General features: G+C 43.7%; 3 protein-coding genes and 1 pseudogene across 4 annotated transcripts in view; 1 reads left to right on the top strand and 3 right to left on the bottom strand.

The window, feature by feature from the left end:
- Positions 1-185,828: 185,828 nt before the first annotated feature.
- LOC126251385 (uncharacterized protein DDB_G0290685-like) lies at positions 185,829-216,458 on the bottom strand. The gene is made up of 3 exons (XM_049951774.1): positions 216,342-216,458; positions 212,212-212,470; positions 185,829-186,964 (listed from the first exon to the last, which is right to left on the bottom strand). Exons 1-3 carry the CDS (start codon positions 216,456-216,458, stop codon positions 185,829-185,831), a joined length of 1,512 nt encoding a protein of 503 aa, XP_049807731.1.
- On the top strand, positions 216,363-733,592 carry LOC126251681 (GTP-binding protein GEM-like). 2 transcript variants are annotated; one of them, XM_049952263.1, is made up of 5 exons: positions 216,363-216,496; positions 689,259-689,341; positions 689,440-689,629; positions 717,673-717,953; positions 733,521-733,592. In XM_049952263.1, exons 1-4 carry the CDS (start codon positions 216,457-216,459, stop codon positions 717,942-717,944), a joined length of 585 nt encoding a protein of 194 aa, XP_049808220.1. In that variant the 5' UTR covers positions 216,363-216,456; the 3' UTR covers positions 717,945-717,953; positions 733,521-733,592. The 2 variants fall into 2 exon arrangements, with proteins under 2 accessions (XP_049808220.1, XP_049808219.1); XM_049952262.1 differs by lacking the exon at positions 733,521-733,592 and having other exon boundaries at positions 717,673-719,708.
- LOC126254045 (5S ribosomal RNA) lies at positions 541,656-541,773 on the bottom strand (annotated as a pseudogene).
- A 979-nt stretch (positions 733,593-734,571) lies between the features above and the next one.
- The window catches only part of LOC126251896 (collagen alpha-1(I) chain-like), a 1,054,386-nt gene continuing 635,524 nt past the window's right edge, over positions 734,572-1,153,433 (bottom strand). The window contains exons 4-26 of the mRNA XM_049952611.1: positions 1,076,078-1,076,113; positions 1,032,870-1,032,984; positions 1,012,520-1,012,569; positions 1,006,664-1,006,795; positions 969,723-969,869; positions 969,111-969,219; positions 958,296-958,384; positions 958,141-958,170; positions 933,216-933,383; positions 932,087-932,204; positions 922,580-922,690; positions 922,280-922,416; positions 905,447-905,710; positions 896,468-896,557; positions 887,093-887,227; positions 846,801-846,918; positions 817,057-817,131; positions 809,319-809,443; positions 786,319-786,411; positions 760,737-760,853; positions 750,896-751,090; positions 744,768-744,883; positions 734,572-736,963 (exon numbers count right to left, since the gene is read on the bottom strand). Of these exons, the coding sequence (XP_049808568.1) occupies positions 736,657-736,963; positions 744,768-744,883; positions 750,896-751,090; positions 760,737-760,853; positions 786,319-786,411; positions 809,319-809,443; positions 817,057-817,131; positions 846,801-846,918; positions 887,093-887,227; positions 896,468-896,557; positions 905,447-905,710; positions 922,280-922,416; positions 922,580-922,690; positions 932,087-932,204; positions 933,216-933,383; positions 958,141-958,170; positions 958,296-958,384; positions 969,111-969,219; positions 969,723-969,869; positions 1,006,664-1,006,795; positions 1,012,520-1,012,569; positions 1,032,870-1,032,984; positions 1,076,078-1,076,113 (2,877 nt within the window). The 3' untranslated portion in view covers positions 734,572-736,656. The remainder of the gene's footprint in view (positions 736,964-744,767; positions 744,884-750,895; positions 751,091-760,736; positions 760,854-786,318; positions 786,412-809,318; positions 809,444-817,056; positions 817,132-846,800; positions 846,919-887,092; positions 887,228-896,467; positions 896,558-905,446; positions 905,711-922,279; positions 922,417-922,579; positions 922,691-932,086; positions 932,205-933,215; positions 933,384-958,140; positions 958,171-958,295; positions 958,385-969,110; positions 969,220-969,722; positions 969,870-1,006,663; positions 1,006,796-1,012,519; positions 1,012,570-1,032,869; positions 1,032,985-1,076,077; positions 1,076,114-1,153,433) is intronic.

The raw sequence follows: 1,153,433 nt of genomic DNA on the forward strand, positions 1-1,153,433 counted from the left end.
CCATCAAGGTCAAAGTCAAACAGACGCTGTCAAAGCGCAAGATTATGGCAACTGTGTTCTGGGACCGGCGCGGTGTTTTGCTAGTGGACTGTATGCCACGAGGAACGACAATCAACTCAGATGCCCACTGTGCAACTCTAAAGAAGCTCCGCAGAGCAATTCATAACAAATGGCGCAGCATGCTGACAAAAGTTTTGCTCCTGCACGACAACGTTAGGCCTCACACCTCTGAAAAGACTCGGGATTTGATTGATTCTTTTGGCTGGGAAGTTTTGGACCATGCACCATACAGCCCCGACCTTGCTCCTAGCGATTTTCACCTTTTCCGGTACCTGAAACACCATCTTGGCGGGCAGTGCTTCAATGACGACGATGAAGTGAAAGCGGCCGTGAACTCTTGGCTGTCGGAGCAGGCGGCCGAATTCTTTGAAGAGGGAATTAAAAACTTAGTTGTACGGTATGACAAGTGCTTAAATAAACAAGACAACTATGTAAAAAAATAGGTAAAAGTGTGAAGAATCAGAAAATAAAAGTTTTTTACAAAATTGTATCTTTTTTTAAATAAAAACGGCCCTTACTTAAAAAATAACCCTCGTATTTAACTGATCTGGCGTCAGTAATCCACTTGAACTAAATGGGCCAGTGAAGGTGCACTATACTTTTCCTGACACTTCCACTATAAAATATATAAATGAGCTGACGGAGAGGGTAGCCAGCAATTCATGGCTGTTTGGTAATGACGCTGTAATGTAAGGGAAGATGTCCTCATTGAGTGACTGTAGCAGTTACAAGATGACTTCACAGAATTCCTGTGATGAATGGTAGCTTGCTATAAATGTAGGTAACTGTAAATTATTGCGGGTGCGTAGGAAAAACAATCCTGTAATGTTGGAATACAGCATCGGTAGGGTGCAGCTTGACACAATCACATCGATTAAGTATCAAGGGATATCATTGCAACGCGATATGAGATGGAATGTGCATGTCAGATTAGTAGTAGACTTCGTTTCAGTGGGAGAATTTTGGGAACCTGTAGCTCATCTATGAAGAAGATGACGTACAGAACACTAATTCGAAATGTTATTGAATACTGTTCGAGTATTTGGGATTCCCACCAGATCGCGTTAAAGAAACATAATGAAGCACTTCAGAGGCATGCTGCTATATTTGTTACAGGTAGTTCTCAACGGCTCGTAAGTATTACAGAGATACTTCGTGAACTCAGATTGGAATCTCAACAGGGAAGACGACGTTCTTTTCACGAGTGTACAACTGGCGCAAATTTACAGAACCGGTTTTTGAGGCTGACCGGAAGAACGATTGTATTGCCGCCAACGTACATTTCGCGTAAGAACCACGAAGACAAGGTGCGACAAATTGCGGCTCTTACGGAGGCTTTTAGACAGTCGTTACTCCCACTCTCTATTTGCGAGTAGAGATGCACTGTGTGGCCCACGAAAGTCTAATAGGGGCTTTGCTGTTCCAGTGATGCATTAATTACACAGCACATAGCGCTTTTTTGTCTTGGATTTTTCACAGATGACGTAGTTACTGCACAGTAGATGTACCTGCTAAAAATTGGAGAAAACATAAGGCAATGTGGTGAAATGTAAAGATATTTCTATAACGAACAGTGAAAAGTCTTTGTATCGCACAAGTCACAATTTGACTCGTTCATGTAATTCAAGTACCTGAGACCAGAACGTGTAGAGATGTGTAATAAACCATCACATTAGCCGTGTGGTAAGGTAAAGTAAAGTAAAGTGAAGCTTTAGATTAATTGGTTGGGTAATGAAAACCCGCATTTTCTCCGAGGAAGCGATTACTTACACAACACTCGATAATGGAATACCACTCAGTTGTGTGGAACCGACATCAAGTCGAAGGATGCAGAGTAGAGTTGTGTATACAACAGAAATACTGCAAAAGTTTAACTGGCAAGCTCTCCCTAGAGTGAAATTACAAATATTTTTGAGTCACCAACCTATAGGTGGCGTAGAGATCGTGAAGATAATTTTGGTCTCTCGAACACCGACACACAAACGGGTATTCTCTCTAAGTGCCATGAATGGAATGGGACGCAATTTAAACCTAAAATATAACAAGAAGTGCGCTGTGCGACACACACAGTTCGAATGAAAACTTTTCCAATAAAGTTAGTAAATCTCTTCCCTTATATGTACGATTGACCAAAGTCGACGTTTCTATCACTCTCAACCAAAAATGCGCAGTATGTAGTCATGCCGCACGTCTAGGAAACCATGGTGGGGACACAGTGAACAGTCCCTTCATAAAACACAGCACCGCGGAACAGGCGACACGTGTGAGGCACCCAGAAATCAGTTGAAATGTGTAGTGAGTAGCTGGGTGTGCCATGGTAAATATTTATTCTAATTTCTGTTTGTCCATCTGCTCCCTCCCCGTCTCCCTGTACATCACCACCTGCTCTCTCTCCGTCCATCTGCTCCTCGTCCACCCCTCTGCCAACCTTCGTCTTCCCTCTCTGTACCCTATCTAATTCCACCTCCTCTCCCCCTGCTATTTGTCCACCTCCTTGTCCCCTCTGTGTCCCCCCCTTTCTCATTCTGCCTATCTGTTCCACCCCCTCGTTCATTTTACCGTCGTATCTGACGTGTAAGGAAAATAGAACTCACTTTCATTAGGGTACTTGAAAAATATTAACTTGTAACAAAATGCTGACGTGTTGAAACAAAATATATTCTCTCGCCCACAATATCGAGAGAAAATCATTTAAAGATATCTCAAAACGACTAAGTACGCTGATAGAGAACTCAGTTTAGACTGCCGGTATCAAATTATGATCAAAATCTGTGTAACGTTCTCAAGTTATTGTTGCCGTCAATTTGAGGAATACGGTCTCGAGTTGAGTTAAACATAAAGCAAGTTATGGGTCCCTCTGCCATACAGCAACCCTTCCTGACCGAAAGGAGGTCTTTCTCTACCTTCTTCGTGGCCTTCTTCTGCGGGCCTTTTTGGCAGCCTCTGTCATCTGCTGCTCTGCTCTAGTAAATACGGTCCTAGTCCGTTTTTGGGCAGAAGCTGTAACAGGCTGGTCCGAACTTCATGTTCGAACACGTTCGTAAATCGACTGCTTTTTTTCCCCCTGTGAACGGTTTTCGAAGATACTTTCCCACAAATCGCCTGCTGCTTGAATAGAATCCACGTGTTGTGGTGCAAGCTCATCAGTAGTAGTCCTACTGCAGACAGTATCGGTAATCTCGCTAGTACAAACTTCAGTCTCATTTCTAGTCCCGCTAAAGGCATTAGTCTGATTGCCATGCACTGTCGCAGCCTGTGATGTGAACTGAGTCCGCACTGCAGTTAACTGACAGACGCCAACCGAAGAGTGAATCTACATCTACAAACATACTCCGCAATCCACCATACGGTGCGTGGCGGAAGGTACCTCGTACCACAACTAGCATCTTCTCTCCCTGTTCCACTCCCAAACATAACGAGGGAAAAATGACTGCCTATATGCCTCTGTACTAGCCCTAATCTCTCTTATCTTTGTGGGCTTTCCGCGAAATGTACATTGGCAGCAGTAAAATTGTACTGCAGTCAGCCTCAAATGCTGGTTCTCTAAATTTCCTCAGTAGCGATTCACGAAAAGAACGCCTCCTTTCCTCTAGAGATCCCCACCCGAGTTCCTGAAGCATTTCCGTAACACTCGCGTGCTGGTCGAACCTACCACTAACAAATCTAGCAGCCCGCCTGTGAATTGCTTCTATGTCCTCCCTCAATCATACCTCATAGGGATCCCAAACGCTCGAGCAGTACTCAAGAATAGGTCGTATTAGTGTTTTAGAAGTGGTCTTCTTTACTCATGAACCACATCTTCCCAAAATTCTACCAATGAACCGAAGACGACTATCCGCTTTTCCCACAACTGCCATTACATGCTTGTCCCACTTCATATCGCTCTGCAGTGTTACGCTCAAATATTTAATCGACGTGACTGTGTCAAGCGCTACACTACTAATGGAGTATTCAAACATTATGGGATTCTTTTTCCTATTCATCTGCATTAATTTACACTTATCTATATTTAGAGTTAGCTGCCATTCTTTACATCAATCACAAATCCTGTCCAAGTCACTCGACGACACCTTCCCGTACACCACAGCATCATCAGCAAACAGCCGCACATTGCTATCCACCCTATCCAAAAGATCATTTATGTAGATAGAAAACAACAGCGGACCTACCACACTTCCTTGGGGCACTCCAGATGATACCCTCACCTCCGATGAACACTCACCATCGAGGACAACGTACTGGGTTCTATTACTTAAGAAGTCTTCGAGCCACTCAGATACTTGGGAACCAGTCTCAAATGCTCGTACCTTAGTTAGGAGTCTGCAGTGGGGCACCGAGTCAAACGCTTTCCTTCATCCATGGTTCGCAAGAAATCATGTGAAAAAAGGGCGAGTTGCGTTTCGCAGGAGCGATGCTTTCTAAAGCCGTGCTGATGCACGGACAGCAGCTTCTCTGTCTCAAGGAAATTCATTATATTCGAACTGAGAATATGTTCGAGAATCCTGCAACAAACCGATGTTAAGGATGTTGGTCTGCAATTTTGAGGATCCGTCCTTCTACCCTTCTTATATTACAGGCGTCACCTGCGCTTTTTTCCCACTCTCTCGGGACTTTACGTTGGGCAAGAGATTGGCGATAAATGCAAGCTAAGCAATCAATGAGGCCCTCCGGTCAGCGGCGGCGGCCTAAACACAAGTTGTCGAGAGGACACTGGTGGCGTGTTGCTTGTCGGTGTGTCCCTGTGCTGGCGACAGCTTACGGCAGCGCAACCAGGTGTAGAGATGAGTGGCTCGCGCTGTAGAGCCTGGGACAGTGCACACCTGGGCGCTCTTCTCGCACGCCAGACACAGAATCTCGAGTCTGAGTGGCAGGCAGCGCCGTGTCGAGCAGGCTGCCTGCCCGCCCGGCGGACTAATTGCGTTGCAGTCACTCGATCGGGATGAGAGGCGGGAGGGAGCCTGCGAGGCCCCAAATGTCAAGGGGTCGGCCGGTCTCCACAAATGCCGGCTATCCCGTAACCCCGATGCGATACCAGACGATAAAACACACACCAGGGTCTGCTCGTCTGTGTCACTTGCTGCGCCCCGTCCCGCTACTCGCATTTCTGACCGTGTACTGGCGCCGAGTGACGTCACTCTAGTCAAACTTTAGACAAAGATATGTACCCCTCATTCCGCTGCTCAGTGCACGTTGGAGGTATGCCTCTGACCAGTATTGTCGATATTCGACTGTATTTACTGTGAAAGGCAACATACCGGTCACACCCTATTTCTTCCGAGGACTCTCGTTTAATCTCCCCGAACATTTCTGATACAGCTGCATAAGAGCTACACTTACTGCTCTAGCAGTCCGTCACCGAATTCGTACCGACGTCTGTTTTGACAGGCACACCTAACGCTGGAACTACTGTCCCTAGCCGGCCGATGTGACCGAGCGGTTGTAGGCGCTACAGTCTGGAACCGCGCGACCGCTACGGTCGCAGGTTAGAATCCTGCCTCGGGCGTGGATGTGAGCGATGTCCTTAGGTTAGTTAGGTTTCAGTAGTTCTAGGGGCTGATGACCTCAGCAGTTAATTCCCATAGTGCTCAGAATCATTTGAACCATTTGAACTACTGTCCCTAATTTGTCGCACTAGTGTCTTCTACGAGATTTTCTTCCAGAATCTTTCCAACAAATCTAAATATTCCATACGCTTTCTCTAATACTAATTTCACACGATCGTTTCATTACATATTGCTACTTATTTTTATCCCCAAATACACTCTAAGAGAAAAAAAAGTTGCACTACTAAGGAATTACAGGCATGCAGCGGAAATCGGTGGATGTGATCTACACACAAAGACAAACAATTTTTTTTCTTTGCGTGTACTTGTACGATATGACGTGCTCCGGGTGTAATCTAATAGTTTCGGATTCTTTCTTTTTAACTGCGTTAATCTACGTTATAACAAGCGGAACGTCTGACCAGGTCTTCCTGCACTTCTTTTCGGCCGTCCAACGACGCTGACGTCACTTCCCTGTAGACAACACCACGTTCAGTGGACAGTATTGTCGTAGATTTTGTCTAATGAATCGCTTATGCATAGCGTCAGTTGCGTACGAACCGCCGTCCGACCGTCCTGCTTCATAGTTTCTGCGACTTAACCTAAACCACTCTAAACAGAAAACTGGGCTGATTTCTGGTAGCTTCCATCTCCAAACTCTAATACCCTGGGAGTCAGTCAAGTGGCACACTTCCACTTTCCTAGTGCATGTAATTAAATGATCAAAACAACAACTCCACTTTCAATTGATTTACTTGTTGACAAATTACGACTTTTTCAACCTCATGGATGATCAGGATAAAGTGCACGCATGATTCTGGACAGCAAGTGTACAGTCATCGTATGGGCATCTGATATGGAAAGTCTTCTTATACATTACAAGAATAAAAGTAAAAAAATACATATGTTTTCCAATACATGCGCATCTCTGTTCACGCAGGTAACCTCGGTGCCAGCTGAGAATGCAGAACTCCAGTCTCAGCTCGCCGTCATCAGACATCAAATATCCATCGTTGCAGAGTGACCTGTAGATTTATGCACGAATTACAATCCTTACCTTCCATTTCGATGGCGTGTCGCTGCTTTCTTCTCTCTTGGAATCCAGCGTAGAACTTTTGTAATCCAACCGTCATTCGCTCGCCTGCCTAAGTATCCCGCACACCTCCAGCCGATTTCCATCACATTCCTATCTTCCTCTCCCACTCCAGTCTCTTCCCCGACCTTTTCGTCCCTTACTCACCTTTCCTCTCGTAGCAACTCGCAACACGCATTTCCGCAGTTGTTGTGTGGTTTCTACTGAATTTCCATACCTAACAGTCAATACACACACTAGTTGTGAACCCTCCTTTCCACCCACATGGCAAACTCAGTCTCGAAAATCAAATTCCGATTAACAAAAGCACTCCTTGTCATTCTTACTCTTCTATAGATCCCTTATTTCTTCCATCCAATTGCCTTTAAACAGCCTACACAAAAAATCTGGCAAATGTTTGCTGAGGTCTTCAGTCTAAAGACTGATTTGATGCAGTTACCCACGATACTCATACCCGTGCAAGCCTCTACATTTCCGCATAGCTTCTTCAGCCAATATACATTTGAACCTGTTTACTGTATGTACCTCTTCGTCTCTCACATCTATTCTCCCCCGCCCCCCCCCCCTCCCACACACACACACACACACACACACACACACACACACACACACACAATTCCATCCAATACTTTTCACAATTCCTTGATGATGTGTCAGAAATTGTCCTATCAACCGACTCCTTCCTTTTAGTCTAATTATACCACAAATTTGTTTTCTTCCAAATTCTGTTCAGCACCTCCTCATTACTTACGCCATCTACAGCATACGTCTTAGCACCACATTTCAAAAGCTTCTATTCTCCCCCCGTCTGAACTGCTTCACCTCCATGTTTTAGTTCTGGACAAGGCAGTACTCCAGATAAATGCCTTCAGATGAGACTTCCTAGCATTTAAATTTATGTTGGATGTTAACAAATTTCTCTTCTATAGAAACGCTTTTCTTGACATTTCCGCTCTACATTTTATATACTCTCTACCTCGGACATCATTACTGCTATATACCGAAAACAATCTGCCATTTCTAATGTCTCCTTTTCTAATCTAATTATCTCAGCATTGCCTAATTTAATTTGACTACATTGCATTACCCATGTTTTGCTTTTGTTAATGTTCATCTTATATCCTTCTTTGAAGACACTGTCCATCCGTTCAGTTGCGTTTCCAAGTCCTTTTCTGTCTCTGACCTCAAAGTTTTCATTTCGTCTCCTTCAACTTTAATTCCTTTTCTATTTTATCTCACTCCCTTCTCAAACACTGCTTCCTATTCATCCCCCGCGACTCTTATAACTGACGTCTGGTTTCTGCACAAGGTGTCAATAACTTCTCTTTCCATTTATTTTACCTCTATCTTCAGATTTTAATGAATGCATTCCAGTCAACGTTGTGAATAGTTTCTCTAAGTCTAAAAGTCGTGTGAACATACATTTATCTTTCTTTAATCTACCTTCTAAGATATCTGGTAGGGTCAAGTGTTCCTAAATTTATTCGGATTTCAAACTGAACTTCCCCGAGATCGCCTTCTACCAGTTTTCCCGTTCTCCCGCGAATAATTCGAGTTAACATTTTGCAGCCATGAGTTTTCAAACTGATAGTTCTATAACATTCACGTCCACCGGTACGTGCTTTCTTTGCAATTCTAATTGTTATGCTCTCCTTCTACAAGTCTGAGGGCATTTCACCTGCCTCATACATCTTGCAGACCAGATGGAGTAGTTTAGCAGTGGCTGTCTCTCCCGAGCGTATCATCAGTTTTGAGAGAATATTGTCTATTCCAGAGGGCTTGTTTCGACACAGGTCTTTCGGTGCTCTGTCAAATTCTTCTCGCAATATCTTATCTCAAATCTCATCTTCATTTACTTTCTTTTCCCATTCTATAATATTGCCTTCGAGATCACTCCCTCTGAGTAGTCCCTGCGTACAGGATGGTTCATCGGCCCCCAACTAGCCGGCACGGTAGCTCAGAGGGGTAGCTGCCCTCTGTAATAAAAAAAAAAACTTAGTTAATCGATCAATAACGAACTTAAAAGGGTGTCTTAAGACGTCCGCCCCGAGCAGATGCGACGAACAAAAGCAAACAAAACCTATAGGTCTTAGGCAACGCACAACACCTTCAAATACCACACACAGAATTTTTACTTTCTGTCGTTCGCCACGTTTAAACTACTAGTCCTCCAGAAAATATGAAAGGGCCTTTTTGTGGAAAATTTAATGTAGTTCGATTCTGTTCTGGGACACATTTCCGATGGAGGCCACCGTTTTCGTGTTATTAAAAATGTGTTTCAAGGTCACTTTTGTACGTTTTTCTTGAAAAATTTGTAAGCTACGACCGCTAGCGATAACGTATCCCAGCTTCTTATTTCAGTTTTCTTTATCTTCTTCCATCTTTCATATCATCGAGATGTTCAGTTCTTCTTCCTCGTCCGGTAGTTCCTTTGATCTTCCCTTCGATGACATCGTGTATGAGCCCCTTGTGCCTAAGTATGTGTCCGATCCAGCTGGCCTTTCCCTGAAAAATTGTATTCAGAACAGATTCCTCCTCTCCTACGATTCTCAGTACATCATCGTTTACCACCCGATCTGTTCACTTGATCTTCTCTATTCTTCTCCGGAATCATATTTCAGAACTTTGCAGGTATTCTTTCTCATTTTTATCCTAGTCCACGTCTCTGGTCCGTACAGTGCAATGCTCCAGATGCAGCACTTCACTAGTTTCTTCCTTAATTCCAAGCTCAACTTGCTGGTCAGCGGAGTCCCTTTCTTGTCGAATGCGTCTTTAGCCATGGCGATTCTTGCTTGAATTTCGTTTGTGCAGTGGGCATCTTTTGTTAGCTAGCTTCTCAAGTACTTGAACTGCATCACATTCTCCAGTTCTCGATTGTGGACAGCTATCCTCAAAGGTTTCTCCCGTTTTGATGTACTCAGCACTTCTCATTTCTCTATGTTAGTTTCCGTGCCATATTTACTTCTAATTCCCACCATCTGTTGCATGATGTACAATGTTGTAGTTGTCTTTGATTTATGGCGAACACTACCGTGACATCTGCATACTTGATAGTCGCAATCCTATTCTGAAGTTTCCGCATCCTTTGAAAGTTTCTCTCGCCAACCATTCTCCACACAGACTGAAGATACTCTACGATAGACACACCCTTGTCTTACTCCTTATCTTATTTCCTCTCTGTTTGTTTCTCTGTAGATCAGTCGCACCTTTACTCTTTGTCCGAGGTACAAGTTGAGTCTCTCCTGTTGAATCCTATGTCCTTAAGGATTTTCATAATTTTTGTGCAGTTGACTCTGTCGGAAGCCTTCTGCTTGTCTATAAAACAAGCAAAAACTTCTTTGTTAACGGCCAAAACTCTCTATGACAAAATCCTCATCAGGCTGATGGCGTCTCTGATTCCGTTTCCTTTCCTAAATCCAATCTGGTCTTCTCCCATTACTCTTCAATTTTATGTTCCAGACGTCTGTTCAGTATATCATATCACACAGTTCAAAATCTGGTTGGGAAATATATCTCTTAAACTTACATAATCAATTGAAGTCTTGCAGTACCTATAGGTCTGTTGCGCATATACAATTTTTTTCATGATTCTTGTAGCAAGTGAAAGGAATGATTTAATTATGCTCTGTCGAAAAATCTACCACGCGGCTCCCAGTTTCATTCCTTTCTCCCAGTCCATATTCTCCTACAACGAGCATAATCTTCTTTGACGTAATTGTTAATTATCTCAATTACATCTTGTTAATCTGTTGTGTTAGATTTTAATCTTAGTACAGTTAATTTGCAAACCTACTTTCAAACATACTATATTAAGATCGACAGGAAGTGCAAAGTGGCTAAGCAGGGATGGCTAGAGGACAAATGTAAGGATGTAGAGGCTTATCTCACTAGGGGTAAGATAGATACTGCCTACAGGAAAATTAGAGTGACCTTTGGAGATACGAGAACCACTTGTATGAACATCAAGAGCTCAGATGGAAACCCAGTTCTAAGCAAAGAAGGGAAAGCAGAAAGGTGGAAGGAGTATATAGAGGGTCTATACAAGGGCGATGTACTTGAGGACAATATTACGGAAATGGAAGAGGATGTAGATGAAGATGAAATGGGAGATACGATACTGCGTGAAGAGTTTGACAGAGCACTGAAAGACCTGAGTCGAAACAAGGCCCCCGGAGTAGACAACATTCCATTGGAACTACTGACGTCCTTGGGAGAGCCAGTCCTGACAAAACTCTACCATCTGGTGAGCAAGATGTATGACACAGGCGAAATACCCTCAGACTTCAAGAAGAATATAATAATTCCAATCCCAAAGAAAGCAGGTGTTGACAGATGTGAGAATTACCGAACAATCAGTTTAATAAGCCACCGCTGCAAAATACTAACACGAATTCTTTACAGACGAATGGAAAAACTAGTAGAAGCCGACCTCGGGGAAGATCAGTTTGGATTCCGTAGAAATACTGGAACACGTGAGGCAATACTGACCTTACGACTTATCTTAGAAGAAAGATTAAGAAAAGGCAAACCTACGTTTCTATCATTTGTAGACTTAGAGAAAGCTTTTGACAATGTTGATTGGAATACTCTCTTTCAAATTCTAAAGGTGGCAGGGGTAAAATACAGGGAGCGAAAGGCTATTTACAATTTGTACAGAAACCAGATGGCAGTTATAAGAGTCGAGGGACATGAAAGGGAAGCAGTGGTTGGGAAGGGAGTAAGACAGGGTTGTAGCCTCTCCCCGATGTTATTCAATCTGTATAATGAGCAAGCAGTAAAGGAAACAAAAGAAAAATTCGGAGTAGGTATTAAAATCCATGGAGAAGAAACAAAAACTTTGAGGTTCGCCGATGATATTGTAATTCTGTCAGAGACAACAAAGGACTTGGAAGAACAGTTGAACGGAATGGACAGTGTCTTGAAAGGAGCCGGCCGAAGTGGCCGTGCGGTTAACGGCGCTGCAGTCTGGAACCGCAAGACCGCTACGGTCGCAGGTTCGAATCCTGCCTCGGGCATGGATGTTTGTGATGTCCTTAGGTTAGTTAGGTTTAACTAGTTCTAAGTTCTAGGGGACTAATGACCTCAGCAGTTGAGTCCCATAGTGCTCAGAGCCATTTGAACCATCTTGAAAGGAGGATATAAGATGAACATTAACAAAAGAAAAACGAGGATAATGGAATGTAGTCAAATTAAGTCGGGTGATGCTGAGGGAATTAGATTAGGAAATGAGACAAAGTAGTAAAGGAGTTTTGCTATTTAGGGAGTAAAATAACTGATGATGGTCGAAGTAGAGAGGATATAAAATGTAGACTGGCAATGGCAAGGAAAGCGTTTCTGAAGAAGAGAGATTTGTTAACATCGAGTATAGATTTAAGTGTCAGGAAGTCATTTCTGAAAGTATTTGTATGGAGTGTAGCCATGTATGGAAGTGAAACATGGAGGGTAAATAGTTTGGACAAGAAGAGAATAGAAGCTTTCGAAATGTGGTGCTACAGAAGAATGCTGAAGATTAGATGGGTAGATCACATAACTAATGAGGAGGTACTGAATAGGACTGGGGAGAAGAGGAGTTTGTGGCACGACCAGAAGAAGGGACCGGTTGGTAGGACATGTTCTGAGGCATCAAGGGATCAACAATTTAGTATTGGAGGGCAGCGTGGAGGGTAAAAATCGTAGGGGGAGACCAAGAGATGAATACACTAAACAGATTCAGAAGGATGTAGGTTGCAGTAGGTACTGGGAAATGGAGAAGCTTGCACAGGATAGAGTAGCATGGAGAGCTGCATCAAACCAGTCTCAGGACTGAAGACCACAACAACAACAACATATTAAGTTTGTTGTTCATTGCGGATCTTTATCTGAATTAGACGCAAGGAAAAGAGAGTTTTCTGTAATTCCTCTTCGTTTTCTCAGTTTAAGAATCTGAAAACTTTCTCTGGCGTAAGAATAACTGTGTCGTTATGAAATCACCTTGAAATACTCGATTTTTAATTTTAAACTCCTTACTATCCCGAAGAATTCTAATGTGTATCACAGCTTACTGTTCAGTAGTATATACTGACGTACTATAGGTTGAACAAGTGCCTCATTCCTCAAGGACTTTCAGTACCAATTTTGGTGGAACGAAGTCGAAAGCTTCCTTTCATTCTATGAATCCCAGGCAATGTCGTAATTCATTTACATTTATTGTTTATTTCGGATATCTGCCGTCCTGTTTTTATGTAAATGTTGTCAACTATTGTCTGCCGTCTTGTTTCATTCTCTGTGTCCAGTACATCACCCCTACTTCCTCTCTCTCCCTGCCTCCCTCCCTCCCTCCCTCCCTCCTCTCCTTCTCTCTCTCTCTCTCTCTCTCTCTCTCTCTCTCTCTCTCTCTCTCTCTCTCTCTCCCGAGCTGAATACTACTGTAGACTTCTCCTCCAATCTTTAAGGACTCGAACTATACGCATCCACGTTAGTATTGTATGTTTTCCAGCAGCGCCCACCACATTCCATTAGGTCTCCATTTAACTGTTTTCTTCTCTCTCAGAATTTAGCAAGCAACTGTCTCGGTTCCTGAAACATTCACTCGTATGACTACATTTTCGTCCCGACTTCGCTTCATGTCCACTAACGTGAAACTCGGCTTACATTCCCATCCGTTTGTCCGCTTTCCTGTCTCTCGTGGTGATTCCACTGCGCGCTCTCTCATTAGAAGTCTACATCTCACCTGCCAATAACGATGTAAGGACAGTGTGGACCATGATCTAACAATTCAGCAATACGGCACATACAACAGTATTTAGTGTCGTTAACCACAGTCTCCGAAGGTGACTGTATCTACAAAAGCTGAAGGTTAGCAGAAGAGAAAATGCTCCCTCACCTGGTGCACGGGTCCCCAGCGCCTGTACTCCACACGACCACCGCCTGCTGCGGACAGTGCGTGGAACCGTACATCTCTGTGCACGGCGGTTCCTCGCAGGCGGTCAGTTTGCCACGCTTCGTGTCTCACACTTACACGGCGGCGGCTGACACCACATAGTAGGCTAACCGGTGGTGGCAGTCGACCCTGATGTGCAATCGAACCGAGTCGTCTGCTCCACAGCGAACAAACGAACTACACCGCGGGACTCCCGGAGAGGGCATTTACAAGAACTGTTGCCATTCCTAGTAAGAAATCGTAATAGTGTCACTAATACTCGAAGAGACTGCGAAAGTTCCAGCAGATTTTCAAAAACACTCGTAAAGATAACAGGAGCGAACAAATGGGAAAATTACTTCACAGTGAGTCTAGTATCGCACGAGTCAAACATTTCCACGATTAATTTCACGGAGAATGGAACAGAAAATTCGAAGTAAGTTAGGAAAAGACCAGTTTTAATTTAGGAGAAGTAAGTACACGTCAGAAACAATTTAGTAGTGGGGCTGATAATACAAGGTTAATTTAAGAAAAAAAGTTCCAGCAGATTTTCAAAAACACTCGTAAAGATAACAGGAGCGAACAAATAGGAAAATTACTTCACACTGAGTCTAGTATCGCACGAGTCAAAGATTTCCACGATTAATTTCACGGAGAATGGAACAGAAAATTCGAAGTAAGTTAGGAAAAGACCAGTTTTAATTTAGGAGAAGTAAGTACACGTCAGAAACAATTTAGTAGTGGGGCTGATAATACAAGGTTAATTTAAGAAAAACGAGGGTAGAAGAGTTACTTGGGTAGAACTAGAGAAGGCTTTTGGTAACGTGGAATCGAATAAAAAGTTTCCCGTTCTTAGACACTATTAACTACGTGCGTAAAATGGTAATTCTCTATGAGCATTGACGGTACAGGAGACTAAAAACAGGAAGAGTCTATGATGGGTTTGCCCTTTCTCACCAAGGAAAGTAAATTGTGTATGGCAGAGACTCAGAGAGAAGTGAAGCAGAGCTGTTTCCGTCAAGGCCAAAGATCAGCACGATACGGTTCGTTGATCACATAGCAGTGGTCGCCGAAAGTGAGCACGCGTTTAGCTTTATTGTGGTCTCATATCGATGGTATTCGTATCGAGTGGAGCTATTTATTGATCTGAAACGTGGACAATGAACAGATCACACAAGACGAGAATAGAAGGTTTTGAAATGTAGTGCTACAGAAGAATAGGGAAGATTAGATGGGTGCATCGAATAATTAATGAAAAGCTACTGAATCCAATTGAAGAGTCCACGGAAAAGCGAGCTAGTCACGTTTAGTACGTTATTCGGGAGAGCAAATTTGAAATCTCGAGATTACAAAAAAATACTTCAGCATTCTAATCGAGTGTAAAGAACATAATTCCGTTGTCAAGTTTAATGATTGTAGAGGAATTGCCTAAGAAAAAAATAACTGTTGTAATTATATGATAAAAAAGACATTACAAGCAAAGAAAGTAATCTTTGGCACGAGAAGAACGTGATAAGCGCGTCACTTTTTGGTAGGCTTTTGTCCCATCTTTGTGTTGTTTAGCTTTTGACATTTCATTTTGTTGGTCTTGAATTTTGGTTCGTTAAAGTGTCGACTGAAACAGAGATTTCCTGCGTCTTGGTCAATAACCTGCTTAAGTTCTTGAAGATCTGCATTTTTTTTAAGATATTGGCAGGAACTGTGTAAGTATACCCCTAGAATTAGTTACCTGCAAAACAGTCTTCCTTTACCTTACCAAAGTTTAATATTACAAAACATGTATCATTATATCCTCGGTGAGACCATAATAATTCGTCAGGTCGCTGCAATTGATAAGCTACAAGTGTAAGCGTAGACCACCAGAACATTCCAACTGCTCTAACTTATCTCTTTTTAGCTGACTGATAACACATAGTTTCTCATCGTCTTTTGATGATCCACACATTAACACCATTAACACACTTCGAACTAAACACTTCTACCGTAAGGAGACAACAGTGTAAGAAACTCAATCGATCATGTTTGCTGTTGGAATCTAATTGCGCTAACAGGTGTAAGGTGAACAGTGGAAATCCTTCGTATCTCGGTGGCTTGCTACTTTATTACGTCATTCTGAGTGTCTTATAGTGCCGACGACTAGCCATCAGAATGGGCCATAAACTCATTTCTCGGTGATACGGACGTTTTTGCCGGGGGGGGGGGGGGGGGGCGAAGCTGAAAGTTGAGGATAAGTGAAATTTGTCGCCAACATTGACTAAAGGAAGAGACCCGTTGATAGGACATATACCGAGGCATCAAGGAGTATTCATTTTGGTTTCTGGGGTGAATGTGGGGGGGGGGGGGGATGAAACTGTAGAGGGAGACAAGTGTATGGCCAGAGTAAGCAAGTGCAGACGGATGAAGGTCGCAGTAGTTACGCGGAGATGAAGACACTTGCCCAGGACAGACTAGCGTGGAGGACCGCTCCGGTCGCAGGTTCGAGTCCTGCCTCGGGCATGGATGTGTGTGATGTCCTTAGGTTAGTTAGGTTTAATTAGTTCCAAGTTCTAGGCGACTGATGACCTCAGAAGTTAAGTCGCATACTGCTCAGAGCCATTTGAACTAGCGTGGAGGACTGAGTGAAGACAACATCAACAACTCATTTGACAAATTATAGTGTAATTAATTATTTTTATGTTTTCGTGCTCAGGCTGTAAGGGATCTTCAACATCAACAGTGGGATGAGTTCTCGAAACTGATTGTGGAATTAACTCAATATATAGAATGTATTACAACTGAGGCGGTTTCAGTGATGCAGTGGCCAACTTACACAAAATTAATGTTGCGTGGCTCACAGCCTCTTCAATCGAATTGCCCAGATCGCTGCTTGTTTAGCCAACCTGTCTTGGATTTATTTAAGCTCGTCAACGACACTTACTACGTTCCAACAGTTTAATTCACAAATGACATTTTCCTGTGGTTCTTGCCTCGATAGGGTGCTGCCTCATTCTGCGTAAGACTTTGGTCGCATTCAGTGAGGTTCTTGTATCCGTGGGTGTCCTCACGTCCGCCATATTGCCTACATCTAGGAACAACTTGCCTCAACGTATTTGGTAGAGTCGGTGCAGATGGCCGATGCGCAGTGACCAAATGTCGCCCAAAGCGCAGGGCGATTTCATTCGCTTGTTCGGAGGGGCAGGTCAACACTGTCTGCGATGGCAGAATCGAGACGCACGCCTTGCAATCTTTCTCAAGCGATTTCACGTAAACTATCCATTTAAAAAAATTTATTTTTGCTTTGTTTGTAACTTTATATGTCATGTTCATTATGATGTGCCCATCGTTTCATTAATGTTCATAGTGATTGTGATATTTACGTGGAAGTAAGACACTGCGTGAAATTCGAAAAAGTTTTCAGTGAGAAATAGGGGCCAATACGATTTTGCGTTTGGTGCGTATTACATAATATCTTACTGCATATGAAATTTAGCTAACATACTGAATTTGTCTTTAGGCTTGGGTGGAGATTTGTATCTGTCACCAGTATCGAGAAAATTGACCTGGGTAGCACAGTCATTTGCGATCGTGCCCCACCAGCGATAAAGCCAGAGTGAAATATCTGCAATCATCATCGATTGGATGTATCGAAATGAGATTTTGGCAAATGATAGCACGCAAAGAGGCGAGTGTCTTGTCGCATGGTTATTATGTAAAACTTCTGTATCTACCGCGTTTTTCCAAAAACTACAGACTTTTTCATAAAAGTGTAATTTTTAAGGGCCATCGATAGCTGGTGAAACGAGAAATGCTGTGGGTTTTGGAACAACATACCTGAAGACTTCACGCGTTTATTTTGTACCAAGGATGCGCTATTTCATAAGGTACTGACCTTACGTTTACTCGGTTCCTCCATTAATAAACTTAATAAAGCGCTGTTTCAGAATTCTCTCGCAGTTGCGTGTGCGCAACGTGTTCGTGAAGTGAGACTGCGTGCAGTGGGTGCGCTTGATATTTACAAATTATCTGTATGTTTCGGTTTAGAACGGCACTTCCCTCCAGCGTTCGGCATTTACCCCACAGCGCCTCCCGGTAAGCTCCACCCTACCCTCTGCACATCTATCAGTCATGATATTCTGTGCAGACCCGATCTGTATAGTGAATTGATATTACTTATGATCTTAACTGCAACACTTATAATGTGGTCACAAAGTCAAACTTAGAGGCTAGCCTTCCTTCGAAAAATGAATAAGGCCAAATACACTAAATGTAATCTGGCAATTTACAGTCATGGTTCTGCAGACATTCTTAGTTATATAGAGCAAACATACGGTAGTATTTTGTTTAATATCTGTAATACTTTAGTGCCACCTTTTGGTTAACCATCCCACAATTGAATCCTACTTGAGTCCATCAAATAACATTTAATATTTGCCTAATAAGCAAGACAGAAACCCATATAAGTATGAAGTTGTTATATTTCGCTGATATGACCTTGCAGCACCACATATTAGAAACACAGTAAATATAATGTAGAGTAGCCACCGTCTCGAAACTCTCGAAGTAACTCTGTGATCCGAGATTTATTAATCCAAAAAGTGCTTCTTTGTGAATATCTACCACGAGCGGCAATGGTTTTGAAACTTCCTGGCAGATTAAAACTGTTGGTAGAGCACTTGCCTGTGAAAGGCATAGGTCTCGAATTCGAGTCTCGGCCCGGCACACAGTTTTAATCTGTCAGGAAGTTCCATATCAGCGCACATTCCGCTGCAGAGTGAAAATCTCATTCTGGGAGCAATGGTTTTAAATGAAGCAGCTAATTTGAACAAGGTATGAGAATATTTAGTTAATTATTCCCACACTGACGTTGTGCTGTGCCTCAAGTTTGCTCTCTTCTAATATCTCTCAAAATGGTACTTCAGTTCATGAAATTTATGAAGAGTGCGAATCTGAAAGATACGAGATTTGCGTTAACTTTGTAAATATAATTGACCTTCAGAATTACAAAAGTCGTATGTAGTTCAAATCCATTGCAGTTTCTCACACACCTATTGGTCTCACAATTAGCGCTAGACCAGTTCGATGACGTACATTTCAAGAGGCATAGAATTTTGTAAAACCTATTTGATATCGGGTTGCTAAACTCGATCACGAATCAGAAAAAAACACGTAAACAGAGCGGGGGTGTGTTCCACAGTTCCAACATAGCTAGGCAGGTCATAAAATAAAGGAAGACATTGCCACATAAAAAGGAGCTATATATTGTTTTTTACCGTCACTGCCTCAATTCAAACCTGTTGCTGTCTTGATACATAGTTCCCTCTCTTTCTGTCAGTGTATGTTAATACAGCCACACTTGTTAACAGACAGTATCACTCACGAGAAAAACCTAACTTCACCACAGAGCAATTCATAGGGAACAGCCTGAAGCGGAGCGTCCTGTTTCCCTTCGAAACAGGCAAGCCGCCTGTGGCGACCTGGCCCTCGCCGGACACCGGTCTAACAGTAAGCCGCTCTCAACCAGTTACACCATGCAGCCGTGAATGTGCGCAAGTCGATCCGGAGTCCACCGTAGCAGCAAAGGTAGAACGTGAGACTAATCTCGGTGATAGCGGGATATACGGAGAGTGGGCGGTTATAATTACTGTGTGCGCTATGCGGTAGGCATGCAGGTAATTTATTTAATTTTCCTACTCTGTCACTGGCACTTCGTAATGAAGAATGGTCATGACATACTGTTGTTTTGTTAGTAATAATACTGCTAGTGACTTACTGGAGAAACTGACGAATAACTCCAGCTTAAAGAAACTTACTATACCAAACGAATTTCCTTAAAAGCAAGCAACGCCTCTCGTACACGGTATGTTTTGGTGGTGGCAAGTTCCTATGGGACCAAACTGCTTAGGTCATCGGTCCCTAGACTTACATACTACTTAATAATCTAACTTAAACTAACTTACGCTAAGGACCACACACACACGCACACACACAGACACGCCAGATTGAAGAGTCGAATCTTCATGGGAAGGGGGGGGGGAGGAGGGGGGAGAGGGGGAGGGGGCCCGCGAACGGGGGCAAGGTGCCGTAGACCGCGCGGCTACCACGTGCGGCACGTTGTGTTTGGAGTTGTAGGATTTGCTACTATCGTCTTACCTAAAATTTAGATGAGTCAAAATAAATAAAAATCTGTAAAGAATATATGCACTCTATGGTACGGGTAGTCACTTACACACAACTGTGGTGCAACGAAATGCTGCGGTGCTACTGTTGCTGCTCTTTGCAGTTTTCGACACCGTATCAGAATGAGTATGCGAACTGCTCTTGTCCTTCGTTTCTTTTGATAATGAATTTTCTGTTAACTTACGGAGTATTGATACTTTTTTCTGGCACTTGTGACTGTACGTTGCGCAAAGACTGTGTAACGTCTACAATCATCTGACGATGACTTAGTAATGAGAAGTCGAAACAGGTTATGATGCCATTTGTGTGGCTTGAGGCTGAAATACGTGATTAAGAATGTTGTGTAGGTGTTGAGCGTAGGTGACGGCGAGCTTAAAATTTTTATCCACAAGTGTTTTAATATCAGCAAAGCGGACCGTCAGCGAGTAAAAAAAATGTTCTTGAGAACTGGAGGTATCGGGGACTCTGTATCAGTTCTCATAAAAACAAAGGAAGGAATAGTGTTTGGTAGAAATCGTTTTATTGCTTCGCATGCCTCCGAAACAATTCTGGGAACTTTTTTGCACTATCTTGTTAATACCTACAAAACACGCTTTTGGCACAATTCGACAGATTCCTGAGGAGATGAAAATTACTGTCTACAAAAAAGTTGTTTTACGTATGCGAAGAAAGAGAACTCGTTAAGCGTTAAATGAGGTGAGTGCGGGGAATAAGAGATGACAATTATTCTTTGTTCTTCTGCGTCAGTTTCACCCACGACTCGTCGCATACATTCTGTTGTATAGCATCCAGGGAATTAACTGCTCTATGGCAATAATCACAACTGCTCCGGCGCAAACAAAATAAAAAGACGATCCTTTCCCCGTAACTACTTTCGGCATTCGGGAGGACGACGGTTCAATCCCGTCTCCGGCCATCCTGATTTAGGTTTTCCGTGATTTCCCTAAATCGTTTCCGGAAAATACCGGGATGGTTCCTTTGAAAGGGCACGGCCGATTTCCTTCCCAATCCTTCCCTAACCCGAGCTTGCGCTCCGTCTCTAATGACCTCGTTGTCGACGGGACGTTAAATACTAACCACCACCACCACTACTTTCGGTTCATCTTGAAAGACGGAAAAAAGTTAACAGATGTTTAGTTTCCGGCTACTACGATGTCAAAATTTCGTCTATATTTAGGTTTTCTAAACCGAATTTAGTATTCCCTCTGTCCAATTTTTTGAGAGTTTCCTCACACCAACAGACACGAGGCTGCTTCTGTGCTTGGGCCGAACTGTGCGGCTCCCATCGAGGACAGATATTATTCAGAGCGAAACTTTGGTGCAGAATCGAATATGTGAGAGGATTCTCCTGCGGTCACAGTAAGTCACGTACCGAATGTCTTCAAACATGTTGCGCCCAACTTATACAGAACAACCGACTTTTGTCGACTAATACGTAATTCATGGCTAGCGGAACCACGACCGTGACAAAATCCGATGTTGTAAACAGTCTTTGCTGAAGATGACTGGTTAGCAGAAACTGAACGAAGCGATTCTAAATATTGTTTTCGTATGGGCCGTTAATGAAATCGTAAGAAAACCGTGTCTCCAAAAGCCTTCACGTGAAATTTGATTTTTTCCACAACATGCTCACTTTATAAACCATTTCGCTAACGGACATAATATGTCCTGGTACCGCCCCATATGTACACGGTTCGATATGAAGAGCATCTAGTTTACAGCCTAGCCACAAAACCACTTATCACTTAAACCCAAATTATTCACTGATTATGAATTTCAAGACATCAGCTGCAGCAGATGTGTTACCCAATTGTAACATATGAAAATTTGAGCCGGACCGGGACTCGAACCCTGCCTTCCCACTCATCGCCAGCAGCCGCCTTCACCATTTCCGGTATCCGTGCTGCACGCTCTCCAGCAGTGTCCAGACCTCCAAAAAAAGTAAGTGCACGGATTGCCGAAATGATCAATGTGGCCGCTCGCGTTAAGAAAGAAATCTGTGTTCGAGTCCCAGACCGGAACGAATTTTCATGTGTCACAGTTGGGTAACACATTCGTACCTAATGCAACTGATGTCATGAAATTCGCATTCAGCGAACAATTTGCAATAATATTTTATTCAGCTGCTGATCGTCAAATCGTTATTCAAGTATCATTTCAACAATTTCGCTTTAATTAATTCCGAATTTAACTTAATCGCCCAGCTAATCTGATCTGTACTTAATAACGCTCACTTTTTATTCATTTATCGTAAGGTCAGAGTATCTTGCCTAACTTTATTCGTAGGAAATGATTAGGATGGGTTGGCATATATAAGTATTCAGTTTATTTTAGATAGTCCATGAGAATGAGTTATTCTCCAAGTACATTTCATATGATTTGAATACTTAAAGGAACTAGACTTGTTCACATAATGCGTAGCTATTGTCCCTACATTACGAGTACATAAAAAATTGAATTTGTCGGCATTTCTACATTCAACTGAGACATGGGCGGGCCGGTATAAGTTCACGAAAAACACCTCGTTTAGGATACGCTTTTCATAACTACTCGCTTGTTCACACATGAATGGTCAGTGACGGAAGTAATTCTTCACCTAGAAGCCGTCTGCATACTTGGCAGAGAAGTCTTAGCTCAACACAGAGCAAGTGCCAAACCGAGAAAAATCCATTGAATTACACAACATGAAAATGAAGAAAAACAATCCACCCACGTAAGAATTCGTTCTGTTCCGCAATATTGTATTGTATTACATTGTATTGAACTGGGGATCCAGAAACGACGGAGAGACTTCGCCGCCGTAGCCCTCAGTGGTTCACAACCCCACAACAGGCCACAGCAGTCCACTCGCCCCACCTCCGTCCCACAACGAACCCAGGGCTATTGTGCGGTTCGGCCCCCAGTGCGCGCCCCCGGGAACGTCTCACACCAGACGAGTGTAAACCCAAATGTTTGCGTGGTAGGGTACTGGTGGTGTACGCGTACGTGGAGACAGTGTTTGCGCTGTAGTCAAAAACATGGTTTGATAGGCTCTGAGCACTATGGGACTTAACTTCTCAGGTCATCAGTCCCCTAGAACTTAGTACTGCTTAAGCCTAATTAACCTAAGGACATCACACACATCCATGCCCGAGGCAGGATTCGAACCTGCGACCGTAGCGGTCGCGCGGTTCCAGACTGTAGCGCCTAGAACCGCTCGGCCACTCCGGCCGGCACATCAAACTAGAAAAACTGCACATATGTAGTACAAGTACTAAAGTTGCAAGCATTTACTGAAAAGAAACTGAAGGAAGAACACGATTTCAATTACCGATCTTGTGGGATCCAAACTCAACAAAGCCACCGTTATTTCATTCCCCGAAATCTAAGAAAAAATATAAAATTCTACTCTCACTTTGCGCAGTTGTGCTCTGCGAATTTACATTAGAGTAACTATATCAGAAAATGAAGTCAACACCAGGTGCTAGCCAAGAGACTCGAAGACAAACCACCCCCACCTCTCAGAAACAGAACAATAACCGTAAATCCACACTTGAAACTACTCAGAGGCTAATAGACATGAAACGAAGATTGTTGAATAGGAACATCACATATTAAGTAAATTAAAATACTTCCATCTATAGGATGAAAACGGCCAGTGTTAGCAGCGAAGTGTCCAGGTGGAAACCACCCGTAGTAGAGGTAGCCACCACCCCCACTTTCCAACCAAACCGCGAGCACCTGCCCTGAAGGTCAACTTAAACCTGTCTACGTTTCTGCATAAGCCACATCTGTTGGCAAAACTGCGCCAGCATACAACAGGCAGCGCCCATCCTCAGGAAACTCATATTTGCTCATCTCATTTACAAAAAATGGTTCAAATGGGTGTAGGCAATATGGGACTTTACATCAGAGGTCATCAGTCCCCTACACTTAGAACTACTTAAATCTAAGGACACCACACACTTCCATGCCCAAGGCAGGATTCGAACCTGTGACCGTAGCAGCCGCGTAGTTCCGGACTGAAGCGCCTAGAACCGCTCGGCTACCGCGGCCGGCTCTCATTTAGACGTACTGCATTAAAGAATAAGGAAATGATGCCGGAAGGACACAGGTGCACAAATATAAATGTAAATATTGAGAATAAAATGAAAGATTACATTGTGAGAGGAATGCTTGCATCACAAACAGTTAGTATGCGTTTATGGAGAACACAACAGACCTACAACAGCAGGAACAAATATCACGCGAATCTGACGGATCCGTCTCAAGTGTGAACGAAGAGCTCGGCTAGTTTCTGAGCTGCCATTGTTTTACCAATAACAAACGACAGATGTTAAAACAAGAGTATTCTTAGATATCAATAGCGCCACTTAGAAGTCGTTTCTAAAGACTTACAATTTTGATCCCCGATATCTGCTTCAAGTGCACTTCGTTGGAATATAAGATTTGTGTTAGTTCCGCACTTGGATCGGTGTTCATGTAGTGCCAAACTCAGGGAGCAAGGTGTTATAACGAGGGCTTGTTGAAAAGTAATACCTCTTATTTTTTATGTGTAAAGTCTTTAAAGCTTTCTGAGTAAAACAGACGTTTTTAACATTCCACATGTTTATTCTTCATGTGTCGTCTCTGTAGAATGTTTGATTCGGTTCACACCACTTCATCACTATCGGAGTCCTGGAAGACGTCCTTGAAGTTTCGGAAAGAGATGGAAATCGGACGCGACAGAGCAGGAGGATAATCGATGAGAGTAAAAATTTCAAAAGTCGATTATAGCAGCCTGTTCCTGAGGCAACGTCGTAGTCGCGTCGCACGCCGCCATGTTATGTGCTACAATGCGGAGCCCGGGCTGCAAATATGTAGGAGAGACTTTTCATGTTTTCATGTAATAAATTCGGGGAGATTACCTTTGAGCACGGTTCGCACTATTGTACGATGCTTAGATTACTTCCCCGCTCTGTTGTGACAATGTAGCCAGCAGTTCGACGTGCGAACAACGTGGACGGGGTCATCGCGTTTGTGCCGAGTCGGGCAAGAAGCGTTAGTTTACGCACAGTCTAGGGCTCTGTGCGCTATCCCACGACGAAATAATCGCTACTGCCACGAATATTCGGACGCCAAAATAACACGGAGGGGCCTGTTAATGGAAGTGGGTAGAGCGGCGCATAGTATGCTATTCGTATGCAATCCGTGCACGCTAACAGCTTAAGCGTACTGTGGACTGCGGAGCGTACAATACGTGCGTGTGTCCGGGGTAGGGTGGGGGGGGGGGTGCGAGCAGCGGTAGCGGGGAGGGGGTGCGGGGCTGGTGGTGGCATGCAGCGTGAGCCAGCTATTATATGAGCTACCAGCTGCCGGCTGCCAGACCAGCGATAGCGGGCCTGTAGCGCGGCGCGCCTCCAGCAGCGTCCAGCGGCGAACGGCGACACGGATCAGCGGCCACAGAGCCGCAGCGCAAACGGGGAACCGCGCCGCGCTCGCAGCTGTTCAGAAATAAATAAGCAGACACGAAGAATAAACATGTGGAATGTTAAAAACATCTGTTTTACTTAGAAAGCTTTAAAGACTTTTCACATAAAAAAATCAGAGGTATTACTTTTCAGCAAGCCCTCGTTATAACACCTTGCTCCCTGAGTTTCGCCCTACATGAACACCGATCCAAGTACGGAACTAACACGAATCTTATATTCCAACGAAGTGCACTTGAAGCAGATATCGCGGATCAAAATTGTAAGTCTTTAGAAACGACTTCTAAGTGGCGCTATTGATATCTAAGAATACCCTTGTTTTAATCTCTGTCGTTTGTTATTGCTAAAACAATGGCAGCTCAGAAACTAGCCGAGCTCTTCGTTCACACTTGAGACGGATCCGTCAGATTCGCGTGATATTTGTTCCTGCTGTTGTAGGCCTGTTGTGTTCTCCATAAACGCATACTAACTGTTTGTGATGGAAGCATTCCTCTCACAATGTAGTCTTTCATTTTATTCTCAATATTTACATCTATATGTATATTTGTGCACCTGTGCCCTTCCGGCGTAATTTCCTTATTCTTTAATGCAGTACGTCTAAATGAGATGAGCAAACACGAGTTTCCTGAGTATGGCCGCTGCCTGTTGTATGCTGGCGCAGTTTGCCAACAGCTGTGGCTTATGCAGAAACGTAGACAGGTTTAATTTGACCTTCAGGGCAGGTGCTCGCGGTTTGGTTGGGAAGTGGGTGTGGTGGCTACCTCTACTACGGGTGGTTTCCAGCTGCACACTTCGCTGCTTACACTGACTGTTTTCATCCTTTAGATAGAAGTATTTTAATTTCCTTAATGTGTGATGCTCCTGTTCAACAATGTTCTGCCTGTACACGGCAGCGCGCTGCCACACTGCCTGCTCCCTGACCGTGCATAACGCACCCACTTCATCACCATCCCCCTACGACACGCGTGACTCCATCTCGTCTTCACAGTTACGGTGGAGTAGGTGAGGCTCGACGATAAAGATCAGAATAAGATAGCACGACTATACTTAAATAAACATTGACAAGAGATTCATTAACACCCACAAACACGTTAGTAAGAAAGCTCATACGCTTGAACAAAGTGACAGGGCATTGAGATGAGCGACAAAAGTGCCTGGATAGGAGGTAGAAATTACGGACCAGGCGGCAACGCTCGCTCAGTCAAGAAAAACAACACACACAACTAATCAGAGCATACATACTGTAACTAACCTGTTTCTACGGGTTATTACGTTATTATTGGGAATGGAAATACTTATTGCTTGTGAAATTAACGTGAGAAGATCAGGGTCGCAGGTTCGAATCCTGCCTCGGGCATGGATGTGTGTGATGTCCTTAGGTTAGTTAGGTTTATGTAGTTCTACGTTCTAGGGGACTGATGACAGCAGGTAAGTCCCATAGTGCTCAGAGCTATTTGAACCAGCCATTAGGGTCGCCACTGACCACACAAATAATCAAAGGATTGGCCGAGTCGCAAAATAAATTAATTTGATCACAGACCAAAAACTCATAAAAATGCTTACGTTGTGATGTCGCTCATAGGGGATGCGATGTAATTAATAGTACTGCCCGTGCACTCTTTACGAGAATCAAACATTTAAAATAAAATAGGAAGTGCATGGACACTGTGCATAAGATCAGCTCCCAGCAACACACCTGAAAATAAGACTTAATCTAAAGCATTTGTTTTAAAATAAAAGGGGAAACTAAACACTGGACATGTGCGTAAGGAAACGCGTTGGAAGTGCTAACGGGAAAGCTACGAGGTGAGTGGCTTAGGTGCAAAAACGTAACCTCGGAATGCAAGAGAAAATTGTGGATAAAATCATTTATTCCTAAGATATGGATGTGAAGCATGTACACAATTCCTGATAACATTAATTCCTAAAACATTAAAGAAAAACATCGATACATTAACCGTTATAATCTACACCTAAAATCATTGGTGTGAATCAGAGCCGTCGGTTGTGGCCGAGCGGTTCTAGGCGCTTCAGTCTAGAACCGCGCGACCGCTACGGTCGCAGGTTCGAATCCTGCCTCGGGCATGGATGTGTGTGATGTCCTTAGGTTAGTTAGGTTTAAGTAGTTCTAAGTTCTAGGGGACTGATGACCTCAGATGTTGTCCCATAGTGCTCAGAGCCATTTGAACCATTTGTGAATCATTCATACAACTGCTGTTGCCTGATAACTGATCGCAATAACTCGTAAAGCGGTACACATTTCGCAGTACACCCGCGTGCCCACGAGGTTTGTGGAGACGCAATTTCTAGGTATCGTGGCCAAGTTGCAGCAACATCACATCACACAATCATGAACAGTTAAGATTCTTTAAAACAAACATGAGATCGGACAGTTAGTGATGACGGTAGCCCAACAAACTCTAATGTTCAACCACGTGGTCGGCTCCCCACGGACGAAAGATACAGCAAGGAAATTTTACGAGAAGGCAAAGCTATTAAGTGTGCACACTTCTTGTTGCGACAAGGCAAAGCAATCTCTCAGAGTTGAAAAGCGAGACCAAAAGCTAACAGCTCTCCTCTCGCCAAGTAACAACGCGCCACGCGGTCAGTCTAACTCACCCGTCTTCGACTGGAGTACAGCTGTGGACGCTTCCCGTACCGGCGGCAGACTGCCTCCCTTTTTGTTCTCCAGCCTCTTCCACGCTCCGAGTGGCCCGGTAAACCCAAAGATGCCATTTCCGCCACCAACCTAACGCAGGTGGATTTCTCACAAGTAGCGCAAACCTCTTTGCCTACTTGACCACTACGAGAGTTGGCTATTCTGTACAACCTGCTGAATCTGTATGACTATCGCAGACTTTCTGCAGCAGACTACGGCACCGTCTACCAACGTGACACACAACCACATTCATTCAGTCGCACAACTATGAGAATTATGAGAAAGAGGAACAAGGAAAAGAAAGAGAAATGGTAGTGAAAATGGGCTACCGGACTAATGAGAGGTGGCTACAGGACCCTTTCAATACAAAATTAAATAAATAAATAAATAAATAAATAAACCACACATTTGAGGACTAGCGAGAGAGAGAATGTCTAACCGTGGCACGTGGCAGTAGAGCGTAGAAAACCGCCCTGTTTGCAGCGTGCAGGCGTCGGTGGTCGGGATGTGGTCGTAGTTATGAGTTTCCATCGTAATTGCGGATGGTCTGACTGTCGCAGCTAGGGCGGCACAAGTTCATCAGCGTTTAGTATGTCCATCCTTCTGACTGAAAGTTTGAGGGACTTGAACCGTTCAATTGTGTAATAAAATGCAATATCTACAGACATCATTTCCATGTTATTTATTACATGGCTACCAGTTTCGGTGATTCAGTACACCATCGTCAGGTCTTAACTGACGGTGAAGCGTTTAATTCCAATAGTACACACGATTCCATCAGTACCCACTGGTTTCGGTTGATCGTAACGAAGATGTTGTATCTCCAACTTGGTTGGAGACACATCACCGTTGTTACAGTCTACAGAAACCAATTCATAGATGTTGGCTATTGATGGAAGGATGTATACGATTGGAATTAACCACATCAGAATAAGATAGCACGATAGCCTGAAGATGGTGTACTGAATCACCGAAACTGGTAGCAGTATAACATGTTGTTGTTGTTGTTGTTGTTGTGGTCTTCAGTCCTGAGACTGGTTTGATGCAGCTCTCCATGCTACTCTATCCTGTGCAAGCCTCTTCATCTCCCAGTACCTACTGCAACCTACATCCTTTTGAATCTGCTTAGTCTATTGATCTCTTGGTCTCCCTGTACGATTCTTACCCTCCACGCTGCCCTCCAATACCAAATTGGTGATCCCTTGATGCCTCAGAACATGTCCTACCAACCGATCCCTTCTTCTAGTCAAGTTGCGCCAGAAGCTTCTCTTCACCCCAATCCTATTCAATACCTCCTCATTAGTTATTAGTTATGTGATCTACCCATCTAATCTTCAGCATTCTTCTGTACAGTATAACAAATAACATCGAAATGACGTCTCTATGTGTTCCATTTTATTTCTCTTGCTAACTGGCAATCTTTTATCGACCTTCTGGTGCCTGTTGCACTCCATTAAACTGTCTGAATGTGGCTCCTGAAAGTTGGGACGGTACATTCTGGAGCAGACGCACGACACAGCAAAACAACTGGAATTCCAGTGAGGCAAAGGCCGTGCTGTGCGCTCACTTAAAATCTCCGCTTACCGCCCAGAGAGCTGACGTTTCCTCAGCCAACCCGGTTGCGCTCGTCCACACGGTTTTGGGCAGGCTGCTTACTCGAATTACGTAGCCAGACACTAGCTTCTTCTCACGACCAAGACTGTTTCTCTGTCGCCTCTCTGATATATTCGTGCCTGAAGCACCTTCCAAATTTAGCACAAAGTGCTCCCTTACAACAAGAAACACGAAAGCTACAAACTCCTGAAGTCATTGAGATCACGACCAACAAAGGTTCTGGACAATCTCCGGCCCTGATGTGGAGATAATAGTTTGCCACAGGTGGAGAGCGTCACAGGACAACGTTCGTACAAAACTAAAGAGCATGCGGCTCCTTTGATCTAAACCACTTATTCGAGCACCCTCACTTGCTACGTAAGCTCGTAGGACAAAGTACCAGTCCCCCCCCCCCCCCTCTAAAACAGAAGAAGCCCTGCAGATACTGGATTACTGTTACCGAGCAGACATGCGAGCCTCCACCGACAATTACCTGTCACTCTGATTTAGATTCTCCACAGCTTCCCTCAGCTGCTTAAGAAAAATGATGGGATATTGCCTTTCGAAAGGACACGGCCGATATCCTTCTCCATACCGAGCTTATGGTCAGTTACTAATGACCTGGCTGTCGACGGCGCGTTAAGTACAAGGGCAGGAGGATAGCTGTGCGGTGGACGGTACATATCTCAATTTGACAGTGAAATACACATTAGATGAATGAGTGGTGGCTGTTCTATCGGACATATCTGAAGACAATGACCACGTCTTTGTACAACTGATTAGCCTTGATGGGCAGTGGATCCACCTTGTTCAGTGCGGACGCACAATTGGATCCGATCTCCGGGGGGGAATGTAAAGGGAGCGAACATGCAGGAAACGGACAGGGACTGCAGGCGGGCAGGTGCCGAGGTAGTCCGCGCAATTCCGATGTCAGCGTGTCCCAGAGGCAGCAGCGGTCAACGTACCTGCCTAGTAAGCAGGAGATACCAGGTTCGAATCTCGCTCTGGTACACAGTTTCACCCGTCGCTGCAGACTCTGCGTAATGTCCCGATGCAAGACATACTCGTCTCTTCCCTTTCGTTTCTCCCCCTTCCATCTTCAATTTACGTATGAAATACAAACTTACCGACGAGATTAAAAAATATGTAACACAATGGCATTCTGATACTACTTGGATTTACTCCATATAACACACACGGTTAGATAAATCAGCATACAGGAACAATTCTTTCAAAACATTTTTAAAATATTCAAAGAGTGCTGCTGACTCACGTAAAATATCTTGAAAAACATGAAAGTAAACAAATTCTAGAAAAAGTTCTATGAGTTAAAAACATCGCTTGAAATAAAGTAGATTTTAAAATACAGGGTGTATGAATACAGGTCAGAAACATTATGGATTTTTCCTTGACCTCAAAACATTACAAAGTGTTCATATCAACATGGGTCCGAAAATCCTTAGACGAGAATGTGTATAAGCATTTATTATTCGTGGCACAAAAATAATGCACTTACCAAACACATTTACATTTATAAAATCATATCCTGAGTCTGCACTCCATACTTTGCCGTTCATTGTGAAAAACACCTCATGGGTTAAGTGACTGTGTAAGTAGGCTGTTTAGGTTTTTATGTTGGTAACGCCACGTACCACTGTGTATGAAAATCACTGGCTGTGCTGTGTGCAGTCTGTGGCTGCTTAGCATTGTTGGAATATTCGCTATTGTAGTGTTGGGCAGCTGGATGTGAACAGCGCGTAGCGTTGCGCAGTTGGAGGTGAGCCGCCAGAATCTTTTATTTAGCTGACAGTAGTGGCGCTCGCTGTATTGCAGTAGTTCGAGTAACGAAGATTTTTATGAGGTAAGTGATTCATGAAAGGTATAGGTTATTGTTAAATGGTTCAAATGGCTCTGAGCACTATGGGACTTAACTTCTGAGGTCATCAGTCCCCTAGAACTACTTACACCTAACTAACGTAAGGACATCACACACATCCATGCCCAAGGCAGGATTCGCACCTGCGACCGTAGCAGTCGCGCGGTTGCAGACGGTAGCTCCTAGAACCGCTCCGCCACTCCGGCCGGCTGGTTATTCTTTTGTAGGGATTTTTTAAAGTCAGATTGCGTTGCGCTAAAAATATTGTGTGTCAGTTTAGTGTTGATCAGAATAAGTAAAGAGAGTAATGTCTGAGTACGTTCAGTTTCGCTCAGCTGTTTGAAAATCAAATAACGTAGAGGTTTATCAGCACAGTAATTCATCTGCTACGGTCGCAGGTTCGAATCCTGCCTCGGGCATGGGTGTGTGTGATGTCCTTAGGTTAGTTAGGTTTAAGTAGTTCTAAGTTCTAGGGGACTTATGACCTAAGATGTTGAGTCCCATAGTGCTCAGAGCCATTTTGAACAGTAATTCATTAATTTTTGTAAGGGGACGTTTCAACTGGTCAAATCCATTTCGATTACGTTCCCTTATAACACCGACATCAGGTTCGAGAGTTCGGTACGCTAAGGATACCAAGTGCCCCAAACGAAAAAAAAAAAGCCGAATAACTGGAGTAGGACAGGCGCACCGTGGGACCCGTACAGAGGTACTTATCCGTGTAGATAGGTGTACGCCTCCTTGAATGAGTGGCACGCGCACGGTAGCTCTGTGATAAGGGGAAAAAACTGAGCCAAGAACACAAGGATCACCTTGAAGGACCAAATGGTTACGACAGTAACGAACAAAATGGAAAAAAAGTGGTCTGCGTGTCTGACTGCCATGCTGCGGGCACGGGTTCGATTCCCGGCCGGGTCGGGGACTTTCTCTGCTCGGGGACTGGGTGTCGTGTTGTCCTCATCATCATGGACACGCAAGTCGCCCAGTGTGGCATCAACTGCAAAGACTCGCAGCTCAGTAGTCGACTTTCTCCGCGTGCAGTCTCCCGGCCACCAGTGCCGTCCGATCATTTCATGTCAGTAAAATTGAGCGCAGCTCGGTTAGTAGTGACGAATCTCCCAGTGTCAGCAGCAGCTAGCGGAACCGAGTGATTCCCGTCGAGAATCATCATTAAGAGTAAGGACAACGGTATTCATCTTGTCTCCGTCCTCTTGCCGTCGTTATCAGCAACGTCAACCACGGTGTCCGTGCAGCAGAGTAAGCGATGCGACAGTGTGTACAGGTTTAGCCTGGAGGAACGTCTGCAGCAATCTGCCCGTCTTGCGCCGCTGAGGTGGTCCACTTTGACGAGTCGTGTCACAGAGTAAGGACAGAGATCAGGACTGCGTAGTTAAGCTAGTTGAAATAATTGCTCAGGAAAGCTGTAAATAGAATGAGATTTTCACTCTGCAGCGGAGTGTGCGCTGATATGAAAGTACCTGCCAGATTAAAACTGTGTGCCGGACCGAGACTCGAACTCGGGACCTTTGCCTTTCGCAGGCAAGTGTTCTACCGCTGTGAGGGCGGGGCGTGAGTCGTGCTTGGGTAGCTCAGTTGCCCGCGAAAGGCAAAGGTCCCGAGTTCGAGTTTCGGTCCGGCACACAGTTTTAATCTGGCAGGAAGTTTCAAAGCTGTAAATAGTTCCCCAGGAATGCAAACAGCGTTGGTTTCTTTGTGTAATGGTACACGCCAGTTCTCAGTTCAGTAACGATTACTATCAAAATATACTCTAACATATACAGGGTTTAACGGGTATGACAGGAGATATCTGTATTGGTTACTGAGGACTGTGTGCTGAGCAACATTACATCACGATTTAACATTTCATTCACATTACTTTTAGCACACTAATAATTATAGCCATTACAAGTCTTATGTTCTTAGGTTGGTTATTACATAGACGTACATGTACCGAGAGCAAGCAGTTTTCCCCTGGACAGCAGGTCTGGTGTCGAAGTGTGGACGCGTGAACGAAAAACGGTTAATCTAAACTAACAGCGCAGTTCGCTTGGTGTAGTATGACTGTGCAGAAACCGCGTCGTAAAATTTGTGACATGTTGGTGGGAAGAGTGTACGACGCGGAGAGAAAACGGCCAACACACTGACGAGTGTAACATATCACACACAGAATTATCTGCAGTCACACTCGTTGCACCTTGTGTAGCTGAAATCCATCAGTCTCTCTGCGATACGAAAAATTCTACGTATTTTGCTGCATTTTTACAGCAAACATAAAGAGAAGTCTTCACAATCAGACATAATGGTTTTCTGTATCCTTTGTTTTGCGCATGTAGATTGCGTTGGAGACTGTTGGATTATTTAGGAGTAACAGAAGATTTTCTTCGTTCAAAAACATTTGTTCATTAAAAGTCTACACATTAACGCGTACTAAGTATTTCCTTTGAGACAAAAAGCGTAAAACAATCGGTGCCTGGTAATATAAACATATTTAAAACGTTTCGAGTTATTAAATAAGTATCTTCACAACACAAAAATTTAATGCTCTCCGTTATTTCATAAGTTACACACTCTCACATTATTGCCCAACTGTCTTAGTCGGACACACACAAAGTTTTTGTTAATAATTCCACCTGCTGATTCTCTGCATTTACTCATGAGACAGTAACTATCTCTCGAACAAAGAAGTGTCTGAGGCGAATATGTTTTGTCCGTCTGTAAGATTCATGACTTTGTGCGAGTTCAACAGTGGCTTCATTGTCCACTCGTAGGCAAGGTTTCGAAATCCGACGTCGGGTTTTATTTTATTTTGACTTCTCTTTCAAGATGTTCAGTAATATTCTTACGTTCACTATCATTCTTCGGAGCAATCAACATGGAGTACGACGATAAATCTTGAAAGAACCTTTCTGTCTGATAAAGAGGCAGGCATCAGCTTCATTTATCCCAAATCGTAATTCCATGAATTAATTAGTGAATCTCTCATTCCGGGAAAGGGCAGGCTGTTTCGGGCCACATAAACAGTAGTCACATCTATATATCAGCAGCGCTGAGTGATGTTGGAATAGACGATATCTTCGCCACAGCGTTGAAATTTTGTTCGTAATCAGTCCCTTACTTTTGAGAATATCCTTTGATAACCAATCTTGTTTTGAACCTGTCAACCAATCCATCATCACTCTTCTTCAGTTTTTAGATCCACTTACATGGAATTGTCCTTCTTCCAGAAGGTAAATCTTCCAAAGTGCACGTTCCATTTTCTTGATGTGCTCCCATTTCTAGAACCATTGCTGCTCTCCAATCGTATCGCTGATTACGTCACAGAAATTTCTGGTTCTCAAAGGTGATTAACTGTATTAAGTAGTCTCGAAGTCTCTTTGGACGTTCGCGCAGTTGTGGCCTGAGCCTTTCATCGTCAGACTGTTCTGTTCAGTTTCATCCTGTAAATCATCATAACTGTAGGACTCATTTTCTTCTGGAAAACCTGATTTCACTTTGCTCTCAGTTTACGCCGCCAGCTCTTAATACTTCCGATAAGATAGATCAAGATTCGCAGGAGCTACTGGACTCTTCTTTTGCATAATTTTTTCTTCAAAACCAACATATCATGATCTCATTAGCTGACGACTTTCTTCACACCAGATCCGATAACCATCATCAGACTCATAGCTGATCATAATCCGTTTTACTGCTTTTCGACCCATTTTCATTCTTAATTGTCTTGGAAAATGAACATAACATTTACACGCAGTTTCATGTAGATGGTTCATCCGAGGCTTCTACCGAGAGCGTAGTTCGTGTGGGGAAGTCCCTGGAGCACTGGAAGGTCCCGTTCCATTCAAGGCGTACGCTGCAGAAATTATCATTTCAGCCCAAAACGCCTGAGGAATGTTCTCGAGAGCACGCATCATAGACCTTGCTGTTTAAACAGGAGTACGATTTTCTCTTTCATTGTATCAATTTTGCTGCGCGGTGAATAGCATATTGGAACACTGGATTATGCCCTCCTTCAGTAGACTCTCCCTTGTCTGTTTATTGTTGAACTGTCCTCCATTGTCACTTAGGAGATTTTTAACTATGTGCGCAGCAGTCATTGTTTCGGTTATAAATTGTCTTAGTTTATTAGGACATTCTGATTTTTCCCTGACGAAGTAAAGAGCTCGAACTTTACAGTAATCATCTTTGAATAAAATAAAGAAGCAAAACCCAGACCTGGAATTTTGAAAAGGACCACAGACATCTGTGCGAATCAGCTCGCCGGTTCAGAATGCCAAATCAAATCGAGTGTGCCTCACGACAAACACAGCCTTCACAGAGCTCAGAGTCCAATCCCACGTTCATCCCTAAGATCTTGCACATTTACATCTTCACATGTCACTTATTTTGATGTCCAAATCTTTCACGGTACATTTGTAGTACTTTTTATCGGCTGATTTCATTTACTTCTCTAGGAAGAGCAGGTTTAATGCTTCTCATCATTAATTTAAATTGTCCTCCATAGCGATCGTGATTGTCAGCTAGTTTTGTCACTTCACCAATTTTAAAATAACACCATTTTGCTGTGCATAAAAGTCTTTATTGGATTTTTACCTTATGCCGCTAAGACCGAAAATATATTCTTTATACTTTTTGGTACATCACATCATCACATCACATAAAAAATAATAAGCAGTGGTCATATACAGTATCTTCAGGAAGACCGTCAAATCATTTATGTAATTCAGCCCGTTCTTCTCGAGATGTATTAAGACGCATTTTTTTCTGCAGCGTGTACTCTGTCATACTCGTAGTCATCAGTCATCAGTCATTGCTACCTGCCATGAGACAAATATTTAATGCGTTCTTATATGTCTCTCTTACGTGAGGAACAGTATCTTCCGCAGGTTCCACAGGTTTAACTAGCCTACCTTGAATAACGTCAGGCGCTCCAGGAATACCACATAGACATGATTCCTTGTACTGCAGTTAATTTGTCCTTCCAGTAAACCAATGCTTATCACTCTTGTCGATTGCATAGTCGAATTCAAAAACTGACTCCAAAAGTTACTCCGACATACGAAAGTCGCAATAAGCTAATTCCAAAATTTACGCAACTTTCAGCTTACGAAACTTTGAACTCGTGTTTCTTCAATTCGCTCTAAATTACACATTAGCGCACCCGGGCCCATAACCTATTCGATTATTTAGGAATAAGACAAGTTTTTCTTCGTTCAAAAACGTTGGTTAGTTAAAAGAATTCACATCAACGTTGAACGACGCTAATAAGCACTTCTATTGCTGCAAAAAGTGTAAAGCAATCTGTGTCTGCCAAGACAGAGATACTTAAATGTCATTCAAGTTATTTAATAAACCTGTTCCCAACACAAAAGTTTAAGAGAGGCAACGTTCTAAATCATTGCAGTTGGTAAAGTGGAATAAGTGTCAAGAGTATTTTCTAACCCTCTTCACTGGCCAGTGGGAACCACGGACATGCTCGGAGCGAGGCCGAGCAGCGTGCTGCGGCGGCGGTCAGGCCCTGCCTGCCTGGCTGGCTGCCTACCTGCTCAGACCACAGGCGCGTCTCATCCCTGCTGGCGTCACAGTCGTTCTCGGAGAACGATGATGCTACTTCCCGAGGCTGCTCTCCATATAAACATGTTACAAGTTCTAGTTGCCCACATTAGTGTCAGTGAGCTTCGTAAATATATTTATTCAAAGTACTAATTGGGCTGTCTAGTTAGAACATTCCTCTTCATTTAATCCTATCTCTGTTTTTGCTAACGCAGTTGTCTATGAAAGACCAGATCTTTATTCTAGAAAACACTTCAAACGTTTACTGGCGTCATCCGCATCAATAGTGAGTATATGTTCCGAATAACAGTGGCGTTAACATATTACCCAGAGGTACGCTCATAGTTCTAAATAAGGAAATACCGCACAAGACTAGCTCAACATCTTTAATAGGAGTTTACTCCCATTCTCAAGAACTGTGGGAGTTTCCACCAGTACAGTACGCGACCTGTGGGTGTGTGTTGTTTAGCTTCTCTGCCCTTGAAGTCCCCTTTTTGTGATTTTACTGCGACTGTAAAATCGAAACATATAATCTTGGAAGTTTTTACGCCTCCGATAGAAAAAAGTATTTCTTGTGTCACTACTACAGGTACCGCACCTCCGTCCTTACGTAGAAATTACGACACACGCAAAACATCGGTCTCATCCATGCTATAAAGGTTTTCAAGGTTGCAACACAAGAAAAGCAAGTAAAAAAAATCGATGTAGAGTAACGAAATTTCGGTAACACATTTGTGTAGGGAACATATTTAAGCGATTAACATTGCAAGATCACAGGTTAATGTAAGAGCGATATAAGCCGCTGTAAATGTGAAACGCTGGTGCAGTAATAACAGGCGTAACCGCCAGATTGTTGAATGCAAGCATCCAAACGTGCATACACTGTGCCGGATGTCAGTTTGTGGGATGAAGTTCCATGCCTGTCCCACTTGGTCGGCCGGCCGGAGTGGCCGAGCGGTTCTAGGCGCTACAGTCTGGAACCGCGCGAGCGCTACGGTCGCAGGTTCGAATCCTGCCTCGGGCATGGATGTGTGGGATGTCCTTAGGTTAGTTAGGTATAAGTAGTTCTAAGTTCTAGGGGACTGATGACCTCAGCAGTTAAGTCCCATAGTGCTCAGAACCATTTGAACCATTTTTTTCCACTTGGACGATCACTCCAGGGATAACTAATGCTGGCTCGCCCGCTCAACGGTTAAAGGCGTTGTTGACTACACATCAACCCACCACCGCGTCCCGTATCAAAGGCAACTGACGCTCGGGACCGCCGCAGTGCGTATTTAAAGCAAACCCGATTTGCATGATCGTAGTGGCCCTACCAGCCCCACTCTTATGCGACTGGTCCGGAATCTGAAAAGACAACATTTTTCAGATGAAGGAACACGGCTACCAGCTTTACTTTATGTCCCACAATTCCTTCTTGATGTTGCGATTCTTTTTCCGTCAGAATATGTAAGAGACTTTGTATTTGTGTCACGCACGTGTATACCACACCATAAGCAAATGAATAAACGACCGAGAAATCAGCATTTAACACAGGCAAAACGATCTAGGACATTCCCAGTGTGTCATCAGAATTCAGTGTCGTGAAGAGACGACACCGCAGACTCGGTGAACCGAAGCGTCGCTGCCTCCCCACGCGTGATGTATTATTACGTCGACGTGACGGCACGCTACACCGCTACCAGCCCGGACAACGGCCGCCTCCGCGCCGCGTCCTTAGCGGCCATTGTTCGCCGCTGCTCGAGACGCGATGTGACGTGAGGTGACGTCCACTGTCCCGCCGCCGTAACGGTCGAGCCACTGTCTCCGCTTCTGCCGCAGGTGGTGATAAAGTCACACGCGTCGCTGTGAATTGCCTTAGTGTCTAGATCTCCGCCAAATCACTGAGCTGAATTCACAGAGCCGAGTTCGTCAGACTCTTGCGTCAATTGTTAGCCGCAATGCGACAGTTTACCCAAAACTGTGTGCAGAACGTCCTAGCCGTGTGTGTGTGTGTGTGTGTGTGTGTGTGTGTGTGTATGTGTGTGTGAGTTGTTAACATCGAGTACAGATCTAAGTGTCAGCAAGTCGTTTCTGAAAGTATTTGTGTGGAGTGTAGCCATGTATCGAAGTGAAACACGGACGATAAATAGTTTCGACGAAGAGAATAGAAGCTTTCGAAATGTGGTGCTACAGAAGAATGCTGAAGATTAGATGGGTAGATCACATAACTAATGAGGAGGTATTAAATAGAATTGGGGAAAAGAGGAGTTTGTGGCACAACTTGGCTAGAAGAAGGGACCGGTTGGTAGGACATGTTCTGAGGCATCAAGGGATCACCAATTTAGCATTGGGGGGCAGCGTGGAGGGTAAAAATCGTAGAGGGAGACAAAGAGATGAATACACTAAGGAGATTCAGAAGGATGTAGGTTGCAGTAAGTACTGGGACATGAAGAAGCTTGCACAGGATAGAGTAACATCGAGAGCTGCATCAAACCAGTCTCAGGACTGAAGAACCACAACAACAAAATGGCTCTGAGCACTATGCGACTCAACTTCTGAGGTCAGCAGTCTTCTAGAACTTAGAACTAATTAAACCTAACTAACCTAAGGACATCACACACATCCATGCCCGAGGCAGGATTCGAACCTGCGACCGTAGCGGTCACGCGGTTCCAGACTGAAGCGCCTTTAACCGCACGGCCACACCGGCCGGCAACCACAACAACAGTATATATATATATAAGAGAGAGAGGGAGAGAGAGAGAGAGAGAGAAGGGGGGGGGGGGGGGGAGCTGATGGAGAGTGATGCATTATCAAACTACTGGCAGGGCAATATGTGCCCATAGAGTTTTCGTTAGTTATTCGTCAACATTTCATCAAAAAGAAATGGTTCAAATGGCTCTGAGCAGTATGGGACAATATCTGAGGTCATCAGTCCCCTAGAACTTAGAACTACTTAAACCTAACTAACCTAAGGACATCACACACATCCATGCCCGAGGCAGGATTCGAACCTGCGACCGTAGCGTCACGCGATTCCAGGCTGAAGCGCCTAGAACCGCTCGGCCACACCGGCCGGCCACTTTTCATCATCAGACAAGTAAATAATACGGTCTGCAAAAGCTTATTCGTTGCTGAAAACTACTAGGACACCAGACAAGTCTTCAGGCATTATGCAAAGATAATACAATAGATGAGTAACTGAATAAGAATGCAGCGTGCCTAGTGCCGTGTGGTGCACCGTCATCCTGACTACGATGGCGACACGGATTCCACAATATGAGCAGTGTTCAAAAACTAACGGGAATTTTGTAAGTTCGGGTGCTGTACTAGCCCATTTCACGTGATAGACATTCTTTGGTAATATCGGCGATCAAATCATCATCATCAGCCAATTCAGTCATTAAATGATGTGGCGTCTTCGAGTCGTGCATTCAGGTAGGCTTTCAGCAGTCTTCTCCAAGTGGGACGGTCTTGGGCAGTTCTCTGCCAGGTGTTACCAGCGATCTTCTTGATGTCTTTCTCCCATCTGTCTGGTGGTCTTCCTCTAGGCTTTAGGTGCTCTCTCGGACTCCACTCCAGTACTAGCTTCGTCCATCTGTTGTCTTTTCTTCTTGCGACGTGGCCAGCCCACTGCCATTTCAAGGAACCTACTGCCTCTGTCATTAACCTTCGTCACAGACCGGATGTCATCTGCCCTTTGCCTATCCTTTCTTGTATAGCCCAGCATTGATCTCTCCATAGCTCTCTGTGCTGTCCTAAGTTTCCCTTTTGTAAATGTGTTCAGTGTCTATGTCTCGCAGTTATACGTCATCACAGGAAGAATGCATTGATCAAATACTGCTTTCTTCAGATTTACTGGCGTTTTTGATCTGAATACTTTTGAATTCTTCCCAAATGCTTGCCAGCCAAGCTTGATGCGTCGATAGATTTCTGACCTTATGTCTCCATATTTATAATCTGGCCAAGGCAGACATTTTCACTGACCTTTTCTAGTAGACTGTCCTTGACTTTCACATCTCCAGCTGGGACCCATTTGTTGGACATTACTTTCCGATGCAAGATCTGTAACTAAGTTTTGGAGCTCTGCGAAGTCTTTGGCCAGTAAGGCGATCATTTATATAGAATAAAAATGCATCAGAGAGTATGTATTACATTTTGCTGTAACAATGAGATAAAGTACTGCATAGTTTTTTGAAAAAGTTAAATATTGCTATTGTTGAGTTTGTCCTTGCTGTAAGCGCACACCAGTGATACAAACTTTTCGAAGAGGGCCGTCAAGACGTTATTTATGACGAGCGTCGCAAACCTTCCGACACATCAACTGTCTAAACTGTCAGAACAGTGGAGGAAATATTAATGAACTATCGCCGAACCAGAATCAGAAGAGTCGCTGATGACTGGGTCATGACATGAAATTTTTTCTAATGTTGGAGTATGAAACGTGACAGCAAAATTTGTTCAAAAATTGTTGAATTTCGAAAAAGAACTACGGCGAATGCAAGTTGGTCGGGATTCGCTAGATGAAGCCAACAACAGTGCAGAAGTACTGAAATGTGTCATAAGGGGTGATGCAGCATGGATTTAGGGATATGACAACGAATATAAGGTTGCATCGTCCCTGTAGAATTATTCTGGGTCGCCAAAATAGAAAGTACTCGACGTTTTCTGCGGTCAGATGTAAAGGTTAAGTTCACTGTGTTTTTCCATTTTTTTCAGAGTCATACGCCATGATTTCTTACCACATGGCAAATCTATCACATCTGCAACGCCGTTTGCGTGAACCACCCGAGCCGTGCGGGACTAGCCGAGCGGTCTCAGGCGCTGCGGTCATGGACTGTGCGGCTGATCCCGGCGGAGGTTCGAGTCCTCCCTCGGGCATGTGTGTGTGTGTGTGTGTGTGTGTGTGTGTGTGTGTGTGTGTGTGTGTGTGTGTGTGTGTGTGTGTGTGTTTGTCCTTACGATAATTTGGGTTAAGTGGGGTGTAAGCTTAGGGACTGATGACCTTAGCAGTTCCATAAGATTTCACACACATTTGAACATTTTTTTGAACCACCCGAAAAAAGCCTGTATTTGAGGTGGAACAATTCATGGCTTTAGCCCCAGAATGATGCAGTTGCTCAAACTTTCTTTCTTGTATGGGAATTTTTGACCGAAAACAATAAATCTTAATAACTGCCCTGTGAGTTTTTTCTGTTCCCAAAAATAAAGAAAACCTTAAAGTGTCTTCGTTTTATACGCATAGCTGTGAATATAATCGCACGACTGAACGAGCTCCAAGCTGTCCCAAAGATAGAGTTCGAGAAGGTTTCAGGGCTTCGAGAAAGTGTCGGCATAAGTGTATGGTAACTAACGGCGATCGTCGGGGATTATTTTGATTGTGGTAAAATTTTTGCTGACGATGAAATAATATTCTTTCGAAAGAAACAAAAACTCTCTTTAGTTTCTGTGCACACATCGCACATATAGCATAGCCTTCCTGACCCACGACTGCAGAACTCAAGGAGGCGGGCATCACACATCTCGCTCGATGAGGAAGAAAGGTTAGGATTTAATGTCCCGTTGGTTGACGTAAGCAACCAGAAGCGAAGAGGGCAAATGTCATGTATGTCTGTTGTAATAACAACATGTTCTGTCTGAACTCTAAATGCACGAGAGGACTTCAAGAGGTAAGTCACGAACATATAAGATTCATAACAATTTAACCAGCTTGCAGCTGCAAGTATGATTAGAAAAGTTTATTTAAGTCAAACCATTATCGATTTAGGATTTCTTACTACTGTGTCGTCCGAACAAGACACAGCCGGGGCAAATGCACCACAGGCGCAAAGATGCGAGCTGTTGCCGCGCCATAGAGATTCCAGCAGCGCCACGGGCGGCGCCGACCACGAAGATACCGACTTCGCGTCGGCCAGTTGCCGGCCGAGTACAAATCGTCGACGACGGACAGAAGCCTGCTCGGAAGGTAGAAGAGCAGATCTCGCCGAGTTGGTTGTAGATCATCGTCCAGGGCTGACTTGGGCAGGCAACGTCGTTTAGCGAACTCTTAGAAGCGTACAGACAGTTGTAAATTGCATTCGCGATGTACTGTGAAGTCTACCTACGGTTATTTGCACTGAACCATTGAGAGCCTTTATCGTTTTATAGTACAAGCAGTGTTGCAGACTTCATTATTCGACAAGACACAAAGATAAGTTGTTGTTGTTGTTGTTGTTGTTGTTGTGGTGGTGGTGGTCTTCAGTCCTGAGACTGGTTTTATGCAGCTCTCCATGCTTTCCTATCCCGTGCAAGCTTCTTCATGTCCCAGTACCTACTACAACCTACATCCTTGTGAATCTGCTTACTGTATTCATCTCTTGGTCTCCCTCTACGATTTTACCCTCCACGCTGCCCTCCAATGCTAAATTTGTGATCCCTTGATACCTCAGAACATGTCCTACCAACCGGTCCCTTCTTCTTGTCACGTTGTGCCAGAAACTCCTCCCCAATCCTATTCAATACCTCCTCATTAGTTAAGTGATCTACCCATCTAATCTTCAGCATTCTTTTGTAGCCGGCCGAAGTGGCCGTGCGGTTAAAGGCGCTGCAGCCTGGAACCGCAAGACCGCTACGGTCGCAGGTTCGAATCCTGCCTCGGGCATGGATATTTGTGATGTCCTTAGGTTAGTTAGGTTTAACTAGTTCTAAGTTCTAGGGGACTAATGACCTCAGCAGTTGAGTCCCATAGTGCTCAGAGCCATTTGAACCATTTTGAGCCATTCTTTTGTAGCACCACATTTCGAAAGTTTCTATTCTCTTCTTGCCCAAACTATTTATCGTCCACGTTTCACTTTTCTAATCTAATTCCCTCAGTATCACCCGACTTAATTCGACTACATTCCATTATACTCGTTTTGTTTTTGTTGATTTTCATCTTATATCCTTCTTTCAAGACACTGTCCATTCCGTGCAACTGCTCTTCCAGTTCCTTTGCTGTCTGTGACAGAATTACAATGTAATCGGCGAACCTCAAAGTTTTTATTTCTTCTCCATGGATTTTAATACCGACTCCGAATTTTTCTTTTGTTCCCTTTACTGTATAAGTATTTGTGTGATTTTGTACTAATTTGTTGGAGTGTTGTAGGACCTTTGTTCTCGTATACCGTTATCTGACCTTGGGACAGGGAGAAATTGTCCTAGCGGTGTACTGCACCAGAGGCCGTTTCACGAACTCACAAACTCGACCTACCGTAACAACAGCAGCAACTCGGCCTCGAAAACAGTAGCGACGATGCCTTCACAAAACCGTCGACGAGCGTTTACAGAGCTCACAAATCCATCTTACAGATTTTCTTGCTTCAGTACCACGGCCTCGTTTCGTTCACGTCACTGGTTTCGTGCAGTCATGTACCTTTCTGTGCGACGAATTCGTCACCAATGTTTACTACGCATTTTAAATTTAACACAGTTTCGCACACGTACTGTGAATGTGTTTTCATTCCGTGGAAACGGCTTTAACACATAGTATTCTATGTTTCATGATAGCAGACACGCCCGAGCACTTACAAAACGTTGTCCAACTTCACACGAGCAACAGATACCCTGGTTTCCTGGCGACACAGCCACGCTGCGGTACGGACAACAGGCGAGCCACAGGACGCGACTGAAGTGGCGTGGCTACCGGAAACGCACTCCAGAGCTGCAGTTCTGTTGTTGAGGGCAAAACGCCTAAACTGGTGTATACCGTACATTCACCGAGAGATTCAGTAGGCGAATCGAGCGAATGCTGCGTCGTGTCCAGCCGCGGTGGAATGGCGCCAGCAACGTGACCGTGGGCATTGCTGATCCAGAGTGAATGCCACGGACGACCGTGTGCAGGCAGTCGAGTAACCGAATGGCTGCAATCGCAGGCTTTGTGACACAGCGGTTTTCGGGTGACTTCGTGACCATAGCACGGATTTCTGTCGTCGAAGATTTCAACGATTGGTAGAACGTTCCGATGACCATGTAGGAAAAATAAAGTAGGGTCTGTATCTCTTTCGCTTTTAAGTGTTGTGCAGCGTTCAGTAAAAGTTACTTGATAACACTCCTGTCCGCTACTGCTGTACCATAACCTTAAAGCTGGAAGCATGTTCTGAGATAAAACTATTTTATTAAAGCAATTATGGTACAAAGCAACAGAGCAGTGTTACCCTCTGAGAGGAATTTTGTTATGTTGACCGTGTTGTACCTAATGGAGGTGGCTTATCGGAAAATGAAAGTCAGAATTAATTAAATATTCGAACAGTAACAAACAATATTTTTGCCTATCTACACTGTTTAATGGATAAAGAAAACGGTCGCCATCCTAATTAGGCAAGAGAAAGATTAACGTTCTCGTTTAAGAAAGTAGGTATGAATGAGTAACTTTAACGGACAAACACAACCTGTACTTGGCCACACGCGAGTGCAATGAACTATGACACCTGCATATGTTAACGTTAAGGCTGGAACTAACAGCTAGAGCAGCACAAACTATTTGCATAAATATAACAGATACCGAAACACACTATTACTTTCAAGGCTTATTCAAACTGAATGGTCTTTATAACATTACTATTAATATTCACTGCAGAATCATTAATTGGACACAGGTTAAGTATTATTTTTCAAACACTTTCCTAGTTGACATAGAATTATGAATGTTGTTCACTGCAAAATTATGAGCTGGTAATAGGGTAAGTCTCTCTCAGTTAAATAATTTACTATTTGAATTGGAAGTTAATTGGAATCCACTAACAGGTTGCTTCTCACTATCTTTTCAATAACGAAATTATGGTTTTCATAAGTAGTGGTCTTCCCATTACTTGTTACCTAGCATTAGCATAATAGACAAACTGTGGATCCTGTTATACTATTAATATGCACTTCCAATACACAAGAGAGACAAACACTTAGCCATCATGAACATATAATTTTCTACTATTGCAGTTTTCCATTTTTACTACAGTGAAACACAATGTTGACAAAATTGCAAGAAACTGACTCACATTTTAAAATTTACTACAGGTAGCACTATGATCATTAACTAAGCAAAACTTTATAATCCTCAATTTTAAGAACTTTAATTTATAAAAGGAACAGCAAATTTTACTTTCAAGTAAATGATTAAATAGGTGACTTTGAAACTTCACAAAACTACATTTACTGCCTCCCACAATTTCACTAAATCCACAGTAAATCTGAATATGCCCTTCTCATCAAAGATCAAATAACATTATGCAATTAACTGTCTAACTTCGAGGCTTTCATTTTTTCCACAAAATAGGACACTCGGTAATCATAATTCAAATGGAGAGGAACTGAGAGGTGTTGTGATAGGAAAAAATCAAGGTAGGTACCTAAATTCAGTTATAAGTTACCTTATATTTGTGCACACTAAATCACCCAATAAGCTGATCCTTCACTGTACATTATTCTAGTACTTCTTTACAGTGATTGCGCAATGTGGTGGCAACTGCATGTTGGTACGTGGACTTTCAGACAGAATTGCTGAACTTTGGCCCTTCTTGGTGACGAGGATGAATACCAGTTCCAGAATCGTTCCAGCTATTTATCCATGCATCCGAGGCATTGGAAAGTAGCAGAAAAAGCCTCTCTCGGAACCAGGACAATATGCCACTTTTACATGGCAGTGCACAGTTTGGTAGCTCGTCCCCGACTGACTCTTGTTCCACCTTTTTCTACCTAGGGCAACCACAGTTTGCGCGCGCTACACAGTTCCGTTCCCAGACCAACCACAATTTGCGCGCGCTGCACAGTTCCGTTCCCGAGGGGAACCGTCATACCTTTTACATACAAAGTAATTAAGAACCCTAAGTGAGGATCAGCAGTTTACATAACAGCAACCAAACGCTAAATAAAACAGAACATTTGCACATATTGACATTTCTACAAAAAATTATTCACACAGAAATTACACTTATATATAGTAAGTTTTGTTCCCTCCAAATGGGACAAAGAATTTAAATGACAGATATACTACATTGCATAGAATCAAACCATGACGTCAAAGTTTTTACAAAGAAAGGAGTATACAATTTTATGTTATCGATTCAAACACATTGTATATACTCAATGTTATAACATTAAACCAAAACAAAAAAGCAAAATAAATCAGTAGAGCACTAGAGTTATGGTGTTACAGACTCCATAGTAATACATAATTTACTTTTAGACGTCTCCTCGCATTTGCTCATACTCGCGATAGTGGACTTGTATATGTAATACCTGTCCAGGCGGAAAAATGTTTTCATTTCTAGAACACTGTCGGACTGTGGATGCAAGTAAACGCTAAAAATTGTCTTGTAACTGTTCTCAGATGTACGCCGTAAATTTGTGGAAATTTGTGGTAAGGTTCTGTGGGACCAAACTGTTGGGGTCATTGGCCCCTAGACTTACTTAATCTAACTTAAACGAAATTAAACTAAGGACAAAACACACACACACCTGCCCGAGGGAGGACTCGAACCTCCGCCGGTGGGCAGCCGCGCGGACCATGACAAGACGCCTGCGACCTCGCGGTTGATCGCAGTGGTCTGCGCAAGTGGCCTCTGCTGTCTTCCTGTGCTCCCCACGGCGAAGAGATCCGACGAGGCACAAGTCTGCACTACAGGCTACGCTCACTCACACGCCACCAGACTGTCGACTGATCCCACAAGTAGTTTTCTATCCCTTCTCGAACTTTCTGGAAAGCGTATAGTACCTGACGGAGGTAACTTTCAGGATTAATCGAGGCGTCTTTTCACGTCTTCAAATTTGCCTTGTTTTGTGATACAATTCACCTTAAATCTTGTACGATGGCAGAATCTTCACATCTGGCCGCACTCACGGGGGACAAAGCAGCTCACCAGAGGCATCTGGTGCCGCCTATTCGTGTGAAGATGAAGACACATCTTCATGTATTACGAACAGGGAGTTCAATATGAAATTCGAGGGACCACTCGGTCACAGCATACCTGACAGACCGGGGCAAGTCATCAGAGAGAAAAGCAATTACAGTTTATTCGTAGTAGGGGACACTACTTTGGTTTATTTTGTTATGGTCCAACTAATCCTTTCCTGCAAGATCAGTTTCGCTGCTGTTGTGCTCTTTCTTTACATACATAATTTTCATGGCTACGCAAAAGATAGTCCCTGATTAACCTTTTCAAAAAAAATTGCTTCTGTGCAAAGGATATTTATTTATTTATTTATTTATTTATTTATTTATTTATTTATTTATTGTTCCGTGGGACCAAATTAAGGAGAAGTCACCATGGTCATGGAACGAGTCAATACATGAAATTATAACACAATATTAGAAACAGATAAAATGAAATATAAAAAAACATATTCAGGTGACAAGTCGTAAGTTTAAATAAAGAAGATCAACAATGTAACACTGGAATTTGCTTAATTTTTTAGCTCTTCCAGGAGCTCCTCGACAGAATAGAAGGAGTGAGCCATGAGGAAACTCTTCAGTTTAGACTTAAAAGAGTTTGGGCTACTGCTAAGATTTTTGAGTTCTTGTGGTAGCTTATTGAAAATGGATGCAACAGAATACTGCACTCCTTTCTGCACAAGAGTCAAGCAAGTGCATTCCACATGCAGATTTGTTTTATGCCTAGTATTAACTGAGTGGAAGCTGCCTACTCTTGGGAATAGGCTAATATTGCTAACAACAAAAGACATTAAAGAAAATATATACTGTGAGGGCAATGTCAGAATTCCCAGACTATTGAATAGGGGTCGACAAGAGGTTCTCGAACTTACACCACATATAGCTCGAACAGCCCGTTTTTGAGCCAAAAATACCCTCTTTGAATCAGAAGAATTACCCCAAAGAATAATACCATACGACATAAGCGTATGAAAATATGAGAAGTAGACTACTTTTCGTGTTGAAGTGTCACTTATTTCAGATACTGTTCTAATGGTAAATAAAGCAGCATTTAGTTTCTGAACAAGATCCTGGACATGGGCTTTCCACAACAGCTTACTATCTATCCAAACGCCTAGGAACTTGAACTGTTCGGTCCCGCTTATAATATGCCCATTCTGTCTGATCAAAATATCGGTTCCAGTTGAATTGTGAGTTAGAAACTGTAAAAACTGAGTCTTACTGTGATTTAGCATCAAATTATTTTCCACAAACCACGAATTTATTTCATGAACTACATTATTTGTTACTGTTTCAATATTACACACAACATCCTTCACTATCAAGCTGGTGTCATCAGCAAACAGAAATATTTTTGAATCACCTGTAATACTAGAAGGCATATCATTTACATAAATAAGAAACAGCAGTGGCCCCAGCACCGACCGTTGGGGAACGCCCCACTTAACAGTGCCCCATTGGGACTGAACATCACTACCACTCTCAATATTGCGGAGAATTACCTTCTGCTTTCTGTTCTTAAAGTAAGAGGCGAACCAATTGTAAGCTACTCTCCTTACTCCATAATGGTCCAACTTCTGCAGTAATATTTTGTGGTCAGCACAGTCAAAAGCCTTCGTTAAATCAAAGAAAACACCTAGCGTTCGCAACCTTTTATTTAATCCGTCCAAAACCTCACAGAGAAAAGAGAATATAGCATTTTCAGTTGTTAAACCATTTCTAAAACCAAACTGAACATTTGACAGCAAATTATGTGAATTTAAATGCTCCTGTAACCTTGTATATACAACCTTCTCGATAACTTTAGCAAACACCGATGGCATAGAAATAGGTCTAAAATTGTCGACATTATCAATGTCTCCCTTTTTATAAAGTGGCTTCACTACCGAGTACTTTAATCGGTCATGAACCGACCACTCCTAACATACATAGAACAATACTTCAGTATTCTGCTAGATACCCCGTCATATCCATGAGAGTTCTTGGTCTTTAGTGATTTAATTATTAACTCAATCTCCCTCTTGTCAGTATCACGGAGGAGCATTTCAGGTAACAGTCTCGGAATACTTTTTTCTAAGAGCGCTATATGATTCCCTGTTGGAACTAGGTTTCTATTTAGTTCACCTGCTATATTCATAAAGTGATTATTAAATAGTGTACATATATGCGACTTATCAGTAACACGGACATTCCCACTACGCACTGATTCTATATCCTCGACATGTCTCTGCAGACCAGCCACTTCCTTTATGACTGACCATATGGTTTTAATTTTATCCTGAGACTTAGCTATTCTATCTGCATACCACATACTTTTTGACTTCCTAATAACATTTTTAAGCACCTTACAATACCGTTTGTAATGGGCTGCTGCATTTAGATTTTGACTTTCTAACGTTTTGATATAATTGCCACTTTGTTCTACAAGATATTCTTATCCCTCTAGTCAGCCACCCAGGCTGCCTGTTTGCGCTAGTACCCTGTTTCGAACGTTCTAACGGAAAGCAACTTTCAAAGAGCATGAGAAAAGTCTTGAGAAAGGCATTATATTTATCGTCTACTGTATCAGCGCTATAAACATCTTTCCACTCTTGTTCCTTGATAAGTTTTACAAGGGTCTCTACAGAAACTGGATCAGCTTTCCTAAAACAGCTGATGACTATATTTAACACGTGTTGCAGCACAAAAACCTTTTAGAGTTAAAATTTGTGCATCATGATCTTTTTGCTAACAGAATGCCCTTCTAGTAATGAGGAATGAACAAAAATGTTGTCTATGGCTGTTCTACTGTTCCCTTGCACTCTCGTTGGAAAGAATACAGTTAGCATAAGATTATATGAATTAACTAGGTCTACCAGCATCCTCTTCCTTGCACAATCACTTACACAATTAATATTGAAGTCACCACATATAACTAACTTTTTGTATTTCCTATAAAGTGAACCAAGAATCCCCTCTAGCTTTAGCAAAAAAGTTGTGAAATCGGATTCTGGGGATCTATAAACAACAACAGTTAGAAGTTTAGCTCCGTTAAATTTAACCACACCTGCACAACATTCAAACACCTTTTCAGTGCAGTACTTTGAAACATCAATTGACTCAAATGGGATACCGTTTTTCACATACATGGCTACTCCCCACACCGCAAAGAGCTCCTCGAAAAGCTGCCAGCCAACCTGTATCCTGGTAAAGGAAGCCTCTGAATTATCTCCTTATTTAAGAAGTGTTCAGATATACCAATAATTTCAGAGTCAACATCTATAAGCAGTTCACTAACTTTATCTCTAATACCTTGTATATTTTGATGAAATACACTAATTCCCTCATTACTCGGATACCTAAGCTTTGTCAAAAGACTTCCCTTAAGCAGGAATACCAATCAGCTGACTTCAATCTAAAAAAGGTGCAGTTCTAACACCCACTACAGCAGGAATTTTCCCATGAGTGATCCCACCAACCCCACCTATGCTGTCACCTATAAGCTTTGCCAATTCCCCTTCCCATACCTGTTGAGGTGCAGGCCATGTCTAGTGAAACCCGTCCTGCTGATAGACTCCACCGACACCACTGAAATGTGACTCATGCCTTCTGTCATCAGCGCACCCCCAAGTCTCATGTTATTACGCCTGACGGCTGTATTAAGATGAGGCCGATCGTGACGCTGAAACAGTTCCACGAAATGCACATTCTTGTTGCCAGTCTGAGTGGCTATCTTTTCCAGGTCACCATCTATGTTATACTCCCCATCCCTATCAATACTATTACCAGCCCCACCCACAATCACTACCTGATCCTCTTTAGTAAAATCCCTACATAACCCCCCTATGTTAACAGTCACCTGAGCCAATCCTGCATTAGGCTTCACAATGCTGGTGACCTGGTACTCACTCCCTAGCACTTCCTGCAACTGCTGGCCTACACCTCTGCCATGAGAACTACCTAACAGCAGAACCCTCTTCTTCCTCTTCGACTTTGCAACTGTTCTAGCCACCGTAACTACTGCTGCATACTTCCTACATCTACAGCTACTAGAGATTCCTCTCCACTAGACTCTGACAGTTGGTCATATCTATTGTAAACACCAATAGTAAAACTATCTGAAAATCTTCTTCTCCTAGCAGATCTCTTGCCAACAGCCAGCTCCCATTCCCCAGCCCCCTTCTCCCTCCTCATCCTATCTAGCTCCTGTGCGTTTTTCAACTGCACCTGAAGGGCACAGATCTTACGCTCCTGCTCCTCTATCAACTTACTCTTGCTACATAACCTGCAGTTCCAGGAGAGGATCTCACCAGAATGCCCACTGGCTTCCCCACTGCATTCCCCCCCGTGAAAATACTTCGAACAAGTCTCACACCGCAATCCACTACTCACGAACCTACGGCAAAGCCCACACTTCATGTTTTTAAAATCTTCTTATTGTAGTAGCGGAACTTAGAAAAAGTAAAATTTTACCATGTTCCGCTACTACAATAAGATGTTAAAAGCCTGACTACAATAATCACAAACTTACTCTACAGGGGAAGTAACTACTATTAATAACAGTATTAATAAACAACAAATGTGAATATAACAAAAGACTAATACAGAAAGAGAATCAAACGTCTAATAACACAGTAACGAAGCTGAAAACAGTTCCCAGAAGGTTCTTCTGAAATTATTTCACCAGAAAACACCAAGAACACCGGTTGAAGACTACTAAAGTTCCTAAATAAACCACTATACACAAACAATTAATTAGTACTTAGCTTTCGATGCGCCGCTACAGCTGAAACTGGTCAGCGCGGAATGTAAATACAGGCAAGAGGTTAAGTTGCTCGATACGAAACACTCACAAATATCAGGTCACAACACAAGAAAGGCAGAGGTGAATGAAGAAACCACTAATACGTCACTTTTATAGCAAATATTATCACAAAAACCGTTAAAATATGTATCTGAAACCTAAAAATATATAAAAACTTGGAGAGCGATCTCACACGCAGTCACTCGCTTATTATACTTCAACATTCCATAAGTAGCTTACTAAATGACGAGACAACGCACTGACAAAAAATGAGCAAAACACTGGCATGTCAACTTTTTTATATGATAATCTTACCAAACAGGTACTGAGCATTTAGGAAAAAATCTCTTTAACGTAATCACTTCTGTATCCAGTTGACACACACGGATAGCCTCTTACTTCAGCACGCTGCTTACGAGATTTGGGGAAACGCACCATCCTTGCCAGCCTGAAGATCGTCTTTAGACGGTTTTCCACATCTGACTAGGTGAATACTGTGCTGGTCCCCACGTCCCCCCTCAGCTACGTGATTCACGAACATTTCGAAAACGTTCTCAAATTTGCACATACTGTAACGCTAGACGGAGATGGACGGGAAAGACAGACTTGTAAGTAGTGTGAGTAAATGGTCGCTATGTGTAAAGTGCGTGAAGCGCACTTTGAATACGAAAATGCTATCTTACACTGAAGTCAGTGTAAAAGATTGGATCGCCACCAGCTATAGCCACATGACAAATAAGAGGTTGGGCTCAGTCGGAAAATTACTTAATTTATTCATAAGAAAAACTCATAAAAGAATATTCATTATAAAGTCACTCATAAAGAATGGGATGTAATTAGTAATATGATCCCGGCATTGTTCACGTGAATCAAATATTAAAGAAAAGCAAAGAGTGTGAGGACACTTTGCATAAAAGCAGCCTGCAGCAACATTCCTGAAAACAAGATCTATTCTAAAGCATTTGTTTAAAATAAGAAGGGAACACTAATTATTGGACCTGTGTGCATGAAAACGCCGTGGATGGGCTAACAAGGAAAACTACAAGGTAAATGGCGTAGGTAACGGAGACGTAACATCGGTACACTGGATAAGTTTAGATTCCTTAAAACATTGATGTAAGGCATGTACATAACTGCTGTTGCCTAGTAACCAAGTACAGTTGCTTGTGAAACGCTATACGATTGACGACAGACTCGTGTGCCCACGTATTTCACGTAGACACAGTTTCTATGTAGCGTGGCCAAATTTTAGTAGCATTAAACCACGCACCCGCGAACAATTAATATTTTACAGAGGACAGATTTGAATAGACAACGGGTAATGGCAGAGGTCCAACAAACTCTGATATTAAGCCACGTGGATTGTTTCCAACGGACACTTACTAATGAAACAAAGATTCATGAAAAGGCAAAAATTAACAACGTTCGGAAAATAATAGAATTTACACACATGCAATCGCAGGCACACAAACCTTCACACTGAACTGAGGGCGCACTTCCTACGTGAGGTAGGTAAAACAATCCTTATAAGACGAGACGCAAGACCAAAAGCTAAAAGCTCCCCTCTCGCTATGAGACAATGCGCCACGCGGTTAAGTCAACTCACTCTTCTTCGAAGAGACCTCGGCTGCAGACCCTCGGCGAGCTGGAAGCAGACTGTCTCATACACTCCAACGTCTCCCATGCGACCCCGTGGCCAGGAAAACCCAGAGCTGTCGGCCGGTGTGACCGTGCGGTTCTAGGCGCTTCAGTCTGGAACCGCGCGACCGCTACGGTCGCAGGTTAGAATCCTGCCTCGGGCATGAATGTGTGTGATGTCCTTAGTTTAGTTATGTTGAAGTAGTTCTAAGTTCTGGGGGACTGATGACCATAGATGTTAAGTCCCATAGTGCTCAGAGCCATTTGAACCATTTGAATCCCAGAGCTGAGGCTTCCGCCACCAACCTAACACTGGTAACTTTCACACCAGGGGAGCAAACCTCTGAAAACCACAAGGGTTGGCCATTCTGTACGACTACCGCAGATTCTCTGGAGCAGACTAAACCAAAATGAAACACATCCACATTCATTCATTCATTCACTCAAGCATGCCACAGAGTTCTGTATCACTGGAAATCAAATAAAATGATAATGAAAGGGAACTACAGGACCGTTTCAAACTCTCTCCCAGGGTGTGAAACACGCATCTTGTGCTGAACTAGTACCCACAGCTCCTCAGTTGTGCTTTTTAGAGCCAGTGTTTACGAGGCAATTTTTTCTTGTTTTGGTCCATACTACCTACTGCCAAGCAAACGGTTTTCACAGTATCGAAACTGAGTAAGTGCTCATAGCTCTTAAGGTTTTATTAGGCTTTTTCGCTTAGAACGGTTGTTTGTGTAATATCCCTGAATGCTAGCTTGTCAATTAGAAAATTAATTGGCAACATTCAAATGAACTTCCAGGAGCTCCAGCATGTTGTCCTGTGGCTGGATACACTGTCAAAACCTTATCCTGTTCCAAATGCGGTGCACGATGGGATATGTTGGAATAAAATAGATGAAGCTCGATGCACTTTCAACAATGACGACTACGTAATTAAGCTTTAACTGGCAAATTGTTCTTTTATTAATTTTTGAAGCAAATTAAATGATCTGCCCATGGGCCTTGTGTTTAGCGTAACCTTTAAAGATACACTGCTGACCATCCAAAATGCAGCAACAAGCAGGACCGGAGATATCAGAGCCGGAGTCATTTTGGAAATACTGCGTTGTACAAAAATCACACGATTGAAATATACAGCCCCTTGTGAAGTGAGGAAGATGATGAAATCAGTTTCGAGTGTTGACGCCATTGCTGGCTATAACAGCTGCTGCACGCGTCGGCGTCGAATCAGAGAGGCTCCCCGGATGTGCTGCCGGAGCGTAGCAGTCGGCGCCGCTTCCACAGGGTGGCAGAGCTGATGCGGTGCGGCAGCGGCCGCGTGTCCCGCGCCAGTCGTTCTGCAGCCGCCGAACACGGAACAGGGAGGCCAGGCCAGCAGTGCAGTCTGACCGGCGGACTGCCTCCCGTGGTCGCGCGTTGTCCTGCTGCAGTGCGGCCGTCTGCGAGGTGTGGGTGGGAGGCAGCAGGCTGGCCGGTTAGTGTGCCGGCAGTGCGTACTAGAGGGGTGCGGAATCCAGTACCACCCGAAACCACAAAACCGGCTGCAGGACCAGTATGGCGATGCATAACGCAACAGTTCGACAGTCTTTCATCACAGTGTCTCCAGACTCTGGCCCGACCAAAGTGGAAGTGCAGGCAGAATAGGGATTCGTCGGTGAAAACAATGTCGTTCCATTCGCCTGCCCATGGCCCGTCGTTCATCGCACCATTACGGGCGGAAACACCTGTGGCGTCGATTCTGTAGTAGAGGCAGCAATGGACGCCATGCGGACAGCCAGATCGCTTCAAGTTATGTCGAATGGTACGTGCGGACACTGCTTGTTGCGCAGCAGACCGAATTTGTTGTGATGCGGTTTGTGACAAAGCGAACCATCACTGCGACGCGCACATCAACCGGCGATTACAGATCCGCATTACGGGTGCTCGGTTCCATCCGCCACGATCACCGATTTCTCTGAAGGATAATCTGCAATCCCTATAGGAGTTCAGTCGAACCCCGAAACGTGCTCAGGAAACGCTCGCTCTCCTCTACGAGGCACTCTGAACCTGCTTTGGCAAAATAACGGAACTAAAGAACAGATCGGGTGCGTCCAGGCGGCCGTCCCTTGCCCCTTTATACGGCGCTACTGTCGCCCGTGATGTGTGCCTGCGCTGCGTCTGAATTTCTAATCGTGTGCATCTCTCGTCGTCGCAAACTCACGTTTCACCCGATCTCAATGCTTCCTTCAGAGGTCTGCATTTCGAGTGGTCAGCAGTGTAATTCCCCGTTCAATGTACAGAATAATACCTTCCGGTCTCCGCTTGTAATCTGTCCGTAGAACAGTAACGTTTGCAGTCTCTTTTCTGTCTAACGTAACACGGAGAAACAGCTCGATTTCTTGCTCGAAAAAAAATCACGGTGTAACTGCGTTGTCTTCTCCTGTTTCTAGATTGTTCGAGGTATCTTCAGTTTGCTCTTCTTCGCGGTGTCTTCTGCGATGATATTGACATAAACCTTTTCGCTTGTATTTCTTCTTTCCTTCCTTGGTCTTCCTCACTTGTGCTCTCCCCTTCTGCCTCGATCTACAAAATAGAATACTGTTATCGAAATTTCAATAAATGATTGTGTCAATAGTGAAGCGATCGTTTTCCACAGTGGTCTGAGTTCCATTTCGTCTCGCCTTATAAATTACAGCATTCTCTCCATCTCCCTCAGTAGACTGTACATGCGATGTTCCAATCTTCTCCTCTTTCCACCACTTCTAAAACTGTTCTTCTTTCCATGAACTGATTAGTTTTGCTCAAATTTATTTCGTGGTGGCCCCCAACCATCCAAACACCTTAGACTCCCACTGTAAACTACTCGCTGCTCAACTCACAGTTCTTTTACGTAGATAACTGGTTTCCTACTGGGCCAAGGCTACCTAAAATACATTGAGGTTACGTAAAGTTATACTGAACTATAACATTACAGCTCAAACAACATTTTCTCTACAATTGCGCATAGTTAGTCATGTAATAAATAAAGGAAAAAATACAATTTTAACATATATTACTACGAAATATTAAATTGGTACAACGTTGTTGTCTAACCACTGAAGACATTGAAATGTGCTTGTTATACAACATCCGAGTCACATGATAAGAGTACAAATAGCTGACTTTCTGTGATTATGCACTATGCGAAATGCAGCCATCATTTTGTAGCGGCACCACCGTTTAGGATAGGGAAAGTTAGTTTTGTGCGATATTCGGAGCACGAGTTACAGCCAGGTGCGGTCCGGATTGCAGTAAGTTACGCATACCAGCAGTTGCGAAGGCAAATAGAGGTCACAGGGGCGTAGAACTGCCGGAGAGGGCGCACACAGTGGTTTCCGTGGCGCAAGTCACAGGCAGAAGAGGGACGCTGGTCAACCTAAGTGTTACGCATACGTGACGCGAAGCGACGCGCTTGACAAAACAGAGGCGCACAGCCGAATATGAATAGATGCCGTTTTCTAACGAGATTCATTGAAGTGTGACAGCTCTCCGGGCGGCTGGGCGTATCACACCACCGGGCTACACGCAGCAACGGATGAGGCGACAGCATTCCAGTCCACGACAGGTCACCGGTTCGACCCCCTGAGGCCGACGCGGGGTCCGCAGCCACTCCACGGCTCGCTACCGCCAGCTACGCCAGCGAGGAAGGACGCAGCGGGCCGCTCGGCGGCTCCCAGCTAGAGATGGCCAAACTCGTTCATCGTTGGGAACTAGTTCACTGCTGATCGTTCTTTTTTGGGAACCGTTCATTATTGCTCGTTCACCGTTCATTTGTGCTTGGTATATGGTTCTTATGAAAAACTGAAAACTAGTAGTGTAGGTGACTGAAGGATGCCCACCTGGAGTATAGAGTTTTTATTCATTACAGAATTCTTACACACTTTTAGAAGTAATTTCTGTGATTCTGCAGAACCTCTCGTTTAACCAACTGTAGCGTTGTGTGGCTGATCGCAGGGAAATAATATAGGATGGCGCACAGAAAACCGCCGCCGAGTACAGACTGCTCGCCAATTACGGACTATGTGTTGCCCGTTACGAGCAGATACAACAAACAGACAAACGTAATAATTATGTAGTGAAGAAATAACAAGCTAATGCAAGCAACAATTGCGAAACAATCGATGGCGTTGTGTAGAGAGCTGGAGAAGAAAACATGAAAATCTCATGCGACGCGCATGGACTATAGCTCATGTAGTCTTGTAAACCTGGTGGTGGCTCTTTCCTAACTTAATAGACCACAAGTGTCTTGTATAAAATTCTTCGTTTCGACTTCCGCTACATAGCTATGCTACATTGTAAACAATAATCGTTTACACCCTATATATGCTTCACGTTGTCTCTGAGTTCGTAGGCGAAGTAGAGACTTTATGGGAGCATAAAATAAAATGTGGTTTTCTCATTACACTTGCGTCACACGCTTAGTAAAAATTAGGTTTTTATGTTGCATTATTAAAGTTAATGCAGCAATAATAATAATAATTAAGTTCGCAGTAATAAAGTATTTGGTTTGAAAGCTCCTTCTGAACAAATGTTTTTGAGATAATAAGTAAATACGATTTTATGGCAATCTATGTCTTTTCAAATGGAGAGGCATCGCTTTTCCTACTGAGCCAAAATGACCAACAAACCACATTTTTTTTTCAAAGAAACCTAACTAGCAGGTAAAGCAAATTGGAAACAACCAAACTTAAAAATGATTAGAGCCTTCCTAAATGTAATGTTTTGTATATGAAAGATACACGAAAATCGTTTTATATGAAGTTTCTTACACAAAAAAATAAGCAAATTATTGAAAGTTAGTTGCTAAATCAAGTCGATGAAACCAAAAAATATATGAATAACAAAAAAAAAATTGCCTGATAATTATGTCCTCTGCTGTTCATCGATGTAATGAAGTGAGCCGATATGCCCTTTTGTTACCTGAAAAGACGTACCTATTACATACAACGTAATTTTTATGTAATTTACGAAACTATAAAATACTTTTTGATTACCGGTCGTGGACGCTGAATAGCCAGAACCAAGTGCAAGAACAGTTTGGAACACATGTAAAATAGGCGAGCGCAGTGAACGAAACGAACAACCGGATACTGAACTAACTAGGAGCAGTCGGCAGTGGAACTGAGACAGGTGATGCCGAGGGAGACCGAGACTGAGACGAGCACGCGACCGAGGCTGCAACGAGAACTGCCGAAGTGACCGCCGTGACCGAAGTGAACTAGTGAACTATGAACCGATCGTTCCTCGTTCCCGCGAACTATAAGTAGACCGCCGCGACCGAACTATGAACCGGTCGCTCCTTGGAATTCGTTCCTCGGTCCTTTCGTTCATCTTGGTGAACCGTTCCTTTGCACCCGTTCGTTCGCGAAGTACCCCTCTCTACTCCCAGCCGAGCAGCGCTGAGTCAGCGGGGAAGAAGACCGCTGAATCGGCTGTGGGCGCAGCCCTGACGACTAGGTCCTGCAAGGGCGGCACAATGGGTCGCCGGGGCGGTGGCATTGCGGGACCCTGTGACGCAGACCGCGGTGAACGGAGCACTGTACTTCCAAACAATAAATCATTTGGCAAGTTTTCGGAGAGTTTTAATACGGAACATTCTACCTCCTAGCACCGTCCACTACATTTCGTGTCTTCCCGCCATATTTGGTTATTCTGACACATTCGGCGTCTGATGCCACAACAATTTCCAGTTTCTCTCATTTACAGCTGAAATCAAGCATTTATTTTAACAATTGAACAAATTGTTGTATTAGGAAATAGTTAACCTAATTTCTCTGAAATTCTCAATATTAATGCGACAATTGTCGGTTTTACATTTGGCCATGTGAATGGGTAAGAGACAGTTTGAAACTTTGTACTTACATTCCGTTCTTTTTAGAGATGACAGAATCACAGTTCTTCTGTGAATTGCAGTTTTAGTTGTACTATTCGTTTACCATTGATTACAGGAGTAGAAGGCGAGATGTCAGTTCGGCAGGAAGCATTTAGTTTTGTAACAATTTCTTATCAAAACACGTGACATATTTGTTTATGCTCTTATAAGAAATGGCGCGCATTTCTATCCGTAACTTTCTGTTTTTAAACAAAATAAGCGTTAATGTTTGATCCGTTTTGTTTAATCAACTACGGATACCAAACCAGTATCAAGCTAAGAAGCGTAATATGTTATAAAACGTTGCTTACAGAGAAAACTCTCAAAATGTTCATCATTCATATCGAAACTTTCAGAAGATATGTTGACAGTTTATTTATTTATTTATCTATTTAATATTACTTTTTATTTTCTTTTTTCTTTTTCTTTTTAAAAGAACTATACACACAACTTTTGTTGCAGCCAAACGCTGCACAACATTTCACTATAGTAATACAGAAACCTTTACTGAAAGCACTACAGTTCGTATAAAGATAAAGTGAAAAGTAAACAGTATTCCAGAAGTCGCCTGCAAAAGTGCCGCTGGTCAGCTGATGGAAATGCGTGTTTCAGTATGATGACGCCAGGTGTGATTGCGTCATCTATGTTCTAAAGTGGCCCGTAAAGTATCAACAGCACTGGTGAATAGTATTGCACAATATAACCGAGGTAGCGACCACACAGCGAACTAACACTGCACGAACATCTCGGAGATGCAAACCTGGCAGATGCGGATGCCAGCTGTTATTTACTAGTTGGGCTGACTTTGCGCTGGCGGAGAGTGCGAGCTTAGATGAATGAAGGAGTCATGTAAGAAAGTAAGAATTTGATATATGTAACTTTACTTCGTGGCTTGAGGATAAGCCAGCCAAATGACTGTCAGAACTTAAAGAGAACGGACTCTCGATCATTTTATGTACTTTCGGAAATGATTACAGCTGTAATTAAGGAAAATGTTTGGAAGCCAATGTGTTCTTATAACTACTTCGCAATTAACTCAACTTCCTTACTGACTGAAACTTATCTGCTCCTGGTTACGTTTATCGATATTTTTACGACGACTGATACAATTGCTAGGTTTTCTTCTGATGTTTATTACACTCGTTTGATTTTACACAGCGTAGGGCTGGCAAGCCTGCGTAGGCTTTCAACAATTTATTCTAAAATGAATGTGTGTTCCGCTGACTACGAAATCATTTCCACAGTTCACTTTAAGGCGCGTACGCACGAGGCCAACGAAGGCCAGCAAACGACGAAGACTGGATTGGGCCGAACTTTGGTCGGCAATGCTTTGTGTTGGGCTTCTCATCGAAACCAAACGAAGGGTTTGGGCCAGAGCACTCGGCCCTGTGGAACTGCACGTCGCTCTGATGACTTCCCGCTGATGCTCTCGTTTTGTCGTTATTATAAAGTAGCGTTTCACTTGCAATTTCACCAGGCGATATTTATGAGGGAAGGGGAGTATTTAGCACTCGTCGCATGTGCAGGGCTTAATTTACTGCAAGTAGCTGATCAGTAGGAAAAGAAGAAGAAGAAGAAGAAGAAGAAGAAACGACGCTAGTAGACGACCTCTCTTTAAAAAAGAAGGGAGCGGTGTGGTGGGACAAAATTAATGTCTGACCTTAAAGCAGAGTTGGAATATAGGCTATTTCATACTTTTTTCCTAATGAAAGCTAAAGATTTCGAATTGTTCTTGAATTGTGTAGGTCCCAAAATATCCGAAGATAAGATCTCTTTGAGGAGAGCTGAAACTGCAGCAGAAACTTAATGCTCGCTCTTACTTTTGTTTGTTTTTCTTTGTCGTTCACGGTTAAAAAATTTCAGTAAATACATCATTTTCTTTTCCACGTCCTGCATATCATTTTCTAATAGTCATTTCCTTCCACGCGTGTAATTCTTTCAGTTTATTTCTATAACCGCAGTTCGTAGAGGTCCATAAACATTCCTGTTCACGATAAAACTCTATCGGCTGTCATGTCCTGTCCATATTCCACTCTAATAGTATTTTCAAACATAGTAAATACGCACCCCCAACATTGTTTGCCGGGTAAACAGCGACTTTTGAAATTAAGTTGTTCAGGACAGCCACAAATCGCTCTCAGTACGTTTTATTGACTGGTTTCGCTCTTTAATTTAACAGCCGACTACTGTACGTAAGACTGTAAATTCCAGTTTTTATGATTATGCTCTTGTTAAATCAAATGCGAAACCAGTCAATAAAACGTTCTAACAAAGGGACTTTCCAGTCTCGGAAATCTAGTTCGCGATGAGGCGTCGGAGGTTGGTAGTGTACTTGAAGGGTGTCGGTACATGGAAGTCTTGAAGCGCAATATCCAGAAAATTCCGAAAAAAAAGAGTTCTAAAGTATTAGACGTAACTAATACATCATGGGCAGCAGGTGGGTGAAGTAGTTCAGCCTGTGGTGTGCTGGGCTGTCGTGCGGCCGGCCTGTGTTTGTTTCTAGCTACATGCCGGTGCGGTTACCTTTTTAAAATTGTTTTGAAAATTTTAAGAACTTTTAAATAAAGTTAATGACCGAAAGTCACCGCTAGCACACCGAACAGCAACCAAGGCCAACCGCTTCGTTGGCTCCGATTTGCCGCCCGTCCACATAGCAAATCTCGGACAACGGAGTCGATGGTTGTCGTTCGTTGGCCTAGTGTGTACGCGCATTTACACAGCGCAACAAATCACGCAAAATAAACAGCTGACACACGGCATTGAGCCGACGGAGATGTACAACAGCAGTGTGAGACTATTCGGTCTAACCAGTTTGCGAAATTAAATCTCAATTTCAGTTCATCCAATACTGTGCAATAAACTGCATAAACTACAATCTCGTCCATAGACAGTGAATAATACAGACACTGAACAAGAGGCAACGTACGTTGGCGACAAAAATTCTGTTCTGCGCATCTGAGTGCTCACTCCACAGATATTACGACTGGTTATGAAGACTTTCGCTTGTGAAGCGCAGTGACGCATTGCTGGTCTGTGGTCTACGGCATTATGGCAAGGAGCCAGGCCGCCACAGTTGGCGACCCTGAGAACAACTGCCGGCGATCGGCACGCAGCTGTTCGCAGCCGCGCAGGCCCTGCTCACCTCGCGCGTAAACAACCCGTGTCTGTGTGAAAGTCGAGGCGCCGCCTTATCCTCGTCACGCTCACCTAGCGGCAAACAAACGAACTAAATCTACCCCACCCTAAATGTACACTGTGGCGCGGATTTCTCTTTGAAGTCGAGGCGAAAGAAAACACCAAAGGGCACTTCTATCTATATCAGTGTTCACGCCACGCTCCTACTGAACGGAGAGCCTCCCAGGTTATTAAAGTACGGCTACTATTAAAAAAAGAACAGAACTGCAGCGTTATGGAGTGGGAGCAGTCTTTACCGATGAGCTTTCGGGTATTGATTGTGGATGAACGCTGTGTATTTTTAACGTCATTACAAAGGAATTTGTCGATGCTTCGTTGTCACTGACAGTGTATGCTGTCTGGGTGTGGCGACCGGAGATCATCATAATCCGTATCCTTCCTTAATTGGTGGACACAAAGTGTCACTAAAGCGAAAAAGAAAGTGTTTCCGATTCTGCGCGCACATGAGCCAGTTCCATGGGACTTTGGAAATTTCTGGAGAAAAATAAACTGAACTGTTTCAATGTCAGTGAAAAAAGTGTGACCGTTACGCCGTATCATGTAAAAGTCTAGTGTGATTTGTACTATGACAGTCTGAATGGTAAACTTTTTCCTACTCCACTTCCGTTTCATTCATATAATCTGTTGACGTCCAAAACAGTGCTGTAAAATATAGAGGAAACCAATAAATTAGTGATATATGAGCCGAACCTATTAGTACGCTAATTCGTTATGTCTACTGTTGGAAATAATGTTGACGACTCTCAAATGAAGTTGACATTGTTCGCTCTGGCACGCCAGTGTTGCTGGAGTGAACTAAGCAAGTACTTTTAATGCCGCCGCCGGCAGATGCTTCGGGATCGGAACATTTGCACGGAGTGACACTCGCACGCGGCCTGGGGCACCCGCCGGGCTGACTGGCTTATCACAGGCACGCCCACACTAAGAAATCTGGCAGTTCAGCACAGATCACGCCACATCAGTGAGCAACCACGTATCGTTTCATGGTGGCTCACTAACGCATTTCGTGGCAAATTTACAAAAGGATGTTGTATTAATGAGAACTGACAATGAAATTCAACATCTCTTCTAATATTTTGACGATGCAGAGAACGGGGGCAGTTAAGGAACGTGGTATTTCTTTCTTACAACTGTTGCAGCCTTATGATGACTGTCATTTTAGGATGAAACTGAATTTATATTCCTTTACCGTTTTATTTTAACGTTAAGCACAAAAACAGAGAATTTAGATGAATATTACTTATTCTACTTTTGACTAAAGGATCAAAATCTGCGACCACTTTTCGAGTAATGCTAATTCGAAGACAAGCTCTTAAGCTGAAGTCTGGCAGTGAGATTCTGTGGGTGTATTTCGTTCTGTTCATTTCATATAAAAGCAGCATGTGCATGTAAGTCTAAACATCGGCATAATCGTAGTTGCAGACTTGTAAAGCCGTAAAAAATTACGTTGAGGAAACAGAAGTCTATGAGACTAATTTTGCTATAAAACGAGTCACACAAACGTCACATCATAGGTGTATAAGTTCTGACTCAAGCCAAGTTTGCACACTGTCAACCTAACCCGAAAATCAGTGCTTAAAAGCAATATGGTAACTTGATGTGACTGCAGATTCAATCGTTGAATGTTCCTGCTGAAAATAAAAATATATTTTCATAATGAAAATGTTGGGAAAATTATCGAGACGTTTACTTCTCTGCTTCCATGAGATGAATACTTTCTTCAGTCATATCGCTTAAAAGCGTTTTTTCCCCTCGTTGTGTTGAAAGGTTTGAAGCACATTAATAGAACACTAAGCCTACCAAGACACAATTGCATACAATAAACACACAGACTAGGCATCCTGCACTGATATGTTGATGTGTCTGACATCTCTGAAGTTCCTGATACGTCCATCATGCTACTTTTCATCCCTTTTAAAACAGCTATTTCCCAATTTAAGGGGAGACACTATCCTAAAATTGCAATGTCTTGAAGAGAAATAGACAGCTGTTTCACAACTTTACAGTGTTTACTCTTACATCCCAAAAAGATTTGACTGTATTCGAATTACAAGTACGCCCAAGAAATGTTTGTAATATGTTTTGTGTAAGGGGCTGTGACACACCGAAAGATGCCAAGGATAATTTTTCATTTCTATCACCATGAAACACAACCACCTTTACTCAACTTGGTGTAAACCCAAACTGGGAAAAGCAAGTTCCAAGATTTCCTGGAAAACTGAAGCGGAACAATTGACAGCCAGTCGTTGTGAATCGATTGCTTTGCCTGATTCTGATGTTTTCTTCGTGATTGTGTCTTCTGTGCGCAGGCCACACAAGTCACAAATTATTTTGAGTTCCCATTAGTTTGGAGATTCCTTAAAGCCTTTGCAGTCGTTTCGTCAGTCTTCATTGCTGACTTTTTCCTAGAAACTGCTTGATGCAATAATTTACCAACAGCCGTATGTATTGTATAAATTTATTTTATTTTATGAACTTCTATGTGCTACCAGTTTCGGCATTACATTGATGCCATCTTCAGGCCCCTGTACAATGAATAGAAGAAATGTACTATTATAAAAATTGATAAGTTCTCAAAAAAGAAATCCCATTTACTGCACGAAATTACTCTATCCCGGAATGAAAGCAATAAAAATATACGTTCTAACATGGAATTCTTAGGTCCTATCTCTTACAGAGTCGTGCAAACTTTTCGTAAAAACAGTATAGAATTAGGCTTTACCAGTAAAAACACATTAGCAAACACACTCACTCATTCTATAGAAAAACACGACCCCCTTATGAGATCTGGAGTCCACAAAATTAAATGTAGTGACTGCGACGGAATATATGTTGGCCAGACTGGAAGGACATTTAAAGAAAGGTTCCATAAAGATACAGCTTTGCATACCGTTAAGCACTCCACCTTTAAAGAACATTTGCGAAAAACGAAACATACGATCACAAATATTCATGATAATTGAGAAATACTACATATTGTCGATAAAGGAGGCACGATGGATGTACTTGAAGAGTTAGAAATTTACATCCATGCAAAGCAAGAGGCTAAAAATCTGTTGAATGAGCAAACTGAGTCTAAAAATAATTTCTTTTTCGAAATTTTTCATGACCTATTACCCTGATATCAAGAACATTTAATAGTCCCTGGATACGTTTGCCTCCCTATACCTTGATTTGTAATGCGTCGTCCTCACTAGAGTTCCACTAGAAACGACTATACTATTATCGATTCTTACCAGCAACGTTTCCTATAACCTTTGACTCTGTGGTTTCATCTTTGACCACACATCGATCTTTGCAAACCGCCTCAGTCTGTGTTGCCTGGCCACCAAGAGCTGTTGCAGAAAGGTATGTAGAGCATAAAACGTAGTGTGTTGACATCTTCTTGAAACTCTATAATTTACACCCCCCCCCCCTCCCCACGTTTCGTATTTTAGATTTGATTCACGTGTCCAGTTATATGGCTCCTTCCGTATAAAGCGATTTTACGACTATGACGAGTGATATATACTTTACTCTATAACACACTAATTACAAACTTCTTTGATTATGCATCATAATATTGCAGTAGGTATTAGACGAGGTGCTTGAAATGTTATAAGTAGCGTGTGAAATAGATTCTTTTGTATAAATTTCTCACCCGATAAAAATATTTTAGGTGTTGATTTTTCATACAGCTTTTTCGAGGATAAGGGAAGTGTCAAATTCCAGATGATATTGTTTACTGGTATTTGGGGAGTTTTGTGATGTGGCTTTTTTTCGTCGTTTTGCGTGGTTTTGTATGGGGTGGGTGTCTAAATTTGTTTATATTTAGTTTGTCCCCACCCAAAAACACCCTATTTCCCGCGCTTGGCCCAGCAGTGTCATTAGGCTTTTTGTGGAACGTGCGTGTGTGTTTGTTTTTCGATGTATTTTCGTCCTCATAATGTGTACGTAACGACTTTATATACGCCATATTCGAATCGTGGTTTATGGTCGTTTCCGCCATATTTGTGAAGTCATGGGTCAAAGCAGACGGGCTGGATCGGACGCTTCCGTATTTCCCTTTTTCGTAATGTTTACTGTGTCCAATTACTTCCGACACCTCTCTGGTACATTGGGCAATAGGGTTACGCAATATTTGCATTTCGTTTGTCAGCCTCTTCTTACATGAATCGTAGTAAACGGGTGTATTAACTTTTAATACCACGGCAACGCCGATGTAGATACATGTGACTAAATGGACAAAAAAAAATTAGTAGTGTAGACTAAGGTGTAGATAGCCATCGACACCTAAGATAAGGGGTTTTTATCCGAAGTTCACATATTTTATATTTTTAATTTTGACTCATGTTGAGTGTTTGTGCTTGGTTCACATCAGATTTGTATTATTTGAACTTAATCGAACCACTGCGTCGCTATCGAATTACGTGGTCTCTGATACATTTGAAGCTAGTGTGTTTTTACACCTATTTGGTAACGTTGAGATGATGTTTTAGACTTACATCTGATAACATTCCCCAGTTGGGTATTCGTATAACCTTACCACAATTTAGTTATAAGGGAGGGTTTACCACAGTGAATATATGGTTAGCTGGTACCGAGGGTGGATCAACAGTTTTACAGACACAGCATTATAGGTGTTACCCCCTCAAGATTTAATTATATTGGTATGCATAAATAGACAGTGACTTATATTTTAACTTTGTATACGTCATCAGTGATGTACCAGCAAAATTACTTATATTCTCAATGATATTGTTAGGTCAATGTTGCCACACATCTGCAAATGAGATACTTACAATACTCGAGTACTGATGATCATGGGGGGTGTAGTATAATACTCTGGAATTTCTTGTACTATACTTAGATGCTATTTTGATATTTGCCGATATAAGAGACATAGTCAATACTACATTTTTTCCTTCCCATGGAACTTGTCTACTGCCATAACTTACAAATATGTCCAACACCATTTTCTAACCCTTTTGGATTACTGTACTGTTCACCTATAATTGTACTCTTGAGTTGCCGCTTAACCAATTATGTACTTGATACAACATTGCATTACCTGACATTCAAAAATGGTTCAAATGGCTCTGAGCACTAGGAGACTTAACATCTGAGGTCATCAGTCCCCTAGAACTTAGAACTACTTACACCTAACTAACCTAAGGATATCACACACGTCCATGCCCGAGGCAGAATTCGAACCTGCGACCGTAGCGGGGTTCCGGACTGAAGCGCCGAGAACCGCTAGGCCACCGCTGCCGGCCCTGCCATTCAGCTAATGGGTATAAGTCAGTTATTGTTTGACTTTAACTAGTCAATTATTTTGACCAGTTTTTAAGCACCGTGACATTTTGACCCATGCAGATAGTTTTCGACTCATTAAGGTCATTAGATGGAATATGATGAAACTGAATGATGCACTTAAGATCCAGATAATCGTACCATGCGCTACTACACCCGGCCTTAATGCAACCTGAGCATGATTTGACATTCTTGTGATACCCTTAGTCTTAAGGATGATATACGTTTAATTTTGAGATTTGTGTTCAGACATATAGGCGGCCTCTTATATTTCTCTTTTTCTTCCGTTCCTTTTTGTGCTATCGATTCCACTTGGTATAATTCTGAATAACTGTATAGCACTTATATCTAGGGAGATAGACTTTTTTTGATGTACGTTGATTGAGAATCTTCTTTGTAACCATGACTACATGAGCCAGCTACTGGCGTTGCATTAATCCAATCAGCACAATGTGGGGCTGTCCTACATAAGGGTATTAATGAAGTGTTTACGATGACCAGATGTTTGATGATTTTATTGTACGATTGCATTGGTTTACTTTGTGAATGCAATTGGGTTTTAAGACAAACTCTTTTACGCTTTTTATCATTAATATTGCGGCAGCTGTTTGTCGTATCACACACAATACGACCTAGAACACACACATAAGTAACTATGTATTCTGACATGGTTGTCACATTTTCTTCTATTTTAATTTATCTTATTGTTATTTATATTAGTTATTATTAAAAAATAAAATCCTTCCACTGTTCCATTGAACATACGAATGTATGCAGTACATCTTATATGTTGCTTCGCCTGTTACAACTGTGCGTTACGGTTTTATGAATAATAGCGTATACATATGTTCATATACCATGGTTTGAGTAACAGAGAACAGTGACGGTGCAAACTATTAACAACAACATGACAGAGGCAGAACTGTCCAAACTGCTTGCTCGAACTCTTGAACGTTCCATTCACAAGGAATGATTCGCAGTTTGATAAACACGGTTTTCCCTTTTCGCAGGCAAACACCAGTATTCTGTGATTCAGTCTTCTGTTATCATCAGAAAGTAAAAAACTGCTGCCGTCACTCATCAGTAAATTATTTTCTTGGGAGGATAATACTCCAGAATCGGTGGGATGTTGTGTAGTTCCCATACATTTTTCGCCTAATGCGATGAAACGATCGTTTCGCATTTCTGTGTGATAGTAACGATGTTACCACGTCGTAGTCTCGATTCGAGAGCTGCCCTACGTCTTCAACGTAAACTGATGAAACGGTAGCGTCTGTTCCTTTCGGCCGCTTCTTTCCGCTGACAAAATGTTTTCACGCTTTATTTTCTGATTTATCTGGAATAAAACATGGCTACCTTCCCCTAAAATTGTTATTTCTGGTGGATAGTCTTTATTTTTTTAAATTTACACAACGCTGGTAAGTCATTTCTTGTTTGTTGGTATAGTTCACTATATACTGATGCCCTTTGTAAATCCGTAAAGTGTTCCCTTTGCGGCGGCCTGCGTCAACTGCGTTATCTCAGTGCTGAGACGCGAAACACTAATTGCCTCGACAATCACGGGAGACTCTACAGCGGCACACCATCGGCCGTCTCACACTCTTGGGTATCCCTAGAGTTTCGTTGCACCGCTTCCGTGGCTGGCTGGTCCTTGTCCGTGTCACTATCGCCTGAAAACTGGGCTGTTCACGTGCGGCCCCGCCCCCTACCCCTTCCCTTCCAGAACAAGTCCATCAGTGGCGTGTGTAATGGCCGAGCTGCTGACGGAACACCGTGTACAAAGAGTACCGGTAACCGTCGTGTAGGAACCTTACATCGTCTATAATTTGTGGGAGGACATATTTCAAGAAATGTTTTGTACAGTTCAGTTCATCGGGAAGTAAAAAAGACCCAGCCGCCTAATCCATGACAGTACCACTCGTACATTCACAGCAACTTTTTTCGGAAGTATTGGCACTTTTCAAATTGGTACAACACTGGTAATTGCTTCGTAATACGAAGTGTGACTGTGAAATAATTGGATTCCCGCTGTAAAATATTTTACTTAAAAAACATACATATTTAGTTATTGCCACTCTCGATATATTTCCCTCCTCCATCCCTGCAACGCCCCATGTGAATTTTCCATTTGTGGAAACAGTGCAGGAAGTCTTCCCTCTGTCAGCTCCTCGATGTTCCTTTTAATGCAGATGTCACCGTGCTAGGCCAGGCGAATAAGGTGGGCGCTCTAACACTGGGATGCTGTACCTTGCGAACTTCCTGCTGCACACTTCCGGTCGTTTGTTTCTTACACTGAAGCGCCAAAGAAATTGGTATCGGCATGCGTGTTCAAATACAGAGATTTGTAAACAGGCAGAATACGGCGCTGCGGTGGGCAACGCCTACATAACACAAGTGTCCGGCGCAGTTGTTTGATCGGTTACAGCCGCTACAATGGCAGGGTATCAACATAAAAGTGAGTTTGAACGTTGTGTTGCAGTCGGCGCGTGAGCGATGGACACAGCATCTCCAAGGTAGGGATGGTTTTCCCGTACGACCATTTCACGAGCGTATCGTGAATATCAGGAATCCGGTAAAACATCGGATCTCCGACATCGCTGCGGCCGGAAAAAAGATCCTGCAAGAACAGGAACGACGACGACTAAAGAGAATCGTGCAGCATCATAGAAGTGCAACACTTCCGCAGATTGCAGCAGATTTCAATGGCCGACCTGTGTGGCCGTGCGGTTCTAGGCGCTTCAGGCTGGAACCGCGTGACCGCTACGGTCGCAGGTTCGAATCCTGCCTCGGGCATGGATGTGTGTGATGTCCTTAGGTTAGTTAGGTTTAAGTAGTTCAAGGGGACTGATGACCTCAGATGTTAAGTCCCACAGTGCTCAGAGCCATTTGAACCATTTTTAGATGTCAATGTTGGGCCGTCGACAAGTGTTAGCGTCCGAACCATTCAACGAAAAATCATCGATATCGGCTTTCGGAGCCGAAGGATCAATCGTTTACCCTTGATGATGACTGCACGACACAAAGCTTTACGCCTCGCCTGGGCCCATCAACATCGACACTGGTCTGTTGATGACTGGAAACATGTGCCTGGCCGGCGAGTCTCGTTACAAATTGTATCGAGCGAATGGACGTGTAAGACTATGGGGACCCGTCAGCAAGGGACTGTTGAAGCAGGTCCAGGCTCTGTGATGGTGTGTGGAGTGCGTAGCTGGGATGATACGGGACCTGTGATAGGTCTGGATACGACTCTGACGGTTGCCACGTACGTAAGCATCCTGCCTGATCACCTGCATCCATTCATGATCACTGTGCGTTCTGACGGACTTGGCCGATTCCAGCAGGACTATGCGACACCCCACACGCCCAGAATTGCTACAGAGTGGCTCCAGGAACACTTCTATGAGTTTCAACACTTCCGCTGGCCAACCAAAATCCCCAGACATGAACATTATTGAGCATATCTGGGATGCCTTGCAACATGCTGTTCAGAGGATATCTCCACCCCCTCATACTGTTACGGATTTATGGACAGCCCTGCAGAACTGATTCAGACATTTCGAATCCATGCTAGGTCCTGTTGCGGCACATAAGCGTGCTCGCGGGGACCCTAGACGATATTAGGCTGTGTACCAGATTCTTTGGCTCTTCAGTGTATTTTCTCACGGAGCTGAGCAACCACCTCAACGTAGCAATGTTGATCAATAACTTGACCTTCAGGAGCCCAGTGAAGATACGCAAGACCATGAATATCTCCAAAAACAATCATCATCGCTTTGAATCTTTATTTGCTCATTCGAATTTTTTTAACTGTCGTGCAGTTGGGCCCTACCATTGCATGGGCTATCGCGTAATTTCTGGATCCTATGTGATAAACTAATTTTTCGTCACGTGTTATCACTCTTTACTAAAAATTAGAATCATTTTGAATGGTTTTCAACGTATTAGTACAAACAATTTCATGAGCTTCTTTTTGTTCGATAGTGAGAATTTTCGGCTCCAGTTTCCAAACACTTTTATCACGCGAAATTGGTTATGCAAAATTTGGCTTACGCATTCTTTGTCAATTCCTGCAGTTTCAACAATCGATCGAATGCTCAACTGACAGTCAGATCGAATCAGATTACCCACTTTTTCGACATTTTCATCCGTTTTTGATGTTATATGACGTCCTAGGCGTTAGTAATCTTCAACATGTTACTGATCATCTTGGAAACGCTTGAATCTCTCACAGCCTAAAAAACGATCTTCACCTTACACCACTCTTAGGAAAAAATAGATTTCAGCAGCCGTTTCTCCAAGTTTCATGTGCAACTTAATGACAATTGATTGTTCCATTGTTACAGTTACCATTTTTCCGTCAAAACAGATTAACAGCTCTTACACAAACGAAGGCCGTGGTAGCACTGATTTGTCTGCTGGCAACAGAGATGCCGCGTGCCTGTTATTTTATAGGCACAACTCGTACATGTGTTTCATGTAATTAAAAATCGTAGTCGTCATCTTATGCACAGAGATTTGACGTATGCCTGTTTCGTCTTCAGAAAGTTTATATCCGCTGATTCATTGCCCGACTTGTGTCCCCGTCCTTTTCCGTTTTATTTTGCTGTCATCTTTCTCCTTAGTTATCTAATTCTCACTTTCTCACAACAGTAACTGTATCTCCATAGTTTCATAAAATTTAGGTTTCGTGTTTCTTCGCGTTTTGTGGTTAACTGTTTTGTTTATTGTTGATATACAGATTGAAATATGTGAAGCTTTTCAGCTGTATCATTATCAAAACTCGTGTAGCAGCGCTAATATACCTTGTTGTTGTGAAACACTATTTTCTCCGGTCGGATGAAATGTACAAAGACTTCTCGGAAATGCAGTATGGTGACGTCTTCGACAACCGCCGGTATTTCGAGAGATGCATAACCTGTTATTTTCAAGGCACACATGCAACGAGCGAGACTGTGCAAGGAGATTTAAAACCTCGGTATGGCGGGCGTATTTCCGTGCACAGCACTCGCGCGTTACATTTGTTTCCTGAAAATGATTGGATGTACAGCTCTCAAAATATCGGCCGTTGTCGAAGATATCATCATACTGCCTTACCGTGAGATGTTTTTTGCACTTAGTTGTTGATTACTAGTTTCGAGCATATTATTTGGTACACTTAATGACCATAACGTCCGTCTTATCTAATGATATTTGGAGATTGCGATGTGTGAAGATGTATGAAGACACGTTTTAGCCAGTATACTGTTAACTGGAGGTCGTTTTTAAGTTTTTTGTATTTTATGATGTGCGAATAGTAATATACACATATTAGTGTATTTATCTAATTTAATTCCTTTTTTAAGGACATAGTCATTACAAATGTTGCAAAGACTGGATGAGGCGAAATTCTCCTGTCCAACTACTTGCTCAATTTGTCTCATCTATGGCCGGTAATGAATGATAATAGTTGCCAACCACACCTCATAAGAGCAAACATAAACTTACATAGTGAAAGAAAATTAGTAATAAGTACGGCAGAGCAATGAAAAAATGAAATAAATATAGTGACAGTTCAATAAATTTATAGGTTTGAGCTTCAGTCCTAGTTTCTGGCCTTTGCTTAGCTTTTTTTACCAACTCCTGAGTGGTTTGATGCGACCCCCACGTATTCCCCTCCTGTGCCAACAATCTTGTCCCAGACTAGCTCTTTCCTCAGCGTCCTAAGCTACTTGTGGGATTTACTCCAATCTCTGTCTGGTCGTGTCCCGGCACAGCCTCACTATACCAGAATGACGTAAGTGCGAACTGTGTAACGCAATCGGGATGTTAACGACAATGGTTTAGTTATAAATTGCTGTCATCTTTATATCGGTGATGAGAGGGAGAGAATCTCCTTGGTTTGAAGCAATTAAGTTTCCTGAAAATAGGTTACAGAATTTCAATAGGCAGAAAAGATTGGTTGGTTTCTATCAAGTTTATTCTCACATACACTTTGAAACGTTCCCTTTGAACAATTATACACGACTGTGCTTAAACTGACACACAATATTTTTAGCGCAACGCAATCTGACTTTAAATAATCCCTACAAAAGAATGGCGCTGACTAACATTAACCTATACCTTTCACAAATCACTTACCTCACAAAAATCTTCGTTACTCGAACTACAGCAATACAGCGAGCGCCACTACTGCCAGCTAAATAAAAGATTCGAACTACGGAAGGCACTAACTACTGATAGGCATAGTTAGCAAATGAAAGATTTTAATAGAGAACAAACAGTGTATTTACCTTAATAGTCATAATATATATAGCAGTTCATGACATCCAGTCTTACAAATTTCAAAACTCCGCCATCTGTCTCCCCACATCCACCACTGCTGGCGGCTCACCTCCAACTGCGCAACGCTATGCGCTGTTAACATCCAGCTGCCCAACACTACAATCGCAGACAACAATGCAAACTAGCCACAGACTGCACACAGCACAGCCAGTGATTTTCATACAGAGCGCTACGTAACGTTGCCAATAAGAAAACATAAACAGCCTACTTACAACTTAAGTGAGGTGTTGGACCATAAACCCCTTAGTAAGATTTAGTCTATTTATTCGGAATTGCTACTTCAAAGCTAATTGCCGGTACATATAAGAAACAAGTACAAAGCAATCACTTGTTCTTGGTTAGCACTGAAATCTCTCTAAGTAATTGAGACAAAGACTGACATCCTCTGTTCAACACTAATCCAATGCAACTCTAAAAATCCTACTCGACCTGCAGTTCTTGAGTGTCCACCAGAGTCTATCACCGTCTTCTCGTAGTTGAAGTCTTCATCAGCTGTGTCGGCTGCTGCTATGGGCCTACTCGGCCCCGCTGGCTTCTCGCTGCGGAATCTCCAAACTGCCGGCACTGGCTCTGAATCTGCATCTGAATCTCTGCTTCTAGCAATTCCGCTGCCTGGCCTTTTATTTCGTTTCTCATGTACTTGGGTGCACACGAGTTAATTTGTTTCACAAGACCCTTTCGTTTCTAAGTGATCGGATTGCACAAGAATGCCTTCGGTTCCACACGACACTTTCGTTTCTAGCTGCACACAACTTAATTTGGTTCCACATGAGTCTTTTACGCACGTGACTGACACTCTCTCTTGCTGTATTATCGCCCCGGTGTTTGCGTCTTCCATTTCGCAAGTTTGATTCGTGCTGCTTCCTCTGGCAGGAAGTCAAACACTAAGTTATTTGATCAACAAGCCATACTTGGCAGCCTCCGCCGCTTATCTCGTCCCTACGTCCTGATGGACTATTTCTTAATGTTGGCTGGCTGTTTGCCTGCAGAGCTTGGACTCTTATTATGGTCACAAAAGCAAGAATAAAAATTAAAACATTCTACGGTCACAACAGTCTTCCCCTACAGCTTTTACTCTCTACAGCTCCCTCAATTTCCATGATACTTATTGGTTCGTTGGTTGGTTTTTGGGGTTGAAGGGACCAGACTACAAAGGCCATCAGTCCCCATGATAGTTGTTACTTGATGTGTTAACCTTGTTACGATGCCCTGATATCCTGTCCATTCTCGGCGTCAATCTTTGCCGCGTCTTCCTTTGCTTCCTGATTCTGTAGCAGAGAACCCAGTACAATTAATACCCATGTTAATACGCGTTTTAGCTACTTCCGTAAAGTGCACGCAGACTCCTACGCTTTTATGTAATTAAGTGCACTTGTTACTGTGGTTAACGTAGTGACAATTAAAAACGAAAGGGAAAATGAAATTTGTGCTCATTAATAGTAGACAGTGGAAATATAGTGAATATTGAAATCATTGTAAAAATAAATGATTCACTTCAGAAGCAAAACAAGGTCACGTAGAAACAGGAGAGACGACTTGCGTCCAACCTCACACATCCCTCGTGGTCTAGAGGCTAGCGACGTTCGCTCATTTTGCAGATTGGAGGTACGTGCTCTGATTCCCGACGACCACATCCAATGTCCATTATGCAGGTCGGGTCTCGACTGAAGGTGACCCGGCCCAGTGAGGTCAGATGAGATACTATTTTAATAAATAAGCAGCAAAATCGATGCACGAGCTGAACAAGCGAGGCTGAACTGTAGCGTTTTCAGCTGCATTGGGTTTCCATATTTAATGAACGAGCCAAGCCTGTCGCGGGAGGACTAGCGAGAACCAGAAGAGGAGGAATCTGTGGTATACGTTGAGTTGTAAAAAATCACAGGATAGCGATGTGCACATACGCAGACCATGGTAGTAACGCGTAAGTAGTAGGACAAAGTTCGTACCAGAGCATTTTGTTACTGTGGGTTTCCTACATCAGTGGCAGGTATGCACTCAGGGGCAAACCTATTGTTCTCCTTTGACTGACAGGTCCTTAACCAATTGTTCTGCTAAAAGCATCCTTCCCTTTGATTGACAGGTCCTTAAACGATTGTTTCCACATCCCCTCCCCCCACCCCAGAGGAAACCTCCAACCACCCCCTCCCCCTCGCTGCTGCAGGTACACTTTCAGATCTGAGTTATTGGAATAGCCCCTCTCACACTTCTCAATTTGATTGACTGCTCGATTAAATTGATCAATTATTTAACTTCTCCCCCTCTGGTAAACTCTCCTCTGCTCCCACCCTCCCTCCTGGAAACTGGCGGGAAAAAGACTCAGTTGTTTGGTCATTTTGAGGGAATTTGATTGCAGTGTGTGGAATATTAGTTAAACAATTTTGACAATGTATAGAATACTGTATGGAATATGGTTTATTTATTTAGTTAAGTTATTTGTCTGGAAATCGAATGAAGAGTATGGAATATTGTTTAAACAATTTAGGCAATGTGTGGAATATTGCTTACTTGAATAATTTATAGGATTCAAGGGAGTGTATGGAATAGAGTTTATTTATTTGTAAAAAAAATTTCCAGAGCATCGATCCCCCTCCTCGCCACACCACACCAACCTCCCTCCTTCACCCCCTGACCACTCACCCTCCAGTCCTCTGCCTGGAAATGACGACTCTGCGGTGGAGAGGAAGGGTCTCTTGCTCTTCATTCTCTGCTGTTTGGAAAGATGCAGGTCTTGTAAAAAGTAATTAAATCGATCGCATTTCTTTTCATTCCAACAGTGCAAGGAATACTGTCACGAAACACACACCACACGTAATGACACAGTAAAAAACCTTTCGATCATGTTGCACGCACCGACTGCCAACCCCTCTCCACTGGACCGCACAGAATGCCACTGCACACGCTCCCAGGAGTCTGGTTGCACCAGCATCCCTGCAAAGCTATGACGCAACTGTCAGCTGCCGAACCGTGCTCAGGTGTCAGTTCGGGTCACGTGAACATGGGGCAGTGGCATCCTTTCATACTTGACACCTGAGACATATCTGTCAAAACACGTGTCAGCCTACACACCGTTGCTGGTGCGATGACGCATAGCCTTTGTACCTGCAGTCCAGCGAGATGTTCGCATAGTGGATCACAACCCTCAGCAAGATGTTTGCATAGCGGCTCACCATCGCAGGCGCAGCTAAAAAGTTCTCAATGTTATGTTGACGTCACGTGTCTGTGTAAATAAGAGCCAAGTCTGCTAAAATACCACAGAAATAGTTAACAGTTGCTTTTATAGGCGCTTTCGTGATTTCTCAGCTTGTCTGCATGGAAATTCTTGCCCTTACAGAACTTGTTTACGAAAATAGTCCTGAATAACACAGAATGCATTCTTCCTGATGATCCTAATGGGACAGCACATCTGTCACTGAATTTACCCTCCAAACTGCTGCTGCTGCTGCTGCTGCTGCTGCTGCTGTGGGCGCACCGTCCGCCATTGTTTTCTGCAGACAAGACTTTCAGTGGCAAAACTATTTTGTACAGGCCGCCATTTTGCACTGACAGTTAGACCCTGCGAGTGGTGTACATCCCACGCACTCACTGTGCAGCAGTAATTGCCGCCTTAAGTGCGACCCGTGGCCGCAGCTGCAGAAGCGCGTGTCAGCCAGAGACCAGCCGGCCACGGACGACACCCTCACCCCAGGAGGACTTGCGTGGTGTGGATTAGAATGCTATCTATGCAAACACTCATCGTGTTAAATCTCCTCAAATTTCCACAGAGTACCCACACGACACACGCAGCCACAAAGGCGACTCAGCGCAAACTGGGTATTAGTTCACTACTTACCCGTTCACGGGGAGCCACGAGCCAAATATTCATAAGTACGAAGCTCTCTCGGACTCTCTGAAATGGTGTACAAGGGATGGGCAAGACCCAGCTCGGAACAAAGGTGTTACTGTTTCTGGCCCCAACCTGCTTCCTTGCCGCTGTGCTTTCTATGGCCATCTCTCAAGAATATTGGGGCCAGGCAAATATTTATCAGTGTAACTACAATTAAGTGTTAGGATTGCTACTGCATTCTGACACCGAGCTATATACTGGAAATGTCTCCTCTTGACAGCCATCGTTCTGGAACGAATGTCAAAATCTATAGTCCACATAATTTTCCACATAAAAAAAATCTCTCATTCCCCTTAAGGCTGAATCTATGCCTCCCTCACGAAAGGACACACAGTAGGACGAGACGCTAGTACATACACCGTGAAGACTGTTGCACAAAGGCTGGCTCCGTTCCCCTTTGCACAAAGGTGTCACTCTTACGGGCCCTGACCTATTTGCTTGCTTGCTTGTTTTCTACACCAATCTCCAGACTGGAATTGCAAGAACACGTATTTTCACGTGGTTTGCCAGAATATTCTACTAGTTACGCGATACTTTTCGATATCAAGCACATCGTAGTATGCTACTGATCGCTCGTGCAACATAATTCCGAAGATATAGACTGGAATTTATTTCTCTAGAAACCCGAAACTTTAGCGAGGTAGAGCATGCTGAAAACTAATGAGTAATTAGAAACTTTTCCCATCTGTGAAGACCTTTATGTGAAAACTGGAAAAAAATAGAGGAAACTAATATTTCCACCCGCGAATACTGATGTCGGTGATGTAATAGATTCCAAATCATCCCTATAATTTTCAAAGTCAACTAAGGTGTTCCTCACGTCTGGAGAACCAGCAATCGTGTATTCCACCCGTCTTTCACCTGCTACATGCACAAACCACAATCAATGTTCTCTCAACTAAATAAAGGTGCGAAATTTGCAGAAGCACTGAACCAGACAATTTACGTAGGCGGGAATAATGGTCCAGCGCAAATACACGTCCATATTGAATCCTGCATCTTTCCCAACAGCAGAGAATGATGAGCAAGAGAAATCGAACCCCCGCAAACTGATTTTTTTTTTATAAATAAACCATATACGCTTGAAGTTCCCTTTGAGTTCATTCCTCTCCATTGTGGAGTCGTAATTTCCAGGTAGAGGGAACGGGGGAGTAAGGTGGCGAGGAGGGGGATCGATTCCCTGAAGAAATTTTAAATAAGCTATATTCCATACACTGCCTTGAATCGCTTAATTATGTTTAAATAAACAATATTCTACACTTTGCCTAAATTATTTAAACAATATCCCATACTCTGCATTCGATTTCTGGAAAATTCTTTCACTAAATAAATAAACCATATTCCATACACTGCCATAAATAATTAAACAGTATTCTATACATTGTCTAAATTGTTTAAACAATATTCCATACACTGCAATCAAATTCTCTCCAAATGACCAAACACCTCTTTCCCACCAATTTCTGGGAGAGAGGGTGGGAGGGGAGAAGGGTATACCAGAGGAGGAGATTTTAAGCAATTGATCAATTTAATTGAATAGTCAATCAAATTGATAAGAGTGAGAGGGGCTATTCCAGTTACTCAGACCTGAAAGTGTTGCTGCAGCAGTGAGGGGGAGGGAGTGGGATTGAGGTTTCCTGGGGGGTGGGGTGGGGGGGGGGGGGAGAGAACAACAGTTTAAGGACCTGTGAATCAAAAGAAAGGATCCTTTTAGCAGAAAAGTAGGTTAAGGAACTGTCAGTTAAAGGAGAACAATAGGTTAATGACCTGTCAATCAAAGGAGGTCAATAGGGTTGTGCCTGAGTGCATACCTGCCCCTGATGTAGGCGACCCGCACTAACAAAATGCTCTGGGTCGAACTTTGTCTTACTACTCATGTACACAGGGTATTAAAGGGCAGCGCATTGGCGGAGTTGTTCTCAGGTATTCCTGGGAAAATATGCCTAATGCAGTTACGGCCGCTCGATGGGAACTGACAGACGTCGAATGCAGAAAGGTAGTTGGAGCTAAACACGGGGTACAATCCATTTCGGAATTCAGTATTCAGAAATCCACAGTGTCCAGACTGTACTGAGAATACCAAAATTCGGGCACTGCCTCTCACCACGGACAACGGAGTGGTCGGCGGCCTCCACTTAACGACGGAGAGCAGCAGCGTTTGTGTAGACTTAGCAGTGCTAACAGACGAGCAACACTGCGTGAAATAGCAGCAGAAATCAATTCGGCACGTGCAACAAACGTGTCCGTTAGGAGAGCGTGGCAAAATTTGGCGTTAATGGGCGTTAATAGGCAGTAGACGACCGACGCGAGTGTCTTCGGTAACAGGATTACGATGCCGGCAGCGACTGTCTTGGACTCGTCGCCGTATCGGGTGGACACTGGAAAATCGTCGGCTCGTAGTTGTTAAGAGCTGATTGTAGGGTTCATCTGTGGCGCAGACACAACGAAGCGACAGACCCAGCTTTGCAAGAAGGAACTATGGACGCTGGTGTTGGTTCCATAATGGTGTGGGCGGTGTTGACATGGAAAGAACGGAGACCTCGGGTCCATCTGTGACTGGAAATGGTTGTGTTCGGCTACTTCGAGACCATTTGCATCCATTTACGGACTTCAAGTTCGAAAGTGTCATGTCACTGGGGCACAATCGTTCGCGATTGGTTTTAGGAAGGTTCTGGACAGTTCTGGCGGATGATTTGACCAGTTAGATCGCACGACACGAATCCCACTGAACATCTACGGGACGTAGTCGAGAGGTCAGCTCGTGCACAAAATGCTGCACAGGCAACACCTTAGCAATTACAGACGGCTACAGACGAAGCACGGCGCAGCATTCCTGCAGGGGACTTCCATCGTCTTGTGGAGTCCGTGCCACGTCGAAATGCTACACTACGCCGGCCAGAGGGATGTAACAGCACTTGCTAGATGTTTCCAGAGAGGCATACGTAAGGTCAAAAAGCAGAGATGTTGTTAGATCAGAGAGATGTGACTGTCACTTTCTTTTAAGCCGGCAGAAAGAGTGCAGCCTGCGGTGCGTCTTGAGGAAGGGAGTATGGGAACGTTTTTATCGCTCTTGCTGTTGTAACAGTTACCTGAATATGATTTATTTTGAGTTAATATAAAGTGAAACACAGTGCCTGTCTATTTGTTTGGCAAACAGTTCGTCTCACCGCATCGAAATAGAAGTTTCTTTTATTAGGCGACAGGATCAACAATTAGCAACTTTTATGGGGGCTGTATTCGTGACGACCATCGCAGCAGAAAGACAGGTATACTTTTCCACCGAGAAGAAAATACAGCTAAGAACATTTGCTATTAAATTTGCTATAAAGTTTATTTCAGTTTACTTTCATGGTGTCTGATCGGCAGCCGGCTGTAAAAGCATTTCATTAACTTCCATTTATGACTCATCACTAAAAGTCATAAAATTTCCAATTCAAAAGCTCTAATTCATTACCCAGCCAGCAACTAGTAAATAACAGAATAGAATACAAGGAGGTGTGACAGGATATCCCGTGACGTTTGTGTGTAAGAAGCTGTTAAGAGGCCACCGAGTGTGTTATGACATGAGGATAAAGAGGTACGTGGGACGCTGGGGCCGGGCGGGCCACAAGGGAAACGCGTCTTAGAGGCTGATACGAAGGAGAACAGTTTCTCGTGGGGAGAACAGTACAGTTAACAATGCCGTAGCGGGAAACGTGGCGCAAGCTAATTTGCCAGACTTTGTGGATTGGTCGGTGTTTAAGTCTTCGGCGAGAGCCCCGAACTGCTCAAGAATCTGGCCACGAAAACAAAACCTCTCTCGTCTTCGGGCAAGAGGAGCAGCGCGTGTAGCAGCTGCTCGTCAGTCCCGTGTCGGACACAATGGCCATTGTCGCCGCACGCCGGCAAAACTTCCGGCGGCCCTCACGTTGCTCCCAACTTGCACCGACGGAGCCCGCATCAGCGCTCCCCTCCAAACGCCAGCCGTTGCAGCCACCAGAGCGTACAGACGTCAAGGCGGCGGGGAGCAGCCTTCTCAACAATAATCGTATTTCTCAGGACGTAAACGTAATTGCTTCAGCTTCAAAATCGTGTTAGGCGGAATTTATATGCTTGTTCCAACAATTTATCCTCTGACGGAAACAGTTTTTAAGATCGTCCAAATTCTTGTAACATGGCACCACTGTAGCTGTGACCAAGTTTGTAATTCGTGTGGCCGCCAGGTGTGTTGTTGGACTGGCGGCTGTTATGTTACGTACCAGTAAATAACGGTACTTACTGAAGAGTAGGGACGTTGTCGACAGAATCACCCCAAAGAGATAACAGACCTTCAGGTAGGACAGCATCTGTTACGTCTATCTGCAGCCCTAGAAGCAATTTCTTCGTCGTTCTCCAGATTAACGATAACTTTTAAAGCCGTATTGACTGTTATTAGACCGTGATTGTTTAGAAAATCCGAAAAAGTATCACAAACGTTTGTAAAGTATTTTCACAAATGATAACTTACCTGAACATTGATTGGCGACTCCGTGGAGTGTTGTGTGCACAACGACCATATATATTAAATTAAAAGGAAGGTCAGCGTTGGCCGTAATATTGTTTTATTAATAGCAGAATCACATGGTGATCATCTTCGGTGCTGTACAAATTAAACTCAGACACTGGTATCAAGTTATCAATGATTGATAACAAATTAAACTTGATACCAGTGTCTGAGTTTAATTTGTACAGCACCGAAGATGACCACTATGTGATTCTGCTATCAATAAAACATCAATATTACGGCCAACGCTGACCTTCATTTCAATTTACCTGAACATCTTCTGCCTCCTCGGCCAGGGCAGCATCGGAATCCGAGCTTCTATCAGGTTCTTCACCCTCCTACTGATAAAGAATGTAAGGGCAGGGGGACGCCGCTAACTAGTAAGAGAGGCAGAATCTCAGTTTATATTATGTATATATGAACTGAACCCTTAAACACAATAAAATCTTACGAACCATTTATGGAGTAGGACAGCATCAATCCAAAATACTGAGTTGTCCAGAGTATCTGCACTCCTCCACGAGAATACGAATTTACAGGAATATTGTAAATTTCTGCGCTGTGAATTACGCCACCTCGCGACATGTGCACAGTTTCTAGCTTTAATACTTGGCTTATTGTGTTAAACTAGCTTCATCAGCGCACTACGGTAGCATTTCAAAGTTTTAAATTTGATCACTAATATACATATGAAGTACCGATAACCAAATTTTTTGGGCCTTGGCAACCGTTAGAAAGACAACCTGCAAAAGGTATTGCTTGATCGCTTTAGCTGATTAATAATATAGACAAGTGACATGTAGCAACCAGAGCACGTTATCACTTACCAGATATCTTCTGTATCTCGATCCATTTTCTCTTTCCGTAAAATTAGTCCAATGTTCTCTAAGGAGTAAAATCAAAATGGGTTCCATTATCTACATCTACATACACACTCCGCAATCCACCGTACGGTGCGTGGCGGAGGGTACCTCATACCACAAGTAGCATCTTCGCTCCCTGTTCCACTCCCAAACAGTACGAGGGAAAAATGACTGCCTATATGCCTCTGCACGAGCCCTAATCTCTTATCTTTGTGGTCTTTCCGCGAAATGTAAGTTGGCGGCAGTAAAATTGCACTGCAGTCAGCCTCAAATGCTGGTTCTCTAAATTTCCTCAGTAGCGATTCACGAAAAGAACGCATCCTTTCCTCTAGAGACTCCCACCCGAGTTCCTGAAGCATTTCCGTAACATTCACGTGATGATCAAACTTACCAGTAACAAATCTAGCAGCCCGCCTCTGAATTGCTTCTATGTCCTCCCTCAATCTGATCTGATAGGGATCCCAAACGCTCGAGCAGTATTCAAGAATAGGTCTTATTAGTGTTATATAAGCGGTCTCCTTTACAGATGAACCACATCTTCCCAAAATTCTACCAATGAACCGAAGACGACTATCCGCCTTCCCCACAACTGCCATTACATGCTTGTCCCAGTTCATATCGCTCTGCAATGTTACACCCAAATATTTAATCTACGTGACTGTGTCAAGCGCTGCACTACTAATGGAGTATTCAAACATTACGGGATTCTTTTTCCTATTCATCTGCATTAATTTACACTTACGTATATTTAGAGTTAGCTGCCATTCTTTACACCAATCACAAATCCTGTCCAAGTCATCTTGTATCATCCTACAGTCACTCAACGACGACACCTTCCCGTACACCACAGCATCATCAGCAAACAGCCGCACATTGCTATCCACCCTATCCAAAAGATCATTTATGTAGATAGAAAACAACAGCGGACCTACCACACTTCCCTGGGGCACTCCAGATGATACCCTCACCTCCGACGAACACTCACCGGCGAGGACAACGTACTGGGTTCTATTACTTAAGAAGTCTTCGAGCCACTCACATACTTGGGAACCAATCCCATATGCTCGTACCTTAGTTACGAGTCTGCATTGGGCACCGAGTCAAACGCTTTCCGGAAGTCAAGGAGTTTGGCATCCGTCTGATACCCTTCATCCATGGTTCGCAAGATATCATGTGAAAAAAGGGCGAGTTTTCGGAGAAGCTTTCTAAAGCCGTGTCTTAATCACGGCTATATATTACACTCCTGGAAATTGAAATAAGAACACCGTGAATTCATTGTCCCAGGAAGGGGAAACTTTATTGACACATTCCTGGGGTCAGATACATCACATGATCACACTGACAGAACCACAGGCACATAGACACAGGCAACAGAGCATGCACAATGTCGGCACTAGTACAGTGTATATCCACCTTTCGCAGCAATGCAGGCTGCTATTCTCCCATGGAGACGATCGTAGAGATGCTGGATGTAGTCCTGTGGAACGGCTTGCCATGCCATTTCCACCTGGCGCCTCAGTTGGACCAGCGTTCGTGCTGGACGTGCAGACCGCGTGAGACGACGCTTCATCCAGTCCCAAACATGCTCAATGGGGGACAGATCCGGAGATCTTGCTGGCCAGGGTAGTTGACTTACACCTTCTAGAGCACGTTGGGTGGCACGGGATACATGCAGACGTGCATTGTCCTGTTGGAACAGCAAGTTCCCTTGCCGTTCTAGGAATGGTAGAACGATGGGTTCGATGACGGTTTCGATGTACCGTGCACTATTCAGTGTCCCCTCGACGATCACCAGTGGTGTACGGCCAGTGTAGGAGGTCGCTCCCACCATGATGCCGGGTGTTGGCCCTGTGTGCCTCGGTCGTATGCAGTCCTGATTGTGGCGCTCACCTGCACGGCGCCAAACACGCATACGACCATCATTGGCACCAAGGCAGAAGCGACTCTCACCGCTGAAGACGACACGTCTCCATTCGTCCCTCCATTCACGCCTGTCGCGACACCACTGGAGGCGGGCTGCACGATGTTGGGGCGTGAGCGGAAGACGGCCTAACGGTGTGGGGGACCGTAGCCCAGCTTCATGGAGACGGTTGCGAATGGTCCTCGCCGATACCCCAGGAGCAACAGTGTCCCTAATTTGCTGGGAAGTGGCGGTGCGGTCCCCTACGGCACTGCGTAGGATCCTACGGTCTTGGCGTGCATCCGTGCGTCGCTGCGGTCCGGTCCCAGGTCGACGGGCACGTGCACCTTCCGCCGACCACTGGCGACAACATCGATGTACTGTGGAGACCTCACGCCCCACGTGTTGAGCAATTCGGCGGTACGTCCACCCGGCCTCCCGCATGCCCACTATACGCCCTCGCTCAAAGTCCGTCAACTGCACATACGGTTCACGTCCACGCTGTCGCGGCATGCTACCAGTGTTAAAGACTGCGATGGAGCTCCGTATGCCACGGCAAACTGGCTGACACTGACGGCGGCGGTGCACAAATGCTGCGCAGCTAGCGCCATTCGACGGCCAACACTGCGGTTCCTGGTGTGTCCGCTGTGCCGTGCGTGTGATCATTGCTTGTACAGCCCTCTCGCAGTGTCCGGAGCAAGTATGGTGGGTCTGACACACCGGTATCAATGTGTTCTTTTTTCCATTTCCAGGAGTGTATTTGATTTTTAAAAAATGATCTGCAAGTAGCATGAAAAAAAACATATTAAAGTATACAAAAAGTGCCCACAAGATGCTGCCTAAAAGCACCGTAATCTGAGAAACCCATAACCACACGTTTCTGTTAAGAAAATACTAGTTCTCCGGTTAAAAACATAAAACTTATACACTCAGAGTAAGCTGCTACCGATGCACATGACACCATCAGACCTGTGGAGGTACCAAAAGATTCTCATGAAAATTCAGTATTAGAAAGATAATTTCAGTGTTCAAAATAACAATGCTGCAGAAAGTCACTTTTCAGAAATCGCGTCACGCTTGCAATTCTTGCAATACTGCAAACTTGCTGTCTCCATTGTCTGGAAGAGTGGAAAAGAACCCCACCGACAGCTGAAGTTTTCTGGACATCCCACCACAACATACGTCGCCGCTGGCACGGAAACCTGTCTCTAAACTGACAGGGCGCTCCACTACTTCGGGCTGAGACACCCTTCCTCGCCCTGGGACAAGTGCGAGACCTGCCCGAGTCGTAGGGAGGCGCGGTTGTGGAGTTCTTTACCAAATAGGCGCGCCCTCACCCACGGAACACTTCCTGTCAATCTGCACACTGTAGGGCCCTCATCATGCAAGGTAGTTTTTTTTATCTCATTTTGTTCGTGATTGTTCGTTCTGTGTGTTGGAGCGGACGTCCCATCACGCTTGTTGAACTTCATCGTCGTTCCGTTAACTCAGTTTTTTATTACAGTGGGCGGCTAACCCTCTGACCGAACACGCTGAGCTGCCGTGCTGGTGGTTCCAACCAGCGTCTCGTGCTGCAAAGTCATTGAAACCTCTAATATATGTTACGAGTCCATGTTCAAAACTGTTTGAGAAAATTTCTCCTATTTTTTCGTTGTTGTTGTTGTCTTCAGTCCTGAGACTGGTTTGATGCAGCTCTCCAAGCTACTCTATCCTGTGCAAGATTCTTCATCTTCCAGTACCTACTGCAGCCTACATCCTTCTAAATCTGCTTAGTGTATTCATCTCTTGGTGTCCCTCTACGATTTTTACCCTCCACGCTGCCCTCCAGTACTAAATTGGTGATCCCTTGATGCCTCAGAACATGTCCTACCAACCGGTCCCTTCTTCTTGTCAAGTTGTGCCACAAATTCTATTCAATACCTCCTCATTAGTTATGTGATCTACCCATCTAAGCTTCAGCATTCTTCTGTAGCACCACATTTCGAAAGCTTCTATTCTCTTCTTGTCTAAACTATTTATCGTCCATGTTTCACTTCCACACATGGCTACACTCCATACAAATACTTTCATAAACGACTTCCTGACATTTAAATATATACTAGATGTTAACAAACTTTTCTTCTTCAGAAACGCTTTCGTTCCCATTGCCAGTCTACATTTTATATCCTCTCTACTTCGACCATCATCAGTTATTTTGCTCCCCAAATAGCAAAACTCCTTTACTACTTGAAGTGTCTCATTTCCTAGTCTAATTCCCTCAGCATCACCCGACTTAATTCGACTACATTCCTTTATCCTCGTTTTGCTTTTGTTGATGTTCATCTTATATCCTCCTTTCAAGACACGATCCATTCCGTTCAACTGATCTTCGAAGTCCTTTGTTGTCTCTGACAGAATTACAATGTCATCGGCGAACCTCAAAGTTTTTATTTCTTCTCCATGGTTTTTAATACCTACATCGAACTTTTCTTTTGTTTCCTTTACTGCTTGCTCAATATACAGATTGAATAACATCGGGGAGAGGCTACAACCCTGTCTCACTCCCTTCCCAACTACTGCTCGTCTTTTTACCTACTTGATCCTCTGCTGCCTTCACCACTTCATTCCTCAAAGCTACCCATGCTTCTTCTACTGTATTTCTTTCCCCGATTAGTGTCAATTGTTCCCTTATGCTCTCCCTGAAACTCTGTACAACCTCTATATTCTTTGTAAAACAGAGAAAACCTTGACACCACATTAAGAAGTAATTTTCGCACTAAACTGAAGAAAGATATCGATTGAACGCACCCCTGAGACCAGGCCTGGCCAGCGCTCCTAGCACTGCGGTTTAGTGGGGGGGGGGGGGGGGGGGAGGGGAGAGCGAGGCCGCAGAAGGCCTGTTGCAGTTTGCCGACAGTACCAACTGTGTTACATCGGATTTACGTTCTGAATTAGGAACACCACTGTGTCTACGCAAAACAAAAAAAAAAAAAAAAAAAAAAAAAGTGCACAAGTGACATAATTTCAGTGCTGAAGAGGAATTGCTTTTTCAACACCATGCAAAGTGCTTCAGACATCAGCGCAGTATTATGAGCTGGGAAACCATTCACTGGAATATCGTTACACCAGGCATGAAGACTTTGTGATTAGGAAAAGAACTAAGTTTAGGTGTAACAGAGCAGCGACAAAATCTTTTATGGGTGACATCACCAATTATTTGATTTTATCTACTCTTTTGATGCAATGATTTGCTAACAGATATGGCGGATAAGATTGACGCTGTAAAACAAAAAAATCAGCTTCATGTTCGTGACATGGAACATTTCTCATAACTGAAGGCAGTCATTCCTCGACCACACAGGACTACCTCAATTTCAGGAACTGAAAAATTTCGACACGACTTCTCAAAGAGATTTAAAGACACTGCAGTATTTTTTGTTTTTCTGTAATCAAATTTATATGTTGTTCACAAATTGCTTCACTTTCTAAATGTTCACGCTGATTAAGCCCATGAAAACATGGCCTTTTCCGAATATGCTTCTGACCAAATCACTGTAACGTGCTATTTTTTAAAATTTGTAACTGAGAAGTCAAATGCTAATTTTCATAGACGACGCTTTAAAAATACTTCAGTAGTTCCTGAACAATAATTTATTTTCAAAATAACTTTCACCCATTATTTCACTCCCATAGCAGCTAAATTTCCAAAAATGCTGAAACACGTATTTATTTATTTTTGACCGAGAAACCAAATGCCAGTTTTTGTAGAACAGGCTCAAAAAGTGCCTTAAGAGTGACATATTTTCAAGAAACATTTGTCCGCTATTTCACTCCCTTAGGGGTGAATTTCTAAAAGTCTCTTCTCCTGGTATGCTCCAAATTTCAAGTTTCTGTCCGTAATGATTTGGGCTGGGCGATGATGAGACAGTGAGTGGGTGAGTGGGTGAGTGGGTGAGTGGGTGAGTGGGTGAGTGGGTGAGTGGGTGAGTGGGTGAGTGGGTGAGTGGGTGAGTGGGTGAGTGGGTGAGTGGGTGAGTGGGTGAGTGGGTGAGTGGGTGAGTGGGTGAGTGGGTGAGTGGGTGAGTGGGTGAGTGGGTGAGTGGGTGAGTGGGTGAGTGGGTGAGTGGGTGAGTGGGTGAGTGGGTGAGTGGGTGAGTGGGTGAGTGGGTGAGTGGGTGAGTGGGTGAGTGGGTGAGTGGGTGAGTGGGTGAGTGGGTGAGTGGGTGAGTGGGTGAGTGGGTGAGTGGGTGAGTGGGTGAGTGGGTGAGTGGGTGAGTGGGTGAGTGGGTGAGTGGGTGAGTGGGTGAGTGGGTGAGTGGGTGAGTGGGTGAGTGGGTGAGTGGGTGAGTGGGTGAGTGGGTGAGTGGGTGAGTGGGTGAGTGGGTGAGTGGGTCAGTCGGGATATTGCCTTCTGCACAGGGTGTTTAACAATTCATGTTAGACACTTCTGGTGGTTGTTGAGGGGACCTAGTAGGACGAGTCTCGTATCGAGCGGATGGGCGTGTATAGGTATGGAGACAACCTTACGTCAGCATGGGACTGTTCACGCTGGTGGAGGCTCTGTAACGGTATGGGGAATGTGCAGTTGGAGTGATACGGGACACCTGATACATCTAGATAAGACACTGACAGGTGACACGTATGTAAGCATCCTGTCTGATCATCTGCGTCCATTCATGTCCATTGTTCATTCGACGAATTAGGGCAATTCTGGCAGGACAATGCGACACCCCATACGTCCACAATTGCTACAGAATGGCTACAAGAACACTCTTCTGACTTGAAACACTTCCTGTGACCACCAAACTCCGCAGACAGGAACATTATTGAGCATATTTGGGATGCCTTGCTACATGCTGTTCGGAAGAGATCTCCACTCACTCGTACTCTTACCGGATTCATGGACAGTTCTGCAGGATTCATGGTGTCAATTCGCTCCAGCACTGTCGTGTTGCGCCCCCCCCCCCCCCCCCCTGCGGGTTCGGGGTAATAATAGGCCCGTGGTATTCCTGCCTGTCGTAAGAGGCGACTAAAAGGAGTCTCAAACGTTTCGGCCTTAATGTGATGGTCCCCCAAGGGGTTTGACCACTACCTTTCAAAATTTTCTGTTAGTGCGTACCATTTGGGGAAGGTCGCCTTACGTGGTGTATTACATATCCATCTTGCCCTAACATCAGGCAGCTTCGTTACTGTCATGGAGGTGGACTTCCATCGAGCTTCCGGCCACATCGGCTGCAGTGTGTTCCGGGTAGCATACATTCCCTCCATTGTGCACTTCCATCTTTGCCCTCGTGATGTACATGGATATTCGACACCCGACATCCAGCACGGTAGGCAGTCCGTCGTGGTGGGGTCGTCATGTACCCTCTTGGTGGTAGCCCCCTGACTACACAGGGATCGCACTGCTGATGCCTGAGCTGCTACCTCCCCACGTATGCCGAGGAGTAGATGCCTATCCCTCTGGGGCATCGGGACTCCCGGCAAAGGCCATCCTGCCAGGTGGTCTTTGCTGTGGCTGGGTGGCGCCCTTGGGGAGAGCCTCTGGTCGGTGACATCAGAGCGGATGACCCGCAATGAAGAGTGGTACATCATCTCTCGCTGGTGGGCCTCCACCAGCAGTCTCTAAGCGATCGAGGTCTAACCTCAACGGCAAGCAATACGATCCAAGATTATTTCCCTCTCTGGCCACTCCATGGGAGGAATGTATGGCTAAAGAAGGCAGTGGAGATTATTCACCCCGCTACATCGTGTGTACACGAGTTGATGGTGAGCCGTTTATGTCGACCAAGTCTCAGTTTTTTGTGGAGCATTTAGAGGACAAATTCGGGGAGGTGGAGGGCTTTTCCAAAACGCGCTCTGGTTCAGTTCCTATCAAAACAGCATCCTCTGCCCAGTCACGGAGGTTGCTCACTTGTGACAAGTTGGGGGATGTTTCCGTCACCATCACTCCCCATAAAAGTTTAAACATGGTCTAGGGTATTATCTTCCACAGGGATATTCTTCTGCAGTCCGACAATGAACTACGCGCCAACCTAGAACGACGAGGTGTTCGCTTCGTCCGGCGCGTCCATCGGAGTCCGAGGGATAATCAGGTAGCCACCGGTGCCTTCATCTTGGCCATCGAGGGTGATGTCTTACCTGAAAAGGTAAGCCATATATCCCTCCTCCGATGCTGAAAGTTAGGGCACATGTCATCCCACTGTACTTCTGGCATCACATTTCGAGATTGCGGACGTCCTTCGCATCCCAATACTCCATGTGCCCCGCCTCCTATCTGTGTTAACTGCGAAGAACACCATTCCACCTGCTCACCGGACTGTAGGATATTCCAGAAAAAAAGGAAGATAATGGAATATAAGACCCTGGACCGCCTGACCTACACAGAAGCAAGGCGGAAATATGAGCGGCTACATCCTGTGCCAATGACATCAACCTATGCCGCTGCTGCAACACCGGTTCGATCCTCTACCGTGTCGTCACATACAGTTCGCTCTCCGCTATGTCAGAATTCACCGGCCCCTTTGATTGTGGGGGGGGGGCACTTCACTCCCTGTTGCTCCTGCTCCATCTCCTTCAGGAGCAACACCACCCCAACCATCAGGGACATTAGTTCCCACTTCCCAGCCGCAGAAGCGTCCAACTTCTTCGGCTACTATCGCCAGGAAGGGGTCCCTTGGGGCCCTCCCATCCCAGGCTTTGCCCAGTGCCAAAGCGGACACCCGCAAATTTCTCAAGCAACCACCGGTCGCTGGTCATAGGACCTCACGGTCGTTATGCATCCCTGAGGCTGACCCATTGTGGCCCTCCCAGACAGACCCACCAAAGACACAGCCTTCACCCTTTCCTGTGTATTGCTCTACAAGAAACTAGGTTTCCGGCAATGCGAACCCCCGCCCTCCGTGGCTATCGGGGTTATTATAGGAACTGGGCCGCTTATGAAAGGGTATCTGGTGGCGTCTGCATCGATGTTCTTCACTCCCTTCACAGCGAGTCTGTCCCTCTGCAAACACCTTCAGAGGCTGTCGTTGTTCGGGTGTGGACGCCACAGGCTGTTACCGTCTGCAGTCTTTATCTTCCACAGGATGGTGATGTCCCGCAGCATGACCTGGCTGCGCTGATATCCCAATTACCGCCACCTTTCCTGTTACTGGGCGACTTCAACGCCCATAACCCTCTGTGGGGAGGGTCAGTGGCAACAGGTCGAGGCGCCACCGTCGAGAATGTATTGACACAGCTAGACCTTTCGATTTTAAATGATGGTGCCTTCAAACATTTCATTGTGGCACACGGCACGTACTCCGCCATCGACCTTTCGATCTGCAGCCCTAGCCTATTACCTTCCGTCCAATGGAGTGTGCATAACGACCTGTGTGGTAGTGACCACTTTCCGATCTTTCTGTCACTGCCATAGCGTCACTCTTCTGTGCGCCCTTGCAGATGGGCTATGAATAAGGCTGACTGGGACTTGTTTTCCTCCACTGCCGCTATTGACCCTGTTTCTCATGAAGCCATTGATACGGTGGTTCACCATCAGCATAGTTACTGCCGCAGAATCTGCCATTCCCCGTTCTTCTGGGTCCCCTCGGCGGAGGACTGTGCCTGGGTGGTCGCCTGGGATCGCTGAAACGATTAAAGATCGCCGGCGGGCGCTACAGCGTCACAAGCGACATCCCTCCATAGAACACCTCATCGCCTTCAAAAGGCTGCGTGCGCGGGCCCGCCGCCTTATCCGCCAACGCAAGCAGGAGTGCTAGGAGCGGTATGTGTCCACCATTGGCCCCCATGTGTCTCCATCGCAGGTCTGGGCAAAGGTTAGACGCCTATATGGCTACCGGACCCCTGTCAGTGTCCCTGCGCTCTCACTGAAGGGAGCAGTTTGTATTGACTCCGACGTAATTGCAAACCGCTTGGCAGAGCATTTTGCTCTGAGTTCCGCTTCCGCGAAGTAACCACTGGCCTTCTGCTCCATTAAAGAGCGGATGGAACGTCAGAACTTTTCATTTTGCACCCACCATGCTGAATCCTACAATGCTCCATTCAGTGAGTGGGAATTTCACAGTGCCCTAGCTGCTTGCCCTGGTACAGCTACTGGGCCAGATCGCATCCACTGTCAGATGCTGAAACACCTTTCAGTGGACTGCCAGCGACGCCTCATCGACCTTTACAACCGTATTTGGGTCGAGGGTGAGATTCCGTCCCAATGGCGGGAAAGCATTGTTATCCCCGTTTTGAAACCTGGCGAGAACCCTTTGGAGGTGGACAGCTACCGCCCCATTAGCCTTACCAACGTTCTTAGCAAGTTGCTCGAACGGATGGTGAGCCGGCGGTTGAGTTGGGTACTCCAGTCTCGGGGCCTTCTGGCTCCGTCTCAGGGTGGGTTCCGTAAAGGCCGCTCTGCCGCCGACAGTCTGATGAGCCTGGCTTCAGCCATCCGTACAGTCTTTGCCCGCCTTCAGCACTTGGTCGCTGTCTTTTTTTCGACATGCGGAAGGCGTAAGATACGACAAGGCGTCATTACATCCTATCTACACTTCATGGTTGGGGTCTTCGGGGTCCACTGCCGATTTTCATCCGAAATTTTTGTCGCATCGAACCTTCCGCGTGTAAGTCGCGGCCTCCCATAGTTCCTCCCAAGTCCAGAAGAACGGTGTGCCACAGGGTTCTGTTTTAAGTGTCTGCCTTGCGAGGTGCCGGGGCTATCAGTGTATTTATCACTAAATTCTACTAGAATCCACATATGTAAATCATGCTCTAAGCCCCCCCTATTCTAACTCCGACTTTTGCTGTTGCACAAGGATAAAAAAAATACGCGAACTGACTCTAATCAACCCTGCCAGTGGAGTAGAAGAGAGTTTGGCACCTGCAATAATTTAATTTTATAAATAAGTTAAATAAACAAAGGTTTCATTTGCATAGTGAGGAATGATAGGGTTGCTCTATCGATTAACAGAATGAAAGTTCTGTCCAAAATAACAATATGATTTATTAAGACTAAACACTGAATAGTAAAAGAAACACAGGAAATATAATACATCAATTGGCTCAAATTTGGAGATTCATACAAACACTGTAAAGGTGAAGTTGTCCCTAAACTAGATCGTGAGGTTTAAGACGAGGTGGTATGTGGAGCCAATTCCTTTCCACTCAAATCTCAAGAGAGACACACAGCTAACCCAACAGTAATTGCTGCTACTCGAAACAGAACAAAGTTAGAAAAGGATGAACAGGCGCGCTCTGCTGAGCTCTGATTGTCACCTAGGAAAATCCCTATCTGCCGGTGCTGCGGACGTACATTACCAAACGGTCTTCTTATCTCCCAGAACACGATCTGGCGTACCGCAGGCGAGGGCTGGTTGCTTCGACGTCCTCGACCGAAAAGCGACTGCCGACTCCCCACAAGAGCACCCGTACAGGCCGAACACAGAACATTTCCGCCCCCACGACAGTGGCCGAGGTTAAACGTTCCAATCAGCAACTCGAAAACCGGCGGAAATTCCACTCCATTGCCGGAGCACTACCATTCCACCAATGGAGATTCTTGGCGCCAATTTCTGTGCTGATTTTGCTACGTCACGGCGCTATGCCCTGAGCAAACCAATCACCGTTACTATTTTGCAGAAAGTGCGGGAATTTTCCCGCCACAACTGCCAGGGTACACAAGTCATTCCCACGCCTCACTGGTAGCCCGCCAGAAAGTGTTTTCGCTAAGTTTCTCCGAAGTAACGGAACCTCTAGCCCAGCCGCTACTTCACACCCCAGCGGGCGTGTCTCTTGACAATGTCGGCGTCTGCAAAGCATTCACTCGACTGCCTCACACACGTCGGCTTAACCCGCCTGTCACCGGACCACCCGGCTGACGAGAGACGCTGCGTGGGAAGTCCGCGTGTGAAGGAATAGCAGCCCTCCACCGCATGCAAATAGAGAGGAGAGTCGTAAGATAGAAATATGAGAGGGGGCTCATGCCACCTCTCATAGCCCCTACGCCATTTTAGATTGTAATTGGTGAGCGGTTGGCTCACTTAGGAGCAAGGTAGTGAGTCAATCGCCCAAGAACAATCTCGCAACTGGCTCCACATGCCGCACTCTATAAAGAAAATCACTGCAACTGAAAAATGCAGCTCATAGAGGGAGGATTATTTATGATGTAGCCAACTTCACCTTCTTAATATGGAACACTAACACTCACATCACACATCCATACCCAGGGAGCCCCTTCCAAACACCGATTCACGCAGACATTCACGCTCTAAATATGGCCCGGGCATCTGAGCCAAATATGGAGCAGTTTATTCTTTACAATCAGAGTTGGAGTGCTCCGCAATTAAATGCCCAAGATGTTACAACAATTTTAATCATTAAACTAACCTGAACTCACTCACACATGATACTATTTAAGTTAACAATCTCTTTGTGAGCTTTCAGAATCTAATTACAACCTCCGATTCATTCTGTCTCCCTGCAGCAAGAATAACCTTTACAAAATGTTCCCTGAACTGATGGTCCATTCACAATGACAGTGGTGGTATCTGCTTCAGTTTATGGGGACTTCAGGCACACTGTTAGCATACACGCAACAATAAATACAAAATACAAAAAAAACATGGTGTGGAGAACAATACAGTAATTTGTAATAAGAATTACAGTGTAAAACACAAACACATACAAGGTATAACATACATTACAAAACCAACACTAGAGAAAGAAATTTAAGAAAAAAAAAAAAGGTTCATGGGGCATCAAATTGTGCATGCACATTGCACAAAGTTCACGACTGTGCTGAGAATGAGGCACTAAATCACATTGTTAGAAATATCTGTAGCACTTCACTAATTACACAGTACTGACATCACATAAGGCTAAACGTCGGGTGTTGTTGCTACGTTGTGGCAACAGCAATAGGGAGTTCTGGAGTGTCTGCAGTACGCTGTTGAGATTGTAGTCAGACCCACGCATATGATCACGGCAGTACGGTAGGAAGACACAGTGATAGGCTCTCCTCACGTCGATTAATTGTCTCTGAGGTCTATTTGTTGGGATACATCACTAGTCTAGGTCTCTTCTCTCGCTGGACAGTACTTTACGTTTCCCAATATTGCAGTTCGACAAGGGATGATGGCACGTGGAGTGACTCCACAAGTGTGTGAGGTCATCCATACAGGATCGAACTAGGAGTGACGATTGCTAAAACTGCTCTCTAAAAGAGAGGAGAAGTTAGAAATGAGACCATACATTTGTTAGTGTGGCACGATACTGCTTTGTGTATGCAGATCGGCCAATGCTAGTGAGTTGTAAAAACCCAAACAGGTGAGTATATAGCGTCCCTTTCTGTCCTGAGGCACATGAGGCGCAGATTCTGATATGTGATCTTCTTCGTGTACTCACGACAACGTGGTCTGCCGCAGGGAATCCCTCCAAACGGCTGCCGCGTCCGGAGAGCTAGCAGGCTGTCGCGTGTCAGTGTCAACGGCCAGCCTCACTTTCGCTTGTGGCCTGGCGAGGGTCCCGCGTAATCCCTCAGGTATGCGGCCGGGTGACCGTCAGCCTGTGGACCGGATGTTCTCGCCCTTCACGTCAGGTGGGGTGCTGACGCTCTTTTCTTGCAGGTAGCCGTAGACCTCTTGTTCCCGCTCCGGCCGGCCTCCGCATTGCCACGATCCTCGTCATCTGCACAATTCTTACAAAAATCTTATGCCTAACTTTTTCCCATGACCTTCTATGTTATAATAAATTTACATAATGAAACATTGATGGTCTGTCATTTCAGACACTCTTATTTTACTTTTATAGTTATTAATCTATGGCAATCATTATAACATCTAATCTAGACATGGAAATAATTTATTTTGATATATGTGTAGAGACCGATCTCAGTATTGTACATGGTGTGTGATAACTGATGCTTTGTAATGGATGAACAACTAAATGTGCGGGCCCGCACTAATATTACTATTAATTATATAGATCGACAGTAGACATGCTCAAGAATTAACTACCATATGCCAACGATCTACATTCTATGTCTTCTAAATAAATTATATTATTATGCAGGCTGAAGTTTTACTGAGCTATAAAGAACATGCAACTATTGTACGTTCGAACATGCAACTATTGTACGTTCGCTCGCCGGTCGTCCCTCCATCTCGGGTCTGTGGTTTCATGATCTGAAAAATAACATCCCAACAGGCGCGCGCCAAACACAACACTTGTGGTAGAAAACCCCCACAATATTAATCTAGTTATTGTAAAAATCCTAAAGTTTAATTTATCCTAGAATATGGTACTCTATTATTATTATTACTTTTTTTTTTTTTTTTTTTTTTTTTTTTTTTTTACAATACTCTCACATAATTCCTGTTACGTTGAGATGTCTCGCTGCTCGCCGCTATTGACGACAGTGATGTGCGCGCCGTACGACATGGCCTCCGAGTTCTCACTACGCCTCACTGAAACTCCAGAGACTGGGTTAGCCATGGCTATACACGACAATAAATTTATAGTTGCAACTTCCTTCTCTATCTGATGCGGTTTTCGGGATCAAAGCACACCTTTCCAGAAGCAATGTAATATGACCAAGCCAGGGGTGGTTCCTGTTGAGGATTCAGTCGCCCAACACACGCCAGCTACACAGTATGTCACGAATATCCAAGTATAAGTCCCTGGTTATTCATCTGTGACAGTCACGAGCAGCACGCTAAATCCCCAACCAGCACATTGGCATGGTAGGCTTTATGCTCGCATTTCTCTCGTCTAGGGCACCATTGGAGTCAAACGCTCACAGGATCACCCCGACTTGCAAGACAACGATGCTGGCGCAGCTCTGCAAAAAAAACTATACTGCCCATATTCATCCTCGAAATCGCGCAATATAGCACAATCTTGCAGTGCACTGACGCGTGCCTGCAAGCATTGGTATGAACGATTCACGAACTGGTTGTGGCCGCTATGGAGCGTATCACGACTTCTCAGAACGCTTCTAAGAGCACGTTCTTGTATGCGCCCGTTTGTGCAACATCTCGTCACTCATCATTATCCCTCAACATGGACACCAGATAGGAAAGGACAAAAACATTGCTCATGAAAAGGTAGTGTCTCCTACTCCATCGACATTGGAGATCGCGAACATAAACAAAAAGAGGATAGCAGCAGTAAATTCTTATGCAAGACAACGCAGCGTGTTAATACTTTAGCAATCTTAATCTATTAATGTAACGATTATTGTTCCCCGAACAAAACTTCATATATTTGCCTATTCTACTATGTACACTTCTTACACTACTACTATTCTACGAACTCCTTTATGTGAGAGATGTAGTGGAGTCCTATGGACTTCTTTCCTTTCAGCGTCTCCAATTCATAAGCATTGTGGTGAGCTGCTCTCCTTATACGGTACGGGCCGTTGTAAACAGAATAGAATTTTTGGCATTTCATTTTTTGTTTGTTCGAAAGTCGGAAAGACTTAACGAGCACCTTTTGTCCAATTTGGAAGTGTCGTAGACGAGCTCCCCTGTCGGCACGTCTCTTCCTGACCTCTGCTGCAGCCCGTATCCTCTTGAGAGCCAAATCCACTATGGCTTGGTGCTGCGTTCGCGCCCTTGGTGGGAAGTTTACGACCTTGGTTATCAAGTCCTTAGGAATCCGGTTTTTCAGTACTGTAATGGGTGCCAATTTTGTTATCCCATGGGGTGCCTCATTGATCACCTCCTGGAAGTCTTTAAGGAAAACGTCCCATGTCGTGTGCTGTTTGTTACAGTACAACCGGCACAAGTTTCCGAGTTCTTTAATAACCCGTTCTGCAGCATTCGAGCTCGGATGGTGTGAAGATATAAAAATGGGATCAATTTTACATCGACGCAACGTCTCCTTCCATGTTTTTGACTTAAACTGTGGCCCGTTATCAGAAATGATTCTACTCACATGACCAACCTGTGGTAGGAAATCCCGGATTAGGGCTCGTGATACAGTTCGTCCTGTTGCCCTCTTCAGTGGCGTAAAGGTAACGTATTTGGACGTTAGCTCAACAAACACTAATACGTAAGTATATCCTCTTCTTGTTCTTGGCAAAGGTCCCATCAAATCTGTTGCTGCTAATTGTCTTAATTTGGTCGGTACGATTGGGTATAATGGTGCCTGCATGCTCACAGTGGTGTGCTTAGCCTTTTGGCAGTCTTTACACACCGACAGTACCCTCCGAATTCGACGCTCCATGTTTCGAAAGTAACACATGGTCCTTAGCTTGAGATTGCACTTGCGTGGTCCGAAGTGTCCATAGCTAAGGTGAGTATGCCATATAACCTTGTTTATTAGGTGTTCAGGGATGCATACCCCCCATTCAGTGCCATTGGTATAATTTCGGTGGAAAATTATGCCTTTACGCAAGAGGTAGAACTGCCTGATGGTGGCGTGTCTTCTGTCTATCCATTTCTGCTTCAATAACACTAGGGCAGGGTCCTTGTCTTGCTCCTTCTTGATGTCCTGCATACTACAGGTAATAAAATTCTCAAAGGCTACTTTCTGCATATAGTAAAGGCAGTAGTGATTTTCCTCCAGATCTTCTTCCATGTTGTGCTCAAAGCCGATCGGTGACCGTGATAAGGCGTCTGCAATGATGTTCTGACTGCCGGGGATATATTCTATCGAAAAATTGTACTGCTGTAGATACGATGCCCACCTAATGAGCCGCCTGTGATTAAGCTTTGCAGTCATCAAGAACTCGAGCGCCTTGTGGTCTGTGTAGACCCTCGTCTTGCGACCAAACAGAAGGTATCTGAATTTTTCAAACGCCCATACAATAGCCAGCGCCTCTAACTCGGTTACTGAGTAATTCCTCTCACTCTTGGCTAGTACTCTGCTAGCAAACGCAATTGTCTTCCACACCCTGTTTCCTTCATGTACATAGTCTTGGAACACCATGACACCCAGACAGGAGTATGAACTGTCCGTTACTATGCAAAGCTCTTCTGCTAAATTAGGGTGTGATAGGATGGGTGCTTGTAATAATGCGAATTTTAATGCTTTCCATTCGGATTCGACCGCCTCATCCCATTCCCAAGGAATCTTCTTTCCTGTAAGTTGATGCAACCGAGGACTGCTCTGAGTTTTGACATGTATAAAGCGGTTGTAAAAATTTATGATCCCCAAGAACCCCCTTAACTGCTTCTTTGTCGTAGGAATGGGAAACTTTTCAATCGCTTCGATCTTTTCGGGATTTGGCGCAATGCCCTCACCCGTGATGATATGTCCTAGAAATTTCACAGAGGACGTCCCAAAATTCGATTTTTCGATATTGATAGTCACACCGTATTCCTTGAATGTCGCTAGGAGTTCACCGAGGACCGCATTGTGCTCTCCCCAAGATTTCTCCGCGATCAGCAAATCGTCCACATAGCTGGTGACATGACGTTTCAAATTATCGCTTAGTATGCCGTCCAGCCCCCGAATGAATGCGGCAGATGAAACGTTCAAACCAAATGGTAGACGACGAAACCGGTAACATCTTCCAAATGCTAAAAAGGCTGTGTACTGTCTGCAATTTGGATGGAGCTCGATCTGCCAGAAACTCGATTTTAGATCAACTGATGAGAAGATTGATATTCCATGGAAGTTTTGTAAGAGTTCCTCTAATCGTTCCGGTCTGTCTGTTTCGGGTTCTATTATGGTATTAATTTGTCGCGAGTCCAAGACTAAACGAATACTACCATCTGCCTTCTCGACTACTCTTAACGGGTTATTATAGGCTGAAGCCGTAGGTTCTATTATTCCTTCACTCAGCATTCGCGTAATTTCAGCTGCTACTTTCTGTCGATATGCCAAGGGGATTGGATAGGGTGGCACACGAAACTGGTTGTGCGGACGAACACGAAATTCATATTGGAAGTTCTTCATTGATCCTGTCTTGGGAAGGAAGACCTCCGCATGTTCTACTAGTAATTTATGAAGTTCTTTGCGGTGGTCGCTCCTTATATTCTTTATTGCTTCCACTTTTTCTCCTATTTTCTCCTTTATTTCTCCCATTATTCCGACTTCATTCTCATCCGTGTCCTCTCCCTTACCCGCAACGTCGACCTGTTCTTCCTTTCTGTCTTTCAGACACGCATAGTTTATCCGTACACAGTTAGACGGTAGTTGAGCTGGGATCAGCTGGTCGTCGAACTTAATGTGGACGGGATTCCCTTTCCTCAAAACCACTTCACCTCGTCCTAGATCAACTATCGCGTCATGTTCATTTAGGAAGTCCGTTCCTATTATCATGTCGATCGCCAGATTTGGCACGATCCAGAAGTTAGACTCTATTTTGTGTCCTTGGCAGGAGAATTCCAGTCTTGTTTGTTGGGTGACATCCGTACATTTACCCGCTAATGCCCCTTTTATTTTGGTTTTCTTAACCGATAGGACAGTCCATCTCCTGAGAGCACCTCTTGTATGCTGCCTCGGATATTGCTGTTATGTAGCTTCCACTATCTATTATCGCATTCATACGCTTTTCAGCTATTGCTACTGTGATAAGAGGCTGCCGATCTTGTCGAGGAGTTGCTTTATGTTCCTCGAGCAGGATTTCTGATAAATCTTCGTAATGTATCATCCGTAGTTAGCCAGGTCCGAGATTACGTGCGAAATTCCGGCGGCCTGTGTTCGCACTAGTCTGGCGTCAATCCCTTGTTAAGCTCCCCCTCCTCTGACGTGCATTAGGATTTGCGGGTCTAGTTTCAATCTCCTGGTTCCACTGTTGTCCTTGGTTTCGCTCTCTCCAATTACGGTCGCTTTGCCGTTCGTTATTCCTCCTATCCCAGATTCCTTGTCTAGATTGACCCTGCTCCCTGACGTTCTGGTTTCCGTGTCTTTGGTTTCCATAACCTTGAATAGCGTAACCTTGACTTCCGTAACCCTGGTTTCCTAACTGACCAGTGCGATTATGCGATCTGTTGTCGTCTTCCCTTCCTGGCCCGTGGTATTTGTTACTTTGCCCCTTCTTCCTGTCCTTTGCGTCTTGTTTATCAAAGACTACTTCGAGTTCGCGCAATAGACTCTTGAATGCTTCTATGTCAGATCCACACTTGCCGACAAGTGTCTGTTGGTACCTAACTGGCAATTTGGAAAAGCAAAATTTAATGATTTCTCCGTTGCTATATGGACTGTCTAAAAATTGATTCTTCTTGAGTAAATCATCAAGAAATTTGGTTGCGCTCCTATGTCCGGACACTTCCAGTTCAGGACAAAATATTATTTCCTCTTTAATCCTGTCTTGCGTTTCCTTTGACCAGTAGGTCCGCAGGAATGCACCAACAAATTCCTGATAAGTCCGACACGTCACTGCCACACCCCGCATCTTTTCCGCGGCTTGGCCTTCGATGTGTCCACACATGAATTCTAATTTTGCCTGGGTTGGCCATGATGCCGGTAATGAATTTGTGAACTGCATCACCCAGCTCTTCGGATGCATCGACCCTCCATTTTCTTTGAACTTCTGGAATTTTAGTATCGACAGGAAGTGATTGTGATCAAAATCCGTTCTGATCCTCGCACTGGTGTTGTCACTCGTTTCCGATACTTGCACGTCTACTGAGTGTCCTGCTCTATCTTGCTGATAACTGTGATGTGCTACCTCTGTATCACAGTGGAAGTGGCACTCAGAATTCACTCTCCTAAGTGGGCTATAATTATTGGAGCTATTACTCGCTGTTTCTGCGTGTGCAGTGTTAGTTCCGCACTCGGTCAATGGGCTAGAGCACGGCGGGCTTTTCCTCGGAGACACAATTCTTTGTACTCCATCATTGGTACCCGAACGCGCAGTGCTCGTGTGCCCGTTTTGCTCTAGTTTTGCTATCCGACTCTCTACTTCTTCCATTCGTTTCGTGGTGTTCGCAACCGCGATATTTACCTTGAGTTTTTAAAAATGCTAGGGATTTTGAGTGGGATTGTGTTGCACGTCGCAAGCGCCCTGCGAGTTTAGAAGTTGATTCCGCGACTTTCATTGCCCCTATTGCTGCCGTTTTGGCTAGGCCTGCTACTTTTTGTGCTACCATTGACATTTGTTTTGCTTCTCCACATTCTTTCTTTATTGTTAATAATTCCCCACGAATTTCCCCTATATGCGAAATTATTGCCTCCGTGTCCTTCTTACGCTGTTCGTCAGCTTCTTCTTTCTCCTTCTTACGCTGTTCTTCAGCTTCTTCTTTCATTGATCGTAGGAAGCTCAGTATTGGGTTAATGTCATCATTTTGATCCTCGTCACACATGGGTGATGTAACTCTGGACACCTGGGCGCTATAGCTCTGACGTGACCGAGCTGGCCTCTGTCTGCACTCGTTCGTTTGACTATAAACTTCTGCTGCCGTCTCGACCTGTGTGCCTGTCTCTGTTTCATCCTCTACCTCACTATCATAATCACGGCCGCGACGTTGCTCTAAGATTGGGTCCAAATCACCTTCCTGATCAATGACCCTGTCGTCCTGTCCTGCTAAAAATGTGCCCATCTCATCTGCGAACCTATCCCCGTCAGTAACGTGTCTCTTATCCATTATAGTATCCACTTTTGTTTTAGCTTCGCTCACTAAAAGTAGTGCCTTACTTCTCGTGATCATTCATGAGAGACAAAATTTATCTAAAATACACAATAAAAATAATCTACTCCCTGTATTTTTTACACATAGACATAAAATTTCAACAACGCTGTTCCAACGCTGTAATTACAAGCACAATTTTATGTGGTACAGAAACCGCACACAAATCCGACAAAGTGCGATGTGGTACGGACACCACATCAACGAAACACAAAAAACAATGAACAAAAAAAATATATACACTGAAAACAAAAACTGTAATCATGCGCCGCTACTTAAAACTAAACGCGGAACTACCAGAAAAAAAACTTGGGTATTAATGAATAAAAAAAATTAGAGAAAAAAAATTTGAATGTTCGTACTAAGAATACTGTTTGTTAATCAGTGATTCTCAGGAAAGATCCGAGGCTAAGGGTCGCCATATTATGCGAGGTGCCGGGGCTATCAGTGTATTTATCACTAAATTCTACTAGAATCCACATATGTAAATCATGCTCTAAGCCCCCCCTATTCTAACTCCGACTTTTGCTGTTGCACAAGGATAAAAAAAATACGCGAACTGACTCTAATCAACCCTGCCAGTGGAGTAGAAGAGAGTTTGGCACCTGCAATAATTTAATTTTATAAATAAGTTAAATAAACAAAGGTTTCATTTGCATAGTGAGGAATGATAGGGTTGCTCTATCGATTAACAGAATGAAAGTTCTGTCCAAAATAACAATATGATTTATTAAGACTAAACACTGAATAGTAAAAGAAACACAGGAAATATAATACATCAATTGGCTCAAATTTGGAGATTCATACAAACACTGTAAAGGTGAAGTTGTCCCTAAACTAGATCGTGAGGTTTAAGACGAGGTGGTATGTGGAGCCAATTCCTTTCCACTCAAATCTCAAGAGAGACACACAGCTAACCCAACAGTAATTGCTGCTACTCGAAACAGAACAAAGTTAGAAAAGGATGAACAGGCGCGCTCTGCTGAGCTCTGATTGTCACCTAGGAAAATCCCTATCTGCCGGTGCTGCGGACGTACATTACCAAACGGTCTTCTTATCTCCCAGAACACGATCTGGCGTACCGCAGGCGAGGGCTGGTTGCTTCGACGTCCTCGACCGAAAAGCGACTGCCGACTCCCCACAAGAGCACCCGTACAGGCCGAACACAGAACATTTCCGCCCCCACGACAGTGGCCGAGGTTAAACGTTCCAATCAGCAACTCGAAAACCGGCGGAAATTCCACTCCATTGCCGGAGCACTACCATTCCACCAATGGAGATTCTTGGCGCCAATTTCTGTGCTGATTTTGCTACGTCACGGCGCTATGCCCTGAGCAAACCAATCACCGTTACTATTTTGCAGAAAGTGCGGGAATTTTCCCGCCACAACTGCCAGGGTACACAAGTCATTCCCACGCCTCGCTGGTAGCCCGCCAGAAAGTGTTTTCGCTAAGTTTCTCCGAAGTAACGGAACCTCTAGCCCAGCCGCTACTTCACACCCCAGCGGGCGTGTCTCTTGACAATGTCGGCGTCTGCAAAGCATTCACTCGACTGCCTCACACACGTCGGCTTAACCCGCCTGTCACCGGACCACCCGGCTGACGAGAGACGCTGCGTGGGAAGTCCGCGTGTGAAGGAATAGCAGCCCTCCACCACATGCAAATAGAGAGGAGAGTCGTAAGATAGAAATATGAGAGGGGGCTCATGCCACCTCTCAGCCTGTTTTTAATAGCCATTAACGGGCTCGCTGCGGCCGTAGGAAATTCTGTCTCAGCGTCCTTGTATGCTGACGACTTCTGCCTTTACTACAGCTCTGTTGGCATTGCAGATACTGAACGTCAGCTACAGGGCGCAATCCGTAAGGCGCAGTCTTGGGCAGTAGCTCATGGGATCCAATTTTCGGCAGCCAAGCCCTTCGTTATGCATTTCTGCCAGCGACGCACTGTTCACCCGGAGCCGCGGCTTTATCTTGATGGCGAACTTCTTGCTGTGGTGGTGACACATAGGTTTTTGGGTATGGTTTTTGATGCCCATATCCGGCAGCTTAAACAGATGTGTTGGCGGCATCTAAATGCTCTGCGATGCTTGAGCCACAGCAGCTGGGGCGCCGACCGATCTACCCTCTTACGGCTCTACCAGGTATTAATCCAGTCCCGTCTGGATTATGGTTCAGCATTCCCTTCTGCGTTGTGGGTGCTGGATACAATCCTTCACAGCGGGATCCGACTTGCCACTGGTGCTTTCCGGACCAGCCCTGTGGACAGCATACTTGTGGAGGCAGGTGTCCCTCCACTGCGGTTACGGCGCCAACGTTTATTGGCCGCTTATGCTACGCATGTTTGTAGCTTGCCTGGGCATCCTAATTATCGTCTCCTGTTCCCGTCGTCTCCCAGATCGTCAGCCCCGGTCGTGTTGTACCATCGCGGTCCGCGTCAGAGAGCTTCTCTCTGGGCTTGGGGTTTTCCCTCTTCCGACTGCTTTCCGGGCCCCTCTACGTACACCCCCGTGGCGAGTGCCCCGCCCTTGCCTTCGGCTCGAATTGGCACAGGGCCCGAAGGACTCAGTCTCTCCGGAGGCCTTCCGCCGCCGCTTTATTCCATCCTAGCCACATATCAGGGCTCGGGCGTTGTTTACACTGATGGTTGCTGGTCGTGTCGGTTATGCTCTAACTCTAGGAGACCAGTACGAACAACGGTCATTGTCGGCTGGCTGCAGCGTTTACACTGCTGAGCGGGTCGCCATCTTTCGTGCCCTAGAGTATATCCAATCCTGCTCAGGTGAGTCTTTCGTTATCTGTAGCGACTCCCTGAGCGGTTTACGAGCTATCGTCCAGTTTCCCTCGTCCGCGTCTGGTGATGGCTATCCAGGAGTACCTGCATACTCTTGCCCTTGTAGCCGCTCTGTGGTCTTTGTGTGGACCGCAGACCATGCTGGGATACCCGGCAATGAAAATGTTGACCGGCTGGCGAAAGAGGCCACCAGTAAACCATCTCTGGACATTGGCCTCCCGACAGCTGATTTGCGAGCGAAATTTTCGAGCTTTGGGACACTGAATGGCGCAACCTGACCACGCCAAACAAACTCCGTCCTATCAAGGAGACGACGACTGTGTGGCGGTCATCCATGCGAGCCACTCGCAGAGACTCGGTAGTCCTTTGTCGGCTCCGCATTGGCCACACCCGTCTGACGCATAGTTATTTACTGCGTCGTGAGGACCCGCCTCATTGTCGCTGTGGGGCGGCCTTGACGGTGGTCCACATTTTGTTGGCCTGTCGACTTTTAGCTGTGGTCAGGCAGACATTTGCGCTGCCTGATACGCTCCCTGCCCTTTTAACAGATGACACTGCCATGACAAGCTTAGTTTTGCGTCTTATTCGGGCAGGGGTTTTTTATCATTTAATCTGAGTTTTTTTGGTGTTGATTCTGGCCCTTGTCCTACGATTTTAACCTGAGTTTTTAATGTGTCCCTCGGTGGTTGCCTTCTCCTTTATTGTCTCTATGGTCGGCCAACCACTGTCACACACTGTGTGATTTTAATTCGTTTCGTTTTGTCTTGTCTCTGTCTGAGTCTTTCTTGTCCTTTGTCGTCTGCCGTCTTTTCTGTTCTTCGTTTTTTATTCTCTGTGGGTGATTTTAGTTTGTTGGAAAAAGGGACCGATGACCATAGCAGTGTGGTCTCTTTAACCCCACTAACCAACGAACCGACCTGTCGTGTTGCGGCACTTCTGCGTGCTCGATGGGACGCTACACCATATTAGGTGTACCAGTTTCTTTCGTTGTTCAGTGTATGTCCGTTATACAACCTGTAGAAGTGTGTAACTCGAATTGTGAAACACCCTGTGCATAAAGATGAATTTATAAGAGAAAATTGCGAACGATGAACAGACGGTTCGTCCATCCTGTTGGCAGTTCTAAACAGTGAAAAGCATAAGGAACAGCCCTGAGACGAAGTGGTGGATATTACTGAGCCTAAGAGAATGAAATGTTAATGGAAAGGGCGGCATGTACGGCAACTCTTACCGAGCAACACCGTCGGATCGGAGGGCAGACTGCGTACGCGTCTAATTCCAGGGATCGCGGTGGCGCTGCGCGACCGCCCACGACGTGACCGACCGTGGACCTGCCGGAGCGATGCTGAACACGTCCCACTCCAGGGCAGTGGAGGCGGCGCCGGCGCCGGCTGATACGGAGGCAGACTCCCGCCCCGGTCTGTTACCAAACAGCGCCGGCCACAACCTGCCACACAGTGGCGCAGTGTTCGTTAGTGTTACTGCATCGGTGGTATGTGTCTGCACCAGTAGGGAAGTAACTCCTGCAGCCACGCCTACTGGGAACGCTGTGCTGACATCTCCTGCGGCTTACACGCCGTTGGGGGGGGGGGGGGAGATCTACGTGCTGGCTCTTAGCTTGGCCACTCTACAACGGCACCACTTGGACACTTTGCGGTAAAAGGATCTAGCTCTCTGACAGAGTGGCCACCGATCCAATCTGAAGTATACGATTCGTTTCCTCCAATCAGTCACACCATAGTGGGGTTTTGTTTTGTTAACAATATGCTAGGCACGTTTTAAAGTTTCTTTGACTTTACCTCTCATGGTCCTGTACTTTGGCAACACATTGATGGGCGATACTGAGCAAAACTGATTTTTTTGATTTCTTAAATACTACAGCTAGCATGCCATAGATGTTCGGGCTCACATGCGGTTCCTCTTCGTCGTAATGTCTCGGCTCAAACTCGTCTAGGGACTGAACCGTACGTGTCGCATTACACGCCCTAAATTAGCCACACGTGACCCTTTGGTTAAATTGTCTGGCTGATGGCAAGTCTGCAAAATACAAAGTTAACATAACATATAATTTTAGTAATAATACTGGGAACTAAATTAACGACCCATAAATTTTCCAAGTCGTTTCACTTCCTAGCTGCCTAAGGACCGACCGTCCGCTTTCGCGTCTGCGTCCGAACTGTCCATTTTGGCGTCTCTGGCCGAACTGTCCGCTTTCCGTCTGCCCCAGCACTGACTCAAGCTGCCCGTCCCCGGAAGAATATCCTCGCTCAACTGACTAGGGCAGGTCCCTCTCCTGATTGGCTACAGCTTATTCTACATTATTTTATATTTTAACATATATAAATAATCAAATAAAGTAACTACAATATCCATTACATAATAACAGTTAAATTCTTTTACACAAAACCAGTACATTTTCCTTCTTAACTTTGAATGTCACGGTCAGTAGCCTTGCACCAATGTGCTTTCTGATAAATAAATAAGAACGAAAGAAACTATTATGCACTAAACTTTACAACAAATATCGTATTACCTAATGATTCAATAAGGTGTTATGCTGTCATCGTTCAATGTGTTTTGTGTGGAGCAGATCATGATCTTATGCTTAACTGAAAATGTATCATATCTTTTAAACAAATTAAGTTACAGTGTTGATATTTACGACATTTGTCATTTTAATGATGCGCTTCTATACGAAATGTCTATCGTTGGCCGAAGTGGCCGTGTGGTTCTAGGCGCTACAGTCTGGAACCGAGCGACCGCTACGGTCGCAGGTTCGAATCCTGCCTCGGGTATGGATGTGTGTGATGCCCTTAGGTTAGTTACGTTTAATTAGTTCTAAGTTCTAGGCGACTAATGACCTCAGAAGTTAAGTCGCATAGTGCTCAAGCCATTTAAACCATCTTATTTATTTATTTATTTTTTTTTTTTAGCTTTCAGCTCTTTGTTACGAAACTTGTTGATTTCACTTTAAGAGTAAAGCCTAAACTACTATAGATAAGATAAATAGTCATGATTTATTGGGATCACCATGAAAATTTATGGATGATGTCAGATTAAATTTACTGTGGCTTGATTCCCTGCATTACTACAGAATTAAATAGTTTTCATAAATGTTTCCCTTTATTGCCGATCTTAGGTCCGACATATTTAACACTGCTACGTCTCCTTGGCCACAAAGGGCTTCTACTGGGTTTCCCTATGACGTAGGTTTGTCTCACTCGCACACTACAGCGCTTAGACCTCAATAGACAATAGACGCCTGTGAGTTTCCCAACCTCGTTGCGAAACTGCGCCCTTTGTGGCGCGTGGTCCTGGACGACAGTGTTCGTTTCACAATTCCTGTAGGCTGACTCTTTCGGCCATATATTTAAATGAGAGTGCAATGCTCGTTGACTCAAAATACCCACGCAGTCGTGATTGCGTCCATTCCCCCTCATGTATGAATCTCTGAATCTGTTAACTGAATAATTCGGTACTGTTTCTTTGTAAGGAGATGGACGAAACAGTCGCTAAGGCCTCTCCAAGCGTGTGGGAAATGTTGCACACGTGCTCTATGCACTGATATGTGTCTCTTCTCCGTATGTCCTGTAATTTTCACGCGCTAGTTTTTTGGAACCCAGCAAGCGCGCGCGCGCGCTCGCGTGTGTGTGCGTGTGCGTGTGTGTACCTATCTACATGGTGTGCCGAAACTATTAGTTCGAATAAATACAAATTAATCAAAATATATATATTTAGTTATGGTACATATGGCCCTTGATGATAGTTTCTGATGCTGGGACGATTTTCACAGAATGTAGGTTACCATGCTCGTTCGGCAGTGATATTCAGAGGACCTGCTCGCAGTACATCGTCGGGCTACCGACTCTCCTATCCGTTAGAATATTCCTCACATGTCTGCAGTGGTGCCACCAGTGACGGCAGCTCTAGCGACGAGGCCTTCTCTTGTTTCACACACACATCCCCTCAGAGGGGGGAATGCAGACACGTGAGGTGAGAAGACCTGAGCGGCCAGGACGCGGGCCACGTCGTCCATTCCCGACCGTGGCTCTCTGATGATTCCTCACAGCAATGCTGAAATAGGCTGGCGTCCCGTCGTGCTGCAGGTACATCCTCTGTCTGACACTCAGAGGTACGCCCGAAGCAATTCTGGGAACACATTTTCCACAAAGCTGCGGTATCTACGTCCGCTGATGCGGAATGGAAGAATGTATGGTCCGATTAACCTATCACTGAGAAGTCTGCTCTGCACAACGTTAACATGTGTGTACACTGACAAACTGAAATGGAAGAAACACACGGATGATCGGCTGAAGCAAGGTGGAGCTACTTATACTATGAGAGTTATCGCAAATTTGACAAAAGTACCAGTAAATTAGCCTGCGATGCCTGTTTTCATTCACTGCTTCCATATGGCATATATTGGGGTAGTTCCTAATTCAGAGAAAAAGTATTCATTGCACAAATGCGTGTAATCAGAATAATAGCTGAAGCCCACCCGAGATCACCTTGCAGACGTTTATTTCACGAATTCGGCTTATTCACAGCACCTTCGGAAGACATATTCGCTTATGAAATCTGTTTTTAATAACCCATCCCAATTCAAAAATAATAACGAAGTGCGTAGCTGTAAGACTAGAAGACAGGATGATATTCACTATTCTGGGTTAAATCTGACTTAGGCGAAGGAGGAGGTGAATTACGCTGCCACAAAAGTCTTTGGTCATTTGCCAAATAACATGAAAAGGCTGACCGATAGCGAACCAGCATTTAAAAACAAATTAAAAGAATTCCTGAACGAGGATTCTTTCTACACAGTAGATAAATTTGTAGATGTGAAGTAGTAACAGTGAAAACAAAAATGTCGTATTCATGATCAGGTTTTCTGAAATTCCACAATTTGTTAATTTCTCCTTCTTCCGCCCTCACCCCTCCTCCCTCCAAATATAATTTGCTGTAACTCACATTTTTAACGTACCACAATTCGCTAGGATTTAATAACAATAGCATATATAAAATGTTACAATAGAATAGGAACTAATTGCTTGAATTAAAATTTAATACACCGCTTCGGCATTGTTTACCAGGATAATAATTTACACTGTATAAAACAAGAGGGCGGTCACCATTGAGTTTTTCACTCAGAACCACTACTGTGATTAAATGTCCGCTGACGAGGACTCTGTGGCCGTCAGGGTGGCGGTAACGCTGTGTGTGTCGGTCGTTTCCCCGTACGGTCGCGAAAGTCGGTGTTCCTGTTTTTTTCCCCTCTGTCTTTCCTTACCGATTTCGTGTGATTTTGCGGTTCCACCAGTGCAGTGACGAACCCTGTCAGATTTTTTGTTGACGGGAGGCGTATTGTGCATGTGCCGAAGTTCCTTCGATTTTTGCTGCTTGTAAAATATTTAGTAACGTACCGGCATTATTTTGAAGATGTTAATGAATTAGCTGACAGTATGGAAAACTCGCCCAAAATGACTATTCGGGAAACAAAATTAGTATCTTTAGCGTATGAAAAAGTATCTTCACTGGAACAGATGCCGCAACCTATGTGTAGGATTCGAGAAAGCAACGGTTTTACCAGGCCACCGACGTCAGCTGTGAAATTTCCTCCCCTCTTATGCAGTTTGGTACCCCGAAAGAAACGGCGTGAAAATCCACCACCTGAATAACCGGCCAGCGATCGCCACTGAAATGTGAGGCAGATTTTGGCCGAAAGATGAGGAAGATTCTCGAAAGGCCACCTTTTATGGTTGCCTGTTCCCTGCAATGAAAAGGGAGGTAACAGGTAAAACAAAACGTTTGTGAGGCGACAAACATCAGTAGGTGCGTGCGGCTGCCACGGGTCGCTGCAGCTGACTGCCAAGGAGCACTGCCGGCGGCCCGCGCTGCAAGTGTCTTCACTGGCTGGTCAGTCTGCAGGCGCCAACTGTGTTGAAGCAGCACTATGGAACTGGTGATGTTTGTACGTGTTCTGACAGGCCTATCCACTTGCAACGCGCTCTGGAACTACGTCAGGTGTGTATTAAGACACGAAACGTGGAGAAATTCTCTATTCACTGATTATGACATTTTTTGCACGTGTCGAAGCTTTCAATCCCCGGAAGTACTTATTAATAACGTGTACGTGTGTATACATGCGCAATGCTTCCGTTGGATATTTCGGTCCATTTCTACACAACTATCCTCAAAAATCATCATGTGTATGCCTCCTTCGTCGTACTCTAATACTTCCTCATTATCTGGCCTCTTGTCATTATGATAACCTTCGTAGCATAACTTCAAATGATTTCACGTTGCTCCCCCTGTGACATAGCACCACCTACACAAGTTCTGTACGTTTTTTTGAAGAAGTTCACACGTCCCTTGGTCGTTTTAAGGAGTATTTAGAAGGACGCGAAAAAAAAGCGCAACAGCAAGATGGAGATGTGCTGCATAAAGAACTGAAATATGTTTTTAAAGTGCATAACGAGCTATACGGAGTCGGTTATAAAAGAGGAAAAATATTTCGTAAATGGCGTTACACACACAGCTACAAACACACGACTGTTTTCCTCGTGTTTTCATGTCAGTAAATGGCAGTGCAACAGGATTTTGTAAAATCGAGAAAATATGTGAAGGGAACTTTTGCGCAGCTGCCTACGCCGCGCTCACAGCCTGGCACATCTGCTCACCGGAAGCAGTGGGCTGCCCTGAGCCAGCGGCCGCTGTTCCCGCTCTCGGCCCCGACTTCAAGCTGCTCGAGCACAAGTCTCTGAGCACGCACCCTACTACGAGGCGGTCTTCCCAACGCTCGCTGATGCGAATCCTGACTTCGGTGTGTCACGTAATACAACGTGATAGGATCTTGAAGCTCCTCCGTGTAACGGTAAATGGTGAACTGATATCTCGTATTTTGAGAATAATGACGCTGGGAGGGAAAAGGAGAAGCAATAGTGCTGTGTACAATTTTGTACTCAACTGTAAGGAGAGTGGTGCGGCAGCTGCCTTAGTAGGAAAGGGGCACAGGAGCAGAAGTTGTAATGTTGATGCATTAATTTGTTCTGAAATCGGTGCTGATATTCGAGACAATAAAAGTGGCTTAAAAGCTGTGAGCTATCTGGGGAAGTTAACCTTGCATTACTGAGCAACTGTTTCACCAGGTATCCAGTCTAGCTTACCAAATTCTCAACCAGACTAATATTAATTATAATCTTTTAGTAGTCATCTTACGATAACCGGTGATACATTTATAAAAAGACAATTTAAAAAAAAATCAGTTTATATTTGGACATTTATTTTAACATTGATGATTGTTCCGTTAAAATTTCAGCATATTAAACTTGATTCATAACTAAATTGGTGCCTTATTTGGGATTTTGAAAATATGAGTTTGCAATCTTACGGAACACATCAAATATGGAACCAAGATTGGGAGACTGCATACAACAGTCATAAAATAACAGACGAAGAACGTTGAAACACATGGAGGAGGAAATTAACCACAACCAACTGATTCAATTTTCACCCAAGGAAGTTACGTTCGTAGCGCAATCCTGTCCGTCATGAAATTACCACACACTGGTATACTAAATTCATACTAACTCTCTGTGAAATCTTCCCGAAAAGAATAGCTGAGGGCTACTTTGATGATTAGACTACATGCTTCACGTGGTCAACTTGGTTTACACAGAGTGTGTAACTACACAATAATTATGATAATTAAAATAAATTACATCGAAACACAAATTACAAAAGAAAAACCATGAACTGGTTACTATCGTCTTACTATTAACCTGATGGGTCAAACAATTGTATAAGCACGTGGTACTGGTCTCACAAAGTACACCCCACGTGGGTTGAACATAAAGAAAAGTTTCTATGTTGCAAAATATTGTCAAGACGAGACGTGATAATCTCACGCACATTGGAATTTAAGATTGATCATCTTAGAGTTACGGATCATCAACACGTGGTTCCACTTTACTCACAAAGTAGTGACAAAGCAACTACCGGAAGGTATTCTGAACTTCACTCGAATTACACTGCGTTGCAATTTAAGATAACGTTAGATATTTTAGATGTAAACCTGAAATAAAGGTGATTAAATTTTCAGTTATGCTGAACTTAAGAAATTCGTTGTTCTACGGACTTAGCAGACACACGCTTAGCCGGAGATGCTACCACTTCAGACGCTCGCCGCAGACTGACTGCCCTGGCCCCCTACCGAGTGTGCTTCCAGATACAAAACGGAAGTGACCAGAGAGGCAGCTTCCTACACCAACATGACAAGGGACGGACAGGAACATACTAAGAATAGAAACCTCTCTGCTTTTAGAAAGCGTAACTACATGTTCCGACGTTGGTCCTACTGTTCTCTAGCAGACAGGCTTGTCTGCTACCATCAAGCATGCAACTAGAAATACATTTGCTCATTCATCCTTTCACACAGAAGGGAAGGGGGATGACAGTATCTTATCATATACAGTATATAAAACAAAGCGAATGTAGGTTCCGTATGAGACTATGTGACATGAATTACATATAAACTGTGTTTTAAAGCGTAGTACTGTGACAGATCGTTGTTGATTATGTGTAAAAGTAATACGTTCCACTGCTCGTCGTATGGAGTGCTGTTATAAGGGACAACATGTTTATGACATACAAATGGGCTGTTTGGAGTTCACAGCAATGTCCTCTTGACGGTCTCTTTTCACTTTGTTTCTTCGAAAGTAGTAAATCTATAGAATACATTTGTAGTGTCACAGACTATTCAATCAGAGCAGAAAAATAAACAACTGAATCACATGTGCGGGAGTAATGGTAATAGTAATAATAATAATAATAATACACACATAATAAAACTAACAGTAGTAACAATAAGAAAATAATAGGATCGGTAATAATACGATGGTTGCATACGAAGAAGAGTGTCAACCAAATTACTTTCGTACACCATTTGAATCCCACATTTGCGCATCCACCCTGTAGACTGCAGAATGAAAGCTTGTGTCTGAAACAGAACTTTGTCGAAGTTTCAAAGGGTCTAGGTTCTTTAGCGAGTTTAACCATTATCCACCCGTGGCGGTGAGAATTATAGAAACGTGGCGCACACAACTGATTGTATGTGAGTGACTGCAGCTTAAAAAGATTATTTCGTTGTTGCAGATTAACCTCATCCGAAGAATCTGTAGCAGTATCTGATATTTTACGAATCATATGCTTGTACATTCTGAAGAAATGAAGATCAAGGGGGTGACAAATGGAGGTTGTGTTTGCTCGAATTACGTGGATTGTGATTTTGCCTTCTGGTAGGTTATTTTGTATGAGCACGTCACGAAGAACACTAACGTCTTTGAGGAGACCGTAAGAATCCAGTACCAGCAGAGAACTGTCTCTCCACTGATTTGTTCCACTACCGCCTCTTGCAGAAATGTCCTGAATAGTTGTTTCGTCATTTTGCCAGAGGAGTGAAAGTGGACAATTAAATGTGTTACTGGGAACGTGGACCGACGTGTATGAGTACTCAAAGAACGAGGCTCTCGAAAGACAACAAACAGCTTTGTAGCAAGTTTGTCCATCTGTGAAAGCAATGGAATAATTCTGTACGTACAGGTTCTTGCGTGAAAACACTGTAAACCCCTACAATATTTTTAGAACCTCTATTTGCGAGATTCTGGTTCACAGACATCTCCTTGTTGAATCCACTTTCTCTCGGAATGTCGTTTCTGTTGTGCTACTTGTTCACTGCAACAAAATATTTGATTTTATGGCTTACAATAACGGGCGGAGAAAAATTGTCTCGAAATTTTAACCCTGGATAGCCAATGTCAGTAGGAACCAAAATTACTAATATTGTGTAGGACGACAACGCACAATTTTTAAACTACGGAAACTTGGCGCCACGCGCTCCGATTGGCCGCAGGATTGCCCTGTTGCCGGATGCTCTGGACAGCGCGTGACCACGAATGCTTTGCCTGCCAGAGACCGCGATGTATCCGAGGCGGCCCACACGCTCGGTGGTAGCGGGCCAGCCCTCCACTCTGGGGGGTCTAGGGGCGAATCCGCCGGGATCCCGACACATCCATTGTATTTTCGTGTAAGGCGTACCGGGAACAAACCCGTCAACAGCTGTTATTTCCCGTACAGAAAGTCTATTACACATTGTGTCGGCCATGGAATGGGCTTTTTTGTAGTTAGGACACTGTTCACTTAAAGCAGGTGCTCTAACTGGCGACCCTCTGACGCGACACGAGCTTGGTAACGTCGAACAGTGTTTTGCCGAACGTTTCAAAGATTCCTGGCATTTCCCTGACGTGACTGGCGCCATGTTGAATGCGGTCCATTAATTCCTCTTCTCCCCCTGCGGGTTCGGGGGTTAGAATAGGCCCGCGGTATTCCTGCCTGTCGTAAGAGGCGACTAAAAGGAGTCCCACTTGTTTCGCCATTATGTGACGGTCCCCTCTCGGGTTTGACCTCCATCTTTCTAAATTATTCCGAAGAGCGAGCCAATTGGGGAAGGGCGCCTTACATGGTGCACTGTATCCGTCGTGCATTGAGACCTTTAGCCGGCTTTTTCGTCGTCGCAATGGTGCCCCGCTTGTTTTCCATCTCTTGGGCGAGGATACGTCCCTGGGTGCGATTCCCACGCTGCACTCTGCAGTGTTTCTTTTAACTGCGACGACGACCTTGGACAGTTTTGCACCTAAGATCCAGCACGGTAGCCAGTCCGTTGTGGTGGGGCCGCCATGTACCCTCTTGGTTGTAGCCCCCTGACAACACAGGCATCGCTCTACTGATGCCTGCGCCGTTCACTCCCCACGTACGCCAAGGAGTAGATGCCCATCTCCTTGGGGCATCAGGACTCCCGGCAATGGCCGTCCTGCCAGGTGGCTATTGCTGCGGCTGGGTGGCGCCCGTGGGGAGGGCCCTTGGTCGGAGTAGGTGGCATCAGGGCGGATGACCTGCAATGAAGCGTGGTACATCATCTCTCGCTGGTGGGCCTCCACCAGCAGTCTCTAAGCGATCGAGGTCTAACCTCAACGGGAAGAAATTTGATCAGAGATCGTTTCCCTCCCTAGCTACTCCATGGGAGGAACGTCTTGCTAAGGAAGGCAGTGGAGAATATTCACCCCGGTACCTCGTGTGTACGCGGGTTGATGGAGAATCGTTTATGTCAACCAAGCCCCAGTTTTTTGTGGAGCATTTAGAGGACAAGTTCGGGGAGGTGGAGGGCTTGTCCAAAATGCGCTCTGGGTTGGTTCTCATCAAAACAGCATCCTCTGCCCAGTCACGGAGGTTGCTCACTTCTGACAAGTTGGGTGATGTTTCCGTCACCATCACTCCCCATAAAAGTTTAAACATGGTCCATAGTATTATATTCCACAGGGATCTTCTTCTGAAGTCCGACGATGAACTACGCGCCAACCTAGAACGACGAGGTGCTCACTTCGTCCGGCGCGTCCATCGGGGTCCGAGGGATAATTAGGTAGCCAACGGTGCCTTCATCTTGGCCTTTGAGGGTGATGTCTTACCCGAAAAGGTTAAGGTGATGGTTTACCGTTGTGATGTGAAGCCGTATATCCCTCCTCCGATGCGGTGTTTTAAATGCTGGAAGTTCGGGCACATGTCATCTCGCTGTACTTCCAGCATCACGTGTCGGGATTGTGGACGTCCTTCGCATCCTGATACTCCATGTGCCCCGCCTCCTATCTGTGTTAACTGCGGAGAACACCATTCCCCCTGCTCGCCGGACTGTAGGATCTTCCAGAAAGAACGGAAGATAATGGAATTTAAAACCCTGGACCGCCTGACGTACTCTGAGGCTAGGCGGAAATATGAGAGGCTCCATCCTGTGCCAATGACGTCAACGTACGTCGCTGCTGCTACGACGGTTCTTCCATCTTCTGTGTCGTCCCATACGGTTGGTTCTATGATTGGTCTGCATCCAAAACCCCCCTTGCTTGTGGGGGGCACTTCACACCCTGTTGCTCCTGCTCCATCTTCTCCAGGAGCAACACCCTCCCAACCATTGGGGACATCAGCTCCCCCTTCCCAGCCGGAGAAGCGTAAGACTTCTTCGGCTACTCTCGCCAGGAAGGGATCCCTTGGGGATCTCCCTTCGCAAGTTCCGACCAGTGGAAAAGCGGATGCCCGCAAGTGGTTGAAACAACCGCCAGTCCCTGGTCGTCGGGCCTCGCGGTCGTCGTCTGTCCCTGAGACTGATCCAGTGAAGCCCATGAAGCCTGAACCGCCGAAGGCACAGCGTGACAAGCAGAAAAAGAAGAAAGTCCCCAAGACCAACGATATTGCGGTGGCACCCATCCCACCGCTTCCTACAAGCTCTGCCTCTGAGGACGAGGTGGAGATTCAGGCGTCCGCTGAGGACCTCGCTCTTGCCGGTCCCTCGGACGCAATGGATGGCATTTGCACGGGTGCTCCATCGGAGGCAGCAGGTGACCCAGCGGCGTAATCTGCCTTCCCAGTCCCGTCACGCCTTTCCCAGCCATGGACAACACCATCCTCCAGTGGAACTGCAGCGGTTTCTTCCACCATCTAGCTGAGATCCGCCAATTTATCAGCCTTCACTCTTTCTTCTGCATTGCTCTTCAGGAAACTTGGTTTCCAGCAATGCGAACCCCCGCCCTCCGTGGCTATCGGGGTTATTATAAGAACCAAGCAGCTTATGAAAGGGTGTCTGGTGGCGTCTGCATATATGTCCTTCACACTCTGCACAGCGAGTCTGTCCCTCTCCAAACACCTTTAGAGGCTGTCGCTGTTCGGGTGTGGACGCCACAGGCTGTTACCGTCTGCAGTCTTCACCTTCCACCGGATGGTGATGTCTCGCAACATGTCCTGGCTGCACTGGTAGCCCAATTGTCGTCACCTTTCGTGCTATTGGGCGACTTCAACTCCCATAACCCTCTGTGGGGTGGGTCAGTGGCAACAGGTCGAGGCGCCATCGTTCAGCATTTATTGTCGCAGCTCGATCTCTCGCTGTTAAATGATGGTGCTTTCACACAATTCAGTGTGGCGCATGGCACGTACTCCGCCATTGACCTTTCAATCTGTAGCCATAGCCTCTTACCGTCTGTCCAATGGAGTGTGCGTGACGACCTGTGTGGTAGTGACCACTTTCCGATCTTTCTGTCACTACCACAGCGTCACTCTTCCGGGCGCCCTACCAGGTGGGCTATGAATAAGGCTGACTGGGACTTGCTCTCCGCCACTGCCGCTATTGAGCCTCTCTCTACTGCTGACATTGATGCGGTGGTTCAATCGGTCACCACCGGCATCGTTACTGCCGCCGAATCTGCCATTCCCCGTTCTGGGTCCCCTCGGCGGAGGGCTGTGCCTTGGTGGTCGCCTGAGATCGCTGAAGCGATTAAAGATCGCCGGCGGGCGCTCCAGCGTCACAAGCGACATCCCTGCATTGACCACCTTATCGCCTTCAAACGGCTGCGTGCGCGGGCCCGCCTCCTTATCCGCCAAGGCAAGAAGGAGTGCTGGGAGCGGTGTGTGTCCACCATTGGCCTCCATGTCACTCCATCGCAGGTCTGGGCCAAGATTCGACGCGTCTACGGCTATCGGACCCCTGCCAGCGTCCCTGCGCTCTCGCTGAATGGAGCAGTTTGCAAATCGCTTAGCAGAGCATTTTGCTATGAGTTCCGCTTCTGCGAATTACCCCCAGGCCTTCCGCTCCATTAAAGAGCGGATGGAACGTCGGAGCCTTTCGTTTCGCACCAACCACCCAGAATCTTACAATGCTCCATTCAGTGAGTGGGAATTTCGTTGTGCCCTAGACGCTTGCCCTGACACCGCTCCTGGGCCAGATGGCATCCACTGTCAGATGCTGAAACACCTTTCAGTGGACTGCCAGCGGCGCCTCCTCGATCTTTACAACCGTCTTTGGGTCGAGGGGGAGTTTCCGTCGCAATGGCGGGAAGGCGTTGTCATCCCCGTTTTGTAACCTGGAAAGAACCCTATGGAGGTGGACAGCTACCGTCCCATTAGCCTCACCAACGTTCTTTGCAAGTTGCTCGAACGAATGGTGAGCCGGCGCTTGAATTGGGTACTGGAGTCTCGGGGCCTTCTGGCTCCGTCTCAGGGTGGGTTCCGTAAAGGCCGCTCCGCCAACGACAATCTGGTGAGCCTGGAGTCGGCCATCCGTACTGCCTTTTCCCGCCGTCAGCACCTGGTCGCTGTCTTTTTCGACATGCGAAAGGCGTACGATACGACATGGCGTCATCACATCCTTTCTACACTTCATGGATGGGGTCTTCGGGGTCCTCTGCCGATTTTTATCCGAAATTTTCTGTCGTATCGTACGTTCCGCGTGCAAGTCGCGGCCTCGTATAGTTCCTCCCACGTCCAGGAGAACGGTGTGCCACAGGGTTCTGTTTTAAGCGTCTGCCTGTTTTTAATAGCCATTAACGTGCTCGCTGCGGCCGTGGGAAATTCTGTCTCCGCTTCCCTGTATGCTGACGCCTTTTGCCTTTACTACAGCTCTACTGGCATTGCAGCTGTTGAACGTCAGCTACAGGGCGCTATCCGCAAGGCGCAGTCTTGGGCTGTAGCTCATGGGTTCCAGTTTTCGGCAGCCAAGACCTGAGTTATGCATTTCTGCCGGCGAAGTACTGTCCACCCGGAGCCGCAGCTTTCTCTTAACGGCGAACGTGTTTCAGTGGTGGAATCTCACAGGTTTTTGGGGGTGGTTTTTGATGCCCAGTTGACTTGGCTGCCTCATATCCGGCAGCTCAAACAGGCGTGTTGGCGGCATCTCAATGCTCTGCGATGTTTGAGCCACACCCGCTGGGGCGCCGACCGATCTACCCTGTTCCGGCTCTACCAGGCGTTAATCCAGTCCCGTCTGGATTATGGGAGCCTGGCTTATGGCTCAGCTTCCCCATCTGCGTTGCGGGTGTTGGACCCAATCCTCCATAGCGGGATACGCCTTGCCACTGGTGCTTTCCGCACCAGCCCTGTGAACAGCATACTAGTGGAGGCAGGTGTCCCTCCACTGTGGATAAGACGCTAACAATTACTGGCTGCTTATGTGGCCCATGTTTTTAGCCAGCCCGGGCATCCAAATTACCGTGTCCTGTTCCCGCAGTCAGTCGTCCATCTGCCGGACCGTCGGCCCCGATCGGGTTGTCCGATCGCCGTACATGTCAAGGAGCTTCTCTCCGGGCTTGGGTTTTTCCCTGTTCCACCTCCTTTCCGGGCACCTCTGCGTACACCCCCATGGTGTGTTCCTCGCCCTCGCCTTCGGTTCGACTTGGCACAGGGCTCGAAGGACTCAGTCCCTCCTGAGGCCTTCCGCCGCCGCTTTTATTCCATCCTGGCCACGTATCAGGGCTCTGGCATTGTTTACACCGACGGTTCGATGGTTGCTGGTCGTGTCGGGTATGCGCTAACTCTAGGGGACCATTCCGAACGACGTTCCTTGCCGGATGGCTGCAGCGTTTACACTGCTGAGCTGGTCGCCATCTTTCGTGCCCTAGAGTATATCCGCTCCTGCTCAGGTGAGTCCTTCGTTATCTGTAGCGATTCCCTGAGCGGTTTACGAGCTCTCGACCAGTGTTTTCCTCGTTCTCGTCTGGTGATGGCTATCCATGAGTCCCTGCATGCTCTTGCGCGTTGCGGCCGCTCTGTGGTCTTCGTGTGGACCCCAGGCCATGTTGGGATACCTGGCAATGACAATGTTGACCGCCTGGCGAAAGAGGCCACTAGTAAATTGTCTCTGGGGATTGGCCTCCCAGAGACTGATTTGCGGGCAGTCTTACGTCGTGAAGTTCTTTCGGTTTGGGACGCTGAATGGCGCAATCTGCCCACGCCCAACAAACTCCGTCCAATCAAGGTGACGACGACTGTGTGGCGGTCGTCCTTGCGGGTCTCCCGCAAGGAGTCTGTTGTCCTCTGCCGGCTGCGCATTGGGCACACTCGGCTTACGCACGGCCACTTATTGCGCCGTGAGGACGCGCCTCTATGTCACTGCGGCTCCGTTTTATCAGTGGTTCATATTTTATTGGAGTGTCCGTTTTTAGCTGTGCTCAGGCAGTCGTTCGCACCGCCTGACTCGCTCCCTGCCCTTTTAACAGATGACTCGGCTATGGCTGACTTAGTTTTACGTTTTATTCGGGCAGGGGGTTTTTATTCTTTAATCTGAGTGTTTCTGTTTTATCTTATTGTTTTGTATTGATTCTGGCCTTTGGCCTCCGGTTTTAAACTGATTTTTTAATGTGTTTCAAGTGGTTGGCTTTTCCTTTTTTATTTCTCTGGTCGGCCAACCACCGTCACACTCTGTGTGCTTTTAGTTCCTTTTGTCTGGTCTTTGTCTCAGTTTCTCTTGTTCTGTGTCGTCTGTGCTCTATTCTGTTACTCGTTTTTTATTCTCTGTGGGTGTTTTTAGTACTTGGACAAAGGGACCGATGACCGTAGCAGTCTGGTCCCTTTAATCCCCCAAACCAACCAACCAATTCCTCTTCGTTTATAGGTTGTACGCGTCTGGGCGAGTGAAGAATCCTCACAAGAAGTAGTTCAGTGGCGTGAGGTCTGGTGATCGCGGGAGCCATGTCCTACGAACACCTCTACCAACTGTCCGGCCGTTTTATATTAATATTCGCGCACAGCATGACTGTTATGTGCGGGCGCCCCATCATGCTGCAACTGCATGTGTAGATGTATGTCGAGGGGAACATCTTCTAGCAGGACACACGGAGTTTCTTGCAAAAAGTGAATATAATGTGCCCCGGTAAGTCGAGAAGGTAGACGGACCGATCCAATAACATGGTCACCCATAATGCCTGCCCAAATGTTGAGTGAAAATCGTTCCTGGTGTCCGTGGACATACATGACGCGAGGATTTCTGCTTGCCCGGTAATGAACGTTTCCAGTGTTGTTAAGCCCAACCCCATTGAAGGTTCACTCGTCGCTAAACAACACAATGGCGGGGACGTCGGGATCTCGTGCAACAGGTCGCAGAAACCACCGGCAAAACACCAGCCTGTGTTCATAGTCCGCCATAGGATTAAGGTCTTGGACAGGGTGAAAATTAAATGGATGCTGGCCATCATTCCTCAAAGCCTCCTTGACTAACCGATGAGAGACCGCCATTTCGTGTCCAGACGCTAGAGTACTTGGCGTAGGTGCTTTCTCGAATCGCTCGAGAACAGTCTCTTCAAGTGCAGCATCCCGTCGTGTTAGAGGTCTTCCAGCATGACCATTATATCCCCCTAACGAACCTGTTTCGCCAAGTCGCCGGTGAATTGCTGCAAACGTTTGCGGGTGTGGGTAGCGTCTTGCTGGGTACCGTTCCTCATACAGACGTCGAGCTTCATGTACATTACCGTGGTGGTCCATAAACAAAAACCATATCTCGTTGTTCTTCAAACGACTACTGTGCCGCCATGCTTACTGTATGACTAAATCGTAGGTGACGTGTGTGTGCTCCGAAGCGAAGCTTATGTGTGAATGCCTCTGACGTGAAGTGGACACAAACAGCAAGACCTGTTCGTCACGTGTGCGTATCACGTTGGGGCAGTGACGGGGCGAGGGACGTTTGTATGTGTGAACCGACAACCACAGCGTTGCCCGTCAACAGACGAAAGGCAACAGGGCAATATCATGGCCAATGGGAGCGCCAAGTTTCCGTAGTTTAAAAATGGCGCGTTGTCGACCAACACAACATGAGTAATTTTGGTTACTACTGGCATCAGCTATTGAGGGTTAAAATTTCGTGACACAACTTAATCGTTTGTTTCAGAAACCACCTAAGTGACCCTTTAAAAAAAATGGATATTTTGATGGGATGTTACTATTTGGAGATAAATATCATTTATTGCAGAAACAGCCTGTGTTCCATATAAGGATTGCTGATACGCAGCTGTGTAAATAATGCGTTTATTTCAGAAAGAACCCAAGCACCGTCACTTAGGTTCTTTTTGCGGGATATTCATTCCCCCGCTCGTGAAGGTTGGTGGCCCTGTTAGGATTACGTGTTTTGTGGCCCTTCCTTTGTTTTTACTGAGTCTGTTGTTGTTATGGTGATAAACACGGAGTGATCGAGTGCGTGCTTGTAGTGGAAATATAGGTGTGTTTAGTGATTATCAGTCAGAGGATGAGTTGTTGTTGTTGTTGTTGTTGTTGTTGTTGTGGTCTTCAGCCCTGAAACTGGTTTGATGCAGCTCTCCATGCTACCCTAGCCTGTGCAAGTTTCTTCATCTCCCAGTACTTACTGCAACCTACATCCTTCTGAATCTGCTTAGTGTATTCATCTCTTGGTCTCCCCCTACGATTTTTACCCTTCACGCTGCCCTCCAATACTAAATTGGTGATCCCTTGATGCCTCAGAACATGTCCTACCAACCGTTCCCTTCTTCTTGTCAAGTTGTGCCACAAACTCCTCCCCCATCCTATTCAATACCTCCTCATTAGTTATGTGATCTATCCATCTAATCTTCAGCATTCTTCTGTACCACCACATTTCGAAAGCTTCTATTCTCTTCTTGTCCAAACTATTTATCGTCCATGTTTCACTTCCATACATGGCTACACTCCATACAAATACTTTCAGAAACGACTTGCTGACAAATCTATACTCGATGTTAACTAATTTCTCTTCTTCAGAAACGCATTCGTTGCCATTGCCAGTTTACATTTTATATCCTCTCTACTTCGACCATCATCAGTTATTTTGCTCCCCAAACAGCAAAACTCCTTTACTACTTTAAGTGTCTCATTTCCTAATCTAATTCCCTCTGCATCACCCGATTTAATTAGACTACATTCCATTATCCTCGTTTTGCTTTTGTTGATGTTCATCTTACACCCTCCTTTCAAGACACTGTCCATTCCGTTCAACTGCTCTTCCAAGTCCTTTGCTGTCTCTGACAGAATTACAATGTCATCGGTGAACCTCAAAGTTCCGAATTTTTCTTTTGTTTCCTTTACTGCTTGCTCAATATACAGATTTAATAACATTGGGGAGAGGCTACAATACTGTCTCACTCCCTTCCCAACAGCTGCTTCCCTTTCATGTCCCTCGACTCTTCAGAGGATGAACCTAATCCTAATCGTAAACGTGGAGTGAGACATGAAGAAAAATACAAGCGGAACGTTGTCCGGAAAGAGAGAGTACTTACTGAGGTACGTGTCCCACAAACGAAGAGACGTTGCCCAGAAAGTCCCAGCGAACATTGTAAACTGTAAGTGTAGCTATAAATGTCATTCAAAACTTACTGAAGAATCCACACAGTCCCTCTGGAATTACTTTTATTCTTTGGAAAGTAAAAACAGGCAAGACAACTACTTGCGAATATTGGTTGAGGTTATTCCAGTAAAACATAGGCATAAAAACCCAAAGTAGAGGAACAAGGTTAAGACGAGATTCAAGAAAACGCAGACATGCCTATTGATGAATTATATAACAACAAAAAATCACACACTTATAAATACAATTTAAAACTGAATGGTGCTCTATCTCCAGTACGTAGAAGTGTTTTCTTGCAAGTTTTTGGGATTTCGGACAGCAGAATTAAGAGAATCAATAAAATGTTCTGTTCTTAATAAAAGCCCAGTGGACAGGAGCGGAAGGTCAAGAAATGGGAACTGTGTCCCAGGTGAAATTTGTGTACCCATTCATAAACAGATTGAGAAGTTTGATGTGAAAGTAACGCATTATGAAGGCAAACCCAAAAAAATACCTTGATGTACGACTTGATGTTGTAAAAATGTTCAACATGTTCATTCTAGATAACCGTGATCTACAAGACAGAGTTAAGTGTAGTTTTTACTACAAATACTTCGAAGAGAACTTTTCATATTCATTTCGTCGGCCACAAGTTGACGTTTGTTCAAGGTGTGAAAGATTATCTGTAAAACTAAAAGACAAAGCTCTGAGTGTATACGCTAAGCGGAATGTAGCAGCTGAAATGGTTTTGCATAACAGATGAGCCAAAAAATATTATTCAGCTATGAAAGAAGCGTCTCAGAAAAAAGACGATGACACTGTGGCATTGGAATTTGACTTCATGGAAAACCTGCCTTTGCCTCATATGCCTGTACAGGAGGTATTTTGTATGAGACAGCTCTGGTTAAATGTTGTTCCAGTACATGACTTAAAAACTAATCGTTCGAAGCTGAATGTGTACCATGAGGGAGAAGGGCACAAACGTCCAGATGCAGTCTGTTCTGTGCTGCTACATTACTTTGACACTGAAATTCCTTCTAATATCAAACGTCTCATATTGTTTTGTGGTGGGCCAACGGGACAAAATAAGAATCACACAGTTGTGCCATTCTTACTGAATCTCTGCGACAGAGGTCAGTTTGAGACGATTGGGCATAACTTTCCAGTCCGTCGACACTCTTTTTGGTCATGTGACAGGGATTTTGGAAGTATTCAACGGCTCTTGAGGAAGGTGCACAGAATTTATACTCCACATCAGTATTCTGAGCTCATGTTTAAGGCAAGCGCGTTCGGACGTTTTTCCGTTTATCATCTTCTCGGACGATGTTTTAGGTTTTAAACGTTGTTGGCCTACGTCGTACAAGGAAACCACAAACTCTGATGAAACATCAGGCAGGGATGTACCGAGAGAACGTAAGGAGTCATTCAAGGTATCTAGTTACAAACAGTTCTTGTACTCTAAAGATACTCAAGGAAAAGTTTCATCTACTTTCACTCAGTTGAAAACTGACTGCCCACCTGAACTGCCTTCTGAGAAGGCTTATCCTTTGGGAAAGGTACATTGATTACAGTAATGTTATGAGTCGGAGTATGGTACGCGAGTAAAAACAATATTTTGTAGCATTACAAACACTTACAGGGTTTTGCACAACGTAATTTTTGCTTTTAGGTTCCAATAAAAAAAAACTTGATGACCTGATAAATTAATGGACTACACTGTTGGTTATGAAGAATTTTATGACAGCATCGTTCAATGGCCAACAACCGAGAAAGAAACTGTCGAGGACATGCCAGAGGCCGAACGAAGCCAGAAAGGCGTTTACTGAACAAATTTGTATTTTGTGGTTCACTAATGTATGCCTGTTACATTTTTATAAATAGAACGGTGTTTACTTTTGTCTTAATGCATAAAAAGATTAACCAATTTACCTGTCTCTGTATTATTGCTACAGAAATTAACAGGAAAAGTGATTTATTTCAGAAAACACCTAAGTGCAATATTTTAAAAAATTGTTTATAGCATAGTAAATTTCTTTAAAATTATGTCGTGTTTCGTACACATTCCTAGCGCCTTAAAGTTTCGTTCAAAAATCTTAGAAGGGGATCAGACTTAAACTACCAATGGTGCACAGTTTCTTTTAATTTCCCAACATCCTGGAAAAGCGTAGTTAGGTGGTTTTTGCGATAAGCGGTTCAACTGTTCTCCACCGTGTCTTGTGTTTGCGCTCCCAGCGTGGGACCCAACTGACTGGTGTCAAATCTTTGGAAGTTTGTCTCGGTTTTGTTTTCGCCCACAATTTGATGTCTACAACGTGAACAAATCGACTTTCCTGGTGGCGGCGTTTGAAGGTATCACGCATTGTAATATGCTTGGACTTGTCCTTCACACTTCTCCACTTTTCCACTGCCGCTTCCATTCATACAACATACACCGTGCAGGGCATCTAGTGCGAAATCCGTTATTCCAGACATCGTGCAGCTTCGGCTGCTTTTTGACGTTAAACCAATGTTTGAACATTTCGATTTTCTCGTTTCTTGAGTAAAACACTGCCCTTTTTTCTCCTTCTATGGTATTTCGTCATTTCCATCGCTTGAGCACCCTTTTGGCGACGATATCGAAGACGTCACCTCTAGTCCATTCACCTGGTCACAAACGAACCACTCCGCTCCACCCGGTGCGCTCGTCGATATCCAGTGTTCCCTGTTGTGTGACGTTCGACGTATTCCACTGATCGATTATGCTGCACACTTTCTCGCCTTCGGTTATTTCCGTTGTTGTACGTACGCAACAGTCGTTATGCATATGCAACATCGCGAGTGGTGTCTGTTCTGTCGGACTTTCGTCTAAGGAGGCTAAAGCAGACTGCGAAAAGAAAATTTCTACAAATTCCGAAAAGTCTTTTATATATCAGGAAAATGTTCTACCAATAACAGTTTCACGGGCAAATGTATGCAGTGTGCTGCCGCCCGTAAGACACCTTCGGCTCCATCGTCAGATCGCTTTGACAAATTGTACTTTTCAATTCTGCTTTCATTCCTGCCTTATGCTCTTGTGGGCCTCATTCAGCCTTTGTTTCCAGACTACGAATTTCCTTTAATGTGTGATGTAGCTCTCTGTGTTCGCGTAGCAACTTTCCTGCGCATTTATCAAGCTCTTGAACCCGGGATCCTTTGTACGCCGAACAAACGCTCTACTAACGTTCACCCAGGAAAGCCATTCGTATTACACATATACAGATACGGTTTTCTTGTTCTCCGTTACTTCTGGTGTTTCTTAAAGTAACGTTTACGCCAATCTGCTGGACGCCAGCACATAGTACGAACTAAATGGGAGTTTTGGTTGGTACTCCTCTATCGCCATACAACGTGTGGTCCCGATGTGGGTGACAGGAGATTTGTGTGAGCTCCGGCAGATCCCGTGCGTCAGCAGGAACTTACGATTCCGCTGCCAGCCCAGATACGCCAGCAGCGTGGTACCGACATGCAATACCACAAACAGCGCCCTCTTCACGTGCGGTCCTCGGATTACGTTTTGGCATTTATAACTCACCCCGTAAGTAGTTACACATGCGGATAGGACAGGGAAGAAAACTGCTAATGTTCGTGTAAAGCAATCTCCACCGCGCAGTGTGCAGGCAGATCCAGTATAGAGATATGGCCGAGCTCGTAATTTTTGTCGACATCCATTAGAGAGAGAGAGAGAGAGAGAGAGAGAGAGAGAGAGAGAGAGTAAATTGAAATGTGCGAAAAAGACCTGGGGATACTAGTACACGACTTCCCTCGTCTCCGACGTGTACTGTTTCACGGCGCCACTGAGACACTCGTAGAGACGGACAGCTTGCGACAGTATCATTGGTAACGAACAGTAACCGGAATTTTCCAGTGGAATCTGAACAACCATCTGCAACAGAAAATGATGTTCGATTTGCATATTTACACACAACGCACGTCTTTGGCGCCTGTTTGTACGTGGGTTGCTCTCTTTTTCTGCGCACCTGGCTCTGCGACACCGACGGCCGCTGCGGCCTGTCCCTACCTACACGCGCGCCTCCGCTCTTCACTAAGGCGAGCCACCCATCCTCCCGTCCTCCATAACCCCTCCCCCCTCCCCCTCCCCCTTCAGACCCACCCCCTCCTCCGAATTCTTCTACTAAGGAGCGCTCCTAGACTGTCGCAGCCTAAAGAATGGCGGCAATTTTGAGGATTTATGGAACCGCTTATTTCGCCGTAGTCGTGAAATGATATATACGCCCGTATTTGGAACAGACAGAAGCCTTTTTTAGTGAAATCGTTCTTCGCATGTCGTCCTCTGCCAGAGCTTCTGGTTATTAGAGGTACGCCACACATGCAGCACTGGAAATATTTATAACGTCAGAATGCCTAAAAATATCTAATATCCGCTGTGTCGGCAACAAGTTGCCATCTTCAGATACGATTAATCCGCTTAAAAAGCATCGTTAAAATCTATAAGTTTTATAGTTATACAGTTAGGCGCTTGAACATCATTAAGTCTAAAATAGGTCAACGAATCCCATAATATCGACACATGTTAAAAAAGACAGTTTTGTCTGTGCTTAACTACAAGTTTTACATATTTTACGCTGATTTTCAACGGATTAACCACATCTGAGTATGGTAGCTCGCTGCTGGCACCGATAACGTGAATATTTCATATTTTTAAGCGATTGTTAAGAAATAGATAATCATTTCATGTAGGTCGCTTACCTGCAACTGACAATATACCAGGTTTTAAAAATTACTTGAAGCAGATTATCTGACATTTACAATTCCTGTGGCGACTCGGGCGTCTTGATTCATTTCTTTCGCCATTTCTGACGCTGCACGGGTCATAGACTGTCATGGAATTCCTGAGCTCTCCACAGTAAGCTAACCAGTATTCTCTAGACGTGCTGTATTCTGCACTAGTGTTTCTGCTTTACACTTTCTATGTTTCCTACACCGTTACGCTACAAAGTCCGCCCCCCGGTACCCGAGTGTTAAGCGTGACAGAATGTCAATCCTAAGGGCCCAGGTTCGATTCCTGACTGGGTCGGAGATTTTCTCCGCTCAGGGACTGGGTGTTTTGTTGTCCTAATCATCATCATTTCATCCCCATCGACGCGCAAGTCGCCAAAGTGGTGTCAGGTAGAAAGACTTGCAACCGGTGAACCGTCTACCCGCCGGGAGACCCTAGTCACACGACGTTTACATTTTACGATATAAAACGTCCTGTACCATAAATTGACGCTTTCATTTAGAACGTTTGCTTCCCGTAAGGAAAGAATTTGTAATGTAATTCAAATAAAGACCCTATGAAACAGTTGATACCAGTCTGATGAGATAAATAGCCCTACAGCAAATATTTAATTTTTTTTAATGACTTACGTTCGTCGTGGACTATACTACCCACACTAATATTATAAATGCGAAAGTAAGTCTGTATGTTACTGTCTGTAGATAGCTTGAGCGTTGAAGAAGAACACGGGATACTTTAGAAAGTGTGCAATACAAGATTTTTATTGATCTGAAGAATAGAACGCTAAATATTGAACATTAATTACTCGCTGGCAAAAATTTTTATTATTTAACTTTTGAACTATATCAAATTTGAGAAATGCTTTTATTGCTTGAAATGTTGTACATAATACGGTTTAACGTCATGAATACACTCCTGGAAATTGAAATAAGAACACCGTGAATTCATTGTCCCAGGAAGGGGAAACTTTATTGACACATTCCTGGGGTCAGATACATCACATGATCACACTGACAGAACCACAGGCACATAGACACAGGCAACAGAGCATGCACAATGTCGGCACTAGTACAGTGTATATCCACCTTTCGCAGCAATGCAGGCTGCTATTCTCCCATGGAGACGATCGTAGAGATGCTGGATGTAGTCCTGTGGAACGGCTTGCCATGCCATTTCCACCTGGCGCCTCAGTTGGACCAGCGTTCGTGCTGGACGTGCAGACCGCGTGAGACGACGCTTCATCCAGTCCCAAACATGCTCAATGGGGGACAGATCCGGAATCTTGCTGGCCAGGGTAGTTGACTTACACCTTCTAGAGCACGTTGGGTGGCACGGGATACATGCGGACGTGCATTATCCTGTTGGAACAGCAAGTTCCCTTGCCGGTCTAGGAATGGTAGAACGATGGGTTCGATGACGGTTTGGATGTACCGTGCACTATTCAGTGTCCCCTCGACGATCACCAGTGGTGTACGGCCAGTGTAGGAGATCGCTCCCCACACCATGATGCCGGGTGTTGGCCCTGTGTGCCTCGGTCGTATGCAGTCCTGATTGTGGCGCTCACCTGCACGGCGCCAAACACGCATACGACCATCATTGGCACCAAGGCAGAAGCGACTCTCAGCGCTGAAGACGACACGTCTCCATTCGTCCCTCCATTCACGCCTGTCGCGACACCACTGGAGGTGGGCTGCACGATGTTGGGGCGCGAGCGGAAGACGGCCTAACGGTGTGCGTGACCGTAGCCCAGCTTCATGGAGACTGTTGCGAATGGTCCTCGCCGATACCCCAGGAGCAACAGTGTCCCTAATTTGCTGGGAAGTGGCGGTGCGGTCCCCTACGGCACTGCGTAGGATCCTACGGTCTTGGCGTGCATCCGTGCGTCGCTGCGGTCCGGTCCCAGGTCGACGGGCACGTGCACCTTCCGCCGACCACTGGCGACAACATCGATGTACTGTGGAGACCTCACGCCCCACGTGTTGAGCAATTCGGCGGTACGTCCACCCGGCCTCCCGCATGCCCACTATACGCCCTCGCTCAAAGTCCGTCAACTGCACATACGGTTCACGTCCACGCTGTCGCGGCATGCTACCAGTGTTAAAGACTGCGATGTAGCTCCGTATGCCACGGCAAACTGGCTGACACTGACGGCGGCGGTGCACAAATGCTGCGCAGCTAGCGCCATTCGACGGCCAACACCGCGGTTCCTGGTGTGTCCGCTGTGCCGTGCGTGTGATCATTGCTTGTACAGCCCTCTCGCAGTGTCCGGAGCAAGTATGGTGGGTCTGACACACCGGTGTCAATGTGTTCTTTTTTCCATTTCCAGGAGTGTACAATGCTTACACAGTGTGTTCGGAAATTCCCGTTACAAGCTTCTAGGACTTGGTAGAGGGCTGTGGGTACATAATATATTTGAACTGTACCCCATCTCCGGAAGTGTCTCGTTTCCGTTGGAAGGTGCAATATTTTTGGTTTACTTATTCTGCGACTGAAGACAAATGTGTAAGTATAAATGAGATGTTTAATGTCGCAATATTAACACAAAAATACATTCTTTTACAGGTTTCAATGTGACAACAAAAACAGTTCTCAGGATAATGCATCTCGTCAACATAAAAAAGTGAAATAATCCTAAACGCAACAATATTAAATATTAACACTCAGAAGGTTAAATTATCCTAAGCATGACAATATTAAAGTTTAACTAGAAGTTTTTTTACAAAAATTTTCCTACACTTACGTTATAATGTTGGTCAGTAGTACGAAAATCGTCTTATTCCAGTTCGGTACTATTTTTAGGATGACAATCAAGTCTACAGTGGACGGTTAGTTATGTAACAAGTTGAGCGAAAGATTACCCAAGGTCGCTCGAGTTTACAGTGTACGCAAGCTCGTGAGCAAGTTTATGCCTCTGCACGTGATATTTACCTTAAGCTCCGATGAGCTGTCATCGGCTAGGTCGCTCTCTTCTGCTGAAATTCCTATAAAACTAATTACACCTTCGCTGAATTTTCCAGCAGAAAGTTTCCCTATGTTTCTTGTTATGTGAGAGAACATTTACTCATCCCTAGTCTTAGAATGTGGTGATATACACGCGCATGGTTGGAGCAGCCTGCATATTATAATGCCCTCTCAGTTCTCGCAAGAACAATTAACTAATTGGCTGGTTCGTTTCTCCACAGTTGGAGCTAAATGATGCTACAGCTAATTTCTAGCTGTATATCAGCTGCTGTGAACGCAGTGTTCACACAAATTAGTCCTTTGTGTCATACAGACCGTGTGCGCTCCATTCTGCACTTGACGCCAGTTCAGAGAAGAGTCCTCGAAAATTTCCATCTTGTCTTACTCATAGCAGAACTGTCCCCCCCTCTGGGTTCTTTCGTTCTTCACACCACGGCTTTTTTCGACCAATAGAAGGGTTCCTCTTATTTTCTGGAAACTCTCCCTATCAATCGCAAGGTCCCTTCCATTAAATTGCGTCGAAACTTTCGCTCTTTTCTCCTTCCTAGCGCGTTTCCGCCAATTCACTACATTGACCCTCTCATGTGTGTACCACTCGCTAGACACATGATCGAAAATGCGTCACTGGCCTTGTTTCGTATCCATGCGGAATTCCGAAACGCAGTTTTCTAAAAGCTTTCTTTCCTGTCCTCTTTCAGATGGGCCGTTACACTCGCTCTCCACGTCTGTCACCTGGTCGGTCGTTGACTTTCCGCCTGGGACACCCCTTTAAGTGGTTTCCGTGGTACCCCCTGTAGCATGGCCTTGCCTCTGCGTGGTGACGCTGAATGCCTCTCGCTAATTGTTTCACCTTCTGCTCAAAAATGCGTTATGGGAACAGAGTGTTAATTACCGTCGATTGAATGTCATCCCTTTTTGCATTACATAATGTTAGGCAAATTTGCTCATTATCTCCAAATTAAGTTAGGTGCCATATTCACTTTCCCATTGTGATGTATAAAGCTCTCATGTAAGGCACGAATCTGACATTCACTTATTCTGCCACCTTACACTGTTCTGCAACGGTTTTAATTATGTTCAACTTATCCACGTCTGCTTGGGGAACTGAATTAAGCGTGATACTGTACAATTATTAGACAAAAATTCGAAAGGTGACATAAGGAAATAACGAATTGTCATTTAAGCACATTTGTTTGAATTAACGCATAAACATTACACTCTGTAAGTACTGTACACTGGGTTCTTTTGTGCTTTGGAATAATGTAAACACAAAATGTTTAAGTATCAATAGAAAAAAATGTGCTGAAGTGATAAATGGATATTTCATTATGTTCCCTTTCGAATTGTTACCTGGTAATTCTACTGTGTCACGCCTAAATCAATTCCTCAAGCAGAAGCGGAAGAGTTAAACGTCTAAACTGAAATCGTAGTAGAATGTAAACGGTTCATTTCTGGACATAGGTTACTATTGAAAATATTATATATTGACACCCCTCTACAAGTCCTAGAAATTTTTAATGGGAATTTCTTAATACCCAGTACATATTTAAACTTGTTTAATCCATACCATTATATAAATATAATGAAATGGAAAAGTAGCTGTGTTGGTTATGTTCCCACGGCAAACCTCTGAACCTATTTTCATGAAATTTGACAGGAACATATCTTGGGTGACGAGGAAGACCGAAGGCTGCTTTAGAAAGTAGAAAAAATAATCGACCCTTAAGAGAGTGAAGTCAGGAATGGTGCGTTTTATTTTGCATCAGTGAAAATAAACTATGCTAAAAATGATTAACTTTGTTGCATGATGTACACCTCGCATAGCATACGTGCACACGCTCTTCTGCACGCACCGCTCGGTGACACAGCCATGCGTGGCATGTCATCGCGCCTTGGAGGAGTTGTGGAGGGAGGTGACGTCACCAGCCGTGCTCATCCAGACAGACACGTGAGGGCAGCTGACATTATTGCACGTGCAGTAGCTTACTTGCTAACAGTCATTCATCATAAGAAGGGTACTGATACATGAGCACACCTATGGGTGACAACGAGTTTATTATGATTCCCACATTTGCCATTTCGACTTTTAAATAATTTTTGACTGATTAAGGTGCCAAAAAAATAGCAGTTATCAACATCAGTACAATAAGTAAAAAGTTTGTCATCCTATCTCGCTCATGTTACCATTTCTCACGTACACACATCAAAAAAAGTTTTGCATTACCTCGATTCTGAGAGTTCTGGAACCTGTACAGACAATTGGAGTAGAGATCAACATGAACATCATCTCTGCCCTTTTTATTGCTCATGAAAATCACACATTACATGTTGTACCACCATACAGCGAGACCTTCAGAGGTGGTGGTCCAGATCGCTGTACACAACGGTACCTCTAATACCCAGTAGCACGTTCTCTTGGAGCGATGCGTGCCTGTATTCATCTTGTCATACTGTCTAAAAGTTCATCAAGCCAGTGTTGGTCCAGATTGCCCCACTCATGAACGGCGATTCGGCGTAGATCCCTCAGAGTGGTTCGTGGGTCTCATCGTCCATAAACAGCCCTTTCCAATCTATCCCAGGCATGTTCAATAGTGTTCATGTCTGGAGAATATGCTGGCCACTCTAGTCTGGGGATGTCGTTATCCTGAAAGAAGTCATTCACAAAATGTACTCGATGACGGGGGGGGGGGGGGCGAATAGTCCATTAAAACGAATGCCTCGCCAGTATGCTGCCGATATGCATGCACTATCACTCAGAATGGCATTTACGTATCGTACAGCCGTAAAAGCGCCTTCCACGAACACCAGCAGTATACCTCGGCCACCCCAAAACAGCAGGGAACCTCCACCTTGCTGCACTCACTTGACAGTGGGTGTAAGGTGATCAGCCTGACCGTGTTGCCTCCAAACACGTCTCTAACGATTGTTTGGTTGAAGGCATATGCGACACGCGTGTTGCTGGGCCCATCTGTACCGTGCTGCATGGTGCCGTGGTTGCAAAGATGGAGTGAAGTTGCGCATCATGTAGCCTATTGCGCACAGTCTGAGTCGTAACACGACGTCCTGTGGCTGCACCAAAAGCATTATTCAACATGGTGACGTCACTGTCAGGGTTCCTCCGTGCCATAATCCATAGGTAGCGGTCATCCACTGCAGTAGTAGCCCTTGGGCGGCATGAGTGACGCATGTCATCGATATTTCCTGTCTCTCTGTATCTCCATGTCCGAACATCATCGCTTTCATTCAGTCTGAGACACTGCACACTTCTCTCATTGAGAGCTCTTCCTCGCACAAAGTAACAATGCGGATGCGATCGAACTGCGGTATTGACTGTCTAGGCATGGTTGAGCTACAGACAATACGAACCGTGTATCTCCTTCCTGGTGGAATGACTGGAACTGATCGTCAAATAGGTGCTGCTCATGCATGGTTGTTTACACATTTGGCCAGGTTTAGTGACACCTCTGAACAGTCAAAGAGACTGTATCTGTGATATAATACCCAATGTCAGTATTGGGCGAAGGCGTTTTCTGGCCCAAAATACCATTATCCAAGACGGCGGCGATAATGTCATCCAAGATGGCAGCTTTGCCGTCATCCAAGATGGGGGATTTTGGCCGGATGGTTGAATTTTGGCTGGACGATAGGTCAATTTGGCTACCTCCACTAACGTAACCCCCCCCTCCACTCCCCTCCCCTAGAAAAATGGCGGGAAGTCCAAATTCCAACAGGATAATACATCACACCGAGGTTATCTGCAGTAACCTAAGTCACCCGACCGCCGCCTCCGCCTAGGGATTTGCCGGAAAAGGACTCGACCAGTGTTGGACATTAGTCTTTATTATTTTGCATGCACTATTTTATTTAAACAATTAGAGGCACTACAACCATCGAGTGTGGTCACCATGGGGTCTGGACTCCAACTGAACTAGTACACAGTACCACTGCCAGAGGGTGCTCTCATCGCTCCTGTGGTGTAATCCAAGTTGGTGGGGAGAAATGGCAGGAAACAGTGTGGTCGCCATGGGGTCCGGACTCCAACACTGAATATAGACAATCTTATTACGAGGGTGCACCGTCGGCGACGTGTAACCGCAATGCTTGTGTGATAATATACACTCTGGCGATCACTATGTACATTCAGTGTCATGGTATTTGTATGGAAAAACCACATCATTTGTAGGTAATGCCAAACGTGGATTTATAAAGCACCTGACGAACCAAGACCGCTTGGTACAGTAACATACAGTAGTTGTTGAGATCGGATTTTTTAACATCTTGAGGTTTATAAGACGATTAGGCAGCCTTTTCTAAGACGCAGTGGTGGCACTCACATGAAAAACTTCTGAGACGTGTCCACCCATAGCTGATTTTCGGTCAGTATTATTTCGTATCGCCAGCGATCAGTTATTGACGAAGTATTATACTCAGTAGTAGGGGGTGGGTGATAGGTTCGCCTTGAGCATCAGGCTTATCAAGTATGTGTTTGTGTTCCAACATATGCAAAGGAAATGACTATGTCCATTCGTAAGGACTGTATGAATTTGACATTGTGTACTGTGATAACAAAGGGAAGAGCATGTCAAGTCGTGAGAATGGTGCTGATATTTCTTTTCCAGAGCCACAGCCGTGAATAGGGTGTATTTCCAATACTTCGCTCATTCTCGAGTGTCATGCAAGTGAGACTGCGATTTAGTTGTATGTACAGGGGTAAAATATATGTGATAGATTTCTTAGGGTGATCGATTCGACCTGTGCGTGCTCGGCCTGTAGCACCGGTGACCTGTGCGGGGGTGATTCACGTTTCCTGTTAACGGTAGGAGCTGTCAGAATGGAGAGGTCTGTTGGAGTGTAGGAATGTAGATGAATTAACCGTGTTGTCCTCTAGAAGACCGAATAGCTAACTAATACTTAGTATGTGTTGGATGGCTCTCGCAATCATGTGGAAATTTGAGAAGATTGAATATGGAGGTGTGTTTGCGCTGGACCGTTATTCCCTCCCATGTAAATTGTTTGGTCGACTGCTTCTGCACATTTCGCGCCTTTATTTAGTTGAGAGAAGATCGATTGTGGTGTGTGCATCTAGCATGTGGAAGACACGTTTGCCGGTTCTCTAGACATGAGAAACAACTTAGTTGACCTTGTAAATTATAGGGATGATTTTGAATCTGTTACATCGCCAACATCGGTACTCTAGAGTGGAAATATCAGTTCCCACTATTTGTTTCGAGTTCTCAAGTAAAGGTCCTCGCAGTTTTGGGTTTGTAGAGAAATAATTTCCAGTCTATATCTTGGGAATTAAGTTGCGCGAGCGATCGGTAGGCTACTGCTGTGTGCTTGACATCGAGAAGTACCGCGAAAATGGTCTAATATTATGGCAAACCGTGCGAAAATCATGTGTTCTTGCAATTCCAGAGTCTGGAGATGGGTGTAGAAAAGCAAGCAAGCAGGTCCGAACCACAAACAGTAACGCATTTGTGCCGAGGGGAAGCGAGCCCGAATTTGTATACCAATTTTGAGAGCGATTTCGGACTGCTGAGGTGATTTCGGACTGCTGAGGGTTCTCTGGCCACTTGTCGGGCTTGGATGCCCGCTGTACCTCGCGGTAAATATCTAGTGCCGCGAGTATACATACTGTGCTGTCTGCTTCGCAGTATATGTACGAATGACGTAAAACGGGCTGACTTTGTATGGTGCAGGATAGGAATTGTATGTTTACTACATCAACATGGTATGTGGTGATACAGTGTTGGGTCAGAGATCAGTTTCACGTTCTAATATTCAAGCTCCTGTCCTCAGTGGGATCACAGTGTAATTGAGTAGGAGTCTTTCTGTATTTCACGATATGTAGGGGCACTTTGCAGGGTTTAATTGTCGATGCAATATGGCTATCTCTGTAAAATAGATTTTTCCTGGTGAAAGTCTCATCTGCAGAAAGAAAGAAAAGGCGGATGGTGCTTCTACACTGGTCGAATTAGTGATTCAGAGGGTAAATTCGATAAGAGCCAATAATAATGCTCGATTCATTCACAAGACAATATTTTATGCTGGGATATAAGAGCCTCTACATAGCGGAGGGAACGTTTGTGTGTATTGAAAGCAGGAAGGGTAACACGTGATGGACAGGGTACCACATCAGGACCACGATGAAGACTGCATTCCATGTTATTCTGCGCTATTTTCGTAAACAGGTTCTGTTAGGGCAAGAATTTCTGTCTATACAAGCTGAGACATCAAGAAAGCGATCGTTAACTATATCTGGGAGGGGATGGGGCTTAAGTTAGTGGATGTAGCTGTGACAAGTTCGGAAGGTAGGAGACCAGATACTGTCGGAAGTGAAGCTGTGAGGACAGGTCGTGAGTGTGCTTGGGCAGCACACCTGGTAGAGCACTTGCCCAAGAAAGGCAAAGGTTCCGAGTTCGAGTCTCGGTCCGGCACACAGTTTTAATCTGCCCGAAGTTTCATAATGACATACATGTTTACTGCTAACTATGAAAGCGGTCTAACTGAATCCTTTCGATGTTTGTAAACCGGTACGACTAATGTTTCAATTTGGACGGTGGCTACGTAGAAAAATAGATGAGATTTCAAATACGTTGCAAAGTAAGTTTTCTTTCATTATCGTAAATGAAGAAACCTAGAGAAAAAACGTTTTTTAAGCTGCTTTTACATGGATACAAGGACTCGCGGAACTAGTTTGTTGAAAGCAGTAATTCGTAACTATGTTTCGTGAACTGCTAGTCACTGTTCAGTTTCGACATGAGTACCGAAACATGATTTTGGTCTGAAGTGACAACTGGGCAGTTCAATTAGTAGTGGTGGAGTTTTTACTCGTCTGCTTGAAATCAGTGCAAAAGAAAATGAAATAACACATTTGCATTCATGATCGGATAGAGATGAGACATCACCTCCGGTGTTCAGCTCTTTTGTTAAAAAAAAAAGCTATTGTGCAAGACTCCAGAAACTACTTTAACCACCTAAGGATTCACGGATCTTCTTGACAGAAAGGTCGGGGATGAAGGCCACTGTTCAGTCTGTCTGCTTGCCGGGGGGGTCTCATCCGAGATGTGCGGCGGCGATAGAGAGCACTGGGTGCACCCGACTGCAAATTGTTGCTCTTGCCGGCACCAATGACTCCTGCCGTCTGGATTCAGAGGTCATCCTCAGTTCATACAGGCGGTTGGCGGAGTCGGTGAAGGCGGAAAGCCTCGCTCGCGGGGTGGAATCTGAGGTAACTATTTGTAGTGTCGTTCCCAGAACCGACAGAGGTCGTCTGGTTTTGAGCTGAGTGGAAGGCTCCGGAGATCTGGGGTGCAAATTTCTCGACGTCCGCTATGCGGTGGAGAAATGTATCCCCCCCCCCCCCCCAATAGGTCAGGCGTGCACTACACGCAGGAAGCGGCTACAAGGGTAGCGGAGTACGTGTGGAGTGCACATTTTTTTTTTTTTTCTTTTAGGTAGGCCCGACAAGACGCCTCCTGAGACACAAGATAGCAGTAGGCAAAACGCAACAGGGAATGACAATATTAATGTGGTAGTAGTAAACTGCAGGAGCGTCTATAGAAACGTCCCAGAACTGCTCTTATTAATAAACGGTCGCGATGCCCACATGGTACTAGGGACGGAAAGTTGGCTGGAACCAGATGTAAACAGTAATGAAATTCTACACTCAGATTGGAATGTATACCGCAGAGACAGGCTGGACAGTGAAGAGGGAGGCATGTTTATAGCGATAAAAAGTGCAACAGCATCGAAAGAAATTGACGGAGATCCGAAATGTGAAATAATTTGGGTGAAGGTCACGGTTAAAGCAGGCTCAAGCGCAGTAACTGGATGTGTCTATAGGCCCCCTGGCTCAGTAGCTGTTGCGGCAGAACACCTGAAGGAAAATTTGGAAAATATTTCGAGTACGCTTACCGACCATGTTATATTTTTGGGTGGAGACTTAAATTTGCCAGATATAGACTGGGAGACTCAAACGTTTATAATGGGTGGCAGAACCAAAGAATCCTGTGAAATTTGTTTTTAAAGTGCATTATCTGAAAACTACCTTGAGCAGTTAAACAGAGAACCGACTCGTGGCGATAACATATTAGACGCTCTGGTGACAAACAGACCCGAACTATTTGAAACAATTAACGCAGAACAGGGAATCAGCGATCATAAAGCGGTTACAGCATCGGTGATTTCAGCCGTAAATAGAAATATGAAAAAAGGTAGGAACATTTTTCTGTGTAGCAGAAGTGACAAAAAGCAGATTTCAGAGTACTTGACGGCTCAACGCAAAAGTTTTATCCCAAGTACAGATAGTGTTGAGGATCAGTGGACAAAGTTCAAAACCATCGTAAAATATGTATTAGATGATTGTGCCAAACAAGAACGTAAGAGATGGAAAACAGCCACCGTCATACAACAACCGAGTTAGGAAACTGCTACGGAATCAAAGGGAACTTCACAGCAAACATAAACATAGCCAAAGCCTTGCAGACAAACAATGCGAGAGGCGTTCACCGAATTCGAAAGTAAAGTTCTATGTATTGACTTGGCAGAGAATCCTAAGAAATTTTGGTCTTAGGTCAAAGCGATAGGTGGATCAAAACAAAATGTCCAGACACTCTGTGACCAAAATGGTAGTGAAACAGAGGATGACAGACTCAAGGCCGAAATACTAAATGTCTTTTTCCAAAGCTGTTTCACAGGGGAAGACTGCACTGTAGTTTCTTCTCTAGATTGTTGCACAGATGACAAAATGGTAGATATCGAAGTAGACGACAGAGGGATAGAGAAACAATTAAAATCGCTCAAAAGAGGAAAGGCCGCTCGGTACGGGCTTTTGTTGAAGTTTCGCGAACATACCTTCACCGAGGAGTCAAGCAGTATATTGCTCCCTCATATCTCGCGAAGAGACCATGAAGATAAAATCAGATAGATTAGAGCCCACACTGAGGCATACAGACATTCTTTCTTTCCACGAACAATACGAGACTGTAATAGAAGGGAGAACCGATAGAGGTACTCAGGGTACCCTCCGCCACACACCGTCAGTTGGCTTGCGGAGTATGGATGTAGACGTAGATATAAGGAGAAATCATAAAGATTCCGTTCGTAGGCAGTACAGTACAGAATCGGTAAGCCAATTAGGCAAATTCGCCGTAAACATCAAGGATATCATCCCACGATGCACCAGGTACAAGATGCCTTTTCGATAAAATACCGTGTCCCGCTCGCGAAGAAATCCGTAACTGTCTGCTACACAGCCTCGTCGACCACTGAACGCCTTTTTTAAAGGACCGAAGGCGTGAGAACTGCGTGGGGCAGGATGCTCCAGTGTATCCGACTCCAGTTGGCTCCCCAGATCGAACTTGGTGCATCATTCCAGAGCGCTGTTTTTCGACAGACGAACTGCCCCTACATATTCTCCTTTCTCCGATCTTAGGTTGCTGATGTTTGCCCTTCGGCAGCCAAGAAAAGCAGAACATCGACGCTGGTTGCACGCGTTTTGTAACAACGTCGTCATACTTCACGTTTCCGCACTTACGTCGGAAGTACACGAATAACACTCTAATTCACTGCCATGCGGTGCATATACGCTGTAGCAACACCCTCAAATTGAAACACCTTATACGTTAAAAATTAAGCTACTGAGTGCGAGAAGCATTATCATCGAATTCAAACTGCAGATTACATAGTTTTTACTTTGGCAAGTGAAGATTCTCATTTGTCTCTGTGGTATCCATGTTGCATTCTAAATTACATGATTGTGAAATTTTCTCCAGACATCTGAGATCTCTGATCTGTGATAAGGAAAGTTTCTTTTCTCCGACTTCCGATTTCTACATTCACTATGTGATCAGAAGTATCCGCACACCCCCAAAATCTTACGTCTTTCATATTAGGTGCATTGTGCTACCACCTACTGCCACGTACTCCATATCAGCGACCTCAGTAGTCATTAGACATCTTGTGAGGGCAGAATGGGGCGTTCCGCGGAACTCACGGACTTTGAACGTGCTCAGGTGATTGGGTGTCACTTGTCATACGTCTGTACGCGACATTTCCACACTCCTAAACATCCTTAGATCCACTGTTTCCGATGTGATAGTGAAGTGGAAATGTGAAGGGACACGTACTGCACAAAAGCGTACAGGCCGACCACGGTTGTTGACAGACACCGCCGACAGTTGAAGAGTGTCATGTGTAATAGGCAGACGTCTATCCAGACCGTCATACAGGGGTTCCAAACAGCATCAGGATCCACTGCAAGTACTATGTTAGGCGAGAGGTGAGAAAACTTGGATTTCATGGTCGAGCGGCTGCTCATAAGCCGCACATCACGCCAGTAAATTCCAAACGACGCCTCGCTTGGTGTGAGGAACGTAAACATTGAACGATTGAACAGTGAAAAACGTTGTGTGAAGTGACGAATCACGGTACAGAATGTGTCGATCCGATGGCAGGGTGTGTATATGGCGAATGCCCGTTGAAAGTCATCTGCCAGTGTGTTAGTGTCAACAGTAAAATTAGGAGGCGGTGGTGTTACGGTGTGGTCGTGTTTTACATCGAGGGGGTTCCCACCCCTTGATGTTTTGCATGGCACTATCACAGCACGGGCATACATTGATGTTTTAAACACCGTTTTGCTTCCTACTGTTGAAGAGCAATTCGGGGATGGCGATTGCATCTTTCAACACGACCAAGCACTTGTTCATAATGCACGGCCTGTGGCGGAGTGGTTACATGACAACAACATCCCTATGATGGACTGGCCTGTCCAGAGAGTCCTGACCTGAATCCTTTAGAACACCTTTGCGATGTTTTGGTACGCCAACTTCGTGCCAGGCCTCACCGACCGACATCGGTATCTCTCCTCAGTGCAGCACTCCGTGAGGAATGGGCTGCCATTCCCCAAGAAAACTTCCAGCACGTGCGTATGCCTGCGAGAGTGGAAGCTGTTCTGTGATCAAGGCTAACGGTGGGCCAACACTATATTGAATTCCAGCATTACCGATGGAGGGAGCCACGAACTTGTCATTTCCAGCCAAGTGTCCGGATACTTTTGAACACATACTGTATTAAACTTTTTATTTTCACCGAAATACATATTTCAACAGTATTTACCGATTGTTAACCTTAGATGTCATACTATTTCTTCTAGTACGTGCTTTCCTCAGTAGCTCTGACACTGTCAATACTCTGATTTTTATATCAGTTGCAGCACTGCGACGTACTTTATGCTGGTAATAATTTAAAAAATGATTCAAATGGTTCTGAACACTATGGGACGTAACTGCTGAGGTCATCAGTCCCCTAGAACTTAGAACTACTTAAACTTAACTAAGGACATCACACACATCCATGCCCGAGGCAGGTAATGATTATCGTTAAAGTTCCGCGAACACCGGTGCATAGAAAAACTGCCCATAACCCAACAATTTTCGTAGTTTCCCACTTTGTGTCCTACTTATTGAAATGCTACCTGACGTAAAAGCACACACAACTCAGTTTCGTGTCGAGAAAGTTGGAAGGCTGTGAAACTGAATAGTTGCGCCATCGGCTTTCGTCACCGCACGCCGAGCATGCGCAATGGCTCCAGGACAGTTTCGAGCAATGAGCTTAAATTTCATAGAGTGGCTAAACGTCCGCCACATTTGAAGCCAACTCTATTCCTGTCCGCCGTTTTCTCTGTAGGTAAGTGGTTCGTCTGCTTTGTCATGCCCCTCGTATTTACTTTTAGCTAAATTCAGATAGCTCACGTTAACTTTATTTTCCCTGAAAAAAAGGAAGAAGAAAACATTCTCATTTTAGCTTTATCTTCTCTCAAAAAAAAAAAAAAAAAAAGAAAAGGAATAAGAACATTAAACTGCGGTCATTTCTGTGTGCACTGGCAGCGACAAGTGAATTTTTGGTCGAAATATCAAACAACTTTTGGATGCAGATAAAACTGAAGATTTGTGTTCAACATAAGGCATTTCTTCGCCAAATTCAGTTGCTGTAAAGAAACTGTCACAACTTATAAATAACGAAGTCCTCAGTAGTTGCAGTGAAGTCAGTGGGTGAGATAATTTCACAAACTTTCGTAAGTAGCTACGCTGAAGCGCCAAAGAAACTGGTATAGACATGTGTATTCAAATACAGAGAGAAGTAAACAGGCAGAATACGGCGCTGCGGTCGGCAACGCCTACATAACGCAAGTGTCTGGCGCAGTTGTTAGATCGGTTACTGCTGCTTCAATGGCAGCTTATCAAGATTGAAGTGAGTCTGAACGTGCTGTTGCAGTCGGCGCACGGGCGATGGGACACGGCATTTCCGAGGTAGTGATGAAGTGGGGATTTTCCCGTACGACTATTTCACGAGTGTACCACGAATATCATGAATCCGGTAAAACATCAAATCTCCGACATCGCTGCGGCCGGAAAAAGATCCTGGAAGAACGGGACCAACGACGACTGAAGAGAATAATTCAACGTGACAGACGTACAACCTTACCGCAAATTGCTCCAGATTTCAATGCTGGGCCATCAAGAAGTGTCAACGTGCGAACCATTCAACGAAAGATCATCGAGATGGGCTCTCGAAGCCGAAGGCCCACTCGGATATCCCTGATGGGTGCACCAGACAAAGCTCCCCCCCCCCCCCCCCCTCGCCTGGGCCCGTAAACACTGACATTGGACTATTGACGTCTGGAAACATGTTGCCTGGTAGGACGAGTCTCGAATCAAATTGTATCGAGCGGATGGACGGGTACGGGTATGGAGACAACCTCACGAATCCTTGGACCCTGTATGTCAGCAGAGGACTGTCCAAGCCGGTGGAGTCTCTGTGATGGTGTGGGCCGTGTGCAATGGAGTGATATGTGCCCCCCCCTGACAGGTGACACGTACGTCAACATCATGTCTGATCGCCTTCATGTCCATTGTGCATTCCGACGGACTTGGGCAATTCCAGCAGGACAATGCGACACCCTACACGTCCAGAATTTCTACAGTGGCTCCCGGAACACGCTTCTGAGTTTCAACACTTCCGTTCGGCACAACTCCTCAGACATGAACATTATTCAGCATACAGAGGCGGAAAAAAGTATTCAGACAATGGAAGTAGTGAGAGAAATAAAATTTAAATGTGTTTTTAACTCAAAACATATATTTTATTCTTTACAGACGTGTAATAAATGTCAGTCAGAACATATGCAGAACAACAAGTAATATATCACGCCATATGTTAAAAAAAACCGAAATCTACTACAATGGGCCAAAGTATTCAGACACCTAGCAGTCAGTATTTGGTAATGCCTCTGTATTACAGACCTCAGTCTTTGTGGCATGGAGTAAACAACCTTTTTCGTTAGCTCCGAACCTATATTTACCCATTCTTCTTCTATCAATGCACGCAAATGTGTCAAACTGCTTACATGTCGTTCGTGTAGTCTCGTTTTCATTTCATTCCAGATGTTTTCGATGGGACTGAGGCCCGGAAACTAGGATAGTGTAATGAGGCGATAAAGGCGTGTTGTATAGGATCCACAATTTGACAATTTCCGTCGTACGTTCAAATGTGTGTAAGTTCTTAAGGGACCAAACTGCAGAGGTCATCGGTCCCTTGACTTACACTCTAAAACTAACTTAAACTAACCTATGCTAAGAACAACGCAGACACCCGTACCCGAGGGAGGACTCGAACCTTCGGCGGGAGTGGCGCGCAGTCCGTGACATGGCGCCTCTAACCACGCGGCCACTCCGTATGCTTAGGATCATTGTCTTACTGGAAATATGTCACCTTCAAGATGCAACTTCGCAGCACTTGTCGTCAGATTCGTTTGAGTATATCGATGTAGCTAAATTTGTCCACGGTGCCTCCAATAAAGACAAGCTCGGCAACACTTCTGGAAGACATGCATCCCCACACAATCATAATGCCGCCTCCATGTTTGATGGTTGCTTGCATGTTTTTGGGCTCCCACTCTGTGTTTGCTTGACGCCACACTAAACAGCGGCCATGCGCGTGGCTCAAATTAAATTTGCATTCATCACTCAACAGAATTTTGTTCCAGAAGGTCACGTCCTTGCCGACAAATTCTTCAGCAAAAATCATCCGCTTTTTTGCGTTACTCATACGAACGAACGGTTTGTGCGTAGGCAGTCTGTCATTGTACCCAGCACTGTTCAGGCATCTGCGCAATGTTCTAACACTAACTTCGGCACCGACGCCTTCTGCCGGTTCTGCCGCTATAGCAGGGGCCGTTCTCTGCAGGTCGTTTTTCACCATTCGAACTGTCTTGCTCTGGTCTCTGTTCGTAAGTTTCTGAGGACGCCCTTGTCGTGGACGACTGACGAGAGTATTTTCTTCTTTCCAATTCTGGACGATGCTAAATAATATAGTTTTTCGGCTTCGGTTGACGACCTCGCCTGTTTCTGCATATGATTTTCGCTCATTATGCAGCCGCACAATAGGGCTTCGTTCTTCCACATTCGTTTCCCGACCTTTACGGGGCATGCCGATTCGTCGGTCTTTCTTGACGAGACCTGTGCCTTCGTGTAGTACGAGACACTGACTGCTTGCTGGCGCCGAGTTGCGCCTTCAGACTGCGGTTACTTTTTTTAGGCGGGGCGGTGTCGGATTAGTGTTGCCCCGTGTGAAACACACGCCTGTGATGGTAACACAGAGCTAATCGCTCCTGGTAGAGGAGGGTACGGTGGCATTCGCACGGTCGATGTCTTTCGAAATATTCCCTGCATTATGGCACAGGCGTAGGTACAAATCCGTGTATGCACCAGTCACAATTGACCGTGAGATGCGCCTCTTTACGTGCGATGCCTTGCAACGTGCTGTTGTGAAGGGATTTCCATCCCCTCGTACTATTAGGGAATCACGGACAGCGCTGCATGATTCACGGTGCAGTTCCCCCCGGCACTGCTTCACACATTAGTCGAGTCCGTGCCACGTCGTGTTGCGGCACTTGTGCGTGCTCTCGGGGCCCTACACAGCATTAGGCAGGTGTAGCAGTTCGTTTGGCTCTCAGTGAATACGCCTTAGCACAATAAAAACGCAGGGTCACACACTATCTTTCCCCCAGCCGTACTATTCTCCTTTTGTGTCTCACGCTCAGCTGCTTTATGTGCTTCTTCAGTACCACATTATGAGCGTGTACTCGGTGGTATTGTGTTGTAAGTAGGCTGTTCAGGTTTTTATGTTGGTAACGCCACGTAGCGCTCTGTATGAAAATCACTGGCTGTGCTATGTGAAGTCTGTGGCTGGTTTGCATTCTTGGAGTATATGCTGTTGCAGTGTTGGGCAGTTGGCTGTTAACAGCGCGTAGCGTTGTGCAGTTGGAGGTGAGCCGCCAGCAGTGGTGGATGTGGGGAGAGAGATGGCGGAATTTTGAGAGCGGATGATCTGGACGTGTGTCCATCACAGACAGTAAATTTGTAAGACTGGATGCCATGAACTGCTATATATAATATGAGTTTAGAACACTGTTAAGGTAAATACATTGTTTGTTCTCTACCAAAATCTTTCATTTGCCAACCATGCCTATCAGTAGTTAGTGCCTTCAGAAGTTTGAATCTTTTATTTAGCTGGCAGTAGTGGCGCTCGCTGTATTGCAGTAGTTAGAGTAACGACGATTTTTGTGAGGTAAGTGATTCATGAAAGGTATAGGTTATTGTTAGTCAGGGCCATTCTTTTGTAGAGATTATTAAGTCAGACTGCGTTGCGCTAAAAATATTGTGTGTCAGTTTAGTGATGATCAGAATAAGTAAAGAGAGAAATGTCTGAGTACGTTCAGTTCTGCTCAGCTGTTTGAAAATCAAATAACGTAAGGGGTTTACCAGCACAGTAATTCAATAATTTTTCTAAGGGGACGTTTCAGTGTTTTCCGCTTTCTTTGCGCTTCGAAGACAGTAACAATGTTCGTCATAAATTGGTGTACTCGGCACTAAAAGAATGAAATTTCACTGTAAGATTATAATATAGATCTACATCAACATCCACACTCCGCAAGCCACCTGACGGTGTGTGGCGGAGGGTACCTTGAGTACCTCTATCGGTTCTCCCTTCTATTCCTGTCTCGTATTGTTCGTGGAAAGGATTGTCGGTATGCCTCTGTGTGGGCTCTAATCTCTCTGATTTTATCCTCATGCTCTCTTTGCGAGATTTACGTAGGAGGGAGCAATATACTGCTTGACTCCTCGGTGAAGGTATGTTCGCGAAACTTCAACAGAAGCCCGTACCGAGCTACTAAGCGTCTCTCCTGCAAAGTCTTCCACTGATCTGTCATCTCCGTAATGCTTTCGCTATTACTAAATGATCCTGTAACGAAGCGCGCTGCTCTCCGTTGGATCTTCACTATCTCTTCTATAAACCCTATCTTGTACGGATCCCACATTCCTGAGCAGTATTCAAGCAGTGGGCGAACAAGCGTACTGTAACCTACTTCCTTTGTTTTCGGATTGCATTTCCTTAGGATTCTTCCAATGAATCTGTCTGGCATCTGCTTTACCGACGATCAACTTTGTGTGATCATTCCATTTTAAATCACTCCTAATGCGTACTCCCAGATAATTTATGGAATTAACTGCTTCCAGTTGCTGACCTGCTATTTTGTAGCTAAATGATAAGGGATCTATCTTTCTAGGTATTCGCAGCTCATTACACTTGTCTACATTGAGATTCAATTGCCATTCCTTGCACCATGCGTCAATTCGCTGCAGATCCTCCTGCATTTCAGTACAATTGTCCATCGTTACAACCTCTCTATATACCACAGCATCATCCGCAAAAAGCCTCAGTGAACTTCCGATGTCATCCACAAGTTGATTTATGTCTATTGTGAATAGCAACGGTCCTACGATACTCCCCTGCGGCACACCTGAAATCACTCTTACTTCGGAAGACTTCTCTCCATTGAGAATGACATGCTGCGTACTGTTATGTAGGAACTCTTCAATCTAATCACACAATTGGTCTGATAGTCCATATGCTCTTACTTTGTTCATTAAACGAGTGTCGGGGAACTGTATCGAACGCCTTGCGGAAGTCAAGAAACACGGTAACTACCTGTGAACCCGTGTCTATCGCCCTCTGAGTCTCGTGGAGGAATAGCGCGAGCTGGGTTTCACACGATCGTCGTTTTCGGAACCCATGCTGATAATAACAATTTTAGTGCGTAAAAAACGTAAATTAACAGGATGTGTCAGTGTCTCCAGTCTTAATCAAAGCCGGAAATTGACTAGCCTGATTTTAAGTGGTTGGACTTCTCTCAGTATTCTAACCAACGTGAAAATGGCGGCCAAGTTAATGTCCATTGCTGCAAGGAACGCTGTAACTCGTTTCAGTCACTCTGTCATATTTTAATTCGTCGATTTCGAAAAACTTTTCGCAACGTAGTGTCTCCGTGTAAACTACGATGACGCTCGTAGCTGCCGCGCATAATGGGAACTCCCAGAAAGTCGAGAGACATAAATAGGGTGCCGTGTGAGAGCGTCGCGGAACGCCATTCACGAGTATTTGGGAGGCGGGCGCCGCGCCGCCCACCTGGGCAGCTGGGCGGCTGTGCGGTCGCTCGGCGTCTCAGAGTTGTGCGGCGCGCGCCATTCAACTGTCGGCGGGGCGGTCGTGGCCCAGTTGGCGGCTGCTGACGTCAGAGCGCCGGCTGCCAGATAGCCGCCTCCGCTGCCCCTTCTTGACCTCGCCGCTCGAGCAGCCGCAGCCGTCGCGCAATCTCGCCTCTCGACGGATTTGGAACCGCCGCGGCGGCTGGCGGTCCGCAGGCGTGCCAACCGCCGGGCCTTGCCCGGCTCCCAGCGGCCGCAGCCGAGGCGCTTTTGTTCTCGTGGCGAGGCTCACCTAACTGTGTGACTGTGAGACGAGCGCACTACACCCCGGCGCTAATGCGGGCCTGTGAATAGTTCCGAAGCTGCAACGCCACTTGGGGAGGCTGGCGCCCTCAGGACGTGAGTCAGTCAGGAGCCACTGACGAGACGCGGGTGTGGCAGCACGGCGCACAGCGGCGCCTCGCCTGAGGCAGAGCAGGCACAGGGGGCTAATTCAAATCACCGCTCAGCCACGCCGGCTTAGCTTTCCCATCGTTTCCGTAAAGCACTCGACAGAAATACCTCGACTGCTGCTTACATGAGTGAACGCATTTGAGTCGCCAGCAGTGGTGGACGTGGGGAGAGAGATGGCAGAATTTTAAGAGAGGACGATCTGGACGTGTGTCAGCCAGAAAAAGTAAATTTGTAATACTGGATATCATGAACTGATATATATATTATGACTCATGAACATTATTAAGGTAAATACATTGTTGGTTCTCTATCGAAATCTTTGATTTGCTAACTATGTCTATTAGTAGTTAGTGCCTTCAGCAGCTTGAATCTTTTATTTAGCTGGCTGTATTGGCGCTCGCTGTATTGCAGTAGTTCGAGTAATGAAGATATTTGTGAGGTAAGTGATTCATGAAAGGTATAGGTTATTGTTAGTCAGGCACATTCTTTTGTAGGGATTATTGAAAGTCAGATTGCGTTGCGCTTAAAATATTGTGTCAGTTTAGTGTTGATCAGAATAAGTAAAGAGAGAAGTGTCTGAGTACGTTCAGTTTTGCTCAAGTGTTTGAAAATCAAATAATGTAGAGGTTCATCAGCAGAGTAATTCATTAATTTTTCTAAGTTAACGTTTCACCATTTAAAAACAGTTTCAGACGTCTGATTAGGCGTCTGATTAGGTGTCAGATACGCAGCGTCAATGTTCATCTTTTCTTGGAAAGCGAGAGGGGGGAAATACCCCCCCCCCTCCCATTTGTTCCAGCCTCCTCATTCGACCCTACCCTACTTCAGTCCTGACAGTTGCCCGCTACGGTAGAGAGCAACGTGTTTAGTATCTGTGGAATACGCGCGACCCTCCGTGTAAGTTTTTAACTTTTCCATTATATATTGTTAAATGTTTATTGCTTATCAGTAATTTAAAGTAGTGTACATCGTAAATTTATGTGTGTCTCGAATCGACAGTGAAATTAAACTAAATCGTATGTGTCAGATACGCGTGACCTTCAATGCTTGCATCATGTTATTTATTCAGTTTCGTTTCATTTTTATTTCTTAGGTACTATGGGCGACAGAGAGATATATAATTTAAACAGTTCTTTGGATGCTGAAGCTGTGATAAACGCAGTTCTGCGTGATACCGAAGATGAGGATGATCAGCACAACACTTCTATAGAGGATAGCGACATTGGTGAAGAAGAGCACGTATCGGAAAGAGATGTAGATTCTGATACGGAGACGACGAAGATGAGAGCACCAAATCGACATTTCAAGCTGTTCAAAGGAAAATAAAAAAATAATCGAGGTTTGGTCAGGGCAAAAGAAGGCAAGGAACAAGCAAAGGCGAGGTAAACAATATTTTACTTCATCTGCCCGGAGTAATAGGACCTGCGAAAAACGTGACTAATATTCTAGATGCATGCAAATGCCACATCTCTGACACAATGATTCGACGTATTGCAGAAAATACAACCAAATTTATTCTTACAATACAAGGTAACTATTCTCTTTCAAGGGGCTCTCAGCAGACAGACACAGTGGAAGTGAAATCCTTACTCGGGCTGCTTTATCTCTCTGGGGTGTACCACGCGAGTCGTCTGAACCTCGACGACTTATGGCGGATGGATGACTTCCTAACCGTCATGAGAGAAGAACGAAGAAAAACTGAGAGCCTAGCTCCTGTAAGAATTATTTTTGAAGAATTCGTTGCGAACTGCCAAAAATTCTATTCACTTGGCGAAAATGTCACAATCGATGGAAAAACTCGAGGATTTTCGAGGTAGATGCGGTTTCATAGAATACATTCCAAAAAAAGAAAAAGAGCAAATACGGCATAAAAGTATATGCTTTAGTCCACTCTCGGCTATTTTATACATATAATATGGAAACATACGCTGGAACCCAACCGTAAGATCAGTTTATTGTAAGCAATAAACCTTCCGATGTTGTGAAAAGGCTAGCAGCACCCATTTCCTACAGTGGGAGAAGCATCACGGCCGACAATTGGTTTACGGATTACGATTTGGTAAAGGAATTGGCATAAAAAAACATCCATACGATGGCACGTTACGTAAAAATAAGCCTCAAATTCCTCCGCAATTCACAGTGACCAGAAAGCGAAAGCCCCACTCAAGTCTGTTTGGTTCTCGCAAAGAGGCAACACTTGTTTCATACGTGCCAAAAAAGTAAAAGAATGTTTTGTTCATATCCAGCCTTCACAACGATGGAAAAATCGATGAAGCAACAGGTGAGTTCAAGAAACCAGAAATTATAATGTTTTATAATCACACAAAAGGAGGCGTTAACACAGTCGACAAACTTTTTGGGCCTCTCAGCGAAGCGAGAAACACTAAACGATGGCCTCCGGTGGTGTTTTTTTCGATGATGAACGTTGCTGCCATAAATTTATTTATAATCTCGAAAGGCAACACCAGCAACAATCTCAAGAGAAGAAAATATCTCAGATATCTTTCGAACGAACGTGTGTAGGAACATGTAAAAAGGAGAAGTACTAAAGTAGTTAGAGACCTTCGTACAAAAGTTTTAAATATGTCGCACGTAGAAGATGAGCACCAACAGCAACAAAGAAGGGAAGAAGAAATCCTCTGACGAAATGATGTAGGTCATGTTTAGTCAGTACGAAAACGGGAATCACCCGTTTCAAATGTGAAATATGTGGACAGTTTGTTTAAAGCGTTCAAGAAATGTCTGAAATGATTGTATTTCAACTTCTAAATAATCACCCGTTTCAAATGTGATATATGGTATGTTCTGTTTACATCATTCAAGAAATGTTTGCATTGATCGTGTTTCAACTTCGAAATAACTCTAGTATAATGAGAAACCAACGGCTGAAAGCAAGGGGAAACTACAGCCGTAATTTTTCCCGAGGACATGCAGCTTTACTGTATGATTAAATGATGATGGCGTCCTCTCGGGTAAAATATTCCGGAGGTAAAATAGTCCCCCATTCGGATCTCCGGGCAGGGACTACTCATGAGGACGTCGTTATCAGGAGAAAGAAAACTGGCGTTCTCCGGATCGGAGCGTGGAATGTCAGATCCCTTAATCGGGCAGGTAGGTTAGAAAATTTAAAAAGGGAAATGGATAGGTTAAAGTTAGATATAGTGGGAATTAGTGAAGTTCGGTGGCAGGAGGAACAAGACTTTTGGTCAGGTGATTACAGGGTTATAAATACAAAATCAAATAGGGGTAATGCAGGAGTAGGTTTAATAATGAATAAAAAAATAGGAGTGCGGGTTAGCTACTACAAACAGCATAGTGAACGCATTATTGTGGCCAAGATAGACACAAAGCCCATGCCTACTACAGTAGTACAAGTTTATATGCCAACTAGCTCTGCAGATGATGAAGAAATTAATGAAATGTATGACGAGATAAAAGAAATTATTCAGGTAGTGAAGGGAGACGAAAATTTAATGGTCGTGGGTGGCTGGAATTCGTCAGTAGGAAAAGGGAGAGAAGGAAACATAGTAGGTGAATATGGATTGGGGGGGAAGAAATGAAAGAGGAAGCCGCCTTGTAGAATTTTGCACAGAGCATAACTTAATCAAAGCTAACACTTGGTTCAAGAATCATAAAAGATGGTTGTATACCTGGAAGAATCCTGGAGATACTAAAAGGTATCAGATAGATTATATAATGGTAAGACAGAGATTTAGGAACCAGGTTTTAAATTGTAAGACATTTCCAGGGGCAGATGTGGATTCTGACCACAATCTATTGGTTATGAACTGCAGATTGAAACTGAAGAAACTGAAAAAAGGTGGGAATTTAATGAGATGGGACTTGGATAAACTGAAAGAACCAGAGGTTGTAGAGAGTTTCAGGGAGAGCATAAGGGAACAATTGACAGGAATGGGGAAAGAAATGCATTAGAAGAAGAATGGGTAGCTCTGAGGGATGAAATAGTGAAGGCAGCAGACGATCAAGTAGGTAAAAAGACGTGGGCTAATAGAAATCCTTGGGTAACAGAAGAAATATTGAATTTAATTGACGAAAGGAGAAAATATAAAAATGCAGTAAATGAAGCAGGCAAAAAGGAATACAAACGTCTCAAAAATGAGATCGACAGGAAGTGCAAAATGGCTAAGCAGGGATGGCTAGAGGACAAATGTAAGGATGTAGAGGCTTGTCTCACTAGGGGTAAGATAGATACTGCCTACAGGAAAATTGAAGAGACCTTTGGAGAAAAGAGAACCACTTGTGTGAATATCAAGAGCTCAGATGGAAACCCAGTTCTAAGCAAAGAAGGGAAGGCAGAAAGGTGGAAGGAGTATATAGAGGGTTTATACAATGGCGATGTACTTGAGGACAATAATATGGAAATGGAAGAGGATGTAGATGAAGATGAAATGGGAGATAAGATACTGCGTGAAGAGTTTGACAGAGCACTGAAAGACCTGAGTCGAAACAAGGCCCCGGGAGTAGACAACATTCCATTAGAACTACTGGTGGCCTTGGGAGAGCCAGTCATGACAAAACTCTGCCATCTGGTGAGCAAGATGTATGAGACAGGCGAAATACCCTCAGACTTCAAGAAGAATATAGTAATTCCAATCCCAAAGAAAGCAGGTGTTGACAGATGTGAAAATTACCGAACTATCAGTTTAATAAGTCACAGCTGCAAAATACTAACGCGAATTCTTTACAGACGAATGGAAAAACTGGTAGAAGCGGACCTCGGGGAAGATCAGTTTGGATTCCGTAGAAATGTTGGAACACGTGAGGCAATACTAACCTTACGACTTATCTTAGAAGAAAGATTAAGAAAAGGCAAACCTACGTTTCTAGCATTTGTAGACTTAGAGAAAGCTTTTGACAATGTTAACTGGAATACTCTCTTTCAAATTCTGAAGGTGGCAGGGGTAAAATACAGGGAGCGAAAGGCTATTTACAATTTGTACAGAAACCAGATGGCAGTTATAAGAGTTGAGGGGCATCAAAGGGAAGCAGTGGTTGGGAAGGGAGTGAGACAGGGTTGTAGCCTCTCCCCGATGTTATTCAATCTGTATATTGAGCAAGCAGTAAAGGAAACAAAAGATAAATTCGGAATAGGTATTAAAATTCATGGAGAAGAAATAAAAACTTTGAGGTTCGCCGATGACATTGTAATTCTGTCAGACAGCAAAGGACTTGGAAGAACAGTTGAACGGAATGGACAGTGTCTTGAAAGGAGGATATAAGATGAACATCAACAAAAGCAAAACGAGGATTATGGAATGTAGTCAAATTAAATCGGGTGATGCTGAGGGAATTAGATTAGGAAATGAGACACTTAAAGTAGTAAAGGAGTTTTGCTATTTAGAGAGTAAAATAACTGATGATGGTCGAAGTAGAGAGGATATGAAATGTAGATTGGTAATGGAAAGGAAATCGTTTCTGAAGAAGAGAAATTTGTTAACATCGAGTATAGATTTAAGTGCCAGGAAATCGTTTCTGAAAGTATTTGTATGGAGTGTAGCCATGTATGGAAGTGAAACATCGATGATAACTAGTTTGGATAAGAGGAGAATAGAAGCTTTCGAAATGTGGTGCTACAGAAGAATGCTGAAGATAAGGTGGGTAGATCACGTAACTAATGAGGAAGTATTGAATAGGATTGGGGAGAAGAGAAGTTTGTGGCACAACTTGACTAGAAGAAGGGATCGGTTGGTAGGACATGTTTTAAGGCATCAAGGGATCACCAATTTAGTATTGGAGGGCAGCGTGGAGGGTAAAAATCGTAGAGACCAAGAGATGAATACACTAAGCAGATTCAGAAGGATGTAGGTTGCAGTAGGTACTGGGAGATGAAGAAGCTTGCACAGGATAGAGTAGCATGGAGAGCTGAATCAAACCAGTCTCAGGACTGAAGACCACAACAACAACAACAACAATGAGAAACCAAAATTTCAAGCATAATCCTGTATAAATAAGTATCAGTACCTCGAGAAAAATGTATGTTTCGAAACACAACTTTATTTTTAAATAAATTTTTTACCTTGCTTTTGTTTGTATTGTGAATAATACCTAATATTACTTTTATGATAAAAATTTAATGTTTAAAAAGACATAAAGGTTATTAACAGCAAGTGGTATCTGCGAGGTACGTGCGACCGTCCTTGTCCGAGTAGAAGGCGCTCCTTTCGGAATGTTAAATATTTGACGTTAAGCATGCGAAACGAATACGGTTGAAGACAGAAAACGCCAATTATGTTACATTTATTAGTTTCGGATTATTCACGCATAGACTACTGAAAGAGTCAAAACAAAATCTGTCTCTCCGAACTGGCAAGCAACTACAGTTAGCAGTAAAGAAACAACGAATTGAAACCTCACGCTTCATGCTGAAGTTTTAGCGCACGACAACGCATATTTAGCAAGCAGTCAGATCGTCTCCTTTCACTACTTTGTGGAGTTGTATGTGAGAAAAAGTTTAGAAAATGATTCATACCGTGTGTAAAATTTGTTTTTAATTCGGAAATATTATATAAAACACTGAAAATCGAATTTTTGCGGTCCACGGGAAGCCGTTAAAGCCGATCCACACCTGGGGACACTATTAGAGCCAATGCAAGCGCTCGCCACATTCGCTTCGAGTTTACGGAGTAAGGGTGTACGAGAGAGAGAGAGAGAGAGAGAGAGAGAGAGAGAGAGAGAGAGAGAGAGAGAGAGCGAGCGAGGACAAACTTGGCACACTCCAACGGCAGTTGCCGTAGATTGCCGATGCTGCTTCGCCTACAGACAGCCGAATGAGCCCTTCTAAATGGCGAGGTGTGAGGTAAACGTAACTATAACCACTTTTAAATAATTCTTAAAACTACGGTAACAGTTGGTTGTTGTAACTATTGTCATTACTGTCGTTGTTAGTATTATTATGCTATTATTTACGATTATCCAGGTAACAGTATTGATGTTCTAATTATCATTATTCTCATTGCTATTATTATTATGTTTTTATTTACGATTATCCGCTATTGCGCAGCGTCAGGCCCTAGTATTTCACTGAGTAATATCGTATGCCACCTGGTTAAGTACAATGCCCAACCTCCTAAAGATTAAGCCCAATGAGCGATACCGGATACTGGAAACTACCTGTTAATGTATCTGCATGAATCTGGAGAATATTAAAGGTTACAGTACTCACAGTCTTATTAATTTCTAACGTCAGTTCTTAATCCTCCTTGTTGAAAACTTCAATCACGGACTCGTAGAATGACACATTTTGTTTCACGTACCTGAGAATTGTTTTTCAGTGGACAACAGAGCATGGTGAGAGAGTCTGGTTTGCGACTCCGTATTTCGAAGTTAAGTTTTGATTCTCTTCGACACCGAAAATGATCGTTCTCCAGAAGCACTGGTTGCAGGAATGGTTAAAACTATTTTCATTAGTTTTGACGCTTCAGGTACGGCTTCATTGCGACAACAGGAGTCAGATATTGACTTCGTCTACATATTGATTGGTTCCGGGATTCGTCGAATATCACAGCTAATTCCGCCCTTAATCGAGGGATATCAAAATGTCCACGTTAGGATACCTTCGAGAAATTTAATGCAGCTTCAGGGGTGTTACCTGTATATTGGTTATACTTTTCATAGTTCATAAGCAAAAGAAACTCCAAATTACCCAAGCCACTACATCTGTCAGTTAACTGTCGCGAGACAGTATCAATAATTTCCCAAAACAAAGCATAGTACGACGTTTCTCTGTCAAACCACTCCACTGCTTCTTTCTTCGAGGCTTACTATCGCTTTCTTCTCTTTCGGTTTCAGACCACAACACGTCAGATTTATCACGACGTTCCTGTCAGTCACTCAGTCAAACTGGCCAACTTTCTTAAACTAACACGATATCAAAGAGTTAAGTTTGCAGTATTTTGAAAAGAGCTGCCTGCTTGCCAAGTATATACAAAAAAATAAAGAAATTGAAACTATACTGCTTAAGTGTCAGATAAAAGCCTTTGGCGTACACTCATGTTGCACTGTCCCACACACTGGTATAATCTTTCATAGACTTGAAAAACTCCAGTCCTTGTTGTTATATAACCATCTGGTGTTGGATACTGAAGGAAAATGTCGTTTGATCTATTCGTCCAAAGCGTTGTATCTTTTACACTATTTGGAGAAAAAAAAGAGGCAAAACCAGAAGTCGTCTGAAAAAATATTTTGCACTCCCGTATATGTTCAACAGACTGTTTCAGAAATGAATTCAGTTAATTATCTTGGCAGTGTACGAAGATAGCTGAGGGGTATTTGCCTCTCACAAGTTTTTGTACCCCATTCTGTTGTCCAGCCATGACGCAACAGCCGTCGTACGTCTGAGCTACAAGTGTTCTACCGCAATGAGATTCACTTATGCAGCCTAACAGATGCTCTGCTAAGCTAGCAGCATATCAGTTACCACTGACGTAGCAAATACCAAAAAACTCTCAAGCACTTCACCAATGGATAAAATCGCAAAACAGTTGAAAGTTGGCACTGGCTTGAAACGCCTACCATTTCATCCACAACAGCAACAAATGGTGTTTCTTTTAGTTCTTTCTTATGGAATCTGAGGTCATTCTGTATATCACTCGAGATACTTCGAAAAACAGTTGAAGTCTGCAAGTGATTTGGCAAACATTCATCTTTTTGTGCTACTAAATGTAACAGTTAAACATAATTGCCCAGATTATCACTGTCCTCAGTTTCATCGTGTCTCCAGAAACTAAGTTTTGTGCAGCTGGAAAACATGTGACATAAGTTCAACAGCTCACAAAGTGTCTTTCTTTATTTGTTCGCTATGCTCCTGAATGTTTAATGTAAAGGCATTGTTCAGATGAAAATCTATCCTTGAGCTGCCAAATTTAATGAGTGTCCATACAGATTTGAAATGATCTTTGGAATTTTCGTGTCGTTTCCATAAGCTGTTGAAATTGTTCATGTCACTCACACCATTTTGTGTCCACAAGGAAACAGAACACGTCGACATCAGTACAATTTTTATGGCTGTTTACAGCCTCGTAACCATTTGTAACAGGAGTATAAAGATTCTTGAAAATGCCTGATATAATTTTTGGCGTAGGCCGTCTCTGTTTAGTCATACCTATTTTCCCCCTCAAAATTAAGTCCTCCAAATGGCTGTTTCCATTGACGTACCAGCACACATTTACAATCTCATATGTTTGTCTCTTTTGAGTAGTCTGCTACTTCGTCCATACTGCTTCAGCAAACGAAACTATAATTTACGGAGGAACTAATTTAAAATCATTAAGAAACATACATGCTCACCAAAATTATAGTGAATAAATAATAATACGCATTGGAAATCAGCGTTTGGCGTCATTGGACGGGAGGCCCCTTGCGGGGCAGGCCAGGCCGTCTTGGTGCAGGTCTTAGTGCATTCGACGCCGCATTGGGCGACCTGCGCGCCGGATGGGGATGAAATCATGATGAAGGCAGCACAACACCCAGTCCCTGAGCGGAGAAAATCCCCGACCCAGCCGGGAATGGAAGCCGGGCCCGTAGGACGGCAATCCGTCACGCTGACCACTCAGCTATCGGGGCGGACGTATAATACGTATTAAAACACTACGAAAAACTAAATTTGTTAACAGTGTAGCGCGTGAAAGAACAAGTCTTTAGAATACTAGACAATAGGAACAGGAATTCGGTATATGGATGTTTAAAAATATCGAAATAAGTATCGATACATTGACGGAAAAATATCGACGTACCGACCTATAAAAATATCTGGTGTACATTGTAAACATACTGACAGTTTTAGAGCTGTATATTTAAGTATTAGATATTCTGATTACGTCAGTATTTCCTCTCACACGTCACTGCCGGCTGCAAAGACCAAGCCAGCCATTCAGATTTTTGTTCATCATTTTCACCAACTTGGCGTTTATCTGGTAATAAATATGCAACAAGTCACTTTCCTACGCTTTTTCCAACCATAAACATGTTTTTGATCCACTACAGGCTCGTCATCAGATGTAGGTGTTACGAGAACATTATGCTGTGGACCAGCAGTGCTGGTGCTGCTGGCGGAAATGACGGAAATTTACCAATCGGCGACGAAACATTTACGAATCCGAAGGTTTTTTTATGTCTGAGGTACTTACAGTGCAATGCCTTGCGGTATTCACACCAGGCTGCTTCTTGTAACGCGCATTATTAAGTTGTGTACACAAATAAGCACAGTATGTAGCTACACTTGATTTACACTGGCTCACAGGATGTAACTATTCGATGTTTTTACAAAGAAAATGTATATGACAATTACTGCACTTTACTGCGTAATAGTCTTTGGTACTAGATGTATTGTACTATGACACAAATAGTACTAGTACAGATTTTACATTTCAGTAAATGTTTCTAGCTGCATACAAAAGGTAAACAGCTAGAGGTGAATAATACATAATTAAAAACTTTTTGTAAGTTACAGAATACAATAGTCGTCACACACCAAGAACAACAAGATTTATGCACGAAGATGAATTATCATCACTTTTGTTGTTTTGGTGCCAGGATATACTGGAAATTCTGGAAGAAAAGGTTTTGCGTTGACTCAGTCAGTTGATTCTGGATTTTTTGGGTGGTCGCATATTTCTCACCAGATAAACGCCAATTTAAATCACGATCACATTTCGTCATCCACAGTGGATATACTGAAATTTTCAGCAACTGATTTTGAAGAATGCCCATGTGAAGAATAGCACTCAAGTTGAATTTAAATTGTTTTTTGACGCAACTGGTGTGCTATTTATTCATATCGAAAATCTTGTTATTCCATTCACACCGCCATCCTCCATCCTCCCCGCCAGTTCAATCGGACTTCTTTGTGCCATTTATACTTGCTACCCACAGTCAAAGAGAGAGACTCGACGTGATGAAAGCTCGAAAAGTAGTAAGACTCCTTTAAGGCTGAAAGTAAAATTATGTTCTGCTATAATTTCAAATATTTACCAACACTTACGAATAAATATTGCCATTTCGACGTCGACGTATCGATAAGTCGGGCACAGAAATAATGTCGATACATATCTACGTGTTTTGGAAAGGCTATCAGTAACTCGATATTCTATCAACAGCTCTATTAAGAGCCGTAAGCGCTAGACGATCACCAACTGCCTGTAACAGCTGCACAGTCCTAATTCTCTTTCTCTAGTGGAAGCGCGCGCACCGTTAATCGCTGTTGCTGGGAAGTTAAAGGCGTGAGCTCGCATCTCACCAGTCCGTGTGGCCTTCCAGACTGGCACCTGTCGCACTGACAGCCATTAATGTCTTTATCTGCCCTCGGGATAGCACTGCGTTTTACAAGAATGCCCGCAACTGATATTGTAGAAAAATATATATACTAAGATTGTTTAAATGTAAAAAAAGTGCGATTACTGCAGTTACTAGTACGACTCGCCCCTGGGCCAAGCGGATGGCATGCGCTTACATTTACTTGCACACAGGCTGCGAACTTACAGTGTGCGCATGCGCGATGCCCATTGCTTTCCATCAGAGTTGGGCGAAATTAGTTCCAACGACAACATTCGAATGCAGGTGAAGATTATTTTTCGTTATTAACAAATAGTATTCGAAACATCATTCATTTACATGAATAAAACATTTGTCATCTGTCAATAAAGTGTTACGAAGAATAGGTGAATCTGAAATCGAATGACATTTATTGCCTCAGTTTTTTGTCGCTTGTTTCGAATGTACGCTTTGTTACTTTTAAATTAGTGTCCAGAAAAACTCTTTTTCTCAAATATCTCATCAGAAACTTTCTTCGGTTTTCGAAGATTTGCCATTGCGACACTAAAGAACGTACAGTACGTTCCACACATGCAAAGAGGATGGTGGTGTGCTTTGTATCTCTTGAGTTTGTCTTTATTTCGTCATACCGTGACATGACTTTCAACTCAGTTTTCTCCAGCAAAAATGGAGAGATCATCAATAATGGTTCAAATGGCTCTGAGCACTATGGGACTTAACATCTGAAGTGATCAGTCCCCCTAGAACTTAGAATTAATTAAACCTAACTAACCTAAAAACATCACACACATCCATGCCCGAGGCGAGATTCGAACCTGCGACCGCAGCGGTCACGCGGTTCCAGACTGAAGCGCCTAGAACCGCTCGTTCACACAGGCCGGCCTAAAATCATCAGTACTTCTGCAGATTTTGCCAGGTGATTCCTTCTGATTCGACGTTACCTTCACAAATTACATTCAAAATAACAATATTCTTTTTACACCATAACATCATTCGAAACTCGTGACACAATTTCTTCGACAGTTCTTCGCGTACCATATGTGTGTTGGTTGTCGTAAACATTCCTTTGTCATGAAGAGCAATACCTATGAGCAAGTTACTTTTAAATTCTGGGTAAGACATTACTGCTATTATTGCAATTGTTGTAGAAAAGCGAAAAACGGCTTCCAACCGCCTGTTGACACACTTCTCGACACAAATTTTCCCATGTGGATCACTATTATGAACTCGTTTATGTGCTCATGCCCAGTGTTTACTCCAAAATTTTTGACACTCATAGACGTATATCGGATAGAAAAAATATTCCACTTTCTAACGGCAAGCTTACTAAGAGTTAACCATAAATCACTTTAATATGGCCTTTGACGTTAAGCAACATTCCAGAAGTGTTGTAGGAGACTTTAGATTTAAAATATGTTGACGTTACTCATTAGCAATGACTGAATTCTTAAATTGCGCACTCATACCGTAGCAGTACAAACACGAGCGAACCGTGCAATTACATCGACACACCCATATCCGAAAGTGTAAGGAATCTCCTCGATACGATGGAGGACGATGCTGCAGGTTGAGATATTCTTTTGGCTGCCTTCTGATCTTCGGCTTTTGCTCACGTTATCAAGGGGAGTGGGCGAGCAGTGGCGAGTGCACAGTCAGTTGAATTGGGCCGCGTCGGTAAAGCCGTCCCCGCCTGTGAAGTACTTTCGTGTCGCGTTTGTTGCGTTGTAAAGCAAGAAGAGCTGTACTTAACCGCAGGTTGCTTTCAACACTGCAATGCTTTACTAGGCTCGGTGGTGTGCCCCTGGCTTCCTCCCGCTTCTGAAGCGACTTTACAACCATTTAGGAGGAGACTTACGGTTCAATGTCTACTCCAAAATGCTGTGCAACTTTATTTGCCGGGACCCCGAGCTAATGTGGCCCTCCTTCCTTTTCGGGCTGCATACCTTCCTTTTCCGCATCCTTCCCTATCCCCCATCTTCGCCCCCCCCCCCCCGTCCCCTCACCTCTGGCTCTTTCCTTCCCCTTCTCCCCCTCTGAGAGTATGGTTTGTGCCTACGTCCGGAGACGGACGCTCGTAAATGTAACGCATTCTTCGCCTTCTCTGCTTGTATGTCTTTATCCTTCCTTCGTCCTGCTCTTTTCCTTACCTCTTCTCTTTACCCTTTTTTCCGCTGCGGCGTTTGAGACCTCTCCTCTTTCCTTTCCCTTTCTTTGTTTTTCCCTTTCCCTTTCTCTTTCTTCCTCCCTGTGCGTGTCTGAAGGCCGACCCACGCATTTTCGTGTGTAGCCGGTGACGGAGTAACGCGTAATTCCCGCCCCGGGTAGACAGGTAGGACACATACGTACCCCTTGGTAACGGCCAGGCCCAGGGAGGGGTGATTACCCGAGCTGATACCTTCCGAAAGTGCCGATTGGTCCCTCCGTCCGTTTCTCGGGAGGTGTGACGTGAGGGGTGAACAATCACCTAAGGCGGGAGTGCCCTCAGAGAGGGCCCCCACAAGGAAGGGGCGCGCCATCGGAGACGCCGGTAATCATGGGGGATTCTTCCGCAATGGTTTCCTCATCTTCCACTACGTCTGCTCACAAGCATAAGTTCACTGAGTCTCAGCCACAGACGGTTCTTCCATCGTTGCCACAGTTCCTTGTTGTTTCTCGGTCTGACGAAGGTCACGACTTCTCCACGGTCAACCCTTTCATTATTCAGAAAGGTGTCGACGCAATTTCAGGTCCTGTAAAGTCTTGTTCCAGATTACGAAATGGCACCTTGTTGTTAGAAACAGTCAGTGCCCTCCAGGCACAAAAATTGCTGCGTACTTCACTGCTCCACACCTTCCCTGTCCGGGTTGAGCCGCACCGCACTTTAAATTCCTCACGTGGAGTCGTTTATACACGCTCCCTCGATGGATTGTCTGACGAGGAAATTCAGCACTACCTGTCTGACCAGGGCGTAACGGCTGTTCATAGAGTTATGAAAAGGGTTGACACAAACATGATTCCATCCCGCACTGTCTTCTTGACATTTGACAAAGTTCAACTCCCATCGAAAATCAAAGCAGGCTATGAGATAATTTCCGTTCGCCCTTACGTCCCAAACCCTACGCGTTGCTATCGGTGTCAGCGGTTCAATCACACCAGCCAGTCCTGTTCCAATCCGGCCAAATGTGTTACGTGTGGCAAGGATGCCCATGAGGGTGCTTGTCCACCTCCATCCCCTCGTTGCGTCAACTGTATGCCCCATTTTTAAAGACGAAAAGCTCATTCAGGAAATCAGAGTGAAGGAAAAGGTGTCGACCTTTGCTGCTCGAAAATTATTCGCCAGTCGACAGCCCACCGTGCCTCAGACAGGAAAATACAGCACTGGCCTTGCTTCTCCTCAGCTAACGAAGGAGGTGGCCACGCAGACTTGTGACCTCACCGTTAGTGCCACGGTCGTCAGATCGGCCAGCGCAAAGATCGCCCGTTCAACCTCACCACTTTCGCCTGCCCACTCTATGGCTCACCCTTCATTGGGTTCTGCTAAATCTCGAGCCCAAAAGTCGGACACCAAGACTTCGAAAAACGAGCATACCCTTGAAGATTTTTTATGTACCCCAACTTCACAACCATCGGTTCCCCCTTCATCTAAACATCATGTTACAATAAGTAACCCAGTTCATCTCCTTCTCCACCAAGGCGTGTCTCATCTACAGCACCACCTGGCGCAAATCGCCCTCGGCCGTCTTCTGTGTCGCCGAGGCGCACTGCTGGCGGCCTATCAACTGGCCGATCGCTGGAGGCAGGAGCTGCTCCTAAACAACCTATGGATCAGGATCTTCTGCCTTCAGCTGAATGCCATTCCATGCTGTTGGTCGCAAGCTCTGAGCAGTCGTTGAGTTGACGGTAACCTTGGTCACATTCCTCCATTTTCTGTTCACCCTATGTCCATTATCCACTGGAATATCCGCGGCATTCGAGCCAATCTGGATGAACTGTCGATCCTCTTACGATCCTACTCGCCGGTCATCCTCTGTCTTCAGCAAACAAAGCTGCGTCCCCATGACTGCTTTGTTCCCCCCCATTTTCAGTCTGTCCGATTTGATCTCCCCTCTGTTGAAGGCACTCCAGCCCATGGAGGACTCATGATTCTTCTCCACGATACTCTCCATTATCACCCAATCCCCTTAGACACTTCCTTCCAAGCTGTCGCTGTCTGTCTTTCCCTTTCTGGATATACCTTTTCTCTTTGTACTGTATACATTCCATCGTCCACACCAATGGCACGAGCTGATCTCCTTCATCTTCTTGGTCAGCTTCCACCCCTCTATTTGCTGGTTGGGGACTTCAATGCCTACCACCCGCTTTGGGGATCTCCACATCCTTGTCCACGTGGCTCACTATTGCTAGACGTCTTCCACCAAGGGGATCTAGTTTGCCTCAACACTGGGGTCCCTACATTTTTGTCTGCCTCCTTGACAAATTTCTCTCATTTGGACCTTTCGGTCGGTACTGTTCCTCTAGCTCGGCGCTTCGAATGGTTCGCCCTTGCTGATACACACTCGAGTGACCACATTCCACGTGTCCTTAGACTACAGCCTCAACTGCCATATATGTGCCCGCGACGCTTGAAGTTTGCCCAAGCCGATCGGACACTTTTTTCGTCTCTAGCGACATTCGATGATCGTCACTTTCCTAGCGTCGACGATGAGGTCACACATATTACAGACGTTATTTTTACAGCTGCGGAACGTTCAATACCACGCACCTCCGAATTGCCCCGGCGCCCCCCAGTTCCTTGGTGGAACGAGGCGTGCCGTGACGCAATACGTGACCGGCGACGTGCTCTTCGCGTTTTCCGCCACCATCCTACTTTGGCCAACTGTATCCGCTATAAGCAGTTCCGTGCGCGATGCCGTCGCGTCATCCGCGATAGCAAGAAGGCAAGCTGGAAATTCTTTATTAGCTCATTTAACACCTTCACTCGCTCCTCGGAAGTTTGGAGTCGGATTCGACGGTTATCAGGCGCGCCTAGTTTCTCCCCAGTCTCTGGGCTCACTGTCGCGCATGATACATTAGTGGACCCCGTCGCAATTTCTAACTCATTGGGTCAACACTTTGCTGAGATTTCGAGCTCTTCAAATTACCCGCCAGCGTTTCTCCCGAAGAAACGTGCAGCGGAAGTGCAACCTCTTGCTTTCTTCTCTCAAAATCGCGAAAGCTACAATACTGTTTTATCCATGCGGGAACTCCAACAGGCACTCTCTTCTTCTCGCTCCTCCGCCCCAGGACCGGATGGTGTCCACGTCCAAATGTTGCTGCATTTATCAACCCATAGTCTGCGTTACCTCCTTCGCCTTTATAATCGAATTTGGACCGACAGGGAAGCTATCGTCGTTCCTGTTCCGAAACCTGGAAAGGACAAACATCTCCCCTCTCGCTATCGCCCCATTTCTCTCACGAGTAGTGTATGTAAGGTTTTGGAGCGTATGGTGAATTGCCGTTTAGCTTGGTGGCTGGAATCACGCAGTCTTTTAACACCTGCCCAATGCGGATTCCGAAAGCATCGTTCTGCAGTTGACCATCTTGTTGCTCTCTCCACTTATATCATGAACAATTTTCTCCGGAAACGCCAAACAGTAGCAATATTTTTTGATCTGGAGAGAGCATACGATACCCGTTGGAGAACAGGCATACTCCGCACATTGTTCTCTTGGGGCTTTCGAGGTCGGCTGCCCCTTTTTTTTTCCTCGCGAATTAATGGCAGAGCGCACATTTAGAGTGCGGGTGAACACTACTCTATCCCGTACTTTCTCCCAAGAAAACGGGGTATCCCAGGGCTCCGTGCTGAGTGTTGTACTGTTTGCCATCGCCGTAAATCAAATTATGGATTGTCTCCTTCCTGATGTCTCGGGCTCCCTCTTTGTGGACGATTTTGCGATCTACTACAGCTCTCAACGGACCAGCCGTCTTGAACGATGTCTTCAAGGATGTCTCTCTCGCCTCCACTCTTGGAGCATCGCAACAGGCTTCCGCTTTTCTCCCACTGAGACCGTTTGTGTTAATTTTTAGCGTCGTACGGAGTTTCTTCCACCTTCCTTACATCTAGGACCTGTCAACCTTCCGTTTTCGGACGTCGCTAAATTCTTGGGTCTTATGTTTGACAGAAAACTGTGCTGGTCCTCCCACGTTTCCTATCTTTCGGCTCGCTGTCTGCGATCCCTCAACACCCTCCGTGTCCTGAATGGTACCTCCTGGGGAGCGGACCGAGTGGTCCTTCTCCGCCTCTATCGCGCCTTAGTGCACTCGAAATTGGACTATGGAAGCATAGTTTACTCCTCTGTTCGGCCGTCTATTCTTCGTCGTCTCGACTCTATCCACCACCGTGGATTACGTTTAGTGTCTGGAGCTTTTTACACCAGCCCTGTGGAAAGCCTTTATGCTGAGACTGCTGAACCTCCGCTGTCCAATCGGCGAGCAGTCCTTCTGAGTCGTTATGCTAGCCATCTTCCATGCCTGCTAATCCGGCCCATGACATTTTTTTCGACGCCTCCTTGGATTTAGGGTATGCAGGCCGCCCTTCCTCCCTACTACCACCAGGAGTTCGCTTCCGTCAACTGCTCCATTCTCTTTCCTTCCGCTTTCCTAAAATCTTCTTGACAACTTGGGGTACAGCACCGCCTTGGCTCCGTCCCCGGATCTGCCTGCTCCGTGACCTTTGTCAATTTCCCAAGGATGGTACCCCTTCAGTTGTTTATCGTCGGGCATTTGCTGCTCTATGTGCACAAATGAAGGAAGCCACATTTATTTACACTGATGGCTCGAAAACATCGTGAGGTGTATGGAGTGCCTATATTGTTGGCGACACCCCAAATCACTTTCGGCTTCCCGACCAGTGTTCGGTTTATACTGCGGAGCTTTACGCTGTTCTCCAGGCTGTCCACTACATCCGCCGCCATCAGCAGATACAGTATGTTATCTGTTCAGATTCTCTCAGCTCTCTCCTCAGTCTCCAAGCTCTTTACCCTGTCCACCCTCTGGTCCACCGGATTCAGGACTGTCTGCGCTTGCTGCACCCGGGGGGCGTCTCGGTGGCGTTCCTCTGGCTCCCGAGACACGGTGGTATCTGTGGAAATGAGGCGGCCGATATAGCGGCCAAGGCTGCAGTCTCTCTTCCTCGGCCAGCTATTCAATCGATTCCCTTCGCCGATCTACGGAGCGTTTTATGTCGTCGTGTTGTTCTTTTATGGCACGCACATTGGTCGACACTTCCCCCATAATAAATTGCGGGACGTGAAAGCTCTTCCTTGTGCTTGGACCTCTTCCTCCCGAACGCGTCGTCGGGAGGAGGTAATTTTAACTAGACTCCGGATAGGGCACTGTCTTTTTAGCCATCGACATCTTTTAAGCGGTGATCCTCCCCCACTCTGTCCCCACTGCTCTCAGCTGTGGACGGTAAGACACCTTTTAATTGAGTGCCCCTATTTTACTCCGTTACGCGCCCGTCTCCAGCTGTCGCCTGATATATCGTCAATTTTAGCAGATGACACGCGCTCGGCCGATCGCGTTCTCGAGTTTATTAGTGCCAGTGTGATGACGTCAGTCATTTGAAGCTTTTTTTGCGGACAACCAACCCCTTTCTGTAGTGGATTTTTAAGCCTTCCTTCTGCTTTTAGTTTCTCCAATTTTTTGAGTTTCGTTCCAAATGCTGCTGGTTTCCATTTTCGGTTTTTACTGTTTCGTAAGTCACGGACCGGGCGCTAATGACCATAGCAGTTTTGCGCCCTAAAACCAAAACAAACAAAAAAACGAGGGTATCGAGTCCATTTTTAGTGTGGACTTTAATGCAATGAGCTACTGAGGCTCACAGTGTACCGTCCATTGATGATATCTTTATCAGATGGATACTACATTAAGCTAAGAGAACAAACAGAAGTCACGGAATAATTTCGGTAATGCCTGTGATGAACGTTTTCTGTATCGCAGCAAATTGTCTTCAGTCGTAATAATTACTTCTTGGATCGGATCATTAATATAAAGATTTGTGATACGATACGAATTTTCCGATTTTTTGTGTTTTAATGTCTTTTTATCTTTTTATGCCAAGAATCTTGGGTTTCGTATTGTGTATTTGCTATTATATGTATAGATTTTTTAGAAGGTTGTTTAGTTTTCTTCTGACTAGATATGTAGGATTATCTAAGCCATCTGCCTCTGGCTGGATCTGAGCTTGTGGTTCATGTGTTTTTAGTTCTCCTCGTAGTCGAGGTGTTTATCGTAATCCGTTAGGATTGTGTGACATTGTTTAGCAATTTTCTTTGTTTGTGCCGCGTATTAGTCTGTGGGGTCTCTTGGTTTATTTTTGTGCTATTGTTTGCTGCAAAGAAGTCGCTAACTTTTTTGTATATAGTCGTTTTGTTTTAAATTGATTTAATTATTACCTTGTTATCCCTTTATTGCCATAATATTGTTGGTTGTCAGTTTATGGTTGAGTTGTTTTGTTGTTATGTCGACTGTAGGTGCATTATGATGTTATGCGTTCGTATGTTTCGCTTTTTCTGTTGCTCTGACTACTCTAACGGTTACTTCGTTCTGTTGCTTTACTGATATTTTTGCTAGGTATATCGCCATCTTTGTTATTGCTATAACATGCTTCCGAGAAGTAGTGTGAAAGCTAGGTTCATTACTATATTTCAGTCCTTTATCTAATAAATTGTGTTCGTGTTCTGTGAACATAATATCAGGTAAATTTTCGGATCTCTTATTTGGCTTTGTATCAGGTTTCTCGTGGGCTATTGTGTTTCCATAAGATGTTGAAATTTCTTTATATGTGTTACTCTGATTTGATGGCTAATATAGTCGACGTACATGTCTAAAAATTTGTATATGTGATCAAAGATAAGTGGATTTGTACTATTGCGAAATTTAACTATGCGAGACAGAGGTCTTGATATTTTGTGACCGAGTATGAGTTTGTCTCAGATTTGTAGCTGCTTCGACAATTTTGATCCATATTGCTCGGTATCATGCACTAGTTTGGGTAATGCGACGATATTGATGTCGACGTATCCTGGAGTAATTTTGTTCCTGACATGTAACTTGTTGACATTGATGTTTTCAACTAACTTTAGCTATTTGATCTTTAGGCGTATAAAATGTAATACATCCTTCATGATATTATAAGACGTAAGAGTCAACAATGTATTGCCTTTTGGGCCAGCTGCATTGTGTATGCCTTTTAAGAACATCATGTAATTGCGATCATGTAATCAGTTACTGTTAGTTGCACTAAACACACAAACTTTCATTTTCCTAAGAACCACTTAATTATGCATTCCCTTAAAAGGATCAAATTAAAACAATCAAATTAAAACAATAAAATTAAAACAATAAAGCTGAAGACCTGAACACAAATTATAAAAGAAATTGCTTTAAAGCATACACACGGCTGAAGGCCTTATTTAAAAATATATATATATCCCGTAAATACTCAGATGAAGGCCACACACAGGACATTAAAAAATTCAGGGCTTAGGGCCTGGATAACAAGAATTTCATATAGAGCAAATTAAAAAAAATTAATTTTAAACAAATCAATTTTCAATATTTTAAGACGGCTGAAGGCATTATCTTAAAATTAAAACAAACTAATTAATAGACAGGTGAAGGCCTCGCACAGTACATCAGACTGAAATGAAAATCGCAATCTAAAATCAACAGAACAGTGGTGCTCAGAAGTGTTCCGAAGGTCGGCCTGAGGAGGTCGCTATAACGTAAGGTGAGGTGAGACAGGCAGCCAAGAGTAATTTTAAATAATCGGATGCCTACCCGACCCAGGGACGGCTGAAGGACCGACCATCAACCTAATCAATTCCCTTCCGCCCGACCAAGGCGTGGTATGACAACGGAAAATATCAGCCGAGGACGAAGATACCAGCAGCACTACATCTTCAAAATTGGCGTCTGAAAACAGTCAAGGCACTATAACCACTCTAAGATGAAAATATGAACCAACAACTAAAAGGCTGCCGAACTACACGCTGTGCCAGACAGCAGCAAGACGGCGAGGAAAAACACACTGCCAGAAGACTAAGCTAACGACCGGGGCAGGTAACTGGGGCGTTAATGGCCACAAGGCAAAAACTACCGCTGGTGCACTTCACTGATAAGTAACAACCAATATAGTAGTTAAAGAGCATACAGGATCGTACAGAAAGCATGGAAAACTGCCAGATTGCAGAATTTCTAATTGCAGATGCTTTCCAGCCCCCACACCTGCTCAGCACGCTTCCCCCAGGCGTGTGCCGGCCGCACACTGAAACGCCCAAGTCGGCAGGCAGCCATCGGTCCACACGTGCCGAGCCGGGGCGAACCCAGCACACAGTGCCGTCAGACGATGCTTTCTGCACTAAAAAATGATGTGACACCTCAAGTCGCCAAACAGCAAATTTAAATAATGAATTTTTCGAAGCAAAAGCGGACAGTGACTTACTTGAAACAATTTTTATGGCTGCGAAACCATCCGTCAAGAAAATGCGTAGACAATACTGTAGCGAAACAGCAGCCTTTCCATCCTAATCCGTTCTCGAGTGTTTTAGAAGATGTGTTACAACCAAATTCGTCATCGCTGTTGATCTTTTAAGATGTCGTTGAGCCAACATGTGAGGACATGTGGTCCACTGCGGAGATCCACGTTTGACAACATAAGATAAACGTTGTGCTCCAAAATACTTGCTCGTGCACCGGCATTGTCCTCATTCGGCAGAGATGCCACGGATCGCCATCAGTCTTACTGTACAGAGCAGAGAAGCCTGAAACCCCCCTCGTTCTGTGAAGTGTTCTGTCCTTACTCTATGAAAATGACCTAAACATAAGCAATGACAGCAGTAAAATATTTCAATTTGCTGATGATACGAGTGTTCTAATTCCAGGAAACTCAGAAGAAACTCTTGTAAAAAACATAAAAGAAGCCACTGACAGGCTAACATGTTACTTAGATGACAATGACTTAATAATAAACACCGAAAAAACTGTAACTATGGATATACACACAGCAGAAACAAAAAAATCTGATCACCCAATCTAGAGCTATACGGACAATTGCCAAAACAGTCTGTACCAAATTTCTTGGACTTCATGTACAAGATAACTTGAAATGGAAAGCACATATTGAGCAAATGAACAAAAAATTAAGTACTTCTTGTTTTGTGCTGCGTACATTAAAAAATTGTACCAGCTACAACACCCTTCAGTGTGTATATTACGCAGTTGTACACTCTCACCTCCGATATGGGATTATGTTCTGGGAAAATTCTGAAGATGCCATCAAAACATTCAAAATTCAAAAACAAAAAAAAAAAAATTATAAGAATAATGGAAGGGGTAGATATTCGCAAATCATGTAGACCATTGTTTCAAAAAAGGATGATCCTGCCACTTCCTTGCATATATATACTTGAAAATATAATGTATTTAAAGCAAAACTTACATACAAAAAGACCACTCATCACTCAAAATCACACAATACATAGCTATGATACAAGACAAAAATTGGATGTACATGTTCAAAGCGCCAACACAAAGTTATTTCAAAACAGCCTTATCCTTCCTAGTATCAAACCATACAATGCCTTACCAGATACCATTAAACACATACAAAACATTGGTCACTTCAAATCTAAACTGAAGTCGTACTTGGTTGATCACTGCTTTTACACAGTAAATGAATATCTACAAAACTAAATTGTTGTGTGTTTACCCAATGTAGTCTCATTCAGAAGAACATTTGTACTTTATCTCTCTGTATGTAGCGTAACAACATTTAAGTGTTCATCTTCCATTGATATATTAATGTGTCTTATTATGTACAAAGGTATATTATATGTAACACTGTTAATATTAACAAAAAAATCCAAATATCCCTCGCACATTGTGCAGCTGTAGATCAAAATGGATCAATAAATCAATCAATCAATCAAAGTCGTAGATGTCCAACCATTCAGCACCTAGTGTTAGCTTCACTGTCCTCCCTCTTGCCATACATGCTCACAACAGTAGCACGCGAACAATTGCCAAGCTTCATTGTGTTGGAGATACTGGTTCACAGGCTCTGCGTAATAATAATCTGCCCTTTGTGAAAGTCGTTTATCTCAGTGGATTGCCCCATTTGCAGCCCGTATCTTCGCAGGCGTGATCCCCCGTCAGTGTCTGCTCCGCAACCAGGCGGCATCCAGCATCGCATTGGGCAGTGTTCGTAATGTTTTCGTTCATCAGCGTATTTCACTCTTCGTTTGGCTCCGTGTGTCTCCAAGCTCATCCATCGTACTCGCAAACAAAAATAACAATACTACCCAATGAAAATCATTGTTGTTTTCGGAAACACACACTTCTGTGCAGCACACACACGCAAGCGAATGCTGGATAATGGGTAGCAACATGTCGTGCCGCGAGCAACATAAATGAAGTGCCTTTTGTTATAACTCATATCCACACTTTAGAGGAGAGGCGGCATAGGTAGAAATATGTTACACATATATTGATGAAGTTAAGCTGCATACCAGATTTATAACCACTGCACATGTTGAAGACACTCCGTACCAACTTCATCAGTGATAATATTTCTTGAGGCTAATTTCCAACATTTGCAATATCTGAGCTTTTATTAGTTCGTACTTTATTGAGACTTACACTAATTACTTGCAGTATATTGTCAATCAACAACAAAATTTGTCTTGAGACAATGTTATCAAATTTTTCGTCATTCACATTTAATTAAAATATGTAAAAAAGAACAGGGTTCAAGGGGAAAGTGGTGTCTGGAATAACTGAGAACGTCTTCATGTAACAGTTTATATCCCAATTCTGCTGCAAGAAGTGCCGATCACAAACGGAAAGGAGAAACGTCTGTCCATTTCGTTCATTGGAATCGATGTTTTTCGAAATTCTGCAACTCGGTCGGTGATTATTTAAATAGTGATTCACAGAACCAGTTACGTATTTTTGCATGCTTAGCACGACGCGTTTCGAGAATATTTCAGTCTTGAGTAAATATTTACATGAATGTTTTGTGTGTTGTTTCTCTCTCTCTGTTGCACAACAGTCTTCTGTTTGACATTATGAAGTACTGTATTCCCTCAATTATGCGGAAAATTACACATACAATTTTAAACTTCATTCACAAGATGTGCACGGTGGGGCGCACGAATTGTCGTCCATGAAGACGAATGCATCGCCAATATGCTGCAGATATGGTTGCACTATCGGTCGGAGGATGGCATTGACGTACCGTAGAGCCGTTACGGCCCCTTCCATGACCACCAGCGGCGTACGTCGGCCCCCACATAATGCCACCCCAAAACGTTAGGGAACCTCCACCTTGGTGCTCTCGCTGGACAGTGTGTCTAAGGCGTTCAGCCTGACCGGGTTGCCTCCAAACACGTCTCCGACGATTGTCTGGTTGGAGGCATATGCGACACTCATCGGTGAAGAGGACTTGATACCAATCCTGAGCGGTCCATTCGGCCTGTTGTTGGGCCCATCTGTACCGCACTGCATGGTGTCGTGGTTGCAAAGATGGACCTATGGACTTCGCCATGGACGTCGGGAGTGAAGTTGCGCATCATGCAGCCTATTGCGCGCAGTTTGAGTCGTAACACGACGTCCTGTGGCTGCACCAAAAGCGTTATTCAACATGGTGGCGTTGCTGTCAGGGGTCCTCCGAGCCATAATCGGTAGGTAGCGGGCATCCACTGCAGTAGTAGCCCTTGGGCGGCCTGAGCGAGACATGTCATCGACTGTTCCTGTCTCTCTGTATCTCCTCAATGTCCGAACAACATCGCTTGGTTAGCGCCCAGACACCTGGACACTTGTGTTGTTGAGAGCCCTTCCTGGCACAAAGTAACAATGTGGACGCGATCGAACCGCGGTATTGACCGTCTAGGCAGGGTTGAACTACAGACAACACGAGCCGTGTACCTAACTGATTGGCTGTAGGACCACCCTCCGTCTAATAGGCGCTGCTCATGCATGGTTGTTTACATATTTGGGCGCTCTCAGTGTCAGCTCTGAGTAATCAGAGGGACTGTGTCCGTGATACAGTATCCACAGTCAACGTCTATCTTCAGGACTTGTGGGAACCGGGGTGATGCAAAACGTTTTTTGATGTACGTATGTATTCGCTCGACTGACCTGAAAGCATTGACACTGCGATGCGTTTTCCTCAGTCACCACTGTGCTTGATCACTGTCACCGTAACGACGCCGCGTGCTTACGTTGACGACCGAGTGCATTCATATCGTGGTTGAGTAGTGGCTGAGGCGAGTTTGCTCATTTATGGTAAGCCGACGGAAGCGCCCTCGCACCCAAGTGCAGTAATACAGTGGTCGACCACTAGTGCAGTGCAACAGAGGAAGATCAACACGCATATAAAAATCACACAAAATACGTATGCACTTGACACTGAACATCACTCCTGAAATCCGTAGTGCCAAGCACGAAAAAACACATACCTGGTTCAGTTGCATTATTTAAATCAGAAACATCTCAGTAACGCGCGGAGAGTAAAGGCTTTAGCTAGCGCTGCAGATGGCGAAACAACAAAACTCACGAAGTACGTGTTCGAGTAACACACGTTTTGATGAGTATCACAACGATTGCATGCGCGGTAGAGACAGTTTGAAAACAGTTGCAGTCGGTGTTGACACCTTTACTCGAACGAATCTACTGCCACTTAGAAACGGAGGGAATACGAAGCGTGTGAGGAGTGCCTTGCCCTTCTCAGCCGCCATTTCCGCTGCTCCTAATACAGAGACGCTGTGTTGTGACGAGTGTGCGCGGAGTCCACGTTTCTTCTAGCAGCGTGGCGGGGCCGCCCACAAAGAACCGCTCGAGTGCGAGGTCGCAAAACGCCTATGATGCTTACGGCATTCGACGCCCCACATACAATCTACGATGCAGCCACAATATTGGCTGCTAACGGCAGCAGGGGCCGGGAGCAGAGGATCCAGTAGTGAGCACAGAACGTGTTCAAATGCTTAGTCGACGAGCAACTTAAATCAGTACTACAGTGCTGGTAGTGTTCACGCAAAGCAGAACTATGGCAACTGTAAACAAAATAAACAATGCGTTATATCTACAACAATGGTTGCCGAAGTTGATACTTCATCAGAAACGAGACCCAAAGAATTTCGCGCTTGACAAGTGAAAGTGATACTGAAACACGTGTCGAGCCTTGTAGTTTCATACTTTTCGGACAGGGAGCCACAAGTCCCGTCTCCACTGAGACGTATTAAAGTAAAACTGTTGTCACAGGAGCGGGTATTAAACACAATTGTGTAAACGGAACATCATCCGCAGCATAGTAAAAAAAAAATGATTCGAATAAGTCCGCAAATATATGACCGTGCAGTGCACAAGAAAAATTACGGATATTCTAGGGAGGACAAGGCACACTTTTACAGAAACTGTTCTTTGCGCGTTTCAAGGATGCTCGATATAATTTATGTGCTCTGCATGATAATGACCTACTACGTTACGCACATCATATTGTGCACGACATAGATTACAGTGTTCTCAAGGGAAGCAGTGGATGTTTGGACACAGTGCTACAGAATTAGAAGATGTAAGATAACGAAATGTCAAACAAAGAGTCAACTTGACGACGCACAGCCGACTTCGGAATCGGCCCTAAAATTTGTAGTTGAGGTAAACAAACTTAGCCCACCGATCTGTAAGGAATTTGTTTTGAATTTCGACGAATCAGGATTTCAAAACGAAATATACATGACAGCAACCCTTGAAATTAGAGGTACCAAGAGAGCTCTTGGGTTGGGTAGGGTTGGGTTGGGTAAGGACACCAGACAGCGAGGTCATTGGTCTCATCGGATTAGGGAAAGACGGGGAAGGAAATCGGCCGTGCCCTTTCAAAGGAACCATCCCGGCATTTGCCTGGAGCGATTTAGGGAAATCACGGACGTGAGATTGAACCGTCGTCATCCCGAATACGAGTCCAGTGTGCTAGCCATTGCGCCACCTCGCCCGGTAAAGATCAGATAACGTAACGCATTCGTGTACAATTATACCGACTGTTAATTTGGATGGTAAATTGGCTGGAAAGTTACTTATCGTGCTGCGAGAAGTTGATGGTGCTCTGCCCCTACGATTCTTTCTCGTGTGCGTGATCCAGCAAGGGCAGTAGGGAATATTTACGTCGCAGCAAGGAAGAGTGGGGAAATGCGCGTAACTGCAGCTATGATATGAGCACTGTCTCTGACCAAAAGCTGGTCAAAATAAGTTGCTTTTGCTTGATTCCTGGTCTGCGTATGAAAACCTTCTCCTTTACAGCAAACTATCCCTCCTGAAATAGTGTACCACACGGAACCACTGTAAAAACTCAGCCTCTAGATGTTTGTTTTTTCCGTGCCTATAAAACATATTATCGCACTACCTGCAGCTCCGCCATTAAGGACAGCCAGCTCCACGATAAGCTCCTCCACAAACTGCTCCGCATTTGGTTGTGTGCCACCACATTCTGCCAGTTCTCATCACCCGATTACTTCAATGTGATCCTACGTGCATTCATTAAGACTGGACACCTAGCTGAGAGCCCTGCACAGTCTGTAACTCTCAAGGAGATCGCCTTCTGTCGTGGTAGTGCGAAGCTTTGTGATCGCTGTGGTGCGCCAATTGTTCACGGTACCAGTTAATGTTTGTTTCTTCAGTGTCGACTGTGTCCAGTTTGTGAAGCGTAATACATACATCTCTTCACTTCCCGCACACTCATTTTTTTTGTCGCCATCCTGATGCACGTGGCGAGTCATTAGCACCTGATGTTTTCCGTGTCGTCATTGTAAACACAGTACTTTCAAACGAGTCTTACCAGAGACTGAAGTTGCGACATCTGACTTAGGGGATTCGTTGTCGGTGAGTCCGGGCGCCGGTGTACGGAGGGCGAGCGCCGCCCGCACGGATGCATCTACATCACCACTCTGTAACTGATACTGACGTGGTTCCTCGAACCACTTTCACACCATTTGTCTACAGTAGCTATCTCTAACATCCTGCAGGAGAAACGAACACTTACATCTTTCAGTACCAGCTCCGATTTCTCTTATTTTATTACAACGATCGTTTCTCCTTGTATAGGAGCGTGTCAAGAAAATAGTTTCGCTTTCGGAGGAGAACGCTGGAGATTGAAATTCCTTGGAAAAGTGTGGCCTTTGTTTCAATGATTGCCACTCCAGCTCGCATATCGTATCTGTTGACGCCCTCTCCGCTATTTAGCGACAACACAAAACGAGCTGCCCTTCTTTGAACTTTCTCGATGTCCTCCGTCAATCCATTCTGGTAAAGATCCCATATTGCGCAGCAGTACCCTGGCGGCGGACGGACGAGCGTAGAGCATGCACTGTCTTTTGTAGACCTGTTGCATCTTGTAAGTGTTCCGCCAAGAAAACGCAGTCTTTCGTTCGTCCCCGGCACACCACTGTGCATGTGTCTTACTAATTTAAGTTGTTCGTAATTTGCCGGCTGCTGTGGGCGAGCGGTTCTAGGCGCTTCAGTCTGGAACCGCGCGACCGCTACGGTCGCAAGTTCGAATCCTTCCGCTGGCATGGATGTGTGTGATGTCCTTAGGTTAGTTAGGTTTAAGTAGTTCTAAGTCTAGGGAACTGATGACCTCAGATGTTAAGTCCCATAGTGCTCAGAGCCATTTGAAGCATTTTGTTCATAATTGTAATTCCTAGGCATTCACTCGAATTCACAGCCCTAGATTTTTGTGATTTACCGTACAACAGCAATTCAACGGAATCCTTTCAGTATTCATGCTGGTGATACCTAACTTTTCATTATGTAGGGTCAGTTCATACTCATAGAAATCCAGGTCTTGAGTAGCAGCAAGCCTGAAGATTCATTGCATCCATATGATCTTCTCCTCGTCTTTGATGTAGATGATGGTAGCCGTGGGGTCGAATAACCGAAGTTTCGTCACTGTATCTCCATGTAGTATACCAGGATCATCCCATTGAATTCCATAGTAGAAACGTGTCAACCACTTGCCTTTTTTTTTTTTTTTTTTTTTTTTTTTAATATACATTGAATTAATTCGTGATTCAGGAATGGATACATAACTGGCGTTATCATGTATCGTGTTGTAACTGCAAGTGGCGTGCGTATTGTGTGCTGCTGTTAGCAAAACTTTCTACGAACTGAATGGGCAGTGCAACTCCCAGTACCAATAAAGAAATGCACCCACTGCAAAATACATTCATCCCCTTAGGCACTGAGTCCTCTGGCCCTTTTCAAGACTGATAACTTTGGTCCCTGAGCACATAACAAATAAAATTGACTTACCTCTACAGCAGCAACGGCGGAACACGATATATTCTCGTCTCTCATTAAGAAGAATAAAATATACTATCTACAGGCTCAGCGATGTGCAATGCTGGCTGTAATACTTTGAAATGTATATGAAATTGTTTTGGCTGGAAATGAAAACATTTAAGAAATATTCAGTGTCTTTGAAAAACATATGACGTGGATAGGTAGGTGGTATTGATTGGAGTGAATCACTAATACTGAATTTTTCAGGAAATTGTATTCGAAGTTAAGTCCGGCTTTCCAAAACATCTGACAACTGAAATTACATTACTCAGAAAAATTGAATCCTTTTTAGTAATTCATTCGGAGACGATGAGATTTGTACAGCAAGTATTATCTAACCTCACGAAAAAAGTACAGATACAAATCATCAAATTATATATACCTGTGTTAATAAATCTTAGAAACACTACAAAAGGGAAATATCTAACTAGCCTTGCATAAAATCTGTTTATGTACATTCTTGGCGTACTCAACAATTGTAAATTATCAGCCAACTCCTCTGCACTAACGCGCTGGCAAAACGAGAGTCGTAAATATTTAACATTTTACCTTGCTTGCGAGAAGACATCTGCTTCCACTTTGGTATTTCCAATAATACTTGTGCTCATAATTTCTACATAATAATCTAACATATGGGGGCTTCACAGAACACACCACAAACTGACTACTCCAACCTATTTCGCTCACAGTCAGCTACCCACTGCTGTGCTCCAAGCGCACTCTCACCCCAACACTACAGTCTCAAACCAGAAGCAGTATCTTTGGCTCTGCTGTCGTGCACAGTCAGTGATTCGTTTTATAAAGCCTAACAGAGACATATAATGTAATAGTTTCATTTCAGTTTACCGTAGTATAATTATATTCTGGTAACCCAGTAGACTCAGTATGAACTGTCTACACTCGTTATAGAAAGTCCGAGTGTCTGCAATGATGTTCACACCTTGAGAGGAATAATAAATAAAGAATAACAAACAACCACACTTTTGAGACACCGCTGTCAAATGCTCTGGGTAGCGCTCAGCAACTGTTCATTTATACAGCTCGTTGCACAGGACCAGCGAGTCATGCTGAACTAGAGCATTTGCTGCAGTGTGTTCTGGGAAATTTGTCGAAAATATGAATTCAATTTGTACATCTATAGATCCAGATTTAATTATCTCGTCCTGTTTTAAGTAGTCTATTATGATGATAGGCGTCAGCTCCATGAATTTCTGTACTCTTGATAGTATGAAGCACGGAACCTCACGTACGTATCATATTCTAGACAATATACATTTTCATTCCACTTCAGGTGTGAATTATCATGAGGGTAAAATTCGGAGTTCAGGTAGACTTTGCCATTAGTTAACCTGTAATTGTCAAATTTTATGGAATCATTCGCTAAATTTACTCTTCTATTGCTCTGAAACGCAAGTACGATGAACCTGGGCATTTTTCATATTTTATTGATGGTGATCTCATTCTCCTCTTGAGCTCCTTGAACATATGAGTTGTTGTCCATTGCACTCTGTACCAGAATAAGTTCCTGTTGGCCGTTCAAACAGTTTGCCGCAAGTCCTCAAAGTATCCCATATGCAGTTTCAGAGGTATACATGCAGTAAATCTCTTGTACTCTTCCACTTTTCTATCCACTGGCTCACATATGAACCATCCAGTATTTTCTAAATCGTTCAAATTCGAGGGAGAAGCAGAGACATACGTTTTAAGAGTTGATGCTACTCCTACATTGCGTGTATGGTCAGTCTCGTTAATTTCATATTATATCTTATGAAACAGGAATGCTAAAGCATTACGTGTAAGGTTCAATGCCACTGTAGCATCACCATTCCTCTTCGTAAATGATCCACCAAGATGTATGAAACTACTGCATGGGAGCTTTCAAGCGTGTTGGTGTTGGATGGCAATCCTAATTTTATTGTTCTTGTTAAATGTGGTTGAAACATAATGTTTATGTGAAAAGCATTTCTATCGTATAATACACTCATCATATTCCACCAGCCTAATTATATCGAACCGTGTCATTACGAGTATTCAGACCTACTGATTTAAGAAACTCGTAGTTTGGACGTGTTATCACCTTGCTGCTCTGGTGTGAAGTTCCGTGCTGTGCGTTGTGCGCATTGGTTTTATATTTTTATACCTGTCTTCGTTGACAATACGAATGTGTTGGAATCTGCTGAGAGTCCCAGCTGGTTGAAGGTCACCACTGCCGCTTCCAGACTCCCAACAAGGTCAGGTCTTTTTTCTTGCTGAGAGGTTCGGATGGACCCATTGCGGATTGTGACAGGTTAAAGGTCGCCGCCACTACAGAGCCTCGGCACATTTGAGGTCACTCCTGGTTCTGCTTTAGATGTGGCCGTACAATGATTTCCTCATCACGAAACTTGATGAGGTCGTTGCCGGCCGCTGTGGCCGAGCGGTTCTAGGCGCTTCAGCCTGAAACCTCGTGACCGGTACGGTCGCAAGTTCGAATCCTGCCTCGGGCATGGATGTGTGTGATGTCCTCAGGCTAGTTAGGTTTAAGTAGTTCAAGTCTAGAGGACTGAGGACTTCAGAAGATAAGTCCCATAGTGCTTAGAGCCATTTGAACCATTTTTTGATGAGATCGTTATCCTGGTACACAGTGCTTGGTTCTAGATGTCTGAGCTGTAACTGGAAGGCAAACAGCATTGACAGAGGTGTCAACGATCTTGTACGCTGTTCCAACCGATGGGAATAACCTGTAAATTGTGCAATCTGTTGATGAGATAAAAGTTTATTGGCTCTGAGCACTATGCGACTTAACTTTTGAGGTCATCAGTCGCCTAGAACTTAGAACTAATTAAACCTAACTAACCTAAGGACATCACACACATCCATTCCCGAGGCAGGATTCGAACCTGCGACCGTAGCGGTCGCTCGGTTCCAGACTGTAGCGCCTAGAACCGCACGGCCACTCCGGCCGGCTAAAAGTTTATTGCAATGTCACACTCGACACTGATCATGCTGACTGGAAATATATCCACTGACTGGTGGGACCTGTAAAATTTATTAGTTACTTTTTCAAAACTTGTCCTTTTGTGAAACCCAGTAGCCGTCCTACTGAACCTTTTGAAGTCGATCACGGCTTTCTATGTATTTACTCCGGGTTTAAGTGTGTTGATGTTTTCACGTATCACAGTCCCTTTTCCAGAACATTTTAAAACGTCGTTTATCTCGTCAATATCATTCGCACCTGGTTTTGTTTCCACAATTTCTTTATCCTTCTTCGTAAACGTTAGGAGGGACATGATACACAGGTACCCACACAAGTGTTAGTAGCGATGAAAGCTGCAGGACAGCAGCCGTCTTCTGTCGGTGAAGTATCGTTGTAACTCTTATGGTGGCTGCAGGTCTCCAAATGAGTCGAAATAGTAGACATTATTTGTATTTTTCTTAACATACGCCACAAAATGGTTTTCTGGTCCTCCAGCAACGTCAAAATTAACACTTCCACATTCTCCAAGTTTCCGCAAAGTCTTCGGTAATGGATCGCGCATAGACACCAGGGAATCATGGAGTGCTGAATTTTTGAAAAATACTTGAGCAGATCTGTATTTGTAAGCGGTCTATCCAGTACGGTAGCTATTAGGCCTTTTTTTGTTTATGAAGATACCTAGTCTTTCTTGTATGGTTTTCCTCATCGCAGCTGCTTCTATCATGCGGTTATGTCTTCTCGCTTCTTCTAGCTGCCCCTGGGTGTTGTGTGCGTTCTTGGCCTTCCTTGTACCACCAGCCAGTGAGAGACCTGCGATGGCAGGAATTAGGAACGGGATGATCCTGCGTGACGTCTTGGGTACCGGCAGAGCCCGATGTATTTTAATGGATCCTTTATGCTTCAGAGCGCTTGTAGCTGCATTCATCGCTGTCCGTATACAGTTTTTTTAAACACCCCTTCACTGTCTTCTTCATCATCATTGTTGTCCATCATTGTCTTCATCATCATTGTCTTCATCATCATCGTTGTCTTCATCATCGTTGTCGTCTTCATCATCATCGTTGCCGTCTCCATCATCATCGTTGCCGTCTCCATCATCATCGTCGTTGCCGTCTCCATCATCATCGTCGTTGCCGTCTCCATCATCATCGTCGTTGCCGTCTCCATCATCATCGTCGTTGCCGTCTCCATCATCATCGTCGTTGCCGTCTCCATCATCATCGTCGTTGCCGTCTCCATCATCATCGTCGTTGCCGTCTCCATCATCATCGTCGTTGCCGTCTCCATCATCATCGTCGTTGCCGTCTCCATCATCATCGTCGTTGCCGTCTCCATCATCATCGTCGTTGCCGTCTCCATCATCATCGTCGTTGCCGTCTCCATCATCATCGTCGTTGCCGTCTCCATCATCATCGTCGTTGCCGTCTCCATCATCATCGTCGTTGCCGTCTCCATCATCATCGTCGTTGCCGTCTCCATCATCATCGTCGTTGCCGTCTCCATCATCATCGTCGTTGCCGTCTCCATCATCATCGTCGTTGCCGTCTCCATCATCATCATCGTCGTTGCCGTCTCCATCATCATCGTCGTTGCCGTCTCCATCATCATCATCGTCGTTGCCGTCTCCATCATCATCATCGTCGTTGCCGTCTCCATCATCATCATCGTCGTTGCCGTCTCCATCATCATCATCGTCGTTGCCGTCTCCATCATCATCATCGTCGTTGCCGTCTCCATCATCATCATCGTCGTTGCCGTCTCCATCATCATCATCGTCGTTGCCGTCTCCATCATCACCATCGTCGTTGCCGTCTCCATCACCATCGTCGTTGCCGTCTCCATCACCATCGTCGTTGCCGTCTCCATCACCATCGTCGTTGCCGTCTCCATCACCATCGTCGTTGCCGTCTCCATCACCATCGTCGTTGCCGTCTCCATCACCATCGTCGTTGCCGTCTCCATCACCATCGTCGTTGCCGTCTCCATCACCATCGTCGTTGCCGTCTCCATCACCATCGTCGTTGCCGTCTCCATCACCATCGTCGTTGCCGTCTCCATCACCATCGTCGTTGCCGTCTCCATCATCATATGAGATGCAGTGTTCGTAACTTGCTCCAAATTCATAACCAGGCCTAACTTAATTTTGCCACACATGGTTTTAGCAACTACAAATGCTACAGTGTGGTGCCCTAGACCAATATCCTTTCTTATGTGTATTGTCTTGGCTTCATCATGTAAAATTCGATATGTAGCGTGACTTTATGTAAGATCTGTATGTTTTGTGTATGCAAGATCGTGTTCCAATTACGCCGTGTCAAATAGATTAAACTCCCTATCACCGCGAGTCAAAAACTTTAGGAACATTGTACCAGATCCGCAGTAGTTATACCCTAGAATACGTAATTCAACTGGAAGTTTGTCAAAGATACCACACCTTGTATGATGTCTCCTATCGTGCATGTTATGCTACTGTGCTGGTTGTGGTCTGTGCACCCCATTGTATAGCAAATTGTCAGTGTCAATCCAACTGTTTTGCGTTACAGGAAAATCAAGCCATTTAACTAGTGCTCTAGCCTTCAACGTCTTACGACACACTCTGAGAAACACATGTGGTTCTGAGCTCTTCTGCATTAACTCTATGTAAAAGAGTGCTGAAATTTCAGTGCCACTGCTATCCTGTAAGATGTAATTTTTGGAATCTGTTATATGCACGCTGTAAAGTGTGAATCTCTCACTCGATCAGTTTGAGCGTTTGGAAAGTATGACTTCTTAAACGCTCTCTTGTGTTTTGAGATGAGCACTAAATCACCCACATTAAATTTATGTTGTAATGCGATAGCGTACTGTATCCACGAATCCATTATCACGACAATCGATTGGTCTCATTTTTATTTGTTGTTATTTGCTATTTTGGTTCGATTAAGTGTGCAATTATTTCTGGGAAAATATCCATCCTTTTGTATGAGCCATGAAGATTAAAATGCAGCCACATTTGACCTGTTACTGTTCAGATGTTCTACGATACTCGTTTTCAGATGCGTGAATGTTAAGTAGTGATGTATTCCCTACCGCTGCATCATGATCTTGAAATACCTTTTGTAAAACGCCCAACAATGATCAGTTTCGAAGTTGTCGGGCCATCGATTGTCCCTGCCTGTAACAAATGCTCAAACACCTTTGCAACATCGACGTCTCTCCCCATTTTTGTTTCAACAGACAGATTTGGAGTATGCATCAATAACCATTAAAATGTACTTGAATCCATTATTCGCATGTGAATGTTCCCACATATCTACCAGATCAGCGTGTCATAAGTCATCAAAACCTTTAATCATAACATGCCTACGAGGGTATGTTTTGCATGCTGGTTTGTGTAGTTCTCAATCTACTGTCCGCATATTTATTCAGTTACACTTGTGTCTCTAAGGTCAGATATTTCTGAAACAACCACATTCGAATGAGCAGTATTACTAGCAGCAACTGACGCCATGAGCAGTCGCTGTCGATCTGTCTGCTCTTTGGGATCGTCCTAGTGTATATACTGTAGGGCGCCGATTGCTGACTCTTTCATACTGGAAGTCAATATATGGAACATCTAGTATAGATTTCATAATGGTTCTGTATTTCGCACTGCACTGGTTTCCCACTTTCCTATGTATAACAGCCGATTGCTGTATTTCTCCAGATCTTTGTGAGCATAATTTACAGGTTTAGTGGGTTTTAGAAAAATGAGGTTCATTAGACCAGTTGTTTTTTGAAATTCCCTATCAGGTATCTGTATTGTCTTTTCTTTTAAACTAACAAGCTGCATGCCCAACATGTATGGTTTTTCACCACTGATAACTAATGTTTTGTCTTTCCTACATCGCTGTGACCGTTAATGAAAGCAGCAATATCGTCGTCACTGAGTAATTTCTCCGAGAGTTCATCGAGAAATTGAGTACCTAGTTTGAAGGTTTCTCTCAGTGCCTGCTCTCGATCCAAAGGTCCTAACCTTAGCAGTCGTAACTTCTGTGCCACTATGACCTGATGCTTATTCAATGTTTTGTTATATACTAGACAGACTCCTTTGCACAATACATCTTGTATACATTCCATCCAATTCTCCAATTCCAGAAACCTTTACAGTTAAGTTGCGTACATTCCTTTCAATTCCAATATCATCCTTTACAAATAAGTCATTTTCTTTCTCAGAAAGATGTGGGTGTACGTCTCTAGTTCCTTAAACCTAGGGTCTGGGCATAAGTCTTTAGCTCCTTAACTTTACGTTCCAGACGTTGAAATTCTCCATCTATGTATAGACGCAGTCTCTGTCCATGCACACCTATCCTCTCAGGATGAGGGCCTGACATCAGTGTGGACTTGTTCATCGTGTAATGTAAGCTACTTTATTCATCATTTTTTCATTGCTATATGTAAAGAAACTCTGAGTTCCGTCTGTGCCTACTGTCGTTCAGTTTCCTTGATTTGTGAATAATAAGAAACTTGTAATGTCTGTGATTGCAGCAATATGAACATAGCTTTACAAAATCATTGAATGACATGTTCGTTCCTACATGCACATGATAAATGTATTTTAAACTCAAATTGTCCTGTTTGAAAGCTATAATGAGGTTTGTATTATCCTACAAAAACTGGTTTTGGATACTGGGATATGTCTGACAAGTGAAATACATCAGCACTCCTATGGCGACCAAAAGAGAAATATTGTAGAATTTTATCTTGGTTTTCTACAGTAACATTGTCAGATATAAACACATTGTTTGGCTTTCCTTTTTCTGGTGGAGGGATTTTCAATGCTTTGACTGAATCTCATGTATGTTACACCATCTACACCTTGAATTATTTTTTGCAGCAGCTTGTACTTGGGCTGAAACAACACTTTTGAAAACATACATACGTGCCCAAAGCAAACTCCATACGCGTATTTCAGCAGTGAGATAACATTTGCCTTGCCAAAGATGGATGGACCTACAACTATCATTAGTGTATTATTTGATAGGAGTATCCCATTCTTCTTCTCCTTTTTCTGATCTTCTTCTGCACTATCAGGGTGTATATACATAAGTGTGGTCTGTATGTTGACTGGGGATGAGGTGATTCGGAGAGCTTGGTGCTGTTGCGGTATTCTAGACATTGCAGTGAAAATACTGGTAGTAGTAACATTATTATGATAGGTGTGAACACAAGAAAAACATAGTGTGCACTAACACAGACATTTTTATTCAACAGCGATGCACTGGGCGCATTATATTAAGAAAATGATCTGATTATTTCTTTGACTTCAGACCTGCACAGAATTTAGTAAATAAAGCTCTCTTGCGTGTACAGAATTCGGCGTGTATTTCTCTCAAACTGATGGTTGTTCCTTTAACGTCTTTTGACACCATATTGATGTTGTGCTCTAAATCTTCCGCATGCACACTGTACCAACCGAGGTGGCTCACAATGACTTTATACGCAATTTGAATACATGGGAGCCCACGTTCAGTCTTTCCAACACAAGGGATGGCACCATCCATATGCCAAACAAGTTTATAATGGTGGTTTGTTGCAGATAAACTGATTGTCCTCCAGATCTCACCATGAGCGCGTCGCCATTGTAAATGATGTCACACCAGGACAGTAAATATCTGGATTTAGATGAGATGCAGAATATTTGGAGATCATCTGTTGATTGTGTAGGTTTCTGCACACAGTTCATCCCATTCCAACTTTGTAAACCATACTTTAACACTTCTTGTAGCATTTTCAAACTCCGTCACAATACACCAGTCGCAGTGCACTGTTTCTTCAATATCAATATTTAAGTGATTCGAAGCTATCAAACTGTGACACGAAAATTCGGAGGAATCGCCAGCTTCTCATCTACCACATCAACACTCTTTTGCAGTAACGCCAGAATATTCTGGGATGGTGCATATGTAGAAAACCAGTACTCATCTGCACTGTGCGTTGTAGGGCGACTGGCTAGGTAACTTGATTACACAAATCGATGAGCAGGATGAATAATAGCAGCTCATTGCCCTGTTCCAGCATGCTGGTCAGGGGTGCTACAGGAGCCCACAGTGCTGCTGCCAGTCCTGACAGACCGGAGGTCAATGCAGGTCCTGATGAGTCAGTGGTGGCTGCATCTGGTCCAGGCATGCTGGAGATTGTTGTCATTCTGGACATGCTGGAGATCGTTAAATGAAGAAGAAAAAGAAACAATAAGAATCCACAGACAGAGACATGCAGTTGAACGAAGACATGGAGTTGAACCACCTGTAGTTATCTTTACGCTTCTTCTGTGAAATAGAGACAGGCGAGGATCTTGGCTGCTGTTGACACTTCACGGTTCTTCCACTGATTGACTGCGGCTGAGACTGTATCCGTTTTATTTCCACCTGAGACGGTTACCACGTGACTGGATGTAGTATGCCTGCACTCCTATTGGTTTCCACTAATTTTCAGGTGGGGAAGGGGGTGGATACTGTGTTCCTATTGGTTGCCAGGGGAAGTGGTGGGGGAAAACAATGTTTCAAGTGCCCTCTGTGGCAGTTTTGTGAATTAGATAATGGAGGCCCATACCTCTTGTTCATTCTCTCTGGGGTAGTGGAAGGACGAAGTTGTTTCCTACAGTGTGGATTGACTGAACATTTTAAAAAAGAAGCATGAACATCTCCAGCATTGGCAATAATCTTCGAGTTGTGAAATCCATCTTCAGCCCATCCTGCTGCATCGCTCTCATTTGCTGAAAAGTATTCACCCTACTCTCATCCGTTATCCCCTCCTTCTATTCCTTGTATAGAAGCCGATGGATGCACTCCTCTGCTGTATGTTTAGAGGTAACACATTTATTAAACTTCTCTCTCAACATTTTGTCAGTTGAACATCTTATTACAGGACCTTCTCTAGAGGATACTACATAATGAGAGATGGCAGTAACATAGTTATGAACTGAGCTAAAATATCCACCAAAATTCGTACTGTGCCACATCTCTCAGACAAGTGCTGCACAGAGAGCACTTCACCCATTCCTTGGTGCTTACAGTTATTACATCATGAAGCTGTGGCAGGAGGTGCAGATGTGACCTGTACCTAAGGGGGAAGCCCTGTCTCCCATAAACTGATTAAATAAAAATATGCAAATTGAATTGGACAATATATTATTATGTTAATTGACATTGATTTGAATTTTGTGTTGAGAGATCCTTCCCCAGTAACAGCTAGACACAGACTGACTTTTTTCCGTAAATCTCCAAATGGAGGAGAGGAAGGAGAAGTGGGGGAGGGCAGTGGAAGAGAGGGGAGAGCTGGGGAATTTCGCAGGAGGAGGAAAAGAGGTTCAGAAATGGGGATGGGGTGACAAAAAAAGCGTCCCTTTTCCGAGAGGGTTGGGGCAGGAGGGTGAAGAGGTGGGGGAGGGATGGGGGATTTCTCAGAAGGATGGTTTATCCGCAGGGGGTCATAAATTGACCCAGATTGTCACAGACCATTTAGCAGAAGACTAGGTTGAGGGGACTGGGAGGTTGCCAGATACCTCATGTGGGAGGGAGAAAGAGGTGTGAATTTTTATGTAAACTCTATAAATGAAATGCAAGGAGGGCTGTTCACGATATAAGTGGTTTATTCAGTGAAACTGCATATGCAATAATTATTGAAATTTTATCAAATTCATTAAACATTCACTCACGCTGAAAATAGTGACCGAAACCTGGTATTGGAAGTTATCATTACTGGACGACGGTATGCGTCCATCTGTAAGTGCAAGCCTACGTGAAACTGCATTAAAAAAAGCTCAAAACTGTTCAGACAGTACTACCGTCATCGGACATGTACTAAATCAAAATGTGATCCTGAGTTAAGCTCTTGATAACGCGCACAGAGAGTGAAGTTTGCCTTCTTGGATCTAACAAACTTTGCTCTCTACGCTGTTTGCGACGAATGCAAAGTTCACTGTCTCATGGCAAGCGACAAGAGAATCGTTGCGACTTATCAGAAGCAGTCAAGAGTGAACTCGTGCCTCCTCAGAAGCAATATTCGGAATCCCAATACTAGTGCGCTCCTCGCACCTGGGGAGAGAGAGAGAGAGAGAGAGAGAGAGAGAGAGAGAGAGAGAGAGATAGCCGCTCCCCAGAAGTGTCTTGTCTCCGCCCTTCCGCAAATTACATAGCTCGTACTATTTTTCAAAGCGAACGGGAGATTCTTGGCAATGAAGAGGTCCGTTTCAAAATTTCCTCCCTCCTTGGCGTCGCACTCCGCGAGGAAAAGAGAGTGACACCCTGTGCCAGACAGAGCATACAAGTAAACCGAGACTTCTCCCTTTGAGTATTGCCGCTACGTCCCCACGTGTTCTGCTCGCGGGAAACGGCCGAAATTCCCCGAGCCACTGGAGATTCTTGGACACCCAAGTTGTGTTGTTGCTATTCAACTCGCCGCTCTGTCCGTATTACCTATAATCGTGACAAAACTGTTTTTCGCTCAAGTTTGTAGTTTCCGCTGCCTCGGGCACACTGCTTCCCTCGGCAGTGTGTTGATGTATGCGGCGTCTTCGCCTGTCGCCAATCCTCTGGGGGCCTGCCCTCTGTGAAGCGTGCCGACATGGGCGCGCGACAGCCGCTCGCCCGTGGGCGCACTACCTGTGTCCACCTGCTCGCCGGGCTTCCCTGCTAGGAACGCATCAGAATAATTCCTTTCATGCACAAAGTGTACCAAGTTTGCAAAAAGAAGAATCGTAGCTCTTTACCGACGCTTAATGACACAATAATTCACCTCCATCACACTTCATATTTTGCAACAAACTGACTGATTTTAAAAGCAATTATCTCCTTTAATTATGAACATGAAAAGCTTTGACGCCTTTCAAGGTGACAGGGTGGTTTAATTGATCAGTTTAGTAAGTACATCAATTTGATATCAAAACTTTGCGAGAAGTGGCTTGGTCCCACTACCATCAGCATACTCCGAAAGGAGTCTAATTAGTATACGGTTTCGACCAGAACACTTCAGTCATTTAAACTGCTTCACTACACTGAGGATATATACTCCAAGTTAACTCGTGTAGGCATCATTTCTTGTTTCGAGTTGTAGAATACTTACCTCATCTTCTTTGGAGAAGAAATTTCGGAAAACTGTTTTTAGTAATTCCGCTTTAATGGGTCTGTTACCGGTAACATTAACATGGTTGTCGCGCGGTAAAGGTATCGATACTGTCTCGACGCCGGTGCGCTTCGCGTACGACCAGGATCTCTCGGGATTTTCTGCCAGATTTCGAGGCACAGCTTCGTTGTGGAAAGTATTAAAAGCATCTCGCATCGAAGTTCGCACTCAGTTTGGAGCTCGTGTGAAAGTTCGCTAGTACAGTGCTCTAGTGACAGCAGGTCGACGGACTAAGCCGAACGCGCAGAAACTGGTGCGTTCACTCGCCGGCCGGCGGCTATCGGCGACAAAGAAGGCGTCGCCGGTCCAGAGGAAGGCTCCGAGCAGGCGGTGCAGGACGCAGGGGGCGGACCGCGGAAGCTTGAGGCAGGCGTGGCGGGCCTTGGCCAGCGGCCAGCCGCACTTGTTGCAGCCGAGGTGGCGCCGGCCTCCCTCCCTCCCCTCCCTTCCCTCCCCTCCCTTCCCTTCCCTCCCCTCCCTTCCCTCCCTTCCCTCCCTCCCTCCCTCCCCTCCCTCCCTCCCTCCCTCCCCTCCCTCCCTCCCTCCCTCCCTCCCCTCCCTCCCTCCCTCCCTCCCTCCCTCCCCTCCCCTCCCTCCCTCCCTCCCTCCCTCCCCTCCCTCCCTCCCTCCCCTCCCTCCCTCCCTCCCCTCCCTCCCTCCCTCCCTCCCTCCCTCCCTCCCTCCCTCCCTCCCTCCCCTCCCTCCCTCCCCTCCCTCCCTCCCTCCCTCCCCCCCTCCCTCCCTCCCTCCCCTCCCTCCCTCCCTCCCCTCCCTCCCTCCCTCCCTCCCCCCCTCCCTCCCCTCCCTCCCTCCCTCCCCTCCCCTCCCTCCCCTCCCTCCCCTCCCTCCCCTCCCTCCCCTCCCTCCCTCCCCCCGCTGCACCGGACTCCAGCCTAGCCCCGCTGCCCAGTCCACGGACGCCGCTTCCGCTCACTGTTTACGGCAGCGACTGGCAAGCCCGCCGGGTGACTTTGCACTGACACGGCGTGCAGGCGACAGGGAATCGTTTTCTTTAAACGGAATAGCGGTAAAAAAGGGCGGAAGGGCGTGCGTTCTACATCTACATCTATACTCCGCAAGCCACCCAACGGTGTGTGGCGGAGGGCACTTTACGTGCTAATGGCATTACTTCCCCTTCCTGTTCCACCCGAGTATGGTTTGCGGGAAGAACGACTGCCTGAAAGCCTCCGTGCGCGATCGAATCTCTCTAATTTTATATTCGTGATCTCCTCAGGAGGTATAAGTAGGGGGAAGCAATATATTCGATACCTCACCCAGAAACGCGCCCTCTCGAAACCTGGACAGCAAGCTACACCGCGATGCAGAGCGCCTCTCTTGCAGAGTCTACCACTTGACTTTGCTAAACATCTCCGTAACGCTATCACGCTTACCAAATAACCCTGTGACGAAACGTGCCGCTCTTCTTTGCATCTTCTCTATCTCCTCTGTCAACCCGACCTGGTACGGATCCCACACCGATGAGCAATACTCAAGTATAGGCCGAACAAGTGTTCTGTAAGCCACCTCCTTTGTTGATGGATACATTTTCTAACGATTCTACCAATGAATCTCAACCTGGCACCCGCCTTACCAACAATTAATTTTATATGATCATTCCACTTCAAATCGTTCCGCACACATACTCCCAGATATTTTACAGAAGTAACTGCTACCAGTGTTTGTTCCGCTATCATATAATCATACAATAAAGTATCCTTCTTTCTATGTATTCGCAACACAATAGATTTGTCTATGTTAAGGGTTAGTTGCCACTCCCAGCACCAAGTGCCTATCCGCTGCAGATCATCTTGCATTTCGCTGCAATTTTCTAATGCAACTTCTCCGTATACTAAAGCATCATCCGCTAAAAGCCACATGGAACTTCCGACACTATCTACTAGGTTATATATATATATATATATATATATATATATATATATATATATATATATATATATATATTGTGAAAAGCAGTGGTCCCATAACACTTCCCTCTGGCACGCTAGAGGTTACTTTAACGTCTGCAGACGTCTCTCCATTGAGAACAACATGCTGTGTTCTGTTTGCTAAAAACTCTTCAATCCAGCCACACAGCTGGTCTGATATTCCGTAGGCTCTTACTTTGTTCATCAGGCGACAGTGCGGAACTGTATAGAACGTCTTCCGCAAGTCAAGGAAAATGGCATCTACCTGGGAGCCTGTATCTAGTATTTTCTCGGTCTCATGAACAACTCGGAATTGCGGGATAAATCGATAACAGTAGTATGCTTATACCGTAATCGTGTTACAGCGTGTTGACATCAATCGAGAAAGAGTCTTTTACGAGCCGGGAAGGCGTCTAGCAGAATAATCTCTATCTGAGACCAGACATCGCGGATGACAGTTTATTCCCTATCGAGCAAGAAAATTTTGTGTCGCGGAGATGCTGGTGAGTACGTTGTTGTTACACGTTTGCTACAGGTTACGCCGCTCTATATCTGTGTGTTACAAGGCAACTTGTGACGGTTCGTTAAGTGAGCCCATGGCCCGGAGATGTAGTTAAGCTCTATACTGGTAATGGTTTAGTCGAATGGAGAAGGTGGAAACTTGCTTCTGAGATTGCCAGGAGAACAGCGTGCTGAATAAAAGTCTCCGCCGATGGATAGAAGGTTGCCAGGTCGGTCGGGGTCGGAACGCTGGACACACAGAATTCACCCCACTCTCACAACTGAAGACGCCTTGCGACCCCTGGAGTTGTTATGGAAACATAGCCGCGCGAACCGTGGCAAGGCGCCCAAGACAGCACGGGGTAGTCCTGTTGTTTTATCTACAGGTGTCAGTAGCTAACTCTGATCGGTCGAAGACTCGAGGACTGGTAGTTAGTTTCACTAGTTGTCAGAAGTGGAGTGTAACAGAGGCTAGACCAAACGTTATTTGTCACTATGTAAAGCAGGTGCGTTTATTAGACAGTATAAATACAGAAACTAGGTGAAATCTCACATGTAAAAGTTTAAAAGAAGAAAAGATTTGTTAAAGGATGTGAACAAATCTCTCTTACTTTCAATTTATATTGGTTGAAATGGCTCTGAACTCTATAGGACTTAACATCTGAGGTCATCAGTCCCCTAGAACTTACAACTACTTAAACCTAACTAACCTAAGGACATTATACACATACATACCCGAGGCAGGATTCGAACCTGCGACCCTAGCTGTCTCTCGGTTCCAGACTGAAGCGCCTAGAACCGCACGGCCACACCGGGCGGCAAGTTTATATTGTCTCGTCCGTTTAACAAAAAAATTTTCAAATGTGTGTGAAATCTTACGGGACTTAACTGCTGAGGTCATCAGTCCCTAAGCTTACAAACTACTTAACGTAAATTATCCTGAGGACACACACACACACACACACACACACACACACACACACACACACACACACGCACGCACGCACGCCCAAGGGAGGACTCGAACCTCCGCTGGGACCAGCCGCGTCCGTTTAACAGTTAGTCTCTCAACGTATAAGTATTATACGTCCAATGTGTCATCATTTCTTTTTCACTGCCCGCCGTAATCTGTGACTATGTTTAGAAATAGTATCTGTATTTCCCAACGGTTCGACGATCCTTAACAACGGACGCGGAGTCTTAGCGACTGTCAGATGGGCCAGTGGTTTACGTTTAGAATAATTTCTCTTCTCTCATGGGGTGAAATTTTCATACTCTGAAAATAATTACAGTTATCTGTGCCGTGAGTGGGTATTAAACGCTGCCGATAGCAATTAACTTGATTTATGTAGTTTGTTCGCGGCAGGACCATTGCAGACTTTCAGTACATGCTTACGTTGTGCATAGACATCACTGAAAAGTTTGTCAGTTCATCTACTCGTTTCTAATAAACTGCGTTGATATAGTTTCATTAATTTTCGAAATTTCTCAAGCGGCCTGCACATCCGTTACTGTTCATCGAATACCATAGCAGATCAGGAAGGCTTGTTTTCCTGATCGCGCACAATTCCGAATCGGTCAGCTTCATGATAATACCCGGCTAGGAAACTATCTGAGGCTCCCACGAAAACGAGAATGAACCCACAAAAAGTAACTAACAAAATCTGACCATTTCGACAAAAATATCAAAATGCCAATCGGTTGTTTCAGAGAAGTGACAACATTATAAAAGAAGAATATCTACACAGGTCACCTTTTCGGAACAAAATAGGAAGTATGGGGGTATTCAGGAACAGTCAGAAAGCATAACACTATATGGAAAGACGAAAGACGAAACTAATGGAGAAAATCTGGAAATAAGACATCGTGAGGAAATTCACACGATCAATAGATGGCCGAAATCGAGGAAAGAAGCACTGCTAATGAATGGTGCTTAAATTGTCCATTTCCAGTGGGTTTCTAACGCGCGTATAGTCGTCTTTGCGAGCTGAATAACTCTCTAAACTAAGGCTGAAGTCAAGATCGTCCGTAAAACTCGCCACTGACTTAGTTCCAAAATGTCTGAGTAGTGAGGCGCACCTTTTGCATCAAAACGAGTCGTCGAAGCGCGACTAGTCACTCATCTACAGCTGGACACTGTTTCCACCGACATAGTCTGACCCACGTCAGGGTTTTCTCCAAATTCGAAAGCCATCCACGGACCGAATCCTGACGTAGGTCACGCAAAACGCTTTTCAGGCCTATTTAGCGATCGCGACTGGCTGGTTAAACCGGCCAAACGAGGGCCAGTGTGCCGTTCTTCCTTCAAAGTTATTCGTGGTAGTACGTAAATGACCTCGCTTTCCTAAAGGAAATACAGCAGACCGTAATCTTGAAACATAAAAGGCAATGAATGTCTTGACTGGCTGACTGACACAGCCCAAACCACCAGCGACAGCAACTTGAAGTGTGGAGAGGGTGTCCATCCTACACTGTACGCTTCGTTTAAGGATTTTTCGAAATTTCATCCCTACGGGGCTGAAATAAGGGATGTAATGTTTTTTTTTCTTCGAAATATGTCACTAGTAAAGCAATTTTGAAACCATGCCTACGAAAATTTATATTTGGTTTGGGGGCCAGACAGTGAGTGAAAGTATTTTTGCAAATAATTCATCATTAACTAACTACTAAAGCATTTTTGAAAGATACATCTGTGAAAACTAGTATCTGACTCTTCGGTTAGAAATAAAAGAAAACGTGCATCACTGTTTTTTTTGTTTCGGAAATTTATTAAGAAAACAATTCGTTATATTAAAAAATTTTAAAAGCTAAATCTATTAAAATTAGTATTTTAAGTGTCGGTTGGATGTAAAGAAATAAATATTAGGGGACGAATACAGATTAGGTGAGAGAAGGGCTAAACTATTCTGTAATACATATATCTGAGACCATTGTTCGTGATTCAAACACGTGATGATGGTACATGGATCTGTTAAATCTGAACGGTGGAGAGACTTTCTCAGTTTCATACGTCGAACCAGACATTAAGTGAGCTTTACCGACTTTTCCTTGCAGTAGAGGATACGACTCTTGCCGCAACATTTTGTAATATATTCTTATGAATTCGTTGATTGGACAAACAAGTGATTGAGCTGGGTGCTATGCAGCCCACGTCTGGTGTAATGAAGAGGTGTAGCAGCAGCCGCGAGCGACAACGGTGTGGCTAGGAGATCGAAAAAAGTATTCAACGCGCGAAGTCTTGAAATCTCTTTGAGAACTCGTGAGAAAATTTTTCAGTTACTGAAGTGAAGGTAGTCGTGTACGGTTGAGAAATGACTCCCTTCAGTGATGATGGTACATGGATCTGTCATGAACTTGAAGCTGATTTTTCCATAGGAGTAACTTTTGTTTTATAACGTGAATCTTGTCCGCCATATGTGTCAGCAAACATTCTGCCCTTGCATTAAAAGAGTAGATAAAATTGGTGATTTCACCCATTAAAGATTTTGTCACTGCTTTATCATCACTAAACTCAGTTTCTTTCCTAATTACAACGTCTTTGTGCCTGGTGTTGTAACGATGTTCCACTGAATGTTTTCCCAGCTTATAATAGTGCAACGGTGTATTAAGCACTTTGCATGGCTTTAAAAAAGCAATTCCCCTTCAGCACTAAATGATGTGACTTGGCCAATTCATTTTTTTAACAAATGCGTAGACGCAATGGTGTTTCTAATTCAGAACGTAACTGTAATGTAACACAGTTGGTGTTGTCGGCAAATCGTGACAAGCCGAGTGCGTCGCTGTAGCGGCGTCCGGCTGCGGCCTCGCTTTCGCTTCCCCTGTTCCTGGATTCCCCCCCCCCCCCCCCCATCGACCCTCGCCAATCAGCTACACTCGCCGTGGCCCCCGGAGCGCTGTTTGGCCAGGCCCGGGTTAAGAATCGATATTTCTTTAGTTTAGTGCTACAGTTATTTGTGAAAGTGGTGTTAAGATTTTATTTGTTTTACAATGAATAATGAAAAAATGAGAAATACTCTCAAACATAGTTTTCAACACGGACTCGTAACATATACATGAGGTTTCAAGGACTTTGCAGTAACAGACGCTGATGGGAAGTATCTTGCACGATGCAGGGGGGGTGGGGGGGGGCGCTACTGTGTGCAGGTTGACAGAACCCGCTCGCTGGATGGAGGCGCGCCTGTTTGGTAAAACATCTCGCACCCTCGCCTCCGTACGACTCATCGCCTGCCTCGGGCAGGTGTTGCAGCTGTCCTAGAGGAAGGAAGGGTGTCTCAGCCCCAATCGGTGGAGCGCTCTGTTACTTCAGAGACAAGTCTCTGTGGCGGCGGCGACTTACGTGGCGGTGGGAGGTCCAGAAAACGCCAGGCATTGGTGGGGTGCTTTGCTCTTTTCCAGAGAATGGAGATTACAGTTTTGTAGTATCGCAAAAATTACCAGCGTGATGCGATTTCTGAAAAGTGAATGTGTGCACCATTCTTATTTTGAACCACTGAAATTATCATTCTTATACTGAATTTTCATGAGAATCTTTTGGTACCTCCAGAGATCTGATGTTTTCATGTGCATCGGTATCGGATTACTCTGAATGTATAAGTTTTATATTTTTACTCTGAAAACTCGAATTTTTCTTAAGATAAGTGTACGGTTATGGTTTTCCAGAATTAGGGTGCTCTCCCGCAGCATGTCGTTGGCTCATTTTTGTGTATTGTAATACGCTTTTTTTCATGCTACTTGCAGATCACTTTTTAAAAAATTAAATATTTTAGAGTTGTGGTTAAGCCTTATTGGAACCCATTTTGATTTTACTCCTCAGAGACCACTGGACTAATTTTACGGAAACGGAAAATGGATCGAGATACAGAAACAAGATGTCCGATAAGTGATAGCAGACTGAGGTGTTAAGTCTGGTTCTCTGGCTACTGCACGTCACTTGTCTGTATTACTAATCAGATAAAAGATCACCAAATCCCTTTTCCTGGCTCACTTTCTAACGGTTTCCAGGGTCCAAAAATTTGATTATCAGTACTACACATTTATATTAGTGATCGAATTTAAAATTTTAAAATGCTACCGTTAAGAGGTGTGACAGATTTAACATAATGAGCCACGTAGCAAAGTTAGAAACTGCGCCTCCGTCCTGAGGCAGAGTGAATCACCGTTCACGCGTTACCCAAACCATTATCTGACAGTGAGGGAACTCTGCATGTAATCTCAAATAATTTCAAAACTTGTTCTCGTGTCACTACCCTCCCCCCCCCCCCCACGCTCCCCCGCCCCTCCCACACAGACAAAATAATGAAGACCATTACTTTATTATCGCGGTTCATCTAGTAAAACCTCAACATCAAGCATGAACGTTTTCATTTATTACTTCTTTGTTACTAACTCTATTCGCAACACATTCTGCAGGCACTATCGCCATATGCTACCGACTCTACGTGAAAAATTGTATCATTGTGTGACACACAGGTCAGCAGATGTATCATAAACACTGATATGCGTGAAGAACTATCTTTTCTTCAAATGGAACTCAAATTACTCTGACTATACTCATCCCTTCTATTATCCGAAACTGATACATGCAACACAAATTGGGTTTTGCGCCTTCAGACATAAAGGTTTTACATCCTTATCGTCAAACAGTTAACGCATTAACTCATTTGTAAAGTACTCAGACGTCTGAAGCTGTTTTTTATACGGGAGTGCGATGCTTTTAAAGAATCGAGTGAACTGGTGTTATCCGACAGAACACTAAAGAAATAGTTTTCATCTGTCTACAGTATATGTGTAAAAGGCAATGTCCTGAGTGGCAAACTCGTCATTGCCCAGCCCATACCGCTATCGACAGACACTTCAAATTTGGAGATGGTGTTGATTTTATACAGCAGGCATCATTTAACAACGGATTTTTCAAAATTCCACCCCTTAGGGGGTGAAATAGCGGATGAGAGACTTTTTGAAAATATGTCGCTCTTAATGCAAATTTGAACGTAGTCCTACAAAACTGATATTTAGTTTCTCGATCAGATATAAATAAATATGTGGTTCATTAATTTTGGAAATTTAATCACTAAGGGAGTGAAATAGTGGGTCAAATGTTTTGAAAATAAATCATTATTACAGAGCTACAAAGTATTTTGAAAGCTGCGTTTGTGAAAACTGGTACTTGACTATTCGGTTAGAATTTAAAAAAAATGTGTGTTTCAGTGTTTCTTGAAATTTAGCCCTTAATGGGGTGAAATAAGGGATGGAATGTGTACTGAAATATTTCATTATGAAAGCATTTTTACAGTTATATCCACGAAAATTTTTATTTTGCTTCTCTGTTTGAAATAAAAAGCTACGTGTTTCACTATTTCTGAAAATTCTGTCCCTAAGGGGGTGAAATTCGGGATAAAAATTTTTAAGAAAATGTTTCGATGTACGAAAAAAAATTTATATCCAATTCTGTGAAAACTCTTATTCCACTTCTCGGTTAGATATAAATAAATATGTGTTAGGAGATTAAAATTTGTGTGGAAATATCACCACAAGAACGCGAAAGGCATGATTAACGAAAACATTTTATTCCATGTACCAGAATCGCTTTTTTTGTCAGAAGCACCTCCAGAAAAGACAATGCTTTAATTAGGGTGAAAAGTTTAGGTCTTGAGGTTTGTGAAGAACATCAAACTTCGATTTTAAAAAAAACTATGCAGACGATACAGTTTATGGCGAGCGACGAAGCGGGTGATAAGCTAGTATTTCTGTATGGACAAATACAGAAGATATAAACGTATGGTCCGCAAGCCAAGTCATCAGCTATAAAACCACGGAAGACTCAATTTTTTGATTTGGTCATGAATCAAAATTCCCTCTTCTCTGTTTATATGTAACATTCCTTCGTCTGCAGTTTTTTTTAGATAGTGTCTTTCTGATTAAAGCATATGCATTCACTGTGGAATTTCAAATTACTGTAGCTTCCTTAAAAATTACATTTAATAGAACAGTTTCAATGAATTTTTAGCAAAATATGCATTAACTTCACATTTGTGTGTATGCAAATAAATTTGTTAAAACCTTCTACAGTATTTAAAATTATATTTTTGAGGTAATTTTCAACTTTTTTCAGTATTTCATGTCACGGTTTTCATTTAATTATAGGGAAACTATCGAACAGATTGTTCTGAAATTTGATAAATGTGTGTCTCTAACACTGTGAGCATGAAAGTAAAATAAAATTAACATCTTGTCATCCAGTCTAAAATCTACATCATGTATACGGTAATTACACGCTATGTTGTTTTTAAAATATTGATCGCATTATTACAGAAGTAAACATAGAGATGGTGTAGCTATAAATGAACTGGTTACAAAGTGTGACAAAAGTTAATTACTCATATATACAGAATGAAGCGACAAGTGAAAATTTTTTAAGAAGGTCAGGATTCAAACCCACGTCTCTTGCTCACTAGGCAGATGCTCTGACCACTTCGCCACCCTGGAACAGTGGCTTCGCACAACTGCACGGGATACCCAGCACGCCTCCCTCCTGTATCCAGATTCTCATTCACGCCTCAGCCCACTGTGTGTTGTTGTTGTGGTCTTCAGTCCTGAGACTGGTTTGATGCAGCTCTCCATGCTACTCTATCCTGTGCAAGCTTCTTCATCTCCCAGTACTTACTGCAACCTACGTCCTTCTGAATCTGTTTAGTGTATTCATCTCTCGGTCTCCCTCTACGATTTTTACCCTCCACACTGCCCTCCAATGCTAAATTTGTGATCCCTTGATGCCTCAGAACATGTCCTACCAACCGGTCCCTTCTTGTCAAGTTGTGCCACAAACTCCTCTTCTCCCAAATTCTATTCAATACCTCCTCATTAGTTATGTGATCTACCCATCTAATCTTCAGCATTCTTGTGTAGCACCACATTTCGAAAGCTTCTATTCTCTTCTTGTCCAAACTATTTATCGTCCATGTTTCACTTCCATACATGGCTACACTCCATAGAAATACTTTCAGAAACAACTTCCTTACACTTAAATCTATACTCGTTGTCAACATATTTCTCTTCTTCAGAAACGCTTTTCTTGCCATTGCCAGTCTACATTTTATATCCTCTCTACTTCGACCATCATCAGTTATTTTGCTCCCCAAATAGCAAAACTCCTTTACTACTTTAAGTGTCTCATTTCCTAATCTAAGCCCACTATGTATCCCCCGTAAACTCAAACAGCATTCCAGAGGCCTGGGTCTTTCATTGTTCTGTAATGGTAGCAAAGTAATATAAAACATAAACTATCATTATGTTATGCATTTGGCAGGTACCCTTTTACAATTGTGGGTGGCAGAGAGGTACATTTTTCCTTGTAAGCGGGGCAAACATTTGTAATTCAACTGGGGCCTGTGTAAAATCCCATTAGCATCAACAAATAAATTAAAGAGAATTTAAAAAAATACAATGTTATGGAATACTGCAGTATAGCAACTTTAATGACTGCCTTGTTCATTGAACAATGCTATCAAGTTATTTACAGGTGTTTGGCAGAAAAAGGATTCGCTATTATTCGGTCAAGGAACTTTTAGATTCTCATTTGTTAAATCTCTAATAGTACAATTATGAAATGTTATCAAGTGAAGCAGATTCATAAAACCTGTTATGTAGAGGTTAAATGGAGGACCAGAGTTTGTCAAGATGAACCTGGGAAAACAAGCCTGTGTTTTACTGGCAGGACACGTAGAACATGTAACAGATCTACTAAGGAGACTGCCTAAACTATGCTTGTCTGTCCTCGTTTAGAATACTGCAGCGCGGTGTGGGATCCTTACCAGGTAGGACTGACGGAGTACATTTTAAAAAGTTCAAAGAAGGGCAGCACGTTTCGTATTATTGTGAAATATGGGAGAGAGTGTCACCGAAATGATACAGGATTTGGGGGGTGGACATCATTAAAAGATAAGAAGATGGGCATTTTTCGTTGCGATGGAATCTTCTCACGAAATTCCAATCACCAACTTTTTCCTCCGAATGCGAAAATATTTTGTAGACACTGACCTACATAGGGAGAAACGATCATCACGATAAAATAAGGGAAATCGGAGCTCATACAGAAAGATAGAGGTGTTCGTTCTTTCCGCGCGCTATACGAGATTGGAAAAATACAGAATTGTGAAGGTGGTTCAATGAACCCTCTGCCAGACACTTACATGTGATTTGCAGAGTATCCATGTAGATATAAATGAGGTTGTCCAACTGTATTGGAATAGCTTCTCAGCATCGAATGAATCGGGGGATTCTGCCTGAAATGCAAGCATAGGTGCTGTAATCAAATGCAACTACATATTTCCAGAGACGTTTTCGAGCCTCAAACATCTGTGATGAATATATGCAGACTGAAGCGAGGCCGGGATTCGAATATGGGTCTCCTGCTCACTTAGGCAGACCCGCCAACCACTACGCCACTCGAGCACAGTGGCTGTGTGCAGGTGGCACGCCAACGCCTCAGCCCACGCGCTGTTCCCTCTAAAGTGAGGACGTCTGCCTAGTGAGCAGGAGGCGTGGGTTTGAATCCCGGCGTTGGGAAAAGTTTTTATTAGTATCTTCAGACTGCATATAGACAACATAGATGTTTGGTCTTGAAAACGTCTCTGGAACCATGTAGTTTCATCGGATAATAGTTAATTAATTACAAGCAAACACTGGTCGTATTAATTAATAAAGTGAAATACACTCCTGGAAATTGAAATAAGAACACCGTGAATTCATTGTCCCAGGAAGGGGAAACTTTATTGACACATTCCTGGGGTCAGATACATCACATGATCACACTGACAGAACCACAGGCACATAGACACAGGCAACAGAGCATGCACAATGTCGGCACTAGTACAGTGTATATCCACCTTTCGCAGCAATGCAGGCTGCTATTCTCCCATGGAGACGATCGTAGAGATGCTGGATGTAGTTCTGTGGAACGGCTTGCCATGCCATTTCCACCTGGCGCCTCAGTTGGACCAGCGTTCGTGCTGGACGTGCAGACCGCGTGAGACGACGCTTCATCCAGTCCCAAACATGCTCAATGGGGGACAGATCCGGAGATCTTGCTGGCCAGGGTAGTTGACTTACACCTTCTAGAGCACGTTGGATGGCACGGGATACATGCGGACGTGCATTGTCCTGTTGGAACAGCAAGTTCCCTTGCCGGTCTAGGAATGGTAGAACGATGGGTTCGATGACGGTTTGGATGTACCGTGCACTATTCAGTGTCCCCTCGACGATCACCAGTGGTGTACGGCCAGTGTAGGAGATCGCTCCCCACACCATGATGCCGGGTGTTGGCCCCGTGTGCCTCGGTCGTATGCAGTCCTGATTGTGGCGCTCACCTGCACGGCGCCAAACACGCATACGACCATCATTGGCACCAAGGCAGAAGCGACTCTCATCGCTGAAGACGACACGTCTCCATTCGTCCCTCCATTCACGCCTGTCGCGACACCACTGGAGGCGGGCTGCACGATGTTGGGGCGTGAGCGGAAGACGGCCTAACGGTGTGCGGGACCGTAGCCCAGCTTCATGGAGACGGTTGCGAATGGTCCTCGCCGATACCCCAGGAGCAACAGTGTCCCTAATTTGCTAGGAAGTGGCGGTGCGGTCCCCTACGGCACTGCGTAGGATCCTACGGTCTTGGCGTGCATCCGTGCGTCGCTGCGGTCCGGTCCCAGGTCGACGGGCACGTGCACCTTCCGCCGACCACTGGCGACAACATCGATGTACTGTGGAGACCTCACGCCCCACGTGTTGAGCAATTCGGCGGTACGTCCACCCGGCCTCCCGCATGCCCACTATACGCCCTCGCTCAAAGTCCGTCAACTGCACATACGGTTCACGTCCACGCTGTCGCGGCATGCTACCAGTGTTAAAGACTGCGATGGAGCTCCGTATGCGACGGCAAACTGGCTGACACTGACGGCGGCGGTCCACAAATGCTGCGCAGCTAGCGCCATTCGACGGCCAACACCGCGGTTCCTGGTGTGTCCGCTGTGCCGTGCGTGTGATCATTGCTTGTACAGCCCTCTCGCAGTGTCCGGAGCAAGTATGGTGGGTCTGACACACCGGTGTCAATGTGTTCTTTTTTCCATTTCCAGGAGTGTATATGTTAATTGTGTGCGCTAGTTATAGATACGAGGTATTAATGTGATGCATTTTGTGAGCCATCCGAGTTGAGAGATGATCTTGAACTGTTTGTCTCTGAAGAACAGAACAGAAATCGCATTCGCTTGAGCGACAGGGATCCGCAGGATCGTGGCTGAAGTTTCACGATGTAACGTACAGGTAACAATTCTCAGGTCATTGTCTAAACCGTAGAAGAGGTGCAACTCTGTTGTATAGATATATCTAGAACTGTGAAAGTTGTTACTTATTTTTTCTGCGATAAATATTCTGGAAGCGCCGGCGCCATAATAAATGCGTTTAGTGGAGTTGAGAGTAAAGCCGGCCGCGGTCCATCACATTCACGTGGTAGCGCCTAATATGTGGCTGTGGAAGAAACGACCGCGGCACCAGGCTGGAGCAACGTAGCACTCCGTCCGCGATGGTGAAGGGGGCAGCACGGTTCGGTTCGCCTCGTGTGGCTTCAGGGCGCTGCAGCTGGTGGGGCGGGGGCTTCGCCACCTGTGGAGTCGAGTGCCCCACCACCGATGCCGGCTTCAGACCACGTCCAGCAGTGCAATCTCGTAGTTCCTCTGCGTAGCCGAGTGGGCGCTCTAGTTCAAATGGCTCTGAGCACTATGGGACTTAACTTCTGAGGTCATCAGTCCCCTAGATTTTTTTAAATCTTTATTGATACAACAACAATATTATAACACGATTGAAAAACAAGTATTGTGATACAAATGATTCATAAACAACAAACATTGTATTATACACACTAACCCACCACCTTATATAATTAGTGGGTCCAATTATTATACTTAAACAAGCAGCTTATACTAATTGATTAATGGCACTTGCTATAGACAGGGTTAATCAAACTTGTTAACTACACTCGACTACTCTGAGACTAATCTACCCTGCAGCGTTGCAGGTGTGCCAGATGATATACAAACCTACTATTAAGGCCTGCTCACTGAGCTAATCCCAGCTAATCGCTGCAGTCCCTACCCGTATTAGTAATGTTAGTGTTCTAATTTTACATTATTCTAGCGTAACTACTTCCTAAGGAATCTAGTGCATAACGCAAGTCCGGGGATGGTACACCTGCTCCACTCGTCCGGCAGCGCGGCGGATTCCGGTCGTGAAACAGCCGGCCAGTACCGCGCTCGGCGGCAATTGCAGGTGTACCTGTGTCTTCATCGGGTTATTTTTTGGTCTCTAACCGTGTTGGTTTATAATAAAATCCCTCAAGATCTTTTTGGATATTTCGTTTGCCAAATTGTTGAGGACATTAAAGGTCTCTGCACGTCGTAGTAGTGTGTATGTGTCTCTGTTTGGTAATTGGTTTCTGAGTTCGAGCGCCACATCGTCATATAACGTGCAGTCATAGACGACATGTTCGGGTGTTCCATCCGGAGCACCGCAGTCGCACGGTGGTGTTGCCCGTTTTCCAAATCGACATAAATATGTCGGATATGGCCCATGACCTGTAAGAAAGTGCAGCAGACCTCTGCTCGGCTCAAAGTGGCTCATTTGAAACCTTTCTCTGATGTTTGGTAGTAGCTGGAAAACCCTTTTTCCCGTTTCCTCGATTTTCCATTGCTGTTGCCAGAACTCTTCGCCCCTTCTCTTTATTGCATATTTATCCCCAACTTGTACCGCCATGATTTCCCTGGTCCTATCTATTTCTCGTTTGGAGACCCAGTACCACGCTCCCTGTTCTCTAATTTTTATGTATAGTGGACATAATCCTATTATTATCAGTAAGGCTCCCCAGGTGTTGTTCGGTATGCCCCGACAGAACGCAACAGCATGTTCCGCTGCACCCTTCTCACGGTCATTGCGGGCACCACCCTCGTAAGCCTGTGTGCCCAAACCCCGCTCGCATATTCTACTAAGGACGTTAGGATACTATTGTGGTATAGTTTGATCAAGTTGGGAGGTAGGTGGAATCTTCTATGGCTTATACTGATGAGATTATTTAGAACTTCTAGTGCTCGCTGCGTTATGTTTTCTATGTGTGTATTATAGGTCCATTTTTCGTCTATTGTGAGTCCTAGGTATCTGGCCTCCCGACGCCGAAGAAGTGGAGTTCCTTCAATCTGACAGTTGGATTTCTGACTAGACTGCCTTTCATTAACAAATATCTGGATTTGTGTGGTGCAACTTTCATTTTTGCTTCTTGGCACCATTTCTGAAGCACTATCATTGCTTGCTCTACCTTAGGCTCGAGTTCCTCTCGGCTGCGGCCGCCTACCACGCAGGAGGAGGTCGTCAGCATAGGCTATCACGTCTAGCACGTCCTCACTTAGTTGTAATTTCTCTAGGAGGGGTTCTATGTTTATATCCTAAAAGAGTGGCCCCAGAACCGATCCCTGGGGGCACCCTTTCGTGATGGTTTTACTTGTTCTTCCGCTAGGCGACAATAGCCATACACCTCCCTGTCCATGCAATAGCTCCTCAGACAACCATAGAGGGGCCCTGGGCACTCCTTCTCACGCAAGCGGGAGAAGAGCGAGGGCCCCCACAGGTTGTCGAAGGCGCCACTGATGTCCACCATGATGCCTACCACATACTTGGGCAGGGTTGAGATGCAGACCTCAGCTGCCAGGGCGATTGCGTCAGAAGCCGATCGCCCCGGCCTAAAGCCGAACTGCCTGTCGCTCATCCCGCGCAGTATCCTGTGCGCTGTCAGTCTGTCAGCCAATATATTCTCCATCAGTTTTCCTAGGTTGTCTAGGAGGCAGATTGGCCTGTAAGATTTGGGTTCTGTGGGGTCCTTATCCTTCCCTTTTTTAATAATTATTACATTAGCCCTTTTCCAGATTTTAGGGAATCTCCCAGTTCTGAGACATTCGTTGAACAGTCCCGTGAGAGACGCTATTAGCTGAGGGGCAAGGAGCTGCACCACCTCCGCGACTATGCCGTCTGGCCCCGGTGCTTTGCCCTTTTTCAATGATTTGATTTGTGCAGCCACTTCTTCTTCTGAAAAGGGGTACACCATGGTGTTGTTGGTGAATGCAGTTAGATCCTCCCTGCGAATTTGTTGTTAGAGTTCATTCTCCTCATTTTCCTCGTCATCCGGCAGCAGAGTGCGCAGGAGAACTTCAGCGGTTTCCTGCCACGACTCTGTCATTCTGCCTCCGTCTCCGATTGTCGAGAGGACCGCAGGGGACCTGATTTTTTCCCTGACCAGCTTGTACGGTATTCCCCAAGGATCAGTGGCTATCCGGCTCAGCACATACCTGCAGCCAGAACTGTTTTTCTTGCCAGACGGCACTTCGCTGGTAGTGCCTCCTCGCCCGTCTCACAGACTCAAGGTCGGCAGACCGTGGCGATGGGGAAGCCGCCCCGGCACTCCTCCTGGTTGACACAGCGGCCTCGACCGCGCTCACTATCGACCCTACCAGCTCTTCGGCGTACCTATCTATGTCCAGGTCACCTTCCGGCCATGGCGGAATGTCACACTCCCGAGCCAGGCAGTCCCAGTCGGTTTTGTTGTAATTAAGATGGATTTCCCATCTTACGTCCCAGCGGCACCCTTCTACTCTGAGGCAGAAGGTGATTAAGTTGTGATCACTTGTAGTGGCGTGTTCAATAACCTTCCAACCTTCAATGATGCTGATAGCGTTAGCAGTTGCCAGGGTGACATCAATGTTTGTCCCCTGTCCTCCGCCTCCTCTATGGGTGGGGGGATTTCCAGGTTTATTTACCACTACAAGTTAGGAAGCCATGATTAGTTCTTCAGCCTTCTCACCATTAGCATCCCTTGTGCCGCTGTACCACATGGGGGACTTGGCATTGATGTCTGCCGTGACAATAACCCTACGCCCGCGTAGCACCGTGATGGTTCTCGCAAGCTGGTCCGAGAAATCTTCAAAATTTCCTCCATATTGGAAATACATGTTCACGAGGTGTATTAATCCTACTGGTGTTTGTAGTTCTACTACATTGCAGTGACTGTCGAATAGCTGTGTTAGTGTAATGGCCCTTAGGGCCTTGTTTGTGACTATTAAGACTGGCTTCGGCTGTTCTCCGGTAGAAATTGTCTGCCAAGTGGTAGGCGTGAAGGAGATCTGCCCCGCCCGGGAGTATGGCTCCTGCAGACAGACTACATCCAGTCTCCTCCACTACCCTCCGAAGCTTCTGCATGACCAGCCGACTGTTATGAGTGTTTATTTGTCCTATTACAATTTCAGATGTTATGGGAAGTAAGTGTGGAAATTGCAATCAGGCCATGGTTTGTTGCAATCTGAAGCAATTCGGCCATTTGCAAGGACAGATTGTACGTACATCTCTTGCATGTTGAATTCCTCTCCTCTTCTCTCGAAAACCCTTCTGAGCAAGTCACGCAGAGCTCCGAAATCTGTGGGAAGATTCATTGACTTTAGCTGTATCCTGTCCACAGCCTCCATTGTTGAGAAGGTGACCTTTCTGCCATATTTATGCCCTATGCGTACGACGTGCCTGAGCGCCGTGGTGAGGACAGCCGGCTGCTCCAAGCGTGAAAGTTGCATAGCAAGCTCCTAGTTCGGGTAGATCCTTCTAGGATCCGGATCTGGAGCTCTCGGAATTACCGCAACTGCATTGTGCTCGTGATTGTGTTGTCTTGTACAACGGCCTGGAGAGATCCTTTTTGAACCGGAACAATGCTATTACTCTCTGCCGTTTGCAGACTGTCTTCTGTTTCCTCTTCTGCCTCCGTCTGTATGGATAGGTCAACCATGATTGTCTGTTGCGGGCTTCTTCTTTCTTGCTTTGTGACGAAGCTTTCTGCCTCCGGGTTGAGTGTTGAGTTGACACTCGGATGAACCAGAGTCTCGGGCTCTGTCAAATTATCTGAGTCAACCTTTTCTTCTATTTCTTCAATCTCTATTTCTGGTTCAGTTTGGATGCTTGAATCAACCATGATTGTCTCCTGGAGAGATTTCAAAAATTCTTTGAATTTCTCTGCTCTGTCCGCATCCCTTCTCTTCTTACTTGGAGACTTTCTTTTCTTGGTTAATCCGGTTTTGTTGTTGCCTTCAGCCATAATCTGTTCTAGAGCTCAGGCGTTGTTCGAGTAGTTTGTATGTTGGGCAGTTCTTCCCGGTTGTGCCACAGGTCCTTTTGCCCCTTCGTGTACATGGTATGCATACAGCGGATTTCCTACAGTCCTTCCTTACATGGTCTTCCTCTCCGCACCTGGAGCAAGCCGGCTTCCTACTGCAGTATTTATGAATATGGTCAATGTCCCCACAATTGTGGCAACGGGGTACGATCAGGTAGTCCTTCACGTTTATGGCGTGAAAACCTATGTACACCCTGCCCATAGCTGTCAATTTCCTCCATAATCCCCCTGTAACTTCAGCAACATGATGAACTACATCTCTGTCCCTAGGTCCCGTCTTAAATCTGAGTTTAAAATCTTTTAGGAATGTTTCCAGGCTTATATCTGAATCCTCAAGGTTTTGTTGGTATAGGGTCTCGCATAGGTCCTCGTCCGTCATTGATTTTGGAACGTCATACAGGATGACAAGTGGATTTCGCTTTCGGGGCGGTTCACATTTAATTGACTTGCACAAGTTTTGGTTTCCTAAGAGCTTGCTTTTGTCATCCTCCGAAGCTACATCTACAATAACTACGTTTTTACTTACTTTTACTTTGTTAATCTTAATCTTTTATCTTACGGGGTTTACGGTGGTGGCAAACACTTCCTGTACCTTCTTAATGTCCTGGCCGGGTAATGGTCTTAAGAAGACTGCAGTGTCCGGTCGTTTAGAGACCTTTGCAATAGTCTCTTTTGTTGTTTGGGCCTTTGGTGCAGCCTGTGCTGCGACGCCGGCCCATGTCTTTCCTGGTTGTTTCCTAAGTCGTTCGTTTTCCTTTTCTAGCTCTTCAATCCTCCCTTCTAGCTTTGCATTGGCAATCGCCCATGCCGCCAGTTCATTTTCAATGGCCTGCACTGCGGCCTGACTGATTTTACCATTTTTGACGTTTTGGTCTAAAAAACTGGGTAATTCTCATGTGTCTCTCTAAGTTGCTCTCCTCCGTCGTCTGACCCAGGCCGTCCTGTGGCGAGGGATCAGCTAGCATCGAAGCCCTTATGGGCGCACTCAGGTCGCTTGTCTCTTCGGTGGCCGTCATTGTTAGACAAGCGAAAAAAGGGGTTGGAAGCATGGGGGGGGGGGGGGACTAGAATTTAGAACTACGTAAACATAACTAACCTAAGGACATCATACACATCCATACCCGAGGCAGGATTCGAACCTGCGACCGTAGCGGTCTCGCGATTCCAGACTGTAGCGCCTAGAACCGCTCGGCGCTCTAGTAATTTATCTTTCTTTTAAATTTTGGCTTTTGGGCCAAGACCATACAGCCATCACTCGGTACTTTAGCAATTTTCTAAATGATTGGAGAATGACCCATGATTAAATCTCATGCGAATTATGGAGCTTATAAACTTTCTATTAGACTTAATTGTGTAGAATCAGGATTATGAGGGAATGTTTGGCTGAATTTGTTCATAATATTTCACTTAACAGCTTATTGATGATTCGCATTGGCGTCTTGCTCTTTGCATGTGATGGCCGTAATAACATGTTTCTGAGTAGGCCGGTTTGAGCAGTGGTCTTCACTAAGTCAACGACCTATTTCACTATATTTAACGTTAGCACTTCTCTCGATCCACATCAATTTTATCTTCTTTTCGACATATTCGTTTTCGTTGGTGGTTTTCACAATGTCCTATACCCAGTGGAATAGTTAGAAGCGTAGGTGTTTGCGTTAATTGGAGCAGGTTTCGTTGCACCCTGGACTCGCATTCGGGAGGACGACGGTTCAATCCCGCGTCCGGCCATCCTGATTTAGGTTTTCCGTGATTTCCCTAAATCGCTCCAGACAAATGCCGGGATGGTTCCTTTGAAAGGGCACGGCCGACTTCCTTCCCCGTCCTTCCCTAATCCGATGAGACCGATGACCTTGCTGTTTGGTTCCCCCCCCCTCCCCCCCCTTGAAACAACCCAACCACAACCCCCCAGTTTCAATATGTTCCTTACTGCGAGGCTCTGCAAGTAAGATAAAGTTTAAGTATAGCTGTGGCTTCGACAGAGGATCTAGCAGTCTCAATGAAAACGGAAATCAGTTCCCCGTTACCTTTGCCGGATACAGGAAATCGCAACCCACTCTGCCATTTCCTGTGGTTGTTGGTTAGTCAGTTTCATGTTCCACGAACCAGTTGTACGATATGGAACGAATTATTTTACATACACATCTCAAACAAATTTTTAAATATGGCTGTATGCTGAACATTATAAACGTTCTCTTTTAAACAAAAAAGTACTCAGATGTGAGTTTGTAATTCCTACGAATCGCCTTTCACACACAATACAGCAATAGAAATTCTTCTACGTTATAAAAGGGCGTTGGAGACGTCAGTATGTATGTCCAAACATTCCGGGAAATTGTCAGTAATGCAGGTTTCAGTAATTGCTTGTCTTCGGCGAATGTTTTCTGCTTGAATGCACAGAACATCTGCTGCTGAAATTATACTTGTAATGGGAACTGAGATATGATTACGTTCTTCGGAACAGTTTAAATTATCTTTACATATGCAAAGCTTGTACATAATTCTACTTCTTGGGCATTATTGGTTATCTGTCCATCCATTTATCTATTAAACAGTATTCCGAGATTCTGTGTCACTGGGTGGTCAGTTGCTGGTAGACGTTTCAGGAGGAATACGTCTCTCATTAACAGCCATCGTATGCCATTTGGCATTTCTGCCGCTCCCGCTAATAATCCATTTGTCGGTGTGGACGCATAGCTCCTGTACAAGTTCTGATGCAACTGAATTGGATTTTTTCAATATTGGATTTCTGTTTGGGGAACAAGCTGCCGTAGAGGATTTTGGATCTTATTAAACTGCTTTCATTAAGAACAGAATACGGTGATACGCGCTCCACCATGCCTTCGTAACGGAGCGCACCACATTGGTACAAGGTAGGCCTACGAGGGTTCCCGCTACGAGATAAGCTATATGCCCCGTCCCTGCAACGCGTGAGTCCTTCGACACTGCTAGCAGTTTGACTGTTTAGTGGGAGGAGCTAATCTCATGCGTGTCAGTTTGGCATCGCTGCCGGACTCAGACACCCAGATCGAGATGGACGCACCAGTTGTGGCCGTCCAGGGTTACTTGGCTGGACGACCGCACCGTGGGCGATGGGGAAGGACTTGGCGAGGAGACGCTTTGGCGGCGTAAGACGGTAGCAAAGTCAGCACGTTTCGCTCGTGCAGTACTGGTCCACGTTTTCGAAGCTTTTCTACCGTCGAGGTTCCTGTCGCATACAGTTATTACCTCTCTCTGGTTTTTCTGTGCTTGTGGTTTTCCCGTACGCTGTTGACGGTTTTCGGTTTACACGTTTTCGATTAGTCTCCGTTTGTCTTATTGGATATGTACACGGTTTCTGCCGTCGACAGCTCACAGTAGTTTTCCCTGGCAGTACCACGCTGGTGTAGGCTAGGGCAGCGCTAAAATTAGTCCCCGTGGATTCCTTCGCCTGCCTAAGTAAACAGGTTTCCACCGAGCACGTCGCTTCACCCATTACCCTGGCCAGGTCTCGGCAGCTCGCCCACCTCCACCTGAGTATCGGCGCCCGAGTGACAGTCGGGGGCGGTGGTGTTGCAGGCGTGGTGAACCGCGGCGACTCGTTCCGGAGGCGGCGCTCGCGCAGCAACAGCCTGGTGCCGCCCCCGTCGCCGTCGCCGGACGGCCAGAGCGCCGCCGCCGAGGCCGCAGCCGCCGCCCCCGCCGCCGCCGCCGCCCCCGCCGCCTCCGAGCGCGGGCCGCCGCCGGCCGTGTGCACGTACCGCGTCGCCATCCTGGGCGCGCAGGGCGTCGGCAAGTCGGCGCTCATCTCGCAGTTCATGACCTCCGAGTGCATCAACGCCTACGACAGGCAGCGCGGTGAGTAGCCCGACCTTACGCGTCCGATCTCGCCGCCATTGTGTAGTCGTGCGCTGCTGAGCCGCATCGTTACGACCGCATAAAGACGCGGCTACGGGCCGCAGACGCCGAAATCCACTGACGCAACGTCTTCTACAAACTCGGGTGGTTTTGATTCGGTGCCTGCGAACGAGTGTTTCGGAAACGGCGAAGCTGGACGGTTTCTGACGTGCTGCTGGAAAGTGGATGGAGACTATAATTTTAATTAATTATTGTCTTTATACTGGTTGCTGGTGAGGAGGAAATTTAGTTATTAGTATTTTATTAATGATCTCATTCATAAGCAGCCATATCACAGTCATCACAATCTCTCAAGAAAGTTATAATTAAGCTTTACTTGTTTAATCAGAATCGGACGATGACTCTCCTTGTCCGCAGTCTCGATGATTCGAAGCGATCTGCAGTCCTGTGTAAATAAAAGTCTTGGCTTTCTTGCGTTGCGTAGTCAGTCGGGAAACCTCAGATCAAGCGCAAAGTTTGCTTTGATAGAGTTTAATCATCCGATGAAATAATGGAGCTCTTTGATCTAATAAGTGCAGGTTCGTTTCAAATTCATCGGAAGTTCCCTTCTGATTACCAACGAAACGACACCTCCGTGCAAATTTCCAATTAGAAAATACATATATAGTACACACCTTTGATGTAAATGCTCAGTATATATTTTCTTGAGTAGCATACAATATATTTTCGATCTCTTTCTTCCAGTAATCTAGATAGCAAAATTACAATTATTCAATGCGGCTATTCGGCACGGAGAAAATCCTATAAGTCCTCTCAACACACACCAGAGAGAATATTACAAAGAGTAATTATGCGCTCATGGAATAGTAATAGTATTGTACTACTTCACGCATCGATTCTGTGAGTATATAGATGGTCAAGTAGGAAACGTAATTCATTCATAGAATTGTGCAGATACAATAAGTAGAATATAAAGAGAGATTAGAAGACGGTTAAACGACGACTCCGCGACGAGATGTTGGACGTCCGTAGCTCGTTAAACAGGCTATTTCAGGAGCTTAGCGACAAACTTTGAGGGATGACAGATCAAACAAAGGCGCTCAATTTTTGTTGAGAAACACGCGCGTTCTGGTCCCCCGTTGCTGAGGTACGGCCAAGCTGCGCACGTCCTAGTGACGCTATTCTGCAGAGTCGTGCCGGTCCTGTCACTCGGCTTGTTTTGTTGTCATGTTGTATCTTTTAATTTGTTTTAGGTTGCAATTATTACTTTCCTTTTTATGTAAATATTCTGTGTAGAGTTTTTTTACCTCAAATAGCATAACGCTTGGTTATTACTAACACATTTGAAATTGTGTGTCAGCACATTAAGGACCGGATAGTTGTGTTCCGGTTTACCACTGTGGCCAGGCGCTGTGTGCTGTCCGACTTGCCTGGCAGCCAGGTACCGTCACTTGTCTAACAGCATCTTTTCGGCTGGCTGTTGTGTTTTTGCGTCTACCCATAAACCGGTTCACATCTCTTCAACATTGTACTTTTTGTTTCACACTTTTAATGTTTGAATAGAAAACGTTTCTCTGTGTTACGAAAAAAAATTATTAATGCATGCAGAAAATTACCATCTTAAACTATAATTTTGTAGTAATTGTAAACTTGGTGTAATATAGTCTTCTTAATCCACCAGTCGGATGTCTTAGTCACACCCTGCCGGACCAGACGATTTTAGAGTGTAATGACTTCTTCTTCTTTCTTGTTTCGCTTACTCCTAAGTCCCACAGCGATCGCAGGGTCGGCGTGGTTACAACGGATTTGGCAGTGTTAGTGTTTAGGATGGCCGGATGCCCTCGCTGCCGCCACCCCGTTCCCCAGGGACTGAATCGGTGTACCCCAACTGCCTGCGTCCAGTGTAAATCGTGGAATAGTGCGAAAGTGTTTCAAATGTCTGCGACTCGCGTAACTCAGGCGGAACGTGTGGACCAGCCCGGCATTCACCTAGGGGGACGGGTGGAAGACAGCCTACAAACCACTTCCAGGCTGGTCGCCACACCGGCCCTCGTCGTTAATCCGCCGAGCGGATTCGATCCGGGGCCAGCGCGCCTACCCGAGTCCAGGAAGCAGCGCGTTAGCGCTCTCGGCTAACGTGGCGGGTACTTCAGAGTGTTACGACCATTCTGTTTTATTGACTGTCCATTTTACAGTCTTTCTCAGGATTAATTACAATTCCTTCACACCAGACGTTTTAGTAGTTCTTCCGCGTGTGGTCTTTCTCGAAGCACACTCCCTTGTGAAGTTTACCTTGCAGAATGAGCAGATGTAGAGTGTTTCCTTCCTCAACTTTTGTGCGCTGCAGGGCTTCGAAGAGTATTTCTTGGTCCCTGAGCCAACAATTAGCTCCACTTTGTGTATCCTCATACCCCATGATAATATTTGAGGATGATCCTCTTTAGGTGTTGGAGATGCCTCGAGTCCTCACCTTCCCCTCCATTATCCCCTTGATCATTCACATCTGGCTCCCTGCAGAAGGAACGACTTGTACTTCTCCTTATTTTTAGGGTTCTGTGTTCTACAACTGTGAAGACATTGAACAGGACACAAATGATCAACCAGAGGACTACCTTCGTGTTCCATATGACAGTTTTTCTCAGGATTACGTACTACACCCTTCATGTATTTATTGTACTGAAGGATGTACCCAGGCTTCTTCACGACGCTTGCTTCTTACACTCTTCATCGTATGTGGATATGCAGTGCTAACAATTCAGAACACCTGCTTGCCCTTCCAACCTTGTATAACCACATCTCCCTTCCGGCAGTATACGCTTTCCCTTCTCTTGTGATTCTTTTCAACGGTCCAAAACTAAGGTTGAACTCCCACATTATCCCTTGCTGTCCCACAGACCCCAGTCTTTCGAGCAAGGAGGTTATCTGCAGTTGTCACATTGTTGTAATAGTTGTCCTGATAGACATGAGGTCAGATGTCTAAGTGTTGCGTCAATACAGAAATAATGGTTTCGTCCAATCTTTTCCCTTCCCCACTACGTATTTCCAAGTTACGAAAATATCAGCTAATTCATCTCCAAAACAGCAAGCTGCAACCTCTGACATACTACATGCATAATCTGGAACAATTATAAGGCCTGGTTGACGTTCGAAAGGTTCCAAATGGATTGCCTTTGGTATAGCCATTGCTTGTGTCGACTGCACGTAAACAAACATCTACCTCATCATCACTACGAGCAGCACTGTCACACACCAGCCAACGCACGTGGCTGTTCCCGCCGTTTTGTTGACGTGGAGAGCCCAAACTCACTGCCACAATCACTACTATTATCACTGTTGTCATCCTTCGTATCACTTAGTACATCCTGTAATGAATCTGCATAAAAATCATGAAACATTTCATCGTCCCGTAAGGACGTTGTCTGTGGCGCGCCATCTTGTGCGTTGAGTTCTGCCTCGTGAGATCACCTCTGTGCTCGTGCTGATGTCACGGCTATCTTGATCGTGTAGGGGTTCAAATATAGCTAACTAGCTCCTGCTACTTCGTGCCTTGTCAGTAGACAGTTCAAACGTTACCCAGCAGGGCGTAAATGACGTCCGAGCAGGAAATCGGAGCCGCCGCTAGCCATTGTAATACGGAGACCTCAGGGGGCCGTCATCAGTGTATTAAAACATTATGAGCTATATTCGAGCCAATCCATGTGGAACATTCTTTTATATAGATAAGACTAAAATAAAATAGCGAATAAATAAACATCTTCAGAGACGTGCATTTTGCTAGTCTTGAATTCAGGTTGTATCGCTGTTAATACTCAGAGTTTGATTCTGACGATGAAGTGACATTATCTGTGTTGCGACGAGGCGAGGACAAATGGAAGAGCAGACCTTACCTATGAAAATCCGTTTCCTAGCAGAAGATACGCACATAAGAGTACTGTAGTTGCAATTCATGGACGCTTATGCGAAACGGGTAGGTTGTGTCCGCACCACGTTGGTGGTGGCGGACGCTACGTGCGGGTTGAAGTCATCCGTAGATTCAGCAAATAACCTTCAAGCAGCGGCGCAACAGGTGACGTATCTATCTACAGCACTGTAGGAGTACATAGTTCATCCTACACCCTACCATCTTGTAGGACCAGCTGATTACTCACATCGTATGCAGTTTATGCAGTGTTTTATTTACAGATGAGGCCTCCTCCTGACGTGGCAGGTATTTAACATCTGGGAAGGTGAGAACCTGCTCGCGGTTGCTATTGCGAAGGTTCGCCGTCAACATATGGAACTGCTGGACAGTCCACGCACGCTGTACTCAGAGGCCTCTGCGTCCAGCACGGCGGAGCAGCACCACACTTAGAGTTGTTGCGCTACTACCGCTGACTGTCGGCTTTGGCGAACACTTGGTAGGAGGAGGACCCGCTGTGTGACCGGCGCGCTCGCAGAACTCGACACACCTTCATTACTTCCTCTGGCGGCGTGTAAAGGATGTGGCTTCCGTTACTCCAATTGCCATTAAACCTGATCGCGTGGCCTGAATCACTGATGCATTCGACCACGTCCGACAGAATTCCGACTAGTTCTGTACGAAGGTCTGCAACACGTACTGAGGCACAGCTGGACTGTTTGAACCGTTCTGTAAATTACTGTCAGAGTACGCCTAATAATAATGAAGGGTAATCTCTGTGCTATGGTATTTATTATTATAACCTTAAGTACGGTGCAGGTAGCCGTGCCGTAGTTGCAACCACAACGGAGGGGTATGTGTTGAGAGGCCAGAGAAACGTGTGGTTCCTAAAGAGGGGCAGGAGCTTTTTCAGTAGTTGCAGGGGCAACAGTGTGGATGATAGACTGATCTGGCCTTGTAACATCAAGCAAAATGGCCTTCCTGTGCTGGTGCTGCGAACCGCTGCAAGCAAGGGGAAACTACAGCCGTGATTTTTCCAAAGAGATTGCAACTGTAGTCTACGATTAAGTTTTGCTATTTGGGCAGCGAAATAACTGATAATGGTCGAAGCAGAGATGACGTAAAATGTAGACTTTCAATGGCAAGTAAAGGGTTTCTGAAGAAGAGCAATTTGTTAACACCGAATATAGATTTAAGTGTTAGGAAGCCTTTCCTTCAAGTATTTGTATGAAGTGTAGCCGTATATAGAAGTGAAACGTGGAAGATAAACACAAAAATGGTTCAAATGGCTCTGAGCACTATGGGACTCAACTGCTGAGGTCATTAGTCCCCTAGAACTTAGAACTAGTTAAACCTAACTAACCTAAGGACATCACAAACATCCATGCCCGAGGCAGGATTCGAACCTGCGACCGTAGCGGTCTTGCGGTTCCAGACTGCAGCGCCTTTAACCGCACGGCCACTTCGGCCGGCAGGTAAACACAGTATAGGCATGTATGGAAGTGACGCACGGACGATAAGAAGAGAACAGAAGCTATTGAAATATGGTTCTACAGAACAAAATGTTGAAGATTAGATGAGCAGATCACGTAACTAATGAGGAGGTACTTAATAGCGTTAGAGAAGAAAGATTTGTGGCATAACCTGAGTACAAGAAGGGATCAGTTTAGGGGAGACATTCTGAGACACCAGGGGATCACCAATGAAGGATAGTGTATAAGGGTAAGGGGGGGGGGGGGAATTGTACAGGGAGACCAAGAGAAGGATGTAAGTAGCAGTAGTTATTCGGAGATAGAGGCTCGCATAGGATACAGTAATATGGAGAGCCGCACCTGATAAGTTAGTTGGTTGGTTGGTCGGTTGGGGGGAGGGGACCAAACGGCGCATCGGTCCCGTAGGATTAGGGATGAATAGGGAAAAGTCAGCCGTGTACTTTCAAAAGAAGCATACCGGCATTTGGCTCAAGCGATTTATGGAAATCATGGAAAACCTATACCAGGATGGCCAGATGCCGGTTTGAACCAAAGTCGTCCCGAATGGGAACCAAAGTAGCCTTCAAACTAAAGACTACAACAACAGCAACAACAGCCAGCCGGAGTACAAAAATGGTTCAAATGGCTCTGAGCACTATGGGACTTAACATCTATGGTCAGCAGTGCCCTAGAACTTAGAACTACTTAAACCTAACTAACCTAAGGACATCACACAACACCCAGCCATCACGAGGCAGAGAAAATCCCTGACCCCGCTGGGAATCGAACCCGGGCGTGGGAAGCGAGAACGCTACCGCACGACCACGATCTGCGGCCCCGGCCGGAGTGGCCGTGCGGCTCTAGGCGCTACGGTCGCAGGTTCGAATCCTGCCTCGGGCATGGATGTGTGTGATGTCCTTAGGTTAGTTAGGTTTAATTAGTTCTAAGTTCTAGGGGACTGATGACCTCTGAAGTTAAGTCGCATAGTGCCCAGAGCCATTTGAACCAGGCAACAACAACAATCTTAAGTAGGCATTTAAGACTGTAGTACGCATTTAAGACTGTATATCCCTTAGTAAAAAATGTCATCCTTGTGTGACCTATGAGACCTCAAAGTTTGTTGGTAAGGTCCTGTAATACTTCACTGAATGTAGTGCGTGGAGGTTTTTCCTCTGTACAAAGCAGGGCAGGTGGCGATCTGTGTGAGATATGGCGACAGAGCAGGAAGCTACAGTGCTTGTGCGGGCACAAGTGTTTCAGGGCCCAACGTTGTTGAGCGTGGGGCTCCGCAGCAGTTGTTCCCATGTCAAACTGTCGACACCGCCAGTTAGAACTGCAGTAGATCGAGGAAAGGCGTCGGTCGCTCGGCCGGCTGACACGTTTCCTGCAGCACCGGGTCGACGGTCGCGTCCAGACACGTGCTCATCCTGGCGAACGGCTGCACGTCGCCACGGACCGTGAGTGAACATGGCTGTGTCACAGATGTCTCTAAGATAAACCCGTCAAATACATCCAAGACTTCGTAGTTTCGATTACATTTAATTCATTTCCACAGCTCATCTATCGTCAGATCTATGAGAGCGAAATAGAAATGAAGGTTAGTATCTAACAATTTGTAAAATATGAACACCATTGTATTACATTTGAGGAAGCTAATTATTACTTTATGAAGGCAGCGACAACGGTTGCAGTTCGTGGCAAGAGGCGGGAACCCGCAAAGCGCCCACACAACTGTGCAGCGCGGCCGTTCCCACGGAGCAGACGTCGTGGGCTGGGCTGGGCTGGTGTGGGGCGCGCCCACCGGTCAGCTGCTCTCCTTCCCACTGTGCACTCGGCACTGACTCTAGTTTCGTGGATGGCAATGCGCGACGGTAGCCAACGGCGCAGTTGGAGGGGCTCTGGGAACGAGAGGGTGCTGGCTGAATGGACTGACCTGCCCGTTGTCGGGACGTACTGCAGCGGCTGTCAGCCGCCCCGCCACAGCAGCGCCTTGCCACTCCTGTACCCACCGTGACCACACATCGTGCCAGAGCTACTCTTCTCCTTAAGTTCTGCACACCTCTATGTTTGACTTGTTTTTATACATTTACGTAGATTGCAAGTGTGCCAGGGATAATGTGTACCATACGTGGTCAGCGAATTGTCATACAGATGAAAACTGTTTACCAAATTTAAGTATACACCACATAAAATTGTAAGTACCATACACATGTTTAACTTCTTACCATACGTAGAAAATTCCTTTGTATGTCGCATTTTCTCGCTTACTGGACGGAAAAAATAAATAAATAAATAAAAAAGAAAGAAGGAACGTAGTGAACAGATGAAGGTATACTGGAAGAAAACAAAAGAACAAAGAACGAAGAATTGAAATTGGTATGTGGTCCTCAAATTCGCAACAAAAGAGACAGAGAGAGAGAGAGAGAGAGAGAGAGAGAGAGAGAGAGAGATATTGTGAACTAACCGTCTCGTCCTTTCGCAGAAGAAACATGTCACTTACATCAAAATCTACTCCATCACGGAGCCAAAGGCTTACAAATACATTTTGCAAGTACTCTTAAATACTACGTTAAACTGACTTACAAATAAACAAAATATTCATTGTCTCATGTAAATATTGACTTCACTCCAGCGTATCTTCTTATTCCCACTAATAGATAACTTATCACTAAAAAAAAAGACATAAAAAATACCAGAGCTCCAAGCGCTAATAGAAGGCACTGATGCTCAAATCGTTAAAGGCGCTGAAAGCTGGCTAAAGCCGGATATAAGCTCAGCCGAAATTTTTGCGAAGAATCTAACGGTATTCCGAAAGGATAGGCTAAACACGGTTGGCGGTGGCGTCTTTGTTGCTGTTAGAAGTAGTTTATCCTGTCGCGAAATTGAAGCACATACTTCCTCTGCGTCAGTATGGGCAGAGGTCATTGGTGGCAACCGAAATAAAATAATAATTGGATCCTTTTACCGACCTCCCATTTCAGATGATGCAGTTGCTGAAAGGTTCAAAGAAAACTTCAGTTTGATTTCAAACACTAACCCGACTCATACGATTATAGTTATCCTCGATATGTTGGCGAAAATACATGTTCAGTTCCGGAGGTACGCGTAAAACATCATCCGAAATTGTGCTAAACGCATTCTCTGAAAATTAGTTCATGAGCCCACGCGAATACTAAACGATCCTGGAAACACACTTCACCTCCTAGCCACAATTAATAACGAGTTAATAACGAGCAGCAAAACTGATACAGGGATTAGTCAACAAATGGTTGTCGTAGCGAGATTGAATGTTGTAACGCCCAAATCCTCCAAAAATAAACGAAAAAGATACCTATTCAAAAAAACAGATAAAAATTCACCTGACGCCTTCCTTAGAAACAAACTCCACTCCTTCCAAATTAATACTATCAGTGTAGACCAGATGTGGCTCGAATTCCAAGAAATAGTATCGGCAGCAATTGAGAGATTTATACCAAATAAATTAACAAACGACGGAGTGAAGTATGTTAGCGGCAATAAACAATCAATGCCTTCCCTGCGCGATAGCAATGGAGATACTATTGCAGACAGTGTTGCCAAAGCAGAGTTACTAGACACAGCGGTTCGAACTGCCTTCACAAAAGAAGTAAATATTTCAGAATTCGAATCAAGAATAGCTGCCAACATGAATAACGTAGAAGTAAATATCCTCAGAGTAATGAAGCAACTTAAAACACTTAATACAAGCAAGTCTTCTGGTCCAGACTGCATGCCAGTTAGATTCCTTTCAGAGTATGCTGATGCATTAGCTGCATACTTAACAATTATATACAACCGTTCGCTCGACGAAAGATCCGTCCCAAAGACTGGAAAGTTGCACAGGTAACATCAATATTCAAGAAGGATAATAGGAGCAGTCCACTTAATTATAGACCCTTATCGTTAACGTCGATATGCAGCAGGATTTTGGAACATACATTGTGTTCGAACATTATGAATTACCTCGAAGAAAACATGGTTCTTGTGAAACACAACTAGCTCTGTATTCGCATGAAGTGTTGAGTACTATTGACAAATGATTTCAGAGTGATTCCGTATTTCTGGATTTCCGGAAGACTTTTAACACTGTACCACACAAGCGGCTTGTAGTGAAATTGCGTGCTTATGGAATATTGTCTGAGTTATGTGACTGGATTTGTGATTTCCTGTCAGAGATCACGGTTTGTAGTAACTGACGAAAAGCCATCGAGTAAAACAAAAGTGATTTCTGGCATTTCCCAAGGTAGTGTTATAGGCCCTTTGCTGTTCCTTATGTATCTAAACGATTTGGGAGACAATCTGAGCAGCCATCTTCGGTTGTTTGCAGATGACGCTGTCGTTTATCGACTAATAGTTATCAGAAGATAAAACAAATTGCAAAACGATTTAGAAAAGATATCTAGTGCGAAAATGGGCAGTTGACCCTAAATAACGCAAAGAGTGAGGTCATCCACATGAGTGCTAAAAGGAATTCGTTAAACTTCGGTTACACGATAAATCAGTCTAATCTGAAGGCCGTAAATTCATCTAAATGCCTAGGAATTACAATTACGACCAACTGAAATTGGAAGGAACACGCAAAAAAATATTGTGGGGAAGGCTAACCAAAGACTGCGTTTTATTGGCAAGACACTTGGAAAATGTAGCAGATCTACTAAGGAGACTCCTACACTACGCTTGTCCGACCTCTTTTAGAATACTGCTGCGCGGTGTGGGATCCTTACCAGATAGGACTGACGAACTACATCGAAAAAGTTCAAAGAAGGGCAGCACGTTTTGTATTATCGCGAAATATGGGACAGAGTGTCACTGAAATGATACAGGATTTGGGCTGTACATCATTAAAAGAAAGGCGTTTTTCGTTGAGACGGAATCTTTCTCACGAAATTCCAATCATCAACTTTCTCCTCCGAATGCGAAAATATTTTGATGACTCCGACCTACATAGAGAGAAACGATCACCGCGATAAAATAAGGGAAATCCGCGCGCTATAAGAGATAGGAATAATAGAGAATTCTGAAGGTGATTCGATGAACCCTATGCGAGGCACTTAAATGTGATTCGCAGAGTATCCATGTAGATGTAGAAAATTATATATATCTGCTGCACTGCTAGCTTCCATCCGATATTCCCCACGGTACCTCAGCTAAATCTCAAGCGTACAGCATAGCTAAGTTGTAGCAACAAGGTTACGTGCAGTGAAATGCAATATTGTGACAAATATTTGATTGAATACTTACATTGTGATTCATCTAGAGGTTACACTAGAGCAGACGGACGCGCAAAATGGTTACGAGACATAAAAGTGAGTGCTATCTTGTACCAATAATAAGGGGAACATTAGCATCATTTAAATCTGCCTCCAAAAAACACCAAATATCTCACGACAAGATTGTTGCAGTTAAGCAAAAAGTTATATATCTTTTCAGAAATCCAATAATCTCTTTTGCTGCTTTGTAGACCAATGAAAGTACTTTATACGACAGGAATAATACATTTTTGGTGAAAACAATAGTAAATTTTAGTTGCATAGAACGAGTGGTACTTATTCTTATAGAGAAAGTGCAAATGGTTCAAATGGCTCTGAGCACTATGGGACTTAACTTCTGATGTCATCAGTCCCCTAGAACTTAAAACTACTTAAACCTAACTAACCTAAGGACATCAAAAACATCCATGCCCTAGGCAGGATTCGACCTGCGACCGTAACGGTCGCGCGGTTACAGACTGTAGCGCCTAGAACCGCTCGACCACACCGTATATAGAACGTAAACTCATTGAAGTTGCAACTGCGGAAGCATGGGTGGAGATAATAATCTGTAAAAGATCCATGTGTTGCATGACGACCTGTCACATTTTCTCTATTACAAGCAATACAGCAAGTACACTAACTTGTGCAGGAAGGGCAATCTTACAGTTCGCAGCTGCTGTCGGCCCGGCACATTGTCTAGAAACCGGCAGACGATATTCACCACTACAGATGCACCGTATATGTAGGGGAAGACGACTTCGATGATGGGCGAATCGCCCGACTTCTATTCAATGGATTTTTGTCTGCGGGAACACGTTCAGAATCCACATGTCACGTACAGTATCGTGTTATAATAATCTCGTGAATACTCGCTAAATCTTTTCACATCGTCTAGTAGTCTCTGAAAACGTGAGGACAGATCAGACTGTGCCGAGTTCAGTGCGTGTGCAAAAAGAGAAAGGACATCATTTTGAACATCGGTTTCTAGAGCTGATCTCTGAACGTTTGCCTTGAGTTCACAGTTCCAGACATGTAATATTCCATTGTTCCATGCACTTTCAGTTAAAAAACTAATGAGTCATTTCGTACATACGTTTGTGTGTCTTTCTTAAATTATTTTAGGTATGGAGAACCCATGCGAAAAGTTTCTGTTCGAGACTGTAAACTTTATACTGATAACGTTTCTTCGAGCTTGCTTTATTCGCCTCACAGTGATTTTATCCTGTTGTTGCTTTTAAACCTAACTACGACGATAGTAGAACACGTGCTTACGGATTTCAGAATTTTTTCCTGTCGGATTAGATGATGAAGAAGAATACGATGATGAAGAAGAATACGATGATGAAGAAGAATACGATGATGAAGAAGAATACGATGATGAAGAAGAATACGATGATGAAGAAGAATACGATGATGAAGAAGAATACGATGATGGTGATGATGTGCGCCCTCACTAATCTTTTATGAGATGAGTGGGGGATATTCGTGGCGAAATAATATAAAATTAAAAGTGAGCTGAAAACCACAGGCACAAATCGTGTCCAGCAGTGTCTGTAAAAATAGAAATTTAGTTGAAGAATATATAGTAGCATGGCAGGTAAAAGTTGGTGGCCGGTCATAGGCGAAGAAAATGATCGGCCAGACTCTCTGCAACACACTAAAACGTCCAGCCCAAAAGCTCCAGAAACAGCACAAAAATTTATAAGGTTTACTACAGTCATCTCGTCGTCAGCAGGTCGGAACTTAAATTAGATTCTGTCTTCTTCTCAATATGTGAATGACAGTCAATTGTAACGGAGCGCACAGTGATTGGTGCGCCGCGGGCATCGCAAACCGTTCGCTCCTCCCGCAGTAGGATACAGCAGTGAGTCAATCGACTTCGTCCTAGTCTGCGGCTGGTCGCGGCGATTTCAGTTACGTCGTGTCGTTACAACAGCTGTGCCGTTACCACGACGATGTCGATTGTCAGCTCTCAGTCAGGATGCGCCTTTAGCAGAGGCGTCGTTATCTAGCTATATCGTTCCGGGTTGCCGTCCTTACACTGCAGACGGGCCGTTGCCCCACTGTTGGCGGCAGCGGACTGCGGCAAGCTGCTGCGTCGTCATTAGCCGGCAGGCGAGTTGGCGCCGCAGAGCGATCGCCGCCAAATGAACTCCGCCTCTGAACAGTGTTTGGCCAGCCCCTCGGGCGAGTGTTTGCCGAAGCAGACGCAGGCCGGGCCCACAGTATCGGCGGAGAGCCGCCTGCGTTTCCTCGGGAAGTTCCTTCCGGAGAACGAGCCCACGGCACGCCCCTCGCCGCCTCCCGCCTGGCCACCGGTACGAGCTATTTCAGGGCGGCTCCAGCGTGCCGCGAGGAAACCGCTCCGTTTCCGCCAATGTGTACGGATCGACCTCGGCGCGGATAGCATTCAGATAAGACACACAGCAGCGACTGTTTGTCGTGATGCGTCGGACGAGGAACACTGAATCTGATCGCCCAGTGTGAGTTACAGGTTCTCTATCTAACGGGCTATAAGGGCAAAAAAAAAATCATTTTCGGTATTTCCTATACACTGAAGAGCCAAAGAAACTGCCTAATGTCGTGTAGTGCCACCGCGAGCACGCAGAAGTGCCGCAAAACGACGTGGCATGGACTCGACTTGCGAGGTGCCGGGGCTAGCAGTGTATTTATCACTAAATTCTACTAGAATCCACATATGTAAATCATGCTCTAAGCCGCCCCCCTATTCTAACTCCGACTTTTGCTGTTGCACAAGGATAAAAAAATACGCGAACTGACTCTAATCAACCCTGCCAGTGGAGTAGAAGAGAGTTTGGCACCTGCAATAATTTAATTTGATAAATAAGTTAAATAAACAAAGGTTTCATTAGCATAGTGAGGAATGATAGGGTTGCTCTATCGATTAACAGAATGAAAGTTCTGTCCAAAATAACAATATGATTTATTAAGACTAAACACAGAATAGTAAAAGAAACACAGTAAATATTTATAATACATCAAATTGGCTCACATTGGAGATTCATACAAACACTGTAAAGGTGAAGTTGTCCCTAAACTAGATCGTGAGGTTTAAGACGAAGTGGTATGTGGAGCCAATTCCTTGCCACTCAAATCTCAAGAGAGACACACAGCTAACCCAACAGTAATTGCTGCTACTCAAGACAGAACAAAGTTAGAAAAAGGCGAACAGGCGCGCTCTGCTGAGCTCTGATTATCACCTAGGAAAATCCCTGTCTGCCGGTGCTGCGGACATACATTACCGTCTTCTTGACTGCCAGGACACGATCTGGCGTACCGGAGCCGTTGGCTGGTTGCTTCGACGTCCTCGACCGAAAGGCGACTCCCTAGAGCACCCGTACAGGCCGAACACACAACATTCCCGCCCCCACGACAGTGGCCGTGGTTACGTTCCAATCAGCAACTCGGAAACCGGCGGAAATTCCACTCCATTGCCGGAGCACTACCATTCCACCAATGGAGATTCTTGGCGCCAATTTCTGTGCTGATTTTGCTCCGTCACGGAGCTATGCCCTGAGCAAGCCAATCACAGTTACTATTTTGCTGAAAGCGCGGGAATTTTCCCGCCCCAGCTGCCTGGGTACATAAGTCATTCCCACGCCTCGCTGGTAGCCCGCCAGAAAGTGTTTTCGCTAAGCTTCTGCGAAGCAACGGAACCTCCAGCCCAGCCGCCACTTCCGGCTCCCGCGGGCGCGTCTCCTGACAATGTCGGCGTCCGGAAAGCATTCACTCGACCCCCCACACCTGTCGGCCTACCCTTTCAAAGTCAGAAGAGCCCGCCTGTCACTGGACCACCCGGGTGGCGAGAGACGCTGCATGGGAAGTCCGCGTGTGAAGGAATAACAACCCTCCACCGCATGCAACTAGAGAGGAGAATCGTAAGATAGAAATATGAGAGGGGGCTCAAGCCACTTCTCAGACTAATGTCTGAATTAGTGCTGGAGGGAACTGAGCATGAATCCTGCAGGGCTGTCCATAAATCCTTAAGGGGTGAAGATCTCTTCTGAACAGCACGTTGCAAGGCATCTCACATATGCCCAATAACCTTGATATCTGGAGAGGTTAGTTGGCAGCGGAACTCAGAAGAGTATTCCTAGAGTAACTCCGTAGCAATTCTGAACTTGTGGGCTGTCGCATTGTCCTGCTGGAATTGCTCAAGTCCGTCGGAATGCACACTGGACATGAATGGATGCAGGTGATCAGAAAGAATGGTGGCGTACGTGCTACCTGTCAGAGTCGTATCTAGACCCTGCTCAGATACATGGTCCATGGATTTATGAGGTTGGCTCCATAGCCGTACACGTTCATCTGCTCGATACAATTTGAAACGAGACTCGTCCGACTAGGCATCATGTTTCCAGTCACCAAGTGTCCAAAGTCGGTATTGACGGGCCCCGGCGAGGCGTAAGGCGGTGTGTCGTGCAGTCATAAAGGGTGCACGAGTGAGCCTTTGGCTCCGAAAGCCCATACCGTTGATGTTTCGTTTAACGGTTCGCACGCTGACACTTTTTGACGGTCCAGTATTGAAATCTGCAGAAATTTGCGAAAAGGTTGTACGATTCTCTTCAGTCGTCGTTAGTCCCGTTCTACCTCGTAGATGATGTGTCCGCGGAGTGTAACTCCAGGTTCAAACTCAGTTAAATATTGACAAACCAGCCATTGTAGCAGCAGTAACCGATCTAACAACTGCTCCAGACACTTGTTGTCTTACATAGGCGTCGCCAACCGCAGCGCCGTATTCTGGCTGTTTACATCTCTCTGTATTTCAGTATTCCAATTTCTTTGCTGCTTCAGTGTACGACACACTTATAGGGGCATAAAGAAATTTAATTTTCGGTATTTCATAAAATTACCAACTCAATTAGAAAATTTTAACCGCTGTTATAATGTGGCCATTAAGAGGTGTTCTGGCAGAAGCGGGGATCGAACCCGGGTCAGCCGCGTGGCCGGCAGCGGCGCCGGATATCGCGTTTGAGGTTCGACACAGTACGTGAGGGAAGGCGCTCAAAGAGCCACAGCTGTATTCATCCAGCATTTCAGAGTAGCAGCATACAGCGCCTTCCGTCCAACATTACACACAATTTCGAACCTTTACGAAACTTTTTCTCTCTAGCATCCCCCGCAAAGTAATGAAAGCAAAAAGATTTACCGCTGTTCGTTACTAAAACGTCAGCATCAGGCACGGTGTTTTATCTTTAAGGGTCCCTATCTCAGGTGCTGAAAACGAAACCATTATAGGATCACATTGTCGTCTGTCAGTCTGTCCGCCTCTTAAAAATCCTTCGCCTCAGGAACGATAGATGTCTCGAGCTGAAATTTATATGACTTATTAAGGTCCACGGCCCATTGTCGAGGTAAAAATTGAAGTGTCTAAGTCAATGCAGTCAAAGGATGCGGCCATTTGATAACCGCAAACTCGCTCATCAAAACCTAGAGAGCAATTCCCATTGATATAAAATAATGAAAGAAGATAGTTTTCACAGTACTAATAAAGCCAAATTTAATATGAAAGTAAATCATACGATAAAAATATTTTTTTGTCATTTTTCATCCGATTTCAAACTTGAAATTGAAGCATTCCCGAAAGTCTTGGAATTCCAGGGACGGATACCTTGTCAGTATCAATGTCTATAACAGGCAAAAATCTCAGTATCCTCGATTCCGAGAATGTATGGACTCCCTATATGCTTCAGTACGGAGTCCTCACTGCGAGAGTTCTACTCGCACCTGGCCAATTTTTCTCTTAGTTCCTTACTGCTAACTCTACTGCCAACACAAATTTTAGACACTACCCACATATTCTACTTAATGGACCGGTAAAATTGTAGTCTATCATTGTACGACACATGGCGTTATAAACATTGAGATACGTGAAGAACTAGCTTTTCTTGAAACGAACTGCAAATTACCCAGACTATATTCATCCAGTGTTTGCACTTAGCGACTTCCAACAAACTTTAAATATGATTTGAAACCTTTCCTAAACGTTTCATTTGTCTATCAGTGAATAATCCGATGCTAATAAAACGTACATATTTGGGGTTTTGCGTGTCCAACTATAGCTGTTTTACATCCTTAACGCCAAATATTTGACATCTTACCGCATTCAGACGTTTGAAACTGTTTTATATGCGGGATTTTGAGTCTTAAAGAATGGGGTTACTGGTATGGAAGAAGAGGAAGGTAGAGTTTCATGTCGAAAGATTGCCTTACAGTTACCTCATTTCGTGGCCAGAACGGAGAAATTAAGCTGTATTTAATTTGTTTGTGGGAGAATATACTCTCGTGATAAATAGGAATGCCATGTGTGTACATGTGTATCCCTGGCTACGAGGGTTGGAATTTAAATAGTGCCAACTATTTATTCACAACCGATACCAAAGAGTTACATGTTTGCACTTATTACTGTCCTTCAAAGTAGTCACCAGCGGTGTGTAGAACCCGTTGCCAGTGATGTGGAAGGCGTAGTGTACCGTTAGCATATCCTGTTCTGTTGATGGTGTGAATGGAGCGGTCTACTGCCTGTCGAAACTCTGGAACAGTTCTCAAGCGAATGCCTACATCCATACTCCGCAAGCCACCTGACGGTGTGTGGCGGAGAGTACCTTGAGTACCTCTGTCGGTTCTCCCTTCTATTCCAGTCTCGTATTGTTCGTGGAAAGGAGGATTGTCGGTATGCCTCTCTGTGGGCTCTAATCTCTCTGATTCTATCCTCATGGTCTCTTCGCGAGATATTCGTAGGAGGGAGCAATATACTGCTTGACTCTTCGGTGAAGGCATGTTCTCGAAACGTTAACAAAAGCCCGTACCGAGCTACTGAGCGTCTCTCCCGCAGTCTTCCACTGGAGTTTATCTATCATCTCCGTAACGCTTTCGCGATTACTAAATGATCCTGTAACGAAGCGCGATGCTCTCCGTTGGATCTTCTCTATCTGTTCTATCAACTCTATCTGGTACGGATCCCCACACTGCTGAGCAGTATTCAAGCAGTGGGCGAACAAGTGTACTGTAACCTGCTTCCTTTGTTTTCGGATTGTATTTCGTTAGGATTCTTCCAGTGAATCTCAGTCTGGCATCTGCTTTAAAGACGATCTTTTTTTTTTATTATGAATTTGGCCAGCTATGGACCGCAGAATTTGGCCAGCTATGGACCGCATACAACTTAAGACTTATGGTGTTTCTTTTTCTTCCGTTCTTCCCAGTACTTCTTCATTTTCTCGCCAACTGCTCGTCTCTGCTCGTCTGTCCACACTCTCCTGGGTCGAGGTTTTGGCGCATCTTCTTCATAGTTTGCGTTTTCTATAAGTAGCCTAAAGTTATTCCTGTCACGTATTATTTCTTCTGTAACACCTATTTTGTTGGCGTCTTTCTTTACTGCTTCTATCCATCCTACAGTGTTTTTCAGCTTACTAACGTAATTAAAAGTTTTCTTTGTAATACGTGTTTCTTCCATTCTTTTTAAATGTCCATAAAATTTTAGCCGTCTCTTCCTCATTGTATTTGTGAACTTTTCTGTATTTTTGTATAGGTCTTCATTTCTCCTTTTAATCCACCTATTTTCCTTGTTTTTCTCAGGACCTAGAATATTTCTTAATATTTTTCTCTCTCTTTTTTCTAGTTCTCTTAATTCGCCTTTCTTATTCAATGTTAGGCACTCTGATCCATATGTTGCTTGTGTCCTAATAACTGAATTATAATGTTTAATCTTTGCTTGTATGGATATTGATTTCTTATTGTAGTAGTTTTGTATTAATTTATATGCAAATTCCAACTTTTTTATTCTTTCTTTATTTGTTGTGTTATCCAGTCCATTGGCTTGGATCCACTCCCCCAGGTATTTGAATCTATCAACTCTTTTAATTTTTCCATACTTTGTTTTCATAAACTTTTCTGTATTATGTTTGTGTTCTATATACTCGGTTTTTTCGTAGGATATTTTTGCCCAGTCTTTTCAGCAATCTCGTGTAACATATCAAGCATAACTGTTGCGTCTGTTCGGTTTTCAGTTATCAATGCCATATCATCCGCAAAGGCTAAACATTTTACTTCAAATTTGTTCTTTCCTTGGCCCATGCTTATACCCTTTGTGCCTCTGTTTTTTAATGTGTTTTCCCATGTTTTTACTACTTTATTTAAAACCAAGTTAAAGAGAATTGGGGACAGTCCGTCACCTTGTCGAACTCCTGTTTTGATTTTGAATGGTTCAGAAATTTCGCCTTGAAACTTAATTCTTGATGTTGTATCTGTGAGCGTTTGTTCAACATGTCTTCTGGTGTTTTCATCTACCCCTGATTCATAAAGTATCTGGAATAGTGTTTGTCTGTCAACTGAGTCGTAGGCCTTCTTGAAGTCTACGAAAGTAACTACTGTGTTTTTATTTTGTATAGCTCTCACTCTCAAAATTGTTTTTAAATTAAGAATCTGTTCTGCACATGATCTACCTTTTCTAAATCCTGCTTGATAATCTCCTATATTAGGTCCTGCTTGTTCCTATATTCTATTTAAAAGTGCTTTAGAAAGTATTTTGCATGTCACTGGTAACAAGGATATGCCCCTGTAGTTGTTGGTGTCTGTTTTATCTCCTTTTTTATGGAGAGGGTGGATCAATGCTTGTTTCCAGTGACTGGGTATGATTCCTTTTGTCCAAATGTCTTTAATTACTTTGTGAATTTTCTGACATGCGGATAAGCCCCCTAGTTTCCACATTTCTGCCACTATCCCATCCTCACCTGGTGCTTTGTTATTCTTCAATGCTTTGATAATCTTTTCTATTTCTTCTACTGTAGGTGGTTCCGACGGTGGATTTTCATGTTGTGGTTTTTGAAATTGTAACCTGTCATTAGGCTCCTCACAATTTAATAGATTTTCAAAGTATTCAGATAAGATTTGGCAGTTCTCTTTATTGCTTAAAACCATTTTTCCATTTTTATCTTTAAAATGTAAACTTGGTGACTGGAATCCTGTTAAAACTTCTCTGAAAGTCTTATAGAAGTCTCTAGTGTTGTTCCTTTTGAAATCAGAATCCATTTCTTCCAATCTGTCTTTGTCATATTTTCTTTTCGCTGATCTGATGATTTTTGCTGTCTTTTTCCTTTCTTCTTTAAACTCTTCCCAGTATTCGTGTCTCTTATTACTGTTCCATTTTTTCCATGCCTTTAGTCAATTGTCAATTGCTTCATCACACAGCTCGTTCCACCATCTGTGTTTTGGTATTCTTCGTGGCTGTCCCATTTCTTTAACTGACTCTATCATTGTTTCTTTAATTTCTTCCCAATTATCCATTTTTCGTGTGTTTAGTATATGACAGAATTTGCCCTGCTTTTGCAGGAGAAATTTAGTGTTTACTCTTGGAAATCTTCTTGGTTTTGGTTTAGGTTTGTTTGGTTGGAACATGGTCTTTATTTCTGTCAGATAATGGTCTGAGACTATGTTTAGGCCCTTCCTCACTCTGACATCCAAGATTTCCTTGTAGTTGCGAGTCGTTATTGCCACATGGTCCTACTGATATTCACCTTGATTTGGATTAGGTGATACCCACGTTTTTTTCTTTCTTGCAAGTTTCCTGAAACATGTCGACATTAATTTTAGATTAAACTGTCTACAAAAATCTATGAGTCTTTCCCCATTTCTGATGGTTCTTGCATGTGCTGGATAATCTCCAACTACTGATTTAAATTTTATTTCTTTGCCAACTTGTGCATTAATGTCTCCCACTAAAATTTTTTATATGTTCTTTTGGTAATATGGATGTTTCGTGTTCAAGCATTTCCCAAAAATCTTCCACTTTGTCAACATTTGTTCTGTTATGTTGGTTAATAGGTGCGTGTGCATTAATAATAGTGTAGCGTTTATTGCCTGACTTGAACGTCAGAAATGAAATTCGTTCTGATGGGGAGCTAAAATTAGTTATTGATTCCGTAAGTTGCTGTTTGACCATAAATGCGGTCCCTAATATAGTCGTATTATTGGAATTTTTAATGGCTGGTTTTCCTTTGTAGATCCTGTATCCACCTGATTCAAATGCATTTTCAACCAGATACCTTGTTTCTTGAAGAGCTAATATAAGTATGTTGCGTTGATTGATAGTGTCCGTTATGTGTTTTAGTTTTCGAACTTTCATAAGTGTGTTGATATTCAGAGTCCCCAGTAGATGTTTTTTCTTGGGTCTTATCTTTGAAGAAGTACTAGGAAGCTCCGACTCTTCCTTACATGATGTTCAAGGCTCTCCAGAATCCAAAGGCCTAGTTGCACCGCCATGAATAGCGATGGAAGATTGGTTACTTCCTGGAGTAGTTTTCATTTTGAAATTTACCATCATGTCTCAGGTTAAAGTTTGGTTTGGGGAAAGGTAGTTGAACCTTTCGATGATACAAATTCAAGCATTTAGCTTAGAATTATAAGTGAGGCCGCCACTAACACGTGGGACAGACGCCTTTTGCAGCCGCCCACTGTGGGAACAGACGCTACAGTCAGGTGCTTTTATACAAAAGCCTGCCTCTTCCGCCAGTTCCGCCGTTCTGATGATCTTCATCGCCGCCTTCACTGCCGATGAGGTCTTCACCGTTTCCCTGGCAAGGGACCCTCACGAGGTACTGTCATCCAGGCCAGGTGAACAGAGGTTTTTTAACGAGGTGTTACTCCTCCCCCTCCTTTTTCAACCGGGATTGGTTGAATGCGTACTCCCAGATAATTTATGGAATTAACTGCTTCCAGTTTCTGACCTGCTATTTTGTAGCTAAATGATAAGGGATCTATCTTTCTATGTATTCGCAGCACATTACACTTGTCTACATTGAGATTCAATTGCCATTCCCTGCACCATGCGTCAATTCGTTGCAGATCCTCCTGCATTTCAGTAGAATTTTCCACTGTTACAATCTCTCGATATACCACAGCATGATCCGCAAAAAGCCTCAGTGAACTTCCGATGTCATCCACAAGGTCATTTATGTATATTGTGAATAGCAACGGTCCTATGACACTCCCTGCGGCACACCTGAAATCACTCTTACTTCGGAAGACTTCTCTCCGTTGTGAATGACATGCTGCGTTCTGTTATCTAGGAACTCTTCAATCCAATGACACAATTGGTGTGATAGACCATATGCTTTTACTTTGTTCATTAAACGACTGTGGGGAACTGTATCGAACGCCTTGCGGAAGTCAAGAAACACAGCATCTACCTGTGAACCCGTGTCAATGGCCCTCTGAGTCTCGTGGACGAATAGCGCGAGCTGGGTTTCGCACGACCGTCTTTTTCGAAACCCATGCTGATTCCTACAGAGTAGATTTCCAAAAAAGTCATTATACTCGAACATAATACGTGTTCCAAACTTCTACAACTGATCGACGTTAGAGATATAGGTCTATAGTTCTGCACATCTGTTCGACGTCCCTTCTTGAAAACGAGGATGACCTGTGCCCTTTTCCAATCCTTTGGAACGCTGCGCTCTTCTAGAGACCTACGGTACACCGCTGCAAGAAGGGGGGCAAGTTCCTTCGCGTACTCTGTGTAAATTCGAACTGATAGCCCATCAGGTCCAGCGGCCCTTCCTCTTTTTTAGTTGTTTCTCTATCCCTCTATTTCGATATCTACCAATTTGTCACCTGTGCGACAGTCAAGAGATGGAACTACAGTGCAGTCTTCCTCTGTGAAACAGCTTTGGAAAAAGACATTTAGTATTTCGGCCTTTAGCCAAAACTGAAACCCCAATGCAACGAATGGCGTCATTATGGGTCGCCGCGAAAGTCGAGAGTGCGTCAGAGCCCCAGTATGGTGAAAGTTATGATGATTCTCGTATACGTCTGTGATGGTGTCATAATAACGCATTACGTTCCTCCACGGCAGACCGTCAATGCATAGCAATTCTGTTCGTTTTTGGAACATCACCTGCGACCAACTTTGCGAAAGAAGCGGCGACACTTTCTGCGCAACCCACCCATCAGTTTGCTCGACAATGCGCGGGCGCTTACAGTGCAGTCTGTGGCTGCTCTGTTCGGTCGATGGGACCGGGAAGTACTGTACCATCCACCATGCTCTCCGGACTTAAGTCCTTGTGACTTTGATTCCGAAGATGAAGGAACCAGTTCGTGGCATTCGCTTCAGAACTGTTCCAGAGATTCGAGAGGCAGTAGACCGCTCCATTCTCACCATCAACAGAACAGGCTCTGCTAACGGTACACTAAGCCATGCAACTCGCTGGCAACGCGTTCTATACAACGCTGATGACTACTTTGAGGGACAGTAACAGGTACAAACACGTAATCCTTTTTTATCGGTTGTGAATAACAAGTTGCCACTGTTTAAGTTCCAACCCTCGTATTTGCAGCAGAGAAAAGCCGATGGTTCGTTCGTCACTTTACTTCCCGTTTTGGAGTGAATATTCACAGTTTTAACTATCAAGCTGTAAGTGACCTTGAGACTTGATGGTGGTGTTAGCCCCTTTCTGATTATCACTTTAGTGTCATACATTTTCCCTAGGAAGATGACTGGGCGGAGACGTTTGCGTAAATTTCTGCACTTTAGCTGTTCAGGAAACGTTTCACGGCGAAGTTCACAGCGTCGTAATTCCCGGAAACGCCTGCCACGCAGTGGGTACTTCATCCGAGAAAAGAAGAAGAAGTCAGGAGAATCCGAGGGTGAGGCAGAGTTTTTTTTTTTTTTTTCACGGCACAAAGGAGAAGCACGTGCGCCGTGCCCCGTGGGGATGTATGGGGATGTGTGGGGACAGCTTCGGCGACACTTGGTCCTCACTGCCTCCGCTCAGCTCGTCACTGGATTTTGGTAGTACCCTACAATGTAGCGGTTTGCCCCTTACGAGGGCAATCTGTTAGCACCGCACCGACACAGTCGCAAAAAACACTGCGTCTTGTAACGTATTACTACGTTTACGACGTTGCTCATAGAGCCATATACGTTATCTCGCATTTCCAGCTGTTTCTCTCACACAAATAATGATAAAAATTCAGAAATTCAAGGTCGCCACCAGCCCAATCCCTTCCTAACCATTTAGAAAAAACGGAGCTGGAAAATTATTTGTTTAATTACTTTAATAATTTAATTATAAGTACGCAAATTTCTTGAAGCAGCTAGATAAATAGCATGAAGCATCTTGATTAATTCAGGAATGGAAATCAGAGTAATGCGGTAAGATCGACACCAAAGAATTTATCTTTCACGTAGATTATTTATTGTAATTAAATATTTGGTTGCACATCCTAACTACACGTAACTGGTGTCTGACTAGAAATATTTAAGTAAGAATTAGTGAGAATGAAACAGAGCACAATTTAACAACAGCAAGAAGAAACAGAAGACGGGGGTTGGAGACAATTATACTATCATCTCCTTTGCATTAATACCATAAAAATATCTCAGTGAGATTTGCATTACGATTCTACGCAAGCACTATTCTGGACAGGGGCTTAACCAATACACGAGGCTGTGCGATAATTATTTAACATACTAGCTGCGTCTGCTGCTTGCAAGCGGCCGAACTAGAGCACGTGGTGCATTCTGATTCAAACTGTTGTGTTGCTTTGTAGAAAGCGCACGAAAGAACAGATATTCTTGCAGAAATTGTAGCTCATTAAACACGCAAACTGTTAAAATAAAGCCTACTGCGGGGCCGTGGTGGACCAGAAGGGTCATTGATTACCAGACACGTGGCACAAACTCGAAACACAAAGACAAAAGCAATTTCCACAAAACATAAGATTAAAAATCATTAAAAAATAACTCGCTTCACACGCTCCAGCTAAGCTGAAGTTCTTAAGTATTTCACCAGTTAAACATAACGAAGTCCTAACTCAACCTGATTCCTATCACCTGAAATCTCCCTTAAGAGCTACGATCCGTACTCACCAAGCGTTTCCAGATTACCTACCTCCTCGTGCAGCGGAAGCTACCAGAGGGGTAGCCCTCCGTCACCAACCTCCCACACAAAAACAGCCTTCGACACAGCCTTCGTCTAAGATGGGTAAACCTCTCTGTTCAGGTGTTGGAAACCTAAGTTGGTCATCCTCTGCTCTTCTTTGAACGAGCAGCAACATCGTCTGCTCCCAGCAGACGATGACCAATTCAGCGATTCCCACAAAACAAAACCAAAGCCCACATTAAAACACACATATAATATTCATTAGGCCTTATTTGAGTGCTCAGTCTTTCTGGAAGACTTCATGTACTGAGCTAAAATGAGGTAGTAAAATGAAAAGGTTGTACCGAATTCGACAAGCGTCTTATGGAACGACTTCACAGAGACGTTTCAGTCTTCTTATGCAACTATCAGCCATTTTAGGTGGCGGTGAATGCACGTGTTTTCACTGCTTGCTTTGCTCCGTTACCTCGGCGTCGTGTTGATAGACACAGTACTCCCCAGTGGCGACTGCGCGGCAGTGGATGTGACCTGGACTTTCCTGATGCTACTGCCACACTCGCGCTGTTGCCCGGTTCGGCAAGTCTTTTTGCATGTATGTGAGCAGTCCCGGAATCCAGCGGGCTGCGACCTTTGGCGACGTTTACAATGTCGTGTGAGGAGCTGAAACCTGATCATTGTGTGATCGTCACTTTTTGCCCTACCACCACGATCGAGATACGGCGGTCTTCGAGCACCACGGTTTCCAGGTGTATCGCGATTCCCGCCTGTCCACGGAGAGACGGCCTGCTTCTTGGTTCTTGGTCAGTCAGACCTGTTTGACAACACTTGAAAATGCCAGCGCTAACTGACCACCGTGTCTTAAGGCGTGCATTGCTCTCGCACCCTTCCAGTACATCAGCAGTACATACGGGTTCTTGCAGCGCTTTGCGCCTCGTGTGCACCAAACCAATTACCGCACAAGGCGCCACGTTATAAATGGAAGGCCGTGTTTTGTTTTGTTTTGTTGCCTGTAATAGCGTACTGCGGTACTGTGGCGCTACGGTTTCGTTGTGTACCTGAACTGCAAATACACTAAAGAGCCAAAGAAACTAGTACATTGCCTAACATCGTGCAGGCACGCAGAAGTGCCGCAACACGAGATGGCATGGACTCGACTAATGTGTGAAGTTGTGCTGGAAGGAACGGCTGTCCGTAAATCAGTAAGAGTACGAGGAGTGGAGATCGCTCTTGAACAGCACGTTGCAAGCCATCCCAGACATGCTCAGTAATGTTCATGTCTGGGGAGTTTGGTGGCCAGCGAAAGTATTGAAACTCAGAAGAGTGTTCCTGGGGCCACTCTGTAGCAATTCTGGACGTGTGTGGTGTCGCATTGTCCTGCTGCAATTGCTCAAGTCCGTCTGAATGGTCATGAATGGACGCACGTGATCAAATAGGATGCTTACGTGTGCGTCACCTACCAGACTCGTATCTAGACGCATCAGGGGTCCCATATCACTTCGACTGCACACTGCCTGCACCATTACGGAACATTCACTAGCTTGAACAGTCCCCTGCTGAAATGCAAGGTCCGTGGATTCATGAAGTTGTCTCCACACCCGTAGACGTCCATCCGCTCGATACAATATGAAACGAGACTCGTCTTACCAGGCAATATGTTTCCAGTCATCAACAGGCAAATGTCGGTGTTGACGGGCCCAGGCGAGGCGTAAGGCTTCGTGTCGTGCAGTCATCAAAATGGCTTTCGGTTCCGGAAGCCCATATCGATGATGTTTCGTTCAATGGTTCGCGTGTTGATGGTTGTCGATGGCCCAGCACTGAGATCTGCAGCAATTTGCGGAAGCGTTGCACTTCTGTTCTTCAGTCGTCGTTGGTCCCATTCTTGCAGAATCTTTCTCCGGCCGTAGCGATGTCGAAGATTTGATGTTTTACCGGATTCCTGATATTCACGGTACACTCGTGAAATGGTCGTACGGGAAAGTCCCCACTTCATCGCTACGTCGGAGATGCTGTGTCCCATCGCTCGTGCGCCGACTGTAACACCACGTTCAAACTCTCTTAAATCTTGATAATCTGCCATTGTAGAAGCAGTAGCCGATCTAACAACTGCGCCAGACACTTGTTGTCTTATATAGGCGTCGCCGACTGCAGCGCCGTATTCTGCCAGTTTACATCTCTTTGCATTTGAATACGCATGCCTATACCAGTTTCTCTGCCCCTTCAGTGTATGAACCTGAAAATGAAAAGAGCGATAAATAAAACAAATTATGTAAATTTATTGTATCATGGTGATAGCTAAGAATGAAAGGCCTCCCTTAAGTTACTGATGAACCCCAGGCAAATTTTCTCTAGTGTGTCTCCATAGATTTGCTATTTCGATTTTGTAATGTATACGCGGAGTCAAGCAATAAGTCTCTCTGCCATATGTAGGGTGTAAAAAAAAAAAAAAAAAAAAAAGTACACCATGTTCTAGACAGAGTGCTTAAAGCAGATAAGGAGAAGCACATTTTTATGTGGCGTAAGTTTCACAGGTACAATGTTTTCCCGGTAGGAGTCCACGGAAGTTTTGACTCTAGTGACGTAAAGAGAGTTCAGACTGCTGCTTGATGGAAAAATGTTTTAGAGGTGCTGCTATACCAGAAGAGCTCGTTGCCCGTTTGGTCGAAGCCTCAGCCATTATTCGTGTAAGAACTGACTGTTGTCAGCGTGCTTCAGTCATCAACACGCAAATTCCAGTTGTGCAGTAACGTAAAGGTATATTTTCAGCAACTTGTCTAAAACAATGTTCGTCACACGCAGCTTGAGCACTGTCTTTGATCATCGCTGGAGCTAGCCTTCGAGCCCCACTAGTGGGGACATATTTGCCACACGAAATACTGTTTCTTTGCATACTTTGTATCCGTACTTTATTGACACTCTGTATATCACCTGAAGCAGCGATACTCGTTCGCTCATGGACTATTGGTTACTCTTCGTGTTTTGACACATTCAGCCAAAAGCATTGTGTCGTGTCCCAGCACAGTGTTGTAGTGCAGCAGCAACGTTGACGACAATTTGAGGGTTGTTGGGGTGTCCACCTTCGTTGTCGGAGATTAGAGGGAGAAAGCTCTAAAAGGTAGAACTGGAAGGTTACTGGTTGCAATGGTAATCTTTTAGGATTAATGGTTCAAAAAATGGTTCAAATGGCTCTGAGCACTATGGGACTCAACATCTGTGGTCATAAGTCCCCTAGAACTTAGAACTACTTAAACCTAACTAACCTAAGGACATCACACACATCCATGCCCGAGGCAGGATTCGAACCTGCGACCGTAGCAGTCGCACGGTTCCTGACTGAGCGCCTAGAACCGCTAGACCACCGCGGCCGGCAATTAATGGCAGGATGGGTATGCTGAAGAGTTCAGTATTTATTTAAGTAATTCATTTATTATCTCTTTGATTACTTATGAAAGAGGTGCCAGTTCCTAACGACTTCTTTAATAAACGTCAGACCTAATTTATTCTTATCAACAGGCCACTCGCCTAAGCTTACAAGAGACAATTACTATTCCGTAAATTGTTCTTACGTATACTGGAAAGCTTCCTTTAGCGTTAGGGATTGTTCCTCTTGGCGCAGTGTCAGATAGATCCATCACGTGTTCAGTCCGTGATCAGACTTGCTGCTTGATGTCCCTACTTCGTGTAGCATATGGTAAACTTCTGTTGACATCTCACTGCGGTTCAAATAGTGTGTTAATGCGTGTTTATTTTATCTTACGCGACTTATCTCTCTTCCCTTCACAAATACCCTCCCGTATGGTTTCCCAATTCTTAAACTCTGCTACTTCAAATTACATGACGTTACAGTTGTTCTCCTTTCATTTGACCTGACAAGTGTTGCTAATTAATTTTTTTTCTTTGTAGTGGACAACTGGACTAATGTGGGACTGCTGTATCGAACACACACATAAAGTATAACTTAGACTTGTTCATGTCGCGGAGCAGACCGAAGCTTTCCGCTGACAGAGTCACCTCGGGCAAGTGAAGAGTACCACGTATCTGGACTCGATTTGTCTACACACCGCAGCACGCTAGAGAAATAGCGCCTGGGCGAACCGTATGGTGATCACTTGCATCGGTGGCACGCTATGGAGGGAATACGAGGTGTGACCAAAAAGTAATGGGAATCTTCGTTTTCCTTAAAAAATCTTTATTTATTCATCATCATCAACAACTTTGTCCCCCTCGGCTATAATACAGTAGCATCAGCGCTTTTCACAATCTTGGGAGCGCTTCCGTAACTCACATTTCATTATTGTGTTCAGTTCCTTCAGCTATTTAGTTTTCATCGCATCACTGGTGGCAAAACATCCTTTCACGGCTCTTTTCAACCTCGGGAATAATAAGTCAGAGGTGAATACGGTGGGCGAGGGAACATAACGGTTTTGTTTCTCGTCACGTAATCATGAACAAGCGTTGAGGTGCGAGCGGGGGCGCTATCGTGGTGCAGTTTCCACGATTGGTATCGCCGTAGTTTTGGTCGTTTTCTTCGGAGTGCTTCACGGAAACGGCGGATAATGTCCAGATAGTGTTCCTTATTGTTTGTATGGCAGAAACTCATGATGAACTATCCCACTGTAATGGAATAAAACAGTGAAAACAACCTTCATATTTGATCAGACTCTTCGAATTGTTTTCGGTCTTCGGTCTTGTTTCCATTGGAACGACTGGACCTCGCTTTCAGCGTCAACTCCTGGGATGTGCCTACGTGATGTCAGTTTCCGTCGAAATTCAACAATTTCGGAACGAACTTTGCCGCTACACCTTTACCGGAAACGCCCGAAACATCAGAAAAAATTGATTGGGATGAGCGAAAGGAATTCCGACATCATCAGAAACCTCTGTGACGGAGATTCGGCGATTCTTTTCTGTACTTATTCCACGATTTCGTCAGTAATTGACGTGTTGGGCTGTGCAGGCCGGTCGTCGTTATCAACGTCTTCTCGGCCTTTCATACCACTCGTAAACTCTCTTCTTGCTCATAGCAGATTCTCCAAAAGCCACAGGCAATATTTCGCATAGGGTGCTGCACTTTATTCCGTTTTCAAGCAAAGTTTAAAGGAAATTCTTCGACCCATCTTTTTCCAAAGTAAACATTCGCCGATCACCCGAAAGCACTTATAACTTTTTAGATTGTCAATAATAGGCAAAATATTCAAAACAGCTGAGAAAGCAAACGTGTATCAGGTAAATGTGTACCAACAAGATAAAAAAATTGTCAAAATCGCATGTATAAAGCTTGCGGAATTAAAAAGTTGGCGTTACTTTTTCGTCACACTTGGTACAGAACCCCGAGATGTTAATTAGCTCCTTCCCAGTGCGTGGGAGACCTGCTGCACCACGAGCTGCCTGCGGGCGAGGCTGGCGGAGTGTTTGGAGGCAGCTGGCTGGGGCCGGCCGGCTGGCTGGCTGCTCTGCTCTGCTCTCCTATCCACTCCACTCCCGGCCCGTCTCAAACAGCGCGCTGGGCCAACAGGCAATCACGGCGCCGGAAATTGATTGCAGGCGGCCTGGGGGCTGGGGGCAGATGGGGGTCTGGTCTTTTGACAGCCTGCCTGTCTGCCCGCCTGCCGCTCTTTTCCACACGCCTCCCCGTCCCGTGTCGGGACGTCCTCTGTCCGTCCTAGCACGTTATTACAAGTTCCGTAACGGGCCGCAACATACCTTCTTCTTCCTAAACTCCAGTGTGTTGCGTCATGAGTGAGAACAAGTCACGAATGAGTGTCTTGGAACATTACGAATTAGATACTGAAGTGGCAGCGATATAAAATTAGCTTAAACAGAAGTAGGTGTTCGGACGGGAAGTCAATTAAATTTTCATTTTATTTCTATTTGTATGTAACAACGTTTCGGGGCAGTAGTGCCGAGAGGAGCATTTGCCAGTCGTCGAAAGCGCGCTCTATCAGTGACATCACGAAACAAATGAAGGAAGAATGATTACAGGTAGCGTCAACAGACGTAAAAGTAACCTGTGGCGTGCCACAGGGGAGTGTTATGGGACCATTGCTTTTCACAATAAATATATATATATATATATAAATAACCTAGTAGATTGTGTCGGAAGTTCCATGCGGCTTTTCGCGGATGATGCTGTAGTATACAGAGAAGTTGCAGCATTAGAAAATTGCAGCGAAATGCAGGAAGATTTGCAGCGTATAGGCACTTGGTGCAGGGAGTGGCAACTGACCTTTAACGTAGGCAAATGTAATGTATTGCGAATACATAGAAAGAAGGATCCTTTATTGTGTGATTATATGATAGCGGAACAAACACTGGTAGCAGTTACTTCTGTAAAATGCCTGGGAGTATGCGTGCGGAACGATTTGAAGTGGTATGATCGTATAAAATTAATTGTTGGTAAGACGGGTACCAGGTTGAGATTCACTGGGAGAGTCCTTAGAAAATGTAGTCCATCAAAAAATAAGGTGGCTTACAAAACACTCGTTCGACCTATACTTAAGTATTGCTCATCAGTGTGGGATCCGTACCAGGTCGGGTTGGCGGAGGAGATAGAGAAGACCCGAAGAAGAGCGGCGCATTTCGTCACAGGGTTATTTGGTAAGCGTGATAGCGTTACGGAGATGTTTAGCAAACTCAAGTGGCTGACTCTGCAAGACAGGCGCTGTGCATTGCGGTGTAGCTTCCTGTCCAGGTTTCTGGATGAGGTATCGAATATATTGCTTCCCACTACTTATACCTCCCGAGGAGATCACGAATGTAAAATTAGAGAGATTCGATCGCGCACGGAGGCTTTCCGGCAGTCGTCCTTCCCGCGAACCATACGCGACTGGAACAGGAAAGGGAGGTAATGACAGTGGCACGTAAAGTGCCCTCCGCCACACACCGTTGGGTGGTTTGCGAAGTATAAATGTAGATGTAGATGTAGACCAGGGAGCAGCACCTGAGACGGTGTAAATAATGTGACGTCTAAGGGGGGATTTCAAATCCTCCACTGACTAATCTATTACTCAAAGAAAAGGAAGGATTTTTTTCTGAGAAAAGTGAACATATTTTTATAGCAAGTAAATCTTTACTCTCGTTCGGTGTCGGAAAGAAATTGAGATATAGTCCGTTTCGAAGTTCCTACAATGGCATGCTGAAAAGTAATCCCTTCGTACTTTTCTTTGTATGGAAACACTGAACGCTTTATAAATAAAAGAAGATGCGAAGAAAGGAGCTTCAGAATGTTAACAACATTTCTTTCATTTAAAAAGATATAAGATTCGGAGTCGCCACTTTTCAGCACACTTTCGTTCTTTATATTCGCCGTGTCTGGTGGAGTTGTTAGCGATGACAGTATTCGAGAAACTTCGCTCAACGCGTTCTTCCCACGTTTCGTGAGAGTCTGTACGCTGCCCGTTATACAAGTCCTTACCCTTGAGAACCTGTTCGGCTGTGGAGGTCAATATGGGGAGACATTATAGTAGAGAGTGTTCACTGGGCCCCGGCTAAACTGGTGACGGAGTTCGGTGGCAGAACACCCCACACCGAGGCCCGCCGGCGCGCTCTTCGCTGTGTCTTCCGACTCCCCAGACACAGACCCACCTTTCCCTCCCCCCACACCCCGCCCCCGCCCCCGCCACTGCGGTACCACCTCCCCTCGGTGCGAAGACTTGTGGCGGCGCGGCAGCAGTGAATGATTCAATAAAGCCGGAATCGAATTACCCGCCGCGAGACTCTGGTCCCAGTGGGCGTGGCAGCCAACTTCAGTACGCCCCCTGTCAGCAACCGGCGGCGGTGACGCGCCCGTCACGGCGCCCCGGGGAACGTAGTCTACCGCCAACTCGCTCAACTTCAGCCGCACAGCTTCGATACATAGTATTTTAGTTCCACAAAGGTCGCGTACGTTCATTCTTTGTGAAACGTTCCACAGTATGTGTTTAGCTATTTCGTAGAGTATTGCAGGGGCCTTTCGATTACATTAGGCAAAATTACATTCTTGGTTACACAATCCTAGACGTCTTACTCGTAAATGTTAAAACTTTTGCTGAACGACATACGTACAGTGGAGTGTCAGAGGACACAATACACGAGATATATTAGAAAAAGCACTGAATATATATTTTATGAGTTTCCTTTAATTTACGTCTACGGTCACAATCTTTTTTGTTTAACAGATTACCGGTTTCGGTCTTTAATGACCATCATCAGATCTGCAGCAAAAATGGGAAAAATATAAATACACTCGCAAACTGTATACAGCTTAAGAACAATACATAGAGCATATTGGAAAGTAGTACTGACAAAATTTACATTTTTGCTCTTTAAATATGAATAGGCATACCTGTTTCATAAAAACAAAGTCCTAATGTACTGCAGCCATAGTGGCATCGTCAAATATTAAATGCGTAATCAGCACCAGTATCGTCAAATACATATAAATCACATCACATGCACGAGTCATGTTGTCAGTAAAACTACTGTTTAAAACAAGCTGCCGTACAGTAGCCACAAGATGTTTGTCTTGTAAGTTGACCAGATGTCCCTAATGTCGGCATACACTGCAGAACTATATTTTCTTTCATTTGTGGCTCCTTTAGCGATTTACCGAGGGAGGTGGCGCAGTGGTTAGACACTGGACTCGCATTCGGGAGGCGGCCATCCTGATTTAGGTTTTCCGTGATTTCCCTAAATCGCTCCAGGCAAATGCCGGGATGGTTCCTTTGAAAGGGCACGGCCGACTTCCTTCCCCTTCCTTCCCTAATCCGATGAGACCGATGACCTCGCTGTCTGGTCTCCTTCCCCAAACAACCCAACCCAACCCCATCCTTTAGCGATTTGTTTTATCTTGTTTAATATTACCCGGTGCAATATCAACGGTGTTTAAAATTTATCTCATTGTTTAGAATATTGGCACTAGAGAATATATCAACTACTGTTTTTAACTCCTCGTCTTTTTAACAATGTTACTTTTGTCGTGTTTCTTCTTTTTATTGCTTTTTATTACTGTAACACCTTTTATACTTTATAAGCTTATTACAGACTAACTATTGTATCCTCCTTTTATTTTCGCTGCTTCAATTAATTATTGAAAACTAGTGTATGCCGACATTAGCGACATCTGGTCAACTCGCAACACAAACATCTTGTGGTTACTGTACGGCAGCTTGTTTTAAACTGTAGTTTTACTGACAACATGACTCATGCATGTGATGTGATTTATATGTATTTGACGATACTGGTGCTGATTACGCATTTAATATTTGACGATGCCATTATGGCTGCAGTACATAAGGACTTTGTTTTTATGAAACAGGTATGCCTATTCATATTTAAAGCGCACAAATGTAAATTTTGTCAGTACTACTTTTCAATATGCTTTATGTATTGTTCTTAAGCTGTATACAGTTTGAGAGTGTATTTATATTTTTCCCATTTTTGCTGCAGATCTGATGATGGTCATTAATGACCGAAACCGGTAATCTGTTAAACAAAAAAGATTGTGACCATAGACGTAAATCAAAGGAAACTTATTACATATACGGGTCAGTGTGTTTTTTCGCGACGATGTCGCAGCTTGTGAATATATATTTATTGCTGTATCTTCCAGCTGGACATTGCGACCGTGTGGTTACAACGAGTAATCGACAAAGTCAGACGTAATTACACATCAGATACATCTGTGTCACAGTATTACAGGAAATTCACACGCATCGTAACCGCAGCCGCTAACAACTGCTACAGCCACGGGCCAAGTTCTTTCTCGTCCTGAGGAAATGAGTAGCCACACAAAAATTGGAAAAGCGTGTCATACGGTCTATCCATACGCCGTATCACGTACGTATTGCTTCAGACAAAATCATCAGGCGAGAGTAGGAAATGCTTTAAGCAAAGCAAAGCTCGGGGCCCGTGAATTTATCCCCTCACACTACGTGCCCCTGATCATTCCCCCGTTAAGCCCCTATTACACGATGCGCCTAAACCGTACACTTATGCACCAGCGCCCCAAGTGTGTATATCTATAACCACAGACTGATTCACGTAGACCTATTACACCGTCCACGTGGGTATACCTGGCGCACGTGCGCAGTAGACGGTAATAACGCGCGAGACGCAGATCGTAAAGTCGTTCCTTCTACCGCGCGAAAAACAAGGGCCGCCGTGTAACATATTGGAACGTCATTCGTTCAAAATATTTACGTGAGCTCGAGGTTCCCATTTAATAAAATATTGTTTTTATCGTTATTTTTAAGCGCTTGTTATTATCTTACGTAGGTTACTACTCTTAATTACGGACACAACCATTAGTTTTACATTACGACACTTGGTTACACAGGTATAATTATATATAATTATAATCATATATAAATTTACATTTATACAGCAGTTTGCACTTGTTTTTGGAGTTATTGCCCTGGAAGTGACAGTCAATCTTCGGATTAGGGCACAACGACGACGAAAACGAAAAGCCAGACGATGCTGAGTTCGTCCCTGGCTGAAAAGAAGGAACGAAGGTAGGGGAAATATTCCCTGCTTATGAAAGAACTGAGGCCCGAAGATCCGAAAGAATTTCGGAACTTTGTGAAGATGTACATGGCCTGTTTCGAGAAGCTGCTGTTTATGATGTTGTTGTTGTTGTTGTTGTTGTTGTTGTTCTTGTTGTTGTCTTCAGTCCTGAGACTGGTTTGATGCAGCTCTCCATGCTACTCTATCCTGTGCAAGCTCCTTCATCTCCCAGTACCTACTGCAACCTACATCCTTCTGAATCTGCTTAGTGTATTCATCTCTTGGTCTCCCTCTACGATTTTTACCCTCCACGCCGCACTCCACTACTAAACTGGTGATCCATTGATGCCTCATAATATGTCCTACCAACCGATCCTTTCTTCTAGTCAAGTTGTGCCACAAATTTCTCTTCTCGCCAATTCTATTCAATACGTCCTCATTCGTTATGTGATCTACCCATCTAATCTTCAACATTCTTCTGCAGCACCACATTTCGAAAGCTTCTATTCTCTTCTTGTCCAAACTATTTATCGTCCATGTTTCATTTCCATACTTGGCTACACTCCATACAAATACTTTCAGAAACGACTTCCTGACACGTAAATCTATACTCGATGTTAACAAATTTCTCTTTTTTAGAAACGGTTTCCTTGTCATTGCCAGTCTACATTTTATATCATCTCTACTTCCACTATAATCAGTTATTTTGCTCCCCAAATAGCAAAACTCATTTACTACTTTAAGCGTCTCATTTCCTAATCTAATTCCCTCAGCATCATCCGATTTAATTCGACTACATTCCATTATCCTCGTTTTGCTTTTGTCGATGTCCATCTTTATCCTTGTTTCAAGACACTGTCCATTCCGTTCAGCTGCTCTTCCAGGTCCTTTGCTGTCTCTGATAGAATTGCAATGTCAAAGGCGAACCTCAAAGTTTTTATTTCTTCTCCATGGATTTTAATTCCTACTCCGAATTTTTCTTTTGTTTCCTTTATTACTTGCTCAATATACAGATTGAATAACATCGGGGACAGGCTACAGCCCTGTCTCACTCACTTCCCAACCACTGCTTCCCATTCATGCCCCTCGACCCTTATAACTGCTATCTGGTTTCTGTATAAATTGTAAATAGCTTTTCGCCCCCTGCCACCTTCAAGATTTGAAAGAGAGTTTTCCAGTCAACATTGTCAAAAGCTTTCCCTAAGTCTTCCAATGCTAGAAACGTAGGTTTGGCTTTCCTTAATCTACTTTCTAAGATAAGTTGCAGGGTCAGTATTGCCTCACGTGTTCCAACATTTCTCCGGTATCCAAACTGATCTTCCCCAACGTAGGCTTATACTAGTTTTTCCATCCGTCTGTAAAGAATTCGTGTTGGTATTTTGCAGCCGTTGCTTATTAAACTGATAGTTCGGTAATTTTCACATCTGTCAACACCTGCTTTCTTCGGGATTGGAATTATTATATTCTTCTTGAAGTCTTTTTTATGATAGGATATAGATTTAGCAAGTGTGACACATTCATGAGGGAGGCTGTCTCACATTCTCGAAAGTAAGAATTAAAACATATGTTTATACGTTTTTTATCATACCAGCCTTGATTACTGATAAAATACTGGTAAACGCCCTGTTATGTCGCAGGCTGGTTGTAAGATTACGTTTCCTGTCGAATGGGGCATCCTTCTTTTAGCCGCAGAGTAGCACAGCCCACCATTTCAAAAGTTGTTGTGGATGTATGCACTGCAATTTACAGCACTTGAAAGGATCAATACTTAAAGGTGTACTTGTATTAATTTTCCACCTTTTGAATATATATATACTATTCAGAGTTTGTCAGTCCTCGTCTATCGTACTGGGCGAAACTGCACGGACTTTGTCCCCTATCACTGCCGGTTTCTCTTTTCTGGCATGCTGAAATAAACAAAAGGTGCAATCAAAGCAAACATGAACTTTCGTAAGCTAAGGAATTACCCTACAAATCGAAAATCATCGTGTGACGTTATATGGATGTTCCTCAGAGAAAAATTGTAGACGATCCTGAGTTTAATAGCCACCTTGCTGGTCACTGGGAAACGTATCTACACATTGACGATGTCAACAGCAGTGCTCAACACAGCAACAGGAACGCTTGGGAGGAACTACAAGTGAAATATCAGAGACTGGTGCAGTAACTGAAATTCCTTTACCTTGTTTGTCAGAGAGTTGAAACATATACAACTAAACGGAAATATGAAACTGGACTTTCCCATGTTTTTAAATATTTTTACTAATTTGTTAGACGTAATATCACATGCCTTTGACATGTAGGTCGTTCATCCAAGTTAGTGGATCCCCTGGGCTAAGAAAGAAAGAAAAGGGCCGATATCTGTGCTACATAACGTCTCTGAGATCGCTTTGTTTTGATACAAGTTCGTAGTTGGGTGGTGTTCAGTATCATATGCAATATTACCGTTATAGAAAAATATATATTGCTTATAAGAAAACTGGTTGATGAAAACATATCTCAAACTTGAGGTGATAAGTAATGTCAAAATATAAGTAGGCTGTTTAGGTTTTTATGTTGGTAACGCCACGTAGCGCTCTGTATGAAAATCACTGGCTGTGCTGTGTGCAGTCTGTGGTTGGTTTGCATTGTTGGAATATTTGCTATTGTAGTGTTGGGCAGTTGATGTGAACAGCGCGTAGCGTTGCGCAGTTGAAGGTGAGCCGCCAGCAGTGGTGGATGTGGGGAGAGCGAAGCCAGAGTTTAGAGATGTTAATATGAGCGGCCGATCTGGACGTGTGTCCGTCAGAAAAAGGAAAGTTGCCAACTGGATGTCATATATATTATGACTTTTGAACACTATTATGGTAAGCCGGCCGGAGTGGCCGGGCGGTTCTAGGCGCTACTGTCTGGAACTGCGTGACCGCTACGGTCGCAGGTTCGAATGCCGCCTCGGGCATGGTTGTGTGTGAAGTCCTTAGGTTAGTTCGGTTTAAGTAGTTCTAAGTCTTAGGGGACTGATGACCTCAGAAGTTAGGTCCCATAGTGCTCAGAGCCGTTTGAACCATTTTTATTTATGTATACTACATTCAGAACAACATGACTGACTTATGGACAAGGGAGAATACATGCGTTTTAATACAGCTGAGGTAGGATTTTTATGCCCGTCGATTGCGTAAACAAATTGCGCGATTTGCAAGCCAGATACAGCCGACAACTGCCGCTGGAGCGCCTTGCGATCGCTTATACACGTCGAGAAACACGTACCGTATGCACAAGTTGCTTCGTTTCTGACCGTTCAGCAGTACGTTAACGTTCGAAAGCACGGTCGGCGTGTTGACGGCTTATGGATGTTCCCATGGCCTTTAAACTTTTGTTGGTTGACATTAATTAAGTTGCCTAAAACCATCACCTGGAACATCATTATTTCATATAATGCGAAATCAATTGCACTAGCGGCGACCGAGCGAAGTGGCGTAGTGGTTAGACACTGGACTCGCATTCGTGAGGACGACGGTTCAATCCCGCGTCCGGCCATCCTGATTTAGGTTTTCCGTAAATTCCCTAAATCGCTCCAGGCAAATGCCGGGATAGTTCCTTTCAAAGGGCACGGCCGACTTTCTTCCCCATCCTTCCCTAATCCGATGAGACCGATGACCTCGCTGTCTGGTCTCCTCCCCAAACAACCCAACAACAACTGGCGGCGAGTAACGCCCGTGTCATGCCACTGCCACTGCCACGCAATACACCACGACGGCGAACCGCCTGCCTACCTAGCTCACTGAACCACAACGCGACTCACATCTCGAAGGAATCGGTGCCTTAGAGCCACATGGCTTAGCGAGAATCTACATGTACAGCGATGCTCTGTAAATTACACTTAAGTGCCTGGTAGAGGGTTCATCGAACCACCTTCACAATGATTCTATTCCACTCTCGAACAGCGACGGAAACAACGGGACACCTATATCTTTCCGTGCGAGCTATGCTTTCCCTTACTTTATTATGATGATCGTTTCTCCGTATGTAGGCCGGCATCAACAAAATATCATTACATTCGGAATAAAAGTTGGTGATTGAAATTTCGCGAGAGGATCCCGCCGCAATGACAAACTCCTTTGTTTTAATTATGTCCACCCCAAATACTGTATCGTGTCCGTGACACTGCCTCCCACATTTCTCTATAATACCAGGCGTATTTTTCTTCTTTGAACTTTCTCGATGTACTCTGTTAGTCTTAAGGACGCGATACAGCGCAGCAATACACCAAGAGAGGACGGACAAGCGTAGCCTAGACACTCCGTGGCATATTGTAAGTGTTCGGCTATAAATCGCAGTCTTTGGTTCGCCTTCCTCACAACATTTTTTATCTGTTCTTTCCAATGTTAGTTATTGAGTCCGATGAGGCATCAGTACACGCATGCTGTGTACTTGCCTGAGATGATGAAAGCAGTGCCAAATGGACTGGACTACTTTCACGTACCTGAATCATATTTCCCGTAACTGCTCCTCGTAAACTGGATGTAACTGTCTACTATAACGCAGTTTTCTGCACTCATCGATACACTTGTGACTGTAAAGTATGTTTCGTATTTTTTATATGTAGCAGAGTTTCCGTCCCTCTGTAGCAGAGGGTAGCCTTTCCTGGCAGTGTCAGAATTTTCTCTGAGACCAGTTTGTTTCTGGAATGGGGAAGGAGGGAGACACTGAGTGCCAATGGCATAGGAAGGAGAGAGGGGGGGGGGGGGCAGGGGGAAGACGTGTGTCAGGAATAGACTATCGACCGCTTTTTTGTTTCTAACTTATGGTCATTCCGATGTAACACAGACTACCTTCTCTTCTCGATATAGGATCGTTATTGCGTTGTATCGCACTCGCGCTAATGTCGATTTGCGATGAAACCGGTAACTCTCTGGCTCATCATACGAGCCTGTGGGGGCACTCCACCATTCGCTCAGCTTCAGTGTGTGACAGGCACCTTTACAGAGGTCTGTGCGCGTGCCGTATTTGATGTACTACAGCTATCATATGGTTAACTGCTCGACAAGTCTTCTGTAACAAAGTTAATAGCACGTTTGTAATATGGATTACTTAGCTGCGTAGTCGTACATGAATATTTACTTCATTTCAACTTCCTCGGTGATTCTTCCCATAGATGGTTTATTTAGATACCAGTCGCCTGACGTTAAAACCGTGCACGGACATTGGAATCCTAGCTGGAATCTTAACTTTGTGTAAGTACGTTTTGGAGTTGAGTGGCACATCATATGTTTTGAGAAGTATTCCGAACATGTGATTTAACTAACCTGTTTCTACGGGTTATTACGTTAAGAGTGGGAATGGAAATGCTTATTGATTGTGAAATTAACGTGAGAAGATTAGGGTCGCCACCGACTCTAACCATACAACTAATCAAAGGTTTGGCCGAGTCGGAAAATAAATTAATTTGATCACAGACCAAAAACTCACAAAAATACGTACGTCGTGATATCGCTCATAGGGGATGCGATGTAATTAATAGTATTTCCCGTGCACTGTCCACGAGAATCAACCATTTGAAATAAAATAGTACATGCATGAACACTGTGCAGTAGATCAGGTCCCAGCAACACACCTGAAAATAAGACTTAATCTAAGGCATTTGTTTTAAAATAAAAGGGGAAACTAATCACTGGACCTGTGCGTAAGGAAGCGCGTTGGATGTGCTAACAGGAAAGCTACGAGGTGAGTGGCTTAGGCGCAGAAACGTAACCGGAATGCAAGAGAAAATTGTGTATGAAATCATTTATTCCTAAGATATGGATGTGAGGCATGTACACAATTCCTGATAACATTAATTCCTAAAACATTAAAGAAAAGCATCGATACATACACCGTTATAATCTACAACTAAAATCATTGGTGTGAATCATTCATTCAACTGCTGTTGCCTGATAACTGATCACATTAACTCGTGAAACGGTACACGTTTCGCAGTACACCCGCGTGCCCACGTGGTTTGTGGAGACGCAATTTCTAGGTGTCGTGGCCAAGTTGCAACAATATCACATCACACAATCATGAGCAGTTAACATTCTTTAAAACAAACATGAGGCCGGACAGTTAGTGATGACGGTAGCCGAACAAACTGTAATTTTCAACCACGTGGTCGGCTCCCCACGGACGAAAGATACATAAAGCAAGGAACATTTACGAGAAAGCAAAGCTATTAATATTTAGAAAAATGAAAGCTTATACAGGCACAGCTGAAGGCAACCAGACAGTCACACAGAAGCGAGTGCTCACTTCTTATCGACAGCTTTGTGTGGCGCTCTTCCGGCGGATCCAAGTCTGCTACAGAAATTTACTAAAAGAAAAATCTGCCAAAGTTTTGCATTCCTTGCTGCGACAAGGCAAAGCAGTCTCTCAGAGTTGAAAAGCGAGACCAAACGCTAACAGCTCTCCCCTCGCCAAGTAACAACGCGCCACGCGGTCAGTCTAACTCACCCGTCTTCGACTGGAGCACAGCTGTGGACGCTTCCCGTACCGGCGGCAGACTGCCTCCCTTTTTCTTCTCCAGCCTCTTCCACGCTCCGCGTAGCCCGAAAAACCCAAAGATGCCATTTCCGCCGCCAACCTAACGCAGGCGGATTTCTCACAAGTAGCGCAAACCTCTTTGGCTACTTGACCACTACGAGAGATGGCTGTTCTGTACAATTGCTACTGAATCTGTATGACTATCGCAGACTTTCTGCAGCAGACTACGCCATAGTCTAGCAGCGTGACACACGACCACATTCATTCAATCTCACCACTGTGAGAGTTATGAGAAAAGATAAACAAGGAAAGGGAAGAGAAATGCCAGTGAAAATGGGCTACCGGACTAATGAAAGGTGGCTACAGGACCCTTTCAGTGAAACTTATTACATAACGAATTAAGAAGAACCAGTTGTATAAAAGAAATTTCTTTACCGGTTTCGTGCAGTTAGTACCCTTCTTGGGGAGATTATACTTACCACATTATTTGAAGGAGGGAACTGAGTGCCCGAAACCGGTAAAGAAATTTCTTTTATACAATTGGTTGCTTATTATTTCGTTATGTACGGCTACAATTGTTGTGGATGGAAAAATAACATACGCCTTATGTCTTGGACACAATGTTCAAGAACTGTGTTCAGTGACAGCAGGGTGTATTACGTGGAAGGGTCCGCCTTAAAAAGCGGTCCGTGCGACATTCCCACGGCTGCAGGCCACGTTCTTGACGGCCGCGTAGTACAGCCGCACTGTGCGAGCAGCGGTGGCACCCGGGGACGAAGTCCGGACACACATTGCACCTGCTGTGTCATCGGGGCCAGACTGCCACTGACACCACGATCTATCCAAGCACGGATAGTCTAGTGTCTTCAGAGAGTTGACTGGAGGCTCGAGTTGGTTCTGTCTGTCGGCGAGTGATGGACGTACGTGTGTATGGCGCACACCTGGTGAGTGACACACAGGCCCCGTCCCAGGCTTCGTGGTGCGACTTACAAATGGTTCAAATGGCTCTGAGCAATCGCGTTTGGTGCTTCTGTAGGGTAAAGTGACGAGTGCCCACTACATTGCTCAGGCAGGTAACCACATTCTACTGACATTTAAACAATAGAAAATCCGGGATGGGTTGGGTTGTTTGGGGCAGGGACCAAACAGTGAGGTCATCGGTCCCATAGGATTAGGGAAGGATGGGGAAGTAAGTCGGCCGTGCCCTTTTCAGAGGAACCATCCCGGCATTTGCCTGAAGCGATTTAGGAAAATCACAATCCGGTATGAAATGTAACGATATTTAGTTGCTACTCACCATATAGCGGAGATGGTGAGTCGCAGAAAGGCACAACAAAAAGACTATTCGTAAGTTAGCTTAGACCAACAAGGCCTTTGTGAAAAGTAGACAACATTCGCACACGCACATACACTCACGAAAACGGAACTTGCACACACATAACAGTCTCTGGCAGCTAAAGCCAGACAGTCTGTCTCTAGCTGCCAGAGGGTGTGATCATGTGTGTGAAAATTGTGTTTGCGTAACTCAGTGCGAGTGTGTGTTGTCCACTTTTGACAAAGGTCTTGTTGGCCGAAAGCTACCTTTCGGATAGTCTTTTCGTTGTGCCTTTCTGCGACTCAGCATCCCCGCTATATGCTCAGTAACAGCAAACCTGTCCATATAATTGCTAGTGACATTTCTTCTACTGGTGGCGTTACGCTTTTCGGCATATCAGTGGACCCTCACGTACGACTGTTGAGACGCTACGCGCCCCCCACGCTGTATGTGAGTATGCACACCTGCGTTGCCGCCTGCACGATTACACTGTACATTGGTGAAACTGTATGAGCCCGCTTTGCTGTGACGTTTCATTTGGTCTGAATTGTTATCATACACTCGTACAACACTGTCACCTCCGTCGTCAATCAATTGACTTTTTCCATGAAGCTGTTACGTTCAATTCGTGGCAGTATAACAACTGATCAAAGCTCGTTTAGACAGTACGCCGCAGTGTGTCCATATGCTACGTCGTCCACATTCTTTCAGAAGACGATGTTTGTGTTCAGTCTGGCTACTTTTAAGCCTGCAAAACACTGGTTTTGAACACCAAACACCCGCCAGGTTAGCGGAGAGCGCTAATGCACTGCTTCCTGGACTCGGGTAGGAGCGCTGCCCCGGATCGAATCCGCCCGCCGGATTAACGACGAGCGCCGGTGTGCCGACTAGCCTGGATGCCGTTTTTTGGCGGTTTTCCACATCCCTCTAGGTGAATACGGGGCTGGTCCCCGCGTCCCACCTCAGTTACACGACGCACAGACATTTGAAACACATCCGCACTTTTCCATGATTTACACTAGACGCAGACAGATTGGGTACTCTGATTGGGTGGCAGCAGGAAGGGCATCCGGCCACCCCTTCAAATTAACATGCAAAATCCGATTTAACCACGCCAACCCCGCGCAAAATGCGGGACAATGGCGAAAGTGATAGCGACAGAAATCATGCCTGCTGTAACACGGCCTACTGTGTCTATATGTAGCAATAATACTTACGGTGTTGAAAGCCACTGAGCTGCAGCTACTTGTATACGTTAGCAGTCGTATCTATGTCTACATCTAGACTGCCAAAGCGACCTCACGTTGTGTGTCAGAGAGCAACTTACTTCCAGTATCATTTCCACTCTTTTGTGAGACACATATGTGAGGTACTACTTTCGGAGCTTCACCTCTCGGAGCTTCACCTCTCGGAGCTTCACCTCTCGGAGCTTCACCTCTCGGAGCTTCACCTCTCGGAGCTTCACCTCTCGGAGCTTCAAGTCTCGGAGCTTCAAGTCTCGGAGCTTCAAGTCTCGGAGCTTCAAGTCTCGGAGCTTCAAGTCTCGGAGCTTCAAGTCTCGGAGCTTCAAGTCTCGGAGCTTCAAGTCTCGGAGCTTCAAGTCTCGGAGCTTCAAGTCTCGGAGCTTCAAGTCTCGGAGCTTCAAGTCTCGGAGCTTCAAGTCTCGGAGCTTCAAGTCTCGGAACTTCAAGTCTCGGAACGTGACGTCTGGGAACTTCAGCAGTAAACCCTCCATGTTGCACAACTCACGTGTGGTGTCTGGCACAGTAGTCTGTTGAGCATCTCAGCTGACTAAGTGCACCACTCTTCACTACATATTTTCTATCTTCTGTGTTACTCACAGGCTGATAAACAAGACTCAAGATCGATCGAACAAGCATTATGTAACCTACCTCTTTCGTTGATGAATTGCATTTCCTTAAGATTCTGCCAATGAATCTCAGGCTGATACTTACTATCCCCATAGAGCCCAACTTATTTTGTAGTCTTCTCACTGTGGTTCATTCTAGATAGTTACTCCCAGCTATTGTACGATAGTTACTGTTCCCACTGATTTTTCACCAATAACGAAATCTAACAGTAATGGATCTCTTCGCGTATTTACGCGCAGCTGCCAGTACGCTGTGGCTTCACGTGCATGGAACAGTCTGGCGATGGTACGGTTGGAATCACGAAGCAGGTGACACGTTTGTTGACTACACACGTTAGGTAAGGACTTCTCGTGCCTGACTTGCAGACTGGCAGATAGCGAGAGACATGTATACCAAATGCAGATTGTTCCGAAAAGCTAGAGTCCAATAATGACTCCATGTCGCTCAAGATAAGAGGTACGCAGAAGCTGAGGGTTTGGTGACAAGGGACATGCTATTTGGAAAGAGAAGCAGACTCGGTGACGGTTATGTTGATGGGCAACAGGCGATGCGTCGCTGGGCAACAGGTTCGACGGGTCAGTGGAAAATATATACTTTGGCCGACTGTTGTAGCAAAGGCAGCCGAATACCTAATATTATATATTGTGTGCCCAATGGCCTGCTTCACCTCTTTCAACTGGACGCAACTTTGGCAAATTTCGTGTCCTTAACTGACACCAGCATCCGACTAGGAAAAGAGGACCTACAGTTTGAGGTGGAATCCGAATCACGTGGCGTTCCTGACGAAAGTCCGTCATCATTCAGAGTGACTTTCAGTCCTTTTCCAGTTACGCATTGAATGTGCCATGCAATCTCACCCTTTTTTAGCTTGGCCCATTTGGAAGATACCGATGGTTGTATCAGAATTTCTGCACTGCCTTCTCGGAATACGCACTCTCTAAATAAACCAATCAGCGTTTCGCTTCCCTTTCAAATATTATCATGGAAGTTCCTTGAGGACCTCTCTCACACTTTGGTCCGGGCGATACCGATCTGTTACGATCGTAGGAGTGTATCTGTGAATTATTTCCACGTATGCCTGCTCCAAATACTGTAATAGTACTCCAGAACAGATCGCATGAGCGTCTGCTGTGCAGTTTCCTTTACATACGCATCACCGTTTCCCAGAGCACTACCAACAAATAAAAGTCCCTTTCCTACTACCGATTTCCATAACAAATGAGGGTCTAACAATAAGTAGTCAATATCACATTTGTAAAATAGTTTTATTTAAAAATTACCTTGAAAGGTATATGTTGGTGAAAGATCCGGTTGGGGATCGGTGTTCGTGATGAAGGTGCCCATGAGACAAGGTATCTATTGACATGGAAGCGGGAAAGAGAGTACCCGAATATATATGCAAGAAAAACCTCTGATGTTTAAATGAACAGAGTTGCCGGATCTTCACATTTATGATAGTTGAATAAATATTAAATAAACAACTTGGCCATATTTATCTGTTGCACAACGGATAGCAGTAGGATGTAAAATTGGAAGTTTTGTAAGTAGGCTGTTTAGGTTTTCATGGTAGTAATGCCATGTAGCGCTCTGTATGAAAATCGCTGACTGTGCTGTGTGCAGTCTGTGGCTGGTTGGACTCATTGTTGTAATATTCGCTATTGTAGTGTTGGGCAGCTGGATGTGAACAGCGTGTAGCGTTGGGCAGTTGGAGGTGAGCCGCCAGCAGTGGTGGATGTGGGGAGAGAGAAGCCAGAGTTTAGAGATGTTAATATGAGCGGACGATCTGGGCGTGTGTCCGTCAGAAAAAGGAAAGTTGCCAACTGGATGTCATATATATTATGACTTTGGAACACTATTAAGGTAAATACCATGTTTGTTCTCTATCAAAATCTTTCCTTTGCTAAGTATGCCTATCAGTAGTTAGAATCTTTTATCTAGCTGGCAGTATTGGCGCTCGGTGTATTACAGTAGTTAAGTAACGAAGATTTTTGTGAGGTAAATGATACGTGAAAGGTATAAGTTATTGTTAGTCAGGGCCATTCTTTTGTAGGGATTATTGAAAGTCAGATTGCATTGCGCTAAAAATATTGTGTGTCAGTTTAGTGTTGATCAGAATAGGTAAAGAGCGAAATGTCTGAGTACGTTCAGCTCTGCTTAGCTGTTTGAAAATCAAATAATGTAAGAGGTTTATCAGCACAGTAATTCATAAATTTTTCTAAGGGGACGTTTTAGTTTGCAAGGGATTACGTAAGCATGTGCTCTGGTTCAGGAACAACTGAACAAACTTACAAGCTGAACAACTAATAAATAGATAATAGTTTCTGTTATTCATAACACTCTCGTTTAGCCAGCCGGAGTGGCCGAGCAGTTCTAGGCGCTACAGTCTGGAACCGCACGACCGCTACGGTCGCAGGCTCGAATGCTGCCTCGGGCATGGATGTGTGTGATGTCCTTAGGTTATTTAGGTTTAAGTAGTTCTAAGTCCTAGGGGACTGATGACCTCAGAAGTTAAGTCCCATAGTGCTCAGAGCCATGTTTTGAACACTCTCGGTTGTATTACAAAATCACATTTACAACTGCGTCTTGGAGACCCCAGCACGATTTATCGTTAATTATTAATTATGGAAGTACCAGAGGAATATTTCACTGGCGACATTCACGCACATGTACATATATACTAGAGATTCAGGACAAATATACGAATAAAGAAAATCTTCACCAGTATGCATGTGGTAGGGAAACCGTCGTTGCCTTGGCTTGAGTGCACGAAGCAAGTGAACAAGAATTCATCGATAAGAGTAAACTGTTCACAGTTGCACCATAGAAGAAGTTCTGAAACTAATTTGGAAGTTTTACCACGAGAATTAGTAACTGTGACATGTAACGAATCTCACAATCCGCGAACACGTGGTCGTCACAAACAAAAATTTTGCAGAAAACATGTGGTAAAATTCTGAACAGCTGACCAGATTGTACAGGATACATTACTGTGAGTCACGATCTGCTAACTTAAGGCTCTCAGATACGTACTTAACACGTGCGGAGAAAACAAATACTTGTGGAAACAAGACTCCGAACTGAAATCGAAACTAGCGACGTTACCCGTGAGATCACCAACGAACTAAGTCAGACTGAACGGAGAAAATACATCACGATTCCACACGTTTGAACAGGGACAGAGCAGGAAAATAGCTTCCATGCAACGATAAGTGTAACTGGTTATAATGTTCCGAAATTATCCAGAAAAATTCCGTATACCGCTCGACGAGCAATGAGCGGTGAGAGCAAGACATTAATTTTGACTGGAGCTGAAATGTACGAAAATAGGTTAATGAATTAACTATGAATAGGCTCACTCACGCTTAGTCGGCATCGCCCGTCCCTCGTCTTCCGGAACACCGAGGAGCGAACCCGCGACCCGTTCCTCCGGCAGCGCCCAGAGAACTGGCTACTGTGGGCTGCCAACCTGTACAGGGCGCGTTATAGGGCTGGCTGTTCTGCCACAGTAGCAGATTACTTTTACTCCCACAGATCTCTACACTAAAATACACATTTTACACCCTCGTTCTTTCTTTTCATTCATTCGGCGAGAGGAGGAAAGGATGTATATACTGACTTACTGCACATAACTGTATTGAATATGCGTGTGCGGCTCCAATAGTTACCAAAAATCGTTGTAAAATGTGAGGTGAAATAAAGGTTGTATACCTTGTGGCCACCACACACACTCAGCTGCTCAGTATTTTTTTATATAGTTTACAGTTTGCGCCGAGAACTGAGGTGCCAGAAATAGGTACAGTAAGTTAAATGCTAAGCAAAATGACGAAGCGACTCGTGTAGAGAACCTTCATAATACACAGACACCCCGGAGAACAAGACTGTACAGGGACTGGTTTTGCCATGCAAGGACATGCCTAAGCAGGCATGTAAAATGTTCGCAGAAAAAGAACATAGACAATGGTAAATTGACAGAAACTGAAGAAAAACTGAACAAACAAAACGAGAATTCAGCAAACACGCAAGTGGGCAAACGAGCAAACAAGCAACCATCATTTGTAACTTAAGGCTTACAGTTTACAAGTTAAACATTTGTTTCTGTGACACAGGTCCCATTGTTGAAATGAATCTTGTTTTGCAACTGAAAACTGAATTTGATTAACAAAACAATAAGACATTCACAGGAGGAATGAGATCTAAATGCGTCACAGTTACAAAAATGAGTAAAATCAAAATTAAGCAAAACTGTATGTGAAACAAAGTGCTGAATAACAATTGAAAATTGACTGCAATGACAGAATAAACGTCACACCAGTAAACAACAGAATTTACTTTTGTCCAACTCATCTACATCTACATACATACTCCGCAATCCACCATACGGTGCGTGGCGGAGGGTACCTTGTACCACAACTAGCATCTTCTCTCCCTGTTCCACTCCCAAACAGAACGAGGGAAAACTGACTGCCTATATGCCTCCGTACGAGCCCTACCCTCTCTTATCTTATCTTTGTGGTCTTTCCGCGAAATGTAAGTTGGCGGCAATAAAATTGTACTGCAGTCAGCCTCAGATGCTGGTTCTCTAAATTTCCTCAGTAGCGATTCACGAAAAGAACACCTCCTTTCCTCCAGAGACTCCCACCCGACTTCCTGAAGCATTTCCGTAACACTCGCGTGATGATGATCAAACCTACCAGTAACAAATCTAGCAGCCCGCCTCTGAATTGCTTCTATGTCCTCCCTCAATCCGACCTGATAGGGATCCCAAACGCTCGAGCAGTACTCAAGAAGGTCGTATTAGTGTTTTATAAGCGGTCTCCTTTGCAGATGAACCACATCTTCCCAAAATTCTACCAATGAACCGAAGACGACTATCCGCCTTCCCCACAACTGCCATTACATGCTTGTCTCACTTCATATCGCTCTGCAATGTTACGCCTAAATATTTAATCGACGTGACTGTGTCAAGCACTCCACTACTAATGCAGTATTCAAACATTACGGGATTCTTTTTCCTATTCATCTGCAATAATTTACATTTATCTCTATTTAGAGTTGGCTGCCATTCTTTACACCAATCACAAATCCTGTCCAAGTCATCTTGTACCCTCCTACAGTCATTCAACGACGACACCTTCCCGTACACCACAGCATCATCAGCAAACAGCCGCACATTGCTATCCACCCTACCCAAAAGATCATTTATGTAGATAGAAGACAACAGCGGACCTACCACACTTCCCTGGGGCACTGCAGATGATACCCTCACCTCCGATGAACACTCACCATCGAGGACAACGTACTGGGTTCTATTACTTAAGAAGTCTTAGAGCCACTGACATACTTGCGAACCAATCCCATATGCTCGTATCTTAGTTAGGAGTCTGCAGTGGGGCATCGAGTCAAACGCTTTCCGGAAGTCAAGGAATACGGCATCCGTCTGATACCCTTCATCCACGGTTCGCAAGATATCATGTGAAAAAAGGGCGAGTTGCGTTTCGGAGGAGCGATGCTTTCTAAAGCCATGCTGATGCATGGACAGCAACTTCTCTGTCTCAAGGAAATTGATTATATTCGAAGTGAGAATATGTTGGAGAATCTTGCAACAAACCGATGTTAAGGATATTGGTCTGTAATTTTAAGGTCCGTCCTTCTACCCTTCTTATATACAGGCGTCACCTGCGCTTTTTCCCAGTCGCTCGTATCAGTGATTTCATGGAAGAAAATATATTATTGAATTGTGAATGTTTTCTGGCGAGTAATGCGCAGCAAAATTGACATATGTCTTATTCATCTCGGATAATGCATGAAAAACAAAAAGAAACGCATAATTGAAATATAGTGTATGGTGGTTCAATGAAATTATGTTGAATATCGATTTCGCGGCACAGGAGATTGACATCGCAGCACGTACACACGAGACGTAGCACTTCGCTGTGAGTCCCTCGTCGGAGGGGGGGGGGGGGGGGGGGGGGGGGGGGCAGGCAAGGGTGGAAGAAAGGGGGAGGAGGGATTCATCCTCGCAGCTATGAGTGCGCAAGACCGTTTATGCACAACACACGACCCCCCTGTAATCCAGTTCCGTAGTCCTCTCGACGACGGCTCGTGTGCACCCTCTTTTGCTGCTGGCGCGCATGCCTAGTGACGTCCTCAGTGGATTAATAATAAGCGTTCCGTGGCAGGTTCCGCGCAAGGGTGGCACTCACAAGGGAGCCTCCCCATCGCACCCCCCTCAGATTTAGTTACAATTTGGCACAGTGGATAGGCCTTGAAAAACCGAACACAGATCAATCGAGAAAACAGGAAGAAGTTGTGTGAAACTATGAAAAAAATAAGCAAAATATACAAACTGAGTAGTCCATGCGCAAGATAGGCAACATCTAGGATAGTGTGAGCTCAGGAGTGCCGTGGTCCCGTGGTTAGTGTGAGCAGCTGCAGAACGAGAGGTCCTTGGTTCAAGTCTTCCCTCGAATGAAAAGTTTACATTCTTTGTTTTCGAAAAAGTTATGATGTGTCAGTTCGTTCATTGACGTCTCTGTTCACTGTAATAAGTTTAGTGTCTGTGTTTTGGGACCGCACGGCAAAACCGTGCGATTAGTAGACGGAAGGACTTGCCTCTCCAATGGGACCCGAAAACATTGCGTCATTTGACAGGAATATGTTGTCGACCCACCTAGCTTGTACACTTGGCGAATGGGTAAGAAGATTCTTCTACCTTGCCCGATTTAGGTTTTCTTGTGGATGTGATAATCACTCCCAAAAAAGTGATGAAAACATAAACTGCAACAAATGATTGCAACAGTTTCAGAGTCGCACAGTTTTCCCTGTGCTCTGTCAAAACATATGTTTTTAACGTTTTCAAATTTTTCCGTGTGTAGACCGTCAAATCCTGCATATTTCCAAGAAAATCTGAACATGTCCTGGAATTTTGGAGAGGGAAGTTGATTATGTAAAAAATTAAACTTTTCACTCGAAGGAAAACTTGAACCACGGACCTCTCGTTCCGCAGCTGCTCACGCTAACCACGGGACCACGGTGCTCCTGAGTTCGTACTATCCTTGATGTTGCCTATGTTGCGCATGGACTACTCAGTTTGTATATTTTGATTATTTTTTTCGTAGTCCCTCACAACTTCTTCCTCTTTTCTCGATTGATCTGTGTTAAATTTTTCAAGGCCTGTCCACTGTGCCAACTTATAAATAAATCTGAGGGGGGGGGGGGGGGGGGTGCGACGGGGAGGTTCCCTTGTCAGTAAGCTCTTGTGCGTCCCCCTTGGCGGCAGACACCGTCGCCCGGCCTCCGCGACGTCTTGTATCACCGATTCGGGACGGTGCCGGGCACGCATCGTGCACCCTCCCGGTACACAGATTATCCTGCAGTGAAACACTTCTCGGTGACTACAGGGACGAGTGTAGGTGACCCACGCGCCCTCCTCCGTTGACACGGCGGGTGCAGGGGTTGTGCAGTAGCACTGCCGGCGCCTCTGTTACGCTCCTCTGTGGATATTGCAGGTGGACGGGTAGTGCTGTTGGTACGTGTGTGCCCAGTAGAGGGGTGGGTCGCGTGCCATTACAGTTGTGGGCGGCCGCTGCGCTAATCGGCTCATGCGGAACATCAGATGGCCGTGGAGCTCCCCATCCACTGGAAGCTCAGTGACGTCTACGCTGGACTTACGTCTGCAGCCTCGCCTTGCGATATCGGAGCTGGACTCACAAATGAGACACCAAATAGATTTATGTCCATTATAATTATCCGGGCTGTTATGCCGTGGTCGGTTGATGAATTCTGTGTCAATTTGCGAGGCGCCGGGGCTAGTAGTGTATTTATCACTAAATTCTACTAGAATCCACATGTGTAAATCATGCTCTAAGCCCCCCCTATTCTAACTCCGACTTTTGCTGTTGCACAAGGATAAAACAAATACGCGAACTGACTCTAATCAACCCTGCTAGTGGAGTAGAAGAGAGTTTGGCACCTGCAATAATTTAATTTGATAAATAAGTTAAATAAACAAAGGTTTCATTAGCATAGTGAGGAATGATAGGGTTGCTCTATTGATTAACAGAAAGAAAGTTCTGTCCAAAATAACAATATGATTTATTAAGATTAAACGCAGAATAGTAAAAGAGACACAGGAAATATAAAACATCAAATTGGCTAAAATTGGAGATTCATACAAACACAGTAAAGGTGAAGTTGTCCCTAACTTAGATCGTGAGGTTTAAGACGAAGTGGTATGTGGAGCCAATTCCTTTCCACTCAAATCTCAAGAGAGACACACAGCTAACCCAATAGTAATTGCTGCTACTCGAAACTGAACAAAGTTAGAAAAGGATGGACAGGCGCGCTCTGCTGAGCTCTGATTATCACCTAGGAAAATCCCTATCTGCCGGTGCTGCGGACGTACATTACCAACAGTCTTCTTATCTCCCAGAACACGATCTGGCGTACCGCAGGCGAGGGCTGGTTGCTCCGACGTCCTCGACCGAAAGGCGACTGCCGACTACCCAGAGCACCCGTACAGGCCGAACACCGAACATTCCCGCCCCCACGACAGTGGCCGTGGTTACGTTCCAATCAGCAACTCGAAAACCGGCGGAAATTCCACTCCATTGCCGGAGCACTACCATTCCACCAATGGAGATTCTTGGCGCCAATTTCTGTGCTGATTTTGCAGAAAGTGCGGGAATTTTCCCGCCACAACTGCGTGGGTACACAAGTCATTCCCACGCCTCGCTGGTAGCCCGCCAGAAAGTGTTTTCGCAAAGTTTCTCTGAAGTAACGGAACCTCTAGCCCAGCCGCTACTTCACACCCCAGCGGGCGTGTCTCTTGACAATGTCGGCGTCTGAAAAGCATTCACTCGACTGCCTCACACACGTCGGCTTAACTCTCTCCAGTTCACAGAGCCCGCCTGTCACCGGCCCACCCGGGTGACGAGAGACGCTGCGTGGGAAGTACGCGTGTTAAGGAAAAGCAACCCTCCACCGCATGCAACTAGAGAGGAGAATCGTAAGATAGAAATATGAGAGGGGGCTCATGCCACCTCTCATTGCCCCTACGCCATTTTAGATTGTAATTGGTGAGCGGTTGGCTCACTTAGGAGCAAGGTAGTGAGTCAATCGCCCAAGAACAATCTTACAAAGTGACTCCACATACCGCACTCTATAAAAAAGATCATTGCAACTGAAAAATGCAACTCATAGAGGGAGGATTATTTATGATGTAGCCAACTTCACCTTCTTAATATGGAACACTAACACTCACATCACACATCCATACCCAGGGAGCCCCTTCCAAACACCGATTCACGCAGACATTCATGCTCTAAACATGGCCCGGGCATCTGAGCCAAATATGGAGCAGTTTATTCTTTACAATCAGAGTTGGAGTGCTCCGCAATTAAATGCCCAAGATGTTACAACAATTTTAATCATTAAACTAACCTGACCTCACTCACACATGATAATATTTAAGTTAACAATCTCTTTGTGAGTTTTCAGAATCTAGTTACAACCTCCGATTCATTCTGTCTCCCTGCAGCAAGAATAACCTTTACAAAATGTTCCCTGAACTGATGGTCCATTCACAATGACAGTGGTGGTATCTGCTTCAGTTTATGGGGACTTCAGGCACACTGTTAGCATACACACAACAATAAACACAAAATACAAAAAAAACATGATGTGGAGAACAATACAGTAATCTGTAATAAGAATTACAGTGTAAAACACAAACGCATACAAGGTATAACATACATTACAGAAACAACATAAGAGAAAGAAATTTAAGAAAAACAAAAAAAACAAGGTTCATGGGGCATCAAATTGTGCGTGCACATTGCACAAAGTTCACGACTGTGCTGAGAATGAGGCACTAAATCACATTGTTAGAAATATCCGTGGCACTTCACTGATTCCACTGTACTGACATCACATAAGGCTAAACGTCGGTTGTAGTTGCTACGTTGTGGCAACAGCAATAGGGAGTTCTGGAGTGTCTGCAGTACGCTGTTGAGATTGTAGTCAGACCCACGCATATGATCACGGCCGTATGGTAGGAAGACACAGTGATAGGCTCTCCTCACGTCGATTAATTGTCTCTGAGGTCTACTCGTTGGGATACATCACTAGTCTAGGTCTCTTCTCTCGCTGGACAGAACTTTATGTTTCCCAATATTGCAGTTCGACGAGGGATGATGGCACGTGGAGTGACTCCACAAGTGTGTGAGGTCATCCATACAGGATCGAACTAGGAGCGACTATTGTTAAAAACTGCTCTCTAATAGAGAGGAGAAGTAAGACATGAGACCATACATTTGTTAGTGTGGCACGATACTGCTTTGTGTATGCAGATCGGCCAATGCTAGTGAGTTGTAAAAACCCAAACAGGTGAGTATAGAGCGTCCCTTTCTGTCCTGAGGCACATGAGGCGCAGGTTCTGACACGATATGTGATGTTCTTCGTGTACTCACGACAACGTGGTCTGCCGCAGGGAATCCCTCCAAGCGGCTGCCGCGTCCGGAGAGCTAGCAGGCTGTCGCGTGTCAGGGTCAACGGCCAGCCCCACTTTCGCTTGTGGCGGGGCGAGGGTCCCGTGTAATCCCTCAGGTAGGCAGCCGGGTGACTGTCAGCGTGTAGGACGGGACGCTCGCCCTCTAGCAGGTAGCCGAAGACCTCTTGTTTTTGCGCTGGCTGGCCTCTGCATTGCCACGTTCCTCGTCATCTGTACAATTCTTACAAAAGTCTTATGCCTAACTTTTTCCCATGACCTTCTATGTTATAATAAATTTACATAATGAAACATTGATGGTCTGTCATTTCAGACACTCTTATTTTACTTTTATAGTTATTAATCTATGGCAATCATTATAACATCTAATCTAGACATGGAAATAATTTATTTTGATATATGTGTAGAGACCGATCTCAGTATGTACATGGTGTGTGATAACTGATGCTTTGTAATGGATGAACAACTAAATGTGCGGGCCCGCACTAATATTACTATTAATTATATAGATCGACAGTAGACATGCTCAAGAATTAACTACCATATGCCAACGATCTACATTCTAAATAAATTATATTATTATGCAGGCTGAAGTTTTACTGAGCTATAAAGAACATGCAACTTCGCTCGCCGGTCGTCCCTCCATCTCGGGTCTGTGGTTTGGTGACCTGAAAAATAGCATCTCAACAGGCGCGCGCCAAACACAACACTTGTGGTAGAGAACCCCCACAATATTAATCTAGTTATTGTTAAATCCTACAGTTTAAATTTATCCTAGTGTATCGTACCTTTTTTTTTTTTTTTTTTTTTTTTTTTTTTTTTTTTTTTTTTACATAATTCCTGTTACGTTGAGATGTCTCGCCGCTCGCCGCTATTGCCGACAGTGATGTGCGCGCCGTACGACATGACCTCCGAGTTTTCATTACGCCTCACTGAAACTCCAGAGACTGGGTTAGCCATGGCTATACACGACAATAAATTTATAGTTGCAACTTCCTTCTCTATGTGATGCGGTTTTCACGGTCAAAGCACACCTTTCCAGAAGCAATGCAATATGACCAAACCAGGACTGGTTCCTGTTGAGGATTCAGTCGCCCAACACACGCCAGCTACACAGTATGTCACGAATATCCAATTATAAGTCCCTGTTTATTCATCTGTGACAGTCACGAGCAGCACGCTAAATCCCCAACCAGCACATTGGCATGGTAGGCTTTATGCTCGCATTTCTCTCGTCTAGGGCACCATTGTAGTCAAACGCTCACAGGATCACCCCGACTTGCAAGACAACGATGCTGGCGCAGCTCTGCAAAAAAAACTATACTGCCCATATTCATCCTCGAAATCGCGCAATATAGCACAATCTTGCAGTGCACTGACGCGTGCCTGCAAGCATTGGTATGAACGATTCACGAACTGGTTGTGGCCGCTATGGAGCGTATCACGACTTCTCAGAACGCTTCTAAGAGCACGTTCTTGTATGCGCCCGTTTGTGCAACATCTCGTCACTCATCATTATCCCTCAACATGGACACCAGATAGGAAAGGACAAAAACATTGCTCATGAAAAGGTAGTGTCTCCTACTCCATCGACATTGGAGATCGCGAACATAAACAAAAAGAGGATAGCAGCAGTAAATTCTTATGCAAGACAACGCAGCGTGTTAATACTTTAGCAATCTTAATCTATTAATGTAACGATTATTGTTCCCCGAACAAAGGTTCATATATTTTGCCTATTCTACTATGTACACTTCTTACACTACTACTATTCTACGAACTCCTTTATGTGAGAGATGTGGTGGAGTCCTATGGACTTCTTTCCTTTCAGCGTCTCCAATTCATAAGCATTGTGGTGAGCTGCTCTCCTTATACGGTACGGGCCGTTGTAAACAGAATAGAATTTTTGGCATTTCATTTTTTGTTTGTTCGAAAGTCGGAAAGACTTAACGAGCACCTTTTGTCCAATTTGGAAGTGTCGTAGACGAGCTCCCCTGTCGGCACGTCTCTTCCTGACCTCTGCTGCAGCCCGTATCCTCTTGAGAGCCAAATCCACTATGGCTTGGTGCTGCGTTCGCGCCCTTGGTGGGAAGTTTACGACCTTGGTTATCAAGTCCTTAGGAATCCGGTTTTTCAGTACTGTAATGGGTGCCAATTTTGTTATCCCATGGGGTGCCTCATTGATCACCTCCTGGAAGTCTTTAAGGAAAACGTCCCATGTCGTGTGCTGTTTGTTACAGTACAACCGGCACAAGTTTCCGAGTTCTTTAATAACCCGTTCTGCAGCATTCGAGCTCGGATGGTGTGAAGATATAAAAATGGGATCAATTTTACATCGACGCAACGTCTCCTTCCATGTTTTTGACTTAAACTGTGGCCCGTTATCAGAAATGATTCTACTCACATGACCAACCTGTGGTAGGAAATCCCGGATTAGGGCTCGTGATACAGTTCGTCCTGTTGCCCTCTTCAGTGGCGTAAAGGTAACGTATTTGGACGTTAGCTCAACAAACACTAATACGTAAGTATATCCTCTTCTTGTTCTTGGCAAAGGTCCCATCAAATCTGTTGCTGCTAATTGTCTTAATTTGGTCGGTACGATTGGGTATAATGGTGCCTGCATGCTCACAGTGGTGTGCTTAGCCTTTTGGCAGTCTTTACACACCGACAGTACCCTCCGAATTCGACGCTCCATGTTTCGAAAGTAACACATGGTCCTTAGCTTGAGATTGCACTTGCGTGGTCCGAAGTGTCCATAGCTGAGGTGAGTATGCCATATAACCTTGTTTATTAGGTGTTCAGGGATGCATACCCCCCATTCAGTGTCATTGGCATAATTTCGGTGGAAAATTATGCCTTTCCGCAAGAGATAGAACTGCCTGATGGTGGCGTGTCTTCTGTCTATCCATTTCTGTTTCAATAACACTAGGGCAGGGTCCTTGTCTTGCTCCTTCTTGATGTCCTGCATACTACAGGTAATAAAATTTTCAAAGGCTACTTTCTGCATATAGAAAAGGCAGTAGTGATTTTCCTCCAGATCTTCTTCCATGTTGTGCTCAAATCCGATCGGTGACCGTGATAAGGCGTCTGCAATAATGTTCTGACTGCCGGGGATATATTCTATCGAAAAGTTGTACTGCTGCAGATATGATGCCCACCTAATGAGCCGCCTGTGATTAAGCTTTGCAGTCATCAAGAACTCGAGTGCCTTGTGGTCTGTGTAGACCCTCGTCTTGCGACCAAACAGAAGGTATCTGAATTTTTCAAACGCCCATACAATAGCCAGCGCCTCTAACTCGGTTACTGAGTAATTCCTCTCACTCTTGGCTAGTACTCTGCTAGCAAACGCAATTGTCTTCCACACCCTGTTTCCGTCATGTACATAGTCTTGGAACACCATGACACCCAGACCGGAGTATGAACTGTCCGTTACTATGCAAAGCTCTTCTGCTAAATTAGGGTGTGATAGGATGGGTGCTTGTAATAATGCGAATTTTAATGCTTTCCATTCGGATTCGGCTGCCTCATCCCATTCCCAAGGAATCTTCTTTCCTGTAAGTTGATGCAACCTAGGACTGCTCTGAGTTTTGACATGTATAAAGCGGTTGTAAAAATTTATGATCCCCAAGAACCCCCTTAACTGCTTCTTTGTCGTAGGGATGGGAAACTTTTCAATCGCTTCGATCTTTTCGGGATTTGGCGCAATGCCCTCACCCGTGATGATATGTCCCAGAAATTTGACAGAGGACGTCCCAAAATTCGATTTTTCAATATTGATAGTCACTCCGTAATCCTTGAATGTCGCAAGGAGTTCACCGAGGACCGCATTGTGCTCTCCCCAAGATTTCTCCGCGATCAGCAAATCGTCCACATAGCTGGTGACATGACGTTTCAAATTATCGCATAGTATGCCGTCCAGCCCCCGAATGAATGCGGCAGATGAAACGTTCAAACCAAATGGTAGACGACGAAACCGGTAACATCTTCCAAATGCTAAAAAGGCTGTGTACTGTCTGCAATTTGGATGGAGCTCGATCTGCCAGAAACTCGATTTTAGATCAACTGATGAGAAGATTGATATTCCATGGAAGTTTTGTAATAGTTCCTCTAATCGTTCCGGTCTGTCTGTTTCGGGTTCTATTATGGTATTAATTTGTCGCGAGTCCAAGACTAAACGAATACTACCATCTGCCTTCTCGACTACTCTTAACGGGTTATTATAGGCTGAAGCCGTAGGTTCAATTATTCCTTCACTCAGCATTCGCGTAATTTCAGCTGCTACTTTCTGTCGATATGCCAAGGGGATTGGATAGGGTGGCACACGAAACTGGTTGTGCGGACGAACACGAAATTCATATTGGAAGTTCTTTATTGATCCTGTCTTGGGAAGAAAGACCTCCGCATGTTCTACTAGTAATTTATGAAGTTCTTTGCGGTGGTCACTCCTTATATTCTTTATTGCTTCCACTTTTTCTCCTATTTTCTCCTTTATTTCTCCCATTATTCCGACTTCATTCTCATCCGTGTCCTCTCCCTTACCCGCAACGTCGACCTGTTCTTCCTTTCTGTCTTTCAGACACGCATAGTTTATCCGTACACAGTTAGACGGTAGTTGAGCTGGGATCAGCTGGTCGTCGAACTTAATGTGGACGGGATTCCCTTTCCTCAAAACCACTTCACCTCGTCCTAGATCAACTATCGCTTCATGTTCATTTAGGAAGTCCGTTCCTATTATCATGTCGATCGCCAGATTTGGCACGATCCAGAAGTTAGACTCTATTTTGTGTCCTTGGCAGGAGAATTCCAGTCTTGTTTGTTGGGTGACCTCCGTACATTTACCCGCTAATGCCCCTTTTATTTTTGTTTTCTTAACCGATAGAACAGGCCAGTCCATCTCCTGAGAGCACCTCTTGTATGCTGCCTCAGATATTGCTGTTATGTAGCTTCCACTATCTATTATCGCATTCATACTCTTTTCAGCTATTGTTACTGTGATAAGAGGCTGCCGATCTTGTCGAGGAGTTGCTTTATGTTCCTCGAGCAGGATTTCTGATAAATCTTCGTAATGTATCATCCGTAGTTGGCCAGGTCCGAGATTACGTGCGAAATTCCGGCGGCCTGTGTTCGCACTAGTCTGGCGTCAATCCCTTGTTAAGCTCCCCCTCCTCTGACGTGCATTAGGATTAGCGGGTCTAGTTTCAATCTCCTGGTTCCACTGTTGTCCTTGGTTTCGCTCTCTCCAATTACGGTCGCTTTGCCGTTCGTTATTCCTCCTATCCCAGATTCCTTGTCTAGATTGACCCTGCTCCCTGACGTTCTGGTTTCCGTGTCTTTGGTTTCCATAACCTTGAATAGCGTAACCTTGACTTCCGTAACCCTGGTTTCCTAACTGACCAGTGCGATTATGCGATCTGTTGTCGTCTTCCCTTCCTGGCCCGTGGTATTTGTTACTTTGCCCCTTCTTCCTGTCCTTTGCGTCTTGTTTATCAAAGACTACTTCGAGTTCGCGCAATAGACTCTTGAATGCTTCTATGTCAGATCCACACTTGCCGACAAGTGTCTGTTGGTACCTAACTGGCAATTTGGAAAAGCAAAATTTAATGATTTCTCCGTTGCTATATGGACTATCTAAAAATTGATTCTTCTTGAGTAAATCATCAAGAAATTTTGTTGCGCTCCTATGCCCGGACACTTCCAGTTCAGGACAAAATATTATTTCCTCTTTAATCCTGTCTTGCGTTTCCTTTGACCAGTAGGTCCGCAGGAATGCACCAACAAATTCCTGATAAGTCCGACACGTCACTGCCACACCCCGCATCTTTTCCGCGGCTTGGCCTTCGATGTGTCCACACATGAATTCTAATTTTGCCTGGGTTGGCCATGATGCCGGTAATGAATTTGTAAACTGCATCACCCAGCTCTTCGGATGCATCGACCCTCCATTTTCTTTGAACTTCTGGAATTTTAGTATCGACAGGAAGTGATTGTGATCAAAATCCTGTCTGATCCTCGCACTGGTGTTGTCACTCGTTTCCGATACTTGCACGTCTGCTGAGTGTCCTGCTCTATCTTGCTGATAACTGTGATGTGCTACCTCTGTATCACAGTGGAAGTGGCTCTCAGAATTCACTCTCCTAGGTGGGCTATAATTATTGGAGCTATTACTCGCTGTTTCTGCGTGTGCATTGTTAGTTCCGCACTCTGTCACTGGGCTACAGCACGGCGGGCTTTTCCTCGGAGACACAATTCTGTGTATTCCATCATTGGTATCCGAACGCACAGTGCTCGTGTGCCCGTTTTGCTCTAGTTTTGCTATCCGACTCTCTACTTCTTCCATTCGTTTCGTGGTGTTTGCAACCGCGATATTACCTTGAGTTTTTAAGAATGCTAGGGATTTTGAGTGGGATTGTGTTGTACGTCGCAAGCGCCCTGCGAGTTTAGAAGTTGCTTCCGCGACTTTCATTGCCCCTATTGCTGCCGTTTTGGCCAGGCCTGCTACTTTTTGTGCAGCTATTGACATTTGTTTTGCTTCTCCACATTCTTTCTTTATTGTTAGTAATTCCCCACGAATTTCCCCTATATGCGAAATTATAGTCTGAGTGTCCTTCTTACGCTGTTTCTCATCTTCTTCTTTCATGGATCGTAGGAAGCTCAGTATTGGGTTTACGTCATCTTTTTGATCCTCTTCAAACGTGGGAGATGTAACTCTGGACACCTGGGCGCTAGAGCTCTGACGTGGCCGAGCTAGCCCCTGTCTGCTCTCGTTCGTTTGATTATAAATTTCTGCTACCGTCTCGACCTGTGTGCCTGTCTCTGTTTCATCCTCTACTTCACTATCATAATCACGGCCGCAACGCTGCTCTGAGATCGCGTCCAAATCACCTTTCTCATCAATGACCCTGGCGTCCTGCCCTGCTAAAAATGTGCCCATCTCATCTCCGAACCTATTCCCGTCAGTAAGCTGCCCCTTATCCATTATGCTATCCTCTTTTGTTTTAGCTGCGCTCGATAATAGTCGTGCCTTACTTCTCGTTATCATTCATGAAAAACAAATTTATCTAAAATGCACAATAAAATTAATCTACTCCATATATTTTTACACATAAACATAAAATTTCAACAACGCCGCTCCAACGCTGTAATTATACGCACGATTTGTTGTGGTACAGAAACCGCACACAAATTCGACAAAGTGTGAAGTGGTACGGACACCACATCAAAGAAACATATAAAACAATGAACAAACAAACAAATATATACGCTGAAAACAAAAACAGTAAACATGCGCCGCTACTTAAAAACTAAATGCGGAACTACCAGAAAAAACTTGCGTATTAATCAATAAAAATTAAGCAAAAAAAATTCTGAGTGTCCCTACTAATATTACTGCTTGCTTATCAGAAGATTCGCAGGAAAGATCCGAGGCTAAGGGTCGCCATATTATGCGAGGCGCCGGGGCTAGTAGTGTATTTATCACTAAATTCTACTAGAATCCACATGTGTAAATCATGCTCTAAGCCCCCCCTATTCTAACTCCGACTTTTGCTGTTGCACAAGGATAAAACAAATACGCGAACTGACTCTAATCAACCCTGCTAGTGGAGTAGAAGAGAGTTTGGCACCTGCAATAATTTAATTTGATAAATAAGTTAAATAAACAAAGGTTTCATTAGCATAGTGAGGAATGATAGGGTTGCTCTATTGATTAACAGAAAGAAAGTTCTGTCCAAAATAACAATATGATTTATTAAGATTAAACGCAGAATAGTAAAAGAGACACAGGAAATATAAAACATCAAATTGGCTAAAATTGGAGATTCATACAAACACAGTAAAGGTGAAGTTGTCCCTAACTTAGATCGTGAGGTTTAAGACGAAGTGGTATGTGGAGCCAATTCCTTTCCACTCAAATCTCAAGAGAGACACACAGCTAACCCAATAGTAATTGCTGCTACTCGAAACTGAACAAAGTTAGAAAAGGATGGACAGGCGCGCTCTGCTGAGCTCTGATTATCACCTAGGAAAATCCCTATCTGCCGGTGCTGCGGACGTACATTACCAACAGTCTTCTTATCTCCCAGAACACGATCTGGCGTACCGCAGGCGAGGGCTGGTTGCTCCGACGTCCTCGACCGAAAGGCGACTGCCGACTACCCAGAGCACCCGTACAGGCCGAACACCGAACATTCCCGCCCCCACGACAGTGGCCGTGGTTACGTTCCAATCAGCAACTCGAAAACCGGCGGAAATTCCACTCCATTGCCGGAGCACTACCATTCCACCAATGGAGATTCTTGGCGCCAATTTCTGTGCTGATTTTGCAGAAAGTGCGGGAATTTTCCCGCCACAACTGCGTGGGTACACAAGTCATTCCCACGCCTCGCTGGTAGCCCGCCAGAAAGTGTTTTCGCAAAGTTTCTCTGAAGTAACGGAACCTCTAGCCCAGCCGCTACTTCACACCCCAGCGGGCGTGTCTCTTGACAATGTCGGCGTCTGAAAAGCATTCACTCGACTGCCTCACACACGTCGGCTTAACTCTCTCCAGTTCACAGAGCCCGCCTGTCACCGGCCCACCCGGGTGACGAGAGACGCTGCGTGGGAAGTACGCGTGTTAAGGAAAAGCAACCCTCCACCGCATGCAACTAGAGAGGAGAATCGTAAGATAGAAATATGAGAGGGGGCTCACGCCACCTCTCAAATTCCCAACGTTTCGTCTCCGACTGCGGGAGACATCTTCAAGGGGGTCCGTAGCTCGATGGAAGGTCCAACACACGCACTGGCTCGCTACTGACTGCCGCTAAATTCCGTGTCCGCGCGCTCCAACGCCGCGGCGTGACGTCACGTGTTTTGAAAACGTCAGTGCAATTGGCCGCTGTCCGCTGCCGTCGATCGCCGTTGCCATCACCCAGTAGTGGACGGGTGATACACATAATCTTCAACACCGGCCTCCATATACCGTTCAATTTGACGCCCTCCCCCTTTCGATTGAAATTATTAGGGTGTTTGGCGATTTCGATTGCCTCCCTGTAGAGCCTTTCGTAATATCCGCTTGTGGCCGCTAGTATTTGCGTCTCCTCGAAACGAATATGGTGCTTCTCTGGCTGGAAAGCATGCTTCGCAATAGCTGATCGTTTCGTTTCTCCTCTTCTACAATTTCCCTTGTGCTCTTCCAAACGTTTAGGAACTTCTTTTAGTGGTACCCACAAACATCTCCACAGCTGCATGGGATTCTATACACTCCAGCTTTTTCCAATGCTTTGCGAGCGTCCTTGGCAGGCTTAAGGTATTCCTGTATCTTCCTGGTGGGCTTGTAAATTACGGTAATATTCCGCTTCGTCAAGATCCTCCCTATTCTTTCCGTTACATTTTTAACAAATGGCAGGAAAACCTTAGATTTTGCAGTAGCCTGTACGTCACTACGATTTCTGCGTGGCTGTCTCAACGCACCTTTTATTTCGGCGGACGAATATCCGTTCATCATTAGTGCATTGCGGGGATGTTCCATTTCAGCGTCGAGCAACACAGGTTCACAAATATTTCTAGCTCTGTCCACTAACGTCTTGATAACACCCCGCTTCTGTTGTGGGTGGTGCTTCGAATCCCGGTGCAAATAACGGTCCGTATGCGTGGGTTTGCGGTATACTGAGATAGATTTATACAAATGAATAGTTAACCATCTTTTCGACGGCAAAAGACAGATTGAACAAAATAAGAAAAAACTAAACTGACCTATTGATTCATGAGAAAAACGTTACCGTACGTTGCCATAGAAACTTTACAATTTGGGCGTTAAAATAGCTGTAGTCGAATTACCGTCAAGCGATGTAAGATAGTGAATACCTCAGTACTGGAAAAGAACTTAATTACAACTGAGATAAATTATGAGTACATTCAACATATTTACCGTGATGCGGTGTGGAACACAATAACTTAAGAGGTGAGAAAAATTTAATTCAGTCTATGTATCGTGAAGTGGTGTGAAGCACAATAGCTTAACAAATCAGAAAATTAAATTCATTTTGTGTCCCGTGATATGGTATGAAATAAGGAATAACTACAATAAATTTACAAGCCGGACGGAGTGGCCGAACGGTTCCAGGCACTACAGTCTGGAACCGCGCGACCACTACGGTCGCAGGTTCGAATCCTGCCTCGGGCACGGATGTGTGTGATGTCCTTAGGTTTAAGTAGTTCTAAGTTCCAGGGGACTGATGACCTCAGCAGTTAAGTCCCGTAGTGCTCAGAGCCACAATAAATTTACAATGAGAAAAAAGTAAATAAGATTAAAGTTGAACTCTAAATTGTGCATTTATATAGAAATTGAGTAAGGCATAATGTCTCTTATTTTTATAAAGGAACATGTGCTAGGAATCATGGAGAAGGGAACAAGGCTATCGTTCGCCTTCACGGCGTCAGCTGTTCAACATTCATTCAGATCAAATACTGCTAACTACACATGAAGCTCAACAGGCACTGGTTAGTACTAACTATTTCCGTACGTATCCACACATAAGACAGCTGTGGTACGACATAAAACATATATTATCTAATAATATCTTCTTTATGACGTGTACAGATACACAACACAACCGTAGTGCCACATGTATACTACCATGCTTTCTGGCCAGAACTAAGTCGCCTGTTACCATTACTCTTTCACCATGGATGCGTGTCGTTAAGATGCGGGTCGTTGAGATGCTAGTGGATTCACGTGCAGATGGCGACAGCGACAGAATTGCAGCAGCATGGTCTACAACAATCTTTTTAAGGAATAACATTTTATGATCAAGAACACAACATCTCCATGCGAATATAATACATTGGTTATTTGTACAGTAAGTCACAAAAAACTACACACTTGGTGATTAAACTGTACCAAGAGTAAAATATGAGAAAAAATGCAATGATTAAATTTAACGTAACCCAAACATCGGGCGATTTTCCCCTTTTCAGCTTCTGCTCATTCGAGGGACGGCCCTACGTTGGAAATGTGGTGAAAACTTTTACATCGTTTGGATCGAAGTATCTCTACCTCCAGCGCGTTGAAATGTGCACCTGATATGGCCCACACTGAAAAACTATTGGAGAGGACGGAACGCTTATTTGAGAGCATATGGTTTCTGGTGAGGACCTTTTGTCCTATTTGAAACTCAATTCCCCTAACACCCTTCTTATACGCCTTGTTTCTAGCCTCGGCAGCCTGTTTAATGTTCTTCAGCTCTAAGTCTATGATTACTTGCCGCCGGAGTCTCAGCTTTTTTCTGCCAAGAAACTACTTCTTTGACCTTACTGGGCGGTTCCTTGTGTTTCTGTACCACGATCGGGGCTAGCATGGTCGATGAATGTGGTGTGAAGGAAACAAACTTGGACGTCAGTTCCGCAGCCATCAACACATAAGCAAAGCCTGACCTTGTACGGATTACTGTCCCGAACAAATGGACAGCGGCGATGCCACACAGTTTTGTGGGAAGTATTGGGTGGAGAGGTGCAGCGTACGCCACTGCGGTGGCATGGCCCGCACACTCTAATGACGTGACGTATTCGCCTGAGCATGTCGTTAAAGCAGCATTTCTCACGGAGTTTATCGAAGCACTTTGTTGCGCCAAAATGCCCGTAACGTAGGTGCACATACCACGCTAATTTCGCTGCGAATACATCTGGAATTGCGCGTACCTAGCGTGTATCGTCTGGACCACGTCTTTTAAAGAGAACGGATTACTGTCCCGAACAAATTAGAAATGCCGAATCGCCGCGTTGCCGCGATTGTCTCATTTTTCTTTAATTCATCTGAACACCTCCTCTCTGTCGTGCTCGTGTGCAATGTTCATGAGAGAGGTTGTAATAGCATTTTCTCCAGCCATCCCGTTTAGATACAGGATGCTGAAGTAGTTGTTTCCAGGACCACCATCTTCTGCACGTACTAATGCGACAGGTACACGTGCGAGGGCGTCTGCGGTGATTTTTTGTTCCCGGGAATGTGCTGCGCCGTAAACCGCAATTCTTGGGGATGCGATGCCCACTGCGCAAGACTCTTGTGGGATAACTCGGCGGTCATTAAAAACTGCAGAGCTCGGTAGTCGGTAAATACCCTTGCCGTTCGACCAAAAAGGTAGTATCGGAATTTGGTAAACGCCCACACAATTGTGAGCGCTTCCAATTCCGTGACAGAATAATTTCTTTCACAGCGAGTGAGCACTCGGCTTGCAAAAGAAATCGTTTTCCAAGAGGATGGAATGGTGGATCGGTGATGTCCTCTGCTTGGAATAGAATGACGCTCAAACCTGAAAGTGAGCCGTATGTGATGACATACAAATCTAGCGACAGGTCGGGGTGTGCAAGAATCGGTGCTTTGAGTAATGCCTTTTTAACTTTCGTGAATTCGTCTTGTGCCTGCTGGTCCCAGATTCATGGAGCATTTTTTCCAGTCAGTGCACAAAGACGTGGTGTGGAGGTAAAGTTTAGATTCACAAAGCGCTTGTAGAAGTTACATAGTCCGAGAAAACCTCGTTTTTTATTGGTTGGAGTTGCGCATTCCACAATCGCACTATTCTTGTCCGGGTCAGCTCGTATCCCATCTACAGATATGATGATGTGTCCCAGGAATCTTTTTTTTTCTGCCGAATTGTGACTTCTCTAAGTTCTCAGTCATACCCCGCCTGTTCAAAGGCTTTCAATAAACGATGGACCACTTCATTGTGGTCAGCCCACGATTTCTCTGCCACGAGAATGTGATCCACATAGTGTTACGTGTGATCGTAAGTCTGCAGTAACGGTAGTGTTCCGGGCTCTAATAAAAGCCGCTGATACATTTAACTCAAACGGAAGGCGTTTGAACCGGTAGCAGATCTCATAATAGAGAAATGCCGTGTACGGCCTGCATGAGGGCTGAACAATTGTCTGCACGAGCTTGCTCTTATATCAGTTGACGACAAAATTTTTGTGCCATGGATTCGTTGTAGAATCTCGTCCGAGCTCTGAGGTTTGTCTGTTTTCCGTATAATAATGGTGTTCACCTGTCTTGAGTCTAATGTGTAAGAGCTCGCCGCCCGTTCAGTCACGCGTTGGTCCAGCATGTCGTTGATTTCATTTTCAGCTTGAGTTTTATGTCAGCGGAAGCGGCTGTGGCTTCACAAAAAATGGATGGTGCTCAGCCTAAATTGGTAGATGAAACCTTGGATCACGCCGGGAGCGTCCGAAAATACCCGCGCATGCAAAATATGGTATAATCTCTGTCGGTCAGCTTCCACTGCTCCGACACTGGCAGTACACCCCCCTGCAGTCTTTGCGAGGATGGCACCTTTTTGACACTCGTCATACGGATAGCTCGTCTCACGAATTTAGTTCACAAGGAATTGCAGTTCGATTAGCGATCCGGATCGAGTACGAAATTTTAAGCAGTTCCCCCTACTCGTCACGTAGGACGCACTCGATTAGGAAATTCTATTCGACTTCTCCCCCTTGAAACATAAAGATAATGCGAATCTGTTTTCTGATTTCAGTACTCTTTCCTTTCATTGTACCCCTCACCTCCGTTCTACGCAACGGAAGAGTGGGCCAAGCCCCGTCTCCTCACATCTTCGAAAAGGCGTTTCGCTCAGGATGCTGAAAGGACTCCCAGCGTCGATTACGCACGTGAAACTTCTTTAACTGAGATGGTAGCCACCGAGCCAACGGCTGGGACCGTCCTGCTAGTTGTTTCGCGCAGTAATTCTTCCCTCATATCTTCCTTAGCCGTACAGTGCAGATTTGCGGTACGTTGTGGCTAGTGACGGTGCTCTCCCCATTTGGCAAGCATCATTGCTGCATGTGCGGTCTGTCGTTTGGCCAAATCTCGCGGGGATTGGCTGACCTTATTTCAGTGTCAGGTCCCGGAAACACGTTGTGATTTTGTTGCTCGCGACGGTCATTGGGAAACGGTCTCGAATACCGTAACTGATTCTGTTGCTGTCCGGTGCGTTGCGTTCATGGCGCCAACTGTTCCTCGAATCAGCATTCCGATCACTGCCACCATCGCGATGCCAGTTGTTTCGGTATGGCTGTTGTCGGTTGGCATGCTGGTCCTCCTGCTGCGAGTGGTCTTTCTACTACGTCCGCGACTGTTATCGCGCGTGCATGGCCCGTAATTATTCCGTGGGGCTTGCCCTCTTTTTGTTCGGCGCTCGCTCGCATCGTATTGTAGTGGATGGGCGCCAGGAGGTGCCGTATTAAAACTCGGCCGAGCTTTTCAAATGATTTATTCGTTTCCACTACAGAAGTTCGTTGACCTTGGTGGCCTCAGAGGGTCGAACCGACGACCCGCCGTGAACTGGGACGCTGTCGCCCCATCTGTTGCCGTGTGTCGCCGGTAGTGTGACACGCCCCGCCGTCCAGGAGAGCTGCCATACTCGAATGGATCTCGTTAGAAAACCACACCTATTTATACTCGGCTGCACGCCTCTGTTTCGCTAACGCATCGCTCCGAGTCACGTACGCCACACACCCCGGTTGCGCCAGTGCGCCCCTTCTGCCTATAGCTTGAACCACGCGAACCGCTGCGTTTACGCTTTTCAGCAGTTCGATGGCCCCTGTGGCCTCCATTCCACTTCGCAACCGCTGGTCATCATAACTTACTGCAATCCGGCCCGCACCTGGCTGTAACTTGTGCGCTCCGAAATCTTGCACCAAATCTAACTTCCCTAACGGTGGTACCGCTATAGTATACTTGCTCTTGTCGTAGGTTTTTGAATGATTCTAGATCATCTTTGCATCTACTTACTAGGAGAACGTGACGAAGATGCGGTGGCAACTTCGCAATACAGACGCGGATAAGCTCCGCTGCTCCATACGGGTTGTACAGGAATTGGTTTCTCTGCACCATGTTGTCGAAAAGGCGTGCGGGAGTCGTGAAGCCCGACTGGTTCAAGTCTGTTAATGTTATTATGCCATGTCTGACTTGTTCCTGAACCACTTCTGACCAATGGGCCGAAAGGAATGCCTGTTTTGCAGTTCCGCGCAAGTGATCACATTCGGAATGCAGGTCCTCGTTCTAGATAGCCTCACGAGCTGGATCTTTGTACGTGAGGCCACGAGGAAGGTAAAGAAAACTAAAATTGTTCAGCCTAGGCTTCAGGGTGAATTCCATTCTTTTCGTCTCCGAAGATCTCAAATCGACTGACGCGAGGAAATGTTTGTAGTCAGAGTCGTTCGACTCCCGTCTCGGGGAACGCTCGCGAAAATGACCGACATTCTTATCCCACGCGTCATTTCGCTTTCGTCCAAGGGGCCAAAGTCGTCTTCATGACCCGAGTCTCTATCTTTGTTGTATCGTCTATTCTATCCTTGCATAAATTTCGCGTATCATTGCATTTGAGGTGGGTCTCGAATAAAGATACGCTCTCGTTTAGATCTCGCGTGGCCCTCGCGCCTCTCTGTCTCCTGTTAATTTCGCATTGTCCTCCTCGGAATCTTAGCAGGGACCGCACTTCCGCAGTTTTGTGCACAGTTGTCGGCACGATGTGTACACTGCCCAAGTGTGCGCTTAAACTACCCGAGGTATCTTTAAGCTTTAGCATGTCGCGCTTCACTTTACAATTTTACTCCTCGCAATTTAGTTCAAGTTGCTGGGAACGTTCTTCGAGCGAGGAAATGGCCGTAGCATTGTTTCGTATTTTGGTATCCCTGTACTTACTGTCCGCTGCCCTCTTGCTTTCCACTAACGCTAGGACCATCTCACGTTCGTGTTGGCACTGTTCTCTGAGAGCCTGGAAATCCCGCTCCATTCTGTCGCGTTAGTCACGCGTACCTGCCTCGCTTTCATAGTGCTGAGTCGCTGTTCGCTGTACTAAAACCTTGGGCCCAATTTGGCGGCGATTGTTCTTTAATATTTGACGCTATGTCTCGTAATTCGCTTTGAACATTTGCTATTTGATCCATTAGTTGTTCGTTTTGGTGGTGATCCTCGCCCGTAAGTGTTCGTTGTTGGCGGTCATTTTAAATTTTAGCTTGGGACACCATCATATGCGCGTTGTTCGCGACCATTAGCGACTCAAATCGCTCCAAGGACTGCGCTCATTGTGGTGAGCACGGCACCTGGTTCGTGACCGTGGCGTCAGCGGATGCAGCAAGTGGGTTGTCTGCACTTTGCGAACTGTTTCGCACATTGTTTCTCAGAGCTGACTGATGGTAGCCGTTGCGCACTTTGCGATTGTAATATACCGGTTGCACCACTGACGTCAGGTACGCAGAACGATACGCTAACACTTTGTGAGGCAGGTGAATTGTTTACATTCTTCACCATGTTCTGTGACTCGTTAAGCGAAGCTTTTGCTGATGGCACGGTATCTCGTATTTCGTTGCGCCTCGAACTGCTCTTAGAGCGGCTACGCGTGTCCATCCTTACAGGTGATGTCTGACTAATATATGGAGACTCGCCTAGCATGAAAATTACTGCACGTCATCCATAGGTTGAAACGGTCTAATGCTAATAATATCTTCCGCACGCAAAACACAACGAAAAATTTTCTACACCTACTTACATTGCTCCGCGAGCCATATTGCAAATGCTACACGATCCTCCTTATCAGAATATAAATGAACCAACAAACAAAAAAAAATTAAACATTTGAAATCAGAAATAGTACAAAAGAAACAATGGGGCACACAACATAACGTTGTTTACACGCTAATGGATACTGGAAACAGCGCAGTTGTTACAGTGCTAAATGGAAAAAGCTTCTGGTTAATACATTTATACATTCAACGGAATAAAACTTTTTCACAGAAAATTCCTAGGAAGAGCGTACTCAAAGGTCAGGGTCGCCATATAAAGGGCACCTGTCGGCGAAAGGTCTGGTTGGGGATCGGTTCACGTGGTGAAGGTGTCCGAAAATAAGATATCTTTTAACATCGACTGTGGGAAAAGCATACCTGGATGTACGTAAAAGAAAAACCTTTCATGTTTAAATGAACTGAGTTGCCGGATCTGCTCATTTACGATAGTCGAATAACTGTTAAATAAATAACATGCCCATATTTATCTGTTGCACAGGACGTAAAAATGGAAGTTTGCGATGTAACTCGTAAGCATGTGCTCTGGTAAAAATATCACGTTTATTAAGAAACAGTTGAACAAACTTACCAGCTAAACAACTAGTAAGTGGACCATAGTTGCTGTTCTTCATAACACTCTCGGTTGTGTTACAAAATTATTTACAACTGGGTCTTGGAGACCACAGTCCGACTTATCATTAATTATTAATTATGGAAGGACCAGAGGAATCTTCGAATGGCGACATTCACCCAAATATACATATACAACAGAGATTCAGGACAAATATTAGAATAAAGAAAAACTTCACCGTGGCTAGCAAACGGTCGTTGCCTTGGCTTCAGAGCACGAAGCAAGTCAACAACAGTTCATCGATTAGAACAAACTTAACAGTTGCACAATAGAAGAAATTCTGAAACTAACTTGGAAGTTTTGCGCAGAGAATCACTAACTGTGGCATGTAACGATTCTCACAATCCGCAAACACTTGGTCGTCACAAACAAAAATTCTGTATAAAATGAGTCGTAAAATTCAGAATAGCTGACCAAACTGGAAAGGATACATTACTGTGAGTCACCATCTGCGAACTTACGGATACAGGGTACTTTTCCGGTTCAATATTATGTAAAAATCAACACCTATTTCTTTCAGGCACTGTTTAAAATGTATATGTTTTACAGATTTTTTGTTATCAGGTAATGCAGCACACTTTCTAAAGAAATTGGAAGTATTTTGAATATTTTTGAACCTGCTTAGGGTTATTAAAAAAATTAGAAAGAAATTGATGCAATTTTTTTCCAAAATTTTTCCTCAAATTGAGGTACCATTTAATCCAATGTTATACATTTGAAGGAGACCAGATTTTTACCTGATATGCGTGACATTCTGGCTGTGGTACTAGACCTATTTAATTCCACCTTTTATGTATATTACAAGGATAAAAAGAATCACATCTTACATTTTAATTTTTAAAGTTCTTTTCCTAATAAAATCTTATTTTTTCTATAATTTAGTTCATTCTGCAATATAGTTTAGGTCTGCTACATAACTATGGACTGTTGCAAGTTACAGAAAAAAATTAGAGCTATGCTTTATAAACTTTAGGAAATATTTGTACCTGAATTCTCAAAAATACAACTCGCGGGAAATTGCGAATGAAGAAATGAGTCCAATTAAACTGTGCCTCAGAACATTCCTGAAGCATAGTCTTCATTCTGCAGCACCTCTTCAAGCTTCCTCTTGGCAATCCTTTTATGACTTCTTGCTTCTTTGGTAACTTGAAGAGCGAATGTTTCAGCTTCATGCATCCGTTTTCTGTCACACTCAAGCAATTGATCTTCCATATTAGAGCCACATTTTATGTCCAAATTTCTCAGAACTTCCAACCTTCCTATCACTCCATCATTGAAACATATCACTGCATCTAGTACACCAACTTTTAATGTATTTAGTACTACAAAAACATTCTCCTATAATATTTCCCACATGCAATGGTTGAAACTTTCGTTTGTATTCTGAGTGCCCCTAAGAAGACATTTACTAAGCAAAACAGGCTCACTCAGGTCTCTAAAAATTGGTTTTATTTCATTCATAACAGGCTCAGGAAGAGAATGCTTATGATGGTATATTTGACCACTTTCTTTTGCTTTTTGGTATCCACACCAAGAATCTGCTCCTTTAGGGCATAGTCCGTTAGCAGGGCAGTGATCTATGGGTAACTTATGGAAGTAGGTGGCCCATACAGCTTTTCTCATTGCTGTAACATCATTCAGAGGTGCAGTTCGTCTAATGGCCAGTCCATAATAACTCTGAAGGTGGTCTATTTCTGCCCCGGCCAGACAGAGATTTTCCATCAGATAGCAACTTTCCTTTCATTTCTCTTCGTATCTTCCTCAATCTAGCACCTAACCTCTTTTGCACAACACTTCAGTTTTGTTACCAAGGTATCACCATAAACGTTGAACTGATTAATTTTGTTGAAAGCTTTAGAGTCCCCATCACCTAGGTACTTCGTATATCTAAGGCTATAAACGGGTACCGACCACTGAAATATTTGTAGAGCTTCATCACACTCTACAACTCCACTATAACCATCATAATTCTTAGAGCACTAATGTTCAATGTGTCCTCCAGTGTGGCAGTACTTAGATAAGCACTCAACATCAGTAACTTTTCCATTCTCCAGAGAAGTAGCACTTACAATACCATTCAAATAACGATGTCCTCGACGTTGCCATGTCCCATCATGTACAACAGCAATGTCCCTGGTTCCACTAATATTTACAGTTTCTTCTACTTTACGTTTCATAGATGCTTCAGACGCAACCGTCACGGTACCTAAAAGTATTTTTATGTACTTGCTGAACCTACTGGGAGGAGGAGGAAGGTCCATCAAACCACAAAATGTTTGAGCAGCCTTTCTTCGTTTTCCTATTACACGCACTGCATACACTAACTTCAAATTCACATCATGAGAATTATACACAATGTTCGGAGTCATTTTCGAGGTGGATATATTGCAGGATCTACACGGAACAAATAATTTTGACGCTAAACCGCTCCTGCTACTTTGTTGTTCAGTTATTTCGAGACAGCCTACATCATGACATTGTTTACATTTCGCCACTTCCTTTATCAAAGAAGATAAGATGCCCACACCAACAACAAAAAATCCACTACGAACAGCGTCATTGTTAACACACAAATTTGAATCACCAGGAGGCGTGCCATGTGGGAGTTTCTTCCCTGAAGAACTGACACATAGGTTACTTTCAACAGTGTGGCTTGCTTTGTTTGTGAACTGGTTACCACGGAATTTCCTTTTATTGAATTTCTCGACGACCTATATAAACAACATAGAATGGCTATGGCACCGCCATCTTTGAAGCAACTTGAAAACTGAGCCGCCATGTCTTGTAACGTCAAGGTGCAGCCTACACGTCGTCTGCTAATACTGAATGTTGCTATTGTTTACTACGCATGGCGTAAAAAAATAGCCAATCTGCACTGACGATCTGATTTCTCTACTGTAAAACATACAGTGATGAAGGCTAAAAGAAATGAAACACACTTGTGACATCGATTAATTGAAAAGTTTATTTCGAAATGTTGCAGTTCATTTAGCTGCAATGCTATATAGATTAGGTCAAAAACAATTTTAAATAGTTCAGTAGGTCCAAAAACGATCAATTGACAGCGCAGGACCTTTCATTGCCCCTTAAAAAATATAAGTTTGTATATATTTGCCGAATATGTTTCCCTCTTTCTTCCATTGGCCTGGTTTTTGCACAAATGGTGTAACCTACAATTAAAATATTATTTTAACAGCATCCTGACTAGAAAAGAGTAATGTGACTCTTCTCCAAATTCAGCTGGCACCATTAGGTGGTCAAAATCGAGTAAATAAATTCGGCCTGTCACCCAACATTCTGAACAATTCCACACACAACTACAGAAGGAAGTTCTTTTTCCATATTAAGGTTTGACAGTCCCTGAGAACCCTTTCTGCCACTGTTAATTTGAATACACCCTCTGGAGCAGTATAAAAACTATTTTTGATGCATATTATTGCAATGAAACCTGTTTTCCATCGGTTTCCTCCAATTTACGGAGGTACTGCTGCAGTAAATTAAGTTTCACACTTGCTGTTAAACCATTAAGAAAACAATAGCCAAGAGGAATTTTCCAACTCCTATTAATCCCAGTGACCATAAAAACTAGTGCCTCTTTTGCTATTTGGCTATCATCACTTTCCTCACATCCTTGCCCTAAGTCAACATAACCCCTGACCTTACTAACATCCCATACTAAGTCTTTTTTAAGAGCCACCTCATCGAACATAAGTGCAGCTAAAATAGGTCCTGAACTACGTTGAACGTCATCTGCTAATTTTTTAAGCTTTCTTCTGTAAATCCAGGACTGCCATTTACTGTAGTTGCCCAACTGCGGAGTGTTCGAGGATGGGGTGATTTAACAAACTTCCTCAAATAATTATAACCTTTGGAGGAGTAAAAATTGAGTGTAAGGGCAAACTGTCTTATTTCTTTAGGATATTCAGGAATTGAACATTTGTTTTGCATTGCAAAAAGTGCTTCAGGATATCACTATTTTTGTCACATCCTATCACTTCAGAAGCACAGTCTTAATGTCTCTTATTTAGGCCCACAACCACTGTTTTATATGTTAAAATTGGTTTCTTCTTTCTTGAAACACTTTGCCTTGCATGTTTCGCTTGATTCCTCAGCTTCTCGGTCCTTCTCTGTAGTGCCTCATAATTCTGTTTCAATTTTTTGGGGCTAGGCAAACAATAAGAATGATCTGTGTGATCATTCTGATTCACTCTTTCACCTACAAAAATGAAGTATTATCATTAAGCTTTATTTTTCTTTAAACATACATTGATTAATAGTAAAATTCACACATAACCATATAGCAAATAAATAACAGGAAAACTATTTTACCTGGATCATTTGATAAGGAAGCTGATTCTTCACTGACAAGCCGTTTCCTTGTTTGTCTCTATACTATATCTGTTTTCTGCAGATGGTCAGGAAACGTAAATATTGTCGGTACTGCGTTTGCCAGAAGTCGCCTTTTCTCGTTTGTACTATACATGTATCTATCTTCAAAGTGAAACGAGCATATGTAGCTGTATTGAGTTGGCTGCCACTTACGTCGCCTCATATTGGCTACCCACCGACTTAACAGCTCTTTCTTTTTCAGAGGAAATCTAAAAATAAAGAGACGTGTATACAGTAGCTTATTTACATTTTCCATACAGCTTAAAACACGAAAATGATGCACAAGACGCTAAGTACAACACGCATTTAGATACTCACCTGAAATATGATATTCCAATTGTTTTATCACTTCTATTAGCACAATCTCCCCCCCCCCCCCCCCATGAACCATGGAACTTGCCGTTGGTGGGGAGGCTTGCGTGCCTCAGCGATACAGATAGCCGTACCGTAGGTGCAACCACAACCGAGGGGTATCTGTGAGAGGCCAGACAAACGTGTGGTTCCTGAAGAGGGGCAGCAGCCTTTTCAGTAGTTGCAGGGGCAACAGTCTGGATGATTGACTGATCTGGCATTGTAACAATAACCAAAACGGCCTTGCTGTGCTGATACTGCGAACGGCTGAAAGCAAGGGGAAACTACAGCCGTAATTTTTCCCGAGGGCATGCAGCTTTACTGTATGATTAAATGATGATGGCGTCCTCTTGGGTAAAATATTCCGGAGGTAAAATAGTCCCCCATTCGGATCTCCGGGCGGGGACTACTCAAGAGGATGTCGTTATCAGGAGAAAGGAAACTGGCGTTCTACGGATCGGAGCGTGGAATGTCAGATCCCTTAATCGGGCAGGTAGGTTAGAAAATTTAAAAAGGGAAATGGATAGGTTAAAGTTAGATATGGTGGGAATTAGTGAAGTTCAGTGGCAGGAGGAACAAGACTTTTGGTCAGGTGACTACAGAGTTATAAATACAAAATCAAATAGGAGTAAGGCAGGAGTAGGTTTAATAATGAATAAAAAAATAGGAGTGCGGGTAAGCTACTACAAACAGCATAGTGAACGCATTATTGTGGCCAAGATAGACACGAAGCCCACGCCTACTACAGTAGTACAAGTTTATATGCCAACTAGCCCTGCAGATGATAATGAAATTGATGAAATGTATGATGAGATAAAAGAAATCATTCAGGTAGTGAAGGGAGACGAAAATTTAATAGTCATGGGTGACTGGAATTCCACAGTAGGAAAAGGAAGAGATGGAAACATAGGAGGTGAATATGGATTGGGGGGAAGGAATGAAAGAGGAAGCCGCCTGGTGGAATTTTGCACAGAGCACAACTTAATCATAGCTAACACTTGGTTCAAGAATCATAAAAGAAGGTTGTATACCTGGAAGAATCCTGGAGATACTAAAAGGTATCAGATAGATTATATAATGGTAAGACAGAGATTTAGGAACCAGGTTTTAAATTGTAAGATATTTCCAGGGGCACATGTGGACTCTGACCACAATCTATTGGTTATGACCTATAGATTAAAACTGAAGAAATTACAAAAAGGTGGGAATTTAAGGAGATGGGACCTGGATAAACTGACTAAACCAGAGGTTGTACAGAGTTTTAGGGAGAGCATAAGGGAACAATTGACAAGTGTGGGAAAAAGAAATGCAGTAGAAGAAGAATGGTTAGCTTTGAGGAATGAAATAGTGAAGGCAGCAGAGGATCAAGTAGGTAAAAAGACGAGGGGTAGTAGAAATCCTTGGGTAACAGAAGAAATATTGAATTTAATTGATGAAAGGAGAAAATATAAAAATGCAGTAAATTAAGCAGGCAAAAAGGAATACAAACGTCTCAAAAATGAGCTCAACAGGAAGTGCAAAATGGCTAAGCAGGGATGGCTAGAGGACAAATGTAAGGATGTAGAGGCTTATCTCACTAGGGGTAAGATAGATACTGCCTACAGGAAAATTAAGGAGACCTTTGGAGAAAAGAGAACCACTTGCATGAATATCAAGAGCTCAGATGGAAACCCAGTTCTAAGCAAAGAAGGGAAAGCAGAAAGGTGGAAGGAGTATACAGAGGGTCTATACAAGGGCGATGTACTTGAGGACAATATTATGGAAATGGAAGAGGATGTAGATGAAGATGAAATGGGAGATACGATACTGCGTGAAGAGTTTGACAGATCACTGAAAGACCTGAGTCGAAACTAGGCCCCCGGAGTAGACAACATTCCATTGGAGCTACTGACGGCCTTGGGAGAGCCAGTCCTGACAAAACTCTACCATCTGGTGAGCAAGATGTATGAAACAGGTGAAATACCCTCAGACTTCAAGAAGAATATAATAATTCCAATCCCAAAGAAAGCAGGTGTTGACAGATGTGAGAATTACCGAACTATCAGTTTAATAAGTCACAGCTGCAAAATACTAACACGAATTCTTTACAGACGAATGGAAAAACTAGTAGAAGCCGACCTCGGGGAAGATCAGGTTGGATTCCGTAGAAACACTGGAACACGTGAGGCAATACTGACCTTACGACTTATCTTAGAAGAAAGATTAAGGAAAGACAAAACCTACGTTTTTAGCATTTGTAGACTTAGAGAAAGCTTTTGACAATGTTGACTGGAATACTCTCTTTCAAATTCTAAAGGTGGCAGGGGTAAAATACAGGGAGCGAAAGGCTATTTACAATTTGTACAGAAACCAGATGGCAGTTATAAGAGTCGAGGGACATGAAAGGGAAGCAGTGGTTGGGAAGGGAGTGAGACAGGGTTGTAGCCTCTCCCCGATGTTATTCAATCTGTATATTGAGCAAGCAGTAAAGGAAACAAAAGAAAAATTCGAAGTCGGTATTAAAATCAGTGGAGAAGAAATAAAAACTTTGAGGTTCGCCGATGACATTGTAATTCTGTCAGAGACAGCAAAGGACTTGGAAGAGCAGTTGAACGGAATGGACAGTGTCTTGAAAGGAGGATATAAGATGAACATCAATAAAAGCAAAACGAGGATAATGGAATGTAGTCGAATTAAGTCGGGTAATGCTGAGGGAATTAGATTAGGAAATGAGACACTGAAAGTAGTAAAGGAATTTTGCTATTTGGGGAGCAAAATAACTGATGATGGTCGAAGTAGAGAGGATATAAAATGTAGAATGGCAATGGCAAGGAAATCGTTTCTGAAGAAGAGAAGTTTGTTAACATCGAGTATAGATTTAAGTGTCAGGAAGTCATTTCTGAAAGTATTTATATGGAGTGTAGCCATGTATGGAAGTGAAACATGGACGATAAATAGTTTGGACAAGAAGAGAATACAAGCTTTTGAAATGTGGTGCTACAGAAGAATGCTGAAGATTAGATGGGTAGATCACATAACTAATGAGGAAGTATTGAATAGGATTGGGGAGAAGAGAAGTTGGTGGCACAACTTGACCAGAAGAAGGGATCGGTTGGTAGGACATGTTCTGAGGCATCAAGGGATCACCAATTTAGTATTGGAGGGCAGCGTGGAGGGTAAAAATCGTAGAGGGAGACCAAGAGATGAATACACTAAGCAGATTCAGAAGTATGTAGGTTGCAGTAGGTACTGGGAGATGAAGAAGCTTGCACAGGATAGAGTAGCATGGAGAGCTGCATCAAACCAGTCTCAGGACTGAAGACCACAACAACAACAACAACATTAGCACAATTGTACGCTGCACATACTCTGGGCATGATTCACGATCGGTCAATAAGACTTTTAAAACAAATTACAACCGGAAAACAGTGATTTTCTAACGCCAGTACTATACACCAAATGTAAATATACTGACATGTATACGTTTCAAAAAATGGCGCAAGGTGTTGCGTTTTGCTGCCGCTGGGAGCGCTATTACCTCACAGATAGCCACTCTGTGTAGTTTATATACCTCCTTGGAATTTCTTGATGCGTGGCATAGTATTTATTGCACACAGAAGGATATGTACTTCCATACATATAAGTAGTACTTGGGCAACAAACATTCAGTAACACGTGAACAAACTGCTTCAGCGAATCTAAAGTAAATACTAGCAAAGATATCATTTAGTCACCAGAAACCTGCACTGTTACCAACATATACAATGTATCATACGTATAATCGCTGGAAACAGAAAGATCACACCCCTTTCCGAAATAATACTGGTTTCTGTAACAAATAAAAGGGGCGTTTCGGCATGCATGAGCGTAACTTTAAAATTTGGTATATATAGGTAATGTATATATGAATGTAATCAGGAAAGACTATAGAATTTAATATAGTCATAAAAAATTCGATTTTTCCACCATGTGTAAGTACCCTGTATTCTTAAGGCTCTCATATCCGTACTTAACACGTGCTGAGACAACAAAGAGATTATGGAGTCCGAACTGAAATCGAAATTAGCGACGTATCAGGAATCTATTCAATTATACTGTGCCCTAAGGCACACTCACACTTGGTCGGCGTCGCCCGTCTCGCGTCTACCTGAACACTGCCGAGCGAACTCTTTCGGAAGCCACCTCCGAAAGTGCCCAGAAGACACACTATTGTGTGGTGCCAACCTGAACAAGAGCTTTGTCCAAGGTCAACAGAAACCTCTTTGCTACCTGGTAAGTACTTTATAGGGTTGGCTATTGTGCCACAGTAGCAGACTACTTTTACTCCCACAGTTCTATAATACTGAAATATACCTTGTACACTCTCTTTCATGCGTTTTACTGTTCAGGTGAGAGGAGGAAAGGATGTACGGTATATACTCGAATAATCCGCGAATGTTTTTCCCGAATTTTAATACGAAAAACTGGGGTGCGCGGACTATTCGAAACATAGTTGGTACTGCTCCGCCTCCAACAATACATCCCATTATACTATTGCATTGTTGTGGCCTCAGTCTGTGACGCATCAGTAGCACGTTAGGAGTGAAGTAGTAACGTCTTCAAACTTGTTAAATATGGCTACAAGTTCTCGTTATTGCTCGTACACTGCTAAAGAAAAAGTGAAAATTATTGAAGAAGCCGAGAATATTGGAAACCGTGCAGCAGGAAGAAAGTACGACGTGAGTGAGAGTTGTGTTCGCGACTGGCGAAAAAATAAAACGCAGCTTCAAGAAACTAATAGTAATCGCCGGGCATTTCGCGGCCGTAGGCATTACCAGTTTCAAAGCTAGCCGGGGCTGGCTATCAAGATTTTTCAACCACAATGGTTTAGGATTCCGGAGGAAAACTACTATCGTTCAGCGGCTTCCAGGCGATTACGAGGAAAAAATAGTGAATTATCATCGTTATGTGATAAATCTGCGCCGCAAACAGTCCTATATACAGAGTGATCAAAAAGTCAGTATAAATTTGATAACTGAATAAATCACGGAATAATGTAGGTAGAGAGGTACAAATTGACACACATGCTTGGAATGACATGGGGTTGTATTAGAACCAAAAAAATACAAAAGTTCAAAAAGTGTCCGAAAGATGGCGCTTCATCTGATCAGAATAGCAATAATAAGCATAACAAAGTAAGAAAAAGCAAAGATGATGTTCTTTACAGGAAATGCTCAATATGTCCACCATCATTCCTCAATCATAGCTGTAGTCGAGGAATAATGTTGTGAACAGCACTGTAAAGCGTGTCCAGAGTTACGGTGAGGCATTGGCGTCGGATCTTGTCTTCCAGCATCCCTAGAGATGTCGGTCGATCACGATACACTTGCGACTTCAGGTAACCGCAAAGCCAATAATCGTACGGACTGAGGTCTGGGGATCTGGGAGGCCAAGCATGACGATAGTGGCGGCTGAGCACACGATCACCACCAAACGACGCGAGCTAGAGATCTTTTACGCGTCTAGCAATACTTCGTTGTTTTTTTTTTTTTTTTGTTCTAATAAAACCCCGTGTCATTCCAAGCACGTGTGTCAATTTTTACCTCTCTATCTACATTATTCCGTGGTTTATTAAGTTTTCAAATTTATACTGCCTTTTTGATCACCCGGTATTATCGCAAATTGGTAGTGCGGATCAAACGCCAGTCTTATTTTGAGATGTCGCTGGACAACACAGTGAACAGGAAAGGAGAATCCAGCATCATGATACGAACTGGTGGCAGTGAGAAACAAAGATGAACAGTGATGATGTGTGTAACTGGCGATGGATGAAAGCTACCACCTTACGTGATATTTAAAAGGAAAACTATTCCGAAAATCTGACAGGAAGTTTTATTCCGAAAATATCAGTAAAAGGCATACCGGTATTAGTGAGAGCGAATCCGAAAGGGGGTATGGACAATGAACTTACAATTGACTGGGTGACACATGTTTGGCAACGTCGTCCTGGTGCGTTACTGAATTTATGCAATATGCTGGTCCTGGACAGCTTCCGCGGACATACAACTAAGGAAGAGCGAGACAAACTACAAAAAGGGAAAACTGACTCGGCCATTATCCATGGAGGCCTAACATCCATCCTACAACCACTAGATGTGTGTATAAATCGGCCATTCAAAGCTGCAGTTATATACGCAATGTATGGCTGATGAAAACCGTAAGTTCACACCTAGTGGAAAAATCAAACGGCCGGGTTTGTCCCAGATTTGTGAATGGGTGAAAATTGCATGTGACTCCATTCCGCAACCACTGGTGGAAAAATCCTTCAAAAAATGTGGAATCACAAATTCACTGGATGGAACAGAGGACGATGCTCTATGGGAAGATGGTGAAGATGACAATAATTCTCCCGCTAGTGATGATGGAAGTGATGAGTACAGTGGTAAGAGAGGAAACGTACCGGTATTGACTAAAATATTTTATTGCACATACCGCATTAAAAAATTCTTAAACAAGATAGGTTTCCTTTAATTTACGGCATAAAAGAAGGTTGTATACCTGCAAGAATCCTGGAGATACTAAAAGGTATCAGATTATATAATGGTAAGACAGAGATTTAGGAACCAGGTTTTAAATTGTAAGACATTTCCAGGGGCAGATGTGGATTCTGACCACAATCTATTGGTTATGAACTGCTGATTGAAACTGAAGAAACTGCAAAAAGGTGGGAATTTAAGGAGATGGGACCTGGAGAAACTGAAAGAACCAGAGGTTGTAGAGTGTTTCAGGAAGAGCATAAGGGAACAATTGACAAGACTGGGGGAAAGAAATACAGTAGAAGAAGAATGGGTAGCTCTGAGGGAAGAAGTAGTGAAGGCAGCAGACGATCAAGTAGGTAAAAAGGCGAGGGCTAATAGAAATCCTTGGGTAACAGAAGAAATATTGAATTTAATTGATGAAAGGAGAAAATATAAAAATGCAGTGAATGAAGCAGGCAAAAAGGAATACAGACATCTCAAAAATGAGATCGACAGGAAGTGCAAAATCGCTAAGCAGGGATGCCTAGAGGACAACTGTAAGGATGTAGAGGCTTATCTCACTAGGGGTAAGATAGATACTGCCTACAGGAAAATTAAAGAGACCTTTGGAGAAAAGAGAACCACTTGCATGAATATCAAGAGCTCAGATGGCAACCCAGTTCTAAGCAAAGAAGGGAAGGCAGGAAGGTAGAAGGAGTATATAGAGGGTTTATACAAGGGCGATGTACTTGAGGACAATATTATGGAAATGGAAGAGGATGTAAATGAAGATCAAATGGGAGATAAGATACTGCGTGAATAGTTTGACAGAACACTGAAAGACCTGAGTCGAAACAAGGCCCCCGGAGTAGACAACATTCCATTGGAACTACTGCCTGCCTTGGGAGAGCCAGTCCTGACAAAACTCTACCATGTGGTGAGCAAGATGTATGAGACAGGCGAAATACCCTCAGACTTAAAGAAGAATATAATAATTCCAATACCAAAGAAAGCAGGTGTTGACAGATGTGAAAATTACCGAACTATCAGTTTAATAAGTCACAGCTGCAAAATACTAACGCGAATTCTTTACAGACGAATGGAAAAATTGGTAGAAGCGGACCTCGGGGAAGATCAGGTTGGATTCCGTAGAAATGTTGGAACACGTGAGGCAATACTAACCTTACGACTTATCTTAGAAGAAAGATTAAGAAAAGGCAAACCTACGTTTATAGCATTTGTAGACTTAGAGAAAGCTTTTGACAATGTTAACTGGAATACTCTCTTTCAAATTCTGAAGGTGGCAGGGGTAAAATACAGGGAGCGAAAGGCTATTTACAATTTGTACAGAAACCAGATGGCAGTTATAAGAGTCGAGGGGCATGAAAGGGAAGCAGTGGTTGGGAAGGGCGTGAGACAGGGTTGTAGCCTCTCCCCGATGTTATTCAATCTGTATATTGAACAAGCAGTAAAGGAAACAAAAGAAAAATTCGGAGTTGGTATTAAAATTCATGGAGAAGAAGTAAAAACTTTGAGGTTTGCCGATGACATTGTAATTCTGTCAGAGACAGCAAAGGACTTGGAAGAGCTGTTGAACGGAATGGACAGTGTCTTGAAAGAAGGATATAAGATGAACATCAACAAAAGCAAAACGAGGATAATGGAATGTAGTCAAATTAAATCGGGTGATGCTGAGGGAATTAGATTAGGAAATGAGACACTTAAAGTAGTAAAGGAGTTTTGCTATTTAGGGAGTAAAATAATTGATGATGGTCGAAGTAGAGAGGATATAAAATGTAGACTGGCAATGGCAAGGAAAGCGTTTCTGAAGAAGAGAAATTTGTTAAAAGCGAGTATAGATTTAAGTGTCAGGAAGTCGTTTTTGAAAGTATTTGTATGGAGTGTAGCCATGTATGGAAGTGAAACATGGACGATAACCAGTTTGGACAAGAAGAGAATAGAAGCTTTCGAAATGTGGTGCTACAGAAGAATGCTGAGGATAAGGTGGGTAGATCACGTAACTAATGAGGAGGTATTGAATAGGATTGGGGAGAAGAGAAGTTTGTGGCACAACTTGACTAGAAGAAGGGATCGGTTGGTAGGACATGTTTTTGAGGCATCAAGGGATCACAAATTTAGCATTGGAGGGCAGCGTGGAGGGTAAAAATCGTAGAGGTAGACCAAGAGATGAATACACTAAGCAGATTCAGAAGGATGTAAGCTGCAGTAGGTACTGGGAGATGAAGAAGATTGCACAGGATAGAGTAGCATGGAGAGCTGCATCAAACCAGTCTCAGGACTGAAGACCACAACAACAACAACATGGTCACAATCTTTTCTGTTTAACAGATTACCGGTTTCGGTCTTTAATGACCATCATCAGATCTGCAGCAAAAATGGGAAAAATATAAAGACACTCGCGAACTGTATACAGCTTAACCCTCCGACAGTCGCGCATGTATCTGTGAGATACATGACCCACTTTTTCTCTAATATTACCGCAATGAACAGTGGTAACGGTTTGCTGGCCCATGACATCTCGTGCCATACCTTTCTTATTGCTTCACAGGAATTTCAGTCTTATCCCGATACTGACAAGGTCATAAATGAGTTAGGTGTGGGAACGTGTACTGCCTGTATCTCTCAGATACAGCGCGCCTACTCAGGTAACGCTTTGTCGCCGCTAATGACTGCAGCTGTTGCATTGTTTGCAGCGTACGCAAATCGGCAGTTGCGTTGTTGTCTTCTATATGAAGCAACGTTTCGTTGTAGCTACGTGTACTCTCTTTCAAAATGAGTAAACGATATGATCTAGAAAATCCTAAGGATTTGGAAGAAGTACATAGCCTTCTTCTCGACGACGAGGTATCCATTGAAGATGAAGATGATCTTGCAGTAACTGATTCAGAAACCGAAGATATACTCGAAACACGATCTGTAGACTCAGACACAGATCATGAATTTGATGAAGAGGAAAATAATGAAGCGCAGGAAACTGATGAACATTACTATTTTGGTGAGTAGAAAAGACAATAAATATGCTTTCAGATGTAATAATAACAATATCTAATAATGGTGTAATGTACTTATTTTTTATTTTAGGTAAGGATGGAACTAAATGTAGGAAAGTGCCTTGGAAAGCAACACAGACACGGCCTCATAATATACTAACCAAACTGCCTGGAGTAGCTGGAGACGTAAAGAAAATGGTAACTGAAATTGACTGCTGGAGCCTATTCATCAGTAATGATATCCTAGATCTAATTGTGGTCAACACTAACAGGCGTATAGCTGATCTAAAAGGAAACTTTGTTCGCGAGAGTGACTGCAAGGACACAGACGCAATCGAAATAAAAGCCTTTCTTGGCTTGTTATACCTTGCTGGTGTGTTCCGTGGTGGGCGACAGAATGTTCACGACTTCTGGACAGCAGATGACCTTGGTCTGAATATTTTTAGAATGACCATGTCCGAAAAGATTTTCCTGTTCCTAATAAGATGTGTTCGTTTTGATGATGGAGCCACAAGACAAGAACGGCGCAAGACAGACAAATTAGCAGCCGTGAGGGAAATGTTCACCGTGTGTTTGAATAACTGCAAGACACATTCTCCCTCGGTCAGAAAGTCACAGTTGATGAGCAGCTAACAGCATTTCGAGCCCGGTGTGGATTTCGCCAGTTCATACCATCCAAACCATCTAAATATGGCATCAAAATTTTCTGCCTACGTGATGCCAAGCTTTATTATACTTACCAACGTGGAAATATATTGTGGATTACAACCAGAAGGACCCTTTCAGAATAACAACTCCGCCAAAGAAGTAGTTCTGATACTTGCCGAACCAATATATGGGACGGGTAGAAACATTACAGCAGATAAGTGGTTCACTAGTTTGGAGTTAGTAAGAGAACTGCATAAAAGGAGACTGTCGTTTGTAGGCACAATTAGAAAAAACAAGAAGGAACTGCCATCGAATTTCGTAGCACCAAAAAGTAGACTTCAGTATGATAGCGTATTTGGCTACAGCAAGAATGAAACCCTTGTGTCGTATGTCCCGAAAACAGGGAAAACTGTAGTCCTCCTTTCGAGTATGCATGTTTCGTCAAGTGAGGTTTCGGAAGGTTTAGAGAAAAAACCAGCAATTATTCTATACTATAACGACACCAAATCTGGAGTTGATGTAGTTGACAAACTCTGTGCAACCTACAGTGTAGCTAGGTCAAGAAGAACATGGCCTATGGTGATTTTTTTCCACCTGTTGAACATAGCAGGCATCAACTCAAGAGTAATTTTCTTGGGCAACAAGAATAAATGCTCAAATCGGCGCGAGTACCTCAAAACTTTGGCTCTGACTCTACTGCAAGATCATCTCAAAAGAAGAGCTCTTATTATGACTCTACCTGATGATATAAAGTCAATGCTAGTAAAGTACAAACCTAAAGGAAAAGAGCAAGAAAACGCTGAACAATCCTTGGAATCAGAAAATAAAAAAAGAAAAAGGTGCCAGTCATGCTACAGGGAGACAAAAAAGACTTGTCTCAGAAAGTATACATGTGAAAAATGCGGTACACATCTTTGTTTGCAAAAGCACACAAAAATAATTTGTGAACAATGTCTTTCTGTAGAGGGCAATCAGTAAAAAGAGACATGCTTTGATTAGTTCAATAATTTATTTGTATCTATAATAAAATCAATTTTTAAAAGGATTTCATGTACTTCTCCATTACAAAATGTCAAATATTTCTGTTAATTTGAAAGTGTAATGAGCCTGATGTTCACTTCTGTATTTGTAAAATCTGCAACAATTGCAGTTACCTAACTGCAATTTAAAACAAAAGACAAAGAACCTGTAAACAAACAAAAAACCACAAAAATCGTCGCATGTATCCACGAGATACATCGCGACTAGTGGTGTCATGAAAGTTGACGCGCCTGCTGGAGGGTTAAGAACAATACATAGAGCATATTGAAAAGTAGTACTGACAAAATTTACATTTGTGCGCTTTAAATGTGAAGAGGTATACCTGTCTCATAAAATCAAAGTCCTAATGCACTGCAGCTATAGTGGCATAGTCAACTGTTAAATGCAGAATCAGCACCAGCATCGTCAAATACCGGTAATCTTTTAAACAAAAAAGATTGTGACCATATACGTAAATTAAAGGAAACTTATTACATATACGGATCACTGTGTTTTTTTTTTCGCGACGATGTCGCAGCTTGTTAACCAAGATAATTCACATTTCTTTTTTTTGCTGGTGTAGGTACCCGTAGAGTCCCGGCTGGCGGTGATAAAGTTCCCCTGCAGCCCGCCCGTCTAATGGGCCAGCCCGCCAGCTGCACGCCGCTGAGTCGGTTGCGTTTTAACGATGTATCAGCCTGTGCAGCAGCGTTGCTTCAAACCAGTAGTTATTATACATACTTTTGAACACATTATAACGTTGGAAGAATTTTATTTTGTAAATAAAACAAATTAAATCAAAAAAATTTTTTTTCCTCTTCCTCAAAATTGGGGTGTGCGGATTATTCGAGTATATACGGTATATACTGACCTACTGCACATAGATGTATTTAATATGTGTGTCGGGCTCCGATAGTTAAATAAAAATCTGAGTAAAATGTGGGGTGAAATAAAGGTAATGTTCCTTGTCGCCACCATACACACACTCGGCTGCCCATTCTTTTTTACTGTAGTTTACTGTTTGCGCCCAGATTCGAGGTGCCAGAGGTGGGAACATTAAGTTAAATGCTAAGCAAAATGATTATGAGGTTCATGTAGAGATCCTTCAACCTCTCGTCTTCAAATATTTACAACTTATCGAACCGGTGAGTCTGATTCTTCATCCAAGTAACGCTTCAGCAGTAAGGCTTCCTCCGTCTCAGTCGAGTTAACGTTAGGTAGAGAAGGAAAGAAATGTCTTCGTTTCCTACAACAGAAACAATGGACACACACAACATATTTCCACTAAATTCTTCACTTGTGGGACCGTGCTGTCCGTATCGGCTCTATGTTTACGTAATGAACTTCAAATCCGGTCACGTACCTACTATAAATGCTTGTTTTTTTCTACTATACATGTTTCGTTTTATTGACTTAATGCATCAGTAATCTGAAATCAAACATATTTAGGATTCTGAACTGGTTGCATATCTAAAACCATAAAAACAATCGAAACATCAGCTGCTGAAGTGGGATTTTTACTTACTCCATTCTCGTTTATCAGCTCACATCCGGGTGTGTAGTCTGAATGCGCATTTTCAGGTATTTTAGCCTTTGGTACCGGTCTTTTTGGCCTGTTTTCACTTTGATGTGTAGCACTAACATTTCATGGCTTGAAGCACGGCTGAATATTGCATTACTTCGCACACACGCTCCTCCGACTAATCATATGACTGTGTGTATTGTGCGTACTGTGCTGCCAACTTAATCCTGTTGCTAGACTCAGTTTTCATGCGTGTTTTGCTGTGTATGTATTACGTCAATTTATGTTACCTGTATTTATTTAAGTGAGCTGGTAGATAGGAAATTCTCGATATCTGACTAGCGGTTTTGTGGCGTGTTTCTGTACTGAATTATTCGTTTTGTACACAGTGTTCGTAGCCAGTTTTTTTAGAAACCTGTCGGCTATTTTGCATGTCAGGAACCCTACACTGAGCCAGTTGCCGCAGCTGCCACTGCATTCTGAGGCGCTGCAGGACGCAACATCCTGCTTTCGAGCGCCGGAGGCACGTTTCATCGCGACGTATTTTTCTGCAAATCACGTTTCACACCAGCTGGAGGCCAGTTTTGAAAACAATGGCTTAACTTTGAGTCCACGAAACAGTGGTGGCTGCCAGGAAGCAAAGTGTTAAGATACGAAAGCGCCACAACCAGGGACCGAAAGTGACAATTTTCAAGGGCATTGGCTGCGATTTCAGACGCCAGTACTTCTAAAACGCTGGCTCATGGGTTTGTTTCTGGTTGCAACCGGTCACGAATAATATGTCTGCGTTTTAGCTGCCTGTATACGAAGAGCGTAGAGGGGAGAACACGAAAAGACGATATTACAAGCTAGCAACAATATTCATGGATTTTGGTAACCAATCTGCGGCATTCAGTTGCGAAACGAATGGAAATGTCTGCACACACCGTCAGCATGCTGACTACTTTTATTCTCAAAGATTCACGTGACAAAACTCTAAGCTCTTCATGATCATAATCATCATCTTTACGTCCGAAGCGATCTTGCCTGATCAGGGTTGAAACCTATCCTTGCACAATCTTGTACACCTACTGACTAGACAAAACTTGTTTATTTACTACCTGAGAAAATTGGCGTTGTTTCGCTATTTTTTGCCGGCCGGGGTGGCCAAGCGGTTCTAGGCGCGACAGTCTGGAACCGCACGACCACTGCGGTCGCAGGTTCGAATCCTGCCGCGGGCATGGATGTGTGTGATGTCCTTAGGTTAGTTAGGTTTAAGTAGTTCTAAGTTCTAGGGGACTGATAACCTCAGAAGTTAAGTCCCATAGGGCTCAGAGCCATTTGAACCATTTTTTTTCGGTATTTATTGATAGCTGTACCTGAGACTTCGTACGGGTAGAATTTATTTCCGACTTGTAAAGCTTCTTCACACACAACGTTTGAAGTAGTACCACTGGGAACACGAATGAAAAGCTTGTTTGCTTCTCTAACACAGGGGAGAGCTACGTAGAACGGGCCGTGCGAAAAGCAGCCGGCACTTCGGTCCACCGCCTTTGTCCTTGAGCTTTGTCATGGCATAGCGTAAGCTCACCGGGAACTGTACACGTTAATGCGGAACGATAAATTGTTAGGAATAAGTGGGATCCGCGGTATAAAAACTCGCTCGCGTGCGCCACGTCCCTTCAGAATTTCCGCTTCTGTGATGTTACGTTCGAGGGAGGTAACTGTAAGTGGAGGGTTCTGAAGAGCGAGATGATGCATGACGCTGTCGATCAGAGTGACGTCACAGCTCTATTTTGGAAAGAGTTTCCAAAGAGCAAGTTAAAGACTGAGGTCGTCAAACCGCAGCAACTCTCTTCTCGCGATCTTCACTTGATATCTTGAGATCTCATTATCCTGTCTTCTACCGACGACAATGGCAGGCGATAGAAAAGCTGTTGACCGTCTGCAGGTCGACGGAGGCACCACACAAATCTGCGCTGTACAGTAATGAATACTGCAGCGTCTCAAAGCAACGCAGTGCACTGGTTGACTGCAATTACAAGAAGTTCCATATTCTGTCGTTCATTTCGGCAGAGAACGGTTTTGGGGGACGGCGGTACAGGGATTAAGAAAAAGAGAATGAAATATCGCTCTCGTCGGCTTAACGTCATGGCCACAGAAACGACAGAAACATAAAGCAATATCTGAAAAAACAGGTGCACCCTTTTTTAACCAAACATCCATCACCTTAACAATATAATCGTACTGAGCAGTGGGAAGTTCTGAGCTGACCTATTACTTATGAAAAAAAAATCTTTCATAAATGTTTTTTCGCTAGCATCTCAATATCTTGGGTGGCATCACTGGTCATCCAGTAACACTGTTCCTACTATTCGGTTTTGTTAATTTCATTGTTGGAAATAAAAAACACTTTCTCACATATACGTGGCCCCTAACATACTACAGACTCGGGCAGATATTCGAAACAACTGTGGAAACCATGCTCGGGGGAGTTTTTTTGAAAACATTTCAATACTTTGTGCAGTGCGAAACCTGTCCGTGATCACACGACTACACTGAAACTCAACGAGCTCCAACTAAAGTTCAGGAGATGCACTTTCAACGTACACTGCAAAAGGAGTTGCAAAAGTACTAAAATCAAGTTCAGCTCAGTTTAAGCCACTAAATGTAGAATCAAAATTTTGTAACAAAGCCTGTAGATTGTACAAATACATCAAAATGTCCGTTCAATTTCTCATTGCCAAGATTTATTTCATTTATAAGTAGTGCAACTTTCGAAAAGCACGCAAATTAACTTACTGAAAGTTTCTTTATCGACAGCAACAATTTCCTTCTAAAACTCAAATCCTGGGTCATAAAAATCGGTAATTAGCTTACGACTACCTTGCAAAGTTGTACTCAGGACATTCAGATGCTTTGTACGGTCAGTTAGAAATAGAGATCGAATATCCACTGCAGGTCTTCAAATTCTTTCATGTCCACGAGTAATGCTATGTTTCACAAAAGTCGAAGAAAGTTCAAAACGGGGGCGCCCGGGCCCGAGTGCCGAAGCGCTCAGCCGCACTTCAAAAGTCCCCCCACGGCCACGCCACGCTGTCTGAGCCCGAGGAGGAGCACACGCGCCGCATTTATATGATAGTCAGTCACGCTGCATGCGACTCGGTTTTATATTTATCAGTTGTCAATAACGTAGATCAGTGTTGACGTGCTGAAGACATATTTGTTATCTGCTAGAAACTGTCGGCATACAGACAGATGCAGACATTTTCACAGAGTTTGGCACTGGCATTATCGCGTAATCGCGACTTATTTACATTCAAAATCGAAAAAAAATGGTCTTTCACACGAACATGTCGACTGAAATATTGCAGCACTTTAGCAACCTCATTATGGAGACCTGGAAAATGTACCTGAAGAAACCAATGACGACGACCTGGACAGTTTCAACGTAAACAGATTTGTCATTGAAACTGAAATTATCCTGTAGGTCAGTCATTTAATTTCGAAATGTAAGGGGCCGCTTTCAGCTAAAACGGCGAACGGTCTCAAAAACAGCTTTAAAAGAGATGTGAACTTGACGGTGTCCTCAAAACCTTCACAAAACTATCCGTTTAATTCTTGCAAGGCCACTGTGAATTCTTCAGACGTCTCGCTTTCTTTAACGCCATTGAGCATAGACAACTGGAATGATTTTGTTAGAATGTGTGTGTCTTCCACACCGCGATTTTCCTTTTCAGCACGGCCTGCCTCAGTGGCCGAGCGGTTCTATGCGCTTCAGTACGGGACCGCGCGACTGCTACGGTCGCAGGTTCGAATCCTGCCTCGGGCATGGGTGTGTCTGATGTCCTTAGGTTAGTTAGTTTTTAAGTAGTTCTAAGTTCTAGGGGACTGATGACTTCAGATGTTAAGTCCCATAGTGCTCAGAGCCATTTGAACCATTTTGAACCTTTTAAGCTCGTCCCCATCAAATCAGAAAGAAGTTACGTTGCAATGTTTTACTGTGGGCAGCGTGCAGTCCAGTCCACTTAGCATACAATACGAAGTCTGCAGTTCATTCGAGATGTTCTAATTTTCGTTCTTGCACTCCTTTTTACTTCATAAATTCAACAATAACGAGTTTTAAACTGAAAAATGGTTTCAGGCATCCCCCTTGAATTAGCCAATACGTTAGAATAATGGATGTGACTTCAGGAATTTTACTGTTTCTACCACCAATTTGTTCACGTGCTCAGTGCCTGCAAATTTATCACAAAGTGGTTCTTAATGTGCAGGTCAGTGAACCCCACCTGTCGATCGTTGTAAGTTTTTGCTTACACATTGTGGTGTAAATGTTTAAATTCCCTGTGCATGGCCCCGTGATGATGTTTCATAGCAAATAAGCAGTACCCGCAGAATTCTCATTCCTGTCATTCCTGTTCACGTTAAGGGATTGGGAGTTCCAACGGTAGGCGCGTAATAGGGCGCCTGAGGAACATGGCTGCCAAGGAGGGGAAGAATGCCAATGTGCGCTCCGTGTGCATACCGGGGGGAGGGCGGAGTCATTCCGGATGTGAAGAGGGTGCTTCCGGATGCCATGAAGAGTACAGGGTGCAGCCAGCTGCAGGTGGTGGCTCATGTCGGTAACAATGACGTGTGTCGCTTTGGATCGGAGAAGATTCTCTCTGGTTTCGGGCGGCTAGCGGAAGTGGTAAAGACTGCCAGTCTTGCTTCCGAGATTAAGGCGAAGCTCACCATCTGCAGCATCGTAGATAGGACTGTCGTCCTTTGGTGCAGAGCCGAGTGGAGGGTCTGAAGTAGAGTCTCGGGCGGTTCTGTGACCGTGTGGGCTGCGAATTCCTTGACTTGCGCCATCGGATGGTGGGTGTCCGGGCTCCGCTTAATAGGTCAGGAGTCCACTACACACAGGAGGCGGCTACACGGGTAGCGGGGGCTGTGTGGAAGGGACTGGATTGTTTTTTAGGTTAGAGGGTCTCAAGGAACCACAGAAAGGGCGTCCGTCTATAAGGGGGCAGGTAAAACACGGTAAGGTAGTTGTAGAAACGATCGGTGTTGTAGTTGTAAATTGTCGTAGCTGTGTTGGGAAAGAACCAGAACTGCAAGCCCTAATAGGAAGCACTGAAGCTCAAATAGTTACAGGTACGGAAAGCTGGCTAAAGCCCGAAATAAGTTCAGCTGTCAGGAGTAGTTTGCCTTGTAATGAAATTGAAGTAGATAGTTCCTGCGAATTAGTGTACGTAGAGGTATAGGTGAAAAGCTGACTAAACTCTTAATTGGATAGTTTTACCGATCCCCACCCCCCCACCCTAACTCAGAAGACATAATTGCTGAGCAGTTCAAAGCAAACGTGAGTCTCATTTCAAATAGGTACCCCATTCATACAATCATATTCAGTGCTGACTTTAATCTACCCTCAATATGCTGGAAAAATTATACGTTTAAAGCCGGCTGCAGGCATAAAACGTCATCCGAAATTGTACTGAATGCTTTCTCAGAAAATTATTTTGAACAATTAGTTCACAAGCCCACTCGAAGCGTAAATGGTTCCTAAAGCATACTTGACCTCTTAGCAACAAATAATCCTGGACAAATAGTGAGTATCATGACGAATACAGGGATTAGTGGCCACAAGGCAGTTGCTGCTAGGCTGAATACGAGGTGTGGCTAGAAAAAAACCGGACTAGTGCTGGTGAAACAATAAAACGAATGCAATAAGGCTGAAAGTCGCGTGGCCTGTCACGTGACTCTCGCTCCGCCTACTGCTCGAGTTTCATCTGCCTCCTGCACTCAGTCTGCCCGTGGCGTCTGTTTTAAGTAGTTGACGTTTTGTCTGTGCGTCGGAAAATGTTGAGTGTACAGAAAGAACAGCGTGTTAACATCAAATTCTGTTTCAAACTAGGAAAATCTGCAAGTGAAACTTTTGTAATGTTACAACAAGTGTACGGCAATGATTGTTTATCGCGAACACAAGTGTTTGAGTGGTTTAAACGATTTAAAGATGGCCGCGAAGACACCAGTGATGACACTCGCACTGGCAGACCATTGTCAGCAAAAACTGATGCAAACATTGAAAAAATCGGTAAACTTGTTCGACAAGATCGCCGTTTAACAATCAGAGCAGTGTCTGAGTTAACAGGAGTTGAGAAGGAAAGTGTTAGGCAGATTCTTCATGAAAGTTTCAACATGAACAAAGTGTGTTCAAAAATGGTTCCAAAGTGTCTCACAATTGAACAGAAGGAACGCCGAAGAATGATTTGTTCTGACATCCCGGAAAACATTGAAAGTGATCCCACCTTCTTACAAAATGTTACTACTTGCGATGAATCGTGGTTTTTTACTTACGATCCCGAAACTAAACGCCAATCGATGCATTGGAAAACTCCTGGTTCTCCACGACAAAAAAAAAAGCACGAATGTCAAAATCGAAATTCAAGGCGACGATGATTGTTTTTTTTTTGACATCAAAGGGATTGTGCACATTGATTGGGTACCAGAGGGACAAACAGTGAATCAGCATTACTACATTAGCGTCCTGGCTACCCTACGTGAGCGAGTACGGAGAAAACGGAACGATTTGTGGAGAAAAAAGTCATGGATCCTTCACCAAGACAATGCCCCAGCTCACAGTGCGTTGTCAGTGAAGACGTTTTTGGCAAAACACAACATTCCCATCTTAGATCATCCACCCTACTCACCTGATTTGGCCCCCTGTGACTTTTTTCTTTTCCCTAAAGTCAAGTCAGCTTTGAAAGGAACTAGATTTGAGACTGTTGAAGCAGTAAAAGAAAAAGCGACGGAAGTAATGTAAGGACTTACCGAAAATGATCTGCAGCATTGCTATGAACAGTGGAAAATTCGTATGGAGCGGTGTAGAGACCGAGGAGGAGAGTACATTGAAGGAGATAACATGAAATTGTAAATAATTGTAAATAAATGTTTTTTCCAGCATTAGTCCGGTTTTTTTCTAGCCGCACCTCGTACCGTAAGACCCACAACCATCAAAAAGAATCGCAAAGTGCTTCTATTTAGAAAAGCTGAAAAAAATGCTCTCAACGTCTTTTTAAGAGATAGTCTCCACTCCTTCCGATCTGGTCACGTAAGCGCAGAAAAAATGTGGAATGATTTCAAAGAGATGGTATCGACGGCTATTGAGAGATATACACCACATAAATTAATAAGTGATGGTACTGATCCCCCATGGTACATAAAGCGGGTCAGATCACTGTTGCAGAAGCAACGAAAAAAGCATGCCAAATCTAAAACTGAAAATCCCCAAGACTGGCAGAGTTTTGCTGAAGTTCGAAATGTAGCGTGTACTTCAGCGTGAGGTGCTTTTAATAATTTCGACAACGAAATTCTGCCTCGAAATATGGTAGAAAACCCAAAGGATTTCTGATCATACATAAGGTACACCAGTGTCAAGACGCAATCAATACCTTCACTCCGCGATAACAACGGTGAAGTTATTGATGACAGTGCCACTAAAGCAGAATTATTAAACGCGGTTTTCCGAAACTCCTTCACCAAAGAAGACGAAGTAAATATTCCTGACTTCCAATCAAGAACAACTGCCAAGATGAGAAACAAAGAAGTAGATATCCTCGGTGTAGCAAAGCAGCTTAAATCACTTCATAAAGGCGAGGTCTCCGGTCCAGATTGTGTATCAGTTAGGTCCCTCTCAGAGTATGCTGATAAAATAGCTCCATATTTAGCAATTATATAGCACCGCTCGCTCACAGGGAGATCCGTTCCTAAAGATTGGGAAATTGCTCAGGTCACACCAAACCCAAAAAGGGAAGTAGGAGTAATCCACTCAATTACAGGCCCATATCACTATTATCGATTTGCAGTAGGGTTTTGGAACCTATATTGTATTCGAACATTATGAAGTACCTCGAAGAAAACGATTTCTTGACACATAGCACGGATTCAGATAATATCGTTCTTGCGATACACAACTAAAGTGCGCGTCATTTATGTTGGCGGCCGAGTTTAGGTTCGTTCTGCGAATCTGACGTCACAAAACACAGTCAGCGAATGAACAGAGAACGACGTTGCCACATCTCGACTGCAGTGCAGAGCATGGACGAGTGTCTTCAGTTTTAGAAACGTTCAGTCATAAATAAAGTAATAGAACAAAAGCAATGTCTTGATAGCAGACATTCTTTTATAGAAAGTTTGGAAAAAACATTCTTTATACCAATTGCTTCATATTCTATTAATTAATTAAACCAAACAAGCAATAAGACTCCTAATTCAGGCGAGAGCAAGGAAAGGTGTTCGTATCACTCTCTCGAACCGCTTTTTCGCAATAAAGAACAGCGGTAATTGTTTATTTCCTATTGTACTTCGACGAAGCGTGAGTAATTCATAGTCATACCAACAGTGTTCGTCAGTATTTTGCGTGACGTGTTATAGTCCTCATGACGTTATGGCGTAACGTCATGGCGTAACGTTTAAAGGTGTCGGGCTGCTACGTGAAAGGTTATGAGTTCAAACCTTGTGCGGTGCTTAATAGTTTCATTATTTAAAAACAATATCGAAGTGCCTTACTTCGCAAATTATATTCGTTTGAATGCAATTTTTTGAAATTTCTAGTGCTTTGTCTCTTCATTAACCCTTTCTCTGCTGCAGACAATTGCTCCCCGCATTCCGCGCTGTGCGCGAGTTTGTCATCACTGCACTGCTCGCCTGTGCAGACACATGGTGTTCCCACTGCTTTGACACACTTATCATTCGATTTCACAAAAACTATTTGGCCCAAAAATTTGATTTTTACAAGTCTTCTTGACTGATACCTTCCCCCCATAAATGACTTAATTTTGTTTCGATGTTCAACGCAGTTATTGTGCAGCATTAAATGTAGTAAACCATTGCACGAAATTTTGAAGAGTTTGCAGAGGTAGAAGTCCATAGCGTATACTTTCCGTATGGTCGATTTTAGTTGCCTCAATGTTGAGAATGAAATGTGGACAAGATACCTAAATTTCATATAAAATTTACTGTATAACAATATCTCATTTAATTTAAGTACGACGTAGGTGTCGTATGTAATATTGAGAAATATTCCGTCTTTCGCGACTGTAATAAAAGTATTATTTACACCGGACGCGTTTGGCTTTATTTTAAAGCACTTCAATCAAGGAAATACACAATGGTACTCATGTTCTCTTTCTTGTTTTTGTTCCACAGTCGCAGTTTTACCAGTGGTACTGAAATATATTCCTCTTCTGCAACTATAATAAGGGACTTATTTAGACCAGACGCGTTTCTCTCTTTTGAAGCATCTTCAGTGGACAGTATTTTGTCTTCTCCGTTGCCAAGTCACCTTTCGTAGTTTTGTGCTGCGGTAACACAATATTCAACGTTTGTGTTGGCAGATCAGTGTTTTCGCAAATAAATGATGTTTGTGTGTGCCACACAAAAAAATTATATTTGACACAGCTCAGAGCACTTCACTGATAGACGGTATATTCAAGTCCTAATGTTTTTGTAAGTCCACAGTTTTGTTTAATGTATTTTGTCTACTTCCTTTTGATTGATTGAAGTGCTTTAAAATAAAGCCAAACGTGCTCAGTGTAAATAAAACTTTTGTTACAGTCGCGAAAGACGGAATGTTTCTCAATATTACATACGACACCTATGTGGTACTTAAATGAGCTATTGTTAAACAGTAAATTTTATATGAAATTTAGGTATCTTGTCCACATTTCATTCTCAACATTGTGGCAACTAAAATCGACCATACGGAAAGTATACTCTATGGACTTTTACCTCTGCAAACTCTTCAAAATTTCGTGCAATGGTTTACTACATTTAATGCTACATAATAACTGCGTTGCACATCGAAACAAAATTTAGTCATTTATGGGGGGAAGGTATCAGTCATGAAGACGTGTAAAAATCTAATTTTTGGTCCAAATAGTTATTGTGGAATCGATTGATAAGTGTGTCAAAGCAGTCGGAACACGATGTGTCTGCACAGGCGAGCAGTGTAGTGACAAAATCGCGCACAGCGCGGAATGCAGGGGGCACGTCTTCGTAGCAGCGAAAGGGTTAATGCGGCCGTAGTGGCTTTACTTCATGAACTGCGCGCTCCTCCCTAAACGTAAGCTTGCGAACTATGCTATACTATGGCGCTGCTTCTATTAGCGCGTGCGTCGTGTGCAACTGGCAACGCAGCAATCTCCCGCGTCTGGGCGGGCATGCGCGAGCCGCCAAGATAAAAGAATTGAACTATACCACTTTATACTCGTGGAGTAATGAGTGCTATCGACAGGGGATGTCAAATTGATTCCATATTTTTAGACTTCCAGTAGGCTTTCGACACCTGTCCTCACAAGCGTGGTGGTGGTGGTTAGTGTTTAACGTCCCGTCGACAACGAGGTCATTAGAGACGGAGCGCAAGCTCAGGTTACGGAAGGATTGGGAAGGAAAATCGGCCGTGCCCTTTCAAAGGAACCATCCCGGCATTTGCCTGAAACGATTTAGGGAAATCACGGAAAACCTAAATCAGGATGGCTGGAGACGGGATTGAACCGTCGTCCTCCCGAATGCGAGTCCAGTGTGCTAACCACTGCGCCACCTCGCTCGGTCTCATAAGCGTCTTCTAACCAAACTGCGTGTCTATGGAATATCGCCTCATTTGTGCCACTGGATTCGCGATTTCCTGTCAGAAAGGTCACAGTTCGTAGTAATAGACGGAAAGTAATCGAGTAAAACATAAGCAATATCCGGCGTTCCCCAAGGAAGCGTTATAGGCCCTCCATTGTTCCTGATGTATATTAACGACATAGGAGACAATCTCAGTGGCCGTCTTAGATTGTTTGCAGATGATACTGTCATTTACCGACATGTAAAGTCATCAGATGACGAAAACGAATTGCAAAATTATTTAGATAAGAAATCTGTTTGGTGCGAAAAGTGGCAATTGACCCTGAATAAAGAAAAGTGTGAAGTTATTCACACGAGTACTAAAAGAAATCCGCTAAATTTCGATTACGCGATAAGTCACACAAATCTCAAGGCTGTAAATTCAACTAAATACTTAGGGATTACAATTACAAATAACATAAATTGGAACGATCACATAGTAATGTTGTGGGTAGAGCATACTAAAGACTGTGTCTCATTGGCAGAACACTTAAAAGGTGCAACAGGTCTACTAAAGAGACTGCTTACACCACGCTTGTCCGCCCTATTCTGGAATATTGCTGTGCGGTGTGGGATCCGCATTAGGTGGGACTGACGGATGGCATCGAAAAAGTTCAAAGAAGTGCAGTTCGTTTTGTGTTATCGTGAAACAGAATAGAGTGCCTAGATAACAGTGCGTTCTCAATGGAGAGAAGTCTTCCGAAGTAAGTGTGATTTCATCTGTGCCGCAGGGGAGTATCGTAGGACCGTTGCTGTTCACAATATATATAAATGGCCTTATGGGTAACATCGGAAGTTCACTGAGGCTTTTTGCGGATGATGCTGTAGTATATCGAGAGGTTGTAACAATGGAACTTTACTGAAAAGCAAGATGATCTGCAACGAATTGATGCATGGTGCCGGAAATGGCAATTGAATCTCAAGGTAGACAAGTGTAATGTGCTGCGAATACATAGAAAGAAAGAAAGATCCTTTACCATTTAGCTACAATATAGCAGGTCAGCAACTGGATGCAGTTAATTCCATAAATTATCTGGGAGTAGGCATTAGAAATAATTCAAAATGGATTGACCATATAAAATTAATCGTCGGTAAGGCAGATGCCAGACTGAGATTCATTGGAAGTATCCTAAGGAAATGCAGTCCGAAAACAAAGGAAGTGGGTTACAGTACACTTATTCGCCCAATGCTTGAATACTGCTCACCGGTGTGGGGTCCGTACCAGATCGGGTTGATCGAAGAGATAGGGAAGTTCCAGCTTCTTTACACGATCATTTAGTAGCTGTGAAAGCGTTACAGAGATGATAAAGTCCAGTGGAAGACTCTGCAAGAGAGACGCTCAGTAGCTCGGCACGGGCTTTTGTTGAAGTTTCGAGAACATACAAGCAGTATATTGGTCCTTCGTACGTATATCTCGCGAAGAGACCAAGAGGATAAAATCAGAGAGATTAGAGCCCACAGAGAGGCGTACCGACAATCCTTCTTTCCACAAACAATACGAGACTGAAATAGAAGGGAGTACCGATAGAGGTACTCGGGGTACCGTCCGCCACACACCGTCAGGTGGCTTGCGGAGTATGGATGTAGATGTCGATAGTGCCACAGACATGATACGTGAATTGGAGTGGCAATCATTAAAGGAAAGGCGTTTCGCGTTGCGTCGGAATCTTCTCATGAAATTTCAATCACCAGTTTTCTCCTCCGATTGCGAAAACATTCTGTTGGCACCCACCTACATAGGGATAAATGATCATAACGATAAAATAAGAGAAATCAGGGCTCGCACAGAAAAAATTAAGTGCACGTTTTTCCCGCGTGCCGTCCCAGAGTGGAATGGTAGAGAGACAGCTTGAAGATGGTTCATTGAACCCTCTGCCAGGCACTTTATTGTGAATAGTAATCAAGTAGTTGTAGACGATAGATCGTTAGACTGCCTCTTTTTGCACAAAGGGCCACTGAACCTGTGAACGTCCCTCACACCACGAGGAAATAGCGAAGGTAAACAGCGATGACACGACGATTCTGCCGAACTCGGAGACTCGTTCCGATGCCGCACCGCAGCGCTCAATGGAATGTCGCACCGCTCCGGATACTTCTGAAAGGCCCGAGCAGAGCCACGCCGTGGTCCGCCCGCGTGACGTTTGGCACGCCATGGCCGGCGCTGTTCTAAAAAGACATCTCGACACAACCAGCATACTTCACAAAAATACGGCACAGCACTATAATCACACCCAGCTCCGACAGGAAGGATTTAAACTGCCCATGTCCTAAACCGTATGACCTCAGTTTATTAACTGTTGTTACAAGAACGTAAGTATTGGGGCAAGAGGCATTCTACCCCAAGGCGGATTCTGCCTCCAAGTACTGTTATTCAAGATGGCGGCGATGACGCCAACCAAGATGGCTGTCATGATGTCAGTTGATGACGTCGTCCAAGATGGCCGCCGTGATGTGAGCTAATGACCCAAATACAGTTACCCAAGATGTTGGCTTTTGGCTTGAATGTGCCATGACTCCTGTCACACCCCCCCCCCCTCCCTGGCAGGAAGTTCAAATTCCATCAGGTCAATGCAACCTCTATTAACCAAAGAAAATAGCAGGGGAAGAAAGGGTAGTTGGGCTACCTCCATTAACCTAAGTCACCTGACTGCCACATCATCCTAGAAACTGGCGCCAAGTTTTAATATGAAAGGTCACTTGGGGCTACCTCTACTAACCTAAGAAAATGGTGGGAAAGAAAGGGCAGTTCCACTAACCTAAGTCACCCAACCGCCACCTCCTCCTAGTAGGGATTGGTTGGGGAGAGGATTCGACCAGTGCTTGCCATAACTCTCTATTATTTTGCATGCACTATTTTATTTAAACAATTAGAGGCACTATCGCCATCCAGTGTGGTCACCAAGGACTCTGGACTCCAACTGACCTAGTACACAGTACCACCACCAGAGGGTGCTGTCATCCCTCCTGTGACATAATCCTAGATGGTGGGTGTAAATGGCGGGAAACAGTATGGTCGCCATCAGTTCCAGACTCCAAATGACCTAGCACACAGTAACACTGCCAGAGGGCGCTCTCATCTATGACGAAATCCAAGATGGCTGCCATGATATCAGCTGATGAAGCAAGTACCGTTATCCAAGATGGCAGCAAACAGTGTGCTCGCCATGAGGTCTTGGTCTGCTACACAGTACCACCACCAGTGCGCTGTCGTCCGTTCCGTGATGTAATCCAAGATGACACTCAGGGGTGCGGGAAATGGCGGGAAAAGGACTCTTCCTGTGCTGGACATAAGTCTTTATTTTGCAGGCAGTGTCTCTACCGTGAGACATCCGTAAATTATAGGGACGATTTGGAATCTGTTACCTCACCGACATCGGTATTCGCGAGTAGAAATATTATTTTCCTCTATTTGTTTCGAGTTCTCATGTAAAGGTCTTCGCAGATGGGATAAGTGCTAAAGTTTCTGTATCTTCAGAATTATGTTGCGTGAGCGATCGTTGGGTTACTGCTGTGTGCAAACTGTGCAAAAATACATGTGTCCTTGTAATCCCAGAGTCTGAAGATGTGTGTAGAAAAAAGTTAGCTAGCAAGCAGGTCTGGACCGGAAACAGTAACGCTTTTGTGCTGAGGGGAACGAGCCCGAATTTGTAGAACAGTTCTGAGAGTGACTTCGATCCACTGTGGTGGTGGTACTGTGCACTAGGTCAGTTGACAACATCCATTATATCCAATGATCTCACCCAGAGTCAATGAGTTGCTTTTTCATGTTGTTTGCCATTTCTTCGATGTGTCTGCAGATTGTTGCCCATGAAAGAGGAACATTTTCGAGAACGGGAAGCTTCGAAGGACACAATACTGTTACGGCAGTATCAAAACACTCTTAAACAAATTGTCCATTGCTGAAGCAATGCACTGTTTCGGCTATTTTAAGAGCTATATGATAGCGTGCATCATCATTGTGGATGACATGGTACTCTATGTTATAAGTAAGAAGTAAAATCGAGGGCAAAACCGTACAATGGCACCTGTATGTAGGAGGGCTGTTCGGAAAGTAAGGTCCGATCAGGCGTGAAATTGAAAACGCAGTGAAAGTCCGTTGAAGATTTGCACAGATATGTCGGACAGGATCTCTTTATACCCGTCGACCGCGGCACGTCGCTCGTTCCAGCTCTGAGCGCCCAGCGAGCACGTAAATATGCGTGGCACAAGTGTCTTCCACCAGGTGTGCGGGCCTGGTGACAGATATCGCCCGATGTTATGCAGCCTAGGTAACATACCTGTCATGCGATCTTTGTGACAATTCTCGGCTGCACTCTGCAGGGGGAATGAATATACTCCTACAGCGTTATGGTGGGACGTGTTTGGTTACCCACAACACAGCCCCCAGTTGGCTCCTCCCGAGTTTCGTTACTGCTCACATGAACAGATGGCTATTAAGACAACATTTTGGCACAGACAAAGAACTGTGCACCAGCGTAGTGGCGGAAAACGCAGGAGGCAGGCTTGTATGACGAGGGTAATGGAAAATTGGTTCAACGCTACGGCAAATGTCTAAGTCGGAGAGGCGGCTATGTAGAGAAGTAGATGGAAGGTGTAGCTAACTGTTGCAAATAAAACATTTTTAATTTTCGTAGCAGTTTCCATTTCGCGATCGGTAGGACCTTACTTTTCAAATAGCCCTCGCATACTACAGCAATATTTTCAAGAAATGACGTGTATGTACGTGAACCGTCTTCTTTCTCCATTTGTGTGTATCTATTTTTCCAGAAGTTTGGCCTTCATAAGAAAACCGTGATAAGTTTGTATTATGAGGAAATGAAGTAGTTGAAAATGTTGTGTAACATCGTACTTCTTCGACGCCAATAAAACTACACTCCTGGAAATCCAAATAAGAACACCGTGAATTCATTGTCTCAGGAAGGGGAAACTTTATTGACACATTCCTGGGGTCAGATACATCACATGATCACACTGACAGAACCACAGGCACATAGACACAGGCAACAGAGCATGCACAATGTCGGCACTAGTACAGTGTATATCCACCTTTCGCATCAATGCAGGCTGCTATTCTCCCATGGAGACGATCGTAGAGATGCTGGATGTAGTCCTGTGGAACGGCTTGCCATGCCATTTCCACCTGGCGCCTCAGTTGGACTAGCGTTCGTGCTGGACGTGCAGACCGCGTGAGACGACGCTTCATCCAGTCCCAAACATGCTCAATGGGGGACAGATCCGGAGATCTTGCTGGCCAGGGTAGTTGACTTACACCTTCTAGAGCACGTTGGGTGGCACGGGATACATGCGGACGTGCATTGTCCTGTTGGAACAGCAAGTTCCCTTGCCGGTCTAGGAATGGTAGAACGATGGGTTCGATGACGGTTTGGATGTACCGTGCACTATTCAGTGTCCCCTCGACGATCACCAGTGGTGTACGGCCAGTGTAGGAGATCGCTCCCCACACCATGATGCCGGGTGTTGGCCCTGTGTGCCTCGGTCGTATGCAGTCCTGATTGTGGCGCTCACCTGCACGGCGCCAAACACGCATACGACCATCATTGGCACCAAGGCAGAAGCGACTCTCATCGCTGAAGACGACACGTCTCCATTCGTCCCTCCATTCACGCCTGTTGCGACACCACTGGAGGCGGGCTGCACGATGTTGGGGCGTGAGCGGAAGACGGCCTAACGGTGTGCGGGACCGTAGCCCAGCTTCATGGAGACGGTTGCGAATGGTCCTCGCCGATACCCCAGGAGCAACAGTGTCCCTAATTTGCTGGGAAGTGGCGGTGCGGTCCCCTACGGCACTGCCTAGGATCCTACGGTCTTGGCGTGCATCCGTGCGTCGCTGCGGTCCGGTCCCAGGTCGACGGGCACGTGCACCTTCCGCCGACCACTGGCGACAACATCGATGTACTGTGGAGACCTCACGCCCCACGTGTTGAGCAATTCGGCGGTACGTCCACCCGGCCTCCCGCATGCCCACTATACGCCCTCGCTCAAAGTCCGTCAACTGCATATACGGTTCACGTCCACGCTGTCGCGGCATGCTACCAGTGTTAAAGACTGCGATGGAGCTCCGTATGCCACGGCAAACTGGCTGACACTGACGGCGGCGGTGCACAAATGCTGCGCAGCTAGCGCCATTCGACGGCCAACACCGCGGTTCCTGGTGTGTCCGCTGTGCCGTGCGTGTGATCATTGCTTGTACAGCCCTCTCGCAGTGTCCGGAGCAAGTATGGTGGGTCTGACACACCGGTGTCAATGTGTTCCTTTTTCCATTTCCAGGAGTGTATATTACATAACAGACGATGAGGGCCGGCTTGTGTTTCAATAATAATAGTAAAAAAGATCTTACTCACACGGTGGGGTGGGGCCTAGGGGTTCGACCGAATTTCGTTTTGAGGATAGTAACTCCTCTTCTGCCATTTTCCTCTCGCTAATTTTGTCCTGCCACGAACGTCAAAGAGAACACTAACGACAAGAAGTAGATGGGCCCGTCCGCGCGCGCTGGTAACAAGGCCGTCTTGCCAGCGGGAAGGTGGAGGGGGAACTACTGGCCGACTGCGCCCGTGCCAAGCTGTGCGGGCGCACACGGCGTCAGCACACCCCTGCTGTACAGCATATTCCTCCGTGCTACGTCATTTTATATACCACGTTTCTGCCTCGGGCCGGATACTGTGCGCGTATTTTACATGTAGGGTGAATTTGAACCTCTCTCTCGGAAACGAATAGAGGTACAAAGAAAATATTCGAGGTTGTTCGAGATCGGGGTCTTAGGAAAATATCGTACAAGTTATAGCCATTTGCTTTTTGTAGCCGTCTTGGAATTCTGAGTTCATTTTTGATACCCAGGAACTGTCCATGAACTAAAGATGCCTCCATTAAGCCGCTTAAAGCGCACGATAGACGTAAAATGCAGAACGAACCACCAGATTTTCACCATTTGCCCAAGCTGGAGAAAGTGTGTAATTTTTAATCATTCATCCTGTACTGTAGGATAGTTGTAGTAACGCGATCTCTCTGTTGGGTACACAAGTGGTCCCTACCCAAAGGATATGCAAAACACCAGTACCGTACGGGTTCGTATTTTGCTGCCGACATCGGTGGATTCTGCCGGTGACCGACATCGCCTGAAGACGGTCGATCTCTTCAGGTCAGTACGGCAAGCAGGCAGTATGTGCCCGTCCACGCTGCTACCGGCCTCATTGTCGGAACACACAGGCTTCCAACTACGATCGGTGAAATTCAAATCAGTTTGTTTTCTTCGATCGTACCGATCGACATTCACACACCCGAAATACGGACTGTGAGAAACTGATGAGTTTAGTCGAAGAAAGTAGTAGTTAGTGGGCCCCTGAGAATGAAAAAAAAACAACGATGAGAATGTAGCCCGGAATCTATGGGCTGATAATCGCAGCTTTACAGGAAAGCCGGGCGATGTGGCAGAGCGGTTCTAGGCGCTTCAGTCTGGAAACGCGCTACCGCTACCGTCACAGGTTCGAATCCTACCTCGGCCATGCATGTGTGTGATGTCCTTAGGTTAGTTCGGTTTAAGTAGTTCTAAGTTCTAGGGGACGGATGACCTCAGATGTTATGGCCCATAGTGCTCAGAGCAATTTGAACCATTTTTGAACTTTACAGGAAAGAATAGCAGACAGTATTTTCGTCGGAAGTTTTAACGTAAATTGTAATCTCGAAACCTAATTTATTCAAGTGCGGTGGATGAGGTATCTTATGCTTAAAGTTACTTGTCAGCGCTTTAGATGTTCAGAGTGTCTTATTCTAAAACTGGTGTTTGTTTTTCACGTGCCTACTGAATGACAGTCGTTGGAGGTTAGTTGACATATATATACTAAGATGGTATCTGTTCTTTCGGACATGACCAAAAGAACAGATACCATCGGTGACCATGCAGCTCGTTAGAATGAAATTACAATGAAATGAACACCCTTAGCTGCTTACAGGCGTTGACATACGTCAACGGGGACAGATGAAAATGTGTGCCCCGACCGGGACTCGAACCTGGGATCTGCTGCTTACATGGCAGACGCTCTATCCATTTTTTTTTTTTTTTTTTTCATTTTGTTCGTTCTTGATCGTTGTTTGGTCGTTGCGGACGTCGCAAGACATCCTGTTCAAGTTCGGCGGTTGATCCTTCCACTCAGTTTTTTATTACAGAGGCCAACCGGCTCCCTGACCGAACACGCTGAGCTACCGTGCCGGCTAACCCATCTGAGCCACCGAGGACACAGAGGATAGCGCGACTGCAGGGATTTATCTCCGGCACGCCTCCCGCGAAACCCACATTCTCAACGTATTGTCCCGCACTACATTCGCAGTGACACCGCCCATTATACTGTTTACTCGCGGGACTGTTTGTGCATTCGCACAGATAGTATATACAGCCTCCTCCCCCCCCCCCCCCCCATGAACCATAGACCTTGCCGTTGGTGGGGAGGCTTGCGTGCCTCAGCGATACAGATAGCCGTACCGTAGGTGCAACCACAACGGAGGGGTATCTGTTGAGAGGCCAGACAAACGTGTGGTTCCTGAAGAGGGGCAGCAGCCTTTTCAGTAGTTGCAGGGGCAACAGTCTGGATGATTGACTGATCTGGCCTTGTAACATTAACCAAAACGGCCTTGCTGTGCTGGTACTGCGAACGGCTGAATGAAAGGGGAAACTACGGCCGTAATTTTTCCCGACGGCATGCAGCTTTACTGTATGATTAAATGATGATGGCGTCCTCTTGGGTAAAATATTCCGGAGGTAAAATTGTCCCCCATTCGGATATCCGGGCGGGGACTACTCAAGAGGACGTCGTTATCAGGAGAAAGAAAACTGGCGTTCTACGGATCGGAGCGTGGAATGTCAGATGCCTTAATCGGGCACGTAGGTTAGAAAATTTAAAAAGGGAAATGGATAGGTTAAAGTTAGATACAGTGGGAAATAGTGAAGTTCGGTGGCAGGAGGAACAAGACTTTTGGTCAGGTGAATACAGGGTTATAAATACAAAATCAAATAGAGGTATTGCAGGAGTAGGTTTAATAATGAATAAAACAATAGGAATGCGGGTAAGCTACTACAAACAGCATAGTGAACGCATTATTGTGGCCAAGATAGACACGAAGCCCACGCCTACTACAGTAGTACAAGTTTATATGCCAACTAGCCCCGCAGATGATAATGAAATTGATGAAATGTATGATGAGATAAAAGAAATCATTCAGGTAGTGAAGGGAGACGAAAATTTAATAGTCATGGGTGACTGGAATTCCACAGTAGGAAAAGGAAGAGAAGGAAACTTAGGAGGTGAATATGGATTGGAGCCAAGAAATGAAAGAGGAAGCCGCCTTGTAGAATTTTGCACAGAGCATAACTTAATCATAGGTAACACTTGGTTCAAGAATCATGAAAGAAGGTTGTATACATGGAAGAACCCTGGAGATACTAAAAGGTATCAGATAGATTATATAATGGTAAGACAGAGATTTAGGAACCAGGTTTTAAATTGTAAGACACTTCCAGGGGCAGATGTGGACTCTGACCACAATCTATTGGTTATGAACTGTAGATTAAAACTCAAGAAACTGCAAAAAGGTTCGAATTTATGGATATGGGACCTGGATAAACTGACTAAACCAGAGGTTGTACATTCAGGGAGATCATAAGGGAACAATTGACAGGAATGGGGGAAAGGAATACAGTAGAAGAAGAATGGGTAGCTGTGATGGATGAAGTAGTGAAGGCAGCAAAGGATCAAGTAGGTAAAAAGACGAGGGCTAGTAGAAATCCTTGGGTGACACAAGAAATATTGAATTTAATTGACGAAAGGAGAAAATATAAAAATGCAGTAAATGAAGCAGGCAAAAAGGAATACAAACGTCTCAAAAATGAGATCGACAGGAAGTGCACAATGGCTAAGCAGGCATGGCTAGAGGACAAATGTAAGGATATAGAGGCTTATCTCACTAGAGGTAAGATAGATACTGCCTACAGGAAAATTAAAGAGACCTTTGGAGAAAAGAGAACCACTTGTATGAATATCAAGAGCTCAGATGGAAACCCAGTTCTAAGCAAAGAAGGGAAAGCAGAGAGAGTTCAAATGGTTCAAATGGCTCTGAGCACTATGGGACTCAACTGCTGTGGTCATTAGTCCTCTAGAACTTAGAACTACTTAAACCTAACTAACCTAAGGACATCACACACATCCATGCCCGAGGCAGGATTCGAACCTGCGACGGTAGCAGTCGCACGGTTCCGAATTGCGCGCCGAGAACCGCGAGACCACCGCGGCCGGCGGTGGAAAGAGTATATAGAGGGTCTATACAAGGGCGATGTACTTGAGAACAGTATTATGGAAATGGAAGAGGATGTAGAAGATGAAATGGGAAATATGATACTGCGTGAAGAGTTTGACAGAGCACTGAAAGACCTGAGTCGAAACAAGGCCCCGGGAGTAGACAACATTCCATTAGAACTACTGACGGCCTTGGGAGAGCCAGTCCTGACAAAACTCTACCATCTGGTGAGCGAGATGTATGAGACAGGCGAAATACCCTCAGGCTTCAAGAAGAATATAATAATTTAAATCCCAAAGAAAGCAGGCGTTGACAGATGTGAAAATTGCCGAACTATCAGTTCAATAAGTGACGGCTGCAAAATACTAACGCGAATTCCTTACAGACGAATGGAAAAACTGGTAGAAGCTGACCTCGGGGAAGATCAGTTTGGATTCCGTAGAAATGTTGGAACACCCTACGACTTATTTTAGAAGCTAGATTAAGAAAAGGCAAACCTACGTTTCTAACATTTGTAGACTGAGAGAAAGCTTTTGACAATGTTGACTGGAATACTCTTTCAAATTCTGAAAGTGGCAGGAGTAAAATAGAGGGAGCGAAAGGCTATTTACAATTTGTACAGAAACCAGATGGCAGTTATAAGAGTCGAGGGACATGAATGGGAAGCAGTGGTTGGGAAGGGAGTGAGACAGTGTTGTAGCTTCTCACCGATGTTATTCAATCTGTATATTGAGCAAGCAGTAAAGGAAACAAAAGAAAAGTTCGGAGTAGGTATTAAAATCCATGGAGAAGAAATAAAAACTTTGAGGTTCGCCGATGACATTGTAATTCTATCAGAGACAGCAAAGGACTTGGAAGAGCAGTTGAACGGAATGGACAGTGTCTTGAAAGGAGGATATTAGATGAACATCAACAAAAGCAAAACGAGGATAATGGAATGTAGTCGAATTAAATCGGGTGATGCAGAGGGAATTAGATTAGGAAATGACACACTTATAGTAGTAAAGGAGTTTTGCTGTTTGCGGAGCAAAATAACTGGTGATGATGATGGTCGAAGTAGAGAAGATATAAAATGTAGACTGGCAATGGAAAGGAAAGCGTTTCTGAAGCAGAGAAATTTGTTAACACTGAGTATAGATTTAAGTGTCAGGAAGTCGTTTCTGAAAGTATTTGTATGGAGTGTAGCCATGTATGGAAGTGAAACATGGACGATAATTAGTTTGGACAAGAAGAGCATAGAAGCTTTCGAAATGTGGTGCTATAGAAGAATGATGATGATTAGATGGGTAGATCACATAACGAATGAGGAGGTACTGAATAGGATTGGGGAGAAGAGGAGTTTGTGGCACAACTTGACTAGAAGAAGGGATCGGTTAGTAGGACATGTTCTGACGCATCAAGGGATCACAAATTTAGTATTGGAGGGCAGCGTGGAGGGTAAAAATCGTAGAGGGAGACCAAGAGATGAATACACTAAGCAGATTCAGAAGGATGTAGGTTGCAGCAGGTACTGGGAGATGAAGAAGCTTGCACAGGATAGAGTAGCGTGGAGAGCTTCATCAAACCAGTCTCAGGACTGAAGACAACAACAACAACAACAGTATATACAGGGTGAGTCACCTAACGTTACCGCTGGCTATATTTCGAAAACCACATCAAATACTGACGAACCGATTCCACAGACCGAACGTGAGGAGAGGGGCTAGTGTAATTGTTTAATACAAATCATACAAAAATGCACGGAAGTATGTTTTTTAACACAAACCTACGTTTTTTAAATGGAACCACGTTAGTTTTGTTAGCACATATGAACATATAAACAAATACGTAATCAGTGCCGTTTGTTGCATTGTAAAATGTTAATTACATCCGGAGATATTGTAACCTAAAGTTGACGCTTGAAACCTCCGACGTTCAGTTGCGTGTTGTAACAAGCACTGTCCACGGTCGGCGAGCAGCATCTGCAGGGACATGTTTACGATGACGACCGTGTTTACGAGTGTGGCTGTAGTGCACTGTTGTGATTTGGTGTACCTGTCGCAGTGTCCGCATGTAGCACTTGCTACTATTGTTATTCTGCATTTGTCTCCGCACGCAGACCAACTGTAGTACACCGTGTTACCAGACGTCTGTGATAGTGTAGTGTTGTAGGAACTGTGACCATGGTGTATTCGAACTCTGAAAAGGCGGAGATGATACTCATCTATGGCGAGTGTCGACGAAATTCAGCTGAAGCCTGCAGGATGTATGCAGAACGGTACCCGGACAGAGAGCATCCAACGTGCCACACATTGCAAAACATCTACCGCCAACTGTATGCAACAGGTATGGTCGTAGCACGCAAACGGTTCCGTAACAGGCCCGTCACAGGAGAAGTGGGTGCAGTTGGTGTGTTATCTGCTGTTGCCATGAACCCACACATGAGTACACGGGACATTGCGAGAGCCGGTGGACTGAGTCAAGTAGTGTGATGCGCATACTGCATCGTCACCGCTTTCACCCGTTTCATGTGTTGCTACATCAGCAATTACATTGTGATGACTTTAATCATCGAGTGCAATTCTGTCAATGGGCATTAACCGAGAATGCGTTGCAGTTCTACCTGTTTACTGATGAAGCGGGTTTCACAAACCACGGGGCAGTGAATCTACGGAACATGCATTACTGGTCCGTGGACAATCCTCGCTGGCTCACAGGTAGAGCGACAGCGACCGTGGACTGTAAATGTATGGTGCGGAATCATTGGCGACCACCTCATTGGTCCTCACTTCATTGCAGGGGCCAAAACAGCTGCAACATACATCGCGTTTCTACAGAATGATCTGCCAACGTTGCTCGAAAATGTCCCACTGGAAACGCGTCGGCGTATGTGGTATCAGCATGATGGTGCTCCTGCACATTCCGCAGTTAACACTAGGCTGACCCTTGACAGGATGTTCGACGGGCGTTTCATAGGACGTGGAGGACGCGTAAATTGGCCAGCCCGTTCTCCTGATCTTACACCTCTGGACTTCTTTCTGTGGGGTACGTTAAAGGAAAATGTGTACCGTGATGTGCCTACAACCCCAGAGGATATGAAACAACGTATTGTGGCAGCCTGCGGCGACATTACACCAGATGTACTGCGGCATGTACGACATTCATTACGCCAGAGATTGCAATTGTGTGCAGCAAATGATGGCCACCACATTGAACATCTATTGGCCTGACATGTCGGGACACACTCTATTCCACTCCGTAATTGAAAACGGAAACCACGTGTGTACGTGTACCTCACCCCTCATGGTAATGTACATGCGCGTCAGTGAAAAAGACCAATAAAAAGATGTTAGTATGTGGACGTAATGTGCTGTTACAGTCTCTTCTGTACCTAAGGTCCATCACCGTTCCCTTTGGATCCCTACGTAATTCGGTGCTCTCCGATACACACGATCGAACAGCGGAGGAGTGGTACTCAAGCGTCAACTTTAGGTTACAATATCTCCGGATGTAATTAACATTTTACAATGCGACAAACGGCACTGATTACGTATTTGTTTATATGTTCAGATGTGCTAACAAAACTAACGGGGTTCCATTTAAAAAAACGTAGGCTTGTATTAAAAAACATACTTCCGTGCATTTTTTTATGGTTTGTATTAACCAATTACACTAGCCCCCCTCCTCACGTTCAGTCTGTGGAATCGACTCGTCAGTATTTGATGTGGTTTACGAAATATATCCAGCGGTAATGTTAGCTGACTCACCCTATTTATATATATATATATATATATATATATATATATATATATATATATATATATATATATATATATATACTCCTGGAAATGGAAAAAAGAACACATTGACACCGGTGTGTCAGACCCACCATACTTGCTCCGGACACTGCGAGAGGGCTGTACAAGCAATGATCACACGCACGGCACAGCGGACACACCAGGAACCGCGGTGTTGGCCGTCGAATGGCGCTAGCTGCGCAGCATTTGTGCACCGCCGCCGTCAGTATCAGCCAGTTTGCCGTGGCATACGGAGCTCCATCGCAGTCTTTAACACTGGTAGCATGCCGCGACAGCGTGGACGTGAACCGTATGTGCAGTTGACGGACTTTGAGCGAGGGCGTATAGTGGGCATGCGGGAGGCCGGGTGGACGTACCGCCGAATTGCTCAACACGTGGGGCGTGAGGTCTCCACAGTACATCGATGTTGTCGCCAGTGGTCGGCGGAAGGTGCAGGTGCCCGTCGACCTGGGACCGGACCGCAGCGACGCACGGATGCACGCCAAGACCGTAGGATCCTACGCAGTGCCGTAGGGGACCGCACCGCCACTTCCCAGCAAATTAGGGACACTGTTGCTCCTGGGGTATCGGCGAGGACCATTCGCAACCGTCTCCATGAAGCTGGGCTACGGTCCCGCACACCGTTAGGCCGTCTTCCGCTCACGCCCCAACATCGTGCAGCCCGCCTCCAGTGGTGTCGCGACAGGCGTGAATGGAGGGACGAATGGAGACGTGTCGTCTTCAGCGATGAGAGTCGCTTCTGCCTTAGTGCCAATGATGGTCGTATGCGTGTTTGGCGCCGTGCAGGTGAGCGCCACAATCAGGACTGCATACGACCGAGGCACACAGGTCCAACACCCGGCATCATGGTGTGGGGAGCGATCTCCTACACTGGCCGTACACCACTGGTGATCGTCGAGGGGACACTGAATAGTGCACGGTACATCCAAACCGTCATCGAACCCATCGTTCTACCATTCCTAGACCGGCAAGGGAACTTGCTGTTCCAACAGGACAATGCACGTCCGCATGTATCCCGTGCCACCCAACGTGCTCTAGAAGGTGTAAGTCAACTCCCCTGGCCAGCAAGATCTCCGGATCTGTCCCCCATTGAGCATGTTTGGGACTGGATGAAGCGTCGTCTCACGCGGTCTGCACGTCCAGCACGAACGCTGGTCCAACTGAGGCGCCAGGTGGAAATGGCATGGCAAGCCGTTCCACAGGACTACATCCAGCATCTCTACGATCGTCTCCATGGGAGAATAGCAGCCTGCATTGCTGCGAAAGGTGGATATACACTGTACTAGTGCCGACATTGTGCATGCTCTGTTGCCTGTGTCTATGTGCCTGTGGTTCTGTCAGTGTGATCATGTGATGTATCTGACCCCAGGAATGTGTCAATAAAGTTTCCCCTTCCTGGGACAATGAATTCACGGTGTTCTTATTTCAATTTCCAGGAGTGTATATATGGCTCACCGGCCACTTGACCATCTTCTTCTTCTGTGTCTTACGGGAATCGGCAACGCACCGCGAGTAGTGAATATAATGGGCGGGGGCACTACGAATGTAGCGCGGGACAATATGTTGAGAATGTGGGTTTCGCGGGAGGCGTGCCAGAGATAAATCCCTGCCGGCCGTGGTGGCCGTGCGGTTCTAGGCGCTTCAGTCTGGAAGCACGTGGCCGCTACGGTCGCAGGATCGAATCCTGACTCGGGCATGGATGTGTGTGATGTCCTTAGGTTAGTTAGGTTTAAGTAGTTCTAAGTTCTAGGGGACTGATGACCTTAGAAGTTAAGTCCCATAGTGCTCAGAGCCATTTTTAGATAAATCCCTGCAGTCGCGCTATCCTCTGTGTCCTCGGTGGCTCAGATGGACGCCGACACGGTAGCTCAGCGTGTTCGATGAGAGGGTTAGCTGCCCTCTGTAATAAAAAAAATTTAAAAAAAAGAGTGTGAATGGATCAATAACGAACTTCAACGGGCGCCAGGTGACGTCCGCCACGAACAATTGAAACGAACAATAACGAACAAGATGAGATTTTAAAAAAATGGATAGAGCGTCTGCCATGTAAGCAGGAGATCCCGGCTTCGAGTCCCGGTCCGGACACACATTTTCATCTGTCCCCGTTGACGTATGTCAACGCCTGTAAGCAGCTAAGGGTGTTTATTTCATTGTAATGTAATTGACATATGTCTCTCTAGCTGAATTTATCTGAAGTTGTGTAGAGTGTTTGTAATCTTGCATTTCAACGCCACCAATAATCATCTCGAGTATATAACAGAACGTTTCTCTCTTTATTTTGTAAATTCGTAAAACTTGCCTAGTCCAGCCAGTTACTGAGGGAAGACTGTACAGTACTCGACACGTTCCTTTTGAAACAAACGTGGGTCATTCGCACGCTTTCAGCTTCGTTTCGCCGGCCGAAGTGGCCGTGCGGTTAAAGGCGCTGCAGTCTGGAACCGCGAGACCGCTACGGTCGCAGGTTCGAATCCTGCCTCGGGCATGGATGTTTGTGATGTCCTTAGGTTAGTTAGGTTTAAGTAGTTCTAAGTTCTAGGGGACTAATGACCTCAGCAGTTGAGTCCCATAGTGCTCAGAGCCATTTGAACCAATCAGCTTCGTTTCAATAGCAAAATCCGCAATGCAGCGCTTGCCTCCAGCCACAGAGGCACCGTGACATCAATCCCGCCCAAGAATCTACATCTACGTCAACATCCATACTCCGCAAGTCACCTGACGATGTGTGGCGGAGGGTACCTTCAGTACCTCTAACGGTTCTCCCTTCTATTCCAGTTCGTATTGTTCGTGGAAAGGAGGATTGTCGGTATGCCTCTGTGTGGGCTCTAATCTCTCTGATTTTATCCTCATGGTCCCTTCGCGAGATGTACGTACGAGGGAGCAATATACTGCTTGGCTCCTCAGTGAAGGTATGTTCTCGAAACTTCAACAAAAGCCCGTACCGAGGTACTGAGCGTCTCTCCTGCATAGTCTTCCACTGGAGTTTATCTATCATCTCCGTAACGCTTTCGCGATTACTAAATGATCCTGTAACGAAGCGCGCTGCTCTCCGTTGGATCTTCTCTATCTCTTCTATCAACCCTATCTGGTACGGATCCCACACTGCTGAGCAGTATTCAAGCAGTGGGCGAACAGGCGTACTGTAACCTACTTCGTTTTCGGACTGCATTTCCTTAGGATTCTTCCAATGAATCTCAGTCTGGTATCTGCCTTACCGACGATCAACTTTATATGATCATTCCATTTTAAATCACTCCTAATGCGTACTCCCAGATAATTTATGGAATTAACTGCTTCCAGTTGCTGACCTGCTATTTTGTAGCTAAATGATAAGGGATCTATCTTTCTATGTATTCGCAGCACATTACACTTGTCTACATTGAGATTCAATTGCCATTCCCTGCACCATGCGTCAATTCGCTGCAGATCCTCCTGTATTTCAGTACAATTTTCCATTGTTACAACCTCTCGACATACCACAGCATGATCCGCATAAAGCCTCAGTGAACTTCCGATCTCATCCACAAGGTCATTTATGTATATTGTGAATAGCAACGGTCCTGCGACACTCCCCTGCGGGACACCTGAAATCACTCTTATTTCGGAAGACTTCACTGAGAATGACATGCTGCGTTCTGTTATCTGGGAACTCTTCAATCCAATCACACAATTGCTCTAGTAAATTCATGCCTCCTCGGTAGAATACATGTAATATCATCTAACCTAACCTCCTTCATCCTTCCAAAAACTGATGAAACAGATGGGACGCACTGTGACCAAATTACCGGCCTACGTTTCGGGGCAACAAGTGGTGGAGTGCTGCAGGGCATCGAGGCACAAGTACAGTGGCTCTCCACGCGCCGGCCCAGTATAAATAAAGCAGCCAGGCTGCCCCTGCCCCTGCATACAGCAGCCGGCAGCGCGCGAGGGCTCAGCGCCTTCCCACCTGACAGCTAGCTGCTGAGCGAGAGCTCTCCGCAGTGCAGCCGCAGTCAGTCCGCGCTATTCTTATGCGAGCAGTTTGTATACTGGTACTCACTGCGTGGCACGGGATACAGCCTTCGCTTTTCACCTCGCTCTGTGCTCCAGTGTTCACAAGGGCACAACACTTGTACCAAAAGCTAGATGTGTACGAGTCCCGAGCAATGCACACTTTCACGGCCGGTGTTTGCGTTATGTTTCTGTTATGAGCATTAGGCCGTGGTCCGAGGTAACAGTCAGTGCCTAACGATTCGACTGCTAATGCTGGAGATGTCACTAGAGGCTATAAAGAGAGAGATGGCAGCTTAAACAATGTCTGCAAGCCTAGCTGTTTATACGCATCTTTTACGTCGTCAGATCGCTGCCTGGAAAAAATCGCAGTCGCACCGACGCATTTTGCGGAGGTTGTGGTGGGGAAGAGCTCGCGTTGTCCTGTTTAGCACCTTCTTTTCTCTCAAAGTTGTTTTGTGCTTCTACGACGTCTCCGTACATCCTACTGGCACTGTAATTGTTAAACTCATAGCGGCAGAGGAACGGATTTGGTGGAACCCTGGTCCCAGTATATAACCTGGTACTGTCGACTCATACGTCTTACCCATACGCTCTTTTGATCTTCAAGCTGCTTGTGGATGCTTCGTCTTGTTATTCCTGTGTGCACATGACCGCATGTGCAAGACCTTTTTTACACTCCTGCTGCGGCAAGCGGCTGGCGTAAGTTCTTTACCGTGTTCAAATATTCACGCTCCTTTCTTGTTCGTTTAGACACTGAGCCACTATCGTGTCCTCTCAGTACTCAGCAGATGTGAACTGTGTCTGTTTTTACGAAAGGGAGAAAACCTTTCCTATAGCTGTTTATTTTCTCTAAAAGATATAGTTTTTTTTACGATAAATACAGCACTGCGCATATGACACAAACAGCAAAGATCCTCTACCAAAGCTCCAGTGGCCTGGAACTGTTTACGAATACCTGCTCATCATACTCGTATACGCTACGTTCGACTCTTTGATGATACTCCACAATCATGCGCACAGCTACCCTGGCTGCCTGCAGACAAGTACAGAGATGCCCATACAGCCTGTCTTTCCTAACTGTTCTATCGACGCACACTGCCTCCGTTATCTCCCCTCGACCACGACGGTCTTGTCTGAACAGCACGGCTTCTCACCCGTTCCCCTCAGAGTAAAATTCTTTCTCTCACACTCCACCGTTCAGTCCCTTTCTCGAAGCCCGTCTCCGCCTGGGGGCGTAAGACGTTCTGGATGTCGTAGTCGAGCAGATGCGTTCCACAAGACCTCCGTCTACAGAAACCGTGTTGTTTGTTATGTACCGGATTCGGGAGAAAACTCTTACAATATGTCCCACACGAGCCTCAGTTTTTCATTTCTTCAGATGAGGCCTGGTTCACCCTGTCAGAGTATGCGAATTCACACAACATGTTATGCGTCAGGAAATCCCCGTCACTACTCTGAAGACCCGTAGCCACAAGGTTGGTGTCTGGTGTTCGCATCGTAGCACCATTCTGTCACCAAACTTACCGCTCCCTGGTATGCCCAGGCACTGTTCGATCAATATGTGAATCAACTCACAGGAGAAGAACGACAGCGTGGATATTTCCAGTAAGTCGGAGCATCAGACACACCGCTTGACAACCGTGCCACGATTACGTGAGGTGTTCGGTGAGAAGAGAACAATCAGCAGAGACAGTGCCGTTTCCTAGCGATCTCGATCACCCGCTCTCTCGCACTGAGACTTTTGCCTGGGGGCCAGACTGAAAGCTCAGGTGTACTGGAATAGCCCTCAGACGTTGGAAGAACTCCAGCTGAACGTTCAGGACGCCACTGCTGCTGTCCCTCAGGCACTGCTGCTACGCTCGCAGTTCGATAAATCGAACACATCGCTGCATCGACCGTTTCCAGCATCTTCTGTCATGTTCAAGCCCGCGTCGGTCTTGCTGTAAATATTTTCCGCGTCAGTTTTATTTTCCGCGACCTGTAGAAGAGAGGAAAGTTCTTTCACATAATGTCTGCAGACTCTCTTGTTGTATTCTCTGCTGACACATCGCTCTGTTACCTCAGCTGCGAAGGTAATGGGACTACCTGTCCTCTTTCGTTTCGGTTGTTTGCTTTAATTCCGCGTGGGACGTAATTCTTCCGCACAGCAGAATGTTGTCGTAATGAAGGCACGTAGAGAAGAACGGCTGCTAGACGGAATGTTCAGCGATCTGTTCGTGATCTGTGTGGAGAGACGCGTGGCTGTTGCTTTCAGTGTGGGGGAGATCTGAACGAGACGAGCGCAGCTGGGGGTTCGCTCGCTGACCGTCGAGCAACGTTCAACAACTGCTCCAACAGTGCTTTTGTAGCTAACTCTGTTCTGCCGAAACTGATGGCGACTGTGTAGAAAGTAAGTTCGTTTCCTACGGAAATCAAATAAAGTTCGTTGTTGTTTGTTTTGCTTTACAGGTTTGGAACCGACGTGTTCACCATCAGACGACTGTTCACACATATTTTTGTTAGTTCACTTATGGTGCACACAAAATTTCAATCGCGAAAGTACCTTATTAGCAAAAATACGGTTATATGGAGAATAAAACAATCAGCATTATTTCGTAGTACCCCGCGCTGAAAACGCCACAGGGGCGGGTATCGTGCTAAGTGATCTCTGGCGTCAGCTTTACGGTAGTTTGCAGACTATCTGCTGACTCTATCTAGATGTAGTACTGAAGGACCAATGTCAAACTAACGCACTCAAAGTACACGACATTCCCTTGGGTTTACTGAGATACTTGGCAGAACCTATCATAAAGTAACTGTTCCATCTCATATACAAGGTACGTGAGACAGGGGAAATAACCTCAGACTTCAAGCAGAACGTAATAATTACTATTCCCAAGAAAATGCATGCTGATAGTTCCATTACTGAATTCTCAGTTTAATAAGTCGTGCTTGCAAATTAACACGAGCTGCTTAGCACAGTTTTAATAAAGCTGACATTTGTTGAATTCTATTTATTGATGACTGTATGTAGTGTCATATATATTATTATTATTATTATTATAATTATTATCAGCATCGTTATTACACAAGTTGCTCATGCGCTAGAAAAGTGGTGATGTTGACACTATAGGGACGTAACTGAGGCCTGAAGTCCCTAATCTTACCAGGCGAAATAAACACAGGAATAAATAAAAATCATCTGCAGCAGAATAAATGTCTGACATGCCGGCCTCGAGGGCCGTCAGTTTGGGCTCTGGAGAAAAGCAGGGACGGACGATCCAATACTGACTGTACGACGTATCTTGGAAGGAAGAGCGGCAAACCCACATTTATTTAATTTGTAGGGGAAAAAAAGCGTTTCGCGGCGTTGACTGGAACACATCCTTTGGGAAAATAAACGTATCAGGGATAAAATACAGGGTGCGAAATGTTATTTACAAATTCCACAGAAACCAGACTGCAGTTACAAGAGTCGAAGGACATGATACGGAAACAGTAGTGGAGAAGGAAGTGATACAGGGTCGTAATCCGTCCCCGACGTTATTTAATCTGTACATTGAGCAAGCAGCAAAAGGAAATCAACGAGAGATTTGGAAACGGAAGTAGCGGTCATGGAGGAGAAATGAGAATTTTGCGGCTTGCCGATTACACTGTAACTGTGTTAGAGACGGCAAAGAAGTTGCTAGTTCAACTGAACAGAATGAGCAGTGTCTTGAAAACAGCTTATAAGATGAATGTCGACATAAGTAAAGAAATGGTGGTCGAGTGTTGTCGGAGTAATTCATGGGCTGCTGAAGCCACTATACTACGGAATGAGAGACTTATATACGAGTTGGAAATGACTCGTGCTACTTGGGCAACAAAATAGCAAACGTTTTCCCCGGCTGAAAGGAATGATGACAGTAGTAAGGACAGCGTTGCTAAAAATAGGAATAGTTTGGTAGGAAGTCTTTCCTGAAATTAGATGAAAATACCGAGAGGCGGAAATACGTGCAGCCGAACGAGCGTTGCTGGAAGAAATGAAACATCCATGGACCGAAGGTAACAAACATCGCCTTAAAGATCTCCCCAAAACGCTTCTTTTTCAGTGTGGTTGGTTGTGGTAAAGTGTAGGCAAATATGACGTTCTCAGCTAAACGTACTACCTATTGACCTTACCTAGGAGTTCAATGTCTATATTATTTAGAGAGGCCTGGCACAATAGTTCCGTTCAGTAAAAGACAGCCTTCTCCAGTTTATCAAGCACGAGTCGCAGCTGCTTTCAAAATATGAGGACAATTAACTTATACGCGAGGAAACCTCTGCGGAATGGAAGGAGGACTTAAAAAGAAGCAAAAAAGTGAAGGTCCATAAATATATATGGTTTTTTAAGTTATTTAATTTCAGCTACGTTTCTGTCTCATGCTTTAATCATAAATATATCTCAGAGTGATGCTGAATGTTCTTTACACAAAGAAAAGTACTATCCTCTCAGTAACTTCCAATCGTGAGCTACACCTTTAATTATTTATTTATGAAATTAGTGAATTTACTTATGGCACTTTTGTTGCCTGCTGTCGCCTTCACAACTAAAAAATGGTTCAAATGGCTCTGAGCACTATGGGACTCAACTGCTGAGGTCATTAGTCCCCTAGAACTTAGAACTAGTTAAACCTAACTAACCTAAGGACATCACACACATCCATGCCCGAGGCAGGATTCGAACCTGCGACAGTAGCGGTCTCGCGGTTCCAGACTGCAGCGCCAGAACCGCGCGGCCACTTCGGCCGGCGCCTTCACAACTCAAATTAATAATAAAATTAAATAAATTAATAATATTGATCATTGAAATGCTGGTGTACCCATGTACTACCACAAAAAAATAGAATCGGTGGATAGTTGAGGGAATATGAATGAGAACAGTGACGTATTTAAGTTTACAAAGATCATGACAAGGTTTTATTCATCCTTGTATAACTGCAATCGAGGTGATAAATATTACAAACGAAAAATGACAAACATAAATGAGAAAAGGGATGGTGCTTGATTGGCAAAGCATTCATTGGGGTGGAAACTATACAGATCCTTCCCTGAATTTTACAACGCAATCTGACTTTCCTTACATGAATCCACAGTGAGGCCCAATTGCATTCAAATGGAATCGACTAAGACCAATTACAGAACAAATACGTTGTAAGTTAACTCTCGTGACACACGATATGTCCAAGATAATATGCAGTTCCACTGCTGGTACTGTTGGAAACTGCCACTGGCTCTTAGTACACCACACGTTGTAGACAGCAAGTCTCACACACTAGAGAAAAACCTGAAGTTCTTCACCAGGGGAGGACCAGTAGACGAAGAAGTAAAGAATCACAATCAATTCCCGCCAAGTCTCGGTGCAGGAGCCGAATTAGCAACAAAAAAAAAACTCCACATTGTAAAAACCAACCGAACTATACTTATTGAATTTCCCCTCTCGACTGTTCTGTTGGCCTGGAAGCCAATCCAGACACAGCAGTGGGATTCCCACGCTGGGGGAGCAACCCTTCGCTCTGCATATCCTGAAAGGTGCCAATCAGCGTTTCAGAATTCTCTTGTCTGAAAAAACAAGATTTTAGATTAGAGAGTGTTCGTTCTGACGGTAAGCATGGCCATGTTTCAGCAAGATACATCTACCTAGGTGGGACCACAGTCTCTGATTTATGGACAGATCTAATCTTTCCAGGCTGACTCTTTCCAATTTCTGAAAGAAGGCTGTTGAGATTCCTAGACCGTTGTGTTTCTGAAACATAAGTTGCTGCCGTTCGTTAAAAGAACGTGTCGACTTCCTGGTGTTAGGGGAGTTAGAGTCTTGTCTCCACTAAACACGTGCCCCAGCCGCTCTGTCCGTATTATCCCAGCTTCTAACATGACAATACTCGGAGTTTTATAACCGTCAAACCATTTGCACGAAAGCTCAGTTTATAGCAGTCTCTCTCAAATTTCCTCCACCCACTTTCTGCGAAGTGTCCACCTTTACGAGAGCCTGTCACCTGGCCCATGTGAAATGTTTTGTGAACCAGCGTCCTCTACTCTGACCCTGTGTGGGAAGAGTGGCATGCCGTGGCCCAAAGTCCCTCTGCAGGTACAATCTACAGAGCGCTGCTTCCCAGAATCACTCGCACAGTCAGGCTGCTGGGCGTACCATCTTTCTCGCTCTTCTACGTCGCCTCCACTATGGCCCCTTGGGTACAAGTCCTCTGCAGGCTACACATGCAGCTATACGAATATTCTGCCCACAATTTTCTCATATAAATATTCATAAACCACGCATACCAAATGTAGTACTGAGGAACACCGATTTCATGACCTACAATATGAATATTGATCTGGAAATGTTTGGAAATTTGTGGTAAGTTCCTATGGGACCAAACTGATGTCATCGGTCCCTAGGCTTGCACACTACTTAATCTAACTTAAACTAACTTACGGTAAGGACAACACACACGTCCTGAGGGAGGAATCGAATCTCCGACGGCGGGAGCCGCGCGAACCGGGGCAAGGTGCGTAAGACCAGGAGGCTACCCCGCGCGGTAATGTTAATGTGACTGATGGTGTTGTAAAAGTGAGAGAGTGGCCTGCCGCCTCTCAGCACATATATGATTCCTTTCTATGTTTTTGCTTCCAAATTTCAAGCTTGGTTCTACAGGAAATTTTTCCTTTCAAATGTTGTTTGCGTGGGAAGTGTTAGGTCAAAGATTTTTGATGTTTATATTTGTTGCCATGGTACTACAAAAGAAGCATTTTTTTACACTGAGAACGCAGTCACCAGTGGTAGTTTACAGTTGTAATTGTCTCGGCTGTATTCTGACTGGACATGTGTGTACTGCACATTTCTGCCTAAAATGTACTGTAATCGGTACATGGCGGATATACACTTCATACGGGGGTTTGTAAATTGCAATGCTTTTGAAGCCAGACGTTTATATAGTGAAATACTTCGTAATAGACATTCGGTGAATAATAAGACCTTCGAGAGAATAAACAAACGTCTTGTGGAGACAGGCTGTTTTGAGAAAAGGTCTTTTCCCAATTAAAATGATATGTCGTGGGGCATCAACGCCTCGGCCTATTATATGTCCTGGCCTCAACCCACTGCATTTTTATTTTTGGGGACATGTAAAGCGCTTAGTGAATTCAGTGTTGACGTTCTTCGCCAGCGTATACGAGAGGGTATTCAGCAGATACAGCACGCGCCTGGAATGTGCGCGAGATACGGCGTTTAAAAGCTTGTTTTAGATCTAGTGGCAGGTAAGTTGAGCACTTCATGTAGCTGTTCGAAGACAACAGTTAAAAGAAGAAACAAAGACCTGTAGAACCAAGCTGTAAATTTGAAAGCAACGAGACAGAAACCAAACAAACGTGTAACGACAAAAAAGTATCTGTAACTGAGAAAACGGAACCAATTTTAGACGTATGTGAACTTTATTTCTTTTAAAGTCCTCTATCCACTCTCCAGAGGGTTGCCACGTGTTAGTGTGTATGTAGTCGGCGCTGGGTGCCGCTGCAGTGGCGGGGCTGCGACCGCGCCGGCCGCCGATCTGTTGCCACGTGTGTATGGGCGTGCGTGCGCGTGCGTGCGTGCGTGCGTGCGCGCGCTGACCCGGGCGTCCCATTTGGCGGGGCTTTTTACGGCCCGTAAACACAGCCGGCTGGCCGGCGCCGGCCTTGGCATTTCGGCCCCGCCGCCCCCGCAGCTGATACGCTCGGCCGCCTCCCTAATCCAACCCCTCGACACTCTGCCGGCCGAAAACTGTAACAGCGGCCTGGTTTGTCCCTCACCCGACGTGGCAGTGCACAGTCGTCCAACTCGCTTCAAAACCTGGACAGAATAGGGGGGGGGGAAAAAAGGTGCGCATTCCGACTTTACCCCCGCGAAATCTTGTGTAGATTGGTTGCGCTGTTGCATGCTTGACCGACGCTGCGGTGTCATTCCTTTACCCACCGTGACAGCTGATGGCACGCAGTGTATCGGACGACGACACATTTGTTCACGTGTTGTTTGTGTGCTTTGTTTGATATATCACAGAGATCTTCCCAAGTTGTCCGGATAATATAAGATGGGTAGCACCGCCACACGCTAAAAACAGATCCAACATAACTGCGACTATCTCATGAACTTTTGTCGGCACAAAAAAATGGACTAGGGTTTTCTGTACAGTTCTTTGGGAACTGTACGAAATCGTGATCATAATTTATCTTCTTAAATTAGCAAATAATTTTTTTGTAAGATAAAATTTTTTCGGAGTATTCTGTTCTTTTGCGAGATGCTACAGAACTATTCAAATGTTGTACAGAGAACTCTGCAAAATATCTATCAAGAATTGTTCCTAAAGTATGTATCTACACACTGTAAAACTTTCAAACATATCTACACACTGTTAAACTTTCAAACATGTAGAATAAAAGATAATTTTTTTAAAAAATTGTGTCCATTTCTTTTGGAGTGACCCTCGTACTTTTCTTTGTGTAAAGAAAATAACATTTAGCATCACTCGGAGATATATTTATGATTAAAGCATGAGACAGAAACGTACCTGAAATTAAGTAACTTGAAAAAACCATATATATAGACCTTCACTTTTTTGCTCCTTTATAAATCCTTTAATTTATGTTCTTAAATTAGCAAATAATTTTTTTGTAAGATAAAAATTTTCGGAGTATTCTTTTTTTGCGAGATACTGCAGAACTATTCAAATGTTGTACAGAGAACTCTGCAAAATATCTATCAAGAGCTGTGGAAAAAAATATGTATATTTACCGAAAGCCTCCCCGGACTCAAATTCCGCAATAACACTCGATGCTGAGTTCAAATGGCTCTGAGCACTATGGGACTTAACATCTGTGGTCATCAGTCCCCTAGAACTTAGAACTATTTAAACGTAACTAACCTAAGGACATCACACACATCCATGCGCGAGGCAGGATTCGAACCTGCGACCGCAGTGGTCGCGCGGTTCCAGACTGAAGCGCCTAGAACCGCACGGCCACACCGGCCGGCTGATGCTGGGTTCAGTTCACACAGTTTCGATTCATAGGTATTCCGTAATGGAAGCTGCTCCGTTGCCGATTGGCCGGCTATGTGGAGATGCGCACAAATCTCAGGATAACGTACACGACGTTACTGGAAAGATTTTGCAGATCAATATTTCCGTGAGAGAACGATGCACGCCGTATTTCATCGGCTTCTGGTATTTTCGGATCCATTCATCTCCAGAGTCAAGAAGATAAAAGATCTGCTTTTCGAACCATCTCCAAGTGGACGACGCGCCTTTTGAAAGCAATGATGACATAAGCGACGAATGTGACTACGATTTCGCCTGAAAAATGTAAAATACCGAATAAAAATACCGAATACGATAAGACAATTTCAGCTTCTAATACGTTATTAGGGACCTCAATGAACTTTAGTTACGAGTTTTACTCGCACCCGCTAAATTTATAATTTTTGATCTGCCAAATTGGATTCACCATTTCAAATTTTGTAATTCCAACGTCGGATTCCTGATCAGCGACCCAAAGAATCTAAAAAGAACACAATTTTGAAGGAGTTTGTATTGATTTTTCTATTATGTCGAGGTTCTGAAGCGAGTTGGCTCACTGTGCGGTGCCACCCGCAAGGGGAAGGGAGGGGGGAGCCACATTGTTCACATCAAGACGAGTTCGACCACGCGACCAATTGCAGCCATTTAGCTAGGCGAACAGGCCCTGCTACCACGTGGTAGGCAGGGTCGCCTGGAATCTCGTAAACGGTTCATTGTATCGAATATGAACGAGCACTGCAAGACCTAAATGAGGGCACATGGAGTAGACGTCGCCTCATCAGGATTAATGAGATCCTTCGGAGAGACAGACAGGACAAAAGTCTACCACGTGGCGTCCGAGATATACGAGACAGGCGAAATACCCTAAGAGTTGAAGCAGAACGTAATGATTCCAGTTTGTAAGAAGACATGCTGACAGGGGAGAATGGTACCGAACCGTTCGTTTAATAAGACGTGGTTGCTAAATAGTGACGCGAGTTATTTACAAAAGAATGGAACACGTAAAGATATATTTATCTTCCGCCCTGTCTTACAAGACGGCAAGACGGGTTAACGAAAGGTAAACGTACATAAATAGCATTTAGAGATTGACAGAATGTTCCGACAATGTTGACTGGAATACACTGACATTCTGAAAGCAACCTGGGTAAAATACTGGGAGCAAAATGTTATACGTACAGAAAGCAGCCTGCAGTTATTATGAGATTCGAAGAACATGGAAGGAGTGGATGGGAAAGGAGCGAAACGGGGCTGTATAGTCTGTCACCGATTCTACACTGAGCCAGCGATAAACAAAACCAAATAAGAATTTGGAGCGTAAATTAAAGTTTAGAGGGGGCAAATAAAAACCTCGAAGTTTTCCGATCGCATTGTCATTCTGTGGAAGAGAAAACTACTTGGAAGACCAGCTGAATGGAGATGGTGGCATCTTGCAGAGAGACTCTGAGGTGGATATCAACAAACGTAAAACAAGGATAATGGAATGTAGTCGAACTAAATCAGGTGATGCAGATAGAATTAAATTACGACATTAGACACTTTAAGGTGTGCAGGAGTTTTGCAATTTCAACAGTAAAACAACTGACGATGGCCGAAGGAGAGAGGCCATAAAATTCAGACCTGCAACAGCAAAAAAAAGCGTTTCTGGAAAAGAAAAATTTTCAGCTATCTGATACAACTGTCAGTGTTAGGGGAGATTAAGCCTGGACGGAATTCAAACGAGGACGATACGCACTTCATATGTGAAGAGAATAGAAGTTTTTGAATTCTCGTCCTACAGAAGAACAGATTGGTTACTGTTCGTCTTGACTGCTTTAATCTTTTCTAAATGCCCGGTTTCGGTTCAGCATCAACCATCTTGTGATCTGTAGATAAATACCTGACAAGGGGAGATCGCGATGTCCGAATCACGTATTTACTTCAAACATAGTAAACTTTTCGTAGCCCATCAGCACAACATTATGTGCAACTAGTGAGGCGTAGTACTTAGGCAGTTTCGAGAAAATCGCAAGAGAACTTTTTCGCATCGAATACGCACCAGTGCATTGCGATTGCGACGGTCAAGTTGTCATTGAACTACTCAATGGCAACCACACTGATACGAGAAGTCATGCATTGACAATTCTGCAGTGGGTACCACTATGGAGTGTCCATGGAAAAAATCTAAAAAGAACTGGTTACGGCAGCAGCTGCGTCAACACTTGATCACTGGATAGAGTTCTGCTCGTTTTTAATGTATATTTTTCTCAATACTGGTCATATTATTTTATATATATATATATCATTTGAAAGGTAATGTAACGATAAAACACGTGCATTTCCATTAACTTTTATTTAATTTACTAATTTTAATTGTACAGTACATTTTGTATTTATAACTATCGACATCAAAACAACGAAACACGTAATACTTTCCTGAAAATTAGCTCCTCTCGTGATTTGCGAAATTCCTTACACCTGCATTCGGGGTAACGCACGCTTCGACCTGCCGACACCGGTTTTAAGGACAAGGGAGAAATAAAGATGTAAATAACTTCATTCAATAATACAATGAGTTGCAACAGGACATAACATGGGGTAACGTACAAATAATGGTCGGATGTGCTTCGGAGAACGAATACTGTACGTGCGAATTTTATGGAAATCACGAAATTGACATTTTTACTGCAAAAATGGAGGTCACACAGATTCTTCGACTATTGTCGATGATGAATGGTTCAAATGGCTCTAAGCGCTATGGGACTTAAATTCTGAGGTCATCAGTCCCCTAGACGTAGAACTACTTAAACGTAGGCCGGCCGAAGTGGCCGTGCGTTTAAAGGCGCTGCAGTCTAGAACCGCAAGACCGCTACGGTCGCAGGTTCGAATCCTGCCTCGGGCATGGATGTTTGTGATGTCCTTAGGTTAGTTAGGTTTAACTAGTTCTAAGTCCTAGGGGACTAATGACCTCAGAAGTTGAGTCCCATAGTGCTCAGAGCCATTTGAACCATTTTTGAACTTAAACGTAACTAATCTAAGGACATGACACAGATCCATGCCCGAGGCAGCATTCCAACGTGCGATCGTAGCAGCAGCGCGGTTCCGGACTGAAGCGCCTAGAACCGCTCGACCACAGTGGCCGGCTCGATGACGAATGTCATGAACATTCAGTGGACAATGCAATTGTAAAACGTCAATTACAAAGTGCGTTTTCGTACACTGACTTAGTTCTTCAAGAAGTGTACCTTAACCGCAGAAAGCGACAAGGATACATTTTCTGGTAAACTTCATGCGTTTTGTCGACAGCTATATTTATTCTAATAACTACAATTAGTAAACAGCCAAATATCCTCGCAAATTCAATAAACGTTCATGTTAACACTTGAGTTTTTTCGATGCATTACATTTCGTATATACATGACCAGTGTTGACGACAATCTGCATTAAAAAAACGTGGAATGGGACTCGATACAGAAATTGAGCAATACGGAGCTTTGAACGCTAACCACCTGGCCGCCACCGCCTCGAGCTCGGAGCCGCAACGCGTAAAACTTGTCTTGCAGTTTTCTCGAAATCGCCGAAGTAATACGCCCTACTACTTCTATATTACGTTGTCCTAATCGCCTACCAAAGGTTTACAAAGTATGATGTAAATCCATGATACGAACGTCGTAGCCACCCCTTGTGAGATGAACATATGAGAACAGATCATTTTGAACCGAAACCGGGCATTTAAAATAAATAAACAAATAAGGGAATCAATATGAGCAATAAAAATCTGTTGTATCATAGGTGATCGCAGATTTTCTCCAAAGACATTGTGTTAATTTCTGCTACAAAATAACGTTCAAAAGTAGATCATCAACATCATCATTTAAGACTGATTATGCCTTTCAGCGTTCAGTCTGGAGCATATCCCCCTTATAAAATTCTTCCATGATCCCCTATTCAGTGCTAACATTGGTGCCTCTTCTGATGTTAAGCCTATTACTTCAAAATCATTCTTAACCGAATCCAGGTACCTTCTCCTTGGTCTACCCCGACTCCTCTTACCCTCTACTGCAGAACCCATTAGTCTCTTGGGTAACATTGCTTCTCCCATGCGTGTAACATGACCCCACCATTGAAGCCTGTTCTCCCTGACTGCTACATCTACAGAGTTCATTCCCAGTTTTTCTTTGATTTCCTCATCGTGGACACCCTCCTGCCATTGTTCCCATCTACTAGTACCTGCAATCATCCTAGCTACTTTCATATCCGTAACCTCAACCTTATTGATAAGGTAACCTGAATACACCCAGCTTTCGCTCCCATACAACAAAGTTTTTCGGAAGATTGAACGGTGCGCAGATAACTTAGTCTTGATACTGACTTCCTACTTGCAGAAGAGAGTAGATCGTAGCTGAGCGCTCACTGCATTAGCTTTGTTGCACCTCGCTTCCAGTTCTTTCATTATGAAAAGTAGATGAGTAGATCAATTAACTATTGAGGACCCACAGAATCGAGTTGGGGAAAAAAGAAACTGAAGGCTCAGCTTGATTTAAAGAAGGAATCAGTTGATCGGACACACCCTTAGACACGAAGAGTCGTCGGCTTGGTAGTGAAGGCAAGTGCAGAGAGAGACAGAGACCGAGAGATGAACGCAGCAGGGAAGGCCAGACGGGTGTGTAGGTAGGTCGCTGTAGTTGTTGGGAGGTGACGAGGCCAGCACAGGATGGGCTGGCGTCGACAGTGAATGAGGCCAGTGAGACGCCCGCTAAACCCGCTGGGCAGAACAGGTGATCAGGATTGTGGAAGTCGGTCAGGTTCACTCAAAATTGTAATTTATTGTAGTTTAATAACACCTTTAAACCAAATCGGCACATAGCCGAACCTTTAGAACTAAGAGTTTCAAAAAGGCAATTATCTCACGGCCTAAAGGCCTCCAAACAAGAACCCTTAAAGCAACAAGATAAATTTCAAGTTGCAAAAACATGTGGTTAAAATTGCAAATAAAATAATAAACACACACACACACACACATTATATATATATATATATATATATATATATATATATATATATATATATATATATATATATATATATAATCCGAAGTAATTGGGAGACATGGGTGTTCGGAAAACTGGTTTGTTCGGATAATCGAACTGTACATCTTTATTTGCCAAAAAGAAGTGGCCGGAGTGGCCGAGAGGTTCTAGGCGCTATAGTCTGGAACTGCGCGACCGCTACGGTTGCAGGTTCGAATCCTGACTCGGGCATGGATGTGTGTGATGTCCTTAGGTTAGTTAGGTTTAAGTAGTTCTAAGTTCTAGGGGACTGATGACCACAGCAGTTAAGTCCCATAGTGCTCTGAGCCATTTGAACCATTTCAACCCAAAAAAAGTACTGTACAGTAAATTTATTCATAAGAAACAGGCCTCTCTTTTAGTATTACAAAGTAACATACAAAGGCAACTTCAGTAGGAATATATAGTATGTGGCACAGTTTAGTAAACAAAAATGTATACATATTACATACGCATACAGAAGTGTGCTGATTGTTGAAACACAGCGACTGATGGCTTGGCCGGTCACTACCGCCTTGTGAAGGCCCCATTAGAAGCAATGTCCCGCCAGCAGTGGCTCAGTGCGGCGACTACTGTGAGAAACGTGGTTTGGGAGTGAGGGGGATGATGGACGGTAGGGTGGGAGAGTAACAGGTGCGAGGCGAGCGAGTACAGAGTTCGGTTAAGCGGCCGTTCTGTTGACCCACGTTCGGATAATCGACGCTATGACCGCTATATTTGAAACGGCAATAAAAACTAAACGAGCAGCGATAGAAATACACCGTTTGTTGCAATATGCTTGGGACAACAGTACATTTTCAGGCAGACAAACTTTCGAAATTAGAGTAGTTACAATTTTCAACAACAGATGGCGCTGCGGTCTGGGAAACTTTATAGTACGATATTTTCCACATATCCACCATGCGTAGCAATAATATGGCGTAGTCTCTGAATGAAATTACCCGAAACCTTTGACAACGTGTCTGGCGGAATGGCTTCACATGCAGATGAGATGTACTGCTTCAGCTGTTCAATTGTTTCTGGATTCTGGCGGTACACCTGGTCTTTCAAGTGTCCCCACAGAAAGAAGTCACAGGGGTTCATGTCTGGCGAATAGGGAGGCCAATCCACGCCGCCTCTTGTATGTTTCGGATAGCCCAAAGCAATCACAGGATCATCGAAATATTCATTCAGGAAATTAAAGACGTCGGCCGTGCGATGTGCATAAACCACGAGGTGTTCGCAGTGTCATCTAAGGCACTTTGTACCGCCACAAATTCACGAAGAATGTCCAGATAGCGTGATGCAGTAATCGTTTCGGATCTGAAAAATGGGCCAATGATTCCTTTGGAACAAATGGCGGCCCAGACCAGTACTTTTTGAGGTTGCAGGGACGATGGGACTGCAACATGGGGCTTTTCGGTTCCCCATATGCGCCAGTTCTGTTTATTGACGAAGCCGTCCAGGTAAAAATAAGCTTCGTCAGTAAACCAAATGCTGCCCACATGCATATCGCCGTCATCAATCCTGTGCACTATATCGTTAGCGAATGTGTCTCGTGCAGCAATGGTAGCGGCGCTGAGGGGTTGCCGCGTTTGAATTTTGTATGGATAGAGGTGTAAACTCTGGCGCATGAGACGATACGTGGACGTTGGCGTCATTTGGACCGCAGCTGCAACACGGCGAACGGAAACCCGAGGCCGCTGTCGGATCACCTGCTGCACTAGCTGCGCGTTGCCCTCTGTGGTTGCCGTACGCGGTCGCCCTACCTTTCCAGCACGTTCATCCGTCACGTTCCCAGTCCGTTGAAATTTTTCAAACAGATCCTTTATTGTATCGCTTTTCGGTCCTTTGGTTACATTAAACCTCCGTTGAAAACTTCGTCTTGTTGCAACAACACTGTGTTCTAGGCGGTGGAATTACAACACCAGAAAAATCCTCTGTTCTAAGGAATAAACCATGTTGTCCACAGCACACTTGCACGTTGTGAACAGCACACGCTTACAGCAGAAAGACGACGTACAGAATGGCGCACCCACAGACTGCGTTGTCTTCTATATCTTTCACATCACTTGCAGCGCCATCTGTTGTTGAAAATTGTAACTACTGTAATTTCGAAAGTTTGTCCGCCTGAAAATGTACTGTTGTCCCAAGCACATTGCAACAAACGGTGTATTTCTATCGCTGCTCGTTTAGGTTTTATTGCCGTTTCAAATATACCGGTCATTTTTGAAACACCCTGTATATAGGGTGTTACAGAAAGGTACGGCCAAACTTTCAGGAAACACTGCTCATACACAAATAAAGAAAAGATGTTAATGTGGACATGTGTCCGGAAACGCTTAATTTCCATGTTAGAGCTCATTGCATTGTGATCAAATTGTAAATTTTCACAATCAACATGTGTGGGCTGACGAGAATCCGCACGCAATTGTGCAGTCACGTCATCAACACAGATTTTCTGTGAACGTTTGGGCAGGCATTGTTGGTGATGTCTTGATTGGGCCCCATGTTTTTCCACCTACGCTCAATGGAGCACGTTATCATGATTTCATACGGGATACTATTATTACTATTATTATTATTATTATTATTATTATTATTATTATTAGAGTGGTATGTGTGATTCGACCCTATCCGATCACGAATAGCTATTACGTTTCAGTATTAGAAATTTCCAAACAACTCTCATTGTTTCTCCGTTGGTTCTTTTTCATTTCTCTGTCCATTTTCTCCCTGGTATTAGGGTGACTAAATCTTCTGGCAGTATTCTCCATTTAGTGATATCTTGTTTGTATGATTTTCTTGTGTGTGAGGTGTGAGTGAAGCATTGGTGATGCCCCTCTGTCATTTATTGACGTGGAAGGCCCTTTAAACAGAGTGATACAATGTGTCCTCGCGGGAGCGGTGCGGCAGATTGCAGTCACCGACCGCCGATGCGGCGACGGCTCGTGTCTCGGAGGAGGTGTTCTCCCACTCAGCACCGTACCCGTCACCCACTGCGGCGGTGGCGCTGTCTTCTCCTTGTGAATTCGCTCGTTGCGTTATGAACAAGCGGCTACGGCGTGACACGTAGTGCTCTGTCCCGGAATCGAACCAGCGACCCTCAGGTTCACCGTCTTCTGGCGGAGTTCATCAACCTCTAGGTTCACAGGTAACTCATTTGGCGAGGGCGCAGTCAATTCGTCCTCACCAGCCACCTCGGTAAGTACCGTATGAACTTTTGTCTGGTAATGTCTGGGTTGGCATCTTCTGCATTGACCTGTAAGCGAGGTACCGACATCATCTTCTGTCGAGCAGCGTAGCAGCTAAGTCGTTGCAGCGAAGTATGTCGTCTACTAACTGTCGGTCCGTCCGTTCAGGCGACGTTTCTCGGTCTCTTCTTTCTCCCCTCAGAGGACCAACTCGTGCCCATTTGTCGGAGGTATTTATTCAGTGTTTTCGCCAGTTTCTATGGCGGCGACTCACTCTTCGGTAGTTGATCCACGCTTCTCACGTTGGGCAGAAACGTGACCAATGTGGACACCCGTGCCGTCTTTCCATTGTTTCATCTATGTGCTGTCGTTGTTCGGCATCGCCCTGTCGCGCTCCTTCACGTCGCCATACACGCCACGCGCTCGAGATAAGCATGCGGCCAGTTCCCGGAGCACTGGCCGCTGATGCGCGAACTGTCCTGCTCCTTGTCCTCCTGGGAAGCGTTGCCCGTCTGCTCCGTCGTCGATCTGTCCAGGTGCTGACTGCGGCTCCACAAACTCCGCTGGTCATGGACCTCCTTGTTCGACTGCTGCCGCTTCGGAACATTTTGGCGTAACGTGTCAAAGACTCTAAGATGTTCACTTAACCTGTAATGAGTGTTCACCTATTTTTCTGCCGGATATCTGCTTTGAACAATCATAAATAAGACGTAATTATTACAGACGACCATGAATAACACACAATTGTTATACATAATTATTACACACCCTACACTTCATTTCGGCGAGTATCCGTGGCCGCGTGTCACTGTCACTTGGACACTTCCCCTTACTATTACAGTGGTTGTGGTGTGTGTTCCACCGACAGCCGCGTAAAGGTCAGCGTGAGAGTTAGGGCGGTTCGATGGAGACACGCGACGACACGAGTCACCCTGATGGCGGGCCACCGACATCACCACAGTCAACAGAGGACTACCTTGCCATACAAGAACAGAAAGGTTTACATTTACATCGTAAATGAAATGTACAATCGCTTCTTAATTGCGAAAACAGACACACTTGATATTTATCGAGTACGACGCCATGTACAACGAATTCGAAACAATGGTATGACTAAACTGAACGCATTTTTTGGCGTAGAATCCGAATATGCAGTAAAATAGGGAGTTACAATTTCAAAATACGAAGTTAATCCCGCCCACACAGTAGGGCTGGTTATGACGTGGCCAGTTGCAACCCAGACAGATGTCCCCTTTACTAACATTAACTTTTCAGCTTCAACACTTTTTTCGTACGAGGTTTATGAGCGAGTCCTGGTGTTCGGAGTTGTACTTGTTTTACCCGGCAATATTGGAACTTCAATCCCTCTCTTACATCGAGCCAAACTTCCCTAGTGAATCAACATTACAGTCTCCATAGAACCTGAACATCATGTGATAATGCTAATACTAATAATGATAGTGAAAGGTATGTAACGAATATGTGAATAATGACATCTAACAGGAAAATGTTGTTGTTGTGGTCTTCAGTCCTGAGATTGGTTTCATGAAGCTCTCCATGCTACTCTATCCTGTACAAGCTTCTTCATCTCCCAGTACTTATTGCAACTTACATCCTTCTGAATCTGCTTAATGTATTCATCTCTTGGTCTTCCTCTGCGATTTTTACTCTCCATGCTGCCCTCCAATGCTAAATTTGTGATCCCTTGATGCCTCAGAACATGTCCTACCAACCTGTAACTTCTTCTTGTCAAGTTGTGCCACAAACTCCTCTTCTCCCCAATTCTATTCCATACCACCTCATTAGTTATGTGATCTACCCATCTGATCTTTAGAATTCTTCCGTAGCACCACTTTTCGAAAGATTCTATTCTCTTCTTGTCCACACAAGTTATCGTCCATGTTTCACTTCCATACATGGCTACACTCCGTACAAATACTTTCAGAAACGACTTCCTGACACTTAAATCTATACTCGATGTTAACAAATTTCTCTTCTTCAAAACGATTTCCTTGCCATTGCTAGCCTACATTTTATATCCTCTCTACTTCGACCATCATCAGTTATTTTACTCCCTAAATAGCAAAACTCCTTTACTACTTTAAGTGTCTCATTTCCTAATATAATTCCCTCAGCATCACTCGATTTAATTTGACTACATTCCATTATCCTCGTTTTGCTTTTGTTGATGTTCATCTTATATCCTCCTTTCAAGACACTGTCCATTCCGTTCAACTGCTCTTCCAAGTCCTTTGCTGTCTCTGACAGAATTACAATGTCATCGGCGAATCTCAAAGTTTTTACTTCTTCTCCATGAATTTTAATACCTACTCCGAATTTTTCTTTTGTTTCCTTTACTGCTTGCTCAATATACAGATTGAATAACATCGGGGAGACGCTACAACCTGTCTCACTCCCTTCCCAACCGCTTCTTCCCTTTCATGCCGCTCGACTCTTACACCTGCCATCTGGTTTCTGTACAAATTGTAAATAGCCTTTCACTCCCTGAATTTGCCCCTGCCACCTTTAGAATTTGAAAAAGAGTATAGGAACATACGACAAGAATACCAGAGGAATGGACTTGGACAAGAAGCTGAGTGGTGAGAGGAGGAGCGTGAAATAGTAGGATAGGGTTAGCAAATCAGGTGGAAAGAAGAAAGCAGCAGTAGAAATGTGTGGGAGAGGCACAGACCGTTCACAATTTTTCGGAGATATTTGTTCACCGCTCGACAGAAAGAAAACAGGAGAAGCAGCATACAGAAAATAAAGTGGCCCATCGGGATGTTGTACACACATCTTACTCAAGCTTTTGTAGCTGGCTCGAATCGTTTTCACTACTGGCGGCGAATTGAACTGCGTCACAGCAGTAAAGATTTGGCAGGACAAAGGACAGAATAATCTTTGTTTAATGTGAGCTGCAGGTATTTTTTCTATATTTTTAGGTTGCTTGTAGACAGGAGAGACACATAGTGCAATGTTTATTGTTCCCAGTTAGGTGCTCATACAAGATTATACCAAGATCCTTTCCTATTTTTTGAAACATTAGTTTGATACCATAAAGAAATGTTGCAGAAACTGTTTCACGAAAAGGCCTGTTGATGAACTTTCGGTGTTACAGGAGGATATCTCGCTGCTCTTTAGGGCTCACTTTAACGTCGAGGTGTTGTACCCGCAGAGACTGTCATTCACAAATGGCAAGCTAGCAGCAGTGTCCTTGATGGTGCTGAGGTAAAAACGGATATCTACAGTTCTGCCACTTGGTGTCAGCGTAGCATTATGTAAGAGAATCGACACCTGCGCCCAAAGCAGAGTGGTCGGATGGTGACTGGAGAAAACTTCCAGAAATGCACGTAGTCCAAATCCAAGAAAAATCCCCAAAGGTAACGGGAGCTTCTTTTTGCGTGAGAAACTGGACAGCGTAATGTGATCATTAAAGAAAGCTGAGGGAAAACGAAAAAACGATAGTCCAGCGGACGTGACAACTGCTGAACACGAAGTTCTGACGAAACAGTTTAATGAATATGCCGCTGACCGGGGCGGTCCCTCTTCACCACTGTAAACCGGAATGAAAGCAGACTATGAATATTTCATGCGCTCCGGCCCCCATTCACGGCCCGCTCGCTGGCCGCGTAGTCGGAATAAAACTGTCCCTGGAATGTTTCCTCTCTGCGAGCGCTTATCCCGCCGCCACGATTTGCAGAGTGTGGTGTCATGATGCTTCCACAATGTGCGACTTCACATCTGGGAAAAAAGCTATGAACGAAATTCACTCAAACTTAAATTACATATCTGTCACGTTCAGTTGCGATATTTTAATTATTTAAGCAGACCTCGGGGAAGATCAGTTTGGATACCGTAGAAATGTAGGAACACGTGAGGCAATACTGACCCTACAACTTATCTTATCCCCCCTGCGGGTTCGGGGCTTAGAATAGGCCCGCGGTATTCCTGCCTGTCGTAAGAGGCGACTAAAAGGAGTCTCAAATGTTTCGGCCTTATGTGATGGTCCCCTCTCGGGTTTGACCTACATCTTTCTAAATTATTCCGAAGAGCGAGCCAATTGGGGAAGGGCGCCTTACATGGTGCACTGCATCCGTCGTGCATTGAGACCTTTAGCCGGCTTTTTCGTCGTTGCACTGGTGTCCCGCTCGTTTTCCATCTCTTGGGCGAGGATACGTCCCTGGGTGCGATTACCACGCTGCACTCTGCAGTGTTCCTTTTACCTGCGACGACGACCTTGGACGTTTTTGCACCTAAGATCCAGCACGGTAGCCAGCCCGTTGTGGTGGGGCCGCCATGTACCCTCTTGGTTGTAGCCCCCTGACAACACAGGGATCGCTCTACTGATGCCTGCGCCGTTAACTCCCCACGTATGCCAAGGAGTAGATGCCCATCTCCTTGGGGCATCAGGACTCCCGGCAATGGCCGTCCTGCCAGATGGCTATTGCTGCGGCTGGGTGGCGCCCGTGGGGAGAGCCCTTGGTCGGAATAGGTGGCATCAGGGCGGATGACCCGCAATGAAGCGTGGTACATCATCTCTCGCTGGCGGCCAGCCGTCAGCAGTCTCTAAGCGTTCCAAAGCTCACTTTAAGGCTAATGTGTATGACCCCAAATCGTTCCCCTCCCTGGCCACACCATGGGAGGAACGAAAGGATATGAATGAGAGCGACAGGTATTCGCCCCGGTATCTCGTCTGTACCAGAGTTGACGGGGAATCGTTTGTGTCTGTGAAGCCTCAGTTCTTTGTCGAACATTTAGAGGACAAGTTCGGGGAGGTGGAGGGCTTGTCCAAGATGTGGTCAGGGTCAGTCGTAATACAAACGGCATCCTCTGCCCAGTCACGAGCCTTGCTCGCTTGTACGAAGTTGGGGGATGTTTCTGTTACTATCACCCCCCATAAAAGCTTAAATATGGTTCAGGGAATTATTTTTCACCGCGATCTCCTTTTACAGTCCGATGACGAGCTGCGCGCCAACTTAGAGCGACGAGGTGTACATTTCGTCCGGCGTGTTCATCGGGGTCCGAGGGACAATCAGGTAGCTACCGGTGCCTTCATCTTGGCCTTCGAAGGTGATATCTTACCAGAGAAGGTCAAGGTGATGGTCTACCGGTATGACGTCAAACCCTATATCCCTCCCCCGATGCGGTGCTTTAAGTGCCGGAAGTTCGGTCACATGTCCTCTCGCTGTACTTCTAGCCTCACATGTCGAGATTGTGGACGCCCATCTCATCCCGATACTCCATGTGCTCCGCCTCCCGTCTGTGTCAACTGTGGAGAGCCTCATTCCCCTTGCTCGCCGGACTGCAGTGTCTTACAGAAAGAACGCAAAATCATGGAATATAAGACCCTGGACCGACTGACTTACGCTGAGGCTAAGCGGAAATTTGAACGGCTACACCCCGTGCGCATGATGTCATCTTATGCCTCCACTGTCACTCCTGCTCCAGCTCCTTCAGCTGCAAGATATACAGTCAGCTCTCAGAATCACACGACCTCACCTGCCCCCTTGACAATGGGGGCCCCTTCTCTTGCCGTTGCTCCCACACCATCTACCTCGGGAGCAGCACCCACTAAACCATCGGGGACACCAGTCCCCCCTTCTCAGCCGGAGAAGCGTAAGTCTTCTTCGGCTTCTCTCGCTCGGAAGGGATCCCTTGGGTCACTCCCTTCCCAGGTTCCTACCAGCGGCACAGCAGACACCAGCCAGTGGCTGAAGGAGCCACAGGTCGCTGGTCGACGGGCTTCGCGATCCACTTCGGTCCCAGAGACTGATTCCAATACGCCCTCTCACCAACGGCAACCAAAGGAACAGCGAGAGAAAACGACTTTGAAGTCCCGTAAGTCCAAGACACCTGCGGTGGCACCTACTCCACCGCTACCTAAAAGCTCTGCATCTGAGGATGAGGTGGAGATCCTTGCGTCCGCTGAGGACCTCGATCTCGCCGATCCCTCAGACGCAATGGATAGCACTTGCACGGGTGCTCCATCGGATGCGGCAGGTGACCCAGCGGCGTAATCTGCCTTCCCAGTCCCGTCACGCCTTTCTCCGCAATGGCCAATACCATTCTCCAGTGGAACTGCAGCGTTTTCTTCCACCATCTATCTGAGCTCCGCCAACTTATCAGCCTTCACCCTTTCTTCTGCATTGCTCTCCAGGAAACTTGGTTTCCAGCAATGCGAACCCCCGCCCTCCGTGGCTATCGGGGTTATTATAAGAACCGAGCAGCTTATGAAAGGGTGTCTGGTGGCGTCTGCATATATGTCCTTCACACTCTGCACAGCGAGCCTGTCCCTCTCCAGACACCTTTCGAGGCTGTCGCTGTACGGGTGTGGACGCCACAGGCTGTTACCGTCTGCAGTCTTTACCTTCCACCGGATGGTGATGTCTCGCAGCATGTCCTGGCTGCACTGGTAACCCAATTGCCGCCTCCTTTCTTGCTATTGGGCGACTTCAACGCCCATAACCCTCTGTGGGGTGGGTCAGTGGCAACAGGTCGAGGCGCCATCGGTGAACATTTATTGTCGCAGCTCGATCTCTCGCTGTTAAATGATGGTGCCTTCACACACTTCAGTGTGGCGCATGGCACATACTCCGCCATTGACCTTTCAATCTGTAGCCCTGGCCTCTTACCGTCTGTCCAATGGAGTGTGCATGACGACCTGTGTGGTAGTGACCACTTTCCGATCTTTCTGTCACTACCACAGCGTCACTCTTCTGGGCGCCCTAGCAGATGGGCTATGAATAAGGCTGACTGGGACTTGTTCTCCTCCACTGCCGCTCTTGAGCCTCTCTCTAATGATGACATTGATGCAGTGGTTCAATCGGTCACCACCGGCATCGTTACTGCCGCCGACTCTGCCATTCCCCGTACTTCTGGGTCCCCTCGGCGGAAGGCTGTGCCTTGGTGGTCGCCTGAGATCGCTGAAGCGATTAAAGATCGCCGGCGGGCGCTCCAGCGTCACAAGCGACATCCCTCCATCGACCACCTTATCGCCTTCAAACGGCTGCGTGCGCGGGCCCGCCTCCTTATCCGCCATGGCAAGAAGGAGTGCTGGGAGCGGTATGTGTCCACCATTGGCCTCCATGTCACTCCATCGCAGGTCTGTGCCAAGATTCGACGCATCTACGGCTATCGGACCCCTGTCAGCGTCCCTGCGCTCTCGCTGAATGGAGCAGTTTGTACTGATTGCGACGTCATTGCAAATCGCTTAGCAGAGCATTTTGCTATGAGTTCCGCTTCTGCGAATTACCCACTGGCCTTCCGCTCCATTAAAGAGCGGATGGAACGTCGGAGCCTTTCGTTTCGCACCAACCACCCAGAATCTTACAATGCTCCATTCAGTGAGTGGGAATTTCGCAGTGCCCTAGCTGCTTGCCCTGATACCGCTCCTGGGCCAGATGGCATCCACTATCAGATGCTGAAACACCTTTCAGTGGACTGCCAGCGGCCCCTTCTCGATCTTTACAACCGTCTTTGGTTCGAGGGGGAGTTTCCGTCGCAATGGAGGGAAGGCATTGTCATCCCCGTTTTGAAACCTGGAAAGACCCCTCTGGAGGTGGACAGCTACCGTCCCATTAGCCTCACCAACGTTCTTTGCAAGTTGCTTGAACGGATGGTGAGCCGGCGCTTGAATCGGGTACTGGAGTCCCGGGGCCTTCTGGCTCCGTCTCAGGGTGGGTTCCGTAAAGGCCGCTCCGCCACCGACAATCTGGTGAGCCAAGAGTCGGCCATCCGTACTGCCTTTGCCCGCCGTCAGCACCTGGTCGCTGTCTTTTTCGACATGCGGAAGGCGTCCGATACGACATGGCGTCATCACATCCTTTCTACGCTTCATGGATGGGATCTTCGGGGTCCTCTGCCGATTTTTATCCGCAATTTTCTGTCGTGTCGTACCTTCCGCGTGCAAGTCGCGGCCTCGTATAGTTCCTCCCACGTCCAGGAGAACGGTGGGCCACAGGGTTCTGTTTTAAGTGTCTGTCTGTTTTTAATAGCCATTAACGGGCTTGCTGCGGCCGTGGGAAATTCTGTCTCCGCTTCCCTGTATGCTGACGACTTCTGCCTTTACTACAGCTCTCCTGGCATTGCAGCTGTTGAACGTCAGCTACAGGGCGCTATCCGTAAGGCGCAGTCTTGGGCTGTAGCGCATGGGTTTCAGTTTCCGGCTGCTAAGACCCGCGTTATGCATTTCTGCCGGCGCCGAACAGTCCATCCTGAGCCGCAGCTTTATCTTGCCGACGAACTCCTTGCTGTGGTGGAGACACACAGGTTTTTGGGTGTAGTTTTTGATGCCCGGCTGACTTGGCTGCCTCATATTCGGCAGCTTAAACAGGCATGTTGGCGGCATCTAAATGCTCTGCGATGCCTTAGCGCCGACCGATCTACTCTCCTACGGCTCTACCAGGCGTTAACCCAGTCCCGTCTGGATTATGGGAGCCTGGCTTATGGCTCAGCATCCCCATCTGCGTTGCGGGTGCTGGACCCAATTCTCCACAGCGGGATACGCCTTGCTACTGGTGCTTTCCGCACCAGCCCTGTGGACAGCGTCCTAGTGGAGGCAGGTGTCCCTCCACTGCGGTTCCGACGCCAACAATTATTGGCTGCTTATGCTGCCCATGTTTTTAGCTCGCCGGGGCATCCAAATTACCGTGTCCTGTTCCCGCAGTCAGTCGTCCATCTGCCAGAACGTCGGCCCCGGTCGGGTTGTCCGATCGCCGTACGCTCCCTGCCCTTTTAACAGATGACTCGGCTATGGCTGACTTAGTTTTACGTTTTATTCGGGCAGGGGGTTTTTATCATTTAATATGAGTGTTTGTGTTTTATTTTATTGTTTTGTGTTGATTCTGGCTTTTGGCCGACGGTTTTAAACTCGGTTTTTAATGTGTAGTCGGTGGTCGGCTTTTCCTTTTTTTGTTACTGTGGTCGGCCAACCACTGTGTGCTTTTATTTCGTTTTGTCTGCTCTGTCGGAGTCTTTTTTGTCCCGTGTCGTCTGACGTCTTCCCTGTTCGTTTTTATTCTCTTTGGGCGGTTTTAGTTTTTTTGGAAAAAGGGACCGATGACCGTCGCAGCCTGGTCCCTTTAATCCCCCAAACCAACCAACCAACAACTTATCTTAGAAAGTAGATTAAGGAAAGGCAAACTTACGTTTCTAGCATTTGTAGACTTAGAGAAAGCTTTTGACAATGTTGACTGGAATACTCTCTTTCAAATTCTGAAAGTGGCAGGAGTAAAATACAGGGAGCGAAAGGCTATTTACAATTTTTACAGAAACCAGATGGCAGTTCTAAGAGTCAAGGGGCATGAAAGGGAAGCAGTGGTTGGGAAGGGAGTGAGACAGGGTTGTAGCTTCTCCCCGATGTCATTCAATCTGTATATTGAGCAAGCAGTAAAGGAAACAAAAAAAAATTGGAGTAGGTATTAAAATCCATGGAGAAGAAATATAAACTTTCAGGTTCGCCGATGACATTGTAATTCTATCAGAGACAGCAAAGGACTTGGAAGAGCAGTTGAACGGAATGGACAGTGTCTTGAAAGGAGGATATAAGATGAACATCAACAAAAGAAAAACGAGGACAATGGAATGTAGTCGAATTAATTTGGGTGATGCTGAGGGAATTAGATTAGGAAATGAGACACTTAAAGTAGTAAAGGAGTTTTGCTATTTGGGGAGCAAAATAACTGATGATGGTCGAAGTAGAGAAGATATAAAATGTAGACTCGCAATGGCAAGGAACGCGTTTCTGAAGAAGAGAAATTTGTTAACACCGAGTATAGATTTATCAGGAAGTCGTTTCTGAAAGTATTTGTATGGAGTATAGCCATGTATGGAAGTGAAACACGGACGGTAAATAGTTTGGACAAGAAGAGAATAGAAGCTTTCGAAATGTGGTGCTACAGAAGAATGCTGAAGATTAGATGGGTAGATCACATAACTAATGATGAAGCATTGAATAGAATTGGGGAGAAGAGGAGTTTGTGGCACAACTTGACAAAAAGAAGGGACCGGTTGGTACGACATGTTCTGAGGCATCGAGGGATCACAAATTTAGCATTGTAGGGCAGCGAGGAGGGTAGAAATCGTAGAGGGAGACCAAGAGATGAATACACTAAGCAGATTCAGAAAGATGTAGGTTGCAGTAGGTACTGGGAGATGAAGATGCTTGCACAGGATAGGGTAGCATGGAGAGCTGCATCAAACCAGTCTCAGGACTGAAGACCACAACAACAACAAGGAGATTTCCAGAACTAATACTCGTAAATCGCGTCTTCTTCACGAAACAAGTGCCGATAGTTGGAACAGTCGATACTCTATCACGTGAAGACGACTTTTTCGACATTAACGAATGGCTATCTAGCGATATTAGCACTGATAAAACGAGCAGTACTACGTCCTACAATGAAACCAGTAACTTTCTTCTAGTATCTCATCAGAGTCTCACACTCAGGGAATTAGCGTAGTGGAGCATGCGCACCAGTCCCGCATCGCCGTTCTACTCAAAGTCCTGGTGGATGTGGTCCGATGTTGGCTTAGTCCTATCTGTTGTGAAAAGTCGAAGGTGTATCTGTGTCGTGTGGATGATCGTGGTGAGTGGTTGAACATTGTAGTGCGTAGGGTTTGTGTAATCATAAATGAAGGGAAAGGAAAGGAGAGTGTACCCGGTGCGGGCACATGCTCGCCGCCCCCTCCAGCACCCCCTCCTTCTCCACTAGAATGGCACAGGGGGGTGCCGCCGACCTGAACGTCCCCTCCCGGCAGACGTAAGACCGTCAACAGTGTCACTCCGTGACACGCTGCGGGCTGGTTTGGAATTTAATCCGGGACACTGGCGCAGAGATTGGCGGTCAACAACTTCGGACCACGACCTCTTCTCCCCTTGCCGGCCCAAAACAGTAGCAGGATTCGAAGCGGCTTGCCTCGGAGTCGATGGGCGCCACACAGGCATGCGTTAGCGACCTCGGCCACGGAGACGAGTCTCTAGTGTCTGACAAACAACGACAAAAAGTTAACACTAGTCAGTACCATCGTCTCATAGTTTAAGTGTCGTATGAAGCGATACTTTATTTTTCTTTTCGGTCTATTTTTTAAAGAAGAATGTTGAATATTAGGCGTGAGCCGTGGTAAAATTTGGTGTTTTGAAGAGCGCGCCGCAACGCGTAGTGTGTTGCAGTCGCCCTCCATTTCTGGCGGTGGCGCCGCTGTGGCAATCGCAGCTTTGGTGTCTCTCTCTGGGGGGAAAGGGGAAAAGTTTTCCTGTTGACGAGCATTTAAGGGGCGCTATGAGGTCGGCAGATGGTCAGACGGTCGGTCAGTCTGTCAGTCTAGGCGAATCTGGCCAGTTGGCAGTCGGAGTGACGCTAGGTCAGTCTCGCGTCACCAGTTGCTGGTCTGTCTCTCGTTTGCATGTGTGCGGCAGTTAGTGTCTGCCTGTCGTCAGAGTCCTAGTATGTCTGTCGTTTGGATCAAACTTTAAGCCAGAAAATGAGTCTTGCCACTCCGCCAGTAACAGAACTCAGCTAGTGTTCGCCTGGTCAGGGCTGAGTTCCCGCATCCGAGTCTGCGCGTCAGGCCGCCAGTCTGCTCGAGTTGCTCGGGCAACGGTCATTGGCGGTTGGATCGATCGGTTGGCCGGTCGCGCACTGAGACTAGAGATGGGGGATCCGCTCTTGAACTAATTCATAGAGTTGAATCTTTCAAAGGAGTGAACAATCAGTGATTCAGAAAAAAAGAACGGTAGCTCCAAACGTTTCCCACGGCAGAGAGAGAGAGAGAGAGAGAGAGAGAGAGAGAGAGAGAGAGAGACGGAGCATATCAGCAGCGCCTCTGCTGGTCGGAGCACAGTGCACGCCACACAACACAGCCAGCGCCGGCCTCTGCCCTGCTTCTACCTTGGCTGCCTGCATTGTGCAGTGCCCCATTGGATTTTGTGTTTCGCATATGCCGTGCCGTCTCTGTGCGTCCTCTGCTGCGCGCAGTGTCTGGCGCAGCTTAACTTAGCATCGCACTCTGTCGGCGATCGTTTCAGTCGCACGTCCTGCCCTCTCGGCAGTTGATGCGAGCAACAGGACAGAGAGCCACCTAGCGGATAACATAGGAACTACTTGCAACAACCTGCTCGCAAGGGAGCGGACGATTTGTCTCGGAGCGGGTGAGTTCACCGCTTCCCCCACCCTCGCAACTCGCCCGCTCAACGCTCACCCCACCGTCTCGACTCTAGCCAGAGCGTTGAGCAAAGCGACTCAGGTGTCACTCTGGTCTCTGCAGTCTCAGCTCACGCAGTAATACAGCTCGCTGCTCGACCTGCTCGACTCAGCGCCTCTGCATCGGAGTTCGTCCCTACTGGATATTGTTCTTCGTAGTAATACCGCTATGTATATTACATTATTATGTTATGTATACATCAATTGTTTTTATTTTATTTTTATTTGGTTAAACTGATTAGATTAGGTTCCTGATGACTCCTCTTACTTGCTTAACAAGAGTGATAGGGCACAAATCGCAGAATATCTGAGTGACCACCATCAAACGTTCATTTCTGAGGAAGAGGATGTGGAACAAAAATGGAAAAAATTCAGAAACATCGTCCAGTACGCCTTAGATAAGTTCGTACCGACTAAGGTCCAAAGCGAGGGGTATAACAATCATGTACGAAAGGTACTACGGAAACAAAGAAAGCTTCATCATAGGTTTAAGAGTAGTCGAATCATAGCTGATAAGGAAAAGCTGAACGAAGTGAAAAAGAGCGTAAAGAGAGCAATGAGAGAAGCATTCAACGAATTCGAACATAAAACATTGGCAAACAATCTAAACAAGAACCCTAAAAAGTTTTGGTCATATGTAAAATCGGTAAGCGGATCTAAATCCCCTATTCAGTCACTCGTTGCCCACGATGGCACCGAAACAGAGGACGACCGAAGAAAGGCAGAAATACTGAATTCAGTCTTCCGAAACTGTTTCACTGCGGAAAATCGTAACACGGTCCCTGACTTCAGCCGTCGCACGGATGCCAAAATGGAAAATATTTAAATAAACGATATCGGAATTGAAAAACAACTGCTATCACTTAGTAGCGGAAAAGCATCCGGACCAGACGAGATACCCTTAAGATTCTACAGTGATTATGCTAAAGAACTTGCCCCCTTTCTATCAGAAATTTATCGTAGATCTCTGGAAGAACGTAAAGTACCTAGCGACTGGAAGAAAGCGCAGGTCGTTCCCATTTTCAAGAAGGGTCATAAATCAGATGCGAATAATTATAGGCCTATTTCGCTTACGTCAATCTGTTGTAGAATAATGGAACATGTTTTGTGTTCTCGTATTATGACGTTCTTAGATAATACAAATCTCCTTCATCATAACCAACATGGATTCCGCAAACAGAGATCATGTGAAACTCAGCTCGCCCTATTTGCCCAAGAAATTCACAGTGCCGTAGACACTGGCGAGCAGATTGATGCCGTATTCCTGGACTTCAGGAAGGCATTTGATACGGTTCCGCACTTACGTTTAGTGAAAAAAATACGAGCTTACGGAATATCGGACCAGGTTTGTGATTGGATTCAGGATTTCCTAGAAGAAAGAACACAACATGTCATTCTTAACGGTTCAAAATCTGCAGATGTAGAGGTAATTTCGGGAGTACCGCAAGGAAGCGTGATAGGACCTTTATTGTTTACAATATACATAAATGACTTAGTTGACAACATCGGTAGCTCCGTGAGGCTATTTGCAGATGACACGGTTGTCTACAAGAAAGTAGCAACATCAGAAGACTCGTACGTACTCCAGGAAGACCTGCAGAGGATTAATGAATGGTGCGACAGCTGGCAGCTTTCCCTAAACGTAGATAAATGTAATATAATGCGCATACATAGGGGCAGAAATCCATTCCAGTGCGATTATGCCATAGGTGGTAAATCATTGGAAGCGGTAACGACCGTAAAATACTTAGGAGTTACTATCCGGAGCGCTCTGAAGTGGAATGATCACATAAAACAAATAGTGGGAAAAGCAGGCGCCAGGTTGAGATTCATAGGAAGAATTCTAAGAAAATGTGACTCATCGACGAAAGAAGTAGCTTACAAAACGCTTGTTCGTCCGATTCTTGAGTATTGCTCTTCAGTATGGGACCCTTACCAGGTTGGATTAATAGAAGAGATAGACATGATCCAGCGAAAAGCAGCGCGATTCGTCATGGGGACATTTAGTCAGCGCGAGAGCGTTACGGAGATGCTGAACAAGCTCCAGTGGCGGACACTTCAAGAAAGGCGTTACGCAATACGGAGAGGTTTATTATCGAAATTACGAGAGAGCACATTCCGGGAAGAGATGGGCAACATATTACTTCCGCCCACATATATCTCGCGTAATGATCACAACGAAAAGATCCGAGAAATTAGAGCAAATACGGAGACTTACAAGCAGTCGTTCTTCCCACGCACAATTCGTGAATGGAACAGGGAAGGGGGGATCAGATAGTGGTACAATAAGTACCCTCCGCCACACACCGTAAGGTGGCTCGCGGAGTATAGATGTAGATGTAGATAGGATTTTTATTATGGACACTCGAATTTACGCTTTAATTACGAGCGAACCGATAAACGTATCGCAAAAAGTGATACACCAATATTTTCCTTGTTTTATTCTGCGTAAGGCTATATGCAGCACTTTCGTTTTACAGTCAAATTTATATTTTTTTATCTTATTCTGGTACGGATTTTAGGCGTCTTCGGAAGGAAACGTTCACTTTAAAAATATATGGCGCATGTGAGCTCCCACGTGAGTGCAGTGGGCAGCGCCGTATAGAAAGGGGTAGAGGCTTCGCGGTTCACAAGAGAGCAACAGGAGCGAAACCACGACATCGGGCTGGCCGGGGCGAGCTGCGACGCTGTGAGACGGGAGATCGGCGCGCCTTCCTGCGTCCGTTGAAGCGGCTGGCAGCGGACGGTTCGGTAGAGCGTTGGGGGTGCTGCGCCAGTTCTTCGCCAGAAATCGCAGTTTGTTAGAAGTTAAGTGATTGGAGATATAATGTTTCATTTACTTGTTAAATTCTACTTGTTTTCTTGGTGAGGTCACCAGCCGCTTTGTTTTGGGGTCTTCCCACCATTCTTCTCCGTTTGCCCACCCGCGGAAAAGTGGTTATTTGTGAATTGGGTGGTCCGTTTTTCCCTTGTGCAATTGGGGAGGTTTAGAGCCATCTGCGATTCGGGTTGTTTAGTAAACCACGTAAACCACCTCCCCCCCGTCAATCTGCCATACGTTAATAGCTGCCTCTGTTATGCGTGTCGGATACGGTTTTAACGAATTTATTGCTTAAAGGCAGAATTCTTGAAATATGTTTTTATCTTGTCTATCATCTTGCGAGGTGGTATATGTGTAATGTAGAGCATGTTGTACATTTTATGCAAGTCTGCATTTTATAAGTTTTATTTAAATAGTCATTTTAGGTTATAAGGTTGCGACCCTTACACCGTAAGTCCTAAAAAAAAAAAAAAAAAAAAAAAAAAAAGAAATTGCAGTTTCGGTGGCAAATAATTTGAGTGTTGTACTATTTCCATCCCTCTTACGGGGTGCATAGTTTACGTGTTTGTGTGAGTTGTTAAAATTTTTTTTTAGTTTAAAGTAATCTGGTGTGTTTCAGATTTGCACCAGTGTACTCTTTCAGAGGTTGTTGTGAGCGGTCATGACTACGGCCGTGTTGAAAGGGAGCAAGCAAGCTTCTCAGCCCGAAGGCTCCTACTGTTAATATTGTTCTTTCTGCCTGTAAATAAAATTGTAACTCGATATTTCGAGGGTGCTTTTCTGCTTATAATTTTAAATCTGTTTTTGAAAAAGCTTTTAGGAATAAAATTCACATTTGTTAAGTAATTTCATTTTCCATCAGTTACTTCCTGGCAACTACTTCCACGCTCACCTAGTGTGATTAAATGTGTTAATGTTCTTAATGAATCGCTAGTAAATAAAGTAAATTCTTTAAGAAAAAGATTTTGAAAGTAAATTTACGGTTCAAGGCGGGTATGTCGGAGACAATGATTCGGATTTGAAACGAAAGAACTCTGTGGCAGAAAACTAATATAATTTTAAAAAGAAAGCGTAAATTTTATTATGAAATGAGAAATAAAACACAGAAACATTTGATGCGCTTCATCTGCTATACGCGATTTCGAGCATCATTCATCGTCAGCTCTGGACAAATCATTTCACAAAACTTTCGAGCCTCTGATTTTTCAAATCTCTTCAAGTTTCTTTCAGAAAGAAAAGAATGACAAGATAAACTTTTTGCTGCTTCGCTTGTCTTCCCAGTGTCCGCTGTTATCAAAACGTCCTAAATTTAGTACTTGATGCGAATGAAGCCATTATGATGGTTAAATAGCACACCTTATTCGCATAGGATTTAGGCCTTAAAGAGATGAAGTTTTTGACACCTCGTAATACACAGCCATCAGAACCTGTTATAGAAGTATTTGAGTTTTCCTCAGAAATCACTTATTAAGTTTTTATTCATTTCCATCATTATTTTCAAGCATTTCAGTAGTTCCTTTCCAAAATTAGACCCCTTGCTGGTGAATCTGATACCCCATTTGTCCATTTCCCACTGTTTGTTTATGAAAACTCGGATCAAAATGCACTGCGCACTTCACAGGGAGCCTTCTAACCGCTCCGCTCAGTGATTTAAACAATAAAGGTCGGTTGATAGGATACATCCAGAGGCATTCAGGAACAGCCAGTTTGGTAACGAGCGGGAAGCGCAGAGGTCAGAAGCGGCAGTCCCGGGCTACAGTAGGCATGTGCACCTAGGCTGCAGCAGCTAGGCGGGATAGACTAGGTCCCAGGTTCCAAGCCCAGTTCAGCACACGGTTTGAAATTTCCAGCAAGTTTCAGATCAGAGCAGTCCGCTGCAGAGTGGAGAATCATTGTCGTAACATCACTCCCGTGTCTGCCGCTGTAGCGATTCCTGCACGCTTACGTTCTTCGGATGCAGGTGTCCGATCAACTGGCTGTTGTGAGAAAATCTGAGTGCTCAGAGATGTAATCGCCGACTGTGGGAGAAACCACACAAAACGGGACTTAAACAGAAATTCTCGTAATTCATACGATTTCACTAATTGTTAATAAGCCACATCTGGTTAATCAGAAGAAGTCGAAGTGAGAAACTAGAACCGTGACAGTTCGCCAAAAAAATAGCCAAAGTCAAAAGATTAATCTCACTGGCAGCGAGAAAATAATCTGTCACGCGTGTAAACTGCTCTCAGTCCTATTTCAAGACTGTTTGTAACTAAGCTCAAGTCCAAATGACAACAGCATACTCCGTAACCATTCAACAGATACATGACTCCTCATCGAAATTACTGAACACTTCCATCAAAACTGAAAATCATCGTCGTTAGACACTCCAGCTAAAATCTCTTTTTCTCAATTCAGTACATTGTCTGAGAAAACATGCACATCCCTGGATTGGCACTGTGTAGATTAATGCAAGACCAAGTCCAACTTGTAACAGCCCTTTTTTTCAGGTTACCTTCCATTCAGAAAGCTGTTGCACTCAGCTACTGAGAATGATTAGCTTCTGGCTGAAATCTAGATCTGCACGATAAAATTTAAAAAGGACGACCGATCGCTGCAATCTATAATTTACAAGCACGTTTTTTTTATTTTTTAAGTTCAGCCTTCGGCTGTCGACATTGGTCGCTCTTCATTACCGGCCGGCCGTCAGCCTCCCGCTGTTGGAGGCCAGTGATAAGCACTCTGCTTCCTACAACATATTTTTCAAAGTGATTAAATTTAGAATTTCTTCCATTTTGGATCGTGGTTGTACCCTGAACTGCCTCTTTATTAAACATCACGTTGATGCGAGCAGGCCGCGAGGTTGGCTTACAAAGGAAAACCCCCCCCTGCGGGTCCGGGGATTAGAATAGGCCCGAGGTATTCCTGCCTGTCGTAAGAGGCGACTAAAAGGAGTCCATCCCCCTCACGGGGGTAGTTAGCGCCTGCGTCCGGAGACGGACGGTTTCACGACCTATAATCGTGGTCTTTTTGGTTTTTCACTTCTCGTTTCTTCCTTCCTTTTGTTGGTTCCTTTCTTTGCTCTTCTCCACTTCACTGTCTTCCTTACTCTTTCCCTTGACTCCTCCTTGCCTTCTCATTGCCTTTTTCTCCTTGCCTTCTCATTGCCTTCTTCTCCTTGCCTCCTTCTCCTTGCTTTCTCATTGCCTTCTTCTCCTTGCCTTCTCTGGTCTCCGCCTCGGCGTTTGAGACAGTCTGTCCTCTTTCTCCCTCTCTCTTCTTTTTCCTCTTCTTCCTTCCTCCCTGTGCGTGTCTGAAGGCCGACCCACGCGTTCGCACGCGTAGCCGGTGACGGGGTAACGCGTAAGTCCCCGCCCTGGGTAGACATGTAAGGCACGCGCGTACCCCCTGGTAAAGGCCAGGCCCGGGGAGGGGTGATTGCCTGAGCTGATACCTTCTGACCATGCCGATTGGTCCCTCCGTCTGTTTCTCGGGAGGTGTGACCTGAGGTGTAAACATTCACCTAAGGCGGGAGTGCCCTCTGAGAGGGTCCCCACAAGGAAGGAGCGCGCCATCGGAGACGCTGGCAATCATGGGGGATTCCTCCGCAATGGATTCTACTCCATCGCTTTCGACTTCGACCCACAAACGGAAACGTGACCAGCCAACAGTGACAAAAATACTACCGCCTGCCCCACAGTTCCTCGTCGTTTCTCGATCTGAGGACGGAAAGGATTTTTCCTCTGTCAACCCTTTCGTTATCCAGAAGGGCGTAGATGCCATAGCCGGATCTGTCAAATCTTGTACCAGGTTGCGTAACGGTACCTTATTACTAGAAACTGAGAGTGCCTTTCAGGCACAAAAACTGCTTCGGCCCACACTCTTGTACACGTTCCCTGTCCGGGTGGAGGCCCACCGCACTTTGAATTCGTCTCGTGGTGTAGTCTATAGTAGCTGTCTCGACGGATTGACTGACGAGGAGCTTCAATCTTTCCTCGCTGAGCAGGGCGTGACGGCTGTCCATCGGGTCATGAAAAAGGTCAACAATGACCTTGTACCGACCCGGACACTTTTCTTAACCTTCGATAGTGTTAAGCTGCCATCGCGCATCAAGGCGGGCTACGAGGTTATTTCTGTTCGCCCCTATGTCCCGACACCTACGCGCTGCTACCAGTGTCAGCGTTTCAATCACACTCGACAGTCTTGTTCCAATGCGGCTAAATGTGTCACTTGTGGCAGGGATGCCCATGAGGGTGACTGTCCACCTCCGTCTCCTCGTTGTGTGAACTGTCAGGGTGACCATGCCGCATCCTCCCGCGACTGTCCTGTCTATAAGGAAGAACGCTGTATCCAGGAAATTCGAGTCAAAGAGAAAGTGTCCACCTCGGCTGCTCGCAAGCTATTGGCTAGTAGGAAGCCCACGCTGCTCCCAGCGGGGAAATACAGCACTGTCCTCGCCTCTCCTCGGACTACCCGGGAGGTAGCAACCCAGACATGCGATCTGACCTTCAGCACCACGGTCGTCCGTTCGGCCAGTGCTAAGGTCGCGCGGTCGACGTCTCCTCTTCCTCCCATCACCCCACAGACACCAGCCACTTCCTCAGCTTCTGCTCAGTCGAAGACCCCGAAGTCAGATGCACGGGCCTTCAAGAAGGAACCATCCCGTGCAGACTTCCTCCGTCCCTCGACCTCCCAGCCTTCGACCGGTACTTCCACCAAACGTCCTTCTAAAAAGGCGCATAGGAAGCACAGTTCTCCTTCTCCGCCGCGGCGCCTTTCTTCTCCTGCGCCACCCAGCGGTTGCCGCCCCAGGCCGTCATCCGTTTCGCCTGGCCGCACCGCTGGTAGCCGAACATCTGGCCGTTCACCGGCGGAGGAAGCTCCCCCTCCCGGCCATCCTCCTGAGATGGCCGATGACCCTATAGACCCCATGGACGATGACTGTCCGCCTCCTGCTAGCGGCGGCAGTGCTCGCTCGAAGCCAGGCCCTAAGCGGCCTTCGAGGTGACCCCTTCTCTCATCTTCCTTTTCTTACGATGGCACTTATTAACTGGAATATTCGCAGCATTCGCTCCAACCGAGAGGACTTGAAGTTGCTGCTCCGCTCGCATCGTCCGCTCGTCGTAGCCCTCCAGGAAACGAAGCTACGCCCATGCGATCAAATTGCCTTGGCACACTACACCTCTGTGCGTTTTGACCTACCCCCTGTGGTAGGTATCCCAGCTCATGGAGGGGTTATGTTGCTGGTCCGGGATGATATTTACTACGATCCCATCACGTTGCACACCGGCCTGCAGGCAGTTGCCATCCGCATTACTCTCCCCACTTTTACGTTTTCCTTTTGTACCGTTTACGCTCCATCGTCATCTGCCGTTACCAGGGCAGACATGACGCAACTTATTGCTCAGCTACCTGCACCATTTTTGTTAACTGGAGACTTCAATGCCCACCATCCTCTTTGGGGCTCTCCAGCATCCTGCCCGAGGGGCTCCTTGTTAGCAGACCTTTTCAACCAGCTCAATCTTGTCTGCCTCAATACTGGCGCTCCTACTTTTCTTTCGGACACATCTCATACCTATTCCCATTTAGACCTCTCTATATGTACTCCCCAACTTGCACGCCGGTTTGAGTGGTATGCACTTGCTGATACATATTCGAGCGACCACTTCCCGTGTGTTAACCATCTCCTGCAGCATACACCCTCTCCGTGCTCCTCTCGTTGGACCATCTCCAAGGCAGACTGGGGGCTCTTCTCTTCCAGGGCGACCTTTCAGGATCAAACCTTCACAAGCTGCGATCGTCAGGTCGCACACCTCACGGAAGTCATTCTCGCTGCTGCTGAATATTCCATCCCTCACCCTACTTCTTCTCCACGTCGCGTACCGGTCCCCTGGTGGACCGCAGCATGTAGGGACGCTATACGTGCTCGTCGACGTGCTTTACGCACCTTTAAACGCCACCCTACAGTGGCGAATTGTATTAATTATAAACGATTACGTGCTCAGTGTCGTCGTATTATTAAAGAAGCACGAAAGCCAGCTGGGCTGCTTTCACCAGCACCTTCAACAGTTCTACTCCTTCTTCTGTTGTCTGGGGTAGCCTGCGCCGGCTATCTGGCACTAAGGTCCACTCCCCAATTTCTGGCTTGAAGGTCGCGAATGAAGTCCTTGTGGCCCCTGAGGCTGTCTCCAATGCCTTCGGCCGCTTTTTCGCCGAGGTTTCGAGCTCCGCTCATTACCACCCTGCCTTCCTCCCCCGCAAACAGGCCGAGGAGGCTAGGCCACGTGACTTCCGCTCCTCGAATTGTGAAAGTTATAATGCCCCATTCACCATGCGGGAACTCGAAACCGCACTTGGCCGATCACGGTCCTCCGCTCCAGGGCCTGATTCTATTCGTATTCAGATGCTGAAGAACCTTTCTCCTGCGGGTAAAGGTTTTCTTCTTCGTACATACAATCGCATCTGGATTGAGGGACATGTTCCCGCATGCTGGCGCGAGTCTATTGTTGTCCCGATTCCTAAGCCGGGGAAGGACAAGCACTTGCCTTCCAGTTATCGACCTATCTCGCTTACCAGCTGTGTCTGTAAAGTGATGGAGCGAATGGTTAACTCTCGATTGGTTTGGCTGCTCGAGTCTCGACGCCTACTTACCAATGTACAATGTGGATTTCGAAGGCGCCGCTCTGCTGTCGACCATGTGGTTACCTTGTCGACCTTCATCATGAATAACTTCTTGCGGAAGCGCCCGACCGCGGCTGTGTTCTTTGATTTGGAGAAGGCTTACGACACCTGTTGGAGGGCGGGCATTCTCCGCACCATGCATACGTGGGGCTTTCGCGGTCGCCTCCCTCTTTTTATTCGTTCCTTTTTAATGGATCGACAGTTTCGGGTACGTGTGGGTTCTGTCCTGTCCGACACCTTTCGCCAGGAGAATGGGGTGCCACAGGGCTCAGTTTTGAGCGTCGCTCTCTTCGCCATCGCGATCAATCCAGTAATGGATTGCCTCCCAGCTGATGTATCAGGCTCCCTTTTCGTGGACGATTTTACCATCTATTGCAGCGCGCAGTGTCCACGTGTCTTGGAGCGCTGTCTTCAGCGTTCTCTTGACCGTCTTTACTCCTGGAGTGTCGCCAATGGCTTCCGTTTTTCTGCCGAGAAGACGGTCTGTATTAACTTCTGGCGCTACAAAGAGTTTCTCCCACCGTCTTTACGACTCGGTCCCGTTGCTCTCCCACTCGTGGAGACAATCAAATTTTTAGGCCTTACCTTTGACAGGAAACTTAGCTGGTCTCCACATGTGTCATATTTGGCCGCCCGTTGTACCCGTTCTTTAAATGTCCTCCGTGTTCTCAGTGGTATGTCGTGGGGAGCGGATCGAACCGTCCTACTTCGTCTATATCGGTCGATCGTCCGCTCCAAGCTGGATTATGGGAGCTTCGTATACTCCTCTGCACGGCCATCCATCTTACGCCGCCTCAACTCCATACAACATCGGGGTTTACGACTTGCGATCGGAGCATTTTATACCAGTCCCGTAGAGAGTCTTCATGCTGACGCTGGCGAATTGCCACTCACCTACCGGCGCGATATACTGCTTTGTCGGTATGCCTGTCGGCTACTGTCAATGCCCGACCATCCTTCTTATCGTTCCTTTTTTGACGACTCTCTTGACCTTCAATACGGGTTGTATGTCTCTGCCTTGCTACCCCCTGGAGTTCGCTTTCGTCGCCTCCTTCAACACCTTCATTTTTCACTCCCTGCAACCTTTCGAGTGGGCGAGAGCCGCACGCCACCTTGGCTCCAGGCTCAGGTCCGCGTTCACCTCGACCTCAGCTCGCTCCCAAAAGAGGTCACCCCCGGTTCGGTCTACCACTCCCGTTTTTTGGAACTTCGTTCGAAGTTCAACAACATGACTTTCATTTATACAGATGGCTCTAAGACCAATGACGGGGTCGGGTGTTCCTTTATTGTCGGGGCACAAAGTTTCCAATACCGGCTCCATGGCCATTGTTCGGTCTTCACAGCTGAGCTCTTTGCCCTCTACCAGGCTGTTCTGTACATCTGCCGCCACCGACATTCTGCTTATGTCATCTGCTCAGATTCCCTGAGCGCCATCCAGAGCCTCAGTGATCCGTACCCGGTTCACCCTTTCGTACACCGGATCCAACGCTCTCTTCAGCAGCTGGTGGACGTCGGTACGCCGGTTAGCTTTATGTGGGTTCCTGGCCATGTCGGTATCCCTGGGAACGAAGCTGCAGATGCCGCGGCCAAGGCTGCGGTCCTCCAGCCTCGGACAGCTTCTTGTTGTGTCCCTTCGTCCGATTTTAGCAGGGTCATTTGTCGGCGCGTTGTGTCGCTGTGGCATGCCGATTGGGCTGCACTTACCGACAACAAGCTTCGGGCCTTAAAACCTCTTCCCGTGGCTTGGACGTCCTCCTCACGCCCTTCTCGGCGGGAGGAGGTCGTTTTAGCAAGGTTAAGAATTGGACACTGCCGGTTCAGCCATCGCCATCTGCTGACGGCTGCGCCGGCGCCGTTCTGCCCATGTGGGCACTTGCTGACGGTTCGTCACATTTTAATGTCCTGTCCCGATCTTAAAACACTGCGCCTCGATCTTAACCTGCCTACTACTTTAGATGCCATTTTAGCGGATGACCCACGAGCAGCTGCTCGTGTTCTTTGTTTTATCAATTTGACAAACCTCGCTAAGGACATTTGATGATGTTTTTTAATCCTATGCCTGTCAGTCTGTCTTTTATTGTGTTTTCCCTTTTAGTTGTTGTTGTCAACTTGTGCCTCGCGGTGCATTCTTAGAGTAGTCAGGGCGCTAATGACCATTGAAGTTGTGCGCCCGAAAACCACAAAAAAAAAAAAAAATACAAAGGAAAACAGCCACGGGCGCAGTAATTGGTCCCTCACAGCACTACGGCGCATTGATCGTACTGTGGGCCGCAGTGGCTCACCGTTAGCCCAGCCACGCTTCCAGCGCGGCCACCAGGCGGCTGTGGGCTGTGGGGCCTCACTCACACACACCTGCTATCGGATTATCATACACAAAATCTATTTCGTAATCTTTTTACCCACCTCACCCGATTCTCATCAACGATCGCGTAAGTCTGGTTTACACCGGAACGATCACAAGCAAACAATAATTCTCTCTGCTGTAAAGGGTAGGCGAGCAGGAGCCAGCAGCATTCGGTCGTGTCTGGTTCGCAGTCTCTCGGTTCCCTGGTGTTCCGCTGGTTGTCGGTCTTTCAGCGGATTATCAAAGAAAATTCGCCTCCTCTCCACTTCAGCGTCAGCAGTATAGAAAGTTTACGCCTGCTGTCTTGACATGAGTTGCGTGAACCACGGAGCTGTCGAAAAAGAACGTAATATTCCTGACAGAAGAACATAGAAATCATAGGTACGTCGGGGATCCAAGAGATCTGCAGTACAATGTTGTTGTTGTTGTTGTTGTCATCGTGGTGGTCTTCAGTCCGAAGACTGGTTTGATGCAGCTCTGCACCTACTCTGCCTTGTGTAACCCTCTTCACCTCCAAATAACTACTACAACCTACATCCTTTTTATTCTGTCTACTCTATTTACCTCCTGGTTTTCCTTTACGACTTTTAACCCTCACACTTCCCAACACTAAATTGCTGATCCCTTGATGTCTCAGACAACGCCCTGTCATCCTATCTCTTCTTTTAGTCAACTTGTGCGGCATATTTCTTGGCTCCTCATTTCTGTTCAGTACCTCTACATTATTTACGTCATCTACCGATCTAATCTACGGCATTCTTCTGTAGCACCACATTTCGAAAGCTTCTATTCTCTTCTTGTCTAAACTTTATCGTGCTTGATTCACTTTCATACATGGCTACACTCCACACAGATATCCTCAGAACAGACTTGCTAACATTTAAATCCATATTCGATGTTACCAAATTTCTTCTCTTCAGAAACGTTTTCCTTGCCATTTTTATACCGTCTCCACTTGGGTTGTCGTCAGATATTTTGCTGTCCAAATAGTTCAGCATATCTACTAGTGTTTGTGTCTCGTTTCTTAATCTAATTTCCTCAGCATCATCTTATTTAATCAGACTATATTCCTCTATCCTTCTTTTGCTTTTGTTGGTGTTCGTTTATATCCTCCTTTCACGACACTGTCCATTCGCTCAATCACTCTTCCAACACCTTCGCTGTATCTGACAGAGTTATAATGTCAAATGCCAAACTTAAAGCTTTTATTTTTTATGCCTGAACTTTAATTCCTACTCCAAATTTTTCTTCGGGTTTCTTTGCTGTTGATCAGTGCCCAGATCGAGTAACGTTCGGGATAGTCTACAACCGTTTCTCGCTCCCTTTCCAACCACTGCTTCTCTTCCGTGCCCTCGACTCTTACAACTGGCGTCTGGTTTCTAAGCAAGTTGTAAATAGCCATTCACTCCTTGTTTACCTTCAAAATTTTAAAGAGCTTGTCCCAGACAACATTGTATTATATCTCTATGAGCACAAATGCTGTAAGCGTAGGGTTGCCTTTCCTTAACGTATCTTCTAAGATAAGTCGTAGGGTCAGCATTGTCTCGCGTGTTCCTACACTTATGCGGAATCCGAACTGATCTCCTCCAAGTGGGTTTCTACCACTTTTTCCATTCTTCTGTAAAGAATTTGTACTAGTGTTTTGCAACCACGACTTATTGAACTGATAGTTCGGTAATATTCACACCTGTCAGCAACTGGCGTATTTGGGACTGGAATCATTACATTCTCGTCGAAGTCTGCTGGTATTTCCCCTGTCTGATACATCTTGCACTCCACGTGCAAGGAGTTTTTTTATGACTGCCTCTCCACGGCTTCAGTAGTTCTGACGGAATATCACCTACTACCGGGGCCTTGTTTCTCGTAGTATCATATCACCCATCGCATCTTCATCTATGTCCACTTTCCTTTCATTAATATTACATTCAAGTTCATCTCCCTCCTACAGACCCTCTATATATTCCTTGCCAGACTACTCTAAGGTCCAGCCTCGGGCATGAGAAACACTATATATTCACTAGAAGCTGCCATCAGACAACAACGGAGTGAGTAAACACATGTTTCCTATTTCTTTTCATTGAAAAGAGCCGGCCGCAGTGGCCGAGCGGTTGTAGGCGCTTCAGTCCGGAACCGCGGGACCGCTACGGTCGCAGGTTCGAATCCTGCCTCGGGCATGGATGTGTGTGATGTCCTTAGGTTAGTTAGGTTTAAGTAGTTCTAGGGGACTGATGACCTCAGATGTTAAGTCCCATAGTGCTGAGAGCCATTTTTGATATAACTATTACTGAGCCTTGGCGCTCCTTACTGGCGCGCCAGTCTCTCGGATGTCCATCATCGATCCTTCGATGTTTCTTATCTTTGCTCGTCTTGTTGTTTTCCGCATTCGTGGTGCGAGTGGAGCGTAGTGTATTTGATTTGTTAGTGATTTAAGTTTGTAGGTTTGTTTATGTAATGGAGAGCAAGACATGTAAAGACCGTTGGTATTGACTCCCCTAGTTGCTGGGTGTTGCTAATTCGTTCCATATGGCCAACTACTTATTCAATGTCAAGGCTGTTGATTAGTTGGTTACTGTGAGTACAAATTCACGCTATTTATTTGTTACCGAAAATGAAGTGTCTGTGTCGTGATTCAGTCACTAGCTACGTGTTTGAGCTAAATTGATAAAAACCTTACATTGCCTCCTTAAAATTTGTTGCCAGCAGAAACCCTGAAGACAACTAAGTCGTGTCACTGCTTATGTTAACCTTTACTGGGAGCAATATTTCATGTAGTTAAATTTTGTCTTAAAATGTGTATTTCTCTGATGTAATAAACGAGTGATAAAAGAAAAACTCAAAGGGGCCTGGTCCTTCCCATTGTGTCCGGTTTGTAACACGTATCAATTACGTATACGGTTGTGCCCTGCGTGCCTATTATTAGCGTTAAAGAAACAATAATGCAGGATTTACACGCTGTGCTCGTTATCTCGTCTTCTCTTCCGTTGCCTCCAGAGGAAACGCTCGTTCACGGATACGAAATAATGTTAGAGAAAACTGGTGAACTGCCTGCGAATGCTTCCCTTGTGTTGCCGGTCCCTGCTACAGGCGAACAACGGACGCAAAGCAGACGGCCGTATCGCTTGCCGGTGAAGGACCCGTGCTGGTCGCTGCACCTTCTGGCTCTGAGCGAGCTGCGCTTCACCTGTCTGGTCTGTGGCGCCGGCCGCCGGACGCCGGCACCTGCGAGGAGGCAGGAGGCCCGGCGTGTGGCGTGGAGGGGGGGGGGGGGGGGAAGGGGGGGCGGGCCTGCTGCTGCTGCTGCGCACACACACACACACACACACACACACACACACACACACACACACACTGTTCTGACTGTCGTGGCAGCCCCTGCCATCAGCGCACACCACTTCACTCTAATGCGAACAGATTTGGAAGTATTCAAATGGTTCTAATGTCTCTCACCACTATGGGACTTAACATCTGAGGTCATCAGTCCCCTAGAACTTAGAACTACTTAAACCTAACTAACCTAAGGACATCACACACACCCATGCCCGAGGCAGGATTCGAACCTGCGACGTAGCCTTCGCGCGGTTCCAGACTGTAGCGCCTAGAACCGCTCGGCCACCCCGGCCGGCTCCAAGTAATCCTTATGCGATACACTATGTCGGCGATTGCTGCGAAAACAAGTTCTCCACTATTACTCTACCACGCAAACATAGGGGTTACACCCGTCTGGTGTGAGACGTTCCCTGGGGGATCCACCGGGGGCCGAACCGCACAATAACCCTGGGTTCGGTGTGGGGCGGCGGAGGGGTGAAGTGGACTGCGGTAGTCGTCGTGGGCTTGTGGACCACTGAGGCTGCGGCGGGGACGGAGCCTCTCCGTCGTTTCTAGGTCCCCGGGTAACATACAATACATACAATACAATAAGCCTATTTATTTATTATATCCGTTATGTTTCACAATGTGAGCATTAAGAAAAAACTATTCGAGCGAAAGTAGTGTTATAACATTGGAAAATCTGCAATTACTGTATACAGTGTGTATCACAGTTAGTAGTGAAACCTGACATGGGTGAAAGTGTACTCATGAAAAGGGGTTTGGAGGAGGAATGGGGGCGCCAAAAACAAAAGCGAATTCTACTATAGTAGCCCTGTTGTAATATTTTCTCAGTAACGGATATATACATTTGAACAAGTGGGACATCTGATTAGAGAGACTACACGAAGTGCGAAAAATAATTACTTCATCACTTGCAGTTACTATTCTTTTCTCGTTTGACACATACTACAACTGAAAAGAAATTGTAACTCTTCAGGCTTTCCCGGCGATGTAATGACATCTTGGGTTGTCGGGTGTTCTGCCGGATATCAGCGCCGTACTTGCGCGATATTTCGGTCACGTAGCTCGTGACCTTCATCAGGTGCGACGTGAGACTGCTCCTCGAGTGGACCTGGTCCAGTATTTATGCCTAGTCTCAGGTCGCACCTGATGAAGGTCACGAGCTACGTGACCGAAATATCGCGCAAGTACGGCGCTGATATCCGGCAGAACACGCGACAACCCAAGATGTGAAAAGAAATTGTTCACCAGACAGTTTCGACTTACGTTTACAAAGCATCTTCTATGTTCACTGGTGTCTCTTTCTCTTGTTTACATCTTTTGATGTCGACTGCTTTCTTCCATTGTTGTTAGTGGAGGTTCAAGTCGAGAGAGACATGCTTGCACATTTAAATTTCGCGATCTATTTTGGCGCTTTTAGAAACTCGCTTTTTCTTTTGTGGCATTTGCGAATTTCTACACTGTAATTCATTTTTGAAAACTTCACGAAAGTGGTCTTCGCAGAAATCTAGCTGTAGTTTCATCTATTCCACACTCAGCTCTTGTGCAAACATCTTTCTTCTGACTCCAGCCGAAGGAAAAAACAGTGCACTTTAAAACATGTAAACGAGAGAAACACACCAATGACCACAAATATGACCATAAATATGATCGGAATGCTTCTGGTAAAAAGCTGTTTTCAAATTGCTGTAATCTTAAGATGGGAAAAATCAATAAATGTAAATTTGTAAACAAAAGCACAACACGTGTGGTGAAACCCATCTCTTTAATTGCAGTAAATTTAAGACGGCAGAAAACAATAATAACTAATACATACACCTGCTGCTGAAGACGGCTATGCGAATAAACATGCTGCATCATTTTGTTTCGAAACCATTCAAAAGTAATCAGCAGTAAGTCACAAATAAAACAAATATATCATTCAAAATAGTAAATGTTGACATTCCAAGCATCAGAGGGATGAAATCGATTTCTTCATGAATTTTTGACTGCGCTGCGTCCGGCTCAGACTACACGCGATGACGTTATGGGCTACTGCAGAGGCTCTGTAACACAAAACGATCCTTTCTTTTAGTCGAATTCAACCATAAATGTCTTTTCTTTTCTATTGTGTTCAGTAGCTCCTCATTTGTTATTCGGTCTACCTGTTTCATCTTCAACATTCTTTTGTAGCATCACACTTGACAAGCTTCTGTTCTCTTCTCGTTTGACTGCCTATCGTCTACGTTTCACACCAGGACTAGCCTACACTATAGGGAAAAAAACAGTCAGAAAATACATCTTAACGTTTAAATTTACGTTAGATGTTAGCAACTTCCTCTTTTACGGAAATCTTTTTCTTTCTATTGCCGGTGTTCTGTACCTCGAGCATCATCAGTTATCTTGCTGCCCAAATAACAAAAATTATCTACTACTTTTACTGTCCCATTCCCTAATCTACGCTGCGCAAAAGAATTAACGAATCACCTTTTTGAAATCATGCTATTTTCCCCATTGCGAGGTAGAATTTAAAAACTGAGCTTGTTGTTGTTGTTGTTGTTGTTGTTGTTGTGGTCTTCAGTCCTGAGACTGGTTTGATGCAGATCTCCATGCTACTCTATTCTGTGCAAGCTTCTTCTTCTCCCAGTACCTACTGCAACCTACATCCTTCTGAATCTGCTTAGCGTATTCATCTCTTGGTCTCCCTCTACGATTTTTACCCTCCACGCTGCCCTCCAATGCTACATTAGTGATCCCTTGACGCCTCAAAACATGTCCTACCAACCGATCCCTTTTTCTAGTCAAGTTGTGCCACAAACTTCTCTTCTCCCAAATCCTATTCAATACCTCCTCCTTAGTTACGTGATCTACCCACCTTATCTTCAGCATTCTTCTGTAGCACCACATTTCGAAAGCTTCCATTCTCTTCTTGTCCAAACTATTTATCGTACATGTTTCACTTCCATACATGGCTACACTCCATACAAATACTTTCAGAAACGACTTCCTGACACTTAAATCTATACTCGATGTTAACAAATTTCTCTTCTTCAGAAACGCTTTCCTTGCCATTGCCAGTCTACATTTTATTTCCTCACTACTTCGACCATCATCAGTTATTTTGCTCCCCAAATAGCAAACCTCCTTTACTACTTTAAGAGTCTCATTTCCTAATCTAATTCCCTCAGCATCACCCGATTTAATTTGACTACATTCCATTATCCTCTTTTTGCTTTTGTTGATGTTCATCTTATATCCTCCTTTCAAGACACTGTCCATTCCGTTGAACTCCTCTTCCAAGTCTTTTGCTGTCTCTGACAGAATTACAATGTCGTCGGCGAACCTCAAAGTTTGTACTTCTTCTCCATGAATTTTAATACCTACTCCGAATTTTTCTTTTGTTTCCTTTACTGCTTGCTCAATATACAGATTGAATAACATCGGGGATAGGCTACAACCCTTTCTCACTCCCTTCCCAACCACTGCTTCCATTTCATGCCCCTCGACTCTTACAACTGCCATCTAGTCTCTGTACAAATTGTAAATAGCCTTTCGCTCCCTGTATTTTACCCCTGCCACCTTCAGAATTTGAAACAGAGTATTCCAGTTAACATTGTCAAAAGCTTTCTCTAAGGCTACAAATGCTAGAAACGTAGGTTTGCCTTTTCTTAATCTTTCTTCTAAGATAAGTCATAAGGTTAGTATTGCCTCACGTGTTCCAACATTTCTACGGAATCCAAACTGATCTGCCCCGAGGTCCGCTTCTACCAGTTTTTCCATTCGTCTGTAAAGAATTCGCATTAGTATTTTGCAGCTGTGACTTATTAAACTGATAGTTCGGTAATTTTCACATCTGTCAACACCTGCATTCTTTGGGATTGGAATTATTATATTCTTCTTGAAGTCTGAGGGTATTTCGCCTGTCTCATACATCTTGCTCACCAGATGGTAGAGTTTTGTCAGGACTGGCTCTCCCAAGGCCGTCAGTAGTTCTAATGGAATGTTGTCTACTCCCGGGGCCTTGTTTCGACTCAGATCTTTCAGTGCTCTGTCAAACTCTTCACGCAGTGTCTTATCTCCCATTTCGTCTTCATCTACATCCTCTTCCATTCCATAATATTGTCCTCAAGTACTTCGCCCTTGTATAAACCCTCTATATACTCCTTCCACCTTTCTGCCTTCCCTTCTTTGCTTAGAACTGGGTTGCCATCTGAGCTCTTGATATTCTTTCAAGTGGTTCTCTTTCCTCGAAAGGTCTCTTTAATTTTCCTGTAGGCAGTACCTATCTTACCTCTAATGATATAAGCCTCTATATCCTTACATTTGTCCTCTAGCCATCCCTCCTTAGCCATTTTGCACTTCCTGTCGATTTCATTTTTGAGACGTTTGTATTCCTTTTTGCCTGCTTCATTTACTGCATTTTTATATTTTCTCATTTCATCAATTAAATTCAATACTTCTTCTGTTACGCAAGGATTTCTATTAGCCCTCGTCTTTTTACCTACTTGATCCTCTGCTGCCTTCACTACTTCATCCCTCAGAGCTACCCATTCTTCTTCTACTGTATTTCTTTCCCCCATTCCTGTCAATTGTTCCCTTATGCTCTCCCTGAAACTCTCTACAACCTCTCGTTCTTTCAGTTTATCCAGGTCCCATCTCCTTAAATTCCCACCTTTTTGCAGTTTCTTCAGTTTCAATCTGCAGATCATAACCAATAGATTGTGGTCAGAATCCACATCTGCCCCTGGAAATGTCTTACAATTTAAAACCTGGTTCCTAAATCTCTGTCTTACCATTATATAATCTATCTGATAACTTTTAGTATCTCCAGGATTCTTCCAGGTATACAACCTTCTTTTATGATTCTTGAACCAAGTGTTAGCTATGATTAAGTTATGCTCTGTGCAAAATTCTACAAGGCGGCTTCCTCTTTCATTTCTTCCCCCCCAATCCATATTCACCTACTATGTTTCCTTCTCTCCCTTTTCCTACTGACGAATTCCAGCCACCCACGACCATTAAATTTTCGTCTCCCTTCACTACCCGAATAATTTCTTTTATCTCGTCATACATTTCATCAATTTCTTCATCTGCAGAGCTAGTTGGCATATAAACTTGTACTACTGTAGTAGGCATGGGCTTTGTGTCTATCGTGGCCACAATAATGCGTTCACTATGCTGTTTGTAGTAGCTAACCCGCACTCTATTTTTTTAATTCATTATTAAACCTACTCCTGCATTACCCCTATTTGATTTTGTATTTATAACCCTGTAATCACCTGACCAAAAGCCTTGTTCTTCCTTCCACCGAACTTCACTAATTCGCACTATATCTAACTTTAACCTATCCATTTCCCTTTTTAAATTTTCTAACCTACCTGCCCGATTAAGGGATCTGACATTCCACGCTCCGATCCGTAGAACGCCAGTTTTCTTTCTCCTGATAACGACGTCCTCTTGAGTAGTCCCCGCCCGGAGATCCGAATGGGGGACTATTTTACCTCCGGAATATTTTACCCAAGAGGACGCCATCATCATTTAATCATACAGTAAAGCTGCATGTCCTCGGGAAAAATTACTGCTGTAGTTTCCCCTTGCTTTCAGCCGTTCGCAGTACCAGCACAGCAAGGCCGTTTTGGTTAATGTTACAAGGCCAGATCAGTCAATCATCCAGACTGTTGCTCCTGCAACTACTGAAAAGGCTGCTGCCCCTCTTCAGGAACCACATGTTTGTCTGGCCTCTCAACAGATACCCCTCCGTTGTGGTTGCACCTACGGTACGGCCATCTGTATCGCTGAGGCACGCAAGCCTCCCCCCCACCAACGGCAAGGTCCATGGTTCATGGGGGGGGGGGGGGGAAACTGAGCTTATGGGTGTCTAAATCCTCGATCTGTCTCTGATGCCGCAAAAGCATGGCGCCCTGCGACGTCGCCCTCTGGTTCGGGGACGCTTCATACAGGAAGCTATACACACAGAGAAAAGAAGGCCAGAGCTAAGAAGTTGATGTGAGGTGTAAAGTGGTTTAGTGATGTCATGGTGACACCAGATTCCACACTAATTCCGCTCGAAGACACCGAGGACGTGTCCCACGTGAAAAGGACATCGCACCGCCCATCCCTCACCCACGTACCATTTCTTCAGACGCCTCTGCGGTGGAGGTCAGAAGCGCGATGCCCAGCGCTGAAATCAACCGGTTTTCTTTTGAATCATCATCATCATCATCATCATTTAAGACTGATTATGCCTTTAAGCGTTCAGTCTGGAGCATAGTCCCCCTTATAAAATTCCTCCATGATTCCCTATTCAGTGCTAACATTGGTGCCTCCTCTGATGTTAAGCCTATTACTTCAAAATCATTCTTAACCGAATCCAGGTACCTTCTCCTTGGTCTACCCCGACTCCTCCTACCCTCTACTGCTGAACCCATGAGTCTCTTGGGTAACCTTGGTTCTCCCATGCGTGTAACATGACCCCACCATCTAAACCTGTTCGCTCTGACTGCTACATCTATAGAGTTCATTCCCAGTTTTCTTTGATTTCCTCATTGTGGACACCCTCCTGTCATTGTTCCCATCTACTAGTACCAGCAATCATCCTAGCTACTTTCATATCCGTAACCTCAACCTTATTGATAAGGTAACCTGAATCCACCCAGCTTTCGCTCCCATACAACAAAGTTGGTCGAAAGATTGAACGGTGCACAGATAACTTAGTCTTGGTACTGACTTCCTTCTTGCAGAAGAGAGTAGATCGTAGCTGAGCGCTCACTGCATTAGCTTTGCTACACCTCGCTTCCAGTTCTTTCACTATGTTGCCATCCTGTGAGAATATGCATCCTAAGTACTTGAAACCGTCCACCTGTTCTAACTTTGTTCCTCCTGTTTGGCACTCAATCCATTTATATCTCTTTCCCACTGCCATTACTTTCGCTTTGGAGATGCTAATCTTCATACCATAGTCCTTACAATTTTGATCTAGCTCTGAAATATTACTTTGCAAACTTTCAATCGAATCTGCCATCACAACTAAGTCATCCGCATATGCAAGACTGCTTATTTTGTGTTCACATATCTTAATCTCTCCCAGCCAGTCTATTGTTTTCAACATATGATCCATAAATAATATGAACAACAGTAGAGACAGGTTGCAGCCTTGTCTTACCCCTGAAACTACTCGAACCATGAACTCAATTTACCGTCAAATCTAACTGCTGCCTGACTATCTATGTAAAGACCTTTAATTGCTTGCAAAAGTTTGCCTCCTATTCCATAATCTCGTAGAACAGACAATAATTTCCTCCTAGGAACCCGGTCATATGCCTTTTCTAGATCTAAAAGCATAGATACAATTCCCTGATCCACTCGTAACACTTCTCCATTATTTGCCGTAAGGTAAAGATCTGGTCCTGACAACCTCTAAGATGCCTAAACCCACACTGATTTTCATCCAATTAGTCCTCAACTAATACTCGCACTTTCCTTTCAACGATACCTGAGAAGATTTTACCCACAACGCTGATTAAAGAGATACCTCTGTAGTTGTTACAATCTTATGTTTCCATGTTTAAAGATTAGTGTGATTACTGCTTTCATCCAGTCTGATGGAACCTGTCCCTACTCCCACGGCAATTTAATTATCATGTGTAGCCATTTAAGACCTGACATTCCACCGTATTTGATGAGTTCCGACTTACTTTCATCCACCCCAGCCGCTTTATTGCACTGCAATCTATTGACCATTTTCTCCACTTCCTCAAATGTGATCCTATTTCCATCATCATTTCTATCCCATTGTACATCGAAATCTGAAACACCACTGATCGTATTTTCACCTGCATTGAACAACTCTTCAAATTATTCCCTCCATGTGACAAAGGCATCAACAGGATTCACCAGCAGTTTTCCTTACCAGTCCAAAATACTTGTCATTTCCTTCTTAGCTCCCTTTCTAAGACTGCTAATTACACTCCAGAAAGGTTTTCCGGCAGCTTGACCCAAAGTCTCCAACCTGTTCACAATTATCTGTTTGGCTTTCTTACGAGTGACCAAAGAAAACATTTCACACAGCCGCCGCTCAGAATCGACACTAAAATGCCTCAGGAAGTTGCATGAAAGGCGTCAATGAAACCAGCCCTTTCACTGATGCATCCATTTACACTATGGTACCCCACGGAGTCAACCCTTCTCTAAGGACATCGTGTGTCTATCACCCCTTTGTACCTGATGTGTTACCTCTGGAGTGTTGCTCGACTACATTTTCCGTGCTGTTAAACAGCGTGGAAGCACTAGGATCGTTCGAAATCACCCGATGAAATTTGAACGTGATCCGAATCAGTTGAGGGTGTTTACGTTTTTTTTTTTTTTTTTTTTAGCCCTCCTCTTTTGTGCTGTGTAATTTTCTTAAGATCGCCTGATTCAGTTCGGCTACATTCCATTACCTTCGTTTCTCTTTTGTTGGTGTTCAGCTTACAGTATATTTCCAGGACACTGTCCATTCCGTTAAACAACCCTCCTGACAGGATTACAATGTCGGTCGTATTCACACTTGTCAACACGTGCTTTATATCTGATTAGAGCAATGGACACTAAAGAAGTGAAGCTGCAGGGGGCAACTATTTTAGACCAAAGGGCTGTACGCATTCAATAGAAACGTATCTTTGCTTCGTTACGGTTTGAAAGTAGGACGTAAGTCATGTCACGGAAGCTAAAGAGCCAAGATCCAGTCATTTGCACCATGCTAAGAGGAGGCAGGAGTTACCATTTTTCTCATTGCAGCTGAAAAAAACGTTGATTTTCAACATTTGGATGACTTGCATTCGTTTTATGCATGTTGTACCACAGTTAACGTAATTTCTCGGAAAATACCAATATTAATTCTACGGTTGTCATTTTTACATGTGGCCTGGTGAGAGGATAACGAACGGTGCCAAACATTGTATTCCCATTTGTTTATTTTTACTGGCGGCATAACTGGGCCTACAGTTCTTCAGCGAATTGCTGTATTTGTTGTACTGCGAGTAATTTAGTGTACTGCATCAACAGGAGTAGAGGATAAAATATCAGGAAGCATTCAGGCTTCTGTCGATTCCTCAACAATACATATTGAATGTTTCATTGTGATTTTGTAAGAAATGACATCCGTTTCTATCTACAATTTCCGGTTTTACACAAAATAAAGACTTTATTGACTTGCGACTTTTGCTTCATCCAGTACAAAAACCGGAAGAATATCAAGCTAAGAAGCTTAGGAAACGTGGATGTAGAGGAAACTCTTACTGTGAGCTGGACATTACTTTCATCTCAAAATCTTCGTCATTCATTGGGTTTTAGATTTGAGGACCAACGTATTTTACGAAATAGATATATAATCGCTCAATTCGTAATATATACACATGAATGAGTAGCCTCAAATAGGACATCCACATCTGCTTGGTAACGGTATCACTCCTTAATTTCAATCTGATAAACCTCTGACGTAGTGTCAAACACGTGTTCACATCTTTTTTTCAACAACAAAATACACTTACTTTCAAGTATTTCTCTGTGCAGCCAAATATTGCACTGGATATCGCGCCCGGTGTGCATTATCAATGGCCTAAGGGGGGAGGACTGTCGCTGCTTACGCGGTGTGGCGCTCGTCGCAGGGCGGATTCGGAAAGACGGCGCCAGTAATGGCGGCCTACGAGGCTCGATCGGCGCGCCGCCCTGCGGACAGATACGAAGTTAACCGTGCCGCCGGCGGCGTCACAGAGACCCGGTTATCTCCGACCTCTCACCTCCGCCCTAATTGCGGCGCCCGCGGCCGCCCCTCCTCCCACGTTTCCTGACCTCCAGACCGACTTACTGAGGGGAGCCCCGGGCAGGGCCGCCGAAGAGGAGGAGACGAGGCGGGCGCGACGTTCCGACACTGATCTCTGTACTGCCTGCGTGTCGGACTTTAGCTGTCTCATCGTGCCGGCCATAGATGTTCATATTTCGTTTCTTGCTAAAATATCACATCACAACACCTCATTATAGGAGAATAATGGGTAAATAATAGTAATGTAATTATTCTGCGCAGTGTGATACTGTCCATTATAATTATCCGGGCTGTTATGCCGTGGTCGGTTGGTGAATTCTTTGTCAAATCCCAACGTTTCGTCCCCGTCTGCGGGAGACATCTTCAAAGGGGTCTGTAGCTCGATGGAATGTCCAACACACCCACTGGCTCGCTACTGACTGCCGCTAAATTCCGTGTCCGCGCGCTCCCGCACCGAGGCGTGACGTCACATGTTTTGAAAACGTCAGTGCAATTGGCCGCTGTCCGCAGCCGTCGATCGCAGTTGCCATCACCCAGTGGTGGAAGGGTGGTACACATCTCCTTTAACACCGGCATCCATATATCGTTTAATTTCACGTTCTGCTCCTTTCTATTGAAATTATTAGGGTGTTTAGCGATTTCTATTGCCTCCCTGTAGAGCCTTTCGTAATATCCGCTTGTGGCAGCTAGTACTTGCGTCTCCTCGAAACGAATATGGTGGTTCCCTGGCTGGAAAGCATGCTCCGCAACAGCTGATCGTTCCTTTTCTCCTCTTCTACAATTGCCCATGTGCTCTTCCAAACGTTTTGAAACAGTTCTTTTAGTGGTACCCACATAAACATATCCACAGCTGCATGGGATCCTATACACTCCAGCTTTTACCAATGGTTTGCGAGCTTCCTTGGCAGGCTTAAGGTATTCCTGTATCTTCCTGGTGGGCTTGTAAATTACGGTGATATTCCGCTTCGTCAAGATCATCCCTATTCTTTCCGTTACATTTTTAACAAACGGCAGGAAAACCTTAGATTTTGCTGTAGCCTGTACGTCAATATGATTTCTCCGTGGCTGTCTCAACGCATATTTTATTTCGGCGGACGAATATCCGTTCTTCATTAGTGCATTGTGATGTTCCATTTCAGCGTCGAGCAACTCAGGTTCACAAATATTTCCAGCTCTATCCGCTAACGTCTTGACAACACTCCGCTTCTGTTGTGGGTGGTGGTTCGAATCCCGGTGCAAATAACGGTCCGTGTGCGTGGGTTTGCGGTATACTGAGTGTCCCAAACTACCATTTTCGTTTCTAAAATCAAGCACCTCCTCCTCCACTGTAAACTGAATTCTCGAGTTCATACTATTCAGATGTTCGTGGAACCGGCTTAGTTCATCCCTGCCATGTCTCCACAGCACAAACGTGTCATCCACGTATCGGAACCATACATTTGGTTTTTTGCTGGCAGTACCTAAGGCCTGTTCTTCGAATTTCTCCATAAAGAAGTTTGCAATTACGGGACTTAGGGGGCTTCCTATAGCCACACCATCCGTTTGTTCACTGTTCATTCCACTTGAAGTATGTGGTCGTCAAACAACACTTAAACACTTCTGAAATATCGGCAGGAAAAATTCGATCCAGCTGTTCCAATACATCATTAAGTGGAATCACGGTAAACAGCGATACCACATCGAAGCTGACCAATATGTCCACCGGCTGGACCACTATGCCATTCAATCTGCTGATGAAATGCGTCGAATTCTTTATATAAGAGTCCGAACGACCCACATGTGGTTTTAACAGCGTAGTCAAAAACTTGGCTAACGAGTAGGTGGGCGAACCAATGGCACTTAGTATCGGTCTTAACGGTACATTTTCTTTATGAATTTTGGGCAATCCATAAAGCTTCGGTGGTAGCGCAACCGAATTGCAGAGACCTTTCTGTACACTCTCTTCAATGGAGGACTTTTTTTATTAACCGTGACACAGTTCTAAGAACGTTGTTAGTGGGCTCCTTATTCAGCTTTCTACATATTTACGGATCCAGTAGATCAGTAATTTTACTCTGATAGTCGGCCACATCCATGACCACCGTTGCGCCTCCTTTGTCAGCTGGGAGAATCAAAATACTATCGTCGTCATTCAGGAGTTTTAAAGCTCTTCTCTCACCCACAGTTATATTACTCTCCGGCGGTTTTGCATTGGCTAATATTCTCACTGTTTCTATATGGATTTCTTCAGCTGTTACAGAATCCACACTGCGAATTCCTGCTTCTACACTGGCTATAATTTCTTCCGTGGGCACAAAACGCGGACTAACAGCAAAATTTCCTTCCTTGGCAAGCACAGATGTCTCGTCGTCAGATGACGAACGTTTGGACAAATTGATAACGGTCCGGGAAACGTCTAAATGCCGAACAGTCTGAAGAGGAAGCAAATTATCATACTACTTCTTCTGTCTACTAGACGTTGTCAACATACGCTTCCCCATGGTATCATGCAGTAGTCTATCAATTTTATCCCAGTCACCGCTGCACAGTTTATTACTGATCGTAACATGGAGAGACATTAACTTACAGTTTGTGCTTGCCAAGTCCCGTAGGGTCTAATGAACGCGCTCTCGTAGTAAGACCACCTCAGTCCGTTTGAAAATGCGTTGTGCCTTTCCCGAATAGAACAGTCGCTTTATCTTCAGAAACTTCGGTTTAACGCTGACGGCTCTGCAACGAGACAGGAATGTGAGGGAACACAAAAGCTCCACTCTCTTCTTCTGGAGTCCTTCCAGGCGTCGCACTTCTCTTGACATCTCCTCCCCGTAGAGGCGTCTGATACTAAAATGTAGACTTTCACGGCTGGAAATGTCATGTCCATTATAATTATCCGGGATGTTATGCCGTGGTCGGTTGGTGAATTCTTTGTCAATTCCCAATGTTTCGTCCACGTGTGCGGGAGATATCTTCAGGGGGGGGGGGGGAGGAGAATAGGGAGGATCTTGACGAAGCGGTATATCACCGTAATTTACAAGTCCACCAGGAAGATACAGGAATTACTTAAGCCTGCCAAGGAAGCTCGCAAACCATTGGTAAAAGCTGGAGTGTATACGATCCCACGCAGCTATGGAGATGTTTATGTGGGTACCACTAAAAGAACGGTTTCAAAACGTTTGGAAGAGCGCAAGGGCAATTGTAGAAGAGGAGAAACGGATCAGCCATTGCGGAGTATTGTTTCCAGCCTGGTAACCACCATATTCGTTTCGAGGAGACGCAAGTACTAGCGGCCACAAGCGGATATTACGAAAGGCTCTACGGGGAGGCACTAGAAATCGCTAAACACCCTAATAATTTCAATCGAAAGGAGGAGGGCGTTAAATTAAACGATATATGGATGCCGGTGTTAAAGATGTGTACCACGCGTCCACCACTGGGTGACGGCAACGGCGATCGACGGCAGCGGACAGCGGCCAATTGCACTGAAGTTTTCAAAACACGTGACGTCACGCCGCGGCGCGGGAGCGCGCGGTCACGGAATTTAGCGACAGTCAGTAGCGAGCCAGTGCGTGTGTTGGACCTTCCATCGAGCTACGGACCCCCTTGAAGATGTCTCCCGCAGACGGGGACGAAACGTTGGGATTTGACAAAATGGTTCAAATGGCTTTGAGCACTATGGGACTCAACATCTTAGGTCATAAGTCCCCTAGAACTTAGAACTACTTAAACCTAACTAACCTAAGGACATCACACACACCCACGCCCGAGGCAGGATTCGAACCTGCGACCGTAGCAGTCCCGCGGTTCCGGACTGCAGCGCCAGAACCGCACGGCCACCGCGGGCGGCGGGATTTGACAAAGAAGTCACCAACGGACCACAGCATAACAGCCCGGATAATTATAATGGACATGACATTTCCGGCCGTGAAAGTCTACATTTTAGTATCGGAGTGATAATGGCCAGTTAACTACTGCGGTAGTGCGGTATCACAGGGACAAAGTTAGTTCCAGGACGAGACTTTTAATAGACCCTAGTAGGGATGCCACCATTGTCTGTCGTACCTTTCAGACTGGAGAGGTATATAATAGAGATATAGGATAGGAGAGCTGCATCAAACCAGTCTCAGGACTGAAGACCACAACAACAACAACAGGTAAATCCTACTTCACATCTACAGTGCCATTGGTACTAAGGACCAAGAATCATCGAAAAATTAATGAGGAGGAAGGGGCATGGATCAAGGGTGATCTTGTCTCTAAAATTATCAAACTTGTTGGTGGTGTAAGTCATTATAACAGAAATTAAAGTAAGTTTCGCTATTCCTAAAGAAAAATAATACACATTGATCGTGCCAAAAGTCGAGAAGCTATTCTTCTTGGTATTGTAGATCTCAGGGGCGCTCTGGGATGCTCTCTGTGAGAAGCACCTGCGCGTTTTACGTGACTACGTGGCAAGTCTTCCTACCTGCGCAGCTCCGCTAAGTTAATCGGACTTGGAAACTTTCGCGCTCGGAGATGACGTCACGCAATGACTGCCAAGCGTACATCGAGAACCAGACCATGAAAAGATAATTCTTTTCCATTTCGCTGTCACATCAGTCTACTACCTCGCATGTTGACATAAAGTCCAGACCGAGCAATCAGTATGGAATTCTTTGTCTCACAGAGATCGATGGCAATTTGTTTGCCAAACTGCAACATGGCGGACGATGCAAAGTACATGAATCTGCAGACACGCCGCAGGTCTGTATTCAGAGACCAGACTTCTTCATCCCGGTTGTATAGGGATTACTGGCTGCACACCGGGCGGCGCCTTCGACACGGAAGGTGGCGCCACTTACCCCAACCTCTGACAACGTATGACGTCACTAGATTGAAAGCAACATCTCCGTCAGTTGACTAGTGGCCGTGGCCATTTGTAGGCGACATCTGGAACACTGCTCAACTGTTCTTTTTTTCTCAGCAAAGTTTTTCTCAAAATACGAAAAAAAATTGCGAACACATGTTTCGAGACTAACTTGCTGAATTAACATGCGGAAATAATGCGAATGGTCCTGTATTTCAGAGTATTTATTGTGTCTAAACGCTATATACCGAAAGGTAAAAGTCAATGTAAAACATGCTCGTAAAAATATATGCTAGTTTTCCGTTAAGTTTCATAACTTGTTTTTACAGTGTCTCAAAACTAGCTACAATCTTCCCACTCACGAAGTACAAAGGAGTGTTTAGAGCTTTGCACTTAAAAGAAAGAATTTTAACCCCAAACGACTACAAAAAAGTTACGCAGCAATTTCAAAACCCTTACAGATAAATTACCATGAATTGAAAGTTAGGATCCATGTTTCCCCCAGATCAGAAACTTGATGAATGACTGAATATGAATATCTACCTCACTACAACCAACTCATTGTAACAAACGTTTTCTAATATGCTTCTTATTTTGATATTCTTTCGGGATCTATATTGGATTAAGCGAAAGTCGATTATTATGCGTAAAAACAGGACATCATGGACAGAAGTGGATGTCGTTCGCTATAAAAGCATAATATGACGTGTCATACGTACTGTTGAGGACTCGCCAGAAAACAAAGTGCTTGTTGTCATACTGATATTTTGCCCTCTACTCATGTTCAACCTATGAACTAGATAACTACCAATGCAACAAATAAAGGAATTCACTGAATAAGTGTAACTGTGTAGCTTGTAAAAAAGGAAAACTTTGATTACAATGTTCAAGCAGTGTGTTACCCTTTCACGTGGCCAAACCTAGAAACGATAACCATCTCGTTAATACTGGAGAAATCGAGGACCGTAAGTACAGTCGTGGGGGCACCGGCGCAGTTACACAAAGCGGGCCATCCTGCTCCTCCCCGACCCGAAGCTTAAAGGAATATCTAACACCGTACTGTTATACAAAACGGGAATGAACAGATAATTTCAAATAAGTACGTAAGTTTGTAAATTGCCGATAAAACGTATGAGCTTAGCGATATCAAGCTGTCATACTCGTACTTAAATGATGATACAGCGCAGGCTTTCACGGTCGGTATTTGAGTACTTGCCGATTCTTTGTTTCATGGGCATTAGGGCGTGCTCGAAAGCGTATTTCTGTTGCTAACGTTTCGCCTCCTAATGATGGAGACATCATCAGAAGCTATAAAGACTCAGATAGCAGCTCCATTCTTAAACTATGTAAGCAAGTCGAACTGCTTATTCGTATCTGTGCAAGTATCGGTTCGTGATGTCATCAGACAGATGGAGATGGCGGAGTTACGTCGACGTGTGTTACGCAGTTTGTAGCAGGTAACGTTTAGCGCCGTTTGTTTTGTGTAGTATTAAGGCCCAGAAATTGTGTATTTGCGGTCCTTCCTCTTTACTGTTCAAGTTTTTTTTTGTGGTTTTGAACGATTCTTTTTCTTAAAGTCGTCTTTTTTGCTAACATATTTTTTGTGCTTTTGTAGGACTGAAACTAGACAAGCTCCGAAACATTTGGACTTGATGAATGTGCTTAGCTTTAAAACCGCTGCCTAAGACTTTATAGCCACTGATGATGTATAGAGCATTACGACATGAGACGTTAGGCACAAGAATATATCCTTGGACCACAGCCTGATGCCGGTAAATGACTTTTCCTCGTTCTTGTATGTGCAAAATGTTCCACCGTTTTAGCAAACCTAGTATTTCCTTGCCGCTGCTTTTCGTTGAACTTTATTTTGAAGTTACGCCAGTTGCATTCGCGGATGGAGTGTATGAAGAAGGCATGCATTTGCGCCTACGTGCGAGACTAATTTCATCTGCGCGACTCTCGGCGGAACAGTTACATAAGAGGCTGAAGATTCGTGATGTCTGGGCTGGAACATGGGTCTTGGAGCGTTCCAAGCACATTCTAGAGTGTTCTGCCAGTTAACATTTTACACCCACTCACCATCAGACTGATCATTCGTGTCATATTTCTCCTACTGGCAATATTGCAAACTTGCTAACCATGTCTGATTAACTATAGAACATGCAGTTATTTTTTAGAACATTTTAGCTCGGATAAAACATTCAGTTTTTGCAACAGCCGTAGCTTCAATTATATACATCTGGATGGCTGTGAATACGGCAGGTAACTCGACACCAGCTCTGCCACGTGTAAGTCTTGTACACTAGACAATGTTTACATTTTTCTTTGCACAAAACTTTTTATCAACATTAGCTGTGCTATAAACAGAAAGGAAATTGCATGAAAAATTTCACCCAAAGACTTAAGTGCTTCATTTTGAAGATCTTCGTCGTTTTAGCTACACATACGCCTATGACATGTATAATTCGTTAATACCAGGTATTTAGTTACGTAAATAAACCTCACTCATTGGATAAGAAATAGTACTTTCGGCCTAATCACGGGCTCTGTTAGCCTATCTCCTTGCAAAGCTCTTTTCTACTGCTCGGGTGGTCCATCCTCCTCAGATGTTCGAAGTTTCGCCAAGTTGTTTGTCGTATAGTTCTTTCTTTGAGCAACCGAGCGATAGGTCGCAGCGGTAAGAGAGGCACTGAAGTTGGATTCGGGGGGCGGCGATTGGAATCCTCTTCCTCCCATCTAGGCACCAACTGTCGTGACCCGAGAGGGGGTGAGGAGGACACGTCCTGACTGAGGGTTTACTTCGATCGATGCAGTCAAAGAGCGACTTGAGCGTGGGCAGCTTACAGGACTCCACTCTACAAGCTAACGGGGGTTTCAGGATCACAGAACTTCGCATGACTGTCTAATGGAAGTACTCTTCTGGCAGTACTGAATAGAGATGCTCTGCCTCAGTGTCCGTTAGTACTGTACGCGCCCTGCGCAGCTCTGTTGATCAGCTGCCTGCAGCCTCGCGATCCACAGTCGTCTTCTCAGTAAATCTGCTACTCAAAGAGTGCCTCGAACATTCAAAGTCTGCAGCCCCCCGACGACCGACACAGAGGTAGCGCCATAGGCGACTATCAGACTGTGTGTGTCCCGTTTTAGGGCGGGTCCCTTCTGTATAGTGTTCTAGTGTCTGGAAGGTTGCCGCTGACGTACCCGGTGCACGTGTACCAACACTGCCGTATCGGGTCCAAACACGACGCTGCGGTCACGCAGCTCGGTACAGCAGCCGAGTCACGCACACGGCGGCCACGCTCCGCCCCACGTGTGTGCATTGAGGCGCCAGGTTGCCGCTGCGCGAGCAAACTATTTCCCAAGGCAGAACACAACCACAACGTTAATTCAACTCAATCTTCCGTCTCTAAAATCGGTGTACGCGACAGAATGTGTTCGGTGATTTCCCCTCAAATCGCTTGAGGCGAATGCCGCGACGGCTGCTTTGAAAAGGATACGGCCAATATTTCCGTACCCATCCTTCCCCTACCCTGATGTTCTATCGTTGTTTCTGGCAGTACCGTTTCCAAAGAAGTCAGAAGCAGTTGCAGCGGCCGTGCTTTCGGATTCCAAGGACTAAGGTGGTGTACTAATAATTCTTTGTAGTGATTTGTACCTAATGTCAAAACGGTACGATTATATTTTTAAGATCTATCAGTACACTTCGTTCCATACATTTCTTACTCCTACGAATTATGATTGTCAGAGTGTTAAAAACTCCAAGGATACTAGTAGGAGTAATCCATCGAACTACAGACCTATATCATTGACGTCGGTTTGCAGTAGGGTTTTGGAGCATATACTATATTCAAACATTATGAATCACCTCGAAGGGGACGATCTATTGATACGTAATCAGCATGGTTTCAGAAAACCTCGTTCTTGTGCAACGCAGCTAGCTCTTTATTCGCACGAAGTAATGGCCGCTATCGACAGGGGATCTCAAGTTGATTCCGTATTTCTAGATTTCCGGAAAGCTTTTGACACCGTTCCTCACAAGCGACTTCTAATCAAGCTGCGGGCCTATGGGATATCGTCTCAGTTGTGCTACTGGATTCGTGATTTCCTGTCAGGAAGGTCGCAGTTCGTAGTAATAAACGGCAAATCATGGAGTAAAATTGAAGTGATATCAGGTGTTCCCCAGGGAAGCGTCCTGGGAGCTCTGCTGTTCCTGATCTATATAAATGACCTGGGTGACAATCTGAGCAGTTCTCTTAGGTTGTTCGCAGATGATGCTGTAGTTTACCGTCTAGTAAGGCATCCGAAGACCAGTATCAGTTGCAAAGCGATTTAGAAAAGATTGCTGTATGGTGCGGCAGGTGGCAGTTGACGCTAAATAACGAAAAGTGTGAGGTGATCCACATGAGTTCCAAAAGAAATCCGTCGGAATTCGATTACTCGATAAATAGTACAATTCTCAAGGCTGTCAATTCAACTAAGTGCCTGGATGTTAAAATTACGAACAACTTCAGTTGGAAAGACCACATAGATAATATTGTGGGGAAGGCGAGCCAAAGGTTGCGTTTCTTTGGCAGGACACTTAGAAGATGCAACAAGTCTACTAAAGAGACAGCTTACACTACACTCGTTCGTCCTCTGTTAGAATATTGCTGCGCGGTGTGGCATCCTTACCAGGTGGGATTGACGGAGGACATCGAAAGGGTGCAAAAAAGGCAGCTCGTTTTGTATTATCACATAATAGGGGAGAGTGTAGCAGATATGATACGCTAGTTGGGATGGAAGTCATTAAAGCAAAGACGTTTTTCGTCGCGGCGAGATCTATTTACGAAATTTCAGTCACCAACTTTCTCTTCCGAATGCGAAAATATTTTGTTGAGCCGAACCTACATAGTTAGGAATGATCATCAAAATAAAATAAGAGAAATCAGAGCTCGAACAGAAAGGTTTAGGTGTTAGTTTTTCCCGCGCGCTATTCGGGAGGGGAATGGTAGAGAGAGAGTATGATTGTGGTTCGATGAACCCTCTGCCAAGCACTTAAATGTGAATTGCAGAGTAATCATGTAGATGTAGATATATATGGTTTCTTATCTACACTCCAAACGCGTTAGATTTGATGTCTTAATGTTACTTTCGAACTACTCGAGGAAAGATCTTCGAAATCCAACCGCCGGCACACGCTGTGACCGAAACATCTGTAGGTGTTCTCAACTGTTTCGAAACACAGGGCTGTTTCTTGGATAGCTTCTTAGCCTCTACAGAGTTTTTGGGGATTAAATTCAAATTGTGAGGTCATAATTTTTGCAGGCTGTTATATACGCCACTCATGACGATTGCTCCGTCAGAGCCTTGGCTGCAAAACTTGCTCCCACGCAGTCCCTTCCGTTCCACACGTTCCATTAACCGATGTACGTAACCTAATGCAGATTCATCTTTGACCTCCGTAAGGGACGTAAATGATTCGCATCTAGCCCTGTAGGGTTTTCAAAAGAATCTTTCATTATTCTAGCGTAGCGCAAGATTTCTCTTGACTTACCGATTTTGCTAATCTTTCCACTTTAAACCCCCCACTTCCATTTCTCCTCATTGTTCCTGACTTTCTTCTCTCCAGAAGCTCCTTATCTCCTGAGACATCGCCCCGGTCAACGCCGCAGGATAGTTTGCTTAATTGTGTGGTTATTACTTTCGCGTATCCTCTTGCTGTTAGAGTAAACATCATCAAATTGCGACGTGACGTATTTCTTAACAATCTGGAGTCCCTGTAGCGGGCCGCGCTGTTGCTTTGCATCAGTCTGAGACGAGGTCGGCAAAATCTCAATAAAACCGTGCAATTCGGTGAGAACAGGGAACAAGAAAACTGTGAAATGCAAGAAGAGTGCGGAGCAATGAAACCAACCAAGAGGTAAGCAATCTGATTTCCACCAATCGGTGGCACCAAAACCGCAGTCGACAAATCGATTGCACATTGCTGCGGTCGCATAACGTAAATTCTGACAGGCATGTGTGTGTAATGAATATAGTGGTATTCGAAACGGTAATTACATTCAGGCTAATTTTGTTTTGTAAGCCAGTCATCTAAACTGTTAATCAAGATTTGTCTGAACCGGTTCGTGTTGGAGATAGCATGAATTTTATAAATGTGGGGAATACAGGAAAATCGGAAGACTAGACACTATTCATCTCCTACAAGGTTTCTGCGCCAAGTGATGTTCTCGCTCGCATGGACTCAGTTGGAGTAGTCGAGTGTGTCACCAAGGTGTCTTCAGACACAAATTTTCCATGCACAAATAAGAAATAACACATTCTTATAAGAATTTCTAAAAATAATAAGCGAATCTTGAATGTTAAAGAAATTATATGTTATGCTATGACACAAAGATGCTGCAATGTTCGATTATACATTTGGTAATTTCCAAGGAGGATTGCCTATCGAAGTCACGCGTTCCAAACGATACACATCGAACGTGCAATCATAAATCGATAATGCGGCTTTGGTGGCGTGCGTTACGATCAATTATTTGTGACCGTCATTTTTATCTGTTTTGCGTCGTTCCCTCAGTTGCTCCAAATTACATACCCCCGCGAGTTATTTGTGCGTTGCAAGGGAAACCCAGACGATTTATGTCGGCAGTGACTGGGATGTCTGGTGTTCATGACATTTCTTCGGCGGATTCTCCCACATGGAAAAATCTAATTCCACGCTCATCCAGCGTAGAAAATTGAGTTTCTGTCGCAAATATGGAGTACTAGCGGACGAGGAAACGAGGGACTGTGTAGACTGTGGTGATGCGAAGTGTGTAAGACTTTGTAAGAAGAGTTTCAGTGCTGACATACCGTTACGAACAGTGCGGAAAACGAACGAGTATCAGGAAGAATACATGGTTTGACTCTTCCAAATTATTCATACAGACCAGCGTAATTCTTCTATCTTGCTGGATTCGAGAGTACACCTTGCAAGCAACAGCATCAGAAACTGACTTATCTGCTATTACCATGTGCGACTATTTCGGGTTTTGCAGAGAAGTGGGTTCGAGCGACAGTGTACCAATTGGTGGACCGAGCAAAGTTGTGGAAGTGGACGAATCTCACGTAGCAAGAAGGAAGAACCGGAGAGGACGACCTCCAAAGAGTGAAATCTATCATATTTGGATATTTGGTGGAATTGAACGAGAGTCCCGGAAGTGTTTCGTTGAGAGAATATTGTCCAGAGACATGGTCACTTTAGTGTGTCTGATGAAGTACTTTATACTGCCTGGTAGTAAACTCATTACCGACGGGTTTCAGTCCTACAAGACACTCAAAGTAGAAGGATTCGACCACGAGTTCGTCAGCCGCTCTGTAGAGTTGTTTTCGGATGAGCCTACTGCGCACACGCAGAACATCGAGCGGCTATGAAAATCTGTGAAGACTTCCATTAAGAGAGAAGGGCGTCCACGACAAAGAGATGAACTATACTGGTTTAGTACCTCTATTTCCACAACTTGCGTTTTCAAGGAAAAGTTAACGCATGTGACACACTACTCATATTTTTGCATGAGATTGGCAGAGTTTACCCAGGTCACGGCAAAAAGGGAATGCTTCCCGTAGCGTGCACATCACATGGACTTTCACTTGACGACAACACCGACGACGAGTAAGGTACGTCGTCTCCTTTGCAATTACAATTATTTTTGTAACGCTATTCTTTTGTCGTTCCTGTAGTGATCACCGTGAACAGACTCATAACGCCCGCCACCAGAGTCGCATGATCGATTTAGGATCGCACGTTCGAAATGTATAGTTTGGACCCCGCGACTTCGATAGGCAATCATTCTTGGAAATTACCATAGGCCTATTTCGGGTTCATTGACATCTTTGCGGTATCTATGGAAATACATAGTTGGGTGCAATATTTCTTGAACTAGATTATTTAACGTATTATAGAATTATGGTTTGCTACGAACATCAGGTGTTCTCGATGTCCATACGAATCGCTGTTTTTGTTGCTGACGCTACTGTATAAGTTTGCTCCGTTGACGTTGGTGTTAAACTGTAGTTGGAGCAGTTACTTCTGAAGTTTTTCAGTTACGGAAGTTTATTTCCGAATGACATTACTTGAAAACTGTATCGGCAGTTGAGTCAGCGACGCTATATCGCTACAGGCTGTCTTTTCATGTTATTCTGTAGGTCAAATCTTTGTACCTACCAGCTATGTTATTGCTTATATGATTCATGTTTATGTGGTTCTTCGCATAAATGTGATTTAATCACAATGTTTTTTTTTTTTTTTGGAAGTGCATGAGATTAGTGACAATTTAGAATTTGTGTGTGTGAATATATTTCGATCTCTTCAAGAATGATCATTAGTTTTCCTTTTTGTGCGATGCTTGAAACCTCGACAATCTGTTCTATACCGTCCGCTGTCGAGATTTTACACATTGCACATAATGGACCACTAATGAATATTCTTGAAGAGATCGAAATATACTCACACATACACAAAATTATCCTCCCGAAATTCTAAATGAACACATCGATTTTAAACATAAACATTACATACAGAATTTCATCGAAATTGTCGTTCCAGGCACGAGGTGAGCGGAAAAACAAAATCTACATACATACGAGAGATCATGTTACCATAAAAGTAACCAGTGAATCACTGGAAAGCATACGTCTGAGAATAAAACAACATTGAGAATTGTCATAAATGTCGTGTACACACAAAAAAGTAGATTAAATTACATCTGTGCGTAGAACCAGATAAAGGCGAATCATATAAACAAGTAAGTACAGAGATATGACCTACAGAAAAGCGTGGAAAGGCAGCCGCTAGGGATATAGCGTCGCTGGCTAAACTGTCAACACAGGTTTCAAGTAACGTGATAACGGAATAAATTTCATAATTGGAAAACTTCAGAAATAACTGATCCGCCTAGAGTTTAACACCTACTACAGCTCCACCAACATCAAAGAAGTAAACTTATACAGTAAAGTCAGCAACAAAGACAGCGATATCGTATGGACATCAAGAACAGATTATGTACGTAGCAAACCATAATTAACGTTAAATTATCTAGATCAAAATCTGAAATACTGTACGCAACTATGTATTTCTAAAGATAACCTAACGATGTCAATCTAGCCGAAATAGGCTTATTGTAACAGAAAATATAATCTAAGACAGCATCGTCTTGATATAGCGTAACAATAGTGTAACATATAATGTCCTTATATGACATACACGAAGCAGCAGGCCCCGACGAGCACAAATTAAATTTTTGACATAAAATTAATGTTTTTTAAATCGTAGGTGTCTCACAAACGGAATGAAATGCGGTTTAAAATTATCGTTTCTTGCCTACGTACAATTCCATGAGAGTGAAGTTTCTATCATCAATCCCAGCACAGTTCGCCCATATTTTCTCGGGTAGTACTGAATAGACAGAGACCACTGCAATTACAGATGCTTATGCGTTCGTCCTTCTCGCTAGCAACTTCGATGTTCAGAGAATACCCACTTTTAGTGCTGCGTTGCATTTCGATGATAAGTAGTTTGTAGCACTGTTGCTTACACGTGGACTCTTACACCTTTGTAAGCTCCTGGTGTGACACAAGCATTAATCATGCACTGTGAGTAGGCTCTCAGAGCGGTGGATGGCGGCATTGTTGTCTCGATAGAAGACCAAGGACTATGTAACCTTTCGGATTGATATTCAGTGGTTTCCAGTCTTAATTTACAATATTGCGTGGAAAGAATATCATCATGAAACGTATCAATAAATTAAAGTGATTTCATATTCGTTTATTTATAACATTTCTCTTACGTTTAATTCCGAGTGTAGTGTCTCCTACGTTTGCTAGCACAAAGACGCACTGAAAACAGCATTCTCTGCCAACTTGACTACATGTTTCGCATACATTTATGTCACAAATATTTCCAAAATCAACTTCGATTATTTTTATGTAGGGAAAGACCACGCTTGATCGATCGGTTTTACTACTGTTCCAATTTTAATTTTTCTGCCGTGCTCATGCCCCGGGAACCCAGGCATTATCCCAGTTGCCCCTGGAAAAGTGAGAATCACAGCACTAATACTGACACAGCAAGATGTTCAGCTGTTAAAAAACCGTAGCTGTCAGCTGCACTTCGCGTGATGTCTAACGACATAAACTCGGCATCTTTTATGAACCAAAGGTTGCTGCCCTGTAGCCACTGGGTGGGGTGGGTATCCCAACAAATCCCGGGAGTACCTTACCTGTAATGTCAGCTGTACCACTGCTAGAGCGTTTAAAGATTTTATCGAGGGCCAAGCCACCAGTTTAAAACAGGTAGGACGCCTTCCACGGTTGTATCGTTCTGTTTGCCGGCGGTGAGCCAATTTAACATTCTTAAGGGTCCTCATCCAATCATTTCTGACGGTGGTGGGGTCCACCTTCTCAGGGAGATCATTTATTCCCCACAGGTTAGAAACCGAACTTGCTGGAGTGGCTTTATGTGCTTCGTGCACTGCCGCAAAGAAAGCAAAATTTAGGCAGTGCACACCGCGTCTTGTTGTCGTCCGCCGCGGCGATCTGGGCCACAGCACTAAGTTACGACAGCTGATAAGAGCCCGAAACCGGTCGTGTGTTAAATAAAAGAAACTTACTACTGTAGCGGTATTTTCAATCTCTGGCAAGTAATTGTAGATGAAACGAAATTTCAGCTCACCCAAAACATAATCTAGATAAGCCGAATGGCACAAAGTTAAATTCAAACAAATTGTAATCACTGCAGAAGGCATTAAATGGTTTTTGATCCTCCGTAAAAATTATCTTATGGTAGGCCTTGTTGAGATCGGACACAGAAAAGAAACGGACCCGCTCGAATCATGTAAAACAATTCTGCAAATGGGGGAATGGCACTGACTCCAGAACTACATTATGATATAGTGCCCTATATTCAACTGGCATTCTACGGATCGGAGCGTGGAATGTCAGATCCCTTAATCGGGCAGGTAGGTTAGAAAATTTAAAAAGGGAAATGGATAGGTTAAAGTTAGATATAGTGGGAATTAGTGAAGTTCGGTGGCAGGAGGAACAAGACTTTTGGTCAGGTGATTACAGGGTTATAAATACAAAATTAAATAGGGGTAATGCAGGAGTAGGTTTAATAATGAATAAAAAAATAGAGCGGGTTAGCTACTACAAACAGCATAGTGAACGCATTATTGTGGCCAAGATAGACACAAAGCCCATGCCTACTACAGTAGTACAAGTTTATATGCCAACTAGCTCTGCAGATGATGAAGAAATTGATGAAATGTATGACGAGATAAAAGAAATTATTCAGGTAGTGAAGGGAGACGAAAATTTAATAGTCATGGGTGACTGGAATTCCACAGTAGGAAAAGGAAGAGAAGGAAACATAGGAGGTGAATATGGATTGGGGCCAAGAAATGAAAGAGGAAGCCGCCTGGTGGAATTTTGCACAGAGCATAACTTAATCATAGCTAACACTTGGTTCAAGAATCATAAAAGAACGTTGTATACCTGGAAGAATCCTGGAGATACTAAAAGGTATCAGATAGATTATATAATGGTAATACAGAGATTTAGGAACCAGATTTTAAATTGTAAGACATTTCCACAGGCAGATGTGGACTCTGACCACAATCTATTGGTTATGAACTGTAGACTAAAACTGAAGAAACTGCAAAAAGATGGGAATTTAAGGAGATGGGACCTGGATAAGCTGATTAAACCAGAGGTTGTGCAGAGTTTCAGGGAGAGCATAGGGGAACAATTGACAAGTGTGGGAAAAAGAGATGCAGTAGAAGAAGAATGGGTAGCTTTGAGGAATGAAATAGTGAAAGCAGCAGAGGATCAAGTAGGTAAAAAGACGAGGGGTAGTAGAAATCCTTGGGTAACAGAAGAAATATTGAATTCAATTGATGAAAGGAGAAAATATAAAAATGCAGTAAATGAAGCAGGCAAAAAGGAATACAAACGTCTCAAAAATGAGATCGACAGGAAGTGCAAAGTGGCTAAGCGGGGATGGCTATAGGACAAATGTAAGGATGTAGAGGCTTGTCTCACTAGGGGTAAGATAGATACTGCCTACAGGAAAATTAAAGACACCTTTGGAGAGAAGAGAAACACTTGTATGAATATCAAGACCTCAGATGTAAACCCAGTTCTAAGCAAAGAAGGGAAAGCAGAAAGGTGGAAGGAGTATATACAGGGTTAATACAAGGGCGATGCACTTGAGGACAATATTATGGAAATGAAAGAGGATGTAGATGAAGATGAAATGGGAGCTAAGATACTGCGTGAAGAGTTTAACAGAGCACTGAAAGACCTGAGTCGAAACAAGGCCCCGGGAGTAGACAACATTCCATTAGAACTACTGATGGCCTTGGGAGAGCCAGTCCTGACAAAACTCTACCATCTGGTGAGCAAGATGTATGAGACAGGCGAAATACCCACAGACTTCAAGAAGAATATAATAATTCCAATCCCAAAGAAAGCAGGTGTTGACAGATGTGAAAACACTGCAAAATACTAATTCCAATTACCGAACTATCAGTTTAGTAAGTCACAGCTGCAAAATACTAACGCGAATTCTTTACAGACGAATGGAAAAACTGATAGAAGCGGACCTCGGGGAAGATCAGTTTGGATTCCGTAGAAATGTTGGAACACGTGAGGCAATACTAACCTCCTTACGACTTATCTTAGAAGAAAGATTAAGAAAAGGCAAACCTACGTTTCTAGCATTTGTAGACTTAGAGAAAGCTTTCGACAACGTTAACTGGAATACTCTCTTTCAAATTCTGAAGGTGGCAGGGGTAAAATACAGGGAGCGAAAGGCTATTTACAATTTTTACAGAAACCAGATGGCAGTTATAAGAGTCGAGGGGCATGAAAGGGAAGCAGTGGTTGGGAAGGGAGTGAGACGGGGTTGTAGCCTCTCCCCGATGTTATTCAATCTGTACATTGAGCAGATTAGATTAGATTAGATTAATACTAGTTCCATGGATCATGAATACGATATTTCGTAATGATGTGGAACGAGTCGAATTTTCCAATACATGACATAATTAGGTTAATTTAACAACATACTTAAGTTAATATAACAACTTTATTCTATTGTGTTTTTTGTTTTTCTTTATTTTTTATTTTTATTTTTTAATTTTTTAAATATTTTTTGTTTTTTTTATTTATATCTAAAAATTCCTCTATGGAGTAGAAGGAGTTGTCATTCAGAAATTCTTTTAATTTCTTCTTAAATACTTGTTGGTTATCTGTCAGACTTTTGATACTATTTGGTAAGTGACCAAAGACTTTAGTGCCAGTATAATTCACCCCTTTCTGTGCCAAAGTTAGATTTAATCTTGAATAGTGAAGATCATCCTTTCTCCTAGTATTGTAGTTATGCACACTGCTATTACTTTTGAATTGGGTTTGGTTGTTAATAACAAATTTCATAAGAGAGTATATATACTGAGAAGCTACTGTGAATATCCCTAGATCCTTAAATAAATGTCTGCAGGATGATCTTGGGTGGACTCCAGCTATTATTCTGATTACACGCTTTTGTGCAATAAATACTTTATTCCTCAGTGATGAATTACCCCAAAATATGATGCCATATGAAAGCAATGAGTGAAAATAGGCGTAGTAAGCTACTTTACTAAGATGTTTATCACCAAAATTTGCAATGACCCTTATTGCATAAGTAGCTGAACTCAAACATTTCAGCAGATCATCAATGTGTTTCTTCCAATTTAATCTCTCATCAATGGACACATCTAAAAATTTGTAATATTCTACCTTAGCTATATGCTTCTGATTAAGGTCTATATTTATTAATGGCGTCATACCATTTACTCTACGGAACTGTATGTACTGTGTCTTATCAAAATTCAGTGAGAGTCCGTTTACAAGGAACCACTTAGTAATTTTCTGAAAGACAGTATTGACAATTTCATCAGTTAATTCTTGTTTGTCAGGTGTGATTACTATACTTGTATCATCAGCAAAGAGAACTAACTTTGCCTCTTCATGAATATAGAATGGCAAGTAATTAATATATAATAAGAACAACAAAGTACCCAAGACTGACCCTTGTGGAACCCCATTCTTGATAGTTCCCCAGTTTGAGGAATGTGCTGATCTTTGCATGTTACGAGAACTACTTATTTCAACTTTCTGCACTCTTCCAGTTAGGTACGAATTAAACCATTTGTGCACTGTCCCACTCACGCCACAATACTTGAGCTTGTCTAGCAGAATTTCATAATTTACACAATCAAAAGCCTTTGAGAGATCACAAAAAATCCCAATGGGTGGTGTTCGGTTATTCAGATCATTCAAAATTTGACTGGTGAAAGCATATATGGCATTTTCTGTTGAAAAACCTTTCTGGAAACCAAACTGACATTTTGTTAGTACTTCATTTTTACAGATATGTGAAGCTACTCTAGAATACATTACTTTCTCAAAAATTTTGGATAAAGCTGTTAGAAGGGAGATTGGATGGTAATTGTTGACATCAGATCTATCCCCCTTTTTATGCAAAGGTATAACAATAGCATATTTCATGCTATGTAGGGAGTAAAATAACTGATGATGGTCGAAGTAGAGAGGATATAAAATGTAAACTGGCAATGGCAAGGAAATCGTTTCTGAAGAAGAGAAATTTGTTAACATCGAGTATAGATTTAAGTGTCAGGAAGTCGTTTCTGAAAGTATTTGTATGGAGTGTAGCCATGTATGGAAGTGAAACATGGACGATAAACAGTTTGGACAAGAAGAGAATAGAAGCTTTCGAAATGTGGTGCTACAGAAGAATGCTGAAGATAAGGTGGGTAGATCACGTAACTAATGAGGAGGTATTGAATAGGATTGGGGAGAAGAGAAGTTTGTGGCACAACTTGACTAGAAGAAGGGATCGGTTGGTAGGACATGTTTTGAGGCATCAAGGGATCACAAATTTAGCATTGTAGGGCAGCGTGGAGGGTAAAAATCGTAGAGGGAGACCAAGAGATGAATACACTAAGCAGATTCAGAAGGATGTAGGTTGCAGTAGGTACTGGGAGATGAAGAAGCTTGCACAGGATAGAGTAGCATGGAGAGCTGCATCAAACCAGTCTCAGGACTGAAGACCACAACAACAACAACATTTAAGTCTACCAGGGAAAATGCCCTGTTCCAGAGAGCTATTACACAGGTGGCTGAGAATCTTACTTATCTGTTGAGAACAAGCTTTTAGTATTTTGCTGGAAATGCCATCAATTCCATGTGAGTTTTTGCTTTTAAGCAAGTTTATTATTTTCCTAATTTCAGAGGGAGAAGTGGGTGAGATTTCAATTGTATCAAATTGCATAGGTATGGCCTCTTCCATTAACAGCCTAGCATCTTCTAATGAACACCTGGATCCTACTATATCCACAACATTTAGAAAATGATTATTAAAAACATTTTCAACTTCTGACTTTTTGTTCGTAAAGTTTTCATTCAATTTGATGGTAATACTGTCTTCCTCTGCTCTTGGTTGACCTGTTTCTCTTTTAATAATATTCCAAATTGTTTTAATTTTATTATCAGAGTTGCTGATTTCAGACATGATACACATACTCCTGGATTTTTTAATAACTTTTCTTAATATAACACAGTAGTTTTTATAATTTTTGATAGTTTCTGGGTCACTACTCTTTCTTGCTGTCAGATACATTTCCCTTTTCCGGTTACAAGATATTTTTATACTCTTAGTAAGCCATGGTTTGTTACAAGGTTTCTTACGAGTATATTTAACTATTTTCTTGGGGAAGCAGTTTTCAAATGCATTTACAAAAATGGCATGAAATAAATTATATTTTAAATTGGCATCAGGTTCACGGTACACCTCATCCCAGTCTAACTGCTGTAGGCTTTCCCTGAAATTTGCAATTGTTAAATCGTTGACTGAACGTACTACTTTGGAGGAAACAAATGATAAATTCGGAGTAGGTATTAAAATTCATGGAGAAGAAGTAAAAACTTTGAGGTTCCCCGATGACATTGTAATTCTGTCAGAGACAGCAAAGGACTTGGAAGAGCAGTTGAACGGAATGGACAGTGTCTTGATAGGATGATATAAGACGAACATCAACAAAAGCAAAACGAGGATATTGAAATATAGTCAAATTAAATCGGGTGATGCTGAGGGGATTAGATTAGGAAATGAGACACTTAAAGTAGTAAAGGAGTTTTGCTATTTAGGGAGCAAAATAACTGATGATGGTCAAAGTAGAGAGGATATAAAATGTAGACTGGCAATGGCAAGGAAATCGTTTTGAAGAAGAGAAATTTTTTAACATCGAGTATAGATTTAAGTGTCAGGAAGTCGTTTCTGAAAGTATTTGTATGGAGTGTAGCCATGTATGGAAGTGAAACATGGACGATAAACAGTTTGGACAAGAAGAGAATAGAAGCTTTCGAAATGTGGTGCTACAGAAGAATGCTGAAGATAAAGTGGGTAGATCACGTAACTAATGAGGAGGTATTGAATAGGATTGGGGAGAAGAGAAGTTTGTGGCACAACTTCACTAGAAGAAGGGATCGGTTGGTAGGACATGTTTTGAGGCATCAAGGGATCGCAAATTTAGCATTGGAGGGCAGCGTGGAGGGTAAAAATCGTAGAGGGAGACCAAGAGATGAATACACTAAGCAGATTCAGAAGGATGTAGGCTGCAGTAGGTACTGGGAGATGAAGAAGCTTGCACAGGATAGAGTAGCATGGAGAGCTGCATCAAACCAGTCTCAGGACTGAAGACCACAACAACAACAACATATTCAACAACAACATATTCAACAACAGGTCTATACGCTCTACCCCTACGTTTGAGCATCAGAAACATGAGTGATGCATACGGAGATGTTGAGGGCCTGATAACCCCTTCTTGCAAAAGCTTATCAATAATGTTTCTCATTTCCTTCGTTTTGGGTGGGGACAATCTGTAAGGTGGGTGGTGCACTGGGATATAATCAGTCAACTGGATTCGATTAGTAACCTCAGACATCCAGAAATTTTTCCAAAACCCTGACCAAGCGCTCAGAATCTTCCCTCTTCAAACAAGCAACGTCAGACTCCATTTCACGTGCTTGTACATAATTAAGCCTGGCCGTAGAATGATAGCAAAACGGAGACCGCTGACCTGACGTGAACTTAATTCAAAATTATCTATCTCAAAAATGCAACATGCAGTTTGCCTTATCAACAAAATCACAACCCAAAATGACATGATAAGCCTTTCGTGATGCCAAATGTAATGGTTCACGAAAAGTCATGTCTTAATTGAAGGGCTTATTTTAATAGTGATAAAAGTCCATTTTTGTTCATTCTGAGATACAGTGTCCTAAAGTTAAATGAGCGCTGAAAAATCTGCAGTTGAGATACCAGAAATATTCAAGCATATGGCTTCTTGCTAGAGATGAACCTTCCTCTCTGTTTGTTCAGCATTTCAGAAGCATTATAGACAGAAAAGTGGACGTAATTGAATCGTACCACTATAGAAGTAAGCCCTTCAATTGAGCCCTCACTTGACCTATAGTGGGAAGAGAGTCGCCATTAATGGAAATATACTTTTTCTTCACTGATCTTACGAAATTTACAAATGTTTCTATAGCTTAAAAACCAATGTAAACTCGGATTGCTGCCCCCAGTCGCAAACAACACACACTGGCTCTCGATTAACTGAGGTGCGCACGCGTCGCAGCGAACTGCATTCCACAGCACAGGTTATTCCACCCTGGTCGTACCCCGTACACACCGTGACCGAACAGGCTCAGTGACATGGAAAGGAGGAGGAAGGTTAGATAGAAGACAAATGACGTGGTGGGGGAGGGGAGGTAAAGAAAGTGCCGAGACTGACTGACGAATGTCAACAGCGTCGACAGTTGTCAAGAAAGCCGTTCTGCTGCATGTCGCTCTCCTGACTGTCGTCTTTGGCGCAAAATGTGTATAAATTAATGGCGCGAGGGAGGGGGTGCTTTCATTGACGCCCCTTTTGCCACCTCCCGGGTCGATCTTGAGAAGCGGTGTGTGAGGTGTCAGGTCAGAGGGGTGTTCTGAACACAATTTCGACAGAAAGTAGCTCAATAGGCTGTGGAGTGGAAGGGGTAGGCTAGCAATAGAACAGTGCACCACCATTGACTAGACACTCATTTATTGAACACATAAGTCAGGTATTACCCAAAAGGAACAATTGGTACAAATTACAAAATAATATTATTTTCCTTTAAGTCACTCAAACATTTAAACAGGCAAATAGCAATCATTTAACTGAAAGCCTTTTAAGAAGGCAAGACTAGAAAATTTGAGTGATGAATTAAAATCGTATTTAAATAGGCTCTGAGCGAGCACATATTTTAAAACGAAATACTTCCTTTAAGGAACCAGCGATCAAAATTAATTACATAATCCTCAACAACCATATTACATCAAAGACATTTAAGATTAAACAGTAATATATAACATCAGAGAGCTGCAGTCCCAAGTTTTAAGCAGCACGTTTCAGATGGACTGCACTGCAACAGTACAATACAAGTCCCTCAGAGAATTTCCCCACACAGGAAGTTATTGCCGCAATCGACAAACAGACCTAAAACAAACTAAAAGCTCTCTTAAGTTCGGTACAGTTAATTCCTTTTCAACATAACATACATCACAAGTCTCGCCCTAGGGCGGCACCAACACCCCGTAATTTAGCACGCGAAAAACTACAGCGATGCACTCGTCACGTATCCTTACAAGTCCGCAGCTCGTGGTCTCGCGGTAGCGTTCTCGCTTCCCCAAGCACGGGGTCCCGGGTTCGATTCCCGGCGGGGTCAGGGATTTTCTCTGGCCGGCCGGAGTGGCCGAGCGGTTAAAGGCGCTAAAGTCTGGAACCGCACGACCGCTACGGTCGCAGGTTCGAATCCTGCCTCGGGCATGGATGTGTGTGATGTCCTTAGGTTAGTTAGGTTTAAGTAGTTCTGTTCTAGGGGACTTATGACCACAGCAGTTGAGTCCCATAGTGCTCAGAGCCATTTTGATTTTCTCTGCCTCGTGATGACTGGGTGTTGTGTGTTGTCCTTAGGTTAGTTAGGTTTAAGCAGTTCTAAGTTCTAGGGGACTGATGACCATAGCTGTTAAGTCCCATAGTGCTCGGAGCCAGCCATATCCTTACAAAATCCAAGAACAGAGAGCCGGCTCTCCAATAGCGGAACATTTAACCACGCGCAGCGTGCGGGTTTGCGGGATGCTGATCTCGCCCTTAACCTCAACACCAGTTCAAATACTAGTCAGCCTACAATCTTGAACCACCATACACATTCCTTCAGTTAATGCATAGAAAGCCAATGTGATAGGCAAACAGACCAGCATATGATAAAAGCTTAAGCAATTTCCTTATTAGACAACCCTTATGAATAGTAGCCGTAATTTTTTTTAAACGTGAGCACACCCACAATCAAAAGACAAACAACGCCAATCATAAGGAGAATAGCACATAAGCAAGTAGCAATGGTAACTTCTGCTTAGATTGGCTGCAAATCAGCGCGTGATTTAACACACCAGAGAACAGTCTTTACAACATAACCATCAATACAATAGCAAATTACTCACACGTGTACTCCCCCACGATTTCGATTCCCAAAGCCACAGACAAAACGTGGAGAACGTATCACTTAGACCAACATAATGGTGCTCCCTCAGTTACCCCAAATAACTGACTCCCTTAGTTGCACAGCAAAGAACCAGACCTAATGAAACCTCCACAGTTTTCGGCTCTAAATTGTCGCAGTACAAGTGAGACTCGAGCACAAATGTAATTTTAGATCACCAGTTCCCGTATAGTCAATACAAGCGCCTGATTTTCATCCGTTTATAACGGTAGGCAGCAACATCGTACGGAAAAGAGCGTAGACACAAGCTCTTACCAATTCTCTTCTCCGAAAGCAGCCACCGCAACTCTCGGGAACCACTGGGACATCCATTCACACAAATTACAGGACGCCCGCTTCCTGCTGCTTGCTACGGCGCCTTCCGTTCAGAGCCAACTTATGTATCTCCATGCGATAGGTCCGGTCCCACACTCGCTGCGTCAAGCCGACAACCGTCTTCCACCACGTCCCGGAGCACAGCCCCCCGGGACCTCGCCTCGTTACTCCTCGCGTAGGCCCCAGAGGGCGCTGCTTAGCGCCCTGACCGGGCATGAAAAAAACCACCAGGGTGGCACTATCGATATGAGCCACCACGGCTCAGTGTGGCTGAAATGTTTTCCTCAGCCATCCACAAGAAAATGGCGCGATTTTAACGCTGAGCATCGTAGCTGTGACCGCCATCGCAGAACCGTGAAGACAAGACGTAAGGTGTGGACAGGGAGATGTACCGACCTCGCCGCGATGTGACGAGTCCACGGTGGCCCTGGGCACAGTCACTGAAACCTAACAGTCAAGGGAGGGCGGCATTCGGTTACGGTTACGGACGCGGCCGTAATCAGATACTACTGGTTGCCTTTTACAGCTACACACAATTTATTTTAAACCAGTAATTCCAGACTCAACAATAAATAAAAATACCACACGTTACTAATGAAGGAATAAAAAAAATTTGTAAATAAGTGTTTACAGTGAGTTACAGTTTAGAAAATCACCGTTAAATACAAATACAGCAGATAATGTTTTAAAAGCAAGCAACTGTGATCTGGGCAGAAGGGCTTACACGCCAGGAATGGCAGTAAAAATTGAGAATTGTTTAAAACTCGCTGCATCTTACAAATTAGGTATTGATACATTAAAGGCAAGTCGCCACAAACACAGCAGAAGGCATCAGTCGTCAGGAATGGCAGTAAATAAGGTTTTAAAGGCTTACTGCGTTAATACAAATACCAAATTAGAATTTTAAGGCAAGTGACCACAATTGCGGCTGAAGGCCTTACAGGCCGGGAAAGGCAATAATAAAAATGTAGAAACCTGCTGTAAAACAGCAAATACATTAGCAAAGGTTAATATAAAAAGAAAAAAAGCAACTGATCACCAAACATGTGAAATAAGATGATGCTAAACTTTGTAACACAACCCATAACATCCACTGAACACTACACTGCTAGATTTATTACAGAAGGCGACCATAATTATTAACTAGACATATATAACCTTTAATGTAGGCATTACAAGGTATTGTAATAAATAATACAATAATAAAACACAAGGACCAGAACATAAGTTCCTTAAAGGGTACTGAGGCACATAATACCCGCAGAAGGCGTGGACTGAAGGAGCGTTACACTGAACTACTGGCCATCAGACCTCCTTTTAGGACACACATATCTTACAACAACCAAGGGGCCACAGACGGTGCTCCAGGAATCGACCTCTGAGAAGTTTGCAAGATCCCCTCGCTTCTAAACTGATACTGTTATTACTCAGCTTAGCCGCGAGTCCGTAGAGGGTGGGAGGGTGGTATATGTGACGTACAATGTAACTGGTCAGCATTTCCACCCGGAATTTGCGAGTATAAGTCGGACCTTCCTTGATCTGCCTTGGTGGGTCGTGTCGTCGGATTTCCTCCTACCTGTGCGCGGTGCAGCTCTCGTAAATGTCGTCCCGTGCATATTCTTCATTGGCGCATTGGATGTCTCTGTCGGTGGAAGCTAATTATCTGAAATTGCTGTCGATCAACTTTGGGTATCTATTTACTCGAAATTAACATTCAGAATGCCGCAATATCACTTTTACTCCTATTTGGTCAATAATGAAACACTCACGTGACAAACTACTCATAACCGACTCGTCGCCGACTGCCGACTTGGGCGCGCAGTCCTTATCTTCAAAAATGGTTCAAATGGCTCTGAGCACTATGGGACTCAACTGCTGTGGTCATCAGTCCCCTAGAACTTAGAACTACTTAAACCTAACTAACCTAAGGACATCACACACATCCATGCCCGAGGCAGGATTCGAACCTGCGACCGCAGCAGTCGCACGGTTCCGGACTGCGCGCCTAGAACCGCGAGACCACCGCGGCCGGCTCAGTCCTTATCTCTTACTAGTCCCGTCATAGTTTATGGATTTCCGATCAAGTTCGTACTTACTAAGATATGCATTTGTTAATAAACGGGTGTGAATTTTAACGAGGCAAAATTATGATAAATAGTTTTAAACATCCAGAGGCTCCTCCTAGTATTCACGTTGTTATAAATGACTTTAATTATTAAATATAAACAAACAAAATCGGTGACTTTGGCGCCAAGATGGCGGTACTTCCCGTCACGTATATTTCCCAGGCCGACGCTTGTTGCTAGGGTCCAGCGCCGAGCCCCACCCCACTACGCGCGACATGTGGTCGCTTCGTCACCTAGCCAGCCAGCGTGGGAAATGCTCTCCGATTCATGGCCAGCTACGGACTACAGCACTTCCTAACTATCGTGAATACATCAATAAGAGACATTAATTTATTAAAACTGGTAAAAATGTCTTCCTGGCGTAAGAGGCTCCTTCCAAGTCCTGGCAACAAACACTTAAAAATCGCGAGCGATGAGATAGGCAGCCAAGAGTTGCATTCGCTTCGCATAATGGTAACTCAGACTAGTGGCAGTCCAACGAATGACTAATGGTAATCTTGCTGAAGCTACCTGACGTCCGGTAAACCAAATGCTACGATGGAACAACACGCCAAAGCCGGAAGTGGCGGTCTGCACTACGTCCCCAGAATATTCTGCTTAGAGCGCCCAGAACGAGAAAGGAACCACTGCCACCAGAGTAGAAGAATCATCAACCGGCCCCCAGGGAGGGTAACTGGGGCGTTACCGGCCACCAGGCAACAAAAGTTACCGCTGGTTGAACTTAACAAATTGTAACACGTTGAACGCAGTAAATAGTAATAAGAAGCCGAAGAAAGCTAATCAGATCCGCCTTCCCCAAGCACTCCACTCGCTGCTCTTCGCCTCGGCGACACAACGAGCAGCAACACGAACCCAAGTCACTGGAGAATCGCGAGCTACCACAACGGTGGAGGTTTCTCTACTTGGATTGAAATGCACTCAAAAGCTTGACGGATTCGGTTTACGACGAGGTCGTGCACCCTCGTGATCACAGCCCTTCCATCCGGCAGTACATGCATGCCGCCAGCGGTCCCGGCGTGTTCTCGCACTGTGCGGACCTGGCTCCTCATGAGTCTCCAACCGAACTCGCACACTCACACGACCCGGGATAGGGCAACAGTTATTTCATATCGATACCCGCCGCTGCTGCCACCAGCGGACAGCAACGCTTGCGAAACCGAGTGGCATCAGTCAACACAAGAAGAAGACAAACAACTGCAAGCATGCCAACTAAACGATACCATCTCGCCTCCAAGAGAGGGCGGAAAGCTACAAACAGCAGCAATGCGAGCCGCAGCACGGCTCCGTAATGGTGAAATTTCATGTCACTGTTGTACCGTTAACCTCGCGTCAACTTCTAGTTCTGTCCCTTATTTCGCATGTGTCGGCACTTTGCTGTAAAGGGAAAGGTTGTAGATGTCATTTAAAACTTGTTTGTTGCAATGGGAGGAAAAAAAGGGGTTTCGAGAGAGTGACCCCTTAATTCTGCTGCGCCCTGTATTTCTCCCTTTACCAACAAAATGATACGAGTTGTCAACTTCATCTAACTTGGCTCAGATGATGGTATACTCTTGTTATTTTTTTAAGCTCAGATAGCAGTTCACAAGTAGGTCGGCTTGGAGCTAACAATTTTCAGTCCTAGTGGTGGATGAAATCTTAGCTGCTAGTACACGCCTGCCGAGTGCAGGAGGGGTGTTGGCGTTGTGTTTCTGATCACCAACCTTTGTGACGATGTCTAGTGTTCAGTTCTAAGCCGCTATTCAGTGCGTCATGGAGTTGTGGCATTGATGGTGATCTGTTCAGTCGGGTGGGGACGTTACGCTCAGACATTCGCATCGAGCAGTTCAACAGGAGCTGCAGGATACGTGGTGGAACCGAGTTCGACCCTCTTCCTTCCTTTCAACAATCCCGACACTGCACAAGTACACATCACACATGTGATCATACTACACAGACACACTCTCGAGACTTCGTAACAGATAACAATCTCCACTGTGACCGTGCCCAGGACAGCAATGTGGCATTACTTCGTCTGTCCCCAGCTCTCATTTCCTGAGCGTGGGACTTGCACAGTTTGTTTCAGTAGACTGTTTTGCTTATTTCATCCTGAGAGGTGTCGCACATTACGGAATAGTGTTGGATTAGGACAAAATTACCACCGTCTCGCTCACTGTGTCGTTTAGGAAAGCAGTCTCGTTCTCAGATGTCGGTTGTACTCGACGAAAGACGAGGCTGAAATACTCGACGAAGACGAGGCTGAAACATTCTTGGTGTGTAGCACGATTTGCCACGACTGAAGACAAATATGTCCGCAGGCACTGTACCAGCCGTGTGAAGTTAGCACCCCTTTTTCGAGAAATATACATTTTTTTCACATTTCTTGTTAGATGTGCCATAGTTCTAGAGTTCTTTGCACAAAATTTCAATAGTTCTGCAAAATGTAACGAAGAAAACAACAATACTCGAAAAAATTTTCGTATCGAAAACATTCTTCGTCAATTTTCGCAAATTGTAAATAAGTACAACAGTTATGAGCACAGTTCTGAACAGAATTCCAAGAGTTCTATTGAAAACCCAAGTAACATTTTGTTGTGCAGCTAATAGCTTACGAGATAATTGCAATTTAAGGAGAAAATCTTTTCACTTACTATGAAGTTGGCACCCTTTTTTTCAAAAATGTATACTTTTTTCAGAGTTCTTGATATATATGCCATAGTTCTAGAGTTCTTTGTACAAAATTTCAATAGTTCTGCAGAATTTGGCGAGGAAAACAATATTCGAAAAAATTTTCGTATCGAAAACATTCTTCGTCAATTTTCGCGAATATACGAAATAAGTACAACTGTTCTGAGCACAGTTCTGAACAGAACTCCAAGAGTTCTATCGAAAACCCAAGTAACATTTTTTTGGGCAGCTAATAGTTTACGAGATAATTGCAATTTAAGGAGAAAATCTTTTCACTTACTGTGAAGTTGGCACCCTTTTTTTCAGAAATGTATTTTTTTTTCACAGTTCTTGACAGGTATGCCATAGTTCTAGAGTTCTTTGTAAAAAATTTCAATAGTTCTGCAGAATTTAGCGAAGAAAACAACAATACTCGAAAAAATTTTTGTATCGAAAACATTTTTTTGTCAATTTTCGCAAAAATTAAACTTGTACAACAGTTATGAGGACAGTTCTGAACAGAACCCCAAGAGCACTATCGAAAATCCTAATAACATCTTTCTATGGCGATAATAGTTTGTGATAAATTGATTTAATGTGGGACACACTTTCTCTACGGAAAAAATAAATATATTCTTACAACAGTTCTGATGACAGTTCTGGACACCATGTGAAGAGTTCTATCGAAATTCCTAGTAGAATTTTTTTGTGCAGGTGATAGTTCAAGAGGTAATTGAAACTTAATTAAGGACCCAATAAGAGCTCCTACTGTGAAGCTGGCGCCCTTTTTTTCAGAAATATATATTTTTTCAGAGTTCTTGATAGATAAGATATAGTTCTAGAGTTCTCTGTACAAAATTTCAATAGTTCTGCAGAATTTAGCGAAGAAAACAACATTGTAAAACATACCTGATTCAGGAACCCTTTCCTTCTGATACAATTCTTACTGTTGCCACAATAAATCACTTGTGCATAGTTTCCAACTGTACTGATCATTACAAAAATATAGCCATTGACCAGCGGCGGACATTTCTTGCAGCGTTGTACAAAGCATTCGGCTTATCCGCTGTGAAAATACCACACTTAACGCTACTGTAAAATTTACGGTGGATGGCTTCCGTTTATCTACAATGTCAGCATCTATCGAATTATCTTCATGCAAACGTGATGCCTGGATCACTCACTTCCCCTTTTAGGTACGGAGGAGACTAGAGTTCAGTCTTGTGGAAGTCAAAAAAGGAAATGTGGGCAGCCCTTCTTTTACTAATAGCAAACTCTAGAGAAATCTTCACGCTTGTTTTTCATCATCATGCCAACAAAAGAAAAATCTCCCTTCATAGCTCTATTATCATTCCAGTACTAGTAAACTAGTTGTCCGCTTTCACATTTCGACCTGACTGATATATAGGTTTACACAGTCACAGAACAACATCAAAATGTTTATTGCTCAGTTGGTTAATCCTTCTGGTTGCAACACAGCGTATATTTCCAAATTGTACAGGTAAAATACTTAAGAATCCACACTTAAGAATCCATACTCGTTTGTTTTGATTGATACATATTGGCGAAAACTGTACCTTCCACAGAATCCTTCCAGCTTCTTGTCTAATGTAACATTTTCTCCAAGGGTGTAAGATTTGCGGTAGTTGCGTACAAACACAGTAAATATTTCCCGAATAGCTGTTAGCTTGTCTAATTGTCTCCTTTCATCACGAATAGCGCGACTGTAAAATCTAAGGCTCTCCAGAATAAATTTGAAACGTTTTATGTTTATTTGCGAGGTGTAATTTTTCAATGCCATCACCATCAGTTCCACACAGATCTTCCAGGCTTTATCTGTTACTTTTGTTAACAACAATTAAAAACAAGAGACTGATGAAGGCTTTCAATTCAATATCATCTATTGATTTTACCCCTCTCTCACGCTGAAATGAGGCTTTGTTGCTCTCAAAATTCTGATTGGAATACAAAACTACAATAGACAAATATCGTTATCTATGAGGTAATTACAGCATCACAAATGCTGCTTTGGCTGCACCTATTGGTACAGGTAAATTTCGAATAATATTATGCTCTTCGAACAATATGCTTTGAATTTCTTCAACATTATCTAGTACTTCCCACTTAAAATAATAAAATTCCTATAAAATAACGCAACCAGGCGCAGTGTATTAATCTGATGTTTGACGTTCAGACAGCGGACACTGACGATTAAACAGTTCAAACAGAATTTCAGTGCAGTTTACATTCTGGATTAGCTTTGTACTACTTACTACGTTGATAAATTAATTAATCGCTGAAATGAAATACGAAAGGGCACAGTGGATAAAAACGAGCAATCGGCTCATATCTCATCAAGAGAGCATTAGCGTCGATACTGAATCATACAACAATGAAAGGCATACATGAAGTGTATATTTTTAGAATCAGGAAGAACCAGATGAATTTTATTACGTAAAACAGTAATTGTTTTGAGCTCTCATGACATCCAGGACCCACTAACAACTAAAAATATGCCTAGGACCCTCATGGATGAAAGTTATGTGGCAACATCCCCAGACGCTAGGATACATAAAAACATGTGGTGTGTGTAACGAATAAATTTGAAATTGCTGTCGTTAATATTGTTGCAAACATTTGTTCTAGTTAGAAAGGAAGTGTGGAAGTTTGATGAGTTACACTACAGCGAGAGTTAAGTCTTTACAATGTATAGAAATGTAAGTATATTTACTGAATATATTGTACAAACGAACTAAGTAGTATGTTTAAATCCTAATTCAATACATGACTGATAGAGGTGTTATTATGTTGAGGGGATACAGTATTAAAGTTAATAAGAAGTTCGAAATTTGTAAATAAGAACCTCGTTTATTTGGTCCTCAGTAATCCGGATTTCCGGTTTATCCGGATTCATATTTTGTGTTCCTTGGTATTTTTCTCTTTTTTTCTTATAACACGAAGATGTGTAGTCGGTGAGGTACATAGGCTGCTTATCACTAGGCCGGTAATTTAGTCTAGTACTGAGTGATAAGGAACTCGGAGTGTGTGAATGACATTGTTTCTCAAGTATTGTACATTAATATAACGGTGTATTGATGCCCATCAAGTAAGTTGCATAGTATCCACGCCAACAGCACTCCACCACAGCTCACTGTACCTCTGGTGGATTCTCGACAGGTGTGACACCATCTGGTTAGTGGCGCGTGTGAATGTATCTGCTCTCTCAGCCATCTGTTTGTTTTGCACTGACGAGCCTTCTCTCTTTTAATCTTCTAAGCGGGCACATCCCACGCTTCCACCTACAGTTACTACAGTGAGTCTTAAGAAGGTGTACCGGCATTTGTATAGTGCTGAACATTTAGACTTTTTGTAATTAGTAGAATATACATCCGGGTTTTCGATTTTCGGTTTTCAAAAATAAAAGTGAGAATTTACGATCGTCCTCATAGCTGTACTTCCAGCAGTACTTTATCTCCTGCGTTCCCAATTTCGTAGAAGTTGTCCTACGAAAATTGCAGAAGAAGCACTCCTGGACTAAAGGATATTGTGACGATATTCTTTCGTCACAGCCTGGGGTTAGAGACCCGGTCCGGCACACAGTTTTTATCTGCCAGTAAGTTTCACATCGGCGCACACCCACTGCAGAGTGAACACACAATCTATTTCATAATCTACTGGCACCATAAAAATGTTATGAGGGTTTTTAAAAGAACTCTTTCGGTGCTATCCAGAACTGTCAGCAAAAGAGTTGTGCCAATTTATTATAATGTAGACCAAGTGGGTCTCTCGAAAATGCTATTATCTCATTAACTGTTATCCCCACAAAAAATGTTATTACAGTTGTCGGTAGAACTCTTAGGGTCGTATTAAGAAATGCCATCAGACCTTTTGTACGAATTTATTACTTTTAAATGACAAAAGTGAGTCCCACATTAATTATCTCATATGTCATCGTCACAAAAAATGTTATAATAGTTTTTGGTAGAACTCTGTGGGTGATATTCAGAACTGTCATCAGAACTATTCTACGAATTTTGCTATAGTAGAGAAAGTGAGTATCAGATTAAAAAAATTATTGTATAAACTATTATCGCCACAAAAATGTTCTTATCATTTTCAATGCAACTCTTCCGGTGCTATCCAGAACTGCCAACAGAACTGTTATACAAATTTATTTTTTCCAAACTGACAAATAATTTTTTACCATACCAAAATTTTGCCGAGTTATTGTTTTCTTCCCGAAATTCTGCAGAACTATTCGTGTTTTGAGCAGAGAAATCTAGAACTAGTATGAAGGCTTTCACGACCGGATGACATATCTTCTGGTAAACCTTCCGGGATGTAAGGTCGTGGTCCATGAAACTCTTCGGCTCCTAACGTTTCGTCCAGAGATGCGCTGGACATCTTCAGAGGGGTGTTTCTCCTCCGGTGAGTCTTGCCGACTGACGGGTCGGACGTCTGAGAGAGACTTATATATCGTAGAAAGTGGGCGTGACCAGAGTTACACGTGATATGCAGAGATAATCTTTGTCAGAGATAAAACTTAACTATCGATCGTAATCTCGTCACGGATAAAACTGTCTAGCAATTCTGTAGTGCTACTGTCCAAATATCACTGAGTTTCATGGTCCCTTCTTTCCGATTAAAATTATCCCTATGTTTATATATTTCAATTGCTTCTCTACAAAGCTATGGGTAATAGTTCGTCGTCGTAGATAAAATTTTTGTTTCGGATCAGATTGGAAAGATTTTAAGTAAACATGATATTAGACCTGTTTTTAGACCAACGAAGAAAATTTGTCATGTTCTCCGGTCTGTAAAAGATAAACGCGCTCCTCTATCAGCCAGTGGCGTATCTAAAATTCCGTGTACATGTGGAAAAATTTATATTGGATGAGAGGCACCCACATGCCTTCCTCATACTGTGGCATCAAGCAGTCAGGCCTGCAAGATGAGTGGTCTGCCAAGCGAGTGGATTCATTCTTATCTGTCGAGTAACATGAACTCTAGTACTCACAATAAAGTTACAAATTATCCTCCTGTATGAATAATGCGCAACGGAAACGCACATCTGACTATCAGTGATTTACAGAACTCTGATTGTTCACTACGCATTGGCAATACCACGTTTACCTTTTTTTTTTTTTGTCTTTTATTTAACGGCTTTTATCAACACGTGGCCACCGCACTGAATATGAATGGCGCACACGTTATAAATTCGGGACATCATGACAACATGCGATTCGAAGGAAAAGTCCACCAATCTTTTTCTTTTCACTATCTTATTTATTCCGATAAATTCTGTAACCTAAACACACAAATTCTATAACCTACAACAATAACACATGAGAAATTCCGCCCAGTGGGCATGGCTTTACATTGGTGAATCTCTATATTATGGTCTCATAATTATTTAACGCTACAGTGCACTTTCTGGGTAGGATGGTGGATCTTTTATTATACCTCACACTTCGACTCCCACAATCATCATCACGAAACTTTCCTCCAGACCGAGCGGTACCGAAGGAACAAGCATAACCCACTAATCTTTTGAAACTACCTTGCTACTTTCCCATGCAAACCACACATACCCAAATTACATGACATACACCACACTACGACATGGAATACAAAATACTAAATAGTCACAACACTATCACTTTCAGCTTTCCCACTTCAATTAGTATTTATCCCAGTTTCACACGACACTGCCCCACTTTGTAATTCTACTTTCCTACTATGAACTCTGGAGATATTTGCACGTCTTCCTGTGCAATGCACGCCAAGTGGCGTTGCTGGATAGACGGCCGACTCACCTTGCTTCTCTCTCAGAGTTTGAATCTAGCGTCACACGGAATCATATCACGCAAAGTAATATTAAGAACATATTCATCACACACGTGAGTCCTCAACTGATACCATGGACGAGTACTTCTCTTTATCCTTTGTCTCATACACAGATTGAGACTCAAACAGTACTCACCACGTGGAAGTACTCGTCTCTAATTTCAAGTCCTGCACACGCCATTTCTTAAATATTTCAACTTATGGTACACACGCTATTTCTTAAATATTTCAACTTATTGTACACACGCTAGTAATTCAGCTTAACTTACGCACATGGAAGTATTTCAACTTATTGCTACACGTGGTTTCATTGTGACCGTTGGTCACTTCCGAAGATTACTACAATCCCGTTAATATTACCTGCCTGACATTTAATTCTCCCCACAAAAGTTCCTGAAATAGAGAAATTATTATTTCAAACTACTCTTAAATATTCCACATGCATACCATGTCTCCACTCTTTTGTCTTTACGGAGCACAACTAAAAAAGGTCTTAACAGCACAAGATCCAGCGGCAGAGTGCTGAAACATGGCCGTTCTTCAGGTCCTCTCGCACCTCTGCTGAAGGGGGGAGCACCTTGCTACCGTATTGGTCAGCCACATTTCAGGCGCTCAAAGCTCAGGTAAAATTTCATCTCTTTGGTCCCAACAAAGGTGGCCAAAGGATCGTCTCGAAGATGATCATATATTCACATTCACTATCTGCGGTTAGCAGACGACCATACATTCATTCGTTTCACAGATCTCCCCAAACTGGATGTAGGGATTTATTTTGTGGGAGTGCACATGTGATCAATTAAATAAATAAATTGTCATTCTTTCCCACACTAGTATCCGGCTTCGCTGTATTAATTGAAATTGAGTTATTTTACAAAAAAGAATGTGTTGTTCTGACAAAAATAGTGAAGTATGTTGTACCTGTTTTCAATGTCGGGCGGTACTGTATCCTTTCATGGAACAACAAAAAGAAGCGTAAATACATGGTTAAAAGAACACAGAAGTCTTTGCCGATTAGGAAAAACAGATAAATCAGCTGTAGCAGAACACGCTTTTCAGTCAGAAAATCATCAAGTGAGGTTTTCCGAAACAAAAATTTTATCTACGACGACGAACTATTACCCACAGCTTTGTAGAGAAGCAATTGAAATATATAAACATAGGGATAATTTTAATTGGAAAGAAGAGACCATGAAACTCAGTGATATTTGGACAGTAGCACTACAGAATTGCTAGACAGTTTTATCCGTGACGAGATTACGATCGATAGTTAAGTTTTATCTCTGACAAAGATTATCTCTGCATATCACGTGTAACTCTGGTCACGCCCACTTTCTACGATATATAAGTCTCTCTCAGACGTCCGACCCGTCAGTCGGCAAGACTCACCGGAGGAGAAACACCCCTCTGAAGATGTCCAGCGCAGCTCTGGACGAAACGTTAGGAGCCGAAGAGTTTCATGGACCACGACCTTACATCCCGGAAGGTTTACCAGAAGATAAATCTAGAACTACTGCATATCTATCAAGAACTATGAAAAAAATGTATATTTATCGTAAAAGGGGTTCAAACGTCACGGGAAATGCTCATAAGCATTCCTTAATAAAGGCAGTTACTATGTAAACAATTACCTGCACAGAATATGTTACTAGTATTTTCGATAGAACTCTTACAACGCTATCCAGAGCTGGCATCAGAACATACGAACAGACATTTTTTTTTTTTTTTTTGAGTAAGTGTGCCCCACAATTAATCAATTACCATACAAACTATTATAACCACAAAAAATGTTATGATTATCGATAGAAGTCTTGAGGTGTTAACCAGAACTGTTCATCAAAACTGTTGAACGAATTTACTTTTTCTGTGGAGAACGTGGGTCTAACATCAAAGCAGTTACCGTATAAACTATCATCGCCACAAAAAGATATTATTAGGATTTATGATAGAGCTCTTGGTGTTCTGTTCAGAACTGTTGTACGAATTTACTTTTTGCGAAAATTGACAAATAAGGTATTCGATACGAAAATTTTTTCGAGTATTGTTGTTTTTTCGCTAAATTCTGCAGGATTATTCAAATTTTGTACAAACAACTCTAGAACTGTGACATTTCTATCAAGAACTCTGACAAAATATATATTTCTGAAGAAAAGGATTCTAACTTCACAGTAAGTGAAGAGGTTCCCTCCTTAAATTGCAATTATCTCGTAACGTGTTAGCTGCACAAAAAATTGTAACTAGGATATTCGATAGAACTATTGGGGTTCTGTTCAGAAAAGCCCTCAGAACTGTTGTCCGAATTTACTTTTTGCGAAAATTAATAACGAATGTTTGCTATACGAAATTTTTTTCGAGTATTGTTGTTTTCTTTGTTAAATTCTGCAGAACTATTCAAATTTTGTACAAAGAACTCTAGAACTATGCCATATCTATCAAGAACTCTGAAAAAAAATATATATTTCTGAAAGAAAGGGTGCCAGCTTCACAGTAGGAGCTCTTATGGAATTCTTAATTAAGTTGCAATTACCTCTTAAACTATTACCTGCAAAAAAAAAATTCTAGTACGATTTTCGATAGAACTCATCAAGTGGTGTCCAGAACTGTCATAAGAACTGTTGTACGAATATATTTATTTTTTCCGTAGACAAAGTGTGTCCCACATTAAATCAATTTATCTCATACAAGCTATTGTCAACATAGAAAAATGTTGTTGGGATTTTCGATAGAGCTCTTGGGGTTCTGTTCAGAACTGTCCTCAGAACTGTTGTACAAGTTTAATTTTTGCGAAAACTGACAAAAAATGTTTTCGATACGAAAATTTTTTCGAATATTGTTGTTTTCTTCGCTAAATTCTGCAAGAAATTTTGTACAAAGAACTCTAGAACTATGCCATATCTACCAAGAACTCTGAAAAAAATATATATTTCTGAAAAAAAGGGTGCCAACTTCACAGTAAGTGAAAAGATTTTCTCATTAAAATGCAATTATCTCGTAAACTTGTAAGTAGGCTGTTTAGGTTTTTTTATTGGTAACGCCACCTCTGTATGAAAATCACTGGCTGTGCTGTGTGCAGCCTGTGGCTGCTTTGCATTGTTGTAATACTCGCCATTGTAGTGTTAGGCAGCTGGCTGCGAACAGCGCGTAGCGTTGCGTAGTTGGAGGTGAGCCGCCAGCAGTGGTGGATGTGGGGAGAGAGATGGCGGAGTTTTGAAATTTGTCATGAACTGCTATATTTATATATGATGATATCAAGGTAAATACATTGTTTGTTCTCTATTAATATCTTTCATTTCCTAACTATCCCTATCAGTAGTTAGTGCCTTCCATAGTTTAAATCTTTTATTTAGCTGGCAGTAGTGGCGCTTTCTGTATTGCAGTAGTGGGAGTAACCAAGATTTTTGTGAGGTAAGTGATTTCTGAAAAGTACAGGTTAATGTTAGTCAGGGCCATTCTCTTGTAGAGATTATTCAAAGTCAGATTGCGTTGCGCTAAAAATATTGTGTTTCAGTTAAAGCACAGTCGTGTAAAATTGTTAAAAAGGGGACGTTTCATATGTCGACCCTTAGCCTAGGATACCTCACTGGAATCTTCTGATTTTTTTCTTGTAGTTTGTGTAATTAGTGCTAGCACGTAATCGTAGAGAGAATTTCCTTTGTAGTAGTAGTTTTTCATTGTTGTACAGTAAAACAGTTATGGCATGCATGTAGATTTGCACCAAGTATTTCGCAGCTTCAATTAACTACATATTATTTTCAGTGCTATGTTAATGTGTTCTCTTATTTTTGCTCTTCAAATTGTGCTTTTCTGTGTTGTCATGTGAAATACTGTGACAATAATGGCGTGTGAAAAACGTAATACTAGGCTCCAAAGTAAACTGAGAAATGACAGTAAAGACGAAAGCAGTGTGTTAGCGCCACCGAGTAATGAATTAACTAATGTTCAAAGTAGTAATTTGGTAATTGTGCATAGGGAAATGGAGCGGGCGGCAAACAATGGTGTAGACAGCGAAACAATTAGAGAACAGGGAAGCATTATCGATAGATCGGTCGGCAATAGCTCGGCTCAGGAATCCGAAATGACACGACACGATCTCGCAAATACTGTAGATTCAGGTTTTGGATCCTCACCGTTTTCTCAAATAAGTCAAGACACATTTTCTGCTTGTCAAAATGTGAATGTTTCCGGTGCAAATTCACTGCCGAAAAGCACTGAGGAACATGTTCCAGACACCAGTGCATTGTTATTACAATTAATACAACAAATGGGACAAACACAACAAAAGCTTCAAAAGTTAGACACAATGGAACAAAATCTTCGAAAGTTAGACACAGTGGAACAAAATCTTAAAAAATTAGACACAATGGAACAAAATCAGAGACAAACACAGCAAAAGCTTCAAAAATTAGACACAATGGAAGAAAATCTTCAAAAGTTAGACACAATGGAACAACACCAGAGACAAACACAGCAACAGTTAGACGCAATGGAACAAAAGCTTCAAAAGTTAGACTCAGTGGAAAATAAGCTTGAACAAACACGTGAAGATTTAACTACCGAGTTACATAACATTGAATCGAAATGTCAAAAAGTCTGTAATGATGTAAAAACACAAATTTGTGAGCATTTTCAACCTATTTTTGCGCGGCATGAAAATGCATTACAGAATCACGAAGCATCCATAAAAGAACTGCAAATTATTGTTCATGAAAATCATGAGACCTTGCAAGCTAAAATTGACTCAGTTGCATCTACCGATTCGGTTACGCAACTTGCAAAAACCCAAGAAAACACAGTAGAAAGACACATGGAGGAAATTAGTACATTATCAGAGAAAGTAGTTGAACTTTCGGATCAGCTAAATAATTTATCTACGAAGGTAGATGATAATCTGAATGACACAAAACCGGTAGTCTTTAATGACACAGAAGAGAGCGAACAAATTAGGAAACTGAAACAAAATCTGAATCAAATTAATACGCAACACCAAGTAGAAATCCGGGAAGTACAAGATCAGCTGACACAGGTAATACAAGAATTACATATTTCAGAGGACACTCGCGCTCCAGTACGGGAAGAGGGACATAGAAATACGGAACAGACACAAAATAACAACACAGGGCACTTCGGAAATTATGAAAGAAATTGGCAAGGTACACCGAATTTTGAGATGGAACCGCCGAAACGACGTAACAATGACCGACATGCGACTTGCCGACATGATGATTTTGACTATAAGCTGTTCATTACTACACGTAAATTCAAAACATTTAAGAATTATGCCAACGACATTCATCCACAAGCGTGGCTTCATCAATTCTCTCATTGTTTTCCTCCCAACTGGTCGTTAGAACACAGATTAGAGTTTATGTGTGGCTATTTAGAGAATGAACCAGCTGTAAGAATGCGTTCGGTCATTCACGATTGTCATAGTGAAGGAGAATTTTACCATGCCTTCCTCTCAGCATATTGGTCTCAAGCCACACAAGACCGAGTAAAACATGGCACCATAATGATGAAACATTACGAACAATCTGAATTCTCCAGTCTTGTGAAATATTTTGAAGACATGTTGCACAAGAATCAGTACCTGTCAAACCCATACAGCCCCTCAGAACTCATCCGCATTTGCTTAATCAAATTACCTGAACATTTACGACATATTATTTTAGCAGGACGTTGCAAAGAAGACATTGAGGCTTTTCAGGGACTGTTACAAGAACTGGAAATTGACACTGACAATCGGGGAACGCGGGAACAGGAGCACAACAATTACAGGTCACATCTGTCACAATTCCGCGATGACAGAAATAATACACGACAAGGCTATTCTTTCAACGTAAATCGTGACCGAAACAGACACCACCCGTATGACAACCGTTGGCAGAGTAGTAATAATTACAGGGAAAGATCACCTCTCCGCGGTAATGACTATTACAGAGACAATCAGAGAAACAGACAATATGGGAACCAAAATAATTATTATTACGGGAGACAGAACAACTTTAGACGCAACGGTCCAGCGCGCAGTTACGATTCAGGGAGAAATTCTCCACCACTTAACCGACAAGAAAGAAACTACAGGAACTACCAACATGACGACAGACGATGTGATCGTAACGACAGACCTGAATTGCATCAGAACTGGCGGGATTTAAACAGGACAGGGCCCTCTCGTCACGGTGAATTTGTAGAAGTTAGGTCTCCAAATCCCAATAACGACGCGCGCCAACAAAGAGACAATAGGCAATGACTCACACCGCTGGCAGCCACAAAACGTTCTTATGACACTAACGACGCAGCTGCCGTAGCTAGTAATTACGTAAAAATGGAAGACATTAGGGACATCTTACTCCAAGAACACGACGTAAAACATAACAACATTGCATATCCTGTGATTCACATTACAGTAAATGACGTAAAATTTACGGCAGTACTTGACTCTGGCAGTCCCATTTCAGTAATTAGTGAAACAGCTTTTAGCAAATGCAACAAATCGAACGATTGCCCCACACTTCCGTTACGTAAGATTAAATTACAAGGTGCAATCTTTGGAAAAAGTGTAGATGTACGCCAACAAACCAACTTAGAATTCTTTTGTCAAAGCCACAGTTTCTCTATGAACTTTCTTATTGTTCCATTATTGTCGACGGAAATTATACTGGGAGTAGACTTTTTGAATGAATACAAAGCAATCTTAAGCTTTCACGATGCTGAAATAAGTTTAGAAAAAGAAGGTAAGTCGGTAGCTTTGAAATTTGAAGATTGGCTCTCAAACCATGACGAAGAAATTAATCGGCTTTACCTCCTGTTAGACAACAGTTCGGAATTTTCGACGGAACTTGACACTAACAATCACTCTGCAAGTACTGACAGGGGTGATATCGACGGCACATTTGATACTAATGAGTTAATTCAGAATAAAATTCAAACAATTGAGAATTGTTATGACAATGATAGGCAAGACCTTTTTGAGATTTTACAAGCACATTCCACAGTTTTTACTCACAAAACAGGAACAATCAAGGGATTTCAATACCAATTTCGTGTTCGTGAGCATACTAAATTTTGTGTTAGACCATACGTAATTCCGGCGCATTATAGGGACCGTGTTAGAACAGAAGTACAATCTATGCTTGACGAGGGCATTATTGAGCCTGCAGTAAGCTCATACAACAATCCATTACATGTTGTTGAGAAGAAAAATGGATCGATCAGGCTTGTCTTAGATTCGAGACAAATCAATACTATCATTATTCCTGAAACAGACAGGCCGCAAACGTTGGAAGAACTTCTTCAAAATTTTAATGGTGTAAAAGTGTTGTCTTCCATTGATCTCAGATCCAGCTTTTATCAGATCGAACTTCATCCAGAATGTAGAAAATACACAGCTTTCCTTTGTTTCGGCGTTTGTTATCAGTTTCGGAAACTTCCCTTTGGTTTGAACATTTCTTCAGCAGCATTCATTCGCGGGCTAAATTCCATATTACCTGAGTTCTTAAAACGTCACATCACCTTATATGTGGACGATATTCTAATAGCAGAAGCTTCATGGGAACAACATAATCGCATCCTCAACAGTTTGTTACGTGTTTTTGCAGAATCTGGAATTACAGTTAACTTGGAAAAGTCTGAATTCGGTAGGTCAAAGGTGAGGTTTTTGGGACATATTATTTCTTCTGAAGGCATTCAGCCGGATCCTGAAAAGTTAGAAGCAATCAGAGCCATTCCAGTTCCATCCACAAAAAGACAAGTCCGCAGTTTTCTAGGTCTCGTAAATTTTTACCGTCGTTTTCTGAATATGCAAATTCTTGTTACACCAAAACTTTGTTCTCTCACTGGAAAAAATACTATTTGGAACTGGGACGAACAAGCACAGTTGGAATTCAATTCTTTGAAAGAATCGCTACTAAACGCGCCAATTCTAGCGCATCCAGATCTGTCACAAGATTTCTGCCTTAGCACGGATTCTTCTAAAGTCGGTCTTGGTGCCCATTTATTTCAAGAAACCACAGAAAATGACACTACTGTTCAGAAAACCATTGCTTTTGCTAGCCGAGTGCTAACAAAATCTGAAAAAAATTATTCCGTTACTGAATTAGAAGCTTTAGCTATCGTTTGGGCATTTAACAAATTCCGTTTCTTTCTTTCTGGTAAGCACGTAAAAGTATACAGTGATCATCGTGCATTACAATTTCTTATGTCTTCAAAATTAAATCATGACAGGTTAAAACGTTGGGCATTGTTTCTGCAAGAACTCCGCTTCACAATAGTCTACATTCCCGGCAAGGAGAACATTGTTGCGGACGCACTGTCACGCGCACCGGCTGGGCTTGAGAAAAGTAACACAGAAGGCAACCTCGAGAAAAATTTCAGTATTCTTTACATTCAGAAAGTCGCCTTTGAAAACTTCATCACCACATCTTTAAAGGACATTGCTCATGAACAAGATAAAGATCCGATTTGGAAAGACATCAAAAGCAAATGGCATGAAAAGACACACACACAGATTCGGCATTATTATCTGGTTAGAAACAACATACTGTTCAGACGCTGCACTGTTGATGACAAGCTACGGGTACTTTGCATTCCTGACGATTTTGTTAATAAGCTCATTTGGTACATTCATTTCAGCTACGCACATTTTGGTCCACGAAAATGTTATCATATTCTTCGAACGACTTGTTATTTTAACAATATGGAAAAGAGAATTCGAAGAGTCTTGTCTATTTGTAAACTTTGTCAAAAGGCGAAACCATCTACTATCTCCCATCGTGCTCCGCTGTTTCCTATCATTCCTTCTAAATTAAAAGAATTTGATGCTGTTGATCTCTTGGGACCGCTTGTCAGAACATCTAATGGATTTTCGTACGTTCTAGTCGCTGTTGAACTTACTTCAAAATTTGTTTCTTTCACACCGTTACGTAAAGCCACTGGACGGTCTGTATCCAACGCCTTTGTTAAAAATTTCTTACGTGAAGTTGGACACGTTAGTAAAGTCATTTCAGATAATGGACCGCAATTCAGATCTGCTGTTTGGTCACGCATGCTTCGCAACCATAAAATCAAACCTGTTTTTATTTCATTGTACTCACCACATTGTAACCCCTCCGAACGGATTATGAAAGAAATCAATAAGCTTTGCAGACTTTATTGTCACAGAAAGCATCAGCATTGGGACAGATATTTACACTTATTTCAAAACGTGCTGAATGAAATGCCTCATGATTCCACTGCTTTACCACCTACTCTTGTACTGAAGAATGAAGAACCACCGAACAGAATCAGAGAGCTTGTACCTTTCCCGAATACACGTAAATTTCGACACAAAGACATAATTGGTTCAAATGGTTCTGAGCACTATGGGACTCAACTGCTGCGGTCATTAGTCCCCTAGAACTTAGAACTAGTTAAACCTAACTAACCTAAGGACATCACAAACATCCATGCCCGAGGCAGGATTCGAACCTGCGACCGTAGCGGTCTTGCGGTTCCAGACTGCAGCGCCTTTAACCGCACGGCCACTTCGGCCGGCAAAGACATAATTGATTTGGCTCTTAAAAATATAAAATCTGCAGCAGACAAAAGGAGAAAACTACACGGTAAAGCAAATGCAAAGAAATTGTATATTGGTCAGAAAGTTCTCATTAAAGCTCATTCATTGTCACATAAGAAGAAACACTTGAGTCACAAATTCTTTCTAGTTTACAATGGACCTTACAGAATCCGACGTATACCACATGATGATTGCGTTGAAGTTGAAACTCTGCGTACTAGGAAGAGTAAAGGTTTACACCACATTTCACTTGTAAAACCGTTTATTGAAAGATAATCTGCTTTTTAACTTTGTCTTTGCCATATAACTTTTCACTTTACATTGCTAGTAAGCTTTGTCAGACTTAGAATCTGTTAACATACAACAATGTTTGAAGTTAAATATCCAATCAAGAACCAAGAGAACTTATTTAAACAGAAATTACGAATGCATTGTTATTGTGAACAGACGACACAGTGTTATTGTGTGTGTGCATTCTTGCTTGTTTGTTGCACGATTACGTAACGACTATAAGGCTCACATACTTAGAACATTTACCAGTACTGTTAATGAGATTTTAATGCAATATTTTGGTTTATTTGAAAATACATTCTGAAATTAAAGTGCTTTCTGAGAGATACCAGATGACACAGAGGTTAGTTTATGTGACAGCTACACGATTTTATCACGACGCTACTAATGTGTGACACAATTTACCTTGTTGCTTTTGCGGTGTATCTGTTTTATATCTGCGCAGTTTTTCTGAATTATTTTGGAAAGTAAAATATGTTTTAGTAGTGACTTTTGTGGTATAGCAACAATGAGACAGCCTTTTTCGTGGCACAACAATACGTTACAGTACAGTACTTCCTTCATCACAACAATAAGCGTAATACCTACGATATCTATACACAAAGCATTTCACTTTTATCATGAGGTAAGTACATTGACTTCTGCAGACCTTAGCTTTCGGAGGACGATAACTACGAGACTTCCACAGAGGTTATCTTACAACATGACGCACAGTTTAGCGCTACAGTACACGTATTTGAGTGATTAATTTTGTACTTAAAACATTTATTTTTAAAGATTTTTGAATTACAAAGAAAGTTTTCCGTGATACATTTCATTCCATTGCTGTAATCTGTAACACTTGAGGGTATAATTACATTAATCCTCAGGGGGGTACATGCTTACTTTGTGTACCATGTGTGGGGCAAACACAAGGAGCCCTAGCTAATATGGTATTTGCTTATACAATTTTACACATCGGTACCATATTTCTCCAACACAGAATTACACAGCTATCTGATTACTTAACTGAGAGAGACAAACATTTTTTTTACTACATCAGTGACAGATGTTTACGTAATTTCACAGTTGGGTAACTTCACACTTATGAAATTGTATTTTGTCTGTACTTTGTAAACTGTTCATATTTTTTCGGAACCATTGTGATACTATGAGAGCTTTGAATGATGTATTTGGTATGAGATCATGATTTTTAAAGTACGTTTGAGGCAGATGGCACTTTTGACATGAGCAGAGAATTTTTTTTAGGTTTTGAAATTATTGCAGAAAGCTACGACGTTTTTGAGAATTGACTGAGATGTTATGATATTATTACGACGACAATGTGTACTATGCTGTTGAGATATGTTTATGATCAATAAGATAATGCTACCGTATATGAGGAATAAGAAGTATGTTGGAAACCAAGAATCGTACTTTAAGAGTTATGAAATGTGTGTAAATGTGTGACTGTATCACAATGCTGATGAATATTTTTTTTGGACAGTTATATTTATAGGATTTTGTTTCTACAGATTTGCAACGCTAATTCTTGACCTGTGAAATACTTTTATATGAGACTGCCACTGTAGCGGAAACTGCTGTCGTAAATATTTCCGTAAGAAAGGTAAGTGACCTTGACGTAATGCGTCTTGAGCGGCCACCTGTGCCAGCTGCCTGGAGAAAAAGCCATTAGGTGGAGAAAAAAAAGAGGTCATTAACCTCGCTTCTGACATTCCTTTGTAGAAAGCATCGCAAATAGGACACGCTCATTACATGGAAACATATCGTACTTTCTGATATTTACTGAAATTCCTAATGAAATGACAAGAAATAGTTTGTCTACACACCTGATTATGACTGCTGTCTTTCTAGATGAGAGCTTTTTTTTACTACTTATGAAATGCCATATGGCTTGCTTTATGTATTTATTTACTCATTTTGTTTAATATCTAGTTTCTAGCTGCACTGCAGCATTGGTTAAAATAAAATTTTATAGATGTACTAATATAAATATTTTCTGTCTACAGATCGAGTAAATAATAATTTTTTCAAAAGAAAATGAGGGAGCACAAAAAGACATTTATCTTCACAGGAACTGCAATCATAGTTTTCTTTTCAAGTACTTGTTAATTTCTTTTGTAGAATAAATTGTGATGCATCACTCTAGTGTTAAGATGTGACATAGGTATTAGACATGGCCATTTTTAGTGTAAGATTTTTCTGCTTGAACTTTGTCATGTTTAGATATCTGCTGTTTGCCAGGCATAGTGTTACTGAATTTGACTTTATATTATTCTGTTAAGCCAGTTTTACTAATGATTTATTTTTATTGTTTGCTGCACATTGCCTTATATTAGTTGTAATATTGCTGCTTGCTTTGCGAATTTGAATATTTTGTCATTGCTGTTTGTATTAATCGTTTTATGTGCTGCTGCATTGCCTCGTCCCTTAGTTTAGCATCTGAGCTCAGTAGATTTAAGTTAGCTTAAGAGGGGGTAGACTATAAGAGAATGAGTTGCGATGAATTTGAAGAAATGCACTGAGAGGCTATACGAGAAAAATACAGAAAGCTTGCTTGGATAGGATTTTTTTGGTGGAAGCAAGGGTTGAAATAAGACGAAAGATCTATGGAATGAAGTTTTGGGTTGGACTGCAGTACCAAATGTTACACTGAAAACAAACCCTGTCCTTTCCTTTTGTGTTATCCCACTATGTGTTTGTGTACCCATGTGTATTTGTTTTCTTCCTGTCTCTGTGTAGTTTCATAGAATTTTTTCTTCTTCTGATACTAAGCTACAATCACTATGATGAGGAATACTGTTATCCTCAAATATAATAGGCATTAATAATATGTTATTTACCTTGTAAAGATGCTTAGACATTATTTATTCTGTTTTGTTTTAATGCTCATGTGTGAAGTTGGTGTTTCGAAAGTTATTCTGATCTTTTATATATTCACTTATGTCATAATTCCTGTAACACTGATGTATATGTTTATTTCTATTCTGTTTTCAAGCCTGTACTACAAATGTTATCTGTATTGTTATGTTCTTTAATGATGTATTTTGTACCTTTGTAATTGTATTCTCATGTTATAATATTCTAATTGATACCAGTTCTTCAAATTAAGTATCATTTCACTGCACACGTTTCTGTTGGTCATAGTATATGGACAATATGTGAGAAGTAGGGACTGTTAGTGTTTGCACGTGTATTAATAATTCAGCAAGGGACTGGATAACAGCATTGCTGGTTCTAAGGACAATTCCAAAAACTTTGCGAGTGCACAAGTGGTGGTTATGGACTTGCTATATTATCCGCAAGACTCTTCAATGGTGATTGTGCACCTGCACAGTCACAACGGATGGCTGCTGGCCATCTCTACAAGGACTAAAGTGGGTCTGCATCTTTGATGATCCATCAATACCATTATTTCTACAAGGACTGTAGTGGGTCTGCACCTCTGGTGGCCCACCAATACCGTAATCTCTACCAGGACTACAGTGGGTCTGCTCTGTGATGACCTACCCACCAATACTCTTCAAAACTTCGACTGACTCCGCTGTGGGTTTGCTCTGTTGTGGCCCATGACCTGTCTGCATGTCGAGAGTCAGCACTGTCTTTCCGTTGGAAGGACAACGATACTTCTTCAAGACTGCATGGAAATCCACTACTTCCGTGTGCATTTTCTTTTACTGCTCAGACTTTGAAAAAAACACTGCAATTTTACTGTGATGAATGATCAGGACTGTCTTTATGGACTGTGAGAAAATTTTAGCTTTTGACCAACATTGTATCAATAGGTGTGTGCATTTGATATCTTTGTTATCGTAATTATGAAAAATTTTATCAAATCATTATTGAGCACTGCCCAAAACAATTTATAAAATTTTTTGTGGGGAGCATGGGGGCTACGTAAGTAGGCTGTTTAGGTTTTTTTATTGGTAACGCCACCTCTGTATGAAAATCACTGGCTGTGCTGTGTGCAGCCTGTGGCTGCTTTGCATTATTGTAATACTCGCCATTGTAGTGTTAGGCAGCTGGCTGCGAACAGCGCGTAGCGTTGCGCAGTTGGAGGTGAGCCGCCAGCAGTGGTGGATATGGGGAGAGAGATGGCGGAGTTTTGAAATTTGTCATGAACTGCTATATTTATATATGATGATATCAAGGTAAATACATTGTTTGTTCTCTATTAATATCTTTCATTTCCTAACCATCCCTATCAGTAGTTAGTGCCTTCCATAGTTTAAATCTTTTATTTAGCTGGCAGTAGTGGCGCTTTCTGTATTGCAGTAGTGGGAGTAACCAAGATTTTTGTGAGGTAAGTGATTTCTGAAAAGTACAGGTTAATGTTAGTCAGGGCCATTCTCTTGTAGAGATTATTCAAAGTCAGATTGCGTTGCGCTAAAAATATTGTGTTTCAGTTAAAGCACAGTCGTGTAAAATTGTTAAAAAGGGGACGTTTCAAACTATTAGCTGCACAAAAAAATGTTACTCGGAATTTCGAAAGAACTCTTGGTGCTCTGTTCAGAACTGTGCTCAGAACTCTTGTACTTATTTACATTTTGCGGAAATTGCCAAAGAATGTTTTCGATACGAAAATTTTTTCGAGAATTGTTGTTTTCGTCGCGAAATTCTGCAGAACTATTGAAATTTTGTACAAAGAACTCTAGAACTATGCTACATCTATCAAGAACTGTGAAAAAAATGTATATTTCTTGAAAAAGGGGTGCTAACTTCACACGACTCAGTGTACCCGGCCTCTGCCTGCCTCGAGTGGGGATGGGGGAAAGTTGCGCCTGGAGGCGGTGTGTGGCCAGGCAGGCAGGCGCGCGCCGTTGACGGCGGCCCGGTATTTCCGTCCCTTCCTCCGCCACCTGCCAGGCGGACAGGCCGATAATAAACCGGCAGATTTACGGCGCACCGCCGTATCTCTCGGCCAGTCGGGATTTACTGCCTACTGCCCCCGTGCAGAAAGTCTGTCAACTGCACCACCTTCTCCCCTACCCCTCCATTAGCCCGAAAGTGCGTTCGCTACAAGTTTGCCACTTCTTCGTTATGACTTTGTACGGTCTGCCTCTTTTATTCCCAAACACGGTTCCCAGTTCTCCGTGCAGACGTTTCACCAGATGGACCCATCGTCGTGGTAATAAGCTACAGTTGTATAAACATCTTGCCAGCACTCTCACCTGCACCTATAGCCGTGCGTGGTGTATCGCGTGCGGAGAGGAGAGAGATGGAGAATACTTTGCGGCACCCCTGTGTCTGTCCCACGCCGTTTCTGCTTGAGAGGTGCATATGTTCTGATGACTGTTGCTGTCTTTATCGATTGCGTTGTCGAGTTATGCCACCCGTAACGACTGCAGAACGGACGTAGGATTACGGTAGCCAAACTAACACGGTAACTGTCGTAAAATGTTCTATGCACACCGCGAAGTGCACGGTACAGACACTGCCTCGCGGGAATTTTGTCTTTCTGTCGCTTGTTCTTTTTGTTATACGCAGAATAGTCTCGGACATGGCAGGAACTAATTCGATCACCTGACTAGGTGGAGTGGGTTGTAAACAAAGACGGGCAGTGGTCACAGAAAATGACTTCCCGGACAGCTTCGACAGCATGCTGTTACAACGTTAAATCTACTCGCGCTGATTTGGAGAAAGGAGGGACAGTTCTGACGGAAGTGGCGACGTGACGTGCCAGCAGGACGGAATGGTGTGCAAATTACTCGAACAGGACCACAGTGTTGAGGAAAGTGGGATTCAGATACCTGTCCCAAAGAATAAGGAAGTCCGTGCACGAAATACTCCACTGGGGATATGGATCAGTTTGTGTCTAGGTTGCAAGTTCTGTGGCAAGTACACAAAGAAATACAACTGTGCGAAATCTTCACAGCATTTGTCACACGACACAGAGAGTTGGGGCTGGCAAACAAGCACCGAGAAAAACTATTATGACTAGGATCTGGTTCTAAATGGTATCAGAATAAACGAGTAGAGCGTGAACGATAGAATATGGTTTCAAAAACAGTATACTGCATTCTATTTTTGCACAAAATTAAACATCATGATTAAAGTGGCCAGTGGATTAATCAGACGAAAGGGGAATTCATGCCCATTAACAATGTGGATAAATGTTGTCAATGTAATTGTGTGCAGAAAATTAGAGAATAAGATGTCACACAGAGGTTTCGACAGTAGTTTTCTCCACGCGTAATTGATGAACGGAGATGGTATTGGGTGAGCAGTTGGTGCTACCTCAAGTACACGGTACTACTTATGGTGCATCGTACATCTGAAGAAGTGCGGCTTAAGTTACGAAAAATGTTGACAGTTCAATTAAAATAACTGCGTGCTCCTTGCGACTGTTGCAACGCCGAAGTCGAAAATAGCCAATACAAGCGATAGAACTCTTACAGTGGTCGCCTCTGCCGAGAACTGCACACTGCTTATTAATGAACTGTTCCAATGTTCATACGCATTTATCAAGCTGTCACGAAAAAAAATCAGCTAGGGTTGGGCTGGATAACCAACAGCGGCGAGCTGCGAGCGACAGGAGTTGGGAGTGGAGGAAGTTTGCGAGGGCGCGGCTGCTGGTGGCCACGTGACCGCCGGCCGCCGGCAGGGGTTAGCGGGCGGGGATGGCGGGGAAGGCCCCGGCCGCGTCACGCGCTGCCGCCTGTCAGGACTGCCAACCCTGCCGCTCTGGCTACGTCGGCGTAGATCGTGACTGGGATGTGCGAGTCAGGTTGCGTACGAGCCTGCCCTAGCCACCCGATATGCCGTTACTTTCACTTTCAGCATTCTTAGTGGAAAATACAGTGGCGTGTTAATAAAACAAAGATACTAACCCCCATCTTTCTTTCTTTGACACTGTAGACGACAATACATTTACTCACACGTAGTTCTAGGAACATCTTGTACGTATGGGCATGAGAACGATAACTTTGTTCAATGATCCTCCATGTATTTATTACGATTTACTCAAGTTACAAAGCCAATTTCAGATTAAGAAGTGTGCAACTTGTAACATGCCCCTTTATTTATTTTATTGTTCCCGCTCGTTCGGGATCTGAATAGCAGCCCAAATTTAGATAATTGATTAATGTGACCATGTACCTAATGGGCTGGCAATCGGATTGGACTGCTCAGGGGATGTTACATTCCGTATTGTCCTTCGCAAATACTGTAATAAGTACTGTTTGGTGGTAAGAAGGACACAACACAGTTTCACAAACAAGATCTATATTCGTAGCAAAGCACAAAATAAGGAGACAGCCACTGCCTTCGTCAATACACTGTTAATGACGGCTAATCTCAGCACAGGTTTCTTTAGTTATTCTTAATCGTCACACGCAACATCCAATCACTGTAATCCAAGTAATGCCGGCGCGGTAGACACGGAAGTTCAATAACGGCACTTAATATCACTGAAATCACTCTGTAATTAAACTTTCTCACTTTCCCGAATAATACTAATACAAAGGGGTTAAACCACGGCGATGACCACTCCCTTTTGCCGGTAATTTTCCTTACTTCAACTGCTGGCTTCTGCACAGCTCTGCCCGCCTCGCAGGAACCTACCACACCCTGACTCGGCACTCTCCACACTAACTCTCCGTCCAGTTCTTCCCGCCTAGCGGGAATCTACCCAAGCAGCACTCGGCACTCCGGTGAACCCCCTCTAGCTCTCGCGACCTGCACACACACTACTCGATAGTTGCCCTGTCGGCCTTTGTGAGCGCAAACTTAGTAGTAAGGGCCTGCGGACCCCTTACATCCACGCCCTCAAAAACTTCTTTTGAACCGCAGGTGAAAAAGAATCGGCAAGGGATTTAAAAACATAGTTACATTTGAACAAAACCTGCAATACAAATAATTAATGGATTTACAATTTATCAAAATAGTCCTGGACTCCGGTAGTGGGCTGCCTCCACAACAATTTCTACAAAAGGTTATTACATCACATAAATGGCATTGTCCAAAATTACAATTTTTTCTCTCAACCAACAATAGTCCTCTCTGGTCCAATCTCTAATGAAACCACACAACATATACATTCAAAAATCATTACCTAAACACAGAATATATGAACATTACACTACCATTTAGCTATTACAGGTTTTATATTCATCCTTTGATAGTCTTTGACATGAAATATGCAACTCTAATTGTAATACATCACAAAATCCAATGTAAATAAACACTTCCCTCTTTCAAATGTCCATTTTACAGCTAAATGTTCTAACCATGTCTTAGCAGGTTTATTTGGGTCCTTATAGCCCTCACTTTTGACCGGACCTCACCTGGAGTGTCCTTCGGTTTTTCGATTCCTCCGCCTCTTCCTCGGAAATCAGACGAATGATTAATATGAATCCTTGGGTCATTACTCCCTTCTCTGTTTCGATCATTAGCTTGCTTGTATTTCTGTGATTTAATAGACTCCAATTGGTCCAGTATCTTCATTAAGGTTTCTCTACCTTTAATTAGGCTCCTGGATACGGTTCCTTGCCTTTTCTGATTCAATCTTCTTTTTTTTGCAGATACCATGATGTTATTACTCAGGGGTTGTTCCAAAATCTCGTTCCATTTCCACAAATGTTTGGCAAACTCTCTCAACGTTCCCCTCCATGTACTAAGTGATTTGCGATGGAGTAGGTCTTCAATTGCTGCACACTGATGACTTGTGGACCAGTATTTCTTCAAGAATTCCTCTTCAAACTGATCATAACTCGTAGTCCCTTCCTTCTTCCTGACTCCCCAAGTGAAAGCCTCACCTTTATTCTATCTATTGCAAATTGAATCTTGTCTGAGTCCTTAAGATGTGCTGGGAAAACTCCTTTTAGCCATTTCATAAATATCATTGGATGCAATCCTCCTTTCGGTCTAAATTTCTGCCCTGTATTACTTTGGATGCACCGATTATCACTGCCCATCAATGTAACGACCTTACCTCCCCCAACGGCTAAGGTGGCATCGCTAATTCGTCTATCAATTTCTTCTGTCTTGCTTTCCAATTGCTGCACTCCCTGTTGTAACTGCTTGACCTCCATTTCAACCCTCTTGTTATCCTCTTCTCGTTGTACGGCTATAGCATTTCTCAGATTGATAGCTAGTTGGTTTTGCCTATCTCCTATCCCCTTAACCGCCTCGTTGCATTGTTTCTGCATCTGCGTCACCTCGGCGATTCGATGATTGCAATTTGTTTCCACTTCGTTGATTCTTTCTCCCAACTCGACTTTCGTTTCTTCAATATCGTCTTGTATCTTTTTTGTTAATTTTCCTTCCACCTTCTCCACGTCTCCCTGGACTTGGTCTATGCTCTTCTGTAGCTTCTTTTCTCTCTCGTCGATGTCCATCTTCAGTCGTTCTTGCAACTCCTGCATTTCCTTCTTCAAATTATATTCCATCTTCATTTGTGATGTTTTGATCTCTTGTAAATCTTCTTTTAGTGATTCTCTCGTTTCTTGTGAATTCCTCTCTAACGATACGTTAGTTTCTTGTAAACGCTTCTCTAATGATTCTCTTGTTTCTTGTGAACTCTTCACTAACAATTCTTGTAAATCTTCCTTTAATGATGCGTTATTTTCTTGTATACTTTCTCTAATAATTCTCGGAATATTTCTTCCCTTTCTCTAGCTTCTTGTGAACTCTTCTCTACTGATTTGTGTAACCTTTCTTCCCTCTCTCTACTTTCTTTTAGCAAGGCTGCCAATATCGATCGCATATCTGCATCCTCTGAAACTGGCCTAGCTCCCATCGTTTGTCCCGGTGTTGGTTGGTTGGTTGTGTTGGGGAAGGAGACCAGACAGCGAGGTCATCGGTCCGTCCCGGTGTCTCAGGATAACTAGTTGAATGTGCTGATGGGCTTCCTAATGACAATCCACAATCACTGATTCCTGAATCATCTCTATCTTCCTGTCCTATCCCTTTCCTTTCAACTACTGCCTCACAGACCTGCTTATCTTCAGAATACATGTTTGGTTTATATTTAATGCCCAGGCAAGTAATACAAAATAACCTCCAATAACCCAAAACACTCCAATTACCACGAAACTAATCAAACAGTACCTGCAGTCCTTTCAGTTAATTCCCAAAATGACACACATGCATGAGTACTGAACATCACAACTCTCAAAAACCTAAATTTCCAATAACAATTTCCACATACACAGTTTATGTAAAAATGTTTTAAACAAGATAATCATAACACTCACAAAATCTATAAATGCAAATTTATCAAAACAATTATCATTTATCCAGTGCTTTGTGCATAAGTAAGCATGCTATACTTCAGAGTATGTTTCCCAACTTTTCTGAAATTACTGCAATTGAGCACTTTTCCTAATATAAATATCAGTTAAAAACTGTTTATTTATCGCGAATACTGCACACTGCAATTTACTGTTATGTTAACCCGTCGTCTTCACTCACCAACCGACGTTACCGCGAGTCGCGATGTTTTGACGTTTGAGATGGGCGTGGCTGTGCCGCCGCTGGGGCTCGCGTGAAGTTGAAGATCAGCTGCAAGGCGACGTAGTTCCCCGTCGGCCGCTCCGTGGCGCTGTAGTCGGGCGTCGTTCGTAGTTCTGCCGCTAGATGCCGGAACTGCGCTCGTTGTCTCGAAGTTGCGTCGCTCCGTGGCGCTGTAGGCGGGCGTAGTTTGTAGTTCGGCCGCTAGATGTCGGGACTGCGCTCGGTATCTCGAAGTCACGTCGCTCGCCGTGGTGTCGTGTGAAATCACCTCGCGGATCGAAGTTCTTTGGTGCAACTGCTACGCGGCTGCGTGACGTCATTCACTAATTGCGTCGCCACAATACATTATCGTCAGCATAACAGTTTGTGGGTCCACGCGAAACTGTCCGATTTTCACTGTTCAAAAGCCAATTTCAGTCAACATTTTACCACAAAACACCTTTCTAACAACTTGTATGACGAAATATTGGCTCGTCTCACTATTTTACTGTTCACACGTGTCTTTCTTTAGCGTCCACTTTTCACAGTTTTTCGCGCGAATTTTCGCATTTGCACTTTGCAACACAGTTTATTGACGCTATTTGGCTATTTAATATGGCAAGAAAAACAGTTTAGTCATAATCGTGCGATATTATTACTTCGTATTGTTCAAAAAATGCACTGTTCCTTATCGCGATTTTATCGTTCATGCACTGTCCCGATTCCACATTGAAAAATTAGTACGACTCGTCCGAAAATTGCACTTGTCCTGTCACGGTCGCCAAGGGTGTAACATGCCCTTTTATTTATTTTATTGCTCCCGCTCGTTCGGGATCTGAATAGCAGCCCAAATTTAGATAATTGATTAATGTGACCGTGTACCTAATGGGCTGGCAATCGGATTGGACTGCTCAGGGGATGTTACATTCCGTATTGTCCTTCGCAAATACTGTAATAAGTACTGTTTGGTGGTAAGAAGGACACAACACAGTTTCACAAACAAGATCTATATTCTTAGCAAAGCACTAAATAAGGAGACAGCCACTGCCTTCATCAATACACTGTTAATGACGGCTAATCTCAGCACAGGTTTCTTTAGTTATTCTTAATCGTCACACGCAACATCCAATCACTGTAATCCAAGTAATGCCGGCGCGGTAGACGCGGAAGTTCAATAACGGCACTTAATATCACTGAAATCACTCTGTAACTAAACTTTCTCACTTTCCCGAATAATACTAATACAAAGGGGTTAAACCACGGCGATGGCCACTCCCTTTTGCCGGTAATTTTCCTTAATTCAACTGCTGGCTTCTGCACAGCTCTGCCCGCCTCGCGGGAACCTACCACACCCTGACTCGGCACTCTCCACACTAACTCTCCGCCCAGTTCTTCCCGCCTTGCGGGAATCTACCCAAGCAGCACTCGGCACTCCGGTGAACCCCCTCTAGCTCTCGCGACCTGCACACACACTACTCGATAGTTGCCCTGTCGACCTGTGTGAGCGCAAACTTAGTAGTAAGGGCCTGCGGACCCCTTACAAACTGCATAAACATATTCATTACATTATCCAGAGAATGGTGGTACGTGCGAGAAAATGGCAGCGGATATGCTGCCGTTTGTGATGACTTAAGAATTATAGTGTTAATGATGGTATGACAGATAGTTGTTGAACTTAAAGGATGGGACAAAACGTGTAAAAATGTAATGCTGACGACAGAATATTGCTCTGGGCAACAGAAATCTATCAACGGATGGGGTTCTTGTACAAATCAGTTGGTCAGTTTCGAGACGTGTTGTGGCACAAGAACTGCGATCAGCTACGTAATGCTGCACTACTGGCCAAACGAGACCAGTAGAGATATCAGGGAAAGCACTTCTATAAGTGTATCAGAACTGTATAATCAATGAAAACCATGTAGTTCGCATTAGGTTTGTAGGAGGCAGGCAAGTGCACTCTCTTGCCCTCCTTCCAGCCCCCTGCCCGCATTCCCTCGCAGGCGCCTGTGTGGCTAAGCTGGTGATCACACACACACGACGCGACACGCCGCAATGAAGGAAGGTCGCGCGACATCACCGATTGTGGGTGCGGCACTCCCACTGAGGTGGACGCCATATGCGAGAGGACGCGAGCTACGGCTCGCCGTGTGACAACCAACATGGCAGCGCGAATCACGTGTCCGCGTAAGTTTAAACTGCGATCATGAGCTCTCCTCAAGACTACATTATTGTGGCCTACCATTATTTTAGAGCTCAAAAACCGGAAAAAGAAAAGAATATACTGGATGCATCGACACAATGTCATCAAACATGAGGTTGGGCGCGGTTTCTTGTGAGGTACGTCAGCACGAACACAATTTTTTTTACGATTTGTGCGGAACCAGTCCAGACAGTTTCCACTTTTTGGAGCAACTGGTATCAGCTACTCTGACCTGCTATTTGTCTTCCTGGACGCAACTCGTTACATTAAGGGTGGTCGGTCGGTCGGTCGGTCGGTCGGTTTGGGTTAGGAGACGAAACAGCGAGGCCGTCGGTCCCATCGAATTAGGGAAGGATGGGGATGATGAAGACAGCTGTGCCGTTTTAGAGGAACCACCCCGGTATTTGTCCGAAGTGATTTAGAGAAATCACGGAAAACCTAAATCAGGATGGCCGTTACATTACGGTAATGTAAGTTGGTGAAATTATGCGAATGATGATGAAAATGCCAGCACGAAAAGTAATTTTTTTGTAAGACCTCTCAGTATGGTACTTTCTTCAGTGTGGTAAATATATAAGTAATGGTTATACGTCCGCAGCTCGTGGTCGTGCGGTAGCGTTCTCGCTTCCCACGCCCGGGTTCCCGGGTTCGATTCCCGGCGGGGTCAGGGATTTTCTCTGCCTCGTGATGACTGGGTGTTGTGTGATGTCCTTAGGTTAGTTAGGTTTAAGTAGTTCTAAGTTCTAGCGGACTGATGACCATAGATGTTAAGTCCCATAGTGCTCAGAGCCATTTGAACCATTTTTTGGCTATAAATTAATAAACATAAGATAGTATTTCCACAACTGTGCAATTTCGCAAAGTAGTACCGGTATAAGATTCAGCTTCAAGAATATTCAGAAGAAAAGTTGCTGCATTGGAAGAGTGATCAGTCACCACAGATCGTGTAACAGTTTGGTGACTCTGTGCCGGAGTAGAAAGTGTGTTTGAAGAAATGAAAGGAGGCCACGATGATAAGAAAAATTCAGACGTGTCGTCTTCGGATTCGTCCAGCTGCCCATTCCGAAGTAACAGGAATTCGGCTTTCAGATCTCTCATTTGCGCCTCTCATAAAGTTTCCTGAAATAAGGGAGCACAGACTGAAAAAATACCCAGCCAGCATAATCAGCCGGTAACTGCAGCTGTCATTTAATTTCAGTAAGCTCCCATTTCCACCCCGGGCCTGTATCAGTGGCATACACGAAACAGGAGCACGAGGCGGCCCCGAACTCCGCAAAGCAGGCGGCCGCAGGCGGCGAACTGTAGCCCAGCTCTGCCCCGCGGCCGGCCTCCAACATATCTCGCGTGTTTTCTGAACACCGAAAACAGATATCGCTCTCATTACACGGCTGAAAACTATTTCGATATGTCAGCTGTATTTCGTACACAGAAAACATAATCTGCGTAGTGACAACATTCTTCACTGCAAGCTTCTTAAAGAAACGATGGTTTACTTATTCGCGGAGTATCACAATAAACACGGGCAGCAACTGAAAGAAAATCAGTTTATTAGCAATGTACGATACCAGACTGTAAGAAGCGGAAAATCTCTTTTTCTTTTTCGTAACCGAATAATTAGTTCAAAATCGAATGAGAAAGACACTACAGGAGAACATAAAGTAATTATTCTTTGCTCCCATCTGCGTAAAACAACTTTTCAAGCCACATCGGAGTTTCCGTCGCCGTACATCGCGCGACACAAATACTGCGGGAGCGACCGGCACTCGTCGTGCTGCGCCTCGCGTTCCGCCGCAACTACCACAAAATGTGTCGCAGCCAAGCTAAACTGCTGCCACTGCATCGCTGTGCGCTGTGCCGACGCGTATGGCGAGTCCCATCGCATATCGTACCGCCACCGACTGAACCGCACCAAGCTGTTACCTTGGCACTACTGTGTTGGCGCTTGGTGGCACTCGAAACGGGATTTTTCAGTTGCTGCCCGTGTTTACTGTGATACTTCGCAAATAAGTAAACCACTGTTTCTTTAAAAAGCTTGCAGTGAAGAATGTTGTCACTAGGCAGATTATGATTCCTGTGTACGAAATACAGCTGACATATCGAAATCGTTTTCAGGCGTGGAAGCAGAGCGATACCTCTTTTCAGTGTCAGTAAAAAGACGTCTTAATGGAGAAATGCCTTCATTTCCATGGCACTTCGGACTATGAACCTACCAAAGTCGAGAAAAAGTTTTCGGAGACACTCTGAGATTGGTGAACATATTGTACAACAAATTTAATCTTAACATTCGCTTTTTATGTATTGTCAGAGGACAGACTAGATTTTCATTTTCACATTGTGATACTCCTCCGTTACATCTTCTCGCGAAGTCACAATGAGCGCTTGATGAAGTCATTACCGCTCAAAGTACGAATACACACCGGTAAGTTGCGCGATGTCATTATGAGACCCTTGATGAACGACACAGTTTCTTTACAAAGCCGGATCGACCTTCTAACTGGCTCACGAGTTGGCTTTTTCACCCCTCCCCGCACCATCCGATAGTAGGTGCTCTTACCCCCACAGCGATCCTTTCCACACGGTAAGTTCAAAAAAATGGTTCAAATGGCCCTGAGCACTATGGGACTTAACATCTGTGGTCATCAGTCCCCTAGAACTTAGAGCTAGTTAAACCTAACTAACCTAAGGACATCACACACATCCATACCCGAGGCAGGATTCGAACCTGCGACCTTAGCGGTCCTGCGGTTCCAGACTGCAGCGCCTAGAACCGCACGGCCACCTCGGCCGGCTCTTATTTTATCCTCATGGTCTCGTCGCGAGATATACGTAGGAGGGAGCAATATACTGCTTGACTCCTCGGTGAAGGTATGTTCTCGAAATTTCAACAAAAGCCCGTACCGAGCTACGGAACGTCTCTCCTGCAGAGTCTTCCACTGGAGTTTATCTACCATCTCCGTAACGCTTTCGCGATTACTAAATGATCCTGTAACGAAGCGCGCTGCTCTCCGTTGGATCTTCTCTATCTCTTCCTATCTGGTACGGATCCTACACTGCCGAGCAGTATTCAAGGAGTGGGCGAACAAGCGTACTGTAACCTACTTCCTTTGTTTTCGGATTGCATTTCCTTAGGATTCTTTCAATGAATCTCAGTCTGGCATCTGCTTTACCGACGATCAACTTTATATGATCATTCCATTTTAAATCACTCCTAATGCGTAGTCCCAGGTAATTTATGGAATTAACTGCTTCCAGTTGCTGACCTGCTATTTTGTAGCTAAATGATAAGGGATCTATCTTCCTATGTATTCGCAGCACATTACACTTGTCTACATTGAGATTCAATTGCCATTCCTTGCACCATGCGTCAATTCGCTGCAGATCCTCCTGCATTTCAGTACCATTTTCCATTGTTACAACCTCTCGATACACCACAGCATCATCTGCAAAAAGCCTCAGTGAACTTCCGATATCATCCACAAGGTCATTTATGTATATTGTGAATAGCTATGGTTCTATGACACTCCCCTGCGGCACACCTGAAATCACTCTTACTTCGGAAGACTTCTCTCCATTGAGAATGATATGCTGCGTTCTGTTATCTAGGAACCCTTCAATCCAATCACACAATTGGTCTGATAGTCCATATGCTCTTACTTTGTCCATTAAACGACTGTGGGGAACTGTATCGAACGCCTTGCGGAAGTCAGGAAACACGGCATCTACCTCTGACCCGTGTCAATGGCCCTCTGAGTCTCGTGGACGAATAGCGCGAGCTGGGTTTCACACGACCGTCTTTTTCGAAATCCATGCTGATTCCTACAGAGTAGATTTCTAGTCTCCAGAAAAGTCATTATACTCGAACATAATACGTGTTCCAAAATTCTACAACTGATCGACGTTAGAGGTATAGGTCTATAGTTCTGCACATCTGTTCGACGTCGACGGGGATGACCTGTGCCCCTTTCCAATCCTTTGGAACGCTACGCTCTTCTAGAGACCTACGGTACACCGCTGCAAGAAGGGGGGCAAGTTCCTTCGCGTACTCTGTGTAAAATCGAACTGGTATCGCATCAGGTCCAGCGGCTTTTCCTCTTTTGAGCGATTTTAATTGTTTCTCTATCCCTCTGTCGTGTATTTCCATATCTACCATTTTGTCATCTGTGCGACAATCTAGAGAAGGAACTACAGTGCACTCTTCCTCTGTGAAACAGCTTTGGAAAAAGACATTTAGTATTTCGGCCTTTAGTCTGTCATCCTCTGTTTCAGTATCATTTTGGTCACAGAGTGTCTGGACATTTTGTTTTGATCCACCTACCGCTTTGACATCAGACCAAAATTTCTTAGGATTTTCTGCCAAGTCAGTACATAGAACTTTACTTTCGAAGTCATTGAACGCCTCTCACATAGCCCTCCTCACACTACATTTCGCTTCGCGTAATTTTTGTTTGTCTGCAAGGCTTTGGCTATGTTTATGTTTGCTGTGAAGTTCCCTTTGCTTCCGCAGCAGTTTCCTAACTCGTTTGTTGTACCACGGTGGCTCTTTTCCATCTCTTACGATCTTGCTTGGCACATGCCCATCTAACGCATGTTGTACGATGGTTTTGAAGTTTGTCCACTGATCCTCAACACTATCTGTTCTTGAGACAAAACTTTTGTGTTGAGCCGTCAGGTACTCTGTAATCTGCTTTTTGTCACTTTTGCTAAACAGAAAAATCTTCCTACCTTTTTTAATATTTCTATTTACGGCTCATCGATGCAGTAACCGCTTTATGGTCGCTGATTCCCTGTTCTGCGTTACTGTTTCAAATAGTTCGGGTCTGTTTGTCACCAGAAGGTCTAATATGTTATCGCCACGATCGGTTCTCTGTTTAACTGCTCAAGGTAGTTTTCAGATAAAGCACTTAAAAATTTTCACAGGATTCTTTGTCCCTGCCACCCGTTATGAACGTTTGAGTCTCCCAGTCTATATCCGGCAAATTAAAATCTCCACCCAGAACTATAACATGGTGGGGAAATCTATTCGAAATATCATCCAAATTATCCTTCAGGTGCTCAGCAACAACAGCTGCTGAGCCAGGGGGCCTATAGAGACATCCAATTACCATGTCTGAGCCTGCTTTAAACGTGACCTTCACCCAAATTATTTCACATTTCGGATCTCCGTCAATTTCCTTCGATACTATTGCACTTCTTATCGCTATAAACACGCCGCCCCCTTCACTGTCCAGCCTGTCTCTGCGGTATACATTCCAATTTGAGTTTAGGATTTCATTACGGTTTACGTCTGGTTTCAGCCAACTTTCTGTCCCTAGTACTATGTGGGCGTTGTGACCGTTTATTAATGAGAGCAGTTCTGGGACTTTTCCATAGATGCTCCTGCAGTTACTATTAGCATATTAATATTCTTATTCCCTGTTGCATTTTGCCTACTCCTACCTTGCCGCGTCTCAGGAGGCGTCTTGTCGGGCCTAGGGAGGGAATTCTCTAACCTAAAAAACTCCCATGTGCACTCTACACGTACTCTGCTACCCTTGTAGCCGCTTCCGGCGTGTAGTGCACGCCTGACCTATTCAGGGGGACCCTACATTTCTCCACCCGATAGCGGAGGTCGAGAAATTTGCACCCCAGATCTCCGCAAAATCGTCTGATCCTCTGGTTTAAGCCTTCCACTCGGCACCAAACCAGAGGACCGCGATCGGTTCTGGGAACGATACTACAAATAGTTAGCTCTGATTCCACCCCGCGAGCGAGGCTTTCCGCCTTCACCAATTCCGCCAACCGCCTGTACGAACTGAGGATGACCTCTGAACCCAGACGGCAGGAGTCATTGGTGCCGACATGAGCAACAATTTGCAGTCGCGATTTGCGCGAACACACAACGCATAACACAGATTGGGGGATCGTCGATGCCTTACATTGTCCTCCGTCCCTAATGACGTCGTCGTGGACGAAACGTTAAAGCTAAAAGTTCCTCAGATCACTCAAAAGTGTCAGGGTAATAGTAACCAGGCGCACCTACCAACAAGAAAGTAGTTAACTAAGGACAGATCGAATCGAGTCACTTAGGCAACAGCCAACCGACTGCTAACATCAGCACTTATTTCAGGAAGATCAATTTTATTGACTCCTCTGGTCTGGAATTTTTATAGGATGTCACGTAAAATCGTACGTTAGTGTCTTACAGGACTCTGATCATAGGATCTTTTGGGGGTACTCTATTATTTTGGAAGTCAAGAGTAATAAAAAAAATGTTCAAATTTGTATCAAATCTTATGGGACTTAACTGCTACGGTCATCAGTCTCTGAGCTTACACACTACTTAACCTAAATTATCCTAAGGACAAACACACACACACCCATGCCCGAGGGAGGACTCGAACCTCCGCCGGGACGAGCCGCGCAGTCCATGAGTGCAGCGCCTAAGACCGCTCGGCTAACCCCGCGCGGCCAAGAGTAATACAATCGTGCAGAAGCCACCATTTTAACAGTTTCTCAAACAATGAGTATTATTTATTTCCACCAACAAATCTCATGCTTAGACAAAAACCTTTCTCCAGCTTACTACGACCTCTGCAATCTGGCAAATGACAGACGCCAAAACACAGTCCTCAACAGGTCCAGTCAAGAGCAGCTCTAGAAGTCGTTCGTACCTCCATCTGCATTTTCTCCCATACTCTGCAAGGCACCGTGAAGGGCAGAGTGACTGCTTAAACGCGTCCGTGCATGAGTGATACTTACCGCGGTGTAGGGTGTTCTCTGACAAGGGAAACGCCGGCCGAAGTGGCCGTGCGGTTAAAGGCGCTGCAGTGTGGAACCGCAAGACCGCTACGGTCGCAGGTTCGAATCCTGCCTCGGTCGTGGATGTTTGTGATGTCCTTAGGTTAGTTAGGTTTAACTAGTTCTAAGTTCTAGGGGACTAATGACCTCAGAAGTTGAGTCCCGTAGTGCTCAGAGCCATTTGAACCATTTGACAAGCGAAACTCCCCATCGCACCCCCCCTCCCCCTCACATTTAGTGATAAGAGGGCCCAGTGGACAGCCGATGAACAACTGAACACAGATCAAGCATGAAAACAGAAAGGTGGTGTACTGCACTGTGAAGAAAAAAAAAAAAGTAGAAACAGCGAACGGTCGAAGAACAAGAAGTGCAATACAAATAAGGCGTAAAAGAGAAATGGGGTCACGGTTAAGTGGTTACAGTGTTGGACTGCCACGTAGCCAAGTCGTGTTCCAATATCCTTAGCGCCATTTTTATTTTTTCGCTGTTCGATTAATTCATATCTGTGTTGTGGTGAAAGTCCGTTTGCAACAGCGAGGTGTAAGATAGGGACCTGTAGTGACAATTGATTCTGCACAAGTACTCTATTAGCAGCCGAAAGGAAGTGGGGACCGCAAACGTTTGATGACAAGGCGACAAGTCAGCCGAATCCTCCACCGGTAGACACGTGCTGTGTTGTACACGACATTGATGAGTACGCGTGTCATATAACTGCAGTCTCTTATCGACGCACCTAATTTGTACGACTGGTGAGTGAGTCACATATGCCTCCTTGCCCGATATAGGTTTTTATATGAATGTGAAGGTGATCACTCCCGTTCACAGTTCCGTTAGTACTGGCTCCTGAATCTTTAGAAGTAGCTTTTGGGCAGGTACCTGGCGCCCAGCTTTAAGCGCCTAAAAGTTTAGGATTTCTGTGACTCTTTCCCAGGAGTCAATCGAATCTATACGATTCATGCCATCCATCTTTCTGTATAGTGAGTGCTCCCTGCTAATCCTGTTTCGTATGGGTGCCAAACACCTGAGCAATATTCTGACATGGGGGCGCATGAGCGTTACGTAAGCAGTCTCTGTTGAGTGAATTTTTCCGTTACGCATCTGAAGTCTGCCACCTATTTTACGTGAGACAGAGCCTATGCGATCATTCTATTTTTGATCGCCGTAAGTTGTTACACCCAAGCACTTGAATGAGTTGACGGATTCAAACTGTGACTCATTGATGCTATGTTTTAGCATTTTGTGAAGCACATACAGCGCTTACACACTGGTGACGTCTTAGCGAAATGTGCCTAGATATTTGCACGTTTTTTCATAGATAGATACCTCGTACGTCGCCTGTCCACCAGCTCATTAAAGCACAGACTGACTGGTAACGGCCTCAGTACACTTCTGTGGGTCTCGTGTGAATTTGCTTGTTCAACTGTCGATGGTTCTCCATTCAAGATAACTCACTACCTCTTCGCTACCAGGACCTGTGCAATACCATTACAAATTTCTGTTTACGCTCCTTATGATCGTACTCTCAGGAACGGACCTTTTATGGTACAAAGTGAATGCTCTTTGGAAGTGAAGACTGTTTTGATCCGTGGCTTCGTGGATGCTCATTGAGAAAAGTAGGAGTGGGGTTTCGTGCGACCGCTGTTTTCACAATCCATGCTTATTTGCTTTGAGTCGAAATAGATAATTATGTTTGAATTCGGGTTGTTTCACGATTGTAGAACGGTTAGATGTCACTGAGATTGGACGGTACTGTTACGCATCACCTTCTCATAGAAAAATGTGAGCTGCGCTTTCTTCGAACCACTGGACACAGTTCTTTGTTCGAAGGACCTATGTGATGTTATGTTAGGTTAACCGGGGGCCTAGAAACGACGGAGAGGCTCCGTCCCCGCCGCAGCCGCAGTGTTCCACAACCCCACGACGACTACCTCAGTCCACTTCACCCCTCCGCCGCCCCACACCGAACCTAGGGTTATTGTGCGTTTCGGCCACCGGTGGACCCCCCAGGGAAAGTCGCACACCAGACGAGTGTAACCCCTACGTTTGCGTGGTAGAGTAACGGTGGTGTACGCGTACGTGGAGAACTTGTTAGCGCAGCAATCGCCGACATAGTGTAGCTGAGGCGGAGTAAGGGGAACCAGCCCGCATTTGCCGAGGCAGATGGAAAACCGCCTAAAACCCATCGACACAAGTCCGCCGAGCGGATTCGTGCCGGGGACCAGGCGCTCCTTCCCACTCCAGAAAGCCGCGCGTTAGACCGCTCGGCCAACCGGGCGGACACCTGTGGTACAGTTTGGGTAAAGACGAGGGAGGGCCTAACTCAGCTGAAAATTCTGTACTGCGTCAGAAGTGATCGTTACCATAGGCCTTAATAACGTCTTGCTTTGATTGGAGGCTCCTCCTGATTTTTTATCTGTATTTGCGAATGAAATTTGTGCTTCCGAAGTTCACCTCCTGAAAAACAGAATGTGTATCAGTTATATTTCCCCTCACCAGATGTACTACGAAAACTCAATCGAAATATTCAAAATTAGCGGCAAATTGAACAAAAACAAGGAAGCACCGACAGTATCGTAGCGTCTCAGGATGAATATGGCGGCAGAAGTTTTCTACCACATCTCGTTTTTGTGTATGGAAACTTGTGAATCAGGTGCGACTGAACTATACAAGCTGACGTAAACAGTGTATGTAATTACAACCAAAAAGAAAACACAGCGAAGATGGACAACACGACGGAAAACAGAACGTACACCAGTAAAAGTATTTCAAAATTAACAAGTGGCGGAGAGCAACTACTGAAATCGTTCGAAGTGGACAACGCTCGCGCCCCGATAGTCAGTAGTATCTGTACCGATTGTGCGGATTTCAACTGTACTGTACCGTAGATACCTAGAACAAACTACTGTGCCTGGCCGTTGCGAGAAAGCACAGGTCACACTCGTCTACAGGAGGCGTAGCTGAAGTCAGCCACAAGACTGTCGTCCTGTCTCACTCAGGTCGAAATGCTCTCATGGTTAGGTGAGGACTTCTAGCTACAGGAGAAAGGTGCTCTTGTTTGTAATATATTGTAGTACTCGAATCCCTCACTGTACCACTTAACGTATAAATCGCCTAAGGAGGAATTTATCAAGGTTAAGTAGGTTATTTGTAGTATAATAAATACGTTTGTTTCATTTATGTACAGTCTCAATAGACTTGGCTTTACACATCTCCTTCCACATCCTTTCTTTTTAAATGTGAGCTTAACATAATCCACAATACTAAAACTTCTAATTGGGAATTCTTGGTCATCGGTCCCTAAGCATACACACTACTTAATCCAATTTAAACTAACTTACGGTAAGGCCAACAGACACACCCATGCCCGAGAGAGGATTCGATCCTCCTACGGGGGAAGCCGCGCGAACTGTGGCAAGGCGCCGCGGACCGCGTGGCCACCTCGCGCGCCAACATCTTCTAATACAGCTTCTATTTTATTTATTTATTTTTTTTTGCGACTATTTCTTTGTAAGATTTCATCCAGCTATTATGGTTTTTGTGGTCAGCGTGCTTTGCATTATGAATAATTTCGTACTGTTCATACTTTGCAATGATTACTGTGCTTGTAGCGACACACCAAAAATTCTTCATCATTTTATAGCTTAGATGATCTAAATCAAGCGAGGCGATATGTAAACAACGGCCACCGCTCTAACCTTTATGAAAGATCTTTGCTAAAAGCTTCCCTACTACACTGTCAAAGATTTGACCATAGTGTTGTCATAAGTATTTATTGTTGGTCACGAACACTACATTTGTCGCGAGTGATAGAAACAGGGTTAAAAATCGAGTAAGATGTAGGCTTGGAAATTCTTGCTACCAGCGAGGCGGACGTGACCTGACGTAGCTTACGTGTAATATATGCTCTGCTAACAAGAGCGAACTATGCCACATCATGAGGCTCGAGAGCCGTTACAAGCCGCAACCCTTGGACACAGCGAACATAGCGGAGTACAGTCTGTTCGTCACACAGGCATCACGTACTGCCACGTGACACACACGCAATGCTCGAGAGTACTGGAAACTTCTACAACAAGTGGTGGCGGGTTCACTACTGCCTATAAAAAGGCTAGCCGCCATATTGTTGGGAGAGTGATGGAGTGATGGGAGTGATGGAAGTGATGGAGCACCTGGTCAGCCAGTCAGATATGGTTTAGCTGGAGTTACGATGCTGTGAGACTGTAGGGCACTGCTGCGTGACCACGAGGGGAGTTAGACTGATTTCCATGTAGTCAACACTTCGCTGGTGCGTCCGCCTCTGTTATATTCGGACTCAGGAGGTATGAGAAGTTACACTATTACGAAGGCAATATGTAGACTTTGTGTACAGAACTATTTATAAGACGGATGTGCCAGGGGTTCTTACAGTATACACATCCTCATGCAATGTTTTATGATTTGATCCAGCGTACGCTGAGATCTCAGCCGAGTTGCGTATTCCAACTCGTCCTACAGCCCTCTATTCAGCGGAGCAGGTGCACAGAAGGCAGCCCACTACCACGAGACCTCCTGCCAAGTAAGTTCCTTGGCGCGCATTCTTGCAGTCCTTCCACTCCCTCTCAGGACTCGTCAGTGGGACACTGCGGCGGCGCGGCTCCTTCCGTCCCTTTACGACGGACCTGCACCTACCTGTGAACATTGCCTCAGCATTTCATCAGTAGGGAAGCCGAGCGAAACCTACTGTACTTCGACGTGAACCAGGCTGCAATTAAAGTCACTAATCTACGTTTCGGGAGAAAGTTTTCACACGAAATGAGAGGTTGGAAACTTTGTCCTTCTGAAACTTAGGTGAACAAGTATCACTGACAAGCCCGTGCTAGTCACTCACAATCCCTTTCACTCACGTTAGCAAGTTTATGATGTTGCATTTTCCGAAAACGTAATAGCTACAAAAATACTGATTGTTTTTGATTGAGAATGCTCGCCAAATATTAAGTCTGTCGGTACCAAATGCAGTCACAGTTTTTAGCCACCGACCTGCTCAATACGCCACGTGGAATATATGTTTTTTCTCGTCACAAAATTCGCTTAAAAATTACGAAATTTCTACACACCCATCGGAATTATTATGCCGTCACTTTACAACACTTTTGATGTACGAAACACTGCTAGATCCGGCAACTTCTCATTTCCATCGGAACTACTACTACTACACACGTCCGAACTGTTTCATGGCTAGGCTCCGACTCCTCTTCAGAATACTCTAAGTCTTCTCTACCAGCAGAGAAAGGCGCGCGAAGAATATTGCTTTACCATGGGTCAGTTTACTCGACAGCCAATAGCAAAACAACACTCCCCCACGTCAATCTGCGCTTTTCACCAATAACCAATCGCAAAATAGTAAACCTAACGACTGCACTTTTTACCGACGTAATTATCTAATATGCTGAAGATTTACTTATGCATAAAGTTATTTACTATTGTTATTTATACCTGAATTAACTTTCCCTTTACCACAAACTTAGTTTACAAATCTATTCCACAAAAATCCCCTTTCTCCATATCCATACTTCTTCGAAACGTCCCCACACTAAATCCTACTACATAACTCGTTAAACAGTTCTCTTTACATTAACCTTAAACCACATTCACGCATCATTCATACTGCTAAAACACATTTATAACATTTTACATGCACAAAAAGAAACAGTTTATGAAAAACATTCTATTACTTTAGTGCACTGTAGTGGGCACAATCGAAACTAAAATCACAGTGCCCCTATCCAATACTGTCCTCTCTCGGCTGATACATAAACTACGTGCGCGTCCAGTCTCGCGTCACCATCTGTCACTATCCAGCTCTGAGACACGTCTCCCACTTAACCGCCTCCAAGGCAGGATCGTTATACGGCACTACACCTCAACACGACAATTTGTGATGTTGATTTTCTCGATTTCCGGGTTGGATGAATTGTCTATATACATAATTAAGTTTGTACAGAACCCTATTGCAAATAGTGCTATTTGCACTCATCCGGATTTTTTTTGTGGGAATAGTTATAACAAACTGATGAGAAACGACATATTGGTGGGTGTAAGTTTCTTGTATTTGCTTTTTAGCTTTACAGCTCCGTGCTATGAAAGTATTTTATTTCAAGGTTCCAGCCGTTGAAGATTGACAAATATGCATCGTTTTTGTTAGGGCTTGTCACAATTGAACATCAGCTAATGACGTAATGGTATTTGAAGCTCTGAGGATGTGGTAAGACCATCTGCCATCTGCTGGTTGTAATGTAGTGGACAGCGGCGCTGTCAGAGGTGTGAGGGCTGCGTGTATTTTTTTTTATTCACAATCGTGTTTTGTAAAAGATTCTGACACTTTCTTATAAATGTAACAGAAGTACCTGCTGGAATATTGCACGCTTCAAAACGCGCTCTCACTCTGGGATTGAGTTGTTCGTGTGTCGGATCATGCTGGAAAATACGGACCGATGAGTTACAAGACTACCGTCTACAATAATGTCTAATTCGCTGACAATTGAATATTTGTTTATACATACAAAACCTTCAAGACTGTGGGATACATAATTGTTTTACAAATATTACGTATAACTGTGTGCATGAACACCAAAATACAAGCGTACATGAACGAATGCGCACACACACACACACACACACACACACACACACACACACACACACACACACACACACACACTGTGTAGCGTGCATCTGCGGCAAGGGTACCAGCCTGGCATTCACATAGTGGGATGTGGGGAAACAACCTAATAACCACATCCCGGCTGGCCAGCTGACCAGTTCTCGCCGTTAATCCTTGAGGCCGATTCGATCCGCGAATGGCTCGCTTCTCCGCGTTCTGGAAGCGGGTGCGTTAGCAACCTCAGCTATTCGAGTGGAAGCAGAAAATTAAGCCCTAGTATTGCAGTGTAAAATTCTTTTCTCCTACAAGAGACCGTGTTGTACTTACAGTAAGAGATTTTGTGCTTTGTTGTTTTGAGATTTCTATTTCACATGTTCTAAATATTTTGCTATCGAGTGCAAGCACTCCTCATAATAAGAATGCCCTATGGGTTTTATTAAAAAGAGAGAATGATGGAATATTTATCTTATGTGGACGACTATTTTAAATTTGTACTGAACTCTTTGTAATGGAAGTTCTGAAGCTGGTGAAGTTACCGACTGGATATAGAATTTTTCTTCTTGTTTTTCTATCCTGCTCACAGCCATTCAAGCTGTTATTTATGTGTACTACAAACAGAACAACCTCGGTAGCACACAGACAAGGGAAGATATTGGATTTTAATAGAGCTAACGTTCGTATTGGTAAACAAACTGTGCAGTGCGCGCGCCAGGTGCAACCGACAACTGCCACTGGGGAGCCCTGTGGGCGCAAATCACTGAGCGCTGTGGGCGCAAATCACGTTGAGGAACACGTCACGCCCCGTGTGATGATGCAGCCTATTGCTTCTGAGTGTGCACCAGCCACATCCAGAGCGCTTGACGATGAGAAAGACGTCCCGTGTGAGGAAGGCCCTAGGTTAACAGAAGAATTGTGGCAGCAGGAACTACATCCAGCCCCAAAGTTAAAACAACACGGATTTGCCAAATCAGCGCAGCCGGCACAGCAGGATGAACGCTAAGACAGGAAGACAGAGGCGGAGTTGTGGTTGCCTTACTTACTGAGCCACCTGATACAGCTGTGACATCGTTACGGTGGCCGGTACTCATTATAAAGGAAACACGGCCGCAGGAGAAGCCAACAATAAACAATCGACGCAGTCGGTGAGGGCCGTGTTTTATTCTGCTGAGCAGCGCGTCCTCCCTGCGCCCCCCGGCACCACCTGAAGGCTACCTCCATCCCTCGTTAGCAGAGAAAAACTTTTCCGCCTAACCAGACTTTCACTTGCAGATGTTTCCCGCTACGACAACCTGCGGAGGAGGAGAATAAAAACATAAAAGAGCACAAATTCCCCGGTAACTGGGCTTCGTCCGGCCATTGCTTCTCCCATTTCTGCCAGCTCACGTATTTGACGACGCTTCCCCCATCTGCATTGCTCTTGAGTGTGAGGTGAGCACTGCCTGCCTCTGTACGATGTCATCAGACTGTATCTTTTCCACATAGCTGTTTTTTTATTACTGCTGACGCAGTTTGTTTATCTGCCTGCAGGACTAACTGGTTGTAAACTCATATCGTTTATTTTTCTTGCAAATTTTTTGTTCCAAAGCTCTCTTCTCCCGGATGTCGAACAAAGGACAAGACTATTCATCTTGTTGGCAAATCGAGATATTATGAAGAAGTTCGAAGGTCGTTGCTGTAATTCACGAATTAAAAAACGGAGCACATGCCACTACCCGTCCACAAACTAGTCGGACTGCAGACTGCATTGGCGCTCACCATTCTCTCTCGATCATCGATCGGCCTGTCATGGTTAGTACCTTACTCATTCCAGTAATGATTCACAAGTTCTTTAACATGTGGATTATGATACAAATAATAAAAGCTACGACCAACAATAAATAATTACTGATCACAGAACGCTTTGCATATTGTCGAAACTTTTGTATCTCTAAAAATTTAATGAATTTCAAGGGAAAGAATGTTCACGTGTACTGTTAACACTACGTGCATGATCAAACTGAAGTCTCGAGAGGGGAGCAGCTTCGTTCCCTGTACCTTGAAATATACTCGAGTCGCCACTTCTGCGTTTCGTAAGCGTTTTTTACGAGCAACATTGCGAACAACGACGCTAGTTAACAAAACTTTGTTGGAAGGTAAGGATTATTTTCTCTGCTGGATGCAGTTTGACCAGACGTTGCTGCACGATTACCACGGCTCGGTATGCATTGGCATGAAGCTTTAAAACGTGCCAAAAATTGTAAATAACTCTCACCCTTTCAGGCCAGCGTTAGAAACGACAAACCAGAACTTTTTAAAACCTTTAGTTCCCACGTCAGTAAAACATATCGTCAGGAATTCGCTTTTATGTTGCTCTTTTTTCTTACGCACTGTACGCTGTGTGATCTGGATTCACATTGTCTGCCAAAATTAAACCACCTGGAACAACGGCACAGCTTCTTGTGTGACTGCTCAGGTACAGCCGTGCAGTAAAGACATCAACTTCTCCGTAACTGCATGCACACTGTCTTAGGGGTGCAACTGTAGATACTGTGAGCATTGGTACCTCAGTATGTACTCACTTCAGTGCGTTAGCTGTTTCGTCTCTGCGTAGAACAGGCTTCATGCAAAGACGTCACTTGATTTCCTACCTGATGTTTTCTACGCCGTGTAGTGGATTATTCCTGGCAGTATAGGCTAACCGTTTTTTGTCCACGCATCCACGATTCAGCACCCGACCTGCCGTTCAGAGCAAAATAAGAACTAACGACTTGCTCTTACCGCCACACGTACTTAGAGCTATTAACGAATCTCCTAGTACCTGTAATTAAGAGTCTGCAAATGATGTAATGTTGTTCAGTACACGTAACTCAGTCTCCAGTAAAAGTGTTGTTGTTGTGGTCTTCAGTCCTGAGATTGTTGTGGTCTTCAGTCCTGAGACTGGTTCGATGCAGCTCTCCATGCTACTCTATCCTGTGCAAACTTCTTTTTCTTCTTCTCCCAGTACCTACTGCAACCTACATCCTTCTGAATCTGTTTAGTGTATTCATTTCTTGGTCTCCCTCTACGACTTCTACCCTGCATGCTGCCCTCCAATACCAAATTGGTGATCCCTTGATGTCTCAGAACATGCCCTACCAACCGGTCCCTTCTTCTAGTCATGTTGTGCCACAAACTTCTCTCCAATTCATTCAATACCTCCTCATTAGTTATGTGATCTACCCATCTAATCTTCAGCATTATTGTGTAGCACCACATTTCGAAACCTTCTATTCTCTTCTTGTGCACACTATTTATAGTCAATCTATACAAATACTTTCAGAAACGACCTCCTGACACTTAAATCTGTACTCGATGTTAACAAATTTCTCTTCTTCAGAAACGCTGTCCTTGCCATTGCCAGTCTTCACTTTATATCCTCTCTACTTCGAACATCATCAGTTATTTTGCTCCCCAAATAGCAAAACTCCGTTACTACTTTCAGTGTCTCATTTCCTAATCTAATTCCCTCAGCACCACCCGACTTAATTCGAATACATTCCATTACCCTCGTTTTGCTTTTGTTGATGTTCATCTTATATCCTCCTCTCAACACACTTTCCATTCCGTTCAACTGCTCTTCCAGTTCCTTTGCTGTCTCTGACAGAATTACAACGTCATCGGCGAACCTCAAAGTTTATATCTCTTCTCCATGGATTTTAATACCTACTCCAAATTTTTCTTTTGTTTCCTTTACTGCTTGATCAATATACAGATTGAATAACATCGGGCCGCGCGGGATTTGGCGAGCGGTCTGCGGGGCTGCAGTCATTGACTGTGCAGCTGGTTCCGGCGGAGGTTCGAGTCCTCCCTCGGGCATGGGTGTGTGTGTTTGTCCTTAGGATAATTTAGATTAAGTAGTGTGTAAGCTTAGGGACTGATGACCGTAGCAGTTGACTCCCGTAAGATATCATACATTTGAACCTACGTTTTTTTGAATAACACCGTGGATAGGCTACAACCCTGTCTCACGCCCTTCCTAACCACTGCTTCCCTTTAATGTCCCTCGATTCTTATAACGGTCTTCTGGTTTCTGTACCGAGCGAGGTGGCGCAGTGGTTAGCACACTGGGCTCGCATTCGGGAGGACGACGGTTCAATCCCGGGTTCGGCCATCCTGATTTAGGTTTTCCGTGATTTCCCTAAATCGCTTCAGGCAAATGCCGGGATGGTTCCTTAGAAAGGGCACGGCCGATTTCCTTCCCCATCCTTCACTAATCCGAGCTTGTGCTCCGTCTCTAATGACCTCGTTGTAATCTCCTCCTCCTCCTCCTCGTTTCTGTACAAATTGTAAATAGCCTTTCGCTCCCTGTATTTTACCCCTGCCGCCTTCAGAATTTGAAAGAGAGTATTCCACTCAACTTTATCAACACCTTTCTCTAAGTTCAAATGCTAGAAACGTAGGTTTGCCTATCCTTAATTTACCTTCTAAGTGAAATTCTAGTGTCAGTATTGCCTCACGTCTTCCAACATTTCTACGGAATCCAAACTGATCTTCCCCGAGGTCAGCTTCTACCAGTTTTTCCATTCGTCTGTAAGGAATTCGCGTTAGTATTTTGCAGCCGTCACTTATTAAACTGATAGTTCGGTAATTTTCACATCTGTCAACACCTGATTTTTTTGGGATTGGAATTATTATATTCTTCTTGAAGCCTGAGGGTATTTCGCCTGTCTCATACATCTTACTCACCAGATGGTAGAGTTTTGGCAGGATTGGCTCTCCTAAGGCTGTCAATAGTTCTAATGGAATGTTATCTACTCCCGGGGCCTTGTTTCGACTTAGGTCTTTCAGTGCTCTGTCAAACTCTTCACGCAGTATCATATCTCCCATTTATCTTCATCTACATCCTCTTCCATTTCCACAATATTCTCCTCAAGTACACCGCCCTTGTATAGACCCTCTATATACTCCTTCCACCTTTCTGCTTTCCCCTCTTTGTTTAGAACTGGGTTTCCATCTGAGCTCTTGATTTTCATACAAGTGGTTCTCTTTCCTCGAAAGGTCTCTTTAATTTTCCTGTAGGCAGTACCTATCTTACCCCTAGAGATATATGCCAACATCCTTACATTTTGTCCTCTAGCTATCCCTGCTTAGCCATTTTGCACTTCCTGTAGACTATCCCTGCTTAGCCATTTTGCACTTCCTGTAGACCTCATTTTTGAGAAGTTTGTATTGCTTTTTGACTGCTTCATTTACTGCATTTTTATATTTTCTCCTTTCATCAATTACATTCATCATCTCTCCTGTTACCTAAGCATTTCTACTAGCTCTCGCCTTTTTACCTACTTGATCCTCTGCTGCGTTCACTACTTCGTCCCTCAGAGCTACCCATTCTTCTTCTACTGTATTTCTTTCACCCATTCCTGTCAATCGTTCCCTTATGCTGTCCCTGAAACTCTGTACAACCTCTGGTTCAAATGGCTCTGAGCACTATGGGACTCAACTGCTGAGGTCATTAGTCCCCTAGAGCTTAGAACTAGTTAAACCTAACTAACCTAAGGACATCACGAACATCCATGCCCGAGGCAGGATTCGACCCTGCGACCGTAGCGGTCTCGCGGTTCCAAACTGCAGCGCCTTTAACCGCACGGCCACTTCGACCGGCGTACAACCTCTGGTTTAGTCAGTTTATCCAGGTCCCATCTCCTCAAATTCCCACCTTTTTGCAGTTTCTTCAGTTTTAATCTACAGTTCATAACCAATAGATTGTGGTCAGATTCCACATCTGCCCCTGGAAATGTATTACAATTTAAAATATGGTTCCTAACACTTGCCGTTATATAATCTACCTGAAACCTTCCAGTACCTCCAGGCTTCTTCCATGTATGTAATATTCCTTTACGATTCTTGAACCAAGTGTTAGCCATGCTCTCTGCAAAATTCTACCAGGCGGCTTTCTCTTCCATTTCTTACCCCCAATCCATATTCACGTTCTACGTTTCCTTCTCTGCCTTTTCCTACTATCGAATTCCAGTCACCCATGACTACTAAATTTTCGTCTCCCTTCACTGTCTGAATAATTTCTTTTATCTCATCATACATTTCATCAATTTCTTCGTCATCTGCAGAGCTAGTTGGCATATAAACTTGTACTACCATAGCAGGCGTGGGTTTCGTGTCTATCTTGGCCACAATAACGCGTGCACTATGCTGTTTGTAGTAGCTTACCCGCATTCCTTTTTTTTTTTATTCATTATTAAACCTACTCCACTTTTAGGTTCCAAAAATATTAAATTGTGTACTTAACATGGGTTCTGTCACTTACAAAAACAGGTTATAAAAATCAGAAAATAGGTGACCAAAATCTGACATTTTATTGTCTAGAAACATAGAGAGATTGACAGAAATCCACATCACATTATTGTCCATGTCCATAATTACAGTCGCTGTAAATAACTAACACTACCTCCAGAGTTTCCGTCAGGAAACTGCATCTCTTGTATTTCAACAGCGTCTAATATGCCGAGAATGAGCGTTCCACGTCAACAGATGCCACCGGAGCATATTTAATTGACGGTAGGCGCAGTGGGACCGCATACCCATGTCCCGTTGATTTACCTTATAAGGTGTCATTTTATGTTTATAGCCCTGTATTTACCTGACCAGAAGTCTTGTTCCTGCCACCGAACGTCAGTAATTCCCACTATATCTAACTTTAACCTATCCATTTCCCTTTTTAAGTTTTCTAACCTATCTGCCCGATTAAGGGATGTGACATTCCGCGATCCGATCCGTAGAACGCCAGTTTTCTTTCTCCTGATACTGACGTTCTCTTGAGTAGTCCCCGCTCGGAGATTCGAATGGGGGACTATTTTACCTCCGGAATATTTTACCCAAGAGGACGCCATCATCATTTAACCATACAGTAAAGCTGCACGCCCTCGGGAAAAATTACGGCTGTAGTTTCCCCTTGCTTTCAGCCGTTCGCAGTATCAGCACAGCAAGGCCCTTTTGGTTAGTGTTACAAGACCAGATCAGTCGATCATCCAGACTGTTGCCCCTGCAACAACTGAAAAGGTTGCTGCCCCTCTTCAGGAACCACACGTTTGTCTGGCGTCTCAACAGATACCCCGTCGTTGTGGTTGCACCTACGGTACGGCTATTTGTATCGCTGAGGCACGCAAACCTCCCCACCAACGGTAAGGCCCATGGTTCATGGGGGTGGGGGCAGTAAAAGTATCTGCGCTTATACCCCTAACATCCTGTATGATTGGGTACTGTTTTGTTTGTGCGACATTTTGTGGCTTGTGCGTGACATTAACTGTATTAACCGGCAAAGCGAGCTGATGACCCGGATAAGGCGACAGGGCCGTCGTGGTTGGATTTACTCATACAGACATTCGTACTTTGACTGTGTTGCCAAGAATATCCCTGAATGCATTGTTAATATAAAAAAGCAAACTTAAACCATGTGAGTACTTCCTCTCAAGATACACAAATCGGTTGACGAAGTTGCCTAACTGTCATCACTAGACCTCGGACTTCTAGGTTCCAAAAATATTAAATTGTGTACTTAACATGGGTTCTGTCACTTACAAAAACAGGTTATAAAAATCAGAAAATAGGTGACCAAAATCTGACATTTTATTGTCTAGAAACATAGAGAGATTGACAGAAATCTACATCACATTATTGTCCATGTCCATAATTACAATCGCTGTAAATAACTAACACTACCTCCAGAGTTTCCGTCAGGAAACTGCATCTCTTGTATTTCAACAGCGTCTAATGTGCCGAGAATGAGCGTTCCACGTCAACAGATGTCACCGGAGCATATTTAATTGACGGTAGGCGCAATGGGACCGCATACCCATGTCCCGCTGATTTACCTTATGAGGTGTCAGCCAGTGTGCAGAGGGTGGTCAATCCTGGTTTTTGGTATTGTCTTTAGTTTCTAATTTTCATACCAATAGAAACTGGGACCAAGTTGATTTTTTTTGTCATCTCTTCTATCAGTAGCAGTTGCGTGTAGATTGGTTTCCCTGAACACTTTAGAGCTAGGGACCAAAAATGCATAATGAGATTTTATGTATGTAATGTCTTTGGAAATTGTTGGGTCCTTTAGAAGATCTTTAGCTGAAGTAATGCTCTGTGCCTCCTCCCGCAATTTAAGAACAATGTTGTTAATGTCTTCCAAATGTTCGCTGTAATATTCCATGGCCTCTAGCTACGTTCCCCAGCGAGGAAGTGTGGGTTATGATGGAAGTGGTACCTTGGGAAGTTCCTCTCGATGTAACTGGGTTCTTGTAGGTACTGTAATAGAAACCTTTTTGATGGTTGAAACTAGCTCATTTACATGTGGAAATTCGAGACGTATCGTCTCCGATACACGATTCCTGGCATGGGCAAGACATGTGATTCGGAGCAAGGCTGTGGAAAATACTTTCAACAATTCGACAGCAGCAGTCATGTTTGCGGCTGCATCAGTGTGGATTACAAGCACTTTATTTTTATATGGACTGTTGGAGAAAAGTAATTTGGGGGCTTTATTAACAAAGTGGGCAACTTTTTCCAGGTTAGTCTTTTTTAGCTCCTTGCTGCAGATTAGATGAGGTACAAAGCGAGTGTCAGGATATAACTTTCCAACAATCAAATTAGCCACATACCGACCTTCTCGTTTGACTTGGCAATTTTCCAACTGCACTGAATGGTATGTTTGCTGCAACAATGGCTCGACTCAGGTCAAGATGAAATTCGTTTTTGCTTGTTGCATTTGGTTTAGTTACAATCGTTCGTTCTAAGTTTGATTTATTTTTTAAATTTGCCTGTTGTTTAATCCCTGCAACATGCTGACTAAAACGCTAAAACGCGACCTCTGTTAAGAACGTACCTAGAAACAAAAAGAAATTAGAAATAGTTTGTGGACGAATTAACGTGCGAGATCTACTTACGAAAATTAACCTACATTAAGGGTTTAGAAACAATATTTTTGCATTCGCATTTGTCTGGCCCAACTTGCGAAAAACAGTGGCATCATTGCTCTGTGAGTGGGCGTAGGATACAAAAAAATTGACATTTTACTTACGTCTTTGTTGCACACATTGCCGTGAATAACGCTCCCGTCTGTATAGAAATCAGGAAATTCTTGTAACGACTGTCGAATCAGAGATGATTTGGAGCTGGCTACTTTCGGCATGCTTGACCTTCCACAAACACACTGTCGCTGTGAGATGTTTCACTATATTCAGTCATCACGCTGACCGACTGAATGAGGACAGCGCAGGTGTTTTAAACAGGCCGTTCCGACAGGGCAGGAAGGCAGACCACGAGGCTCCTACAGCAGGTGCCCTGCCGGCCCATTTGACGGCTCACAGCGAGCGACGACGCTCTGCGGAGCAGGGCGCGCTGCAACAGCCTGGCGTGTGCTTACGTCGCCTGACTCACGGCTTGCGTACACGCGCGCGGACAAACCAGTTACCATGCAGCTACTGTCTCCTAAGTAGCCGAGAAGAGCAGAAGAGTAGTTTTAGTCTTAAAAAATTTACTGGATTTTTAAAGATTTGATGTAATCAGGTTCTAACATGAAATTAGGTATTTTAGTACTATAAAATTAGAATTTTCGATAAAATATTTGCGTAATTCTTAGCTTGGAAGACCTCGAGAGAATGTTAATCAAAAACAAATTTAATTTAATTGGATGTTGACAATTTACATACAATCAGGTACTAACCTTAAATTAAGTATTTTTAGGTGCTATAAAACTAGCATTTTCGATCATAAATTGGCATAATTCGTGTATGTACAACTTTTATTACCTTTATTTAATGAGGAACCAAATTGGTTTTTACCTATTTAGGTCTGGTCATCACGCATTTCGTCCACATTTGTGTTATACGCAGAACTGGGTCAGAAGTGAAAGTAACACATTTGGAAGCTCCAGACGACCAGGCGCGTTTCTCAGGCGAGACATCAAGTATTTATGTTAGTGTGGTTCCCAGGTAGCGGTTGGCGCAGCGGAAAGAGTACAGGACAATAATCTGAGGTTCGTGGTGCCGAGTATGTATGCGAAAAATTTTACATTTTGAGAGGAAAATTTGGGATGGCAAATTAATTTCCGAGAAAGATTTATATTTATAGCTTCCAGGAGAACTCTGCAAGTAGCATTTTATGATGGTATTGTAATTAACGAGTGCAGGACTTCCGTTAGTTTAATTTTGACCTTGGAGAAGACTGCATCAAAATATGGGAAGAGGAGGGGGGGGGTGGAAGGGAGGCAATCAAAAGACTGCGTGTTATTGGCAGAACACGTAGAAGATGCAACAGGTCTACGAAAGAGAGTGGTCACGCTGCGCTTGTCCGCCCTCTGCTGGAGTACCGCTGTGCAGTATGGAATTCTTACCAGATTCGACTGATGGAGAACGTCGAAAAAGTCCAAAAGAGGGCAGCCCGTTTTGTACTATCGCGAAACAGGGGACACAGTGCTACGTATACGATAAGCGAATTGGGATAGCTATCAATGAAACAAAGGCGTTTTTCAATACTACGAGATCTATCTACGAAATTTCAGTGTCAAACCTTCTCCTCTGAATATGAAAATATTTTGTTGAAACCCACATATGTTGTTGATAACGATGACTGTAATCAAATAATTTAGAGCTCGCACAGAAAGACTTCAGTGTTCGTTTTACCCGTGCGCTATTGGAGACTGCAGCGATAGAGAAATAGTGTGAAAGAGGTTCGGTGAAGCCTCTGCCAGGCACTTAAGCCTGATCTCTGCAGAGTACCCGTGTGGATACAGATGTGAAAAAAATTACTGTTGTTTTAACAATATCGTGTTGAGCCATGATGTTACTGACGGTATTGTCGCGAATGAGCTGCCTTCACTCACAAGTGGGTTTAGCTTCTATTGAAAGGTGAAAGTAGTTTCACTTTTAATTACTTAGCAACGTTTTTTAAGAACCTGACACTGTAGCGACATCTAGCGACCACCATGTGCATTACTCTACCGGCTAGTTCGTCGTCTTCAATGCAAAATCATCTGCAGTGCGCCACCGCGATCTTTTTCCGATTATTCCCTCGGTTATTTCCGACAGAATGGCGGGTACTAGGAAACTGGAGCTATCCCTGGAGAAATCTCGATGTGCCTGAAAAGTCAGTTTGATACTCCTTCGTTATTCGTTTGTCATTTGTGTGTTCGGAGAACCGTCAGGAATCGCGGCTGTTCCGCTTTGCCTTCATTTATGGAGGTGGTGGACGTAGTCACCTAGCGTGGTTTGTGTCCGCCATTCCATAGCGGAGAGTACGATCTTCCCACTCCAGTGAGCAACGAGGCTGCTTCGCGCGGGGTTGATGCGTTGGTGCTATTGCTAACCTGTTAAATAGTGCACAGAGCACATACTGCATTATGCTGTTCACCGCAGGGGAGGCGATGGTACAAGGGAGGTAAACGTGCGTGTACACTGACGTCACACTGCGCTGTCTGCCGTACAAAACAGCCGATATGAACAAACAGTCACACAGTACGAGTTTATTCGTCACGCATGAGGTTTGACGCCGGTGCAACATCATAAAATATTTGGCATTGTAGCTGTTCCTAAAAAGTAGGTACACCCTCGAAAATGAAGCGTACAAACAGCTGCGAAACTGAGATTTCTGGATTTCTGGATGACATTTTAATGAACGGTTTTTTGGCTTTCGGTGCCTGAATCGCAATAAACATTTATCAACTTGTAAGTAGTTCAGAGACTGTGCTTCAGCGACAGCTGGATGTAAAGCTCATCAAGGAAGTTCCTGTCAAATATCCTGCAATAAGAAGCATACGCACGCACGCTCGCTCTAACCCACGGTTGGTATCACGCGTAGTAACCTCCCCACTATATCTGGTTCTCTATGTGATGTATCCCTCTTTAAAGTCTACGTTTTACAAAACCATCTATCAACAAACTGTTATTCAGCTTAGACTCGTACGCTAACCTTTTACTAAAAGAACCTAATTTGATCTGAGCTCCAACTGACCTGAGTGCAATTTGTCTTTATGTTAAATGCGTAACTGAAGTAAAACAATTATCTGCCCCTATCAAAATTTCCACTTATCTCGCATCTTGACAGCATTGTTGCAGATTTCTCGAAAGCACAGCAGAAAACAGCAAGCATGCAGCGGCTAAGTTAGATTTCTATTTCTGAATACATATTAAAACTCTTGCATATGATAATGCATAATGATAGTGGAATGAAGAGAGTAATTATTACAGTGAAATGATATTCAAAGACAACGATTTTAGAAGGAAGTATGTTTTCCGAATGTAGAGTAAAACTTCGCGTGACCTTCACACATAACATTGGTCTGAATGATATTATGCTTACCAAAGTAAACAATGATTTCAAGAGGGTACAGTATTAACAAAGAATTTCTATGAACATCAAACAGCTTAATCAGTTAATATACAAATCAAAAAAAAGGTTTTGCATCACCCCGGTTCCCAGAATTCCTGAAGGTATACGTTGACTAGGATATTCTACCAGTCCCTTTGACTGTTCAGAGATGTCACTAAACCCGAACAAAGACGTAAACAATCATGAATGAGCAGCGCCTAATAGACGGAGGAAGTCCAACAGCCGATCAGTTCCAGTCATTCCACCAGGAAGGTGGTACACGGCTCGTACTGTCTGTAGTTCAACCGTGCCTAGACGGTCAATACCGCGGTTCGATCGCGTCCACATTGTTACTTTGTGCCAGGAAGGGCTCTTAACAAGGGAAGTGTCCAGGCGTCTCGGAGTGAACCAAAGCGATGTTGCTCGGACATGGAGGAGATACAGAGAGACAGAAACAGTCGATGACATGCCTAGCTCAGACCGCCCGAGGGCTACTACTGAAGTGGATGACCGCTACCTATTGATTGTGGCTCGAAGAACCCTGACAGCAACGCCACCATGTTGAATGATGCTTTTCGTGCAGCCACAGGACGTCGTGTTACGGCTCAAACTGTGCGCAATAGACTGCATGAAGCGTAACTTCACTCCCGACGTCCATGGCGAGGTCCATCTTTGCAACCACGACAGCATGCAGCGCGGTACAGATGGGCCCAACAACATGCCGAATGGACCGCTCAGGATTGTCATCGTGTTCTCTTCAGCAATAAGTGTCGCATATTCCTTCAACCAGACAATCGTCGGAGACGTGTTTGGAGACAATCCGGTGAGGCTGAACGCCTTAGACACACTGTGCAGCCAGTGCAGCAAGGTGGGCCGGCCGGTGTGGCTTAGCGGTTCTAGGCGCTTCAGTCTGGAACCACGTGACTGCTACGGTCGCAGGTTCGAATCCTGCCTCTGGCATGGATGTGTGTGATGTCCTTAGGTTAGTTAGGTTTAATTAGTTCTAAGTTCTAGGCGACTGATGACCTCAGAAGTTAAGTCGCATAGTGCTCAGAGCCAATTGAACCATTTTGCAGCAAGGTGGAAGTTCCCTGCTGTTTTGGGGTGGCATTATGTAGGACCGACGTACGCCGGAGGTGGTAATGGAAGGCACCGTAACGGCTGTACGATACGTGAGTGCCATCCTCCGACTGATAGTGCAACCATATCTGCAGCATATTGGCGAAGTATTCGTCTTCCTGGACGACAATCCGCGCCCCCATTGTGCACATCTTGTGAATGACTTTCTTCAGGATAACGACATCGCTCGACTATAGTGGCCAGCATGTTCTCCAGATATGAACCCTGTCGAACATGCCTGTGATAGACTGAAAAGGGCTGTTTATGGACGACGTGACCCACCAACCACTGTGAGGGATCTAGCCGAATCGCCGTTGATGAGTGGGAGAAAAACAGTGCCTTGGTGAACTTGCGGATAGTATGCCTCGACGAATACAGGCATATGTCAATGCAAGAGGACGTGCAACTGGGTATTAGAGGTACCGGTGTGTACAGCAATCTGGACCACCACCTCTGAAGGTCTCGCTGTATGGTGGTACAACATCCAATGCGTGGTGTCCATGAGCAATAAAAATGGCGGAAATGATGTTTATGTTGATCTCTATTCCAATTTTCTGTTCAGGCTCCGGAACTCTCGGAACCGAGGTGATGCAAAACCTTTTTGGTGTGTGTATTTTAATGCATGATTCAGGGAAGTGTTGTGGTCCTTCCTTCAGCTCTGAGCAAGTTAAGTAGCTGACAGTAATCATTGCTAGCTGCGGAGTGCTGCGGTGTTACACCGAACTCCTCTTCATAACATAACATTACTCAAAATTTATGTTCTCTTCACTTTCCAGTATAGCCATCTTATTCATCCTTGATGTCCTTTATAGTATTCTTCATCCAGCAGATATAAAAGTCAACACAACACTACTGACTACGTCCCTCGCCTACCACACTTGAACTAAGAATGTATCAGACTGCGTTGAGACAAAGACTGCGCCACGACAAGACCAGAGATTGTTTAGCAGTAACGTGACTTGCTCTTGCTCTCTCTCTCTCTCTCTCTCTCTCTCTCTCTCTCTCTCTGACGTACGCATCGACAACATGCAAAACCCAAGATGACATGACCACTTTACAGTATATAATTTTAGTATAAAGGATGTGCGATATACACTACTGGCCATTAAAATTGCTACACGACGAAGATGTGCTACAGACCCGAAATTTAACCAACAGGAAGAAGACGCTGTGACATACAAATGATCAGCTTTTCAGAGCATGCCCACAAGGTTGGCGCCGGTGGCGTCACCTACAACGTGCTGGCATGAGAAAAGTTTCCAACCGATTTCTCCTACACAAACAGCAGTTGACCGACGTTGCCTGGTGAAACGTTGTTGTGATGCCTCGCGTAAGGAGGAGAAATGCGTACCATCACGTTTCCTACTTTGATAAAGGTCAGATTGCAGCCTATCGCGATTGCGATTTATCGCATCGCGACATCGCTGCTCGCGTTGGTCGAGATCCAATGACTGTTAGCAAAATATGGAATCGGTGGATTCAGGAGGGTAATACGGAACGCGTTGCTGGATCCCAACGGCCTCGTATCACTAGCAGTCGAGATGACAGGCATCTTATCCGCATGGCTGTAACGTACCGTGCAGCCACGTCTCGATCCCTGAGTCAACAGATGGGGACGTTTGCAAGACAACCACCATCTGCACGAACAGTTCGACGACGTTTGCAGCAGCATGGACTATCGGCTCGGAGACCATGGCCGCGGTTACCCTTGACGCTGCATCACAGACAGGAGCGCCTGCGATGGTGTACTCAACGACGAATCTGGGTGCACGAATGGCAAAACGTCATTTTTTCGGATGAATCCAGGTTCTGTTTAAAGCATCATGATGGACCCATCCGTGTTTGGTGACATCGCGGTGAACGCACATTGGAAGCGTGTATTCGTCATCGCCATACTGGCGTATCACCCGGCGTGATGGTATGGGGTGCCATTGGTTACATGGTTCGGTCACCTCTAGTTCGCACTGACGGCACTTTGAACAGTGGACATTATATTTCAGATGTGTTACGACCCGTTGCTCTACCCTTAATTCGGTCCCTGCGAAACCCTACATTTCAGCAGGATAATGCACGACCGCATGTTGCAGGTCCTGTACGGGCGTTTCTGGATACAGAAAATGTTCTACTGCTGCCCTGGCCAGCACATTCTCCAGGTCTCTCACCAATTGTAAACGTCTGGTCAATGGTGGCCGAGCAACTGGCTCGTCACAATAGTACACTTGATGAACTGTGGTGTCGTGTTGAAACTGCATGGGCAGCTGTACCTGTACACGCCATCCAAGGTCTGTTTGACTCAATGTCCGGGCGTATCAAGGCCGTTATTACGGCCAGAGGTGGTTGTTCTGGTCACTGATTTCTCAGGATCTATGCACCCAAATTGCGTGAAAATGTAATCCCATGCCAGTTCTAGTATAATATACACTCCTGGAAATTGAAATAAGAACACCGTGAATTCATTGTCCCAGGAAGGGGAAACTTTATTGACACATTCCTGGGGTCAGATACATCACATGATCACACTGACAGAACCACAGGCACATAGACACAGGCAACAGAGCATGCACAATGTCGGCACTAGTACAGTGTATATCCACCTTTCGCAGCAATGCAGGCTGCTATTCTCCCATGGAGACGATCGTAGAGATGCTGGATGTAGTCCTGTGGAACGGCTTGCCATGCCATTTCCACCTGGCGCCTCAGTTGGACCAGCGTTCGTGCTGGACGTGCAGACCGCGTGAGACGACGCTTCATCCAGTCCCAAACATGCTCAATGGGGGACAGATCCGGAGATCTTGCTGGCCAGGGTAGTTGACTTACACCTTCTAGAGCACGTTGGGTGGCACGGGATACATGCGGACGTGCATTGTCCTGTTGGAACAGCAAGTTCCCTTGCCGGTCTAGGAATGGTAGAACAATGGGTTCGATGACGGTTTGGATGTACCGTGCACTATTCAGTGTCCCCTCGACGATTACCAGTGGTGTACGGCCAGTGTAGGAGATCGCTCCCTACACCATGATGCCGGGTGTTGGCCCTGTGTGCCTCGGTCGTATGCAGTCCTGATTGTGGCGCTCACCTGCACGGCGCCAAACACGCATACGACCATCATTGGCACCAAGGCAGAAGCGACTCTCATCGCTGAAGACGACACGTCTCCATTCGTCCCTCCATTCACGCCTGTCGCGACACCACTGGAGGCGGGCTGCACGATGTTGGGGCGTGAGCGGAAGACGGCCTAACGGTGTGCGGGACCGTAGCCCAGCTTCATGGAGACGGTTGCGAATGGTCCTCGCCGATACCCCAGGAGCAACAGTGTCCCTAATTTGCTGGGAAGTGGCGGTGCGGTCCCCTACGGCACTGCGTAGGATCCTACGGTCTTGGCGTGCATCCGTGCGTCGCTGCGGTCCAGTCCCAGGTCGACGGGCACGTGCACCTTCCGCCGACTACTGGCGAAAACATCGATGTACTGTGGAGACCTCACGCCCCACGTGTTGAGCAATTCGGCGGTACGTCCACCCGGCCTCCCGCATGCCCACTATACGCCCTCGCTCAAAGTCCGTCAACTGCACATACGGTTCACGTCCACGCTGTCGCGGCATGCTACCAGTGTTAAAGACTGCGATGGAGCTCCGTATGCCACGGCAAACTGGCTGACACTGACGGCGGCGGTGCACAAATGCTGCGCAGCTAGCGCCATTCGACGGCCAACACCGCGGTTCCTGGTGTGTCCGCTGTGCCGTGCGTGTGATCATTGCTTGTACAGCCCTCTCGCAGTGTCCGGAGCAAGTATGGTGGGTCTGACACACCGGTGTCAATGTGTTCTTTTTTCCATTTCCAGGAGTGTATTTGTCCAATGAATACTCGTTTATCATCTACATTTCTTCTTGACGTAGGAGTTTTAATGGCCACTAGTGGAGCCTAGACGCTTAGTCAGCAAGTATCACGTGTAGATGACGGCGACGGCAAGGTACGCTTTGCAGGCGCAGTGCTCTGTAAGCGGCTGGCGCGGCTGGACGCGTGGGAGTAACGGAGAACGTGGCTTCAAGTGGCGGCCTACACAAGGTGCCTTCAAAATATCTCTCATAATCACTACGTTTACATGCGGCACACGTTCCGAAAGACGAAAATCGTATCTCGCTGTTGTGTTCAGATGTTAAGGGCTGAAGCGGATTTTCTAGCCCAGTTAGATATGGCGTCTGGAAACCAGCTGATCCAGTTTCTTATTCAGTCAACACAATTGTTATTTCTCTTCACTTAAATATTATAGGTTGACAGCTTCATGCTCTGTCTAATATTTATGCTCCTCCTTCACTGCACAATAAGTCGATATTAACTGAATACTCTGAAAACAGACGTAACTTGAGAATCCAAGCACGTTTCAAAACCGGTTGGAGTCGAAAATCTATTGCGGAATTGGAAAACTGACAACTAGAAGCGGATTTCCAGATACGATTTTGAATTGTTTACATGACCACTCAGAAGCGGTGTTGAGAAATCAGTTTACGTAATCTGGTTTTGGGAACCCTATATAAACGGGATGAGTCTGACAAGAGGTAGTAGTGGTCGGAAGTGGAAGTGTCAAGAAACCAACACTAGTCACTATACTGGCCATTTCACTTGTTCTGAGAACGATCAGGTATTCAGTGTAGATGGCTGTCATCCGGCGACGTTCACCGCTCCTGTCTTTTTGGTTGTGTACATCTCAGTACTTAGGCCTCTGATTGTAACGCAGTTAGCCCGGCCGAAGTGGCCGTGCGGTTAAAGGCGCTGCAGTCTGGAACCGCAAGACCGCTACGGTCGCAGGTTCGAATCCTGCCTCGGGCATGGATGTTTGTGATTTCCTTAGGTTAGTTAGGTTTAACTAGTTCTAAGTTCTAGGGGTCTAATGACCTCAGCAGTTGAGTCCCATAGTGCTCAGAGCCATTTGAACCATTTGTAACGCAGTTGTCAGACGTAGCAGTAACATGAATCCGCTACAAGAGCCGTTCCGCACGTACCTTTCTGAGGCGATGCTTCCATCAGAGAGACATTAATGATCCACGGGGCGCGACCAGGGTGATCAGTGAAAATGAGTCCTAATATTCCAAGCGGGTAACCAACGGCATTAAACGAGAGTCACGTCTCATTTACGCCGAGCTACAACCTCACCGCAGCGTTATACGGTTGATCGAGGGACTTGCAGTCACGGGATTCTTTGGAAGAAGAGCACGGGGTCACTTTAAGGGGGGTTGGACGTCAAACGGGCTGACTTTGAGCAGGAGAGACACGACAACATTTTTTAGTTTCCACTGTCTATATTTTTATAAATAAATTCATAAAACTTCGTCAGCATGACGAGGAAGGATTCAGGCCTCACACACATAGCAGTGTAAGTTCAAAAACATAACATAATTTTTTAACATGTGAAATTTCATCATTTTTTCACTTACTATTGGCTGCATTTGTTGATACAGGTACAAAAAAAAATGGTTCAAATGGCTCTGAGCACTATGCGATTTAACATCTGAGGTCATCAGTCGCCTAGAACTTAGAACTAATTAAACCTAACTAACCTAAGGACATCACACACATCCAGGCCCGAGGCAGGATTCGAACCTGCGACCGTAGCGGTCGCTCGGCTCCAGACTGTAGCGCCTAGAGCCGCACGGCCAATCCGGCCGGCTGATACAGGTACACTTTTGTTCATAAGTAAGAGAGATTCTTCGAAGAATTTTGCACTGCTTGTTAAAAACCAATTTACTTAATGCAAAACTCTAGAATTTTCCAATTCTCTCAAAAACTGTGGTAAAAATTGACATAAATAATTAAAAAATTTGAATTTTTTTAAACATGAAGTTTAAAATGTAACAGCTCATTCATTTTTCGACAAATTAAATAAATTCTAGAGTTTCATACACCTGTAAGTATGGTTTGTATGCTGTGTAAAATTCATCGAAGAATCTCTCTTACTTATGAAGAAAAGTGTACCTATAGCAACAAATGCAGCCAATAGTAAGTGCAAAAATGATGAAATTTCACATGTAAAAAAATTATTTTGTAATGTTTTTGAACTTTCATTGCTATCAATGTGTATCTTGAATCCTTCCTGGTCTTGCTGACAAAGTTATAAGAATTTATTTGTAAAAGTATAGACAGTGGAAATTAAAATGCCCTGTGGTGCCTCTCCTGCTCGAAGTCGGCCCGTTTGACGTCCTACCTCCCTTAAACCTAGCGCAGCTCGTCTCGTTCGCTGCGTTGGGAGGCGCGGGTGTTTAGAAGAGAGAAGGCTTCTCGCACAAGTGTGAGAAGAATTGGAGCGGTTGGAGGTACCAAGCAGTTCTCCAATGCACACTGTCACAACCACAGCCCACTGTGCCACATGTTCAGTGCTGCCAACAGGTCTTCAGACGGAGCGCTGAAGACCCGCAATCCGCAGCTTTACGGACGGGGATTGTCTGTGGGCAGATGCAAATGTTCGTACGGCAAGAAAGCTAAGCAACTAACTTTGGCTTATCACAGGTAAAGCAAACAGTGCATAATTTCGAATGTGTCAAAATATAATTCATTTTAATATTAAGGGTTGCAAATAATTTTGTGTAGTCTATGTAATGTTAAGTTTTTATTATGGCACGCCTGTTTTTCCTACTATGTTGTTATTTACTCTCGTAATCGTTTGACTTTGCTTCGCCACAGCAGTATTTAAGCTTTCGTTTTTATTAATTTTTCTGTACTGATAATGACATGTTTAAAATAAATTTTTTCCTTTCGAAACTCCTACATTGCTGTTATATTACCTGTTTAAATTTCCATTGCATCATTACGTAGAACGTTTGGTTGTTTTTACAATGCCAGTTTCAGATTTCTGTATTCGATGTAAAAGCGGAAACCGGTCTTTTCAACAACTGGAGAGGGTATGCAGTCTGTTCAGTACACAGCAGGCGGTGCTTTGCAGACGTGGAGAAGCTAACAGGGCAATGCGCACCCAAATAATACCTGATTTTTGCGCTTATGAAAACTGATCTTCGTTATACATGTCCTTGGAGACTTGTTCCGCATTAGAACCATTTCTGCAGAATAACTGATTTTTTTAAATTTGCCGAACCGTTCAAATTATGTTTTTAGCGTTTTCGAAGCACCCAAAGTCTACTTAGTTTTGGATGTAGATGCTTTTGGCCTGTTTTCTCAGCCATTTTTCCGAGGAGGATATCTGAATCAAGGCTACATTCATACTCATGGTAAAACGTTATTAGAGTAAGAGCATATAAACGAAGATGAGGAAGGAAATTAGAGGTGGCCTTATGAGAGAAACGATCCCGATATTCATTTTAAGTGATACACACAAGCAAAGGAGTTCGTAATGGAAATGCATCAGGACCGGATGAGATACCTATAATATTCTACAAAGATTATGCTAGAGGACTTGCCTTCTTCTACTTGCAGTTTATCGTAGATCGCTAGAGCAACGAAGGGTGCTTAGCGACTGGAAAAACAAGTGCAGCTCATTCCCGTATAATGAAGTGCCGCAGCACGGGTGGACGTAATTACAGACATACATCTTTGACCTGATTCTGTTTTAGAATTAGGGGACGTGTTTTTTGCTCAAGAAATATGACACTTTTGGGTAACGATAATCTTCTGCATAAAAATCAACATGGATTCCGTAAGCAGAGGTGTTGCGAAACTCGGCTCAGTGGTATTCATAGCGGCGCTCAGGTAGGCGCCGCGTTCCTCGACTTCGGGGAGACCCTGGACACCGTTCCACACTGCCGCCTGGCCAAGAAAATATGACCTTATGGAGAATCTGACCAGAATTGCGACCGGATTCAAGACTTCCTTGGAGACAGAAAACACGTCACCACTGACGGAAGAAAATCAACAGACGCAAAGGTTATTACTGTTTACAACGTTTATAAACGATGTAGTGGGGCAGCGTCGGATGTTCGTGAATACTGTTCACAGATGATGCGGTAGCAGCGCCAGAAGACGGTATCGATTTGGAGATGACCTGCTGAGAACTGATGAATGGTGCAGGCTGTGGAAGTCGACCCCTGATGTGAATGAAAGTAATACATTGAACTTACGCAAGATAAGGGCTAGGCTATTGATGACAAACTGCTGGAAGCAATATACACTGTAAAATATCCAGGAGTCGTCTAACTATAGAGAGGGACAGTAAGTGCAATAGCGACATAAAACGATTAGTACGAACAGCAGATGGCAGACTGACTGAGAGGAAGATACTTAAGAAAATGTCGCGCGTCTACACCTACACCTACATCTACATTTATACTCCGCAAGCCACCCAACGGTGTGTGTCGCGGAGGGCACTTTACGTGCCACCGTCATTACCTCCCTTTCCTGTTCCAGTCGGGTATGGTTCGCGGGAAGAACGACTGCCGGAAAGACTCCGTGCGCGCTCGAATCTCTCTAAATTTTACATTAGTTATCTCCTCGGGAGGTATAAGTAGGGGGAAGCAATATATTCGATACCTCATGCAGAAACGCACTCTCTCCAAACCTGGACAGCAAGCTACACCGCGATGCAGAGCGCCTCTCTTGAAGAGTGTGCCACTCGAGTTTGCTAAACATCTCCGTAACGCTATCACGCTTACCAAATAACCCTGTGACGAAACGCGCCGCTCTTCTTTGGATCTTCTCTATCTCTGTCAACCCGACCTGGTACGGATCCCACTCTTATGAGCAATACTCAAATATAGGTCGAACCAGTGTTTTGGGAGCCACCTTCTTTGTTGATGGACTACATTTTCTAAGGACTCTCCCAATGAATCTCAACCTGCACCCGCCTCACCAACAATTAATTTTATGTGATCATTCCACTTCAAATCGTTCCCCACGCATACTCCCAGATATTTTACAGAAGTAACTGCTACCAGTGTTTGGTCCGCTATCATATAATCATACAATAAAGGATCCTTCTTTCTATGTATTCGCAATACATTACATTTGTCTATGTTAAGGGTCAGTTGCCACTCTCTGCACCAAGTGCCTATCCGCTGCAGATCCACGAAGGAAGTGGCTTGTAAGGCGATTGTTAGACCGATTCTTGAGTACTGTTCATGTGTGGGATCCTTACCACGTAGGTACGATAGAACAGATAGAGAAGATTCGAAGAAGAGCGCCGAGTTTCGTCACGTGATAGTTTAGTAGGCCCGAAAGCGTTACAGAGATGCTCGACAAACTGCATCGAAGAGAAGCGTTTTCCCTCGCGGAGAGGTGTTCTGTTGAAATTTCGAGAGAGTACATTCGGGGAACAGTCGGGAAACGTACTAGTTCCTCCCACATATATATCGAGAAGTGACCACGACGAAAAAATTCGAGGAATTAGAGCTAATCGAGAAGCTTGCCGACAGCCACGGCTCGCAGTCGTTGGTCGAGAGTGGAACAGGAGAAAGGGGGTATCCGCTAGCGACACTAGCCGCCACAAACCGTTAGGTGCCTTGCAGAGTAGGTTCCAAGGTGTAGTCGGCCAGACGGCGGGATTCGAACCGCAGCCCGCACGACTGCGAGTCCACCGCGAGTCGCCCACAGCGCCATTTGGGTTGGCGCTGAGAAGAGCCCTCGGCGTGAATCAGTAAGGTGTGTGGCAGGGGGTGGGAGTGCTATTGGCTTTCCGGAAGCCGCCACCCCCGCACTCTGCCGAGGCTGAGCTCGGCTCCAGCTTAGAGGGCCGGCAGCCGGCCGCCCTCCACCGTATCGGAGGCGGCGAGGCGAAGCGAGGCCGCGGCCACGCTGCGGGCACGTACCAGCTTCTGGGAGAGGGAGGGAGGGAGGGAGGAATTCTTTTGTGCTCCCTCCACCCATTCCGCCGCATTGTGCTTCCTTTCTACTCTACTCCCGGCCGGCTCGCGGAATGAATTTCGCCGAAGAAGTCTCCGAACAACGGAGACTCTGCTTGCTGGCCAAAAACGCATTTTTCTCTCTCTGTGGCATTTCTTTCTTTTCCCTGTTACACGGCGGAGCGTGAGAAACGGCGATATCGGCAGTCGCAAGCATATTGCTTCTCCCTGGCGACAGATGTTGCTTCTCGGTAAAATTGTTTCAGACATAAAGCTTTGAGCCCTACCGTCTGCAGAGTACCGTGTTTCTCCAGTGCTGGAATGCAATACGACAATGATTTTGCGAGGCACTAACTGGACAAGTGCTCGGAACTTTCGGAAGGCACGTGACAACACGGCTCACTCAATTGCATTAAGGGGCGGGGGGGGGGGCGTCAAACGGGCCGACTTGCAGCAGGAGAGGCACCACAGGACATTTTAATTTCCACTGTCTGTACTTTTACAAGTGAATTCATAAAACTTTGTCAGCATGACCAGCAAGGATTCAGGATTCACACTCGTAGCAGCGGAAGTTCAAAAACGTAACAAAATAATTTTTTTTACGTGTGAAATTCCATGATTTTATTTTCACTTACTATTGGCTGCATTTGTTGCTGCAGGTACACTTTTCTTCATAAGTAAGAGAGACTGTTCGATTAATTTTGCACAGCATACAAACCATGTTTACAGGTGTCTGAAACTCTAGAATCTATTTAATTTTTGAAAAAATGAATGAGCTGTTACGTTTTAAGTTTTATGTTTAGAAAAAAAAATCAAATTTTGTAGCTAATTATCTCAATTTTTACCATAGTTTTTAATAGATTTGGAAAATTCTAGAGTTTCATACACCTGTAAGTATGATTTATATGTTATCGGTGTTACTTGTGAAGAAAAATGTACCTATAGCAACAAATGCAGCCAATAGTAAGCGAAAAATAATGTAATTTCACATATAGAAAAAATTTATTTCGTTATGTTTTTGAACTTCCACTGCTATGAGTGTGAATCCTGAATCCTTCCTGGTCATGGTGACAAAGTTTTATGAATTTATTTGTAAAAGTATAGGCACTGGAAATGAAATTGTTGTGTGGTGCCTCTCCTGCTCCAAGTGGGCCCGTTTGACGTCCTACCCCCTTAAGTCGAGGGCCGGCTGTTCTCTAGCGCTGAGCTGCCTCCCGATAGCTTCCCACATACGTCCCGTCGCGTCCGGGTGAGACCACTGTGGTGGCCGACATACCTCTCCGTCACTCTTTCTCACATTCGTCGGCCTGGAGCGGAGTAGAATTGTCTTCAGTGACGAGCGCCGCTTCCAACTGAGGCCAGATGACCGGCCAAGACGTGTCTGGAGACGTCGCAGACATCCGGGGGATGTCGCCCACCCTACAGTCTCATAACCAGTGGTGATGGTCTGGGGCGACGTTTCTTTGACCGCTTCGGTTGTCATCCGCGGGACCCCTACAGCACAGCAGTACGTCGACGATATTTTACGCCACCCTGAGCTTACATTTCAGCAAGATAATGCGCGCCCACACAGAGTCATAGTTTCTGTTAGTTGTCTTCGACCTTGCCAAAACCTAACTCGACCAGCTGGATCCCTCTCCAATTGAGAGGGCAGGCTCCTCTAACTGGATCGAGATTTTGACGCTCTAACGCTCCACTTGTGCAGAATTTCGCATCTCCCACAGGAGAACATCCGACAACTCTGCCAATCAATGCGTCACTGAATAACTGCTCGCATAATCTCCAGAGGTGGACTGACGCACTCTTGACTTGGTCAATTTGTAAAGTTCTTTCTCTTCAATAAATGAACGAATGTTTCTGAAATTGTACTGATTTGTTTATCTGTACATGTATAGCACACTTAGCGATTTTCGTTCCATTCGGATAGTTCCTTCGTGGTCGTCACTTTTGCTGTTTCTGTGAGATAGGGGCTGTTATCCAGCCTGGAGACAAGGATCGATTAAGATAGAATGGCTGTTGTATCCTTTCCTTTGGGAAAGACATTTGAAGTGTTGTCAGGAGACAGTACCTTACACAGTCTACTAAGAGTATTGGCCTACTTTGGAGGCTAACTGAGCGGAAGACTTTAATCTTAAAGTAGTTTTGTGGAGCGCACCTGAAGCTTGCGAAGTTGTGAGTCTGCCGGCGGCCCTCGTGAGCGGAGGGCAGGACTTATGCACGCTGGGGCGCGGAGTCGTGGTTTTGAAATTATTGCGCATTACAAAGACTGTGTTCAAAGGTCTTCACTGGCCAACGAAGCTGTTCCTCTGCTACGGAAAAGTGTAAAATCTGTCATATGCTATTTCCGTACATTGGTGTGAAGGGCTCAGCCCTTCTGTAGTTTTTCAGAGAAGGGGACCGACTTAATGAGCGACCATATGCTGGGTAAACAAGTGTTTCATGTCGCAACGTAGTGGCATCGGCTGCCTGGAGCTACTGTTTGATAACAACGAGGCGGACGTTTTGGGATCTTGTAAAATACAATTCCAGTTGTCGCAGTGGGAACGACGTGTTTTTGTGTCTCTCTTTCTCCTTTTTTTTCTTTAGACTGTTGTCCTATTTCGTTTATAGAGGACATGCAAGAAAGCGGTTGGAGACTGCGCTCGTTTTTCAGTCTGTGGACATATCTGAGAATCTTCTGAAGGTAGCTGTAGTGCTGCAGATCATCTATTAGTGCTACAGCTTCAGTAAGAATTTAACCGTCTCTCACGGGTCACAGCGGTACTGGCCAACCTTAGGTTGATACTACACGTCTAGCAGTGCCCAGAGTTGGTGGAGGTGCACCAACAAACATTTCCGAGGAACTCTACTGAGCAGTAGTCTCTCACGATGCACAATGCTAAGAGTGGATGCATTCTGGCTGTGGCCCGCAAAGATGACAATGCTCGATGCTTTGGAAGTTTGTAGATTAGACGGAAGCTCCATTTTAATTCTTATTTCATTCCGTCACCAGTCGGTGCAGCTGGTGTGACTTCTGTACGTTGACAACAGCCTACAATGTGTGAACTGCGTCTGTGAGAACAGGGACAATACTCCCAGCAAATAGTAGGAGGGCCCGCAGGCATACAGCGTGTTAGTGGTACAGCTGCAGATATTCTGATCATTGGTACCTTCATAGAACCCACTTCAGTTTGTTAGTTGTTTTTTCTCTGCATTTTAACAGTCTTTCCACACAGACATCATATAATTTAGTAGCTGCACAGTCATAACTACACCGTGTAGTAGAGTACTGTGAGTATAGACTATTCGCTCTACATGCACACATCGAAACTTCAATGCCTGCCCTGCTGCCCAGGGGACAATAAACATCATTACCTTGTTTTTCCATCTGTACTTGAAGGTACTGACCAACATAAAAACGCACTACTCATGACAGCTATAATTATTTGTCTGCTTGTGAAGTAAACACTACTGTTATGTTGTTTAGGATACTTCCCTTAGTAATCAGTGGAAGCGCTCGTCAGTGGAAGCGCTCGTCAGTGGAAGCGCTCGTCAGTGGAAGCGCTCGTCAGTGGAAGCGCTCGTCAGTGGAAGCGCTCGTCAGTGGAAGCGCTCGTCAGTGGAAGCGCTCGTCAGTGGAAATATTTGCACTCATACCCCTAACGCCCTATATAAAATACAGCCCCTGAAATAACTACAGGTTTCTATGTGCAAACACTGATTTATTCAGTAACACAAATACTCAACTGTAACCTAATCGTTGTGCAAACAGTGTTAGCCTGTGTCAGTGTCGCATTTAAATCGGTGAAGGCGACTGTTCCCTTCTTCTCGTGGACATGCTCCCCGGCAATGTCTCGCGTTCTTGCTGGGCTGCTCACTTCCCACCGGGCGGCGATTCCTCCGGGGAACAGGTCGGCGACGCTCTGCGGCAGGCGAGCTGCAGCGGAACTGCTGACATCGACGCGATCAACCGCCCGTTAAGCCGCGCCTGGTTTGCGCGCTAATTGTGAAACTGCGCCCTACTTGTTCCACATGACTGCTGACATGCAGCATAGCTCCTGTTCAGCCACGTGTACACCAGGCCGTCGAACAACAGCCGATCATTTTATTCTACGGTGTTTGCGTCATATTACGGGAGGTAATTCGGAACCAATGAAGTGCTTGGCCTAGATTTGGGCTTGGACTGAGGGTAGTAACATCAGAATGTACATTGGCGGAGAGTGGGTCTTGGTACCTCTCTCTTAGTGCAGACGCCAGGTGGAATGTTTGTTGGTTCAATAGCAATTTGCTGTCTCTCTCGAATACGTGTATATTCATTTCCTTTGAGTGTAGTGGAGTATGGAATTGAAGTCAGCATTAAAATCGTAACAGGAATGTTTATGGGATCCTACAAACTGTAATTATAAGAATAAATTTAAGAAATTAGACGCTTGGAGGGAAATAAGTGAGTTCGTGGAAAATGATACGCGTGATGTGAAAAACCAAATGGCGTCTCTACTGACATCCTTTCGCCGTGAACTGATCTTAACGTATCCCGTACACTTTGAATTATAGCTGAACAAACTCTAGGTACAGCCTCCAGATGTGCTGTTTTCATACTTAAAAGACGACCACGAAGCTGACATGTGATTCGCCAATAGCTAAATATCTCAGAGTGACCGTCAATTTTTCTGTTACAGGTACAGTTCCCCTGAAAGAGTTGTCATCCTCGAAATTTTAGGGCCTACACAATTCAATAACAATTCTAAATATGTAGCTTCCATCCGGAAAAATTATGAAAGAGCCCATATTATAATTCAGCTTGAAGGTCAGATATTAATTTTGTCCCGCCACACTGCTCCCTACTTCTTGAAAGAGATGGCGTTTCTTCGTCTTCTTTTTCTGATGATCGTCTCCTTACAGACAAATAAATGGTGCACATGAGACGACTACAAAATCCTCTACTTCCTCGCGTAATGTAATTCGGTAAACCAGTAATTGAAACGCTTCTTTATAGCAGTTACAAAATAGGAGTAACCTCCACAAGTCATCGGAGCCAGCTGCGGTTCACATGGCAGAATTCTTTGACCGCAACACCTTGGTTTGATAAGGATGAGAGGTCAATCGCCAATGCGATGGCGACCAACGTTTGGCTCAATCCATCGCTTCCGTTGTTCTAGTGCAGTGGCTCGCAACGTCTTTTGCCTGCTGCCCCCCCCCCCCCCCTCATGTAACCCCCGAATATTTCACGCCACCCTATGTTTATTGATCTTTCTTATTTATTTTATTCGTTCCTTCGAAAAACTTTATTTGACAGTAATCTCGAATACAGATTTTAGTAAACGAGGGTTATCAAATGTAGAGTAATACAAAAATATATTGTTTTAACTACCTATTCTTCCACATTCAGGACTATTTCTTTCATCCTATGCTGCACACTGTTGTCGGAAACAAATATCTTGTTCATTTTTCGCTATGTTCAAAAACAATTCTGACAGCTTTAAGAATGGAACAGTTGATTAACGCCTCAAAAATAGTAAGAGGTTTTTTGATTTTTGCTATTGAGAGAAAAATTTCATACGACGCTTCACTACCTTCCTCATTTTCCTGCTGAAAGGTGGCAACAGAGTCCAGTTTTAAGCGATTTAAAGAATTTCTTTGTCCAACCAAAAACACTTTGGTTTATTTTTCAACGCCGGGTGAGTTGTTAAATGACGTTCCACACACACAGACCGCAATGGACCGTTACTGCAGACATTATGACACACAACACACTGTGTCAGTGGCACGTTGTCTTTCTCAACAAGCGTCAATCCATACTTGATATATTCTTGACTATGACGTTTTCACTCAGCGTACAAAATCATTAAGAATATCAATAGAAATACTATTTACTTCTACAGCGCACAAAGGTCGTAATACTGAGTTAAGAAATCAGATTGCAGACTTAAGAATGTGTTGTCAGAATAACTAGGTGGCACATGAGAAAAAGCTGATTCTGCCGATTCTACAAAAAATGAACTGTAATACCCACATAATTTTGTACTTGTCCGACTGCTTGTTTCTGTTTTCTTCTGACCTGTCTGCGTCCCCTCCTCTATAAATCTCTCACTCCTCCGCCCTCCCCCCTCTCAGGGGCTGTGCCCCCAGGTTCGAATCCACTGTTATAGTGTGTACACGCCTTTATGCTGCCGACCACTGTTCTAAGATGCTTGAATTGCTGGCGGTGTCGCTCCGCCTGGCGGCTAGGCTGCCCCGCGCAACTTGAAGGAGGCCAGCCTGCGGTGGAGCTGGCAACACGCGCAATAGTTTCACCTGTTGTAAATGATAAGGCAAAACATACCTGTATGTTACTTCACCCGCTGGGCTATGTTAGAATCGGTAACAAATGTAATCTGTAAAAACCTTGCAATGCTCTCAGATGCATACAGTGCATGTTTTATTGCGGAAACGTAACGTTCTTTTCAGGTACAAACGCACCATACCGTAAGAAATGTGTGATTAGCCTGCCTGTGTAACGAAAAATTAGTGGTTGATGAATATGTGTTCTGTTGTACCTCCTAGACATTACCAGCGAAAAGCTGCTAACAAAATAATGAAATTAATTTTGACAACATACGGTATATAATCATCGCGTAGTGTCAAATGAGAACCAGACGTATTGACGAGTAATGGCGTGTGTTGCCACTCGTTCAATGCCGGCCTCGGAACGGCCGTTATGTGACTCTGATTAAGAGAACTTACAGATTCTCCAGTTTTCTAAGAGGAGAAAGAATATCCCATATCATATTACAGAACTTATGGACTCCACATCTTTGTACGCGAACCGCTGTGGTAAACTTAGGAGGAGGACAAAATACGAACTTGAAGAAGGAACGAAATTCTGGTGTATGAAGTGTGACTTTACAACCCACTCCATCCTATCCACTGGCTGTTGCCCTTTGGTGTCCTTCATGCTGAACTATTAAGTAGGATGATTTGACTGGACGAAGCGCAAATCACCCACAAAATAGCTCGGCCCAGAGGTGCACAGACACGCCGTAGTGGAGGGTGCAACGCTAGTTGAGTGGGTTAAGGGGGGGGGGGGGGGGAGGATTCTTTGTAAAAGAACGTAACGTGCTAAAAGAATTTTTATTAATTTATTTATTGTGATTGTACGCAACATCGATAATACAACCAGTAATCTGTACGAAGTTACGTTAAAAACCGGAGTTAGTGTAAAATTCACAGTAACGTTACGTTTGTGGATAGTACAACATAGTAAGGAGATAACATTACTGAAGAATCTACTCTTACAATGGTTTCATTGGGGCTATCTTATCCAAGGTACTTTGAGTCTACATATGAAAACACAGAGGAAGGATGGAAGGAAGGAAGTTCATAATTTAGCGTCCCATCGACACCGCGGTCATTAAGGACGGAGAACATGCTCGGATTACGAAAAGATGGCCAAGGGAATCGGCCGTGCGGTTTTCAGAGAGACCGTACCGGTATTTGCCTGCAGCGATTTTGAGAAACCACAGAAAACCTGAATCTGGACGGTCTGACAGGGTTCTGAACCGTCGTACACCTGAATGCGAGTACAGTGTGCTAAAACACCTAAGAAATTCTTAATTTAAAAAGTATACAAAGGAACAACAATTTCAGTCTTGTATCGACTGATCAGCCAGAACTTGATGGGCAGTGTCCGGGATGCCGGCTGGCGGCTTTTCCGGCACGTGACACGTCAGCGAAAGTGTGTAGGCGGAGCAGGCACGGACGGGGCACCGCCCTAGCCAAGATACGGGCTGCCAATGGAGAAATACATTGAGATGAGGACGTGGACAAATGGCACATCATTGTTGCGCAGAGCCTGTGAACATCTCGAAAACAGCGAAGCTGCGAGAATGTTCACGTGCTACTGTCCTCAGCATCTACGGAAAGAGGAAGGATAGTGAAATTAGAACTAGGCACTAAATGACTGGACGTCCACGACTCTTCACAGAATGTGGGGTTCGGAGACTTGTGTGATCTGTGGCATCTCTGCCGAAAGAGCACAATACTGGTTCACGCACAAGTGTCTGGGAGCACACGTTCATCGTACATTGTCGAACATGGAGCTCCATAGCAGACGACTCCCACGTGTTCACATCTCGACACGACGACGTCATCAATGACAAAAGCAGTGCCCACGGGACCAATGGGATTCTACCGTCGATCAATGGAAACGTGTCGGCTCTTCGGGTGAATCACGTTTTTGCTACACTAGGTTCGTGGACATGTCCACAAAAGCCGTCATCGACATGACCTGCAGTGCACCACGGACGCAGGCTGGTGGGGGCATTATTATGCTACGGGAGACATTCTCTTGCGTTTTTATGAGACCTGTGGCAGTAATCGAAGACGCGCTGTCAGCTGCGAACAACCTGCAACCCTTCACGCTTGAAGTCTTTCCCGACGGCGACGTCACCTTCTAAGAGTATAATTGTCCGTGTATTCGAGTCCGAACAGTGCTGCAGTCGTTTGAAGAGCATTATAGTGAACTCACGTTGATGTCTCGGCGACCAGATTCGCCTGTGGAACCCATCTGGCTCAGTACGCAAATCGGCGGCCTGTGCGTAGACATAGAATGCCACATAACTCCGCAAACCTACCAACAAACTGTCAGATCCTTGACACGCAGAATCAATTATGTATTTCGTTCCAAAGACGTACAAACAAGCGTTATATATGACGCTTTAGTCCAACCGGACTATCTCCATAGGATTACTTGAGACACGTGGACTAACAGAAGCAAGTTCAAATCTTTATAGCGGTATCTCCTTTTAAGTGTACGGCTAACAAACTGCGCTTGCGCACTCTGAATCTGTAGAGCAGGACTGAAAGTTTTTGTGGAAGTGTAGCCTCCCTATCTTACACAAAAGTATCATTGAATGAAGAAGTAGTAATATCACAAGAAAATCAGATGAATTTACGCTGTTGTATATACACACATCAACAAAAGTTTTTCGTCACCCCGGCTCCTAGTACTCCTGAAGATAGACGTTGACTGTGGATATTGTGTAACAGACACAGTCCCTTTGACTGTTCAGAGATGTCACTAAACCCGCCCAAAGCTGTAAACAACAGCGCCTAGTAGACGGAGGAAGTCCGACAGCCGATCAATTCCAGTCATTCGACCAGAAAGGAGATACACGGCTCGTGTTGTCTGTAATTCAACCATGCCTAGACGGTCAATACCGCGGTTCGATGGCGTCCGCATTGTTACTTTGTGCCAGGAAGGGCTCTCAACAAGGGAAGTGTCCACGCGTCTTCCAGTGACCCAAAGCGATGTCGTTCGGACGTGGAGAAGATACAGAGAGACAGGAACTGACGATAACACGCCTCGCTCAGACCGCCCAAGGGCTACTACTGCAGTGGATGACCGCTACCTACGGATTATGGCTCCGAGGAACCCTGACTGTAACGCCACCATGTTGAATAATGCTTTTCGTGCAGCCGCAGGGCGTCGTTTTACGACTCAAACTGTGTACAATAGGCTGCATGATGCGCAGCTTCACCCCCGACGTTCATGGCGAGGTCCATCTTTGCAACCACGACACCATGCAGCACGAGGCAGATGGGCCCAACAACATGCCGAATAGACCGCTCGGGATTGGCATCACGTTCTCTTCACCGATGAGTGTCGCATATTCCTTCAACCAGACAATCGTCAGAGACGTGTTTGGAGGCAACCTGGTCAGTCTGAACCCCTTAGACACACTGTCCAGCGAGTGCAGCAAGGTGGATGTGCCCTGCTCTTTTGGGGTGGCATTATGTGGGGCCTACGTACGCCGCTGATGATCATGCAAGGCTCGTAACGGCTGTACGATATGCGAATACCACCCTCCGACCGATAGTGCAACCAAATCTGCAGCATATTGGCGAGGCATTCGTGCACATCTTGGGAATGAATTTCTTCAGGATAACAACATTGCTCGACTAAAGTGGCCAGCATGTTCTCCAGACATGAACCCTATCGAACACGCCTGGGATAGATTGAAAAGAGCTGTCTATGGAGGATGTGACCCATCAACTACTCTGAGGGGTCTCCGCCGAATCGCCTTTGGTGAGTGGGAGAATCTGGACCAACAGGGTCTTAATGAACTTGTGGATAATATGCCATGACAAATACAGGCCTGCATCAGTGCAAGAGGACGTGCTACTGGGTATTAGAGGTACCGGTATGTACAGCAATCTGGACCACCACCTCTGAAGGTCTCGATGTATGGTGGTACAACATGCAACGTGTGGTTTTCATGAGCAATGAAAAGGGCGGAAATGATATTTAATGTTGATCCCTATTCCAATTTTCTATACAGGTTCCGGAACTCAAGGAACCGAGGTGATGCACAACTTTTTTTATGTGTGTATTTTAATGCTCCATCTCGTCAATTAAGGCTTTGCATGTCAGTTACTAGGTTTTAAAATGGTCGTGTTATTTTTCTATGTTTGTGAGGGAGGGATTTTTTTTTCTTATGCGACCATCTCTTATTCCACGTTCGAGTCCACTTTCGTCTGAGCTCTGCAGAGGAGAGTAGAACATGGATGACGAGCTGGTTGGTAGAAGCCGTCAGCAGACGACAGAAAAGCGATTGACCGTCAGCAGGTCGATAGAGACGTAACACAGCAACAAACAAACAAATAAAGAATAGTCTTTCACCGTGTAATGCCGTAATGAGTAGAGCAGCGCTGTAAAGTAATACTTTGCATGAGTTGACAGCAGGAAGAAGTGATGTGATACGTTCCGGATTCTTTTATTCTGTTCAGTGCAGAACTGGGACGGGGGTTCTGGGATCAAGGAAAAAAGAGAATTAACTACAGCCCTTCTAGACTTAATTTCCTGGTACCAAGTACAACGCACACACAAAGTAGTGAGCAAAGAACACCGGCTTTCTGTATTAAACCTCTTTTAACTTGATACTTGCAGTCTTACTTAGAAGTAGTAAGTTCTGACACCGCAGATGTTTTGCTGCTTATGAAACAATAGATACAATAATTCCCATTAGTCTACAGTTGATTTTATATGTTTTATCAGCAACATGTCGATGTTTGGAGTGAGATTACTGGTCATCAAATGCATTGCCCTAGTCAGTAAGACGACTGTTGAGTTTCGATTCACTTAATTTCATTGATGAGAAAACACTTTCACAGTAATATATGATCTGGAACGTACTGCAGACAGGAGTAGCTATTCGAAACAACTGTGGAGACTGTTCTCTTGTAAACCCTAACAATATTTTGTTTAGTGCGAAACTTTCCTCTGAGCACACGGCTGGACTGGAAGTCAATGAGCTCAAGTGTAATTTCAGGAGACACATTTTCAGCGTCCATTACAAAAGGAGCGGCCAAAATACTAAAATAAAGTTCAAATCGATTTAAGTTGAAATCAAAGTGTTTTAACAAACCCTGTAGCGCAGCAACAAATTCATGACATTGTTCTCTCAATGTCTCTCTTTGAAGTTTCATTTCATTTGTAACTACTGCAACATTAGAAAAGTGCGCAGGTAACCATTCGGAAAGTTGCTTTATCCGCAACAGTAATCTTGCAGAACCCAAAACGCTGTCAAGAGCGTTACGAAAACAGAGAGAGTCGCTAGACTTAAGGCTGCTGCTGTAGCAACAAACAGTCTGTAACAAATTCACCACTGCTGAAGAGACGGGATGTTTGGGGTCGTAATAGCTCACTGTCATTGCAGCATCACTTTGAATGACATGGTTCTCTACCTGTAAATACGTTAGAAGGATGAGGTAAAATCGAGGTCAAAGCGTCATAATGCTTTATAAATAATATTATTTTCAAGAAATAACATATATCATTGAGAATTCCTTCTCTCTCTGTCTCTCTTCTGTTGTAGCTCGAGAAGTTTGGTTTTCACTTCCTCACTAGCCAAAGTTATCACGAATTTCTCACGAAGGGGTTGAAAATGTCGCTTCACGTTATACTTCTCCCATGGCGATAAAATAGCATTACAAAAGAGTGACTGAGACACGGTTTGTGTATCAGTAAAAAAAGTATTCTTCTGCCAAACGCATGTTGAAGCGTAGAGATTCCTCAGCGATTTTCCTTTCATTAATTTTGTTCTACAACGAACGCGAAAGAGACTTCGATACCGACAACACTAACGCCACGGGCGCTACTAACATGGGGGGAGGGGAACTGACGGCTGACGGCCGACGGCCGACGGCCGACGGCCGACGGCGCCCTCGACCGCAGTAGCGCCATTGCCCATCCTTGCCGGCATGCCGATGCCACCGTTACATGATTTAGATCAACCACGTCAGTTTCATCCTGATGCCGACGTACAGAAATTAGAATTTCTCGACTCAAATGATCGGCGTAACATTCCTGTCCCAGCTCCAAGCGAATAACGGGCATCACGTGACGTTTAGTTAGCTTCACGCAGTCGAGTCACGCTCGAACAGAGTTGCCCATGTGGCGTTCACTGTGTTATTCGGTGGTCTGGTATTTAACAAATTTGTAAATGGAAATGATAATCTTATGTTATTACACTGAGTAATTACTAAATAATTTTTCTCCCGGCTAAAGATTTGATAAAGTTGCTAAAGAACTCCAAGTTAACGTCGTGTTAAAGTGTTGCCTGTAAGTTGTGTGTCACTAAATCACAGTTCATACAACAGATCCTATACAACTGTTGATTATGATGGAAACAGTTATCTTCAGCAAAATGATCATTAAAACCACCGAATATCAGCCGCGCGAAACACTGACGTATGTTACCTGAAACAATATTCTTCGCAACTCGTGCGTAATTAATTTCGGCTCCATACATCAGCTAGAAAAGTTTGTTATAACGATCGTGCTAGGAGCACTGTTTTTAAAGAACCAATTTGATTCGAATTATTTTCATTAAAATGAGTTCGGGACCACCGGTGCACATTTATTTTTACACATTTGTATTACGCTCGGCATTTATGTCTGCAGAGTTGCGTAATTTGAAATTGCCGCTAAGATAATTGTTAAGATGGCGGCAGACAATTGATAGAGACTTTCTATTGTTAGAGCGAATAAGTAAGTTCAAATGGTTCAAATGGCTCTGAGCAGTATGGGCCTTACCATCTATGGTCATCAGTCCCCTAGAACTTAGAACTACTTAAACCTAACTAACCTAAGGACAGCACACAACACCCAGTCATCACGAGGCATCGAAAATCCCTGACCCCGCCGGGAAGAATAAGTAAGTGTTTGAAATGCTTATTAAACGCTATAAACTCTACTTTCGTATTGTACACTATTTAGACTTCATCAAGTAAACATTTGATTTGTTTCTAAGGTAAACACAGACACAAACGCGATACAAATCGCTATCATCAATGGCTGCGCTCCTTGCAGCGGAAAGAAATAATTAACACAGATAATGCTTACTGAGAGAGGAATTAAAGTTACAAATAATTATTCACTCATATTTATAATAATAATGAACTCTATTTTCAAGTAATAATTAACAAATAATTACAATTTCTTAACGGACCTCAGTTTCATATGCGTCCGCTACCTACAAAAGCCAACCAGCAAAAGGTAAAAACAAAAGAAGACAAACGCAGATCATAAAAGGAATTTACAATTATCATTTTCTTTGTATGATACACATCGATATGTCCAATTACATCATAGAATATTATATAAATAATTAATATTTATCATCGTTTTCAATATTTTTTCATATGTCGAATAGATAATGTTTATAACTGTTACAGGCATAATTACCTCTCGTCTCACTGTAGTTAAAATTCATCTGGTGAATGTTACACCCAGTTATACGACCGCAAGGTATCTGCCCTTATTTTGCTGGGACACATGCCATTCGCAGTTTCATTCGTGGTAACCACCTGTCTTGGTCTTAGGCTTGAAATCAGTTTGGGCGATTGGTGTCAGACGGAATTCTCCTTCAGTAATGCTCCTGTTTGCTAGTTGGTAGATTGTTTCGTTATGTAATATTCGATGACAACCCTTTGTCCATTTCAAGTATATGTCGACTTCATTTTTGTCACAGTCGGCAATATTTTGAAAAGACATTTGTTAGTCTGGTTGTCGGATTTTGGATTTTGCTATTTCTGCGTACACATTGGAGTCTGCGAGTATCAATGTGAAGTTAAATATCCGGATTACTCAATACATGATCTCCCTTATGGCGAATAGCTCCGCTGTGTGGATAGAAGTTTGGAGTGGAAGTGCAGTCATTTGACAGTTGTTATCAGAGAGGTTGAAGAAGGCTCATAAGTTGAGGAGCAGTTCGACAGCTGAACCGTATGCACAAACGTATATCTTACATAACTCGTAAGCTACAGCTAGCGAGTTTACAGATGGTGGTACTAACAGTGGCCATTACTTCGGCAGATAGTCAAAGGAAATAGGTTCGCTATGGAATGACGAAAAAGAAATAGTCTCATAAATGAAGGATCACCCAAAGTAAAAATAGTGAAGCTAGCGACACTTGTCAAGGAAGAAGAAAGAAATTACATGTATTTATCGTCACAACCTATTATATACTATGTAAAAATCAAGCTTTCTTTTCCTGCTTCCGGGTGGTTGCGAAGTAGTGAAGCCTTGGGCAGTACTTGTAAATACGATTTCCCCCTCCTTTTTCGATTCTTCCTTTTGGTCGATTGAATAGCTATCGGTTCCTGCAATCCTCTGAAGCCCAGTTTTCAACGACACGTTCGCTTCTTCGTTTGCCTTCTCCGACAAAAAGTAGATGGTCTAGTTAATTATGATGAGATGTCTCGTCCGAGTTGCCGTTACTGGCCGTGGCGGCGTCGTAGTGCGATAAGAGTGGAGCAGTGTGTGGCTATTTACACGTCGCCCAAGCGCGAAGCAGTTGCCTCTCACTGAACTTTAACGAAGGATGGGCAACAGACGGAGGAAATGGGTGTGTAATAGCATTACAAGATCACTTTTTTGAAAACTCGTAAGTCTCTTCCATTCCCACACACAAATATGAAATTTGGCTCAAAAATGCCTACAGCTTTCCTCCGTGCTGATGCAGAAGCTTCACACTCCGGCTGGGCGACGCTTCAGACAGCGAGGTGTCGCCACGTGCTGGAGGCAAGCAGAACCTGACACGTGTCGCAGGGGCCAGGGCAACAGCGGAGCGACACTCAGCTGAGTGGCTGTCGAATTTTCTGTACAGTCTCATTTTTAATCTGTTCGGCAGAGGTGTGCAGGGAGCACCAAGGGTGTGCCGAGCTCGAGAGGGGGGAGGGGGGAATCTTAGAGGGATCCCTCCGCCATTTTATTCACACACATGTCAGTGTCGCATCCCCTGTCTTGGCTGAAAATGCATAACTACTCACGTTCACATTTCGTCGAGTGGTTCTGAATAGTCAGCCCCTCAATGTCCTTAAGGGGGTTAGGACGTCAAACGGGCCGACTTGAAGCAGGAGAGGCATCACAGGACATTTTAATTTGCAGTGTCTATACTTTTACAAATAAATACATAAAACTTTGTCAGCATCACTAGGAGGGATTCAGGATTCGCATTCATTGCAGTGGAAGTTCGAAAACAAAACGAAGTCATTTTTTTACATATCAAATGTCATCATTTTTTTTTCACTTACTAATTGCAGCATTTGTTGCTGTAGGTACACTTTTCATCATATGTTAGAGAGATTCTTCGATGAATTTTGCGCAGCATACATACCATACTTAGGTGTACGAAACTCTAGAATTTATTTAATTTATGAAAAAATATTTTAAACTTCATTTTTACAACAAACACAAATTTTATAGTTAATTACCTCAATTTTTTACCACAGTTAATAGATTTGGAAAATTCTAGAGTTTCATACACGTATGGTTTGTATGCTGTGCAAAATTCATCGAAGAATCTCTCTTACCTCTGAAGAAAAGTGTACCTACAGCAACAAATACTGCCATTAGTAAGTGAAAAAAATGATGAAATTTCACTTGTAAAAAAATCATTTCGTTATGTTTTCGAACTTCCACTGCTATGAGTGTGAATTGTGAATCGTTGCTGGTCATGCTGACAAAGTTTTATGAATTTATTTGTAAAAGTATATAGACTGAGAATTAAAATGTCCTGTGGTGCCTCTCCCGCTCCAAGTCGGCTCGTTTGACGTCCTACCCCCCTGAAGAAAGGGTTGAATCGTCCGAGGAGTGTCAGCAGTGTCGAACGTTTCAGGAATGTCTCCTGTCACTCATCGTACTGAGAACTGTGGTTTTTCGGCCGCGAAAGAAAGCGTGATTTGAGCACCGGTCGTCGCGGTTCTGAACTCCATCGCACAGGCGTCAAGTGAAGGGGTGAAATGTCGGTAAGAGGTGGTGTGACACTTTCACGGTGGCGTTTGGTGGAACTCGTAAAATTGGGTGCCAATGTTGCACCATTAGCCCACCTTACACTACACATGGACTTATACGAATGCAGGCCTTTTTCTGGCAGGGTGAGGTGAGGTGTAAGACCACAGTACGTGGCCGTGTCGTCACGTTGCTGTGTGAAGCGACGCAAGACGCCACGGTTTCGCACCGTTACAGAGCAAGATTGTGGGCACCTTTGAGCCAAAGTTGAACCTTTTGCGCTGGAACGGGAGACAATTGCGGGTGTTTGAAAGAAGTGTTCCTGCGCAGAGTGTCGGGACGGGGAAGCGCATGCAGCTGTGTGGTGGCCGGCGCTTCCCATTCCCAGCTCATTAACCGCCGCTGGCCGAGAGCCAGCCGGTACCCGCGGCCGGCCGCCCATCTCTCGTGCAGTGGGACTGCAGTTCAGTCGATACCGGCCGCGTTTAGTCGCGCCCGCTGCCGCCACTGTCACTCAGCTAGGCTGTGCCTCGCGAAGGCCTCACTCCGTGCAGCACTTGAAGACGTCTCGAGTTGTGATCGTACGGGAAGTAATGAGCTACGTGTTACACCTCGTCTGCCCACTGCATCCTCTGATAAATGGCACCCGATGAACGTGATGCCACGGAAGCGTCTCACTCACTGGTGCGAATCGACCTGTCACCTAGAACACCGATAAAGCGAAGCTGATTGCGGAGATGTACTGTAAGTGAACAGGAAGGGCAGTAGCACAGTCGGAACAATGGGAAGAACCCTTAATTGCAAAAAACTCTGCATGCAAGATTTGCAAACCTACAGACAAAAAATACTACGCACTGAAATCGGGAGGAAAAACTACACTAGTATCAATTATCAAATCCACACGGTATCAGTCACGAATAAAAATAAAAAAGACAGATGTAGTTAAGGAAGCCTGAATAGCGTCGAGACGAGCGGCACAGAGAAACGCTTGCAATAAAGAACGATAGGAGAGCACGATGGTGCGTGAGGCAGCCTGTGGAGCGTAGCATCTCCTCTCGGGGTGCAGACGGCAGCTGGCGGTTCTTCACGGACACAAACGCTTCGTGTTGCCTAGTCCAGGAGACTGAACGACCCTACTGGGTTATCAAACTTCCTGGCAGATTAAAACTCTGTGCCGGACCGAGACTCGAACTCGGGACCTTTACCTTTCGGTCCGGCACACAGTTTCAATCTGCCAGGAAGTTTCATATTGCGAGGTGCTGGGGCTATCAGTGTATTTATCACTAAATTCTACTAGAATCCACATATGTAAATCATGCTCTAAGCCCCCCCTATTCTAACTCCGACTTTTGCTGTTGCACAAGGATAAAAAAAATACGCGAACTGACTCTAATCAACCCTGCCAGTGGAGTAGAAGAGAGTTTGGCACCTGCAATAATTTAATTTTATAAATAAGTTAAATAAACAAAGGTTTCATTTGCATAGTGAGGAATGATAGGGTTGCTCTATCGATTAACAGAATGAAAGTTCTGTCCAAAATAACAATATGATTTATTAAGACTAAACACTGAATAGTAAAAGAAACACAGGAAATATAATACATCAAATTGGCTCAAATTTGGAGATTCATACAAACACTGTAAAGGTGAAGTTGTCCCTAAACTAGATCGTGAGGTTTAAGACGAGGTGGTATGTGGAGCCAATTCCTTTCCACTCAAATCTCAAGAGAGACACACAGCTAACCCAACAGTAATTGCTGCTACTCGAAACAGAACAAAGTTAGAAAAGGATGAACAGGCGCGCTCTGCTGAGCTCTGATTGTCACCTAGGAAAATCCCTATCTGCCGGTGCTGCGGACGTACATTACCAAACGGTCTTCTTATCTCCCAGAACACGATCTGGCGTACCGCAGGCGAGGGCTGGTTGCTTCGACGTCCTCGACCGAAAGGCGACTGCCTACCCCCCACAAGAGCACCCGTACAGGCCGAACACAGAACATTTCCGCCCCCACGACAGTGGCCGAGGTTAAACGTTCCAATCAGCAACTCGAAAACCGGCGGAAATTCCACTCCATTGCCGGAGCACTACCATTCCACCAATGGAGATTCTTGGCGCCAATTTCTGTGCTGATTTTGCTACGTCACGGCGCTATGCCCTGAGCAAACCAATCACCGTTACTATTTTGCAGAAAGTGCGGGAATTTTCCCGCCACAACTGCCAGGGTACACAAGTCATTCCCACGCCTCGCTGGTAGCCCGCCAGAAAGTGTTTTCGCTAAGTTTCTCCGAAGTAACGGAACCTCTAGCCCAGCCGCTACTTCACACCCCAGCGGGCGTGTCTCTTGACAATGTCGGCGTCTGCAAAGCATTCACTCGACTGCCTCACACACGTCGGCTTAACCCGCCTGTCACCGGACCACCCGGGTGACGAGAGACGCTGCGTGGGAAGTCCGCGTGTGAAGGAATAGCAGCCCTCCACCGCATGCAAATAGAGAGGAGAGTCGTAAGATAGAAATATGAGAGGGGACTCATGCCACCTCTCATAGCCCCTACGCCATTTTAGATTGTAATTGGTGAGCGGTTGGCTCACTTAGGAGCAAGGTAGTGAGTCAATCGCCCAAGAACAATCTCGCAACTGGCTCCACATGCCGCACTCTATAAAGAAAATCACTGCAACTGAAAAATGCAGCTCATAGAGGGAGGATTATTTATGATGTAGCCAACTTCACCTTCTTAATATGGAACACTAACACTCACATCACACATCCATACCCAGGGAGCCCCTTCCAAACACCGATTCACGCAGACATTCACGCTCTAAATATGGCCCGGGCATCTGAGCCAAATATGGAGCAGTTTATTCTTTACAATCAGAGTTGGAGTGCTCTGCAATTAAATGCCCAAGATGTTACAACAATTTTAATCATTAAACTAACCTGAACTCACTCACACATGATACTATTTAAGTTAACAATCTCTTTGTGAGCTTTCAGAATCTAATTACAACCTCCGATTCATTCTGTCTCCCTGCAGCAAGAATAACCTTTACAAAATGTTCCCTGAACTGATGGTCCATTCACAATGACAGTGGTGGTATCTGCTTCAGTTTATGGGGACTTCAGGCACACTGTTCGCATACACACAACAATAAATACAAAATACAAAAAAAAAAACATGGTGTGGAGAACAATACAGTAATTTGTAATAAGAATTACAGTGTAAAACACAAACACATACAAGGTATAACATACATTACAAAACCAACAGTAGAGAAAGAAATTTAAGAAAGAAAAAAAAAAAAAGGTTCATGGGGCATCAAATTGTGCATGCACATTGCACAAAGTTCACGACTGTGCTGAGAATGAGGCACTAAATCACATTGTTAGAAATATCCGTAGCACTTCACTAATTACACAGTACTGACATCACATAAGGCTAAACGTCGGGTGTTGTTGCTACGTTGTGGCAACAGCAATAGGGAGTTCTGGAGTGTCTGCAGTACGCTGTTGAGATTGTAGTCAGACCCACGCATATGATCACGGCAGTACGGTAGGAAGACACAGTGATAGGCTCTCCTCACGTCGATTAATTGTCTCTGAGGTCTATTTGTTGGGATACATCACTAGTCTAGGTCTCTTCTCTCGCTGGACAGTACTTTACGTTTCCCAATATTGCAGTTCGACAAGGGATGATGGCACGTGGAGTGACTCCACAAGTGTGTGAGGTCATCCATACAGGATCGAACTAGGAGTGACGATTGCTAAAACTGCTCTCTAAAAGAGAGGAGAAGTTAGAAATGAGACCATACATTTGTTAGTGTGGCACGATACTGCTTTGTGTATGCAGATCGGCCAATGCTAGTGAGTTGTAAAAACCCAAACAGGTGAGTATATAGCGTCCCTTTCTGTCCTGAGGCACATGAGGCGCAGATTCTGACACGATATGTGATCTTCTTCGTGTACTCACGACAACGTGGTCTGCCGCAGGGAATCCCTCCAAACGGCTGCCGCGTCCGGAGAGCTAGCAGGCTGTCGCGTGTGGGTCGCGTGTCAGTGTCAACGGCCAGCCTCACTTTCGCTTGTGGCCTGGCGAGGGTCCCGCGTAATCCCTCAGGTATGCGGCCGGGTGACCGTCAGCCTGTGGACCGGATGTTCTCGCCCTTCACGTCAGGTGGGGTGCTGACGCTCTTTTCTTGCAGGTAGCCGTAGACCTCTTGTTCCCGCTCCGGCCGGCCTCCGCATTGCCACGATCCTCGTCATCTGCACAATTCTTACAAAAATCTTATGCCTAACTTTTTCCCATGACCTTCTATGTTATAATAAATTTACATAATGAAACATTGATGGTCTGTCATTTCAGACACTCTTATTTTACTTTTATAGTTATTAATCTATGGCAATCATTATAACATCTAATCTAGACATGGAAATAATTTATTTTGATATATGTGTAGAGACCGATCTCAGTATTGTACATGGTGTGTGATAACTGATGCTTTGTAATGGATGAACAACTAAATGTGCGGGCCCGCACTAATATTACTATTAATTATATAGATCGACAGTAGACATGCTCAAGAATTAACTACCATATGCCAACGATCTACATTCTAAATAAATTATATTATTATGCAGGCTGAAGTTTTACTGAGCTATAAAGAACATGCAACTATTGTACGTTCGAACATGCAACTATTGTACGTTCGCTCGCCGGTCGTCCCTCCATCTCGGGTCTGTGGTTTCATGACCTGAAAAATAACATCCCAACAGGCGCGCGCCAAACACAACACTTGTGGTAGAAAACCCCCACAATATTAATCTAGTTATTGTAAAAATCCTAAAGTTTAATTTATCCTAGAATATGGTACTCTATTATTATTATTATTACTTTTTTTATATACAATACTCTTACATAATTCCTGTTACGTTGAGATGTCTCGCTGCTCGCCGCTATTGACGACAGTGATGTGCGCGCCGTACGACATGGCCTCCGAGTTCTCACTACGCCTCACTGAAACTCCAGAGACTGGGTTAGCCATGGCTATACACGACAATAAATTTATAGTTGCAACTTCCTTCTCTATGTGATGCGGTTTTCGCGATCAAAGCACACCTTTCCAGAAGCAATGTAATATGACCAAGCCAGGACTGGTTCCTGTTAAGGATTCAGTCGCCCAACACACGCCAGCTACACAGTATGTCACGTATATCCAAGTATAAGTCCCTGGTTATTCATCTGTGACAGTCACGAAAATCCCCAACCAGCACATTGGCATGGTAGGCTTTATGCTCGCATTTCTCTCGTCTAGGGCACCATTGGAGTCAAACGCTCACAGGATCACCCCGACTTGCAAGACAACGATGCTGGCGCAGCTCTCCAAAAAACTATACTGCCCATATTCATCCTCGAAATCACGCAATATACCACAATCTTGCCGTGCACTGACGCGTGCCTGCAAGCATTGGTATGAACGTTTCACGAACTTGTTGTGGCCGCTATTGAGCGTATCACGACTTCTCAGAACGCTTCTAAGAGCACGTTCGTGTATGCGCCCGTTTGTGCGACGTCTCGTCACTCATCCTTATCCCTTAACATGGACACCAGATAGGAAAGGACTAAAACATTGCTCATGGAAAGGTAGTGTCTCCTACTCCATCGACATTGGAAGTCGCGAACATAAACAAAAAAAGGATAGCAGCAGTACATTCTTATGTGAGACAATGCAGCGTGTTAATACTTTTAACAATCTTAATCTATTAATGCAACAATTATTGTTCCCCGAAGAAAGGTTCATATCTTTGCCTATTCTAATATGTACACCACTTAAACTACTATTATTCCACGAGCTTCTTTGTGTGAGAGAAGTGGTGGAGTCCTATGGACTAGCGTCAATCCCTTCTTAGACTCCCCCTCCTCTGACGTGCATTAGGATTTGGAGGTCTAATTTCTATCTCCCGGTTCTCCTGTTGTCCTTGATTTCGCTCTCTCCAATTACGGTCGCTTTGCCGTTCGTCATTCCTCCTATCCCGGATTCCTTGTCTAGATTGACCCTGCTCCCTGACGTTCTGGTTTCCGTGTCTCTGGTTTCCATAACCTTGAGTAGCGTAACCTTGATTTCCGTAACCCTGGTTTCCTAACTGACGAGTGCGATTTTGCGATCTGTTGTCGTCTTCCCTTGCTGGCCCGTGGTATTTGTTATTTTGCGCCTTCTTCCTGTCCTTTGCGTCTTGTTTATCGAAGACTACTTCGAGTTCGCGCAATAGACTCTTGAATGCTTCTATGTCAGATCCACACTTCCCGACAAGTGTCTGTTGATACCTAATAGGCAATTTGGAAAAGCAAAATTTAATGATTTCTCCGTTGCTATATGGACTATCTAAAAACTGATTCTTCTTGAGTAAATCATCAAAAAATTTGGTTGCGTTCCTATGCCCGGACACTTCCAGTTCAGGACAAAATATTATTTCCTCTTTAATCCTGTTTTGCGTTTCCTTTGACCAGTAGGTACGCAGGAATGCACCAACAAATTCGTGATAGGTCCGACACGTCGCTGCCACACCCCGCATCTTTTCCGCGGCTTGGCCTTCGATGTGTCCACACATGAATTCTAATTTTGCGTGGGTTGGCCATGATGACGGTAATGAATTAGTAAACTGCGTCACCCAGCTCTTCGGATGCATCGACCCTCCATTATCTCTGAACTTTTGGAATTTTAGTATCGACAGGAAGTGATTGTGATCAAAATCCTGTCCGATCCTCGCACTGGTGTTGTCACTCGTTTCCGATACTTGCACGTCTGCTGAGTGTCCTGATCTATCTTGCTGATAACTGTGATGTGCTACCTCTGTGTCACAGTGGCGGTGGCACTCAGAATTCACTCTCCTAAGTGGGCTACAATTATTGGAGCTATTACTAGGTATTTCTGCGTGTGCATTGTTAGTTCCGCCCTCTGTCACTGGGCTAGAGCACGGCGGGCTTTTCCTCGGAGACACAATTCTGTGTACTTCATCATTGGTATCCGAACGCGCAGTACTCGTGTGCCCTTTTCGCTCTAGTTTTGCTATCCGACTCTCTACTTCTTTCATTTGTTTCGTGATGTTCGTAACCGCAATATTACCTTGGGTTTTTAAGAACGCTAGGGATTTTGAGTGGGCTTGTGTCGCACGTCGCAAGCGACCTGCGAGTTGAGAAGTTACTTTTGCAACTTTCATTGCCCCCATTGCTGCCGTTTTGGCTAGGCCTGCTACTTTTTGTGCTACCAGTGACATCTGTTTTGCTTCTCCACATTCTTTCTTTATTGTTAATAATTCCCCACGAATTTCCCCTATATGCGAAATTATTGCCTCAGTGTCCTTCTTACGCTGTTCGTCCGCTTCTTCCTTCTCCTTCTTACGTTGTTTCTCCTCTTCTTCCTTCTCCCTCTTACGCTGTTGGTCAGCTTCTTCCTTCTCCTTCTTACGTTGTTTCTCGTCTTCTTCCTTCTCCTTCTTACGTTGTTTCTCCTCTTCTTCCTTCTCCCTCTTACGCTGTTCGTCAGCTTCTTCTTTCATTGATTGTAGGAAGTTCAGTATTGGGTTTACGTCATCTTTTTGATCCTCTTCAAACGTGGGAGATGTAACTCTGGACACCTGGGCGCTAGAGCTCTGACGTGACCGAGCTGGCCTCTGTCTGCACTCGTTCGTTTGACTATAAACTTCTGCTGCCGTCTCGACCTGTGTGCCTGTCTCTGTTTCATCCTCTACCTCACTAACATAATCACGGCCGCGACGTTGCTCTAAGATCGGGTCCAAATCACCTTCCTCATCAATGACCCTGTCGTCCTGTCCTGCTAAAAATGTGCCCATCTCATCTGCGAACCTATCCCCGTCAGTAACGTGTCTCTTATCCATTATAGTATCCACTTTTGTTTTAGCTTCGCTCACTAAAAGTCGTGCCTTACTTCTCGTGATCATTCATGAGAGACAAAATTTATCTAAAATACACAATAAAAATAATCTACTCCCTGTATTTTTTTACACATAGACATAAAATTTCAACAACGCTGTTCCAACGCTGTAATTACAAGCACAATTTTATGTGGTACAGAAACCGCACACAAATCCGACAAAGTGCGATGTGGTACGGACACCACATCAACGAAACACAAAAAACAATGAACAAAAAAAATATATACACTGAAAACAAAAACTGTAATCATGCGCCGCTACTTAAAACTAAACGCGGAACTACCAGAAAAAAAACTTGGGTATTAATCAATAAAAAAAATTAGAGAAAAAAAATTTGAATGTTCGTACTAAGAATACTGTTTGTTAATCAGTGATTCTCAGGAAAGATCCGAGGCTAAGGGTCGCCATATTATGCGAGGTGCCGGGGCTATCAGTGTATTTATCACTAAATTCTACTAGAATCCACATATGTAAATCATGCTCTAAGCCCCCCCTATTCTAACTCCGACTTTTGCTGTTGCACAAGGATAAAAAAAATACGCGAACTGACTCTAATCAACCCTGCCAGTGGAGTAGAAGAGAGTTTGGCACCTGCAATAATTTAATTTTATAAATAAGTTAAATAAACAAAGGTTTCATTTGCATAGTGAGGAATGATAGGGTTGCTCTATCGATTAACAGAATGAAAGTTCTGTCCAAAATAACAATATGATTTATTAAGACTAAACACTGAATAGTAAAAGAAACACAGGAAATATAATACATCAAATTGGCTCAAATTTGGAGATTCATACAAACACTGTAAAGGTGAAGTTGTCCCTAAACTAGATCGTGAGGTTTAAGACGAGGTGGTATGTGGAGCCAATTCCTTTCCACTCAAATCTCAAGAGAGACACACAGCTAACCCAACAGTAATTGCTGCTACTCGAAACAGAACAAAGTTAGAAAAGGATGAACAGGCGCGCTCTGCTGAGCTCTGATTGTCACCTAGGAAAATCCCTATCTGCCGGTGCTGCGGACGTACATTACCAAACGGTCTTCTTATCTCCCAGAACACGATCTGGCGTACCGCAGGCGAGGGCTGGTTGCTTCGACGTCCTCGACCGAAAGGCGACTGCCTACCCCCCACAAGAGCACCCGTACAGGCCGAACACAGAACATTTCCGCCCCCACGACAGTGGCCGAGGTTAAACGTTCCAATCAGCAACTCGAAAACCGGCGGAAATTCCACTCCATTGCCGGAGCACTACCATTCCACCAATGGAGATTCTTGGCGCCAATTTCTGTGCTGATTTTGCTACGTCACGGCGCTATGCCCTGAGCAAACCAATCACCGTTACTATTTTGCAGAAAGTGCGGGAATTTTCCCGCCACAACTGCCAGGGTACACAAGTCATTCCCACGCCTCGCTGGTAGCCCGCCAGAAAGTGTTTTCGCTAAGTTTCTCCGAAGTAACGGAACCTCTAGCCCAGCCGCTACTTCACACCCCAGCGGGCGTGTCTCTTGACAATGTCGGCGTCTGCAAAGCATTCACTCGACTGCCTCACACACGTCGGCTTAACCCGCCTGTCACCGGACCACCCGGGTGACGAGAGACGCTGCGTGGGAAGTCCGCGTGTGAAGGAATAGCAGCCCTCCACCGCATGCAAATAGAGAGGAGAGTCGTAAGATAGAAATATGAGAGGGGGCTCATGCCACCTCTCAATATCAGCGCACACTCCGTTGCAGAGTGAAAATCTCATCTGACCTACTGGGTTATGTTTAAAAACTCCGTCCCATCCAAGAAACACGACTCCCAGGGCAGGCACTATTTTCTATCGCTGCGGCAAATGGCCGTCCCTACAACAAGGTATCTGTGTCACTGGTGAGGCCTGACGGAACTTACCACATCCTGTCCGGTTGCATTGCCTGCCAACCACCTCGGCATCCCTAGTGCGAGCCGAGTCAAAAGCCACGCCGTTGGGGTGAAGTGACCCTGAAGCAGCCAGTCGCGGCTCGAGTTCCGGGGCATAGGGCGAGGGCCGCAGCGCGAAACACAGACCAGCTCGATACCGACGCCTGGCGAAGATTGCGGCGAGCGGTGGGGCGAGCGGCGATGGTGCGGGTTAAAGGGGCCGGTGACACTCGGTGAGCTCGATCCGTCGTAACCGTGCCGCGCCAGCCAGCAGCCACGTGACTGCTAGAGCGCTCCTCCGCTGTTGTGACCGTGTGCCCAGTACCTTAACCCTCCGCAATTCGTATACACAAACGTCCTTGTTGGTGCTTCACATTTGATGTTTGTTCTGTGCGACGGTGAAATTTAGAACCGTTCCGGCATATGGCAGAGCTGTAGTACAGCGTCAAATTCAAATGGTTCAAATGGCTCTGAGCACTACGGGACTTAACACCGGAGATAATCAGTCCCCTAGAACAGAACTACTTAAACCTAACTAACCTAAGGACATCACAGACATCCGTGCCCGAGGCAGGATTCGAACCTTTGACCGTAGCACTCGCGAGGTTCCGGACTGAAGCGCCTAGAACCTCTCGGCCGCCGCGGCCGGCCCAGCGTCAAAATAGCGTCTACATACGACTCACGTTACAAGCAGAGTGCTGTTACTGAATTCTTGTGTGCATAAAAAGAAACCGTGAACATCCATAAATATTTGCAGTGTATGGCGATGCTGCAGTTGATGGGAGTACAGCTGGGCGTTGGGTACAGGAAGTTACAGCCTCAGGAAATGCAGAAACAGAGCTCCAACATCAGCCACGCTCGGGAGATCCTGTCACAGCCACTGCTCCAGACATGCTGAATCGTGCGGATGCCATTATTCGCGCCGACTGGCTCTTAAAGATTCTCTACGGGGAACACGATTTGAAGATGACGATACTGTCAGTAAGGCAGTCAAAACATGGCTACGCGTACAGACAAGAGCTTTTATCAGCAGAGAATACATGCTCTTCCACTACGTTGGCGTATGTGCATAGAACGTGATGGACACTAGGTAGAAAAATCGGTCATGCACAAAAAATGTTGATGTATATTGTCACCAAATTCTGACTCTTTACAATAAATATGTTCTGAGAAAAAGAAAGTGTGGGGCATTACTTATTGAACGACTATCGTAGTTAGGGATTTTAGCTGCCTGCTAGCTGTACATGACGTTTTCAGAATATATAAAGAATCCTGTTCTGCATTCGCGCTTTTATGATTGCTAGCTTGCACTGGGTTGAAGTGAAACTTAGTGCTGTCTAATAATTCTGAAGATGGACAGTTTAATTGAAGTGAGACCTGTTACAAAACTGAAACTGCCAGTTAATTTCTCTTAGAACTGTACAGAACATCTGTGACAATTACAAATTTTGCAGACAGAGCTCAGTGACGAAAGTTAATCAACATTACGCATTCAGGTAATAATTTCAAGATGTGAACTGAACATTGCGCTCTTACTGCGGACGAATTTAGACCCCTTTTGCTGGTTATCGCACTTGAATTGAAATTAATTGTTGTTGCACGTCCAGGATAGATAGGGAACATGTTAAGCTGACAGGCAATCTGAGAACATTTTAAGATTCCGTTCCCGATGGCAGCCGAGGCCTGTCACCTCCACTTCGTGACCAACAATAGTTACTGCAAGGCGTTGCCTTAAAATTAAACTGGCCGAAACTTATTGCTGTACACGGACAGGGGGTAATATTGAGTAATTTACGTCTCACTCTTAACTCGGCGACACAGAAAATCAGGAAGAACGGTTTTCTTTATTTTAAGTCACATCTTTGTTTCCTTATAAATTAAGTGTAATATCACAAATTCATGTGACTCATCATCGCGGCAGTTCGTAATAGCGTGGAAATAATCATTTTGTAGGCCTTAACTTAAACCGTCGACACACGGACCGTGCATTCGAACGCTGGGCGCTGAGCGTGTGCAAAAAGTACACTGCGTATTCTCTCCGTACTAGCAGAGCAATATCCAGCGTTCCAGATTTCCTGAACGTAGACCAGTGAGCTGGAACAACGCTATCTACGTCACATGCACTTTGCGCGCCATCCCTCTTCAGTATGGAATCGCGTGACGCCATATCGGCTTTTAGTTGAGGGCCATAAGCATATATTCCGTTTCTAAGAACCAACAAATTGAGGGTCTCTTGTAACAAATGATGAGAAACGTTATGGTTAAAACATTATACTAACTTGCGTATTACGAAAGTACGCCGTTACAAGACAACAGCACACTGAGGATGCGTCAAAGATGCGATGTTCTTGCTTATGATTACCGGGCTAATGCCGAAAGTAAGGTCCCCTATTTTTTATAAGTACATGGACCTGTTTATTTCTACAAAGGTTTACATCAGTTTACAGCTTGAACATTTAGCTATTTTTCGACATAATCACCACTTTTGTCGATGCATTTTTGTGGACGTGTGGCATTTTTTGTATGCCCATGTCATACCAGCTCGCCGCCATGCTGTTCAGAAAGTTATGAACCTCTTCTTTCACCTCGTCGTCGGAGCTGAATCGCTGGGACCGCAATTAACGCTGACAGGTACTGTGAGACTGTGAAAAAACTCAAACGGTCAATTCAGAACCGGAGAAGAAGAATGTTGGGCTAGAGCGTACAACGCTCGCCCACACATCGCTCGGCAAACCGTTTGTCCTGCAACAGTTTCAGTGGAACGCAATCATCCACCCACCCCGTAGTCCTGACTTGGCGCCCAGTGACTTATCACCTGTTCCCTAGGTTAAAAGAACATTTGGCCGGAAAGCGATTCAGCTCCGACGACGAGGTGAAAGAAGAGGTTCGTAACTTTCTGAACAGCATGGCGGCGAGCTGGTATGACATGGGCATACAAAAACTGCCACAGCGTCCACAAAAATGCAATGACAGAAATGGTGATTATGTCGATAAATAGCTAAATGTTCAATCTGTAAACTAATGTAAATCATTGTAGAAATAAAATTGTCTATGTAATTATAAAAAAATAGGAGACCTTACTTTTGGGATTACCCTCGTACATGTCAGTTACAGTGCGATTAGAACTACTTCTTACTTGACAGCTAACCGAGCGCGGGCCAATCGCACGCTGACGTTCAGCATCCCTCCCCTGCATAGTTGCCACTGCTTATGCGTCACGGTTCAGTACCTGCTGACACCTGGTCTTGTGCGCGTCGTGTTGTGTGAACTGCATTATATCAGTGTCTGCTTCACGAGTGTGTTATAAATTACTGTAGTGACTTCTCTGTACAAAATGTCAGAAAATAAAAAGCGTGGTCGTCCTAGAGTTCGTAGCCCGAAATCATCTTCGAAGAAAGTTAGGCAAGGAATAGCATTGAGAGGACAATCGCGCGAATACGTCTGCAACGTAAGACAATATTTTGAGATCGAATGGGAGAAGGTTCATAAGGTAGTTAATAAGGTAGTCGAGAGGACTGCGGCAGCATTAAGAACAAGCAGAACAACCGTTATAAACATAGGCAAAGAGCAAAATGAAAAACTGAATACACATTCCGGGCCAACAAATCTTAACTCCGAACCGCCAACTGTGGAAACTCCGGGGAAAAAACGACGCTTCGAGAAACGTGTGACGAATGTTGGCTCTTTCGAACAGGATGCGATTCGCAGACATCTGTGTGCATATTATCACCGTAGAGAGCATCCAACGTTACAAAAACTGCATGTAACGCTTAAAGAAACTGGTCTTTTTGTTGGCAGTAAGTCATCTCTTCGGCTGGTTTTATTAAACCTGGGATTTAATTACGAAAAATTAAGTGGTCGTACAGTTCTGTTGGAACGGCAAGATATTGCTGCTTGGCGAAGCCGATTTTTGCGGCAGGTAAAGGACATTGAATTCGATGAAACATGGGTGAATTCTGGTCATACACTGAAGACACTGACAAATCACAAGAAGGAATGGCAATACCTGTTGGCAAAGGAAGCAGAGTTATTGTTGTTCATGCAGGTACCGCCCGTGGGTTCGTTCCTGGTTGTTTACATGTTTTCAGGTCAAAGAAAACCTCAGATTTTCACGAAGAAATGAACCACGCCACCTTTATACGATGCTTTGAAATTTCACTGTTACCGAATTTGGAGAAACCGTCGTACATCATTATTGACAATGCGCCATACCACACTGTTGTAAAGGACAAAGCCCCAACGCCATCTTCTAGAAAAGACGAAATTATACAATGGTTACGGCGAAATAATATACAATTCGATAACGGAATGAAGAAAGTGGAACTATTGGAACTTGAGTCACAACATACACCACAACACCCGACATACGTTGTAGATGAAGTTGCCAACAAACATGGACATTCTGTAATTATATTACGTCCCTATCATACTCACTTTAATGCTATAGAGCTAATATGGGCCCAAATCAAGGGGTACATAGCACGTGGAAACAAGACATTCAGGCTTTCACAAGTGGAAAGACTTTTACATGAAGCTGTTTCTAAAGTAACTGTGGAAAACTGGAGTAATGTTGTATTACATACAAAAGGTGTCATTCAGGAGGCATGGAAGAACGAATCCTTATTGGAAGATAGTGTTTCCGTCTGCCGTCGGGCAGTCATCTGAAAGTTCTAGCGGCACAGATATAAGAAGCGTTTTGCAGCTGTCGGGGACAGAACACGTCGAATGATGGTAAGTTGCAAAAAAAAAAAAAAAAAAAAAAAAGTGCCTTTTGGTGGTGTTGGTCTCGTTGTCTTGGTACACTACAGGCCATAAAAAATTGCTACACCAAGAAGAAATGCAGATGATAAATGGGTATTGATTGGACAAATATATTATACTAGAACTGACATGTGAGTACATTTTCACGCAATTTGGGTGCATAGATCCTGAGAAAACAGTACCCAGAACAACCAGCTCTGGCCGTAATAACGGCCTTGATACGCCTGGGCATTGAGTCAAACAGAGCTTGGATGGCGTGTACAGGTACAGCTGCCCATGCAGCTTCAACACGATACCACAGTTTATCAGGAGTAGTGACTGGCGTATTGTGACGAGCCAGTTGCTCGGCCACCATTGACCAGACGTTTTCAGTTGGTGAGAGATCTGGAGAATGTGCTGGGCAGCAGTCTAACATTTTCTGTATCCAGTAAGGCCCGTACAGGACCTGCAACATACGGTCGTGCATTATCCTGCTGAAATGTAGGGTTTTGCAGGGATCGAATGAAGGGCAGAGTCACGGGTCGTAACACATCTGAAATGTAACGTCCACTGTTCAAAGTGGCGTCAATGCGAACAAGATGTCACCGTGACGTGTAACCAATGGCACCCCATACCATCACGCCGGGTGATACGCCAGTATGGCGATGACGAATACACGCTTCCAATGTGCGTTCACCGCGATGTCGCCAAACACGGATGCGACCATCATGATGCTGCAAACAGAACCTGGATTCAACCGAAAAAATGACGTTTTGCCATTCGTGCACCCAGATTCGTCGTTGAGTACACCATCGCAGGCGCTCCTGTCTGTGATGCAGCGGCAACGGTAACCGCAGCCACGGTCTCCAAGCTGGTAGTCCATGCTGCTGCAAACGACGTCGAACTGTTCGTGCAGATGGTTGTTGTCTTGCAAACGTCCCGATCTGTTGACTCAGGGATCGAGAGGTGGCTGCACGATCCGTTACAGCCATGCGGATAAGATGCCTGTCATCTCGACTGCTAGTGATACGAGGCCGTTGGGATCCAGCACGGCGTGTCTTATTACCCTTCTGAACCCACCGATTCCATATTCTGCTAGCAGTCATTGTATCTCGACCAACGCGAGCAGCAATGTCGCGATACGATGAACCGCAATCGCAATAGGCTACAATCCGCCGTTTATCAAAGTCGGAAACGTGATGGCACGCATTTCTCCTCCTTACGCGAGGCATCACAACAACGTTTCACGAGGCAACGCCGGTCAACTGCTGTTTGTGTATGAGAAATCGGTTGGAAGCTTTCCTCATGTCAGCACGTTGTAGGTGTCGCCACCGGCGCCAACCTTTGAGTTTTGTGATTTGTTGCGAAATTCACGGCACAAGACGAAAATGTAACTAACGGCGGTACATGTGCTGCTTCCTCCCACCCCGCGTAAGTTGGACCAGCACTTCAACGGTACGCACAATGCTACTCTCGTGTTGGCGAAACTGTAGCACACACCCACTTGCAACAAGCTCTGAAAATAAATTCTAACCTTTCCGAAACTTTTTCTCGCTTTGACCCCTCTCGAAAAATGTAAAGGGAAAAAGTTTGTCGCTTAGTACATTTCTGATGTTGATTTGGAAAAAGTTCCGCGTCAGATGTGAGATTGTAATTTATTACTGGCTGTATTGGTCATAAAGTTTGCAAACATTATCGAAATATGCCACTGAAGCCAACATTAAAATTTTGTTGTTGTACGACACATGATTTAGGAGATAGGGAGTGATTAATATTGATTAGCGTGAAAATTCAACTTTTCGTAAAAAATTAAGTATTTCTCTATTTCAGTAGTACAAAATTTTCAGTGAGTTAAAAAAAGTGTCAGAAGGTAGTCCTCGTTGCCAAATTATAAAAAAAAACACGACTTCCATCTTTTACAGCGGCACCTGGCAACATTGAACGGCCGCTCAGCGAACTGTCAAGTACAAAGTAGTTTATAATGACATATCTACGATTAGAGCTTACAGTAAATGGTAAGGTGCAAAGTACAGTCGTAAATCATCTATGGTCAGTGCAACGTGGTGAGCAGAACCGCTGAACTGAAAGTTATTAGGCGACGTGTTGCTTGTTCGTGCGCGCGGCGGTCGCGAACATCACTTTGTGGCAAACGTACCGCGTGCCCGAGCCACGTCGTTACTGAGCGCTCAGCAGCTCGTTGGACTGGGAACGCTCAACGTTGACTTTCGAAAGCAGAGCCCGTGTGCCACCGGCTTTAGTTATAATTCAAATGTTTTTTCATACTCACCACATACAGGGCCTGCCTAAGGTGTTAATCGCAGATGTCTCCGGAACCGTTTATGATTCGGTAATTCGTTTTTCAGCTCGGTGAATTCGGAAAAAGTTCTCACTAAACGGCTTATACTTCTTTTCCATAATCATCTTCATTACATACCATAATCATCTTCATTCGATTTTCGAAATGGAAGTGTAGTAACTACTGTTACTATCGTACTCCTAGAGGAGTCGAATCGAACGGCGCGTCACTTTTTAAAATCCCAGGTTCGGAATGATTACAATATTTAGAATTTAGGATTTACGTATTTCATACGTGAAATGAAATGATATTTTATGCGGAAGTTTGTGATTTCGTACTCAGATACGGGCATGCGTCACGTCAGATAATCGCGAAACAGAGTGTTGCCGACGGCGACGTCAGTAGTCGTGGCTCAGTTGCCGGCTGCAGGTCTTTTTGTCAGGGGATCTGCAGTTGAACGTGGAATGCGAACCACGCGTCGTACGTCGAGGTGAAGGCTCGCTTAAAGTCAGGCTGAAGCTTTCCGCGGTCCGACTGGGATTCGATCGCGCAACTTCTCGGTCCCCAGAGACGCGCATTGTCGCTAGAGCACGAGGGGCACACAGCAAGTGTCTGTGATGTTCACTTGTGTCGATTGCTGGTTAGTTCGAATCAAATCATTATCCTGGACAGGCCGACAGAAGCTAGGTATGCTACTTCTCTATTAAGAATGCAGAAGCAAAGCGAAGGCAACATCTGAGTTTTACGCACAAATGTATCGACATAGACAGTATCCAAAAAGAAAGACAATTCAGAGAATGTACAAAGAAATCTTGTTGCTAGGGCACTAGAATACTGCGCAGGGGCTAAGGAGCAGGTATGCAACGAGCGGAGCGAACGAAATAGGTTCCTGTCAGCTGCCACTCGTAATCCAGGCCAGCGTTATTCGGATTTTGCTTGCAAACCACCTCCATGCGTACAACGTGTGACTTCACCAGCCGATTAACCAGCGGGAGCGCAGAAGATGCGTTAGATCACTCGCTTCTGATGATACTTGAGAGTAACACGTTAATTTTTCAAAGAATTCTCTTTGTCGCTGAAGGTACGTCTGCGGAGCGTAAAAGCAGAATGTAGGAAACGTGTGTCAGTGGACGGATAGAAATCCGAAGTGCCTGCGGGGGCTTGGCGAGCTGAGGCGGTGCGGTGTGAACACTTTGTGCACGACTGTTCGAGTCTGCGTGACGAAACGATAACGGACGAAGGATACGCACAACTGCTGCCAAGAGTGCCTCCGGTTCTCCCAGAGGAAGTGCCACTTGAAACAAGTAGACGTACGTCACGTGGTACCAGCACGATGGTTACCGGGCTCACCACTCGCTTGAGGAAAGCTCTCACTCAGCCCTCTCCTGGTCGCCAGGGTAGGATGTGATGGCGTTATCAGTTCCGAGTTGGCCTCCACGTTCTCCTGGATTTTCTTCTCCACGGTATAATCCTATTCGACGATTACGCCGATGTGCAAGTTCCTACGACGTAAAACATCACATTGTTGCAGCATGTGCAGCGATATCGAAGGGATCCCTACAGTCTGCCCAGAGGTCCTTCCACTAGCGGCTACAAACGTTTACTGCAGTAGACGGTCGGCATTTAGAAAACACGATGACGTAAACTGAATATTAAGGAAATGTTGGTGAGGTTATTCTTTTATGACTTCCTTTTTGTCGCTCTAGCTCATGTAATTTTGCAATTCCAGTGTATATCTTGACGCGAATTTATTATTTAACTTTCCTTATACTGAAACTATGAACATCAACAAAAGCAAAACGAGGATAATGGAATGTAGTCAAATTAAATCAGATGATACTGAGGGAATTAAATTAGGACATGAGACACTTCGAGTAATACATGACTTTTGCTATTTGAGAAGCAAAATAACTGATGGACGAAGTACGGAGGACATAAAATGTAGACTGGCAATTGCAAGGAAAGCCTTTCTGAAAAAAGAGCAATTTGTTAACATCAAGTATAGTATTGCAGTGAAACATGGACGATAAACAATGCGGACAAGAGGAGAATAGGAGCTTTGCATATGTGGTGCTACAGATAATGCTTAAGATTAGATGGGTAGGTCACGTAATTAATGAGGAGGTACTGAATAGAAATGGAGAGAAGAGAAGTGTGTGGTACAACCTGACCAGAAGAAGGGATCGGTTGGTAGGACACATTCTGAAGCATCAAGCGACAACCAGTTTAATACTGGAGGGAACTGTGTAGGGTAAGAGTCGTAGAGGGGGACCAAGAGATGAATACAGAATGTAGGTTGCAGTAGTTACTCGGAGATGAAGAGATTTCTGTAGGATAGGGTAGCATGGAGAGCTGCATCAAAACAGTATTTGGACTGAAGACCACAACAACAACATACTGAAATTGGCTGTTTTACAAATCCGATCAATTTTTTACATGCGTCTTTCATTGAGGGCTCTGGCTGAAACAAAAGCAGAAATGTTATAGTAGTTAACTGGTGATTCGTCCTTAGATGCCAAGCACTTAGCCTTCCAATTGGTGTGTCCATCCATCCACATGTCATCGACTGTGTTTCGTATCAGTTTTACATCAAGGTTTTGCCCATTTATCCTCTTTTGTTAGTAGACTCTCTTAGCTGCGTCAAGGTAGAGCGCTCCATCAGCCTGAGACGTCAATTCCGTATAGCAACACGGACATCTGCGTAAGACAACAATTGCTTTCGTGTTCAAAGCGCACAAATCCTAAGTCATAAATATTGCAATTTCCGCAAAACCACTAATCAAATCTTCTGGAGTGGAACGCTGCTGAATAGGTGTCCTTTAAAACTACGGTACTAGCGGCAGAAATACTGTTCCTTTTCAGAAAGCGAAGTTGAAATCAGTACTTCGTAATAAATATATGTATGTATGTATGTACATTTTTGGATTTTCTAAAGGCCCACGACTTAGTTGAACGTGAAATTCTTTTCCAGATTTTAAAGGAACAAGGCTTAGATAATAAAACTCCAACAATGATTAAGGAAACGTTAACCGACACTAGTTCTTAAGTTAAATTCATAGGAGAAATTTGTGAACCATTTGATATAAAGGCTGGTGTTAGACAGGCAGATGGACTCTCCACATTACTGTTTAACTGTCTTTTGCAAACGTAATTATAAAATGGCGAGACAAAGGTCGACTCAAAATAAAGATCGATCAATCAGTCAAGTTAGGTATAAGTAATATTAGAGAAGATTGCCTCTCTTATGCAGATCATCTGGCAATCTTAACTGGGGATATTACCACGCTCAAAAACAAGTTGAAATTCTTTAAGAAGTTGCGGAAAAAGTACGACTACAAATATCATTCGAAAAAACGGAATTTCTGATATGCAACAAACAAGCACCAAAGTTTTTGGACACGAAATGTGGAAAAATAAAAAGTGTTTCTCAATTTAAGTAGTTGGGGGATATCGTATAAGAAAACGGTCTGGGAAAAGCTGCAAAGCCGGCCGGAGTGGCCGAGCGGTTCTAGGCGCTACAGTCTAGAACCGCGTGACCGCTACGGTCGCAGGTTCGAATCCTGACTCGGGCTGTATGTGTGCGATGTTCTTAGGTTAGTTAGGTTTAAGTAGTTCTAAGTTCTAGGAGACTGATGACCTCAGAAGTTAAGTCCCATAGTACTCAGAGCCATTTGAACCATTTAAATGTGGGACAGTAGAATAATGCTTAAGATTACATGTGTAGATCGAATAACAGATGACGAAATACTGACTCGAATTGGGGAAAGAAGAAATTTATAATAGCAGAAGGGGTCGGTCGAAAGGACGCAAGTTGAGACCTCAAGGAACTGTCACTTTGGCAGCGTGTGTTTGTGTGTGTGTGTGTGTGGGGGGGGGGGGGCAGTCGCCCCTAGAGAAATCATTACAGGTGTCATTTAATACCTTGTAATTTCTCCCGTGGACTCGATAACCGCCTGGATTCGGTTAGGAAGTGAGTCCATATGGTTGTGCAGATACGTCGCATCCAGGTAGAGCCTATCCCTGAGGATTTGATCCCACTGTCCCAACGTGTTCCACAGAGTTTGCATGAGGTTCAAGTTAGGTAATTTTGTAGGTTAATCGAGAGGAAATAAGGTGGGCGGGTTTACGGAAAACCATTCACATACTCTTTCAGCCCGTTTGAACTTTGCTGCTGTCTTTATGTGTCTGCACGAGCAGTGTCCTCTTGAGATGTGACCGACTCCAAGTGATCATTACATGGAGTTCCCATTGCAATGTTCCCTCGTTTGCAGACTGGAATGGCCATTCACTGCTTGCAGCAATTCCTCGCGTTTGGAGGCGATTTTGATTCACAAGCCGTGAGACGCAACTGCGGTCCCTCTCAGGCATCATCTTTTTCTGGCCACAATTCTGACGACGTGTTTCACGGCGACGTGTGTTACAGCAGTGCCTGTACGCCCGCTGAACATTCCGCCGCGAAACACCAACAAATCGAGCTGCTTCACACACCGTACGGTCGTGGGCACGACCAAGGAGAACTGTGCATTTTTGTCACTCTTGTCACCCTCTTACATTTACGAATGTTTGCGTACCGCGACTGCATGAAGTGTAAATGTCTCTGAAACGTGGGACTTAGGGAAAGCAGGATAAGGTGTGGACGGGGGCTAATCTGTTACCGTTGATTGCACAGTAAACAGATACACTTCAGTTGATGAAATAATTTTTTAAAAAGAATCAGCTAAATAAATTGACAGTAACACACGCTACACTTACGGCTGAAGGCCTTATTAAGAAAGAAATCAAAATTATTTGTCGGCTGAAAGCCACAAGCAATACTTCAGAACAATTGTTGGCTGAAGGCCTCGAGCAATACTTCAGAACAATTAGCTGCTGAAGGCTACAATTACAATTGAGGAAGACAAAATGGTTCAAATGGCTCTGAGCACTATGGGACTTAACATCTGAGGTCATCAGTCCCCCAGAACTTAGAACTACTTAAACCTAACTAACCTAAGGACATCACACACATCCGTGCCCGAGGCAGGATTCTAACCTCGACCGTAGCGGTCGCGCGGTTCCAGATTGTAGCGCCTAGAACCGCTCGGCTACTCCGGCCGGCCTGAGGAAGACAATTACATGTTAAAAATACCAAATAATTTTTAAAACAATCATTAAAATTAACTTTAACATAAGCTACACTGACGGCTGAGATCTTATTACGAAAGAATTCAAATTATTTGTCGGGTGAAGGTCTCGAACAATACTTCAGAACAATTAATGGCTGGAAAGCTTGAATTTCAGATGAGGAAGACAATTACATGTTAAAAATACCAACGTAATTTTTAAAACAATCATTAAAATTAATTGTAACACAAACTACAGTGACGGCTGAGGCCTTATTAAGAAAGAATTCAAATTATTTGTTGGCTGAAGGCCAGAAGCAATAGGAATAATTTAAACAAAATTTGATTTTTAAACAATTTACACAATCAGACCAAATAAAAAAAAGGAAGTGATCCACAGACAGTACTCCAATGATCGACATGAGAAAAGTCCGTACAGCTTCGTAAGCGGTGCGACAAGCATCCAAGAGTTATGCTCGCCTAACAGGATGGCAACTCAAACTAGGGACAATTTAAACGGCAACGCCTGCGTGCCTCTAGTGGTCCCAGCCTGTCCTCGTGCTGCTCCGTCCCAATCTAACTCCCGATACACCCCGACCCGGAAAACACGTCACGTCCTTCCAAAGATAGTACAGGTACTGGATATCGATAAAAGCTGCTGCTGCCTCTCGCAGATAGACAACGGTAGCAAACGTAGTGGCGCCAGTAAACAGAAGAAGAAAACGAGACGCCACTATTCCTATTACACGATGCCAACCTACCAACGGCACCAACACGAGCCGCACAAGGCTCAGTCTCTCTGATCGCTACCGCCTTACGCTCACATAGACGCTCTGCTCGCGCGGTTCAGCACTTGACTCGTGCGCTGCGCTATTTGTGAAGGCATAACGGTTCATCAGTGTATGCGCACTGGGGTGACTATTTTTTTGTCCAGTGAGCTTACAATAATAGTTTGTAAATCTTATTTTGTGAGGCGGATATTGGGAAAGAGGCCATCGTTTGCCTAATCGACCGTGGAAAACCACCTAAAAGCCACAATCTCGCTGACCTCTGTGGTGGGACGAACAGTCAATAATCGATGCGGCTCTGGCTTACCCCATCCCCCCACCCGTCCCTTCAACTGTGAGCTGTCGCGCTAAGCTGTAGAAGCAGGTAATAAAAAAAATTGCATAAGTTAGAAGATGTTTTTTTCGAGGTGGCTCTGTTTACACCCAGGAAACAAGTGGTCTAACAGCTGCTTGTTGTCAGCCTGTGCCAGGTGGGGGGAGGTAACCAGGCAACTAAGCCAAGTGGTATCGAGCGCGCGCGGTGCTGATTTCTGTACAGAGGAGCCGCAGAGCCGCTGGCCGCTATAATAACCGTGTTGGGCGGATGGAGGTAGAGGGGTGGACGGTGAGAGACCCCCCACCCCCACCCCCAAGCAGCAGCAGCTAATGAGGCGCCGTGGCGTGCCGCCTGTTTGCGCCGGTAATTGCTGGCCTGCGGTGTACCGTAAACATCGCGTGGGAGGAGGTTGGGAGCGGAAGGGAGGGGGAGGGGCAGCGGCCCTGCCGGGACTGTGCACCGCTTCGCTGGCGCCACCGCGCGGGTCCGAACCCGTGACCTACTGGAGCCGCAGCTGATGCGACCTCACCCCAAGTCCCTCTGCCACTGCATCCCCAAAGCGACGTCAGTTTGCGTAACTGTTGCGACTTGCCGAACCTTTATTCAGTCACCTCAATAGACATGGTCGCTTTCCCCTGTCCCTGTCGCCTCCGCTAAATACAGCTAACTGAAATTAATTGGGTCGCCAGACTCACGGTACAAGGCTCACCCCGTGAGACGAGGGTAATTTTCTGGCTCCTCATTCCTAAATGCCCCGGTATACGTTTAGAGGTTAGTCGACCTACAGAACCTCACAGCCGCGTGAGGCACATCGTTACAGGATGGTCACTTCTGCGAAACCCTACTCTGGGAATTCGGGAGGGGGAACACGGCACAAAGCAAGTAGGTATGTAAGTATCTGGGCGGTCACTTGGACGAGAAGTGTAGCTTTCACACACATATTCATCTCAGACACTACCAAAGCTATTCAGAAGTTGGCAATACTGCGCACCATAATCTTTAAGATCCCTTTGCAACAATGTAGACTCTACTATCGTGCAATACTCCTCCTATCGTAAGATTTGCCACCTGCGTCTGGCCACACAAACTGCGATACCATCGATACGGGTCAGAGAGAAATGACGAGTCAGTAACAACAGCCGGGCAAGAATTAAGCTGTAAACAGGGGAGTGTGCTGCTCAGGCTGACGGAGACCTACAGGAGGCAGCATTGTCATATTACGCTACTGCCTTAACCTGCGTTACAATCAGCTGTAGAGAATCTCCTTATTGGCTCACAAAGAGAATCCCCGCAAAGCGAGAGAAATGACGGGTCAGGAACAGCAGCCAGACAAGAATTAAAATCATTGGTACACTAAGTGACACTGTTGAAGACAAAGAGAAATGGCATCTAGAAAACGAGGTGACAAAGTACCTCGGAGGGAACTTAGAAAATATTTATAGTCTAAGAAAAACCCAGTAGTAAGTGATCATGCTGAAGAGAATACTTTGGCTGATTGAACGAATATCTCCGAGAAAGATGGAATTAATTTGTAGACAAAGCACGGCCAGAAGCAGTGGATATCTGACCAACAAGGTGGGAGCTGCGGCAGAACCGGCAGAATGTGTGGTAACATACAGATTTGGTCTCCCAGCAAAAGTAGGCTGTGTGGTGTGGTGCGTCCGCTAGACTACACTGGCACTGCGGACGATGGCGCTGGCTGACCTGCGGCCCTGCCCAGCTCCGACGCACGGCGTGTTTGCAGTTATTTTGGGATGGTATGGAATTACTGCAATTCTGGTTCTAAAAATTTAGCCTGCTGTCCCTGGCAGTCGGGGACTCATTCGCGTAGAAATAAGTAAAGGTAGCAGAGTCAACGATGTAGAGTTTCGCAACCAGGGCTTCCCGAAGAATATGTCTCCGTAATCCCGATGTTTCTTAAGTGGTCAAGAATAGGATCTGCCCGTAATTCATCTGCTGCGATGGTAGTGAAGATGCTGAACAAGTAGTTTTGAATATCCTTTAAATTTCGGGCTTGCAGCCGCACAAATACTACTTCTACGGACATTTCGGCCGCGTACCGTCCGGCCATCCTCACTGGCGTTAAAGTGCCAAGCGCTGCCGTATATGCTCCATGCGCTGCACAGATGCTGGTCGGCTGTGAAGACACCCGCCACCTGTGTTGAAAGCGTTCTGACGTTCAACTGGCTAATCGATGTAATGTTCGGCTGTGGTAACACATTGACGTCTTCTGCGCAATTTAAATACGGAAGAGCCGTATTGCATGCCTTATCCGAGGTGAAACCATTATCTCTATTTATTAAGTTATCCGTTAATCTAACTTGTAAGGGTTCCTTGAAAATAGAACATGTACAATGTTGTCACAGCTGATTTGACTAACTATAGGAAGCACGTGTATCTTCGGTGTTCCACGAACCTACCACGAACTGTGCGTATTGCCTGACTTGTATAAGACTTCTCACAATATCTGGAAGGTATCTGTTACATACCCACCTTACTAAGCAATAAATCATCCTTCACAGAACCGAGTAAGGCTGCAATCTTCGTAGGAGACCGGAATCAGCTGAAAACGGCGTTTCTCGAGAATACGGCCTATGTTCGAGGAAAAAGTACTCACATAAGGCAAAAACGCTCTTGATCTGAAGGCTTTACTTTCTTGTTTCAGATCACGTGCTTGCACTGTAGAATTCACATTGAATGCGCTGCGAATTTGTTGCTGGCAATATCCTTTCGGTTTAAAAATGCTCTTGAGGTTTGTGAGCTCTTCCTGCAAATTATCACCATCAGATATACATTGTGCCCTGTGCACTAAGGTTTTAAGGACACCTACGGTTTGTATGGCAGCTACTGGCGTGTAAATGTCTATTCTTGTGTGTTGGTTCGTGATATACAGCATGTCCTACTGTGCCACCAAATGTAAGAGGAATGAAAACGCCCAAAAAAAAGGAAGGCAGCCATCTTTTCCTATTTCCATAATAAATTCAGTATCGGCGTGGGTACAATTCAAATGCTCAGGAAATCGATGTAATTCAACCTTCCACTGAGGGCGTACCACAAATGTGTCGTCGATATACCTCCAGACGACTGTTTGTTTGAAACGTGCCGAGTCGAGAGAGCCTTGTTTTCCAAGTCTTCTGTAAATAAAGTAGCCACCGGGGGAGGGGGGGGGGGGGGAGGAGGCTTCGCGTAGCAGCTCCATCAATCTACTCATAAAATTCAATGCGCGGCCGAAATATCGGTGGAAGTAGTAGTATTTGCGCCACTACATGCCCGAAATTTAATGGACTGTTCATTAGGAAGCGAGAACTTGAAAGAGTACACCATTTACGAAAATTTTTCCTTTTCATTCGTAATTTTTTTAAAGTTTCTGTTTCCCTTACAATTAATTTCACTAACTGTTAGTAACACTTAAATTACAAAACTTCGAGTAGGTGCTTGTAACAGTTGTATAAAATTTTCTTGTAAAATACGACCCGTATTGGATTCCAGGTGGCAGGGACATTGTAAGCAACGAAAGTTTTTTTAAAGAATGGGAAGTTCTCATTCCACAGTAATGTGAGCGGGGTGATGTGGAACGCTATGTCGAGTACCGCGGCGAGTGTGGAGTCAAGAATGCCTATTGTTGTTGTGGTCTTCAGTCCTAAGACTGGTTTGATGCAACTCTCCATGGTACGCTATCCTGTGCAAGCTTCTTCATCTCCCAGTACCTACTGCAGTCTACATCCTTCTGAATCTGCTTAGTGTATTCATCTCTTGGTCTCCCTCTACGATTTTTACCCTCCATGCTGTCCTCCAGTACTAAATAGGTGATCCCTTGATGCCTCAGAACATGTCCTACCAACCGATCCCTTCTTCTAGTCAAGTTGTCTTTTCCCTAATTCTATTCAATACCTCCTCATTAGTTATGTGATCTACCCATCTAATCTTCAGCATTCTTCTGTAGCACCACATTTCGAAAGCTTCTATTTCCTTCTTGTCCAAACTATTTATCGTCCATGTTTCACTTCCATACATGGCTACACTCCATACAAATACTTTCAGAAACGACTTCCTGACACTTAAATCTATACTCGATGTTAACAAATTTCTCTTCTTCAGAAACGCTTTCCTTGCCATTGCCATTCTACATTTTACATCCTCTCTACTTCGACGATCATCAGTATTTTGCTCCCCAAATAGCAAAACTCATTTACTACTTCATGCGTCTCATTTCCTAATCTAATTCCCTCAACATCACCCGACTTAATTCGACTACATTCCATTATCCTCATTTTGCTTTTGTTGATATTTATCTTATACCCTCCCTTCAAGACACTGTCCATTCCGTTCAACTGCTCTTCCAAGTCCTTCGTTGTCTCTGACAGAATTACAGTCTCATCGCTGAACCTCAAAGTTTTTATTTCTTCCCATTGGATTTTAATACCTACTCCGAACTTTTCTTTTGTCTCCTTTACTGCTTGCTCAATATACAGATTGAATAACATCGGGGAGAGGCTACAACCTTGTCTCACACCCTTCCCAACCACTGCTTCCCTTTCATGTCCCTCTACTCTTGTAACTGCCATCTGGTTTCTGTACAAATTGTAAATAGCCTTTCCCTCCCTATATTTTACCCCTACCACCTTCAGAATTTGAAAGAGAGTATTCCAGTCAACATAGAGAAAGCTTTTGACTAAGTCTACAAATGCTAGAAACGTAGGTTTGCCTTTGCTTAATCTTTCTTCTGAGATAAGTCGTAGGGTCAGTATTGCCTCACGCTTTCCAACATTACGGAATCCAAACTGATCTCAGGCAAATGCCGGGATGGTTCCTTTGAAAGGGCACGGCCGATTTCCTTCCCAATCCTTCCCTAACCCGAGCTTGCGCTCCGTCTCTAATGACCTCGTTGTCGACGGGACGTTAAACACTAACCACCACCACCACCAAACTGATCTTCCCCGAGGCCGGCTTCTACCAGTTTTTCCATTCGTCTGTAAAGAATTCTGGTTACCATTTTGCAGCTGTGACTTATTAATCTGATAGTTCGGTAATTTTCACATCTGTCAACACCTGCTTTCTTTGGGATTGGAATTATTATATTCTTCTTGAAGTCTGAGGTTATTTCGCCTGTCTCATACATCTTGCTCACCAGATGGTAGAATTTTGTCAGGACTGGCTCTCCCAAGGCTGTCAGTAGTTTTAATGGAATGTTGTCTACTCCCGGGGCCTTGTTTCGACTTAGGTCTTTCAGTGCTCTGTCAAACTCTTCACGCAGTATCATATCTCCCATTTCATCTCCATCTACATCCTTTTCCATATCCATAATATTGTCCTCAAGAACATCGCCCCTGTATAAACCCTCTATATACTCCTCCCACCTTTCTGCTTTCCCTTCTTGTCTTATAACTGGGTTTCCATCTGAGCTCTTGATATTCATGCAAGTTGTTCTCTTTTCTCCAAAGGTCTCTTTAATTTTCCTGTAGGAAGTATCTATCTTACCCCTCGTGAGATAAGCCTCTACATCCTTACATTTGTCCTCTAGCTATCCCTACTTACCCATTTTGCACTTCCTGTCGATCTCATTTTTGAGACGTTTGTATTCCTTTTTGACTGCTTCATTTACTGCATTTTTGTATTTTCTCTTTTGATCAATTGAATTCAGTATCTCTTCTGTTGCCCAAGGATTTCTACTACCCCTCGTCTTTTTACCTACTTGATCCTCTGCTGCCTTCACTATTTCATTCCTCAAAGCTACCCATTCTTCTTCTACTGCATTTCTTTTTCCCACACCTGTGAATTGTTCCCTTATGCTCTCCCTGAAACTCTGTACAACGTCTGGTTTAGTCAGTTTATCCAGGTCCCATCTCCTTAAATTCCCACCTTTTTGCAGTTTCTTCAGCTTTAATCTACAGTTCATAACCAATAGATTGTGGTCAGAGTCCACATCTGCCCCTGGAAATGTCTTACAATTTAAAACCTGGTTCCTAAATCTCTGCCTTACCATTATATAATCTATCTGATACCTTTTAGTATCTCCAGGATTCTTCCAGGTATACAACGTTCTTTTATGATTCTTGAACCAAGTGTTAGCTATGATTAAGTTGTGCTCTGTGCAAAATTCTACCAGGCGGCTTCCTCTTTCATTTCTTGGCCCCAATCCATATTCACCTCCTATGTTTCCTTCTCTTCCTTTTCCTACTGTGGAATTCCAGTCACCCATGACTATTAAATTTTCGTCTCCCTTCACTACCTGAATGATTTCTTTTATCTCATCATACATTTCATCAATTTCATTATCATCTGCGGGGCTAGTTGGCATATAAACTTGTACTACTGTAGTAGGCGTGGGCTTCGTGTCTATCTTGGCCACAATAATGCGTTCACTATGCTGTTTGTAGTAGCTTACCCGCACTCCTATTTTTTTATTCATTATTAAACCTACTCCTGCCTTACTCCTATTTGATTTTGTATTTATAACCCTGTATTCACGTGATCAAAAGTCTTGTTCCTGCTGCCACCGAACTTCGCTAATTCCCACTATATCTAACTTTAACCTATCCATTTTCCTTTTTAAATTTTCTAACCTACCTGCCCGATTAAGTGATCTGACATTCTACGCTCCGATCCGTAGAAAGTCAGTTTTCTTTCTCCTGATAACGACATCCTCTTGAGTAGTCCCCGCCCGGAGATCCGAATGGGGGACTATTTTACCTCCGGAATATTTTACCCAAGAGGACCCCATCATCATTTATCCATACAGTAAAGCTGCATGCCCTCGGTAAAAATTACGGCCGTAGTTTCCCCTTGCTTTCAGCCGTTCGCAGTATCACAATAGCAAGTCCGTTTAGGTTAGTGTTACAAGGGCAGATCAGTCAATCATCCAGACTGTTGCCCCCTGCAACTACTGAAAAGGCTGCTGCCCCTCTTCAGGAACCACACGTTTGTCTGGCCTCTCAACAGATGCCCCTCCGTTGTGGCTGAACCTACGGTATGGCCATCTGTATCGTTGAGACACGCAAGCCTCCCCACTGACGGCAAGGTCCATGGTTCAGGGTGGAGTCAAGAATGCCTAAGCAGACAATAGCATTCCTTTCTATTCGGCTGCTGACTGCCAAGGAGGCTGCAGCGGTCGAGTGTGTGAGGCGCCGCTGCCAGCTGACGGCGGCCGGGTGTGTCAGCTGAGGTGACAGCCGGCACGCAGCTGGCTGTGGGAATGCAGCGCCTGGCGGCGGGTGCTGTGTGGCACGGCTGTGCCTAGTCGGCTGCGGGCGGCGCCGTGCGCCCGTGGCTGGCTGACCCCACCAACCCCTTGGCTGGTTGCAACAGTCAGAGTCCGATGTCACAACGAGGGGTGTCGGTGCCAGAAGACCGACAGCCATAAATATAATTAAACCGACACAGACAGGTACGCCTCATCTCTTCCGTTCCCTGGTATCAGTGTACGCGTAAGATTAGGGCACACACCGGAACAAAGTGGCAACACAAAATACCGGTACCTGAAAACACACAAAAACAGGAAAGACTGACCACTGAGAACGAAATGTCAGTAGAAATTAAAAATCGAGCTCTTCCATTATAGCCAGTAACTCTCGATTCATACCTTTGCAAGATGTATGGAAATGATGCTCTAAGCCCCCCCCCCCCCTTCCTGACTCTGACTTTTGCTGTTGCACATGGATTAAGAAGAAACGCGAACTGACTGTAATCGACCATGCAATTGGAGTAGAAAAGAGCTTGGCACCTGCAATAATTTAATTGGATACAAATTAAGGAAAGGTTCATTAACGTACTGAGAAATGAAAGGGTTGCTCTACCGATTAACAGAATGAAACTTCTGTCCAAAATAACAATTTGATTTATTATGACTAAACTCAAAATAATAAACAAAACACATGAAACATTTACAATACGTCAAATTGTATACTCAAATAAATGCTGTGAAGGTGCAGTTGTCCATAAACTAGATTGTGACATTTATGACCAAGTGGTATGTGGAGCCAATTCCTTGCAACTCAAATCTTAAGACATACACCCGGCCAACCCAACATTAATTGCTGCTACAGTAGAGATAACTCAGACAATGAACACCCAAGACGGAACCACGTAAGAAAAGACGGGAACATGCGCGCTCTGCTGAGCTCTGATTATCACAGAGCAAAATTCCCTAATCTGCCAGTGCTGCGGACATACATTACCAAGCTGTCTTTGTAACTGCAAGGACACGATCTGATGTACCGGAAGCGATGGCTGGTTGCCTCGACGTCCAGTCATGCTGATGATACTGTCACGAGTATAGCCCAAAACAAATTATCCTATCAATACAAATGCGCCTCTGAGCGAGACGAAGAAGGCTCGCCAACAATCACTGACGGTACAGTGATTGATTTTAACAAGGGAAGTCACACAGTAACTCCGATACAGTCAACTTTAGCCAAAACTGCTCAAGACGGAAAACATAGGCTGCTTGTACGCAGAACGCTCAATTGCCAACCGTACTCGGAAAGTTACGTTGAAGTCGAAGCTTGAGCAACTTCGTCAAACAGTTACAATTAAATGAAAGTGTATTAGACAGCCAACGGAAGGCAGGCTGTCCAGAGCAGCGAGAGCTCAGTCTTGTAGCCTACTCCGGCGAGAGCCGACTCACTCAAGAGCACCCATACAAGCGAACACCGAACATTCCCGCCCCCACGACAGTGGCCGTTGTTAAACGTTCCAATCAGCAACTCGAAAACCGGCGGGAAATTTTACTCTATTGCCGATGCACTAGTATTCCACCAATGGAGATACTTGGCGCCAATTTCTGCGCCGATTTTGCTACGTCACGGAGCTATCCCCTGAGCAAGCCAATCACAGTTATGATATTGCAGAAAACGCGGGAATTTGCCCTCCAAGACTGCCTGGGAACACAAGTCATTCCCACACCTCGTTGGTAGCCCGCCAGAAAGTGTTTTCACTAAGTTTCTGCGACGTAACGGAATCTCTAGCCCCAGCCGCTCCTTCAGGCCCCTGTGGGCGTGTCGCCCCCGCTCTTATGACAATGTCGGCGACTAGAAAGCATCCACTCGACTCCCTCACACCCGTCGCCTTAACCCTTTCAAGATCAGCAGGACCCACCTGTCACCAGACCACCCAGGTGACGAGAGACCCTGTGTGGGAAGTCCGCGTGTGAAGGAGTAGCAACTTTTCACCGTATGCAGTTAGAGAGGAAAATCTAATTACTCAGAGTATGATAGAAATATGAGAGGCGGCTCATGCCACCTCTCACCTTTACTCATACTGATGTGTAAGGCTTATTTAAGTCTCAGTGACACGATTATAATTTGCGAGCCCCTCCTGGAGCCGAGGTACAGTAAAAGAACTTCAGTCCCTACAGGTTGCCTCCCTGGCAGCCGTAAACTGGTGGCGGAGAGCTGGGCGCGGCACAGTTCTTCGGCCCCTCTGGTGTCCTCACGCTGCACTCGCCGCCCGCCCTCGGGCAGCCACCCACACCAGTCTGACGCCGACTGCCAGCCCTCCACACGTACTGCTCTACACTCACACACTTTTCGCATTTTTTTTCCCCTTTGGATCGGTTGTCTCACTTACATCCACAAAACTGACCCATTGGTCACTCGTCTCCCTTCTATCCCGCTTCCGTGCTAGGACTTTCCTAGGAAATCTCCCGACATAGCCGTCGTCGGGAAATCCACAAACATACTTTTTCAAAAGAACAGCAATTCTTTGCAGCTAACGAATCACGTTCTTTTCGTATTTATTAATAGCCAGGGAGTTCCTAGGGCCGCTACGGTTCCATAACTACGCTAGATATCACCCTCATTTTTTAGCAAACTTAATTGTAAAGGTGTTAGGGATAAAATACAGGGAGCTAAAGGCTATTTACACTTTGTACAGAAACCAGATGGGAGTTATAAGAGTAGAGGGGAATGAAAGGGAAGCAGTGGTTGGGAAGGGAGTGAGATAGGGTTGTATCCTATCCCCGATGTTAATCAGTCTGTATATTGAGCAAGCAGTAAAGGAAACAAAAGAAAAATTCGTAGTAGGAATTAAAATCCATGGGGGAGAAATAAAAACTTTGAGGTCAGAGACAGCAAAGGACCTGCAAGAGCAGCTGAACGGAATGGACAGTGTCTTGAAAGCAGGATATAAGATGAACGTCAACAAAAGCAAAACCAGGATAATGGAATGTAGTCGAATTAAGTCGGATGATGCTGAGGGCATTAGATTAGGAAATGAGACACTTAAAGTAGTAAAGGAGTTTTGCTATTTGGGGAGCAAAATAACTGATGATGGACGAAGTAGAGAGGATATAAAATGTAGACTGGCAATGGCAAGGAATGCGTTTCCGAAGAAGAGAAATTTGTTAACATCGAGTATAGATTTAAGTGTTAGCAAGTCGTTTCTGGAAGTATTTGTATGGAGTGTAGCCATGTATGAAAGTGAATTATGGACGATAGGAAGAGAATAGAAGCTTTCGAAATGTGGTGCTACAGAAGAATGCTGAAGATTAGATGGGTACATCACATAACTAATGAGGAGGTATTGAATAAAATTCGGGAGAAAAAAAAATGGTTCAAATGGCTCTGAGCACTATGGGACTTAACATCTATGGTCATCAGTCCCCTAGGACTTAGAACTACTTAAACCTAACTAACCTAAGGACAGCACACAACACCCATCCATCACGAGGCAGAGAAAATCCGTGACCCCGCCGGGAATCGAACCCGGGAACCCGGACGTGGGAAGCGAGAACGCTACCGCACGACCACGAGATGCGGGCAAAATTCGGGAGGAGTTTCTGGCGTAGCTTGACAAGAAGAAAGGAACGGTTGTTAGGACATGTTCTGAGGCATCAAGGGATCACAAATTTAGCACTGGAGGGCAGCGTGGAGGGTAAAAATCGTAGAGGGAGACCAAGAAATGAATACACTAAGCAGATTCAGAAGGATGTAGGTTGCAGTAGGTACTGCGAGATGAAGAAGCTTGCACACGATAGAGTAGCATGCAGAGGTGCATCAAACCAGTCTCAGGACTGAAGACCACAACCACAATTTTAATCGGGTTAATTTTGCTGTACCTGATCGCTGAGGTAGGACTGTCATCCTGTTGCATCATTTAACTGAATAATAAACCCACGTCACTGTCTTCCACCATTAGTCACGGACTCGTCATTCTCACCGCAGTGACCGCCGTCCTAAGCAAGTTTCCTTCGTTCTCTTTAACCGAAGACACATACGCACCGAGTTGAAACGTCCCATCCGATTAACGATGTACTGACTGACCCTCCTCATCCTTAGTAGGAAAAATTAATATCTTCGCAGAGTCAACTCGCACCCTGCACTGCCACGAAAAAAGTTGTTTTACTTCGGGATTAGTTTCAAGTAGGGCGGAACATACAATGGAGACACGTATACCGAGGACCACGTGTCGACGTGTCGTGAAACCGCAGGGCTGCGTCCTTGCGTGCACTCGCCACGTGCGGCGCTGCCGGGTCTTGACACATACTGCACGACGGTGTGCGGCGGTCCGGACGAGGACCGCCTTTCCTCACTTTGCCAGTTTAACACTGGCAGTCGAAATTTACGCCGCCACCCGGATTCGAACTGACCAGCTGCGCGTCACGACTGCGCGCACACACACACACACACACACACACACACACACACACACACACACACACACACACGTGATCGATGCCGATGGAGCAACTTCTCATCAGTTTTTGTTTTAAAAACAGAGTGATAAGAGGACCGTGAGAACTTGGTCTGAAACGTAGCCTCTCCCATATTCTGTTAGCTACACTCCTCAGATCCTTACAATAAACCAAAAAAGAGTGATCCGAGATCTTTAGCATCACAGATTGTGATATAAGACTACAAAATGAAAATAAGCGTATTTGAAACATAGCTGAATAGTGGCGGTGTATGTCTATGGAAGAATAACTAGAAGAAGACCGTGACTGAACCACACAGATCAAGTTACAAAATATATATATGCTTCTATTCTGAAATGAAGAAGAAAGAACTGAGAGCTATAGATCTCTTGCCAGCCAGTTCTCAGACTGATTGTAAAGGAAAACGACGTGCAACGTCGACATCCACGTTTATCTCGAGGCGTGCGGCTGTTGAGGTTTCTCGGCATTTCAGTGACTCCCTTCCGTCGCTCAAAGACCCTCAGTCCAGTCGTGCTGTCCTCCCCAGTACTGCCAGTGCCCGCCCTCAAGGCTAAGCAGTCGGCGCGTGTGACTGCCGCGCTGGTGACCCGCGGCCGATTCCCGACGCTGCCAGACAGTTTTCCTCGGTGGAGGGACTCGAATAGGGTGCATTCAGCTTGGTGATGCTAACTGACTGAGGACTAGCGGCTCCCAGGAACCTCAATAAGGTCCGAAGAGCAGTGTGCTGACCTTATGACCCTCCATACTGCGTCCAAATGAGACGGTTGGCATACAATGACACGGCGGTCGGTCACTGACGGGGCCAGTAGACGGAGCCACACACAAAATATTCCGTCATACATGAACAGTACTTCACGCTGGGTCACACGAGTGTTTCCTCTCTTTGAGGACTGACTGCATTTTCCCAGTATCCTACAAATGAACCGAAGTCGGCAACCACTCGGCCTATGTGTTCGTTACATCTGGTATCGCTACAAACTGTTGTACCCAGGAATTTTTATCGATTTGAGTCATTTCAGTTGTGACTCACTGTTATCTGCATTTTATAAAGTGCATAATTTTTACGTTTCTGAAATACAAAGCAAATCGCCATTCTTTGCACCATACTGAAATATTGTCACGTAGAAGAAGGTGTAATTAGATGAATGACGGACACTAACTTCACTTAACTTGCACATGCAAGAGCGCGGGGTGAACTGCCTCCGGCCAGAATACGTACAGTATATATACAGCTACGGAACATTCCAATACAATGATTCTTGACATTTCTGGAAATAAGCGATTAGGACAGCACAACACCCACTCCAGGTGAGTTTTGCACACACGACCCTCCATTCAACAGTTTAGTATCATAACCAATACACCACGGAGCTACTCAGCGTCTCCTGCGACAATATTATTACGATCGGACTGAATATTTGTGTAATTGAAAGGGATCAGTCGAATTCGTTTCATATATTTGTTTCACTTAGTTGTGTTGTTTCTGGAATTTGATTTTACGGAAGCGAACCTCAACGAAGGAAAAGAGCCCTGTTTTGCCGGCCGGGTGGCCTTGCGGTTCTAGGCGCTACAGTCCGGAACCGCGTGATCGCTACGGTCGCAGGTTCGATTCCTGTCTCGGGCATGGATGTGTGTGATGTCCTTAGGTTATTTCGGTTCAAGTAGTTCTAAGTTCTAGGGGACTGATGACCTTAGAAGTTAAGTCCCATAGTGCTCAAAGCCATTTGAACCATTTTTGAGCCCCATTTCTTCTTCTTTGAATCAGTCCATCTATTTTTTGTTATCCTAATTCTCTTTCCCACCTCGTAACCTACGTTTTTATACTGTGTGTGTGAAAGAGAGCGAGACGAGTGTGTTTCCTCGTGGATGAAGGCAGCCTGGTAGTCCACCAGTGCAGTCTCGCCAGCGTAGTGTGGCTACGAAGGAGGGCAAAGAGGTTTACCAGCAGACAGAGACAAGTACTGTTCTGTGAAAGTTTACAGAGGAGTTGGTATCAGGCAGCAGTGATCTGTGGTTTAGCGTTGTTCCCTTCTCTGGCTTCTGGAGTGGGTGAGTGCTGGTCGGTCGAATCACTGAACCCTCTCGTCTGACCTCTTCATCAGTCAGGTCATGTCGCTTGTTACCATTCTTAGACAGGATCATTACTGGTGACGAAACATGCATCCATCAGTACGAGCCGGAGAGTAGACAGCAGAGTATGGAATGGAAACATCCAAATTGGCTGTGTAAGAAAAAGTTAAAGACCCAGCCGTCCGCAGGAAAACTGATGCTTACGGCTTTTTGGGACGCACGAGTTCCAGTACTGGAACATTACGGGTAAAGGGGCACGACAATAAACAGTGCACGTTACAGTGAGATGCTTACTGCCAGGCTAAAGCCTGCAATTCCAAACAAACCCCGAGGATTGCTGTCAAAAGGTGTTGTGTTGTTGCACGACAATACCCGTCCGCATACTGCTGCCCACACTGCTGAAACGCTCCAGAAACTCAAATTTGAAGTACTGGATCATCCTCCATATAGTCCCCATCTGACCCCTTCTGACTATCACTTGTTTGGTCCACTCAGACGGGCATTAAGGTGCCGTCTCTCGGTCGAAGCAGTGCAAGAAGCGGTGCATTACCGGCTCGCAGTTCAACCGAGAACCTTCCTTTGTGGGGGCATCAGGAAGCCTGTATAGCGATGGACCAGGTGCGTTGAAACGCAAGGTGACTGTGTCGAAAATTGATATTCCTGTAAGTTTCCTATTTGATTACAATAAAATTTTATAACTACTTTGCGGATAATAATGGACTTACCCTCGTATATTAACATGTCTGCGAGCTTATTAATATAGTACCTAAATAACAAGGACGTTAACAGGTGTCTGGAAATATTTCGATGACTCTCCATCCAGGATAACATGTTGCATCGCTTTATCAAGAGATCCTGAATCCTGTCGCAAATTTCCTTTGATACTCCGTGTGATCGCAGTTTCGGTGATACATGTTCATGAGGTAATGATACAAATGCTATTCGAAAGTCACTACGCACTGAATCCACTTGACTGCCTCGATCAATGTCTCTCGTGTAAGGAAAGAGTGAGTCGTATTTTGCACGATGGACCTTTTCGGAATCCACGCTGTCTGGTATGCAGAAGTCACTCTGTTTGAGATATCCCATTACGCTCGAACTCTGGTTGCATTTTTAAGATACTACGGCAGATGGGTATCGATGAATAGGACAGTAGTTTGTGTAGGACGTCTGCTATACTTCCCTTATATGAGCGTGATCTATGTTTCCGTGCGACCACGTGGCTGGGTTCGTGACCATACCGGTAACATTCTAGACAGGTTGAGAGGTGGCATGAGCCCCCTCTCATATTTCTATCTTACTCTGAGTAATTCGATTTTCCTCTCTAATTGCATGCGGTGAAAAGTCGCTATTCCTTCACACGCGGACTTCCCACGCAGCATCTCTCGTCACCCGGGTGGTCCGGTGACAGGTGGGTTCTGCTGATCTTGAAAAGGTTAAGCCGACGGGTGTGAGGGAGTCGAGTGGATGCTTTCCAGACGCCGACATTGTCATAAGAGCGGGGGCGACACGCCCACGGGTCTGATGGAGCGGCTGGGCTAAAGATTCCGTTACTTCGCAGAAACTTAGTGAAAAACACTTTCTAGCGGGCTATCAGCGAGGCGCGGGAATGACTTGTGTTCCCAGGCAGTCTTGGAGGGCAAATTCCCGCGTTTTCTGCAATATCATAACTGTGATTGGCTTGCTCAGGGGATAGCTCCGTGACGTAGCAAAATCGGCGCAGAAATTGGCTCCAAGTATCTCCATTGGTGGAATAGTACTGCGTCGGCAATAGAGGGGAATTTTCCGCCGGTTTTCGAGTTGCTGATTGGAACGTTTAACAACGGCCACTGTCGTGGTGGCGGGAATGTTCTGTGTTCGGCCTGTACGGGTGCTCTTGAGGGAGTCGGCTCTCGGTCGGAGTAGGTTACAAGACTGAGCTCTCGCTGCTCTGAACCGCCTGCCTTCCGTTGGCTGTCTAATATACTTTCATTTAATTGTAACTGTTTGACGAAGTTGCTGAAGTTTCGACTTCAACGTAACTTTCCGAGTACAGTTGGCAATTGAGCGTTCTGCGTACAAGCGGACTATGTTGTCCGTCTTGAGCAGTTTTGGCTAAAATTGACTACCGGAGTTACTGTGTGACTTCTCTTGTTAAAATCACTCATTGTACCGTCAGTGATTGTGTGGCGGGCCTTCTTCGTCTCCCTCAGAGGCGTATTTGTGTTGCTAGGAGATCTTTAGTGTGGAACAACCAGACCAGTAGAATTTGTTTCGGGCTATACTCGCGACATTATCATCACCACGACGGGACGTCGAAGCAACCAGCCATCGCCTCCGGTATGCCAGCCACATCGTGTCCTTGCAGTTAAGAAGACAGCTGGGTAATGTACGTCCGCAGCACCGGCAAATCAGGGAATTTTGCTAGGTGATAATCAGAGCTCAGCAGAGCGCGTGTTCGTCTTTTCTAACTTTGTTCTGTCTTGGGTGTTCATTGTCTGAGTTATCACTACTGTAGCAGCAATTAATGTTGGGTTGGCAGGGTGTTTCTCTTAAGATTTGAGTTGCAGGGAACTGGCTCCACATGCCACTTCGTCATAAATGTCACAATCTAATTTATGGACAACTTCACCTTCACAGCATTTATTTGAGTGTCCAATTTGATGTATTGTAAATGTTTCGTGTGTTTTGTTTATTATTTTGAGTTTAGTCATAATAAATCAAATTGTTATTTTGGACAGAACTTTCATTCTGTTAATTGGTAGAGCAACCCTAAAATTTCTCACTACGGCAATGAAACTTTCCTTTATCTAATTAATTTCTATCCAATTAAATTATTGCAGGTGTCAAACTCTTTTCTGCTCCACTTGCAGAGTCGATTACAGTCAGTTCGCGTTTCTTCTTAATCCATGTGCAACAGCAAAAGTCGGAGTTAGAAAAGGGGGGGGGGGGCTTAGAGCATTATTTCCATATGAAGATTCGAGAAGAATTTAGTGCTAAATACACTGCTAGCGCCGGCACCTCGCAAGGTAAAGGTACACATCCCCCTGTTCACCATACCTGCCATCAACAACAAAAGTGGCAGGATTTGTGAAGCTACAGCTGGAACCAAAAATGTAGGGAGTTGAGTAAGTGCAGACAGAAAGCCAAAGACAGTCCCTCCTCCCCCCCCCCCCCCGGCACCACTAATAAAAATAATATAACATGGAGAATGAACGCTAGCTCTGTGAACGTAGGTGGAAACAAATGGAGGAAACAGTACTTCCCCCCCATCCCGCCACCCCTCGTTTACACACGGCTTCATGCACTGGGGTGACAAAAGTCATGGGCCAGGTCCCAGTATCGTGTCGGACCTCCTCCTGCAGCAGCTCGTCGTGGCGTCGACTCAACAAGTCGTTTGAACTCCCCTGCAGAAATACTGAGCCGTGCTGCCTCTACAGCCGTCCGTAATTGCGCAAGTGTTGCCGGTGAAGGATTTTGTGCACGGACTGATCTCTAAATTATGTCTCATAATTGTTCGATGAAATTCATGTCGGGTGATGTGAGTGGCCAAATAATTCACTCGAATTGTCCAGTATGTTCTTCAAACTAGTCGCGAAAAATTGTGGCCCAATGATGTAGCGCATTCTCATCTATAAAAATTCCGTAGTTGTTTGGCGATATGAAGACTACGATCGACCTAAATGGTCTCCGAGTAGCCGAACATGACCATTTCCAGTCAACGACCAGTTAAGTTGGATCAGACAACCCAGTCCATTCCGTGTACACACAGCCCACACCATTATAGAACCACTACCAGCTTGCCTTGATGACAGCTTGGGTCCTTGGCTTCGTCGGGGGTCTCCGCCACACTCGAACCCTGCCATCACTTTTTACCAACTGAAATTGCGACTCATCTGACCAGGCGACGGTTTTCCAATCGTCTACGGTCCAACTGATGAGTTCCCGAGCCCGGCATAGGCGCTGCAGGCGATATCGTGCTGTTACCAAAGGCAGTCGCGTCGGTCGCCCGGTGCCACAGCCCATTAACGCATAATTCCGCCGTAATGTCCTAATGGATACGTTCGTCGTACGCCTCACATTGATTTGTGCAGTTATGTAACGCAGTGTTGCTTGTCTGTTAGCACTGACAACTCAACGCAAACGCAGCTGCTCTCGGTCGGTAAGTGGAGGCCGTCGGCCACTGCATTGCCCGTGGTGAGAGGTAATGCCTGAAATCTGGTATTCTCCGCACGCTCTTGACGCTGTGGAACTTGGAATACTGAATTCCCTAACGATTTTCTAAATGCTATGTCGCATACACCCTTCCGCGTCCTATGTCTGTTAATTCCCACCGTGCAGCCATAATCACGTCGGAAATCCCGTCACGTGTATCACCTGCATACAAGTGACAGATCCCTCAATGCAGTGTCCTTTTATATCTTGTGTGCGTGATGGTACCCTCCTATCCCAAGAATTTTGTCAGCTCAGGACATATTCTAAAGCGTTACTGCACTCCGTCTTCAGGCCACGCGTGGCCTGCCGGCACCATCCGACCGCCGTGTCATCCTCAGTGGAGGATGCGGATAGGAGGGGCGTGGGGTCAGCACACCGCTCTCCCGGTCGTTGTGATAGTATTCTGGACCGAAGCCGCTACTATTCGGTCTAGTAGCTCCTCAATTGGCATCACGAGGCTGAGTGCACCCCGAAAATTGGCAACAGCGCATGGCGGCCTGGATGGTCACCCATCCAAGTGCCGACCACGCCCGACAGTGCTTAACTTCGGTGATCGCACGGGAACCGGTGTATCCACTGCGGCAAGGCCGTTGCTAGAGCGTTACTGGGCAAATCAAAACTAGAAAATTAAAAAAAAAGAACGTAGAGTCGGAACAGAGCTCTCGAACTCAGGTATACTGACGCAGAAGTGTAGGCTCTACACTAGCTGGTCAGTACAGTTACAAAGTACAGAATGAAGATACACGTCGTGCGTGTACTAAATGTATTCAAATAGACTTTTTTTGACGTCCATTTCCTGTCGGAAATATGAACGTGTCAGAATCATCTTAGAGACTACGTGGCAGCTTACCTAGAGTTTCCATTTGTTAGTTTCTGCTAATTACGTAGTCAGATACAACGTCGTGTAACTGAGAGCGATCGACTTTAGACTTCAGCTTGTTAGTCTCACAGGCTGATAGATGTTCACCCCTCCCTCCCTTCCCCCACTTTGTTCGAGCCGCCTTTTAAGGGACGCACCCTCGAGCGACGAATCGCAGCAATCAGTCGCCAGGTTCGCGATCTGTCCGTAGATCGCGGGCGTGTGAGGGCGCAAATCGCAGTTGGTAGCCATTGATCGCCGATGGCACGTAATCCGATGAATTGACCTATTGTGGGGCTTCCCTTTTGTGTAGCTGTTAATCGTGTTGTTCAGTTGTGTTTCAAACCGGATTGGTCACATTGATTAAGGATGTTACGTTAGAATTAATAGGATTATTCAGGGGGATCGAATCAATGTGAAAAGTGAGGTCAAGGCGGGAACTTGCTACGCAGAAGTAGTAATTCGTACAAATGTAATAGCAATAATCACAATACGCATAGCTCTAGATGGTGGTTTTTAGGTATTCATGAAAGAGCTTGAGGCTTTTTTAAAAACTTCTGAACAGAGTGCGTAATGTTAAGCGCAGATTTGATTTTAATATTTTCGAGCATAGCTACTCTAGAGCTAGAGGTAAGTCCTTGACATTTCATATAATCGACCTTCCACTCAAACAACTTATAACAAGAGCGCAGTGCTGCTTTTGATAAAGTTCTATACAAAAGTCTAGACTGCAAGATCTATTCGACAAATACAGACTGGAAAGACTGACACAATATATATGAGGTTAATGAAAAACTTAATGTTTTCTGAAACATAGCATACAGCTACCAAGAAAAGGGCTTCAAAACAAGTTTAACTAATTCCAACTCCTCTTTTGGTTTCTTTTGTGGGCATTATTCGTCGGTATTAATACGTATGTAAATCGCCACCACAGCTAAATAATTCTACATCTACGTACATGGCAACTCTGAAAATCACACTTAAGTGCCTGGCAGAGCGTTCATTGAACAAACTTCACAATAATTCTCTGTTGTTCCACTCCCGAACGGCGAGCGGAAAGAATGAAACACTATTTCTTCCTGTGTGCGTTCTGATTTACCTTCATTTATTTTGATGATCGTTTCTCCCTATGTAGGTCACCGTTAACAAAATGTTTTCGCATTCGGAGGAGAAAGCTGGCGATTGAAGTTTCGTGAGAAGATCCCGCCGTAACGAGAGACGCCTGCAATCTCCCTCTCAGGTTCCGTGTCATGTCCGTGAGACACTTTCCCTTATTCCTAGATAATACGAAAGTGCTGCTCTTCTTTGTACTTTCTCAATGTACTCCGTTAATCCTGTCTGCTAACAATGCTAAACCGCGCAGCAGTTCTCGACAAGAGGACAGACAAACGTAGTGCAGGCAGTCTTTTTAGTAGAACTGTTGCATCTTCTAAGTGTCCCGCTAATAAAAAAAATGGTTCAAATGGCTCTGAGCACTATGGGACTCAACTGCTGTGGTCATAAGTCCCCTAGAACTTAGAACTACTTAAACCTAACTAACCTAAGGACAGCACACAACACCCAGCCATCACGAGGCAGAGAAAATCCCTGACCCCGCCGGGAATCGAACCCGGGAACCCGGGCGTGGGAAGCGAGAACGCTACCGCACGACCACGAGATTCGGGCCCCGCTAATAAAGCACAGTCTTTGGTTCGCCTTTCTATATATTGTTTCCAATTTAAGTTGTTCTTAATTGTAATTCCTAGGTATTTAGTGGAATTTAGGCCCTTTGAATTTGATTGATTTATCATGTAACAGAAGTTTAACGGATTCCTTTTAGCACTCATGTGGATGACTGCACGCTTTGCATTATTTAGGGTGAATTGCCAATTTCGCACCATCTCATATTCTCTCGTAAATCGTTTATATAGATGAGGAACAGCAAAGAGCCTACCTTGAGGAACTCCAGAAATCACTTCTGTTTTACTCAATGACTTTCCGTCAATTACTACGGACTGTGACCTCTCTGGCAGGAAATCACGAATCCAGTCGTACAACCGAGACGATATTCCGTAAACAAGCAGTTTGTCTGCTGGTGAGTTAGTGTCAAAAGCCTTCTGAAAATCTAGAAATGCGAAATCAATTAGAAATCCTTTGCAGATAGCACTCAGCACTGCGTGTGAGTAAAGAGCTAGTTGTGTTTCACAAGAACGATGTTCCCTAAATCCGTGTTGACTATACGTCAATAGACTCTTCGAGGTAATTCATAATGTTCGAACACAATATATGTTACAAAATCCCGTTGAATATCAACGTTAATGGTATGGGCATGTAATTTAGTGGATTAATCCTATTGCCTTTCTCGCATATCGATTTGCGCTGTGCAACTAGTAAGTTTGTTACTCTCCTTCAGAATGTAGACTTTAATAGAAATGGCCAGATAATGTTAATCAGAACACAGGGAGAAGTTTTGATCTAAATGACAATACATTTATTCATCCTTAACATCACAAGACAACAAAAATGATTAAAGAAACGTCACAGACACATTTTTATTTGACAAACGCTGTGACTAACATGGCGCCTATGGCGGACAAAGTGATCAGCTGGGGATCGACACACGACACTAACCAGAACACTAATCGCTTTATCCGACTTCATACACGTGAATCCGGGATATGGGACAAAGACTACGCCACCATCAAGCATCTATACTCTACCATTCCAAAAAGAAAAGTATGGTGCGAAAGAACAGAGTGCTGAGACACATACATTGGAGGCCTACGCCACAGCCCTGTTGGTCAAGGCGGCACACCACGATGCGTTCAGCGACTGAAGTCATGGACGACGGCAATGTGTTATTAATGGCGCACGACCGAAGAATGGAAGTACGCGGTCTCGCGTTCGGTTGATTCAGAACGCAGGTACTCTCTTACGAGCCTCCGAAACCCCAGTGGATTCCAGTGTGCAGTTGGACGCGTTTTCTGGTCTGCCAAACCAATTTGATTCCGTGCCACGACTATGCGTGACGGACTATGCCAAATGTTTAGACGGCTGCCTCAATACAAATAAGTACACCCACTCATCACTCGTTGTGTGCGTGATGCTAGACTCAGTACCTCTGACGGTTCGGAAGGTGACTGGCACAGGCCAATTAGAAGTGGCACACTAGCAAAGGACACAAGTCTCACTGTTTAGGTAGAGACCAGCAGTTTTTTACTAACAAAGTGCCAGTACAAGTGTGATCTTCTCTTTCTGTGAGATTCTTCCTCAGCTCAGTAGCAAAGCACAATTACATCTTAAACTTCCCCCACTTTAGCACAAGCCAATCACGAGCTGGAGCGCAGCATTCGAAGCTGGGAGAGCGCCCTTTGTTCTGCATACACCGATGTGACCAATCAGTGACAATAAAGTTAATTGGGAGAAAAGGAAAAAAGATTCAGCTTCACGGCCTTTTCCTCCATAAAAAGCTCGTTGTCTGCCCTGTTGTATCCATTTCGAAATTTCCAAAGAATGGCCATAAACTCACTAAAAGCCTCGTGCTTTGTAAGAGAGTCTGGACGCCTAGGCGCTAGTGACTTATTCCACGGAAATTCGCAGAACGCACCCAGATGTACCATCGGCTTCCTGCTTTATCGCCGGTCTACAGTGCGCTGGCCATTGCAGTGGTCACTTCTCGGCGCTAGTCAGTCTACCTGGGTTTGGATTCTGACCGACTGGCGCCAACCAACGTGCCTACACAATGAGACCACAAAACATGGCCGTCCGGAAATGTTTCCACCCAGGTTCCAGAAAAACGCGCTTCTCTCGGCCTATTGTCGGTGTGCTTTTACTGCAGTCGTTTCAATCGGTACCCTGTTCCTTTGAACGCAGGTAAAACTTACCGTTACTCCTTCCCTAGGACACGCGAGCAAGAGCATTAACTACTGCCCACCATTTCATCATGATGTGTGAAGTCAAACTGCGATAAAGATCATATTGCCTAAGAACATGAAGCCGCATAACACCGAATCAGAAGTGTGTGTGCTCTGCAATCTCTCAAACTTTCCAGTCCTTGGGTACGGATCTTTCATCGAGTGAGCGTTTGTATATGATTAAGTATGGAGCTATAACATCAGCATACTCTGAAAGGAACTTAATTGATACACAGTCTGCAGCAGAAGACTTGCTTTTATAACGAGACAGACGTTGCTCACTACTTCGAGAATACCTACTTCTAATACACTCATGTCGGCAGCTGTTCTTTATTCGAATTCTGGAATACTTATTTCGTGTTCTTTGTTGAAGGAAGTGTGGAGGGCTATGTTTAGTAACTCTGCTTTAGCGGCACTGTCGTCAACGAACGTATCCGTTAGGAGAGTGTGGCAAAATATGGCGTCAGCGAGCAATGACAGCAGACGAGCGACACTAGTGGCTCTGCTGACAGCGCGTCATCGCGTGCACCGCCTCTCCTGTGGTCGCCACCATATCGGTTGGACCATAGACTACAGGAAAACTGTGGCGTAGTTACACGAGTCCCGATTTCAGCTGATAAGGGCTGGTAGCACTGTTCTAGTGCGACGCAGACCCGTGAAGCCGCGGACCAAGGTTGTGAACAAGGCATTGTGCAAGCTGGTGGTGGCCACACAATGGTGTGGGCTGTGCTTGCGTGGAGCTGACTGGGTGCTCCGTCCGGAGATGGCCATGTCGCTACTTGGAGACCGTTTCCTGCCATTCGTGGACTTCATGTTCCCAAACAACAATAGAATTTTTATGTATGACAGTGCGCCATTCTGAATAATTCGTGCGAATGATTTGGCCACCCAGATCGTCCGACATGAATCCCATCGGACAATTATGGGAGATAATAGAGAAGTCAGTTCGTCCACAAAATCCTGCACCGGCAACACTTTTGCAATTTTGGACGGCCATAAAGGCAGCTCGGCTCAGTATTTCTTGTTGTGTCCATGGCACGCCGGGCAGGGGAAGGTCCGACATGGCATTCGGAAGCGTCCCGTGACTTCTCTCGCCTCAGTGTACACTACATTTCACTAAGAAAGGCCAGCTCAAATCCATAACTTGCGTTGCCTGATCATGATAAAAATATTAAGAAGTTTGGTAATTATCTGCGAAGTCTCTTGCTAGACCTGCAGGTGATGTAATGTACTACAGAAATGTGATTGGCATGAAAATCGTAGGGATGACAGTTGGTACTAACTGACTGCACTAGTAGTAGGAAATTAATGCGAAAATTGGGTTCCAATGTAGTTGATGAAGTAATACGAAACATTATACTGAGATCGTGTGATTTGCACGGTTGCAGGGGCAGCACCCTAGATAAAATACTCAGGGATGTACGAAGAGGGGAATGGATCGACTTCTGACTGTGGGGGAACGGACACAGCTGAAAATGGACAGAAATGCATGAAAGGGGGGGGGGGGCGGGGGCGTAGTGTGTGGGAGACAACAAGCTAAACATTAAAGGCAAATTGCATATTGAAAAAGGGGTTAATAAAAATGAATGTACTCTCATTTCTGCGTTAACAGTGCATAACAACACGTTACTTTTATTTCACACCTGCTTAACTGTTGTATAATTGCGAGGTGCCGGGGTGGAGAAGACTTTGTACCTCTTTCATTCAGACGAATCTTGCCTAAGAACGAGACATGCACTCGACCTCCTCCTTATCTACCAGCTACTGAACTATGCGCACAACGGTAACGGAAGGAAATGATGGTGGACCCTGCTAGTTCGTAAAATAAGGAGTGCATACTCACAATAATTCAGTAAGAATCGTAATCTACTCAAAAAAAGAGAACTTTATCATAATAAACAACAGGAAATGGGATTCTGCCTATATCTCCGAAATGATATACGGATTAAATATCACAATCAGATTTATTATATATCAGAACATAATTGTACATGATTGTCGACACACACACAGTAGGTTAAAGGATAGGGTATACTGAAATATTTTGAGAATAAGAGTTGGCTCGAGAACAAGGGGCTCCTACTCTCTGTGATGCACTAGATTGACGATAATGACTGGAGGTCCTAATGAATCAAATATTAATCTCCCGACTATACAGCAGTGTCGCAATTATCAGTGAGAGCTCAAATGGGATCACGTGGAGAAACAAGCAAGGCGGACTTGTAGCAAAGCGAACACGCGTGCTGCTAAGGGATTCAGTATAAGATTGATAAGGTCCTACAATGCCGGAGCTGCAAAATCCTGTACCAGTAATGAAATCTGCAGCACGTCGTCGGTAGGCAGCGTCCTGATGATGTAGGCGCCGACTTCTGCCGTGCAGCAACTCTGTGTCAGCCCCTGGCCGCGAAGGCTGTCCGAAAATTCTGAGTTCTTCCGAAAACGAGCGACCAAGTCGCAAGACCGTCCGACTCCGAGGAAGATCAGATCCCCAATCCTCTGCCCGCGCAACGCAAGAGCGAAGCCAACATTGCTCTACTCCCTACTCTCCTCGAAAACTGCGAATTAGAATTCAGTTCAGATTCCAAAATTCCCCCACCCTGTCTCACAACATCATTCGCGCCAATAGTGACCGTTCCCTCCAATTTCGAGCTGGGCTTTATGACGTCAACTACCCTCAGTTTAAGTTGACCAATCATGCCTCTGTTATTCAGCTGAAGGCGCTGAACTTCCAGTTTGACCGGCTACGAAAACAACCTGCCTAGACCACCGGCCATCCGGCGCCAGACAGTCGCCCCCAGCAGGGCACGGTCCAGAAGTATTCTCAGAATCAAGAGGACAATGCAGTCAGTCGGTGTCAGGAATCTTCGTTCCGGACGCACCGGAACGGTAAATACATAAACTGCGGTGACACTCAGACGTCTCGCAGGTCGTTTCGCCCTGCATACAATAGGCGAAACTCGACCGACGTCAGTCGTTCCGCCAGGCGCTTAAGCCTATTGTACGAACTCCTCAGAATTTAGGGAAATGCAGCCCCCGACCAGAAACGCAGTGTGCTGCGTCCTCTTATTCTCTCCTCGCACAGGCCACCCAGGGAACTAACCCAACATGTTTTGGAACCAAGTGAAAAGTATCTTTTGGCTTTCAGTACAAATGCTCTCATTACTATAACCTTATTCGGTGTGTTACTACCGTGCAATGACATACAACATTAATAAAATTGATGAAAATGAGGGCGACATGCAAAACAGGGCATGGAATCTCTCATAATGACCTCGTAGTCTAGAAGATAAAAATAATGACAGCTAGATCGGAATCGGACTTCCGAAGTCGGACATTCTGATGGAAAATCCTACACACAGCAGTGACTAGGGGCATAACCACAGAGTATTGAATGAACATATTTTTTGTACATGTGATTAATGTCTTGTCAAACTGCCTTTTTTGTATGTACATTTTGCGTTGGAAATATTCACGAGATGAAACTTTGTTAGAGAAATTTTTGTACCGTCAGTAGCAGATGTGAGCTATGTCGCTGTGATAGGAAAGTGCACTAATTTTTGTCCACCCTGTACACTTAGTTCCGGCGAGTGTGGCAGTGTCTGAGGCAGGCACACGTTTGCAACACTTCCCTGGATGCTCCCACGTTACCACTACATCACAAACGACATAATATTGCGCTTGCGTCATTGTTGCCTGTGTATCTTTCACAATCGCAATTTCAGCGCGTGTCCATTCTCGAGTGATAATGAAACGTCAAGTGCATCAGTATGTACTCTTTACTCCTGACAAGGACATTCTCCTCCTGTTCAATCATATTCAGAAAAGTTATTTCACTTCTTCTGCGGATCCGTAAGATTAAACAAATAACATTCCTTCTTGTCTGCATAAAAGGCGGATGTAGCACTTCATTTCATTTCATTACATAATGTAAGGATTTTTTATCGTCTTCGGTGTAAATATTGCGCTCTCCGTACCACTGTGCGTGCTGGATAAATGTTACCCTCTAGAGCCAAGGAAACAGAAAATTATAAGCAGAATAATTCCTTTCTTCGTATAAGCTGACAATTCTACAGTCTCTCGTGTGATTCAGTTCCTGGAGTGGTACCAGTAAGTTGTGATTAACTTATCAAATTTGTGGATGCTTATTTACTATTTTCTGCGAAAAACTTACGAACATGTATAATACTGTTCCCGAAACCCATGACGTGTCGGTTTGTGCACGTCTTCTTGTTGTTGAAATAGACTACATTTAGTGTTCAAGAAGCAGATAATATTCCCAAAAACTCGATTTTTATCACCCTGTTGATAGAAACTGATTTGTAATTATGCATCTGTTAGGACAAAGCTATACGTGCGCTACGGAGACAGTATTGTGTACTTGTTAATAAAGTATCCACACAGTCAGTGTCATGTCTAAGGCAGATAAGAAACGAGCAGCACGGCTGACATTTGGGGACACACGGCTCTGAGCCGAGGGGAACTTCCTACAATGGCCGCTTCTTGAGACGGAGTGAGAGCGAGGGCGTCCAGACTAGAGTGCTGCAACGCTCAATGTTTGTCCGGCCACAGCCAGTCTGTCGACTGGGGGACCGAGCCTCTCCTGCCCGGCCCCACACGACTCGGCTCCGTCACGTACTCGCCCCATGTCTGTTGTCCGGATAACAGAGCATCACAGGTCACCGCTGACGTCTCACCTCACCTCCCCCCGGCTCACTGTACTGTACAAAGCCAACGCCTCTCTCTCTCTCTCTCTCTCTCTCTCTCTCTCTCTCTCTCACACACACACACACACACACACACACACACACACACACACACACATTTATCTCTATCTCTCTCTCTCTCTTTTAATACAAAAGTAACGTTTCCAAGGACGAGTACGTGACACAGCTAAATTCATAAAGCACTTGGAAAGTAAAATGATATTTCAGATAGGAGACATAGCAATTTTATGTCTGGAAGTAATCACAGTCTTCTCACAAACGAAAGTCAAGGCTCGATTTTTAATCCTTTGTGCCTCCTCTTAAAAATACATATCTGTTAGTACGCATCAATTACGCTAGTTAATTATAAATCTAGCGCGTATCATAATGAAACAGTGCTTTTAACTGCAGTAATTACTCACCTGACAGTCAGTGTCGTTGACATTGCAAATTTGTTGCAGTTTGTGAAACCAAAGAATAACTAACTGGATTGTCGGTTCTTCTTCGCCTTCTAATTCACCTGTGGCCTCTTTAAATGGCCTCAGAAAATGCGCATTTTTTCCTGCAAGCTCATTATCACATCCTTGCAATCTGTAAGCGGAGTCTTTTTTCGTCAGCAAAGCATCAACTTCGTTATACTGAGTGTGTAAGGATTCCAGCATAGTGTACAAGCTGTTCCAGCGTGTGCAGACCTCGTGTTTCGACGATGATTTCAAAGACGAGAAGAGGCCACTTTTCTTAATGAACCTTGCAATGCAGTTTCCAGTATTTATTGTTGATGCGATGTTTGGGGCATGATTTAACAAGAAGTTATCTTCATCTAAAGTATGGCTAAGTGCTGTGTTTATACAATGAGCAGCACAAGGAATCCTTTCGTGATTTAGCAACCTGGTCAGAGACAAAAACTAAACTGTGCAACATGTGCGGCGAAATGTCCCAATCAGCCATCCTCTCTTCAATTTCTTTCGTAATATTTACTCCCGTCTTCTTAACGTCAGGGAATTTTGTTGTAAATAAAACATTGTTCACAGGAGACCAATCTGTGTTGTGTTGTGTCAAACCGTGCACCTGATTATGCGAATCAGTCCACATATCTACTGTCGCAGCACTTGTTTTATTAATAATTTCCGTAATAACAGAAGGCATTATGCTGCTTCGCATTGCATCAGCTTGTCCTTTGACAAGTCTGCTTATAGTAGAGGGATGTGGCATGACATCTGCCACGATAACTTCTCCATAATGCGCACCTAGATGTATTAATTCTTGGCCTAGTTCTCTGAAACCTTTACCGGAAACAGCATTAAAAGGTCTTATATCTTTAGCGCACATTGCAACACATTTTTCTGCAATACTATTTTTTAATACTGCCAGTATCCCTGAAGGAGCTGTATCTTTGTGAGGCTCCTGCAACTGTGTTTTTTTAAATGAGGGGTTCCCGACTGGAAACACAATAATGTGGAGCAGTTTATGCACGATACGTACCCGGTAGACGCACTGTTTTCGTCTACAACCAACAGAAATGTACTCCATACTTGGCTTCTTAGACCTTCCTGTTCCTTCAATGTGTAAATATTGGTTTCAATCTCAGGATTTACTGCACTGGCTTCCTCGCGCTGCATGAGTACAGAGAGAGAGACACCACAAATGAGAATCCCGCACTGGCTGCAGTCTCACACGGATAATGGCACGTGTAATGTGTTTGAAGTTACCGTGCTTCGTATTCGGTCACGGCTTCTATGCTCGGTCAGAAGAACTAGTGCGGGCAGCCTATCCAGTTAGGGTGTGCTCGCCCCATCTCGTATTTCGTGCTCGCGTACTCGGTCATGCAGGACTCTAGGCGAGATCAATCCAAGTGAGGGAAACAGAGATAATGACGGCGACAGCCCTCGTGAAAGATACCCGTTAGCAGAAAACGTAACAGAGGAAAATTCTCCCTCGCTCCTGTGAGAGGAGGTTGACTACAAAAGCAGTTCGGTTGACAACCAGTGAAGAGAGAGACAGTCGAGGAGATTCTCTGAAGTTGTCCTCATGGCCGCAGTGTCCTCCCTTTTTCCCTGAAGCCAACCGCTGATGAAAGGCGAACGGGTTTTCGTGGGTGAACAAGAGCCCACCTGCAGAGGGGCAGTGTCGGAGAGTCGCGCGGCGCCGCCGCCCCCGTGAACGCCGCCCCCGCCACCTGCCAGTACGACGGCGGGCGGCAAGAGCGGGGCGCACTTGCTCCTCTGGTCGCTCTCGCGGTCGACAAAAGTCCGTACTTAGTTCTCGCCACAATCTGTGTGCGTTCAAACTCGTTAAGAATACTGCGCATCGTTAAGCATATACTGGTCAGTCGGTACATTGTGACCACTGTCCAGTGTGAGATTAAAGGCGTTGTAGGCACGGAGCGCGATAAGGAAAGCGAATAGGCGGAGCGGACACTAACGGGGAAGCAGTCCGGCGGCGGCGCGGTTCGCAAGTGGACAGCGACGTGCTGGCGAGCGACTCTGGCAGGAGGAAGACTGCGGAGGACCGGCGGCCGGCACCGAGCGCCTCGGAGACGCCGGAGCTGGCCGGCTGGTGGCTGGCGGTGCGCCGGTGGGCGGCGGGCGGCGAGGTGGTCGTGAACGTTCGCAACGCGCAGGTCGGCCGCACGCACGCTCTGTACACGGGGCCAGGCGGCCACGTGTGCCACATCTGGCGACGCAGCACAGCGTCGGTGCGGACAAAGTGTTTCTGAACTTACGATTGTCGCGAGTGTCGTAGGACCGTTGCTATTCACAATAGACATAAATGATCTTGTGGATGACATCGGAAGTTCACTGAGGCTTTCTGCGGGTGATGCTGTGGTACATCGAGAGGTTGTAGCAATGGAAAATTGTACTGAAATGCAGGAGGATCTGCAGCGAATTGACGCATGGTGCAGCGAATGGCAATTGAATCTCAATGTAGACAAGTGTAATGTGGCTACGAATACATAGAAAGATAGATCCATTATCATTTAGCTACAAAATAGCAGGTCAGCAATTGGAAGCAGTTAATTCCATAATTTATCTGGGAGTACGCATTAGGAGTGATTTAAAATGGAATGATCATACACTCCTGGAAATGAAAAAAAGAACACATTGACACCGGTGTGTCAGACCCACCATACTTGCTCCGGACACTGCGAGAGGGCTGTACAAGCAATGATCACACGCACGGCACAGCGGACACACCAGGAACCGCGGTGTTGGCCGTCGAATGGCGCTAGCTGCGCAGCATTTGTGCACCGCCGCCGTCAGTGTCAGCCAGTTTACCGTGGCATACGGAGCTCCATCGCAGTCTTTAACACTGGTAGCATGCCGCGACAGCGTGGACGTGAACCGTATGTGCAGTTGACGGACTTTGAGCGAGGGCGTATAGTGGGCATGCGGGAGGCCGGGTGGACGTACCGCCGAATTGCTCAACACGTGGGGCGTGAGGTCTCCACAGTACATCGATGTTGTCGCCAGTGGTCGGCGGAAGGTGCACGTGCCCGTCGACCTGGGACCGGACCGCAGCGACGCACGGATGCACGCCAAGACCGTAGGATCCTACGCAGTGCCGTAGGGGACCGCACCGCCACTTCCCAGCAAATTAGGGACACTGTTGCTCCTGGGGTATCGGCGAGGACCATTCGCAACCGTCTCCATGAAGCTGGGCTACGGTCCCGCACACTGTTAGGCCGTCTTCCGCTCACGCCCCAACATCGTGCAGCCCGCCTCCAGTGGTGTCGCGACAGGCGTGAATGGAGGGATGAATGGAGACGTGTCGTCTTCAGCGATGAGAGTCGCTTCTGCCTTGGTGCCAATGATGGTCGTATGCGTGTTTGGCGCCGTGCAGGTGAGCGCCACAATCAGGACTGCATACGACCGAGGCACACAGGGCCAACACCCGGCATCATGGTGTGGGGAGCGATCTCCTACACTGGCCGTACACCACTGGTGATCGTCGAGGGGACACTGAATAGTGCACGGTACGTCCAAACCGTCATCGAACCCATCGTTCTACCATTCCTAGACCGGCAAGGGAACTTGCTGTTCCAATAGGACAATGCACGTCCGCATGTATCCCGTGCCACCCAACGTGCTCTAGAAGGTGTAAGTCAACTACCCTGGCCAGCAAGATCTCCGGATCTGTCCCCCATTGAGCATGTTTGGGACTGGATGAAGCGTCGTCTCACGCGGTCTGCACGTCCAGCACGAACGCTGGTCCAACTGAGGCGCCAGGTGGAAATGGCATGGCAAGCCGTTCCACAGGACTACATCCAGGATCTCTACGATCGTCTCCATGGGAGAATAGCAGCCTGCATTGCTGCGAAAGGTGTATATACACTGTACTAGTGCCGACATTGTGCATGCTCTGTTGCCTGTGTCTATGTGCCTGTGGTTCTGTCAGTGTGATCATGTGATGTATCTGACCCCAGGAATGTGTCAATAAAGTTTCCCCTTCCTGGGACAATGAATTCACGGTGTTCTTATTTCAATTTCCAGGAGTGTATACAGTTGATCGTCGGTAAAGCAGATGCCAGACAGATTCATTGGAAGAATCCTAAGGAAATGCAATCCGAAAACAAAGGAAGTAGGTTACAGTACGCTTGTTCGCCCACTGCTTGAATATTGCTGACCAGTGTGGGATCCGTACCAGATAGGTTTGATAGAAGAGATGGAGAAGATCCAACGGAGAGCAGCGCGCTTCGTTACAGGAACATTTAGTAATCGCGAAAGCGTTAAGGAGATGATAGGTAAACTCCAGTGGAAGACTCTGCAGGAGAGACGCTCAGTAGCTCGGTACGGGCTTTTGTCGAAGTTTCGGGAACAAACCTTCATGGAGGAGTCAAGCATTATATTGCTCCCTCCTACGTATATCTCGCGAAGAGACCATGAGGATAAAATCAGAGAGATTAGAGCCCACACAGAAACATACCGATCATTCCCGCTTTCCACGAACAATACGAGACTGGAATAGAAGGGAGAACCGATAGAGGTACTCAAGCTACCCTCCGCTACACACAGTCAGGTGGGTTGCGGAGTATGGGTGTAGATGTAGATTCAGCCCACATTGCACAACAAAGGGTTCCGCAGCTGATGGCCACTACGTGTTTTCCATCTTCACCCAACGACTACGTCAATTACCATTTCTGCGGCGCGGGTTGATAGAGATTGGGCTCTCGATCAGACGAAACGTGTCACCTATTCGGATGAACCACGTTTTGTTACGCCAGCTCGATGGTCGTGTCGGCATAAATGCATATGTGTTATGCAAATGGACGTGTGTGTGTGTGTGTGTGTGTGTGTGTGTGTGTGTGTGTGTGTGTGTGTGTGTGTGTGTGTGTGTGTTTTCTACATCTCCTTCTAAACCACTGCAACCAAACGTGGTACACATATCCCTCACTGTCATGAAACAATCGCTGTGGGGATGAGAAGCACCTATCTGTCATAGTTCATATACAATATAAAAATGAGATGCGCAAAAATTCGGTCGCATCATCCATGATGTTCAAATTTATTACAGCTATTGGCAATAAATTTCGCACACAATATCCACATATGCTGCCAAACGCATTCACAAAATCATTCGCTTTCCAAGATACCAGTCATAGTTCACGAGATACGACGTCATAGACACAGACATGCGTAAGAAACTGCCCCATTCTGCATGAAGTTTTAATACATTTATACTTTGCTGCTAAGACACAGGGATCACCAATTTAGTACTGGAGGGCAGCGTGGAGGGTAAAACTCGTAGAGGGAGACCAAGAGATGAATACACGAAACAGATTCAGAAGGACGTAGGCTGCAGTAGGTCCTGGGAGATGAAGAAGCTTGCACAGGATAGAGTAGCATGGAGAGCTGCATCAAACCAGTCTCAGGACTGAAGACCAGAACAACAAACAAGACACTCCCATACTGTAGTCACGTTAAGGGAATCTCTGGCGCCTGGCAGCGGGTTTGCAGCTTTCAACAGCAAAGCCCAAACGGCCGTAGGCGAGAACAGTAGCCGTCCGTAGAGTTTTCAAGAAGTGTTCCCATAGAGCTCTTTACAGAATCGCGTTGTACGAGTAGAGACGCAAGCAGCTGCGCCCGGCGTACACAAAGTGCCCGACGTCATCTCACACAGAGTCTGCTGAAGGAGTGCATGTAAGGTTTCGTTTCCAATAGAATTCTGTCGAAATAAAGGCCCGGCCAATACCGTGTTTGTCAGTTAGCAAAAAATAAATAAGAAGACCACCTGTGCGTGGTAACAGAACACGTGGAACGGTATCTGCGGATGTGAGTGTTGTCACAGGTTGTTAATCACCTCCCTGAGTGTCAGCCGGACACATTAACACTAAGAGGCGAGTTTACGACCCTGCTTAAGAAAGTAGACGGCAAGCCCGTAAAATACGCAGCAAGTGAAAGGAAAGCGTCCGAATACGCTAAGGTCCAGGCGAACAACTGCTAGAGAGATGCAACACAGCACCGACTCACGCCGGTGGGGATGGCGTTATACTGTGAGTGACATTCGTGTGGGTTTCCGTGGGACGTCACACTCTACTGCATCTCTCCAGGACCGATGTCTTCCGGACGCCCGAGACATTTTCCAGCACGATAAGTGTCCGTGTCCCAAGGCCGCAGTCGTTTCAAGAGCACGACACTCAACTCGCATTGTTTCATGGCCACAAAATTCGCCTCACCTGACGCCGAAGCAACATCTGCGATGATGTCGCCCCCCTCCCCCCCCCTTGATTTACGGGAATAGCGTGGCCTCCACGTAGGCTCCGGAAACCAACCGAGGACTGTGCAACTGGTGCCGTGCACAACAGCTGCAGTGCTGAATTTCTAAGGCAGCCTACACATTATTAAGCAGGCGGTAAAAATGTTTTGGATCACATGTGTTTATAAATTCTCTTGCATGACTAGCCCATCTTGCAGTCCTTAATTTCCCTACGTAAATGCCAGGAATGTTCCTTTGAAAGGGCAAGGCCGATTTCATCCCCCATCCTTGCAATATCCCAAGCTCGTGGTCTACCTTTAATCTCGTAGGTGTTGGCGGGACGTCAAACCACAATCTTCCTCAGCAAAGTACTGTTTTGCGTTGTGATGTTCGGTTCCTTGCCTAACTCGAGCGCAGCGGCAACCGGGAGCGGCCTCCTCTTCCCTTCGGCCGCGCAGACAGCGGCAGTTCGGGCAGAGGTCTCCCCCCAGGGCACATCGACGCTGCCCTACCGCCAGTCCCCGTCTAACGCGTTTATGAAGCCCAGTGTAGGGAAAGTACGGCCAACTTGCCAGTGGCCGCCATTTTTGGCCCACTGCGCCGCTGGTGATACATTGACTTCTGCAGCTTATTAAGCCGTGTATATTAAAGAAGTGCACTCAACCGTCTAAAAATGTGACCCGCCAAGATAGCCGAGAGCGATAACGCGCTCTTCCTGTACTCGGGTAGGAGCGCCGGCCCCGGATCGAATATGCCCTGCGGATTAACGACGAGGGCCGGTGTGCCGGCCAGCCTGGATGTGGTTTTTAGGCGGTGTTCCACATCGTACTAGGTGAATACCGCGCTGGTCCTCACGTCCTGCCTCAGTTCCACGAGTCGCAGACATTTGAAACACGTTCACACTATTTCACGATTTACACTAGACGCATACTGCTGGGTACTCTGATTCCGTCCCGGGGGGGTATGGGGTGGCAGCAGGAAGGGCATCCAGCCACCCCAAAAAATTAACAATGCCAATTCCGTACTTCACCCTGCCGACCCTGCGCACAATGCGGGATAAAGGCAGTATCGAAAGAAAGAAAGAAAGAAAGAAAGAAAGAAAGAAAGAACTCTAAAAATGTCCAAATGTGATGAATTCGTAAGCGACTAAACTGCTGACGTCATCGGTCCCTAGACTTACATACTACTTAAACTTACTTATGCTAAGAACAAAAAACACACACACACACACACACACACACACACACACACACACACACACACACACACGACATGGCGCCTCAAACCGCGCGCCCACTCCGCGTGGCGACTCAAGCGTCTAATGCACTGCTAAAACTGATCAGTGGCTTCAAACGGAACATGTCCCATATTTAGCAAGAAAAAGTCTCAACAAATTTAAGCTAAATAAGTGGAAAAGAATTTGTTGTGGCGAGCACGAAACATAGTTTTTTCCCTGCTATCCTTTATTAATAACGAAAGCAAATTCGCAGTTCTTGTTGCAGTATCGAGTTTCAACATCTGTTTTTGTAATTAGCGTTAAATTAGCCGTATTCTATAGTCAGGAGGTAAAAAGGGAACCAATGTAAGTTCGCAAGTGCAAGGAAAAATTCATCGCTAATTTAAAGCTCCATATCGACCTACTTCTTGTGTTCCTTCTACTCGGTACTACGAAAATTCGCCCAATATCTCTTTTGTTACACGAAATAAATCATTGGATTCAAATATACGCGTGCCTATATGATTACGCATGCTTTAAATGTTTATCAGATCTATCCCAAAAAATTTTGTCTGCAAATTGTTCTATGACATTAGGAGAATGATTATTAAAATACAATGTTTCTGAAAGTGTTAAAATAAAACTAGGCCTGCGATCAAAAGTAGGCCGCAGGAAGCAGAAACAACTGTATTCGTATCAGTACAATGTAGATTAGCGGCCAGGGTGCAACAGTAATAACAGTGTCGTGGTTGCGTTAGTGGACACTGAAGGAAAGGTCATAGGTTCGGTACTTGCATAGTTCAAACTCTTTTTTTTTCCTTTCTGTACATTATCTTGCGTGGAACAAAGTACAGTTTATTATTGTGAGCATCCTGAGTATAAATATAAGGTTAAACCATACTTCAAAGTGGTGTCTAATTTTTTATCAGCCATGATAACTACACTCCTGGAAATTGAAATAAGAACACCGTGAATTCATTGTCCCAGGAAGGGGAAACTTTATTGACACATTCCTGGGGTCAGATACATCACATGATCACACTGACAGAACCACAGGCACATAGACACAGGCAACAGAGCATGCACAATGTCGGCACTAGTACAGTGTATATCCACCTTTCGCAGCAATGCAGGCTGCTATTCTCCCATGGAGACGATCGTAGAGATGCTGGATGTAGTCCTGTGGAACGGCTTGCCATGCCATTTCCACCTGGCGCCTCAGTTGGACCAGCGTTCGTGCTGGACGTGCAGACCGCGTGAGACGACGCTTCATCCAGTCCCAAACATGCTCAATGGGGGACAGATCCGGAGATCTTGCTGGCCAGGGTAGTTGACTTACACCTTCTAGAGCACGTTGGGTGGCACGGGATACATGCGGACGTGCATTGTCCTGTTGGAACAGCAAGTTCCCTTGCCGGTCTAGGAATGGTAGAACGATGGGTTCGATGACGGTTTGGATGTACCGTGCACTATTCAGTGTCCCCTCGACGATCACCAGTGGTGTACGGCCAGAGATCGCTCCCCACACCATGATGCCGGGTGTTGGCCCTGTGTGCCTCGGTCGTATGCAGTCCTGATTGTGGCGCTCACCTGCACGGCGCCAAACACGCATACGACCATCATTGGCACCAAGGCAGAAGCGACTCTCATCGCTGAAGACGACACGTCTCCATTCGTCCCTCCATTCACGCCTGTCGCGACACCACTGGAGGCGGGCTGCACGATGTTGGGGCGTGAGCGGAAGACGGCCTAACGGTGTGCGGGACCGTAGCCCAGCTTCATGGAGACGGTTGCGAATGGTCCTCGCCGATACCCCAGGAGCAACAGTGTCCCTAATTTGCTAGGAAGTGGCGGTGCGGTCCCCTACGGCACTGCGTAGGATCCTACGGTCTTGGCGTGCATCCGTGCGTCGCTGCGGTCCGGTCCCAGGTCGACGAGCACGTGCACCTTCCGCCGACCACTGGCGACAACATCGATGTACTGTGGAGACCTCACGCCCCACGTGTTGAGCAATTCGGCGGTACGTCCACCCGGCCTCCCGCATGCCCACTATACGCCCTCGCTCAAAGTCCGTCAACTGCACATACGGTTCACGTCCACGCTGTCGCGGCATGCTACCAGTGTTAAAGACTGCGATGGAGCTCCGTATGCCACGGCAAACTGGCTGACACTGACGGCGGCGGTGCACAAATGCTGCGCAGCTAGCGCCATTCGACGGCCAACACCGCGGTTCCTGGTGTGTCCGCTGTGCCGTGCGTGTGATCATTGCTTGTACAGCCCTCTCGCAGTGTCCGGAGCAAGTATGGTGGGTCTGACACACCGGTGTCAATGTGTTCTTTTTTCCATTTCCAGGAGTGTATTTAATACCTCATTATTTATATGATCTACCCATCTAATCTTCAACATTCTTCTGTAGCACCACATTTCGAAAGCTTCTATTCTCTTCTTGTCTAAACTATTTATCGTCAATGTTTCACTTCCATACAAATACTCTCAGAAACGACTTCCTGACACTTAAATCTATACTCGATGTTAACAAATTTCTCTTCTTCAGAAACGATTTCCCTTGCCATTGCCACTCTACATTTTATATCCTCTGTACTTCGCCCATCATCAGTTATTTTGCTCCCCAAATAGCAAAACTCCTTTACTACTTTAAGTGTCTCATTTCCTAATCTAATTCCCTCAGCATCACCCGACTTAATTCGACTACATTCCATTATCCTCGTTTAGCTTTTGTTGATGTTCATCTTATACCCTCCTTTCAAGACACTGTCCATTCCGTTCAACTGCTCTTCCAAGACCTTTGCTGTCTCTCACAGAATTACAATGTCATCGGCGAACCTCAAAGTTTATATTTCTTCTCCATGGATTTTAATACCTACTCCGAATTTTTCTTTTGTTTCCTTTACAGCTTGCTCAATATACAGATTGAATACAATTGGGGAGAGGCTACAACCCTGTCTCACTCCCTTCCCAACCACTGCTTCCCTTTCGTGCCCCTCGACTCTTATAACTCCCATCTGGTTTCTGTACAAATTGTAAATAGCCTTTCGCTCCATGTATTTTACCCCTGCCACCTTTACAATTGGAAAGAGAGTATTTCAGTCAACATTGTCAAAAGCTTTGTCTCTAAGTCTACAAATGCTAGAAACGTAGGTTTGCCTTTCCTTAATCTTTCTTCTAAGATAGGTCGTAGGGTCAGTATTGCTAACTAAAATTTGTAATTAGCATTTTCTGAGGAATAGAGTGATATCGAAGTTATTGTTAACAAGTTCTCAGTGCAATTAACGGCATCAGCACGGTTGAAGCTGTATATTAAATTTTTAAAAGTAAATGTAAATAATAAAAGACACGCTTCTTGGCGCCAGCGTGGTGGATGACTCCCCAACGTGTCTCTGTGCTCCAGTAAGATACGGCTGTTGCTCTCGCGGCCGTTCTACGCGCTGAGATCATCTGGCGCGCCGTTCGATGAGGCTGCGCTATGATCCTACCTACCCGCCAGCCTCTTTCCATATTGTGCACTAAAATATAGCAACAAAATATAATAAACGTGGGCACGGATCTGGCATAAACGCCACAGTGTATACGAGCATTGCCCTGTTGAAATAGGGCACCACGAGACGGTCGCATGAGGGTTAATGTACGAGGATGCAAGATGTCCGTGACGCACTGTTCTACCAACAGTGACTTGATGTCACATCCGATGATTCCCCCACACCATTAAGTCAAGAGTAATGCGCCAGTGTACGTCCCCAAATCGTTGGTAAGGTACTCGCCAACAACGATCATCCGGTGTACTTCAGAACGGCGATTTATTGCTGACGCCAACAGCTGCCGTTTGTGTTTTGCTGCTAACGGCATCTGCCGCGTGGGACGACAATTCCGTAGTACGGTTGCTGTTTGTCTCTGGCTAATGCGGCAGAATGTTGCAGGGGGTCCGTCTCTTCTTCTGACTGGCGTAGATGTGAAGGGGTTACGATTTTCTCGTCGCACACTACGGCGCTCCTGCCTTGTGGTGGTCAATCGAGGTCTACCGCAACCGTGACAGCGAGTCTAGCTGCCCTCACGCCTCACGCATTCCAACTTGGGGCACTACTACGTCCGAAGACACCACGATTTGGATACTACAAGCTTTGAACAGCCGGCCAACTGATGACCAGCTATGAGCCCTCTTTCAAAATGTGCCAGGTGCTGATAATGCTGTCTCACACGAGTACCCAATATCCGATCTCGCAAAAACACTAAACCCAAACGACAGTGATCTTTCTACCTGCCACGGAGTACTGCAAATCTAATCACTTACGCATCTGCCAATGGCGTCTAGTGAATTGTCTTACCGGTGCTTCAGTTTTTTTGTCAGGCAGTGTGTATCACTAAGAAATTGTGAAAGTAGCGGAGTAGCAGCTAAGTGAAGAAACCAATATATCACGACAGGTTGATTGAGAAAGATAGGAGTGAGCAAGCAAGTCTCATGTTTATCTTTCTGACTGGAGGTTTGAGAGACTTCGACCTTTCACTTATGTAATAGCCCGCATCTCGTGGTCGTGCGGTAGCGTTCTCGCTTCCCACGCCCGGGTTCCCGGGTTCGATTCCCGGCGGGGTCAGGGATTTTCTCTGCCTTGTGATGGCTGGGTGTTGTGTGCTGTCCTTAGGTTAGTTAGGTTTAAGTAGTTCTAAGTTCTAGGGGACTTATGACCACAGTAGTTGAGTCCCATAGTGCTCAGAGCCATTTGAACTTATGTAATAAAAATGGTGCACCTACAGCCGTCCTTACGATGTTACTCATTATATGGTTACCAGTTTCGGCGCTTCAGTACACAATCTTCAGGAGGCTACCTCCAATAGTATACACGATTCATCAGTGGCTAACATCTATGAACTGATGAATGGCGGGCTCCATGTCGTTCACAAGTTGTGGAGCGACCGCAAACCATAAAATTACCAAATAAGCAGCAACCAGTCGCAAAAATATTGTTTTATTTATTCACTTTTGCAAATCGATTTCAACTGATTAACAGCCATCATCGGTGCTTTCAACGAATATATGCCCTGAGCAGGCACATATTCGCTGAAAGCGCCGATAATGGCTGTTAATCAGTTGAAATCGATTTGCAAAAGTGAATAAATAAAACATTTTGCGACTGGTTGATGCTTATTTGGTAATATATGAACTGATTATAGAGTGCAGCAATCAGTCGTCGTTTTTTAGATTTTATTACGCAAATCCAGATTTCGACTAGTGGCTAGCCATTCTCAATGCAATATTTTCTATTCTCGATGCATGTAAGTCCCTGTTGTTCGGCCGTCAGTCACATTTCTTTGAATACCAACAAACAACAGGGACTTACACCCGAACAACAGGGACTTACATGCATCGAGAATAGAAAATATTGCATTGAGAATGGCTAGCCACTAGCCGAAATCTGGATTTGCGTAATAAAATCTAAAAAAGGACGACTGATTGCTGCACTCTATAAGCCACGTAACAGTCGCTGAGTGCACGCACTTTGGGAATGGAAGGGGACCTGATCCATGAACTAGTTTTCCCAGACTATCTGTAACAACGATGCTGTGTGTCCAACCGTCAACCGATACACAAATTCGTTGTTACAAGTAGTCTGCGAAAACCAGTTGATAGATGTTAGCCGCTGATGAATCGTGTTTACTACTGGAGTTAACTTTGTGAGCGTCAGTTAAGGCTTGGAGATGGTGTACTGAAGTACCGAAACTAGCAGCGATGTAATAAACAACATTGTAAGGACAGCTGTATGTGTTCCATTTTATTACACCTTTGGAAAGAGGTCAGACTACAAATCTTCATATACACTGTGACGATATATTGTCGCTCAGTTATGTCACGTGTGTGGTGTCTCGTGTTTCGGCCGAGGTGTCGTCAAGTCTTTGCGCAGGTTCGTTGTCGGCGCACGAAAGAGAGAAGGAGGTGCAGCTATAATGCAGGAGAGAGTGGCGAAAGAGAAAAAAGCTCATCGCAGTCCCTTTTGGCGTCAAGGTTTTTCTGTAAACTTCTTTCGTACCTGGTATAAATAAAAATAGCCACTGTCCGTCTTCCGCTGGTCAAATTCTCTCGAACAAATTTCCGTAGATGCAACAGTTTGCCGAAACCCTAAAACTATAGAGGTGGTTAGTTAAAAAAGACTGAAAGTCCAATTTCTCTAATACTGTGCTGTATTCACAGCCAAAACATCCCGAATTAAAATTTAACATGAATTATTACACATTTCACTATATTACGAGATGTGTACTGCCCACGGTAGTGGTTGGGAAGGAAGTGAGACAGGCTGTAGCCTCTCCCCGACGTTATTCAATCTGTATATTGAGCAAGCAGTAAAGGAAACAAAAGAAAAAATCGGAGTAGGTATTAAACTCCATGGAGAAGAAATAAAAACTTTGAGGTTCGCCTTTGACATTGCAATTCTGTCAGAGACAGCAAAGGACTTGGAAGAGCACTTGAACAGAATGGATAGTGTCTTGGAAGGAGGGTTTAAGATGAACATCAACAAAAGCAAAACGAGGATAATGGAATGTAGTCGAATTAAATCGGGTGATGCTGAGGGAAGTAGATTAGGAAATGAGACACTTAAAGTAGTAAAGGAGTTTTGCTCGGTCTTCACAAAAACTAACAGACAAAAAGAAAGTTTTGTTGGCTCGCCGTCGTACTCGCTCTGGCCAAAGGCCGCGCGCGCCCGAGTCATTCTGCGGCGTGGGAGAGAAAAGTAACGTGCTCTCCTGCAGTAACATGTGAAGGAAACGAATCCGACACAATGTACGTACGACACACTTCTTCGATCAATCCATTAAACAACAAAATAAACCGTACAGTGTGCCGGCTATAATAAGCTGGTGTCCGTAGATCTGGGGTGCTACAAAAGTCACCAAAGCGTGTTACGCCGTGTGGCAGGCGGTACTTGGTGCATCACCGTGACTTTCCTCTTGCCCGTTCCGATGGCGGATTTCTGTGACTCTCCCGGCACGCTGTGCAGCGCCGTTGTGACAGGCGCGGACGGCGGGCGCGGTCTGCGTTATCTGGCGTGATGAATGCTGTCGGGCCTACTGCGTGAAATTCGTTCTTGCGGTCGGTCGGCGTTACAGCACGTCAAGAACCGTCTGTTTCGATGTCCTGAAGCGTCGCACACGGGATCCTATCCTCAAATCGTTCCTCGAGACGCTGTAATCCGTGCAAGTTTAGCACTATCGCGTTCTTACACTATACGAAAGAGTGTTTCGCAGCGCCTGTTACAGGCTTCTAGGGGTTGGAGGTCGGACTGTAGACGACGTTTTGATAAGAGACTCGTGTCCGGAAATGTGCCGTTCGGATGCGAAGTAAGTTTGAAGACTGGATCACTTCTGAATGTAGACGGGGCGCAGCGAGGAGGGCACAGAACCGCGACCCTGGCGACGGCAGGTGGTCAGTCCGCGGGCACGGGGACGACGGAGCTGGCCGACTGGCGCCAGTGCTGCTGTCGCCAGCGTCCGTGGACGGTGTTCTGAGTAGTGATGGGGAGTTCGTGAAGAGTCGTTCAAATGGACGCTTCACTCCAGTGAAGTATGAACTAACCATTCAATTTCAATGAACCGGTGCTTCAAACTCCTCACAGTTAGCACAGTCCACACTTTTTTCTAGTTCACTCACTCTCTTCCCCTCTCGCTCTCCCACTACATCGGCGCTACGTCGCTCGTCCTCCCTTCGCTTCAGTCCTCCCTCTACCCTCTACTGACTGCCGACGAATCGCGCGGTGTTTGTGGGGAACGATAGGTTTACGAGGGGTTGGGGAGGTGAGGGGCGAGGAGAATGCGGCGTCAGCTGCTTCCTGCAGTGCTGACATCATTACCCGTGACTATTTGTGCAGTTAAACTTCGCGTCTACGGGTAGCCTACCGTTGGCAGCGCTGGCAGACAAATGAATATTAAAGATACAAACGAGGAGCCTGGCTGTGTGAGCACGCACAGCCAACATTAAAATAAAAGGTTTGTTAATAACACTGAAAGAGGGATTTTACTTGAAATCGTACCAATGACTACAGGGGCAGTTTACGTTTTCAAACTGCAGGGTTATTATTCGCAACAAAAATAAAATCTACAGGAAAACTTCTGATTAATTACTTAATGTAGGTCTATAGACTTTGTGACAGTCGTAAACGTACTCATTCTATTTTGGATCAAATTTTAAAAGAAACATAAAATTGGACTGCATTTCGTTTGTAGCCCTAGTTTTCAGTACATGAATACAACAAATAATGTTTCACTTGGCAGATAAAGAGTTTTTTGTGCGCTTCATGAGAAAATGTGGAGCAAGATTAAATGTAACACCTTCTTTATATGTGACAGGCTTCTCTGTTTATCTTTCCTTTGTCCCCTTTGACCATGGTCTATTTAAGTTAACTCAGACGCTGATAGAGCGTAAAACGTTGCGTGCGCGTTACTGCATTGTTTGGCCATCTGTTGGTAAAATTATGAAGTATTACGAACCTTTATTGTACGAGCGAGGCGAAGCGAGCGTAGCCGCGGCTGAGCGGCGAACTGGGCAACTTCGCCAGGCTTCCGTACTTCGTGAATGAACTACTTCATTTGAACGCTTCCCGGCAAAGAGTGAAATGAATGAAGTAATTCACGGCAATGAACGAGTTCGACCCGTCTCTAGGTCTGAGGACTGTGAAGCAGTGTGCGAGTTGTGCTTTTACCAGTGGGGAGGGGGGGGATGTCTTACGGGGTTAGTATAATTACATATGTTACTAGCTTGGACCGTGGAGTTACCCATGGTTAAACAGTTATTTATAAATAGATGTTAATGCCGAAACTCACTATTCACGCGTATGCACTATCAGAAAAGCCATCCCTTGTTATATCTTTAAAAGTACATTATAGGTAAAGCTTATTTACAAAATCATCTCCATACAGGTATACGAGGGGAATCCAAAAAGTAAAGGTACATTTGTGAAAAGCTGTACTTATTCTGATGATAGAAAACTGAAACATGCGTTATTTTTCTACGTAACATCCCTCGACTTCAATGCAGTTTTCCCGGCGTTTTTGGATTTTTTTTATTTCATCAGAAAATACGTTTATCGGTTGCATCTGTAACCAATTTTGCACCGCAGCAATGACGCCTTCATCACTTTCAAATCTTCTCTCCTGTAGTGCTTCCGTTAAGGGTCCAAACATGTGAAAATCGCTTGGAGCCAGGTCTGGACTGTATGGTGGATGTTCCAGTACCCCGAATCTCAACTCCTTTATTGCGTCGGCTGTCCGTTTGGCAGAATGTGGGCGAGCGTTATCTTGCTGCAGGATGACACCTCTTCAGTTTTCCACGACGTTTGGATCTGATTGCAGGTTTTAGTTTCGTACGCAACACATCACATCCACCATACAATACAGACCTGGCTCTAAAGCCTCGTTTACGCTGGGGCGACGTCTTGCAACATTGTGCCATGTTACGGAAATGTGGCGTGCGTCGTCTTGTCATTTAGTTCTAAATGTTTTGAAATGCTTATCTACTACATAACACTTCTTCAAAATTAATAAGCGAACATATTAACAGTATTACTAGTAAGACTGTATTAAAAATTTTGAGTGTTCGACTCCGCAAATTTAAATTATATGTAAAGTTTTACTCCAGTGCGGGGGAAATAAACATCCCAGGTTGGGATGCATAAACTAAAACCAGAGGAGGGGATGGTCTGATGCAGAGGGCGGAAATGCCCCCCATCCCCCCCTGCAAATCGCACACTGCTGTGAAGCCACGGCCGGGCCACGAGTTGCCGGGCAGAGGAGCCACGGCCAGTATCCGAACCCGGCCGCTGCTCGACAACTGGCGCACGCCGGGTGCTGCACTGTTGCAGGCGCGAAACGCAGCCTCTGTGGCCAGTATTTACCGACACAGCAGGCTACATCATCTCCGGTGTCACATTGAGATAATTAAAATGGCTATAACACCAGGATTACTTAAATCTTACTTACTATCGCATATTACTTAAATATTCACTGTTGCTTCTAACTGTTAAATCAACTTATTGTTACGTCCATGTAGAAACAAACCCTCTGTACCTTATGATGCAGTGAAAATAGTTAATTTTATTAATCGCTATGGTACTAATTGGCGAAGTTTTGTAATACTAACCTAAGTATTTGACAGCTTTTATGGACTAACACGAATGTAGATGTTTATATCGAGTCAGAACTATTCTCGTATTGTATGACGTTTATCTTTTTCTTACCAGCTGCACCTTTCCCTACACAAACTCTAATTCCCCACTGTGGTTTATTTGACAGACATCTTGTTAAAAATCAACAGTTCGAGTTTATTACTTCACCGACCTAACACAGATCTGTGTAACGTGCAAGATTATATCGAATCGTTCATTAAAAGCCCTAGAGTTTTGGAAAGCTGTCTAAATTCCACGCACTGTTCACCATGTTTCTCACTCTTTTTTGTGGTGGACTATGAGAAAGAGTGACAAACATGGTGAACAGTGCGTGGAGGGCGAAAACACGAAGAGGTGAATATAGAACAGTGATAAAAGTGGTAGTGCCACCTCCAGACCAGATGTGAGGAAACGCTGATCAGCAAATCGTAAGTAATTACATTTTCACAAAAAGTCGCAAAGTGAACTGTTTGATAATGTATAACTAACAAAACTATCATTATAGGTGCAACTGATGATGCCTTAAAACAGTAGAAGGCGAAACGCGTATGCATTAAATAAAATATTAGGAGCAGGAAAAGGCAGTTTGATTTGCAAAACAAATATTTACATTTGAAGAGATTTGTCAGAATTTCAGAGACTATTTCTCTGCTCTGTCTAGTGATAACAACTGGATACGCAATCGCTAGGAAAAGACTACAATTTACGAATCCAGATGACTCAGAAATCGAAACGAGCAGCTACTCGAAACTTGCAGTGACTACGTTACAGGAAACAAACTTTTGTCACCGATAAGTTCCTGGTTGAGCGTAAAGACAGAGTTTCCAATGCTGTCAAATAAACCGGCAACAAGTTTATAACCTGTCTCGTCCACCTATCTGTGCGAAAAGGCTTTTCCTTCTCGCACATATACGAAAAGTAAATCCAGAAACAAACTTCACAGCGAAAGTAGTTTGCGACCGTCTTTACCTTCTGTGCTTCCTCATTTCAGAGTTATGCTACATGCAAAGCTTCCGAGGAAGGGTTGAGCCAATTAGTTCCATAATGAAATGTTGTGGATTACAAGAAAAGTGCAAAATACTTAAATATTGAATGCTAGACCTACCCGTTGTGGAAAAGCTTTATCAGCCCTTTTGGTGTGGTAGAAGTGAAATGTAAAGCATTATAAAAGTTTTAGGGCTATTAAATCATTTTTTTCATTTTTTTAATTCAATTACTTCCATGTTACAGTAAATACCTTTTTTGTTTTACATCGACGATGTTCATTACGCGTTATTTTTCTCTGTAAAGGATGAAGGGCGGCCTGTTCCTAGCATATCAAACCTTGACGATTGTGAAAGGAGTGCAGGCGACTGAGAAAGCGACTCCGCCTTGCCAGCGCTGCCTGCCCCCCCTGCTCACAGCCGGGCCTCGAGGGCGCATCGCTGCGTTCCGCGGCACAGCCGAGCCCGACCAGTGCGGTGCGGGCAGCAGGACGGAAAGGAGCGAGCGGCCGGTTCCGCAGCAGACGAGTCGCTCGAGTTGCCGTGACGACAGCGTCAGTTACGAATGCAGCGGGCACAAGAAATCGAGACTGGACCGTGAGTCGTTGCCACCTGTTCGGACGATGCACTTTTCTCGTTACTCCAGCTCGGTCGGCCGCGCCCCGTGTACAGGCCTCCGGGGAGCCTGTCGTGCTGCGGGGGGCCTCCCGTCCGGTAGACCGTTCACCGGGTGCAAGACTTTCGATTTGACGCCACTTCGGCGACTCGCGCGTCGATCGGGATCAAATGGTGATGATTAGGACAACACAACACCCAGTCCCTGAGCGGAGAAAATCTCCGACCCAGCCGGGAATCGAACCCGGGCCCTTAGGACCGACTTTTTTTTTTTAAGTCCGATGTTGCTTAACTTCGCTGATCGGACGAGGACCAGTGTATTTTTTATTTTTTGTTTTTATTTTTTATTTTTTCTTTGATCTTTTTTTGTTTTTCCTTTTCTTTTTTATTATTTTTCTTTATTTTGTTTTTGTTTTCTTTTTTTTCATTTTTGTTTATTTTTTGTTCTTTTTTTAGACTTAAGTGGAACCGCATCCTATTACTCAGTTTCTCTCTCTCTCTCTCTCTCTCTCTCTCTCTTCCTTCCTTTTTTTTCTAATATGAACATATATATACTAGTTTATAGGTAGAAATATAACAAAGATAGACACATACATGGAGACTGGTTATATTTCGCCACCTGACGCTAACTATATATCTAGACTTATTTTTGCTAGAACAACATGTAAGACGGAAGAATGAGATCAGTGTACGAATCATCAAAACTCAGTTGCGAGACTAAATGGACAATTGAGGGAAATTAAGAGGAGCACGCACACATCTTAGAGTTGTTTCGTATATGCGTGATGCAATGCAGCTGATAAGCAATTGGCAAAATATTCGTGGTGTTTTTCACTGTTTTTGATCTTAGAATATTGTTCCCAAATGTAAGTCGAAAAGGTGAGTCCGTCGTGAATTTGCCGATCGATGACGGCGTAGACAGTATGGCCCAACAACCACACAGCAGTATTGTGTTTTGCACGTGGGAAATATTTAAGATCCGGTATAGTGACACTGTCAACTGAGATGTGCGCCAGCGTAGTTCGCGTGATGAGAGCAAGTCCTCTACACATCGGAAACATCGTGACATTGCATGCGGTGTTCTCTAGTGTCAGGCACGCCACACCTGCCACAGTTGGGGGAGCCGAGAAGCTGAATATCGGCTAAACGCTGACTGTTGTTGACCGTCGCGCTGACCACTCAGCTACCGGGGCCGGACGGGGCCTGTGGACACGTGGGCGTGGTTGCCGACTACCGAGCAGCGCCTTCACGCTCGTTGTGTTCCCCGACGGCGACCGTATCTTCACGTGGGGTAACACACACCAGGGGTGTACAATCTGCTCACAACATTTTACGTAACTTCGTTGCAGGGAAGTATCTTCCCACTGATGTTAAATTGTATCCTTCTCTCACAGAGAAACAGAAGATGCACTGATTTGTATTCAAATGGCTCTGAGCACTAAGGGACTTAACTTCTGAGGTCATTAGTCCCCTAGAACTTAGAACTACTTAAACCTAACTAACCTAAGGACAGCACACACATCCATACCGGGGGTAGGATTCGAACCTGCGACCGTAGAGGTCGCACGGCTCCAGACTGCAGCGCCTAGAACCGCTCGGGCACCCCGGCCGGCTGATTTGTGTAGTAAATAATACAAATTTCTATGAGAAATGCTACTGTTATTCTTGTAATATATACCAAAAGACGCTGTACGACACTCGACTAGCACCTATTAGGTGCGGTTTTCAAATCTTTTAACACCCGCCCTGATTTTCGTTTTCAAAGTTTCTCTCAACAAGGCTATTGCCAACGTTGTTCCCAATCTTTCTGCAGCTGATCTAGTATTCTGCCTCTGATGACAGTGACGTCGATGATATGAAAATCTCCTGTCTTTCGTGTTTCTGTGTGAAACACCCGAGGACCATGGAAGCACGATCGAAGATAACCTTTGTGCTTAGGGACTAAGAAAAATTGTATAGTTCCTAATGTTCCCAGAAATGACGCTTTAAATTACTACTCAGTACATTCTGTAGCATTGGACTTGCATTCGGCAGTATCAAGGCACAAATCCCGTTTGCTCATCCAAATTTAGATTTTCCGCAATTCCCTTGGATCGACTGAAGCCAATGCCGGGTTGGTTCCTTTGAAAGCGACACGGCCAGCTTCCTTCCCCATCCTTGCGTTCTGCTGGCTTGGTCTCTGACTACCATGCCGTTGACGGAATGTACAAGATTATTCGTACTTTTTTTTCTTTTCTTCTCTGTTTCTTATACTTTACGATGTAACAAACTACCAGTCGTACTAATACGTTATCAGCGTGTATATGACAGTTAATTGACGCTCCACACTTACACATTATACAACATTCTCTTTAATAAACGAATATTCGTAATGTTTCATGTCTACCAAAGATTTTTTAATACCAGGTGCCCTATTCTTGGGTTCGTCAGTTTCGCCGTTCCATGCAGCACTCCACGAATCTTCCCAGTGTACATGCAGTAGTCGCACACTTTAGTGTCTGTCGTTCGTATTTCTATAAATGTACTGCAAGGTACGGAGAAAAAGTTTTTAGTTTCATCTTTTAATACCGCTACGTTACCAAAATATTAGTAACTTATTAGACTTACGTATGATATACCGTCAAGTATCGGGGATTACGTGCGTAGGAAGATACAATGGAGTGATATGATTTCATTTCATTGCCACAGCTTGGAAATAAGCGGTTTACGATGCAGCTCCCATGCGATGAATACTGTACGATGTTTGCGAAGAAGGCTCATAAATATATAACGACGCGTGTGTTGCATAACTTACGCATGAATCCATTACTTTTGGGCGCGAAGGCGCTGGTAACAAAGAGAAGGTACGCCCCCGACGATACGTCCAGATCCAGTGCCTCTCTCCTCTGAACCATCTGACAGATAGCAGCTGTTCAGAAATACGTTCGGTAATGCCAGGTAATGATAACTGGTTACCTCAATTATTTTTATTGTAGCAATTTGGGATCATGCTTCGTGTACACTGGGTGACAGCAAACTCAGTGCCAAGGCCAAACCGTGAACTTGCTCTAAATGAGTCTCCACGATGTAATGTCGCTACTTCGAGAAGCTGAAGGCGGTGCCACCAGATCTGCTTTTAGCATCGCTGTTTGTTTCGATTATTCCCGTTCTTGTGAGGACTTACAAGAGACGTTCCGATACTACTGATATGACTAACTATCAATAGTTTTGTTTTCATACCTATGGCATTGGAGCGATATCAAATCTTCGATCATTTTATAGTAACACAAGAAAAATGAAGAGCTTCAATATCGAAAGTAACAGACATTGTTGTAGAAAAGGATGGCCTTTTCCTGTTAATAAAGCTTCCAACACGGAAGAGGTCATTTGGTTTTAATTTTTATTTATTTCGCTTCCAGAATTGTACTCCATTTAGCCATCGAAAACATGTTTACATGTAATAGATAATTGTAGAAAGAAACTACATAAATGTTTACTTACAGAACTGAACAGTCATGCCTTAATTTTTCACCGAGCGAGGTGGCGCAGTGGTTAGACACTGGACTCGCATTCGGAAGGACGACGGTTCAATCCCGCGTCCGGCCATCCTGATTTAGGTTTTCCGTGATTAACCTAAATCACTTCAGGCAAATGCCGGGATGGTTCCTCTGAAAGGGCACGGCCGACTTCCTTCCCCATCCTTCCCTAATCCGATGAGACCAATGACCACGCTGTCTGGTCTCCTTCCCCAAAATCAACCAACCTTAATTTTTCCCTTCAACAATTTTTAGGAAATAGTACAATAAGTTACCTAGACCTTTTATATATTTGTTTTTGGAGAGCAAAACAATTTTTCTTTTTATTTCACACACATGTTTCGCTAAAGTTCCAGCATCATCAGTGGGTTTGTTATTATCTTCTATGCAACTGCAAAAATGCTTTTTACTACTGGTAGACATATAAATTTGAGTTTTTAAAGATAGTATTTACATATCTGAAAAACAGACAAAATTTTGTATACTGGGTGATCAAAAAGACAGTATAAATATGAAAACTGAATAGATCACGGAATAATGTAGATAGAGAGGTACAAATTGACACACATGCTTAGAATGACATGGGGGTTTTATTAGAACAAAAAAAAAAAAAAATACCAAAGTTCAAAAAATGTCCGACAGATGGCGCTTCATCTGATCAGAATAGCAATAATAGCAAAACAAAATAAGACAAAGCAAAGATGATGTTCTTTACAGGAAATGCTCAATATGTCCACATCATTCCTCAACAATAGCTGTAGTCGAGGAATAATGTTGCGAACAGCACTATAAAGCATGTCCGGAGTTATGGTGAGGCATTGGCGTCGGATGTCGTCTTTCAGCATCCCTAGAGGTGTCGGTCGATCACGATACACTTGCGACTTCAGATAACCCCAAAGCCAATAAACGCACGGACTGAAGTCTGGGGACCTGGGTAGCCAAGCATGACGAAAGTTGTGGCTGAGCACACGATCATCACCAAACGACGCGTGCAAGAGATCTTTCACGCGTCTAGCAATACGGGGTGGAGCGCCATCCTGCATAAACATCGTACGTTCCAGCAGGTGTTTATCAGCCAGGCTGGGGATGATGCGATTCTGTAACATATCGGCGTACCTCTCACCCGTCACGGTAGCAGTTACATAACCAGAATCACGCATTTCCTCGAATAAAAAAGGCCCGATAACGGTAGATTTGCTAAATCCAACCCATACCGTGACTTTCTCGTCGTGCAATGGAGTTTCCACGACAGTTCTAGGATTTTCGGTAGTCCAAATTCTGCAGTTGTGGACGTTGACAGACCCTCGGAGCGTGAAATGAGCTTCGTCGGTCCACAACACGTTACTCAACCAATCGTCATCTTCCGCCATCTTTTGAAACGCCCACATCACAAATGCCCTCCGCTTCACTAAATCGCATGGTGACAGTTCATGATGCCGATGGATTTTGTACGGATATCATCGGAGGGTACGCCTAAGTGCCATCCAAACAGTAGTACATGGAATGCCGGTGCGACGTGCGACAGCACGACCGCTGACTTCCCGTGCATAGACGAACCCGCTACAGTCTCCATTTCTTCCTGAACTGTCTCAGCAGCATTACGCCTTGTGCTCGGTCGGCCACTACGGGGTCTATCGTCTAAACAACCCGTGGCTTCGAACTTCGAAATCATTCTCGCCACAGCTGCATTTGTCAACGGGCCTTTACCCGTTCGAATCCCCTTCCTATGGCGATAGGATTGTAACGCTGAACTAGCACATTCGCCATTCTGATAATACAGCTTCACTAAAAGCGCCTTTTCAGGTAACGTCAACATGCTGCGACTGCTGGCGCATCTGATTCTCTCTCTCATTTCAGCTCCTTTTATACACGATTGTCATGTGCAGTCACTGACGTTTTGCTGTCCAGCGCCATCTGTCGGACATTTTGTGAACTTTGTTTTTTTTTAGTTCTAATAAAACCCCATGTCATTCCAAGCACGTGTGTCAATTTTTACCTCTCTGTCTACATTATTCCGTGGTTTATTAAGTTTTCAAATTTATACTGACTTTTTGATCACCCGGTATATACCATGGTACCTTGTTTCCTGGATTTTATGTAATTTAGTGCAGTTGTTTTGTTTCACAGATTTGTTATCTGCAACAATATACAACTTAAAAGAACAATTACTTCGAAAATTTACGACTGAGCATGTTATTGTTGAGCTTACCATTAACTAATACTATATGAAAGATTTGTGTGTGTGTGTGTGTGTGTTTGTTTGCAATACATTTCAATTACTTTTCCTGGTTTTTCCCATTATCTTAACTGTGCAGGCCTGCAGTAACTTTTCGTATCAGTGTTTACAAATAACAGTAACAAGATGGCGGGCAGCTGAATGCTTTCTGGACAGGACTTTCGAATTTTTGTGGAGTGTATCTGTCATTGTGTGTGTGTGTGTGTGTGTGTGTGTGTGTGTGTGTGTGTGTGTGTGTGTGTGTCGGGGGGGGGGGGGTTGATGGTTGTAGGGGTATGAGTTTTATTTGTTTAATAATTACTTTTTATCTTATTTTTCATTTTGTGTGTGTGTGTTTGGAAGGGAGTGTGTTTCTGGGTTGGTGTTGTGTGATAGTTCTTTGAGGGCAGAGAAAGGAGTTCCATTTCTGAAAACTGTGTACTCATTTATTACTTGTTTGTAGTGCTGATGTTTCTTGGGCTCTTTTTCATGTCCATAATGTGTCCCACAAATGTAGAATGACACCTGTTACTTTTTTAATTCTGTTCTGTGTTCTGTGCATATGGTACTGAATTTTTCTTGTCAGCCATATTTAAATTGATTTGCAGTCATGGTATGCCAGTTGGTAAATACTGGAAGTCTTGTGTTAATTGCTCCTATTTTTCCTGCATTGAGTTGTTTGTCCTGTAGGCTACTTTTTGTTCTTGGGCTTCGAATATGTTGCTATTGTATGGGCTGCTTTGTTGTTGTAAGTGAGAGGTACCAATTGTTTGTTTTTTGTGGGTGTTTCTTGTTCATGCGTGCTTCTGTGTGTGTTCTGTGTGTCTGTGTTTGTAAGTTGATGATTTTGTAAGTTTGTAAGTTGTTTTTGTATGCTGAGTGTCCCCCTTATTTTTGTCTTAATTTTATGATTCAGTTTCTCTATAATGTTCGTATCATTACCGTTATCTACAGCTATTTGTTTGATTGTCTGTCGTTCATTTTTGTAGTTGTCTTCACTGAGTGGAGTTTTCTTCAGTCTCTGCAGCACATCTTAAAAACGAGTAGTTTGTGCCCAATCGGATGATTAGCATGTTTCTGTGCACGGCTGTGCTGTTGGTGGTGACTTCCCTGTATATGGAGAATTGGTGTTTGTTATTGTCTCTGTGTATTGTGAGGTCAAGGATGTTTAAGCATTTATCGTTTTTTGTTCTACGGTAAATTTTATTTCGGAGTGAAATGTGTTTATATCATTATACAGTTGTTTGATGCGGCTAAGTGTTTCATCTAGATGACATATTATGTCACCTACATAGCGAGACCAGTATATTAGCTTGTATTTTTTGGGTGTTGCTACTTTTTTAAAATGTTTTCAATGTGATTGAGGAAGGCGTTGGTTGGAGTCCATTGACCGGTGACACCATGAGAAGCTTTTTAAGTTATTAATTCCTACTGTTTCTTACATTTAATAATACGTATGCATATAAATGAATATGTTAAAATATTAAAATCTACAAATTTTTCCCAGCGATCCTAAGAAAATCAGCAATCACTTTATAAAGGCGAATGTCTTTAGAAATCATAAGATAGAATGTTGATTGAGGGAGTTGGTAATCCATACTCACACAAAATTCCTGTCATCGAATGTCACTGTGACGTAAGCTAAAGGAAGAGCGCCACTTCGAGTAGGAAATGGTTCGAAGCTCGCACCAGACTTCAGCCATTCGCACCGCAACCGGACCTTCGCAGCAAATATCGCTCGTCACATTTTTTTCCGCTGCCGCGTGGTAGCATTTTTTTAATGATAATTACGTTATCGATGGCATTTACGTCTGTCGTGAATAACAGCAACCGCATCACTCGTCAGTGAGACGCGCAGAATGCCATTTTCGCCACTCGCGCCGCTGAGTACTGTGCTGAACCCGGCACGTGGTTCCCGATATAGCACGCGTCTGGCCGGATATTCCCACCGCTCTCGCTGGTCAACACGACAGATTCCAAATGAATTGCACACACTCCCGCCGCGCGTCCAGTTAAACCTGCTCTGGCGATCGCATTACGCCGTGCAGTATTAAACAGGACGCACGCGGAGCCGCTGCAGTGGCGCGAGTGTTTAACGCAGTGAGTGGGTCGCCGGCGCGAGCAGGGGGGATTACGGCGCTCGGATTACACGAGCGGGGCGCGCGCTAAGCACCCTCCGCCGGCGGGCAATTGCGCGCAGCAGCTCATTGCGAGATGCGGTGCGGACTGTCGCACCTGGTCAACTGCAGCGGGCAGCCTGCCCGCACCCACAGCCAGCACATGTGCTCAGTTCAGGCTAAACGTGTCCAGGGGGCCGGCTACGAACACTAGGTAAATGTGCTGGACAGCTGTCGCTGATTCTCTGTTACGGGCACTCACGACCAAATGTGAGCCGCCCAGAGAGGTGCAGACACGCTCAGTATCTGTTGCTAAACACTACTGCGCCGGTATATTGCACGGAAGAGCGAGGCCAAAACGGCACAAATCGTTGCGCAATATTTATGCACGCGGCGCCTCAAACCCTGCCTTCGTAGCGCACACGTCGGCGCTCGACGATGTGTTACCGGGGGGAAGGGGGGAAGGCATCTAGGGTGTAGATCGCAATGGTGTCTAAATGGGACGGGCCCTTGAAAAAAATTGAAAAAACTGATAATTAAAACCACTTTCTGCAGCGTTCTGGATGCCTTAGACCATATACCGGGTGATCAAAAAGTCAGTATAAATTTGAAAACTTAATAAACCACGGAATAATGTAGATAGAGAGGTAAAAATTGACACACATGGTTCGAATGGCATGAGGTTTTATTAGAACAAAAAAAGTTCCCAAAATTTCAGACAGATGGCGCTGGACAGCAAAACTGCTACCGTGACGGGTGAGAGGTACGCCGATATCTTACAGAATCACATCATCCCCAGCCTGGCTGGAACGTACGATGTTTATGCAGGATGGCGCTCCACCCCATATTCCTAGACGCGTGAAAGATCTCTTCCGCACGTCGTTTGGTGGTGATTGTGTGCTCAGCCGCCACTTTCGTCATGCTTGGCCTCCCAGGTCCCCAGACCTCAGTCCGTGCGATTATTGGCTTTGGGGTTACCTGAAGTCGCAAGTGTATCGTGATCGACCGACATCTCTAGGGATGCTGAAAGACAACATCCGACGCCAATGCCTCACCATAACTCCGGACATGCTTTACAGTGCTGTTCACAACATTATTCCTCGACTACAGCTATTGTTGAGGAATTATGGTGGACATATTGAGCATTTCCTGTAAAGAACATCATCTTAGCATAACAAAGTAAGACAAAGCAAATTATTGCTATTCTGATCAGATGAAGTGCCATCTGTCGGACAATTTTTGAACTTTTCAATTTTTTCGGTTCTAATAAAACCCCATGTCATTCCAAGCATGTGTGTTAATTTTCAGCTCTCTATCTACATTATTCCATGATTTATTCAGTTTTCAAATTTATACTGACTTTTTGATCACCCGGTATTTCAATGTTACTCAAAACGCCTAAAGCATGTCAGTTTGAGCCTGAATGAAAACGTATTTTCCGATTACCAAGTATAAGAAAGTTATATTTTTAAAATTTAAATTTATCGACAGTGAGTGTAAGATTATTAAGTATTATGTCCTCAACAACCGTGAACACTATTTCAAATTTAATAGTTTTTTCGGATTAAATTCTGCTTGATTTTTATTGGTTCAAATGGCTCTGAGCACTATGGGACTTAACATCTGAGGTCCCCTAGAAGTTAGAACTACTTAAACCTAACTAACCCTAGGACATCACACACATCCATGCCCGAGGCAGGATTCGAACCTGCGACCGTAGCGGCCGCGCGGTTTCAGACGTCTAGAACAGCTCGGCCACACTGACCGGCTGATTTTTATTGGAAATGTAAATAAATAGTCTGTTACATGCACGATTTACTGACAGGTTAGTTAATACTAAGAACCATTAAATTCTCACTGTACAAGAGATACTAGAATGAGTAACTAGTTAAAGTTGGATATACTAGTTCAGTGGTGTCATTTTATGTCAACGAAGACTCAAAAATTCGAATCCAGTTTTTAACCCCTATACCCCCTACACTGACGCCTCCCATCCCACCTGTGTGGACAGCCATGTCCATACTAACATGCTAAGAGAATTTGCAGCAGAACAAGATCGCTGTCGGAAGCTTTATGGGATGAACGAGGAATTTTTCAACGGATTGCTAAACTTCGTTTCAACTTACGTACACAAAAGAGATACCGATTATATACTCGTCGGATATCACTTTCCACAATACCTGAAGCGATCTGTAAACCTGGAAGAGTGAGATACATTACTATAGAGAAGTGGCTCGTACTGCTGTCATGTATTTCTGCCATAAATAATTCAAGATTCTGAACCAAACAAGTAATTATAGTGTTATTTCGCTGCAGTTATACACTTTCGTGGAATATTTCTACAGCTAATTACTGAATAAGTGAGAAAAACTTAGACTTCTTCCCGTGATTTACTTCAACATATGATTCCTTTAATCTCTCTTTCCTGGTGCATTCGTATTCATAAGGCGTTCCTGTATCAGCTGTTTGCATGTCCGCAAATTACGAAGTGGCGGCAAGAACTGCCGTGTCTCACTCTTGTACGGCGCAATGTATTGACCGAGCGTCAGTATTGTTAGAGCTCTGCAGTCAATTTGAAGATAGTGCACAAACTATGACTACAGCTCTCAGACGGTCAAAATTATTGCGCAATACTCAGTACTGTGCAATGATCTTTAGAGTGCTGTTGCTGTTACTATTACAGTCGTCATTCTTAAGTCGATGCAAGTCACCACCCTAGTCTGCACATCTGCATAACTACAACAAACAGTACCCATTTTTAGTTGCTTCTACATGTACACACACATACTCTGCAAACCACCGTGATGTGCACGGCAGAGGGTACTTAGCACGGTACCAGAAGTTAGAGGTTCTTCCCGTTCCAAACGCGAGTGGAGTGCGGGAACAAAGACTGCTTGAGTGTTGCCGTGCAGACCTGCTGTAAATTGGTATAACTGTGTCTTCACGGCCCTACGGCAGCGCTACGTAGGGGGATGAGGAATACTTCTAGATTCCTCATTTAAAAGCGGCCCTTGAAAATTTTTAACTACGCTTTCGCGGAATAATTTGCATCTATCTTCAAGAACCTACCAATTCAGGTTTTTCTGAACACCTGCGGTGTTCTCATGCGAGGCAAACAGACCTGTCGGCATTCGCGCCACATTTCTTTTTTACGTTTCATAACCTCTATTAGTTCTATTTGGTAACTGTCCGACATACTTGAGAAACGTTCTAAAATGGGGTGCACAAGACGTTTGTCAGCAATCTACTTTGCAGACTGACTGCATTCTCCCACCATCCTGCCAATGAAGCAGAGTCTGCCATCTTTCTTACCTGCGTTTCAGCCTATGTGATCGTTGCATTTGATATCCTTACAAACTGTTATACCGAGGTACTTGTATCACTTGGCTAATTCTAATTGTGAATCATTGATACTGCAAACATAGGATTTTCTAAAGAGTATAATTTTACATTTCTGTACATTCACAGCAATTTGCCAACCCTAGCTCCACTTTCAACTCTTATCAAGACCTCACTGAATATTTCTGCCACTTCCTCCAATAGTTCACTATGGATAACTGCATAATCTACGAAATATCTTTGGTTGGTATTAATACTGACTACAAGGTCAGTAATACACGACATAGACAACCAGGGTCACGACACACTATCCTCGGGCATGCCCGAAGTTCTTATACTTCTGTCGAGGACTCTCTACACAAGTAACATGCTGGCGTTCTACCCCATAAATCCCAATGCCAACCACAAATTTTGTTTGATACACTCTATAAATCTACTTTGGTTAACAAACGTTGATGTGGTAGCCAGTCAAATGCTGTTTAGAAATGAAGAAATATTGCGAATCTTCGATTTTCTTGACCTGTGGCTTTTCTGTTATGACCCCAACACTTCCGTACGTATTCCAATATTCTGTTTAAAATTAAGTGAGAAAAGATGTACTAGGAAGAGAAGTCCAGTAAGAGCCGTTATTACAAGGACAGACTAAGCACTGGGCTGCATGCCAAGCCTTCAAGGATTCAAACGAGGGCACATTCACCATACATGCAGTGAGATCCGGGACTGATTTTATTCGTGCCGTGTAGGTGACATCGGTGCCGTAAGTGCAGTCGCCGCTTCAACTAACAACAGCTTTAAACAACAGGCGTGCATTCGATCAGCCAGTTGCGAGCAAGCGCCGTTAAGCAGTGGGCGTGCGCCCGTAACCTGTCAACATTGTTGTATTAAAAACAGCAGTGGAGCTACATCTCTAAATCAAGTTGTTCGAGGTATTCCCCAGAATGTTTTGAAAAAGAGAAAAGTGTCAGCAAAGTTTCTCCAGCAAACCTTGACTGCCGAACAAGAACAAAAACGCGTAGACGCGTGCCGTGACATGATCTAAATGGAAAAACGGGACAGTCATTTTCCGGAAAAAGTCATCACGAGCTACTAAACTCAGTGTTATCAATAAGAAACTACCACAAAAACGACCAAGTGCGGAACTCACAATAAGGGTCAACATTTTGAGCACATAGTCGACGTTCAAACTAATGTCACGTGAGTGAACATTATCACAAAGGTGGAATTTTCTGAGTTTCACATAGCTGTATGAACGTTCTGTGCGTTTTACTCCAGTGGGAGGAGACTCTGTAAAACACTGAAGCATTAAAATCACGATCTTAACTTTTCTCTTTTCTTTTTTTATTAATTCAGTCCCAGAATTTTTTGGATTGACAGATGAAATTTGCAACACGATTTATGCTGATTTTAGGTGTAATGTGTAAAGACATAAAGATTTATGCAGGACGGGTAGAGATGGAACGAACGAGTGGAAACAGTGATGGTATTATGCGGACATTATATCCTGGTAGTCGGCCGCTACCGTAAACAAACGAGAGCTTGGAGTGTCCGAGGGGAGAGGAGCGGCACACGGGAATAAGCCCAGCCACCCTATCCAAGGGTTGCCATCCAACGCCCACGTTGTGTGGTAGTTGTAAGTTACTGTGGGACCAAACTGCTGAGGTCATCGGTCCTTAGGCTTACACACTATTTAATCTAACTTGCACTAAGGGCAACACACACACACACACCCATGCCCGAGGGAGGACTCGAACCTCCGACGGGGGGGAGCCGCGCGAACCGTGGCAAGGCGCCCTAGACCGCGCGGCTACCCCGGTCCGCGTTCTGTGCTTCCACGAAAGCAGAACTGGCACAACGGTCATAGGGATCGCTAATTCCTCTTGCTGTGATGACAGTTGCATTCGAATCTCTTCATGCACCAGGATTAGTCTCTTCACTCATTTCAAAATAATTATAATAATAAAGCAGAATGAGATTTTCACTCTGCAGCGGAGTGTGCGCTGATATGAAACTTCCTGGCAGATTAAAACTGTGTGCCGGACCGAGACTCGAACTCTTGACCCTTGCCTTTCGCGGGCAAGTGCTCTACCAACTGAGCTACCCAAGCACGACTCACGCCCCGTCGTCACAGCTTTACTTCTGCCAGTACCTCGTCTCCTACCTTCCAAATTTTACAGAAGCTCTTCTGCGAACCTTGCAGAACTAGCACTCCTGAAAGAAAGAATATTGCGGAGACATGGCTTAGCCACAGCCTGGGGGATGTTTCCAGAATGAGATTTTCACTCTGCAGCGGAGATTAAAGTTTGGAAGGTAGCAGACGAGGTACTGGCAGAAGTAAAGCTGTGAGGACGGGGCGTGAGTCGTGCTTGGGTAGCTCAGCTGGTTGAGCACTTGCCCGCGAAAGGCAAAGGTCCCGAGTTCGAGTCTCGGTCCGGCACACAGTTTTAATCTGCCAGGAAGTATCAATAATAAAGCAATCCACAACACAAAGCAAATTGGAGTAAACAAAGTATGTGGTAGTGGCTAAGCGCAGTTGTTTGGTACTCTCTTACGTAACCGCAGCTCAAAACACTCCCCACCTAAAACTGCCACGATATAGTGTCGGCATAGTAGCAGTAGCAGAAAAAGAGAAAAATAAACAAGCAGTGATTTGATGTGAGTCAGCAAGTGATGGGCCGCTGATGTTGCCCACAGTGTCACAATGATTTCTGTGAATGCTTCTGTTTGCTAACGGCGATTTTTAGTTGCGATTTGTAACAGTATGAAATGCAGTTGACGAAATCACAACTTTTCTCCCTTCGCAACGTTAGAAGTGCGATTTCTCACCGCAGACGTTACGAAGTGTTTACTCACAAGTACATAGCAACTAACAGCCACTGGCACGTATACCTGGTAACTGGTATTTCTGGGCAGGAGAACCGTAGCATTATAGCGGAAGTGATACGTTCTCCCCTGTAAGGTGTGCAAACTGAATATTTCAACAGTGAGTCACTGAAGTCATTACGTGATTTGAAAGAGACGATAAATAAACTAGAAATACATTGTGATTGAATAATGAAAATTCCATTTTCCGCTTGTTAAACGCATCCCATAGCCCTAAATTGCCTGCTGTGTAATTGGTGATAAAGTGTTGCTTACGTGTTGATGATATTCAAAGGAAAAGAGTGGGAAGTACGGATCTTCCAATTACGAGTTGATGTAGGCAACAATTTAAGGATACTTGAAGGTACACACAAAAGTTTAGCTGGTATTTTAGTGATGAAAATGTCCACCTTGTGAGTGCACTACTGTTAAACAAGTCAAAGTTAAGTGGTGTACACCCTCCCCTCCCTTGGATTGTTCGTAACTTGTGTACGGTATGTGGGTATAATACGTACCGAACTACACGTCGCAACCTTGTCCATTATTTAATGTACCTTAAGTATGTTTACATGAGACGTGAACGTAAACATTAGGCTACGCTATAAGTCAGTCTGTTACTACAATCTTTACTTGGCATTCAGATTCGTTTGGCTTCGCCAGCTCTACCCAGTTACCACCATTGAGCCTAACCTACACCGCGGTCTTCGCTACAAGGCCAAGATTTCGAGAGGGGGATGGGGGGGGGGAGGGGCGGCGTCCAGTATGACACTCTAGCTCTAGCCAAATATTTCAGTGCTCCTGCCACGTAAAACACAAAGTGTAAAATTTTTCTCAGAGCAAATTAGCTTCTTGGTTCATGTCTTCATCCATAGGCGGGTTATACAGGGTGTTTCAAAATGATGTTTGAAAAATTTTGGGACGTGTCCCGTACACTAAAACAAGATAGAAAGTCCAGTAAACACGGGCTCTGAAGTGCATGCCTTAAGGGGTATAAACACTTGTTCAGTAGGGGGATGTGTTTCAAAGTAGCGAAGATGAGCAAGTGTTCATAGTTCTTAAGGTACGTACTTTAGAACACATGTTTACCGAACATTTTCTTCTTGTTTCGGTCCATGCTACCTCCTCACAAAGTATGGAAAGCAAAGATGTATTTCACAGTATCGAGGATAATAGCTCTTAACATACGCATATCAGACCCCACGTTTACTGTACTTTTTTGTCTCGGTGTAAGGAACCTGTCACCAAATTTTTAAAACGTCATTCTGAAAAACCCTGTACATCCACAGCGCGAGACACAAGGTTGTTAGACCGAAGTACGAACGTGAATGAACATGTGTCAAACGGCGTTCAGTGTTAAATGCTACTTTTAGTTGGTATTTATTACTTGTGACTTCTTTTTGTAATCGAAGTCCCAGACAGATACTGTTAAGGTATTCTTGTGCAAACTGCGAGTTGTCAATCATTGTCGTTTGTAACAGATTTGTGATATCTTGCCCACCACTAGTGTGTTCTAAGTTACCTAACACGACGCACAGAGAAGCTTTAACGTTCAAGTTTATATGAAAAGTGCTTTGTCTCAGAATATTATGACATTTGTCACCAGAGAATGTATTTTATTACTATGGTAGAACGAAGATAGTGTGTGAAGTAATTTCTAAAAAGACTTCAGCAGCAAGAGCAAGCTATACATAGCTAGGATTGTGGGCCCTGTGCCGCAGTTGGAAACGATTGCACAGAGATTATTACAATGGCCAGAAGCCAAAATAAACGAAAGTATGTAAATAAAAACACCGCGAGGTACTGTATTAACTGCCTTGGTGTAATCAGTCTGGCGCCAAGTGCATTGAATTAGTTCAACCCTTTAAGCGTAAAAGAATTCTGTAATAGTTAATTGATCTCCCAGTAAAGTCTCGATGCGCATTTTATTTAATCAGAAGTTGAGACGTGTTGGCACACAAAGTTTTGGCGAGATGCCACGATTAAACGCTTCTCTGTGTCCCTACCGTTTTCCCCTGCTGTCTAGAAACTAGTGAAATATTATTCCCACCAAAATATGCAATACTTATATACAGTTACGATGCAAAATATGATGACCGCTGACCACCGCGAGACAGTATAAAAGCGGGGCAGAGAAGAATGGCCAATCGTTTTAAGGACGACGCGGACTACAAATCCAAGGACGCGTGCTCATGGCCGGCGCCTCGTAACACGGGAAAGGCGAGACAGGTCGGCTCTTCTCTTCGCGAGCTCCTGTCGTGAGAATGCGTGGCCAGTGACTGAAGGACGGGGGCCGATCTGCGCCAGATTTAATGACTGAGTACAGTGCCGGTGGAGGCAAAAGCGTTTCGGAGCACTCCACACGGCGAACATTACGGAACACGGCGACCCCTATGTGTTCCGACGCTGTTTTAACGACGTCGTCAGATACGATTGCAGCTGGCACGGGATTTATCAGAGCGGACCGTGGATCGGTGGGACCGTGTCGTCCGCTGCTGTGAATCACGTGTCGTGTTACACCAGGTCGATGGTGGTGTCCGGATATGCTCAGACGTAGGGCCAACGCCTGCCGGTGGGGGCGTTGTTACACTGCCGGCCCCATACACTTCAGCTTCCGTGCATCCCTTCGTGGTTGATGTATTCCCTGACGGCGATGGCATCTTTCAGTAGGACAATTGTCCGTGCCACGAGGCCGGAATCGCGCTATAGCGGTCTGAGGAGCGCGATAGTCACGTAGACTTCTTAGCAATCGAGTTAACCTGATCTGGCCGCGCGGGATTAGCCGAGCGGTCAGGGGCGCTGCAGTCATGGACTGTGCGGCTGATCCCGGCGGAGGTTAGAGTCCTCTCTCGGGCATGGGTGTGTGTGTTTGTCCTTAGGATAATTTAGGTTAAGTAGTGTGTAAGCTTAGGGGCTGATGACCTTAGCAGTTAAGTCCCATAAGATTTCACACACATTTGAACTTCTTTTAACCTGATCTGACCGTGATGGTAGACATGCTGGACGCTATCGGACGGTAACTTCGCACCCACAAACCAGTGGCTCGCAGTTTTCGGGTGTCGCGTGACCTGTAAGTACATGTCTCGTGGCACATTCCTCCGAAAACCTACCAGGTACTTGGGGGACCCATGGCACGCAGAATTGCTGCAGTTACGAGTTTCAAAAGAGGGCCATCACGCTATTAAGCAAGTGGAATTAATGTTTCTGCTGACGAGTTTATGGGGCGCATTTGTCTCTGTATAGGTCTGATAGGAGTGGGCTTCCGCATTTAAATGGCCGTCGACCGGACCTACATCCGTCGATCGCCGCTTAGGCCGGTATTACACTATCAAATTTCTTTGTCCAATATCTTTGTCAAATATCTTTGTCAAAGAAATTTGATGGTGTAATAGGGAACTTTGTCAAATGTCGTCAAATATTTGATCTAATCTAGGGCCTCCCTGTAGATTTGATCAAAGAAGTCGCTTGTTTTCTGTTCACTGCAATGTGACATGTTGCCACAGTAACAGCATTCTGCCATCTGTAGTGTTTTTATAAACACTGCCAGTAAATACAATTAATAGAGATGTATGATACTGATGAGGCACTTGACAACGTGAGGCACCGTGAATACAAAAATAGTTTAAGAACGGAGACCTGACCTAACCTAACGGAGCGTTACAATGAGTCTGTCTCCTGCAGATGTAGCAGTTCCTAAGTGAGTATTGTGCTTTGTGATATGAGGATACACTTCACTGAGCACATGCAGAAATGTATGCACATCCATTCTTAAGTAATTGATGTACGACTTGACGTCCGCCACTATAAGCTCACGTAACAAGTTTTGTTGAATGCTTCTATCGTGTCGTCGTAAAACCCACGGCTTCACCCAGGTACGTTTCTTTTTTTTTCCCCGCTTCTCTTCCGCATGTGCACACAGTGCAGTTGTGGTACATGCAACTGCTGCGGTTAATAACAAGTTGTTGTTGTCAGCCATCTCGAACTTTGACGAAAAATATGATGACATGTGTAATACCCCTTTTACCTCCACGTCAAAGATCTTTGTCAAATATATTTGACGAATATTTGATCACATCTTTGATAAAATCTTTGGCAAAGAAATTTGATAGTGTAATACCGGTCTTATGGCCGTGTAGAGGCGACGTAGCGTCCACTCCTCGGACAGTTGTGGTACTCCTGTGCCGTGGCTTACGTGTGAGAGAATATTGTCTGTGATACTGAAGGTCCACGGTAGACGGTGCTGGACCTCTGGAACGCGAATTCTTGTGAAGTCTGTGATATACAACATTCTGGCCCAGACAACGAGCTGCAGACCAGCGTGGACAAATGGTGTAAAGCACACGGGACTGCCTTATGTGACGAGGGCGTTTTAAAATGGCACAACGCTACGGCAAATGGCCGTCGTTGCGGCAACAATGTAGAGAAGTAGCTATAACGAACTGTTGAAAATAAAATACAAGGCGAGTCAAAAGTCCTTGGACACTTTCATAAATTGGAAGATTAAAGGGAAATATGAAATGTGATGGTGGGAACATAGGTTTGATGTGCGGCCGCAACTTTTGGAGTGAATGTCACGCATGGCCGCCACCTTGAAATCCGCCATTTTGGATTCAAGCTATTTTTTTTTAAATGGGAAGGGGGGTGTATGACACATCAAATAACACTCGCTTGAGCTCTGGAATTGAGTGGTGTAATTTGTTTTTGTCTATCTTGTACAGTTTAGAAGTTATTAATACTCAAAGTTACCTTGATACCGACACATGTCTCTTTGTTCCAGCTGATCTAAAATGGTATGAAGGTAATTTCCCAACCTTGAACGTTAGTAACCTCTAAACTGTACAAGATAAACAAAAACAAATTACACCGCTAAATTCCAGAGCTCAAGCGTGTGTTATCTGATGTCATACACCCCCCTTCCGATAAAAAAAATAGCTTCAATCCAAAATGTCGGATTTCAAGATGGCGGCCATGGATGACATTCACTCCAAAAGTTGCGGCCCCACATCAAACCTATGTTCCCATCATCAAATTTCAATTTTCTCTTCAATCTTCCAACTTATGAAAGTGTCCAAATACTTTTGACTCGCCCTGTATTTCTGGTCTTCACCGTGGTTTCCATTTCGCGACCAACCCTGGCACTGTGGCCCACGTGTCTTGTACCGATTGCCATCCCTGTTCTGAGTCCGTTAACTCGCTGCCGTGTTGGCCACACACTTGTCTGTGCCAGACTGTCGGTTAACTGGCACCAGCTAGTGACCACACTCGCGCCATAACCGCCCGGTGCACACTTGACGCGGATGGTCCGCGTTCCGCGCGCCGTTGGTACTCACGTATTCGAATGGGGCACCACGCAGTGGAGCCGTCCGCACAGCCCTTGCGCGCCGCGGACCGTCCGCGTCAGTTGAATACACAGAAACAAATTGGTGCGTGCACAGTCCTGCGAATACCGTGCCAGCAGTAGAAGCAGAGTACCTCATTTCAGCCGTAGCATTCGTAGTGTGGTAAATATGAGTGTGATTTAAGAAGTTTCTAGAATGTCTTGTGAAATCGATACAGACATGTTAATTGCCGAAGTTGAAGGAAGGCCTCACATATGCGATCCATCGCATGGGGACTACAAGAACCGTGAAATGCGACTGAAGGCGTGGCTAGACGTCTGTGCAAATATAATACACGGCTTTGAAGGTTTGAACGGGGCAAATCAGAAAAAGTATGCTAAGTAGACGCAAATTTTCCTGATGCTTTTATTGTAGTTCTACGCAAAATACAATGATTTAGAATTATATAATTATAGACATTCACAAGTTCAGTTTATGCACAGTATATACATTGATTATGTAGAAAAACTGTACACAACCGCAAGTGTCTGTCATTGAGGTAAGTGGCCTGTGTTCAGTGAATTTTTGATTCCTGCCAGGGCACAGCTCCTCTACCGACAAAATATTCCGCAAATTTATCTCGTACAGTATTACCCGATTTACTGACAGGTGTAGTTTCTGCCACATCTTCGAAGCCGGTAACATACAGGGTGTCTCCAAAGTTGTATTCGTCTCTTACTCGAACAAAATGATGCAAAACGCAGCACGTTTTGACAATAGATACTGCTAGGTCAAGACTGACATTCAGGGGCCGGTGAAAAACCCACCACTTGTGACTTAATATTCCGAAAGTACAATAAACCTTTGGGCTCGGGTAAGTCGGTAACATAATAATCTTCTTTTTCTGAGTCATGTTTTTTTTTCGCGCATACGGTCTTAACACATGTTGGGTTAATGCGAAGCCCTTCGTCTGCCACAAGAACATATGGCACTGGAGAGTCGTGTGTACGTGGCAGTGGCTTTGGTGGGGGTAACGCTAATTTTCCTTTTTCTATTTTCCCCCCAAAGACGCTGTTTTTAAATGTATTTTGAGTCACAGTTCCTTCCTTATCCTCCGACATCAATGAACGTGAAACAATAGTTAGTGTCACAGATGGCCATAAGAATAATGGAGAAATAATTCTTGTAATTGAAGAAAAGTGATCCACTTTTGATAGGTTTTACTAGACGAATATGTTTTCTATCCAGGGCTCCGATGCTATTGTCGACATTTTGGAAACCACGGCTAATTTCTTTCCATTTGTCTGTTGAGGGCTCAGGCATGCATTCTTCTCTTAACGTAGTCCAAATAGTGGCGCTCACCTGCCTCGTAATCTGTCCTATTGTTGATGCAGCCATTAAATAAGAGTAATGCAGATCCGTAAATGTGTTTCCGCTTCCATGATACCTGTAACGTGTAAAGCATATATTTGATACTTACGTACATTTACAGAGGAAAGTAGACTTAATTCTAGGTATTGAGTTGGCTACGCTGATATAAAACCTTAGATGTATTCCTTCTTAAAATAATATATGTACTCGTCCTTAGTAATAAAAGATTTATCGGCCTTGTTATTTCAGTTGACAAGGTCCAGACGAGATGGAAAACTGCACGGGATGTCTATTTTAAAACCCTCACTAGAATAAATCAAACTAGGTCCGGATCAGCAACAACTAATAGACATCTACCAGGAGCAGTTACACTTTCTTCACCGTCTCCGAAGATGCACCAACAGAGAGTAACTTTGACTCAGTAGAACAACAATGCACTCGAAGAAAACAGTCGAGATGAACCCTCTGAAGAACAAATCGATGATGTCCGACTGAATGTAAACACCGAAAAACAATCCTTCAAGAGGAAGAGGCCTATCAAGAACACGACATTTGAAGATAATTTACTTACATTATTAAAAGATGGTAAGAAAAAGGAGGAAGACGACGACTGAGCATTCTTTGTTTCGCTGTTGCCCTCTGTGAAGACATTAAATGTTGATCAGAAGCTATTATTTCGTACTCAGGTACTTCAACTGCAGCCGGCCGAAGTGGCCGTGCGGTTAAAGGCGCTGCAGTCTGGAACCGCAAGACCGCAACGGTCGCAGGTTCGAATCCTGCCTCGGGCATGGATGTTTGTGATGTCCTTAGGTTAGTTAGGTTTAACTAGTTCTAAGTTCTAGGGGACTAATGACCTCAGCAGTTGAGTCCCATAGTGCTCAGAGCCATTTGAACCATTTTGAACTTCAACTGCTTATGTCGATTAAACACACAAATCAGGCTAATTTAAATATACACCCCCCAGCTCCCATCAGCTCTTTCCACTATCCACCGAACTCTTTTACCTACGCCCCACCTTCAATATCCCAACAGCATCCTAACCAATCAATGGAGTACCGCGAGGATCCGTCCGTACAGACACAAGTTGCGACTCCCTGTCCCTCTCCAGCCCAATCAACGTCATCATCATCATCTTGGGAGATGTTACAAAAATTATAGGAATTCAGTAGTAATACAACACAAATGTAAAATTGTCTATTGCCAGACGAATGTAATACATAGTTGAAGCAAAGCTTTGAATGATTAAATACATTATTAAACTTAATCTTCATCCGTATCCATATTCATATTCTTACCTCAGGGTTACTGCTACTCGTTCTGTCGGAGTTATAGGTATCCTTTCGAGATTTTAAAGTGTCAGGTTTTCTTGTATTTTATCGACAAGCTCGTCAAAGCAACGAATAGACATACGAAGATATGTATTAAATTTGTCTTCGTCTTTGCGCAATTCGGAATACAGTGTGACGAACGCTCCTTTCGTACATCTTTGTTCCAACATAGAATGCACGCAAAACCGTATCTCGCGCGTGGAATTTCTCTTTTTGTATATCATATAGGCTGAAATGACCTTCACTTGCAGCGAGCTCATCTGTATACATCCGATCAAACAGAACGATGCGCTACACCACAGATGAGATCCAGCACAGTGCAGGGAAGACCGCGTTCACTCGGCTGCACAGAACCGCGCGCGCCGCCCGACTGTGTGAACCGTCACGCGGGTCCGACAACCACGCGCTGGACGCGGAGCGCGGACCATTCGCGTAAGTGTGCAACGGGCCTTAGCATTTGAGCGTCAAACGCGGCTCATGTTCATGTGGGGTGTTGGGAGCGATCGTGTGGCGGGCAGGCGGTAAATAGGAGACTGGTAGAGTTGTTGGGTACTATAGATGAATTCTTGTATGTTGGCGGCTCGCGCATGCCCGCCCAGACGCGGGAGATTCCTGCGTTGCCAGTTGCAAACGACGCATGCGCCAAGAGAAGCAGCGCCATAGTATAGTATAGTTCGCAAACTTACGTTTAGGGAGGGAGCGCGCAGTTTGTGAAGTAAAGCCACCACGGCCGCATTAACCCTTTCGCTGCTACAGAGACGTGCTCCCCGCATTCCGCGCTGTGCGCGATTTTGTCACTGCACTGCTCGCCTGTGCAGACACATGGTGTTCCGACTGCTCTGACACACTTATCATTCGATTTTACAAAAACTATTTGGCCCAAAAATTTCATTTTTACACATCTTCTTGACTGATACCTACCCCCCTCCATAAATGACTTAATTTTGTTTCGATGTTCAACGCAGTTATTGTGCAGCATTAAATGTAGTACACCATTGCACGAAATTTTGAAGAGTTTGCAGAGGTAAAAGTCCATAGCGTATACTTTCCGTATGGTCGATATTAGTTGCCACAATGTTGAGAATGAAATGTGGACAAGATACCTAAATTTCATATAAAATTTACTGTGTAACAATATCTCATTTAATTTAAGTACGACATAGGTGTCGTAATATTCACAAATATTCCGTCTTTCGTGACTGTAATAAAAGTTTTATTCATACTAGAGTCATTTCGCTTTTTTCTACAAAGTTCTGATTAAAACAAAAATGGCGAAGTACACAAAACTGAATTGTGGACGTAATAAAACATTGGAACTAAAATATATTGTCAGTGAGGCGCAGTGCGCGAACAATTTGTGTTTGTCACAACGGACAGCAAATACTTGCCAAAACAGAGATCAGTCGACGAAAACATTGAATATGATGATGTTGCCAAAGCAGCGAAGAAAAGAATTGCGTCAGACAATCAAGTAGCTCTGCAACGAACGAGGTGCTGAGATTGACTGGCGTCGTCTAACGGCCGCGGATCCGAGATCCTAGTAACTAGTACGGGTAAGGGGGTCAGGGGAGGGCGCACACCTACGGAGCTCTCGAGGCGCACGCAGTTACGCGGCCGCTACGTGGGCGCGATAGCGGTAGTAAGGGTGCAAGGCAACGCTCTCCTGCAAGCAGCCTGCCCAGGCGCGTGTCGCCACAGCTGCGGCCACGTCCACGGCTGTGGAGCCGGCCCCGTAATTGCCAATCAGGGGCGCAGACAGGCCTCACGCCGAGTAGACAGCCGGCCGGCGCTGTGCTGCGCGCCCTCCAGCTGTCTGAGCGCCGACCCTTCCCTCTCCCCTCGGGTCCCCAATCAGACACCAGCGGCTCTGCGTGTGGCTGCCGGCGCGGGCGGGAGACGGGGGGCGGGGTAACGCAGAGTACCACCCCCTTTCTCCCCCATTCGGTCGCTCGACGACCATCAGCGCCAGCACCTCATGTCATTCTGACTACATAGTCCCTCATCTCTGCACATCTGTTTTCTGATCTTTCTCTTTTTTTAGTACTGACTGTAACACATCGGTTCAGTTCACAGTGATAAAAGCTATAGAAAGAATAATTTAAAATTAAGAATAGAATTTTTAGAGGGGAAATTAGTGTAGAATCAGAGGTACCGGTATTCAGATATTCAACGTGTGGACTTTCGAAAGTGTCGTGTCCCGTTAGTTGCGAATCTGGACGTAAAGTGCCTGCATATCGGCATTTGCGGACTATTTACATTCCTCCAGGCTAGCAACCTTTTAAATAGACCATCATCCATCACCATCTTAATCCTTGAATATAGAGTGAAAGTGACATACAACAGTGTTGTACTTACTTCATTTATCTAGTACTAGTCAGTGAAGGTTTTACGGAATCAAAGCTATTCAGCAGTAAGTCAGCACCATCTAGCGAAAAGCGTAGCCATTAACTAACACGCTAACTGAAGTGACCGTTTGCGTGTTTTACGGTCAGCTGAATATGAACTTTTGTGACTCTTTGAATTCCCCACTCCCTCCAAACGGTCGCGCAGGCTCTCGTAACCACAAAAGGGGAGAGTTTTAGCTGGGCAAATTACTAAATAAAAGGGATATTTACAAGACTCGCAGTAATAGCAGAACAAGGCTCGCACCTTATGAGAGAGTCGTCGCTGTCACGTCGGGAAGTACAGCTGGAAAACCTACCGACGATACGTATCTACGAGCAGACGTCGACGTGGACGAGCTGGGGATGCTTGAGAACGCAATGGCGACTTTGAAATCCGACCTTCGATCACGGCGGTGCCTAGTACTCGCTTCGGCGGTACGATCGTGATGGCTACGTGCAGGGGCAGGATCAAACGCACGGCCACCGCCATCCTGTCTCCCTTTCCCTTCCCTCGCCTTTCCCAAGCCACGCCCCCCTTTTTTGTTTAAATAAGCCAATCAGAGAGCATCTCAGCCAGCGCAAATATTTAGCTTTCCCACCAACAGTTCGGTATGTTTCTGCCTAATCACATTTCTCAACCCTTTTCTTTCGCAACCTGGAGAAAACCGCGTAGAAGACTGAAATTTGCAAGAGCGACAGAATTATGTTTGGTGCCAAGGCTATACTGGCAGTTGCGAGTGAGAATACCGTTAGAGACTCGCGGCGTGACTTTTAAACGTTTTGGCGTCAGCCGGTTACAGCGCACTCAAAACACTGCGCCTCCCAATCCTTAACTACAGTGGCAGATTTGTCTGCCGTTTTGTTTCGCTAAGCTTATCATATGCTATGAAGCCAATAGAAACAGACCAGATTACCGACATGCGCAGAGCAGTTGTAGACATGTTGCATATCAGGTATTTTACGTGATTTTTTAGTAAAAGATACATACAGAAAAGCACCAGTTTGCCAGCAAACTGGTTCTTTTCATTTATTATAATGTTGTTCTACCAAGAACCGACGGAAGATTCTGTTAATAAGACACTTACAGACTTTAAAGCTTTAAACGTCAGGTGGTCACCAGTTCAAATCGCACTATAGAGGTAGCGGTCGGGCTCTGTAACAAATACCCATTTTGCGAAATCCCAGTGTAAATGGCGGAGTTGTTGACGAGGACGGAACAATAAATGGGCACATGTTTCCGGAACCAATTTGAAACCAGAGCTGGAAGATGAGACAACTATAGAATATGGAGTCTCATTCGCGAACTGCGCTGTCGTATGTAAAAATCCCTTTATTCCATTACCTGTTCCTGATTCTCGCTGTTCATAATTTTCTTCTCTTTTGGGCTTCTTTTTATGAACTGCTTCTCAGTCGGAAAGTAACATAAATTAAATTTATTATTGTTTCAAGTTGTTTGAGGTCCGCGAACAATTAAATTTAGTAAATTCGATATTTTGTTTGTTAACATTTTTCACTATATTCTACGTGGCTTATGATAACTTGCGAGGTGCCGGGGCTAGCAGTGTATTTAACACTAAATTCTAGAAGCTACATATGTAAATGATGCTCTAAGGCCCCCCTATTCTAACTCCGACCTTTGCTGTTGCACAAGGATTAAAAAATATACGCGAACTGACTGTAATCAACCCTGCAAGTGGAGTAGAAAAGAGTTTGGCACCTGCAATAATTTAATTTGATAAATAAGTTAAATAAAGGAAGGTTTCATAAACGTAGTGAGAAATGATGGGTTGCTCTACCGATTAACAGAATGAAAGTTCTGTCCAAAATAACAATATGATTTATTAAGACTAAACACAAAATGATAAACAAAAACACATGAATTCTAATTTATAATACATCAAATTGGCTCAAATTGGAGACTCATACAAACACTGTAAAGGTGAAGTTGTCCCTAAACTAGATCGTGAGGTTTAAGACGGAGTGGTATGTGGAGCCAATTCCTTGCCACTCAAATCTCAAGAGAGACACACAGCTAACCCAACAGTAATTGCTGCTACTCAAGACAGAACAAAGTTAGAAAAAGACGAACAGGCGCGCTCTGCTGAGCTCTGATTATCACCTAGGAAAATCCCTATCTGCGTCCGGCCATCCTGATTTAGGTTTTCCGTGATTTCCCTAAATCGCTCCAGGCAAATGCCGGGATGGTTCCTTTCAAAGGGCACGGCCGACTTCCTTCCCCGTCCTCCTCCACCCCGATGAGACCGATGACCTCGCTGTCTGGTCTCCTTCCCCAAAACAACCAACCAACCAATCCCTATCTGCCGGTGCTGCGGACATACATTACCAAACTGTCTTCTTAACTGCCAGAAGACGATCTGGCGTATCGGCGGCGATGGCTGGTTGCTTCGACGTCCTCGACCGAAAGGCGACAGCCGACTACCTAGAGCACCCGTACAGGCCGAACACACAACATTCCCGCCCCCACGACAGTGGCCGTGGTTAAACGTTCCAATCAGCAACTCGAAAACCGACGGAAATTCCACTCCATTACCGGAGCACTACCATTCCACCAATGGAGATTCTTGGCGCCAATTTCTGCGCTGATTTTGCTACGTCACGGAGCTATGCCCTGAGCAAGCCAATCACAGTTACTATTTTGCAGAAAGCGCGGGAATTTTCCCGCCACAACTGCCTGGGTACACAAGTTATTCCCACGCCTCGCTGGTAGCCCGCCAGAAAGTGTTTTCGCTAAGATTCTGCGAAGTAACGGAACCTCTAGCCCAGCCGCTACTTCAAACCCCTCCGGGCGTGTCTTTTGACAATGTCGGCGTCTGCAAAGCATTCACTCGACTTCCTCGCACCCGTCGGCTTAACCCTCTCCAGTTCAACAGAGCCCGCCTGTCACCGGACCACCCGGGTGACGAGAGACGCTGCGTGGGAAGTCCGCGTGTGGAGGAATAGCAACTTTCCACTGCATGCAATTAGAGAGGAGAATCGTAAGATAGAAATATGAGAGGGGGCTCATGCCACCTCTCAAACTTTTAACTGATTTTCATGAGAAAATGGGATATTCATTACTGATTATTATAAGGAGTGATCAAAAAGTTTACGTTTGAGGGCGTTGCTGCAGCGTATCTGCAACGTAGCGGGACTCCGTTGTGGGTGTATAAGCACCGACATGTAGGCAGCGGATTAGTGTGGCGTTTGTGTCTTTCCGAGATACGTGCGGCAAATCTGGAAACGTTATTACGAAATGCGTCCAGAGAGGAGCAACGTGTTATTATTCTTTTCTTGACTACTGGAGGACAAACAGCGGTAATGGTCTGTTTGAGAATGAAGAACGTGTATGTGACAGTACTGCCATCCATCATCCCCTCGTTCAAAAGAAAGCCATGTGCTGGAGAGTTGATGCTCACCCTTTTCAATGATTAGGAAGGGCCATTGCTTACTGGCGAACGGAACCCAGCCGTGGTTCCATAAAGAGAGCCTTCAACGGTCGTCAAGTCCGTCACACGAACATGTGCAACAGGCATTTAGGACTTCCTCACGCAGCAAGACACTGTGTTTTACCAAATAGGTGTCTTCAACCTGGTGCATTGGTGGGATGGTTGCCCCTATGCTCACGGCGGTTTCACCTGATTTGCATACCGATTCTAGCCGGTGCAGCCTTCGAAGCAAACTTTTTGATCGCCCTGTATAGTAATTACTTTCTGTTATGACCTTTTGTGTTGTGACAGTGATTTAAAATGAAATGACATTATTAGTGGTAGCTCTTTGCCCTTTGTCTGCTTGTCCACTTCGTTCGTAAATTTACTTAAGAGTTGTTTTTGGATAAAATGTGCGTGATTACGCACCTGGAAATTGTGTGGTACCATACAAATCCTAAGTTTTAAGGAGTGCGGTGTCCAAGTTTCTTAGATGCAGTAGAAAATCACTAGTGTGTCTTTCTTTATGACTGTTTACACAAGTCGTACATTTAGAACAGCTACACTAACCCCCTTCGGTACTTGTACGCTGAAGACCGCAGGTACGATTCGAATGACATGAAAGGTAAGAGGTAGTTGAGAGAGGAGTGAAACAGGGTTGTAGCATATCTCTGATGGTAGTGTGTCTTGAGCAAGCTTTGAAACAAACCGAGGAGAAATCTGGAAACAGAATGAAAGTTGAGGGAGGAGAAATTAAAACTGTAAGGTTTGCCAATAACCCTGTGACTCTGTCATAGATGGGAAAGTAATTGTAAGAACAGTTGAACGGACTGGATTCTCGGATGAAAATGATCAAAAGTGAAACAACAGTAATGGAGTGTAGCTGAATGAAACATTTCCCATTCCAACTTCATCTCCTCACCACCTGTCAGTTCTTCCCCCTCTCTGTGTCCGTTCCTCTTCTCCCTCTCTCCATCCGTCCATCCATTTCCTCCTCTCCTCTCCCTGTGCGCTTCCTTCTCCCTCCTATGTGTGTCCATCTCCTCCTCCCTCTCCGTCCATCTGCTCTTCCCCACCTCCTCTCACCATGATCGAGTTATCACCCCCATCTCAATAGCAGATTGGTGGTTCTTACCGCCACAGTGATTCTTGCCACACTGTAAGTGGCATGTGTACCACATTTGGTTGAAATCCATCTAGTGGTTTAGGGGGAGATGTGGAACATACACACATACATCATACAGCCGCGCAGTCTACGGCGCCTTGTCACGGTCCGCGCGGCTCGCCACTCCCCCCCCCCCCCCCTCCCCGGTCATGTGTGTTGTCCATGCGTAAGTTAGTTTAAGTTGGAAATTTGTGGTAAGGTCTTATGGGACCAAACTGCTGAGGTCATCGGTCCCTAAGCCTACTCACTATTTAATCTAATTACACATACATATAAAACAAAGAAAAATCGAACAGGCCTCGAAGGCACAACAGTACACCTACATACACATACAAGTACATAAACACATTTTTATAATATATATTGAAACGATTTTTGGCGAATCACAATACTACCGTTTTAGAGTAGGGAACATAATTTGTATGTATATACAGGGTGTAACAAAACGATACCGTCAAACTTCGAGGGATTCTAGATGTACATTTCTACTCCGCAATCCACCCAACGGTGTGTGGTGGAGGGCACTTTACCTGACACTGTCATTACCTCCCTTTCCTGTTCCAGTCGCGTATGGTTCGCGGGAAGAACGACTGCGGGAAAGCCTCCGTGCGCGCTCGAATCTCTCTAATTTTACATTCGTGATCTCCTCGGGAGGTATAAGTAAGGGGAAGCAATATATTCGATACCTCGTCCAGAAACGCACCCTCTCGAAACCTGGACAGCAAGCTACACCGCGATGCAGAGCGCCTCTCTTGCAGAGTCTGCCACTTGGGTTTGTTGAACATCTCCGTAACGCTATCACGGTTACCAAATAACCCTGTGACGAAACGCGCTCTTCTTTGGATCTTCTCTATCTCCTCTGTCCACCCGATCTGGTACGGATCCCACACCGATGAGCAATACTCAAGTATAGGTCGAACGAGTGTTTTGCAAGCCACCTCCTTTGTTGATGGACTACATTTTCTAAAGACTCTCCCAATGAATCTCAAACTGGCACCCGCCTTACCAACAATTAATTTTATATGATCATTCCGCTTCAACTCGTTCCGCACGCATACTTCCAGATATTTTACAGAAGTAACTGCTACCAGTGTTTGTTCCGCTGTCATATAATCATACAATAAAGGATGTATGTACTGGCATTACATTACATTTGTCTATGTTAAGGGTCAGTTGCCACTCCCTGCACCAAGTGCGTATCCGCTGCAGATATTTCTGCATTTCGCTGCAATTTTCTAATGTTGCAACTTCTCTGTATACTACAGCATCACCCGCGAAAAGCCGCGTGGAACTTCCGACACTATCTACTAGGTCATTTATATATATTGTGAAAAGCAATGGTCCCATAACACTCCCCTGTGGCACGCCAGAGGTTACTTTAACGCCTGTAGACGTCTCTCCATTGATAACAACATGCTGTGTTCTGTTTGCTAAAAACTCTTCAATCCAGCCACACAGCTGGTCTTATATTCCGCAGGCTCTTACTTTATCAGGCGACAGTGCGGAACTGTATCGAACGCCTTCCGGAAGTCAAGGAAAATGGCATCTACCTGGGAGCCTGTATCTAATATTTTCTGGGTCTCATGAACAAATAAAGCGAGTTGGGTCTCACACGATCGCTGTTTCCGGAATCCATGTCGATTCCTACAGAGTAGATTCTGAGTTTCCATAAATGACATGATACGCGAGCAAGAAAACGTTCTAAAATTCTACAACAGATCGATGTCAGAGATATAGGTCTATAGTTTTGCGCATCTGCTCGATGACCCTTCTTGAAGACTGGGACTACCTGTGCTCTTTTCCAATCATTTGGAACCTTCCGTTCCTCAAGAGACTTGCGGTACACGGCTGTTAGAAGGGGGGCAAGTTCTTTCGCGTACTGTGTGTAGAATCTAATTGGTATCCCGTCAGGTCCAGTGGACTTTCCTCTGTTGAATGATTCCAGTTGCTTTTCTATTCCTTGGACACTTATTTCGATGTCAGCCATTTTTTCGTTTGTGCGAGGATTTAGAGAAGGAACTGCAGTGCGGTCTTCCTCTGTGAAACAGTTTTGGAAAAAGGTGTCTTAGTATTTCAGCTTTACGCGTGTCATCCTCTGTTTCGATGCCATCATCATCCCATAGTGTCTGGATATGCTGTTTCGAGCCACTTACTGATTTAACGTAAGACCAGAACTTCCTAGGATTTTCTGTGAAGTCGGTACATAGTATTTTACTTTCGAATTCACTGAACGCTTCACGCATAGCCCTCCTTACGCTAACTTTGACATCGTTTAGCTTCTGTTTGTCTGAGAGGTTTTGGCTGTGTTTAAACTTGCAGTGGAGCTCTCTTTGCTTTCGCAGTAGTTTCTTAACTTTGTTGTTGAACCACGGTGGGTTTTTCCCGTCCCTCACAGTTTTACTCGGAACGTACATGTCTAAAACGCATTTTACGATTGCCTTGAACTTTTTCCATTGGAAAGGGTATCGCGAGCAACAAATTTAGGGTAGAAATTCTTCTCTATAAACGTCATCGAATGACGCTCCGGAGCGCTGACTGCTCGCAAGCGAAACTTCGGCAATGGCTGTCACGGCGTTTGTGAAGTCAAATGGCGCCCACAAACACGTGTCATCCTCTGATAACCTGGTCAGCGGAATTTGGCAGTGTGCTCCTGCGATAGCTTAGCGGAACCTGTTAGCACCACACCGTATCAGTGCCAAAGCACGCTCAGCATCAGCTCGCTTGACGACGGTTGGGTCTCTACCTTTCTCGTGGTGGTCAGCGCACGTACTGCCACCTCCGTAGCTTCGTGTCGGGACCGTAGTCGTACCCCCAGCACTGCAACGTTTCGGCAGCTCATAGAACCTTGCAGTCGGCGGTCTTTGTCGTGTTCCAAATGTGTCGAACGTGACGTTGAGAACTGCTCCACTGTCGCTTCGACTGCGATACACCGGTCTTCGAGCTCGAGGGTGTCCAGTTCTGTGGCGTTTCTCGGTTATTCGAAGTCCGTTCTTCGGCATTCAGACTTTTTTCACCACAGGGGGTACCGCTGGCTGTGCTTGACGGTGCACCGCTGCCGCACACTCGCATCAGCTCGGCATGTCTCGTTCCTGCCTCGTTCCCCCTCAAAACAGGCAGCTAATTACCGTACGATACCCCATTTTGGCAAAGGTCCGCCCCATTTTGTTGTGGCCACTCGAGTGTCGTGATTCGGTACTATGGCGCTGCGATTTCAGTGTGTACCACTTACTCGCGTAACCTTATATTTTCGAGATGATAATTAAAAGTTTAAGACTACGACTCGTGTGACCTGACAGGAATGGACCGCAGGTAAGTAGCGACTACAGTTTTTATGATGTTAGGGTTTCTTCCCGTTGAAGTCTCGGAAGCAGCGTGCGACGAAACACTGCCTGAGCGCCTCAGTGCGCGCTGTCATCGGCCTATCTCGTTGTCACTGGCCTCGCGGGCGCCAAGGAGACATCTAGGTTATGCACCTGGTGCCCGTTAACGGAACTTGGAGAGTATGCTTTCGAAGAATAGTTGTCGTCTATCTGCAGTCGTCAGCCAGGTCATTATTTTTCAATATTTCCGTACAAGTTCAATATCCCTGTTAATCTTGTTTGTCACGCACCCCGAACTCTTGAGCAGTATTGTAAGATAGGACGCACAAACGACTTTCAAGTAACTTCCTGGCAGATTAAAACTGTGTGCCCGACCGAGACTCGAACCCGGGACCTTTGCCTTTCGCGGGCAAGTGCTCTACTAACTGAGCTACCCAAGCACGACTCACGCCCAGTACTCACAGCTTTACTTCTGCCATTATCTCGTCTCCTACCTTCCAAACTTTACAGAAGCTCTCCTGCGAAACTTGCAGAACTAGCACTCCTGAAAGAAAGGATATAGCGGAGACATGGCTTAGCCACAGCCTGGGGGATGTTTCCAGAATGAGATTTTCACTCTGCAGCGGAGTGTGCGCTGATATGAAACTTCCTGGCAGATTAAAACTGTGTGCCCGACCGAGACTCGAACTCGGTCCCGAGTTCGAGTCTCGGTCGGGCACACAGTTTTAATCTGCCAGGAAGTTTCATATCAGCGCACACTCCGCTGCAGAGTGAAAATCTCATTCTGGACTTTCAAGTAGTCTCCTCTGTAGTGTGACCGCATTTTCCCAGAATCGCGCCAGTGAACCGAACCCTGCGACGTGGGTTACACAGGGCTGAGCCCGTGTCCTAGTCCCATGTCGTATCCTTACTAACTGAACGAAACGACAAGTTTTCTGTTAAGAGTCACTGTTTCTTTATAGGAGGCACTCAAATGAAAACCGAACACCCGCCACGACGGGACCACGAAACGGTTCCATTCAAAAGTAATCACCTCTGTCCCACTACGAGACGAGACAATCAGTTCCTGTTTCGTAGAACGCGGTCGGCCGCTGACGGATCCATAACCGCACCCCTTCTTGCTGTTCCCCGTCCGACTGAAACAGAGGTCCACGCATATCTTTCCTCAAGTCGCCAAAGATGTGAAAATTAGACGGTGAACGACCTGGGATGTACGGAGGACGTTGCAGTGTTTCCGAAGCAAATCGCTGAAGCGTAGTCTTCGTCCGATTGCCATTGCGGGGACGAGCGTTGTTGTGCAATGGTACGGTTGTGTCCGACAGCATCCCTGGGCGTTTCCACTTTACGGCGCGTCGCAATCTGTCCAAAGTGTCTTCATAGCGCTGCGCACTGGCTGTGGCTCCACGCACGAGGAAGTCGGTGAGCAGAGGGCCAATGTACTCGGAGAAGAAAGCCGTGATCATCTCACACGAACATCCGTCAACAGTTCTGGGTTTATTTATTTATTTATTTATTCCGTTGGAGACTGGGATGTTTCCATTGTTTGTTTTGCCGTTTACCCTCAGACTCGAAATGGTGGCACCACGTGAGGTCAGGAAGACCTCCTCCTTGGATGCAGGGGCCCTCTGCTCGTCGAGCTACTCGAGCGCCGAACCACAGTCAGTGTGCAGCGCTATGAAGACACTTTGCACAAACGGCGACGCCTCATAAAGTCAAAACGCCCAGTAATGCTACCGGAAGGAATCATCCCATTTGCACGACAAAGTCCGGCTCCACACTGCCAATCGAACGAAGGCTACACTTCAGCCATTTGTTTGGGAAACAAATGGTTCGAATGGCTCTGAGCACTATGGGACTTAACATCTGAGTTCATCAGTCCCCTAGAACGTAGAATTACTTAAAACTAACTAACCTAAGGACATCACACACATCCATGCCCGAGGCAGCATTCGAACCTGCGACCGTAGCGGTCGCGCGGTTCCAGACTGAAGCGCCTAGAAGTTTGGGAAACACTGCAACATAATCCGTACAGCGCAGATGTTTCACCGTGTGATTTTCACATCTTTGGCGACATGAAGAAAGATATGCGAGGGCGTCAGTTTCAGTCGGAAGGAGAAGAGCAAGAGTGGGTGCGGTTATGGATTCGTCAGCGGCCGACCGCGTTGTAAGCAACAGGAATTGATCGTGCCGTCTCCTAGTAGGCCAAAGGTCTTAACGCCTGTGGTGATTACTGTTGAATGGAACTGTTTCGCGGCTACTTTGTGGCGGCTCTTCAGTTTTCATCCGACTGCCCGTCATATTTCCACAACGCATTTCGAAGACTTAAACTTCCACCATGAGGTGGATTTATGTCGATTAATATGGCATGTATGTATAGTGTTACGACTATTGAATGAATTATGGCACTGTCTAGTGGAGATGAACAAAACACCTTTTCAGAACAATGTTCATAGTTTTGTGGAGGTCTTTGACTAAAGGATGAACGAAAATGTAAATGTGAAAGTAGAATTACTACAATAAAATACTTCCAGTGGTCTCGGACTGCTTTCCCTGTCGTAGATCACAGCACCAACACACTTCGTGAACAATGAGGGAACGTAGGCGGCTTCTAGAAATCAATAATTGCAAAGAACATATAGCAAAAATGAAAACTCCGTTTCAAAATGGAAAGAACATACAGCAAAATAAAAACACTATTTCGGAACAAATCGTAAAGCATTGTCGCGATCTTTTGTTGCGTAGATCAATAGAAATGTGAGTGTAAATACGAGAATCTTCTGTGATCTCAGATTCTTTTCTCTCAAGTTTACGTATCTTAATACTTCGTATACATTTCTGTAATCGAGGTAACATGTTATAAAGATTAAGTCTGATAATTATGTTGACAACATTGGCAAAGTTAATTCATAAACAACACTTTACTTCGTCAAATTTCGGGAGAGCGGAAGGATAAACTTCTTTTCTTCTGTTGCAATATTTCGGCTGTATATCTTCCGGCCATTTTCAGGGTGAGTGAGCTGTCCGATTTAGAACCAGGTGTCTGAATCAAGTCCCGAACCCTGTCAAATATAAAGTGTCCCACCGTCTTCGTTTCAAACGTTTGGGAGTGATAGACTACGTCATGGGGAACAACTTTCCTTAGAGACAAAAAGTACGCCTACACTTGCCAGGGAGCCCGTATGTCTCCCGGTATTCACCGCTCCTGGGACGACGAGATTAGACCCATGTAGCGGGGTCTTCCAACCAGGTGAGCTGCCTACCCCAGGTTGACTGATTTTCGACAAGAAAACCTGAAGAGTGAGTGTCTGTACGCAGTGAAAGATATTTAAGGAGCGAATCTTTTGCTCGAACTGCGTCCTTTCACACGGAGCGGATGACACGATTACGGGCAACACACACTGCACGGACGCTGCGGGTGCGTACGTACTGCTGCCCTTCAGGGGCATAACCACTACAAAGGGACGCCTGACGTCACCGTGTCGCGAATGATAGAGTTAAAAATCAAGTAAGATGTAGGCTGGGAAATTCTTGCTACTTGCGAGGCGGACGTGGCCGGACGAAGCTTACGTGTAATGTTGACTCTGCTAACAAGAGCGGACTGCGCCGCATCGCGGGGCTCGAGGGCCGCCGCAAGGCGAAACCCTCGGACAGCGGCGTAAGGCCTGTTCGTCACGCAGGCCTCACGTGCTGCCGCGTGACACACACGAAACTTCTAGAACACCCGTGGTGCCGGGTGCACTACCGCTGTAAAAAGGCTAGCCGCCATATTGTTGGGAGAGTGATGGCAGTAATGGAGCCGCAGGTCAGTCGGTCAGTCACGGTTTAGCTGGAGTTCTGATGCTGTGAGATCGCAGTGCAGTGCTGCCTAACTACTAGGGGACTCGGACTTATTTCCATGTAGTCAACACTTAGTCCGGCGCACCCGCCTCTGCTACATCGGGACGTAAACTCAGGGAACTATGAGAAGTTAGGTAGACTTTGTATATAGAACTGTTTATAAAAGGGATGTGCCAGGAGTGCTTCCCAGTGTGTATATCCTCATGCACTGCTTTGTGATTGCATCCAGTGTACCCTGAGTTCCCAGCCGAGCTCCGTATTCCAGCTCACCCTACAGCCCTCTTTTCAGTGGAGCGGGTGCACAGAAGGCAGCCCACGACCACGAGACCTCCTGTCGAGTAACTTCTTTGACGCGCATTCCTTCTACTCCCTCTCAAGACTCGTCAGTGGGACACGACAACCGGAAGCGTCAGCTAACATTTTATTCCCAACAAAAGTTGTTCCCCGTGACGTGGTTTGTCACCTCCAGAGTTAATGAAAAGACCTTGAAACACCCTGTATATGGGCAGATACTTGCTAAGCTCGTATTTTTTGCGCTAAGGATTTTTTTTTCCCAAATACATACAAAGTCAAGGAAAATTTACGTCAGCGTCAATGAGAAGGACTATGAGACCTCTAAGAACTGCGTAAGCAACAGTCGCCTAGGTGCGGCGGCGCGGTTCCTTCCGTCCCTTTACGACGGACCTGCACCTACCTGTGAACATTCTCAGCAGATCATCAGTAGGAAAGCTGAGCGAAACCTACTGTACTTCGACGTGAACCAGGCTGCAATCTACGTTTCGGGAGAAAGTATTCACACGAAATGAAAGGATGGAAAATTGTCCTCAAATAATATATTCTGAAACTTAGAGGAACAAGTATCACTGCCAAGCCCGTGCTAGCCCTAACACAGTCACTCACAATCCCTTTCACTCACGTTAGCAAGTTTATGGTGTTGCATTTCGAACGTAATAGCTACAATAATACAGATTGTTTTTGATTGATAATGCTCGCCAAATATTAAGTCTGTCGGTACCAAATGCAGTCACAGTTTTTAGACACCGACCAGCTCGATACGGCACGCGGAATATATGTCTTTTCTCATCACAAAATTCACTTAGAAATTCCTAAATTTCTACACGCCCATCGGAATATGCCGTCACTTCATCAGAGTTTTGATGTATGAAACACTGCTAGATCCGGCAACTTATCATTTCCATCGGAACTACTACTACTACTGTTTCATGGCTAGGCTCCCACGCTTCTCTATAATACTCTGAGTCTTCTCTACCAGCAGAGAAAGGCGCGCGAAGAATATTACTTTACCATTGGTCAGTTTACTCAACTGCCAATAGCAAAACAACATTCGCCCGCTTCAGTCCGCGCTTTTCATCAATAACCAATCGCAAAATACTAAATCTAACGACTGCACTTTTTACCGACGTAATTATCTAATATGCTGAAGTTTTGCTTATGCATAAAGGTATTTACTATTGCTATTTATACGTGAATTAACTTTCCCTTTACCATAAACTTACTTTACAAATCTATTCTACAAAAATCACGTTTGTCCATATCCATACTACTTCGAAATGTTCCCACACTAAATCCGACTACATAACTCGTTAAACAATTATCTTCATATTAACGTTAAACCACACTCACGCATCATTCATACTGCTAAAACACATTTTAACATTTTACCTACACAAAAAGACATAATAACACTTTATGAAAATACTAGAACAGTTTATGAAAAACAATTCCTTTAGTGCACTATAGTGGGCACAATCGAAACTAAAATCACAGTCCCCCTATCCAATATTGTCCTCTATCGGCTGATACATAAACTACGTGCGTGTCCAGTTTCGCATCACCATTTGTCACTATCCAGCTCTGAGACACATCTCCCACTTAACCGCCTCCAAGGCAGGATCGGTATATGGCGCTACGCCTCATAGGTATTACGTAAGTGTTGTTAATTTCGCACTTCTCGTGTCAAGAACTACACTACGAAAGGAATTGCGGAGAGTAATTACCGTCGCGGCTACTTACCTGAAGCAGATTCTTTCGCTTAGAGAAGAACGCTCGCAGAGTGGTCCGTGCACGTGCTTACCGCTTCCTCCGCCAGCAGTCAGACAGAGCGCAGACTCGCAGAGGGGCCTCGTAAAACGCGGAGCGCCGGCGCTGGCGGCGGAGTAGAAAGCAGCCGCCTGTAAACGGCCAGCCCGGCCGCAGGGCTCGGGGCAGTCGCCGTTACCGTGTCCTCACCCACTGCTCCCGCTGTATTATCACCACACCAGAATTACGATTATTAGGGATTAATGAGTCTTTGAGACTAGCAGCCATTGTCCTATATCAAATAATTAATCTCACTTTAATTTGATTCGTGATTGTACGTGTGTTGCGATGGCGGACGAGATACAAAGGAATGATGCCCTGCTGTAAAGGTACTCTCCACTATTATTGCTGGTCGTAAACGCAATTAATTCAAAACGTGGTATTTTTCCGTTGAGCGGTCCTGCTCACACGAGTACAGCAAAGAAGCGCCAGAGAAGCGGCTCTGGCAGTCGTAACAAGGTAGTGTCCGGCTACGTAAAGTAAGAAAGATTAAGCAAAACTGCGCCGATGGGCGCCGCCTCGTCAGGTCGGCTGTGAAGAGTAGAGCCCCCTGCGCAGTCGTCTCTTTTCTCCGAAACCCCAATTCCCCAGTGAGAGTTCTCCCGTCGCCAAGACGCGTTTCCGGCGTCTGGTACAGCCACACCCCAGGCTACACGGTTCCACCGTTTATGCGCCGTCTTGAGACAGTTTCACGGAGCGCTACAGGAACCACGAGGTCGGCAAAATTTGTCGGCGAGTCTTATAAATAGTTAATGAACTTATTGCTCGCTAATTTCAGCAATCACGTCGTCCGGAATGACGGTGGCAACTCGCAGTTCCGATCGCTTCCGGGCGAGGGACCGCTCCGTGCCCCCGCTGAGCCTATCTGCCACGTCGTACTGTCATACGTCACCATCAGACACTGTGTCTCCCGCTCCCCTCAATTACATGTTTCATATCTTCATTTTGTACCTGTCCTCTCAGTACTTACATGTGTGATCTTTCTTGATTGACCGAGCATTGCCTCATGCTTCAGTAACACAATATCTCGTATCCACGCACGTTTTCCAACCATTTACGTGCCTTCTGACCCTGTTCGATCATGTGAGGTTCGTTATTTATGTAGTTTTCCGTCTTTTACCAAAATATGCATATTTGATTGGTAGCATAGTCGAGTCTTCTTCGAGCAGAGTTGCGCTATCCCTTTCTGTTCTTAATCTAACATCGCGCTTGGGCTACTCCACCGTAGACGAAAGGAAAAGATGCAATCACATCTGAAGTATGAGATGAGTTTGATGGCTTAGACGCCGTCAGGGCAGGGAATCGATTAGTCGGTGCCCGTTTCTGAGCCATACAGTACGGGACGTGTTTTCACCTTATCACGTCCTGTCGCGAACTTTGGCACCTAAGCCATCGATAGCGCTTATGGGCGAAATGCACCAAAAATAGTGGATCTCTGAACGGATGAAACTGTGCGAGACCGTGTCACACCAGTTAATCGTGAATGTACAGTGTAATACGTCCGACTGCGGCGACTCTCCCCTAGCGTGCCGCCAGCGGCCGAAGCCGGACGTCCTGGGGCGAGCCCCGGCCGCGGCCATTCTGGGAGGACTCAGCGGGAAGCCAGGGCGAATGGAGGGAGACGATGCGGACCACCCGTCTGACAACGGGCAGCCGATCGACACCTGCAGCCATTAAGACGGAACGTCCAGAACGTATGCGCGAAAACATCTGAGGTTCTTATGGCCGGGCGGCAGCCATTCTACCTGCCTTAGAAAGCAGGGATGTGCCGACAATTTCCAGCACCCCACGGACACAGGAGGGAGTGTACAAAACTGCGGGGAATAGGCGCAGGGAGGCGTGTGAAACAGGCCATAATTCTTCGGAATGTGAAACCGTGAGAAAGTTGCCAACTCACAAGGTACACACCCTGCACGGAGAGGCGTGCCGATGAAACGGCGATCTGTCATTGGGTTACATTAAAAATTTCGTCCGTCAATGACAACGCCGAAAGCAATAATGTTTTGGAAGAGGAGTTGAGCTAAGAGATGGGAAGGACAAGAAAAAAGGGAGTCGTGCAGGCACCGCGGAAACGACGCGATATGGCCGCTGTTCAACCCACCTCCAACATCCGCCTTCCAACGCCGTGACAGCACGTCTTCGACCACGCAACCAACAACGGGCAGACAACGCGGAGAGCGCACCTGGGACCCGCCGCAACGCTTAAAATAAATACATTTCTTTAATGTTTAATCATGTAAGCAATCTTTTACTTTCGTAAATGAAGTCCTTAATTTTGTAACCTTGTGTTTGCTGTTATTTGATTACTGATATCAATTAATTGTTGGCTTCTAAAGTGAGGCAATCTTATCAGTCATGTGCTCGTCATTGCACGTCCGACAGCAGACAAAACAACTTGTCTGGAGTTCAAACAATTTTTGGCGCCCATCTTGGGGCCACCTCATTTTACTTTCAAGAGAGTAGAGTTCGCTACCACAACAGATTAAGCTAAATGTATCCTACTTTTGGTAAGGTATTTCAGGAAACGTGTGTCATGTTTAACTGCAAATTTGTGGTAAGTTCTATGGGAACAAACTGCTGAGGTCATCGGTCCCTAGGCTTACACCTAACTTAATCTAATTTAAACTAACTTACGCTAAGGACAACACACACACACACACCCATTGCCAAGGGACTACTCGAACCTCCCACGGGGGGAGACGCACGAACCGTGGCAAGGCACGGAATGTTTAATTCTTACTCTCCATGGCTGTACAGATATCTTCTATCTTTCACGTGATGTAACCCTCACAGCCGCAATCATCATCTCTGCCCATTTCGTGTTAACTACAGTAATTACTCTCTCGCCACTCACTGCCGTATTCATTATTGGCTGCCACTTCTTCGTCAACGCTGTCCACTTTGTACATACCTCAATCCTATTCCTTCAGTTCACATCAGATCATGTTGAAAAGCAGCCAGCTATTCGTCGCATCTCTTTTCATTTATTTGTCATGAATAATTCACATGGATGGGAGTTGATTCAGACAAATTCTGCCAATATAAATGTTTAGACGGATTAATCTTACCCTGGTGCAAGCTATATTCATTGCTTTTCTGGGTAATGCTTACAATTGAGAAGCGCTGAGAATACACAGCAAGAGTCGCAAGTGGCACGAGGAAAGGGCCTCCTGTAGGGCGAGAGAAATGCAGCCTTTATGGAAAAGTGAGTGGGGGAGCAGCAAGCAGAGCTGTCCTCACGTTGTCTTCGGAAAGCAACCTCGGCTTGCGTCATTCTGGCCTCTGCCGACTGCGCAGTTGAACACAGATATCCAGTATGCACTGATAAGCTGAAAGCATTCGTGCCAGATGACGGAACTCTGAACTCCATCAGCAGGAGACAGGCGTTCAGAAAAGTGCAAAACAACTCTGACATACAACAGGTTCAGAAGACACCACATAATTGCCAACTAGCCTCGAGCACAGTTTTTTAGCCTTTCCCTGGGCCTGCGGTGGGAGGCTAGCCACTGCTTGAGAAGGCACTGACTGGTGAAATTGATCGCACGTCAGGAGGAATGTAACAAGTAGCGCGAAGGTTTTTTGAGAATAGTGGGTAGAGAATCGACATTAACAGTTTTTTGATGTTTCGCCAGTGTTTGAGAGAATATTTTGCAAAGGAAACAATAACGCCATTGGCAGGCCGATATAGCTTCAAAGAGGATTGGCTGCCGAGATTAATGCGGGAATAAGGGTGCAATCAGTTCTTTGCTGATCGGACAGAAGAGGACTTCGTCTCTGGACTTTGCGTCAAACACGTCAGCAGTCTACAGGATGCGCTCTCTTCTGGGATGATATACTCCGTCAGCAGAGTGGGGTTGAGTGGTCAAGTCGTTGGCAGGGTGATTCTGGCACCGTACTGCACGGCAGTCAGCCACAGCGTCGCCGTCTCCTTCTCGTACCGAATCGACTGTAATGCTGAGCACAATTAGTTGGTCTGTCATGTTAGGACCATCACCAATTAGAAGTTCCCTTTGCCCTGTTTATTAATGCATTTGCGTGGGTTTCTTTGGCTTTCAGCGCAGTCAGTCAGTCATTGTAATTGATGCGCAGGCTGATCGGTATACATTTCACAAAGTCAGATGCATGGTTATTAATTAATTGAGTAACTTTGCCAAACAATAGTTCACTGTTCCTGTATCACAGTTAGCTCAGATTCAGGTAGACCGACTCACAGACACACGGGGTTTTGCAATGTGTTCGTATCAGACTTCTCTGAGGCGTCAGGTCTTGCCCACGGAGGCAATGTTGAGAGAGCCAGACGAGTGCCGGACACTTGTACCCATATCCTCCACAGATCACTGCAAGACAAAGGATACTCCCCATTCTGCCATTATGAGCTGCTTCAGTGCCTCTGCGCACACTGTAATTGGTCGATTCTCTTCATCATCGCCCCTGTACGTGCAACAGGTAGTATAATCCAGAGTCTTCACAAGAATACTGGTTCTCGAAACTTTTTATGTTGGCTTTCGCGCGATAATTGGTGTCTCTCTTCAAGAGTGTACAAATTCAGATTTTTCAGAATTTCCGTGACATTTTCCCGTGAGAAACAGACGTATAACCACTCACGCTGCCCGTCTTTGTATCCCCTCTGTCCTATTTGGTGAGGGTCCCTCACACTTGAGCAATATTCTAGGCTGGGTCGCACGAGTGTTTTGCAAGCACACTCCGTTTGAACACTGCTGTATTTTCCCAGTATCCTGCCATGACACGATCTCTACCACTTACCTTATGTACTACCGAATCTATTTGACCATTCCATTTCAGACCCGTACAAACTGTTAGAACCAAACATTTGTACACGTGGAATGATTCAAATTGCAACTCATTGGTGTTCTTCTCATAGTGTACCACTTTCTGGCGTTTCGTGAAGAGCAGAACTTTCCATTTCTACATATTTAATACAAGTTGAATATCTTTGCAACACTGAAATCTTATCAGGATCTGACATCACTTTGAAAACTATATCGTTTGCTGAACTTAACTAGATTACTGTTAACATTGTCTGCAGGTAATCAATGGAGAACATGGACAACGACCGTCCCAATACGTTTCCCTGGGGCAATGCTGACATTTCTCTTACAGCTGCCAATGACTCTCCATCCAAGATAACTTGCTTGCGCTCTCCTTAGCAACAGAGTGTCAAGCTATTAAGAAATTTCGTTTGATACCCCATATGTACGCACTTTTCTTAATAAGGGCTGTAGTAGTACCGAGCCACATAAATTATTCCACTGCACTATTTCGTGCACTACGATGGCATATATACTCTGATATCTAAACTGCCATGCGTGCGAGCTTGCTTGTTTCTCACGTTAAAATGTCGTCTTTGTAGAAGTTCGTACAAATTAGAAGAAGGTTAGAGAAACTTTCAGAAGCCTCTCGGCATTAGCCACCTCAAGAATTATATAAGTTTTGAAACTGACAATGCTTCAGATAATAAATAACTCGATAGATAAACTCAGGTTTCCGCTTCAAGCAAGTCGCACACGTTAGTTGCCAGTGACGCCTCCGACGTCATGAACCGCCTGATACGTAGGCAACCCCGCAGCGGAAACTACAGAGGCGGCGCTGCGCTCAAACCCAGTCCAGCATGTAGATTGCGGGACAGTAACTCCAGGAATTACAGTAGTGAGGGTCCGCGTTTCGATCACATGCTTTTATAGTCGCGCACTTGAAGAATTACACAATCGTACGATATCTTCCCATTCTCTCCGAACAGATTCTGCTAAGGAATTTACTTGGAGGATTGCAAGGCTATTCGCAGAAAATTTCGAGTAGACAAAACAGCCTTTCATATAGTATTACAAATGCACAGCGTTGCCATTAGCGGCGCACTATACTCGAGGCAGGAAGCGAGACCCGACTTGCACGTGTTGTCTACAGTGTGATCATTAGAGACGGAGATCGTGCTTGGATGGACAAAGCTACGAAATTACTTTAGCTGCGGCCTATTCGCCTTCTGATCAGTCGGGATACCACCGGAAAATTATGTATAGATTTCTGGTTCAAAAATGGCTCTGAGCACAATGGGACTTAATTTCTGAGGTCATCAGTCCCCTAGAACTTGGAACTACTTAAACCTAACTAACGTAAGGACATCACATACATCCATGCCCGAGGCAGGACTCGAACCTGCGACCGTAGCGGTCGCGCGGTTCCAGACAGTAGCGCCTAGAACCGCTCGGCCACTGCGGCGGGCTTAGATTTCTGGACTGGCACATGTTCGTGCAACATTGCAGGCCTTAATGCCTCCTAAGGGACCTTCTTCGTAATTCGACCAATGTACAAGCAGATGTTGGTAATAAGCAAAAATAAGCAAGACGAAATTGTCCATATTTAAAGTTTAGTTGAAAAGCGTTTACAGAAAACACACTCATCATGATCAAGTTAGCGTTACCAAGATCCATTACGTTTAGAAAACAGGGCAGCGATGTGTACATTGACCTCACAGAGACTAACCCAACTACACGACAGGCAAGTTATAATAACTATTCCACTGCAGTTCCAATGACTTTAGGAAAGACGGATGAACGTGACTACGTCTCAGTAGTGACTGACTGTGAATGAAGCTACTGAATGATTGCTGATGACTATAAAAATATTATTGTATTGTCTTCGGTGCTGTCTCAATAGCTCATACTGATTCAACTGAAATGTGGTTCGCGTGGAACGGTTTTTACAAGATATTAAAATGCAAAGAAACTGAATGTTTAATGACAAGTTAAAAGGCAGGAATTGTAAACACTTTTTTCACACATTTTGATTAACTATTGTCCCTACATTCTTTAAATGACACTGCTACTGGGTTCTATTCGAACAGGTGGATTTTTTGGCACGCACTTTTGAATACGTTTTCTAGTAAAGCCTTCCAATAAATAGTAAAATGGTTCAAATGGCTCTAACACTATGGCACTTAACGTATGAGGTCATCAGTCCCCTAGAACTTAGAACTACTTAAACCTAACTAACCTAATGACATCACACACATCCTTGCCCGAGGCAGGTTTCGAACCTGCGACCGTAGCGGTCACGCGGTTCCAGACAAAAGCGCCTAGAATCTCACGGCCACACAGGCCGGCAATAAATAGTATTCCAGAAAATAAAATATTATATTTAAGATACATCATTGACTAACTTGTTTCCTGAATAAAATCATTCGTGTTTGAATACAGAAAACTCAGGGTTTCAAAAGTGTAGCATTGTATTTTTAAAAGGTTTTCATTCTAAAAATCGTCTTACTATATCTACAGCTTTGAATTGTGATATTTGCTGAGCTACAAAGTTTTGAAAGAAGACAAAAATGTTTATTTACGTAAAACAGAAACACGACTTTCAAACGAGGTATGTCAGTCCCAAAATATTACCGTGCTCAAATTTAAGTGAAGTGGGTGTTAGGTTTCTGAATCTGCTGCCTTCAGAATTTCAAACAATGTACGTAGTCAACATTGTCAAAGGTCTGTCCTAAATCTACAAATGCTATAAACGTAGATTTACCTATCTTCGACCTATCTTTCAAGATGCAGGGTGACAATTATTGAAATATATGAAAAATTTACTTGCAATCTACGGCGTGCACGCACTTTATTCAACATGTAAACGTGAGTGCAGATATTCGGGTTCAGGTTATGACATCGATATGCCTGTCATTGGCGATGATATAGCGCAGACGAATAGAGAAATTGTGCACGACCCGCTGAAGTGTCGGGCCAACGATGCTGTCTAGACCTCCTGAATGGCTGTTTTCAGCTCAGCAGTGGTTCTGCGGCTATTGCTGTACACCTCGTCTTTAATACAGCCCCACACAAAGGAGCGGCATGTGTTCAGATGCGGAGAATATGGCGGCCAATCGAGAGCCACGCCAGTGTCCTGTGGGTACCCAGAGCCGAAATGCTCGTCCAGCGCATCACACACTTTCCTGCTTCGATGGGGTGGAGCGCTGTCTTGCATGAAAAACATCTCGTTGAAATCAGGGTCACTTTGGATGATGGGAACGAAATCATCTTCCAAAACCTTCACGTACCGTTCGGTAGTGACTTTGTCACCAAGGAAAATCGTACTGATTATTCCGTGACTGGAAATTTCACACTACATAGGCACGCGTTGAGAGTGAAGAGACTTGGACCGGCTGTCTTTAGCTCGAAATCGTTCGCAAACTTCCTTTGACCTGCAGTTGCGCTCTTTCTTTTTTCTCGCATACTAGGCCTTCAGAAGCGTTATACGGCCAGGCACGCTGTACAGTGACATTTTCACGTGCGAACGGTCGACAACATCGAAGGGCGTACACATGCGCATTCAATTTCCATCGTGCAGTTTGAACGTGCTAACGCAAACTGTTCACAAGCTAGGACAATTTTATTTCATATAATTGATGAAAGGAGAAAATATAAAAATGCAGTAAATGAAACAGGCAAAAAGGAATACAAACGTCTCAAAAATGGGATCGACAGGAAGTGAAAAATGGCTAAGCGGGGATGGCTAGAGGACAAATGTAAGGATGTAAGATAGATACTGCCTACAGGAAAATTAAAGAGACCTTTGGAGAAAAGAGAGCTACTTGTATGAATTACAAGAGCTCAGATGTAAACCCAGTTCTAAGCAAAGAAGGGTAAGCAGAAAGGTGGATGGAGTATATAGAGAGTCCATACAAGGGTGATGTACTTGAGGACAATATTATGAAAATGGAAGAGGATGTAGATGAAGATGAAATGGGAGATGCGATACTGCGTGATGAGTTTGACAGAGCACTGAAAGACCTAAGCCGAAACAAGGCCCCCAGAGTAGACAACATTCCATTATTACTACTGTCGGCCTTGGGAGAGGCAGTCCTGACAAAACTCTACCATCTGGTGAGCAAGATGTATGAGACAGGCGAAATACCCTCAGGCTTTAAGAAGAGTATAATAATTCCAATCCCAAAGAAATCAGTTTAATAAGTCACGGATACAAAATACTAACGCGAATTCTTTACAGACGAATGGAAAAACTGGTAGAAGCCGACCTCGGGGAAGATCAGTTTGGATTCCGTAGAAATATTGGAACACGTGAGGCAATACTAACCCTACGACTTACCTTAGAAAATAAATTAAGGAAAGGCAGACGTACGTTTCTAGCATTTGTAGAGTTAGAGTATTCCAGTCAACATTGTCAAAAGCTTTCTCTCTTTCAAATTCTGAAGGTGGCAGGGGTAAAATACACGGAGCTAAAGGCTATTTACAATTTGTACAGAAACGAGATGGTAGTTACAAGAGTCGTGGGACATGAAAGGGAAGCAGTGGTTGGGAAGGGCGTGAGACAGGGTTCTAGCCTCTCCCCGATGTTATTCAATCTTTATATTGAGCAAGCAGTGAAGGAAACAAAATAAAAGTTCGGAGTAGGTATTAAAATCCGTGGAGAAGAAATAAAAACTTTGAGGTTTGCCGATGACATTGTAATTCTTCAGAGACAGCAAAGGACTTGGAAGAGCAGTTGAACGGAATGGACAGTGTCTTGAAAGGAGGATGTAAGATGAACATCAACAAAAGCAAAACGAGGATAATGGGATGTAGTGGAGTTAACTCGGGTGATGCTGAGGGAATTAGATTAGGAAATGAGACACTTATAGTAAAGAAGTTTTGCTTTTTGGGGAGCAAAATAACTGTTGATGGTCGAAGTAGAGAGGATATAAAATGTAGACTGGCAATGGCAAGGAAAGCGTTTCTGAAGAAGAGAAATTTGTTAACATCGAGTATAGATTTAAGTGTCAGGAAGTCGTTTCTGAAAGTATTTGTACGGAGTGTAGCCATGTATGGAAGTGAAACATGGACGATAACTAGTTTGGACAAGAACAGAATAGAAGCTTTCGAAATGTGGTGCTACAGAAGAATGTTGAAGATTAGATGAGTAGATCATATAACTAATGAGGAGGTGTTGAATAGTATTGGGGAGAAGAGAAGTTTGTGGCACAACTTGACTAGAAGAAGGGATCGGTTAGTAGGACATGTTCTGAGGCATCAAGGGATCACCAATTTAGTATTGTAGGGCAGCGTGGAGGGTAAAAATCGTGGAGGGAGACCAAGAGATGAATACACTAAACAGATTCAGAAGGATGTAGGTTGCAGTAGGTACTGGGAGATGAAGAAGCTTGCACAGAGTAGAGTAGCATGGAGAGCTGCATCAAACCAGATTCAGGGCTGAAGACCACAACAACAACAGATTGAATAATTTTCAATCTGTAAATGTAGGATCAGTACTGCCTCGCACGCGCCTACATTTCTTCGGGACCAAAATTGATTTCTTCCAAGGACGGCTTGCACCAGTTATTTCTGCCATCGTGACAGATGGTTCGGCAATATTCTGACTTGTCGGTACGTGGGTTCTTTGGATCAGAAATGGTTTTCTGTATGCGAAAGAGAGATACATGCGCTGAGAGAATGCGCGGCACGTGTCGAGGCTGGGGCCCCTGCCCCCCCTCCCTCGCTGACGTGACGTGGCCGCTCGGTCGCGCCGTCTCTCCACTGTAGCGCCAGAGGAGGCCGTGGCTGCGCGTCTGCCTGGCTACCTGCAGCGCGCTGAGTTGTCCTTCCTCTGCGGATGTCGACCGTCACGGCCCTCCACAGACCCGCCACACAAATTGCGCGCCAGACTGCCATTTCCATCCTAAAGCAAAAAGATTGCCTTCTGTTTTCCTGCATCTGCGGACTGAACGAGCGCTGGTAATTTACTGTCCCTGCATTCCTTCACACGTCTGTATCCTGCTGAGTCACGTGGAAACGCTACCCAGTGCTAAGGTATGTGCCGAAACATTGCTGCCTCTCTCGTGGTGTGCATAGAGGAACGTAGTGTGCAATACGTGTAACACGAAATACTAGACCGGTCTTTTTCCACTTCGTAATATGCAGTGGGCAACATAAAACAGGCTGACCCAAAAATTAGTTAACGTTTGGAAATTCAATACTTCACGGAGTAAAGTAGGTAGAGGCGTAAAAATTGACATGACGTTTTATTGAAACCAAAAAGAAAGTGCACAAAGTTACCAACAGATGGCGCTTCATATGATACAAATGCAATTATTTGTCAAACAGCTGATGTTTAGTAAATACCATGTAGTTTATAACAAATGCTCAACAGGCCGGCCATCTTTAATCAATTATACTGCAGTAGGGATAGTGAGAAATTGCCGTCGGATGTTGTATTCTAGCATCCTTAATGAGTTCGGACGGTCGCTGTAGACTTAAGACTTGGGGTAAGCCCACAGCCACTAATCACAGCTGTGGGGACCTTCGAGGCCCAGCCTGAAGGAAGTGGAGGCTCAGCACATCATCCTCACCAAACGCTGCGCGCAAGAGATCCTTCACACGTGCAGCAGTACGGGATGGAGCGCCATCCTGCATGAAAGCCGTACGTCCCAGCAGGTGTTTTCAGCCAGCCTTCGGGTGATGCGATTCCGTAACATGTCAGCGTATCTCGCACCCGGCACTTTGAGAATCTGAGAAACAGCAGCCCGCATATCCTCGAAGAAGAGGGTCCTATCACGACTGATGTGGTGAATCCATACCACACCGTGACTTGCAAGTCATCCAATGAGGTTTCCATGACAGTTCCAGGATTTTCGGTAGCGCAAATTCTGCAGTTGTGGATGTTGACAGACCCTCCGAGTGTGAAATGGGCTTCGTTATTCCACGGCACGTTAGACAACCGAACGTCAGGTTCCCCAATTTCTTGAAATTCCCGCACCGCAAATGTTCTCCGCGTCACAAAATCACTGGATTTTGTACGAATACCATTGGAGATTACGCCTTACTGCTCCACATAAAGTAGTGCGTGGCATGCCGGCTCGGCGAGCGATTACACAAGCACTGACTTAACCAACTGGAGATGAACCCGTTCAAGTCTGCATTTCTTCCTTAACTGTCCAGTAGCACTTCTGTCAGGTAGCCTACTACAGGGCCGATCATCTAAACAACCAGTAGCTTTTGTTGATCATATTCGTCGCAGCAACAGTTGTCACAGGACCTTTATCCGTTCTAATACTCTCCTTATGTCGATAGCATCGTATAACTGGAGTATCAGATCCGCCATTCTGCCAGTAAAGTCAACATACCCAAATTTCTGGCACATCTGACTCCCTCTCCACATCTGCATCGATGCTGTGCAAACCGTATGGAAGAGGGTAGTTCCCACTGTAGTGGTAGTTACGGCTTCTAAACGTACCACTGCCGTATAGGGCGCGCGAAGAATGACTGCCCCTGTGTTCTTTAACTTCTCATATGGTGTTGTTTAAAAATTACTTGTTTCCGACAACCGTACGGGAACGATACGCCGGGAGATAAGTCTGTTTCCACATCCCTTTCCTAAAGCCGGTCTCTGGAAGTTTGTACATAGGCTTGCGCGGGGCGTCTGCACCTGCCTTTAAGCACCTGCCTTGTCTAAATCTCCGTAGCGTTTTCCTGTAGGACGAACAAACGTGCAGCCAGTCGTATAGCCTCATTGTGTACGTTCAGTATCTCCTTTTAGTTTTATCTGGTATGGGCCCCACTCAATTGAACTATACTCGAAAGCTGGATGCCTTTGTAAAGTGATTGGAGTTTTTCAGTAACTTATCAGTTAACGGAATCTGACACCTGCTTCCTGCAAACTATTAGACACAGGTTTTTGCGTTATTGACTGATTCAGTCTATAGCTCACTGGCGTTCTAGTCATAGGATACTACATTTTTACGTTCTATAATTCTCAACATTTACAGCAACTTGCCAGTCATTGGACCAATCAGAAATTTTATCAAGATCTGAATGCATATCTGTGCAACTTTTTCCGAGAGTACTTTATTATTCTGTAGATAACAGCATCATCTACAAAAAGTCTGTGCTTATTATTGATATTACCCTTGTATGGCGTGTATCAAGAGAAAAACTAAACATTTTGGGAGGCGGCAGTGTAGGTTCGTAGCTCCTAGAATGTGACCTAAACAAATGCTCACGGATGGTGTTAAGCAAACTTACGCTGAAGCGCCAAAGAAACTGGTATAGGCATGCGTGTTCAAATACAGAGATATATAAACAGGCAGAATACGGCGTTGCGGTCGGCAACGCCTGTGTAAGACAAGTGTGTGGCGCAGTCGTTAAATCAGTTACTGCTAGTAAAATGGGAGGTTATCAAGAATTAAGTGGGTTTCAACGTGGTGTTACAGTCGGTACACGAGCGATGGGACACAGCATCTCCGAAGTAGCGATGAAGTGGAGATTTTCCCGTACGACCATTTCACGAGTGTATCGTGAATACCAGGAATCTGGTAAAACATCAAAATCTCCGACATCGCTGCGGCCGGAAAAAGATCCTGCAAGAACGGGACCAGCGACGACTGAAGAGAATCGTTCAACGTGACATAAGTGCAACCCTTCGGCCAATTGCTGCAGATTTCAATGCTGGGTCATCAATAAGTGTTAACTTGCGAGCCCATCATCGATATGAGCATTCGTGTACCCTTGATGACTGCACGACACAAAGGTTAACGCCTCGCCTGGGCCCGTCAACACCGACATTGGACTGTTGATGACTGGAAACATATTGCCTGCTCGGACGAGTATCGTTCCAAATTGTATCGAGCGGATGGGAGTGTAATGGTACGGAGACAACCTCGTGAATCCATGGACCCTGCATGTCAGCAGGAGACTGTTCAAGCTGGTGGAGGCTCTGTAGTGGTATGGGGCGTATGCAGCTGGAGTGATATTGGCCCCCTGATACGTCTATAAACGACTCTCACAGGTGACACGTACGTAAGCATCCTGTCTGATCACGTGGATCCGTTCATGTCCATTGTGCATTCCGAGAGACTAGGGCAATTCCAGCAGGACAACGCGACACCTTACACGTCCAGAATTGCTACAGAGTGGCTCCACGAACTCTCTTCTGAGTTTAAACACCTCCGATGGCCACCAAACTCCTCAGACTGAATATTATTGAGCATATCTGGGATGCCTCACAACGTGGTGTTCAGAAGATATCTCCAGCCCCTCGTACTCTTACGGATTCATGGACAGCCCTGCAGTATTCACGGTGGCAGATCCCTCCAGCACTACTTCAGACATCAGTCGAGCCCACGCCACGTCGCACTGCGGCACTTCTGCGTTCTCGAGTGGGCCCCACAGGATATTACTAGGCAGGTGTACCAGTTCCTTTGGCTCTTTCAGTGTAAATGAGAAGTTCAAGGTTGATGTTCATAAATTTCATCTCCAATTCTGACGTACTTTTAGATTCTCTTGAAAACGCCTCTTGTAGTTGTCCTGAGATCGTATTAGTATTCTTTTATGACGGCAGCACTGTGATCCGAATGATCAATTCGTCTCTTGCGTTCACTTATTATCGGGCTTCGCCTTCAATCATCCCCATATTCAAAAATCCAAATGGTTGGTCAAAAAACGTGAATATTTCTGCCGATCTATCTTCCGAGGAAGGCATGCTGTAATGTAATCTAAAGTATTTCTGCCATATTACGCTGGAAGCTCGTCTTCAAGATGTGGTAACATAATAGACCCTCTCAACTGATTGCCTAGCTCACTGCACCAGATATTTATAAAGAAGCATTCTTGAAAAAGTTCATTCATATCAGAGATGGAATGATGAAAATCAGATTTAAGTTAATTGTTACCTTACCGTAACATCTTCTGCGAGTCTCTGTTCGGGTGACATTCTAGCAGTTGTTTCACTGCAACCAGTAACAACTAGACACGTTATAGGAAACATTACATTGGAATTAATCTGTAATAGTACCTCTCAAAGTACTTGCTGCAGGACGCACACTCAATATTGTGTTTTTCATTTACATTTACTGTTCCTCCTGAAACAGCTTGTATATCGTTGAAATGCTATACAGCGCTACGAAATTCTCGGACTTCCTTCCAAAGCCGCCTCTGTCTTGTCAGCTTCGACTAAGCCGGATAGACTAATTGCAAGAGCGCGAGAACGGGTGGGAGAGTCATGCGGTGATCGGAGCGAGTCGCCCCCCTGCTCTCTGCAGTACTGGTTGCTCCGCAACGCCAGACACGACACCTAACAACCCCAACAGTAGGGATGCACAGACATCGCCCCGCCTCTCGCCGTTTGTTCTTGAAAATTTTTTTTCACTCACCTTTCATTCTCTCCCGCAGTGGAGGTTTAACTAAGCACAACTTTGTTCCTTTGAGCCACATCAGTCGAGCTAGCACTGGGGCAGGGGAACCCAGTTACAAGTAATAACCTCTTCTGTTTCTCTGTCGCGGCCCTCTCATAGTCACATAGTCTGCGACCCGAAATACTGGCTAGTGTATACAGCCCTGCTGTACAGAGACAAAATTGTTGACAACACTGCAGCCTGCCTGTCGACAGCTGGCTCCGACGGTTGGGGGGATCGGGCTTGACATTCGTTGTCAATGCGAAGCAGCATCGGTAACCCTTGTTTCAAATGTGTGTGAAATCGTATGGGACTAAAGTGCTAAGGTCATCGGTCACTAAGCTTACACACTACTTGTTGTTTTTGTTGTCTTCAGTCCTGAGACTGGTTTGATGCAGCTCTCCATGCTACTCTATTCTGTGCAAGCTTCTTCATCTCCCAGTACTTACTGCAACCTACATCCTTCTGAATCTGCTTAGTGTATTCATCTCTTGGTCTCTCTCTACGATTTTTACCCTCCACGATGCCCTCCAATGCTAAATTTGTGATCCCTTGATGCCTCAGAACATGTCCTACCAACCGGTCCCTTCTTCTTGTCAAGTTGTGCCACAAACTCCTCTTCTCCCCAATTCTATTCAATACCTCCTCATTAGTTATGTGATCTACCCATCTAATCTTCAACATTCTTCTGTAGCACCACATTTCGAAAGCTTCTATTCTGTTCTTGTCCAAACTATTTATCGTCCATGTTTCGCTTCCATACATGGCTACACTCCGTACAAATACTTTCAGAAACGACTTCCTGACACTTAAATCTATACTCGATGTTAACAAATTTCTCTTCCTCAGAAACGCTTTCCTTGTCATTGCTATTATACATTTTATATCCTCTCTACTTCGACCATTATCAGTTAATCGGTTATTTTGCTCCACAAATAGCAAAACTCCTTTACTACTTTAAGTGTCTCATTTCCTAATCTAATTCCCTCAGCATCACCCGACTTAATTCGACTACATTCCATTATCCTCATTTTGCTTTTGTTGATGTTCATCTTATATCCTCCATTCAAGTCACTGTCCATTCCGTTCAACTGCTCTTCCAAGTCCTTTGCTGTATCTGACAGAATTACAATGTCATCGGCGAACCTCAAAGTTTTTATTTCTTCTCCATGGACTTTAATACCTACTCCGAATTTTCCTTTTGTTTCCTTCACTGCTTGCTCAATATACAGATTCAGTAACATCGGGGACAGGCACAACCCTGTCTCACTCCCTTCCCAACCGCTACTACTTAACCTAAATTATCCTAAGGACACACGCACACACACCCATGCCCGAGGGAGGACTCGAACCTCCGCCGGGATCAGCTGCACAGTCCATGACTGCAGCGCCCTTAGACCACTCGGCTAAACACGCGCGGCGAGTATGCTTCCCTGGGAGTCCTAATGCCCTAATACGCACTCCGTGTAATTGTCACAAGTTATGCAGGCGTGGGTGATCTCACAACGTTAATACCGCAATACGTAGTCCGTTTGTTGCGTTCAGACTGTTGCACGATACACAGATATTGTTGCACGTTGCGTTAGGGGACGGATGGTACTCGGGTTATTCGCGCGAGCTTCTGATGACAAACGTGTGTAGTCAACGGGCAGACACCGCAGCAGTTTGCGATCTGGTCGATATGTTTGCGCCAGTTGCCACGACGCTGTAACAGCAAAAAGCTTTCCCATCGATTTGCTGAAAAGAGCCAGCTGTGGGCGATTGGCTCCATTCATTTCCCGGCTGGGCTCGCATATTTTTCTCTATATTTAGAAGCAGTTTTACCCAGTTGCGTTCACTGGCAGACGACCCTTTGCAGATTCTTGAGTTACAGACGCGTGCTAGTTTCACTTTCGTCGTCCTGCGTAACTACGGCAGCCTGCATCCACTTAGGTCTGCTTCCTCTACTCTAGCCTTGATTTCCCTCTACGATTTTTAATTTTACTCCCTCCCCCCTCAACCTTTCTCTGTAGTATCGGGAAAATAATAACCAGAGAACTTATTTAGTAGGAATTGCTGATATCGATAATTTCCTAAGACCTCGAGTTTCAAAATCGCTGTCCACAGTCTGCTTACTTGCAGCTTTAGCGTAAATTATGAGAGGTATTTTCCAAGTTTATGGAGGCTACTTTCGTCTTGTAATCGTATTGGTACGGACGCTGATCGATGTATGTATTTTACTTGTATGTATATATGCATACATAACGCGTTTTTAAAAACTCTTTTTAGAAATTAAATTCTCGTTATGTGGCTTAAAGAACCTGTGGTATATGACCAAAGTCCAGTTACAAGATTGGTAATTAACCTTTCACTGGTATATTTATCGTAATCTACGATCAATATTGTTTTCCATTTTGTATGTGCATAAATATGCCCCGCCCTTACCGAGTTAACTATTCCTTGATGAAACTTCCTGGCAGATTAAAACTATGTGCCGGACCGAGACTCGAACTCGGGACCTTTGCCTTTCTTTCAGGAGTGCTAGTTCTGCAAGGTTCGCAGGAGAGCTTCTGTAAAGTTTGGAAGGTAGGAGACGAGGTACTGGCAGAAGTAAAGCTGTAAGGACGGGGCGTGAGTCGTGCTTGGGTAGCTCAGTTGATAGAGCACTTGCCCGCGAATGGCAAAGGTCCCGAGTTAGAGTCTCGGTCCGGCACACAGTTTCAATCTGCCAGGAAGTTTCATATCAGCACACACTCCGCTGCATAGTGAAAATCTCATTCTGGAAATATTCCGTGATGCTTCTTTGAGTCAAGTAGTGCCCTTTACTCTGCAGTCCTGCTCACTTCATCCTCATTTGTTGTCCGGTCTACCCATTTAGTTTTGAGCGTTCTTCTGTGTTACGGCCTAAAGTCAAGCGTCGGTATGCCATTCGGGAACGAAACAGAAGAGAAGTCTGTGAGAAGAAGATCAGCGAATCGCATGCTGACCGACCCCTCTCCAGGACGACAACGCAACGGCAGCGGCCCCCATTCGAAGAGGACATAAGCGCCGCGACGAACAGGTGACTTCCAGTTCTATAGCGGCGTCAACTCCAGTCACTATCACAGACTTGGGAATTGTCTGTACTGAAGCAGATTGCTTATTTTATACGTCGCCCTCTGCTTGCGAGACATCTGTGTAACTGTCAGAAGTTAAGTATTGTATCTGTTGTTTTAGTAAGAAAGCCTGTTAATACGATTTGTTTGAATGTTTGTCTAGAGAACCGAGTATGCAGGTTTCCCAGAGACAACATTCAGTGGGATCAAATTTCAAAACATTTTGTTCGCTTCTTTTCTGTACTTGTTCTGTAAGTTTCACTTCCAGGTACATAATTAGTGAAAAGGTGTCCTGGCGCTTATAATTATCTGCCCGGACAGCCGTGCGCGTTAACATGCCGCTTCCGAGATTCGGGGAGGTGAGCCTTCCGCGGATCGAATCCGCCTCGCGGATTAACAGCGAGGACTGTTGAGCTGGCCAACCTGGATGTTGTTTTCAGGCGGTTTCCCACATCCGACAAGGTGAATACCAGGCTGTTACCCACGCCCCACCTCATGTACACGTTTCTCGGACATACAGCACACTTGAACACGAGATATATTCCGCACGCGGACATATGCGGTACACGAATTCCGTCCCGGTGGGAGTGGTGGCGTCAGGTAGGACATCCTACCAGCCCCTGTCACCAACTTTGTCAAAAACCGCCCCTGTAGCGAAATGGGGAACGGGGAAGAAGAGCAGCTTAGCACTTACATTTTTTCGGAACGGTAACATATTTTCCTATTCCCACTATCCTTTTTAAATCCTGTCCACTTCTGCCTCTGGCTGCCGAAATTATTGACTGCTTTTACTCTCTCGTTTCCTAATTTACTTCCTCAGCACCATCGTATTTAATACGATTACACTTCATGACCCATGTTTTGCTTTTGATGGTGCTCACCTTGTAAAGCATTTTTCAACACACGATCCTTCCCGTTTGAATCATTTTCTAAGTCCTGTGCCATCCGAAATAACTACAGAGTTGTCGATTTTAGTTTAGAGGTTTCAGGGTTGTCCTTTTAGCCTTACGCGATATTTCGAAAAAATGGCTCTGAGCACTATGGGACTTAACATCTGCGGTCATCAGTCCCCTAGAACTTAGAACTACTTAAACCTAACTAACCTAAGGACATCACACACATCCATGCCCGAGGCAGGATTCGAACCTGCGACCGTAGCAGTCTCGCGGTTCCGGACTGCGCGCCTAGAACCGCGAGACCACCGCGGCCGGCGCGATATTTCGACTTCTTCCCTATGCGACGAGCACAGGTTTCGTTGCGTTCTGTTTGGACTCCAAGTAGACATTTTCCGGGAAAAAAAGGTGAAGTATCGCATTTACTTCTTCTTTCTTCTTTCTACTTCCTGAACTCCCTGAATTCCCTTTCCAAATATCCCTTTGTTTCCTTTACTTCTTGCTAATTGTGTTGATCTCAAGCAATATCGAAATTGCACGCTGTTTTCTGCAACATGTTTCAAGTTTGATCTCTCGGTGGGTAAGGGTACTTCCGAGCAACATATAAGTTCTCATATACAGCGATATTTTGTTGTCTTTGTTTCCGAATCGTGTATATCTTCAGCAAACATCTTGCAAGGTTAAGTGAGCATCATTCGATTTTGTGGCGCTATTTTTTATTGTGCAACAAAAGCTGCTTCTAAAATGAAAGAGGAAGGCTTGAGGGGGAGTTGTTACACAACTATGTTAGCGAATTCTTACATGGGACATTGCAAATGGACTTGTGTTTTCTGGGAAGTAGTAGTCTGGCTTTGAGTACTGGACGGACGACGAGACCACAAGAAGAAGTAAACAGCAGCTCGTGTGCCAGTGAATGTTGTTTTGTTCATGATAGTTTCGCTCACTGGGCAGAGCATGAGCCAGAAGGGAAGATGCAGACTTTGCACCCGGGGAGAGTCGACTGTAAAATACGGGAAATGTAGAAATTTTTTGTGCTTTGTCCAAAAAGGAATTGCATCAGGGCATTTCACGCGCAGTAGTGCAACCATTTTTCAACAACAGAAACAACATTGTAGTACTTTTATTTTAGCACCCATGTGCCTTTTGTGGGCAATGATACTTGCAGATAACATACTGTATTTCGAAATAATGAACGAAAATGGTTTCGCATGACCGTATACAACTAATTTAAGCAACTTAATACCTTCTTCACAATATTTCTGTGTGTGCCAAATAAAGGGTTAATGTGCATTCGAATAACATGGAGGATGGGCTACAACGGTGTCAGTCCCTTGTCAACTTCTGCTACCCTTTCGCGTTATTCGAGTCTTTTAACCTGCAGTCTGGTCCCTGCATAAGTTTTAGGGAGCCATCAGCTCCCTGTATTTTATTTGTGGTAAATTCATAATGCCGATGAGTGTACTCCAGTCATCGCTGTCAAAAGGTTTCTCTGTCTACATAAATGATAGAAATGTGAGTTTGTCTTTCTTCAGTGTATCTTCGAAGGCAAATCATAAGTGTCAGTATTTCTTTGATCATTCCTACACTTTCCCAGAACTGAAACTGATCTTTTCTCAGGTCGGGTTTTTTTCGTTTCATCCTCCTGCGACAATTCGTGTTAGTAATTTACAATCATTACCTCGTAAACTGTTTCAGTAATATGCTCACCTGTCAGTACTGTCTTTCTTTGGTATTAGGTTGTTGCGATTACTACATTCTGCTGTAAGTCTGAGGGTTTTCCGCCTGTGTTGTGTATCCAGCTGCCAGTTGGCAGCCCTGACAGACGGACAGAAGCACTCGGAAGTAAACAGTAGCAATGGTGTGGCGTTACGAGTTGTTTCGAATACAGTGCAGTGCTTTCCATAATTTCTGATTTATTTCTGTTTCATACGGTTGCTACTAATATCGTGCTTCTTAGAGTTTTCATTCGTTTCGTGTCTTCTGTGATTTAAAACCTATGTTATGTGAAAATCGATGGTGTGTTAATAAGGTAGTTGAACTCCTCCTCACCGTACAATCGTTACGTGTTGTCTTGGATCCAACACGTATTTTAAATCAATTAGGTTGAAGAGAAAAAGAGACAGTGGGAGCTGGGGGAAGGTGGTAAGTAATAGGCAGAAGGAGAAAACTTCAGGAACAGCCTGGCTAGCAACTTACAACACAGCATTAATAGTGACCTGGACGAAATGGGAGAAACACCACCACCACACTCGCGCGGGGTTTGTCAAAGTTTTGCAGTAGCATGACCAGCCCTGGGTTATCACGGCTGTTGGAGCTGAGCGAACTGCTTTTGACTGAAAAAAATATCTCGTATCTGTGCCGTACGTGTTGCCGCGATTGCGAGGTGGGGATACATTAATCATGGCCTGCACCTGAATGGGAGGGGTAAGGAAAGATTAGTTCAGCACCGTGCTGAAAATGTAAGGGGGGCCACAAGCACACGAGACAAAATCCCTTCGATTTCTGGAATAAAAGGGGCACATTCTTTAAATTGGAGTCCAGTTACCGAGCGACCGCTATGGTCCCAGGTTCGAATCCTGCCTCGGGCATGGATGTGTGTGATGTCCTTAGGTTAGTTAGGTTTAATTAGTTCTAAGTTCTAGGTGACTGACGACCTCGGAAGTTAAGTCGCATAGTGCTCAGAGCTATTTGAACCATCTGAACACCTTGTAGCCACAGAGTTGGAGAAGTTAAATATCATGGATTATACACTTGAGTCATTTTCGTGTAGAGTTAACATGGAGAAACGAGGAGTTGCAACAAAGTCAAAAATATTGAAACAAATAGTTTTTATGTTAATCAGAACCTATAAGCCTGTGTTTGCGAGTTGTTACTGCAGAATACGTCTCTGATTATTTTAACCGTCTACTGATCCCCTGTAGACTTTCAGATGTTTATGAGAAATCCAGATGCATTATTGAGCTATCAGACAAGAAGAAACAGCGTAGACTTCTTAAAAGGTACGGACAGGAAAAACGAACTAGAATTGCTGTTTGGGTACTTCAATCTAATTTCAGCAGTCAGTTTTTCAATTCGTGCGCAGCAAAATAGTAAGACACTAGTTGATAAAATTTTTGTAGCTGATATCACGCACAATTAATGGAAGTAAACAGTATGGGACCGTACAACCCTGAGGCAGGTTCATACAAAACAGTGAGGCTTTTTACTGAGAACAGGATACAATGTTTTAAAAGTAAGGTAATAGCTGTGGTATGGGATGAGCGAAATGTGAAAAAAGATGCTAATGTTAAATCCAATTTATTCCATTGCAAACTTGTGTCGATACTTCAAAGTTACCACTGCAGTTCACGTATCATATCTGTTGCTCTATCTCCCCTATTTCGCGATTGCACAAACTGAGCCTCCCTTCTTTAAACTTTTTCGATGTCATCCGTCAGTCCTACCTGATGCGGAAACTACACCGCACAGAAATGCTCCACAATAGCGCTGACAAGTGTAGTGTAAGTAGTCTCTTCAGTACATCTGTTGCACCTTCTAAGTGTTCTGCCAATGAATCGCAGTCCTTGATTTGCTCTACCCCCAACATTATCTATGTGATCGTTCCAATTTAGGTTTTTTGTAATTGTAATTCTCAGTATTTAGTTGAATTTACAGCCTTCAGATTTGTGTGACTTATCGCGTATCCGAAATTCAACGCATTTCTTTTAGTACTCATGTGAATAACTCCACACTTTTGTTTCTTCAGGGTCAATTGCCACTTTTCGCACCACACAGATATCTTACCCAAATCATTTAGCAATTCGTTTTGGTCGTCTGATGACTTTATAAGACGGTAAATACATCATCATCTGCAAATAATCTAAGAGGGCTACTCAGATTGTCTCCTATGTCGTTAATATAGATCAAGAACAATAGAGGGCCTATAACGCTTCCTTCGGGAACGCCGAATATCACTTCTGTTTTACTCGATGACTTTCCGTCTATTACTACGAACTGTGACCTTTCTGACAGGAAATCACGAATCCAGTCGCACAGCAAGGTACGCAGTTTGGTTAGAAGACGCTTGTGAGGAACGGTGTCGTAAGCCTTCTGGAAATCTAAAAACATGGAATCAATTTGACATCCCCTGTCAATAGCACTCATAACATGAGTATAAAGAGCGAGTTGTGTTTCGCAAGAACGATATTTTCTGAATCCGTGCTGACTATGTGTCAATAAATCGTTTTCTTCGAGGTAATTCATAGTTTTCGAACACAGTGTATGTTCCAAAAACGTACTGCAAATCGACGTTCGTGATATGAGCCTGTAATTCAGCGGATTACTCCTATTTCCGTTTTTAGTATTGGTGTGACCTGAGAATTTTCCAGTCTTTAGGTACGGAACTTTCGAGCGGTTGTATATAACTGCTAAATATGGAGCTATTGCATCTGCATACTCTGAAAGGAACCTGACTGGTATACAATGTGGACCGGAGGCCTTGCCTTTATTAAGTGATTTGAGCTGCTTAGTTACTCCGGGGATATCTACTTCTACGTCTCTCATCTTGGCAGTTGTTCTTGTTTGGTGAATTCAGGAATATTTACTTCGTCTTCTTTGGTGAAGGAATTTCGTAAAACCGTGTTTAATAACTCTGCTTTAGTGACACTGCCGTCAGTAACTTCACCGTTGTTATCGCGCAGTGAAGGTATTGATTGCGTCTTGCCACCGGTGTGCTTCGTATATGTCCAGAATCTCTTTGGGTTTTCTGCCTGATTCCGAGACAGAGTTTCGTTATGGAAATTATTAAAAGCCTCGCATATATTTCGAACGTCTGCAAAACTTTGGCAATCTTGGGGATTTTGCGTTGTTTTAAATTTCGCAGGCTTTTTTCGTTGCTTCTGCAACAGTGATATGAGCCGCTTTGTGTACCATAGGGGGATCAGTACCATAAATTATTAATTTATGTGGTATATATCTCTCAACTGCCGTCGAAACTATCTCTTTGAAATCATTCCACATATTTTCTACGCTTACGTGATAAGATCGGAAGGAGTGGAGACTGTCTCTTAAAAAGGCATTGAGAGCATTTTTGTCAAACCTCAGATCAAAGGAATCAGTAGTTCTGTATACAAGTTGACTGAGTCACAATGGTAAAAGTCAAACATCAGGCAAGGAATGACTTTATTGCTCATATGGCGCATTTCGGAGTTTATCCGTCATCAGGTATCCAGGAGCGATTACTGCATGTAGATACGGCGATTCGAGTAGTGTCTGAAACAGACATTCGCAGACCAGTCCGCCTGATACGTACAATAAAGTCGTCGGTGTTCGACTTTACCACTGCGACACGGTCAGCCCGAATGATGAACCACCGATTATTATAACGATAGTCACCTGCCTCGCGCATGACTTTGTCACATTAGTATTACTGAAATTAAAACATTTTCGAAAATGTTGGAATTCTTATGACCGATGTGTTAGGAATGTCGAGGTCGATAACAGGCAAAAATGTCGAGATACTCGGTTCACTGAGTGTATTCATAACAAAGTTTGTGCGGAATCGCGAGTGCGCGCGCCGTGCTCACACCTCGCCTGTTCTCTCTGTACTTGCTGCCAGTCTCATTTCATAAGCACCTGTATTCCATTTTCACCTTTCACCAATTACATTCCAAGTTCTCTGTTGGCTCGCAACTTTTTGCCTGTTTGATCCTGTGCTCGTACGCTGTCGTATGTGAAACCTACGCTGCTCTGTTCCTTTCTTCTAGTTCGACTGAGTGTTGTGCGATATCTACTTCGACATTCTCAGGAATCTCTGGTTGTTTAAACTCATCCCGGTCAGCACGAGCAGCAGCACGCAGTCACAGAGATGCCTCGCTACTACATGAGGAGGAGGCGCTCACGCCGGACACTTTATAAAGCTATTGACAACATTGATATGAAAGTTAATAGTGTTAATGGGCAGGTGTTTTTGCATGGCCCTTCTGTCTTTTGTGGAGGAGTGTTTAATTTCAGTCTACAAAATAATGATCAGAATAGAGCTGGCAATGGATGGGTGACCGTAGCAATTGTACGTTACCCAGGAGACAAAGTGTCTAAAGTTGAAGGACTTGAGGCTTTTTATGATAGAGACATTATTGCCTATCGTATCTATCATATTGCTGAAGTGTTTAACAGAGATATGGGAGCTTCCTATTTTATCTCCACAATACCTCTTGTTCTACGGACTAATAGTCACCGCAAAGTAGGTGAATATGAGTATGTATGTGTCTGGGCTAAAGGCTCAGATACCGTTTTGAATATTCTTCAGCTTTTCGTAATTCGAGGGGAAAATCACAGTAATGGAACAGTGTGAAAGTTGAGCTTCTCCCGCAGCTCCGGAATCTGAAACAACTTACGGGAAAACAGCCGGGCAGAGTCGTCGACAACCGCTGTTATTTCGGGAGGTGAAGACCTCGCCCCGTTCTAGGCACAAATGAATGTAGAGGCCGCTGTACATGGCAACTGAAATCGTGCATTGTTTTGCCTGTGCCACCCAGGAAACCAAAAGACGTCGTGTGCAGAAATATAGTACTCACAGGAAACAATCAGCGCCACAAAGATGACGAGTTATCGATAGTGAAAAATTAACCAACAACGCACGAACAAGTAGTACTAACTCGGCCCTTCTGTTGTTTGACTGCTAAGAGAGCATAAGTCAAGTAAAACCCTGCGTCTTTAATGGTATGGTCTTGAAATTTTAATCTTACTCCATTAATGACACAGTGCCTTTAACCAGACGTGCGTGCCAGAATCGCTGTGTTACTGTATTCCATCAGACGACCAGTGGCGAGGCAACGTTCTCCTCAAACTGCAGATTTTCCCAGCTGCTGTAAGCGTGTGTTCACGGGCCGTCCACGGTCCTGATGTTGTCACCGACGTATGACGTGCCACTGCTGCAAGGGGAAACGATAGACGTCCGCCTTACGTAACTCATTACAGAACCTAAAGGACCACAATCTTAGACATTAGTCGAAAAACACGTTTCACAGCGTGTTTCCTCGTAATACGACCAATCCTGTTGTATACACTACCTGCGTGAAGAAAAAAGCTAAAGACTCAAATGCCTTTTCGTTATTCTCATTGATCACCCGATTCACGTTTGGTCTGTAGCCCAAAGTACATTTCGTCATTTTCTGTATCAGTCCTGACGAAAGGTAACGTCGATGTGGACCGACTTCCGGAGTCTGAGGTGACACAGGCTCTACCACATAAGCGGCTTCGTGAAAGGGTCGGTTGTTGTCCGAAAATCTCGGAAAAACGGTGAAACTCGTCGGCTGTTTCGCTTGTTGCCGTCGCGAGCATCTCCGGAAAAAGCGATCGTGTGAGAGCCAACTCGCTTTATTTGTTCATAAGACCTAGAAAATATTAGATACAGGCTCCCAGGTAGATGCCATTTTCCTTGACTTCCAGAAGGCGTTCGATACAGTTCCGCACTGTCGCCTGATAAAGTAAGAGCCTACGGAATATCAGACCAGCTGTGTGGCTGGATTGAAGAGTTTTTAGCAAACAGAACACAGCGTGTTGTTCTCAATGGAGAGTCGTCTACAGACGCTAAAGTGACGTCTGGCGAGCCACAGGAGAGTGTTATGGGACCATTGATTTTCAGAATATATATAAATCACCTACTAAGTAGTGTCGGAGGTTCCATGCGGCTTTTCGCGGATCATGCTGTAGTATACAGAGAAGTTGCAGCATTAGAAAATCGCAGCGAAATGCAGGAACATCTGCAGCGGATACGCACATGGTGCAGGAAGTGGCAACTGACCATTAACATAGACAAATGTATTGTGTTGCGAATACATAGAAAGAAGGATCCTTTATTGTATGATTATATGATAGCGGAACAAACACTGGTAGCAGTTACTTCTGTAAAATATCTGGGAGTATGAGTACGGAACGATTTGAAGTGGAATGATGATATAAAATTAATTGTTGGTAAGGTGGGTGCCAGGTTGAGATTCATTGGTAGAATCGTTAGAAAATGTATCCATCAACAAAGGAGGTGGCTTACAAAACACTCGTTCTGGCTATACTTGAGTATTGCTCATCAGTGTGGGATCCGTACCAGGTCGGGTTGACAGAGGAGATAGAGAAGATCCAAAGAAGAGGGCGCGTTTCGTCACAGGGTTATTTGGTAAGGGTGATAGCGTTACGGAGATGTTTAAAAAACTCGAGTGGTAGACTCTGCAAGAGAGGCGCTCTGCATCGCGGTGTAGCTTGCTCGCCAGGTTTCGAGAGGGTGCGTTTCTGGATGAGGTATCGAATATATTGCTTCCCCCTACTTATACCTCCAGAGGAGATCACGAATGTAAAATTAGAGAGATTCGAGCGCGCACGGAGGCTTTCAGACAGTCGTTCTTCTCGCGAACCATACGCGACTGCAACAGGAAAGGGAGGTAATGACAGTGGCACGTAAAGTGCCCTCCGCCACACACCGTTGGGTGGCTTGCGGATAGTAAATGTAAATGTGGATGTAGAAACTGGCTGACCGCGAGCAGCCGACGAGGCGTTGGACGTGTGCGCCTCAGCGCGGCTTGTCCGCTGTGTGAAGCAGGACAGGCGGCGACGTGCGGCAGAGCAGAGCGGGTCTGCAGTGCTGGCGCAGGGACGAGTGTGTCGGAGCAGCCCCCCTGTCTGCGCACGTTCTCGGACGCGCAGCTCCGGAGCTGACGATGCCTACGTCTTCCCGTCGTCAGCTACAACTGCAGTGCGCAAGGAATCATGGAGACTGGCCTGTAGATCGAAGGAAACGTGTCGCCCTGTCGGTTGAATGACTTCTGTCGCTGCACCACGTCGAAAGCTCGTGTCTGCGAACGGCTGCTCGAAACGTGCACAGCTCCAGTGACACGAGCCGACGGCTGGCTGTATTACACAGTGGCCGACACTCACCTGGACTTCCACGAAATCTGCAGAGAGCACCGAAACGGCTGTGGACTGCGTGAACATTATTGCGTACCACCTGCATCCCCTCACGTTTCATGCCGTCCCCGACGGCAGTCGGATTTTCCAGCAGAATAGTAGTCTGTGTCGGGCCCTTAATTTACGAGAATCACGTGACCTGTGCGTGGATTTCTGGTGGGAGAATTGTCCGGAAGCCTACCGCGGATCTGTCGGATCCGTGCTAAGCGGAGGCGCTTCTGTACTGTGTCCCGAAGATAGACCGACATGCTGTCATAATGTTTTGTACATTTTTCTTCCGTTTCGAAACACTGCGTGAGCGTTGGTATAATTCGCATGTGACTCGGAGGCAGTCAGACGGACGAGTCGCTCGGTGTAGCCACACGGCGGAGGTCGATGCTTGCCACAGTAAGTAGATAACCCCAGTCAGTGTTGCTGGCACCAGACGTGTCCCACAGCTGGGGGCGCATCTGCAGTGGTATCGAGCCGGCGGCGACCCGCCTGCCAACTTGGCAGGCCCTCAGCGCTCGGCTCTGGCTGAGGCGCCAGGCCGCGGTCGGGCCGTCAGCGCCGCCGCTACTCGACTCACAGCTGCCGGGCCGGCGGTCTCGAGGCCCTCCCTCACAAAAGGCCGTGCCGACAACGGAACAGCCGACCGGGCCTCCGGGACTCGTAAATAAGTCACGAGAAAACTAAATCGGTGCTAACGCTGTATTTGCCAAACTCTTCACATCTTCTTCGACCGAAGACGGATCGAACGACGACGAACTTAATTCGCCACATTCCAGAAACAGCTAGGCATTCTTTCGTAACGAAATTTTCTGATCATTTGTAAAATCAACTGCAATGTGTATCCCTTTTAACATTTCCTTGAAAGGAGGATAGAAGGTTAGAGTTAAACGTTGTGTTGTGACAGAGTGTGGAACTCTGGTGAAGGAAGTCAGGTTATCGCTATTCTCAGAGATGATCGCAGAATTCGCACAAACAGAAATTGGAAAACCAAACACTGGCTGTGCAGCATCTCCACCACGACTGTGACTCGGGTGTAACAGTAGCCAGCCACTGCACACGACTGCACACTTCTGCGTCTTCTGTAAATATCGCGTGGTCGTACATCCGTTGACAGCACTCACTTTGACTGCGATGAGAATCGCTACAAATGTGTAACAGCCTCCTTGGCTATTGCCAATGGCTACTTAAATAGATTTTTTGCGATGCTGTGATTATTTTTATTTGCAACGAAAACTATCCTTTTGCAATGTGTACAACTTGTAATCACAAACTCTTTTTATGATAATCACAAATGGAGGAAGTAGAATAAAATACGTGCTGTTTATAACACCCTCTCGCAATATGTAAGCCTACGTCTTTCTGCATGCACGGACTGAAGCCACGCCTTCTATGTCAAGCTGCTCCCGAGTCTCTGTTCTCAAATGCCAGGTAATCAGAGGCGACAAAATCAACGCTTCCTTATAAGGTCTTGCTTTTGATACCCAGTGGGAGACGAGAAACTACATCTACATACATACTCCGCAATCCACCATACGGTGCGTGGCGGAGGGTACCTCGTACCACAACTAGCATCTTCTCTACCTGTACCACTCCCAAACAGAACGAGGAGAAAATGACTGCCTATTTGCCTCTGTACGAGCCCTAATCTCTCTTACCTTATCTTTGTGGTCTTTCCGCGAAATATAAGTTGGCGGCAGTAAAATTGTACTGCAATCGGCGTCAAATGCTGGATCTCCAAATTTCCTCAGTAGCGATTCACGAAAAGAATGCCTACTTTCCTCTACAGACTCACATCCGAGTTCCTGAAGCATTTCCGTAACACTCGCGTGATGATCAAACCTACCAGTAACAAATCTAGCAGCCCGCCTCTGAATTGCTTCTGTGTCCTCAATCCGACCTGATAGGGATCCCAAACGCTCGACCAGTGCTCAAGAATAGGTCATATTAGTGTTTAATAAGCGGTCTCCTTTACAGATGAACCACATCTTCCCAAGATTCTTCCAATGGACCGAAGACGACTATCCGCCTTCCCCACAACTGCCATTACATGCTTATCCCACTTCATATCGCTCTGCAATGTTACGCCCAAATATTTGGGGGGGGGGGGGGGTCGGTTGGGTTCTTGGGGCAGAAGACCAGACATCGAGGTCATCGGTCTCATCGGATGAGGGAAGGAGGGGGAAGGAAATCGGCCGTGCCCATTCAAAGGAACCATTCCGGCAGTTGCCTAGAGCGATTTAGTGAAATCACGGAAAACCTAAGTCAGGATGGCCGGACGCGATATTGAACCGTCGTCCTACCGAATGCGAGTCCAGTGTCTAACCACTGCGCCACCTCGCTCGGTCCAAATATTTAATCGACGTGACTGTGTCAAGCGCTACACTACTAATGGAGTATTCAAACATTATAGGATTATTTTTCCTATTCATCTGCATTAATTTACATTTATCTATATTTATAGTTAGCTGCCATTCTTTACACCAATCACAAATTCTGTCCAAGTCATCATGTATCCTCCTACAGTCGCTCAACGACGACACCTTCCCGTGTACCACAGCATCGTCAGCAAACAGCCGCACATTGCTCTCCACCCTATCCAAAAGATCATTTATGTAGATAGGAAACAACAGTGGACCTACCACACTTCCCTGGGGCACTCCAGATGATACCCTCACCTTCGATGAACACTCACCATCGAGGACAACCTACTGGGTTCTAATATCGCAGTCCCTCTACGTGGTCGAGCACGCACCCAGCGAGTGCTTACGACACGTCATGTGTGGCCCGGTCGATTTTAACCCATACTGCACAACATTACAGTTCCCATATACCGCACTATTCGTCTCGAACAACTGTCTCTCATAAGGGAAACTCCCCATCGCACTCCCCTCAGATTTTGTGGTCAGAGGGCTCAGTGGACAGCCCGTCAAAAATTGAACACAAATGAAGCATGAAAACAGGAAGGAGGTGTACTGAACTGCGAAAAAAGAAGCAAAATAAAAACGACGAATGGTTCAAACTCGAAATGTGCAGCATCGAAGATAGTTGTACAGCTACAGCGTGGTCACGGTCTTGGACTGCTAAGGCCAGATCCGTGTTCAAATCTCGCTCGTGCCCCAAAACTTTTTCACAAAATTATGAACTGTTGACGTCACTGCTGTTCCCCTGTAGTCTTGGAAATTCTTATGCTGTACATTCGTTACAGAATATGAGCCACGTGGTAAGAATGTATTACAGTCGCAAGTAAATCTCGTGAATAGCGCCAGCAGGCGAGATGCCGCATAGACCTTTCACAGAAATGGAAACAACAAATAAGCGCGTGTGAACTATGTTACGACAAAGGAATTCAAAACTCTGAACTTCCAAAACGGAACGCAGGAGTCATAACATGTGGCACTTCAAAAATGGCTCTGACCACTATGGGAATTAACAGTTGAGGTCATCAGTCGCCTAGAACGTAGAACTACTTAAACCTAACTAACGTAAGGACGTCACACACATCCATGCCCGAGGCAGGATTCGAACCTGCGACCGTAGTGGTCGAGCGGTTCCAGACTGTAGCGCCTAGAACCGCTCGGACACCCCGGCCGGCTGTGGCACTTGCGTAGAACAAATAGGAGATATGACGTCTGGAGGTTCCTTTCTTAAACCTCGCTGTTGCAAAGAGACATTACACTACGGTACAGACACAAATCTGAATGCAGTGAACAGACAAGTCAATAACCGGACGGACATTTAATAATTTTGGAAAAAAAAAGGGTATGGGCGAGATTTGAACACGGATTCCCCGCTTCACGAACCACCGCCATGACCACATAACCACGACGCTGTAGCTACACAACCGTACTCGATGTTGCACATCTTGAACTTGGGCCGTTGTTTCTTTTCGCACAGTACAGTACAGTACACCTGCGCCCTGTTTCCACGCTCGGTCTGTGTTCAGTTTCTGACGGGATGTCCAGCGGGCCGTGTTACCACTAAATTTGAGGGTGCGCTTGCGGTGGGGAAGCTCCCTTGTCAGAAAACCAACATCATGTTTCAGATTTGGCAGCTCGCAACATAGCGCCATTCAGCCAAAAATATTACAACTCTCGCCTGAGCTCCTAAAATGAAAGTGCAGAGTTCTAAGAAATGTACCATCTAGTCGTTTATCCGTGGCGGGCTAACATGGTAGACATATAATTATCGTAAGAACTCTAACAACGTGAGATTCACGCGCGGAAGGGCTAGCTTACAAAAGCTTTTCTAGAGTATTATTCGTGGGTCTGGGATCCTTAGTAAGTTGGATTACATCTTATTCTGCAGTGGACAACGAACTTAAGGTGTGTAGCGGAGGGCACTCCCGGTAGCGCTAAAATTTTCCCCATTTCCCCCTCTCCCTGTTCCAGTCGCGAATGGTTCATGGAAAGGACTGACGAAGCGAGCTCAAATGTCTCATTTTCTCGTCGCCGTGTACCGAGGGGAAAGTACAAGCGCCTAATTGGAAAAGTTGTTCTTCCTTTGTGTACAAGTGCACTTTGTTATCAGTCTGATAGCTGTGCACCTGTTGATTGCTGGTGGTTGTAATGAGCGTGTTTGTATAGTGCTGTACGGTTTTTGCGCTGTGCGGTGGCGAGGGAATGAACGGGGTGAAACCAACACCGACTCAAAGGAAGACCTCGGCGCTTGTTCGTGACGTCACGTCAGCTGGGCACGGCGAACGCCAGCTCTGTTGCAGGCATACTCATAATGGTGATGTCTCCCTCTCTGACACAGGAAAATGGGAAACTATTGGCGGTAGGTGACCAACACACATTGTTCTGAGAGATTTCTGCAATCAATTAATTGTGCAATTCATTACACTTCTTAACAAGTAGTGTACTCCCGAACTTAAATTTCCACCTGTTTTAAGGATTGGCATACAAAAACAACTTATGGTCCAACAGCAACAGAATTCGTGCTTCTTTACCTTATTTGTAAATCTGAGGAAGTTACATTTGTACTGGGTTGCTTTTACAAGAAACTGTGAACATATTGGTGCTCTTGTTTAGGTATCTTGGTTGACTGTGGGGTGAGGAGCATTCAATGTTAATGAAATATCTTGCGATTGTACATGTTGGGTGAGGGGGTGGGGGAGAGAAGAAGAAGCAAAAGAGAGATACTTGCTTCATCAAATATTTTTTTTTATCTTATAAAGTTTCTCCTTTCAGTTGCAAGATGGGAATATTTATCTTTTGTAATGTGCATGTTTTAAAAAGTTTAAGCTCAGCAGTATTTTCGATGTATGAAGCTATTTTCTTCCTCTTTAGAATTCTTTTCGTTGAAAACGACTGTAATGACTGGCAACAGTTGGACAGTTACACATGTAAATTAGTTCACATTTCCAGTGTCGATGTCAACCGAAAATAAATAAATAAAAGAAACAAGTTCATTGTAAGGGGGTTGAGGTAAGTTTCGATAACAAAATGGATCAAGTAAATATAGTTACTTGAATGTAAAATTTCCGAAGCTTGCAATGGGGCAAAGCATCTTCTCATATTGATCTACGTTTGTTTCGACAGGATTCAGTAATACAGAACTATGATCTTCATTTGTAGCTTCACGATAGTAAGAAAATCTTTCATCCTAAATAAAACTGCAGAATCCAAAACAATACGAAACATTTTGTCCAAAAAGAAGAGATTTATAGTGATAAGCACGCCCAGGCGTTTCTGCCTGCAACAGACCTGGCGTTGACCGTGCCTTGTTGACGTGACGTCACCAACAAGCGCCGAGGCCTTCCTTTGAGTCGGTGTTGGTGTCGGACACATCACCGCCACTGGCCTACTGTGGACAGGTGTGCGTGCGCCAGCAGGTTCGGCCGCGGTAGCCGGCTGTCGTCGTCGTCATTTAGTGGGATGCGTGCACGAGGAAGGAGGAAGCAGCGTGTCTGCCTGCTCTTCACGGGACGCACACTCTTCGTGATGCGGAGAGCCTATCTCAGACGTCTGCCGCTGGAGCTTTTCCAGAATCTAAATAACGATGTCGTGGTTATTAAACGATTCTATGACGAGATGTGCCGCCCTTCATTGGATCTTCCGTATCTCTTCTTGGGTTCTGCTTGGTAACGGTCCCCAACAGATGAACAATACTCGACAACTGATCGAAAAATTGTTTCGTGTGCCGCTTCTTTCGCGCAAGAATTAATTTCTTTAAGATTCTTCCAATGAATGTTTGACTTTTTACTTTTTTAAAATTTGTTTATGTGGTCATGCGAGGTGCCGGGGCTAGCAGTGTATTTAACACTAAAATCTTCTCGAATCTTCATATGGAAATGATGCTCTAAGCCCCCCCCCCCTTTTCTAACTCCTACTTTTGCTGTTGCACATGGATTAAGAAGAAACGCGAACTGACTGTAATCGACCATGCAAGTGGAGTAGAAAAAAGTTTGGCACCTGCAATAATTTAATTGGATAGAAATTAAGGAAAGTTTCATTAACGTAGTGAGAAATGAAAGGGTTGCTCTACCGATTAACACAATGAAACTTCTGTCCAAAATAACAATTTGATTTATTATGACTAAACTTAAAATAATAAACAAAACACACGAAACATTTACAATACATCAAATTGGATACTCAAATAAATGCTGTGAAGGTGAAGTTGTCCATAAACTAGATTGTGACATTTATGACCAAGTGGTATATGGAGCCAATTCCTTGCAACTCAAATCTTAAGAGAAACACCCTGCCAACCCAACATTAATTGCTGCTACAGTAGAGATAACTCAGACAATGAACACCCAAGACAGAACAAAGTTAGAAAAGACGAACAGGCGCGCTCTGCTGAGCTCTGATTATCACCTAGCAAAATTCCCTAAGCTGCCGGTGCTGCAGATGTACATTACCAAGCTGTCTTCTTAACTGCAAGGACACGGTCTGGCATACCGGAGGCGATGGCTGGTTGCTTCGACGTCCCGTCGTGGTGATGATAATGTCGTCAGTATAGCCCGAAACAAATTCTGCTGGTCTGGTTGTTCCAGACTAAAGACTTCCTAGCAACACAAATACGCCTCTGAGGGAGACGAAGAAGGCTCGCTACACGATCACGGACGGTACAGTCAGTAAATTTAACAAGAGAAGTCACTAACACCGGTACGTCAACTTTAGCCAAAACTGCTCAAGACGGACAACATAGGCCGCTTGTACGCAGAACGCTCAATTGCCAACTGTACTCAGAAAGTTACGTTGAAGTCGAAACCTCAGCAACTAAGTCAAACAGTTATAATTAAATGAAAGTATACTAGACAGCTAACGGAAGGCAGGCTGTCCAGAGCAGCGAGAGCTTACTCTTGTAACCTACTCCGACCGAAAGGTGAGAGCCGACTCTCTCAAGAGCACCCGTACAAGCCGAACACAGAACATTCCAGCCCCCACGACAGTGGCCCGCATCTCGTGGTCGTGCGGTAGCGTTCTCGCTTCCCACGCCCGGGTTCCCGGGTTCGATTCCCGGCGGGGTCAGGGATTTTCTCTGCCTCGTGATGGCTGGGTGTTGTGTGCTGTCCTTAGGTTAGTTAGGTTTAAGTAGTTCTCAGTTCTAGGGGACTTATGACCACAGCAGTTGAGTCCCATAGTGCTCAGAGCCATTTTTGAACCCACGACAGTGGCCGTGGTTAAACATTGCAATCAGCAACTCGAAGACCGGCGGAAAATTCCACTCTATTGCCGAAGCACTACCATTCCACCAATGTAGATTCTTGGCGCCAATTTCTGCGCCGATTTTGCTACGTCACGGAGCTATGCCCTGAGCAAGCCAATCACAGTTCCGATTTTGCAGAAAACGCGGGAGTTTGCCCTGCCAAGACTGCCTGGGAACACAAGTCATTCCCAGGCCTCGCTGGTAGCCCGCCAGAAAGTGTTTTCACTAAGTTTCTGTGAAGTAACGGAATCTCTAGCCCAGCCGCCCCTTCTGGCCCCTCTGGACGTGTCGCTCCCGCTCTTATGACAATGTCGACGTATGGAAAGCATCCACTCGACTCCCTCACACCCGTCTGCTTAACCCTTTCAAGCTCAGCAGAACTCGCCTGTCACCAGACCACCCGGGTGACGAGAGACGCTGCGTGTGAAGTCCGCGTGTGAAGGAATAGCAACTTTTCACCGCATGCAATTAGAGAGGAAAACAGAATTACTCAGAGTAAGATAGAAATATGAGGGAGGGTCATGCCACCTCTCAGTCATTCGAGGTCAGGTTGCTCCGGACAGTTTCTGACAGGTATTTTATAATAGTTACTGTTTCCTTTGATTTCTCGTCACAAGTGTGATGGGACAGCGATGGATTCTGCCCTGTTTGTGTCCGTTACGCTACGTTTCCGTCAACTACCAGTCCCTGAGGCACTCGTCCATCTCCTGCGGGTATCCCTGCTTGTCACTATAGTACTCTGGTGTTGCTACCGTCATACAGAGCTTCTGACGACGTCTGTTCAGATTTTGTTTCAAACGTCCTGTGGGGGTACTCCAAAAATTATCTTTCTCGCAGCTGTAGAGATCTACCTGCTATCAAAAGGCTCGAGTCAAAAATCCGGTGCGATACTCGGTCAGCTGGTATGTTGTTCACCAAACGCAAGCCCGGAACTGTATCAAATTGCTTCCTGACATCACGGAACAGAGTACACCCGGGAGCCTATGTACACTTCACCCTGGACATCACAGACAAACAGAGCCATCTCAACTTTACAAGAGCTCTCTTTGCAGAATCTGTTCTGCGTTTTGTAGTGGAGATGGTCGTTCTCCAAAAGTGAATACGTAACGATGGAGGTACACAGGATCGGACAAAAACGTAGAAACACGGCGAGACGTAAATGCAGACGCCAGGCTAGCCTGTAGTAGGTTCAAAATGGTTCAAATGGCTCTGAGCAGTATGGGACTTCTAAGGTCATCAGTCCCATAGAACTTAGAACTACTTAAAGCTAACTAACCTAAGGGCATCACACACATCCATGCCCGAGGCAGGATTCGAACCTGCGACCGTAGCGGTCGCGCGGGTCCAGACTGTAGTGCCTAGAACCGCTCGGCCACTCCGGCCGGCAGCCTGTAGTAGGCTGCGCTGCTATGTTCGACCACAAACGGCACCTGTGCACTGCCTCAGCGTGGTGCAACTCTCACTCGTAGTCACAACAGTGTTCTGTGTAGTTCTGAGTGCGTTAATTCGGAGCTGAGCGAATTCGAACGTGGGGGGAAAATTGTTTGTGCACGTATGGTGCGTGCTTCTGCGATCAAGGCAGCCGTAGTGTTTAGTGCTTCAAGAGGCATCGCATCCAAAATTTACACCGCATACGGAGAAAACAGTAAAACATCGCCTGCTAAGTCACAATGCGGACGCATGTTTTTGTTGATTGACCGTGGCAGAGGGTCGTTGGAGAGGATTCTGTCGACAACAGAAGAGGACGACAGCTGCAGAAGACACTGCAGAACAGAATGTCGCACTCGCGAACCCTTTCTGCAGCAAAGCAGTGCGAGGGCAGCTCCGTAAGCTGGAAATCTGGAAATCCGAGGGTGAGCTGGAATTCCGGAACCACATATCGGCAATGCAAATCTCCGTATCTGTAAAACGTGCTGCCGAAATCGTGAAATCTGGAATGTAGAGCAGTGGAAGAAAGTCCTTTGCTCGCATTAGTCTTGTTCCACACTGTTTCGGACTTGTGGCGGACTTTACGTCCAAAAAGTGAAACACGGTGGCCATTATGAACATTACTAAAAGCTTCCATGCTTTTGGTAGCCTTATCGTGGTATTCTATGGGCCCAGCGGTTATTCTGGAAGGTCGAATTACTGCTAATGATGATGTGACCGTTTTGGCTGATTAGATCTATCCCGTGGTACAGTATTTGTTCCCCAATGGTGAAGCTGTGTTCCAAGACGACAGCGCGTCTCTTCACACATCTTGCACCGTCCAGGACTGGTTTGTTAGCACGAGGATGATTTATCGCATCTCCTCCGACCACCAGGGTCAGCAGATCCTCAGTATTATGTAGCGTTAGTGATTGACTTTGGAGAGTCGTGATCGCTATCCACTTCCATAATTGTTCCCTGAATTTTTCTCTGTGTTGCAGGAAGAACAGCATGAGATTCCTTTCAAGATCATACGTCACTTTTAGACTTATATTTACCCATTTCGAGACGACTGCAATCTGTTACAAATGCGAACCAACGGTTTTCCTGCACCGTATTAGGCGTAGTAATGTCTTGTTTTTCTGCTATTTCCATATTTCGCACACCCCCAGTATATTATACATATAAACATGAAGAATGAAGAGGTGGTACCGGCCGGAGTGGCCGAGAGGTTCTAGGCGCGTCAGTCTGGGACCGCGCGACGGCTACGGTCGCAGGTTCGAATCCTGCCTCTGGCATGGATGTGTGTGATGTCCTTAGATTAGTTAGGTTTAAGTAGTTCTAAGTTCTAGGCGACTGATGACCTCAGCAGTTGTCCCATAGTGCTCAGAGCCATTTGAACCATTTGAAGAGGTGGCCGTAACACGCCACATACAAATTATTAATAAATAAAACTGATAGCCGAAGAATTCTATTTGGAGAAATGGAACAAAAAACATGAAATCTTTTATTTTTTAGCTTTGAAAGGGAAATCTGTCTTACTCGTACTATTTTTATGGACATCAACAGCAGCCATTTGTCTGCCACTGCTATGTAAACATGCCTTAAAGTGTGATTCTTGAACTTTTTCCGGCGGACATAATGTTCCATCATCTTTCGGGCGTGCACTCGGGACAGCGACAATTCTTCTTGCGATATTTCGGCTAGAAACCTCCCAGCCATCTTCAAGGCGAGTCGGACACTGAGTTCATAGTGTTTGTGCGTGCCTATTTATACGGAGAGTCACGTGATACAAAGATGCTGAGGATTGAAAGCGCATGCGCCAAAGATATCAAAGTCGCCACTACTGCGCTAGTCATAGATAAGATGTATATAGCAAAGATAAACATATAAGCGCAGAGTGCAAACAAAATAGTGCTGCTGCGAATCCACCGTGCTTGTAAATAAATAATCAATCTTTAAAAGTGGTAACATGTGTCGGAAGTGAAGATGCAGAAATTCTTTCGGAACGAAAGTGTGAAATAAGCGGTTTCCAAGCATTGTCAAGATGAAATCCTTCGTCACGGTTTAGCAGGTTGTCGGCTAGTTGTATTTCTACAGCTTCCTTAACAACTGAGTCCCAGAAAGATGAAGCAGTAGTTAAAATCTTAACATCTTTATAATCCATGGCATGGCCAGTAGAAATGCAATGTTCGGCAACTGCTGATTTGTTGGACTAAAGAAGACGCTGAAGAAGAACTCATTGGCAAAATATTTAGCCTCTCTGTTGAGACCGTTTGTGGGGAAATGTGAACATCATATCCGCAACTCGTCGGATTTTATCAGTAGGTTGAAAGGTCTGAAGTTCAATAGCACAGATTTATTAGTTAGTTTTGACGTTGTCTCGTTGTTCACCAAAGTACCTCTGGTTGACTCCTTGTATCTCATTAGCAGCAAGTTTGAGGATGATATAACAGCTTTGTTTAAGCATGCATTAACCTCCACTTATTTTTTATTTGATGAACAATATTACGAACAAATTGACGGTGTCGCAATGGGGAGCCCTCTCTCTCCCCTGGTGGCTAATTTGTTTATGGAGGATTTTGAAGAGAAAGCCCTCAACTCAGCAGTATTAAAACCGACGGTCTTCTGGAGATACGTGGATGACACTTTCATAGTGTGGCCCCACGGAGAGGATAAACTGATAGAGTTTTTGGAACATCTCAATTCCATTCACGGAAACACCAAGTTCACCATGGAGCGAGAGAAGAATGGCTGTTCACCGTTTCTGGATGTGCTGGTTCGCCGGAAAGAAGATGGATCCCTAGGTCATTGCGTATACCGTAAGCCCACACACACAAATCTGTATTTGCAGGCGTCTAGCTGCCACCATCCGTCGCAAATTATGAGTGTTCTGAAAACTTTGGTCCACAGGGCTCATGTAGTGTCTGATGTTGACAGCCTGCAGGATGAGCTTGTACACCTGGAGGCAGTTTTTAGGAGAAATGGCTATTCGCAACAGCAGATTAAGAAAGCCCTGCAAATAAAAACTGCGGAAAAATCACAGGAAAAGGATGAGGTAGTGGAAAGGGAAGTGAAATCTTTCTCCCATACGTGGGTAATGTTTCTTCTAAAATCGCTAGAATCTTGAAGAAACATAAAATGGATGTGATATTCCGCCCACCAGCTAAGACTGCAGCCTTGTTAGGATCCGTTAAGGATGATCTGCTCTTGCGAAAGGCGGGAGTTTATGAAATCCCTTATGAGTGTGGCAAACGTTACATAGGGCAAATCACGCGCACTGTACAGGAACGATGCGTCCAACACCAGCGGTACACACGTCTTCTTCAGTCCAACAAATCAGCAGTTGCCGAACACTGCATTTCTATTGGCCATGCCATGGATTATAAAGATGTTAAGATTTTAACTACTGCTTCATCTTTCTGGGACTTAATTGTTAAGGAAGCTGTAGAAATACAACTAGCCGACAACCTGCTAAACCGTGACGAAGGATTTCATCTTGACAATGCTTGGAAACCGCTTATTTCACACTTTAGTTCGGAAAGAATTTCTGCATCTTCACTTCCGACACATGTTACCACTTTTAAAGATTAATTATTTATTTACAAGCACGGTGGATTCACAGCAGCACTATTTTGTTTGCACTCTGCGCTTATATGTTTATCTTTGCTATATACATCTCACCTATGACTAGCGCAGTAGTGGCGACTTTGATATCTTTGACGCATGCGCTTTCAATCCTCAGCATCTTTGTATCACGTGACTCTCCGTATAAATAGGCACGCGCAAACGCTATGAACTCAGTGTCCGACTCGCCTTGAAGATGGCTGGGAGGTTTCTAGCCGAAATATCGCAAGAAGAATTGTCGCTGTCCCGAGTGCACGCCCGAAAGATGATGGAACATGCCTTAAAGTGTTTTACTTAACGCTTCTATGTCGATACTGCAAACTTTCTGTTGTCACCTGCATTCCATTAGATTCTCATCTTCATTTTTCTGGCTCTCTTTAGATGCAACAAAGATATTCCCCGGTCCTTCTTGTCCCTACATGTCCTGTTCAACTTCATTTGAGTTTCCTCAATCCTCCCTCCTATGTACCTTAATGCTTTTCTTTTTTCCAGTTTTGTTTCGTTCCTATTAACGTTTGCCTGACACTGTCACCTTGTGTCTGATAGCTGCCTCGCTTTGCCTCTTCACCTGCAACATCGTTTCTTCTTGTGCAGGTTGATGAGCAGCTCCCTCACGTTTGTTTCCCATAAAGCGATCCGTAGAGGTTTAACCTCGTCACTACTAACACAGCATGACGTGTGGGAGGTGACTCGACGTTGGAATTCACCCTAGTTGATTCCTTTAATTACTGGTAAAATTATAAGTTTCGTAAAACCTAATGCAATGCGCACTAACGCTGCCTCACTTTTTATGGCCCTTCACTGCAGCCCTTCACGTCAAATCTGCCACGAACTAATTCGTGACATAAATCCAGTTCGATTCACACGGCAGGCACGTCACAAAAAGACTGAAGAGTGTACCCTCTGGCAGCTGTTATCATCACACGGGTTGCTGCAGTTATGAGCTGCAACAGCTGACGTCGGTGCATAATGGAAACAGAAAGACACGATAAACAGCTTCCCAGTCGGAGCTGAAACGCTATTGAGCGATGAAAGGGGTTCTATCAAGAGCAGTGCGGCGTTCTAACGTGTCCGCGACCTAACAACATGCCGGCGAGCTCTTTTCATTCCGGAGTTCCGCTTAAGCTTCTCGTCTGAGGTCGGGGAGAGCCCTCAAATGCGAAGCCCTCGCGAGCAGCATACCCAGCAGGGTGCGGCGTTAGCCAGCGAGGCGAGAGCGCCGTCCTCTGTCCCTGCGGAGGGCCGACTTTTGTGCGTAACGAGATTGCGAGCTGGAGCTGCCGTAGGGTTCCTCTCGAATTTAAATGGGCCAGCCCTACCTCCGTCCCCTGAGAGCGCGCGCCAGCCAATTGCCACCCCCACAGGTAGGGGAGGGGGGGGGGGGCAAGGAGAGTGGGAGGGAGAGTGGCGCGGTCCTCAGGTGGGAGGGGGGCCGCTTTGATGTGTCCGCCGCCAGTGCCTCATTTGGCGTCCGCAAATTCACCGACAAGCCGCCTCTGGGAACACTTCCTTTCCCGCTAACCACAACAGTACGCTAGCTGGACACTGACCGCGATACAGAGTCTGCGGTTCTACGAGGAACTGTTGTCGTGTTCCTCGGCCTCCGGAAGGCGTTCGATACAGTTCCACATCGCCGCCTAATGAACAAGATTTGAACGGGCGGAATATCAGAGCAACTGTACGATGGCGAACAGGACGCTCCAAGCGACTTGCAGCTCCGCGGATCCAATGTGAAACATTTAATGGGAGACCCAGACTAACTCTTCCCATTGCTTCACGTGCAAAATCTTTCTCAATCATGGTTACCAGCCCGGATTTGACCCGTGACACAACGTTAAAACTCCTCGTTACTCTAAAATCAGGCCGGTCGTGTTGGCCGAGCGGTTCTAGCCGCTTCAGTGTGGGACCGCGCGACCGCTACGGTCGCAGGTTCGAATCCTGCCTCGGGAATGGATGTGTGTGATGTCCTTAGGTTAGTTAGGTTTAAGTAGCTCTAAGTTCTAGGGGACTGATGACCTCAGATGTTAAGTCCCATAGTACTCAGAGCCATTGTTTTTACTCCAAAATCAACAGTTAAAACTGCTGTAGCAATCTAGCCACTTCGCGAAAGATTCCGAGATGTGACCACCGGACTAGAACATTTCAGCGCTGACACTTCAGTACACCGCCTGCATCTGGCTCCCAGCAACTTCCGCCGACAATCAGAACAACAAAAAAGTGGGACTACAGTTCAAAATCAGTACATAAAGAATGACAGAAAACTCATTCAGATTTCCACTGAAAACAGGACAGATTTAATTCAGATTTAATTAAACCTACATCTACATCACCGCTCCGCAGCTCACACTCAAGTTCCTGGCAGACGGCTCTTTCACACTAGTTCTGCACCGTTCCAGTCTCTAACGAACACTTAAATCTTTCCGTGCAAAGCTCTGATTTATTTGTTACAGTCATCTTTTCTACCTCTGTAGAGGAGAATGTTGGAGATTGAAATTTCGCGAAAAGATTCAACAGCAACGAAAAATCCCTATGTTTTATTTGTTTTTATCCCAGCTCGGTTATCATATCCGTTATAGTGTGTCCTCTATTTTGCGATAACACAGAACGAGCTGGCCACTTTTGGACTATTACGACGTCCTCCGTCAGGCCAAGCTGCTAAGAATCCCGTACTTCACAGGACTACTCTAGCAGAGAACTGACAAACGTAGTGTAACCAGTGTCTTTCGTAGACTTGTTGTGTTCTGCCAATAAAACGTAGTCTTTGGTTTTCCCCCATTTCCCCCTTCAACACCCACATCATCTTTGTGATCGTTTCTTGTTAATAACTGTAGTTCCTAGGTATTTAGTTGAATTTAGATTTATGTGCTTTATCATGTATCCGAAATTTAAAAGATTCCTTTTAGTACTCATGTGGAAGACCTTACACTTTCAATTGTTTAGGGGCAATTGTCACTTTCCGCTGCATACTGATACCTTCTCTAAATCATTTTGCAATTGGTTTTGATCTTTTAGTGACATTTTTGGAAGGTAAATGACAGCATAATCTGCAAATAATGTAAGAGGGCTGCTCAGATTGTCTCCAGAAAAGTTTACATAGATTAGGAACAGCAGAGAGACTATAACACGTCCTTGGGAACGCTACAGATACTGCACAGGTCCGTAATATGATTACATGTCGCTTGCGAGGAACAGTGTCAAAAGCTTTCTGGAACTCCAGAAATATGGAATCAGTTTCTCATCGCTTGTCGATGTTACTTAGTCCTACATGAGCATAAAGACCTAGTTGTGTTTCACAAGAACGATATTTCCCGAATCCGTGCTCACTTTGTGTCAGTAGATCTTTTTCATGAAAGTATTTCATAATATTCGAACACAGTAGACTTTCTAAAATCATACTGGAAATAGACGTGAGTCATTCAAGTGCCTCTGTCTTAGTTTAGGTTGTGAATGACAGATTACCGGGCTGTCCTGTTCTTGCACACAATGCGTACATCTTTTTCTGAACACTGCCATACGGGGTGGCTCAACAGATGTCAATAGCTACCACTCGGGGTCACTCGTTACATCATTTCCTAAACGTTTTGAGCAGGCAATCTGCTCCAGAGCTGTCACCAATCTGAATAATTTCAAAACGGCCACTCTATTGAATCAGCTGTTTATACATTTACTGAGCACTAATACCATTTTAATGCTAAATATCACAGTTGGAACTTTCTGTGACACTGTTGTGTAAATAATACCATTCTAGTTAGGTTTTATGAAATACGTATTTCAGCACTCTTTTGGTTTAGTTCTTATTTAGCAAATATAATGCAAAAAGTTTCGCTAGGTTTTTCGAGAAATGTAAAGAGAAACGCCACACCATCTGCGTCAGGAGAACTTACAATGAGAGTCGCACAAAATTCGATCATTGGTCCACTGCCGCTCTTGCTGTATGTTAACGATCTGCAATTTTATTTTAATCAGAAGGCAGAATTATTCCTGTTTGCACATGATACAAGCATTGTTGTGAAGCTGAGCAAAGAAGCATTAACAGAGAAAACAGTAAATTATGTTTTCACACAAATGGGCTAGTTTTAAATGTTCAAAAATGACAGTTCAGCCATCAGCTGCACACATAAAGCTTTATTCTATAATGGCTTCAAAAATGCGTACTACTTATAATCACTCGTCAATATACCAAATGCAACGATGTTCCACAGTGGTATGTAAAACACACATCATTTGGCTGATGTGACAAATCATACAAGTAGGCTGGTGACTTTTCTATTGACCATAGTATACAGGGAGTTCGGAAATTCCGTTTCAAACTTTGAGGTGCTACAGATGTCGGTCATTCACAACATACACATGTGAGCAAAGGTATCCGGACAACTGGCTGAAAATGACTTAAAAGTTCGTGGCGGCCTCCATCGGTAATGCTGGAATCCAATATGGTGTTGGACTACCCTTAGCCTTCCACTCTAGGAGGCATACGTTCGATCAGGTGCTGGAAGGTTTCTTGGGGAATTCCAGCCCATTCTTCACGGAGTGCTGCACTGAGGAGCGGTATCGATGTCGCTCGGTGAGACTGGAACGAAGTCGGCGTTCCAAAACATCCCAAAGGTGTTCTATAGGATTCAGGTCAGGACTCTGTGCAGGCCAGTCCAATTACAGGGATGTTACTGTCGTGTAACGACTCCGCCACAGTCTGTGCATAATGAACAGGTGCTCGATTGTGTTGAAACATCCAATCGGCATCCCCGAATCGCTCTTCAACAGTGGGAAGCAAGAAGGTGCATAAAACATTAATGTAAACTTGTGCTGTGCTAGTGACAAGCAAAAAAAACGAAGGGTGCAAGACCCGTCCATGGAAAACACGACCACGCCATAACACCACCGCTTCCGAATTTAATGTTGGCACTATACACGTTGGCAGATGATGATCACCGGGCATTCGCCATACCTACACCCTGCCGTGTGATCACCACATTGTGTACCGTGATTCGTCACTCCACACAACGTTTTTCCACTGTTCAGACGTCCAATTTTTGCGAGGCGCCATGTGGCATTTACCGGCATGATGTGTGGTTTATGAGCAGCTGCTCGACCATGAAGCCCAAGTTTTCTCCCCTCCCGCCTAAATGTACTTGCCGTGGATCCTGATGTATTTTGGAATTCCTGTGTGATGGTCTGGATAGATGTCTGCCTATTACACATTATGACTCTCTTCCACTGTCGGCGATCTCTGTCAGTCAACACACGAGGTCGGCTTGTGCGCTTTTGGGCTGTACGTGTCCCTTCACGTTTCCACTTCACTATCACATCGAAAACAGTGGACCTATGGATGTTTAAGGAATGTGGAAATCTCGCGTACAGATATATGACACAAGTGACACCCAGTCACCTGACCACGTTCGAAGTCCGTGAGTTCCGCGGAGCGCCCCATTCTGCTCTCTCACGATGTCTAATGACTACTGAGGTCGCCGACATGGAGTACCTGGCAGTGGCGGCAACACGATGCACCTAATATGAGAAACTTATGTTTTTGGGGGTGTCCGTATACTTTTGATCACATACTGTGCCAGACAGTGGTGGGAGCAACGTCCGCTCCACGCGCAGTTGCTCGCGTCCTCGTTGACGGGTTCCCTTCAATGTGATGCTGCAGTAAGACGTTCCAGCTGACGGTGAAGGTACCCTTTCTCGAAGGCGTTACGTAGTTGTGGCGAAAAGGGGATGCGATGAGTCGGACGTTGTGCGTAACGCTCTAGATGAAGGGGCAGAGCAGCTCTTCCATTACAGTGAGCTTCGCCATACAGAAGGATCGTGTCGGTGTGTTCTCAGCACGTGTACTCAACCATGTTGCTCTGACACTCACAGACACGCGAATGAATGGGCCTCGAACCAGGTCAGAGAGGTGAGAGGTAGAACAAACGCCAAATGACATCAGCCATTCCGACATAAGCACCCCCAACCATGACTAACCTCTGGCATACCTACGTAGCAAATACGTTTTCGAACGACTGTAGCACGGGAACCTTACGTTTCCGCACATGGGTTCCTATTAAAAATATTATGTACTCACTCCCCTCTACAAGTCCTAGAAATTTATAACTGGAATTTCCGAACACACTGTAAATCTTTGATGATCTTTGGTGTATGTTTGAAACATGAACTTGATATCTGTCAGTAATCTTTACGCAACCTGTTATACGACTACATTGGGTTGCAACCCATTTATGTGATTTATGACATCAGCAAAATTTTTCATATCAGTCTGGAATATATTTGCATTTCGTATACTGATGTGTCATTTGTGAATATTACGCAGTTTTGATCCATCTGATATACTGCTTTGTAAGTATGAATTATGGTTTTGATGTACCATAGGGACAATTCTGTTACTTTTCGTTCTTTTTCTTTGTGTGGAATACTTAAGTTTTCTGATGTTGTTCAGTCTTCCAGTGATGACGATTATAAAAATCTGAACCGGTAATGAATAAATTTGAATTGTACAGCTGATGATTACAAAAATGGTCTCCTTCAAATATTTAGCAGCTATAGCAAGTTACCAATATAAAGTAACATGTCATCCAGTTTCGTAATGTCAAAAAGTTCCCAACCTCCTATCACCCCAATATACCAATAACCATGAACCATGGACCTTGCCGTTGGTGGGGAGGCTTGCGTGCCTCAGCGATACAGATGGCCGTACCGTAGGTGCAACCACAACGGAGGGGTATCTGTTGAGAGGCCAGACAAACGTGTGGTTCCTGAAGAGGGGCAGCAGCCTTTACAGTAGTTGCAGGAGCAACAGTCTGGATGATTGACTGATCTGGCCTTGTAACATTAACCAAAACGGCCTTGCTGTGCTGGTACTGCGAACGGCTGAAAGCAAGGGGAAACTACAGCCGTAATTTTTCCCGAGGACATGCAGCTTTACTGTATGATTAAATGATGATGGCGTCCTCTTGGGTAAAATATTCCGGAGGTAAAATAGTCCCCCATTCGGATCTCCGGGCGGGGACTACTCAAGAGGACGTCGTTATCAGGAGAAAGAAAACTGGCGTTCTACGGATCGGAGCGTGGAATGTCAGATCACTTAATCGGGCAGGTAGGTTAGAAAATTTAAAAAGGGAAATGGATAAGTTAAAGTTAGATATCGTGGGAATTAGTGAAGTTCGGTGGCAGGAGGAACAAGACTTTTGGTCAGGTGATTACAGGGTTATAAATACAAAATCAAATAGGGGTAATGCAGGAGTAGGTTTAATAATGAATAAAAAAATAGGAGTCCGGGTTAGCTACTACAAACAGCATAGTGAACGCATTATTGTGGCCAAGATAGACACGAAGCCCATGCCTACTACAGTAGTACAAGTTTATATGCCAACAAGCTCTGCAGATGATGAAGAAATTGATGAAATGTATGACGAGATAAAAGAAATTATTCAGGTAGTGAAGGGAGACGAAAATTTAATAGTCATGGGTGACTGGAATTCGTCAGTAGGAAAAGGGAGAGAAGGAAACATAGTAGGTGAATATGGATTGGGGCTAAGAAATGAAAGAGGAAGCCGCCTGGTAGAATTTTGCACAGAGCACAACTTAATCATAGCTAACACTTGGTTTAAGAATCATGATAGAAGGTTGTATACATGGAAGAACCCTGGAGATACTAATAGGTATCAGATAGATTATATAATGGTAAAACAGAGATTTAGGAACCAGGTTTTAAATTGTAAGACATTTCCAGGGGCAGATGTGGATTCAGACCACAATCTATTGGTTATGAACTGCAGATTGAAACTGAAGAAACTGCAAAAAGGTGGGAATTTAAGGAGATGGGACCTGGATAAACTGAAAGAACCAGAGGTTGTAGAGAGTTTCAGGGAGAGCATAAGGGAACAATTGACAGGAATGGGGGAAAGAAATACAGTAGAAGAAGAATGGGTAGCTCTGAGGGATGAAGTAGTGAAGGCAGCAGAGGATCAAGTAGGTAAAAAGACGAGGGCTAATAGAAATCCTTGGGTAACAGAAGAAATACTGAATTTAATTGATGAAAGGAGAAAATATAAAAATGCAGTAAATGAAGCAGGCAAAAGGGAATACAAACGTCTCAAAAATGAGATCGACAGAAAGTGCAAAATGGCTAAGCAGGGATGGCTAGAGGACAAATGTAAGGATGTAGAGGCTTGTCTCACTAGGGGTAAGATAGATACTGCCTACAGGAAAATTAAAGAGACCTTTGGAGAGAAGAGAACCACTTGTATGAATATCAAGAGCTCAGATGGCAACCCAGTTCTAAGCAAAGAAGGGAAGGCAGAAAGGTGGAAGGAGTATATAGAAGGTTTATACAAGGGCGATGTACTTGAGGACAATATTATGGAAATGGAAGAGGATGTAGATGAAGATGAAATGGGAGATAAGATACTGCGTGAAGAGTTTGACAGAGCACTGAAAGACCTGAGTCGAAACAAGGCCCCGGGAGTAGACAACATTCCATTAGAACTACTGATGGCCTTGGGAGAGCCACTCATGACAAAACTCTACCATCTGGTGAGCAAGATGTATGAGACAGGCGAAATACCCACAGACTTCAAGAAGAATATAATAATTCCAATCCCAAAGAAAGCAGGTGTTGACAGATGTGAAAATTACCGAACTATCAGTTTAATAAGTCACAGCTGCAAAATACTAACGCGAATTCTTTACAGACGAATGGAAAAACTGGTAGAAGCAGACCTTGGGGAAGATCAGTTTGGATTCCGTAGAAATGTTGGAACACGTGAGGCAATACTAACCTTACGACTTATCTTAGAAGAAAGATTACGAAAAGGCAAACCTACGTTTCTAGCATTTGTAGACTTAGAGAAAGCTTTTGACAACGTTAACTGGAATACTCTCTTTCAAATTCTGAAGGTGGCAGGGGTAAAATACAGGGAGCGAAAGGCTATTTACAATTTGTACAGAAACCAGATGGCAGTTATAAGAGTCGAGGGGCATGAAAGGGAAGCAGTGGTTGGGAAAGGAGTGAGACAGGGTTGTAGCCTCTCCCCGATGTTATTCAATCTGTATATTGAGCAAGCAGTAAAGGAAACAAAAGAAAAATTCGGAGTAGGTATTAAAATTCATGGAGAAGAAGTAAAAACTTTGAGGTTCGCCGATGACATTGTAATTCTGTCAGAGACAGCAAAGGACTTGGAAGAGCAGTTGAACGGAATGGACAGTGTCTTGAAAGGAGGATATAAGATGAACATCAACAAAAGCAAAACGAGGATAATGGAATGTAGTCAAATTAAATCCGGTAATGCTGAGGGGATTAGATTAGGAAATGAGGCACTTAAAGTAGTAAAGGAGTTTTGCTATTTAGGGAGTAAAATAACTGATGATGGTCGAAGTAGAGAGGATATAAAATGTAGACTGGCAATGGCAAGGAAATTGTTTCTGAAGAAGAGAAATTTGTTAACATCGAGTATAGATTTAAGTGTCAGGAAGTCGTTTCTGAAAGTATTTGTGTGGAGTGTAGCCATGTATGGAAGTGAAACATGGACGATAACCAGTTTGGACAAGAAGAGAATAGAAGCTTTCGAAATGTGGTGCTACAGAAGAATGCTGAAGATAAGGTGGGTAGATCACGTAACTAATGAGGAGGTATTGAATAGGATTGGGGAGAAGAGAAGTTTGTGGCACAACTTGACTAGAAGAAGGGATCGGTTGGTAGGACATGTTTTGAGGCATCAAGGGATCACAAATTTAGCATTGGAGGGCAGCGTGGAGGGTAAAAATCGTAGAGGGAGACCAAGAGATCAATACACTAAGCAGATTCAGAAGGATGTAGGTTGCAGTAGGTACTGGGAGATGAAGAAGCTTGCACAGGATAGAGTAGCATGGAGAGCTGCATCAAACCAGTCTCAGGACTGAAGACCACAACAACAACAACAACAACATACCAATAACAAATAATAAACTGAGTAGAAAGATCTAGGTCCTTAGGTGTACATGCTGATGAAAACTTAAACTGGAAAAGCCACTAATAGACTTGCTGCACATTTAGGTTCGGATGCTTTTGCCATAAGAATAATTGTCAACTTCGGGAGCATAAAAATGAGCAATTTGACATATATTGCGTATTTTTATTCTCTGATATATTGTGTATGTTTTGACTTTACGAGCGCTCAACGGCAAGGCTATCAGCACACTGATACGCTATAATACTCCTCACTCAGGTACAAAGCATTCATTGCACGAAACAAAGTAATAACAATGTATGTGGTTTACACATGGACATCTTGCAGACATCTCTTTAAGCCGTCTTAATTTATTTCTCTGCAACAAACAGACTTTCTTTAGGGTGCACATCGTCATATGAAGCAACCCCACGTTCAGAATTTCTGTAAATATTGAGAGTGACCAGCGGAAAAATGCACCTACCAGTACACAAAACAAGTGTACGCTACCATTTGAAAAGACTCAGACTGAAATGCGAAGTACCAGCTGCTTCATTCTACCATCCTTAGCACATTTAAATATTCACAAAAATTTGGCACGCGAACATATTCGCGCTCTTTTTAACATCCATCTCATCTGCCACTCCCACAAGCTCGTTTAACTGTAACTCGCTCACACCCACTTGTCCGTCGCTATAAGTCGCTCATACCCATTCACTCCCACTTGCCCATTCTAACTCACTCATTCAGCACAACTCACTGTCATTATATCTTTGTGTCTCACTGTGTAACACAAATGGCTCGGGAGAGTTGAACCGGAATCTCGCTTCTTGAACGTGCGCCCTGTCCACACCACGTACCTGATATTACCGCGGCGGTCGTATTGTTCTGCTCCACACTGCTGCTGGCTTGTCTGAAATTAAGTATGTAATATGTAAGTTGGTTCAGGGAGCCACTCAACACTAAATGCAACACTGTCCTACGTCCGGTATGAATAATTATATTCTGAGACTATAAGAAAATCGCAGGTTGCACTGTTTACAGTCTAAGTCGTAATTTTTTATGCCAATTAACCTTCTTGATGATTATCAGTCCACAATATCATTTGTATGAGCGTACGTGTAACCAACACGACGCGGGTGATGGTTGATGATGCGGAAACCGAATGATCGCACCAAAGTTCTTACGCTCGTCACGCATACACAGATATTTGGTACCAGTCCTCCTCGACACAAGTAATAATATAACACTTTTCAGGAAGTTAAATTTTCAGTTGTCACTCGTACGAGCGTGCGCCAGACAGAATGCCGCCTGGCCGTCCGGCCTGTGGCCTTGAACCGCAGCCGGCAGGCCGCACTGTTGAATCGCTCGTTACTGGATGGCGGCGGGCACACAGGGTGCGGCTCTGACGCACCGGCGACAGGCCTGCCGCACCGGCATACGGCCGCCGGGTTGTCACAGATTACAGATTCGCCGCAAGCCGGAGCGGCTGCTGGCGTCAGTTGGCGCATTCAACTGTTCTGCTATCACGCGGGAAGCAGCCGCGTGAGGCAGTTTTTCTTTTGCAGCTCGTACTGCATGCATCACGGATACAGAAAGACTTACAGAGGAGGTCAGAAAATACAACCTTTTGTATAATACACGCGATCCTGATATGGAGGTAGAATACTTTTGTCCTCGATATACTCTTGATAGAAATTGAATTCTCAAAAATAGTGTTGTCACTGTGACCTCCATAACTTCCAATAACAACTGCTGTAAACTTGTAGTATGGATCAACAATCGCCAGGTGAACTAACGAACAGAATTGTTTACAACAGAAGAACTGGGATCCAATATCCTTCGGGCATTTTAACATGATATGCTTTCCGTCTATGCTTCCAAGGCAGTTCAGAAACCCCCAAAGTTCTAAAAATCCTTCAGGTTTCTTCCACATCTCCGTTGTAGGAGTAGGTAAATACTTGGGCTGTAGAACAGTCCATATTGCCTGACACACTTCTTTCACAATTTCTGAGACTGTTGAACATCCTAACCGAAAAGAAAAATTATGGTCTGGTGACTGTCGCCGTTAGTATCTGGAAAATATTAAAATAAATTCCGCCGATAGAACGAATAGGTAAATTAACGATCAAAGATGTGTTTGTTTAAATTCAATGACAATGTTATGAATACAGTGAAACAAAACAATCTATTTAGTAGGAAGTCCTCTCTAGCGGGACATACGGAACTAGATATTACTATGGTTTGCTGTAATAGTAAACACTGCAGATAAATTTATCACTCCACTCGTAACTACGTTGTGGGATAGCACTTTCTTCCGCCGAACCTTTCATACGATACAGCAAAACTGAAATGGAATAATTTATATGACTTCTGTATGTAGCACAAAGAGGCCACAAATGGTAAAACTTACTTCAAACAAACGGCTAGTCTGTGCCTTGTATCGATTGGCTTTCTCCACTTCTTTGTGGACTTCTCGGTGCTACCTTTTTACCAGGCGATGCAGTTCCTCAAAACATTCTCGCGACATTCGAAAATATTTGAAGAACCTTTCTTCGTCAGACTCTACTTCAATACACAGACGATGGTATTCTCCTAAGCTTTCTCTCTTGCTATTAATGTCGTGCATTCAACATCTCCTCTTCTTGGTGCCATTTCGTATCGCTAGTGCGAGCAGGAGTTCTCCCTCGTCCGAGCTACTCATTTCTGCACTTAAAAAAAAAAAAATCGCACAATGATAACGTGTCCCGCGTGAAGCTTCCAAATCGTCTAACGCCAAGGCAATCGCGCTATGCATGCAAGCAAGCTTAATAATGGGGTTCGACCCCTTCCACAGTGTAACAGCTGACGCAGTAACAGTCTTGCAGGCCTTAAACTGTCGCGGCGCGGCAGATTGTTCATGATGCGGACCGCGATGAGCGAACGCAAGTTCTCACGCTCGCTACAATACACTAGCACTTGAATGCTCTCTTTTGTGGTAAACTATATTGCTGATTGACATTAGTTCATTCTGAGAGGCCGAACACGGCGCGGATGATTGATGTACGGTACGACAAGCAAACGGGCGAATATTCAAAAACGCTATCGGCGGCACTGCTCATATTTCATTACTTCTTTGCACGCTTTTCACTGAATCCACTTCCATATCTCATTACTTCACTGTAATAGTACTTGTAACAACACACGAACTCACATAACAATGCCTTTTGCACGTAGAGCTACCCACAGTACACATAACAGCTCCGTGTCCCGAGCCCGACTCTGCATAACTGCGACCGCCCGCAAAGACACTCCGAAACCAAGCCAGCGACTTGCAACTACCACTGACCCCTGTCATACACAGTCTCCTCCATTCTGTCCTACTACTATGGTCTCCTCTCGCAGTCAGTGTCTCCCTCTTGCTCTCTCTTACTGCTAATATCCCATTCATTCCTTCGTACTCCCGCTGCTCACTGTCACTATCTCTCCCTTCCTCTTTGTCATTGCCATAGTCTCTCTCTCTCTCTCTCTCTCTCTCTCTCTCTCTCTCTCTCTCTCTTTTCACTGGCTCTCACCCACTTCCACTTCCCTCTTTGGTTTATTCCTCTCGTAGTGGCACTGTCTCCTCCACTCATTTCCTAGCACTGTTCTGTCACGGTGAAGAATGTTACACTGCCGCTGTCCCCCTCTCTTTCTCACACGCTGCCATTGTCTCCTTTGCTCTTCTTATATCACAGCCACTGTCTACTCTCTTCCAGTGTTTATTATTTTTCCGTCTCTTCCCCACTGTCACTGTCTCCTCCTCTCTCAGCACGAAAAAGCTCGAATATGTTCACATGCCAAAAGTTTCGGGAAATTTTTTAAGGTGTTGAAGGAAGCAGAATGAGGCAACTGGTACGCCACTTTTCAGTCACTGCCTTTTAAACAGGAGCACATTAGCCCTTTTTCTGCTCCGATAGGAGCATTTTTAACTGGTATCCTCCTTTCCCTGCTACACCAGGGCACGTCACACACATAAAAAGAACTTCATGGGTCAATAAAATTTGGATAGTTTACTTATGTGAAATTTTAATAGCGCAAAACTAGTTTTAAACCTCAGACTGGATTTTACGTGAACAAAAATTTTGCATATGCTTCAGTACTACAACATGAGATTCCCAGAACCATTCTGCTGATGAAGGAGACAGTTTACAGGATATTTCTCTTTGCTAAGTCATTTTATAAACTAAGTTTCCGTCTCACTCTGAGAATTAAGAGTATGTTCCTATTTTAAATGCACAAGTAAGCTAACTTTGAACCTCTGTATGCCGCTAACGGATGAGGGTGTTAAAAAAGTTTCAAAGTTCTTCGAGATCGGGATCTCAAAAACATATTGTAAAAATTTCAGCTACTTGTTTGGGTAGCCGGTTTGGAATCTACAGTTCGGTTTTCGTGCCCAAAAACCATGTTCTTCGGGACCGCCCACGAACTAAATGGTACTCCCATAAGTCCCTTCGGGCGCACCGTAGAGCACATACAACACAAAAAGAACCAATCGATTTGCTCCATTTGCCTAAGCTGGTGGAAGTGTGTAATATTCAAATCATCATCCTATACTGTAGGATGGTTACAGAAAGACGATTCTTCTGCTGGCTGTACAAATGGCTAATAGACCGTGTGCTGTCCAAAACACTTGGCGCTACTTTTGCATCACCAGTAGAAGCCGAGTCATGAGCCCCAGAAAAAAACCATTTTAATGCGCGGCATCTTGGAATATTTTAGGTTGTCGCACGGGTTCCGCTACCAACTATCAGAATAAAGAGTAGGAATGATATCCGGATATCATTAGAAGTATGACCCTCAACTCCCTCCCCCGGCCACAGAAACAGACAGCAGAAACAAATGGAAAATAGTTGGAGCTACCCAGTACCGGACAAGGTTTTGACCATAGTCAAACCACACATCACTTTCTGTACAGGTACAACTAAATCTCTTTGGGAATCGTTTTTTAAGACATTTAAACTTTTCACCCAGGACTGTTTTATAGAATTACTAGCATTGGAAAACATAATAATCTTGGGATTCTCCGTTAATATAACAACCATCTTTATTACAGTTTGGTCAACCATTGGCTGTAAATTCCTCACCAATTTTTCTTTTGCAAATACTGTGCTTTTGAAATTTGTATTGCATGTAACACTGATGATTTTTAATTTTTAATACTTGTTTATTGTTTCCACAAGGTTAAGAGCCGTATTTATCTTTAGATGTCAAACAAATCTCTTCACATTCTTCACATCTGCAAGCTGTGTCACATACTTCTTGGTGATTGTTGAAGCATTCTTGTTTATAACAGCACCCATTGCAGTTTTCACAGTGTATCTTATTTTCCTCACTACTGTGTTCTGCACCTTTTAGTCTTTGTCTTCAGGTAAATTTATTATTTTTCTATGTTTAAGACCTTTAGGCATTGATGACAACTGAATATTAAATGCGGTATCTGCTACATTAATAGATTCATCAGATGTTAATATTCAATAATATTTTCACCACAGGAATACCAAAAGTTATGATTAGTTTACCACCTGTTTTTGGATGCCATCCCAAGACAGCTTCAGCTGTCCTTTTACCCCTCTTTCTTTTCTGAGCATCAATTAAAGTTGATCAGTACTATGTAGCTGCTCATTGTTTAGTTTAATTTTAATTGATTTTGGTTTTGTCTTGCCACTAGGTAGCAATTAGTAAGCAATGCTTAAGTTATTCATTATGCAGATATTTTTTTAAGTATTTTTGTGTCAGCAGTAGATGACTTTAGTCTGTGCCTCATAATCCCCATCCATTATCATCAACACCAAAACCAATGGAAGTTGAAGCTTGGTCTGTGCCTATTCCTAATTTTCGTTTTCCATACATTATTTCTCTAACTGCTGTTGCTGCTAATTTTTCTCCTAACAAAGCATCATCATAATTTATTCTTTTTTCTGCAGATAACTGAAGTTCTTTATCTGCTTCATGTCTTTTTTCCTATGTCTTTATTGTCTCTGTAGGCAATGTCATGTTTTTAGCAGCTTCATTCAATGGATTAATTCTTTTGTCAACTCTAGATAATCTTCCTTCTAGTTTAGGATAAGGTCCACAAAAATGTAGCCAGGTAAATGCATATCAGACGTTGATAAATGATATAAAGCCCAATTAACTCAGCCTTTTCAATGTTTTCAACTTTTCCAAAATGTTTGTGGTAAATTATTCAAAAATCTAATCAAATAATGAATTCCTTTTGGATGGTTGATGATAAAATCACGAAATTTATTCGTCAACATTTGTGTTATACCAACTTTTTCGTAATTATAATATTTATTTCCAGCTAATTCTTCCCCATGAATTACTGCTTATCTGTCGATCCAGACATACTCAACTGGCTTTTTTGTATTATTTGTTCTTAAACCTTCACCAGTTTTTTCATAACCATTTTGCATTGTTCTTAAACCTTCACCAGTTTTTTCATAACCATTTTGCAGTGAATTATCTAGATTTTTTATCTCAAATAATTATCAAAGATTTCTTATATGAAATTGTTATATTTAACATCTTTCTTTTCTTTTACTTTATTAGAATTTTTCATTCTGTAATGCTCCTGATTTAACTAAAATATTCAGATTGCCCATATCATCTATAGGAGTGGTTCCCAACAGGTGGTCCATGGACCCCCAGGGGTCCACGAGCTATGTCAGAGTGGTTCCCCAAATGCTATTAGAATAAAAAATATATTAAATATATTTCGTATGATAACAGATTTTTTGTTTTGGCCACTCAATATTTTTTCAATAGTGAACATGTCAATGTTTTTTCAAAGTACCAAAAATAGAAAACGTATAAAAAGACTCTTATTTGGCTTTTTTGAGTGCTTGATACTGTGATATGCTTGATGAGGGGGTCCTCGAGAAAATTTTGTTGGGAACCCCTGATCTATAGTAATCTGTTTTTAGTTGAAAGATTCATTAGTCCATCTATGCCTTCATATTGTTTTCCACCAATAATTAATCTTCACCTAATTTTACAGGTAATTGACGAATATACTTAAATCTGCCAACATGTCTTAATCTAAAAACATTTCTTTCAAGTATGTTTATTTTCCAATATTTGAAGCTGATTCTTCATTTTTTACCTCTTTCTGTCTTTCATCTCTACTCCATAGTTATTGAATAAATCTTGTATTTCTGATTCACTTAACATATTGTTGCACTGTGGAACATCATTAAATTCTTCTAAATATTGTTGGCTATGGTATGGAACCATTTGTTTTTCAACTTCTCTATTTTCGTCAATTGCTTTCAAAACATTATCACCTAAACATTATCACCTAAACATCCGATTCCTTGTTTTACTTGTTTGATTCTGTTAATAACTGGTTGATCTTTTTCCTTTTTAAATTTTTCATATTCCATTCTTGCTTGTTTTTTCCATTTTTTAAACTCTTCGTTTAATTGCTCTTTTACTTTTCTATATTGTCTTGTTTTTAACAACTTCTAGTTTGTATTTTGTAAACATTTAATATAGATGAATTAACATTAAAAATATTTTTTAAAGATTTATGTTGATAGTTAATCGAAAGTGACCATTCATTACACTTATGTTTTTATGAAATTATGTAGGTATTATTATTATCTTAAAGTTTTTGCATATTTTTATAAATTCTGAGTATTTTGGTTGATCGAAACTTTTAAAATAATATACTTTATCCCAGTTTTGCCATTCTGGTCCTAGAATATAGTTATCAACCATTAATGTAGTTTTTCTGCAATCACATGGTCCCATTATTGCACATTGGATAGTTAGGCAAGAGTTTGCCATGCTTATTCTTCCAGTTCTTCTCCAGAATTCTTATTTTTTATTTCCAATGAAGTTTCATTTAATTAAATAAAATTTAGTTAATTAAGTAATTAACTACTTCAGTTGAGCGATAAGTCTTCTGTTTGCAGAAAAAGATTGACTGTACTTGTGCAAGAGATATATAATGTAGCACTTCTGGTTTTTACACAATATTTCCAACTCCGCATATTACACAAAAACATAATAAACTTTACTGTCAAGGACAAACGATCGAAATTTCTGTTGGTCAGCCTAGTTTAAAAACCTAGAAAAATTCAGTCATAGAAAAAAGCCAAATATTCACATTAAAGCAGATGAAATTTTAAACATAGTTATAATTGAGAGTGATGTTAAATTGTATATGGGTATAAAAGACAGTATTGGAAACATGCTTGGATTTGGTAAACTAAATTACTGAAGTTGATAAAAAACTTTTGGTAATAATGTTCATAAAATTATTCCATTTGAATTAATTAATATAAATTTTAATTTATCTGATGGAATGTTTATAAAGCATATGGATCTTTTTCATTGAGAAATTATTATTATCGCTTCATTCAAGCTTAATGCTAATTTATGAACCACATTATCCTATATATTCCGATTTTTATCCTATTCAAGATTTAAAAACTACTACAACTGATGAAAATGACAGTTTAATTGACTTTAATAGTGCTTGTGTAATAATTGTTTCAGAAATGTCTTGATAGTTTTTTACTTAATAAATCATCAATAAAATCGAGAATTATCGGATTTACTCATTCCCTGTGAATGAGAAGACTAAAAATAGCCTTAACTGCCCCAACAAGGCCAGAGAGATAAATATAAATATTGGAAATTTTTGGGTTCATCCTAATCATTCTTAACTGTACATGAGCTTCTGTATTCTTAGAGCTCATGATATAAATTATCCAACTTATGATGGAATATCCAGTAAAAAATTAATTGATAAATATGTTGTAAAGCTGTTTGGAATTATCACCGTAAAGAAAGGAAACAGTATTTGGTCTGTATGTATGTTTTTGGATAGTCGGCCTTTAGCAAAACACAATTTTTTTTAATCCTAAACATGTTTCACTCCAGTTGTAGCATCATCAGTGGGCTATTATTTATGGCTGTTAAACAAAAACTGTTTCTTTACTGTTTGTATACATGTAAATGTTAGTTTCTAAGAAGGTAATTACAGATTTTTGAAGGTATTCATATCTTTTTACGACATGGTTTGGTTTTCCTGATGATCCATTAGAATTATTTGGTGGATTTTTTAAAGATTGCAAAGAAGCGATGTGGAAAGATTTAACTGCAATTGGAAAGATTTAACTGCAATTTTTTCTTGGAGATCTAGTGAGAATGACACATTTCTTAGATGGACTGACCATAATCAGGCCAGTGTCAAAGCTGCAAGCACACTTTATAAGAGTGTTTCTTTTGCTGTTCTTACTCTTACATACCTCCGCCTGCCGCCGGACTAATAGTTTCCTAATTGGGTGAGTACTATCACTGATTTACCTCCTAGTGCTACCAAGGAACTGGGACAGACGGTGTGGTGCCTCCATAACCCCGTCCCTCCTCACGGTCGCGCCATCCTGCAACCACTTTCCCTCAGTACTCACGATAGTAGTAACGGAAAACCGACCAGCTTTGCCGTTTCCGAGATGCTGGTTCCCGGGCGCCGTCTGTAATGCCCCCGGTAACGTCTCATACCAGACGAGTGTAACCCCAAATGTTTGCGTGGTAGAGTAATTATGGTGTTCGCATACGTGGAGACAGTGTTTGTGCAGCAGTCGCCGACAAACTGTAACTGAGGCGGAATAAGGGGAAGCAGCCCGCAGTCGCCGAGGCAGGTTGAAAACCGCCTTAAAAGCCATCCACAGGCTGGCCGGCACGCCTTCCCACCCGGAAGCAGCGCATTAGACCGCGTGGTTAGCGCTTATTAACATACTAATCCCGTTACCTTATACTCATCGTCTCCAACCGATAACACCTGTTATTTTTTCTTTTATTGTTTTAGATGTGGCGCAGGTCATTCACACAGACCGTCTCTAACGTTTTAGCAGTGCCTGAAGTGGTTCACAATTTTTGTCACGAATCCATTCTGTCCATTAGCGTTATTTCTACTGACATTCTTGTCTGCAGCAAGTGACTAATGTTCCCGGCCGGTTTGTTTCTTCAAGGCGGCGTGCGCTCGACGGTGGCCTTCCTGTCTGTCAGCTCGCAGCCAGACCCTCGCGATAGCGGCACGGCGGCTCGTCATTTAAGCGATCGCTCCGCTCGTTTACGACCCGCGGGTCGTAAAGCGCGAGCGGTCGTAACCACTCGAAGGGCCAGCTGCGCTCGCCGTCTCACTGCGCCCTTTCACGCTCCTTTTCTCTCTCATTTCACGCCATTTTCTCGTATCTCTCACAGGTGGTTGTGGAGCCGATTTCCACTCGCCTGCCAGAACAAGCGGACGTGTACAAAGCGAATTTGAGTGCTCGAATTTTCGCGACGGCGCACTCGGGCACCACTCTTTGTTTACTGCAGCGCAAGGCTTAAATGACGCCTCGAGCTGTCATCGACTTTCTGTTGTCAGACTGTCGTAAACAGTAATCGACCCAAGACAGTCAGCCGACAGTCAAGCTGGAAGACACCGTCAGAAGTTTAAATCGCGACGAGAAATCAGAGAGAATTATATCCCACATTTTAATTATTTTACGTATCATAAGAAACATACAAGTCATTTAATATTATTAAAACTTCGTAAAAGGTAAATGGTAAACTCTCTCTTATAATTATTAAAACTGTGTTGGTCGTATGATGAAGATGGTAGACACATTGCAGGTAGACCCGAAGTTGTCGAAGGTAAGTGGGGGGCGGCGGCACTACAGCATTGGAGTGAGGCGAAAGGGCGGTTGAAATTTGAGTTAGTTTTTGCTTAGTAGTGGTTGAGAGTGCAGGTAACAGGACAGGTGTGTCACCCACAGTTATGGGAAAGAAAGAAGAAAAGTGAAGAAGGAAAGACAAGAGTGTGTCGGTGTGTGATATGGCGAGCAAAACTGGTTCAAATGGCTCTGAGCACTACGGGACTTAACTGCTGAGGTCATCAGTCCCCTAGAACTTAGAACTACTTAAACCTAACCAACCTAAGGACACCACACACATCCATGCCCGAGGCAGGATTCGAACCTGCGATCGTAGCGGTTGCGCGGTTACAGACTGTAGTGCCTAGAACCGCTCGGCCACGCCGGCCGGCTATGGTGAGCAACTTGATGCGATGGGTTTGATCTTACAGGAAGAAAAGACAGGAGATAAGTTTTCAGCATTTCCCAAGTCTGTGTACAGGTTATGGCAGAGCGTACATCGTACCAGTATTACCGATCCCATGTCCTATTTCATCCGCATGTAGAGCGAGTGAAAATGACTGTATACGTCTGTACGTCTGTAATCGGTTTACCTTGTTCTCGTACACTCCGTCCGAAACATACGATGGTTTCCACAGAATTTGCGTACAGTGTTCTCCGAATACAACTTGTCACATAGGGTTTCGCGACAGTTACACCTTCCTCCTCCTATTTGTCATTTAAGTTCCCCGAACATTTCCGTTACATGTTTCTGTACCGTAATGAAATCATCCTAGCTGTCAGTCCGTGCATTCGTGTGATGTCTGCTGTTGTGACTATTCGATAAGAACTCTAGACACTGAAACAGCACCTTAGATTTAATTTATTCCTTGACCTTCAGAGGAGTGTAATGTGTGTGTGTGTGTGTGTGTGTGTGTGTGTGTGTGTAACGTAGCATGGACGCAAGCAGAGTTTCGTAGCGGCACTGTTGGTCGTCTTCAGTTTCAAGACCGGCTGTACGCAGCCTGCCATGTTACTATATCCTGTGCAAGCTTATCTCCAAACAATTACCACAACCTGCGACCACTCATCCCTCCTTACAGAAGTCGAGCCTTGCTCTCCATCAACCGTCACCCGCCGCTCTTCCTTCTGTTAACTAAAACACCCCCTCCTCGATGCCTCAGTATGTGTCCCACCACTGATCCCTTCTTTTAGAGGAGCTATGTCGTTGCTTATCCTACGTAGCCCTCTAATGTTTAGCATTCTTCAGTAGCAACACATAGGAAAAGCTTCTATGCTCTTCTAGTGGGTTCTATACACCTAGTACATTCCACTGTCTTATAAGGCCGCACCTCAGACAACTCCACGTTTCACGTCTGTGCAAGGCTCCTGATACCATCAGAGAAGACTTCCTCATACTCAAATTTCTATGCGATGCTAACACATTCTCACTCACCAATAACCACCTACTTTCCCCCAGATTCTTTACAGGAAAGAGCTTCCATGTGTAAAACAGCTTGAGGTGTCAAACAGTGGAACTTATAGTGTGGGTAATTTGTGAACCTGTCGAAGAGAAGCTACTGTTTCGCGCGTCTCAAAGTTTATGACGACCTATTTCCCGAAATAAGCGTCGTACAACGATATAGTTTTGCAGTTACATTCAATGGTATTCGTGGATACTGTCTGAAAAATATGTTACGAACATTGAAAGTAGCAAAGAAGTGGTAAATTGAAACATCACGCCTGATGTTGATGTGCGACTGCACGAACAGCGCAAATGTAGTATGCGACAAACGTTTTTTGCTTTCGTTATTTTGCGGGAGGTGTCAGAGAGGAAAAGTTTCGTAAAGCTTTTAAATAATGTGTAAAGTTCGCTCGAAGTCACTAAGTGCTCTCATCCTCAAATACTCGATGAATATAACCTGGGTAATTTTCGCTCCTTAAGTTACACTGCCTGAAGACATGTATACAGTTTCTAACTTCTACGCTTGACTTACGATCTTAAATGTTGTAGGAAAGTTCTGGTGTTCTTCAAAAATGGCTATGAGCACTATGGGACTCAACATCTTAGGTCATAAGTCCCCTAGAACTTAGAACTACTTAAACCTAACTAACCTAAGGACATCACACACACCCATGCCCGAGGCAGGATTCGAACCTGCGACCGCAGCAGTCCCGCGGTTCCGGACTGCAGCGCCAGAACCGCACGGCCACCGCGGCCGGCTCTGGTGTTCTATAAGTACTTTTGGATTACAGCAGACCACTCACCGAAAAGTAAATGTTGAGTCGTTGATAGGCACACGCAAAAAAGAGACGACTTGTTATTTCTCGCAGTAATCCTATTTTGGACTAAAGTACACTGAGAAAACACACACACACACACACACACACACACACACACACACACACACACACACACACACTACGGCAAGAAAAAAGGAATAAAAGTGAGATAGTGTTAATACTTTCATCCTTCTTTACCTCCTCTGCATTACTGCAGATGAAGTGTCACTGAGCACATTTGTACTGTGCATGCAGTACACATGAGGTGCGTAGTTGTTTCCACTGCCCTGTGTGGAATACATAAGTTCTTGCACACTTCACTAACCTGCTGTCTTCATGATGACGATGTCCCCAGCGCAGAAAACAGCACGCAGGTCGTGGATTCGTTTTCTTGAGGCTGAAATTAACTTCGCAAGGAACTGCTGCTACAAATAAACTATAACTCATTTGGGACGCCACTCGCGTTTTTATTGATATAAACACGGGAAACTATTCTTGATCACAACGTATTGAACATATCTTTCCACAGTCATTATATCTGGCTACAATTACATGAAATACATCCTGCCACAGACAACATGTCTGTCTACTGGAACGGTCAGAACTGGAGAGCCGGACTGCCCGAGACACTTCGCGCGCCAAGCCAGCAAGGCGTGACCCGAACGCCACCGAAGTGCATCGGCAGTAATATCGTAAGTCTTTTGTTTTAATAATACTTTGATTTTAATAATTTTGAAATGACTGAGAGATGTTTATTTAAAAAATGAAGTAATTTGGATGACAGGTTTAATAAATAATAGCAACTAAAGTTTAACGTTTTGGCGACCTACTGCCGAACAGAGCAGCCAATCACAGAGCAGCAGCATCATGCAGGCGGTCTTTCTCAAGGGAATGGTAGCGAATCTAACATCTGTCACCGGTACCTCATCCCACTGCCCTGGGAATAGCTTCCTGGAACCTAATATGATGGCTGAATAAGCCAGAAATAGTACAAAACACACACACACACACGTCAGCAGGTGGACTAGGTAGGTTGTTGTGTGGGTAGTGCCAGGTGGAGTGGGCAGAGGGGAGCAGAGGGAGGAGGGAGGCAGGGAGATAGACAGAGGGAGGCAGCCGCTGGGAGGGAGAGAGGGTGGGCTAGGCGCGTGGTGCACCATTGCCAGTGCAGGTTGGGCAGAAGCTGGGAGAGGGCGACAGGACTCAGGAAAGGGAAACTCTCGGGTGGACAGTGCGACGTTAGTGGGTCCCCGGAGAAACAGGCCAGGATGGCTTCGGAAGCACAAAATGTGTTGTAAGGGTAACTCCTCTCTGTACGGCTCAGAGAAGCTAGTGGTGGGGGGAGGTTCCAGACAGCCCGAGTTGTGAAGCACTCACTGAAACTGAGTGTGTCGTGCTCAGCTGAATGTCACTTCCCCGCTTTCAATGGGCTTCAGCTGCAGTCAGCTGTGTGATCTTTCCGCCCTTCAACTTTCTCTATCTTCGTTTTTAAGATCTGTAGAAGTTATTCTTTCATTTGTTGCTACTGTTATTAGTTGTTACCGTTATTCGTGGTTACTGTTATTTATTGAGAGATAGTCAACGATGTCAATGGGTAGTTTGTCGAAAGTCGTAAGTGGAATGGCCGCGCGGGATTAGCCGAACGGGTTGAGGCGCTGCAGTCATGGAGTGTGCGGCTGGTCAAGGCGCAGGTTCGAGTCGTCCCTCGGGCATGGGTGTGTGTGTTTGTCCTTAGGATACTTTAAATGGTTCAAATGGCTCTGAGCACTATGGGACTTAACATATGAGGTCAACAGTGCCCTAGAACTTAGAACTACTGAAACCTAACTAGCCTAAGGACATCACACACATCCAGCCCGAGGCAGGATTCGAACCTGCGACCGTAGCGGTCTCGCGGTTCCAGATTGTAGCGCCTAGAACCGCACGGCCACTCCGTCCGGATAGGATACTTTACGTTAAGTAGTGTGTAAGCTTAGGGACTGCTGACCTTAGCAGTTAAGTCCCATAAGATTTCACACAAATTTTTTTTGTAAGTGGAATGGAGGGGAAACATAATTATAGCTGACCAGCGATGCCGATTTCTGAGGGATTTTCATAGTATAAACATGGGCAGAGTGGTGAGGCTTGAAGAACGGTGAGTGAGTTCTGGTCCCGCTGTCAAGTAGGTCTGGACAGATCGACACTGGCAATGCCATCAAGGGGGAGCACACTTATTCGTCTCCATGCAGGCACATCGCAAGATTTTCTCCCACACAGTCTCCTGTGTTTTAAATAGAAAAAAGGCAGGAGATTATCACGAAGAAATGAACCACATTAAATTTACAAACTTGTTTTAAGATTCACTAATAGCAAATCTCGGAAAACCACCAACAAATGTTCTAGATAACGCTCCTTACAATTCTGTTGTTCACAAGGCATATACCGCGACAAACCGAAAAGAACAAATGATTGACTGGCTTCAGCGTCTAACGACGATGTAAGTGGTGACCTGAAAATTGTGGAGCTTATGAAAAAGAAAATCTCTCCCCGTAAGACACAGTCCTTCCTGTTCGAAATCGACGAACCGGCAAAACTACATGGGCGTAGAGCCGTTAGGCTACGACTGCCATTTCAACCCAGTGGAGTTAATATGGGCGCAAACTAAAGACTACATTGCCAGAAATAATAATAAATTTACTATCTGTGGAGTCGAAGCAGTCACATGAGAAGCTGGCGGGAACTCACTCTTGAAGACTGGAAGAAAACCGTCAAACATGCGCAGGGCATCACAGAGGGGGCATGGCAGAACGAAACTCTTGTGGAAGACTCAGTGGAGGAGGTGATAGTTTCACTACAGTGACAACAGTCAGTCTATAGTCCTTCACAGCGACGAGAGAGATGGCAGCGGAGTTTCTCCGTTATCCCCGTAGAAACGGACAGGACGATTCAGCTGCATGTATGGCGTGCGCAGTTTACATCTGCAACTACCTGCAAACTTACATCTTGGTAACTTTTGAAATTTTGACAAGAAGCTATAGCAACTAATTTCAAAGAAACGTCATCTTAGGAATTCAGTCTGTATCACACAAAGTAAATATTACTGTATACACACAACTGCTGTAGTACGGAGGCCCTGTATCACTTTTGTTCTTTCTAAACTACAGTGGTTGGCCTATTTAACATACGGTTTCCCGTTGTGATAAACAATCTTCATCTTACTTTTTGTTGTATTAGAATTAATGAGGCTCATCAGAACAACCGAGCGTGGTGGCGCAGTGGCTAGCACACTGGACTCGCATTCGGGAGGATGACGGTTCAATCCCGCCTCCGGCCATCCTGATTCAGGTTTTCCGTGATTTCCCTAAATCGCTTCAGGCAAATGCCGGGATGGCTCCTTTGAAATGGCACGACAGACTTCCTTCCCTAATCCGATGACACCGATGACCTCACTGTCTGGTCTCCTTCCCAAGAAACAACAACATCTCATCAGAAAAATTAATAACAGTTTCATTACAAACCTATAGCGATCTGTTTCGCGTGTCGAACAGTACGGGCGCACGATTAGTAGTTAACGCGCTAGCAGACCATTTTGCGACATATTTAACTCGAATTATCTCGCATTAGAGATCTCCTACAGAGTTCTGGATTGGAATATATGAAATTCTTAAAATTTCGTTCGCATAATGAATTCACCTAACTTCAATAACAAATAAGTTTCCCGCATGTCGAAAATTCGGAAACGTCTTGAGGAAATGCATTTTTGAAAATTGTCCACAAATCGTCTAATAATTTGTTGGTGCAGATTAAACTAAAATCAAAACGTAGCGTAGCTCTTCGAGGACACACTGACAGAATTTTCTTATTTAAAAAGTGGATAGTTTGCCTGTTTGGGCGAGTTGCACGACATGTAATATTACGCGCGTGTTGTGTGTGGGACGTGGCAGCTCTGCTTCGTGTGTAACCGTGCTCGTGCGAAGTGTCAATCTTGGAGTAATTTCGGGCAGGCCATAGTCCATCTGGCGAAATGCAGAACTTGCGCTATTAGACCAGCCGTCACCGTATAGGGACACAGGGGTGTATATGCAAGTGTTTATGTGTACGTGTATTTTACTCTAGTTCGAAAAATGATTACTCAGAAAGCTAGCGAGTTTGCTTTCTTTTCGTGTGTGTCTAATGACGGCAAAGCAATTTTGCTTTTTGATGACACGTCCGGTTTAATCTAAAAGTATTTATTATGTTAAACCTTCGTCCTCTTAATGAGTTGATTATGACAGGGTTTTAAATTTTTATATTTGGTGAATAACTAAATGCGAAACAGTTAAAATATTTTTTTTTTTTTTTTTTTTTTTTTTTTGCCGCGTGTAGCCATTTTCATAGGCGACTTGCAACTGGGCCGTCGTGTTTCTGGTCATTTACTGATATACACGAGAAACGCCTCACTAGCAATTCGCATTATGCCGGGAGGTCTGGAGCGGCAAAGTTGGAAAAACCTTAACTAAGGGGTGTCCCCAGGGTTCCCTCCTAGGTCCCCTGTTCTGGGATGTCCACATGGAACCACTTCTAGACAGTTTGCAGCAGAGTGAAGAGGTGCTAGAGGTGATAGCCTACGCAGATGACCTCCTTCTGCTGGTTGAAGGCCGGAGCCGCGAAGACATAGAACCAAAAATAGAAAGAGCTATGGCAAAATAGCAACTATGGTGTACTAATACTAAAATGTCAATTTCACCAACTAAATCAACATACCTATTGCTGAAAGGACAGCTAGTAAGAAATCCAACAGTGAGAATTGGGGCTCACCAGTTGTCAGAAGACAAGAGACTCGCTACTTGGGTGTCATCATCGATGAGTCTGTAACCGAAAGAGCACTACAAGTACACAATAACCTAATGTCCATAGGACACAAAAGATTTCACCTTCCACCACACCTAATAAAGTTGTATCATAACAGTATATTAACTTCAATAGTGGGTTACGGATCGGAAGTGTAGGCGCACAGCCTCACAAGGGTGGTGCCTGCTATGACAGTGAGAAGAGTACAGAGGAACATGCTGTTAAGATCTGTGAGGGCTTACAGAACATCCCCAGGAATTGCCCTATTAGTGATAATGGGGCTCTGTCCTCTAGATATTAAAATACTGGAACAAGAAGCATCGTACTGGGTCAAGAAAGGGAACGACATGAAAACAGAGAACATACTGGGAGCTTTGGCTAGGGACAAGGGAGAAATACGAAGAAGGGGTGAGTACTTGTGGTAGGAATCTTGGGAAATGGATGAATCTGGCAGTAGAACCTTCAGACTCTTGCCAAATGTTAAAGAAAGGTTAGGCATGAGGTATTTCGAACCAACCCGGGGTCTAATACATTTTCTCACTGGTCATGGGCCCTACCCGACATATCTATATCGGTTTGGGAAAAGGGCTGCACCTGAGTGTGACTGTGGCGCTTTGGAGGGCACTCCCGACCATGTGGTTTACGAGTGCAGCTACATTAAGACAACAACTACCAAACAACAACACATACGACTTATTAAGACACGAAGAGACTTTCGAAACTCTGAACAACTTGGCAAATGAGGTATCACGGAAAGTTCTGACTGCATACCTGAGGGACTTTCGCGAGTAGAACCAACCACTGAACGTGTCCTAGTACCCTAATCCTGTACCGCCTGTGGGTGGACGGGTCGACTTTTAGTTGGAATCCGCCACGTGCAGGGCTAGGGGGACTGGGGTACACCTATTCTCGACTAAGACAGCATCGGATTTGACGTAGGTTAGTTAGTAGCATTAGAAGTAGATATAAAGTTAGGAACCTGCAGCGACAAGCAATTTTGTCCTGCCCAGTGTCAGGGCCACGCTCGTCGGGATTAGCTCGATGAGAAAAGGCCTTGAAGTAGGTTTATATCTAGGATGACACCTGTAACGCTGCAGCCAGTTAGGAATTAACAAGTAGGTAGGAAAACTAACAACTAGGTAGTAGTGTATAGATTAACAATCGTAATCTTCCTATTAACATGTACTGTGTCACACTATCTATAGCTCACAAATTAATTGTAACATTGTAATAACTGTAATAGCTGCTGATAACTTACAATATTGTATTAACGTTAGGACCCACTAATCACTAAGGTGGTGGGCTAATTTGTATAACTATTATTGTTGTTATTGAAATAAAGATTTAAAAAAAAAATTGCATTATGCATTTTATATCCCCTTGACTTTTTCCATTGCCCAAGTAGCAAAACTTGCCTACTGCTTCTAGTATCTCGTTTCCTGGTCTTTAATGTGCATTCTCTTCACTTGGTGTATACTTGCAACCTGGTAGAGCAGCCCAGTGAATACGCTACCGCGCGGTGGGCGGGATGCCGCTGCCGTGACGAGCGCGGCAGAAGGACGGGCTATCATCGCGCCCACGTGGCGGCCACAGTAGTCGGTGAGCCCGGCGTGGTCGATGCGGGCCGCCAGCCGCTATCGCCAGCTGTCGGCGTGTCTCTGTGGCGCGCCATTAATCAGCCAGCCACAGAGCGCGCATGCGCCGCACAATTGCCCGCCTGTCTTTCAGCCACCCGCCGCAGCCTGCCGTCCACAGCTGACGCCGCTGCGTACAAAACTACGAGGGCCTTCGAATTTCTTGTCCAAAAACTCTTAAAGCTTATTAAACAAAACAAACGTTGTAAGGTTATACGCATTAATTCCTCATGACTGCTCATTTATTTCTCAACATATGCATCCTGGAACCGAACATATTTCTCCTATCAAGAAACCAGTTTGTTGATATATTCACTGTACAATGTTTGACTTTGTTGATGGAGCCACAACCTCACCTCTCCAGACACCACTCCGTCATTACCAAAATGAACTTCTCGGAGGTTTTCTTTAAGTTTTCCAAACAGATGAGAATAGAACGGGGCTAAATTGGGACTGGACGGAGGATTGTAACACCCCACCCGTCACTTATCTGGTTTTGGCGTGTGTTCACCCCAGCTAATTGCTAACAGATCAACAGAGAGAGCAAAACTGCCGCAATATCGGATAACGCAAAGAAAGTAATAGGGCCCTGTGACTCCTGATTGAACTGTAGTGGCAGTGTTGATTCAGAATTGATCCCTTTTACTTAAAAGGGGTGCACATTGATGTTCAATAGCTGAATATAACATCAGATGCAAATGTTGAACATAAAATTAATTCAGAAAGTGACTTGGGATTTCAACTACTTGATTGAAAACAGATGCAGTCGGTTAGCACAAATTTATTTTAACTCATGACCTTCAATCATCACATTACATGACTCTCCTAACGGGCAGTTGTAATAAATTGCGTTTACGTGGAGTAAAGTGCGATAAATCAAAATTAATTCCTATCGACTGACCCAGGCGTAATGCGAAGTGCGAGAAGAATTCCACAATACAAGGCCCATGAAAACCTCGTGGAAACTTTGCCGACGTGATCCAACAAATTAATCAGTGTCCTAACTCAAGCCGGAGAGGGCGCAATATCACCGATTTCAGCGTGTTGGGGCGGCGTCGTTGTGCGGACGTCGGCCAGCCTCGTGCTGCTGCAAGGCTGTGCTCGTCTATTCACTCCTAGCTGTCTTGCTCAGTACGTAGCTGAACCAAAACTCTCTATCTCCAAGCTCAATCGTTCCATTTGCTAAGTCCTAAACTGCAGAGATTCTCACTCTTTCTCAAAAAATGGTTCAAATGGCTCTGAGCACTATGCGACTCAACTTCTGAGGTCATCAGTCGCCTAGAACTCAGAACTAATTAAACCTAACTAACCTAAGGACATCACACACATCCATGCCCGAAGCAGGATTCGAACCTGCGACCGGAGCGGTCACGCGGTTCCAGACTGAAGCGCCTAGACCGCACAGCCACACCGGCCGGCACTCTTTCTCAGGCAAGCTGTTCACACTCTAGGCAAGCTGGGAATGGAAGACCTCTACTGAGACTTCTGCCAGTCCACTCTTCACCTCGGTTTCCCCTCCAGCAAAATCACTTACGCCAATTGCAGCGCCAGTCGCGTTAATTATGCATTGCTGCCCAGCACCGACCATTGCCTGCTCTGGAAAGTGAACAAATTCCCGCAAAATTTCCCTTCCTCTCAACGTCTGCTATTTAGATCCTCCCAGGCCAACCATCAAGGTTAGTGTCTGCACAAAACACCAGTCTTTCCGGAATTCTGACTCCCAGGAGAGTACTTCAAATTGCTCAGTCCTACGTTCCCATCGGAGGCCGGCATATTTCATTCTGTTGCTCTTCACCCGATTTACTTCAGACTCTGCGGACCGTGAATTCAGCGTGAAGTTGCTATAGTCACGAACACACATATTTCGGCCTCTGTTGACTGCTCCACCGTAGCTTTGCGCGGCTTTCTCGCATGTTTAACTGAAAACTGGACTACGGACATTTATCAACAGGCCTACAAGTTCTGTGTCTGGTTCTCGGTACACCAGCATGGGGTCAACCACCCCCTCGCTGTCACTCATCTTAAGGCAGCTGGAGGCCGCGCCCCGTTACCGCTTTCTCAGAGTTTGAGCCGCCCTAAGCTGCCTATTGTCACTTCCCTTTGCCACTCCCCAGCCCAGCTGCGGTCAACTCTGAATACTTCCCGGGATCCAGGGGCCGCTCTCTCGCAGCAGCCCGCGCACTCAACGGCGTCATCGTAATAATGGAAGTGTACACGGAAACCACTCGCAACACATCAGCTTGCGTGCGATGGCTGCATGCGGTAATATTTTTCTGTTGTTGTTATGGTCTTCAGTCCAGAGACTGGTTTGATGCAGCTCTACATGCTACTCTATTCTGTGCAATCCTCTTCATCTCAGAGTAACTACAGCCTTATGACGCTGCTTAGTGCATTCATCTCTTGGTCTCCCTCTACGATTTTTACACCCCGCGCATCGCTCCACTAGTACATTGGTGAATCCTTAATGCCTCAGAACGTGTACGAGCAACCGATCCCTTCTTTCAGTCAGGTTGTGTCACAAATTACTCTTTTCGACAATTCTATTCAAGACTTCTTCATTAGCTACATGATCTACCCACTTAATCTTCAGCATTCTTTTGTAGCACCACATTTCGAAAGCTTCTACTCTCTTCTTGTCTAAACTGTCGTCCCTGGTTCACTTCCGTACATGGCTACAATCCAGACAAATACTTCCAGAAAAGACTTCTTGACACTTCCAGCTATACTCGATATTAACAATTTTCTCTTCTTGAGAAACGCTTCCTTACCAAAACCACTCTGCATTTACATCCTATCCACTTCGGCCATCATCAGTTATTTTGCTCCCCAAATGGCAAAACTCATCTACTACTTTATCTCCTTTCCTAATCTAATTCCATCGCCATCACCTGACTTAAATCGACTACGTTCCATTACCCTCGTTTGTTCATGTTCATCTTACATCCTCGTTTCAAGACACTGTCGATTCTGTTCAACTGCCCTTCCAGGTCTTTTGCTGTCTCTGACAAATTACAATGTCATCGGTGAACCTCACAGTTTTTATTTCTTCTCCGTGGATTTTAATTCCTATTCCAAATTTTTCTTTTGTTTCCTTTACTACTTCCTCAATATACAGATTGAATAACATCGGCCAGGCTACAACCCTGTCTCACTCCCTTCCCAACCACTGCTTCCCTTTCATGTCGCCGGCCGGAGTGGCCGTGCGGTTCTAGGCGCTACGATCTGGAAGCGAGCGACCGCTACGGTTGCAGGTTCGAATTTTGCCTCGGGCATGGATGTGTGTGATGTCCTTAGGTTAGTTAGGTTTAATTAGTTCTAAGTTCTAGGCGACTGATGACCTCAGACGTTAAGTCGCATAGTACTCAGAGCCATTCATTCCTTTCATGTCCCTCGACTCTTATGACTGCCATCTGCTTTCTGTACAAATTGTACATAGCTTTTCGCTCCCTGTATTTTACCACTGCCACCTTCAGAATTTGAAAGAGAGTATTCTAGTCAACATTGTCAAAAGCTTTCTCTAAGTCTACAAATCCTAGAAAGGTAGGCTTGCCTTTACCTTAATCTACCTTCTATGAGAAGTCGTAGGGTCAGAATTGCCTCGTGTGTTCCTCCATTTCTCCGGAATCCAAAGTGATCTTCCCCGAGGTCGGATACTACCAGTTTTTCCAATCGTTTGTAAAGAATTCGTGTTAGTATTTTGCAACCGTGCGTTATTAAACTCATAGTTCAGTAATTTTCACGGCTGTCGACATCTGCTTCCTTTGGGATTGGAATTATTATATTCTTCTTGAAGGCTGAGTATGTTTCGCTTGTCTCATACATCTTGCTCACCAGATGGTAGAGTTTTGTCATGGCTGGGTCTCCCAAGGCTATCACTAAATCCAGTGGAATGTTGTCTACTCCCCAGGCCTTTTATTGACTTATGATACAGCGTGAAGAATTTGGCAGAGCACTGAAAGCCATATCTCCCATTTCATCTTCGTTTACCTCCTCTTCCATTTCAATAACATTTCCCTCAAGTACATCGCCCTTGTATAGACCCTCTACATACTTCTTCCATCTTTCCGCTTTTCCTTACTTCCTTCCTTAGGATTGGTTAACCATCTGACCTCCTGAAATTCATATTCATATTCTCGATATTAATATTCATATTCTTTTCTGAAATGACCTCTCTAATTTTCCAGTATGCAGCTTCTGTCTTACCACTAGAGGTACGTGCCCTTACATCCTTACATTTGTCCTCCATCTATCCTTGCTTAGCCATTTGAACTTCCTGTAGATCTCACTTTTTAGACGTTTGTATTCCTTGCCGCCTACTTCATTTACTGCATTTTTTATGTTTTCTCCTTTCATCAATTAAATTCAGTATCTCTTCTGTAACCGAAAGATTTCTACTAGCCCTCGTCTTTTTGCCTACAGGATCCTCTGCTGCCTTCACTGTTTCATCTCTCAAAGCTACTGTATTTCTTTGCAGTTTTAATCTACGCTTCATAACCAACAAATTGTGGTCAGAGTCCACATCTGCCCCTGGAAACGTGTTACAATTTAAAACCTAGTTTCCAAAACTCTGTCTCACCATTATATAATCTATGTGAAATCTTCCAGTTGCTCCATGTCTCTTCCACGTATACAACATTCCTTCGTGATTCTTAAACCAAGTGTTACCTATGATTAAGTTATGCTCTGTGCAAAATTCTATCAGGCGATTTCCTCTTTCACTGCTTGCCCCCAGTCCATATTCACCTACTACTTTTCCCTCTCTTCCTTTCCCTACTATCGAATTCCAGTCCCTCATGACTACTAAATTTTCGTCTCCCTCCACTATCTGAATAATTTCTTTCATGGCATCATACATTTCTTCAGTCTCTTCATCATCTACGGAGCTAGTTGGCGTACAAACTTGTACTACTGTTGTACGCGTGTGTTTCTTGTCTATCTTGGCTACAATAACGCATTCACTATGCTGTTCGTAGTAGCTTATACGCGCTCCTATTTTTTAATTCCTTATTAAACCTACTCCTGCATTAACCCTATTTGATTTTGTATTTATTACTCTGTATTCACCTGACCAGAAGTTTTGTTACTCCTGCCACCGAACTTCACTAACTCTAATTTTAACCTTTCCATTTCCCTTTTTAAATTGTACAGCCTACCTGCTCGATTATGGGATCTGACATTTCACGCTCCGATCCGTAGAACGCCAGTTTTCTTTCTCCTGATAACAACGTCCTCCTGAGTAGGCCCCTCCCAGAGATCCGAATGGGGGACTGTTTTACACCCGGAATATTTTACCCAAGAGGACGGCATCATCATTTGCTGTATGCCCTCGAGAGAAATTATGGCTGTAATTTCCCCTTGCTTTCAGCTGTTCGCAGTACCAGCACAGCAAGGCCATTTTGACTAATGTTATAAGGCCAGATTGCTGCCACTGCAACTACTGAGAAGGCTGCTGGTCTCTTTAGGACCCACACGTTTGTCTGGCCTCTCAAGCCGCTAACTGTATCGCCGAAGCACGTGAGCCTTCCCACCAACGGCAACGTCCATATTTTTCTATTATTCAGTATTTAACATATCAATATTTCTCTACACTATAGCCAAAATAGCGCCACTATGTTTTTTTGCCCCTACCAATTATCTGGGTTGCAAGTCCGTATAGCGGGCTCTGCTCTCGACGTACTCTCACGGTCGTTCTGTCTCTCTATCACCATACCATACTTTCATGGTCCTTCAGTATCACCATACTCACGTGGCCCCACTGTATCTCTCTCTCTCACTCTTCTGCCATAGTTTCTCAGTGTCTCTCTGATGGTACCTCTGTGGTCCTTCTGTATGTCTCTCACTGTACTCCCATGGTTCCACTGTATCCCTCTCACCACTTCTACTTACTCCTGCTGCTCCTCTGCGTGTCTCCCACTGTATTGCCACGGTCTCTCCATATATCTCTCACTGTGCTCCACTGTGGTCCCTCAGTATCTCTCCCACTGCACTCCCATGAGCCCTGTGTATCTCTCTCATTGTACTCCAATTGTCCATCTGTCTCTCTCTCACCGTACTCCCATGGTTCCACTGTATCCCTCTCACCACTTCTACTTACTCCTGCTGCTCCTCTGCGTGTCTCCCACTGTATTGCCACGGTCTCTCCATATATCTCTCACTGTGCTCCACTGTGGTCCCTCAGTATCTCTCCCACTGCACTCCCATGAGCCCTGTGTATCTCTCTCATTGTACTCCAATTGTCCATCTGTCTCTCTCTCACCGTACTCCCATGGTTCCACTGTATCCCTCTCACCACTTCTACTTACTCCTGCTGCTCCTCTGCGTGTCTCCCACTGTATTGCCACGGTCTCTCCATATATCTCTCACTGTGCTCCACTGTGGTCCCTCAGTATCTCTCCCACTGCACTCCCATGAGCCCTGTGTATCTCTCTCATTGTACTCCAATTGTCCATCTGTCTCTCTCTCACCGTACTCCCATGGTTCCACTGTATCCCTCTCACCACTTCTACTTACTCCTGCTGCTCCTCTGCGTGTCTCTCACTGTATTGCCACGGTCTTTCCATATCTCTCTCACTGTGCTCCACTGTGGTCCCTCAGTATCTCTCCCACTGCACTCCCATGAGCCCTGTGTATCTCTCTCATTGTACTCCAATTGTCCATCTGTCTCTCTCTCACCGTACTCCCATGGTTCCACTGTATCCCTCTCACCACTTCTACTTACTCCTGCTGCTCCTCTGCGTGTCTCCCACTGTATTGCCACGGTCTCTCCATATATCTCTCACTGTGCTCCACTGTGGTCCCTCAGTATCTCTCCCACTGCACTCCCATGAGCCCTGTGTATCTCTCTCATTGTACTCCAATTGTCCATCTGTCTCTCTCTCACCGTACTCCCATGGTTCCACTGTATCCCTCTCACCACTTCTACTTACTCCTGCTGCTCCTCTGCGTGTCTCTCACTGTATTGCCACGGTCTTTCCATATCTCTCTCACTGTGCTCCACTGTGGTCCCTCAGTATCTCTCCCACTGCACTCCCATGAGCCCTGTGTCTCTCTCTCTCATTGTACTCCAGTTGTTCATCTGTCTCTCTCTCACCGTACTCCCATGGTCCCTCTGTACGTCTCTCACCACTTTCCTATGGTTTCTCAGCATCTATCTCCCTGAACCCCATGGTCCCTTATATTTCTCTCACCATATACACGTGGTCTCTCTGTAACTCTGCACTGCACTTTTGTAGTTCCTCTGTAGTTTTCCCAACATACTCCCATGGGCGCCAGTGTCTCTGACCATGCTCCAATGTTCCCTTTGCATCTCCCTCACCGCAGTCGTATGAAGGACCATCAGCATCTCTCTCACTGTACTTCTTTGGTCCCTCTGTATCTTTCTCACACTATTCCCAGGGCTCCACTGTCTCTCTCATTGTACTTCCAAGGTCCCTCTGTATCTTTCTCACCATACCCTCATGGTCCCCACATGCGACTCACGATTTACGACAGTGGTAACACAGCTGTCATGTAGTCCTCTTCGAATCCTGTTTTCCTAAATTTTTCAAACAACATTTCGCAAGAGCAACGTAGTGTTTTGTCTTTTTCCGTGAACACCTCTGCGTCACTTATATACAGTCTATATCAACTTCTTGGGATCATGGCAGTGGATGTCTGATTTTATTTTTGTGTTCTGTCATTTGTGCTTAATAGTTAATCCAAACGCTGGGCCGGCCGAAGTGGCCGTGCGGTTCTAGGCGATACAGTCTGGAACCGTGCGACCGCTACGATCGCAGGTTCGTGCAGGACTTGGCTAGAAATGAGAGAGAGACAAGTGGGAGCTCTAGAGGCCCAAGCGTTTAAGAGAATATATGGTAGCAGTTTTGGCTTAGGTCGTGTGAGGCATGAGCCTTTTGGGGTAACATGTCTTACAGGTTCGCGCAGAATAAAAAGTACAGAACGGTCATCAGCGGCTCAAGAGTTCGAGTCTTCTGCGGGAACTTTATTTCCAAATTTTACATAACTTCCACTGCAAATAAACCATAATAATGTTGCATATACTGTATTTATTATTATTTTCATGAAAAGCATGGAAAAGGGAGGCAAAGGAAAATTTGGTGGACGAGTACTCGCCATTACTTCAGCAAAATCTGGAAAACTTACAACAGTCCTACACAAAAAATGTTTGACTTGTGTGGTTAAACCTTACGCGTAGGAGGACAAATTGCATGACTTAACTCGTGGGGAGGACAAATATATCGACGGCAAGATTTCTGGTGATGAATGATTTCCATTATGATTCCTCCCAAAAGTGTACTCGCTAGTGCAAACCAGTGATGTTTTGTTTCATCGTTAGGCGAATAATTTGATTAAAAGGCTTCAAAATTGCTCTATCTCATCGAGAGAGAAAAAGAAATTACATCCCGAGAGGACGTCACGAAACTACATTCCATTACCAATATTTGGTGGACTGATGTGTTACGCATGGAGCGGTGACACAATGTGCTATGAGAGACAACTTTTATAAGTATAAATAAGGTTCGTTTTTCTGTAGAAATTTCAAAACCACCATGTGAGGTTAAAAATGCGGCGCTTATAAGATGTGCAAGATGCCAAGGAAAGTGCTGTTTCCACTGTTTATAATACGAACATTACCCCAGCCTGTAAATCATATACTGTAAAATAATAAAAGTAAGCATTTTTGTATACGAAATTCTCATGTACGATTTACAATCCCTTCCAGAATTATTTCCAATCCCAAATTTCCCTTTGCTTTCCTATTACGAAAATATTAATAAACACAATATATTGGCCAATGTTTCGGTTTATTTGCAGCGTAAGTAACGTAAAAACTGTAAAGGGAAAAATTCAGTTTTCGCGTAGAGATTCGACCCAGCGACCTTCGGATTATCATTCTGCACTGTTTGCACTGCGCCCTCTGTTGCCTGAAAACTACGCTGACACAGATGTCTCACGTTCCACGTGACCATTGCGAAAAATACTATTTTTCCCAAACGCTCGACCATCTAGAACTTCTATTTCTGGCCAAGCCCTGCGGGTACCATAAATAGGGACGAAATCGGTGACGACCGGTAGGCGCGCTCCCCGTGTTAAGTAGCGCCTGACACGTAGGCAGCTTGCTGCTCTTCTGTGGGAACTACGGCCGTATCTTCTGGGAGGCGGAGCGCATACTGTGGACAACATCGGGGGTTACGTCTTGCGATCGGAGCATTCTATACTAGTCCCGTCGAGAGTCTTCATGCTGAAGCCGGTGAACTGCCACTAGCCTACCGGCGCGATATACTGCTTTGTCGGTATGCCTGTCGGTTATTGTCAGTGCCCGACCACCCGTCTTATCGTTCCTTTTTTGACGACTCTCTCGACCGTCAATACGGGTTGTATGTATCTGCCCTGCTACCCCCTGGAGTTCGCTTTCGTCGCCTAATTCAGCAACTTGATTTTCCACTCCCTGCAACCTTTAGAGTGGGCGAGAGCCAAACGCCACCTTGGCTCCAGGCTCAGGTTCGCGTTCACCTTGACCTCGGCTCGCTCCCAAGGGAGGTCACCCCAGCTTCGGTATACCGCTCGCGGTTTTTCGAACTTTGTTCGAAGTTCATTAATACGATCTTCATTTATACCGACGGCTATAAGACCAATGACGGTGTCGGGTGTTCTTTTATTGTCGGGGCACACAGTTTCAAATACCGGCTCCATGGCCATTGTTCGGTCTTCACAGCTGAGCTATTTGCCCTCTATCAGGCTGTTCTTTACATCTGCCGTCACCGACATTCTGCTTATATCATCTGCTCTGATTCCCTGAGCGCCATGCAGAGCCTCAGTGGTCCGTATCCGGTTCACCCTTTCGTGCACCGGATCCAACGCTCTCTTCAGCAGCTGACTGTTACCTTTATGTGGGTTCCTGGCCATGTCGGTATCCCTGGGAACGAAGCTGCAGATGCCGCGGCCAAGGCTGCGTTCCTCCAGCCTCGGACAGCTTCTTGTTGTGTCCCTTCATCTGATTGTAGCAGGGTCATTTGTCAGCGCATTTTATCGCCGTGGCATGCCGATTGGTCTAAACTTACTGAAAACAAGCTTCGGGCCTCGAAACCTCTCCCCACGGCTCGGACGACCTCTTCACGCCCTTCTCGGCGGGAGGAGGTCGTTTTGGCCCGGTTACGGATTGGACACTGCCGGTTCAGCCACCGCCATCTGCTGACGGCTGCGCCGGCGCCGTTCTGCCCATGTGGGCAATTGCTGACGGTACGACACATTTTGACGTCCTGTCCAAATTTTAATACATTGCGCATTGATCTTGGCCTGCCATGTACTCTGGATGAAATTTTAGCGGATGACCCAGGAGCAGCTGCTCGCGTTCTTCGTTTTATCCACTTGACAAACCTGTCTAAGGACATTTGATTATGCTGTTTTCTATTAATCCCTTTCCTGGTAATGTGCCTTTTATAGTGTTGTCCTTTTTAGTTGCTGTTTTAACCTTGTGCCTCGCGGTGCATTCATAACTTAGTGTGGGCGCTAATGACCACTGTAGTTGTGCGCCCTAAAACCACAAAAAAAATTACTGTGGACAATTTATTTACTTATTTATTTCCCGTCGTGGTGACGCGAGCTTCCTCTGTTTGTTTCAGACGTGCCAAAGGAGCAGTCGGTGTTTATCATGCTGAACGGCGAGGAGTCCGAGCTGTGCTTCATCAACATGACCAACCCGAAGGTGAGCCTCGCACGCGGCTAGCAGTAGCAGTCGGTCGGGGGCGGTGGGGGTGGGGGTGCCGGCAGGCGCTGACCTGGGGGCGGGCGGCCGTGTCGCAGGTGGAGCTGGACCGCCAGGACCCGCCGGACGCCTTCGTGGTGATGTACTCGGTGATCGACAAGGCGAGCTTCCAGCGCGCCGAGGGCGAGCTGGCGCGCCTCGCCGACTGGGAGCTGCTGCGCGCGCGGCCCGCCATCCTCGTCGGCAACAAGGTCGACCTGGTGCGCAGCCGCGCCGTCTCCTCGCAAGGTGCGCGCCGCACTCACTACATCCTCCTGTCTACTGAAAACACCTTCCCTCTTCAGTCTACCCGACCATTCGCCTCGAAACCCTTCCACTATCACTATAGCCATTTCGTTATTTTCTGTAGTGTTGGGTTCGTTCGTCCATAAAATACGAGGCGTGTTCGGAAAGTAAGGTCCGATTAGGCACGAAATGAAAACCACTGTGAAAGATCAAACTTTCCACAGATGTGTTGGGCAGTGTCTTTAGTGTGCCTGGCGATCGCTTCACGTCGTTCTCTTCGGTTCAGAGCGCAAAGTGATCACGTAAAAATGCCTAAAACAACAGTGTGTTCCGCCAAGTACACTATGTGATCAAAAGTATCCGGACACCCCCAAAAACATACGTTTCTCATATTAGGTGCATATTAGGTGCACTGTGCTGCCACCTACTGCCAGGTACCCCATCTCAGCGACCTTACTAGTCATTAGACATCGTGAGAGTGGACATTAGTAGCCATTAGACATCGCGAGAGAGCAGAATGGGGCGCTCCGCGGAACTCACGGACTTCGAACGTGGTCAGGTGACTGGGTATCACTTGCGTCATACGTCTGTACACGAGATTTACACACTCCTAAGCATCCCTAGGTCAACTGTTTCCGATGTGATAGTGAAGTGGAAACGTGAAGGGACACGTACAGCACAAAAGCACACAGGTGGACCTCGTCTGTTGACTGACAGAGACCGCCGACATTTGAAGAGGGACGTAATGTGTAATAGGCATACATCTATCCAGAACATCACACACCAATTCCAAACTGCATCAGGACCCACTGCAAGTACTATGACAGTTAGGCGGGAGGAGAAAAAACTTGGATTTCATGATCGAGCGGCAGCTCGTAAGCCACACATCACCCCGGTAAATTCCAAACGACGCCTCACTTGGTGTAAGGAGCGTAAACATTGGGCGATTAAAGAGTGGGAAAATGTTGTGGAGAGACGAATCACAATCCACAATGTGGCGATCCGATTGCAGGGTGTGGGCATGGAGAATGCCTGGTGAACGTCATCTGCCAGCGTGTGTGGTGCCAACAGTAAAATTACGAGGCGGTGCTCTTATGGTGTGGTTGTGTTTTTCGTGGAGTCGACTTGCACACCATGTTGTTTCGCGTAGCTCTATGATAGCACAGCCCTACATTGATGTTTTAAGTACCTTCTTGCTTCCCTCTGTTGAAGAACAATTCGGGGATGGCGATTGCACCTCTCAACACGATCGTGCACGTGTTCATAATGCACGGCCTCTGGCGGAGTGGTTACACGACAGTAACATGCCTGTAATGGACTAGCCGGCACAGAGTGTTGACCTGAATCCTACAGAAAACCGCTGGGATGTTTTGGAACGCCGACATCGTGTTAGGCCTCACCGACCGACAGCGATACCTCTCCTCAGTGCAGCACTCCCTGAAGGATGGGCTGCCATTCCTCAAGACACCTTCCAGCACCTGACTGAACGTATTCCTGCGCGAATGGAAGCTGTCATCAAGTTGTCAAGGCTAAGGGTGGTACAACACCATACTGAATTCCAGCATTACCGATGGAGGGTGCCACGAACTTGTAAGCCATCCATGTGGATCTGATGATTTAGCCTGAAGCTATGCAGCCCACATAACGTAAATGTCACGCGTTTCTTTCTTCGATACAATTTTCAGCCGCATTCTGCAGGGGCAAAGAAGACGCTCCTGTAGCGTTTACGGTGGGAAGTGTTTGATCACCCACAGTACAGCCCTTAATTGGCCGCCTCCGTTGTTCATCTCTGCTCACATGAATCGCTGGCTATTTTGGCACCAACAACGAAAGGCAGACCAACGTAGAGAATTGGCGGAAAGCACGGGCGGCTGCTTTCTGTGACGAGGGTACTGAAACGTCTGTACGACGCCACGACAAATGCCAAATCGGAGTGGCGACTATTTAGAGAGCCAGCTGGAAGGTGTGGCTAATTGTTGCGAATAAAAAATTTTTGATTTTCACTGTGACTTTCACTTCGCGACCGATCGGACGTTACTTTCCGAATAGCCTTCGTAACTTTCTGTGCTGCATGTAGCGATTTTCTTTTATTTTCTTGCACGCCGAATTTCTGCAGACGATCCCCATTTTCGTGTGATTTGCATCGTGTGTTACGGCATCTGTACGTGATGTTTCCTACGTGAGAGCTGCTGTCTTATTCTGTTGCTTGTAGTACACACAGTGTCCATTTCCGTTAGGAGTGCTTAAGTGAAATTGCAGCTGCAGTGCTATCTCGTCAGCGCGCTAGCACTGCTGCAGCAGGCAGGCATCCTGCCCGCGACTCTACCGGTACGTGTCCGACGCTCGTCCCAAAATGACAGTAGAGCCGTCAGCCGACATCGAAATTTTTTTTGCCTGCAGCGCTTGTGGGCGGGAATTCGTAGAATTCGACCAGAATACTGAGAGGCAGGTTGCCGGTTGCTCCTCCGTGGCGACATCCCAACACGCGAAGCGAAGACTGTCCGCAAGTCGTTGGCCATCAAGTGGATCACAGTACCGGATCACCCGTCCGCTGCTCGTGGTCTCGCGATAGCATTCTCGCTTCCCGAGCACGGGATCCCGGGTTCGATTCCCGGCGGGGTCAGGGATTTTTCCTGCCTCGAGATGACTGGGTGTTGTTGTGTCATCATCATCATTCATCCCCATCACAGTCGGAGGAGGGCAAAAGCAAACCACGTTGCCTAGTAAAGCGGTGCGGGTCTCCCGCATCGTTCCCCTACGCTCTGTAAAGAAGCATGGGACTCCATTTCCACTGGATCACCCACCGTATTCGCCGGATTTGGCCACAACTGGTTGTTCCCAGAATTGAAGCAGGCAATGAAAGAACGTTATGACGCAGTTAAGGACAGCCAAAAAAACTCTACTGCAGTACGAAATGCAACTCCAAAAAGGACTACAGTCACTGTTTTAAAATGCTTTTACAATGATTCCATCTGTGTTTTTATTCAGAGGGAGACTATTTTTAATAAATACAGTGATTTTGTAATCATGATCCGTGACTTCTAGTTTTCATAGCACAGTCCTAATGGAATCGGAACACACTGTGTATAAACACGCGCAATTTTGTAATTAATGATGTATCTTTATGTACCGTTAGTGGCAAATTTGGAAAATGAGCTTTTGTAACTAGCGATCAAAACGTTTTTCTGCTTGGGACGTTGCTGAAGCAAATACGCAACGTAGCACGTGTCAGATGCGGCTGTACAGACAGCGTAACCACCGGCTTCTAGGCAGGGGATTACTGTGGCATTCGTGTCTTTCCGACGTGTGTGCGCCGAATGCGGAAACGTGAACTACGGCGACGCTATTGCCGAATGGGTCCAAACAGGACCAACGTCCTGATGCGCCGGCCGCTGTGCCCGAGCGGTTCTAGACGCTTCACTCCGGAACCGCGCGACTGCTAGTTAGGTTTGAGTAGTTCTAAGTTCTAGGGGCATCATAACCTCAGATGTTAAGTCCCACAGTGCTCGGAGCCATTTGAACAATTTTTTCGTCCTGATACTGTTGTTTTGGCCGCCGAAGGACAAACACCGGTAATCATCCACCGGACAATGAAGAATGTGGATGGGGCAGCATGTCTGTCGAAAACCACCGTTCTGGAACGCTGCACCAAGTTCCGTGCTGCAGGCTGCTTTTTCACGATAATGGACGTTCCCGTATCGCAAAAGGCGTAACGCAGAAGTTACATCCACTCAAGTGGGGGCAATCTAGCGGCCTCCCGAAACATATGCAGCGATCAAAAAAGGTATCGAAGGATCGATGATTCCTGTCGGCCTTCTTCACGCATCAGGGCACAGTGGGTTACTAAACTCGCATCTTCAACCTGGTGACTCGGTGGGTTGGTTACCTCAGTTGTCACGGCGATTTTGCCTGATTGGTGTACCCATTCTAGGCTCTACGACCATCGATCGGAAACTTTCTCGTCGCCCGTTATATTAAACGTCACCAGCAAAATTTACAGGCACAATATAGAAGGGTGAAAGTCACAAAGATGTTTTATACATAGTCAACAGAAATAGCGCTGCATGTCGAACACATGTGCGTATGCTACGCTTAGAGCAGAAGGTATTTTTCGAATGTAATGGGGATCATTATTTGCTTATATGAAGGGCTTATTTCAATAGTGGTACAAGTCCATTTTTGTTCATACTGAGATACAGAGTCCTAAAGTTAAATGAGCGGTGAAAAGGCTGCAGTTGAGATACCAGAAATATTCAAGCATGTGGCTCCTTCATAGAGATGAACCTTTCCTTCTGTTTGAACTCTCCTATCTGAGCAGACAACTTCCCCTACCTGCTATTTCCTGTGCACTGCCTCGTTCGCCACGTTGTAATTGAAAAAACAGTTTCGATAGGGCTGCGCGTGATTAAGGATTACAAGCGATTTCAAATTACAAAATATTTTTGACGGACTATAAAAATAAATCAAGTAGGGAACTGTCCGATCAGCAAAACATCGTAATACTTCATTAGAGGAGGCCCACATACCCATTATAATTGCTCCCTTTATGTATGCTACGAATTTTACTACCTCCTTCCTGGTTTGGCTGTTACAAATGGCACCAGAAAATGTAACGTTTCAGTTATACACACTAACCAAAAACAGATGCACGAAAAAGGAGTTAACCGAATGATAAGGAAGTCGGTGGATGTGCTTGTACAAGCAAACAAATGATTACAGTTTTAGAAGAATTGGGTGATTTATTCAAGAGAGAGAAATTCACAAATTGAGGAAGTGAGTAACGTGTTGGTCCATATGCAAGCAGTTATTCGGTTTGCCATTGATTGACGGAGTTGCTGGATGTCCTCTGAGGGACGTCATCCTGAATTCTGGCCAGTCGGTGCGTTAGGCCGTCGAAATCCCGAGATGATTGGAGGGCCCTGTTCGTAATACTCCAAACATTCTCAATTGCAGAGAGATGTGACGACCTTGTGACCATGGGAGAGTTTGGGAAGCACGAAGACGAGCCTTAGAAACTCTCGCTGAAATGTAAGCCCAGGATAGCTTACCACGAAGGGCAACAAAACCGGAGTACGGCTGTACTGCATGGGTGCTGCAGATGACAGTCAAAGGCGTCCTGCTATGAAATGAGATGCCACCGCAGACCATCACTCCCAGTAGTAGGACCGAAAGGCGGGAGACAGTCAGGCTGGTATCAGACAGCTGTGTGGGGCATCTCTTCGGCCTGGAATCTCGCTGACTGGAGTATAATTGTCTTCGTGATGGGACCCCCTTCGACGTGTGTCCCGATAACGAGCGAAGGCGTGTCCGGACAGTCTCCCGAGTGTCGCCCGCCATATTGTCTGATAGCCAGGAGTGGTGGTGAGGGGTACCGTTTCTCTCAATAGCAGAACACCTTCGGTTGTCTTCCGCAGCACCCTTACAGCACAGATGTTGTACCCGCCGTTTTGTTGCCTTTTATGGCAAGCCATCCTGGGTTTACATTTCAGCAAGGTAATGCCCTCCTGCATATACCGCTTGTCTTCGCCCTTGCCAAATCCTCCCTCGGCCAGGAGGTCGCCGGATTTCTCCGTAATTGAGAACGTTTAGGGCATTATGGGTAGAGCCCCCCGACCATCTCGACGATCTAACGCATCAGTCGAACAGAATTTGGGATGACATCCCTTGGGAGGACATCCAGCAACTCTGTCAATCAGTGCCAAGCCCCGTAACTGCTTGCATAAGAGCCAGAGGTGGACCAACGCTTTATTGGCTTGGTCAGTTTGTGAAGCTCTTTCTCTTGAATAAATCATCCAATTTTTCTGAAATTGTAATCATTTGTTTGTGTGAACATGTACACCACATCTACACTACTGGCCATTAAAATTGCTACACCAAGAAGAAATGCAGATGATAAACGGGTATTCATTGGACAAATATATTATACTAGAACTGACATGTGATTACATTTTAACGCAATTTGGCTACATAGATCCTGAGAAATCAGTACCCAGAACAACCACCTCTGGCCGTAATAACGGCCTTGATACGCCTGGGCATTGAGTCAAACAGAGCTTCTTGGATGACGTGTACAGGTACAGATGCCCATGCAGCTTCAACACGTTACCACAGTTCATCAAGAGTAGTGACTGGCGTCTTGTGAAGAGCCAGTTGCTCGGCCACCATTGACCAGATGTTTTCAATTGGTGAGAGATCTGGAGAATGTGCTGGCCGGGGCAGCAGTCGAACATTTTCTGTATCCAGAAAGGCCCGTGCATTATCCTGTTGAAATGTGGGGTTTCGCAGGGATCGAATGAAGGGTAGAGCCACGGGTCGTAAAACATCTGAAATGTAACGTGCACTGTTCAAAGTGGCGTCAATGCGAACAAGAGGTCACCGTGACGTGTAACCAATGGCACGCCATACCATCACGCCGGGTGATACGCCAGTATGGCGATGACGAATACACGCTTCCAATGTGCGTTCACCGCGATGTCGCCAAACACGGATGCGACCATCATGATGCTGTAAACAGAACCTGGATTCATCCGAAAAAATGACGTTTTGCCATTCGTGCACCCAGGTTCATCGTTGAGTACACCATCGCAGGCGCTCCTGTCTGTGATGCAGCGTCAAGGGTATCCGCAGCCATGGTCTCCCAGCTGATAGTCCATGCTGCTGCAAACGCCGTCGAACTGTTCGTGCAGATGGTTCTCGTCTTGGAAACGTCCCCATCTGTTGACTCAGGGATCGAGACGTGGCTGCACGATCCGTTACAGCCGTGCGGATAAGATGCCTGTCATCTCGACTGCTAGTGATACGAGGCCGTTGGGATCCAGCACGGCGTTCCGTATTACCCTCCTGAACCAACCGATTCCATATTCTGCTAACATTCATTGGATCGCGACCAACGCGAGCAGCGATGTCGCGATACAGTAACCGCAATCACGATAGCCTACAATCCGACCTTTATCAATGTCGGAAACGTGATGGTATGCATTTCTCCTCCTTACACGAGGCATCACAACAACGTTTCACCATGCAACGCCGGTCAACTGCTGTTTGTGTATGAGAAATCGGTTGGAAGCTTTCCTCATGTCAGCACGTTGTAGGTGTTGCCACCAGCGCCAACCTTGTGTGAATGCTCTGAAAAGCTAATCATTTGCATATCACAGCATCTTCTTCCTGTCGGTTAAATTTCGCGTCTGTAGCACGTCATATTCGCGGTGTAGCAATTTTAATGGCCAGTAGTGTACCTGTTTCCGTCTCATTCGGATAACTCCTTCGTAGTGAGTAGTTTTTTGTGTTAGTGTGTATTTCGTATACTTTGTATCGTTACTGTGTAAATCTTGTGGTGAACTGACAAGCATTCTGAAGACCATTTCCGTTATGTGTCCTCTTGTTCCTGTCCTGTATTGTCAAAGTAGACCACATGTAGCACCTATAGGTGAAGCTAATTTTCCTGAAAACTAGGTATTTAAGCCTTGATGAAGGAAACAGATTTTCAAATTTGCAGTTTGTGTGCCTATGACGTTGACTGGCAAGATAAATGCTGGTAGGCAATACATCACTTCAGACAGTAAGTGCGGTATGTAAAAACGTGGTCTGAGATGTAGCTGCAGTTCCACATTTTAAAATGACTTGTATTTGATTGCTCATTCGTAAAATTTATCAGTAGTGGCACGTCAGAAACCGGCGTCAAATTTGTTCAAGAGGCGTCTCCATTGTTTACAACACTCGAGTTGTTTAAAGTTTTGGCTAACATAGCACCTAATTTATTGCTTGCTGCTGCAGCCAATGACGTTCCTTTGCACGACAGTGGAACGTTATAGGTAAACAAAAGTGCAATAAAGTAGTATCAACTTTCTGTTCATCATGTCAGTGCCCATATCACAGGAGATTTTTGAAATGATGACCAGCACACGCCCAGACACCTTCATTTCATTTTCGTAGCGCTCGTAATTACATCTTTCACTCCGTTCTGTGAAGTGATAAGAAAATATGCATCCCTCCATTTCTTGTTGACCGTTCTATAACCGTACTATACCGTGATTGAATAAAATGATTTCTCTTTATGCGTAAGTTACATTCTGCTGCACCGTATCAGTTCTGTTGTAAGAAGAAATTAATCTTCTCTGCTGTCTGATATACCGTGAGTGACAAGGTCCTTACACTGCATGATCCCCAAACAAAACGAAAGTGCTGGAAATAAACATCTTACATACACTCAGTCGCAAAAGTATTCGGGCAGTGGGAAGTTTCACAATGAGTACTCGAGAAACACTGACTATGAAACCCAAACATATTATTAGCAATATATATGCGTAACAACATTAATTACAAAATATTTATTGTGTTATTTCGTTTCCAAAACATAAATAACAGAAAAATTAACAACAAAAATGAAACATCCCGCAGCCGGCCGGAGTGGCCGTGCGGTTCTAGGCGCTACAGTCTGGAACCGCGTGACCGCTACGGTCGCAGGTTCGAATCCTGCCTCGGGCATGGATGTGTGTGATGTCCTTAGGTTAGGTTTAAGTAGTTCTAGGTTCTAGGGGACTGATGACCTCGGAAGTTAAGTCCCATAGCGCTCAGAGCCATCTGAACTATTTTTTTAAACATCCCGCACACCCTGCTGCTACAAAAGTATTCGGCACTGTCCAATAGATGTTCATAAGTTGTACGACGAAAATGTCAATACCTTGTGGGTCCACCTTTCATTTTCAATACCTCCTCCAGTCTACTACGCATACTTTCCACGAGTTTTTTCGTGAAATCTGGGCCTATGTTTGCCCATTCTTGGCGCAGTTTCTCTTTCAATGTCTCCTTCGTATAGATGTTGTCCGCGCGGAGGGTCCGTTTCAATTTATACCACAAATATTCGATAGGGTTAAAGTCTGGTGATTGGGGAGGGGGTGCAATACTTTCGGGCAATTGAAGAGTAACAACATTTGTACGATATGCGCGGTATGCTTGGGATCATTATCCTGATAAAAATGAAAGTTGTTCGCAATACCTACATGTCGTGCACTCTGCTTCAAATGTCCTCGCAGTATATTCAAATACGCTTCCTTGTTCATCGTATCATCAATGAATACTAAATCACCCACACCATTGCCGGACATGCATCCCCACACCATGATGCTCCCACCTCCAAACTTTACTGTCGGTTTGAGGTTCCTGAGATTCAGCTCTTCGTTGGTCTTTCGCCGCACATTTGCCTTTCCGTCGCTTTGCCATAATGTAAATTTACATTCGTCGCAAAATATCGCCCGATTCCACCAAGCCTGATCGTATTCGTCATATTCCCTCGCAAACTGCATACGTTTCTTCTGGTTCAATGCATTTATGAATGGCTTTCGCCGTGGCACTCGACCATGGTACTGCGATCGTCGTAGTACTCTCCTCACGGTTTCAGGATGAAATTTTATACCAAGGTCTCCCCCCACCTCACTTGCAATTCGTGTGACACATATTTTCGGATTCTGTTGTACCTTTCGCACAATCACACGTTTATCTCTCTGTGAAAATGTCCGTGGCCGTCCTTTACTGCAACGGAATTCCAATCGGTCTTCTTTATCGTACCGTTTAGTAATGTCGTGAACTGTACTTTTCTTCATGTTCACTATTGCGGCAATTTCCCTGCAGGTTTTCCCCTTCGCGTGATGATAACGACAAGTTGCCTTTGCTCGAACGTAGAACACTTCCCTCTGCGTCCCATCGTCGACCTGCACAGGCTCGCGATACGTGTTTACTAATCATCGCTATCGTCTCGCGGAAATGTCGGACACACTGCAGTCGCTTCACCCTCTGTGCGTCTCGGAATGAACTATTCTCTCACATTGTCCGCCTTTGTCTGAATACTTTTGTTGCACCTTCCCATGCCGTTTTCAGGAAATTTTACGTAACAGACACATGTCCAACAACAATTCTTCGTATTTGACGCGGGTTTCACGTTTAGACATCGTACCCAGAGTCCCAAATATATTACAATGTGCAATTTCTGTACTTGTTCATGCGGCAAACTGCAAAATTATGCGTCGTTACGTGCTGTCCGAATACTTTTGCGGCTGAGTGTACTTTCTTTGCTTCACCTTTAGCATATGACTCATTCAATACATGCATTCATACGTTCAATCAGATGCGCAGCATCCACATGATGCAAATTTACATGGTTGTAACACACATGAAAGAAATTAAAAACAGTAACTAAATAAAGTTTTGAAAGTAACAGACTTTTCTAAGATTACACAATCCACAACGTGTAGGTGTTAAAGCAGACTTTCGAGTGCGGCAGCAGTGATATCAAACACACGAAATGACAGAATCAAGAGTATGACTTTGTAATGGTCTGTTGGTTAAGCTTATTCTTTTATTACTCGTGTATCGTGCCGTGTCTTGGGATTAAGCTTAATTCCGAATTTCTAACTTGACATAATGTTGTCACTACACAACAGTTTAAGAATTTCATTTTCTTCTGCATAGCTGAGTAACTTTTTGTGACCAGAAGATGACCGGATCTTTAGCAAAAACAAAAAAGTTCAACTGTGTATTATATGATGCAGTTTTTAAACCTCTGACCTATATATTTGTGTGCAGTGTTGTCACAAGCTACGACGTGTATTGGCCTACATCGAAATGGACATAAAAAAACTGTTGCGAGGAGGCAATATCAAGCATGTCGTTACCCAAGTATTTGTTGGTTTAACAAAACACCTACTCTTTGACAGAGTAAATAGTGGGGATAACGATAAAGCAAGCGAGATATTAAATTCAATTGATAAAAGGAAAAGATAGAATAATGCATCAGAAGAAGCAGGCTGTAGCAATGAGACTCTCAGAAAGTGTTAAAAGGCAGAGCAGGAACGGCAAGAGTATAAATGCAACGCTGTAGAAACATGCTTGACTATGCCACGTGTAGGAAATAACAGAAGAAAAGCAGACTGCTGTAGGAACACAAACAGCTGAGAAAGCAAACCAGTAATACGGAACAAAGAGAGGGCTGAAAACTGGAAGCAATATATGGAAGATTAATTTTGTTATTTGGACAGCAAGATGTTAATAGCAGAAGCCATCTACACTACTACATAAAGACAAGACGTTGTTTAACGTTGATTCCAAATACCTCGAAAAGTTCTTGGCCGATTTACTTCATACTTCAACACAGTACTCTAATAAACGCTTGCACGGGCAGAGGCTACAAATATACAGGGTGTACATAAAGTCTGGGAACACTTTCAATTATTTATTGCACAAGAACTAAACATTGTGCAAATGTCATAAATCTTGCATTTTGAAGAGAAACTCTGAAAGTTTTCTTTCCAAACATTCGATATGCAAACCATGAGTGACCCGGCAGACGTCAATACTGTAATCGTTCTTGCCATACCCGTCCCAGCATGGCATCGTCGACTGTGGCAGGCGCTTCCCGTATTCTCTCCCGGAGCTCTGCTACATCACGTGGTAGAGGCGGTACGTACACCTGATCTTTAATGTGTCCCCACAGAAAAAAGTCACACGGAATGAAATCTGGTGATCGGGGAGGTCATTTCATGAAACAGCTCGCTCCTTACCTGAACTCTCCATGTTAGCCACTAGCGCTGACTACCGGCAAATTACCAAACTACGCTGTGGCGGTATACATGAAAAAAACTTTCAGGGTTTCTCTTCATAATGACGTATGTATGATATCCGTACAATGTTTGGTTCTTGTGCAATAAACAATTGAAAGTGTTCCCGAACTTTATGTACACCTTGTGTGTGTGTGTGTGTGTGTGTGTGTGTGTGTGTGTGTGTGTGTGTGTGTAATCCATAAAGGGGAGAATTGTTATCATAGATTGCGAAACGTTCTTGACCGATTACTTCACTTGTTGGCACTCTAATGAACGTTTGCAGAGACCTATATATATGTATATAACTCTCGTAACGTTTTTGACAGATTTATGTAAGATTTGTACGCGGTACTCTAATAAAAGTATACACAGACATGGGTTACATACATATTTTCAGAAGCAATGTGCAGGTTTTCTGTTAAATCCGATTTCGAGAAAGAAAACGCTGTGCTGTGTAAAACTGTGTTTTAGTTTTATTTCTCGTAGTCACGTTTAACTACGATAGCGCTGTATGTTAACCATTAGACAAATGGTTCCTTCCATGTAATATCTTATCTTTCCTTATAATTTAAAAAAAAATTGTATACACAGCAATGTGTTGTTTTGATTTCTTCCACGATATGAGTTTTAACAGATGACTGGAATGTTGTATTTATTGCTTATCGACCTATGATTACAGTACCACCACGGGATCTGGATGGTCCGGAACTTTGTAATCCTACGCGTTTGGAGATTAAAACTATAGGGAAGACTGTCATTGAAACTACTATCCCCATAGATCGAGCAACTGAACGAGTCTCTCTCGTATCCCATGTGTCAAGGATCCCAGCCAGTTTATGTACTCATTGTAAGCGACTTCAGTTCCCAATCAACGTTTCCTTTCCATAACAATACACAAGGCTCAGGGGTAAGGCGAGTGATTGTGGAGAAATGGACATAGACAGAGGGAAGGAGGGGAGGGGGAGAGAAAAGAGGGGATGGAGCGGGTGGACGTGGTGGAGAAAGTGACGGAGGAGGAGGAGATGAACACAGAGCAAAAGGAGAAAGAGATTAGAGAGTATATTCCCAAAGATGTTTAGCAATTTTGAAACATTGTTGGGTTCGGTAATAGGATATAAAACGCAGATTTACAATTTCAACACAATCTTTTATCAAAAGGAGAAGTGTGTTAATGTCGAATATTACTTCAAGCGTTAGGAAGTATTTTCTGAAGTCATTTGTCTGGATTAAACGTGTACAATGTACGGTAAAGACAAGATGAGAACAGAAGCTTTTAAATGTGTTGCTACAGAAGAATGATGAAGACAATAGTTGGAGTCACAAAGAATGGCGGTCGAGTTTTGGTTCGTTCTGCGCACCTACGTCACGCGTTCTCCAGCCAATGAGAGTCCAGTAATGTTCGAACGCTTTTACTGTGAATGTCGTACCCAGTGCGAGCATGAAACGTGATTGTACCGGGTTATGTAGTGAATTCTTATTCCATTTGTTGCGAGCTTTCACGGCTGATAATAGAGGTACGCGACAATTCTACACAAGCAAGCTAAAGACATAGTTTACAGAATACACGCTTACATCAAGAGCAAAGTGCATGTACGAGCGCACCGGTGTTAATGCAGTCGCAGTCTGTTTCTCGACCTGCGCGAACCGGCATCGTTCGTGGGTCGGACTGTAGTATAGGTAGAAAGATCGCACTACTAATCAAGACCTGCTATATCGAATGAAGGCGAAAAGAAATTTATGGCGCAACTTGACTAAAAGAAGGGAACCGTTGTTAGGACACATCCTGAGGCATCAAGGAATAGTCAATTTTGTAAAGAAGCGAAATGTGGGGAGAGACAAAAGTTGACTAAGTAAGCAAGCTAAAACGGATGTAAGTTATGAAGAGAGGAAGAGGTCTGCAGAAGGTAGACTGGCGTGGAGAAGCGAATCAAACAAAAGGGCTACAGTAGGAGCAGCTCTCCGTGGTCGTTACACTTTAAGTCTCTCTGGACGCCTACTACCAGATATTTTTCGGATGTTGCAATTTCCAGCGACTGATCGACAAAATACACTACTGCCCATTAAAATTGCTACACCACGAAGATGTTCTACAGACGCGAAATTTAACCGACAGGAAGAAGATGCTGTGATATGCAAATGATCAGCTTTTCAGAGCATTCACACAAGGTTGGCGCCGGTGGCAACACGTACAACGTGCTGACATGAGGAAAAAAATGGCTCTGAGCACTATGGGACTTAACTTCTGAGGTCATCAGTCCCCTAGAGCTTAGAACTACATAAACCTAACTAACCTAAGGACGTCACACACATCCATGCCCGAGGCAGGATTCGAACCTGCGACCGTAACGGTCGCGCGGTTCCAGACTGTAACACCTCTAGAACCGCTCGGCCACTCCGGCCGGCTGACATGAGCAGACGGCAGATAGCAGATGCCAGTTACAAGAATCGAGGGGCATGAGAGGGAAGCAGTGGTTGGGAAGGGAGTGAGACAGGGTTGTAGCCTCTCACCGATGTTATTCAATCTGTTATTGAGCAAGCAGTAAAGGAAACAAAAGAAAAATTCCGAGTAGGTATTAAAATGCATGGAGAAGAAATAAAAACTTTGAGGATCGCCGATGACATTGTAATTCTGTCAGAGACAGCAAAGGACTTGGAAGAGCAGTTGAACGGGATGGACAGCTAAAGCAAAACGAGGATAAAGGAATGTAGTCGAATTAAGTCGTGTGATGCTGAGGGAATTAGATTAGGAAATGAGACACTTAAAGTAGTAAAGGAGTCTCAGGACTGAAGACGAAAACAACAACAACAACAACAACAACTGCCATGGCAGGCTTAGTTTTGCGTTTTATTCGGGCAGGGGGCTTTTATCACTTAATCTAAGTGTTTTTTTTTTTGTGTTGAGTCTGGCCGTTAGCCTACGATTTTAGACTGAATTTATAGTGAGTTTCTCGGTGGTTGGCTTTCCTTTTTTTGTCTCTATGGTCGGCCAACCACTGTCACACTCTGTGTGGTTTTAATTCCTTTTGTCAGGTCTCTGTCTGAGTCTTTCTTGTCCTGTGTCGTCTGCTGTCTTTTCCATTCTTCGTTTTTATTCTGTGGGGTTGTTTGAAATTTTGGAAAAAGGGACCGATGATAGTAGCAGTCTGGTCCCTTCAATCCCACAAACCAACCAATTATAAATGACACATCAAATGAAAGAGCAAACTCAAATCGTTTTTCTTACAAGTGTTCGATGTGAGCACCAGTAGTGAGACGAACCCAATGCGGCCACACTCTCCATTGTTGCCAGATTTATTCAAGACGGCCGATCCAAGATAGCGGTGATAGATATGACTACGTCACAATGATGTCATGCTGCGAAGTTCAAATTTTGATGGGAAGATAGGTCAATTGGGCTACCTCCACTAACCTAACCCCCGCCCCCTCCCCTCCATTATCCCCCTCCTCCTCCCCCCTCCACTAACCAATGAAAACGGCGGGAAGAAAGATGACTTGGGCTACCTCCACTAACCTAAGTCATCCGACTGCCACCTCTTCCTTAGAACTGGTGGGGAAAGGACTCAGCCTGTGCTGGGCTGCTGGATAGGATGGACATATTTTGCATATAGTGGTTACTTAAACAATTTGTGGCAGTAGCTCCATCAGTGTGTTTACCAAGAGGTCCGGAGTCCAACTGACTACTACATAGCACCGCCACCAAAGGGTGCTGTTGTCCCTTTTGTGATGTAAACCAAGATGGAGATCTGGGGGAAAAATGGCGGGAAAAGGACTCAGCCTGTTCTGGGCTCCTGGAGAGAGGAAGAAGTGTACTTTATTTGTTTTGGAACATTTTATATAGCGATGGATTTCACATAGTTCATTTATTACTCTGATACAAAACACTCACTCTGATATGCTCTGACGTCACACTACATAGCCTACAGACCTGCAGGCAACTCGTAAATCACCGAAATAATGCAGTACAATGATGTGCAGATGCGAAAACAACTCGTAAATTGTCAAAATAACGCCTGTAAAACGCTCTGCAGACACGCTTACTAAACTATCAAAACAATGCATGTAAAAGGCTCTGGAAACAAACTCGCTAACTCTAAACTGTCGAAATAATGGATTGCACAGCATACAGACCTGCAAACTACTCGTAAATTGTTAAAAGATAATGCATGTGAAACGCTCTGCCAACATGCTCACAACGCTTAAACAGCCGAAAATAATGTAGCGCTCTCTGACTTGTGTTCAATTCTGACTTAAATTGGGATAGACATTTGGAGAAAACTGGAGGGAAACCGGGGTAGCGACTGAGAAACAGTTAGAAATTGCGGAGGGACTGTCTAAATAATTACGCTGGAGTTTTTATATGGGATCCTTAGCTGATAGTTTCGTAAGAGGTGACTCAATTCGAGATATGAGAATGGCACGAATACGATTTATGAATGGCTGAAATCATGGCAAGACCTCTCCATAGGATCCAACACAAGTACGTGGTTGAATACCTATTCAAATGATTCCAAACTGCATACTACATTTGCACCAGACAGTGTAACACTATCAGTGACTCTAATTTGTGCCTGTTGAACCAATACCTCCTTTTTTGCGGCTTGACAGTGACATAGTCATAGTCATCGTGTTTTTAATAGCACAGTCGTTATGTGAAATATATTTAGCCAGCAGCAGAATCCTTTTGCGGTCTGCTTCAAATGTCGGTTTTCAGTAGTGTTCCTCGAAGAGAACATCCCTCCAGGGATTCGTGATTGAGCTACCTCATGAGTGTAATACAACTGCTAAAAAAAAATTACTCGCCATGCAAAGTGACTCTCATGAACAATTTAATTAATTAGCCTGTCAATAATCATCTTGTTGTGTTGCAGTTCTTCTTATGTCCGTGCTTGCTGAGAAAGTAGGACGAGGAATTCCGCCTTAACACAAGACACCTTTTTCAGTTTTGTTTCACCCAGACATGATTCAGCACTTTATGTAGTGAGTTATTTTATTTTATTACTGTAAAATTGTTGTTCAATATTAACATTTAGAGTAACTTTTGGTACGAAATATTTACAATTGTGAATGACAAATTGTTGTAAAATATTATTCAGCATTTGTTTACAATTCACAGTTGATATACGTATTAACGACATGATGCACAGTATGTTTTTATAACATTACGTCTAAAGTTCTAGTTATAGTTTAGTTGACAATAGAGTGGATGTATGCGTAAGTTTACATAACTTACAATGAAGCTACTGGGTATTTATTTTCGTAGCTAGTCTGCTACCCAATATACAACTTGTCATCTGCAAACAGCAAAACATAATTTTTATTTATCTCTTTATTACACATTTACAAACGGAAATGAGTATACATCACGTTTTTTTGTGTATAACTACGGCTTTGATTTTGTTGTGTTTTGTCATATATTGTCGACAAGGTGAATAAGCTGATTTCTGTGAACTATTATTTTTGTGTGTATTTGTGTGTGTGTTTTCAGGACTGGAAAGAGAGAATATGGGTGCATTTTCTTCTTTTTTTCGTGAGTAGTTTTGTTTTGTTGTTATTTGTATAGTTCTTCAACTGTGGCAAAGAGGGTTTTATTGCACAGTGATGTCTATTCATTCACTATGTTCTTCCTTTGGTCTATTGATTTTTGATGTGATAGTTTTCTTCTACAGGTAACTTTGGTGTAAGCTGCTACTAGTTTTAAGGATCTGTGTGTCAGTTTCAATGTTTGTTGGGTGGTGATTGTGTGCTATCGGGTGATCTGCAAATGTTGAGTATGAACTATTGCTTTTCAGTGCTCTGATATGTTCTGTATGCCTGCTTCTGAAATTCCTGCATGTTTGACCCACATATACAGATTGACAGCAGTTGCAAGTAAGTTGGTGTATACCAGACCAGCTGTATTTGTCAGTGTTGGTGGTATTTCTTCCAAGTCTGCTTTGTATCGTGTTTTTGGCTCTGTATACTATGTCGAGTCCTTGTTTCTTTAGTATATTACCCACCCTGTGCGTGATTTTGTTGTTGTAAGTCATTATGTGCCATTTGTTGTTTACTGTTTGCTGATTTGTTTTGTGTTGGGTTGTGTTAGTGTGTGAGTTTCATAGTTATTTATTGCTTGTTTTTGTATTTTGTAGTTTATTTTATCTACTCTGTTTGCATCATATCCATCCATTCTCCTGTGCATTTTATTTTACTGTGTTCAGTTCTTGTGTGGAAACATGTTTGTTTGTGGCTGTTTTGTTCAGTCTTTGTAGTAAATATCTGAAGCTGGCCTCTTTGTGAGTAATGGAGTGATCGGATTGGTTATGAATAATGGTGCTGGTGATTGTGGATTTCCTGTAGATTGTGAATTCATATTTGATGCTTCTCTTGTGTATGGTGAGATACGTAAATTAAGTACTCAATCTGTTCGTGTTTCAGTGGTGAACTGTATCTGTGGGTGGACGGAGTTTATGTTGACATGAAGTTCTTTCTTGCGAGGCTGAGGTTCATCTATTAAGCAAATTATGTCATCTACATATCTCAACCAAAGTATTATTTTGTACTGTTTTGTTATTAGTATTTTGTCAAAGATTTGTTTTTCTATCTGACTGAGGAAAATGTCAGGTAGTAGACCACTGATTGGGAATCGCATGGGTAGTCCATCTTGTTGAGAGTAAAAATTTTTGTTGACTCTGAAGTAGTTTTGCTCTGTGATGAGCGTGAGTATGGCTGTTATTTGTTGTAGTATGTTTGTTGTGGGTATGCTTCCTTGTAGTTGGAGGTTTCTATCTGTGGTGTTGATGGTTTCTTCTGTTGGGATGTGTGTGTACATAGAAATAATGTCAAATGATATGTACTCATTTCCGTTTGTAAATGTGTAGTAAACAGATAAATAAAAAATTACGTATTGCTGTTTGCAGATGACAAGTTGTAGTTGGGTAGCAGACTATCTATCAACATAAATACTCAATAGCTTCATGCAAGTTACCTAAAATAATGCATACATCCTCTCTTTTGCCAATCAAGCAATAAGTAGAACGTTAGACATAATGTTATAATCACCATACCATACATCAGGTCGTTAATACATATCTCAACAGTGAACTGTAAATAAATGATGTATAATGAAAAGATAATTAAATGGACACCCTAGCTGCAAACAGGCGTTGATGAACTTCATTGGGGACATGCTGAAAATTTGTGCCCCGACCGGGACTCGAACCCGGGATCTCCTGCTTACATGGCAGACGCTCTATCCATCTTTTTTTTTTTTTATCTCATTTTGTTCGTTGTATCTGCTCTGGGCGGACGTCGAAAGACACCCGTTTCAGTTCGTTGTTGATCCATTAACTCAGTTTTTTTATTACAGAGGGCAGCTAGCCCTCTGACCGAACACGCTGAGCTACCGTGCCGGCTGTCCATCTGAGCCACCTCGGGCACAGAGGATAGTGCGTCTGCAGGGACTTATCCCTTGCACGCTCCCCGTGAGATCCACATTCCCAACATGTCCACACCACTACATTCGTAGTGCACCTAATAGATGTTTGCCCATCATACTCATTACTCGTGGCAGATTAATCTACCAAGTCCCGTACGAGTTCAGGCATAGCGTGTGCGTTCGCACAAGGTCAATGGCCGGGAAGCCATACTTTAACTATATATGACGGTAGTGTCTGTTTGCAGCTAGGGTGTCCATTTAATTATCATTTCATTTCTAGCAAAGCTGCATGGTCATCCACGGTAACTGTTCTTTCGGGAACAGACACTACCGTCATATATAATGATGTATATTATTTTACAACAATTATTATGTTCTTCCTTTGGTCTATTGATTTTTGATGTGATAGTTTTCTTCTACAGGTAACTTTGGTGTAAGCTGCTACTAGTTTTAAGGATCTGTGTGTCAGTTTCAATGTTTGTTGGGTGGTGATTGTGTGCTATCGGGTGATCTGCAAATGTTGAGTATGAACTATTGCTTTTCAGTGCTCTGATATGTTCTGTATGCCTGCTTCTGAAATTCCTGCATGTTTGACCCACATATACAGATTGACAGCAGTTGCAAGTAAGTTGGTGTATACCAGACCAGCTGTATTTGTCAGTGTTGGTGGTATTTCTTCCAAGTCTGCTTTGTATCGTGTTTTTGGCTCTGTATACTATGTCGAGTCCTTGTTTCTTTAGTATATTACCCACCCTGTGCGTGATTTTGTTGTTGTAAGTCATTATGTGCCATTTGTTGTTTACTGTTTGCTGATTTGTTTTGTGTTGGGTTGTGTTAGTGTGTGAGTTTCATAGTTATTTATTGCTTGTTTTTGTATTTTGTAGTTTATTTTATCTACTCTGTTTGCATCATATCCATCCATTCTCCTGTGCATTTTATTTTACTGTGTTCAGTTCTTGTGTGGAAACATGTTTGTTTGTGGCTGTTTTGTTCAGTCTTTGTAGTAAATATCTGAAGCTGGCCTCTTTGTGAGTAATGGAGTGATCGGATTGGTTATGAATAATGGTGCTGGTGATTGTGGATTTCCTGTAGATTGTGAATTCATATTTGATGCTTCTCTTGTGTATGGTGAGATACGTAAATTAAGTACTCAATCTGTTCGTGTTTCAGTGGTGAACTGTATCTGTGGGTGGACGGAGTTTATGTTGACATGAAGTTCTTTCTTGCGAGGCTGAGGTTCATCTATTAAGCAAATTATGTCATCTACATATCTCAACCAAAGTATTATTTTGTACTGTTTTGTTATTAGTATTTTGTCAAAGATTTGTTTTTCTATCTGACTGAGGAAAATGTCAGGTAGTAGACCACTGATTGGGAATCGCATGGGTAGTCCATCTTGTTGAGAGTAAAAATTTTTGTTGACTCTGAAGTAGTTTTGCTCTGTGATGAGCGTGAGTATGGCTGTTATTTGTTGTAGTATGTTTGTTGTGGGTATGCTTCCTTGTAGTTGGAGGTTTCTATCTGTGGTGTTGATGGTTTCTTCTGTTGGGATGTGTGTGTACATAGAAATAATGTCAAATGATATGTACTCATTTCCGTTTGTAAATGTGTAGTAAACAGATAAATAAAAAATTACGTATTGCTGTTTGCAGATGACAAGTTGTAGTTGGGTAGCAGACTATCTATCAACATAAATACTCAATAGCTTCATGCAAGTTACCTAAAATAATGCATACATCCTCTCTTTTGCCAATCAAGCAATAAGTAGAACGTTAGACATAATGTTATAATCACCATACCATACATCAGGTCGTTAATACATATCTCAACAGTGAACTGTAAATAAATGATGTATAATGAAAAGATAATTAAATGGACACCCTAGCTGCAAACAGGCGTTGATGAACTTCATTGGGGACATGCTGAAAATTTGTGCCCCGACCGGGACTCGAACCCGGGATCTCCTGCTTACATGGCAGACGCTCTATCCATCTTTTTTTTTTTTTATCTCATTTTGTTCGTTGTATCTGCTCTGGGCGGACGTCGAAAGACACCCGTTTCAGTTCGTTGTTGATCCATTAACTCAGTTTTTTTATTACAGAGGGCAGCTAGCCCTCTGACCGAACACGCTGAGCTACCGTGCCGGCTGTCCATCTGAGCCACCTCGGGCACAGAGGATAGTGCGTCTGCAGGGACTTATCCCTTGCACGCTCCCCGTGAGATCCACATTCCCAACATGTCCACACCACTACATTCGTAGTGCACCTAATAGATGTTTGCCCATCATACTCATTACTCGTGGCAGATTAATCTACCAAGTCCCGTACGAGTTCAGGCATAGCGTGTGCGTTCGCACAAGGTCAATGGCCGGGAAGCCATACTTTAACTATATATGACGGTAGTGTCTGTTTGCAGCTAGGGTGTCCATTTAATTATCATTTCATTTCTAGCAAAGCTGCATGGTCATCCACGGTAACTGTTCTTTCGGGAACAGACACTACCGTCATATATAATGATGTATATTATTTTACAACAATTATTCATTCACAATTGTAAATATTTTGTACCAAAAGTTCCTCTAAATATTAATATGTAACAACAATTTTACGGTAAGAAGAAAAATAACCCACTAAAGATAGCACAAAAAGTGCCGAAACATGTCTGGTTGGAATGAAACTGAAGGAGATGTCTTGCATAAGGCGGAATTCCTCGTCCTATAGCCTATCAATGTGGCATCAGTGAGGTATCGCCTGGTGGGTGGTTAAGGTTAGACAAGTAATCAGGCTCTTTTCCACAGCGGCGGTATCTTTTAACGAAATTTCAATCTCCCACCTGCACAGGAAGAGATGAGAATCATAATAAAATCATATGTATTACTGAATTATGAAGTGATAACTAGTATAAACACGATATTTATTTACATCTTCTTTGTGCTGTTACCTTGAAACACTTCATATGTGGCGATGCATTTGTTTACTTTAAGTGAGTTTGAAAGTGAGGTGGCAGGAGGGGCAGAGGTGCAGCATGCTCTTAGCACTCCCTCGTGAGCAGAAAATGAGTTTAATATTCTAGTCCTGTGTTCTATGGCATAAAACATATTAAGCTGATCAGAACAGATTTCTTCTGCCTGATAAGAAAATACTTGGAGGAAATGTAGGATTCCCACAAGTAACGATGCTTTAACAATGTGAAAAGCGTGAATGCTCTCATTCCTTCTGTCTTCGAAAATAACTTGTATAAAAGGGTGAAATCTACAATTTGCATGATAAATTCGAGGTGTGTGGTCGACATCACTGCTGTCTTGGATTGGATGAAGTGGATTTTTTAAACCGGGCAGGGTTCTTTGTCAGGGTGGAACTGTATATTCCTGTACACACCCAAGGTGTAGCTGTTTTTTTTTGCAGTGCGCCATGGCTGGCTGCAGGAGTGGTCATGAGCAGTCTGCAACTGGAGGCTCAGCCTGTGATGGGCGGTTAAGAAAAAGGAATGAGCCGACCTGTCTGCTCTTGTTTGCGGTAACTAGGTCTTGTGGAGTGACCATTGTGCGGTGAGTCGGAGTAGAAGCTGACGTGTGTTGCGTGAGAGAAGATTCGAAATGACAGGTTTTTACGTTAGACGTATTGATAACACTCCGGATTCCCACCGTGACTGGGGTGGTGCACCCTGGCATACACGTGCATCCACAACTGTGGCTCTGGGAGTAATTTTCACAGACCTTACAGCGTTCACACCAGTGGCATATGAGGGAATTGGCAGCGCTTGTGGACATCGGGACATGATGTGCGACTGTTTCAGCAATCTCTGACATATAGCCATGACAACTGGGTACTGGTTTAAGTGTGTCATGTTTACTGCTACTCGGTACATCGCAGTGGACTCTCTTGCAGTGGTATTTGCTGTGACCTCCACCCTGGGCCCTTACTCCTTCCGAATGTAGTGGAGGGACCCAGTTTAGGAATTCTTTAAAAACCCAATCACAGTCTCAAATACCCAATTGATCAGTTGATCGTTTCCGATAGTTGTATTGCAAGCATGCATCTGTCCGTCCATTCCCACAAACTGTTTAAAGACATAGCATGCAACTCAGCCGAATTTGAAATTTTGAGTTACCTCCAAGGTGATGGAGTTACTACCAAAAGACCTAAGTCTGCCAATATCCACCGATAGGAGGCAAGGGAAACAAAAATCCAGTACGGTTTGGAAGCGAGGTGGTTTCATGATCAAATCCTGCCATATATTCCAATACTATTAACTACCACTAGAAATCACTGGAAAACTGTCCCATTAGCCAAACACTCTGAGATAATGAGGGGATATTTCTAAGTCATCCACAGCTCCAGGTTTCCCAGGTAAGTGCTGATTTGTTTGCAGTCGATCCAACTGCGATCAATGGTGTGTGCACAGCTGGCCAGTGGCATACTGCAGCACGTGACTGTTTGAGAAGAAAGAGAGAGAGACAGAGGGAGTGTATGTGTTTTGACAGGAATTTCTCGGGTATCAAGTACCAAAGGAATGCCGCCCCCTGACGCGTTTTTCGGGGATTAACGTGACATCCGGTCTTTGTGCCACACGGGGCTGCTGGATGGGCAGTACAGCAGTTGCGAAGCCCCAAATGGGCGTAGTATGGTCTCTTGGCCACCACACACTTCGTTCCTGCAGGCGGCGGACAGTGCGTGCTTTGCAATCTAAAGATTTTTAACGGTGTAGTTATGTGTGATGAGTGTTTCATGATGGTATTCTATGTGTGATCGAAATTAAAAAGGTGATCGATTTAATTAATTCATTTTCATGTATTTTACAAGACCTGCATATTTTTAAACAACAGAGAATGCTAAGCAAGAGAGATAGAATTTTTTATAAATAAATAATATACATTTTGCTGTGTAATTGAATTTCCTGTCTGAGACCCTTCCTCTTCACCACAGAACCAATACGCAGTGGGTGTGCAGGGGGGGGGGGGGGGAGTGGGTGAGGGGAGGGGAGGGGTGGGCTGGGGGATTTACCACAGGCTGAGGGGTTAATTAATTGGTCAATTTAATTAACTGGTAAATCTAGCTGATAGAGTGGGAGGGGGCTATTCAAATAACTCAGGCCCGAAAGTGTAGTTGTATCAGTGAGTAGGAGGTGGAGGGTTAGAGGTTTCCAGAGGGGTTGCGAGGAGGATGGGGAGGGGGGAGGGGAGGGATGGGGGAGGTTTCTGAAAAGGATGGATTATCCCCAGGGCGTCATAATTAGCTTAGCAGAACAATACGTTAAGGACCTGTCAATCAAAAGAAAACAATAGGTTTGCACCTGAATGTATGCTTGCCCTGATGTAGGCAACCTGTACCAACAAATTTTTCTAATGCCAACCGTGCCCCTCTACTCTCTACATTACTAAACTGGTGATCTCTTGATGTTTCAGAATGTCTTACCAACTGATCCCTTCTGCTAGCCACAAATTTCTTCTCTCCCCAGTTTTATTAGGTATCTAATCATTAGTTACATGATCTACCCATCTGATCTTCAGCATTACTAGTCTACATTTTATGTCCTCTCTCCTTCTGCCATCATTAGTTATTTTACTGCCCAAACCTTAAAAGTCTTTGTTTGTGCTCCCTGAATACTAATTCCTACTCCAAATTTTTCTTTGGTTTCTGCTTGTTCAGTGTACAGATTGAATAATACTGGGGACAGGCTACAGTCTTGTCTCACTCACTTGTCAACCACTGCTTTCCTTTCATCCCCCTGGACTTCTATAACGTGTCTGGTTTCTGTACCAGTTGTAAACAGTCTTTTGCTGCTTGTATTTTACACCTGCTACCTTCAGAATTTCAAAGAGAGTGTTCCTGTCAACATTGCCAAATGCTTTCTTTATGTCTACAACTGTTATAAGTGTAGGTTTGCGTTTCCTTAACCTATCTTCTTGTCTGGTGTTAAATGTAAACACTGTAATAGTGAAAAATCCCTTATGTTTAGTGAGGACATAATAAGTAAGAGAAGATGCCTATCCACCAAAATTGTTGTAGAATGTCAAGTGTGTAATGGAACAAAGTGTACAATGTCACCACCTTGCTTATGACACGAGGTGTATTATGTAGGGAGGAGACCAGCCCAGATATTCTGTACTTTGATGGATCTCCCACAGCACCTTTCAAATTTCACAGACATTTTCATAATGCCGTAACAGTAGAATCTATGCGAAGGACGGCAAAAGAAACTACACGTATTTGTCAGTCCACTGATATTGTTGCTGCATTGGATGGTTCATGGCAGAAGAGGGCCAATACATCACTGAGTGGGGCTGTCACAGTTACTTCTGTATACTCAGGCAAGGCGCTGGACAATAAATGTCTGACAAAACACTGCCAAGGCTGTGCCAATAACATAAATGATTACAAACGTGACAGAAACTTTGAAGGTGTGGAAAAGAAGGGCGCATTCTCTATTTTTTATAGTGGGTCAGCTGCTATACCCAGCCTGCGATAAACCCACTAAATAGTGATGTGAAAGGTTCAATAGTGTTATGGCAGCCAGACCATATGGAAAAATTGAAGTAAAAATGGAATGTGTAGGTAATGTGCAGAAGAGAATGGGGGCAAGACTCTGCAAGGACATGACAGGAAAAAAAAACTCTGATGGCAAAGCAATTGGCAGACAAGGCAGACTTATCAAATCATAAATGGAAAACAGCCAAAATGTCAGTGAGATGAGAAAAGTAAATTGGGTAACTCTGTTTCACAGAATATCCGCTGATGAGCATCCATGGCACAGTTTCTGCCTAAAAGGAAACACTCCATGGTGCAAGTAAAATAGGTGTGAAGCAAATGCACAAACCCAATAGAAATGCACATCTCATGCAAGAAACAGTTATGATTGATTCTTGAGTTTCCCTCGGCGTATTTGATAATCAAAATATCCACGGGTGTACTGCCGGTCTACAGTGTCCAACGGGCACAATATTTCGGCGATCATACATGTCGCCATCATCAGGTGAACTGACGGACTGAGCTCCTGTGAACGTGCCGGCACGGAGATCCGTACGCTATGGCTGTTCAGAGGGAACTGGGTTCGGTCGCGGCGGCGGCCGATTTAAATACCCTCCGCCCGCGGCGCGCTCCCTCCGCTCCCCGCGCCGCGGGATCGCGGTGGAACAGATTGCGTCGGCATCTGAGATGACGTCGGTGTGATGGCTATGTCCGCCGTGGTCGTCACAACTATACGTTTGCTCGATTTACTCTTGATTAACCCAATCGCTAGTTCCCAAGCCTTGCTAAGACTATAGCCACAGTCACGGTTTATGAGGTCGTCATTGCTGCGAATTTCGATGGCCTCTCTAACAACGCTGTCCCAGTATCTCGACGTCTGTACCAGAATCCTCGTGCGTTCATATTCCATAGCGTGATTTTCCGACAAACAATGTTCAGCGACCGCCGACTTGCTCGGATACATCAGTCGAGTGTGCCTCTGGTGTTCACGGCATCGATCCTCGACGGTACACATCGTCTGACCAATATACGACTTGTCACATTGACACGGAATCTGGTACACGCCGGCCTTCCTCAAACCGAGGTCATCTTTGGCGCTCCCCACCAGTGCACGAGTTTTATTCGGAGGACAAAACACAGTTCCGACCCGATGTTTCTTCAAAATGCGGGCGATTTTCCCCGAGAGTGCGCCTGTAAATGGAATAAATGCAGTGCCTACCTCCTCCCTCGTGATTTCATCCATCTCCACGGGTTGTGCTGTAGTGGGTGGACGGAGAGCACGTTGAGTCTCCCACTCTGAGTACCCTTTTTTATGATGGAACTAAAACCACTACATGGAGATCTTTCAGATTCTAGACACCTGGAAAAATGTTTACATGGCAAACACAGTATACAAATGAATGCTTCAGTTGTTGCATTTGGGAATGCTTGCCAAAAACTGTTTTTGTTGGCATGTCAGCTTTTCAGATTGCTGTGATGGCCACCATAATATTTTTAATGATGGCAGTGACAAGCAGATTAAAATCTGGGGACAGTATAAAAAGTGGGCTGCTGTGAGTGGACAGGTAACATGTCACTGAAGATGGAAAAACTTGCTGAAACATAAGAAAGGAGACCAGAAAACAGAGAAAAGAAACAAAACTATATAATATGAAAAATGACAACCACAATCAACAATCTATAGCTAGAATGTTTTGCCATGTTATTATTGAGAAGAAAATGTGATGAAAATTAGTTTCAATTTTCCATAATGAGCAGTTTTATGTACTTAGGTATAATTATGTAATCCATTATTAAAGCTACAAAAACAAAATTTTGCATGAATAATAATATAGTGATTGCCTACATAGTGAACCACTTTTTTCAGCAATGTATTAATATTTTATGTTGGAGCAGTCATATTTAATTAATTTATTAGAAGAAAAAAATTAAGTTCTAAAACAGCATTTTTTTAAAGAGACACAAAACAACAAATCGGTAAATATTCCTGTTTTACTGTATCAAGATGATAGTTAAAAGAAAAAAATTGTTTTCATCTTTCATGTTGAGTAGTATGGAAGTACATTGTAGCTAAAATAAAAATTGCACCTAAATAAGTATGTACGATAAAATCAGCATTCACTCTACTATGTATTCCAAAGTTTTTAATTTTTTTACATGGGGGTCAAAATATGGGCTACTAACTGCTTGGTTTAAGTTTCATTCCACTATCCATTAAAGTTTTTGAATTATTAAATTTTAAAATACTAGTAAAAACTACTGGCTGTGACATACCCTTCCCATTAAATACACTGAGAAAACACTTAATTTTTAACTAAGTTACACAGCTTGCTATGCACAATTATTTCTAGTGAAGGGGAACAGGTTTCTTGGTAAAATGTTGCAAACTCTGCAAATTCTCTGGTTGGGGAATTTTTTTAAAAACGTATATCATCATTTTACAGCTGTTGTCAATATAACTGCTATGATAAATTAATATTGTTGTGTCACATATTATCAGTGAATTATAAATCAAAAAATTAAACATTTCTGTGTTTTTCTGTAACCTTTATAGGTGTCTTATTTTTGTTGCAGATGGAAAATGTCTTGCATGCACCTACAGGGCAAAGTTCATAGAAATTTCTGTGGGAATCAGCCACAATGTGGATGAACTACTAGTCGGCATTCTCAACCAAATTCGACTGAAAATCCTGCACACAGTCATTTCTGAGCGTGAAAGCTCAACTCACTGGTATAAGAGCCGTGGCGTTGTCCGTGCAAGTATGAAAGCCCGCCAGATGTTTACATGGCTATTTGGAAAAGAAGATTCCAAGTTCAAAAATTGTGAGAATCTCCATGTTCTTTAAGTTGATGAGGTATGAAGTGCAATACAATATTGTAAATAAGTTTCATCTAAGAATAAAATATTTATATGGCATAGTAGACTCTGGTTGTGCTTTTCATCACCACTAAGAGTTCATCTGTCTTTCAGATATTTAGTTTAGATTCTTTTTCAACTTTAAAGCCTATTTTGTCAGTCCTTGAATATTGTTGACAGTTTACAAAGTGGTGATACACTATTTGAATAGCAAATCCCTGTCAAAAGGTCAACAAAAAAATTCTTCCATATATTTTGCAAATGATGAAAAGTACTGCCTCAATTTCATGAAGAAATTAATACAAGAACTTTTGTTAATAAAATGAGTGAAAAAATAGATGGATGTAATTGTACAGAAAATTTATACTGCAAGAATACATGTTCAAAATATATTTACAGCATGATATATGTAGTTGACAAGTCCACAATAGATGACCATAAGGTTTATCTTTGTTTAGTAGATAGCTATTGTTGAATGAAATGTCATTCATATACTAAAATACTGAAAATAGCATTAAGTTGAGAAGTGGACCATATCCCTTTGTGAAGATTGAAAGTTGGTCCTTAATAAGTTACCTGAGGTCACCTGAACCTCAAAGCCACATTCTAACTGGTGCTGAAGACATATATGCCAAAATAAGGAGTTCTGATAATATATACTTGCCTTTCTTACTTTAAGAACTGTAAGCACTATACATTTTTGATATACTGTATATGACACCTATTATTTAGAAAGAAAAAGACCATCATTTTGACTAAATTTTGATCACAAACATTATCATATTTCCACATAAAAAACAAATAAATAATTAATAAAAGAATCCATATATATATATATGCTGGTCCCTTACATCACAATGAAATTGAAGTGTAGCTTGAAGGAAGAATAGTATGTGAGTTCAAATGAAACCTAACAGTGCCTTTTAGTACATTTTTATTACAGTTTATAACTTATAGAGTTTGATTTCTATTTAGTAATTTAATATAACAAGAGTAAGTAGCCATTAAATAAAGTGAGTGGATAGGATTTTGTTAGAAATTAGTGTATTATTTTTTATTCATTGTGTGCTGATACAAAATTAAAATGAATTATGACACTCTGCAATGAAGTAGCATGAAGTAAATAAAAGTGAGTGTACATTATTGAGAGATTGCATTGTTTGCTTGTTGTGAAAAGAAAAACACATGTAACTGCTCTACATCCTTCAACAACAATAATAAAGGTGCTAAACAACTAATAATTCATCACTATTTCATTAAAATTAATTTCTTTGTAACTTAGACAAACTCTTTAGGAAGCTCAAATACTTAATTTCTTTAACATTCTCATTCATCTGCTGGTAAAAAGAATGCTTTTGTCTTATTCTTCTGAAAGTTTAATTTTTTAAATTATAGTGTCTGCTTCAAACAGTATATCCATGCAGTTAGTCACATTGTCAATGGTTATCATTGATTATTATTTCCATACATTCATCAATAAAATTGAGTTCATGTGTCATGACAATACTACAATTAATACAATATTTATTCTGATATGATTATAATACTAAGAATGTATCACATCTAGTGCTAGAACTAATATGTTGTGTCAGATTTTCATTAGTGCAGTAATTTATCACTTAGTATTAGGAATGTATGGTTAAATAAATAAGAAGAGGTCATAAATGTAATGTGCCACACAGTGACCAATGGCACATTATTGTAACAGTTATGTACAGAGTGTAAAAGCAGAAACAATAAAGTTTATTTCAAATTTTATGAATTTTACTTTGAAACATTCCTGATAATATAAAGGGGAACAGTAAAAGGTATGATCTGCTTACAATGTTCTTGAAAATAAGAAACAGGTTAGGTGTATTAGTATCAGTGGTGTGAGTATGTTGCCTGTCAAGCTGTGTATGTGTTTCCTAATTCATTCAGTACATATGAGAAAATCATGGCTTCCACAAGAATGAATGGTCAAGATAAATGTAAATAATGTGTGACTAGGGCCTCCCGTCGGGTAGGCCATTCGCCGGGTGCAAGTCTTTCGATTTGATGCCACTTTGGCGACTTGCGTGTCGATGGGGATGAAATGATGATGATTAGGAAAACACAACAGCCTTTGCTTGAGCAATTCTACTCCTCACTCCTGCCTTGCTCTTTCCATCCCTGGTGGCATTTAAAAGCAGCCTTTGCTTGAGCAATTCTACTTCTCACTTCTACCTTGCTCTTCCCATCCCTCATGGCATTAACTGATGTAATTTTTTGATTCCGGAAGGCTCCTGGCTTTGAATCGTTTCCTAAGACTATATCCACTATTTGATTGTGTCGTAAGTAACGTGACTTAGGTATCGATATTAGTTCTCTGATTCTGTCAGGTAGCAGTTCCTTTTTCAATAGAAGGTACGGAGAAAGTAAGGTAGAAGCGTTGGGAATCGAGTTGATAACATCCTGAAATGTGTAAATGTATTTGTCCGAATCTCTATGTTTCTTGTGGCAGTACAATCTGCATAGTTTACGTATCTCTTTCATAATGCGTTCAGCTGGCTTTGAAGAAACATGATAGCAGGAAATGTAAATGGATTTGATTTTCCTGCTCGAGAGAGTGCGAGTCCAGTAACTTGACTTAAATTGCGGACCGTTGTCTGAAATGACCTTGTCAACGTGAACAACTTTTGTTAAAAAATTCTTAACAAAGGCGGCGGACACAGTTTTGTTGGTAGCACTACGCAAATGTGTGAATGAAACAAATTTCGACGTGAGCACCACAGCTAAGAAAACATAAGAGAAGCCTTGTGTGCTGGTAACAATATGGCCGTATAAGTCAACGGCTGCTAGATGTAATTTCACAGGAATGATCAGATACAGCTGAGTATAAAAGGAAGATATTGTTGTCTTGGCTTTCTGACATAATTTGAACTTCATAAGAACACGACGAATGCATTTCTCTATGTTAAAGAAATAAGACGTTTGACGAAGAATTAAACAGCATTTGCGGGCTCCATAATGAGCGTAACTGAGATGTGTGAACCCTACAAGTTCGTTAACTAGATGCTCGGGAATGCCGACTCGCGAGGTAGAACAGTCAGATGTTAACCGTTTAAACAAGATGGTGTTCCGAACGAGGTAGTAGAGTCTGATAGAAGGTTTGTTTTTGTCGTGCCATTGCCGTTTGATGTCTTTCCAGATCGGATCCCTGTCTTGCTCTTTAGCAATGTCGGTCATCGCCGAAGAAGAAGTTTTCGAAAGCTACCTGTTGAATGCACAACACACTGAAATTGGTTGTTCAACAGAATTTTGTCATGCCACACAGAGTACTACCAAGTGAGCGAGATAATGCATCAGCGACAATATTTTCAACACCGGGAAAATAGATGACCGTAAAGCGAAATTCTTGTAAATACATAGCCCAACGATGTAAACGCTCATGAGAAAGTTTTGCGAACATAAGAAGTTGCAGCTCTCTGTGATCAGTATAAATCTTGTCAAATAAGAAGTGTCGGAATTTGGCAAAGGCCCACACGACTTTTAAATTGACAAATTGTTGTTGGCTTCCGTCGTGTCAGAACTAGTTGGAGCTTTTTGCCGCTAAGTTGGTACAAACGTGGGATATCGAGAGCCCTGTAGTGCACAAAACGAAGGAAAAATTTGACCAAACAGAGAAAACGTCTGACTTGTCGTTTTGAAGTGCGTGTGGTGATGTCACAGATAGCTTGCAACACATCCGAGTCAGGTTCAGTGCCAGAAACATATATGACGTGACCCAAAAATTTGATGCCATATTTGTCAAATTCAGATTTGCTGAGGTTGACTCTAGCACAATGGGTCAGAAAAGACTTGTAGCAAAGAATTCAAGGTATCGTTGTGCTCATCCCGCGTCTTTTCGGATATGAGAACACCATCGACATAAGTGGTAATATTATTTTTCAAATGCTCTGGTAAAATAGAATTTAAATCTCTAATGAATACTGTAGACGAAATATTTAATCCAAAAGGAAGTTTACGGAACTGATAGCATATTCCAAAACAGAGGAAGGCCATATATTTGCGGCAATTAGGGTGCAGTTCAATCTGCCAGAAACTATATTTTAAATCAAGGGAGGAGAAAACTGTGACGCCATGAAATTTTTGATGAATCTCCTCCTAGGTTTGCGGTCTATCGGTTTCTGGTATAATGTTGTTGATTTGTCTCGAATCGAGAACAAGCCTCAGTGAACCAACTTTCATTCGCACAATATGAAGCGGACTGTTATAAGGACTGGCTGCCGGCTCAATAATACCATGTTGAAGAATGGAATTCATTTCTTCTTTGACTTTCAGACGATAAACAAAAGCAATGGTGTAGTGTCGTCTAACAGAAGTACTGCGTGGCTTAACTCGAAATTCATAAAGAAAACCACGAACAGTGCCAGGTACATGATCAAAAACGTGAGCATGAGTTCGTAAGATTTCCCGTAATTGTTGTTTATGAAAATCAGAGGTGGCTTTACAATTGTCAACTTTGTTCTGAATCGTGTCGAAAATGTCAGTCACAGTGCCACCATCGTTCTGCTCACGGTACGGGTCAGCAGAATTAAATGTGTGATGTAACAGTTGATATTTCTATTTGAGGAAAGAAAATGCAGGCGATTGACATCTTGTTCCTCGGTAGAGAGGCTCTGATCAAAATTTAAAAATATCATATTGTCGTCGTAATACAGGAGTTGTTAAATCCAGCATTGCTTTATGCCTGTTTAAGAAATGACGGAAGTTGTTAAAAGTGGAACGATAAGAAAGTTAGCGAAAAACGTGTGACCTTGAGTAGAAAATTGTAAATGAGTTTGAAATTTTACTTCAACGCTTGTACCAGGTAGAGCACCATTTATTTCGATTTTGTAACATCGCACAAGAATCATCAAAAATGCAGCGGTTGGATGCTGCGTCACTGACGGGAATAACAAGAGAACCAGAATCCAGAACCGCTTTTAATACGGGTTTGCCTACTTGAATGGTAATAACAGGATAATAAAGATGCTTCAGAGGCTGGTCAATTTCACGTAACAGTAAATCCATGATGTCTTCTAAGCGGATCATATGCTCTAAATGTGTGCAGAATGCGGTGTACCCTGTGTTGGCGCAGCATCGGCATAATCTGACGCCTGGCCCGCTAGTCATTGTTGTATAGCGTCTGCACCGTTCGGTGCGTTGGCAGAAGCGACTTCAATTATTTGAACAGTGCGCTGAGGTTCTGAATGATTTAGATTACCTTGTCGCGGGTGAAAATGTGAATCTGGTTCAAATGGCTCTGAGCACTATGGGACTTAACTTCTGAGGTCATCAGTCCCCTAGAACTTCGAACTACTTAAACCTAACTAACCTAAGGACATCACACACATCCATGCCCGAGGCAGGATTCGAACCTGCACCGTAGCGGTCGCGCGGTTCCAGACTGTAGCGCCTAGAACCGCTCGGCCACACAGGATGGCGAATCTGGTTCATTTAAGCATAAAGACTAGTTGTTATTAAAGTGCCCTTTATTCCTGTAATTATGATTAAAATGTGCCCGCATCTCGTGGTCGTGCGGTAGCGTTCTCGCTTCCCACGCCCGGGTTCCCGGGTTCGATTCCCGGCGGGGTCAGGGATTTTCTCTGCCTCGTGATGGCTGGGTGTTGTGTGATGTCCTTAGGTTAGTTAGGTTTAAGTAGTTCTAAGTTCTAGGGGACTGATGACCATAGATGCTAAGTCCCATAGTGCTCAGAGCCATTTGAACCATTTTTTTTTTATTAAAATGTCTGTTTCCCTGTTTATTTCCACTATGACCTTGCAAGTGCTAGGCATTGCCGTAAGTGTTTTCTGGTGCGGCTGCTGTCTGTCTGTAGTTACTGAAATTGTTCTTGTACAAAATTATTGCCATAATCATAATGTGAGAATGCTTGCTGCTGTGACGCCTATGCATATTACCGAAAATATGATCGTATGAGGTATCAGACGAAATATATGACAGGGTTGAGGATTTCTTGATAGGGAGGATGCAACATATTATCTTTGATGGAGAGTCAGCAACAGATGTAGAAGTAACTTTGAGTGTACCCCAGGGAAGCATGTTGTGTCCTTTCTGCTATTCATGACCTATATTAATGATCTTGCAGACAATCTTGGTAGTAACCTCACACTTTTCACAGATGATGCAGTTATCTACAACAAAATACAGTTAGAACAAAGCTGTATGAAATGTTCAGTCAGACCTGGATAAGATTTCAAATTAGTGCTTTAAATGTTCAAAACTGTATGATGTGCATTTCAAAAAAAAAATAGTATCCTATGAAAATAATATTAGTGAGTCACAGTTTGAATCTGGGTATAACACTTACTAGTGGAATGACCACATAGGCTCATCCATGGGTATAGCACTAAGGGAACTGCAATCAGTTTACAAAGGAGATTGCTTACAAATCACTTGTGTGACACATTCTAGAATACTGTTGAAGTGTATGGGACCCATACGAAATGGACTGAATGTATATGGAGAAGGACAGGCCAAATGGGCACAGGTTTGTTTGACCCATGGGAGAGTGTCTCTGAGATGTTGAAAGAACTGAACTGGCAGAAACAGATAGACAGAATAGCACAGACAGAAAGTGCCCCAAGAAATTCTACTAAAAAAGTTTCAAGAACAGGCTATGCATATGCTACAACCCTGTACATATTGCTCCCACAGCGATCGTGAGGATAAGATTAGATTCATTGAGTCACTAAAAATTAAAACACTCTCAAGGGAGGTCTGTTTAATAAACTGAAGGGCTCTGGTAATGGCTATTATCTTTGCTCTAAAAACACTACATGTTGTCCAGTGGGAAATTTAACAGCATATGGTTTTAGAGCCTGCAGCGTAAAGGATGTTAGCATCCTGATACTGCGAAGAACTGAGAGAAACAGATACTGGAAGGTCATGGGGATGACTTAAACTTTAGGCCCTTGAAACAGATTTGTCCTAGGAGACCTGGGGAATATATAAAGAACAAATCCTAAAGTGGAATTGGTGGAGGTCCCATCAGAAAGTCAAGACATGTTCAGGAGATCGTCCCCCTTCTGTGAAAAAAGAATGTATTTGATAATTAAATGATTTGGATATTGTTATATGGTGACTGCTTGTGCATAGGTGAGCAAGAGTTGGTGCCATCAGAACTAATAAGTACATCCCCACTTCAGTGAGGAGACCACCTATAGGGCTAGTCTGGAAGGTGCCAGTAGCTAGTCTGAGCCCACGATGAAGTAGTGGGACCAATAATTTCAAACACAAATGTGCCATTGAACTGCAAAATGCAATCATAGTCCAATTGCGATGACATCAGGTCATGCTAAATACAGTCCAAAAATGTAGAGCTCTGAGTTGGAGTTAACTGTGGTACAACAGCAGAAATGAATGACTCATGTTTTTGTGGAAGAAAACTGGAAGCTGTTGGAAAACTTCCACATGAAGGCCTTCCAGATGGCTCCTTGTAGCTGACGTTTAGTCAAGGCGACAGATTGGGAGCTATACCACATTCAAAAGTTGTCAACATACAGAGGTGGGGGGTGGGTAGGGGGATCTGATAGAGGTCACTAGTCCAGAGTCGCTGATAAGGAAGAACATAACACTCGGCACAGAGCTCAGCAACATAACAATTCTTAAATGAAAGGGTTGAAAGAGCCCCAGTCAAGGGAGGGTTTAGTGTGATGCAATGGCACGACGCAGTGTCATATGCCTTGTGTGAGTCAAAAAAGACTAAAATGAGGTGTTAGCATTGTGCAAAAGCCTTTTGAATTGCTTTATCCAACCTAACCAAATTGTTGGTTTTGGGTCCTCTCTCCTCAAAACTTACAGGATGACAAAAGGCCATGTTATTCGAGAATCTATCACAATCATTTGAGCTCCCATATTTTCAAGCAGTTTACAAAGCATGTGGGTTAATTTAATTGGTCAGAAGCTGTCAATGGACATCAGGTTTTTCCACGGTTTAAGGATTGTAGTGATGACACTATTTCTCCATTGTAAAGAGAAAATATCATATAGCGAAATACAGTTAAAGACTCCAAGTAGAGGGAGTCGGTGAGTCACACGCAGATAGTGGATTGTCCAATTATAAATGAAACCAAGTGCCTGGGACTGTATCATGTGATGATTCAAGAGCACTAAGCGGTTCTCAGTCAATGAAAGGTTCATTATTTAATACAGAGTTGTGGGGAGTAAAGAACAGAAGGATCTCTTCAACTCGGCATATCCAGATAAGAAGACGACACAGGCATTCTGGCAAAGTGGGTTGGGAAGTGTTCAGTAGGAAACAACACATTAGTAGAAGTATTACCTTGAAGGAGGAAATCTGAAACAGTTGTTGATCTTTGGTGGCCAAGGAGGTTGAAAGGCTTGGCCCACATCTGAGATGAAGAGGAATGTGTTACTGAAGGAGAAGATGTAGCATTCATCGTATTCCTTCTTGCTGTTTAATTAGGTAGATGGGTACAGAGCCTGTTAAAAGGGCTGAGAGTGGTCTGTAAAAGATGTCACTTGAGTTATTGTAAAGCCCTGTGACAGCCCTGAACAGATGTAGCAATGTCTTCGGTCCAACACGGTACTGGCCACCAGTGGAGAGGGCCATAAAAAGGGTGATAGCAGTTCCAGCAGTCTGACAGCCCCGACAGTACAATCTGCTGATGGCAGTAGTGTACAATTGCCAGATGGTGCTTTGAAGAGGCCAATATGGGAATTTGTTCCTTAGGCAGTGACAGGGAATGGACAGAATCACCAGAAAGTGATCACAAACACGAAGAGCACCACATAGAGACCATTATAGAGAAACCACAAGATTGGGGGGGAGAGATTGTAAGGTTAATAGCCAAAAAGGTGTCATGGGTGGCACTTAAGTGCGCAGGGCACTACAATTGGGAGACACAGATGAATATCAGAAATAAGTTGATCATCAACAGACCCATACTAGATGACACAGTACTTCCCCATAGGTGTGGTATGTGTTGAAATCCACATGTCGGAGAAAGGATGGGGGGTGACTTGTCAGATTAAGATGACCATCTTCCCCAACTGGGGGCAAATAAATGCATGACATGATTGCTGGGGTCGTTCACATTCACACTACTACTGCTTCTGGTGTGATACGGAGGGATTACACTCTCAAATGATCAGTATCAACGAATGTACAGACCCCTCCTGATGTTCTCTCAAGACTAGTCAGTTCTAACACAAGCCATGGTAACCTTAAAGTGTTGGAGAATGATTATCAGTAAAATGCATTTCTTGGAGGGCAATACAGATCACGGAAGGTGACTTTAGTTGTTGTAGTTGTAGCAGGTGACAATAATATTCATTGCACTTCCATTGAATCATCATGTTAAGAATGTCCTGGAATTGTATGAAGGGGCTGTGCCCCAGTGGGGATGGAACAACATAAATGAACATGAGTTCAGAGTCCAATAGTATGTGGATCTGCTGCCTCTGGGGCTAAGAGAGTAATCTTTCTATCACGGGTTTCTTCTTCTTGTGCTTAACTACTTTAGAGGGTGCTCTAGCACAGCTTATTTTTGTGAGGCTATGAGTGGAAGAGAAGAGGGTGGATCTGGAACTGGCAGTCTGTACATAGCTCCTTCATCCACTTGCTGGTGCCTGTTCACTGCTATGTAGATTTCCAGGAAGAGGGTTCCCTAAAGAGCACTCTGTCACTGGTAGAAACAGAGAAGGATGCTGCTTCTCCTCTGGGTGCAGGAAGTAGAGTTCCCCAAAGATGGTGCTGCAGGTACTACAAGAGGGCAGGGCCTACTGCACCAAAAGGGCAAATTTACTTGCATGTTAACCAGAGATTGTTGTTTTTGTTGTTGTGGTCTTCAGTCCTGAGACTGGTTTGATGCAGCTCTCCATGCTACTCTATCCTGTGCAAGCTTCTTCATCTCCCAGTACTTACTGCAACCTACATCCTTCTGAATCTGCTTAGTCTATTCATCTCTTGGTCTCCCTCTATGATTTTTACCCTCCAATGTTAAATTTGTGATCCCTTGATGCCTCAAAACATGTCGTACCAACCGATCCCTTCTTCTAGTCAAGTTGTGCCACAAACTTCTCTTCTCACCAATCCTACTCAATACCTCCTCATTAGTTACGTGATCTACGCACCTTATCTTCAGCATTCTTCTGTAGCACCACATTTCGAAACCTTCTATTCTCTTCTTTTCCAAACTAGTTATCGTCCATGCTTCACTTCCATACATGGCTACACTCCATACAAATACTTTCAGAAACGACTTCTGACACTTAAATCTATACTCGATGTTAACAAATTTCTCTTCTTCAGAAACGATTTCCTTGCCGTAGCCAGTCTACATTTTATACCCTCTCTACTTCGACCATCATCAGTTATTTTACTCACTAAATAGCAAAACTCCTTTACTACTTTAAGTGTCTCATTTCCTAATCTAATTCCCTCAGCATCACCCGATTTAATTTGACTATATTCCATTATCCTCGTTTTGCTTTTGTTGATGTTCATCTTATATCCTCCTTTCAAACACTGTCCATTCCGTTCAACAGCTCTTCCAAGTCCTTTGCTGTCTCTGACAGAATTACAATGTCATCAGCGAACCTCAAAGTTTTTACTTCTTCTCCATGAATTTTAATACCTACTCCGAATTTTTCTTTTGTTTCCTTTACTGCTTGCTCAATATACAGATTGAATAACATCGGGGAGAGGCTACAACCCTGTCTCACTCCTTTCCCAACCACTGCTTCCCTTTCATGCCCCTCGACTCTTATAACTGCCATCTGGTTTCTGTAAAAATTGTAAATAGCCTTTCGCTCCCTGTATTTTACCCCTGCTACCTTCAGAATTTGAAAGAGAGTATTCCAGTTAACATTGTCAAAAGCTTTCTCTAAGGTTAGTATTGCCTCAGGTGTTCCAACATTTCTACGGAATCCAAACTGATCTTCCCCGAGGTCCGCTTCTACCAGTTTTTCCATTCATCTGTAAAGAAATCGCGTTAGTATTTTGCAGCTGTGACTTATTAAACTGATAGTTCGGTAATTTTCACATCTGTCAACACCTGCTTTCTTTCGGATTGGAATTATTATATTCTTCTTGAAGTCTGAGGGTATTTCACCTGTCTCATACATCTTACTCACCAGATGGTAGAGTTTTGTCAGGACTGGCTCTCCCAAGGCCATCAGTAGTTCTAATGGAATGTTGTCTACTCCCGGGGCCTTGTTTCAACTCAGGTCTTTCAGTGCTCTGTCAAACTCTTCATGCAGTATCTTATCTCCCATTTCGTCTTCATCTACATCCTCTTCCATTTCCATAATATTGTCCTCAAGTACATTGCCCTTGAACCCTCTATATACTCCTTCCACCTTTCTGCCTTCCCTTCTTTGCTTAGAACTGGGTTGCCATCTGAGCTCTTGATATTCATACAAGTGGTTCTCTCCTCTCCAAAGGTCTCTTTAATTTTCCTGTAGGCAGTATCTATCTTACCCCTAGTGAGACAAGCCTCTACATCCTTACATTTGTCCTCTAGCCGGGATGGCTTAGCCATTTTGCACTTCCTGTCGATCTCATTTTTGAGACGTTTGTATTCCTTTTTGCCTGCTTCATTTACTGCATTTTTATATTTTCTCCTTTCATCAATTAAATTCAATATTTCTTCTGTTACCCAAGGATTTCTATTAGCCCTCGTCTTTTTACCTACTTGATCGTCTGCTGCCTTCACTACTTCATCCCTCAGAGCTACCCATTCTTCTTCTACTGTATTTCAATTAAATTCCCACCTTTTTGCAGTTTCTTCAGTTTCAATCTGCAGTTCATAACCAATAGATTGTGGTCAGAATCCACATCTGCCCCTGGAAATGTCTTACAATTTAAAACTTGGTTCCTAAATCTCTGTCTTACCATTATATAATCTATATGATACCTTTTAGTATCTCCAGGATTCTTCCAGGTATACAACCTTCTTTTATGATTCTTGAACCAAGTGTTAGTTATGATTAAGTTATGCTCTGTGCAAAATTCTACAAGGCGGCTTCCTCTTTCATTTCTTCCCCCCAATCCATATTCACCTACTATGTTTCCTTCTCTCCCTTTTCCTACTGACGAATTCCAGTCACCCATGACTATTAAATTTTCGTCTCCCTTCACTACCTGAATAATTTCTTTTATCTCATCATATATTTCATCTATTTCTTCATCATCTGCAGAGCTAGTTGGCATATAAACTTGTACTACTGTAGTGGGCGTGGGCTTCGTGTCTATCTTGGCCACAACACTGCGTTCACTATGCTGTTTGTAGTAGCTAACCTGGACTCCTATATTTTTATTCATTATTAAACCTACTCCTGCATTACCCCTATTTGATTTTGTATTTATAACCCTGTATTCACCTGACCAAAAGTCTTGTTCCTCCTGCCACCGAACTTCACTAATTCCCACTATATCTAACTTTAACCTATCCATTTCCCTTTTTAAATTTTCTAACCTACCTGCCCGATTAAGGGATCTGACATTCCACACTCCGATCTGTAGAACGCCAGTTTTCTTTCTCCTAATAACGTCGTCCTCCTGAGTAGTCCCCGCCCGGAGATCCGAATGGGGGACTATTTTGCCTCCGGAATATTTTACCCAAGAGGACGCCATCATCATTTAATCATACAGTAAAGCTGCATGTCCTCGGAAAAAAAATACGGCTGTAGTTTCCCCTTGCTTTCAGCCGTTCGCAGTACCACAACAGCAAGGCTGTTTTGGTTATTGTTACAGGGCCAGATCAGTCAATCATCCAGACTGTTGCCCCTGCAACTACTGAAAAGGCTGCCGCCCCTCTTCAGGAACCACATGTTTGTCTGGCCTCTCAACAGATACCCCTCCGTTGTGGTTGCACCTACGGTACGGCCATCTGTATCGCTGAGGCACGCAAGCCTCCCCACCAACGGCAAGGTCCATGGTTCATGGGGGGAACCAGAGATTACATTAAGGAAATGTTAGTAGTAAATACTTGAGGAACTGCTGATGAGTTGGTCACAGAAGTGGCAAAAGTTGATACCATTGGGATGTAATATATAGAATCACACTTAAGTCTGAGCTTCATAGTACGAGACATGACTGAAGACTTCAGCTTCTGGATGTTTCACGCTCCTCAGTTAGAATCGGGAGGATGATCATAATTGCGATTAATTCAGAAAGATGGTCTCATACGTGGTGGGTTTTCACAAAGCAGCCAACCACAGTCTCCACAATTTGAGTTGCTCATGAAGATGTACGCCTGAAACATTGGCACTTAAAGCACCATATTGGGGGTGTCAAATACAACTTCGCCACACAACAGTAGACCATAATTTTTACTTTCTCAGGAAGTGAATCCCCCTCAAAAGGAGGGTGAGTACTACAGTGCAATCTTGTTGTCTGGCAGCCTTACTTCTACATCTATAATTTACAAATCACTGTGAAATGCATGGCAATGTGACTATCCCATTGAACCAGTTACTAGGTTTTTTCCCACTCCATCCACGTATGGAATGCAGAAAGGATGACTGTTTAAATGCCTTTGTGCATGCTATAATTGATGTAATCTTGTCTTAATGATCTCTACGGCAGTGATACGTAGGTGGTTGTAGTATATTCTTAGGCTCATCATTTGAAACTGGTTCTTGAAAGGGGTAATTTAAATCCAAGTCTGTTAGTTCAGTTTCTTCATCATCACTGTGACACACTCCCATGGGTGAAACAAGCCTGTAACCATATATGCTGCCTTTCTCTGTTTATGTTAAACATCCCCTGTTAGTCCAATTTGATATGGGTCCCACACATGTGAGGAATATTCTAGGATAGGTAACATGAGTGATTTGTAAGCAGTCTCCTTTGTAGACTGATTGCACTTACCCAGAATCTACCAATAAACTCATGTCTACCACCTGCTTCACACGCGACTTAGCCTACGTGATCATTTCATTTCACATTGCTATGAAGTGTTACACCCAGGTATTTCTATGGCTTTGTCAATTCCAACTGTGACTCAGATATTATATGATACAACATCTTTTTGTTTTGTGAAGGGCACAATTTTACATTCGTGAACATTTAAAGCAATTTGACAATCTTTGCACCAATTTGAAATCTTATCAAGATCTGATTGAATATTTATGCAGCTTCTTTCAGACAGTACTTCATTATAGACAACAGCGTAAGTCTGAAATTGCTACTAACATTGTCTGGAAGGTCACTAATCTACTACATGAACAGCAAGGGCACCAACACACTTTCCCAGGGCATACCTGAAGTTACCTCTACATATGTCGATGACTCTCCATCCGCAATAACTTGATGTGTCATCCCTACCAAAAAAATCCTCATCTCTTGATACCCCACACGATTCTACTTTTTATAATAAGCATTGATGTGGTATTTAGTCAAATGTTTTTCATAAATCGAGAAATACTGCAATTACCTGACTGATGTTTCCAGAACCCATGTTGGGTTCTCATCATTTCAGGTGCAACCCAGAAACAGGGAGGAATAAGTTTCTGCAGTTTACTCGATTTCGGTTCCCTACCATAGTGTGGCCAAGAGAGGAAAGGCCATGATCTGCAGTGAAGCATTTAATTATGTTTGAAGTGGATGCCAGAGTCTGACGGACACCAGCTGATAACTTTTATTTTTTCATTGTGTGAGATACCCACCCTGATGCCACCTGCTCCAAATGAGGGCTCTCCCCTCGGGCAATGGCCACCTTGCTTTATCACTTCTACCTGGAGACCCTGTGTTCCAGGCAGACAGGCACCTATCCCTCAGTATATCACTGTATCTGATGACCCCCCCCACACGGAATGACTACCATGTTGCATATTGAGAAATCTTCCCCATATGGCCTTCATTTCTGTAAAAGTTTTGAAAATGTGGGTGTCAAACCCAGATGTGGGGAACCAGTATGAGTTAACCAAAATAAATGGTGTAAACTAAATACAATCAATGTCCAACAAACAGGCTACATTGTCCATGGGTATCTGTTCTGCAGGCCAAGTCTGAGAAAAGATGAAGTCACAGAGTGAGATTACGGCACAGGAAAGGAAGAAGTACTGCAATGGCTAAGGGCCTCCTGCAGATACTCAGCAACATTAAAATGTTACGATAATGCACACATTACAACAGTAGGTGGGAATACAAAAGGAACTTCATTATTCTTCTTTCAGTTCAATTCAGTCCAGAGAAAGGATGAATTGTGCTGCAACAAAAGTTTTCATTGCCTGGCTATTGACACAAAATTACTTCCAGGTAGAAAACTTAGCTGTCAAAGGAAACTGAAAATATTTTCATCTCAATGCCTATTCCACAGTCAAATTTTATGTAGAATGTTGCAGCATATGTAGTGTAAGGGAATAAAATACTTACCTATCATTGTTATAGTGTTTTAGATATTGGATTTACTTATTTGTAGATCAGCAGTATGTATGGAATTGAAGTACATGTTGACACTTACTCTATCTTCATCATCATGATTAACAGTGGAGTTGATACACAGGACAAACATATAAATCACCAGCTAACTACCACATGCTGGTGCTATTGCAGTTAATTACTTTTTATAGATGACAACATTTCTCACCATAGAGCTCAGTTGGTGAGGTTACAACTTGACTGTCATGGGAAGTAAGGTACTGGAACTGATTATCACTGCATTTATCTGGAGTGTGCTTGGAATACATACTGCAACTAGGAAAGCACCAGTTTCAGAACTGCTGATATTATTGCAGAAGATGTCAATAATCTCCATGAAAGTGTGCACAGGTATGAAGCAGTATTTGCTACACACAATTTTAAGAGTAGTAATTGCAATTTGTGTAAGATTCTCACTGTTGTTTGGGCACTAAACACACAACAGTGACTGCTTAGGTAGTTTATTGACAATGCTACTGATGGAGAAATTTTTCATGTACTGAGCCATATAGATACAGAATCTGTAATCAATGTACTACACTGTACCTGAAAGATATCACAAAGAATTGTAAGATTATGTTTACATAATCTGCAGTATTATGTACACATAATCTGCAGTATTTTGTATGATCTCCTGATTGTTTAAATAAGTGTTCGTTTCACACTGTGATATGTAAAAGGTACTCGAGTGCTGCTTTTTTATGGAAGGAAAGCATCAGGGAAAGCTTCAAGGCCACCATAGTCTGCATGATTCCCCCATACAACAGCCAAGGTCAACTGTGTACTGCCTCCGAAGACAGCTGAACTGCATTCTCAGTCCACGAAAGACATCTGGACCACCAATAATCTGCTGCTTATTGAACTGGCCAGCAAGATCAATGTCTATTGCTTTCAAAGACTTGTGCATAGGCACAATGCCCCGTCAATGGAAACAATAACAACACTGTCCAGGCACTGCAGACGTACGACAACACAAGTGAATGTTGCAAGCTGACACCCAGTGAAACCCGAGAGCAAAGTATTACAGGAATGTTAAACGTACTCAGTCTTGCAGTATTTAAATAGAGGTGAGTTTACAATTACCAATGTGTCAAAAAACAACAGCTGATTTCTTTCATATGGCAAGACTTACAGAATCATGAGTTACATTGTTTATTGTTTAACACAGATTCAAGAAAAATTATACAATATAACACTTACTGTACAAAATACATAAAAATTTACAAAACTGAAACAAGTTTTTGCTTATAGTTAGGTCTCACTTCAGTTTACACAAAACAAACAGTTTATCCAATAAAATTGTTTTTTAATATAAGACAATTAATTTAAAACTATAATAACCGTACACTTGTATACTTCACGTAACTCTACTTATATCTACCATGTATCACAAATAAATACATCAAACAAACATGTACAATATCTAGGTATACACTCATTCTCATTGTCAGTAAATAAATTGAGCTTTGGTATATTACCCACAGTATCTGCAGTTTACACTTGATCTGTACCATCATAATTTCTATGCACTGTTATTTCTTATGGATGAGAGAATTCTACGCTATTTCAAGATCTGAAATGAAGTATTTCTGTTACAGAACATTGTTCCAAAGATTTTTTTAAACAATGGTGCAGTTTTGATGATGGTAAAAACAAAAGTTACGTGATAATAAGTAATAATGATGTATGTAATAAGTAAACTTCCATCACAACAGTATAATAGTAATTACACACACACACACACACACACACACACACACACACACACACACACACACAAAAATCAGAAGAATATAATACCTCTTATGAAATAGGGAGGACTGAATTAGGAAAACTGAAACATACAAAACATTGGCACAATATAATCGTCAATGTAATGTTTCATCATGCAATTTCTTGGTAAAGCCAAATAATGGACATCATACATATTATGTAGTGTATTGTCATTACCTTAAAATGGAATTGTTATCTGACAGGTAACTCTGCATGCATTATTGCTTTCATTTACACATATGTAATCATATTTTCTTTGTGTGTTGTGGCACATGCAGTAATTACATCTTTACACCAATGCTCCTACTGCAACTGTTAATTTAATCTACACAGCAATCCTCAAACATGAAATATGACTCAGCCTTACAATTTCTTTACTTCATTAATTAAAATGCATAGTTTGAATAGTTTATGGCACAATTTTATCCAGTCACATTTTAAGTGATAATACAAATAATTATTACACACACATTACACAATAATATGAGGAAAGATAAACAGGATAGAAAAGTCAAAGCTCTCTAGATTATGAAAGATATACTCAGAAATCTTATAGCACACCTTACATTTTTACACAAATAACTGAGTGATAGCAGAGAAATATTTTGAAATTTATGTTGAAACCAGTTAAATATGAAAGGCTCTTGTTAAACATATAGATACAGATTTTTTTTATTTGAGTAAAGTATGTGTATACAGATCAGAACAGTGTTAAATGGAATAAAAAAATCAACACACCAAGAAAGATAAGTCTGTAACATAGCAATGAGTCCAGTTAGACACTATGTTTGTGCACAGAGCGATGTTATTTGTACTGCCCTTCACTGGCGCATAAAAATTACTTACTCTCAGAACACTGAAGACTTAACAGTATTCCATTTGTGACAGTACACCACAATTAGGTGTATGTTCTAAACAAAATGTAGGCCACACAGTTCACACACAATTGACACTATCTGCTTATTTATGTTACATAAAAACGATTTCTGTAGTATGCAAGTCAGCTCACTTTTATCATGACATTATTTTGCAAAGTTTATGGTAACTTTTAGCTATTGTACCACAATGTAAAATTAAGATAGTAATGATACATTCTTATAGTTAGAAACATGTTTCCTCTAGCATCTTGTACAAAGAATATCTCTGAAAATATTAAACACTTTCTGAATTAATTAGTTTGTTCTCATTTATCATTTCACATGAAATGACACAGTCTCTTTGTCTTGTATTAAATTAACTGACATGGTATGTGATACCACTTACAAAGCTATGACTTTCATGTACAATTGAAAAAAATAAACATAAAAATGTTTGTGTTAATGCTATGAAAACTACTATACATCACTATAAATAAATTAACATGGCAATAAATAATTACAGTCACATTGTAGAAACATAAATTTGTTATTGATAATAATCAGACAATCTGAAACCAAAGAAAGCAAAATATTTCTTCAGCTGGTCGACAAGAAATACAACGAGGAACCTCTATACATGTTATAGTGCAAGGTCTGACTATTGAGGGTGGTGGTGTTTTTTATCAATGTCTTTTAACAGTTCATAATAATCGTCCTCAGAGAGTGTCCTCTCGTGGTCACCTGTATCTCTTCGTCGTCGCACTCCACCTTCACTCGTAGCTTCAATGCACAGAACTGCAAATCGGTTGTTACAGGAGAATCTCTCTTGGCCCAGAAGCCGGCCAGCAAACAGTGATGAAGCCAGTCCCACTTTATCTGTACTGCTGGAGTGCCATGCATCACAATAAGTATCCATAGCTCTCTCACCCAATGGATGAGAACCGTGCCACACCATCTTCTGTGGCCTGAAAAGGCAAGGAAACATTTTGATATGTCTGATTATACCTGTTGAGTTATAGTTTTGTAGCATCCGTATTTTAGTGTCAAGTAAAACATCTCAGACATGTAGCAATACATCTAAAACTCAGTGCATCAGTTTAATATAATGAAGATTACTTTGAAGCAGTTTGTGATCCTTCTTGATGAGAGAGTACAAACCCTTAGACATGCTGATTTCCCTTTGGCTGAAAGTCAGAAGCAGCTGTGTGTTTGTTCTATTGCTTTTTGTTGGGTGTGCAAAGGAGACTACCGTTGAGCATGACATGGTATACAATACAACATTAAGTTTATTTCATGTGTTAATTGGCATATCCATCCCAGTATGGTACATGATGAGGAGTAAGGTGTTTGTAATACCTACTCTTAGGATGTAGCCAGATACTGTAAAAGAAACGGACTGCAATGGGAAAACTTATCTTGAACTGTGGCAACAGTTGTCTTCTCATGTACGCAGGAAGCTTACATACAAACTTCATGTAATTGTAACTATTACTATAAAAATGCTATGACATTTTAAACAGGAAGGAGATATTCCACTTGCCAAAGGGCAGCAAAGAATCACAGAATGTGTGCCTATTGCTATATTGTGGTGCAGAAACTGAAGTAAAATGATGTAAAACAATGTTGCCACCACTTGGCTAGTAGAGCTTTTGCATCCAGTTACATTATATTTACAAAAATTGATTATTTTCATTGATACTGATTATTCATTGCTTCATACGTACAGCCTCATCAATGGCCGCTAACGAATATATGGGCGCTTTTTCCTGTACTTTTGTTTGAACTTTGGTACACAGTTACTAAGAATTTTTTTAAAATAATTTCATGCTGTCTGCAACAGTTAGTTTCTACTCATTTTCTATATTAGCATACTGTTTTAGCCTTTAAAACTTATGAAAACACTAGATTGCTACTCACCACATAGATGACAAATTGATTTTAAGACAGGCACAACAAAAAGGCTGTTGCAAATTGAGCTTTTGGCCAAAGCCTTCTTCAGAAAATGTTGGGACAATGTTGTTACCCTCTTCATCAAATTTTTCAGTCTAATACAAAGGCCTCATCTTCAGACCTACTCCCACCTTTAACCATCAAAGACCTATTCTCCTTTTCCCAATCCCTGCAATCTCTTCTTTGCCACCAATACCTCCAATCAAAGCCAACCAAATCCCAACATTGAACCCTGCCTCTCCCATTTCATATCACCATCCAACCAAGCCCCCCCCCCCCCCCCACCCACACCTAATCAACCATAGTCACTGTCCAGCAATTCCTTACCTCCCTCACAAAAAAAAGCCGAAGCACATTTTCCCCAGAATTTGAATCAACAAATGTCAATGTGAGTGACTTAAATGTGGATAGCTTTGGAGTAGTGAAGCAACTTAAATAACTTAATGAAAGCGTGTTTTTCAGTTCAGATTGTATACGTATTAAATTCCTTTCAGAGTATGCTACTGCAATAGCCCCATACTTAACAACTCACTTGACAAAAAATCCATACCCAAAAAATGGAAAGTTTCACAGGTACCGCCAAGATTCAAGAAAGGTAATAGGTACAATCCACTAAATTACAGACCCATATCATTAACATCAATATGCAGCAGGATTTTGGAACATATATTGTGTTCTAACATTGTGAATCACCTCGAAGAGAATGGCTTGTTGACGTACAGTCAACATGAATTTAGAAATCATTGTTCTAGTGAAACACAACTCTTTACTCATACAAAGTCCTGAGAGCTATCAACAAAGGATTTCAAACTGATTCCAGATCTCCAGTATGCTTTTGACACCATACCTCACACATGTGTTGAAATCAAATCATGTGCTTATAGAATATTGTCTCAGTTATGTTACTGGATTTGTGGTTCCCTTTCAGAGAGGTCACAGTTCATATTAACTGACAGAAAGTCAGTGAGTAAAACAGAAGTGATTTCTGGCATTGCTCAAAGTCATGTTATAGGCCCGTGTTGTTCCCTAGCAGCCATCTTAGGTTGTTTGGAGATGATGCTATCATTTATTGTCTAGTAAAGTCATCAGAATATCAAAACCAATTGCAAAATCATTTACATAAGATATCTCTACAGTGCAAATGACCTTAAATAATGAAAAGTGTGAGTTCATCCACATGAGTGCTAAAAGGAATCCATTAAACTTCAGTTACATTATAAAATTATAAATCAATGAAATTTGAATTTCACAAATTCAATTAAATACCTAAGAATTACAATTACAAACAATTTAAATTGTAAAGAACACACAAAAATGTCCTGAGGAAGGCAAACCAAAGATTGAGTTTTATTGGCAGACAACTTACAAGATGCAACAGATCTACTAAAGTGATTGCCTAAACTAACCTGTCCGTCCTCTTTTGGAGTACTGCTGCACGGTGTGGGAGCATTATCAGATAGGATAGCGGAGTACATAAAGAGAGTTTGAAGAAGGGCAGCATGTTTTGTATTATCGAGAAATTTGGGGTGGACATCATTAAAACAAAGGCATTTCTTGTTGCGGTGGGATCTTTTCACAAAATTTCAATCATCAGCTTTCTCCTACAAATGTGAAAATATTTTGTTGACAACAACCTACAATGTGAGAAACAATCATCACAATGAAATAGGGGAAGTCAGAATTCTCATGGAAAGATATGCATGTTCATTTTTTCCGAGTGCCGTTCAAGTGTGCGATAACAGAGAATTATTGTGAAGGTGGCTGAATAAACCCTCTGCCAGGCACGTAAGTCTGACTGGCAGAGCAGCCATCCAGATGTAGATGTAAATCTACACTTGGCATCACCATTCTTCCGCAGGTCCCTTCCTAAGAACAACAACCTTTCAGCAAAATAAAGAACAACCATATAATCTCTAATTATTTCCTAACATATTCATCCTACCTGAAGACAAAGGTTCCACCTCTGTTCATTATGAGTCACAGTGACTACTTAGTATAAGGCCTCTGCCAATTGTTTGACTACTCCACCAACAAACTCTGCCACAGTGACCCCATCCCTGAAGTCCAACATAATGTCAGATCCCTGCTTAAAGCCTTAGGCCCTTCCCCGAACCACTCCCCTGAAACCATTTCCCTCCTCACCCCAAGAACACCCTGCACACCAACCTTCAAAAACTCTCAAAAATCCACAAACTCCAATAATACTTGATGTCCCAATGTAGATGGTTATTGTGCTCCCACTGAAAGAATTTCAGCCCTTGTTGACCAACACCACCAACCAATTTCCCAAAATCTAGCCTCCCAAATTGAAGATACCAACCACTTCCTTCACCGACTCTCCACCATCCCCAACCCTTTAGCCGGCCGGAGTGGCCTAGCGGTTCTAGGCGCTTCAGTCTGGAACTACGCGACTGCTACGGTCGCAGGTTCGAGTCTTGCCTCGGACATGGATGTGTGTGATGTCCTTAGTTTAGTTACGTCTAAGTAGTTCTAAGTTCTAGGGGACTGATGACTTCAGATGTTAAGTCCCATAGTGCTCAGAGCCATTTGAACCTAACCATTTACCTCCTGGACCCCTACTCATCACTGATGATGCCACTTCCCTATGCACCAGCATCCCTCGTGCCCATGATCTCACCACTATTGAACACTACCTTTCCCAATGTTTGTCAGACTCCAAACCCACTATTTCATTACTCACACACCTTACTAACTTTATCCCAACAAATGACTACTTCTGGTCTGAAGGGAAGACATACAAACAAATCTGGCACGGACAAGGGCACCCACATGGCACTTTCATATGCCAACCTGTTTATGGGACATCTGGAAGAAACCTTCCTAGTCTCCCAAAACTTAAAACCCCAGGTCCGGTTCAGGTTCAATGATGACATCTTCATGGCCTGGACTCGCGGCTGAAGACACACTGTCTTCATTCCTTCACAACCTCAAAACTTCTCCGCCATCCACCTTACCTTGTACTCCTCATACCACCTTCCAGGATGTAGAACATCTCCCATTTGATGGCTCCATCCACATCTGACAACATTAAACCCACCAACAGTACCTGCATTCTGACAGCTGTCTTACCTTCCACACCAAAAAGTTCATACCTACATATCTACAGTGACAAGAATTCCCTTGCTTAGTATGTTGAGGGTCTCACATAGGCTTTCACACATAGGTACTAGCTCCCAGAGCTAGTCCACAAACAGATTTTCTGTGCCACATCCCCACATACCCCCCAGACTTCCCATCACCTCCGAGAACCAGCTATGTCTTCACCACCAACTTTTCTGAACTCTTCCTAATGACACATTCTACACTCCCAAAAATAGCCTGGCCTCAACCTACAGTAATATGCTGCTCCCTCACCCTCCACCCAACAGTTTCCAACCACCCCTTCACCCTCCTATCACTAGCTCCCAGTCCAAATCACCTCACTCTCATTGCATGCACACAGTTCTCTGCCAATGCACCAACCAGTCTTCTCCCATTCTCTGCTCCTCTCCGTTTCCAGTCCTCATGCTTCTCCTCCCCAACCCCCTCCCAGCCTCCAAATGTTGTGCCTGACTGCCTAATCCTCCTGTCATCAAGTGCTCGCATATCCCACCAGACAGAACTCATTCCTCCCTCCAGATGCACCCTGCTATCCTTCCATATACCATGCTGCACTGCTGCTTTTGTTTCATTCTGGCCACAGCAGCCGGACAGTGGTCATGTGTGCATCAGCTGTGCCTGCTTCAATGAATGTGTGGCTTTTTCCTCTTCTGAAGAAGGCTTTGTCCAAAAGCTCATGCGTAGCATTGTTGTGCGTGTCTCTAGCTCAATTTGACATCTTTATGATGAGTAGCAATCTATACTTTTCATGTTGTTGTAGTGGTCTTCAGTCCAGAGACTGATTCGATGCAGCTCTCCATGCTACTCTATCCTGTGCAAGCATCTTCATCTCCCAGTACCTAATGCAACCTACATTCTTCTGAATCTGCTTAGTGTATTCATCTCTTGGTCTCCCTCTACGATTTTTACCCTCCCCGCTGCCCTCCAATACTAAATTGGTGATCCCTTGATGACTCAGAACATGTCCTACCAACCGAACCCTTCTTCTAGTCATGGTGTGCCATAAATTTCTGTTCTCCCTAATTATATTCCATACCTCCTCATTAGTTATGTGATCTACCCATCTAATCTTCAGCATTTTTCTGTAGCACCACATTTCGAAAGCTTCTATTCTCTTCTTGTCCAAACTATTTATCATCCATGTTTCGCTTCCATTCATGGCCACATTCCATACTTTCAGAAATGAATTCCTGACACTTAAATCTATACTCGACATTAACAAATTTCTCTTCTTCAGAAACGCTTTCCTTGCCATTGCCATCCTCTCTACATCGACCATCATGAGTTATTTTACTCCACAAATAGCAAAACTCCTTCACTACTTTAAGCATCTAATTTCCTAATCTAATATCTTCAGCATCACCCGATTTAATTCGACTACATTCCATTATCCTCATTTTGCTTTTGTTGATGTTCATCTAATATCCTCCTTTCAAGACATTGTCCATTCTGTTAAGCTGCTCTTCCAGGTCCTTTGCTGTCTTGACAGAATTAAAATGTCATGGGCAAACCTCAAAGTTTTTATTTTTTCTCCATGGATTTTAATTCCTACTCCGAATTTTTCTTTTCGTTTCCTTTACTGCTTGCTCAATATGCAGATTGAATAACATCGGGGATAAGCTACAACCCTGTCTTACTCCCTTCCCAACCGCTGCTTCCGTTTCATGCCCCTCGACTCTTATAACTGCCATTTGGTTTCTGCACAAATTGTAAATAGCCTTTTGCTCCCTGTATTTTACCCCTGCCACCTTTAGAAGTTGAAAGAGATTATTCTGGTCAACATTGTCAAAAGCTTTCTCTAAGTCTACAAATGCTAGAAACATAGGTTTGCCTTTCCTTAATCTATTTTATAAGATAAAGGATCAGTACTGCCTCACGTGTTCTAACACTTCTATGGAATCCAAACTGATCTTCCCCGAGGTCAGCTTCTACCAGTTTTTCCATTTGTCTGTAAAGAATTCGTGTTAATATTTTTCAGCCGTGGCTTATTAAAATGATAGTTCGGCAATTTTCACATCTGTCAACACCTGCTTTCCTTGGGATTGGAATTATATTCTGCTTGAAGTCTGAGGGTATTTCGCCTGTCTCATACATCTTGCTCACCAGATGGTAGTGTTTTGTCAGGGCTGGCTCTCCAAAGGCTATTAGTAGTTCTAATGGAATGTTGTCTACTCCCGGGGCCTTGTTTCGGCTTAGGTCTTTCAGTGCTCTGTCAAACTCTTCATGTAGTATCATATCACCCATTTCATCTTCATCTACATCCTCTTCCATTTCCATAATATTGTCCTCAAGTACATCACCCTTGTAGAGACCCTCTATATACTCCTTCCACCTTTCTGCTTTCCCTTCTTTGCTTAGAACTGGGTTTCCATCTGAGCTCTTAATATTCATACAAGTGGTTCTCTTTTCTCCAAAGGTCTCTTTAATTCTCTTGTAGGCAGTATCTATCTTACCCCTTGTGATATATGCCTCTACATCCTTACATTTGTCCTCTAGACATCCCTGCTTAGCCATTTTGCACTTCCTGTTGAACTCATTTTTGAGACGTTTGTATTCCTTTTTGCCTGCTTCATTTACTGCATTTTTATATTTTCTCCTTTCACCAGTTAAACTCAATATTTCTTCTGTTCCCCAAGGATTTCTACTAGCCCTCATCTTTTTACCTACTTGATCCTCTGCTGCCTTCACTATTTCTTCCCTCAAAGCTACCCATTCTTCTTCTACTGTATTTCTTTCCCCCCATTCCTGTCAATCGTTCCCTAATGTTCGCCCCAAAACTCTGTACAACCTCTGTTTCTTTCAGTTTATCCAGGTCCCATCTCCTTAATTTCCCACCATTTTGCAGTTTCTTCAGTTTTAACCTACAGTTCATAACCAATAGATTGTGGTCAGAGTCCACATCTGCCCCTGGAAATGTCTTACAATTTAAACCTGGTTCCTAAATCTTCGTCTTACAATTATATAATCTATCTGAAACCTTCAAGTATCTCCAGGCGTCTTCCACTTATGCAACCTTGTTTTATGATTCTTGAACCAAGTGTTAGCTATGATTAAGTTATCCTCTTTCTTTTCTGAATACCATCCCATATTCGTCTACTACATTTCCTCTCAACAGATGCCCCTCCATCGTGGTTCTGAGGCACGCAAGCCTGCCCACCAATGTCAAGGTCCATGGTTCGTGGCGGGGGGAGGGAGGGGCGGTAATGTTTCAACTCTGTTGAATTCCCATTCTGGACTTTCCATTGTTTTAGTTTTGGCCTTTAGGCAACTAAAAATGATGCAAGGCTGAGACTGTATGATAGTACAGAAAATGAAACACAAGACTTTCAGATGGGATGGAATCACTATACATACAACATTGTCTGGTGTTTGGCACAGAGGAGTGTAGGTGACAAGGAGATGGAAGAGGAGTTGCATGATATGAATGCACGACCTATCCATGTGCACTAGCTCCCCACCATTTCTTCCCCACCTCCAGTATCTCAATCTTTGCATAAGCTATTTGTAATTGATAGAACCCACCTCAAAATGTGCTTCCAGTAGCATCATTACTAGCATTAAATAAAATGAAATAAATAATTCCCAGCACCCAACATTAACATCAATATCTTACATTAGAGAATGTATACAGAACAAAATTGTATATTACTCAAGATGCACAAGGCTGTGTCACTCAGAATGCAAAATCAGATTACTTACCATCCAAAATCAGTGAGAATGTTTTTACCACTGAAACTGTATATTCGTGGCTGTTGTGAGAAAACAGCACCATCACCATTAAACATTTCCTTCCACGAATTGAACAACACATCGCCCTAGAACATAAATAATAAAACAAAGCTGTCTGAGTTGAAAATATTCAAAATTTGGAATCTATGCAGTAAGAAATGACTCAAAATACCTTAAACTCAAAATATAAAGATTGTTAATCAGTGTTCTACAAACACATGATCAAAAAATTACATTATTGTAAGGTTAAGCACATAAGCATTAATATTCCTGTATCAACTGTTTCAGGAGGGGAAAATATAAAAATAGGAAGATAAGATAACGAATGAGAAATGTAGAACACTTACAATATAGGTAAAAGCATACATTTTATCACATTACATGATATGCTGAGCATGTGAGCAGAGACTAAGAAGGATTTAGGTGATGGCAAACAAGCAATTGCACTTGAGTCTAGCACATACTATGTGTAAAAATTCAAAACCATTCTTGCAATTGGTGTCCACTGTTTTCAGAACATTGTAGATGACACAAGGAAGAATCTCCACAGTGACCTGCCACATAGTTTCCAGTTTTGATGTTCACAACAGCCTCATACTGTGACCCCATACTACTTTTGTAGGCTGTTCATTGCTCTACTTTTTCTCTGTTTGCACAATGGATAGCTTGAAGACAGGAGCAGGATAAATAAGATCAAATGATTTCTTACAGAATGTAAATAATTTAGGAGTAAAGGAGAACAGCCACTGAACAGCGGAAGGGTTGAGCTTACCAACATGGACAAAAAAAAAAAAAAAAAAAAAAAAAAAAAAAAAAAAAAAAAAAAAAAAAAACCCTCTAAAAGTAAAAGAATAATATGAACTGCCACTTTAATATATGAAGTACTGTTTTGATCCAAGAATCATGGAATTGGGGGACCACTAACTAAATAATAATATAAGAAAGAAAAAAAAGTTAACAGCCGCTATCTTTTCTCGAACAGCTAAGTATAAGCCTCTTCTGTTTGGCGTCGTCTCTTCCAGTTCTGTGTGTCCTGCATCAACACCTCAAAATCGTTAGCAAAGTTATAATTAGTTATTATATAAAATATGAAAACCAATCGGTGATTAAGTAGTCTAACATTGTTAATGAATAGAGTTACCAATTTATTTTACATCATACCTTTACATGATTACATACGGTCTTAGTTTCATGCATTAATCTATCTTATGAGGCCTATGTCCTGCAGTGGTTCAACGATAGCATACCAACTCGTGCTTCATTAAACTGCGAACGCAAGTTGTGCCACGAGTGGCGCATGGTGTGCAGGGCGTGACCAACTGCAGTGACCCGAGCAGGCAGTTGCGTGAGAGCAGACATCATTGATAGTTGTGTTTATATTGTGAATCTTTTGGAGTAAATTTATTAAGACTTGGACTAAACAATTTGATACCATTGTTTTGATATTTACCTACATTGATTTTATAGCTTACTTGTATTTCAATTTCACACTTTATCATTTTTGGATGTTTTCTGTTTCTATTTTATTCACTTAGCAGTCTCCCAATGTGATGACACTGGGATAAAAATATTACTACTTATATTGAAGGGGCAATACAGATTAGTTTTTTTCCTTTTTAGAGGTTTTTGTGTCACAGTTCTTTTTTAATATTTCAATTTGTTTCATTTTATACTTTTTAAACTTCATATTTGACCAGCAGACATGATATGATCAACGCACTATCCCAACAGTCATACACATACTTTGCTGAACATACACAAAATTGCTATGAAATATATTTTTCACTTACGCAATTTACATGTTTCTTTTTTTCAATTCACACGTGTATTCACTGGCTGTGTTTTGGTATATACTTAGGTAATTTAGGTAACATAAGCAACAAGCTGTGGTGACAATTCTAAATCAAATCAGAAGAAAGTGGGTTGCCATTGCACTTTCTTTCAATAGGCTACCTAGACTATTAATGCAAAATCATTTGATTTAGTACTGAATTTCATACTGCTAACAGAACTACAAAGAAGTCTGGAAGAGTACATGTTTATCTTTTACAGTTGAGTCACAATGACCTTTTTTAGCTTTGTAGGTGTTGAAATGGGTGACTTCAAAAGACAAAAATCATCATTGTTGGTCAACCATAAAAGGTAAAGAAATGTTCTCATGGGCTTTTATTATGATCTGTTGAGCTCTACAATCTGCTACTATATTACTTGATGTAGCTGTTATGTATTACATAGTGTATATCAAGAGAGTGCACTGGTGGAGAACTTTTTACTTTATTTAGATGATGAAATTTAAATGGCTGAACAGACTTTCATGAAGTACATCATTTCAATTAACCCAGCTTTTAGCTAAAAAAAAATCACTACATTGAAATGGGAGCTTTTCATTTAAGAGGTACAATGCCATAAGCAGATACACGTGTTAAACTTATAACACCCCTCTGTCTGTGTCAGGGGTAAAAAAAGAAAAGGAAAAATAAAACATTGCTAAACAGATATATGCAGAGAGAGAGAGAGAGAGAGAGAGAGAGAGAGAGAGAGAGAGAGAGAGAGAGAGAGCGCACTGTAGCTCATCGAAAGATTTCTTCTGAACATTAATCATTCTTTTTGTGTGAGCCTGCCAATGACTCAACACTTCTGATACTTGGTGAGTGGGCCTTTACTTCTAAATAACTTACTTCTACTTTTTTAAGGGATAGTGGTTAAAATGGTGGGAAAAATGTTATTTCATTTATTTAATATGAATAGTACAAATGCATGTGTCCTTCATCTTGTGTATTTTGGGAAATTTTTTGCGATACAAAGCAAACAAACACCAATACTATTTCTTTTTCACATCTCTGCCCACGCAGATGTCGTGACTAACGTTCTCTTGAAAAGATTCCACCTACTCAAAGAAAATACCTGTACAACATAAGCCTGCAGAGCACATGCCAAAGCCAGAAAGGAAATGTCCTGATTATCATATGCTCCATAACTGCCTGATTGTGCCAAAACATACAACAATGAGGCAAATTATGCATATGAATCATTTGTACAATATGAATTTGTACACAAGTTTGTATGTCTGTCATATATAATTTATTATTAAAAAAATCTTACAGATAGATGGAATAGGTTTGATCATTTCACACACTATCTCACTCAAGTTTACTGAAATCACTATTGCAAAACTGTCCAACAAAGGGGATGAAGTCAGTTCAAATCTTCAAATTCTAGTATTGAAAAACTAGTATTATGGAATAAAAAGATTTTCTTTGAGAAAATAAAGGTTAGGCTTTAATGTCCCATTAACAATGAAGTCATTAGAGATGGAGCTCAAGCTCGGATTGGGAAAAAAAATCATGCCTACCCTTTTGAAGTACCATTCCAGCATTTCTTTATTATTTTTATTTGGTCCACTAATCATTTGTAATACCATGTTTGTACAAATGATGTAGAACAAATTGCAGATGACATAATTCTTTTGTAATTACAGTAGTGTAACTCAACATGTCATCTTTACAGTGAGTAGCAATCTATCCTTTCCATAAATTTAAATACACTAGTGTCCAAAATTAAAAGCAACAAACTGTTATTTCCTCTTTTTGTGTCTAACTCATAGTATAGTCATACAAACTGTCAACAGATGTCTATACAGTTATGTTCTGCATGGAAGGTGCCATTCTGGTCAATTGGACAACCAAGCCAGTGATGACATCAGGGCACCTATCAAAATTGCGTAGTGTGTGCCAGGTAGTCTCACATCAGCAATTGCTGTTTATACAGTCACAGACAGGGCGGTATGACACAAATAAGGTGCCTATCACACACTCTGCAGTGGAGGGCCATCGGAAGAATGGAAGCAGGACAGTTGCAAACTGCTGTGGCAGATGGCTTAATGTGACCGTTCCCTTGTTTCTCGGGTGTGGCGACAATTGACAGAGACCGGAACAATATCCTGAAGACCAGAGCAAGGTCAACCATGTGAGATACCAGAAAGAGAGGAGTGTTATTTGGCTGTAAGTGAAAGACATTACCGCCTTAGCATTGCACGGCAACTGGCATTTGACCTTGCAGCATCCACTAGGCGTGTTGTATAAAGACAAATAATTACAGAAGGCTTCGGCAGAGTGCTCTTAACAGTTGGGAGACCTGCTGTATGTGTACATCTGATGCATCTTCACAGAAGGGAATGCCTCTAGAGTGGAGTCATCAATGTACCACCTAGAAGTCGAACAGTGGGCCAAAGTTCTTTTCACAGATTAGTCCCATTCCAAGTACTCGCATCTGGATGGAATGTGGAACACAATTTCAGGACCAAACCATCGTGGAAAGGGACCGATATCGAGGAGGATCCATAATGGTGTGGGAAAGGATTATGCTGATCACTTGAACACCTAATCATGAAGTTGTTTGTGTGAATTGGCAAGGTTTAACTGCTATCGGGTATCGTGACGAGATCTTGGGACCTCGTATGAGACTGTTGCAAAGTGGTATAGACCCAGACTTTGTACTAATGGATGATAATGTTTGACCTCATAGAGAACGGGTGGTTGATGTTTTCTTGGAAACAGAAAATGTTGCACCCATGGCGTGCCCTACTCACTCTCCCAATTTGAATCCCAGAGAGAATGTCTGATATGCACTAGGAAGACAAGTTGCATCACATCAGCACCCACCATTCACTCTCCAATATTTGCAAGCAGTTCTGCAGGAAGAATGAGTGTTATTGCCTCAACATGAGATTGATGACATCATTCACAGCATGCCCTGTAGTTGTCGGGCCTGTATTGCTGCCAGAGATGGTCACACCCCATACTGAGCTCATTAACCGGTTGTTGGAATGTGTGTGCAAATCCATTAAGTTTGAAAAAATGAATATTTTTGTACACCATTTGCATACAACAATTATTTATGTTCTTTATTCTTTACATTGCTTCTACTTTACTATCACCTGTTTATACTGTTTCATGGCAAAATAAACACAGCCTTGAAAAGTTTCCATTTGTTGCTTTAATTTTGGACACCAGTGTATTTCAAATTGTTCATCTATTTGACCCTGTGGGATAGTGCAGTGGTTAGCACACAAGACTCACATTTGAGGAAAACAGTTCAAACCTGCATCCAACCATCCTGATTTAGGTTTTCATTTTCCCTAAATCACTTACGGGAAATGCTGGGAAGGTTCTTTTGAAAGGGGAAAAGCCACTTTCCTTTTCCACCTTTCCCTAATCTGAACTTGTGCGTCTAATGACCTCATTCTCCTTGGGATGTTAAAACACTAGTCTCCTCCACCTCCTTGTCAGTTTGCAAGATAACAAGAATTGCTGATTATTTGTATTTCTACAACATGCTAATTATATATCATGCCATTAATGGATAAAGTTGTAATGAGTAAATGAAAAAGAATATTTTTCTGTTATATCTATATTACTAAATGACTGAAACAGGTGCATGGGTTTACGTTCCCAGTTGCAGGTTGGCTATCTAACACGTCCATGAGAAACAAAAATTTGATTCTCAGTATTTCGTATAATCATTGACTGAATTTAAAATGCTGTCATAATGTACTCACTAAGAGGTATAGCCTTGCATTAAAGTTTTAAAACAATAAGTCATGTATTAAAGTTAAAAACTGTGTATATGCCTCAGGGCAGCATGACTCATAGCATGCAACTTACACATACTATATTCATCCACTATTTGATAATGCAATACAGTAAAACTTCAACATCAGGCAAGATATTTAAATTTATTACATCTCAGCTACCAACCAGTACACAGATGTAACTTGAATGAACCTGCAAAATTATATCATTTATGGCACATACTTCAGGAGACATGATGCCATAAACATTGTTGTGTGTGAAACTAGTTTTTCTTAAAACAGAGCTATTGGAGCTGTTTTATATATTGTTTGAAGAATGAGGGTTTTTTTTTTTTTAAGGGTGGGTGGGGGTTACTGGTGACTCACTATTCTACAACAAGAGTGTTTTATCTTGTATGGAGCTTTAGCCTTATATTACCTGATATATGAGTAGGTGCTTTAATTTAGAACCAGAACGCTGGAGGAGACTTTTCTGCCTTTGATCCCAGAATAGACAAGGAAAACTTACCTTGGTGTTCACTACGGGAAGATCTCTGTCTGAGTATCGCACAATGGAGTCAAGGTTCTGTACTCTCGATGACAGGAAAGCTCTGAATGTGCCACGCAGACCAGCTCTACGTGCTTGCCTGTAGCACGAATAGTCTGCCCCTCTCACTCCATGCATATCTCCAGTTTGAGGCTCATTCAGCGCAGCTATTCGAAGCTGCCATAAAAATAAAGAGCATATCAGTTGTTGTTTTACTGTCAAAGAATATGCAAAACATATAGAAATATTTAAACTAATTTGTAGTTACTATACCAGTGTTTGAGCTGAATAAGAAATGCTGTTCCAATGCCAACTTTGTATTCAAACATTAAAATATACTGCCAAGGTTCCATATGCTAAAATTCTGAAACACAATACAGGTTGTCAACGTTTCCTGTGCTTATAATTTTGTTTATTGAGCTGTGCAGAATTTGTGTGTGTAAGTGAAAGAGAGAGAAAGTGAAAAGTGACAGGGGGAGGGGGAGAGGAGGGCGGGGGATGGCCTCAGTCCACACTCTTTATATTTCAGGTCCACCATGTACAACCTGACATATTTCAATCTTCCTGGCAGATGAAAGCTGTGTGCCACACCCGTCCACGGTCTTAATATACCAGGGAGTTTCAAATTAGCACATACACTATTCCTGGGTGAAAACTCATTCTGCTACATTTAATTTACATTGGTTCCATTTAGGGGCTTACTTTACACAAAACACCGTGAATAACAGAAGGAAGTAACCGAATTTCACAGTCTCGGTAGCACTGTGGAGTGAAGCAACAGATGTCTCAAGAAAATCAAGTGAAGAGTGCTTCTGGACAAGAGTGTATTTCAAAACAAGTAACTTCTGCTGAACAGGTACATCAGCAGAGAGATTGCAGAAATGTGATTTTGGAGGAAAATTATAAGAACTAGCTAGACTGACAGAAAAACAAATAAGGTGGTTCTACCAGAAATAGTAGAGAAGGCCAACAAATGCAAAACTCACTGGATACTCAATCAGATGCAACATTCTTCTACAAAACATTTTCGAATGCAATATAGTGGAAGAAAACACAGAGGCGACCGAGAACATCCCATTTAAAAATTATGATCAGTGTGGTGACATGTTCTCTGTACATGGAGGCTAGAAGGACTGCTGAAGAGAGGAAACTGTGGCTGCAGGGTAAGCCTTAGCCTTCTGAAAGAAGAAACATTGGATAAGCTACAAAAAATTTAGAGGGCTGTGAACGGGAAATGCCTGTAGTATTAACAAAAATTGCAGGCTTCACTATTCTGAATTACACAGGTAGGAATTGTCTCTCCAGCATATCCTGTGCTCTTGCAATGTCCACAGCCTAAACCTCCAATAACTTGTTGCCCGCAGCATCATCTTGTCTTTTCCCTTCTCTCTTTTGTCCCGATCATTCTTCCCCATCCAGATCGTGTACTGCCTTCTCCTATCACTCTTCCCCCATGTGAAACCCCCCCCCCCCTCCTCCTCCACCCTGTCCAGGAGTCTTCCTTTCCCTCTTCCCTCTCTGTCAACCTCTTCATTTCTTTCCTCCCCTCCCTCTCCTTCCCCCCCCCCACCCTTTCTTTATCTCTTACATGCTCTACCGCCTGAACTACTTTCATCTTGTTGTGCAGCCATTGATTCATCTGGCAGAAGATCTGTCTACACCATCCTGATACCCGCTCATCGCCTTGTGCAACCTTCCCTACCCCCACCTAAATGGGCAACTACCCACAATAATCAACAATCAGCCTGCTACAGCCACGATTGTGAATGTGTGAATGTTTGGGTGTCTGTGTAGTTGTGTTTGTCGATGTGAAGGTATGTACTTTTGCTAAAGAAAGAGCAAGAGCTTAACAGCTAGTGTAAATACTGTATTCTGTTGAGTGTTTCTGCACACCAAACTTCAGTCAACTACACGTAAGTGGTTCAATTTCCTTTGTTCTATGCATTATACCATTAAGGAACTTCCATTGTTCTTTAAGGACTTAGTTATTTTAAGTACAACACAATAGATATTTTCTCTTGTGAAATTTGTCGGAACACTCCAGAAAGAATAATGATATCCATAACAACAACTCTATAAGAAAAAAAGGATCTTTATACAAATTGGCTTTAGCTCAAAAAAGGTTGGATAATGCTGCTACAAAAATCTTTTATCGCTTACACAATTCAGGTTCACGAGGTTTTAGTTAACCATAGATAACATTCTGGTGGCACCAATTCAGCATGCTTTCCTACACAGGAATCACACAGTAGGCATCTTTTCTGAGCTTAAGAAGCCCTACTGTATGACTTGGAGGCATAATATCCTTGGGCAGTTCCAATAATGAGGATTCTGGGAAGACTTAGCCATCTTTATATATTTTTCGAAATATAGTCACTGAATTATGAATTCTTTTACCATCAGCTGTAATGGTATAGTTACATAGTAGGGAAACAGATTTCTGTTAGCTACTGTACTTCAGTAGCCAGTTGCAATAATGACTGAGTGGACGATGCGGCCTATTCTACACCTTATTTTAGATCTTTATGATGATGCTATGTTGATTATATTTATATGTTTTGACGATGCCATTATGGCCTAATCACTTTAGGACATGGTGTAAAAAAGGTATGTTTTACCATATTTTCTGTACATCTCCCTGGTTGTATGATAGTGTATTGTGATACGTATTGCTGTATTATGTTGAAAGTCTATATATTATAGATCTAAGGATGGTCATTACAGACAGAAACCGGTCATTGTTTAAAGAATTCATATTGTGATCAAAGACTGAAATAAAAAACATTTGTATAGTTATACTACCCATTGGTGACGTGAAAATTTGTACTGGACCGGGAGTCGAAACCAGATTTCACACTTACTGTGAGTGGTCGCCTTAGCCACTCAGGCTATCCATGCACACCTCCCGGACCAACCCAAAATTCCACATGTCACACTGTCTACTTCCTTATATCTTAGTATAATCTGTTCACCCCTTCATGCTCACAACTTTAATTGTATTCCCGCATCAGGGAGAATGAAACAATGAGGGACTGAGATTATTGTTATTATTACCACTGTATCCCCCTCCTATGGCTTGACGATCCTCAGGTAGGTTTGGGAGGCACGTACGGATAGCCTACGCAGTTAAGGGGACTGCCTATGATAAGTGAGAAATCTGTCTTCAAGTCCCAGTCTGGCAAAAAATTTTCTGTGTCACCAATGGGTGTTATAGCTATATGCAATACTGCTGACACTAAAAGAATTCACAATTCAACCAACATATTTCCAGAAATATTAGGACTGCTGTAAACTCTTCAGGCAAAATACATTTTATACAGTCATTCTTCTCATATTGTTTCTTCAGGTGCAGTGCTGAGGTACTCCTGTCATATAGGTTTCAACAGGAAAGTACTGTCCATCAGGGAAATGCCCTATCCCTGCTATCACAATTACCACTATAACAGGGTGTATATGTGGACAAAGAAAAAAAAATTCCTGGATTTACCCTGGATTTCCCAGTTAAAAATACCCTTTTTCCCAGGGTGAAAAAACACTTTTTTCATGTTAAGTAACAGTATACTTTTCCTCTGAACTGTAAAACTTATCAATCCATTGAATCGTTACGGTTTTATATACTGGTGTAGAATTTCCCGGCACTTTACAAAACGAAACTTCAGGGACAAAACACGTTTTTGAAAGATCTGTGATGTGCAGCAACAAGTAGGCTGCATACTTCTGTATGACGAAAGTATAAATTCGAATTCCACGAAACACCAAATGTTACTTTCAGAAGCAATGAAATCGAGATTGCAATGTGCAGCCAGTTGTAGCCCGTGTCACATGATTTGGACAACCAATAGTAGTGGATATTCAGAGCAGAGGACACGTGACGTAGTCAGCCAATGGCAACATCACTGTTCAGTAGTGCGACCACACAAAGAGAAAAAGTTAATGGTTCAAATTAATATACACAGTGTTGTTACAAGAATGCTTTTCAAACCACCATTCACAATATTTTCCCACGACTGTTAGAAATAGGTTCATTTCAGCAGTTGCCACAAAGTGCCAGATAACAGGCACCACTGCGCTCGCACAGCTACGACGATGCAGGAAGCCCGTACGTGTGTACGTGTAAAACATTAAAATATCTTATATCCTAAAAGAAATAAGGCATCAGAGGATACTCCAAGAACATTGTGATTTCGTGAACCATACTAAAATGCATAATTCGGCTTAAAGTGCACATTCGTATGTCCAGTTTCAGATGTAAATTTTCTTGGGGTATCAGTGCTGTATTATCTCATGTTTGGTTCTTTATTATGGCATAATGCCATACATGCTAGAAGATAAAATCATGCACTTGAAATGCAGCTAAAAGTTGAAACTAGCCAATGGCATGGAATTAAATCCTTTGTTTCAAATAAATGGACTGCCTCAGTGGAAAAGATTAATAAAAACCAAATTCCTTTAGCAAGCCGACAAAAATAAACTTCATTGTTCTGCAAGGTGATTAATGCTTGACTGTCAGAAAGGTGGAAATAAAATAAAAACTGAAACTAATAACCTATTTTAGCCTTCTGTAGTTAATGTGAATGTATTTTAATTCACTTGATAGCTCCCAGCCACAGAAATCTGTTTTCTTTTCATTTGATGTGAGAGCAATAAACGAAGAGGGAACAGCAAATTCACTAAACGTAAATACGGGTCAAGTGGAGACTACCCACCTCCCCACTACAACGTAGACTGCTTTGTGTATCAGTCCCGGACCTACGATATTTCCGAACTGTGGCAATACTAGATAGTGGCCCTCCCTCTCCGGTGTTGCAGGTATGACGGGGGAGGGGGGGGGGGCAGGGGAAGGGGGGGGGGTCTTTGAGGAAAGTGCAGCGCCACACAATTTAACACAGCATTCATCTATCGCACATCACTGTATTTCACTCTGTCGAATTAAAATGTATATATTTTGCAGCAGATGCCATCAAACTATATTCAGGACAGTATAAATTAAAATGTCCTGTGGTGCTTCTTGCGGGCTTTCAAAAATAACTATGCACTCTCCAACTCAAAGTTGCAAATATTAAAAGTTTTGGCTGGTTTTGTTGTCTAGGGGCTGGGACACGTAGTTGCCGCATTACAGACCAAATACTGCTGAGTCTACATTCTACGATAAGAGTACTCACATGAATCGAATGGTCAAAGGCTTCTATCACTCAGCAATTATGAATTACGGATGTAACATATAAATTTATAAATGAAAGATTGCAATTAAATAAAATCTGCAGGTACTTTTGAGAATGTGGTATATTTCTGCAAAACACTTATTAGTGCCGATGATCCAGCAATTAAATAAAATATAAGTTGAATAACAGGGAAACAATACATTCCTACAGCACATCATTAGTTATGAACAACAACATAGCTCACGAGACATGCAATTCTAAACGCACACTACATCTTCACTGTAGAAGCCACGGTAATCACACAAGAGCACAAGTTGGCACTCCGAAGTATTTCTATCTCTTGCGATCACGTGCAAACTGCTCTACTCCAAGTTGCACAAACTGCTCCCCTCCAAGTCTTTCCCACGACTGTGCATCCGCCGCGCCGTCCAGCACTTTCCGTGTCCTGTTCCGTTCTGTCCAGCACTCCCCGTGTCCAGTGCCATACCCCCCCCCCCCCCCCCCGCTCACCGGACTACCCCTGTGGCCTCTCCGGAAACTCACTTCCATTCAGTCCCCAGTCTCTCTTAGTAATGAGTGCTGTGATTGGCTAGAGCACTCCCTCCAAGTCTGCATGCCAATGTACACACAAAAACATAATGAAACATATACAAAGTACTGTATTTACATTTAAATAACTTGAAATTAAACAAATATTCCTATGGTTGGACCATAAACACGCTCTAACACACATTGTAAAATACATAAACAATTAAAAAACATATATCAAAAGAAAAGAAGCAAAAGGTAGGCCAGGAGCCTAATATCTCTGTGCTTTCTAAAACACAGTAAATATTTAACCAATTTCTTCATAAACAGTATACTGTATATCGGATATAAACAAAGACATAGATCAGGGGTCTCCAAACTTTTTAGTCCGCAGGTCACATTGACTCCTCCACGATGTCATAAGGGCCAAGATCTTCCTAGTGGGATTAAAGCACCCTAGCATTCCATGATCACCGTAATGTAAGGCTAAAGGAAAGATGAAATCGCAAAAATCTAAGGTTGTGGGAATAGCTAGCACTGAAACAAACTACGATTTTTCTTTAATTACATAATTTTGATTGGTGGACATACCTGACCGAAATTCTGGCGTATTTTATTCTGGCGAATTTCACCGACAAAAAAGTATGTCACTACACATTCTTCACGAAAGCGTCCTGCAAAGTTAACGAAATCTCAAAATCATTGTTAGCAACACTACTACTGCAAGACGTAACAGAGGTAGAGTATGTCAACGCATTGTTATTTCAAGCAGTGTAACAATAAGTTTAGTTATGTAGTCTTGTAGCAAGTAGCAGAGCCAATGTCGCGGTGTATTGGTCGCGATAGACCTCGAAACTCAATTGTTGGCAGTATAGGTACCACCTCAAATATTTGGCGGGCCGGATACTGGGTATGTCGGGCCGGTTTGCTGGCCCTCGCGGGTCGGTTTCGGCCCGCGGGCCGTAGTTTGGAGACCCCAGACATAGATGAATAAATATATTTATAAGCATGCTGCTACTGTTTTTTTAATGAAACTGTGGAGCACTTATGGCCTGACACATTCGATAGTAATTGGCCACTTTGATCTCCAATAACTCAACTACTATTCCAGTTAGATGCCTGTAATTTATATCAGTTTAGGTTTGCACTAATAGCTTTCTAAAGACACGTCAATTGACGAAATCGGATGAAGTGTTTAAATTTTGGAAATTCATTGCTGGGTGTTACTTGTATAATTTACCATCAGATACTAAACTTTAAACTAATAAATATATCGAAAATCTGATTACACCATCAGTATAGTAATGTACATGTTTCTTTTTGAGGTATTATGATACATATGGCTACTATTAATTTCTATATGAACTGTGAAATGTCCGCCATTAAGGTTTCACAAAGTCCGCCATCTTTGGCACTCCTTCATCGACACAAAGCACAGTTCTCGTCACAGCGGAATTCCCAGCTATACGGCCGATGGACAATGTGCTGGGGCTACCCCTTTTGCAATGGCCAGAGTTCTGATAGGAGATGGGAACTTGCCCTTCAATATATTATTCTCTCTTCCCGTTACCACCAGGCCTCAACCTCCGCTAATTTCAAGTTTCCACCACTCATACCTCACCTGTCATTCAACAGCACCTTTGCCTCTGTACTTCCACCTCGACTGACATCTCTGCCCAACCTCTTTGCATTTACATATGTCTGCCTGTGCCAGTATATGTACAATTGGATGTGTGTGTGTGTGTGTATGTGTGTGTGTGTGTGCGCGCGCGCGCGCGCGCGCACGAATGTATACCTGTTCTTTTTCCCCCCTAAGGTAAGTCTTTCCACTCCCAGGATTGGAATGACTCCTTACCCTCTCCCTTAAAACCCACATCCTTTTCTCTTACCCTCTCCTTCCCTCTTTCCTGATGAAGCAACCTGGGGTTGCGAAAGCTTGAAATTTGTGTGTTGTGTGTTTTTTTTTTTGTCTCTATCAACATACCAACGCTTTCTCGTTTGGTAAGTTACATCATCTTTGTTTTTAATATATATATATATATATATATATATATATATATATATATAGAGAGAGAGAGAGAGAGAGAGAGAGAGAATAGAGGGAAACATTCCACGTAGGAAAAATATATCTAAAAACAAAGATGATGTGACTTACCAAATGAAAGTGCTGGCAGGTCGACAGACACACAAACAAACACAAACATACACACAAAATTCAAGCTTTCGCAACAAACTGTTGCCTCATCAGGAAAGAGGGAAGGAGAGGGAAAGACGAAAGGATGTGGGTTTTAAGGGAGAGGGTAAGGAGTCATTCCAATCCCGGGAGCGGAAAGACTTACCTTAGGGGGAAAAAAGGACAGGTATACACTCGTGCACACACACATATCCATCCACACATATACAGACACAAGCAGACATATATGAAGACCAATGTCTGCTTGTGTCTGTATATGTGCGGATGGATATATGTGTGTGTGTGCGCGAGTGTATACCTGTCCTTTTTTCCCCCTAAGGTAAGTCTTTCCGCTCCCGGGATTGGAATGACATCTTACCGTCTCCATTAAAACCCACATCCTTTTGTCTCTCCCTCTCCTTCCCTCTTTCCTGATGAAGCAACATGGGGTTGCGAAAGCTTGAATTTTGTGTGTGTGTGTCTATCAACATACCAATGCTTTCGTTTGGTAAGTTACATCATCTTTGTTTTTAGATATTTTTCCCACGTGGAATAGCAAGAACTGCCAGACAAATCCAGAGGCAATTTATTTGTGGAAACTGGTGCGTCAGTGGGACGCCAATGTGACATGCCTGCAAACATACTGACTGTGTGTGTGTGCGTGTGCGTGAGTGAGAGTGAGAGAGAGAGAGAGAGAGAGAGAGAGAGAGAGAGAGAGAGAGAGAGAGACTGGGGGTTTATCTTTCACATCTGAATAATGTTCATTTCTCTTTCCCACACTGCAGCTTTTCTTCTCTTTATGTTTGTCACCTCTGTATGGAAGCTGGTACAATGCTTGCTAATTTAGCAACTCTTAACTACTCCCTCTTTTACCACCTCCATCACCTTTGTCTATCCTAGTCCTCACTACTAGTGGGCCCCCATTCTCCTGGCATCTGCGTGGGCTTTTCTTACTTTTCACCTCCCCCCCCCCCCCCCCCCCCATTCCCCACATCCCTCTCTTCTCCCCAAGAAAGGAACTATTAGTTCTGAAGGATAGGACAGTGTGTCACTTATGTGTGTGTCTCAGCTGTACTACGTATTTCACACCTTGAAGGTGAGTACTGGCCAATAACTCTATCAGAAAAATTTGTTTATATAAGGGGTGATCAAAAAGTTTTATGTTCAAGGTCCATACGATCCAGAATATGCCAATCCGGCAAAACTACTGTGTGCATTGAGGTAATCATTCCAACAATGCAGCAGGTTTGGTAAAAAAAAAACTAGTCCTGCTGTGTGAAAAAGTCTGTTGCTGCACACCTTTGGTATCATTCACCCTTCAAGACCTTTTCTATAGGAGCAAAGGTATGTGAATCAATGGGTACTGTTCCCCAGTGCTGGAGACACCAGATTCCTTGAAATCAATAAGCAGTGAGTCCAGTAATCAAAGAACAGGTGATCATCACCTTTCCAGTAGATAGGATGAGGGGATGATGGAAGACATCACTACTCCATACATGTTCCTCATTCTTCAATGATTGGCTACTAGTGTTTGTCCTTTGGCAGCCAAGGAAAGAATAACAGCATGTTGGTCCTGTTTGGATGCATCTGGTGATAACATCACCTTAGCTGATGTGTCCTCATTTACTGCATGCCCGTCAAAAAGACACAAATGCTACACTAATTCTTTGCCTGCATATCGGTACTTATATACACACATCAGTCATGCAACATTGCATGTATACTGCAGCAACACCCTCAAATGAAACTTTTTATCACCCCTTATATTTATCCAAGTCTGTGAACTGATCTCATGTATGTGTCTGATAAAATGTGGAACCATAACGGCACTTGAGCAATGAAGTACTTACCATCCGAGGAAACCACTGTATTGCATGCACACACAAAAGGTTTGTTTAGTTATTAGTTAAAATATGAAACAAAATATCGAACAATTATAAATAAACTTAAGTTTACTTACACTTGGCCCATCAACAGGTTTTGTATTGATTAGGTTTGATGATTCAAATGGTGGTTTCACTGGTTGCACAGTTGTGGTTGGGGGAGGTTGTGTTGTAATAGGAAGCAGTGATCCCAACTGAAACAGACAAAATTAATTTTTGTATTCTATTTATTTCACTACATACTGAAACATATAGTAACCAGTTGTTAGGTTATATTAATTTTTTGCATTGGGAGGAGTGCAAAAAGTTAAGTACTCAACCAAAGGCTCTCATAATAAACATTTCCTATAGTACTTTTCTCAGTCATTTATACAGTGCATCCAAGTGCCTTTTTCTACAGTCATAGAATTTAACATGAAAAATCTCCTATAGGATCCTTATTTTGTAATCAATGTTCTATTACTGTGATGTGTAGAAAGATGATAATTTCACAGACAAACAGGAAGTGTATAGTTAACAGTTGCAGGCTTTTAAATAATGAGTAGCATGATTTCCTTGGATGTGCAACATACATGTCCATATTTTTTCTGTAGTTTCAGTATAAGTAATATGTTACTTGAGTTCCCCAAGTAAACAATACCGTATCATAATTGATTGAAAATAACCATTGTAGGCTATTTTGCCGAGACCCGTGGTCTAGGGGTTGCGTCTTTGATTCATAATCAAAAACGTCTTCGGTCCCGGGTTCGATCCCCACCACCGCCTAAATTTTGATAAATAATCAGCACTGGCGGCCGAAGACTTCCGGCATAAGAAGTCAGCCTCATTCTGGCAACGGCCTTGTCAAAGAGGACGGAGGAGCGGATATAGGTTCAGGGCACTCTCTTGTCCTAGGGGTGGGAAATTGCCCCTAAAGGCGGAAGAATCAGCAATGATCAACGACATGAGGATGCAGAAGGCAATGGAAACCACTGCATTAAAGACACGTAACGTGTATCCACAGGACATGTGGCCTGTAACTGAAGAAGTGTCATGATGATCTCTCCATTGGCAAAAGATTCCGGAATAGTCCCCCATTCGGATCTCCGGGAGGGGACTGCCAAGGGGGAGGTTACCATGAGAAAAAGATTGAATAATCAACGAAAGGATAACGTTCTACGAGTCAGGGCGTGGAATGTCAAAAGCTTTAACGTGGTAGGGAAACTAGAAAATCTGAAAAGGGAAATGCAAAGGCTCACACTAGATATAGTAGGGGTCAGTTAAGTGAAGTGAAGTGGAAGGAAGACAAGGATTTGTGGTCAGATGAGTATTGGGTAATATCAACAGTAGCAGAAAATGGTATAACAGGTGTAGGATTCGTTATGAATAGGAAGGTAGGGCAGAGGGTGTGTTACTGTGAACAGTTCAGTGACCGGGTTGTTCTAATCAGAATCGACAGCAGACCAACACCGACAACGATAGTTGGGGTATACATGCTGACGTCACAAGCTGAAGATGAACAGATAGAGAAAGTGTATGAGGATATTGAAAAGGTAATGCAGTATGTAAAGGGGTACGAAAATCTAATAGTCATGGGCGACTGGAATGCAGTTGTAGGGGAAGGAGTAGAAGAAAAGGTTACAGGAGAATATGGGCTTGGGACAAGGAATGAAAGAGGAGAAAGACTAATTGAGTTCTGTAACAAGTTTCAGCTAGTAATAGCGAATACCCTGTTCAAGAATCACAAGAGGAGGAGGTATAATTGGAAAAGCCTGGGAGATACGGGAAGATTCCAATTAGATTACATCATGCTCAGACAGAGATTCCGAAATCAGATACTGGATTGTAAGGCATACCCAGGAGCAGATATAGACTCAGATCACAATATAGTAGTGATGAAGAGTAGCTGAAGTTCAAGACATTAGTCAGGAAGAATCAATACGCAAAGAAGTGGGATACGGAAGTACTACGGAATGACGAGATACGTCTGAAGTTCTCTAACGCTATAGATACAGCAATAAGGAATAGCGCAGTAGGCAGTACAGTTGAAGAGGAATGGACATCTCTAAAAAGGGCCATCACAGAAGTTGGGAAGGAAAACATAGGTACAAAGAAGGTAGCTGCGAAGAAACCATGGATAACAGAAGAAATACTTCAGTTCATTGATGAAAGGAGGAAGTACAAACATGTTCCGGGAAAATCAGGAATATAGAAATACAAGTCGCTGAGGAATGAAATAAATAGGAAGTGCAGGGAAGCTAAGACAAAATGGCTGCAGGAAAAATGTGAAGACATCGAAAAAGATATGACTGTCGGAAGGACAGACTCAGCATACAGGAAAGTCAAAACAACCTTTGGTGACATTAAAAGCAACGGTGATAACATTAAGAGTGCAACAGGAATCCCACTGTTAAATGCAGAGGAGAGAGCAGATAGGTGGAAAGAATACATTGAAAGCCTCTATGAGGGTGAAGATTTGTCTGATGTGATAGAAGAAGAGTCGATTTAGAAGAGATAGGGGATCCAGTATTAGACTCGGAATTTAAAAGAGCTTTGGAGGACTTACGATCAAATAAGGCAGAAGGGATAGATAACATTCAATCAGAATTTCTAAAATCATTGGGGGGGAGCGGCAACAAAACGACTATTCACGTTGGTGTGTAGAATATATGAGTCTGGCGACATACCATCTGACTTTCAGAAAAGCATCATCCACACTATTCCGAAGACGGCAAGAGCTGACAAGTGCGAGAATTATCGCACAATCAGCTTAACAGCTCATGCATCGAAGCTGCTTACAAGAATAATATACAGAAGAATGGAAAAGAAAATTGAGAATGCACTAGGTGACGATCAGTTTGGCTTTAGGAAAAGTAAAGGGACGAGAGAGGCAATTCTGACATTACGGCTAATAATGGAAGCAAGGCTAAAGAAAAATCAAGACACTTTCATAGGATTTGTCGACCTGGAAAAAGCGTCCGACAATATAAAATGGTGCAAGCTGTTCGAGATTCTGAAAAAAGTAGGCGTAAGCTATAGGGAGAGACGGGTCATATACAATATGTACAACAACCAAGAGGGAATAATAAGAGTGGACGATCAAGAACGAAGTGCTCGTATTAAGAAGGGTGTAAGACAAGGCTGTAGCCTTTCACCCCTACTCTTCAATCTGTACATCGAGGAAGCAATGATGGAAATAAAAGAAAGGTTCAGGAGTGGAATTAAAATACAAGGTGAAAGGATATCAATGACACGATTCGCTGATGACATTGCTATCCTGAGTGAAAGTGAAGAAGAATTAAATGATCTGCTGAACGGAATGAACAGTCTAATGAGTACACAGTATGGTATGAGAGTAAATCAGAGAAAGATGAAGGTAATGAGAAGTAGTAGAAATGAGAACAGCGAGAAACTTAACATCAGGATTGATGGTCACGAAGTCAATGAAGCTAAGGAATTCTGCTACCTAGGCAGTAAAATAACCAATGACGGACGGAGCAAGGAGGATATCAAAAGCAGACTCGCTATGGCAAAAAAGGCATTTCTGGCCAAGAGAAGTCTACTAATATCAAATACCGACCTTAATTTGAGGAAGAAATTTCTGAGGATGTACGTCTGGAGTACAGCATTGTACGGTAGTGAAACATGGACTGTGGGAAAACCGGATCAGAAGAGAATCGAAGCATTTGAGATGTGGTGCTATAGACGAATGTTGAAAATTGGGTGGACTGATAAGGTAGGGAATGAGGAGGTTCTACGCAGAATCGGAGAGGAAAGGAATATGTGGAAAACACTGATAAGGAGAAGGGACAGGATGATAGGACATCTGCTAAGACATGAGGGAATGACTTCCATGATACTAGAGGGAGCTGTAGAGGGCAAAAACTGTAGAGGAAGACAGAGATTGGAATACATCCAGCAAATAATTGAGGACGTAGGTTGCAAGTGCTACTCTAAGATGAAGAGGTTAGCACACAGGAAATGAATTCGTGGCGGGCCACATCAAACCACTCAGTAGACTGATGACCAAAAAAAAAAAGGCTATTTTACATGTATCCATGTCAGTAGTACAGGTTGATATTCAAACTGCAAACCTTATAAAAGTGGGTGTGAATTCTAAAAATACTATGGAAAGTTCTGGCAGAATACAAATAATTTAGGAGTAAAGGAAACAACACACCAAATAGTATAAATGTCGAGTCGTCAACAGTCACACACAAAAATAGAGTGAGAACTTCTTTAACTTTCAACTAAATCCTTTCTTGAGCTACAGTTTGCAGACATGACCCCTGTACAGCAACAATGTGCCAGATGAACACACAAATGGAAGTACTAGTAGTAGTGGTGGTGGTGGTGGTGGTGGTGGTGGTGGTGGTGGTGGCGGCGGCAGCAGCAGCAGTAGTGGTAGCAGCAGCAGTTTTACTCATCTGTAGTGTGTGTGTGTGTGGGGGGGGGGGGGGGGGGGGGCACTTGCACAGTAAAGGTCAGGACAAAAAACAAGGTAAGTCACTTTTTTTGAAACTGCATTACTGGTACAGGTCAATTCAGACTGACCAGATGCATGTGTTGAGAGAATAAAACCAGAAAAGAAACCAAGTGTGTCCAGACATACTTACTCTCAAAGTTTTCCTGTAAGGGGGAAGAAACAGGTAAGTCAAAAATTCAATGTAATCTTCCCCCCACCCCCTGTAAATTGGAGGTGAGGGTAAACAACAAGAAGGTAACTTTAAGCACAGCTTTCGATGTATTCATTCAACATCAATGTTCTTGCAATAGGCAAATTATTATTTTGTTATCCCGAATGCACTATAAAAATTGGTGAAAATGAAGTGATGCACGCTGGTGGTCGAAAAAAAAAAAACTTCGCTGTCTTCTGCTTCATTCATGATGTATCTCTCAATCAAATTAATAGCCTGAAGAAGATCAAAATTACATTTTCCGGGTGTGGCCATTGGTGGTGCATTATGGAATACAAAGACACTGATGGGAACACCTGATGATTAAAAGGAAATAATTGAAGCATCCAGATGTAAGCCATTATCTTTCACTGTAGTCAGTGTTAATAAAGAAATGGCCTTGACTGGAAAACGGTATTGGACTCAAAAGTACATTGCAAAATTCCCATTCAAAAGGCAGCCTCTTACGTTAATATCACACGAATCCAGCTATTGTCTGGGCTGTTTAAAATACCCATATTTTCTTATAAAGTGCACTTTAGCCTTGTTGTTATCTTTTGTTCACTGTGATATAACTTGAAAAATTCCATTTTTTAATTTAGATCTCTTTACAGTTTCAAGGCCACAATGTAAAGATTCGCAAAGCCTGATGAAGTTTTGCCATTACCTGGCCAGATAGCTCCGTATGCAAAGTGCTGCTTCAGGGATGGAGATTGGGGGGAGGGGGGGGGGGGGGGGGCGCAGAGGTGCACTGGACCTGGATCGAATCTGCCTGATAAATTAATGATGAGGGTTGCCAGCTGGCCAGCCTGTATGTGGTGTTTAGTTTTCTCACATACCAATATCTGAATAATGGGTTGCACCCAAGTCCTATCTCAGTTACACAACTGGCAAACACTTAGAAAACTTCTGCACACTTTCATATGAATAACACTACACACAGTCAGTGAAAACCCATTCTGTCCGATGGGCGGAGAGGGAGGGGGGTTGTCCATTTAGTTGTGATTATCATGGAATTATTGTGCTCATTTTGCTTGATTTTCTGGTGTGTTCCCAGAATGAAATAAATTCACAATATGGAGACAAACGCCATTCTGTGATGTAAAAGAAACCTTTTACATCACAGAACAACATTTGTCTCCATTTTGGGGGTTTATTTCATTCTGCGAACACACCAGATGCCAGTAATACTATTTCCATATTCAGAGCACACAAAATGTTTAATTTATGAAATAAGAATTATCATATGTACTCATATGTTGATGTGATCACAGTTCAAATATCGAAATCACTTTTACTACAGTTTCATAAAAATTTACTAACTCGATTCTGGACTAGCGTAATTAAAGATCTCGCAAACATTACGCTGCTAATGAAATCTTCAGTGAAGATAGTGGCTTATGCACCTCACATTTTTCTCTTGACTCAAAGTTCTGTTTGAGGTATTTGAATTACTCATCCTCTATAGTTTCATAAACATTTCTGAACCATAAATCTTGTAATAATTTCACACTTATAAGGAAAATGGACAAACATTGAGCTGTGTCATTCAAATATGGCCTTTCATGTAGAATAGGTGTCAAAATTATGATATAAGGAAAACGTTCCATCTTTCCGAAAACTTTCCATGCCATTTTTTGCCTCTCCTTTCCTCTCATCTACAACTAGGAATCTATTCTTTTTAAATCTCAAACTTAGTTGTCCTTTTTTTGTTTCTATGCAGATTATTGTGTTACCCATCAGAACAGCAAGTATAGCTTCTATCAGTCTTTAGGAAGATTCTCCAAAATTTAATTTTCATCTTACTTTCTCAAATATGCATCATATTTAGTTATGGTTTTACCTTCAGTGATAATGCTATATATAATTTTACACTGTGAAGTCACATTAATGGAGCACCTGTTAAAAGTCTGAATAACCACATTTTTCAGTGCGGGCCACTGTGAGACTTGCAGGAAAAGACTCAGTGAGGTTCGGGAAAGTACGGACAGGGATACGGAGCCGTGCTGACTCCAGTGCCACGGCTAGCTGCACTATGTTTCTCAGATTGAGGATACCCGGCGCCTACAGCCTAATAGAGGTGTCCCACAGATTCTCATCTGGGTTTAAATCCGAGGAGTTTGGTGGCCACGGGAGTACAGTAACTCATCCTAGTGCTCTTCAAACCACACATGTACACTACGAGATGTGTGACATATTGTGTTGTCCTGATGGCAGATGCCACTGTGCTGAAGAAAAATAACTGGGATAAAGGGGTTTACAAGGCGCCCAAGGACAGATCCATACTTGTGTCGATCCATTGTGCCTTTCAGAATGTCGAGAGATCACCCACAGAATGCCACAAAAAATTCCCGCACTATAACATTCCCTTCTCCGATCCGAACCCTTCTGACTATTATTGCTGTATTCTATTGTATATTTATTGGTTCTGTGAATCATACGCTGTACAGGGGTACATAATGATATAGGACAAGTCAAATAATTTGCAATAAAGTTTAACAGAAAAACTGTTGTATGGTTTTCAGTATATAGCAATATAACTCTAACATATGGGAATAACATTTCACAAGTACAGAAATAAATTTTACACACACACATTTCATACTTTCGGCCTTGATTATAAAGACACACACACATATATATGTAATAGACCACATATAATACACAGATCCCCCCATGACCATGGACCTTGCCGTTGGTGTGGAGGCTTGCATGCCTGAACAAAACAGATAGCTGTACCATAGGTGGAACCACAACGGAGAGGTATCTGTTGAGAGGCCAGACAAATGTGTGGTTCCTGAAGAGGGGCAGCAGCCTTTTCATTAGTTGCAGGGACAACAGTCTGGATGATTGACTGATCTGGCCCTGTAACACTAACCAAAACGGACTTGCTGTTTTGGTACTGCAAACGGCTGAAAGCAAGGGAAAACTACAGCCGTAATTTATCCCGAGGGCATGCAGCTTTACTGTATGATTAAATGAGGATGGCGTCCTCTTGGGTAAAATATTCAGGAGGTAAAATAGTCCCACATTTGGATCTCCGGGCGGGGACTACTCAAGAGAACATCGTTATCAGGAGAAAGAAAACTGGCGTTCTACGGATCGGAGCGTGGAATGCCAGATCCCTTAATCGGGCAGGTAGGTTAGAAAATTTAAAAAGGGAAATGGATAGATTAAAGTTAGATATAGTGGGAATTAGTGAAGTTCGGTGGCAGGAGGAACAAGACTTTTGGTCAGGTGAATACAGGGTTATAAATACAAAATCAAATAGGGGTAATGAAGGCGTAGGTTTAATAATGAATAAAAAAATAGGAGCGCGAGTAAGCTACTACAAACAGCATAGTGAACGCATTATTGTGGCCAAGATAGACACGAAGCCCACGCCTACTACAGTAGTACAAGTTTATATGCCAACTAGCTCTGCAGATGATGAAGAAATTGGTGAAATGTATGATGAGATAAAAGAAATTATTCGGGTAGTGAAGCGAGACAAAATTTTAATATTCATGAGTGACTGGAGTTCGACAGTAGGAAAAGGAAGAGAAGGAAACGTTGTAGGTGAATATGGATTGGGGGTAAGAAATGAAAGAGGAAGTCACCTTGTAGAATTCTGCACAGAGCATAACTTAATCATAGCTAACACTTGGTTCAAGAATCATCAAAGAAGGTTGTATACATGGAAGAACCCTGGAGATACTAAAAGGTTTCAGATAGATTATATAATGGTAAGACAGAGATTTAGGAACCAGGTTTTAAATTGTAAGACATTTCCAGAGGCAGATGTGGACTCTGACCACAATCTATTGGTTATGAACTGTAGACTAAAACTGAAGAAACTGCAAAAAGATGGGAATTTAAGGAGATGGGACCTGGATAAGCTGATTAAACCAGAGGTTGTACAGAGTTTCAGGGAGAGCATAAGGGAACAATTGACAGGAACAAGGAAAAGAAATACAGTAGAAGAAGAATGAATAGCTATGAGGAATGAAATAGTGAAGGCAGCAGAGGGTCAAGTAGGTAAAAAGGCGAGGGCTAGTAGAAATCCTTGGGTAACAGAAGAGATACTGAATTTATTGATGAAAGGAGAAAATACAAAAATGCAGCAAGTGAAGCAGGCAAAAAGGAATACAAACGTCTCAAAAATGAGATTGACAGGATGTGCAAAATGGCTATGCAGGGATGGCTAGAGGACAAATGTAAGGATGTAGAAGCTTATCTCACTAGGGGTAAGATAGATACTGCCTACAGGAAAATTAAAGAGACCTTTGGAGAAGAGAGAACCACTTGCATGAATATCAAGAGCTCAGATAGAAACCCAGTTCTAAGCAAAGGTGGAAGGCAGAAAGGTGGAAGGAGTATATAGAGGGTCTATACAGGGGCGATGTTCTTGAGGACAATATTATGGAAATGGAAGAGGAGGTAGATGAAGATGAAATGGGAGATATGATACTGTGTGAAGACTTTGACAGAGCACTGAAAGACCTGAGTCGAAACAAGGCCCCGGGAGTAGACAACATTCCATTAGAACTACTAATAGCCTTTGGAGAGCCAGTCCTGACAAAACTCTACCATCTGGTGAGCAAGATGTATGAGACAGGCAAAGTTCCCTCAGACTTCAAGAAGAATATAATAATTCCAATCCCAAAGAAAGCAGGTGTTGACAGATGTGAAAATTACCAAACTATCAGTTTAATAAGTCACAGCTGCAAATACTAACGCGAATTCTTTACAGACGAATGTAAAAACTGGTAGAAGCACACCTAGGGGAAGATCAGTTTGGATTCCGTAGAAATGTTGGAACACGTGAGGCAATACTGACCCTACGACTTATCTTAGAAGAAAGATTAAGGAAAGGCACACATACATTTCTAGCATTTGTAGACTTAGAGAAAGCTTTTGAAAATGTTGACTGGAATACTCTGTTTCAAATTATGAAGGTGGCAGAGGTAAAATACAGGGAGCGAAAGGCTATTTACAATTTGTACAGAAAGCAGACAGCAGTTATAAGAGTCGAGGGACATGAAAGGGAAGCAGTGGTTGGGAAGGGAGTGAGACACGGTTGTAGCCTCTCCCTGATACTATTCAATCTGTATATTGAGCAAGCAGTAAAGAAAACAACAGAAAAGTTCGGAGTAGGTATTAAAATCCATGGAGAAGAAATAAAAACTTTGAGGTTCGCCGATGACATTGTAATTCTGTCAGAGACAGCAAAGGTCTTGGAAGAGCAGTTGAACAGAATGGACAGTGTCTTGAAAGGAGGGTATAAGATGATCATCAACAAAAGCAGAATGAGGATAATGGAATGTAGTCGAATTAAGTCGGGTGATTTGCGGGAATTAGATTAGGAAATGAGACACTTAAAATAGTAAAGGAGTTTTGCCATTTGGGGAGCAAAGTAACTGCTGATGGTCGAAGTAGAGGGGATATAAAATGTAGACTGGCAATGGCAAGGAAAGCGTTTCTGAAGAAGAAAAATTCGTTAACATCGAGTATTGATTTCAGTATCGGGAAGTCACTTCTGAAAGTATTTGTATGGAGTGTAGCCGTGTATGGAGGTGAAACATGGACGATATATAGTTTAGACAAGAAGAGAATAGAAGCTTTCGAAATGTGGTGCTACAGAAGAATGCTGAAGATTAGATGGGTAGATCACATAACTAATGAGGAGGTATTGAAAAGGATTGGGGAGAAGAGGAGTTTGTGGCACAACTTGACTAGAAGAAGGGATCGGTCGGTAGGACATGTTCTGAGACATCGAAGGATCACCAATTTAGTATTGGAGGGCAGCGTGGAGAGTAAATATCATAGAGGGAGACCAAGAGATGAATACACTAAGCAGATTCAGAAGGATGTAGGCTGCAGTAGGTACTGGGAGATGAAGAGGCTTGCACAGGATAGAGTAGCATGGAGAGCTGCATCAAACCAGTCTCAGGACTGAAGACCACAACAACAATACACAGATGAATCTACATGTACACATGTCTTATTTTGGCCTTAATTGTATAAACTATTTAAATTTTTCACATATTTACATTGTAGATAAAAATTCATCAACACTATAGTAGCAATTCTGTAGCAAGTAGTCACTCACTACAGTTTTGAATTTATGCATGCCAGTTATTGCCTTAATTTTTTTAGGTAGTTTGTTATACAGTTTTTTTCCTGCTTGCAAGGGTCCTTTTTCTTTAGTGTTGTATCTGAAAACTGCATATGTAAATCTTGATTATTCCTTGTGTTGTATGAATGGATATTTTGGTTTTTTGGAGCAATCTTGCTTTTTTCATCTACGATTTTCCTTATAAACATTATTGTTTCTAGGATATATAGGCATGGTAATGGAAGAATATGAAGCTTTTTAAATGAGGGTTTGCATGAAGATCGAGGTGCTGAGCCTTCCATGGCTCTTATAATTCTTTTTTGTGCAATAAAACAGCTTTTGCTGGGTGGTGAATTTCCCCAGCAAATTAAACCATATCTTAGTAGTGATTCTGCTTGGGCATAGTACACATTTTTTATGGCTTGCAGTGATGTGCATCCAGCAAGAATTTTTATAATATAACAAATGGTATTTAATTTACTACATAGGTGTTGTGTGTGTTTCTGCAGTATTAGGTCATCTTGGATCCAATCTCCCAAAAATTTGTTGCTATTTACAATTTCAGGTCTTTTGTGTCATGGCGGCTGGAGTGTAACACGTGTTAAGTTCAGCTCGCGAAATTTAGTTGAATTCGAAGGTGTTCTCGCAGGTGGTGTTGTCTAGTACAAGTGGAAATCGTGTAAACAACAGTGTTATGTGCAGTAGTGCTATTTTTTTTCTGTACTCCGCCAATATCTTCGAGAAAATGGTAAACAGAAGAGTCAACAGCAGCACGTCCAGCAGTGGGGAAGCAGCAGGTGCGGCGGGTCTGCTCTTGGCGGAAGGTGCGGCCGCGGCTCCCGGTATAGCGGAGCTGGTCCGCTCTGAGGTAAACGCTGTGCTTCGCGATAGAAACAATCTCGATCTGATAGCAGGCACTATATCAGATACTGTAACGGCAGCAGTATTGGCCAAAATGCGTGGAACTGTTGAGGCCAATACTGCCGAAATTACAGCACTAAAAACGTCTGTGTCTGAATACGAGAAAAAGGCCCGAGAGATGGAAGTGAAACTATCTGCCGCAACAGACGAGTTAGAACAGTACCAAAGGCGAAATAGTCTACGACTGTTTGGAGTAGCAGAAAATAAGGAAGAAGACACAGACAACCTGCTTATACAGGTTGCACGTGAAAAATTAGGCGTTGAAGTGACCAAGGCAGACATTGACAGGAGCCATCGGGTGGGACGGAAACTACCAGGTGCTACCAAACCTCGTCCAATAATAATTAAATTTGTCTCATACCGAAAAAGGGCAGAGATCTTTACCCAGAAGAGGAAGTCAGCAAGGACAGGGCTTACAGTAAGGGAAGATCTGACACACGAACGGCTAAAGATTTTAAACAGTGCCATATCCCAATTCGGTCTTCAGAAGGTGTGGACTCAGGATGGCAGAGTAATCATTAAGACAGCAGCTGGAAAGAAGACAGTCACAAACATGACAGAACTGAATAGTATTAAGTGAAGCTACTCGAGCCAAAAGTGCAAACTTAACACCATTTGCAAATTGTAGCAGCCCTATACTCAGATATAGTCTTGTAATTGTATTAACTTTTTTAATTATACCCATATTTGTACCTTCAACTAATTGTTTTTGTAACTGTATTAACTTTTTACTATTTTTTTGTGTCTGTAGCTCTAACCATTACTTAATTTTAGTTACTGCTAATACTTTTTTCATTTTCTCAGTTTATTCTCTTCCATTCTGTAATAGTTCTATTGCAATTATTAGTCTCTCCTTTAGTTCATTAATCACCCATCTCTTCGGTTTAAATTGTTCATAACAAAAATCACTATCAGTATCACTTTATCAAATTTCAATCTAATTGTAGCTTCCTACGATAATCTCCACCAGTATCACTTTAGTAAATTTCAATTTAATTCTAGCTTCCTATGATAATCTCCACCAGTATCACTTTAGTAAATTTCAATTTAATTCTAGCTTCCTACGATAATCTATTAATTATTAAGCTTACTTCTCTCTGCTGGCAGCATCGGCCTCTTAAATCACTCCCCTTTCCCTTATTTCCACCCTAAGCTGTTTCAAATACGCTAATTACATTTCTCCTCTTACGACATAGGATACACAGTGACACACAGCCGTCACTATTTTGGTCATATTCTTCTTGCGCCGAATACCACTAATCCATTTTCTATACTCCCGCAACCTCAAGAAATCTCTTGTGGTCGCCTTTCTTTCGGCACTCACGGAGTCACAAACAGGACGCGCAAAATCTCGGACACCCCTGTGTTATGTCACCTGGCGGAAGCAGCGGCCAGTGCCCCTCACGGCAGGTAGTGCCTAACAAAGGGACAAACCAGTCTGCCACCCTACTCCAGGCTGCTCAGCGGAACGCGTCAGAGCTTTTAGCAGCTCACTGCAACATCCAGTCATTACCTGCACATTATGAAGAACTTAGCCTCCTCTTCAACCAACTAAACTACCACATAATCCTCTTATCCGAAACATGGTTGAAACCACACATATCCTCTGCATCTATTCATCTCCAAGGGTACACATTTCTTAGGGCAGACAGATAAAAAAAGCGAGGTGGCGGGGTCGGCGCGTATATACGAACAGATCTCAAAGCGAAAGTCTTATGTACGTCAAATCCTGCTGAAGAAAAAGAGGCTGAATTCATGTTCATTGAAATAAATATACAAAGTCGGAAATTCTTGACTGGCGTCGTGTACAAGCCGCCAAAAATAAGCTCAATGAGTTCCTTCCAGTCGGAATTAGATTCACTTCAGTGTCAATACAAACATGTCATCGTAATGGGTGACTTGAACATAGACCTGCTAAGAGACACTCCCTCCGCAATAAACCTAAGAAGACTGTTTAGTTGCAATAGCATGAACATTCTTCCATTACAACCTACACACCATATGGTGCACAGTCATACTCTTATAGACGTAATCGCAACGAAACAGACTGACAAAGTAAGAGATGTTGGTCAAACATCAGCCCCTGGCCTCTCAGCATATGATGTAATATTCCTGGCCTACTCTGTGCAGCCCCCAAGGATCAAATCGCGTTACATAACTTGTAGGAACATGAAACGTATTGACCTTGACACTCTAACAGCCGATTGCTCAGAAATCTCATGGCATCAAATAATCAGAGAACCTACAATCGACGGCAAAATTAATGAACTTGGTGATAAACTCACTGCCCTCTATGACAAACATGCAACTGTGTGCACAATCCGTGTAAGAAAATCTCCTGCTCCATGGCTGACAGCTGAATTACGTCAAATGATGACTAATAGGGATGCTGCCCACAGGCGTTTCAAGGCAGATCCGAAACCCGAGCGTTTCGAAGAATATAGAAAGCTACGGAACAGAGTGAAACAATGCATTCGCAATGCTAAAATCAGGCACGCTCACTCCCTTGTATGCAGCGATCTGATGCCCACGACTCTATGGAAGAATCTCCGTAGCTTGGGGGCCGGAAAGGCAAAATCGGAAACTACTTTTCATGTGTCAGCTAACGAAATAAATGAATTCTTCTCTGCACCTCTGAATACCCGCACGGCTGATAATTACCGTCTACAAGAATCCCCAAACAGGATAACTAACAACGATACCTTCCATCTAAAACATGTAACAACAAATACGGCAAGAAAAGCAATAATGAGAATCTCTTCTGATGCAATAGGCAACGACAGTATCGGTATAACCATGATTAAGAATGTTGCCAATATGTTAGTACCTGTCTTAACTGACATATTTAATTTTTCCTCGCGAACGGAATATACCCCACTGCATGGAAAAGAAGCCTAATTCGACCCATCCCTAAGATCGAAAACCCGCAACTGCCTAGTGATTACCGACCAATTAGCATACTGCCTGCTGTTTCCAAAGCACTTGAATATATTGTTCATGAGCAAATCACTGAACACTTGCATGAATTCAGCCTATATGACAAATTTCAATCCGGTTTCCGTAAACAAACACTGCTCTAATTAAAGTAACTGATGACCTGAAATGTGCCATCGACAATCGAAAGGCAACAATATTGACGCTACTGGACTTCAGCAAAGCTTTTGACACTGTTAGCTTTGACATATTGCTCAGAAAAATGCAACAGCTTAATTTCTCTGATAGTGCAATGAGATGGTTTGAAAGCTACTTAAAAGACAGACAGCAATGTGTTGTCTGCGTAAATGAAAAATCTTCCTGGAAACATGTTCCCTCAGGAGTGCCACAAGGATCAGTCTTAGGACCACTTTCGTTTTCTTTATATGTCAACGGTATTTCGTCGGTTCTGTCCTCCTGTAAATATCATTTCTATGCCAAAGACCTCCAGCTCTACCTAAGTGTCAGACCTGAAGATGTAAACACTGCAATCGCTCAGATGAATGATGATCTGTCTTCAGTAGTGACATGGGCAAAAAACCTGGGGCTTAAACTAAACGCAAAAAAGACACAAGTAATCTTAATAGCCCATCAGAAATTAATAAGTTCAGATTTCCGCGAACGGCTACCTCCTATTCTGCTCGACGGTACTCCAATACCATATCAGAAAACAGTGAAGAACTTGGGTGTAACTTTGGATGAGCATCTCAACTGGGCGGAGAATACAGTCGCAGTGTGCCGAAAGACGTCTGCTTGTCTCTATGCTCTCAAAAAGTTTCGGAACATATTTCCACAGGACTTGAAACGCCAGCTCGTGCAAGCACTCGTTCTACCGAACCTCCACTATTGTGATGTGATTCAACAAGGCATGAGTAGTGAAAACAAAAGACTGCTAGAGCTAACCATGAATGCCTGTGTGCGTTACACCTGCAACATTCGCCACACAACACAAAATGCAAATTACTCTCAGCCATCTGTCACTATAAATAACCAGTCAATAGATACCAACACTGTTTTCAAATTCCTAGGTCTGTGGGTTCAAGATAACTTGAAATGGAATACACATACAGGAAAGGTAAATGCCAGGATCTGTACTGGCTGTTATGCATTGAGTGTGCTGAAAACATGTACTAGCCTGAAAACATTAACCAGTGCATACTACGCTTATATACAAGCCCACCTAAAATATGGTGTAATATTCTGGGGAAATGCTCCAACTGCTCTGAGCACATTCAGAATCCAGAAGAGAGCATTAAGGATTATTAATGGGAGCAAACCCAGAGACTCCTGCAAACCCATCTTCAGAAAGTTAGAAATCCTAACACTGCCTTGCCTCTACATTCTTGAGACTCTAAAATTCTTCAGAAAACATATAGTGCCAACTGACCCCAGAGTCGTAAAAAATAATCAAATACATGAACACAACACCAGGAAAAACGCAAACCTGCATGTTATACGAACAAATACTCAACTGTGTCAAAAGGGAGTTTTCCACATGGGCCTCCAACTGTTCGACAATCTTCCCACTAATATTAAGTCCATTGAAGATAACATAGAATTTAGCAAAGCCGTGAAGTCATATTTGTTGTGTCACTGTTTTTACTCTGTAAATGAATACTTAGACAAGTAATCTTGCTGTTTGTGCTAAATTGAAAACATTGAGCAATATAATACATTAGAATACTATAGGCTTACATTAATACATGTTAACAATGTTAAATGACATTTTCCGACATCTGCAACACACTGTGTACCAACAGATCACATGGAATAAATAAATAAATAAATAAATAAATAAATAAATAAATAAATAAATGATCATGTTAGTGCTTCATACTCCGAGCTAGGGTGGCTGCGGCCGGACAAATTGCGTGACTACCACACTCTATGTCTACTCCACCGACTCCTCGTCGCGCAAGAGATTAAAAACCTGTCGTGCCATCATAATCGAAACACGAGCTCACTCTTATTAGGTATCCTAACTGTGCCCACTCACAGAACAAAAACGTTTGCAAACTCCTTCTCAGTTGCCGCTGTCCGCCTCTGGAACAAATTGCCCCTTACCTTGCGCAAAATTCAATCTCACGCTGCTTTTAAGAAGAAGTTGAAGCATTTTCTACTATCATCCTCATAAAGTTCTCCACATAATTAATGTACAAGGCCAATCCTCTCATCTGTCAAATAGCAAAGGTAGCGTATCCTATCTTGCTCCTGAGATGCCTTCCTCTTCATCTGTCTCTATTAGCCACGCAATCTTCTTTTCCTTTATATTTCCTTAATTATGTTTCATCATTTCTCTCTATTCTTCTCCTCCCTTCACCATGAGTCTCCCTCATACTCCCTGCTGCCAGCACTCCTATTTAAAATCTGTCTCTTCAATAATGTCTAATTATAACAGTACCTATGATCTACGAATATAAACTCTATATGTATGTATTTTTCCAGGTGTACCTTTCTAATTGTTTATTTCACTTTTTGTACTAGATGTAGTTTAACATACCTACTAAAACATATGAATGTAAAATAAGTAGAATGCCTGGTTAGATGTAAGAGAGGGCCTCATGGCCCTAATCTTGCCAGGTTAAATAAATCAATAAATAAATTTTGCCTAACAGTTCTATGGTTGCAATTAAAGGCTGTTTATTCTGCACTGTGTGTAGATGCATAGTGTTTGTTTTATGTGTGTTTATTATTAAGTTATTCATTGCGAACCATTCTGATACATGTGAAGTGTTCTTTTTTATTTCATTCTGGAGCTCTTCTGGGGTCTTTCCTTTGATAAGTATATTTGTATCATTGGCGTATTTAATGTACTTACAGTTAGGGCTGGATGGTTCCAGGTCATTTACAAACAGCAAGAACAAGATTGGTCCCAGTATGGAACCTTGCAGCACACCGTATTTAATACACTGTTTTTATGATTGATAGCAAGTTAAATTTCTTCTTCTTTGTACAAGACTTCAAATATTTGGTGTCTGTTTTGTAGATATGACTTTACCCACTCATAGGCTGGGCCTCTGACACCAATATTTTCTAGCTTTCTAAGCAATAGACCATGGTTAATGATGTCAAATGCTTTTGAAAGATCTAGGAATATTGCTGCTTTGTGTGCTTTTTTATCTAATGCATTTAAAGCATGATTTAAGAAATCAATAATAGCTGTCTCAGTGGATTTATATTTTCGGAAACCATGCTGTGTAGCTGAGAAAAGTTTATTTTTTTCAATGAAATCTACGAGTCTTTTATAGAAGATTTTTTCAATTATTTTAGAAAAAACAGATAGTAGAGAGACTGGCCTATAATTTGTTATATGAGTTTTTTCACCCTTTTTGTACAATGGCTTCACTTTAGCTATTTTTAACCTTTCTGGGAAGATTCCCTGAGAAAGTGAACTATTGCATCTGTCTACCATGGGCCTAACTACTAAGGGTGCACATTTTTTAATGATATTGTCTGGTGGGTTGTCAGTACCAGAGGAAAATTTTGATTTTAGCTCCCCTTTTGTTTTTAGCATTTCCTGTTCATCTGTTGAGTATAGGAAGAGAGACTTGTTATTAGGGATAGTTTTAATCTGATTTGCAGTGACAGCATATTGAAAGTTTTGCTTCACCAGAATCCCAGCTGCCTCAGAGAAATATGAGTTAAAATTATTTACTAACTTCTGGGGATCAGATATTACAGAAGTGTTTTCGTTCGGTTTGATGTTATGGTACTCTCTCCATTTTACTCCTGTTTCATGCCTTACAATGTCCCATATGGCTTTCATTTTATTTTGTGCATTTGCTATGAAGGAACTATTTGTCATTCTTTTTGATTCTTTTATGACTTTAGTTAAAATCTTTTTGTAATTCTTAAAATAGGAATCAAATTCTGGGGATGTGTTGTGCTGTCTAGATATTTCATGAAGTAATCTCTCTTTCTTCACAGATATTTGTATCCCTGTTGTGACCCATCTTATTTTCAGATCCTTTTTTGTGACTGTCTTTTTATGGAGTGGAAAGCAAAGTTCAAAATAATAGCTAAAACTATTTAGGAATTTGTTGAACTTACCATTTGTACTTTTACATTCATAGATGTCTTCCCAAGTTTCTTTACACAGATAGTGAAGGAAATGTTGTATATTCTGGTCATTATACTTCCTAGATTTAGTAGTTAGACATTCAGTTGAACTAAATGGTTTCCCTAATCTTATACTAATTTCTTAGGCTGTGTGGTCCCCAAAGCCTGTATTGTGGGTTTGTGTTGTGTTTCAAGGGCACATTTGTAAATATTTGATCAAGGATTGTGGCTGAGGTTTTTCTGATGTGTGTTGGCATTTCTATAGCAACCTTTAAATTGAAAGTTGCTAAGAGGTTCAGTAAAGCAGTGTTTTGATTGGACTCACTTGCAAAGTCAATGTTGAAATCCCCACATATAATTAGTTTTCTATTTTTTTGTGTAGTCTTGTGTAAGATATCTTCAAAGTTCTTTAACATGACGTTCATATTGCCAGGTGGCGGCCTGTATAGACAAATTATAGCAATTTTTTCGTCCCTGATTTCAATTCCATTTACCTCAATATCTTTCTCTATGGATAATTTTTCTACATATGGCATACATTTAAAATTCATGCTATTTTTAACATAAATGCAACTACCACCTTGTTTATAGAACTTCCGACAAAAATAACTACTCAATACAAAATTTGAAATGCATAGCATATGAAGTTTCTCTTTGTCAAGTAAATGTTCAGTAAAACATAATACAGAGGTGTTTCTCATGTCATTTTCTAACAACATTTGAAATTCATTTACTTTGTTGGATAGCGATTGTACATTTTGATGAAATACCATCAGGTTTGGAGTTTAACATGAGTTCTGAAACTTAATATCCTTAGTACTTATATTTATATTGGAATTTCTGCCTGGAAGATATTTTTTATTTTAAATTTTCACTTTTGAATTTTCACCCCCTCCACACTGTATCAGTTTCCCTTGTTCTTAATGATTTTACAGATGTCTGTAACCATTTTACTGAAACTCATTGAGCCTAGTCTGTTTAAATGCACGCCATCCTTTCCCAAGTATTTGTCACTTAAAAATTTGTTGGGGTCTACGAATATTGTGCAAGTTCATCGCACTGTTCCCTGATAGCACTGTTTATGTTGCTTACTGACCTTCTGTGCAGAATTCCACTTATAACCAGTCTTGAGTTTGTGTACAATGCTTTGGCTGAAAGAATGTTGTTTTTCGTCTCACTTACAATTTCTTCCTGACTGCTGCTTCGCATTGAATTCGTCCCAGAATGGTCTTCGTAATTGGTCTTTGGATCGTTTCCATTTTTAGTTGTAGACTGTTTTTCACTTAAGAGATTTTTAAAATGTGTGTTGAGCTGATGAGGTCAGATAGCAGGGTGAACATATATTTCACAGTTTGATGAAACTACATTTTTTAGTATAGAATTGCCAATAACAAAGAATTCATTTTTGTTACTCTGCTTTTGTGAAGCAATTTCATGTTCCACCCTTTTATTATATGTCACTGTTTTCCAGCTGTATTTACTTACAGATTTTCCACAGTTTAAAAACCCTGCGTCTTTTTCAATTGTCTTTTTCCCATGATAATTTTCACTGTTCCTTTCCACACCAGGCATGGGATTCGTAGATTGCACACTAGAATTTTCGCAGTTTTTTTCCGTATTTGGTACTGGATTCCCACAAATACAGGGTGCCAAATCACTTTGTAACTTTGCATTTGTTTCCTTAAGAGACACAATTTCACTTCTAAGCAATTTAATACCACCTTGCAGCAGTCTGATTATTTCATCCTTTGATTTGATCATATTTTCTAGGTAGGTTGTTTCACTTTGTAAACATACTGGGCATGTCCACGGAGAATCGTCGTTTATGAGTTTTAGACTTACTTTTGTGCACTTTTCGTGCAGCCAGAAATTGCACTTTACGCATAAGATACCTTTCACTACTCGCATGTTGCAGTGTTGACACAAAGAACATAGTTTTTTTCCTTTTTGTGACTGGGTGTTTGCTTTCAGACATTTCATACAGTACATGCCCATGAGCATCCATCCCATGGAGCATAAAATGTTGTCACACAATGGATATTCAGCTGTGGTACTGGCATGCAAATTACAGCCATCGCGGTCAATGAAGAGCAGTCAGAATGAACCAGGCACCTGATGCAGGGTCCCACACCCAGCAGTGTTCAATCAGAAGACATTGTTGGTAGCCCCTCAGTTCATCTGTGCAGTGAGTTGCTCAACAGTTGCCTGTCTGTTTGTTTGTACTCATCTCTGCAGCCACCGTCCATCCCTTTCATCTGTGGTCTGTGGTGCATCAGCATTCTCTTGGCACCAGTTTTGGATAGTGCCACTCAATGCACGATATACTTTAACCACTTGAACAGTTCACAAACTTTGTAAACACTTCCACTCTTTCCTCGAAAACCGATGATAGTGCTTTTTTGAACTCCAGATAAATTGCTTCATTTCTGCATTACAACAATGAGTGCACTGTTCCCCCCCCCCCCCCCCCCCCACGACATGCTTAAAACCCTCTGCTGTTAGTGCTGCCACCTGGTGCCTGTAAGTGGTTACTGCACACTGATGTGAAACATAGGTGGTGGTCACATTACTGCCTATTAAGAATAATTATTGTATCTATTTAAAATTTTATTGCAATTCTGAGCAGCACCTTACATTCCATGTCCATAAACAACAAAGGCTTCTCCATGTGTGTTCCTCCTGGTAATTTAGGGCCTACTTAGCCATTTTGCAACACATTTCTGTTTCTCTGATTTTATAATTACATCACAAACTTTATGTTTCAACCCAAACACATTGTTCAGAAATGTCTGAGGAGTATGAGTTTTTTAAACCATTCTTACATTTAAAATTTTCCATGGAGTCATAACAGTGACAGAGTTATTTTTGATATGCCATACTGAGTCACAGAAAGGTGTACTGAGAAACGTAAAATTTTTTAAAGTTTTCCCCAGCTAGTGCTGAGGCAGACTATAGCACTATGTTGTAACCAGACTGTCAAATAGCCAGAAGACCTGATACTGCAATATTGTGGCAGACAACCCAGTCCATTGTCACATAATGCCCAGTGAGATACCTGAATTGCTAACTAGGCAAGATGACCTCACAGTGAAAGGAACGTAATGTCCCTCTGGCAGCAGATAGTAGCTGCTGTAGAAACATGTAAATCGTACGCGCGAGTGTCTTTCAGCCCACTGATATTACAGAAAAGTGGCAGGCTGAAGAGCTGAAAGCTACAGTCGGGACACTGAAGTGCAGTGAAGACAGCTGACATACCTAAAAATCCCAGCCACGTGCACTCATCCTCTCTGAGACATAATGTCATTGCCTCCAGCAGACAAGTATTAATACTAGGGTTTCCAAGCCTGCAGGGATCCAGCATTGAGGCAGGACCTGTGATGCACTGACTTATGTTCACCAGATCACTGCTACCTTCGAGACAGCAACAACCCTTGTCTGCTGGACTTAGCCACTGTGAGCTGCCGGCCTCTTGTCCACCAGTGTCTCAAGTCTTTTACCACTGACTCACTGAGCACAAAACTTGTGGTGCTCGATGCATTGTCACACTGTCACTGTACTCGGTAGGTGCAGCAGTTGTCAATTACCCCCACTCGCATCTGTGAGCAGACACTGGCGTCCGTGGCCTTCCTCTGGTGGAGAGGCTGCGCTCGTCGTCATCTCGTGTATGGCTGCTGGGAGCACCCCCTACGATGTCCATGACTGAGCCAAAGTTGAAAGTGTTTAAATGAAGTCATTCTACTTTATGCAGTTAAAACATTATTTATTATGACTGCAATTTCATTGGTCATTTTCAAACATTGTCAGATGTTCCAACCCACTCAATAATATAAAGCTGTGACACACTGTGCAAGCTCAGTAGCATGTGGTATTGTAAATTTATCTGCTGATCCATTTGCTACACATGTTAGAAAGTGGTGAAATAATGCATTTAGTGTATGGAAAAGCAGATAAATTCACAGCTGTACTACACATGTTAGAAAGCTGCTGAAATAATGCATTTAGTGTACGGAACAGCAGATAAATTCACAAGACAAGACCACATGCCTCTGTTCCTGCAAAGTATATCAAAGCTTTATATTACTGAGTATGTTACAACATTCCACAATGCTTGTAAATGACCACATGTCGAAACTGTAATCACAACAAATAACGTTTTAACAGCCAAAAGTGGAATGATTCCATTAAAAAATTCCACAAAGACCGTGGACCCCTTCATCATCAAAGTTATAGTCAAAAGTGTTGTCGAGCTATTAGGGATCATCACCAGATGAGCGATGCCTGCTGCCAGCTACCCTGCACGGTGCCGCTCATGCTACGTGAGTGGCTTCGAGACACTGCCGAGCTGTGCGCATCAGCGCATTCCACGCTGCTTACTGCATCTCCAGCCCTCCTTTCTGCTGCTGCTGCTGCTGCAGAGGAGGAGGAGGAAGAGACAATTCAATTGTAAACTAAAGTTAATAAATGTATAATTTAATCAAAATATCCACGGGTGTACTGCCAGTCTATAGTGTCCAACGGGCACAATATTTCGACGATCATACATGTCGCCATCATCAGGTGAACTGACAGACTGAGCTCCTGTGAATGTGCCAGCACGGAGATCCGTACACTATGGCTGCTCAGAGGGAACTGGGTTCGGTCGCGGCGGCGGCCGATTTAAATACCCTCCGCCCGCGGTGCGCTCTCTCCGCCGTCCGCGCCCCGCGCCACTGTCGCGCGTTGGAACAGATTGCGACGGCGTCTCAGATGACGTCGGAGTGATGGCTCTGTCCGCCATGGTCGTCACAACTATACGTTTGCTCAATTTACTCTTGATTAACCCAATTGCTGGTTCCCAAGCCTTGCTAAGATTATAGCCACAGTCACGGTTTATGAGGTCGTCATTGGTGCGAATTTCGATGGCCTCTCTAACAACGCTGTCCCAGTATCTCGACGTCTGTTCCAGAATCCTCGTGCATTCATACTCCATAGCATGATTTTCCGACAAACAATGTTCAGCGACGGCCGACTTGCTCGGATACATCAGTCGAGTGTGCCTCTGGTGTTCACGGCATCGATCCTCGACGGTACGCATCGTCTGACCAATATACGACTTGCCACACTGACATGGAATCTGGTACACGCCGGCCTCCCTCAAACCGAGGTCATCTTTGGCACTCCCCACCAGTGCACAAGTTTTATTCGGAGGACAAAACACAGTTCCGACCCGTGTGTCTTCAGAATGCGGGCGATTTTCCCCGAAAGTGCACCTGTGTATGGAATAAACGCAGTGCCTACCTCCTCCCTCGTGATTTCATCCATCTCCACAGATTGTGCTGTAGTGGTTGGGCGGAGAGTACGTTGAATCTGCCACTCTGAGTACCCATTTTTTCGAAATACAGTTCTCAGATGTTCCAATTCCTGGGGTAGACTCTCTGCATCAGAGATAGTGCGCGCCCTATGTACTAGAGTTTTAAGTATCCCATTCGCCTGTGAAGGGTGGTGGCAGCTGTCTGCGTGCAAATACAGATCAGTGTGCGTTGTCTTCCGAAACACACCATGACCTAGGGTGCCGTCAGCCCTTCTCTTGACCAAGACGTCAAGGAAAGGTAATTTACCCTCCGTTTCAGTCTCCATAGTGAATTTGATGTTGGGGTGTATGGAGTTTAGATGTGTAAGGAAGTCAAGGAGTTTATCCATACCATGTGGCCAGATGATGAACGTGTTGTCCATGTAACGGAAAAAGCAAGTAGGTTCCCATTCGGATGACGACAGGGCTTCCTCCTCAAAGTTCTACATGTACAAATTCGCTACCACCGGTGAGAGTGGGCTACCCAAGGCGACTCCCTCCGTTTGTTCATAGTATTCTCCATTAAAAAGAAAATACGTGGAAGTCAAGACATGCCTAAAAAGTTCAGTTGTCTTCTCGTAAAACTTCTGACTAATCAATTCTAGTGACTCTCGCAGGGGTACCCTCGTAAACAAGGAAACGACATCAAAACTCATCATTATATCTGACTCATCCAACCTGAAGCTATCAAGGCGTTTAACAAAATCCACGGAATTACGGATGTGATGAGGGCATTTACCCACATAAGGACTTAATATTCCCGTCAGGTATTTGGCCAACAAATATGTAGGTGCCCTGATGTTGCTGACAATGGGGCGTAATGGTACCCCCTCTTTGTGAACCCTCAGGAGTCCATATAGTCTAGGTGGTACCGGACCTTTGGGTAACAATTTCTTAGCGTCACCCTCCGGTAAATCTGCGTCCTTGAGAAGTGACCTCGTCTTGTTCTCCACCTTCTTTTTAGGGTCAACGCTGATCTTCCGGTAGCAATCGTCATTTAGCAGGCTCTGCATCTTATCAGTGTAGTCCTTATGGGAGACAACAACTGTAGCATTGCCTTTGTCAGCTGGTAAGACAACAATTTCAGAGCGCTCCCTCAGATCACGAATGGCTGCCCTCTCTTTACTGCTGATATTTGACTTCATCGGCTTGGATTTCATCAACGCACGACAAGTTTCACGACGTATTTCCTCAGCTGATTCTGGCGGAAGTCGAGCTGCAACCTGTTCAACAGCACTAACAATTTCTGCGACCAGAGTGAACTTGGGGGTGGGAGTGTACGGATCACTGTGCTGGCACGTTCACAGGAGCTCAGTCCGTCAGTTCACCTGATGATGGCGACATGTATTATTGCTGAAATATTGTGCGCGTTGGACACTATGGACCGGCAGTACGCCCGTGAATATTTTGATTATCAAATACGCCGGGAAAAAGTCAAGAATCACAATGTATAATTTGCTAATACTGTCTCAATAGCACCCCCAGCACCTGATAGGCCCTCAGCTCTCCATCCAGCACCTGTAAGGGTCACAGCCTCCTGACCCTTACAACTGTTCTTTCAATATGCGAAGAATGTAACTCAAAGGATAAATATTGTCGACTATATCCTAAGAAATTGCACTTACTGCTATATACTGCCATCCACTGTTGACGCGGACTAATAATGCCTCTTCATCAATAATGTAAGCTAGTGTGCCAACTGGACTTGCAGCAGACATCTAAAAATAAAATACCAACAGTAAGACAAACAGAATACACAACTTATCATGATATTATGCTTATGCAATGATAATTCCACTTAAAAATTGTTAAATTATTATATAAATTTTCTTGTATGAATGATTTTTCAGCTGTTTTAAAGATTTATTTTCAACTTGAGAAACATCAGCTTCACATGAATCAGTTCTGAATATTTCCTTAACACACTTGTGAAACACCTAGTACTTTCACTGCAAAGTTATTTAACATTTACAAAGTCAGCGAGAGAAACAATAATCTTTACAAAATTGTAGGAAAATAACCACAAGTGGTAAAAACAAAAGCACTAGCAGTTTGCTATTCCACTGGTGAAGATGGCTCTGCCATCTAGCACAAATATCCCAATGCTAATCAAGCTGATATCCCACTCAAGGGTCAATACAAATGAAGTGCTCTAATAAAAATTAAGTTGCCTGACCATTTTTAAATATTTTAATTTTTTATATGTCATTACCAGCTTTTAAAAAAATTTTACCTTTCACCTTTACTGAATGGTGGCCATTATTGTTGTAAGTGCATGACGATGTTTCAGTTTAGAGACATTAGCAAAAATATGAATATCTCTACACTGGGTTAAGTTACAACATTGCAATTGACATGGTTGTTTTTAGAAAAGTGTCCTCTACAACATTGTCTATTACACAAAATACCCTAAATTCAAAAATAACCAGTCAAAATGACCTCCAAAGTTTGGTATCCAAATTTTCAAAAATCCACTTTTTAGGCCCAAAAATACCAAGCAAGGAGTGATTTATGAGAGTCTATTTTTTTCCTATACTTAGATATCATACACTATTAGCCTCAATAGAGCAAGTACACTTCTTCTTTCTTGATCAGAAAATAGGTAATGCCTTTCATATTGTTGTTGTTGTTGTTGTTGTGGTCTTCAGTCTGGAGACTGGTTTGATGCAGCTCTCCATGCTACTCTATCCTGTGCAAGATTCTTCATCTCCCAGTACCTAGTGCAGCCTACATCCTTCTGAATCTGCTTAGTGTATTCATCTCTTGGTCTCCCTCTACGATTTTTACCCTCCACACTGCCCTCCAGTACTAAATTGGTGATCCCTCAGAACGAAAGCTTTTATTCTCTTCTTGTCTAAACTATTTATCGTCCATGTTTCACTTCCATACATGGCTACACTCCATACAAATACTTTCAGACACGACTTCCTGACACTTAAATCTATGCTCAATGTTAACAAGTTTCTCTTCTTCAGAAACGCTATCCTTGCCATTGCCAGTCTACATTTTATATCCTCTCTACTTCGACATCATCAGTTATTTTGCTCCCCAAACAGCAAAACTCCTTTACTACTTTAAGTGTCTCATTTCCTAATCTAATTTCCGCAGCATCACCTGACTTAATTCAACTACATTCCATTATTCTCATTTTGCTTTTGTTGATGCTCATCTTATATCCACCTTTCTAGACGCTGTCCATTCCGTTCAACTGCTGTTTCAAGTCCTTTGCTGTCTCTGCTTTCATATTATCCTTGCAAAAGACATACATGTCATGTACTGTTGGTTGGTCTTTGTAGGCTGGCTTTGCTTACTTCACATTTTGTTGTACCTCCTACTCCATCACATGCATTTTTACCATGGCAAGATGCCAAAAAGTGCCATTCAGCTGCCAACCCAAAGTCAACTTTGTGGTTGCACAGATTTGAAAAATTCTTTTTGTTCTTATACTGACTACCACTTCCACCTGAAAAGTATATCAGCTTCTTAACCTTGGGAAAATTATCTTTTATGTAATTTATTACATACTTTTGAAACACATGTACAGCCAAAGTGTTGTGCTCCAAGTAGTTGCTTAGAATGCAAATTGAAGAACTCCAAACTTCATCTTTCTCATTTTTAATGTTGAGAATAAAAGGATGCACTGTTGCCTGGTCATTGACCCAGTGGTATCCTTGTATTGCATCCTGAATCAGAAATGTAAAATTTTCTGCAAAATCAGCTAGCACTATGCATTCAGGCTCATGAAGTTGTGCTTTTATGTCCTTCAAAAACTTCCTTTGGGTTTTAGAAACATAGTGATGACTTTTGAGTTTTTGTAAGTTATCAATTAAAGGTTCCAAGTACTCTTCCTGAGTTTTAACCACTGTTATCATTTCTGCCCTGTCAGTTGTGACCCACTGTTTGAAGGTAATACTGTCTGGCATTTCCTCATCATATTTGTGAAACAATTCAATAACGGTTTCCTTACCAGGGCATTTATTACACAAACTCATCATGCAGTCATAACTGTTAGTGTTACAGATCATTAAACTTTGTAACTCGTTGTATTTAAGATCACTGAGTTTTGCACCTGCAATCATCAGTTTGACATTCTGGTGATACAGACAAACACATATGGAGTGTGTCCCTGAGAATCCAGCCAAAATACCCCACTTAGGGTGGAGATCACAAAATTTTGACCTTCCTATTTTGCATTCAGGATGAGAATTTTTGAAAGCTACATAAAGTTCATTTACATTTGACAGCACTAGTCGTTTCTGCTTTGTTACTTTAACTTCATTTATAACAACTCTTTTGCTGTCTTTGGAACCTGGGCACATTCTACTGTTTTCATCATCTTCAAAAAACTGCTGGATCTTTTTAATTGTTTCTTCACTTATACCTCCTCCTTTCTTCTTTCCTTAAGCTGCAAGAATGCCTTGCTCTTTCACAAATATTTGTGTTAGTTTAACCAAATGATGAGAAACGTTGAATTCATGAACTATTTTTTGTCTTGACCATGATTCAGGGAGCAAACTTGAAGTTTTAACTTTTTCCTCTTTAGATGTCACTGAACATTTAATTTTTAATGTCTCTATTAAGCTCAAATATTCAGTTGCGGATGACGCTGGTGGTAGGTTTTCTTCTTCTTTAGAAATAATGTTGGTATCTGTATTATTAAAGCATGATTCCAAGTCTTTTCTAATTTTGTCTGAAATTTGTTGTACCTTATTTTCAATAGCTGCTTGTCTTTTTCTGCTACTTAATTTTATTATTTTCTAAGCAGGAGGAACGTCTAACTTAGAACAAGCAAAATCCAATATGCTAACAGCTTCCTCATTAGGAATATAAATGTCATTAACAAGGTTACATGATTCTGCTTCTGGATTAACAACAAATATTTTTTAGTAACTATTTGGGCACAGGGAATTTCCAGGAATCACATTCTGTTTCACTTGGGAAGTTGTTTAACTCTCACATGACAAGGACAAATGTTCACATTTTATTTCCCTCAAACCTTTAGCAATAGGCTTTTTATGAACTTTGAGTGAATCACACCACTTTCTTCCAAAAATGCGGTTGTATTTCAGAATATATTTCTTCTCATGATACTCACACACTGATGTTACAGAAGAACTTACTCGAAATTTAAACAAAGTTTGTCTAACTTCATCAACGTCATTGACATTTTTTGAGTTTTCTGAAACTGAACCATAAACTGTTTTGTGACACACTTCACTTGCTATCTATCAAACAGAGCACTGTTCATCCATGCTATTGCATTCCAGTCAATCTCTCAAAATTAATTACAAATTACACACAGAACAAAGCACATAACACATTCTACACTCTCAATGAAGTATGTATATCCACTCTAACAGAGGTTTCAGAACAGACTGACTACAACAATGCCACACCCAGAAATAATGTGGTTCTACAATGCAACACACAGCAATAATATACTTCTTTACTGACAATAAACCTAAACATAAATGGGCATTTTTATTACCAAAGAACAAAGGCAATGCTCCTATTGTTTAAAATTGCATTATTAAATATAAATAAACTGAATGAACATTGGGTGATAGTGTTAACTAAATATATGTCACAAATTTTATTACAATAAAACATTTAAATAGGCAACAGCCATAAGATCAGTTGTAAAGTAATGTGAATTATCTCCTAATTTTCAAAAATTTGTATCTTTGTTCACAGTCAGATATCAATATTGAAATTTTTACAGTACACTGCTATCATACAGGTGTACAAACTGTGCTCAAATCATATTTTCATATTCAGTCCCACCTGAGATAACTAACCACAAACTATAGAAAAAATGATTCAATTTCAAAAATTCATAAAAAGGACACATTTGTAAATGTTCTTGCTCTATATGAGGATAGTAGTGTATGATATCTAACTATAGGAAAAAATACTGTCTCATAAATCACTTTTTTTTTGTTATTTTTCGGCCTAAAAGGATTTTTGAAAATTTGGATACCAAACTTTGAAGGTCATTTTGACTGATTATTTTTGAATTTAGGGTACTTTGTGTAATAGACAATGTTGTAGAGGACAGTTTTCTGAAAACAGTCATGTCAATTTCAATGTTGTGACTTAACCCACACAGAGATATTCAAATTTTCGCTAGTGTCTCCAGACTGAAAAATCGTCACACACCTGCAAATAAAAATGGCCACCATCCAGTAGAGGTGCAAGATAAATTGTTTTAAAAACTGTTTTGAACTTCTCAAATATAGGGCAATCACATATAAAAAAATTAAAATATTAAAAAATGGTCGAGCAACCATCACTGGACCAATTCATATGGATTGACCCTCAATTAATTGTGCAAACTCATCACTAGCTCTCCAAAACATACTCCTGTAGAGAAGTTCTACTGCCTGGTTGGAATCAATCAAGTGATAATTAGATGGGAGACGATTTCTTACAAAGAGAGCATGAAGTCCTCCATTTAGCCAAAGGCTGATATCATGAAACAGCTCTCTAAGATCAATGAGAAGTATGAAGACCAACCTCAGCCTAATGTGGATATTGTAGGGAAGCAGCCTACTCACGCCGTAGTAAATTCACATCAGTCTTTCCATTGTGTGCCAGCCAGTCCACTGTAACTAGCTCTGACGTCATAAATGTTGCGCAATACTTTAAAAATCAAGTGAATAACCTGAAACAGTTCTAGCATGTCAGGAGTAATACTAAATTAATATGTGGTGAATATCAGTTCGATAACTTGAACCATTTTCGAAATTTGGACGTTTTTCTGTAAAAATCATTGGCGCAACAGAAAAGAGCTAGAGACTTAAAAATTTATATTTAGATTCCTTTTCCATAATAATTTAATAGAAACAGTACTTTGGATCTTATAAATTAAGATTTTAGTTGAAATTCATAATTTTCTGGTTTTTGTCTTAAAAATTAAGGAAGCAAGATAGATTAAGTAGGCTAATAAATAAGGCTAGGATGTTTATATTTAAGTAGAATGGAGATCCGCTATAACCATAAAGATGTGAGAAGTTTCATTTGAATAACTATAAAACTATAGCGATAGCGTATCTCCAAAGGGCAAGTTCAGAGCTCGTCTACTGCGTGCAGTGTAATTAAATTAATTCTCTCGCACAAAATATTTAACTTAGCCACGTCAAACTTTTATTATGATTACTTACCTGTGTGTTGAATGCACAATTAAATTGAGAGTTTCATCGGCCATCAGCAAAAGAAGTAATGATTTATTCAATAACTTAAAGTGGTGCATTACTAGCCCAGCGGCTAGTCGGGAGAGCCGATTTGATCAGGCGTTCCCTTAGCCGTCCGCACCGCAGATTTATATATAAGAATGCTGCACGAGGGCAAGAAAGGTCCCAGTTCTCTCCAGACGCTGAATAGCAAACCATCTGTGTCGGGAGTTGCGTCGCGTCGGTATCATTGCTATAAACAGCCACGGATGCCGTATTAAGTTACTTGGCATACGCGTAATCATGAAATCATTTTCAAGTGAAGTGTTAATTCTGGGATGACTTTAATTATCTATCTTCAGTTTGCGTATGTCGTATTTTCACGTGCCGTCACGGGACAAACATTCTACCATTATTTAGCATGGCGTTTGATGAACCTAATCATCAAATTATAGCGAGCATTCACTTAAACATTTAATTTGGACAGTTATAGTTGCATCAGTGCATTAGGCTCTGAACTGCTCTGTTAGTCACATTGTGTGGATTCTTTTTTTTTTTCATCTGTGACTTTCAGAAAATAGAGAACGTTCCCCCCCCCACACGATCGTTTTTGATTATAAATCCCAGACAATCTCCTAATTCCGCAGATCTATAAGCTGTAGCTATAAGTGTATTTCTCAGATGAAGTGGGCACTAGGAATTCTAATTTCAGGCTTCACGTTTTGCTAATCACTTTCTGGTTGCCAATATTGTAGTTAGAGAGCCAGTGTTGAGAACGGCAAAAGACAGCATAAATAATAGGAACATTTAAATAACAATAATTCTACCCGCCGCCCCACATATGGTTAATCGGCCGGGAAATGAAATGTTTCTACATTCTACAAAATTTATAAACAACATTATTCCACCCGCCGCCCCACATATGGTGCATCGGCTGGGAAGTGTTTCTACATTCAAACATTTATACAACAGTAAATTTTCTACCAGCCGCCCCACAATATGTGGTCAACTTCACAAGGATATCACTAGAAGAAATGATCAGAAGAACTATCCACCTTTAATGTGACATCTTAAAGCAGAAGGTACCTTGTATCTCCGCCATGTTAAACAGATTATTTTCAAAGTACCTCAGGAAATATTAACAGCAGCACACTGAATTTTTTCCCCCATACATTTACACTCTCTGTTAATAATCTAACATTTTTAAAGACTAGTAAAGTGAATCAGTAAGTTTTAGAAATGTTTTAGTAATGACCTGTTTTCTCAGCATATTTTTAAAATTTAAGGGGTCACTGGTCCTTTATAATATAGCTAGGAAGCTAAAAAAATGTCACTTCATTCACATGTGACAAGACAACTGTGTGTTAGAGTTTCATTGCTCTGGGATAAATGGTTTCACAGAAAAGGTACATTAGTATACAATAAAAAAACAGAAGTTTCAGGAAACTGAGTTTAAATTTTTATTGCAATTACCAAGTCTTAATATATTCCTGCAATACACTTGTCATTTAAATTCAGAGATCCTTTCATTGCAACTATTATAGCCTACTCTGCCACTGATTTGCAAGGAACATCAAGTAAAAAATTGTATTTCTGAATTTTTGTAAGTGAGTTAGGGAAGTTCATAATGACAGATAAGCTTTTCACTGCTGTTAACCCCTCTGCAATAGTACACATTTCATGCGCAGATCGAATATTGTTTTCTTTACATTCACTGTTTTCTTTCTTCCAGGTTGCCCAGACCCATTTTTGAAAATTTTGGGAGGTCAGTCTTAGCATTTCTTTGTTAAGAAACAAAAAAACACGCATTTTGTATTATTACTACAGGAAATAATGGAACACAAAACAAGAAACAGTGTAGCTAACAACTGTAATCTCAAATGAATAAAAAAAAATGTAGAACTTACGGAGCAACAAGTTTGTGTGTCTAACTTTGCAAACTGCCATTTAAATTGAAGTCTGAGACCTTAAAATAAGAAATTTGTCCGAAATACTGATATATGTGCACAAAGCGAACTTCAAAGCATCATAATCACCAATAAAAAGAAATTTAATATTTTCATTATTTTTGAGGTACCTTCTACCCTCAACAGCATTCAGGCACAAACACTGACACACAAAGCAAATCTTCTAAAATGGGGGTACACAGTATATCTAACGTCTGCAATTATGAAGAGGTCAGTACAATTCAACACATGTATTCTTGCCCCGATTACTCCACCCATTGTAACATTTAGGACTTCTCTTAAGGCCAGGTTCTCATTCAAAATGGTCAAAAACTTGCTTTTCTTTTTATTGCATTTTTTTGCAAGGCATATATGACTGCAAAGTTGGAATAAAAAGGTTTTTTAATTCGTGGGTTATGAAAGTTTCTACAGCCCATTGTTCAAAGCAGTGTCACAGCTGCCTTGGAACACTCTCACCCGAAGATGCCCAGCTCTGGTAGAAAACTTGTCATACTGTGATGCACGTTCACAAAATGATTTATATTGCAGTAGGCATGCAAGCATATTTTCCCAAAAAGCTGACAAATAATATGTGCAGGCTGCTTAACACAACTCAGCCAGATCGGATTTTCTTGGCAAGAAGAAAGGGAATTGCTATCCACGAACAATTCGAGATAGAAGGAGGGTGCATATGCAGCCCTGGAATTGCAGACTAGACGCAAGTAATGAAAACACTTTTTTTGTTCAAATTTTGGTCCAAATTGGTCAGAATATAATTTTTGGTCCACCACATTAGATTAGTCATTTTGAATTTTGAAAATCTATCTTCAGATTTGTGTTCAGCAACGTCAAAAATATATAATAACATGTACTTTTTTATGCAAATTGAACTAATAATACATATACAAGTTTTCCATAACCTTTAAACAGGTTTTTCTTGAGTAACAGTTTTTCCAAACTGCACAGAGTATAAAATAAAAACAGTTCCTCCTATTAAATTCTGCCTTTGACCCCATTTTCTTGGGAGCTTATACCTATAATACATGAGATTTGTTAATGTTAACTATTTTACGTAAAGCTGTAAGTAGTTAAACACTCCCAAAAAATCAAACTCAAAATTTGAGTTAGCACCATATCATTAAATTTAAGGTCATTTCATTGTAGATAGGTATAAGTTCCTGTAAATTTAATGCAGTGTCAACAGATGTTATCCATTCTTAATTTGAGATAACTCCTGAGAGTCTATACTGCATGCAGTCTGTATACTTCATACTCCAGGCCTCTGATCAAATCATAATTACAGGCAGCATTTTTTTTAAAATTGAAAATCTAAAACAAAGTTCAAAGTATGATCAATCATAATCCCCAAACAGATCCTTTGTATGTCTTTTCATTGTCTCAAATAGAATTTCCAAATTTTGCCTATTTTTTGCTCATTTGAATGAGAACTTGGCCTTAATGCAATTGAGGGCACCCACTTACGGACTCAACTGGTCTACCTATTTTTTGCTCATTTGAATGAGAACTTGGCCTTAATGCAATTGAGAGCACCCACTTACGGGCTCAAATGGTCTACTTCATACAATATCTGACATAATATCAGAACATAACATGTAATATGTAAGTTGTGTTACAAGTGGGAACAGTTCTATTCCTGTATCCTGAAATCCTTTAAATTTCTAATTCGATGCTTATGGCATGGTAAAAATACAAGGCAAGTGTAAGGGCCTGCGTTGATCAAGGTCACTGGCCTCTTGGCCTCCCTCACAATCAGGCAAGCATTGCCTACTCAGGGGGAAAGGACAAGCTGCCGACTGGGTGGGGGTAAGGAAGAGGCTTGGTTGGGGAGAGGGAGGGATAGTATATTGGGGGTGGTACACAGTGAAGTGCAGCAGGTTATGGCAGGGGGAGAGGTGGGGAGCAGGAAGGAGGGGGGAAGGAAGTAGTGGAAAAGGAGACAAATAAAAGGACTGGATGTGGTGGTGGAATGATGCCTGTGTAGTGCTGTAATGGGAACAGGGATGGGGCTGGATGGGTGAAGACAGTGACTAACGAAGGTTGAGGCCAGGAGGGCGATGGGAATGTGGGATGTATTGCAGGGAAAGTTCCGACCTGCGCAATTCAGAAAAGCTGGTGTTGGTGGGAATCATCCATATGGCACAAGCTGTGAAGCAGTCATTAAGATGAGGGATATCATGTTTGACAGCGTGTTCAGCAACAGGGTGGTCCACTTGTTTCTTGGCCACAGTGTGTCGGTGGCCATTCATGTGGACAGACAGCTTGTTGGTTGTCATGCCTACATAGAATGCAGCACAGTGGTTGCAGCTTAGCTTGTAGACCAAATGACTGGTTTCACAAGTAGCTCTGCCTTTGATGGGATAGGTGGTGTTAGTGACCAGACTGGAGTAGGTGGTGGCGGGAGGATGTATGGGACAGGTCTTGCATCTTGGTCTATAACAGAAGTATGAGCCATGAGGTAAGGGACTGGGAGCAGGGGTTGTATAAGGATGGACAAGTATATTGTGTAGGTTTGGTGGACGGTGGGGAGGGAGGGGCGGGAAGGATAGTGGGCATGACATTTCTCATTTCAGGGCACGACTAGAGGTAATTGAATCTCTGGCAGAGAATGTAATTCAGATGCTCCGGTCCTGGGTGGTACTGAGCTATGAAGGGAATGCTTCTGTGTGGCCGGATTGTGGGACTTTGAGAGGTGGTGGGAGACTCGAAAGATAAGGCACGGGAGATTTGTTTTCTACACAGTTGGGAGGGTAATTACGATCAGTGAAGGCTTCAGTGAGACCCTCGGTATATTTTGAGAGGAACTGCTCATCACTGCAGATGCGATGACCACGAGTGGCTAGGCTGTAACGAAGGGACTTCTTGGTATGGAACAGGTGGCAGCTGTCAAAGTGGAAGTGTTGCTGGTGGTTAGTAGGTTTGATTTAGACGGAGGTACTGATGTAGCCATCATTGAGGTGGAGGTCAACATTTAGGAAGGTGGCTTGCTGGGTTTAGTAGTATCAGGTGAAGCAAATGGGTGAGAAGGTTGTTGAGGTTCTGGAGGAATGTGGATCGGTGTCCTCACCTTCGGTCCAGATAGCAAAGATGTCATCACTGAATCTCCCCCTCCCTGCCACCGCCTCTTCCTCAGCTCCATCCAGTCGCCACTCCCATCGTGCACTGGTGCTGCTGCTCACAGTGTGGTTTCAGTTGCTTGAGACTGCAGTTGTGTGTGTGAGTGAGTTGCATTTGTGTGTGTGTGTGTGTGTGTGTGTGTGTGTGTGTGTGTGTGTGTGTGTCTATTGTTGACGAAGGACTTAATGGCCAAAAGCTTTATTTGTGACAGTCTCTTTGTTGTGCCTATCTGCGACTCATCATGTCCACTACATGGTGAGTAGCAACTTTCCTTCTCTGGTATTGTTACATTCCATCTTGGATTTTCCATTGTTTGATTTTTGGCTGATGATTTTTCTTTGATCCTGACCCAGTGCTGTTTTCCTTTGTTACTATTTTCTTTTGCATCACTATACTCAATGTCTCTTCTTTCCTGTGTTTCACTTGTCGCCCTACAAACTGCACTGTGTGCTCTACTTACAAGCCACATTGTATCAACTGTCTTGGCAACGCACGACAGGTGCCTACAAGACCATGCTGATTGTTGGTGCAGCATCTTATTTCCCACATTACTCCCGCCAATATAATTTATCCTGTACTTTCAAATTGATCGCTCTCCCTGCATCATTTCCCATATTTTTGCATGTTAACTCCCGCACCAATCTTATATCTCATCCTACAAACCCCTCTCCACCACCCACACTTTCTCCATTCTATCCCATTTCACATCCACTAATTCCACCATCCAGTCATATCTGCCGTCCCTCTTCTCCACATTTATCCATCCTCAGACCTGCTACCCACAGTAATATATATATACACTCCTGGAAATGGAAAAAAGAACACATTGACACCGGTGTGTCAGACCCACCATACTTGCTCCGGACACTGCGAGAGGGCTGTACAAGCAATGATCACACGCACGGCACAGCGGACACACCAGGAACCGCGGTGTTGGCCGTCGAATGGCGCTAGCTGCGCAGCATTTGTGCACCGCCGCCGTCAGTGTCAGCCAGTTTGCCGTGGCATACGGAGCTCCATCGCAGTCTTTAACACTGGTAGCATGCCGCGACAGCGTGGACGTGAACCGTATGTGCAGTTGACGGACTTTGAGCGAGGGCGTATAGAGGGCATGCGGGAGGCCGAATTGCTCAACACGTGGGGCGTGAGGTCTCCGCAGTACATCGATGTTGTCGCCAGTGGTCGGCGGAAGGTGCATGTGCCCGTCGACCTGGGACCGGACCGCAGCGACGCACGGATGCACGCCAAGACCGTAGGATCCTATGCAGTGCCGTAGGGGACCGCACCGCCACTTCCCAGCAAATTAGGGACACTGTTGCTCCTGGGGTATCGGCGAGGACCATTCGCAACTGTCTCCATGAAGCTGGGCTACGGTCCCGCACACCGTTAGGCCGTCTTCCGCTCACGCCCCAACATCGTGCAGCCCGCCTCCAGTGGTGTCGCGACAGGCGTGAATGGAGGGACGAATGGAGACGTGTCGTCTTCAGCAATGAGAGTCTCTTCCGCCTTGGTGCCAATGATGGTCGTATGCGTGTTTGGCGCCGTGCAGGTGAGCGCCACAATCAGGACTGCATACGACCGAGGCACACAGGGCCAACACCCGGCATCATGGTGTGGGGAGCGATCTTCTACAATGGCCGTACACCACTGGTGATCGTCGAGGGGACACTGAATAGTGCACGGTACATCCAAACCGTCATCGAACCCATCGTTCTACCATTCCTAGACCGGCAAGGGAACTTGCTGTTCCAACAGGACAATGCACGTCCGCATGTATCCCGTGCCACCCAACGTGCTCTAGAAGGTGTAAGTCAACTACCCTGGCCAGCAAGATCTCCGGATCTGTCCCCCATTGAGCATGTTTGGGACTGGATGAAGCGTCGTCTCACGCGGTCTGCACGTCCAGCACGAACGCTGGTCCAACTGAGGCGCCAGGTGGAAATGGCATGGCAAGCCGTTCCACAGGACTACATCCAGCATCTCTACGATCGTCTCCATGGGAGAATAGCAGCCTGCATTGCTGCGAAAGGTGGATATACACTGTACTAGTGCCGACATTGTGCATGCTCTGTTGCCTGTGTCTATGTGCCTGTGGTTCTGTCAGTGTGATCATGTGATGTATCTGACCCCAGGAATGTGTCAATAAAGTTTCCCCTTCCTGGGACAATGAATTCACGGTGTTCTTATTTCAATTTCCAGGAGTGTATATATTTATATTGTTGACTCCATTAGATTTCATCTTGTTTCCCCGTTCTGCATCCATTTCATCCTTTTTGTGAATTTTCACACACATTTGGGTATATTTTTGCGAAATTATTCCTGCATTGTTGCTTGACTCATGGAATCTCCACCCCCCCCCCCCCCCCCCCGCCACCGCCCTAATGGCCTTGCCGTCAAATTACCCATCTCTGGCTGCCACGCTTCCTTCCACAATGATCTCCACCTGTTCAGATTCTGCCAATCCTTAGCCCTCCCCAACATAGTCATGCAAAACCATATCAGCCAAGTCCAAACCTCTTTTCAGTACCTTCTCTCCATCCACAAAATTCTCCTATCCACAAAATCTCCTGCAATCCAATCTCAAATTCCTGGAACCCATAACACACATTGAAACTCTTGCCCTGCAGGAACTTGAGAAACATACACAATGCCACCTCAAGAAGCTCTCCATCCTGCTCACTTCCTACTCCCACCTTGGAGTACTACTGTCCACCACCTCTACAACAACCTGCAAACCTCCCCCAAGTCCCCTCATAGCTGACGAACCCTGTCTCGCAGACCTACTACAGTTACCCCACCCTCCAAAACTCCCTCCCACCACCACACAGAATCCAGAATCTATACAGACCCGCAACACAGTCATGAACCTTTCCTCCAGAAGACTTAGCCCCACAGAAATATCAGTCCTTTCCAAAGGCCTCACCTTTTGCCCCACTCCCAAATTCACTCATGCAGGACTTGTTAAAGACCTACTCTCCTTCTCCCGGTCCCCACAGTGGAAACACTTTTTCAGCACCAACCCTACCAATCAGAATCAACCAAAGACCAATACTGAACCTTGCCATCCAACCGTGATGCATCCCCACTGCCCCCAAATCACCCCGTTAACTTTCCGGAATTTCTTTACCTCGAACCTTGCCTCACCATCATTCCCCATATCCCTCAACATGCAAATGAAACTCATATCTGCAGAAAGAACTGCAGTCCAAGATTTAAAAACTGATCCTGACATAATCCTACCTGCAAACAAAGGCTCCATCACTATTGTTTTGAACCGCAAGGATTACTTGGCGAAAACACTCCGCCAGCTGTCAGATAAAAAAAAACTCTGCCACAGTGACCCCATTCCAGTATTTCAGCAGGATCTCCAGTCACTACACAAGTCCTTAGGCCCATCCCAGAACCTCTCCCCGGAGTCCACTCTCTACTCACCCCTACCACTACCCACAATCCTACCTTCTACATGCTTCCTTAAAGTCCATAAACCTATCCACCCAGGACGCCCCATTGTGGCTGGTTACTGTGCCCCTACTGAGAGAATCTCTGCTCTTGTTGACCAACACCTTCAACCTATTACCTGGAAACTACCCTCCTGTGTAAAAGATACCAACCATGTCCTCCACTGACTCTCCACAGTTCCTGTCCCTTTACCACATGGTGCCCTGCTCGTCACTATTGATGCCTCCTCCCTGTACACTAACATTTCTAATGTCCATGGCCTTACTGCTATAGAACATTTTCTTTCCCAATGCCCGACGGATTCCAAAGCAACAACCTCCTTCCTAGTCGCCATGACCAACTATGTCCGCACCCACAATTACTTCTCCTTGGAAGACATTACCTACAAACCAATCCAGGGTACAGCTATGGGCACCTGCATGGCACCATCCTGTGGCAACCTATTCCTGGCCCATCTAGAGGAATCCTTCCTAAAATCCCGGAGCCCTAAACCCCTCACCTGGTTCAGATTCACTGATGACATCTTTGTGATCTGGACTGAAGGTGAGGACACCCTATCCACAATCCTCCAGAACCTCAACAACTTCTCCCCCATTTGTTGCAATACATCCTATGTTCCCACTCCTGGCCTCAACATTTGTTAGTCACTGTCCTCACCCATCCAGCTCTTTCCCTGTTCCCATTCCAGCGCTACACAGCCATCTTTCCATCACCGCACCAAGTCCTTATATTTCTCTCCTATTACACTACTGCCCCCGCCCTATCTCCCCAATTCTCCCCTGCCCTCTGTCTAACCTGCAGCATTCCACTGTCCGACACCACCACCATACTATCCTTCCCCTTCCCCACCCCAGCCTCCTCCTTACTCCCACCCAGTTGGCACTCCCATCATGCACTGGTGCTGCTGCTTGCATTGTGGTTTCAGTTGCCTGAGACTGCAGTTGTGTTTGTGTGAGGGTGCGCATATGTGGCTACTGTTGACAATAGCTTTAATTGTGCGAGTCTCTTTGTTGTGCCTATCTGCGACTCAGTATCTCCGCTATATGGTGAGTAGCAACTTTCCTTCTCATAATATTGTTAATAAATACTTGCAACAGACATAAAACATTGACACAGTATCTCCAAAAGAGATGCTCTACCGACATGTTTAATACACAATTAGAATTGGTTCAGCAGCTACTTCTAAGTGCATACATACATGTCCCCCAAGGGAGCAAAAAAAGCAGCCTGTGGAATAAAGTCTCTAACCCCAGAATAAATAACACAGCATTTGTAATTCTGCCACAGATATTTGATACATTTTATTTCAAAATGACCAGAAGGCAATATTGGTAATAAAATCTTTCAAGATTGTAACTGTAATATACAGACTAGCTCAAGTACAATTTAAGGTTATTTTCCTACTGCAGCTCCCAATAAGGATGTACATTCAGTGATAGAAAATTATTTATCTGATAATGGTGGCCAAATGCAGATATGCTAACAATTTATGTTATACAGAGTAAAAGCAGAAATGCTCATCTCAATGGGTCCCAGGTCCCAATGGAACTCCTGCCTCGTTTTAGACAGAATTTTTCAGTTCCATTACATCTTCTGTTATTCAAGTATACAATAGCTCACTTGAAAAAATAACTGTGTCCCAGGGTTGGAGAAAAGCATACATCAGTCTCATCTTCAAGAAAGAAACAGAAGTGACCTACACAGACTGAAACACAGGTAAAGTGATGGTAGATTGTGAGTCACTGGTTTGGAAAAAAGGAAAATCACAGTCAAACATCAAAGGTGGAGTAGCCCCATTCACTATGATATTATTACTAACATAAATACTCTTTTTCTGTTCTCGTCTCTTTTCGATATGCAGTACACAATACATATACTATGTACATATGAAAGTTCCAAATTCTTTTTCAAGCTGTAATTTTCCAAGCCTTATTATTCAGTGTATAGTTTGTAGGCATTAAATATTTCACTTAAGCAAATATTCAAATTTAAGATTAATGTAAAGTATGTGCCCTTAAAAATTAACCCCCCCACCAGTAACAACAATATGGAAGCAGTAGGCTGCTACTCACCACAAAGAGGAGCAACAGAGCTGAAGACTGGTACACTGAAAAAGAATGCTGGTAGTATTTCAGCTTTTGGACAAAGTCATCCTTCAGAAGTAGAAAACATTCACAAACACAACAACTCTCTCTCTCTCTCTCTCTCTCTCTCTCTCTCTCTCACACACACACACACACACACACACACACACACACACACGCACACACAAATGGCCACTGTCTCTGAGCACCAATGTGTGAATGTGCTTGTGTTATCTACTTCTCAAGGGGATGACTTTGACCAAAATATTTCTAGCATTATTTTTCACTGTATCTATTTGTGACACTTATGCCTTCTCTTTGTGGTGAATAACACTCTTAGTGGTGAGTAGCAATCTATCCTTTCCATATTGTTGGTTTTGCACCCTGGGCTTGCCATTTTGCATTCAACTCCACTAATAACTGTTTTTGTTATGAGTGACATACTTTATTTTACAGTCATATTGCCTTCTTTCTAAAGATCATCTTATCTTTTATGAAAGCTGTGTAATTGTAGAAATATATTTATTCAAGACTGTTGCTATTGTAAGAAGTCTAGAACATTCTAATGTTAAAATGTAAGCCTTTAAAAAACTGGTGTTAATCTCTTGTGGCTCTAAATTTTCTAATCAAAATATCCACGGGTGTACTGCCGGTCTACAGTGTCCAACGGGCACAATATTTCGGAGATCATACATGTCGCCATCATCAGGTGAACTGACGGACTGAGCTCCTGTGAACGTGCCGGTACGGAGATCCGTACGCTATGGCTGCTCAGGGGGAACTGGGTTTGGACGTGGCGGTGGCCGATTTAAATACCCTCCGCCCGTGGCGCACTCCCTCCGCCATCCACGCCACGGTCACGCGGTGGAACAGATTGCGACGGCGTCTGAGATGACGTTGGTGTAATGGCTCTGTCCGCCGTGGTCGTCACAACTACACGTTCGCTCGATTTACTCTTGATTAACCCAATCGCTGGTTCCCAAGCCTTGCTATAGCCACAGTCACGGTTTATGAGGTCGTCACCTGATGATGGCGACATGTATGATCACCGAAATATTGTGCCCGTTGTACACTGTAGACCGGCAGTAGAACCATGGATATTTTAATTATCAAATATGCTGGGAGAAACTCAAGAATCACATCTAAATTTTCCGAAAATGTATACCTGACAACAGGTGTATCCCTCTCCTCTCACCCTGTCTGGGGGGTCTGCCCTTCAATTTAACTTTCTGCAACCTGCATCGCTCTTTTCCCAGAGAAAGGAGCTGAAGGTTCTGAAAGCTAGGACATAGAGGGAAACATTCTACGTATGAAAAATATTCAACATCTTTGCCTCTGTACTTCCGCCTCGACTGACATCTCTGCCCAACCTCTTTGGATTTACATATGTCTGCCTGTGTCTGTATATGTACGGATAGATGTGTGTATGTGTGTGTGCGCGAGTGTATACCTGTCCTTTTGCTCCCTAAGGTAAGTTTTTCTGCTCCTGGGATGGGAATGACTCCTTACCCTCTCCCTTAAAACCCACATCCTTTCGTCTTTCCCTCTCCTTCCCTCTTTCCTCATGCAGCAACCAGGGGTTACGAAAGCTTGAATATTTGTGTAAGGAGTCATCCCAATCCCGGGAGCGGAAAGACTTACCTTAGGGGGAAAAAAGGACAGGTATACACTCGCACACAGACACATATCCATCCGCACATATACAGGCACAAGCAGACATATGTAAAGGCAAAGAGTTTGGGCAGAGATGTCAGTCGAGGCGGAAGTACAGAGGCAAAGATGTTGATGAATGACAGTTGAGGTATGAGTGGCGGCAACTTGAAATTAGCGGAGGTTGAGGCCTGGTGGGTAACGGGAAGAGAGGATATATTGAAGAGCAAGTTCCCATCTCTGGAGTTCTGATAGGTTGGTGTTAGTGGGAAGTATCCAGATAACCTGGACGGTGTAACACTGTGCCAAGATGTGCTGGCCGTGCACCAAGGCATGTTTAGCCACAGGGTGATCCTCATTACCAACAAACACTGTCTGCCTGTGTCCATTCATGCGAATGGACAGTTTGTTGCTGGTCATTCCCACATAGAAAGCTTCACAGTGTAGGCAGTTCAGTTGGTAAATCACGTGGGTGCTTTCACACGTGGCTCTGCCTTTGATCGTGTACAACTTCCTGGTTACAGGACTGGAGTAGGTGGTGGTGGGAGGGTGCATGGGACAGGTTTTACACCGGGGGCGGTTACAGGGGTAGGAGCCAGAGGGTAGGGAAGGTGGTTTGGGTATTTCATAGGGATGAACCAAGAGGTTACGAAGGTTAGGTGGACGGCAGAAAGACATTCTTGGTGGAGTGGGGAGGATTTCATGAAGGATGGATCTCATTTCAGGGCAGTATTTGAGGAAGTCGTATCTCTGCTGGAGAGCCACATTCAGAGTCTGATCCAGTCCCGGAAAGTATCCTGTCACAAGTGGGGCACTTTTGGGGTTCTTCTGTGGGAGGTTCTGGGTTTGAGGGGATGAGGAAGTGGCTCTGGTTATCTGCTTCTGTATCAGGTTGGGAGGGTAGTTGCGGGATGCGAAAGCTGTTTTCAGGTTGTTGGTGTAATGGTTCAGAGATTCAGGACTGGAGCAGATTCGTTTGCCATGAAGACCTAGGCTGTAGGGAAGGGACCGTTTGATATGGAATGGATGGCAGCTGTCATAATGGAGGTACAGAGGGAAACATTCCACGTGGGAAAAATATATCCAAAAACACAGATGATGCGACTCACTGAACGAAAGCGCCGGCAGGCCGACAGACACACAAACAAACACAAACATACACACGAAATTCAAGCTTTCGCAACAAACTGTTGCCTCATCAGGAAAGAGGGAAGGAGAGGGAAAGACCTTTTTAAGCCTGAGAAAATAAAATATAGGACTGTAATCTGGCTAGGACGAAGGCATGTTTGCGGAGGGAATGTAAATAAAACTTAATGGGGTCGTTGTGGGGATGTTGTGAGGGTGACATGGTATTAGAAGGTGGAAAGTGTAACATGAGGCTGAAATGAAAATGAAAATAAAAATATATGGCGAGAGATAAGGTGAACTAGAAAGCAACTGGAGATCTGGTGTGAAAAAAGGCGAAAAGGTGTTGGTTATGGCTGGGCTATGTTGATCCTGTGGTGAACTAGGGTTGGTAGACAACGATGTGCACAAAGGTTATGTGGTTGTGTTGCCGTCAAAACACGTTAAAGGGTGGAGCAATTCGGGAATAATTTGAAAAATCTGTGTGTAAATGTATTAAAAGGAGTGGTTTTGTGGTGGCAGATTGTGAAAATGAGGCTAACAATTGTCTGACGAAGAAATAATGACGTTAAAACCTGTGGGAAGCGGCTAAAAAAGATCAGTGATGTGGGAAAAACGGAAATGGAAAAAAAGCGAAAGTTATTGGAACTAGCAGAAATGGCTGTTTAATAGCTGAAAGGAATGGTTTGTGAACTGGAAACGGTGGATTTTGTAGCAGCAGTATTGTTGAAAGTGGAAAAAATTTTTTGGTTATGGTTTGGAAGTGGGTTACGTATTATTGAGTATATATAGGAAGGATAAAATTGTATGGTAGATTCGGTAAAGAGGAGAAGGTGAATACAAAGTGAAACTACTTGCAAAAACAGAAAGAGAAAATAAGATGACAGGAAAGATTTCGAGATGCAACAGTGACAATAACAAACGTAATTGTTGGGTTCAAATTAATGATATGAATATAACAGAGGGAAACATTCCACGTGGGAAAAATATATCCAAAAACACAGATGATGCGACTCACCGAACGAAAGCGCCGGCAGGCCGACAGACACACAAACATACACACGAAATTCAAGCTTTCGCAACAAACTGTTGCCTCATCCTGATGTGTCTGTCGGCCTGCCGGCGCTTTCGTTCAGTGAGTCGCATCATCTGTGTTTTTGGAGATTATATATATATACACACACACACACACACACACACTAATGAATGTGACTCAGTCTACATGGGATCTCCCTGTACATTTCCAACGATGTCAATACACCACTTTCACCTTCCTGACAACTTCACTATTGCTTTATTGAACCATTGCTTGGGGGCACAACGTAACCACTCGTGGACAGTTGCCTGCAATACTTGACCATTGCTCAACCTTTTACCTTGCAGTGCATCGTTTGTGTTATCGAATAAAGCATAATCAGATGAAACAGATCAGGCAAATACGGTGGGTGTGCGCAAAGACGGTGGATGTGGCACAACAATTTGTTCATCAATACACTGCTGATGATAATGAGCTGTCCCAGAAACAGGAGCTTCTTGACCACACACCATGGTTAAATATTTCTGAATCTGTTGTTTTGACGGCTTTCTTCCCTGGAAACCATGTTCTCCAACTCTGTCCATGATAGTTCCCTTCCATCATGCATATAGCTTTCTCTGCTTAACAATAAACAAACACTGTCCTTTCAATGCACACACTTTTCACAACTGCCATCTATTGTCTGTGTGGTGTACCACAATCAGTTCTTTGTCCTACGAGAGGATGTGCCCATAGTTTGAGAGGTATCTGTTAAACAACACAATTGTAAATCTTTTCTGTATGCCCTTATACTTTTATACAGGTGTCTATCAGCAGTACTGAAATTTAGTCTCCTGGTCAGCAACTCTGTCTCATAATTTTATAGTTTTCTTGAGTGAATTTTCCTTATGGTACAATGACTACTATTATTATAGTTGTTAACCAAAACAACTTCACTGCCTAATGTGTATGAGTATTATTTAAGTTTCCTGCATTTTACATTACCATAGAAAATGTAATAACTCTATATTTTGACATTCTGTGAAAACTGTCCAACATTTATTTTTAAACAGCAGCTTTGGATATTGAGTCGCTAAGAAACTATAATTATGTAAATTCAAATGTTACTAAGTACTGGACTAGGTAGCGCTTCAGTAAAGTGGAATGATGTTATTACATATAGTCACTTCTATACCTTTTCAAGTGAACCTTTACTGAGTATGAACCATGTAGTAGTGATACTTCTTTGCATACTTTACACAGCTCAAAGTCAATGAAGCATACCCGTCTAGCTTATTGTATGTATGAAGTTTTATATCGAAAAGGTGATCACCACCAATTTGGGAAGATGGTAATAACTAGGGATAAATTTGAAACACTTCAACAGTGGTGCATAAAGTTCTGTAAAGTTTGATCAATGCACTTAGCAATAATTACACGGACACTGAAAGAAGAATAACACTACTGAGGCAACCACTGCACAGGTAAGTAAACTTTCAGTATGTACAGCAAGTGGTAGACTGTGGTCCACTGTGTGAAGCGCCATTTCTCTGAGAAATATGTGGAATGACATGTGAATAGTAACTAACAACTGCAAGGAATTACTGAAGAATGGATGCAGAAGAGATTATCTGTATAAAAATTTTGTGTGAGCATTTAATTATTAATGCATATAAATTGATTAATTTTGTGCCAAGTGAAAGGATTAATATTCAAATAGCTGTTGTCAGTATGTTTCTGTATGTTCAGATATTTAAGAGATTAACTAAGAAGGCAGACAGTCCATTTCAAAAGCTATGTCTGTCTCAGACACAGCAGAACATACCCAAAATGACAGTTGTACAGAATAATCTCCTGGCAGACTTCCTTTAAACAGAAGCAGCGTGAGGTTCCCCCACAAATACACCTCTGTGGCTGTTCAAGTTATTTTTTTGTGTATACCTCTATACAAAGAAATGAGAGTGCTATCTTCTTTTATTTGATAGTGATTGAGACTGGGTGGATGGGAGGACAGCTTACATCAGTCCTCTAGGACTGGAGAAAGAACACCACAAATCTGATTAGATTCTCTCCAATTTGCACATTTTGTTTCCAGCTCATCTTATCTCATTCTGAGGCCACGAAGATTCTGCGGATATGATTTCACGTTATCACCAGTCCGTGGGCATTCTGAAATGGGTGAAGTGTGTAGAAACAGTCACACTAATTAATTTGGAACAGTTTTCAATTCACGATATTTGTGCTTCGCTGGGCATCACTCCAGAGTGTACACATCAGATCTGGTCACAACCTTCAAAGCTGTACCACTGGACTCTTCATCAGGTAGTGAGATCGTTTTGTACTTGTTCCCTTTCCATCATATCTGTGTGTGCAAGCTTTAGGCAAAAATAATTCCCTTACCCCTTCTGCTAGTCAATGCTGTTTGTGACATTCGATTCAATTGCTCCGCTCTTAATCAGCTTCCAGTACATATGTCTACTGTACAATGTTTAACTGTCACATAGTCTTCTTAATGGTGCAATGGTGAAAACAACTTGAAATGTGATAATCTGAGAAGTTGTTAAATATTTTATGGAAAGCAGGATACTCTCAACAAAGTATCAGTATACTGAACAATTATTTTCTGCAGTAAAGAGTTTGAGAATGCAAGTAAACATCTGGTAAAATTTGATAAAATAATATTTCACTGCATAAACATCTAAAAATGAATTCATAAAAAAAAACTCTTTAGCAAAACGTGTCTTCACTGTGACTCCTGTCTGTGCTGTTACACGTATCTACAACCGAGACATCAATCAGGTGTCAGTGAGTGGTTATTTTATACATTTTTGTCTACTACTTTTAGCCTGATCTTTCTGTTATTGCACAACTAAGGTGTATTGATAATAACCTCCTCAATAGTAATTGTATTTCAACCCAACTACAGTTTGTGTCAAAAACAGACATAATGAGAAACATGGTTGTAGTAAAATTACAAGGCTTATGGTATTCTGAATGATCAGTATTATATAAGTAGTGGTGTAACTGCAGAATACATACCCGAGTCATAGCTTCTGTGTTCTCAAATGTGACTGCACCAGGCACAATCTTGATGTTTGTAGCATCGAAGGAGTGATGTCCTCTGCCACCAGCTGATGACTGCCCAGCTGGTCCCGGTGACGCACCTTTGAAATGTGCCACATCAAAGTGATACTAACGTCCCATGTATATACAAAATGCATTTATATGTTTGTGTAAGTTCATATCTGTCATTCCAAAATTAAATGAAAATAAATACTCCAGAACATGCACTTGTCTCTTCTGATGTTCTACCCACCTATCTCCACAAAGGATAAACAAATCATCATTAATCATTAATTACAGTACTGTCAACCGATGCAAATTTAGGACGGAATAATAACAACTGAAATCAGTAGATTGCTAGTTGCCACACTGAGGAGGCAACAAGTGGCAGTCAGACACACTTCTAGATATTATCAGTTATCAGAATAAGTCTTTCATCAATGTAGGCAAAAGACACACACATTCAAACACAAACATTATACACATAATACACATCCACTCATCTCCAGGCACTAAGGCCATATATGTGAGTTATGCGTGTGTGAATGTGCATGCATTTTGTCTTTATGTGATGAAGGATTCAACCTGCTGGCTGATAATACCTGGCAGTCTTCTTTCAATGCCCGTCTGCCATTTGATGCCTCCACTATGTGGCGGGTACAAATGCATCCATTTCATTTGTTGTAATTACAGTAATGGAAAATCCTGGTAGAATCTAAATAATTTAATGTTTAAAGGTAACAAGTGACCAAAAAGTGGAGCCTTCAAGTTGACCAAATACACACAAAAATTGAAAACATTGCTAGCTTTCAGACAAATTCTTTTTCGAACTTGAGAACTGGTACAGACTGGGATAAAGGGTTGTATCAGCCGGAGTAGACACGGATGAAAGGAGTCAGGGAGGGGGAGAGAGTTGCGGATGAGTAACTGGCATCTGCAAGGGTGAGACAGTAGGTGTACGGGGGAGGAATGTACCACGAGAGAGGGCACTTGTGATATGCGTGAGACACTCGCGCAGATTAAACACTCATGCGCATCAAAATTTTAAAGGTTGTGCTAATTTAAGCCCTCTGTCTTAATAAATAAAGCATATCAGAACCATTTAAAACACCCGCATGTTAGCATGTCAGGTTCGCATCAACCATCTATTTATAATTATGCTGTACAGATGAAGGTGATATTTTAACTATTGGCGATGACTTTGGCACGATTGTTTTATGTATCTCCACTGCAGGATGTGATTTTAGTAAGTGACTAAAAGTTTTTGTGCTTGTAATACTTTGGTAATTTTCATGGTTACTTAAAGCTATAAGTGGTTTTTCCTCTATCTCTGTTATGGTGCTAAGTTTTTTGCTAATGAAGGTGTCTTCATGTTCAGGGGTATTTTGGTTCTGATGAAGGTATATTCAGATATACCGAAACAGTGGTCAAGGATTTCAATAAATGTTTATTCTGCAACTGTTTGGCTGTTATCATTTGCCGTGAAGATTTTCAACAGTTGCTGCTTCACCCATTTTTAAAATTTTGAAATGAGAGTATGCTTGTATGACAGGGTGTATACGCGGACAAGGAAAAAAAAATCCCGGATCTGCCGGTTAAAAATACACTTCCTCCCATGTGAAAACACACTTTTTCCACGTTAAATGACAATATATTTTCCCTCGGAAGTGCAAAACTTATCAATCCTTTGAATGGTTATGGTTTCATACACGGGCGTAGAATTTCCCGGCACTTTAGAAAATGTAACTGAGGGAAAAAGACACATTTTGGAAATATCTTTGATGTGCAGCAACATGTAGGCTGTGTATTTCCGTGTTACGAAAGTATACATTGGAATTCCACCAAACACCGCCTGTTACTTTCTGAATCATTGAAATCGAGATCGCAATGCGCTTTTGTAAACCAGTCATAGCTCATGTCACGTGATCTCACCAGCCGATGACAGCAGATATTCAGAGCATTGGACACGTGATGTAGTCAGCCAAAAGCAACATCACTGTTAAGTAGCACGAACACACAAGCAGGGAAAGTTAATAGTTTAAATTAATATACACAGTGTTGCTACAAGAAAAGCAAAGCTTTCACATGTAATGTTGGTCTCTTATGTCTATAAGCTGCAAGGGAAGCTAAGCTTTCGCATCTAATGTCGATCTTTTTTGCGCGTGTTACATTTTAAGACACATCACGCAAACGTGCCAGTAAAATTTTTAATAATGACATAAATATCTGATCTTCAGGGTTCGAAATTCTTCTAAATGACTCGTCATCGAAGAGTTGATTTTTAAATGAGAGTCAAACGCTCTGTTATTTAAGAAATTCATGGTACATTTTTGCACATAGTTCAACTAACGTAAAAGGATATTTACTTAGAAAATAATGCTTTTCAAACCACCATTCGCAATATTTTCCCATGACCTGTTAGTAATATGTTCGTTTCAGTAGTTGCCAGAGAGCGCTGGGTAACAGGCGCCACCGCGATTGTGCAGCTACCAGGGCGTAGGAAGCCCGTATGTACATACGTGTACAAAATTGAAAGATCATACATTATGTCATAAAATAAACAAGACATCAGAGGATACTCTAAGAGTATCAGAATTTCATGAACCATACTAAAATGTGCACTTTTAAAGTGCATACTTAAAGTGCACATTCGTATGTCCAGATTCCCAATGAAGTAGACCTCAAACTGATATTAAGCTTTTCAGTGTGGTTTTCGGGATGTAAATTTTCTTGGAGCACCAGTACTGTATTACATCATGTTTGGTTCCTTATGGCATAGTGCCACACGTGCTAGAAGATGAAAAAGTGCACTCGAAATGCAGCGAACAGTTGAAACTAGCCAGTACTGTGGAATCAAACATTTTGTTTCAAATACATTGACTGCATATGCGGAAAAGGTTAATAAAAGTCAAATTTCTTTAGCAAACAGACGAAAATAACTTCATTTTTCTGCAAGGCGATTAATGCTTGACCATCAGAAAGGTGGAAATAAAATAAAATCTGAAACTAATAACATATTTTAGCCTTCCGTAATTATGCGAATGTATTTTAAATCACTTGACAGCTCCCGGCCACAGACATCTGTTTTGTTTTCATTTAACGTGAGAGTAAACGAAGGGGAAACAGCAAAATCACTAAATGTAAACACGGGTCACGTGGAGACTACCCACTATAACTCGGACTACTCTACGCATCAGCCCAGGATCTACGGTATTTGCTAACCAGGTTAATACTAAAAAAAATCAAATTTTTAAAAACATGTTCATCTTGTAGCGCACATCCTTCTGAAAAGTCTAAAACATAAATGTTTGAGGAAATGTAAGACATGTTATTTGGTCTTAAGTGTGCCAAAGTGCAGTGCGACACCTCTTTATACAGCATTCTTCTATCGCACGTCACTATATTTCGCTCTGTGGAATTGAAACGTGTATATTTTGTAATGGATGCCATCAAACTATATTCAGGATAGTGGAAATTGAAATGTCCTGCGGTGCCTCTCCTGCTCCCAGTCGGCTGGTTTGCCAGCTTGCCCCTCTTTTTTTTTTTTTTTAACCCTCACAATTAATAGCGGATGGGATTATTTGTAATCGGGAGAACAAGAACTCTTCATAAAAATTTGCACTCTTTATTGCCTATTAGCTAATAACTTGCTGTTGTGTGTGACATAAAATTAAATATATGATACATAAAACAGATAAAGACAAGAGACAAGCAAGAAAGTCCACATTTCTTCAGTCCTTAGCTCTTAGCATTTTTTTCTCTCTAATCTTGCTACAGCTTTACATGGCATGCTTTCCTTTCTGCGAAAGAATCTATTACCTCATCAAAGCTCGTTAAACGTTTTGCTACATGAAAAATCGAAATGTCGTTATCTAATACTGAAAAAGCTGTTAATACAAATAATACCCACGACTGGTGTGGTTTCTCGATCTGATTACATCTATTTTGCCACTGTCTGCTAGATAAAACAAAATAGGCTTTTCTAAGATTGCAGCTATTTTGTAATACACACCAAATAAATGAGACTGTTTTGGCACAAATGGTCATTTTTATAACGCGACAGAATATAATTCACGAAGTACCAATATCAAATGCATATTAGGCCTACTACAAGCAACAAGCTTTATGTTAGGAAACAGTTTCACATTTCATTCACACGCACCAGTTTCTCAAGCATGAGATCGAAAAGTAGTATTACAAAATTTTTATATAAATTTGGAATCGTCTTATTCTTCCATAATTTTTGTGATGCCCCCATTTCTTCTCCTACCTCGTTCTAACAAACAATCTTGTCATCGCCAATTCTGTAGCTATTCCTGCCACTGTCAAAATTTGTTCACCGATTAACTTCACTAATCCTGCCAGAATCACCGGTTTAATTATCCCATGATTATTCTCCGGATAGGCGTTGTTACATGTTCGTACAATACGTTTTCCGCGTTACTTCCAGAATAGAGCTTAAGCGGCTGCTAGCCGAGGACTATACAACTGGTCCTTACTAGTGTAGCGATCTGGCCGAAAATTTTCTGTCAAGATTTCATTTTTTTGGATAAACGGAGAAGATAATACGTAATCTTTCTCACCCGTTATTCATGTTACCGTTTATTTCCATTCTGGTAGTCTGAATCTATGTCGTTCGCTTGTAATTATAACAATGCTCACCATTCGCAAACCCAATCCAACCACATGATCAGACAGTGATTGGCATTCATCCGTTTGGTTTTACTCTGCTCAGCTCGTATAGCCCCGTCCTCTTTTGTCTGTGGAAAGTTTATTTCTAGATGTGATGAGGATACTCCTGACAGAGACATCACGTTCACTATGCACACATTCAAAAATCAACTTATGATTCATTCAGAAATCAACTTAAAATGTGTTAAAAAATATTCAAAAACCAACAGGGATGAATAATCGATAGACCAACGTGCGCTGGATGCTAGGCGCTTTGTGAAACAATTTTTTTCCCCTCAAGAATCTGAATCTGGCGCCTCCTTTTCCAGGTTGCATCTAACTGCTTGCTGCAACTGCTTGCACAGCCAACAACCACATTCCTGTAGCCAGATCAGGGTGAATCTATTACTCAAACGCGACTCAACTACTCATGCACATGAGCCCGCTCGTAACTGCTAAAATGAATCTAATGTAAACAGTTGTGACTTCACGCTCATCGGAGGCAATTTTTTGTTACGAAGCATTGCATAGACTTCCTAAAGCCTTTGACACTTTTGCTTCTGCCAGATGCTTGCATGAGAACTGTGTGTAGTTGTTGTATATGGCACATTTCCTTTGCAATTTATTTTCGTTTTTTTCTCTCGTTTACGTTTTATTTTTGAAGTATTATTTTGCAGTAGCGGGGTACAGTAATATCCTTTGTTAAAGTATCAGTTCTTGCCAGTCAAAACTACAAAAATTTAACAGAAAACTAAAACAATGAAAAATACCCAGAATTGTAAAAAATTCCCGGGTTTTTCCTGGATCTTCCAGTTGTCCCGGGTTGTATACACCCTTCATGACTTCTTAAACACAAAATTTAAGGATTTGGCTTTTGTTTTGCTATCTTCTACTGTCACACCAGACTGGTCAACAAGCAACTGGATGGAAGCCTTAGAATTACCTAGCAATTTTACATAGCAGTAACATTTTCTCACGTCTTTGGCCAGATCGTTTGCTAAGGTGTGACGGTAGTAGTAACTGTGTACATCAGATATTTTCACTTCACATACTTGTCCTGAGTAGGATTTACAATCTGTTTAAAATTTTCCCATAATTCGTCAATGTCCATCATACTGGAACTAAATGATGTCATTTCAGTGTCTAAATGAGACACTAACAACTGCTTATCCCCTCTTTCTAGTAGAAACACTCTCCTAGCCTTCTTGACCAATTTATTAACTTTTGTAACCATAGTTGCTATGATGAGATCACGATCACTAATCCCTGCCATACCGATACTTCTGATAAGGTCTGGCCTATTTGTAACTATGAGGTCTAAGATATCTCTATTGCACACGGGGTGCTCAAACAGCTGCTCAAGACAGTTTTCCGAAAACATTCTCAGAAGTACTTCGCAAGACTGTCTGTCTGAACTCCCTAAAATGAAACTATATATGCCCCAGTATATACTCGGAAGGTTAAAGTCACCTCCAACTAGTACTGATTGGTCTGCGTTTTTACATGTTAGTGACTGTAGACTTCCCTTGAGTGGCTCTAGAACTGTCACAGTGGAATCTAGTGGCTGGTTAAAAAATTCAACAATTAACTTTGTTTCATGATAATTTGAACTCAAATGAAACCACAAACAGCCAAGTGCCTTCAGAGTCTTCCCCTCACAACAACCGACTATGAGGTTTGTCTATTATTGCCTATGTCCCTTATTACCTGATCTTCATTCTCAGTTCTCACTAGTTTTTGGGCCTTATCCCCCCACACTATTTGCCACACTGCTCTGTCGATTATTATTTGTTCTCTGCTTCCCCTTTTTGTAGGGTCATATTCTGACTACGAACGTACGGGGCATCTCTATGTGTTTATGTTTGTGACACTACTAACCACCCGAAGATGCTGCTTTAACACAGCGAAACTGGTCACGAATAAATCATCAATTAACAGCTGTTAGCAGTTTCATTCCAGAATGAGATTTTCATTCCAGAATGAGATTTTCACTCTGCAGCAGAGTGTGCGCTGATATGAAACTTCCCGGCAGATTAAAACTATGTGCCCGACTGAGACTCGAACTCGGGACCTTTGCCTTTCGTGGGCAAGTGCTCTATCATCTGAGCTACCGAAGCACGACTCACGCATGGTCCTCACGGCTTTACTTCTGCCAGTATCTCGTCTCCTACCTTCCAAACTTTACAGAAGCTCTCCATGGCTAGTCTCTGCAGTATCCTTTCTTTCAGGAGTGCTAGTTCTGCAAGGTTCGCAGGAGAGCTTCTATAAAGTTGTCCGGTTTCACTATCGGCATCTCAAATGGTGAGTATTCGTCGAAGTATCTCAAACTACCTACTAGTCTGGAAAACACAGGAAAAGGTACATATGTAACTTGGTGCTCTGGAGATGTGAACAGGTGACAGCAGAGGGCCTATCATTCACTCATCCTGCACTCACACACTATTCCTTGCAGTCTCACCCTCCCAACCCCCTCCTCCACATAATCATAGATGCAGATGCCCATGTCACATTCCTATCCTGTGAACCTGCTGTCATCCTTCCAGCAATCAGCCACCTGCCACCAACCCTGCCTCACTCTTCCTGACTCATTTCTTGCCCCACCCACTCAACCTGACGCTACCCCTCATCGCAGGCTGGCTCCACGGGCAGGATTCTTCTGAAAGGTAGGAAACTTCACATTCTTATTTATGTCCCTTTCGAAAACTGGACACCTACACTACTCTGCAAGTTGTTACCTTCTCTCCTTAAATTATTTACGATATCATTATATCTTACTGAGAGCCATTGGTGGCCTAAACATATTGGAAAGAGTAAAGATTAACACTTGCAAAAGTAAAAAACAATTGCTGAAATAAAACAGCACATGTTACAAATTTATTAAATCAGCTATTACTATTTTTTTCTGTTTGTTTGTGTGTCATATGTGCAAAGTAGAAAATTTTATGCAGAACCTCTGTAGGGAAGCACAGCATGCACGAGAGAAATTGGACATGCATATAATGATAAAACCCGAAAAAAAGTAATAGTCTAAGTACATCATTACCAAAAGCCTCCTTCAAGTCCTTTAAATGTTTTAATTCTCTCAGTGCCTTCAACTCTTCGAGACTTCCTCTTGGTCCTTAATCACAGAATGGGCAGCATTAAAACAAAACATTTTATTCAGTATTTTCTGCAGCAATACTAAAGATGAATCTAAAATTTTAAACTGGTAACTTACAAGTTACAATATTTGAACATTTGCAACTATGTCACTAAATGGACTTGTAAATGACGTTACCAGTAATGAGTCCAGCTGAAAATATTATTGGTTATTTTCAAAACATAACTACAAAGTGTAAGTAACAAGATCCAGCAAAACTGAGGGAACTCAACTAAATCAAATAATGTAAAATTTGGGATGGATTAACAATACGAATATTTAAGATAATGATGGAAGCTGAAGAAAGGAATTAAAATGTGGCCAGGACTTGAACCCAGGTCTGCTTGCTTTCTAGGGAGGCATTCTAGCCATCACACCACCATAGTAGTATAGGCAACACAGCGGCATGGACTACCCTAGTCCAGTGCCCTCCCTAACACAAACTTCAGTTGACATCTTTAGCTTATTAATAATGTTAACAGTATACATTACGACAGATTGCTATTCACCATGTAGCAGAAGGGTTTTGTGATGGACAGGCATATTTAAAAGAAGATTGTTGGATATTATTTAGTTTTGGAATGAAGCCATTCACCAAAGAAACACACACACACACACACACACACACACACACACACACACACACACACACACACACACATGCACTATGGCCACACTGTTGTGAGCAGTGATCTTAACTGGGGTGGCTTGACAGATGAAACAATTGACAGATTGCTGAGGTATTATGGTTGTGCAATTAGGCAAAATACAGGAATGAAATATGTGCATTATTTTTACATGTTGTTGTTGTGGTCTTCAGTTCAGAGACTGGTTTGATGCAGCTCTCCATCCTACTCTATCCGGTGCAAGCATCTTCATCTCCCAGTACCTACTGCAACCGACATCCTTCTGAATCTGTTCAGTGTATGGTCTCCCTCTACGATTCGTACCCTCCACGCTGCCCCCAATACTAAAATGGTGATTCCTTGATGCCTCAGAACATGCTGTACCAACTGATCCCTTCTCCTAGACAAGTTGTGCCACAAATTCCTCTTCTCCCCAATTCTATTCAGTACCTCCTCATTAGTTATGTGATCTACCCATCTAATCTTCAGCATTCTTCTGTAGCACCACATTTCGATACCTTCTATTCTCTTTTCGTCCAAACTATTTATCGTCCATGTTTCACTTCCATACATGGCTACACTCCATACAAATACTTTCAGAAAAGACTTCCTGACACTTAAATCTATACTCGATGGTAATAAGTTTCTCTTCTTCAGAAATGCTTTCCATGCCTCTCTACTTCGACCATCATCAGTTATTTTGCTCCACAAATAGCAAAACTCCTTTACTACTTTATGCGTCTCATTTCCTAATCTAATACCCTCAGCATCACCCGATGTAATACGACTACTTTCCATTATCCTCATTTTACTTTTGTTGATGTTCATCTTATATCCACCTTTCAAGACACTGTCCATTCCGTTCAACTGCTCTTCCAATCCTTTGCTGTCTCTGACAAAATTACAATGTCATCGCAAACCTCAAAGTTTTTATTTCTTCTCCATGGATTTTAATTCCTACTCCGAATTTTTCTTTTGTTTCCTTTACTGCTTGCTCAATATACAGATTTAATAACATCGGGGGTAGGCTACAACCCTGTCTCACTCCCTTCCCAATCACTGCTTCCATTTCGTGCCCCTCGACTCTTATAACTGTCATCTCGTTTCTGTACAAATTGTAAATAACCTTCCGCTCCCTGTAATTTACCCCTGCCACCTTCTGAATTTGAAAGAGAGTATTCCAGTCAACATTGTCAAAAGCTTTCTCTAAGTCTACAAATGCTAGAAATGTAGTTTTGCCTTTTCTTAATCTGTTTTCTAATATAAGTCGTAGGGTCAGTACTGCCCCACGTGTTCCAATATTTCTACGGAATCCAAACTGATCTTCAGCGAGGCTGGCTCTACCAGTTTTTCCATTTGTCTGTAAAGAATTCATGTGAGCATTTTGCAGCCGTGGCTTATTAAACTGATAGTTCGGTAATTTTCACATCTGTCAACCCCTGCTTTCTTTGGGATTGGAATTATTATATTCTTCTTGAAGTCTGACGGTATTTTGCCTGTCTCATACATCTTGCTCACCAGATGGTACAGTTTTGTCAGGGCTGGCTCTCCCAAGGCTATCACTAGTTCTATTGGAATGTTGTCTACTCCCGGAGCCTTGTTTCGACTTAGGTCTTTCACAGCTGTGTCAAACTCTTCAAGCAATATCATATGTCCCATTTCATCTTCATCTACATCCTCTTCCATATCCATAATATTGTCCACAAGAACATCGCCCTTGTATAGACCCTCTACATACTCCTTCCACCTTTCTGCTTTCCCTTCTTTGCTTAGAACTGGGTTTCCATCTGGCTCTTGATATTCATGCAAGTGGTTCTCTTTTCTCAAAAGATCTCTCTAATTTTCCTGTAGGCAGTATCTATCATACCCCTAGTGATACACACTTCTACATCCTTACATTTATCCTTTAGCCATCCCTGCTTAGCCATTTTGCACTTCCTGTCGATCTCATTTTTGAGCCGTTTGTATTCCTTTTTGCCTGCTTCATTTACTACATTTTTGTATTTTCTCCTTTCATCAATAAATTCAGTATCTCTTCTGTTACCCAAGGATTTCTACTAGCCCTCGGCTTTTTACCCACTAGATCCTCTGCTGCCTTCACTATTTCATCTCTCAAAGCTACACATTCTTCTTCTACCATATTTCTTTTCCCCCTTCTTTGTCAATCATTCCCTAATGCTCTCCCTGAAACTCTCTACAACCTCTGGTTCTGTCGGTTTATCCAGGTCCCATCTCCTTAAAATCCCACCTTTGTGCAGTTTCTTCAGTTTTAATCTACAGTTCATAACCAATAGACTGTGGTCAGAGTCCACATCTGCCCCTGGAAATGTCTTACAATTTAAAACCTGGTTCCTAAATCTCTGTCTTAACATTATATAATCTATCTGAAACCTGTCAGTATCTCCTGGCTTTTTCCACGTAGACAACCTTCTTTTATAATTCTTGAACCAAGTGTTAGCTATGATTAAGTTATGCTCTGTGCAAAATTCTACCAGGCGGCTCCCTCTTTCATTTCTTACTCCCATTCCATATTCACCTACCGCGTTTCCTTCTCTTCCTTTTCATACTGTCGAGTTCCAGTCACCCATGACTATTAAATTTTCGTCTCCCTTCACTATCTGAATAATTTCTTTTATCTCATCATACATTTCATAAATCTCTTCGTCATCTGTGGAGCTAGTCAGCATATAAAATTGTACAATAATGCGTTCACTATGCTGTTTGTAGTAGCTTACCTGCGTTCCTATTTTTTTTATTCAGTATTGAACTTACTCCTGTATTACCCCTCTTTGATTTTGTATTTATAACCCTGTATTCACCTGACCAGAAGTCTTGTTCCTCCTGCCACCGAACTTCACCAATTCCCACTATATCTAACTTTAACCTATCCATTTGCCTTTTTAAATTTTCTAATCTACCTGCCCGATTAAGGGATCTTACACTCCACACTCTGACCCGTAGAATGCCAGTTTTCTTTCTCCTGATAACAACGTCCTCCTGAGTAGTCCCCACCCAGAGATCTGAATGGGGGACTATTTTACTTCTTGAATATTTTACCCAAGAGGACACCATCATCATTTAACCGCACAGTAAAGCTGCATGTCCTCAGGAATAATTACGGCTGTAGTTTCCCCTTGCTTTCAGCCGTTCACAGTACCAGCACAGCAAGGCCGTTTTGGTTAGTGTTACAAGGCCAGATCAGTCAATCATCTAGACTGTTGCTTCTGCAACTACTGAAAAGGCTGCTGCCCCTCTTCAGAAACCACGTGTTTGTCTGGCCTCTTAACAGATACCCCTCCATTGTTGTTGCACCTATGGCACAGCTAACTGTATCGTTGTGGCATGCAAGGCAACGGCAAGGTCCATGGTTCATATGCATCAACAAATGAGCACCCACAATATGCAATATGTCTCACAGGTGATGACTCATGGTGTAAGTACCTATCTGGAAAGGAATATGACCATAAAAACAGTTTTCCAAATGCTGTAATTGATGTAACTGAACCCATATTCAGAGATTTGTCACAGGCAAATTTATTGGTAATGTGCCTACATCAGGAGACACAAAATCCTACTGAAAGTGTGAACAATTTAATTTGGATTAGGATTTTTACAGATACAAACATTGCACTTTGGAGTGTATAATGCAGTTGCAACATACAATGCTGCAAACATTATAAAATGTGATGTGCTGAAAGATTTAGGTTTACAACCAGGAAACAGCACCATTTCCACAATGCGCCTCATTGAAGAAGAAAGACTAAGAGGTGCAGCAAGAAGAGACAAAAGTCTACCACATACAGTAAAAGGAAAGAAGAGACCCGTGAAAAGAAAACTAACACTAGAAAAAGAAGACGATGCTGATGATCCATTATATGGAGTGGCACTGTATTAAAAAACTTTGGAAGCCATTCTGCAAGTTCCAAATTTTCATATTTAAGGAACATTTTCTCAAAAACTACTAACGGTAGATGAATCAAGATTACATACAATACTGTTTATTTCATTCCTTCATTGTTATAACAGATTGTAAAAAAAATATTGTATAATTAAGGAGTTGTAGAAGAAAAGATGCAAAATTTTAGAGAAAATATTGGCAACATTTTAAACAAATTGTAAAACGAAAAGCAATAATGATTTCTTAATGTGGCATTATAACTTTGTAGGGAAATACTCATTGAAAATATTGTCCAAGTTTCAGAGCCATATGTTTCAAGGTGTACGAAAAAAGTGTTCTTATATTTGCTGTAATTAACATGGAAGAGACAGAATATTCTGGCTCCCCTTAATTTGAGTTTCTGTCTGTGCACCTTGATTACAAGACCATGGAAAATTTACATTCTCTTTCCTGTTGCTTTTAAAATGAACTCTACATGTTTTATTTATTTCCCATTGGTAATTTTACAGGCTTCATCAAAATCAGTATTTTATGAACTCAAAGTGCAAAGCTAAAGTATTCAATAGTAAAATAAACATTAACATTTTCCACAACAGAAAAGGTTTTCTGTGATGCAGTTATATAGTTACATTTTGATTTTTTTTTAATGGCATTGGATGAAGAAAAGGTAACCTGCTAAAAATTTTGAGGGCATTCATTTTGTTCATGCTAGACTGTGCATCAAGATGAACTTGCCTTGTTTCTTTTGGCATTTTGCTGGTGAACTGCTGTCTTGGCAACGCATTCTTTAATGTTGTTCCTGCCAAAGAGTGTACATGTAAGACAAATTTTTATTATTAGTTTTAATAGTTACAGATTTCAGTGGAATGTTCCCAAATGTGTAAGCTATATGAGATATGTGACTGAAAGAGCCTAGAATGTGTCGCATGGAGATAATTATTATAAATCACATCCTCGGTTTACATATGGTGTAGGTCCTTGCAAGATCTTCTCAAATCAGTCTTGAATCAAAATGAATTCCTGCAACTTTGACATATTTATTTTTAAACAATGGATAATCCTGTATGGATTAATGATAATCTTATGATAAGGATACACTGCTACTCACCCACCATATAGAGGAAATATTGAGTCACAGACAGGTACAACACAAACACTACTAAACATGTAAGCTTTTGGCCAGAAGGCCTTCTTCTGAAATAGCCATCATACACACACAAACATTCATGCAAATACAGCTAACACAAGCATGACCACACTGTCTATGGCTGCCGAGACCAGACAGCGAATAACTGCGCATGACGGGAGAAGCAATGTGGGTGGTGGTGGTAAGGAGGAGGCTGGAGCAGCGAGGGGAGGGAGAGCATGGTATGGGTGGAGGATGATAAACTGCTGTTTGTGGGAGCATCAGAGCATAAAGGAATAAGGTGGAGATAGGGTTGGGCAACTAGATGCAGTCAGGAGGTTAGACACAGGGAAGGGGGGTGGGGGAAAGGGGGGAGGGGGAGGCCAAAAAAAGAGACAAGTAAAAAAGCCTGTGGGTGGCTTGTGGAATAGAAGGCTGTGTAGGGCTGCAGTGGGAACAGGGAAGAGGCAGCTGGATGAAGGACAATGACTAACGAAGGTTGAGACCACAAAGGTTACAGGAACATAGGATATATTACAGGGAGAGTTCACACCTATGCAATTCAGAAAAGCTAGTGTTGGTAAGAAGGATCCAGATGGCACAGACTATGAAGCAGTTATTAAAATGAAGAAGATTGTGTTGGGTAGCGTGCTCTCAGCAACTGGGTGGTCAAACTGTTTCGTGTTTACAGTCTGTCATGGGCCATTGATTTGGACGAACAGCTTGGTGGTTGTCATGCCCAAGTAGAATGAAGCACAGTGGTTGTACGTTAGCTTGTAGACCATATGACTGGTTTCACAGGTAGCCCTGCCTTTGATGGACTATGTAAAGTCCATAACCAGACTGGAGTAGGTGGTGGTGGGAGAATATATGGGACAGGTCTTGAATCTAAGTCTACTGCAGGGATAGGTGCCATGAGGCAACGGGTTCAGAGCAGGGGTCATGTAGGGATTGAAAAGGATACTGTGTAGGTTCGGTGTGTGGCAGAATACCAAGGTGGGAGGGGTGGGAAGGACAGTGGGTAGGACATTCCTCATTTCAGAGCATGATGAGAGATAGTTGAAACCCTGGTGGAGATTGTGATTCAGCTCCTCCAGTCCTGAGTGGTAATGAGTCACGAGGGGTATGCTCGTCTGTTGCATGACACTGGGACTTTGGGAGGTAGTGGGCAACTGGAGAGATAGGCATTGGGGATCTGTTTCAGTATAAAGTTGTGAGGGTAATTACAGTCTGTGAAGGCTCAGTAAGACCCTTGGCATATTTTGAGGGGGACTGCTCCTCACTAAAGATGTGATGGCCATGGGTGGCTAGGCTGGATGAAAGAGACTTCTTGGTACAGAATGGGTGACAGCTGTCGAATTGAGGTATTGTTAGTGGCTGGGAGGTTTCATATGGACACAAGTACTGGTGTAGCCATTTTTGAGGTGGAGGTCAACAATGAAGAAGGTGGCTTGTTGGGTTGAGGAGGACCAGCTGAAGTGAATGGGGGAGAAGGTGTTGAGGTTCTGGAGCAATGTGAATAGGGTGTGGTAACAGGCTGAAAATGTTGGTGTGCGAAACGAGAGATCCTCTCAGTGGGGGCACAGTTACCTGCCACAGTGTGGCGTTCAGGCAGCATGTAGAGGGTAGTGGTGTGGGGAGTGGTAGGAATGAGCGCAGAGATGGGCCTTAAGATTTTAGGAAAGACTGTAGATCCCACTGGATTTCTAGAATAGGGTAACTGTGGTGGGATTTGTAGGGGGATGAATCTGTCAGCTGACAGAGTCCTTCTGCCAAGCAATCCTTGCAGTTAAAACAACAGTGATGGAGCCTTTGTCAGCAGGTGGGATTATAAGGTCAGGATGAGATTTTAGGTAGTAGATTCAGTTCTTTGTGTGGATGTAAGATTAACTTGCGCATTGAGGGATTTGGTGAATGATGGTGAGACAAGGTTTGAGGTTAAGAAATTCTGGAAAGTTAATAGGGGGTGATATGGGTGCAGTGGGAGTGGATCACGGGTGGGAGGAGGAGTTAAGTGAGTCAGGCAGGGTTCAACATTGGTCTTAGGTTGAGTCGGATTGGGAAGGTTGATGGTGAACAAATGTTTCGACTGCAGGGACTGGGAGAAGGAGATAAGGCTTTTATCAAGTCCAGCATGACTGAATTTGGGAGAGGAGCAAAAAGTAAGGCATTTGGGAAGGACTGATACTTCGGTGGGGCTGAGGTTTTTGGAGGAAAAATGTACGACTGTGTTTTGGGTCTTTTTAAGTTCTGGATTCTGTACACTGGTACAAGGAAGTTTTTGAGCGTGTGGCAAATGTAGTAGGGCTGTGAGGCAGGGTTTGTCAGCTATGAGGGGATGTGGGGAGAGCTTTGGAGGCTGTTGTAGAGGTGGTGGATAGTGGTGGTCAAAGGCAGTAGTAGGAAGTGAACAGACTGGAGAGTTTTTCGAGGTGGTGTTGTGCAGGCAGCTCTAGTTCTTGGAGGACAAGAGTTTCAATGCCTGAGATGGGAACCAGGAATTTGGGATTGCACGGCAGGAAAATTTTGCAGATGGAGAGGAGGTGCAGCAGGGAGGTTTGGGCTTGATTGCCATGGTTTTGCAGAACTACGCTGGTGAGGGTTAAGGACTGGCAGAATCTGAACAGATAGAGCTCACTGTGGAAGGAGGGGTTCCTGCCAGATAGTTGGCAATTTGATAGTAAGGCCACCTGGGGGAGATTCCATGAGCCAAGCAACAGTATGTGGGACTTTTCTGTATTGGCACAGTTGGAAGAAGCAATAGTCCATGGTGGAGGATAAAAACATGTCAAAATGCAAAAATAACATAGAAATGTGTGTGGAAAAATTCGCAATAATACACTAAAACATGTGAAAAACGACAAAAAGGCCAGGAAGTGTGAAGTATGGGCAACCGAGATGAAACCTGAGGATGTAGGCTGATAGAGAAGGGTGAAATCCAACTGAAAACAATAAGATCAAAGATAAAAATAAATGAAAAGTCTGTAGTGTGGGCTGCAGTTCTGTGGGCGGATACGTAAGAAGAAGGGGAGCAACAGATGTGTCCAGATCATGTGAGATTAGTGCATGCAAACTGGAGTACAAGAGAGATGAGGGAGGAGGAGGGGTTGTTGCAATGAGGTACAAATCTGTGTGGTACTTGAAGATATGGAAAAACATGCAAAAATACATTATACTGATGCAAAAAGTGAGATTAATTTGATTGTTTAGGTCTAATGATAATGGTGGGAATAATGTGGGTCATGAGATGCTGCACCAATAATTAGTGCTGTCTTGTAGCCACTTGCTGTGAGCAAATGAGATGGTCGATACATTGTGGCTTGCAAGTAAGGATATGTGGTGCAGTTTGGAAGCTGACATGTAGCACACAGGAAAGAAGAGAAAGACATGGAAAAGAAGAGAAAGAAAAGGATGGACACTAATATGAGTACAGTAGTGTTAGAGCACAGTAACAAAGGAAAACAACACAGGGTTAAGGGAAGGAAGAAAAGCTGTTAGGCCAAATCAAACAGTGGAAAACCCTGGGTGGAATAATGACAATATTACAAAAAGGATAGATCACTACTCACCATGTAGCGGAGATGCACAACAAAAAGACTACGAAACACATAAGCTTTCGGCCAGAAGGTCCTCTTTGGAAATGGACAACATACACACACACACACACACACACACACACACACACACATATTCACGCAAATACAGCTTGCACACATGACAACTGTCTCTGGCTGCTAAGGCCGGACTGCCAGCAATTGCCCATGATAGGCGAAAAAATCAGTCTGGGTGGTCGAGGTGAGGAGGGGGTTGGGGTGGGAGAGCAAGATACAGGCGGGGGACGCTAAAGTGAGAGCATACAGGTATGAAGTGGAGAAAGGGTAGTGCAGATAGGTTCTGTCTGTAGGAGTGAGAACAGGGAAGGGGACAGCTGGGTGAACGACAGTGACTACTGGAAGTTGAGGCTAGGAGGGTTATGGGAGCATATGATATATTGCTGGCAGAGTTTCCACCTATGCGCTTCAGAAAAAGCTGGTGTTGGTAGGAAGGATTCAGATGGCACAGCTTGTGAACCAGTCATTAAAATGGTCTGTGTGCTCAACAACTGGGTAGACCAATTATTTCTTGGCCACAGTTTGACAGAGGCAATTCATCCAGGCAAACATATTCATGGTCATCATGCCCAAGCAGAACGAAGCACAGGGGTTGCAGCTTAGCTTGTAGATCACATAACTGGTTTCATAGGTAGCCCTGTCTTTGATGGGATTGGTGGAACAGATGGTGGTGGGAGGATTTATGAGAGAGCTCTTGGAGCTAGGTCTTCCGAAGTGATATGAGCCAAAAGGCAAGGGGCTGACAACAGGAGTTGGGAGCAGGGGTTGTGAAGGTATAGACAAGGATACTGTGTAGGTTTGGTGGGTGGCAGAATACCACTGTGGGTGGTGTGGGGAGGTTACGGGGAATGGCAGTCCTCATTTCTGAGCATGATGAAGAGATAGTCAAAACCCTTGCAAAGAATGCAGTTCAGTTGTTCCAGTCATGGATGATACTGAGTCACAAGGGGAACGTTCCTCTGCAGTCGGACGGTGGGATTTTGAGAGTTGATGGGTGACTGGAGAGATAAGGCATGAGAGATCTGTTTCTGTAAATGGTTAGGAGAGTAATTACAGTCTGTGAAGGCCTCAGTGAGACACTTGGGATATTTTGAGAGGGACTGATCGTCACTACAGATGCAAGAGCCATGGGTGGATAGGCTGTATGGAAGGGACTTCTTGGTATCCAATGGGTGGCAGCTGTCAAGGTGGTGTTTGGGAGATTTAATATGGATGAAAGTATTGGGGAAACCATTTTTGAGGTGGAGATCAACATTAAGGAAGGTGGCTTGTCGGGTTGAGAAGGGCCAGTTGAAGAGAATGGTGAGTAGTTGTTGATGTTTTGCAGGAACGTGGTTAGGATGTCCACATACTCAATCCAGATCACAAAGATGTCATCAATGAATCTCAAACAGGTGAAGCATTTGTGATAGTGGGTGGTAAGAAGGATTCCTCTGGATGGCACATGAACAGGTTGTCATAGGATGGTGCCATGTGGGTGCCAATTACCATACCCTGGATTTGTTTGAAGAGGAAGCCTTCATTTGGGAAGTAATTGTGGGAGAGGGAGTAGTTGGTCATGGTGACCAGGAAGGCGGTTGTTAAGCTTGGAATCCATCAGGCATTGGGAAAAGTGGTGTCCAAAAGCAGTAGGCCATTGACATTAAGGATGCTACTATAAAAAGAAGTGGCATCAATAGTGATGAGCACAGTGGTAATGGAACAGGAACTGCAGGGAGTCTGGAGGAAATGTTTGATATCTTTCACATACATCAAAAAAAGTATTACATCACCTTGGTTCTGAAAGTTCCGGAACCTGTACAGAAAATTGGAATAGAGATCAACATAAACATCATTTCTGCCCTTTTTATTGCTCATGAAAACCACACAATGCATGTTGTACCACCAAACAGCGAAACCTTCAGAGGTGATGGTCCAGATTGCTGTACACACCGGTACCTCTAATACCCTGTAGCACGTCCTCTTGCACTGATGCATGCTTGTATTCGTCATGGCATCTAACCACAAGTTTGGGGGTACTGTTGGTCCAGATTGTCCCACTCCTCAACAGGGATTCGCTTAGGTCCCTCAGAGTGGTTGGTGGGTCACATCATCCATAAACAGCCTTTTTCAATCTACACCAGGCATATTTGATAGGGTTCATGTCTGGAGAACACACTGGCCACTCTAGTGGAGCAATGTCGTTATCCTGAAGGAAGTCATTCACAAGATTTGCATGGGGACACAAATTGTCATCCATGAAGACGAATTACTTGCCAATATGTTGCTGATATGGTTGCACTATTGGTTGGAGGATGGCATTCACACATTGTACAGCCGTTACAGTGCCTTCCATGACCACCAGCGGCGTACGTCAGCCCCACATAATGCCACCCCAAAACAGCAGGGAACCTCCACCTTGTTGCACTCGCTGGACAGTGTGTCTAAGGCATTCAGCCTGACTGGGTTCCCTCCAAACACATCTCTGACAACTGTCTGGTTGAAGGCATATGCAACACTCATTGGTGAAGATAATGTGATGCCAATCCTGAGTGGTCCATTCGGCATGTTGTTGGGCCTGTATGTACCACACTGCATAGTGTCGTAGTTGCAAAGATGGACCTCACCATGGACATCGGGAGTGAAGTTGCACATCATGCAGCCTATTGCGTACAGTTTGAGTCGTAACATGACGTCCTGTGGCTGCACAGAAAGCATTATTCAACATGGTGGTGTTGCCGTCAGGGTTCCTCCGAGCCATAATCTGTAGGTAGTGGTCATCCACTGCAGTAATAGCCCTTGGACAGCCTGAGCGAGGCATGTCATCGACAGTTCCTGTCTCTCTGTATCTCTTCCATCTCCGAACAACATCGCTTTTGTTCACTCTGAGATGCCTGGACACTTACCTTGTTGAGAGCCCTTCCTAGTACAAAGTAACAATATGGACATGATCCAACTGTGGCATTGAATGCCCAGGCATCACTGAACTACAGACAACACGAGCTGTGTACCTCCTTCCTGGTGGAACGACTGGAACTGATCAGCTGTCGGACCCCCTCCATCTAATAGGTGCTGCTCATGCATGGTTGTTTACATCTTTGGGTGGGTTTAGTGAAATCTCTGAACAGTCACAGGGACTGTGTCTGTGATACAATATCCACAGTCAATGTCTATCTCCAGGAGTTCTGGGAACCAGGGTGATGCAAAACTTATTTTGATAGGAGGGTGGCTGCGGGTGATATGCTGAAGGTGTTGGTCTATGAGAGCAAAGATTGTCTCAGAGAGGGCACAGTAACCGGACACTATGGGGCATCCTAGATGGTGGTGTTTATAGACTTTAAGAAGCATGTAAGGATTGCAGGGAGTGTGATGGACGAGAAGAGTGATAGACTTTGGGGAGAGGCTCTGGGATGGGCGTAAGGATTTGAGGAGAGGTTGGAGATTCTACTGGATTTGTGGAATAGGGTCACTGTGGCACAGCTTGTGTATTGACGAATCTGACAGCTGCAGAAGTCCCTGTGCCAGGTAATCCTTGCAGTTGAAAACAACAGTGGTGGAGCCTTTGTCAATAGGTAGGACAATAATGTTGGGATTAGATTTTAAGTGACATATTTTTGATCTTTCTGCAGATGTAAGGTTAACTTGCATGTTGAGGGAGTCAAGGAATTATACTAAGGCAAGGTTTCATTGATTTGGAGGCAGTGAGAATGCATGACGGTTGAAAGGAGGAGTGAAATGAGGCAGGCAGGTTCAACATTCATCTTAGGTTGACTCTGATTGGTAGGGCTGGCGGTGAAAAAAATGTTTCCACTGTAGGGACCAGGAGAAGGAGAGAAGGCCCATAGCAAACTAATACAAATGTTGATATTGCCTAGATGAAAATTAAAGAGACCTTCGGCAAAAAGAGAACTACTTGTATGAACATCAAGTGCTCGGATGGAAAACCAGTTCTAAGCAAAGAAGGGAGAGCAGAAAGGTGAAAGGAGTATATAGAGGGTTTATACAAGGGTGATGTACTCGAGGGCAATACTATGGAAATGAAATGGAGGAGGACATAAATAAAGATGAAGTGGGAGACATGATACTGCATAACGAATTTGACAGAACACTTTTAGACCTGAGTCGAAACACGGTCCTGGGAGTATACAACACTCCATTACAACTACTGATAGCCATGGGAAAGCCAGCCCTGACAAAACTCCACCAACTGGTGAACAAGATGTATGAGACAGGCGAAATATCCCCAGACTTCAAGAAGAATATAATAATTCCAATCCCTAAGAGAGCAGTTGTTGACAGGTGTGAAAATTACCGAACTATCATTTTAATAAGCCACAGTTGCAAAATACTAACACAAATTCTTTACAGGTGAATGAAAAAACTGGTAGAAACCGACCTTGGGGAAGATCAGTTTGGATTCCGTAGAAATGACGTGATGCAATACTGACCCTACAACTTATCTTAGAAGCTAGATCAAGAAAAGGCAAACCTACATTTCTAGCATAGACTTAGAGAAAGCTTTTGACAATGATGACTAAAATATTTTCTTTCAAATTCTGAAGGTGGCAGGGGTCAAATACAGGGAAGAAAAGGCTATTTACAATTTGTATGAAACTACATGGCAGTTATAATAGTCGAGGGGCATGAAAGCGAAGCAGTGGTTGGGAAGGGAGTGAGTCAGAGTTGTAGCCTATCCCTGATGTTATTCAACCTGTATATTGAGCAAGCAATACAGGAAACAAAAGAAAAAACTGGAGCAGGAATTAAAGTATACGTAGAAGAAATTAATACTTTTAGGTCTGCCAAGCAGTTGAATGGAATGGACAGTGTATTGAAAGGAGGATAAAATTTGAACATCAACAAAAGCCAAACAAGGATAATGGAATGTAGTCGAATTAAATCAGGTGATGCTGAGGGAAGTAGATTAGGAAATGAGACACTTAAAAGTAGTAGATGGGTTTTGTTATTTGGGGAGCAAAATAACTGATGATGGCTGAAGCAGAGAGGGTATAAAATGTAGACTGACAATAGCAAGGACAGTGTTTCTGAAGAATAGAAATTTGTTAAAAGAGTATAGATTTCAGCGTCAGGAAGTCTTTTCTGAAAGTATTTGTATTGGAGTGTAGCCATGTATGGAAGTGAAACACGGAGGATAAATAGTTTGGACAAGAAGAGAATAGAAGCTTTCGAAATGTGTTGCTACAGAAGAATGCTGAAGATTAGATGGATAGATCATATTACAAATGATCAGGTACTGAATAGAATTGGGGAGAAGAGGAATTTGTGGCACAACTTGACTAGTAGGAGGGACATATTCTGAGGCAGCAAGAGATCTCCAATTTAGTACTGGAGGGCAGTGTGGAGGGTAAAAATCATGAAGGGAGACCAAGAGATGAATACACTAAGCAGATTCAGAAGGATGTAGGTTGCAGTAGGTACTTCGAGATGAAGAAGCTTGCACAGGATAGGGTAGCATGGAAAGCTGCATCAAACAAGCCTCTGGACTGAAGACCACAACAACAACAATCAATGTTGATCAATGCTCGACTCAGTTCATTCCTTTTTCCAACCATCATATATGGTTCAAATGGTTCTGAGCACTATGGGACTTAACTTCTGAGGTCATCAGTCCCCTAAAACTTAGAACTACTTAAACCTAACTAACCTAAGGATATCACACACACCCATGCCCGAGGCAGGATTCGAACCTGTGACTGTAGTGGTTGCGCGCTTCCAGACTGTAGCGCCTAGAACTGCTCAGCCACCCCGGCCGGCCATCATATATGCCCACTGCCCCCAAATCACCCCCTGTAAACTTTCCTCGAACCTTGCCTCACCATCATTCCCCAAATCTCTTAACATGCAAGCTAACCTTACATTAACATAAAGAACTGCAACCCACCACCTAAAATCTGATCCTGATCTTATTATCCTACCTGCTGACAAAGGCTCCACCACTGTTGTTTTGCACCGCAAGGACTGTCTGGCACAAGGACTCCCTCAACTGTCAGATTCATCCACCTACACACCATTCCACAGTCACATAATTCCAGCAGGATCTCCTATCTCTCTTAAAATCCTTTGGCCCTTCCAGAACTTCTCCGTAGAATCTAATTCTCTCCTCACTCCTACCACTCCCCACATTCCAACCTCCTACACACCCAGGATGCCCCATTGTGGCCGGTTACCTGTGTCCCCACCAAGACCATCTCTGCTCTCATAGACCATAGATATTACCCCCGGTCTACCCTCCTATATAAAAGATACCAACAATTTCCTCCACCAGCTCTCTGCAGTTCCTGTTCCTATATCACACAGTGCCCTGCATGTCTCTACTGATAATCACCTCCTTTTACACGAATATCCCTAATGCCCATGGCCTAGCTGCTACTGAACACTACGTTTCACAATGCCTGATTGATTCCAAACCTACAACATCTTTTCTGGTCAACATGATCCGCTACATCCTCCCATGATCCACTACATCCCCCCCCCCCCCCCCCAATTACTTCTCCTCTGAAGGCATCACCTACAAACAAATCTGGGATATGGCTATGGGTACTCCATGACACCATCCTATGCCAACCTATTCATGGGCAATCTAGAGGAATCTTTCCTAATCATCCACAATCCTAGAACCCTCATCTGATTTAGATTCAGTAATGATATCTTCGTGATCTGGACAGAGGGTGAGGACACCCTGTCCACATTCCTCCAGAACCTCAACACCTATTCCCCCCCCCCCCCCCCCATTCACTTCACGAGGCCCTTCTTGACTCAATAAGCCACCTTTCTTAATGTTGAACTCCACATCAAAGATGGCTACATCAGTACCTCCATCCATATCGAAGTTACTAATCACAAGCAATATCTTCTCTTCAACAGCTGCCACCTATTCCATGCCAAGAAGTTCCGATGCAGTCTAGCCACCCATGACTATCACATCTGTATGACAACAATTTCTCTCGAACTATACCAATCGTCTCACTTACGTCTTCACAGGTCATAATTACCCTCTCAACCATGTACAGAAACAGACCTCCCATGCCTTATCCCTCCACACCGTTTCCTAAAGTCCCACTGTCTGACTGCGGAGCATTCCCCTCGTGGCTCAGCACCACTCAGGACTGGAGAAGCTGAATCACGTTCTCCACCATGGTTTCAACTGCTTCTCACTGTACTCTGAAATGAGGACTGTCCTACCCACTATCCTCCCCACCCACCCCTCAAACCTACATTGTATCCCAGTCCATCCCCACATAACCTCCAATCCCATCCTCTTGGCTCATGATGCATATCCCTGCAATGGACTCAGATGCATGACCTCTCCGATACATCCTCCCACCACCACCTACTCCAGTCTGGTCACAAGCATAACCTATCCCATCAAAGGCATCACGTGATCTATTAGCTAAGCTGCAATCACTGTGCTTCATTACACATGGGCATCACAACCAACAAGCCGTCTCTCCAAGTGAGTTTCCATTGACAACCAGTTGCCAAGAAACAGTTGGACCATCCAGATGCTGAGCATGCTGTCCAACACAACATTCTTCATTTGCTTCACAGCCTGTGTCACCTGGGTCCTTCCAACCAACACCAGCTATTCTGAATTGTGCAGGTGGTAACCCTCCCTGCAATATATCCTATGTTCTTGTAACCCAGCTGGCCTCAAGCCTAGTCAGTCATTGTCCTTCACCTGCCGAACCATTTCCATTTTGCCGCCACGAGACAATACAGCCTTTCTATTCCAATAGCCTACCCACAGTCTTTTAACTCCTATCTCCCCCCCCCCCCCCCACTTCACCCATCGCCCAGCCACCACCTCCACCTAACCTCCTGACAGCACCTAGCTTTCTAAACTCTCTCCAACTCAGCTGTATTAAATACACAACTGTTACAATAATGCACCAGTATGACACATATTTAGATGTTTTAAGCACTTTTAACTGGTTTTTTTCTTTTTTTTTTCTTCCAAGTCCTCAGTCTTCTGACTGGTTTGATGTGGCCTGCCATTAATTCCTCTCCTGTGCCAACCTCTTCATCTCAGAGTAGCACTTGCAACCTACATCCTCAATTACTTGCTGGATGTATTACACTCTTTATTTTCCTCTACAGTTTTTGGCCTCTACAGCTCCCTCTAGTATCATTCTGTGATGTATTAATAGATGTCCTACCATCCCGTCCCTTCTTCTTGCCAGTGTGTTTTCCATACATTCCTTTCCTCACTGATTATCCAGAGAACCACCTCATTTCTTATCAAGCCCCCTAATTTTCAACATTCTCCTGTAGCACAGTATCTCAAATGCTTTGATTCTATTCTTTTCTGGTCTTCCCAACGTCCATGTTTCATTACCATACAATGCTGTGCTCCAAATAAATTCTCAGAAATTTCTTCCTCAAATTAAGGCCTATGTTTGATACTTAGATTCCTCTTGGTGAGGAATGCCATTTTTGCAGTGCTAGTCTGTTTTTCATGTCCTCCTTGCTCTGCCCATTATTGGTTATTTTGTTGCCTAGTTGTAGAACTCTAGAACTTCATCTACTTTGTGATCACCAGTCTTGATGTTAAGTTTCTCACTGTTCTCATTTCTGCTACTTCTCATTACTTTTGTCTTTCTTCGATTTCCTCTCAGTCTGTATTCTGTACTCATTAGACTGTTCATTCCATTCAGCAGATCCTGTAATTCTTCTTCACTTTCACTGAGGATAGCAATGTCATCAGTGAAGCTTATCATTGGTATCTTTTCTTCTTGAATTTTAATTTCACTCTCAAACCTTTCTTTTATTTCTGTCATTGCTTCTTTGATGTATAGATTAAACAGTAGGGTGAAGGCTACATCCCTGTCTTACACCCCTTTTAATCACAGTACTTCATTATTGGTCTCCCACTCTTACTGTTCCCTCTTGGTTCTTATACATATTGTATATTACAATCTTTACCTATGACTTACCTCTATTTTTATCAAAATATCAAACATCTTGCACTATCTGACACTGTCGAGAACTTTTTCCAGGTCGACAAATCCTATGAACGTGTATTGCTTTTTTTTCTTTCTTTCTTTCTTTCTTTTTCTTTTTTTTTTTAAGCCTTGCTTAAATTGTCAGCTGCAAGATCAGAATTGCCTCTCTGGTGCCTTTACCTTTCCTAAGCCAAACTGATCATCATCCAACAGATCCTCAATTTTCTTTTCCATTCTTCTATATATTCAGCAACTTGGATGCATGAGCTGTTAGGCTGATTGTGCAATAATTCTTGCACTTTTCAGCTCTTACTATCTTTGGAATTGCGTGGATGATGTTTTTTCGAAAGTCAAATGGCATATCGCCAGTCTCATGGATTCTATACACCAATGTGAACAGTCATTTTGTTGCTAGGTCCCACAATAGTTTTAGAAATTCTGATAGCCCTATCTCTTCTATACTGACTCCTGTTTTTTCTTCTATCACATCATCAGACAAGTCTTCCCCACATACTAGCCTTCAGTTTACTCTTTCTGATCCTATCCTCTGCATTTAACAACGGAATTCCCATTGCGCTCTTTAATGTTACCACCCTCACTTTTAATTTCACCGAATATTGTTTTGACTTTTCTATACGCTGAGTCAGTCCTTCCAACAGCCATTTCTTCTTCCATTTCTTCAAATTTTTTGTGCAGCCACTAAGCCTTAGCTTCCCTGCACTTCCTATTTATTTCATTCCTAAGTGACTTGCATTTCTGTATTCCTGAATTTCCCTGAATATTTTTGTACTTCTATCTTTTGTTGGTCAACTTAAGTATTTATTCCATTAGCCATGGTTTCTTGGCAGTTACCTTCTTGCACCCATTTTTTCTTTTCAACTTTCGTGACTGCCCTTCTTAGAGATATCCATTCCTCTTCAACTGAACTGCCTACAGATCTATTCATTATCACTGTATCTACAACCTTAGAAAATGTAAAGCATATCTCTTTGTTCCTTAGTATTTCCACATCTTGCTTCATTGCACATTGATTCTTCCTGACTAGTCTCAAACTTCAGCCTATTCTTCATCACTACTATATTGTGATTTGAGTCTATACTGCTCGTGGGTACACTTTACAATCCCGTATCTGATTTCAGAATCTCTGCATAACCATAACATAATCTAACTGAAATATTCTTGAACAGAGAGTTCACTATTACTAACGAAAATTAATTTCAGAACTCAATTAGTCTTTCTCCTCTCTCATTCCTACTACCAAGCCCATATTCTCCCATAACTATTTCTTCTACCCCTCACCCCTACAACTGCACTCCAATCCCCCATGACTATTAGATTTTCCAGCTGCCTTTATGTACTGAATTACTTGTTCAATATCCTCATGTACTTTCTCTGTATCTTCATCTGTGGCTTGTGACATTGGCATGTATACATGAACTGTACTTGTTGGTGTTGGTTTCCTGTTGACTCTGATGAGAACAACACTATCACTAAACTGTTCACAGCAACTCACTCTCTGCCCTTCCTTCCTATTCATAACATATCCTACTCTTGTCATACCATTTTCTGCTGCTATTTGCATCACCCGGTACTCATCTGACCAGAAATCCTTGTCTTCCTTCCATTTCATCTCACTAATCCCACTATATCCAAACTGAGCCTTAGGATTTCCTTTTTTTAAGATTATATAGCTTCTCTACCATGTTCAGACTTCTGATACTCCATGCCCCGACTCATAGAACGTTATTATTCTGTTAGTTACTCCATGTTTTTCTCATTGTCACTTCCTCTTGACAGTCCCCTCCCAGAGATCTGAATGGGGGACCAGTCTGGAATCTTTTGCCAATGGATAGATCTTCATGACATTTCTCAATTATAGGCCACGTGTCATATGGATACACATTATGTGCCTAATGCAGTGGTTTCCATTGCCTTCTGCATCCTCATCCTGTTGATCATTGCCAATAGCATGGCAGAATGGTACTGTATACCACATTCTGTTTTGCAGATATTGTGTAAAGTATACTTCCCCACTTTTTGCATATTGTAACATCCTGATAAAATCCTGCTGCAGTACATTCTTTCTTCTCAGCACATATTTGTAATGAACCACTACATTCATTTTATGCTACATACTGTTGCAGTCATTTTTATAAAAATTATTTTATTTCTTTAGATTTTTTATACATGCTTTCTTTACTTCTACATACAGTTTACTCTGCTTAAAGCATTTAAATGTGTATCATAATGATGTGTTAACTGTAACAGCTGTGTATTTCATACAGTTGAGAATTTATCATGCTGCTAGCAGCCAGTAAGTGGCACACTTTATACCATGTTTACTTGGCATCACAACTAGCCGCACACATTCAGTCCTATGTACGCTCTTGTAACAATCTGTACCCGAGTAATAATTCTACTGTTTCTATGGAAGACTTTATTCCATATTTTCTGATGTTTGACTTGATCTTCTCAGCTCATCATGTATGATTACAATTTTAATTTTATGCACTTTATGCAAGTACCATTTTATTCGAATTCAATCTTGTAAAGTATTAAGTATTTTAGATATTTATTTTATAGTATGTTTAAAACATTATAGGTGGCTTTCCTTCTGCAGAAGACACCCTTAGTGGTATTGAAACCTGGTCAAGATTTTCCAATAAACGTGTGCAACTGATTGGCTGTATGCTTTATTTATTGAAAATTCATTTCAGACTGCTGCTGCCTGCCATGTTTAAAATTGTGTTATATATATATTTTATGCATAAATTTTATACATCTTTCTTGTCTTTTCTACTTCCTTATTTATATAGGGCCAGTTATGTAGACTGAACTATGCAGTATAGAAAAACATGACATTTGCATTTTTGAATTTGTTGTCTCCTTTTAGGAGGAAGCATGAAATCTTTTGCACTGGTTTTCACTAAACTGTTTATCCTTACCTGGAAGAAAGACAATTGTTACTGTTTAGCCATAAAATTTTTTGACTGACTGCAGTCTACCTATATTTCACAGTTCAATGATTTTCCTTGCCCTTGGCTATCAGCACAAATGCTAATTTTACACTGAGCGAGTGGTGCAGTTGTTAGCACACTGGACTCACATTCGGGACGACGGTAGTTCAAACCCATCTCTGGCCATCCTGATTTAGGTCTTCTGGGATTTCCCTAAATTGTTTCAGGCAAATGCCGGAATGGTTCCTTTCAAAGGGCATGGCCGATTTCCTTCCCACATCCTTTCCAAGTCCAAGCTTGTTCTCCGTCTCTAATGACCTCATTGTCAACAGGATGTTAAACACTAATCTCCTTATCCTCCACCTAATTTTACACACACTTGTAGCAGATAGATCACATGTATTTGGCCTACAAGCACTACTGGGATCTGTGGTGCCTTGTTTTACATTTTTCAGTTCATCACTTTGGCAACAAAAGATGATAACACATCCGGACAATTTCTTGAGGTTCATAAACCAATCATGTTCACATCTGCATTGTGTTTACTATTTTTCCATGGTGACATACTTTCCTGTCTCTTTTTGTTTCCAATGTCCTCAAACTCACAATGTCGTTATGCACTGTTCACTGTTTTTCCATGGTCCATATTAGAAAGTACTTGGGCACAGTTGTCATGGTAGTGACCGGCATAAGATTCCACAACTGTGATCTAGGTGCGCAAGTGTACGATGCGCCACAAATGTCACAAGACCCCAGCATTGGCAGAGGCCCCAACTCTCGGTGGGCGATGCGCAGTCTTTCTGTAGCGCTCTGCACCAGCTGGCCGGCAACTTATAGAGTTGGGCCCAGTCAACCTTGTACACTGTCTGATATTTACTTCAGCCATGTGACTAGCACTAGTAGGGCAGCAACTCTGTGGCAATTGCTTCTTGTTTATAGAGTACTTGAAATAACAAAGTATTGTGTTCATTATTCTCCGTATGTTCTTGTAGTCAGAATACACATGTGTTACATTATGTGGTTGCTTTTTGCGTTGGGTTGTGACATGGAAGTTCTGCTTCAAACAGTGGTGCAATAACAGACAGACCTTCTTACAGTCCTGCGACAGGCTGTGCTGACGTAGCTCTATCCCCTTCATCTCTGGCTATGTTTTCTCCTCTGTTCCCACTATTCGACAAGGTGATAAGATTGGGAAGCGTATGAATGCCATGAACAGCAACATTTATGTGCTTTCCAAGTAGATGCAGAATTATGTCATGCTCTGTTTGCGTTCTGGATTTCCCCCACCTCGTATCAGGCATTGAGGTAGTTGGCGCCATTACAGGAACCTTCTCCATTGTCTTCTGATAATTTCTGCTCATTGATATCTTCCTATTATTGCCACTGAACACATGTTGTAGCCACTAAGGTGGAATCTACCAATGCAAGAAACAGGCCAATCAGTCTTATCATACCTGGGCTGCGACTCTCGATGGCATTAGTCGCAAGTGCCATTTTGGCACATTAAAGTCAAAAGAGTCTTACATGGATCACGATGTTATAATGCACTCTGCCCCAGATAAGGAAGGCCAGCAACAGATCATCCAATTAGAAAACCCTTCCATTGATGAGGTGTTTTCCATTGGCCCATTATATGAGGTCTCACATGCCGCTCGTCCACAGCTGGAAGCATGACGTGACATTGGAAGGTATAGAGTGGCCCAGCTGCATCCACCATGCCCATGGAGGATAATGTTGTGGCAGTGCAAGCTGGCTGATCTGGCAATTTCCATGCAGCATGTAAACAGTGTTCCAGCTGCCGCTCACCTCGGTGTTCCTCAGCTGTTGCCAGTAAACAGGCACCTCAGAGATATGGTAAACAGTATCAGCAAACTTTTTCAGATTTGGTGCCTTTCAGGCCTTTGGCTTTTTACTGACAGACTTCATTCAGTTGATATCTGCTGATGACCCCTTTCAGTCATTGGAAAAATCTGTGCTCTGAATTTCAGGATAGTTTTGTGGAAGGCCTAGGGTGCACCATAGACTTTGAAGACCACATAACCTTGAACCAGTCAGCTCCTCCTAGATTTTTTTCGTGCTTGGCAGATTCTGATAGCCTTCCACTTCAAAGTTAAGGTAGAGCTGGACCAGCTCGTAACTTTCAAGTTGTGATTCCCATTTCCTACAGTGCGTGGGCCACACCATTCGTTATCACAATGAAACCCTCTGGTGAACTGCAATTTTGCAGTGATTTTAAGGTCACTATAAGTTCAATGGAAGAGGATGTAGACGAAGACGAAATGGGAGATAAGATACTGCGTGAAGAGTTTGACAGAGCACTGAAAGACCTGAGTCGAAACAAGGCCCCGGGAGTAGACAACATTCCATTAGAACTACTGATGGCCTTGGGAGAGCCAGTCATGACAAAACTCTACCATCTGGTGAGCAAGATGTATGAGACAGGCGAAATACCCTCAGACTTCAAGAAGAATATAATAATTCCAATCCCAAAGAAAGCAGGTGTTGACAGATGTGAAAATTACAGAACTATCAGTTTAATAAGTCACAGCTGCAAAATACTAACGCGAATTCTTTACAGACGAATGGAAAAATTGGTAGAAGCGGACCTCGAGGAAGATCAGTTTGGATTCCGTAGAAATGTTGGAACACGTGAGGCAATACTAACCTTATGACTTATCTTAGAAGAAAGATTAAGAAAAGGCAAACCTACGTTTCTAGCATTTGTAGACTTAGAGAAAGCTTTTGACAATGTTAACTGGAATACTCTCTTTCAAATTCTGAAGGTGGCAGGGGTAAAATACAGGGAGCAAAAGGCTATTTACAATTTGTACAGAAACCAGATGGCAGTTATAAGAGTCGAGGGGCATGAAAGGAAAGCAGTGGTTGGGAAAGGAGTGAGACAGGGTTATAGCCTCTCCCTGATGTTATTCAATCTGTATATTGAACAAGCAGTAAAGGAAACAAAAGAAAAATTCGGAGGAGGTATTAAAATTCATGGAGAAGAAGTAAAAACTTTGAGGTTTGCCGATGACATTGTAATTCTGTCAGAGACAGCAAAGGACTTGGAAGAGCAGTTGAACGGAATGGACAGTATCTTGAAAGAAGGATATAAGATGAACATCAACAAAAGCAAAATGAGGATAATGGAATATAGTCAAATTAAATCGGGTGATGCTGAGGGAATTAGATTAGGAAATGAGACACTTAAAGTAGTAAAGGAGTTTTGCTATTTAGGGAGTAAAATAACTGATGATGGTCGAAGTAGAGAGGATATAAAATGTAGACTGGCAATGGCAAGGAAATCGTTTCTGAAGAAGAGAAATTTGTTAACATTGGGTATAGATTTAAGTGTCAGGAAGTAGTTTCTGAAAGTATTTGTATGGAGTGTAGCCATGTATGGAAGTGAAACATGGACGATAACTAGTTTGGACAAGAAGAGAATAGAAGCTTTCGAAATGTGGTGCTACAGAAGAATGCTGAAGATAAGGTGGGTAGATCACGTAACTAATGAGGAGGTATTGAATAGGATTGGGGAGAAGAGAAGTTTGTGGCACAACTTGACTAGAAGAAGGGATCGGTTGGTAGGACATGTTTTGAGGCATCAAGGGATCACAAATTTAGCATTGGAGGGCAGTGTGGAGGGTAAAAATCGTAGAGGTAGACCACGAGATGAATACACTAAGCAGATTCAGAAGGATGTAGGCTGCAGTAGGTACTGGGAGATGAAGAAGATTGCACAGGATAGAGTAGTATGGAGAGCTGCATCAAACCAGTCTCAGGACTGAAGACCACAACAACACAACAACATGAGTTCAATGTCTCTGGTCGACACATATCCATTGCCATGTCCAGAAGAGCTGTTCATATGCTTAGCAGGGGGTCAATTATTCTCCAAACTTGATCTTCCTAAACCATATCACAAGTTACACTTCGATGAGGAGTCCAAGCATATCATGGCTTTTACTATGCCTTTCACCCTGTATCCATACCAGTGGTTAATGTTTGGCATGGCAAAGTGCCTCCACAATTTTTCAATGGCATCTAGAACATGTCATGTCCACTATTCTGAAATGTTTCACCTACCTGGACAACACAGTCATCACTGGTCATACTATGAGTGACCATCTGCACAATCTCCGGATCCTTTTTGAAGAACTTCAGGCCACGTGTCTGCACTCCAATCTATAAAAGCCTAAATTTTTCCAACCCTCTCATGAGTATATGGGCCACACCATATTACGACAGAGCATACAAATCCTGGTGGTCTGCTCATGGCCATCACAGATTTGAGACTTGCCTAATTGTTGCACGGACTGCAGGCTTTCTTGAGTAAAATTGCCTATTACCATCAGTCCATTCCTGAGGCATCCATCATTGCATGCCCTGTCTATCTTCTTCTCCACAAGGGTGCTTCCTTTGTATGGTCTCTGGCATACAGCTTGACCTGTTCCACACTAAAGGCCCCCTCAGGTTGGCTTCATGTCTAGCGTTTTGATCCTGGCAAACCGTTGGTTTTGGCCACGGACCCCTCATAGTATAGCGTGGGGATTGTCCTTGCCCATTGGAATGCACACCGCTCTGAGCAGCCACTGGCACTCGCATCCAAAACTCTCAGTCCAGCATGGGTCCATTATTCTCAGGTTGAGAAGGAAGCTCTGGCCATCGTTTATGCAGTCACAGCATTTCACGTATTCTTGTAAGGAACCAAATTCTAACTCATTACGGACCACAAGCTATTAGTTTCGTTATTCAGTCATTCCACCTGGCTCTCCAATTAGGCAGCCCACAGGCTGCAGTGGTGGGCATTGTTGCTCTCCAAATACCACTATGACATCCACTTTTATTCCACTGAGTGCAATGCCAACACGGAAGCCTCATCTCCACTGCCTGTTGGTCTGGACCCTAAGTTTGATAGAGAGGAGCTCACGTGTTTCCATTTAGATGTTGCCTCCCGCCATATGGCAGAGGGCTTTCCAATCACTAGCACCCAGGTTGTCAAGGCCACAGCTAGGGCCTCAAGGAGGTCGTCCATCTTGTCCAGCAGGGTTCGTCGCCTGGTGATCTGGGCCGCATTTCCAATGCACTTCATAACTATTTTGTCTTGCGCCATTGTCTGCCAGCCTTAGACGGGGGTCCTCCTCCTCTCCACAGATGACGCAGCTCCCAGTGTGGTCATTCCTGGGAGTTTTTGGGAGGAGCTATTTCAGCTGTTGCACAAGGGTCACTGGGATTTTTCCCCACACCAAAGCCTTGGCCCAGCACTGATGAGGAGCTGGAGCATTTGCTGGCTGTGTGTCACCAAAGGCCTCTGGTGACCCAGCCCTGGGATTGCATCCACATGGGTTTTGGGGGACCATTTCTGAATGTGTTTTGGCTCATTGTCATTGACAGTTCTCTTGTTTTCCATACATGGTCCAGTGCCCCTTGGTCACTACCGAGGTTACTATTCACGCTCTTTCAACAAATATTTTCTGTGGAAGGTCTCCCAGTTACTCTTATGTCTGGCAATGGATCTCAGTTTCTGACCTATGTGTTTCATGATTTCTGTGTGTACTCAGGCATTTACCAAGTTTGCTCCCCTCCTTTTCACCCTTAATCTATCGGGGAGGCTGAGTGCATGGTTTGGACCTTTAAGGCCCACATGAAAAAATATCTGCAGAACTTTCCCACCAAGGAGGCATTATTGTTCTTCCCCCCCCCCCTCCCCCCCACCGACAGCCTACCAGACAACTTCTATTGATTTCCGTAATCCTGCACAGCTTCTCAATGGGCACCAGCTGAGGATGCTTCTCTACCTCCTCTGCCTGGGTTCTCACCTGCCATAACATTCCACAGTTCTGCAGTTTTTGCCAGGGGTGGCAGTTTGGGAAAGTGGTTTTGGTCGGAGCCCTGCTGGTTAACGGCAACCATTGTGCATCTCAATGGCCACAGCATCTACATTCTCTGGACGGGAGAACCCACCACGTCTACACTCCCCAGATGGGTGACTCCGCAGTGGCTACAGTCTCCGGATGAGAAACGGGGAGGTCTGGCACCATAAAAATTAGATTTGCATCTGGGTGGGCACATGGGTGTGGGCACATGGGTGTTGATATAAGTATATATATAGTTAAGGCTCACTGGCCATTAGACCATCTTCTTCTGTGTAGATGTACAAATGGTGCCCGAATTCTTACGGGAATCGGCAAAAAGCCATGAGTAATGAGTATAGCAGGCAGGGGCACTATGAATATAGTGTGGGACAATAAGTTGCGAATGTGGGTCTCACGGGAGGCCTGCCAGAGATAAGTCCCTGCAGTTGCACTATCCTCTGTGTCATTGGTGGCTCAGGTGAATAGAGCGTCTGCCATGTAAGCAGGAGATCCCGGGTTCGAGTCCCGGTCAGGGCGTACATTTTCAACTGTCCCCGTTGACTTATATCAACACCTGTATGCAGCTAAGCGTATTCATTTCATTGTAATTTCATTCTAACAAGCTGCATGGTCACCGATGGTATCTGTTCTTTCGGACATGTCTGAAAGAACAGATACGATCTTCATATATATGAACACAAAATTATCCCAAACAATAAGGCGCAATAAGAGTCCACCTGCAGTTCCTAGATGCCATGCTATGTTGTGAAGATCGTGTTGGCACAAAGCAACCCCTCTCTGTGGTAATTAAAAAAAAAAAATGGGTAGTTGTAAAAAATTTCCCTGATACTTTATGAAATTCTGACCACCTGCTTTCAGACCATGTTGAGGCATTCTGAGACATAATGTACTAAATGTCTCACTATGGCACTGTAGTGTTGAAGTTTTAGGTGTTATAGATGGTAGGCTCTACCCAGTTTGATGCACATATTGCTCATGGCCAAATCCTTCACTGAGGTATTTTAAGAAGTTAGTCTTCTGTATTATTGTGTTATCTGATGGGATTGTGTCAGGTGCTACTCTGATGTATCTCATGAACTCTTTCCTGTTGACACCAATGTTGAATCCCATTTTGGCAACTGTATGTTTAGGGAAGGAGAATTCATAAGTAGCTTCTTTCACACCACAAGAGGAACACGTGAGGTCGGCGCAATTATTATTATTTTGGTTCAATACAGCAACCATAGCTTATACATTTTAATAAGGGTTTCTATACAATTATATAACATGCACATAAGCATAACAGAGCTACATTAAAGTATTAAAATCCGTGTATTCTCTTTCCACCCACAAGATCCTTATCCTCTAGACCCTCATCTAATCTGCTGTGTATACACTTTAAACTTCTGGGTTGACAGACTTCAGTGTGCACCTTGTCCTGTTCTGTGGAGCATAACACAGTTACTGTAAACCAGGAAGGCAGTCTCAGATGCAAGTCTCAACAGTCCAAATTACATTCTCCTGTCTATTTGTGTAATCTCTTCCATTGAGAAATAAAGCTGCACTATTAGACTGGCTTTGACACAGTGTAAATCATTTGGTGTCCAGGTTTTCATAGAGCTCCCTTTACCCCTTCTTGTCTGATTTGTCATTGAGTGAGTGAATCATGTACTTTTATGAAATAACTGTAAACTTTTTATTCTGTCAACAATCAAGTAGCTTATTATTATTTAACCTCCTTTGGAATTCTTCATTGTGATACGTTCAGTCAAATTATTATCCATTTCAATAGGCATCAAGAGAACTGCTGGGTAATTCTAGTAAAGAAAACCCTTTCCTGTCGGCCGCGGATACCCATACCGAAGAGCAAGTAGGAGCTAGGAATACCCCCTCCCCCTTTCCCCTGTTGTTTTTGTTGTTGGGGTCTTCAGTCCAGAGATTGGTATGATGCAGCACCCTACATCTGCACCCTACATCCTTCTGAATGTGCTTACTATATTCATCTCTTGGTCTCCCTCCATGGTTTTTACACTCCACGCTGCCCTCCAATACTAAACTGGTGATCCCTCGATGCCTCAGAACATGTCATACCAAACGATCCCTTCTTCTAGACAAGTTGTGCCACAAATTCCTCTTCTCCCCAATTCTATTCAGTACCTTCTCATTAGTTACATGATCTACCCATTTAATCTTCAGCAATCTTCTGTAGCACCACATTTCAAAAGCTTCTATTCTCTTCTTATCTAAACTATTTATCATCCACATTTCACATCCATACATGGCTATACCCCGTACAAATACTCTGAGAAAAGACTTCCTGACACTTAACTCTATACTCCATGTTAACAAATTTCTCTTCTTCTTTCCCCTATTCTCAGGAAAAGGAAAGAATACAGTGTAGTCGGATGCTTTTCTTTCAAGAAAATGATTTAAGAGCCAGTATTCCACAGGTTGTTAGCAGGGCGAACTGGATCTTCTTCATGGCTACTTAAAAGGCACACTTCATCTTCCAAAATACTAAAAATACTATACACCCCCAGGTGTAGCCCTCATCCTCAGAATAATGGTGAAATTTGTGACAACAAAGCACATATTCTATCTATATTTACCCATCTGCTGGGAAGGGCAGTGCTTACCTGAGCGACCACCATATCCAGCTGGCGGAGTCAGCATTGGATCCCCATAGACGTGACCACGTCCCCCTGGGGGACCTGGTTCGCCTTTCTCTCCCATCACCGACACCCCTGGAGGCCCCTGAAATAAAGGAAGGCAAACATCAATAAAATTACATTAAACGTAAAAATAAACATTAATAATATTGTCATAATCTTTGTAGTATATTCAACCAAGGGCACAGGAAACTGTAACTTTTAACTTTATGAAAATGGAGAACAACTTTAGGGACTCTGATTATTTTTAACTTATTACAACTGTTTTCAAAAAAATGGAAAATCCATGTTGGAATCTCAACAGTTATGGAAAGACAAGAATGCTACTCACTGTTAAGATGACACTTTGAGTTGCAAATAGGCATAATGAAAAGACTGTAACACATTTAGCTTTTCGCCAAAGCTGTCTCCACTAAAGAGAAACACACATCTCCGGCCTGAGCAGCCAGAAATAGTTGTCATCTGTGTGAGGTGTGCTTGCTTGTGTGAACGTGTGTGTGTTTCTAATTTCTGGCCTGAGAAATCAGATGTAGAGGCCATGTGTGCATTAGGTGTGCTTGCTTATGTGCATGCATGCGCGTTTCTCATTTCTGATGAAGGCTTCAGCCAAAAGCTAAATGGGTAACTGTTTTTTCTTGTGCCTATCTGCCACTCAACATGTCATTTTTATGGTGAGTAAACAATCTGTCCTTTCCATAATAGTTATGATTGCTTTCAGTATTACAAATTGAATGAGATATATCCCTCCAACCCTAGGTGCTTGGCTGAATTGTTGTGATAAACAGAATAGATTCTTGATGCAATTAACAACAAATTTTTTCCATTACTGCTATATATGCTAGTTAAGATGGCAATGGTAACTTAATTTAAGTTGCTTCCCTATGTCCTTTGCCATGTTGTTATTATTTGTGTCACAGTCTTTGCCTGTATGTACAAGAGTGTAGATAGCAAATCAAGTATGTTGATTTCATTTCTGTGTATTACTGAGCAATCCAGTATAAATCCTGACATCTGGTGATGAGAAATTAAAGAAGAATTCTGTTTACACACCTGTGTATATCTATTTTCGATGACAACTGGGTACAAAAAAGTGATGAAAGTGAAAGAAATGTCAGTGTGTGCAACAAAAATTACAGAAACAGATTCATTGGAAAAACTTGTGAAGTAACATCCTGAGGAATTTAAAAAAAAAGAAGAAGGAGGAGGAGGAGGAGGAAGAGAGGAGAGAGGAGAAGATGAGAAGAGGCAGGGACCTTAAGGGAAGCCAAAGGTACCCTAATGCTAAAAGAAAGGACTCAACCCATTGCTCTTTAGGCAGTGTTAATTCACATAGCTCACCAACTTCTTACAGAAAATAAAATTCAGAATACTGTTAAGGAGTGATGAGTAGCAACTTTCTTTTTCATAATATTGTAATACAGTACTTTTCTGTACAGCCATGACCATTAAATGTATGTATGTTATCAACATCTTCATTTTTGTTCCACATCCCTCATATTTACAACCAAATGCTCTGTTATGATGGACTGATCTAAGTTGGCAACAGTAACTATTATTTCTATTCATGAATTAAATTACATTACTTTCCCTAACAAGACTTTTTCGCAGTTCCATAATTATGTGGGTATGGAATATGTATGTGCTGGAATGTTAACTTCTTGTTCTAATTGTAAGTTAACACTTATCTGCCCTCGATGCAGCTCTTGGTGCTACTGGTATCCAAACATTGATGGTTAATTAAAAGAATTTGTTTTGTACCATATTTTACATACATATATCTTCAAAAGACATTGTATGCCATAACTTTCCATTTTTACTAAAATTTTGACTTCTTTATCACTATGGAGGAACTGTTTTGTACTGTACTTTAGCTGAAATGTCTTGTCAGTATTGAACTCTGCATTCCACTGGTTGCTATTTGTATTCTGTATGCTTTGCTTACATTACTATGCAGCGGACCTGTTTATACATTACCTATGCAAATGCAGCTCTTCTTGTCCATTTTTAATATCCTATAATGTTATTTTTCAACTTGATCTTGTTTCTGTCAATGAATGCATCAATAGCTGCATTCCTATGTTTCCATTTTCGTAATATGTGTTTTTGTTCGAGTACTACAGCATATTGCTCTTTTGTCATTTACATTTCATTTTTGTGACTGTAGTTACATTTGTGACTAATGCTCCAATTATGATGATACAGGTACAAGATGTTGGTTTGCAACCACAATCAGTAGCACAATAAAAGAATCAAATACAACTTTGTATTATGAATTTTGTGAAACATAGTCATGCTGTTGACAACTGCATGAACAAAATGTCAAAATGATTATGTTTGAAAACAGACCCTAACTAGTTAATACAGACTTTGCATCATTTTGAGTGAAAAATGGGTTTAGGCACTGGACCAGTGCATCTCACAATCCCAATTCTTATGTTCAAGCTGAACAAGTTGTCCAAAGTTTCAAGCATGCGCTGAAAACTGCTACGTATGATGAAATATCCAACCTAGATAAATTTTATACTGGTTACTTGTGTGTGACAATGCAGAACATGTATCCACACATTAAAGCCCAACCATGCCAACCATATTACATGTGTGAGGGATCTAAGGACTCAATTAAGCCTAATCAAATCAGTTGTTGTCCAGCCAAAGATCAGACCCAAGTTAATACTTCATAAGAGTTGTGGGATCAGTGTATGAGATTTTGTAGACATGAGAAATGGCATAAGCACTGATGCATAAAAAAATGAGTAGTTTTGAAAAAAAAAGGAATGAAATGTTATGGACTCAGTAAAAGGCTGTAATGGTACTATTCATTGGAAACATGTAGACCAACTCTCATCATCCATTTTTAATGATAAAATGTGTCATCTCTGAAACCACTGTAATGCACACAATTTATGCTGTAGTTTGATATATTCTGATAATTAAATCGGCACCTTTCCTGTGACTGAACCATTACCAACCTCCATTATAAGAGAATGACCTGTGACCAGAATTGTAACAAAAACTGTTCAAGAAGTAGTCCAGAACATTCCAATAAAGGATTATTTAAAAAAAAAAGGATTATTTTAAAAAAACTAGAGAAATTAAATCATAAGTTGACATGTGGAAAAATCGGGTCTACTGCCAGATGTTTGTGTTGCTCTGGCACAATATTTCGGCCACGTAACTCGTTGCCTTCTTCAGGTGCTACCTGAGACTGCCGTGTTGGAGGATCTTGTCCAGTATTTATGCCCAGAGGGCGCTGGGTGCTCTCTTTGCCGTCCGCGCCCGCCTGGCGCTGCTTGTAATGTGTTGTCTCTTCCCCGGTGTTCCCTCGGACGTCCGCGCCCGACTTGGGCGCCATCTGTGACAGCTCTCCGAGGCCTGTCCTGTGTCGGGCGTTCCGTTCGCGGTCCGCGCCCGCCAGGTGCTGCTCCTGAGGTTTTTACCCCTCCCTGGTGCTCCCACGAACGTCCGCGCCCAGCTCGTCCACAATCTGTAGTCGTGGCAGTTGTCTGGGGCCGGACCCACATGTGGCGTTCCGTTCGTTGTCCGCGCCCGCTTGGCGCTGCTCCCAAGGTGTTGGCACTTCCCTGGTGCTCCGACGGACGTCCGCGCCCGCCTAGTCCACCATCTGCAGTTGTGGCAGCTGTCTGAGGCCCGTCTTGCGTCGGGGGCTCTGTTCGCAGTCCGCACCCGCCTGCCTTACAAGCAGCGCCAGGCGGGTGCGGACTGCGAACAGAGCCCCCGACGCAAGACGGGCCTCAGACAGCTGCCACAACTGCAGATGGTGGAATAGGCGGGCGCGGACGTCCGTTGGAGCACCAGGGAAGTGCCAACACCTTGGGAGCAGCGCCAAGCGGGTGCGGACAACGAACGGAACGCCACATGTGGGTCCGGCTCCAGACAACTGCCACGACCACAGATGGTGGACGAGCTGGGCGCGGACGTCCATGGAAGCACCAGGGAGGTATAAAAACCTCAGGAGCAGCACCTTGCGGGCGCGGACCGCGAACGGAACGCCCGACACAGGACAGACCTCAGAGAGCTGCCACAGATGGCGCCCAAGTCGGGCGCGGACGTCCGAGGGAACACCGGGGAAGAGACAACATAATACAAGCAGCGCCAGGCGGGCGCGGACGGCAAAGAGAGCACCCAGCGCCCTCTGGGCATAAATACTGGACAAGATCTTCCAACACGGCAGTTTCAGGTAGCACCTGAAGCAGGCAACGAGTTATGTGGCCGAAATATTGTGCCAGAGCAACACAAACATCCGGCAGTAGACCCGATTTTTCCACATGTCAAGATCTCGCCGGGAAAGCCTGAACAGTTACAAATCATAAGTTGTTCGTGTGGTGTCACCGCTAGACACCACACTTGCTAGGTGGTAACTTAAATCGGCCGCGGTCCTGTAGTACATGTCGGACCCGCGTGTCGCCACTGTGGGATCGCAAACCTAGTGCCACCACAAGGCAGGTCTCGAGAGACTGAGGAGACCTCGCCCCCAGTTGTACGGACAACATAGCTAGCGATTGGACGTGCTAAGCCTTGCTCTCATTTGCCGAGAGATAGACAGTAGAATAGCCCTCTGCTAAGTTAAATGGCGACCACCTATCAAGGCGCCATTTGTATCAGTGCCAATAGCTTACGAGTATGCAGGAGAGATGTATTCCAACAAGAGAATAAAGTTAAGTATTAAAAAAGCTACGTATTTTTCTTTAGTGCATTTATAAGTCTCATGTTCCAGACTTCACGCCCGTCTGCGTTAGCCTTGCGTGCCCTATCGGCTACAGCATTGTGTCTGGGCTGTATGGTCTAGACACAACAGTTCGTGGCTTAGACAGGACAGTTTTTGTATCTGCGAGTTAAGATGCCCCCCCCCCCCCCTCCATGAACCATGGACCTTGTCGTTGGTGGGGAGGCTTGCATGCCTCGGCAACACAGATAGCCGTACCGTTGGTGCAACCACAACGGAGGGGCGTCTGTTGAGAGACCAGACAAATGTGTGGTTCCTGAATTGGGGCAGCAGTCTTTTCAGTAGTTGCAGGGGCTACAGTCTGGATGATTGACTGATATGACCTTGTAACACCGTCCAAAATGGACTTGCTGTGTTGGTACTGCGAACGGCTGAAAGCAAATGGGAAATTATGGCCATAATTTTTCTCGAGGGCATGCAGCTTTACTGTATGGATAAATGATGATGGTGTCCAATTGCGTAAAATATTCCGGAAGTAAAATAGTCCCCCATTTGGATCTCCGGGCGGGGACTACTCAGGAGGGCATTGTTATCAGGAGAAAGAAAACTGGCATTCTACGGATCGGAGCGTGGAATGTAAGATCCCTTAATCGGGCAGGTAGGTTAGAAAATTTAAAAAGGCAAATGGATACATTAAAGTTAGATATAGTGGGAATTCGTGAAGTTCGATGGCAGGAGGAACAAGACTTACGGTCGGGTGAATACAGGTTTATAAATACAAAATCAAAGAGGGGTAAAGCAGGAGTAGGTTTAATAATGAATAAAAAAATAGGAACACGGGTAAGCTACTACAAACAGCATAGTGAAAGCATTATTGTGGCCAAGATAGATATGAAGCCCACGCCTACCACAGTAGAACAATTTTATATGCTGACTAGCTCCGCAGATGACGAAGAGATTGATGAGCTAAAAGAAATTATTCAGATAGTGAATGGAGATGAAAGTTTAATAGTCATGGGTGACTGGAACTCGACAGTATGAAACGGAATAGAAGAAAACACAGTAGGTGAATATGGAATGGGAGTAAGGAATGAAAAAGGAAGCCGCCTGGTAGAATTTTGCACAGAGCATAACTTAGTCATAGCTAACACTTGGTTCAAGAATCATGAAAGAAAGTTGTATACATGGAAGAAGTCTGGAGATACTGGAAGGTATCAGAGAGATTGTATAATGGTAAGACAGAGATTCAGGAACCAGGTTTTAAATTGTAAAACATTTCCAGGGGCAGATGTGGACTCTTATCACAATCAATTGGTTATAAACCATAGATTAAAACTGAAGAAACTGCAAACAGGTGAGGATTTGAAGTGACGGGACCTGGATAAACTGACAAAACAAGAGGTTGTAAAGAGCTTCATTGACAAGAATGGGGGAAAGAAATTCAGTAGAAGAGGAATGGGTAGCATTAAAGGACGAAATGGTGAAGGTAGCAGAGGATCAAGTAGGTAAAGTGACGAGTGCTAATAGAAATCCTTGTGTAACAGAAGATATACTGAATGTAATTGATGAAAGGAGAAAATACAAAAATGCAGTAAATGAAGCAGGCAAAAAGGAATACAAACGTCTCAAAAATGAGATCGACAGGAAGTGCAAAATGGCTAAGCAGGAATGGCTAGAGGACAAATGTAAGAATGTAGAAGCGCATATCACTAGGGGGTAAGATAGATACTGCCTACAGGAAAATTAAAGAGACCTTTGGGGAAAAGAGAATGACTTGCATGAATATCAAGAGCTCGGATGGAAATCCAGTAATAAGCAAAGAAGGGAAAGCAGAAAGGTGGAAGGAGTATATAGAGGGTCTATACAAGGGCGATGTTCTTGAGGACAATATTATAGAAATGGAAGAGAATGTAGATGACGATGAAATAGGAGATATGATACTGCGTGGAGAGTTTCACAGAGCACTGAAAGACCTAAGTCGAAACAAGGCCCCGGGAGTAGACAACATTCCATTAGAACTAATGACAGCCTTGGGAGAGCCAGTCCTGACAAAACTCTACCATCTAGTGAGCAAGATGTATGAGACAGTCGAAATACCCTCATACTTCAAGAAGAATATAATAATTCCAATCCCAGAAAGCAGGTGTTGACAGATGTGAAAATTACTGAACTATCAGTTTAATGAGCCACAGGTCCAAAATACTCACACGAGTTCTTTACAGCTGAATGGAAAAATTGGTAGAAGGCGACCTCAAGGAAGAGCAGTTTGGATTGCACGGAAATGTTGGAACACATGAGGCCATACTGACCGTACGACTTATCTTAGAAGCTAGATTAAGGAAAGGCAAACCTACATTTCTAGCATTTGCAGAATTAGAGAAAGCTTTGGACAATGTTGACTGGAATACTCTCTTTCAAATTCTGCAGGTGGCAGGGGTAAAATACAGGGAGCGAAGGGCTATTTACAATTTGTACAGAAACCAGATGGCAGTTATAAGAGTCGAGGGGCATGAAAGGGAAGCAGTGGTTGGGAAGGGAGTGACACAGGGTTGTAGTCTCTCCCCGATGTTATTCAATCTGTATATTGAGCAAGCAGCAAAGGAAACACAAGAAAAATTTGGAGTAGGAATTAAAATCCATGGAGAAGAAATAAAAACTTTGAGGTTTGCGATGACATTGTAATTCTGTCAGAGACAGCAAAGGACCTGGAAGAGCAGCTGAAAGGAATGGACAGGGTCTTGAAAGGAGAATATAAGATGAACATTAACAGAAGCAAAACAAGGATAATGAAATATAGTCAAATTAAGTCGAGTGATGGTGCAGGAATTAGATTAGGAAATGTGAGGCTTAAAGTAGTAAATGAGTTTTGCTATTTGGGGAGCAAAATAACTGATGATGGTCGAAGTAAAGAGGATATAAAATGTAGACTGGCAATGGCAAGGAAAGCGTTTCTAATGAAGAGAAATTTGTTAACACTGAGTATAGATTTAAGTGTCAGAAAGTCGTTTCTGAAAGTATTTGTGTGGAGCGTAACCATGTACTGAAGTGAAACGTGGACGATAAATAGTTTGGACAAGAAGAGAATAGAAGCTTTCGAAATGTGATGCTGCAGAAGAATGCTGAAGATTAGATGGGTAGATGACATAACGTGGGAGGTATTGAATAGAATTGGAGAGAATAGGAATTTGTGGCACAACTTGACTAGAAGAAGGGAGTGGTTGGTAGGGCATGTTCTGAGGCATCAAGGGATCACCAATTATTTAGTATTGGACGGCAGCGTGGAGGGTAAAAATCGTAGAGGGAGACCAAGAGATGAATACACTAAACAGATTCAGAAGGATGTAGGTTGCAGTACGTACTGGGAGATGAAGAAGCTTGCAAAGGATAGAGTAGCATGTAGAGCTGCATCAAACCAGTCTCTGGACTGAAGACCACAACAACAAACAACAGTTAAGATGGCTATGATACTTTAAGATGCCTCTATGTTGTTCTTATCTGGTCATAGTCTTCCGATTGTGGGTTCAAGTGTCCAGACAGCAAGCGTGTCGATTTCATTTCTGCATATTACTGAGCAATGCAGCATGAAACCTAATAGTTACTTTCCCATCTAACTTTTCTACTGTAGTTTTAAAAGCTGTTAACCACTTCAGAGTGAAATCTTTACTGCAACCACCACTATCAGTTACATGCTACAGCATATCTAATGTACGACTGAAATGTATAAAATAATAAACCATGTTATTTCTAATGCTTTGCAACATTTTGCTTCTCTGAAGGTAAATGGTTTAGAGCATCTTTCAATTTCCCCATTAACTTTAAATTGTCCTTTAGTACCTGCAGAATGCAGGACGGTGTCACTACTCAAAATGGTTGGTGTAGGTCGTTCACAGGCTGATGACGACTCAGTAACAAGCGGGGGCAGAACCCGAGTGCAATGAACTGCCATGCAAAGGGAATTACAGGAGGTGGAGCTTTTGAATCCACATAGATACGTGCACTGCAATATACTCAGCATGCGGCTAGTGCAGGCAGCTGACAACTGGGCACGCGACAACTCTTCACACGAAGCGTCAGACTAGGTCCACGGCAGTTTAGCTCCACGAGAGCACTTGCCTACACAGTTTACCATCACTCACAAGTAAACTCTTTCATCAGTAGGTCTGTCCATATGATGTGACGGGTGTATTCTCCATGGCATGTTTCTTAACTACTCCGCTGTTCTACCAATGCCAGCTCATCTGCCTCTACCGTGACATCTGCTGGTGGGGATACTAAACTTTCTCTCAACTTCATCTACTTGTGATTGATTTATGCTAATGGAATAATTGCTTGTTAAGTTTTGAAATGCAGGGATACCACATTTGCTACTTCCTTTCTTTGTGCATATTGCATATATCCTGTGCTTTTGTTTGATACATTTACTTTCTTTTGTGTGCCTGATTTTTGTATATTGTAACTGTGACAAATCTATGAGTACATGAGTTAAGCTGTTTATTAAGCATAATACATAAAGACAAAATAATTACAAATGATGAGTGTGTAGCACCATTAGGAAAGTCTTCCCCTGGTATTAAAGTTGATTTTGCAAAAATTAATGAGAGAATTTTCATAGGGTTTGAAACATGGTGTTGAAAGTGTTGAATCTTATTTAATTTAAGTGTATTTCCATTTCAAAAATTTATTTAACAGCAGGTACTTGATAAAAGTGTTTGCATAGTACCAGGCATCAGTCACACGAAAAGTCATAACTGAAAATATTCGATATCTTTACTGCAATGGAATGTCAGATCCCTTAATCGGGCAGATAGGTTAGAAAATTTAAAAAGGGAAATGGATAGGTTAAAGTTAGATATAGTGGGAATTGGTGAAGTTCGGTGGCAGGAGGAACAAGACTTCTGGTCAGGTGAATACAGGGTTATAAATACAAAATCAAAGAGGGGTAATACAGGAGTAAGTTCAATACTGAATAAAAAAATAGGAACGCAGGTAAGCTACTACAAACAGCATAGTGAACGCATTATTGTGGCCAAGATAGATACGAAGCCCACGCATACCACAGTAGTACAAGTTTATATGCCAACTAGCTCTGCAGATGATGAAGAAATTGAAGAAATGTATGATGAAATAAAAGAAATTATTCAGATAGTGAAGGGAGACGAAAATTTAATAGTCATGGGTGACTGGAATTCGAGTGTAGGAAAAGGGAGAGAAGGAAACGTAGTAGGTGAATATGGATTGGGGGTAAGAAATGAAAGAGGAAGCCGCCTGGTAGAATTTTGCACAGAGCACAACTTGATCATTGCTAACACTTGCTTCAAGAATCATAAAAGAAGGTTGTATACATGGAAGAAGCCTGGAGATACTGGCAGATTTCAGATAGATTATATAATGGTAAGACAGAGATTTAGGAACCAGGTTTTAAATTGTAAGACATTTCCAGGGGCAGATGTGGACTCTGACCACAATCTATTGATTATGAACTGTAGATTAAAACTGGAGAAACTGCAAAAAGGTGGGAATTTAAGGAGATGGGACCTGGATAGACTGAAAGAACCAGAGGTTCTACAGAGTTTCAGGGAGAGCATAAGGCAACAATTTACAGGAATCGGGGAAAGAAGTACAGTAGAAGAAGAATGGGTAGCTTTGAGGGATGAAGTAGTGAAGGCAGCAGAGGATCAAGTAGGTGAAAAGACGAAAGCTAGTAGAAATCCTTGGGTAACAGAAGAAATATTGAATTTAATTGATGACAGGAGAAAGTATTAAAATGCAGTAAATGAAGCAGGCAAAGAGGAATACAAACGTCTCAAAAATGAGATCGACAGAAAGTGCAAAACGGCTAAGCAGGGATGGCTAAAAGATAAATGTAAGGATGTAGAGGCTTATCTCACTAGGGGTAAATTAGATACTGCCTACAGGAAAATTAAAGTGACCTTTGGAGAAAAGAGAACCACTTGTATGAATATCAAGAGCGCAGATGGAAACCCAGTTCTAAGCAAAGAAGGGAAAGCAGAAAGGTGGAAGGAGTATATAGAGGATCTACACAAGGGCAATGTACTTAAGGACAATATTATGGAAATGGAAGAGGATGTAGATGACGATGAAATAGGAGATATGATACTGCGTGAAGAGTTTGACAGAGCACTGAAAGACCTAAGTTGATACAAGGCCCGGGAGTAGACAACATTCCAATAGAACTACTGACGGGCTTGGGAGAGCCAGTCCTGACAAAACTCTACCATCTGGTGAGCAAGATGTATGAGACAGGCGAAATACCCTCAGACTTCAAGAAGAATATAATAATTCCAATTCCAAAGAAAGCGGGTGTTGACAGATGTGAAAATTACCGAACTATCAGTTTAATAAGTCACGGCTGCAAAATACTAACACGAATTCTTTACAGACGAATGGAAAAACTAGTAGAAGCTGACCTTGGGGACGATCAGTTTGGATTCCGTAGAAATATTGGAACACGTGAGGCAATACTGACCCTACAGCTTATCTTAGAAGCTAGATTAAGGAAAGGCAAACCTACGTTTCTAGCATTTGCAGACTTAGAGAAAGCTTTTGACAATGTTGACTGGAATACTCTCTTTCAAATTCTGAAGGTGGCAGGGGTAAAATATAGGGAGCGAAAGGCTATTTACAATTTGTATAGAAACCAAATGGCAGTTATAAGAGTTGAGGGGCATGAAAGGGAAGCAGTGGTTGGGAAGGGTGTGAGACAGGGTTGTAGCCTCTCCCTGATGTTATTCAATCTGTATATTGAGCAAGCCGTGAAGGAAACAAAAGAAAAATTCGGAGTAGGTATTAAAATCCATGGAGAAGAAATAAAAACTTTGAGGTTCGCCGATGACATTGTAATTCTGTCAGAGACAGCAAAGGACTTGGAAGAGCAGTTGAACAGAATGGACAGTGTCTTGAAAGGAGGATATAAGATGAACATCAACAAAAGCAAAACGAGGATAATGGAATGTAGTCGAATTAAGTCGGGTAATGCTGAGGGAATTAGATTAGGAAATGAGACGCTTCAGGTAGTAAAGGAGTTTTGCAATTTGGGGAGCAAAATAACTGATGATGGTCGAAGTAGAGAGGATATAAAATGTAGACTGGCAATGGGAAGGAAAGCGTTTCTGAAGAAGAGAAGTTTGTTAACATTGGGTATATGTTTAAGTGTCAGGAAGTCGTTTCTGAAAGTATTTGTATGGAGTGTAGCCATGTATGGAAGTGAAACATGGACGATAAATACTTTAGACAAGAAGAGAATAGAAGCTTTCAAAATGAGGTGCTACAGAATAATGCTGAAGATTAGATGGGTAAATCACATAACTAATGAGGAAGTATTGAATAGGATTGGGGAGAAGAGGAGTTTGTGGCACAACTTGACAAGAAGAAGGGACCGGTTGGTAGGACATGTTCTGAGGCATCAAGGGATCACCAATTTAGTGTTGGAGGGCAGCGTGGAGGGTAAAAATCGTAGAGGGAGACCAAGAGATGAATACACTATGCAGATTCAGAAGGATGTAGGCTGCAGTAGGTACTGGGAGATGAAGAAGCTTGCACAGGATAGAGTAGCATGGAGAGCTGCATCAAACCAGTCTCAGGACTGATAACCACAACAACAACATACTGCAATTCGCTTTCAAGTAAGGGTGGAGGACAGGAGTTGTGAGGTAGGAGGATATGTGGCAAGAAGGGGTTAGGGCGAGCTGTCAGACAAGAGATAGGCAGAGCCATACAGATGGGAAGCCGTCAAAAGAAGTATACTAATTCTGGTAATAATTATAAAACTGAGGGGTGGAGAACTTTTAAGTTCAATGTCCCACATTATTCCTGTTTGTTATGGGTCCCACACACTCGCAATACTCTAGGATGGGTTTAACAAGTGATTTGTAAACAATCTCCTTTGCAGACTGTGTTTCCTCAGTATGCTATCAATAAACCAAAGTCTGCCACCTGCTTTACACATGACTGAGCCTATATGATTATTCCATTTACATATTACTACGAAGTGCTATACTCATACCACTACAAAGTGTTACACTATGGTAGTTGTAAGAGTTGGCCAGTTTCAAGTGGGACTCACTAGTGATATAGTCATAGGATATTATGTTTTTTTGTTTTGTGACATGCACAATTTTACATTTATGAATATTTAAAGCCAATTACCAATCTTCTTATCAATTGCAATTGAGACTCATCTGACCAGGCAACAGTTTTTCATTCATCTAGTGTCTAACTAATACGGTCACAAGCTCAGGAGAGATGCTACAGGCAATATTGGGATGTTAGCAAAGGCACCCGTGTCAGTAATCTGCTGCCATAACCAATTAATGGCAAATTTCACTGCACTGGCCTAATGGACCTAGTTGTCATACATCCCACATTGATTTTTGTGGTTATTTCATGCAGTGTTGCTTGACAGTTAATAGTAAGGTCTGAAGTTACAATTAATATTGTCTGCAAGGTCATTAATACACGATATGAACAGCAAGTGTCTCAACACACTTCCCTGGGGCACATATCTGACAATGATTTTACATCCAAGATAACATACGGCATCCTCCCTACCACAAATCTCTCAATCCAGTCACAAATTGGTCTTGATACACCATACAACTACACTTTTCACAATTAGTGTGGATGTGATACTGAGTCAAATACTTTTCAGAAATCAGGAAATACTGGGTCTACCTGACTGCCTTGATCCTCCAAAGCTTTCAATATGTCATGTGTGAAAAGTGGAAGTTTGGTTTCACATGACTGATGTTTTCCAAATCTATGCTGCTTGGCATGAAGGCAGTCATTTTGTTCATAATACTTCATTATGTTTGAGCTCAGAACATGTTCCAAGGTTCTACAACAAATCATCGTTGAGTACATTGGATGGTAGTTTTGTGGATCATTTCCATTACCCTTCTTGTAGCAGGTGTGACCTAAGCTTACCTCCAACTACTAGACACAGTTTTTCATTCGAGCAATCTACAATACATTTAGAAGATGAGTTTACTCAGCCACAAATTCAGTATAGAATTTGATAAACTCAGCCACAAATTAAGTACAGAATTTAATAGGGATTCCATCAGGCCCTTAAGCATTGTTCAGTTTCAACAATTTCAGTTGTTTCTCAACATCACTGACACTATTACTTATTTTACTCGTCCCTTCAATGGTATGAGGATTACACTGGAGCAATTCTCCAGGTTTTTCTTTGTAGAGGAACACCTGAAAACAGTTTAGCATTTCAACTCTCAGCTTTGCCACCTTCAATTTCAGTTCCTGTCTCATTAATGAGTGACTGGACACTAACTTTGGTGCTACTAACAGCCTTTACATAGCAATAGAACTTCTTTGGATTTTGTGAAAGATCATTTGACAATATTTTGCTATGATAGTCATTGAAGGCTTCACACATTGCTCTCAGCCAAATGAGTTTCATTCAGTATCTGCCTATCTATAGTTCTATGCTTTGTTTTACATCTATTATGCAGTTATATCTGTTTCTTTACCATGACCATATTATTCATGGAGAATCTCTCTCATTATTAACTGTTCTACTGGGTATACACACTGAGGTGACAAAAGTCATGAAATACATCCTAATATCATGTTGGACCTCCTTTTGCACAGCGTAGCGCAGCAACTTGACATCACATGGACTAAACAAGAGGTTGGCCAGGGTCAGAAATACTGCCTCTGTAGCTGTCCGTAATTCTAAAGTGTTGCCAGTGCAGGATTTTGTGCATGTACTGACCTCTCAATTATGTCCCATAAATGTAAAATGGGATTCATATGGGGTGATGTCGGTGGCCAAATCATTTCCCCAAACAGTGCCGAATGATCAAACCAACTGTGAACATTTGTCACCTGGTGACATGCCTGGGAACATGAAACCCATGAATGGCTGCAAATAGTCTCCAAGTAACTGAGTGTAACCATTTCCAGACAATGATTAGTTCAGTTGGACCAGAGGACCTAGCCTATTCCATGCAAACACAGCCCACACCATTATGGAGCCACCACAAACTAGCACAGCGCCTTGTTAACAACTTGGATCCACGGCTTTGTAGGGTCTGCGTCACATTCAAACGCTACCATCAGCTCTTATTAACTGAAACTGGGACTCATCTGACTAGGCAACAGTTTTCCAGTCATCTAAGGTCTAGCCGATACGGTCACGAGACAACGAGAGCTGCTGCAGGCCATATTGTGCTGTTAGTAAGAGACTTGCATCAGTAATCTGCTGCCATAATCTATTAACACCGAATTTAACGGCACTTCCCTAATGGATACACTCATACGTCCCACACTGATTTCTTTGGCTATTTCACGCAGTGTTGTTTGACTGTTAACACTGACAACTCTATGCTAACACTGCTGCTCTCTGTCATTGGGTGAAGGCTGTCAGCCACTGCGTTGCACATGGTGAGAAGTAATATCTGAAATTTGGTATACTTGGCACACTCTTGCCACCGGGGATCTCTGAATACTGAATTTCCTAACAATTTCAAAAATGGAATGTCCCGTGCCTCTAGCTCCAACTACCACTCCACAATGAAGTCTTTTCACATAAATCACCTGAGTACAAATGACAGCTCCACCAATGCAATATCCTGTTATATCCTGTGTACGTGATACTGCTGCCACCTGCATATGTCCATATTGCTACCCCATGACTTTTATCACCTCAGTGTATCTATCCAGTGCACGGTCAACCACTCTTTTAAATTTGAACCATAGGTCCTGTATGTGCTCCTGCCCTGATATGAGGAACTTGAAACTTTCAGCACAGAACAGGAGCATGTACAGGAACCATTGAGATACTACTGCTTTTTAGTCTAGTTTACGTAACATATATATATTTCTACTTGCTTTAGTTGTCCTTTGTACTTTGGTAATCATTGCTGTCACAGTCACATCATGGTCACTGACACTGGTTTCAAAGGGAGCATCCTCAAACACGTCAGGTCTATTTGTTGCCATTAGGTCCAATATACACTGAAGCACCAAAGGAACTGGTATAGGCATGCTTATCCAAATATAGAGATATGTAAATAGGCAGAATACGGCACTGCAGTCAGCAATGCATATATATATTATTTTGTAGTCTTCAGTCCAGAGACTGGTATGATGCAGCTCTCCATGCTACTCTATCCTGTGCAAGCTTCTTCATCTCCCAGTACCTACTGCAACCTACATCCTTCTGAATCTGCTTAGTGTATTCATCACTTGGTCTCCCTCTATGATTTTTACCCGCCACACTGCTCTCCAATACTACATCGGTGATCCCTTGATGGCTTAGAACATGCCCTACCAACCGATCCCTTCTTCTAGTCAAGTGGTGCCACAAATCCTTCTTCTCCCAATTCTGTTCAGAACCTCCTCATTACTTAAGTGATCTATCAATCTAGTCTTCAGCATTATTCTGTAGCACCACATTTCGAAAGCTTCTATTCTCTTCTTGTCTAAACTATTTATCACCCATGTTTCACTTCCATACAGAGCTACACTCCACACAAATACTTACAGAAAAACTTCCTGACACTTAAATCTACACTCAATGCACTTTCCTTGCCATTGCCACTCTACATTTTATATCCTCTCTACTTTGACCATCATCAGTTATTTTGCTCCCCAAATAGCAAAACTCACCTACTACTTTATGTGTCTCATTCACTAATCTAATTCCCACAGCATCACCCGATTTAATTCGACTACATTCCATTATCCTCATTTTGCTTTTGTTGATGTTCATTTTATACTACCCTTTCAAGACACTGTCCTTCCCGTTCAACTGCTCTTCCAGGTCCTTTGCTGTCTCTGACAGAATTACAATGTCTTTAGCAAACCTCAAAGCTTTTATTTTTCCATGGATTTTAATCCCTACTCCAAATTTTTCTTGTGTTTCCTCTACTGCTTGCTCAATATACAGATTGAATAACATCTGGGACAGGCTACAACCCTGTCTCACTCGCTTCCCAACTACTGCTTCCCTTTCATGCCCCTCGACTCTTATAACTGCCATGTGGTCCCTTTATAAATTGTAAATAGCCTTTTGCTCTGTGTATTTTACCCCTGCCACCTTCAGAATTTGAAAGACAGTATTCCAGTCAACATTGTCAAAAGCTTTCTCTAAGTCTACAAATGCTAGAAATATAAGTTTGCCTTTCCTTAATCTATCTTCTAAGATAAGTTGTAGGGTCAGTATTGTCTCATGTGTTACAACCTTCCTATGGAACTCAAACTGCTCTTTCCTGAGGTCGGCTTCTACCAGTTTTTCCATTTGTCTGTAAAGAATTCATGTTAGTATTTTGCAGCCATGACTTATTAAACTTATATTTTGGTAATTCTCACACCTGTTAGCACCTGCTTTCATTGGGATTGGAATTATTATATTCTTCTTGAAATCGGAAGTATTCTACCTGTCTCATACATCTTGCTCACCAGATGAAAGAGTTTCGCCATGGCTGGCTCTCCTGAGGCTATCAGTAGCTCTAATGGAATGTTGTCTACTCACAGGGCCTTGTTTCGACTTATGTCTTTTAGTGCTTTGTCAAATTCTTCATGCAATATATCTCCACATCTCCCATTTCATATTCATGTATGTCCTCCTCCATTTCCATAATATTGCCCTCGAGTACATCACCCTTGTATAAACCCTCTATATACTCCTTCCACCTTTCTGCTGTCCCTTCTTTGCTTAGAACTGGTTTTCCATCTGAGCTCTTGATATTCACACAAGTGGCTGTCTTTTCTCGAAAGGTCTTTTTAATTTTCCTGTAGGCAGTATCTATCTTACCCCTAGTGATGTATGCCTCTACATCCTTATATTTGTCCTCTAGCCATCCCTGCTTAGCCATTTTGCACTTCCTGTCAATCTCATTTCTGAGACATTTGTATTCCTTTTTGCCTGTTTCATTTACTGCATTTTTATATTTTCTCCTTTCATCAATTAAATTCAATATCTCTTCTGCTACCCAAGGATTTCTATTATCCCTCGTCCTTTCACCTACTTGATCCTCTGCTACCTTCACTATTTCATCTCTCAAAGCTACCCATTCTTCTTCTACTGCATTTCTTTCCCCCATTCTTGTCAATCGTTCCCTAACGCTCTCCCTGAAACACTCTACAACCTCTGGATCTTTCAGTTTATCCAGGTCCCATCTCCTCAAATTCCCACCTTTGTGCAGTTTCTTCAGTTTTAATCTACAGTTCATACAATGAAGGCTTTCACGACCAGATGTTTCAGCTGCCGAGAATTCTGCTGGGTTAAATGGCCATGGTCCATGGAACTCTTCTATCCCTGACATTTAATCCAAAGCTACATTGGACATCTTTGGAGGTGCTCCTGGTTGTGCTGAGCCTTACCGACTGACAAATGCAGTTTACCATGTAAATGGAGAAAGACAATGCAATATCCTTCTTGGATGTCTTCATTATGAGACAGACTGATGGCAGCATGAAACATAAAGTCTTTCGGAAGGTTACACATATCGACAGATACCTGCATATGGATTCCAATCATCATCCACAACAGAAAAGAGGTGTAATTAAAACTCTAGTGGACAGAGCTAAAAGGATTTGAGTGCCACAATACCTGGACACCGAGTTAAAACATCTAAAGCAGGCTTTTGAGTAGAATGGGTACTCTAGTAAGGTAATAAATAGATTTGTGACCAAATAACATGAGGCCTAAGGACAATGATACGACACAGCGATGGAAGCACACGGTTTGTCTACCCTTCATCAAAAAAGTAACGGATCAAATTGGCCAGATTTTAAGGAAACATAATGTTCGACTGATTTTCAGACCGACTTCGTTCCATTAAGGACAAGTGGTGTATACAAGATTTCGTGTACATGTGGTAGGGTCAACATTGGAACTGTACAGAGAAGTGTGAGTACACAGTTGAAGGAACATAGAAGTCTTTGTGGACTAGAGAAAACAGACAAGTCAGCCGTGATGGAACATGCTCTTCAGTCGGGTGATCACGTAGTGAAATTTTCGGAAACTGAAGTTTTATGTACTATGACGAACTATCATCCACGGCTATACAGGGTGTTACAAAAAGGTACTGCCAAACTTTAAGGAAACATTCCTCACACACAAAGAAAGAAAAGATGTTGTGTGGACATGTGTCCAGAAACACTTACTTTCCATGTTAGAGCTCATTTTATTACTTCTCTTCAAATCAGATTAATCATGGAATGGAAACACACAGCAACAGAACGTACCAGCGTGACTTCAAACACTTTGTTACAGGAAATGTTCAAAATGTCCTCCGTTAGCGAGGATACATGCATCCACCCTCCGTCGCATGGAATCCCTGATGCGCTGATGCAGCCCTGGAGACTGGTGCATTGCATCACAGCCGTCCACAATACGAGCACAAAGAGTCTCTCCATTTGGTACCGGGGTTGCGTTGACAAGAGCTTTCAAATGCCCCCATAAATGAAAGTCAAGAGGGTTGAGGTCAGGAGAGCGTGGAGGCCATGGAATTGGTCCGCCTCTACCAATCCATCGGTCATCGAATCTGTTGTTGAGAAGCGTACGAACACTTCGACTTAAATGTGCAGGAGCTCCATCGTGCATGAACCACATGTTGTGTCGTACTTGTAAAGGCACATGTTCCAGCAGCACAGGTAGAATATCCCGTATGAAATCATGATAACGTGCTCCAATGAGCGTAGGTGGAAGAACATGGGGCCCAATCGAGACATCACCAACAATGCCTGCCTAAACGTTCACAGAAAATCTGTGTTGATGACGTGACTGCACAGTTGCGTGCGGATTCTCGTCAGCCCACACATGTTGATTGTGAAAATTTACAATTTGATCATGTTGGAATGAAGCCTCATCCGTAAAGAGAACATTTGCACTGAAATGAGGATTGACACATTATTGGATGAACCATTCGCAGAAGTGTACCCATGGAGACCAATCAGCTGCTGATAGTGCCTGCACACGCTGTACAACCGGTTCTCCCCTAGCACTCTCCATACAGTGACGTGGTCAACGTTATCTTGTACAGCAGAAACTTCTCTGACGCTGACATTAGGGTTATTGTCAACTGCACGAAGAATTGTCAAGTCCACTGCAGGTGTCCTCATCATTCTAGGTCTTCCCCAGTCACGGGTCATAGGCTGGAATGTTCCGTGCTCCCTAAGACGCCGATCAATTGCTTCGAACGTTTTCCTGTTGGGACACCTTCGTTCTGGAAATCTGTCTCCATACAAACGTACCGCACCACGGCTATTGCCCCGGGCTAATCCATACATCAAATGGGCATCTGCCAACTCCGCATTTGTAAACATTGCACTGACTGCAAAACCACGTTCGTGATGAACACTAACCTGTTGATGCTACGTACTGATGTGCTTGATGCTAGTACTGTAGAGCAATGAGTCGCATGTCAACACTAGCACCGAAGTCAACATTACCTTCCTTCAATTGGGCCAACTGGCAGTGAATCGAGGAAGTACAGTACATACTGACGAAACTAAAATGAGCTCTAACATTGAAATTAAGCGTTTCTGGACACATGTCCACATAACATCTTTTCTTCATTTGTGTGTGAAGAATGTTTCCTGAAAGTTGTGGCCGTACCTTTTTGTAACACCCTGTATATAGAAGCCATCGAAATATATAAACATGGGGATAATTTTAACAGAAAACAAGAAGCAATGGAACTCAGCGATATATGGACAGTGGCACCACAGAATCGATGAGAAGATTTTATCTTTCATGTACTATGATCGATAGTTATATACACTTGTACTACTGTGGTAGGCGTGGGTTTTGTGTCTATCTTGGCTACAATATTGCATTCACTATACTCTTCATAGTAGCTTATCCGCACTCCTTTGGTGCAATTGCTGGATTGGTTACTGCTGCTACAACAGTAGGTTATCAAGATTTAAGTGAGTTTGAACGTGGTGTTATAGTTGGCTCATGGGCGAAGGGGACACAGCATCTCTGACATAGCGACGAAGTGGTGATTTTCCCATACGACAAGTTCATGAGTGTAGTGTGAATATCAGGAATCCGGAAAAACATCAAATCTCTGACATCACTGCAGCCCAAAAAGAACCTGCAAGAATGAGGCCAATGACAGTTGAAGAGAATCGTACAATGTGACAGATGAGCAGCCCTGCCACAAATTGTTGCAGATTTCAATGCTGGGCCATCAACAAGTGTCAGCACATGAACCATTCAATGAAACATCATCGATATGGGCTCCCAGCACCACCCATGTACCCTTGATGACTGCATGACACAAAGCTTTATGCCTCACCCGGGTCCGTCAACACCGAAATTGGACTGTTGATGGCTGGAAACATGATGCCTGATTGAATAAGTTTCATTTCAAATTGTATTGAGTGGATAGACGTGTACGGGTCTGGAGATAACTTCATGAGTCCATGAACTCTTCATGTCAGCAGGGGACTATTGAAGCTGGTGGAGGCTCTATTATGGTGTGGAGAATATGCAGTTCAAGTGACATGGGAGACATAATACGTCTAGATATGACTTGGACATGTGACATGTACATAAGCATCCTATCTGATCACCTGCATCCATTGTCTGCCCCCGATAGCTGAAAGGTCAGTATGACAGACTGTCAATCCTAAGGGCCCTGGTTCGATTCCTGGCTGGGTCTGAGATCTTCTCTGCTCAGGGTCTGGGTGTTGTGAGTCCTAATCATCATCATTTCATCTCCACTGATGATCAAGTCACCGAAGTAGCGTCAAATTGAAAGACTTGCACCCGGCGAACGGTCTACCCGACGGGAGGTCCTAATCACATGACATTCACATTCACCTGCATCCATTCATGTCCATTGTGCATTCCGATGGGCTTGGGCAATTCCAGCAGGACAACTAACACGTTCAGAATTGCTGCAGAGTGGCTCCAGGAACACTCTTCTGAGTTTTTCTACTGGCCACCATACTTCCCAGACATGAACATTATTGAGTATATCTGGGATGCCTCGCAACATGCTGCTCAGAAGAAATCTCCACACCCTCATATTCTTACGAGTTTATGGACAGCCCTGCAGGATTCATGGTATCAATTCCCTACTTCAGAGATTAGTAAAGTCCATGCCACATTGTGTTGCGGAACTTCTGCATGCTAGCGGGGGTCCCACACGATGTTAGGTAGGTGTACAAGTTTCTTTGGTTCTTCAGTGTATTTCCATCATGAGTGGGGTTCTGAACTATCTGTTCTAGGTAGTTTTCAGAGAAGGCATTTAGTAATGTTTCACAGGATGTCTTCCCATGCCCACCATTAACAAAACTATAACATTCCCTATTGATTGTTGGATGATTAAAGTTTCTGCCAATGAGTACAGTATGTTGGGGAAGTTATGTACATGTAAATTGAGGTTTTATCTAAACGTTTTGGTTGCATCAGATGAGTCCGGTGTGCAAAAGAAGGATCCAGTTACCATTTTATAGCCACTCCTGATACTAAGTCTGGCTCAAACAATCTTGCATGCAGCTTCCGTCTTGGAGAATTTGAGTTCCTTGTCTACTGTGACAAATAGACAGAGTATACAGGTGGACAAGAAAAAAATTTCTGGATTTTCCCCATATTTCTCAGTTAAAAATACACTTCTTCCCGGGTGCAAATACACTATACCTCTGGTGAAGGGACATTTTCTTCTGTATTAAATGACAATATACTTTCCCTCGGAGCTGTAAAACTTATCAACCCTTTGAATAGTGAAGGTTTTTATACACCGGCATAGAACTTTCTAGCACTTTAGGAAACAAAACCCAGCCAAAAACAACACATTTTGTAAAGATCTTTGAAGTGCAGCAACACGCAGAGTGTATGTTTTTGCATTATAAAAGTATAAACAGGAATTCCACCAAATACAGCAACATGGATGCCACCAAATACAGCACGGTACCTTCCGAAGCACTGAAATCAAGACTGTCAGCTAATCATAGCTCATGTCACATGATCGTGCCAGCCAATGATTGCATAGGACACATGATGTAGTCAGCCAATAGTAACATCAACATTAAATAGTGCAAAGACACAAATGGCAAAAGTTAAAGGTTTAAATTAATATACATACCACATACTCACAAGCTTTCACATATAATATTGGTCATCTAAAATTTTTTTGCCTCTTTTTCTTTTTTTTTTTTTTTTTTCCCCGAGGGTGTGAGGAAGCAAGGAACAACTTAAATTGCAATAGTTGAATATTTCTGACAAGCATGATTAGAAATTTCACAGCTCTGCACTGAATATTTTGTGCATTACCTGGATGAATACATGTTTCGTTGAGCACTTAGAACTTTCCATAGAAAAGCTAATTATGTGTGCAATTCCTCAAGAACTAATTTCACACCTTTTTTTAAGGATAATAATATTTTTGTCATCATTATTGCATAATTTGTAATTTATGGAAGAACTAAAATAAATACAAAAAAACTGACCTTGAAATTTGACTATTTTTAGTGTGTGTCACCCTTTAAAATAAATCAAACACAAATGTAACAGTAACATATTAAGTAACGGCATAAATAGCTTGTCTTCTGGGTCCAAATTTTTCTAAGCAGCTGGTCCTCAGTGTTAAGTTTTCAATGAGAGTCTAACACTCCATGGTTTACAAAATTAATCACACATTTTCACACGTAACATAATTCATCTTGTGTAAAAGAAAATTTACTTTTAAGCAATGCTTTTCAAACCACCATTCACAAATTTTCCCACAACCTGTTACAAATTTCAATTGTTGTGATATCACGCTCACTGAAACGAGGCCCACGGGAAAGACACATTGAAAGCAGTTTGTTATCTACATCTACATCCAAATCTACATGAGTACTTTCCAAATCACACTTAAGTGCCTGGCAGTGAGTTCATCAAACCACCTTTCACAATAGTTCTCTATTAGTCCACTCTCGAAAAGCACGGAAAAAACGAACACCTCTATCTTTCTGTGCAAGCTCTGATTTCCCTTATTTTATTATGACGATTGTTTCTCCCTACTTAGGTCAGTGTCAACAAAATATTTTCCCATTCAGAGGAGGAAGTTGGTGACTGAAATTTCGTGAGAAGATTCCAAAAAACACTTTTGTTCCCAAATCCTGTATCATGTCCGTGACACTCTCTCCCCTATTTCACAATAATATAAAACATACTCGTATTCTTTGAACTGTCTCAATGTACTCCATTAATACTATCTGATAAAGATCCCAGACCACACAGAAGTACTCCAAAAGAGGGTGGACAAGAGTGGGGTAGGCAGTTTCCTTAATAGATCTGTTACATTTTCTGAGTGTTCTGTCAATAAAAAGCAGTCTTTGGTTTGCCTTCCCCACAACATTCTCCAAGTGTTCATTTCAATTTAAATTGTTCGTAATTGTAATTCCTAGGTATTTAGTTGAATTTACAGCCTTCAGATTACACTGATTTATCTTGTAACCATAGTTTACCAGATGCATGATGAAGTATTGTATAATCTTTGATACATTTTGCTGTCGGCAGGCACTTGCGTGTGTGCAATGTGTTTTGTTGTTGTAAATGGTGCATTTTCATTAAAACTAAAGTTTTATTTTGATGTTATTCTCTTGTTTATGTTTTATTGCTGCAGTTTTATTCTGCAGCAGTGGACTAAAATAAAATTACTTGTAAGAGTTATCTGTTCTTGCTAATCAAAATTGGAAAAATGTACCTGAAAACTAAAATAATGAAAAACTCCTGGAAGCCTATAAGATTTCTGGGTTTTCCCAGATGAAAAAATTCCCAGGATTGTCCTGGATTTCTCGATAGTCCTTGGGCATATACACCCCGAATACACAAGCTCCATTTCCCATTGGCCTATCGTTTTGATGTACACTTAAATTTTCCCCAGAAATCTCACTGCTATCCATTTCAGGTTTCAACCATATTTCTGTACCTAATATTATGAGAACATCACTGCTTTTCAGGAGCTCTTCACAGTTTGGCACTTTGTTGTGAATGCTCTGGCAGTTAACTACTAGGATTTTAATACTCTAACCTGAGAGGGGAATTCTTTTGGATATTACACTGATACTTCTGGATTTCCTACAACTGTTGTTATCTGGATTGGATGGAGAGTCACCTAATCTAAAAAAAAAAGCTTGTGTGCACCCCACACACAGTACCACATACAATCTGAAGTGGGTTGCATCCTGTTCCCTCGGTGGCTGCCAGAACAGCCTTTTCACCAAGCTGAATGAGGTCCCCAAGCGTACACACTGTATGCACCTGATGTTCTTTCCTGTACCTTGCTGCCATTTCCCTATAAGATGTGCCATTATTTGCCATACGTTTGAATTGCCAAAAATTAGTAGACCCCCCCCCCCCCTGCCCTTTTGTGTTTGTCTCTTCTTGGCACAGGACAAAACAAGCTTCTTCAAACCAAGTGAAGTTAGTCCCATTACTTCAGTTGCAGTTTCAATGAAACACAGCACTTGGAACTTATTGTTCAGGGAGATTGATATAATACCCTAACTCCTCCCTGGTCCCTGCCTACCCCATACACGGCACCTAGATCTACTGGTGATATGCCACTCACATTCAAGTGGACAAGTAATCACAGATCTGAACTTACTGCAGAGGAGACAGGATCCACAAGAGAGGATAGTACCTGAGTTATCTTTGGTACCAGTATCACAGGTAAACGATTCAAAAGACCTCTTCCAGCACATCAATTCACAGCAGTTGCCAATCATCTGACAGTAGTCTGGCGATTTCTAGCTGCTTATGAACGTCAACCAACTCTTCCTGTGTTCGGGAACAGCATTCCTGGTGGGGCTGCATTATGGAATGTGCAATGTATGACAGGACAGTAAAGAAATAATTTTAAGCTAAGCATGCTGACAATTTTTTAATCTGTTGACCTAAAAAATTACTAATTCTCTGGTACCGCGCGCGTCAGAATTTGAATCCCCGCCAGACTTCATGTACGTTTAAGACCCATAGAGATCTCTGCACCATCACGCTGTAAGTTGTGGCGGAGCGCACCTCCTGGCCTGCATTTAGAGTGAGGGCGCCACAGTGGAACACGTGGTTGCAGCGGCCAATAGCGGCGTCCCCGATCGAGAACTTAAGTGCCTGCCTCTCGCTCAGCCTGCCAGTCTAACCTCGCATGCGTCTCAGGACATATTGCCTAGCATTAGACAGCGTATTGACTTTCGTGTTGTCTTGTTTGGTTTGTGACTCTGTTGTCTGTTCTTGTTTTGTGTCATAAGGTCCTTCGTTGGTCGTGTCCGTCCTCTCCTGTTGTGTTGTTGCTCGTGGGCCACTCCGCAGGTCCTGCCACATTTCCGTCACTACAACGACTGTTCTGGTCGCCCTTACAACATTTTGGCGACAAGGTAAACGGTTGTCCACGGGTGGCCATCCTACGTCACTCCTCGGATGCAGTCTGCTTTCAGCCCCTGGTGCCACCTGTCCCACAGGCTCTCCGTGGTCGATGATGTCATCCTGTTGGCCACGGAGTCAGATGCCCGTCGGGTGGTCATCCGTCCAGCATTGTGGCTTCGGGTGCTCAGTTTGTTACACTGCGAGCATCAGGGTATGTCCCGTATGAAAGTTTTGGCTCACCCCGGCACGTGTATTGGCCCGGCATTAATGGCGATATTGAGCACCTGGTCCGTGGATGCACTGTCTGTGCATGTCACCAGACGAGTCCTCCTCACTCATTTGCACCCTGGCCTGTGCCTTGCCAGCCCTGGGACCCCATCCATACCTATTTTGCGGGCCCGTTTTTGGGGTCTATGTGGTTACTCATCGTTGATGCCTACTCCAAATACCCATATGTTGTGCAAATGGCATCCACCACCACGGAGGCTACACTCACGGCCCTGGCCTAGGTTCTCACCATCGAGTGTCTGCCACACACATTGGTCTCCGATAATGGTCCCCAACTCGTGGTGTCCTCCTTCCACGACTTCTGTCAGGCCAACGGTATCAAACATATCCGTAGCCCACCTTTCCACCCTTCGTCCAACAGCACGGTGGAGAGGCTTGTCTGCACTTTTAAACAACAGTTGACTAAGGCGATCGACACATTTCCAACCACGTCGGCCCTCACCCTGTTTTTGAGCACCTATCGCACTACGCCCATTGACGGTCACAGTCCAGCAGACCTCCTTCATGGGCGACAGCCGCGGACCCTCCATTTGCTGATGCCATCCTCCTCCTGCCCCCACTCCAGGCCCTCGCGGCGGTACATCCCTGGCACGGCTGTGTGGGCCCGCTAGTACGGGCGCAAGGCGGGTTGGACACCCGCCATGGTCGTCACGGCCCATGGGCGACGTGTGACGTCGGTGCAGACATCAACAGGCTTGGAGTGCCGTCGTCATAATCAGCTCCGCCTGTGTGCTGCCATAGGACTTGCGGCGCCGCCTCTGTCCCTACCTCCTTCCGGTACGGACGTGGTCCTCGAGCCACCGTCCCTGTCCCCAGTTGCCGTCTCCCCGAGGGCCTGCCACTGGCCCTTCTCTGCCTCCGGGTGGATCAGCGGTCCCCACCCCCGCCCTAGACTCTGGATCAGCTGTCATGGACACCTTGGGCATCCCTTCCTCCCCGCCAATAGCGGTTGAAGAGCCCAGATCTTCTTCCCGTTGCCGCCCGACTCGGCACCATCCAGGGCGTTTCCGCCCCTATGTGCAAGTTTCAGGGGGGAGGGATCTGGTACCTCGCGCCACTGAATTTGAATCCCCTCCAGATGTCATGGACGCCGAGGACCCATAGAGGTCTCTGTACCATCGCATCGTAAGCTGTGGTGGTGTGCGCCACCTGGCCTGCATTTAGAGTGAGGGTGCCACAGTGGAACACGTGGTTGCAGCGGCCAAAAGCGGCGGGACCGAGTACTTACTGCCTGTCTCTCAGCCTCACAGTCTAACCTCGCGTGCATCTCAGGACATATCGCCTAGCATTAGACAGCATATTCGTGTTGCTTTATGAGTGGACATGGTTGTCTTATTTGGTTCGTGAGTCTGTTGTCTGTTCTTGTTTTACGTTGTAAGGTCCTTCATTGGTCGTGTCCGTCCTCTCCTGTTGTGTTGTTGTTCGCGGGCCGCTCTGCAGGTCCTGCCGCGTTTACATCACTACAACTCTGCGACCATTCCGGTCACCGTTACAACAAATTCCCTACAGGAATTGAAGCAAGTACACAAAACGAAATTTCTATCAAGACAACAGAAAAACCTGTGGTAAAACTAGTTTTCCACAACTTTTCGAGGTTAATGACAATCGTGAACAAACTTGGAATGAGAAATGTACATGACTTATACTCCTCTTGAAGGGAAAACTAAATATAACACAACGTATTTGTTACAATATCTACAACATGTAATATGCCTAATATACAAAGACTTACTGAAAACTTCGATTCCCTGACATCGTGTAGTACTATCACTCACTTTAAAATTATTGGGATTGTGGTGATTTGTGAATTTCATAAAAATGACTAAATTGGAGACTAATTAGCAAACACTGTTACAAAATAAAATAAAAGACGATGTATTTTAACAAACTGTGGCATTCATTGTAGTAATGGAAAAGACTTGAATTAGTGAAAATGGTAGGAATAAAATATTTGGTATTAATCACCAACTGTAATTATTCAAATAATTGGACTTTTACAAATGTAGTTTACTCATTCAAGAAGTTATTTTGTCGCTTGCAAATGAAGGCAAATTATTGTAAAATGTAAATTTAGGATGAAAGCTGTAAAGAACATTCCGTCTTAATGACTTTATTAAAAACTTGTATTGTTGTAACCAGAGATACGCCTAATTATAAAAATCTAGGCATCTGTTACAAATTCTGTCAATCAAAACCTGTTTTGTTTTACCCTCTTAGCTTCAATTGTTAGGAATGTGAGTCACTGTGTAACTGGTGTGTATTAATTAATTTTGTGAAGTTCATTATTGTACTCATATTTAGATGGAATTTTCACATTTAAAAACATTTTTACAATATAAATTTCACATATTATTCAATTCTGTAATTTTAGACGTATTATTCTGTGTAATCAGAACATCTTAGCTTTGGAACTTTTAATTGGAAATACGATTAAAAGTATGTAGTCATTATTAAGTAATAATGGTCCAAGTGACCATCCATTATTTAGAATATATAAATAGGGAAGCAGCGAGGCTGCTGGGTCGGGAAGTTTGAGCTGATATCTCGAAGTGCAACCTGTGTTAGTTACTTGAATATTATTTCACTAAGATTTAAAGTTGTGAAAAAGTATGTTTCTTGATTTGTGAACCAGTCAGTTGTTTTACAAAGACATACTGTACAACTCGGCCTCTTTGCAATGTGTCATTATGGATTTGATCAGCTGTTACGAATGGAAGAACAAATGTTTAAAAACTGGAACTGATCACTTTCACTGTAAACCACACACTTCATAAAGATCCAGGCAATCTACGAATATTTCAGTTATGTGGAGAAAAATTTCGTTTTTAACCTTCTACTAATGATTCTAGATAACATCAGACGACATGCACTTTTGATAAATCAGTTCATCTGTTTTCGAAGTTTTGTGGATTACCTTACCAACGAGTAGATAATAATTAAGTAGAAGTGTTAAAAACAGTAATTAAATTACAAACGCTGATTTACTATGAATTAGATTATGCACAGGACAATGGTTACTTCTGAAGATTCTCAAAAAAGTACATTTATTTGCATTAATTGACACTAAAATTCAGGATGATCTATTCTTTGGCAGTAACTGTGAATCACAAATGCAGATTTTTTATTAAATAAGTTTCCACAACACTCATACCGGAAAATTACAAAAATTTTCAAAAATGTAGTCTTGCAACCAGCTATAAATTCTCAAAAATGACTTCTTTCTCACATAATTATACAATGCAATTAGGAAATGATTGTTTTGAATGAGGATAGGCAAGAAGGGAAAGCAGAAAGGTGGAAGGAGTATATATATAGGGTCTATACAAGGGCAATGTTCTCGAGGAGAATATTATAGAAATCGAAGAGATTGTAGATGAAGATGATATGGGAGATATGATGCTGCATGAAGAGTTTGACAGAGCACTGAAAGACCTAAGTCGAAACAAGGCCCTGGGAGTAGACAACATTCCATTAGAACTCCTGACAGCATTGGGAGCGCCAGACCTAACAGAACTCTACCATCTAGTGAGCAAGATGTATGACACAGATGAAATACCCTCATACTTCAAGAAGAATATAATAATCCAATATCAAAGAAAGCAGGTGTTGACAGATGTGAAAATTACCGAACTATGATTTTAATAAGCCATGGTGGCAAAATACTAACACGAATTCTTTACAGACAAATGTAAAAACTGGTCGAAGCTGATCTCGGGGAAAATCAGTTTGGATTCCACAGAAATGTTGGGACACGTGAGGCAACACTAACCCTATGACTTATCTCAGACAATAGATTAAGGAAATGCAAACCTATGTTTCTAGCATTTGCTGAAGGTGGCAGGGGTAAAATACAGGGAGTGAAAAGCTATTTACAATTTATAAAGGAACCACATGGCAGTTATAAGAGTCAGGGGGCATGAAAGGGAAGCAGTGGTTGGGAAGGGAGTGGGACAGGGTTGTAGCCTATCCCCAAAGTTATTCAATCTGTATATTGAGCAAGCAGTAAAGGAAAAAAAAGAAAAATTTGGAGTAGGAATTAAAATCCATGGAGAAGAAATAAAAACTTTGAGGTTTGCCGATGACATTGTAATTCTGTCTGAGAGAGCAAAGGACCTGGAAGAGCAGTTGAACAGAATGGACAGTGTCTTGAAAGGAGGGTATAAGGTGAACATCAACAAAAGTAAAATGAGGATAAATAAATGTAGTCGTATTAAATCGGGTGATGCTGCGGGAATTAGATTAAGAAATGAGACGCTTAAAGTAGTAGGTGAGTTTTGCTATTTGGGAAGCAAAATAACTGATGAGGTCGAAGTAGAGAGGATATAAAATGTAGACTGACAATGGCAAGGAAAGTGTTTCTGAAGAAGACAAATTTGTTAACATTGAGTATAGATTTAAGTGTCAGGAAGATGTTTCTGAAAGTATTGGTATGAAGCCTGGCCATGTATGGAAGTGAAACGTGGATGATAAATAGTTTGGACAAGAAGAGAATAGAAGCTTTCGAAATGTGGTGCTACAGAAGAATGCTGAAGATTAGATGGGTAGATCACATAACTAATGAGGAGGTATTGAATAGAAATACAGAGAAGAGAAATTTGTGGCACAACGTGACTAGAAGAAGGGATCGGTTGGTAGAGCATATTCTGAGGCATCAAGGGATCACCAATTTAATATGGGAGGGCAGCGTGGAGGATAAAAATCGTAGAGGGAGACCACGAGATAAATACACTAAACAGATTCAGAAGGATGTAGGTTGCAGTAGGTACTGGGAGATGAATAAGCTTGCAAAGGATAGAGTAGCATGGAGAGCTGCATCAAACCAGTCTCTGCACTGAACACCACAACAACAACACTCTTGGAATAGGTCCTACTTATGTATTAGATATCTTAATACTAAGTTACATTAAATGAGTAAGATATTCTAATGTATTAACAGCCATAAACATTTTCCTTAATCATGCTTTAGTTATGTAGGTTTTCTTTCAAATATTGTGTACAGTCACAGTCTCTGTACTGGTGTGCTCTGACTCGCATGCTGTTAATACGGCAGTATGAGAATGGCTGAGGCTGCTTCATGCTCGATAGTGAAACACGTGTGTACAAAATGGTTAAAAAGTGCCCAGAAACAGGTTGCTCTTAATGTTGGTATTCTTCTGGTTTAAAATCCAAAGTGGGGTGCACACTCTGTTTCTTGTTAGGATTGTTTTCTGTTTTGACTACTTTACCAACATCAGCAATGTCCTTGTTTATTGGTTTTTCCCAATAAAAACAGATTGAGGACTATCGTTTGTGTTTATTGCTGGTACTGCAGATACAGCTATTAGCATAAAATGAGCTTTAAAATTCTGCAACAAACTGACATCAGTAACATAGGCCAATAGTTGCGTGCACCTATTCAGTAACCATTCTTGAAAGTTGGAATGATTTGTCAATTTTTGCATCACTTGGAACATTTTCTTGCTCAAGACATCCTAGAACAAAGTATTGCTAAAATCAGAATTGTGTAGGTATCCCTTTGTGTCCAGTTGACTTTCCACTGATGAGTGATTTTTGTTGATTTTCTGTGCCCCAATCACTTAAACCAATAAATGTCATTTTGGTGTCCATGTGGCGATTTAAAGGATGAATCTTGATACGATTTCCTCAGTGAAACAGTTTTGGAAAATGGAATTTATTGTTTCAGCATTCTCTGTGTCATCCTCTGTTCTGCTGCCAGTATGGTCAATTAGTTACAAGATAAATGATTATTATTTGTTTATTGACTTAATACTGTGTACAACCAAAATTGCTTAGGTTTTTTCATCAGTCTGGGAAATATAATTTTACTTTTGAATTCATAGAATGCTTCATGCATAGATCTCCTTAGACTCATTTTGGTTCACAACTGGTTTAGTGCATAGGCAGCAGGTGCTAATGTGCTACAGCACACTGTAAATATTGCACTTAGATTATGCCATTTCTCTTCGAATGTGAGCCAGAAGCAGCATGAAAAGTACACTATTTCTTTTTAAATGGATGCTCTCTCCATGAAAATTAGAAACCACTGCCGATAACTCCAATGATGGTCAGCCACGGTCCAACTTTTTTCCCTGCATCACTGCAGGGAACAAGGTATGTAAACTTAGTGTAGGCTGTGGCAACTATTAGTGGTACTCCTGGACCTCTCATCACAAGTGAATTTCAAAAGTGTGCCACAGTAGTGACCAGGACAGTGATTAGTTGCCACTGGAATGCACTAGCTCTAACTGGAGCCATGCACTCTTTGTAACACATCATGAGCAGCTCGAACTTAGCATAAGTCAGCGCTGTGCAGGGCTGTTCCGCAGAATGCATACTATCCCTGCAGCCAGTGAAACTGCGGTGCACACATGTGCATGTTTTAGCATTGAGAAACTATTCTATAGACCTGACAAATTATATACTGACACTGGAGAGGGAAGAATATGTTGTGTTGTTGTGGTCTTCAGTCCTGAGAATGGTTCGATGCAGCTCTCCATGCTAATCTATCCTGTGCAAGCTCCTTCATCTCCCAGTACCTACTGCAACCTACATCCTTCTGAATCTGCTTAGTGTATTCATCTCTTGGTCTCCCTCTACGATTTTTACCCTCCACGCTGCCCTCCAATACTAAATTTGTGATCCCTTGATGCCTCAGGACATGTCCTACCAACCGATCCCTTCTTCTAGTCAAGTTGTGCCACAAACTTCTCTTCTCGCCAATCCTATTCAATACCTCCTCATTAGTTATGTGATCTACCCATCTAATCTTCAGCATTCTTCTGTAGCACCACATTTCGTAAGCTTCTATTCTCTTCTTGTCCAAACTATTTACCGTCCATGTTTCACTTCCATACATGGCTACACTCCATACAAATACTTTCAGAAACGACTTCCTGACACTTAAATCTATACTCAATGTTAACAAGTTTCTCTTCTTCAGAAACGCTTTCCTTGCCATTGCCAGTCTACATTTTATATCCTCTCTACTTCGACCATCATCAGTTATTTTGCTCCCCAAATAGCAAAACTCCTTTACTACTAAAGTGTCTAAATTCCTAATTTAATTCCCTCAGCATCACCCAACTTAATTCGACTAAATTCCATTATCCTTGGTTTGCTTTTGTTGATGTTCATCTTACATCCTCCTTTCAAGACACTGTCCATTCCATTCAACTGCTCTTCCAGTAAGGTCATAAGGTCAGTATTGCCTCATGTGTTGCAACATTTCTACGGAATCCAAACTGATCTTCCCCGAGGTCAGCTTCTACTCGTTTTTCCATTTGTCTGTAAATAATTCGTGTTAATATTTTGCAGCTGTGACTCATTAAACTGATAGTTCGGTAATTTTCACATCTGTCAACACCTGCTTTCTTTGGGATTGGAATTATTATATTCCTCTTGAAGTCTGAGGGTATTTCGCCTGTCTTGTACATCTTGCTCACCAGATGGTAGAGTTTTGTCAGGACTGGCTCTCCCAAGGCTGTCAACAGTTCTAATGGAATGTTGTCTACTCCCGGGGCCTTGTTTCGACTCAGGCCTTTCAGTGCTCTGTCAAACTCTTCACGCAGTATTGTATCTCCCATTTCAACTTCATCTACATCCTCTTCCATTTCCATAATATTGTCCTCAAGTACATCGCTCTTGTATAGACCCTCTATATACTCCTTCCACCTTTCCGCTTTCCCCTCTTTGCTTAGAACTGGGTTTCCATCTGAGCTCTTGATATTCATACAAGTGGCTCTCTTTTCTCCAAAGGTTTCTTTAAATTTCCTGTAGGCAGTATCTATCTTACCCCTAGTGAGATAAGGCTCTACATCCTTACATTTGTCCTCTAACCATGCCTGCTTAGCCATTTTGCACTTCCTGTCGATCTCATTTTTGAGATGTTTGTATTCCTTTTTGCCTGCTTCATTTACTGCATTTTTATATATTTATTTTATATAAGCCTCATTAATTACAAGGGTTAGCATATGTTATTGTAGAACAGAAAAAGAAAATGTTAATATATAGTATTAGATAACTACAGAAGTGACCATTGAAAGATGTCATAATTAATGTCACTTTAATAATTTCCCCATAATAGTAGGAACAGAAAACTGCATCAAGTTACCTTCCATTAGGAATGTGGGGTGCACTGAACGACTGTGATATGACTTTCAAAATGGTGGAGAACAGCAATCAGCTGTCCTTTCCATTCAGGCTTTATTGAAGCAGATCTAGATTTTGGCTAGTGCTTAGCCATTATTAGTGCACTATTTCATAGTTTCAATAATTTTCTAGTGTGTCAGCCCCCTGTTAATATATATTATTAGATAACTACAGAAGTGACCATGGAAAGGTATCATAAGAAGTCTTGCTTGTAATAATGTCCCCATATACTAGGGACAGAAAGCTGCATCAAGTCACCTTCCATTAGGATGCAGCTGCCTGTGTTCGACTGCACATGCTTTGATGTGATGTCATCCCTTCCAGCATGTATGGGTGCTATGTTGCTCACAGCACCAGGTCAGCAGTTTTCTCAGGTCAGCAGTTTTCTTTGAAAATGCGTGTAAAGTACTGAGAAAGCAAAATGGTGAATATTGGAGATGATCTGTTAAACAGGCCCTTTTCCAGTAGAGCTTCGGAGGAGAAGGTGAGTAGAAGCAGGTAGATGCCCCTTTCAAATTCCTAGAATATTACGTATGGGTGGTCCATAGGAAAAGTTACAATGCTATCCACAGATTTACGCGTAGAGTACAAGGAATTTTTGAGCAGCAGTTGACACATTGATGGTGTGGTGCAGTGGCCAAGGCACCGACTGGCAATTTATTGGCTCAGGTTTGATTCCCACTGCCACCATCTTCTTTAATTTTTTAAAACTTTTTTCCTTTTCTTCTTTTTCCCCTTGCAACATTAAACTATTAATGACAGAAATTAAATATATTTACAGTGTTCTGTTTACATACATAAAATTAATGTATTCATTTTAGTTATGATAGATCAAATTGCATAGGTAGTGGTAAAAAAAAAAAAAAAAAAAAAAAGAAAAAAAAATTACATGAAGAATTTTACTATGAAGCTGTATGAAAAGAGCTGGATCTATGGGTATGAGGTCTGCAAAGCTCTTTTTAGCTTTCTGTGTTTGTTATTCAGGAGCAGTGATGCATGGGAAATCGGTGGAGTGAAAGATCTAGGACATACCAATCACTCATCATCATCATCATCATCATCGTTTAAGACTGGTTATGCCTTTCAGCATTCAGTCTGGAGCATAGTCCCCCTTATAAAATTCCTCCATGATCCCCTATTCAGTGCTAACATCGGTGCCTCTTCTGATGTTAAGCCTATTACTTCAAAATCATTCATAACCGAATCCAGGTACCTTCTCCTTGGTCTACCCCGACTCCTCCTACCCTCTACTGCTGAACCCATGAGTCTTTTAGGTAACCTTGCTTCTCCCATGCATGTAATGTGACCCCACCATCTTAGCCTGTTTGCCCTGACTGCTACATGTATCACTAATATATACATATAAAAACACACCTGTAGTGGAAATTATAAACATACAAACAACATACTTTATCATATTGCATTAGATAGAGCTAATATCGCAACAATATTAAGTCATGGTGACATGGAGAAACACTATCTGTTTACACATAGAGTACGAGCAATTTCTGAGCAGTTGATGACATATGGGTGCTGTGGCATGACGGTAAAGTCCACCCACTGGCTACTTGTTGGCTCAGGTTCAATTCCCTTTGCTACGATAATTTTTTTTTTTAATTTTATATTATTCCTAGCAGTATTAAATTATTAATTATAAAATTGTTGTGCCACATTGGTAAAATGTTGCACAAGCTGCGACTGGTTCAGTTTTTGTTCATTGTTCAGGCTTCGATTGTTTGTAAATCTATGGTCAAGCTCTCTGCGTTTCTAGAACAACTTTGTAACATGGCTGTTGAATCACAGTGGGTCCCCCACAATGCTGCTCAGTGTAAATGTATTTACGGTGTATTGCACAATACTCTCAAATTCTGTCAATTTATATTCAACATTTTCAGCCTCAGAGATGGATGTTTGATGCCAATAGCTCACCAAATCTGAATTCTGTCTTCTTGCTGCACTTCGTAAGCAGAAATGTCTTCCCACTTTTATTAACATTCCTATGACAACTACAGTCATCAGTGCTGTAATGGCCTTATGATCACAGATTTTCTACTCTACAGTAACTTAATCAAGTCTGTACCTGTTTTTAACCAGAAGATCTAGGATGTTACCCTCTTAAGTTATTTCCTGGAATAACAGCTCGGGGTAATTTTTAGATAAGGCATTTAGAACAATGTTACAAGAATCCCTGTCTACCACTGACCATAATGACTGTGTCCCAGTCTGCATCTGTTAATTTCAAATCTCTCCCAAATATTGTTAGTTGATCAAGAAATGTACAAGTGACTCTTATAAGTTTTCCTTGAAATGTTCCAACACTATGGCTCCTGAGCCTGGTAGCCTGTAAAAGCACCCAGTTACCATGAGTGACCCACCTTTAACACTTATCTGCACTCAAATTATTCCACAACTGAAATCTGTACTAATCTCAACAGATATGGCCATGCTACACTTCACAGTAGTTTGCAGAGTATGGATGTAGATGTATATGTATATATTAATTACAGTTATAAACACACTCCCATCACCAACATCTGTCACAGTTCATTCATGACTCATTCTTGAAGGAACTGTGACAGACGCCCAAACAACAGGGACTGACGTACTGGGAAATTTATCCTAAATGAACTGTGACAGAACCCCGAACAACAGGGGACTGACGTACTAGGAAATTATTGAAACAGTGAAATACTGCACTAATAATGGCTAAGCACTAGCCAAAATCTAGATTTGCTTCCATAAAGCCTGAAAGGAAAGGGTGACTGATTGCTGTGCTCCACCATTTTGAAAGTCATATCACAGTCATTGAGTGCACCCCACATTCCTAATGGAAGGTAACTTGATGCAGTTTTCTGTTCCTACTATTATGGGGACATTATTACAAGCGACACTAAACATTTTCTTTTTCTGATCTGCAATTACATATGCTACCCCTCATAATTAATGAGGCTGACATTCTCCCCTCTCCAATATCAGTATATAATTTGTCAGGTCTATAGAATAGTTTCTCGATGCTAAAACATGCACTGGCTGCAGGGATAGTATGCATTCTCCAGTACAGCCCTGCACAGTGCTGGCTCATGATAAATTCACGGCAGCTCATGATGTGTTACAAAGACACTCCATGGCTCCAGTTAGTGACAGTGCATTCCAGTTACAACCGAACACTGCTCTTGGCACTACCGTGGAACACTTTTGAAATTCATTTGTGATGAGAGGTCCAGGAGTAGCGCTAATAGTTGCCACAGCCTACACTAAGTTTACATACCTTCTTTCCTGCAGTGATGCAGGGAGAAAAGTTTGTATACCTTCTTCTGCAGTAATTTAACTGGATAGATAAAATATCTACTCCCCAAGTGGTGGCAGAAACACATAAAAGAGGGTTGTAAGTAGGCAAGCTTTCAGAGCCAGTGGCTCCTTCCTCAGGCATAAGTGTTGAGGTGGAAGGAAAAGGAGTGAAGGACGACTGTAGAGGTCTAGGGAAAGGGGTAGATTTTGGGAAGTCACCCATAACCACAAATCAGGGGAGACTTACCACATGGGATGAGAAGGAAAAACTTTCCTGCAGTGATGCATATGATCACAAGTCCAGCAAGCAGAACTGGATATTTATTATTTGGTTGAGATTATGTTAGAGAACACCTATTGGTCAGAAAAAGCAGTTACTGCACAAATTACAAGACTCATAAGTTTACAGACAAATGTATTTGTTAAATATGCTACGAAATATAATCTTTTCTTTTATCACTGTTGCTATTGTTGGTGTTCAGACATCTACACCTACATATATACTGCAGAAACCACTGCAAATTGCATGGCATATCATACTTATCATTGTACTTTAGACCAAGTAGTTGGTCTCTCCTTATTTAATATGATGGTTTCCCTCATTGTAGCCACATTCAAATCTCCTCCTTTCAGGTACATTGATTACAGGAATTAACTTTTTCTAAATTTGTTTAGAGGCATTTATTATTGATCACTCCTGTTCACAAGCAATCTCTATACAAATTATTTTTGTGTTTCTGGAAAAGTCACATGGCATAAGATGGTTCATTAAACATTTGTGCTCTACCAAAAATTGTGTATTGTTTGAAGCACTGAAGGGATACATTTGCAATTGCTCACAAACCCAATACATACACTGTATTTCACTCACAAACAATGTTCACACATTTTCATATGTTGTGCTTCTCCACACATTTTCATATGTTGTGCTTCACTAGATTATTTGTATTTCTCTTCAATACATAAGCACCAGTTTCAGTCTTCTGCCATAGCAGAATTCCTACTTTCTTTAAAGGTCCCATGTTGGTTATCACAAGCACAAGCAAAGAACTGCTACCTACAAATACATACAGAGGTGCTAGTAATAATGATAGAAATCTACAGAAGCTATTGCCAGTCAGTCTGGGAATACATACTGAAGTCACATTTTCACAGAGTTTGCCCAGCTCATAATAATAACCATTACATCATCTTCTGCAGTTTGCTGCCCCTAGCTGTTTTTGTTGGGAACATTGGCCTCTCCATCTTTTGCTTCTCTTTCCACTCTGTCCCAGTCTCCTCCTCTCTTCATCACACTTCCCTTCACTGCAACAGTCCATCTGACCCTCGGTCTTCCACTACATACCTTTCCTCCTAACGTCTTCCCAGGGCTGTCTTGGTATACTCCCAACACTCATTCATTGAACATATGCATACCATTTTAATCTTGTCTTTTTTATGTCTCTTGCAAGAGCACCTCTTTCACTATTTTTCTCACCACCTCATTCCTTACACTATTAATTCTAGTTAATCATATCACACTTACCTGAAATTTCAGCATGTATCCTCCTTGCCTGTCTTGTCCTCTTTATTCAAATTTTCAATGTATACAGTAGGGCTGGGGCATAATATGCTTGTTATACCTTTTGTCTACTTTTTGGTGTTAGGTAACTGCTCCAGACGAGGCTTCTTGCACTCTGCAGGAATCCAAGCGCTTGCCTTTATCTTTCATTGATCTCCTTAACATTCATCCCATTGTCTTCTAAATTACACTCCTCAGGTACTTGAAACTTCCCACTTTCTTTAGTGCTTGCTCTCTAATACTTATTGTCCATTGCTACTTTCATATTATTACTCACAGTCACCATTGCTTCATACTTTCTTCCATATATTGAGCCTTTCATGTAACTCTCCTTCTCCACAGCATTAAATTATCTGCAAACAGCAGTGCTTCTACTCATGTTGCCACTCCTGGCATTATTTAGTCTACAACAATGGTGAAAAGTAAAGGGAACAGAGCACTGTCTTCTCTCCTCCTACTTTTACACAACTCACATTTCCTTGGTACATTTCTTTTATTCTGCTCATAGTCATCCTTCCATTTCCCATTTTCTGATTGACTTACCAGACCTTGCTTCATTTCACAGTATCATATGCTTTCTCACTATCCAGCACCACCATTACTAAATTCTTACCATGTTTTTAGTGTCCCTCTTAAAGCTGCCCTACGCTAAAAATAATGTCCACTGTTAATCTTCCCAATCTACTAGTAAACCTATACCGTTCTTCTCTCTGGCCTTCTCCTACTATTTTTCGTACTCTCTTTTGACAGTCTTCAGATGACCTCCTTCTTTCTCCGTACTAAGAGAGGTACTATTGACAAATTGTAGTAAGCTGCCTGTGCAACAACACTCAAGGAAAATAACTCCTGACACCTCGGGCACTAGACAGCTTGGCACTAAGCAGGGAATTGTTCTCAGCATATAAGGAAATGTACACCTAGGTATAAGGCTTACGACTCACCGGGGGTCCCGGCGGACCAGGGGGTCCCGGTGGCCCGGGCACCGGGATGTAGGTGGCGTCCGGGTTAGCAGAGGACCCTGCTGGCCCAGGAGGTCCCGGGATGCCAATTCCTGGCTCCCCTTTCTCTCCCTTCAGCTGTAAATAGGCAGGAAAGCTTACAGTTCATTTAGCCTCACTGCAATTCAAATGAGCATTTGAACATTTCAACAGTAAAGCTCTTAGTTTGTACTGTGAAGATAATGCTAATCATACTAGCACCAAAGACAAGTAAGAGTATTTATATTTACGGTAATAATGCTTCTCAAATTAAACAGTACAACAGAAAAAAACACTTGTTTGCCACTATTGTTGCTAATTATCTATTTTTACAGATTTTGAGTTATTAGAATGATGTCTAGCATTACTGGCAGAGATATTACTGTGCATACTGTTACAAACATAAACAAAGCACAAGGCTTACAATTATCAAAGAAGTTAGCTGCTAATGCAAAAAATATATATAATAGTACATTGAAAAGCATTAAACATGAAAATAAATTACTGGCATATCCATTTATAATGGGGCAAAATTTAACATAAATGGACTGAGCAATCGGCTCAGGTTTCGTAGTATCAAAGAGTGAACATTAACTGAAATCTGTTTGTCAATATAGTAGCTGTTCAGTATGGTTTTGTAGTACCTCTTGATTTCCAGCATTATGAGCAGAGGCAGTTCCTTTCACTGGGCCCAGAGTGCAGTATTTCTATGTCTACTACATAATCATGCCTGGCTTCCAAAAAGATGGAGTCTGTTTTCTGCAGCTTCCAGCTAGAGTGATCTAACAGTCCAACACATTCTTCTTCTTCTTCTTCTTCTTCTTCACTGCCACTTTCAGCTTCCTCTTGAAACACATTTTCTGATTTTGCTCCTCTCTTTTTAAGCACTCCCTCACTGTACCTGTCCATCTCTTTCTGTATCTTCCTCACAGTCTCTGTTCAGCTAACCTTTCAGATAATATTGTTTTTTGAACTTTCTCCTCTCGTAAGTCCACACCACTTCAACTTTGCTGTCTCTGTCTGTAGTAACCGCCCCCCCCCCCCCCCCCCAGTTCCAACATCTACCACCCACAGTGGATACAATTTGGGCCAGTCGACATTCAGACAGCATGCCTGCAACTGCCAGAATTAACCCAGTCACTGACTGTTGTCAGCAGATCTGCAGATCTGCCTTGTGCACGCAGCACTACTTTTATTTTATTTTTATTTGGTATGCGTATTCCATAGATCCGTACATGCGAGTGATTCACCTGGATGTGGAATGTGTCAATACAATTGTACAAATACAATTAATGCTACAGAATAGTAATATAATACAACGATATAGATATTATAAGTATCACTTTTTCTCATTTACAAGCTGTCATTTAACTAGTATAGCAATTCTCAATATAACATTATAACTATAACATTAACACTATAACATTAACATAATATTGTATCGTCCATCTAATAACTAAGAGACTAAATACAACTATTATTAAGGGAGGGCATTACTTCCGGAAAAGAATTCATCTAACGAGTACAGTGGATGGTCGAGCAGGTATTTTTTTAACATACCTTTGAACAGCGTTTCATTTTCTCTTGTACATTTAATATAATTAGGCAATTCATTAAAAGTCTTTATAGCAGCATACTTTACTCCCTTCTGTACAAGTGTTACATTTTTTAGTTCAACATGTAGATCATCTTTACCTCTAGTATTGTAGTTATGGTATGAACAATTTGTTTCATACTGAGCATAGTCTTTATTAACTACATTCATCAGAGAGTATAGGTACTGACAGTTTGTGGTCAGAATACCTAACTGTGTAAAAAGTTTTCTACATGAGGTTCGTGGAGGAACCCCACACATGAATCTGACTGCTCTCTTCTGAGCAGTTAAGATTTTTTTTGAAGCTGGTGTATTACCCCAGAATATTATTCCATAACTCATTAATGAGTGAAAGTACCCAAAGTAAGATGATTTTAAAATGTTGATGTCCCCAAAATGTGTAATTATTCTTAGAACAAAAGTTGCTGATGAAAGCCTTTTTAGAGTAAGGGACACATGCTGTTCCCAGCTGAGCCTACTGTCAATGTGAACCCCCAGGAATTTAGTGGATTGCACCTGTTCTAGTTCCTGGTTGTCATGAGCAATTACTATATTTTCTAGAGTTTTATTTTTTGTGTGGAACTGTATAAAATTAGTTTTTTTTTAATATTAACTGAAAGAGAATTAATTGAAAACCAAGCTGTAACTTCTCTGAGTATATCATTAACATCAGTCTCCAGATCAGCAGTAGACTTATCATCTACGACAATGTTGTATCATCAGCAAACATTGTGAATTCACAATTTTTACTAATGGACAGGGGTAAATCATTAACATATATTAAAAACAGCAAGGTTCCAAGGACAGATCCCTGGGGAACTCCATGCTGAATTTTGCCCCATTCAGAATCCACTAGATTAGAAGATCCTTTGTTGCAGCCATTTAGAACCACCTTTTGTTTCCTGTCTTCAAGATATGATTTCAGCCAGTTACCTATAGGCCCTTTGATTCCGTAATGATAGGCCTTCTCCAAGAGTATCTTGTGGTTTACACAATCAAAGGCCTTGGAAATATCACAGAAGACACCAACTGATGACTTCTTACTATTAATAGACTCCAAGACATCATTTGTGAGTGAATATATGCTATGAAATATAATCTTTTCTTTTATCACTGTTGCTATTGTTGGTTCAAAGTGGCTCTGAGCACTATGGGACTTAACATCTGTGGTCATCAGTCCCCTTTTTGAAAACCAAACTGTCTGTGGTTAATAATATTAAGTTTATCAAGATGTGCCACAATCCTGTTATATCTAAAGCTTCCCTTAGGTCACCACTGCAACCTATTTGAGAGGTGACACTTAGAAAGTGGTTGTTAAATGTGTCTGCTATCTGTTTACTATCAGTTATTTCCAAATCGTTAATTTTTAGGACAGCAGTTTTTTCATTGTCAGATGGTGCAGTACCTGTTTTCCTCTTTATTACATTCCAAATTGTTCTGATTTTATTGGTTGAACAGTTAATTTCAGATTGTATGCACATACTTTTAGATTTTTTAATGACTTTAGTTAAGATTTTGCAGTATGTCCTATAATATTTCATCTGGAGGGGATTACTGGATTGTCTAGATATTATATACAGTTCTCTTTTTCTCTGGCATGATATTTTTATGCCATTGGTGAGCCATGGTTTTTTGCTTGATTGCCTGTTCTGTAGTGTACAGACCTTTTTTGGAAAGACATTTTCAAATATACCTGATAATTAATCAGTAAATAAATTATATTTTGTATTAACATCATTTGCAAGTTAAATATACCTCCAGTCAGTCTCCCGAATGCATAATTTGAATTTTTGGATATTTTCCTCATTCATGTTTCTAATGGTTTTCCACTGTGCACTAGCTTTGTTCTGATTTGTATTAAAGTTGTCAATTGTGAGTATTTGCCCATCATGATCAGAGAGACCATTTATGACTTTTTCAACTTTGATGTGATTAGTTTTACTCATATCTACAAAGACATCGTCTATTAGAATGCTGGAAGTGGCAGTAGTTCTTGTGAGAAAACTGACAGTGGAGACAAGGTTGTAGGTATGCATTACATTTGCAAACTCTGTCTTAGAAGATGAGCTTTCTAGGAAATCTATATTAAAATCTCCAGTCACTATAATGTCCCTATTTTTTCTTGTGAGATACATTAGCACAGAATCTAATTGTTTCATGAATACTTTAAAATTACCAGATGGAGCCCTGTATACTGCTACGATTACCAGTTTCTTGTTAGCTTCTACTATTTCTGTGACACATGCCTCAAAGTCTTTCCCTACACAATATTTCTCTACATCTATTGTATTAAAGTACAGGCTGTTTTTCACATAAATAACTGCCCCACCTTTGCACATATGCTTTCTACAAAATGAGGTAGCTAAAACATAGTTTGGTATATTGTGCATTTCGATGCCAAAAGGACATGGTGTTCTGTCAGACACAGAATATGAGCACAATTTGCGCCTGTTGGTTCATCAATATTTACTATAAATTGGTCTAACATACAGAGCAGGCTTTGAATATTTTGGTGAAAAATTTTGAGCTTATTTTTAATTACACGATTGGTTGTGGTGCTGCCACTGTTGGGACTGAGTTTTATTTCTTTTGACATACCAGTATTACAGGAACAGTTTTCCGCAGCGAAGAGGGAGCTGTTGTGCTAGTAACACCCACATTTGTTGTTATTAACTACATTGCTTACATTCTGATTGGAACCTTCCCCCTTCTGCCCCAGTACCATAAAAAATCCCCATTTGCAGCTGAGGACTTTCTTGATCTCAGGCACATCCTATGTGGAGCAGCTGCAGTCACTACTGTGCTCCTTTTTGCCATAGAGGGTGGATCTCCTGTTGGTGAGGTTTCTACACTGTCAGCTTGTACACTTGATCCTGTGGGGGTTGGTGTTGCTGCTTCTGCTATTGATGACTGTTCTTCCTCCTTAAATGCTGATGCTTCACAAGTTGGCAGTAGACTAACATTTCCCACTTGAGTTGTAACTGCTGGTGCTGTCTTGCTTTTGTATAAAAGACCTGTTTGTGTTGATTCACATACAGGTGCTGCTGCATATGAAGTCTTCCCTTCAGCTGTTCCATTAGGTTTGAAGGAGTATTTTGACGACACTGTCTGTATTTCTTCCAATGGTTCAGTTTCAATGGGTACAGGTGCTTTTAGAATGATTGGAGGAGTGGTGTTTTCAAATAGTTTGAATGTTTCTGCTAATAGTGCTTTAGCGAGTACACGTTTTCCTAGCCGGTTCCTGTGCATTCCATGTTGAGTAAAATGGTTTCTCTCTTCGGAATTACTGTCCAAAAACTTCACGTCCTTGAATGCTTTGCATACCTTTTGAAACATTCTGTTTGTGAATTTGATTTCATTATTTACACATGAACTGTTTATTAGGTCATGTCTATGTGGGATGCTAACGACGATTGTTTTTCTTGGCGAGATTCTTTCCAATGCATTTCGCAATGCTGTGATTGCTTAAATCTTTAATTATTTGCTGGAAAGGAGCCCCGGGTTTTACTGTGGCAGTAACGGAAAATTTAGATTGCATATTCGTAAGAATAGTGGCTAAATCTTGTCCATGGCTGTCTGCAAAGATACAAAGTTTTGGTTTTGTCTCGTCTTCTCTCAATAATTTCATTTGTCAGTGTTTCTCTTGTGCAATGGGCGCAAACGAGTTTTTCGTAACTATAGCAGATATTGGGGAACTTTGAATTTCAGTAACGGTTTCTTTGAGAGTGTTGTAGTTTTAACTTTGTAAATTTTTCACAAAAGGATTAAAATTGACATTCAAAGAATTAATTAACGATTCGATGTCATTCATATATTTTTTAGCTATTGCGAGTTCTGCTGAGGGAAAGGAAGGAAGGAAGACTGGGTTTAATGTCCCATCGACACTGAGGTTGTTAGAGACGGAGCAGAAGCTCGGATTGTGTCAAGGATGGGGAAGGAAATTACTCATGCCCTTTCAAAGGAACCATCCTGCCCAGATGCGGGTTTGAACCGTCATCCTGCCAAATGCAAGTCAAGTGTGACTGCACCTCCTCATTTGGTACCGATACTTGACCTGGACAGCATCTTCATAAGGCCATGCACAAGCCTCTGGAACCTCAGTTATTGAAAGCGTTCAAGACGTGTAAACTACCTTCATTGTATTCATGTTGATGTCATTCCCTGACCCAATAATTGTATCTGTCTTATGGCCATGTGTTTCCTCATGTTGCTTGTTAGAGCACATGTGCCAATGTCAAGTATCAAATTTTCGTATGTTTCTTCAACCATATGGCTCTTTCACAGAGGCTTTGCTCAGGTCACTTCTGCAACAACAGGTGCATACGGCTGTGTTGGGACAGTTGTTGGCTATGTTGACCTGGGCTCAGCCATCAGTTGTTCACCTGCTGCTATTCCCCCAATCCCCCACCTCCTATGATGAATCTGTGGAAGACTGGGATGCTTACGAGAAGCAGCTTTACAAACATTTTGTGGCATTCCGGGTGGTCAACAAAGAGGTCTGCAGGGCTCTTCTCTTATTGTGGATACCCCTTTGTATGTATCACTTACTCTACCAGTTAGCTGCTCTGCACGAACCACCACCGTCTCTTTCTTTTAACGATATGTGTAGTTTGCTGTCCCTCTGTCATTACAAGCTTGCACATGTGGTATTCTACCCATGTCACAAACAGCTTCAGCAGTTGTATTGAGCTTCGGAAACCGAGCCTTATAGTCTCAGTAATATGTGTTGGTTCATCACAGTTAAGTTTCAGTAGTCTTATGCTGACACCAATGTCAAAGACACAATCATTCACTCAGCCCCAGATAAAAAAAGATGCATCAATATGCTCTTCAGTTTGAGGACACTACATTAGAAGACGTTTCGAATATTGCACAGTCGTTCAAGATCTCCTGCACGGTGGGACAGCAATTAGGGGCCGGGAGTGATATTGCCATTGTCAACAGCATGCAGGCCTGGTGCACAGAACCTAGTGTGCAAGGGATTGTCAGTTCATGGCACAATCTTTCAAGGACTTTCATTCACACAGGGGCATTCACCATAACATGGCACCTCCCTTCCCGCTGAGTCAAACAGCAAGGCAGGATGTCTTGTCCAACATCTAAGACAAAGTTGTGTAGAAGATTTTCTGGCCAGAGAAGCTCTCAGATTTTTCTTAAGCTGTTACAGAATGACAGCAATTGGGGCCAAGAGAACTGCAGAGCTCACGCACACTTGTCAGCCTCAGACGCTGCTCACGCCTCTTGCTGCCGGGCACGTGTCCCCCAGTGGCACCGGTTTTGTTGACATCCGCACTTGGTACACCAGTCTGGGCCAGGGCATTCAGAAAGCATCCTCAATGGATTCTGGGCATCGTCCACATCTACAAGGTTTGCACTGAAGGCCAACTCGGCACAACACTGGTACCATTTGTGTCTCAGGATAGGCACCGGGTTCCCTCTTCAGCCAACGGGCCCTGGCTGCTTCTTCATCGGCCTTGACTGATCCAGGGATCAAGCAGGCCTGGTCGTGCCCGCCTGCCCTGGCGGTCTGTACTCTGCCAACATTGATGACAGGATTGCTCCGTGGGGCGGGTGATTGTGCCTTCCATTGCATTGTGCAAATAGCAACAGCACTGAGACAGAAGCATGATCTCTGTTGCCAGAGCCTCTCCTCTCCAGTTCACCATCATCACAGCCTCTGCCAGTGCTCTTCATCACAAACTATGATGTCCAGAAGACTCTCAAGCCCCTGTGGCAGCAGGAGTGCCATCATTCTAACCACTTTCATCTGTATGTGCCAGCCCCAGCAGATAGGAAATTTCTCACGCCTTTGGCTGCTCCGGCACCGCTACGGACATCTATTCAGTCATAGCATCACAGATGTCAACACCTGGTCTCCCACTCAACTTGCCCCTGCAAGGAAGTAGTAGTGTAGTAACCTACCCATTACTACACCTACCGCTCACAGTGGATGTAAGTTGGGCCACTACAGTAAGCTTAGTGGGCACCGACATTCAAATGGTGCACCTGCAACTACCTGAAGTGGCTGCCCCTGTCAATCAGCAGCCACCATCACAAGATCTGCCATTTACATGCAGCTCTACAGGAGTAACACCTGACATGGATAGCATCTTCATAAGCCAAGTATGAGCTTCTGGGCCATCAGTTGTTAAATGTGTTCAAGTCATGTTAAATACCTTCATTGTATTCTTGTTGATACCAGTCTGCGATCTAATAAATTGCATCTGTTTTCCAACCATGTATTTCCCTGTGTTCCTGGTCAGAACACTATCTTGTCCTGATTCTTGTCTAGATTCCCATTCTTTTTCTGAGCTTATTTCTGATTCTGTCCTTTCTTATTTTACCTTTGATACTTCTTAAATGTTTCACCTCTGTTGCCTACATTAAGCTTTCTTCTGCTTTTGTTGTAGTCCGTGTACCATCCGCATATGCTAGAATGTGTTCATAATAAGCTGAATATAGAACTGACTTACATTTCTATGGGACAGCTCTGTTCCATTAAATATCCCTTTCACTCTGGTAGAAGTTATTTGTTTGTTGCATTCCTTTTGCTGTTTCTTCGGTTATTTGCCTGTACTTAACATCACACTTCCTAAGTACTCATAACTTCTGACTGCTTTCAATAATTATCCATATATTTTATCTTTCCCCTTCCTTCCTTCCCCTTATCACCAACCCTGTTATGTTCTTCTCTGTGCTTACTCTCATCCCAAATTTTGCTCCCCCCTGGTTCCATACTTGCATTTTCAATTAAAATTTTGTCCTCACGTCATATCAGGATGTTCTCTGCAAACAATGTGGCTTTCATTTGTATTGCTTCTACGTGCGTCCAGCCCTTAACCGTCATTTATGACATGTGATACTCTGAATGCATACCTTGCTGTCATCTTCAATACAAACAGCTGGCTGACCAGGAAAGCTTAAGATCACACAATGTGGCTCTAGTTGAATCTTCTCCTAATTTCTGTTAAACATTCTTATGAATTTTGTGCATGTTTATGACAGCTAATATGACAAACAGCACACTTCCACATCATAGATGTCCTGTTTCAACTTCACAATTTTTGCACATGGTGTATTATTGCACTCCAACACTACTAACTTGTTTATAGCTTAATGTTTCCAGACCAACAGGCAGATCAAGCGAGATGGTGTAGTGTTTAGCACACTGGACACACATTCAGGAGAGTGAAGGTTTAAACATGCCATCCAGATTCCGATTTTCCATGATTTCTCTAAATTGCTTACGGAAAATGCCATGATGGTTCCTGTGGAAGGGCACATCTGATTTCTTTCCACATCCTTGATACGATTCGAGCTTGTGCTCCGTCTCTAATGACCTTGATCTCAATGGGACGTTAAACCCAAACTCCCTTCTTTTTTACTGACAGGCACTCTGTCAGACTTTCTCAATATCAGTAAATACCTGTATTTTACAACTTCTCATTTTTTCTCCATCAAATGTCTTAATGTAAAGGCCAGGACAAGCAATTATCTGTCTCTTCTGAAATAATTACTGTACTGCTCTGTCAGTTCTTCTTCTAATTTCACCTTCGTTCTTCCTTCCTATACTCACTCAAGTATCTCAACTACACATAACCTAGCCCATAAAACTAAATAATTTGTGAAACATGTTGGAACAGAGAGTGTTTTCTTATTGAAGTCATATTACACAAAGTGCTTACAGTACTGTCAATAGAAAAAATAGTAGAAATTGAGACAGTGATTCAATGCCAGGTACATACGCCAGGAGGTATTTCTGCGGCATCTCCCTTGTCACCCTTCAAGCCTGGCAAGCCCGGGGGTCCGGCTGGGCCCGGTCTACCAGGAGCTCCCTAGAACAGAGAAGACAATTCCAATCATCTTTCCTAAGAATGCAGCACTCTCGAAAGAAGTGATAATTTGCAGTACATTTGAAGAAAGCGGTTTTAATAATACCTTTTAGGAAAAACTTGACATAGCTGTTAGGATTTAAATTTGCACAGAGAGAACTGACAGAGGTCTGAGGTGTGATTTCTGGTACATAATGTTATTTCCTGATATAATTTCTTATGTGCCTGGAAATGCTATATGTATCAGCGAAATGCCAAATTATCTCACTGATACTATCGACAGCAATTGAGAGATATATACCACATAAATTAATAAGTGATGGTACTGAACACCCATGGTACACAAAACGGGTCAGATCGTTGTTGCAGAAGCAACGAAAAAAAGCATGCCAAATTTAAAAGAACGCACAATCCCCAAGATTGTCAAAGTTTTACAGAAGTTCGAAGTATAGTGTGTACTTCAATGTGAGATGCTTTTAATAATTCCCTCAATGAAGTTCTGTCTTGAAATCTGGCAGAAAACCCAAAGAGATTCTGGTCATACATAAAGCACACCAGTGGCAAGGCGCAATCAATACCTTCACTACGTGATGACAACTGATGACAGTGCTACTAAAGCACAGTTATTAAACACGGTTTTCTGAAACTCCTTCACCAAAGAAAACGAAGTAAATATTCCTGAATTCCAATCAAGAACAACTGCCAAGATGAGAAACATAGAAGTAGATAGCCTCAGTGTAAGAAAGCAGCTTAAATCACTTAATAAAGGCAAGGCCTCTGGTCCAGATTGTATACCAGTCAGGTTCCTCTGAGAGTATGCTGATAAAATAGCTCCATATTTAGCAATTATACAGGGTGGTCCATTGAATGTGACCGGGCCAAACATCTCATGAAATAAGCGTCAAACGAAAAAACTGCAAAGAACGAAACTTGTCTAGCTTGAAGGGGGAAACCAGATGGCGCTATGATTGAGCCGCTAGAATGCTAGATGGTGCTGCCATAGGTCAAATGGATATCAACTGCGTTTTTTTTAAACAGGAACCCCCATTTTTATTACATATTCGTGTACTACGTAAATAAATATGAATGTTTTAGTTGGACCACTTTAACCGCTTTGTTATAGATGGTGCTGTAATAGTCACAAACATATGGCTAGGGACAGGAAAAAAAATCGGTGTTATTTTATGGCCAAAATCGGTGTTATTTGTTGCGCTTTTCGATGTTATTTGTCGGTGTTATTTTCTGGCAAGATTTTCCTATTATCAGTAAGGCTAACTATTTTCGTCATATTTAACCATTTTTCAATGCTATGTTGAAAATGGAGCTATTTCTAAGATAGAGTGGGCCAAACATGAGACAAATGTAGAGAAAAATTATTTTAACAAAAATTTTTGACACAAATAATTATTTAAAAACAAACACCAAAGGTAAAAATGAAAATAATAGTATGTTGCAGATATTTTATTGATGACATGTTTCCTGCTTCTTCATATCGTTCTTGAGCCAAGGAGACCACAGAAGCCGGTCTCCGCTGCTCAAGAATGATCTTAAGATCCGCTTGGAGCGTGAAACTTGTCATCAATAAAGTATCTGCAACAGAGACTGTTATTTAAATTTTTAACATTTGTATACTGTTGTTGCGATTGGCCAGAATGGTGTGGAGTGATAAGTATATTTTAAATATTGGGAACAAATAATTTATCAATGTTGTATCCAGCAGATTAAAAAAATACAGAACTTCCCTTATTTTCAGATCCATAATCAATTTCCGACACTCGAGAATTTTTCTCATCGACTTAAATATTTATGTTAAATGGTTGAAATTTCTTATGGAATAACAATAATGAAACTTAGAAGAAAATCTTTTAATGTAAACAAAAATCTCTGCCTTTGCAATGCTATTCTTAATAAATAAAATGTCTTGGCTGCATCCTCAAGAGATTTTTCTGTATGAATTTCACCAAGAAGCCTTGAAGGTTATTTTTTAAGTATTCCTAAGTACCAAAATACAAAAGGTATTTAACTTGGGTTAAAAATAAGACGAGATTTAATTTTTTTAATGCTCACTCAGACGTTGCTTGGAAACAAAGTTTATAATATGTTTCTGTACACGTTTTGAGTTTTAAATTCCATTTTCCATCAGTAACACAGTCTTTTAATACAAAAATACTTTCTTTTACCGTAGTATCTTTATTATTATTATTTATTTTTTTTGACATACATATACAAGTGGTGGTAAGACTCATTTATGTGCTAAATTTTCAGCTGTTTTTACCAATATCTGGGCAAATGGGGTGAAAACAGACAAAACATCTGATATGCCTACCTGACTGTTAACAATGAAGTGTAAACGTGAAATATCCGAACGCGGGAACTGCAATGGCTTCGAAACGATTGAAAAACGCGCCACAAACAAAACACAAGACAAGTGAAGTGCACCCCAACTCTAACTCAGACAGCTATGCGCATCCGTCAATCTGGCAGCGTCAGAAAAATTTTTCCGGGTAGATGTTGGCTGCTTTCGCTCACTGTTTATACACCAAACAGCCACACTCCAAGTAGCTAGAAGCAGGAGTAGGCGCTGCTTATACGCGATTTCAGCTCTGCGCATGCGCGGCAAGCTGTCTGGTAACTGCTTACACGAATCTTATTTAAACGAAATTTGAAAACAATCATATCAATATAAATTAAAATTTTCGTAATTAATACATTCAGAAAAATACGCAATCATTAGCAAGGCTTGGCAGCGAGCATAAGTAAAACAGTTGTCCTGCCAATGAATGGTCTCTGCAAACTTGACTAACGGCTTAAACACAATCATGTACAATATTAACGTGGTTTGCGTACTTTCAAGGAGTACACCTTTTTCTTCGTTTGGATGATTTGAGAAAGGGTTCTGATACGTGAAACCGATCATCAATCAAATCAAAAAAGATGAATTTTATAGCTGCTCGTTTCCGTCGTAGAAATTAACGCTGTCCTGTAAGATACCTGCCTCACCAACCATTCTGAAATAAAACACCCAAATATTTATTTTATTCTTCGATCTCTAATCAGACGGAAATGCATCATTTATTACAGAACATACTTGTATTACTCTTTCGAATTTTTTCCTTTACTTTTACAGTGAAAAGTGGTAGAGTTGTAAGCTTAATGACTGATGACAGTGTTGGCAGTATTCGCGCTGACCCTCCTTCCAAATACTTGCATTACATTCATAACAAAAGACCCAGACTGTGTTGGTAAGGCTACGATGGAATATATATATTAGCATCAGTGGAACACAAACTTACATCAATTCGTATCGTAAGCCACGGAACTATCCGTTACGTCATGGCTTACTCATTCGGCTACTGTCTCGTCTCAGTGATCACTTTCTTCAAGCTTTATATCGTTGCTGTGTTATTAACCGCATTTAATAAACATTGGCGATGTGTTTGTGATAGATTTTCATTGCGCCATTGCTTTGAATCGGCACACTGCGGTACATACACTGCATTTGAAATAAATAATCGAAATTCACACAGTGGTCGTTCGTACGCGCTCGCAAAAGTCGATAGTCGAAAGGCCACTAGTTACGTCACGACTGCAAAAAGTAGTGTGACAGTTGAACATATAACATTTCAACATAAAACGTCATTAGATTTACGACGCTTCTTACGAGGACACAGAGAAATTTTTGTTGAAAAACTCCGATTTTGGGTTACTTCCTTAAAAACCGCCGAATTCGCATTACCTCCTTAAAAATAGCCGAATTCGCGTTATTAGTCCCGTTATCGTATAAACGAATTTTTCCAGTCCCTACATGTGGCTCAATTTTAAACGAACAGTTGGTAACAGGTAGCTTTTTTTTCAAATTAAAATACAGAACGTAGGTACGTTTGAACATTTTATTTCGGTTGTTCCAATGTGATACATGTACCTTTGTGAACTTCTGAGAACGCATGCTGTTACCGCGTGATTACCTGTAAATACCACATTAATGCAATAAATGCTCAAAATGAAGTCCGTCAACCTCAATGCATTTGGCAATATACGTAACGACATTCCTCTCAACAGCGAATAGTTCACCTTCCATAATGTTCACAAATGCATTGATAATGCGCTGACGCATGTTGTCAGGCATTGTCGGTGGATCACGATAGCAAATATCCTTCAACTTTCCCCACAGAAAGAAATCCGGGGACTTCAGATCCGGTGAATGACCAATCCACCTGTCATGTTATTCAATACCGCTTCAACCCACGCGAGCTATGTTCCGGACATCCATCATGTCGGAAGTACATTGCCATTCTGCCATGCATTGAAACATCTTGTAGTAATATCGGTAGAACATTATGTAGTAAATCAGCATATATTGCACCATTTAGAATGCCATCGACAAAATGGGGGCCACTTATCCTTCCTCCCATAATGCCGCACCATACATTAACCCTCCAAGGTCGCTGATGTTCCACTTGTCGCAGCCATCGTGGATTTTCCGTTGCCCAATAGTGCATATTATGCCGGTTTACGTTATCGCTGTTGGTGAATGACGCTTCGTCGCTAAATGCAATACGTACAAAATATCTGTCATCGTCCCGTAATTTCTCTTGTGCACTGTGGCAGAACTGTACACGACGTTGAAAGTCGTCGCCATTCAATTCCTGGCGCATAGAAACATGGCACGGGTGCAATCGATGTTGATGTAGCATTCTCAAAACCGACGTTTTTGAGATTCCCGATTCTCGCGCAATTTGTCTGCCACTGATGTGCGGATTAGCCGCGACAGCGGCTAAAACACCTACTTAAAGGCATCATCATTTGTTGCAGGTCGTGGTTGACGTTTCACATTTGGCTGAACACTTCCTGTTTCCTTAAATAATGTAACTATCCGGCGAAGGGTCGGCACACCTGGATGATGTCTGACTGGATACCGAGCAGCATACATAGCACACGCCCTTTGGGCATTTTGATCACAATGGCCATACATCAACACAATATCGATCTTTCCCGCAATTGGTAAACGGTCCATTTTAACATGGGTAATGTATCACGAAGCAAATACCATCCGCACTGGCGGAATGTTACGTGATACCACGTACTTACACGTTTGTGACTATTACAGCACCATCTATCACAAAGCGAAAAAAGTGGTCCAACTAAAACATTCATATTTCTTTACGTACTACATGAATATGTAATAAAAAATTGGGGTTCCTATTTAAAAAAAGGCAGTTGATATCCGTTTGACCTACAGTAGTGCCATCTAGCGGGCCAACCATAGCGCCATCTGGTTTTGCCCTTCAAGCTAGACGAGTTTCATTCTTTGTAGTTTTTTCGTTTGATGCTTATTTCGTGAGACATTTGGCACGGTCACTATCAATGGACCACCCTGTATACAACCACTCGCTCACTGAAAGATCCGTACCTAAAGACTGGAAAATTGTTCAAGTCACACCAATACCCAAAAACGGAAGCAGGAGTAATCTGCTGAATTACAGGCCTATATCTCTAACGTCAATTTGCAGTAGGGTTTTGGAACATATACTCTATTCGAACATTATGAAGTACCTCGAAGAAAACAATTTATTGACACACAGTCAGCACGGATTCAGAAAATATCATTCCTGTGAAACACAACTAGCCCTTTATACTCATGAAGTAATAAGTGCTATCGGCAGGGGATGTCAAACTGATTCCATATTTTTAGATTTCCAGAAGGCTTTCAGCACTGTTCCTCAAAAGCGTCTTCTAATCAAACTGCATGCCTCAGTTGCGCGACTGGACTCGTGATTTCCTGTGAAAGGTTACAGTTCGTAGTAATAGGCAGAAAGTCATCGAGTGAAACAGAAGTAGTATCCGACATTCCCCAAGGAAGTGTTATAGGCCCTCTATTGTTCCTGATCTGTATTAAAGACATAGGAGAATCTGAGTAGCCATCTTAGATTGTTTGCAGATGATGATGTCATTTACCATCTTGTAAAGGCATCAGATGCTCAAAACGACATGCAAAATGATTTAGACAAGATATCTGTATGGTGTTAAAAAAAGGCAATTGACCCTGAATAAAGAAAAGTGTGAAGTTATTCACATGCTAAAAGAAATCAGCTAAATTTCGATTACGCGATAAGCCTCACAAATCTGAAGGCTGTAAATGCAGCTAATTACTTAGGAATTACAATTACAAATAACCTAAATTGGAATGATCACATAGATAATATTGTGGCTAGAGCAAACCACAGACTGCGATTCATTGGCAGAACACATAGAAGGTGCACCTGGTCTACTAAAGAGAATGCTTACACTTGTCCACCCTATTCTGGAGTATTGCTGTGCGATGTGGGATCTGCATCAGGTACGACTGACAGATGATATCGAAAATGTACAAAGAAGGGCCGCTCGCTTTGTATTATCACGAAATAGGGGAGATAGTGTCACAGACATGATATGTGAATTGGGAGTGGCAATCATTAAAACAAAGGTGTTTTTCGTTGCGACAGGATCTTCTCATGAAATTTCTATCACCAGTTTTCTCCTCCAATTGCAAAAACATTCTGTTGGCACCTACCTACATAGGGAGAAATGATCATCACGATAAAATAAGAGAAATCAGGGCTCACACAGAAAAATTTAAGTGCTCGTTTTTCCTGCGTGCCGTTCGAGAGTGGAAAAGAGATACAGCTTGAAGGTAGTTCACTAAACCCTCTGCCAGGCTATTTATTGTGAATAGCAGAGTAATCATGTAGATGTAGATTGTTCACAGGCCACATTAAATTATATGTTCCCCAAACAACTACCTTGGTAAATCAATTCATAGGCTGGAGGAAGATGAGAATACCTCATTTCCAGTATGACTAAGTATTTATAACATCATGCTGTTCAAACCAACAATATTTCACTTGTGCCAATTTCACTTGTATCAATAACATGCTTGATAGTTTAAAATATTAAAAAATCTGTGGTTCTATTCCCAAATGCAAGAGATGTGAGACCACACCATTCAATCACAGTGGTGTATGGAGACAATGTTATTAATGAAGCATCATTTTGGAAAACTGCATTAAAATTTTCATTGCATAAGAACGTCCATAAAAAGATACTGGTCATTATGAATGAGGAGCAGCATTTAATATATGACGAATTCATAAGGAATTATTTTCATGTCATGTATTATAGTACACTGACAATTTCCTCGTATCTCACTAATAAAACATTTTGCATCAACTGAACTTTGAGGAGAAAGCTCTGTTGTCTTCTAGCATCACCATGAGAAAGCCACACCATATGTCATGAAAACTTTTGCAAGAGCTATAATGGAAAAGCTTCAACCATCCGTCTGTGACCTCACTGCAATGAGTGGTTGCTACATTTATTAAATATGTGGATGCAGAAAGACACAAAAGAGAGGTGTGAAAACTTGTTATATGAGTTCATCTGTATCTGAACAAAGTGACTATGTGAAGAAATAATTTTAGTTATGTAACCATAATATGAAATAGATTCTTGCAGTAAACACGCTTCAACTGTTTTACCATTACATCTCCCATAGCAACACAACAGAATTATCTGTACTGTATCTCAATGAAAAACATTAATATTAGTTAATATTTCATTCAGTAAAAACTTGAATAGCCAGTGAGAAAGTGTGACTGTAGCTTAAAACTTTCTCGCAGATTAAAACTGTGTGTCAGACCAAAACTCAAACTTGGGACCTTTGCCTTTTATGTGCAAGTTGTCCAGTGACCGAGCTATCCAAACTCGTAACTTTACTTCCATCATTATCTCATCTCCTACCTTCCAAACTTCTCACAAGTTCTCCTGGATACCTTGCAGGACTATCACTCCAGGAAGAAAGGATCTTGTGTGGACATGGCTTAGCCGCAGCCTGGACAATTCTTTCCAGAATGAATTTTCACTCTGTAGTGGAGCATCCATTGCTTTGGAAACTTCCAGGCAGATTCAGATCGCGTGCCACATCGGGGCTCAAACCTGGAATATTTACCTTGTGGCTAAGTCCTGTCTCCACAATATCTTTTTTTCCAGGAGTGCTAGTCCCACTCAAAGTGTAGGACAACTTCTGTGCAGTTTGGAATGTAGGAGATGAGGTAGCAGCAGAATTAAAGCTGTGAGGTAGAGTCATACGTTGTGCTCAGATACCTGTCAGCAGTGCACTTGCCCACAAAAGGCAGAAATCCATCCTAGGCTCCAGTCTCAGGTCAGCACACGAGTTTAATCTTTCAAAGATTCAAATCAATGTACACGCTGCTGCAGAATTGAAATACGATCTGGATGTAATTATAGCTTATCACAATTTTTAACTGGCTGATCATTTCTTGGTTATGCAGCCAAGCTGGAGTGTTTCCTTGGCACAATTCGTTTTTGATAGATGTGGTTGTTGGATATGGCAGGCAGTAAGATAACACCTGGTGACAAGAAATCAACAGCTGAGTACATTCCAACTCAAATTATGATTGCCAATTCATCAAACAAAGCAGTCTCAACATGGCTTATTATGACAAGAACAAGTCACATCTGCAAGGTCTCTCACTTGCAGCAAAAAATGAATTTAGGTTTTAAGCCCACATCTTTTGGAACACTAAAGTATCAGTGTTAGGTACTTATTACAAATAAAAGTTAGACAAGAAAAATAGAAGCTCACCTTCTGTAATGATGCAAGCATGAAAAGAAAGAATAAGAGAATTAGTAACAGGTTACAGAAAACATCATGCAAATGTTAGTGACATAAAATTCAATGTAACAGAATTTCTGAGCTACCAGTTAGGAAAGGAGTTATTAGATGAACACCATTAATTATTAATTGAATATTATCTCATAATAAGCAGGTCGAATTTATTTTAACTCAGTGCACAAGAAAATTCAAACTGGTCGTCTCGCGGCACGTGAGGTTACCATCCATCCGGGCAGTCCCATCTCGCCCACGGTGCCGGGTTTTCCCGGGGGGCCCACGGGCCCGGGAGGTCCCGGCTTGCCCCGGCGGCCCCTCTTGCCGTGGTCACCCTTCTCGCCCTTTATGGTTATGAAGTCCCCGTCGACACCGGCCACAGTGGCGGGGCCAGGGGGACCCCTCTCACCTCTGTCTCCCTTCACGCCGGGGGGACCGACAGGTCCTGTCAGGCCCATCTCTCCAGGTTCACCTTTTTCTCCAGCTGTGCCCTGCACAAATACATTTCGAAATCAGTGGCAGTCCAGGCCATTTTTACATAAAATCAGATCAAATGTAACATTATTATTGTGTTTTCTACTTCTGATGAAGGAAGCAACCAGAACACTGTACATTTCTGGCATTCTTATTCATTGTGCCTCTTCAAGACTCAGTGCCTCTCTATGTGGTGAGTAGCAATCTATCCTTTCAATATTGTTGTTACTCTGCTCTGTGTGTAGATATTGATTCAGAAACTGCTTAAACCAGAGAGTACAGTTGTTTTTGTGAAACAGATTTCTGTCTCATCATTTTTACATGTTTCATCATTCCTTAGTTATGTCTGTTTTATTATTATTATTTTTATTATACTATTATCATTGTCTTTCAGATGTGGTCAATCTAAACAAACAAGACTATAACCACACATTGTTCACTCAAGTTTTAAATGAAAACACAGACAGTGAATGTGAAGTGTTCAAGTGAAATGCACTTGCAAATGATGAAAGCCAGATATCACTGGTGTACATAGACAATGAGGTACAACCCCAGGACAACACATATGAGATGATAACATCTAAAAAAAAAACTGTATGTAGAACCAAACAGTAATTTCACACTACAAAACCTGTGTTCCAAAAAGTTGTTTCTTGCCTAAAAATAACAGGATAACAAAGAAACTGTGATATGCAAACACATTAGGATGGTGTATAAGTTTATAGTGTTTCTCCATAAGTTTAATAAACACAACAGATACACAAAACAATTTTCCTTCACTACTTATAACAGTCTCTCAAGCTGGGTAACTTTTTGATTCCACGACAGTGGAAATCACTTGGTTTTGAGGCAAAAAACTCACAGAGCCATGTTTGGACCGTATTTTCATCCGAAAAGGAAGTTCCTTTCAGGTTGTTTGATAGAGAGCAGAAAAGGTGAAAATGTGAGGGCGCAAGATAAGCTGAATGAGGTGGGTGCGGAATAATTTCCTTACCCAACTCCTGCAGAGTGCTTTTTGTCAGTCTAGCAGAATACAGGCAGGTGTTATCATGGAATAGTATCACTTTATGCAATCCTCCTGGTCACTGTTCTTGGATCACACCTGTGAGAAGCCTCATTTGTTAACAATAAACATCACTAATGATGGTTACACTTCGGAGAAGCAATATGTAGCACACGATGCATCACTATTTCACAGTATGTGAAACTTGTGGATGTGCACAGGTTTTAGTATGGGGAGCTGCTGCTTTGTTTGAGCTCAACCATTCCTTTCTTTTCCTTATGTTAGCATAAGGCACCATTTGTGATACAGGAGAGGAATGGTCGGAGTTGCTCACAAGCCAATTGATGACGAGCAAGCAGAGAAGCATATAGCCACCCACTGATTTTTGTGACTTTGGCTTAGAGCATGTAGAACCCATACACTTAATTTTTTAATCTTCCCTACTGCATCCATCTGCCAGTTCTCGACTACACTGGCACAGATCATCATGGATTAATGTGCTTAAATGACCTTCAATCAAACCCCGAAGGTCCTTCTGAATGTGGAGAGTCACTAACATCAAAATGATCCTTCTTAAAACAAGAAAACCATTTTCTTCCTGTACTTTGTCTCGTGGCATTATCCTCATTCACAGAACGCACAAATGTTTCTGGCTGCCTCTGCTGCTGCCCTCTACTGAGCTCAAACAGAAGAAAATGTCAGGAATGTTCTAATTTCTCCACTTGGCACTCCATTTTCTAGTGCCCATAGCTCGACTCACTATCTCCAAATGACAAAATGCCAATATACAAACTCAAATAGGAAGAGTGAACTACAAATAAAAAATGTCAATCAACAAATAAACACATAGTAAGCATTATATAGTACACCAAACATGAGGATGCTCAATAAATAAAAGGAAGTGAAATGTATGTGACATACAAGCAGACAGCCTTTTATTTAGCCATTAAGGTAGACTATATCAACAAGAAGATAGTAACAGTGGTAGTAGTAGTAGTAGTAGTAGTAGTAGTAGTAATAATAATTACGTTCCATGTTTAATGAAAGCACTTTATTGTCAATGCATAAGAGGTGAAAGAGGTTTATTTATATTACAATGAAACAGGTGTCACCATGATAGAAGTATTGTTTTGTCTCCTGAAATTTCCCAAAATCGCTTTAATGTGGTTCTTTCTATGCCAAAGCCAATATCCTTTTATTCATTCAGATGACTAAAACAGTTTCTTACTGTCATAAATTGGTGAGAAATGAAACAAATTCTAACTACATTAACTTATTGTGTGAAGTAATGAGCACTGCACTTGCATTTAAATATATGGCTGAAAGAGTCAGCCTACAGGAATTGTGAAATGAACCCTGTCATCCAGGACCACGTGCCACAAAGTGCGCAGATTCACCACGAGATGGGGAAACTCAAAGGCATATATTGCCTACTGAGGCCTAAGCGCTGTAGTATGCGAGTGAGACAGATGAGAACCTACATCATAGGGAAACCCAGTAGAAGCCTTTTGTGGCCAAGGAGATGTAGCAGTGTTAAATATGGCGGACCTAAGATTGGCCATAAAGGAAAACATTTATGAAAATTATTTAATTCTGTAGTAATGCAGGGAACAAGCCAAGTAATTTTAATCTGACATCCTCCATAAATTTTCATGTGATCCCAGTAAAACTTGAATATTGATCATATCTATAATAGTTTAGGATTTACTGTTAAAGTGAAATTAACAAGTTTTGTAACAAAGACCTGAATGCTAAAATCTGAACGCTTTGGTCGATCTTAACAATCAACATTTAATATAGAAGTGCCTCATTAAAATGACAAATGTTGTAAATATCAACTCTGTAATTTTATTTGTTTAAAAGATATAGTAAATTTAAATTATCAGTATTTACAGTTACACATCAGATCATCATTTCCTCCACACAAAACACATTGAACGATGACAGCATGACACCTTATTGAATCAGTAGGTAATAGAGTATGTGTTGTAAAGTTTAGTGCATAATAGTTACTTTTGTTCTTTATTTATTTATCAGAAAGCATATTGGTGCAAGGCCACTGACTGTGACATTCTGAGTTAAGAAGGAAATTGTATTGGTTTTATGTACAAGAATTTAAATGTAATGTAACGTAGAATAAGCTGTAACCAATCGGATGGATGGCTTCAGGAAAGGGAACTGCGCTAGCCAGTTGAGCAAAGATGTTTGGTGCACGGGAAACGCAGTCGTAGACAGGCAGAGGGCAGTCCTGGCTGAGGCACCAAAGGAGACAGTTCGGATGCAGATGTGAAAGTGGATGATCGGTCCTTAGGCAGCTAGGAAGTGAAACGATTTAGAAAATTTCATGTTGGGTGGTATCCCGGAATTAAGTCTCTGAGTGGTGAGCAGTCACGTGCCTGGTGTGAACTCTAACTTTTTGCATAGTTAACGAGGTGGAGTAGTGGACTTGTAATTCGCGATGAGATTGCGAATGACTGAACTTGTCAAATGGATATGCACTCGAGTGTAACAGTAACTCTAAATACGACCACTTTCGCTATTGGTTTGCTTTCTTACATTTGCCAACCTAAAACAATCTAGCATTAAAATGTTTTCTCAAAACAGATTCATAAAAACAGAGAAAAATAAAAAAAAGAACAAAAAATTATACCATTAGGTGCTGTAAAATTGCCACCACCACTACACGGACTGCTCTCAGTGCTGGACATGAAGAATGAAATGACAATAACACCAATCTACAGCAACACTGACACTGGCAGTGCAAGGAAAAAAATCATAACAGGCACAAAACTCATTCTTGATGATGTTTTCCTTTTACCACCAATGTTGCAGATGAAATTTTCTGGACTAAGTCTGCATCATGAGGTACACATCCACCAACCTCAAGAACTTGTCCATGATTCATATTGCTACAAATGCTGGCAAAGTGTCAGCATGTGAAGAGTGTTACTGAACTAAAGTCACAGCTTATATTTAATTAATTCAAAACAGTTCATGAGACGAGTTTCATTTTGGATTCTGTACTGATAAATGATACAAAGACACACTTTGATCTTTTATTGAGAAGTATGAGGGTTGGAACTTAAATAGTGGCGACTATTTATTCACAACCGATACAAAAGTTACATGTTTGCACCTGTTACTGTCCTTCAAAGTAGTCACCAGCATTGTGTAGAACCAATTGACAGCGATGTGGAAGGCGTAGTATACCGTTAGCAGAGCCTGTTCTGTTGATGGTGTGAACGGAGTGGTCTACTGCCTGTTGAATCTCTGGAACAGTTCTGAAGCGAATGCCACGAAGTGGTTCCTTCATCTTCAGAATCAAATCAAAGTCATAAGGACTTAAGTCCAGGGAGTATGGTGGATGGTACAGTACTTCCCAGTCCCATCGACCGAATGAAGCAGCCACAGGTTGCACTGTATGCGCCTCTGCATTGTCGTGCAAAATGATGGGTGGGTTGCGGAGAAAGTGTCGCCGCTTCTTTCGCAAAGCTGGTCACAGGTGATGACACTGTTGTGCTGTACGAACTCTGACACATTCAATCTTGATCCAACTCCATTGTTCCTGTTTCGAAAACAGTGACACCGTTACGTTAGACTGCTTGCTCACAAGTGTCTGTGTTTTCCCCAATTTTGCGCACACCGGTGACATGGGATGGGTGAGTCCATTTGCTCAGAGGTAAGATAGGTATGTCAACAACATGTGCTATCAGCGACAATAGTAGATTCCATTTCATAGTGTCTCCACAGCAGTGTTGCCACTGTTTAAGTACCAACCTATGTATATATGAATTTGTTTGTGTAGTAGCCACCAGAAAGATCGCGGGAGGCGCACATTGGCACGGCGCGTCACGGGCGGTAGTTGCCGCAAGTAGAGTCCCGTCCACCAGAGGGCACGCGAGAATTCGGACGCGACCTCTGCCGGCGTAACAACAACAACAACAACAACTCCGGCAGCACGGGCCGTGCCCAGTCAGGTAACATCGGGCATGCCTAGAACACAGTCCCGGTCTACGCTAAGTGAAGTGCGACGTAACGTGAACAGTGTTACTACACAATTGGCGACGAGTAGGGTGGTTCTTTCGCGTGTTGCGTCGTTGTTCCGGTTTCGCAGCTTCTCCACGGCATGGAGGATTTGGTACGGGTTTTGGTGGCGCAGCAGACGGAGCTCATGGCCACCATGAAACAAGTGCTTCCGGCGTTGCTCTCCACGCCGTCTGGTCCGGCGCAGTTCCCTCCTCCCTTTCCCTCGTATGACGAGACGGCGGAGGATTGGGACGCATATGAACATCGCCTTCGGCAGCATTTCCAGGCGTTTCATGTTGCCGATGCGGAGGTATGTCGTGCTCTCTTCTTGTCTTGGATATCTCCCTCGCTGTATCAAGTTTTGCGGCAGCTGGCGCCGTTGCAGGAACCCTCGTCCTTGTCTTTTGACGCATTGTGTTCGTTGCTGTCTTCATATTATCGCCGCCGCACGCATGTTGTGGCGGCTAGGGTCGAGTTCTATCAATGCAAGAAACAGCCCCATCTGTCTTACCGGGCGTCGGCCACTACCCTGCACGGTCTTAGTCGCAAGTGTCATTTAGTCACGGAGCAGTCGCGAGAGTCGTATGCCCACGTTATGGTCCGCGACGTCATTGTTCGTTCGGCCCCTGATAGGGAGGTCCGGCAACGGGCCCTGCAGTTAGAGGACCCTTCCCTCGAGGAAGTCCTGTCCATTGCTCAATCGTATGAAGTCTCTCACGCAGCAGGTCAACAGCTGGAAGCGTGGTGCGACGTCGCGGAGGTTCAGGGCGGCGCGGCCGCGTCCACTGTGTCCGGGGTGGACGACGTGCGAGCGGTACAATCCGGCCGTTACGGCCGCTCCCGCACGGCGCGTAAACAGAATTCCGGCCGCCGGCCCCTGTTGCCGTCCTGTGCGTCGTGCTATATACATCACGATCGGTCAGAGTGCCCCCGGCGTTAGGCCGTTTGTTGCAAATGTAATAAAAAAGGTCACATTGCTAAAGTTTGCCGCTCAGCCTCGAAAGAATCGAAGGCAGCACGTACAGAGGACATGGACGTTGACATTCAGGAAGTTTCATCGGGCCAGGCTTCCGACGCATCGGCACGCAAACTGTTTATCGAGGTGTCGGTTCGGTCGCGCCGGTTACAACTGCAAGTAGATACGAGGGCGGCAGTTTCGTTGTTGAATGCACAAACTTATTCCGACCTTGGATCGCCCCCGTTGGCGCCAGTTTACCGGCGTCTACGCGGTTATGGTAAACAGTTCATTCCCCTACTGGGTCAATTCACTACCGACGTGACTTACAAATCAGTCACTCGGCCTATTACTTTTATTGTTGTCAGTGATGCGAGCTCCGCTAACCTTTTTGGCCTGGATGCCTTTCAGGCTTTCGGTTTTTCTATTGCTGACACCACGCCCGCGTTTTCTACGCGCGAGACAGATCCCCTTGGCTCTCCGCCCTCAGGTAAAGGAAGAGCTAGACCGGCTGACAGCGCTAGGGGTCGTTCTTCCCGTTTCTTCCAGTGAGTGGGCTTCGCCCCTCGTTATTGTCAAGAAGCCCTCGGGAAACTTACGTCTTTGTGGCGATTTCAAGGCCACCATTAATTCCCAATTGGTGGTGGACACCTATCCTTTGCCTCGTGCTGATGAATTGTTCTCCGCCGTAGCGGGAGGCCAATATTTTTCGAAAATCGATCTTTCGGAGGCTTATCAGATACCACTTGATGAGGACTCCAAACGGCTGGCGGTCGTCAACACCCCGTTTGGCCTTTACCAATACCAGCGGTTGGCTTTTGGAATATCCAGTGCCCCGGCGATATTCCAGCGTTATCTTGAGCATGTCACGTCGACAATCCCTCATTGTATTAATTACCTGGATGACATAATTGTCACAGGCTGCAGCACGAAGGAACACTTGCACAACCTTCGCACCCTCTTTCTCAAATTCAGGTCTGTGGGCTTGCGTTGCAACCTGCACAAGTCAACATTCTTCCAACCGTCCATTGAGTATGTGGGCTACACCATATCTCGGCATGGCATCCAGCCACTAGGAAGTTTGGTCCAAGGTATCGTCAACCTTCCTCGGCCCACTTCGCTGAAAGAGTTACAAGCTTTTTTAGGCAAGATAGCCTATTACCACCGGTTCATTCCCAGGGCTTCCACTATAGCCCACCCCCTGTACTGCCTTCTGCACAAGGGTGTTCCTTTTGATTGGTCGCCTGCATGCGAGCGAGCGTTCACCTCGTTGAAGGGCCTCCTCACTTCAGCCCCTTGTTTGGCTACTTTTGATCCCCATAAGCCGTTGGTCCTGGCTACAGATGCTTCGCAGTATGGGGTGGGGGCGGTCCTGGCCCATCGCAACGCAGACGGTTCCGAGCAACCACTGGCGTTTGCGTCTAAAACGCTTAGTTCCGCGCAGGCCCATTACTCCCAGGTGGAAAAAGAGGCTTTGGCCATTGTCTACGCTGTTACCAAGTTTCACCCTTTCTTGTATGGCACGAAGTTTCAGTTAATCACTGACCATAAGCCGTTAATATCGTTATTTGGCCCCGCCTCTCAGATTACGGATAGGGCGGCCCACAGACTACAGCGCTGGGCCTTGTTCCTCTCTAAGTACCATTATGACATTCATTTTCGCCCTACAGGACAGCATGCCAACGCCGACGCTCTTTCCCGTCTTCCGGTGGGCCCAGATCCTACGTTCGATCGAGAGGAGGTTATGTGTTTTCATTTGGATGTGGCGTCCCGCCAAGCAGTTGACGGCTTCCCGATCACTAGTTCTCGAGTCGCCAGGGAAACGGCGGCTGACCCGGTTCTCCGGCAAGCAGTTCGCCTCATTCAGCAGGGGTGGTCCTCCCGCCCTCCGGGCCGGGCCTCGGACCCTCTTCGTAATTATTTTCTTCTAAGAGACCGCCTCTCGGTCTTGGAAGGAGTTCTCCTTCTGGCTACCGATTATACAGCTCCTCGCGTGGTTGTTCCTGCAGGTTTACGAAGGGAGGTCCTCACGTTATTACATGCGGGGCACTGGGGTGCTTCCCGTACTAAAACCTTGGCTCGCAGACATGTGTACTGGCCTGGTATTGACAGAGAAATTGAGCACTTAGTGGCCGCCTGTTCCCAGTGTGCGAGCCTACAAGCATCTCCCAGGGCTGCGTTCTCTTCATGGCCGCCGGCAACCCAAGCATGGGAACGTGTTCACATAGATTTTGCGGGCCCGTTTCTCAATGGCTTTTGGCTCATTGTCATTGATGCTTATTCCCGATTCCCATATGTGGTTCGCTGCTCCTCAACCACTTCAGAAGTTGCAATCCAGGCACTAGCAAAAATCTTTTCTGCGGAAGGTCTGCCAATCACCCTGGTCTCAGACAATGGACCGCAGTTTATTTCGCAGACGTTCCAGGATTTTTGTAGGCGCTTCGGTATTCGGCACGTTTGCTCTCCCCCCTTCCATCCACAATCGAATGGGGAAGCCGAGCGCATGGTGCGCACATTTAAGACGCAGATGAAAAAGTATGTGCACGAATTTCCTGCAGAGGAAGCCTTGACGTTTATCTTGACGGCATACCGGACCACACCAATGGGCGACCGCAGCCCCGCAGAGCTCCTCCATGGGCGTCAACCTCGGACTCTGCTGCACCTCCTCCGGCCTGGGCCTCGCCAGTCTTCACAACACGGAGTACCTGGCTTTCCACTGGGTATGTCAGTCTGGGCCCGTGGGTTTGGTCGCAATCCACGTTGGATACCGGCGGTGGTCCTGCGCCGAAATGGCCGCCGGCTCTATACCTTGCAGGCGGGGGATCGGGTGGTACGTCGTCACCAAAATCAGCTACGTCCACGTTCGGGCACCCACCCTCCGACCTCTCGGACGCCGGCTTCCCCATTGCCGGCACCTGTATTGGTTTCACAGGGGACGTTACCTCCTCTCCCCGCTGTGACTCTGCCGCACTGTGATGGTTCTCAGCCTTGGCAGCCTCCAGTAGCTCCAGCACCGGCATCGCCATCATTCGAGATGTCCCAGCGAGAGCCGGCCCCCCTTGCAGGCCCGGTTTCTCAGGGGGCTAGTTCACCTGTGGTCGTCCCTTCCCCTTTGTCCCCGCCACTGGGTCTTGCCCCTCCCGAGGTGGAACAGGATCCGGAGTTCGACAGCTTGTCACCTGTTCTGTCCCGAGCTCCGGTTGGGGGACGACGGGGGCCTCTTCGGGTGGGTCACTTCCAGCCGTATTCGAAGGTTCCGGCTCGAGGGTTGGCAGCTCCCCTCGACTCCGGCCATCCAATGGATGTGGAGGTCATCACTCCTTCCCAACGCTCCACCTTCCGACGCAGTGGATCACAGTGGCTTCACCCCCCGAAGGAGGAGGAGTGTAGTAGCCACCAGAAAGATCGCGGGAGGCGCACATTGGCACGGTGCGTCACGGGCGGTAGTTGCCGCAAGTAGAGTCCCGTCCACCAGAGGGCACGCGAGAATTTGGACGCGACCTCTGCCGGCGTAACAACAAGAGCAAGAACAACAACAACAACTCCGGCAGCACGGGCCGTGCCCAGTCAGTTAACATCGGGCATGCCTAGAACACAGTCCCGGTCTACGCTAAGTGAAGTGCGACGTAACGTGAACAGTGTTACTACAGTTTGCAACAATGAGCAGAGTCAGGTCATAGCAAAACTGTCTGCTTGAGGTAGAATCAAAGTTGATCAAGTTCTGACCTGCCTGTAATCAGATGCATTTGAGATAGACTATGGAAAGTCAAATATTTGATATTGATTGAGGAGCACCGATCTTCTGCTGTGCATCAATAGAAGAAATTTTGCAAGAAAATAGCTATATTCCTTTTTGAATACAGCATCTTGGCATAAAATGAGTTTCATTGCCACAGCATTTGAGGTGCCTCTTTTCACACATGGAGCTAATACTACTCAATATTAGATACTGATAAAAAATGGTAAGCCATGTTAAAATAGTCAATTACCATCACTGGAAGAGTGATGTTTTGACTAATGATGAAATTGGAAACATAACGTGGGTATACAACCAACACAGTCACAAAAAGATGACATGTTAAGTTGCAGACAGGCACACTAGTACATTAGCTTTTGACCAGAGCCTTCATCAGAAAAGGAAACACACACCATTCATTCACATAAGCAAGCACACATCAGGCACACATGAACACCATCTCTGGCAGTACTCATGTGCGCATGAGGTGTGCCCACCTGCGTAAATGAATGGAAAATGCACACACATTCATTCGCGCAGGCAGGCAAACCTCACACACATGACTGCTGCCAGAGATGATGGTCATATGTGCGTTAGGTGTGGTTGCTTGTGTGAATGAATGTGTGTGTGTTTCCATTTCTGACAAAAGCTCTGGTCGAAAGCTAATGTACTAGTGTGCCTGTCTGCAACTTCACATGTCATCTTTACAGTGAGCAGCAATCTGTCTTTTCCTTGCACTGTTGATATTCCAACCATCAGTTTCCATTGTTCGATTTTAACACCAGCATACACTGAATCAAAGATTCATCATTGGTGCCCATGATTCCAATGACAGACAACACACAGTTAAAACAGATACCTAAGATCGCTCTATCATAATGGTAAGTAGTTTTATGGGTAATACTAGTTGTGCGCAGTTAAGGAAAGTCATACTATGATTCTTGATGCAACTGGACATTTAATTAATTTGGGCACCTGTAAGATCATAGTGTGAGTGCTCTCATTTATAATAATACCAGAGAACGCAGTGTTGGTATCTCCATTTCTCATTTTTGGGCATAAACATGATAGTTGTACTGTTTACTGTAGTTGGATATTGTGAGCAACAGGAAACTTTATTGTGAAAGCAACTTATGATTAACCCAAAGTCTTTTGGGATAGATTTTTTTGTAGGAGAGTAAGTCAATTATTATCAGCAAAGTAGTTATAAAATTTTATTGCAATCAAATAGGAAACTTCCAAGAACATCACTTTTCGACATAGTCTCCTTGCGTTTCAATGCAATTGGTCCATTGTTGTACAAGCTTCCTGATGCCCTCAAAAAGAAGGTTGAGCTGCAAGCGAGGAATGCACCACATCTATCACTGCTTTGTCCGAGGCAAATCGACGGCCCCTTACTGCCCGTTTGATTGGACCAAACACATGATAGTCAGAAGGGGCAAGACCGGGACTATATGGAGGATGATCCAGTACTTCCAATTTCAGTTTCTGGTGCTTTTCAGTGGTGGGCAGCAGTATGTGGACAGGCATTGTCGTGCAACAACAGAACACCTTTTGATAGCTATCCTCGGCATTTGCTTCGAATTGCAGGCTTTAGCTTGGCAGTAAGCATCTTACTGTAACGTACACTGTTTATTGTTGTGCCCTTTCCCCATAATGTTCCAGTACTGGACCTTGCGCATCCCAAAAAAACGTAAGCATCAGTTTTCCTGTGGACGGTTGGATCTTGAACTTTTTCTTGTATGGTGAATTTGGATGTTTCCATGCCATACTCTGCCGTATACTCTCTGGCTAGTAATGATGGATACATGTTTCGTCACCAGTAATGATCCTGTCTAAGAAGTTGTCCCCTTCGTTACCATAGCGATCCAAATGTTTTTTGCAGATGTCCAAGCGTGTTTGTTTACGCAACTATGTGAGTTGTTTTGGGATCCATCTTGCACAAACTTTATGAAACCCAAGTCTGTTGTGGATGTTTTCATAGGCAGAACCATGACTAATTTGCAGACGATGTGCCACTTTGTCATAGTTAATCGTCTGTCTAAAAAAATCATTTCACGTGAACACTCAACGATTTCTTCATTTGTGTTGGTAAATGGTCATCCAGCTCCTTCATTGTGCATAACACTTGTGCGACCATTTCGGAAATTTTCAATCCATTTGTAGACATTCTGTTGTGGCGAAACACTGTTACTGTACTGTACCGAAAGTCTTCCATGAATTTCAGCCCCAATACGCCTTCCAACCACAAAAAACAGATCATTGAACGTTGCTCTTCTTTGATGCAAATAGACATTGGAGCAGCCATGATTAACAGTAGGGCAGTGATAATGAAACTAATCTAGCAGCTTGAAAATTGCAAAGATATAACAACAAATATACAAAGCATGGATCGACATAAAATGACAGTACTACCAAAATAAACAAAAATATAACTAAATTGCGGATAATAATTGACTTACCCTCATATTAAATGTTCTTGGTGCACTTATCACATTGTTAAAAAATGTTCCAAGCTTTTGATGATATTCACAACTGTCTCTGTTAGGAAATCAACTGACTGTCAATGAAGTAAATGACTAATACAAATGTAATTCATGGAGTAGAATCCATTGTGACTAAGGATGAAGTGAACATTTGTTGACATTATTAAACAAATAAGGATACGTGCGGACAAAGTTATGGTTAGTCTCAATGTGGTTCCTCTACTTACAATCATTCCTGTTGAAGATAAGTTGAGTTTGCTGCACTTCAGAAAGTGTCAGGTTATTCTGACAAACACCGACCATCACTTTACATAGCAGCAAATATAATAATATGGCTAACTGAGTGGCCCTGTGTTCGCCTTTGTCATCATCTGTGTCCAAATTTTTTCACGGCAAATTTTGAAGAAAGTGTCTTAAACACTGCTCCTCTTCCCACATTCTTTTTTTTACCATTATGTTGATGATATGTTACCAGTTTAGCCTCATACCAATCAAACATTCCAGTAGTTCACTGAGCATTGATCACATCTCAGCATAAAGTTTTCTGCAGAAATGGAGAAGGAAGGAAAGCTACCCTTATTTTAAGCTACCCTTATCAGGTGTTCAAGTTGGAGAGAAGTCAGACGGTTGGCTCAGCCAGTCAGTATACAATAAACTGATTCAACACACCAATATCTAAACAAGCACAGTTTCCATCGTTCTGCTGGAAAAGGATCTGTGCTGAATGTTGTTATACAGAGCTAAAAGCATCAACAATGTAGAAAAATACACTCCTGGAAATTGAAATAAGAACACCGTGAATTCATTGTCCCAGGAAGGGGAAACTTTATTGACACATTCCTGGGGTCAGATACATCACATGATCACACTGACAGAACCACAGGCACATAGACACAGCCAACAGAGCATGCACAATGTCGGCACTAGTACAGTGTATATCCACCTTTCGCAGCAATGCAGGCTGCTATTCTCCCATGGAGACGATCGTAGAGATGCTGGATGTAGTCCTGTGGAACGGCTTGCCATGCCATTTCCACCTGGCGCCTCAGTTGGACCAGCGTTCGTGCTGGACGTGCAGACCGCGTGAGACGACGCTTCATCCAGTCCCAAACATGCTCAATGGGGGACAGATCCGGAGATCTTGCTGGCCAGGGTAATTGACTTACACCTTCTAGAGCACGTTGGGTGGCACGGGATACATGCGGACGTGCATTGTCCTGTTGGAACAGCAAGTTCCCTTGCCGGTCTAGGAATGGTAGAACGATGGGTTTGATGACGGTTTGGATGTACCGTGCACTATTCAGTGTCTCCTCGACGATCACCAGTGGTGTACGGCCAGTGTAGGAGATCGCTCCCCACACCATGATGCCGGGTGTTGGCCCTGTGTGCCTCGGTCGTATGCAGTCCTGATTGTGGCGCTCACCTGCACGGCGCCAAACACGCATACGACCATCATTGGCACCAAGGCAGAAGCGACTCTCATCGCTGAAGACGACACGTCTCCATTCGTCCCTCCATTCATGCCTGTCGCGACACCACTGGAGGCGGGCTGCACGATGTTGGGACGTGAGCGGAAGACGGCCTAACGGTGTGCGGGACCGTAGCCCAGCTTCATGGAGACGGTTGCGAATGGTCCTCGCCGATACCCCAGGAGCAACAGTGTCCCTAATTTGCTGGGAAGTGGCGGTGCGGTCCCCTACGGCACTGCGTAGGATCCTACGGTCTTGGCGTGCATCCATGCGTCGCTGCGGTCCGGTCCCAGGTCGACGGGCACGTGCACCTTCCGCCGACCACTGGCGACAACATCGATGTACTGTGGAGACCTCACGCCACACGTGTTGAGCAATTCGGCGGTACGTCCACCCGGCCTCCCGCATGCCCACTATATGCCCTCGCTCAAAGTTCGTCAACTGCACATACGGTTCACGTCCACACTATCGCGGCATGCTACCAGTGTTAAAGACTGCGATGGAGCTCCGTATGCCACGGCAAACTGGCTGACACTGACGGCGGCGGTGCACAAATGCTGCGCAGCTAGCGCCATTCGACGGCCAACACCGCAGTTCCTTGTGTGTCCGCTGTGCCGTGCGTGTGATCATTGCTTGTACAGCCCTCTCGAAGTGTCCGGAGCAGGTATGGTGGGTCTGACACACCGGTGTCAATGTGTTCTTTTTTCCATTTCCAGGAGTGTATAAGATTGCTATGTACCGTAAAGATGACACGTAAAGTTGCAGACAAGCACAATTAAAAGACACTTACGAATAAGGTTTCAGCCACAGCCTTCATCACAAAAGGGAGGCAAAACACACACCATTCATTCACACAAGCACACAAACCTCACGCTTACAAGACTACCAGTTCTGGAAGGTAGGACCAGAATACAACCGTCACATGGAACGGAATCAGCAATCTGGAGGGGGGTGAAGGGTGGACTGTGCAGGGACTAGAATGCCAATAGACATAGTCAGGAGGTTGTGGGGCAGGGAGGTGAGGAAAACACAGCAAAAAAGGAGGGTGGGAGATGAGAATGGGAAGGAGGTGACAGGACAGAGGGGATAGAATCTGGTGGGCAGAGGGTGTGGAGATGGTATGTTACCATATGTTGCCAGTGCCGTACACAAGATCAGCTGCATTTCAAGTACAGACCCTATACTCTGTTTATCATAAGGTTACATATTACACCATTTATTCTTCCACATTTGCTTGAATCTCATTGGATTTCGTTTCATGTGGAGTGGAAGCCAAGTGATGTCCAGTTCAGTCAAGTACGATCATAAGCATACATTTTATGCTGTGTTACACCCACATAGACTGAGCAATACTGTGGGACAACACATTTAACTTTGACAGCACTGGCCAGTCAGTTGGTCCATGACATTTAATTTTTAAAGGGAATGAAATAATATTCAGCAAAACTCCAGCACTAGCGCATGCTTCTTGGGTGACCAGACAGAAAGCATAAAATGTTCTCATTTTCACTTAACATAGTATTCTAATTATATACAAGAGTGATGAGAATTCCTAACTTAAACACAGGGTAATTTTCCTGAATGAGCTATGTGTTATGCAAAAGTATACTCCAGGGATTTCACAGTATTGTTAAATACTGAAGCCACTGAAGGTATTAATTACAGACATTTAACTGGTAATCTCTTAGCTCCTTCCTTATATGAATTCGAGAAATACATTTCAGTTCTGGACTTGACATCTGCTATGTTGATAACGAGTTGATCAAGAACAGAATCCACAAAGTCACACAGGTGCCACATTTTCTCCTCTTCTGCCGTTCTATATCCCACCACTGTTCAACAGTGACATGTCAAAAAGCTGTACGTATTAATTGCAGCACGTCTGGCAGCTAAATAGTCTTGTTATTTCTCACAACAAATCTGTTAACTTGGCTTCTGATCAGTTCTGTTGGGTTCATATTGTAATGGTACAGTGGTAAATGTAAAAATGCAGCATTTGGATGGTGGGCTCCATGCTGTGAAAATGATTGTTTTTTATGTTTCTATGACACTTGCCATCCCAGTTCGTGTGATTCTACATCTGTGGTATAAAATATTGGACATAATACAAATAAAGAGTATTTGGTTTAATATTTTATAAAATATCGATAATTGGGAACTTAGATTGAAAAGAAAACAGGAATTTTGTGTGAATGTGTAATTAGAAACAAGAACGCATTATTCATAAAAAATGATGATGAATTTTAGTTCCAGCGATCCATGAACTCCACCAGATGATGAATCTACTATGCTACCAATTCCGCTGTATATACAGTGTGTATGCGTCTTTAAACTGTATCAGGAATACAGGCCCCCAGAAAACTTGAAAGATGATTTTTTTCTGAAAATTTATGAAAAGCATTAAGAAGAACCTATTTTTTGACAGATTTTAACTGTGATCCATGTGCGTGTTTAACTAAGGAGCAGGGAGCAGCCTCTGCCATTTTCATACTGTGCATTAACAGTGTGATAATCAGAACACAACAGTGCACAAGCTCTGATCATACACAATTTTTGAAAGAAAACCTACGTAGCTAAAGCAAGATTAAGAAAAACATTGATGGCTGTTAATACATTAGAATATCTTAAAGTCTCATTTAACCTAACTTAGTATTAAGATATCTAATACATAAGTAGGACCTACTTCCGAGAGCATAACAACATCAACGTACGGGGGCTACGGCTTCTGACCAATCATCACGTTTGTGTTTGTTTACATAGGTTTATTCTTGTGATGAGCAGAGCATACAAAAATCTGTTGTTGCTGGATGCTGACTTATGAATATGCACAAGATCTTGTTTGAAAAAATACTAGATAGTAAAACAAGTTTCAAAAAGCAAGGTTATCAGACACAAAGTCATTTTTACTTACTTGTAGGCCATTAGTGCCAGGATTTCCTGGAAAACCATCAGCTCCTCTCTCACCCTTTTCTCCTTTGGGCCCCACATCGCCCTTGTCACCTTTCGGACCTGTTTCCCCAGGATCACCTTTTTGACCTCCCAACCGACCTAATTGGCACAAAAAAATTAAACAGGTTGTGTCAACTCTGAGTAGTGAGCAGAAAGTAATAAAGGCTATGCAAACTTACAAAACTATTTCTTAGGAATGAAAAGAATAGTTTGTTCAATGTGAAAATTCTAAAATCCTATGCAGACATGAACAACACCTTACCTGAACCAAAACCTGAGCCACTCAATTCAACATCATCTGGGTCAATGAGGGCAATGCCCGGGGGTCCTGGTGGTCCTGGAGCTCCAGGTTTCCCCGTGTCACCGGATTCTCCTGCAGGGGATAAGAAATAAAAATGTTCTCTACAACACATCTCAAAGTTAGAATTGTAATACATTTAGTAAAGAAAGAGCCATGGAATATTTTTTTATTTGCTACTTCTTTTCACTACAGCTGATAATTTTGTTGCAAGTGATCAACAACTTTACTGAGGTTTAGAAAATTTTAATACATTATTTATTTTTCAGTCTCAGCAGCACCCTTTTTTATTAATACGGTATGACTATCTTTGATCTTCCTGAATCATTTTTAGATCTATGTAGTTTGGTCAGCAATCCGTTGTATCTGTATCAGAACCATACATTAGAATACTGCCAGTATTCTGATGCGAGGTTCAGATACAGACACGACAGATTGCTGACAACTACATAGATCTGAAGATAATACAGGGAGATTGAAACTGGTCATATAGTATTTAAAAAAGTGTATTCTGATGTGTGGTTCTGAAAGAGACATGACAGGTTGCTGATCCAACTACACAGATCTGAAGATGAGCCAAGGAGATCAAAACTCGCCATTCTGTAATTAAAAAAAGTGCAACTGGGACTGAAAAATAAATGAAATATTAAAACTGTTTTCAATGTAACATCTTTTTTGTCAGTAATGAATGAGTATTGCTGCAACACAGAGCTCTTAAATTCAGAAAATGATAATTAAAAAGATACGACTAACTCTGCTAAAGAATCATAAATTGGGCACAAGTTCATTCATTCATTGTGAATCTTAGAGTCAGTCAGGAAGGGGAATCTTCAGGGGTGCCGGATGAGTCAAGGCACACATTGGCAAAAGGCAAGGAAATCAAAGGAACCTCATCCATATACTGAGTTAACAACAAAATATCACTACACTGCTTGATGCTACCCACACTTATACAGCTATTCAATCAGATAAATTAAAAAGAGAGCTACTGCTCTGAAAATAGCTGATGCCTTCTCTGTTATAATAGATAGCTGCTGTTAATCTGCTTTAGGTAGCTTAATGTTTACATAATTAGAAAGATACTCCTCAAAGAAAATAGAGGTCTTCACTTCTAAATACTAAGTCTTATTTATGCTACATTACTTGTCAAACTACTTTACAACAAATAGTGCTGCTTGCCAGGTAGCTAACAGAACTGTTCAATATTTGGATCTAGATGTTTAGATAATTTGTAGAAAGAGCTGCTAATGATGAATGTTTTAATTTGATTCTGAAGTAGTAGGGGGTGCCAGTTTCTTCATTTATATTAGACAGGAGCTTGTGGAATACTTTTGTACCAGAGCACACAACTCCACTATGACCCACAGACAAGGAGCCAAAGGTTACATAAAAATTATTTCTGGGCTTTGTGTTATGATTGCATACATAACAGTTCAGTTAAAACTGAATTTTATTATCAGGAACATAAGACTGTTAAGGAGTAAATGTATGGGGAAATGAATGTAATAATTCCAGTCTCTAAAGTGACTTCTTCTAGATATCAACCAGATCCTCATTCTTACTTTGAGATGTATGTTTTATGACTAACACTGAACATTCTTGGACCTGTTCATTGCACTGTCAAACATGTACAGTGGTTTTGTACGAGTAGGTGTAAAATTTTGTACATCGAAACTGAATTTTCACACATTCTCTAGAGAAGTAGGTGATGTTTCTCGTGAAGAAGTGAGCTAGATTACTATTTCAAAGTCTCATTAGAATAGAAAATGAAGGGACTGTGTATAGCAACAATACTTATTGTCTCTGAAAGCACTGAAGAGAAACAATTTCTGAGAGCTCATGGTCGAGATGTTACTGAAATATTTCATACTGTCTTCAAAGTCTGTCGCAGCTAACCGGTTCTGATGCATCTTCAATACAAAATGTTATCAGTTACTGTAGAGATAATGGACATTTTGAAGTGTTCAAGTTTGTTGGTGCCTTATACTGCTGCAATAACACACCAGGAAAACACAGAAAACAAATTCTTACATCTTTTGATTTTCAATACACTTTTCATCCTGTAATAAAAAAACACTTCTGGTGGAGGTTTGTGGGCTACAGAACTTTCAAACCATCACCATTCTGTCATTATTTGCTTTTGTAGTGAGTAGTGGTGTGCAGAAAAAGAAAAGAAATTTATATTACTTTTAATGGAAATTTCTGACTTTTCTAAAGATTGTCATGACCTTTTCCCATTACAGCATACAAGTTTTGGAAATTATAGTGATGCTTGAAGCTGTAATATCTTTGGGAGAAATGGGTAGCCAATTGAGAAAGGCTCTGCTACAAGAGACACGGAGTCTTTTTCTTATTCAGAATGAGGGTGAAACAAATGGTGATCTAATAAATACTAGATAGTGGCATATACAAGAAATTGTTTGAAAACAACACCTACACAGAGGTTGTAGCACCTCATTTCCTGGCAATGCCTGTGTACTGTTCCTCTGGCTGTTGTCTATGAAAGTATTGGATCCTGGGGGAACGAAGCTTTCTTCAGTCTGCAACTGAAGACCAGTCTTTCCTTAATTCTCATAAATGGGTTGTGGTCAGATCTTACATGGCTGACTTAGAGGCTCAGAAATTTCCTCGTGATGGCTGGTTGTTCCAACAACTTGTCCAGAAAAAGTCCTTGAAGGCCTGCTAGGAGGCAGCACCTTACAGAAACGGCGTAAGGAGGAGCAGGAACTAGCCAATGAGAATTACTACATTCCGTTCCTAATTTGGATTCGCTGGAAGGCCAATCTGTTACATATCATCGTGGCATGGATTTGGAGCTCACAAAATTGGAGGAGTCTGCCACAGCCCTCGCGGGATGAGAAGGTGAGTCATGGGCCCTCTGGGGAAATATTTTTGTTTTAAAGTGCTTAACATTTTGGAAGTCTGGGATTTGTGAGCTTTCATAATCAATAAGGGTACTTACTCAGTATGGTAGGCCTACAAAGGATTCGAAAGTGTCTTTCTGTGCACTGGCATCGAATTCTGCTTAGGTAGTTTGCTGTTTTTTTTTTTGGGTGAGTATTGTGGATTAGCGTGTGTGTACCTGTTTGATAGAGAAAGGCATCAGAGCATGAAGTGATTAGCCAGCTGGAGGTAGGTTTTGAAAGAAGTGATAGATTAATTGACATCAACCAAGCCCTTCAATTAGAGTTTGGCTGTTAACAGTGAACATATTTCACTCCAGTGGTTGGATTTCAGAATCATTCCTGAAATATATAAAGTTATAAGGTTTTTCACTATTGAATTTGGAGACGTGAGAAGTTTAGCCCTGTCTCACAAGCCAAAGCAAGGTTGGCAACCATTATTTAAACCAAATGAAATTATCATGCTGCAGTGGAGTGTGTGCTGATATGAAACTTCCTGGCAGATTCAAGCTGTGTGCAAGACCGAGACTCAAACTCGGGACATTTGCCTTTAGCAGACAAGTGCTCTACCATCTGAGCTACCCAAGTACCACTCACGACCCTTCCTCACAGCTTTAATTCCGACAGTACCGCATCTCCTACCTTACAAACTTCATAGAAGCTCTCTTGCAGACCTTGCAGAGCTAGCACTCCTGGAAGAAAGGATATTGCAGAGACATGGCTTAGCCACAGCCTGGGGGATATTTCCATAATGAAATTTTCACTCTGCAGCGAAGTGTGTGCTGATATGAAACTTCCTGGCAGATTAAAACTGTGAGTTAGACTGAGACTCAAACTTGGGAAGTTTGCCCAGGAGTCCCAGTCTGGCAACAAGTTTTAATCTGCTGGGAAGTTTCATATCAGCACACATTCCGCTGCAGAATTGAAATTTCATCATGGAAACAGTCCCCAGGCTGTGGCTAAGCCATGTTTCCATTATATACTTTCTTCTATGATTCTAGTCTTGTAAGTTTCACAGAAGAACTTCTGTGACACTTGGAAGGTAGCAGACGAGGTACCAGTGGAAGTAAAGCTGTAAGGACAGGTCATACTCATGCTTGGATAGCTTAGTCAGTAGAGCACTTGCCCATGAAAAGTAAAGATCCTGAGTTCAAATCTTGGAGCAGCACTAGGTTTTAATCTGCCAGGAAGTTTCATATCAGTGCACATTCTGCTGCAGAGTGAAAATTTCATTCCAGGAAGTTTCAAGGTGTTTCAGCAGTCATTTACACAAAGACGAAAGGATGTGGGTTTTAAGGGAAAGGATAAGGAGTCATCCCAATCCCTGGAGCGGAAAGACTTACCTTAGGGGGAAAAAAGGACAGGTATACACTCACACGCACACACACACACACACACACACACACACACACACACACACACACACACACACACACACACACACACACACACACACACACACACACACACACACACACACACACACACATCCATCCGCACATACACAGACACAAGCATGTCTGCTTGTGTCTGTGTATGTGCGGATGGATATGTGTGTGTGTGTGTGTGTGTGTGAGTGTATACCTGTCCTTTTTCCCCCTAAGTGATCATAAGGCCGTTGCAGCATCTCTGAATATGGAAGTTAATAGGAATACAAAAAAAGGGAGGAAGGTTTATCTGTTTAGCAAGAGTAATAGAAGGCAGATTTCAGACTACCTAACAGATCAAAACGAAAATTCCTGTTCCGACACTGACAATGTTGAGTGTTTATGGAAAAAGTTGAAGGCAATCGTAAAATGCATTTTAGACAGGTACGTGCCGAGTAAAACTGTGAGGGACGGGAAAAACCCACCGTGGTACAACAACAAAGTTAGGAAACTACTGCAAAAGCAAAGAGAGCTTCACTCCAAGTTTAAATGCAGCCATAACCTCTCAGACAAACAGAAGCTAAACAATGTCAAAGTTAGCGTAAGGAGGGCTATGTGTGAAGCGTTCAGTGAATTCGAAAGTAAAATTCTATGTACCGACATGACAGAAAATCCTAGGAAGTTCTGGTCTTACGTTAAATCAGTAAGTGGCTCGAAACAGCATATCCAGACACTCCGGGATGATGGTTGCATTGAAACAGAGGATGACACGCGTAAAGCTGAAATACTAAACACCTTTTTCCAAAGCTGTTTCACAGTGGAAGACCGCACTGCAGTTCCTTCTCTAAATTCTCGCACAAATGAAAAAATGGCTGACATCGAAATAAGTGTCCAAGGAATAGAAAAGCAACTGGAATCACTCAACAGAGGAAAGCCCACTGGACCTGATGGGATACCAATTCGATTCTACACAGAGTACACAAAAGAACTTGCCCCCCTTCTAACAGCCGTGTACCGCAAGTCTCTAGAGGAACGGAGGGTTCCAAATGAGTGGAAAAGAGCACAGGTAGTCCCAGTCTTCAAGAAGGGTCGTCGAGCAGATGCGCAAAACTATAGACCCATATCTCTGACGTCGATCTGTTGTAGAATTTTAGAACATGTTTTTTGCTTGAGTATCATGTCATTTTTGAAAACCCAGAATCTACTATGTAGGAATCAACATGGATTCTGGAAACAGAGATCGTGTGAGACCCAACTCGCTTTATTTGTTCATGAGACCCAGAAAATATTAGATACAGGCTCCCGGGGAGTGTTATGGGACCATTGCTTTTCACAATATATATAAATGACTTAGTAGATAGTGTCGGAAGTTCCATGCGGCTTTTCGCGGATGATGCTGTAGTATACAGAGAAGTTGCAGCATTAGAAAATTGTAGCAAAATGCAGGAAGATCTGCAGTGGATAGGCACTTGGTGCAGGGAGTGGCAACTGTCCCTTAATATAGACAAATGTAATGTATTGCGAATACATAGAAAGAAGGATCCTTTATTGTATGATTATATGATAGCGGAACAAACACTGGTAGCAGGTACTTCTGTAAAATATCTGGGAGTATGCGTGCGGAACGATTTGAAGTGGAATGATCATATAAAATTAATTGTTGGTAAAGCGGGTACCAGGTTGAGATTCATTGGGAGAGTGCTTAGAAAATGTAGTCCGTCAACAAAGGAGGTGGCTTACAAAACACTCGTTCGACCTATACTTGAGTATTGCTCACCAGTGTGGGATCCTTACCAGATCGGGTTGACGGAGGAGATAGAGAAAATCCAAAGAAGAGCGGCGCGTTTCGTCACAGGATTATTTTGTAACCGTGATAGCGTTACGGAGATGTTTAATAAACTCAAGTGGCAGACTCTGCAAGAGAGGCGCTCTGCATCGCGGTGTAGCTTGCTGTCCAGGTTTCGAGAGGGTGCGTTTCTGGATGAGGTATCGAATATATTGCTTCCCCCTACTTATACCTCCCGAGGAGATCACGAATGTAAAATTAGAGAGATTAGAGCGCGCACAGAGGCTTTCAGACAGTCGTTCTTCCCGCGAACCATACGCGACTGGAACAGGAAAGGGAGGTAATGACAGTGGCACGTAAAGTGCCCTCCGCCACACACCGTTGGGTGGCTTGCTGAGTATAAATGTAGATGTAGATGTAGAAGGTAAGTCTTTCCACTCCCTGGATTGGAATGACTCCTTACCCTCTCCCTTAAAACCCACATCCTTTCGTCTTTCCCTCTCCTTCCCTCTTTCCTGATGAAGCAACCGCTGGTTGCGAAAGCTTGAATTTTGTGTGTATGTTTGTGTGTCTATCGACCTGCCAGCACTTTCGTTTGGTAAGTCACATCATCTTTGTTTTTAGATAAATTTTTCCCACGTGGAATGTTTCCCTCTATTATAAATATACACTCCTGGAAATTGAAATAAGAACACCGTGAATTCATTGTCCCAGGAAGGGGAAACTTTATTGACACATTCCTGGGGTCAGATACATCACATGATCACACTGACAGAACCACAGGCACATAGACACAGCCAACAGAGCATGCACAATGTCGGCACTAGTACAGTGTATATCCACCTTTCGCAGCAATGCAGGCTGCTATTCTCCCATGGAGACGATCGTAGAGATGCTGGATGTAGTCCTGTGGAACGGCTTGCCATGCCATTTCCACATGGCGCCTCAGTTGGACCAGCGTTCGTGCTGGACGTGCAGACCGCGTGAGACGACGCTTCATCCAGTCCCAAACATGCTCAATGGGGGACAGATCCGGAGATCTTGCTGGCCAGGGTAGTTGACTTACACCTTCTAGAGCACGTTGGGTGGCACGGGATACATGCAGACGTGCATTTTCCTGTTGGAACAGCAAGTTCCCTTGCCGGTCTAGGAATGGTAGAACGATGGGTTCGATGACGGTTTGGATGTACCGTGCACTATTCAGTGTCCCCTCGACGATCACCAGTGGTGTACGGCCAGAGATCGCTCCCCACACCATGATGCTGGGTGTTGGCCCTGTGTGCCTCGGTCGTTTGCAGTCCTGATTGTGGCGCTCACCTTCACGGTGCCAAACACGCATACGACCATCATTGGCACCAAGGCAGAAGCGACTCTCATCGCTGAAGACGACACGTCTCCATTCGTCCCTCCAATCACGCCTGTCGCGACACCACTGGAGGCGGGCTGCACGATGTTTGGGGCATGAGCGGAAGACGGCCTAACGGTGTGCGGGACCGTAGCCCAGCTTCATGGAGACGGTTGCGAATGGTCCTCGCCGATACCCCAGGAGCAACAGTGTCCCTAATTTGCTGGGAAGTGGCGGTGCGGTCCCCTACGGCACTGCGTAGGATCCTACGGTCTTGGCGTGCATCTGTGCGTCACTGCGGTCCGGTCCCAGGTCGACGGGCACGTGCACCTTCCGCCGACCACTGGCGACAACATCGATGTACTGTGGAGACCTCACGCCCCACGTGTTGAGCAATTCGGCAGTACGTCCACCCGGCCTCCCGCATGCCCACTATACACCCTCGCTCAAAGTCCGTCAACTGCACATACGGTTCACGTCCACGCTGTCGCGGCATGCTACCAGTGTTAAAGACTGCGATGGAGCTCCGTATGCCACGGCAAACTGGCTGACACTGACGGCGGCGGTGCACAAATGCTGCGCAGCTAGCACCATTCGACGGCCAACACTGCGGTTCCTGGTGTGTCCGCTGTGCCGTGCGTGTGATCGTTGCTTGTACAGCCCTCTCGCAGTGTCTGGAGCAAGTATGGTGGGTCTGACACACCGGTGTCAATGTGTTCTTTTTTCCATTTCCAGGAGTGTATATAACTCATATTTTAAGTAATGTTCACCCGTATTCGAAATTCTGAGGCCACTTCTTCACATACTGGATAAAGGTCTTTGTTTCGGGTCCTTCAGCTGATGTTTGCCTAGGGTTACTGGCTGAAATTCTCAAAGAATTGATCAAGGTTGTGGGTCAAGTTTATACGTAGTCAGATGAGCACAGAAAATCTCAGCCAATACCACCACAACTACACATAATCTCTACATGTGAGCTTGACTTCAGTTCACCATGAGCAATAGATAATGATTCTTTGACAATGCCTGCCACAAATGTTGCCATACTGTCAACAAAAGAGGCAATGGCCAAAGAGCCCGAAACAGATGCCTCCAGTAAATTTGTTCAAAGGTGTTGCGGTTAACATTGATAACCCAGTGCAATGCACAACAAGGCAGGCATAATCTGCTGTTCTTGTGTCAATGTTGTATCAAATCTAACTATAAAATGTTAAAGAGTATATTTTTCTATAAGAAAAAAATCACAAAGTGCTTTCCATATTTACACTGTATTGATAGTGTTCTGGTTCCTCTTTCTGATGTGAGGAACAAAGCACAAAATGTGATGATTGTGGTTTTGGAAAGAGGAGAAGCATTTACAACCCAAAAGCTGCAAATTTCCATATGTATGTCTTGCAAAATGTATCATTTCCATTTACAACCCATAATCCGCAAATTTCCATATGTATGTCTTGCAAAATGTGATCATTTCAACAGACTTTATTTAATAGTATGTGTTCTGTGCTTATACTTTTAACATAGGCAGATTTGATTCTTCTTCATCTATAAAAGAAAGGAAGGTAGTTCAGGGAAAAAATATCTGTTAGTTATTTAGTTAATCAGATGTTCTCTGGATCATAATTATGGCCTCTATGATGTGAAATGAGACAGTTTAGGTTTACAATACACTCTGTTAGTGACAAATACATTATTACAACTGTACTACACATGCCATCTTATCTCATTACTTGTCACTGCTGCCGCCAAGTTGGGAGCTGCTCTGTCCCAGGGCATCTGAATCTGACATGCAGCACTCAACTAATAAGTTACTTGGTAAAACCTAGCTTCTCCAGCACAATAATTTGGGAGCAGAAATTGTGACGCACTACTTCTCAATTATACTTATAGTTTCTCTCTCGAGCACCATCCTTGTTTTTCTGTGACAGTGAAGCCTTTACTCCCTACTCCCATGAATAAAGCTTTTCCTCTGCAGTTTCCAATGTGCTGCATCACACATGGCATAATTAACTTATGAAGATTAAACAATAATCTCTGAGACACTCATGCAGCAATGAACTGTGGAAATGCACTCACCCTTCTGTCCCTTGTTACCATCTCTTCCATTGGTTCCGGGGTAGCCAGGCATGCCATCTATTCCCGGAGCTCCAGGCTCTCCTTTAAAGCCAACAGGACCCTGAGGCCCTGGATGGCCCTGTCACCATTTAAATAATAATAATAATAGTGACCATTTAAATAATAATAATAATAATTATTATTATTACTATAATAATTTTACTATTTTAGTTTGTTACAGAATTCACAAATGTTACATTGCTATCATATGGAAACAGAAAAAGCAGTACTTATATTCAGCATGACAGAAGAAAAGCGATCCTGTACTTTTCAAACAATGGAAACTCCAGGTGGGAACATCAACAACGTAGGAAAATTGCTCCCATCATATAGTGATGCTCAGTCACAGATAGCCACAACAAAAAGACTGTCTGTAAATGAGCTTTTGGCCAACTAGGCCTTCGTCAGAAGTAGACAAAACACACACACACACACACACACACATATGCAAACACATACAAACACACACACACACACACACACACACACACACACACACACACACACACACAAAAATCACTTTCTGACAGTTTTTTTGTTGTACCTATATGCGACTCAGCATCTCCACTATATGGTGAGGAGCCACTATTCTTTTCATGACACTGTTACATTCCATACAGGATTTTCCATTGTTTAAAAATGTAGGAAAAGACAGATTGCTACTTATCATAAAGAAGACACATTCAGCTGCAGACAGGCACAATTAAAAGACACATACATAATGCTTTCAGCCACAGCTTTCATCAGTAAAAGAGAAAACCACACCATTCAGACAGACAAGCAAGCACACCTCATGCACACATGACTGCCAAATCCAGCATCTCAGGTCGGAATTCTGGCCTGAGAGGTTGAAGTTGGTGGTCATGTGTGCATAAAGTGTGCTTGCTTGTGCATATGAATTGTGTGTGTTTCTCTCTTGCTGATGAAAGGTGTGGCTGAAAGATCTAAGCAAGTGTCTTTTAATTGTGCCTGTCTGCAACTTAACATGTCTTCCTTACGTTCATTAGCACTCTATCTCTTCCTGCAAATCTCGTACTTTTCATTTTCTCATAAATTCAGTGGAGATGTAACCGTGACGTCAGGAACTTACCCTGTCCCCCTTTGGTCCTTTTAGTCCAGCATCTCCCCTGTCTCCCTTACTGCCGGGAACACCCCTTTCACCGGGCAGTCCTGGGATGCCTGGAATCCCAGGCTCACCCTTTGGACCTGGACTGCCCGGCCTCCCAAGAGATGAAGCATATCCTGTCGATCCTAATTCCTGGAAGAGAATTGGCACAGAAAAATAATCTCCAGCGAACAGATGGAATCTATCTAATTGCACACATGGGCATCAAAACTGCAGTATTTGTTAACATTAGAATGCCCAGAGGGGTAAAAAGACCCCTTTTTGTTTTGAAGTGATGGCTATGTTGCACACAATGATTTCAGCAACATTTCCCTTACGACTTTTATTCGTTTGGGATATACTTTTATTATACTGAAGAACAGCGCATTTTGCATAACTGATCATGACTTTTTGCAGGGTACGCCTTTAATGTCCACAGTGATCATATTGACTCCTTTAAGATAAGCCTATACTTTCGTTTATTGGTATGCCTTATGCTTATTTCATGCCATTCCAAACTTCATCTCATTTACTATGAGATGTAATAACTAACTTTTGTTTATATTATTATGCTATGAATGGAAAACAATGGATTCAATAAGATTTACCGCTGTCTTCAGTCCATTCATTTCATGCACTGCCTTGTTGAAGCTATTTTGTTTTACACAACAATGGTCACTTTACAGATGGCAGTGAACTTCGTTCTGACAGTTCATAATCAGGCAACTAGGGACGATAAATCATCTAATAGTAATGATACTGACTCTTTGGATATTGAAGTGTAGTAAGTATGTTATTATAGTCATTTCTGCTAATTTATTATAGTAGTACCCTTACCTAAATACAATCTTACAGTACGTAAATTAGAATTTACACTAGTAATAGCTTTTGTACAGTTTTACAGTTATTAGTTAGTGTGGCGACCATTGCCCACTGGAATACTATTATTCATCTTTGATGTTATGATCTTTGACTCTGCTATCTTTGCCTTTGTGTCTAAGTGCCATGGTGAGTTGTTCAGTTGTTGTACGTTTCATTAAAATTATTGATAGCAAATCATTTATTATAGATTTCCACTCTCTACCATATCATCATTAAGACTGGTATAATTAAAGTTAGTTTAATTATTGTGTTTCATGTGTCTGGAAAATTCATATAACAGAAGAGGAGATGATTCTGCTCCTCCGAGTATAAAATAAGTGACTGTTCCTTCATCACCTGATGTAACATACATAGAAGTTGCTCCTGACAGTACAGTCTGGACAGAAGCAGTGCCTAAGGTGGATGTCTTCCTTGTCATAATATTTTGAGAGAGTATTCTTTACTTACACCACACGCAAGAAGAAATGTAAGAGATGAACTTGTATCAAGTGGGTGGCCCCTGTTCATAGACAATTTCATAGTCAAATACATTTTGAAACATACTATAACAGAGACACACACAGTACTAGGAAATGACAACTGGACGACAATTATGAAAAAAAAAACAGAAGCATTTATTGCAATTATCTACGCTTGTGGTGGGAGTGGATGCAGGAGTACAGACCTCCACAGCTTATAGTCAAGCTCCTGGGGCCTACCATATTGTGTAGAAACCATGAGTAGACACAGATCCTGAGTAATTACGAGATTCCTGAGGTTTGGTGAGAAGTCTACAACTACTGTACATTTACAGAATAATAAATCTGCATTGGCTTCTGCTGTTTGGAAAAAATATCATATAAAACTGCACCATATATTACAAAATTGGATCTGACATAATGACAGATGAGCAACTCTCCTGAGTAAACCTAGGTGTTGTTTCACACAATTCATGGCTTCAAAGCCTGACAAGTATGGACAAAAGTGCTGCTCAGAGATAGATGTTGACAGTAGTATATTCTCAGTGGTTTCCTTTATCTTGGTAAGGGTATTGCATGATCTCAAAATGTATGGGTTTCAGATTAGGTACCGATGTGTCTTAAGGAACCATTGCTATACAGAGGCAGAAACATCTCTACAGATAATTAATTCACTTCCCTCAAAATTGCCAAGAAACTTGCAGAAAGTCAACCCCCATCGCAAGAGCAGTAAATAAGGCAACAAGAAAAATACCACATTCTCTGAAGTCTTTGAAAGCACCTCTCTATTCGACAAAATTTTTAAAACATGATGATATTTCCTCGATAGTACTTTAACAGTAAAAAAATTCTAGTAATGAGTTACTTTCATCCTAGTGTAACTATAAATACAAATATGGAAAAAACTCATGAACCTATAGATTATTACAAGAAGACCAAATGGCCACACAGTATCTGGCCAAGACTTTCTCAAGATGTCTAGTACACTCCTTCTACAACATTCTCGAATTAGCAGGAATAAATGCATAATGTAGTATTCAGAACTGATACTGGAGTTGAGATCAAAAGAAGACATTTTATTCAACAACTTTCAGAGGAACCACATTCTAAGTAGATGAAGAGTCACTCACTTTGTAGGACCACGGACAATTATGAAAATGAAAATGACACAGCACAGACACGCGGTAAATCTTAAGTTCTTAAATTCAAAACTACTTCCAAGCGCACTGTTTGCAAGAAGGTGTTTTGTGGAAAATGCACAAAGAAAACTGATTACAAATCTGTCAAATGTGTGGAAGTATGAACTAGATGAAATTGCTGTAAAGAGGAATAATTCAATTTTTCTATGCATTTAAAACTATGCAAAGTTACATGTTTCAGTGAACTTTGGTTATTTTTTTAATAATTGATTGTATTTGTTTTCTGTGGCATTTTATTTGCAATTATGTAGGCCTATATTAAATGGTAAATAAATCCTGTGGAATCTTTAAAATATAATAACTAAATACAATTTTGAAATAATAATTAAGAACACTGTTGTCATAGAGGTGTTACAATGACCCCTCTGGGCTTTCGAAAGGGCAGGAAGCTGGGTTTCATAATGTTAATGGCATTCACATGCAAATTTAAAGATAAGTATACAATGATTTCAAGTCACTGTGAGAATTGAAACTGATGTGTATGGAGATACTGCCACCCAAAGAAGCAGAAGATTGGTTCTGAGGGAGGGGTGAGAGAAGAACAAATATTTGTCTTAGACGGAAGACCTCTGTTCCAACTTCAAACACTGTGAACTACAAAGTAATTGTTTACATGTCAACATAAAACACTCTAGTCTTTTTCGTATTTACTGGTTGCTTTTTTTACCATTCATATAAGGGCACCTTTGCAACGAATGTCCTTACGCTATGGGTAGGACTATGTGACATTTTGTGAAACTGATTCTTCAGCAACATTATCGGTGCTGTACAGAAATATCAAATATACATACAGTACTATTTGCTTACAGATAGTAACAATAAGAGTTTATAGAGAACGTTAATCACAGCTAACCTCATTTTTGAGCCAACAGCACCCGTCTCCACTCACCAATATAGGGACAGAAAATAATGTCTGCTTCTATACGTGCTAATCTCTGCTAAAACTCAAATGGTCACAACTGTTGTGAATTTTAATCGTCGCAGTGTGTGGCTTTTTGTGTGTGCTACTTTTCAACAGTTTTTTTATCTCCATTTTACAGTCACCCCGTTTTTTGTCTATTGCCTTCCATGATGTTCCCCCTTTTTTTATATCTATGTTCACCTTATTCTCTCCTTTGCTGTTTTTAAATGTCTTCTATTGTTTTGTTCTATGTCTTTCGGCTGAAGAGCAGCGCATATGCTGCTGCCAGCCCGCCCCGATGGGGAATTGAAATACAATAAAGAAAAAAAAAAACTTTATCGCCAGTCTGCGACGGCTCACCTGAAGATGACTGGCAGGTGCCCAGTTGAAATATCGTGCGAAGTATTGAACGACGACCGGCTGCAAGCCCGAAATTTGTTTGAACAGTCACAACTGTTTTATTTCCGATTCTGAAAAACAATACGTTAGATGTTTTGCTAAGTTCAGACGTACGGGAAGATGTGGATTGCATGCTGAGGATCCAGCCCCACAGACATAAGAGCTGAACGTTATTTGCAAACTTCTTCGTAAGCATCGAGCTCCGTTGCTCTTGGTCAGCAGACGTCGAAAAATTCATGCTGCTATATCCGTGTTTTGTATACGTGCGCTTACTGGCTATTGGCTGCTACTAAAAAAAAAAAAAAAAAAAAAAAAAAAAAATCATCATCTCACACTTCAACTTTTCCCCTGAGTGCACAATGTTTCGAGGTGAATCTTGCGATCGGCCCGTCGCATAATAGCTGCTGGAGAGACGCCCACCTCCCGTTTCCCAGAGCAGCTAGCGTTGTCTTATGACAGAAGCAAACATGTAATGCGGCAATGCAGAGGCGACATGATGATTTATGGCGAGTCGCTAGAAGGGCCAGCCTCTTCATTCATTTAGGTAAATAATATTAACAATCACTATGCATACAAGGGCCAACACTACACTCATAATTGCTACTTATTGTTACAGCACACAACCCCGTTGCAGAGCTTAGGTTGGCAGCGTGCATAAGAATTCCGGAGCGGCACGAAGTCAACCGACTTCCATCGATCATCAGACAACGGCCAAGTAAAAGTGTGCTACCAAGTACACGCACGGTATTGACACTGACAGTTTTCTGGGAGCAAAGAAACCGGTAGAAGTCGGATGACTTCATGCCGCTACCGGTGTGGAATGCTATCGCCTGTCGCCAACCTCAAATGGCTCTGAGCACTATGGGACTCAACTTCTGAGGTCATTAGTCCCCTAGAACTACTTAAACCTAACTAACCTAAGGACATCACAAACATCCATGCCCGAGGCAGGATTCGAACCTGCGACCGTAGCGGTCTTGCGGTTCCGGACTGCAGCGCCTTTAACCGCAAGGCCACTTCGGCTAAGAAACAGTACACCACACTTTAGCACTAAAGCGGCAATGTGCAGCAGCCTTTAAGCTAGGTAACGTCTGTTCAAAATTACATTTGGGTTGACAGCTACGGCGGAGGTTCAAAATTACTTTTCATCTACGTCTACACCATACTAATGGTGTGTGGTGTAGGGTACTTTCGGTACGGCTATCTGTTCCACTCGCGAATAGTGCGTGGAAAAAATGATTGTCGGTAAGCCTCTGTATTGGTTCTAATTTTTCGAATTTTCTCCTCGTGATCAATACGCAAATTTCAATAGCAAATCTCGCCGTGTTGCACAACGCCTCTCTTGTAGCGTCTGCCAGTGGAGTTTGTTTAGCATCTCCGTAACGCTCTCTCGCCAGCTAAACGATCCCGAGACGAAACGCGCAGCTCTTCGTTGGATCTTCTCTATCAGTCCTACCTAATAGGCATCCCAGATAGAAGAACAATACTCAAGAATCGGGCGAACAAACGCCTTATAAGCCACTTCTTTCGTGGATGAATTAAATTTTCTTAAGATTCTTCCGATGAATCTGAGTCTGGTGTCTACTTTTCCCACTATCTGTTTTAAGTGGTCATTCCACTTAAGGTCGTTCTGGATAGTTACACGCAGATATTTTACGGCAGACATTGTCTCCGACTATTTGTCATCAATAGTGTAGCTGTACAGCAGTGGATTTCTTTTCCTTTGCAATATAATACATTTATTTACGTTCAGGGTCAACTGCCACAGCCTGCACAATTCATCAACTCTCTGCAGGTCGTTCTGCAAATTTTTACTATCTTCTAGCGTTGCTACTTTGGTATACACAATAGCCTTAAAGAGCATCCGACGCTTTCTACTAGATCATTTATATATATTGTAAACAGCAACGATCCTATCACACTTCCCTGTGGTATGCCGGATATTATCTTTACATCTGTCGATTTTGTTCAGTTAAGAGTGACGTGTTGAGTTCTATCTGCAAGAAAGGCCGGCCGGAGTGTCCGAGCGGTTTTAGGCGCTACAGTCTGGAACCGCGCGACCGCTACGGGCATGGATGTGTGTGATGTACTTAGGTTAGTTAGGTTTAAGTAGTTCTAAGTTCTAGGGACTGATGACCTCAGAAGTTAAGTCCCATAGAACTCAGAGCCATTTGAACCATTTCTATCTGCAAGAAAGTCTTGAATCCAATCGCAAGCCTGCTCCGATTCTTCGTAAGCTCGTATTTTTTCATTAAACGGCAATGCTGGACGGTGTCAAATGCCTTACTGCAATCGAGGAGCACGGCATGAGCCTGAGCGCCGTTGCCCACTGCGCTGTGGATCTCACGGAGGAACAGAGCGAGCTGAGTTTCGCGGGATCTCTGTTTGCGAAATCCACGTTGATTTTTATAGAGGAGATGTTCATTTTCCAAAAACGTCATAATCCTTGAGCATAAAACATGTTCCATAATTCTACAACAGATTGACGTCCACGATATGGGTCTATAATTGTGTGGATCTGTCTTACGGCCTTTCTTAAAAACGGGAATGACCTGCGCTTTTTGCCAGTCGTCAGGTACATCTCGTTGCTCAAGCGATCTACGATAAATTACTGCTAGAAGGGGAGAAGTTCTTTCGCATAATCTTTATAGAATCTTATAAGTATCTCATCTGGTCCTGACGCATTTCCACTACTAAGCGATTGTAGCTGCTTTTCAATTCTGCGATTGGTTCTCTCAATATCTGCCATTTCGACGTTCGTACGACGATTGAAAGGAGGGACAGTGTTACTATCTTTCACAGTGAAACAATTTCGGAAGGCCGAAATACGGAATTCGGTCTTCTCTCTGTTATCTTCCGTTTCGGTGGCTGTGTGGTCGATGAGAGAATGAATAGACGATTTTGACCCACTTACTGATTTCACATACGACCAAAATCTCTTAGGGTTTTTACTCAGGTCGGTTGACAACGTCTTCCTTTCAAAATCATTGAACGCTTCTTTCATTGCTCTCCTTACGCCCATTTCCGCTTCGTTCAGCTATTGTTTTGTCAGCTAGGTTTTTATTTTTCTTGAATCTGAGATGAAGTGCTCTTTGTTTTCGTAGCGCTTTTCTAACACGGCTATTAAACCATTGTGGATCTTTCCCATCGCTTCAAACATTACTTGGCTCATACTTGTCTAGGGCATATTGAACGATGCCTTTCTGAAATTTGTATTCTGTCAGCCTTGCTGAGCAAACATATCTTCCCACCTTCCTTAACATTCCTTGTAGGACCCGTCGTCATAGATGCTGTCACAGCCTTATGATCACTGATACCTTCCTCTACGTTAACTGATTCGATAAGTTCAGGTCTGTTTGTTGCCGAGTGGTCTAAGACGTTACCCTCACGAGTTGGTTCTCTATCTGCCCAAGGTAATTTTGGGAGAAGACATCCAGAATAATGCCACACGAATCCCTGTCTCTGGCACCAGTTTTGATGGCATAACACTCCCAATCTATACCTGGCAAATTGAAGTCAGCCGCCCGGGATGGCCGAGCGGTTCTAGGCGCTACAGTCTAGAACTGCGCGACCGCTACGGTCGCAGGTTCGAATCCTGCCTCGGGCATGGATGTGTCTGATGTCCTTAGGCTTAAGTAGTTCTAAGTTCTAGGGGACTGATGACCTCAGGAGTTAAGTCCCATAGTGCTCAGCGCCATTTTGAAGTCACACCCTATTACAACGGCATGATCAGGAAAATTACTAATGATATTTTGCAAGTTCTGTCTGAAGCGCTCTACAACTACATATCCTGACCCAGGTAGTCTATAAAAGCATCCGATCACCATTTTTGACCGTTCTTTGATACTCAGTTTCACTCAGATTAATTCACATTCGGACTCCGTCATAATCTCGCAAGATTTTATCGATTTTTTTTTACTGCAATAAACACGCCGCCACCATCGGCGACTAACCTATCCTTACGATAAACATTCCAAAAGATTTGGTTCTCACTGACGTCTCGTTTCAAGCAGCTTTCTGTTCCCAATACTATCTGTGCATTATAACCTTCAGTAAGCGATACAGATTCTGGTACCTTTCCTTGGATGCCCCTGCAGTTTACAAAAATCATATTAATCTCTTTTGTCTCTGATCTGCGAGGACCAAGATTCTCTGAGGTCACTGTGGCTGATTTAACAGGCAAATCGTGTTTCATCCAATGGGAGAGTTTCTCTAACTTTTGAGTTGACATTTAGGAAGCAAGTAGTGGTATGACGCTCGGGAGGAAGAAACGTCACACATTCAGCCATTCCAGTGAGGTTAACCTCGTCGAGCCAGTCCCACGAAACATGTAGCCGTAGTAAGTGCCAGCGGTTGCCGCACCTTCACCCCCAAAACTACGTCACTTGCCACCTGCCCTATAGTGCCACTCTGTGATACCTTTCGTTACGCGCCGGTATTTTGTTTGCTGTCTTGGACGGAGAATTGCCGTACGAGGTCAGTTGAGAAGAATGATCTGCGCGTTACGTGTCTACTCTTACTACAATTGTACGTATGTACTCGTAATGATGCCCACCATTCGTTGATGAGACGCCTACCATAGTAAAGCGGAAGGAGGAAATGATTGGACTAAGCGTCGAAATTAGCGATACATCTCGAAAAGGTGTAGCTTATGTACGGTATTTGTCTCTCCATAAACTCCGAAAAAACGAAATCGACGAGCTGGCAAAAAGCATACGTGTATACAGTGACCTTGTCGCTATCATTTCAACGCTACAAAATTGATATGGACGTAAATTAAACGTTACGTTTTCAGCGCTAAGAAAATCAAATTACGCTGCCTGCAATCGAGGCACTCGGCAACAGAAATCTTAGGAAACTTCGCTCCTGAAGACTGAAATAAAGCCATCAATCATACGTAGCGCATCACGGAAAAATCATGACAGAATTAAGCCTTAAAAATCTTTCTAGTAAATGATGCGTCGTTAAATAATGAGAGGGCCGTTTCATTACAAGCATGTGTAATACCGAGGAGAGAAATGTTAACAGTTTTTTCCCATTGTCACAAAAAAAAAAAAAAGATGCACAGGCTGTTTCAGCTGACGTTTTGGTGTGAGCGGCTTAAGTACCTGCACACCAAAATTTTTTTTCGTAAGTTTCGATTATTAATAAGGAGGTTGTTATCATACAACTGATCTCGAATGTACTTCATGTCAGGAACTCGGTCTTAAATCGCACAACCGTAATCCCTCTCATTATCTGCGTTATAACTGTCGCACTACTGGAATAGTGTATTTTGTAATCATGTAAGTATTCTTCATTCTTCTTAATACAATAATTTTCCTCACCTCGATTTACAGGCATAACTTTGTTGTTGCGTTAGAAAAAAGTAGAAAGCTTGATCGGAAAACGCGATAAGTCAGCTACTGCATAAACCTACCGCTGTGTTTCTTTCAGCGAAACGAAATGGGCGAATGCTGAGGTTTTAACGCACGAGCGCAGCAATGTTTAGCTTCACCACGCAATTTTGACACTAGAACATGCGCTGGCAGAAATAAGATAACTGGGGAGCCGACGTGGAGAGTTACGACAAATCCGATAGGTGACGAAACCGAACGACGGACCCATCGGACACCTTCTACTGTATTTTAAACATAGCTGCGCTACAGCAACGGTTCCACGTCAAAAGATTAAAAAACAGCCGACCAGTTGCAAAGGATAAAGTAATCTCTACCTAGGTTTCAATAGATATAAATCTATCTTCTTCAGAAGACGGCCTGGGGACAATGAACATCATAATTTATATTCAAGGTAAGATACATGAGTCAAGAATAAAGTATAACATATATTAGGAGAATCTTGTATTACAACATGTGAGAAGGATTGCTGATACTTACAATATTACAGTAACATGGAGTGAAGTATCCTAGTCATTTTAGCAAACATTTATATAACTCAGTTGATCTAAATAAAACATAGCCCTGAGAACATGGGTTGTCAGACATATAAAAATTAAGAACATAGTAGTTGAAGAGCTTATGACTTAAGAGCCATTACGATTTTCTAAAATTTGTTACTTATATACATCCTATGTGTTTCACTATTATGGTAATATAACCTTTATATTCTGGCTGTATATGCCACTACATATTACTCGTGGCGAAAGCGCCACCTGCCCTGTTTTTGATGAATGTTCTACGTGATTGCTCCTATAACTCCCAGTATGTCACAACGGGAGTGGTAAATGATTTCATTTATTTTTGTAACTCTATCTAAGGATGCATTTAATATTGATACTTCACATGTTACTTCAGTACGCCAATCAGCAAATAGTTTGCGACCTGAGCGCCACCTGCCCTGGCCGCAGTGCTACTACGCTGGCCGATTTTACTCAGTCGCCCATGCGCTCTTCAACTACTATGTTCTTAATTTCTATATGTCTGACAAACCCTGTTCTCAGGGCTATGTTTTATTTAGATCAACTGAGTTATATAAATGTTTGCTAAAATGACTAGGATACTTCACTCCATGTTACTGTAATATTGTAAGTATCAGCAATCCTTCTCACATGTTGTAATACAAGATTCTCCTAATATATGTTATACTTTATTCTTGAGTCATGTATCTTACCTTGAATATAAATTATGATGTTCAATGTCCCCAGGCCGTCTTCTGAAGAAGATAGATTTATATCTATTGAAACCTAGGTAAAGATTACTTTATCCTTTGCAACTGGTCGGCTGTTTTTTAATCTTTTGACATTCTACTGTGCTACTTACATGCATATACCACTGTTAGCAAAGTGGTTATTGCCAAACGTGAATGTGCATCTTTTCCTTTTAATTCGTGCTCTACTAGCTTGTTGATTTACAGAAGACTTAATAATAAATCAATACTTAAATATACAGCTCTAAAACCCTCAGTATATTTGCAATATGCATTCAATAATTTTATAGCCGGTAAGTCGCAGTTTTCTGTCGATATATCGAAACATTTTGTCGATATATCGAGAATCGATAATACTCTCTAAACATCGATGTATCGGATTGCCGATATTTTTTAAAAATATGAACAGTCCTACATCGTACATCACACTTAACGCCAGTTATCTATAGTAAGAGATCTCCAACAGAGTTACGGTTTGGAGCAGATGTAAATTTGATCTGTTCTTAAGCTTTCATTCGCTTATTGTAACCAACTAAATTCAATAACAAAAGTTTACCGCATCTCGGCAATTCGGTAGCATCGTTAAGAAACGCATTTTGCAAACTTTCCAGAACTCATTTTAAATTTTTTTGCCGCTAATAAAGCCGAAACGAAAACATAGTGCAGCTCTTCCAGGAGACACTGGTGCTACTTACAGTTTCGTTTTGTCAACACGAAACACTGGTATCTGCCACTGCCAGAGTTAAGTGGAGAAGAGCCTCAGGTAGAACGAGGAGCAGGAAATGTCCAGCACACTTCAACCGAAGCCAAGAAGCCTACGAATGTACAAAGTGTTAGGAAGAAGAAAGTGCTGCTGCTAGGTAGTAGCCATGGGCGAGGTGTAGGCCCTCACCTACAGGAAAGGTTAGGGACAGCGTACCAGGCCACCAGTATCTTCAAACCAAACAGGGCTAAGTAATGTGATAGAGGACCTAGGGTCTTTATGTAAGGACCTTACTAAAGAGGGCGTGGGGGAGGAGAAACAGTTTGGACAGGGATGGGGCATATGACATAAGTGGTGACTAGGGTTGCCATACGCCACGGATTTCACGGACAGTCCGCGATTTTAGGGAAAATGAAAACGTCCGGGCCGAAAAGGCAAATGTCCGCGATATTTGCTGGATTTGAAGTCAACTTCCGGTAATTTCAAAAATTGCTGTCAAAGAAGCACCAATATGTTATCTCTTTGCCTTCACATTATATAAAATCCAAACAGAGCAGGCTTTCGAGGTATGGAAACAATGGGCAGTCAGGCTCAGGAGTACGGTATATCCTCTTCGATTTGCGAGATTGCGAGTTGTCGATACAGTGGGAGGTCAGTCGTCTCTGGCAATGAAGAGTATTATCCTCTTTGATTAGCTTGTTGAATGTTCGCATGGTTTGTTGTGCTTGCGATTTCGTTGTGTTATATTGTATTAAATAGTTATTATTTGACTGGTGGTTTAATAATGTCGGCTAGACGGAAGGTTAAGTCCAGGGAGGAATATACTGAACAGTTTCCAAGTATAAAGCGAGGAAGAACTGAATACGAAGCTCCAATGATGACAATAGAACTTCGTGTACTGAATAATGTAATGCATATTCTTATGTTTTGTAATAAATGCTTTCTTAATGAAGCAGTCCTTCCTAAAATCTGGATCATTAATTAAATGCACATTTCCGTTAGCTTATGGGCATGAGGACTCCTTATTCCTCTTATTTCCTTCGATCAGCTACGGTGACCGTAAGTTTCGTCCTGGTTTTGGATTCCGAGATTATGGCAACCCTAATGGTGACCTGCACAAGATAGCTTGCCTGACTCATGGCACCAACGTGCACTTTGTTGAGCTGTTTCGGCATCAAGATCGACCACACCTTGATGGAGCTGTGAGGTGAATCGATGTGGCGTTAGGGATGGCTCTGAGGACAGCCAACTTTGCTCATGTTTCTCTGGTGCCCGTCGGGACTATCAGCAGATGGGGTTCCACTAGGCATGGCCTACACCTAAACAGGACTGGGAAGGGAAGATTGGAACAGCTGATTCATGAAAGTATAGGGGGTGGATCTCGGGCCACACATGGTCAAATACCTTTTGTCATAGGTAGGAAAAGTAGGTCTTTCCTAGGATAAATCCAGACAACAGGTTCCCCTGCCCAAAGAGTATCTCCAGAACTTTAGAAAATACTGAAACAATCACTCACAAGACAGATTTTAAGACCTCAAATATCACATATACCTGATGTCACAAAGAAAAACAAACCATTGAAAGAGTAACATAGTGCATTTCACAGACTTAACAATCCTCCATCAAAACATGCAATCAATAAAAAACAAAATACAACTATTAGAAGTTGAGCTTCAATCTTTGAACTGCACAGTAGTTTGTAGTACCAAGAACTGGTGTAGAGACACAGAAATCCAACATGTAATATTATCTATATCTATCTCTATCTATACCTGGATCCCACTCCAGCTACTGCCGGGTCTGGGTGCTGACGAGTCCTCTCCATTTGGCTCGGTCCTCCCACCACTTTCCTTCCTCCACTTGCTGCCAGGTCACACCTCTCCTTTCCACAGATATTCCCACTACCATTTTCCACCATGTTCTTGGGCGCCCTCTAGGTCATTTCTCATCCATCTTTAGTTCTTCCATAATTTTGGGGAGTCTCTGCCCATGCATCCTCTTAACATGCCCATATCATCTTAATCCCTTTTTTTCAATTTCTTCTCTCATACTTTCTTGTTTAAGGTCCTTTCTAATCTCTACATTCCTTACTCTGTCCATTCTTGTTTTTCCCTTAACTGCTCTGAGAAATTTCATTCCCCCTGCTTGCAGTCTGCTCTAGTCCCTTTCTGCCATTGTCCATGTTTCTCCACCATAGGTGACAATACTGAAGTCCTAATTCTTATACACTAGTAGTTTTGCTTTTTCTGAAACTTCCTATATCAAATCAGGTGTTTTATTGTTTGGTAGAAATTGCCTCCCTTCTGTAACCTCCTATTAATTTAGTTAGTTATTCTTCCATCCCAAGATATTTCACTCCCTAAATAAGTGAAACTTTCTACCATTTTGAGTGGTTCTCCATTTCTGTTGATCCCTTTCTCTCCTCCAAATACCATTACTTCACTCTTATCTTTATTTATTTTTAATCCATACCTTTTCATTATTTCGTTCCACGCATCAAGTTGTAACTGTATATCTACTCCTTTATCACCCCATATTACCATATCATCTGCAAAAATCAACTTTTTGTCTTTTTCTTTTACTATAACTTTAACTGCCCTATTCATTCCCTCCATCACAACATTAAAAAGTGCAGGAGATAGAATATTTCCTTGCTTAAGTCCTTGTCTTATTGCGAAGTATGTAGAGTTCCCCAATGGTGTTCTAATTCTACAATTGTGTCCTCTGTACATTGTCTTTATTACATTAATGTATCCATCTTCTATATCTATCTTCTTCATTTCTTCCCAGAATTTTTCCCTGTTAACCTTTTCTATGTCTATAAAAACAATTATTACCCTTTTGTTATACTCCCAACTTTTTTCCATCAGTTAACGGATAGAAAATATCAGGTTGATCATGCTCCTTCCTTTCCTAAACCCATGCTGTTCTTCACTCGGCTCCTTTCCCATCTTTTCACTTATTCGATTTAGTAAAATTCTTTCAAAAATCTTGGGTGTATGGCTCATAAGGGTTTTTCTTCTGTAGTTTTTAAAAAGTCTTTTATTGCCTTTTTTGAAGATGGGAACAATGTCTCCTCCAATCGTCAGGTATTGTACTATTTCGCCACACACTTGATAGTACTCTATACAGCCACTGCATTCCCATTGGACCTGCTGCTCTTATCATGTCCACTGATACTTCATCAGGTCCTGGGGCATCCTCCCCATTCATCTTCTTCACAGGTATTTCCATTTTCCAGTGTAGTTTGTCCTAATTCTGCTTCCCAACTTCTCTCAATTTCTCCATTATTTGTTGTTCCCTCGTGTACCTGCTCCTCAGCGTTTAACAGTTTCCTAAAATGTTCTTTCCAGAGATCTTTTATTCCCTGGATCTTCAATCACGGTACCGTCCTCTGTTTCCATCTTTATTGGTAGTTCAGAAGCCTTCCTTTTATTTTTCATCATTTTATAGAACATTTTCTTATTGCTCTTCACATCTTCAAGTTTTTTTGTAAGCTCTTCCCATGCCTTTTTCTTTTCTGTTTCCACTATTTCTTTGCACTTCTTCTTTTCCTCTATATATCTTTTATGGTCTTTGTCATTTTTAGTTTTCCACCACTTTCTCCATGCTCCATTATGTAGTATTATCATTGCATGAAAAGGCAAACTCTTACTGCAGAACTACTTCAAGGGGTGGAGGATCATTCATTTATATCAGAAAAGGAACACAGTTCAAATCAAGAGATGACCTCAGTACCGTAAGTGAAGACAAACACTTTGAAATATCAGCTATTGAATTAACAGGGCTTGACATCACCAAGAACTTAACCATTTTGTGTATGTACAGATCTCCCAGTGGTAGTGTGGACACTTTTTTCAATAAGTTAACAGAAGTTCTAGATAAAGTCTCAAGTACAAAGGTCAACACAATTCTGAATGGGGACATTAACATCAACACTAACATCATAAATGAATCCAGCAGCACCTTCATAAACATCCTCCAAAGTTTTGGCATGTGCCTATTGGTCAGTAGTGCAACAAGGGTTACAACAATGACTTCATCAGTAATATCCATGGGGCCACAAACATGGACAGGGAAAAATGTGATGTAGCTGTAAAAGATCTCAGACTATCAGACCATCTCTGTCGAATAACAACAGTAAAGTCAGGCATTGAACCATTCCCTAAACTACAAGCCTACAAACGACATCTATCAGGAATCAAAATAAAATGTACAGGGATTATACAAGGCCCCTTAACAAATATAATAAATGAATCCTTCACATCAGGGACATTTCCAGAGCAGTTAAAACAGGCAAGGGTTGTAACTTTGCTTAAGAAAGGTAATGCAGAGGACAGATAAAATTACCGGCTCATTTCCCTGCTGTCAGCGTTCTCAAAAATAATAGAAGCAATTATGAAAGACAGATTAATGAATTACCTGAATAAAGCGAATCACAGTTTGGTTTCCGAAGTGGCAAAAACACGGAGTCAGCCATAGTAGAATTCACAAAAGTTGTACTTGATGCTCTTGATAAAGATGAGTGTGTCACAGGCATATTTTTGGATCTTTCTAAGGCCTTTGATACAGTCGATCACAAAATTCTATTAAATAAATTAGAAGCTTTAGCAATAAGAGGGGTAGCTAATGACTGGTTTCGATCATATCTAACAGATAGGTTACAAAGATCGAACAATGGAAAATCCACGATGGAATGTAACAATACCAGAGAAGGAAAATTGCTACTGACCATATAGCGGAGGTGCTGAGTCGCGATAGGCACAATAAAAAGATTCACACACTCATAGCTTTCGGCCATTGAGACCTTTGTCAGCAGTAGACACACATATACACACTTACACACATGTTCACACAAACACAACGTAAATGGCTCTGAGCACTATGGGACTTAACTTCTAAGGTCATCAGTCCCCTAGAACTTGGAACTACTTAAACCTAACAAACCTAAGGACATCACACACATCCATGCCCGAGGTAGGATTCGAACCTGCGACCGCAGCGGTCGCGCGGTTCCAGACTGTAGCGCCTAGAACCGTTCGGCCACTCCAGCCGGCTCTGCAGTCTCAGAGAGATGAAACTATACTGTGAGTGTTGCCACCCCTCCTTCCACAATGAGCTCCACCTGTTCAGATTCTGCCAATCCTTAGCCCTCACCAACATAGTTCTGCAAAACCATATCAACCAAGCCCAATCCTCCCTGCAGTACCTTCTCTCCATCCACAGAATTCTACTGCTTTGTAATCCCAAATTCCTGGAACCCATAACACACATTGAAACTCTTGCCCTGCAGGAACTTGAGCAACATGCACAACGCCACCTCAAAAAGCTCTCCATTCTGCTCACTTCCTACTACCGCCTCGGAGTACCACTGTCCACCACTTCTACAACAACCTCCAAACCTCCCCCCCCCCCCCCCCGCCCCCTCATAGCTGACAAACCCTGTCTCGCAGACCTACTTACTACACTTACCCCACCCTCCAAAACTCCCTCCCACCACCACACAGAACCCAAAACCTAATCAGACTCGCAACACAGTCATGAACCTTTCATCCAGAAGCCTTAGTCCCAAAGAAATATCACTCCTTTCCAAAGGCTTCACCTTTTGCGCCACTCCCAAATTCAACCATGTAGGACAAGTTAAAGACCTTCTCTCCAGGTCCCTGCAGTGGAAACACTTTTTCACCACCAATCCGACCAATCAGACTCAAGCAAAGACCAATATCGAACCTTGCCTAACTCATTTCACTCCTCCATCCAACCATGACCCACTCCCATTGCCTCTAAACCAACCCCTGTTAACTTTCCAGAATTTCTTATCCTTGAACCTTGCCTCACCATCATTCCCAAAATCACTCAACATTCATACTAACCTTACATCGGCAGAAAGAACCGCAGTCCACCATCTAAAAACTGATCCCGATCTTATAATCCTATCTGCAGACAAAGACTCCACCACTGTTGTTTTGAACTACAAGGATTACATGGCAGGACTCGATCAGCTGTCAGATACTTCCACCTACAAACCATGCCACAGTGATCCCATTCCAGAAATCCAGCAGGATCTCAGTCACTACTCAAATCCTTAGGCCCATCCCAGTACCTCTCCCCAGAGTCCATCTCTCTACTTACCCCTCCATTCCCTGCACTCCCACCTTCTACATGCTTCCTAAAGACCAGATATCCAACCACCCAGGACGCCCCATTGTGTCTGGGGTTACTGTGCCCCCACTGAGAGAATCTCTGCTCTCATAGACCAACACCTTCAACCTATTACCCGGAACCTATCCTCCTATATAAAAGATGCCAACCATTTCCTCGACCGACTCTCCAGAGTTCCTTTCCCTTTACCACACGGTGCCCTGCTCGTCACTATTGATGCCACGTCCCTGTACACTAACATTCCTAATGCCCATGGCCTTACTGCTATCGAACACTACCTTTCCAGATGACCTATGGATTCCAGACCGACAACCTCCTTCCTAGTCTTCATGACCAACTATATCCTCACCCACAATTACTTCTCCTTTGAAGGCATTACCTACAAACAAATCCACAGTTGGCTATAGGCACCCACATGGCACCATCCTATGCTAACGTATTCATGGGCCATCTAGAGGAATCCTTCCTAAAAACCCAGAATCCTAAACCCCTCACCTGGTTCATATTCATTGATGACATCTTTGCTATCTGGATTGAAGGTGAGGACACCTTATTCACATGCATCCAGAACCTCAACAACTTCTCTCCCATTTGCTTCACCTGGTCCAACTCAACCAATCAAGCCACCTTCCTAGATGTTGATGAGATGACTACATCAGAGACGACTAAATCAGTACCTCTGTCCATATCAAACCTACTAACCACCAGCAATACCTCCACTTCGACAGCTGCCACCCATTTCATACCAAGAAGTCCTTTCCTTACAGCCTAGCCACCCATGGTAGTCGCATCTGGAATGACGAGCAGTCCTTCTCTAAACATACTAAGGGTCTCACTGAAGCCTTCGCGGACCGTAATTATCCTCCCATCCTTGAACAAAAACAAATCTCTCGTGCCTTATCTTTCCAGTCTCCTACCACCTCCCAAAGTCACACAGTCCGGCCACAGAGGAGCATTCCCCTCATAACTCAGTACCGTCTGGGACTGGAGCAACTGAAATACATTCTCCACCAGGGTTTTGATTACCTCTCGTCGTGCCCTGAAATGAGAATTGTCCTACCCACTATCCTTCCCACCCCTCCTACCGTGGTATTCTGCCGTCCACCAAACCTACACAATATACTCGTTCATCCTTACACAACCCCTGCTCCCAAACCCTCACCTCATGGCTCGTACCCCTGTAATAGATCTAGATGCAAGACCTGTCCCATACATCCTCCTACCACCACCTACTCCAGTCCGGTCACTAACATCACCTATCCCATCAAATGCAGGGTTACCTGTGAAACCAGTCATGTGATTTACAAGCTAAGCTGCAACCTCTGTGCTGCATTCTATGTAGGCATGACAACCAATAAGCTGTCTGTCCACATGAACGGCCACCGACAAACTGAGGCCAAAAAACAAGTGGACCACCCTGTTGCTGAACATGCTGCCAAACATGATACCTCTCATCTCAATGACTGCTTCACAGCCTATGCCGTATGGATCCTTCCCACCTTTCCCTGCAATACATCCTACGGTCCCTTAACGCTCCTGGTCTCAACCTCTGTTAGTCACTGTCCTCACCCATCTAGCCCCCTCCCTGTTTCCATTCCAGCACTACACAGCCGTCATTTCACTACCACACCCACACTTTTAATTTATTTTTATTTCTTTCCTTTCCGCTACTTACCCCCTCCCCACTCCGCACCTTCTCTCCTACCCTCCGTCTAAACGGCAACACTTCACTGTCCGCCACTCCCACCATACTATCCCTCCCCCTCTCCGCCCCAGCCACCTCCTTACCCCCACCCAGTTGCCAGTCCCATCATGCACTGGTGCTGCTGCTCGAAGTGTAGTTTTAGCTCTCTGAGACTGCAGATGTGTGTGCAATTTGTGTTTGCATGAGATAGGGTACAAAGAGTAGAGATAAAACATACTTCAAATGGATCCAAACATTTAGTAAAACACTTATCAGAAACAAAATACTTTAATATAGGGGTTCCGCAAGGTAGCATATTAGGACCAATACTGCTCCTGATATACATCAATGACTTTCCCAGCAGTGTTACTCCCAGTGGAAAAATCCCCTTCACTGATGACAGCAATATTGTAGTCACTGAGAAAACAAGAGGGTTCCTTGCCAAGAAAGCAAATGAAACTCTCAAGGAAGTTTATGATTAGTCAATAAGTAAATAAGTGACATTGAACATAAAGAAAACAAATGCCATGAATTTCAGTTTGAAGAGGAAAAATGATGATTTTAAATTAAATGTAGATGGCACCTCTATAGACTGTGTAACAAATGCAAAATTTCTAGGAATGAATATTGATTCTCAGTTGAAGTGGTGTGAACACACAAAGGTACTTGCAAACAGAATGTCATCAGCATGTTATGCCCTTAGAATACTATCCTCAGTGTGTAACATGCAGTGTCTTTTAGTCATATATTATTCATATGTACACTCAACTCTTAGCTATGGTATTCTTTTTTAGGGGACAAATGCACAAAATATGAAGACAATTTTCACACTCCAGAAAAGAGCCATAAGAATAATAACCAAAAATACTAGTCGAGTTCATTGTAACGATCTGTTCAGAACACTGGGGATTTTATCTGCTCCATGTGAATACATTTACCAGTCAGTTAGACACTCCAAAAATAACATTTGTAATTACTGCACAAACATCTCTGTCCATGACCATGCTACAAGAGATAGACTCAACTTACATTTACCAAGAAAAAATAAACATAAAACTCAAAACAGCATTTTCTACCAAGGAATGAAACTGTACATTAAATTACCAAAAGAGATTGAAGAAATTGCAAAAATACACTTATTTAAAAAGGCAGCTAAAAAGTTATGCAATACATTTTATACATTGAAGGATTACTTAGCTAAAACAGAGTAGGGGTTTGATACAAAATGTTATCCAAATAATAATAAGAATAATAATAATGATTATAAACCATCCAACATTCCACATAATACCTTCACTTTATGTTTTTTTCCTTTCTCGAAATACTTACCCCCAAGCTATGCATGGCACAATACTAACACCTCTTCCTCTTTCTGAGCTCAACATCTCACTCATTATGGAGGGATGCTGACTCAGTTTTTCAGGATAGCAAATGGGAAGTTGCGGTACAGAAAATGGCCCAGAGATCACCAGAGTGTGTGTGCGCGCGCGTGTGTGTGTGTGTGTGTGTGTGTGTGTGTGTGTGTGTGTGTGTGTGGTGACTGAAGTGTTTTGAAAAAATGTTGTATAGTGTGTGCAGTGACGGATAGTGAGATAAGAGTGAACAATGTGGCATTACATTATTAAATAAGTTATTTCTAAAAAAAAGTATTGTATACCAGGAGTAAATCTAATGGTTGTCTCTTACTAGAAGTCTGTAAATATATGTGTATACGAATTACCTTATTTTAAATTGATCTAAATTTGTAAATACTTTGACATGTCCTATATCCTTGTAAAAAGAGTTCTACGGATGAATGAAGCTCCTGCTGCTGCTACTACTACCTAGTATAATTCGAGTCTGAGTGAGATGATTGAAACGTAAGATTACGCGCGTGTTCCTGCCAACATTCCCTGTCAAAGGACCAAGCTGTATTATGCGTGTAGTACCTTAATGAGCGAATAAACCGACTGCTATAGCATCGTAGTAGACATCGTTGAACGCCGTATTTCGTTTCGTTGTTGATTCTTGTAAATACCTCAGGTAGAATAACCGATATGATTTCAGACACAGTTACGCAGAAAATTTCATTGACTGATAACACTGCGTGTTGTTTGTTGCTTCTGCTTTCGCTGATACAGATTCTTTGAACTTTATGTTGTCACCTATTTACCGGTGGTAGCGACAAAAATGAGTCAATACCGGCTGATGCAATTGGATTTGTATCGATTCAAGTATTCCTACTACCATCATCTCGCAGCGTGAGTGTGTATTATATACTGTCATAAATACAACGTTTTTACTTCGTATGTTTTTCCATTTATATGAAAATCAAATATAGATAACTGTGTTCATAGATCAACGGGAAAGGAAAAGTGGTACGCTTTTACCAGTTTTGGAATGTTTCAGAGACATCATGTAAAGAATTTCGTATTTTACGCAAATACAGACAAGCGTATCAAACGCAACAAAACTTCTCAAGTTATCAAAAACTATGAAAATGTATACAGCATGTTTCAGAAGTCCTAAACCATTTAAAAATATTTATTGTACCCGAATGAGTAGCAATATATATAATTTGAAAGAATGAACTTGTACGTTTTTTCCTCACTGTAGATGTGATGTGTAGGTCTATATACACACAAAAAAAAGTTTGCATCACCTCGGTTCCAAGAGTTCCGGAACCTGTACAGAAAATTGGAATAGGTATCAACACAAATAGCATTTCCACCCTTTTTATTGCTCACAAAAACCACATATTACATGTTGTACCATCATACAACGAGACCTTCAGAGGTGGTGGTCCGGATTTCTGTACAAACCGGTACCTCTAATACCCAATAGCACGTCCTCTTGCATTGATACACGCCTGTATTCGTCGTGGCAGACTATCCACAAGTTCAGCAAGGCACTGTTGGTCCAGAATGTCCCATTCCCCAACGGCGATACGACGTGGATCCCTTAGTGTGGTTGGTGGGTCACGTCGTCCATAAACAGCCCTTTTCAATCTATCCCAAGCATGTTCGATAAGGTTCATGTCTGGAGGACACGCTGGCTACTCTAGTCGCGCGATGTCGTTATCATGAGGGAAGTCATTCACAAGATGTGCACGATGGGGGCGCGAATTGTCGTCCATGAAGACGAATGCCTCGCCTATATGCTGCCGATATGGTTGCACTATAGGTCGGAGGATGGCATTCACATTCGTACAGCCGTTATGGCGCCTTCCATGACCACCAGCGGCGTTCGTCGACCCCACATAATGCCACTCCAAAACCGCAGGGAACCTCCATCTTGCTGCACTCGCTGGACAGTGTGTCTAAGGCGTTCAGCCTGACCGGCTTGCCTCCAAACACGTCTCGGACGATTGTCTGGTTGAAGGCATATGCGACACTCATCGGTGAAGAGAACGTGATGCCAATCCTGAGCTGTCCATTCAGCATATTGTTGGGCCCATCTGTACCGCACTGCGTGGTGTCGTGGACGCAAAGATGGACCTCGCCATGGACGTCGGTAGTGAAGTTGCGCATCATGCAGCCTACTGCGCACAGTTTGAGTCATAACGCGACGTCCTGTGGCTGCACAAAAAGCGTTATTCAACATGGTTGCGTTGCTGTCAGGGTTCGTCCGTAGTTAGCGGTCATCTCTCTGTATCTCCTCCACGTCCGAATAACATCGCTTTGGTTCACTCCCAGACGCCTGGCCACATCCCTTGTTGAGAGCCCTTCCTGGCCTGGCAGTATTGACCGTCTAAGCATCGTTGAACTACAGACAATACGAGCCGTGTACCTCCTTTCTGGTGGAATGACTGGAACCGATCGGCTGTCGGACCTCCTCCGTTTAATGGGCGGTGCTCCTGGATGGTTGTTTACATCTTTGGGTGGGTTTAAAGACATCTCTGAACAGTCAATGGGACTGCGTCTGTGATACAATATCCACAGTCAACGTCTGTCTTCAGGAGTTCTGGGAACCGGGGTGATGCAAACCATTTTTTGATGTGTTTATTATATGGTCGCTAGGAGGCATCATAATGAAGATGGCGCTTTCTGGAGCTGAGGATGATTTGTGTGTGCTAAACTTTGACAAAACAAAGGATGCATCGGGTGTCCAACGAAAATTTAGGATGAAGAATGGGAAGACAGCGCCATCCAGGAAAGCAATTTGCAGTTCACATGTAAAGTCCGTTCAGTCTGGATGTTTGTGTGACAAGAGAAGTGGTTGGCCAGGTGCGAAAGCAAATGACATTGAACGAGTTGGAGAAGCTTCCACATAGAGTCCGGCAAAATCTCTAAAGTGAGTTTCACGTGAGTTGGAAATGTCAACAACGGCCGTGTGGCGTGTTTTGCGTAAAAATATTAAACATGAAACCATAAAGACTACAGGTAGTGCAAAAGTTATATCCTAAAGACAAAGACCAGCTATTCGAGTTTTGCTGGTCATTGCAGGTCGGAGACAATAGTGTTGTGAATTCGATGATTTCTTCGTACGAGGCAACATTTCATACAAGTGGGAAAGTAAACAGCCACAACTGTAAGATTTGTGGAACAGAAAACCCGCAAAACGTTGTTGAACATGAGAGAGATTCTCCGTAGGTCAATGTTTTTTGTGCCATGTCTCACAGGAAACTTTATGGGCCTTTCTTCATTAAAGAACAAATTGTTACTGGAGAGTCCTTCCTTCAAATGTTGCAGAATTGGGTAATGCCATTGTTACAAACTGGCTCAGAGAATTTTGTCCTTCTGTTAGATGGTGTACGCCACATTTTCACTGTGATGTTGGGGCATATCTGAACACAGTACTATGCAGGTGTATGATTGGTCATGTTGGAGCTAACAGACCAATGTGTGCTAAAAAGGGCTCCTACGTCACCTTTATGAATTGTTTTTATGGGGTTGTGTAAAGGACGTTGTTTACGTCTCTCCTCTTCCAGGCGATGTCGTGAAATTGAAAAGGAGGATTGAACGAACAAAAGCCACAGATTCGGAAGACAGTGTGGCTCGTGTGTGGCAAGAGTTCGATTACCGCGTCGGCGTTTGTAAATTCCCACGTGTTTCCCACGTGGAGTGTATGTGAAGTGAATGTTGTTGAAAAATAAACTTACAACTTTACTCTTTCAAGTTATCCATATTGTTACTTCGTAATGGTGCTACCACTTTCTGGCGTACGATATAGGCGGACGCGGTAGACATTGTACGGGCTCTTATCAATAGTCATTTGCGATGTCAGCAGTACTGTTTTTCCATGATTATGTTACAGTAAAGGTTATATGTATATACCCATAATCTTAATTTACTTGGAGTGCGTGACACAGGTCTTCATCTTCAGTCATCAATGAATACAAAATACTGTTGACGGTACTAAGACTGATACTGACTAAATTATTCTATGATCTGAAACTAAAAGAGACCCTCGCAACTGGACAACAAACTAGCGACAATTTAATTAAAAGAAGCCTTAGTAAAATTCCTTGGTGCCTGACGACAGTAACAATGTTTTCTTATGAAACGTATGATATCAATTGTGAATGTGATGAAAACTTGTGTCCGGGACAACATATTCGCTTCTAAAAGCCAAGAATCCCTATTTAATAGCAAGTCAGACGATATCGTGTACGAACGTATTTATAATCATTTGTGTGGTTTTGGTTATTCCGTTCAAAAATTTATAGTTAGAGAACTCCCTTTTTTTCCACTGTTCTCTGTGGAATTTGTGCGTCAGTAAACTGAGTTAGTCTTCAAGGAAAGGTGGTTTGTTCACATTTAGAACCCACTCCAGGCATCAATATTGTAAGAGCTGGATGGAGCACTTGCAAAATGTGATAGCCAATTGCAACAAGGAAAGGGAAAAGAATTAGTATAAGGGAAGCCATTTGCATCAAGGCATATTTACTCGTCTTACCTTGAAGACAGCTCTTGGTTTCCAACTAGGCTGAAATGCAGCATGTAAGAACAAAAACAAATAAGACGTGCGAAACCGAAGTGGTGATGCAATTTCAGTTATTCTTTCTCGATTTAGAAACCACAACTGTGCTCGTAATATATAATACAACTTACATCAAAACTGGAGAACTCGGGGTTTCCAGGAGGTCCTGGTGGTCCAGGATTTCCAGGTATTCCAGGCATTCCGTCGCGGCCAGGCTCGCCTGCAAGGAAGGATTACGCAGCTACATTAAATTTCAGAAAATGCTGCAGAATTAGCGGCATACCGAAGAGTTAACTGTATATTTGTAAGAAAGCTTCTAAATGGAACCCTTGTAGTTGGCAATACATACTGATAACTGATATATCATACAGAAAGATTTTATTGTTATAGTTAAGAAATATTTGTTCAAGCGGGTGCTTGAAATGCCTATAAAGTTGTGAGAATGGAAGTGCACGATTCCTCCCCCTCCCACTCCCCCTCGGCAGCATTTGTAGATTTAGAGACAGCTTTTGACAAAGTTGATTAGAACACATTCTTTGGAATTAAGGGGGGTAGGGCGTCAAACGGGCCGACTTGGAGCAGGGGAGTCACCACAGGACATTTTAATTTCCACTGTCTATACTTTTACAAATAAATTCATAAAACTTTGTCACTATGACCAGGAAGGATTGAGAACTCTCACTCATCGCAGTGGAAGTTCAAAAACGTAGCAAAATACCTTTTTTTACATGTGAAATTTCATCATTTTTTTCACTTACTGATGCCAGCATTTGTTGCTATAGGTACACTTCTCTTCATAAGTAAGAGAGGTGGTTCGATGAATTTTGCACGGCATACAAACCATACTTAAAGGTGTATGAAACTCTAGAATTTTCCAAATCTATTAAAAACTGTGGTAAAAATTGAGGTAATTAACTACAAAATTTGTGTTTTTTCTAAGCATGAAGTTTAAAATACAACAGATCATTCGTTTTTTTCATAAATTAAGTAAATTCTAGAGTTTCATACACCTGTAAGTATGGTATGTATGCTGTGCGAAATTCATCGAAGAATCTCTGTAACTTATGAAGAAAAGTGTACCTATAGCAACAAATGCTGCCATCAGTAAGTGAAAAAATGATGAAAGTTCACACGCAAAAAAAGTTATTTTGTTATGTTTTCAAACTTCCACTGCAATGAGTGTGAATCCTTAATCCTTCTTGGTAATGCTGACAAAGTTTTATGAATTTATTTGTAAAAGTATAGACACTGGAAATTAAAATGTCCTGTGATGCCTCTCCTGTTCCAAGTCGGCACGTTTGACGTCCTACTCCCTTCAGGTGGCGAAAGGTTGTCTACCCATCTCCCGTCTCATGGGAACTGGAACGACCTGTGCCTGTTCAAATGTTCAAATGTGTGTGAAATCTTATGGGACTTAACTGCTAAGGTCATCAGTCCCTAAGCTTACACAGCCGCACAGTCCATGACTGCAGCGCCGAGACCGCTCGGCTAATCCCGCGCGGCGACCTGTGGCTGTTTCTTGCTTGTTGTTCGACCCTGTGCAGTGTAATGTGCTTGGATCTTTGTTGGCATAGTATCCACAGGATGGTCATCACTGCTCGAGACCGCCTCACTCGTCAACGGCGGTCTTACTGAGGCCATCCAGTGCGTAAGGAGAATTCTGGCGGCGTTTCCACGGGACCCAAACATGCTCAGTTGTGTCGATGCTAGCAGATACGCAGGTCACTGCATTCAGGCTATTCCTGGCTACTGCAGGATGGCGTTCACGACGTGGGCATGCTGTGCTCGTGCATTGTCAAATGGTTCAAATGGCTCTGTGCACTGTGGGACTTAACATATGAGGTCATCAGTCCCCTAGAACTTAGAACTACTTAAACCTAACTAACCTAAGGACATCACACACATCCATGCCCGAGGCAGGATGCGAACCTACGACCGTAGCAGTCGCGCGGTTTCGGACTGAAGCGCCTAGAGCCGCTCGGGCACCGCGGCCGGCTTGTGCACTGTCGTTCTGAGAGACAAACACCAATGCCCAAACTTTAGTTGCAGGGATGGATGATGAGTTCAATCATCCTGTCCTGATACTGTACATATCTCAAATTGTCCTCGATAGTGATGACAGGTGGCCGACATTTGTTATACATGGTGCCAGCACAAAACATGACTGCTGAACTCGTGGCACTGCATGCCGGACAGGCGCACTGCTGCCTGCCTGCCTGCCTCCATTCTTCCATACAACGACCGTCCATTGTCAGACAAACCCAGCACTCGTTGGCGAAAAGTCTTTGACGACTCTGATACACATCACACTGTAGATATTTGCTAGTCCAGTTCTTCACAAACCACGGCTCTGCCAAATTGATCACGTGGACGTAACAGTGTACTGCCCAAGTTGACACATACCTCGCAGCAGCCTCCAAGAATGCTGTGCTCAGTTGTGTAGCGTTCTCCACGGTTTGTAAGCAGCATTCATCAGCTGATGTTATGGTTGGCTTCAGGCAACCACTACGAGGCAGATCTTATGCAATAATTTATGTCTGGTCGGTTCTAGGGGCTACAGTCTGGAACCGCGCGACCGCTACGGTCGCAGGTTCGAATCCTGCCTCGGGCATGGATGCGTGTGATGTCCTTAGGTTAGTTAGGTTTAAGTAGTTCTAAGTTCTAGGAGACTGATCACCTCAGAAGTTAAGTCGCATAGTGCTCAGAGCCATTTGAACCATTTGAATTGATGTCTGGTGGTAGCGGCTGAATGTCTGAATGGCGTCGCTGCGCCGAAGGCCAGTTCGATGGGAAACTCCCTTCTCTGAAAACCCTTCTTGCTATTAAGTCACAATGGTTACTAGGTCTGTGGTTGAAACGAACTTCAAACGCACATACGTCTACAAACTTAGCACTGTACAGAAGCCGAATGTCCCTTTCACGACTGGATACGCACTGCTTCCTCCTGAATGCACTGAGAATTCACACTTAGTTTTACCCCTACTACATGTGTGGCTACAGTTTGGCCACGATAAGTTGACTCTTCGCTCTGTGGCTGTCGCGTGTCCCGCGTTTTGGATGCCGCGGAGAGGGAAGCGGTGCGGGAACAGCGTCGCCGGCTCCTGCTCACAGTGCTGCCACCATTACACGTGTTTAGTACTTACACGAAAGTAGGGACAGTACGCGTGGAAATATGTTCCTCTTAATTGACACGTGTATCGGAACGGAAATCACCTCATTTGTTGACAAGTTCACATACTAGTTTTACCTACAAACTGTGTACTGTCCATTTATCTAAAATTACTGGAGAACTTCAATATCATTCTAAGTAATATTTAGCGTCTGGGGACAGGTTAATGTTGGCAGCACTCGGAGACAAATGAATATATTTCAACTAGTACCGATTTTCTCCGTCACTGGCAGAACCAGTGAAAAACTGTCGGGATTTTCCTTCCCAAAAGACTACTGAGAAAGAGGTCTCTGATTAAATAAAAAGTTTAGACGATTCTGGAGGGTGGTGGCAAATTTTTCTGTGCAGTTTGCAGCGCGTCACGTGACTCGGATGGCGTAAGAGCTTATACTGGCCGTCAGGGTGACGTCGGACATGGGATGGACATTTAAGTGTGACAAGGCAGTGGACACATTCGGAAAACGGCAACAGGTTCGTCTGGGCCGACGAGGCACATTACAAGTTGGTGTACGCCGACACAGTATGAGTACGACGAAAACCATATTTAAGTTTACATTTTCATATAAACTCTGCAAAACACTGTAAAGCCCATAGTAGAGTGTACTTTCCGCGGAAGCATGTATTAAGGTTCCTTCCGATTTCATACGTGTATGGAGAGCAGAAAGAATATTTGCTTAAGTGCCTCTGTGTACACGGTAATTAGTCTGAACCCGTCTTTATGATTCTTATGAGAGCAATGTTGCCAGACTCCTCACTTAATACGGTTTTTGGAAGCTTTGTTTTCGTGGGAGAGCTGCCATCTATCTTCCGGTGTCTGTCAACTCAGATTTTTCAGTATTTTTGCGAGTAAGAGCAGATAAGCAGTTGTTAGCATCCCGCTTAGACAATGATTTGACATCATTTAGTTCCATTATGATGGACACAGAGGAACTATGGGCGAACTTTAAATGGATTGTAAATCTTGCTGTCGAGAAGTATGTGCCTAACAAGTGGGTTAAGGACGGAAAAGACCCACCGAGGTTTAACAACGAAATTCGGAAAATGCTAAGGAAGCAAATGCTGTCGCTCTCTCGGTTCAAAAGAGAGTGCGCATATGACGACAGGTTAAAGTTACTGGAAATTCGTGCGTCTGTAAAAAGATCGATGAGCGAAACGTACAACTACCCCCTCATACGTCAGCAAAAGATCCTGCAGAGAACCCAAAAAAATTATGGTTCTACGTAAAATCGCTAAGCGGGTCTAAGACTTCTAGCCAGTCACTCGTTGACTAGTCTGGTGTGGGAATAGAAGATAGCAAAGAGAAAGCCCGAGTTTTAAATTTCGCGTTTAAGAAATCGTTCACGCAGGAGAACTGTACAAAAATACCATCGTTAGACCATCGCACAGACTCCTGTATGGAGGACATAGTAAAAGGAATGCCTGGCGTAGAAAAACAACTGAAAATGTTGCAAACAAGTAAATCGCCAGGTACGGATGGAATCTGTTCGGTTTCACGAAGAGTACTCCTCGGCATTGGCCGCTTACTTAGCTTGCATTTATCGCGAATCTCTCACCCAGCGCAAAGAACCGAGTGGCTAGGAAAAAGCGCATGTGAGTCCTGTATATAAGATGGGTAAAAGAACGGACCCGCCAAATTACAAGCTAATATACTTAACAACGATTTGCTGCAGAATTCTTTAAAATATTCTCAGTTCGAATATAATAAATTTCCTCGAGACGGAAAATCTTATGTGCACGAGTCAGCAAGGTTTTATAAAACATCGCTCACAAGAAACTCAGCTTGCCTTTTTCTCGCAAGGTATCCTGCGAACTATGTATGAGGTGTAACAGGCAGATTCCATTTTTCTAGATCTCCGAAAAGTATTTGACATCGCCCCAATGCAGACTGTTAACGAAATGGAACGGATTCCCAGATATGAGAGTGGCTCGAAGATTTCTTAAGCAACAGAACGCAGCGCGTTGTCCCTGACGGCGAGTGTTCGTCAGAGGCAAGGGTATCTTCAGTCTACTACGACCGCTTTTATTTTCCATATTCATGAACAATTTGGCGGACAGGGTAAGCAGCAACCTGCGGTTGTTTTCTGATGATGCTGCGGTGTACGGGGAGCTGTAGTCGTTGAGAGACTGTAGGAGGATACAAGAAGATTTAGACGAAAGTTGCAGCTGGTGCGATGAATGGCCAGCTCCAAATGTAGAAAAATGTAAGTTAATGTAGGTGCGTAAGAAGACGACCCGTTCGTGATAACTGCTCGAGCATTTGGGATCCGCACCAGGTCGGATTAAACGAAGAGACTGAAGCAATTCAGAGGTGGGCTGCTATATTTGTCACCGGTTACTTCGAACAACACGTAAGTATTTTGTAAACGCTTCGGTAACTCAAATGGGAATCCCTGGAGGGAATGCGACGTTCTTTGCGAGGAAAGCTATTGAGAAAATTTAGGGATCCGGGAATTTGAAGCTGACTGCAGAGAGATTAAATTCGCGTAAAGACCACGAAGATAAAATAAGAGAAATTAGCGCTCCTACGGAGGCATATAGACAGTCGATTTTCTCTCGTCTATTTGCGAGTGCAACAGGAAACCAGTCTCCGCCACCCACCGTACGGTGGACTGCGGAATATGTACGTAGACGTACCAGATGCAGAAGCTCACCTGTAAGTCAAACAAACCTGCTGCCCTTCTCCGTATACATCAATATCCCATGCTAGTCCCATCTGGTATGGGTCGCACGCACTTCAGCAATATTCTCCGATGGGTCGCACAGGTCTGCTGTAAGCTGCCCCAATTGTAGACTGATTGCATTTTCCCAGCATCCTACCAACGAAAAGAAGTCTGTCACTTGCTTTACCTACGACTGACACTATCTGATTGTTCCATTCCATATCCCCAAAAATTGTTGCACCCAAGAATTTGTAAGAGTTTATAGATTCTACAGATGATCAACTGGAATTGTAGTCATGGAAGTCCACAGAGCAGTTTCGATACGTGAACTAAATTATTATATTATCCACTCGATACATGAGTGAAAATTCTGTAGTCCAGAATCCCCCCCCCCCCCCCCCCCATGTCCCCGTTCTTTCTGGAGATTGTTGCCATACGACACTACTTTTTTGCATTTTGTGATTAATATTATATTTGTGCACATTTGAAGCCACTTTTCTATCTTTGAAACTCTTAGAAACCTTATAACGATCGAACGGTATATTTTCGTTGCTTTTTTTTTTTTTTTTTTTAGATTGAGCGATAACTGCATATTGTCTAAGGTTCATATTCGTGTAGTGATTAATACCCAATATACTCAGCAGTGGTCTCAAATACACTTCTCTTCTGCACATCTGAAACTTTTATTTAAGTCGATGAGGCTTCGTCGACGATAACATGCTGCTACTGCCTACAGAGAAATCCTCGTCTGTCACAGATATACAGGGGGGGGGGGGGGGGGGGCAAAAAACCGGAATTTTTTAAAAAGTTATTTATTTACTTATTGTTTACAAAACAACCTAATCCCCTTCAAAATACTCTCCATTACAGCTAATACATTTGTCCTGCCAGTGTTTCCACTGTTCGAAACATTTTTGTTATCATCTTTAGAAAGGGCTGATAGCTCCTCACTCGTTTATTCCTTGACTTCTTCTATGTTATCAAATCGGTGACCTTTCATGCCTCTTTTCGTGCGTGGAAATAAGAAAAAGTCGCACGGAACAACATCAGGAGAGTAAGGTGCCTGGGGCTGGGAACCATGCCATTTTTAGAGAGATGGCTGTGTGTGCAGGTGCGTTGTCGTGGTGGAAGAACCAGTCTCCTGTCTGCCACAAATAGGGTCTTTTTTCACGAACACTGTTGTGCAATCTCCTTAAAATTCCAAATAAAAGATCTCATTGACAGTCTGACCTAGGGGAGCAAACTCTGAGTGAAGTATACCTTTGGCATGAAAACAGCAAATCAGCATTGTTTTGATGTTTGATTTGACTTGACGACATTTTTTTGGGCGGGGTGATGATGACGTTTACTATTGGCTTGACTGTAGCTTTGTTTCTGGGTCGTAACCACAGCACCATGACTCATCACCTTTGACAGAAAATCTGGATCAGTTTGAAGCTGTTGTTTCAAAGCAAGACGTGTCTCAGCTCGACAATCCTTTTGACTGTCAGAAAGAATCCAAGGAACAAATTTGGCAGCGACCCTTTTCATTCCCAAATCTTCCGTTAAAATTCGCTGACCCGAGCTCCAGGATAACCCACTATTTTCAGACAGTGATCAATTGTTTGTCGATAGTCTGTGAGCACAAGCTCTCGAATTTTTTCAATATTTTCGTCGATTCTGGCAGTTGATGCACGTCCAGAACGAGGTTTGTCACCAGGCGATATGTCGCCATTTACAAACCGAGCAAACCACTCGTACATTTGAGTTTTTCCCACATAGCGTCACGTTGGTAAGCTGTTTTCAACATTAAAATAGTTTCAGCAGCATTTTTGCCGAGTAGTAAACAAAATTTCAGAGCTGCACGTTGTTCAATTAGACTTGCCGTCATAAAAAACGAAACAAGAATAAAACAGCTCTAGCAAAAACAATCACTACAGATGAACAGAACAATCCAGGTGGCACTGAACTGGCAATGAGTGGCGCTGTATACACCTAGCGGTAGAAATGCGCACTACACAATCTCCGCGCACGGTAATGTTATTGAAAAGCCCGCTAAACCAGCTGGGCAGAACAGGTGATTAGGATTGTGGAAAGGGCCAAATAAGGTGTCGGTCAGGTTCACTAAAAATTGTAATTCATTGTAATTTAATAACACCTTGAAACCAAAATGGCACATAGCCGAACCTTTAGACTACGAGTTTAAAAAAGGCAATTATTTCACGGCTGAAGGCCTCCAAACAAGAAATATTAAAGCAACAAGATAAATCTCAAGTGGTAAAAACATGCAGTTAAAATTGCAATGGCACAGCGAGGCTGAGAGCTTCAAGGCAAGGATGAATAGACAAACATAAACACGATGCAATGCAAACAGTTGAAGACCCACAATATAATTTTTCAAGATTTTAAAATAAATTACCATAACCTTTCAAAGACAAAAGGCCGTAATGTTTTTTTTAAATAAGAATTTAAGTGGCTGAAGGCCCACAATTGAGTTTCCAAAATTCAAAAATACATAAAATTCAGTAAAAGCAAGAATTTTTTAATCATTGGCTATGATAGACTATAAACAGACAAACACCGGTGAGAAGGACAATAAAGAAAACGGCACTCAGAAACCTCCAGGGAGGTCAGTCCGCTCTCGTTCACTTAGGCGAGACAGGTGGTGAGCCCAACTACACTCGATCCGTCAGAACCCAACAAGGGGACAGCCACGGACCGACCGACAGAACGACTTGCTTGCCACCAATCGGTACATGAGAACTCAAACACAAATGTTATGAATGTGATTATCCACAATGAAATATGTATTAGCTGTCAAAACTATGCACCATGTCGGACAGCGGCAACGGGTGAGTACGCTGCTTAAAATTACATTGGTGGCCAGGCCAGGTAACCAAAACACTACCGGCCCCAAGGCAGAAAATTCCGCTGGTGCACTTGAATTGTAGTCAACCAATATAGCTAATTGCACCGCATGGCGGCTAAATTTCAGCAATAGAAACACTCTGTGTTGCTCACAGGAAAACCTCCCCAACAGCGAACCACCGAAACGAACCACACATCAATGGACATGGCTTGGATAGTTAAAACCACTACTCAACTTTGACGTCCTGGGTCGGTGAATCACAAAGCTCGTAGTGATCGGACAGTTCCACACACGCTCTGACACTGCACAGAGACTGCCAGCAGACTCAACCGACTGCACTGCGCGGAGATACCCTCCCTGGTCCGCAGCAACCGACCGACTCCTCTCAGAATGCCGACAACATCTAAAATAGTCATCAGTGGAAATAACGGCAACTACACACACAACCCCAGAAACACTTGCACGAAGACCTGAACGATACCCAACAGTAACTAAGCACGCACGAAGACAAATTGGGAGTCGATGTGCGCGCGCGCGCGCGCGCGCGCGCACACACTCACACACACACACACACACACACACACACACACACACACACACACACACAGTCGACTCATGAACGATCCGCGAGCCAAAAAGAACGACCGACCGACGATCCACGAAGACCGTGGCCCGGCTCAAGTGACGCGTGGTGGCAATGGTCGGGCGAGCCATGTCGACGCAGAGCTCACTGCTCCAACCCGACTGCACTAGTGCCGCATTACAACTCCCCGACTGGCAGGTCCCGACTGCGCTCCAGACACGTTCCAACTGACTGGCAGGCCGAACTCCTTTACGACAGACAACGACCGGGAGGTAATAGTAGTCGAGCAAAGATACTACGAGAGGGGATATATCGATACAGACTGCTAGCGCCGGTCATGGTCAGGCAAAGCAGCAACTCAGTGACAGTAGTAATTAAAATTTACGTGGTGGGGTGGAAGTACGTTAAAAACTGGGTGTAAAATACATGATGGCCGGAACACGAGCCACACACGGCTCAGTTATTCTGTTTTTTTTCGGGTACCCTCCGCACCCCGCTCATAGTTTGGTACCTGACATAATCGTCCTTTTGTTAATAAACGTTGGTGTGCTATAGAGACGAATGTTTTTTGGGTGTCAAGAAATACTGCATCCATCTCATTGCCTTGATCTGTGGCTTTCAGGATATCCTGTTAGAATAGTGCGAGATGGTTTCTCAAAACCGATGCTTTTGGTCATTACTTTATTTATTAGGCAATTTTTTTCTCGTTTATTTTATTGTAGGACTTCGCATTAGATTATACGTATGACTATCAACAGTCTCTTATGAAGTCACAGTTGATGGGCTTCAAACTGTTCCATTACCGCCATCCCTGCTGACCACGTGCTCAACCTGCATGCCAGTGAATCTGTTTGGCACAGTGTTCTTGCAAAGTGTTGGAATCAAAGTACTGTTTAATCCTTACCATAGATACTAACAAGACAAGTTTTATTATGTGGACTTCTTCACTTTAAGTTCTGTAATTTTCTTAAGTCTGTCTCCATAACTGAGTGGTCATTGTAGTCGGCTGCCACGCGGAGGACCTGTGTTCGATTCCCGGTGCTGCCAAGGATTTTCCTTCGCTGGGGGACTGGACGGGGTGCACTCGGCAGTGTGACGCCAACAGAGGAGCGGTCTGACCGAGCAGTAGCAGCTCCAAGATCTGCAGAGGCCGCTCTGAGAGTGGAGTGCTGGCCACACGCCCCTGCATGGCAGAGGACGACGCGGAGGCCGGTCGACATCCCTTGGGCCTTCAGGGCCTAGACGAGGAGCCCGTTAAAATTTTCACGAACAGCTGGCTCCGCTAATTCAGAAAAACCACCAAACCGGTACCGACCCGCTTCCCTTTGACAGTAAGTAACATGTTCCAATGGTATTCAACCTTCTGCTCTTGGATGTCTTCCAATTTCTGTACTATTGTTGAGTAATACTCACCGTTCTGCCCTTGTATGTCCTCTGGCCCCTGGAAATAATGCTTCAGAGTGGAACTCAGACTACTGACCTTCGATGACCTTTGGCCCCGGTAGTCAGCTTTCTGCACTTGGATGCCTTTCTTGGCCCTGGACGTAACTCTATGGAGTGGTACCCATTCTCCTGCCCTTGGATGCTTGTCTGGGACCTGGATGTAACTCTATGGAGAGGTACTCATCCTTCTGCCCTTGGACGGCTTCTTGGATCCTGACAGTAGTCCTTCGGAATGGTACTCACCCTTCTGCCCCTGGATGCCCTCTGGTCCCTGAGGTCCCGCATCTCCTCTCTCCCCCTTGTCTCCTCGTGGTCCGGGTGCTCCTCTCTCTCCGGTTGGACCTGGCAGACCCTGAAGTTGTCAACATGAGCGTCATTAGTTTGTAAGTAGTTATTGACCTAGTATACTTATACAGTGTTTGTGTTGTGTTGAACCATTATGTGGCGATCGAAATTTGCTACTTGCATTTAATCCAGGTGAACTGCAGAACATATTAGAAGGATCAGCAAAATTCCTCTGGTTGTGTTGCTACATAATGATGTATATGGAAAACTAGAAAACGCTACGCATAAAGGTCAGAGATGTGAGTAATTCACTGACCAAGAATACTAGCAGATGTGACCTTGATACAAGTTCGGTGTATGATAGACAGCATATTGCCGATGTACATTATTTGAATACTCTGTTAAAATATACGGTTTTTTGGAAAGGCTCGTGGGACAAGAACGTAGCAAGATCAAAAGGCAACCGTGATGGATAATAAAAACTTGGAAGAAGGGTGTCCCTACGATTAAAGGAAGAACACGGTGTAACTACGGTGCATCATTAGACAGACGATGCGCTGGTGTACTTACGGACGCTCCAGGTGGCCCGACGTTGCCGTCGACGCCCGGCGGTCCCGGAGGCCCTGGAATCCCCAGCGGCATGTTCTCCAGCAGCGAGCTCAGGTTGCAGGAGCACACTCCAGGCGGCCCGGGGGGACCGCGCAGCAGCCCGTCGATCTGCAAAGGCAACGCCGTGAGGGCGCGAGGCTTCAAGTAATGTGTGCTGCGCGAATCCTCATAGATCCCACATGTATATGCCCCTCACAGTCTGTCACAGAGATACCACACAATCTGCTTACGTCCATCTCTAATAATTTTGCCCCCAGCATTCCCTCCATTACAATTTTGACGATGTTCCTTATCAACCATCCGCTTCTTTCAGCCAAGTTGTCCGACACTTTTTTTTTTTCCAGAATTCGATTCACTGTCTCATCATTAGTTATACGATCCGCCCATCTAATCTTCAATATTTCTCTGTAGCAGCACATTTCAATAGCTCCTATTCTCTTCTCGTCTGAACTGTTTATCGATCATATGTCACTTGGCATTCCAGACAAATATCTTCAGTAACACTTAAACTTATTAAAAATTGAATACACAGTACTAATGTTCCACGATAACATATTGCCGAAGCACGTTATTTAAATGTTTTAACAAACATACGGTTTTTTGGAAAGATGTATGAGGTAAGAGTGTAGCAAGATTAAAAGGCAACATCAGGTGGATAATTATTGTAGAACATGAACACTGTGTATTCAGATTTCTAATATGCGTATGTTCCTCCAAGAACAGACCGAATATTGCACAATATTCCTCTCTACTTCGTCACCGAGCGACGTGGACTCGCATTCGGGAGGACGACGGTTCAATTTCGCGTCAGACCATCCTGATTCAGGTTTACCGTCATTTTCCTAAATCGCTGCAGGCAAACGTCGGGATGGTTCCTTTGACAGGGCACGGCCCTTTTCCTTCCCCATCCTTTCCTAATCCAAATGGTTCAAATGGCTCTGAGCACTATGGGACTCAACATCTTAGGTCATAAGTCCCCTAGAACTTAGAACTACTTAAACCTAACTAACCTAAGGACATCACACACACCCATGCCCGAGGCAGGATTCGAACCTGCGACCGTAGCAGTCCCGCGGCTCCGGGCTGCAGCGCCAGAACCGCTAGACCACCGCGGCCGGCATTCCTAATCCAATGACACCGATGACCTCGCTGTTTGGTCTCTTCCCCTAAATCATCGCAACTCAACAAATCTACTTCATCCATCACCAGTTATTTTGTTGCCCAAATACCAAAACCGCGTCTCCTACCGTTAGTGTCTCGTCCTCTTGTGTAACCCCTCTGCTTCGACTGGTGATTTAGTTGTAAGAGCGCACTGTCTTGAAATAGAAATATTGCGATATGGAATGCCGGTCGGACAATGAAATTTTAGAGTGTGCCTTCAATCTAACCTTCACATCACAGCTGTCAGTGATGTGAAGATTCCTCGTTAAACTGTGGGTCCCACTTCCCCAGGTTGGCGACACGTAAGTCGCCCAATTTGCACCACGACACTGAGCCATTCGGCTACACTCCTCAGTGGTAAACTGCCACACTGTGCATATGTAGGTCTTGGATTTGATCCACGATCGATCCCAGAAGTCACTTATCGCTCGTTTCATCTCTGAGAATCTTTGCTGGTGCGAAAAATGCCCAGTTAACCCGTAGGTCCCCCTATACCTGGCTGGGTGAGTGAGTGTTCACAGGCCGGATGAAGACTACCTCATGTGGGAGCATTCCTAGTACAGCAGCTGCAGGTACGCCAGCATTTATATACAAACACTATGTGATCAAAAGTATCCGAACACCCTCAAAAACATACGTTTTTCATATTAGGTGCATTGTGATGCTACCTACTGCCAGGTACTCCATATCAGCGACCTCAGTAGTCATCACACATCGCGAGACAGCAGAATGGGGCGCTCCGCAGAACCCACGGACTTCGAACGTGGTCAAGTGATTGGGTGTTACTTGTGTCATACGTCTGTACGCGAGATTTCTACACTTGTAAACATCCATAGGTCCAATGTTTCCGATGTGATAGTGAAGTGGAAATGTGAAGGGACTCGTACAGCACAAAAGCGTACAGGCCGACCTCGCCTGTTGACTGACAGAGACGGCCGATAGTTGAAGAGGATCGTAATGTGTAATAGGCAGACATCTATTCAGACCATCCCACAGGAATTCCAAACTCCATCAGGATCCGCTGCGAGTACTATGACAGTCAGGCGGGAGGTGAGAAAACTTGGATTTCATGGTCGAGCAGCTGCTCATAAGCCACACATCACGCCAGTAAATGCCAAACGACGCCTCGCTCGCCGGCCGCTGGTGGCCGAGCGGTTCTGGCGCTACAGTCTGGAACCGCGCGACCGCTACGGTCGCAGGTTCGAATCCTGCCTCGGGCATGGATGTGTGTGTTGTCCTTAGGTTAGTTAGGTTTACGTAGTTCTAAGTTCTAGGGGACTTATGACCTCAGCAGTTGAGTCCCATAGTGCTCAGAGCCATTTGAACCATTTTCGACGCCTCGCTCGGCGTAGGCATTGGACGATTGAACAGTGGAAAAACATTGTGTGGAGTGACGACTCACGATAGACAATGTGGCGATCCGACGGCAGCGTGTGGGTATGGCGAATGCCCGGTGAACGTCATCTACCAGCGTGTATGCTGCCAACTGCACAATTCGGAGGCGGTGGTGTTATGATTTGGCCGTGTTTTTCACGGAGGGGGCTTGCACTCCTTGTTGTTTAGCGTGGCACTTTCACGGCACAGGCCTGCAGTGATGTTTTATGCACCTTCTTGCTTCCCACTGTTGAAGAGCAATTCGGGAATGGCGACTGCATCTTTCAACACGATCGAGCACCTGTTCATAATGCACGGCCTGTGTCGGAGTGGTTACACGACAATAACATCCCTATGAAGGACTGGCCTGCCCAGAGTCCTGACTTGAATCCCATAGAACACCTTTGCGAAGTTTTGGAAAGCAGACTTCGTGCCAGGCCTCACCGACCGACATCGATACCTCTCCTCAGTGGAGCACTACGTGAAGAATGGGCTGCCATTCCTCTAGAAACCTTCCAGTATCTGATTGAACGTATGCCTGCGAGAGTGGAAGCTGTCATCAAGGCAAAAGGGTGGGCCAACACCATACTGAATTCCTGCGTTACCGATGGAGGGCGCCACGAACGTGTAAGTCATTTTCAGCCAGGTGTCCGGATACTTTTGATCACACAGTGTACGAGACCTACTAGGAAAGTAAGGAATGATCGGATGCGAAATGGGAACGACAGTGAAAATCCAATGAAGCCTCGCACAGATGTATTGGGTAGTGAGTCTAGTATGGCCGCAGACTGCACCACGTGCTTTCCTCAGTTCTGAGCGCGTAGTGAGCTCGTAAAGATATCTAGAAAATAGGCTCTTACGCCAAGTATGGGTGCCTGCAGAGAGATTTCGCCCGATTTCTTCTAACTGCACATAACGTACCGCTGGCTATGAAGACAACTTTTGGCACAGACAACGAACTGCAGTCCAGCGTGGAACATTGTCGGAAAGCACAGGAGGCTGCCTTCTCTTCTATGACAAGGGTATTGGAAACGCTAGGGCAGATGTCTAAGTCGGAGCGGCTACTGTGTAGAGAAGTAGTTGCAAATAAAACATTTGATTTTCACTGTGGTTTTCATTTCCTCCCTTACTTTCCGAACAGCCCTCGTATATACTCTGCTAGTCGCCTTACACAGTGAGCGGATGGTACTTCTGGTTTGTTCCCCTTCAACGACCCAGTCGCGAATGGCGCGTGGAAAGAACGCTCGCCGGTAAACATCTGCATCAGGTCCAATTTCTCGAATTTTTTCGTTGCGGTCACTTCACGAGACGTTTGTGGAAGGAAGTAATACGTAGTCCGACTCTTCTTGAACACATTCTCTTGGAATTTAAATAGCAAATCTCTCCGCGAAGGACAACGCCTCTCTCGTACCATCTGCCACTGGAACTTGTTGAACATCTCGCGACGGATAAAAGATCTCGTGACGAAAAACACCACTTTTAGTTGACTCTTGTCTGTCTCTTCTACTAATTGAACCTGGTAAGGGTCCACCGATGAGTCACTTCTTTCGTAGGTGAATTACATTTCTTTAAGAGTTGTCGTACTAGACTCAGCCTGGCATCTGCTTTCCCTGGCATTTGTTTTATTTGGTCATCCCGCTCTGGATAGTTAGTCCTGGTTATTTTGCGGTAATTACCGTTTTCAGTGATTTTTCACCAGTCGTGTAACCGTACAGAATATAGCGTCCCCAGTGAAATAATACGATACGACTTCAAAAACAGTATTTATAGAGAAGAGACATTTTAAAATCGAATAATATACATTTTTCTCATGTATCCGTATTATAATAATTTCTCTGTGTAAGTTTCAAGGGCAAATAAATATAACAAAATGATCTAAAGGGACGACAAGATACGCTCTTTTGTTAATTTTTTAGTCGTCTTCACTTCTTCTCTTGTCTTGGTTGCGTGCCGACGGACATGTTGCCAGTGCTGGCCAATGTAAGCATATTTGTACTAATTAAGCAGATAATATATTGATTTAATATTATTATTCACTTTTAATTTGTAAGAGGTGATCCCGATTTCATGTCCGCCCTCCTCTGAATTAGCCTGCATTCGAGTAATTTACAGTGCAACAATCGCAGCGGCCGATGCAGCCAACGACGCCATTACGTGGCGATATTAACTTATAAAATTTAACGGAAGCGAAAAACTCGCCCGCTTTTAACGTAATATACATTTTTCTCCACAGCCGCCAGACGCTGCAGAAAATACGCAGCTTTAAGATCCTTATTTTCAGTACAACAGCCGAGAGCCACAGCCAGGACTCCGACTACAATGCAATGGTTAACGGAGGTAAGAAAAAATACTCTCGCACGTGTGTGGGCCGCAATTGTAATTAATAACTAAAGATTTTTTGCTTTAAAGTGAGCTGACTAGCCGAGGAAATTAATATGAAAAGCTTATTCCATTGTTCAACTTAAATGCTCATGTTTTAAGATTCAGCGAGTCTAACGTTCATTAACGTAACAAATAATCTATACTGAAGATTAATATTGTTAAAAAAAGAACTTCACAAAAGCATTTAATTGTACATCAAAATTAAATATCAGTTTCATTAAGGCCCACCACGTAAGTTGGCAACAATCAACGTTACCAATGAACAATATATTAAATTACGACGGCCGACGGACGCGAGAAGAAGTTGACTTGTTCGCATATTTACGCACAGTACGTTACATTTATTTACATCCCTGTACCATCGATCGATCGTCTGCTCCTTTTCTCCAGTCTTCGTGAAGTCTTCGTTGCTCCAGCGACCTACTATTGCTAGAAGGGGAGCAATTTCTTTCACATAATCTCTGTAGACCCTGACGTGTACGTCATCTGGTCCACATGCCTTTCCACTATTATGTGATTGCAATTGCTTTTCCATAACGCGATCACTTATCTCAACATCTCCCATTTCAGTATTGGAGCGGTGATTGAAAGGTGGAGCTGAATTACGATCTTTCGCGGTGATACATTTTAGGAACGCCGAAGTCTGTATTCGCGCCTTGTCTCTGGCATCTTCCGTTTCAGTGCCATCACGGCCAGTGACCGACTCAACAGATGGCTTCGATCCGCTTACTGATTTTAGGTAATACTAAAATTTCTTAGGGTTTTTAGTAAAATCGGTTGGCAAAATTTTAGTTTCAAATTTTGTGAACGGTTCTCTTATTGCTTTCCTTAAGCACATTTTCGCTTCGTTCAGTTTTTTGTCAGCTAGGCTTTGATTTCACTTGTATGTGCGATGAAGTTCTCTTTGCTTCCACGGAAACTCTCGGCACGGCTGTTAAACCACTGGTCGGTCTATCTTATCCTATAAAACCTTTCTCGGCTGATACTTGTCTAAGGCTTACTGAACGATGGTTTTGAATTTTATCCATTTCTGCTCGACATCTTCGTCCTCGGACCTGAATATTTGAAGTTGACTACTCATATACTCTGCAATTTGTATCCTGTTGCCCGCATCTCGTGGTCGTGCGGTAGCGTTCTCGCTTCCCACGCCCGGGTTCCCGGGTTCGATTCCCGGCGGGGTCAGGGATTTTCTCTGCCTCGTGATGGCTGGGTGCTGTGTGATGTCCTTAGGTTAGTTAGGTTTAAGTAGTTCTAAGTTCTAGGGGACTGATGACCATAGATGTTAAGTCCCATAGTGCTCAGAGCCATTTGAACCATTTGTATCCTGTTATTCCTAATAAGTAAATATATTTTCCTACCTCACCTAATATCCCTTGTAACACACACAGTCATTGACGGTATCACAGAATATGATCACTGATGCACTCCTCTACGTTAACTGATTCGAAAAATTCAGGTCTGTTTGTTGCTAGGAGACCTACGACGCTATCGTCAGGAGTTGGTTCTCTATTTGCTCCCAGTAATCTTCGGACAAGACATTCAGGATAGTCCCACACCAGTTTCAATCGCATGACTTTCCCATTCCATATCTGGCATATTAAAGTCTCCCCCTTTCACAAACGCGTCATAATGTGATCGTGTGATCAGGAAACTTATCCACGATATTATGCAGGTTCTTTCTGAAGCGCTCAGTTCCCGAAGCTCGTGACACAGTTGGTCTATAACAGCAATCGGTTACTATGTTTGACGCATCTTTCATGCTCAACTTCACCAGATTATTTCAAATTCGGAATCCGTTATAGCCTCACTAGATATTATCGAATACTTTAGATTTAGTGGCATCTGATCTATCCTTGCGATGATTAAGCACTGTAGTGTTCCAACAGTCATCGGATTGATAACAGTTTTACTTCTTTTACACTCCATTATACTTGTTTTACTTTTGATGCTGTTCCTCTTATAAATTCCAATCAGCTGATCTTCCAAGCCCTTCGCCCTCTCTGAAAGAATTATAAAGTCATCGGCAAACGTCAAAGTTTTTATTCTTCTCCCTGAACTTTAATTCTCTTTGCCAACTTTCTCCACAGTTTTCTTCACAGCTTACTCAATGTAAGCTCTGTCCTACACGCTTTTCAATTACTGCTTTCTGCCCATGTCCTTCGACTCACACATCTGCAGTCTGGTTTCTGTACAAGTTGTGGGTAACCCATCCCTGTATTTTATCCCTACGACCGACAGTGTTCTAGTCAACATTGTCCATACCTTTCTCTAAATCTGTAAATGCTAATACGTTGGTCTCCCTTTATTCACTCTTTCTTCTAAAATAATTAGTAGAATCAGAACTATCTCGCAACCGCAACTGATGTTCACAATGTCGGCTACTAAAAATCTTTCCATTCTTCCGTAAACAATACTTTTCAGTGTTTTGCAACCATGAAGTATAAAACTGATGGTTCGGTAATATTAAGACAAGTCGGCACCTGCCTTATTTTGGAATTGGAATTGTCACATACTTCTTGAAGTCGAAGGGTACCTTGCCTGTCTCAAATATTTTCCATACCAGACGAAATAGTTTTATTGCAAGGATATCTATAAGTGTAAGGAATGTCGCCTGATCCAGGGGTATTGTTTCACCTTAGGTCATTTCGTACTATGTCAAATTCTTCCTGCTGTATCATGTCTCTCATCTGATCTTCATCCACTTCCTCTTCCATTTCCATAACACTAACTGACATTCATTTTTTGGCTTTCGTGCCGGAGTCGGTAAAAACGGATCTTTGTAGGATGTCTTTGCTGTCCGTCTGTCTGTGCGACTGTTGAGAACGCTTTCTCTCGGGAGTGGGCAGGCGTGGCAGGGCGAAACTCGTGTCACATACTATAGTGGCGCCTCATGTTCACAGATTTTTAGATTCAGGTAAATATGAGAGCGTGAAATTAACAGCATCTGAGTATAACAGTTATGCTTATCAGTACATTTATACAACTACAACCACTGCCAATATTAATAATAATAATAATAATAATATGCATAACTTATCTGAAAAAGAAAGAATAGCTTTTGGGGAATTTTGTTGTCTTCTACATAATTAAGCATAGTTTAGGACAACAACGAAATAATTTTTAAGCTTTCGTTACACTCCGTTTAGCATTTTTGTGTAAGTGGGAGTTCTCGTGCATTATTATTTTTCGGACAAACACAACTTACGCTCATTATACACTTCTCTGTTCGCTTGTACTCACGCTTATTTGGTTCCGTCACTTTCTCAGTCTGAGAGGCCCTAGTTCCTTTGCAGCTAACTTTTTCTGGCGTTTTTCTTTCTGTTAGCACTTAAACAGATTCAAGAGATTCGTCTTGACATTACACACGAAGGTAGATTCCCACACAGTAAACAACCAACAATTACTGTATGATAAAATCCAAAACTTAATATGCTATAATTCAGAATCCCACAAAACAGATATTTCTATCAGTATAGCTATAACATATATTGATGTCCGATCTAATTTTACTATGTAGTGGTGAATTGGCATATCTGTGGAACGTGCTACCGTCTAGCGGGGCTAATGGCAAGCGAACGGAGATACTACCACCTGGTGGCATTGACGTAAACTTTTCGAAAATGTTCAAATGTATGTGAAATCATAAGGGACCACACTGCTGAGGTCATTTTTCGCTAGACTTATACACTACGTAAACTAACTTGTGCTAAGAACAAGACACACACGCCCATGCCCGAGGGACGACTCGAACCTCAGGCGGGAGGGGCTGCGCAATTCGAGACATGGCGCCTCAAACCGCGCGGCCACTCCGCGCGGCAGTAATCTTTCAGTTTAGTGGTAAGGGATACCTGTCAACGTCGTGACCCGTGCGCTTTGTTTATCGAATTCGCACGTGTTTGGCCCGTGAGGCAATTACATGCCACTTGCGCATGCGCAAAAGCTCCTTATAACTTGCACAACTGAAGGTGCGCTCGTGACTCTGATACCAAGTTTCATGAAATCTAGAAGAGCAGCAATGGTAGATTTAGTGTCGTGTGTTTCAGTCTAATGCATTTGTATTCGAAGAAAATTAACCAATAAACCTGAAAGGCGTCAAAAAATGGTAAGACAGAGATTTCGGAACCCGTTTTAAATTGTAACACATTTCCAGGGGCAGATATGGACTCTGGCCAAAATTTATTGGTTAAGAACTGCAAATTAAAACTGAAGAAACTGCAAAAAGGCGGGAATTTAAGGCGATGGGACCTGGATAAACTGAAATAACCAGAGGTTATAGAGAGTTTCAGAGGGAGCATTAGAGAACGACTGACAAGAACAGGGGAAGTGAATACAGTAGAGAGACGAAATAGTGAAGGCAGCAGAGGACCAAGTAGATAAAAAGACGAGGGCTAGCAGAAATCCTTGGATAATAGAAGATATATTGAATTTAATTGATGAAAGGAGAAAATATAAAAATGCAGTACATGAAGTAGGCAAAAAGGAATACAAACGTCTCAAAAATGAGATCGACAGGAAGTGCAAGACGGCTAAACAGGAATGGCTAAAGGTCAGATGTAAGGATGTAGAAGCATACATCACTAGCGGTAACACAGATACTGCCCACAGGAGAATTGGAAAGGCCTTGGGGAAAACAGAAGCTGCTGTATCAATATAAAGAACTCAGATGGTAAACCAGTCCTAAACAAAGACCGACAAGCACAAAGGTGGAAGGACAACATCGATGAAAATGAGAAGGGAGATACGATACTGTGTTAAGAATTTGACAGAGCACTGAATGACTACTACCAGGGAGTAGACTAGATTCCGCTAGAACGACTGATAGCCTTGGGAGGGGCAGCCATGACAAAACTCTTCCACCTGGTGAGTCAGATGTATGAGACAGACGAAATACCCACAGACTAGAGGGAGAATACAGAAATTTCAAATTCCAATGAAAGCAGGTGCTGACAGGTGTGAAAATTACCGAACTATCAGTTTAATAAGTCACAGTTGCAAAATACTAAAACTAATCCTTTATAGAAGAAGCTGACCTCGGGGAAGATCAGTTTGGATTCTGGAGAAACGTAGGAACACGCGAGACAAAACTGACCCTACGGCTTCTCATAGAATTTAGGTAAAAGAAAGCTAAACTTACGTTTGTAGCATTTGTAAACTTAAAGAAAGCTTTTGATAATGTTGAATGGAATACTCTCTTTCAAATTCTCAAGGTGGCAGGGGTAAAATGCAGGGAGCGAAAGACTATTTACAGTTTGCACCGAAACCAGATGGCAGTTATAAGAGTCGAGGGGCATGAAAGGGAAGCAGTGGTTGGGAAGGGAGTGAGACAGGATTGTAGCCTGTCCCTAATGTTATTCAGTCTGTATACTGAGCAAGCAGTAAAGGAAACAAAAGAAAAATATGGAGCAGAAATTATAACCCAGGGAGAAGAAATAAAAACTTTGAGGTTTGCCGATGACATTGTAATTGTCTCAGAGACAGCAAAGGAGTTGGAAGAGCAGATGAACGGAATGGATAGTGTCTTTAAAAGAGGATATAAGGTGAACATCAACAAAAACAAAACTAGGATAATGTAATGTAGTCGAATTACATCAGGAGATGTTAAGTGAACTAGATTAGGAAATTATAGACAGATAGTAATAGATGAGCTTTGGTATTTGGGATGCAAAATAACTGATGATGGTCGAAGTAGGGACGATATAAAATATAGCCTGACAAGGCAAGAAAAGCGTTTCTGAAGAAGGGAAATTTGTGAACATCGCGTATAGATTTAAGTGTCAGGAAGTCCTTTCTGAAAGTATATCTATGGGGTGTAGCCATGTATGGAAGTGAAACATGGACGATAACTAGTTTGGACAAGAAGAGAATAGAAGCTTCTGAGATGTGATGTCACAGAAGAATGCTGCAGATAAGATGGATAGATTACGTAACTGACGACGAGATCCTGAATTGAACTGGGGAAAACAGAAATTTGTGGTACAAGCTGACTTGAAGAAGGGATCAGTTGGTACGACACAGTCTGAGGCATCAAGGTATCACCAATTTAGTACTGGAGGGAAGCGTAGGGGGTAAAATGGATCCAAAGGCTCTGAGCGCTATGGGACTTAACATCTGAGGCCATCAGTCCCCTAGTACCTAACTAACGTAAGGACATCACACATCCATGCCCGAGGCAGGACTCGAACCTGCGACCGTAGTGGTCGCGTGGATCCAAACTGAAGCGCCTAGAACCGCTCGGGCAATGCCGCCAGCGTAGGGGGTAAAATCGTTGAGGGTGACCAAGAGATGAATACAGCAAGCAGATTCAGAGGGATGTTGGTTGCAATAATTACCCGAAGATAAAGAGGCTTGCACAGGATAGAGTGGCACAGAGAGCTGCATGAAACCAGTCTTTGGACTGAAGACCACAATAACGGCACTGTGAAAGCTATGATTTTTTCACAGATCATCATATGTTACCTCTAATCAGTAAATGACGTTGAGGTTGCTTTTTCCAGGCTATATATTGAAATATACCAGAAACAGCACGAAACTGAAAAATCCTATACTACGAATTTAATGGCTCTGAGCACTATGAGACTTAACTTCTGAGGTCATCAGTCCCCTAGAACTTAGAACTACTTAAACCTAACTAACCTAGGGACATCACACACATCCATGCCCGAGGCAGGATTCGAACCTGCGACCGTAGCGGTCACGTGGTTCCAGGCTGTAGCGCCTAGAACCGGTCGGCCACCCCGGCCGGCTACGAATTTAAACTATTTTTTTTCCTTTATTGTAATTTTAAACATCTATACAGGCGGGCTGTCAGCAGCATAGTACGCTGCTCTTCAGCCTTAAGTGGAACAATAAACATGACAGAGAGGTGATAGATACAATACAAAAAACGGCGGGCAAAAAATGGAGATACAAAAAAACAAGAAACAAGAAGCTGTTCACGTTGGACAAAAAAACACTAACACTTGGAGACACGGCGCACAAAACACGGAGAACGGCGACGGCACATGTGAACAGTTGAGTTGTAACTGCACGAAACACAAAACGATGCACACACACTAAACACTGATGGCGATGATGATCTCCGGCGCGCGAATGTTCACTGAGCGTGTACGAGTCCGGGGACCTGCCAAGAGAGGTGGTGGAGGAGGAGGAAGGGGAAATGTGAGAGGGGAGAGCAGAGATGCCATGGGCAAAGGAGAGAGGGGGAGGGAGGAAGGGGGAGGGGAAGCCCGGGGGAGAGGGTAGGAGGGAGGGGGGAAAGGAAAGAGAAGGGAAGGGAAAGGGGGGAGGGAGGGTGCCTAAAGGAAAGGACACAGGAGGTGGGGGGGGGGAGGATCAAAGTTGATAGGAGGGGTAGATGCATGGGAGGAGGACATCATCAGGGAGGGGGAGCTGGCGGAAGCCACCTTGGGAGAGGGTAAGGAGGGTTGAGAGATGGAGACCGGGTGGGACATGGGAAGACAGGCGCGGCAGCGGGTGGGGGTGGGTGAGGATCGGGGAGACGAGCGGGTGAGGAGGGTCGAGTTTACGGGAGGTGTACAGGATCCGTATCCTTTCAAGGAAAAGGAGGAGGTGGGGGAAGGGGATGAGATCATACAGGATCCGTGTGGGGGAGGGGAGACGGATACGATAGGCGAGGCGGAGAGCATGGCGTTCAAGGATTTGGAGGGATTTAGAAAAGGGAGGGGGGGCGGAGATCCAAGCCGGATAGGCATAACAAAGGATAGGGCAGATGAGGGATTTATAGGTGTGGAGGATGGTGGAGGGGTCCAGACCCCACGTACGGCCGGAATTTAAACTATTCTGCTTAATAAATGTACTTGTTTGTAGTGCCTGTTCTTGTGGCGAGTGAGGCAATGTTAAATTGTATTTTGAAAAAAATCCTATACAAAGAATGCATACAATAAAGGTTAATAATTGTGTATTATATGTGGTTACTTGTAGTATTAATTATTTTGGCAATATTTGCCATCCACTGTACGATAATAAACGGCTATTATAAGTTTTACGAGGTGGAATCCAAAATTTTTCGGGACTGGTGCTGCCATCTGGAAAGTAGGAGTAGTAGATCTTTGCATCGCTAGGTGGCGAGAGCCGCATATCTGATGAGTCAGTGTGCTGAGTGGCATTCAGCTGGGAGTACGTGTTGCGTGTCCACAGTGGTTTTCGTAATACTCTATGTTTGGTGTGTGGCGATTTTACGATGGATCCGCGAACAGAACAGGGCATGTGTGTCAAATTTTGGGTGAATCTCGGGAAAAGTGTTACGGAGCCCCTTGCAATGATTCAATAAGTGTTTGGGGGACAGACCATGAGCCGTACACGTGTGTTTGAGTGGCATGCTCGGTTCAGGGCCGGCCGTACTGACGTCGAAGATGATGCTCACACTGGAAGGCCCGTTAGCCGCACAACGCCAGACATTGTTGCCAAACTTCAACAACTGGTTCGTGCGGATCGACGTCGAACCATTCAAGACTTTGCAGATTAAGTAGGTATTGGATATGGGACATGTCAACGAATGTTGACTGATGAATTGGGCACGCATCGTGCCGCCGCAGAATTTGTGCCAAGGATCTTGACTGCCGATCAGAAGGCACAGAGTGTTGAAGTGTGCACAGACCTTCGTTAGACCGCATCTGACGATCGAACCTCCTTGTCACCGGTTATCACCGGCGACGAGAGCTGGATTTACGATTACGACCCGGAGGAAAAGGAACAATCGTCCCAGTGGAAGAGCCCAGGCTCTCCAAGACCCATAACAGCGAGACTGGTAAGGACAAAAGTGAAGAGCACGGTCACCATTTTCTTTGATACCAAGGGAATTGTGCACAAAGAATTCGTCCCACCCAACCAAACAGTGAATTCCGCGTACTACTGTGACGTTTTGGGACGGCTCCGTGAAAACGTGTGGCGACGACGGCCCGAAATTTGGCGTGAAGGGAACTGGTTGCTGAATGACAACACGCCATGTCACACGTCCTCGCTCACCAGGACCTTTTTGACAAAAAATACCATGGCGGTTGTACCCCACCGAACCGTACTCGTCAACTTTGTCACCTTGTGACTTCGCTCTATTCCCAAAACTGAAACTCAAGTTGAAAGGCCGTCGGTTCGACACTCTAGAGAGGATTCAAGAAACATCGCTGGCGGTGATAAACACTCTCAAAGAACAGGACTTCCAGAAAACGTTTGACCGGTGGCAGAAACGCTGGGATCGGTGTATACGTGCGGATGGGAACTACTTAGAGGGTGATGGTGACCATTAGTCCAAAGGTAAGGTTTTCAACAGATGGCAGCACCAGTATAGAAAGTTTTTGATAGCACCTCGTATTTCTCTTGTCCCCCAATACACAGCGTCCTCGCACAGCATTGATGAAAATTTATGCCATTTTAAGTTGAAATGCAGATGTCAAACCGCCTCCACCTGTCGCGAAAATACCGTACTAACTGACCGCGTCCGCTTCGCCGCATCGTGGGTCACACGATGCTTTCCGCGTGCGCGATCACGCAGGGATATTTGACCGTTGGCGACTGTTCGATGTTTTCGCGCGGTCGCCGCGCCGCGTTCGCAAGATGGCAAATGGTTCAAATGGCTCTGAGCACTTCTCAGGTCATCAGTCGCCTAGAACTTAGAACTACTTAAACCTAACTAACCTAAGGTCATCACACACATCCATGCACGAGGCAGGATTCGAACCTGCGACCGTAGCGGTCGCTCGGTTCCAGACTGTAGCGCCTAGAACCGCACGGCCACTCCGGCCGGCGCGTTCGCAAGAGTTCGCTCTCGCAGGACGCCGCAAGTACCAGACAGGGAAACGATACGAACTTGAACTACACTTCCGTAAGCGTTGTAAAAGAAAGCTGCGCACTATTCAGCAGGTTTCGTTTTCAATAGACTTGCAGGAGACCAGAAAATAAGAAACCGGAGTGATAAACCTGAAACATTCAAATCCAAGTTTAAAAGTTTCCTTGTTGCACATTCAAATCCAAATTTAAATGTTTCGTTGTGGCTCAGTAATCCTCTTCTGTACGGAAGTTTCTCACAGTAGCTGAGAATTTTTCTTTGTAGTGTACAGTTTATTTGTACAATCTCCTACAATTTTTTCGTGTTTTATTTCCTAATCGACATTCTATGAACTCGTTCGTAAGGCTTACATGGGGCACGCGAAACCTAACGTATAAATGTAAAATGCCATTATTATAAAGGTGGAAAGCGTCTGGAACGTAAAAACATATTATGGTGTAGTGAAGAAAATGCGTCTCGATTTAAATGGTTCAAATGGCTCTGAGCACTATGGGACTTAACATCTATGGTCATCAGTCCCCTAGAACTTAGAACTACTTAAACCTAACTAACCTAAGGACAGCACACAACACCCAGCCATCACGAGGCAGAGAAAATCCCTGACCCCGCCGGGAATCGAACCCGGGAACCCGGGCGTGGGAAGCGAGAACGCTACCGCACGACCACGAGATGCGGGCCTCGATTTAAAAAACGAACATTTATGTACTTGCCGTGGGAAATGGCCACACCACCAAACATGTCCTAACCTTGACGCTAAAATATCTGTAGGAAGGAGTGGACGTAAAGTTGCGGTGGATGCCCCACTAATCTGTCCTTTCTCCATTTAAGGGTTTTTCATAGACTTTTTCCTCGTTTATTCTTTCTAAGAGATGGAAGCCAAATGGGGATTTAACTTTGTAAGAGGTCCATGATTAAGGAATTTGTTGCTAGCGCACTCGAGCAGATGTAGGCCTAATTTCGATGGATTGCTCACGCGCTGACTGCGATGTGTAAGCTATAAGAGAATCTCAGACCAAAGAGCAGTGTTGTATGCAGTAGGAACTGTGCGGCAGTACGAGTAAGTAGTAGCTAGCAGTCTGGTGTATGGAGTTGGCTGGGCCGGTCGTGGGGAGCGATGCGGGAGCCTGAGCGATGTAGTATAAGGTAAAAGCAGCCTCGCGCATGTGTACTATTGTTATATCGAGTCCCATGTAAATTTTTTAAAAAATCTCTTAATAATAATCTTTCTTAAAAAAATTAACTTTTGACAATCATTCATCTCAATTTAAAGAATTTACTAATTTCTCCAATCCATGGTCATCCCGATTATTGTAAAGAAAAATCAATTCTTTCTTTTTATACATGACAAATCTATCGGTGAGCATTGCACTGGGCTGTGCCAGAAAAATTTCTTATAGGAGCAGATATATACGCGACATTATTGAGGTAAGAATTTTCAATTTATTCAGAATGATCTTTCAGGGCCATGTCGTAGCAGTGCTGACGTCCAAAGTTACCAGTTTAGATTCACACTCCCAACAGTAATAAATATAATTATGTCATTCACATTCAGTGTAACCTCCCAACAGAAAAATTCCGTAACCTCCCAACAGTAAAAAATATAATTATTTATATATAGCATTCAGTGTAACTACCCAACAGTTAAAAAATAAGTATAACATTCACATTCAGTGTAACCTAGCAACAGTTTATTATTCAGTAACCCCACAATAATAATGTGATCAACCTCTCAATAAAATTGTGACTCATATGTAACCTTTCAATAATTAACTGACTGGGAATCTAAACTGGTAAATTTGGACGTCAGCAGTGCTGCGTCATGGCCCTGAAAGATCATTCTGAATAAATTGAAAATTCTTACCTCAATAATGTCGCCGGATAACGCGTATATATCTGCTCCTATAAGAAATTTTTCTGGCACAGCCCAGTGCAATGCTGGCCGATAGATTTGTCATGTATAAAAAGAAACAATTGATTTTTCTTTACAATAATCGGGATGACCATGGATTGGAGAAATTAGTAAATTCTTTAAATTGAGATGAATGATTGTCAAAAGTTAATTTTTTTTAAGAAAGATTATTATTAAGAGATTTTTTAAAAAATTTACATGGGACTCGATATAACAAAATTACATATGCGCGAGGCTGCTTTTACCTTATACTACATCGCTCAGGCACCGCCATCGCTCCCCACGACCGGCCCAGCCAACTCCATACACCAGACTGCTAGCTACTACTTACTACTACTGCCGCACAGTTCCTACTGCATACAACACTGCTCTTTGGTCTGAGATTCTCTTATAGCTTACACATCGCAGTCAGCGCGTGAGCAATCCATTGAAATAAGGCCTACATCTGCTCGAGTGCGCTAGCAACAAATTCCTTAATCATGGACCTCTTACGACTTCATACAGAGGACGAAATCATTAGAGAAGTAATACATGCTCGGTGCGGACAAGAATGTGGAAAGAAAGCGACTGCACCCTGTTCAGAGGAATCATCCCGGCGCTCAGCCACTGAAAACCTGTCAGGACGGCTGGCCCGTCACACAGCTGACTGTAAGTCAGCCACTTTGACCACCGGCACCGCACCAATTCCTCCGGTCTCTTCTTTCTTATAGCTCACCAATTTCTAACTCTGTGTGAGCTTAGTGCTACGGTAAACTGTTAATTTGCTGAAGCTCCTCTTGTACCGGTTTCTTCCCGAAGAAGGCGATCTCACTGTCGGAGAGTTTTCAACGCTGCCATCTCTTCCTTTACTCAGCTCTCTGCTTATTCCCTTGCACTGTTCTTTTCACGCCGCAATGCCATTCATTTGTTTCTGTACAATCGATAATCACGTGGCCATCCTTTAAAGTACCCTTAACAGGCATTAATGTGGTGAATTTTCCTTCAGCGTAATCTGCGTGTTAATATGTGTAAGAATATGTCCTGACTGACAGACTCATCATATCCCAGCCCAAACCGCTAAGGACAGAAACATGAAATCTGCAGAAGGAGTGCATTTTATACGTAGGCAACCTTAGGGGGGTGAAATAATGGATGAAGTTTTGTTTTTTCTTAAAAATGTCGCTGTTAAGGCAATTTTGGAGCTAGACCTACGAAAATTGGTATTTAGTTTCTCGGTCAGAAATAAAGAAACACGTGTTTCAGCATTTTTGGAAATTTAATCCTATGGGAGTGAAAAAGTAGATGAAAGCCTTTTTTTGGAAACATATCATTACTAAAGAACTACTGAAGTGTTTTTAAAGCTACGTCAATAAACACTAGTATTTGACTTCTTGATTTTTGGAAATTGAACCCCAAAGGGGTGAAATAGGGGGGATGAGATTTTTAATGAAAATATTTGATTATGGAAGCATCTATAAAGGTAAATCTATGAAAATTTAAATTTGGCTTCTCAGTTAAAAGTGTTTCACTGTTTTTGGAAATTCAGCCCTATGGGGATGAAAGTTTTTATGGAAATATTTTATTGTACAAACAGTCTTGAAACTAAATCCATGATAATTTACATTTGGCTTCTCCGTGAGAAATAAAACATACAAATGTCAGTTTTTGGAAATTGAATCCCTAAGGGGGTGAAACGTTTTATGAAAATATTTCATTGCAAAAATATTTTTAAAGCTAAATCTTTGAAAATTCGTTTTTGGGTTCTTGGTTAAAGAAAAAATACGTGTTTCACTGTTTTTGCAAATTCAACCTCTAAACGAGTGAAATAGGGCTAGAATGATTTACTGACTCATCTTCGTCCAGTCCAACCCTCTAAGGATAGAAATTTGAAGTTTGGAGAGGGTATGGATCTTATACTGTATGCGCCACTTAAGAAGGGATTGTCTGAAATTCCACTCCTAAGGGGCTGAAATAGGGGCTTCTCACTCAGATAATAAAAAAGTACGTGTTTCAGAACTTTTGAAATTTCAGCCACTAAGGGGTAAAATAGTGGTTGAAACGCTTTTTTGAAAATAAATAATTGTTGAAGAACTACTAAAGGATTTTTAAGACCACATCTATGACAACTGGTATTTTACTTTGCGGTTAGAAACAAGAAACAGGTATTTCACTGTTTCTGGAAATTAAACCCCTAAGGGAAAGCAAGAGAGGATGTAAATTTTTAAGAATAAAAATTTAAAAAAAAAATTAAAGCAAAATTTACAAAATTAGTATTTCACTTCTTAGTTAGATATAAAGAAATATTTGTTAGAGGACGAAAGTTGTTATGGAAATATCTCCACAAGAATGCGAAAGGCAAGATAACAAAAACTTTGGACTCCAGTTACCAGAATCGCTTTCTTGCCAGGAGTACATTCGGAAAAGACCATGCTTATATGGCCTTAATTAGCGTGAAAAGTTTAGAATGTGTTGCAATTTGTGAACAATATGAAAATTCGATAAAATAAAAAGAAAAAAATTCTGCAGGGCTTACAGTGTATGCGAGCCAAGCAGCGGGGGCTAAGCTAATCTCTCGAATAAATGTAAACCTGTGTAGCACTTAATTTTGTTGATAATGTTATTGCAAAACTTTTTAAATTTGAATATGAAATATTTCCAATAATATTTGTTGTAAAATGCCCACAGAAATTAATACGTTGGTTTATAATCCTGGGAAGACAGAGACCACGTGAGTAAGACAGTTGAAGGAAGGGAGGAACCGGAAGTCCTGCTCCGAATTTATCTGTGCTTTGCAGAATAGTTCTTCAATTCAAGCGGAATTTAAGGCTGTGTTTTCTAAAGAAGCAAGAATTCTGTCTTTCAAACATGAAATATTTTTGGTATTATGAAAACGCGAGGCTCTAAGTTAGAAGGAAGAAAATGCATTAAGTCTAAAGAGGCGAGGTCCTTTGTTAGAAACTTTTTTAACTTTCGACAAACAGAAGATTTAATATTAGGGATATTAAAAAGCTGAGAATGCTGGATCAAGAAAAAGGACGAGTAGCGGAAGGAAGGAGGAAGGGGAGGAAGGATTCAAAAAGCTTATAAAAAAGTGATTTAGTGGCTAGCGTAGTTGGAAAGCAAGACGAAAGTGTAGGGTGCGATTCTCGGTGGTCACAACAAGATTTTATATTGTGGAAAAGTCTCGTAAACGATCAGCTAGCTTTCGTGACTTGCGGTTGAATACAAAAGCACACAAAGAGGCACGCATGCCGCCCAAGTTGGGTTCAATCGAAAAGTTTGCACCAAGAAGGTATAGGCAAGTGAAATTAGACATTATAATTACAAAACGTGGTGTAGTTCTGGTTTTCTGATATGCTGTTAGCACTAGTTAGGGTAGTGTGAACCCACGTTTGCAGCTTTGAAAAGGCTATGCCTCCTGAGTAATACGTGAAAAACTACAAAATTTTTTGACTTCTAGTTCTTGCCTCATAACTCAAATTAAACGTTTTCCGGTATTAATCGTTATTATCGTTATTAAAGTGCATTAAATATGCAACAGATTAAGTCCAACCGTAGATCTATACAACCACTAGTTTCAGAGGCACAGAACTTCCAAACATTGGCCATTTTTGCCAAAAATGAAAATTTTAAGTTTTACTCTTGTTTTGGGCTAAATTTCGGCATTATCACGCATCCTGCGAGAATAGTCATGAGAACTGAGTTTCAGTAAATTGTATTGGCTTTCGTTTAAGCACCAAATTAAGTCTCCAGGTCCAGTAGTTCTCTTGAAATCTTACAAAAACAAAATGTCAGAAAACTTAATTTTTTGAAGAAATGCGCCTAAACACTAACTAATAACAAATAGCGAGCGTTCGAGAAAAGAAAAAAAATGAATATCATCACGTTGAAAGGCATAAAAGCATTTTCAGATGCACGTACGTTTTTAAAGATCATACATGTCAATAACTGAAAACTGTCACAAGGGAAACTCCCAATCGCACCTCCCTCAAATTTAGTGGTCAAATGGCCCAGTTTATAGCCCGTCAAAAACTGAACACAGAACAAGCATGAAAACAGGAAGAAGGTGTACTGAACTGTGAAAAAAAAAGCAAAATGGAAACTGTGAACGTTCCAAGCTCAAGACGTGCATCACCCAGCGATCTGAATACCCATTGCGTTATGGTTACGTGGTTACGTTGTTGGACTGCAAAGAGGAATATCCGTGTTCAAACCTCCCTCGCGACTCAAAATTTTTTCCCAAAAAATTATGAACTGTCCGTCGGCGTGTGTGTGGTGTATTCAAATTGGTGTCTATGTCGTGGTGTGAAGTCCGTCTGCAAGGGATCTCGAGACGTACGTACCTCCTATTTGTTCTACACCAGTACCACTTGCGTTCCGTTTTCAAAGTTCCGAATCTTGAATTCCTATGCTCTAGCACTGATCACGCCCATTTGCTAGTTGTTTGCGTTTCTATGAGGTGTCTAGACGGCATCTCGTCTGCTCTTGCTATTCATCACATTTATTTGCGACGGTAATACATTCTTACCACGTGACTCATATTCTATGACCAACGTATAGTATCACAGTTGCGAAGACTACAGATGGAGAGCAACGACGTCAATGACCGGATGGAAAGTTTATAATATTGTGAAAAGAAAGGGTACGAGAGGGATTTGAACACGAATCTCCGTTTTTTTTTACTGCAGCACCGTTACCACGAGGCCGTGTTCTAGTTGCACATCTTGAGCTTGGACCCTTCACTTTCGCTTTTTGTTCACAGTTCAGTGACCTCCTTCCTGTTTTCACGTTTGATCTGTGTTCAGTTTTGACGAGCTATCCACTGGACCATTTTACCACTAAAACTGAGGAGGGTCAGATGAAGAGTTTCCCTTGGCAGTGCTTTGGTTTCTTCGGGGCTCAGTCGTGTTCCGAGACAGGAGGGGGTTGCTGAGGTGCTGCGTCCACTGCGGGTTGCGTAGTCGTCTTCATCCTCATGGATCGTCACTCGTGGCGACGTCGTGGGAAGTCGTGCTGCAGCAGTGAATGCACAGAGCTGAGCGCCTACAGCATAGGTGTAAGCTATAGTGCATCCCTTCTTGTGATCTATCGAGCATTGAAGGGACTGGTTCACATAATGTTATTAGAGATAATAGACCCATTGAGCTGTTCCACCAACCCCTCTTTGGCATCCTTCAGCACTTCCTTTTTTGCACTTGGTGGTACGTGTGATACGAATGGAAGGTTAGGGACAAATGTGACAGATCCTCCATTGCATTTTCTGCTGATTTTACGAAAAGGTGGAACCGAAAACCGTGTAGGGTGTCGATTCATGTGTCCCCTCCATCGGGCACTTGTCTCCAACCTCGGCTACAGTTTTGTGACTATCGTCTGGGAAGAGAAACACGGTAGTGACGTCAATCAGGCACCAGTTCTTTTGAAACACATTCCACCATTTTGTTTTTCCTTGCCAGAAAAGGGCCGACTGGTGTCGCATCCGCGGAATGCGTGTAGGAAGAGTTCAAATCTGGTAGCTATGGGGGAGGGGGGAGGGGGGACAAATCTACTTTTCCTCCCTAAAAATTTGGTGGAAAACTAAGTACCACTTTCTTTTTTCTGGAAGTAAACATTTCGGAAGGTCGAGCCCAACTGGCAGAGAAGAACGAGTGAATGAACATCGTATCCAACCACGATTACGTTCTCGTAGGACGTGCTTTTACCGATGGAGGTACGGATAAGGTCGCGGTTTGCCTCTTCTATTTCAGTGTTTTGCCGTCCAAACGCAGAGCTCTCCTCAGAGAAATGTCTTTGATTGGAGTCGTTGGCTAACAGTTTCTCCTAGGGCATTGTGATGATAGTGGAAGAGTCAAACACGACCCTGTTACAAAAAGGGGCAGCGGAACCGCATAGTCGTTCTGCAGTTTTAGTACTCCTGATGATTTCATCATCAGGGTATCCACAAATGCCGCTGAATAGTTCCGGCCAATCTTGTATAATGTGTAGGTGATGGTGGTAGCACTGATAGCCCTGACGAATCTTCCCGTGTCAGATAGCCTTGTGGAAAAGGAATCCCATCTACCAGTACAAATCTTATGTCTCCAAGAGAGATACACTCCTGGAAATGGAAAAAAGAACACATTGACACCGGTGTGTCAGACCCACCATACTTGCTCCGGACACTGCGAGAGGGCTGTACAAGCAATGATCACACGCACGGCAAAGCGGACACACCAGGAACCGCGGTGTTGGCCGTCGAATGGCGCTAGCTGCGCAGCATTTGTGCACCGCCGCCGTCAGTGTCAGCCAGTTTGCCGTGGCATACGGAGCTCCATCGCAGTCTTTAACACTGGTAGCATGCCGCGACAGCGTGGACGTGAACCGCATGTGCAGTTGACGGACTTTGAGCGAGGGCGTATAGTGGGCATGCGGGAGGCCGGGTGGACGTACCGCCGAATTGCTCAACACTTGGGGCGTGAGGTCTCCACAGTACATCGATGTTGTCGCCAGTGGTCGGCGGAAGGTGCACGTGCCCGTCGACCTGGGACCGGACCGCAGCGACGCACGGATGCACGCCAAGACCGTAGGATCCTACGCAGTGCCGTAGGGGACCGCACCGCCACTTCCCAGCAAATTAGGGACACTGTTGCTCCTGGGGTATCGGCGAGGACCATTCGCAACCGTCTCCATGTAGCTGGGCTACGGTCCCGCACACCGTTAGGCCGTCTTCCGCTCACGCCCCAACATCGTGCAGCCCGCCTCCAGTGGTATCGCGACAGGCGTGAATGGAGGGACGAATGGAGACGTGTCGTCTTCAGCGATGAGAGTCGCTTCTGCCTTGGTGCCAATGATGGTCGTATGCGTGTTTGGCGCCGTGCAGGTGAGCGCCACAATCAGGACTGCATACGACCGAGGCACACAGGGCCAACACCCGGCATCATGGTGTGGGGAGCGATCTCCTACACTGGCCGTACACCACTGGTGATCGTCGAGGGGACACTGAATAGTGCACGGTACATCCAAACCGTCATCGAACCCATCGTTCTACCATTCCTAGACCGGCAAGGGAACTTGCTGTTCCAACAGGACAATGCACGTCCGCATGTATCCCGTGCCACCCAACGTGCTCTAGAAGGTGTAAGTCAACTACCCTGGCCAGCAAGATCTCCGGATCTGTCCCCCATTGAGCATGTTTGGGACTGGATGAAGCGTCGTGTCACGCGGTCTGCACGTCCAGCACGAACGCTGGTCCAACTGAGGCGCCAGGTGGAAATGGCATGGCAAGCCGTTCCACAGGACTACATCCAGCATCTCTACGATCGTCTCCATGGGAGAATAGCAGCCTGCATTGCTGCGAAAGGTGGATATACACTGTACTAGTGCCGACATTGTGCATGCTCTGTTGCCTGTGTCTATGTGCCTGTGGTTCTGTCAGTGTGATCATGTGATGTATCTGACCCCAGGAATGTGTCAATAAAGTTTCCCCTTCCTGGGACAATGAATTCACGGTGTTCTTATTTCAATTTCCAGGAGTGTATTTTGGGAAAGTGGAGCGAAAGCCGCTTAGACACTTGATTTTTCCCCTTACGTATCGCCTCTTCGTTGGTCAATGCAAGTGGGTAAAGGGGCCAGTTCTAATTTAAAATGCTGAGTCCGTTCACACCAACCGCTTAGTGGTGCACGTCCTTCGGAAGACGGTGAGTGGATCCACGGCAACAAACTTGTTACGCATTCTATGATTTGAGGATTGTCGCCAAAAGTACGTACTTCGTTTTTTCTTTTGAAAGTTGTCTTCCCAAATGCACTGGAATTTGACAGATACATTGCCCTCATCCCCTTTTTTTTTACTAGTTGGTAATTTATTTTAGCACGTCCACTATTCCGTTGCTGACGTACAATATTTTCTCCACGATTCCGTTGCTGATTGACACTATTTTGTCAGTTGAATAGAGGAATAACAGTTATCCTGACTTACGCCGATATTCAGCTCGAGACAAGAGCTAAATTTAAAATCTTCATTCTTGGTAAAAAATGCCAATATTTGGACTCCCATACCTCGGAAGTTACTGAATCTATAGAGCTGCTATTGGACTTAAATTACTGCATAGTAATGTACGTGAAAAACGGTAATAACGACTAATATAGGAAAACGCATAGTTTGTGGGTTATTAGGCAACAATTTAAAAAATGTCCAAAAATTTCGCAAGTTTACACGTAATATTTTTTTCGAAGCTTCAAACTTGGATTCGCACAACCCCCACTGATCCTAACACAACATCAAGAAAATCAGACCACACCACGCTTTGCGATTTTAGCCTTTTTTTTGTACGTTTTGATTGGCCTAGTATGCGCACAACATTATATAAATGTTCCGTATGTTAACGGTAGCAAGGTTCCTGGAGTATTCGTCATTCCCTCAGAAGAGAGAAGTAATTATGATAAAAATATTCTATCTAGTATGAAACAGGCGAAGTACCCTCTAACTTTAAGAAGAATGTAAGAAGCAGGTGCTGGCAGGTGTGAATATTCTTACCGCAGTTTTCGTGAGAGCTAGTATCCACTATTATGGCCCACCAGGCTAGCCGCGCGGTCTAACGCGCTGTTTCCCGAACGGCGGATTAGTGTCGAGGTGCGGTGTTCCGGCCAGCCTGTGGGTGTTTTTTAAGGCGGTTTTCCATCTGCCTCTGCGAATGCGGGCTGGTTCCCCTTATGCCGTCTCAGTTACACTGTGTCGGCGACTGCTGCGCAAACACTGTCTCCACGTACGCGTACACCATAATTACTCTACCTCACAAACATTTGGGGTATCAGAGACGTTACCGGGAAGGGGGGGGGGGGGCACTGGGGGCCGAACCCCACAATAACCCTGGGTTCGTTGTGGGGCGGCGGCGGTGAGGTCGGTGGCCTGTTGTGGGGTTGTGAACCATTGAGGGCTACGGCGGGACGAAGCTTCTCCGTCGTTTCTAGGTCCGCAGTTTAATGCACCATCCACTGTTATGAATATCATACATCCCGTTCGTTGCATGATTTTCAGCAGATAAGATAGGTATTGAGGGTAGCGAGCGTGCATAGACGCTGTGTTTAGTTCAACAGAATTGTATATGTTCGCTGCTTATATATTATCGCAGCCTGCGGTTCGCATCCCCATTTGCACTGTAGCTGGCTACAAGACGCGCCGCTTAAATACTTTCATGGCAAATGGTCCAAATGGCTCTGAGCACTATGGGACTTAACATCTGAGGTCATCAGTCCCCTAGAACTTAGAACCACTTAAAACTAAGTAACCTAAGGACATCACACACATCCATACCCGAGGCAGGATTCGAACCTGCGACCGTAGCAGTTTCGCGGATCCAGACTAAAGCGCCTAGAACCGCTCGGCTACCGCGGCCGGTAAATACTTTCACGTCCGCAGAGATATTAGACATGATTTCTCATACTCACTTAAAGTCCGTTTTTTCTTGGTGTGTGTACTATTAACCGCTTCGTCTTAAAGTATGTGTTAACTGCTCAGGTAACTTTATTTAATTCTTTCGTAGTCAGGTTGCGTTATATGAAAGGGCATAGTTTTTTTCCAAACCAGGGCAGGTTCGGGTTTACTTACAGTGGTAGCTCAAACTTAAACGGAGCGGAACATATACAACGTGCGACAGCAAGTGCGGCCGCTTGCATAGGCCGGTATTACACTATCAAATTTGTCAAATATCTTTGTCCAATATCTTTGTCAAAGATATTTGATTGTGCAATAGGGAACTTCGCCAAATGTCGTCGAATATTTGATCTAATATAGGGCCTCGCTGTAGATTTGATCAGAGAAGTCGCTTGTCTTCTGTTCACTGAAATGTGACATGTTACCACATAGAGCGCTAGCATCGCTGCATACTGTCGTCTGTAGTGTTTTTGTAAAAATTGCCGGTAAATATAATTGGTGTGTGCCGACAACTACAAAATTAATAGACATGTATGAAGCTGATGAGGCGCTTTACAACGTGAGGCACGCTGAATACAAAAATAGATTACGAAGATTGGATACCTGACCTAACCTAATCCTCTGCTGTAATGTGTTACAGTGAGTCTGTCTGCTGCAGATGTTCTTTGTGATATGAGGATACACTTCACTGAGCACATACAGAAATGTATGCTCATCCATTCTTAAGTAATTGACGTACGACTTGACGTCCGCCACTATAAGCTCACGTAACAAGTTTTGTTGAATGCTTCTATCGTGTCGTCGTAAAACCCACGGCTTCACCCAGGTACGTTTCTTTTTTTTTCCCGCTTCTCTTCCGCATGTGCACACAGTGCAGTTGCGGTACACGCAACTGCTGCGGTTAATAACAAGTTGTTGTTGTCAGCCATCTCGAACTTTGACGAAAAATATGATGACATGTGTAATACCCCTTCTAGCGCTACATCAAAGATCTTTATCAAATATATTTGACGGAATATTTGGTCACATCTTTGATCAAATCTTTGACAAAGAAATTTGATAGTGTAATACCGGCCATAGAGAAGATACGCAGTACATCCACGGCAGTAGAGCCGCTGCCCCTTTTGACGCTGTCCGCCGTTAGCGCAGGTTGCAGGCGGGGCCCCATCCTTTCCCGATACGCCGCCGGCCGCGTGTCTCGGTTGCAGCGGAATGGAATGCGCCGCTTGCTATTCCGGCGGGCGCGGGCGGTTCCGCAGCCGTTTAGCTGCCTGTGTGCCCCCGCTGTTCAAGATGCGAGAGCTCCCAAGCGCGCCTTCCCGCTTCGCGGAATACAAAGCGAGTCGCGCCGAGTTACGACCTCCGAGTACAAAACGCGCGGAGCGACCGCGAAACCGTTCGCCGGCGCAGAAGCGAGGATTTCTTTATTTCCTTTTTAGTCGGTGCGCTTAGAAAAGCCTTCTCATCAGCGAGCGATTGTCGAAAGTTCTTTCTGAGAATGTATCCCCTGGAAACCTGAAGACATTTGACAAAACAATTTCTCGACTAACACTCGTCTTGTTCTTGCGACTTGTTCGAAAAAGGAAAATGCGCCTGTCTTTATCGCCGGCTGTCAGGTTCCGGAGATTCAGGGGTAATGTCCTCAATGTTTCCACTGATGTTTTCGGCCCATGTCTATCCTCCCTCTTCCGAGTGACACGCAAAGAAAGGGCGACGGTCAACATTGTATGACGTGTCGGGATGATCGGAATGAGTGAGGTCTTCTGGTTACTGTGGGTTAGCAATTTGGGCGGAGACAACTAAATTGGCCTTCTTCTTCCTCCCTTTAAAGGAACTTTAGGCCCATTCCACATTCCATCATTCAGACTTCTTTCTAGATTTTCTGATACTCCTGCGAATGATATCAGACGGATGCCATATTCCTTGACTTCCGGAAAGCGTTTGACTCGGTGCCCCACTGCAGACTCCTAACTAAGGTACGAGCAATTGGGGTTGGTTCGCAAGTATGTGAGTGGCTCGAAGGCTTCTTAAGTAATAGAACCCAGTACGTTGTCCTCGATGGTGAGTGTACATCGGAGGTGAGGGTAGCATCTGGAGTGCCCCAGGGAAGTGTGGCAGGTCCGCTGCTGTTTTCTATCTACATAAATGATCTTTTGGATAGGGTGGATAGCAATGTGCGGCTGTTTGCGGATGATGATGTGGTGTACGGGAAGGTGTCGTCGTTGAGTGACTGTAGGAGGATACAAGATGACTTGGACAGGATTTGTGATTGGTGTAAAGAATGGCAGCTAACTCTAAATATAGATGAATGTAAATTAATGCAGATGAATAGGAAAGAGAATCCTGTAATGTTTGAATACTCCATTAGTAGTGTAGCGCTTGACACAGTCACGTCGATTAAATATTTGGGCGTAACATTGCAGAGCGATATGAAGTGGGACAAGCATATAATGGCAGTTGTGGGGAAGGCGGATAATCGTCTTCGGTTCATTGGTAGAATTTTGGGAAGATGTGGTTCATCTGTAAAGGAGACCGCTTATAAAACACTAATACGACCTATTCTTGAGTACTGCTCGAGCGTTTGGGATCCCTATCAGGTCGGATTGAGGGAGGACATAGAAGCAATTCAGAGGCGCGCTGCTAGATTTGTTACTGGTAGGTTTGATCATCACGCGAGTGTTACGGAAATGCTTCAGGAACTCGGGTGGGAGTCTCTGGAGGAAAGGAGGCGTTCTTTTCGTGAATCTCTACTGAGGAAATTTAGAGAACCAGCATTTGAGGCTGACTGCAGTACAATTTTACTGCCGCCAACTTACATTTCGCGGAAAGACCACAAAGATAAGATAAGAGAGATTAGGGCTCGTACGGAGGCATATAGGCAGTCATTTTTCCCTCGTTCTGTTTGGGAGTGGAACAGGGAGAGAAGATGCTAGCTGTGGTACTAGGTACCCTCCGCCACGCACCGTATGGTGGATTGCGGAGTATGTACGTAGATGTAGATGTAGACCTGATGGATTGTAGTCGTATACTGTTTTCGTAATACTGCTATTTCTTATTTTATTTGGACGCTGACACATTTGTTTCTGCAATATTTTACGTTGTCGCTGATGCCTAGAACGTTGATCTCTTAGTAATGTATACGCACTGATGTCTAAGGAATTTCATCTCCGACGCGTACATGAGGCTTTCGCCAGTTTTGTAATATCCGTGATTTCCATCTATAAAGTAGGAGAGAGTGTTGCACCTGGAAGATAGTGCGCCTAGCAACACTTGATGCTTCCTGATATGTTTGTCAGTCTAGCGACCGATTTTAGGACCACATAAAGTGAAGGTATGCACGCTAGAGACAGCATAAAGTAGCTTCCGGCGTTTTCTGCTGTTTTTTGTTGTTGTGATATATGAGCTTGTGTCTTGTACAGCGTTTATAAATATATACAGTTCTATAGATTTAAGTATTTGGAACAAGTTAATTTGCCAATGTTATAAAATTTCTTCGCGAATAAAATTCAATATATACGTATTTTTAAAAAGTAGATCTGTAACCTGTGGACGTTTAAGCTGCATTACGTCAGTCGTGCACCATCCTGAAGCTTCAAACGATACGTCTTCTGCCGTGGAACATGTGATATTTGCAAGTGAACTGATTTTATTTAATGTCTTAACCGTTTTGCAGATATTGAATTTCCAATCATGTTTTATTTTGTAGGTTGTATTTAATTGCCCTACAACAACTTTAGATCTGTTTAGTTTCATCTATTTATCGTCGTCATAGATAAAACTGATATCGCACTCTCGATTGTTAAAACGAAAACGAAAAGAACTTGTTTGACAGGTTTATTATCAATAACTATTTATTGTATCTACATGCCTATTTTCCTATGAACGTCGTCTGACGTTTTGATTCTTTTTGGGGTCACCGTATTTCAAAGAGAGCAGATCTTGCTGAGTTTATGTGGGGAATTGCTACTTGTCTGCCATGTCCCAAGCAAAAGAAAAACCCTCAAAAAAGAAAAAAAAACATCTGAAATGTCCTGTTGTCATCAGTTTATACTCTTTTGGGTACAAACAACTTCTTTCCGGCATTGTAAGGCACTTTCAAAATGCATGTTAAAAGGCATAGGTCTGAGGCAGCATTCCCAGTGGATACCACGCTCGGTCCTGCCTGGTAAACGGTTCTGATTTCGTCCATTCGTCCAGGACATCCCCCCTCCCCCCATTTCCACTGCATGTGATATGCTCCAAGTAGCGCAGGAAGCCACCCAGGTCTTCGACTACAACTTTAGTGGGGGTTCTGTGGACAGGAATGCTTGTTAGTTAAAAGCTCGGGGGAAAATATAGAAACGGCTTCAGTTTCAGTCAAAAATGGTTCAAATGGCTCTGAGCACTATGGGACTCAACTGCTGAGGTCATTAGTCCCCTAGAACTTAGAACTAGTTAAACCTAACTAACCTAAGGACATCACACACATCCATGCCCGAGGCAGGATTCGAACCTGCGACCGTAGCGGTCTGGCGGTTCCGGACTGCAGCGCCTAGAACCGCACGGCCGCTTCGGCCGGCTCAGTCTCAGTCATTACTTTCCATTGCACTTGCGGGTGCGATTTTAAATGATGTCAAGGGTATGGCAAATGGTGACCTCTTTGCTGGTGATGTAGCTCTTTGGGGAAGTACAGAACTAGAAGTGCAGGGAAGATTAGATAAATGGACCTCAACGTTTAAAGAGTATCAGCTGACAGCACGCGAGAGCAAAACTGTAGCATGGCTATGAGCAGGGAACCTGCATGATGTTCGACGGAGACAAAACTGAAAGTGTGGAAACTTTCAGTTAGCTAGGAGGGAAAGTAACTGCCATCTAGGCGTACAGAACAGACTAACAAAGGGATCCAAACTTTTTCATCAAGAGCACTTGCATGGAACAAGGGAGTTCATGTGGGAGACAAATAGATCGTGTTTCAAACAAATCTCCTGCCGACTATGACATACAGCTTGGAATGCTGTGTGCAGATTTGAGCAAGTTAAAGGCATGTGAAACGAAGCTTCTGCGATCGGACTTGCACAAAAATAGAAGAGATAAAATTAGGAAGGAAGACATCAGAGGAGAGATGTAAACGAATCTGTCAGTCTCAGTACTGCGCGACTCAGCTGGTTTGGACATGTGAAGAGGATGAAGGATAATCGCTTGTAAAGCAATACCTGGACAGAAATGTTCTGGGGATAAGATCAGTAGGACGGCCCTGACAAACATGGCTGGATCAAATTAAGGAAGACCCGAAGACTAGAGGAGAAATTCGAGAAACTTTATCGAGGCAAGAAGTATATCAAGATGGAGGCAAATTGTTCACGAACGTACTACCCGGCTCTCTGGAAGCACACGGAGATGGACATGACAGATAGGGTACGTTGTGGTAGGTGCGAAAGATAGGTTTCAGGGATGAATTCCTCGTCTAGGCGTGGAAAGCGATGAATATACGACAGGATGTGGAGTGTTGGAATGGAAGTGGGAAATGCTGATACAATTAGGAGAAGGCGACGGGCCAGGCTTCTCGACGAAGGGGGAAGTAATAGGATCGTCAAGTCTAGTCTACGGGACATGTGGGACAGCCTAATGTTGTGAGGCGGTAGCCTGTTACCGGCCATGCCTCGAATAGGATCCATCTTTGAATACGTGGTTAGCATATCGGACTCTCATTTCTTCATTTTGCTTTCCGAATCGTTCTGTGTTCACTGTGCATTACTAGCAGTTTTACGGATATAACTCATGAGTGGTTAGGAAAAAGTTGCTAGTGATGTAGATGGATGATCGTACTGGATTTTGGTCTCACTTCTGGTGACATTCAGGTTTCTCTGTTTACATCTCGCCGGCCGTTGTGGCCGCGCGGTTCTAGGCGCTTCAGTCCGGAACTGCGCTGCTGCGACGGTCGCATGTTCGAATCCTGCCTCGGCCATGGATGTGTGTGATGTCCTTAGGTTAGTTAGATTTAAGTAGTTCTTAGAGGACTGATGACCTCAGATGTTAAGTCCCATAGTTCTCAGAGCCATTTGAACCATTTTTTTTTTGTTTCCATCTCGGCTCGGCAAGCGGAGTCGCCTCTCACTGAGCAACAGCAGCCTTCGCAAGCTCTGGAGAGTAACATGTCGGTCGAGCCTCGTTATTCCTAGTACCTGGGATACAGGAAAGAAATCTTTGTGGCGAAAGGCGCCCCGGAGATTATCCGATGGCCGCGTCTGGTCAGTGGGACGTGGATCCGCTGACGACAGCACCCAGCGCCCCACGGGCGGTCGCGCTGGGACCCGGCCCTCGTTAAAAGCATCGCGAGCGCTTGTGGCAGTCCACGGTGAAACCGGCTGCAACGTATGCTCTCGTGGCATTATCTCGCTAAGCCAGATTCATTGCCACTCGCTCAATTCGGAAAACTCTCCATAGCTGCTCCCTTGGGAACGAGGCTGGTAACCTTTCCAAGATTTGCAGACTTTTTCCATCGTGCAGAGCAGAACGAGGGAATCTTCGCTCGGTCCCTGCCGGCTAGTGAAACTACCACTTTCTGGGTTTCGGATTGGCGTTTCACTTAGGCCTTTTTGCTGATGGTCGCGCATAGGTTTTTGCAAGTGGTATTCCGAGGTGAGGAGCAAGGTTTTCCGCATCAGAGGGAGTTAGTCGAGTGGCTAGTTGGATGAAGGAGACGGTTGGACCTCGGCCTTCTGCTAAGTCATTCCGGAGTTAAACTTTTTCGCGACTTTGAGGTTATTCAACCGCATCGGTATCGACATGATGATTTTTTTGGCTCCACACGGTAAACCCACTACAAGCAGCGGCATTTTCCTTGTGGTGTCACCGCCAGACACCACACTTGCTAGGTGGTAGCCTTTAAATCGGCAGCGGTCCGTTAGTATACGTCGGACCCGCGTGTCGCCACTATCAGTGATTGCAGACCGAGCGCCGCCAAAAAAAAAAAAAAAAAATGGTTCAAATGGCTCTGAGCACTATGGGACTCAACTGCTGAGGTCATTAGTCCCCTAGAACGTAGAACTAGTGAATCCTAACTAACCTAAGGACATCACAAACATCCATGCCCGAGGCAGGATTCGAACCTGCGACTGTAGCGGTCTTGTGGTTCCAGACAGCAGCGCCTTTAACCGCACGGCCACTTCGGCCGGCCGAGCGCCGCCACACGGCAGGTCCAGTCTACAGAGACTCCCTAGCACTCGCCCCAGTTGTACAGCCGACTTTGCTAGCGATGGTTCACTGTCTACATACGCTCTCATTTGCAGAGACGACAGTTTAGCGTAGCCTTCAGCAACGTCATTTGCTACGACCTAGCAAGGCGCCATATTCAGTTACTATAATCTGAACAGATAATATTGTGAATCATGTACCGTCAAGAGCGACGTTCATCATTAACGGATTAAAGTGAAGTATCAAACTAATTACGTCCGCTTTCTGAATTCTAATTCCTTGTCATGTTCCAAACCTCACGTCAGCATAGTTCTTCCCTCCTCACGCCAGCCTGAGTGAGCTGAAACGCGTGCATTTCGGCCTCCTCTAGTAATACGGTGTTGGCTCTTCTGCCAACACAACACTCCTTCAGCAGCGGTCGTAGCCACCGCCTTCGGCTCCAGATACTCGCCAGAGGCAGCACTGCAAATTGTGGCGCGTGCCTTTAGTTTCAGGTTATGACGCAGAGTGGAGAGGCAGCGATTTAAACCCTGTTTTACAGTTGGGTTAGTGTTCCTCATGCACTGCTTGAGTTACTTGCAGTCGTGCATTTTTTTTACGAGGCAGCTTTTCCTTTTTCGGGGTTTTTCAGCCGATAACTGTTCACGAATCAATTAATTGATGCTGTTATCACTTGTACGCCTAGTGACTATCCTAATGCTTTTGCAACTCCTCGATTCCAAATTCCGTTCCAGTAGTGCACTCTGCTGAGATCATGCAAATTTGATATTCTACCACGGATGAAATTATTTTTTGTGTGTCCGTAAATTGTTTTGTGGCCACCATTTCAGTCGACTTGTCCAGTGGAAAGCTGGTGGTGACCGTTTGCAGTTAATTACATTGAGACCTTCAGGTACTTGGTTTCAGCGTTTCTTATAAGCAACAGTCGGTTCATCCGTGTAATCCACGTGCTTGATGAGGGTACTTTATCACCTCTCAGGCTCAGGTATGATACATTAGGAAGACCTGGTCATTTGCATTCCCACTGCGCATTCGTTGAGGCCGTGTCGTGCTCACAGGACACTGACTTCTGGCAAGATGCCCCAGGTATTTGAAGAGGTGCTGTAATTTAGTGAGGTGGTGGAGGATACGGGTGGCATAGTGAATTCGGTTACGGAATGCGAGGTGGAGTGACGTCATTGCAAGATTTGCGTCTGTGGGAGGCTGGGTGGTGGGGGGGAGTTGGCAGTAACAGGGGGCACTCGTCCCATTCTGGAACCTGGAATACAGGCTGTTTGTTTATTGCAAAACTCTCACGCAATTCTAGAAATTACTAATCGTCTGGGATTGTACGTATCCTCAGGTTCTCAGTGTTAACTCTGGCGTTATCTCGTCAAACGTGACGTAAAATAATATGGCCGGCCAGAGTGGCCGTGCGGTTCTAGGCGCTACAGTCTGGAACCGAGCGACCGCTACGGTCGCAGGTTCGAATCCTGCTTCGGCCATGGATGTATGTGATGTCCTTAGGTTAGTTAGGTTTAATTAGTTCTAAGTTCTAGGCGACTAATGACCTCAGAAGTTAAGTCGCATAGTGCTCAGAGCCATTTTTGCCGGCCGCGGTGGTCTAGCGGTTCTGGCGCTGCAGTCCGGAACCGCGGGACTGCTACGGTCGCAGGTTCGAATCCTGCCTCGGGCATGGGTGTGTGTGATGTCCTTAGGTTAGTTAGGTTTAAGTAGTTCTAAGTTCTAGGGGACTTATGACCTAAGATGTTGAGTCCCATAGTGCTCAGAGCCATTTGAACCAAAATAATATGGTCTCCACAATCTGCGCGTAATTAGGTTTATTTGTTTGTCATGATGTTCGTCGTTTGCTTCGGCTCGGAGGCCGACTCCGAGACGTCCCATTATGAAGAACGCTAACATTTGCATAACGTTACCGAAACAGTGCCTAAGATTTCCTGTGTGGCTCGACTGTACAACACACTGTAGTAAACCAAACCGCCATCCGTTGCCATTTCCTAGAAGGAAATGCTCCATCTCCCTACTTCTCTTCCCTGCATAATTTAATCAACACAGTAGCAAAGCTTTTGTCAGTGCACTTATCATACTACAAGAAAAAAATAAGCAAAAAATGAGCCAGCATGACATAAACCCTGGCACCTCCACGAGTTGACAGCAGATCGTTCTTCACAGGGTGCCAACACCGGCCGACGTGTAAAAATGAATTAATTACAAAATTCTGCCACGCACTGTGTCGGCTAGGTCCTAGGCTGTTAAGGGTGGGTTCTACCGGTCAGTTTCATGGTGATTTTAACAGGTTTACTACATACACAGGCCAATGTGGGGTGTGAATTACACTTTACGTTAATTACAGGAAACACGAAGCTTCCGACATACACTTGTTCATCTAAATAATGTCACTCAAATTTTAAAAGGTATAAACATTACGCCATAACATAGCGTCATCACAAAGCTTCAGTTGTTAATTATCACCCTGAATCCTTAATTGTTAACTTTCATTATGAATCTAAACAGGGAGAAGTTTCAACTTATATCTGTGTCGCTTAGGTGTGAGTGAGGAACACATTCCCAAATTTATAGAAGTATTTCCTAAACAATATTCAGATGACGTCAGAGTTTTTAAGTTGATTTCCTGCTCATCCACTTTTAAAGAGAGATAGAATAGGACACTTACTGATCTTTTTTTTTTTTTTTTTTTTTTTTTTTTGCGTGCATGAGGAGTATTTCAATTGCTCAGAAGTTTCTCCTGTTTTTTGTTTTTATTTTCATTGTCGACGAAACATGTCAGACATCTGGTTAACGCAGTTTATACTTTTATTTTCTACTTTTTTGACAATTTTGTTAGATATTTTGTAGATTTAATAATGTAAAAAGATAATGGGAATATAATAGGAAATTATAAACATAAAGATAACATCAACAATCACATTACTATTACAAAAGGATGTACTTGGAATACACTACTGATTTATGTGTACTTTTTAGATATCATAGAACCTACCTACAATATAAACAAAGTGGATAACTATCAGTGATTTGTGATAAAGTAAGTTTCGGGTATCCCTGTAAAGTTTCATCCTTAGGGCATTATATTCCTTCGAACTCACTGACTCAGCTGTATAAAATACGAAAATTACAAAATCCTATCAGCCCACAGGTTACGTTTGTGTGGATGGACAAAGTTGTACAACGCTAACTACACGTGGACTACCATTGCAGTTGGTTTTTGACTAAATTTGCCTGCTCGGCGGCATTGTACGAAGTGATACAGTGTCAACGTTGTTGCTACGTTAATATCATTTAACAATCGTATTTCTACTGTAGTCACAAGGAAACTATGTTTCTGTTCCTGAATTATTTTACGGATGCATCACATGTTTTTACTTCACTGATCACACAGCTTCAGTAAATACAAGTATATCCTAGCAATTTCCTGCTGAGACGCACAACAATAAAGACAATTACAGCTCAGTCATAAACGAAGTAACGGAGTAGCTCTACGGTGTCAAGTATATTTTACGAATAATTTTGGCCCTGTCTGCACTTCTTTGCGAAAACTACTCCATATGCTAATAAGAGTAAATTTGAACTGACGTTTCACGAGGCTCTTCTCATCAGTTGCATGGAAAGTTCACAAAACGTGTAACAGAAATTTTGTTTTGGTATCTGGAGTTTTCCCCCACAGACGATGTGGTGATACAGGAAGAGGTGTTTACCTGGCCGCCTTCTGACATGTCCCCGAAGCCGGAGGAGAAGTCGACGGCGCTGCCCCCTGAGAAGGGAGGGCCGGGGGGTCCCGGGGGACCGGGGGGGCCTGGGGGGCCACGCATCGCGTCCCCTGGCGGACCCTGCAACACAGACACAGTAATACATAAATATGAGTCTGTACGTATAAATAAATGAGTTATTAGAAAGGATATTTTATATAACAACAAAGGAAAGACAGGTGTTTGGATAGGGCTTCAACTATGGCACTATTCGGCACTGGATGTCGAGAATCTAATGACAATAATGAACAGTGATTCCAGGTCTGGCTTGTTCGGAATGTAGAATAGGTCTCCCATTTGCACCACGACGTTTTCCACTTCTTTTTCCATTGTATTTGTCACCCTATGGAAAAATATACCAACTGATTATGCAGCCACAGTCCACTGTAGACACACTATGAGTAGTAATCTCATCCAACAGAATAACAAATACGCTGTTAATTTTTTCATTCTTCCTCTCGCGCACTTTTTCCTCTAATCTCTTTCTTTTTTTGTTTCTTGCATTATTTTGCCGTTACTGATCTTATTTTATCTTCACTCAGTCTTAATGTTTCCCCACAGTATTGTTTCCAAGACAGTGAGCTCTGATAGAAATCTCTCCAGCCGTTCTAGAGTTTATGATTACAAGTCTCCACTTTACCATCCCCATACAAAGGGGTATCTGAGCCCAATGGAATTGTTTCCTGGTACTAACCCATACGTGCAACAAGTTTAGTGGAAATTGATATCCCCGAGCAGTTGCAAGAAAACACACACCAACCCATATGCACCCACCCACTCACACGCCCACCCATACGCACACACAAACGTATACAACACATGAGCACATGCATGCATGCATGCATGCAAACATCTTTTTATACTAATGCACATACAAATGCCAATGCCTTTACGTGACTGCACGGGCAACGCACAAATAGTTTTAGAACAGCGTCTGTTACTCGTATTTCCATTCTCAATCATTACATTTGGAGATTTGTAGTTATGCCGTCGCCAAGGTAGCCCCTGCGGGCCGGCAACACATCTAACACAACACAGGACCGAGGTTGTCTATGCCCAAGGAGTAAGCAATGGTAAACATCGGCTGTTTTGGAAACAGACATTCCGTGTACTACTTCCTGCAGAGGGAGTTCGGGATGGCCTGCAGGAAGTATTACTACACCAACATCTGATTTGCTGGCCAATGCTATTTAAAGGCTAGAACCAGCGCCGGACGTTAGTTCACGCCGAATACCGAGCTCAAGGACGTCTCCACGGAAGACTACGTCTTCGCCATCGGAATAGAACTTGGAAGTAAGTGTATGCGTGTTACCTCTGACACTTGTGGGAAACTTAGAAGTTATCTTTTGTTGCCTCTAATAGGAAATTCTTACTGGCTTAGTGACTGTCACTTTTCGTTGTTATTCAGTCATTTCCATGTACACTCACGCAAATAAAAGTTGTGTTGTAAAAACTTTCAAATTGTGAGTTACAACTCAAGTGGCGACGGGTTTGTGCCTGCATGTGTCCTCATCATGGCGGAAATAGTGCTTCAGCAGCTGATCCAAAGTGTGCACGACTTACTACAAGGTTTCCAACAGTTTTGCCAGTAATCTCAGTATACACAGGAACGTTTCTTTACGGAAGTCTTCAAAAACCAAACGGTTCCGCTGCCCCCGCCGTTTCACGCTTTCAACGAGGATACTGAAAACTGAGAATCATACGAGAAGGGGTTCTTCCAGCATTTTCACATCCACCATGTTGTCCAAGAGGCTGCTCGTCTTTCCTACTTTTTGTCCTGGAACCTCTCCAAACTGTATGTTCTCTTGACGAAACTACAAACTCGACCTCCGGATTCTTTGACTTTCTCCCAGATTTGTGAGGTTCTCGTGGCTTGCTACTGATGACGGTTCCACATGTTGGCTGTCCGGGTCAAATAGTACCAGTGTCGCAAGGAGGCAGGCCAATCCCGTCGCCAGTGGGCAGCGGAATTGCAAGGTCTCAGCCAGAAGTGTCACTTCACCACACGGGTCTCCAAAGAATCCCACACGGACGAGATGGTCCGCGACCACCTCATCCAGGCCGCCTCTGACGCGACGCCCTCAGACTCGACGATCCTACTCTGGACCAGATCATTGACATGGTATTCAAGTACGAGGTCTCTACGGCGGTCGACAAGCGTTTGTAATCCTGGGCGGAAGTTGTGTCCCTCTGAGACCACGACGCCTCGGAGCACATCGCATTGCTGGCGGAGGGCGAAGACGTTGCCGCCTCCGTTCCGATGAGTGGCGCCGGCCACCAGGTTCAGCCCAGCCTCGGCAGGGCAGCCGCCCTGTACAGGACGTCGCACCCTTGGCGGGCTCCGCGGGTCCGGCGCGAACCGCCCGTGCACAGGGGCCCCCGCGCCTTCACCAGCGCCGCCAGCCCCTCCGGCTACGATCCTGCCCAGGATGCTTTCGGGACCGTGCAAAGGAACTCTGCCCTGACAGGTGGGTATATTCTACAGTGTGTACCCGTAATGGTCATGTCAGTTCGGTATGCCGCTCTCGGCAGCCTCCTCATCCTCCTCCAGCCAATGACCGTCGGGGACCGCTACCCATGGATGTCAACCAGGCGCTGTCTTCGGGCTCTTCCAAGCTGATGATCAACGTTCAGATCAACAGTCGGCCGCTGCAGCTGCAGGTGGATACTCGAGCGGCGGTCTCACTGTTCAACAATTCCTCTTATGCGAAGATTGGGGCACCCCCCCCCCCCCTGGCGCCCTCACCTTGGCTCCTCCTTACTTCTAATAAGCAAGCGATCACTCTCTTGGGTCAGTTCACGGCTTCCGTCCTGTATAAATCGGTTCGACGGGAAGTTATCTTTCTTGTGGTCAACAATGCAGCCACTGCGGACCTCTTTGGGTTGGATTTCTTCCGTGCCTTTGGCTTCGCCATCGACGACATTGTTCATCTGGTGTCTTCCCAGGTTCCATTTCTGGCAGTCGATACCTTGTGCACGGAATTCCAGGGCCTCTTCTTGCCAGGTGTCGGCTGTGTTCAAGACTTTCAGGCGTTCCTCCAGCTGAAACTGTCTGCCACCAGAAGTACTTCCGGGCTCGGCAGGTTCCCCTCGCCCTCCAGCAGTCTCTTAAACAGGAACTGGACCATCTCACCATGGAGGGAATCGTCACTCTGGTCCGTTACAGTTCGTGGGCGACACCCTTGGTCGTCCTCAAGAGACCAGATGGGCGTCTTGGGTTTGTGGCGACTTCAAGCCTACGCTAAACCCTCAGCTACAGGCTGAAGACTATCCCCTTCCCCGTCCCGAGGACCTGTTCTCCAAGCTCGCTGGGGGACAATTTTTTTCGATCTTGTCGAGGCCTACCTCCAAATACCTTTTGATGAGCCTTCTACTCACTTGGCCATCGTCAACACACCCTTTGGGCTGTTCTGGTTGAACCGCCTCATGTGTGGCATCGCTAGTGCACCGGCCATCTTCCAGCATTACTTGGAACAGCTCTTGCAGGATGTGCTCGGATGTATCAACTACCTCGACGACATCGTCATCTCCGCCCGTACTGCAGATGACCATCTCAGTCATCGGCAACAATTGTTCCTGCGCCTGCAGACTGCAGACCTAAACTGCAACCTTGCTAAATGATCCCTTTTTCAACCTGCTATCTCTACCTAGGTCACATCTTTTCCCGAAATGGCATATCTCCTATCTCCTCCCATGTCGCAGCTAAAGAGGCCCTTCCTCGTCCGAGCAACGTCCACCAATTGCAGTCTTTGCTGGGTAAAATTGCGTACTGTCGAAAGTTCATTCCCTCTGCTGCTCACATTGCGGCTGCTCACATTGCGGCGCCCCTCCATCGCCTATGCCGAAAGACCGTGCCTTTTCATTGGTCCCAGCTTGTGAATCGGCTTTCCGAACCTTAAAGCGGGGATTACGCTCGGCTAACTGTCTCGTGCCATATATCCCCTCTCTTCCTCTTCTCTTGGCTACAGATGCGTCAGACTATGGTGTTGCGGCTGTCCTTTTGCACCGTCTATCGGATGGATTGGAACACCTGGTAGCGTACATATCTAAATCCCTTACGGAGGCCCAGTGCTAATATAACAAAATTGAGAAGGAGGCCCTCGTCATAGTGTTTGCCTGTAGCAAATTCCTCCCGTACCTTTATGGTACGTCTCTTAGTTTAATCACTGACCATAAGCCCCTCGTGGCCTTATTTTCACTGGCAGCCCAGTTACCCACGAAGACTTCCCACTGCCTGCAGCGATGGGCCCTATTCCTTTCATGTTTTAGGTACACCGTCCATTCCGGCCCACTGTCCAGCATGTCATCGCCAATGCCTTGTCTCGGCTCCACTCTGGCCAGGATTCGGCATTCGACTCATCAGGTCGATGAAGACATACAGGAGGCGTTAACAGCATTCCCGTCACAGCTGCACGGGTGGCCGCTGTGATGGCTGCAGATCCGCTCCTGCAACTGGTGCGCTGCTATGTTCTCTGCGGCTGGCCGTTGCTTCCTCCATTTCGCGCCCAGGCTGACCGCCGATTCTTTTTCTCCATCCGCCATCATCTGGTGGCCATCAACGGGGCGCTCCTCCATGCGGAACATGACGCCAGTCCACGAGTCATCGTACTGGATTCTCAGTGTCTTACATCAAGGTCACTGGGGTATTGCCCGGTGAACCGAGTGAACCGGGACAAGGCGCCTCAGACCACTCGGCTCTATCATTACAGATGATAGACTTGGAGAATGCCGTATGAATCGTAAGCTCACTGAGCTTTAAAGCCTAATAGTCTTATCGGTAGAATAATTTTATCGTAATAGAGACAATAAATTTGTAGGGATTGCACATACAGGGGGTGGCGTGGGGGGTGGGGGGGAGTACACAGGTAGGAAGTAGGTATACAGAAGGTATACTTTTTTTATCTGTTCTAAGACAGTTTTTCTATTTTTCAGAGATATTCCAATGATCGAAGAGGCCAATTAGACAACACTGGTAGCCAGAGAGAGCTGAACCGGTTTGACAGAAGTGGATAGAAAAGTTCAATACACCTCCACCAACTACACTACCAATTCACAGACTGCATGAGAAATTTTATCGAACTGGGTCTATCTGTAATGCACCAGAGGGTTGTCGCCCAGTGAGTGTTACTGCGCATGATAATGAAATAGTAGGAGAGATTGTGTTGAGTTGGACGTTTCCCGTAGATCCTTGGGTCGTCTAATAAAACGTTTAGGTTTGCAAGTGTATCGGCCAAGAGTACTACATCGATTAGTAGAGGATGATCCCTATCGCTATTTAGGATCCTGTGCGCTCTTTTCAATGAAAAAAAGTAAGGTCATGGCGTAATTCGAAATTTGAATGGCCCCTACGATCACCGGCCCTTACTCCAGTCGACTTTTTCTTTTGGGGTATTCAAAGATAAAATCGTCGCGCAAAAAAAAAAAAAAAAAAAAAAAAAAAAAAAAAAAAAAACACCACGCATTGCTGATAACATGTGTTAATTCATAAGAGGAGCTTGCCAAGACATTCATAACAATAAAGTACTCTGTGCAAAGTGTGCTAGAGTGTGCAAACCATACTACAGGAATGTGTAAATGCTGAAGAGCGGCAATTTGAGCCCCTAAGACATTGAGCACTTCAGAGACAGCACTTATTGTTATTTCATAAATCTATTTTCTATAAAAAATTTAATTTTCACTTCATTACCAATCTATTTTCTGTAATACATAATATAATAATAAATCCCCATTGTATACCTAGTTAGGCGCCCCCCTGTATTGTACTACTTAGTTCGTACCAAACACACTACAGGTAGTGGCACTCACCCTCGGTCCTCTGTCTCCTTTTTCACCTTTTGGTCCTCGCAGTGGAAAGTCTGGAACACAAAAAATGACAAAGACGTGTGAGGAGTCACCGTAGATTGCAAACGGTATATTAAAGTAATAGAAGCGTGCATGCAAAATCTGCTAAGTTCCTTTCTGCCGAACTGCAAATGCAAACAATATGTCTGCAGTTTTTTTTTTTCCAGTAGCAACCACCTAATTTGTGTGTGATAGGGTTGCCCTTTATGGCCTGACTAAAAACTTTGATCAAATTTCTCGACCTATTCCCCAATTTAGTTGCATTTCCCGTGTGGGAAGGAGAAGTGTGCTGCTTAGTTCGTACCAAACACACTACAGGTAGTGGCACTCACCCTCGGTCCTCGGGTGCCTCTGGATATTCAAAATCAGAACATGCTTAACAGGAAGTGTCAGCGTATGCATGGCACATTCATTCAGTATCTAACGTGGGCAGGTCGTATGCTTCAACTCCCGGAATTCCCTTCACAGCTGATCCTGCTAGGCTGAGGTGAGGGCTGAGTGAGAGGCAGAGAGCAGAGCGTGTCAGCCGCGTACCTCTCACTTTCGAGAGAACCCAGCGCTCGCAGCACGTGCACTGGATTTTGTCCTCAATTCGTTTACGGGGGGCAATATACTCGCTCGGGTATTACTTGAACAAAGTAAGCAGAAGTAAACCGCCAGCTACCTGCGCGTTTCTCACATGACATCCCAGAAAACCGTGGACGGAGGGCAACACGTAGATTCCAGACTCTCAAACTTCGGGGACGCGTTTCACACGGTGCACCTCTGCAGGCTGTTGACGAAGGTCCGAGCACAGGGTTAGGGTTGCGAGATACGAGTGGCGCGAAGACCTTTTGAGTCCTCGCAAATGAGTGTTCATCGTGGCCAGGAGTACCGTCAGGGAGGTGTGGCAGGACCGCACTTATTCTCTGTATACGTAAATGATCTGACGGACAGCGGGAGCAGCAATTTATGTTTGTTAGGTGATGACGCAGTGGTGTAGGGGAAGCAGTGACTCTACGAAGATACAGGGTGACTCAGGCAGAATTTCTAGTTGGTGTGATGAATGGCAGCTAGCTCTAAATATATGAAAATGAAAGTTAATGTGGATGAGTAGGAAAGACGATCCTTTAACATTCGAATACAGCGTTAGCTCGTTGCAACTTGACAATCGCATCGATTAAATATCTAGGCATAACGTTGCAAATGGAATGAGCACATCACGTTAGTAGTAGAAAAGGCGAATGCTCGACTCACTTTTATCGGGAGAATTTTGGAAATGTGTACCTCATCCATAAAGGAGGAGGCGCATAGCAACGCTAGCGCGACCCATTTTGGAGTACTCCTCGAGCGTTTCGGATCCCCACCAGGTCTGATTAAAGGAAGACACCGAAGCAGTTCGGAGGATACAAGCTATCAAAAGCAGCCGTGAAAATGCGAGACTTAAGTGACTTTGTGTGTTTATTTACCTACAATGTGTGTTCATTTACTTAAAATATAAGCTTTAGACACAAATGTGTAATTCGCTTATATTGTAATTGGTTCAAATGGCTCTGAGCACTATGGGACTTAACTTCTAAGGTCATCAGTCCCCTAGAACTTAGAACCACTTAAACCAATCTAACCTAAGGACACCACACACATCCATGCCCGAGGCAGGATTCGAACCTGCGACCGTAGCGGTCGCGTGGTTCCGGACTGTAGCGCCTAGAACCGCTCGGCCACCACGGCTGGCATATTGTAATTTTAATGGAGTATATCTCTATGCTCTGGGGCTATCCATCGTGTAACGTGGCTGCCAAATGCTGTTTATTGCTTGATTTTATTTTCTATGAGGGACTTGAATTATAACCGCGAGAACAAAATAGAAGTTGTTATTTTGTATTTTCCTCGTCACTGCGTACATCGAGTCGTGCTTCTATGATCCTTCTGAGGCTAACGCATCGTACTGAGATTCCAGTATTGTTTTAACGTTCCCCAAAGATCGAGTTGTCGATCGTACCATCTCTCTTGCGACAAAGCAAAAACCGAATCTCGTTTGTCGTACTTGTGTCATATTTTGTCGTCGTAGCCATCATCGTTTCTTATTAGGCTTATAAATCAAAAATAAAAGAGGTCGAGGCATTGAATCGCGATGCAGAACAACCAGAAGAAAATCTTAAAAGCATTCGAGAAGGAATCAATCAAAGACTAGAATTTATCAATATCAGCACTGAACACTTTGTTGCTAGAAAAATAAGAATATTTTTACAAAACTGGATTTGAGTGTGAAGGTCAAGCTCATGGAGGACTGCAATAACTAACTAAAAAAGAAAAGGAAAAAGAAAGGAATAAGAAACAGAAGCAATATGTGATTCAGTTAGTACCTGAAAATCACAATAATTTTCGATGGCGCAGTGAGGGCTTCATCAATTAATAAGAATTATTAAAAGAAAATTTGATTTTCTTGTCATTTTTGCCTAGCAGACATTGTACATAGTAGCTTTAGAGACCGTGTTATTAAAGTTAACACAAGAATATTAATAATTAAATTGCAAGTTGTGAAGTTATTGATAAATCGGTTACTTCCGAACAATATTTATTGAGACAAAAAATAAACACGGTTGTTATGCGCTTAAAGTTTCTTCCTAATGAAGGGTTCGAGGGGCACCCCTTCCCCTTTTCGAATTGATACCAAATTTCATAAACTTCATATTTTTGTACAATGTAACTAAACTAAAGAATAGTACGAAAATACCGAACTGAAAGGAAGGTTCCGAAGTGAATTGAAATTCAGGGTGACAGGTTACCACTGATAAAATTGCTATCCTCACTAAAAATGACGAAATATTACAGGGCCTGCAGAACGGAATGAAGAATCTATTGAGTACTGATTACAGGTTAAGAGTGAAGTGAAGAAACGCGGAAGTATTAAAGAGCAGCGTAAGTGACATTAAGGACAAATTTTAAATGAAAACTGGGGACTGTGTAGTAGACAAAGTGCAGAAGATCGATTCTTGGAAGCAAAATAACGGATACCAGAGGAAACGAGGAGGATATAAGAACAGGCTAGCACACAGCACAGGAAAAGAGTGCATTTCTCACTAAAGAAGTCTGCTACTATCAAACACAGGCATTAAAGTGAGAAAGAAATTCTTGAGAATGTACGTTTGGCGTTTACCATTGTTTGGAAATGAATCACAGAATGGCAAGACATGAAAAGAAGAGAAGAGAAGCGTTTGAGATATGGCGTTAAAGAAGGAGGCTAAAGATTATGTAGACATTTAAGACAAGGAATCAGAAGGTTCTCCACAGAATCGGGTAGTAAGACAAGATGTGGAAAACACTAGCTAGAAAGAGGGGCAGGATGATAGGACGTCTGTAAAGGTATCGTGGAATGATATTACAGACAGTAGAAGAGGGAAGAAATCGTAGGGAAAACAGGTACTGGGATGTAGGGAATAAATAACTGAGGGCGAAATGCAGTTAATAGATCGGAACAGGAGAGAAGACTGACCTGCTCCCAGCAACTCTTAAGGCGCCATCATACACAAAAAATTATAAAAAAAAGAGCTATAGATGTCGCCCATCCCTCCTCAGTCCATGTTCAAATATACTGCATAATTCAGTTCTGCGTGCATATGTTAAGTATTTTTGAAAATACTAAAAATATTCACTGGAGAATTATAACTGGTACAAATGTTAGTTTCTGGCAGTGGTATAAGGTATAGCCTTCTATTTTTTTAAGTAGCGTAGTTTAAAAAAAATTACTGCTCTGATCTAAGAGTAGCCACGTTCTCCAAAATCCGTTCTGAAAATCAATCGCTCAAATCTCATTGAAATGAAGTGATTGCGTGGCATTCTTGACTCCATCTGGTGTATTCAGCCGTTTGGTGCAATTGTTTTTACTCGGCGACTTGCGTCTCGACGATGATGAAATGGTGATTAGAGCAACGCAACAAGTAGCGCATGAGCGGATTAAATCTCCGACCCGGACGGGAAACGAAACCACGGGCAGTCAGCTGCGCTGGCCACTCAGCTGCGGAAGCCGACTGCTCGCCTCATTAATGTATAGATATGGGTTCTCTACACAGTAAACTATTTTAAATTGCTTCAGCGCGATTTCGTTCAGGTATATATTTGTGTTACGCTTAAAGACAAGAAATTAGGTGTTAGGAAAACGTTGTGCAATAGTGATGTACGTACTCTACACTCATAAAACTGTTCTCGAAACACTAGGATAAACGGGAATAAACAATACGAAGAACAAAATTTAAGAAGAAAATTCGTATTTTTTATTATGAAAATTCGTGATCTGCTACTTATAAAACAGGGAAATATTAGTTTCTAACTGAAAATCTAATATAGATCCTTCGCCGTTTTGGAACCACCGTGTTAAACTTAAAATTTATGTGGCCTGTCATTCACTTTTCATGCTTATAGGCCTACGCCGAGACATAATGTAACATTCGCGGCACTGTCGTTGGCCGACAAAGATGAAAGCGTTTACTATTACAAAGTTAGCTGTGACTTTGGAGCTGCTGGAGAAGCAGAGGACAGGACGAGAGGGTTAAAGACACTCCAGGCATTGAAGCCCCGAGGAACATAATGTTCCATGCTACGCTTCAAACACTTCTAGACACAGTGTCAATGCGTCCTCGAAAGTAAAGTGTTGCAATGCGATATTCCACAGTTTTGGCGAGAACATTAGATTTTAATGTTGAGGATGGGAACTCGCGGAAAGTACAAAAACGTTGACGAACCATGTCGGTATTATCTGTCGCGAGCGTTCACTGCACATTCTGTCAAGACATGATGTACCCATGTCACCACCATAGGGTTCATATTTTACAAGGAATGGACAGTCGGCAAAGAGCCAAATTCTGCACCGCAAGCAATTCTGTGTTCTTGACACGAGATATTAGGAACTAGTGAAGCTTCTTTTACATGACTTGTAATTGGATCTGTAATAGCACACCACTTCCGACCAATCCTGAAGTTTAGTCATCTTAAATGTAAATTATCATGAATTTGATCAATACCGTTTCCCACACAGATTTTCGATAAAAGATTTTGAGGGATGACTGGTGTTAGCTCCGCGAGTAACGACTGACAATTATTTGCACGAGTGGTCTAAGGCGCTGCAGTCATGGACTGTGTGGCTGGTCCCGGCGGAGGTTCGAGTCCTCCTTCGGGCATGGGTGTGCGTGTTTGTCCTTAGGATAATTTAGGTTAAGTAGTGTGTAAGCTTAGGGACTGATGACCTTAGCAGTTAAGTCCCGTAAGATTTCACACACATTTGAACATTTTGAACAATTATTTGCACTTTTATCTTCCACTGATTATTGAAGATAATCCCCTCTATACATGTCGAAAACATAGATCATCTACTAAGGGATCGCTTCTCACGTATTCAGAGCTGTTCTATGGTTCTTACTTAGGTCACTATCATCATCAGCAAGAGCGGCAATAGCAGCAGCCATTTGACGTCCTCTGCTAACCTCGTCTAGACTTTTTCGTGAATTACAGTACTGACTAATGACCTCAGCAGTTGAGTCCCATAGTGCTAGTGAATGCTTCTGTGTAATGTAAATTCAACATTTTTAAACTTCAATATGACTAATATACGTAATATTTATTGTAAAGCGCTATGCCGATATAAATTAATACAAAATAAAATCAATGGAAGAGAGAGATATCAGGGGTTTAAGACAGTTGAAACGCGAAAGAACGAAACTGGCGCGAGATTTTTTTCTATGTTGACTTTACTGAATAACATATGAAAATGTGGGTCTGAACGACCCAGGAGCTAACAGCTAGTGCACGGCGTGTGTGAAAAAGGAGTACAGATTGTATGATGTGAAGTGATTGATGTTATTGAAATTCTACTAGCACATTCTCTACGAGAAAGTAGCTTCGCGCCTGCAACTTTTTGTGTATAGCGGTGAGGAATGGTTCATTACTAAGAAATAATTTTGTAAGAGCATAACATAGTAATTAGTTTGTGCTTTTGCAGTTTGATAAGAGACTGCAGCGACAACCATTATAAATCAGTCTGTGAGATTAATTGAGACTGAATTCGATCATTGTGAGTAAATTGAAAATATTAACCTAACATGTACTAACCCAAATTTAGTTGTACTTTTCAGAAACACTGTTTGAGTCGATCCAGCCTGTCGCCTAAGAGCACGAGTAATAATTTTCATGTGTACGCACGTAAAATCAAGAGAGGCGCTACGACACCTTAACAAAATTAGCGAGCGAGGAATTAAGCCAAGACGTACAGAAGACACGGTTACTCCACACTTCCGTCACAATTCTGTTACCCACTGTGATAACAGCCTACTAGCTGCACTTCTGAGTACGATAACGGATGAGACTGAATAGCATCGTTTATATTGATTTGTAACATAGTTTTTAAAACAGGGAGTGTATGTAACGCCATAAAAATCGACGCTAACTAAAAAATTACACCACATTTACCTTTGCTTAATTTCCTAAGCACCCTGGGCGGTAAGGAACGGTAGCTTACAGGACAGTTTATTTACGACTCTCGTGTAACGTACAGATATTGAAGACTGTCGTTTATCATTCAAGAACAAAAATTGCTAATAAACACTAGAAGATCCGACCCATTGCAGAAAGACGTCTTCTTCTACCCAGCATTACGAAGTTTTTTCGCTAGACTTCCACCCAAATCAGTGAACGTGAACCGTAGGAAACTTGTATGGACTGTAAAATATGCATTACTTAATGTACCAAATAAGCCATCACACCTCTAACCCTGGGGAAAACCATAAAACTTAATAACAAAAGGTTAAAAGTAATAAAACTGTTTCCCAAAACATAAAAAAAGTAATCACATAATTTCTGAGACATCTCAACCATAGATGGCAAGAATCTTAAACACATTTCGTTTTTGAAGCAAAAGTAATTACATTTACAAAAACATTCAGGTATTTTACAGCTAAATGAAATGTAAGAAAGGTCGAATCTTTAGTCTCTGTAGACAATTTTTACGTGTCAAGGAAAGTGCCTACCGTAATAAGAACACAAAACAACACAAACATATGCTTGTCATGCATGAAATATGTCTTTATATTCTTTTGTTTCGAGCGGATTAAGCTGCAATTATGCGCATGTTCGAAAGTATTTCATCACGAATAAGTGAAATTCGGTTTTATTTCCACTTGCTCCACGATAATTTATGTGTTTTTGTAACTTACTAATGCACAGGACACAAAACTACCGTAACTATTCTGTTAACTGAGTAATAAATAACTAAAAATAAACATCGTTTCGACGTGCGTGGCTGTCTGCTGTCTCACCCAGTAACAACTTTCATAGCAGAGTGTCGCGACTGCATATGTTACACTGTGGTTACTCTTCAACACATGTAATAGAACTACAATTTGTACCCGTCGTGGACAGAAACGGAATTAATTAGTAAGAATCGGACAAGTGCGAGTAGATTCGAGCTCTGAGAGTTCCGTCCAAACTTAACTATACGCGTAGTGTGTTCATCTATTGGTTTTGATGAGTGAGTTTGCGAGCAGCAAAATGTGTGGCATAAATGGCCGTATCTTTTGACTGCATTGACTTAGAAGCTTAGACTTTTTAACGACCCCTACCCGTTCCTGAGAAAAAGAGGTGTTAGCAGACGTACAGACAAACAACAAACTGATCCTATAAGGGTTCCGTTTTTACCGACTGAGGTACACAACGTTAAAAATACGTTGCTCCAACAGGAATTAAACCTAAATGACATGACTATAGAGAGAAGGATTATTCTCGCGACTGCCTACAGCGTGCCGGTGGCAGTCTCAGTGGTTTATTGTGAATGAACATATAAAATAAATCTAACAGGTATTACCGTTAACACTGATTTATCACTGTTTGGCGATGAATCATTACAAAATTTAATTGACAGCTGATGATTCAGTTAATTTTAACAAGACAGCACAGCCTATAAAATCTGAAATTATTTGTTACGTGCTTTCTATTTAATTATATGTGCTAACATTTACCGCTATGGGTGAGTGTGCCTGTACGCTGAATTTGATATATTGTGACTCGAACGCTGACACGTAGCACACTAACAGCGATAACACACTGATAAGAGCGAAGAGATTGGCTCTGAGCAGTGTGGGACTTAACTTCTTTGGTCATCAGTCCCCTAGAACTTAGAACTACCTAAACCTAACTAACCTAAGAACATCACACACATCCATGCCCGAGGCAGGATTCGAACCTGCGACCGTAGCGGTCGCGCGGTTCCAGACTGTAGCGCCTAGAACCGCATGGCCACAGCGGCCGGCGAGCGAAGAGAAACTCCCATCAAAGAAATAAGAAACGTTTTACGTACGCCTCAGTTTTTGAATAGTTTTCGTATTTTAAACATTCGTCTCAGTATTAAACGCCAGAACTCATTGTAAACTTCCGTCTTCAAGCACACCGGAAGTTTGGTTTTTAAAATCCTCTATTAAAACACTAGGGTCATTTCCATTTTAACTTATTTCTTCCGCTGTCAATTTAGTAGTTTTTTTTTCCAACGGCTCTAAATACAGAAACTCTTAAATTGGTTCTAGCGCTCTGTTCTTAATATGCACTATTTAATTTTTTTTAGTGTTGGCTATGCGTTGCTTCGCCTTACTGCATTGGATTTTTAGGCCCACTTTCAGACTTGCTGTGTTAATGCTGTTAAGTTGTGCTGAAGTTCATCAGCGCTATCGAGGAACACTATAATGTCTTCAAGAAAATAAAGGTTTTCCGGCTGCGACACGTTCCTTTTGTTTTCCCAGTGTAGGGATCTGAAAACCTCCACTGAACCTACCGAGAATACATCTGGCGGCATGGAATCTCTGTCTAGCTCTTCTTTAATTCTATACATGTCACTGTTTTGATAAAATCTAATGGGAGTCGGACTGATATATAAATTCTGCAGTATATACTCAGGTAGGTCTTTATTTTCTAGGACTGTAAATACAGACTTGTTACAACTGAATCAGTCCCAAACAGAGTGGTAATATACAGTCATTGCCCCTTTCTGAAGCTAGCTTCTTTTCAGCGTCTCTGATGATAATTTTCGTGAATGCCTTGTATATTACGGAGAGGAAGCAGATATGACTATAATTTTTTATGTCTTGTTTGTTTCTTTTCTTATGAAGTACAGTAAGTACGGCACTGATCCAGTTTGGGGATCATTCTGAAAACGATTATGCAAATTCATTTTTAATTACTCTGCCTCTAGCTTTAACCTTTTATGATGATAATCCACAAGCCTTTCGTTTCTGCGTATCTCGAACTGCTTGTTGTGCCTCAGCTGGAATTGCTTCCAACTTATCATTGCATTAATTACTGACTGAGTTTGTGATTCTTCTCTTGAAATATACAGACAATCTTAGAGTGCTATTACATCTGCCTCTCTGTTGTCAGGCATTTCGCCGCCTGCCATTTATCTGTTGAAGCGAGCTATCTGCACACCACAAGTTGCCGTGATTCGCCTTTTGCGCTGTTCGTATCTGTAACATCTTTTGCTGTTTGAATAAGTAGCGTTGTTACATAATTCCACCTTTTCTTTACGCCTGTACAATTTACATTTTATAACATAAATAAATTGTCCCTCCTATTCATCCAATGTAAAGAAAAACAGAGAGAACCTGTACTTCCTAAAGTAGCAATGCACTATAAACCCTGGGCAAGAGAAGTGTGGGAAGACCGAAGATGATATGGTGAGACCGGAACAAGTCGTACGCCTAACACTGGACTGGCAGAAAAAGATCCTGCATTTATAATTTTCTGATCGTTGAGTATGTCTTTCTGTGGCATTCCGTCTATATTTACTGTACATCTTTTGAGTCTATAATGACTCGAAATACTGAAGTGGTTTAGGATCGTCACAGGCCGTACAATTTTTTATTGTTTTATTTCTTGTTCTATTTGCTCCTTGCCACGTGATTTTCTTTTTGATTTCTTCCAGAATAAATTGTTATGAATATACATGTTGCTCGCTGTAAATTCTACTAGTATACGAACTGTATTATTTCTGACGTCTTATTACATCCGGAGTTTCCCCACATATAAATCGTCCTTAACATTTTGTCCTGCTCTGATACTAAAACCTCTCATTATCATCTTCTAGTGCAGTTTGATGCCGTTTATCAGCCTCTGCAACTCTTCATAGAGGTCTTCACTCCTTTATCAGAATGTGACCATCTCGTTAACTTTCATAAGATCTCTTGTTCCGTTTGAAACAAGTTTTGCTATTCCGTGTGAGATTCGTTCTGTACATCTAATATTGTTTTTCATTATCTTGTTCTTAATTATTTCTGGATACGAATTTCTTCCCGGGTTCTGCAATTTTATGCCCCATGAATAAATACATACAGCATATTTTATGCAGATAGTGCCCCACGACTCGAATATAGTTAAAGAACGTCATATTCACCACGAAAGCCTGCTGACTTAAAAACGATATTTACTAAAAATTTCGATAGTACAAGTCATCAAGTATCATGAATTGTCAATCTAGCTTAGTGACATACACCAAAGAACACCATCAATGATAAAATATAACCTGTGGGGCTGTATTACAGGTAATGCCAATACAACATGATATATCATCCACAGCTGTGACTGTCAAGTGGTCTAATAGTGGAACTCACAGTATGTGATCAGCACCAATTGCTGAAGACGGGATGTGAAGACGTTTGGTAATTGGTGCAATGAAATGGCAGCTAGTAAAATTAATGGTGGACTTTTTAAGCATTTTCAAAGAAACTGAGTTCAAATTTCGACGTTTAGTTGTTACTAGTACAAGTATGGACCACTGGAAATATTTTTACGTTGAAGCTATTTTCTTGCATTAAGATAAATGTATTTTTTATCTTAAATACACAATTTGAACTGTATTTACACACATCTTTGATGTTGTTTTTATTTATTTATTTATTTATTTATTGTTCCGTGGGACCAAATAAGGAGAAATCTCCATGGTCATGGAACGAGTCAATACATGAAATTATAACACGATATTAGAAACAGATAAAATGAAATATAGAAAAAAAAACATATTCAGGTGACAAGTCATAAGTTTAAATGAAGACAATCAACAATGTAACACTGGAAATTGCTTAATTTTTTAGCTCTTCCAGGAGCTCCTCGACAGAATAGAAGGAGTGAGCCATGAGGAAACTCTTCAGTTTAGACTTAAAAGAGTTTGGGCTACTGCTAAGATTTTTGAGTTCTTGTGGTAGCTTATTGAAAATGGATGCAGCAGAATACTGCACTCCTTTCTGCACAAGAGTCAGGGAACTGCATTCTACATGCAGATTTGATTTCTGCCTAGTATTAACTGAGTGAAAGCTGCTAACTCTTGGGAATAGGCTAATATTGCTAACAACAAACGACATTAAAGAAAATATATACTGTGAGGGCAATGTCAGAATTCCCAGATTTTTGAATAGGGGTCGACAAGAGGTTCTCGAACTTACACCACATATAGCTCGAACAGCCCGTTTTTGAGCCAAAAATACCCTTTTTGAATCAGAAGAATTACCCCAAAAAATAATACCATACGACATAAGCGTATGAAAATATGCGAAGTAGACTACTTTTCGTGTTGAAGTGTCACTCATTTCAGATACTGTTCTAATGGTAAATAAAGCAGCATTTAGTTTCTGAACAAGATCCTGAACATGGGCTTTCCACAACAGCTTACTATCTATCCGTACGCCTAGGAACTTGAACTGTTCCGTCTCGCTTATAACATGCCCATTCTGTCTGATTAAAATGTCAGTTCTTGTTGAATTGTGAGTTAGAAACTGTAAAAACTGAGTCTTACTGTGATTTAGCATCAAATTATTTTCCACAAGCCACGAACTTATTTCATGAACTAAATTATTTGTTACTGTTTCAATATTACACACAAGATCCTTCACTATCAAGCTGGTGTCATCAGCAAACAGAAATATTTTTGAATCACCTGTAATACTAGAAGGCATATCATTTATATAAATAAGAAACAGCAGTGGCCCTAGCACCGACCCTTGGGGAACGCCCCACTTAACAGTGCCCCATTGGGACTGAACATCACTACCACTCTCAATATTGCGGAGAATTACCCTCTGCTTTCTGTTCTTAAAGTAAGAGGCGAACCAATTGTAAGCTACTCCCCTTACTCCATAATGGTCCAACTTCTGCAGTAATATTTTGTGGTCAACACAGTCAAAAGCCTTCGTTAAATCAAAGAAAACACCTAGCGTTCGCAACCTTTTATTTAATCCGTCGAAAACCTCACAGAGAAAAGAGAATATAGCATTTTCAGTTGTTAAACCATTTCTAAAACCAAACTGAACATTTGACAGCAAATTATGTGAATTTAAATGCTCCAGTAACCTTGTATATACAACCTTCTCGATAACTTTAGCAAACACCGATGGCATAGAAATAGGTCTAAAATTGTCAACATTATCAATGTCTCCCCTTTTATAAAGTGGCTTCACTACCGAGTATTTTAATCGATCAGGAAACCGACCACTCCTAAAGGAAAAGTTACAGATATGGCTAAGTACTGGGCTAACATACATAGAACAATACTTCAGTATTCTGCTAGATACCCCGTCATATCCATGAGAGTTCTTGGTCTTTAGTGATTTAATTATTAACTCAATCTCCCTCTTGTCAGTATCATGGAGGAGCATTTCAGGTAACAGTCTCGGAACACTTTTTTCTAAGAGCGCTATATGATTCCCTGTTTGGAGTAGGTTTCTATTTAGTTCACCTGCTATATTCAGAAAGTGATTATTAAATACTGTACATATATGCGACTTATCAGTAACACGGACATTCCCACTACGCACTGATTCTATATCCTCGACCTGTCTCTGCAGACCAGCAACTTCCTTTACGACTGACCATATGGTTTTAATTTTATCCTGAGACTTAGCTATTCTATCTGCATACCACATACTTTTTGCCTTCCTAATAACATTTTTAAGCACCTTACAATACTGTTTGTAATGGGCTGCTGCATTTAGATTTTGACTGTTTCTAACGTTTTGATATAATTGCCACTTTGTTCTACAAGATATTCTTATCCCTCTAGTCAGCCACCCAGGCTGCCTGTTTGTGTTAGTACCCTGTTTTAAACGTTGTAACGGAAAGCAACTTTCAAAGAGCATGAGAAAGGTCTTTAGAAAAGCATTATATTTATCGTTTACTGTCTCAGCGCTATAAACATCTTGCCACTCTTGTTCCTTTATAAGGTTTACAAAGGTCTCTACAGCAACCGGATCAGCTTTCCTGAACAGCTGATGACTATATTTAACACGAGTTGCAGCATAAAAATCTTTTAAAGTTAAAATTTGCGCATCATGATCTGAAAGGCCATTCACCTTTTTTCTAACAGAATGCCCTTCTAGTAATGAGGAATGAACAAAAATGTTGTCTATGGTTGTTCTACTGTTCCCTTGCACTCTCGTTGGAAAGAATACGGTTTGCATAAGATTATATGAATTAAAGAGGTCTACCAGCATCCTCTTCCTTGCACAATCACTTATACAATTAATATTGAAGTCACCACATATAACTAACTTTTTGTATTTCCTATAAAGTGAACCAAGAACCTCCTCTAGCTTTAGCAAAAATGCTGTGAAATCGGAGTCTGGGGATCTATAAATAACAACAGTTACAAGTTTAACTCCGTTAAATTTAACCACACCTGCACAACATTCAAACACCTTTTCAGTGCAGTACTTTGAAACATCAATTGACTCAAATGCGATGCCGTTTTTCACATACATGGCTACTCCCCCACACCGCAAAGAGCTCCTCGAAAAGCAGCCAGCCAACCTGTATCCTGGTAAAGGAAGCCTCTGAATTATCTCCTTATTTAAGAAGTGTTCAGATATACCAATAATTTCAGAGTCAACATCTATAAGCAGTTCACTAACTTTATCCCTAATACCTTGTATATTTTGATGAAATATACTAATTCCCTCATTACTCGGATACCTAAGCTTTGTCAAAAGTGATTCCCTTGTTAGAGAGACTTCCCTTAAGCAGGAATACCTATCAGCTGACTTGTTGTTGTCTTCAGTCCTGAGACTGGTTTGATGCAGCTCTCCATGCTACTCTATCCTGTGCAAGCTTCTTCATCTCCCAGTACCTACTGCAACCTACATCCTTCTGAATCTGCTTAGTGTATTGTTCTTAATTGATAACATATGGAATCTTGGGCTTCTCAGCCTAACGTGTCATTTCCCTCATTACATTCAAAAACTCAGTGTGTTGCTGCGCCACTTCCTCAGAAGTTCGGCTCGGCAGGTATTTATTTCTATTTGAAAAGACCGTACTTTGCATTCGCGCTACCACGTGTATACCACGCAACCTGTCCAAGGCTCCCTTCCGCAACACTGTTGTGCATCAACTAGTGGATCTCTCGTACTCAAGCCACCAGACAGAGTACCGGTATCGCTTTCCCGGCTTCTATTCCTGCATGATTCCCGGGAAGAAACATTGTCAGCCCTCCTCTTTTTGCTTCTTAATGTCTCTCATGATATTCATGTGTTGTTTAAGCGAAGTTTAAGTTGGATGAAGTGCACAGAATGTTCGCCGCCTCTCGCTAGGACGCTATTGCTGTGGTACTAGTTTGCTGCAGCTATTCACACTAGGCTGTCTTGTGTAAGATTACAGCAACCTGCATCCCTTTGCACCTACTTACTCAGTCCCAGCTTTGGTCTGACTCTGAAATTTTTACCCCTCCACACTTCCCTCCATTACCAAATTGACTGTTCCTTGACGCCTCAGAATGCGTCCAACCAATCAATCACATCTTTTAGTCAAGTTGTGACAGAGATTTACTTTGTCCTCGACTCGATCCAGTGTCTCTCCATTATTTATCCGATCTATTCGTATGACAATCAGCATTCTTCTGTGATACCGTATTTCAAAAGCTCCTATATTTTCTTGTCTATACTGTCTGTCGTCCAAGTTTCGTTTCTGTAGAAGGTTACAAAAAAAAAAAAATGGTTCAAATGGCTCTGAGCACTATGGGAGTTAACATCTGAGGTCATGGTCCCCTAGAACTTCGACCGTAGTGGTCGCGCGGCTCCAGACTGTAGCGCCTAGAACCGCTTGGCCACACCGGGCGGCAGAAGGTTACATTCCAAACAAATATTTCCAGAAAATACTTCTTAACATTCATATTTGTATTTGATGTGAACATAGTTATGTTTTTTAGAGAAGTGTTTGCTTCTGAAAGTTTGCACTTTATGTTCTCTATGCTTCTACCATCGTCAGTTATTTTGCTGCCCGAAAAGAGAAACTCCTTTACTACTTTTAGAGTTTAATTTATTGATTTACTTCCATCAACGTTACCTAATTTATTCGTAATTTGACTACATTCCATCAACCTTTTTCTTTTACTTTTGTTGGCGTTCATTTTACAACCCCTTTTGAAGATACTATCCATTCATTTAATTGCTCTTCCAAGTCCTTTGCTTGTTTGCTGTCTCTGGCAAAATTACAATGCATTCAGCCAACCTTAAATATTTATTTCTTAGCAGTAAACTTCAATTTTCTTTCCAAATTTCTCTTTGGTGTCTCATAGTGCATGGTTTATGTACTGACCGAATAGCATGGAAGACTCTACAACCCTGTATCCATCCATTGTCATTCCCTTCTGTTTCCTTTCTTCCATGTCCTTCAGTTCTTGTAACAGCAGTCTGGTATCTGTACAAGTCGTGGGTAAACCTTCACTCCCTAACGTTTACGTCCGTCACCAGAATTTCAAAGAGTATATCCCAGTCAGCACTGTCAAAAGCTAGTATGTAGGCTCCTGGAGTTTTCAGATCAAGACTATCTGCGATCGGCAATGGTTTTCCTCTAGTGTCTCCCTCTGGAGTTTTGCGGATAATTTTGTGACGATTATGCGTTAAATAAACGAACGATGGCATATTACGTAGCTCTTCTTTGGACATTCGCTCACCTCGTCCCTTAAAGCAGCAAAATTGACGAACAGTGTTCAGCAATCGGACGAACGAGGGTTTTGTAAGCGTCCTCCTTATTGTGAGACATCTGGCTAAAATCTGCTTTCCAGTCACTGGTTTTGCTCGGACGTTCTACTTTAAAACGATCCTGATAGAGAGTCCCAAATATTGCTCAGTTACGACCCATCCCAGTGACCGATCCTGAGACCCACTCTTACCGTATGTTTGAGCGCGTTGTCGAACCAACCTACGATAAGGCGCCGATGATTATCTGCAAATATTCTCGTCGCATTTGGTAACTATTTTTAAGCACATGCTGCTCTGTTACACCTGTGTCGTTTGCGAACAGCATACGAAACTTGAAGGCATTGTAAACTAGGTCGTTTGTGCATATTATGAAAATCAGTGATCTTCTCAGTGTATCGTGAGGTAAACTGGAAATTTCATTCGCACATGACAATGGTTCCCAATTAACAACGAGGTATTGGATTCTGTTTCCTGGGAGGTATTTAATCGATATGCACCGATGTTCCGTAAGAACATATTCTGTTAACCAGACGGCACTGCACTTTCTGGAAGTTAAACGACACGCCGCCAACATGGGATCCGCTATGCACACGTGTAGTCTCGTGGCAGCTAAGTTTCTCACGATTCATGTTTGGTTCTGATTTCTACGGAGGAGCTGTTCGGTCAACAAAACAGTCATCATACGCGAGTACAGAGTATATTCCATAATTCTACAACAAGCTGACATCAGCGAATTAGGTCCGTATTTCAGCGTGCCGCCCTGTTGCCGCACTCAGAGACTGCGACGTCCCGCATCTTGTTTGAACCGTGAGGTTGTTGCAGCGACATACGGTGGACCTTAGCAGAGGCGCCGGTTATTCCGCGTACTCGAATGAAGGGAGATTAAACATCCTGTCGGCGGTGAGGTCTTCAGAGGAAAAGCGCAAGCTTGGACTGGGGAAGGAATGAGAGAGAAAATCACTGTGTCCTTTTCAAACGAGCCATCTCGGTATTTGCCTTAACAATTTAAGGAAGCCGCGTAAAACGTAAATGTGGGTGGCGCATATTCCATTTAAAATCGAAGTCTAGAGTCCTTTCTTCTGTTGAGCATCTTCAGTTGGTATTCAGTACCGTGTTCACTTACTTTTATATCTGTCATTTTGACATCCGTGCGAGGGTCGAAACTGCGCTGTATTCGTCCTCAGCGAAAATTTTTTCGGAAGACAGCTTTAGTAACTGAGCTTTCCTTTTATCGTCTTCCGTTTGAATGCCGTCAACGACTATGATTTGTAGCACTGGCTGAGTTATGTGGTACCCACTGAGCAGCCATTAAGCCCCGCAAAAATATCTTTAAGCTCCTCATAAAAGTTTGACACCATCAGTATATTCACGAACTTATGTGGTTGGTTGGTTGGTTTGGGGAAGACCAGACAGCTTGGTCATCGGTCTCATCGGATTAGGGAAGGAAGTCGGCCGTGCCCTTTGAGAGGAACCATCCCGGCATTTGCCTGGAGTGATTTAGGGAAATCACGGAAAACCTAAATCAGGATGGCCGGACGCGGGATTGAACCGTCGTCCTTCCGAATGCGAGTCCAGTGTCTAACCACTGCGCGAACTTATGTGGGTTTAGATTTAAGTAATGGGAATGAATGAATAGACTGCATTAAACTGAATAAAAGCAGAACGAATTTTTCTCTATCAGCGGAGTGCGCTCTGATATGAAACCTTCTGGCGGACAGGGACACGAACCTGGTATCTTTGCTTTTCACTGGCAAGTGCTCCCCAACCACAACTCGCAACCAGTTCTCACGCTTATACTTCCGCTAGTACATCGTCTCCTATTTTCCAGACTCCGCAGTAGTTCCCCTGCGAAACCTGAAGGACTAGCACTCCTTCCTATGTTCTCGTCAGTGGATACTGCAGGCCCTTCCACCAGGTTGATTCTTGTCTTCTGGTAAAAGGGGTTCACGAGGTGTGTTCTTTCATTACCGCCTGCGAAGACGAACCTATTGCCGAAGTGTTGACTGTAGGCTGGACATTGTAGTAGACGATCCTCTCCCTGTATTGCACAGAATGACAACGAAGGGAGACGTCCGGCATCCGTGCGTGATACACGCCTAAAAATGACTAATCCATCTTTCTGAATGTGTGGCACTGCCTCGGCATGCTTCTACGACGATCATCAGGCGTCAAACAAAGCTCGCTCACGGAGGTGAAGAGAAGCCGGCCCCACTGAGCCAGGTGTTCCCTTTGGCGCGTACACCGGGGCTGCGTGCTGCCCTCCTGGTAGCCTCTAACGAGGCACGGCTCACTTGTGTTTTCCTCGGTGTAACCACGAGCCATACTCTGTCGGTACCACCCACCAGCTGCTGTCGTTAGCCGCATGCAACTGCTGACTGGCACATCCTCAATGCTTCGTGTGAGCCAAATTGTCTGGGAACGCGCCACGCTAACTACCCTTTCTTGCCGTGAATTGACAACGCGCACGGTCTAATATTGAAATGACACTGGGAGAATAGTGAAACGATTCACATACCGTTCTCAGAGGTCACGAAAACTAATTGCACCACGAAAAGTATTTGCGCTCAAACTCTTCTGTATTCTATCCCCAGAGCGTCACGGGAGAGCCTCTGCGTTGTTATCGGCATGCCGAGTCCGCAATTCGTGCTCGGTAACTCAAACGGCACAGCACTGCCCGCCACAGCCAGACATCCGGGTCAGAATCCGGGCTGCCACACAGCTTCAACTTCCCAAAAACTGAAAATGAAGCAGTAACAGTAACCTATCGTAATGTGTAACTCTCCTCTTAGTGAAAGGGTACTGGCATATCGTACATTACGTGTACTAAAACTATTTTACATTGAAAAATGATAAGAGATATGTATACGTATATGTCTCCAAAAAGTGTTGTGGTCTTCAGTCCTGAGACTGGTTTGATGCAGCTCTCCATGCTACTCTATCCTGTGCAAGCTGCGTTATCACCCAGTACGTACTGCAGCCTACATCCTTCTGAAACCGCTTAGAGTATCTCTTGGTCTCCCTCTACGATTTTTACCCTCCACGCTGCCCCCAATACTAAACTGGTGATCCCTTGAGGCCTCAGAACATGTCCTACCGACCGATCCCTTCTTTTTGTCAAGTTGTGCCACAAACTCCTCTTCACCCCAATTCTATTCAATGCCTCCTCATTAGTTATGTGATCTACCCATCTAGTCTTCAGCATTCTTCTGTAGCACCACATTTCGAAAGCTTCTATTCTCTTCTTGTCCAAACTATTTTTCCTCCGCATTTCACTTCCATACATGGCTACACGCCATACACATACTTTAAGAAACGACTTCCTGACACTTAAATCTATACTCGATGTTAACAAATTTCTCTTCTTCAGAAACTCTTAAACTCTTTCCTTGCCACTGACAGTCTACATTTTATATCCTCTCTACTTCGACCATCATCAGTTATTTTGCTCCCCAAACAGCAAAACTCCTTTACTACTTTAAGTGTCTCATTTCCTAATCTAATTCCCTCAGTATCATCCGACTTAATTCGACTACATTGCATTATCCTCGTTTTGCTTTTGTTGATGTTCATCGTATATCCTCCTTTCAAGACACTGTCCATTCCGTTCAACTGCTCTTCCAACTCCTTCGCTGTCACTGACAGAATTACAATGTCATCGGCGAACCTCAAAGTTTTTGTTTCTTCTCCATAGATTTTAATACTTACTCCGAATTTTTCTTTCGTTTCCTTTACTGCTTGCTCAATATATAGATTGAATAACATCGGGGAGAGGCTACAACCCTGTCTCACTGCCTTCCCAACCACTGCTTCCCTTTCATGTCCCTCGATTCTTATAACTGCCATCTGGTTTCTGTACAAATTGTAAATAGCCTTTCGCTCACTGTATTTTACCCCTACCACCTTCAGAATTTGAAAGAGAGTATTGCAGTCAACATTGTCAAAAACTTTCTCAAAGTCTACAAATGCTAGAAACGTAGGTTTGCCTTTCCTTAATCTATCTTCTAAGATAAGTTGTAGGATCAGTATTGCCTCACGTGTTCCAATATTTCTACGGAATCTAAACTGATCTTCGCCGAGGTCGGCTTCTACCAGTTTTTCCATTCGTATGTAAAGAATTCGCGTTAGTATTTTGCAGCGGTGACTTATTAAACTGATAGAAACGACTATGGTTGCGAAAAAAGTTCGAAAAACCAATGCGAAAGTAGATCAAATGTTAGACAATCGACTGCTTCCACAGATGGCGATAGTTAGACGAAGATGCGTTACGGCGTATTGAGTGACAGGTGCAGCAACGTGTTAGACGTGAGCAAAGCTGCATCGGCAACGCGTTGGTTCCGTACCTTCGGGCCGCGGAGGCGGCGGTGGCAGCGGAGGTATGACGCCGCCGTACTCTCCCCGGCCGCTGCCCTCGGACGCCGACAACGGGGACTCGTCGCCGCCGTCTTCTTGGTCGATCTGGAACGCAGAAAATAGCCATTCTTACCCTCTTACTCTGCGATCACTAGTTTAAACATGGAAGAACGTAATCACTAACGATTGAAACCTCTGTATAACGTCATATTTTGAAAGCAAAGGAAATAGTGGATTTTTTAAAACTTTATACGCATCTACTGTGAGATCATGCTCACTGAGAAATGACTGAGGAAGACAGCTTCTCAACCCTTCTCATACACTGTTCTTAGACCTTAATTACAGCACTGAAGATAGCAAACACAGTAAATTTCTTGATAAATCGTTGTATGCTGGTATTCTAAATGCTTACAGAAATTTGCAGCAGATTATTTACGCGATAAAACGAACAACTCGGCTGACATTTCTTTATGATGTTTCGTAAGAGGTTTATGTCGTAAGTTTTTACAAACAACCACCAGATAGATGGTGCTATCCCGGTCTCATAAAACCTGTGGCTTGTCGTTGATAAAATTATGACATCTCAGAACCTTGCTATGCAGTGTATTTACAGCGAGCGTTTAACAAAACAGTATTGTGAAAAGAACGGAAGTTCCACGTGAAGGTTTTCCGGTGAATAATTGTTTACGATTTTCGTAGAGGGCTTAGTCAATAACAGTTTATCGAATCTCTACGTTCAAGTTTTGGTACTGCATCAACTTCAGATTGTTTACAGCAGCATGTGACACACAGTGAGGTAGAAGCGCACTTAGCCATATCGATGACTGAAATGCGTTCGTTTATGAATAAACATTTGGCTTTCAAACAAGATCTGTTCCCGATGGACTGCGCAGAATTTGATCGAACAAAAACATTCTCGCGACACAAGGCGTGAAGAAAAGCAAAAAAAAAAAAAAAAAAAAAATTGGGGAATGCAAAATCCGCGTACAACTTGGCAGCAGGAGATGAAACCTTGTAGACAGACGTACGAGATGGAAACTAACAGTCAGTCAGTTGTTTGTGACTTCCAGGATGAACGGAAAGCAACACGAGTTGTTCGCTCACGAAGCATCCACAAGCACCACCGCTCCTTTGCTACACCACACATGTCGCACCCATTGTTTTAGAGAATCGAAGTACAGTTAATGCTGCGCCCAAAACGATTTGTCTGCCGCAATTCATTAACATAATTAGGAAAAACAACCGAAAACTTCGCTTTTCCCTCCATCACGATAACGTCATAGGCCACACAGGAAGTCTTACAATTTATTATTTGACAGAGAAAGAGATGAAATTAATATTCCTTATTTTCTTGATTTATCGCCTTGCGATTTATTTTGTTGTCTTGGTCGAACAAAAAAATGTACGGACCGGGATTTTCGTCACTTCAACAAGCTGTCGAATCCTTCCAGCACTACACGCGTAAAAGTGTACAAGTTTTAAACGGGATTATTTTCAGAAGCAATAAAATGATTTGGTACCATAAAATGTACTTCTTTGATAGTGAAAACTTAAAAAAACGGCAACTAAATTACACATACACATCAAAAAAGTTTTGCATCACCTCGGTTCTGAGAGTTCCGGAGCCTGTACAGGAAATTAGAACAGAGATCAACATAAACATCATTTCCGCCCTTTTCATTGTTCATGAAAACCACACATTGCATGTTGTACCACCATACAGCGAGACCTTCAGAGGTGGTGGTCCAGATTGCTGTACACACCGGTACCTCTAAAACGTCCTCTTGCACTGATGCGTGCCTGTATTCGTCGTGGGATACTATCCACAAGTTCGGCAAGGACTGTTGGACCAGACTGTCCCACTCGTCAAGGGCTATTCGACGTAGATCCCGCAGAGTGGTTGGTGGGTCAAGTCGCCCATAAACACCCCTTTTCAATCCATCCCAGGCATGTTCGATAGGATTCATGTCTGGAGAACATGTTGGCCACTTGTAGTCAGGCGATGTCGTTTTCCTAACAGAAGTCATTCACAAGATGTGCACGGTGGGGTCACGAATTGTCGTCTATGAAGACGAATACCTCGCCAATATGCTGCCGATATGGTTGCACTATCGGTCGGAAAATGGCATTCATGTATCGTACAGCCGTTACGGCTCCTTCCATGGCCGCCAGCTGCGTTCGCCGACCCCACTTAATGCCACCCCAAAACAGCAGGGAACCTCCACCTTGCTGCACTCGCTGGACAATGTGTCTAAGGCGTTCATCCTGACCGGGCTGCCTCTAAACACGTCTCTGACGATTGTCTGGTTGAAGCCATATGCGACACTCATCGGTGAACAGAACGTGATGCCAATCCTGAGCGGTCCATTGCGCATGTTGTTGGGCCCATCTGTACCGCGCTGCACGGTGTCGTGGTTGCAAAGATGGAACTCGCCTTGGACGTCGGGAGTGAAAAACCGTATCATGCAGCCTATTGCACACAGTTTGAGTCGTAACACGACGTTGTGTAGCTGCACGAAAAGCATTATTCAACATGGTGGCGTTGTGCCCGGGTTCCTCCGAGCCATAATCCGTAGGTAGCGGTCATCCATTGCAGTGATAGCCCTTGGGCGGCGTGAGCGAGTCATATTATCGACAGTTCCTGTCTCTCTGTATGTCCTCCATGCCCGAACAACATCGCTTTGGTTCACTTCGAGACGGACGGCCGATGTGGCCGAGTGGTGCTAGGCGCTTCAGTCTTGAACCGCGCGACCGTTAGGGTCGCAGGTTCGAATCCTGCCTCGGGCATGGATTGTGTGATGTCCTTAGGTTAGTTAGGTTTAAGTAGTTCTAAGTTCTAGGGGACTGATGATCTCAGATGTTAGTCCCATAGTCCTCAGAGCCATTTGAACCATTCGATTTTCACTTCGAGACTCCTGGACACTTCCCTTGTTGACAGCCCTTCCTGGCACAAAGTAACAATGCGGACGCGATCGAACCGCGGTATTGACCGTATAGGCATGGTTGAACTACAGACAGTACGAGCAATGAAACAGGAGATGGAAATTTTTATGAAACTATTTCGTTTTATTAAAAATATTTAAAGTTAAATCTATGAAAATCTGTGTTAGGGGATGACTGGAATGACTGGAACTGATCTGCTGTCGGACCCCCTTCGTCTAATAGGCGCTGCTCATGCATGGTTGTTTACATCTTTGGGCGGGTTTAGTGACACCTCTGAACAGTCAAAGGGACTGTGTCTGTGATACAATATCTAAAGTCAACGTCTATTTTCAGGAGTTCTGGGAACTGGAGTTATGCAAAACTCTTTTTGATATAAATCTTCAGGTATTAGGCATGATATATAACCTATGTCCGTCCGAATGTTTATTAGAGCAACGTGTAAAAATCTTTAGTAAAATTCGTGATTTCTGGTAGCAACGTTAAACTATGACTTGTCTTTATTAGCGCCGGCTGCTTCACTCACGTAGACTGTACGGTCTTCACATGTATTTTTATTTTCTGTAATTTAATTTTTATGTTGTTCCCAAGTTGCAACGTATTCTAACCCTTTCACGCTAATTAAAGCCACAGAAGCATGATCTTTCCAAAATGTACTTCTAACTAAAGGGCGATTCTGGTAGTTGCAGTCGGAGATCTTTGTTAATCCTGCCCTTTCATTTCTTGTGGTGATATTTTCATAAAAATTTTCATCCCCTAACACATATTTTTACAGATTTAACTTTAAATATTTTTAATGAAACGAAATATTTTCATAAAAATTTCAATTTCCTGGTTCACCCCCTTAGGCCTTGAATTTCCAAGAAACACCGAAACGTATTATTTTATGTAGGTTAGTCCTTACAAAGAAGGAAGCAGCAACCAGCCTAACCTACGTTAATTGTACACAGCCTCTGTCTCACCATGTCAGTATTAGACAAAATAGTATTATTTTATTTCTGACCGAAAAGCCAAACACACATTTTCAGAAATTTAGTTTCAATTAAATATTTCCATAAAAATTTTCATCCCCTATTTACCGCCTTGGGGGTTGAATCTCCAAAAATACTACAACGAACAATTTTTTACAATGAAATGAACACCCTTAGCTGCTTACAGGCGTTGACATACGTCAACGGGGACAGATGAAAATGTGCGCCCCGACCGGGACTCGAACCCGGGATCTCCTGCTTACATGGCAGACGCTCTATCCATCTGACAAGGGGAAGGCCTCAGACACGGCCAACCGATTCGGCTCAAATTTGGCAGGTCGCTTGTGTACAACCTAAAACGAAGGACACCACAAGATCCTGAGGAAGATCCCAGCAGAGGGGTCGATCATTTTAGAAGAAACATGACGCGGCCTAATAACCCAGAAGATTTTAAGTTCAGTGACAACGGCCACGAAAGCCTGCAGACTTTGGTCTATTGTTGCCTAAAAGTTGTAACAGCGTTTTCCACCACTAAATAGTTAAACTGTTTGCAGAAAAAGTACGTAAAAGCCTCGTACAGTCGGCTAAAACTCCTGTAACAACGTGTATATCTTCCTCTTGCTCCTCGTCTGTGACTTCAGCCATAACAGACCGTTTTCAGTCGAGTGAGCAGCTTTTGATATTTAATGATTTTTCAGCTTTTAAAACATAAAAATAACAGATGTTTTGTGAGAATAATAACCATAAATGCTACTTACATGTAACAACAAGCCGAATCATATTTTTAACCTATGTAAATACCCTATTGTCTTGCCAGTTGTCAGAATAATCACTACTTCCTGCACCCATCAACAACCTGGTTACATGCTCAGACCACTCTTTCCTTCCAACATTGATTCAATTACGATTTTCACCAAACTATTTCGCCTCTTCCATTTATCCGTTCCTTATCGGGCACTGTTCCCAGCTGACCCGCTGCACGCCATTTCCACTCCTTACTCGGATCATGAGCAGTCTAACGTGAAAGGCTTCTAATCGTTTGATTTCTGTCTGTCTCACTGTCCACGTTTCACAGCATCACACTGTTATGCTCCAAGTATAATTTTCTGTGACTCTCTCCCGGTTTCAAAGTTTAGAATTTTGAGATGTTAACGGCTGTTTCCTTTTATAGACAGACATTTTCACTTGTGTAGCCTTTGTTACTTGCTGTTTTTCTATTTACATGCTTTGCTTATGGAACTTCTTGTCCACGTCCACCATTGAGCTGTCCAGCATTCCAGCGTTTATTTTAGCCACCAGCTAACATGTTTCATTGCGTTGACAGACTTAACTACATTCCTGCACGCTTTTCGCGACCACGTTGTGTCTCTAGCGAACAGACCGTGCAGAATTTCTGCTGTGACAAACAACTCCGATACGACGATAGTTCCATCAGTACCTCTTGAATATATAAAATAAACCTGAGGGTTGACGGTGAGCAACCCTGGCCTGCCTCGCGCCTCTCCTAGTTTTGGTCCCTCGTGGCACACCAGTTTACCGTTTCATCTCCGGCTTTGATACCACACTGGAAACAGTGTATTCCATTCCATTATAGCCAAAGCCTTCAGCGTATCTACGAATTCAACGGATTTTCTGTTGGTGCCCCTATTCGTCTCAAAATCAGACTGATCTTTCTAAAATCTACTGTCAGTTTTCCCTTCCACTTTTAAATGAATTACTCTTCTGAGTGTTGTAGACGCATACGATACTAAATAGTCTACAATTGTCGTATGACGGATATTGTTCATTACGTCCGAGTTAATTGTGAGCTTCGCAACTGAAGAAGATTAATGCCTGAAGTTCGCGTTCAGTCACATAAAAGCTTTATTTTTGAAACGTGACGTTTCAGATAATGTGGATGTACCTTCAGCTGCAATGGCTTTCGCTGTATCAATGTATGTCCTTTCATTCGACGTCTTGTACCTCGTTTCAACAAAAAAGCCTTTTTGTCAACAAAAGGTGCAAGAGACCGTGTACGATAAGGGATGCAGATGCTGTAAAAACTAGTACGACACACTAGAAGGTGAATACACGGAGACTGATATGTTGTTCAGCATATAGTAAAACGAAAGCCTTTTTCTGACTACAGGTGGAGTTTATTCTTAGATTCACACAGGAAATGTTCTTGCGAAGCTCCCTTGTTCCTGGTACATACTAAGACATATGTGCCAGTCGAAAAATTTCTGAGACTATTAATGGAAATAGAGAAAAGTCAAGACGGTAGTTTCAATGCTTCATTGTTCTACCTAGCTCCCCCCTCCCCCCCGGATTACAGCGCACAGAACGATGAGATACAATCATCTGAAACTGTCACAGAAGTGTCTTTGGAAAGCGTTGACACTTCACGTGAGTGTCTGCACTTGGTCGTTTTATGGCAGGTTCGCACTGATAACACCTAGTCTCCTTACCCGCGATGATTTTTCCCAAAATAGAGTTGTCCGCGTTTTGTTTTTCGATAGAGTCGTCGCAGACGTCCACGCGTCGTTGTTTTTATTCGGGAGTCAGAGCGTGCGGGACAAACTTTGTACACACTTTTCTGTTCTTCAAAACGTTCTATAGGATGTCTCGGACGCCTGATTTAGAGGTGTTGCTCCACTGCGATTTGTGGCACAACAGCGTTCACACACTTCGGTTACACGCCCACTGAACCCCTGGTCACAACTGACATCTGTCGCTTCGAGTCGTCAGTTCAGAGCGCCACCGTACTTAAAACGTTAACGTCGCTTACGCACCTGCAATAAAACGAGTATGGGAACTTTTTGGACGGGCGGTGTGTTTCGATTGCGGTTCGGTTCGAGAGAAATGGACAAAGCGAGTAAGGGGAGTCTGCGCGTGGCGCAGCAGCGGGAACCTCAGTGGCCGGCGCTGGGCCGAGGTTCGCACGAAGCAACAGGAGCTGCAGCTGCCAGCCGCAGGAGACGAGTTGGCTGCCGATGTGAGCACGTCTGTCCAAAAGGACGAGCGCGGAAGACCGATGACAAGACTCGGCAATGTGGCGGTACCGGGGATGGACACAGCGTTCCCACTCGTAGGACGAGAATAACAAAATTTCAAACACATACATTTTCTTATGCACGATCTGTTGAACGGAATGGACAGTGTCTTGAAAGGAGGGTATAAGATGAACGTCAACAAAAGCAAAACGAGGATAATGGAATGTAGTCGAATTAAGTCGGGTGATGCTGAGGGTATTAGATTAGGAAATGACACACTTAAAGTAGTAAAGGAGTTTTGCTATTCGGGGAGCAAAATAACTGATGGTAGTCGAAGTAGAGAGGATATAAAATGTAGACTAGCAATGGCAAGGAAAGCATTTCTGAAGAAGGGAAATTTGTTAACATCGAGTGTAGATTTAAGTGTCAGGAAGTCGTTTGTGAAAGTATTTGTATGGAGTGTAGCCATCTATGGAAGTGAAACGTGGACGACAAATAGTTTAGACAAGAAGAGAATAGAAGCTTCCGAAATGTGGTGCTACAGAAGAATGCTGATGATTAGATGGGTAGATCACATAACTAATGAGGAGGTATTGAATAGAATTGGGGAGGAGTTTGTGGCACAACTTGACTAGAAGAAGGGATCGGTCGGTAGGACATGTTCTGAGACATCGAAGGATCACCAATTTAGTATTGGAGGGCAGCGTGGAGGGTAAAAATCGCAGAGGGAGACCAAGAGATGAATACACTAACCAGATTCAGAAGGATGTAGGCTGCAGTAGGTACTGGCAGATGAAGAAGATTGCACAGGATAGAGTATCATGGAGAGCTGCATCAAACCAGTCTCAGGACTGAAGACCACAACAACAACAACATGCACGATCTACATAACTGTGCACTTCGTTTCTTATGAAAATCATAGACTGCCGATGTTATTCGATCTGCATATTAACCAAGCAGTAAAGGACACCGAAGAACAATTTGGAGAAGGAATTAGACTAATTCTGTCAGACAGCAAAGGACTTGGACGGGCAGCGAAACGGAATGCACATGTACTTGAATGGATGATGTAAGACGAAAATCAACAAAAGCAAAAGAAGGGTAATGGAATGTAGTAGACTTAAACCAGGCGATGCTGAGGGAAGCAGACTAGGAAACGGGATGAGTTTTTGCTGTTTGGGCAGAAAAGTAAGCGGTGATAGAGGAAGCAGGGAGGATATAAAAGAAAAAAAAATGGCTCTGAGCACTATGGGACTCAACTGCTGAGGTTATAAGTCCCCTAGAACTTAGAACTAGTTAAACCTAACTAACCTAAGGACATCACAAACATCCATGCCCGAGGCAGGATTCGAACCTGCGACCGTAGCGGTCTTGCGGTTCCAGACTGCAGCGCCTTTAACCGCACGGCCACTTCGGCCGGCCGGATATAAAAGAAGGACTGTTTATAGCAAGGAATGCATTTGTGAAAAAGAGGAATTTGAAGGCATGTGAGATAAATTTAAGTGCTAGGACGTCTTTTCGGAAGGTACTGGTTCAAATGGCTCTGAGCACTATGGGACTCAACTTCTGAGGCCATCAGTCCCCTAGAACTTAGAACTACTTAAACCTAACTAACCTAGGTACATCACACACATCCATGCCTGAGGCAGGATTCGAACCTGCGACCGCAGCGGTCTCGCGGTTCCAGACTGTAGCGCCTAGAACCGCTCGGCCACTCCGGCCGGCGAAGGTACTGGACTGAAACGTGAATGATAAGCGGTTCAGACACGAAGCTTTTGAAATGTGAATGCCGAAGAATAGATGGGTAGACGGCATAAGTAATGTAGTACTGAATAGAATTAGGAAGAAAAGAAAATATGGCATAAGTTGACTGAATGAATGGAGCGATTGATAAAATACGTTGTGAGACATCTAGGAATCACCAGTTTAGTCTTGGGGGAAGTGCCGTGGTAAAAATTGTAGAGGGAGACAAGAGATGAATACAGCAGGCAGGTTGAAATGTTCGTAGATTGTAGTAGTTATTCGAAGCTTGCACCGCATAGGCTAGCGTCGAAGAGTTGCATCAAACCAGACCGTAACAACAACAGTAGAATCGGTAACAGCATCGCACGCAGATGTATGTACTGGATCTAATAATAGTCAAAACTGATTTCACAGGTGCTTCATTAGGCTCAGATCCATGTTGCACATTTCAAACACTAAATCAACTAAATAATTTTTTTGAAACTTTCATAAAAGTAAGTAAACTTTCTTACATTGTCATCTCCACAGTCCGCTTGTATCTGTAACGTAAGACTTGCAGAGATCACGTGTTTGAAATGACAACTACATCAATACACTGCAAACCATTGTGATGTGCGTGGCAGAAGGCACCTCCCATTGTATCCGTTATTAGGACTTTCTGACGCTCCATCCACATGCGGAGTGCGGGAAGAATAATTGCTGATCGCGCGTCTGTGCAATATGATTAAACTTGTATTCGCGGTCCCTACGGGAGCGATACGTAGGGTGTTGGAGCGTATTCGGGTTCGTGAGCTCTCAGACCGTGTTGTTTGTAGATGTGGAACTTCCGGCCGACCAGTTTTGCACCGTGGGTTTTCCACTGCTGATTTACGCGGGTCAGTCAGACTGATCGTCCATCAGACATCAGACAGCGCCCTCGCCAACAGCCTTCGTTTTCGTATAGTTTCGTACTCCTAAGCTACTTGATCTCTACAACACTGTGGTTAATGGACTTAATTACAACAACGAAAGGGAAGCTGTGTCTTCCCAAAGACGGTCATCGGTAAGTGAAAATGCACTTGTGCGTGAATTCTGAACGTAGTAAGTACCGCGACCGTCTAAAAATTGCAAATGGCAGAATCGTGATTAAACAGCAACGTACTTGCCCATCTGACGAAGCACGTGCGCAGATTAAGAAACGAACGTATAGCTGCAGGAAAAGAGTCCAACAAGAAAAGACAGTGCCTATTTTCCAAACTTTTAAAAGGAATTTCAAGATACGAAACAGAAAAGTTTTGATTTCGTCGCAAATATGCTGAGAAAACTATTGCTACGATCCAGATGCGTGGCACTTGTTCGGAGATTCAACTGAAAGAAAACATTTTCAAATTAACGAAACATAATAGTTTTCTGAAACTGACGATGTTCCTGACTAAAGAATTCTGGCGTTCGGTTGAGAAGGAGGAAGCAGTATGTGCTATATATGGAATTAAAATAGATTTCATTGGCCTCCCACTTCAAAAAAAAAAAAAAAAAGAAGAAAAAGATACACAAACTGTGACAAAAGGCTGAAAGACATTACAAGAATACAAATAACGTCTCGGAGGATTTCAGAAAATGTTTAAAATCTCTGGCTTTCTAACAAAAAAATATTGAGTGAGAAATTAAAATTTATAAAATAAGACAAGAAGTTTACTCATTTGCTGCAGTGATGTTGTCATAAAGGAAAAATAGAAACGTGTGAATAAAAAATTGAGAAAAACATCATTTAAACATGCCTTTGTACTATGTGCATAGCCATTGGACAAAATGTGAAGGGATGTCAGCACAAACGGTCGGCGAAGAAGCTTCCTGTGACGGTGGAAAGACTCACGGCTAAAGTACCACGTTGACGTCACGGATCGGAGAGCCCACGACACAGTCCCAGTTTCATCACTTAAAGTTGGTTCTTGAAACTTACTAAGTAGGTCTACACGGAATAGTTCTCGTCTATTTTCCGATGTTTGCTAATCCAGTTTTATCGGCATCTCCATGACGCATTCTTGTGGGTCGAACCAACCTGTGACTATTCGTGCTCCTTTAGTCTGGACTCGACTAATGTCTGAAGTAGTGCTGGATGGAAATGACACCACGAATCCCGCAGGGCTGTCGATTAATCCATAGGAGTACGAGGGGGTGGAGATCTCTTCTGAACAGCAAGTTGCAAGGCATCCCAGATATGCTCAATAATGTTCATGTCTAGGGAGTTTGATGGCCAGCGGAAGTATTGAAACTCATAAGAGTCACTCTGTAGCAATTCTGGACATATGGGGTGTCACCTGTCAGAATCAGGGGTCCCACATCATCCAGACTGCATACGCCACACACCGTTACAGAGCCTCCACCAGCTTGCACAGTTCCCTGCTGACATGCATGAGGTTGTCTCCATACCCGTACACGTCCATCCGCTCGATACAATTTGAAACGAGACTCGTCCGACCGGGCAACCTGTTTCCAGTCATCGTCAGTCTAATGCCGACATTGACGGGCCCAGGCGAGGCGTAAAGCTTTGTGTCGTGCACTCATAAAGGGTACACGAGTGGGGCTTCAGGTCCGAAGTCCACATCAATGATGTTTCGTTGAATGTTTCGCACCCTGTCACTTGTTGATGGCCCAGCATTGAAATCTGCAGCAATTTGCGGAAGGTTTGCACTTCTGTCTCGTTGAACGATTCTCTTCAGTCGTCATTGGTCCCGTTCTTGCAGGATTTTTTTCCGGCCGCATCGATGTCAGAGATTTGATGCTTTATCGGATCACCTGATATTCAACAGTCGTGAAATGGTCGTTAGGCAAAATCACCACTTAATCGCTACCTGGGAGACGCTGTGTCCCATCGGTCGTGCGCCAACTATAACTCACTTAGATATTGATAACCTGCCATCGTAGCAGCAATAACCGATCTAACTATTGCGCCAGACACTTTTTGTCTTATATGGGCGTTGCGGACCGCAGCGCCGTATTCTGTCTGTTTACATATCTCTGTATTTGAATAGGCATGCCTCTACCAGTTCATTTGGCGCTTCAGGGTACAAGGTACGGAGTGAAGAAAATAAAAATAAAGTATAAGGATGCAGAAGATTACTCGATATAAAAGGAAATAACACATTTTTAGAGAGCTAAAATGAATTTTCAATCTGCAATGGAGTGTGCGCTAATTTGTAGCTTCCTGGCAAATTAAAGCTGTGTGCCCAACCGATGTTCGAACCTGGGACCTTTGCCGTTCGCGGGCAAGTGCTTTCCTTTCTTCCAGGAGTGCTGGTCGCGGAGGGTATGCTGGAGAGGTTCCGTGAAGTCTTGGAGGCAGGAGACGAGGTGAGTAATGGCGGAAGCCAAGCTGAGAGGACAGGTCGTGAGGCAAGCTCGGGTAGAGCAATCAACCGCGAAAGGCAAAGGTCCCAGGTTCCAGTCCCTTTCCGACACACAGTTCTCATCTTCCAGGAAGGTCGAAATTCGTAGTGTGCCAATATACTGGCAGCCCTGCAGATAGGAAAGACAGCATCTGGTCAGATAATAGCACCTCAGCCGAGTTTCCGCGACCAGCATTGTACATGGCTGCAACACGAGACCCCAATGTGGTCACTGACCGGGAGCCGGCCAATGTCACGACTCAGCACGACACGGACGCTGCGCGATTCTTTTAGCATGGCAAAAGAGGGGATTGCTCACCAGCAAAGGAAGTCGTTAACAAATAATTTAATAGGCGGAATGAAGAACACGAGCTGGCCAGTCAAAAGAAGAATCGTGCCCAATGTGAACTGTGTAGACCTCTAGGAGAGAAAAGATACCAAGGCATTCACTTACAATCCTACAGTGGGTTACTTTTGCGGCCATGTTTGATGTACAGTGTTCGAATCCTAAGGCAACTGATTTCCTTCCAGAATCTTCGCCAAACCTAGCTTATGCCGCTTCTGTACTACCCTCTGTGTCGTCGAAATGTTAGATTCTCGTTCCTTCCCTCCTTCGGGAGAGACAAGTCCCCTATCTGGCGGCTGAAACCACAGCTGCTACTCCTGTACCGCTCTATCTCACCCGAGCTAATCAGATAACAAAGTGCCTCCGGTCGATTACTTTGTTGTTCCTGCCTCGAACCTGCTCCCCTCAACAAGCGAGGTCATCGCATCCGGTGGCAGCTCTTCAATCCTTACTGACCAGGAAAGTACTTGGGCTCGAACAAACAGATCTGTATGAACGTTTGGTTACAGGACCATTACGCACCTCTTGAATGTGCTGGTGGGTGGCGTTTTTCTGCAAAACTCTGCAGTCATGCTCTACATATCACTGTAGATGTGATTGTAGACGCCATACGCAATGCAGCAATCTTAACTATAAATGTACCGAGCAATACGAATGACTTCAAAACGCACAGTGAAGAAATGCAAGTTGATCGCATGGCGTATTTGCACATTTTGTAATATCAGTGTTGAACGCCACGTCAGTGACACTTCTGAAGTTGTTCACTGGTTCACCAATATCGTAACCAGCGTTCTGCCACGCGTAACGAAGCATTGGTCTGTATACTCCCGCAGATAACTGATTGTAAATGACAGAATGCATATTCATGTTAAAGAATCTGTCGTGCAATTTCGGCTGCATATTATTGGAACGTAGTTTAGTGAAGTCTGTTATTCTCTTGGCATATATTTTATATTGCCTGAAGAAATACACATCCAGAGGTTGTGTATATTTTGTAGTTTTAGGCGGAATCATTTTTAAATCTACATGTTTTCCGCCAGATGCTTCCAGTAGTGCTCGTTCGTCCTTATGTCCAGACCAGGAGTCACAAAGTACTAATGACTTTCTCGACAAATGTGGATTCAAAACTGACAGAAAAAACGTCTTGAGATGTTGTTTCGTCATCTTCCCACTCACACTTGCATCGACGACGACATTTGGAGGGCACCGCGTTTCTATTTCCCTTGACGCGCGGGGTCCAAACTTTCCACTGGATTCTTGGAAGCAAATATAGAGTTTGTCTGCCAATCGTCCGTCCATTGATATAGCAACATCGATCGTGTAACTATGTGTTGCACAGTTAACTGATTGCAACATCGCGACAGTGTTGCTCTCCCCTTTCATGGATAGTGTTCTGTCACAAGAAAGTTCATAGTTTAACTGACTCGGGGTCCGCATCTCGTGGTCGTGCGGTAGCGTTCTCGCTTCCCACGCCCGGGTTCCCGGGTTCGATTCCCGGCGGGGTCAGGGATTTTCTCTGCCTCGTGATGACTGGGTGTTGTGTGCTGTCCTTAGGTTAGTTAGGTTTAAGTAGTTCTAAGTTCTAGGGGACTGATGACCACAGATGTTAAGTCCCATAGTGCTCAGAGCCATTTTTTTTTAACCATTTGAACCACTAACCTCCACAACAACCCGTCATCGCGTTTATTCTACTTCTTCATGTGAACTTCCCAAAGTCTGACTGATATGGGCTTCAGTCGATCCACTGTGTGTGTGTGTGTGTGTGTGTGTGTGTGTGTGTGTGTGTTCTCGTAGACAGGGAAGGATGAGGTGTTCCGCTCTCCTCACAGAATATCCTCTTTATGTCTGTTATTTAGGAACATCCAGCTAAGTAAAATCCCACTGGGGGTTGTTGGTGTTGAAAGAGGCATTTTTGCTGTACAGGCAGTGGAGGAATAGACAGTGGAGGAATTTTACGCGGTTCACTGTATCCTCACAGAGTAACACACTATCAACAGTTCAGCTGCTGTAATGTCGACTCACGTGCTGCATGCAGTATTACCATCATCTCCATGTGTCATTCTTATGCTTCCTGCAATGAATATTATACCGACAGACCACATCTCACATCATGTAAAGGGTATAAACGTACGTTTTTAAAACAACTACTGTGATAGCAACAGTGGAAATAACGGATATAGTAATAAAATACATGAAATATCCAGATAAATACATGTAAACTCACTCTTGTGGTATGAACTTATTCTTGCCGCAACGAATATTGAGTCGAGAAAATTGAATCTTGAGTTGATTATACTACAAAATAAGCACTTAACACCATACAACATTCCTTAAATGTACATTCAGCTAGCAAGTTCTACACTCTGTGGTGACTATGAGACTTCGCCAATAACGTAATGCTGCTAGGACCAAAGAATAACACGATACCCAATACTGAGCGAACATTGTGGGATGGATAAACGTATTTTTCTTGTGAGTGGTAGCACTGTGTCTTAGGAGGACAGAAACATAATCGTCTTAAAAATCGTCTTAAAAAACTGAGTGGCAACGACTATGTTACAACTTGCTTCCACAGGAAGATGAAACACTGTAATAACGTCATATAACTAATATCTTAAACCAGAACAGAGCATGTTTCTTCATCTCTATACGTGGGTACAGACTGAGCAGCTTAGAACCAGTCTTACCCCACTCCTATCTCGGTTGTCTCTCCCTATCCTCCCTTCCTGTCCTCTCTATTTTTCCTCTCTCTCTCCATATGTCGGGATACTGGTGCTCCACGGCTGTTCTAAGGTGTCGCTGATGGTACACAAAGAGGTCCATCCACTCAGGTTTGGTTGGTGTTTGGTTGACAATAATATACTGGACCCATATGTTGGGATACTGCTCTCCCGGGCTTGTTCCAACCTTTTGCTGATGGTACATATGTCGGTGATGCTATGCTTGGATCAGTGTTGGGTTGACAATGATATACTGTTTCTGGCCTGCAGAAATCAATCATATTTCTAGGAAAATACTTGACTCTTCACTTGGGTGGGACAAAGACACTTCTCCAGAAGAAGAATGTCACACAGCATGCTGCTGCCCTCTGCTACATCTTTCGGTAGGAAGGGTCGTTATTTAGAAGGCTGGCGCCCCACCAACACACACACCTGCTGCACCAGCTGCTTCTGGCAGCCTCCTAGCCTCTCAGCACTTAAAATTAGTGTCCGTGGAAGTCTTGTAATTAAAGTGTCATGCATTTGGGTATTAACACACATTTCAGATGCATAAATATCAATACGGAACAGCGGATTTCACACTATCTGTTTACATGTGGGAAAGAAACACATTCATTTTTACCTCTGACAGCAAGCTGCAATTCGTGTCCCCAGAAGCTGAGTGAAACTACGAACTCAGTCCACGACATTATTGTCGATGACGGATGATCAGATTGCCGAGACCGGAGTTTTGTAACAATACATCTGATACATGTATTAACCTACCTCTTGTCATGTCAACCATGTATAACATCGACAACGTATCGAAAATGAATCTAAAACTTCCACTATTTTGGTGTGAAAACTACCGAATACCATAGAATATCCATATAATTTTGGAACATCCATCTGAGTAAAAGTGAGAACTTCAATCTCCAAAAAAACTCAATCTACCAAAAAACTTATGTTAGAAGCAGTTATGTGACGGAAATTTGCAGTAGAACCGTTGTGTGTAACTTCAACTTACCTCTTTTAAGCTACGTGCTATTGAAAAAACGCGTTTTCTACGATAAGAAAGCAGCTATGCCTACACAGGACCAGATAAAACCCATTTCCTTCAGTTTAATGGACAGTTTGGATTGGCTGAGAGCATTCCTCGCATTCATAATTAGTGGGATTCACAGGATCTTTTTCAACATCTGAATTCGCTCTGCAGTAAAATCAAGCTTACAATGGAGTTGGAAGCAGACTCTCAACTTTTTGGACCATTGACGTCAGGAAGCAACAGCATTTGTTTAACATATACAACAGACGCAGTAGTGCCAGCCAGCTGCCAGCAGCCTTCGACTGCGTGGTACACCACTTACTGTCTGCACCACAGACCAAACCAGAGTTCGAAAGTGAACTGAAAATAATTAATGAAATAGCATACAACAACGGTTATAATCCTACAGTAACTGACAACGTAGTCAGCAAAAAGAAGAGACGAAGGGTAACAGCACTCGTTTATCGATCTCAGGCGGCACAGAACACACTAAGGGCGCCCATGCTGTATGTGGGTAGAAATGTAAAGGTTCTTGCCACGAAAATAAAATCTAGGTAATATATTCCAGGTTTTGCGCAAGCGATACTGTTGCCCAACTTCTATTCAACAGTAAGGATTCCGCCATTAGAACAGAGTGGAATTTATACAATTTCCTGCAATCTGCGTCGCAAGTTATATATAGGTCAACCAGTTAGGGCTACAGCTACTAGACTGGCTGAGCATGAAAAGAGTTGGAGGCTGAAAAAGGAAAAACTCCTCCTTTGCTGAACATGCTCTGAATGAATGTCATTCATAAAGAAACTAAAGGCATAAAACTAACATTGCTTGAAATTATGGCCATCAGTAAACACCAATCAGAGACTGCTGAGCCAGTCCTTAATGACCAAACACAGTTCCATTACTCACCCTTGTTAAGAGTAGGTGGCCAGTTATTATTTCTCTCACCATCAGATAATAAGCTAGTTATGACTACTCCGCACCCACATTTCATAGACTTCTTTCTCTCTCTACCTTTATTCATTCTGTTCATCACAGTTACCAGTATGGACAGCTCCTGTAAGGTTTGGAAGGTAGGAGACGAGGTACTGGCAGAAGTAAAGCTGTGAGGACGGAGCGTGAGTCGTGCTTGGGTAGCTCAGTTGGTAGAGCACTTGCCCGCGAAAGGCAAAGGTCCCGAGCTCGAGTCTCGGTCCAGCACAGTTTTATTCTACCTGGAGTGAGTTTCTGACATCCAGGCTGGCATATAAGCATCTTCATTTTCGTCGTATTTTCCAACAATTTTTCACAATTCTACCAGGTTTTCCATAATTTCAGCACATTTTACCCAATTAATCGAGGTTCAAACCACTGCTCTCGACGAGTCGTCACGTCAACAAAGCGTCTCATCGCGTCGATCTCGCAATACACTCAGCCAATGACACGGCAGCATGCTTCTCAAGTTCTGTATCATTGCTAAACCACTCCTCCATTACTAATGTGTATGTGACGTTGATTAAAATAATACAATGAGCAACGTCCCTGATGCAAATTGCTAAACGTCGAAACGTTCTGCATGTGTGTGATTTTAAATATGCATGTATACCGGGAAGTTTGACTTCATCCCAAATGTGCCTGTGCTTGCAGACCTGTAGCGGCAATTTCAATGTCTTTCTTGGAAGGATCCGTCACGTAAATGCCACTCAGGTCGACCGCAAATGCTAGCCTTATTGAGTGTCTTGACCCCAGAATCTTTGGACACAGTTAACATTACTCCAACACTCCGCATCTTTCAGGGTGCATTCATTTCTATGGCTTACAATGCGAACCGCATGTGGGGGGTGGGGGGGTGGGGGGGTGGAGATCTTGATACAAGAGCAGTCATGGTCCAATGTTAGGTAGTATTGCTCATGCTTGGGGGATATGGCAGTTTCGTCTTGACAGCACGTCTCCATACTGCACCCTCTTTCCATTATTAAGGTATGTATATGTATCATCAGTCCACTCTCCCTCCCCAGAACTCGCAGTTGTATTGATTTCAATTAGTACTCCAACATGTCCCCATTTTCCATTACTGTTTACTGTAAATACTAGTAGTCCCTCGGATTTAACCAAATTTGCCGATCTGTGATGTTTAAAGAAATACACTCCTGGAAATGGAAAAAAGAACACATTGACACCGGTGTGTCAGACCCACCATACTTGCTCTGGACACTGCGAGAGGGCTGTACAAGGAATGATCACACGCACGGCACAGCGGACACACCAGGAACCGCGGTGTTGGCCGTCGAATGGCGCTAGCTGCGCGGCATTTGTGCACCGCCGCCGCCAGTGTCAGTCAGTTTGCCGTGGCATACGGAGCTCCATCGCAGTCTTTAACACTGGCAGCATGCCGCGACAGCGTGGACGTGAATCGTATGTGCAGTTGACGGACTTTGAGCGATGGCGTATAGTGGGCATGCGGGAGGCCGGGTGGACGTACCGCCGAATTGCTCAACACGTGGGGCGTGAGGTCTCCACAGTACATCGATGTTGTCGCCAGTGGTCGGCGGAAGGTGCACGTGCCCGTCGACCTGGGACCGGACCGCAGCGACGCACGGATGCACGCCAAGACCGTAGGATCCTACGCAGTGCCGTAGGGGACCGCACCGCCACTTCCCAGCAAATTAGGGACACTGTTGCTCCTGGGGTATCGGCGAGGACCATTCGCAACCGTCTCCATGAAGCTGGGCTACGGTCCCGCACACCGTCAGGCCGTCTTCCGCTCACGCCCCAACATCGTGCAGCCCGCCTCCAGTGGTGTCGCGACAGGCGTGAATGGAGGGACGAATGGAGACGTGTCGTCTTCAGCGATGAGAGTCGCTTCTGCCTTGGTGCCAATGATGGTCGTATGCGTGTTTGGCGCCGTGCAGGTGAGCGCCACAATCAGGACTGCATACGACCGAGGCACACAGGGCCAACACCCGGCATCATGGTGTGGGGAGCGATCTCCTACACTGGCCGTACACCACTGGTGATCGTCGAGGGGACACTGAATAGTGCACGGTACATCCAAACCGTCATCGAACCCATCGTTCTACCATTCCTAGACCGGCAAGGGAACTTGCTGTTCCAACAGGACAATGCACGTCCGCATGTATCCTGCGCCACCCAACGTGCTCTAGAAGGTGTAAGTCAACTACCCTGGCCAGCAAGATCTCCGGATCTGTCCCCCATTGAGCATGTTTGGGACTGGATGAAGCGTCGTCTCACGCGGTCTGCACGTCCAGCACGAACGCTGGTCCAACTGAGGCGCCAGGTGGAAATGGCATGGCAAGCCGTTCCACAGGACTACATCCAGCATCTCTACGATCGTCTCCATGGGAGAACAGCAGCCTGCATTGCTGCGAAAGGTGGATATTACACTGTACTAGTGCCGACATTGTACATGCTCTGTTGCCTGTGTCTATGTGCCTGTGGTTCTGTCAGTGTGATCATGTGATGTATCTGACCCCAGGAATGTGTCAATAAAGTTTCCCCTTCCTGGGACAATGAATTCACGGTGTTCTTATTTCAATTTCCAGGAGTGTATGTAAAACATGCTCGCAGGTCTGCAACTACATTTTCTTCTGCCATTTACATTTAGTTATCTTTGTCGTATTCCCTAAATCTTGTTTCATGACTTCTATGTTGTGTAGCTCCAGTTTTTTTTTTCATACTTATAGCACATTAACTGTACTCAGACGAATAATTTCCTTAAGGGGCTCCGGAACGCCCTATACTTGCAATGTTAAAATAGCGCTTATAAATTACATCTTTCCTCACAAAGTATTTGAGGTAGGAAGTTGAACTTTTTACAGATTATTTATTGGAATATGGGCTACAACTTAACACAGGGATTTTACAAAATTTTAGTTCAGTTATTAAAGATGATTTTTTTTCAATTGTAATGAAAATTCACAAAAATTTTTTGCAATTTTTTATTTATATATTCAAAAATATACAGTTTTTTGGAAAAAGGCTGTGTTAAATTATGCAGAAGGTACTGTGTAACATTTACTGAAAGTTTGAAACAAATATGTTTGGAAGATCCTTAGAAAACATGTAATTAGTATGAGAAAATAAAAGTTTTGGGAATCGAGCGACAAAGATTGGATTAACTTTTTAGTGCATTCCAGGTCCATAGGATGGATTATCTTCATCCTCTGCAAACTCCTCCTCCAGCTTCCTCTTGTTCCTCCTCCTGTTTACTCTTGCTTGTATTTCTAGACTCTTTACAGCCCTGTCTGCAGCCCGAAGGCGTTCCTTGTCTAAAGCAAGCATCGCTCGTACCATGTTAGAACCTATCTTCATTCCCATATTTCTAAATACCTTGCACCTTACAATGTTGCCATCATTGAAAGTCGCAACAGCATCATACACACCAAAGTGAAGTGTTTCTATTCCAACAAATACAGTCTTGGGGATTCCCGACCATATAACACTATTTACACTTTCATTGGGGTTTTGAGTTTTTCCGTGAATACACTTTTTCAACAGTTCAGGTGCTGCTAAGTCTCTGAAAATAGGTTTTATCACCTCCATTGTTGCATGAGGCAGACTATGCTTATGTGTACACTTCACCAGTTAGGAATCCTTTGTTATATTTACACCAACTGTCTTCTTCTTTGGGACACAAGCTATGTTGGGGATTTTCATCGGTTGAAGAAGTATGAAGACAAAGAGCCCAAACAGCCTTCTTCATTTCGTCGACACTTTGTGTATTTTGCCTAATAGCCATTCCATAATAGTTCTGTATTTTGTCAATTACACTGTCAGTTAACCTTCCCTTCCCATCCAACCCTTTACCATCACTGAGTTTTTGTTTTTTGTACGAAGCTCTCAGTCGCCGAAGTCTTGTTCCCATTCGCTTCTGTACGTGTCCAATACACTCAAATTTCTGCACTACAACATCATCACCATAGGGCTTCAGTCCTTGAACATGTTTGAAACTTTTAGAATCACCGTCACCAAGGTAATTAACATATCGCACTATCACACGCCTCAGAACGCTGGAATATACTGGCAACACCAGCCACTTCCATTCCTCCACTACTGCCACTATAGTTAGCTTTGCAATTATTTTCATGTGTACCTTTATATTTTTGTGGACATATACAATACTTTGATATTACTGCTACATCTAAAACTTTCCCTGTATACATACTGGTGGCAGATACTACACCATGAAGAGATGTGTGTCCCCGTTTATGCCAGGTACCATCGAACGCTGCAGTCAAATCTCTGTTACCATTATTTTCCATTACTGCCTCTTCCACAGCATTCTTCATAGATTCTATACAGACATCTTCTACTTTAGACCCTATTAATTTATTATAGGTCGTAAACTTGGTTGGGGGATTTGGAAGATTCATGATGCCACAGAAAATTGCACCTGCAGTAGCACCCTTACCAACTGAACGCAAGGAATAAACAAATCTAATGTTGTGTTCGTAGATTTTGCTACCATTTTCTTCAGTTGCAGTTACTGCAACACTGTTCCAAAAGGTGGTCATGTATGAACACTTATCACATTTCAGTTGTATTTCACTAGCAAGTCCTACGTGCTTTATTATGGAGAGTTCCAGACCAACTTCACTACAATGAATACATCTTACACAGTTTGAAAAAATTCCTTTGAGAACCGACATATCAAATATTTCATTCATATCCGATTTGCCCATAAAACATTCATAGTTTTCACTCATTGAACCAAGCTTCTTCTGTGAAGTATTTTCTTTCCCACTTTGACTGCTATGGGCAGGTGTACTTGAGAGGTTAGGTTCACTCACTTGGTTATCGTCTTTATTGTTTACAGTAATAACACATACCTTTGGCTTTCCAACATTTCTCCTTTTCTTAAAAGCCTTCAGAGGATTTCTAATAACTTTACTTTTACTCATTATTATACTTCAACAAAACAGAGACTCAAGAAACAGAATTAATTACAAATATTTTCGAGATAACAACAGAGTAAATAAACATGAAACAATTGAGAATCACACCAGCGATATATATTGAACCATCACAGGTTAGCCACAACACATACTTTATCTCACATCACTAAAATGTACCTGATGAACACGGACGTTAATAATAACACCATTTGACAGCAGTTTAACAGCGCCACAGTGGGTCACGCCCATGTAGAACACATTTCAAAAAAAATTTAAAAATAGTTGTAGTCTTCGGAATTGAATAAATTATATATCTATTAAAAGGTAATAGTCTGCAGATTCAGAAAACGCAAAAAAGTAAAAATTGAACTTTTCATGATTTTGAGCCTTTCCGGAGCCCCTTAATAGGAAACGGTTTAAGTCTGATCGATACATCGGTTCCTCTCCTTAATACTTGTGGGAAAAACACTGTTTGCAATAACTACCTCTAACTGGGTAATATCTATTATATTCGATGCTTTGGCGGATAACACTCTCCTGGACTGAGAAAAATATGTTTCGCCTGCTTTAATATAGCGCTTCTGTGTAATACTTACATCGTATCTGCTGGAATCGGTGTTGCGAATCCCCACGTAGCTTACAAGTGCATAACTAAAACTCGACGCAGACAGAGCATAATTTATAAGCTTTTCTCGATCTTGAATTCCTGGTAGGTTGACATTGTGTCGGAAAGCTCCCAAACCGCATCAAAATACATCCAAACTGCAATAAACTGTTTCTGGAACTAGAAACTCCATCATCAGTACAAGAACCCCTCCCCCCATACTGTCTTGGCTTTTTTCGAGAACAGGTGACAAAACTTTGCACCTAGCTTTATTGCGTCTATGTAAACGCCTTTGATCACAGACCCATACACAAAGCACGACAGGTAAATTCCAAGCAGTTATTGTGTGAACTCATGCGTTTCCACTACACTCTAAGTATGGAAAATGGAAACGAGCGTTTGGCGTCATTGGCCGGGAGGCCCCTTGCGGGACAAGTCCGGCCGCCTTGGTGCAGGTCTTATTACATTCGACGCCACATTGGGCGACCTGCGCGCCGGATGGGGATGAAATGATGATGGAGACAACACAACACCTAGTTCCTGAGCGGAGAAAATCCCCGAGCCAGCCGGGAATCGAACCCGGGCCACTAGAACGGCAATCCGTCACGCTGACCACTCTAAGTATAAATACAAATATCCAGCAAGAACATCTTGTAACAGAATTTTACTGATTTTGTGACTTTTTTCCATACTATCAATATTTATCCATATGTACCGGGTGATCAAAAAGTCAGTATAAATTTGAAAACTTAATAAACCACGGAATAACGTAGATAGAGAGGTAAAAATTGACACACATGCTTGGAATGACATGGGGTTTTATTAGAACAAAAAAAAGAAACAAAGTTCACAAAATGTCCGACAGATGGCGCTGGACAGCAAAACGTCAGTGACTGCGCATCACATTCGTGTTACAGAATCGCATCATCCCCAGCCTGGCTGATAAACACCTGCTGGAACGTGCGATGTTTATGCAGGATGGCGCTCCACCCCATATTGCTAGACGCGTGAAAGATCTCTTGCGCGCGTCGTTTGGTGATGATCGTGTGCTCAGCCGCCACTTTCGTCATGCTTGGCCTCCCAGGTCCCCAGACCTCTGTCCGTGCCATTATTGGCTTTGGGGTTACCTGAAGTCGCAAGTGTATCGTGATCGACCGACATCTCTAGGGATGCTGAAAGACAACATCCGACGCCAATGCCTCACCATAACTCCGAACATGCTGTTCACAACATTATTCCTCGACTACAGCTATTGTTGAGGAATGATGGTGGACATATTGAGCATTTCCTGTAAAGAACATCTCTGCTTTGTCTTACTTTGTTATGCTAATTATTGCTATTCTGATCAGATGAAGCGCCATCTGTCGGACATATTTAGAACGTTTGTATTTTTTTGTTTGTAATAAAACCCCATGTCATTCCAAGCATGTGTGTCAATTTGTACCTCTCTATCTACATTATTCCGTGATTTATTAATAAAAAAAATGGATCAAATGGCTCTGAGCACTATGGGACTTACCTTCTGAGGTCATCAGTCCCCTAGAACTTAGAACTACTTAAACCTAACTAACCTAAGGACATCACACACATCCATGCCCGAGGCAGGATTCGAACCTGCGACCGCAACTGTCACGCGGTTCCAGGCTGTAGCGCCTAGAACCGCTCGGCTACTCCGGCCGGCCGTTACTTATCCAGTTTTCAAATTTATACTGACTTTTTGATCGCCCGGTATATACACTTATTGCTTAGCGGATGAGGCTCGCTAGTTCTGTTTATGCCATTCAACTCCAATATATACCCGCAAGCCAGTCATGGTATCTACAAACTATCACAAACACACACATGTGCGTAAAGGGATTACTGTGGTGAGGTAGGGTGCCGACATTATTCTGCTGTAAACACACGCATTGCAGAGCACAGTTATGCTATTTCATATGTTGGACTCGCATTCGGAGGACGATGGTTCAATCCCGCTTCCGGCCATCCTGATTTAGGTTTTCCGTGATAACCGTAAATCGCTCCAGGCAAATACCGGTATAGTTCCTTTGAAAGGGCACGGCGACTTCCTTCCCCGTCCTTCCCTAATCCGATGAGACCAATGACTTCGCTGTTTGGTCTCCTCCCCCAAACAAACCAACTCATATGTTGGATCCCCAAGCTGAGACCTCCCAGACATAGTGTCCGAAGATTTGAAGGTCAGGAAGACGAACGCCTAGGGCAATGGGATTAAATGTAGTGGTCATTACCTTCAGACAGCTATTTTCAAACTCTCCGCAATGCTACAAAGTCTTCCAGTTTTCATATGTTCCAATGTCTTCAACATTCTTGTCAATAAGAAACTCCGTCTCTGTCTTTTATTTCAACCATCCTGTGTGTTGCGGGGGCAGCTTACCTTACACCATGTGATTTCCAGCTTTCTGTCAGAGCCAATGGATCGAAACCTGTTAATGTTGGTTTAGCAAATTCATGGTAGAAAAACAAAATTTATGTCAGTGTACAAAACTGTTGTCATACACTCCTTGGATGTACAAAGAACAATGTATGGAACACCTTACGAAACTACAACATAAGAATTCTCTATTATGGTTGATACTTTGTAGGATATGGACTTCTTCCAGTATAGGCGACAAAACATTACACAGGTCTGTGGAAGCGACTGACATCACTGGCTTCCTGATCCAATGGACCAATAAGTGTATATTTATTGGGGTCACCACATATGCTCAATGACAAAATGTTGACGATATTTGTTTTAGATGTATAAGAAGAGAGGGATGTGGCAAAGTTCTTATCGAGTTCTCAACCAGGCAATGTCAGCGAAGGTTTTATACTTTGTAGTTTTAGTCCAATGGATGATATAAAAATAACAAGGAGAGACAGAGATGTGAATTGCAGCTTGCTGTTGAACTTAAAAAAGACTGTGGTGTTCTTTTTCTGACGTGCGAACAGACAGTGTGATAGATACAGTTCTGTATTAATATTTCAAGTGTGTGAAATTCCTGTAATACCCATCCACACAATTTATTTACAAAACATTCGCACACACTAATTTTAAACGCTAATTGTGCGCTCAGGTATGGCACTTAACCTACCAAAATGAAAGAAATCAGTTGTATCTGTTCTCATGGAACCATGATTGCTTTATTGCCATCGCAGATGTATTTTTTTAACAGCTTGTCGCTTATAAGAGGTAAGCTGATGTTACATACAACTGTTCCACTGAAAATTTCTGTCATAAAAGAGCTTATAACATAGATGTTTCAGTCGATTGTTTTCGGAGACTGAAGTTCTCGCTTTAGCTCAGATGGGCGTTCTGAGATAACATGGACATTCTGTGGTGATTGGCAGTTTTGGCACCGAAACAGTAGACGTTTTCGATTGACTTAAGATGTGTTATCGATTTTATACATGCTTGACATGTGCAAGAGATGTACAGTAGTTTACTACATGTATCACGTGTATTGTTATAGATCTCCGACCTTAGCAGTTTGCTCATCTGTCATCGACAACAGTGTAGTAGACCGAGTTCGTAGTCTGACTTACTTGGATGTTACAAAATAACGAGGACAGGGGGAATGCTGATTGTAGCTTGCTGCCGGGTATAAAACTAAATGCGTTTCATTCCTTCTGACATGTGATAGATAGCATGATACTGCTGTTCTGCATTTATAATTGTGCATCTGAAGAGTGAACTATGTGATCAAAAGTATCCGGACACCTGGCTGAAAATGACTTACAAGGTCGTGGCGCCCTCCATCGGTAATGCTGGAATTCAATATGTGTTGGCTCACTCTTAGCCTTGATGACAGGTTCCACTCTAGCACGCATACGTTCAGTCAGCTGTTGGAAGGTTTCTAGGGGAATGGCAGCCCGTTCTTCACAGAATGCTGCACAGAGGAGAGGTATCGATGTCAGTCGGTGAGGCCTGGCACGCAGTCGGCGTTCCAAAACATCCCAAAGGATTCAGGTCAGGACTCTGTGCAGGCCAGTCCATTACAGGGATGTTATTGTCGTGTAACCACTCCGCCCCAGGCCGTGCATTATGAACAGGTACTCGATCGTGTTGAAACATGCAATCGCCATTCCCGAATTGCTCTTCAACAGTGGGAAGCAAGAAGGTGCTTAAAACATCACTGCAGGCCTGTGCTGTGATAGTGCCACGCAAAACAACAAGGGGTGCAAGCCCCTTCCATGAAAAACACAGCACCACCGCCTCAGAATTTTACTGCTGGCACTACACACGCTGGCAGATGACGTTCAACGGACATTCGCCATAGCCACACCCTGCCATCGGATCGCCACTTTGTATACTGTGATTCGTCACTCCACAGAACGTCTATCCACTGTTCAATCGTCCAACGTTTACGCTCCTTACAAAAAGCGAGGCGTCGTTTGGCAGTTACCGGTGTGATGTGTGGCTTACGAGCAGCCTCCCGACCATGAAATCCAAGTTTTCTAACCTACCGCCTAACTGTCATAGTACTTGCAATGGCTCCTGATGCAGTTTGGAATTCCTATGTGATGGCCTGGATAGATGTCTGCCTATTACACTTCACGACCCTCTTCAACTGTGGGTGGTCTCTTTCAGTGAACAGACAAGGTAGGCCTTTACGCTTTCGTGATGTACGTGTCACTTCACGTTTCCACTTCACTATCACATCAAAAGCAATGTAACTAGGGATGTTTACGAGTGTGGAAATCTCGGGTACCGATGTATGACACAAGTGACACCCAATCACTTGACCACGTTCGAAGTTCGTGAGTTCCGCGGAGCGCCTCATTCTGCTCTCTCACGGTGTCTAATGACTACTGAGGTCGCTGATATCGAGTACCTGGCAGTAGGTACAATGCACCTAATATGAAAAATGTAGGTGTTTGGGGTGTCCGGATACCTTTGATCACATAGTGTATGTAAACGCCACGTGCATGACGATTTATTTTCAAGATTTCCATGAACACTAATTTCCAGTGCTCTGACACTAGGCAGTGACCGGTGGAACGGGTGTGAGGGAGGGGGCCGGTTGGTGATCCCAACAGCCGCTGGTCAAAGCGCCCAACCCTCTGGCGAGTGCAGCACCGGGATCTGCCTCTTCCTACCGCAACACATTCTGTCATACTATTACAGTGTTTCATCCTCCTGTAGAAGGAAGGCTGGGATGCACTCTTAGCATAACATAGTCGTTGCGACTCTGTTTTTTTTCTTTTTTTAAAGTTGATGTGTTATGAGAGGAATATGTCTCTCTCCTAATAAGGCTCTGACCACTATGGGACTTAACTGCTGCGGTCATCAGTCCCCTAGAACTTAGAACTACTTAAACCTAACTAACCTAAGGACATCACACACATCCATGCCCGAGGCAGGATTCGAACCTGCGACCGTAGCGTCTCTCCTACTAAGACACACTGCTCCGACTCGAAGGAAAAACACGTCTACCGTCGCAAAATGTTCGCTCAGTATTGTTTGTTGTTGTTTGGTTTTACCAGCGTTACGTCATTGACGAAGTCTCCTCGTCACCACAGTGTGTAGAACTTGCTGGATGCATGTATGTTTAAGGACTACTGCATGGTGTTAAGTTCTTATTTTGCTGTATATCCAATGTTCTCGGTTCAATATTCATTGTAGCAAGCATATGTTCGTACCATGAGAGTGACTTCACATTTACTTAGCTGGATAGTTCATTTATTTTAGTCCTAAATCCGTTATTTGCAGTGTTGTCATCACAGTATTCCTTTAAAAGTGAAAGACTATACCCTTTATATGACGTGAGGTGAGGTCTGTCAGTACAATATTTATTGTAGCAAGCATAAGAATCACACCTGGACAATAGTTGGTGGTAATACTTCATGCAGCAAATGAGTGTTCATGTTTATTCAAGTTCCTTTTTTTAAAAATAAATGAGCTGACATTACAGCACTTGAGCTGTTGAGAACGACAACACTTTAGGCAGACATGCAGTACGTTACTCCGTGAGGAAGAAGTGACCTGCGTAAAATTCCTCCGGTGTCTGTACAGCAGGAATGGATCTCTTTCAACACCAGCATCCCTCAATGGCTGTGTGCGCGTATTCCTTCTTGAGCAACCACTCACGGGTTACCTAGAGAATTTAAACAAAGCATTTTACTTAGGTCGATGTTCCAAAATAGTAGAGGTGAAGAGGACATTCTGTGGGGCAAACAGAATGTCTCATCCTTGCACAGTATACCAGAAACACACACACACACACACACACACACACACACACACACACACACACACACACACACACAAACAGTGTGGTCCATTGATAGAGACCGGGCCAAATATCTCACGAAATAAGCGTCAAACGAAAAAACTACAAAGAACGAAACTCGTCTAACTTGGGGGGGGGGGGGGAGGGGGGGGGGGACCAGATGGCGCTATGGTTGGCCCGCTACATGCCGCTGCCATAGGTCAAACGGATATCAACTGCGTTTTTCTTAAAATAGGAACCCCCATTTTTATTACATATTCGTGTAGTACGTAAAGAAATATGAATGTTTTAGTTGGACCATTTTTTTCGATTTGTCGTAGATGCCGCTGTAATAGTTACAAACATATGGCTCACAATTTTAGACGAACTGTTGGTAACAGGTAGGTTTTTGCAATTAAAATACAGAACTTAGCTACGTTTGAACATTTTATTTCGGTTGTTCCAATGTGATACATGTACCCTTGTGATCTTATCATTTCTGAGAATGCATGCTGTTACAGCGTGATTACCTGTAAATACCACATTAATGCAATAAATGTTCAAAATGATCTCCGTCAACCTTAATGCATTTGGTAATACGTGTAACGAGATTCCTCTCAACAGCGAGTAGTTCGCCTTCCGTAATGTTCGCACATGCATTGACAATGCGCTGACGCATGTTGTCAGGCGTTGTCGGTGGATCACGACAGCAAATATCCTTCAACTTTCCCCACAGAAAGAAATCCGGTGACGTCAGATCCGGTGAATGTGCGGGCCATGGTGCTTCGACGACCAATCCACGTGTCATGAAATATGCTATTCAATACCGCTTCAACCGCACGCGAGCTATGTTCCGGACATCCATCATGTTGGAAGTACATAGCCATTCTGTCACGCAGTGAAACATCTTGTAGTAACATCGGTAGAACATTACGTACGAAATCATCATAAACTGCACCATTTAGATTGCCATCGATAAAATGGGTGCCAAATATCCTTCCTCCCATAACGCCGCCAAGGTCGCTGATGTTCCACTTGTCGCAGCCATCGTTGATATTCCGTTGCCCAATAGTGCATATTATGCCGGTTTACGCTACCGCTGTTGGTGAATGACACTTCGTCGCTAAATAGAACGCGTGCAAAAAATCTGTCATCGTCTCGTAATTTCTCTTGTACCCAGTGGCAGAACTGTACACGACGTTCAAAGTCGTCGCCATGCAATTCCTGGTGCATAGAAATATGATACTGGTGCAATCGATGTTGATGTAGCATTCTCAACACTGACGTTTTTGAGATTCCCGATTCTCGCGCAATTTATCTGCTACTGATATGCGGATTAGCCGCGACAGCAGCTAAAAGACCTACTTCGACATCATCATTTGCTGCAGGCCGTGGTTGACGTTTCACACTTCCTGTTTCCTTAAATAACGCAACTATCCGGCGTACGGTCCGGACACTTGGATGATGTCGTCCAGGATACCGAGCAGCATACACAGAACACGCCCGTTGGGCATTTCGATCACAGTAGCCATACATCAACACCATATCGACCTTTTCCGCAATTGGTAAACGGTCCATTTTAACATTGGTAACGTACACTCCTGGAAATTGAAATAAGAACACCGTGAATTCATTGTCCCAGGAAGGGGAAACTTTATTGACACATTCCTGGGGTCAGATACATCACATGATCACACTGACAGAACCACAGGCACATAGACACAGGCAACAGAGCATGTACAATGTCGACACTAGTACAGTGTATATCCACCTTTCGCAGCAATGCAGGCTGCTATTCTCCCATGGAGACGATCGTAGAGATGCTGGATGTAGTCCTGTGGAACGGCTTGCCATGCCATTTCCACCTGGCGCCTCACTTGGACCAGCGTTCGTGCTGGACGTGCAGACCGCGTGAGACGACGCTTCATCCAGTCCCAAATATGCTCAATGGGGGACAGATCCGGAGATCTTGCTGGCCAGGGTAGTTGACTTACACCTTCTAGAGCACGTTGGGTGGCACGGGATACATGCGGACGTGCATTGTCCTGTTGGAACAGCAAGTTCCCTTGCCGGTCTAGGAATGGTAGAACGATTGGTTCGATGACGGTTTGGATGTACCGTGCACTATTCAGTGTCCCCTCGACGATCACCAGTGGTGTACGGCCAGTGTAGGAGATCGCTCCCCACACCATGATGCCGGGTGTTGGCCCTGTGTGCCTCGGTCGTATGCATGCTGATTGTGGCGCTCACCTGCACGGCGCCAAACACGCATACGACTATCATTGGCACCAAGGCAGAAGCGACTCTCATCGCTGAAGACGACACGTCTCCATTCGTCCCTCCATTCACGCCTGTCGCGACACCACTGGAGGCGGGCTGCACGATGTTGGGGCGTGAGCGGAAGACGGCCTAACGGTGTGCGGGACCGTAGCCCAGCTTCATGGAGACGGTTGCGAATGGTCCTCGCCGATACCCCAGGAGCAACAGTGTCCCTAATTTGCTGGGAAGTGGCGGTGCGGTCCCCTACGGCACTGCGTAGGATCCTACGGTCTTGGCGTGCATCCGTGCGTCGCTGCGGTCCGGTCCCAGGTCGACGGGCACGTGCACCTTCCGCCGACCACTGGCGACAACATCGATGTACTGTGGAGACCTCACGCCCCACGTGTTGAGCAATTCGGCGGTACGTCCACCCGGCCTCCCGCATGCCCACTATACGCCCTCGCTCAAAGTCCGTCAACTGCACATACGGTTCACGTCCACGCTGTCGCGGCATGCTACCAGTGTTAAACACTGCGATGGAGCTCCGTATGCCGCGGCAAACTGGCTGACACTGACGGCGGCGGTGCACAAATGCTGCGCAGCTAGCGCCATTCGACGGCCAACACCGCGGTTCCTGGTGTGTCCGCTGTGCCGTGCGTGTGATCATTGCTTGTACAGCCCTCTCGCAGTGTCCGGAGCAAGTATGGTGGGTCTGACACACCGGTGTCAATGTGTTCTTTTTTCCATTTCCAGGAGTGTATCATGAAGAAAATACCGTCCGCACTGGCGGAACGTTACGTGACACCACGTACTTACACGTTTGTGACTATCACAAAGCGAAAAAAGTGGTTCAACTAAAACATTGTTATTTCTTTACGAACAACACGAATATGTAATAAAAATGGGGGTTCCTGTTTAATAAGACGCAGTTGATATCCGTTTGACCTATGGCAGCGCCATCTAGCTTGCCAACCAGAGCGCCATATGGTTTCCCCCTTCAAGCTAGACGAGTTTCGTTCTTTGTAGTTTTTTCGTTTGATGCTTATTTCGTGAGATATTTGTCCCGGTCACTATCAACGGACCACCCTGTATATATTTATACGTAGTGGAGCATCTGAAACCTCTACAAGATAGACTTTGGACAGTTACACAAAAAAGCTGGATAAATGTGAGCAATGATGGGTTAGAACCACACGTAGTGGTGGAGTGCAGACACCGCTCTTCACCTACTGCAGGCAGAGTGGGCGGATTGGTGCACCGTGAGATGACAGGTATAAAGAGCCATATGTATCCCACTTACATAGGACATACTGTGATACTCTGTCAACGTTTATGCTACATGAGACTTTATTTTACTTAGTTGAGAACTACTTTCAGACAGTGGTGGCTCAACCAGCGAAAGCATGCCACTGTCGATCATTCAGTTCTTCATCTGAGAAGGATAGTCAGGTATTTCCCTATTGGTACATTGGGGCCAGTCTTTTTCAGGAATACATTTAACAGCTTGCAGGAAGCATCCCGTTCTCGTGTCTTTTGTCCATCTGTGACTCATTTTTGCAGATGGGGAACAGTATATCACTCCCAGGAGATGGATTTCTTTGTGTATCTACATCTACATGATTACTCTGCAATTCACATTTAAGTGCTTGGCAGAGGGTTCATCGAACCACAATCATACTATCTCTCTACCATTCCACTCCCGAACAGCGTGCGGGAAAAACGAACACCTAAACCTTTCTGTTAGAGCTCTGATTTCTCTTATTTTATTTTGATGAACATTCCTACCTATGTAGTTTGGGCTCAAAAAAATATTTTCGCATTTGGAAGAGAAAGTTGGTGACTGAAATTTCGTAAATAGATCTTGCCACGACGGAAAACGTCTTTGCTGTAATGACTTCCATCCCAACTCGCGTATCATATCTGCCACAATCTCTCCCCTGTTGTTGTTTTGGTCTTCAGTCCTGAGACTGGTTTGATGCAGCTCTCCATGCTACTCTATCCTGTGCAAGCTTCTTCATCTCCCAGTACCCACTGCAACCTACATCCTTCTGAATCTGCTTAGTGTATTCATCTCTTGGTCTCCCCCTACGATTTTTACCCTCCACGCTGCCCTCCAATACTAAATTGGTGATCCCTTGATGCCTCAGAACATCTCCTACCAACCGATCCCTTCTTCTGGTCACGTTGTGCCACAAACTCCTCTTCTCCCCAATCCTATTCAGTACCTCCTCATTAGTTATGTGATCTACCCATCTAATCTTCAGCATTCTTCTGTACCACCACATTTCGAAAGCTTCTATTCTCTTCTTGTCCAAACTATTTACCGTCCATGTTTCACTTCCATACATGGCTACACTCCATACAAATACTTTCAGAAATGACTTCCTGACACTTAAATCTATACTCGATGTTAACAAATCTGTCTTCTTCAGAAACGCTTTCCTTGCCATTGCCAGTCTACATTTTATATCCTCTCTACTTCGACCATCATTAGTTATTTTGCTCCCCAAATAGCAAAACTCATTTACTACTTTAAGTGTCTCATTTCCTAATCTAATACCCTCAACATCACCCGACTTAATTCGACTACATTCCATTATCCTCGTTTTGCTTTTATTGATGTTCATCTTATATCCTCCCTTCAAGACACCATCCATTCCGTTCAACTGCTCTTCCAAGTCCTTTGCTGTCTCTGACAGAATTACAATGTCATCGGCGAACCTCAAAGTTTTTATTTCTTCTCCATGGATTTTAATACCTACTCCGAATTTTTCTTTTGTTTCCTTTATTGCTTGCTCAATATACAGATTGAATAACATCGGGGAGAGGCTACAACCCTGTCTTACTCCCTTCCCAACCACTGCTTCCCTTTCATGTCCCTCGACTCTTATAACTGCCATCTGGTTTCTGTACAAATTGTAAATAGCCTTTCGCTCCCTGTATTTTACCCCTGCCCCTATTACGTGATAATACAAAACGAACTGCCCTTTTTTGCACCCTTTAGATGTCCTCCGTCCATCCCACCTGGTAAGGATCCCACACCGCGCAGCAATATTCTAACAGAGGACGAACGAGTGTAGTGTAAGCTGTCTCTTTAGTGGACTTGTTGCATCTTCTAAGTGTCCTGCCAATGAAACGCAACCTTTGCCTCGCCTTCCCCACAATATTATCTATGTGGTCTTCCCAACTGAAGTCGTTCGTAATTTTAACACCCGGGTACTTAGTTGAATTGACAGCCTTGAGAATTGTACTATTTATCGAGTAATCGAATTCCAACGGATTTCTTTTGGAACTCATGTGGATCACCTCACACTTTTCGTTATTTAGCGTCAACTGCCACCTGCCACACCATGCAGCAATCTCTTCTAAATAGCTTTTCAACTGATACTGGTCTTCGGATGACCTTACTAGTCGGTAAATTACAGCATCATCTGCGAACAACCTAAGAGAACAGCTCAGATTGTCACCCAGGTCATTTATATAGATCAAGAACAGCAGTGGTCCCAGAACGCTTCCCTGGGGAACACCTGATATCACTTCAGTTTTATTCGATGATTTGCCGTCTATTACTATGAACTGCGACTTTCCTGACAGGAAATCACGAATCCAGTCGCACAACTGAAACGATGACCCATAGGCCTACAGCTTGATTAGAAGTCACTTGTGAGGAACGGTGTCAAAAGCTTTCCGGAAATCTAGAAATACGGAATCAACTTGAGATCCCCTGTCGATAGCGGCCATTACTTCGTGCGAATAAAGAGCTAGCTGCATTGCACAAGAACGATGTTTTCTGAAACCGTGCTGATTACGTATCAATAGATCGTTCCCTTCGAGGTGATTCATAATGTTTGAATACAGTATATGCTCCAAAACCCTACTGAAAACCGACGTCAATGATATAGGTCAGTAGTTCGATCGATTACTCCTACTACCCTTCTTAAACACTGGTGCGACCTGCGCAATATTCCAATCTGTAGGTACAGATCTATCGGTGAGCGAGCGGTTGTATATGATTGCTAAGTAGGGAGCTATTGTATCAGCGTAATCTGAAAGGAACCTAATCGGTATACAAGCTGGACCTGAAGACTTGCCCGTATCAAGCGATTTGAGTTGCTTCGCAACCCCTAAGGTATCTACTTCTAAGAAACTCATGCTAGCAGCTGTTCGTGTTTCAAATTCTGGAATGTTCCATTCGTCTTCCCTGGTGAAGGAATTTCGGAAAACTGCATTCAATAACTCCGCTTTAGCGGCACAGTCGTCGGTAACAGTACCATCGGCACTGCGCAGCGAAGGTATTGACTGCGTCTTGCCGCTTGTGTACTTTACATACGACCAGAATTTCTTCGGATTTTCTACCAAATTTCGAGACAATGTTTCGTTGTGGAACCTATTAAAGGCACCTCGCATTGAAGTGTGTGCCAGATTTCGAGCGTCTGTAAATTTTAGCCAATCTTCGGGATTTCGCGTTCTTCTGAACTTCGCATACTTTTTCCGTTGCCTCTGCAACAGCGTTCGGACCTGTTTTGTGTACCATGGGGGATCAGTTCCATCTCTTACCAATTTATGAGGTATGAATCTCTCAATTGCTGTTGCTACTATACCTTTGAATTTGAGCCACATCTCGTCTACATTTGCATAGTCAGTTCGGAAGGAATGGAGATTGTCTCTTAGGAAGGCTTCTAGTGACACTTTATCCGATTTTTAAATAGAATTATTTTGCGTTTGTTTCTGGTGGGTTTGGAAGAAACGGTATTGAGCCTAGCTACAACGACCTTGTGATCACTAATCCCTGTATCTGTCATGATACTCTCTATTAGCTCTGGATTGTTTGTGGCTAAGAGGTCTAGTGCGTTTTCGCAACCATTTACAATTCGCGTGGGTTCGTGGACTAACTGCTCGAAATAATTTTCGGAGAAAGCATTTAGGACAATCTCGGAAGATGTTTTCTGCTTACCACTGGTTTTGAACAAGTATTTTTGCCAACATATCGAGGGAAGGTTGAAGTCCCCACCAACTATAACCGTATGAGTGGGGTATTTATTTGTTACGAGACTCAAATTTTCTCTGAACTGTTCAGCAACTATATCATCGGAGTCTGGGGGTCGGTAGAAGGAGCCAATTATTAACTTAGTTCGGCTATTAAGTATAACCTCCACCCATACCAATTCGCACGGAGTATCTACTTCGACTTCACTACAAGATAAACCACTACTGACAGACACAAACACTCCACCACCAGTTCTGCCTAATCTATCTTTCCTGAACACCGTCTGAGACTTCGTAAAAATTTCTGCAGAAATTATTTCCGGCTTTAGCCAGCTTTCTGTACCTATAACGATTTCAGCTTCTGTGCTTCCTATTAGCGCTTGAAGCTCAGGGACTTTCCCAGCACAACTACAACAATTTACAACTACAATTCCGACTGTTCCTTGATCCAAGCACGTCCTGTATTTGCCATGCACCCTTTGAGATTGCAGCCCACTGTGACGGTACGTCACATAAATATTGACATTTTTAGCGGTTGTAAATCGTAGTTTACGTATTTTATGAATATAATTAGTGTAAAAGATATAGTTAATGTTCTTGAAACAACTGATACGCAGCGATAGCATCTTTATTTAATGTCTATGAAAATAAAAAAAGATCGAAAGAGACGCGATTGTACGGGCAAGGAGGAAAGACATACTTTGTGGTGCACACACTGTTTTGTTTCGCTATACAGAAGGCAGCCATTGAGCGGCTACACATATTTTATGTAAGTTATTCGTATTTCTGCTTAAATAAACTTGTTATTATTATTAGAAAATGAATTTCTTTGTAATAGTTGTTTTGTTTCGCTATACAGAAGGCAGCCATTGAGCGGCTACACATATTTTATGTAAGTTATTCGTATTTCTGCTTAAATAAACTTGTTATTATTATTAGAAAATGAATTTCTTTGTAATAGTTGTCGCCTCAAATGCTCACAGTGGCTAACTATTTTTAATAAGCATTATTTCAGTAATTTACGCTGCGAGAAGCTCATCTTCCTATGCAGCCTCTGGTCGGACATTACGCACCGAAGTATTAATTTATTTTTCAGTGTTAACAGTAACTTTAAATGCGAGATATTTCGTTATAAGAACCTTTTTAAATTGCAACAGATAATTAATTTACGTTAAAGTTCATGTTTTTAAACTATAAAGATTCCACGAGTTCAGTAAGTTTTATCTTGGCCGCTCCACGGCAACAATCGAAATTCTCTCAAGCCTTGCTTTGCAGTCAATAAACAGAAATTAACAAAATTACATTCAATTCAGTTAACGGCAACTATAATTTAGTCATCACGTTCAAAATCTAAAGTTGGTACATGAATAACTGAGGCCCTTCAAGAACCCGTTTCATATTTACTTAAGTAAAAGTGATAAGAAACGACAATATCCCTGAGAGAAAGAATCGTGCTGATAAATTAAAAATAATATATATATATATATATATATATTTATTTATTTATTTATTTATTTCCTTTATATGTGACGTAACGAATCCCAACGGACGTCACACCATCCCGTACTTTCCCGAGGCCTTCTAACCTAAAAAACCGCCCAGTCCACGCCACACAGCCTCCGCTAGCCGTGTAGCCGCCAGCTGAGTGTAGTGAACTCCTGACCTATTCAGCGGAACCCGAAACCCCTCCACCCTATGGCGCAAGTCAAGGAATCTGCAGCCAACACGGTCGCTAAACCGTCTGAGCCTCTGATTCAGACCCTCCACTCGGCTCTGCACCAAAAGTCCGCAGTCGGTTCTGTCAACGATGCTGCAGACGGTGAGCTCTGCCTTCATCTAGTAAGCGACAGGTTAGAACAAGCCTGGAAAAGTGGTAACCCTGCCTACAGGGGGAGCAGAGGCAGGGAGGAGGTGACGTGGGAGGGTAGGTAAGACTGGTGGAAACATCGAGTGAACTCACATGCAGCTGTCTCCACTCTTTTATGGAAATAAGCTTTGGGGACAATTTTGTGGAACTTGTGTTATTGCAGTTACCTTGCTGAATTTCCGGTGCATGTGTTGGCCAGATCAGTTGTTTACGCGTGGCGGTTTTTTCACGACAAATTCGCTTTGTAATAAGAGCAGTGAAACGTTTTCCGTCAGCTGTGGTAGTGTGCATTGGCCCTTCCACACTTCAGTGATACTTTGCTGCACCTACCCTTCTTATGATGTACCCGTGTACAAGTTCCTCAGCAGCTATATACCTGTAGATCAGTAGGAGGCAACTCTTCGCACACTTCAGTGATAGTTTACTATGGTTTGCTGCCCTGTTCCTTCTTAACACGTATCTGTGTACAACTTCCTGAGCAGCTACACACTTGTAGATCTGAAGGAGCCAATTTTTCCACCAGAGGCTGTAGGGTAGTTTCCTGCCAATTTCGTGTGGTGTTGTGAACTAGGGCACTTGGCAAGGTTAACAAATATGCACACACGTGATCAGAAAGGGGAACACAACCCGTTTCAGGTCTCTTCAGTCGAGTTCCGTGCCCCAAGGTGAGCAGTTCTGTCAGTCTACGGTAGTGGAATACGACGAAGTTGCCTCCTGCACTGTGGATTGACCATCAATTTCAAAAAACATGAGAGCTCCACCACAGCCAGTAGTCTCTATGAGTTGTGAAATGCATCCATCCTCAGTCGTTTCTCCTGCATCAGCACTATTTGCTGAAAAGCATTCGCCCTACGCTGTTCCATTATCACCTTCTTCCATTTCTCGTGCAGGAGGTTATGGACGTAGTTTTCAGCTGTACGCTTAATCTCTTCCCTGTCTAACACCAACAGGTTGTTAACTGAGCACATTTCCTGCCAAAAATAAATAAATAAACAAATAAATACCTTATATACTTCCTCTAGAGCACTGGCTGAGCTTTTTCCCCGCCAACTCACAAGTGGAGGAGGGGAGACAGTCCTGGGACAATCTGATACATCCTTCCTCTCCAGCAGCTGAAATTGAGTCTTTTTCCACCCGTTCACAAAGTGGAGGAGGAGAAGGCAATCAGTAAGGAGAGGGGGAAGTGGGCTGGGAAGGGAGTTGGGGGAGAGAGTAGAAGTGACGTTAGTGATGTCATCAGCATGACAATACCAACATCACTTCAGTTTTCTTTTTGTTTGTGTCTATATCATAGCCATCAGCTGGCTAGCACACGTTTCCCTTCAGCAACCACCTCACCTGTTGCTGTTTTCTTTCGGCGACCACTGCTGTATCATCAGGGGACTGTACCATTGTAATCTTCTGTCCATGACAGAAATAGCTCTTCCATCGAAAGTGTCCTTTACATCTCTCACTGCCTCTTCCACACACAAATTAAATATCACGGATTAGAACCAGCAATCTGCCTTAACCCCTTTCCCGATTCTTGTCTCTAGTGGAAGAATGGAAATGGACGTAATCCTCTGAATCATAGATCCACACGTTGCCATTTATTTGTAATAGGGTTTTGGAACACATGCCGTGTTTCAGCATTACGAAACACCTCGAGAAAAACGATCTAATGAAACATAACCTACACGGTTTCAGAAAATATCGTTCTCCTGACACACGACTGGCTCTTTATTTACACGAAGTAATGAGTGTCATCGAAAGCTGATTCCACATTTCTAGATTTCCGCAAGGCTTTTGACACAACTCTCGTCACACATCGAAAAAGTAAAAACAAGAGCAGCTGATTTTGTTCTATCGTGAATATCAGGAGAGAGTGCCACATATTTGATAAGCAAGTTGGGGTGGTAATCATTAAATCAAAGACATTTGTGGCTGTTGTGAGATCTTTACACAAAATTTAAATCTCAAACTTTCTCGTCCGAATGCAAAAATATTGTGCTGACTCCTACCATTGTAATAAATTAGGAGAAGTTAGAGTGTGCATGAATAGATTTGTGTGTCCATTTTTCCCAAGTGCTATTCAAGAGCGGAACCATCGATGAATGTCTGAAAGTGGTTTTGTGAACCCCTTGTCACACACTTAAGTGTGAACTGCAGAATAATCACGTAGCTGTAGATGTAGGTATATAAATTCTTGGAACTGTTCCCCTAGTCGAGACTACACATCCAAAGAATGAAAAACATGTTATTCCATTCCACATTATGAAAAGGCTTCTCCATATGTACGATGCAACATGCGTTTCTTTCGTTTCGTACCCTACTCTTGGTCATTAGCCGCACTTCTAAAGCTGCTTGTAGGTTTCTCTTGCTTCTCCCATAACCAAACTGGCCTTCCCCATAACCTGCTTTTAATTTTCCCTTCGAGTCTTTGACACGATCCTCTTGTATTTTGAAAGCACATGATACAAAGCTAATTGCACGACAATTTTCGCAATCTATGTAAGGTGGCGTGGTCTCCTGACATTCATTTCTTACATATTCCGATCTCACCATCGTAATCTGCGTATCAAGACGTTTCATTCGAGCCCAAACTCGATAGGGTGGAGTCAATTTTACATATTTCTATTTAATCGATATGCGAATCTAATAAATAAATCGCAAGTGCGCACCGAGATTAAAAGGTTGAGACACGATGGCCACAGGAGTTTTTGTTTGGCGGAGGCAACCAGCCCGCTGGAAAGTCCGTAGGAGGGTGAGTTAGCACGCAGCTTTGCCGGCCGGCTGATCGCCCACGGACCAAAACAGTTTTCGCCAGAGAAATGGGATAATGGCCAGCGTGTTCACCTTAAAAGCAAAACCCGTTGTATTGTTTGGGAGAGCCCCCAGCATACGCATTTTTTTGACGTGTGTAGTTTCAGAGTTCTCACAAGTGGACAGTAACTCCCCAACACAGATGCTATACATTTCCGGATTGGTAGGCTTAAACGGAGCGCCATTCTTCCGTTTGTAAGAGTAGCGCCGATTGGTGGACTATTTCTGACGTAATGAGCCGGAGGAGTGAGGGAAAGACAGCAGATGATACACCCTTTCGCTTTTTACGTGGAGGGAAGTCGTTCCGGTGACACTTTTGTAGCAGGAACACGTAGTGGGAGTCAGTGCGCTAGTGCGTGTACGCAGAGAGTGAGGAACATAGTCTCTAGTCAGTACTGCACTCAGAGAGCACTGTATAGAGTCGCTCACGACTCAGCGTTTGTTCACTGTGTTGACTGCGACATTTAATGTGCGGTGTGAACACAGACAGAGTATTAGTTAGACCCTGTGAGCGAGCATTAAATGGCATCGTGGTGGACTGGTTATCTGACCGGTGTACCACGCCAATACTTAGACTAGGGGCAGATAGGAGTCCTTGACTTCATCAAGGCATAGTGAGAGTTCGATTGGCGAAGGTCAATCCAGGTAGAAAGAGATAGTTTTGTTATTTTTCAAAAATGGTTCAAATGGCTCTGAGCACTATGGGAATTAACTTCTGAGGTCATCAGTCCCCTGGAACTTAGAACTACTTAAACCTAACTAAACTAAGGACATCACACACATCCATGCCTGAGGCAGGGTTCGAACCTGCGACCGTAGCGATCTCGCGGTTCCAGACTGTAGCGCCTAGAACCGCACGGCCACTCCGGCTGGCCGTTATTTTTCAGCGGCGAACGACACAGGCAGCAGTCGTCGCAGCTCACGGTATTGTGCACTACAGAGTAAGCGAGCCCCATCTTTCCTCCATTAGAAATAACATACTTCATTCACGTCACTCCATTACATTTCTCACGCGACAGCCTCGACTGTACTTAGAAAAATTCAGTCGGATAATTATTCAAGTTGAGTAGGCGCGGCTCTCAGCCATCCTGCCGAGTAAATAACATTCTTAAAGGAAAGGGCTAAAAGAGCTTTCCCACATTTGGTATAAAAATGTCATTAACAGGATTCCTCTCCATAAGAGGTAACCTCCTATTCCAAAAAGAACCCAGAAATTTGTGTATCAGTTTATAAACAAAAGTTTCATTTGATTTTTCTTAAATTTTGCAATAAATAAAATTTTCCGTTCGTGTAATGTTTTTCTTACACTAACTAGCAATACTCCAGTACTCAAGTATCCCACTAGCTACGTAAGAAAAGAGAATATTTTTGTGTCTTTTCCTTATAGCGGACTACTCCAGAAGATATTGATTGCTCAAAGTTTTTCAGGCATTTATTTTTGGTACGTTAGGAGCGTGTCTGACTTCTGTAGTAGTGTAGGGTGGAAATTGCTTCTTGCAGGAGCCAAAGGGTACTTGTCAGATCAATCCGTTGCACAACACGTCGACGTAACACCCACACACTGACATCCATCCATTCTCGATTTCCTTACAAGCTCAATAATTAGAATGTAAACTGGTTATGACTATCTTTTACAAAACCTGTCATAGTCAAGGTGTGGAACACGCTATCTGAACACTATGTAATAATTTTAATTTATTATTTATGATAGCCAAAAATAATAATACTGTTGACCGACTTTGATAAGCAATAAGCATCTTCAGACAACGGTAAATCCTTACTAAAGCAGTAGAGCGTCGTAAGCCATGTACTCAGACACTTTATGCCAACTGATGTCGCTTTGCGACACGTTCCTGTGGTAATAAGGATTCAATGTTACCTGAAGATGCTTGTTAGCAGGTGAAACCGGTCATTGGGGCTCTTGCTATATTTGTGATCAGGATTAAGAAATTACAGTTGCTAGTACCGTACGTGATGTATCAAATGCAACAAAAGTCCATTCTGTCTGGAGGCTGGGGCTTATACAGAAGTTCGCCTCTCTAAAAATGATGGCACCAACGTTTGAATTTTTTAATATGTATTGCAGCCTCCGAGCTACAATGTTGAAGAACCAACACTACGAATAAGTTATAAATATCGTTGTCACGGTTAAATGTAAATCTTCAGCCGCAAGCAAACCAGGCTCCCAAGACTGTATTAGTGTTCTGGACAATAATTCTTTCCGTAGACTTTCACATCGTGGGAGAAGAGGCTGACAAAATTACGGAAACTTCGTCGTTACCTGTGATCGTCGAGCACACGTGCCTGCGACCGAATACGCCTTGTAACAACCACGTACTGTGTGCGTTTCTCAGTGGTCTTCTTCTGCCGTTTTCAGTCATTTCTAATTTATTTCGGTGTTCTGAAGGATGCATGTCGAATTAAGATGCGAGGCGCACGACAGACATTTACTAGTGGACCGAGAATGAAATCAGTTGATATGTGAGGCATAATACTTACAAAGTCATCGTCCTCAGCTTCTCCAGATCCGAAACCCTGAAAACGAAACAACAAAAATGTCTAAAAACTTAAAAGCAACTGAAAAGAACAAAACAAAACCACAAAATAAAAGTACAAAAGCTAATGAACTCAGACACAAAAACAGGAGAAATAACAAAAGAAAAAAAAGCGCAAAATCGAAATACGATTGGGTACGAAATTCGACATATTACTGTCTGCATTTCGTGAGGAATAAGGGGCATCAAGTGATGCACGAAGCAAAATGTCGATTTCAACAGCTGCAGTGAAGCAAAATTCCTCCGAGAGAGTAGTTTACGGTGATAATCACAAGATACTTGAAACGATAGTGCAAAAAATATATTTATTCGGGCTGTGGATGAAGAAATATTGAATAATGCTTTTCGTCTGTGAGATACTATGATACTGCATAATCTAACTGCCACTGTAACATACACAGAGTTGCTTCTCTCACACACAATTATTTTATCACGGAGTTAAAAATATTCTCCCTACGGTTTCTAAGACAATTATTTATAGTGCTCATTACTAAACTGATGCAAATTTACTTTGCCGCATAAACGGAAATGAGGATTTCAAACATAACATTTGGAGAAGATGCTCCAATTTTATCCTATCTTCTTGCACTTTCGATATGTTGTTCATATTTAAACGTTGCAGAACATATTTGTTAGTGACAAAAATATGTGCAGGACCATCCCAATACTGCGGGAATAAACATGTGTGAAAGGAATTAAATGCAGACATCAAACCAGATATCATATAAGCGTATTAAATAACTGATTTCAGCCGGCCAGAGTGGCCGAGCGGTTCTAGGCGCTACAGTCTGGAACCGCGCGACCGCTACGGTCGCAGGTTCGAATGCTGCCTTGGGCATGGATGTGTGTGATGTCCTTAGGTTAGTTAGGTTTAAGTAGTTCTGGGGGACTGATGACCTCAGATGTTAAGTCCCATACTGCTCAGAGCCAGCCAACGTATTTCAGATGTCCAGACTCATTTTCCACTTCGCCCCTTGGAATGATTCGACGTGCAATTGTTGTTCAGAGTGTGGAAGGAGTTCTGGGCGACGGACAATACATACAAAAAATGTGATGTTACCCGAAAATTCTCAAAATTTCACTGCGACCTAGCCGCTTTGTACGGTTTCAGTTTGAATTCGCGCACGGCTCTGCGAGGAGCCGCTACGGACACACCGCCGTGGGCTGCTAAATTGCACAATAATGCTCTCTGGCTTCTCTCCGGGCCTCTCGTTAAACGTGTCATGCGGTGATCACAGCACGGAGTACAGCTGCTGGAAGCTCTTCAAACGCAGCGACCGTCTCACTCAGTAACGGCCACGTTCGAGGGGCAAAGGGAGGGTGAGAAGGTGGCCGTGATGGGCGGCGGGCTGTTGCAATTCACCGCCGTACGCCATTCCCGCCACCTCGCGCGTCAGCCGACCTCTGACCTGTTGGCCACGTGCTCTTGAGCTCTGCCTGTCCCACTGGCTTCAATTGAAGAGTACACTCCTCTTCTGGATGTTGCAGTTCTTCTCAGGGTCGTTTCTATCACTAGGCAGCCTAGGGCGGTATAATTTTAGGGGAGGCAAAAGTTGAAAAAAATTTTTCAAATTAACAGCGAAGAAACTGAACAAATGAGGGAAAAAGTGGAAAACAGGAAAAATTAAAACACAGAATTGTTTTCAACAGCATACAGAACAGTTACATGATACGTCTTACTTGCTTTGACAAAGGTAAACACAGTGCCTCTAATTACCTCAAAACTAAAGCTGCCGCTACTGAGTACGAAACGGAAATCGCGAACGTCACTGTGCCACTGGGGCGGCTAGCAAAAGTTGTAGAACTCGTAACAGAAAATGCAGACGAGACGTCATTTAATTATTTAATCGCAAGACAGTGAATGCTGTAAGAGATGCAATTTATTCTACATTCTAAAAATATTTCAAGTAAAATAGAAACGAAATAACACCACGACCATCTAGATGAGCTAGTCTGATGTTTCAGCGTGTCTCACATCAGTGCAGCATAATTTCTAAATTCGAGGAAAAATTCATTCGCACCATAAAATAGTACCACACATGTATTAGTCCATTTCTTGCAATTGAATAAAACAGGTAATTGATGCCAAATTTCGTTGCACTAGTATATTCAGTAGAGTTATAGTTTAAAATGGTCAGCAATTATTTTGGCAAATTTCAGCAATTGAGGAAACAAAATAAGTATCAGTTTTAACGGCATTGAGAACAAAGCATGAAAATTGGGGATTGTCACCAGAAATCAGAAAATGAGGACGTCCAGTCACCTTAGTTTAATGCTGAAAAGTATAATAAGATATTTGCATTGTCGTGTCGTTGGATGTTGCTGGAGGCGGAGGGGGAGCATAGCGGGAAGACCGACTGTTGTGAAGAGGAGAGGGCGTCGTTTTTCAGTTCTGGCCTAGGGCGCTAAAGCAACTGGCAGCGGCCCCAGCTCTCCGTGCTCGCTAACACAGGTACTGCTGACCTACGGCCTAAATGAATGCAGCTCAGCGGGGTGCGGGCCGACCGCTCGATGACGTCAGAACGCGCGCCGACGCTGTCCTGTCCTGACGAGGGAAATTACGCTTCCCCCCCCCCCCCCCCCGCCCCCCCCCCCCCTTAGAATTAGTTGCTAGATGGCCCAGTAGACCTACAGGAAAATTAAAGAGACCTTTGCAGGAAAGAGAACCACTTGTATGAATATCAAGAGCTCAGATGGAAACCCAGTTGTAAGCAAAGAAGGAAAAGCATAAAGGTGGAAGCAGTATATAGAGGGTCTATACAAGGGTGATGTACTTGAGGACAATATTAAGGAAATGGAAGAGGATGTAGATGAAGATGAAATAGGAGATACGATACTGCGTGAAGAGTTTGACAGAGCACTGAAAGACCTAAGTCGAAACAAGGCCCCGGGAGTAGACAACATTCCATTAGAACTACTGACAGCCTTGGGAGAGCCAGTCCTGACAAAACTCTACCATCTGGTGAGCAAGATGTATGAGACAGGCGAAATACCCTCAGACTTCAGGAGGAATATAATAATTCCAATCCCAAAGAAAGCAGTAGTTGACAAATGTGAAAATTACCGAACTATCAGTTTAATCTGTCACAGCTGCAAAATACTAACGCGTATTCCTTACAGAAGAATGGAAAAACTGGTACAAGCCGACCTCGGGGAAGATCAGTTGGCATTCCGTAGAAATATTGGAACACGTGAGGCAATACTGACCCTACGACTTACCTTAGAAGAAAGATTACGGAAAGGCAAACCTACGTTTCTAGCATTTGTAGACTTAGAGAAAGCTTTTGACAATGTTGACTGCAATACTCTCTTTCAAATTCTGAAGGTGGCAGGGGTAAAATACAGGGAGCGAAGGGCTATTTACAATTTGTACAGAAACCAGATGGCAGTTATAAGAGTCGAAGGACATGAAAGGGAAGCAGTGGTTGGGAAGGGAGTGAGACAGGGTTGTAGCCTCTCCCCGATGTTATTCAATCTGTATATTGAGCAAGCAATAAATGAAGCAAAAGAAAAGTTCGGAGTAGGTATTAAAATCCATGGAGAAGAAATAAAAACTTTGAGGTTCGCCGATGACATTGTAATTCTGTCAGAGACAACAAAGGACTTGGAAGAGCAGTTGAATGGAGTGGATAGCATCTTGAAAGGAGGATGTAAGATGAAAATCAACAAAAGCAAAACGAGGATAATGGAATGTAGTCGAATTAAGTCGGGTGATGCTGAGAGAATTAGTTTAGGAAATGAGACACTTAAAGTAGTAAAGGAGTTATGCTATTTAGGGAGTAAAATAACTGATGATGGTCGAAGTAGAGATGATATAAAATGTAGACTGGCAATGGCAAGGAAGTCGTTTATGAAGAAGAGAAATTTGTTAACATCGGGTATAGATTTAAGTGTCAGGAAGTCGTTTCTGAAAGTATTTGTATGGAGTGTAGCCATGTATGGAAGTGAAACATGGACGATAACTAATTTGGACAAGAAGAGAATACAAGCTTTCGAAATGTGGTGGTACAGAAGAATGCTGAAGATAAGGTGGGTAGATCACGTAACTAATGAGGAGGTATTGAATAGGATTGGGGAGAAGAGAAGTTTGTGGCACAACTTGACTAGAAGAAGGGATCGGTTGGTAGGACATGTTTTGAGGCATCAAGGGATCACAAATTTAGCATTGGAGGGCAGTGTGGAGGGTAAAAATCGTAGAGGTAGACCAAGAGATGAATAGACTAAGCAGATTCAGAAGGATGTAGGCTGCAGTAGGTACTGGGAGATGAAGAAGATTGCACAGGATAGAGTAGCATGGAGAGCTGCATCAAACCAGTCTCAGGACTGAAGACCACAACAACAACAACAAATTTTATTTTAAACGAAAACAGTATTAGACAGTTTAAACAGTTGCATTTCAAATCACTGTCCGCCACCGGTAGCTGAGTGGTCAGCGCGACAGACTGTCAATCCAAAGGGCCCAATCCAAAGGGCCCGGGTTCGATTCCCGGCTGGGTCGGAGATTTTCTCCGCTCAGGGACTGGGTGTTGTGTTGTCCTAATCATCATTATTTCATCCCCATCGACGCGCAAGTCGCCGAAGTGGTGTCAAATCGAAAGACTTGCACCAGGCGAACGGTCTACCCGACGGGAGGCCCTCGTCACACGACATTTCATTTCAAATCACTAGTGGCAAGAAAGGTGCGAAACATGTATGTGAATTACGCACTAAAAAATTGCTGGCCTCGTTTTTTGACGCTGTGATACTTCCTGTGACACTGTCTGTGAGGATACGCGGCCGCTGTGGCCGTGCTGTTGTAGGCGCTTCAGTCTGGAACCGCGTGACCGCTACGGTCGTAGGTTCGAATCCTGCCTCGGGCATGGATGTGTGTGATGTCCTTAGTTTAGTTAGGTTTAAGTAGTTCTAACTTCTAGGGGACTGATGACGCGCACGCTCCGCCTGATGTTACATTATACTTTTCTGTTATTTGTATATGTATAGATATTTTTTTTTACGTCACGGAAAATGCAGCGCGCGTTCTTGTAACATCAGAGGTTAAAATGGGGCCGCGCAAATTGCGACGCGACGCGACTGGGACGCGACACGCGACTGCGCCAGGTCGCGCGGCGTTGTGGTTGAGCCACAGTTTCTCGCGCCGCGCGTCGCGCTTGCCTCCACGAACGTCTGAATAGTATAAACTCGAGAATTCAGTTTACAATGGAGGAGGAGGTAGACGGCAAATTACATTTCCTCGATGTGTTTGTTTTTAGAAACGAAAATGGTAGTTTGGGCCACTCAGTATACCTCAAACCCACGCACACTGACCATTATTTGCACCGGGATTCGAACCACCACCCACAACAGAAGCGGAGTGTTATCAAGACGTTAGCGGACAGAGCTAAAAATATTTGTGAACCTGAGTTACTCGACGCTGAGATGGAACATCTCCACAATGCACTAATGAAGAACGAATATTCGTCCACCGAAATAAAACGTGCGTTGAGATAGCCACGGACAAATCATAGTGACGTAGAGGCTACTGCAAAATCTAAGGTTCTCCTGTCGTTTGTTAAAAATGTAACGGAAAGAATATGGAGGATCTTGACGAAACGGAATATCACCGTAATTTACAAGCCCACCAGGAAGATACAGGAATACCTTACGCCTGCCAAGGACGCTCGCAAACCATTGGTAAAAGCTGGAGTGTATAGGATCCCATGCAGCTGTGGAGATGTTTATGTGGGTACCACTAAAGAACGGTTTCAAAACGTTTGGAAGAGCACAAGGGCAATTGTAGAAGAGGAGAAACGGAACGACCAGCTATTGCGGAGCATGCTTTCCAGCCAGGTAACCACAATATTCGTTTCGAGGAGACGCAAGTACTAGCTGCCACAAGCGGATATTACGAAAGGCTCTACAGGGAGGCAATCGAAATCGCTAAACACCCTAATAATTTCAATCGAAAGGAGGAGGGCGTGAAATTAAACGGTAAATGGATGACGGTGTTAAAGAAGATGTGTACCACCCGTCCACTACTGGGTGATGGCAACGGCGATCGACGGCGAAGGACAGCGGCCAATTGCACTGACGTTTTCAAAACACGTGACGTCATGCCGCGGCGCGGGAGCGCGCGGACAAGGAATTTAGCGGCAGTCAGTAGCGAGCCAGTGTGTGTTGGACCTTGAAGATTCCCCTTGAAGATGTCTCCCGCAGACGGGGACGAAACGTTGGGATTTGACAAAGAATTCACCAACCGACCACGGTATAACAGCCCGGATAATTGTAACGGATATGACATTTCCAGCCGTGAAAGTCTACATTTAAGTATCATCTGAAAATCGTTATTTCGTGTCAACGTCTTGTGGGTTTACATGTAGAAAGGAGCGATAATTAGGCGTCAGGTTTTATGATCGTTAACATTTACAGTTCAGGGTTCACGCCGCTGAGTAGAAACATTAAATGCTGTATGCTTTCGTTACGCTGAGGTTTAGGGAGAAGATACCAAATTGCAAATAACATGATTGTACATTTGTTCACATGCGTCATCTGTCGCCAGCAGTTATGTATCTTCGTAGTTTTATTCCTAGCATTGTACACTTCAGCTTGTCATCTACAAAGAAGAGAAACGTTGTCTATTTTTCGTCCATTACATTCCCGTGTCACGTAGCCCCAACACCACTACGCGGTGTTAAATTACACAGAGGTCAGTGGTTATGAAGTTTTGGCGCCGCACTGTGGTCTTAACATGCTGTATAAGTTAGTCAGGAATGTGGTGTCACCGCTAGACACCACACTTGCTAGGTGGTAACTTAAATCGGCCGCGGTCCTGTAGTACATGTCGGACCCGCGTGTCGCCACTGTGTATTCGCAAACGTAGCGCCACCACAGGGCAGGTCACAAGACACGGACATGACCTCGCCCCAGTTGTACGGACGACATAGCTTGCGACAAGACGTATCACGTCTTCCTCTCATTGGCCGAGAGACAGATTAAATAGCCTTCAGCTAGTCCATCGCTACTACCTAGCAAGGCGCCATGTGTATCATTGCTAATTGCTTACTACTATGCAAGAGATGTATTTCAACAAGAAGAACATTATTAAAAGTTAAGTAGATGACAATCTCTCTTCTTTTCTTTATAGTTTTTCATCCAGTCTCCTGTTTCAGAATTTACGCCCGTCTGCGTTAGTTTCGCGTGCACCTAGCCACTCATTGTGTCGAGACCTTAGGGAATCGACACAACAATATTTTGGCGCCGAGGAGTGGTGCCGCGCCCACGTTGCAGTCTTTGTGTGTTATACTTGCTCTAATTTGCTTGTGTCATGGCTTCGCCGCATTCTCCAGATGTACTGTCCGAATTTTTTCGCTTGCAGAATCAGCAGACGCAGGCGTTATTGGAAGCCCTTGGACAGCTCGTCCAGGGTCAACGTGCGCTGCAAACCGATGCGGCGGCAGCCGTTTCATCGCTACCGCAGCCACACACCGCTGTCGCACCGCCATTTAGGCCCTTTGAGGCCCATAACGAGAGCTGGACTGAGTGGGCCGATCAGTTCAACTTCCACCTCACAGCTTATGGAATTCAAGGTAAAGAGCGGCAGCCGTTTTTGCTTTCTTGTGTAGGTGTGGCTACCTACCGTGTGATAGTGAAATTGTTTCCCCGACGCGACGTCGCAACTCTGTCCTACGAGGAAATTTTGTCGGCTTTAGATGCCTATTTCAAAGAAACAGTAAATGTAGTTGCCAAACGGTATACGTTTTTTCGTACAAAACGTACGGCCGGTCAGACTAACAGGGAGTGGGTAGCAACTTTGCAAGGCCTTACTAGAGACTGCGCGTTTGCCTGTGAATGTGGCCTCCCATATTCAGATACTATGGTGCGTGATGCAATTGCACAGAACGTTTCTGATGTTCGCATAAGGGAACAGATTTTGAAGCTCGTTAATCCCTCCCTGCAACAAGTGATAGACATATTGGACAGGCAAGACACACTTGACTTTGCTCAGGAATCATTTGAAACTTCGCCAGCAGTGTGTCACATTAATCGGCCCGCCGGGCCCGCTGCACGGGACGCTAAGCGGCCCTCGCGCCCGACTTCGCAGCGGCCGCCTAGCTTGCAACCACGTGCGCCGCGTAAGCAAGCAAATGCAGTGAAATCTTGCCCGCGGTGTGCAACTAGACATTCGCGTGAAAATTGCCCGTCACGCCAAGCTATTTGCTTTTACTGTCACAAGAAAGGACATGTACAAAGTGTTTGCCGGAAAAAGTTAAGATCAGACACTCGCAATAATTCCAGGCCTTTTGCTTCGCGCCGGAATCGAACCCAGGACAATCAGGCTCGTGGACCTTCGCCCATGGACATTCATGTAGTTCATGCCCACCCGTCCAGTGACACTTTAGCTAACAGTGACTGTGTTCGTCCCACCCAACGTGTGCGTCGACGTCGCCGGAAATCCCGTAAAGTTGCAAGTGCTTCTGGACCTGTATCAGTTCAAATTGCACGAGACAGTCGCTCTTGTCGTCAACAAGACAATAAACTTTTTGTGGACTTAGACTTTGCAGGAAAAGTGATACCATTCCAGCTCGATACCGGAGCTGCAGTTTCCTTGCTCAATCACGACACGTACAAACAACTGGGCGCCCCGCCATTGCGTGCCGCAAATGTTACGTTAACTAGTTACTCAGGACAGCATATACCTGTGTTAGGACAGTGCAGCCTTCTTGCCACATACACGGGACAGACAAAACTTGTGTCATTTTATGTTCTTCGTTCCTCTAGTGCAGTGAACTTGTTTGGTTTAGATTTGTTTCAATTGTTTAATATGTCTATTGTAAATCAGGTCCTATCAGTGAATCAGACTGTGCCTTCCGCCAGTGTTTCTAGTCTTTGTGAAGAATTTGCAGACATTTTTGCACCGGGCCTTGGTTGCGCTAAGAACTATGAAGCGCATTTGGAACTGAAAGACAACGCGCAACCGAAATTTTTCAGAGCGCGCAATGTTCCCCACGCATTGCGTGATGAGGTCGCACGACCATTAGCCGACTTAGAATCTCAAGGTGTCATTGAACGAGTGCAGGCTTCTCTCTGGGCCTCACCCTTAGTAATTTTGCCCAAACCTTCCGGAAAATTGAGACTTTGCGTGGACTTCAAGGCAACTGTGAATCCACAACTTGTGACTGCTACTTTTCCTTTGCCCCGCCCGGAAGATCTTTTTGACAAACTGTGCCCGGGAAAATATTTTTCAAAATTGGACCTAGCAGATGCGTACTTGCAGATACCTGTGGACGAAGAATCCCAGCGCGTCTTAGTGGTTAACACGCATCTTGGCTTGTATCGCTTCAAAAGACTGCCATTCGGGTGTGCATCCGCCCCTGCTTTGTTTCAGCAATATTTACAAACTGTTTGTGCGTCGGTCCCTACTGCTGCGAACTATCTGGACGATATTGTGATCTCAGGAAAGACAGAAGCCGAACATTTGCAGAATCTCCGGACCTTATTTCAGGTCTTGCGTCAGAATGGTCTTCGCTTGAGGAAGGACAAATGTGTGTTTTTTGCTCGTGACTTACCGTACCTGGGGCATGTCATAAATGCCCAAGGTATACATCCGAGTCCAGAGCACCTTCGTGCCCTTCAGGACTTGCCGTCACCGCAGAACTTAAAACAGCTACAGAGTGTGCTGGGTAAGGTAAATTATTATCACCGGTTTGTGCGCAATGCTTCTTCTATTTCAGCTCCGCTTCATCGCTTACGCCGTAAAGGTGTTCCGTTCGTCTGGACAACGGAATGCGAACGCGCCTTTCGCCAGTTGAAATCGGCGTTACTTTCAAATACTTGCCTTACGCCCTTCGATCCCCGAAAACCCCTTTTGTTGATGGTAGATGCATCGGATTTCGGGATCGGTGCTGTGCTTGCGCACAAAGATGGTTCGCATGATCGCCCTATTGCCTTTGCGTCAAAATTGCTCTCATCTGCGCAAAGAAATTGTTCCCAAATAGAGAAGGAAGCTTTGGCTCTTGTGTTTGGTGTAACAAAGTTTCACGATTTCTTGTATGGTCGTCACTTTACCATCATCACGGACCACAAACCGTTGACGTCGCTTTTCCATCCGAACAAGCCTGTACCTCCACGTACAGCGCAGAAATTCATTCGCTGGTCACTTTTTCTCTCGCAGTACCGCTACGATATCTTGTATCGGTCCACTGCTAAGCACGGCAACGCTGATGCGTTGTCCCGTTTGCCTGTTGCTGAGGATAAAGCATTCGATTCTTCCGAACTTGCTTGCATGTTCATTGATTCGGAAGCCGATGACGTGGTCGCATCGTTTCCGATTGATTTTCGTCGTGTAGCTACAGCCACAGCTGCTGACCCTGTCCTTGCTCCCGTTTTGCGTTTTGTTGCTACGCAATGGCCCTTGTCAAAGTCACGGATCGAGGATCCTTTGGTTCGCCGTTTTTTTGCTCACAAGGAGAGACTTTTTGTACGACGTGGTGTTTTGTTGTTGCGTTCCGATAATGATCAATCCCGAGTCGTGGTCCCACGTTCGTTACAGTCCTCTGTCTTAAAGCTTCTTCACCAAGGACATTGGGGTATAGTGCGCACGAAACAACTTGCTCGTCAGCACTGTACTTGGTTCGGAATCGATGCTGCGATTACGAATATGTGCTCCTCTTGCGTGGCGTGTGCCGAACAACAATCCGCACCGCCGCGGAAATTCTTTGCTTGGCCGAAAGCCACTTCCCCTTGGCAACGATTGCACATCGATTTTGCTGGGCCGTTCTGGAATGCTCGATGGTTGGTTGTGGTCGATGCTTTCAGTAATTTTCCTTTTGTTGTCCGGATGTCTTCCACGACGTCTTCTGCCACCATCCAAGCCTTGTCTGCTATCTTTTGCATTGAAGGTCTTCCGCAGACTATTGTTTCCGACAATGGCCCACAATTCATGTCCGCAGAATTTCAGTCGTTCTGCAAGGCCAATGGTATTCAACATCTGACATCCGCGCCGTTTTCGCCTCAGTCAAACGGTGCCGCTGAACGATTGGTCCGGACTTTCAAGTCGCAGATGTTGAAGTTGAAAGAGTCGCATTCTCGGGAGGACGCTTTGTTGCTCTTTTTGTCTTCTTATCGCTCTCAGCCCCGCGATGGTCGCTCGCCGGCTGAATTGCTCCATGGTCGTCCTCATCGAACTCTGATGTCTTTGCTGCATCCGCCACATCAGGTTCCTGTGCAGCGGCAGAGACCTGCTTTTGCTCCTGGCGACGTTGTCTATTATCGCAACTATCGCGGTTCACAGCGTTGGCTCGCAGGGCGCATTCTTCGCTGCCTCGGCCGCGCGATGTATTTGGTTTTGGGGGCCTCTGGTGAGGTGCGTCGGCATCTCAATCAGCTGCGCCTCTGTCGTCGCCTGGGTTCTGCCGCTCCCCGTCTGCTTTCAGCGACGGAGCCGTCAGGTCAGCGCCCTGGGGACCCATCTACTGGCTCGCCTCATCCCCAGGTGTTACCGACGATGCCTTCCATTTTGCCTCATGGCGTCGCGCCGCCGCAGCCGCCGCCGGCGCCGCCAGCAGCGGACGCTTCGCTGCAGCCGCCTCGCGCCTCCCTGGGTCACGCGCCGCCGCTTGCTTCCCGTGACCAGCCGTCCTCCGCCATGGACCTCTTGCCCGCTCCGGACCAGATGTCGTCTTCGCCCGTCGGGTGCTCCGACCACATGGAGGTCGACCCCGCGGCTCCTCTTCTATCATTCCGTGCGCAAACACCTCATGTTGACGTGCACCCTGGACTAGGTTTGCAGGCGTTTCCTAGCTCCCCTCGGACCGAATGGCCGGGTGCGGGTGGCACAGCCTCGCCTGTTGTTAGGCTCCCCACCTCATCGCATACGTCAACATGGGGTCCTCCCCACGGCGGGCGGAAGCCTTATCTCACGACCGTTCGCCGATTTGCGGGGGAGGAATGTGGTGTCACCGCTAGACACCACACTTGCTAGGTGGTAACTTAAATCGGCCGCGGTCCTGTAGTACATGTCGGACCCGCGTGTCGCCACTGTGTATTCGCAAACGTAGCGCCACCACAGGGCAGGTCACAAGACACGGACATGACCTCGCCCCAGTTGTACGGACGACATAGCTTGCGACAAGACGTATCACGTCTTCCTCTCATTGGCCGAGAGACAGATTAAATAGCCTTCAGCTAGTCCATCGCTACTACCTAGCAAGGCGCCATGTGTATCATTGCTAATTGCTTACTACTATGCAAGAGATGTATTTCAACAAGAAGAACATTATTAAAAGTTAAGTAGATGACAATCTCTCTTCTTTTCTTTATAGTTTTTCATCCAGTCTCCTGTTTCAGAATTTACGCCCGTCTGCGTTAGTTTCGCGTGCACCTAGCCACTCATTGTGTCGAGACCTTAGGGAATCGACACAACAAGGAAAATGTTCAAATGTGTGTAAAATCTTATGGGACTTAATTGCTCAGGTCATCAGTCCCTAAGCTTACACACTACTTAACCTAAATTATCCTAAGGGCAAACACACACACCCATGCCCGAGGGAGGACTCGAACCTCCGCCGGGACTAGCCGCACAGTCCATGACTGCAGCGCCTAAGACCGCTCGGCTAATCCCGCGCGGCAGTTAGTCAGGAATAGCCCCTAATGAAATGTCTGTTGACAATGATTGGTTACTGCGCTGGTAACGTAACCGTCCTATGATGGCTAGGTTCGGAATAGGTGGAGGCAGCACTGAAAAGTGGGATAAATAACCTACGCCGAATGATCGGCTAGTGAGGAACACATTAGGAAGTACACTCGGCCAGGCGAAGGTGGACGAAAGTGCTAACTCGCGCTGGGGATTGTAAACTGCGAACGTTTGGCTGGTTGTGTCGGTGGACGTGTACTCGCAGCAGGACTGCAATCTGCAGCGGTGGCTGGAGGGAGGCTGGGGGCGGTCGCGTGGCCCTGGAGTCCAGGAATAGCGGCGGCAGCTGTCGCCTCGCGCTGGACCGTGCTGGTGGCGGCGCGAGCCACGTCTGCCGTGTCCCAGGCAGGTGCGACTCCGTCCAGCGGTGTGTCTGCCTAAGTGGCTGGGAGCGCTGGTGGTGGACTGCTGACGGCAGGCGCTTCGAATACCCGTCACGTATGAGGTTCTTCAAGCCTCTCCTCCATGACTTACAGATCCACAAAGCGCTACACTTTTACTGAAAAACTTTTTTTTTTCGTTTGTGGTTCATTTCATGTTACTTATGACGGGAAAAAGCGGGAGCGCGGGTAGGGAGCTGACAGTAGCGATATCGCTTCTCTTCTCCCCAATGGTGCCAAAAACAGTCGCGTATTTCTGTACAATTAAAATGAATAAAATAAAGGGATTAAAATACACTTAAAGATGACTGCATTACTATAAAAAATACAACAGATAGTCTTATGGCTTAAGCTATGATGAAGATGCCGCTTCTGCCAAATCTAGGAAGAACCATTTCTACACTACTAGCCATTAAAATTGCTGCACTACGAAGATGACGTGCTACAGACGCAAAATTTAACCGACAGGAAGAAGATGCTGTGATATGCAAATGATTAGCTTTTCAGAGCATTCACACCAAGTTGGCGCCGGTGGCGACACCTACAACATGCTGACATGAGGAAAGTTTCCAACCGATTTCTCATACACAAACAGCAGTTGACCGGCGTTGCCTGGTGGAACGTTGTTGTGATGCCTCGTGTAAGGAGGAGGAATGCGTTCCATCGCGTTTCCTACTTTGATAAAGGTCGGATTGTAGCCTATCGCGATTGCCGTTTATCGTATCGCTACATTGCTGCTCGCATTGGTCGAGATAAAAAAAAATGGTTCAAATAGCTCTGAGACTATGGGACTTAACATATGAGGTCATCAGTCCCCTAGAACTTAGAACTACTTAAACCTAACTAATCTAAGGACATCACACACACCCATGCCCGCGGCAGGATTCGAACCTGCGAGCGGAGCGGTCGCGCGGTTCGAGACTGAAGCGCCTAGAACCGCTCGGCCACTCCGGCCGGCGGTCGAGATCCAATGACTGTGAGCAGAATATGGAACCGGTGGGTTCAGGAGGGTAATACGGAACGCCGTGATGGATCCCAACGGCCTCTTATCACTAGCAGTCGAGATGACAGGCATCTTATCCTCATGGCTGTCACGGATCGTGCAGCCACGTCTCGATCCCTGAGTCAACAAATGGGGACGTTTGCAAGACAAAAACCGTCTGCACGAACAGTTCGATGACGTTTGCAGTAGCATGGACTATCAGCTCGGAGACCGTGGCTGCGGTTACCCTTGACAGTGCATCACAGACAGGAGCGCCTGCAATGGTATACTCAACGACGAACCTGCGTCCACGAATGGCAAAACGTCATTTTTTCGGATGAATCCAAGTTCTGTTTACAGCATCATGATGGTCGCATCCGTGTTTGACGACATCGCGGTGAACGCACATTGGAAGCGTGTATTCGTCATCGCCATACTGGCGTATCACCTGGCGTGATGGTATGGGGTGCCATTGGTTACACGTCTCGGTCACCTCTTTTTCGCTTTGACGGCACTTCGAACAATGGACGTTACATTTCAGATGTGTTACGACCCGTGGCTCTACTCTTCATTCGATCCCTGCGAAACCCTACATTTCAGCAGGATAATGCACGACCGCATGTTGCTGGCCCTGTACGGGCCTTTCTGGATACAGAAAATGTTCGACTGCTGCCCTGGCCACCACATTCTCCAGATCTCTCACCAACTGAAAACGTCTGGTCAGTGGTGGCCGAGCAACTGGCTCGACACAATACGCCAGTCACTACTCTTGATGAACTGTGGTATCGTGTTTAAGCTGCATGGACAGCTGGACCTGTACACGCCATCCGAGCTCGGTTTGACTCAATGCCCAGGCGTATCAAGGCCGTTGTTACGGCCAGAGGTGGTTGTTCTGGGTACTGATTTGTCAGGATCTATGCACCCAAATTGCGTGAAAATGTAATCACATGTCAGATGTAGTATAATATATTTGTCCAATGAATACCCGCTTATCATCTGCATTTCTTCTTGGTGTAGCAATTTTAATGGCCAGTAGTTTAGTAAGTGTCGTATGTGTGGTGTGCAAGGGATGGAGGGATTCAAGGTAAAATTGACGTTTCTGGTAGTTGAGAGGGGTCAAGTGACGAGCTACGAAGTGTCTGGTCCTAGAGTGGGGGATGAATTAATGAGGGGAGGGTGGGGTTCTCGTGGTCATAAGCCTCGGTAGGAATTTATCTAAGGAGAGAAAATGATAACTATCTGGTAGGATGGAAAGATGTCGGCACGGAGCTCCACGAAGGGAGGGGGAGCCCGCTGAGGTTTCCTTGGAACACTGCATGGAGGGTCTGGAGGTAAAGGGACGGTGGCAGCAGCACAGGGCAGACAATGCGGTTACCGCATGCAGAGTAGAGAATGTTTGAGGAATTTCAGAAGAGGGGGAAACTTATAGCTAGTAGGCGATGAATGTAAGAGGCGGAAGGTGGATACGGAAGACGAAACAGAGTGCGTAGCGCTGTAGGACTCGGTAAGAAGTGAGGAAATTTGGAAAGACGGAGATCGAAGGAAACGGTGGGCCCGATGAGGCTTTTTTACTCCTCAAGGCTGCTGAACGAATTTAGCTATCGCCTACATAGCTCTCGCGTGTTCTTCCTGCCACTTCGCTATGGTGCTGCAGGAACTCAGCGTCCCTAACCACGGTAGCCGAGCGGTCGCTGCTCGACTCAACACTGAAGGTTCCGATTGTTGCTGACTGAGGACTGCACCTAGACGCGACGGTGGGGGGGGGGGGGGGGGGGCTGTCATTCACTCGCCCCTCCAGCCATTGGCTTTGCTGTTCCTAAGTTTCTATTGGTACGACCTGCTGCGTGCTTAAACAAATTCAGTAATAAACCATCTGTGGCCTGCTAATAAGATGGTGGGAGTTGCTATGCGTGGCGATGCTCTGTTGATCCCGCAGGCTGCGCTGCTCAGGCGTCCGGTGGCGGCAGAGCTCTGGCAGCGGCCGTTTAAGTTAACTGGCCAACCACTGTGATACACATTTAACCCCCGTAGTTCTTCTATCAAATCTTACTGGACACTCGGTTTCGCTGTGCTTCATTTCATTAAACCTACTCACAGAATTACAAAAATTGCTAGATACGCGTAGAATAAATTGCAGAAAAGCATCGTAGGGGCGATGGGGAGGGTAGAATTGGATGACCTATAGTTCACAAAACTTTGTACAAACGTGACGTCATACGCCGCTATCGGAGACCACAGAAACTGCTGTCGACTTCTTTAGCGCTCAATGCGGGATGCTTTGGAGCCACCATTTTAATTGCGAAGTGGGTAGTTTCCGTATCGTACCAGTAGCTAGCTTATTGTGAAAGTATGCCGCTTCAAGGAAATGGCACGTTGAAGATTTATAAAAACATGTCGTTCTTGGTAAGAATTGTTCTAATTAAATGTGACATAATGATACATCGTCGATTAAACCTTTCACTATATGTAAGTTACGGCACAAAGACTGGAATTTCGTCATTTCACGTCGTGGAGTGGTTACAAGCGTAGTGCTCCAAAGTTTTCTTCCTTAGTGGCTGGTTCGCGTCCTACTACTTTCAATTTTTTTTTCTTCTTCGCATTTCGAAAAGACTCTGGGACTTCCTTATTAATTTAATAGAAGTAAGTTCTGCAATATTTGATTTTATGTGCATTTACGAATTCTCTCTCTCTCTCTCTCTCTCTCTCTCTCTCTCTCTCTCTCTCTTTCAGGAGTGATGTTAGTGATTTACGGATTAAGCATGAAACACACAGATGTGAGTAAATATTCAAAACAAGTCGATAATCTGCTAAAACGAACTACTGCTCACAATAAAGACCATGGAAAAGACTGACACATTGGCAAAGGAATTAAAAGGAAATATTTATTTATAAGATATAAAAAATTTACGATCTATTTCTTTTAGGACATTCTTTACCAAACAAAAACGTCTTCAGTTAATGAAAATCTTTAACCACTAATATTACGTTTTTCGTCATGTTATTACAAGTTTTACCAAAACGGAAGGGTTTTCGAGAGGTTCTCAATGTGGTGTGAACCAACATTTATTCATAGGACATAAGGTAAATGAGCTACTGCTTTAAATGATCTGACAGAATGGCTATCCAACCTTTCTAGCTACAGACCAACTTTGAAACTAGTTTTCAGAGTGTGTAAAAATAAAGTTAGATTTTTGGGACACCGCCATGCACTGAGTTGAATATAAGCTCACCGGATTCATCAGCTTGTTTCCTGCTTATACATCAGCAAGTCGTCTGTCGCACTTTCGGGTATGATTAAGGCATATCAGTAAAAACAGTTATTGTAGTGCGACTTTATTAATAGTAAATTTTGGACTCAAGTCTTGGAAATATTTTCGTATCTTCCTTAAGCACTGAACGGTCCACACGAATGCAAAACTTGACACATCTATAGATAACGTAACCTAGGTTAACGTATCCTGCAGTAAAAAAAAAAAAAAAAAAAAAAAAAAAAAAAAAAAAAAAAAAAAAAGCGTACCTTCAGTTGTCCCTAATTGAGCTGAACTTTATAGTTTTGGACATCATATACAACTCACGCACTGTGAACCGAACGATCACGATAGTAGAGAGACAGCTCTTTCCGTCTTCGATACAGAGTGTCGTCACGTTTGCTGGATGTCTTGTGAACTGGAGGTTACTCGCTGGAACTGCAGCTGGAGGCGGAACACCGGCTGGCGTCACGGGTGGTCTACCGAGATGCCATCTGGCGACTCTGCCGGTCACGAACCTGTCCCCGGCACAGCTGATAGCGACCGGCTGGCTGCAGTCTCACCCCCAGCACAGGCGGCTGCAGTCGCCTCACCGTCTTAACTCAGCCTCACGTGAACCTTCATTTGTCTGCTACGGAACGTAATTCCTTTATTTGCGTCTGCGAGCTGCTCAAACTGGAAATCAAAAACGCACTCAGAATGTATGACCATCTCCTCGAATAGCTATGATCGTAATTGTACTGTCTACAACCGTACCATCAATCTGACAAGTACTGTAACCCTAAGACCCCACCCCCATTCCTTAAAGACTGAAACTCCGGTGTATAAAACAGCTTCAATCTTATGATAACTGTTGTTGGTTGGTTGGTTGGTTGGTTTGGGGAAGGAGACCAGACAGCGAGGTCATCGGTCTCATCGGATTAGGGAAGGACGGGGAAGGAAGTCGGCCGTGCCCTTTGAAAGGAACCATCCCGGCATTTGCCTGGAGCGATTTAGGAAAATCACAGAAAACCTAAATCAGGATGGCCGGACGTGGGATTGAACCGTCGTCCTCCCGAATGCGAGTCCAGTGTCTAACCACTGCGCCACCTCGCTCGGTCGATAACTGTTGTGTCCGACTTCTTGGACACTGAAGTGGCAAGTAATACGAGTCATAGAGTTACCTAGAACACTATGAATAAGTAAAACGAGGGCTGCCCAGAAAGTAATGCACCGTGTTTTCTTTCTCAGCAGAAAACAATGCTACGAATGCGAAACGTTACGTACGTATGTATTATTTGAAGTCTCCTGGGTGAGGGCGACAAGTTTCCGTCATTTCCGACAAATAGCGTAGCTGCAGGACACTTTCAAAATGGCGTCTGTAGCTGACGTACGTTACGAGCAACAAGCCGTCATGGAATTTCTCATTGCAGAGAAAGAAACGGGGGGGGAATATTCACAAACGTTTGGTCAAAGTGCTGTGGACAGAAGTACAGTTAGTCGCTGGGCACGGAGGGTGAGATCATCAACAGGCGGTTCGGCGGAGCTGCACGATTTGCAGCGGTCGGGGAGCCCATCCACGGCTGTCACATGTGATCCCCCTCGGACATCCACTTGTTTGGGCCATTAAAGGATGCCATTAGTGGAGGACATATTGAGGACGACGAGGAGGTGATTCGCACAGTGAATCACTGGCTCCACCATCAGGTTCAAGAGGTTCAAATGGCTCTGAGCACTATGGTACTTAACTTCTGAGGTCATCAGTCCCCTAGAACTACTTAAACCTAACTAACCTAAGGACATCACACACATCCATGCCCGAGGCAGGATTCTAACCTGCGACCGTAGCGGTCTCACTGTCTGACACTGAAGCGCCTAGAACCGCTCGGCCACATCGGCCGGCTTCCGCCATCAGAATAAGGATTGGTACCAACAGGACATACGCGTTCTTGTTTCGCACTGGAGGAAGGCCATAGAAAGGAAAGGAGATTACTTGGAAATATAGGATGTGTAGAAAAGACACCGTTCTTTCGTGTGTGCAATTCTCATTATGTTCAATAAAGAACTGTTGAAGAAAAAATGCGGTGCATTACTTTCTAGGCAACCCTCGTACTTTATTAATTACAACGAAACTTGTCTTTGCTCGCCATGCTCGGCTGTGGCTACGAAACTGCGCAAGTGGACTTGCGGTTCAGAACGCGCTAAATGAGCCACGATTACAGAGTGTCGAACTGATACAAGTTCAGAACGGGTGTACCGTGGCTTCACTACAGTCACAGTTGAGATACGGCTGAGACTTGGGCGGAAGTCTCTTCACTGCCCTACGGTTGACGCGGGCTGTGTAGGCAGCACGACGTCGTTACTACTTGCTGGGAGTGGGCAGCGCCCGACCGCCAACAGGACTGCCCCCCCCCCCCCCCCCTGTCCCCCTGGCCTCTGGCGACGCTATACGCTGCCTCAGGGCAGAGGCGCGGCTTCCTCCCAGCCTCGCACTAGCGTCTCGCGGTACCGCCGTGCTGTGCTCTCTCTCTGCAGGGTGTAATGGTACTTGAATTACGTAACCATTACGGCACCTCACCTCAACCTCTCGATAGCAGCAATATTCTACTGTGTTTCTGTAAAGCAGTTAACATATTTCTGAGACAACATTCAGATTTGATTTCATTAATGCAGAGGTACTTTGATACATCGATATGTTTATATTGCAATGATATTATTCTTATGTGAATTCTTTCTTTTGTCACTATGATCTTTGTCGTACTTGTCATTCTGATTTTTGGGCTCGTAAGCGGTTATTAGAGAGTCAAGTCTTGGTCGTCATGCTGAAAAGACGCAAATTGCGGTCAGTTTATGAAATGTGAACAGTGAGGAAGATATTTTCAGGAATGTTTTATGATGTGATGTTGCAACAAAAGTAATAAAAAAGAAGTGTAACTTAAATTCGGAGTGCTGATTACTTTTTTACATCGCCATTGTTCTAACCTACAAAAGTTTAATCTTCAAGAATGGTTTGTGAAGCGCATCTATAAAGCTTTTGAATATCGCAGAATAACACTTAGGCCTCTTTGCATCCGAGCTTGGAATCATCACTACCTAGATTTTCGACGATTGTGCCACGAGTTTACAACGAGACCAGCGTGGGAAACACGAAAAGATGAGTGCCTAATTTATCCATTATTTCATGAAATGACTTTATTAACTGTGCTCTAATGACACCTGCCACATAATACAACTTTGTTGTTGCCCGAAAATGCAATATTTAGCAGCGTGAGCAAAACTACAATCATAATTAAATTTTACCTTTGCTGTGGTAGGGTTCGATACTTGTGGCGCCGCTCTCGACACGCGCGACACCGCAACTTGACGTGTTAAGTGTTCGGCGTTAAGACGTACAGCCTTCGTGGTTGAAGATTCAAAACTGTAATTATGCTCGAAGTTGTTAAGTACTCTCATTATCGAACACTGAATCAGTTTCTGAGTAATCCGCAATTCTTTTTAAGGAAAGCTACCTCTTCAGCCATCTCAGTGTTTATATTATCATTACCTCGTGAACTCTACAATGAATAGTTTCTCATTTACAATTCATGGCTGCATTAGGATACTGTCTGTGAGGATACTGTCTACGAACAGACTTACAAGGAGACGGGGATTTTGTCCGAAATTTTGTGTGGTGAAAGAGGACCCCTAACACCTCACGTGGTTAAAATATTAGGACCCACTACCCGGAAAATCCCGGGAAAAATTGATCCAAAGTTTCTTAGGTGCCGTATGAGTATAAAATGTTATTGCATTGCCGAGCCGCCGTCTGGCCTGGGTGTTGCCGGCAGGGTAGCTCAGCGTGTTCGGTCAGAGGGCTAGTTGCCCTCTGTAATAAAAAAACTGCGTTAATGGATCAACAAATGAACTGAAACGGGTGTCTTGCGACGTCCGTCCCGAGCAGATGCAACGAACTGTAACGAACAAAGTGAGATAAAAAAAAAAAAAAAAGTGTTGAGGGCACGGACTCTTACGCCAGAGGTCTCGGGTTATATTCCTCCTCTGCCACTTTTTTTCTTTTGTTTCATTTTCTTTTGTTATTCCACCAATTATTCAGAAAGTTTCCCAAACCTACATTATCTTTAAAAAATTAGTTACATTATTGACTAAAAATTACTTTCTTTTTGTCCAACACAATTCATGGCGGTGGGTTTTCCATTTTTCATTGTAAAGTATATAAGGAGAATCATTGGGTTTTTAATCAGAATAACAAATTCGATTGGGAAACATTCAATTTTTATACATATCATAATTATAAACAAGAACCACAGTGGTAATTATCGTAAAAACAAACAAAGCAATGATTTTTGCGACATCTTGCGCAACATATAAAAGCGGATTTTTTTTACACTCACAGCGCGTTTGCAATAAATCTGTACAAAAATCTGCGCTATTAACATTTACGAAAATGTTTTGAGTTTCTGATAATTTTGAGGCAAACCAGGCATATTGAATCATGTCTCGGAATATTGGTGACGATAACTGATGGTGAATTATAGAATGAATTTTATACAGTCTTCCCGGGAATTAATTTCAGGATTCTCCTGTAACAATGCGCTGCAATTTTGCAAGCAACAGAAGAAAAAAAAGTGCCGGAGGAGGAATCGAACCCGAGACCTCTGGCGTAAGGGTCCGACCGCTAACCATGTAGGCCAGACGGCGGCTCGGCAATGGACTACCATTTTATGCTCATAAGGCACCTAAGAAACTTTCGATCGATTTTTCTCGGGATTTTCCGAGTAGTGCGTCCTAATATTTTAACCACTTGAGGTGTTAGGGGTCCTATTTCACCACACAAAATTTCGGACAAATCCCGGACCCCACGGTCGTGCCGTCTCCTTGTTAGTAGTAATAATTTAAAACGTCATACCTCATGTTGAAGTTTCAGTAAATGAACAGCAAAAGTGTTCGTTATTTTGTGAGAAGTATAAGCGAGTAATAGTGCCAAAAAGATTGGAAATTATGTGTAAAGTTTGCTGGAAGTCGCCAAGTGCTCACGTTCAGAAATACTGAACGGATATGTGGATGTAAATGTAGACCCAGAAAATAGTGTTGGTAATTTTCGCGACGTGTGTTACTGCGGCTCAAGAAGTACCACAGTCTCTTGCTGTGTAGTCCGAACAAGACACGGCCAGGGCAAAAGCAGCACAGGCGCCAAGATGCGAGCTGGTGCCGGTGTCACAGAGACTCGCCACGGGCGGCGCTGAGGATCCAGATATCGACTTCGCCTCGGCCAACTGCCGACCGAATACGGTCCACCAATCACCGGACGACAACGGACAGAAATCCCACTCGGAAGGCAGAAGAGCAGCTCTCGCCCACTTGATTATAGATCATCGTCCATGGCTGACTTACAGGGACTGTCATTTAATGAACTCGTTGTAAATTGCATTTGCTATGTACTGTGAAGTCTACCTAAGATTATTTACACTTGGCCATTGGGGGCATTTTTTTCGTTACATTACATGCAGTGTTGCAGACTTAATCGTTCAACAAGTCATAAAAATGAGTAAATCTTTTTAACTCATTTGTTTGATGTTGTGACTAATTTGTTAGAGTCTTGTAGCACCTCCGTTTTTCTGTCCTGTTACCTGACCCTGTGGCATAGCTGTGTAACAGTGGCAGGGAGAAACTGTGTTACCGGTGTACTTCGCCAGAAGCCGTTTCACGAACCCACAAACTCGGCCTACCGTAACAACAGTGGCAACTCGGCCTCCACAGCATTAGCGATGAAGCATTTACAAAACTGGTGAGGGCGCTTTACACAATTTCTAACTTTAATACTTGGCTTACTGTGTTAGACCTTTCATGTTTGTTTATACGTTCTGATGAACAGACTGTCACAGTGTTTTAAATTTTTTAAATCGGTCGCGTAACAAATCGTAATTTTATAATCTGATTCGCGATGTTTGCGGTCACAGTCAGTCACTGTACAGTATTACAAAGGGAATATTGTACTGGCAGTTCAGACCTAATCTTCTTGATTTAAACTGTCGTCGTCTTGCAATTATTATAGAAGAAATGTAAAAGGGAACTGTAATCCAATACAGAACTGCATTTTGTTCTTATTCCCTGACTGTTAGAGACGAACGAGATGGTAACTGTGTGACTCTTTGACAAGAAATACTAATAACTGTTATTAATTTTCAGATATGCTTTTAATCGTTCAAATTAGGAATCTAATGGAGAATCCTAAATCCGAAATGGAAGTTAATATTTCTAATGTGTAATGTATTCATATTACAGTCTGGGGCGGCTATTGAGTCAGCATACGCTCTTCCTTATCTTGGCGATAAATCCAGCCTGCTGCACCTGCGCGATCTATAAAAAAAATTAGGGTAATAAATAACTATAAAATTTATTTTATTAGGACTGAGTCGTCAGAGAGGACAAGCAGACATAATATCGTTCTGCTCGACAATAAACGACATATTATAGTCAATAATTATATGAAATATTGAAAGTGAAATATTTGTTGCTCCTGGAAACCGTTAGACAGGTAACAGGCAAGTGGGAGAAACCGAGGTGGCGCAGTGGTTAGCACACTGGACTCGCATTCTGGAGGACGATCGTTCAAACCCACGTCCGGCCATCCTGATTTAGGATTTCCATGATTTACCTAAATCGCTTCAGGCAAATACCAGCATGGTTCCTTTGATAGGGCACAACCGACTTCCTTTCTCATTCTTCCCTAATCTGATGGCACCGATGACCTCGCTGTTTGGTCCCCTCACCTAAGTCAACCAACCAACCAACGAACATCAGCGTTTAAGCGGCGGCAAAATAGATGCGCGTCATGGAGACGAATATCTGTCGTTGGCCACCACCTTGGCTTCTTGAGGGGCTGAACATTATTTTACACTTACACAAATTAAAGAGAAAAGGTTAAACTCAATGTGTAACTTGTGTTTCTCAATATTTTATTGTAACAGTTCAAAGCAAGGACATTACGTTAGATGCCCTGCCGTTTTCTCCTACCTTGTTTCCGGAGTTTGTCCTATTAACGAATTTACTTAATTCAGTGTCGAGGTGGGTGCGATGCTGAATACGTTGTTGGAGCATGTAATTCATCCGCGAAAGAACACTATTGGCCATTAAAATTGCTACACCAAGAAGAAATGCAGACGATAAACGGGTATTTATTCGACAAACATATTATAGTAGAACTGACTTGTGATTACATTTTCACGGAATTTCGGTGCGTAGATCCTGATAAATCGGTACCCAGAACAGCCACCTCTGGCCGTGATAACGGCCTTGATACGCCTAGGCATTGAGTCAAACAGAGCTTGGATGGCGTTTACAGGTACATCTGCCCATGCAGCTTCAATACATTACCGCAGTTCATCAAGAGTAGTGACTGGCGTATTGTGACGAGCCAGTTGCCTGGCCATCATTGACCAGATGTTTTCAATTGGTGAGATATCTGGAGAATGTGCTTGCCAGGGCAGCAGTCGAACGTTTTCTGCATCCAGAAAGGCCCGTACAGGACCTGCAACATAAGTTCGTGCATTATCCTGCTGAAATGTAAGGTTTCGCAGCGATCGAATGAACGGTAGGCCACGGGTCGTAACACATCTGAAATGTAACGTCCATTGTTCGAAGTGCCGTCAAAGAGAAAAAGACGTGACCGAGACGTGTAACCAATGGCACCCCATACCATCACGCCGGGTGATACGCCAGTATGGCGATCACGAATACACGCTTCCAATGTGCGTTTACCACGATGTCGCCATACACGGATGCGACCATCATGATGCTGTAAACAGAACTTGGATTCATCCGAAAAAATGACGTTTTGCCATTCGTGGACCCAGGTTCGTCGTTGAGTACACCATCGCACGCGCTCCCGTCTGTGATGCAGCGTGAAGGGTAACCGCAGCCTCGGTCTCCGAGCTGATAGTCCATGCTGCTGCAAACGTCGTCGAACTGTTCATGCAGATGGTTATTGTCTTGCAAACGTCCCCATCTGTTGACTCAGGGATCGAGACGTGGCTGCTCGATCCGTTACAGCCATCCGGATAAGATGCCTGTCATCTCGACTGCTAGTGATACGAGGCCGTTGGGATCCAGTACGGTGTTCCGTATTACCCTCCTGAACCGACAGATTCCATATTCTGCTAACAGTCATTGGATCTCGACCAACGTGAGCAGCAATGTCACGATACGATAAACCGCAATCGCGACAGGCTACGATCCGACCTTTATCAAAGTCGGAAACGTGATGGTACGCATTCCTCCTCCTTACACGAGGCATCACAACAACGTTTCACCAGGCAACGCCGGTCAACTGCTGTTTGTGTATGAGAAATCGGTTGGAAACTTTCCTCATGTCAGCACGTTGTAGGTGTCGCCACCGGCGCCAACCTTGTGTGAATGCTCTGAAAAGCTAATCATTTGCATATCACAGCATGTTCCTCCTGTCGTTTAAATTTCGCGTCTGTAGCACGTCATCTTCGTGGTGTAGCAATTTTAATGGCCAGTAGTGTATTAAGTTATAAAGCTTTCGTTCGATCTATTCTTGATCAGCAGTCTGTGGGACTCACGAGATACAATTAATAGAGGTCACGACTGGGCAGTCCGTGCCTTCGCGGGTTCGTTTAGTACAGGTGGGTCTGTTAAGGGAAATGTTCATCCAGGTCCAGAAGCAGACGATACGAAATAGCGAGGATGCAAATTCCAAGAACAGTCTGGCGACAAATGACTCCCCCGCCCAGATGTTAAGTTACGTATCTGGAACAACCACGCCTGCCAGCGAGGCATGTATTGTGGAGCGTTTTCTATTAGAGATCCAATCTGATTTGGATTCTCTGCAACAAGGCAAACATCAAGCCATCCTCTGTAACGACGAGGCACGCAAGGCGTTGTTGGCGGCCGCCGACGCCCAGAGGGGAACTGGCGCATCACACGGGACGTGAGGCGCTCCCCACAGCGACTTGCGACCGCAGCGCTCTCCTCCGGCAGTTGTCGGCTATGTCTGGTGCGCGAAACACACAGTTTCTTTACAAAAATGGACGTTCGTAAAACAGCTACGTTAGTACTATTAAAACGCGTGTTTCCTCTCTTATCTGTCTATTATCCAGTTAAACTGTGTATAGTACACATGAACAAAAATTTCAAAGTCAATAAACGCGATACGAGGCAAACACAAACTGTCCATGTAAAGTTAGTGACGAGAACAGCTTTTAAAATTCCGTTACACTAGCGCACCACAAATTTGCAGTAAATTAAAGATAAAAATCATTTCATCAGTCTCACATTTTAGTAAAACCCTATGGTCACTGTTATGAGATAACTGCATCTACTCACTAACAGCATTGTAAGCCTGCCCAGTTAGACGTGCGGTCTAACGTAAGGCTTTCCGGACTGGGAAGGAGCGCCTGATGCCCAGCACGAATCCGCCCGGCGGACTTGTGTCGAGGCCCGGTGAACCGGCCAGTCTGTGGATGGCTTTTAGGCGGTTTTCCATCTGCTTCGGCGAATGCGGGCTGGTTCTCCTTATTCCGCCTCAGTTACGCTATGTCGGCGATTGCTGCGCTAACAAGTTCTCCACGTACGCGTACACCACCATTACTCTACCACGCAAACACAGGGGTTACACTCGTCTGGTGTGAGACGTTCCCTGGGGCGTCCACCGGGGGCCGAACCGCAGAATAACCCTGGGTTCGGTGTGGGGCGGCGGAGGGGTGAAGTGGACTGCGGTAGTCGTCGTGGGGTTGTGGACCACCTCGGCTGCGGCGGGGACGGAGCCTCTCCGTCGTTTCTAGGTCCCCGGTTAAAATACAATACAATACAACAGCATTGTAGAACATGTGAAATACACGACTTGAGACAAGACTGTACAGAATCTCCTACTGCAAGTAGGGGAGGCTCCCTCGTCGAAATGCAAAATAAGCACAAATCATTTAAACGTAAACGGAAACGCCACACGCGCTCCTGGCCCTAGACCTGTTCCGACAGCTGGCTACGAGGCAGTACAAGGAGCGAGCCGCGACCAGCAAGTGGACAGACTGTTCCTCCGGCCGCCGCTGCTGGTCGCGCTGCTGCCTCAAGCCGTCGGCACACGGGCCGTGCTGTCGAAAGTTAACGTTGAGCGTGCCAAGTTCAACGTGCTGCTGAACGCTCAGGAACAATGCGACTCGTGCACACGGTACGTGGGCCCCAACGTGGTAAACGCGATCACAACGCACTCCAGCGGCGGTTGCGGGAAGTTTCTAGTTCGTAAATCACACTGTTTGCTAAACGGGCGCACGCAAAATTCCCACGTTAGCTCTCTCTGTTAAAAAGCACATTTCCTCCACTGTCCATATGCTACTCACTTCGTTCTATATGTAATAGACACAAATAAAAACTTCAATATCCATGTACATGTTTTAAGACGAAAAGGATAGTATGTACCATGTCCAATCAATAAGCACGCAGGCTTACAAACGTTCCATTACAAACAGTTCTCCACATAAGAGAAACATTATTTCATCATTCTCACATTATAGTAAAACCCCAACGTGATCCTTACTTTATCACTGTTCCTACCTATTAGCATAATCTTTGTAACATGTGAATTACGAAATGTAAAAGAAAAAGGAACAAAATATCTTTATACAAGTAGCGCAAGATGTCCCGTAGATTAAGCCAAGCGAATAAACACACTCCTCAAAAAAAGGTGAACTTATATTTAAATAACATAGAATATTATAGTATATACTTACATTAAACTAACAATAAAGCATCAGAACCTATTAAAAACGCGAATTGTAGGGAAAAATTGTTAGGCAGGGGGAAACGCGAACCACCAACGTCTTGCTCTGTTGGTTTAGGTATCAGTGACGCTACTCACTACGCTGAACCGACAACACACAAGATACAGCCCATATTAGCCGGTTCCCACTTGCTAAAAGATTTAATCGTAGCTGTGTTACTAATTGAAATTTAATTATAACAATTTGTACCAAGAACAATGCGTTTTTGGAGGATCCTCAGTGTGTCGTTGCCTCCAAATGGCATAGTTACGCAGGTTACAATAATTCTTTAGCCACGAATACGATGTTTCTCATTATTTTACTGCAACGAATCACACAGTTAACAACGTGTTTTCGAGTGATTCTCAATCTGCCGGTACTCAGAAACGGCATATACACGTATAGACGTGAAATGAATGCCAGTGTGCCGGCTCACAACTCTGTGCGGAAGGGAGACGGCGTCCGTGTGACGTAGGTGTCGATGTGCCACCTGATTGGTCAACGCTCAGAATGTCTGACATGCCGGATATTGTTCTGCACGTTCGGAAAGACTCCCGAACGTGCTGTTCCACGCTATGACGTCACAAACTCGGATGCACGGTCCGTATGCCGACGGCTTTACTAAAGCCGCCTCACGAGGTGGAGTGGGCCGTGTTTCAGACGTCCCTGCCTCACAAAAATTCAATGTCCTGCACCGAATCCAACACGGGTCTTTTCGCTCCAAAGCAGACACACTAAGGATTCGGCTATAGAGACGGTCAAAAAACAAACGCGCGCGCGCGTGTGTGTGTGTGTGTGTGTGTGTGTGTGTGTGTGTGTGTGTGTGTGTGTGTGTGTTGTGCACACGAACACAATATTTATAAAGGAATTATGTAGCCCACAGCCGGCCGGTGTGGCCGAGCGGTTCTAGGCGCTTCAGTCCGGAATCGCGCATGTGCTACGGTCGCAGGTTCGAATCCTGCCTCGGGCATGGATATGTGTGCTGTCCTTAGGTTAGTTAGGTTCTAGTAGTTCTAAGTCCACGGGACTGCTGACCTCACATTTTAAGTCTCGTAGTGCTCAGGGCCATTTGAACCATTTAGTAGCCTACAATGTGGTAAGTTTTTGGATGAATGTATTCATAAAACTGAGATGAAGAAAGCAGTAGTGCAATTCATTGGTCCACGTTTCCCTGCTTACTAAAATGTAGACTTTCACGGCCGGAAATGTCATGTCCATTATGATTATCCGGGCTGATATGCCGTGGTGTTATGAAGACGTTAGCGGACACAGCTAGAAATATTTGTGAACCTGAGTTGCTCGACGCTGAGATGGAACATCTCCACAATGCACTAATGAAGAACGGATATTCGTCCACCGAAATAAAACGGGCGTTGAGATAGCCACGCAGAAATCATAGTGACGTACAGGCTACTGCAAAATCTAAGGTTTTCCATCCGTTTGTTAAAAATATAACGGAAAGAATAGGGAGGATCTTGACGAAGCGGAATATTACCGTAATTTACAAGCCCACCAGGAAGATACAGGAATACCTTAAGCCTGCCAAGTACGCTCGCAAAGCATTGGAAAAAGCTGGAGTGTATAGGATCCCATGCAGCTGTGGTGATGTTTATGTGGGTACCACTAAAAGAACTGTTTCTATACGTTTGGAAGAGCACAAGGGCAATTGTAGAAGAGGAGAAACGGAACGATCAGCTGTTGCAGAGCATGCTCTCCAGCCAGGGATCCACCATATTCTTTTCGAGGAGACGCAAGTACTAGCGGCCACAAGCGGATATTACGAAAGGCTCTACAGGGAGGCAATAGAAATCGCTAAACCCCTTAATAATTTCAATCGAAAGGAGGAGGGTGTGAAATTAAACGGTATATGGATGCCGGTGTTAAAGAAGATGTGTACCACCCGTCCACTACTGGGTGACGGCAACGGCGATCGACGGCGACGGACAGCGGCCAATTGCACTGACGTTTTCAAAACACGTGACGTCACGCCGCGGCGCGGGAGCGCGCGGACACGGAATTTAGCGACAGTCAGTATCGAGCCAGTGGGTGTGTTGGACCTTCCATCGAGCTACAGAACCCCTTGAAGATGTCTCCTGCAGACGGGGTCGAAACGTTGGGAGTTGAGACAAAATTCTACAACCAACCACGGCATAACAGCCCGGATAATCATAATGGTTTCCCTGCTTGTTAATGCCGAATAAGATAAAATATAGTATTACTGAACATAATTCTATTAAATTAGTAAGAGAATGCCAGGACTTTTTAAATACCTTGAAGGAGAATAAAAACATATCTGTAGATATCAAAAGGCGAACAAATTACATCTGAATTGAGTTCTGCACACTTATGGTCTGTGAATCTATGTCTGCGGTTAGGATATTCTGAAGACTTTAACCGCCGATATGCCAGTCATTGGAATTTATTTATAACGAATCGCACCAAGAACGACGCTCTTTTGATAAATCTTCGAAGTGTCATTGCCACGAAATGGCTTTCTTTCGTAACACACAAGTTGTATACAGGCTGTTCCAAAAACACTTTTACATACTTTGGGGACAGGTTTCTTACAGCACAACACGGAAAAACGTTCACATAAACATATGTCCGAAAAACCTTATTTTTTTCGAGTTATTAATGAAAGTTTACAGTTTACAGTTTAGGCGACTGGAGCTAAACCAGCACATAAAGCTCGTAATAAATGCTCGAAAAGTCCTCCTCTTGCTTCTAAACATGTATGCACTCGTCGATTCGTGGACTGTCGCACCATTTCAGATACTCCCAGATGTTTTCAAATGGTTTCACGGGCTTCCATGTCATGTCGATGAAACGTTTCTCCATCCGGACGGTCTTCTGCATACACCAATTGTTTGAGGTAATAATCCAAAAGTTTGCAGTCGGGAGAACGTGTAGGCCGTGGTACTAGTCCTCTCTGTCTATCGCCGGCCGCGGTGGTCTCGCGGTTCTAGGCGCGCAGTCCGGAACCGTGGGACTGCTACGGTCGCAGGTTCGAATCCTGCCTCGGGCATGGATGTGTGTGATGTCCTTAGGTTAGTTAGGTTTAAGTAGTTCTAAGTTCTAGGGGACTGATAACCACAGCAGTTGAGTCCCATAGTGCTCAGAGCCATTTGAACCATTTTTTCTCTGTCTATCCGCCTGTCATTCTAGATACCAGCTAGTGAAGCCCCGACACCGAGACGAAAATGTGCCGTAGCTCAATCATGCACACAAACCACACGTTTCTTGTTATTTGCACGGGCACATCTTCTTGTAGGTCTTCGAGGGTGTTCTGAATGAAGTCCCCGCAGACGGCACTTGTCTTGTGGTGGAGGCTGCTTGTTCCTCGGCTCCCCGTGGAATGTTTTCTTTCTGGTAAGGCGTACGGGAACACGTGTCTTCCTCGGTCCACAGTGTGTGGTGGTGCGGATACTGCGTCGGCAACGCGACGTTACGCACCACCTAAGGCTGGATGACCCGTCTGTTTCAGGCTGGGCAACCGCGGAGCCTCGTGTGCATTAATATTCGCGCGACCGTACCAAAAAATTGTATTTGCCTACTCACGAAATGAGCACTTTCCGCTCTACTTGCAGTAAATGTGGACAATGGACACGTTGAAGACAGACGAACGACGAATGTAAACAAGTCTCCCTGTTAACAGAACGGCATTTAGGATACACAGGATACACTCAGTTAAATGGGCGCATAGATAAGTGAAAGTGTTCGGTTTTAAATGGACAGTTATTGAACATCAACTTTCACGAATAACTTCTCTTGTTTTGGTGTAAGGAAACTGTACCCAAAGTCTTTAGAAGTATTATTGATACACCCTATATAATACAAAAATAACCAGATTTCAAATTGTGAAGGTTTGAGGGGTAAAAGACAGGGAGCGAAAGGCTATTTACAATTTGTACAGAAACCAGATGGCAGTTATAAGAGTCGAGGGACATGAAAGGGAAGCAGTGGTTGGGAAGGGAGTGAGACAGGGTTGTAGCCTTCAATCTGTATATTGAGCAAGCAGTGAAGGAAACAAAAGAAAAATTCGGAGTAGGTATTAAAAACCATGGAGAAGAAATAAAAACTTTGAGGTTCGCCGATGACATTGTAATTGTGTGAGAGACAACAAAGGACTTGGAAGAGCAGTTGAATGGAATGGACAGTGTCTTGAAAGGAGGACGTAAGATGAACATCAACAAAAGCAAAACGAGGATAATGGAATGTAGACAAATTAAGTCGAGTGATGCTGACGGAATTAGATTAGGAAATGAGACACTTAAAGTAGTAAAGGAGTTTTGCTACTTAGGGAGTAAAGTAACTGATGATGGTCGAAGTAGAGAGGATATAAAATGTAGACTGGCAATGGCAAGGAAATCGTTTCTGAAAAAGAGAAATTTGTTAAGATCGAGTATAGATTTAAGTGTTAGGAAGTCGATCCTGAAAGTATTTGTATGGAGTGTAGCCATGTATGGAAGTGAAACATGGACGATAAATAGTTTGGACAAGAAGAGAATAGAAGCTTTCGAAATGTGGTGGTACAGAAGAATGCTGAAGATTAGATGGGTAGATTACATAACTAATGAGGAGGTATTGAATAGAACTGGAGAGAATAGGAGCTTGTGGCACAACTTGATTAGAAGAAGGGATCGGTTTGTAGGGCATATTCTGAGGCATCAAGGGATCACCAATTCAGTATTGGAGGGCAGCGTGGAGGGTAAAAGTCGTAGACGGAGACCAAGAGATGAATACACTAAGCAGATTCAGAAGGATGTAGGTTGCAGTAGGTACTGGGAGACGAAGAAGCTTGCACAGAATAGAGTAGCATGGAGTGCTGCATGAAACCAGTCTCAGGAGTGAAGACAAGAACAACAACAACAACAACCAGATACGAACATTCTTTAATCACCAATATGACGTTTACCATCATTTTATTTGAACAGATCGCACCGAAAACCACAAATTTTCGAGATATCCTCAGTGTGCTGGTGCTCTGAGACAGTACATATTCATAAGACGATATTTACAATATAAAACCTATGATATGTGGACCCGAGCTGCAAGTGATGTAATCCAGCATGTCGTCTACTAAGTTCTGCTCCTGACACAGAAATCAATCTTACGTCTAATTGGCCACGTTCCTCGTGAGGAATCAGAAATCTGTCTTGCCTTAGACAGTCTTTCACGATTCGGAATGCGCTGGAAAGTCAAATGTGACATTCCGACTTCGCAAAAATCGTCCACATCTGCGGACGCTTCCTCGTCCCGCGTGAGGACGAATTCGGGCTGGAGACTAGACAGCGCCCCAGGGCAACGCTGCGGTTGTACTGACGCTGTGTGCCGAGTCATTAGTGTACGAACGCAGAAACGCAATACCCGCCATCGATGCTCGACTCCGTATGCAGCGCACCGGCGTCGAACACGAGCGGGAGAGCAGGGTACGCGATGCGGCCGGCGTAATTACGGGCGGCGGCGGCGAGGTGCGCGCTGGCGCAGACTCCAGACGACGGTAATTGCGCCGGCGCCGCCTCACGTTACACTGGCAGCAGCTGGAGCGTGGCGTCGGACAGGGTCCGAGGGACCGGCCTCGTCCGGCCGGTGGCCCGTCACCTGATCCCGGGGGCTTCCACTCACCCGGCGACGCCCAACTGCTCACCCGGCACTGTCGTAACTCGCCAAATATTTCAAAAACGGTCACAGGTGCTCAAGTTGATGCCGCGTTCTTTGTCTTCAGGAAGGCACTCGACACAGTCCCGCACTGTGGTTTCGAGATATTCGACTAGACTTGTTACTGCATTCGGGACTTGCTTGCAGATAGAACTAAACACGTTCCTCTTAAGGGCGGTAGAACGTCAAACGGGCCGACTTGGAGCAGGAGAGTGACCACAGGACATTTTAATTTCTACTGTCTATAATTTTACAAATTAATTCATAAAACTTACACACCGTGACCAGGAAGGATTGAGGACTCACACTCATCGCAGTGGAAGTTCAAAAACGTAGCAAAATACCTTTTTTTTTACGTGTGAAATTTCATCATTTTTTCACTCATTACTGGCTGCATTTGTTGCTATAGGTACACTTTTCTTCCTAAGTAAGAGAGATTCTTCGATGAATTTTTCATAGCATACAAACAGTAGTTACAGGTGTATGAAACTCTAGAATTTTCCAAATCTATTAAAAAACTGTGGAAAAAATTGAGATAATTAACTATAAAACTTGAATTTTTCCTAAACATGAAGTTTAAAATGTAACAGTTCATTCATTTTTTATAAATTAAATAACTTCTAGAGTTTCATACACCTGTAACTATGGTCTGTATGCTGTGCAAAAGTCATCGAAGAATCTCTCTTACTTAGGAAGAAAAGTGTACCTATAGCAACAAATGCAGCCAGTAGTAACTGAAAAAATGATGAAAATTCACATGTAAAAAAATGTGTTTTTTATGTTTTTGAGCTTCCAGTGGAGTATGAATCCTTCCTGGTCATTCTGTTACAGTTTTATGAATTTATTTGCAAAAGTATAGACAGTGGAAATTAAAATGTCCTGCGGTGCCTCTCCTGCTCCAAGTCGGCCCGTTTGACGTCCTACCTCGCTTAACGGAACAAAATCAACGTATGTAATTTCTGTTGTACTTCAAGGAACGATAGAAGAACCCTTAGTGTTTACAGCTTACAGTGTGATTTACGATTCCTATTACACGCTTCTAGGGGTCGTGCAGGGACATTAGTAGATAACGTTTTGATAAGCTGTCGAGTCCGCAAACGTATGAAATAAGTTTAAACATTGGATCACTTTCAAATCTCTCGCTCCATCTACGCAAACAAACTGCGAAGAGGGGCCCGTGTAGGTCTCTGCTATAATTATGACGTCACATACCATCTTCGTCCGACTTCAAAAATGGCTGCGAGGAACTGATACTCTCGAAACTAGGAGGGTTGACTGTGCCAACTGAAAGTGATCTTATCAACAAACTTATTTTAGATCCAAACGCTACATTTCCAGACGAGTAAGTGTATCTCATCGGAACAGTCTCCTCCACAACCCCTACAAACCTAAAACAGCAACTGAGAAACACCCTGTATGTACACCAACACTCCGCAAGCCACCTAACGGCGTGTAGTCGGTGTTAGGCCTATCAGCGGTACCACAAACTCATCCCCTCTTCCCTCATATAGTGGCGAATGGCGCGAGGGAAGAGTGACTGTCGGTAAGCCTCTGTCTTAGCTCTAATTTTTCGAATTTTATCGTCGTGGTCATTGCGCGAGATGTATGTGGGAGGAAGTAATATGTTTTCCGACTCTTCCCGGAAAGCACACTCTAAAAATGTGAATAGTAAACCTCTCCCTGATGCACGACACCTCCCCTGTAGCGTTGCGTCTGCCACTCGTGTTCTGTAGCGCACTTGCGCCGACTAAATGATTCCGTAACGAAACGTACCGCTCTTCATTGGATCTCCTCTATCTCTTCCATCAGTCCTACCTGGTAAGGTTCCCGGATTGATGAACAGTACTCAAGAATCGGTGGACAAGCGCCCTGTAAGCCACTTTTTTCGTGAATTATGTCGCAAAATTATTGCACTGTATGATAAACATGCTCCTCAACGCACTGTCAAGGTAAAGAGAGCTCCCGCTCCGTGGCTCACCACTGCATTACGCCAGTTAATGAATAAACGTGATGCTGCACATAGGGCCTTCAAGCGTAACCCAACTCCCGAGGCGTACGAAGCTTATAGGAAACTCCGAAATAGAACCAAGCAGAGCGTGAGGAATGCCAAAATCAGACATGCCCGCTCTGTCGTATGCGGCATATCAAAACCTGCTGCACTGTGGAAAAAGCTGCGCAGTTTCGGTATAGGGAAGCGAAGATCTGACGCTGTTTATCAAGCGTCTGCAGAAGAATTAAACGATTTCCTCTCAACAGCTGTAAACTGCCACGCAGCGACAAATTACCAGCCGCAAGATATCAATCTCTCGAGAGACAAGTTTTTCCTAAAACATGTCACTACCGGCACAGTACACAAGGCAATTATGAGAATCTCTTCCGAGGCAGTAGGAAATGATGGAGTCAGCATTGGCATGATTAAGAACGTCGTAGACACTATTATTCCAGTTATCACAGACATCTTCAACCTCTCTCTTGTCAGTAGTACATATCCTGCTGAGTGGAAGCAAAGTTTAATTCAACCTATACCCAAGACTGACAACCCTAAGTCGCCAGGTGACTACAGGCCGATCAGCATACTACCTGCAATATCTAAAGCCCTAGAATACATCGTCCATGAACAGCTGACGGATTACCTCAAAACTCATAACATCCATGACAAATATCAGTCAGGCTTTCGAAAGCACCACAGTACAGCAACTGCATTAATCAAAGTAACTGATGACATTAAACATGCTATGGACAGACGTGAAGCTACCATCCTAACACTGCTTGACTTTAGCAAGGCTTTTGATACAGTTGACTTTGATATATTACTAATTAAAATGAAACATACACTGGTTTGACAGCTGCCTCAAAAACAGAAGTCAACAAGTCATTTGTGGAATGAGATTTTCACTCTGCAGCGGAGTGTGCGCTGATATGAAACTTCCTGGCAGATTAAAACTGTGTCCCCGACCGAGACTCGAACTCGGGACCTTTGCCTTCCGCGGGCAAGTGCTCTACCAACAAGCCAAAGGTCCCGAGTTCGAGTCTCGGTCGGGCACACAGTTTTAATCTGCCAGGAAGTTTCAAGTCATTTGTGGGTCGGAAAAGTCATCATGGAAAAATGTGCGCTCTGGAGTTCCCCAAGGCTCCGTCCTTGGTCCATTACTCTTCTCACTGTACATTAATGATATTTCTTCAGTGATTCACTCCTGCAACTACCATCTATATGCCGACGACATCCAACTGTACATAAGCGCAAGCCCCATCAACATTGCTGACGCAGTAGCGAGTATGAACGCAGATCTTTGCTCTGTTCCTCGATGGGCACAGAACCTAGGTCTGAAACTAAACCCCCGGAAATCCCAGGTCATACTTGTATCTCATCCAAAGTTAATGAGCCGGTACTTTCGCGAAACAGTCCCTCAAATACTCCTCAATGGTATCCAACTACCATACCAAAAAACAGTAAAAGACCTTGGAATAACCTTGGATGAACACCTAAACTGGGAAGAACAAACAGTCACAGCTTGCCGGAAATCGCTCTCCTCCCTACATGCAATTCAAAAATTTAGAAAAATATTCAGCACGGCACAAACAGTCAAAATTCGAGATGCCTCGAGCTAGTGATGAATGCTTCCGTTAGATACGTGTGCAATATACCGTTGTATGATCGTATCAGTCCTTCATACTCCCAGCTAGGTTGGATACGCCCAGATAAGGCACGCGATCTCCACACGATGTGCTTAGTTCATCGATTTCTTAGCCACTGGTGCCCCCAATACTTATCTTCTCACATTAAACACCTATCATCATGCCACAACCGCAATACCAGATCGGATACATCTAGCATCTTGGCTGTACCTTTACATAACACAAAATCTTTCTCCGTGTCATTCTCCATCTCAGCCATACGACTATGGAACGCGCTCCCCTGTGCTCTGCGTCAAATCCAGAACCACTCAACATTCAAGAGGGAACTCAAAACTTACATATTATGGACGGTATAGCCATCATTGTTGTGCCCCTCTCATCTCTTTCTTTCTCCTCTCCACCATAGCTTCGAATTTTACCATTCTATTTCTCTTCCTCTAACGTATCTACCTCTTCTGTATCTCTTTCACCCCATTCTATCGTCTATGTCTCTGCTTGATGAGAATAACTCACAAGCTGCAAGAACATAACGAGAAAATTCCCAACTAGCAATAGGACTGACATTCATAAAAGAAAAATATGTTTACTTTCATATACATAGTCATTACTATTATTATTATTATTCTTGATTGTTATAATTATTTTTTGATTGTTATAGTTATCATTGTACTATTGTTATAATCTATTTTTTTTCTTTAACGCCGGCCGAAGTGGCCGTGCGGTTAAAGGCGCTGCAGCCTGGAACCGCAAGACCGCTACGGTCGCAGGTTCGAATCCTGCCTCGGGCATGGATGTTTGTGATGTCCTTAGGTTAGTTAGGTTTAACTAGTTCTAAGTTCTAGGGGACTAATGACCTCAGAAGTTGAGTCCCATAGTGCTCAGAGCCATTTGAACCATTTTTTTTCTTTAACATCAATACTGTATAACAAGTTATATGTCCTTAACGTTCTGTAGAAACTGTAATTCGTTCAGTCTGAGTATGCCTGGTTAGGTGTAAGAGAGGGCCTGAAGGCCCTAATCTTGCCAGGTAAAATAAATGCATAAATAAATAAATAAATAAATATTTCCTTAAAACTCTTCCTACGAATCTCGGTGTGGCACGTGATTTTCCTATTGTTTTGTTTATTTGGTCTTTCCTGTTATTGTCGCTCTTGATAGTTACTCCTGAATATTTTAGGTAGATACTGCTTGCAGCAATTTGTCATTAATAGTATAGTTATACAGTAGTGAATTTATTTCCTATGTTTGCTCAAGCCTGCACCGCTCGTAGATTCTCTGGAAGTCATCCTGCGACTCGGTGCAATCTTCTTTCGTTACCATTTTCTTATAGGCAGTCACATCGTCTGCGAACAGTCTTCTACATCTACATACATTCATACATACACCACAAGCCATCGAACGGTGCTTGTCGAAGGATACGCTGTGCCAATATTACTCATTTCCTTTCCTGTGCTACTCGCAAATAAAGCGAACGAGAAACGACCGCCTCTATGCCTGCACACGAGCCCCAATTTCTCGCATCTCATCTCCATGGTCCTTACGTCATCTTAAAGAGCTTCCGACGCTTTCCAATAGATCATTTATGTACACTGTTTATACACGAAACTGTTCACGTATGATGTGGTTGTCTATAATAAGATAGCAATGCCTGAAGACTGTAGCGAACTGCAGAGGATTAACGGATGGCAGTTGAAGTGAATGTAAAGAAACATAACGTATTGGGCATAAACTGACGAAGGAAGGCGTTACTGTACGATTACATGACTGGAAACAGTAACTATCGTAATATACTCAGAAGTAGCCATCCACGGGCTGACCACATAAAGCAAATTGCAAGAAAAGCACATGGAAAATTCGTGTCCACTAGGAGAATCTTAAGGCAGTCACCGAGCGAGGTGCAGCAATGGTTAGCACACTGGACTCGCATTCGGGAGGACGACGGTTCAATCCCTCGTCCGGCCATCCTGATTTTGGTTTTCCGTGATTTCCCTAAATCGCTTCAGGCAAATGCCGGGATGGTTCCTTTGAAAGAGCAAGGCCGACTTCCTTCCCTAATCCGACGAGACCGACGACCTCGCAGTTTGGTCTCCTCCCCCACATCAACCGCAACTCTTAAAGGAACTTAATTCATTCACGAAAGAAGCGGCTTACAAAGCAGTCGTTCGACCGATTATTGAGTACAAGTAACACCTCACGCCCCGGTACTGCAAGGAGTGGAAATTCTATGTATGAAACAATTTTATGCATTTCATTACTTTACATGTGAGATAATGTGCTAAACATATGACGTTAAGCATATGAAACGTTTATGCGTGAAGACGCAATAACCTAATTATGTTAATTTTATTAGTTTATTGTATTTAAGGTTTGTTGGAAGTCGCGACGTACTCCGGTTATAAGACGCCGAGTGAGTGCAGTTTCGGTAGTTTGCGCTCCGTCTTAAGCAAAATGTAGTTTTACACGAATCTCAGTATTTATGACGCCATATCTTCTGAACTGTGAGTCTTACAATGACGTACACTGGTCAGCCGGAACATTACGACCACCGACCTATTACTGACAAATCCGTCCAGGCCATAGCAGCGTCACCTGGCTGGGGATGGCTGCTAGTCAGACACTCGCACGGTGTACGTAGCACCCGTGTGTGGAACAAGGAAGGTGCGTGATCTGGTTTAGTTTGACCAGGGCAGATCGTGACGACCCGGAGGCTTGACACGAGCATTTCGGAAACCGCACGACTTGTCGGGTGTTCGGAGGGTCCTGTGGTGAGCGTCTTGAACAAGTGGTGAAACCGAGCTGAAACTACGTCTAGACTCCGTGGGGTTGGTGTGTCACCCCTCGTTACATATCTCTTTATTCGCACGAAGTAATGGCCGCTATCGACAGGGGATCTCAAGTTGATTCCGTATTTCTAGATTTCCGGAAAGCTTTTGACACCGTTCCTCACAAGCGACTTCTAATCAAGCTGCGCGCCTATGGGGTATCGTCTCAGTTGTGCGACTGGATTCGTGATTTTCTCTCAGGAAGGTCGCAGTTCGTAGTAATAGACGGCACATCATCGAGTAAAACTGAAGTGATATCAGTTGTTCCCCAGGGAAGCGTCCTGGGACCTCTGCTATTCCTGATCCATATAAATGACCTGGGTGACAATCTGAGCAGTTCTATTAGGTTGTTCGCAGATGATGCTGTAATTTACCGTCTAGTAAGGTCTTCCGAAGACCAGTATCAGTTGAAAAGCGATTTAGAAAAGATTGCTGTATGGTGTTGTGGCAAGTGGCAGTTGACGCTAAATAACGAAAAGTATGAGGTGATCCATATGAGTTCCAAAAGAAATCCGTTGGAATTCGATTACTCGATAAATAGTACAATTCTGAAGGCTGTCAATTCAACTAAGTACCTGGGTGTTAAAATTACGAACAACTTCAGTTGAAAAGAACACCTAGGTAATATTGTGGGGAAGGCGAGTCAAAGGTTGCGTTTCATTGGCTGGACACTTAGAAGAAGCAACAAGTCCACTAAAGAGACAGCTTACACTACACTCGTTCGTCCTCTGTTACAATATTGCTACGCGGTGTGGGATCCTTACCAGGTGGGATTGACGGAGGACATCGAAAGGGTGCAAAAAAGGGCAGCTCGTTTTGTATTATCACGTAGTAGTGTAAGTAAGCTGTTTAGGTTTTTTATTGGTAACGCCACCTCTGTATGAAAATCACTGGCTGTGCTGTGTGCAGCCTGTGGCTGCTTTGCATTGTTGTAATACTCGCCATTGTAGTGTTAGGCAGCTGGCTGTGAACAGCGCGTAGCGTTGCGCAGTTGGAGGTGAGCCGCCAGCAGTGGTGGATGTGGGGAGAGAGATGGCGGAGTTTTGTAATTTGTCATGAACTGCTATATATATGATGATATCAAGGTAAATACATTCTTTGTTCTCCATTAATATCTTTCATTTGCTAACTATCCCTATCAGTAGTTAGTGCCTTCCATAGTTTGAATCTTTTATTTAGCTGGCAGTAGTGGCGCTCGCTGTATTGCAGTAGCTTGAGCAGCGAAGATTTTTGTGAGGTAAGTGATTTGTGAAAGGTATAGTTTTATGTTAGTCAGGGCCATTCTTTTGTAGGGAATTTTGAAAGTCAGATTGCGTTGCGCTATAAATATTGTGTGTCAGGTTAAGCACAGTCCTGTATAAATTGTTCAAAGGGGACGTTTCATATGTCGACCCTTAGCCTAGGATACCTCACTGGAATCTTCTGATTTTTTTTCTTGTAGTTTGTGTAATTAGTGTAGATTTTGTTTATTGCTAGCGCGTAATTGTAGAGAGAATCTCCTTTGTAGTTGCAGTCTTTCATTGTTGTATAGTAAAACAGGTGTGGCACGCATGTAGATTTGCACCAAGTATTTCGCAGCTGCAATTAACTAGATATTATTTTCAGTGTTATGTTAATGTGTTTTCTTATTTTTGCTCTTCAAATTGTGTTTTTCTGTGTTATCGTGTGAAATACTGTGACAATAATGGCGTGTGAAAAACGTAATACTAGGCTCCAAAGTAAACTGAGAAATGACAGTGAAAACGAAAGCAGTGTGTTAGCGCCACCGAGTAATGAATTAACTGATGTTCAAAGTAGTAATTTGGTAATTGTGCATAGGGAAATGGAGCGGGCGGCAAACAATGGTGTAGACAGTGAAACAATTAGAGAACAGGGAAGCATTATCGATCGATCGGTCGGCAACAGCTCGCCTCAGGAATCCGAAATGACAGGAAACAATCTCGCAAATACTGTAGATTCAGGTTTTGGGTCCTCACAGTTTTCTCAAATAAGTCAAGACACATTTTCTGCTTGTCAAAATGTGAATGTTTCCGGTGCAAATTCACTGCCGAAAAGCACTGTGGAACATGTTTCAGACACCAGTGCATTGTTATTACAATTAATGCAACAAATGGGACAAAAGCTACAAAAGTTAGATACAATGGAACAAAACCAGAGACAAACACAGCAACAGTTAGACACAATGGAACAAAATCTTCAAAAGTTAGACTCATTGGAGCAAACTCTTGAACAAACACGTGAGGATTTAACTACTGAGTTACATCACATTGAATCGAAATGTCAAAAAGTCTGTAATGACGTAAAAACACAAATTTGTGAGCATTTCCAACCTATTTTTTCGCGTCATGAAAATGCACTACAGAATCACGAAGCAGCCATAAAAGAACTGCAAACTACTGTTCATGAAAATCATGAGACCTTGCAAGCTAAATTTGACTCAGTTGCATCTACCGATTCGGTTACGCAACTTGCAAAAACTCAGGAAAACTTGAAGGACACAGTAGATTCGATTTCAACACAAATGGACACTCTGAAACTTGGTTCAGAAAAACACACTGAGGAAATGTGTTCACTATCGGAGAAAGTAGCCGAACTTTCGGATCAGGTCACTAACTTATCTACAAAGGTAGATGATGATCTGAATGACACAAGACCTGTAGCCTTCACTGACACAGAAGAGTATGAACAAATTAGAAAATTCAAACAAAATCAAAATCAAATCAATACACTGTACAAAACAGAAATCCGGGAAGTACAAGATCAGTTGACGCAGGTAATACAAGAATTACATATTTCAGAGGACACTCGCGCTCCAGTACGGAAAGAGGGACATAGAAATACGGAACAGACACAAAATAACAACACAGGGCACTTCGGAAATTATGAAAGAAATTGGCAAGGTACATCGAATTTTGAGATGGAACCGCCGAAACGACGTAACAATGACCGACATGCGACTTGCCGACATGATGATTTTGACTATAAGCTGTTCATTACTACACGTAAATTCAAAACGTTTAAGAATTCTGGCAACGACATTCATCCACAAGCGTGGCTCCATCAATTCTCTCATTGTTTTCCTCCCAACTGGTCATTAGAACACAGATTAGAATTTATGTGTGGCTACTTAGAGAATGAACCAGCTGTGAGAATGCGATCGGTCATTCACGATTGCCACAGTGAAGGAGAATTTTACCATGCCTTCCTCTCAGCATATTGGTCTCAAGCCACACAAGACCGAGTAAAACATGGCATCATAATGATGAAACATTTCGAACAATCTGAATTCTCCAGTCTCGTGAAATATTTTGAAGACATGTTGCACAAGAATCAGTACCTGTCAAACCCATACAGCCCCTCAGAACTCATCCGCATTTGCTTAATCAAATTACCTGAACATTTACGGCATATTATTTTGGCAGGACGTTGCAAAGACGACATTGAAGCTTTTCAGGGACTGTTACAAGAACTGGAAATTGACACTGACAATCGCGGAACGCGAGAACAGGAGCACAACAATTACAGGTCACATCTGTCACAATTCCGCGATGACAGAAATAATACACGACAAGGCTATTCTTATAACGTAAATCGTGACCAAAACAGACATCACCCGTATGACAACCGTTGGCAGAATAATAGTTACAGAGAAAGATCGCATTTCCGTAGTAATGAATATGACAGAGATAACCACATAAACAGACAATATGGGAACCAGAACTATTATTATCACGGGAGACAGAATAACTTCAGACGCAATGGTCCACCGTGCAATGAAAATTTAGGGAGAAATTCTCCACCACTTAACCGACAAGAAAGAAACTACAGGAACTACCGACATGACGACAGACGATATGATCGTAACGACAGAGCTGAATTGCATCAGAACTGGCGGGATTCAAACAGAGCAGGGCCCTCTCGTCACGGTGAATTTGTAGAAGTTAGGTCTCCAAATCCCAATAACGACGCGCGCCAACAAAGAAACAGACAATGACCCGCACCGCAGGCAGACACCTGCGCCGGCTGACTCCGAGAAAAATAACATAGACGCTAACCTTGAGAAAAATTCCAGTATTCTTTAACGACGTATACCACACGATAATTGCATTGTTCAAACTCTTGAGTACTAAGAAGAGTAAAGGTTTACACCACATTTCACATGTAAAACCGTTTATTGAAAGATAATCTGCTTTTTAACTTTGTCTTTGCTATAAAATTTATCACTTCACACTACTAGTATGCTTTGTCACACTGAGAAACTGTTAACATGCAACAATGTTTGAAGTTAAAAATCCAGTCTAGAACCTAGGGAACATTTTTAAACAGAAATTACGAGTGCATTGTTATAGTGAACAGTCGTCACAGTGTTATTGTGTGTGTACATTCTTGCTTGTTAGTTGCATGATTATGTAACGACTATAAGGCTTACATATTTAGAACATTTACCAGTACTGGTAATGAGATTTTAGTGCAACATTTTGGTTTACTTGAAAATACATTATGGATTCAAGGTGCTTTTTGAGAGATACCAGATGACACAGTGGTTAGTTTATTTGACAGCTACATGATTTTATCACGACGCTACTAATCAGTGACAGTTTACAATGTTGCTGTTGCAGTGTTTCTGTTTTATATCTGCACAGTTTTTCTGAATTCTTCTGGAAAGTAAAACAGGTTTTAGTAGTAACTTTTGTGGTATAGCTACAATGAGACAGCCTTTTCTGTAGCACAACAATACGTTACAGCACAGTACTTTCTTCAGCACGGCAATAAGCGTAATAACTAAGATATCTATTCGCAAGGCATTTCATTTTTGTGTATCGTGAGGTAAGTACATTGACTTCTGCAGAACTTAGCTTTCGGAGGACGATAACTACGACACTTCCACAGAGATTATCTTGCAACAAGACGCACATTTAGCGCTACAGTACACGTATTTGAGTGATTAATCTTATACTTAAAACATTTATTTTTAAAGATTTTTGAATTACAAAGAAAGTTTTCCGTGATACTTTTCATTCCATTGCTGTAATCTGCAACACCTGAGGGTATAATTACATTAATCCTCAGGGGGGTACACGCCTACTTTGTGTACCATGTGTTTGGCACGCACAAGGAGCCCTAGCTAATGTGGTATTTGCTTATACAACTTTAAACATCGGTACCATATTTCTCTAACACAAATTACACAGCTATCTGATCATTTAACTGAGAGATAAACATTTTTTTTACTGCATTAGTGACAGATGTTTACGTAATTACACAGTTGAATAACTTCACACTTATGAAATTGCATTTTGTCTGTACTTCGTGAAATGTTCATATTTTTTTCGGAACCATTGTGATACTATGAGAGCTTTGAATGATGTATTTGGTATGGGATCATGATTTTTGAAGTGCGTTTGAGGCGGATGACACTTTTGACATGAGCAGAGAATTTTTTTTAGGTTTTGAAACTATTGGAGGAAGCTACGACGATTTTGAGAGTTGACTGAGGTGTTATGATGTTATTTTTACGACGACGATGTGTATTATGCTGCTGAGGTATGTTTATGGTCAAGAAGCTGATGGTATATGAGGAATTTGATTATGCTATGTGTTTCATATGATGAAATATTACAGAAGCGTCGACGAATATATATATGTGTAATAAGGTAAGGAGTAATGAGTAGTGGTTAGGAACTCTGCCTTGTGAAGACGTATGTTGGAAACCAAGAATCGTACTTTAAGAGTTATGAAATGAAATGTGTGTATATGCGTGAATGTATCACAATGCTGACGAATATTTTTTTTTGGACACTTACATTTATAGGATTTTGTTTCTACAGATTTGCAATGCTAATTCTTGACCTGTGAAATATTTTTATATGAGACTGCCACTGTAGCGCAAACTGCTGTCGTAAATATTTCCGTACGAAAGTTAAGTGACCACCTGCACGTAATGCGTCGCGGGCACCCACCAGGGCGACAGCTGCCCGAAAAAAAGCCATTAGCCTTCCAGCGGCATAGGTAGAAAAAAAAAGGGGAGGCCATTATCCTCGCTATTGACGTTCCTTTGTAGAAACCATCGCAAAAACGACACGGTCGAACTTGAAAACGATGAGAAACATTTCACGGCTATTGTCGTGCTAATTGAGAGAAATGCCATATGGCTAGTGAATGACGTTTCACGCCTTGCTTTGCCTATTTTGTTTAATATCTAGTTTCTAGCTGCACTGCAGCATTGGTAAAAATAAAATTTTATAGATGTACTAATATAAATATTTTCTGTCTCCAGATCCAGTAAATAATTTTATGATCTATTCAAAAAAACGAAGGAGCATAAAAAGATATTTCCCTTCACAGGAATTGCATACGGAATTTTCTTTTCAACTACTGGGTAATTTTTTTTGGTAGAATAACTTCTTGTGGTGCACCACTTTAATTACTTAGACATTAAGATGTGATTATACATTTCCCTTATCTGCATTGTTGTCTTTACTGTAATATTTTTCTGCTTGAGCGTTGTCATGTTTAGATATAATTTATTGCTTTTGCTTCTGCTGTTTGCCAGGCATAATGTTACTGAATTTGACTTTGTATTACGCTGTTAAGCCAGTTTTACTAATGATTTATTTTTATTGTTTGCTGCACATTGCCTTAGATTAGTTGTAATATTACAATTGCTTTGCTAATTTCTTAATGCTGCTTGCTTCGCAAATCTGCGTTTTTTTCATTGCTGTTTATATTAATTGTTTTATGTGATGCTGCATTGCCTCGTCCCTTAGTTTAGCATCTGAGCTCAGTAGATTTAAGTTAGCTTAAGAGGGGTAGACTATATAAGAAACAGATTTGACAAAAATGAGTATTGTGCACTAAGAAATAATTATTTCGAAAGAAATATGAACAGAGTAGAGAAAGCAGGTATAGATAGGACTTTTTGGAAACAATGAGGAACGAAGGGAGATCTCCGAGAAGTAAAGAAAGTTTTGTTTGCAAAATACTGCAGTAAAACAAACCCTGTCCTTTCCTTTTGTATTATTATGCTATGTGTTTGTGCACCCTTGTGTATTTGTTTTCTTCCTGTCTCTGTGTACTGTTTCATAGAACTTTTTCTCTTCTAATACTCAGCTACATGAACTATGATGAGGAATACTGTTATTCTCAAATATAATTTGCATTAATAATCTGTTATTTACTTTGTAAAGATGTTTAGACATTTATCTGTTCTGTTTGTTGCTCATGTGTGAAGTTGATCTTTCGAAAGTTATTCTGATCTTTTATGTATCTACTTATCTCATAATTCCTGTAACATTGATGTATATGTTTATTTCTATTCTATTGTAAAACCTGTACTACAAATGTTATTTGTATTGTTATGTTCTTTACTGATATGTTTTGTACCTTTGTTACTGTGTTCTTATGTTATAAAATTGTACTTGTCACCAGTTCATCATATTATTAACTTGTAAGTTACATTTCACTGCACACGTTTCTGTTGGTCATAGTATATGGACAATATGTGAGAAGTAGGGACTGTTAGTGTTTGTATGTGTGTTAATAATTCAGCAAGGGACTGGATAACAGCATTGCTGGTTCTAAGGACAATTCCAAAAACTTTGTGAGTGCACAAGTGGTGGTTATGGACTTGCTATATTCTCCGCAAGACTCTTCGATGGTGATTGTGCACCTGCACAGTCGCAACAGATGGCTGCTGGCCATCTCTACAAGGACTACATTGGGGCTGCATCTTTGCTGACTCACCAGTACCATTATCTCTACAAGGACTGCAGTGGGTCTGCGCCTCTGGTGGCCCACCAATACCGTAATCTCTACCAGGACTACAGTGGGTCTGCTCTGTGATGACCCACCAATACTCTTCAAAACTTCGACTGACTCTGTTGTGGGTTTGCTCTGCTGTGGCCCATTACCTGTCAGCATGTCAAGAGTCAGCACTGTCTTTCCGTTGGAAGGACAACACTACTTCTTCAAGACTGCACGGAAATCCACTACGTCTGTGTGCATTGTCTTTTACTGCTCAGTCTTTGAGAAAAACACTGCAATTCAACGATCAGGACTGTCTTTATGGACTGTGAGAAAATTTTAGCTTTTGACCAACATTGTATCAATAAGTGTGTGCATTTGATTTCTTTGTTATTGTAATTGTGAAAAAAAATTTTAACAAATATGTATTGGCCAGTGCCCAACAAAATTTGTAAAATTTTTTGTGGGTAGCATGGGGGCTATGTAAGTAGGCTGTTTAGGTTTTTTATTGGTAACGCCACCTCTGTATGAAAATCACTGGCTGTGCTGTGTGCAGCCTGTGGCTGCTTTGCATTGTTGTAATACTCGCCATTGTAGTGTTAGGCAGCTGGCTGTGAACAGCGCGTAGCGTTGCGCAGTTGGAGGTGAGCCGCCAGCAGTGGTGGATGTGGGGAGAGAGATGGCGGAGTTTTGTAATTTGTCATGAACTGCTATATATATGATGATATCAAGGTAAATACATTCTTTGTTCTCCATTAATATCTTTCATTTGCTAACTATCCCTATCAGTAGTTAGTGCCTTCCATAGTTTGAATCTTTTATTTAGCTGGCAGTAGTGGCGCTCGCTGTATTGCAGTAGCTTGAGCAGCGAAGATTTTTGTGAGGTAAGTGACTTGTGAAAGGTATAGTTTTATGTTAGTCAGGGCCATTCTTTTGTAGGGAATTTTGAAAGTCAGATTGCGTTGCGCTAAAAATACTGTGTGTCAGGTTAAGCACAGTCGTATGTATAAATGTTCAAAGGGGACGTTTCAGTAGGGGAGAGAGTGTGGCAGATATGATACGCGAGTTGGGATGGAAGTCATTAAAGCAAAGACTTTCTTCGTCGCGGCGAAATCTATTTACGAAATTTCAGTCACCAACTTTCTCTTCCGAATGAGAAAACATTTTGTTGAGCCCAACCTACATAGGTAGGAGCGATCATCAAAATAAAATAAGAGAAATCAGAGCTCGAACAGAAAGGTTTAGGTGTTCGTTTTTCCCGTGCTGTTCGGGAGTGGAATGGTAGATAGATAGTATGATTGTGGTTCGATGAACCCTGTGCCAAGCACTTAAATGTGAATTGCAGAGTAATCATGTAGATGTAGATGTAGATGTAGGACGTCGTAGACTGGACAGGCTGGTAAAACAGGACAGGCGGTGAACTGTGGCGGAACTATCAGGCTTTAATGCTGGGTACAAGAGTGACTGAACACACAGCCCACGGAACACTTCTAACGCTGTACTTCCGCAGCCGACGGCCCGTGCATGTGCCAGTGTTAACACCACGACGTCGGCAGCTGCGACTGAAATGGGCACGTGACCGTCGGCATTGGACGTTGGCGCAGGGGTACAGCGCCGATAAATCCCGATACCTTCTCCATCGTGCCAATGGGAGGGGGCGAATCCGTCGTCTTCCAGGGGAACAGCTCCTTGACACCTGTATTGCAGCACAGATTCAATCTTGCGTCGGGGCATCGATAGGTCCAGTGGAGCTCGAGCGAAGCACCATGACGGCCAAGAAAGAGTATCGTAAATTGGTTGCAGACCTTGTACCCTTCAGCACGATCACGTTTCCCAGCGGTAGTGGCATGTTTCTGCAAGATAACGCGCCACGTCACAAGGCCAGGACTGTGACGAAATCGTTCGAGGAACACAGTGGCGAGTTCCAATTGATGTGCTCGCCCCACAACTCGCCAGATCTGAACCCGACCGTGAACATCTTGGATGTAATTGAACATGGCGCTAGAGCGCATGGCTCCTCGCCAGAATTTACAGGAATTAGCGGAGTTGTGTGTGCAGAAATGGTGCCAACTCCCCCTGGCGACCTACACAGGCCTCGCTGCTTCCATTCCACGACGAGTCGCCCCTGTTACCCGTGTCAAAGGTGTACACCACGGCTATTAGACAGGTTGCTCATAGTGTTCTGCCTGATCGGCGTAATTATACTGGTAGATTAAATGATAGATACCCATATTGTCAGCAAAATGTGTTGCGAATTCAGTTAGTAGTGAAGATGTAATAAACTAAAACGTCATACCTAATTCTGAAGTTTTATGGCATCAACAGCGAAATTTTTGTAAGCGAGAACCTCGGTCCCTTCCATTATTTAATGGGAGATGTCAGCAAGAAAAAAATTTGGAAAGTTTTAAATTATTTGTAAAGCTCATCGGAAGTTGCTAAGTGCTCTGATTCTCGAATACTGGATGAATACAATCTGTTTAATTTGCGCGTTGTGAGTTCTACTGCCTTAATATACTCCTATATACACAGTTTCTGCCTTCAATACGCTTATTGTATTAAACCCAGTTACGTAACTAAGGTTTTGAAGGCCCCGCTACAAATATGTTTTGGGGACGTAGTTTATAAATGAACCATGAAAGAACAAATATGAAAACATTAGACACTCACACACCATAATTCAAGCTAAAAGTGAAATGAACTCACTAACTCCTTGTAGAATAAACAACACCCCCAGTTTTGTGAAGTGAGGCGACATGCAAATACACTGCTGGGCATTGAAATTGCTACACCACGAAGATGACTTGTTACAGACGCGCAATTTAACCGACAGGAAGAAGATGCTGTGATATGCAAATGATTAGCTTTTCAGAGCATTCACACAAGGTTGGCGCCGGTGGCGACACCTACAACGTGCTGACAAGAGGAAAGTTTCCAACCGATTTCTCATACACAAACAGCAGTTGACCGGCGTTGCCTGGTGAAACGTTATTGCGATGCCTCGTGTAAGGAGGAGAAATGCGTACCAACACGTTTTCGACTTTGATAAAGGTCGGATAGTAGCCTATCGCGATTGGGTTTACCGTATCGCGACATTGCTGCTCGCATTGGTCGAGATGCAATGACTTTTAGCAGAATATGGAATCTGTGGGTTCAGGAGGGTAATACGGAACGCCGTGCTGGATCCCAACGGCTTCGTATCACTAGCAGCCGAGATGACAGGCATCTTATCCGCATGGCTGTCACGGATCGTGCAGCCACGTCTCGATCCCTGAGTCAAGAGATGGGGACGTTTGATAGACAACAACCATTTGCACGAACAGTTTGACGACGTTTGCAGCAGCATGGACTATCAGCTCGGAGACCATGGCTGCGGTTACCCTTGACGCTGCATCACAGACAGGAGCGCCTGCGATGGTGTACTCAACGACGAACCTGGGTGCACGAATGGCAAAACGTCATTTTTTTCGGATGAATCCAGGTTCTGTTAACAGCATCATGATGGTTGCATCCGTGTTTGTCGACATCGCGGTGAACGCACATTGGAAGCGTGTATTCGTGATCGCCATACTGGCGTATCACCCGGCGTGATGGTATGGGGTGCCATTGGTTACACGTCTCGGTCACCTCTTGTTTGCATTGACGGCACTTTGAACAGTGGACGTTACATTTCAGATGTGTTACGACCCGTGGCTCTACCCTTCATTCGATCCCTGCAAAACCCTACATTTCAGCAGGATAATACACGACCGCATGTTGCAGGTCCTGTACGGGTCTTCCTGGATACAGAAAATGTTCGACTGCTGCCCTGGCCAGCACATTCTCCAGATCTTTCACTAAAAAATGGCTCTGAGCACTATGGGACTCAACTGCTGTGGTTATCAGTTCCCTAGAACTTAGAACTACTTAAACCTAACTAACCTAATAACATCACACACATCCATGCCCGAGGCAGGATTCGAACCTGCGACCGTAGCAGTCGCACGGTTCCGGACTGCGCGCCTAGAACCGCGAGACCACCGCGGCCGGCGATCTTTCACCAACTGAAAACGTCTGGTCAATGGTGCCGAGCAACTGGCTCGTCACAATACACCAGTCACTTCTCTTGATGAACTGTAGTATCGTGTTGAAGCTGCATGGGCAGCTGTACCTGTACACGGCATCCAAGCTCTGTTTGACTCAATGCCCAGGCGTATCAAGGCCGTTATTACGGCCAGAGGTGGTTGGTCTGGGTACTGATTTCTCAGGATCTATGAACCCAAATTGGGTGAAAACGTAATCACATGTCAGTTCTAGTATAATATATTTGTCCAATGAATACCCGCTTATCATCTGCATTTCTTCTTGGAGTAGCAATTTTAATGGCCAGTAGTGTACATATTTCCAGTTCTACTACGCGTAGCACTCAAAAACTTCCCGACATCATCATCCAATTTACGAGAACGACATGTTTCATGTTCAGTGTTTATAACTACTAAGTCGTTTAATCTGGACCCGCACACCTAGATCTAAGAAATTGTTTGATTAGTTTACATTAAAAAAAAATCTTTGTGAGGCGGCACAAGTAACTGGCAGAGTCACCTACAGTTGAAGAGTTGTGCATACATCAGGGACCTCACCGTACTTACAAAAAAAGTGTTTTCAACAAACAAAAATTTTGTGAGACCTTTTGCTGACAATATGTTTCCTTCATTTCGAAATTCTTTCGACGTTAGTGTTTTGAGACTAACAGGTTCATGTGAAAGAATGATGGTTATATCTGATCCGAACTCCCTTAGTCAGCTTTACTGCTCTTTTCTGCATACATTCACTTCCTAACTTAAATAGATGAACGTGATATAAGAAAGAAAAACAGTCTGATTCCTGAAAATAATTTCTTTATTTCAAACGCCTTTCAATGTGGTTTTCTTAAATGTAAGTCCAAATATCTTACAACACCACTAAGTTGGTCTTTTCGTGATACATCGCGGGTTCCCACTACATTATGTGAAAAAAATGGCTGCTATTTACTGTCAACGACGATCCGCTCTTAAATACAACCATTTAACAGGTGTATCATCTTTAGAAAAGGAAAAGACACCAGAGAGGCAATTATGACGTTGCGGTTGATAATGGAAGCAAGACTAAACAAAAATCAAGACACGTTCATATGATTTGTCGACCTGGAAAAAGCGTTCGACAATGTAAAATGGTGCAAGATAATCGAAATCCTGAGAAAAATAGGGATAATATATAGGGAGAGACGGATAATATATGGTATTTACAAGAGCCAAGAGGGAATAACGAGAGTGGACGACCAAGAACAAAGTGCTCGGGGTAGAAAGAGTGTAAGACAGGGATGTAGTCTTTCGCCCCTACTGTTCAATTTTATATCGGAGATGCAATGATGGAAATAAAAGAAAGGTTCAGGAGTGGAATTAAAATTCAAGGTACAGGGATATCAAGGATAAGATTCGCTGATGACATTGCTATCCTGAGTTAAAATTGAAGAATAATTACATGATCACCATAATGGAATGAACGGCAATGAGTACAGAATATAGATCGAGCGTAAATAGAAGAATGACCAAAGTAATGGGAAGTTGCAAAAATAAGAACAGCGAGAAACTTAACATCAGGATTTATGATCACGAAGTAGACGAAGTTAAGGAGTTCTATTACCTAGGCAGTAAAATAACCAGTGACGGATGTAGAAAGCAGGACATCAAAAGCAGACTAGCACTGGAAAAATGGGCATTCCTGGCCAAGAGATGTCCGCGGAAAGCAGTTTGACAGAGAACTAATGTCCTTTTTACATCCAGTATATTAGAAATTATAGCTTTCATTTGGTCATACCCTTTACCGAAAAGTGTGTTAATAGTTGTACCACGTCCCACATGCTGTACGTAATACAAGCATTGAAATATGCAGCGCAAATTATATCTACTTTTACTTTCTTACTGGTAGATTGAATACGCCATTCATTTTCTCCATGTCCGAGCAACCAGCACGATACACAAAGTTCTGCATCTAACCCTTATCTCATAAGATGTGGTGTCTCAGACCGCGCAAAAATTTTCAAACTCGCTCTACAAGAACAGTTCTAGCGGAATGATTGCATACTCCCTGAACCCTATAATGTTTTGCTGTCGGTTGCATTAGCCCCTTGGTTGGCTGTCATTGACACGCGTTACTAGCACGTGTTGCGGTCTCCTAGAGCGCGCCCCGTGAATTACGTACCGCAGAAACATGTCGGTTTTAATTGTCCTAAACTTGAAAAAATTGTTAATCGGCAGATGGATGAAGATGTCAGTGTTATAGATCAAGAAATGGACGAAAAAGACGATTTTACAAAAGCCAGTGACCACAGTCTGCTAGCGAACAGGACGTTGGTTAAGAGAAAAAACTTGTGTTGGGAACGTCGCTGTTTCTGCAGTAAGGTACTTCAAGGGTTTGTTAAAATCAAACGTTTTCCGTGTGGTAAAAATTGTAGATTTCAGCACTGAATGGCAGTTTTACGGACTTCCTTTTTTTATCCATCGAGTGCAATGTCTATGTGCAAGTTTAAACCATGGAATTTAGTTAAATGTGAACATTTACTTACCGCAGAGAGATTACAATGTTTCAGAATATGAAATTCTGTTCTGTGACAATCCTTTTACCTGTACTTTTAAAAAAAAACTTACAGAAGTATGTGATTTTTTGTGATAAAAACTAAAATACTGCAGCGATTATTTAGAGCAATAAAGTCAACAAGAACTATTTCAACAATACTTAAATAATTGTAAAAATAATTTTTATATAACTTAAATCAAGAATATCAAATGACTTGTGCCGTATTTCTCGTAGAATATACACTCCTGGAAATGGAAAAAAGAACACATTGACACCGGTGTGTCAGACCCACCATACTTGCTCCGGACACTGCGAGAGGGCTGTACAAGCAATGATCACACGCACGGCACAGCGGACACACCAGGAACCGTGGTGTTGGCCGTCGAATGGCGCTAGCTGCGCAGCATTTGTGCACCGCCGCCGTCAGTGTCAGCCAGTTTGCCGTGGCATACGGAGCTCCATCGCAGTCTTTAACACTGGTAGCATGCCGCGACAGCGTGGACGTGAACCGTATGTGCAGTTGACGGACTTTGAGCGAGGGCGTATAGTGGGCATGCGGGAGGCCGGGTGGACGTACCGCCGAATTGCTCAACACGTGGGGCGTGAGGTCTCCACAGTACATCGATGTTGTCGCCAGTGGGCGGCGGAAGGTGCACGTGCCCGTCGACCTGGGACCGGACCGCAGCGACGCACGGATGCACGCCAAGACCGTAGGATCCTACGCAGTGCCGTACGGGACCGCACCGCCACTTCCCAGCAAATTAGGGACACTGTTGCTCCTGGGGTATCGGCGAGGACCATTCGCAACCGTCTCCATGAAGCTGGGCTACGGTCCCGCACACCGTTAGGCCGTCTTCCGCTCACGCCCCAACATCGTGCAGCCCGCCTCCAGTGGTGTCGCGACAGGCGTGAATGGAGGGACGAATGGAGACGTGTTGTCTTCAGCGATGAGAGTCGCTTCTGCCTTGGTGCCAATGATGGTCGTATGCGTTTTTGGCTCCGTGCAGGTGAGCGCCACAATCAGGACTGCATACGACCGAGGCACACAGGGCCAACACCCAGCATCATGGTGTGGGGAGCGATCTCCTACACTGGCCGTACACCACTGGTGATCGTCGAGGGGACACTGAATAGTGCACGGTACATCCAAACCGTCATCGAACCCATCGTTCTACCATTCCTAGACCGGCAAGGGAACTTGCTGTTCCAACAGGACAATGCACGTCCGCATGTATCCCGTGCCACCCAACGTGCTCTAGAAGGTGTAAGTCAACTACCCTGGCCAGCAAGATCTCCGGATCTGTCCTCCATTGAGCATGTTTGGGACTGGATGAAGCGTCGTCTCACGTGGTCTGCACGTCCAGCACGAACGCTGGTCCAACTGAGGCGCCAGGTGGAAATGGCATGGCAAGCCGTTCCACAGGACTACATCCAGCATCTCTACGATCGTCTCCATGGGAGAATAGCAGCCTGCATTGCTGCGAAAGGTGGATATACACTGTACTAGTGCCGACATTGTGCATGCTCTGTTGCCTGTGTCTATGTGCCTGTGGTTCTGTCAGTGTGATCATGTGATGTATCTGACCCCAGGAATGTGTCAATAAAGTTTCCCCTTCCTGGGACAATGAATTCACGGTGTTCTTATTTCAATTTCCAGGAGTGTATTACAGAAAAGTCACCTCTCGAGTTAAGTATTAAAGGGGGCGGGGGGGGGGGGGGAGGGGGAAGAGCATAGCCAAATAGTTCAATTTTAGGATCTGTTTTACTATAATAATAATAATCGTTTTTCATCTTAGTGTCCCTAAGGAAAGGACCCTGAGCCTTGCAGGTCTGCTACATACAATTTCTGGTTTCGAGAATGACATTTTCACTCTGCAGCGGAGTGTGCTCTGATATGAAACTTCCTGGCAGATTAAAACTGTGTGCCGGACCGAGACTCGAACTCGGGACATTTGCCTTTCGCGGGCAAGTGCTTTACTATCTGCAGGAGAGCTTCTGTAGAGTCTGGAAGGTAGGAGACGAGGTACTGGCAAAAGTAAAGCTGTAAGGACGGGGCGTGAGTCGTGCTTGGGTGTCTCAGATGGTAGAGCACTTGCCCGCGAAAGGCAAAGGTCCCGAGTTTTAGTCTCGGTCCGGCACACAGTTTTAATCTGCCAGGAAGTTTCAATTTTTTGGTTTAGTTTATTTCATTCAGTTTACCTTGGATAACCGTCTATCAGTGCTAAAAGGTGCATTTGCTGATTATCTTGATGTTGAGAAGAACAATGTGTTGGTGGTGATTCAGTGGTCAGTTATGAAATTCTGTATCAGCAAAATTTACAATCGATTCATTTTCACAGCTGGTACCGTGCGCTCTGTGAACTTGCAAACTGTCTGAGAATCTTCCCCAGTTTCGTTTTTCCGAGTTGATTGACTTGTACTATTATACTTTTATACCGTCAGACTTTTCTCTAGTCTCAATTACGGTACTAATTTTAATATATATCTGTTCTGGGTATGTAGCAAATTGTCAGAATACTGTATGTATCTTCATTGTCTTCTTAATTTCTTCTTCTCCGCAGGCATTTAATTTTCTCCTTTGAACACAACTTAATAGGCCTATTTGTGGCCATTCTGGTTTTAGTTGAATGTACACGTTTCACAGCAGTACATATGACAAAAACCAGCAATTCGTTTTACGTTAATGCATGCGCAGGTTACAGGAAGAGAAAATACACTGCATCTCAGAGATAACTGACGTGCGCCGTTGTGATGCCCGCGTCACTTCCTGCTTTCTAGTATCAGTTCACTTGCACTGTAACACTGCGTCCTCGACAAACGTACAAGAAAGAAACAAATGATTGTTTATAGGATAGCGTATTGTTGTCAACAGAATGGAAGAAAACACACAACGAAGGAGGCAGCGCAGACCAGAGCGCTGGCTGCTGTACGGGCCACCGACCTGGTGGAATTTGGAATGCTGGTCGCCAAGCGCTATAGCATTCTTATTAACATTAAACAAGAAAGAGTACGAAATTTTTACTAGCATGTTTCTGTTAGATCCTTAATGAGTTTCACCGCTAAACTGAATATAAGAATAGATTTTTAAATGAAGCACGTGAGATTGGGGCTTTAAGGAACCATTTGCACTCGAGCACAGTCGATATTTAATTTACTGAACTTAGATTATATGTATAGATTTTTTAAGACAAGAGAAAGCAAAAACAAAGGAATTAACACTGCTCTCTTGTCGCAGCCAGTAGGCGTCACCACTCTCTTATGTCATTCGTTGTCCTAGAAGGACGTAATATTTTGTGTGGCTTCACAGTTAGCCATATTGGTACTTGTTTGCAGGAAAGAGGAGCAGAATTAATACGTCGCTCTCATTTGTGAATTATCTGCAATTATTTACCTAGAATTTTACGTAAGTGTCATTCATATCGTAAAGTATATGTTGAGATGAATACATGTTTTATTTAATCGTATGCTTTTCTCTGTTTTAGTAATTTTAGTCACCCCATTGTCATGATTGAAGCTGGGGTCAGATATCAGACTTTGTATACAAAAATATATATCATGAGCCCTGGCTACGTTCCGTACATCTTCGGACGTGCGAAGCTCGATAAATTCACGGCGTAAATTGCATTTACTTTATTGTGTGACTTCAATGAACAATGCTACATAAGATATTATGAAACATTAAGAAATTCAATTCCAATCTTAAAGGCGAAACAAACTTTAATCTCTCAATTACTTATCGAAACAATTATTATTATTATTGAGGTGTCACCGCCAGACACCACACTTGCTAGGCGTTAGCCTTTAAATCGGCCGCGGTCCGTTGGTATACGTCGGACCCGCGTGTCGCCACTATCAGTGATTGCAGACCGAGCGCCACCACACGGCAGGTCTAGAGAGACTTCCTAGCACTCGCCCCAGTTGTAAAACCGACTTTGCTAGCGATGGTTCACTGACAAAATACGCTCTCATTTGCCGAGACGATAGTTAGCATAGCCTTCAGCTACGTCATTTGCTACGACCTAGCAAGGCGCCATTACCAGTTAATATTGATATTATGAATAATGTACCGTCAAGAGCGACGTTCACCATTTATGGATTAAAGTTAAGTATTCCACCATCTACGTCCGTTTTTCCTAAATTCTAATTTCCTTGTCCTGTTCCAGACCTCACGCCAGCCTGCGTGAGCTAAAACGCGTGCCTTTCGGCTTCTTCTTGTAACCCGGTGTTGGCTCTCCTGCCAACCCACAACAATTATTATTACAATTTATTATTATTATTATATTATTATTATTATTTTATTTTGTTTTTATTTGTTAAAGGGCCCACCGGAATACGCCTTCCTCCCCCTCCCCCCACCAACCCCCAACCACCATTTCGAGGCCGTTATTTTCGCCACTAGTCAAACCCTTAACGTATTTAATAATTAGATTTTGACACCATTTAAAATTTTTAATATCGATCAATAATGATGGAAAATAGTGAAAATGAAATTTTTGTTGCCCCTGGAAGCCGTCAGGCGGACAATTTTCAACCCAGACAGTGCCCCATTTTAGTCGTTTTGTAGCATAAAGAGTACATACAGTGTAATGCTCGTCTGTTTGGGACCGTTAACAGTTGGATTAATAGAGAAGACAGACGAGATGAAACGAAGACCGACGCGTTTTGTCACGAGTTTACGTGGTCGGTGCGAGAACATTAAGGATACGTTCAACAAGTTCTAGTGACATACCCTGGAAGTGGGGTAGTGTCCAGCACCGTGAGGTTTACTGTTCAAATTACGAGGCAGTACGTTGCCAAAAATAGGTCGCGATGTAACAGCGATAATATTCCATAGTACATTAACTGTTATCACTTACAGAGCCGTCAGATATTTTTACAGCACACTGTATTTGTGAACTTACAGAAGGTCGCAGTCAAACAATTCTAGCACAGAGCAGTTTGCCATTTGTAGCCGAGCGAAAGACGTTTAACGTTGTTACTCAGATCCCTTGTCTCTCGTTTGTGCAGCGTGCCGAACGTACAAAGCAAAGCAGACGAACTTCGTTATGACGCCACAACTGTGGCCATCCCTCAGGTTTATTAAGAGCGTGACGTAAACTTGGCAAGATCGCTCCCTGCGCCCTCTGTATTCCACAGCGCTGGAAACTTCATGAATCTCGTTATAAGTTGTTGACACAAGGGCGGCTGTGGAGAGGGGAGCTCCAGTGCCCGAGTGCCTGAAAAAACACACACACACACTCGCGCGCGCTCTAACTCAGCGCCAGCTCCGTGTGTGTGTGTGTGTGTGTGTGTGTGTGTGTGTGTGTGTGTGTGTGTGTGTGTGTGTGTGTTCAAACGGTATACGCAAATCAGTTGTCATACTACTAAAGTTGCGGGGCTTCATTAAAAGTTTGCTGGGAAACAACTTCAGAATAGCAAATGAAGAAATAAAAGTGGCTGAATTTTGAATGAAAAAAAGAGTAATAGAAAAAGTTAAACGTATAAACGTTAAATAAGTCAACATGTGTCCATCAAGAGTAAAGTAGTGATATTTCCACAGCTCTACTGTTATGGCTTAATGATGATGACGTTATATTGGTTGAAATAGTCTACGATTATAATCTCCAGAAGAGGACTATTCAGAAGGATGCTTCATATAGAAATCTAGTGTCCTGCAGGTCAACATGTGGTATGTAGCTGCCTTAGGCTGGTAGTTACATTAGATAATTTAAAATGGAAAATATAGGTTGGAGTTTTATGTAATGGGTGTTAGTGAAGTGCAGCAAGAATGGAACTTGGCGTCAGGTGGAATACAGCGTAGAGGGTTGAAAGACGTGCACTTCATTCGCCATTCAGTGCTCGTATTTAATATTTCTAATCCCAGCATTCTGGTCCTCGGTAAAGTAATAATTCAGGTAATATTAATAATTTGTATGACTTGCCTGATTTATTTGACGATTTTTACAGCTTGTCTCACACTGATCTGTGAGAGGAGCTTGGTGCCAGGAATTTTCTTTATTTATGGGCGAGGGCAGCAGTCTTCCTAGCAGCCATGATGGCTTCCCGTTTCCCGTCCCTTTTCCGATCGCCAGGGTAGCACGTGGTGTCGTTGGAACATTCAGTAGTGTCCAAAGTTTCTCCTGTTCTCAGGTCCCCAGCCTGCTTTACCAACCTTGTAACCGCTCGATTTTAACGTCGCGAGGTTGCTTCCCTGTGAGATTCCGGCCCTCTGATTGGCCAGTTCAGGCGCGCGCCAGTTTTTCACCGGTAGGCGCCAACCGCCTTCTTCGGCTGGATAGTGGACAGAGGGACCGTAGTGCAGTTCTAGTGTGACCGTGCCGGAGACCGCAGGTGCCGCTTCCAGGAGATGAAGTTCGGTAAGCATGAGCGCCGACGTGCACTGTAGATTCGCGCCCTGCGGCCCAGAGGGAACCTGATAGGTCATCGTGAATAGTTTCGCGTCTCGCGGGTTTTATTGCTTTAGTACGGGAGGCTACCGAGCGGTTCTTCTCAGTCTTTGGCTAATTCCAGGTGGTGGTCGTTGCACGCCTGCAACCCCTTCCTTTACTAAATGGGATTCTATTTGATAATACGGCGATACGGCGATCGTTACTAAAATTCCTTTCCTCCTGCTATCGTGGCGTGATATGAACGTACGTTGGGGCAGGCTGCTGAACGCGAATCTTTCTTCACCACATCCCCATTTGGTTGTATTATTGTTCGATTCTCAACTGTTAAATAAATGAGTCCTTTAATCTGTACATTCTCCCTTTCATTGCGTGAAACCATCCTTAGTGTCACAGTAGAATAATGAAGAACTATAACGGTAGGTACAGGGTCGTGCAGGTGTCGCGCCACTAATGATAGGATCAAGATTCAACATCGCGCGCCTGGCACGACCATTGGACACATGGCAACGATAATAGTAATAATAATTTTCAATTATCCCCCATTGATAAACTGCGAAGTGTTCACGGCTCAGTGTGAGTACGTGAGGACTAAATCCACTTGATGTGATGGAAGTAGTGGCCCCTGTTTTGCCTTGCTGGTTTAGACAAAAAATATGAAAAATCACAGCCCCTACAGCAAGGAATGGTAACATGTAAAATAAAACGACCCACCGCTTTTAGGGTAAAGAGCAAAACTGCGACACTAGAGCGTCACTGAGAGAACTGCCCAGCATCCGTCAGCACTTCAAGGCCGGTGTCATACTACAGCTGTATCGAAGTCCACTGCGGGCAAGTGCCGACGTCATCCAGGGGCGGGGTAGGGAGGGGGAGAGGGGGGGGGGAGGTCGTCCAACGTGAATGGGGTCCTTCGCACTTTCCGTACTGCTCTCATCCAATAGAAATTTTTCAAGTTCTGTGGTCTCCAATGAGAAGACCCTTTGATCAATTTCGTTCAAAAAGTTATCCAGTCGATCGGAGGGACAACGCCGCACCGTATCCGTTTTGGCCGGTCTAAGCCAGCCACCCACAGACCCTCACGCTGCTCCCGCCTTTGCGGCCACGGCCAGAATGCAAGCACTCCCGACGACGCGAGACGAGAGGCGCGGCGACGAGCGACGTGCTGTTCAGTTGATTCAAGGGGGGTCGGACGTCAAACGGGACGACTAGGAGCAGGAGAGACACCACAGGAATTTTTAATTTCCGGTATCTACACTTTTAAAAACAAATTCATGAAACTTTGTCAGAATGACCAGAAAGGACTCAGGATGTACACTTACAGTGGTGGAGGTTCAAAAATATAAGAAAATAATTTATTTTTTTACATTTGTATTTCACATTTCTTCACTTACCGTTGGCTGCATTTGTTGTTATAGGTACACTTTTCTTCATAGGTAAGGGAGATTCTTCGATGGATTTTGCACAGCATACAAACCATACCTTCAGGTGAATGAAACTCTAGAATTTTCCAAATCTATTGAAACTGTGGTAAAACTGTGATAATTAACTATAAAATTTGCGTTTTTTCTAAAAATCAAGTTTAAAATGTAACAGCACATTCATTTTTTCATAAATTAAATAATTTCTAGAGTTCCATACACATGTAAGTATCGTTAGTATGCTGTGCAAAATTCATCGAAGAATCTCTCTTACTTATGAAGAAACTTGTACCTATAGCAACAAATGCAGCCAATAGAAGTGAATGAATGATGAACTTTCACATGTAATAAAACAACTATTTTGTTATTTTTTTGAACTTCCACTGCTATGATTGTGAATCTTGAATCCTTCCTGGTGATGCTGACAAAGTTTTATGAATTTATTCGTAAAAGTATAGACAGTAGAAATTAAAATGTCCTGTGGTGTCTCTTCTGCTCCAAGACGGCCCGTTTGGCGTCCTACCCCCCTTAATCGGAAACGTTAATCGCCGGACCCGGATTCCCCGCCTCTACCTCAGCAAGTCCCGTCGCGTCGACCACCATCTGATACGTGCTGTCTGCCGAGTGAGCGACTGCACATTCGCTAAACCGTAGCGCGTACCGACACTAGCAGTATGATTGAACCTGCACGGGAACGCTTTTTCAAATGTTGGTGGGCTTTCCTTATTGCAAGAAGTAACGCAGTCGACAGAGAAGTAACAAGCTTCCTCCCGTCCTGGAGAATATGTTACGGAAACACCAGAGGACACTTCCAGAGCCCACGAGGGCTATCGTCCGAACACTCGCGAGGCTTCGAACCGCTCCAGGAATTATTGAACGTTCAGCTCTTTCAGCAAACTGGCCCCAGCATTAGGATTCGGGTCTTACCGCTGCCTGTTTCCTGTTCACGGATCCCCTTTGCCGCCAGCATTTTCACAACTTCTATTACCACCACCTGCTGGAAAACACTGGGAAAATTACCCGCACTCGGCAGGCCGAAGTGGCCGAGCGGTTCTAGGCGCTAGAGTCTGGAACCGCGCGACCGCTACGGTCGCAGGTTCGAATCCTGCCTCAGGTATGGATGTGTGTGATGTCCTTAGGTTAGTTAGGTTTAAGTAGTTCTAAGTTCTAGGCGACTGATGACCTCAGATCTTAAGCCCCATAGTGCTCAGAGCCATTTGAACCATTTACTCGCCCTCGAAATCGGCCCAGCCGACGCAGACCGCAGTCTGTTAACTCCGGGCTAAATGAATCCCCGTCATCCCAGCTACAGTAAACTGGGCCAGGCGTGCGTTGCAAAAAAATGGTTCAAATGGCTCTGAGCACTATGGGACTCAACATCTGAGGTCATCAGTCCTCTAGAACTTACAACTACTTACACCTAACTAACCTAAGCACACCACACACATCCATGCACGAGGTAGGATTCGAACCTGCGACCGGAGTGGTCGTGCGTTGCACCTTATAACAAATCCTCTTCATCTACATCTATACCCCCCCCCCAAAAAAAAAAAAAAAATCCACGTTACGGTGTTTGGCGGAGGGCACTTCTAATGCCAGTACCTGTCCCGCCCTTCCTTGTTCCGTTCACCCACGGTGTGTGGGAAGAATAAATGTCGATTGTGAGAGAAAATAATATGTTGCTCGACTGTTGGCTAGTTGTACGTTTTTACATCTTCTCCTACTGAAGCGATCCGCCTCTCAATAGCCGCCGGGTGGCGGTTCGGTCGCCTGTTACTTGACTCTTCGGTTGTACGATACTTTGCTGGCGCAGGATGTTGACCACACGGGCAGGCAGTCGGAGGCAGTCAGGGAGGGAGAGAGACAAGAGACACACGTGACGTGCGGCGGGCTGTTCACGACTGTTGTGTCGGTCGGCAACACTAGGGTCTAATGTCGATGCAGCCCTAGATTAAGGAGGTACAGCTGCTCATGTGGACGTTGCAGTGCTGTTCATTTTCTGGTGCCGTCTCTTCTGCCATTTGGGGGTGAGGTACTGGTTTCTCAGATTGACACAAATTGCTCCACTACGCTGGATTGCCTGTGGTTCTCCGTCACTATGTCTCAAGTATTAAAATAACTTTTTGTGCCTCTTTTTGGAATTGAGTCCAAAATCTGATGTTTTTAAAAATTTCCTTTAATTGCAACTTGTTCAATGTCTGTTTATCTTACCATTCTGGTCTGAAATTAATTGTTATTTGTTCTAGGCCGCCACGTGTATTAGTGACCACTGACGTCGAAATTGAGTATTATTTGTATTGGAAGTTGTTGTTTCCCTGACTGACGCAACGACTATACAATTGCCTACGGCCGTGGTAAGCAAACACTAGCGGACCAGTGAATCTTGGCTCATCCGCGAAATTAACATCCGTAACTATGGTAACATCTTTTCCCTTCACAAAATTTAATATTTATTTTATAAATATATTTATTACTGTCGTTGTTTCAGTGTTAAACCTCAGAATTTGCCTGTTACCTTTTAAGTCACTTCAGTTAATCTATTTTTTAGTTATCAAATTAACTTGTTATATTTTATTGTAAGATTAACCGGTTAGTCTTCTTGTTGTTGTTGTGGTCTTCAGTCCTGAGACTGGTTTGATGCAGCTCTCCATGCTACTCTATCCTGTGCAAGCTTCTTCATCTCCCAGTACTTACTACAACCTACATCCTTCTGAATCTGTTTAGTGTATTCATCTCTTGGTCGCCCTCTACGATTTTTACCCTCCACGCTGCCCTCCAATGCTAAATTTGTGATCCCTTGATGCCTCAGAACATGTCCTACCAACCGATCCCTTCTTCTAGTCAAGTTGTGCCACAAACTCCTCCTCTCCCCAATCCTATTCAATACCTCCTCATTAGATATGTGATCTACCCATCCAATCTTCAGCATTCTTCTGTAGCACCACATTTCGAAAGCTTCTATTCTCTTCTTGTCCAAACTATTTATCGTCCATGTTTCACTTCCATACATTACTGCACTCCAAATACTTTCACAAACGACTTTCTGACACTTAAATCTATAATCGATGATAACAAACTTCTCTTCTTCAGAAACGCTTTCCTTGCCATTGCCAGTCTACATTTTACATCCTCTCTATTTCGACCATCATCAGTTATTTTGCTCCCCAAATAGCAAAACTCCTTTACTACTTTAAGTGTCTCATTTCCTAAACTAATTCTCTCAGCATCACCCGACTTAATTCGACTACATTCCATTATCCTCGTTTTGCTTTTGTTGATGTTCATCTTATATCCTCCGTTCAAGATGCTATCCACTCCATTCAACTGCTCTTCCAAGTCCTTTGTTGTCTCTGACAGAATTACAATGTCATCGGCGAACCTCAAAGTTTTTATTTCTTCTCCATGGATTTTAATACCTACTCCGAATTTTTCTTTTGTTTCCTTTACTGCTTGCTCAATATACAGATTGAATAACATCGGGGAGAGGCTACAACCCTGTCTCACTCCTTTCCCAACAACTGCTTCCCTTTCATGTCCCTCGACTCTTATAACTGCCATCTGGTTTCTGTACAAATTGTAAATAGCCTTTCGCTCCCCGTATTTTTCCCCTGCCACCTTTAGAATTTGAAAGAGAGTATTCCAGTCAACATTGTCAAAAGCTTTCTCTAAGTCTACAACTGCTACAAACGTAGGTTTGCCTTTCCTTAATCTTTCTTCTAAGATAAGTCGTAAGGTCAGTATTGCCTCACGTGTTCCAGTATTTCTACGGAATCCAAACTGATCTTCCCCGAGGTCGGCTTCTACCAGTTTTTCCATTCGTCTGTAAAGAATTCGCGTTAGTATTTTGCAGCTGTGACTTATTAAACTGATAGTTCGGTAATTTTCACATCTGTCAACACCTGCTTTCTTTGGGATTGGAATTATTATATTCTTCTTGAAGTCTGAGGGTATTTCGCCTGTTTCATACATCTTGCTCACCAGATGGTAGAGTTTTGTCAGGACTGGCACTCCCAAGGCCGTCAGTAGTTCCAATGGAATGTTGTCTACTCCCGGGGCCTTGTTTCAACTCAGGTCTTTCAGTGCTCTGTCTAACTCTTCACGCAGTATCGTATCCCATTTCATCTTCATCTACATCCTCTTCCATTTCCATAACATTGTCCTCAAGTACATCACCCTTGTATACAGACTGTATATACTCCTTCCACCTTTCTGCTTTCCCTTCTTTGCTAAGAACTGGGTTTCCATATGAGCTCTTGATATTCATACAAGTGGCTCCCTTTTCTCCAAATGTCTCTTTAATTTTCCTGTACGCAGTATCTATCTTGCCCCTAGTGAGATAAGCCTCTACATCCTTACATTTGTCCTCTAGCCATTCCTGCTTAGCCATTTTGCACTTCCTGTCGATCTCATTTTTGAGATGTTTGTATTCCTTTTTGCCTGCTTCATTTACTGCGTTTTTATATTTTCTCTTTTCATCAATTAAATTCAATATTTCTTCTGTTACCCAAGGATTTTTACTAGCCCTCGTCTTTTTACCTACTGGACCCTCTGCTGCCTTCAGCACTTCATCCCTCAAAGCTACCCATTGTTCTTCTACTGTATTACTTTCCCCCATTCCTGTCAATTGTTCCCTTACGCTCTCCCTGAAACTCTGTACAACCTTTGGTTTAGTCAGTTTATCCAGGTCCCATCTCCTTAAATTCCCACCTTTTTGCAGTTTCTTCAGTTTCAATCTACAGATCATAACCAATACATTGTGGTCAGAGTCCACATCTGCCCCTGGAAATGTCTTACAACTTAAAACCTGGTTCCTAAAGCTCTGCCTTACCATTATATAATCTATCTGATACCTTCTAGTATCTCCAGGATTCTTCCATGTATACAACCTTCTTTTATGATTCTTGATCCAAGTGTTAGTTATGATTAAGTTATGCTCTGTGCAAAATTCTACCAGACGGCTTCCTCTTTCATTTCTCTCCCCCAATCCATATTCACCCACTATGGTTCCCTCTCTCTCTCTCTCTCTTGAATTCCAGTCACCCATGACTATTAAATTTTCGTCTCCCTTCACTACCTGAATAATTTCTTTTATCTCATCATACATTTCATCAATTTCTTCATCATCTGCAGAGCTAGTTGGCATATAAACTTGTGCTACTGTGGTAGGCATGGGCTTCGTATCTATCTTGGCCACAATAATGCGTTCACTATGCTGTTTGTAGTAGCTTACCCGCACTCCAATTTTTTTATTCATTATTAAACCTACTCCTGCATTACCCCCCCCCCCCCTATTTGATTTTGTATTTATAACCCTGTATTCACCTGACCAATGGTCTTGTTCCTCCTGCCACCGAACTTCACAAATTCCCACTATATCCAACTTTAACCTATCCATTTCCTTTTTAAATTTTCTAACCTACCTGCCCGATTAAGTGATCTGACATTCCACGCTCCGATCCGTAGAACGCCGGGTTTCTTTCTCCTGATAATGACGTCCTCTTGAGTAGTCCCCGCCCGGAGATCCGAATGGGGGACTATTTTACCTCCGGAATATTTTACCCAAGAGGACGCCATCGTCATTTAACCATACAGTAAAGCTGGATGCCCTCGGGAAAAATTACGGCTGTAGTTTCCCCTTGCTTTCAGCCGTCCGCAGTACCAGCACAGCAAGGCCGTTTTGGTTAGTGTTACAAGGCCAGATCAGTCAGTCATCCAGACTGTTTGTTGCCCCTGCAACTACTGAAAAGGCTGCTGCCCCTCTTCAGGAACCACACGTTTGTCTGGCCTCTCTACAGATACCCCTCTGTTGTGGTTGCACCTACGGAACGGCCATCTGTATCGCTGAGGCACGCAAGCCTCCCCACCAACGACAAGGTCCATGGTTCTCCTTAGTAATTCTTATTGTGATACTCTTGTTGAATTACGTAAGGTCTGCTTGGAGGTTGGGGCCACGCTGTCAATGAGTTTCTTGTCTCGGGGTCTGAACATTTTCGTAAGTTCGTTTGTTCTCCGCCTTCCGAGCTGTCCTTAGTGTTTGGAGTGGCTGCCCCGAGGTGTTACCTTTTACCCACAGGTTCATCGGACGGAGACCGTCCGCGTCAGCTGTGTACGTGCCAGCGACCGGCGCTCCGTTTCCTGTCTCACCGTAGCCTCTGAGACGTTGCGGCCTCCCAGTTTTCTACAGCATCGCTCGTAAGTTGAGTTTGACCAATAAACAATAGCCGACGCTGCCAAAACACGTGTCACCTTTTGACAGGTGGCAAAGGACTAAATATCCGATACATCTAATACTACACACATACTTTTTAGACACGTTAACGAACACAACAACGAAAATATTGTGCGAATTGGACTGAAAAAACTCTTGCGAAATTAGTTTTTGAACAGACGTCGTATACTGTTTAGATGAGTCATGCGACTATTGTAGTAAGTGAATAGTTTACTCGTAAAAATTTGTCGGACTTGATTACGAAAATGAAAAACAGAAGAACAAGAGTAATCTGTCCACAATGTATGCTACGAGCGAGTTGGGGCAGTGGTTAGCATATTGGACGACGGTACAAATCCGCGTCCGGACATCCTTATTTAGGTTTTCCGTGATTTCCCTAAATCGCTTCAGGCAAATGCCGGGATGGTTCCTTTGAAAGAGCAAGGCCGACTTCCTTCCCTAATCCGATGGCACCGATGATCTCGCTGTTTAGTCCCGTCCCCCAAATCAATCAATCAATCAACCACGTATGCTACTGCAGTGCTTACTGTATCTGTGTTGGGCAGTGGTTGCACTTGCGTTAATTTGTAACGATTCAGTCTACTTTGCGCACAGCACCTTGAGCAGGGGTTACTCATACGGCCGTGTGAGGCGCTAAATGGCGCTACGATTCTTCTGAACATTTTTCCAGGACCACTCCTAGTTCGTCCGCTGAACTGAAGCCGACACTCAGACACCTGTCAGAGACCGGGAAACGGGCCGCCGCCTGGCTGCCCAGCCGCAGTACTGTGGTTCACTCACCGCTCGCGCCTTATGTGGGACACCTTGCATTTGCTGGCGGTCGAACGTTTTATCCTTACTCATTCGGTTACACAGTCAGTCCGATATTGGGAAAGTCCGGATCTTCTTCATTAGGTGTCAGTAAGGCCCCAGAACACGACACCAGTCTGCCTGCTGCTGTCTGTGTCTTGAGGACGGACAAAGCCACTCGACTTTCAGAGGATCAGTGCTTGCAGAACTAGCGTCGATTCCCAAACAAGCCGCTTTAGTTCACAAAAAACAGTCATAATATGTGTTCCATAATTATACGACGCAAGGCAGCGAATGTAACTATATACATCTCTCCGGCGGTCTATCGTGTTATACGGGAATGGCATTTCACTTGCAGTGCACGACAAACTTCCACTAGAGAGGCAGAATGTTCTGCGGCATTCATTGCACACAGCTGCACGCGTACCCCACCAGGTCCACTCGTCTTTCCTCTGCGGAGCACATTATTCAGTTTTCTGACTCCCCGGGGGCTTGTCCGTATCATTTCGGCGTCTGTCTGACGATCGCATGAAGGAACTACAGCAGCTTATTTCTCAAAGAAACAATCCGTAAGACGGATCCAGTATTTCGGCGTTCCCCACTTTGGTGTCCGTGCGAACAGTGAACGATAGCATAAATTACTTTGCTCCGTTAATTAACTCCAATTCACTAACACACTTTACATATGTTTAAACTTCCTCGGGTATTCATTTTTGGTAAATACGATTTCTGTCCCCGATGCTATTCAATCTGTATATTGAGCAAGTAGCGAAAGAAACAAAAGAAAAATTCGGAGTAGGTATTAAAATCCATGGAGAAGAAATAAAAACTTTGAGGTTCGCCGATGACATTGTAATTCTGTCAGAGACGGCAAAGGATTTGCAAGAGCAGTTGAACGGAATGGACAGTGTATTGAAAGGAGTATATAAGATGAACATTAACAAAAGCAAAACGAGGATAATGGAATGTAGTCGTATTAAGCCGGGTGATGCTGAGGGAATTAGATTAGGAAATGAGACACTTAAAGTAGTAAAGGAGGTTTGCTATTTGGGGAGCAAAGTAACTAATGACGGTCGAAGTAGAGAGGATATAAAATGTAGACAGGCAATGGCAAGGAAAGCGTCTCTGAAGAAGAGAAATTTGTTAACATCGAGTATAGATTTAAGTGTCAGAAAGTCGTTTCTGAAAGTATTTGTATGGAGTGTAGCAATGTATGGAAGTGAAACATGGACGATAAATAGTTTGGACAAGAAGAGACTAGAAGCTTTTGAAATGTGGTGCTACAGAAGAATGCTGAAGATTAGGTGGGTAGATCGCATAACTAATGAGGAAGTATTGAATAGGATTGGGGAGAAGAGAAGTTTGTGGCACAACTTGACTAGAAGAAGGGATCGGTTGGTTGGACATGTTCTGAGGCATCAAGGGATCACCAAATTAGTATTGGAGGGCAGCGTGGAGGGTAAAAATCGTAGAGGGAGACCAAGAGATGAATACACTAAGCAGATTCAGAAGGATGTAGGTTGCAGTAGGTACTGGGAGATGAAGAAGCTTACACAGGATAGATTAGCATGGAAAGCTGCATCAACCCAGTCTCAGGACTAAAGACCACATCAACAACAAATACAAAGATTTCTAATTCAGCGGACGCTTCTCATCTTGCCCTCCGTTCCCTGAGTCGTGTTTGCAAATAGGCTCCGTCTGGTTCGAGGCTCCCTTTTAACTTTCTGAGTAAATTTGCTATTGGACGATGGTGGAGCTTTGCCATCGCTCGTGACCTTCCTCGGCACATACCCATCACATCATGTTGCACAGTATTCTTGGTTTGTTACTGACAATCTCCCACAATTCAGGTACAAATATGTCCTTCTCGTCCCAGTTATTAACAGATATATTTGGTACCTCTTTTAGAGCTCCTAACAACACCACTGTTCCTATAGCAGTCTTTTGGCCACTGATTGACTCCTCAGCTTTAAGTTCGGCTCTGTCACCCTGAAGATGGCTCAAATGGCTCTGAGCACTATGGGACTCAACTGCTGTGGTCATAAGTCCCCTAGAACTTAGAACTACTTAAACCTAACTAACCTAAGGACATCACACACATCCATGCCCGAGGCAGGATTCGAACCTGCGACCGTAGCGGTCGTGCGGTTCCAGACTGTAGCGCCTTTAACCGCTCGGCCACTCCGGCCGGCTCACCCTGACGATTGGGTCTTTTAATTGCTATAGGAAATTTTCGTAAAAGACTTTTAGTGCAATACCCCGCCCTATCTTGTACGAGCATCGCTTTGTCAGGTAGTTTCATCACAAACAAGATACCTTTAGAGTGATCTATCTGCCAATCAAAGACGGACGTGGAATACATTTATTTATAGTATATCATGTAATGTAATAGATGTATTTACATTAAAAAGAGCGTTAATGTTATCTTTTACCAAAATGTGTTAAGCCAATTAACGATGAAGGTCTGAACAAAGTATAAAACCTGCCATCTTACCCTCTTATCACGTCTGCCGCATTGTGGTCTTCCTACTGCATACAGAACATGTAAAAAAACGGGCACAATTTCGGGGCATCTGCATAGGGGGAATTACTGGAATGGAGATTCGACAGATAAAACAACGTGGGATCCGTGAAGCTACACGATAGCTAGCGCATTCCCTGCTGTCGGTATTTGTATGGTTCCTTTTCTTGTTTGTACAAAGTACTGCCGTATCTAACGACATCCGAATCTCGTGTGGCGTAAGCGGTGCTGTGCACATTTACAGGCACACAGCTAAACTGAGGGGTTTTGCAGCTCCTTCTTGTTGCAAATATAGAGGATCTATGAGATAAACAGCACGATCTGCCAAGTTTTTACGTGATCTGTGAGGTGAACAGCACGCTCTCCTACGATTTTACGACTCAGATAAAAGTCTCACGATGCGTTGTATCGTTTCCTGTAGTTCTGTAGGTATGATTACAGTAGTTTCATTTCTGGCTCACGGAATTCTGTAATCACCGTGAGTCCAGCAATTGTCGTTTCTGGACACGTAAGGTAGTGGATATACACGGTCGGCGTGGCCGTCACAACTGCTGCGCCGGATTTTAGAAGAACGTATTTGCGTGTTTGCATCTGTCGTGATGTGCATTTAAGAAATTATCGGTATGCCTTGAAACTTACTTGCTAAAGTTTACGCAGAGGCTGCTCCAGACAGCAATGCGATATGTCTGACTTCTGTCCCTAACACAAGCGTACAACCCTGAAAAGGAGCAAGGCGCGCTGCCAATTTATACTTCGTTGTTGCAGCTCACATTCAAATACGTTGCAACAGCCGGCGACCTACAAAAGACGTGAAGCTGACATGATGTGTACGACGTGCTGGACATGCACACAACTAAGACATCAGCGCAGCGGAACGAAGCAGGTAAAACTACCCCAATTTACATCCACATCCAAACATACCAGAAAAATGGATGCACGTACACAGGCATGCATGTATGTATATATGTATGTATGGGCCACATTTCCTCCTAAGCCACGGAACCTATTTCAACCAAACTTGGTACACATATGTTACTGTCTGGAAACCACCGCTGTGCAACTACCCTTCTATCAAAGGTACGGGGGGAGGGGGGGGGGTATAGCCCAGGACGTGCGAATACTTATCCTTCAGCCATTCTCTAGTTGAGAATGACAGCACTTAGAGGCTTGCAACAGACTTTGCACATAATTTCAAATCTTTACGGAACATTTTATGGCTGACGACCCCCTCAGAATGATAAAGGAAAAAGTTTATCGCTTCCTACAATTTGACTGTTCATGCAGCAAAACTGTCGCATGAATTATGTTGTTTTAATCCATTATTTCCTTACTAATAACTCTATCCAAAATACATTTCGCAGACAGTATACACACATGCCGCTCAATGTATCTAGAAAATGTTATTGTACGCCACATAGTTCAGGAGATAGACGTCATAATTTGTACAGAAACCAGATGGCAGTTAAAAGAGTCGAGGGACATGAAAGGGAAGCAGTGGTTGGGAAGGGAGTGAGACAGGGTTGTAGCGTCTCCCCGATGGTATTCAATCTGTATATTGAGCAAGCAGTAAAGGAAACAAAAGAAAAGTTCGGAGTAGGTATTAAAATCCACGGAGAAGAAATAAAAACTTTGAGGTTCGCCGATGACATTGTAATTGTGTCAGAGACAGCAAAGGACTTGGAAGAGCAGTTGAACGGAATGGACAGTGTCTTGAAAGGAGGATATAAGATGAACACCAACAAAAGCAAAACAAGGATAATGGAATGTAGTCGAATTAAGTCGGGTGATGCTGAGGGAATTAGATTAGGAAATGAGACACTTAAAGTAGTAAAGGGGTTTTGCTATTTGGGGAGCAAAATAACTGATTATGGTCGAAGTAGAGACGATATAAAATGTAGACTGGCAATGGCAAGGAAAGCGTTTCGGGTGTTGATTTAAGTGTTAGGAAGTCGTTTCTGAAAGTATTTGTATGGAGTATAGCCATGTATGGAAGTGAAACATGGACGATAAATAGTTTGGACAAGTAGAGAATAGAAGCTTGCGAAATGTGATGCTACAGAAGAATGCTGAAGATTAGATGGGTAAATCACATAACTAATGAGGAGGTATTGAATAGAATTGGGTAGAAGAGCAGTTTGTGGGACAACTTGACTAGAAGAAGGGACCGGTTGGTAGGACACGTTCTGAGGCATCAAGGGATCACGAATTTAGTATTGGAGGGCAGCGTGGAGGGTAAAAATCGTAGCGGGACACCAAGAGATGAATACACTAAGGAGATTGAGAAGGATGAAGGTTGCAGTAGGTAGTGGGATATGAAGAATCTTGCACAGGATAGAGTAGCATGGAGAGCTGCATCAAACCAGTCTGAGGACTGAAGACCACAACAACAACAACTTTACTACTTACGCTATTCACAACACGTTTCACAGACAGCTACATGAAACACTAGATATGCCTGAAAAATTATATGATTGTACAGCACATTGTTCAGGAGACAGAACATCATAGACACTGAGCCGCGTGGAAATGAAACAGCAGGGCGAAATTCTTTAGAGATATACGTGAAATATGTGTACAAATAGGTGTGAAATACATTTGACGTGTGCGTCGGTGGGCAAAGCCGCGAGTAGAAAGCTCATCCTAAGCCCCCTGAAAGGATTTCAACCAAATTTGACACACATATTAGTTACGATCTGGAAAAAAAGCTGTGGCGGTAAGAACCACTAGTCTCCCATCTTGGTGATCGTGATAACGTGTAGAGAGAAGGGGGCAGAGGGGGGGGGGAGGTGAACAGAGAGGTGTGAGGATGATATGGACAGAGGAAGGAAAGAGAAGGAGGTGGACAGAGTCAGGGGGAGGAAGAGTCAGGCACAGAGAGGAAGGAGGGGGAGGAGGAGAGAGAGAGAGAGAGAGAGAGAGAGAGAGAGAGAGAGAGAGAGAGAGAGAGAAAGAGAGAGAGAGAGAGGAAGTGGACAGAGAGGAGGGAGAAGAAGAGATGGACAAAGACAGGGAAAGTGAGATGGCAATAGAGGGGGAGGAAGAGATGCGCGGCGTGAGAAGGAGCGGTTGGACAGAGGGGAGGAGGCGTAGATTGCCAGAGAGAGAGGAGAAGAGAGAGAAAGAGAGGTGCGAGGAGATGGAACAGAGTGGGGGGAGGGGAAGAAGGTGGACAGAGAGAGGAGGACGAAGGATGTCGACTGATAGAAAATTGGAATAAATAGTACTGTACCGTACATAAACAAAGATTGTGCAGCGGGTATCTCATTCAGCGGTTGGCTGTGGGAAGCATCCGAGAGGGAGAACATATTGTTCGCTCGGCCTGCAGCATTGCACAGCCAGGCGAAGTGACGGTGAATGAGGAAATGTTATTGTACATGAGGTACGAGAAATACTGACGCATTATTTATGACGCTTGCAGCAAGACAAGTACAGCGACGTCTTGAGCAGCTGGGACGCAGCAGCAGAGACAGGCGCGGGACGTACTACTGGCAGCACGGCATTATTTCTGGCAAGTCTCGGTTCTGCGTACAACATCGCCATGGACGTATCTGTGTGTGGAAAACGACCGCACTCGTTATCGTCTTTCGAGCCCACGACGTGTTGTTGTTGTTGTTTGTTTGGGGGAAGAGACCAAACAGCGAGGTTATCGGTCTCATAGGGTTAGGGAAGGATGGGGAAGGAAGTCGGCCGTGCCCTTTCAAACGAACCATCCCGGCATTTGCCTGAAGCGATTTAGGGAAATCACGGAAAACCTAAATCAGGATGGCCGGACGCGGGATTGAACCGTCGTCCTTCCGAATGCGAGTCCAGTGTGCTAACCACTGCGCCACCTCGCTCGGTCCCACGACGTGGCTCGATAATATGGGGTGCCACTGGACACACAGCACTGTCATTTCCGGGTTACACAGCCGGTAACTTGGATGTCACGGTGTGGCCGATGGCAATGTCCTGTCTTCGAGGTCTCTCTGACGTAATCTTACAACGAGATAAGATGCTGTTGCTTCGATACATGAGATGTTCGGCTCGGCCACTGAAAACATGTGTTCACGCGTTCCCGAGAGACTGCCACTCCGCCACACGACAGCCACTACACACGACGAGCTGTGGCCCAGGGTCGCAGCGGCACGCAGTCACCTACCTACCCGTACCTGTCGCGCAGTCTCGGACTCCGGCGCCCAAACAACGTTGTCAGAGGGGGCGGCGTTGTCTACAAAAACCTGCGACGTCTATATACACACATCAAAAAGAGTTTTGCATCATCTCGGTTCCGGGAGTTCCGGAACCTGTGCAGAAAATTGGAGTAGAGATCAGCATAAACATCATTTCCGCCCTTTGTATTGCTCATGAAAACCACACGTTGCATGTTAACCACCATACAGCGATACCTTCACAGCTGGTAGACAATAGCACGTCCTCTTGCACTGATGCATGCCTATATTCGTCGTGGCATACTATCCACAAGTTCATCAAGGCACTGTTGGTCCAAATTGTCCCACTCCTCAACGGCGTTTGGGCGTAGATCCTTCAGAGTGGTTGGTGGGTCACGTTGTCCATAAAGAGACTTTTCCAATCCATCCCATGCATGTTCGATAGGGTTCATGTCTGGAGAATATGCTGGCCACTCTGGTCGAGCGATGTCGTTATCCTGAAGAAAGTCATTCACTAGATGTGCACGACGGGGGTGTGAACTTTTGTCCGTGAATGCCTCACCAACATGCTGCCGATATGGTTGCACTACTGATCGGACGATGGCATTCACGTATCGTTCAGCCGTTACGGGGCCTTCCATGACCACCAGCGGCGTACGTCGGCCCCACATAATGCCACCCCAAAACAGCAGAGAACGTCCGCCTTGCTGCACTCGTTGAACAGTGTTTCTAAGGCGTTCAGCCTGACTGGGTTGTCTCCAAAGAAGTCTCCGACGTTTGTGTGGTTGAAGGCATATGCGACACTCATCGGTGCAGAGAACATCATGCCAATCCTGAGCGGTCCATTCGGCAAGTTGTTGGACCCATCTGTAGCGCACTGCGTGGTGTCGTGGTTGCAAAGATGGACCTCGCCATGGACGTCGGGGGTGAAGTTGCGCTTCATGCAGCGTATTGCACACAGTTTGAGTCGTGAAACGACGTCCTGTGGCTGCACGAAAAGTATTATTCAACACGGTGGCGTTACTGTCAGGGTTCTTCTGAGCCGTAATCCGTAGGTAGCGGTCATCCACTGCAGTAGCAGACCTCGGCCGTCTGAGCGAGGCGTGTCATCGACGATTCCTCTCTCTCTGTATCTCCTCCATGTCCGAGCAACATCGACTTGGTTCATTCGGCGAGACGCCTGGACACTTCCCTTGTTGTGAGCCCTTCCTGGCACAAAGTAACAATGCGGACGCGATCGAACTGCGGTATTGACCGTCTAGGCATGGTTGAACTATATACAACACGAGCCGTGTACCTCCTTCCTGGTGGAATGACTGGAACTGTTC

Source organism: Schistocerca nitens, chromosome 4 (assembly GCF_023898315.1).
Source record: "Schistocerca nitens isolate TAMUIC-IGC-003100 chromosome 4, iqSchNite1.1, whole genome shotgun sequence".
NCBI classification, from domain to species: domain Eukaryota; kingdom Metazoa; phylum Arthropoda; class Insecta; order Orthoptera; family Acrididae; genus Schistocerca; species Schistocerca nitens.

What these genes read in the sequence shown, in the direction of transcription:
- LOC126251681 (XM_049952263.1), top strand. Translation starts at nt 216,457, where the DNA reads ATGACCTCCGAGTGCATCAACGCCTACGACAGGCAGCGCG. An exon ending in CGCCTACGACAGGCAGCGCG is followed by an intron (nt 216,497 to 689,258) that starts GTGAGTAGCCCG and finishes TGTTTGTTTCAG; the next exon opens with ACGTGCCAAAGGAGCAGTCG. An exon ending in TCAACATGACCAACCCGAAG is followed by an intron (nt 689,342 to 689,439) that starts GTGAGCCTCGCA and finishes GCCGTGTCGCAG; the next exon opens with GTGGAGCTGGACCGCCAGGA.
- LOC126251385 (XM_049951774.1), bottom strand. Translation starts at nt 216,458, where the DNA reads ATGAACTGCGAGATGAGCGCCGACTTGCCGACGCCCTGCGCGCCCAGG. An exon ending in CGGCGGGGGCGGCGGCGGCG is followed by an intron (nt 212,471 to 216,341) that starts GCGGGGGCGGCG and finishes AAATCTCTCCAG; the next exon opens with GAGACAATCATGGTTGATTC. An exon ending in CAGTCTGCAAACGGCAGAGA is followed by an intron (nt 186,965 to 212,211) that starts GTAATAGCATTG and finishes ATGAATTTGGAG; the next exon opens with CAAGTTACGAACACTGCATC.